At 38.4% G+C, this 1,153,433-nt stretch overlaps 23 protein-coding genes, 4 long non-coding RNA genes and 1 other non-coding gene across 51 annotated transcripts; 11 read left to right on the top strand and 17 right to left on the bottom strand.

Moving 5' to 3' along the window:
- Window positions 1-98,688: 98,688 nt before the first annotated feature.
- Window positions 98,689-99,800, top strand: LOC126369354 (uncharacterized). The gene is made up of 2 exons (XR_007566693.1): window positions 98,689-98,886; window positions 99,623-99,800. It is a non-coding gene; the product is annotated as an uncharacterized LOC126369354 (long non-coding RNA).
- A 35,277-nt stretch (window positions 99,801-135,077) lies between these two features.
- LOC126369766 (pickpocket protein 28-like) lies at window positions 135,078-142,880 on the bottom strand. Its single transcript, XM_050014330.1, has 11 exons — window positions 142,876-142,880; window positions 141,446-141,601; window positions 140,813-141,010; window positions 140,271-140,537; window positions 139,823-139,937; window positions 138,623-138,747; window positions 137,615-137,766; window positions 137,231-137,284; window positions 136,844-136,941; window positions 135,830-135,935; window positions 135,078-135,196 (listed from the first exon to the last, which is right to left on the bottom strand). Exons 1-11 carry the CDS (start codon window positions 142,878-142,880, stop codon window positions 135,078-135,080), a joined length of 1,395 nt encoding a protein of 464 aa, XP_049870287.1.
- Window positions 142,881-156,469: 13,589 nt separating this feature from the next.
- Window positions 156,470-159,239, top strand: LOC126369346 (contactin-like). The gene is made up of 3 exons (XM_050013698.1): window positions 156,470-156,781; window positions 157,587-157,670; window positions 159,030-159,239. Exons 1-3 carry the CDS (start codon window positions 156,590-156,592, stop codon window positions 159,231-159,233), a joined length of 480 nt encoding a protein of 159 aa, XP_049869655.1. The 5' UTR covers window positions 156,470-156,589; the 3' UTR covers window positions 159,234-159,239.
- Window positions 159,240-172,904: 13,665 nt separating this feature from the next.
- On the top strand, window positions 172,905-177,823 carry LOC126369353 (uncharacterized). Its single transcript, XR_007566692.1, has 4 exons — window positions 172,905-173,058; window positions 174,972-175,040; window positions 175,968-176,172; window positions 176,612-177,823. It is a non-coding gene; the product is annotated as an uncharacterized LOC126369353 (long non-coding RNA).
- A 16,372-nt stretch (window positions 177,824-194,195) lies between these two features.
- Window positions 194,196-198,554, bottom strand: LOC126369351 (uncharacterized). Of its 3 annotated transcripts, none has more exons than XR_007566690.1 (4): window positions 198,070-198,554; window positions 196,587-196,693; window positions 195,896-196,081; window positions 194,196-194,923 (listed from the first exon to the last, which is right to left on the bottom strand). It is a non-coding gene; the product is annotated as an uncharacterized LOC126369351 (long non-coding RNA). The 3 variants fall into 3 exon arrangements; XR_007566689.1 differs by lacking the exon at window positions 198,070-198,554 and adding an exon at window positions 197,228-197,604; XR_007566688.1 differs by lacking the exon at window positions 198,070-198,554 and having other exon boundaries at window positions 196,587-196,878.
- A 102,624-nt stretch (window positions 198,555-301,178) lies between these two features.
- LOC126369350 (flexible cuticle protein 12-like) lies at window positions 301,179-303,132 on the bottom strand. The gene is made up of 3 exons (XM_050013704.1): window positions 303,088-303,132; window positions 302,032-302,150; window positions 301,179-301,496 (listed from the first exon to the last, which is right to left on the bottom strand). Exons 1-3 carry the CDS (start codon window positions 303,094-303,096, stop codon window positions 301,301-301,303), a joined length of 324 nt encoding a protein of 107 aa, XP_049869661.1. The 5' UTR covers window positions 303,097-303,132; the 3' UTR covers window positions 301,179-301,300.
- Window positions 303,133-307,467: 4,335 nt separating this feature from the next.
- On the bottom strand, window positions 307,468-310,020 carry LOC126369348 (flexible cuticle protein 12-like). The gene is made up of 3 exons (XM_050013702.1): window positions 309,977-310,020; window positions 308,422-308,549; window positions 307,468-307,836 (listed from the first exon to the last, which is right to left on the bottom strand). Exons 1-3 carry the CDS (start codon window positions 309,983-309,985, stop codon window positions 307,641-307,643), a joined length of 333 nt encoding a protein of 110 aa, XP_049869659.1. The 5' UTR covers window positions 309,986-310,020; the 3' UTR covers window positions 307,468-307,640.
- Window positions 310,021-321,074: 11,054 nt separating this feature from the next.
- LOC126369349 (flexible cuticle protein 12-like) lies at window positions 321,075-323,473 on the bottom strand. The gene is made up of 3 exons (XM_050013703.1): window positions 323,424-323,473; window positions 322,574-322,692; window positions 321,075-321,422 (listed from the first exon to the last, which is right to left on the bottom strand). Exons 1-3 carry the CDS (start codon window positions 323,430-323,432, stop codon window positions 321,227-321,229), a joined length of 324 nt encoding a protein of 107 aa, XP_049869660.1. The 5' UTR covers window positions 323,433-323,473; the 3' UTR covers window positions 321,075-321,226.
- Window positions 323,474-366,222: 42,749 nt separating this feature from the next.
- Window positions 366,223-370,372, bottom strand: LOC126369765 (uncharacterized). Its single transcript, XM_050014329.1, has 7 exons — window positions 369,892-370,372; window positions 368,907-369,204; window positions 368,573-368,669; window positions 368,054-368,161; window positions 367,684-367,791; window positions 366,649-366,708; window positions 366,223-366,264 (listed from the first exon to the last, which is right to left on the bottom strand). Exons 1-7 carry the CDS (start codon window positions 370,370-370,372, stop codon window positions 366,223-366,225), a joined length of 1,194 nt encoding a protein of 397 aa, XP_049870286.1.
- A 56,773-nt stretch (window positions 370,373-427,145) lies between these two features.
- Window positions 427,146-460,038, bottom strand: LOC126369332 (neurexin-4). The gene is made up of 25 exons (XM_050013668.1): window positions 459,854-460,038; window positions 459,404-459,517; window positions 457,607-457,803; window positions 452,922-453,063; window positions 452,377-452,580; window positions 451,409-451,575; window positions 450,574-450,750; window positions 449,671-449,832; window positions 448,570-448,786; window positions 446,436-446,583; window positions 445,127-445,233; window positions 444,605-444,730; window positions 443,799-444,002; window positions 443,044-443,223; window positions 442,164-442,301; window positions 441,293-441,429; window positions 440,003-440,154; window positions 439,107-439,303; window positions 438,111-438,251; window positions 437,802-437,981; window positions 437,253-437,386; window positions 436,565-436,775; window positions 435,163-435,300; window positions 434,318-434,409; window positions 427,146-433,486 (listed from the first exon to the last, which is right to left on the bottom strand). The coding sequence occupies exons 1-25, from the start codon at window positions 459,918-459,920 to the stop codon at window positions 433,388-433,390; spliced, it is 3,831 nt and encodes a 1,276-aa protein (XP_049869625.1). The 5' UTR covers window positions 459,921-460,038; the 3' UTR covers window positions 427,146-433,387.
- Window positions 427,146-476,745, bottom strand: LOC126369352 (uncharacterized). The gene is made up of 2 exons (XR_007566691.1): window positions 476,059-476,745; window positions 427,146-429,962 (listed from the first exon to the last, which is right to left on the bottom strand). It is a non-coding gene; the product is annotated as an uncharacterized LOC126369352 (long non-coding RNA).
- On the top strand, window positions 460,640-481,081 carry LOC126369336 (cytoplasmic dynein 1 intermediate chain). 10 transcript variants are annotated; one of them, XM_050013678.1, is made up of 16 exons: window positions 460,640-460,933; window positions 461,500-461,630; window positions 461,861-462,051; window positions 462,795-462,928; window positions 465,839-465,871; window positions 466,872-466,892; window positions 467,647-467,694; window positions 471,503-471,640; window positions 471,931-472,087; window positions 472,428-472,682; window positions 472,885-473,002; window positions 473,446-473,677; window positions 474,746-474,906; window positions 475,756-475,896; window positions 479,316-479,441; window positions 480,026-481,081. In XM_050013678.1, the coding sequence occupies exons 2-16, from the start codon at window positions 461,508-461,510 to the stop codon at window positions 480,188-480,190; spliced, it is 2,043 nt and encodes a 680-aa protein (XP_049869635.1). In that variant the 5' UTR covers window positions 460,640-460,933; window positions 461,500-461,507; the 3' UTR covers window positions 480,191-481,081. The 10 variants fall into 10 exon arrangements, with proteins under 10 accessions (XP_049869635.1, XP_049869632.1, XP_049869639.1 ...); XM_050013675.1 differs by having other exon boundaries at window positions 471,467-471,640; XM_050013682.1 differs by lacking the exon at window positions 465,839-465,871.
- LOC126369344 (peptide deformylase, mitochondrial-like) lies at window positions 481,071-482,766 on the bottom strand. The gene is made up of 3 exons (XM_050013695.1): window positions 482,309-482,766; window positions 482,109-482,229; window positions 481,071-481,869 (listed from the first exon to the last, which is right to left on the bottom strand). Exons 1-3 carry the CDS (start codon window positions 482,642-482,644, stop codon window positions 481,676-481,678), a joined length of 651 nt encoding a protein of 216 aa, XP_049869652.1. The 5' UTR covers window positions 482,645-482,766; the 3' UTR covers window positions 481,071-481,675.
- A 6,259-nt stretch (window positions 482,767-489,025) lies between these two features.
- LOC126369334 (cell division cycle 5-like protein) lies at window positions 489,026-501,101 on the top strand. The gene is made up of 16 exons (XM_050013669.1): window positions 489,026-489,207; window positions 489,297-489,562; window positions 489,921-490,051; window positions 490,678-490,837; window positions 492,317-492,485; window positions 492,923-493,057; window positions 493,984-494,138; window positions 494,698-494,856; window positions 495,190-495,262; window positions 496,072-496,164; window positions 496,670-496,841; window positions 497,338-497,526; window positions 497,818-498,023; window positions 498,738-498,900; window positions 499,205-499,344; window positions 499,975-501,101. The coding sequence occupies exons 1-16, from the start codon at window positions 489,163-489,165 to the stop codon at window positions 500,107-500,109; spliced, it is 2,391 nt and encodes a 796-aa protein (XP_049869626.1). The 5' UTR covers window positions 489,026-489,162; the 3' UTR covers window positions 500,110-501,101.
- Window positions 501,102-501,107: 6 nt separating this feature from the next.
- On the bottom strand, window positions 501,108-535,095 carry LOC126369328 (Fanconi anemia group M protein). Its single transcript, XM_050013656.1, has 18 exons — window positions 534,805-535,095; window positions 534,560-534,692; window positions 534,128-534,311; window positions 532,660-532,925; window positions 530,749-530,895; window positions 529,413-529,537; window positions 528,593-528,836; window positions 527,843-527,951; window positions 526,959-527,060; window positions 510,612-510,795; window positions 509,866-509,935; window positions 508,923-509,123; window positions 508,166-508,343; window positions 506,935-507,120; window positions 504,597-506,662; window positions 503,695-503,864; window positions 503,133-503,232; window positions 501,108-502,573 (listed from the first exon to the last, which is right to left on the bottom strand). Exons 1-18 carry the CDS (start codon window positions 534,990-534,992, stop codon window positions 502,367-502,369), a joined length of 4,860 nt encoding a protein of 1,619 aa, XP_049869613.1. The 5' UTR covers window positions 534,993-535,095; the 3' UTR covers window positions 501,108-502,366.
- Window positions 535,096-535,535: 440 nt separating this feature from the next.
- LOC126369343 (DNA excision repair protein ERCC-1) lies at window positions 535,536-541,963 on the top strand. The gene is made up of 5 exons (XM_050013694.1): window positions 535,536-535,671; window positions 535,896-535,966; window positions 536,390-536,584; window positions 537,913-538,098; window positions 540,687-541,963. Exons 1-5 carry the CDS (start codon window positions 535,575-535,577, stop codon window positions 540,990-540,992), a joined length of 855 nt encoding a protein of 284 aa, XP_049869651.1. The 5' UTR covers window positions 535,536-535,574; the 3' UTR covers window positions 540,993-541,963.
- Window positions 541,964-543,063: 1,100 nt separating this feature from the next.
- Window positions 543,064-745,962, top strand: LOC126369329 (uncharacterized). 6 transcript variants are annotated; one of them, XM_050013657.1, is made up of 7 exons: window positions 543,064-543,463; window positions 579,018-579,214; window positions 682,554-682,646; window positions 740,111-740,253; window positions 740,594-740,753; window positions 741,180-741,299; window positions 741,584-745,962. In XM_050013657.1, the coding sequence occupies exons 2-7, from the start codon at window positions 579,065-579,067 to the stop codon at window positions 745,727-745,729; spliced, it is 4,812 nt and encodes a 1,603-aa protein (XP_049869614.1). In that variant the 5' UTR covers window positions 543,064-543,463; window positions 579,018-579,064; the 3' UTR covers window positions 745,730-745,962. The 6 variants fall into 6 exon arrangements, with proteins under 6 accessions (XP_049869614.1, XP_049869620.1, XP_049869619.1 ...); XM_050013663.1 differs by lacking the exons at window positions 543,064-543,463; window positions 579,018-579,214 and adding an exon at window positions 657,058-657,214; XM_050013662.1 differs by lacking the exons at window positions 543,064-543,463; window positions 579,018-579,214; window positions 682,554-682,646 and adding exons at window positions 716,586-716,687; window positions 731,050-731,417.
- On the bottom strand, window positions 595,511-600,098 carry LOC126369342 (uncharacterized). Its single transcript, XM_050013693.1, has 3 exons — window positions 599,867-600,098; window positions 598,487-599,453; window positions 595,511-596,681 (listed from the first exon to the last, which is right to left on the bottom strand). The coding sequence occupies exons 1-2, from the start codon at window positions 599,988-599,990 to the stop codon at window positions 598,489-598,491; spliced, it is 1,089 nt and encodes a 362-aa protein (XP_049869650.1). The 5' UTR covers window positions 599,991-600,098; the 3' UTR covers window positions 595,511-596,681; window positions 598,487-598,488.
- Window positions 745,963-747,660: 1,698 nt separating the features above from the next.
- On the top strand, window positions 747,661-915,864 carry LOC126369337 (mannosyl-oligosaccharide alpha-1,2-mannosidase IA). Of its 2 annotated transcripts, none has more exons than XM_050013686.1 (10): window positions 747,661-748,341; window positions 905,291-905,509; window positions 906,757-906,936; window positions 907,744-907,846; window positions 909,027-909,134; window positions 909,718-909,945; window positions 910,859-910,997; window positions 911,675-911,819; window positions 912,464-912,580; window positions 912,998-915,864. In XM_050013686.1, the coding sequence occupies exons 1-10, from the start codon at window positions 747,736-747,738 to the stop codon at window positions 913,148-913,150; spliced, it is 1,998 nt and encodes a 665-aa protein (XP_049869643.1). In that variant the 5' UTR covers window positions 747,661-747,735; the 3' UTR covers window positions 913,151-915,864. The 2 variants fall into 2 exon arrangements, with proteins under 2 accessions (XP_049869643.1, XP_049869644.1); XM_050013687.1 differs by lacking the exon at window positions 747,661-748,341 and adding an exon at window positions 896,113-897,003.
- On the bottom strand, window positions 788,619-793,470 carry LOC126369341 (uncharacterized). The gene is made up of 3 exons (XM_050013692.1): window positions 793,117-793,470; window positions 791,672-792,689; window positions 788,619-789,805 (listed from the first exon to the last, which is right to left on the bottom strand). The coding sequence occupies exons 1-2, from the start codon at window positions 793,262-793,264 to the stop codon at window positions 791,680-791,682; spliced, it is 1,158 nt and encodes a 385-aa protein (XP_049869649.1). The 5' UTR covers window positions 793,265-793,470; the 3' UTR covers window positions 788,619-789,805; window positions 791,672-791,679.
- Window positions 888,521-892,938, bottom strand: LOC126369330 (uncharacterized protein K02A2.6-like). 3 transcript variants are annotated; one of them, XM_050013664.1, is made up of 2 exons: window positions 889,730-892,938; window positions 888,521-888,619 (listed from the first exon to the last, which is right to left on the bottom strand). In XM_050013664.1, the coding sequence occupies exons 1-2, from the start codon at window positions 892,795-892,797 to the stop codon at window positions 888,607-888,609; spliced, it is 3,081 nt and encodes a 1,026-aa protein (XP_049869621.1). In that variant the 5' UTR covers window positions 892,798-892,938; the 3' UTR covers window positions 888,521-888,606. The 3 variants fall into 3 exon arrangements, with proteins under 3 accessions (XP_049869621.1, XP_049869623.1, XP_049869622.1); XM_050013666.1 differs by having other exon boundaries at window positions 891,926-892,938; XM_050013665.1 differs by lacking the exon at window positions 888,521-888,619 and having other exon boundaries at window positions 889,791-889,927; window positions 891,322-892,938.
- A 137-nt stretch (window positions 915,865-916,001) lies between the features above and the next one.
- LOC126369335 (xaa-Pro aminopeptidase 1) lies at window positions 916,002-1,010,028 on the top strand. Of its 4 annotated transcripts, none has more exons than XM_050013670.1 (13): window positions 916,002-918,169; window positions 934,441-934,586; window positions 996,122-996,227; window positions 997,338-997,509; window positions 997,938-998,144; window positions 998,405-998,621; window positions 999,163-999,436; window positions 1,000,115-1,000,376; window positions 1,000,813-1,001,023; window positions 1,001,884-1,002,117; window positions 1,003,476-1,003,547; window positions 1,004,119-1,004,273; window positions 1,005,017-1,010,028. In XM_050013670.1, exons 2-13 carry the CDS (start codon window positions 934,532-934,534, stop codon window positions 1,005,227-1,005,229), a joined length of 2,178 nt encoding a protein of 725 aa, XP_049869627.1. In that variant the 5' UTR covers window positions 916,002-918,169; window positions 934,441-934,531; the 3' UTR covers window positions 1,005,230-1,010,028. The 4 variants fall into 4 exon arrangements, with proteins under 4 accessions (XP_049869627.1, XP_049869628.1, XP_049869631.1 ...); XM_050013671.1 differs by lacking the exon at window positions 916,002-918,169 and adding an exon at window positions 931,455-931,548; XM_050013674.1 differs by lacking the exon at window positions 916,002-918,169 and adding an exon at window positions 931,477-931,544.
- Window positions 969,179-994,413, bottom strand: LOC126369331 (putative phosphoenolpyruvate synthase). Its single transcript, XM_050013667.1, has 24 exons — window positions 994,249-994,413; window positions 991,381-991,635; window positions 990,119-990,284; window positions 989,216-989,326; window positions 988,668-988,907; window positions 987,946-988,073; window positions 987,412-987,573; window positions 987,079-987,248; window positions 986,560-986,708; window positions 985,986-986,122; window positions 985,470-985,611; window positions 984,986-985,133; window positions 984,649-984,783; window positions 984,426-984,551; window positions 983,380-983,511; window positions 982,616-982,762; window positions 981,853-982,017; window positions 976,989-977,205; window positions 976,180-976,421; window positions 975,353-975,510; window positions 973,957-974,184; window positions 972,727-972,916; window positions 971,440-971,557; window positions 969,179-970,080 (listed from the first exon to the last, which is right to left on the bottom strand). The coding sequence occupies exons 1-24, from the start codon at window positions 994,340-994,342 to the stop codon at window positions 969,917-969,919; spliced, it is 3,924 nt and encodes a 1,307-aa protein (XP_049869624.1). The 5' UTR covers window positions 994,343-994,413; the 3' UTR covers window positions 969,179-969,916.
- Window positions 978,836-979,028, bottom strand: LOC126369910 (U2 spliceosomal RNA). Its single transcript, XR_007566781.1, has one exon. It is a non-coding gene; the product is annotated as a U2 spliceosomal RNA (small nuclear RNA).
- On the bottom strand, window positions 1,010,022-1,026,044 carry LOC126369340 (STAM-binding protein-like A). The gene is made up of 10 exons (XM_050013690.1): window positions 1,025,756-1,026,044; window positions 1,025,111-1,025,378; window positions 1,024,653-1,024,775; window positions 1,023,992-1,024,140; window positions 1,023,069-1,023,228; window positions 1,021,779-1,021,916; window positions 1,020,727-1,020,839; window positions 1,019,015-1,019,117; window positions 1,018,089-1,018,147; window positions 1,010,022-1,017,410 (listed from the first exon to the last, which is right to left on the bottom strand). Exons 1-10 carry the CDS (start codon window positions 1,025,878-1,025,880, stop codon window positions 1,017,395-1,017,397), a joined length of 1,254 nt encoding a protein of 417 aa, XP_049869647.1. The 5' UTR covers window positions 1,025,881-1,026,044; the 3' UTR covers window positions 1,010,022-1,017,394.
- A 13,571-nt stretch (window positions 1,026,045-1,039,615) lies between these two features.
- LOC126369345 (uncharacterized) lies at window positions 1,039,616-1,072,798 on the top strand. Of its 2 annotated transcripts, none has more exons than XM_050013697.1 (7): window positions 1,039,616-1,039,878; window positions 1,041,061-1,041,117; window positions 1,063,748-1,063,904; window positions 1,064,368-1,064,504; window positions 1,065,083-1,065,230; window positions 1,070,213-1,070,276; window positions 1,072,462-1,072,798. In XM_050013697.1, exons 2-7 carry the CDS (start codon window positions 1,041,072-1,041,074, stop codon window positions 1,072,465-1,072,467), a joined length of 558 nt encoding a protein of 185 aa, XP_049869654.1. In that variant the 5' UTR covers window positions 1,039,616-1,039,878; window positions 1,041,061-1,041,071; the 3' UTR covers window positions 1,072,468-1,072,798. The 2 variants fall into 2 exon arrangements, with proteins under 2 accessions (XP_049869654.1, XP_049869653.1); XM_050013696.1 differs by having other exon boundaries at window positions 1,039,618-1,039,684.
- Window positions 1,072,799-1,077,991: 5,193 nt separating this feature from the next.
- Window positions 1,077,992-1,084,955, bottom strand: LOC126369347 (CDGSH iron-sulfur domain-containing protein 2 homolog). The gene is made up of 3 exons (XM_050013701.1): window positions 1,084,749-1,084,955; window positions 1,082,980-1,083,182; window positions 1,077,992-1,078,771 (listed from the first exon to the last, which is right to left on the bottom strand). Exons 1-3 carry the CDS (start codon window positions 1,084,843-1,084,845, stop codon window positions 1,078,679-1,078,681), a joined length of 393 nt encoding a protein of 130 aa, XP_049869658.1. The 5' UTR covers window positions 1,084,846-1,084,955; the 3' UTR covers window positions 1,077,992-1,078,678.
- A 314-nt stretch (window positions 1,084,956-1,085,269) lies between these two features.
- LOC126369339 (PH and SEC7 domain-containing protein-like) lies at window positions 1,085,270-1,153,385 on the top strand (the record flags this gene model as incomplete). Its single annotated transcript, XM_050013689.1, is given in 10 exon segments — window positions 1,085,270-1,085,650; window positions 1,128,493-1,128,559; window positions 1,133,998-1,134,051; window positions 1,138,059-1,138,143; window positions 1,143,013-1,143,258; window positions 1,143,608-1,143,727; window positions 1,144,367-1,144,463; window positions 1,146,055-1,146,188; window positions 1,148,306-1,148,407; window positions 1,153,269-1,153,385. Coding segments are annotated over 10 exon segments (1,157 nt in total), but the record flags the coding sequence as incomplete, so codon positions are not given.
- Between the last annotated feature and the right edge of the window lie 48 nt (window positions 1,153,386-1,153,433).

The following is a 1,153,433-nucleotide window of genomic DNA, read 5'->3' as shown; positions in this document are numbered from 1 at the left end:
ATGCTCAGATGGATTACCATGTTCCCTTACACTTAGCTAGGCGTGAATCTGAAATCTGTTATTATTATTTTTTTAGGATTATATATTTTTTTCTCTTTTTTAGTGATTTTTGATCTTGATATTCTTTTTTTTGTGTATTGATTTCCGTGTGATTTCTGTCCTGTGTTGAACGTAATGTTGTTGTTGGGCGAAAGGCAAAAGGGAAACCACTGCCATATTTTTCTTTAAAAAAGTAGCGTGGAAAATGCTGCACCGACAAGAGCGTGGCTCTTAAATTGATGATGATGATGTTGAATGTAATATACCTGTACGTCTGTGTCAGTGGTGTCTGGGAGTAATTAATGTCCCTTTCTTTCTTGCTTACTTTCTTTCAAAAAAGATGAACAAGAACTCAATGAACATAAGCTGTTTTAGAAAGAAAGAAAGAAAGAAACGTTTATTATAAAGGGACACCACAGTAACAAATATAAAATAAATAACAAATATATAATATAAAACACGGAGTAACACATAACTTACAATCAAACACATAATAAAAAAAATTAAAAGACAACATACACGAGAAATACAAATAATTGTGTGTATGGACTGGTCAACGATGGTGGTGGTGTCCTTTATAAAAGCGCCTCACTCAGCATAAGCCGCGGCGCGAGCCACGACTCTGGTATTCTGTGGACCCTGCAACCTAACCTTGTTTTTAAACCTCCAATAAAAACTAAATTGTGAAGCTGCGATATCTATTGAAGGTTATCTGTGGCGTTTGCTAAGTCGGTGCGTGTTCACTTAAAACCCTTTGAAGTGTGAATATAGTTTATTGATACACCATACTGTTTGTTTACATGAAACTGTCAAAAAGATAATTGTTTGTTGTTAGTTGAGTATGTTGTTTTAATTTTTTATTACATGTGGTGTAGCAATGAAGATAATTTGTTGAATTTAAATAAAAAATACACCAATAGGTAACCAATATATACTAGTTCAGACTAGGTTTTTATTAATACTTTTTTAATCATAATAATTCCGTGCTTCAGAAGGCGCGTTAAACCGTTGGTCCCGGTTACTACTTACTGATGTAAATACGCAGTCGTTACTTGAGTCGCGTCAGGGGCCTTTGGCGGCTCAATATTTGGGTCATCCACCTCACAACCCACACTTTAAAAGAAGATAATAATTGACTAGGTACATTAAAAAACAAACTTTCAATGCATTAACTTCTTTCACCCTAAGGTTGCATAATGTTTATGTCCTTTGTATATGTCGTTGTGCAATAAAGTGTTATTGATTGATTGATTGATTAAAATCTATAAACACATGAAACCCCTAGATGTAAAGTTTAACTATTTCTCACTCAAAATAATAGACATATTTAAACTAGACGCATTTCTCAGCTATAAACGAAATCTCCACATTTGCAGCAAATAAACACCTTCATTTACGACTAATCTGATATTACAAAGGTGTCTAAAATAAAATTGGTATAAAAATAATACAATTTAACGATAATACGGCTATCCACCTAAGTCGTAAAAGCTGTCTTTGATATTTTATTGCGGTCTACATTTGGGTTGTCAGTGGTTAACATATAGCAAGTATTATATTAGAGTATTAGCGAGTTGGTCGCGGTTGTAAATTATGCTATTTTGGTGTTTAATGTCGTTTTACTAGACAACTTACTAGCAATTGGTATTCTGTTCTCTTCTAAGACACCGTCCAGACTTAATTAATGCGCCGCAAGCGCATCGCATGTGTTTAGCGTGCGCTACTCGTAGGCCAATACGGTCTCCGTGATTCAGTGGTTGAGCGTTCTGGTCACGATCCGGAGGTCGGTTCGAATCTCGGTAGGGACAAATCACTTTGTGATCCCTAGTTTGGTTAGGACTTTGCAGGCTGATCGCTATGTATTGAGGTCCGGCTTTTTACCTTACAACCCGAATGAAAAACCAGTCTACTCTCAAGTTATGTTACATCATCTGAAACCACAATTCTTGGATTCTCTTTTCTCATGATTTTTACGACGTGATATCAATTAAGTAATTGTGATGAATTATCGAAGCCGATCTGATATTCGAACCTAATAATGCATGCAAACCAACGAGTTCCAGATTCAAACGTTAATAAAGTGGATACCATAATATTTCTACCTGTTTCTTGTTGGCCTTATTAGAATGTGTACGGTCACGAGTACTAATATGTTTACACTTTGAAACCTTGTCACAATAACTTTTTGACAAATGAAACCGTAAGTCTCATTAAAATATGTCAAATATGGATGGTGATAGTGTTGGGCGGAAGGCAATAGGGAAACCACTGCCCTATTTTTCCCTAAAAAGTAGCAAGGAAAATGCTGCACCGACAAGAGCGTGGCTCTTAAATTGATGATGATGATGATGATAGTGCGACCGGGTACTAAAGTGGGTACATGATCTTCTTCTTATCGTGTGGGTTGTGAGGTGAATTACCAACCTCATCAACCCTGGTGTCAGGGTTACTATTGAGCCGCCAAAGGCCCCTGACATGACTCATGTAACGACTACTTACGTACATGATATTGCTCATGATTGTATAAGTAGGATCAATAGAAATTATTAATATTGATAGCCCTACTACGATTCAACAACATGGTGTAGTTATGACATCCCCCACAACAACATAACATAACATCACGCCTGTATTCCTAAAGGGATAACCAGAGGTGTATAGTATACACACCCACTCTACATATTATATTTTTATCAAATACCTACAGTAATAGAATATTTAAAATATGTCGACAGATGTTACATTTGTTTTTTTATTGTCACAAAAAATATGTGATAAAAATATTTATACCTATGTTCTTTCATGCAATTATCTTACTAGTTTACTCTAGTTAAAAAACTCTTTGACTTTTACGATCTGTGAATATTTTAAGACACTTTGTACTTGTCTAAATGGTTTGTTTTTGTTGCTTAAAAAAGTTGATAAAAACTATCGAAAATATAAATAAAATTGTTTAATTGTTACTGTGTTGTCTAGGTTTTAATATGGGCTAAGTAAAACAAACATCAAATATAAATTTCCTCCAAATTCCAAACATTTTCAACCTCTTAAGTATGTACCCGTACCCGAAAGTACGTAGATTGTTACTTTTGTGCAAGAAAGAATTATGTATTATATTGTATTGGATATTGTAGTGCTTATGACGAGAAATCAAACACGATGATGACATTAATAATTAAAAAAAAGTCACCCCAAGAGAGCAAATTTTCAAACGATAAGTGCAACAATATTCTACAAGAATACAAGATATTCACTGAAGGCCGTGAGCAACCAAAGCTTGCACAAATGCGGGCACCATAAATATGGCCTGGCGCATAACACAACCGAATCTAAAACCGCTAAAAATAAATCCCGGTATTCCATAAAAGCAGTGAGACTAGGGAATAGAAAATTGCTGGACAAAACGTATGGCCGGACTCTTCGAAAATATAGCCTTGAGGTCGGTTTAAACAAAAATCTCAACGGATGGGGGCATGCGCTGCGGTACATAAACACGCTAGGTCATTTCATAAAACGTCTGTATAAAGGGCCTGATTTGGGAGATTTATGGACCTGAGCCTAATATGGCCCATGTGACGGGGGCCCTGTTAAAGAAATATTTTGAAAATTAGTTTTTTATTTATGAAGTTGTTTTATATCGTTAGCCTGCGTTTATCTCCTGTTAAACTTAGATTGTATACAATCAATTTATTTCAGGAAATTTTCTAAAAATCGGCAGTGGTAGTTCTTTAACACTTGTTCATTCATTCATTCATTTATTTATTTGCATCATGTACATTATAAAAAGGTCTTAAAGTTAATAATAGTATTAGTACATAACCCTTATAGGGCATCGCAAATTGACATCGTAATTGTATAAGTATTCATAACAAAATAATAATAATAAATAACGAGAGAAATGTCATTAAACTAGCATGCACAATTAATTATTTATAGCATTGTTAATATAAAAGATGTCAAGTAAAAACAATAATTTTAATTAAAATAATAAATAAGAAGGTCAAGTATGCAAGTCACGATCACATAAAAAATCGTTTATGTTATAATAACATTTATCCCGCAATAAGGATTTCAATTGATGGCGGAAAGAAGATTCGTTGATGGCCGCTTTAATGATATTTGGAATTTTATTATAAATTTTGATAGCTGTATAATGCGGTCCATTCCTGACCAATTCAACATTTGTTTTTGGTAACTCTAGTAGATTCACCCGACGAGCCCTCGTGCAGTGCTTAAAATCCTGGATATTTTTCCTAATGAACATCGCTGCTTCGAGAATAAAAATACAAGGGAATGTAAGGATTTTTTCTTTTTGAAAGAACGGTCTACAACTTTCTCTTGGCGGTATACTAAATAATATTCGTATGCACTTTTTTTGTAAGACAAATACCCCATGCGCATCTGTACTATTACCCCATAACAAAATTCCATATCTCAACCACGCGTGAGTATAAGCGTAGTACGCGGCAAGTTGTGCTTCGCGGTGAGTGTTGGATTTGAGTATTGATAGCGCATACGTGAATTGTGATAATTTTGTTTTTACCTTTTGTACGTGATTTTTCCATTGTAAATGTGTGTCCACTGTAATCCCCAATAAATCATATACATCTGTTTCCTCAATGCCCAATGAATTAAATATTGGTTTTAAGTCTAAACATTTTTTCTGTCTTGGCCTAAATTGTATAATTTTTGTTTTATTTAAATTAACCTGTAAATTGTGTTCAGCTAACCAATTTTTAACTAACCCAAATGTTTCAATTACCGTATCTTGGCTCTCATCCCCATCCTTACATTTAAATAGCAGTGATACGTCATCCGCGTATAGTACGCAAGGGGAATTTAATAAATAAGGTAATTCATTTATATAAATGATGAACAAAATACAACCGATTACAGTTCCCTGTGGAATGGACCAGTTAGTACATTCAGTGTCGGACAGTACTGTTTGAATTTCATTAGTTTTTGCATTATAGGCATCGATTTCAACGTATTGTTTCCTGTTTTTAAGATATGACTGGAACCATGTATGCGCTTTTCCACGAATACCTATGTCATATAATTTCGATAATAGTATACTGTGTGATACTTTGTCGTATGCTTTAGTCATATCCAGCAGAATGCTGACGGCGTATGATTTTTCCTGTATACAGTTAAGTGTTTCCTGGATAAACTTGATTACGGCGAGTGTTGTCGAGCGTTTTTTCCGAAAACCATATTGATTGACGTTAAGAAGATGATATTTTTCTAAAAAATTATATACTCGCATCGTCATTGCCTTTTCAAAAATTTTTGAGAATACCGGAAGTAGTGCTATTGGCCTGTAATGACTAACATTGTCTTTTTTACCACCTTTTTTAAATATTGGCCTTATTTTTGCAACTTTTAGAGCTTCCGGAAAGCGTTCTTCATCAAATGATCTATTTATAAGAAATGTTATAGGCCATGTCAGTTCATCAATACAAAATTTAACTAAAGCATTCGGTATTTCGTCAATTCCAGAACTATTTTTGTTTGGGAGCCTCAAAATAATTTTATGTACTTCGTTTTCGTTTGCTGGTAAAAGATAGAAGGAGTTAGTGGCTAAAGAAGCGGCAGGCTTGAAAGTAGGGCAGTGAGCTAGTACTGATGTACCTGTTGCTAGCAACGGTTTACCTACTGAAGCAAAATAGTTATTGAACGCGTTTGCTACGTCTAAGGGACGTTCAATTACTATGCCAGATTCTGTTGTCAATTTTATTTCGGTCTGGTATGGGCTAGATTTACTTTTAGTTATGTTGTTTATTAACTTCCACATGACCTTAGTTTTGTTATTTGATGTTCGCATGATTTTAGTATAATTATCTATTTTAGAAGTTTTCACACATTTCTTCAGTATGGATTTGTAGTTATTATAGTATGATTTTAAAATTTTGCTTTTTGTTTGGCTTACTAATATGTTTAGAAGTCTTTTATTCCTGCATGAATTCCTTAAACCTTTTGTAAGCCATGTAGTTTTATTTTTTGATTTTAATTGTACGCGTTTTCTTGGTATTGTTTTATCTAGTATGCTTCGAAGTATAGTTGTAAATATATCATAATTTTCGTTTATATTATAGTTAGTTGATAATGTATTACTCCAATTTATTTTCCCTAATTCTGTTTTAAATAGCAATAAATTTTGATCGGTAAAAAATCTTTTGCGTATGCTAATATTTTTTGGCAATAATGTGTTTTTATTTGTAGAAAATGCATATCTCAAGCTTTTATGGTCTGAGATTCCCTTATCGCTGACTTCTACTATAGGATCCTTCTTGTTCGTAAATATTAGGTCTATACTAGATGTTGTTTTTTCGGTAACCCTTGTGGGGTCTTTAATGATTTGGTGTAAGTTACATTTCAGAAAAACATCACACATTCTATTATACCATTTGCGCTTCTTTCCACAATCAATATTGAAATCACCCGCAACAACAATATGTCTATTAACCTTGCATCTTCTTATTTTATCCATCAATTTTTCAATTATATTAAAGAAAATGTCGATGCCTCGATCCAATCTATGTATGCATATAATTATAAGATTATGCGCCGGTATTTCTACGCCACAACACTCAGTAACACATTCCACAGATAGTTTCTCAACATCTTTCAGTTCCTTAAAAGTTATTTCTTTTCGAGTTAGGATTGCTACTCCACCTCCTTTATGTTGTTGTCTATGGTACGATGCGGCGTAAGTGTAGTTATCTATACAGAAATACTTTGACCTGTCCTCATTAATCCAAGTTTCTGTAAAGCATAAAACGTCGTATTGCATGTCTTCAAGTAAGCTTTCTAGTATATGCATTTTATTGTTAATACTCTGTAAATTCTGTACAAATATCTGGAAGTTAGTAGCGAAAAAAATCACTGGAGTTTGCACTATGTTGTGTATGTTCATCCGGCGATGTCTGTGCTTGTGCAACATTCGTTTGAATGTGGTCTCGTATAGCCAATATCATGTTCCTTAAGTCACAGAATACAGTTTTCATACCATTATTATTGATTGGTCCATATTTACAGAACATTTCATGATTATATTTTAAATTAAGGTTAGAGTCCAATAGATAGGTATACTGATATTTTAGGTTATCTCTGTCTAAAATTGAGTTAAATATTTCAATTCTACTATTAAATAGTTTCGTATAGCTGCCATATTTAAATGTCGGCACGCATATTATTGTATTTGTATGCTTTATTTTTATAATTTTTTCTTTGATGTTTGCTACAAGTTTTTTCAAGTTTCGACTTGTTTGAAAGTCAATTTCACTAATAAACAGCACGCAGTAGTCTTCTTCGGTATAGTCCCTTGTTAGAGCCTCAATGTTCTCTAATAAGATTTCTGTGTATGCATTCGGATAGCAGAAGTGAATGAATTGATACTCATCGCTGAATGTACTGGTACCCAGCCGTGTTATATTATTGTTTTTATTGCTGCTGATGAGGCATAATTTGCGTCTGGGCGTCTTACGTTCGATTTCAATGGTGTGATCTGTTTTCGATTGGTTGTATGTTCTGGATTTTTCTAAGTTCTTTTTATCTGTTTGAAGTCCTGTTGACGTGTTTTTAAGAAGTATAATTAGTACATCTATATCCTTGTTTAGTTTCGAAATCTCAAATTTATAACTCTCTATCTCCTGTTGCAGATAATTTATATTTTGTTCTAGGAGTTCTATTTTATGTTTATTAGAATTTCTCGATGGTGTACCGTATAAATAGTTTCGTTTGGGTTTTTTCGTTCCAACGTCGAATTATTTAGATCATGGGCTATTTGAAGCGAATGTCTTTTGTTTATATTTTTTCTAATAGGGCAGAAACAAATAGTTTTCAGCATTTGTGTTTCTTTTTCTAATTTACTTATCTTCCTTTGCAAGTCATTATTCTCCAGAATGGTATTTTCCAGCTCATTTTGGGTACTAGCTAGATTTTCTTGCAGCTCTGTGATTTGCTCTTGCAATTCCTCTATAGAACCATTTGAACCAGGTAAAAATTCTAGACTTCTCGATAATTTTGTAGATAGTACATCTGATTCGTCTATAGATTCGTCATCAGTGAGAAAAAGTGAGTCACTTGCGGTCGACTCCTGGTTAAGGCTAGGTATGGGTAAAATACTGTCTTTCTCAATGTGTAGTCCATCATTACCTTTTGATGTGTCTTTGCGAACTACAAGTGAACGTTTCTTTCTAAGAGTTACATTCGATTGTCGGGAACTAATCACAATGCATTGTCTGCATTTAAAGCTATTTATATTTTCAGGATCTCTTATTCGGAAAAGTTTTTCGGAGTAACCAGCGCAGTCAAATTCGTATGCCTTTTTACATATGGAGCAAATTATAGTATCTTTCGCTCTCACTATGGACTTGCACTTCGCGCAGGTTACCATCGCCATCTGACGGATAGGTTTAGTAGCAGAGTTTGTTGCCTTTATCTCCATGTTTGACATGGTTAATCTTTGCTAATTTTTCATAACAAACAATAAATAAATATCTGACATTACCACAACTGATGTGATTGCTATGTTGAAATTGTCAGGCACTACACAACTCTGTACTCTGACGGTAGATGTTCAATAGATAACAAGGTAAACAAACATGTTTAAGGAGTCACATTAGATACTTGATTTCTAAGAATGATGCGATTTTCCATGATGTGTGTGACTGATTACCAACTCGTCGCTCATTCTTTGCTTTTTAGAGAGGATACACCAAGTGTATAAAAAAGGATAGATATGTGTGTGCCGAGATGACGGCTGATAGAAATGAATGGAAGAGGTATACATGTTGTGCCGACCCCACTTGGAGTGCCTTATCCCACTCAGGAAAATGATGATGATGAGAAGACACACCTCCTTATAGACTGTGTAGTACACACAACATTTAGGGCCCCTGGGTCCACAGGCTGGTGTATCGAGTGTCGTCCGTGTATTTTCTATTTTGATAGGTTTCATATTTCTGACCGCGGGGGGCGGGCGCTCGTAAAACGGCACAGTTTGGCTTTCTGCCCTCTCCGTATTTTATTAACGACGTCTAAGGTATGGTGTGTGGATTTCGCCTTTTAATAAAAAGTTTAAGGGCCGCAGCCAAAAACTGTAGCGTATTTTGTGTTTTTGCTCCAGATATTTTGGGACAAAGGGGTTTTTTAAAAAATAATTTAAACAGCCTGTATGTTTTCCATTGCTACATTTAAACGATAGGATGCGGGAGCATATTTATACTGCGCTGTTCCACAACGAGATCATAGCGTTGTTTAAGAAATGGCCAAATTTTAAACTTTTCTATTATTACAACTAATTTACAAGGGTTTACGGTAGCAGTAAAAATTGGGATTCTTAATACAAACAGCTTGTAGAAGTAGGTTTTTATGACGTAAAACAATAAGGTATTAAATTGTGACGGTTTAAAAAAAATAAACAATCGTTCCGTTCAATCAAAATCCAGGGTTAAAATCTGAAGTCCGACAAACTGTTATTCGACAAGATTTTACTTCGGCAATATGAAAATCCGACACTTCTTTATTCCGACAATTACGTTTTGTCGGAGTAGAGTAGTTGAGACATGTCGTAATTATGTATTTTCGGAATGAAAAGTGTCGGATTTACATATTGCCAAAGTAAAATCTTGTCGGATAACAGTTTGTCGGACTTCAGTTTTAACCGCCTTGAAAGTTTGATATCTATCAATCATCAATTATTTTCAACTCCTTTTACCCCTTCCAAAATCCTTTTACCAAAAATTAATCAATTAATAATATACGACAACAAAAACGGGTGGCTATTATCAAAGACGTTCGTACGTTCAAACAAATCGACTATTTTAGCACAAAGGCACCTTTCATCGAGACAAAGGTAATGGTCATTAGGTTGACCGCCGCGAACCACAGCGAGGGGCCACAGAGGGCCACAAGGGCCCAAGGGGGGCCTCGCCGGGGGGCTCGCGGTAATGTAGGTATAGGGTTCGCTTTAAGTGCTGTAAATTGATCTCGCTTGTATAATGCAATTTATTTTTCCTTTTTAAACCGCTTAGAGAGAAAGTTAAAAGATTATTTCAGCTCGGTTGAATCGCGGTTGTGGAAATGTTTCGTGTGTATTATTGTGGAAACATGGTTTTACAAAAATATTTTGAAATATATTTTTGTACATACATACATACATACATAAACTCACGCCCGTAATCCCAAATGGGGTGGGCAGAGCCACAAGTAATCAAAGACAACTTGCAGCCACTGTTGATACGAAGTCCTAAGATGGATATGATGAACCTTAATACCATACCATAACTACTTATGGTATTTATGGTATTACTTTTTGTAATACCATATAATTCCTTCTTCTTCTTCTTCTTCTTCTTCTTCGTCGTTCCCTCACTGCTGAGGATCGCGACCACAGGTTATGGTTTTCCACTCGGTACGGCTATATGCTGCGTGGACCGCCCTCTGTATGCTGCCGCCCACCGTCTTCTTCACGATGTCAGACCACCTCGTAGGCGCCCTTCCTCGCGCACGTTTGCCATCCATTTGCCCAACGATGATCTGCTTCTCCAGACTGTGCTTCGGAGACCGCATAATATGTCCGAAGAAGCTTAGGGCACGATTCCGGCATATTGAGGAGAGCCGCGTCGTGATCTTGAACTCTCTTAATATGGACTCATTCGTACGCATCGCAGTCCAAGGTATGCGTAGCAACCTACGCCAACACCACATTTCGAAAGCATCGATCTTACTGCAATCGCGGCTCTTCAAGCTCCAAGTTTCGGCACCGTACATAAATATGGAAAACACCAGAGCCCGAACCAAGCGCACCTTAGTTGTGCGACGAATACCACGGTTCTTCCAAATCTTATCGAGATTAGCCATCGCACTTTTAGCCATAGCAGCCCTACGGCGGATCTCATCGGTGCAGCCTCCGTCACAATTTATCAAGGACCCAAGATACACAAACTCGCTGACCTTTTCGTACCCGCTCAGTGCACCGGTAACTGGAAGTAATTGTGCTCGGTCTACTACCATTATTTTAGTTTTTGAATGGTTGATCTTAAGACGGAGTTTGGCACTCTCTTCTTCAATTTTCTTCAGAATAATTGCCATTTCTGTTTCACCGGCCGCAACTATTGTTGTATCGTCTGCGTATCTCAAGTTACTGACCTTGTGGCCACCAACTGAAATGCCGCCGTCCCAACCATCCAGTGCTTTCCTCATAATAAATTCGCCGCACAGGTTAAATAACTTGGGTGACAAAATACAGCCTTGACGTACGCCTCGTTCTGTGTGGAAAGCTTTGGATTTCTGGTTTTCCAATTTCACGAAGCATGAACCATCGAGGTACAGATTCTGTATCAGGAAAATTAGGTGTTTAGGCACGCCCATCTCCACAAGCACGTCAAACATTGTTCTCCACTGTACACAGTCGAATGCCTTAGCGTAATCTATGAAGCACAAGACTAGCGGTTTCTTAAATTCGCGACATTTCTCGATGAGAACACGAACATTCAAGATCTGCTCGCGAGTACCCTTACCAGCCACAAATCCGGATTGTTCACACGGGATCTGGTGATCGACAAAAGATGACAGTCGGACATTTATAATGCCCATATAATTCCTACTTATACTAAAACTACTAGAGCAAACAGGTAACTATTTTTTGTATTAAATAATAATTTGCCACTGAGCTACTAATTTATCAAAATATACCTAAATATAATATTTAAAATTTTCACACAAATAACAAGCCCAGTTGGATGTAACCTAGTTAAACTTAACACCGGTTAACTAATCCACGTTTAGGTGGTTCTTAACTAGTAAATGAAAGTAATTTGTAAAGATTACAGAGGCACGACTTCATTACTGCGGCTTAAACAGGAGTTTTGTTCACTTTTACTTGCACTCCCCCAGACGACGGTGGGGAGTTAATTTATGTATCACGGCCATTTGGAGTTACATTGCTTCGGAGATCAAGATGTAAGGTTCGACAAAAATCTATTTGAATTAATTACTACTGTTGAAAGAGAAGTGCCGTGGTGCCGTGGTAGTGCAATCCGCACGGGCGTAAAGGTTTTTGAATTTAAATTTAAATCATAATTGATTATTCAATTCAAATTCAAATTAATATCCATAATTATAAGTACATTAGATTAGATTCCATTATTAAAATTAAATTAAATTATACTAAATAAAATAAAATTTATGTTATTAATAAAAATAAAATAAAATACAATTATAACGTGAAGTAAAACATGACGAAATCCAAATTTCTGCGAAATGTGTTTTTGGAAATATATTATGTGCCCTAATTGTTATAGGCAATAAGCAAATCCCTTGTCAGCATAAGTTTCATCATAATTTTAGGACGTCGTATCAACAGTTTCTGTAAGTTTTCTTTGATTACTTGTGTCTCTGCCCACCCCATAAGGGTTTACGGGCGTGAGTTTATGTATGTGTATATAAGATAAGCTGACTATTTATTATTTACTCCCAATTCAGGGACCCTAAACAGGCCACATTGAAGCAATTCATCTGAAAAGCAATATTGCTTTTTGATACTTACTTGTTAATATTGCGCACTTATATTATGCGCAAATGTCAAGTTGAAATATTTGATTTTGAAGATGAAGTGTTGCAATGTGGCCTTTTTTGGATCCATAATATGCTCCAAACAATTTAGATACAGCTAGATTCACTTTTAAATCAAGTTGTAGGAATATTTCCAGCACTGGTTAAGGTCTGTTTGAATAATTCAGCGGATTTAAGAAGCCGACTCCACCTTAAAGGACACTTAGCATTTTAATTGAATGTTTGTACTACAGAGATGCTTAGCTTCAGTCAAGCGCCGGTTGCACTAAGTTAATCGGGCGTTTAACTTCTAATGTAACTTTTACAGTTTCTTTTTCTTTTACGATTCTTACCAAAAACCTAGTATTTATTAAAACGGATTGACATGAGATTCTCACATTTATTGTAAAACCTTTATTATACCATGTTTTATGAGCAAATAAATAATTTTGAATTATTTGAATTTGGAAAAAAACATATTATTATTAAACAAAGTGTAATTTATTGCGAACAGAATTTAAAAAGAACAAGAACACATATTTTACATGACATTTATTTATTATTATTTATTTATTTATTATCTAAAGTATTCAATACACGTAGTCATTACAGGTACATGCCTATTGCAACATATGTAAACAATATACTTACATCTATAAACTTAGAGATTTGTGTATCACATAATATAATAACATAATAAAAACAATCTCTTTTTTTAACATAACATGAACAGCCCACTGCTGGTCACAGACCTCTCCTCAATCAACCGGGGCGGGTTTAGATCACACTCCACTAAGCTGCTCCACTGCATTAATACGATCTTCTCGTAGAATCTCGAAGAGATTAATACGATGTTATTTTTTAAAAATGTACTTACAAGCTATTTCTAATAAATATAACATGAATTATTCAAACAATGCCAAAATGATCATTGTGTAAAAATGTTTATGATAAAAATAGTTTTATTGGGGTAAGTTTCTTTACAAATTACCTCTATATTTCTAAAACAATTTGGTCTAATAAATAAATAATTTTACTTTTAATTTTTTTGTGTTTATAATATTTTATTTGAAAAAGAAACAAAACTAAGTGTTGTTCGTAAGAAAAAAATAATATAAGTAAATTAAATTTAATAGACGTAAGAACTACATTACTTCAGCTCACGACTATATACCTATCCACAATTTAAGGTTTCATTTGAGTTTTTTGAAAAACTATTCTTAAATACTTTTATAATTAAGTAAGTGTGCTACTGGCTCCGTACAAGCGACCTATTAACTGCCGCGAAACGGAAAGAACAAGATAAGAGTTTAACTACAGTTCGATCTGGTGGTCGCCATAACTCACTGTAAGCCAGCTTTAATTCTTCTGGCGCCCGCGCAGCCAAAATTATGTGCTTAATAGCTAATAACGACGTTGGAAATATTGTCGGTTTAAAAGTAACGTAAACATGCTCACGACTATATCCCGATTGGGGTAGTCAGAGGTACATCCATCGTGTGATGAACTAAGTACCCACACTTCACTGAGCTTTCAGTTAGACCAACGTGATAGATGGTGAGCCGTATCGCCGTCTATGATGGGTGGAACTAACATAACTTGTTGTCACTTACATACATTAAATACATAAACTCACGCCTATTTCCCTCCGGGGTAAGCAGAGACTATAGAATTCCATTTGCTTCGATCCTGACACACTTTCCTCCACATCGCTCGACAAAACAACGAACAACAGCACTGTTAGCACTCCAACAATGATTCTGAAGTACAAATAAAAAGCTATAAGAATCTTCTAAATTCAATCTTCGTTACGTGGCCGGCATTTTGAGAATTGCTCTTTTAATTGGGCATAATTTAAACTGAAAACTGTCTTGCTTCAAAAGAATCCAAAGCATTCCATTGGCAGAGCATTTATTAAAAAAAAACCACTTACTTAAAACGCGGTTTTCTTCTCTCCAGCCTTTTATCTCTACAACTATTGCAATCAAAAAGCTGAAAGTAAATTATAAATAGGACTTCAAAAAAAGCTCTTAGTGTCTTCAAAAATTTACACCTACAATATATTTCACCTTGTCATCTGTCAAAGTACATACCATTTGCATTTAGAGGGAGTCGTAAATATAAAACACAGGTGACTACGTTTTGACACTTTAATTTATATCTCGAACCTGTCTGTAGCTATTACAAACTTACATTTTCTTTAACCGAAAATATATTTACAGTTTATCACCAGCGCAGACGGTTCAATCTAGCCGAAATTTCATCTTTAAAGGATAATTTTAACTTGGTGGTACCTAACGTCACGGTTTGAGTGCAAAAGAAAATAATATTAAAAGAGTTAATGACCAATTTCTTATGAAAACAAAGTGACGTGTGTGTTGAAGAATTACAAGAAAAATGATCGAATGTGACAGAGTGGTGCAGTAGTCACACGGGTTGCTTAAAAGCGTTTTTAAACTGCGTAAATAGCAGAAACCATTCATTATTTTCATAACTCTGTGTTCATTTTTTAAGATAGATAGACATTTATTTGCATGAACACAGTACAATGGTCTTAAATGGTAATAATATGTTCTAAGTGTATTCAACCTGCTTGCAGGCGTGCAAATATTCATTATAAACCACTTTAAGCGTAAGCTTTTAAGCGTAAGTATAACCACTTTTAAGTGAAGTTAAAACATTTGTTAACGCTACATTCGTTATTAATTTTCTATATTGATTCTGGTTTAAAGGATTAAGTACGTTTATTTCAAACCGCATTAACATAGCGTGGTGGAATATGGCTCCAACTCATATCAAGGAGGAGAGGACTGATCATCATAGGGAACTCATCATCATCATAAATCATCCTGCATCATCCCACTGATGTGCCTCCTCCATTTTGCACCATCCTTTCCGATCCTGCGTTACCTCATTCAAACTTTTCCACCAAACACACTCTATTTGCGTACTTTATATCAAGTATATGCCTATTTACTATTAGAGATAGCTATTAGTTCAGTAGGTACAATTAATGATTATATATGTCAATATGAAGATATTATAGTTACTAAGATAGTGACTAAGATTGAGAAGGGAATGTTAGGTTGGTTTGGACACGTAGAGCGGATGAAGGATAATAGAATTGCAAAAGCGGTATATAAAGCGAAAGTTGATGGTAGGGCTGGCAGAGGAAGACCGAGAAGGATTTACGATGACCATATTGGAGATGTCCTTAGAAAAGGTTTAATACGACCTACTCTGAACCGGCGTGCGTGTATGAAGCGATTGATGAATGTGGAGGAAGCAAGAGAAGTGTGTCAGGATCGAAGCAAATGGAATTCTATAGTTTCTGCTTACCCCGGTGGGAAATAGGCGTGAGTTTTTGTATGTATGAAGATATTATAACACTTTATAATAGCTTCAATACGAGTTAGATCTACAAAGTCAATAATTTGACTTCAAGTCTTTGTAAATGTGTTGTTTGGCTTTGCAGTTCAATTTTTTTTGATTAGGCTTTGTTTTTTGTTTGTAATCAGAAGCCATTGTCGTGAACTTCATTAGCATAGTAATATATCAGTTGAGATTAGGGGGGCTAAAATGGCATCGAAGCAATTCACCTAAGAAAGCAATATTGCTTTTTGACATATGCTTGCATTGCGCACTTATTTTTATATGTCAAATTGCAATATTGCTTTCTTAGATGAATTGCTACGATGTGTCTGTGCTTCGCTGGTATTAAATAAGAATAAAAACACATGCTTGATATTTAAAAATGGACTGTATTCATTAAAAATTAACAAAAGGCGGAAAAAGCAACACCTATCGCCATGATGTTAAAAAGGGTAGAAGAAAGATTAGAATGCGGTGTTGCCATATTATAAAATAAATTTTAGTGTGTACTACACAGTGTCCATTTTAACCCCCCTGTTTGATTGATTTTTTTTATTTTGACAGCAAATTTTCATTTTAATAATAACAAATCGTAACGTCACTAGCTTCGTTCAACATAACTATTCAAATTCCGCAGACTGACAAACGAATCACCTCCATCTAATAAATCACGTCGGATCCCCGGAATCTCGCGAATCCCCAAAAATCCCGACACTCGTTTATTAAGATCCCGTCTGAAATATTCATTAATTGATTCCACCCTCAGATACCCTCATTACTGGGGGTTGATTAAGCGAAGCAACCTGGTTGTACGTGGGAGAATGTCGCGGGGGCGTTTAGTGCCAACTTGACGGGTACGATACAATATTTTTGTTCCATTATTATTAAAATCTCTGATGGCCCTGTTCGAAGTGCACACGACTTACAACGTATACATTGTTTTAAGTTTACGCGGTTATTATCATAAAAACATAAACAAGCGGCAAAGAAAGAGGGTAGACAGATATTTCTGCCCGTAGAAAATTATGGATCTACCTATTCCACTCCAATCTCATCAGTCATCCCGTGATCATGGTACTTGCAACAGTGTCGAAATATCGGGAGTCTCATATCTCCATTTAAACGCGGTAAGAACCCGTTATTATGTGCTTTAATTACATCGTATAGTATTCTAAACTATTGAATATGACGGTATGGGTTGGATTTGTGCTGGTTAAAAGCGTTCGTTATGTAAAAAATGACAATTCATAGTATTAATAATAATATGTTACCTACTGAATAAATTCATTTTTTAATTTGAATTTGATTATGATAAGCATGCTTTCGGCGACCGTTAAGACGTGTGTAATGATAAGCAGTATGGTAGGTACTTATATTTGAATCCTTTCTTTCATCACTTACCTTTTTCTTCTACCTCATGGATGTACGTCGTATGGTCCTTTATACCCTGTAATAAATGTTATATTACTATTATTAATTATGTAAATAGTAACCGAAAGCAACGTATTAGCGATTTTTTTTATTATATTAGATGTAAAGCGGTATATAAAGCGAAGGTTGATGGTAGGACTGGCAGAGGAAGACCGAGAAGGACTTACAGTGACCAAGTTGGAGATGTCCTTAGAAACGCTTTAATACGATCTACTCTGAACTGGCGCGCGTGTATGAAGCGAATGAATGCGAAGGAAGCAAGAGAAATGTGTCAGGATCGAAGCAAATGGAATTCTATAGTCTCTGCTTACCCCGGTGGGTAATAGGCGTAAGTTTATGTATGTATGTATTAGATGTTAAATACTCGTAGATGATCGTATGTAATCGCAGCCTATAAACGTCTAGGAAGGGTAGAATAGGCCAGGGAGTAAGGGCTGCTTGTGAGCACCGCTAATGGGTTGATGTCATTTGCCGTTCTTTGACGAATACGGGACCCGTAGAGACGACACGAGGTGAAAATATTCTCTATTTTTTTTTTGACATATAGCAGCGAGATCAGGTGGAAATTACGTCTCAGATTCAAACCCGTTACACTACGATGTACACATCACACATTCTACGAACAGGACATGGATTCTCGATGACAAATAGACGAAAATGAACAAATTTATTATTGGAGATAAAAAAGTACTTACGGGAGCGGCATCACCACTGATTTTCCAACATTTTGATTTTTCTCGAAAGTTAACACGCGATATAACCGCTGCGCGGTTCAAAAAAATAATTGACGTGTGGTGCGTTTGTTTGACTTGCAATTTACGCAAGACGATGGTGCGTTTTGTTACGTTAGAAGCGTGTTATCAATCCGTAACAACATCGGTCATATAACATTATAATTATTATTAATAGATACAAAAATAACATTATATGCTCCGACAGATAAAGATTATTAAGGAATTATTAAGTCTCGCCCCCTGTTACATTCCACAAAATGTTGTAGCAAGAAGAACGACTCCACCGACGCCGGATTACCTAGGAATATTAATTAGAGGTAAACAAGTTGCTTCTTGAGATTTTCACTCCATCACAACTGAGATAACAATAATAACACACACACACACACATACATACATAACTCTATACTAAGTTACAGAGTTTAGATTGTACACTATACATTAGGCACTTTGGAAAGGCTTTAGCAAGTAGTTTGATAAACAAGTAAATTATTTATTCCCTAACTTATGAATGAAGGTCTGTGTGTGTTCATATAATAACATATTTTAAATATAAATATTTATTTTAATTGCGAGAAAATCCTGGACACAGGGAACTAGGTGTTCTGAAAAAATGTTGTTGTAATACAACTTATTTATTTATTTATTTACTTGAGTAGTTTGGCTGCCATATTGGCTCCCAGACGGTTATAATATAACCAAATATTCCTATCTTCTAAATAGTCACTAACCTTATAATAACCCTTTTTAAAACTGTTGAAAAGTAAATTACGAATGTTAGTGTAAGAACAGCTATTGTAAAAAATGTCCCATAAAAATATTTAATTTTATACAGTCGACTGCCATGCAAACAAAGGAAAGGAATGGAAATGTTTCTATCATCTATTGATAAAAAACCTATGTTTACCGTGTTATGATTTACACATTAGCAAACAACAGGACACGGTATGATGGATGATGCGAGGTGCGAGGCTAATTACCTCATTTTAATTGATTATCTGTGGCGTTGACGTCACTTCACTACTAACGTAACACATTTGGCTTTAGAGAAAATGTATCACTGAACATTAGGGTGGAGCGAAAATATATGAAATTAAAAAAATTTTTTTTTTCTTCAACGGCATAGCGATGAAAAGTTGCCTTGTTATATACAAAACAAACATAGAAAATATCACACAATTATCTTAACGTTTTGAGGTGCCCCAGCAGGGATGAAAACAAACGAAAAACATTTTTTTATGTTTTAATTATTTATTACAAAAAATATCCAGAAACATTAAAAATACAGTTTAAATATTATTAATAATTATAATAAAGGCGTAGGGATGTGACGACCCCCATCGCCCCTGGTGAATTCATCAGCGAACCTGGTGAATTCAACAGTGCAGTCAGTCTCCGCAGGCCAGCTTGTGGCGATCTGTTGGTGAGTGACGACACCGCGGAGCTAAGATCCCCGAGAGTCGGTCAGGCCCTCCGTCTCCGGCTTGCTTTCACTGGCCGACCGGAGTGGACCCCAGCGGGGGCCGCAGGACTCTCATCTCTGAATTGCCTTCATTGGTCGGCCAGAGTGGGGCGTTAGAGCTATTAAGCTCGCAGGGTGGAAGCGAAAGATGAATAAGTCGCGATTTGGTGAGGCGGGTAAACCACCTCGCAGAAAGCGGTTTACACCTCTCGACACCCTGAGCTGCTCACAACCATATTGCTGCCTTGCCGTCCAATCACGTTGGCTAGATAGGTGGCCCATCCAGTGAGTGGCGAGTCACCGTCTGCTCATTTTATCCATTCTTACAGCAGGCGCCATAGTCCCCCATAGCTCCAGTATCCCGGTCCACTAACCCCCAACCCAATAGCCCAGTTCCCTTTGTTCCCATAATCAGCAATAGTCCTACACGAACCGGGGATTGTCTTTGGGTGCACTCCCATAGTGTATACAGGGATAATCGCCGGTTGGTGTCACACCACATTTAGATTAAACTGTCTTAAGGGATCTCTACGTGTTGGCTTCGGCCCCACGCACGCCTTCCAAAAGTCCGGGACTCTATACGCCCGAGATATGGAAACGACATACAAATAATAATAATAAAAAAAAAATTTTTCAATTTCCTACAAGGTTTCATCAAACAAATTTGAAGTTAGTGGTGGCTCAGTTATGTCACAGTCACGCCACAAAATAATGTCAGTATAAACTTTAGCATCGGAATTGAACACCGGCACCTTAAATTTTCGAAGTCCTCGAGTATTCTGTGATCTTGCTTTTATTAATTCTTCGATATACCAGATCTCGGATAGCCTCTCTGTCATCGCCAAGCATGGCAATGAGGATATTTTTTTGGATGACCGAAATATCCATTTCGTTGCATTACTTTGTCAATGATAGCCTTCATACCGGAGTTAAAATAGCGACTAAGATTAATAGTTGGTCACAGGTGCTTAGCCCCGTCGATGCACGAGGAATTACATTTTATTGTAAATCACATCGGTCCATAAACTTTCATTACGTACGTGGCTAATACCACTAATTTTTCTTCGGCGTCAGTTTTTGTGGCATACAACCTTTGAATTCGATTAGCTGTTGTTAGCCAACTAGAATGGTTAAGGAGTCCAGGTTCTATATTAGCTAAATCAGAAGTAAATATACCAGTACTGATAGCAGTCATAATATCGTATAGATACTTTTGGTCGGTACTCAGCTGTCCTAGTAATTTCAGGTAATATTGTGGGTATAACGGAGAATGCGACTATCGGCATTGTTTGACAATTTTGTAATTAAGACCCAATGGTACCTTAAAAGCATTTCGGCCCGGTAGTTTTTCTATCTAATTGTAATAACAAATGTCGCAGTGGTAATTCATTAGAATGCAACTTAGGATGCAAATAAATGAACGCCAAACAAATGAATTGCTGTAAGCGCGCGAAATCCCTAAATGTCACTAGATCGGTGTTTGGGTATGAAGGCGCGGACGAGGGGTATTTCGCTGAAATACCCCTCCCCCGCGTCCCGCTTCCTTAGAGGGTCAATACGCATGTTTCTACCGGTAATAACTGTCGCTCAGGTGTTTTATAAAATGTTTGCGAAGTTTTGAAAAAATTTAGCAAAACTCATAATTTGCCTAAATTTTTCAAAACTTTATGACGATGGGGGCACCTCGAAACATAGCATAAGCCAACTGATTTTTTTGTGCTTAATGTTGACCTGAAATAGCAACTTTTTACAGGTATACCGAAGCAAAAAAAATAAAAAATGAAATCGCTCCACCCTACTGAACATTTATATCTACGCCTAAAACGCTTTACATACATAAGTTCACGACTATAACCAATTGGGGTAGTCAGAGGTACATCCAAGAACTAAGTACCCACATCTCACTGAGCTTTCTGTCAGACTAACGTGATAGGTGGTAAGCGGTATCGCCGTTTATAATGGCCGAGCCAACTGTGTTAGTGAAAACTGCACTTAAGATAAATACCTACTGTATTTTTGTATTACATACATACATAAACAGCCTATATGCGTCCCAATGCTGGGCAGGACAGGCCTCCCCTCAATCAACCGGAGGGGGTATGGAGCATACTCCACCACGCTGCTCCAATGATTTTTGTATTGTTTTGGAGAATTCTACAAGTCTTCGGTTTTTTTTCTCGTGTGGGTTGTGATTTCAATCTTCTTCTTCTTATCGTGTGGATTGTGAGATGGAATACCAACTTCATCAACCCTGGTGTCAGGGTTATTACTGAGCCGCCAAAGGCCCCTGACATGGCTCATGTAACGACTACATACTTACATCAATAAGTAGTAACCGGGACCAACGCAACGGCTTGAGAGTCTCATATGCCTGATTTTAACGCGATTTTAATTATGAAAATAGCCGCGTTAACTACGAACAATGTAACAATGTATAAGTACTTACAAAGTTTTTAATGAGTATTTGACGTGGCTTATTGTGTTTGCCTCAGATAGCATTAACCATTTGGTCGGACAAATGGGGAGTTGCCAATCTGCCCTCATTCTTATCCACACTTAATATTAATGTTTGTATTATTATGCTTATTTCGACGAACGAATTAATGTGGTTTAACACATCTAGGTTACCTTGAATTGCGCACGCGTCGAATTCCGCGACATCTGCGATTGATAGGCACTGGAAATATGCGGGTGTCCAAAAATATACGGATTTTGACTAGGAAATAGATTTCTTATACGGGTGACCTAGAATGGATTCGGTCGGATGGACTCAGGTGTGGGTCGTGAAGCCATCAACCCTGGTGTGAGGGGTTAGGTACTAATGTGCCGCCAAAGGTCCTTGACATGGTTCATGACTAATGAAATAGTTACTATCGCTTCTTCTCTTCTATCATGTGAGTTGTGAGGTGGATTACCAACCCCATCAACCCTGGTGTCAGGGTTACTATTGAGACGGCATAGGCCCCTGACATGGCTCATGTAACGACTACTAATTTACATAAGTAAGTAGTTACCGGGACCAATGGCTTAACGTGCCTTCCGAAGCACGGATGACCCTACTTTCGGACTGTAGTAATTATGTGCCTGAAACGTCCTAACTAAACTAGGGATCACAAAGTGGTTTTTGTGATATGTTCCCACCGGGATTCGAACCCGGGACCTTCGGATCGTGAGCCCGACTAACAGCTACATATTCGGCAGAAATGCTATCTGGCAAGTTGTAAGTAGTGAAATGAGCTCCTAATCTTGGTACATACAAAATATCACGTCCGATATCCCTAATGGGGTGCGCAGAGCTACAAGTCCAAAGATGGATATGATGAACCTTACAGTGACAAGGGATCGTTCTATTGGCCATAACAATAGTCAACCATGATGGAAAGGACATAATCCCTGTGTCGGATGTTACGACATGCCCGGAAAGACAAGCAGATGAACGTGTTTTTATTCGCTCCCACAACAGCATAGAAGCTGTTATCTTAATGCCGGTCCTTATTAAAAAATATTCTGACTGTAGAACTCACTAACAACATGTCATCCAATAAAATCCGTGTTAATTTAAGATAACGATGCTTATAACTCTGTCCGCATAGGTATTTAAACACGATAATTAAGTTGATATACAACTATATCGCCTGATATGTTTATTGTAAGGCGTTTATAAACACAGTTTACAAAATGAATTCGTGATGGAAAATGTGACCGGCACGTTGGATGATATCACGTAGACAGTGGCGCCCCTAGCGGCGAGTAGCGAAACTATTGCGATATATTTTGGAGAGGCCGGTCCAAGTATTGCTTGTTTAATTATAATATTTTATAAGTATTTATTTTAGTATTTATTTTTTGTTGTTTTTTTTTGGTAGTCGATTGACTTCCAAGAATATTATTATTATTCATTTTGTTAAAAGTAAAAGTAAGTATTTTAATTTATCTAATCTAATCTGATGTACATATAATTATGGATATTAATCTGAAATAAATAATTTGAATTGAATTGAAATGAATTGAAAAGGTGTGGTGGAGCCGTGGTAGCCCAGGTGGTAGAACGCTAGTCCTCTCACTTTGAGGTCGCAGGTTCGAATCCAACACAGAAAACATCGTAAGGAAACCCACGTTCCAGAGAAATGCATTTTTCCGAGATATGAGAGTTATGCTTTTTTGTGACCTAACCTGTATTGGGCTGGTTTTCCCTTCGCGAGTTAGAAGGTCAGACAGGCAGTCGCTTCTGTAAAAAACCGTACCTGTCAAATTTTCAGGATAGGTAAGCGGACCCTGTGAAATACGGGACAATGCTAGGAGAATGAAAAGTAAAACGTGTACGAGAAATATGTTAAGTTTTTGAGGTTTATTACTGGAATTCTAATTAGTTATGATATTAATTTTACTGTACTTTAATAGGTACACTTAAAATGATCGACAAGAGATAATTGAAAGCACCTATTGTTCGAAGTTATGTAAAAAAAATATTATATTAAAAAGTATTTAGCTTTAAAACTTTTCAAAAGAGCACTCATTCAGCCTATCCCTCAAATAATTACCGGTTTCAAAACTAAACGTAATTCCCTTCACTCGATCACCCTTGTTCACCCTTCTTAGTGCCGGAGGGTGTAAGTTGAGGGACGAGGGGCGGGGCGGGGGTGAAACTATTGTTCCTTGCAGTTTTAATTTTGAACTCACCTCCACCGTGCTCTATTTTATTTTGAGCTTTGCAAATAAAAACTTTTTAGGGGCCGAAAGGATTATTGGAATTTGAAACCCCTTTTGCTGGCTTTTGAAAAGTTTAGTGGCTTAGTTCAGATTCGCGGGATAAAAGTATTTTAAGCATCATGTTATACGTACATACATAAAATCACGCCTATTTCCCACTAGGGTAAGCAGAGATTATGGAATTCCATTTGCTTTGATCCTGACACACTTCTCTTGCTTCTTCCACATTCACCAATCGCTTCATACACGCACGCCGGTTCAGAGTAGATTGTACTGAACCTTTTGTAAGAAAATCTACAATTTGTTCAAAGTAATAATAAAAAGTAAATAGTAAGTAGTATTAATAATTTAATATTTTTGTAAAAAAATACCAAGTTCGAATGCCGCTTTCCGTAATTAATAATCTCAGTGGTACTTTCATCCCTAACGTTATTTATACATTTAATGAGATAAATAATAATAAAATTCTTTATTGCACACATATTTACAACACATTTACAGGATAAACTCAAATAAAAATAAAATCGAATTTGAATTTTAAATTATTATAAATAGAAGAAATCAAATCAATAAGATATTACGAACAATAATTATGCGGAATTCTCGCAACACACAACGACTCTCACTTGCATTCGTATTTAATTTCAAGTTCGTAAATAAAATGTTTTTGTATGTGGCCTAGCCGCGGGCGTAACGGTCATCCGGACATTATGAGATTTTTTTATATTTATTTTATTCGCCCCCGGGATTATAAAGCCATGAAGGTGTACGGAACCGCGTAAATAAAATCCGAACGTGTGTCCGCAATAAAATTTAGATTGCTTTAGATTCGCAATAATAATAATTGACGCGTTTTATTGTCTACTTTTTTATTTAGGTTTATTGTTCGGTATTGTATTTGCGGTTTGTAAATTGAAAAAGAAAATAAATTTAGTAATTATTGCAGGTTCATTTCCGATCGTAGAGCGAAGAAGTATAAATTAATGTTTATTATTAAGTCTACCTATGTTTATGGGTTATTTTGACTAATTAGCGTCAAAATTTTGGGACCAGTTGCTTAATGTTGAAATTACATATTGTTATAATACTGATTTAGTACTATTTGGTACCTAAATTAAAAAAAAAATCTAGTACCTTTCTCATCCAAAAGATAGGTGTCTCATATTGACAGCAAGATGGCGGGACCACGCTTCATTTTTTAGTGTAGGTGTACGTATATTGACCAAATTGGAGATGTCCTTAGAAAAGATTCAGTATGATCTACTCTGGAGCTCGGTGGCGCAGCGGTAAACGCGCTCGGTCTGCGATTGTTGAAGTTAAGCAACTTTCGCAAAGGTCGGTCATAGGTTGGGTGACCACAAAAATAAAAGTTTTCATCTCGAGCTCCTCCGTGCTTCGGAAGGCACGTTAAGCCGTTGGTCCCGGCTGCATTAGCCGTCGTTAATAACCATCAAGCCGAGCTGGGCCCGCATGATGGTTTAAGGCCCGATCTCCCTATCCATCCATAGGGAAGGCCCGTGCCCCAGCAGTGGGGACGTTAATGGGCTGATGATGATGATGATGATCTACTCTAAACTGGCGTGCGTGTATAAAACGATAGATGAATGTGGAGGAAGCAAGAGAAAATAGAGCTAATTTTAGAACTGGCAAACGAAATTAAAAGTAAATTTATGTAAAAAAAACTTTTACTTTTTTTCCTACAAATACTTTGGACATCACATGATTTCAACTTCAACAGATGTGACCGCAACCCACCTTCCGCTCTTCAATAGGTGCTCACAAATTCTCATTGAACCCCACATATGGGGTTGTAATTATTCACCCTAGTACACTATTAGCAAATATTTGACGCCCCTCGGCCATGCTTTGCTGTGCTGTGACGTCAGATCACCTCTCATGCTTAAATAATGTTAGTTTTTACCCTGAAGCAATTTTAATTTGTCTACATCGTCCTTTGTTAAAATGTCATGCTGAATAAATAAGCTGAGTTTACGGCCTCCGTGGTCCAGTGGTTGAGCGTTGTGCTCACGATCCGGAGGTCCCGGGTTCGAATCCCGGTGGGGACAAATCACAAAAAAATACTTTGTGATCCCTAGTTTCCTTAGGACATTACAGGCTGATCACCTGATTGTCCAAAAGTGAAATGATCTGTGTTTCGGAAGGCACGATAAGCCGTTGGTCCCGGTTATTACTTATTGATGTAAGAACGTAGTCGTTACATGAGTAGGTCAGCTGGAAGAAATCTCTTTGTTTAGAGATAAGTTTGCCTGTACTACTCGTATCTGTTTTCTTTGTATGTTTCTTGTGTCTGTTTTATTGTGTGCAAATAAATAAATAAATAAATGAGTCATGTCAGGGGCATATGGCGGCTCAATATTAACCCTGACACCAGGGTAGATGGGTTTGGTAATCCACCTCAAAACCCACACGATAGAAGAAGAGCTGAGATAATAAAACTTAGTACCTACTATCGTTTTAGTCTGCAATGTCTCTATCCTGGAGATGCTGACGACAGGCACAATAAGCATAAGTTAATCAAGGGCGAATCCAGGGGGGGGAGGTTGCTGCGGGTCATCACCATCCGTTGTTAAAAAGAAATTTATAGAAAATACACTATATAGTAAATTACAATTCATTTTCTTAATTAATCCACAAAATGAAATGCTTTGTTCACTGTGACTGAGTGAACAAAGCATTTCACATATCGAACTATAGCCCCCATCCTATTACGACTCAGATCTCCCCTGCCTACTCCCCTAGTCCGCAGCGTAATGCACACGATAATCCGCAATACCTGATAGTAATAGGATTTGGCAATACACTGCAATGGACCCGACACATTCGAAGCTATACGTATAGTTCTTTGACTACAGAGTGATTGTGATTGTGATGGTGATTTCCTGGGGGGTCAAAATGGCCACATCGAAACAATTCATTTAAGAAAGCAATATTGATATTTGACATTTGTTTGCATTGCGCACTTACTTTTATATGCGCAGATGTCAAATTGCAACATTGCTTTCTTAGATGAATTGATTCGATGTGGCCATTTTAACCCTCCTGGTGTTATTCTAACTCGCACGAATCGAGACACAGATATCGAAGTTAACGTTCTGGCTGGCTATACTCTGAAAGTCATTCTTAATTCAAATCATAATTATTAACATTTTAAATTATCTTTCATCCTCGGTCTTAAAATGTAGTGATTTTATTCTATTTGCTCAGTTTCTTAACGTCTACCGCCGCTGTTTGGTATGTTCTATGAAGTTCCTATGTTATTTTATAAAGCCTATTACGATATATTGGTAATAACACAACTTTGTTGCGCAACCAATTTGTTGCCGGCAACATAACCCAAAACAACTTCTCTCCATTGGCGCAACCACGGTGTCTTAGTGAGATCCCATTCAAGTTAATATTTTTTATAAGGAAAACTCCAGCAGCAGCCCTACATGCACCCAGGCCAGGAAGTTGGTCGCGGATTCTTTACGAGTATATTTATATTCACCTACGGCAGATTTATTCACTCCTTTAGAGCGCGCGCACTGACCGTAGCTACGTCCCCTGTTCGGCCCCGCCACGCGCTGGTCTACGCTCGCTGCGTTTTTTTTTGTACAAACCAGTTCTTTAAAACCCTTAGCATCCGGCCAAGTACTTAATGCCATCTGCGGCAAATCTACGATAAGTTACGTCAATTAAAAAAAAAGCCATTAGCAAACATACCGCAAATTCAAGGTTTACTTACTTATTTAAGACCTCAACCATTACAACCAGTAAGTATATTGTTAGTAAGTTTAAAGCGGAGTGTGCACTGTGCATCAAGACAAACCCCTTTGGGGTTTAATGACGTGTTTTATTGTTTTTAGTTTAAAAGTTTGTATAAATCTAAAATAAATAAAAATATAAAAATAATAATTTCTTTTTCGGAAAACCAAGTGCTACATGAAACAATATATCGAAACATAAGAGCCAATTACAAGTTTCCATAAATAGAGAAGAGAAGATGTTTTAAAGACTGGCCAGGTCAAAAGTATTCTAAACCAACGAGCATGCGTAAATATTTCTATGAGAGTGAAAGAAGCGAACTCCAAATGGACTCGGCACAACATGCATCTCTTTTAAAAAAAAAGTCTATAGGACCCTGTGTCGAGGTTTTTCTTGCAGTTATTTATGCTCGGCTATACAGGTTGTGACAAGCGGATTAGACGTTCGAAAAAAATAATATTTATGTAAAAATTTACGATTTAAAGTGTAACTATGTTACCTAATGAATAAAGATGTTTTTGAGTTTGAATTTGAATTCATCTTTGTCAGTCGTCATTTCAATAAGGATTCACACATTTCACACACATGTCCTTCTACACACAAGCCATCCACACTTTCAACAACAACAATAGCAATAGTTACTGAAGTGAACCTGTAAGGAAAAGATACATAGCGGAAGCTCACGACTATACCCCAATTGAGGTACTCAGAGGTAAATCCATCGCAAGTTGATCTAAGTACCCACATCTCGTCGAGTTTTCTGTTAGACCAACGTGGTGGTGAGCCATATCACCGTCTATAATAGTTGAGCTAACTGTGTTAGTGAAAACTGCAATTAAGATAGATGGATTCCTCCTCTTTTGTTCTCATAATAATTATATCTAGCTCCTATTAATTACTCTGTTGTAGTGTTTAGAATGTAATTCCTTTTTAAGTACCTATGTATGTATGCGTAACTACATTGCTTCAATCATACAAAATGTAAACCGTGGATAGTTGTAATCGGCTTGCAACATGTTTTTTACCATTTGTAAATTTTATATAGAATAAGCTGTTACTGTCCCTTTTAAATAAATAAATAACTTAATAACTCATTAGTGCACTTGTTACTGGGGATATGAAACGCGGCGTTTCAACGCCATAGTGTGTTCTCCTCTCGTCCCCTGTCCACTATGATATGTGTTGCGTGAAATTCTGTTTTTCACAAGCCGAAGGTAACGGACAAATGTCTACCGGTTTATCATACCGGGGAGGGATACTAACTCCATGTTTTTGACTTGTTTACATTCTTGGGAGACTTCATGTTACGGCTTTATGTTACTTTTACAAAGTGTCTTTTTTAAAGTGCTGGAAAGAGTTGAAGAAAAGAGAACCATATTGAAGACTATAAAGAACCGGAGAGGAAATATGATTGGCCACCTGATACGACACGATTCATTTATAACAAACATTTTAGAAGGAAAAATTTAAGAGAAGAGAGGAAGGGGTAGACCTAGGATAACATTTATGAAACAAATAAAAGAGAAGGTGCAGGTCGTGTCGTATCGGGAGGTGAAGGTTTTGGCGGGAAGAAGAGAGGAATGGCGGTTACTCCACCGACAAGAGCGCAGCTCTTAAATAGAGAGAGAGAGAGAGAGAGAGAGAGAGTTACTTTTACAAGAATAACTTACCTACCTACTTAGACAAACCACATTTTCTTAGTTAGGTTTTTTCAATCGTGGTTTTCTATATTTGTGTTTGGTTAATGGCAATAGTCTCATCCCCAATTGCGGTGGGTGTATTATACTATACACTGAATGAAACAGCATAATAGGTTCAGCTGCTTACCACGCTGGGTATACCATAAAAGCCGATCAAGGGATTGTGAGTAAACAATTTTGAGAGTACTCTAGCTATTTATATTGAAGCTGGAATATCCATCTCATGACCTGTGGGAAATAGGCGTGAGTTTACTAATGTATGTGGTATTAATTCTTGTCTGTAAGTATTTATATAACGGTCTCTGCGGTCCAGTGGTTGAGCGTTGGACTCACGATCCGGAGGCCCCGGGTTCGAATCCCGGTGGGGACATATCATAAAAATCACTTTGTGATCCCTAATTTAGTTAGGACATTACAGGCTGATCACCTGATTGTCCGAAAGTAAGATAATTCGTGCTTCGAAAGGCACATTAAGCCGTTGGTCCCGGTTACTATTTACTGATGTAAGTGAGTAATCGTTACGTGAGCCATGTCAGGGGCCTATGGCGGCTCAATCATAACCCTGACACCAGGATTGATGAGGCTGGTATTCTACATTTATATAATCTGTTTCTTTTATGTACAATAAATAGTTTTTGTATAGAATAGTTGTCATTGCTGATCTTTGAAAATACATGAAACTAAAGGGGCCACTTAGTTTGAAATAGAGAAACTACGTAACTAGTCGTAATGTTTCATAATTCATAAGTCATAAGTCATAAGTCATAAGTCATAAGTCATAAGTCATAAGTCATAAGTCATAAGTCATAAGTCATAAGTCATAAGTCATAAGTCATAAGTCATAAGTCATAAGTCATAAGTCATAAGTCATAAGTCATAAGTCATAAGTCATAAGTCATAAGTCATAAGTCATAAGACATAAGTCATAAGTCATAAGTCATAAGTCATAAGTCATAAGTCATAAGTCATAAGTCATAAGTCATAAGTCATAAGTCATAAGTCATAAGTCATAAGTCATAAGTCATAAGTCATAAGTCATAAGTCATAAGTCATAAGTCATAAGTCATAAGTCATAAGTCATAAGTCATAAGTCATAAGTCATAAGTCATAAGTCATAAGTCATAAGTCATAAGTCATAAGTCATAAGTCATAAGTCATAAGTCATAAGTCATAAGTCATAAGTCATAAGTCATAAGTCATAAGTCATAAGTCATAAGTCATAAGTCATAAGTCATAAGTCATAAGTCATAAGTCATAAGTCATAAGTCATAAGTCATAAGTCATAAGTCATAAGTCATAAGTCATAAGTCATAAGTCATAAGTCATAAGTCATAAGTCATAAGTCATAAGTCATAAGTCATAAGTCATAAGTCATAAGTCATAAGTCATAAGTCATAAGTCATAAGTCATAAGTCATAAGTCATAAGTCATAATTCATAAGTCATAAGTCATAAGTCATAAGTAATAAGTCATAAGTCATAAGTCATAAGTCATAAGTCATAAGTCATAAGTCATAAGTCATAAGTCATAAGTCATAAGTCATAAGTCATAAGTCATAAGTCATAAGTCATAAGTCATAAGTCATAAGTCATAAGTCATAAGTCATAAGTCATAAGTCATAAGTCATAAGTCATAATTCATAATTCATAATCATTTATTTGCAATAAAAATGGTATTACAGTTTCTTATAAGACACCGAGAGAGGGTCGTAGCAGTCGCAGCAGTTGAAGGACCTCCGCGGGCTGGTCACACACACCGGCACCTGGAAGTACTGGCGGCACAACTTCCACTCGCAGTCTTCGTCTGCTGAGCACGCGAACGGTGTGCAGTCGTGGATTTTATGTGGATCTGAAAACGAAAGACAAGCGTTAGCACGAACAACATGGCTTCTGTAGGCTGCCGGAGTGTTAGGACCCCGATACCGACCCCGCCGGCGTGGACGACGATTTCCCTCAATCAGTGCTTATCGCTATCGACCCGCCAGGGTTGATTAATTCTTTCAAATATTTTTCCTCTCAGACGACGCCCTGAGCCGAGATTCGCGCCCAACTGGGCACCCTCAGGCCTGTTGTCTTAAACGTTGTACCGGGTGAGAGCCTTCAGCGCTCCCCATTTGTCTGGCCAAGTAGTTAATACCATCTGCGGCAAATCTACAATAAGTCACGTCAAAAAAAAATATCTACCGGAGTGGAGCGTGCAGTGGAGCTAGACAACGGAGAAAGTTGCGAACTAATTTGTGCAATCCTCATCATTATTCATATAAGAGCTACGTTCTTATACTTTTTAGGATCATTATGGTCTTCTATCATGTGGGTTGTGAGGTGGAATACCAACTCCATCAACCCTGGTGTCAGGGTTACTATTGAGCCGCCAAAGGCCCCTGACATGACTCATGTAACGACTACATACTCACATCAGTAAGTAGTAACCGGGACCAACGGCTTAACGTGCCTTCCGAATCACGGATCATCTTCTTTTTGGACAATTAGGTGATCAGCCTGTAATATCCTATCCAAACTAGGGATCACAAAGTGATTTGAACCCAGGGCCTCCGCTCAACGCTCAATCACTGGACCACGAAGGCCGTTATGGTGATTAGCCTGCATTAACCTAACTAAACATAAAGTGCTCCTCGGTAACGGGCTTCGAACCCGGGACCTCCAAATCGTGAGCCCAACGCTTAACCACGGAGAGCTGTTCAGGAAGTAAATTTTAAAAACAGAATACTTTCTACGCCACTCCGTTTCGATTAAGATCACTGGCGTGTGCTAAAATATGACAAATAATAAAAAAAATACCTTTTGAATCCATCATGGCTAGCGGCACGAAAGCGATTACCAAAAGGATAAACTTCATGGCGGTTGATTTAAATTATAATACAACAAAACGTTATAATCAAGAGTTATCTTATTAATGACTTGCCCTGCCCACCCCGATAGTGATATGGGCGTGATTATGTATATGTATGATTTCTTCGACACCGCGCGGAAGACATACAGTTCCTCACTCAGACCACTATTTATAAGGAAGTCTTGAAAAAACATCACACAGTAAGTAATTGTATATTAGAAAACATAAATAAATAAACTTAATTATGTAAACTATGGTATTGTAAACCAATCAATAGCATTCCTTAAATGGTTTAAGGCTTCGGCAATGCGTATAACCCATACTAAATGACATATAAGGCCTGCATATGATCCTCTTAAACGACGCCCTGCCGAGCCGAGGTTCGCGCCCAACTTGGCACCCTCAGGCCTGTCTTAAACGTTGTACCGAGTGAGAGCCTTCAGCGCTCCCCATTTGTCCGGCCAAGTAGTTTATGCCATCTGCGGCAAATCTACAAAAAAAAGCCTGCATACATACCTACGTAAGTACATTATTTTGCATTGTCATATTTATTTTGACAGCCTCCGTGGTCTAGTGGTTAGAGCGTTAGGCTCACGATCTGGAGGTCCGGGTTCGATTCCCGATGGGGACATTGTCGGAATCACTTTGTGGGACTGTCATTTGTTTGGTAAGGACTTTTCAGGCTTGAATCACCTGATTGTCCGAAAAAGTAAGATGATTCCGTGATTCGGAGGGCACGTTAAGCCGTTGGTCCCGGCTATTAGCCGTAAAAACACCACCAACCCGCATTGGAGCAGCGTGGTGGAGTATGCTCCGTACCCCCTCCGGTTGATTGAGGGGAGGCCTGAGCCCAGCAGTAGGACGTATATAGGCTGTTTATGTTAAACTTAGGTGTCAATAATATAAAAACATAAAATTTAATTTTCATACATTATCATACATCATCTCGCAGAACCTCAGACACTCGCGACACACACGTCCACTCACTCACAAACAGATCATACTCAGATGCTGGTGCACACATCATTATCGATACATTTTTACAACAAATTACCTTTTATTATTTTTCATTGCATCATTTAATTTTCATTATTGTTCACTTTATGAACATAATTGACCAATTATGATACCTATTTTTTTGAAATAAATACAGAGTAAACACGAGACAAATTATATTCTTCCATCTTGCAATCATGAAGTTTACTTGTGCCTTTTTATTATTTGCCGTCTTGTTTGTGACCATCGATCGTAGTAAGTTCAGCAGTTATTTTAATTTTACAATTTACCATATTTTAAGTAAGTTGCCATTCAGCGCGGTAATGCGGCTAGTGTTGTGGGCACCTTTGCTCCGGGAACAGTGAGGGGCGGGTTATTTAATGACTAGTTTTTAAGTTTGTATTTATGACGTATTGTTATTTTTCAAGAATTTTTAATATATTTTAAGTTATCAAATAATTACTTAACATTTAGGCTATTTTTACTTCATACCTACAAATGTTTAGTTAAGATATTTTGCTGCGCCGTATGTAAATTTGCAATTCTTCATGTTATTCGTTTGTGGCTATCGATGAGAACTAATATTCGGCAGCCAAATGAATGAAATTGTACTCAATATTTTTATGTTTTTAAGAAGTCTGAGGCCCTGCGTCTAAGGTGGTTTCCCCACGCGGGTTGGAAGGTCAGACAGGCAGTCGCTTCTGTAAAAAACCGGACCTGTCAAATCTTCAGCTTAGGTAAGCGGACCCTGTGAAAAACGGGATAATGCTGGGGAGATGATAATTATGATGAAGAACTTCTAAGACCAATAAATTAATAGTGGCTGCAAGTTGTCTTTGATTACTTGTGGCTCTGCCCACCCCATTTGGGATTACGGGCGTGAGTTTATGTATCTATATATCTATCTTGCAGTTAGTTTTCCTCGGCTATACAGTTAGTGAGTAGCTGCAGTAGTCGCGGTTGAGGCGTTAGAAAAAAAATGTATTTCTGTAAAAAAAATACGATTCAAAGTGTCACTATGTTTCTCTCTTTATTCAAGAGCTGTGCTCTTGTCGATGGAGTAATCGCCATTCCTCTCTTCTTCCCGCCAAAACCTTCACCTCCTGATACGACACGACCTGCACCTTCTCTTTTATTTGGTTCATAAATGTTCCGTGTGTAACCAACAGAAAAAAGATAGTTTTGAGTATTAATTTGAATTTTTGTATGAAGTGTCCAGGGTGCGGCCAAGTAGTTAATGCCATCTGCGGCAAATCTACAATAAGTCACATAAAAAAAAATTGGTACAATATTCTTATGGTCAAATAACTGTTTGCTATGGAGGTGATATACTTAATAACTGAGTGTTTTTCGTTTCTCAGGTCAGGGGAGAGAATTCTACCCATGCTATAGCGACGCTGCTTGTGAGAATGTCCATTGTGATGAAGATTCTGATCCAAAATGTTTAACTCATCCTTATCCTGACATTCCGAGTCGTTGTATTTGCCTTAAACATGGTTATCTAGATGGGTAAAAGAATAAAATAAGCTGCAAAAAAAACTTGCAAGCTGCAGAATATCACTACTACTGGCTACTTGACACTATGCGGATAACTATTTTAAAATTAAAAATAAATAAATTCGAAAATGCTTTACAGAAAAAGAAAACATATTACTCTTCAATTATTTTAAATTTCGAGCGATAACGGAAAAAGCAAACAAACTGACAAACAGTATAACTTGAAACCTGACAAATAGTTTTTGTTTATTTTGTGTTTTTTTTTTCTTGAATGGCTTCGCCTTAGCATTTTGCTTTTATTTTGTGATATATGACATCACACGAAGCTTAATCATGGCCGCCCGTGTTGTGTTGTAAAAAATCGCATTCTTATTTTGTAAAAATAAAATATTTAAAAATATCTTAATAAAAAAAACTATACTTATCGCTACGATACTTATCGTTAAATGATAAACTACCAAATGAAACGTATTTCATATTTTATTGTTACGTTAAGTAGCCAATTGTTATAAATTGCTTCTTTCTAAATTATTTACTTTTTAAGCTAAATATCTAATAAATTGGAATATTATAAGATCGTTTTATTGAGGTTACTCGACCCATTAATATCGTATATACATATATTGGCTATTTATGATATACAGGGTGTTAGTGACATCGTAACGAAAACTTTGAGGGATGATTCAGGCCATAATTCTGAGTTGATATGAAGTGGAATTCCGTCGCAAAAGTATGGAACGGAAAATACTTTAAATAAGCTCTAAAATTTTCATGACTTCTCCGACAGGAAATTTCACTTGATATCGACTCAGAATCATGGTCTGAATCATCCCCTTCAGTATTCGTTACAGTGTCACTAACACCCATACCTACTTGTATGGCTACTGTATGTACTTGTATGGGGTGTAAGTGACATCGTAACGAATACTGAGAGGGATGATTCAGCTGATTATTCTGAGTTAATATCAAGTGGAATTTTCTATCGCAAAAGTATAGAATTGAAAATAATTAAAAAAACACAAAATAACTGAGAATCATAAAACGAATCATCCCCCTCAGGATTCGGTACGATGTTACTAACACCCTGTATATGTACAATTGCTAACTTTATTAAGTAGGGTTAAGAGAGATTGACTTTGAACGACAACAGACCTCGAAAATAGCAACTGATAAATTATTTGACACTATTATTTGCACGAGTGACATAAGTGGATATACTGCATTCGGAAATTTAAACTATTTTATTCAAAAACCACTATCTACTCTATGTCCAATTAATTCCACGTGTACTTCAATATTGCGTCAACATTTATTTCTTCATGGTTTTGAGAGTACATTATTCAATTAAGTTAAACACGTCTGCCATTACCACTGAGTTGTACAATTTGAAATGCAAAAAAAAACAACTTCTTATAAATTAGTCAATTTAAAAACCAACTTAACATCCGATTCGTTTCATGTATATTTTGTTAAAATCTATATATTTGTCAGTTGCAGTCCGTTAATATTTCGTCATGCCACTTTAAAAGGTAGGTACATCATTGGTGCTAATTCCTGCAGACGCTATCTAATTTTATTTTAAGTAATACCTGTCATTTTCTTATCCGGTGAAAAAGAAAGGGACGGGTAATCGACAGGCATTAAATTTATGGAATATATGTTAGTTTTAAGCAGAAATCTAAAACATCGTGTAAAAATTTTACATCAGCCAATAACCCGACAGAATTAAGAAGACAGCACGACAAACGGAATGCATACCAGCGAGATGCCTATTTGTTCGCACGGGTTATTCATTCGTTTTAAAATTTACTTGTTGACAATCATCCGTCCCTTTCCTTTTCGGCGGATAAGAATGTGACGGGTATAACTTAAAATAAAATTAGGAAGTGTCTGCAGGAATCGGGGCCACTAGTTATTAAATTACGTGCCATAACCATAGCGAGCTTCGTCACAAAATGCAACTTGTGCGATATCAAAATAAGTGACGATTTAAGTATTTGGTATCTGGACGACAACCTACATTTTAGTTTTACTTTTAATTACTTTTAAACGTATGAAATAAATAGTAATGACGTTGTCAATAAGGTAATAAGTTATGAAAAGAAACATACCTCCTTACTTTATTAATTATTTAGCTAATAATTGCTATTCAATTCATACAGTAATCGTTTTTTTACGGAATTAACATACCCAATTGCCAATTATAATGGCGTTTTAGGGTTCCGAACACGGAACCCATATAGAATTCAAATTCAAAAATATCTTTATTGATGGGACTCCCGCGTTTCTGTAGTGTCTCTCTTCTGTCTCTCTTTTGTAGCGTGTCGGACGTGTAGGTGGATGGCTTCCATGCTCGTACTCCGCAAACGATGCGCCGCGACGCACTGCAGAGTGTCTTGGCTGTAATTGCTGACAGGTGGGACAGCAGCCTAATAAAGCACTGGACCCATCAGCGTCTCAGCGTATGCCATTATGGTATATTCTAGTTTTTAAGTACCTGTTTTCTTTTCTTTTGTTTTATGTTTCACTTAACTAAGATGGATTTAAAATTGTCCGAAATAAAGTTTTTTTTTTTTAATTCATCAGGTAACATGTCCATCACTTCACTTTGCTGTACTTCAGTCTATCTATCAAGACCATTTTTGCTCGGGAACGAGTTGTGATATCAAATTGAAATTAACATAGAAACACTTTATGTCAGCATACATTTCTTAGAGTAATCAAATCTTATTAACGGCCTCCGTGGTCCAGTGGTTGAGCGTTAAGCTCACGGCCCAGAGGTCTCGGATCCACATCCCGGTGAGGAAATATCACAAAAATTACTTTGTGATCCCTAGTTTGGTTAGGACCATTACAGTAAGTAGTCGCTACATGAGTCATGTCAAGGGCCTTTGGCGGCTCAATAGTAACCCTGACACCAAGGTATAAAGAAGAAAGGTCTTAACAGTACATGTAAAGAAAATAATCTGAAAATCGTTAACTTGTTATTACATCCCAAAACAGTAAATTAATCATGTTTTTCTGGTTACAAACTTATTTGCAATTGGTAAACACGTAAAGAATTACAATAAAAACAACACCAGGCAGAGCGCCCAAAAAAAAAAAAAAAAAAAAAAAAACAGGTAAAATAATTGGTAAACTAATCGCGACATATGTCGATATATGGAGACAATAGTTTTAACGTCACAATCAAAGCCTTTTTAAGATTACCTTTGTTAATTTACATCAGTTGGAAGTATGGAATACTCGGTGCGCGAGTCAGACGCGCACTTGACCATTTTAATGTAAATACAGAGTCATTGCCAGAGAATGTAATTTCTTTCAGTTGCAATCATGAAGTTTACCTGTGCTTTTCTAATGTTTGTTATCCTGTTTATGGGCATCCATCATAGTAAGTTGAAGTAGCAGTTACTTATTTACATTTTAGAACTAACCACGTTATTGTTTAGGCGATTATAAAAAAAAATGTTAGGCATTTTTTTCTTGTCTTATTTTGTTTTGTCGTATAATGTTCACAATAACATAATATATAACGTGCATTTATAAAAATAGTGTCTAATACAACACAAAATTAGTTTTTGGTGAAGAATTATTCAAACTACAATCTACTATTTGTAAAGGTCACTTTTCCTTATATTTTAAAATACGTTTTATGGAAAATTAAAATTAGATAAAATCAGATATAAAATAGTTACCGTATTTAAACACATACATAAATAAACTCACGCCTATTTCCCACCGGGGTAGGCAGAGAATATGGAATTCCATTGCTTCGATCCCGACACATTAGCAGCTTCTTTCCCCCGGCTATACAGGTTGTGAGAAGCTGCAGTAGTTTTAGGCGGATGAGGCGTTCGTTATGTAAAAAAAATCGACTCATAGGGTTATGTTACCTACTGAAAAAGGATAATTTTGAATTTAAATTTGTCTTCTCTTGCTTCCTTCGCATTCATCAATCGCTTACTACACGCACGCCAGTACAGAGCAGAGTAGATCGGACTAAACCTTTTCTAAGGATATCTCCAATTTGGTCAACGTTCTTCTAGGTCTTCCTCTGCCAGCCCTATTAACAACCTTCTCTTTATGTAGGTACCGCTTTCGTAATCCTATTATCCTTCATACGTTTTACGTCTCCAAACCAACTACACTATGTCCAACTACATTAAGTATGTTTTCTATACTTACTTCTAAGATTTGCCGCATATGGCATTAACTATTTGGCCGGATAAATGGGGAGCGCAGAAGGCTCTCACTCAGTTTTCTATATTCCCAATAGTTCCGTTCGCTAGAGAAGTGCACTTCACGACACTAAAAAGGTTAAACACTATACCTACGCAATCTCTCCCCCTCTCTCTCTCTCTCTATTTAAGAGCTGCGCTCTTGTCGGTGGAGTAATCGCCATTCCTCTCTTCTTCGTGCCAAAACCTTCACCTCCTGATACGACACGACCTGCACCTTCTCTTTTATTTGTTTCATAAATGTACCAACAATACGCAATAATATACCTATAATAATACAGTGTGATAGTGATACCGTACCGAATACTGAGTGAGATGAGTTAGCTCAGGACTCTGAGTTAATATCAAGTGGAATTTTCCGGCGCAAAAGTATGAAACTGAAAATAATAAAAACAATAATATTTTCAAAAGTAAAAGTTAAAGCAAAAAAAAACGTAAATTTTGCGGAGGAAAATTTCACTATATTTACTGAGAATCATGAGAGCGGAATCATACCCCTCAGTACTCGGCAGGGTGTCACTAACACCCTGTTTATTTGCGTGTGTATTTTTCTCAGCTCATGGAGACGCAACACCATGCTATTCGGACGCAGATTGTGTGTCCCTCGAATGCAATGAATATCAATGTTTTTTTATAGATGAAAAAGAAGCCTATTGTGGCTGCAACGACCCGAATGAACAAGGCTTCAATGAACATTGAATTAATTGTAAAAAAAAAATAACTATTTTGTGCTGCATCCTTGATATTCCATACCTATTGTCTTTTTTCGACACACTCAGAATAAAAATCTGAATGCAATTTATGTTTCTCTTTTTACATTTATTCCTGTAGCCGTTTTATTCAAAGACTATCGCTTGCAGCGTTGCCAGACGTCCCGATTTTGGCGGGACGTCCCGATTTTTAAATCAAAATGTAATGTTCCGCGCGGGACAGGCTCAGTCCCGCTTTTCGGGAATAACTCGACCGTGCGTGCAACGTACTGAGAAAGTGCGGGCGGATGGCACATACAAGTGTGGGCTGGCCGCCTGGGGCCGGCGCGTAATGAAGATAAGCGCGTGCGATAGACAGAAGTGCGTCACGCAATCGGTGCGTGCGACTGCGACATCTTCTCTTTCGCTCTTTTCTTATTCTCATTTGTTTATAAATTTATATTACGCGAGAACGTACGATTGCGTACGAAAGAACAACGAATACCATTTATTTTAGTGCTAAAAGATAAATATTCTAAAACTTTTTTACTACGTCCCGCTTTCGACGAAAGAATCCCGCATTTTTCACTCAAAAAGTTCCAAAATCCCGACTTGGCAAAAAAAACTGGCAACGCTGATCGCTTGTGTAATTTAACGAAATAACTAGAGGGCTCGCAGTAGGTTGCAAAACTATCGCCAACGAATATACTTGCGCGGTGTCTATTTACCATTATTGTAAGGGTGAATTCCCTTTTTATATTTATCCTACGCAAGAACCAACGCAACGCTTGCGTTTTTCGAGCGTCGTCATTGTGCCAGCGTCCGAACGACGCGAGGGGTACCCGTCAGGGGCACTGGTGGGCAGCAGGGCAACCCAGGTTCGGTAGACGGTCAGCACCGGCGTAGCGTCGCCGCGACGACCCTCGAAAAACGCTAGCGTGTGGGAGCCTTAAAGCACGTTACACTCCAGTTACTTGACGATTTGATTTAGGACCATAAACACCAGGGTAAAAAATTTTGGTAAGCAATCCGCCTCACAATCCACACGATATAGAAGAATAATTGAGATTGCCCTTGTAACACAGTTCGGTTGCTGTTAGTTTGCAGTTTAAATGTTGGTTTGCCAACCTGGCAATTTTTATGCATTTTTTTTTTGTATTAACCCTAATCGACTATATATATATACTTTCGCAAAGGCCGGTCACAGGATGGGCGACCACAAAAAAAAAAGTTTTCATCTCGAGCTCCTCCGTGCTTCGGAAGGCACGTTAAGCCGTTGGTCCCGGCTGCATTAGCAGTCGTTAATAACCACCAATCCGCACTATGGCCCCGCGTGATAGTTTAAGGCCCGATTTCCCTATCCATCCATCCACAGGGAAGGCCCGTGCCCCAGCAGTGGGGACGTTAATGGGCTGATGATGATGATGACTATATCTATTAGCCGTGAAAAACATAGTCGTGTCATACTTACAAACTAGTTCTTTGAATTCGTCATGGTGGTTTAGGTTATTTTTAATACAAGAATTGTAGAGCTCGATTAATTCAATGGAACCCCCATTAAAAAAAATAAAAATTACAAAAAATGTAAAAGATTATGAGAATCGACAGTGACACTGATAAAAATGTATGGGATTTCCATATTGTCTCCTTATGTCAATCCTATACATTTTTACCCACGACGGAACGGAGCAGGTATATGCGTTTAGGGTGAGAGATGTTTGTTTGTGTGTGCGTTTGTGCAAAAGTAATGTTCCTACCTATCTTCTAAACTAATGATCCGATTTTGATGGTTTTTTCAATAACGGGTTTGTGTTTGATGAGTTCATGTTATGAGACAGGTTTGATGGCTGTAACTCACTAGGGGGCGCCACAATATTAGTACAAAACAATGTTGTAATATAATCAAAACGAAATGTCCGATTACAATTCTGTTTTCAGCAATGTGTACGTGGTGGCTTTATACATGTTCCCAAATAATAAAAATTACGTCTTTAAGTTAGTTATTTTATTCTCTTTCGATGAGATTTTTACCGTCGTGGGTTTTTTTCAAAATTTTTAATTTTGCTTAATTTGTTTTCTAAGTCTTCAGTTCCTTACAACGTAAGACACAAGTCAGATAGAAGTAGCGTGACTGGGTGAACATGTGATACACTAGAATACAATAGAATATAAATAAACACATTATTATTTACCTTTGCGATGAAAAATTCTACTTGTTATTAACTCAGGGTAATGAGCTGAATCATCCCCCTCAGTATTCGTTACGATGTCACTTACACTTCGCACAAGTACGTACAGGCAGCCATACAATAACGTATGGGTGTAAGTAACACCATAACGAATACTGAGGCGAATGATTCAGGCCATGATTCTGAGTTGATATTAAGTGGAATTTTCTGTTAGTAAATTCATTAATATTTTAGTGTTTTTTATTATTATTTTCAGATTCATAGTTTTACGGCGGAAAAATCCTCTTGATATCGACGTCATGGTCTGGATCACTCGTCAAAGTTTTCGTTACGATGTTATTAACATCCTGTGTTTTTTCTCAGCTTATGGGGAGCCATTGCTGTGCGATCATGAAGGAAATTGTACGTTGCTAGAATGCGAATATAAGTGTTTTCCTGTGAGTGATACTGAGAAGTATTGTGGCTGCCTTCCATAATATGCTTCATTGTGATTTGGATTGCGTGAATAAGAGAGATCTTCAGTATATAAATTTGTTTTCGTTATAATTTGTAACAAAAATAAAACAACGGACTGATTTACAAAAAAAAAGGGAACAGCGCCAGAAATGATGTAAATATATTTTATATGACTCGCATTTACTAGATAGTTACGTTTATTTGATAACTACGAGTATATGACTGCTGCAGCTCAGATATCGTCCAGGGGCCTGTTTAATAAAACTTACAATTGTAAATTACAATGACAATTTGATGTACATTGCGGAGTATGTGATCACAAATATTTTGCCGTTTTCTATTAGCTACGCAATGAACACCAAATTGTCATTATAATTTGCAATTGTAAGTTTTATTAAACAGGCCCCAGGTAGAAATTATCTCTAAATCTTGCTTAAAAGACATAATGGAAGCACCTAATACATTGTTTGAGGTTTACTATCATAATTAAAACACATAATACCGGGTCGCCCCGTGATTATGGCATTTGCAACAGTGTTGAAATATCGGGAGTCTCATATCCCTGATTAACGTGGTAAGAACCCGGAATTATATTAATGTTTTAATTGGGAAGCACCTAATGGTAAGAAATAAGACTCCAAATAATATAAATAAAAATACAAGTTTATTTATTTATTGTAATAATTGATTGTACACAGGATAACACTAATAGTAATGATGATAATTTTAATCTTATTTATAGTAGCATCACGCCTGTATCCTCGTAGGGGTAGGCAGAAGTGTATAGTGTAAAACACCCACTCCTCGCCAGCTATGTTGTAATAGGAGGCGACCCTCATCATCACCATTCACCCTCATCATTATCCCGTTTTTTCCCGGTTATCACAGGGTCCGCTTACCTACCCTGAAGATTTGACAGGTCCGGTTTTCTACAGAAGCGACTGCATGTCTGAGCCGTTTAGGCGCAGAATGTCCAATTCGCAAAATGTCCAGTTCGCAAAACGTCCAATTCGCAGAATGTCCAGTTCGCAATTGGTCCAATTCGCAAAATGTCCAGTTCGCAAATTGTCCAATTCGCAGAATGTCCAATATTCATCGTAACGTGATTAATTTACTAATTAAAAAAGTTGGGTTCTAATGCTAAGTCAAGTTATAAGTATATACATATAAGTGGTCCACTGATTGTAATTTTAAGCCTACTGACTCTCTCCTTTACATCAACAGGACTTTAAAAGAGTCAAACTTTTTAGGGAACTGTTATATATATCTAAATGTCGATGGGTCGTTCTTCTTTTTTATCGACAATGATCTGTCCTTCGTTCTGCTTCTGATAAGTTATGTTTTAGAATTTTATTTCACGTTTTGATTGTCCAAAAATATAGTTATCTTATTATACTCAAAATACAAGCAAAATACTAATCGGTTCCTCAATTAGTTATTAACGTAGCTTGATCGTTTTTCACAAAATTCTGTGACAGAGTGGTAAATTTAAATGCTGTCTCCGATGAAAAGGGCCACTCTGTCACAATATTTTTTGGAATGCGCCTGCAAAGAAAAGTATGTTACCAAGATAAAGAGAACCACTAAATAGTCCTCTACAAACACATCTTTATATGATGTTTTAAAATATTTATTGCCGTTATAATTTTAAAGATGTTAAATCCGATAAATCGAGAAAATGTCTTTTTATTGTCGATAAAAAAGAAGAACGACCCCGATACAATTCAAATTGTCTAAAAAAAAACTGCCTAATTATTTTCCAATTTTCTCGTGGTTTCTTTGTATTTGACGTCACGTTTGTATAACAGTTCCCTAAAAAGTTTGACTCTTTTAAAGTCCTGTTGATTTAAAGGAGAGAGTCCTGTAGGCTTAAAATTACAATCAGTGGACCACTTATATGTATATACTTATAACTTGACTTAGCATTAGAACCCAACTTTTTAATTAGTAAATTAATCACGTTACGATGAATATTGGACATTCTGCGAATTGGACAATTTGCGAACTGGACATTTTGCGAATTGGACCATTTGCGAACTGGACATTCTGCGAATTGGACGTTTTGCGAACTGGACATTTTGCGAATTGGACATTCTGCGCCTAAACGGTCTGAGCATCCATCCCGCGAAGGGAAAGCCAGCTCAATACAGGTTAGGTTACATACCTCCGAAAATGCATTTCTGGGGAATGTGGGTTTCCACCCGATGTTTTCCTTCACCGCTGAGCACGTGATAATCATTTATGATCCAAACACGAATTCGAAAACAAATTCGACAATCATTGGTTTAGGCATGTGCTGGATTCGAACCTGCGACAAGCGTTCCTACCAACTGGGCTACCAGGGCTCAAAGGAGCCTACCCTATTACTTATAAATAAAGCTTAGTAATATTGCTTATATAAAGAGACACATTTCTGACATCATGAAGAGGAACAAAAGGCACAACTAATAATTAAGTTTAAATAGGTACCATTGAAAAAAAATTGTCCTAAGTTTACGTTCACTAGACGGCGCCTTTACGTAATATTATTTGCCATCCATAATAGGAGGTAAGTTCAAGTAGTAGTTAGTAATTTTCATTTTATAGATAGAATAATATGTAACAACATTTGATGTCTTATATTAAATAAAACCTAACTTTTAGGTTATTTAAGTTAAAAGATCAATTTCATACTGTTAATTTCTAATGTGAAGGGCAGAGCCAGAAATACTCAGAAGGGAATATGCAGCAGATACACGAAGTTCTGATTTGATGGACAGTGTCTGATGTTTCATTTTAATGTTCCATCATATTGGAAAATTTCGATTAGTCCCTTTCTCCTCCTAAAGCATCGATACAGTCACAGCATTTACCATCTTCGAAAGGGTAATGCACGCACTTTGGTCTTTGTAAATATCTGTGGCATGGTTTCCACGAGCAGTCGCTGTCCTTTGCGCAAGAGTACGGAACGCAGTCGGTCGGGTTTGGTATCCAATCTGATGACAAACGGAAAAAAATATGGAGACTTAAAACATAGCACACATAATAAACATACTAGTACAGTTTACTTAAGAAATAGGACACTTATGTGCAAATAGATTATTTCTACACCATATTCTTTGGTGTACTTATTTTTTATTAAAATAATAGAGAAGGGGGCGCTAAACTGAAGAATATTTTACATTTGAAAATAAAGGGAGCCCAAAGGTTGAGTTCCTTTTGGTCCGACGTAAACTTAATTTTATTTTAGTCTCTTCTAGATCTTTCTATCTAAAATAGTGCTGTCCTTCACTTACAAGTGCTAGAAAGAAATAGTACTCACTTGTCCCCTAAAATTCGTCCCCAGGAATAAAAGTTGTAAAGAAGTTATTTAAATTTATTTTAAGGTCCCCTGAAATATCGATTCGGCACCTGCTGAACTTTCTTTTGGTTCCCTGATAGACAACCAGCCATATTTTTATGTCTTTTTATTTTGATAAAATTATATTATGTTTTTAAATTTATGTTACATTTCTTAATTAGTAAAGCGAATGATTTTGTGATTTAATAAAAAGAAATAGGACAGGGGACGAGTCAACACAGGAGACGAATTTTAGGAGACGAGTGGTTAGGTATTGACTGTTTTACATATTACTATTTTTTTGTTTTTCAACCATTAGGCCATTCTGTATACAAATGAATTACCAAGTTCAAGTTTTAAAAAAGGAGCAACTGGGCCTATTTCGTACTCGGATGATGTGTATGATGATGTATTTAATTTCTTCACCAGTAACACTTTGGACACTGAAATTAGATTATCACTTTAGACTTAATTTTTTTTTTAAGTATAAATTAAACATTTATCTAATATCATAAAACATCATCTATATATCTATATTTTTTCATACAACATTACTTAGATATATATTTTTTTTATTATTTTATTCGTACTCTGTAATTCCAGCGATAAGTTCTATGCCCCCACAATGTCACTTATTTTTTTTTCTTACAATATTTAGATTTCAAAATTACTTACCGTATATCTCTTCCATCACCACGAATGGAAAAATTGCTACAAAAATTACGAACAAAAACGTCATTATAGCTGTATTTTTTATATTTTTAAACTTAGTTATTTCACGGGACAACCACCTGCTACTAAAGCCCACAGAACATAAACAACATTTCGGACAATCCAATATTTATAATACAAATCCTAAGATGTTTATAAAACAAACAGAATTTCTCTAATAATTGAGCATTGTGGCGGAATGAATAGCGTTCTACTGTATCCCAAAGGGTCTAAATACTGTTGACATTATAGAAACTATCAATACACATTTTAACATAACGTACTCGTAACTTCGCGACTATATTCTCAATTGAGCTGGTCAGCTACATCCAACCCAAAAGGATTGAACATCCACGCTTCACCTGACATCATTATTTTTATTTAAAACTAGATGACCCGGTAAACCTATCACATTTTTCCACATTTTGTCATCATTTCTCGTCCCTGGAGTTCCACGAATATTTCAAGACTAAAATTAGCCAAATCCGTTCTGCCGTTATCGAGTTTTTTTTTACATAATAATATGGCTTGGACCCCAGGCACTCCTTACAAAGGTCCGGGACTCTAGTCCCGAGATAAACCGTATCCTCGCGAGATAGTATAGGTGGAAGAACTTGAAGAGCATGCGGTCCCAGCACTGGACTGATCTAGTCCACCGACTAGAAGGCAGCAGTCACTGTTTCGTTCGAGGATGGTTTCGAGGTCGCCGGCGGCTCACCGGACTGACTACTCTGAGTGGACTTTGTTGTGGTGACTGTTTTCTTCTTCTCTTTCTTTTCTTTCTGGTCCGAACCCTCGGACCGTGCTCGCCGGCTCACACCTCGAAACAAGACTCATACCGCCTGTTCGGAGTCGCTCACCAGGCCTCCCTGAACAGAGAGTCACCTAGTGGGCTAACTCACCGGCGGCACCCAGGGCACATACATGGCCTTACGGAGGGGCGAGCTTCGCCCCAGCCCTGCGCCCCGCCCGTCTTCGCAGGCGGGGAATGCACCCACACCAGGGGGCTATGCCCCGGAGGTGTCCCCCGTGAAGACAACCATACGTGCACATGCGTCCCGAGATATGAAAAAAACAATTACTTACAAAAAATAATAATCGCGAGCCTTGCAATAGGGGTCATTCTATATCGGAGTGGCTCAATAAGACACAATTTACGCATAAATTAATAAAATTATACGTAATAAGTCCGGTGCAAACTTAACTTAACTAAGATAATTAGGAAATTTATTTATTACTTATTTATTTATTTATTCATAATAAAATATATTATAAAATTCTTACATTACGACACTGAAACCCATAATAAAATGTCTTAAAAATCCGAGAATCTCAATATAAATAAATAAATAAAATAAATAAATTGTCTTTATTGCAGAAATCATGGTACCATACAGAGCATAAAAAATATAACCAGCATAAATAATAATTTTAATCTTATTTGAATTGAATCTTCGGCATTTGACCTAGCGTGATGGATGATAAATATGGCCAAACACATAACCCCCTTTTTGATTCGCCGCGGTCGGGTAAAAATATAAACATTTTGCTATGCTAACCTTCGACGTAGCAATCATCGGAAAAGGGTGAAAGTTTTTCTATAAAGTGTATAATACAAATTATGTAAGTTCCTTTGTGGGAGTCAAGAGAGCAAACCCTAATACCTACTTACTGATGATTCTAATCCAGGTTCGATTCCATCAAGGGCCTCCAATGATATTCGAATTTGTTATTCACGTTTGGATAACAAATATTTATCATGGTATTATGCTCGGCGATCAAGGAAAATTTCATAGTAACCCTCATATCACAAAAATTACTTAGTGGTCCCTAGTTTGGTTAGGACATTACTGGCTGATCACCAGACTGTCCGAAAGTAAGATGATCCGTGCTTTGGAAGGCACTTTAGCTGTTGGTCCCGGTTACTAAGTACTGTAAGTAAGTAGTCGTTACATGAGCCATGTCAGGGACCTTTGGCGGCTCAATAATAACCCTGACACCAGGGTTGATGAGGTTGGTACTCCACCTCACAACCCACATGATAGAAGGAGATCGTAACCCTGACCTAAGCTGTATTGCGTTGGTTTCCCCTTCGCAGGTTGGAAGGTCAAACAGACATTCGCTTCTAATAAAAACAAGACATGTCAAAACTTTAGGTTATATTAGAGGATACTGTGAAAATGGGAGAGCGCTAGGGAGATGATGGCGATGTAGGGGTCAGTAAGAAATGACAGTAAGTAATCAATTTTTGAGGTTTGAATCAGATGGCATTAAATACTTGTCCGAACAAATGGGGAGAGCTGAGTTAACTTGTGTCTTTCTAACATATTGCTATTGCTTATAATATAGAGGTAATATTGCTGGTATATTTGTAAATACAGCGTATTCTTTAGCTAGATCAAAATAATCAGTCGTTGGTTTTGGTGGTATGACCACACCCGTGAATGACCAGATTTGATATAGGGCATCTTAAAAGAAAAATCTACAGAAGTGGATAGGAACTTTTATTGCATTATTTAAAATAAAAATATGAAATTTATTCAATATCGTTATAACAGCCGCAACATTTCCCATGTTCGAAAGGGAATTCGACACATCGGGCACTCTGGGACTCTGAACAGGACTTCCACTTGCAATCATCATCTTCGAGGCAGCCGTATGGGATACAAACTGTTGGGTTCGGCATTATTGAATCTGTCAACAAGAAATATAACATAAAGCCTTTAAGTCAATAAAAAAAAATAACATAGCACCACGACTTTATCCCCGAAGGGGTAGGCAGAGGTGTACGGTCACAAGTCCATTAGTATGTATGTTGATTGCTTTAGATTCGCAATAATAATAATTGACGCGTTTTATTGTCTTCTTTTTTATTTAGGTTTATTGTTCGGTATTTTAATTGCGGTTTGTAAATTGAAAAAGAAAATTAATTTAATAATTATTGCAGGTTTATTTCCAATCGTAGAGTGAAGAAGTATAAATCAATGTTTATTATTAAGTCTACCTATGTTAATGGGTTATTTTGACTAATTGGCCTCAAAATTTTGGTACCAGTTACTTAATGTTGAAATTACATATTATTGTTATAATACTGATTTAGTATGGTTACGAGCATTAATATGTATACACTTAGGTACCATGTCTCATTGCCTTTTTTTGACAAATTGAACTGTAAGTCTCACTAAATGTCAAATGTGTTAGTGCGACAGAGTCCTAAAGTGGGTACATTATATTGCTCATGACTGTATAGCATACATCCACTCGTCGACAACTATGTTTAACTCCCGTGTAATAGGGGGCAAACCTATTGCCATTAACCAGTCGCAAATCCTGGAAACCACGTGATATCAATTATCTATGATCCAAACATGACTTCACACTCATGAAGTCGAAGTCAATAAAAAAAAAAAAGTTTTATTTCTCACTCACAATTACAGTAAAAACTTAACTTAGTACTACTCACAGTGAACATGTTTATATTGTGAGAGAGACTGGTGTCCATACTAGACGGAATGCCTGTGTTACGGACAGTGGTTTAGAATCGACCAGATTTCGTACTCGAGGACTTTAAAAAAATCTATTTTTCTGATAATTTTCAAACTTACCGGCAAAGCACTCCAACATCATCGAGTAGAGGATCAAAGTTAATATAAATATTAATAATATTATGAACCTCATAACGTCTGTCCTCATTGCTAACTCACAGGTGACATCGAAAAGCCAAAAGGTAAGTGGTACTTATACCAAAAACAAAATCTGTATTGTAAAGCAATCAATAGCATTCAAAGGTCAGATATTATTGTTGACATGACACTAGAGATACAGTAAATATTTTTTTAAAGTTATGTTCTCAATGCCCTTTCATTCGATTCATGGAATTTCATTATCTTTTGTGTCCTATTTAGGTTTCTTTTATATTTTATCCACGACGACAATAAAGCTGAGTTTTAAACAAACGTGGACACACTTATGTCCATAACAACACTTATCAGAGTAAGTTGAGAGTTGAAGACTACTCTAGAGATTTGAAATGCTAAGATCTATTAATTTTTAAATATAATCCTCTCAGATAGCTTCCCGAGCCAAGATTCGTGCCCAACTGGGTACCCTCAGGCCTGTTGTCTTAAATTTTGTGGTGAGAGCCCTTAGCGCTCCCCATTTGTCCGGCCAAGCAGTTAGTGCCATTTGCGGAAAATCTACACAAGTCACGTAAAAATAAAGATTTGAAATAGAAAAAAGTAATATGGAGCCAATGATAACAATATGAGATCCTGTATCCATTAAGATTATCATCTTCAGATTAATTAAGTGAAATAAAACAAAGATAGATTCTGTATACTTTCAAAGAGACATGACGCAAGGATTTGATTTGGTGTAGAAATCTAGAGAGATAAAGGTAAGAAAGCCTAGCTTTGGGTCAGCATAAGTCTTGATATTTAAAGATCATCAAAGATCAAGAAGCAGTGAGGCAGCGTGGTGGAGTATTCTTCTCCCAATTGATAGAGAGGGAGTCTCCATCAGTAAGCGAGTTTTAAGGGATATGCATATCCGTAAAATCTGAAGTCATTCAACTTTATACCCAACTAAAGAAAAAATATATTTTTTCTTCACTGTTTTATGACAAAATGTAAAGTTAAAGAGGAAAAATAAAACGACAAGATTATGTTTAATAATATTTCATATATTATAGTGTACCTTAACAAGCACCAGAAGAAAATCAAGAAAAAGAATTGTACAATAGGCGGATTCATTGCATAAAGCGAATTATTCCGGGTAACATTAGAACCTAGGATGAAATATAAGAAAAACAGTTGGAGACTAAAAATAATGATGAAAATAGTCCTTACGTCCTACCTTCCAGTACAGACCATACCACATCAACCGGAGATAAAATCTATTCTAATCTAACCTTAATACTCGTATACATCGTATCGGTTGAACCACACAGGTCAAATGGTAAAGCGACTGGTGCGTGGTTCAAATCAAATCAATCAAATCAAATCAATTTATTTGCGAGAACACATAATATAAAATACAAAAAGGTGATAAAATTAATCAAATAACAATGTTGTGATGTGTTAGGCCAGCATGCAGGCGTACAAATATACATAAAAAATAATAATAAAGAAATGGCACATTGAAAATAAAATTATAAAAAAATATACTTATTATTAAAAAAATACAAAATTGACTGAAAATTGATTGACTGGCTCACTGAAAACAGGTGTTAATATAAATAATGTTGCTGTTGTTCTTGGAAATATGGTGTGTAATATTTTCTTTTCAAAAACCTCCGTGGTCCAGCGGTAAGAGCATTAAGCTCACGATCTGGAACCGGGTTCGATTCCCAATGAGGAAACTATCGAAAATCACTTTGTGAGACCGTCCTTTCTTTGCTTATATTTTATAAGATGATTTCATGCTCCAGAAGGCACGCTAAGCCGTTGGTCGTGGGCAACTAGCCCAAATGCCTCCAACAACCCGCAGTGAAGCAGTAAGGTGGAATATGCCCCATACTCCCTCCGGTTGATTGAGGGTAGGCCTGTGTCCAGCAGGGGGGCATACATGTAGGCTATTTATTACTATTTATCTTTTCAAAAGTAATAATCATCTTCCTCATCAGTGGCCATGCAAGCGCAGCATTTTCCATCTTCAAACGGATACTCGACACATCTTTTACTCTCGAACGGACCGCATTCATCCCACGAACAATCTTCATTTGTAAAGCAGTTGAAAGGTTTACATTCTGATGGTGGTAAAAATGAATCTGTTGGTGACATAAAAAAAATAGATAATTAGATATACTTGATTACGAAGGCTTTAAACCCTACTTTATTATAAATACTTTATTGCACAAACAGGAAAATACAAAATAAAAAACAAAAGATAAATAGAAAGAGTACAATAGGCGGCATTATTGCTAAATAGCAATCTCTAAAACAAGACAAGACTTTATTATTATTTTATTTCTAGATAAGACTATACTTTCATATGATCTTACTAAAGATAACATAGTAAAAACTACGGTAGATATGGGCCAAAATAAGGTTATGTCATCCTAGGGACTAGCGTCAGTCTTATATTTCATGGTTAACGCTTACCTATCTTGAAGAATCGAACAAGAAATATAAAATAAAAGACGACGATGATCATGCTTAAGGAGCAATACCTAATTAACGAACATAAGTCTTCAGACAAAAAAGTAAAAATCTTACCAACTACGTACTCCGTCATCACCAAGGGCAGAAAAATCGAGATGACTATAAGAATTTCGGACCTCATGATGTGTGTTTGCGATGACACCTCACTGAAAACTAGAAATGACCCATAATATCTGTTATTTATATGCCAAAATAAAATTAGCATTGTCAAGAAATCAATGGCATTCCACGAAAATATGGAGCTTAGAGAGGACCTAGGTCAAATGGTTGTTGACAACCGCTGCAGTAAATATTTTCGAATTCCTTGGAAGTCTTTTAAATTTTTCTTACTTTTTCTAGTTCAATTGTTTAGGACTCCATTTCCAAATACGATTCTAAATTATCCCTAGATAATAAGAGTGAGTACTATTCTGCGTCTATTATTCTGACAAAGTTCAAATGTCCAGCTAAACAGAACCATAAGATTTTTTTAAATATCATTGATCCCTTTAACAATACCCTCATTGGTATTTACGCATTTTTTTACCTGAATATAAATAGTGAACTAGATTTCGAAAGTCATTTACGATCCAAGAGTCATTGGAACAATCAGTCGCCATGAAGTACATCATAATTTATTGCATCGCATTTTTGCCATGGGTGATAATGGATGCTATTGGTAAGATTTAAAATTTGTTTTCATGAATATCTTAAGTCTTACATTATAAAATCGAGGCAGTAAGAGTAAAAATTGGAAGACCAGAGAAAGAAGGATTTCTTTCAGAAGACAACGCGTGACATTAAGATAATGATTTATAACTGGAGACAGAAGAACTTTGTTTAGCAGTAAATGACATTTTAGGCTATGAAATAAAATGAGAATTTTTTAAATTTTATATAGAACTAAATTTTTCTGATCTTCAGACAATCCAGAAAAAGTTGAACGGTGCAACAGATATTTAACTTTAAGTAACTATAAAACTTCCCTACATTGTCTGTTTGTTAATTTTTCTGAAATTAGACCCATATCTTGCTCAAAATATTTCCCACACATCAATTTCGATATTCTTCTTTACCGATCATCTAATTAGGCGAGCCTGACACCAATATCGTTATTACATTGAACATTTAAATATTAAATATATAATTACACTTTAACACTCTATTTTGTTGTTTTACGTTTACAGATATGAGTGCAAATACGTGTGTACCATATTCATGTTCTGCTGATGAGGACTGCGAATGGAAGCGGTGCAGCCAACACTTCTTGGTGCCGAAGTGCATTAAATATCCCTTCAAGCAAGCCTTTCAGTCTACCTGTTGCGACTGTTACGATCCTTATTCTGTGTCGAAAATATCTTACCATGAGCAACACATCTGATTTGTTTCCCAGTGTTGTTAACACTTTCATAGACACATATCCCGGTTTCATTACCTTTCTTTAATAACGATATGACGGTTGATATCGGGACAATGTCTGTAGACTGTGTGTCCCTGTTAGTGTTAAAAATATCACACATAGATTCATAAAACCTATTGTCTCTATCATGGTTATACATAGTGGAATCTTCTTGAGTTTAAAGTTGTATATTTTGGCATTCACTACTTAGTGCGACAAGTTACTGGTTCGCATATTCTTAAAGACACATTTTGTTGAAAATTTTGTTACTTATAAATAAACTATTTAAAACAAGGAAACAGTTTCAATTAATACGTGAGAATTAAGTTTACCTTTATTGTTACTAGTTAGTCTCTTATTCTATTTCCTTTTGTCCGAGTATTGAATACTAGCTGCTCAGCACCATGTCGGTTTTTATTTTTTATAATGATACCTGCTTTTCTCTGATAATGGGTGCGGGTTGCAAATCAGTGTCGCTTTCTGGGCAAATAATCGCTGAACCCTGACCTGTTTTCCTGAATATTTTGTGTTTCTTTTTTATACTTATGTTAAGTAATTAATGTTGTTAAATTGTGTAAGTAAATGTATATGTGTTGTGGTTTGTCCGAAATAAACGACATGTATGTCATTTCCATATCTCGGGCCTATGGAGTCCAGGACTTTTGGAAGACTTGCGTAGGGCCGAAGCCAACACGTAGAGGCCCTGTAAGATAATTTAATCTATATGTGGTGTTATTATTATTAGTTAATTTGTAATATATCAAGTCCTACACTCAAGTCAAGCTCATAGTCTCTACGAATCATAGGGTTACCTAAAGTCACCACTTAGCTGCCGATAATGATGTAGTACCTCACTCCCCACTGCCTTCTCCCTGCCTATTTATTTATTCTTCCTTAAAACTATAGAGAATGGGCATTTACTAGGTAAAAGTTCGGTCATATTTTCATTTACCATCTGAAATGTTATTTATTTTACTTTGAATGCTTGTTGCCAAATTTAATGTCAATTTCGTTTTTTACAATTATTAATTTACACATATTGATTTTAATATTAGTCTAAAATTTAAATATTTTGTCTATGGTTTAAATAAATATTTGTTTTTAAAAGTATTTCATTTAAAACACCATAAATTAATCAACCTAGAGGGCTCCCGCCATTCAACCGTCCCGTTTCTAAATGATAGGTTCCAAAAACAGGCGAGAAGATTCTTAAAACAACCAGGATCGGAATTTAAACATCAAACAACAAATTTTAGTAACTAAATAATATATTTATTTACTTCTTTTGAACAAATCATGAATACTTTTTACGCATTCTTCTGCAACTGAGCACATGTCCGCTGTCGATTAGTTGTAAGTTAATTACTAAGTAATATGATATTCACTGACCAGCACTATTACTTTTGGACTTATCTTTTTGACCAGGGTGGTTTAAAAGGCCACATTGAAGCAATTCATTTTAAAAAAAGCTATATGGCTTTTATATGCGCAAAATGTAAAATTGCAATATTCCTCTAAAGATGAATTGCTTTGATATGGCCTTTTTAGCGTTCTGTTGTCTGGCACGATGATCTGAACTTCATAGAAGCTATTCATTGCTACCGGAGTTCTCTTTTACAGATAGTGATGAGTTTGCACTCTGGTGTGCTCTGTGATGGCTCGTATAGCCAATTTTTTGCCTACATAATTATAGGTGATTGCCGCATGTGGTCGGGCTTTCAGATCATCACGTTTTCTGTCCATATCTCACCTTCTTTCTTCTTCGAAGTCAGACACCTTTTGTTGGACAAGGCGTCTCCACTCCGGGCGCTGGCTTGCTTGCGCCTCCCAGCATTAGGGCGCGATGTGGCACCGTTTCATGTGTTACTATCGTGTGGGTCGCGAGATGCATCACCAACCTCATCAACCTTGGTGTCAGGGTCTTATTGAGCCGCCAAAGACCCCTGACATGGCACATGTAACGATTTCTCACTTACATCTAAGTAGTAACCATGACCAACCGGCTTAACGTGCCTTCCGAAGCACGAGACCGCCAGCCACCGGTTTTGAAAACTATATATAATATCGAAGGTCTGACGGCCGATAGATCTTAGGTATATTATCTCTACTTATGTAACTCGTTTTTATAAAATAATTTGTAAAATTTAATCAAAGTAGTCGTGACGCAGTACAACTGCGTTAGGGTCGTGGCAATCGCAGCACCTGCCGTTTTCAAAGGGATATTTGAAGCAAACTGCTGTGGAAGGCGGCATACAGGTGTTCCAGGCACAATCTTCATTTGTGGCGCATGCGTACGGTATACACTCCTTTGGGTTGGGCATAACCGGGTCTGCAAAAAAAAGTAAGTACTACATTAACCCCGACTCCAGTTGAAGTCAGCCGTCGATCTTACTTTAATACCCAAACGCTAGAAAAAAAAAGATAAGAAATGTTAGGGTAATTTCAAAATTCTACTTCGCCTCTTCTTTCCTATGACCGTCCCCACCGGAATTCAAATCCGGAGGTCCCGGATTGTGAGCCCAACGCTCAACTACTGTTATGGGATTGACATGAGGTGACAAGAAAAAATTAATTTGACCAGGCTGTATGGCTATGTTCCTTTTAAATTTTACCAAAAAAAAAGTCTTTGGTCTGATCAAAAACATAATATTATTTTCTAGAAGAGGTTATGTAAAACTAGATAGATTCTGAATTTCAAATTGTCACAAAATCAACTTACCAACTATGTGTTCCATTGCTATTAAGGGTAGGATGGCAATAAACGCGATGAATGTCGACCTCATGACTGCTTCTTCCACCAACTTACACAATACAGGACTTGGTTATATCTCTTCCGCATTTATATATTAAAGTGGTAACAGATAAATAGCATTGTCAGTAATCAATGGCTTACCTATCATAATAGCGGAAATGGCAGCTATACTAGCAAACAAATAATAACATAACAAATATTATTATTTTATTGCACAAACAGGAAAATACAAAACAAAAGAGAAATTGAATAAACACAATAGGCGGCCTTATTGCTAAGTAGAAATCTCTTCCAGACAACCTATAAGTATTTAATATTATACAGGGTGTTAGTGACATCGTAACGAATACCGAAGATGATGATTCACACCATGATTCTGATTTGATATCAAGTGGAATTTTACATCGCAAAAGTCTAGATGTGAAAATAATAAAAAGAAATTAAAAAAAATCATGAATTCAGCGAGTAAAACTCCACTTGATATTAACTCAGAATCTTTGTCTGATTCATCCCCTTCAGTATTCGTTACGATGTCATTAACACCCTGTATAATATACAGCGGGATAGTGCAGCATGGGAATACTTGTACGTTTAAAAATAAATACAAAAATAGATACACTTACGAGTACATAAACTACAAAATAATAATACACATAATTATAATTGTTATAATGAATAAATATCAATACCTACCAACTACTACATATACTACGGAAGAAAAGGAAAAGATAGATTATGAAGATGAAGAGGAAATATAAGTAAGGAAATGTGCTTTGACTTGCCATAATAATCAATGTGTTTATGAAATATATTCATACTTATATCAATATTAAAACATGGACACCTACGTATAATATCTACTAAATAGAAAACATAACTTACCCTTGCTTTTTGTAAAAATAACACTGTATTGTTATTCTGTCAAAACCCAAATCGGTGTTTAAGATATTATGTCCGGGATGACAAAAAGCTTCTTCTCTTCTATCGTGTGGGTTGTGAGGTGGATTACCAACCCCATCAACCCCTGGTGTCAGGGTTATTATTGAGCCGCCAAAGGAGCCCCTTACATTTGGACAATCAGGTGATCAGCCTGTAATCTCCTAACCCAAGTAGGAATAACAAAGTGATTTTTGTAATTTGTCCACACGGGGATTCGAACCTGGGACCTCCGTATCGTGAGTACAACGCTCAACCACTGGACCACAGAGGCCGTTGACAAACAGCTGAAAGCATTCTATGATCCCGGCTATACAGGTTGTGAGAAGCTGCAGTAGTTTTAGGCGGATGAGACGTTCGTTATGTAAAAATTGACGATTCAAAGTGTAACTATGTTACCTACTGAATAAAGATATTTTTGAATTTGAATTTTGAATTTGATGTCCTTTACCACTTAACACCAGCAGAATAATAACATTTTCTTCCAAAATACTCTAAAACAACGTAATAAGGTTAAAGTAAAAGAATTCTAAACGGTACAAACAAAAACGATTTTGCGAAGAAGCTTAAATAACCCACTGGGATTTTTCTTTGGTGTTAAACAATTGAATAAATAAGGAGTCCAAATACGACCTGTAATACTGATAGTATCTGGCATTACATAGAAAGGCCACGACGGATCAAACGGCGATGGTATCGTCAAACGCAACGTATTTGCGGACCCGACAAAGGTGGCTAATGATTCTAATGTTGTAGGTGATCCAAATAAAACCAATCCATTCACGATCATCCGTTATCTTGTCGGTAGGGATGTGATGATTGGCTTTTGTATTTCGTGATGTGCCAAAGATGGAATAGAAACGTCGATCTATGTTTTTTTTTTTGACAAGACTTAGCAAATTCCTAAGGCGACCTTGCAAAAATTTTAATAATTGAACAAGAAATCGGAGGGTTTTCATCCGGAAAACATTTAATAAACAGCGTTCTATGCAATCTAAGATTTTGTTCTGCTTCAAGTAAAAAAAGTTAAGAGAACTTTTTTGAAAAACATTGTTTCATCACTTTGACCGAAACTGTTACTATGTTGTATTGCTGTTCTTCTTCTTTTTACCGTGTAGATTGTGAGGTGGAATACCAGCATCATCTACCCTGGTGTCAGGGTTATTATTGAGCCGCCAAAGGTCCCTGACATGAATCATGTAACGACTACATACTTACATTAGTAAGTAGTAACCGGGACCAACGGCTAAACTTACTTGCTGTTATGTGTCTGTTTATGTTATGTTAGCGACTGAAATTTTGTCAAAAGAATATTAGTGAATGATCGATAACGATAAGTTCACATCTCTAATCCCAGCGCATTATATTCTGGAGTCACGCGCGATCGGTGATATATACTCTGGCGCATGCGATCTCTTACTTCGACAATCATTCGGGGACATCAAGACAACAACGCGATACACCTTGTCTTTTATTTGTTGTCGTCGAGTTATTCTTAGTGTGTTCCTCAGGTGTCCTTTGTAACTGTCTTTATTTCAGTAAACATTGATAAATGTATGAAACGTTGGCTCAAGTTATTGATGATTTTGCTACTAAGTGATTTTAATTTTAAAATTCTTCAAGAGAATTTTTGCGATCAAATGCCGGAAAAAATCAAATATGAAAACTATTTTAAATATATTTTTTTATTCTGGGTATTTTAAGTGCATTCTGTGTTTGGTAATATTTTATTATAATAACTGATCCAATATTCAAGAAAGATAGAGTGCAGTAAATGGCATTATTTTGTTAATTATTGATGTCATTTCGTGTTTAGAAGTGTTTAAGTTTTGGTATTAAGAATTTAAGATTTTAATATTTTCATAAATTCTTATCACATTTTTGTCTATTATATATATTTATTGATTTTATAAAGAATAATAATTTTGATAACTGCCTCATTCTGATTAGGTACCTACTTAATATAAAACAAGTATTTAGGATCCTACATTAGACCAAGTGACTTCAGGTCCGCTTTTGAACCATCTGTGACTTTGCCCAAAGTCGACCAAAATGTGAGCGAATACACTAGGTCAAAATTCTCCTTCCATTAGGAAACAGTTATTATTTACAGCAGTCATCGTGTCAACAATAATGTGAACTATTACCGCATTCTCATTCATATCTCATTTGTATCTTCTTATAGCGACGTTTAGTATAGAAAGGCATCCTATTGATTCCTTAACAATGCCAATTTATTTAAAAACATCAGTTTTCTTAAGATGATCATATAAATAATACATATGAGCCTAATAGAACTGATTCGTCGGTGAAGTATCGGGTCAAGCGGTAGTCATGAGGCACACATTTTTTTTATCATTCATTGCAATTTTACCAATGGCTGAGATGGAATATGTAATTGGTAAGATAAAGTTCTCCCATCTCTGTGGTGCAATGGCTCTGACTATCACAAAAAGGCCGCATCGAAGGAATTCATCTAAAAAGCAATAAGTATTGCTATTTGAATTTTTTTTGCATTGCACACTTACTTTTATATGGGCAAATCCGGTTCATCACCTATCACGTTAGTCTAATTCAGCTCGGAGAAACTCAAATGCTTAGTTCATCATACTATGGTTGTACATTTGACTGCCTCATTTGGGAATATAGCCGTGATGTTTATATTTACTTATTTATTTTTATTCTTCTTACTTAACAGATTTGATGCCAGTGACAACAGAATGTGAACCTTTTGACTGTCGCGAGGATGAGGACTGCCACTGGAAATTCTGTCACAAACACTTCCAGAGTCCGAAATGTGTGACCTTCATCTACAAGGCCGACAGTTGTTGTGATTGCTACGATCCTTTCGCTGTAAGATAAATATATACCTACCCACACAATACCACAAGACATCAGAAAATACTAAAAAAACGAAGGAAAAAGATAATTATAGTACTTTTTACATAAAATGTAGAAAACATGCCTCGAGTAGGGCGTAAACGTCGGCTAGACGATAGCCTGTGTGTCGATAGCGATAAGCGCTAAGTGAGGGAAATCTTCGACCACGCCGGCGTGGCCGGTATCGGGGCCCTGAAGTTTGTTATCGCGAGTTGATTGGCCACTTCTACGGCTAGAGTAATCGGGTGATCAGAATTGTATATAAAGCCTTTCGGGCGCCGATACTTTTCAGTACCATTCCTAAACGGAATGTATTAGGAAGCCGCAACTACCAGGGGATTTGGGTGGTGCAGAGCAGAATCGAAAAAAGTAATATGCGGCACGAAAGAAGGATCTGTGGCACGAAAGAGGTGTACTTAACTTGCGACACGCCGCGGCCGCGGAACTGCTTTCGTGTCGAGTGACGTGGACTATAATTTAATCCTGGATTTATCTTGAGTCTTCATTTTGTGTTGATTCGTGCATTGGAAGGTACGTTAAGCCGCCCTGGTCCCTGTTACTACTTACTTCTGTAAGTACGTAGTCGTTAGATGAGCCATTTCAAAGGCATTTGGCCGCTCAATAATAACCCTGACAACACGGTTGATGAGGTTGATAATCCACCTCACAACCCACACGATAACAGAAGATTTTGTAAAAACGTGGTTGCAGATGCTATTACTGTAATTATCTATATCCCCATATCTACCTCCTTAGTACGTTCCTTATGTGATCAGGGACAAACCAAAAACAAAGAATATAGGCTGCTAATCATCCTAGAAATGTCGTCGAAGTGGTTTCAGTTCCATATTTTCTCTCTTGTCATTCCCTCACTTCTGAGGATCGTGATTTTTATTTCATCTTCCTCCACTGGGTTCGGACTGTATTATAAAATCGAATTATTTAAATGGTTTGTTTTAATAACTTGTCTTTTTTAATGCGTGTATAAGAACTTATATGAAATAACTATGTTTGCAGATAATCTGTCTGAAAACACTTAATCGTAATGTGGTTTATCATTTAGGTCCAGGAAGATGCCGAGCTTTTGGATGTTCATGACCCAGTTTATATCATAGCTGTAGGCTAAAGTCGAATACACACTTTTAGTGGCGTGAGACGCATATCGTTCGGGGTGCATACCAAACGAGCGCGACTTCGCATGTCTATGCGCCTTAGTATCAATTTCTACAAAATAAAATAATGCTTCGTCTTTGTGTAAAATAGGTATGGATTACTTTGTATTAATACAGAATGTATTAATGCCATATTAATAAAATTTATTTTATTTATGAGTACTTTATTATTTTCCCACTGTGGAATTGGTAAACTGTACTTTTCATTCATCTGTTTATAGTAGGTAATTCTGTAGAGTATTATACCGTCATCTCTTTCTCTCTCTCTCTTTCTCACTCTGTCTCTTTTGTCTACTATTACGACACCGAAACAAACGATTGCTAATCAAATTAAGATTTTCATAGTTGTCATTTTATTTTTTATTTTTGGGTTGGAAGGTCAGACAGACAGTCGCTTCTGTAAAAAAACCGGTACTGTCAAATCTTCAGGTTAGGTGAGTGGACCCTGTGAAAAACGGAACCATACTAGGGAGATGATGATAATTGTCATTTTATTATTACTGGTACATCGCTGTTTTATCAACACGATCCGCGATCTACATGAACGCTTTATACATCGTCATTATGCTTGATTTCACCGCGCAACTCTCCCCTTCTCTTCCCAGTTTTACTGACTTTAACATTGGTTATTTACTTGAATGTTATATAACTCGGATTCAAACTAATTTCTATCACTATTATAATGATCTATCACTGCACTTTCTTTCTTCACAGCCAAACTACTTCTACTTTACTAAGCGGCACAGTAGCAAGAGGTCTAACCTAACACGGTATATTTTTAAAAGTAATAATTAAATAAGTATACATTTTAAATGTTATAGCTTCTAAAATACTTTAATTCAGGATATCAAGAATAAATATTTATAAGGAAAGTACATTTCATTATTTGTAATATTTATTTTAATTCCATAAATGTTTTACTCTTTTTTTTAAGAATTAATTTGATAATATTTATAAAAATAAAATTCTATGAATTTATTTTATTTATAAGCTGTTTTATTGCGTTCAAAGCGTAAGGGTTTAATGTGGATAACATTTTAGATCCTGATAAGACGTTATTTCTTTATTTGCAGCTGGTTTGCGCCGGAGAGCATTTCTTCTTCTCGCTCTTTCACGTTTCTGCCTGTTTAAATAATTACAACATACCTGTTTAAAATATTGACACATAGATAATCACTCTATATAGATTAGGACCCACTTAAGGTGGACGTTAGGAACCTGCTACAGGGCAGCAGTAATTGTCAGTACTATTCAGAGGCGGAGGAAATGAGTCCTAGTACGGGTTTGAAATAGACTACTCTAGACGCCATCACACTAGCGTCAGACAGAGTACTGCGGGGCGGACGGCAAGAGGAAAACCACTGTCCTATTTTTCCAAAAAAGTAGCATGGAGAATGCTATACCGACAAGAGCGTGGCTCTTAAATTAGTGAGTGTGAAATAAAACAACAGAAAGTAATTTTATATTTCATTCGTGTATCTTACGTAAGGTATCTGTACTGTTGGTCGAAGCAGCCACAACAGGTGCCCTCAGAGCTGCCCAGTGGGAAACCGACACACTTCGGCACGTGGAATTTGACCATACATCTCTTCCAGTCACAGTCACTATCAGTGTGACATAGATGTGTGTAGCAGTCGTTCGGATCCGGCATTAGTAACTTCTCTGTGGACAAAAGTACATTGAATACCACTTGCTATTATGAATGTACTTTCGGTAGAACTACACAACTAATCAAAAATATCGACACACCTCGCAATTTAAGTTATTGTTTTTCGTATTTTAGAAAAGAATCTTCATTTCGAACATGATATGACAGGTAATTAAATGGCATTTTACAGTGGCTAAGGAAAATAAATTCGATAAATTACGCTTCAAAAAGCGTGTTTTGTTGAACAAAAACCTGGAAGTGACTTTTTTTTGTGACTTTACAAGTGTTTCGATTTTATTGATGAGGAGGAAATATTATAAATGGTGGCGTAATAGATTGCCAGATTCTTGCCCATAGACACAATCATTTTAGAGAGGGCGTACTTAAAACCTTCATAAACTTTTACCAGATATCCGCAGTCAGCGGGCTTAGCACCGTAAGCGCGCGACTCTTTCTCGCCTCGACATACGTCACCCGTCACTCTCTCACAGTAGAGCACAGAAAGAGACAGACGATCTCTGTCGCGGCGAGAGAGAGTCGCGTGCTTACGGTGCTAGGCCCGCTGGTATCCCAAACAGCCGATCGAGATGTGATTTTATGTATGGCAATACTGCGGCTGCGACAAACGTCAGTGAATAAACCAAAAGAAAACCCCGAATACTTCATGCAAACACCCTCGTATTACACAGACACCACACATTGACGTCATCGCGCATCTGTATGTGTGTGACGTTTGACGCCCATACGGATGAAGACTAAACTATGTTCTAGGGGGGTGAGGTAAACCTAGCTCAGCCGCTAGTGGGGAGCGGAGAGTTGATGTTCTATATGTAGTATTACTCCTTATCCAATGCCAAAAGTATTAACTTATAAATGGATACAATTTCGTCGATTAACGTATTAAACGTATTCTGTCAATGCGTATGGAGTTAAGAGACGTCACAGCCTAGCCTTAAGGACAGCGAGTTTTTTTAGAAAATGACTTATTTGACTAATTTGAAAAAAAGTTACTTGAAATAAAAATAAATAGAATAACGGCAAAAAAAGAAAACTCACCTGTTTGTAACGCCGCAGAAACTAAAGATCTTAATAAAACGGTGAATATTGTCCAAAATATTACTAGATACATGGTTGTATTAGTTGCGGTTGAGATCAAATGCGCTGGAGTGCAGATTATGTCACGTTTATATCACCTTTGAGTATGTCATAACAGGTGACAGTTCAGTATTGTTCTTCAAAATGGTGACATAATAAAAATGGGTTTGTTTTCAACAGTGGTTTGAAGCAACAAATCAAGGTCAATTATTAGCCACCTGGTCAACAATAACTATTATGTACTTACCTCTTCTTCTATCGTGTGGGTTGTGAGGTAGAGTTCCAACCTCATCAACCCTAGTGTCAGGGTTACTATTGACCCGCCAAAGGCCCCCGACATGGCTCATGTAACGACATACTTACATCAGTAAGTATTAACCGGGAACAACGGCTTAACGTGCCTTCTGAGGCACGGATCATCTTACTTTCGGACAATCACTGTAATGTCCTAACCAAACTAGGGATCCCAAAGTGCTTGTTGTGATTATGTCCCCACCGGGATTCGAACCCGGGGCCTCCGGATCGTGAGCCCAACAGTCAACCACTGGACCACGGAGGCCGTTATTATGTACTTATGCAAAACGAAAAGAGTCTTACGGATTGAAAATACTCCCTAGTACTCCCGCTAATTACATTTCTCTAAAATATTCAACACGTTCATTGTGTAACTGAAAATTAGATATCAACCCCTTCACGTGCAATGTTATTTTTCGATAAACACATTGGAATTTATGTATGGCAAGAAAACATGTGCCCCATATATGGGACATGCACGTATGTGTTTGAAAGTGTTAGAAAAGGAGCTGATGTCTCATGCGTTTCGTATGCTAGAAGTTAACACGTTCACTGTGTATGAACCACATTTGAGGCAATAAATTTCAAACTCATACGTGCATGTCCCATAGGTCTCTTCTAAAGTAAGTTAAAACTTCAGAAGAACCTACTTTAGGTCATCTGCTATAAAACAGGATGGTAAATTATTAGTATTTTCTATTACTTTTCCTACACTTACGAACAGGTTCCTTCCTTATGTTTTTTTTAGATTTGGTATCAGAACAAAAAGTCACGGAGTTATTTAAACGTGTATATTATTATAATTCAAATAATAAATAATCTCAAAATTTTATACAATTTTCAGGTACAAGATTAATGTTTATCATTCCAGAACGCAATGCCAGCGTTCATTTGAAAATGAAAAAAAAATTGATGGAAAATTTAAATAATTTATTGACAATTGCAGCATGTGCCATATTGGAACGGGTATTTGAGGCATCTTGAGACTGGTGAGAATTCGGTGCAGCGACGCCACATGCAATCGACATCCCGTCTGCATCGATACGGTATGCAGTGCCTCGGGTTCGGCAGGTAATTCACTGAAAGCAGAAGTAAAGGCTCATAAACCACAAGTACACAACATACATACATACATAAACTCACGCCTATTTCCCACCGGGGTAAACAGAGACTATAGAATTCCATTTGTTTCGATCCTAACACACTTCTCTTGCTTCCTCCACATTCATCAATCGCTTCATACCCGCACGCCGGTTCAGAGTAGATCGTATTAAACCTTTTCCAAGTACAAAAAGGTACACATAAACTTAAGAGCGTTGAAAAGAAACAATTACACAGGTAAAATAGGCTTTACTAGGTACTTAAATTAATAAATAAATTAATTTAATTATTATGCTAATTATTTATACTATTACACTCTCTGCTTACCAAGTGGGAAATCGACTTGAATTTCAGAAGGGAAAGGGTAAGGTACCTCCTTCTTCTATAGTGTGGGTTGTGAGGTAGAGCACCAACCTCATCACCCCTGGTGTCAGGGTTACTATTGAGCCGGCAAAAGCCCCTGACATGGCTCATGGTAACGACTACTTATTTACATCAGTAAGTAGTAACCGGGACCAACGGCTTAACGTGCCTTCCGAAGCACGGATCATCTTACTTTCGGACAATCTGGTGATCAGCCAGTAATGTCCTAACCAAACTAGAGACCACAAAGTAATTTTTGTGATATGTCCCCACCGGAAATCGAACCCGAGACCTCCGGATCGTGAGCCCAATGCTCAACCACTGGACCACTGAGGTCGTTAGTTAGGTCGTTTAGATACCTGCGAAAGAGATGAACGAGATATACAGGAACAGGAACTTAGTTCTAATTATTTTAAAGGAGCTGAGTTGAGCTGAGAATACCATTCAAGCTGACGTGATGTAGGCATTGGAAGATCCGCTTAATAGATTAAGCAAGCTCAGGCACCTTAGTATTCGGCGCGTAATATCAAACGCAGTACACTGGGCGACATTATTTTTTTCAAATAAAACAAAATCATCACCTGCCTTACACCTTGACCTTATCTGTCTGTGATAGAGATTATAATTCCGTACAAAACTGACAATAATGACAGCGCGTACGATTCCAAAGAATATATATCTGCTTTCAGTATTTACCTCTTACTTTCCCGCGCGGGTCGCTTACCGAACCTGCCGGAAGTGATACAGGTGACCGTTCTTATTGTTGTTAAAATAAGGGTCGAAATGACACAAAATGGATATGAATTAATGCTGATTAAAATGTCCTATCCATAGACACTAAAATTTCATTTGCTGCCGTATAAAAAATTCAATTGTTATTACATTGTTTTAAGTTTAGACGCGGTTATTATCATAATTAAAACCCATAATAACAGGTTCTTACCGCGCTTAAAGCAGGAATATAAGACTCCTATCTCATATCCCTGCTTTAAACGCGGTAAGAACCCGTTATTATGTGTTTTAATAATTTCAATTGATATTCTTTACTAGGGATCATCGGTCTAAACAAAATTTAGAAATTCTAATTACGAAATGATCAATCCGGTTGAAATCGAACTATGAATGTTATGTTAAGCTGCTTAGCTACGAAAAACTATGCTATAACCGATGAAATATTTTTCTTACCAATCCTTGCTCTGGTCATGGAAATCGATATTAACAAAACGATGATAATTAATAGCAGAGACGTCAATCGCATTTCGACTGTCTTCTACGGATTTTCACAGAATTCTCACAATTCCAAACAGTCTCTATCGAATTTATAACAAGCAGTCAATAACAAAAAACGATTCGAATTATAAAAGTACTTACCAAAATTTTCACCATTGTTTTTTTTAAAACAATGGACTGACACAATTGTTTTTCATAATTATAGTAAGAATATTTTGATTTCTACCTCATTGTTTATTTCTATTACTGAATGGTTGTTTATTTATATTATATTGTAAGTAATATGTTAATTTGTAACAGTAAAGATAAATTGATTTTTATTAGTCTTGTTTACGTGCATGTGAATTACTACTCAACGGGAATTTTTATTTCTTTTTTTAACTAGTCACATTCATCATATACGAAATGTTAGTGACATCGTAACGAAAACTGAGAGATTATTCAGCTCATTATTCGGAGTTAATAACAAGTAGAGCTTTTCATCGCAAAAGTATAGAATTTAAAATAATTTTAAAACATCATGAATTTTGCGACTCGAAAATCTACTTGATATCAACTCAGAATCATGGTCTTAATCATCCCCCTCACTATTCGTTACGATGTCACTTACACCCTGTATAAATTAAAATTACAAGTGACTTAAAGGTGTATCGAACTCACAGTTGCCCCGTGGTTCTGCTTCGGAAGGCACGTTAAGCCGTTGGTCCCGGTTACTACTTACTGATGTAAGTTAGTAGTCGTTACATGAGCCATGTCAGGGGCCTTTGGGCGGCTCAATAGTAACTCTGACACCAGGGTTGGTGGGTTGGTAACCCACACGATAGAAGAAGATTAAAAAGTGGGGGTCAGTCATCCACCTCCCACACCCACACGAGAGAAGGAAGGAGGATTTAAATAAGAAATTAAAAATGAATATTATTCACGATGTCATTTTACCTCAAGACCAGTAATGAGAAAACCAAGTTACAAATTATACTTTCCCTCCGCACTCCTCCTTTGGTACTAGTACCCTTCTGTCTCTGACTGCGTATTTACTATTATCTTTAAGATAGATAATTCTGAAATCAAGTAGGTTTTAGTACGATTGCTTTCATACCTAAAATTCGAGAGTACGATTAGAAACTACACTACACCCATGTCTGTTATTACTAAACGCAAAGGATTTACGTTTTTTCTTTTATTCCACACCAGCATATACTTAAAGTCATGATACAATATTACAGTAAGTACCTGTCTTTGTCATAATTTTATGGTATAATAAATATTGTTACTGTTGTGGATTTTAATGCGTACAACATATTTTTTTTGTCTATTGCATTCTATGCTGTTCTGGGAGCAAATAAAAAACATAGATCACGTTCAGCTGCTTGTCTTCTCGGGCATGTCGTCAAACCGACAGAGGAATTGTGTCCGCTGTCGGCTTTTACGACATGCCTACATGATGGACTAACGTTATGGGCAATAGGCTGATCCCTTATCACCATAAGGTTTATCATATCCAGCTTACGACATCGTATCAATAGCGGCTGCAAGTTGTCTTTGATTACTTGTGGCTCTGCCCACCCCATTAGAGACTACGGGCGAGAGTTTATGTATGTATGTATGTACTGCATTGCATTTCTTTTTGCGTATATATAAATTGTTTGGTGTGAAATATATGGTTTGATTTGTTAACGACGAAATCCTACTCTAAAACTTTGCCGCTGTTTCTACCATAGTTTACCTATACGCATCAATGTTCTTATCTCGCAGACTTTTCCTTACTCTACTCGAGTTTATCAGGTGAAACTTTGGTAGCAAATTGAAAATTTTACCGACCAACCTCTGGTGGAATTAATTGTGTTATCAAATATTAATGCCGTATCTTGCCCGTCTTAATTACACTTGCTACTTTAAGATACGCCGAATTTTCAACTTCACCCTTGTATCGGATGGTGGGTAATTTATCGTTAAATTTTTACGTTTGTTTTGGTTTTGTTTTGTTATTAAAAAGCGGATAAAAATAATAATTAAATCTAAATAGTTGTGAAAAAGAAAAAAATACTGGTTGACGGTATAATTATAAGCGCAAAGCCCAAATCGCTGAAGTTAAATTTTTTTTACAACTACTAAGGGTGTTGAGTTAATGACTTTTTTAATTAAAACAGGCTCTCGTTCGACCACAATCTCACCTGATGGTAAGTGACGATGTGGTCGAGGGTGGATCACGCTTACCTAGCAAATGCCTATTCACTCTAGCCTTGAAGACGGCCAACATTAAATTTCCAAGTAGTCATCAAGTGACTAATTAATTACAGGTGTAATCTTTAAGACCAGGCGCACTACGAGTTTTTCGCCGCGCGGCAGAAAAGAGCAGCGGCATAATGTCGCACTGTAATACTGCGCCGCTGCGGTGGCTCTGCCGTCAAGTGCGCGCAATACAATTTTAAACTGTTTGGTACAGTATTACAGTGCGACATTATGCCGCTGCTTTTTTCTGCCGAACGGCGAAAAACGCGTAGTGCGCGCCTGGCCTAACGAAGGTACTCATATTACTACCTAGACCACCTGAGATCAACCGAATATTACTATGTAAGTATTAACTAAATAAAGGAGAATATAATCATATTTGAATAGAAACATTTTATATAACAAACCTCAAATAAGACCACCATCGAAGTTTAAAAACAATAATTCCATCTCATTTTATTTTTCTTCCAAACTCAAAAAAGCCAGGTGCGTTCCATATTCAAATACCAAGAACAGAGACCCCTTGAAACAATATCGAATGCAGAAATAAAATCTATTTTAAAATCGCACTCCAATTAGAGTACGGTTTGCAGAACAGCGATGTAAGGTACAGTCGGAAACACAAATAAAGACGTTAAATTTAGAGCCGTGCGGTTGGCACACCTGGCGCACGGCACGTGGCCGTTTTGTGTTCGACTGTACTTTATAGGATTGTAAGTATAGAGTAGATACAACGTTTGTTAGGTATTCATACTTTATTAAGTACATACGTGAACAGGGAGTTTTTATATTACATTCAAAGAAAAAATAATCGATGTCCAGGGCAGCGGTATTTTTATATTAACGAGTTCGAATCCCGGTGGGAAGATTTTACCTGATTGTCCGAAAGTAACAGATCCGTGCTTCGGAAGACACGTTAAGCTGTTGGTCTTGTTACTACTTACTGATGCGTAGTCGTTACAAGAGTCATATCAGGGGCTTTGGTGGCTCAGTAATTACCCTGACGCCAGGGTTGATGAGGTTGGTAATCGACCTCATAACCTTTATGGTTGAAGAGGATTAATTCCCGCGAATCATCATCTCCCTAGCATTATCGCATGTTTACAGGGTCCACTTACCTAACCTGAAGATTTGACAGGACCGGTTTTTTTTACAGAAGCGACTGCCTGTCTGACCTTCCAACCCGCGTAGGGAAAACTAGCCCAATACAGATTAGGTCACATACCCCCGAAAATGCATTTCACGGGAATGTGAGTTTCCTCACGATGTTTTTCCTTCACCACTGAGCACGTAATGATCATTTACGATCCAAACATGAATTCGAAAACAAATTCGACAATCATTGGTTTAGGCTTGTGCTGGATTCGAGCCTGCGACCTCAAAGTGAGAGGCAAGCGTTCTATCAACGGAGCTCACAAATTCCCGCAAATTATCCTCAAAAATTCCAGCTCTATAGAGTTCCTTTGTCGGTTGCATTCTCCTAAATACCGGCAGTGTATTTATTCCGGTACCGTTACCGGGAACCTGCGCTGACTTCTTCCGACTTTACCGGTAGGTACCGATACCGATGCAGCTGTTATTGTTTGCCGATCCAATTGCTATGATATTATATAAAAATAAGTTCTTTATTCACTTGGCTGGGTTTTAGTTAGTTTCAGAGAGTAGTACTTAGTGAGTAGAATCTTTGTCGAGTGTGAACGCAAGAGCGCGTTCTTCCGTAGTCGGATAATAGTTTTTAAACTTAGATATCCATTGTTTTAAGTTTACGCGGTTATTATCATAATTAAAACACATAATAACGGGTCCTCTTTCTTCAGAAAGAGAGTAGACAGATATGTCTGCCCGTAGAAAATTATAAATCTATCTACTCCACTCCAATCTCATAGTCATCCCGTGATCATGGCACTTGCAACAGTGTCGAAATATCGGGAGTCTCATATCCCTGCTTTAAACGTGGTGAGAACCCGTTATTATGTGATTTAACTTAGATATATTTTTATTCAAAAAGTGAAATCGTTGTTGTGGAACGTAAAATGCCCAGACCTTTGGATGAGACCAATAGCGTATCGTCACGAATTAGATGCCTCATAACAAGTATAGGCGTCGTGGTGCACTAACTGTACGTCACACCGAACGATTCTCCCAATAATCCTAACATATAAGACCAGTCGAGACTTCGTACATACACATGCACGACGCGATGCGATGCTTGTGTTCGATGGACATGCTGTTGAGACAATTTTATAATTTTTGACACCTGCATGTATGTACCTACACAGCTTCTCAATAAATGTTTTTTGTTTCTTCGTGTAGCTATGTCTGAAGATATACACAATTCCACAAGTCCTCAACAATTAACAAGATTGGATATAATCACACCCCGGACACTTCATACAAACAACCTCGTTTTACACAGACATGACACATTGACGTAATCGTACGCGCGTCTGTGTGTGTGATGTCGGACGCTATACGATTTAAGTCTAGCTTAAGCTCTCGGGTCAAGTAAACCTAGCTCAGACGCTGGTGGGGAGCGGAGAGTTGCCGTTCTATACGCAGTATCATTCTTTATTCTATGACATAATTAGAACCGACACTCAGGTAAGATTGGCTCCCGTCCAATTTCACCCCGTCTGGCCTGTCGCCTCTGCCCATACTCTATGCCGAACTAACCACATCACCAACGACATATCTCATGTAATATAATTGATTCTCCTGCAAAATTTATGCCCAGCAATTAATTTTATTTGTGCAGTTAATTATTAACGCGTAATGGTCGAGTAGAGACGTAAATAGCTAGAGTAGCAGTTAGAGGTGAAAGATGGTAATAGGTAATAGACCTATGATTTTAATTAGTATTACGCGATTAACCCTATTACGCATGGTAAAACATAAACACTGCCATTTCCATTGACACGGAGCTGTGCGGAGTAGAGCGGAGATGTGCAGGAATCGACCAATCACCGTGAGGGAGAGAGTGACAGAGCGTCTTCGTTTTTCGCTCTCTCGAACGCTGTGATTGGTCAAATCCACACGTCTCCGCTCTTCTTCGCCCACCTCCGCGTCTGTGGAAACCCGGCCTTAGCATAAACAGCCTATATACGTCCCACTGCTGGGCACAGGCCACTGCTGGGCAAAAACCATGAATTTTGCGACGGAAAATTTCACTTGATATTAACTCAAATTCATGAACTGAATCATTCCCCTGAGTATTCGTTACGATGTGACTAACACCCTGTATAAAATCAAAATTGCAATGCATTTAACGAGGCCATTACGGACAGACTTTAGGCTTTATGTGTAGGTGGCCGTGCGCTGGCCAATCGCCAAACGACTGGACCAGGTAGCCACTGCGATGCTCGTTTACACGTTACTACTTGCAACTAAACGCGGTATAATACATTATTCTTTAAGAAATTTAGGAAACTCTAAGTTAATTTGTTCTTTTTCTTCTTATCGTGTGGGTTGTGAGGTTGAATACCAGCCTCATCGACCTTGGTATCAGGGTTATGATTGAGCCGCCAAAAGCCCCTGACATGGCTCATGTACTCGATTCTCGATTACTCACTTACATCAGTAAGTAGTAACCGAGACCAACGGGTTAACGTGCTTTCCGAAGCGCGGATCATCTTACTTTCGGACAGTCAGAATTTATTTAGAATTTTTAATATTATTAACTAATTATTATTACTATGTCAATAAATATTGTACACCTGGAAAGGTGAATTATAGAGGATGTATGCATAATATTTGCATAAGGCCTTCTTTGTCTTAACGTCTATGTATCAATACATAGACGTGCTTTATACGAAATTTATAAGTTAAAAACACATTGCGTGGGAGCCGATCCGTACGCGCTTTTAGCATGTTTTGTTTTGTATGAATTACTTACTGATTACCTACTATTACTGCAGCCTCGTACGAACTGTTCATATACAAACAGAGCAATACTAGCGAAATGGTGCAAGTCGACTTGCCTGCCTACTCGCCCCAAGCCCCCATCTCGATAAAACGCAGGTATTTACGATCACGAGAGACCGGTGCCAATTGTTTCACTATCGATTCGCCCATTCTCATACACTCCTAACTTACATTAGGTATGTCTGCATTTCTGAAAATTGTATTAAGGCGATTCTCACACTGCCCCGCATGATGCAGCGTAGCGCGTGGATGCGTGGTCTTCCGTTGCTTGTAAGTATCTCCGTTTGTATAGAAAACACGCATGGTCTAACACACAGAACATCCACGCGCTACTCTGCATTACCCGGGGCAGTGTGAGAATCGCCTTAGATTATAATTATACCTACTACCTACTATAAACCTACCTACTATAGTGTACCTACTATAAATACTAGTACCCGCGAACAGCCTCCGTGGTCTAGTGGTTAGAGCGTTGGGCTCACGATCTGGAGGTCCGGGTTCGATTCCCAATGAGGACATTGTCGAAATCACTTTGTGAGACTGTCCTTTGTTTGGTAAGGACATTGCAGGTCCGGGGCTACTAACCCAAACACTTCCACCAACCCGCAGTGGAGCAGCGTGATGGGTGAAGTATGCTCCATACCCGCTTCGGTTGATTGAGGGGTGGCCTGTGCCCAGCAATGGGACGTGTTAGGCTGTTTATTTATTTTTTATCTACATTTCTCAACTTGACAGCGCAGCCAATGCGCCGTAAAATTTTAAATATAAAAAAGAATATAATTAGACATATGAAACTTAGGTGTAAACAATATTTAATTTTCATACATTATCATACATCATCTCGCAGAACCTCAGACACTCGCGACACACATACGTCCACTCACTCACAAACGGATCACACTCTGGTGCTGATGTAATATATGAGTTTTATGTTTTTATGAACTAGTACCATATAGAGTTTTCTAAAATGAAGTCTTTTATGAGAGTCGAAGGAACGAAAGAGGTGTGTCAGGATCATAGAAACTGAAATTCCATGGTCTCTGCTTACCCTAACGTGAAATAGGCAAGATCTTACATACGTATGTATGTTAGTAGCTGTAATTATGAATTTGTCGTGATAGTGATGTATTTATAAAGGTGTATAAAGGTTTAGAGGAGCTCGGTGGCGCAGCGGTAAACGCGGTCGGTCTGCGATTGTTGAAGTTAAGCAACTTTCGCAAAGGCCGGTCATAGGATGGGTGAACACAAAAAAAGTTTCCATCTCGAACTCCTCCGTGCTTCGGAAGGCACGTTAAGCCGTTGGTCCCGACTGCATTAGCAGTCGTTAATAACCACCAATCCGCACTGGGCCCGCGTGGTGGTTTAAGGCCCGATCTCCCTATCCATCCATAGGGAAGGCCCGTGCCCCAGCAGTGGGGACGTTAATGGGCTGGTGATGATGATAAAGGTTTATACCTCTATATACGCGTGACTTTTCTTCATTATGACTCCATGTACGAACCTTTCGTAGCTTGGGAAAAGTCAGCTCTCGTAGCATGCCGTACGCATAAGGCGCGCGTTGCGATAAATGAAACAATTTTATTGGCTCAATTACCGCGTTGCCGACGTTATACGGGTGCCATGTTTCATCTGCTGGTCTACCTGAAAATGATGTTTGCAGACATCGGTCTTTGTTGGAATCTAAAATGGCTGCACTTTGTCTTAGCATTCACATCCCTGTAATGAGCATAAGTGTGAGTTTATCATGTAGGTACGTTATTTACGCACTCTGGAATAAACCGGTTAACAGAAAACTCGTTTTGGTAGTCATTACTCAGCTTACTTTTTAACACTAATCCTTACGAATAAGATTACCTAATAGGGCAGATGGCCATTACATAATTCAATTGCCATGCCCCTTACTAAAAGCAGTCTTCCTATGGACAGTATTTAGTCTTCTGATCATATTACGTACATTTAAAATCTCATTTGCACTTAGGAATATGACTCATGTGCTAATACATCGACGGTATAACCTCTAGAGTACTTTTTTTTACCTTTGATGGGTTTGCTCTTGGCCTCAGACTTGCCCGAGGGCATTGACGAGGCCTAAGATGGAGCGAGCTCGCCCAGAAGGTGCCTGTTCACTTTGGCCTTGAAAGCACCCGGGTTATATGCATTCGGAAATACAGAAGACGGCAGAGAATTCCTTTCCTTAGCAGTGCGCATAACGAAGGATAATGCGTTGTGCGAACTATTAATAAACGAACGGGTTCTGTTAACACGTCTGACAAATAGGTCGGATATTAGATGCCGGTTGACCAATCGCGATCGCTTCCTTCAGTGAGCCAATCGGAGCGCTTCTCTCGCCTTCTGTTACCTTAGCGTGCTGACGGAGTTCTATGCGTTATGTCGTCGATGGCTAAACACATGTGCGTTAAATATTCCGCTCACCTCCTAGTAAATCCAATCAGCATAAATTCGGGTGCAGACCAGGAGAGGACAGATGCCATGTAATTGTTCGGCGACAATTTTTTGCCGCCCCCTAATGTTGGTGATCGAATCTGTTTAAAACGGCGCGCCGTCGTGTGGCGGTGGCTTTTAAATTTAAATTTTTGTGATGGAAATTGAGGAGCTCGGTGGCGCAGCGGTAAACGCGCCCGGTCTGCGATGACCACAAAAAGAAAGTTTTCATCTCGAGCTCCTCCGTGCTTCGGAAGACACGCTAAGCCGTTGGTCCCGGCTGCATTAGCAGTTGTTAATAACCACCAATCCGCATTGGGTCCGCGTGGTGGTCTAAGGCCCCATCGGGAGATCCATAAAGAAGGCCCGTGCCCCAGCAGTGGGGACGTTAATGAGCTGATAATGTGATGGAAATTAGTCTCAAAAGAAACTCGCACGTTGAGATACATTTCTTAAATTACAGGACAGACAGATGGATAAATAGACTGATAGACGGATTACACACGAGACATGTTTTACGTAGGTATAAATATTGAATGCACCTTTATGAGTGTTTCTTATTTTGAAAGACACAGTCTTAAACTCTATTACTTTTCAATTTTTAAAACTAACTCTATCTCTTTTCTTATCGCGAGTAAAAGTCTGCAGAACTTTTACTTTAAAATAAAAAATAATAATAAAAAAAATAAGTTTTTTGCGCCAAAATCGACACTAAATTAGTCATAAAAACTTAATAGTAATAAAAACTGAGCCTACTAATTTAGATTTAGAATTAATAAAACGGCGTATTTCAAAAAAACACACAGTTGTCTCGACCATTTTCTTCTATCGTGTGGGTTGTGAGGTGGAGTACCAACCTCATCGATTACTATTGGCCCCTGACATGGTTCATGTAACGACTACTTGCTTACATCAGTAAGTAGCAACCGGTACCAACGTGCCTTCCGAAGCGCGGATCATCTTACTTTCGGACAATCTGGTGATCAGCCAGTAATGTTCTAACCAAACTAGGGACCACAAAGTAATTTTTGTGATATGTCCCCACCGGGAACCGAACCCGGGACCTCCGGGTCGTGAGCCCAACGCTCAACCACTGGACCACGGAGGTCGTCTTTTATAGACGGCGATACGGCTCACCGATCTCGTTAGTCTAACAGATAGCTCGGTGAGGTGTGGGTACTAAACTTATTTTATCTTGCGATGGATGTATGAACCTAATTGGGATATAGTCATAAAATGTTATGTTATGCTTAATATAGAATAAAAAGTCATCTCCATAGTAGTGTCTCTCCTGTCCCCCTAAACGCAGGGGTGCAGTGTACTCAGGTGTCGAATCGCGATGCCGAGGTACGAGTGTGTCTGCCTCGGCCCTAACCTTGTACATGCGCTCGATTACGGTGCGGGATTTTAAACTACTTAAATAAAATCTGCGGCTGGATATCCTCCAAACTATGCTTACCTGCATTATTGTTACACACACACACGCACGCACGCACACGCACACACACACACACACACACACACACACACACACACACACACACACACACACACACACACACACACACACACACACACACACACACACACACACACACACACACACACACACACACTTTTATTTTTATTTATTTTAATACCGTATTGTCACCACTGTTAATGTAGTTAATAAGTAAATATATTGGGAAGGCACTGTCTCCCAAAATACAGGTTTGCCTAGTTTGGGAGACAGTGTTTCAACGAGAACTGTAACTGAGCTTTTCGATAAACATTATTATTATTACTATAAAAGGAAAAGCTTGATTTCGATTGTAATTCTGTTCATCATTCTGTCATTTTGTAATTATTACATGTCCTTAATGTGCAATAAAGTGTATTGATTTGAATCATGTTCTGATATGCCCGTGAAGGTCTCTGTAACGTTTAGATAAATAGATATTTTCATATTTTTTTATTTTTTCTTCTTCTTCTTTGTTAATAGCCTCTTTTGCCATTGTTGGTTGATAATAATTATCCTATTATTTCATAGTTGACATTTTCGTAAACAAATTCATGTTCAAATACGCTTTAAGCGTAGGATGTACAAAAGTAAATATTTCTTATACGAGTATACGTAATGCAATTTAATTACGAATAAAAACCTACACTTCATGTCTAACTAAACCTTATTTGCCGAAACGATGAGTAAAAAAGACACAAATACCTAATATTATTTCGATTTCTGTCTTCTACAAAAACATTAGCACCCAAATTGATCGCACGCGTCATACAATTACAGAGGGGTTGGTCAGTAAGGGGCGCTCCCCACGCGCCGCCCGCGCACCCTCGAACTCTTTGATGTGGCCGCCGTGACCGTGAAAACGCGCACCGATTTATCTCAATGCAATCAACAGCCGTAATTGCATCGAAATTGCAATACTTTGTCAACGGTGTTTTAAATGCGGATTACCTTACGCCTTTATTATGGTATAACGCTTTTATTCTACTTATCGTGTGGGTCGTGTGGAATACCAACCTCATCAACCCTGGTATCAGGGTTATTACTGAGCCGCCAAAGGTCCCTGACATGGCTCATATAACGACTACATACATTATATTTTAAAACCTATGGAAACCAATACTGACCTGTAAATTTCTACTTATTTGTTTGCTCATTCAGCGCTTATCGCTGATGGCATTTGCATCTTTCAAATACAGTCCTCTGAGACGATACCCTGAGCCGAGGTTCGCACCTAGCTGGGCACCCTCAGGCCAGTTGTCTTAACTTTTGTACCGGGTGAGAGCCCTCAGCGCTTCCCATTCCTCTGGCCAAGCAGTACGTGGTCGTTACATGAGTCATGTCAGGGGCTTTTGCCGGCTCTAAAACCCTGATACCAGGGTTGATGAGGTTGGTCATTCACCTCACATCCCACGCGATAGAAGGCCAATATGCACTTGTCCCACTGGAAGCGATTACTTGTCGACTTGTGTCACGCTCAGCAACGAACAAAAGAATATTTAAAAAAAACGAATGTTTTATTACAAGTTTAAAATTTCTCAATAATAAAAGTAAATTAAAACCATTAGCCGTGGCAACCAGCTTGTTCTGTTAACGGTGGTTGTCACTAGAGATAATAACAGGCGTAGGAGTATGTTATTATACCTCTGTTATCGAGAAATGAAGTTCGATAATAAACAATGGAAGTAGCTGGCGCTATTCATAATCAATTATTCATAGCACGTTGCGCGGGATTATTTTAACCGGGCGTATCTTTGCTTCTGCGAACGCATGCGTCGCTATTGTCTGCTTGAGACGCGGCGATTAATTCTGATCCACCATTACAAACACGGACATTGTAACGTTATCTTTGATATATAACGATAAATAACACAATAACAGCCACCGTGGTCCAGTGGTTGAGCGTTCTGCTCACGATCTGGAGGTACCGGGTTCGAATCCCTAGTTTGGTTAGGACATTGCAGGCTGATCACCTGATTTTCCAGAATTAAGTTGATCCGTGCTTCGGAAGGCACGTTAAGCCGTTGGTCCCGGTTACTACTTATTGACGTAAGTACGCAGTCGTTACATGAGTCACGTCAGGGGCCTTTGGCGGCTCAATAATAACCCTGACACCAGGGTTCATGAGGTTGGTCATCCACCTCACAACCCACATGATAGAAGAATAACACAATACATGGAATTAATTCCCTCACAGACCCAGACATACCTAGAAAGCGCTGGGGAGAAGACCTGAACACGTTTGAGACGCATTGGAGAGAGATCGCTCAGGACAGGGAGAAGTGGGAGTTCAGGGGGAGGCCTTTGCCCAGCAGTGGGACAATCCAGGCTAGTATTAGAAACAACCTCGCTATTTCCTCGCTATAAAAATGCCACACCAAAGCAATTCATCTACAAAAGCAATATTGCAATTTGACATTTGCGGATATAAAAGTACCTAAGTGCGCAATGCAAACAAATGTCAAATAGCAATATTGCTTTCTAATATGAATTACTTTAATGTGGCAAATTTTTAGCCCCCTAGAGCTCTTGTTATTTCCAAGCCAAGACACGCCATCTACCATTGGTCCCAAGTGTACAGCGAAGTCGGAATCGTCACAGCACAACGCGACTCCGTGTTCGAATCCTGGCGATTTGTCACTCCAATTAGCAAGAGGAATCTGTTTGACAGCTCCCGCGCATGCGCAATTAGTCTCATGAACATTCCACCGCCACTCTTCCTTTTGTAAATGGCAGAATTTCGCAAAGGTCGTACTAGTCCCTGATCGATGGACACAATTTGTTACCTAGTTAGAATTGGAATGAATAGTTATATTTACTGGGACATGTCGGTCGCCTTCAGGGTGTTCCTTCGTAACTCACGTTGCGCCTGGTTGAATCTACCCAACTGATATATTGACAGTCTTTCACTGTGGTGAAACTGGTGTTTAATATCATACCTACATGTTATTCAAGAAAGCAGAAAAAAATTGGAACTGATGGATAAAACTTAAAATTTGGGACCAATGTAATGAACCAATTAAATGAACCAATTGAATGAATCAATTGAATGAACCAATTCAATGAACCAATTCAATGAACCAATTCAATGAACCAATAAAATATTTATATTTTCATAAACTGCATTACCTTTGTGATTCTCAGCTTGTAGATCTAAGCTTAAGTAGCAAGCTAGTCAGCTCCCAAGCCGACCAATACATCAGGGTCGTCGCCTGCGCACATGTCACGCACCACATTCCTGCGAACGCCAATTAACTGCCACTCGCGTCCTGATTTACGACCGGCTCTATTGGGCACTAATTACTAACAGCACTAGCTTACCTAGGGTAAACCCATAGGTATACTAAATACCTATTTGGTTAGTACTAATACTAATTTAGGTAAGTACTTGGAGTTAGCGGTAGTATGGCAAATATCAATGTTTATTGATAGGGAAGTAGCAGTGTAGACGTTTAATCAGTTGTCAGATATGTCTTGTCAAGGTACCTTTATGACGTAATTTCTTCCTTCTCCGTAACTCAAGAGTACCTAACTTAAAAATACTATAATTTAGCTGCATTCAAACACTATAAGAATGTCGAGGAGAAGAATATTTGAGCCTAACATTAGGTCTCTCTTTCTTTATTCAAGAGCTGCGCTCTTGTCGGTGGAGTAATCTCCATTCCTCTCTTCTTCCCGCCAAATCCTTCACCTCCTGATACGACACGACCTGCACCTTCTCTTTTATTTGTTTCATAAATGTTCTCCTAAGTCTACCCCTTCCTCTCTTCCCTTAAATTTTTCCTTCTATGGTGTTTGTCATAAATGAATAGTGTCGTATCAGGTGGCCAATCATATTTCCTCTCCGGTTCTCTATAGCCTTCATTATGGTTCTCCTTTCTTCAACTCTTTCCAACATGCAGCACTTTTTCATTTGACACCATACAACATTAACATTAGGCAGATATCCTAAAAAATATTTTATACCCGGAAACGAATTGGCAACCAATAAAGACAACTCATGGAGTCCAAAACAAATCCAGATCGCTTCCGAAAACATGCGCTCCATGCAATGCACCTCCTCCATCAAATGCATGGACAGCGATAACGCTCCCCTATCAATAAAATATAAATCATCGCCAACACACCGTGCCCTATATCGAGATTTTATCGCGACCAAACGATATACACCAAACGTATCGTTTTTATTAAACGACCTCCGTGGTCCAGTGGTTGAGCGTTGGGCTCACGATCCGGAGGTCCTGGGTTCGATTCCCGATGGAGACATATCACAAAAATTACTTTGTGGTTCCTAGTTTGCTTAGGACATTACAGGCTGATCACCTGATTGTACGAAAGTAAGACACAACCCACACGATTGAAGAAGATCGTTTTTATAACGACAAAATATCACCAACTACACTTTACCACCCTCAAACTGTACTATGAAATCTTACGTTTATAAACTCAGCCATAAAGTTGAGAAATATTCCATCGATCTTGAAACAGACTTTGGGGGTGGTAAAATTAAAGTTGTAATACTTGGTAATTGTGTAATGCCCCAAAGGAGGTCGTATCATTACCATTTAAATGTTGTCAGAGTGATTGTGAGGTAAGAAGCTAATTTAGCTGCGTCTAGACATTGTGATTTCAAGGTGAATACTAATGTTATTGCTTAGAAATTAGAGGACATCTTGGAAAAAGTAATCACAGTATCTATGGCTAAAAAGTTTTTTTTAAACTAAAATAAAATAATAACCTATCTTCTTCTTCTATCGTGTGGGTTGTGAGGTGGAGTACCAACCTCATCAACCTGGTGTCGGGGATACTTATTGAGCCAATCTGTGGCTCATGTAACGACTACTTACTTACATCAGTAAGTAGTAACCGGGACCAAAGGCTAACGTGCCTTCCGAAGCGCGGATCATCTTACTTTCGGACAATCGGGTGATCAGCCAGTAATGTCCTAACCAAACTAGGGACCACAAAGTAATTTTTGTGATATGTCCCCACCGGGAATCGAACCCGGGACCTTCGGATCGCGAGTCCACGGATTATCTATTAAACTGTACAATAGTAATGAAGTGAGGACCCTCAGTAATTCGCCAATGCTGTCTAAAGTTAATCTAAAAATAATCAAGTTTAATTTCTTACTGTTTTGGTTGAGATAATTTTCAAGACGATGTGTGTGTGAATAACATAGGTAGGTTCATAATTAACACTTTATTGAAAATTACAAAAGCGTCGTCTATAAAAATAATTTTTTTATCAAAATAAGCTGTCACGTCTAAAACTAACGCAAAAAGAAATTGGCTCCAAACACGTAGAGCTAAAGTCCAATTTTACCTTCGAACATTAAAGGTGCTAACATCATGACAGATTAGAAGAAAAACTCAAAAAGTACAAAGTTCCCCATTTCCATCGTGATTGCAAAACCGAACCCCATATTTGTGAAGGTAAAGTCGAAAATGAGGCGGATGGTGAGTCTCATTTGGTCGAAAACCTCATCAATCAAACGGACTTTGATGGAGGTGCTATAATCTAGTTTGTAGCTGTCTGTCTGTCCATTACCTTCTGTAAACACCTACTAATTTCGGATCAGGTGTTGCATTGGAATGTTTTGGATTTCAAAGGACAAAACAATATAATAATCTTGTTGGTGAGAAAAATATTTGAAAAAAAAATATATTTATGTGTAAAATAAAGACACCTTTGTAAGTGTCAAATAAAGGATATACGTAATTTAAATATTAGATTCCCCTAAAAGACGATACGAAAAGGCGAGAAAGGGTTAGTCAATCATTCTTCGACTAGGCCTGTCAGCATTAAATCTTTTTTGTAGACAAATGTTTAGATTAAAAAAACGATTCATTAGTTTGAATTTTATGTTATTATTTAACGTAAGTAAATAAGGTATAGTCCCGCCCGAACGTTCGTTACCTTTTGTCTTTTGTTAAAGTGTGAAAGTTCCTTTTATCTGCTCAAAATTAAAATACGCAAAATTAATGATGGAACCGAATGTTGTAAGCACGTGATTCCAAATTTGAAACATCTAAGCGTTTAATTAAAATCATTGTAACCTCGAGGGTCGGACGTCAATATCCGAATTTTACACGAAAAAACCTTTTTATAATCAATTGGAATTTTCTGTGCGGTCAGTTGTAAAAAAGTTGGACAATCAGAGAGTCATTGGTGGAAATTTATGTAATTACATCGAAAACGCCAGTGGAATGTGCCTTTTCGGTTTCATCTCCAACCGAATTCGTAAATTGGAAAAATCCTTTGTGGTTACATACAATACCTATTGGACTATTAATTTGTTGCAGTACAAACAAGTATTAAATAGATCAATTCGGAGCGTAGAGTAATCAAAATAAACAGAAAAATATTGACATAATATCCCGAATTATTATTATTATTATTATTATCCGACAAGAGCGTGGCTCTTAAATTGATGATGATGATGATCCCGAATTACTGTTGGCTGTAGTATTAGATTAGCCAAAAATTTAAATCTTTTATTATTTGTAAAATAAATAAATGATTACATTTAAAAAATATTATAATAATATTTTTAAAAAATATTATCGTCATTTATTAAAATGTAATCATTTATATTTTATTTCAATATCAAACTTTAGCTACAAACCGGTAATTCTTTCACCCACGACCGTTTAAACAAGTGAACGACGCTTTACCTACTCGTCAGGCGTCATCTTATTTCAAACCCCAAGAGCTTCTCACCGTAACAGTTAAGAAACAAAAGGCCAATCTTCCTTTTATCTATAAAAAATCGCTTTCACCTTTCCACGTGGGGCTGGAAGGGCATAGACTCAACTCAATAAAGCCATTATACAGCGGTATCGATCTCGGTACCTCGGGCACTTGAAACAACGCTTGTTGGAGGGATCCGTAGGTACTGATATTACAACTGGGAGTAGGTTAGCAGCGGTGAAGTTTGGATGCGGTTTTTATTATCAGAGCAGTTAAAAAGGCCACATCGAAGCGATTCATCTAAAAAAGCAATGTTGCAATTTGAAATTTGCGCATATAATAGTAAGTGCAATATTGCTTTTTTTCATGATAAAGTTAAGGTATAATTGTATTTTATTTATTTTATTTACACCACGTTATTTTACACTAACTATCCAAAACAGATCCAAGAGAGCGTTAACGCGATAAATTATTTTAATGCAATATTTCAGTAGCAATACAAAAAGACCGAAAAACCTGGATAGGGTTAGCTACAAATTTGCAGTAGATATACAATGATATAAATAAACAGTAGATATACCTGAATTACTTATAGTTAAGTTTACACTACCCTTATCGTACCGATATTAAATTATGGTACTTAGCCATTTGCTATTGGTCCATAAAATCGGTACCGTATTTTTATGCCGGGATGATAACGGTTGCGTAATTTTAACCTTTTCAAGCCCTGGTTTGGTAAGTACTGATATAATATTAGATTGATAACCATGTGTATAAAACTACCGTCCGTAAAACTGCAGCTAAATATTGTCGTCTTAAACTAAACATTATGACCAATAGCATAGTGACAAATTACCGTATATATGTATATTTTTGTATAATTATACACCACTCAAATAACATAATTAGTGATGATAAAAAAGCGACCTTCCCTTTTTTGTTATATTGATTTTCATTCAAACAAACTAAAAACTGTAAATTCTAACAGCGCGTACGATGCGGAAGAATTTTCGTCAACTTTCAGCATATAGAAACTGCCGCATCCATACTTTTGTTTCATTTTGTACCCTCCATATTTTTTTTACCTTTTTATCTTCGACAATGGCACTCGATATGATTGCCGCGGGCTCGTGGGTAATCGTTCAGAATACCCAGATGTGGGGTAAATGCTCAATCTACCCCGAAAGCGGGGTAAAACTCGACAGATGTACCGGTGTGCTTGTATGCGCGCCCGGTGGAGATTTTAATTTATTGCAAATTTGGTCAATGACCACTTGAATAATAATACCAGCTGTTTATTCATTTTTTATTACACGAATGTTTTGATTACTTCTAAAATAGGCCATTTTACGTATTTTTTGCTACTGCAAAAAGTAGGACTATTTTATCTATGTATCTACAAATCAACTGTAACAGAATTTTGAGTAACATTGATCAGGGTACCTACGTCTAATTATTTTATATTATTGTTTGTTGTTAAATAATTTCGGTATAGTCCAGTGCTTGTCAGCAAAATAATTCAATTAAATAGTCTAGTTTCTAACTAGTCAAATCAGTTACTTTTTACTAAACGTCAAAACACGAAATTACTATGGAATTTGTACGAAATAACACACTGTGACGTCATAGAAAAACGTGATAAAATGTCGGACTTATTATTCGGACGTTTTTCGATTAAAATTCATAAATAAGTTAAATAGAAAATATTTTTCGTTAGTTTTCGGTCTGTCTTTATTTAGTAATCAGAATTTCATTTATCTTTCACCTAGCACAGTCATGAGCAGTACATGTACCCACTTTAAAACCCTGTCGCACTATCATATATGAGAGACATTTAATGAGACTTACTGTTTAATTTGTCGAAAAAGTGAATGTGATATGGTTTCAAAGTGTATACATATTAATACTCGTGACCGTACATGACCCAATAACGAGTTATCATAACTTAGTCAAAAAGAGTTGAAGTAAGACTTTGTTTATGTAGTCATGAGCAATATAATGTACCCACTTTAGGACTCTGTCGCACTAACATATTTGACATTTAGTGAGACTTACAGTTCAATTTGTCAAAAAAGGTAATGTGACATGGTATCAAAGTGTATACATATTAGTGCGCGTGACCGTGCACGACCTAATTACGAGTTATCATAACTTAGTCAAAAAGAGTTGAAGTAAGACTTTATGTACATGTCATGAGTATTATAATGTACCCACTTTAGGACTCTGTGCACTAACATATTTGACATGTAGTGAGACTTACAGTTCAATTTGTCAAAAAAGTGAATGTGACATGGTACCAAAGTGTATAGATATTAATTCTCGTGGCCGTATTTGTAGCCCGAATCTCACAGAGCATCAACAACAACATGCCATTACGGGCCCAGCTCATTAATTCCCAACATCGGGACCTCCTTATCTCCCGGTCCAAGTGCATTTAAATTCGACTTGGAGCCACCTTGGCACTAAGTTCCCAAGTAATTTACGGCTGGAATATTAAGCATCACCTAGCAGAAGTACCAGGGGAACAGAACACGCCAGGGGTGGAGTTTTGTGTGTTTTACTAATTGCCAAAAGATGGTAATCAGGTAGACGAGACAGATAGTCATCCTTTTCCAACACACAGACTCCACTATCCTCTTCGCCTTTCTCCCAGAGATATAACTCAAAGCAAAAACCATGACAAGGAATTAATTAGAGCTCAAGGTAAATAATGAAGATTGTCGCCCGTTCTAATGAGTTTTCGGTAAGTCTGTTTGGTAAAATAATTATGAGCCAGGTAATTAAGAAGTTTGGAGGCATGCAAATGAATGGTGGCAGTTAATTGTCCGGGACCAGATTCTTTTCCGGATGATGCTAGGTGTAATGATCTGTAGGTATCTGAATCATTGTTATGTAACTTTGAAGTGTGTTTCAAACGTACCGCCAATAGCATCACTATATTTAGTTCTTTAATCGTTTCTAATCATCATTGTAGAAGTAATTAAGATATAGTGCGGTTGTTTCCCTGCCAACTACTCAAAAGACATCATCAAGATCATCATCAGCCCATTAACGTCCCCACTGCTGGGGCACGGGCCTTCCCTATGGATGGATAGGGAGAACGGGCCTTAAACCATCACGCGGGCCCAGTGCGGATTGATTAACGACCGCTAATGCAGCCGGGACCAACGGCTTAACGTGCCTTCCGAAGCACGGAGGAGCTCGAGATGTTTTTTTTTTGTGGTCACCCATCCTGTGACCGGCCTTTGCGAAAGTTGCTTAACTTCAACAATCGCAGACGGAGCGCGTTTACCGCTGCGCCACCGAGCTCCTCAAAACTCAAAAGACATAGGTAGTAACAATTCAATATAGTGTATATAATGTGTGTTTTAGTCCACAATATGATGACGTGATCTTCTTCTTATCGTGTGGGTTGTGAGGTGAACTACCAACCTCATCAACCCTGGCTGGCTCATGTAACGACTACCTACATACTTACATCAAGAGACGTTACGTTAAGAGTCTTTTGTAATCATTTCTTTATATTTTGGTGTAATAAAGTATATTTGTATTTTACATCAGTAAGTAGTAACCAGGACTAACGGCTTAACGTGCCTTCCGAAGCACGGATCATCTTACTTTCGGACAATCTGGTGATCAGCCTGTAATGTCTTAACCAAACTAGGGATTGCAAAGAGATTTTTGTGATTTGTCCCCACCGGGATTCGAACCTGGGACCTCCGGATCGTGAGCCCAACGTTCAACCATCGGACCACGGAGGCCGTTAAGAACATAACACACCTTATTACATGTGACATAAACATACCTGGCGAGGATTGGGTGGATATACTATAGACCAATGCCTGCCCCTTTGGGGATTCAGGCGTTGTTATGTGATATAGGAACATTCCCTAATTTTATCTGCCTTTTCAGCTTGTGTTTTCCTACCTGTTTCTGTATCCGGTAGCCTTTGATTTGAGCCATGTTATTATGCGAGGCACCCTTCGCAAAAAACACATGAAAGCGCCATGTTTGAATAAGTGTGTGATTGCGGATGGAGACGGAAAAAGAAAAAGAATTGTTTCATTGAGACGAGTTGTTTGCAGCGAGGCGAGTGGTTTGAATGAGGTGAGCTTAATTTTAATATTGCGTTTCAGGGACTAAAGGAATTATTAATGTTTTTATAATAGCTCGTTCTATCTCTGTCTGGTATTTGAGCGTTGGGCTTCGGAGGTCCCGGGTTCGAATTCCGGTGGGGATATATCACAAAAATCACTTTGTGATCCCTAATTTGGTGCACATTATAGGCTGATCACCTGATTGTCCAAAAGTAATCGTTACATGAGCCATGTCAGGGGCTTTTGGCGGCTCAATAATAACCCTGACACCAGGGTTGCTGAAGTTGCTAATCCACCTCACAATCCACACGATAGAAGAAGAATAACTCGTTCACATTGACGTCGGGTTGCAACTCAAATTAAAATGTTTTTATTGTTCAAAAAATCTACGTATCTTATTTTGTTCAGACAAGTAATAAAAATTATTATATTATATTATATTACTTAATTTAATATATTATTAAATTATATTAAATTAAGTAATAAAAAGATGTGTCGAAAATTTTTAAGATGTATGACTCTATCGCTATAAAGCTCTCCCAAGATTCTTGTTTTGTCTTTTTTTCCAAAATTACAAAAACATAAATTCGTAAAAATATTTAAAGTTGGCTTTACAAGTGGCAGCCCTGCCTACTCCGATGGGGAACTGTAAGACTAGGTGACCACAGAGCGCGGCGCATGTTCTTACCTACATAATAATATTCTTGAAATATTCCCCGCCACACGACCTGCCCTGTGGAACAGGGAAAGGAATAGACGCTCATAGTGTTAGTTATATTTTAATTTTTTGTAAAATATTTTATGGTAGACTGTATTTTGCAACTTTTCTACTTTCCTGTAAGACTGGGAGTAAAGAGAAAACATAAAAGTGATTACATTGGACGCTTGAATATAAGAATTTAAGTCCTCATAAAAATGATGACCTAACTATTATATTTTCAACACGTTATTCTGGTAACCTGTCAGCATACAGTACAATGCATCTCAAAACTTCAATGGCATAAAAAGAAAATCAAATAAGAAAACCTGACTCGGACAAACCCTTTTTCGATCTATACCAAAAAAATAGCAAACTGGATGAAGAGCTGGTGGTATAGCAGCTGACACGCTAGTCCCGGCACTTGCGGGTCCAAGTCCCGTGCGATTCAGACTTTTTAGATTTTCTCTTTATGAGGATACCAAAGCAATATTGCTTAATTGCAAGTTGTTTTCATGTTACTTGTGGTTATTACAGGATAGAGTTCTGTCTCGTCCATAGACCATACCATGGTATGGTTTTATGGGCGTCGGATTGCAACTCAAATTAAAATGTTTTTATTGTTCAGAAAAATCTACGTATAATTTTTTTCAAGATCATGATCTTGATTGACAATTTTACTTCTAAATCTAACTTCTTCAATATTATAGCTGAAAACTATTGGGTACTACCCATTTGCCTATTGAATACTTTTTCGGAGGGGGTAAGGTAACTTAAAAGTGTTTAAAATATTTTAAACCTCGACTCCACGATCCCTGTTCTTATGCAGGAGGGTATCTAAGTCCGGAAGCGGTCAGCGCAAGACTAACTACTCATGTCGCGACACGCGTCATAACGCGGACCAAGAGGGGACGCTATGGAGGGGGTGGAATGGTGGGGGGATGTGATAGCGCTGAATTTATTCGCGAGATCATGTTGCTCGAATGTTATGTAAAGGTATAAAGCTACAGGAGCTGTTTTGACAATGTGACTTGCTTGTTTCTATAAGATGTGCACCTACGGTGACGAGCATTAATATGTATACACTTTGATACCATGTCACATTAACTTTTTTGACAAATTGAACTGTAAGTCTCACTAAATGTCAAATATGTTAGTGCGACAGAGTCCTAAAGTGGGTACATTATATTGCTCATGACTGTACATAGTTGTCTATAATTGAAAACTGGTGGGGAATGTCACAAAAATCACTTTGACAAAAGGCTAATGACCTGATTGTCCAAAAAGTAAGATGATCCGTGCTTCGGAGCGCACGTTAAGCCGTTGTTCCCGGTTACTACTTACCCCAAGTAGCAATCAAGAATTGTGATTAAGTCATATATGTCTAAACTTTAGCTAAAGTGAGATTTATCCAAATCAAATAGGACTTATTAGGACTTCATAAATTCATTTCCTTCTTTAATTCTATATAGTTTTCAACAAATCCTACTTTAGATAATTTAGAATACACAAAACCAAGTTAAGTATTCACAAAACTATTTAGTCTTATCTCAGCCTACTGTTAAGTCTACAAGTATTCTTTTACTTTACTCAGATTATTTGAAGGCTCACTTAACACTAAATTGATTTAGTAAAGTATCAGTTTAGTCTTGTAAAGTAAAAATTGATTGCCTAGATATACTTAAGGCAATTTTTATTATTTGTTGCTCCTATACAAGACTGTTTTATTCGTTTTTGACTACAATAAGTAAAACATAAGAAAAGTCTATTCAATGGACGATAAAATCGAAATAGAAGCAAGCAGAAAGATGGATAAAGTCCAAATAATAAAATGATCTGGTGATTTTCGAAGGCAGAATATTAAATACTTACAGAAAATTAACCTGTGATAATGCACATCCCACTGTTTTTGTTAGCGATGCGATATCTTCTTCATTGCCATCATTTTTTTATATCGATTGGTATAACACAATCATTTAATTTTGGCAAAAAAATCGTAAGTTCCTGTTTTTCAAATCCGATCCAGCGTGTGGCGGCCCAGGTACCTACGTCTCGCACAAATCTTCTCAAAAATGACTAAGCTAGTCTAACCTAATCTAAGCGCACGGCAACACTACACCATGAAAAATCGAGTTTTATAGTAAAACCTGCTAAGTTCAAATATAAAATTAGGTACCTATTAGTCTAATAATAAATAAATCCAATCAAAAACATAAATGTGAAATGAGAGCCAAGTTCAATATTATGCAATGCTTTGGTTGTTGACTTCAACGACAAAAGAAGTGAGATCTAAATGGGTGCCAAGTTCAATGGTCAGTCCTGAAATTTATTTATAAGTAACAGTATAACATATCATATCTTCTTATAACATAAATATATTGTAGCCTAAGGTCTGTCTTATTGTAGGTAAGTACATATCCTCGTAACGCGTGGGTCCTTTTAAAAGGACAAATTCAAAACTAAAAGTCGACTTTATAGATTCACGTTAAGTTAAAAAAAATAAAAAGCCAGTAAAATGGATGTGAGTTGTGTTGTATCGTGGGCGAAAAGCTGACAACCTATCACCGCTAAACACATGTTCCAACTTGCTTACCTACCCTTAAAGTACTTGTCGAATACGGCATCAAGTGGTTTTATGATCACTTAGTGCTCTGCCTACCCCGATATAGGCGTGATTGTATATTATGTTAAGTTAATCCACATACCTACCACAAAAAGACCGGCTGTCATGAGTTTTGATTACTTACTGATTCTTACATCTATAGTTAGGTACAGGCACTAATTAGGTATTTATGTTAAGCGTTCATAATAGAATCTAATAATTAAAAATTTGCCAGTTTATTATTTTTTCCTTTATATTCATCTAATTACCTATCTTACCAAATACCAAATTTTAACTCTCTAGGATCATCTGGAACTGGGTTAGACTTTTGATTTATAGGTCAGTCAGTCAGTCAGTCAGTCAATGATAAAAATGAGGATTTTTGTACATTAATATCTAAATAACCGTTTGAGATAAGCTTATGAAATTTAGAACACTTATATGTATCTCACAAGTCTCAATATATGAGCCAAATTTACGATACGATACGATACGATTTGATACGTTTATGTAAAATAGTTTTTGATTTATGAGGGGGTCAAAAGTGGCTGAAAATGGTTCGTGTAATATTACACACGGTGCGGCTCGCCAGTTCTATTTCTTGAACTTGGCTTGATACGCTACCGCGTGTCTAGATACTTTTCTTTCTTCTTTCATTCTTTCTTTTAATAATTTTAAAAATGTACTATTTTTAACTAAGCTTTATTCACAATCATAAACAAAACATATCTATTTTAAGTTTTGTGTATGGTTAAATGCATTTAAAGTGGGCATTAGATTCGATTCCTTTATTTTTTTAGCTTGATAAAGTCATCGGGAGTTACATAGATGATTCTGGCCTTTTTTAACAATAATGTTTTTGGTGGGCTTAGAAACTACCGCGCACACACACGACGTTAATCAAATTGCAAGGGTTCTTCGTATATACAATATTCAACGGATACTCGTAAATTTTTACAATAATCACATTGTTTCCGTTGGCAATTAGAAGCGCGGTGATCGTACCTACTTTGCGTCAGCGAACCATGTAGGTACCTAAGAGAATGTATGCGCGGAGACTCATTAGCAAATTGAGTTTATGTTTGTTAGTTCCAATTGCGATAAATATTAAATAATTAAGTAAATCACATTCCTATCCAAGTAAGAACTCAGCATAACAATATTTTTTATCTTCCACGAGTCGAAAAACTTACCTCTCAAACAAACATACTTTCCATAGGTTTTAAAAGCTTGTTCGATTTTAATTGTTACTTGTTACATAGATGATTCTGGCACAAAATAAACAAACATGATTTTACGACATTACTTTACTAAATCAAAATAGAGGATCACTTTAGACATAAGAGTTTTAAGTAGGAATTCACTAAATACTTTTTGTCTTAAGTTGGTATACTCCTAGACAATTGAAGTAAAATTTATCTTAACTAGTACTTGATGAAGTGCAACTTGACTTTACTTTTCTAAACTGATTCTTACGAAATCAATTGTTTCTAAACTCTTACTTCATTTAGAAAAATATTACTTAACGCCATTTTGCACTTACAAGAAGAAAACATGTAATATTTTTTTGACAATATTATCGTCAAAAACTGAAGTAAATTAATATATATCTCTGTTGTAGTAACAATTACTGCGTTCAGCTGTCACATATTAATACAAAATGAATTTCTCTATACTATATGTCACCATTTTTTTTATTTGCTGAATAATCAATCCAAATTTTATTATTATTTTTCTGGTATATTAAAGGCCCTTCTGTTTTTTAACACTTTCTATCGATTTTACACGAGAAACAATCATGCGTTTATAATTTCCTGTATGTGAAACGGCAGAATAACCTTTTGTTAAAACAACTTAACAAATATTTTAGACGCCATTTTCTTACAGACTTCATTTCTTGTGTTAATGTAAATGTTCGCCATTATATTCTAAAATAAAGACGCGTGAAGTAAAAATCGTTTTAGTATGACCTGAAGTTTTACTTCGTTAAGTTACAATTGACTCAGTGCAATTCAATCCTATAGTCTTAACTAAGTATTGTAGATATCTTCAAGTATACATTTTTGGTATTAAGTGATACTACAAGAATTCTAAGTTTAGAATACGCAAGAACATTGTCTAAAGTAGGGTTTAAGTCTGACTTAACGTTGTCTTAAGTCTGTCTTGTATAAGAGTTAAAGTATGTGCCCACTTTTACTAAACTGTATCTTCAAGACATCTTGAGGGATATCTTGGAGACATATAAGACTTATCCAAGACAAGGGCTTGATTTAGTCTACTTGCCTTCAAGATATCTACAATTCTCTTTTAAGACAATCGGTTGCTACTTGGGACTGATGTGAGTAATCGTTACATGAGCTACGTCAGCGGCCTTTGGCGGCTCAATAGTTACCCTGACACCAGGGTTGATGAGGTTTTTACTCCACCTCACAACTCACACCATAGAAGAAGATTGAAAACTGTGGTCATCTAATAGACTCGGCAGAGCAACACGTGATCAGCTCTCACCCACTGATATTCGTCCAAAAATGTAATAATTATTATATTTTCACTAACACAGTTGGCCCGACCATAATAAACGGCTACGGCTCAGCACCTATCGCGTTGGTTTAACAGAAAGCTTGCTGAAGCGGAGGTACTCTGTTCATCTTGCGATGTATGTACTTTTGCCCACCTCAACTAATAATAAATAACTAACAATAAATAAATAATAATAAATAAATAAATGTAAGTCTGTACATAAATATGAAATGTCAAAAACACGTTGAATAAGTTCCATTTTTAAAATTGTGAAGTTGCGTGTGGTCTGCTAAAGTTGGCCAATCAAAGAGCAGTGAGGACGAATGATAGCGCGACTGTCAACAGGTCATGTAATTTGAATTTGGAATCCGACGGGCGATTGGTAAGATACGCCTGAGTGGCGCTGACGCATCGTCTTGCGTTCATTCGGTTTGTTTACATAGTTTATCTTTGACACAAATAACGTTCTTAGAGCGTGTCGGGGTGGGCAGAGGAGCACGTCACCAGAAGATGCATCGGCTAGCAGCTTCATTGGACGATGAGCTGGGATAATTCTATGTTTTTTTCTTACTTCCAGTTCAATAGAGGTTTGTCTACAAAGATTATTACAAAAAGCGACCTGTGTAATGTTTCCTGCGTATTCAAATTTAACTTAGCACAATAAAACTTAGCCATCATGCTTTACATAAATAAATACATGTACAATTATACATCCGAAAATAACTCTACATACCTACGTACAGACGGAAAGACGTTAACTTTTCCAACTTAAACAACGGATCGATTTAAACGAAAACTGGCACACAGGTAGATGGAAACCCACAGACGGACATAGGATATTTTCCAGTCGTTCCTAGAGTAGGTACTTCCATAACAACCGAAGTTCATACGAACGAAGTCACGGGCGTAAAGCCAGGAATAATCTCTACCTTATTTACTAAAAATTGGTGGACTTGCCAAAATTATTTACTTGCAATATCGGTGCATTGGTGATGCGCGCGAGTGCCGTTGACGCATGCGCGTCAGAACGTGTGGGGTCTCTATTTACACAACATTCCAAATTTAATCTCACATTTACCTACACCACTGCTTTGATATTTATTTAGCAATATTTAAATATAGTTACCTCAAACGAATGGCTGTTTGGTTCACCGAAAGTTAAGGATGGGTGGTTTTAACAGCAATATATTTTTTTAATATAGAGCTGCGTTTGATTCAGGCGATTGCGAATAGGTTTTAATCAAAGAAAAGATTTACTCTGAAAGAAATGACGTAAATAAAGAAAGACTTCACCGTTAGATTGAATATATTTGGATGCTGCATTATTCAGGAATACCTGGCTATACCTGGTGCGTTTGGTAAGGACTTTTCGTTTGGGATGATTCCGTGCTTCGGAGGGCACGTTAAGCCGTTGGTCCCGGCTAGCCTTAAAAACACCTTCACCAACCCGCATTGGAGCAGCGTGGAGGAGTATGCTCCATACCCCCTCCGGTTGGTTGAGGGGACGCGTGCCCAGCAGTGGGACGTATATAGGCTGTTTATGTATGTTGCTATGTAAGTGGATAAGTATAGTTGAAGTAAGAGCACTTAAGATTTGTAGAATCATACACAGTGTAAAGCAGCTGCGAATAAGACCATAGCGGCCCTGTAACAGCCGTTTAGTTTAAAATAAACACAAACCTCTTTACCACGTAAAGGTATTCGAAGCGGCTGAATATAACTGGCATTCAAACAAACGTGCGAACGCAAGGTAAACACAATTATTTTAAAATGTCTCACAGCTGTGCGCTGTAATCATAATAATAACCGTTAAACACCTTCTTGGAGGGTTTGGTGCGGAAATAAGTTCGAAGAGGGGTTAACGAGACTTCTTCTATCGTGTGGGTTGTGAGGTGGATTACCAACCCCAACAACCCTGGTGTCAGGATTACTATTGAACCGCCAAAGTCCCCTGACATGGCCTATGTCATCATCACACATCATCAGCCCATTAACGTCCCCACTGCTGGGGCACGGGCCTTCCCTATGGAATGGATGGATAGGAAGAACGGGCCTTAAACCATCACGCGGGCCCAGTGCGGATTGATGGTTATTAACGACTGCTAATGCAGCCGGGACCAATGCTTAACGCGCCTTCCGAAGCACGGAGGAGCTCGAGATGAAAACTTTTTTTTTTGTGGTCACCCATCCTATGACCGGCCTTTGCGAAAGTTGCTTTACTTCAACAATCGTAGACCGAGCGCGTTTACCGCTGCGCCACCGAGCTCCTCATGGTAGCGCACGGTACTTATGGCCTATGTAACGACTACTAATTTGCATCAGTAAGTAGTAACCGGGGCGGCTTAACGTGGCTTCTGAAGCACAGATCATCTTACTTTCAGACAATCTGGTGATCAGCCTGTAATGTCCTAACCAAAATGGGGATCACAAAGTGATTTTCGTGATATCGCACCCCCCGTGGAAAAACGCAGTAAGTGGACTAGCGACATTTTTTTTTTATTGCACCATTCAATTCAGCGTACACGAATACACCTTCTCACAAATTTTCATTAAGATATCAGTAAAAATGAAGAAATTATTACAAAAACAATGAAATTGTGCAACATTGATAAAAATATTTTTTCCCCCATAATAAGAAAGTAAGTATAAATACGTGATTTTTTTTTGGTATTTTCCCATATAGTAAAGTCATAATAACACTTACTTCGATTTTACACGAAAGTTTTTTAGGATGGTCGAGTCGTAAGTAAACGTACTGACATGTTTCACGACATTATACGACACGACAGTGGTTGTACGTCTAGTTACTTCGTTATTCCACGAATGTTTTAGCGTTACTATTTGTTGTAACTCCAGCTACTTGCCTATTCTGCGAATCTTTTAGTGTAACGGTTTGGTGTAAATATAATCACGTAGTTTTTTCCAAGCAAGGTTTGATATTACTATTACGTTATTTCATTTATCTTCATTTTTCGATGATATATTTTACACTATACTCTTCGTAAATATGAATACAACTCTTTTAAAGACAATAATTTGAATCATTTGTCGTGTTATTCTAATTACCTGCAAATATAGACTACTTATTAATGTCCTAAGTAAATATACTTACTTATCACTAGCGTAAATCCCTATGTTTTATTTGGTTACTGTACTTACGCCGTGCCAGCGGCGGCGGGCTGCACACTCAAAGAGAGGTATTAGAAAGATATTAGAGAGGTATTACATCTATACACCAATTTTTCGTCAATCTCGACTTTTTATTCAACCAAAAATCGACCCTATTATTACTGTACTGTGATCGTTATTTGTAGGGTCGTATGCTGATTGTGGTTTTACCACGGTAAAACCAAGATCACCTATAGACAAAATTATTGCCGACGAAGTTTATAAAAAACGACCTTATTATTATTGCACTGTGATCGTTATTTGTAGAGTGAAAGCTGATTGTCTATTTGTGATCGTAGTTTTACCACGGTATTCCGTCAGTCAGCATACGGCCCTACAAATAACGATCGCATTGTAGTAATAATAAGGTCGATTTTTGTTAGAATAAAAAGTCATGATTGACGAATGTTGGATAGATGTAATAATTATCTCTCTATTTAATTTGTTCATGGTGGCTACTCGAAGCGTGCATATCTTTGTGTGGAAGTAAAAAACCCAAGGATTATACGTATGCTCAACTTGGACAAAATCGAAGATGGTGAGTTATTTACTTATAAATAGACTAGCTAGATTTTAGGTACCTATTACCTTACCTACTTAGTATATTACTATTTATTAGACTATTAATATTATTACCTACCTACCTGACGACCTACTTGACGTAAGTTGGTTTGGTTAATGCGTGATGATGATTGCACTGCTCTGTACTAATTATTAAAGTAAACTAAGCATGCCTATGTGCCTATTCGGTGCTTTTAATCTATAAACTAACTACCTATTTAAATTGGGGTGTGCCGTTTTTGTACATTCGCTATCACCTGGCATAGCACCTGGTATATGAATAAAATAAAGATATTTGAACAAAAAACTGTTACGTGATCAACTGTAGTATTTCGGCTTGGTTGTGAATTATCTACCTAGGTATATAAGTTAACTTTTGCAAAAACACCCTTGATTTTGTTGTTATTTGTGCGCTTGAGTTTGATACACATTTTATTATTAACGCATTGGTACTAACCTTCTATTTAATACCTAAATAACGATAAAATATCTAGGTTTGTGTCTAATTTTTAGGGTGATTTGGCAATGGGTCCTTTTTATTGCTTAACGTCTATTATGTACCTACCTACAAACAATGTATTTAAACCATTATGTTCCAATTAACAGATTCCACTAATACTGCATCCCAATCCAGTACAACCCAGTGGAAGAATGACCAGAAATGCAAAAATATTTCAAGAAACTATGGGATATCTTCTCGTCGTAGTCAACATGAGACACATTCTCTTGAAGGTTCGTATGTACCTATCCGTATCCTACTAAAGTTCTTCTCTCGTGTGGGTTGAGACAATAATTGACTGACCTCATCAACCCTGGTATCAGGGTTACTACTGAGCCGCTATAGGTCCATGACATGCCTCATGTAACGACGACATACCTGCATACTTAATTAAGCCGCAACCGACTGCCTAACGTGCCCTCCGACGCACAGATCATCTTACTTTTGGGCAAAAAAATAATATTAGTACCATTTCTGATTTACGACTTGGCCGGGAAGCTAAGCAGCTGAAAACGTTCCATGTTTTGTATGCCGAAATATCCTTTCAGTATTTGTATTCTAGATTGATATAGGTATTTACCTACTAACCTGGAAGCGGCGCGTGGTAAAGTTTCTCTGAAATAGTCAGTGCCTGTGTATTTATGGTATAATTATTCTGTCATTTTCCTCTTATCATAACAACCACAGATATATTTTTGATTTGCTTAATGTAGTTTTTTCTAGAGTTTCCTATGCAAACCAACTGGCTTTTATGGGGTTTTAGCCAAGTTGCAAACGATTAAGTACGTAAAACGACAGTGACAGACCTTATGTCAATCACATACATTTTTATCACTGACACTGTCGCTTTTCGGATACGTTGGAAAATTGGCTCATCTCTAAGCTTACTATAATAGGTATTAATGGTTGTTTTTCTTTTTAGTAATTTATTATCATACTTAATAGTTTTTTATATTTTGTCATTTGCAGGTTCTACCGAAAAGCAAAGAGGGGGTGATCGGAAAGGAGCAAAATGTTCAAGAAAACACTTAATGACTAACTGTAATAACTGAAAATGAAGGTTTTTCTAATAAAGGCAAGTGCCATACCGTATTAATATATTTTGTGATTATGCATGTATTAATTAATAAACGTTTTAAAATTAAAAGTTGGATTTTAATTACAAATAGAAATAACTCCCTGAAAACTAAAAACCCATGCGGGTCAAACGGCTTTCGGCACAGCTAGTAAATAAATATTTTTTTTTAATACAAATTAGAATAAACACTTAATTTAACACTGATTTTATTTGTTTCAATATACAAGGTGGCCCAAAAGTTCACGTTCAAAATGAAAAATTTTATGGAGGGGCTCATTAGCTACCAGAAACACCCCCGTGTATGTTCAGCGATTATTTACGGTTTAGGAGATATGACCCATTTTACACCTTTTTCTTGATTTTCTATCTTACTTCAGAAATCATCATTTTGTCGCTATCCCTTTCTTAATAATTCTATTTTTTTCTTTCTAATTTCTAATTATTTTGCTTCATAACTATGCCTAAGTATGTGTATCGCTAGGTGAAAAAATAAAAACAATCGAATGAAGATAAAAAAGTCATTGGAAGTTGGAAGTCAAAGTGAGAATTCGTCTAAAATTGTTACAGTTGTAAGTCTTCGCCGAAGAATAATAAACACATGAGATTTTCATAAACCCTGAAAGTGTTTTTAAAAACTGCTCCATTTAATAGGCTTTTAGACACATCCAAAAAAGTACCCTTAATAGGGGCATAAAACTAAGTAATTAGCCCTCAAAGATTGCAAGACAGACAGATTTTATTTTAGCATCTTATAGTATGAATCACCAACAGTGTTTGGGGATAACTTTTTCCTTCATTACAATATGAATACCAAAAGTGAATGCAAGTTTTGTCTTCAGACTGTTGCTATGTCTACCCTGTTAGCGATTATGAGCGTGATTTTTTTTATTGAAAATGTGTCTTTGACCACAAAGGTAGTTAAAGGTTGTTAAAGAACAACTTTAGAAAAAAGCAGCTACCTACATTGTATGAGAATGTAAATTTTTCCTTCAAATCTGTCTATCTTGCAATCTTTGAGGTCTAATTATTTAGTTTCTTGCTTCTATTAAAGGTACTTTTTTTGATGTGTCTAAAAGGCTATTAAATGGAGCAGTTTTTTAGAGATACCTACTTTCAGCGTCCATGCCAATCTCATGTGTTAATTTATTCTTCGGCGAAGTTTTAACAACTGTGACAATTTTGGTCCAATTCTCACTTTGACTTCCAATAACTTTTTTTTTGTCTTTGATTTGACTGTTTTTATTTTTTTACCTAGCGGTATATATCTTTAGACATAGTTGTGAAGTAAAATAAAATAATTATTAAGAACGGGATAGCGACAAAATGATTATTTCTGAAGTAAGGTAGAAAATCTAGAAAAAGGTACAAAATAGGTCATATCTCCTAAACTATAAATAATGGCTGAACATACATGGGGGTGTTTCTAGTAGCTAATGAGCCACTCTATCTAATTTTTCATTTTGAACTTGAAGTTCTGGGCTACCCTGTATAATGTATGAGCATACATACTTCTACATTCTAGACTAACCCCTGCAACAAACAAGTATTTAAAGATACATACAATTATTTTGAGATATTTCCTTATTAAAAAAGCAATTTCTATAGTTACACTATTAAAGATCATTTACTTTCACGTGGAACAAATAGGTTTCTCAACTTACGCAAAACATGTTGTTAAAATTTTTCGTGTAAGAACGAAGTAACTAATACTTACAACATCCGAGTAAGATGAAATCGGAAGGTGAACAACGTTGTAGGTAAAGTTACAACTGTCAATGTTGTTTGCACTACGTAATAATAAAGCAGTATCTGTACTTACAACGGAACGTTTGATTATAGTTTCGTGGAATATCTACGCAACCGTGTTTTTTTAATTTTTTTTCAAATATACACAATTAATTAAAAATTAATAAATGTGGGTCAATCCGGGCTACTTTTTGCTATTATTTTCTCTTTGAAGGTTATTTCCAGGACTTATGACTAATTAGTAGGACAGTTTTTTTTAGCTCCTGAAAAGTTGATAAAATCAACTTACTGCGTTTTTCCACGAAGGGTGCGATATGTTCCCACCGGCATTTGAACCCGGGACCTCCGGATCTTAACAAGACTTTGACCACAAGCTCATATTTCTCGCTAAGGTCGATTACTTCTTTCAAATGTAACCCTCTCAGACGATGCCCTGAACCTAGGTTTGCGCCCAACTGTGCATCCTCAGGCCTGTTGTCTTAATGCCATTTGCAGCAAATCCACAATAAATCACGTCAAAAAGAAAGAAAATCTCACCTGATGATAAGTGACGATGTGGTCTAGGATAGTATACAACCTGGTGAATGTCTATTCCACCTAGTTCAGAAAGTTCCAAGATTGTTGTGAGAGGGAAAGATAATATACTGCGGCCATCCCGTTAATTATCCACGATACGAAACGTCTCCGATACGATGACCTTTTCTCGTGTGGATTGCGAGCTTGATTGATCTCAACTACCCTGGTATCAGGTTAGTTTTCAGCTGCTGAAAGCCCCTGACATGGCTCATCGGTGCACGTGATTTTGTGCGTTAATTTAATACTTTGTGAATAACTTCTTCGATGAAATTCTAATGACAGTATTTAATCTAAATGTATTTTTTTTAATCAGCGACAGATTGAAGGTGCGGGATGAGTACCTTGGATCGTAAATTAACAACAACAACAGCTTGTACTGTATAGTAAATAGAATATGGTAGACATGCAATTCCCTGTAAACGCCAAAATTCAGAAGACTTCCTATCAACAGTGGCTGCAAGTTGTCTTTGATTTCTTGTGGCTCTGCTCACCCCATTAGGGATTACAAGCGTGAGTTTATATATTTATGTATTTCTTGTACCACATAGTTACCAAGCCGCCTCAGGCACGTGGTCGTAGTATGCGCAAGATGCGGGTCTCCGGCCAATTTAGCTGTCACCTTTCCGATGGAATCCGGCGCCGATAAATCGCTCGCACCCCGACCTGTGTCGTCGGCGTCCGCGCACCTCGCGTGCCTTACACTGCTTGGGAGTGTGCTAGGGCTGATTGTAGTCGCACTTCCTGGGAGTGAAGAAAGGAATCTTCTCTCGTGTGAGTTGTGGGCGATCAACCTTATCAACCCTGGGTTCTTATTGAACCGTAAAAGACCCCTGACATGACTCATGTAGCAACTACATATTTACTTAAGTAAATAGCAGCCAGGACCGACTATTTAACATGCTCTCCGAAAGACAGAATCATCATATATTTTGCACCATCAGGTGATTTCCGCCTGTAATCTCCTAATCAAAGCAGCAACAGTCTCAGCAATTTTACGTGTCCTCATCAGGAATCGATTCCAGGACTTCCGGATCATACGCTCAATGCTCAACCACTGGACCATAGCAGTCGTGTATAGAATACGATCAGCGTATTGTTTCCCCGAACACGGCATAAAAATCGATTAGGGAGGTTGGTATTTCCAAGAATTCTAATAATATTCTTTGTAGCGAATAATGGACAAATTGTAGACAACGCAATATTCAGATTGATAACGCAACGCAATATTCACCTCAAATCGTGATCTTTGTCAACATTCTTTGAAGTAGCATGATAAACCAGGCTGTGCAGATAAGGCTTAGTTAACGAGACGAATTTTGGAATATATAGATTATCAAAATCATAATTTATTTCAGAGCCCTAATATTCTTCCTCTAGCAGCATATCTGGCGCGGTCTTCATACCAGCCGCGCGCCGCTCGCACCACGCGCCCGCGCCGGCCAAATCCCTCTGGAGGTGTGTTCAAGGTGTGAATGATTTGTGTCTCGATATTTACAGACTGACATGTTTGGACCTCAGCCAAGCACACCTGAAATGCTGGGACCTGGCAGGCGGCAAGACAATCTCTGCTATGCTGTTATAATTGTCTCTCCAATGAACTGTTCTGTTGTAACGATTTGATTCTATGTACTTAATTATTTGATGGTGCCTTACAAATGAATGAATTAATATAACACAAGCTCACGACTATATCCCAATTGGGGTAGTCAGAGGTACATCCATCACAAGATGAACTAAGTAACAACCAAATTTTATGTTATAACAACGGCTTAGGTGGTGAGTTGATTGTGAACTAACACTTTATATATAAAAAAATTAAACTAAAGTGAACAAAGGCGGCCTTACAGCTAGAAGCGAGTTTCCAGATAATCTTCATTTGAATGGTCGATTACAACTGAGAATAAATTAAAAACAGAGAATGCGTTCAGATGTTTATAATTCCAATTGAACGAAAAATAAAGCCACATTGAAGCAATTTATCTAAAATAGCAAAATTGCTTTACAAATTTATTTAATATAGCCCTTTTAGACCCCAAGGTATGTGGAAATGAAATTCAGTACATCATACATGACACTTCTCAAGATAATATGCGAGTCAAACTAGGTTATAAGAACTCTTATTTATTTAGTCTTACACGATATTACATCTTTTGACAAAACACACGCCACAGAAAAGATACGATTCAATTAGTTAAATTGTTTAAAATATTTTTTGAAAATATTTTCAATAGGAAATCATGCAAACGCCAGTATTGTTGAACTATTCAAAAACTTTTCAACAACGACTCTCAAAAAACAAACGGCCCATTAATAATTCAAAATATTTTTTCAGCACAGGTGCATAGATTTCAAAACAGAATAATAAAACAATAAAACGTAATCAGCACGTCTTACCAAACAAATATAGAAACAACAAACATAGAGTACGAACGCTGGGAATTACCTGTCGGTTTTACAGAAACGCTCGCTGTTTGCGCTTGATCGACGTGTGTAGCTGGAAGAAAGTAATTTGATGCTTGTTAATATTTTCAATACATTTATAAGTACATAAATTATAATACTATTTTTATTTTTTTATGTGATTTAAGTGCAATAAAGAGTTTTTGTATTGTATTGTATAAATTAAGATCACACGTATATTTTATATTTGGGTAGGTAGAGGCCACGAAATGGAACTTATAAAGGGTACATAGACTGCGCTTTTGTAATTTGCACATGAAGTAATTTTCATATTATCTGTGGTTCAAATTAAGCGACTTTATGTGGTAGGTATGTGACGATACTGCTTGAAGTGGACGCTTTCACCAAAATTGTACGCGCTTCCGAATCAGAATCGATTCGAAATCGAGAATCGATTTCAGTTTTATAGGACATTATCATCATTTCAAACATCGCACAATACACAACATCAAATACAATTTCAAAATAAGTACTCGAAAGAACTCTGACGTGCTTTCAGTATTAGGTATCCTTCATTCTCATTGTAGATTTTTTAATGCTAAGTTTACCGTGATAAAATCGAATGTGGCGTGCATTCGTACCTTTATTATGATGACCATTGAATCAAAACCGATGTTACAGGATCGTAGGAACTGGCCTTCCTTTTTCTCTGCCTATGTCTTCGGGTATTGGGGTTCAGGTCATATTATGTAAGTTTTGTAAAATCATGATCAAGACTCCTCAATCTCCATCACTCACCTAAACGACGGGCCATGTGTTTCTCGTCGCGGCGCGCGCGCCGCAATTCGGTCGCAATCACCATTACCTGCGTCGATATTTTTACACGCGCTATTCCCATAACATTAACGCTTATGCGCGCGCGCCGATAGGAACGTTTTAACTTTTATTGCGTTTTCTCCACAGATCGATAACCTTTCAACTATTTTAGGAACGGAGAGGAAGTGTTTTAAAATTATATGCGCAGGTGAGATTGGGGTTCGATAAGACTGGTTTTTAAAATTAAATAATTTGGTATCTATTACAATAGGCTTGTAGATCGTAATATGCATGTGTCAAGAGAAGTGCGGACAGCACAATACCACTTGTGAATCTTACATTCAAAGAATTATTTTTTAGATGCCTAGTTATATGTGTTATAAAAAGAAGACCGTCGATAAAGAAAACGAAAATATCTTCTTTTATAAATATTTAAATAATAAAGAGTTGGCTCTAGATAGAGGAAGAAGGTTCTTACCATTCACCTGAACTTACATTATGATTGATATCAAACTCACATCACCAGCCCATTAACGTCCCCACTGCTGGGGCACGGGCCTTTCCTATGGATGAATAGGGGGATCGGGCCTTAAACCACCACGCGGGCCCAGTGCGGATTGATGGTTATTAACGACTGCTAATGCAGCCGGGACCAACGGCTTAACGTGCCATCCAAAGCACGGAGGAGCTCGAGATGAAAACTTTTTTTGTTTTTTTTTTGTGGTCACCCATCCTATGACCGGCCTTTGCGAAAGTTGCCTAACTTCAACAATCGCAGACCGAGCGCGTTAACCGCTGCGCCACCGAGCTCCTCAATATCAAACTCATTTATTTCAAATGAGAGCCAACTAAAATCTGCTGTTAAGGTACTCTTGAACTCTGTTAGAAGAGACTTCTAGGGTTGATTATGACGTGGATATAATATGAGGAGAATGCCCTGTAGGTATACTCCTTTACTACACTAATAGGTATATAAATAAAGGTCCGAGTGAGAGCAAGTTCAAATTGAAATTGAACATAACTAAAATAATATATTATTATGTTTGTTTACTCAAATAGTATGGGGAACTGTCAAAATTTAAAAACACTCAACAGTGGCAACACCTGATGAGAGAAATAGGTAGCTCCTTAAACTCTATCCTCATCATCATCAGCCCATTAACGTCCTCACTGCTGGGGCACGGGCCTGCCCTATGGATGGATAGGGAGATCGGACCTTAATCCATCACGCGGGCCCAGTGCGGATTGATGGTTATTAACGACTGCTAATGCAGTCGGGACCAACGGCTTACTGTACCGGCTTACGTGTCTTCCGAAGCACGGAGGAGCTCGAGATGAAGACTTTTTTTTGTGGTCACCCATCCTATGACCGGCCTTTGCGAAAGTTGCTTAACTTCAACAATCACAGACCGAGCGCGTTTACCGCTGCGCCACCGAGCTCCTCAACTCTATCCTCATTAGGCTATATTTCCAACCAATTACAGTGACTTTACTTACCCCCTTTAACTTTATTAGACCAACGTCATAGGTGGCGAAGTTTAGATTATTTAGCTTCTAATTTTAGTGATGAACATACATGGCATAGATAATTCCATTTTTTTTTTAAACGTTGGGAAATGCATTACGCATACCACGCCGCCCGGGGGACGACGACGTGGTTATGTGGGACTCCCCGGGTGTCGCCACCCGGTATACCCACTAAAACCCAACGGTGTTCCTCCTTGCCGCCCTGTGGCGGGGATACGGGAACGCAATTGCACACAACCGCGTCCCCGCCGGCGGATGCCCTTTGGGGCCCAGCGCCCATGGGAGCGCGTCAAGCGCCTCCCCCTCCGCCGAGGGCTGTCCGGAACACTTGGGGAGCCCTACAGCACGAGACCTATGTTGTGGACGGCGGTCCCCCGACCACCGTCCACAGGTCCCCGTGAAGGCGGCGCTTGGTCGATTGCGACCAAGTACGCGCATAGATAATTCCAGAACTATCGACACACCATCCCATCTCTAACCCATTAAGGTTGTCGCAAAATGAAATTATACAACGAGCCACTTACGTGTAATAATCTGTGTTTATTTCCAACAATCTTCGTGCATTTCGTGTGCACAATTCTCTACGTTACTCGCTCGACGTAAGGTCCTGAACGGATTTACCAACCTGTCCGTGGGATAATCCCTTTCATCTTTGTCTTTGGTCTGACTGTGAGCGACAAGTCGAAGGTAAATAGCACCATTTTTATTTATTTATTTATTTATTTCAACTTCAATACACTATCATTATCCCTCATTCAGCGCTTATCGCTATCGACCCGCTAGGGTCGATTAATTCTTTCAAATATTTTTCCTCTCAGTCGACGCCCTGAGCAGAGGTTCGCGCCCAACTGGGCACCCTCAGGCCTGTTGTCTTAAACGTTGTACCGGTTGAGAGCCTTCAGCGCTCCCCATTTGTCCGGCCAAGTTAATGCCATCTGCGGCAAATCTACAATAAGTCACGTCAAAAAAAAACTATCATTACAGGTGCGATAAGAAATGCGATAGAATAGTAGCTATAAAGAATAATATACACAAACACAAGTAACATACACTCACTCAGTACATAAAATACATAAAGTAACCCATCGGAATTCGCTCAGACTACAAACAAAGATATCAATCCTCTCTGCCACACTGTTAATCGTTAATTTAACGTCAACTCTAACAAACTTCTAATAAGTACGGCTGCGTGAGTTAGTACACAAATAGTTACACGGTCAGTTCGGATCCGTCATTTAATTTTGACGGACTCCTCGAAAAATCGAAGTGCGAAAACACTTTTAGTAGACTTTTATGACATGTCTGGGTGATTAGCGGCTGATTGCCATCCATTCGATTTGATTCGTGAACGACGAATGTTCCCACCGGGGTAAGCAGAGACTATACAGGGTGTTAGTGACATCGTAATGAAAACTTTAAGGGATGATTCAGACCATTTCTCTGAGTTGATATAAAGTGGAATTTTCCGTCGGAAAAGTATGGAATTAAAAAAAAATAAAAAAAAACATGAATTTTGCGACGGAAAATTCCACTTGATATCAACTCAGAACCATAGTGAATCATCCCCCTCAGTATTCGATACGATATCACTAACTGACACCCTGTATAATTTTTCAAATTCTTGGAACTACATTTATATAAATAAAAACTAGATTTCGCGTGGTGTCCTGTATTTGTTCGAAACTTGTATGGCGGCCATCTTGTTTTTCCGCCATTTTGTTTTTTTTTTACCGGCGATAGAATTTATAACGCATCGAGCGTTATTTATTGCTTTTTATTTGTTATTAAGTATGAGAAAAATATGGTTTGTTCAGTATAGTTACTTATTTGGAGTTCCGCCCAATCGCTATCAGTAAGGCAAACAACTGAAGGTGGCACACGCGGTTTATTATTTTTGCTAAGATATGAGTGTAATTCCCAAAAGGGCTTCCTTTGAAGTTAGGGAAGGTATTTGTCAAGCCCATTGTCTTGTGCTGAGAGATCCCGTGTTTTGTGTGGACTTTGTAGCGCCTTGTGATTCAGTTCCATAATACAATACAATACACAAATTATTGTGCTTAGATGACCCGTGCTTCGGAGGGCAAGTTTAGCAGTCGGTCCCGGCTACTATTTACTTAAGTCAGTAAGTAACATGTTTATTTTTGACACCTGACTGTCCAAAAAGTAAGATGATCCGTGCTCCGGAAGGCACGTTAAGCCGTTGGTCCCGGTTACTACTTACTGGTGCAAGTAGTCGTTACATTAGTCATGTCAGGGGCCTTTGGCGGCTCAATAATAACTCTGACACCAGGGTTGATGAGGTTGGTAATTCACCTCACAACCCACACGACAGGAAAAGATGTTTATTTTTCATAAGGACACATAGCAATTTCCAACAATGAAATCCCTACAAAACCAATTCCTCGGTTTGTCTGTGGGAGTGCAGTTCGCTTGAATAATTTATATAATACACAGAATAAAATATTTTTAATTGTCACCAAAAACTTGCAAGAACTCAATTTTGCGGAGACTGGAACTTAAGTAAGTATGTAGCCGGCAAATGCCAGGGGCCTTTGGCGGCTCAATAGTAACCCTGACATCAAAGTTGATGTGATTTTTGATTAACCTCATAACACGAGATAAGAATTCAGCGGTCTTCAGAAGTGGACTTGGATATAAATGATTCATTGCAAATCCACACTCAATATTCACCACACTAAACACATAATTCATTTCACTTTCTATCTCACTATCAGATCTAACTATAGCAAACAATAGTTCTATTTGAGATGCGCGATTAATCGCAATAGTCGTAATGTATCATTGCCGAGTCTAAACAGATCTTATATGCGCGTGGGCAGAGCAAATGTCGCGTGCCAGAACACTGATTTCTTGGAAAGTCGCACCTCAGCTCGGTTTAGTCGCGCTGGTATTAAGGACTGGAATTTGTGCAGTTTTTGTTTTGGTTTTAAGGGATAAAATAGAATACTTCCAGTTTAAAGATATATATACTTTATTATAACCAATAAGCTGCTAACCTGGCATCATTCATAATCATTCTTCTGTCTCTTTACCAACCTACACAAGGTTGACATCATTAGGCCTGGTGTAAGAGTTACCGGGTGTCGAAGTAAACGTTTTTCACGGATTCTGATTTCTTACAGAATCGACTGCCTTTACAGAATCGAATCAGACACCTTCCAATTTGAAAGGAAAAACCATCTCAATCACAAATTAGACCAAACATCTTCGAAGCATATTTCTCGGCTATGTACCTCCATCATCTTTAAGATGTTTTTCATCACCGCTGAGCACGTAATATATATATTTTTTTAAAACGTCTAGGGCCCTGTGCCGAGGTTTTCCTTGCAGCTTCTTTTCTCCGACTATACAGGTTGTGAGAAGCTGCAGTAGTTTTAGGCGAATGAGACGTTCGTTATGTAAAAATTGACGATTCAAAGTGTAACTATGTTACCTACTAAATAAAGATATTTTTGAATTTGAATAATCACTTAAGATCCAATAATTTTAAGGAAAATTCAGAAATCGTATGGATTTGACCTGCGACCTCACGATAACAGTCAAGCGTACTTCCAACTAAGCTACCACGGCTCTCGTACTCAAGTGCAGCTCAGATATATAAATATCACCCAACTAACTAATGTGTAACTTTACCCCGTTTACACCCAATCAAACCAGCTCCTTAATAAATAGCGTACGCGGCTGTAGCTTACCCAAATCCGGTGTAAACTAGCGAATAGTGTTGTGTCGACGTGCTAACCTGTTGAATTAATCGTCGATTAGTCTTCATTAGTTCGCTAAGTCCCCTCACTAATCGAAACTAATAGTGCTGGGAGCTTAGCTGGCACATGTAATTCAGAATACATCTAAAGCAGGTGTATTTCATTAATCGGGAACTGCTGTGCCGGCACCGGTCACAGGCTTGTTGTACATTTGCCGCATATCGCAACAACTACTTGGCCGGACAAATGGGGGGCACCTGAGAGTGCCCAGTTAGTCGCAAACCTTGGCATTGTCTGAGAGGGTTATATTTGAAAGAATTAATTGCCCCATAGCGAGGCGTGTGTGGCAAGTTCTAACAAATATAGAAAAATAAAAAAAGTTTGTCAACGGCTTATCGCTGACCACCAGTGGCAATGGTCAATAACCCGTCTGCGCTCATACTTAGATTTCACTATCGTCTAAGACACAGAACAGGGGAGTTAAAATGGCCACATCGAACCAATTCATTCAAAAAAGCAATATTGCTATTTGACATTTGTTTGCATTGCGCACTTACTTTTATGTTATGTCAAATTGCAATATTGCTTTTTTTTAGATGAATTGCTTCGATGTGGCCATTTTAACCCCCCAGATAGGTCGATTTAGTCTAATCATGGAAGTTGGTCTAACACAAAATAGATAATTTTGAAAACTAGGTAATGGGTTTACCTTTAGTTTCCATTGAAAATACGCACCCAACTTCACACCATACCTACTAAATACCAAAAGCTACCCACCATAGACAGCATAAATAAAATAGAAGTGTCAGAATATAATTAGCAGCGATAACGGTGGGAGCATGAAGCGCGTTGCGTTTAATAGCGCTGTGTTGTAGGTAATGTGCGCATATGCGCCGTGGCGTATCATGCGACTACGAATTACGAACACCGCTGGCGGTTATGGCGCCGTGCGTAAAGGTACAACGCATATGCTGCGTTTACTGTACTTGCTTGTTAGTTTATTTTTGGAGCTTTGTAAGTTTTGTGTTTCGGAAAATCTTCATTTGACATTTTCAAGTCAACTGATATAAGGACAGTAAATAACAGATCATTTAAGTTTTCGTTTTAATAAAAGATGACGAGAAAATTATTGTAAGCGTATCAACTAGTCGTAAAAAACAACATACAAGGTCAGAAACAACATTATCAGGTACCTGCAAACAAAATTATTATAAAACATATTATTAAGTTTTATGGATTAGCAATTACTTTTTTTTTAACGTGACTTATTGTAGATTTGCCGCAGATGGCATTAACTACTTGGCCGGACAAATGGGGAGCGCTGAAGGCTCTCACCCGGTACAACGTTTAAGACAACAGGCCTGAGGGTGCCCAGTTGGGCGCGAACCTCGGCTCAGGGCGTCGTCTGAGAGGAAAAATATTTGACAGAATTAATCGAACCTAGTGGGTCGATAGCGATAAGCGCTGAATGAGGGAAATCGTCGACCACGCCGGCGGGGTCGGTATCGGGGTCCTGAAGTGTTTGGTGTCGCGAGCTGATTGGCTGCCTCTATGGCTAGAGTAATCGGGTCGTCGGGATCGTATATTACGTCCTTCGGACGCCGATACTTTTCAGTACCGTCCCTAAGCGGGATGTATTCGGAAGCCGCAACTACCAGGGGATTCGGGTGGTGCGGAGCAGAATCGAAAAAACGTTTGGAAGCTAAATTAGCAATTACTGTCATCTATCACTTTTCGGTTAGTTTAAGTGTTAATAATAATTGTACATAATTTATTTTATTTTGAGTTTTGTTTAGTTGTTTTAGTTTTATTTAATTTTATTTTTGTTTTGTTGGATCATTTTGTTCTGTAAGCAACTGTTTTGTTTATGGTGTAAATAAAGTTTATTACTTACTTTACAATTTTAGCAAGTATTTATCAGACATTCAAGTGTACTTGCCCGACCAAACGCGCCGTCAATAAACGGCAGGTATTTACGAGTAGCAGCTCGACTATTGTTTTCAATCGCACTTGGTGAACACTCACCCGTTTTCAGCAAGCTAACTGTGTGTCCACTGCAGTAAATGGATGCTTACTTTGGTTTAAAATAACTTTAGCAAGTAACTACAACATAACATAAACGGCCTATATGTACATTATAAGGTACATCCCACTGCTAGGCACAGGCCTCATCTCAACGAACTGAGGGGGCGGCGGCGTTTGGACTATACTCCACCACGCTGCTCTACTGCGGGTTGGTTGGTTCGTGCCCTCCGAAGCACGGAATCATCTTTTTCAGACAATCAGGTAATTCAGGCCTGAAAAGTCCTTAGGAAACAAAAGACAGTCTCACAAAGTGATTTTGACAATGTGCCCACCGGGGGTCGAACCCGGACCTCCAGTACACGAGCCTAACGCTGCACGACCACCACCTTGCAAATGTTTAAGCGCCCCTAGAGTCATTAGGTACTTATCCTCAAAATATGACATAACGCTTGCTCATCAGGGACTCACACATCCGATGTGACCGGCGCTACTTTCAGATCTGCTGGGCTCACGATCCGAAGGTCCCGAGTTCGAATCCCGGTGGGGACATATCACAAAAATCAGTTTTTGGGCCCTGGTTTGGTTAGGCTATTGCAGGCTGATCACCCGTTTGTCCGAAAGTTAGATGATCTGGTCTTCGGAAGGCTCGTTAAGCCATTGGTCCCGGTTACTACTTACTGACGTAAGTATGTAGTCGTTACATAAGTCACGTCAGGAGCCTTTGGCGGCTCAATAATAACCTTGACAGCATAGTTGATGAGGTTGGTAATCCGCCTCACAACCCACATGATAGAAGAAGACTATAATGACAATAGCAAGACTCAAGCGCATCAAATGTAGACAGACATAAACAATGAGGCACCTGTATCTAAATCTGTATGGGCAGGTTATGACAGCGGCTGAACTTTCAGAGACAAAGCTTCCCTGTTATACTTGGCATACGGCGCGCAACCCGACTCTATACTTGCAAAACTAAATATTGTTTGTCGGCTGCGGTAATATGGAGACTGACAGTTGCAAATAAGGAGCTTGAAATAAAATAAACTCAATGTCAAAAATATAATTTCTCAGTCAAAAATAAATTGCTTTGTCAATTTTTACATTTAAATATATTTTTTGTCGAATATATTATCCGCCTAAAACTACTGCAGCTTCTCACAACGTGTATAGCCCAGGAAAAGTAGCTGCTAGAAAAACCTCGGGACCTTAGGAAAATCAACTCAAAATTATATAAAAAGGGTGTTAGTGACATCGTAACAAAAACTTTGAGGGATAGTTCAGTCCATGATTCTGAGTTGATATCAAGTAGAATTTTTCGTCGCAAAAGTATGGAACTTCATGCAACTTCAACAACGTTAAATTCAATTACGAAAAATGACTATCCCTCAATGTTTTCGTTACGATGTCACTAACACTCTGTTTATATTGAATACAATTTCAGTAATTTCGCAGCCTTATTGGTTCGCTTCGCAGGCGGTTATTCCTGTGCATTCCTATCTTCTAAATTCTTAACCTTAGTAACAAAATTTCTGTTTAATCCCTATTTTAAAACTGTTGCAGGGAGAATTTAAACGTGACCAGCAGTGAGACGTATGTAGCCTGTTATGTTATTATATCTTTGTTTTAAGTACATCGATATCGCAAAGTACTGAAACTAGAGCTGAATTTATTCACATGACTTGACAATACAAGAAAAACAAAAACATGTAATATAAAAAAAAAAACCTACCAATGAGACCGCACTATTATTGTGCAGAACTGGGAATTAAAAAGGCCACATCAAAGCAATTCATCTAGAAAAGCAATATTGCTTATTTGACATTTGTTTGCATTGCGCACTTACTTCTATATGCGCAAATGTCGAATTGCAAGACGCTTTTTAGATGAATTGCTTTTTAAACCCCCTAAGCTTTCTGCAGCTTGTTAAGATAAAGTCTCTTCCATGGCTCTACGTGCATTTAAACAGTTGATTATATTTAGCGCGCACACCTAGGAAGTTCATTAAGGCGCACAATGTTGCTAATGCGCGTCGCCCGTAATTGAGTCGTTTGCGCGTTAAATCGCGCGCGTGTCGCGCTAACCGTTTTATGGTTATAGGCGTAACGTCTTCGAATTAGCACGTTGTATGCGCTAAGTGCTGAACGCTTTTGAAAGTAAGAGGGTAGGACGTCGTTTTGTGGCGACTGGGATTTAGTTTTTTTTTTTTTGACGTGACTTATTGGAGATTTGCCGCAGATGGCATTAACTACTTTGCCGGGCATATGGAGAGCGCTGAGGGCTCTCACCCGCTACTAAATTTAAGATAACAGGTTTGAAGGTGCCCAGTTGGGCGCGAACCTTGGCGTCGTCTACTGAGGTTTGCGAGCAACTGAGTATCCTCAGGACTGTTGTCTTAAAATTTGTACTGGATGTGAGCCCTCATTAGTCTTGCCAAGTAGGTAGTTACCTAGAGCCCAGAGAGACTGCAAGTTGTTTTTGTTACTATCATTATAATATTTCCTTTAATAGTCATCAGTTAATAAATGCCTTAAAATTCATAATATATAAGAATTTACTGAATTAAAAAATTACATATTTTTTTTCCCGATCTGGCTCATTTTCCCAGACATCATTCATCAGGCGACCGTCCGCTTTCCGATCTACTTTCATGCGCGTGATATCATAATTCTCACAATTAGGCGCCCGCACAAGGTCGTGCGTCGTTTGAATGCCGGAAATATGGCTGGGAGGATTCCGAGGAACAGTATTGAAGGCAACGATTTATGTAACATTGGTATCACTGATCACAGTTCCGTCATTCACAGTTTCGTTTAAGATATAATTCGTTAATTAATATAACACTTAGCTTAAAGGTATAGAAAAAAACAAATTGTCAAGTTTTTTTTTAATTTAATCCGTGAACGTTTTCTCCGAGTCGAGTATATATGCAACGATGTTACTGTCATCATTATCTCCCTAGCTAGCATTATCCCGTTTTCACAGAGTCCGCTTACCTAACATGAAGATTTGACAGGTCCGGTTTTATACAGAAGCCACTGCCTGTCTGATCTTCGAACCCGCGAAGGGAAAATCAGCCCAATACAGGTTCACATGTATATTTCGCACATTTGGCACACATAGAAAACTCATAACAAACAACACTATGTAGGTACACAAAAACGACTGCACACTGCACATCTGCAAGAACGATCGGTGCGATTATGATTCATACGTGTTCGACCATATCTATGTCTACCTCATCTTGTTATTGTTATAATTTGTTAATCTGTTACCTATTATAATCGACGAATCTACAGTGCACGGTAAAACTTTTTAAGTTTGTGATGTACTGTACTAAACATGATAATGTACTTTGCAATTGTTTATAATAAAATTAAAAAAAAAACAAACGTCCATTTACATACAACGATGTTACTTAAGTAATTAACATAAATATCAGTCTGTATGTATTTTGAAAAGTACGTACCGTCATAGGCGAATATATTGAAGTTTGTAAGGTGGAATACCAACCTCAACAACTCTGGTGTCACGGTTATTACTGAGCCGCCATAGGCCCCTGACACGGTTCATGTAACGACTACATACTTACATCAATAGTAAGTAGTAACCGGGACCAACGGCTTAACGTGCCTTCCGAAGCACGGATCATCTTACTTTCGGACAATCAGGTGATCAGCATGTAATGTCCTAACCATACTAGGGATCACAAAGTGATTTTTGTGATAAATCCCCACCGGGATTCGAACCCGGGGCCTCCGGATCGTGAGCCCAACGCTCAACCACTAGGCCACGGAGGCCGAGGACGATTTATTTTGGTTTTGTAGTTATCATTAATAGCCATGAGTGTCCCACTGTAGAGCAAAGGCCTCTCTCCTTATCTAAGATTAAAGTACCCTGGCTTAATGAAATTCAGATTATATCACGAACACCGATACTTCGAAATCAAGTCCCAGCTCTTTTTTAAATCATCTTACCTATGGATTATTTTTAATCTCAAAAGTTTATTTTCAAATATATTTATGGCATCCTCTCGTTTCATTTAAAATACGAAAAAATATGAAAGTATGTTATTTGGTGTCAAAATATACATTTAGACCACTTCCTGAATATGATGTGTTGTAGTTCTCTGGAGGTGTTGTCACGTCACTTTATTAATGTCTTTGCCAATTAATTCTTCGAATGTTGTTGTAATAAATATTATTGGACTATATTTTGAATTTGTTGAATTCTCTGATGTAAAATCATTTAATAATAGGTTAGTTTTTATGATAAATGTTTTATGAAGAAGATGAAGAACTAATCGTAATGACATAGCTCGTGAAATAAATAAATATTACTTCACGTCACTTCATATATAAGAACTTAAGATCAGAATTCAACTAACTACGAAGCTGACAAATTAATTCCGGTTCTTCCACGCTCTCATCAATAAACATACAAACATACATAAATTCACGCCCGTAATCCCTAATGGGGTGGGCAGAGCCACAAGTAATCAAAGACAACTTGCAGCCACTGTTGATACGATGTCGTTAGCTGGATATGATGAACCTTATGGTGATAAGGGATCAGCCTATCGCCTATAACATTAGTCCATCATGTTAGATAACACAATCCCTCTATCGTTTTTTTTACGACATGCCCGGGAAGACAAGCAGCTGAACGTTTTCTATGTTTTTTATTTGCTCCCAGAACAGCATAGAAGGAATCTCTCATCAATATCTTCATGGTTAATTCATCATCATTGAATTTTCGAAACTATTTTTTATTCTGATAGTAATGGATGGAAGAGGCATACATGTTGTGTCGATCCCACCTAGAGAGAGATAAGGGCAGGAGAATGATCAACCATTTTTTTTTATGTAATAAATAAGTGCATGTAGATAAGTATTATCTTTATTTTTCCAATAATTTTCGAATTGTTTTCGAATTCATGTTTGGATCATAATTATATGATTATCACGTTCTTACCGGTGAAGGAAAACATCGTGAGGAAACCCACATTCCCGAGAAATGCATTTTCGGAGGTATGTGACGTAACCTGTATTAGGCTGCTGTTCTCTTCGCGGGTTGGAAGGTCAGACAGGCAGTCGCTTCTGGATAAAACCGGACCTGTCAAATTTTCAGGTTAGATAAGCGGACCTTGTGAAACAAGAGATAATGCTAGGGGGCTGTAGATATGTATTATCTACATAATTTAAAATATTGTACAAATAAAATATAGAACAAAAAACGAGTAGTTTAACGATTTCCCTCATTGAATGATTTCCCCACTCAAATCAACATACCTTTTTTCCCACACTAACCTAACCCTAGCCTACAAAACCAACTTTTTAACCTCAAAAGCGATACAATGTAGACTGAAAGTGAAAAACTGTAAGAACATTAAACCCGCAGGGAAGCGGACCTGCTCTCAGGGATGTGGGAGTAATCGTCACTCTTAAAGAACTTCCTCACGACGCGATTCGATATCGCATTAATCTGCGATATTAGGGCTTACTCTAATCTTCGTGGGCTTACCGTAATTTATGTGGAATCATCATAGAAATCAATATTGGAACAAAAAGTTCGACGTTTGTGCATTTTTAACAACGTGTTCAACTGCTAGTCCAGGCTCTTTTCACTGTATCATCCTCAATCTTGCCATAACCAATTCCTTGATATCTTAAAATTATATATTTTAATTTGTTGCTTCCTTTCCTCTCTTTTCTTCTATCTTCTCTTCCATTTCATGATGTTTTCAAGGAATACGTCGTATCCTATTAAGTGGCTAATCATAACTTATTCTTCAGATTGCACAAACACGTTACGAAGTAGTATCTTACTCTTCTTCTATCGCGTGGGATGTGAGACGGAGTACAAACCTCATCAACCCTGGTGACAGGCTTACTATTGAGCCGCCAAAGGCCCCTGACATGGCTCATGTATCGACTACTTACTTATATCAGTAAGTAGTAACCGGGACCAACGGCTTAACGTACCTTCCGAAGCACGGATCATCTTACTTTCGGACAATCAGGTGGTCAGCCTGTAATGTCCTAACCAAACTAGGGCTCACAGAGTAATTTTTGTGATATGTCCCCACCGGGAATCGAACCCAGGACCTCCGGACCGTGAGCCTGATGCTCAACCACGGAGGTCGTCAAAGTATCTTATTTAAATGTCTACTCTACCCTAAACTCACATCGCTTATTGTATCGATATCGCACGAATTGTATCGCGCCGTGAAGAAGTTCCCTTAGGGATAATCGTCTCACGGTGGTATTAAGGTGAGCGACATGTGAAACCACTCAATGGCTCGGCTCCTGCCGGGAACTTGGTATACTGTATGTGACTATACTGTTGCTAAGCTGATTTTCATTAAGTAGATAAATTCAGTTTTTCTTTCCATCTTTAGTGTTGGTAGGTAAATGTCATCCAAGTTTAAAACCAGTTTATTTTTAACAACACATCAAAACACGAAATTTCTGTTGTATTTATATGAAAAAGCACACTGTGGCGTTATAGAAAAACGTGATTAAATGTCGGACTTATTATTACGTTTTCCTTGATAAAAATTCATAAATAAGTTAGACAGAGAAAAGAAAATGTTTTTCGTTAGTTCTAAATATGTTTTTATTTAGTTATCAGAATTTCATAATCAATCTTCGACCAAGGATACTACCCAATTCCTGTCAGTCAGATGACAATTGGTGATGTCAAAAAATTGATGCACCGCTTCTGTTTCCGAAGTGTTTCTTTTTTGATCATAAGGACAATTGCATAAATATGTATTTTCACTTTGGATGTTAACAAAGAAATGTCAACCAAACATCACCTTAAAGAGAATCGTCAACTGGTTAAAGTAACCTTAAACATGTCAGGCGTATTCCTTAAGTACGACATTTTGTCATTTTAAGCATTATCATCGTTTACTCAGCTCGTATAATGAATCCCAATTAAGATGAAAGGAGTATTTTGGTTTATGGCAACTTTGCTCTTGGGTGGTAAAGCCAAATGCACACTGATGCGGTACACAGTAAATGTTTAAGATGATTGTAGGTAGGTGTACCAAAAGTATAAAACATTCACACATACCTACATAAATTCACGCCTATTTACCGCCGAGGTAAATAAAGACTATGGAATTCCATTTGTTTCGACCCTGACGTACTTCTCTTGCTTCCACCACATTCATCAATCGTTTCCTCTCAGTGAATCGTACTGAACCTAACTTATGGACACCTAAAAACCTAAACCCTTACTAAGTATACAAATCCTAAGGTAAACATTATTCAAATTCAAAAATTCAAAATTCAAAAATATCTTTATTCAGTAGGTAACATAGTTACACTTTGAATCGTCAATTTTACATAACGAACGTCTCATCCGCCTAAAACTACTGCAGCTTCTCACAACCTGTATAGCCGGGGAAAAGAAGCTGCAAGAAAAACCTCGGCACAGGACTTCTAAAATTAAAAAAAGTATCTAAGTCTCATTTTATTTTCGACAATGTATCATAATCACCATCATCTCCGTTATATTCCGGCCAAGTAGTTAATGTCATCTACAATAAGTCACGTCAAAAACAAAACAAAAAAAAAACTCCGTTATCCCATTTTCACAGGTCCGCTTACCCAATCTGAAGATTTGACAGGTCCAGTTTTTTATAGAAGCGACTTCTGTCTTTAAGTCCCCATTACCTTACACTTGTGTCTGCAACCTTATAAAGTGTGCTCATGAAGTTTTATCTTTATCCCTCGTCTCTCCTAACTCAGGTATGTTAAACGCTCCCAGCGTTGACATACGCATCATAACTCGCGGTTCTTATGGCCTCACACCTCCACACTTATAATTTATTTTGTCCAGTCCAATAACTTGTGTAACATGTTGTTGTTGAAACTCCTTTTAAGCTCCCTTTGTCTGCTAAATAATTATAATTATAGAATTTTAACACGGTTCATAAAAAAATACTTAGAAAAAAAAATGACATTTGACAATATTCCAAATTCAAATTTAATTAAACTCGTGTTTTGTGAACAAAGGCTCGAAACGTTTTGATTTTCTTATAGAGTAAAAATTTAGATATCTAAATATGAAATAAATAAATCCGACGAAAAAACTTAATGGCCGACCCCAAAATTATGTTGAAGACATTTAATTACTCATTATATCATACTGTCTATCTATCACATTAAACATACCCCTAGTAATACCTATAGATCAAAGTTTAATTAACTAAATACACACGCAGTAATGAACCTGTATACTATTAATCCGTAATTAACCGATTCGCATTCCGAACATATCGGGTGGCGACTATTTTCATACAAATATGAACATCTGAAATACAAGTGCCAATTGGTTTGCATTGCAATTAAAGTTTCACACTATTTTTAGTAAAGATTACAAATAAAACAGATAGGCCACTTACTTATTTTTTTTTTTCATTAATTACTAACAAGGACTTACTTGCCCTTACAGGATGTCACATGTTTGTGCATATTTATTTTTAAGAACTATGATACTTACCATGTGACATGAAAAAAAAAGTTGCGGTTTTAACATTATCTACTAATAACGGGTGAATTTGAGGATGGGAGTGAACTCAACAGAATGTGTCTCAATGAAGATTATCACAAGGGTTCAAAAATAGTCGAATTTCAGGCGATGTGACTCTTAGGCTATACCTTTATCTTTTTATTAGAAAATATTTTCATACTGTCCCTGGACAGGAAAAATTATTTTTCCTTGTAACATATACCAACATCTATGTTATGATGTGCTTATTGCTAGACATAAAAAATAAAAAAAATGTAATCTTACATTGGTATTAACTACTCTCACCTCCCTAGCAGTATCACGTTATTCACATGGCCTAACCTAAAGATTTGACAGTAATTTGATATTCTAAATCGGATAAATGGGTAAAAAGTTATAATAATAAGTAATAAATAAATATTTATTCCAAGTAACCATTGACTCATATGTGTTAGTAAATGACTTATTTCTAGTGTTAGTATAAAATAAAAAATAAAAAAAACTTTGAAGAGCTTTTTTTTTTTTTTGAGCTTTTTTAGGTGTTTCTTACGTAATTTGCGTTTCCATTGATAATATATTTAGACTTTCATTTTTGCACGAATTTATACGGATATCTTCTGTGGTGTATTCTTTGCCCTGTTCATTGGTGCAGATTGGGCGACGCGCTGATTGGTCGCGGCTCATTCGTGATAATTTCACGGGCTCATTGCAACCAAACACACCGTATATTTTGTCAACACCACACTGACACGGTTGGTCAGCCGTATCCCATTCCTGGCTTATAGCTAACTTCGTGTCGTTCGATTTCCGTAATTCGAATCGAATTTGGTTTTCGATTTATTGTATTGTGTTCTGTCATCTTCCTAGCGATATCCCGTTTTGACAGGGTCCGCTTGCCTAACCTGAAGATTTGACAGGTCCGGTTTTTTATAGAATCGACTGCCTGTCTGACCTTCCGACGCGAAGGGAAAACCAGCCCAATATAGCTTAGGTCACATACCTCCGTAACGAATTTCTCAAGTAAATGGGTTTCCTCACGATGTTTTCCGTTCTCCACTGAGCACGTGATAATCATTTATGATCCAAACATGAATTCGAAAACAAATCCGACAATTATTGGATTAGGCCTGTGCTGGATTCGAAGCTGCGACCTCAAAGTGAGAGGCACCCGTTCTACCAACTGGGCTACCACGGCTCTCACTTATTATTGTGATGATGATCTCTCCGACCGATCTTATTATTGTAGTGTGTTTAATTAATGTATGTGTGTTTGTAAATCTAATATTAATGTTTTTTTAAATATAATTTATATAGTTCGTGGTGAAATAAAATGAAATTAGTACCCGTAGTCTTAGTAGGTATTTATTATAATATGCGAAAAAAATCACAATCCATCATCATCTCCCTAACATTATCCCGTTTTTCACAGGGTTCACTAACCTAACCTGAAGATTCGACAGGTCCGGTTTTTTACAAAAGCGACTGCCTGTCTGACCTTCCAACCCGAGGGGAAAACCAGCCCATTACAGGTTAAGTCACATGCCTCCATTTTAATTAATCCACTCAAAAATTCAAAGCGACTCAATTCCAAAAATTAGTTGAACGGATAAAATTCCATACAAGCCGTTTAAATTCGGATGCACACCGCAAATACCCGGCCAGTTCCGGTTCCGGCGCATCCACGAAATCAGCGATACATCCGCAAATCCGCGCGGATGGCTGCGCCCGCACAAATAAACGGATGATTTGATCCGCAGATCCGATCCGTAGCCGGCGGCGGTGGAAGAAAAAAACGAATTGATCCCATTGGAATGTGTTAATGTATTAATTGTTTTATATCGCATTGCATTTAATTTGGAACTTCTGAATTTGAATTTGAACTTCTTACGTTCTCTATTAGACTGGGGATTGAAGAATATAAGCGTCTAATAAATTAGAGGTCATCCCGAGATCGTAAAAGGCGAAGAAAAGTATAATAATTATAGTGATACACTTGTAATCTGTTAGCATAGGTACCTGCGTTTATGTTTTAAAATATAACAGGTCTCTAAATCGGCGAAAATGTATGAAGAGTTTTATAAGACTGGATGATAGGGTATGTTGTTTCTCATGATTGTAACTAGAGGAATTCTTGATCTTTTCCTATGCCAATATTCTCAATGGATAATAGTGCACTTTACAGGGCTCAATATATTCAGTAGCCGGTTTTTTTGACATGGCTTATTGTAGATTTGCTGCAGATGGCATTAACTACTTGGCCGGACAAATGGGGAGCGCTGAGGGCTCAATTTAAGACAACAGGCCTGAGGGTGCCCAGTTGGGTGCGAACCTCGGCTCAGGGCGTTTATAGTTAGTAGCTTCTATTTATAAAGTGTTCTAAATTTAAATTTTCTAATACAAAATTTTGCGATGAATAGAAAACAATAGCACAATACAATCTCTACTGTAGATAGAAACTTAACAGCGTGTCATATCAGACTGAAGTAGGCTCGTTAAAAAGTTGGTGCGTAGCTTCCAGTGGGGCTGCACACGACTTCGATACAATGAGGCGAGGTGAGAGCCTTACAGGGTGTCCCAAGAATTATTGAGTTTAAACACGCACACAAGCCCTCCTTATACTTGGTGGACCAGCATGTCCCGACAACTGAAAAATTAAAAATTACGCGACCCGAAAACCCTAGACAGAATGTCATGGCGCCGCACGACTAGGAGAGCTGACCCCACCTAAAGTGGGATAGCGCAAGGAAGAAGAAGAAACACGCACACAAGACTTGTGTAACAACATCGTGAGGAAACCCACATTCCCGAGAAATGTATTTCGAAAGTATGTGACCTAACCTATATTGGGCTTGTTTACCCTTCGCGGGAAGGTCAGACAGGCTGTCGCTTCTGTAAAAAACCGGACCTGTCAAGTCTTCAAGTTAGGTAAGCGGACCCCGTGAAAAACGGGATAATGCTAGGGAGATGATTCACACACACAGGACTCCACTGAACCTAGATGCTGAAGAATTATGTTATATCTATCTAGATAAATATGTTATGTATATATATATGTGTAGAGTTATTATTTTTACTCTTTATGAGACTGTCCTTTGTTTGGTAAGGACATTGCAGGCCTGAATCACCTGATTGTCCGAAAAAGTAAGATGATTCCGTGCTTCGGAAGGCACGCTAAGCCGCTGGTCCAGGGCTACTAGCCTAAACGCCTCCGCCAACCCGCAGTGGAGCAGCGTGGTGGAGTATGCTCCATACCTCTCCGGTTGATTGAGGGGAGGCCTGTGCCCAGCAGTCCAGCAGTGGGACGTGTATAGGCGGTTTATGCTATGTTTATGTTATGTTTTGTATGTATGTATAATAGACCATGGAGTTCTACTACGTGGCTCTGCCCAGCTGACCGTGATGAGGTTTCAGCTCTATCACACAATACATACAATCTAAAAAATAAACAAACATAAAAACTAATCGAAACACCCTGTATCTAGAAATAGGTAACAACGTTAAGTAGGCATGTTTTGTCTCGTAGTTAAATCTTTGTTCGCGGTAACCCCATTCCCCTCCCCCCCTGTCACTTGCGACATCAAACGGGCCGCGTGTCAGGAACTGAACCCATTGTTAACTTCGTGCCTTAATGACTTAATCATGAAACCAGAATTTGGATAACTGCTACCTTTGAATAACTGAAGTGTGTAACGACTTTACAATAAAGTTATTTGCTTGGAATTATGAATTCTTGGTAGCTTGTAGGATATCAATTTAAGAACGTGTTTCGTGGTTCTAGTGACCTATGCCGAGATTTTTCTTCTAAATCTGAAACTTTATTTGCTTTAAACACGGTATACAGAGATGGAATAAATTATACAGGACCATGACATGTTTAGCCACACATTGTAGCATGCAAAATATAAAAATATAACAAATGAAGATAACACAATAATAACAATGAAATGAGGTCAAGAGATTACAATAATAATAAGGAATATCTAATAATTGAGCATACTTAATAATTCATCAACATTATAAAATTGTTTATTAATTAAAAAAATAATAAATATATAAATGTCGTTTAAAAGATGTCAAATTTGAATGATTTTAATTCAATAGGTATTTTATTATAAATTTTACACATAGAGTCAAACAGTTTTTTCCGTATTTCGCGCTCATAGGGACCTCTTGTACTTTTCCTTAGCTATAATAATAATAATATGTACAGTCATGATAGTTTTGAGCAATATAATGTACCCACTTTAGGATTTTGTCGCACTAACATATTTGACGTTTAGTGAGAATTACAGTTCAATTTGTCAAAAAAGTTAATGTGACATAATGTGACATGGTACCAAAGTGTATACATATTAATGCTCGTGACCGTACACCTCTCGACATCCTGAGCTGCTCACAACCATGTTGCTTTGCCGTCCAGTTGCGTCGGCTAGATAGGTGGCCCATCCAGTGAGTGGCGAGTCACCGCCTGCTCATTTTATCCATGTTTACCAACATTGGTCGAGCAGACGCCATAGTCCCCCATAGCTCCAGTATCCCGGTCCACTAACCCCCAACCCAATAGCCCAGTTCCCTTTGTTCCCATAATCTGCAATAGTCCTACACGAACCGGGGATTGTCTTTGGGTGCACTCCCATAGTGCATACAGGGATAATCGCCGGTTGGTGTCACACCACATTTAGATTAAACTGTCTTAAGGGGCCTCTACGTTTTGGCTTCGGCCCCACGCACGCCTTCCAAAAGTCCGGGACTCCGTAGGCCCGAGATGTGGAAACGACATACAAATAATAATAAATAAAAAAAAAATATTTACATAAATACAGTAGGGCTAACATGCGTAACGTGACAAAATTTTATCACGGTCATTTTATCGATCCTGTCGTAATTATTTCGTTATGTCGATTGGTGTTAATATGTGAACCCAAACAAGTATAAAATAAATGTTGCTTGATATTTGGATCACATTATGACAGAATTATGTAGCTACCTTATTGCTTCTCTTTATTTGATTAGAATAATAATGGGTGGAAGATGTGTTGTGTCTGGGTGTAAAAAAAAGTCCTCATTGATACCTAAAAACAAAGATAATGCATTATTATATGTCTTTTATCCATGCAATTAGAAGGTTAAACGAAGGAAAATCTTTACAGCGGCATATATACAATACAAAAATCGATACGCGGAAGCTATCTTGATTCTTCAAAACGTAAGAAAAAGACAAGTTTCTCTTCCAGGAATTTCTTGATGAACGTTAACGATTAATGTCAATACAAAATAAAAAGAAATAATTACAAAAAGACTCTTAACTAAGTACAGCCTTATCGCTATATTGTTTTCGAGGTACGGTGCCTGGAAAGTTCCTCATTGGGTTCTCCTGAATCAATCATCTGGCCAATGATGTCCGAAGCACATCTATTTATGTTAAAAATGACACTTTTAGTTTGCTAAAAAATGGCAGACAAAAATAAAATATCCTGCGTGGATCATACATCCAGCTTAAGCTCCCCTACCAAGTCAAAAAAACAAAACAAAAAAAATCTCATAAATCTTATATTTATACTACGACTTCGATTAAACCATGAACCAACTTCAATAAGAACGAAAATAACCATCGCTAACACAATCAAATATTGAAAAGGTAGTTATCGTCAGGGCCCTTAAAATATACCAACAAAAACGTCCCACAAAGTGGAAAAAAAACATTCATATAAAAGAGCAATTTCCCCATTCTTTTCACCTCATACGTGGGCCTTAAAAAGGTGATTTATTGAACATCCCCATAGAGGATAAATAGTTGTCTTAAGGTCGAAGGGCGGCGGGCTCATTTCTCCAAGGTAAGCTATAGCCTTTTTTGCTGATAAAGAAATGACGAATGAAGTAGGTGTGCGATCAGCTTTATGGCTCCTTCAGATTTATTGCACGTTTATGTTGTGGGCAGATTTAAGATATACCGGTTTAGGTGTTGTTTTGATGAAACTGTCCGGAAATCGAGGTGCAGTTTGCAATAAGTTGATCCTGAATTTCAGCCTCCGTGGTCGTTGAGCGTTGGGACATATCATAAAAATCACTTTGTGATCCCTAGTTTGGTTAGGATATCTACGTCATATCGCACGGTGTTATGGCTGAGAAGAAGAAATGACAAGAAACTGCAACAGCAACACATCTTTTAAATCAACGTAGGTATACATCACAAGTTATTTAATGACTAGAGGAACTCATTTAACACCAGGTATTTTTATCATTTAGGTAATTCTTAATCTTATAATAAGCTTTGTTACACAAAGTAAGCTTCACATGAGCTTTAAATTTATTTTCTGACAAATTTAAATACTGTCTGGTATTTTATTGTAAAAACGTACACATAATCCCAAAAAAGATGAATTTAATTTAGGTACTTAGTCTAGAATTTTGGATAGCAAATTTTTGTTCTCTGTATTGTAAGTATGTATTTCAGAGTTTCTCGGAAGGAGAGACATATATATTTACGAACATACTTAATGTTTTCATAAATATATTGACTTGCAACAGTCTGTATATTAATTTCTTTAAACGGCTCCCTTAAAGAGTCCCGACAACGCAGATTATAAATAGCGCGAACCGCTCTTTTTTAGATAATAAAAATAGTTTCTACATTTTATAGTTTATGTAGGTATACAAAAATAGAAATGTAGGTGTATTGTATTTGAAAGTGTAAGTTAGTGGGTGATATGTGTGGGTGGTTAGTGGGTGGGTTTGTTTTGTATGTTGTGTGCAATAAAGTATATTTGATATTATTTGATTATAATTTAATTCTGGTAATTCTATTACAAATTAGGATAGATTTTTAATCTATTAAAAAATGGCTTATTGAGCAGGCATTCTATAGTTTTGACGACCTGTAATTGATAATATATTTTAATGTAATTGAATTCCGTAGTAATATTTAATTTCATTGAATTTTGTAATATCTGTGACGTGTAATTATTATTATCAATAAATGACTATGACTATGACTATTTATTTGATTTGATTTTGATATGAGTGGGTTTAAGGGGAAGTCAATGTGTGCGTGCATGAAATGAAATACACAAAACCTTTAACAAACAAACACATCCCTAACTTCAATTCCCTTATCCATCTTCCTTTGTACCTTTTGACACATCCCCATATATTTCTACCTTTTCAGACACACGAAGGTGATTATGAAGCAAACTTTTCAAGTGTAACAAGTGAATTAACATGACAATTCCACTTTGGATTACGGTGTGCGAGAGATAGCGCTCCCTTGTTCAGCCACTTGAGGCCGCAATTAAAACCTTAACATATAGGCTCCATAAACACCCACCTTGCTAGGGATGGGCTGAGAAACTTGTCGATAAAAGTTAATTTTTACTTGTGCCTATTTTTTGTCAAATCTCACTCCAATTCTCATTGACCTCGCCGACGATTTCCCTCATTCATCGCTTATCGCTATCGGGCCACTAGTGTCGATTAATTCGTTCAAATACAATAAATACTCCCAGACGACGCCCTGAGCCGAGATTCACGCCCAGCTGGGCACCCTCAAACCTATTGTCTTCAACTTTTGTGCTAGATGAGAGCCCTTAGTACTCCCCATTTGCCCGGCCAAGTAGTTATTGACAACTGAGGCAAACCTACAATAAGCGGTCTGTGTGTGATATATCTATACTTAAACAAAATTTAATAGAATTTAACTAAAACTTGTTGACACACTTGTTAAAACACATTCCATTTACTAGATGACACAGAGAAAAGAAAGTACCGGGTGAGAACCCTCAGCGCTCCCCATTTGTCCGGCTAAGTAGTTAATGCCATTTGCGGCAAATTACGTCAAAAAAAAAAACAAAAGATTTTTATTCGGTAAATTATATATTAAGTTACTTTTACTTGAATTGCATTATCCGACTAAAACTCAGAACTATACTTACCTAGATTTTCGTGATTTCAGATATCCGACCAGTTAACAGGCCCTTTACTTGACATCTTTATTTCTATCGACTGTATTCCTACACTATTACAACCTCCGTAGAGCATCTTAGAATTAAATTACACCTCAGCACAGTTAACTCCAAACAATAATCTTTCACATGTCCTCCCCTCCCCTTGGTTTCCTTACCTCACTCCCTCCAGACCCTGGCTTAAGCCTTTTATGACAACGTGTCGGCTTGAAGACGACAGATAAGTCAATAATGTGTTTTATCTCCACACTATTTTAGTAGGTGGGGATTGCAAGGCTTGAGTGTTGTTTTTAGTGGGGATTTGCAATGATGGAGGTGAGTTGGGAGTAAATAAGCTACGAAACACACACACAACCGTATGAGGAAAGTACATTGGAATTAGAATTTAAATGTTCAGTGAGATTTGTAGGGAGCGCTGGTAATTTTAATAAAACCCCACACAAACAATTGAATGAACTGTATTACTTAGGATATTAATTTAATTACAAGATCCAAACATTGAGACGCGTTGGCTTGCTTGCGCTAGAGATGTGACTGACCATAAATGGTAGACTATTAGGTATGTCCCATACAGATTGACTGGTCTATGATGTTTAGGTACTAATTTAATTTGGTATAACAAACTTATCGACTATAATATATCTAAACTAAACTATCGAAACTATATATCGTCACTGGAAAGGCAAAATTACGTAAGCGCCAAAATAGGTATTTTGGGTTTTTTATATATTCGGAATCAGCGTTTCATTCTGCGTCGATCTGTCTGGGTAGCATTGCGATACGAGCACTTTTTTGGCGCTTACGTAAATTTAAAAATAGTTGACTTTTTTCAATTCCAGTTTCTTAAACAACAAGATTTTGGTGTTTTTTTCGTGACTGGTGTATAAGTAATATTGTGTTCCTATATAATAACTACATATTAACTTTAAGTAAATTTGGCATTCTATAGTTTGAAAAGTATCATTTTATTAGTAATTTTGGACTACTGAAAATAAAAAATAGACTATGTATAAGTCATTTTTATTTACAGCTTTTAAAATAAGTAAGGCGTATAAGAAAAAATGTCTTAGCATGTTTATGCAGTGAATGGCGAATAAGTAATTTTGACTTACAGTATTTAGAATAAGTAAGGCGTGTACGTAAATTTGCCTTCGCATTTTTATGCTGTTATTAAGCAAGTTTGTGGGCTAGCAGTAAGTTTCCCAGGAAGTTATTTTTTAACAATAGATCTAAAAGTAAAACTATTTTAGAATTGATTTTATAATTTATTAGCGACCTGCCCGGCTTCGCTCGGGTGCAATGCTGAGGAAAAATGAAATTATTTACGACATCACATTAAAATCCTCAAAAATAACAGTATTTCTACACTATTTATTGGATGTTATTATACATACCTATAAACTTTTCTCTTGAATCACTCTATCTATTAAAGAAAATTGCATCAAAATCCGTTGCGCAATTTTAAAGATTTAAGCGTACATAGGGATATAGGGACAGAAAAAGCGATTTTGTTATACTTTTTAAGTTCTGTCGTTTGCATATTTAGCGCCAATTTTGAATTGAGAACTCAAAATTCAAATTTGTTGGAATTTCGAATATCAAAACAATGAAAAAAAAATGAATCTTACAAAGAAAAATTTTCTATAACTTTCGAAGAGGCCTACCGCGACTTCAGTGTTTCAAAGAGTTAAAATCTCTATTCCACGATGAAGTGCCATGTCTGCGGACCATCGAACGCTGGTATTTAGAATTCGAGCGCCTTCACTGAAGATAATATCGTTGCTGTGAGACAACTAATCCTCAAAAATCGTCATGACTGTGACATACCGAGAATAGAGGCGTTATTAGGCATTTCAGGGACAACCATTTAAACGATATTGCATGAGGCTCTTGGTGTGAGAAAACTAGTTTGCCGTTGCATCCCGCATTTTCTGACGATCATAAGGTAGCCCGCGTCAGATGGTGTAAGAAAACTCTTCAGAGGTTCAACCGAGGAGAGTCAAATCACGTGCACGACATCATCAGTGGTGACGAATCTTGGATTTATGCTATTATCATGATTCCAAACAACAATCCACAGTTTGGGTCTTCCAAAACGAGTCAAAGCCGACTAAAGTTGTTCGCTCTCGAAGCACTTCAAAGAAAAAGGTGGCTAAATCAGTCATGTTGCGACAATTGCACTTGAAGATCGTAGGACGGTTAATGCGGATTGGTATACCACAATTTGTTTACCACAAGTCATCGCCGAACTTCGAAAATCTAACCCAAAGCGACGCATGATGATGCCCAGGGGTGCAGGATGCTGCACCATGACAACGCAAGCTCACACACCGCTCGTCAAACGATTATTTGAAGCAGGAAAACGTAGAAATTCTTGACCATCCTCCATACAGTCCTGACCTAAGCTCCAATGATTTCTTTACATTTCCTTAAATTAAAAAAGAAACTCTTCGCGGTCAAAGGTTCCAGTGCGGTGAAGAAGCGGCCAACGCTTTCAAGTCAGCCATTTTGAACACCTCTACTTTGGAGTGGAATAAATGTTAAATAATACCTGGTTCGAGCGAATGGAAAAGTGTTTTAAACTTCGTGGTAAATACTTTGAAAAACAATAAGGGGAATTATTGAGGAATTAGAAATTATTGAGGAATTAAAAAGACTTGACCCTTCCAGAGACTTGACTCGACTTAGAGCCACGTATGCTTGTCCTAATTCAAACAATTTTGAGCCCAAATATACTACTGCATGGTCGACTGTGCTGCTCTGCATATGTTATGTTATGTTAGTGGGCTCTGTTTTCCGCATTTAGACTCTAAGGTGGCCCATTATGCGTGTAACTGTTGACTACGTAACCCAACTTATCTCCTTCCAGAAGCTCAGAAGCCTCCTGGGGATTTCACAGGCTTCGCGGAGCGACCCCATTCCTGCATGATAAGCATGATATCCTTCGACTGTCTGCATGTGGGCAGCTGTGCCCATCTGTCGTTGTGTAGTTGCTGGGTATGGTCCCGTACCCACGAGCGTAACTGACTGAAAGGTATCGGCAGGATTGGTTCGGGTCCATATACCCTGGTGTCTGATCCTCTCCTTGCCAGTTCGTCGGCGGTATCATTACCCAGCGATCCACTGTGCTGCCCTGCATATTATGGACGGTGGATGCCACTGACAAAATTAAGGGCAACATCCTTCTTTCAGTCATTTTGTAATATCGTCCATCTTGGATTTGAAATTTTGACATAATGACAATATTCTACTAGTGTAGTCCTATCATTTGATACCCATATTGAGGGGGTTGTGGAAAAATATGTACCTAGTCCGCTATTTTGGAACAAATTTTGACATAATCACAGTATTCTACTTGTGTAGCTATTTCATTTGATACCCATATTGAGGGGGTTTGGAAAAATATGTAATCCCCATTATGTACCGGCTGCCATCTTAGTTTTACAATGTTATTGATTTTATTTTATTGTATTGACATCGGAATTAAAGGTGCGTACCAAATTTCAGATCAATCTGACAACAGGAAGGTACTTAAATTGCAATTTCTAATTTTGATACAAATATATACCGTACGGGTTTAGCTAAATAAAACCGTTTAACCCTTTCACGGATAGAGACCATGGGTCATTGGTGGTTCATAATAGGTAGTATGACACCTTGGAATCGGAACGTCCGTATACGTTCTGTCTTTGAAAGTGTTAAAAAGAAACTTTTACAAACAGATAACGGGTTGTACGCTATTATTTATATTTTATGAAACTTTATTTCTGGCACTTCAGTATTTTAATAGCTATTTTTATAAATCAATTGAAGTAATAAGTAATTTAAGGAGGTATTAAGAATAATTATTTGTCTCTTACGTCTTTTTACCCATGTAAGATATTACAAGAACTTACTTTAAAGAATATTTGGTGAACTGACATAATCAATCGATCACTTTTTAGGCAATTTTCACATAATGAAAGCAGATGTGTAAAAGTCGTTACAGTAACTTTTACTCCGCTAACATTACAGTATTATTATATTTAAAGAAATATTGTCGTTCTCGTATGCATTGTCGTAAGAGCTGTAAGTAATTTTGCTTCCAAATAATATTTTAACCAGATGGCGGTTAAGTAAATTTGCTTTACTGTAAACTGAAGTCATTTTTACGTAAGCGCCACTATATCCTAAAATAGCAATCCAACTGTTATAATATGTATTGCTGGACATAGAAAATTAAAAAACAATGTAACCTTACTTTGACATCATCTAAATTGGATAATTGGGTAAAAAGTTATGATAAAAAAACGAAAAAATGAAACTTTAAACGGCTTTTTCTCGAAATGGCCTTTTGGCGCTTACGTAATTTTGCCTTTCCAGTGACGATATGTATATATATATATTGACGTAACTTATTGTAGATTTGCCGCAGATGGCATTAATTACTTGGCCGGACAAATGTGGAGCGCTGAAGGATCTCACCCGGTACAACGTTTAAGACAACAGCCTGAGGGTGCCCAGTTGGGCGTGAACCTCGGCTCAGGGCGTCGTCTGAGAAGAAAATATTTGAAAGAATTAATCGACCCTAGTGGGACAATAGCGATAAGTGCTGAATGAGGGAAATCGTCGACCACGCCGGCGGGATCGGTATCGGGGTCCTGAAGTGTTTGGTGTCGCGAGCTGATTGGCTGCCTCTATGGCTAGAGTAATCGGATAGAAACTAATAAATACCCTTAGATATAGTCAAACATGAATCGTTGACATGACAATGAGTCTGAGTAAATATCAAGTGAATTTTTCCGTCACAAAATGCATGATTTTTTGTGTTTTTTTTATAAATTATTTTCAATTCCATACTTAAGCAATGGAAAAGTTCAACCCATACAAAGTATCTACTGCTATACAACAAAATGCGCCAATCAACCCGATTACAAAGTCCTATACATAATCCCTTAAGCTAACAAAGTATCACTTAGTAAAGGTAACCACAATTGGAGGTGACCCACTAAAATGGCTAAAATACCCCAAACACCCAAATTGAGCAAACAATTCAAAAGGGATATCTTAATTATTAGCGAGTGGTCGGGCTACAATTTACGATGTGTTAATACCGGAGTGCCATTAGCAATTACCCTGGCCCTTTGATTAAATTTACCTGAAGGTGAATCTCTAATACGCTGAACAATTTTCACTAACTCTACCTCACAACTTCAATAAACACCGCATACACTGCGTGGCTGATAAGGGACTTGTCACTAAAGCTTTTTGGCAACTGCGCAATGTATATATTGTAACTAGATATTTTCCACAAATGGCATGCAAGATTTTGACAAAAGTAGGGTCGGATAGTAAGTTAGTAGTTAAGTAATTAGCTGCTAACCTGCTTTTGAGGCTTGACAAAACGGGAGAAGCAAAACAATAGAAGATGTACGTACTTATAGTACGAAAATTTATTTCAAATAACGAACAAATAGGATTTTAAAACATTTTTAAGAAAGTTCATGCGTGCGTGTATGTTTTTTTTTGACGTGACTTATTGTAGATTTGTCGCAGATGGCATTAACTACTTGACCGGACAAATGGGGAACGCTGAAGGCTCTCACCCGGATGCGTGTATGAAACGATATAATAATATAAGTGTGTCAGGATCGGAGCAAATGGAATTCCATAGTCTCTGCTTACCCCGGTGGGAAATAGGCATAAGTTTATATATGTATGTTTAAGAAAGTTATAGGAGCGAATAAAATAGTACTACTACTTTGTAACGCGACCCAATAAACTTACTTCTTAGAAACTATTATCAGGGGATTTAAAAAGGCCATATCAAAGCAATTCATCTAAAAAACCAATTTAACAAATGCAATTTGACATTTGCGCATATAAAACTAAGTGCCCAATGCTAACAAATGTCAAATAGCAATATTGCTTTCTAAGATGAATTGCTTCGATGTGGCCATTTTAGTCCCCCTGTTACCGCCGGAGTTGCCGGAGTTTATGTTCGTCTATGTGATCCCGAAACCGCGACACATAGATTACTAGGAAGCAGAGACGAAAATAGCAAATAAGAATGAACACTATTTCTTAATATTAGCCCGAGTGTAGCAAACGAGTCTTAAAGAGAGGAAGTACACGATCTCCATGAAACTGAGCACGCTGCAGCCGAGGAACAAGCCCGCCATGCCGCCAACTGCCACTGCAAATAAAGATGACAGATAATCACCATGGTAACGGCCTCCAGTGGTTGTGGTAGAGTAGTCCAGTGGTTGAGCTTTAGACACACGATCCGAAGGTCCCGGTAAGGACACATCACTTTAAAAGTGATAAAAATCACTTTGTGACTTGAGAGAGGACATTGCAGGCTGATCACACAATTGTCCAAAAGATAATCCGTTGGTCACGGTTACTACTTGCTAATGTAATTACGTAGTCGTTACATTAGTTAGCCTTTGGCAGCTCAATAATGACCCTCACACCAGAAGACCTCACACGATAGAAGAAGATCACCACGATAATTGAAGGGGCGTTGTGTTGTGAAAGAAGATGTTTTGACGAGAAATGAGAAAGATATACCAAGATGTTCGGACATGTAGATTTAATGCATGAAACAGAATAACAAAACAGATTCATGGAGCAGATGTAAATGGCAGAGTCAGAAGAGGAAGACCTAGTCAAGCATATCGCGACCAAATTCAGGATGTTTTAGATTGTCATCAGATCTTGGTGAAAATCACATCTATCATAACTGACATGAATTCCAGATTTAAATTTCGGTGTTTTTTTTTAAACCAATTGTCCGTATATAATGTAAGTACCTTTATCAACTTACCAAGCACGTCAGTGAAACCGAAAATGATATCTCTTCGGTATCTCATTCGAGGATACGTCACTATACCCCATTGTAGGTTCGTGCCCAGAAACCACTCTTGTAACACCTGTTGAATTACAATATGATCTACATTAAAGAAGCTAAAACAATAAGTTGTTACAAACCTTATAACTGACTTCAGATATGAGATCATTGCTTGTCATTAACGTCACAGTTCTTCTATCTCAGATTTTTTTTTCTGCCAGATGCTTTTTTATTATAAGATTGGTGATTAAGTGCGTTTGACCACGATCCAGCCTGGTCTTAAGCAGCGATGTGGTCTAAGGTAGAGCACGCAAACTCAAATAGTGCTTTTTCACTCTTGCATTGAAAATCCCCAAAATCGGAGAACAATAGCAAAAAGAGAATTCCATTCTTTAGCAGTTACTGTACACGTAATGAAGGAGGAAGCGAATCTAGCGGTTCGAAGAGGACTACATACTTACATTACTTTGTAGCAGAGTACAAACTCTGCACATTCTGGCCTTTTGTTCGGACCATCATCATTTTAAATTACGAAATTCTCATTCCATTCCATTCGCATTTCCTTTCATTTTACTCACTTTTGACTGACTACATCCCCGACCTTCATTAAAACAACAAGTATATTATACTGTTCAGGGCCGTGCCCTCTAATTCCTAAGTCTTGATTCTTTTGTGAAATGTGTATATTGTGAACTATTATGTTTGTGACTATGTTACTAAGTTTTGTGAAGTGTTTTTAATAAACTACATATATTCCCGCTTGCTGTTGCTTCTACTTTATCATCGTCATCACCAATCATTCCCCTACTCTGCCGGCACGTCGGGATACCATATCCTCACCTCTCAGCGTGCCGCAACTTCTTACATAGAACTTAAAGAGAAGGCGGACGTCGTGTCTTTTAAAGAAGTTAAAAATGGCCTTTGATAGACAAGAATAGAAAATGCTACACCGACAAGAACGTGGCTCTTAAATTATTAAGATTGACTTACATTAGACTGTATGACATAGTTGACGTCATCACATATAGGGTAACAGCCGCAATTCACCTTCTTCTTGGTCGTTTGGTTTTGTAACTTGTAGAGCTCCTCTAAAATAATGAAAAAACAGCACAAATATAAACGAGTCTTCAATAATTACTACTACTTATTTACTTTCAAACAATCCGTATGAATGATTTATTACTAAAGCGATTCTTACGCGAATCGGATTTCAAAACGGTCGGCAGCACGGGGACGCGGTTTTCATGGGTAAGCTTCAGCAAATTAAACAGCAGTCAATTGGACCTTGCTGGCCGCTTTACCGGTCGTGTGAGAATCGCCAAAATAATCTACTTATATGGTCTTTAAATTATAGATAAGCTTTCATTTTATCCTTACCTTTGTATTTTGAGAGGCATTTCAACCCTTTGACGTCACATATCTTTTCGTCACCTAAACTTCAAAATGCATCATTTAGTTCAATGTTATCTAAAGCTTTTTCCATTTATCTTCACACAAGCGCACATTTAAATAACGAGCGATGCGAAGCGGTCACTCTATCCGCTTGAATAAAGATGTTAATTGGATATCGCTATTGCTCACAAAGACACGTTATTTTGCTTATAAATACATTTTTTTATTTTTTTTTTATTTATTTATTCATTCATTACAAAAGATATTATAGATAGACATAGACCTTAGCAGTAGAGTTGACAAAGTTGTCCTAGTCACTAAAAGCTACCTTCTCCGACTTTTAACTGTCTATTCGTTCTTTAAACATACCAATTCTCCTGTAAAAATGAGGTATGCACTGACAGTACTTCAAGCTGAGCTTGATGCGGCATTCCATTCTGCACATGTTGTACGAGTACACCGCATTGTGCTGCAAGTTGTTATCGTGAGGAAATCTACAGCGGCGCTGACTCACGCTTAGCCTGAGGATATTCAAAATATTAGAACATACATACATCTCCATAAAAACATGCCTATTTCCCGCTGGGGTAAGCAGAGTCCACGGAATTCCACTCACTACGACCCTAACACCACTTTCATCAAAGACTTCATGCACACAGGTTGTTGTCGTGAGGTAATTTGCAGCGGCGCTAACTTACGCTTAGCCTGAGAATATTACAATATTGTTATATCATGCCTATTTCCCGCTAGGTTTAGCAGAGTCCACGGAATTCTACTCACTACGACCCTTACATACCACCGCTTCTTTCACTCTCATCAAAGACTTCATACATACTCGCCAATTTAAAGTAATCTTGACCTAACCTTTCTTTAAAACATCCTGGATCTGATCGCAGTATGTTACGCATAGGCCTGCCTCTTCCGACACTACCGCTTACAACCGCATCATAAATCTTTTTCGTAAGTCTACTTACTACAGGTATAGTATAACTTAGGCTTCATCCATCTTTTCAGATGATTTAAACAGTGTCTAGGAGGCAAAAAGGTATTAGTATATGACTTTTAATAAATAATCTTGCCTGAGTTAACAAGATGATGGTAATAAGTTTGTAGCAACCTGAACAATCTGTATTCGATTGGTCAATTCTTTCACCATGATGGAAAGTCTCTCTCAAGGATATAAACGAAGCCAAGATATATTAAAAGAAACACTAAGACTGATACTTCACGCTGCACCACCAGTAATGTCTTGAAAGTCACTAAGAATGACGATGAAATAAGTAATCTCTTCATGCCTAATATAGTGGTCTCTCAAAGTGTCTACAAGTTGTCTAAGGACTTTTGAGGAGGCATTAACATCAACAAGAATTAGTTCACCTAGCTGCATCCGGAGCAGTGTAGACAGTGAGTGCAGTGACGTACAACTTCATATAGAAGTCTTGAGCTGAATGTTGACGCTTTGTTGATATATCTGGTACTTCTAGGGGCCCGTGGATGTAAACCTGGACGAAAAATAAACCAAAAAAAAATAAGTATTAAAAACAAAAAAATAAATAAATAAAAAAATAAAAATTATACCTATATACGTCCCACTGCTGGGCACAGGCCTCCCCTCAATCAAACGGAGGGGGTATGGAGCATACTCCACCACGCTGCTCCACTGCGGGTTGGTGGAGGTGTTTTTACGGCTAATAGCCGGGACCAACGGCTTAACGTGCCCTCCGAAGCACGGAATCATCTTACTTTTTCGGACAATCAGGTGATTCAAGCCTGAAAAGTCCTTACCAAACAAAGGACAGTCTCACAAAGTGATTTAGACAATGTCCCCATCGGGAATCGAACCCGGACCTCCAGATCGTGAGCTTAACGCTCTAACCACTAGACCACGAAGGCTGTTAAAAATAAAATAATAATAAAAAATAAATAGTAGGTGAATAAATTATTATGAATCACATTAGCCCTTCATGTTCAGGAAAATTAAAGAAAAAGTTTTACACACGCACACGACTATATCCCAATTGGGGTAGTCAATTCAATTCAATTCTTGATGAATGGCTTCTGTGTGGTCACAATTCTGCCAGTATCACGTTTGAAGAAAATACACAATATGGGGTAGTCAAAGGTACACTCATCACAAGATGATCTAAGTACCCACCCTACACTGAGGTTTCTGATAGATCAGAATAGAATAGAAATAATTTATTATAAAAGGGCGCCACACACAAAAAAAAAGACAACAAATAACAACATAATTTCAAATTTCCACTAAAACAATTACAAAAAAGCAAGACGGATGTTTGTCGAAATGATCATAAGGTGGTGGTGGACGTTCTGAGATAAAAGGGCCTCACTCAACACAAGTCGCGGCGTGAACCACGACGCTGATATTATGTGGAACCTATTGGGTGACGCACGAACATCGTGTTCCATAAACATGTGTTAAAGGTGTACATACATTATTGTTAGACCAACGTGGTAGGTGTTTAGCCATATCGCCGTCTATAATGGTCGAGTCAACTTTTTAGTGAAATAGGGTCAGAGCTAGTCTTGGGTAAATTGAAGCAATGGTATACTTACATTATAGGAAGTAGACAGATTGATGACCTGCGCAAAGACTTCTCCATCCAGAGGATGAACGAAGAACGTTTGATTGTGAGCTGTTATTACGTCCCATCTGTTTTCGGCCCAGTACCTGTTGTATAAAAATTCCATAGATTTGTATCAATTTATCCATTTTAGACATTGGTGCTTCATAAAAGTTTAGTGGACTAAATTATATTTTATAAAAACTTTCAGTTTTCAAACTCCAATTCTAAAAGTCATTGTTTATTAGGTAACATAGTTACATTTTGGATTTTTAATTTTTACATAAATATATCGAGCGTATCATTCGCCTAACCTAAAACTACTACAGCTTCTCATATACATAATAATATTATATCATATTTTATAGCCGAGGAAAAGTAAATGCAAGAAAATTCTCCGCCCAGGGCCTAGAAGTTCTTAAAAAAAAAACAATACTTACGAAGGAGTATTATAGACAGCAACTCTTGAATTAATAGCATAACACAGGCCCATCTCTGTGATAGTCGGCACAATATTCAGACTGATACCAGCAGCACCTATAGTCAATGTAGGTCTGAACCCCCTGGTCAATTCCAGGAGTAGGTTCATGTATTGATCTGGGGGTATGCCTTCGTAATCTGGGATATCTTCGAAGTTCTCATAAGTGGCGTTTGACAAACGCCTGATGAACAATTCTAACGTTTCTTTATCTGTTTCTGGTGATGACCTGGGAAATAAAGAGTAGTGAGTACAAAAATAATGAGTCTACAGATAGAAGAACCAACTATTAGACATGTAGAACAAAACATCAGTCAGGTTTGTCTATTAATTTTCGACAAAATCACCTAACTAATAAACCACCTAATGAAACTACTCAAACATTAGTATCAGTGTATTTATAAGTTACTTTACACATCTAATCTAAATGCTGTTATATTTAATTTATGTATATGTTTACCAAATTATTTGAAAAAGAAATAAACATTTGCTACAAATACTCACTGAACATAGCTTTCAAGTTTTTTCTCATCAAGCTTGGTGTTGGGGCAGATGGTGACGCAAGGGAAGGTGGTGTTCCACGCGAACATGTCTCTGTCCATGGAGACGACTGTGGGGGAGTACTGGTAGCGGATCCACGTGGTGCGCGACAGGTAGATGGACCCGAACACTGAGAGGCCCACAACGGTGAACCAAAGGAGGCTAGAACAGAAGACTAGGTAACGTAAATGGTATACAAGATATTGTATGGTAAATACAGTAGATAAAAATAGATGATAGAGATAGAGATATAAGAAGCAAATGAACGGAGAGAAGCGTTTGTCTTGTAATAAGATGATGTAATGTTAGATGGTGGTGAAGCAGTGTAGATAGAGAGAAAAAGAGTAAGTGAGTATTACAGATCATAGAAATAAGAACTCTATGGTAAGTATGATAATGCATGTCATTGCATGTGTAGTAAGAATAAAGGATATTGTTTAAAAAGTTGATGTTGAACATCTTAGTGTTCAGACAGAAATAGTCTTGGAAAGTTACGAGCAGACTTTTAATATATAATAAAGTTTACTCACTTCGGCATCAGGACAAATCTTATTAGAAGAAGAAAGTCGAAATAATTAAAATTACAACCACACTTACATTTCCAAAGGATGTCTTCGAGCGGCAACGAGATGATTCAGTCCATGGATAGAGGAGGTCTCCAAAAACAACACGACGTAAGCCCTGACCTTCTCCTTGACGACTTGGATAATCTTCTGACGTTTGGCCCTATGATGGTCGTGAGTGTAGTGCCGTCTTGGGGTTCGATATAGTTCATCTTGGATAATCTGGCTTTGTAATGTGCGTTCGAAGAACATTTTTTGGATTGTGTTATTTTCTGGTTGCTTTTTAGAATAACGATAGATTCTAGTTTGACTATAGTGTCACCTGATGGTAATTTATGATGAAGCCTACGGCTTATGCTACTATGCATGTACCACTCTGTTTAAATATGCGTATTACCTATATATGGCGTATCACTAAACAATTGCTATTTTCAAGAAACTATTAACGATTCAATTATTTAGCTAAATATCACTCTATCTTACTACAGATGTACATATTGAACTTTGACAATATTTATAATTTAATTCACTGTTTTAAATCTTTATACCATTACTATAATTACACCAAATTAAAAAAAAAAGCTAACCAGGCAAAATAATAGGATTCCAAAAACACAGAAATATCGCCCTTACCCAACGATAAATCCAAACTAATGAAATCAAAATCATACCCTTTAAAAACGGAACCATTCGTGACACATGTTATTACGATGAAGTGACTGCTATCAGCGAGCGAATCAGTTCAGTCCGTGCATGTAATGAGTTGATACAACGTCAATATTAACGAGTTTCCAGTACAGTGCCCATCGATAGCCATCGGTTATGGCGATATTTCCATTATCTTTCATTATCAGTTTATTCGTGACATTTTGTATCGAATTTTTTTGTTTATGTTATAATTGCTCACTTTGTAATAGTTTGTAATTTGTATCAGTAGCTGCTGAAAAGTCGGCTTTGTAAAAAAAAATGGATTTCGATCGCTTTGTGTGCAGTATCGGTGGTATCGGTTTAAAACTGAATGTTTGTTCTAATTCTGTTTCTGTTTGTTACTAGATAACACCATTTACGATCAATCCTCAACAATCCTTTTCCTCGTCACCCGAAGACAACTTGCAACCAATCACACTTGATAGGTTTAGAAGTTCGAAGAACGATTTTCACAATCAGTCAAGAACTTTGTTTAGTGGTAAAGGAGTAGCGGCTTTAAAAGCTAACCATTTTTCATCCCACAACTGAAAAATCTAAACATACCAAAACAAAATTAATAGGCTTTACGACAGCACCCATCAAACGCCGAAATTTCATCCACGAAATACATTTTAAACAGAATCAACTTTAAGTAGTTAAACGTTAGGCAACGGTGGCCGCAAGCATAGCGGGCAGCGGGGTAAAAGCTGGTCTAAAGTGGAGCAGAGTCATGACATGAGCGAAGCGATGAGACGATAGACAGAAAAAAAGACATACCTCATGCTCGTGATACTCATGATTGTTTCAGAGCCAGAAATCCCCAGATAATAACTTGCAACCATACTTAGTGTCGGAGTCCTAAGCTGGACATGACGAAGCTTCATCCTTTCGCCCACATATTATATTTCTAGTCTATCACACTGGACACGACATAATTTGATGAGGTGACGTTTACGTCGCGCCTGGGGAGATAAGCAGTTGAACCCACTCAATTATTTATTTTTCAAGTCTCCCAAAGCAGCAGCAAGTTGGAACAATGGAACATTTCGCTGCTGACATCGCTAACTGACGTAAATATGTGAAGTTTTTGGTGAATCTGATTTGCACCTTTTGCTATTGTCAATAAGACAAATTATTCTCACAAAAAATTGCAGATGCATCTGTTTGCAAAGTCAGCCACGATTTACACGTGACAGTGGCAGCGAGCGATGCGCGCTCGTCTTACAATCCTGCCGTTACTCGCTATTTTCGAGGCCCCCTAAAAAAAAGGGACGCAAGAAAAATCGTCTCGTGTCACCACTTAGACGGCTGGGCTAGAAGATTTTGGGTATAAATTCATAGGACATGTTAAACTGGTTGACGAGACGATGAATGATGCTTCGTTTAAAATGTTGATGTCTTCTGATGTTTTAAAATGATCTTTTTAGTTCTAGCTAGAGTCCAAATAGCGACGGTGTTCTCTTGGTCTGCAATGTTGGAATAAGACGAGATATATTATATTAGTTATATTATATTATTATATTATATTAGTTTAGTTTTTGTATTGATATTACATTATTATAACTAATACCTATTTAGGAGCTAAGTGAACGATAAAATTAATGCCGTGTAGAGAATTGGAGAGGATAACATGAAAAATGGTAAAATGTCAAAAAATATAATAACTTTGGTAGATACTTTTTATTCAACTTTTATACTTTCACATTTAAAATAAAATTGTATCAACAGGAAATAAAAACATAATCGAAAACTCAATCACAAATTCAACAAAAGAATCTGAACAAATACTCGGACGAGAAATTATTAAAAAATAAATTACGTCGCGTCGAAGGTAAACAGGAAACCTCACCTAAAGCCCTTGCAAAGTCTAATAATTTCCCAAGTGTCATGTCCCCGTGAAATAAATGAAGTGAAGAAAATAAATTTCATTTAAAAATCACGGCTCACCATTATTTTGCCCAGCTTCCCCTAATTAATTTCTTGTCACCGTCTCGGCTGTTGTGGCTGTGACAGCCCTGGAGAGGGAGACGGAAGTATACACTTTCCTATAAGAGAAAAAGAGATAGGTAGACGAAGGTGAGTGCGCTTCATTACCATCTTTTAGTAGTTAGCGTAAGATAGGAAGTTGGTTCGGCTCCGCCCGAGTTATGCTGTCCTAGTACTTTTTATTAATGGCCGTGAATAATAATAAATCGTGAAACCTGGTCGGTTGGGTTATTATTTCCTCGTTAAAATTTGTGTTAACGGGAATATTTTGTAGCTTCATTAAACAGGTAGAATTAAATATTATATAAAACAATAATAGGTACTATCTAATTTAGTATTACCATCCATACATACATACATAAACAGCCTATATACGTCCCACTGCTGGGCACAGGCCTCCCCTCAATCAACCGGAGGGTGTATGGAGCATACTCCATCATTACCATCCAATTTCACAATAATTATTTATCGGATGTATTTCCCTATCTACACATTCTATAGTCTATGCATTTTCGCAGATATGTGACCTAACCTGTATTGGGCTGGTGTTCCCTTCGAGTTCGAGTTTGAGGGTCAGACAGGCAGTCGCTTCTGTAAAACTGGACCTGTCGAATCTCCAGGTTAGATAAGTGGCCCCTGTGACAAACGGGATAATGCAAGGGAAATGTATTTCTCTATCTCTCTCTTTATTTAAGAGCTGCGCTCTTGACGGCGGAGTAATCATCATTCCTCTCTTCTCTCCGCCAAATCCTCCTCCAACCTCTTGATTTCTTTTATTTGTTTCATATATGTTTTCCTAGGTCTACCTCTTCCTCTATTTCCTGCAATTTTTCCTTCTATGATGTTTTTTTTTATAAACAAATCGTATCAGGTGGCCAGTCTTTTCTCTATCTACGTAAGTATAATTTTTTATTTGTGTAAAATAGACTTTATCGTGTTCCATACTACATTTATTGACTTCCGTAATGATCGTAAGGCATGTAAGCAAAAACTTATGATGATATTTTTTTAAAATATGGTCGAACCTAAGTAATACCTTAGTACCTACTATTAATAAAATAATAATACAAACAATCCAATAAAATAATAATTATATTAAGGTGTATTTAGATCGTCGTGGAGATCCTTGGGGGAGGCCTATGCCCAGCAGTGGGCGTCATACGGCTGATGATGATACACCTCTTATCAAAGTAATCGAAACACCTCGCAAGTATGTTAAAAAAAAGATTTACAGTAAGTAAGCATATGTTTTAATTTTTAATATATTTCAAAATTCAAATACAAATATACTTTATTGTACCAAAGTAAAAACTAAAACCGGACCTGTCAAATCTTCATGTTAGGTAAACGGACCCTGTGAAAACGGGATAACGCTAGGGAGATGAATGTCATGGAAAAACTCATACACAAAGAGCAGTTTCACGAATCAACCTGTCTCAGCTAAGGGCGGGTACACACAGCACACGGTACCCAGTACAAAATACACACAGTTAAACAATCAAACAAGCTTAATTTTCTTGTAGAACTCGTATCTGAGATGTTTCGTTGCAGAAAGTAGCGGGTAAATATTGAACGCAGAGGTGGAAATGTTTACGGGGTGGGCTAGTGTGGAAGGGGTGTCTTTAATATTGAGTTAACGACCTCCATTGTCCAGTGGTTGACCGTGGGGACATATCACAAAAATCACTTTGTGATCCCTAGTTTGGTTAGGACATTCAGACTGATCACCTGATTGTCCAAAAAGTAAGATGATCCGTGCTTCGGAAGGCACGTTAAGCCGTTGGTCCAGGTTACTACTTACTGATGTAAATAAGTAGTCGTTACATGAAATAAATAAAATGTCGCTAAATAAATAAATAATTAGTCATGTCAGGGGCCTTTGGCGACTCAATAATAACCCTGACACCACGGTTGATAAGGTTGGTAATTCACCTCACAACCAGCACGATAAAAGAAGAAGAAATTGAGTTTTCAAATCCAATTTTTTACTTTTTTTGACGTCACTTATTGTAAATTTTCCGCATACGACATTTACTAGTTAGCCGGACAAATGGAATACACCGACGGCTCTCACCACAGACGTGTCTAAAGAAATACAGACTTGTTTATTAAAAATGCTAACAGCTCACTACTATATTCCCAATTGGGGTAGTCAGAGGTACATTCATCGGAATTGAAGTGGCCGTCTATAATGGTGGAATCAACAAACCCTGAATTTATTAAAAAAATAAAAATACCGTTTATTAAAAGTAATTATAAGATGTGATTAGAGATTTACACTTGCCTTAAATTCATCTTCTTTTAGCAAGAAATCAAACCCTTTAAGAGTCATAAGTTACAGTCTTTGCACTGATACAAGTAAACAGACTTACTAGGGCACTGTTAGTGTTAGGGCCATATATCACGAAGACACCACTAGGACGCCACCAACAAAATGTATGTTTATATAACTGTATACATTTTGTTTTGCCACCACGGTGTTCCAGAGAAATAGGTCCCTTAGGGCAAGTCATCCAACTACCTAGGTATTGACAGGATTTGTCTATTTATTAGGTTCAGTGACCCCTAAGCCAAAATCTGCCCGACGAAGTCTTCCAGAAAGTAATATTTAAGTACTTCTGTTTAAAAATCTACCATAAAATATCATCACAGTCCCAAATGGCTTATTGTCATTAAGAAATTGCTCTTAAAGCACTAGACTATACCATTTCAGATATAAGTCTATTTTCTGCACAGTCATGATGTACCCACTTTAGGTCTCTGTCGCATTAACATATTTGACATTTAAGTAGTGAGACTTACAGTTCAATTTGTCAAAAAAGTTAATGTGACATAATGGTACCAAAGTGTATACATATTAATGCTCGTGACCACAGATCATCAACCAAGCCGAAGCCCTCTCCATGCTACACTCCCTCGAACACCGCCACTTAATTTGAATATCCAGCAGTCGTGTTTAATAAAACATCCGGTTTGATTTACATCCGTAAAACGGTACCTCGCCTTTATTTAGTGTAAACACGCCCTTACAATCGTACCTCGGCTCTGAGACTTTCAAACAATTTATATTCCCTTTGTAATTTCGGTTTGTTTTGTGCCTAATTAACTTCTTGCGTTGCTCATATTACTTTACCTACATGCTTACATCACGCCAATAATCCCTAACGGGGTAGTAGAGCCACAAGTACCTAATCACAGACAAAGATAAGTGCTTCAGATGGATAATGGTGATCATCATCCACAAAAAAACACACAATACTTGTGTCAAGTTTGTAAATTTAAACATTTTCTAGCATAACATAATCTCATGACTATATTTTCGCAATTGGGCTAGTCAGAGTTACAGTCATGAGAAATATCATGTACCCACTTTAGAACCCTGTCGCACTATCACATTTTGACATTTAATGAGACTTACGATTTAGTTTGTCAAAAAAGTTAATGTGACATGGTTTGAAAGTGTATACATATTAGGTAGTTCTCGCGACCGTACATTCTTCGCAAGATGAACTGAACATTTGCATAAAGGATACAATTAGCATTGAACATTTATTTCGCTTTTTAAACAAAACATAACATAGCTTCACGCCTGTATCCCAGAAGGGGTAGGCAGAGGTGTTTAGTATACATAAGTACACCCACTCTTCGCCAGCTATGTTCATTTTCTAAAGGATATTAATAGAGTACAAATTTACCTATGTATATATGGTTCACGTCCATAAAGTTAATAACTATCCACTGCAAACTCAACGCAATTTGTCAGTAAAACACCCTATATTTAAAGTCTCCCAGCTTCTGAAAATAGCAATATTAATGGTGATCGTATGAGCCGTTTAAAAGAGCAGCGAAGGAGATTGATAGAGGTGTCGACGTAACCGATCGCGGGAGTCACTGGCAGCGCACGCGCCGGTGAAGGTGGACCGAGGTGACGCAAAACGAACACGAGACGTGTCTATTGGCGATATATGGTGGATATTATGTAGATTAAAGAAATAATTTATTCAAGTAGATGTGTATTCCTACTGATGTAAGTACAGAGTCATTAGATAAGTCATGTCAATGGCTATTGGTGGCTCAATAATAACCCTGACGCCAAGGTTGATGAGGTTGGTAATCCAGGTGGATTACCCAATGAGGTCATTGGCCACACGATAGAAGAAGATTCAAGTAGATTTGTACATCATGTTAGAGGTTTCAATTTCATGAAATATATCTTCTGGAGGACATTAGTACACTTTGAATCGTCATTTTTTACATAAGAAACAGCTGTCTTAAACTAGTGCAGCTTCTCACAAGCTATACAGGTAGAAGGTACATAAATTGTTGCTAAGTGCTCGAGTAACAGCTTCTGTGGTCTAGTGGTTAGAGCGTTAGGCTCACGATCTGGAGGCCCGGGTTCGATTCCCGATGGGGACATAGTCGAAATCACTTTGTGAGACTGTCCTTTGTTTGGTAAGGACTTTTCAGGCTTGAATCACCTGATTGTCCGAAAAAGTAAGATGACTCCGTGCTTCGAAGGGCACGTTAAGCCGTTGGTCCCGGCTATTAGCCGTAAAAACACCTCCACCAACCCGCAGTGGAGCAGCGTAGTGGAGTATGCTCCATACCCCCTCCGGTTAATTGAGGGAAGGCCTGTGCCCAGCAGTGGGAAATATAGGCTAGTTGGTTGGCATTTTTTTCTGTGTTATTTTAGGCTCCTCCGTGCTTCTGAATACTTAAAACTTCCCTGGCTGTTTTAGCAAAACCATTATTGACGTCATCTCTATCTTTGATCTAGACGAGCTAGATCTCGCCTGGCGTCTCGTTAAGCGCAGGCGCATGTCAAACGCGTCCGATGCGCGTCATTTGTGCTCACTTTGATTGGTGGACGTTGGCACGCCGGTTCAATTGGAACGACAGGTTTAATTAGCGTTTAAATACTTATGAAACATCGTGATTCACCTGTTGTTCACATTGCATCATTATGATGATCATAACGAGTCATCATCATCATCAACTTAAGAGCCATGCTCTTGTCGGTGTAGCATTCTTCATTCTTGTCTCTCTCTCTCTATTTAAGAGCTGCGCTCTTGTCGGTGGAGTAACCGCCATTCTTGTCTATCCAAGGCCAATTTATTCTTTGAATCATTATTGTGTACCTAATCAAAAAGCATGCAATAATCTAGTGTAGTACTTGAGATAGAAAGATTCCTAATAATAATGCTATAATAATATTATGTTTTTGTTAATGTTATGTTGTTAGTAAACCTAATTGTGTTGACTATATTGTAATGCCCTTACAGGGTTTCTGTTTGTACTTTTCTCTACTTTTAAGACCTCTGTAACAAACGAATGCAATAAATATCTTATCTCAAGTATTTTATAAACTAAGTACCTACCTACTTTTTTACACCCAGTACATATAATTATACTTATTTACGTAGGCACTAATGATGTCTTTGTAATACACAGTGAAATAGAAAACACTTATTCCAGCTTGAAGGTAATGGTTCTAATTATAATGAGTTCTTCTATTTTTATTTAATAATCAATCTAACTCAACATCCACCTAGCAATAAGCTCCATTCAAACACAAAATGCTATCTCATGCAAACGCCTACACATATAGTGCGAGCAATCACCCACGCCAGCGTTGCGGAGGAACCAATAAAGCAGGCAAATCGCCTTCCTGTACACCTCCTAATAAAAATTCCAGCAAATCAATACGTTCTCTTTTACGCTTTTTGTGCTGTATTTTATTTTGTTATTCGCCTTCGCCTCGTGTTAAAGGGACAATTCTGCGATCCTGGATAGGGTGTAGCGTGCTCGAGATAGTTTGATGCTTAGATTTTTATATTGTGTGTCTACCTAAGTACTAGCTGTTTTCCGTGATTATGCTCGTATAGATTTCGGTTTTTTGCACATCTCTAACAAGTTCATTAGGTCAGTTACTGTACAGTTATGTTATAATGTAAACACAATATCACAAAAGGCACAACTTAATAAAAATTTCTTCCAGCAGGCCTGTGAGAGAGAAAGATTAACGAGGAAAGGTTTATTAATTATATTGCATTGGTTTTTAAATTTTGGAAAGAAAATGTGTTTTACTTTGCTTATTCTCAGCCATAATACGTACCAAAATGGTTGTAAAGTGTTGTAGATTTTTACGTCGTGAGGGAACCCACATTCCCGAGAAATGCATTTATGGAGGTAAATGACCTAAATTGTATTGGGCTGGTTTTCCCTTCGCGGGTTGGAATGTCAGACAGGCAGTCGCTTCTGAGAAAAACGGGACAATGCTAGGGAGCTGAAAGTGCACAGTTACTCCACCACACCTGTCCACAGTGGAAAAACACCCGGTAACGTATTAATTTAGAATAAAGTACCTTAAACAAATCAAGCTCCTTATCTAATAATCCCCTTGCTCAGGGATACGGGTGAAAACCTCAACGGTTGCAGAGGCAGTCACAAAGACTGTAACCTGGAACCTGACAGAGGGCAGCAGTAACTGTTAGTACTATTCAGAGGCGGAGGACAGGAGTCCTAGTATGGCTTTATAATAGACTACTCTGGGCGCCATCCCACTGGAGTACTGCGGGGCGGAAGGCAAGAGGGAAACCACTGCCCTTTTTTTCCCTAAAAAGTAGCATGGAAATTGCTGCACCGACAAGAGCGTGGCTCTTAAATTGATGATGATGATCTAATAATCATAGCATTATCATTCAAGCTAGACAACACACTAAATAGATAAAAAGGTAGTCAAAACAAAACCCATCCGGACCTGTCAAATCTTCAGATAAGGTAAGCGGAATCTGTGAGAACGGAATAACGCTATGGTGATGATGATAATAATACCTCGATAGGTGTTCACCTACTTGATAGTAGGTATACATATAGAAATTCACGTCTGTGAACCCTAATGCGGTGGGCAGAGCCGTAAGTAATCAAAGACAACTTGCAGCCACTTTTGATACGACGGCCTAATATAATGTACCTATCAAGTGTCAAGCATCGCCCATACCAATTGACCAATACAGTAAATAATAGTATTTTTTTATTGGTTGATTCATTGTTATAAAAGGCACAATCCCTCAGTCGGATTTTACGACATATTAAGGAAGACAAGCAGCTGATCGTGTCAGTAGATATCTTCTACAATAGTATTCACAACCGTTTCACAATCAGATATTCCATATAAACTTATTGCCCAATACTTTAGATAAATGTGTCTGTCCTATTATTAATCTGTTTACCTTAATAGCTACTTGCAGGTATTAAAGATTAGTCATATAAGTATAATTTAATTATTATAAACTAGCTCTTACCCGCGACATCGTTCATAAATTTATTTAATTATTTATTTCCATCATAATATAAAACATTAACAACTAAGAAATTTACTAAACTTAAGATTTATATTATAATGACAATTACAGTTTAATTTTACCCTTCTTCTTATCGTGTGGGTTGTGAGGTGGAATGCCAGCCTCATCAACTCTGGTGTCAGGGTTATTATTGAGCCGCCAAAGGCCCCTGACATGGCTCATGTAAATAATTATATGTTACCGGAAATGTATGAAATCAAGGAATTGTATACAAATCCTAGGAAATGTGTACAAGTCCGATACTATTTAGGAAATGTATAAAATATTGTTTGAAAAACTATTTAATGCATAGATATTCTAGGAAATGTATAAATTTCCTCGGAATTGTATATAATTCCAATATCGTATTAGGAAATGTATGAAGTAAATGCTTTCTGTATCAAAACACGTTGTTAATAATAGTTTTTTATTATACCACTTATTGAGACAATCGGGTAACAGTTATACCGTAAAATAATAATAATAATATGTTCATATTCTCTTGCTAATTAAAACTTCTAAAATCAAGTATCGTCAACTTATATTTCTTTCTTATAAAATCAAATTTTCATTTGGCAAGTAATCAGTCTGATAATTAAGTAATTATAAATGCGTCCCCGCGTACCCACCAATATCTTAAATGTTTTACATTTCCGATTGCTATTTAGGAAATGTATAGATTTCCTAGGAAATGTGTAATGTATAAGTATTAAATATAATTTATTTCACACATTTGCGTGCTATTTTAGGAATTACATACATTTCCTAGGAATTGTATACAATGACGGATTACATACATTTCCGTTAACATAATAATAATATATATCAAACATTTTCGTAAGTATGTGAATGGAACATAAACTAATAAAAAAAATGGAAAATCATTTTTAACTAATGTTATAATAAAAAAAACTATAATAAAACTCGTAGAACAAATGTTGATGTTTATGATCTCAGCTATCTAGACCTGCGAGGTTGTTGATGTTTTAAAAATAACCCTGTACATCTACGTAGATTTATTTTTATACCTACTTACATAATCATTCATGTAGACGATGAATTTGGGGCGCTACGTGACTTTAATTGATGACTAATCTGTTGTTTTGTTGTTATGATGAAACTATAGGCTTACTAACAATATTTGATAAGACTCATAGATGATCCGAGGATTAAACTCAATTTGGCTTAGTCGCTTATTAACTTATTTAATTATTTCAAATAATTTCCTTATTAAATTCACAAAAACCAATTAATAAGATCTCTTCTATCGTGTGGGTTGTGAGGTGGATTACCAACCCCATCAACCTTGTTGTCAGGGTTATAATTGAGCCGCCAAAGGCCCCTGATATGACTCATGTAACGACTACGTACTTACATCAGTAAGTAGCAACCGGGACCAACGATCATCAATCACGGATCATCTTACTCGAACCCGGGACCTCCGGATCGTGAGCCCAACGCTCAACCATTGAACCACAGAGGCCGTTAATTTAAGTTAAAACTAAGTTACTCAGTCAAAAAGCTAGATTAAAATTTAAAATGATGTAAGTATATAAAATGGATTGTAGGTATCTCATAAAATATAAAAAAAAACATAGTATCAGGTAAAATTATAGTTAATCATAATAGACAAAAAACACTGTATTCGTTCTTATACACAAACTGTTAAACATACCTAAATAAAAAAAAAAACATTTTTTTAAAAAGCATCAAGACCATTCTATCGCTAACAGGAGCAACTAGTAAATAGAAAGCAGGTTGGATTTGCATGGGGGATAGTTACAGGGTGGTCCTGTGTCGCGACAGCGGGTGCGAACGTTTAGCGCACCCTGTAGAGAGGTGGTAATGTCATAGTGAGTATATTGTGACGGAAAGTAATAGGGGAATACTAGGTAAAAAATACGGTGACAAATAAGCTCCGTGAATAAAAATTAAATACATTGGTATGAAACAAGAAAAAGACGTTCTTTATAAAATTTTGAATAGAATAGAAATAGTTTATTATAAAAGGACGCCACATGTAAAAACAAGACAATAATAACATCATATAAGATTTAAAAAAAAAATACAAAAAAAAAGCAATAGATGTTCGTCGAAATGATTATAAGGTGGTGATGGAAATTGATATGCTAAAAAAAAATGCAAGTCACTAGGTTATATAAAAATGCCAACTGCAATAAGTATAAACAGAATCAAACTACTCTAAACAAAACAGTTACTCTTCTTAAATAATGCGAATAATGTACAAAGATTTGAATTAGGTAGGTACTCAAGATTTAATAAAATTTTAAAAATAAAAGCTTTTTGATAAAAGAACAAAAAATAAGCGGCGTATATCGAGAACATAATCATAATATATCATATTCGCAATTTGAAAATATTTTTTTAAATAAAAATACTCGATAGCCGTTACCTAATACAGCTCCCTACTCTACCTCGACTATTTATTGGCACGTACGCGATCGGAAAATTCCAATAAAAGTCTCTCCGCCGGGAATTTGGATGGGAAAAGAATAATGTTTAATTTGTCCGGGACGTGATTTGTGTACGCTGTTATTTGACGACTGGAATTAAAGAATTCCTCACGCACTGCAAGAAATTGAACACGCGATTACGAGGTTTCAACGAATAAGTAGGTGGATATTTTCATTCATATAATCATCTTGAGAGAGTCCTGTTCGGTTTCGATTCCCAGCTCGAACTCGCAACCGCTGAATTCGATAGTTTGAAATTCAAATTTGGATCATGTTTGGATGATATCCCGTAGTTTATTTTATTTATTTTTTATTTTATTTAATATTTTTATTCGAAAATTACTTTTTATTTACATACATACATAAACTCACGCCTATTTCCCACCAGGATAAGCAGAGACTATAGAATTCCATTTGCTTCGATCCTGACACACCTAAAGGTATAGCTTATTGTAGTTGGCATCCAAAACCATTATTATTATAGGTATTGGCGATATGGATAGTTCAGTGGTAGCATAAAATACAATGAACCATACAGTAGATAATAAAGTACGTAGTTTCCAACATGTCAAATCAGTTACTTTTTACTAAACGTCAAAACACGAAATCACTATGGAATTTGTATGAAAAAGCAACCTGTGACGTCATAGAAAAACGTAACAAACAAAATGTCGCACTTATTATTACATTTCATCATCATCATCAATTTAAAAGGCACGCTCTTGTCGGTGCAGCATTTTCCATACTACTTTTTTAGGGAAAAATAGGGCAGTGGTTTCCCTCTTGCCTTCCGCCCCGCAGTACTCTGTCTGACGCAAGTGGGATGGCGCCCAGAGTAGTTTATTTCAAAGCCGTACTAGAACTCCTGTCCTCCGCCTCTGAATAGTACTGACAGTTACTGCTGCCCTCTATCAGGTTCCAGGTTACAGTCCCTGTGGCTTGCCCCCTTCCGTCCTGCATTGCCGTACCGGTGGGTCCCATCTTCGCCTCATTCATTACATTTCATAAATAAGTTAAATTTTTAATAAGTTACAATTGAACGTTTTTGTCACCTTTAATCTGTTTTCATTTAGTAATCAGAATTTCATAATTTGACCTAAGCAACTTATGAATAGAAAAACAAAAACAAAAATCTTCTAAATGATTATTTAGAAGATATGAATGCATGGGATTAACTGTCTGAGAACTGATATTAGGCAGCTAAATTACTCAATTGTATACCAATATTTTATGTTTATTTTTATTTTTTTAAAGAACGTCTAGGGCCCTGTGCCGAGGTTTTTCTTGCAGCTTCTTTTCCCCGGCTTTACAGATTGTGAGAAGCTGCAGTAGTTTTAGGCGGATGAGACGTTCGTTATATAAAAATTGAGGATTCAAAGTGTAACTATGTTACCTACATATTATTATAAAGATAAATTTTGAATTTGAAAACTACCCAATTATATCCGTCCTAGCACTTCTTATCCATATTGGCAAAGAACAATGTCACAGTAGCTAGTTCAAAGAGGACGTGTGGTAAGTAAACATTACAATCTACAACAATGTCGTGTTGCTATATTGTTGAGTCAGTGTTATCTTATTACAAAGGGTCAAAGTCAGCCTCGTGTATCAATAAACGTGCATCTAAGTATATAGTGCAGTTTGAATGACTCCTATAGGGCTACCATGCACAACGCGATAAAATTTTGTCACGATCATTTATCGATTCTAACGATATAATTGTGTTGTTTTGTTGATTTGTGCTAATATTTTGTTAAAATACCAACAAAATCACGTGGCACGCATGTTAGGGAAAAAACAAACTTATCGATTTCGACAAAGTTTATTTAATCACAAGTTGCGCGTGTTAGCCCTGTTTGTCGAAAGCGATTTATTGATCGTGTTGCAACGACAATTTATGTCAAAACAAAGCCTTTTCCGAGATTTCCAACTGACCAATCAGAAGCGGACTTTTCATTTAACAAGACATGAAAATCTAAGTAGTTAATATCCCATACATTCCACTGAAGAGCACGCAGAAGTGATCATTCAAAAAAAGAACAAAAAAGTATTCGAATTTATAAAATCAAAATTTTGAATAGAATTATTCAAAAGTAAAAATTAAAGTAAGTACCCAATATATCTACTAAAAACACAATTTTACATCTTGAATAAAATAAAATGAGTTATTTTATTGTTGAGCCTATGCACCTACTGCACATAATTAGGTAATGTTCATACTCGTGCATCGGATCTCGAAATTTTAGAATGTTATCACAGCTTGCGATAACTGAATTACTAACCGAACAAAGAAATGCAGTAAGCTGTTGTTATTAAATGAAAATTTTATCACGAAAAGATAAATCGACAATAATAATTCGAGAACCATATTTCACAACCGTCAAATTTTCCTTAAACGTAAACAGATATTGCGAAACTATCTAACTACTGACCTACATTGTCATAGGTAGGTAAACAGTGTGTAAGTATACATTTATGATTCATCGTAGTAAAAACCCCATTGTAACTGACCAATCAGAACGCAACTTTACATTTAACGAGGCATTTAAAAACAAATTCATTACCCGAACATTCCATTAGTGAAGTGGCCGTCGAACTGACTATTTGAAATTCGAACGAAAAAAATATTTAAAAAGAATCTATTTAAAATTTGAAAAAGATTGTATTTTTAAAATTTAAAAAATTAAAATGAAGTGCCTGTATTTTATTCTTTTCGTCGCCGTAGCGCAAGGTTTTGTGCTAGAAAATGAGAGAGTAAAGAGGGCGAGTCTGAAGGCTCCTTCTTTGCGCCAGTTGACAGCGATTGACCCTGCTGGCTTCCAAGTCGATTGGACTCCTGTCACAAGCGGTGATCCAGCGGACCCAGTCACAGGATACAAGGTACGTGATAACTCCAATTGGGAATATAGTCGGGAGCATTTTTAGGCATGTTATTTATGTTAACAGTGTCTGTTTCCCCGGAAATGTACACAATGCTGAGTTCGTGACTCTATGTTATTTTTAAATTCTTCTCTATCATGTGGGTTGTGAGGTCGATAACTAACCTTATCAACCCTGGTGTCAGGGTTATTATTGAGCCGCCATAGGCCCCTGACATGACTCGTGTAACGACTACGTACTCACATTAGTAAGTAATAACCGGGACCAACGGCTTAACGTGCCTTCCGAAGCACGGATCATCTTACTTTTGGACTATCAGGTGATCAGCCTGTATTGTCCTAACCAAACTAGGGATCACAAAGTGATTTTTTGTGATTTGTCCCCACCGGGTTTCGAACCCGGGACCTCCGGACCGTGAGCACAACGCTCAACCACTGGACCACGGATGCCGTTAAATTTGTTTCTATGGATACCCCGTGCTTCGAAAGGTATTTTAACATTTTCAAGGACAGAACGTCTACGGACGTTCCGATTCCAAAGTGTCATACTACCTATTATGAACCATCAATGACCCATGGTCTCTGTCCGTGAAAGGGTTAAGTCAGTGGAGCAGCGTGGTAGAGTATGTTCCATACCCCTCCGGTTGATTGATAGAAAGCCTGTGCCCGGCAGTGAATGTATGGTATGTTTCTGTTAAGCATATTTTATTTATGTTTATTCTCTCTTCTCACACACACACACACACACACACACACACACACACACACATACACACACTTATATTTGATTTTTCTTATTATTTCAGATTAAAGTATGGGAACTCCCTAATAAGAAAATCTACCAACTGATTGATGGCGTCATGACATTGGTCGATGAAGAGCCTCCTACCGTAAGTTCATCTTTTTATTACGTTATCATTTGATTCAGCGTTTTATGGAGAAAAAAATAATTGCTATCGGCCCAATGCGTGTAGGTATATTTTGTTTTCAAAATCTAAAACACTATCTTCTGTGTCTGAGATGGTTTTTAAATTCAAAAATACGACCTTGCTGGATTACCCCGCCGTAAAAAAATACAAAATACTTTATTTGTACAGAGAACCAATACACTAGTATAGGTGATTGGAGCCTCATTTTAAGCGTTGCGCCTGTATCAGGAGACTCCGCTCTTCCCGAGAGCCTTAAAGAATAATAATTTATATGTATCAAATTAAGTATTTATGATTTATTATATTAAGCATTTGATATTTAATTTCCACTACAAAACTTTGTACGAAAGTTTTTAGACGAATTTTTTTCGTTATTATTTATTACATCATCAAAGACTCATCGAACTGAACTGTTTTAGAAATGTGAGTCCGTCCCAAATTACATACATAAACTGCCTATATACGTCCCACTGCTGGGCACAGGCCTCCCCTCAATCAACCGGAGGGGGTATGGAGCATACTCCACCACGCTGCTCCAGTGCGGGTTTGGGTGCGTCCCAAATTACTCTATCAGAAATCTTATAAAACTATTAAAAGTAGGGCACAAGTATACTAATCTAAGTAGTTTCAATCCGGAATAAAATTGGGTTACTGAAACCAATCAAAACACGTAGTGGGTAGCTCACTGGGACGGGCTAACCTATTAAATGCTACTTAGGTTCTATGACGATCTTGTGACGTAGCGAGTAGGCGCCGCTACTTCAAAAGCGCATCCCTGATGCCGGGTAGCAGCGGTATCAGTACTGGTTGGAGGCCGAGGAAATGGATTCTGGTAGGACTCTAGCTAGAACATCACCGATTGAGAAATTGGTCGGTGTACTGCGGAACGGAAGGCGATTGGGGCAACCACCGTTCTACACGCCCTATCTATGGAGTAATGAAGGCGATTACTCCACCGAGAAGAGCGCAGCTCTTAAAAAAAGATATTCAGTAATCTGCATCTTTAATGTTTATCTTTGACCTTGGAATCATCCATATTGTTTGTTCTTTAATCTTTTGTTATTGTATGTTTATTATTTTTTATTAAAGTAAACTACCCTAGATAAATTAAAATGGAAGTAGTAAGTAATTTAAGTTACAGACCACATTGTTGTTAATTATAATTAATTAAGGAAACTATAGGTCTAAACTAATTACCATAATGTAATACTTTCATGTAAATGACCGTTTGATTCTTAATATACATAAATAAAAATAAAAAAATTAAAATAAAAGACAGAGAGAAACCTGTCAATTTTTAACCATAAGTTATTTTTTTAGTTGACAGATGACATCCCTACCAGCAAGCCGCACGAGTACATCACAGATAAGACGACCTTCGTAGTGAAGAACCTGAAACGCAACGTGTTCTACGAGACACGGGTGCAAGCGTACACTAAGAGCACGGAGGGACCGCTATCCAATCCATGGAGGATTAAGTTGACCGAAGATAAACATGCCAAGGACTTTTATAATTTAGTCTAAACAGTACCTATGATTTTTTTTATTTTACCCCTCCTTAAAAAAAAGTCATATATAGAAAACAACGATCCTATTTGCCGTCCATCATCATCATCTCCTTAGCATTATCCCGGTTTTTCACAGGGTCCACTTACCTAACCTCAAGATTTGACAGGTCCGGTTTTTTACAGAAGCATCTGACTGTCTGACCGTCAAACTCGCGAAGGGGAAACCAGCCCAATACAGTTTAGGTCACATACCTCCGAAAATGCATTTCTCGGGAACGTGGTTTTCCTCACGATGTTTTCCTTCACCGCTGAGCACGTGATAACCATTTATGATCCAAACATGAATTCGAAAACAAATTCGACAATCATTGGTTTAAGACTGTGTTGTATTCGAATCTGCGACCTCAAAATGAGAGGCAAGCGTTCTACCAACTGGGCTACCACGGCTCCATCCTTTTTGCCGCCCATATCACACAAAAAAAAACAAAATATGGAGCCAGAGTTACATTAGGTACAGATTAAAAAATCGATCATAGACGGACTTCCTACTCCGATTCAGTGACTGAATTTCTGAATTAAAAATAGCATTAAACCAATAGGAAAGACAATTCGTGCAATTTGTTATGGTATATCTGTAAATTGTCTATGTTACCTAATAAAAAAATATGTTCGCTGTTAATACCAAAGAAAAAACGGGAATATTTCTGTTTGTGTAACTGTTTGAAATTTCGCAATTAATAATATCAGTGTTTACACATTCTCAGCATTTATCATTCGAGTACAAAGTCATTAATATCTTATTACTAATAATTATTAATTATTGTTACGTAATAAAACTAATAAATTATATACCAAACAACGTATTTACTTCGATAATTATGCGAATTGTATTATAAAAAGTCATATTATTCTGACTTTTGTGAGTTCAAGGATGAGATTTTTATAAACTTACAGTGATTTTACTCAATAAGTATATATACTTAGGTAGTTTTGATTTACTATTATGAATTAAATTTAATAGAAATTAATGGTCTGTTTTCTTTCGTTATCTGTACCTTCCTTATTTAATACATCTTTTAAACAGCAACACATCTTTAAGACACCCCATTGTACTACATAGAAAGTAATAAATAATTGTCACCAAATACCATTTTCTCCGTATCCTAAATGATGGCAACAACCTTTACACAACAAGTCCTAATTAACCAATTAGTTAATTACTGATTACAACAATCACTTAACTAGTAAACACAAACATTACAGTCAACAGTGACAGATAACATAGGTACTATGCTGTACAAAAAGTATGTCAAAGTCTAAATAGAAAATTGTACCCAACTTAAAGCCTCAACCAAACCAGAGCGGAAGCGGTAGCGATTACAAATAACCAACAAACTGCTGAGCAGTTTGGCGACTTATTTAAAATAGGAACGTTTTTGGAACATGCCAATAAATAATTAAAAAATAAATAAAGCTCAGAGCAGACCGAAATTACTGTTTAAATATAGAATTCTAATCACTCATTCGTAAAACAAAAAAAAATCTTTCTATGTTCTGACATAATAATTATAATTTCATAGAAAACTAATAATTCTGACAGCGCCTACGATGCCAACAATTTTGATTTGCTGGCACCTTAAGGGTGCGACGTCCCCGCTGTTGTCCCTTTTAGGGCGGACAGAGCCATAAGTCACGATGCGTTACCAGTTGCGATGTGTTACAAGTTTGTCGTCTATATAGAAAGGCCATTATGTCGCAGAAGAAATCAATTCATCGACCCGGGTAAATGACACGATAAGCCTGGGATAATCAGCCGCAGAAAGCTGAAAATTTGTCCCCTGTCATCTTAAAACTATTCATCTGTCCCGGAGAAAAGTATTTTTACTGCTTCGTACATTCTGTGTAGTATCCACAGAACAAAATAGGTGCATTTCTCGCTCCGCTCATGGAACCGCTTCCGCTCTTCCCATTGTCATCGCGCTACTCGTGAGGCCATGGATTAGTAGGATTACACGTTCTTGATAGTTTGTGGCATGTGTCACCTGGTATTAGTAGCCAAGACATGTCATGCCAAGTAAAGCGGGTATGGATCTCTATTTTGTAGTCTTCGTTGTAAAAAGTCGTTTGTAGATTTTCAAGCATAAGTTCCGAAAAAGCCAATTGATATAATATTATCATGTACCTTTAAAACCCTGTCGCATTAACATCTGTGACATTTAGTGAGACATACAGTTCAAATTGACAAAAAAGTTAATAATGATATGGTACTAAAGTGTATCGACCGTACGTGCTATTGTTTATTCTAAGATCACGTATCGATCAGATTGCAATATAAATATTATGGATAAAGTGCGTGAATCTTTATAAGTGACTCATTCTGTTAATAATATTGCAATGGTCGACTAAATTCGAGGAGCTCGGTGGCGCAGCGGTAAACGCGCTCGGTCTGCGATTGTTGAAGTTAAGCAACTTTCGCAAAGGCCGGTCATAGGATGGGTGACCACAAAAAAAAATGTTTTCATCTCGAGCTCCTCCGTGCTTCGGAAGGCACGTTAAGCCGTTGGTCCCGGCTGCATTAGCAGTCGTTAATAACCACCAATCTGCATTGGGCCCGCGTGGTGGTTTAAGGCCCGATCTCCCTATCCATCCATAGGGAAGGCCCGTGCCCCAGCAGTGGGGACGTTAATGGGCTGGTGATGATGATGATGGTCGACTAAAAAGGTCACGTTCTCAGTTATATAATGGACAACGTATACCATTTTTTTTATTAATAGACGCCATGGTCCAGTGGTTGAGCGTTGGACTCACTATCCAGAGCCTCACAGCGTAGAATCTACAATTTAATACTGCCTTCATGTCCGCCTCCACTGATACGAACTCGGAGCGAGCTTGATTTACATTCTACAATGAGAATTCTACATTCTGCAATAAAATTCAAAAATGTCAAGGTAACAATTGTCTGAAAATTTGCACTGTAAAATACATACTTACAATACAAGGAATAAAAAGAGAAAATTAAATCGATTTTTTTGGGGTCATGTAAACTTTTTTACGATAAAAATGCCAGATAATATTTTGAATATGTCAGAAAATAAATTTAAAGCTCATGTGAAGCTTACTTTATGTAAAAAAGCTAAATAATAAAAATGCCTGGTATTTAATGTGTTCTCCTAGTTATTAAATAAATTAGAATGTGGGTACCTACATTGATATAAATGATGTAGAGGTATTGCTGTTGCAGTTTCTTGTCATTTCTTCTCCTCAACCATAACACCTTGCGAAATGACGTAAGTAGATTCAAAAATGTTGCATTGACCTTCAACACATTTATCAACATTCAACAAGTTGAATAAATGATTTTGATTTCTGTTTTGTTTTGCACCTCTGCCTTTACTTAAATAACTTTAATAAATGCATCGTGTAAGATAAAACATAATTGCCCCATCGACTAATCTTGGTACAAATTACCATAAACTCGAATACAGGCTTAATTTCCAACTTAAAATGTAACAGGAGTAGACAAGAGATTATCAGATTACCATGTCGCCGTTTAAGGGTAGGCAGTAAAAAGTGAGAGAAGCGCTCACCTCAGCGCAATGCAATTAGATGCGTCTACAGAGACTGAGCGGGCGAATGATAGGACGGGAGAAAATGGGGAAAATTCTGGTATCTGAGGTTAAAGGCTACATAGGTTTCTATTCATCTAAAAAACAATATTGCGATCTGACATTGGCGCATATGAAAGTTAATGACAATTAGCAATATTTATTTATTTATTTATTTTATTTTCTTAGATGAATTTCTTAGATAATTAATCCCCCTGTTCTATTCAATTTAAGATGGAGAATTGTAAAGGACATTGACTGACATCTGGTAAGGTTCATCATATCCATTTAAAACTTTGCTTCAAGTTTTCATTTGAATGGTTTACTTGAGCTCTTTCCACTTCATTATATATTATGTGTACATTTAATTAATTTATACTTTTAAACACAGTGCATTTTCTCCTGTGCGTCTCCCGGCGCAAGCGTCCCCACTTGATTTACATATAAATTGTAGCTAACTCACGTGGCGTCTGCTACTTTTAACTGCTGTAACCGCTCTCTTGCGACCAGACGCAACCTTGCTTTGCAACAGAAAAGTACTGTATTTTTTGCTTTACATAAACGAAGCGATGGGCTCACGATGCTTGAGTGTGGGGACATATCACAAAAGTCATTTTGTGATCCCTAGTTTGGTTAGAACATTACAGGCTGATCATCTGATTGTCCAAAAAGTAAGATGATCCGTGGTTCAGAAGGCACGTTAAGCTGTTGGTCCCGTTTACTACTTACTGATGTGAGAAAGTATCGTTACATGAGCCGTGTCAGGGGCCTTTGGCGGCTCAATAATAACCCTGACACCAGGGTTGATGAGGTTGGTAATTCACCTCACAACCCACACGATAAGAAGAAGACTAATAAGCCGAGACATGCGTGGCTATATCGCTGATTGGGCCAGACAGAGGCACGTCCATCGCAAGATGAACTAAGTAACAACGCCTCACCTGAGCGGTCTGTTAAGTCAACATTATAATACTTTTTCTATACTTATTTCCAATTGAGTAGTAATGTAAAAAACAAAAATGGAAAACCTATAAGTCCCCTTCAATTGCACGAAAGAATTCCAATAAAAGCACGAGAAATAGGTGGACCTATTTCTCGAGCCAACAATGGCACAAGAGAATTTGACGTCCACATATCATAACATTTGATAGAATAACTCGCGAAGAGAGCAGCGAGTCGTATCCGAGGGTAGTGGACAGTGTAATTCAATTTACGGAATTAGATTTTCCGTCAAGTTACCTGCGTCTTCGCCCCTTGTCATAAGATGGATGGTAGTTGTTGGCCCAATGTTCGACCAATGTTGGTGGCACCTTTAGCCATACCTACAGACAAAGTAACGTTTGTAATTAGGGACTACTTCATGATTTTGAAAGTGATACTATTTAGCTCGGGGTCTAAAAACGAAGGCAAGAGGGAAACCACTGCCCTATTTTTCCCTAAAAAGCGAAATTAGTGATGATGCAACGTTGAAGCAACACATCTTAAAAGCAATATTGCTATTTGACGTTTGCGCATTTAAAAGTAAATGCGCAACGTGAAAAAATATCAAATAGCAGTATAGTTTTTGTTTTATGAAGTGCTTCCTGTTTGTTTGTTTGTTTTATGTGGCCTTTTTAGACTCTGTAGTAAAGAACACTCTGTGTTGTTTTCTTGAAAGATTCCCAGCATTGATTTAAATATTTAAAAACACGTAGTTCAGTAAGTAAGTATAATACAAAATAAATTATAATATGGTACCGGTTACGCTGATCCGGCCATATCCTATGAGGAGGTGACGGTCAGAAGACAGTAACCGCCTTCTACCTGGTGATCCAGGTTGCTAAAAAGATCCAAATGGAAAACTTGAGCACAGAGACAAGCCGGAACCGAGCTTCCCGAGGCAAAGGTTGGACAAAGAAGAAGGATCGTTAGAAAATTAAACACAGTTTCTCAATCAAAAACTAAACATTTCCTCAGAATAAAATACTAGCTTTGTTTCACAGCTAATACGAGTAACACCTTCAAAGCGTTTACCACAAAATTTACAGATACTAAACTTAGTTGGTGAGCACCAGCATTGTTTGGCCAACTCGACTCCAAATTAGATTCCCGCGAGTGGGGTCACGACCGACAATGGCCGGGAAAATATGAAATTATATCTGCCCAGCTCCTTCAGATAATATACAAGAATATTGCCCTCACACTCGGAGGTGAACCCATAAACTTAATTAAACTGGCCACGGTTATGTTTGGACAGTTTCTGAAAATAATACATTCGTACGTAAGCACCTACATTCTTTTTTTTTTTGACGTGACTTATTGTAGATTTGCCGCAGATGGCATTAACTGCTTGGCCGGAACGTAACGTAATTGGTAACCGCTCATTGTAAGTTGCAAGTTATTTAACGATTTGTAAAAAAATCTTGGTACCTATTAGGTATGAAGTAAGTAAAAACCGATGAGGATAAAAACTGCCCATTTCTCCCACCAGGTGTCGCTACTGTTGAGTGTTCTTAAATTTTGACAGTTTCTCATGTTATTTGAGTAAACAAACATTGTTTTGGTTATATTGTTACGCTGTAACCTCTTGCGCAGCAGCAGCAAAAACATAAGAGTTAAGTATATTAAATTTATTCCTTTAAGATCGGAAAGAAGTAGACTTTTCAACTGATTGCAGCTTTTCTTTTACGTTTTGACAAAACAGCCCTAAGTCAATTTATAAAACTTGCCCCAGTCTCGGACTTAGTTTCAAAAGTAGAATGAAAAAGTCTAAGTTTGCCTTACTCACGCATGGGGTGAGCAAAAATGATAAATATGCAAACGGAAAACTTACCGCAAGGATGAGAAATTTAATAAGTAAGTAATTTTTAAAAAGACTGACGGTCACAACAACCGCAGAGGTGGCAGTGGCGATATTTAGCCCTGGCGATATAGTCCACCATATTAAAGAAGACAAATTAAGCCCGAGATAATAAACGAATATAAAATATTAATTCTTGCTCTCAACATAACAAACAATGATACATCGCAATAAAGGTTAGGGTCAGCGCAGACTAAGAGCAGCGAAGAGACGAGCACAAACGAATGCTAATTTCCATGTTAATCATTTATTTAGATACAAGTATTTTCGTGAATCAGAATTTGAATTCAGAACAAAATACTTTATCGTTGTTCACGCAATAATACTTAAAAACAAAACAACTTAGTAAGAACTTAATTTTATTCTGAATTCAAATTCTGATACACGATAAATCTTGAGACGTTCGTTATCGAAAAAATGTCGATTCAAAGTGCAACTATGTTACCGACTGAAAGGTATTTTTGAATTTGAATTGAATTTGATGAACATGGAAATTACCAATTTGTTTTCGGAAATGCGATGATGGCCGAGAGACTTATAAAGAAAACAGAAGCAATGTAATTAAAGCACATAATAACGGGTTCTTACCGCGTTTAAATGGGGATATGAGACTTAAAACAATGTAGAGAAGCAATGTACGTACTACGTATGCATAATGGCGTTCCCAGAAACTTAGGATCGAATCGTCGACGTCTCTTGCCTGTAAACAGCACCAGATATTTACTTTCGAGCACATTTCTAAATCAAAACACGGCGCGTTACCCCCGAGAGTGACTTGCGGAAAATTGGAAAACGAAACAAGGTGAAAATATTATTAAGTGGAACTCTCACCGGCAAGAGGCATCACTGCCCTCCTGGGAGGAAACATCCTCCTTGCTTTTGTTTAAGAATTAAAATTGTTTGGACCGCGGTTTAGATTGCTTGCGAGTTCCTTGTGGTTGCTTTGATTGGAGTTTTTCCGGCTTTGCAATTTAGAATTACAATGAAAAACCATGGTAGTGTAATAGGAAGAACGCTTGCCTGTCACGTGAGGTCGCTGGTTCGAATCCAGGACGGGCCTAAACCCAATAATGGTTTTCGAATTCATGTTTGGATCATGAATTATTATCATGTGCTTAGCGGTGAAAGAAAGGTTCTTTTTTGCATATAAAATGAATTATGAATTCTAAAAACATCGTGAGAAAAACCCCATTATAATTTTATTATACAGTTCTACACATTTCCCTTAGACCAATGTATACAGTTAACTCACTTGTGCCGGCAAGTTAATATACCTAGGTACGTACGTTAACAAATGGCCTGTACGTTGGTACATTAGTTGCCGAAATAAGAGTGAAATTGTGTGTTTAGAGACAAACTGAAGTCGCAGGTCCACTGACTCTATACCATTTGTCACATCCCCGTGTGGCGCTAGTGATGCACCCGATGTTATTTTACCGATATCGATAATTTTATTTTTCAATAATTTTAGGAACTCGTTTACATTAGGCCGCCATTTGCCATTTACTTAGTTAAGAGTCTTTTTGTAATTATTTCTTTTTATTTTGGTGCAATAAAGTGTATTTGTATTGTATTGTATTATATTACATTGTATTGTTACATTACTATTCCATTCCGCATATTATTTTTTTAAATATAGGCTCGCGTTAGATTTCGCGCCTATAACGTATTGTATCGGTGCCGAATTAGAGAAGTGTGATTGTTTTTACTTGACGTATGGAGAGCGCCGAGAAGTCTAAAAGAGCGTTATGGCACGTCGATTTTTTGGCCACAATCTCACCTCATGGTAAGTGACGATGTAGTTAGTCTAGGGTGGATCACGCTTACCTAGCAAATGTCTATTCACTCTAGCCTTGAAGGCTCCTAGATTATAAAGAGTTGGAAAAACAGAAGACGGCAGACAGTTTCAGTTCTAGCATAATGTTATTTTTTTTTTGGTAGTACTATAGGCATATAGGCCGACCACGGCACGGCCCACTTTCGCACTAGGATCTAACCTGTATTGCGGAAGCAGAAGCGCGTCAGGCTACCAATACCGCTATAGGCTCCCAACAATTCATTGGTAACATGATGGTGTGATGGTGACATGATGGTGTCATTTTTAACATGATGAGGTTTTTGTAGGTATGGGTCGCATCGCCCAGCCTATGGACTGGTCAATGCCCTGTAAATACTTTCTATTGTTAAGACTCGCTTCGACCGCTCTGCCGACGCTCTCCTCTTTCTCCAGTCTCGCAGGGAAGAGTCGCTGCCACAGCTTCTGACGCCGATGATACAGGTGTTTTTAGTATTTTATTTAGTAAAAGTGCCAGTATCAACTTCACATAGATGAATAAGAGCAAAGCGAAGGGTAAGAGCAGGGGCACTACCTACTTTTTCTCGAAACGTTTTGTCGATTTTTGAACTCTAATTAATTATTAACTACCATCTAATTTCTGTAAATACCATCTAATTTTATTTTAAGTTATATCTGTCATTTTCTTACCCGCCGAAAAGGAAAGGGACGGGTAATCATCGACAAGCATAAAATTTATGGAACACACGTCAATTTTAAGCACAAATCTAAAACAACATAAACTCACGCCCGTTATCCCTAATGGGGTGGGCAGAGCCACAAGTAATCAAAGACAACTTGCAGCCACTGTTGATACGATGTCTTAAGCTGGATATGATGAACCTAAAACAACCGTCTAAAAATTTTACATTGTACCAATAACCCGATAGAATTAAGTTGACAGCACACGTCAAACGGTTTTCATACCAGCGAGATACCTTTTTGATTGGGTTATTCATTCATTTACTCATTCTTCCTAAAATTAAGAGCTGTCAATCATCCGTCCCTTTCCTTTTCGGCGGATAAGAAAATGACAGGTATAACGAGACAGGTATAAGAGTAAAATTAGGAGATGTCTGCAGGAATCGGGGCCATTGTGACGTTAAATGGACGGACGTTACCAGCTCGTTGTCGAATGGCGGCGCTGGAGCCTTCCTCGCCTCCCGCTGCCCCCTTGTAGTGACGGTCCACGTACCACAAATGACACATGTCATAATCATTAACACTAATATGACATAATTGTTATGTTATGTTGCTTCTATGCTGTTCTGGGAGCATATAAAAAACATAGAACACGTTCAGCTGCTTCTCTTCCCGGGCATGTCGTAAAAACCGACAGAGGGATTGTGTCCTCTAACATGATGGACTAATGTTATGGGCGATAGGCTGATCCCTTATCACCAAAAGGTTCATCATATCCATCTTTGGACTTCGTATCAAGTGGCTGCAAGTTGTCTTTGATTACTTGTGGCTCTGCCCACCCCATTAGGGATTACGGGCGTGAGTTTATGTATGTATGTTATGTTAATGATCAAGCTCAATGATAAGTGATGACTACATCACGCTTGCTTCGACTATAATACATATACACACCCACTTCTCCCTATATTTAGCTATATTTAAGTCCTACGGATTTCACCATTAATTAATTATTCTCAATAAGATTCCGATACTAAAAGCAACTATAATCTGTCCATCCCAAATATGTGTTCCAGGCGAAAGAAAATTACAAAAAGTAAGAATAAATAAACTATATCGATAAAATATTTCCTCAAGTCATTCCCTCTCGCATAATACATGGTAAGTTATAAATGCAGTCTGGTGTCTAGCGAATATCGATGAATTATTGAGCTATTTCACGTTACATCACTAGCGTTGGTTGGAATCTGAATAAACTTACTTCTTCCTGTGCCATTTCATACAATATTGCATTTGTTACCTTATGAAATTAAAATATTTATATACTTTCAGTTGGGTAGTTAGGCATCAAAGTATTGAACAACTATTTAGTTTTCTAATTGTGTGGGGTGTGAGGTATTAGAATTATTATTGAGCCGCCAAAGGCCCCTGATATGGCTCATATAATGATTACTCACATACATCAGTAAGTAGTAACCGGGACCAACGGCTTAACGTACCTTCCGAAGCACGGATCATTTTAATTTGTAATGTCTTCCGGAGGTAAGGAAAAAGTCACTGGATTTTTGTGTTATGTCCCCACCGGGTTCGAACCCGTTACCTTGCCCGTTATACCCGTTAGAGATGATTCAGACCGTGATTCTGAGTTAATATCAAGTGTAATTTTCCGTCGAAAAATTAAAAATAATTAAAAAAACACTAATATTATGTTTATGAATTTTCCGACAGGAAAATCCATTTGATATCAACTCAGAATCTTGGTCTGAATCATCCCACTCAGTATTTGTTACGATGTCACTAACACCCATACCTACTTGTATGGCTACCTGTATGTACTTGTACGGGTTGTAGTGTAAGTGACATCGTAACGAATACTGGGAGGGATGATTCAGCTCATTATTCCGAGTTAATAAATATCAAGTGGAATTTTCCATCGCAGAAGTATAGATTATAAAATATTTAAAAAAAATATATGAATTTTGCGTCTCAGAATCATGGTCTGAATCATCTCCCTCAGTATTTCTTACGAAGTCACTAACACCCAAAGCTACTTACATGGCTACTTGTACGGGGTGTAGTGTCTGTAAGTGACATTGCAAGGAATACTGAGACGGATGATTCAGCTCATTATTCTGAGTTAATAGATTATAAGCACACCTTTAGTTTTAAGTAAACATTTATTTTTGTATTTCTCCTATTTTGTGCAATAAAGTTATTATTATTTTCATGTAAGATTAATGTTATCTCAGATTATTATTATTATTATCAAGTGGAATTTTCCATCGCAGAAATATAGAAAAGAAAATAATTTTGAAAAAATCATGAATTAGCGTCTTAGAATCATGTTGTGAACATCCCCCTCAGTATTCGATACGATTTCACTAACACCCTGTATATATATTTCCGCATCAATTGTCCTGCCGTTTATCAGTAACAGGATCTGGTAACACTATACCACCTTTTACCTTCCTTTTACTCTTACAAACATCTCAGGTGTTACGGGGAGAGGAGTATTTGTATTGAGGGGCCACGTTTGTTGGTATTTAACAGTGTCTGATTTCGAAAACATACCTATATAAAGTCACCCCACTATAGTTCGGGTCTTGGGTTCGAATCCCGGTGGGGTCATATCACAAAAATTACATTGTGGTCCCTAGTTTGGTTAGGACATTACAGACTGATCACCTGACTGTCCGAAAGTAAGATGATCCGTGCTTCGAAAGGCATGTTAAGCCGTTGGTCCCGGTTACTACTTACTGATGTAAGTAAGTAGTCGTTACATGAGCCATGGCAGGGGCCTTTAGCGGCTCAATATTAGCCCCGACACCAGGGTTGGTGAGGTTACTCCTCACAAAACACAATATAGAAGAAGACCCAACTAACAACACTTACGACCATTTTCGATTCTATTTTTACATACATACATAAACTCACGCCTATTTCCCACCGGGGTAAGCAGAGACTATAGAATTCCATTTACTTCGACCGTGACACACTTGATTCTATTTTTTTAAGATGGATAATCATGACGGACCATTTGAAAGACTGAGTATCATCAACACAATGCATTTTATTCTGTTTCACCAGCGCAGAAACGAAACAAAAGAAACATTATCATTTGATTGCACAGGTGCAACTCATTCCTTAATGAAAGTAGGTACCCAAGGACCAAGTCGGCATTCACAATAACCACCGCATTGTGGGCATTGCGGTACGTACGGAAAATCACATTGAACCTTGTCTAAACAATAATCGGGGTAGCCAGGTGGGCACGGATAGCAGATATCTGAAAAAATAAACATAAATACCATATCATAATAAATACTTTATCGCACACACAGGAATTACTTTTTTTCTAACCATGTGAGTTGTTAAGTGGAAAACCAACCACAACCTCAACTCTGGTGTCATGGTTATTAACGTCAACTACATTCTTACATAAGTTTAGTTTTTAAGGCTTAACGTGCCTTCCGAAGCACGGAACATCCGCAATTACAGGAACAGGAAGGCTAGATTAACCAGGATTTACTGAAATACAAAACTAAAAAGAAAAAAGAAAGAATAGGCGGTCTTGTTACTAAGACGCAATCTCTTCCAGGCAAGCTTTGGGTGTGCACACTTAAACATATCAAAAATATATTTATTCCTTAGGTGATAGTTACACGTTGAATCGTTAATTTTTACATATTTTTTTTTGTCGAAAGTCTCATTCGCCTAAAACTACTGCAGCTTCTCACAACCAGTATAGCCGTGGAAAAGTAGCTTCAAGAAAAGTCTCGGCACAAGGAACGAGACGTTCTTACAAAAACAGAAGTTTGGCTACCTAACATTAAAAGTACTTAGTATAAGAATACTTGTACATCATCATCATCCCTAGCATTATCCCGTTTTTCACAGGGTCTGTAAGCGGACCCTAACCTGAAGATTTGAGAGGTCCGATTTTTCACAGAAGTGACTGCCAGTCTGACCTTTTAACCCGCGAAGGGAAAACCAGCCCAATACAGGTTAGGTCACATACCTAACTCCAAAAATGCGTTTGTCGGGAATGTGGGTATCCTCACGATGTTTTCCTACACCGCTGAGCATGTGATAATCATTTAAGATCCAAATATGAATTCGAAAACAAATAAAAATACTTATAAATACATATAAAAATGAAATACAAAGATAGATACTATTATGAGTATATAAATGCACTGTTATGTGTGCTTCGGACGACACGTGCCGGTTACTACTTACTGATGTAAGTATGTAGTCATTACATGAGCCATGTCAGGGACCTTTGACACCAGAGTTGATGAGGTTGGTACTCCACCTCACCACCCACACGATAAAAGAAGCCAGAAATGCTTTGGTGCGGCTACTTCACTGGCCGACGTGAGTTAATAAGCGACATGCGAATTCGTTAGTCCTGAGTTCATATCTCCCTTGTTTATATGATCTATGGGATAAGCAAAGGCCATGGAATGCCACATATAGAATAGAAAAAGTTTATTATAAAAGGACGCCACACACAAAAAAAAAGACAACAACATCATATCAAATTTCCACTAAAACAATTACAAAAAAGCAAGACGGATGTTTGTCGAAATGATCATAAGGTTCTGGTGGACGTCCTGAGATAAAAGGGCCTCACTCAGCACAAGTCGCGGCGTGAACCACGACGCTGATATTATGTGGACCCTGTTGGGTGACGCACGAACATCGTGTTCCATAAACATTTTACGATAATGACTCACCCACGCTTCTTTCACTCTCATCAGAGTCTTTGTACATTAGGCTCGTCGGTTTGGAGAACTCTTAAAAAATAAAAAAAGCATCTTTGAAGGTGTGATAGCCTTGTTAATATAACGTGTTTAACTTACATTGCCCATACAGGGAAAATAAAGCGAGACAGAGAGTTCACCATCTCCATCAACGTCAGGTCTGATTGATTGTGTTAATTAATACCTTATTATGGTGTCTACATTATAATTTCCCTGAGGACTGTGGCTATAGGCATGCTGGTAATGTGTTTTGGTGACTGCCATCCATATATTCATCATCATTTCCAGCATTATCCCGATTTTCACAGGGTCCGCTTACCTAACTTGAAGATTTTGACAGGGCCGGTTTTTTACAGAAGCGACTGCCTGTCTCAGCTTCCAACCCGTGATAGGAAAACCAGTCCAATACAGGTTAGATCACATACCTCCGAAAATGCATTTTTGCGTGCGTTATTATGGTATGCGTTTCCTCACGATGTTTTTCCTTCACCACCATATAAATTAAAATACCTTTTTATTTAATTATTTTTAGAACACACGTGTTGTGCTGATTCCACCATTCCATTGTTGTTTTGATAAGGATGGTAATGGTTGAGACACCTTCTTACTATCACCATCTTAGATAGTAATTAATTAACTGATAGATAAGTACGCATGTATATGTCGTGACCAGATCATAGAATTGATCATTTCATGATGTGCTCGATCATTTCATGAAATGGTCATATTTCATGAAATAGAATATCATTCGTTGGTCACATCATGATGCAGTTTGGCCAAATTCAAATTCAAATTCAAAAATATCTTTATTCAGTAGGTAACATAGTTACACTTTGAATCGTCAATTTTTACATAACGAACGTCTCATCCTGTATAGCTTCTCACAACCTGTATAGCCGGGGAAAAGAAGCTGCAAGAAAAACCTCTGCACAGGGCCCTAGACGTTCTTTAAAAAAAAAAAATAAACATAAAATATTGATATCATCATCATCAGCCCATTAACGTCCCCACTGCTGGGGCACGGGCCTCCCCTATGGATGGAGGGAGATCGGGCCTTAAACCATCACGCGGGCCCAGTGCGGATTGATGGTTATTAACGACTGCTAATGCAGCCGGGACCAACGGCTTAACGTGCCTTCCGAAGCACGGAGGAGCTCGAGATGAAAACTTTTTTTGTGGTCACCCATCCTATGACCGGCCTTTGCGAAAGTTGCTTTACTTCAACAATCGCAGACCGAGCGCGTTAACCGCTGCGCCACCGAGCTCCTCAACTAAATCCATGATTATTTCATGATGTGGCCAAACGTTGCCAATCATATATTATCGTAAAATTAGTAATATTAGCCACCGATAGTGGCGCTGGTGTCAATTATATTTAAAACTTGATTGATATTATAATCGATGAATCAATTTTATTGTTCAATTTTCAAAATTTTGAACCTAAGAAATTAATCGACTATTCGCATTTTTATTACACCACATAGCATGGACACCGCCTATATTAACGATATGGTCATACGCTGATTGATATATCATTAAACGTAGACGTTTCAACGATATGGTCAACTTAAGTTGGCCATTTCATGAAATGGTCGGACTCATCATGAAATGATCAATTTTACGATCTGGCCACGACATATACAAACTTTGCGTAGATCCTAACAGGTCTGTCAGACAAATGCGTGATTTTACGGAGTGATGTGTGAATATCTATGTATAAAATACTACTTACCATTGCCCTTCACGACATGTTTGCCGTAGTTTTTCGACTTTACTATACCAAGGAAGGGGGCGACAAAGAAAAGTAGCAAAATGAATGTAAACCTCATTGCGTATTGATTAAAAGTCACCGGATTACTTTTTACTATTAGGCTATGTTTTTCACCACCCAGTTTTATATAAGAATCGAGATTATTGATTTTCATGGTACAATAAATATTTTCGTGTTTTATAATCGTAGTAATACAATTTTGACGAAGTGTAACAATAACAATTGTTACACTTCGTAAAAATAGAGTAAGTTTATAAGTACGGACAGATATAGGATACAATATTTTTACTCCCCTTGTAGAATTGTGTAAGCGACCAATGCCTCGACAAAGGTATCCTCGTCTGGGGGAGTGACCGCACTATATTTCGCGTAAGTGACGCCGGTTTTAACATGGATAAGCGTACAAGTAATTTTCAAGGAATATTGGTGTTGGCAGAATCCCCCTATGTCGATTCTATAGTGTCTCTCTCTCTCATACTTCGCGGCGCGAAGTCGCGGTTGTCAATTGTTTGTTCAATTTTATTAACGCTACATACATATTACCTCTATGTTGTCTATTAGAGAGAAGGATATACGATCCCGACGACCCGATTACTCTAGCCATAGAGGCGGCCAATGAGCTCGCGACACCAAATACTTCAGAACCCCGATACCGACCCAACTGGCGTGATCGACGATTTTCCTCATTCAGCGCTTATCGCTAATCGTTCGATTAATCCTTTCAAATATTCTTCCTCTCAGACGACGCCCTGAGCCGAGGTTCGTGCCTTTAGGCCTGTTGTCTTAAACGTTTTACCGGGTGAGAGCCTTCAGCTCTCCCCATTCGTCCGGCCAAGTAGTTAATGCCATCTGCGGCAAATCCACAATAAGGCACATCAAAAAATATATATCAGAGTGTGCATTATATGTACATTTGTCTCGTTTTCTTAGATCTGTGTGTTGCAAGCCTTAAATTTATTAAACGCAGCATCGATTCGTCTCAACATGATGCGAACTGAACAATCAGTTAACATAATTTTCCGCTCATAAAAAGTGCTTACGTTTATTTACTACCGTATAAATGGCATACCAGGTAGAAGCGGTAATTGTGTATCAGGGTCGTTATAATTCCTATAATTCTACAGCCTCTGCCTACCCCAACGGGATTTAGGAGTGGTCTTATTATTTTATGACGTGACTTATTGTATATTTGCCGCAAATGGCATTAACTACTTGGCCGGACAAATGAGGAGCGCTGAAGGCACTCACCCGGTAAAGGTCTTATATATGTGTACATGAATAAACATTATTTCGCAGGATTCCGAACTTCAAGCATAGTTTGAAAAAGAACCAGGGACAAATAGTGCGCAAATGACATATCAGGAAAATGTCTCGATCTGGCAGCTATTGAACGGTGTCAAGATTCATCATCATCCCCTAGCATTATCCCGGGGCGCCTGCCAGCCAGGATGATGCGCCTAGAAGAGGTCACACCATCACAGTTGTTAACTGAGTACCTAAAGTACCTAATCCGAATGTAGTCGTGAGTAAGGATGACACAAGCACAGGGTCAAAAAGATCCCATTCGTCACACTGCAAATGTAACCTTTACCTTCATCATCTCCCTAGCATTATCCCGTTTCCACAGGGTCCGCTTACTAAACCTGAAGATTTCACAGGTCTGGTTTTTTACAGAAGCGACTGCCTGTCTGACCTTCCAACCCACAAAGGGAAAACCAGCCAATACATGTTAAGTCTCATACCTCCGAAAATGCATTTCTCGGATAAGTGGGTTTCCTCACGATGTTTTCTTTACCGCTGAGTACGTGATAATCATTTATGATCCAAACATGAATTCGACAACCAATGATTTAGCATTGGCAACCGTTCTACCAACTTGGCTACCACGGCTCAAGAATGGTGTCAAGATTATAAGAGAATAATGTACGTCTCATCCACAGAATCCTGTCGTCGAGTCCAAAGGTAATTGGAGCTATCAACGTCCAGTGGAGGTGCAGTGAGGTGGCGACGGTCCGTGAACTGACTGATACATGCTCTAGGGTGGAATGGTCTGCCAATATTAAGATCTAAGCGGCATGACAAGAGGTCCAGGTCAGGGTATTCGATGAATGCACGTGATAATACTGGAATTAGAGCGTTTTCCATCTTCCTTTTTGATGCGAACTGCAAAGGACTGGAACTGTCTGCTGTCGTCTTTTTTCCGACTCGTTATAATCTAGGAGTCTTTAAGGCTAGAGGGAATAGGCATTTGCTAGGTAAGCGTGATCCACCCTAGACCACATCGTCACTTAACATCAGGTGAGATTGTGGCCAAACGCGAGCCTATTACATTAAAAAAAAATCGACGTGCCGCAGCGTTCTTTTTGAGATCTCGACGCTCTCCATACACAAGTTACACATACATACATAAACTCACGCCTATTTCCCACCGGGGTAAGCAGAGACTATAGAATTCCATTTGCTTCGATCCTGACACACTTCTCTTGCTTCCTCCACATTCATCAATCGCTTCATACACGCACGCCGGTTCAGAGTAGATCGTATTGAACCTTTTCTAAGGACACACATTACATACATACATAAACTCACGCCCATTTCCCACCGGGGTAAAGGAAAAGAAAAAAGAAGAAGAAAAATGGGGGAAGGGGGAGAAATGTGCCTCGTCGCGCTGGTGGTCGTCGGGAGCATACGGACACATTCAGGGTGCCGTGGTGTGGGACTAATCTTGCCAGTAAACATTTTCTCCCAAGACTGCTCAGAATGTATAACCAATGTTGGAAGGAGTATGATCTTGACATATTTCATAACAGTTTGCTTAAATTCAAGAAACTTATTGTGCAATCATCTAGTCATGACCGTTAGTTTAACAGTTTTTTTTTTCTTGTACCTATTCTTCTTTTTTTTTTGTTGTTGTAGTGTTGCCTGGCTGTAACTATTCATACCTTTTGTTATTCCGTTAATTTTTTATTATTTTTTTTTTTTTTAAACAAATTCTACATACATGTTAATTACATAAGTTGTGCACGTCTGTAATTGGTGCAAACACTAGTACTAGCCTTAAGAAAGTTTTATTAATTGTTGTGTGTTTGTACTGTTGATGTGCCTAATAAATAAATAAAATAAAAAATGTGTCAGGATCGAAGCAAATGGAATTCTATAGTCTCTTCTTACCCCGGCGGTCTTCACACGTCGATTAAAAAAATCAAACTTCTCTAATTCGGCACCAATACAATAGGCTATAGGCATTATCAGACAGCCACCCGTGGCTCCGCGACACAGCAACCGCGTCGCGCGCGACGAAAATAACTTATATCGAGTCATCGAGCAATATACGCAGCTGATAAACATCATACGGCTATTGGTCAAAGTCTATGAAATAATTCGGCATAGTAGCTGTGCTGCAGTGGCTGATGCATGGTTGGTGTTGTAAGATGGTTATGGTGAACCGTTGGGTAGGTAACTGTTACCTGTTACAGGCCCGCGGCCTTTTGCCACTTTATGTACTATATAAGCCTTAAATATACGACAATAGTATGTAATTACAGGCTGTGACATAATTATTTAGAGTCAGTTAGTATTCCTAAAAGTTTTAAAAGCTTAGGACACCAGCTACCATCCAAAAGTTGTAGTTCTTGTTAGAGAGGACATAAGCAATGAAATCGATACTTTCAAGCCGGGAATGACAAACTGTTTTATTTTATACCATACAAAATTAACCCAGGCCCGGCGCAAATGAAACTTATCTCATAATTTTCGTAAAATTAGGTAAAGTAAGTTGAGGAGCTCGGTGGCGCAGCGGTAAACGCGCTCGGTCTGCGATTGTTGAAGTTAAGCAACTTTCGCAAAGGCCGGTCATAGGATGGGTGACCACAAAAAAAAGAAGTTTTCAACTCGAGCTCCTCCGTGCTTCGGATGGCACGTTAAGCCGTTGGTCCCGGCTGCATTAGCAGTCGTTAATAACCATCAATCCGCACTGGGCCCTCGTGGTGGTTTAAGGCCCGATCTCCCTATCCATCCATAGGGAAGGCCCGTGCCCAGCAGTGGGGACGTTAATGGGCTGATGATGATGTAAAGTAAATCTAAAAAGTCCGCATCGCTGAAATATTTGGCGAACATACAGAATTTGCCTAGTGTTTTAAAGGCGGCATTTATTTCAGCGATGCGGATATTTTAAATTTAATTTGCCTAATTTTAGAAACATTATGAGATAAGTTTCTTTCGCGCCTCCTTTGGCGATGCTTTGGCAAAGGTACCGGCGATTTGGCCATAGCGTCTCGGTGAGGTTTAGCCCTGAGATTCATTATTCTGGTACGGGTCGTCATAGCTATGGGAAATTAATTCACTTAATGCTATGTTGCTGTGAGCACATATGCAACATCGCTTAGAGGCTTCACACACGGGCGTAGACCTTGGTGGACAGAAGGCTATTAACCGGCAAAAAACGGTGTTCTCTGGATGGCATGGAATGCACTCGTCTTCAGCTGTAAAAAACGAATATTAAATTATAACCATACGTCACACTCACACACATCATCAACATCATCATCATCAGCCCATTAACGTCCCCACTGCTGGGGCACGGGCCTTCCCTATGGATGGATAGGGAGATTGGGCCTTAAACCATCACGCGGGCCCAGTGCGGATTGATGGTTATTAACGACTTCTAATGCAGCCGGGACCAACGGCTTAACGTGCCTTCCGAAGCACGGAGGAGCTCGAGATGAAAACTTTTTTTTGTGGTCAACCATCCTATGACCGGCCTTTGCGAAAGTTGCTTAACTTCAACAATCGCAGACCGAGCGCGTTTACCGCTGCGCCACCGAGGTCGTCACTCACTCACACACGAAGGACTTAATATACGATCCCGACGACCCGATTACTCTAGCCATAGAGGCAGCCAATCTCGCGACACCAAACACTTCAGAACCCTGATACCGACCCCGCCGGCGTGGTCGACGGTTTTCGATCAGCGCTTATCGCTATCGACCCACTAGAGTCGATTAATTCTTTCAAATATTTTTCCTCTCAGACGACGCCGTGAGCTGAGGTTCACGCCCAACTGGGCACCCTCAGGCCTGTTGTCTTAAACTAGCAGAAGCATGGATCATCTTACTATCGGACAATCAGGTGATCAGCCTGTAATGTCCTAACCAAACTAGGGAAGGGGTACCTATTATAATGCACGATGGCATGTGATCAGCCTATCGCCTAAATGGTTTATCATGATAGGAAGAACATAATTTCCTCCACCTGTTGGTTTTTACGACATATTCCAAGTTCAAAATAACATAATAAAATAATTTAAATAATATTTTAAATACAAAAACATTTTGTATCATTTTCAACAACAATATCTTTTCTTCAATGTAGGTACTTACCAATTTAATTTTTCAATATTTGTGCGCTTGCATGCAGGCCGAACGCATCACAGCACTGTTATATTAATTATTTTAGCATCTTTTTGTACTTTTAATATGTATTTGAGGGTCTATCGAATGATCCTATTTCAAAACTCGCCAACTCATAACCCGCGCAAATCGAGGCACCTCGCAGTCGCGCATCGTGTTCGATACAAAGTGTTGTAACTCGAATAGATTTTTGATTCAGTTGGGTTATTGGCACAGTCTAAATCCCCTAAAAAAAGGCCCTCCGGTAAAAAAGACCTGTTTGATATTTCGCCCTAGCACAATTATTGTAACTAACGATTGGTACTATTTATAACTTCACATAATTAAATCAAAAATACCCTTTAACTTACTTATCCGTTTTTTGTCGAAATTGTCAAATTCTCCATTTGCGATTGTCATGAACGTAATGACAAAAGTTAGAAAGACGCAAGTAAATTTCATGATAATTACTAATTCAATGAATACATTCTCAAGATTACGTAGGATTTATATCAAGCTGTAATAATTAGGTAGTTATATTTATACCGTGAAGAATTTAAAGAATTGATTGTGATAATTTAGACATAATGGCGTTTATGTTTCTCTTATTGGAAATTACACAGCTAAATTAAAAGTAAAACGAAATTGAACTAGGTACTTAATTTTCAAATTAAGATTTTTTCTCTTAACTTCAGCTCTTAAGACTGTTAGCACAGAGTCTCAAAAGTCAAAAAGAATAATTCTCAAATGACACACGTTTTCTTCCATGTTTCATGTTTGAATCATAAATCATTGATATTACGTGGTTTTCAGTTTTTATGCCCGGTTAATAGCAATAGGCTAACGTCCTCCGTGGTCCAGTGGTTGAGCATTGGGCTCACGATGCGGAGGACCTGGGTTCGAATGCCGGTGGGGACATAATCACAAAAATCGCTTTGTGATCCCTAGTTTGGTTAGGACCTTACAGGCTGATCACCTAAAGTAAAATGAAAGTCCGAGAGTAAGATGATCCGTGCTTCGGAAGGCACGTTAAGTCTAGTAAGTATGTAGTCGTTACATGAGCCATGTCAGGGGCCTTTGGCGGCTCGATAATAACCCTGACTCCAGAGTTGATGAGGTTGGTATTCCACCTCACAATCCACGCGATAAGAAAAATAATAGCAATAGGTTCGCCCCCTGTTACATGAGACTTAAACATAGCTGGCAAGAACTGGGCGTATATACTAAATACTCTGCCTACCCCTTCGAGAGAACAGGCGTGACGCTATGTTATATTATTTTAAGTTATTTTGCAATTTGTAGCTTTCAACTAAATAAGTACCAGGGTGGGTAACAGGCCAAACCTAATATATGTATAGTGACCCTTTTCACAAATCCATAATAATATCTTCCCATCATCGTCACTAATTTAAGCCACGTTTTTGTCTAGATTGTAGGACTCCTGTCCTCCACCTCTGAATAGTACTGACAGTTACTGCTGCCCTCTGTCAGGTTCCAGGTTACAGTCTCTATGACTTGCCCCTCCCTTCCGATGGCTCCCATCTCCGCCTCTGCAACCGTTGAAGTCTTCACCCGTATCCTTGGGCAAGGGTTCTACGTTATACTGTGTCTGGGTCCCGATCCGAACTCAGCCACCATCTCACTCCGACCTACTGAAGTAAGAGGCGCCCACCCCCGCGGCAACGACGCGCCGAACAGGAATTGCCCCAATGATGGGCAGAAAAGGTGACTCCGTCTCCCTGGGGCCGGGTTAATGGTCTTATATGAAACCAAAACCAAAGGGAATATCTTCTACCTGACCAATTTTTCCGCTCCACAAAACTTTCTCTAAGGAACAATCGACTAAGTGCAGCCCATCAATTACCTTAAGGTAAGGTTCCATTCGATTGGGTCTACAAATCGCTAGTTACCCTAACGGTCGGGGTAAGACCGGCGTAGTTGTGGGGGAAGTCAATATCACACGGCATGAAATGGTCGGGAGTACTAGGGAGTGTGGACCGAATGGGAATGGTTTTGTATTTACCATAATTGATACTTGTGTTCAGGGGGTTTAAAAAGGTTCCATTGAAGCAATTCATATAAAAAAAGCAATATTGCTATTTGACATTAGCTGACATTGCGCATTTATTTTTTATTTACATTCTTCTTCTTCTTCTATCGTGTGGGTTGTGAGGTGGATCCAACCATCAACTCTGGTGTCAGTGTTATTATTGAGCCGCCAAAGGCCCCTGACATGACTCATGTAACGACCACTTACTCAGTAAGTAGTAACCAGGACCAACGGCTTAACATGCCTTCCAAAGCACGGACAATCAGGTGATCAGCCTGTAATGTCCTAACCAAACTGAGATATGTCTCCACCGGTATTCGAATTTGGGACCTCCGGATCGCGAGCCTAACGCTCAACCACTGGACCACAGAGGCAGTTACATTTATTATTTATTCTTTTTAATTTTCTTCGTTATGCAAAAATAACGATCTTTCGAATAATCGCACATTATGTCCATATCTTTCCAATTAAAAAAATATTAGGTAGGTAAATTATCTTTCTGTCATTGATGGTAAAAAATATTTATTTATAAACGAAATCAGAAATATTCAGTTCAATTACCAAAAGCGACAATCGCGTAAAATTAAAGAATATCATAATTTAAAACTCCTGCTTCTGACAATTTACAAACTTACCATTTCCTCTCAGCAGACAAACCCCTGCTCTATTCTTTCAAAGATAAACTTTTTCTCAACCGCATTAGATGGTTGGTTTTCTTACAAAGTATCGTTTGCAGTTTTGCCAAGGGATTGAAGACTATATTTGAAAGGAATAGGAGGAATATCAGTGTACAGGTGTGTGTACTAGTGGTGGAAGTATCAGAAGGTTTGTGACGTTTAATCTTGCGTGTGACCGTGGCGCGTATCACTCGCCGGTACGAACTAGGGACGGGACAACACTACTATCGACTATCATGCTAGCTATCTCTTCTGAAAAGTGAACTGCCTGTAGCCTCTGTGGTCCAGTGATTGAGCGTTAGGGAAATATCACAAAAGTCACTTTGTGATCCGTAGTTTGGTTGAGACATTATAGACTGATCACCTGATTGTCCGAAAGTAAGATGATCCGTGCTTCGGAAGGCTCGTGTAACTATTTACTGAACTAAGCCAGTAATCATTACGTCAGCCATGTCAGGGGCCTTTGGCGACTCAACCCCTGACACCAGAGTTGATGAGGCTGGTAATCCACCACAACCCACACGATAAAAAGAAGGAGCCTCTTTATATTGTATAAATTCTCCATCATGTGAGCCGTGGTAGCCCAGTTGGAAGAACGCTTGACTCTCATTATGAGGTCGCAGGTTCGAATCCAGCACGAGCTAAACCAAAGATTTTTAGAATTTGTTTTAGAATTCATGTTTCAATTATAAATGTTTATCACGTACTCAGCGGTGAAGGAAAACGTTGCGATGAAACCCACATTATGTGATTGGCCTGGTTTTCCCTTCGCGGGTTTGAAGTCAGACAGGCAGTCGCTTCTGTAAAAACTGGACTTGTCAAATCGTCAGGGTAGTTAAGTGGACCCCTTGGAAAACGGAATAACACTGGGGAGATGATGAAATTCTTCATCATCTTCCTTATTATCTCGTTTACTGAAAGTTGGAGGTTCTTCGGTTATATCTTGGTCTTCTTCATGTTTATTACCATCTCTAGATCATCTACTTCTTTTCGAGCATGCTATGTTTATTCTGTTAATTTCTTCTATCGCATGGGTGCTTAGTTTGATGAGAAGGGTTATTATTGAGCCGCCAAAGGCTCCTGACATGGCTCATGTAACGACTACGTACTTACATCAGTAAATAGTAACCGGGACCAACGGCTTAACGTGGTTTCCGAAGCACGGATCATCTTACTTTCGGACAATCTGGTGATCAGCTAGTAATGTCCTAACCAAACTAGGGACCACGAAGTAATTTTTGTGATATGTCCCCACCGGGAATCGAACCCGGGACCTCCGGATCGTGAGCCCAACGCTCAACCACTGGACCACGGAGGTCGTTCATTGTTGTCCATAGATATGCCAGTTACCTTACCTACTAATGTATTTGATATATACTTTTTTATAGTATCGACAACTTAGTCGAAACCTGGCAACACTATTCACGGGCGTCTGCAGAAATTCAATTAACATTACCTCCAGTCGTGTGCACCTTTATTTCCGTTCGGAGTCACTTAGACCCCCCCCCTGCCTAAACTAGGGGAGCTAGTAATGAGGTCCGGTGATCGTTTACTTTGCAGGCAATGGCCCACGTGCGTTTGAGGCTTGTTCGAGTGTTGCCATATTTAGAAACGGAGACTATAAACGACTGAATTTATGTTTGGGTCATAGATAATTGATATCACGTGGTTTCCAGGATTTGTGGCCGGTTAATGGCGACGGGCTCCCCTTATTACAAGGGACTTAAACATAGCTAAATGATTAAACATATCTTCCAATAAGATAACATTTCACAATTAAAACACATAATAACGGGTTCTTACCGCGTTTAAATGGGGATATGAGACTCCCGATATTTCGACACTGTTGCAAGTGCCATGTATCCCCATTTAAACGCGGTAAGAACCCGTTATTATGTGTTTTAACATTTCACAAGTCTCAATGCGCGGCAAGCATTAGTTCTGTCATAATACGTTAGCTAGTATTGTGGCCTCCATAGTCCAGTAGTAGAGTTTTAAGCTCAGGATCCGGAGTTTCCGGGATCAAATCCCGGTGGGACATATCACAAAAATCACTTTGTTATCCCTAGTTTTGTTTGATACCGTATACATAAACAGCCTTTATATGTCCCACTACTGGGACAGGCCTCCCCTCAATCAATCGGAAGGGGATCTTCTTCTTTGCGATACTAAATTTTGGAGCATACCTCACCACGCCGCTCCACTGTGGGTTGGTAGACTTATTTTTACAGTTAATAGCCGGGACTAACGATTCAAATGCCTCGGAGGGCACGGAATCATCTTACTTTTTTGGACAATCAGGTGATTCAAGCCTGCAAAGTCCTTACCAAACAAATTACGATCTCACAAAGTGTTACGATTTCGACAATGTCCTCATCGGAAATCGATCCCGGCCCTCCAGATCGTGAGCCTAATGCTCTAACCACAAGACCACAGAGGCTTAAAGGAACTATCAATGTGCTTATTATATGCCGGAGTGGGAACAAAAATAAACTCGCGTTCAGATGTCTATTATCCTGGGATTTTCGATAAATAATAATAATTAATAATAAAAATCGTTTATTACCTCCACAACATAATACATAGTGATAAGTTACATTTTGACTTAAGTAATTAACTTATGTTTGTGGAGGCTGGAGCCTAAACTAGGTTACCCTGTACTATAGGCTCCAGGCCTCCACCTCCAGAATAAATATGGACACTAGGGACACTGTTTGTACATAGAAAGAAAAAAGAATATTAGTAACAATTTTTCAGTTTGAGTTTAAATAAAATAGACTATGCAGTAAAGTAAGTGTGAGTGAGTGTGTGTGTGTGTGTGTGTGTGTGTGTGTATGTGTGTGTGCGAGTATATGTTTGTGTGTACATGAGTGCGTGTGTATGTGTGTGTGTCTGTGAGTGTGTGTGTGAGCAAATACATGTCGATAAAACCGAAACATTTCGAAGCCCATTTTATATATGCGACTAAAGGCAGATGACATGTCAGCGTGCCGTCATACGCCAAAAGGTGTACAAGTAATATTCTGATTACATGTATTGTGACTGCCCACCCCCTTAAAGATTACAAGCGAAAACTTATGTATGTATGTGTAAGTCGTTATGTAATCATTAGTGAACTCTAATATATTCATATTTATGTACTATACTGGGAAGCATTTGGAAAGAACATAGTAGAGTCACTGAAAACAGAAAATATAACAGAACAAGAAATAGAAAAAATAAATACAACAGATAACAATAAATATAATATACTTATTTTACTATTTTCTCTCGCAGCTACTTAAATTTTCAACAAAAAAATTTAATACTTAGATAATTTAATCTGGCCAACCCTTCACCAAAGGAAGGAGAAGGGAGATTTATGGAACACCTTAATCTTACTGAATCTCATTGCAGAAAGTCGAGATATTGCAGTATTAATTACTGATGTAAAAACACCTTCTCACTGAGTTAAAAAACGCAGTGTTTATAAAAAAACGCATTACAATATAGTTAACGAGCAAAGAAATAACATAATAAAAGAATAAAAAAAAGAAAATAACATCATCTCTCGAGTAGGTCGTGAGATCATTGAGCGACCTCAACAAATGTCTTCTTCTCTCGTGTGGGTTGTGAGGCGGAATACCAACCTCGTCAATCCTGGTGTCAGGGTTACTATCGAGCCGCCAAAAGCCCCTGGAATAACTCATGTAACGACTACTTACTTACATCGGTAAGTAATAACCGGGACCAACGGCTTAACGTGCCTTCCGAAGCACGGATCATCTTACTTTCGGACAATCGTGTGATCAGCCTGTAATGTCCTAACCAAACTGGGGATCACAAAGTATTTTTTGTGATATTTCCCCACCGGGATTCGAACCCGAGACCTCCGGAACGTGAGCCTAACGATCAACCACTGGACCACGGAGGCCGATGTGACAACAATTGTGATATCAGAGTCACTCTTGAGCCGCCAAGTGCCCATGACATCACTCATCTTCTTCTTTTCGTCTGGGTTGTGACTTGTGTGAGGTGGAATACCAGCCTCATCAACCCTGGTGTCAGTTATGACTGAGCCGCCAAAAGTCCCCGACATGGCATGGATAATGTTGAAAAAAAGTCATCTACTAATCGCAGCGTTTTCTAAACTATTGTGCATGGTCCCTTCCCGTCAGTTTTCGCGCCGGCAGCAGATTTCAGAGCGGCTCGACTCCTAATTAATTGGCTTGCATTCGTTTGCATGAATTACTCAGGTATTTGAACGAACCCCTTCATTTTTAAATTCCCACCCCTTTGAATAGTCTTTTTGACGAAGTTTTTTTTAGTTTGTTATCCGACCATACGGGAATATTGCTGTCAACATTATTAGCAACGATTTTTTTAAAGTTCCAGTAATATACCGATGTAATATTGATACACACACATTAAATGAATGATAACGAGACACAATTCAAAGAAAATATAAAAACTCCAAAAGTTCGCATTTCTGGAAGTGAATAGAAAAACATAGAATTCGTTCAACTGCTTGTCTTCCCGGGCCATACAATTCCACTTGCTACATCTACAATCTCACTTCTTCCACTTTCATCACAATCGTCTTACATCCTTGACCAAAAGTATCAAGTAGACAGTGAATTTAAACAAACTCACACTTTATGGTACATGTTATCCTAAAACCTTTCTCCTCTTAAACTCCTAAACAGCATCAGTATCAAAACACCCTCCGTTCCCACACGTACACGTCCCACACACGGCGCCGGCGCCGCAAGTCGGTTCCCGCCGGATCAGGTGAACTGGATTATTCCGGTTCAAAGCGGATCTAACGGGATCAAACACGATTTTAGACTTAAAGCGGAAGGTTTGGACGTCCGAAGGTAGATAATGGGTAGAGTGTTTCAAGTTGATTTTGAGAGGGCATTTTGTTGGATCGTCTGGTAATTTGTACACAGGATGCAAATACTTAAATATAAAAATAACGGCATCCCATAGAAATACAACTCAAGGTTAGTTCGAATGCAGATGAGTTAGTAAATACTAAATCTAATGCTATTTTCACTAAGTATAATTTTTAATACGAGTGTCGCGTTGAAAGATGCAACAATATTAAACATAATTCACATTGTAAATTGAGCGCCTATGCAAAATCTTATAGCAATTACCATCTCTAATCAAAGTCTATACGTATACTTTGCTCGACAAACAACAAACAACTAAACAGGACACAAGTTGTCAAAACTTGTTCACAGTACTTACAGGTGGCAATACAGCTGCCCAAAAGCAAAACGCAGTAAGGCATAACTTTAAAAAAATGTTTTTCACTTTCACGTAGGAACTAACTTATTAACGCTTTACAAATAAAACCAAATTGAGTCTTATCCACGGAGCATCCATGAGTCTTATCAAATATTGTAAGTAAGCCTATAGTTTCATCATAACAACAAAACAACAGCGCTTCAAATTCATCGTCTACATGAATGGTCTGATCCTCGTAACGCTATGTCGCATAGAATCTGAATTGAGTATTTTAAAAAGTCAGATCTAATAGAGTTGTTACTTAAGAAGTGAAATCTAAGAGTTAGGTTCTTGTAGATAGAATTCATTCGAAATTTATTTATCCTTTGGTAGTTCCTCGAGTCCATTTCGTTCCTTCCATGTAGGCCTTCCTCTACATCGTTCACCCTCTATTTAGCAATTAAATACGAAAATTATGGCATACCAGTATCCAAACATTTTACCCCGTCTATTTCAATTGTATTCACTAAACTTCAAAAATCACTTTGTGAGCCCTGGTTTGATTAGGACATTACAGGTTGATCACCTGAGTGTCCGAAAGTAAGATGATGCATGCTTCGGATCTCTTCGGATTACTACTTACTGAAGTGAGTAATCATTACATGAGCCATGTCAGGGGCCTTAGGCGGGTCAATAATAGTGACACCAGGGTTGATGAGGTTGGTAATTCACCTCACAACCCACGATAGAAGAAGTATACTTCCTAAACTTATAAGAGACAGAATACATGTATGTCTGAGAACATAAACATAAATGACCTATATACATCCCACTGCTGAGCACAGGCCTGACTCCAATCCACCGGATGGAGCTCACTCCACAACGCCACTCCACTGTGAGTTCATGGAGGTGTCTGAGAAACAAACTCAAAACACATTTCAGCTTGTCTTGTAAAATTTTCAAAATGTGGCTTACTGTATTTTGCTTTTGGTCTGGCGAATATGCCAGATGGTGACTTGTTGGCGAGTTGGCAATCACTACGGATGACTTATGATAAAGGAGTTTATCGTTCAGGGAGATTTCGATTTGTTTTACCTTAAAGAGAAGTTTCGTATTTTTTTCTGGTCGAAAATATGAACTCTAAGGACTGAAAGTCGTGTAGATTTTCTCTCGAGGAAAAAAATGTCTTGAGGCTGAAACCCACTTAAACATACTAGGGGATGTGAGCCTAACCTAATGACTCCAGAGGCGCCCAAACTTCCCACTCCTAAGCAATTTTTCTTTTTATTTTTTTATATATTGTAATGACTATTCACAAATAGATGATTATGACATACGAGTATACCTAAATTGTAACAATATTTGCTTGCTATTGTTGACTTTTATGTACATCCATCTATTAATGTATCCTTATCAAAGGCAAATAAAGAATACTTCTGTTTATATTTCAATTACAACGCTACATAGATAGTATGAGGCTTAGAAGCGAAGTGACGGTACACTTCTTTCTCCTTTTTTTTGGATTTCTTCTTTCTTTTCTTCTTTCTTTCGTTGAAATTTAAGTTCTGTGCAATAAAGTATATTTGATTTGATTTGATTCTCTTTTTTTGGTGTTTTTTTTTTTGGCTTGAGGGCGGCGACTACGATAGATCTTATAGGTAATGATACAGTGCACGAAATAACGCTTCAAAAAAGAAGATATCTAAGTGAGAGTGTCTGTCAATCGGAAAATATTTGACTCTACCCAGTTACTAACCTGACGTTTACTCACATAAAACCACTCCGAAGTGACCCTGCCAGAGAAGTCGACGATTTCTCTCATTCAGCGCTTATCGCCATCGACCCACGCGGGTCCATTAATTCTTACAAACATAGTCCTCTCAAGCGACGCCCGCAGCCCTACATGGCCGGCCAAGTAGTTAATGCCATTTCCGGAATTAGTACAATAAGTCACGTCAAACAGAATAAAAAAAAATAACTATGTTAATAGGCACTTCTTGTTGTATCATTGTGTATGCTGGGAAATGCTTTCAAATATTTTTCCTCTCAGACGACGCCCTGAGCCAAGGTTCGCGCCCAACTGGGCTCCCTCAGGCCTGTTGTCTTAAACGTTGTACCGGGTGAGAGCCTTCAGCGTGGGGGCACAGGAGTGCTTGGCCGTTTCGCTACCATCGCATGAGGGTAAGGTGAAAAAACTATTTTATGCCGCCACCATGGGACTTTATTGACTGTTCATTGCCATTCTGTTATTACAGTTCTTGTAGGAACGAAACGGACAAGCCACATATTTTAAATAAATAAAAAAATGTTTATTTTCAAGCAACTTAAGTCCATAGAAAAAACTCCATAGACAAATTAAGTCCATATTTTGCCTAAGGTGTAGAATTTGTAAATATTGGGTGTGTATATAGTTAGACCGTATTAGAAGCTTGGCTCTACATGAGATTTGATAACTTTTTGACATTGTGATCGATATGATCGAGAACGTAATTATCTTGGCACATTTTACATGAAAATGTTTTTTTTTAATTATAAATGCCGTGTGTACCTGTAATATGCAAAAAATAACTTAACACTTGAATTTTATAACTTTACAATACATATGTTGGTATACCTGTTTAAATAAATAAATAAATGTATTGTCAAGCTGTATTTGAAAAACCAACAAAAACCAAACCAGACAAGACAAAACACCACCGCTTGGGAATTCAAAACCTCCAGAATGTTCGGAGTTAAAAAGAATCATTTAACCAAAAGTGCTCGGTGAATTGGGTGCTCAGCAAGTTTCACCTGAAACTTTAAGGGTGGATTGTAATGAAAAAATAATTCCACTTTCAAACTTCGTCCCCTTACATCATTACCTTCTCGTATTCGAGAAATTTGCTCGAATTAGTCTGAGAAATGCTGTAATTTCCGGTTTAACTTCACATTTAATATTTTGGAACATTCTTAGATGTTTTTGGATTCTGAGATGGGTTTGGAACCTGTGAGATATACATATATTATTTATTATTATAATCTTGCTAACTTTCGAAACTTGAATGAAGTAAGAAGTATGTAGGTACCTACATAAATTTGTTCAAAAGACATTCAAAAACACACAGATGATTCGGTTTCCTGTACCCAAAGGTTTTCTGGGAAAAATTGCTGCATGAGCAATAAGTCCCTCTGTTGTGCCTTTCTGTATTTGTTGTCCTTATGTATTTTATCTATCTATGATGCAAACATAATAACTCTCTTACCCGTCATTACTTAGGCCCATACCTCACTAGAACACCATGAATGTGCCACCAGAGTTGCCCCACCAACAAAATGTAGGCATGCATTTATTAACCAAGAAACAAGAAACCAGATTTAAATTGCACCACCGACACGGTCGAGCCAACAGCAAATTATATACTTACATACTTAGTTGTATAAACCTCACGTGGTGACTTTCTTTTTTTATTAGATTTTGGCTTCAACGCGGCTTGCATTATTTTCCAGCCTAGTGCCTTGGTGTGCAAGCAAGATATTATGACCCAAAGTATATTTATTCAAGTTGTTAACCTTAAAATACTTTATTTTCTTTTCATGTGTACAAAATAACAATAATTCCCTACCTAATATCGCGTTACAATATAACGTTCTATCTGCCTACCTCTCTCTGTAACAGTCTATCTAAACATAACAAACCACTAAATAAACCGTTCGAAATTCAAACGCTCCGAAATCAAGCCGACTATCCCCCACTAAACAGTTTCCAAACTCTAATACCGTATCAAATCAACCGGTAACGGTATCGCGCGGGATCATCCCGTCCCGTCCCGTAATCCCGCAGGTGAGCCGGGACATCCGGGATTACGGGACATTACGGGACACTTGCCCGCTCTATCCATCTTGATGATGTATCAGTGCGTTGATCGCGATTGACACATGTCGTAGGTAAGGGATTTGTGTTTTCTAACTGTTGTTTAGTTTGCTGACTGATTATTTCAGTTGATGGTTGGTATAAAAGGTGAATGACTAAACAAGTAAGTAATAGCACAAGTGGTATTATTCAATTAATACTAATCTATAAACAACATAATATTCACATCCTTTGACAAAGTACGATAAGGTGCAAAAGTCCAATCAGTTTCTTGCAAAGTAATAAATTGACTGGTTGCACTTAAGATCTCTTAGTTACATGTCATTTCTGTAATAGACCAAAAACACCTACAAAATCATAATTTCACCACTGTTCACAAATAATTCGCTGGGCTCAGTGACTGCACTTTCGCTCTTTGATTGTACATTCTATCCATTTTTTCTTCATGTCCCTCGGCGATTATCGTTTTTCCCTATACAAATGAATGCTAATTTCCATAGTCATGAATTATTTTATTAGATTTATCGTATTTCATAATTTGAATTCAGAACTAACTAAGTAAGTATTTTTTTTATTACCCGTCCACGCGGGAATCAAAACAAAACACGAATCAACAACAAAGTTCTTAGTTCGGAATTCAAATTCTGATACATGATAAATCTAATAATTGATGAACATGGAAATTAGCATTCATATACTGCCGAAGGACATTAGGAAAATAGAAGCACTGGGGGGCTAAAATGGCCACTTTAGCAATTCATCTAAATCCAAATCATTTCCTGAATTGCGAGCAATATTGAAGCAATTCTGCTATTTTTGGTTAAATGGTCGCATTCTTTAGAGGATCTGCAACAATTCAATTCATATTTGATTCATCTGCTGAATTCGATTGCACGCATTTATTGCCATACGAATAAAATAAAACCGTAACTTTACCGGAATTTTACCGGTAAATTTTATTTTATTTTTTTAGATTATTTGAACAAGGTGTACATCAAAAATGTGTTAAAAAGCATTAAAAAAACATATTTATCAATAAAAGATACTAATATTAATCAAAACAAACGTAATTATGGATTAAAACAGGATACTCGAAAGAGACTGAATACATTATTTTTATTCTTTTTCTTTAAATGGCAATAATTTTATTACATTTTAAAAAAATGGTTGTCAAATATGGCGGCACCGGGAAAAAAAACGCGGGAACCTTGAAACAGAGCGGGAGTGAAATTTTTTTCAAATATTTTAAATATTCTCAATAGTTGTTTCTGTGGTTAAAAACCCTTATTTTCTGATGAGATTGTTACGATGGGTAGGGCTAAAAGAAAGAAATTAAAGGACCCTGACAAAAAGGGTACATCCGAAGCTGAATCGGAAGTTTCTTCGGACGCTTCTGAAGATCCAGCTCTGAAGTACAAGCCATATTTCGTGACTGATTATGGCCGTAGATATCCGGAGGATTCAGGACTTACTGATTTTGTAGTTTTTATAGAATCTGCTGATGAAAAACATCCAATAAGCATGCGGGACATGATGTCCCTATCATCCAACATGAAGCGTTTTAATAAAGGCGTCAAATTCCTGAAAGCCATGAACAAATATAAAATAGGTGTTCATTTTGAAAAGGCCGCTCTAGCTAATGCGTTTTTGAATAATAAAACGTTTATGACTCAGTACAGATTTAAAGCTTCCATACCTGCCTCAGGGTCTGAAGTAACCGGCGTTATACGTAATGTTCCACAAAACTTGTCAAATAACAAAATTTTTACATTGATGTCCAGTTACAGAAAGATCGTCTGTGTGAAGAGGATTATGAGAAAAGAGAGGAACGAGACTTCATACAAACTTGTACCAACGGGCACAGTAACTATAACATTCGCTTCAATGAACCTACCGGACTACGTGGACCTGCACGGCTGGAGATTTCCAATCTATCCGTACGTACCTCCTGTTAAACAATGCTACCACTGTATGAGATTTGGGCATCTTGCCAAATACTGCAAAAACACAACACCAGTTTGCTCTATATGCACAGAAAGTCACTCTTATAAAGAATGCTCAACTGCCGTCAGTGAAGCCAAATGCATTCACTGCAAAGGTAACCACCTTAGTATATCAAGCAAATGCCCAATTAAACAACAAAAAATTAAAGAGAACCAAAACAATATAAACAAAAGGTCCTTTGCTGAATTGTTTAATGAGAAGTCGTTTCCTTCACTAGGGAATAAAGCTAGACCTATATCATCTTCAGAACAATTGATATCTTTGCTCAACTCAGATGATATATTGAATGTGTTATTGAACTCTATAGTTAAAATAATTGCATTAAACAAAACACAAGACAAGTCTATCTCCTCTGAATTTATTAAAACTGTCTTAATGGATACTATCCATAAAAAGTAATTCATTACAACTTTTTCCTTTTTTTTTTGTTTTCATGGATCAGTTGCGAATAGTACAATGGAATGCTCAGAGTTTAAATAGTAACAAATTTCACTTTACACAGTTTTTATATGACAATAATATCCATATTGCTCTTATCAGTGAAACTTGGTTAAAAGCTACACAATGTTTTAAAATAAATGGTTATAACATAATTAGATTGGATTCAGGCAATAATCACAATGGTGTTGCTATACTTATTAACAATCAGCTACATTATCAGCATATAAGTACTACATATGATGATTCTAATCAAAATATAGCATTACGTTTATATTTTGGCTCTAAACAAATTACTTTTCTTAGTTATTACAGTCCTCCTAATTCTCCAAATTTCACAAAAACTTCACTCAATGCTCTTTTTAACAGTCTTCCAGAACCAGTATTTATTGCTGGTGATTTTAATGCGCACCATTCTGTTTGGGGTTGTTCTTCTGTTGATAACAGAGGTGATGTTCTTCTTAAATGTATAGATGATAATAATTTAGTACTGCTAAATGATGGCAGATTAACTACTGTAGGATCTAACACATGGCGGCAAAATGCTCTTGATCTGACTCTGGTTTCCCCCTCCCTGGCTGCTGCCTGCGAGTGGGGTGTTCATGACGATGCGTTGGGTAGTTATCATTTTCCTGTAATCACAAAAATTTCCTTTAGTAGTGTTGGGGAGCATTTCCCTTCATCTACATCTCATATTAATTATCGCTTGATAGACTGGACTAAGTATACTAAGAATATTAATGATTTATTGCCGAATTTTCAATTTGACTACACCAATCCCTTGCAGGCTTATGATCAACTTGTTAATTTAATACATTTGGCTATACAATTATCTCTTCCTAATATAAAAAAGTCTTCTAATAATATGGCTTCTAACACAAGATCTCATAAGAAAAGATCTTTACCCTGGTGGAATGATAATTGCAATACAGCTGTAACTGTTTGTAAAAATGCATACTTGGTTTTTAAAAATAATCCAACAGAGTCAAATTATATTGAATTTAAAAAGCAGCAAGCTCGTAAGAAACTTATTATTAAAACTGAAAGAAGGTTAAGCTGGGAAAGACTATGTGAAACTTTTAATAGATTAACTCCACTATCTAGAATTTGGTACTATATTAGAAAATTTAACAAGTCATTTATTTCTAACAGTAGGTCACAAGTTGTTTTAGACTGGGTTCATGACTTTTTGACAAAGTATACTCCTGACACAGTTGAACAACCATTGTCTTCTTCACATATTGTCACAAGTACTAAGTATGAATTTTTGACTAAAGACTTTACCCTGTCTGAATTAAACTCTGCAATATTCTCACGTAAAGACACTGCATGTGGTTTGGATAATATTAAATACAAGACATTAAAAATGATGAGCTGTGACAGTCGCATAATTGTATTGGGTATTTATAATACTTTATGGCAGAACTCTATTATTCCTGTTGATTGGAAAAGTGATCTTCTTATTCCCCTTTTAAAGCCAAATAAACAACCTGAAGTAGCAGGGTCATATCGGCCAATTACTTTAACTTCTTGCATGGGAAAGATATTTGAACAATTACTCAAGCAGCGCTTAGAATTTTACATTGAAAATAATAGTCTATTACCTTCAAACCAGTTCGGGTTTCGACGTGGGAAGTCAGCCAGGGAGAGTATAGCACATCTTCATCTTGATATTTTTAATTCTATTCGTAATCATCAAGTACTTGTGGCTATTTTTGTAGACATTGTTGGAGCATTTAACAATGTTAACCATCACATTCTTGCACAGGAGCTGAGATTCCTGAATTTTCCTGAAAAAATAATATTTTGGATTTTTAATTTTTTACATAGTAGAAAAGTATTTGTTAGAGTTAATCATAATTGTGGCCTAATAGGGCCTAGACTCAGCCATAAAGGTGTATGCCAGGGTGGCATTTTAAGTCCTTTATTATTTGCCCTTTATATACATAGATTAAATTCAATTTTAGGTTCTGAAGTATTAAACCTACAGTATGCTGATGATCTAGTTGTTTATGCCTCTGGAGCTAATGTTGCTAATATTGTACAGTCTTTAAACAATGCTTTACTTAAATTACATGAGTACTTTTCATACTTGAATTTAGAATTAAGCACTGACAAGAGTAAAGTTGTAATTTTTAATAGAATTCGGCCTTTTAATGTGAAATTATTTTATAACAATCAATTATTGCCAATTGATACTACTGTTAGATTCTTAGGTGTTATATTTGCAAATAACTTGTCTTGGACAAAATATGTAAATTCCATTGTAGATCGTGCTACAAAATCTTTTAATACCTTAAAAGCCTTGGCTGGTACAAGCTGGGGTGCTGATCCAAAGATATTACTGATGCTTTATAAGTCTCTGGTGAGAAGCCACTTTGAGTATGCTTTCTTGTGTTATGCTGAAAACAAAAAATTAGTTAATAAATTAGAAATTTTACAAAATAAAAATCTTCGCACAGTCACTGGTGCTATGAGAACAACACCCATTGTTTCTTTACAAGGAGAATGTCAGATGCCTCCTCTCTTACTCAGATTTAAATATTTAAAATTTCGTTTTCTTTTAAAATTGTCCTCTCAACATAATCATCCTCTTATGAATAAATTATCAACATATTTTCATCTTTTGTCACCATTGAGTGATACTGCCCCTTATATACTTCACGACTTCTCAGAGATTCTTCAATTTAATCAGCAGTACCACATTTATAAAAGTGTGTATACATGGCCTTGCTATAGTGGAAGTTTTGAGAGCAAATATAGTGGTATGAATATTGTTATCAACCGTGACCTACAAACGAAGGAAGAAGTGTATGAACTGATAGCAAATTATCCTGATTATCACAGTATCTATACCGATGGCTCCAAACATGAAGACAAGGTGTCAAGCGCTTTTTATGTATCTCATAGCAAGTCAGGAAATGGAATTGTATTACCTGGATACACTAGTATTTTTACAGCGGAATGCATGGCGATTGTTTTGGCTCTTCAGTTTATTGAACAGAACTCAAATTTGATCAGATGCAGGTGGCTAATAATATCTGACAGCATGAGTGCTTTATCCTCCCTTCAATCCGACGTCTTAAATACTTCTGCTAACTACATTCAATACGAAATTAAAGCTTTGTACTGGAAATTGAAAGAAAACCACATTTCTGTTACTTTCTTATGGACTCCGTCTCATAAAGGTGTATTTGGAAACGAACAAGCTGACTACTTAGCGAAAACGATAACAAACTACAGTGACATTGATAGAGCAAACGTCAGACCTAGTATTGCTATACCATACACTGATCTCTACCCTGTACTCAGGCGAAAAATGTACGAAGATTGGTCTAAACACTGGACAAATATTGTTGAAAACATTGAAAGACGAAAAGGGACTTGGTATTGGGCTATAAATAATAAGATTGTGTTGCCCTGGTTTGCTAGACACAAAAATCTACTTCCTAGAAAATTTTACACGACTCTTTGTCGTCTTCGCTTTGGTCATTGCAGAGTTAATGCGCATTTAGCTAGAATGAGAATAATTGCATCCCCTACGTGCAATTTATGCTCTATAGAAGATCAAACTTTGGATCACATTTTCTACAATTGTCCTCATTTTGCAATAGAACGTTTGCTTTTAATGGATGACTTGCTTAATATTTACAAAGAGCCTGGCAAAGTCCCGCGTGCTGTGCTTGAACTGCTTCAAAATCCTGAGACTTATTTAGCACTGTATAAATTTGTTTCTAGAACTTTATTGGAAGTTTGAAGACTATACTTACATACTTACCTTAATTGGTTGGTATAACCTTTACCGGATAATACTTTACTGGAATGGAACTTCTTATTATTGGATGTGACAAGATCATGGATAAAGACGAGGCTTAGGCCTAAACTGGATTTTACTTTCAAGATTTTGGATACAGAAGACAAGGCTTAGGCCTAATATGGATTTTAAATGAAAGAGATTAAAAACTGAAGACAAGGCTTTGGCCTATTAAGAATATTAAATGAGAGAGATTGAAAACTGAAGACAAGGCACTGGCCTAAATTGGATATTGGAAACTGAAGACAAGGCTTTGGCCTAATAAGAATATTAAATGAGAGAGATTGAAAACTGAAGACAAGGCACTGGCCTAAATTGGATATTGAAAATTGAAGACAAGGCTTAGGCCTATTTTGATCGTGATTTTCGAATATTAAATTACTAAAGTCAAGGCTGTATGGTCCTGAGATCTTTGCCTGCCTTATATAAGGCGAATTTAAACAACAACAACAATATGGCGGCACCGGCAAGTCAATGTCAACAACAAAATGTTTCACTTTCCATGTACGTAATTTTTAGGTTTTTACGTTCTAAGCGGCTATGTTTTAATACCAAATCAAGAATAAATGTAACGGTTGTAAAATGAACACAGAAGAATTTCATGGAGTGGCGGCATTTCAAATGTTGTTTACATAAACAATATTCAAACCATATAGTACAAGTTGATGGAATTCAACTTGTATTTAAAAGTAAGTATCCTATTAATTATACATACTGTTTCCTATAGGAATATGTAAAACAATATCTATCAGTATATCTATGATACTTCAAAGGAGAATCATTTGTTGTGAGTGCATTTTGTACGTATTTTTTCGTTAAAGTATACGTAACTCGCGTCCAATAAAAAGTTGGGTTCAGTATTGAAAATTATTCGATATAGATAGCTGAGATAGGTAATAATCATACATAACATAAAACATAAATAGCCTATACTAGTGTTAAGGCTTAATAATAATAATAAATAAATAAATATATACGTCCCACTGCTGGACACAGGCCTCCCCTCAATCAACTGGAAGGGGCATACTCCACCAAGCTACTCCAATGCGGGTTGGTGGAGGTATTTTTACGGCTAATAGCCGGTAATAATCAGTCATAGAAAAAAAATAAACTATTATCTCTTGACTTGCTTTTTTATTAATTGTCATTCAGTCGTTAAAATGTTTCTCCTTTGCGTTTCTCTTCATATAACTCCGCAGGAGGCAGTCGGGCTCAGTTTCTATGATTGGAGTTATAACAGTAGGTCGTAGTACGTCACAGATAACTTAATAACCACACCGTTTCCGTTTCAGTTTCGTGTAGCAGCTTGAAGTGGGTTTCAAGACGTATGTGGAAGAAGTATGTGGTTGTTCCACACAAAGGAGTCATGACCTCCCCGACCATGGCCATCCAAAACATTTAAAAGATTGTACTCCGCATCACACACCTGAAATTAAATAGTTTTAGTACTTAGCTATACAATAAGGAACTAATTAAATAAACTATTAATATAAACACATTGTTTTATTTCTGTATGAAATGGCTATTTAGATATAAAACAATTAAGTGATGTGCTCACTTTTGGAGCGTTGATAGAATGTTACCATTTTCTATTAAAACACTTTGTACTAACAGTGTAGTAGTAGCAATGTATCAGTGTATGCTTGTTGTTTAAGGCGAGAGTCGCCACTCTTATGCAGTTTAACACACTGGCCTAATGCATGGAAACATGTGCACTAGCTCCTATACGCCTCTAGTATAAGCCATAGGCATAAAAACTCAAGTGTACTTAATAGGTAGGTACCTATAAATAAGTAAGCACTTAGGTACAATTTTAATATCGAATCTTTTCACTTACCTTTGAAATAGGGCTTATATCACACCGAGACACTGGCAGATAGGGTTCTTATTCACTCATTAACATGCCATATCAAGCCTAAATCCGCCGTAATTAAATTATTTATTGAATTTTTTACAAACACTTTCCCGCGTTTTACAAGATGAATTGAAAAAAGATGCTCTTGACTAACTTCTAAGAATTCAGCTATTTGACGTTTGCAATTCATCTTAAAGTTGGCCATTTTACGACTTTCCATAGAGAACTGTCAAAATGGGCAATTCATATTATGAATCGTAATATGAATTGAAATATGAAAATCTATAAGTGGCCATTTTACGATTTTCAATTCAATTCATAATAGGAACCTATTATGATTCATCAAAAGTGGCCTTTTTAGGCTCCCTGTACACAGTGTGACATTTGCTTAGAACAATAGTCTGCCACAAGCTCTGAGCGTGATGAGCCACATTGTAACACTCTCACTGCAATCGTGTACCTTTGTTTCATTTCCTGATACCATCGGATTTTTTCCCAACTCACTTGAAAGCCGTCGTAGAATGGAGATAGCTTTTATGGGTGAATATTCGACATGACATTTGTAAGTAATTTTCAGTGGTACATATTTGTATGTTTATCTAAAGTGTTGGCTATTATTCATGTCTGGATCATAAATGATTATCACGTGCTCAGCGGTGAAGGAATACACTGTGAGGAAACCCACATTCCCGGGAAATGCATTCCGAGGTATGTGACCTAACCTGTATTGGGCTGGTTTTCCCTTCGCGGGTTGGAAGGTTAGATAGTCGCTTCTGTAAAAAACCGGACCTGTCAAATCTTCAGGTTAGGTGCTTACCTAACCCGGGAGGGAAACGGAATAATGCTAGGGATAGCATTATTCCGTTTGTCACAGAGTCCGCTTGGACGAATAATGCTAGGCAGATGATGATGATCTAAAGTGTTGGCTATAAATTAGAGCCTTCTATATGGGTCCTTCTATATGGGGTGAGGAGCTCGGTGGCGCAGCGGTAAACGCGCTCGGTCTGCGATTGTTGAAGTAAAGCAACTTTCGCAAAGGCCGGTCATAGGATGGGTGACCACAAAAAAAAAGTTTTCATCTCGAGCCCCTCCGTGCTTCGGAAGGCACGTTAAGCCGTTGGTCCCGGCTGCATTAGCAGTCGTTAATAACCATCAATCCGCACTGGGCCCGCGTGATGGTTTAAGGCCCGATCTCCCTATCCATCCATAGGGGAGGCCCGTGCCCCAGCAGTGGGGACGTTAATGGGCTGATGATGATATGGGTCCACTCGATCGACAGAAAAATATCCTAAATCAATAAAATAAATATACTTATAAAAAAAAACATAATTAGATCGCGTTTAGCGGCAATCTTTCCAGCGTAACATCCTTTCTAAAATCTTAGACATAATTAATGATGGCCTGGGGTCTAGGCACTTAAAAATTGAAGCAATTAAAAAGTGCGCATTATCAACAAATGTAAAAGATAACGGCCTCTTCGGTCCAGTGGTATGAGGGTTGGGCTCTGGAACCAGAGGTCCCGGGTTCAAATCCCGGCGGGGACATATCACAAAAATCATTTTGTTTTCCCTGGTTTGGTAAGGACATTACAGGCTGATCACCTGATTATCCAAAAATAAGATGATCCGTGCTTCGAAAGACACGTTAAGCCGTTGGTCCCGTACTACTTACTGATGTAAGTAAGTAGTCGTTACATGGGCCATGTCATGGGCCTTTGGCGTCAAAAATAATCCTGACACCAGAATTAATGAGGTTGGTAATTCACTTCACAACCCACACGATAGAAGAAGGGTGTCGCTGTCGACGACGGTTACGTCTGGGAGGACATCATCAACATCAATAAAGAATACAAAGTCGTCTCCATATTCTCTCGCAGATCGCGTTATTAGCCTTGATCGGGCATCGCTCGGGACCAGCTTTCAATATGCCGAGCTTTTGTTACGTGTGCCCAATGTTTGAGCCGGCGATATTAAAAGATTCATTTCGAGCTCGTCATCTACACCTAGCCTTGATTAGTTTCGCGGCGGAAAAAACTTGGATCAGTTTTTGTGGCATTGTCTGCGGTTTTGTGGGGTTTTAGGTGTAAAAAATCTGGGTTTTCTGAATTGAAAGTCAAGTTAGGAGTAAAGTTGCCATTGTGGCAACTATTTTCAATTTCTTCAGAAAAAGTTTTCAAGCCACCTACTTAGTTTGATGCCCACCTCACACTACCAAGGGGGATGTGCCCCATTAATGCCAGTAGGTTCGCCCCTTAGCTGGTGAAGTGAAGAGTGAGTGAGAAGTGGGCGTATATATATACACTATGCGCTTCTTACCCCTTCTAGGATATAGGCGTGATACTACCTTAACTTTTGTGGAGCAACACAATGCAATACGGTAACATAAGGTATTTATCTGTAACTTGTAAATATCTTTTTACTGTCGGTTGTTGCTGAGTAACATTTGAAAACGTTGATCTTCAAAAAGTAACTGCGGTGTGGATGTACGGTAAGGGAAATGTTTGTGCGACTATAGTTTCTGTATATATCTTCCACAATTTTGATTACCTACCTAATTGAATATGACAAAAACCTAATGGGACTGAACTGGTTATTTTACGAGTACCTCCGTAAATATTGATAACCACACCCCGGACACTTCATACAAAACAGAGGGACGGGGGTGAGGTACCTAGCTCCTAGAGTTGCCGTTCTGTACGTATTATTCCTTAATCTATGACCAAGTCGAGCCGCTGCGCGTCGGTAGGATAATCCGCCCGTATAGGATCACGGCAATGCGATTAGTCTCTAACAGGGCGGACAGATAATGACGCAGGCCTAATATGAGATGCGAAGTGAAAGTTAATAAAACCATCAGAAAATCACGCTCGTGTCCCTAATGGGGTAGGCAGAGACATAAGTAAACCCAATCAGCCCAACATCCATAACAGCCTTTGTCTGTTTTTGCGACATATCCAGTGATATGAGAAGAGAACTATGAAAATGAGAACTTATGTTTGAATCACATAGGTAGATATCATCTGGTCGCCTCTGTTAGGTACATGCAACTTCCACATATCTGGTGAGGAGTTAATGTAACACACATACACACACACACACACGCACACGCACGCACGCACGCACGCATGCACGCACGCACGCACGCACGCACGCACGCACGCACACACACACACACACACACACACACACACACGTAATATCACGCCTGTATCCCCGAAGGGGTAGGCAGAGGTCATTACCAATTTAATAACCACGCTCTTGTCGGTGTAGCATGCTCCATTCTGGTCTATCAGAGACCAATTCATTCACTTCCGTATAAGACACGACGTTCGCCTTCTCTTTAATCTGTTCCACGTAAGCTCTTCTTGGTCTTCTTTTTCCTGTCTTTCCTGAGGCAGAGGTGTATAATAGTAATTCACGCGACACGCAGAAGCTATACTCACTTTATGTAAATAAATCAAACCAAAAACCCGACTAGACGCGCATTTTAAACATTGTCTGCGACGGTTTCAAAACGAAATAATTCACAAAATGAGAAGTAAGTACTCCTACAGGAAATTTAGAAAGGCTTAAATATGTGATATCCTAAACAAGTCCTACTAAACAATGGAGGCAGGATAGTGCAACGTTTCGTGGTACAACGGAAATTATAGTAACCATTGGATTTGCATGCGACGCGCTACTGTGTTTTATGACTGTACGTCCTTTGTAATTTTCATTTGTACAACACGTTAATAAATGGAATGAGAATATTACTTTTCGAGTTTCGAAATGCGTGTGAAAAGTGTTGGTGTGAATCGGAGGGGCGTTTAGATTGCAACGATTAACTTTATGGGCATTTTTTTTTTTATAATAACAGAGGGGTTTAACGTGCAGACTCGATTCTCGCATTGGTATTTAGTCTAAATACACCTTTGTGTTTCTTTTTGGCGTAAAACTGAACTTACTTGTGCTATATTTACGATCGAAGCTAATGGATTCCTAATGTAAGTACGGTCACGAGCACTAATATGTACACACACTTTGGTACCATGTCACATTAACTTTTTTGACAAATTGAACTGTAAGTCTCACTAAATGTCAAATATGTTAGTGCGACAGAGTCCTAAAGTGGGTACGTTATATATTGCTCATGACTGTACGTAGTCGTTACATGAGTCATGTCAGCGGCCTATGGCGGCTCAGTAATAACCCTGACACCAGGGTTGATGGGGTTGGTAATCCACCTCGCAATCCACACGATAGAAGAAGATGGATTCTTTAGTCTCTGCTTACCCCAATGAGTAATTGGTGTGAGTGTATTTAAACATAATAATATCACGCCTACCTATGTCTTAATGATGACTGACTTTATGCGCGTATGTGTTTTTTTGTGTATTTATAAATAAAGTGCCTTTTTTATGTATTCATTTATCTTAAGTGCAGTTTTCACTAAAATAGTTGGCTCGACCGTTACAGACGGCGATACGGCGCACGACCTACCACGTTGGTCTAACAGGAAGCTCAGTGAAAAGTGGGTAATTACTTCATCTTGTGCTGGATGTACCTATGACAACCCTATGTTGTAATTTTTCAACTCCAAAACCATCGACTTATAGTTCGCCCAAGTTGATATGCTGTACAGTCATGAGCAATATCGTGTACCCACCTTAGAACCCTGTCGCTCTGTAATATTTGACATTAAATGAGACTTACGGTTTAATTTGTCAAAAAAGTTAATGTGACATGGTTTCAAAGTGTACATATTAGTACTCGTGACCGTTCATCTACAATAAGGCACGTAGAAAAAAAAAACAATAGCCATCCTTATCACCAGCCATTACTTTAACAACCTGCATCCAACATGGAAAACGAAAACAAAACGTACATTTTACTTCGCCATTAAAACCCCAAAAAGGCCATCAATCAAGCGATCTGCCGTGGTGGAGTACGCACCAGTGACGGACCTAGAGGGGTAAAGACAGTATGGATTGAGGAATTACGTACACCTGCAGGGCAAGGAATTACCTCAACGTGCGTAACGTAATAAACTTAACGATCGATTCAATTATCTAAATCTAATCTAGCCTACAAGATCCCACTGCTGGGCAAAGGCCTCCCCTTCCTCTTTCCATTTTTCGCGGTCCTGTGCGTATTCCGGCCAGTTCCTCCGGCAAGCGGCCAAGTCGTCACACCATCTTCGATTCAATTAATTTTGTCGAAATCTATACGTTTGTTTTTTTCCCCAACATGCGTGGCACGTGATTTTGTTCGCATTTTGACAGAACGACATGACTTATTTGGATTCACATGTTAACACCAATCGACAAACGACATAATTATATCGTCAGAATCGATAAAATGACGGTGTCAAAAGTTCAAATATCATTAAAATGACATTACGAGCCGAATTCTTTTGATGAAAGAAAAAAGAAAGAAAGAAAGATAATATTTATTCGACAAAAAATACAACATAATTACACAATGTTGAGTGGTAATTAGTAATTAACAATAGAATTATAAATAATGCCGAAACGGCTGCAGCTCAGCAAATGCCATAACCTAGTTGTAGCTAGATTGAAGAAAGATGATCCGTGCTTCGGAAGGCACGTTAAGCCGTTGGTCCCGGTTACTACTTACTGATGTAAGTAAGTAGTCTTTACATGAGCCATGTCAGGGGCCTTGGTGGCTCAGTAATAACCCCGATACCAGGGTTAATGAGAATGATATTCCACCTCACAGCCCACACGATAAGAAGAAGCTAGATTATGGCGCTGCTTTTCAGCTGCAGCCGATTTATTATCAAAACGAATTAAACAAAAACTGGGCTCCTAAGTCTAAGCACATTTGTTTTTACGATTAATTAAATAAAAAAAAGCCACAAGGATTTTACGAATGAACAAAACAAAAGCCGATCTGTCAGCGCATACGACGCGGAAGAATTTGTTCTAGCTCTCTGGCCCCACCAGAATCCATGCCTGTTACGCGCCGGATGAATCGTCCCATTCAGTGGGGTAACAAGCGCATTATAGCAACGTTTACGAACGGACCCCATTACTCATCCGGGCTCTGTATTAATGACAGACATCTTGCCTGAGTTACCTTCGGCGTGGGACAAGGAGTGGACGGTTGCGAGAACGTAAGAAATGTGCGGAAAAGAACTTAGGAAATACTCGCTTTAAAAAAAATAGGCTCGCGTTTCACCACAATCTCAACTGATGACGACGATGTGGTATAGACTGGACTACGCTTACCTAGTAAATGCCTATTCATCCTAGCCTTGAAGGTGCCCAGATTATAATGAGTTGGAAAAACAGACGACGGCAGACGGTCCCAGTCCTTTGCTGTTCGCATCAAAGAGGAAGAGGCAAAGCGTTTAGTGCGGATTTTATTAAAAATCGAAGATGATACCAGGTTTAAAATATAGCCCGCGCCACATAAGAAGTCCCACAGTCGCGGCGCTAATGTTGCCAATTTTTGCACAGAATTTTTATGACTTGACAATTAGTTGTATTAAAATACGTTGACTTCTTTCGTGTTGCTGACTACGTTTTAAATCTGGTACTATCTTTAGTCTTCCTTTTGTAATAGAGTGGAATTTAACATCATGTGAGAGCTTCCAACGCTTTCTATATGTCTGGCCAAGTGGAGAGGTACCTAATTTATTGAAAAATCAGGTCAAAAGGAAAGACAAATTCTCGCTATAGAACCAGTGCTATTATTTTGAGTCTTGTATCTGTAATAAAACAATCCATAATCCATCAAAGTAAGTAAGAAAAGACGATATAACAATAGAGTTAAAAATTGTCTTTAAGGCATTGTGTAAAATTATACATAGGCGACCACATTGCTAAAAAGCAATTTCTTCGAGGCAACCTTAAAGTGACAGAAAAAAGCAAATGCATAATAGGCTTTTTACTAAACGTCAAAACACGAAATTATGGAATTTTTATGAAACAGCACACTGTGACGTCATAAAAACATGATAAAATGTCGCACTTATTATTACGTTTGTCTTGTCTTTAAATAGATATAAGAAAATGTTTTTCGTTAGTTTTGGATCTGTGTTTATTTACTCGTAGTAATGAGAATTTCATAATTTATCTTTAACCTAGTATACGACCCAATTCCTTCTCTCATAATAAAATTACTCGTTTATCAACAACGCCAATCTTCTGCAACTCAAACACCCGAGAAAAACAAATGAACAGCGACCCAATTTCAGTTCTACTGCAAGGCAATAGGAGGAAGTTTACTCCAACGATTTACTCCAAACGCAGAGGCTCTCAAGCCCCACTCAGGTTAGGCCTGCGGTACTCTATTCGTTACAATTTTTCTTTGTCAGGCAGAGAGTACTGGAGCTAATTTTGCGAGAGAATTTTATTAAGTGTCTTATAAGGTGTCTGCGTGTGTTTTAGAAGTGGTCGATTTACCTCCAAGTAGGATAAAATTCAAAGATTTTTTGAGTGAGAATGCTTACATAATCGTGGGTATTAAGAATTGGTAAGGTAGGTAGGAGAGCTTTATACTATTAAGGTATGATAAAAAGCAGTGTAATGAAATTCTGTTGAATAATTTTGTTGAATACAATAAAATTCTGCATTTAAAATGATTATGACTTGTCTTGAAAATGATTATGTGAAGTTTGTAAATTATGTAATACAAACTGGATTTAAAAAAAGAAAGGAAAACATGAAACAGCTTGACTAAGGCCCTGTGCTGGGAGGTTTTCTGGCCACGTCTTTCCCTTTACAGATTCCGATGTGGTAGTAGTTTTACAGCTAGTTACATAATATGTAATTTAATTTTTGACGTTCAAAAAGCGCTAACTTTGTAAGCTAATTTTGAAAAAAAATATTTTTGAATTTTGTTTTTTTTTTTTTCAATTAGTCTCATTAAGATCCTCGGGACTTCCTTCGTGGCGTGTACTCTAGTTAAGTGTATTCAACTAACGATTAAAAACTCTACCTAACCTCATAAAGATAGAAGGCGTTACTTGACTAATGTAGTAGATAAAAAACATTAAGAACCTTTAGAAGTTTATAGAATGTGGAAGTTACAAGATCATCTCCCTAGCATTATCCCGTTTTTCACAGGGTCCGCGTCCCCAACCTGAAGATTTGACAGGTCCGGCTTTTTACAGAAGCGACTGCCTGTCTGACCTTCCAACCCACGAAGGGAAAACCAGCCCGATACAGGTTAGGTCACATACCTCCGAACATGCATTTCTCGGATATGTGGGTTTCCTTACGATGTTTTCGTTCACCGCTGAGCACGTGATAATAATTTAGGATCCAAACATGAATTCGAAAACAAATTCGACAATCATTGGTTTAGGCCTATGCTGGATTCGAACCTGCGACCTTAAAGGGAGAGGCAAGCGTTTTACCAACTGGGCTACCACGTGGAAGTTCCAAGATATAAAAGTAATTAATACAAATCGGAATTTGTTTAACAAACCCTTATCTAAACAACCTTTTTCACCTGATTAGGGTCCTGTTTAACGGTTAATAGTGGTCCCGGATTACCCGGGAGAGTAATACCGGTACGGGACTTGCTGACGGGGACGAATGCCCCTATTATTGGTTAGTAGGCAAACCAGGGTGAACCAGGCAAACCACTGGGCTGCTCGCTCAAGGTGGTTTTTGAAAGCTAGTATAACGGCCTCCGTGTTTGAGCGTTGGGATAACGATCCGGAGGTCCCGAGTTCGATTCCCCGTAGGGACATATCACGAAAATTACTTTGTGGTCCCTAGTTTGGTTTGGACATTACAGGCTCATCACCTGTTTGTTCGAAAGTATGATGATCCGTGCTTCGGAAGGCACGTTAAGCCGTTGGCCCCGGTTACTACTTACTGATGTAAGTAAGTAGTCATTACATGAGCCATGTCAGGGGCCTTTGGCGGCGCAATAGTAACCCTGACACCAGGGTTGATTAGGTTGGTACTCCACCCCACAACCCACACGATAGAAGAAGAAGAATAGGCAAATACAACTTTCGCCCATAGAGCCGAGCAGCAACTTGCAGTTACACTCGGAATTAAGTAGGTGGATATAAATATCACAAATCGGTAATTGCCACAGATTCGCTGCAGATGAGAGTGAGGCCCTTTTATCTCAGGACGTCCACCACCACCTTATGATCATTTCGACGAACATCCGATTTCCCTTTTTTTTAATTGTTTTGTGAAAATTTTAAATGACTTTTTTGTAGTGTTTTTGTGTGTGGCGTCCTTTTATAGAAAACTATTTACTTATATTCTATTCTCCATAATTTAAGCATTTCCACACATGTACCTACTAAGTATGTAACACCTTAAGTCTGTTTGAGACTTGCAATAAATATATATAAATATGAACATAATTATGAATATAAGTAACTAAAATAATACCAGGTTTAAAATATAACATTGGAGGCGCGGTGCATATTCGGAACTGAAATCCTGGTGGGTACATATCACGAAAATCACTTTGTGAGCCAGCACAAACAACATCATAATTTACCAAATTCAAAAATGTTTCAAAGACTAAAAGTTTAAGAAACAGATGTCCCTCCCTTACCGTAAAATTAAATAAGTATTAGCCCACACCGCCCGCGCCTCACAGAGACAATGCATAGGTAATGCCGTCCGAACTTCGCAATATAAAAATCATGGAAACTCCGCAACTTGTGCGATGGAATAAAAAATTCATTTAGTAACTCGAAGAGGGTCAGGTGGAGGTTGAGAGTTCGATATCTGAAATTAAAACTTGGATTAAAATGATTGTTCTTTTTAAACTTGCAGAGTTACGAGTTCTTTGTGAAATTATGGCAATATCGTAGCTGTGCTATGCATTTTTGTTTATGAGATACTCTTTTCAGTTTAAAGTGTGTCTAGAAAGTTGTGTTTAATTTATTCATTTAATTTCTTAGTAGGAAAGTAAGTACGTACATAACACTTACACACATAAGTATACATAACTGATATGATTGTTTTGAACGCAAACGTAAAGAACGATTTCATAAAAAAATATAAAGTCATCATCATCTGCCTAACCTGATCGTGTTTTTCACAGGGTCTGCCTACCTAATCTGAAAATTTGACAGGTTCAGTTTTTCACAACAAGTTAAGTCTACAAAGTACTTACGATTTCAAATAAAATTATTCCAAAAACGATCACGTTGTAAAAACTCAAGTTATTTCCTCATAAAATAACCAAAAATATATTTATGACTTTCCGAATTGACCATCGAGAAGCACGTTCAAAAACCTCAATCGGGATGAAATATTCAAGCTGACGTGCAGGTGCCGCGTTGATGCGCCATTGCGGGAGCTTCTTTATGCATGAGCGCTCTTGTGATTCGGAACGCACGTCGCGGATATGTGCTGTCATAGATTATGAAGAACTTAGCGTAGAAGCGACAAAGAATACGCTTTTCATCTTTTACATAAACTTAAAAGTAGTTTAATAATATTTTAACATAGGATCAAAAGCGATAAACAATCAAATGATGTGAAAGAAGTAAACGAGACTATAGCTTCTTTGAGGGAAATAATGATTATCAAAGCAGATTGAAGCAAATTCAAATGGACAAACAAAAATAGAGTTAGTGATACCTAATTACAATAGCATAGAAATCTGCGGCTTTTGTCTCTGCTATGATGAAAGCAGCCCTTTTTTGTAACATGACATATTGTAGATTTGTGTCGGATAGAGTAGATAGCTTCCACTCTGTATTAAATAATTAAAACAACCAAATGAAATGAAAAAAAATAATAACAAAAAAAATAGATTTAAAATTAATTAAATTAATTTAGTTAATTTAAATTAAAAACAACCATGATTTACAATTCATTCTGCTTAAATGTGCCATTTGCAAAGGACGATACGTTATAGTTTTCAACTATTACATTTTCTTTTCTCCCTAATCTTTGACAAGTGGTGGCCAGCGGTGTACCTCAGTCCATTTACATTTATATTGGCCGGAGACGTCCGATGCGGCGGGCCACTTGTGAACCGAATCAATTCAATGACATTACAACTTTTGTTTCGCTGTGTCGCGTCTGTGCTTGCAGCTAATTAATCGTTGCCCTTTTAATAATAAGGCAATCGAATAAGGTTATATTGAAAGCGAAAAATAGAATTGAAGTAATACGTAAGTACGATTTCAAGTCAGTGAGATTAAGAATTGGATTACAAATAATATAAAAAGATTTTCTTTGAATCCATTTTATATTATTTCATTCTCTCAAAAAGATATCGAAGTCAGCAGTCGGACAATACAAACTGAAACTGTAAACAATCGAATGTATATGACAATAAAGTTATAAGTGAATTGAGAACATTCTTTTTTATATTCAACATGAAGTATTTTTTGTGAGAAATTATAAACTAGAATTATCTTATAAAAAAAATAGCGATTCAAAAATGGAATTTTATTTTTTTATTAGTATTTAAAAATGGAACTCGATTGAAATTTTACCTCGCGTCCGTTCGCGGCTGTTAATTCACCAGTATTGTTCATACCGTTACAGAATTAATAAGATTAGGCAGTTTACAGCGCGGCGCTTGTTCGCAATTTGTTGTGTCGTTTCTATGCATAATTCATTAGGCTTTGATAAGTCTACTTAACAGGTAACTTCTTGTCGCTGTGAAATGAATGTTAAAACCCTTTAAGCTTTTGTAAAGGTTGGAGAATTGTAATTTTATTGATACCTAATGCCTTTGTAAATTATTTATAAACATTGGAATTATGATAGCATGAATGTAATCAGAGACTCTTGTAAAGTTAGGGCCCATGCAGTTGTATAACTTCAGGGTATCTACGATCTCACCTGGTTGCGTACCCACTGTTGGCGCAACCATGGTATCCTAGTGAGCTAAGGCCTTAAATCCCTAATGTATCGTGGCTGTTTCCCCGAATATAAATATATACAGTAAGTGTCAGCGCAGATCTAGAGAACACTGGAACCTGCAAGAACATTTAAGCCGCTCGATCTGCTGGTCCTGAGAATCCAAAGCAACAGAAACTCATAAACGTTCCATGGAGGAAGCTTTTAATTTTACAATACTTCTTGTGCTTACAGTAGAACATGATATGCCTATATGTACAGTCATGAGCAATATCATGTACCCACTTTAGAACCCTGTCGCACTATCATATAATTTGACATTTAATGAGGTTTATGGTTTAATTTGTCGGAAAAGTTAATGTGACATGGTTTCAAAGTGTATATATATTAGTACTCGTGTACATGACCAAAAACATAGAACTGAAGAGAACGGCTCTGGCAAACTTTATCAATAATCTTTTTTTTTTTTTTTATTGTTAAATTGGTAAGTACAATTTTATTTCTTACCATATTAACCCGCCAAACTGTTACGTGTGATGGCGAGATGCGCTTATCTAATAAACATAAATTTCTACTCACCTAGATAAATAATAACTCACCTAGATAAATAATGTCTCACCTAGATAAATAATATCTCACATGGTGATCCCCGAAATGCGCGGGAGGGGTAGAGGGGGGGGATGAAGATCCGCAAATGACTGATGGAGGGACGATCGACGGGACAGTGATTGATTTACCTCCATATCGGCTTACCTGCCGTCTTCATTACCGAATTGTATTTAGTTCGAATCGATATCTCGGCATCCCGAAAGCTATCCCGTTTATTCCTCAGCTCATGGGACGAACTTAGAGAAATTGACAGACACCAGCTTTTGAGAAGATCAATATTCATATTCGCGCCCGCAATTCAATTTTAATATGAGTCCTGAGATGGTTATGATGACAGGTAGGTTTCATTGTCAATGAAATGGGTCCATCATGTTAAAATAAAAACCACGACATAATAAAAGAAGATACGCAGCTGAACATTCTTTTTTATTTTTTAACTCAAGTTAAACAAATTCTACTTATATCATACTAAAATGTTATAAATACGAAAGTTAGTGACGGACATTAAATTTGTTATTCTTTGATGCATAAACTTATGAAACTTCATAGTAATATAGCTTACCTATATAGGTTTCAGTGACATCGTAACGAAAACTTTGAAGGATGATTCAGACCATGATTCTAAGTTGATATCATGTGGAATTTTCCGTCGCAAAAGTATGGTACTTAAAATACGTAATTAAAAAAAACACAAAACATTTCATGAATTTTCCGAGAGGAAATTCCACTTGATACCAACTGAGAATCATGGTCTGAATCATCCCCCTCGGTATTTACTTGAATTATTCTGTGGAATGTAAAAGTGTGGAATTGAAAATATATTTCTTTTTAATCATGATTTTTGCGACGGAAAATTCCACTTGATATTAACTCAGAATCATGGTCTGAATCATACCCCTTAGTATTCGTTACGATGCTATTAACACCCTGTATATCTGACTAACACGTAGGCTATAATTTTTAAAGGTACTACGTAGACGAAGTCGCGGGTTGTCGTAAGTTTATTGTAATTAATTCGCGAGTGACTCAAACGAGCGAGTATAATAATGGGAATTCAATATCAAAAGATGCAATCTGAGCGAGCTTCAAAGAGATAAACCTGACCTTTGCCAGGTTGATAAAGTCCGCAACTAGCCAGCTATCTGGCGAGATGTGAGCAATTCTCAAAGGATAAAATTTTAATTAAAACGCGCTCAGAAGTTATTACACCGCTTTCGATTAAAACTTGTGCGGAATGATCACGGGAAGCCAAACTCGAGTTACCTTTTCGCTTAGTACTTTAGTGTAGAACCGTAGAATTTTCATATACATATTCTCTCTCTCTCTCTCTCTCTCTCTCTCTCTCTCTCATTATTTAAGATAAGGTATATGGGAGATGTACAATGATCTGTCTTACGTACTGCTTTTAATAAGTTATGTTTTAGAATTTTATTTCATGTTTCCATTGTCCAAAAATATAGTTATCTTATTATACTCAAAATACAAGCAAAATACTAATCGGTTCCTCAATTAGTTATTAACGTAGCTTCATTGTTTTTCACAAAATTTTGTGACAGAGTGGTATATTGAAATGCTGTCTCCGATGAAAAGGGCCACTCTGTCACAATATTTTTTGGAATGCGCCTGCAGAGAAAAGTATGTTACCAAGATAAAGAGAACCACTAAATAGTCCTCTACGGACAGATCTTTATATGATGTTTTAAAATATTTATTGCCGTTATAATTTTAAAGATGTTAAGTCCGATTAATTGGGAAAATGTCTTTTTATTGTCGATAAAAAAGAAGAACGACCCATATATCCAGCTTATGCTCCCTGCTGGATCCGTCACACAATGCAGCCCGGCTATGCCACCTGGGAACCCATGTAGAGGGCACTCGTTCACTATGTAAGATATGGTTTGATCCGGGTGACCACATTCACGGTATGGCGACTCCTTTAAGCCCCATTTATGTAAGTGATGGTTGGACTTGCCATGGTTGGTCCTACATCGGTTCAGTTGGGTCCTGATTTTTCGTTTGGATTCAAATCCAGGGACCCTCCGCGTGGGTCGCGTACCAGGTTCGAATTTGTGCCGTTGTACGTGTTTCACTCCAGGCAATAAATAGTTTAATAGTAGTAGCTTTTTGAGTTTAGTTTAATAAAGTGCAATATTATAGTTTTATGTTGTTGAGAGAGAGAGTAAAATGTGTTAGACGCGCCATCTTGCGGACGAATTAAAAACTAGTGTTGCCACATTATTTCATGTGAGGATTCGAACAGTTGTCTCTTAGGGTGAATTTATACTGGGTGTTAGTGACATCGTAACGAATACTGAGGCGGTTGATTCAGACCATGATTCTGAGTTAAAATCAAGTGGAATTTTCCGTCGCAAAATTCATGATTTTTATTTAGTTTTATTAAATTATTTTCAATTCTATACGTTTGCGATGGAAAATTCCACTTGATATTAACTCAGAATAATCTGATGAATCATCCCTCTCAGTATTCGTTACGATGACACTTACACCCCGTACAAGTACATACGGTAGCCATATAAGTAGGTATGGATGTTAGTGACACCGTAACGAATACTGAGGGGGATGGTTCAGACCATGATTCTGAGTTGATATCAAGTGGAATTTCGTGTCAAAAATTCATAAAAAATTTTCTTTTCTTTTTAATTATTTTCCAATCCATACTTTTGCGACGGAAATTTCTACTTGATATCAACTCAGAATCATGGCCTAAACCACCCCTCAAAGTTTTCGTTACGATGTCACTAACACCCTGTATAATAAGTGCATAAGGCATCACAGAATATTTTTTTCTGTATGTGCCACCGTTAATCGTAACTAAAGATTAATCGAATTATTTGATTAGATTCAATGTTGCTTGACAGCCAAGTACTTAAATAAACACACGTTCAACACTTGTTTATTTTTTATTGGTAAGGCAGATAGCAAAGGAAAATAGTTCGTTTGAACTTTGCTTGGCTGTCAAATACTTATCCACAGGTTTACTAACGCTCGTTTACTTTTTATTGGTAAGGCTATGTACAGCATGTTACACCTACAGTTACCTGCAAACTTCAAATGTCAATGGTCAGTGTGTAGCGGACAGAGGGAGCAAAGTGCGGACAGACGGGGAATCGGAAACAAATCACACGCCACCAACGATTGTTGCGAGCCCTGAGCCACACCGAGAGCAAATCTCATAAATTTCTCTAAATACTACCTTTGCAGACATACACAAGTTTTAAAATACACATTACATGGAACTTAAATAATAATTATCAACATATTTCTCACAATTTTCGCTATTGGATCATAAATAAACTGAGTATGTCACAGATTTCTTCGGAAATACACAGATTATGCAATTTTGGACAATTACACAAAACAAACAAAAATTATAGAGTACAAACACATACAAAATTATTAAGTAGGTACTCGTAAGTTGAAAGAAAGTCATCGCTGCAAGTGTTGCTTACCAATAAGAACGTCTTATTGTTTTATTTAGATTGAAAAATAATAAGAAAATTGACTATCATAAAATACATATGCCATTACAAAAGAAAAAAAGTGTATTTACAATTAGAAAAAAGTATTTTTCAACAAACATTGTGTTTATTTTATTCGCTTGTAACTTTATGTTGTATGACTTTTATGTATAATAAAGAATTATTGGTTTGATTGATTGTCGCTACAGTAAACATGCGTTATCCTAAAGATATTCTTGTAAGTTACACAATATAGTATAAAAAATAAACAATGAGATGTTTGATTTTTTGAATTTAAGAACACCACAAGATATGAACGAGGACGCGAAAGTACTAATCTGTGGGCCGTGATTCGTCGTACTTTTAAAATTTTTCTGGCCAATATTTTCCCACAAACTACCCTCTGTAGTCCGGGGTTTACAATAAAATTCCCAGGTCACGTCGGCGGGAAGGTGGCCAATAAAAATGTATGGAGGGCCCGCTACCGAGCAGCGTCGACAATTAGTGAATTAATACGGGACCGAATGGAACAAATATTGCCGCCGCTCTTGTATGTAGAGACAGGAGAGGCAGATATATTGGTAAAAGGCTGCTAAACGAATCATGGACATTTTTCTTAAACTATAAATACAGGCCTTAGTCAAGTTGCAAAGGATTTTGACAATCTTTTTTTTTTGACGTGACTTATTGTAGATTTGCCGCAGATGGCATTAACTACTTGGCCGGACAAATGGGGAGCGCTGAAGGCTCTCACCCGGTACAACGTTTAAGACAACAGGCCTGAGGGTGCCCAGTTGGGCGCGAACCTCGGCTCAGGGCGCCGTCTGAGAGGAAAAATATTTGAAAGAATTAATCGACCCTAGTGGGTCGATAGCGATAAGCGCTGAATGAGGGAAATCGTCGACCACGCCGGCGGGGTCGGTAGATTATGACAATCGACAGTGATAGTTCTTTATAAAAATGCATGGGATTGACATAAAGTGACTGAAGGTGACGGACGGACATACAGTAGCGGAAGGACCATATCAATCCCATATATTTTATCAATGGCTGTCGCTCTCGATTGTCATAATACATCTAGATTGCAACTTCGCCAGCTCGCTGCAGAATAATTTCAGAACGTGTCGTGGTTTGAACCCACCGGGGTCCGGTAATGACCGGACTTGATAATGAGTTATTAATTTATAATTTATCTTAATAACCCTAAATAATAACCCTGGCACCAGGGTTGATGAGGTTGTTAATCCACCTCACAACCCACACAATAGAAGAAGAGTTTAAGTGCAGTTTTCACTAACACAGTTGACTCTCACAGTTGGCTCGCCACCTATCATGTTGGTCTAACGGAAAGCTCTGTAAGATGAGGGTACTTAATTCATCTTGTGAAGGATGTATGTACCTCAGCTTGCCCCAATTAGGATATTTATTTATTTATTTATTTATTATTATTACAAGTTCTTATAGCTAATTTACACCACTATCCAAAACAGACCCAAAAGAGCGTGTTAACGCGATAAATTGTTTTTAATGGAGTGTTACAGTAGCAACCCAAAAAGACCGAAGCCTGTGATAGGGTTAGCTACAAATTTCGTCTTAAAACTGTGACATAAATATTCAGTAGGTAGACAGCGCGGCGTAATTTTAATACAAAAAAACTTAAAATAGATATTAAAGGATTAGTAATTAATTTAAAATTATGTAGTTAGTAACTAATGCTAAAGTTAGTAACAGCATTGTAAACAAATTATTTTAAAAGCTCAGAGTAAGCATACATAAAATCATCTAAATCCATGTTTAATAGAAACTGTTTTAGTTTAAAGTTGATGTTCTTAACATTATACGGCTGCGAGTTCAATGATGAATGAATCGCTATTTTGTCGTCTATGTTTGTTTTTATAGTTTCGGCTTTTGATTACTCTTTCTACAAAATATTCGCGACCAACAAATCCAAAGAGAAAGTAACATATCACTTAGTAGAAAACACCTTGCGCGACCAGACCATCGACATCTCTAACTTCCCAACTTGCATTCTTGAAGATAAATCAAAGTTTTTCGTTCTGATTACCTTCTGATCCCAACTCCGTTGGAGCCGAGCCAAGTTCTGTAAACTTATCACTTCTGCGGTTCACTTTTAACTTTATATTCCTGTAATAATTTGTAGTCATAATCAAAGTGTGAAGGAAAGTTTACCGTTACGGGCATTTTTTTTAAATTACAACCAAACGGAGAGCTTATTTTCTCAGGTATTTTGTTTTTATATAAGTATACGCTATATAAACACAAAATACCTAAGAAGGAGGAGCTAGTGATGGTGATCGACGATTTCCCTCATTCAGCGTTTATAGACCCACTAGTGTCGATTAATTCTTGAGATTTTCCATTTGTCCGGCTAAGTAGTTAATGCCATTTGAGGCAAACCTACAATAAGTAACGACAAGAAAAATAAGTTGTAGTGACGGCTTGGTCGGTAAAAACGGACCTGTCAAATCGTCTTGTGAAGTAAACGGACCCTGTCAAAAACGGGATTACTCTAGATATTTCCATTTCGAGTAGTCAACGCATTGAATATTCGTCGCTTCATTCTTCAGATGTAATAATTTACCAAGCAGTTTCTTTCACTTGCATGGCAACATTCGAAGCGACTCATACAATAATAATCAAACTTCACGTAGAAATTCGTTTATCTGTTAATATTACTATTGTTAGATAGAAAAGAATCGATGGACTTAATATCGACTGATACGTCAGTATGCTAATGAATGTCACAACACTGGCTTACGTATTTTGACAGATCTAATTCTTATCGTGCATTGAGACGATTATACAATTGACATTGGATTTAATACTATAAAAAAGGTACACCCATCGCAAAATGAACAGGGGGGTTAAAATGGCCACATCGAAGCAATTCATCTAAGAAAGCAATATTGCAATTTGACATTTGTTTGCATTGCGCACTTACTTTTATATGCGCAAGTGTCAAATAACAATATTGCTATCTTAGATGAATTGCTTCGATGTGGCCATTTTAACCCCCCAGATGCTCAGCTAGAGAGATGATGATAATAATTATATACTTAATGTAACTGAGAACTATTTCCTTATTACGAGTATAATAACAAACCCATTCAAAACAAAATGCACAAACGAACAATAAAGCGGAGCAAATAGAAACAGAACTGTCGCGACCACAATTTCACAAATACACAGAATGGCAAACGAAAATACCTACGATTTTTTGTGGACGGCACGTGAGGCGAATCCAATCATATTTTTCTTATTGCCCCGATTGATTGGACGGGGCTATTTTTTCCTTTATCCCCAGCAAACAAAGCGGCAGGCAGGTGAGCTAAACGGTTCCGGAATTCCGGAATTTTTTTTCGAAATGGTTGCAATCAGAAGAGCAACAATTACGTACGCTTTGACGTTATGATTTTTCTATTCGAGTTTTAACTTGACTCTATATTCCGCTGTAAAACTAATGAACTTAGGTTTGGGGTTCGGTCTTCTTCTTCTATCGTGTGGGTTGTGAGGTGGAGTACCAACCCCATCAACCCTGGTGTCAGGGTTACTATTGAGCCGCCAAAGGCCCCTGACGTGGCTCATATAACGACTATTCACAGTAAGTAGTAACCGGGACCAACGGCTTAACGTGACTTCCGAATCACGGATCATCTATATCTATACGTATATATGATTGTAACACTAAGATGGTAGCTGATGCCTATAGCACAGGGTTGAGTCTATTTTAGGCATCAGCTGTAATTATTATTTTGTAACATGCTTCTTTTTTTTTTTTTTTTTTTTTTTTTAATTAAGATGGGTTTTCTCTTGACTTCGTTCTTCTACAAGAAGAAGAGATCTTACTAATTCTTACTAATTTTGTAACTTTAAAATTGTTGTTAAGTGGCTTTGTGTGGAAATAAATTTTATTATTATTATTATCTTACTATCGGACAATCTGGTGATCAGCCAGTAGTGTCCTAACCAAACTAGGGACCATAAAGTAATTTTTGAAGTGTCCCCACCAGGAATCGAACCCGGGACCTCCGGATCGTGAGCCTAGCGCTCAACCTCTGGACCACGGGGTTCGGTAACAGATTTCGATAATAGCTACTACATTTTTTTTAAGTTGTTGTTTTTAGTGCCTTTAACTAACTTTAAACAACTCTCTTCAATTCAAGTTATTTCAGCAATCATACTAACGGTTTTTTTTTCACGTAACTTATTGTATATTTAACGCAGATAGCATTAACTACTTAGCCGAACAAATGGAGAGCGCTGAGGGCTCTTATCCGATACAACAATTACGCTATAAAATTAAAAATAATATTTTAATATATTTTCTGTAAGCTTACCATTTCCAGTGGCCGGCAGTGTATCTTTAGCATAAAGCAAGTCGCCAGTAAGTCAGGTGTTCGTGGCGCGAGTGTGCATTTTATTTGCAATATACACTTTCTTAGTGCCAACGCATTTACCGGGTAGGTTTAACTCGTGAAAGTTACTTACAGGGAGCTTAGTGAATTTTGATTGCGTTTTAATACTTGTATTGAGCTCGGTGGCGCAGCGGTAAACGCGCTCGGTCTGCGATTGTTGAAGTTAAGCAACTTTCGCAAAGGCCAGTCACAGGATGGGTGACCACAAAAAAAGTTTTCATCTCGAGCTCCTCCGTGCTTCGGAAGGCACGTTAAGCCGTTGGTCCCGGCTGCATTAGCAGTCGTTAATAACCATCAATCCGCACTGGGCCCGCGTGATGGTTTAAGGCCCGATCTCCCTATCCAGCCATAGGGAAGGCTCGTGCCCCAGCAGTGGGGACGTTAATGGGCTGGTGATGATGATGACTTGTATTAAATGAGGCTTAGAACTAAATCCTAAGTGGGGTAGTCAGAGGTGTAAGTAAGTAAGTAAGTAAGTAAAATGTAAATTTTTCACAAGAAATACAGAAAATATGGTGCTTGGTTCTGCGGACCAGTCTCTGTATGTGTGGAAGTGCGTGAAGGAAATGCATATGTGTAAGTATATTAGGCGAAGTGTGAATATGTATACAAATGTAAGTACTTTGTTTCTTATGTAAATGACATGTAATATGTTGGAAATAAGAAATAAATTCTCTTTAACCATAAATATGAGTACAATAAAAACCCCACAAAATCAATTCCTCGGTTTGTCTGTGGGAGTGGAGTTTGCTTAATGTTATTATGTTTAAGATACTGCATGCGCATGCATGCATGTGTGCATGTATCCATTGTAAGATAAACTAAGCCCTCATCAAGCTTTCTAACAAGGAATTGTTACCTGCTTATTTAATGTTATTTCTGTATTGCTCTTTTCGGAGATCGCATGACCCGCACGAATTTGAATCGCCTCTAAACCACTGAATTCAACTTTATGACTTAAATTAATGTTTGGATCATCTCTCTCTCTATTTAAGAGCTGCGCTCTTGTCGGTGGAGTAACCGCCATTCCACTCTTCTTCCCGCCAAAATCTTCACCTCCCGATACGACACGACCTGCACCTTCTCTTTTATTTGTTTGATAAATGTTATCCTAGGTCTACCCCTTCCTCTCTTCCTTTCAATTTTTCCTTCTATAATGTTTGTTATAAATGAATCGTGTCGTATCAGGTGGCCAATCATATTTCCTCTCCGGTTCTCTATAGTCTTCAATATGGTTCTCTTTTCTTCAACTCTTTCCAGCACTTTTTCATTTGACACCATTTCAGTCCAGCGTACCCTCCATCCTTCGCCAACACCACATCTCAAACGCTTCCAACCTCTCTCTGTCTCTCTGTGTCATAGTCCACGTTTCACTTCCATAGAGTGCAATGCTCCAAAGATATGATTTAATAAACCGTTTTTTTATTTTTAATGATATGTTTTTGGTTTTCAAGATGATGTTTGGATCATAGATAATTGATATCACGTGGTTTCCAGGATTTGTGTCCGGTTAATGGCACCAGGTATATGGCACAGGACCGAACCCAGTGGAGGAAGATCACATACAATCACGATCCCAACTCAAAAACTGGGTAAAGAGAAAGCAGTTTTATAGCTTAAGTGAGTTTTTAAGTTTATAAATACCTAGGTGTTTTTTCTTTCTTTATATAGATAAGTATATTTGTAATTATTTGTCACATCATCACCATCATCATCAGCCCATTAACGTCCCCACTGCTGGGGCACGGGCCTTCCCTATGGATGGATAGGGAGATCGGGCCTTAAACCACCACACGGGCCCAGTGCGGATTGATGGTTATTAACGACTGCTAATGCAGCCGGGACCAACGGCTTAACGCGCCTTCCGAAGCACGGAGGAGCTCGAGATGAAAACTTTTTTTTTGTGGTCACCTATTCTATGACCAGCCTTTGCGAAAGTTGCTTAACTTCAACAATCGCAGACCGAGCGCGTTTACCGCTGCGCCACCGAGCTCCTCTTATTTGTCACAACATGACTAAATGTGCTGCTGAGCGCTATAAGCATCGATTCCATCTATATACCTACCACATTTATGATAATTAATTTTCATTTCATTTCCGCTACAATTTACTTTCCTAACCCATTTTTTTTGACTCATATATCTATCTCTCTTTTCGGACATATTAAAACACGCTTGCTGGGTAAATCCATCGCCCCGGGAAAAAACTAATCTAATTGCCTCCGTTGGACCATGAAATGATATCGCCAACTTTGCCACTCAGTACCTCTATTGGTACACTCTTCTTCGGGTATTTGGTAACGTTTTTCCTTTTTTGATAAACATTTTGGAGGTTATGTTTAAGAAAACCCCAAAAATAATATAGCGATGTCGAAATTTTACGTAATAATTACCTCTTCTTCTTCTATCGTGTGGGCTGTGAGGTGAATTACCAACAAAAAAAAAATAACAAAAATAATTACCTATTTTCCCATTACTCCGGTATATAATTATACAAAAATAAAATGTAGACTCAAAAGCATATACAAAAATAATTGTTGCTTGATATTTTTATCATATTATGTATATAATTATGTTGTTACATTATATTGCTTCTCTTTATTTTGATCAGAATAGTAATGGGTGGAAGAAGGTTAAAAGAAGGAACATTGTGTACAACGCCATTTATACTGTTTTTGAGAAACGTAGCATGGAAAAACCCTCCCCCTCTCTCTATTTAAGAGCTGCGCTCTTGTCGGTTGAGTAATCGCCATTCCTCTCTTCTTCCCGCCAAAACCTTCACCTCCCTATACGACACGACCTGCACCTTCTCTTTTATTTGTTTCATAAATGTTATCCTAGGTCTACCCCTTCCCCCCCATTCAGTCCAAACCCCCCCGACTCCCGTTCAGTTCATTCATTCAGTCCCTCATTCTCTTTGAAAATGTTTATTGTGTTTAGTAGGTCTTCTTCTATCGTGTGGGTTGTGAGGTGGAGTACCAAACTCATCAACCCTGGTGTCAGGGTTTTAGTAGGTATAATATTATTATTGTTAGATATATTAGGTACACATCTCGATACTACTCTGAAATATGCCACGGAAAATCATCATTCAGTATAAGCCACTTTAGTTTGTACAGAATACATTTCTATTATCGGAAAAACTCAATAAGTTATGGTATGAAAATAGGTTGCTTGGAAGATCACCATTTAGTAATAAAGCCGCCTATTGTACTCTCTTTTTCTCTTTTGTTTCTATCTCTTTCTATTTCCTTTGTGTATAATAAATTATGACGTGTTATGCTATTCGTTCAGAAATACATAAAAAAGATACACCTACTTAGAGAGGGCGAAAGATATATTGTTCTTTTTTCAAATTTGCAAATTCCTCAAGCCACAAAACAAAAGGTACTTTATTCGTTTTTAAATCAATATCACCCGTCCGACTATACAAGGCGAAGGGTTGCCCGTAAATTCGGTGCAGGTGGCTCCAATTTTATCTGATGGAGTTATTGAATCTCAAATCCTCTTTTATATTCGACTGTAAAACGTGGCAAGAACCCGATTGTTCGCCTGATGGGGTATTAATCACCCGACCAAAGTGGGATGAACTTTCAGGTAATAAAATTGCCAGGATTAAGACGGTATCTTGGAGTAAGTTTCTGTGCTGGGTTTTAGTATAGAATAAAGAATTATATTGCGTATAGAACGGACACTCTTCGCCCCGCACCAATTCGTATCGCTCGCCGAGCTAGATTTACCTCACCCCCTCTGGGTCTTACTTTAGCTGAATGGTGGTAAGAGCAGGGGGGAGCGCGGACTATCTTTTGCTGCAATTATTGCTTATAAGTTTGTACTCGGTGGCGCAGCGGTAAACGCGCTCGGTCTGCGATTGTTGAAGTTAAGCAACTTTCGCAAAGGCTGGTCATAGAATAGGTGACTACAAAAAAAAAGTTTTCATCTCGAGCTCCTCCGTGCTTCGGAAGGCACGTTAAGCCGTTGGTCCCGGCTGCATTAACAGTCGTTAATAACCATCAATCCGCACTGGGCCCGCGTGATGGTTTAAGGCCCGATCTCCCTATCCATCCATAGGGAAGGCCCGTGCCCCAGCAGTGGGGACGTTAATGGGCTGATGATGATGAAGCTTGTTCACAAATGAACTATGAATATCCCCTTTAACGTAGCATGATCAGAATGACATATCCCTCGTCTCTTTTGTACTAAGCTATATACCGTTAGTGTGAAAAAGACATATATCTCGCCTTGTTTTGCTCTAGGCGATATACTAGGTATATCTCTGTCTTGCTGCTGTGCGTAGCTGGAATGAATTTAAATAAAATTGCATATAAAAGTTTTAGGTCTGTATTTCATTACTATATTATGGTTTTACAGTTTTGAGACTTGGTGTGAAAGTGCTAGACGCGCCATCTTGCTTTCGAATAAAAAAAAAAAAAACTAGTGATGCCACATTATTTCATGTGAGGATTCGAACAGCCGTCATTCAAATCATGCTACATGGAAAGAGGTAGCTATATTACAGAAGACCAATTCTCACCACAAAGTCTTCTTCAAGTTGAAATCTTCTAACTTCTTGCTCTACATACCTAACGATAATGAATATTACCTTGAGAGCCACATGAGTGTACAGATCATAATCAATCATAATCAATTGCGTCAGCATTTGACTGTTTTTTGAATGTCGGGAAGAAGTCTTGTTAAAAAGTTTCCTAGTCAACAACCCGTTGACGTGAAACAGGTTTTAATTAACGGAGCCCAAACACCCTCAGTCACCGTCCGGGCGTCCGAAGTCCGGATCCGTAAAAAGTCCGGGTAAAAGTCCGGTTAATGAGTTTACCGTGTGGATGAAGAACGGACGCAAATTGCACTTCCCCGCATTTTTCGTACACTAATTACTAGAGAACTGGTGAATCAATATGTACAAGATACAAGTTAGGTTTGACTTGGGTTCGGAAATAGTAAACGGTTACACTACGTAGGGTCTATGGAAATATTTATTCACGTCAAGTCAAATTTTTTTGTGGAATTGTTAATGTGTGGTCAGATTGCACTGTAAGTCTCACTAAATGTCAAATATGTTAGTGCGACAGAGTCCTAACATTGCTCATGATTGTACACTGTACAGTGCTTTGACCCTTTTCACCAATAATAAGCTATGTAGCTATGCGAGGAAGATGCGCTGCGAAGATGCGCCTCCACAAAGTAGCTGTGCTACGAGCTATGATACGTATCGATAGTACTCTGCTCGGAACATAGCTAAAGTACGCATCCATAGCAAGCATCCTTCCATATAAAAAACATGTTTTAGTTGAATCCGTTTCCACCCGGTGCTATGTTATATGCACCAATGAATATGATTGGTGGATATTAAACGCATCCGTAGCGTCGTAGCATAGCACATCTCTGGTGGTAAAGCACCCTTAAATGTTACTGTATAGCCTCATCCACTCGCTGGTTCACAAGACACCAGACACCGTCCCGAAGTCAAACTTGCTATCGCAACTATCTTCGAACCAACTCCGTTCACCTGCGCATCCCAGTTGATTTATAGCGCGAACTATTGTCGGTATCTGCACAAACTTGTGACTAACCCACTGGATTATTTACCTGTTTAGAACTCGAAGTTTAACGTTTGTTGTAGGCGCGGGCGGTGAGAAATTATTCTATACTTGAATGAACACTAGCACCCGTAGGTACAATCATTACCGCATTCATTCTTTAACTAAAACTTCTAGACACGATAGGCTATGTAACCTATGCAACCTGCTACCAAATGGATATGGCATGAGGACGTGGAAATATATATTAAGTACCTAACGATATATTGAATAAGTTACCTAAAGACAAACAAACCAATATACTTACTAACATAAAAATATGTAAACGAACTTTAAATAATTTATACCTTAGTTCTAAAGATATGACGTAATGTTGTGATAGTGACATCGTAATGAATACTGAGAGGGATGATTCAGCCTATAATTCTGAGTTAATATCAAGTGGATTTCCTTTCGGAAAATTCATGAATATTTTAGTGTCTTTTTAAATTATTTTCAGTTCCATACTTTTTCGACGGAAGCTCTAATTGATATCAACTCAGAACCGTGTTCTGAATCATCCCACAAAGTTTTCTTTACGATGTCACTAACACCTTGTATACCTTCGGGATAGCGGCGCTCTGGGTGAGAGTCCTCAGCGCTCCCCATTTGTCCGGCCAAGTAGTTAATACCACCTGAGGCAAACAATAAGTCACAAACAAGGATACGCATGCGATGCTATGTTAAATGTAATTATTATAGAGAGAAACCATAACCACCTCATAAAATTATTCAACACGATTAAGTACTAAATCCATAGGAATTAAACAAGCAATTATTCCCTAGGAGTGGTATATCTCCAATACAGTGTCAAGTTTGAACCCGCGACCCTTGGCTTGTGACCTGGACTGTTAGACTGAGCAATTGCAACTGGATAGAGAGAGCAAAGGTTTACCTTAACAGGTAACAAGTGATTAATAGCACAAAGGCGAGGACAGTTCAACGTGTATATCTTTTGAATGAACAAAGTACTATTTTATTAGTTTAGGTACCAAACAGTACAATTTTTTTACTATATCTAACTATAAGATAGATAGATAGATAGATAAAATACTTTAAAAAGCAATAAGCAATTTCAGCATTAAGCAGTTGGTCCCGCTATTGCGACGCTAATCATTGCAAGTTATTTAGTAACTAGAGAAACACATTTGATACCAGGCATTTTTATCATTATATCGTCACTGGAAAGGCAAAATTACGTAAGCGCCAAAATAGGTATTTTGGGTTTTTTATATATTCGGAATCAGCGTTTCATTCTGCGTCGATCTGTCTGGGTAGCATTGCGATACGAGCACTTTTTTGGCGCTTACGTAAATTTGAAAATAGTTGACTTTTTTCAATTCCAGTTTCTTAAACGACAAGATTTTGGTGTTTTTTTCGTGACTGGTGTATAAGTAATATTGTGGTCCTATATAATAACTACATATTAACTTTAAGTAAATTTGGCATTCTATAGTTTGAAAAGTATAATTTTATTAGTAATTTTGGACTACTGAAAATAAAAAATAGACTATGTATAAGTCATTTTTATTTACAGCTTTTAAAATAAGTAAGGCGTATAAGAAAAAAATGTCTTAGCATGTTTATGCAGTGAATGGCATATAAGTAATTTTGACTTACAGTATTTAGAATAAGTAAGGCGTGTACGTAAATTTGCCTTCGCATTTTTATGCTGTTATTAAGCAAGTTTGTGGGCTAGCAGTAAGTTTCCCAGGAAATTATTTTTTAACAATAGATCTAAAAGTAAAACTATTTTAGAATTGATTTTATAATTTATTAGCGACCCGGCTTCGCTCGGATGCAATGCTGAGGAAAAATGAAATTATTTACGACATCACATTAAAATCCTCAAAAATTGTTATTTCATAATAATACTGTTGTATTTCTACACTATTTATTGGATGTTATTATACATACCTATAAACTTTCCTCTTGAATCACTCTATCTATTAAAGAAAATTGCATCAAAATCCGTTGCGCAATTTTAAAGATTTAAGCGTACATAGGGATATAGGGACAGAAAAAGCGACTTTGTTATACTTTTTAAGTTCTGTCGTTTGCATATTTAGCGCCAATTTTGAATTGAGAACTCAAAATTCAAATTTGTTGGAATTTCGAATATCAAAACAATTGAAAGCATTATGATTAATGCAATTGTTTAGTCACAGCGTTGGTTTGAATCTGTCAGGTCACGTCCGAAAATGAATCTTACAAAGAAAAATTTTCTATAACTTTCGAAGAGGCCTACTGCGACTTCAGTGTTTCAAACAGTTAAAATCTCTATTCCACGATGAAGTGCCATGTCTGCGAGCCATCGAACGGTGGTATTTAGAATTCGAGCGTGGACATCCGCATTCACTGAAGATAATATCGTTGCTGTGAGATAACTAATCCTCAAAAATCGTCATGTGACATACCGAGAATAGAGGCGTTATTAGGCATTTCAGGGACAACCATTTAAACGATATTGAATGAGGCACTTGGTGTGAGAAAACTAGTTTGCCGTTGCATCCCGCATTTTCTGACGATCATAAGGTAGCCCGCGTCAGATGGTGTAAGAAAACTCTTCAGAGGTTCAACCGAGGAGAGTCAAATCACGTGTACGACATCATCAGTGGTGATGAATCTTGGATTTATGCTATTATCCTGATTCCAAACAACAATCCACAGTTTGGGTCTTCCAAAACGAGTCAAAGTTGTTCGCTCTCGAAGCACTTCAAAGAAGATGGTGGCTACCTTCGTGGAGAAAATCGGTCATGTTGCGACAATTGCACTTGAAGATCGTAGGACGGTTAATGCAGATTGGTATACCACAAGTCATCGTCGAACTTCGAAAATCTAACCCAAAGCGACGCATGATGATGCGCAGGAGTGCAGGATGCTGCACCATGACAACGCAAGCTCACACACCGCTCGTCAAACGATTATTTGAAGCAGAAAAACGTAGAAATTCTTGACCATCCTCCATACAGTCCTGACCTAAGCTCCAATGATTTCTTTACATTTCCTAAAATTAAAAAAGAAACTCTTCGCGGTCAAAGGTTCCAGTGCGGTGAAGAAGCGGCCAACGCTTTCAAGTCAGCCATTTTGAACACTTCTACTTTGGAGTGGAATAAATGTTAAATAACACCTGGTTCGAGCGAATGGAAAAGTGTATTAAACTTCGTGGTAAATACTCTTAAAAACAATAAGGGGAATTATTGAGGAATTAAAAAGACTTAACCCTTCCAGAGACTTGACTCGACTTAGAGCCACGTATGCTTGTCCTAATTCAAACAATTTTGAGCCCAAATATACTACTGCATGGTCGACTGTGCTGCCCTGCATATGTTATGTTATGTTAGTGGGCTCTGTTTTCCGCATTTAGACTCTAAGGTGGCCCATTATGCGTGTAATTGTTGACTACGTAAGCCAACCTATCTCCTTCCAGAAGCTCAGAAGCCTCCTGGGGATTTCACAGGCTTCGCGGAGCGACCCCACCCAGCGATCCACTGTGCTGCCCTGCATATTATGGACGGTGGATGACAATGACAAAATTAAGGGCAACATCCTTCTTTCAGTCATTTTGTAATATCGTCCATCTTGGATTTGAAATTTTGACATAATGACAGTATTCTACTAGTGTAGTCCTATCTTTGATACCCATATTGAGGGGGTTGTGGAAAAATATGTACCTAGTCCGTTATTTTGGAACGGCGGCCATCCTAGATTTTAAATTTTGACATAATCACAGTATTCTACTTGTGTAGCTATTTCATTTGATACCCATATTGAGGGGGTTTGGAAAAATATGTAATCCCCCATTATGTACCGGCTGCCATCTTAGATTTATAATGTTATTGATTTTATTATATTGTATTGACATCGGAATTAAAGGTGCGTACCAAATTTCAGATCAATCTGACAACAGGAAGGTACTTAAATTGCAATATCTAATTTTGATACAAATATACCGTACGGGTTTAGCTAAATCAAACCGTTTAACCCTTTCACGGACAGAGACCATGGGTCATTGGTGGTTCATAATAGGTAGTATGGCACCTTGGAATCGGAACGTCCGTATACGTTCTGTCTTTGAAAGTGTTAAAAAGAAACTTTTACAAACAGATAACGGGTTGTACGCTATTATTTATATTTTATGAAACTTTATTTCTGGCACTTCAGTATTTTAATAGCCATTTTTATAAATCAATTGAAGTAATAAGTAGTTTAAGGAGGTATTAAGAATAATTATTTGTCTCTTACGTCTTTTTACCCATGTAAGATATTACAAAAACTTACTTTAAAGAATTTTTGGTGAACTGACATAATCAATCGATCACTTTTTAGGCAATTTTTACATAATGAGAGCAGATGTGTAAAAGTCGTTACAGTAACTTTTACTCCGCTAACATTACAGTATTATTATATTTAAAGAAATATTGTCGTTCTCGTATGCATTGTCTTAAGAGCTGTAAGTAATTTTGCTTCCAAATAATATTTTAACCAGATGGCGGTTAAGTAAATTTGCTTTACTGTAAACTGAAGTCATTTTTACGTAAGCGCCACTATATCCTAAAATAGCAATCCAACAGTTATAATATGTATTGCTGGACATAGAAAATTAAAAAACAATGTAACCTTACCTTGACATCATCTAAATTGGATAATTGGGTAAAAAGTTATGATAAAAAAACGAAAAAATGAAACTTTAAACGGCTTTTTCTCGAAATGGCCTTTTGGCGCTTACGTAATTTTGCCTTTCCAGTGACGATATTATAATTAGTTGATTTACATACAGTATGCTGTCAAATTCAAATTGAAACTCATTTATTCGTCAACATAGGTAAAAGTTTTTTTTTTAAATTAAGATGGGTTTGCTCTTGACTTCGTTCTTCCACGAGGAGAAGAAGAGGTCGATGGTGGAACTAGCTTACCCAGAACAATACAACAAATACAATTTAATTACTACAATATAATATAATTTATGTCGCACTATGACGCACCTTTCGGTATGCGAATTTAAAACATAATCTAGATTAAATTACAAAATAAAATTAATAAATAAATTACAATTCAAAATATTGTCGTGTTATTTACAATTATAATACATAATTCGCTGAACTTTTCTTGTGGCGCGAAATCTGTGTTATTGAACTACTATCTTAATTTAAATTTCGAACTGCCGGAGTACCGTTAAAGTAAGCGAAGCAAAATCCCCGACACCCCATTCAAAATTGCTCGTATCAAAATATCCATTCTTCGAAGTAAGCCTGAGTCCGTATTTCATCCGACGGACCATCGCTCAGCACCGTCGGAAGCACCATTTGTCTTGGAGCACCTTTAAAAGCTATTCGCAACCATTTCTCTTTTTTAAAACCTTTAGACACTTCCTCTTCGTTTTTCAATCGCCGGCTGGAGTTATCGCGATAAATGCCTTTGTTTCGAGGATATTACTGGAGCTGATAAAACGAAATGTTCAGTTTTGTAAAATAACTGAATTACTTCTGTGCTAAAAAAAAACATAGATAACGTAAACATAGCCGGCAAGAATCAAGTTTTGCCTTTTAAAAAAAGCGTGGTCAAATGTGCCTTAGATCCGGCGCAAAAGGAACTTATCTTAAAATTTCCATAAAATTCTCTTAGTAAATTTAAGAACTCTGCAATCCCTAAGTACTTAAGTAGCCTAGTTTTTTTTACGGTCCATTACCAGTCCTTTTGATTTGTCACCAAAATCATCGTTTTTCTAATTGTTTTCACGGGATCTGCTTACTTTACCTGTAGATTTTACAAATTTGGTGTATTCTTTTCAAACAAGCGGCTGCCAATCTGACCTTACTGTCCATTACTTAAATTTTGCGGGTGAGAGGCTTCAGCGCTTCCCATCTGTCCGGCGAAGTAGTTAATGCATTTTGCGGCTAATCTACAATAAGTCACATAAAAAAAAAAAAGAAGCTAGGTCACACCGTTACTCGGTAGTTTTTTTATTTATTTATTTTCTTATAAAAACAATGTTACAAACACTCGAATACAGACATCGGTAAACCTGCAAAAGTTTATCTCGATGCCTGCTCCTCGCACCACATCACAATGTTTGTCTTATATTTAATAGAAATTACAAGCTACCAATAATAATAGGTAGGTACTCTGTCTACCACAATAACCAACAATAAATAGTATGTAGTATTATAATGTAATCTATGCTAACAGGTAGGTAGTTCTAAACAAGTCACAGTCCGCGGGTAGTATCCACTCAATAGAGTTACCCTAAGACGGCATGAAGCGTTGAGCCGGCCGGACAGGTGAATGGATGTCCCGCTGCTTCCGACATCACTTACAAATACCAGCCTGCAGGACTAAATTCCAAGCTTTCATTACCATTATCAGTAGTCTCTTCTATATTATATATCCTTCCAGCCGTATTCGGCCATGGCGACAAGTCTCCAATCTAGGAGCGCCTAAGATGCGCTCTTATACATATGGCTGACGTAACCGATCTTAGCAGTGAATGTACGGCCATATTCACTGCACGTCAGCACTTCAGTAGTCTCTTCTATCGTGTGGGTTGTGAGGTGGAGTACCAACCCCATCAACCCTGGTGTCAGGGTTACTATTGAGCCGCCAAAGGCCCATGACATGGCTCATGGAACGACTACTTACTTACATCAGTAAGTAGTAACCGGGATCAATGGCTTAACTTGCCTTCCGAAGCATGGATCATCTTACTTTCTGACAATCTGGTGACCATTATCAGTAGTTATAGGTTATTCACAAGCCATCCTCAACGGTCTAGTGGTTAGACCGTCTGGCTAACGATCTGGAGGACTGGGTTCGATTCCCGATAAGAACCTTGTCAAAATCAATTTATGAGACTGTCCTTTATTTGGTAAGGACATTGCAAGCTTCAATCACCTGACTGTCCGAAAAAGTAAGATGATCCCTGCTTCGGAAGGCACGTTAAGCCGTTGGTTTCGGTTACTACTTGCTGATGTAAGTATGTAGTGGTTATACGAGTCATGTGAAGGGCCTTTGGCGGCTTAATAATAACCCTGATAACAGGGTTGATGAGGTTGGTAATCCACCACTCAACCCACACAATAGAAGATTTATTTTAGACCTAGTTATCTAGCCTATTTCGATCATGGCGTTTGAATACAAATTATCCACAATATTGATTAACAAATTCATTCTCGATCCACAAATCAACAAAATCCCTTTTCAATCAAACAAAAAAAAGTCCCACCGAAATGGGGCTTTGTCGAGACTCGACGACAAATCGGCGTTCCCGCAGCGGAAGAGGTGAAAACAGCTGGAAAATGCCTGGAAAGGCCCGAAAAGGCCTGAAACGGCCTGAAATTGCCTGAAAAGGCATGAAATTTATTGCACGGGCCTTTTATGTGGCCAGTGATTGATTCCTACGCGTTGAATGCCGATGAAGGGGTCGCGTTAACGGTGCAAGCGAAGTATGATTTTAATTTATCTGAACGATATTTCTGTGATGGCGAGGGAATGTTAACACGGAATATGGAAGTTGTTTATGAGGGTAAGAGAGTGATTAGTCATTTGAAGAGAGAATTACATTTGTCACTTTTAATATTGTGTATCTTTTTAGGAATGAGCGATTTTCCAGGCTTCGATCTCCAAAACATGGGATTTAAACATAGCTAGCGAAGAGTCGGCGCAATATACTTTACACCTCTACCTACCCCTTCGAGGATATAAGCGTGAAGCTATCCTATATTGTTACATAACATAACATAAACAACCTATATACGTCCCACTGCTGGGCACAGGCCTCCCCTCAATCAACCGGAGGGGGTATGGAGCATACTCCACCACGCTGCTCCACTGCGGGTTGGTGGAGGTGTTTTTACGGCTAATAGCCGGGACCAACGGCTTAACGTGCCCTCCGAAGCACGGAATCATCTTACTTTTTGGGACAATCAGGTGATTCAAGCCTGAAAAGTCCTTACCAAACAAAGGACAGTCTCACAAAGTGATTTCGACAATGTCCCCATCGGGAATCGAACCTGGACCTCCAGATCGTGAGCCTAACGCTCTAACCACTAGACCACTGAGGCTGCCTATGTTGTTATCTAAACAAAAACATTAGACAAGATCATTCAGAAGCACAACAAACAAAACCTCACATCATTTATCCCCACAACCCCAACCACAAACACCTTGGCAAAAAACAAATTACGGCCCAAAATTGTTGCCAAATTAAAAAAGATCACCAAGCAACTTATCTTGACGTGTTTAAAAGTCATTTTTCACAAGCGACATTAGCGTGTAGCTACAACGTGTAAACATGTCACCTGTCGCGTAACGAGACGTGACGTGACGTGGCGTGACGTGTGACGTAACGCAGTACGTAGGGACCGCGTGTTAGAAGGAATGGATGCGGTTTGAAATTAACGTTTTTATAAGTTTCTAATTTGTTTAGGCGCGCACTGTTATATATGGTAGGTACCTACTTAACTTATTCTAGTATTACTGTTTTAGGGTTTTTGGTGGCTAGCAAGGAGTGGGTGTTATACTACCCCTTCTGGGGGGGGGGGGGGGGGTTACATATGAGTTGTCTAGTTATGTATGAATTTGTTTATTTTCTAATAGCGAGTCGACCCGGTAGGCTTATACTTAAAATACGTATTGTATACCGTTCTTATTACGATAATAACAATAATTACTTAAAACCGCATCCAAATCCATTTAGTGGTTCTCGAGATTAGCCTAAACATAATTTATTGCTATAACTGTCATTTTGTTTGTATTGTGCTTTTATTGTATGCGTAAATGTAAAAAAGCATATTGCAATTTTGGTTATTTTAATGAATTGCTTCAATGTGGCCTTATTAGGCCTCTGGTGATTTGAGGGTTTCCTCGTCGTGTGCAAAAAGTCTTCATTATTTACCACATCTGCGTTACCCGGTAGTTCGATGGCGTGAATATGAAAAATTACCGGAAGGTACAATATTGACATATTCACTGCAACATGTCGGTATTGGAATTTCACTATGATATATGAACTTCTAATTTTGAACCAGTCACACTTCACCTTATGAAATTAATGAAATAGGCGGAGGGTATTTTTTTTTATTAAATTGACCCGGCTGGGAAAAGAACCCGCACACTCTATGGTTTGGTGGTCTAGGCCTCTTACCATTTTACAGAAATCTCTGTGCCGACCCACTTACATACTTACTTACAAATAAGCCATAATCATCAAAAATCAATTAAAAAATAAATACTTAAAAAGTGAATTTCATAAAAAATAGAAAGATTTCCTTTGCGTCGCGTCATCATGACTTTAGCGTTATTAAAAAAAAAACAAGTGAACAAAACAGTTCATAAAAAAATAACTTCAACTAGTTTAATCTCTTTTATGGTAATTACATTGATTAAAATGATTTTGATTCTGAAAACTAGTGCCCAAAAACTGCTCAAATATTTATATTAATACCACTTAGAGCTTAGTGAATTGGTTATGCCGTTCGGGATCCGCTTACCTACCCTGAGGATTTGACAGGTCCGGTTTTATACAGACCCGACTGCGTCATCTGGCGCGTAGACGAGTAAAACTAATACTAAAACATCAAAACATAAATTGCACAATATTTTCCCGATACACAATAACAATTCCCGATAATAGTCCGGTTTAAGAGTACGAGTATAAGAGTGGTCGCACCCAGTGATGTGCTCTTCTTAGGAATGTTCCTTAAGTGGGAATGTTACCGTTGTAAACACTTTTTAATACTAAGGACACTGGCTGCTTTTCTATTTCAAATTATTCTGTCTTCTACTCTTATCTTATCTGTCTAAAGTTTATATAATAAAGCTTTTTACATATATTTTTTTTTTTTTATTTTTTTTATTTGAGATAGCATCAGCCTTAGTCTTTTATTTACATTAAATATGGTTGTTAGTAATACACATTCAGAGGCCAATTATAGCTATCCACGTGTTACATAGAAAAAATACACTAGTAGTTAATTGAAACTGCGGCTCAATATAATAGAAAAAAGAAAAAAGAAAATCTAATATTATACCAATAAGAAGGGTATGTGAAATGACTGTGTGGAGGTGTGTTTGTGTACCTATGTGTGAAAGAGTGTGAGTAATATATGATAAAATTGAGTTGCTAAAAAAATAAGAGATTATATTTATATATTTTTACTCATTGTTTTTAGTTTACGCAATTATTATCATAATTAAAACACATAATAACGGGTTCTTACCGCGTTTAAAAGAGACTCATATCCCCATTTTAAACGCGGTAAGAACCCGTTATTATGTGTTTTAATTATATTTTCACCGCCGAAAACTTTACTAAAGTGGGCACATTCTTAGGAGAGGCACATCACTGGCCGCACCACAGCAACTCCCTTCAGGTGCGGCTTACAATGATTTACGACGCACCGCACTAAACCGATTACCGGTAACATTCGCACGTACCCTATTAGACCCACTCACTGGAAAATATATCGACTTTTATACTCTTTCCGTTTAGAAACACATATCATGAAATAATATACCTACACAATGTACAATTCGATATAAGTTATGGTATTTTTTTAATTTAAGTTTTATTGACTTATTCGTAATAAAACATAGCCTGAAAACTCCACCAATCCGCAGTGGAGCAGCTGGGAGGAGTATGCTCTATACCCCCTTCTATTGAGTGGTTATGCCATGATTCTGAGTTGATATCAAGTGGAATTTTCCGTCGCAAAAGAATGGAACGGAAAATAATTTAAAAAAATACTAAAATTTTCATGAATTTTCCGACAGGAAATTCCACTTGATATCAACTCAGAATCATGGTCTGAATCATCCCCCCTCAGTATTCGTTACGGTGTCACACTCATACCTACTTGTATGGCTACTGTACGTACTTGTACGGGGCGTAAGTGACATCGTAACGAATACGGAGGGGGATGATTCAACTCATTATTCTGAGTTAATATCAAGTGGAATTTTCCATCGCAAAAGTATAGAATTGAAATATTAAAAAAAACATGAATTTTGCGACGAAAAATTCCACTTGATATTAACTCAGAATGATGGTCTGAATCATCCCCCTGAGTATTCGTTACGATGTCACTAACACTCTGTATATAAAAACTGACCTACCATCGCACTGTTACCGCGCAGCTGTCCACTTCTTCCAGTTTCTTGTATTACAACATGCGTCGTGCCGCGTCCACGTTGCTACAGCTTTTGGTGTACTGAACCTTAATAGTTCAGTGTGAAAATTTGTTATTCGTAGCAAATAGTTGTTTAACAGCCTCCGTGGTCTAGTGGTTAGAGCGTTAGGCTCACGATCTGGAGGTCCGGGTTCGATTCCCGATGGGGACATTGTCGAAATCACTTTGTGAGACTGTCCTTTGTTTGGTAAGGACTTTTCAGGTTTGAATCACCTGATTGTCCGAAAAAGTAAGATGATTCCGTGCTTCGGAGGGCACGTTAAGCCGTTGGTCCCGGCTATTAGCCGTAAAAACACCTCCACCAACTCGCAGTGGAGCAGCGTGGTGGAGTATGCTCCATACCCCCTCCGGTTGATTGAGGGGAGGCCTGTGCCCAGCAGTGGGACGTATGGACGTATATAGGCAGTTTACGTTATGTTTATGTAGTTGCTTTGCACCCCACTACAATCCGACTGAACAATCTTAGCTCTCCCCGTGTATCCCGTGGGTACAGTATCCAGTTGGATGTACAACTTTATGTTTATTGTCTCAATCTCGTTTACCTGCTGATTACCAGCCTCACGAAATTGTGTTTACGGCACGCCTCTTCTTCTTAGCGTGTGAGTTGAGAGGTGAATAACCAGCCTCATCAAGCCTGGTGTCAGGATTATCATTGAACCGCCAAAGGCCCCTGACATGACTCACGTAACGAACACGTACTTACATTAGTAAGTAGTAATCGGGGCTAACGGCTTAACGTGCCTTCCGAAGTACTAATCGTTTTCCTTTTGGACAATCAGGTGATCAGCCTGTAATGTCCTTACCAAACTAGGGATCACAAAGTGATTTTTGTATGATGTGCCAACGGGATTCGAACCCGGGACCCCCGGATCGTAAGTCCAATGCTCAACCACTGGACCACTGAGGCCGTTACTGCACGCTTGATTGCTGTCTACGCTACGGTTCCAATGTTCAATTATTTGTAGATAAGTTAGAAAAATATAATTACTTTTAAATAAGAATTATATTCACCTACTTATTAACAAAAGAAACGGTAAGATTTTGTTAATATAATTAATTGGCAGAACATTCAAAATTATACACTAGTCATGCACTATTTCTAAAAAAAATAATGAATATGGTAAAATAGTACCATATTTAAAGGTTGGTAGTATTGGGCTGGTTATCCCTTCGCGGGTTGGAAGGTCAGACAGGCAGTCGCTTCTATAAAAAACCCGATCCCTCCAATCTTCAGGTTAGGTAAGCGGACCCTGTGAAAACGGATTAACGCTAGGGAGATGATCATGTAAATGTTACAGGCTGAACACACTGCATACAGGGTGTTAGATTATTTTTGACGTGTCTTATTGTGCTACTTGGCCGGACAAATCAGGGTGTTAGTGACATCGTAACAAATACTGAGAGGGATGATTCCGACCATGATTCTGAGTTAATATCGAGTAGAAGTTTCTGTTTTTTTTTTTTTCAGTTCCGTACTCTTGCGACGGAAAAGTCCACTTGATATCAACTCAAGAGACATGGTCTGAATCACCACTCAAACTTTCTACACTTCGTAACTATGTCACTAGCATTCTATATTCTACGCTGTATCGTATATAATGATTGGTCTGACATTGTTTTCCATTTAAAACAACATAAATCGTGGAATTTTCCAATTTATGGGTTCTCATAATCAACCCATTAACGTCCCCACTGCTGGGGCACGGGCCTTCCCTATGGATGGATAGGGAGATCGGGCCTTAAACCATCACGCGGGCCCAGTGCGGATTGATGGTTATTAACGACTGCCAATGCAGCCGGGACCAACGGCTTAACGTGCCTTCCGAAGCACGGAGGAGCTCGAGATGAAAACTTTTTTTTGTGGTCACCCATCCTATAACCGGCCTTTACGAAAGTTGCTTAACTTCAACAATCGCAGACCGAGCGCGTTAACCGCTGCGCCACCGAGCTCCTCCTTAAGGTTCTATAATATAGTAATTATGCAAATTACTAATGATAAGGCGTTCCACCTAATTATTGGTACCTATTATTATCAGGATATGATTAATTGGACTTTTACGTAGCTTTTTCAGTATAAATAGAGAGTTAACTCTACAACGCGTACAGTCTTCAAGAAGAATCATCATGAAGTATACACTCCTCTTTGTAACTTTTGCCGTCATGTTTATGGCATTGGCGTACGCCAAAAGTAGAGGTGAGTATCGGTCATACTTAATTATATTTAATTTCTTTTTTTTGTATTTCTTATCGTTTCTCATCTCAACCTCAAAAGAAAACACTGAACCCGATCTCTTGAGGTCTCTTCTAATTTTTCGGGATCAATCCTAGAAAAGAAAAATATGTCCTTAAAAAAGTTTAATACGATCTACTCTGAACCGATTTGCGTGTAAAGCGATTGATGAATGTGGACGAAGCAAGAGAAGTGTGTCAAGATCGAAGCAAATGGAATTCTATAGTCTCTGCTTACCGCGGTGGGAAATAGGTGTGAGTTTATGTATGTATTTATGCAATCCCGAAGCATAATATGACGAGATCCCGTTCGAGATTGACGGGATTAGGCGACAGCAGTCAGTTTACGTAGGTAGCTTTGCTTTTTACGTAACTACTTTCAAAATCACCCGTAACTACTTTTTCCTTGAGTTATCCTTTAGTTGTGATTGCGCTGATTTCGAAAGAAAACTTAATTATTTCGTTAATAGTATTAAAGAATAAAGGTTTTTTTGTTTTCTTTCACAAAATAATTTGTTTTAATTAACCTCACCATCGCAAACTAGCAGTTTTATGAACTAGACGATCCCAAAAATTTCGGGATCTCGAATTTGCGATCTCGACTCGGGATTGCATTCCCTAGTTCACAACCCCCTTCCCCGCCCCTCGGTCTTACTTCAGTCTTCAATCGTATGTAGTCACACACAGATTCGCATGTACGATAACGTCAATGCGTATAGGTTACTAGCTTTTGCCCGCGACTTCGTCCGCGTGGCGTGTTATAAAATAGAGATCTTTGTGTGTGTGGGAGTGCATGTCAAATTTCAAGCATCTAACTTATGCAGTTTAGATTTTTTTGATACAACATTTTTTTCCCGCTAACTCCCATTTTTCAAACAGCCATAACTAAACTTTATATTTACTAAGGTATGCATGCATGCTAGATTGAAAATATCTACTCGTATCTTACGCGGTTTAGATTTTTTCATACAAATGTTTTTTCCTGCTACCTCCCGTTTCCGTGGGAATTTTGCAATATCCTGTTGCAACTAAGCTTTAGGTTTACTAAGGTACCTGCATGTCAAATTTCAAGCGTCTAACTTAAGTGGTTTAGATTTTTCATACATAAACTGCCTATATACGTCCCACTGCTGGGCACAGGCCTCCCCTCAATCAACCGGAGGGGGTATGGAGCATACTCCACCATGCTGCTCCACTGCGGGTTGGTGGAGGTAAAGAGTGAGATTTTTCATACAAAAGGATTTTCCCGCTAATTCCCGTTCCCGTGCGAATTTCGGTAATTCCTTTCTTAGTGCACCTCTACGGTACCTAAGCTACGTCCCTTACAAATTTCAAGTGCCTACGTTTAGCCGTTAAGGCTGTGCGTTGATAAGTCAGTCAGTCAGTTTCTCCTTTTATATATTTAGATATTTTATATTGATTTGTTTTTTTTTACAGATGAAGCTTATTGCAAGTCTTGCCGCTACGACAATGACTGTGATTCATATAAGTGCGATATTGGTACAGCCTATTGTCCATATCCTTGCGGGGGTTATTGTGCATGTTTTGATTGGATCGGAGGCTCCCAATAAATGGGATATATCTACCTACGTACAATAAATCTTATTGCACATGGATTGGAGTTTCCTTCACTTCGTTTTACAGGCAGACCCACAAGTAATCTTAACAACTTGCAGCCACATTTTATACTTTAAAAACCCACGACCTAAACAAAGTACTCACTTATTATGACAAAAGGTTAAAAATGCTAAACCCTATAAAAAGCAAAAAATAACTTATCCCACATATGCATGCAAGCAAACTGAGCGTGTAACATTCCTATCACACTTAACAAACGACCTGATTACCTTGAAGACCTGAATCTATTTCCACCAATCATAGCTAAGAACACTCTCGACTGATATACCTTTCAAACAAAAAAGCCGCATTAAAATCGGATCATCCGTTTGGGAGCTACGATGCCACAGACAGACACATACACATTTATACAGACACGTCAAACTTATTATAACACTTGTTTATGCGTCGGGGGTTAAACAGTAATATTTAAGTAGATTACATTGCCTTAAAAGGCCCCTACGTGTTCGCTTCGGTCCCATGCACGTCTTCCAAAAGTCCGGGATTCCATAGGCCCGAGGTATGGAATAATTATTAATGCGACCCATATTATAAAAAACAGTAAAAACTTCAATAAACACGACTGTTAAAAAGTGAACCTTATAAAAGATGAAAATGAGTTTAAAACTTCCTTCTCCAATCCCACATCCCGTATGTATAAAACCCTTTGCACTCTGTGAGTTTTGCAGCGATACACAAGCGATAACACCACCTTCACCACACCCCGGACATTTGAAACAACCTCGTTTTACACAGATACTACACGGGATTCTCTTAAAATGCATAAATGGTTTTGTCATAATTTTAATTATCATAATCCTTTTTGCATACCGTTTTTTAGCATAATAGCACTTTTCCATAATCACATCTAAGAATACTGGTTTGTTAGGTATAACTGGCATAAATTTGATTCGCAAATAAATAGGTATCCATAATTCTTTTTTAGAATAATAGTGTTTTGTCATAATTTTTACAAGGCATAACAGTAGGTTAGGGTGCGGCGGGGGTGGCCCTTGGGCCACCCCTACGCCGCCAGAATATTTATCTTACACACGAAAAGTATACTGAATGATGAGCAACAGCATGAAATAGAGTCAAAAAATATAAAAAGTGACAATCATGAACCAAATGCAGCCAAGGAAAAAGTAAGTTTCGGAAATGTTCAAAGTTGTGCCAAAACTTTTCTTATGCGGAGTTTAGTTTTTATGCTTATAATAATTATGCTTATATATCATTATTGTCATTAATTATTATTATGCTTATAGTAGTTATGAGTTACAAAATTACGCTTAAAAAGTTATGACAAATTAATACTATGCGTAACTAATAATAGGACAAGTAACAGTATGCCATGTTAAATTATTACATAAAATTTTATGAGTAAAAATAGAGAACCATACTACACCAGGGATGTTAAGGAGCTCCGTAACCGTAACCGAAACTATCGGATATCCGATAAAAAAATCATCTGTAACTCCGTAACCGAATCCGAAATAAAAGTTTCGGATAATATCGGTTTGGGGCGGAGCCTAATTGAGACACGTGCCAGTGGCGACGCATAAGCCGCGGCCTTTTGTTAGATTTTTTCTTCTTTTGTCGTCATAACATATTATTATATAACTTGTAGTTATAAATAAAACCTCCGTGGTCTAGTGGTTAGAGCGTTAGGCTCACGATCTGGAGGTCCGGGTTCGATTCCCGATGAGGTCATTGTCGAAATCACTTTGTGGGACAGTCCCACAAAGTGATTTCGACAATGACCCCTTTGTTTGGTAAGGACTTTTCAGGCTTGAATCACCTGATTGTCCGAAAAAGTAAGATGATTCCGTGCTTCGAAGGGCACGTTAAGCCGTTGGTCCCGGCTATTAGCCGTAAAAACACCTCCACCAACCCGCAGTGGAGCAGCGTGGTGGAGTATGCTCCATACCCCCTCCGGTTGATTGAGGGGAGGCCTGTGCCCAGCAGTGGGACGTATATAGGCAGGTTATGTTATGTACATATAAATAAAACCACTTTATTACCTATTTGTATTTTACTTATGAAATTCCTTAAAAAATAATATCCTTAACCGAAATTATCCGAAACTAACGGATAATCCGAAATAATTTATTATCCGTATCCGTAACCGTATCCGGTATAGTAATCATTCTTAAATCCGTAAGTATCCGAAATTACATATCCATAACATCCCTGCAGTATCATCATCATCAGCCCATTAACGTCCCCACTGCTGGAGCACGGGCCTTCCCTATGGATGGATAGGAAGATCGGGCCTTAAACCATCACGCGGGCCCAGTGCGGATTCATGGTTATTAACGACTGCTAATGCAGCCGGGACCAACGGCTTAACGTGCTTTCCGAAGCATGGAGGAGCTCGAGATGAAAACTGAGTCGCCCCCTGTATAACCAACTGAGTCGCTACACTGGACGCCGCGAGAACATTTTACCAAAACAACAACACTATTGAAATTAAAATTTAGACAGAAACATAAATATAAACCATGCTGCAATTTGGTCGACCAACTGGCGAGGAATAAATGAAAGTACTTTTCGGGGAAATCAGGTTGTTATTTCCAATTGCTTGAGGTTTTTTGAACCTCCAGTAGCCACTGTTTACACCTTATTTTAAAAGAATGGTGAAAAAGAACGGTTTAAAAGAACTAAGGTAGGTAGTACTACTTACAAAACATGCTTTTATAATAATAAGTTAATATTTATTTACCGTTCAAATCACAAACAAGAAATTTGGATCAATAATGGTTCCTATATAGATAAATAGGCTTTACTCTTGACTTAAAAAAATCACTGACCTAATCACTAGCCTAGGTTCAATTTTATTGCAAATTATTGTTTTTTTCGTCCTCAGTTTATTTACTTAAAGAGCATCATATTGTATTTAGCGTGATATCACATACCTTATAACCACCGGACAATCAAGACGCTTCTAGTGACGCTAAATTCTGACAGATGGTTTTGGACATAACATACATACATAGCGGTCAAACACCTAACCCTTCTTTTTGCTTCGCCGCAGTCGGGTAAAAGTAGCTCGATGTCGTCATATTTCATTTTGATTCCGTTTTGATATTTTAGTGACTCCCGCACTCTGTCCCGACGGAGGCCTTATTTTTTTAATGCACTCGCAAAATATCAATTGACAAAATACCAACTGTTTGAGACAATTTTAAAGTTCAGCGTTTTTAAAAGTTTTATACATTATTCCTCCATATTTGTCTGTCCGTGTAAACATAGGGGTCGGTTAATCTCCAAGGCAATCTAGGTATTTTTGGCACAAGTCTTAGAAAGTTTGGGAATAACTTAACCTAAGGTGGACTCAAAGTTAGCAATGAGTTTCACTCTACTTTTGTATGAGATCTATAAGAATTTGTGGTTGTATAATAGTATATATAAGTATAGTGCTGGAAGTGTACGCGAGTATCTAGACCAATTTGCAACTAGTCAAAAGAGTCACTTTTAGCTAAATGACAAAACGAGCAATTGCTATGGAATAAGGGGCTTTCCAGATAATTACTTATTTTCTCATTAAAACGGTTTAAAGAAATAACACCTTTTAACGCACAAAATATTCAATAATTTAAAACAGAACTACAAAAAACTGTTTGGATCAGCGTAATCTCTATTTGCAAAGAAATAAATCATTATTTATAACTATTTTTACAATACGTTAATAAAAATATTAAATAGCCCTACACGTAGAGTAAAAATTAAACTCCGAAATCAAAAAAGTACAAGGCATGGTTAACCACTGGAAAAACATCTTTTAAAATTAAACGACTTTTAAAAATATTTAAATAACAAATAATAACAGCCGTATTTTAGAAAATAATTATAAATAATACAAAAGACAATATATGCAATAAATAAATAAATAAAAAAATAAAAAAAGACAATTAACATTAATGAAATTAATAACTTATAAAATATTAAAACGCTTAATCTGGGGGAATGGTATTAACGTACAGAGTCTTGCTTGCACAAAAAAAATGTATACGCGCGATGACTGGGAAGTCAACTCTGGACTCGTGTAAACCTATATTCAAGGATCTTGAATATAAATTACCCTAAACACGTATAAATCAGTGTGCAGAAGATGTATGTCCACCATGTTGCAAATGCAGGTCATAAAACCCGTACATAAAAAGAAGATGCACATGGCCGAAATAGTTATCGTCTCATAGCAATTTTAACGACTATTTTCAAAACGCTTATACTCCTTTTATGAGAAAAATAATGTTTAAATGAAAACCAGAACGGATTTAGAAGGAACCGTTTTTTTATGTGACTTATTGTAGATTTGCCGCAGATGACATTAAGTACTTGGCCGGAAGAAGCAACCGACCAACAATCTTCACTGTGAACGATTACATCCATATTATTCATAAGAAAAATCGAGCCATAGTTATATTACTTGCTATTAGCAAAGCTTATGACAGGGTGCGGTATAACATCTTATTGACCAAATTAAATGGCATAGGTGTCAGAGGTACTGTAAATGAACGTCTAATAAACGTACTAAGTATATCGAGATTAAATACCATGACAGCCACACGGGAAAATAAGATCAGAGAATATTAGCTATCTATTCCTCAGGGTAGTGTTCTAGGATGCGTATTATTCTTTCTTTATATAAAAGACCTAACAACAGAAACAGTGACTCCGAATAGTCTATTTCTTCCTCTACATTCATCAATCGTTTCGAGTAGATCGTACTGAACCTTTTAAATACCTACTAATGTTTTGCAATAACATTCTGATTCCCATAGATATCCCAAATCATATCAAATCGAAACCTTGTCTTATGAAAATGCCTGTATAATATACAGGGTGTTAGTGAGACTACAGTGAGAGAGAAGAATCTTTATGCTACAGGTGACGAAAGAAATAGTATCTGTTCGTTATGCCTATTTTATTGGCGCGCGTTGCCATTGACCCGTGCAGCTATTAACCTGTGCGCAGCTGAAGTTTTAGGTACGCTATTATTTATTGTGGTTGTACATTGATAATTTTTAATAATTAATAAATAGTCTTTTTTATTCATCATCATCAATTTAAGAGCCACGCTCTTGTCGGTGAAGCATTTATAATTATTTTATTTTTATTGTTCGGTTCTTTTTTTTAATTTTTATTATTTATTTTAAATTTGGTTTCTATGCAGCTTAAAACACAATATGGGACTGAAAAAAAAATAAAATGTTCATGAATTTGCGACAGGAAATTCCACTTGATATCAACTCAGAATCATGGTCTGAATCATCCCTCACAGTTTTCGTTACGATGTCACTTACACCCTGTATGTATGTTTGGTATGCCATTGTTTTCCATTTATAACAAAGTAAAACGCGGAACGCCAATTATAAGTTCTAAAATTATGCAAATTACTGATGATAAGGCGTTACACCTAATTATCCTAATGTTATCAGGGTATGAATAATTGGAGTTTTACGTATCTAAGCTTTTTCGGTATAAATAGGGAGTAAACTCTACAACGCGTACAGTCTTCAAGAATAATAATCATCATGAAGTTTACTCTCCTCTTCGTAACTTTTACCATCATGTTTATGGCATTGCCGGCCGCCAAAATTAACAGTTAAGTAACGTTGACACTTAATTATTTTTTTGTATTTTCCATCGTTCAAGGTTTCCGAAACTCAAAAGAAACAACGGAACCTTTCTGATCACTATTTTGTACGTCCGTCTGTCCGTTTGTCTGTCTGTCAAGATCTTTTTGCTCGGGAACGCGTAAAAGTACCAAGTTGAAATTAACATCCAATACTGACGCATGCAGTCCAAGCGTAAGAGCAGACCAGCATCAAGCTTCTTAATTAATGCAATCCAAAGATATGGTCATCTTTAGACTGTATGTTATGTACGTAATGTATGCAATCAGTCGCAAGTCTTTTATCAGATTTGATGCATGATTATTGATTGGTTGAAAGTAAAGCAACCGATGCCACCATAACATACATAACATAAACTGCCTATATACGTCCCACTGCTGGGCACAGGCCTCCCCTGAATCAACCGGAGGGGGTATGGAGCATACTCCACCACGCTGCTCCAATGCGGGTTGATGGAGGTGTTTTTACGGTTAATAGCCGGGACCAACGGACTTAACGTGCCCTCCGAAGCACGGAGTATTTAGCGCCTGTTGCTAGTTTCCAACAACATAGTTGCTAAGGCGTTTGGATGGTTACTGAACCGTTTTTTATGTATTTTGTTTTACTTTTCAATTTCTTCTGTAATCGTTGGCATGTCTAGGTATTGATGAACTTCTAAGTTACGCATAAACCAGGGCGCCGCGCATATAGTCTTCAAGATATTGTTCTGAACCCTCTGAACACTTTATATGTTGGATTTGCTGGGGGTAGACAATAGGGCGATTCCATAGAGCCAGATTGGTTTCAAGGCTGCAGTATAAATCATTACTTTATTATTCAGAGATAAAGCTGATTGCTGACCCAGCAACCACAACAAGTTTCGGAATTTGTTGTTAACTGCGTCTCTTTTGGCTTTGATATGCATTTTCCAAGTAAGCCGCCCATCTAAGTAGAAGTCAAGGTATTTAACGCTGGACGAGTGAGGCAGCGTGTCAGGACCAAGTTTCACAGCCGGACTATCTCCCCGTCTAAGAGAGAATGTTATGTGGTGGGATTTGGGGGCACTAGCTTTGATGCGCCATTTCCTTAACCATTTGTGTGTCTCATCCAGTTGTCTTTGCAGTTGTGAGGATGCGGTAGTAGCATTTTTGTTACAGTCAAGGAATGCCGCGTCGTCAGCAGAGGTGGCCACTGTTATTTCTGGGCATTGGGGTATATCGCATGGGAGGATATTGTACAACACTGGGCCAAGCATCGATCCTTGAGGTACTCCTGCAAGATTACGGTGAAAGTCAGATCTGGTATTGCCATGCTTTACTTGGAATGTCCTATCTGTAAGGCAGCACTGCAAAATAGGGCTTGCAGTGTGCGGCGTATTTATATATGTCGTGGCCAGATCTTAGAATTGATCATTTCATGATGTGTTCGATCATTTCATGAAATGGGCATAATTAAGATATGGCCACGACATATACATATTTACGAGTATTTTATTTTAGTTGGCTACAAATAAGGGTCTAAATATTCAATTAACTTGATTGACGAAGAAGTCGCTTAAAGATATGATAATGCACGATTACTGTCGTCACTTTGAAGTGAATAAAATTTCACCACAAAATTAAGTATAGAAGTAGGAATTTCCTTTTAAAAAATCTCCTAATTTGCCATATGGGTACTATATAATAACCACACGTGGGTAAACTACCATACGGTAGGTTGTTTATTTTTACTGTTGACGCGTAGAACGGCCATTCCCTGCTCCCCAACACCGGCTGAGCTAGGTTTACCTCACCTCCCTCGGTTTTACTTTAGTCTTGTGCGTGTACGATAACGTCAATGTGTTGTGTCTCTGTAAAAAGAGATTTTATGTATGAAGTGAGCAAGGTATGGTATTGGCCAAAAGACTGTTGCACTCGTCAATAGCCGAAACCGACCATTTAACGTGCCCTCCGAATTTTGTATGATCACACATTATATTCCGTATGAAAATCGATTAGATACTAAGGGTGGTATTAATAAACTAATGTTAGCTGAGACTGCCCTCAAGAACATGCTCAAGTCCTTGTTTTTATATGAGAACTGTCACATTGACGCGATCTTGAGAGCAGTCTCGAAGCTGAAGTTAGGTTATTGATACAACCCTTAATACGATTCAAAAGTCGGGCAGACAGATGCAGGCGTATGCTTATAGAATCCGTGAAGTCTTATCTTGGTTCGGCAGTTCTGCACCCTGAAACCTATAATTTGTATTTTATGGTCATTTGTTCTTTTACAGGTACAGGTTATTGTATGCCTTGTCGCTACGACTATGATTGTGTCTCATATCCATGCGACACCAGGGCCTATTGTCCGCGGCCCTGCGGGGGCTATTGTGCATGCACTCCTTGGAACCGACGCTCATAATAAATGTGACCCAACCTACCTAACTTAAGGACAATAAATTTTATTGCACTTGTTTTGGAATTTTCTTCACTTAATTATACCTTTTACATTACACATTTTACGCCTGTATTCTATAGTGGAGTAGGCAGACCCACTTAGCCTTCAGCGCTCCCCATTTGTCCGGCCAAGTAGTTAATGCTATCTGCGGCAAATCTACAATAAGTCTCTACATATAAGCTAATACTACATAAATCACGTCAAGAAAAAAAATAGACAGACCCACAAGTAACCTAAACAACTTGCAGCCACATTTTACACGATAAATAATAATAGATACCAATGCGACCATCTTATAAAAAAGTAAAAACTTCAATAAATACGACTGTTAAAAAGTGAATCTTATTTTATTATTATTATAAAAGATTAAAATAAGATAAGTTTATATCCTTCTCCAATCCTACACCCCGTATGTATAAAACCCTTTACACACTGTGACTTTTGCAGCGATACAGACGCAATGGCCATGCAGCATTGATACAAGCGCTAAACGTTAACCACCGACTGTATAATTGAAATACCATTGTATTAAAATTTATAAATTATGTAATACAAACTGGATTTAAAAAAAAGAAAGGAAAACATGAAACAGTAGGAGTGCTGGGAGGTTTTCTGGCCACGTCTTTCCCTCAGCTTTGCAGATTCCGATGTGGTAGTACTTAATTTAATTTTTGACGTTCAAAAAGCGCTAATTTTATAAGCCAATTTTGAAATATATATATTTTTTAATTTTAACCTTTACACAGGCGGCGCTGCGCTACTTTAAGCAGTAATATTTATACAGGCAAATAACAAGGCACTGCTTATAAAAATTTATACATCTATAAGTACCTTTCACAATATCCACTTATATTTTGCGATAGTATTTTAATTCATAATTATGTCGTCATAATTGTATAATAATATTATGTTTGGTATGCCATTGTTTTCCATCTGTAACAAAGTAATTAAAAAGTTATAGGTAAGTACTATATTATATTGTAATTACATAAGATCATGCTTGTCTCCTCTTAGGGTAGGCAGAGACCACGGAATTCTACTTATTTATAAAGATGCTGGCATACCTGTTTCGCTTCTTCCACTCTCACCAAAGTCTGAAGACTGAGAGAGAGAGAGAGAGAGAGAGAAGGTGCATGCTCGCCGGTTAAAAGTACCTACCTTTGACCTGGCCTTTCTTTAAACATCCTGGATTTGATCGCGGTGTGTACGCGTAGGACTTCCTCTTGATCAAAAACCTTTTAAAAAATATAATAAAACCAATAACATTGTAAATCTAAGATGGCCGCCGGTTCAAAATGGCGGATTACATATTTTTCCACAACCCCCTCAATATGGGTATCAAATAAAAGGGCTACACAAGTAGAATACTATGATTATGTCAAAATATAAAATCCAAGATGGCCGCCGTTCCAAAATGGCGGACTAGGAACATAATTTTCCACAACACAAACAGGTATGTCAGGATCTTTATAAATAATAACATAAAAAATAAATAAATGTTGCCCTTAATTTTGTCATGGGCATCCACGCTCCATAAAATGCAGGGCAGCACAGTCGACCATGCAGTACCTAGTATATTTGGGCTCAATTTTTTTTGAGGAAGGACAATCATACGTGGATGTAAGTCGAGCCAAGTCTCTGGAAGGGCTATGTATTGAGGAATTAGATTGTAATAAATTATCAGGTAAGAAACCATGTAATAATGATTCACTAAATTAATTAAATAGAATGAGGAATATTCGGTAAGCAATTTCATTAAATACTGAAAACTAGAAAATAAAAAATCGGAAAAAAAACTTTTAAGTTAAACGGTTTTATTTTATGTGCACAGAAAACTAGAAAATAAATAAATAGTTACTTACCTATCAACCTACGTAGGTGGTCCCGGTCATTACTATCTCTGATGATAGTGGTCGTCATAACATGAATAATGTCAGCAGCCGAAAGGCGGTTCATGAAAAGAACACTAACACCAGGGTTTGCTTGGTAGGCAAACTAAGCAGTCCACACCATAACAAGTAGGTATTTTGAACTTCTAGTTCAGAAATATTTTAGTACTAGGCAGAATAGTGTTATCCCTTTTTTTTTTGCGGGAACGGGAATGAGACGGTTGCTTTCTTCATTGTATAATCTAAATAATTAATACGAAGTTTATTTTGTGGTTAATGATCGCATAAAGTTAGTCGAAAAACGTTCGCGACAGTGTTATTGTATCGGAATAATATTCAATAAACAAAGTGTACCTACCTATATTCGCTTCGTGCTAACAAGCCGCTTCATAATTCGAAAGTTCATGCGGACTTTTGAGTTAATTCGTTTGGGGGAGTAGGAATCTGCTTAGAGGGTGGTGGCTTACCTTTCATCATCATCAAGAAGAAAAATACATAAGACATGGCTGTATGGGCATAGTTCCCTTTGCCTTGCTCTTCGGGGAAAACCAAAACAAAAAAAGGTCTTTGTTTGCGACGAAAACTTCCATACAATACAAATACAATACAAAAACTCTTTATTGCACTTGAATCACATTAAAACATCATCTGTCATCTTGACATCAACTCGGAATCGTGATCTGAATCACCCATTAAAGTTTCCGTTACGATGTCACTAACACCCTGTATAATTATGCTGTTTAAAGTAGCGCAGCGCGGTGTGTGTAAAGGTTAACGTTTAGCGCTTGCATCAATGCCGCATGGCCATCGCGTCTGTATCGCTGCAAAAGTCACAGTGTGTAAAGGGTTTTATACATACGGGGTGTGGGATTGGAGCAGGACATAAACGCGTCTTATTTTCATCTTTTATAGTAAAATAATATTCACTTTTTAACAGTTGTATTTATTGAAGTTTTTACTTTTTTTAACATACTCCGTGGTCTAGTGGTTAAAGCGTAAGGCTCACGATCTGGAGGTCCGGGTTCGATTCCCGATGGGGACATTGTCGAAATCGCTTTGTGAGACGGTCCTTTGTTTGGTAAGGAATTTTCAGGCTTGAATCACCTGATTGTCCGAAAAAGTAAGATGATTCCGTGCTTTGAAGGGCACGTTAAGCCGTTGGTCCCGGCTATTAGCCGTAAAAACATCTCCACCAACCCGCATTGGAGCAGCGTGGTAGAGTATGCTCCATACCCCCTCCGGTTGATTGAGGGGAGGCCTGTGCCCAGCAGTGGGACGTATATAGGCTGTTTATGTATGTATAAGATGGGCCGCATTATTATTATTATCGTATAAAATGTGGCTGCAAGTTGTCTAGATTAATTGTGGGTCTGCCTACCCCCACTGTAAAATACGGGCGTGAATTTATGTGTTAAAGGTATAATCAAGTGAAGAACTCCAAAACAAGTGTAACAAAATTTATTGTCCGTAGGTATATCCCATTTATTGTTTGTCTCGGAGCCAATCAGTGCATGCACAATAACCCCCGCAGGGCCGCGGACAATAGGCCCTAGTGAAGCACGGATATGAGGCACAATCGTAGTCGTAGCGGCAAGGCATGCAATAACCTGTACCTGTAACAAATGACCATAAAATACAAATTATAGGTTTCAGGCTGCAGAACTGCCGAACCAAGACGAAACATCACCGATTCTACAAGCATGCGTCATCTGTCTCTCCGACTTCTGAATCGTATTAAGTGTCTGGTCGATTTTCATACGGAATATATTGTGTGATCATACAAAATTCGGAGGGCACGTTAAAGGGAAGGTTAAATAGTATTTTGGCCAATACCACACCCCGCACACTTCATACATAAAATCACATTGACGTCATCGTACACGCACATGTGTGTGTGTGACGTCTGATGCCCATACAATTGACGACTAAAGTAAAATCGATTATCTATATGATATACACTATTATGTCAACAGTAAAAATTACACTGCCGTATGGTAGGTAACCCATATGTAGGTTGTGTTACCCATATCACACTCCGGAAACTTCATATAAACAACCTCGTTTTACACAGACACCACACATTGACGTTATCAACACGCGCAACTGTGTATCTGACGTCTGAGGGGTGCCAATTACTTAGTTATTACTTACTTAGATAGGTACACATAAACATAAACTGCCTATATACGTCCCACTGCTGGGCACAGGCCTCGCCTCAATCAACCGGAGGGGGTATGGAGCATACTCCACCACGCTGCTCCACTGCGGGTTGTTGGAGGTGTTTTTACGGCTAATAGCCGGGACCAACGGCTTAACGTGCCCTCCGAAGCACGGAATCATCTTACTTTTTTTCGGACAATCAGGTGATTCAAGCCTGAAAAGTCCTTACCAAACAAAGGACAGAAGGCTTAGATAGGTATTACTTACGAAAGATGTTTTTATAATAAACATTTTATTTAAATATGGAACATCAAATAAACGATTTTCATTCATTCCTTTAATTGTGCTGTAAGACCTTCTTTCTTGCCAAATTTCATGATTTTAGGTCTATCAGACGTACCCCATATCATGTACCCTTTTGATTTTTTGAAAATAAGGCTAAACTTGGCCATATCTTTGGATTGCATTAATTTAGAAGCTTGATTTTTTTATTGATTGAAAGGACGGTAGACGTAGGTATTAGATGTTACTTTCAACTTGATACCCAAGAGATAGAGAGGGGTGGATAAGGTTAGGGGGGGGAAATAGGGGTAGATGTGTTTGTTTTGTTTTTAATTGTGAAATAAAGTATTATATTAATTACTTGATACTTTTGCACGTTCCCGAGAAAAAGGGTCTTAACAGACGGACAGACAGACGTACAACCAAGAGATCATATAAATGTTCCGTTGTTTTGTTTTGAGTTTCGGAAACCTTAAGCAATGAAAAATAGAAAAAAGAAATTAAAAATAATTAAGTGTGAACGATACTTAACTGTTAACTTTGGCGTACGCCAATGCCATAAACATGACGGCAAAAGTTACAAAGAGGAGAGTTTACTTCATAATGATTATTCTTGAAGACTGTACGCGTTGTAGAGTTAACTCTCTATTTATATCGAAAAAGCTTATATACGTAAAACTCCAATTATTCATACCCTGATTACAAATGATTAATTGCTCCATAAGTTCTAAGTTAATTGATCACTTACAGCTATGCATATTATAAAATTAAGTTAAGACAAAATAAAACTAAGTAAAACAGTACTAATGTATTCAAATTCAAAATTCAAAAATATCTTTATTCAATAGGTAACATAGTTACACTTTGAATCGTCAATTTTACATAACGAACGTCTCATCCGCCTAAAACTACTGCAGCTTCTCACAACCTGTATAGCCGGGGAAAAGAAGCTGCAAGAAAAACCTCGGCACAGGGCCCTAGACGTACTTCAAAAAAATATTATAAGCCAATTACAAGTGAACACAACATTTATCATTAAAAAAACAACACCCAGTCTGTTGAGACTAACTTCTCAGCAGCTAAAGTCTCATAATTAATAACAGTATTTATATCATAGTATATAATATGACGCAGCGGTAAACGCGCTCGGTCTGCGATTGTTGAAGTTAAGCAACTTTCGCAAAGGCCGGTCATAGGATGGGTGACCACAAAAAAAAAAGTTTTCATTTCGAGCTCCTCCGTGCTTCGGAAGGCACGTTAAGCTGTTGGTCCCGGCTGCATTAGCAGTCGTTAATAACCATCAATCCGCACTGGGCCCGCGTGATGGTTTAAGGCCCGATCTCCCTATCCATCCATAGGGATGGCCCGTGCCCCAGCAGTGGGGACGTTAATGGGCTGGTGATATAATATGTCGTAGAAAGATCGTAGAATTTATCATTTCATGAAATAGAATACCACTCGTAGGCCGCATCATGATGTACAAATTTTCGACCCTGACACACTTCTCTTGCTTCCTCTGCATTTATTAATCGTTTCGAAACCGAACTGAACCTTTAAATACCTGTCAATATTTTGCAATAACATTCTGATTCCCATAGATGTCCCAAATCATATCAAGTCAAAACCTTGTCTTATGAAAATGCCTTTATATTTATGTTTGGTTTGTCATTGTCTTCCATTTTATAACAAAGTAAAACGCGGAACGCCAATTATAGGTTCTACAATATAGTAATTATACAAATTATTGGTGATAAGGCGTTACACCTAATTATTGGTACCTAATGTTATCAGGGTATCAATAATTCGATTTTATGTTTCGTTATCTTTTTCGGTATAAATAGAGAGTTAACTCTACAACGCGTACAGTCTTCAAGAATAATCATTATGAAGTATACTCTCCTCTTTGTAACTTTTGCCGTCATGTTTATGGCATTGGCGTACGCCAAAGTTAACGGTCAGTATCGTTCATACTTAATCATTTTTTTTTTTGTATTTTTTTAAGGTTTCCGAAACTAAAAAAGAAAACAACGGAACCTTTATTATGACCTATTTTGTCCATCCGTCTGTCCGTTTCTCTGTCTGTCAAGACCCTTTTTCTTGGGAACGCAAAAAGATATCAAGTTAGGACATAGAATCAAGACAAGATAGAATGTCTTACAGCACAAGTAAAGGAATGAATCCGAAAACATTTCATTTGTCATCATCAAATAAAAGGTTTTTAAACGGTTCAAACGGTAAAATCGTAGGGCACGGCAAATGTCTATAATTAAAATATTAGCTCACATTTTAACTGAGGATTGTAGCCATTTGCCATGCTCCACGATTTTATTTTAGTCTCATCAGGCTATGTTGAAAATTTCTGTGTTTCAAAAACATCATCTTTTGACATAGGTACATAAATTAATCTCTAAATACATTGCACCTTTGCTGAATCTATTTAATTATTTTTTTAGCTTTTAGTACATTTATCTGCAACATTACTATTACGTCTTTCAATAAAACCATTTAACTTAAAAAAATATTACAAAGATACATACATACATAAACTTACGCCTATTTCCCACCGGGGTAAGCAGAGACTAGAGAATTCCATTTGCTTCGATCCTGACACACTTTTCTTGCTTCCTCCACATTCATCAATCGCTTCATACACGCACGCCGGTTCAGAGTAGATCGTATTAAACCTTTTCTAAGGACATCTCCAATTTGGTCGTAAGTCCTTCTCGGTCTTCCTCTGCCAGCCCTACCATCAACTTTCGCTTTATACACCGCTTTTGCAATTATATTATCCTTCATCCGCTCTACGTGTCCAAACCAACCTAACATTCCCTTCTCAATCTTAGTCACTATATCGTCTTTTACACCACATCTCTGTCTTATCACACTGTTTCTCACTCTATCACTCAACTTCACACCGCAGATGCTACACACAAAAAAAATCTAACATTTGATATTAACTCAGAATAATGAGCTGAATCATCCCCCTCAGAACTCGTTGCGTAACTTTTTCTGCCTTGATAACATCAGTTTTTCAGAATCCGTAAAGTCTCGTCTTGGTTCGGAAGTTTTGCACCCTGAAACCTATAATTTGTATTTTACGGTCAATTGTTTTTTTTTTCAGATACTGCTTATTGCATGCCTTGTCGCTACGACTACGATTGTGTCTCATATCCTTGCGCCACTAGGCCCTATTGTCCGCGGCCCTGCGGGGGCTATTGTGCTTGCACTGATTGGCTCCAAAACTCATAATAAATGAGGTATACCTACGGACAATAAATTTTATCGCACTTGTTTTGGAGTGTTCTTCACTCGCTTACCTTTTACACTACATAAATAGACGCCGGTATTCTATAGTGGGGTATACAGACCCACAAGGAATATGGACAAGCTGCAGCCTCATTTTATACGATATAGGACATAACTGTGGTCGAATGTCAATCTGTCCTATGATTTTTTTTTTATCACGGCATACCCGTGGTCGTATGTCCTAAACATCGCTATTTATTAGAGATATCATAGAGATAACCGTGGTCGTATGCTGTGATAAACAAACGTCTAAGATTTTTTCTTGTAATTGTATTTTTTATGTAAAGAACAATCCACCCTTGTTTTGTATATCTTGTTACAATTTTATCACGTTATGAATATACAAGGTGTTAGTGACATCGTAATGAATACTGAGGGGGATAATTCAGACCGGAAAATTCCACTTGATATTAACTCAGAACCATCTGAGTTAATATCAAGTGGAATTTTCCGTCGGAAAATCCATGTTTTTGGGATTTTTAAATTCATTCCCCTTGATTTTGTCTCAGAATAATGAGCTGAATCATCCCCCTCCCATCGCATACCAAGCCACGATTTAGTTAAAGGTTATTTAACTTATATAACGTTTATTAGTATTATTATAAATAGTTTACATTAGAATAAGGTATTTTGTAAAACTATATTTATAATTTATCAAAATATCAACAAATACACTCTAAAATCAAATCAAAAATCAATAGCCACATAGTAAGAATTTGATTTTTGTATGGAGTTTCCAGGGTGTGGTAAAAATGTAGTTGAGTTTGAGACCTGGGGGGAAAGCAATATTGCAATTTGGCATCTGCGCATATAAAAGTAAGTGCGCAATGCAAACAAATGTCAAATAGCAATATTGCTTTCTTAGATGAATTGCTTCGATGTTGCCATTTTAACCCCCTGGAGCGTTAAAAAAGTCACATCAAAGCAATTCATCCAAAAAAGCTAGACATTTGCTTGCATTGCGCACTAACTTTTATATAGCGTAAATATCAAATTGCATTATTTCTTTTTTAAATGAGTTGCTTCGATGTGGCCCCATTAATAACTTATACATGTGGTACATAGTTCGGTGAAAGTTTGCAAGACAGTAACGTAAACCACAGGTGAACGTGCTAGCAAGTTTGCAGATAACATTAGCGAAGTTAACAGATAATCCTTCCCTTGATACGTATACAGAGAATGTACTAAAGGATAAAGATAATGCAAACCAGAGGCAGTCTAAATAGATTTTACTAGCGATTGCTTCAGACACCGCCTAATTTTATTTTAAGTTATATCCGTCATTGTCTTATCCGTCGAAAAGGAAAGGGACGGATGATTGTCAACAAGTTAGAAGTAATTTTGAGAAGTAACTTTCTTTTTAGAAGTAATTTTGAAACGAATGAATAGCCCGGGCAAATAAAATAGGCATCTCCCTGGTATGTAATCCGTTTGACGTGCTGTCTACTTAACTCTGTCGGGTTATTGGCCGGTGTAAAATTTTTAGACGGTTGTTTTAGATTTCTGCTTAAAATTGTCGTTTACCTGTCCCTTTCTTTTTCAACGGATAAGAAAATGACAGGTATAACTTAAAATAAAATCAGATGGCGTCTGCAGGAATTATCACCAATGTGTACTTATAAATTAAGGTAATTTAGAATCAGGTTTTACTACTACTGGTAGATCGTGATCAGTCGACAAGATTCTATCTTCCTTTATCAAATCAAATATTCATTTATTTCAAAAATAATTTCATATTTTGTTTGTTTATTAGTACTAGTGTATTATCTGTGGTGTAAGATCTCTGGTAGCTCAGTTGATAGAACGCTTGCCTCTCACTTTGAGGTCGCAGGTTCGAATCCAGCACAGGCCTAAACTAATGATTGTCGAATCGCCAGCTATGTTTGAGTCCCATGTAATAGGGAGCGGGCCTATTGCCAGTAACCAGGCACAAATATCCTAGTAACCGCGTGATATCAATTTAGAGCTCGACCCGGGATTCAAACTCTGATGTAACTGACACTACGAGCTCAATCAAGCCTTCTCTTAACAGGACTGTCACGGATAATAAAATTTGATTGTTAATTTTTGGAGCAATCGCCCATTGCTAATCAATACTTACCCCAAATAATGATCTGTGCCCCAAATCCACTTGCCCAAAAATCTGCCCTACAACATTCCAACAGCCTCATCTATCACTTCCCCAACCAAAGGGTGGAGTAACTAAATAGTTACTACCCCTCCACCCCTGCCTACCCTCCAACTATCACATTGGCAGGTGCTAATCGAAAAACTTCGCAACGCGTCTATTGACTGCCAACTTTCCTAATCGTCGGGACTGGAAGGGTATTCTATTTGGTTGGACTATAAATATACACTCGTACTAGTAGGTCCATGTGTCGTGGTAGCTCAGTTGGCAGAACTCTAACTGTGAGGTCGCAGGTTCAAATCCCAACACAGGCCTAAACCAAAGATTTTCGAATTCATTTTTGCATCATAATGATATCATGTGCTCAGCTGTGAAGGAAAATATCGTGAGGAAACCCAAGTTGTCTTTGATTGCTTGTTGCTCTGCCCATTAGGGATTACGGGTGTGAGTTTATGTAGGTATGTAAGTTACTATTATATTACAGTTGATTATTACAAAATTTCCGGAATGAAAAGTAGCACTAACATAGGTACTAGACATCATCCCACATTCCCGAGAAATGCATTTTCGGAGGTATGAGACCTAACCTGTATTGGGCTGGTTTTCTCTTCGCGGGTTGAAAAGCCAGACAGGCTGTCGCTTTTGTAAAAAACCGGACCTGTCAAATCTTTAGGTTAGGTAAGCGGACCCTGTGGATAACGCTAAGGAGATTATGTTCGACTATCAATCGAGATCCACTCCACTAGTACCGCAATGGTCTTTCACGTCTCGATGAAGAAAATACAAACTTTAAAAACACTGTTAGTCTTTGTAATTCCACTTATTGTTTACCTCCCACACAGGTTTTAGAAGAACCTCCCAAAAGTAAATACAACTTTGGACACACAAATTTCAACTTGTAACAATCTATTCCGTAATTGGCGTTAGAGAACATGTGAAGTTGATCTGGCTGAGAGCAGTGGCGTGGCGTGACTTTAAGCTTGAAATATGATGTTTTCTGACCCCACACCTCCGAGTACCCTCGGTAGATATTGGGTCTTCGTTTAAGTTACAGTCGAAAGAGGTAGCGGAATACTTTTTTTGAGGTTTAACAAACAAAGTACTTACAGTTTTTTTTTGTTTTTTTTTGACGTGACTTATTGTAGATTTGCCGCAGATGGCAATAACTACTTGGCCGGACAAATGGGGAGCGCTGAAGGCTCTCACCCGATACAACGTTTAAGACAACAGGCCTGAGGGTGCCCATATGGGCGCGAACCTCGGCTCAGGGCGTCGTCTGAGAGGAAAAATATTTGAAAAAATTAATCGACCCTAGTGGGTCGATAGCGATAAGCGCTGAATGAGGGAAATCGTCGACCACGCCGGCGGGGTCGGTATCGGGGTCCTGAAGTGTTTGGTGTCACGAGCTGATTAGCTGCCTCTATGGCTAGAACAAAGTACAGTCATAAGCAATATAATGTACCCACTTTAGCACTCTGTCGTACTAACATATTTGACATTTAGTGAGACTTACAGTTCAATTTGTCAAAAAAGTTAATGTGACATGGTACCAAAGTGTATACATATTAATGCTTGTGACCGCACACACATACGCTCACGACTATATCCCAATTGGGGTAGTCAGAGGTACATCGATCGCAAGATGAAATAAGTACCCACATCTCTTCGAGCTTTCCGTTAGGTCAACGTGATAAATGGTCAACCATAGACAAAGTAAGTTTAATAAATAAGTAAATAAAAACCCTGCTGTTTTAGAAGTTAATTTTAACCTTGTCGTAATTATGTATTGTCGGAATAAAGAGGTGTCGGATTTCCATATTGCCGAAGTAATCTTGTCGGACTTTAGTTTTTAACCCCTTTTGGTCGCCATTTTCAACGATTATTTATCGCGTTTTTTGTTATCAATCGCGTTCAGGTAAGACCACAAATTGTGCTGTAAAGCACCCATCGTCAAAGGATTATAAAGATGACGACTATATCACAATGGGGTAGTCAGAGATACATCCATCGTAAGAGGAACTAAGTACCCACACCTCACCGAGCTTTCTGTTAGTTTTTTTCTGTCAACGTGATAGGTGGTGAGCCGTATCGCCGTCTATAATGGTCAAACCAACCGTGTTAGTGAATAATTTAAAATAAAGATAAATTAATTACACAATGGTTCAAGTCCGGTACTGGGATTCGAAGGAAAATTATTACAGGCTGTCGCCTGACATTTAACAATATAATGGTGCTAATTCCTGCAGACGTCATCTAATTTTATTTTAAGTTATACCTGTCATTTTCCTATCCGTTGAAAAAGAAAGGGACGGGTAATCGACACGTCAATTTTAAGCAGAAATCTAAAATAAAATTTATGGAATACACGTCAATTTTAAGCAGAAATCTAAAAAATTACAACGGCCAATAACCTGACAGACTAAGTAGACAGCACGTCAAACGAATTGCATACCAGCGAGATGCCTATTTCATTCGCACGGGTTATTCATTCATTTTAAAATTAACTTGTTGACAATCATCCGTCCCTTTCCTTTTCGACGGATAAGAAAATGACGGATATAACTTAAAATAAAATTAGGAGGTGTCTGCAGGAAACGGAGCCAATACTTCCCTAATATAACATGCATCATACCTTGCCTTGACACTCTCGCAGTCTCTTGTACCTTGGACCTAGAGTCTAGTCTAGACTGGAGCAATCACAACTGAGCTATGAAGCTATCTCCTGATGGCTAAGGTGAGAGCTGACTCGAGATGGAACCAATTTGTCTACCGGGTGATTGAAAGTGTCGTCTCCGAAGTTGACGGAATCCCTGGAAGCTTCAAATCAAATTCGCCATCAAACTTCATAAGTTTGGCGGGGATGATCTGTAAATCTACCGTTTAAGTTTTTCATTTAAATAAATTTAAAAAAAAAATATTTCGCTTCTAGGTAAGACTTGGAGTTCGTTAGCTTAGTTGTATTACAATCATACATACATAATAATAAATAATAGCTAATAGTGTGGGTGTGATGGACCATCATAAAAGGGAAGCTACAAGGAAAGAGAGGAAGGGGAAGACCAAGAAGAGCTTACATGGAACATATTAAAGAGAAGGCGCACGTCGTATCTTATAAGGATGGAGAATGCTACACCGACAAGAGCGTGGTTCTTAAATTAATGATCGCCAGTATCGATAGATCTATCGATAAGCATCAGTATAGCTACGTGTGATCAGCCAGTAATCAATCAACAAGAAGTCAGTCAAATCATCTAAAAAAGCATGACATTTGGGCATATAAAATTACGTGCGCAATGCAAACAAATGACAAATAGCATTTTTTTTAAATGAATCGGTTCTAACTCAACATCTAAATATATAAAAGGAGAAACTGACTGACTGACATATCAACGCACAGCCTAAACCGCTAAACGTAGGCACTAGAAATTTGGAAGGGACGTAACTTAGGTACCGTAGAGGTGCACCAAGAAAGGAATTCCCGAAATTCCCACGGGAACGGGAATCACCGGGAAAATCCTTTTGTATGAAAAATCTAAACCGCTCAAGTTAGACGCTTGAAATTTGGCATGCAGGTACCTTATTACACTTAAAGCTTAGTTGCAACAGGATATTGCAAAATTCTCACGGGAACGGGAGTGAGCGGGAAAAAAACATTTGTATGAAAAAATCTAAACCGCGTAAGATAGATGTTTTCAATCTAGCATGTAAGCATACCTTAGACTACATAGTATAAAACAATGTCGCTTTTTCTGTCCTTATATCCCTATGCACGCTTAAATCTTTAAAACTACGCAACGGATTTTGATACGGTTTTTTTTTATTAGATAGAGTGATTCAAGAGAAAGGTTTATATGTAAGTATAATAAATAACATCCATTAAATAGTGGAGCAATACTGTTATTTTTGAGGTTTTTAATATACTTAAATAATTTAATTATTTTCCTCAGCATTGCACCCGAGCGAAGCCGAGGCGGGTCGCTAGTACTTAAAAAAAAATCACAAAGACGAAGATCGAGAAAACTGAAATTAAATTAAAAATTTATCTCCGCCACAATCTTTCAAAGCGACCAAGTAAAATAATTCCTTTTAACTTTCCGGGGACCTAGGTCTTAATTTAGTGCCTAAGTCTGCGCCTAGGTGTCCTAAATCATACCTGGGTGTCAGGTGGCAATGTGTGGTGGACTGTGAAGCCGATAGTAATAAATTTGTCTCGTAAAAGGCTATAAAAGGGTAACCCAATGGGGTATACGGTCATTTTCGATTATGTAAGGGACCTGGACTGTGATGTGAGATTGCGCAAATTTGCTACGGTAGAAGGAATATATACGTGCTCCATAGGTTGGATGAGGGTTTTGCGTCAAGAAATAACATTATTGTGAAGTACGTTGGTCTTGCAAAACACATTTTCATCAACTTTGCGTATTAACACTGCCTTCTATGTACATATTGGAGCTATGCAAATTTGTTAAAAAATACCCTCACTACTTATAAAAACGAAGTGACTTTCCTACACCGTATTTGCTTCGACAACAAGGCAGATTAATGTTGCTAAATTCTTGGCTAAAATTACACGCCACGAGCCCATTAGCAATGTCCATTAAAATATATAAAGTACTTAAGAGATGAAACTAAAACTAATTTATTTATAAAAAATCTAAAACAATGCTAATTAAAAAGAGCTATTATACTGTAGACGAATTTTTTAAAATGATAAGTTTTAATTTTAATACACACTTCCCCTCTTCCCTTCAACGTTGCTGTGCCCTACAGGGTCCATGTTTTAGTTTCTATGCCTATGTAACACCCCATTGTACAACATGGAATGCAATAAATAATTGATAATTGATTGAAAAGCTAAAAAAAAATACACCAAAAAGGTTTACTACCACTGGTTTCGTCAAAGTGTACCTAATTATAAACGGTCAGTAAGTTTACGCGGTTATTATCATAATTAAAACACATAATAACGGGTTCTTACCGCGTTTAATATCGGGAGTCTCATATCCCCATTTAAACGCGGTAAGAACCCGTTATTATGTGTTTTAATAACGGTCAGTAACATCCAAGTTCGTCTTTGTTGATTGGTATCTTTTACTATTTTAGCCGTGGTAGCCCAGTTGGTAAAACGCTGGCCTCTCACTTTGAGATCGCAGGTTCGAATCCAGCACAAGACTAAACTAATTCATGTACGGATCATAAATGATTATCACGTGTTCAGCGGTGAAGGACAATATCGTGAGGAAACCCACGCTAGCTGAAATGCATTTTTGTATGTTTGTGATCTAACTTGTTTCCCTTCGCGGGTTGGGAGGTCAGACAGGCAGTCGCTTCAGGTTAGGTAAGCGGACCCTGTGAAAAACAGGTTAGTGATAAGAGGTATGTATCTTTAACTATTTTAGGTATGGTATTAATTAGACTGCATTTGATAACTCTCTATAGGAGTTTTTTTTATCATCTCTGTTCCAATTCCATGTTTCATCTCTTTAAAAAACCAATCCGCTTTTTTTTTAAAAACCAATTTTTTCTGTTTTATTGGTAGAGCAAAAGTATAACTACATGTAATATTTAATGCATAACTCCTTCCAAAATATACACCACTTGAATCACCTGTCATAAACAGCTCCACAAAGCACAGCCCACCGACCACAGTCTAATAAATCCAGCTTCCAACTCCAGTGTACCCAGTTTCATTTATAAAGCTATAAACCAGTGGCAATGAATGCAAAACAAATGCAGGTGCATTAATATTCCCAGTGCAGAGCCCGTTACCATGGCAACGGCTAGTCTGGCATACTGAGAGGCAAAGTTTCATTCCGCACTTAGGTTACCTTTGGGGACAAATTTAGAAGAAAAAAGCGCATGAAAGTTGTAGACCGTTCTTAATTAATTTTCGTTTGCTTTCAGTTGGTAGGTACTACTGCGTTGGTGTGTAGTAATTAGTTTTATAGACACTACGAATTCATACAAAATAAAGTTGAATGTTTTATTCTTATTCTATCATGTGGGTTGTGAGGTGGATTATCAACCTCATCAACCCTAGTTTCAGGGTTATTATTGAGCCGCCAAAGGCCATGTCACATGATTCATGTAACGATTATTTACTTACATCAGCTAAGTAGTAGCCGGGGCCAACGGCTTAACGTGCACGAAGCACGGATCATCTTACTTTCGGACAATCAGGTGATCAGTCTGTAATGTCCTAACCAAACTAGGGATCACAAAGTGATTTTTGTGATATGTCCCCACCGGGATTTGAACTCCGGATCGTGAACCCAACGCTCAACTACTGGACCACAGAGACCGTTAAATGTTTTATTTAAACTTCCATTCAACTCTTGATTAAAGCAAACGCAAACGAATTAATAATAGCTTCTGGGTGTCAAAAAGGCCACATTGAACCAATTCATCTAAAAAGCAGTATTTCAAATTGGCATTTACGCATATAAAAGTAAGTGCGCAATATCAACAAATGACAAATAGCAATATGGTTTTTTCTAAAATGAATTGATGAAATATGGCCTTTTAATCACATACAAGAAAAACACAAAACAGCTTTAGAAGTTCATACATACATACATAAATTCACGCCTATTTCCCGTCGGGGTAAACAGAGACTGGAATTCCATTTGCTTCGATCCTGACACACTTCTCTTGCTTCTCCACATTCATTAATCGTTTCATACACGTACGCCGGTTCAGAGTAGATCGTACTGAACCTTTTCTAAGGCAGACATTTCAATGCACAATTTAGTTTCGAAGTTCAATTCCCCAATTAATTGAATATCCACAAAAAATATAAACATCATCAACTCAAAAAGCCAAAACAAGGGTTGATTTATCGTCAATTACTAGAAAACTTGGTGGTAAACAAGGTACGAGTGAAAAGTTGGCGAAAAAATATCGGGAACAAAAACTATTCCGCGCGATCATCAAAAAAGTTGGGACGGACAAACAGCCTCTATTTATTTATGTGCGCATTAAAAGGATTAAACGCCGAGATAGCCTATTAGTCCATTGAACATAACCCGTCTTATTACAAAACGAAGACTAAACAAGGTTTAAAATTAATAGTTTACAGAGTATTAGTGACCTTCGTGGTCCAGTGGTTGAGCGTTGGGCTCACGATCCGGAGGTCCCGGGTTCGAATCCCGGTGGGGCCATATCACAAAAATTACTTTATGATCCCGAGTTTGGTTACCACATTACAGGCTGATCACCTGATTGTCCAAAAAGTACGATGATCCGTGCTTCGGAACGCGTTAAGCCGTTGGTCCCGGTTACTACTTACTGATGTAAGTAAGTAGTCGTTACATGAGCCATGTCAGGGGCCTTTGGCGGCTCAATAATAACTCTGACACTAGGGTTGATGAGGTTGGTAATTCACCTGACAACCCACACGATAGAAGAAGAGAAGAAGAAGAGTGACATCGTAACGAATACTGCCGGAACCACAATTATTATTCTGAGTTGATATTAAGTGAGAAAGGGACGGGTCCCTTTCCTTTTCGGCGGATAAGAAAATGACAGGTATAACTTAGAATAAAATGAAATGGTGTCTACAGGAATTAGCACCATTATAGTTAGGGAAGAAATAATGCTAATTAAAAACGAAATACAATTGAATATTGCTACTTGACATTTGTTGTACCTGTCCATAAATACGTACCTACTCATAATTTGCCTCATCCAATAACTGATGGCTCTGCACAGAAACAGCACCGCGCGCGGCGCAAGTTATATCGACGGTTGCGACCAATGGACGGAGCGAATGTTATCTACGTGGATAGACGTCGTCCGGCTATTGGTCAAAGCCCTCGGTATAATTCGCACCGCAAGCGACATTGTTGCCGTACCGCGAGGGCTGGCCGACACAGAGATTCCTTAACTTTGTGGATCGATATCTCTATCAAATAAAAATTCAGATTCAATTATTAAGAGATAAATATTTCATTTCATTTGATATTTCATTTACTTAGGAATATGAAATTATATTTGTTTATCTTATCATAGGCGCAGTTACGTTTATGTTTATGCTTATGTTTAAGGGTACTTCTTGATTTGAGTTTCTAGTTTCGCAAAGCTAGCCACGATTTAGTTATATAGGTATTTCCTCTTAAAGCAACCCCACTTTTCACAGTCACAGGGTCTGTAACCTGGAACCTGACAGAGGGCAGCAGTAACAGTCAGTACTATTCAGAGGCGGAGATAGGAGTCCAAGTACGGCTTTGAAATAGACTACTCTGGGCGCCATCCCACTTGCGTCAGACAGAGTACTGCGGGGCGGAAGGCAAGAGGGCAACCACTGCCCTATTTTTCCCTAAAAAGTAGCATGGAAAATGCTGCACCGACACTTTAAAGCTTTAAACACTTTAAACTTAAATTGATGATGATGATGACTACCCACTTTTATTTAGACATATTATAAGTTTAGAAAGGTTATTTAACTTGTGACACGATCTGTATAATATGGATCGTTTGTAAAACTGTATTTAAAATTTATCAATAAAGACATTTTAAAATCAAATCAAAATCATTCAATTATCAAGGACAGCAGACGGGAGTCTGCTGTGTGTGTGACTGTTCATAATCTGAAAGGATTAAACGTTGAACAGGAACTCCAGATAAGCATTTTACGTAAATTGCCTAAATTAAGAGCCACGTGATGCCCGGCGCACTCTGGTTTCAACCATTATACATATTAAGGATTTTGTAGCCAATTTTAACTACAAAATTACAAGACCTAAATAGGGTCTGAAGAAAAACTTTTTGTTTTATTGCATAACTTCTAAAATGTTGTTTAACTTTAAATAGACACAGAAGAATGGAGATAAATTTTGAATATGTCTAAAAACATTTTCTTTAGGGTTTGATTTGCAATATATAGCATTTTCTATTCCATTTTTGAGTCCATTGCTAAATAAAATCTAATCCATTATTACTTCATCATCATTATCATCAGCCCATTAACGTCCCCACTGCTGGGGCACGGGCCTTCCCTATGGATGGATAGGGATATCGGGCCTTAAACCATCACGCGGGCCCAGTGCGGATTGATGGTTATTAACGACTGCTAATGCAGCCGGGACCAACGGCTTAACGTGCCTTCCAAAGCACGGAGGAGCTCGAGATGAAAACTTTTTTTTTTGTGGTCACCCATCCTATGACCGGCCTTTGCGAAAGTTGCTTAACTTCAACAGACCGAGCGCGTTCACCGCTGCGCCACCGAGCTCCTCAATTCCGAATCCTCCATTATTACTTAAATACCTAAAATGGGTGAAGGAATTAGCAACGCAGTATATATTTTTTCCCTACAAAAGCGTCCCCAGAGCAAGTACAGAATACCCCGCGCCCGTTTGCGTTGGAATTTAATTTAAATGTTGCACGTTAAAAATTGGCGGCAACGTTGTTACCTGTCGCTCGTCACGCGACGCCTGTCGCGCCGTGTCGCGTACGTGTCGCGATGACGTCACCGGTGTCGCTCCGAAATATTTTGCGACAGCCCGCTGTTTTGCAATAGAAACGTGTTTAGAGAATTACAAAAATGCTGTGACTATGTACGGTCCCAACCCTATACACTTTGAAACCATGTCACATTACCTTTTTTGACAAATTAAACCGTAAGTCTCATTAAATGTCAAATATGATAGTGCGACAGGGTTCTAAAGTGGGTACATGATATTGCTCATGACTGTACTTGGTGCTTTATAGTTTACAGCTATAGAATGATGCGGCAAATTAAATACGTTAACCAGAACATAAATATTTAACGTTCACTGTATGAACCATCTATGAGGCATGATAAATTTAATTTGAAACTCATACGTGTATGTCCCATATGTGGGACACTGGGGAAAATGGGAAATCCGACGGGAGGTGTGTGTGCATATATTTCAATGTGTTTATCGAAAAATAACATTACATGTGAGGGGTCGACATCTAATTTTTAGTTACACAGTAAACGTGTTAATCTATATCTATCAAACCTTTGAGCGTGAGGGATTAATGTTAAGTATTTTAACATCGTAACTTTTTGATATCTTAACTCTCAAGTCTACTCACCACTGTCACAAGTCCATCACCATAACTTCTATTTCACTATCATAAACTGTCTATATACGTCCCACTGCTGGGCACAGGCTTCCCCTCAATCAACCGGAGGGGGTATGGAGCATACTACACCACGCTGCTCCACTGCGGGTTGGTGGAGGTGGTTTTACGGCTATTAGCGGGGACCAACGGCTTAACGTGCCCTCCGAAGCACGGAATCACCTTTCTTTTTCGGACAATCAGGTGATTCAAGCCTGAAAAGTCCTTACCAAACAAAGGACAGTCTCACAAAGTGATTTCGACCATGTCCCCATCGGGAACCGAACCCGGACCTCCAGATCGTGAGCCTAACGCTCTAACCACTAGACCACGGAGGCTGTTGATTTATTTAAGAGGCTATTTCACTATAAAGAAATACATTCCCATTAAACCCACGAACTGCCGTAAATTAACAAAGATAATATTGATCTCTAAAAAAGGCTTTGACTTTGTCGTTAAACTATTGTCTCCGTACATCGACATAGGTTGCGATTATTTTAGGTACCTCCTGTAAAGCTTCAGTTTTTCTTTTTAAAGTTCGGAACCATAAAAATTGTAAATATAAAAACATTTTTCCAATTTTTCATCCCCTATTTACATTTCCGTCACGTCTAATCGATTAAAGTTGACCCTGTGACGCCCCTCGTAATTTTTACTCGCTACAATTCATCACGTCTTGTCAAGAGACAGTCGCGGTGACAGGTGACTTTGTCTACGCGTTTTTCGCAAATTAATAAATTGTATTTTCTGAGTTACACCTGGTTGCCGCGTCTTTAGCGTTTAATCGATTATCGTGCTTTTTTGTTTTAAATGAAATTGACTCGCGTTTGACCACAATCTCACCTGATGGTAAGTGACGATGTCGTCGAGGGTGGATCACGCTTACCTAGCAAATGCCTATTCAGTCTATCCTGAAGACTCACAGATTAGAACGAGTTGGGAAAATAGACGACGGCAGACAGGCTTCTTTGCCGTTGGCATCAAAAAGGAAGAGGCAAAACGTTTAGTGCGGATTGGTGGTATATCCACACTATTGGTGTACATCTACTGATTATGAAAATGTTGTTGTTTTCTTTTTAATATATAAAGTGATGTGTGAATAATAAAAGTACAGTCCAGCAGAGAAATATGTGCACTATAACTTACTGTTTTTATCGTGTTATAGAGAAAATGATATACGAACAGACAGACAGATAACGGAACAACACCAAGGCTCCGGCGAAGTAATTAATGCCATATTATGCGACAATCTTATATAATAAGTCTCGTCAAAAAACAAGGGTATATCATTCGGACGCGTCTTCTAGTTATTCAATCCTAAAAACAATCGTATTAAGTACGAATAAGTATGTAATTTGATATTGCACGCCAGAAAATCTCGCTTGAATCTCTCTCTGCTTTTAGTGAAATACAAAAAAACACTGATAACATAACGACACTTTTAAGTGAAACAGTGCTTTTACTAGCAGAATTCCTCAGACATAAATTGTAGAGTGATACTTCGCGACACGTCCGGGGCGGGGAGAGCACCTATCAGGACACGAGCCAAAGTAACCTGCCACGGCGCTGCCACGTACCCGAGACAATACTAACGTACACTTCGCGTTACGAACGGGTGCTTTTACGTTCTTGTTTTTACATTTTTAAATACTACTAGCGAGTGAAACCGGCGTCGCCTGCATGCATATTTAGCTTTATTCTTAGGGAAGCGGTGTCAAATCATCTGGTTTGTGAAGCGGACCCTGTGAAAAACGAGGTAACGCTAGGAAAATGATGATTCATCTTCCTAGCGTTATCCCGTTTTTCACAGGGTCCCCTTACCTAACCTGAAGATTTGACAGGTCCGGTTTTTTACAGAAGCGACTGCCTGTCTGACCTTCCAACCAGCGAAAGGAAAACCAGCCCTTTACAGGTTAGGTCACATACCTCCCGAAATGCATTTTTTTGGAATGTGGGTTTCCTCGCGATGTTTTCCTTCACCCCTGAGCACGTGATAATCATTTATTCCTTCTTAGGGAAATGCAAAAGGAAAATCTAATGTGAAACCAGTCAGGGTTCGCGAGATTATTTAGAGAACAAAAACAAAGCTAAACGAATGAAAATGAATGAGATTGACATAACGTTGCGTTGTATAAAACCATGTAAGCGCCTTTATGAGAAATTATAAATATAACACAATTTATATCATTTAATTTCTAGCGACAAATAGGTTCTAGTTCTTTTTTCCTAAAAAGTAGCATGGAGAGTATTTGAAACGCTACACCGACAAGAGCGTTGGCTCTTAAATTGATGATGGTGAATTTCTAGCGAATCTATTGTGAGGTTTTGTTAACAAAATCACAAACAAATGTGATTTTTTCAGAAACACACTCACGTCATTGTTCACTTTAAGGCAACGATAAGCGAATCACATATCATGTTTTAATTCGTTGACGTTGACAGTAGCAACAAAGCGATTGCATCTTTCCTAGGGCCTACAACAACAACTCATTCATTTTCAACTTTTTTTCTATTTTGTTATTTTCTCTTAACCATGACTTTATGGACGTGGCGGCCTGGACTCCTAAAACACAGGGTAACCTAGTTTAGGCTCCAGCAAATGTATTTTTGTAGAGGAAATAAATATTTTACTTACTTATTTACAAAAAAAACACAATTTTTACACTAAATATCAATTCCTATCAAACTCAAACTGAAACACGTTACTAGTATCGCCACGCCCTGCAGTAACCGACCTCCGACCCTCACTAACCAGTGGAAACCTGAGCGCATTAGCAGGCCAGGAGTCAATAGTTCAATATTTATGAGGGCCGCAATCCTAGATTTATGGGCCGCTCGGCAGGTGTACTGATTTACGGGCCCGCTGATGACTATACATAGTTGGTGGACTCGGACCGCAAGTTGTTAGGGGACGATTTGTTTTGTTTGTTTGTACAGTCATGAGCAATATATAATGTACCCACTTTAGGACTCTGTCGCACTAACATATTTGACATTTAGTGAGACTTACAGTTCAATTTGTCAAAAAAGTTAATGTGACATGGTACCAAAGTGTATACATATTAATACTCGTGACCGTAGTCGGGTAGGCCCGCTACAAGGTGGACCGACGATCTGGTGAAGGTCGCGGGAAGCCGCTGGATGCGGGCAGCGCAGGACCGATCGTCGTGGAGATCCTTGGGGGAGGCCTATGCCCAGCAGTGGGCGTCATACGGCTGATGTTGATGACCGTAGTCGGAGGAAAATGGTAGAGTTGCTGTTGCTATACAGGGTGTTAGTGACATCGTAACGAATACTGATGGGGATGATTCAGACCATGATTCTAAGTTGATATCAAGTGGAATTTTTCGTCGCAAAATTCATGATTTTATTTTAATTTTTTAAAATTATTTTCAAAAAATTCCACTTGATATCAACTCAACTCAACTCAATCATGGTCTGAACCATCCCTCAAAATTTTCGTTACGATGCCACTAACACCCTGTATACTCCCTATAATAATGGCGACTGATAGAAGGGGAGGTTGGGCTCGTAATAAGAAAAGGTTAAAAAAACTATTTCAGAATGTGTCCGGTCGTATCTGTAAATCGCTGCATCAGACAACTATGTTATTCTATGTATATTTTTTCAGCAGTGCTTCGGTCTACCGCATTTAAATTTTGTACCGAGTGAGAGCCCTCAGCGCTCCCCATTTGCCCGGCCAAGTAGTTACTACAAGTAGTGTCCACCGCGTGATTCAATATTGTACCTCTATATTGTGCAACAGTAAACTAAGTGTTAATCGATAAAGTATAGTTTGAGGTACGTAATAAAGTCCCTTGTACGAGTAATTTTCTGTTTGTTCACTTTTTTACAACAGCGAATAAAGAACATACAGACTCCACACGTAATATTATAACTTTACTAAATATTCATTCAGACACCTCATTCCCTCATCAATACTTATACAAAAGTACCTTTCAAAACAGAGCAAAGACAATACAGAGGCGACATAAAATGCAAAGGGCGGCTCGGCTGTGTTATTCCAGAGTCGAAGCTGGACGGGGTGACACCCGGTACGGAAATAGGGGTGTCATCTCAAGAGTACTGTTAAAATTACAGAAAATCAAATAACCGTAAAATACGACTGGCCTTTCAAATATTTGTGTTTTTTCTGACTTAAAGAATTTCATTTCACATTTGAGATTTAATCGATAACTTAGGAAAAATTTCTTCAAGGTTTGGCTATATTTTATTATGAACAAAAATATAATACTAATTAAAAAAATAAAATAAAATAAATCTTTATTTTCTCTTCACAAAGGTAACACAAATTATGTAATCTTAACTAGGGTAATGATACACACTATAGTGCCTTTGTCAGAGATTGGTGTCGATACTAAGTGTGACCCTGTGTGACAGATCACCAGGCTCCCAAACTCTTACGGAACTCCTAGTTTATTACCGTAGAACTATAGGAAAGTGAAGCAATTAAAAGAAGAAGAGAAGGCAGATATCACAATATTCACTTACAACGATCCTGATATAGCCTTGCAATGATCTGTCATAAGTTTATTTTTTCCCCAAGGTGTCACTCCGAAACGAGTGCCACCCAAAAACGAGTGTCACCCAAAAAACGGGTGTCACCCGCTAAGGGTGCAACAACCCTGAACCACGCCTCTGCTAGTCTGCAGGGTCTGTAATGAGCTTGATGTAATTATCGTCGACGAAACGTGAGGCATTTGCTAACACCTGGATTATGCAGGCACAATTGTCTGGGGTAAATAAATGTCCTTCAAGACGCTCGGCGATTGCTGAGTCATAGTAATTGCTAAGCTGGTTAGCTTTTAGGGTCCATGCTAATGTGATTACGGGCGGGTCTATTTTGTGTATAATTATAAAAAGCCTGAAAATTATATTGACCATTTATAAGTAAATAAATGTTTTTGTTATACTCACCCGTGCTTAGGGAAACTCGTACGTAAACAGCCTATATACGTCCCACTGCTGGGCACAGGCCTCCCCTCAATCAACCGGAGGGGGTATGGAGCATACTCCACCAAGCTGCTCCAATACGGGTTGGTGGAGACGCGGGTTGGTGTAGAACTCACTTAGGGAAACTCACAAAGAGATTTTTTTTTCTGACTCCGACGGGACTTGAACCCGCAGCTCTTGTCAAGCCGGGACAAGCATGTTTACCATTACACTACCGGGTCCTCCCTATCCATGCGAAAGTCTTTCGATCTATATATCAGCGTTAAGCTGACGCCAACGCCATCTACCTTGAACATTGAGCACTAATATCGGTCTAAGATCGATGTTTTTTCTATTGAATTTTCTCTCTGTGAGTAAATAAATATACCGAAAATTAGGAAAATATGCTATAAAATATATACGATAATTGCTTATTTATCATTATAATCATGTGTAGACGCTGAGCGGACCCAACTAGTTGGCCACCTAGTTCCGCTCACATGCAATAGATGGCGCCACATTCAATAATGCAGTCTTCAAGCAGTCGTGAAACGCGATATCGAAGTTTACTCAGCAAGACGCATATATACAACTTCCAACACAACACTGTTGGATCGTGGATCCCTAGTCACACTAACAACATGTGGCTAGTGGGGTACTATGCTCAGTTCGGTACCCCGAAAACATCCTTTAGCGGTAGCACACCCACGCCGCCAAAGACGCGATAAAACTATTTTACTTACTAAGAACTAAGACCTCCTTTTTTAAAGAAGAGAGGAAAAAAAAAGAGAAGGTAAAAGACCTTTATACAGAATCCGATGTTCAATGTTTTCAGTTGTTTTTCTCAAACTATACACCTACATCGCGTTTGCCCGATAACATCGTATCGTGTGCTAAGTGCCGCGCGAGGTGCGAGTTTATCTCTCGTACTTGGCTCGACGCCTGCGCACGGATTAGCCTGATATATCTCGAGAAAGAAACGCTTCTTAGCTGTCTGTGAAGGTATTAAGCTTAGGTTGTTTACATCAATTTATCAAGAATTAAAACAATTTTCACTTCGTTTTGAAAATCTTTACGATGTGACACTACTCGTCTTCAATACCCCACAATATGACAATCATTCAAGCATATTTTGCATTATGATTGCCCACTTATATTCAAGCCCAAAGCCTATTAACGTGTTCATCATTTCCCTAGCATTATCTCGTTTTCCACTGGGTCCGCTTACTTAACCTGAAGATTTAACAGGTTTAATTACCAGAAGCGACTGCCAGTCTGACCTTCCAACCCGCGAAGGGAAAACCATCCCAATATAGGTTAGGTCACATACCTTCGAAAATGCATTTTTCGGGAATGTGGGTTTCCTCACGATGTTTTCCTTCACCGCTGAGCACGTGACAATCATTAATGATCCAAATAATAATATGAATTCGAAAAAAAATTCAACTATCATTGGTTTAGGCCTGTGCTGGATTGGAACCAGCGACCTCAAAGAGCTCTCTCTTTCGCTTTTTCTTTCGCTTGCCTCTGCAAGCGTTCTACCAACTACCAACAAGGCTACCACGGCTCAGTGGCGGAAAGTTTTAAATCGTTCAAATTAGATAGTCTTCTAGCTTTTTTATGATATTATGTAAGCAGCCGAACATGTTAAGGTATATACAGTGAAACCTGGTTAAGTGAGACATCAAGGGACCTGCAATGTCGTTTCACTTATAGAGGTATTCCAATTACCCAGTGTCTCAGATATACAGGTATAAATAAATATCTATCTCATTTACAGAGGGTTCCATTAATAGAGATGAGAAAACAGGTTATTTCAGTTATACAGGTGCGATCATTAACCCAGATCCCCCTACTGGCCTTTTAAACGCCCGCCAATACTTATCAAATCTACCCTCGATTATTTGTAGAATAAATGTTTTCTACCCTATTTATCTCTGCGTTATTCTCCTTAGTGTTAATTAAACTTCATGACAGTAAATTGTTTATGCTATTTGTGTGCCTATTTTCAATTAATTTTGCGGTTTTAAGTGACAGTTAATAAAATATTTCGAAATATGGCTTCTAAGAGGTAAGTTTTTATTAGTTTTTCGAGATATTATTGTTTATTACTTATAGCTTTATTGAGACGTAAGTACATATTAGTCAAGAAATGGAAAATGAAGTATCTTACAAGAGTTTTTTATATCAATTTTGATCTTGAAAGTTTATGGTCGTTTAAACGCCCAGTAGGAGAATCAACGTCTGTTATGTTTTCCAGGCCGCGCTATATGAAACCGTTAAGATTGAATGAAATTATCGAAGAGCTGGAGTGTATTGACGATAACGATCAATTGCCAAGTGGCGTAGCTATTTTACCACCTGAATATGCCAACGCTGATGTAACTGATGAGGATTTTGGAGGCGAAGAAGTTGTAACTTGGCATAATCTTCCAGGTTCTCAGCTGAGAGCTCAAGTGGACCTGATCTAAGTATTCAGACGACGAATCTTTTGACATTGAAGATGAATTGCCTTTGTCTACGATAGCCAAAAGAAGATGTACAGGCATTGTATCTATTGATGAAATCAAATGTCACTGCACCTACCGAATGTGATACATCTCTTATTGCCGTGACAGTGCCACATAATCACAAATATCAGTGAAGGAACCGTCACAATGCACATAGATTCCCAGAGTGGCAACAAATCGAGATCGAGCTGACCAAAATATAGGACCAGCATCAGAGGGGAAAAATGGTATTTTCCATTGCTATGTCATTGCCTCGACATGGCTGTTCACAATGCTTGGCAGTTGTACAAGGCTGATAGTGGCGAATATTATCATCTGACTTATCGCATGGCGGTAGCATGAATCTTACTGGAGACGTATCAAAAAACGGAAAAGCGTGATCCACGTCCAACGTCAAGAAACTATCGTGAAACGTCCCGTTATGACAGAATGGACCATCTGGTAGAATATAAAGAAAATCAGCTGAGGTGTGCTGTATGCAAGAAAAAACTAATTATTTTTGTAAAAAATGTACTATTTCTCTGCACCCCAAAGCATGTTTCTTACATATCACACTGAAATATTATCATATTACAGTTAAAATGTTTATATTGCAAATAAAAGTGCTTATGAAAACTTAAATTGTATTTTAATACAGCTATATTTCCTTGTGTATGTTAGTAGTGGATATAGTAGGATACTGGGCGTTTAAACGGCCATGATTTTCCCGCTTTCCCAGAAGAGATAGATTTTATTCACTATTTTTCCGAAGACTTTTGCACCACAATAAAACACATATTGAAAAATTTCGGAATCCGGAGACCATAAATAGTTTCAGGAGTAACTGGGTTAAATAAAATAACGTGTTATGTATTTTTCAAATAAACATCTGTATGATAGTAAAGCGAAACTAAAAATGAAGGTAATTGAAGCTCAAAATTTGTACTTACGTACTTGGAATTACGTGTGGAATTTGTGGGTAGAATAAGAATGAGTAAACAAATAATGTTATCTCAGTTACAGAGGTTTATGCATATAAAATTTACTCGCTGTCTCAGTTATAGAGGTAACTATGATGATAAATCGAAAGAACGAATCCCAGATATAGAGGCTTACCTCGTCCCACTAACAGAGGTAATTCAGTGCCAAAGTGTTGGGACCTCAGCTATGAGTTCCAGTTATGGAGGTTTCTCACTTATCCAGGTCCCACTTAACCAAGTTTCACTGTACTAACTTCCGTTAAGTTTTCCGAAATGTTCCTATTTTCTGCGCAATTTTGTTTAAATTATCTCTTCTTAATAACCTTCTAAAATGAAATCGATAGAGTCGTCTCAAGTTATAGTGTGACAAAGAAGATAGAGGATTCATTTTTTAATTAACTCTCGAAAAACGAGATAGCGTACGTCTTCGCCGTCCACAACGTAGGTCCCGTGCTGTAGGGCTCCCCAAGAGTTCCGGGCAGCCCTCGGCGGAGGGGGAGGCGCTTGACGCGCTCGCATGGGCGCTGGGCCCCAAAGGGCATCCGCCGGCGGGGATGAGGTTGTGTGCAATTGCGTTCCCGTATCCCCGGGTTTTAGTGGGTATACCGGGTGACGACACCCGGGGAGTCCCACATAACCACGTCGTCCCCCCGGGCGGCGTGGTATTCGTAACGCATTTCCCAAAGTAAAAAAAAAAAACAAAGATAGCGTGCGTGTAGTGACTGTCTCCAGTCGTAGACGTCCTGGGTACCTGTTGTATGGCACACGGCATTGAATGTGATATTGTGGACGAGACTCCTGCCAAATGGCCGCAGGCTGCCAAATTAGATCATAAAGGTTAATATGTGAGCGTAGGTACAGCGATACTGGCTTTGTCCGCCTAATGGATTTTTGTACTGACCATTATGGCTTTTGGAATGTCATTTTCAGTTGTTTGTAGATTACATATTGTGTGCTTAAAATGAGGTTGTTGTTACGTACAATTACGGTTAGTTACAACTGTCATTTACCGCCTAAAAGACGATAATACCTATACTTACAGGGTTAGTGACCATAGTAAAGAAAACTTTGAGGGATGATTCAGACCATGATTCTCAGTTGATATCAAGTGGGATTTTCCGTCGCAAAAGTATGGAACGGAAAATAATTAAAAAAAAAAAAAACACTAAAATGGTCATGAATTCTGAGGGGGATGATTCTGCTGATTATTTTTCAAAGCAATTCATCTAAAAAAGCATACTTTTTATTTTATTAGCTTAGTTACTTTTTTACGCGCAAATGTCAAATTGCAATATTGCTCCAGTTGAATTGCTTCGATGTGGCCTTTTTAACCTCTCAAGTCAACAAACGTACGTCCTCTTATGAGGTTCTAACTTGCCAAGTGTACGCTCTAGTTTCGAATTTATAAGATAAGATAAGATAAGATTCTTTATTTGCCATAAATGCAGTGTGACAGATGTTACAAAAAATATAGTTTACCGTGCATTTAGATTACATAAATCATGCAAAATTTATAAATATAAAAGTGTCATACAAAGGTCCTACTATGAAATTAGCTGTTGTACAGATTTAAATAAATGTCATTTAATTAATTCACATTCACCAAATTCAAATTAATAAAAGTCAATAAAATTATAGAAAAGTAATACAATAAAAATAGAAGTATAACAAAATTATTTTTCATTCAACAATGTTAAGTCAAAGTTCAAATAATAAAACAATAAAACAAAGTGCAAATATGATGCGGGTAGAAAACTCTCAATTATTTTTTTTACTTAGATATTCTTGCACTGAGTAGAAACACTTTTCCGTTAGCCACGAGGACAGTGCGCGTTTAAAATTGTTAAATTGGAGTGATTTTAAAGACTCAGGCAGATTATTAAAAATTCTAACGGACATGACATGGCTGTTTCTACTCATAAGCTCAGTTCTCATTTTTGGTAATATTAATCTTTCCGGATACCGTGTATTAAAGTGAATTGTATCTTTGTGTTTGGTATAAAACTGTGGGTGAAGTTTTACAAAGTTACATACCTCATATATATAAATAGACGGGACTGTAAGCAGCCTTAACTTTTGGAAAAGCGGTTTACAACTTGTCCAAGGAGTAACGCTGCAGATCGCACGGATGCATTGCTTCTGCGCAATAAAGACTTTGTTGACCTTCACCGAGTTTCCCCAGACCAGGATACCGTATCTGATATTGGAAACTACAAAACCATGGTAAGCTTTAAGCGCTGTGTTTATATTAGATATTTTTGTTAACCGCCATAAAGCGTATGAAAAACGGTTTATTTTTTTACAGACCCTGTCTATGTGAAGTTCCCATGAGCATCTATCGTCTAAGTGGATTCCCAGGAAAAGAGTGTCTGTTTCCTCTTTTAAATTTTGACCTTTATACTCTAGTTTTAAGTTTTGTTTTTTCCAGTTTTTATTTTTAAATTGTATATATTTCGTTTTACTTAAATTAACATTTAAATTATTTTCATTTAGCCAATGTATAATATCAGCAACAGCTTTATTTAAAGTTTCTGTGTAATTTATATTTGTCGAGTTGGGCATGACTAGAGAGATGTCATCAGCAAATAAAGTGCACTCATAATTTATAGCCAAAGGCAAATCATTTATATACAGTAGGAACAGTAATGGACCTAGAATACTGCCTTGTGGTACACCTACTTCATTAGCTTTTGGATCTGATTGATACTGTTGTTGTTCCATTTTAGAATTTATGTTGGTTATTTCAACTACTTGCTTTCTGTTGCTAAGGTAGCTTTTCAGCCAATCATACGCTTTACCTCTAACACCATAGGCATCGCATTTTTGGAGTAACAGATTGTGGGACACAAAATCGAAAGCCTTACTCATGTCGAAGAATATTGCTGTTGTTTGATTTTTATTATCCACATTTGTTATTATTTTATTTATCAATTTAAATACCGCCAAGGTAGTAGATTTGCCCTTTTGAAAGCCGTATTGTTCTGGATATAGTAAATTAAATTTAATTATGAAGTCTGTAAGTCTTTTATGCATCGCTTTTTCCAGTATTTTTGAAAATACTGGGATCAGGGCTATAGGTCGATAGTTTTCTGGTAGTTGTCTGAGCCCTTTTTTAAATAAGGGCTTTATAATGGATAATTTAAGTCTGGCAGGAAATACACCCTGTTGGAATGACAAATTGGTCAGATGGGTGAGTAGGGGGGCAATCATATCTGCACTTAACTTAATGATTTTAGTTGTGATATGGTCATATCCATAAGAATTTGTATTGTTTAGGGACTTAATAATATTAATTATTTCTGGAATATCAGTGGGGAATAAGAACATACTGGAGTCATTATGTATTAGTTTTCTATTGTATTTTTTTACTTCGTTTCTGCCATGCATATTGTTATTTGTCATATTTACGTAAAATTCATTGAATGTATTAGTTATTTCTTTAGGGTCACTTATTATTTTGTTATTGTATATTAATTTATTTATCGTTGTATTATTGATTTTACCAGCTTGACAACTATTTATAATCTGCCATGAAGCCTTCGATACATTCTTAGCACTCATAATATAATTTTCGTTAATTAGTTTTTGTGATGTGATAATACACTTCTTCAATATTTTATGTAACTCACTATAAAGGTCCGTGCCCACTACACCGTACCATACCAGAACGGTATCCGTCCCGGCATAGGTAAAAAAAAATATTCTTTATTTGAATTTGAATGGCGCTTTGAATGGAGCCGTGGTAGCCCAGTTGTTAAAGCGCTTGCCTCTCACTTTGAGGTCGTGGGTTCGAATCCAGTACAGGCCTAAACCAATGATTGCCGAATTTGTTTTCGAATTCATCTTTGGATCATAAATTATTATCACGTTCTCAGCGGTGAAGGAAAACATCGTGAGGAAACCCACAATCCTGAGAAATGCATTTTCGGAGGTATGTGACGTAACCTCTATTGGGCTGGTTTTCCCTTCGCGGGTTGGAAGATCAGACAAGCAGTCAAATCATCATTCATCATCATTAGCCCATTAACGTCCCCACTGCTGGGGCACGGGCCTTCCATATGGATGGATAGGGAGATCGGGCCTTAAACCATCACGCGGGCCCAGTGCGGATTGATGGTTATTAACGACTGCTAATGCAGCCGGGACCAACGGCTTAACGTGCCTTCCGAAGCACGAAGGAGCTCGAGATGAAAACTTTTTTTGTGGTCACCCATCCTATGACCGGCCTTTGCGAATGTTGCTTTAACTTCAATAATCGCAGACCGAGCGCGAAGCAGAGCAGTCAAATACAAATACAAAAATATTTATTCGTGAATGTTGCGTGTTACAAGATATTACAGGGTTACAGTGTTGTCATCGGTCTCAGCACATTCAGCCAAGAATTGGCATACGAATTTAAAATTGTCATGCATAAAACAAACTAAATCAACCTGAGAAATCAACATACTAATATGAACTTGACAATAAATAATATAATTCAAATTTAAACTCAATAGTAAGTCGCTTCTGTAAATAACCGGACCTGTCAAATCTTCAGGTTCGGTAAGCGGAGCCTGTGAAAAACGGGGTAATGCTAGGGGGATGAATGAATTTGAATGGCGCTACGGGCACTAGACCGTTCCGTTACCGACCTAAACCGTAGCGACCGTAACAATTCCCGGTACATACGGGGATAGATCGGGATTGCTCCGTTGCAGTGGGCATAGTAGCGTCCGGCACGCGCCGGTAGGTCCCTGACACGGTCCTTACACGGTCCTAGTATGATACGATATAGTGTGCACAGACCTTAATGCGGCCAGTCCTTTATTTCCAAATTACTTACGGGGTTTCGCCAAAGTGAGTTTGGAGACTTTTTAAAATATATTTACATATGTAGGTACCAATTATACACATTTGTACCTAAACTCACGACCGCAATCCCTAATGGGGTTGGTAGTAGTATTCAGAAGATAAATTGCCATTTTTGATACATAAAAGAAATACTCGAAAAATAAAATATTGAATGTGACGTCGTACCTTTTCTTTTTTTTGACGTGACTTATTGTAGATTTTCCGCAGATGGCATTAACTACTTGGCCGGTCAAATGGGGAGAGCTGAAGGCTCTCACCCGGTACAACGTTTAAGACATCAGGCCTGAGGGTGCCCAGTTAGACGCGAACCTCGGCTCGGCTCGCTCGATAGCGATAAGCGCTGATTGAGGGACATCGTCGACCACGCCGGCGGGGTCGGTATCGGGGTCCTGAAGTGTTTGGTGTCGCGAGCTGATTGGAGGCCTCTATGGCTAGAGAAATCGGGTCGTCGGGATCGTATATTACGTCCTTCGTACGCAATGGAGTCGTACCACAAACTAGCTTGGGTTAAGAAAAAGGCCTTAATGAGAAAAAGAAGCATAATAATGTATCATTCGATATTAGGTCGATCGATTCCTTTTTATCTAACAGTACATACGCCTTGAATTTTGGTGTCAAGTCATAAGCAAATTCTTAAGACAATAATTTCCAATGTCTCTCAACATTCTTGAAACCAATAGTCTAACAATAAACAAGTGGAATTAAACCGGCTGTCTAGCTAAGTGCAGCTTAGAAGCAACGCATAAAGCAGTGTATGCACCTAAAAGGAAACAGTAAAGAATGATTACGAATAGAAATGTGGACATAAATCTGTTGCGTAGGTGTAGATACTGCGACAGAACACTTTGGCAAAGTTCCTCAGACTATCCTGAGGTAGCCTACATGAAAAGTTAACTACCTACAATTACAAATATACATACACACATATCTTATATCGAAATACATGAACATAAATAGCCTATATACGTCCTACTGCTGGGCACAGGCCTCCCCTCAATCAACCGGAGGGGTTATGGAGCATACTCCACCACGCTGCTCCCCTGCGGGGCGGGGTAATATCGTAAAAAGTTTATTTTCCAAATCAACATTACAATGGTGCTGATTCCTGTAAACACCATATAATTTTATTAGAAGTTACACCTGTCATATTCGTATCCGCCGAAAAGGGAAGGGAATAATAATATAATCAACAGGCATAATTTATGGAACACGTCAATTTTAGGCAGGAATTTTAAAAACCCTCCCAAATTTATATATTGGTCAATAATCTCCTCGGAAAACGCATTTCTCGGGAATGTGGGTAACCTAACAACTTACAAATAAAATCCCTAATAGTCGCGTGGATATCAGTATTTCACATAGATTCAGGTGGCACGATCAGAGTTGCCATAAATAACAGTTCCGGTTCGGTCCGGCAAGACGATGAGTACGATTGGCAATTACCGGCGGCCGTAAACCTGACCGGTCGCTCGGAACGCCCGATACCGCCGGACGCCGGATTATGTCCACAGGGGTTGGGATACACTGATTTTTATTACACTTTTTGTTGAAAACAATTTCGCGTTTGAAAATTTCTTGCGCCACTTCTTCTCCTCAGCCAAACCATATGGCTGCGTTTCCATTGACGCGGAGCTGGGCGGAGAGAAGCGGAGATGTGCAGGAATCGACCAATCACCGTGAGGGAGAGAGTGACAGAGCGTCTTCGTGTTTCGCTCTCTCCAACGCTATGATTGGTCAAATCCGCACATCTCCGCTCTTCTCCGACCATCTCCGCGTCAGTGGAAACCCGGCTTATTAAAGAATGGCGGTAGATTAGTATAATTATTGTAGGGTATACTTAATAAGTTATAATACAGGGTGTTAGTGACATCGTAACAAATACTGAGGGGGATGATTCAGACGAATGATTCTGAATTGATACCAAGTGGAACTTCCTGTCGAAAAATTCATGAAAATTTCAGTGTTTTTTTTTTAATTAACTTAAGTTCCATATTTTTACGACGGAAAATTCTACTTGATGTCAACTCAGAACCATGGTCCGAATCGTCCCTCAAACTCCATTTATGTTACGATGTCACTAACACCCTGTATAATCTTAACTAAATGTAATAAAACACGAAAATAACTCGTAATCGTAATTGTGAATAAGTGCTCTCTGGTGAGCTAAGATCGCAAGCGAAGGTTATTGGTGGGGCTGGCAGGAAAAAGGCCGATTTTACAGCAAAATTTTTGACCAAAACTATACACGACCTTATCACAATAGCCTAACAGACGTCTCGATGAAGCGTAAAATCTCTCTACATCTCGCGACAGGTGCAACTGTGACTAGTCCAATTGGGAATGTCATAATATTAGTGAACTTCTGTTAACTGTTTGGCCAAAACTTTGACCAAACAAAATGCTGCTTTCTCTCGGTGTGCCTCTCTTTTTCCAACCTTATTTTATGTGGATAATACGATCAGCTTCCACCTTGTCAACGTAACGATAGCCAGGTTGGACACTGTAGCCTCCTTCAACACCCTTACAGCCTTCATGGCCCCTACAAGCAACCTTATAAGATCCAAAATCCCTTACAAAGTTGCAAGGAAAACTGGCAAAAGAAGGGTAGAGGGGAAAATTGACTTACCCCAGATAAGGATGGTAATAGCTTGTGTTTTTTTTTTCTTGACGGAATTACGTAACCTTAACCGTTTTGTTGTTTACCTTTATTTTGTTTTTCTGTTAGCCCTCGTCCTGTTGTTGACGAGATAGTTTTCTTTATTCGGACAATTGAGCTAAGCTGGTTTTGAATGGGATCGTATATTTTGTGCAGGTATTTAGCCATTACAACGCGATTATAACCACTATTTAAGCCTTAAATATTATCGAATTTTGTGACATGACATGACACAGCTTCACGCCTGTATGCCTGAAGGGGTAGGCCGAGGGGTAGACCCACTATTTTTTCCTAAAAAGTAGCATGGAGAATGCTACACCGACAAGAGCGTGGCTCTTAAGTTAGTGATGATGGGAGGACATCTAATCTATGCTCGGAAGTTAGATAAGTTTGTACACTTTCTCATGCTTTATCTAAAAGTGTTTTCGACTAGAATATTATATTTCTTACTTAACATAACAGAACCTTTGACATTATTCAGCTACCTTCACGGTCACTCGATCCATATATTACGTTAGGGTCACCAAATTTGAATCTCAACTTTCATCTAAAGGACAAAATTTAAATAAATAGCCTATAAACAAGTCAGCATCTCAAACCGTATAGTTGGGGAAAAAATGCGTTGCACCATATTTTTGGGCTCATCCCGGACCAGGTGATCGTAAATCACTTGTCTAGACGAGTTTTATAGCCTTGCTGATGCACGCACCACGATATTATGTACAAGCACTTTATTGTATTGGATTTTTCTGCTCAACTATACCGTGCGGCCAATCAGGTTTTATAGTGGGGTTCATGATGGTGGGTGTTTGAATAGAGAATCATATTTCTACACTTCTTCAATGTAGTGCAACCCTCGTCAGTGCCTTTTGGAAAATTACATTGTACTTAATGTGATTTTTGTTACTAAAGCCTCGAAAGACACTCGCTAGTTTCACTTGAAGAAAAAAAATATAGTCACAGTTTTTACCTGGAATTAAAGTGCACGTCCGTTTCGATTTTTTGTATATTACATCCTTCGGACGCCGATACTTTTCAGTACCGTCCCTAAGCGGGATGTATTCGGCAGCCGCAACTACCAGGGGATTTGCAGAGCAGCATCAAACCGTTTTGAAGCTAATTTAAGTCATTGGGCAATGCAATGGTAGGTTTTTACTATCAGGCGAATATATGGAGTTTCAGTCAACTTTTTTTTACCCTTCTGGTATTCCAAACAATATAACTCATGTCAAATAGTAGGTACCTACTTACATCAGATTTAAATTTATTTAATTTAAAATAAAGTGTAAATAGATTACAAAGTAGATAATTTATTATATAAAATATTTGTTTACAAATTAAGAGTTTCAAAGTGTGTCTCTAACTATCATGGCAACTCTGTATTTTCTCTCTCATTATTTAAGAGCTGCGCTCTTGTCGGTGGAGTAATGGCCATTCCTCTCTTATTTCCGCCAAATCCTTCACCAGAAATCATAATCATCTATTCAACGTAATTATCATGGATAAACTTGTTGAAGGTCAATGTAACATTTTTGAATTTACGTCATTTCGCAAGGTGTTATGGCTGAGGAGAAGAAATGACAAGAAACCTCCCGATACGACACGACCTGCACCTATATCGAAAGGGTAGGCAGGGGTGTATAAATATATAATAGTATACACACTCCCCACATATTTAACTCCCATGCAGAGACGGGCCTATTGCCGTTAACCGGGCATAAAGCTTGGAAACCACGTGATATTAATTTATCAATGATCCAAACATGAATTCAAAATTATAAGTCTAATTCTGCGGTATAGCGCTTGAATATAGAGACTAGTTATATTTTCCGCAAAACTAACCACAAACCATCCTAAGTCTTAACATATCTCCACCCCAGCCCCATATTCTCAGCACACGGGCCACATAAACCAGCGGCCGTCACAAGGTGTGTTTTATAAAAATAAACTGCGATTTATTAAAGGCTACCCTTTTTTGCCCTTCTTACTATGCTGGTCACGTGTCAGCCAGATTTGAACCCAAAGGTACGCAGTGCGCTCCTTTGATATAAACTTTTTATTTTCATCCCCCGATATTGAAACCAAAACTATCGAAACGTGTCTCGTTTTTATTCGGATTTCGAGTGATTTCCCTTTGATTTGGTTGGTGGACTCGTGAAGATGATCAAATGATCAAGAAGGTAATATTAATTAAAGCACATAATAACGGGTTCTTACCGCGTTATTAAATGGGGATATGAGACTCCGAAATATCGGGAGTCGGTAATTATGATAATAACCGCGTAAACTTAAAACAAGGTAATATTAGCCTATTCCGTGATAAGGTTACGGAGGGTTAAATGGCCACATAATCAATTCATCTAAGAAAGCAATATTGCTATTAAAATTTGACACATTTGTTTGCATTGCTCACTTACTTTTATATGCGCAAATGCCAAATTGCAATATTGCTTTCATAGATGAATTGCTTCGATGTAGCCATTTTAACCCCCCGGTAGAAAAAGGAAAAAAATACAATTTATTTTCAAGAATATTGAGTTTTTAATGCCAATAATTTGCAAAGCTGCTCAACTAAGTACGCGCATCATCCTTAGAATCCTTACACATTACACACACACACATATCCACACAGATACATCCTTATACTGAATAGATTAAATTAAAAAAAATTTTAATCAAAACTATCTTTATTCAGTTGTTGAAGAAAAACGTCGTGAGGAAACCCACATTCCCGAGAAATGCATTTAGGGGGGGTATGTAACTTAACCTGCATTAGGCTGGTTTTCCCTTCGTGGATTGAAAAGACAGCCAAGCAGTTGCTTCTATAAAAAACCGGACCTGTCTTTAGGGTAAGTAGTTCATATCATAATAGTTCTAGGGAGATGATGGCAATCTTTATTCAGGAGATAACATAATTAAGCTATGAATCGTAAGTTTTTACATTACATTGACTATATTATATTGCATTAAACTCATAAACTCACGACTATAAAGAGTATACAAACAAACTATATCACAATTGGGATAGTCAGAAAAACATCCATCACAAGATCAACTAAGTACTTACCCAACAATCTAAATTCATTGTTTTAAGTTTACGCGGTTATTATCATAATTAAAACACATAATACCGGGCTCTTACCGCGTTTAAAGCAGGTATATGAGACTCTATATCATCCCGTGATCGTGGCACTTGCAACAGTGTCGAAATATCGGGAGTCTCATATCCCTGCTTTAAACGCGGTAAGAACCCGTTATTATGTGTTTTAATCTAAATTCAAATGAAACAGTCACACACTTCATCCTTGTGGTGTCCAAACCAAACCAAAAGCAATTGATTCCTTCGATCACTGACAGTCTGCCTATCGAGGGACACCTCAACTTCATACCTGATGCGTCGTCACGTCTCACTTTGAATGGCAAATCACGAAGGTGGACCCTTAGGGACCTGGGGCCGAGTATGAAAATAAAATGATTGCAAAGGGTCCACATCACTGTATTAAAATATCCCCAAGACGCACCTGATGTTTGCAGTTGTTTGGTTGTTTATTTTGATTCTGTCCGTGATAAATATGGAGGGGTTTATGATGTGAGGTAGTGAGGTCGACTGTACACCTGAGGGCAATTTTTATGAGGGTTGCAGTTCTGTTGTGGTTTGATAAAGTGTTGTGTTCGGTTAGTGAAGACTTGTGTGGAATATTCTTGAACATTAATTTATTATTTTTATGTCGATTCCATATCTCGGGCTTACGGAGTCCCGGAATTTTGGGATGCTTGCGTGGAACTGATTATAATTATTATAAAGGTGACTATTAGAGCATGCACTTAGTAAAGAATTATATACGTACAGTAGTGAGCAATATCATGTACCCACTTTAGAACCCTGTCGCACTAATGATAGTGCAAATAAGAATTTGCCATTTAATGAAACTTAACGGTTTAATTTGTCAAAAAAGTTAATGTGACATGGTTTCAGAGTGTATACTTATTTGTACTCATGGTCGTACAGAAAGGTTATGAGCTGCATGTTCAAGTCCCGTTGGAGTCAGAATTTTTCGATTAATCTTAGCTTTGTTTCCCTAATCACGGATAATCGCTATAAAAACAAAAAAAATGAGAACGGTTACTCTCTGCCCGGACAAAATCGTATCAGCCTTTTCAGGCTCCATCTTCAGACCCTGGATATCATTAATCCGGATACAATGTGAATAAATATATAAACCACGGCGATGTAACTTTATAACTATTTCACTAAACTTAATCTAGTGTTATAGCCATATTACTAAATTGGAACCGCGTTATGATCATAATTATTCTTTTATTAAAAACCTTTTTATTATTTATTTATTATATTCTGGTATATGATCATATTCCTAGAGATATAAACTGTGATCAATATTTTTACGACTATTATAATATGTTTTACTGCGAAACCTAAATGATTCCCAATTAATATTTTTTAATCTTAATATTAATTCAGCTCACCTCTTCTTTTGTAATGCTCGTCTATGGTAGATGTTGCGTCAGATATGTCAACCCCCGATGCCTAGGTTTGTTCATTATATGGGGTGTAAAGTTTTGTTATATAATTATAGTTTTGTGTACTTTTTACTCTTTATAATACATTAATACTGAGTTGGTCATCTTTGATTTCGCTCCCTAACAGCAGCTGACTGACAATTTAAATGCATTCCATAGGTAACATTTGAATAACATTATTTTGCATGAAATCTTAATTACCACTGATACCTTCCGCTCAGCTCGGCTCAGCTCGGCTCCTCTCGGCTAATTAATGCTAACAAATGCCAACTCCTCACCTGCAGGAGGTACATCTTCTTCCCCTCTGATTAGATTGTATAACAATTGCTGACGAAATTGCTTCAGCAACCGTATTCGTTTTAGTTTCAACAATTCTATTTTCAGTTCCTTATGCACGAGATAGACCACGACGACGATAACCACTAAACGTGACGATAATCACTTTTTGAGACTGTTCTTTGTTTAGTAAGGACATTACAAGCTGATCACCTGATTGTCCGAAAGTAAGATGATCCGTAAAGTAAAAGTAAAGTAAAGTAAAGTAAAATCTTTATTTCCTCTACAAATAATAAAACACATGGATACATAAATACATACAAAAATACAATATTTGTAGAGGCTGGAGCCTAAACAAGGATACCCTGTGTTTTAGGACTCCAGGCCTCCACCCCCAAAAAGTCATGGTCAAGAAAAAATAACAAAATATAAAAAAATAAAGTTCGATCCGTGCTTCGGAGGTCATTTTAAGAGGTTGGTCCCGGCTATGAATCGTAAAAAAACAGCTCCGCCAACCACAGTGGAGCAGCGTGGTGGAGTACGCTCTATAACGCGTCCGGTTGTTTAAGTGAAGGCCTGTGTCCAGCAGTGGGACTTATATCGGCTGTTTATGTATGTTCATTTTACGTAATTTATTAGCATCTTAATATAAATACATAAACTCACGCCTATTTCCCACCGGGGTAACCAGAGACTATGGAATTTCATTTGCTTCGATCTTCACACACTTCTCTTGCATAGATCTTTTTAAAATAATAGACCCTTTGTAACTGACCTGTTTATAATATAAATCTTAGGATTTCATACCGACAGTGACAGCAAGATGTCTTTTGATGAGCAAGCGTTGTGTCATCCTTGGCGGATACCTAATGACTCCAGAGGCGCTCAAACTTCTGACCCCGATCCTACAGATCAATGTTCTCAATTCTCAACCCTAAGCAAATACTGACAATCAGGGATTCAAGTTTGCAACATCTTTACCAAACAAAGAACAGTCTCAGAAAGTGATTTCGACCATGTCCCCATCGGGAATCAAACCCGGACTCCAGCACGAAATAAAATAAAATAAAGATTATTTTTATTCTTTACATCAATGCCTGGGAGGATAAAGAGCTGACGGTGTTATATGTTTTTATCTACTCCCAGCCCAGCATAGTAGGAAAGAAAAAAGTACCTAGTGCAGATAGAAGTAGATAAACACTTAAAGAAATGGAATCCAAGTAGGTTACTTACCCCCGTGTTATCTAGTAATTCATTCAACTCGTTCATATCGCCGCTGAGATAAATCCAACAGTTAGTGGCTGCTTATCTACGTCTGTGATCACTGGTTTCAGCTGCTTGTCCAGTTTATGAAGGTCTCTTCTGTCTTCGAGTTGTAATCTCTCGGCAATTATCAAATTTCGAATTACTAACGAATGCTAATTTCCATATTCATAAATTTTACGGTGTTCATAAATTTGAATTTAGAACTTAACCTTTATTGAAAGCAATTAGATTTTAGATTGAAGGTACGAACTATAATAGCCTTATTACCAAGACCAGCATTTTCATAATTGATAATAATTTAGTCGATTTTCATAATTTACTTAGTAAATTGCAGAAAATTAAAGGTAATAATAGCAGAGGCTGCAGCCTAAACTAGGAGACCCTGTATATTAGGACTCTAGCATTCAATACAATACAAAAACGTTTTCATATAAACACAACACTAAAAACAATTACAAAAGTAACAAGAAAATCAAAATCAACAACAAAAAGAAGAAGCATTCCTTATATTTTATATGATGTTTTAAGTTTACGCGGTTGTTATCATAATTAAAACATATAGTAACGGGTTCTTACCGCGTTTAAATGGAGATATGAGACTCCCGATATTCATGGCACTTGCAACAGTGTCGAAATATCGGGAGTCTCATATCTTCATTTAAACGCGGTAAGAACCCGTTACTAAGTGCTTTAATTTTATATGATTTTAAAATTTAATTTCACCTTATTAAATATATAGATGAAAAAGTACCTATTCAGGTAACTACCTAGTTTAAAATTAGTGTCTCCTTCCAAGTTTGAAAATACCTTTTGTCAGGAACACAAAACAACTTACCTTATCTGTCAGGGTTCTTACCAGAACAGTCTGGAAGTGCATAATTTATTCGTGTAACATCTAGTCGCAGATTAAAAATGTTAATTCGGGAATTATTCCCGGCAATTTATTCGCGGCCCCCCGTGGAAGTGCGTCGCAAGGTGTACGGAGGGGTTGCGTCATGCCATTTGACTGTCTGACTTTACTCAGGGGTGTGATTCACTTAGACTGACGCATGGTACCTAGAATTGCGGTCGACGTTGACAAACTTCAGCAACTACTTTGACGCAGGCTATTATAGTTACTGACATAGTTTGTAAGTTATATTGTCACTACCAAAATAGGCTATTATTAGTCTGAAATGAAAAAAAATACAAAACAACATAACTTAATATAAGCTGACGACTATATCAAAATACATCGTATAGGTAGCGAGTCGTAGGGCTAGCGCAAGCACACACACACACACACACACACGCACGCACGCACGCACGCACGCACGTACGCACGCACGCACGCACGCACGCACGCACGCACGCACGCACGCACACACACACACACACACACACACACACACACACACACACACACACACACATTGTTGTATTTTAATACCACAATTTTAATACACTTGTCACCACTGTTAATGTAGTTAATAAGTTCATATATTGGTAAGGCACTGTCTCCCAAAATACAGGTTCGCCTAGTTTGGGAGACAGGGTTTCAACGAGAACTGTAACTGAGATTTTCAATAAACATTATTATTATTATTATAGTACATCCATCGCAAGATGAACTAAATACCTACAATTCACCGCGCTTTCTGTTAGACCAACGTGATAGGTTTCTGATAGGAGCCGCATCGCCATACTTATATAAAGGTCAAGATATGTGTTAGTGAAAACTGCTACTTGGTAAAATAATTAACTCATTGGCGCAAAACCGGTTCGAACCAGCACCCCCGTTTGGGCCAGAGTACCCTATAGTACACTACCTCTCAAGATACAGGTCTCCTAGTTTGAGAGACAGGGTTACCTTCTGCTTTTAAATAGCCACCAACAAAATTATATTTTATTGTTAATGTAACGTTTAATAATATGTAAATTGTTGTTGTTGTGTGTGAAATACTTTTTTTATTTTTTTAGTACACTGCTATATATATATTTAATGACCTCAGTGACTATCCCTTGTGATGGTCCTGTGACTATCATCCAGAAATTATTGTATACAAATAAAAGGAACTTTAAAACCGTCAACAGTAATCCAAAGCATACTAGCAGTACACATAGCCCGCATTAACCAGCGCGCAATAAAGCGGGCCATAGATTACTGGTCGAGCAGGTGAGTGATTCACAGCGCGCTGACCGCCTGAAATACTGTAATGGCGGGCGCGGTCGCGCGCCCCGACGAATAGTTCGTGTGCGTGTCAAATATTAGCGCCGTGGGACTATGTGACCATATGCAGGCTATCTATGCGTCACTTTTAGGCGATAAAGGTAAAACCATGCGGTCAATCTGCTCGTGACTGCAAATTCAACACCCCAATACCATCATCATCAGGCCATTAACGTCCCCACTGCTGGGGCTGGGGTTCCCTATGGATCGATAGGGAGATCGGGCCTTAAACCATCACGCGGGCCCAGTGCTGATTGATGGTTATTAACGACTGCTAATGCAGCCGGGACCAACGGCTTAACGAGGAGCTTGAGATTTTTTTTTTTTTTTTGTGGTCACCCATCCTATGATCGGCCTTTGGGAAAGTTGCTTAACTTCAACAATCGCAGACCGAGCGCGTTTACCGCTGCGCCACCGAGCTCCTCACACCACCGAGCTCCTCCCCCGCCGAGCTCCTCAATATCCCAACACCATAGAATAAGCAATAATACAACGTAGAGAACGGGAACTCTCCGCTACCCACCAGCGCGGCTGAGCTAGCTTACCTCTCCCCGAAATTTTGTATCAAGGCATGTATTTCGAAATTGCTACGACATTATAGAAGGAACGATTGCTTTAGGAAAGTCGGATGGGCTGCGAATTCGTGCTAACTGTCTTAACATCCGGAATGGTGTAAGAGGAAAGGAATAAAAGTACTATCAAGGTAGACAAACTTTGGCGAGACGATTATAGTAGGGAGGGGACGAACCGATTGTACTTTTACAAATACAATACAATCTAAAACTCTTTATTGCAATTAAAACGAACATTAAATTATCTACCTAAAATAATATACCTTTAACCATAAAATAGAGAGAGAGAGAGAGAGAGAGGGGCAACAGCGGCCTTGGAGTTTAAATAACTTCAAAAATGTCTGGGGCAGAAGGCAACGGGAAACCACTGCTTCTATTTTCCCAAGAGAGTCAGCATGAAGGGTCCTCGCAACCCTGATGCTGTCCACGATCCTCAGATATGAGGGACCGACCCAAGAGAGAGAGAGAGAGAACCATAAAATAATCCATCATAACTTAGAGAATATATAAATTGCGTTCTATTTATCATCTCAGATACCCATATCGCAAAAAATACTAATTGTCCACTTTAACAAGACAAACCCCGGACACTTCATACAAACAACTTCGTTTTACACAGACACTACACATTGACGTTATCGTACACGCGCAATTGTGTGTGTGACGCCTGACGCCCATGCGATTGAAGACTAAAGTAAGACCGAGGGGGGTGAGGTTAACCTAGCTCAGCCGCTGGTGGGGAGCAGAGAGTTGCCATTCTATACGTAGTCATAGGTAATTTAAGAGCCACGCTCTTGTCAGTGTTGCATTCTTCATGCTACTTTTTAGGGAATAATAGGGCAGTGGTTTCCCTCTTGCCTTCCGCCCCCTATACTATGATAGGGGCCTACTTTTTGAACGTCAGGCTAGTGACCTGTCAGTAAAATCGTAACATAAACAGTCTATATACGTCCCACTGGTGGGCACATGCCTCCTCTTAATCAACCGGAGTGTGTATGGAGCTTACTCCACCACGCTGTTGCACTGCGAGTTGGTAGAGACTGCCAATAATGATGTTCATATTAATGTCGACCCATAAAATAATATAAAAATAATTAAAACACATAATAACGGGTTCTTACCGCGTTTAAAATAGGGATATGAGACTCCCTATTTTAAACGCGGCAGTCTCATATCCCTATTTCAAACACGGTAAGAACCCGTTAATATGTGTTTTAATTATGATAATAACCGCGTAAACTTAAAACAAAATATAAAAATATTCATAATCTTCAATTTCAATATCCTATTTATAAGTTGTTCTCATTTACGGTACGTACTTTTCGGTAACAGCTTGCGGCGTTCCCCTCCCTACACCGGCCAGGGAGGCGAGAGTGAATTCTTTTACCTGATAGAACGGTTATTAGCCAATTCGAAGCCCATTCCGATCCTAATAGACCTATAATAAAGGGGTCTTCTGTATTTTTTCCTTCTAAAAGGTAAAAATAAAATTTTCTTATTCAATTTACTCGGTGAGGTGACTCGAATCGCCCCGATTTTATTTCTTACCGACATTTTCCCGTAGTTTTTGAACTATCTCCCCGTTTCGTTTTACTGCTTTTTTATTTTGTCTTGCTGATTGATACTGAATACTGCGAGTAATAAGGATACATATATAGAGAGGATATTATATATAAGTTATAATAGTGAGTTAGTTATATAGTTATATATAAGTTATTATTATAGAAGTGTTTTAAAACTAGCATTATTAATAACAACACGTTGATTTAACAGAACGCGAACTTATGTTAATGTTATATTGTTATTTTAATAACATTTTTTGACGTGACTTTTTGTAGTTTTGACTACTTGGCTGGACAAATGGGGAGCGCTTAGAGCGCTCACCCTGTCAAAACAGTGATTACCTCTGTTCTTTACTTCTGCTTTTGAGTATACATAATTAATACGTAAATGTTTACAACATAACATAAACAGCCTACTATATACGTCCTATTACTGGACACGGATTTCCCCTCAATAAAGCAAAAGCGGCATGGAGCATACTTTACCACGCTGCTCTACGTAGATCAGTGAAAGTGTTTGGGCTAGCCAATTCAATTCATTTAAAATTTTATATTAAGTATGTAAAAGTTTATTCAAAATTGCTGCTTCTGTAACTAATGCTTAATAGAAAAAAAACGATCGGTCTAATCTCGACTGATAACATCACTATGCTAATGAACGTCACAGCACTGACTTCTGTATTTTGACAGATCTAACTCGTAACGCGCATTGAAGCTACTGTAATTTGTAAAACATCTTCTTCTATCCCTGGTGTCAGGGTTACTATTGAGCCGCCCCTGACATGACTCAACATAAAAACATTATCTCTTTTATTGAAATATTCACTATACTAGAACTAGACGTTTTGTTTTCATCTAAAAGCTGTGTTTCTTTTTTATTTTCTTATATCTACAGCTTCTTCTTCTATTGTGTGGGTTGTGAGGAGGAAATACCAACCTCATCAACCCTGGTGTAACTATTGAGCCGCCAAAGGCTCCTGACATGGCTCATGGAACAACTACTTGCAACAGTGAGTTGTAACTGGGACCAACGGCTTAACGTGCATTCCGAAACACGGATCATCTTACTTTCAGCCAGTAATGTCCTAACAAAACTAGGCATCACAAAGTAATTTTTGTGATATGTCCCTACCGGGAATCCAACCCGGGGTCTTCGGATCGTGAGCCCAACGCTTAACCACTGGACCACGGGTGGATCTCTATAGCAACCGGCACGTATTTTTATAAAAAAAGTGAATGTAGGTGAGGGGCTGGTATAGCAGCATATATCAACATTAGCACTTCTAATGCCGACTGTCGACACCCCCGATCAGAACAAACGTATTTTTGATTGTTCTCCTTTCCACGCACTTCTGGAGATCCGTTTGGAAATGTAAAATGGAACACTTATGAAAAAAAATATAAATATACTCTCAGACGATGCCCTGAGTCTGGGCACCCTCAGACCTGTCGTCTTATGTACCGGGTAAGAGTCCTCAGCGCTCCCCATTTGTCCGGCCAAGTAGTTAATGCCATCTGCAACAAAGCTATAATAAGTCACGTAAAAAAGTACTAAACTCTGAAAATAAAGTTACTTTCGTCAAGAGGACAGTAAGCAGTATTATTATAAGGCTGCATTTCCCTTGACGCTGTGCGGTGATGAGCAGAGATGTGCAGGAACCGACCAATCACCGTAAGGGAGAGAGTGACAGCATGTCTTCGTTTTTCGCTCTCTCGAACGCTGTGATTGGTCAAATCCGCACATCTCCGCTCCGCTCTTCTCCGCCCATCTCCGCGTCAGTGGAAACCCGGCCTAATGCTGTTTATCAAAACACCATTCTTTACCTCCAAGTCCAAACTGATTTTCACCCAACGGAACCCTTACCTAACAAATATGCTGACACTTGCTCAACTTTTTTTCTATCTCGCCAACACGGCGCGTTGAGAGCCCTTTAATGACAGGAAAATTGAAAGTTTGCGCAAAAAGTTTCACAACTGTAGTAAAAAGTGCGATAACGCGCTAAAGATGTGGCGAGGTGCCGACGACTGGGGGATCGGGAATCAATATTCATAAGTATAATGTGTGCCGGTTTGAGTCCTGGTACCGGACTTGTACCAATGAGTTAATTTATCTTAACTGCAGTTTTCACTAACACAGTTTCCGATCAAGTAGTTAATGCAATCTGCGGCAAATCTAAAAAAAATATATTTATTTCTTTAACAGAGATGGTACATAATAATATTTGCAGTTGTGACCTCCTAGCAAGTGTGAAACACCTGTGTCAGAAGGTCACGCTCCTCCATATCCATAAGTACTTCATCATCATCATCAGCCCATTAACAGCAGCGGTAAACGCGCTCGGTCTGCGATTGTAGAAGTTAAGCAACTTTCGCAAAGGCCGGTCATAGGATGGGTGACCACAAAAAAAAGTTTTCATCTCGAGCTCCTCCGTGCTTCGGAAGGCTCGTTAAGCCGTTGGTCCCGGTTACTACTTACTGACGTAAGTAAGTAGTCGATACATGAGCCATGTCAGGGGCTTTTGGCGGCTCAATAGTAACCTGATATCAGGGTTGATGAGGTTGGTACTCCACCTCACAACCCACACGATAGAAGAAGAATATCTAGGAGACACTTTCTTTTTGGTGAGCTGTATCACCGTCTATAATGGTGGTGGTAATACAAAACAAACTCTTTCAAAAATGCAGTAGTGTATAAATATATAATATATGATGACAGTTCGATAGCGTTCCAAAACATCGCGCACCCAACGGTGTAGTTATTGAAATTCATAAATCAAACCTGCACCGGTTCGAGGCCGGGCTGGGCACACGTTCGGAGTTGTTTAACAAATATTTCGCCTGTTCTTTCTCGACACGTCGTTACCTTTGTAGCCTAAGCTATAAGCGACAGCGATTAAAATAATCGACCTAATGTACGGTATTCGTCGTGTTTTTAATAGTATTTTTCTTGATGCACAAATGAGCTCGAAATTAAAGCTACAAATCGGTCATCCATCCATAACGTTTGGTGGTCGTAATAAGTAAAACTAATAAAAAAAACATTGGTGTTCTTATCGTTAATGTGTAGTGTCTGTGTAAAACGAGGTGTTTTGTATGAAGTGTCCGGGTTGTGATATGATGTTAAAATTAATTATTCCTACTGATTTGGAATATGTACCTGGTCTACTTATGTCTAATCTTCTTCTTCTTCTTTCGTGTGGGCTGTGAGGTGAATTACCAACCCCATCAACCCTAGTGTCAGGGTTATTATTGAAGCCAAAGGCCTCTGACATGGCTCATGTAACTACTACTTACTTACATCAGTAAGTAGTAACCGGGACCAACGGCTTAACGTGCTTTCCGAAGCACGGATCATCTTACTTTATGGACAATCAGGTGATCAGCCAGTAATGTCCTAACCAAACTAGGGATCACAAAGTGATTTTTGTGATATGTCCCCACCGGGATTCGAACCCGGGACCTCCGGATCGTGAGCCCAACGCCCAACCACTGGACCACGGAGGTCGTCAGATGTTTAATTCTTCTTCAATTTTCAAAAAAACCGCTTCCCTCTCACCCTTTGGTCCCCATCACGTCCGCACCATAGATCACTCCCACCTGTAATATTAACGCGTACTATCACGAGCAGCTGCCACCCCTGCAAGGATTCACGCACGTGTAGCATGTTGCACGTATATCGTACATAAGTAGTGGGGAAATCATTTTTTTAATGTTACGTGTTTTGGGGCGCGAGCTGCGCGGAAGATTGAAGGCATTATAACGATTGCTTTTTGATAGTTTTTTTTCTTTAAATCGCTCGTTTTATTCGATTCTAGTTGGTTGGGCGGGTGTAAAACAAAATTTTAATGGACTGTATATGCGGTTACGATAAATTCGAAATTCAACTGGTATGTCACGCTGGGTGGACTAGTACAAACTGCTGCGGATATGGAACAAAGAAATACAGTTTGCAAGGGTAAGGAAAGGCACAGTACCTGGTGGCGGCGCGTTTGACCTCAGCCGGCGGGTTCATAGAACACTGATTGATGATGATACACTTCGATCAAGCACACAAACAACACATTGCGGCGAGGTAAACCTTATTACAGCGAATTTGTCGAATTAATCACCAGGACATGTCCATTTACGCGAAATTTGAGTTTTATTTTTACCAGCGCGTGCGTGTTGACAAGAGATTTTTCGCCATCTTCTTTTTCTTGACTAGCGCCTCCAAGTGACGAAACGCGGAACTATCGCGTTCTCTTCCTTCTCGTTCGCGCAGAGACGATAGGTATGTGCGGGAAAAGGATGGGAACAGGAAGTGGCGCGAACATACCAATCAAAAATCAAATTACAAACATAATAATTATGGCGCAACCAATAGTAATGAATGTTAAGAAAAAAACAAAAGAAACTGTATTACCAAAAAATAAAATAAAAAAAACCGAATACAAATAAATATCCTTAGTTACTATTATAACTGTGCATATAAAATTCCAAATTAATATTCAAAATTATAAATAAAAAAATAAATAAAATTATTATTGTGATATTTTATTTCATATTATTTTCTAATATTAATGTTGAATCAGCGCTCCGAGCAATCAAATTACGTAAGTCATTCTATTTTCGGAAAAGAAAACACATTATTTCCAAACAAAGATAGAAAGGTACGTATATGGGATTGCGGCACAAGGTAGGAGTAAGGAGTGATACAGCCCGATGCATTAACACCTCAGTATCAAAGAGGCTTTGAGGCAGGAGATGTAATCTTACGCTATACGCCGGTTTATCTGCACAGCGAAAGGGAAGGTGCTCTACTTCGGAATTAAATACTTAATTTATTTTGTGACTACTGCACTTCAATCTATTTTATCTGATTTAATAAATATATGGACTCAGTTCACGCCCGGAACTGTCGACGTTCACGCTAGCCATTGAAGTCTCATAGCAGACGTGGCTGGATTATAAGTGTCTGTATATATATTTAGTGTATTATTTTGCATCACCTGGTTATTTGATTGGAAAATATTGTACCTAAGCTAATTTTCGCAAATGATCAAAAAAATATGAATCTAACACTAAAGGTAAAAACTTGTCTGATGAAAAATTACTTGAGTTTAAATGCATAAAACGTGGTAACAAATAAGTTCATTAAAAATTGCCATATTTTATTGTGATGATTTTAATTACCGAAATTACTATTTTTTTAGTAAGTAATAGAAGGTATATTAATTTTGAAAAGTAAGTAGAGCACGTTGCCAGGTCGCACCGCAACAGAAAGTATTTACCACAATGGAACTCCTTTTCCTGTCTTTTGTGTCTCCTCCTTTGATTAACTTTGATCTAGGTGAGTGCTACACTACCAGCCACCTATGAGCTAATGGATTGTTACCAGTCCTATCACAAGGCCTTTTACCTGAATGCTCTTAGAGAACACAGACAAGATGTAGATTTTTTCATTGTTTTTTTTTTTTTTTTGAAAACTAGTAAATTAGTAGCTTTAGTTCTTTCTTTGAGTACCATTTTACTACAGTTGCTAAGTCCTCAGTGAAATACTTTGAAATACTTTTACACCTAACACAGGAGTTTTTATAGTTAAGGTATTCCTTCACCGGGAGCGTTCTCCTGTAATGTGATAATTATGATTCGAACGCTCCTAGTGAAAGAGCACCTTTAAGTCTTGCAACTGTCTTCAAAAACCACTGCGAGAGGTAATAATTTTATATAAGACACTGTAATAATAATTATAATTATTATAAGTATTTTATAATTATTATAAGTAGATTTTCTGTGATAGACGTATATTTACTTTATTCAAGTGATTAAAGAAGAAAACAACAAAACATAAACTATTAACGATTTTATTTTCAGTCCTAATCGCTATTCATGTCAGAATCAACAAAATCAGTCAAGTTTCAACAAGCCAGTTCTTATTTTTCCTCTTTTAGTGCCAGTCTACTAGCGTTTACTAAAGTTTAGCGTTTATTCAACTTTGGTCAGTGCTATTCTACTAACGTTTATTACCGCGCTTTTAACAGCGCCACTGAAGTACTCTACGGATGTTTACAAAATTTTACTATAATTATGTAGTTTGCAAAGTTAACTATGGCTAGTTTACTGGCGTTTATTTGGTCGTTTATTGGGGAGCAACGGGCAAATGGGCACCCTGGGGCTGGAAGCCGTTCTCGTCAGCGACGTAGGTGACGGTGTACTGCTGGCCGTCAGGGCCGGTGTAGGAGAATTGTCCGCGGACGGCGATGGCCTCGTTGTCAGTTCCAGGGTTGATCACCTGACCCTGCTCTTGCTGGGAGATACCGTTGGAGGTCTGCACACTGTAGGAAAGAGTAACGTTGGTGAAATATTGAGATGCCTTTATTGATGAAGGAGCTAAAGTGTTTACTGTCACTCTCTTGTTAGTCGAAGCTAATCAGAGGTCCTAGCCAAGATGCATTCGATTTAACGCTATGGCTATTTATGGCTTGCTATCGCTCAACTACATTATTAACCCGTACGAATGAAATGAACAACTTGCACTAGGAAAGATTCGTACATGCGAGGCATTTCATTTGCACGTATTATACGTCAGCGAGCATGACATCGCCAGTATCTATATTTTAAACCACAACTACTAAAGGATTTGAAGAAAGCACAATCGAAGAAGCATCTAGAAGTAGGATAATATGTTATTCAGTCCCGTGTGACATTCAGAATAAGGTTCATGACAATTTAGAAGATAGAATTGCATGGGAATAACCGCCTCGGTACTAATATTAGGCGGACAATTTACTGAAGTTATATATTTCCTTTTTTAAAGTGTATGTTCCGTAATGAATAAAGACATTTTAGAGTTTTAGTTTCAGTACTTACTTGTAGTTGTATCCGTCGACGCCGATGTTGTCGCTGTCATACTTGACGACGTAAGCGTCAGCGTCGGGGTTGGCGGGCGCGGCGGCGGCGGCGGCGACGAAGAGGGCGAATACGATGAACTGTTGAAAACATTTAAATTATTTTCAAGCATTCGAAAACAAAAATGTAAACACAACACAAAGCACTAAACACTACCCCAATTGGGATTTAGTCGTTAGCTTATGTTATGTTGTGAAAAAAAAATCATCGATGTTGAAAGTATGATTCTTAGAGTTATGTATAATAATAAAGTTCAATTTTACTTCTTCCTACACTCCTTGGATAAATTGCCCCGATATTTATATACGTCTATTTATCGAGTTATGAATCGCATCTCAGTCAATAGGTCTGTTTGAAATTCCAACTAAGATTCTTACATAAGTACTTATATGAAATCAAATGGGTATTAATTTCATTTTTATTACAACATTGTATATTTTTGTATCTAGCTTATTGTATCCCACTGCTGAGCAAAGGCATCTTCTCTTCTCTTCCTCAGTTCATTATAAAGGCAAATATCCTGACAGTCCTCTTTGAAGGCATCTAAATTGTCTTTCTATTTTCTTTTGGGCCGTAGTTTAATCAAATTTATTTATTTGAAATAGATTAAATGTGTATTTGAAATGTCAGAACGTTGTCTACATGCTTACACACATTTCACTCATAAGATACCAATATCTGACCTTTGTCCATTTACGCAAACTTTTACATCATCTTTTTCTAGATATAGAAATATTAAAAATAATATCGAAATAATAGGAACGTCTATTGCAAGGATTTAAATGTGCAATAATGATTAAAAAGTAAACGGTTCACATAATACACTTGTCAAACTAGTTTTTTTTTATTTGACTGGACTTAAGTTGTAAGTAATTACTACTGGCTGGAAATTACTTATAGCTTTCACTTAACGATAAAGCACAAAATGAAAATCACTATTCACACAAAACTTTCATGTAACTTTTTTCGAACACCGTTTTGAAAATTATTATTTTTTATAAAAGGAATGTCACTTACGGATTTCATTTTGGAGGTTTGGTTGTGGATGGGATTGGTAGAGGATGTACCGGTGACTGTGCCAAAATCATTTTTGACCACTCTTATATACCAAAGCGCACAATCTAGTTTGCATATATTTGAATCATCATATCTTAGGCGGTTTGCACACGGTCACGCATGTCGAAACAACAGTTATGTGTTGCACAAAGCTCTGTGATGCGTCAGACGCCAAACGTGTAAAAAGCTGAGACTTTATTAATAATTTAACAATTAATGGACTATTAATTTATGGTAGATAAATAATAATATTTTTATTTCCATTAAGTCAAATCAGTTAATTTTTACTACTCGTCAAACCAAAAAATTGCTATGGAATTTATATGAATTTAAATTGTGATAAAATATCGAACCTATTTGTTAATAAGTTTTTCTTAAATTAAATAGAAAAAAAAATTTTGACATGCAGACATTGTTATCAACAGACAAACAGCCTCCGTGGTCTAGTGGTTAGAGCATTAGGCTCACGATCTGGAGGTCCGGGTTCGATTCCCGATGGGGGTATTGTCGAAATCACTTTGTGAGACTGTCCTTTGTTTGGTAAGGACTTTTCAGGCTTGAATCACCTGATTATCCGAAAAAGTAAAATGATTCCGTACTTCGGAGGGCACGTCCCGGCTTTTAGCCGTAAAAACACCTCCACCAACCCGCATTGGAGCAGCGTGGTGGAGTATGCTCCATACCCTCTCCGGTTGATTGAGGGGAGGCCTGTGCCCAGCAGTGGGACGTATATAGGCTGTTTATGTTATGTAATTTATAATTCATTTTTGTCCTAGGAAACCACCCAATTCAAATCAAAGAAACACATACCTAATTTATATTGACAACAGTCTCGCGAACCGCCTTTATGTTACTGCACCCATTTTGAGTTGATTAAAAATGTAAATGTATTGCTTCACGTTTTGTGGCTTAAGTAAAACACGCATTGATAATTTTGATTAATTTATGACTACCCAATAAGGCAATTAGTGGCCTTCCCGAGTATTTGCCGAGAATCTGTGCATTCTATTTGTTCTTATAGATTTGAGCTCAACACTAGACGTAAAGTTTTAAGCAGTGCTAGGTTACAATGGTAAATACGCTCTCTATTAGGTACATGAAACTTGAACTTAAACTTAAACAACAGATATACAGATAAGACTCATAAAGTTTCTGGTAAGCAAAAAAGTAAAGAAAGTGTGTAATGTAGATTATAATCAGTTATTTCCTGTAAGTATGTCAAATTTTGCCTGTGGATATGAAGGTTGAATACTTAATTGGGTTAGAGCATTACTATAGCGAAAAGTACAAAGTAACCGTTAAAAATAAATACAATACAAGAAGTGTAAGAGAGAAAAGACTGATACAACCCAAAACAAAATAATTATTATGGAGAAAGATTGTCGTCATATTTAGTGCCAAAAATATTTAATAAAATAAGCTTGTTAAGACAAAATAATAAGTTAAGTAAAAATCTGTTAAAATTAAAACTAAGAAGTGTATTGCTCGATAGCTGTAAGTAATATTATTTGTATAAATAATTACTGTTGGTAGGTAAATTAAGATATAAGCATATGAGCGCTACTCGCCATCAAACTTCATAAGTTTGGCGGGGATGATTTGTAAATCTACCGTTTAAGTTTTTCATTTAAATAAAAAAAACACAGCTGGCGAGGAGTGGGCTTATATTTTATTATTTTTATTTTATTTTATTTTATTTGGGGAGCTTACAGCTAAATTTACAAAGTTACATACTAACTTAATATCTAAAAGCCATTAACAAGCTTCCACAGATTGAAAGAAAACACAATTTACATTACGTTTCTAAGACCATATGGAAAAAAACCTTAAAAATAGAAATATCTAAACAATAGAGGAAACGAAGTCTCTAACAAGTGTTTTTTAGCACCTTGAGTGCTGCCAGCAAATAGGTCCAAATTCAAGTTATGACCAAGCCAAGCCTATTAAATAATATGGAACATCTCAGTAAAAAGCTGTTCTTTCTAAAGTTCCTGTGATAGCGAGGGATGTGAAGCAATGAAGGATTCCTAAGCCTACGACAATATACTATGGTCTGCCTAAACCGACGTTATAAAAGATGTAATTGCTGAACACTGCTTCCTGAGATACAGGTCTCCTAGTTCAGGTAGCAGGGTTATACTTCTGTAGCATTTGTGTGTCCTAGCTGTAGTACCCAATGTTGTGTCGATCTTTTTCTATGACAATAAACAATTTTTTTTTTTATTTTTTTTTTATTTACTAATATACTAAACATATCTGCCTACCACTTCGGGGATACAGGTATTATGTTATGTTATTTCACGATCCAGATTATTTCGTGAAGGATCGTGATCCTGTCTATGATTCAAGCATAATAGTTGAAGCGTTGAGCTCACAATCTGGAGATCCGGATTCGCTTCCCGATGGGGACATTGACGAATTCACTTTGTGAGACTGTCCTTTGTCTAGTGCAGGCTTAATCACCTTATTATAAGAAAAAGTGGGATGGTTCCGTGCTGCGGAAGGGACGTTAAGTCGTTGGTCCCGGACAGTAAGAAACATTTACACTAAACAGCGTGGTGGAGTATCACCAAAGATATGCCGGTCTTGCCTTGTATAAAAAAATAATCATTTATCTGTGTAATGAAAGCCTTATTCACAAATCGGTAAAATACGTTTCAGAATGGCATTGTTGGTTCACCGCCTGAAACTATTTTCATACGTCTAGGCCTACGATTTGTTACTAATACTACGTTTTTTCTTTTGTGGACGGACTTGCCTCACACTGCATTGGAAGGCCGTCTACTAGCCAAGTTTGAAAAAAAAACGATTGTATATCAAAAGATTACGGCGCTTTCTCTTATATTTAGACTTATAAAAATAGCCAAATAAATTGTCTATCCTACCCGATCATTTGACTTGATCTACAAATAATATCTTCTTCAATAAACCCAGTCAAACTCAAATTTTAGAATAGTATGCCGGTCTTCCCCACATTGACTTTATTATTCTTTACTTAAAGAAAAAAACGACTATCATTAATTTATTCAACAGCACACAGGCCTACACAGAATTAACATAAGACAGAAAAACGATTCAGCTTAGTAGAAGTCTAGTAGAAATCTCTAAGGCATTTTTGCAAAACTTTGAAAAGAGCCATAAAATTATTTTGAGTGACAACAGATACACAAGAAATTCTTTGTGTACCTTTAACTTTAACATAATCTAATCTACGTAATAAATGTAATTTTCATTTTCATTTTGTGTTCGATGGAGTATAATAATTATTCGGGCGATTGCGTTTAAATATACTTACGACTTATCTGTAACACCAGTGGTTCCGTAACCAACAAGACAAATGTCAAATGCATACATTTTTTTTTTAGAGACTCGACCGCGGTTGCTCCGCCATGGCGTCTTAGTGAGATATGGGCATAAATCTTCGTACTCCAATATATTGGTAATAAACAGATAACCTATCACGTTGGTTCTTCATATCCATCCATCTGGGGACTTTAAATTCAAAACCAAAGCTGTCTTCTCAATTCAGCCCACCCCGAAAGGGATTATGGGCATGATCTTTGTGAATCTGATAATAAGTGTCTGAATACTGTAAAACATATCACTGTAGGTAACACTGGTCTAAGACTAGCTTCTTTTACTCATACATACATAAACTACACGCCTGTTATGACTAATGGGGTGGGCAGAGCCACAAATAATCAAAGACAACTTGCAATCACTATTGATACAATGTTAACGTAATCTAATACTGTAACTTTAAATAAGTATATTAATTATTTTATATTGCTTTGCATCTGATGCAAATTTTAGTTACTTATTCGCAAATAAATGAATTGAATTGAATTTTCATTTCTTGACAAGGACAAAATAATCAACGTTTTAGGTACATCTTACAACTTAGATTTTTTTAAAATATCTTTTTCTGTCGTGTGGGTTATGATGTGGATTACCAACCTCATGAACCCTGGTGTCAGGGTTATTGTTCAGCCGCCAAAGGCCCCTGACACGACTCACGTAACGACTACGTACGTCAGTAAGTAGGTAGAAACAAGGAACCAGAGCTTAACGTGCCTTCCAAATCACAGATCGTCTTATTTTTGGGCAACCGAGTGGTTTTGAATATAAGAAATGTTATTTGACTTTACGGTAAATAAATAATATTCCTGAAGAGCTTTCAATTGTGTACCACACTTGCCTTTTAGTCTAACAAAAGGAGAGTAAAACAATAAAAATAAAATATTAAAAACTTTATTTCCAGTCCTAATCTCAATTCATGTCAGAATTAACAATATCAGTCACTTGTAACAGGCCGGTTCATTTCCATTTATTTATTTTTAACAACTAGTCTACTAGCGTTTACTACGAGTAAATTTAGTTTACTATTTTCGTTTACTAAACTTCGTTTCCTACTAGTCTACTAGCGTTTACTACCACAGTTTACTAGCGTTCCAGTATTAGTTACTAAGCGTTTATTGGTGCTAGTTTACTGCTTTTGGCGTTTATTTGGTTGTTTATTGGGGAGGGACGGGTAAGTGGGCGCCCTGGGGCTGGAAGCCGTTCTCGTCAGCGACGTAGGTGACGGTGTACTGCTGGCCGTCAGGGCCGGTGTAGGAGAACTGTCCGCGGACGGCGATGGCCTCGTTGTCAGTTCCAGGGTTGATCAGCTGACCCTGCTCTTGCTGGGAGATACCGTTCGATGTTTGAACACTGTGGAAAAGAGAGACATTTATTCAATATATTTCTTTAGAGGTCTTCGATGATTTGCAGGGAGCTGAAGTATTTGCTGCCATGCTGCCTTATTAGTCGCATGTACTGGTAAACTGGACATCAGGATTGTTTGTTACGTCCTTCGGATGCTGATGTGTTTTTTTTCCTAAAACGTAGCAGATCGCAAAATAAGAAGAATAAGTAATTTTGGTCATTCAGGTTCTGTGGCCGGCTTGCCTCTCTACCCGGCGACTTGCACCAGTGAGTTACTAAAGTTGACTTGACTATTATGGACGGCGATACAGCGAACCACGTTGGTCTTAAGGTGGGTACTGACCAACGTTACGAGGTGTAATGTAACATGTACAGTACAGGGAAATAAGGCGCTCGTAGCGAGCATCACTGATTTTAAGCATATGACGTAACATATCATGCTCGCTACGAATAGTACAATACGTTTTTTAACAGAAAAGCTCGGTGAGGTATAAGTACTTAGTTCATCTTGCGATGGATGTACCTCAGACTACAAATGAGATATAGTCGTAAGCTTCTGTGTTTTTAGAAGCAAGTTAGTTGAGTACTCACTTGTAGTTGTATCCGTCAACCCCGATGTTGTCGCTGTCGTAGCGAAGGGTTTCGGCGAGTGAGTCAGCGCCAGAGGGCGCTGCGGGCGCGGCGACGGCGGCGGCGAAGAAGAGGGCGAGTACGATGAACTGTTCGGGAAAGAAACAATTTATAGTCATCATCTCCCTAGCACCAAAAAAGGCGTGCCCTAAAAAGTAGCACGAGAATGCTAAACCGATAAGATCGTGGCTCTTAAATTAGTGAGCATCTCCCTAGCGTTATTCCGCTTTCCACAGGATCCGCTTACCTAACCTGAAGACTCACCAGGTCCGGTTTTTTACAGAAGCGAATGCCTGTCATACAGGTTAGGTAACATACTTTCGATACGCATTTCTCGGGAATATGGGAATCGAATTCATTTTCAGTGCTTAAAACAAATGAATAATCATTTACGACGTTTTTATCTGTATTAATTTGTACAGTAAGTATCCTAAAAAATGTGAACAGTCTAAAAATGACTATCGTGACATTAAACCTTTGACCTATTGATATAGTTGAGATTTTACCTATAACGAAGTCTGAAAGATAAACTTTGAATTTGAATTTTGAGTTTGAATTTGACCGTGTCAAGAAAGAAGGCTGTCGCAGACTCTACATAGAATTATATAATGACTTGTCAATTAATTTCATCAGGAAAAGACAGCCGGTGCGACATATTTCGATCAAACCCAATAATCAATGATAAATTATTCTACAATTTTATCGTTGTGAAGCGTTTTGTTTTATTTACGTTACTTGATGAGTGAGATCTACAAAAATAAATATCGTGGTTCTTTCACCTATTTCGATATTTGTCATAGATTAAAAATGCCAAGTGAAGTGTCAATTCAAACATCTAAATTCAGTAAGCGATTACACACACGTTCAACTCTTGACTCGAACATGATGACCTTTGATCGATTTACGCAAACTTTGCAGCGCTTAAATTATGCCTTCGTATTTAAAATATTAGACTTTAAAATTATAATATGTAAACTTCTTTATAAGAAGAATATGTTGCATCAGCCTTTTCTAAAAGGACTCATTTAGTTGTTATGGGTTTTTTATGTTTTAATTTTAATGACTGATTAGTAAAGTTGCACCACTTTAATCTGACCTAAACCTACCTCATTAACTTATAATTAGGTAGGTGATACATTTATAAACACGTATTTATTTTACTTTTGTAGTAATGTTAAATAATAAGTAATCATTAGCTATTTTTAGCAATAAAAAATTAAATCAAAGCGCATTTTTTCCTAAATGTTTAAGGAAATTGAAAGCTAGCACTGTGTACTTATATTAAAAGTTCACACGAATTAAAAATGTTAAAAAATAATAATTATAGAAAAGACCAAAGCACTTTTTAGTAATCCATTTGTCAATCAGATAAGTAATCCATTTGCGATTATATTTCTTGTCACCCGTCACTTAACTAAATCATCACTAGATTTCACACAAAAAAAAATACTTTCATTTCACTTTTTTCGGATGCTTTATTTTATCTATTTTTTTCTTAAAAAACCATGTCACTTACAGATTTCATTTTGAAGGTTGGTGGAGGTGATGGGTGGGTTTGGTTTAAGGATGTACCGGTGACTGTGCCAAATGCGCTTCTACGCTACACTTATATACCAATTCGTACAATCTATTTTGCATACATTTAAAATTAAGTGATCGCATCTTAACACTGCACCCATTCTGAATGAACCAAAAAAGTTGCTTCACACTTCAATAATCAGGTTATCATATTTTATTAGAATATTATTAATTTATTAATAATTAATCCTAATTTATTAAAAACTATTTTCTGTGAAATATTTTCTGTAAAATATAAATAAAATGACAGTTTCCTGTTTTATGTCATTTTATTCCGCCAATACATAATTTTATTATCTCGGGACTGTTTAATAAACAGTACTACATTTTAATATACACAGCAAATATACAAAGTGCGTATGTAGCATAACCAGAAACAAAATGTAATAATAAGGGATTTTCAAGGCTACTTTCCCCGAAAAAAAATTACAGATTTGCGTTTTTTTTTATCTTTCTAAGTAATTTCATGGATAAGAGACGTATGCAACTTTTATCTTTGTTTTTGGGTATAAATGATGATTCTTATTATTACACCCAGGCACAACACATCGTCCACGCATTATGATTCTGATCAAAATATCATCATCACCAACCCATTAACGTCCCCACTGCTGGGGCACGGGCCTTCCCCATGGATGGATAGGGAGATCGGGCCTTAAACCATCACGCGGGCCCAGTGCGGATTGATGGTTATTAACGACTGCTAAAGCAGCCGGGACCAACGACTTAACGTGCCTTCCGAAGCACGGAGGAGCTCGAGATGATAACTTTGATGATGATCAAAATATAGACCAGCAATATAGGTAGCAACATAATTGTATACCATATCTGATTATATATAACTTTCCAAAAACATTACAAATTACAAAAGAAAACGGTAAGTATATCAACGTTACCATATCGTCGTTGCCAATTTAAAATCTATTATGTGCAATCAGGTCAATTTTACAGAAATTAAAAAAAAGATTTCCGCCTGAAATTTTCGTGTTAAAATTTTTTAAAAGATAATTGATATTTACGTACATAAGAGTTTGTACTGAATGTTTTAATAAATTTGGTGAGGGCGGTACATAAGAGCTTTTAAATTAGCAACGACGATATACCAAATTTTATTTTTGACGTGAATTTTTGTAGATTTGCCGCAGATGGCATTAACTACTTGGCCGGAGAAACAAATGGGGAGCGCTGAAGGCTCTCACCCGTTACAACGTTTAAAACAACAGGCCTGAGGGTGCCCAGTTGGGCGCGAACCTCGGCTCAGGGCGTCGTCTGAGAGACGATATACCAAGACGACCTTGACATTCACTCTCTGTGGTTAGAGATGAGCGACCAGTGCGTTATTTAACAAACCGGCTAGGTAGGTGAGAGGACGTTTGCACTGCACGTGACGACGGCGACAGCATTATTCAATGCAAATTAAATGAAAATAAAATTAAAAAAATGAGTTACTTTCCAGGCTACGTTCCCCAAAAAATATAGACGGCACTGTACAGATTTAGCGTGATAATTATCTATTTTCTCATTGGTCGGATACATAATTATTAAAACAAATATTTAATAGTATTTTATGCAACAGTTGTATAAGAAGGGTCAAAAAATGCGAGTGGCGTGAGTTGCGATGTGAGCCTTGGCGAACATCGCAATAAGAGACGCCACGAGCATTTTTTGACCTAGTTATACAACGTTGCATACAATACTTTTTCTACGACGACGTAATTTTAAATGAAACAAAAATTATACAAAGAAAAATTTTATTTATAAAAATTATTTTCCAACGCGCGGGAAAATGGCGGCAAATGTATACTTTTTTTTTATAGTATATCTATGGCACCAAACAAAGTAAAGGTGCCAGTTTCCAGGTCAAAAAAAAAAAAACAACAACAATGCTTTTTTGGCGACATTATAGTACAGTTACACTTTGTAAACAATGCTTTTATAGGCCATAGAGCGTACACTTTTTCAAAGAGTTTAATTATGTATGTACTTATATTAGACTTTTTGGTTATTTAAATGCCAGATTAAAGTAGAAGAGTAGAAAAATAGTATTTTATGCAACAGTTGTATAAGAAGGGTCAAAAAATGCGAGTGGCGTGAGTTGCGATGTGAGCCTTGGCGAACATCGCAATAAGAGACGCCACGAGCATTTTTTGACCTAGTTATACAACGTTGCATACAATACTTTTTCTACGACGACGTAATTTTAAATGAAACAAAAATTATACAAAGAAAAATTTTATTTATAAAAATGAAGATGTAAATCTTGAGCTAACGTTGAAATTTCTTCTGGTGTAGAATTCAATAGTTCTTCATCCATTTTTCCTTTTTATTTTATACTTTTTAGTGTTTTGAAACGAAACACAAAAATTTTCCAATTTATTTTCCAACGCGCGGGAAAATGGCGGCAAATGTATACTTTTTTTTATAGTATATCTATGGCACCAAACAAAGTAAAGGTGCCAGTTTCCAGGTCAAAAAAAAAACAACAACAATGCTTTTTTGGCGACATTATAGTACAGTTACACTTTGTAAACAATGCTTTTATAGGCCATAGAGCGTACACTTTTTCAAAGAGTTTAATTATGTATGTACTTATATTAGACTTTTTGGTTATTTAAATGCCAGATTAAAGTAGAGGAGTAGAAAAAATATATTATGATGCAGAAGCATTATATAAAAATATTTTAACTAGATATTTGGATCAGATTAATGCATAGAATTATGTTGCTACTTATATTGCTTTTGAGATGGTCTTATTATTTTCTGTGGTTTATAGACTTTTTTTTGGTTAAGGGAGCTTAAGCTGGATATTCGATCCAAGCAGGATATTTGTCTGCCATACGCAATAATAATAATAGACTTTTTTAAATAATTAATATATTTTTTTGTTCATTCCGTATGAGTCCTAAACAAACTGTATTTTTAAAATAGACTGAAATTAAATTATACTCTACAGACTATAAATTCTTAAAACCCATAAATAAAAGATCACAATATATTTACATTTTATAGGTATTGTTGGTCATCATCATCTCCATCCATCCCAGACATCATTATCCCGTTTTCCACAGGGTCTGCTTACCTAACCTGAAGATTTGACAGACATGACGATGACTGGCTGGAAAACCTCAAGTAAAAAAGTCTTCGTCGTGCTTTACCACCTCTTGAGGAGTCGCGTTTTGTGTGCGAACGATGTGGCAAGAAATGCCGCGCTGCTATAGGGCTCTATAGCCATCGGCGGCGCTGCGGGAACCCGTAGACTCACAAGTGCTGCAACAATCATCTACGATAGATGCTGTGGCCAATGATGATTTCCTTCACCGATGAGCACGTGATAATGATTTACGATCCAAACATTAATTCTAATACAAATCTTTGGTTTAGTTTTGTTCATAGGTATTGTTGGTGTCATCGCTAAATTGGACAGATGTCCAGACTTATGTAAATGTCAACCTATAGACCTATTACATCATGTTGCTTCTGACAGTCGCTGTGGTCCTGTGTGTCATCGGCTAGTTTCTCAAACAGGGAGCGCCTTGAGCACCAGTTCGAATTCCGGTACCGGACTTACACCGATGAGTCACAATTTTGCTGCTAGGGAGTGGAATTCTCCGCCGTCTTCTGTATTTCCGAATGCATATAACCTGGGTGCTTTCAAGGCCAGAGTGAACAGGCACCTTCTGGGCGAGCAAGCTCCATCTTAGGCCTCGTCAATGCCAAGGGGCAAGTCTGGAGCCAAGAGTAAACCCATCAAAGGTAAAAAAAATACAGTTGGTTCGACCATTATAAACGGTGAATCATGTTAGTTTAACAGAATGCTCGATGAAGCGTGGACAGCTGTAAGTAAGTATCAATGACACTAGCCCATGCATACAAACATCAAACACACACCTATTTCCCACCGGGGTAAGTTCGTTATAATAAGAACTACAATTTGTTACAAAAAGTGTGATTTTGTAGCTCAATAAATAGTTTTTATCACATTTCATCACTGCAGTGTAGTAATATCATTAGGTAAACCATAAAACCAAAGTTAAGCCTTGTCAAACTCAGATTTAGGTGTGTTCAATGTGTCTAGATCTCACTTTATGGTTAAGTGGGCAGGAAGTAATGTTTACTTTTGTATAATTGAAACCTGTTTAAATAATTATTGTATTATATGAAAAGAGGAACCGAAGGCCATTGCCTAGCATCATCATCAGCCGTATGACGCCCACTGCTGGGCATAGGCCTCCCCCAAGGATCTCCACGACGATCGGTCTTGCGCTGCCCGCATCCAGTGGCTTTCCGCGACCTTCACCAGATCGTCGGTCCACCTTGTAGCGGGCCTACCCACTGAGCGTCGTCCGACACGTGGTCGCCATTCTAGAACCTTTCCGCCCCATCGGCCATCGGTTCTCCTCGCTATGCCTAGCAGTGGGATCATATAGGCTAGATCCCAACAAAAACATTTCATGGTACAAAATTCCAAATCTCGCAACGCAGTTCTTCGAACAGAAAACGTTGTGAGTTCTTTAGTACAACTGTCATAAATTGACTAACAACCACTTTTGGTGAGCGATATAGTGATCGTATCAATATTAAACAGCCTTATCTTAATAATAAATATTGACGAACATATTAGACTTGTTATGTAAAGTATGTAATCTTGCACTAAAAATATAGAATGCATAATATATTTTGCTCAAATAGCATCACAAAGCAATTATTACAAAGCTTTTGTGAACGGACAAAACTTCAGCTGTCCTTGTAATAAGTTTTCGAAGGCTTCAGATTAATTGACTACTTGTTATTAAAATCACAAATATGGGTTTGATTGTCATAATCATAATCAATCATTTATTTGTAAGAACACAAAGTTAAAGATCTTATTCTAAATAAAACAGTGCATGTATTCAACCTGCAAGCAGGTGTGCAAATATTTATATACTTAATTATATTATTATTAAAACTTATTCCTATAGTTAAATAATTCGTTGACACTATAAAAACACGTATGTAATAACCATTTAGTTATCATGCTTTAATTCTTTCATATTTAATTCCTTTAAATTTCATTAATAACAATAACACACATTAATACATTACATTACATTACATTAATTTCATTAATATAACATAATGTAAGTCTACTTAAATTTATTGTTTATATTTTTATTGTGTTATTTCTTTTTGTCTTTATATTAGTAAGTATAATTGTTCTTGTAATTTCATAAGATTTGTACGCGTATGTAGGTATGTCTATCTGTAGTATTATACACTGCATGTATCCTTATCGTAGTAGGTCAGCTGGAAGAAATCTCTTTTTTAGAGATAAGCTTACCTGTACTGTCTGATTTCTTTGTGTGTTTCTTTCTGTGTTCTATTGTGTACAAATAAATAAATAAATAATAAATAACATACGCTGTCAATCACTTTATCCTAATTTAGGTAGTCACAGGTAAAGGCATCGCAAGATGAAAATACCCACACCTCACCGAGCTTTCTGTTAGACCAACATAGTTGGTGAGCCGTATCGCCGTCTATAACGGTCGAGCCAACTGTGTTGGTGAAAACTGCACTAATATAAATAACTCATTGGTGCAAGTCTGGTACAGTCATGAGCAATATCATGTACCCACTTTAGAACTGTCGCACTATCATATTTGACATTTAATAAGACATACTGTTTAATTTCTCAAAAAAGATAATGTGACATGGTTTCAAAGTGTATGTTACATATTAGTACTCGTGACCGTACCTGGTTCGAACCGGAACTCTAGGCAAGAAGCAATACGGTAAACTACAGGACCATAGTCTTCTTCTATCGTGTGGGTTGTGAGGTAGAATACCGACCTCATCGACCCTTATGTCAGAGTTATTGAGCCGCAAAAAGCCCCTGACATGGCTCATATAACGACTACATACTTACATCAGTAAATAGTAACCGGGACCAACGGCTTTACGTGCCTTCCGAAACATGGATCATCTTACTTTTGGATAATCAGGTGATCAGTCTGAAATGTCCTAACCAAACTAGGGATCACAAAGTGTTTTTTTTTGATAATGTCCCCACCGGGATTCGAACCCGGGACCTCCGGATCGTGACCCTAATGCTGAACCACTGGACCACGGAGGCCGTTTAAAGCCACTTACAAGCACACAAATAATGTTGAGAACAGTTTAAATTCAAAATGATGGCCAGCACCTTTTCCGTGTCATTTCAGAATGGACACTGTATTACAAAATATGCGCATGAGCAAGTATTGCACCGTCGCTAACCAGACGACTATAATTTATTATGTAATAATAAGTCCGATTGTCGTTTGGTGTTGCTCTAACCTTTGACTGTTTGACTTGGATTAGCTAATAGAGATGGGACATTACAATGGTCAATATATTATTTTAATAAAATTAAAGTTAAGTTTTAGTTTAGACTAGGTCGGAAAACTTGAATTTTTAGTCACATAATTATCATTTATTACCTAATTTTCAATAATTATAGTGTTCTACATCGAAATTTAAAACATCAAAATTACCGAAACGGTAGGTCTGCAATACATTTTAGACAAACTATAGACCTCTTCTTTGCTAATTCGTGTCACATCGCAAGCCTAGTATAATTATAATTTATCTAAATTTAGGTAAGTATGTAAACATAAGTAAATTATATATATTATATATCATAAACATAGACTTGCGAAGTGACACGAATTAATGTAATACACTTAATAAAACAAACCCCCTTACAACTTGAAAAATGATTAAAGTTTATAAAAAATGTTTAATTTTAAATTATTGTTAAGATACTTTTGCGGTGCCCTTACATGTTTGTACATATTTATTTATAAAAACTGTAATACCATGTGACATGCAATAAATAATAATTTAATTTGGTTTTATGGTCTAAATTAAACATTATCAAATGCTAAAAAACCTCAATCTAGGACACAAAATATAAGCACAAGTAGTACTATGCTAAGGAAAACCACGTTATGACTCAAAAACAGCATCACTTTAGTAAATCTTTATTAACCAGGAAAAATGTGAAAAGATAGGCGAAGCCCCAAGAATACTAAAATATGAACATTCTAGATTTAACCAACCTTGATATTTTAATAGTTTCATGTGCTATATGTAAATATGTAAAACGCTTAAACCTACCGTGATAATTATAAAACTATATTTAGTTATGAGCATAATTTATGGTTATTCGCTAATTACTTGCTTAACATTATTACCTATTGCGATTTGAATTTGTATAAAACTAACGAATCTAATTAAAACGTGACATTTCGAAGTTTTAAATTAGTGATTATTTAGAAGACATTAATTCACGGGATTAACAGCCAAAGTATATTAGGCAGCCAAATTACTAAATTGTATAACAATATTTTATGTTCTTTTAAGAACGTCTAGGGCCCTGTGTCGAGGTTTTTCCTGCAGCTTCTTTTCCCCGGCTATAAAAGTTATGAGAAGTTGCAATAGTTTTAGGCGGAGGAGACGTTCGTTGTGTAAAAATAATTCAGATTCTAGTTCAAAAATATCTATATTCAGTAGATTAGATTCATTTATTTCACATTTAGTTATACAACTTATTTTAGACACAATATAAAACGGTACCAACATAAATATCATCGTCGAAAGTGATAACAAAAGAATGTCAACAAAGATCAATGTCATGGCTAATATGAGTTATTAATTAATTATGTATAAAATAAGATTACATTCAAGTAATTACAATAAAATAAAATGTCAATGTTTCATAAGATCGCAGCCGACTCTTTGATAGTTACTCTTTGAATCGTCAATTTTTATATAAGGAACTCATTTTCGAAGTGTAACTTTATTACCTACTGAATAAATATATATTTGAATTTAATTTTTCCTTATATGCAAAATGTTTCGGGCGTGCCAGTCTCTTCTAAAATTTACGTTCATATTATTACGCCCAAATCGCTATCGGGGTTACTAGACAGATGTGGCTCTCTACAGATCATCAATATGACAACCCGTAGCCACTCGACAACAGTTTTGACAATCGACAGTTTTTTTTTTTTTTTTTTTTTGACGTGACTTATTGTAGATTTGCCGCAGATGGCATTAACTACTTGGCCGGACAAATGGGGAGCGCTGAAGGCTCTCACCCGGTACAACGTTTAAGACAACAGGCCTGAGGGTGCCCAGTTGGGCGCGAACCTCGGCTCAGGGCGTCGTCTGAGAGGAAAAATATTTGAAAGAATTAATCGACCCTAATGGGTCGATAGCGATAAGCGCTGAATGAGGGAAATCGTCGACCACGCCGGCGGGGTCGGTATCGGGGTCCTGAAGTGTTTGGTGTCGCGAGCTGATTGGCTGCCTCTATGGCTAGGGTAATCGGGTCGTCGGGATCGTATATTACGTCCTTCGGACGCCGATACTTTTCAGTACCGTCCCTAAGCGGGATGTATTCGGAAGCCGCAACTACCAGGGGATTTGGGTGGTGCGGAGCAGAATCGAAAAAACGTTTGGAAGCTAATTTGAGCCATTGGGCAATGGTTGGCAGACCTAGGTCAATGTGCAGATTTTCATTGCGAAGGAACCACGGAGCTCCCGTGGCTTTCCGCATGAAACGATTTTGTATTACCTGTAGACGGTGAATTTGAGAGGGGCTCGCGTGAGCGAGACAATCGACAGTGACAGTGATAAAAATGTATATGATCCGATATATTTTTATCAATCAGTGTCGATTGTCAGCCAACTGGGCACACTCAGGCCTGTTGTCTTAAATTTTGAATCGTGAAAGCCCTCAGCGTCCCCCATATGTCCGGCCAAGTGAATGCCATCTGCGGCAAATCTGCAAAAAGCCACGTCATAACAAATGACGATTATCCTAATCGGTTACAACTTGGGTATGGCCCTTGATAGACAATCCAAGATGGATATTCTAAGCCATATAATCAAAGAATGAACTGTACGGTAGACAGATTATCATTCCATCACCCCAAAAAAATATAGTACATAACTTTGTTTAAGAGATATTACGACCCACATTTGGCTGGTTTTTCCTTCGCAGGTTGAAAGGTCAGACAGGCAGTCGCTTCTGTAAAACCCGGACCTGTTAAATCATCAGGTTATGTAAACGGACTCAGTTAAAAAATACTCTAAAAATATTATAATAAAATGTGACTTCGTTTCTTTCTAAAAAAAGAAATATAAAATATGTCTTCCGATATCGCACACTCGGTAACGATCTTCACTAGCATTATGTAACAAGGTGAAGGTCAAACGCTTCGAAAGGCTATAGTTTGCGTAAACGCAGCATCTACGATCGAAACATCGAATGCAATGCTTTCATATAAAATACCTACATTATAATCTGTGTAATCTAGGAATCAAGTCTAGACTGGTCACTAGGTCGGTTCATCGGGTGAATGACCGTGTCTATCAGGTTTTTAAAGCGGCATTTCTTTGTCAGTAAACCTATGAAATTTAAAAATTACGTTTGGATCAGCCTACAGGCTGATCACCTGATTCAAATTACAGTGTCCTAAGCAAACTAGGGATCACAAAGTGATTTTTGTGATATCAAAACCGGTGGGGACCGGATTCGAACCCGGGGCCTCCGGATCGTGAGCCCAACGCTCAAACACTGGACCACGTTACACGCTGTTACACGTTAATGTGGTAACACGTATAAACAGAGAGTTACAGAAGTAACTCTCTTCCTGTGCAACCATAATATAGAGTGCATCGTTCTATAATAATTATTAAGTTATTTAATTACCTAATTATGTTATGTTTATTATGCCAAATATATATTTTTACTTTCTTTCTTTTCTTTCTTTTCTTTCTTTTTATAACTGCTCCGGAGTTTTATTAGACAAAACACTATCAAGTAAGACATAAAACACTATTAGGATTTGCTCATCGAAAAATGCATTTTGGTGGTATGTACCTGTATTGGGCTGGTTTACCCTTCATGGGTGGGAAGGGCAAACAGTTCTGTCAAATATTCATGTTAGATAAGCAGGATAACGCTAGGAGGATAATGTTTATTTACTAGCTTTCCGATCTCGACTTTTGCTTGTCATTTCCGGGATAAACTGTCCATAGTTCTTTCCAAAGTTTCAAACTATCTTCTACAGCTTCTCAAGCTGTATGTATACTCAAGGAAAAGTAGCTAATAAAACCAAGGCACAGGAACCTAGACGGTCTTAAAAAATGTTGTAATGCAATTTCAGGAATTTAGCTACCAAATATTGGTTACCAGATGGTTATTCCTAAGCATCCCTGTCTTTTAATAATAATTAAACCAAGTACACATATAATAAGTAAGACATATTATCTGATTATACGACCGATATTGAATAAATACATTTATTTTATATCCGTAGCCGTTTATAAATAAAGATTATTTAGATTGCCGAGCTTGAACAAATTAGGCAAATGACAAAATTAAGGATGCCAAGGATGGCATATATAGCATAAATAATGAAGATGGCGAGCATATAGATCCACTCCACTAAGGTCACAAAGATTCAGATTTACATAAAATTATATCTCTATCCTTCGCATTTAGCCGGGGCCGTATTAGTACACATTTTAGTACCTATAATTTATTTCTATTTTCATATGAAATGTGTTAAAACAGTAGTGATATCATCTGTCTTGCGTCACTTTTTTCGTCAAATTTTAGTAGATAACAAGGTTTTTTTTATAATTTAGAGTATTTTTTAGGAATTTTTTTTTTAAAAAACCTATTTAGCCTGTATTAAATTATAATAGGTCGTACTTATAAATAATGTTTGATTATTAACGTTAATCGTGACTTTTTCTTTCAGATTATTGTTACTTTGTGTTTTTATTTAAATAATTAGTTATCTAGTTTATAGAACATCTATGAATTTGACTGTAGTTGATTTTTTATGTAGCTGAAGTAGGCAGTCAAAAACTTTAAATTATGGACATGCTCTGTCGATGTAATAACATATTTCATCTGTATCAATCCAATTCTTTGACTTACAAGATATCTTTAATTTGTATCATGTCAGCTATTAAAAGGGAATAAAACAACAAAATAAAATTTACTAAAACATTAAATGTTTATTAACAACATGATTTCGGGATCTTATCACAGAATCGCTTGAACGATCAACAGGTGAAGAAGGTGTAGGAAGTGAGTATTATTATTTTTGGACTAGAGTTTTGGGTTTACTAGGGGGAGGAAGATTTACTGAGGGGGGACGGGTAAATGGGCACCCTGGGGCTGGAAGCCGTTCTCGTCAGCGACGTAGGTGACGGTGTACTGCTGGCCATCAGGGCCGGTGTAGGAGAACTGTCCGCGGACGGAAATGGCCTCGTTCTCAGTTCCAGGGTTGGTTAGCTGACCCTGCTCTTGCTGGGAGATACCGTTGGAGGTCTCGACACTGTTGGGAGAAAAAACATCAGTATTATTAGAGTAGAAGGTACCCTAGAAACTAAAGATATTGACGATGGTACAGAACAAATAAAAGATCGGTCGCACTTTAGATACGAATTTGAATCAATTTGAAGCAACATACACTCAGAGTGCGCTCTCATAGTACTTGTGGTTGATAATGTTCATGCGTGTCTAAAGTGCAATTGTCCTTGGAAACAAAATTTCTCTTAAAGAAGATCGTTGCAAAAGTTAAAGGAACACAATAGCTTATGCAAAATTACCAACATGTATTAAGTTGCAATATCTAACTGAGCAGCGAGATAATCTTAACATAAACACTGTCGTAAGTCTAACAGAAGCTTAGTATTGCTATGCTGAACATACTAATGGGTAACTTTAAAGTAATAGACACCCATTAGATGCCTAAAATGGACATAATTAAACTGTAGATTGAGACTTCACATTCGTTGCCTTTTACAGCATTGCATGTTTCATGATTGTGTAGACATAAACATGTATCCAATTAGGACCGATTAATGTCAATCTCATGCCGTCCGAAGACATCTTTAGATTGATATTTGGATATCATAATTTGTCTGAGAACATTTATATAATTGCTGATTGAGCAAAGAGTATAATAGCAGTTCTTGTCTTCAATTAGTAAAGTCATTTTGATTTGTGACTTTTATATTTCGTGGATGACTGTTTTGTTTTCAGTTAAATACTTTACTAATTACAGTCTTGACTACAAAATCTGTTCTGAAATCACCTGAATGTAGATTGTTTTAAACGTACTTTTTTTTAGACTGAGGAAACTTTTCGGGACATGGCTTCAAACACTTTTTTAAAAATTTGGTTCAATAACAATGAAGATGCTGATATTTTTATGACATGACTTATTATAGATTTGTCGCAGATGATAATGATGTCTTCTTTTAACGTAACTTATTGTAGATGAATTTTATTTCTGGGCTGACATTTTTTTTTGTCGAGACTTATTGTGGGTTTGCTTATTGCAGATGCCATTATGTATTCAAATCTTCCGGCCAAATGGCCGGCATTAATTAAATTATTGTCGAGGAAGAAGTAGATTTGCCTTTAATGTTATTAACTACTAAGCCAATAAAAGCTGAACTGATGATGACGATGAATACTTACGCGTAGTTGTATCCATCAACCCCGATGTTGTCGCTGTCGTAGCGGACAATTTTGGCGTCGGCGTCGGGACCGGCGGGCGCGGCCACGGCGGCGGCGACGAAGAGAGCGAGTACGATGAACTGTTGACAGAAATGCAAGATTAGCTTAGATACAGAAGTTAATGGTAAGAGAGAGAGAAAAGTGCAGAACGGTAATTATGATGTAAAAACGAAAATATTAGCACAAAGAACTGTTGAATGAGGTGTAGAAAATATTTGGTGCTTAAATACTGGGTTAAGAAATATATGTCATCGGCGAAACGATTAGAGAAGATAAAGATAATTTTTTGTATATAATTTTTTTTTGTGTTTTTTTGTGTAATTTTTTGTTGATTTGGTTATATGATAAAAACTAGAAAAATATGAAAATGAAGAAGTAACGAGAGATAAACCTATATAAGAAACTCGAAGAAGCTAATAGAGAAATTTTAAAACAAAAACATGAAATATGATGTGTTCGTCACAATATAAAAAGAGTGAATTTATTTTATAATTATGCTGTCGAGAAAAATACTTAAGAGTGAGAATGGAGACTGAAGCGTGGGCAAAATAATAAGAGAACGAAACTAAGTAACAGACTGAAGAAGAGAAGGAAGTTGCAGATTCATAATCTACTGCTGAATCTAAATTCCAAAAACACATGCAGTTTTCATGAAATACAAATCTAAAATATGATCAAATGTAATATTAGTTAACATGAAAGAATAGAGACGATAGAAACTTGGAGATCCGAATCAAATTTTGAGGCAGTTAAATCCGAATCAAATAAGGCAGCCACATAAACACTGATGCTACGACAATATAAAACGTACCGATTTCATTTTTGATAGGGGGTTGTGGTTGTCTGGGGACTGAGGAGGCAATCGAACGACTGATGCTCTCTGCCCGTTGGTGATGGTATTTATATGCGCACACGCAACAACGCAAGGACGCGCGGTGACATTTGAACTTAGCACATCTTCGGTGCCTTTGCTCGATCTTCTAAAAGGCTCTATGCGTCCGGTTAGTTTATTGAGCTGTAAATCTATACATACATGAATAATATTAGAATGGGTAAGTTTTAATATTGATTGAGTTTGGACGATATATTGATTAGAGATAACGTGGCTGACTTTGCTAACTACCGTCTCTGTATTTTTTTGGCTAAAGTGATTTGTGTTTTATTAACAATTGTAAAAGGTGCAAATCAGTTTCGCCGAATTGGAGATAATTCATAATTCATTTATTCGCCTTAAACATAGTAGGTACATAATTAAAACACATAATAGCGGGTTCTTACCCCGTTTAAATGGGATATGGGAGTCTAATATCCTCATTTAAACGCGGTAAGAACCCGTTATTATGTGTTTTAATTATGATAATAACCGCGTAAACTTAAAACAATGTATGGTAGGTACTGTTTGCAGATGGTCAGCATTTGGCATTAGGTCAACATTTTAGTTATGAAAATATATATTTAGATATGTCAGTTCGCGACATCACTTACGAATATAGGTATATAATTATTCTACAATTGTCTCCGTTTGTCCTCCTCATTTGTCCAGCTCCGAAATTGACGCTATTTGAGGCAAAATTACGCAAAAATAATAATTGATCACAAAGCAAACCTAATTTCCAGGTAGTTAGTTTTTAAAAAAATCTGCAATTAATAATTATTTAAGTTGTTTTACCCTTGTGCGGCGCAGCAAAATGGAGGGTTATTTGCTTTTCTACACAAATGTATTGTGTTCAAGATGGCACAGTTTTATAAGAAAGTTATGAGACAAGTCTTTATGGATGACACGAAAGGTGTGGAATCTCCCGACAGAAGATGAAAGATTACATTTTATTGTAAGTAATGTCATTTTATTTCTTCGTAAAAAAAATGTAAACACAAGCGTAATATTCGCCATAAAGTTCAAATGAAGTATACTTCATTTGCGCAATAAACATTAACATAACATACTTATACAACACATATTATAGTTCATTTGGGCGGACTTAGCTTCAGCAATTTCTTCCAGGCAACCACTACCTGGAATTTGCCTTAAATAAACTACAGATATTTTTATAGGTATACTATACAACATATAGTATATGTATTGTTCGTGAAGAATAGACAAGATAGAGAGCCATAGACGATATAGAACGCCAGGAACCGGAAGAACGTCGTCGGTGTTGCCATGCGTGAATGTATTTTTTCTAGGGCCCTTTTTTAGATACCAATGTGATTCATAAAATTAAAGCCACTTAGATACTTTTTATTTTTTTATATTTTTGGAAAAACAAATAATAAATACAGTTTTTCGTGAAATTATTCGATTTACACTACCTTAGTTCTAGCACACGCGTAGTTTTGCTTCGTCAAATGTCTCGAATCACACAATTTCTCAATTCGCACACAATCACTACATAGTTGCACCTCCATCCGGAGTATTCCGAGGTGCAGCATTTTGATGCATGTATAGTTTGTCCAATAGTTTTTTGTCAGAAAATAAATTTAAAGCTTATCAGCTTTATTAGCTGCGGGGCGAAAGGCAAGAGGGAAACCATGGCTCTATTTTTCCCTAAAAAGTAGCATGGATAATGCTACACCGACATGAGCGTGGCTCTTAAATATAATTATGATTATCTAATGGTGAAAATGCCTGTTATTAAACGTGTTCCTCTAGTTATTAAATATCTTATAATGTATACCTACATTGATTTAAAAGATGTGTTGCTGTTGCAGTTTCTTATCATTTCTTCTCCTCAGCCATAACACCTTGCGAAATGACGTAGATTCAAAAATGTTAAATTGACCTACAATAAGTTTATCCATGATAATAACATTGAATACTTAAATGATTCTGCTTTCTGAGTAGGATGTATCAAGACTAAGAACCCAGGACATCAGAGAGCCTAGTCTTTTTGTAGGCTGTCACTTTGTTTGTGTGTGACGTTGTTTTGATACTTAATAAAAAAAACCTATTCTATTTACTTACCCTTTATGTGTTTTGAAATAATTCTTTAATGTAAGTACAATTTTAGTTTTCACAATTAATAATTCGTAAAAATAAGATTATATTTAATGAATTAATTAGATAACAATATTAAAAGGGCTTGGCATCCATCACATATTTCGTTAAATAAGTCATTTCTAAAAAGCATTTTGTACTTGACTGTATTTTTATTATACGATCTGGTAAATTTGCTATCAAGTAAATTTACAGCGATATCGATGTAGGATTTTAGTGAAATGATAAATATCTAGTCCTTTTGCGATATAAGTAGTCTTTAATATAGTTAGTCTTATTACTACCTAGACAACCTGAGACCAAACCACACCAACGCTTATTTCACAATATATCACAAGCTTACGATATTGCACGTGATTCATTCCGAACAAGAAATCTGCTGCATGTAAAACGCGACAAAAATTCCCGTGATTCACTAGTAAATTGCATACACTTTCCTTTGCTTATTCTCGTTTTTATTCGGCTAAGCGTTACCTCATCAACCCTGGTGTCAGGGTTATTAGGGTTAGGGTTAACCTCCTAAGATTTCCAAATACAATAGTTAAACAATAGCGTATGGATTTTAAGGAGACTTTCGGTCTTACGACTTGAAACCGAATGCATCTTTGGACAGCCCCCGTGGTCTAGTGGTTAGAGCGTTAGGTTCACGATCTGGATGTCTAGGTTCGATCTACTTCTATCGTGTGGGTTGTGAGGTAGATTACCAACCCCATCAACCCTGGTGTCAGGGTTATTATTGAGCCGCCATAAGCCGGCGGGTTCGATTCCCGATGGGGACATTGTCGATATCACTTTGTGAGACTGTCCTTTGTTAGGTTGATTGAGGGGAGGCCTATGCTCAGCAGTGGGGCGTATATAGGCTATTTATGTTTATCCATCGTTGGTAGGCCCTTTCGAGAAGTTTTGATAAATAAATCACGTTAAGGAAATTAGATGTATTTTTGAAATATGACAGCATGTCTATATATTCAACCAATAACACACACGACTCACATTTTGTCGACATTGTGTTGTAAACTTACATACATCATTGCGTGTCTTTTTTTTCTTATATATGGCAGCCAAAGAATTCTCTGCTTTAATTTTATTCGAATGTTGATTTATAGCTATTTATATTAAACTTAAAAGCATCGTCAAATCATTTACTTGGCCTTTTAAACTTACTATACTTAATCATAAAATTGAATGTAAACTAGTAAACGAATAGCATATTAATTATGTTATCAATATTCCATTGTGTTGGGATCTATAACACTCATTAACTATGATACTGGCACCTGACACAACGACTTTGCCTCTTATGCCACAAAATAATAAGGATCGCAAAGTATGAATCGCAATTCTATTGTCACGGGTTCCGCAGCGTCTATCTATATCCTGGGTTTAGATCGGTTTTATAAGCCACACGCGAGCACATGAACGTCGGAAAAAAAGCAGTTGCTGAAGCCGAAATCGGCTAGATCACATCATAATCCTGGGTTTAAGTATGCATCTACATTCTACGTAGTTCGTTATACCATCTCTTTCATGTTCGGCATTCGAATTTTTGACATTCGAAGTCTGCTGTGTTCTTTGTCCTCATACTTATTTTATTTTAATGAATAATAAAAGACAAATTATTTTTTATTTTTCTTTTAAACTAAAAACCTACTCACATCCCTGACGGAATAAGCACACCTAACTGTGCTTATTGATTTATAAAAATAAAATAAAAAGACGTACTTAGCTAGAAGTTATTTACTCGTGATGTGATAATATTATTAAAAACAAATAATAATAAATATTATAATTTATAAATACAAAACTACTAAATATTCACTAAACTTTAAACTAAATATTCACATAATCTAATCTAGTTTCGATTGTGATGTTTTGAATTAGCATAACGGACTCATTAACTACTTATTTGTGGTATAACTCGTTGGATCAATGATCTATCAATAATTATATTTTTAAATTAGATCATTACTATGTTACATTATGATTAATTTTTATCTTATATTTTTTTCGAAAAAATCAAATTCATTTTTGAAACGAAATAAATTTTAATTTATTGATATAATATTGCGTGTGATAATAAATAAGTATAAGTACCCAGATGACGTTCCGATTATTATAACCGTGAAGTTATTAAAAAAAGTAGACTTTTAATTTGAGAATTATTTTATTCTACTGATAGACGGAAATATCGTCTCAATTTGCCACTAAAACCTAGGCTTAACGAAATTATTTTAGCAGAACAATTATTTTTTACCGACTTCAAAAAAGGAGGAGGTTCTCAATTCGACCGTATATTTTTTTTTTTTTTTTTTTTTATGTTTGTTCGGGCATATCTTCGTCGTATATGAACCGATTTTGATAATTCTTTTTTTGTTTGAAAGGAGATATACCCAAGGGGGTCCCATATCAAGGAAGTCAGGATCTGATGATGGAAGACCAGAGAAATCGAGGGGAATTTTCAAAAATCGTAGGAGCGACTAGTGCGTTTGTAAAGTCATATTAATCGGATCGATCTTTAGGCTTCGGGAAAACTTCCCGACCTTCGAAAACTGGTCAGCATCAGGGAGACACCCTATGGCCTGGCAAAACTATACAACCTGGAGCAATTTTTCTTTCACGAAACGTATTTAAATCTTGATCAAATTCAATCGCCGGTGCAAAAAAACAAAATGGCGGAAAAACAAGATGGCCGCCATACAAAATTTTGTCGATTTTGGAAGAAGCCCCTTTGGGCAAAAATAATGTATGGGGCGCTTACTCTAAACGTCATGTAGAGTACGGAAATACTTTCTGGTCACCAAAAATTGCTCCGCATCAGAGAAATACTCTACGGCCTGGCAAAACTATCGCACGTGAAGCAATATTTCTTTCAGAGCACTTATTTAAATCTTGGTCAAATTCCATAGCGTGTGAAAAAAAAATGGCGGAAAAACAAGATGGCCGCCATACAAAATTTTGTTTTTCCAGAAAATGTCTTGGGGGTAAAAATGATGTATAGGGGTGTGATCGGAACGTCATCTTTGAAAACTGCTCCCAATCAGGGAGACATTCTACGGCCTGGCAAACCTATTGCACCTGGATTTTGTTTGTTTCCACGACACCCATTTAAATCATGGTCAAATTCTGTCGCCAGTGAAAAAAAAACAAAATGGCGGAAAAACAAGATGGCCGCCATACGAAGAGGGACAGTTTCGAATAAACAGGACACGCGAGCTGCTTTAGCAGCGAGCGAACCACGCGAAATCTACTGTATCTATATGTGTGCGTGAGTGTGTATGATAGCAGCTTCCACTGACAACCACATGTGTGTGTATGTGTGTGTGTGTGTGTGTGTGTGTGTGTGTGTGTGTGTGTGTGTGTGTGTGTGTGTGTGTGTGTGTGTGTGTGTGTGTGTGTGTGTGTGTGTGCGCGCGCGTGTGTGTGTGTGTATGTGTGTGTAAACATGTTCATCAATAATAATTGTGATCACTACTAATCATGTATTAATATATATCAATATAAATCAGAAAATTTGTCTGTCTCTGCATCCTTGCTCGGTCTAACCATCACTTAAAATCGTAAAATAAAATAAAATTTTTAACAAAAAAAAACCGACTTCAAACGCAAAACTAAAAAGCAATAAATAAATTTACTTCGCACAAAGTAATTAGTACGTATTTTCAATTAGTTAATTATATTTATAAATCTGAAGTCGGTGCCAAGTAAATGCTACAACAACCCTACTACAATATCAAATTACTATGTACACACAATATTGTTTAATACCTATATCAAAGCAATTACAAAACAATGTCAAACAAAAAATTACAAAACAATCACTATTGAAAAATATATGAATCGGTACTTCGTTGTAGCATTTCCTTGGCACCGGCTTCAGATTTATAAAATTAATTAACTAATTGATAATACGTACTAATTACTTTGTGCGAAGTAAATTTATTTATTGCTTTTTAGTTTTGCGTTTGAAGTCGGTTTTTTTTTGTTAAAAATTTTTAAAAGAATGGGTTTACCACGGAATCCTAAAAGCGAAACCTAAACACTAGAGCCATAAATGCCATAATCCTCCCACTCAATGCGTTCTTCAATAAAACCTTTATTAAAAGTCAACGGCTACACAAAAAAACATTTTTACATCAATTTCCTAGTTTGACTGCCATAAATTATAGATTCTCATATGAATAAAATAAACGTAAAAAGAGTAAAAAATGTGCAAAAAGAAAATTTGATTTTTATGCATTTTATTAGAAGATTATTCAATTCTGTGGTTTTTGTTTTCAGAAAATTATGTGAAAATTTGATTTGGTCAGATAAAAAATAGCGATTGCGTGACAAGTTTAAGACTAAGCACATTTATGAAAAATAAAACATACATTTTATCAAACTAACGCCACATTCAGTAAGGGTAATATAAAAGTATCATCAGCATCACTAATTTAAGAGCCACACTCTTGTCAGTGTAGCATTCTCCATGCTACTTTTTTAGGGAAAAATAGGGCAGTGGTTTCCCTCTTGCCTTCCGCCCCGCAGTACTCTGTCGAACGCGAGTGGGATGGCGCCCAGAGTAGCCTATTTCAAAGCCGTATTAGGACTATGCTGCCCTCTGTCAGATATACAAGTACAAGTATATTATCTATTTTATGCATTAGGAGCGTCTTAATTGTCCGGTGGTTATAGGCTATGTGACTTCACGCTAAATTCAATGAAGTACCCTCTAGAGGACATAAATAAATAAATAATAAATCTTTATTTCAAGTAACCATTGACTCATATAATAATAAACTGACGACGAAAAAAGTTTATAGTCGGAATTTAGTTTTTTAAAAATTTTTTTGTTTAATTTATTTGTCATGTTAGCAGTAGTAAACAAACAAAAGTAAACTGAGTATTCATCACCATAAAAGCCTCTTCACCTCGCCCCGATTGAGTAATATACACGTAAAGTCACATTCTTTGCTCATCTCATTATCACGCATCATTTTATTGATATGCTAACGAATAGTTCATTATATCGATGTTCTTTGTTGACGAAAGGAATTAGAATTCGAATCACATTTTTATTAATGAATTATTCGAATACAATTATGTTTTCAAATGTTTGAGCTTTATGTGAGTGTAATTTAGTCATATATCAAACCAAATTATCGAAATTATCATATCGTTAGTGCTAACTAACGAAGGACAAAGGACAAAGGAGCTATCCTTAGCTAGACTAAAAGTAAAGAAAAAAACATTCAAACTCGGGACCTCTGAAAAAGTATTCTCTGAAAAAGAACAGTAAAAATAACATCGCAAGCACGATAGTTAATAAAAAATAGTGACATTTATAAGCAGAGGTTCCCAAACTAGGCTGAGCCTGTATTTTGGAAAACCTTGGTAATTGGGTCGAGTTCAAGATAAATTATAAAATTCTGATTACTAAGTAAAGACAGATCTAAAACTAACGAAAAACATTTCAGTTTTTCTATTTAACTTATTTATGAATTTTAATCAAGAAAAACGTAATAATAAGTCCGACATTTTATCACGTTTCTCTATGACATCACAGTGTGCTGTTTCATACAAATTCGTAATAATTTCGTATTTTGTCGTTTAGAAAAAAGGAACTGATTTGACCTCCATGGCCTCTGTGGTCGAGTGATTGAGTATTGGGCTCACGATCCGGAGTCCCCGGGTTCGAATCCCGATGGGGCAATATCACACACTTTGTGATCACTAGGTGAGGACATTGCAGTCCGCAAGTAAGATAATCCATGCTTCAGAAGGCACGTTAAGCCGTTGGTTCCAGTTACTACTTACTGATGTAAGTATATAATCGTTACATGAGCCATGTCAGGGGCCTTTGGCGGCTCAATGATAACCCTGACACCAGGGTTGATGAGGCTGGCATTCCAACTCACAACCCACACGATAAGAAGAAAACTGATTTGACTATTTGGAAACTAGCCTATTCATACGCGTTGTATCTTTTTAAAACATACATAAACCAATATATATCCTCCTCAATACCAAAATCCAATATCCAATATATATTTTTATATTAATATATTTTTCTTTAATTATTTATTATTATATATATAAATAATAAATAAATAAAAATATATTAATATAACAATAATACAATATAAAATAATATAATAATTCAATATATTAATATACATATATTGGATATTGGATTTCGGTATTGAAGAGGATATATATATTGCCTCGCAATATCTCCAAAAGTAATCCATCCTCGCCCATCTTCAAGCCTATTAAGTATGACAAATCAAATGACCAATATAAACGATAGTGCACATTACACAAACAGACTTGATATGATGAGCAATCCATATCATTACATAATGCGTCTGTCGTCTGTTGCTTAACAAAAAGCAATGATTCACGTGTTTCTCATACCACGCCTGGCATTGTCAAGAATTTTGCCAAATTATGAAATATTTTTTTTTACTTTATGACGTTCGCGTTCCAGCGGGTTCTTGTTCTTTCATAATAAAACACGACATCCTGTATTGGGCTGGTTTTTCCTTTCGCGATCAGACAGGATTTCTCTTCTGTATAAATCAGCATAGATATTCTGTGTATTTATTTATTTAGGTACACATACAGTAATACATATAAAACTTTTACAGACAGAATTATAAAAAGAAAGACTTGGTTGCTTGCCAATTACATGCGTACACAGCATTTACCGTCAATGAAAAACAAACTATATAAATTATAAACTATGTAAATTATAAAGTATAAATATATTTTATATTAAAGATATAAAAACATTTTTTATGCACAATTTTAACAAAATATAAATGTAAGTACAATTTAACGCTTATAACGACAACCAAAATGATTCAGCACTACGTTTGTAGCAAAAAAAGGTCCGTGCTAACTACACCGTATCACACTAGGACCGTATCTATCCCGGCACAGTGAAAAAAATATTCTCTGTGTGAATTTCTATGGCGCTATGACCACTCTTGCCTTCCGCCCTGCAGTACTCTGTCTGACGCAAGACAGAAAACCACAAAAAACCACTACCACTGCCCTAAACCACTGCCCTATTTTTCCCTAAAAAAGTAGCAAGGAAAATGCTGCACCGACAAGAGCGTGGCACTTATTTATTTTTTATTTATTTATTTATTTATTTGTTCATATAAAGTATAGTACAGTGCAATACATTGTTTCATAGGCTAATAACATATTTATAACAGGTAAGGTAATAAGCCTCTGCAGCCGAACTAGGTGAAACCTGTATCTCAGCATGCAGCGCCTGTTCCCAACGGATAATAACAACTTAGCCAAATAAATTGTCCTTATTTAGTACATACTTGTATAGGTATATAACAATTAAAACTTAAATTGATGATGATGATGACCACTAGACTGTTCCGTTACCGACCAACATCGTAGCGTACTACGCACGGACCAGCCATGATACCTGTACATACGGAGATAGATCAGGGTTGCTCTAGCACGTGAAGTACACGAAACACGAGAAGATGCAGGATTTGGCAGGAACGGGTACACGTCCCAAACCCTTTTGTTTCCTCGTCCGAGAGACCTTTGCCAGGTCTTGATTTGCCTTGTCTTACCTGGAAGTCTCTAAATAGACTTAGGACGCAGGCTGGCCGAAGTAAGGACAATTTCTTCAGGTGGGGTTTCTCGGGTGCGGCACTGTACCCCAAACGATGGAACATCTTACATCGTGTCCTGCGTGCCCGAACACCTGCACGCAGGAGGATCTGATGAGCGCTGCAGATAGCGCCATAGTTGTTGCCAAGTTTTAGGCCGATACTATTTAGTTTGCCATCGACGCGATAAGAAGAAGACGGAGTAGTGGGCACAAGCCTTATTAACACTTTCAAGGACAGAACGGCTAATGACGTTCCGATTCCAAGGTGTCATACTATCTATTATGAACCATCAATGACCCGTGGTCTCTGCCCGTGAAAGGGTTAACGAGAAAATAAATTATTATGTTATCAAAATTGTTGGTAGCCAAAGTACTCTTGACCTAGCCTTTCTTATATAAATCCCGCTTATATATTTGAAATAACACCCTATACTATATAATTATGTATTCATCCTTTACATCTTTACATCAATTATAACCCTTTAATTATTAGGCGTGTGAAATATCAGCGCAGAGTAATGTGATCGCTCGAGACGACCCGAGCTGAACTTTACGACTGTCATAGACTAGTGGTCGAAGTTCGACCAGTTGGGTTGGAACTCTGAATTCTGAGAAATTTCATGACATAACATAATAGCAGCTCACGAATATGTCCCAATTGGGAGAATCCGAAAAACATCCATCGCAAGATACCTTACCGAGATTCGTCATGATTTTTATTACTTATGTAATATTTCTTTTATTTCAATTTATATTCAGCTAGTGTTAATAATGTAACAGACACCTGTGTAGTTAATTTTCACTCAAAAATATTTGAGCTTTTATTGCCTCAAGCAAAAACATAACTTAGCATTTAATTATCTATTTAAAAAAAAAACAAAACAGCCTACTCACGATTTAATATGCAGTCTACCAATGATAAGTACTTATTGTAGAATAAATAACATTAAATAATCACTCTTTATATTATTATCACTTAATACTTATATAAAAGTGAAAATATTATCTTTACATATCGTAGGTATTTAAAGACGTCACTTTCACCCTAATATCCTCTAATATAAAATTAATAATTCCCAAACATATCCTAAAACTCATAACGTCAGAGCTCAACCCGAGCTGGCGGAAGAAATTCGCCTATCGTGTCAGACGGGTCATGCGTACGCGCACCAGCGACCAAATATGGAACTCTCCATTGACACAGATTAACAAACGATACGAAAAACAAGCGAAACGGCTAAATACCAACCTAGTCAAATGTGATATGTACTTTTCTTATTCTATGGTTAACCCACAGTAACCCTGACTCCAGGGTTGATGAGGTTGGTCATTGACGTCACGACCCACATGAGAGAAAAAGATTCTATGATATTTTTTTTTTGTAAAACGAATCTCAAAATATCAAGGTCATAACCTCAACGTACAATATGACGAAATTTTGACCTCTGAGGTCCGGTTAACTCGAATCAAATCATTAAATCATTTTTGTGTGAAACAGATCATCTGATCATATGGCTTTACGGTATAATTATGATTGAGTTTTATTGATACCTCACACTTTAGGCTGAGGTCAGTCCAAATGGAGTAGAATTCGAGTAGATACTACTCGAAAAATGTAACTAAAAATAATTATGTATGGTTGAAACACGCTTATATACCTGTTGTTAAGTGCATCATGTTTTACAGGCATCCAAGTCAAATCTATAATAGATAAGTAAAGTCATCATCATCATCACCAGCCCATTAACGTCCCCACTGCTGGGGCACGGGCCTTCCCTATGGATGGATAGGGAGATCGGGCCTTAAACCACCACGCTGGCCCAGTGCGGATTGGTGGTTATTAACGACTGCTAATTCAGCCGGGACCAACGGCTTGACGTGCCTTCCGAAGCACGGAGGAGCTCGAGATGAAAACTTTTTTTTAAAGTAGAAGAAGAGGCACAAGCAATCTGTAGTTCAATACAAGACTTTAAAATGAAGACGTAAACCCCAATGCCCTTTTTCAAATACCAATTTAAAAATATCTTTATACTCTATAAGTACTTTGAATCGTCATTTTTTACATAACGAACTCTCATCCGCCTAAAACTACTGCAGCATAGCCGAGGAAAAGAAGCAGCAATAAAAACCGCACAGACGATCTTTAAAACAAAAACATAAACTACAAACTCAATTGTTTAAATATTGTGTCCGGAAATCTCAGCCTTAAAAGGTTAAAGCAAATTTAAATACAGATCATAATATGACTCCACATTCACACAAACAAGTCACTATATACAATGTCGTGTCCTATTTGTTCGAATTGAACTATAACACCAACATGTAGATGTAAAGATTACCAATGATCGATGGTAGTAGCTTGCACTGACGTGGTTTTCAAGGGTCACAACAGAATGGTGCCCCAAGGCCCCAAAGTTTAGTGGGCCTTCCAGCCCAGTACAGTTTTTTTGACTTATTGCAGATTTCATTCGGATGGTAGGCACTACTCGGTCAGCCTAGCCAGGTGCTAGCAAGGTGCGACATCCTATCCAATTACGGTATCCAGAGTAGGAAATGCAATCCCGACGTCTCGAGATCCCGCAGGATTGGAAATATCCATCTCGCGAGATCCCGAAATTTTGGGCTAAAAATGGTAAAGTATGGATGGCTGAAAACGATGAAAACTGCTTGTTTGTTATAGTGAGATTAATTAAAACAATATTTTTTGAAAGAAAACAAAAGCCTTTATTCTTCAATATTACTAAGTAATTTATATCCTTTGGAAATCAGCATAATTAAAACAAAAAGTAATTAGAACTCTAGGAGATTCGCCCAATCCCGTCAATCTCGATTGAGATCTCGGCATTTTCTGCTTCGGGATTGATCCTGAAAAATTTGACGAGATCTCGCAAGATCGGGGTAGCATGCCCTAATCCATAGGTACATCCATCGCAATATGAACAAAGTACCCACACTTCAACGAGCTTTCTATTAGACCAACCTGATAGGTGGTGAGCCATATCGCCGTCTATGATGGTCGAGCCAGCTGTCTTTGCCAGATAATATTACTCATTGGTGCAACCCCACTCAGGGGCGGTCGATCACCTAGCTGCGCCCCTGGCAGCGCTAGTACCATGTACTCTTGCGCAGGTGAACTACAACTTAGAGTAACCTTTACAAGGGTATTTGACAGCTGTCTGGGATGAATTAATGAACATCCTGTTTACAAAGAGTTATTGTAGCAGGACACAGTTGACTTCATAAAGATTGAAGATGTTCATATTATCTATTGGTTAGACAGGTAAGTAAGTCATGCTTGCAATTCCTTTCTAAGGTGACACCGCTCACCAACACAGTCGGCGGTTTTTTTAAGGTGTATATATTTTTTTAAGATATAATTCATACAAAATAAAAAAGTGTATTTTGAACAACACTAATACCAAGTAAGTGTTGCTGTAAGTTGATACCCCGATACCGACCCCGCCGGCGGGGTCAACGATTTCCATCAATCAGCGCTTATCGCTATCGACCCACTAGGTTTAATTCTTTCAAATATTTTTCCTCTCAGACGAGAGACGAGGTTTGCGCCCAACTGGGCACCCTCAGGTCTGTTGTCTTAAACGTTGTACCGGGTCCTTCAGCGCTCCCCGTTTGTCTAGCCAAGTAGTTAATGCCATCTGCGGCAAATCTACAATAAGTCACGTCAAAAAAAAAAGCTGTAAGTTGTCATCTGGTGACATGGGCGATGATCACATGACAACGCGAACTTAAGACCTCCTGGTTACATGTCGTTTCTGTAATAGATCAAATACACCTAAGTACAAAAACATAAATTTTATTATGACAACTAATGGTTCATAATTTCTCCACTGTTTACAAATAATTCGCTGAGCTCAGTGACTGCATTTTTGCTCTTTGATTGTATCTATGTAAAAGATATCTTTATACTCTTCGAACGATCTGATATTTCAATTTTATTAGCTTAATAAATACTACTTCTTAATCTTATCGCGGTAACCAATTAATAGTAACCTTCCTCGCGCGTGTGACTATTAATAAATTAAGCATAATAATTAATCAAATCAGGAATGTCTTTATTAATTTTGGAAGAATAACCTTCTTGTAGAAACATGACATGACATGATAGTAATTGCCCAAATCAATTCAATTCAAACGGATTAGTGTCGACGCAAAACGGGCCATCGACTAAATTCTTTGGTGGCAAGTAACAACCAGTTGAGAGGATTTTTCGTACATTTTGTTAAAACTCGCCGCACAGTAAGTAGGTGTAGTACCTGTCGATCCCGACGCCCCGACTACTTTAACCATAGAAGCGGCTAATCAGCTCGCTAGAACACTTCAGAACTCCGATACCGACCCGACGTATGTGCCGAGCCTTATAGAAAATTACATAATATATAAAAATCTAATTTCTACCTATCTATCTACTCAGTCTGTGTTCACTCTTTCACGCCATCCTTTTCTGTCCTGTGCAACTCTCATCCATTGCTTTCCGCAGTACCTCACAATCTCATCCGACCACCGGGTGGTAGTGGTCTGTCTCAATATCGCATACCATCCCTTGGCCACCATTCAGTAACAGCCTTAGTTCATCTGTTGTCTTCCCGTTTTTCTCAAGTGTCCTGCCCATCTCCACTTAAGCCTAGCGATTCGTATGCCTACATCTACCTTCATGACGAAAAACTTACCTAGACGCACTGGCCAGCGCGGTGTTTTATGGCTAATACCTCAAGTCTAATAATAATTCTTCCATCGATTTCATCCATAAGCACATGAATTCACAAGTACCAGCCTGCGTCAGACGTATCGAAAACTGACACTTACTTTAAGTTCGATGCCAAAAGGAGGGTTACTACTTACCTACCAAACATAATAATTATTACAGTTGCTAGTTGAGGCATTAGATTAAATATACATATAGCTAGTCGATTATTATTAACTGGTATAATAGACGTGAGATTTATGAGTATCTCCAATTCACCACAATGTGTTGCACCAATAATGACATTATTGAAAGACAATAGGTAGGTATCCACAATTACAAAACAAGGATGTCCAGTAACCACGGTTTTATGTTTAATGAGAACTCACCAATTGATGTATTTTACTTGCTTTAGTTTTTTATTTATGTTAACATAAAAAACATTATGATACAACTGCTGTGAAATTCATTGATCAGATGGAGCATACTCCACTACGATTTTTTTTATCCAAATAAAAAAAAAAGAAGAAAGTTAAAAGGCTGTCCAGTAACCATGATTTTATGTTTATGAGAACTCATTTATTTTACTTTCTTTATTTATTGATTTAAGTTATCATAAAAATTATTATATACAACTGTTGCGATATTCATGGATCAAATATGGATATGGAGCATACTCCACAGCACTGTTCCACTACAATGTTTTTATCCGAAGAAAGTTCTTGTCGATAGAACTCTGTCTATTACCTTTCACGCTTAAACTGCTGAACTGATTTAAGCGGGTATGGAGATAGTCTGAAACCTTAAGAAGAACACAGGATAGTTTTTATACCGAAAATCAACCCCTAAAGGGATACAACATAACCGCAATACACGCGGACAAAGTCGCGAGTGGAAAGCTAGTATTGGTACCTCTATATTAAGTTTGAGTTTGTATGGATGCGTCCATAATAATAATCATAAAACGTGGTATTAAACCGTTACATTTGCAGTTATCATTAACATTATCCTCATAAATTCTTGTTGTTTCATACAACACGCGCTTTTGTGTGCTTATAAAAATATCCCAATAATTCTCAAGCGCTGGTCTTCCTAACAATAGCAGAGTTTTGGAGTCATCACAACCTTGACAATAAATGGAATGTAACATCAAAATGTGAAGCAGGAAACGGCCTTTACTGAAATTTATTGCATCCATCGCGCTAATGGTATCCATATGATAATAGGCTAACCTGTTTCATAATTAGATCTCTTGGTTTGGCTAAATTAACTCTAAATTTCTTAAAAAATGTTTATTTTTATAAAAGAATGTCGCATATAAGAAGAGTTTTAATAGACACAGGCTGTTAGTGGCATCGTAACGAAAACTTTGAGAGACGATTCAGAGCATGACTCTGAGTCGTTATCAAGTGGAATTATCTGTCACAAAAGTATGGAACTGAAAATAAAATTAAATTAAAAACACACTAAAATATTCACGAATTTTCCGACAGAAAATGCCACTTGATATCACCTCAGAATGTTTCAATTGTTTAACTCTTGATCACTCTGCTTTCTCATGCCGTCAATCCACTAGGTGTCGTATATGCAAAAAGAAACATCTGGAAGAAACATTAAATACACGCTACTAGTAAATTGCGGTTGTATTATTTTTGGGATCAGCTTGTACCATGGTCCGAATCATCCCCCTCAGTATTCTTTACGAAGTCACTAACATTCTGTATATTAGTAGATTTCTGATATTTCAGATTTAGAATTCAATCCATCAATCAATTATTCTTTATTGCAGAAAACATAAACTCAGGACATGTACAGACGAATAAAATAAGCATAAAAATAAAATAGTATAACGCTGCGATTGTGACCTGAGTTATGTACTTTCGTTTCTTTTTTTAGTTGTAAATATACATTCACATACGCACAAATACATACATATCCATAACCTATACAATATAATACATGTAAGGAGAATAAGAAAATAATTACAAAGTTATTCCTGAAAGAAAATCGCCTTCACTCCTGCTCTAAAAGAGTCTAGAGAAGGAGTCCTCCTTACAGTGTCAGGCAGAATTCATTTATTTTTAAAATTGAGATTTATTTTTGCTTTTATAGAAATTCGTAAGCTGATTTTATATGTAATCAGAGCCAGGAAAGATTTTGAATAAAGAACTGTTTCATAATAATAACATAATTACGCACTTACTACGTTTGGCGCGAGCTTGATTTACCTTTTAATAATGGAGTGTCCGGGTCTCTCAGATTTTTTTGACGTGATTTATTGTAGATTTTGCCGCAAATGGCAATAATTACTTACCCGGAATGTTTAGACCTAAAAACAGCAATCTCTGCACATTAGAACAAAATAGCCATAAAACTCTTTAGGAAGGTCGATTAGTAAGTTAGATATGGGTGGTCTATTGCCTGTTAGCTTATTAACAGCCGTAAATAATCGAAAATATTGTTATATTTCATAATTACTTTTAAAAGCAAAGTTATTAAGACAAGCCTGAGGCAATCTACTTACGAAATTCCTTCCGAATATTATATTTTATTAATTAACTACTTGTTTTGATCAATGATTTACAATGACGTAAATTTGTACATTGTAAAGGATGTTTATGTTATTAATAAGTAATATAACCTACTTAACAGCCACCGTGGTCCAATGATTAAAGCGTTAGGCTCACGATCTGCAGGTCCGGGTTCGATTCCCGATGGGGACGTTGTCGAAATCACTTTGTGAGACTGTTTGTTTGGAGTTTGTTTTGCAGGCTTGAATCACTTGATTGTCCGAAAAAGTAAGATGATTCCGTAGTTCGGAAGGCAAGCCGTTGGTACCGGGTATCCGCCGTTGGAGCAGCGTAGTGGAGTATGCTGCATACCCCCTCCGGTTGATTGAGGGCAGACCTGTGCCCAGCAGTGGGGCGTATATAGACAGTCTATATTGCGCATGTCAATATCAAGAAAGTAAACGAAATAAATACATTTACTTGGATATAGTATTTTATCCACATAACATCATCGCGTGCGCCGAGCGCAGACGTGTGAAAGCGTGGCATTTGTGCTTGAGGCGACCAAGCGTAAATGTCAGCGCAGACGCAACTTGCAAGGGTCAGCGCAGACCAAGAGCAGTGGCGAACCGAGAATATATTATGTCTAATAATCCTTTTCGCGTCGATAGCAAACTTAAGTATTCAATAATGTCGACATTAGGCTAGTCACCAAACGTAAACGTAAAAACACTAAATTAGGTACTATGGAAATTGTATAAAAAGCACACTGTGACGTCATAGAAATTCATATCACAAATAAGATAATTATCACTAATTTAAGAGCCGCGCTCTTGTCGGTGTAGCATTCTTCATGCTACTTTTTAGGGAAAAATAAGGCAGTGGTTTCCCTCTTGCCTTCCGCCCCGCAGTACTCTGTCTGACGCGAGTAGGATAGCGCCCAGAGTAGAAATAAGATAATGAAAAAATAAAATGTTTTTCGTCACTTTTAGATCTGTCTTTATTAAACAATAATCAGAATTTCATAATTTAACTTTGACGATAAGTACCATCCAAATTTACCCAATTCTTCGAGAGATATTTTTCCGCTTGGTCTGCGTCGACCCTATAGCGCATTTCGCGCATGCGTACTAGATGGATTGGATGCTATGAAGTATTACGGCGCATTTAATAGAGGTTAATTAGGAAGATCACAGATAGTCGAGTTATTTATTGAAGTTATCAATGTATCCAATATTATATTAGCTTGCAGGTAAACTTCAAATTGTCATAAATATTAATTAAAACACATAATAACGGATTCTTACCGCGTTTAAAGAAGGAATATGAGACTCCCGATATTTGGACACTGTTGCATAGATGATATCATGGCACTTGCAACAGTGTCGAAATTCTAATGTGTTTTAATTATGATAATAACCGCGTAAACTTAAAACAATGTCATAAATATTATTTAGCGACCAATTACAGTAACATTATTTACTGGCTCAAAAGACTCTTCACTCAATATAATGTTGTAAGAGATATTGCTATGTTTTCAATAGTCTTTAAAACCTGTACGAATCGTTACATCGCAGTGTTACGGGTTGGAATCCCAATTCGGGCTCTTAATCACTAAATTTGACCTTATAAGCTTGAATTCATGTTTGGTTCATAGAAAATTGACATCATGTGGTTTGTGCCCGGTCAATGGCAATAGGCTTGCCCCTATAAGTCCCATGTAGACTTAATCTGGTCTGCGATTGTTGAAGTTAAGCAACTTTCGCAAAGGCCGGTCATAGGATGGGTAACCACAAAAAAAAATTCGTCTCGAGCTCCTCCTTGCTTCGAAAGGCACGTTAAGCCGTTGGTCCCGGCTGCATTAGCAGTCGTTAATAACCATCAATCCGCACTGGGCCTGCGTGATGGTTTAAGGCCCGATCTCCCTATCCATCCATAGGGAAAGCCCGTGCCCCAGCAGTGGGGACGTTAATGGGCTGATGATGATGGTGATTTGTGCCCGGTCAATGGCAAATAGGTTTGTATATGTATAAGTCCCATGTAGACTTAAACTGGTGAGGAATGGCTGTATTGTATTTACTATTCCTTCGGGGATAGCCGTAAAACATCTCCACCAACCCGCAGTGCAGAGTGGTGGAGTATGCTCCATACCTCTACCGGTTGATTGACGGGAGGCCTGTGCCCAGCAGTGGGACGTATATAGGCAGTTTATGTATTCTGTTTGTAATTTTTGGAACCAGCTGTTGTCGTAAGCTCGACGCTTTATTAATAGTTATAAGAACACAAAATTACATTTCAATCTATGAGGAAAGATTCGGAATTAAGTGCTATTAGAGCGTTCGTCAAAACGTGGGTTTCATCTGAGCTGGCATTTATAGTTTATAGGCAATCTTCACTGCGCATGAGTGTCGAAAGGCCACGACTAGCTAAGTAGTTTTTAAGCCTTTCGTGTTAAGTATGAAATGCTAGGTTTTGCTCGTTATGTGGAAATCATTTACATATATTATTCATAAGTACATCTGTATCCTGCACAGGCCTCCCCTCAATCAACCGGAGGGGGTATGGAGCATACTCCACCACGCTGCTCCACTGCGGGTTGGTGGAGGTGTTTTTACGGCTAATAGCCGGGACCGACGGCTTAACGTGCCCTCCGAAGCACGGAATCATCTTACTTTTTCGGACAATCAGGTGATTCAAGCCTGAAAAGTCCTTACCAAACAAATGACAGTCCCACAAAGTGATTTCGACAATGTCCCCATCGGGAATCGAACCCGGACCTCCAGATCGTGAGCCTAACGCTCTAACCACTAGACCACCGAGGCTGTGAAAACAAAATGAAACAACATAAAACTGACGACAAAAGTAAGTGGAAGTTTGTAGTCGTTACATGAGCCGTGTCAGGGGCCTTTGGCGGCTCAGTAATAACCCTGACACCAGGGTTGATGGGGTTGGTATTTCACCTCACAACCCACACGATAAGAAGAAAAAGCCGACGACAATATACCACCTATCGGAGGCTCCTCCTTCAGAGTGTGCAATAGACTTGGCTTGAACAGCATTGAAAAAAAGTGCGTCACTTCTCGACAATGATAGTTACAAATCGCCTTTGTTGACTATTACCTATAAAGAATCTCAAGATAATTTCTCATATTGACAAGCAGAGAAGCGAGTGAGCTAAAGGTTTTAAATATCTGGGATCTATGTGCAGATTGGAGTCACTTAGTCATCTTTACTAAAATCCACCTGTCATGCTGCCATCCACCTAGGGCGTGGGTCGACGAGACCCATTTGTCACATTTGAAGAAATATCATGTATCATAAATGTCTTTTTTATATACAAATAAGCCAACTAGATATAAAAGTGACTAATTTAGAATACTAGTATTCAATAGATGTCCAATGCTAAAGGTTGCCGCCCACTTGGCAGCTAAATCTAAACATGTATCGCTTAGTTGACTTTTACAACTTGCGATACATCAGCAACTTCTTTATTCATCGAAGCATAGAACCACAGAGTTCATGCTTATAGAGCAGTGGTTCCTAACCTTTTTAATGTCACACCCCTGTGAACATGTATGGAAATTGAATTAAAACCACACAAAACGAATATGTGTTTATTATAGTAAATTAATATAATATATAAATCTCGGAGTTAACTAGTGTGAAGGTTGAAATTGATTTGCATTCGCAAGTTTGACAATAATTATTAGGTTCGGTTTCACTCAACGCGCATCTCATGTCATGCTCAACATTCAGACGGTTTCTGGCTTTTGTTTTTAATGTAACAAGAGTTATAATACTATTTCGTGCCATCCCGTGTTACCCTCCTAGAATCTCCGTTTTACCCCTGAAGGGGTAATTACCCCTAGGTTACGAACCACTGCTATAGACAGATGCCGTGGGAGCATAGCCAATGCATAGCGGTGCAAGTGACACCTATAAATTACGTAAGGTGTTTACGGTAATGAAGAACTTTCCAGGCGACGTTCCCCAAAAAAAACTACAGATGGCGCTGTACAGTTTTCCCTTCGTTTAACCTTCTAAATTCATGGATAACAAGGCATATGCATATTTTATCTTTTTAAGTGTAAATGATGACCCTTGTTATTACACCTAGGCTCAACACAACACAGCAATTACCAATATAATTCTATACATAATCTGATCCAAATATCAAGCAACAATTATTTTTAAATATGCTTCTGTCATCACATTATATTTTTATAATTTTGTATAATATATATATAATAATGTATATACATAGTAATGTAATATATGTGTGTAATATATATATAGTAATGTATATATGTATAATATACATACATGTATATACATAAATATAATAATAATTTTGTACCCGAGTAATGAGAAAATAGGTACCTAATTATCACGTTAAATCTAGACAGCGCCATTTATATTAGTTTTGAGGAACGTAGCGTGGAATGTCACTCATTTTAGTGTTATACTACAATAGACGCCGGCGCAGGTATTTCAGGCTTCACAGGAATCCGGCGGCTCGTGCCCTGACATTTGTACTTGACACCAATACATAGAGTAGGTAAAGGAAAGATTGGACACCTGTTTGAAGTGAGTTTGAGAAAGGCTGAAGAGGGGATTGTTTATCGTTGGATACGCACCATTCAGCGCTCACAATATATTTTTATTGTGTTTTACTTATTAAAATAATTCTTATTTCTTTATTCAAAAAATTGGTACGTACTTAGTGATTTAATTGTTTTAACACTTTATATAGGTACTACATAAAAGGTTCTATTATCTAGGTAGTAAAGTATAACTTTATCTAATCATATAGATTAATTTATTTAATTACGAAAGAAATATTAAAAATATTTTAAGCAATAATTCAGGACGATATATCTTTTATTTTTTATTCCGTTATAATCAAAAATAAAGATGTATTTTTTTATTGCTTTCTACTAACTACTGTATTTAATTATTAAGGATTTTACTCTGAACAATATTGAAGTTGTAGGCATAATCTCACAAAACTTACCTAGCTGCCTTTCACCTGATCTATCGTGCGGCATCTAAGCAAGCTCACCTTGACCTGCGCTGAATGTCACATCTTTGCATAATTACGAACAAAAATAAAAGTATAACTCGATTTGGTGGAGTTAGTGACCATTCACTCGCCGCGTGACCGGTAGTGCCCATTGTTATATACGATACGATGTTTTAGTGAGAAATAAGATTGACGTATAATTAATGTATAAATTCTCTGACGAAATGGGATTAAACAAATTATAGAATTTTCGACGTATCTTCTCTATACCAAATTCTTGTTCTTACGCAATTTTGAATTTTATTCTTCCAAATCGATGCACTGTCAGAATGTTCATTTTTGTATGGTATTTGTATCACCATTATGGAACAGATAAGGTCGAAATTTGTTATGTAAAAAAATCGGCGCATACCTAATGTCAAAAAATAACAAACACAGAGAAAGAGGAAGATACTCGAAGCCTTTGAAATATGGTGCTGGAGGAGGATGGAAAAAATAAGTTGACACAAAGGAATACTAATGAAAAGAAAGGAGACAAATATTGAGGTTTTTAGGACAGAAGAGGCAAGACAATTGGACAGTTAATTTACTAAAAACATCGTAGAAGGGAAGATAGAAGGAAAGAGAGGAATCAGAAGACCAATAAGACCTTATATGGAACAAATTAAAGAGAAAGAACGTCATGTCTTGAGGTAGTCAAAGAATTGCATTTGATAGACAAGAATGGAGAATGCTACACCGACAAGAGCGTGGCTCTTAAATTAATGATGATAATAACCTAACAACTGTACGCACGGGATTTTTCAAAACAAGATTAGCATATCATTTAATAGTTACAAATTATAACTTCCCCAAAGACAATGGATACGATAAGGAGGTCCCGGGTTCGAATCCCGGTGGGGACAAATCACAAAAATCACGTTGTGATCCCTAGTTTGGTTAGGACATTACAGGCTGATCACCTGATTTTCCAAAAAGTAAGATGATCCGTGCTTCGGAAGGCACGTTAAGCCGTTGGTCCCGGTTATTACTTACTGATGTAAATTAGTAGTCGTTACATGAGTCATGTCAGGGGCCTATGGGGGCTCAGTAATAACCCTGACACCAGGGTTGATGCGGTTGGTAATCCACCTCACAATCCACACGATAGAAGAACAATGGACACCAACCCAGACTGATTGACAGCGAGCATCCAGCATAATATACGCCCACTGGTTGCGACACGAGCCTTATTAGTGAACTTGATTTGTGGCTCCGATTCTTAGACGTTTGGACATCTTCCTGAAGGGCATATAAATACCACCTTCATTATTATTTTTTTAAATAAAATATCAAATTGGATACTAATGTCAATGTGACAAATTACTTCTAAAGAACATCGATTGGCAAACTCTCGTTCAAGTAGAAACTTTTAAGAGCAATATTGACAGTTATTTATCAATCACCATTTGCCCAGTCAAGTAGTTAATGTCATCTAACGAAAATATATAAGATATTGTGGTAATATGGTTAAGTGGTCAGAATGAGCGCTTTATTTCTTTTGTAGTGGAGTTTGAATGTCGGGTTGGGGTCCACCGGTGAGACTCTTTTTGATCGAAAACATCCTGAAAAACTGCTGATATTCTATTTTTGATCATTTTAATTTGCGATAAATATAAATGTGTATGTAACATCGTAGAAGGGACGCTACTGGACAGACGGAAAGAGAGGAATGGGAAGACCAAGAAGAGATTACATGGAACAGACTAAAGAGAAGGCGAACGTCGTATCTTATAAGGAAGTGAAAGAATTGGCCTTTGATAGACAATAATGTAGAATGCTACACCGACAAGAGCGTGGCTCTTGAATTAGTGATGTAATGATAAATATGTTTAATTATTCTTTGCCAAATATTTCTTCTCGCTGTCCAAATCTTTCATGATTAATATTTCAAATATATATTTTAAATATGACATTAATATGATATTAGGTATTATGACGTAATCTAATAAGGATATCCATTACTATGTAGATTTGTGAAGAGATGATCCTGATGTGGCCTCGAGATTAACAGAATTCAAAAATTTACACTAGAGTGGGTTTGGCATGATTTTTGAATATAGATTAGGTAGATAGGTTTATGATTATTGTATTTTGAATATAATATTCAAGATTTGAACATTCTCATCCGCCTTGTTATCATGAACTGCGCATAATTCGAATCCATTTTTCGAATTTTGAACCTGTCACTTTAGAAATTATGGCACATCTTATTTCTTTTTTAACTAAATCACATGATAAATTTGAAATTAAGCAATTATTTTTTAACTAACTTTGGTAGTGTCACATCTGAACATTCATACTAACTTAAATTATAAAATTGCTTGGAAGAAATTACTACCTTAGCAATAAGGACGCCGTTTGTACTAATTATTATTTTTTAACTAACTTTGGTAGTGTCACATCTGAACATTCATACTAACTTAAATTATAAGATTGCTTGGAAGAAATTACTACCTTAGCAATAAGGACGTCGTTTGTACTAATTATTATTTTTTAACTAACTTTGGTAGTGTCACATCTGAACATTCATACTAACTTAAATTATAAGATTGCTTGGAAGAAATTACTACCTTAGCAATAAGGACGCCGTTTGTACTAATTATTATTTTTTAACTAACTTTGGTAGTGTCACATCTGAACATTCATACTAACTTAAATTATAAAATTGCTTGGAAGAAATTACTACCTTAGCAATAAGGACGTCGTTTGTACTAATTATTATTTTTTAACTAACTTTGGTAGTGTCACATCTGAACATTCATACTAACTTAAATTATAAAATTGCTTGGAAGAAATTACTACCTTAGAAATAAGGACGCCGTTTGTACTAATTATCATTTTTTAACTAACTTTGGTAGTGTCACATCTGAACATTCATACTAACTTAAATTATAAGATTGCTTGGAAGAAATTACTACCTTAGCAATAAGGACGCCGTTTGTTCTAATTATTATGTATGTTCTTGTTTATTTATTGTGTTTCTTTTGTGTGCAGTAAAAACTTATTGCATTGTACACTTAATAGTACGCATTTGGCAGCCATTTATGAAAGACAATCTTTTGACGATAAAATGCAACTTTATTATTATAGTTAAGCCGTTGGTCCCGGTTACTACTTACTGATGTAAGTAAGTAGTCGTTACATGAGTCACGTCAGGGGCCTTTGGCGGCTTAGTAGTGACCCTAACACCAGGGTTGATGAGGTTGGTAATCCTCTTCACCGCCCACACGGGAGAAGAAGGAGATTATAATTAAAACACATAATACCGGGTTCTTACCGCGTTTTTATCAGAGATATGAGACTTCCGATAACTCAACACTGTTGCAAGTGCCATGATCACGGGACGACTGATGAAATTGGAGTTGAGTAGGTATCGGGAGATGCATATTCCTAATTTTAACGCGGTAAAAACCAGTATTATTGTGACATTTTATTACATTATTTTGTTTTTTCTTGTATTGTCAGGTCTTGCCAATAAATTCAGCTCTAGGTTCAGCAAGTATTGGTTTTTGCTTTTTGTTATTTGCGATATCGAATGACGAAACGAGCCATCAACATAATATGTTTTTTGGCGTGACTTATTGTAGGTTTGCCGCAAATGGCATTAACTACTTGCACGGACAAAGGTGTCGCCACCAACCATTATGTACCTACTATACAGTGCAACCAACAAGATACCAAGTGAGGTAGCACTTATACAACTGCACAACCATGCGATATCCGACCGCGCCGTGAGGTAGATCCCTTAGTTAAGTACCTACCGCCTCAACGTGACATATGGGTGCAGTGAGGTGATTCTCAAGGCTGAGAAGACAATTTTACCAAATATGTCAAGTAGCCAACTATAGACGCTATCTAATAAATAAGTAGGTATATAAAAAAAAATTAAGACGCGCCGCTGCTTGCGCAGGAGACGCATGCGCCAAAGTCATCGCATTTTATAAATCTTTGTATAACAAGCCGCATTTTGCCGCTTTTTTTGACGTGACTTATTGTAGATTTGTTGCAAATGGCATTAACTACTTGGCCGGACTAATGAGCGCTGAAGATCCGGTACAAAGTAGAGATCGATAGGGATAAGCGCTGAATGCGGGAAATTGTCGACGCGACGGTACGGTCACGAGCATTAATATGTATACACTTTGGTACCATGTCACATTAACTTTTTTGACAAATTGAACTGTAAGTCTCACTAAATGTCAAATATGTTAGTGCGACAGAGTCCTAAAGTGGGTACATTATATTGCTCACTGTACCGGGGTACTGAAGTACGTTTTGCCGCAAAACGCCATGACTTGGGCGCGTGTTGCTTCTGCGGGCTGCAGTGCGACTAGGTCGATCGCACTATCCATAACATAGTCGATATTCAAGGTCAACTATTGATAGTATAACTAGCCCTTAAAAAAATGTCCGTAACTCACTGATGGACTTTCCAGGCTAGGTTCACCAAAATCAATATAGATGGCGTTGTACATATTTACTGTGATTATTACCTATTTTCTCATTACTCGGGTACATAATTATTCCAAAATACAATGTAATGGCAGAAGCATCATCATCAGCCGTACGACGCCCACTGCTGGGCATAGGCCTCCCCCAAGGATCTCCACGACGATCGGTCCTGCGCTGCCCACCACCGCGTCGGTCCACCTTGTAGCGGGCCTACCCACTGAGCGTCGTCCGACACGTGGTCGCCATTCAAGAACCTTTCCGCCCCCTCGGCCATCGGTTCTCCTCGCTATGTGTCCTGCCCACTGCCACTTCAGCTTGACTTTAGTTCTCCTGCGGATCTCCTCATTTCTGATTCGATCGAGCAGGGAAATACCTAGCATAGCTCTCTCCATTGCCCGCTGAGCGACACCGAGCCTCCTCACGAATGCAGAAGCATATATAAAAATAATTGTTGCTTGATATTTGGATCACATTATGTATAGAATTATGTTATTACATATATTACTTCTCTTTATTTTGATCAGAATAATAATGGGTGGAATATGTAATTGTGCCTGGGTGCAATAAAAAGGGTCATTATTCCCAAAAGGAAAGATAAAAGATGCATATGTCTATTATCCATGAAATTAGAAGGTTAAACGGAGGAAAATCTATTCAGCGCCATCTATATTGCTTTTAAGAAACGAAGCCTGAAAGGTCCCTCTATGAGACAGCTAGATATCGCTGCCACACTCGCTCGGTGTGGCGCAAGCATAATAGTTGCCCATTCATGACCAACATCGTCCGTTCTCATTCATTCTCAATCAACACTAACAGGTTGGTATTTTGAATTGATCATTATTTTGCCCTTTACGCGGCGATGGCTCAGCGATTGTAGTCCGGCAGCCGATCCCACGACCTCGGGTTCAATCCAGACACGAAGCCATTACTCCTGGTGAGGGCAAGTAATCGTGTCCTTTGAAGTAATTGTTGGGATATCGTGATGGTAGAAACAGTTTAACATCAGTTAATTGACTTCTTAATAAGTGAGAGAGAGAGGGTGGACCCGCCTTCTTTGTTAGATATAGACCTCAATAATAAGCCTTAAAGGGTACCTTTTGACAGATTACCATAACGAATCTGCTTATATGCGCGTGTCATGAAACACATCATACATTGAGATAGTTATGCCGTAGACGCGACGAGCGGCGATGATCAAAAGGCGCGGCCCTTTGATGTCGCCGCGACGCGTGACTACCTCAAAGGGTCCCGTTCGTTCTTTTGTCAGGTTCCGCACATGGGGTTGTGCTTTTCGCTTAATGATGGATGCCTTTGGATTTGTGTCTAAATAATGATACTGGAAATAAAATTATGTTATTGTTTTCAAATCAGCATCTGTTTATTTTGAATTAAATCGAGTACTGGAGTAGTAGTAGTGGTCGTGTCTCGCGCCGCGGCTTTTGCTGAGTGAGGCCCTTTTATAAAGGACACCACCACCATTGTTGATCAGTCCATATACTCAATTACAAGTTGCCTTAATATCTACTGTCCATTTATATGTTTTATAAATTATAATAAAAATATATTTATTTATATAAATTATAATAAAAATTATAATTATAATAAATAATATTATAATTTATAATATGTACTCTCTTGTGTAAGTTGTTTTTATAACGTGTTTTGATTGTAAGTAAAGTGTTATTCCATGTTTTGTTTTTTATTTGTACCTGTGGTGTCCCTTTACAATAAACTTTCTTTCTTTCTTTAACAAAGCTTTTTAACTTGTAATTCTAATAAAAGCTTTTTACGTGTACCTACGTACAATAATTTAAAAAAGGTATTGCTGTTTCAGTTTATTGTCATTTCTTCTCTGGGAAGGCATTTCTACCTTAAGCTATTTAATTATAAGTAACATATAGGTAAGGAGCCGTGATAGTCCAGTTGGTAGAATGCTTGCCTCTCACTTTGAGGTCGCAGGATCGAATCCAGCACAGGCCAAAATTAACGATCGCCAAATTTGTTTTCGAATTCATGCTTGGATCATAAATGATAATCACGTGCTCAGCGGTAAAAGAAAACGTCGTGAGGAAACCTACATTTTCACATTTTCGGAAGTATGTCATCATAATCATAATCGTGATCTAACCTGTATTGGGCTGGTTTTCCCTTCGCAGCCTGTCAAATCTTCAGGTTAGGTAAAAGGACCCTGTGAGAAACGGGATAATGCTAGGGAGGTGACGATTATAAGTAACATATTTCAACCCCCCCCCCCCCCCCAAATACAAATACAGGGTGTTAGTGACGTCGTAACGAAAACTTTGAGGGATGAGTCAGACCATGATTCCGAGTCGATATCAAGTGGATTTTTCCGTCGCAAAAATCATGTATTTTTTTTAGTTTTTTAAAATTATTTTCAATTCTATACATTTGCGATGGAAAATTCCACTTGATATTAACTCAGAATAATCAGCTGAATCATCCCTCTCAGTATTCGTTACGATGTCACTTACACCCCGTACAAGTACATTCGGTAGCCATACAAGTAGGTATGGGTGTTAGTGACACCGTAACGAATATTGAGGGGGATGATTCAGACCATGATTCTGAGTTGATATCAAGTTGAATTTCCTGTCAAAAAATTCATGATTTTTTTTGTTTTTTTGAATTATTTTGCTATCCATACTTTTGCAACGCAAAATTCCACTTGATATCACCTCAGAATCGTGGTCTGAATCATCCCTCAAAGTTTTCGTTACGATGTCACTAACACCCTGTATATTATATTTTTATTTATTTATATTACTTATTTATTATTTTATTATATTTTTATTTTTCCCTAAAAAAGTAGCATGGAAATGCTGCACCGACAAGAACGTGGCTCTTAAAATTGATGATGACGATTTCAACAAACACTTTCCTACCATCAACACGGTTATAACTTCCCACCACAGTTTTTTACCCGGGATATGTCTTTCATCACATGGACAAAGTTCCCCCGGTAGACTGTTTCATAACACGTAACAAGTTTTATTCCGTCCCCGGTAGTTTTTTGTCGGATAACTTCTGAATCTAATAACCACCACCTGGGGCGGACAAAACCCGGATATCGACGAAACTTGTCTGGATATTGTCACGGATATGGATGACCAGTACATGAGGAATTATTGAATTGTATAAAACCGTGGTACTGAAGAGTTCTTTAATTTATTTTGAGTTTTGTTTATTTTCTTAGTTTTATTTAATTTTATTTTTGTTTTGTTTGATATTTTTTTTCTGTACACAATGAAACAGACACAAGAAACATACAAAGAAAACAGATAGTACAGGCAAGCTTATCTCTAAACAAAGAGATTTCTATAATTGTTTTGTTTATGGTGTAAATAAGGTATATTATTTTTTTCTTATAAATCAATTTAAGTAATATTGCATTCATGTTATGTTACACAACTAGGTATTCATTTAAAAAAAAGTCAGATTATGTAGTGGACGGCAAAATCAACTCTACATTATGTACTACAGTATTTTTTCTTTGTAAATATAATATTAGAGAGATACATCCATCGCAAGATGAACTAAGTACTCATACCTCGTCGAGAATTCTGTTAGACCAACGTGGTAGGTGGTTCCGCTGTATCGCCGTGTATAATAGTCGAGCAAACTGTGTAAATATGCCGCCACCAATCTAAAATGATGTTATGTTAAGGATGTATTTTGTTTTTATAATAATATTAAGTAATTTGACAGATCTAAAACCATAAACGGTTTATTAAATCATATATTTGGAGCATTGCACACTATGGAAGTGAAACGTGGACTATGACACAGAGAGACAGAGAGAGGTTGGAAGCGTTTGAGATGTGGTGTTGGCGAAGGATGGAGGGTATAAGCTGGACTGAAATGGTGTCAAATGAAAAAGTGCTGGAAAGAGTTGAAGAAAAGAGAACCATATTGAAGACTATAGAGAACCGGAGAGGAAATATGATTGGCCAACTGATACGACGATTCATTTATAACAAACATTATAGAAGGAAAAATTGAAGGGAAGAGAGGAAGGGGTAGACCTAGGATAACATTTATGAAACAAATAAAAAAGAGATTGTGCAGGTCGTGTCGTGTCGGGAGGTGAAGGTTTTGGCGGGAAGAAGAGATGAATGGCGGTTACTCCACCGACAAGAGCGCTGCTCTTAAATAGAGAGAGAGAGAGAAAACCATAAACATCTGTATAATTTACTCCGTATCATAGGCTAAAACAAATGTCAAGTTTTAATAGAAGATCAATCAGAAGTGTAATTTACTTATTATGCCTATTACCTCAGAGAGGGCTGCGGCCTACTTGGGACAATTACCTCGGAATTCAGCTGCGAGGTCTGCGATTGAGTTAAAAACATATTTAAGTTTGAGCGTCGCACGGATGACGGGGGATTACTCTCTGTACCGTGAGAAAAATGTCTTGATCGTTGATTGATTATTACTTAAATTCACATCACAATTTCCAGCGTATAAAGCTGTGGCATTTTCGTGACAATTATTTAAAAAAATAAGTTTGAATTACCAAATGTATCTCTGCAAAAATACTTATAAGTAGTGTTTTATTTGGCTACACAAATTTATGTTTTCTTTTTATATGTAGATGGATTAGATAAGCTTTTATGATAAAACTATATTAAAATTTTGTTGTTGCCACTGCTTACCACTGCTTACCACAATTTTAGGTAATGAAATAGAACACATTGTTTTAAGTTTACGCGGTTATTATCATAATTAAAGCACATATCCCCATTTAAACGCGGTAAGAACCCGTTATTATGTGCTTTAATTAATGAAATAGAATATCTAGTCTCACACCTATTCTATTACCTCCCCTGTAACAATTTGCTATCAAAATGTTTCTCTCTCAGATTTTAATCAACCAAGTATCAAAACGGTTTAGGAAGCTATAACGAAATAAAAGCAGGTAAATAACACGGAACGAGTGGTCGGCCAAAGTTTTAATTCTATTACTGTTCGCTTCTGCGTAACGATGTCGTATTCTTTGGAATCTGCGTGGACGCTACTATATACTGTTTTTTTAAGATAATGATATTGGAACGTGACATTTAATTTAATAATAGTATTTTTTGTTTTTATAGCATCCACCCGTGCTTAGGAAACTTACAAAGAGAAAATTAAATCAAAAAAAATCTGACTAGGACGAGACTTGAACCCGCAGCCCTTGCCGAGCCAGGACGAGCGTGTTAACCACCCTGTGGTGCAATGGTCCCTGCTTGACAAGATCTGCGGGTTCAAATCCCGTTCGAGTCAGAATATTTATTTATTTATTTATTAGGCACATCAACATATATTCGATTAAATTTTCTATTAGGTAGATAGGTGTCCTAATCTGATCTAGTCTAGCCTACAAGAACCCACTGCTGGGCAAAGACGTTTTCCATATGTAGGTTAATATTTCTTTAATTACATAACATAAACAGCCTATATACGTCCCACTGCTGGGCACAGGCCTCCCCTCAGTCAACCGGAGGGGTATATGGAGCATACTCCACCACGCTGCTCACTGCGGTTTGGTGGAGGTGTTTTTTCTTTAATTAAAATATTAATATTTAAAAATATATATAATATTAATTTAAGGTAATATTTTTAATGTTATACTAGTATCACCATGAGATTATTCTAGAATAATCTCCATCAACTCTTTACTATACTGCTTCAAAGTATTTGAGTGGAGTCCTGCGGACAGCAATATAGATCGAAAATAGTCACTAAGTCCGCATCAGGAATCTAACCCGGAAGCAGATGTTCAGATTTTGAGCGTAATCTTTTATCTACTAAACCACAAAGGTTGTTAGTTAATAAAAAAAAACCTCTAAATAATAATAAAGCTACAGCTAACAGTGATCTCAATTATCCACAATCTCGGGGGTGCACTCAAACAATAGCATAATATTACACTGCGTGGCAAACGAATGTGTCTCCTTGCAATTTATTCGTCGCGCCGCTCCCGCAGGTGACGTTCGGACGTGTACCGTTTATTTTGCACGCCATTGTACGGAAATAATTAACGTGGGGTGCGCGATGTTTGAAGTGGAAAATGTTTTGCGTCCTTTTTGAAGTTTTGCAATTCTAATTTTTGGTGGTTTTTGCTATTTGTATAGTACAGGTATGATTTTACTACTACAAGGTGTATGATAAAATAAGCTTAAATATACTTACGTTAGAAAAAAATATAAGCAATGTAACAATAAAAACTAATATTAGGAAACTTAGGATATTTTTAAATTACTTACTTGTCTAAAAAATACAATACCTACTTATACATATAATAGCGTCTAAATTTCTGATTGCATATGCATAGTCAGAGGTAACCTACCATCGTATGACAAAAAAAAACTTCGATTCACCGAGCTTGAAACTAAAAAAACATACTTATTGAACATAAAGTCATTCTATATATTGGGAGATTAGTCAAATCGTGAACGATTACGAATTAGATACTGAAAAACAAATAAATATGGGATTAAATAAAGTAAAAACCTTCACTATCAAAACAAATTATATACTTACAACATATGTATGCGTCATACGGCTGATGATGACATATATGTTTATGTGTGTATGTATGTAGTATATTAATTTTGTTTTGTATTTTTCTTTTTTATTCTGAACACTTAGTGCCTCTCCACTTTAATTGACCTCTCACACCATGCTAATTGGCTGGAAGAGATCTCTTTTAGAGATAAGTCCACCTGTTGTACTATTACTATTTTTGTTTTCTTGTTGTTAATTCAATTAATATGTACAATATAGAGTTAATTAAGCCCCCTGTACCTATAACATGCTTTCCCCTTTCTTCAATATTTTCTTAAACAATCCAACACATTACTGTCTTCCAATATCAATCGGCGAAGTTCAAAAGAGTCAGTAGACAAGAATCAAAGGTGAATGCTATTGGAAAAGTTCCCCGTTCTAAGGAAGCGGTTAAAAGTTTGGAGAATCAAGTACTTACCTCTTAAACTTAGGTGCAATTATATGAAAGTTAGATCTAAACTATGCCAGGTGCGGAGTGCAACTGCATTTGGCGCATTTTATTCGGTGGAGTTGAGATAATTGTTGTTTATTCTTGGGGGTAAAAAGGTCAAATTGAAGCAATTCACCTAACGAAACATGCTAACATTTGATGATATTAATGAGTACCTAAATGATAACAATGTCTGGTATTAAATGTGTTCCTCTAGTTATTAAATAACTTGTAATGTCTAATATCATTGATTTAAAAGATGTTGAAAGCTGTTGCAGTTTCTTGTCATTTCTTCTCGTCAGCCATAACACCTTGCTAAATGACATAAGATTAAAAAATGATAAATTGACCTTGATTTAATGATAGATTGCAAAATAAATCGAGCGCTGAAGATTCTCACCCGATTAAAAGCCGCGGGCAAAAGCTAGTCTATATATGAATGTAACTTCATCATCATCATCAGCCCATTAACGTCCCCACTGCTGGGGCACGGGCCTTCCCTATGGATGGATAGGGAGATCGGGCCTTAAACCATCACGCGGGCCCAGTGCGGATTGATGGTTATTAACAACTGGTAATGCAGCCGGGACCAACGGCTTAACGTGCCTTCCGAAGCACGGAGGAGGTCGAGATGAAAACTTTTTTTGTGGTCACCCATCCTATGACCGGCCTTTGCGAAAGTTGCTTAACTTGAACAATCGCAGACTTAGCGCGTTTACCGCTGCGCCACCGAGCTCCTCAAATGGGTAAAAAGGTCACATTGAAACAATTCACCTAACGAAGCATGGTAAGTATCTGATATTAATGATTAATGTCTGGTATTAAATATGTTCCTCTAGTTATTAAATAACTTGTAATGTTTAACCTCATTGATTTAAAAGATGTGTTGCTATTGCAGTTTCTTGTCATTTCTTCTCCTCAGCCATAACACCTTGCGAAATGACGTAAGATTCAAAAATGTTAAATTGACTTTTAACAAGTTAATGATAGATTGCAAAATAAATCGAGCGCTGAAGGCTCTCACCCGATTAAAAGCCGCGGGCAAAAGCTAGTCTATATATGAATGTAACTTCATCATCATCATCAGCCCATTAACGTCCCCACTGGTGGGGCACGGGCCTTCCCTATGGATGGATCGGGCCTTAAACCATCACGCGAGCCCAGTGCGGATTGATGGTTATTAACGACTGCTAATGCAGCCGGGACCAACGGCTTAACGTGCCTTCCGAAGCACGGAGGAGCTCGAGATGAAAACTTTTTTGTGGTCACCCATCTAATGACCGGCCTTTGCGAAAGTTGTACTTCAACAATCGCAGACCGAGCGCGTTTACCGCTGCGCCACCAAGCTTCTCAATATGAATGTAACTTAATTTTGACAAATCCTCGGACAATAGAGCACAATGGCGCACGGTAACGGCCAACGAGTTATATTTCCGCGTTAATTATTTCCAGTTAACAAGGTGTTGTCTCACTGCTTATTTATTACTCTGTGAGCGGTGAGCAAGCTGTTAGGGCTGCACTGCACTAGACGCGTTGGCAATAAATTATATTATAAACACTTCTTACATGAACCCGTATTTTTATTTATTTATTTATTTAATAATCACACGTAACAGGTTACAGATACAAATCTTATAAAATAATACACTTTTTGAGGTTCAGACTGTAACCCAACTAAACGTATGCAAGTTATATAACACTATGGTGAGAAAACACCACGCAAATTAAAAGATATTACAATAAAATATACTTAGCTCCGCAACAACATGGTAACAATTACGATTCATGGATCTACCGCCAAATCTTCAGGTAAGCATTATGTTTCTAACAAGAAAACGAATGAAGGCAGGAAAATTATTATTAAAAATATCAATATCCTTGTCATTAACGACAAGGTCGTTGTACTGACGACACATACGGGTGATAGGGTTGTAAAAGGAGGTGTTATTACGATACACGCACAGATTGAATGGTCTAGGATTCCGGGAACGACAGTATGTATTAAAATTAATAAGGGAAAGAAGTTTAGGAGAGTCAACCTTCGAGTGAATAATTTTGTAAAGAGTGGTTAAGCTGTTAATCTGGCGACGGTTCTCCAATGAGGCTAGATGGAATTTGTTGAGCAATGAATTGTAGGAATTGAGACTGCGATTGCGATGCGACTGCGATTGTATGTGAGAAAAAAGAAAAGAAAAATGAGACTCGGAAAAAGCTCGGTGAGGTTTGAGATGTGGTATTTAGTTAATCTTGCGATGGATATACCTCTGACTACCCCAATTGGGATATAGTCGTAAGCTTATGTTGTCTTTGCACATAGTTTATAATAGTATAAGCAGCGGCTTAGCACCGTAAGCGCGCGACTCTTTCTCTCCTCGACATACGTCACCCGTCACTCTCTCACAGTACTGCACAGAAAGAGACAGATGTTCTCTGTTACGGCGAGAAGGAGTCGCGTGCTTACGGCGCTAAGCCCGCAGAGCTCATCATCATCAATTTAAGAGCCACGCTCTATAAGACACGACGTTAACCTTTTCTTTAATCTGTTCCATGTAAGCTCTTCTTGGTCTTCCCCTTCCTCTCTTTCCTTCTAGCTTATAAGCAGAGCTATAAGTCAACAAAAAATAGTTTTTTTTTTTTACTTATACCTATTGCTCTGCTTTTTTTTACTTATAGTTATTTTTCATATTAATTGAAGTCTGAAGTAAATGTGTTCCTTTAGTTATTAAATAACTTGTATACCTACGTTGATTTAAAAGATGTGTTGCTGTTGCAATTTCTTGTCATTTCCTCTCCTCAAGCATAACACCTTGCGAAATGACGTTAGATTCAAAAATGTTAGATCGACGTTTAACAAGTTAATGATAGACTGCAAAATAAATCTACTTACCTACTAAATTACATGATAATTACGTTGAATAAATGATTCTGATTACTGAATTTCAATTGTTTATGATCGATGATCTCATGCATATTGTCTACTATCTACTATTTATTATCTAATAATAATTTATGTTATTACTTTTTATTATTTTTAAAACATTTTAGCATATTTCTCGCTCCATGTGAACCACGACCCTTACGTTCGCCAGGCTCGTTAGTCACACCACCTCGCGAAAGAATTAACTGCTGTATTTTGACACTTATTACTTACACTACAGAGGGTTTTTTTTATTTTATTTCTCATTTTATTCGCCTCGGGAGATTTATCTTGCAGTGTGTCGCGGGCTTTGTAATTAATTGCCTCTGCTTCTGTTGCTTGTAAATATTGTAGTGATTATTATTATAGTAGGTACCTAGTGAATACTTATTTTAGTAAGTATATTTACTTTGCAATCTGTCATTAGGTACCCTACAGCTTTTGAGATTTAGAAAAAACTAAGCACTTATTTTTATTGTTATATAATGCTTAATGTAAAAACCTTCTTGTGTACGATAATTGCTATTTAATCATTCAAAAGTTGAAAGAAATTACCACCTTAGCAATAGCAAATCAGTTACTTCTTACTAAACGTCAAATTAAACACGAAATTATTATGAAATTTGTATGAAAAAGCAATCTGTGACGCCATAGGAAAACTTGATAAAATGTCGCACTTATTATTACGTTTTTCTTGATTAAAACTCATAAAATAATAATAATAAAAATAAAAATAATGTTTATTTCTCTCACTAGCTTAGAACTTGAGTACAATATCCAATTTTTTTTTTTTTTTTTTTTTTTTTTTTTTTTGACGTGACTTATTGTAGATTTGCCGCAGATGGCATTAACTACTTGGCCGGACAAATGGGGAGCGCTGAAGGCTCTCACCCGGTACAACGTTTAAGACAACAGGCCTGAGGGTGCCCAGTTGGGCGCGAACCTCGGCTCAGGGCGTCGTCTGAGAGGAAAAATATTTGAAAGAATTAATCGACCCTAGTGGCTCGATAGCGATAAGCGCTGAATGAGGGAAATCGTCGACCACGCCGGCGGGGTCGGTATCGGGGACCTGAAGTGTTTGGTGTCGCGAGCTGATTGGCTGCCTCTATGGCTAGAGTAATCGGGTCGTCGGGATCGTATATTACGTCCTTCGGACGCCGATACTTTTCAGTACCGTCCCTAAGCGGAATGTACTCGGAAGCCGCAACTACCAGGGGATTTGGGTGGTGCGGAGCAGAATCGAAAAAACGTTTGGAAGCTAATTTGAGCCATTGGGCAATGGTTGGCAGACCTAGGTCAATGTGCAGATTTTCATTGCGAAGGAACCACGGAGCTCCCGTGGCTTTCCGCATGAAACGATTTTGTATTACTTGTAGACGGTGAATTTGAGAGGGGCTCGCGTGAGCGAAAACTACCCCTGCATAGGTCATGATCGGACGGATGCAAGTCGTGTAGATTTTCACCTTATTCCTAAGGGACAATTTACTTCGCTTGTTAAGGAGACAATGAAGACGGCCCATTACAAACGCGGCGCGATCGCGCACTCGTTTGATATGGGCCTTGAAAGTAAGACGTCTATCTAAGACTACGCCGAGATATTTGACTTGCTCCTCCCAAGGGATCGGCTTGCCAAACATCGTGATGACTTTAAGTTGACGGCGTGACCGTGGCGTGTTATAATAGCCCTTTGAAAAGTACACCGCTGCACTTTTCTCCGGGTTTACCTCGATTCTCCATTTGCGAAACCACTTGCCCAAGGCATTGGCCGCGCGTTGGAGGATTCCGGTCATCATAACTCGACCACGGCACGAAGAATAGATGGCTGTATCATCCGCAAATAAAGCTAATTCGGTATTAGGGGATTTGGGAATGTCACTAGTATATAACAATATCCAATGAATACGGGTACAAAATTAATAAAGCAGGCGAGAAACTGGTGTCTGTGACAGGCGTGAGCCTGTGTTACAGATCACCCAGGCCCCAACCTTCGGACATTACGGAATAGATAATAGGCTTATACAGCGAGCTAATACTTTAAATGAGAAAGAACATTTTATACAAGAAAAATAAAATAGAAAAGAAGAAGAAATAAAATAAAATATAAGCTAATTATGTGGTGAATGTGTATGAGGTTTATGTGAGTGTGTGAACATGTAAGTATGTGTGTGAGTGTGTGTGTAAATAAGTTAAATAGAAAAAAGAAATTTTTTTCGTTACTTTTAGATGTGTGTTTATTTAGTAATCAGAATTTCATAATTTATCTCGAACCAAGTACACGACCCAATTATAATGTTGATGTTCCTTTTTATGCGATTAAATTTTTGTTTGTATTGTTAAATTACTGATTCTCACCGTAGCGTTTGACTACGTCGTAGCGCACCCTCTACGCTCGTAGCAGGGATGTTTACAAAAACACGATGACGGGCGTTACGCGGCGTCTTTATCGGCCATCGTAACCTTGTAGTCTTGTTGACTTGGATGGCTATATGCATGACAGAACTAAAACTATTATTATGATGTCAATAATAATAAAATAATTAAGTAAATAATAATAAAAATTAGAATAATACAGCACAATTAGATAAAATTGTCTTAAGGGGCCTCTCCGTGTTGGCTTCGGCCCATATCCGCCTTCCAATAGTCCGGGACTCCTTAGGCCTTACAAATATAGAATAATACCTACTATTATTTTCTCTCGCTACAGGTACTTTATATAGTTACTGGGAGAATCCCAAACCTTGTAAATGTATTTATTAATGTGTATTAGCAATATTGCTTTGATGTGTCATGTGGCCTTTTTAACAAAAAAAATCAATGACTATAAATAACATCTTTCTCTCTCTCTCTTTAAGAGCTGCGCTCTTGTCGGTGGAGTAACAACATCAACTTAAACAAAAATACAGAAATCTAAAAGAAGACCGCAATATCAACAAAGACATCGCACATACGAAACAAATCACTTCGCGCGGAAATTAAAAAATAAAAAGCAGAGCAAAAATGTTGGCGAGAATTTTTACCTTTTTTGGAAAATTATTACGCCCTAAAATACAACGGGAGGAGGTTAAAAATCTTGCGCTATCTGTTGGCGACTCTCCAAACTACCTGCTCAATAAATTATACAATCTGGGGTCACGACCGGCCTGCGCAGACGGGCGACTAGTGACGATTAAAAAAATATATTTTGGGCAACGACGACAGATACATAAGTCATTTGCAAGGCACTTTGTAATTACCTACTTATTTAGTCCATTCACCCTTTGTCTATAAATTAAATTGCTCTAAAAATAAAAATGTAAACTTAACTATTACATTTATATAAGTCATACACCTACTTCTTGTTATGTTTAAGTCCCATGTAATAAGTCTATTGCCACACATAACTGGACACAATTAGAAGATTTTTACGTTCTTGATTAGTTCTTCTATTGTGTGGGTTGTGAAGTGGAGTACCAACCTCATCAACCCTGGTGTCAGGGTTACTATTGAGCCGCCAAACGCCCCTGACATGGCTCATGTAACGATACTTACTTACATCAGTAAGTAGTAACCGGGACCAACGGCTTAACGTGCCTTCCGAAGCACGGATCATCTTACTTTTTGGACAATCAGCCTGTAATGTCCTAACCAAACTAGAGATCACAAAGTGATTTTTGTGATATGTCCCCACCGGGATGCGAACCCGGGACCTCCGGATCGTGAGCTCAACGCTCAACCACTGGACCCCGGAGGCCGTTCTTAATTGATAACTTGATAAGTTACTTTACCCAAAAAACTAGTACATAGGGCCTATGCGATTAAACGATTAAGCGATTAAACGACGAACAAGCTCGCAGTCGCAATGTGGTCGGTGTGCGCGCCCCGAATGCGTTACGCCGCTGGCGGGACGATAACTGTCATTGTAATAGGCCCGCGTATGTTTTAGATATTTTCCCAAATTATTGCACTCCCTTTTTATTGCCTTTTCGCCATTTACTTCCATACTTATGAATCATCACAAAAAATGTTTCAGGCTTCTATATTCTTCAGAAATCGATTATCAAAATGCACGCAGTTGACAACAGTGTCTTGTTGGTTGAGCAACCAGAACCAGAACGTGAGGTAACGTCCCCCGATACCGACCTCGCCGGCGTGGTTGACGATTTCCCTCAATCAGCACTTATCGCTATCGACCAACTTGGGTCGATTAATTCTTTCATAAAATATAACATTATTCAAGAGAATTGCTGAATTGTTTGATTACGACAAGCACCTCCCTACCTGAGAGCAGTATTATCACATTTCAGAAGTGGGATAAAGTTAAGTACACGCCTAGTTATAATATATATGTTCGCGCCCAACTGGGCTGCCTCAGGCCTTTTGTATTAAACGTTGTACCGGGTGAGCGCTCCCCATTTGTCCGGCCAAGTAGTTAATGTCGTAAATCTACAATAAGTCACGTCAAAAAAAGAGGTAACTTTCATAGATTTTGCACCACCACGGTCGACATGATGTCCTAGTAAAATGGAGCCCTTAAAAACTCTAAAAGAAAAAGCTCCCCAAGTTTGCCCGTTAGAGATTTTTCGTCAATTCCTCTCACCGACAGGACGTAATTAATTTTGTAACAGCTTTTAAAAAGTTTCCAAACTTGCTTAGAGGTGTGGCGTGTTTAAAAAGTTTTCTTATTTCCAGTTTGAGGTATGGTTTGGCGCTGTAGAAATTGATGTAAAGGAGGATTTTTCACTTCATAAGAGATAGAGTCTTCTTCTATCGTCTGGGTTGTGAGGTGAATTACCAACCTCATCAACCCTGGTATCAGAGTGTTATTGAGCCGCCAAAGGCCTCTGACATGGCTCATATAACGACTACTTACTTACATCAGTAAGTGGTAACCGGGGTAGAATAGAATACAGTTAAGTCCAACATCCCATGTTTATGAATGTCCGTGTTATTTAGTATTTCTCTCTCTTTATTTAAGAGCTGCGCTCTTGTCGGTGGAGTAATCGCCATTACTCCATAGATAGGGAATAGGGCGTAGTAGTTTAGTATTTACTTAATTTTATTTTTTTAAAAAGCTTTTCGACGACGGCAATGCTGATCAATTTACTCAAAGGTTAATACTGTCACTGAAACCTTGTGTCGTTACATGTTATGTTACATGTTAGTGGGCTCTGTTTTCCGCATTTAGACTCTAAGATGGCCCATTATGCGTGTAATTGTTGACTACGTAAGCCAACCAAACTCCTTCCAGAAGCACAGAAGCCTCCTGGGGTTTTCACAGGCTTCGCGGAGCGACCCCATTCCTTTGAGGATTTTTATCCGTTGTGCTGACACTCCCGTGCATTCCAGGACTACTATATGGGAAGCAGTTTCTTCTGCATCCAGACAGCCTCTACAAAGTGGGCTTGTGTCGTTAGAATAAAGAGTATTATTTATTTAACCTTTAACCGAATGAACTTTCACCTTCCCCCATACTTCTGGGCAACATTCCAACAACCTGCAATTTCCAGGAGAAACAATAAATTCAAGTAAACTGTGGAAAAAGCGCATCTAAATTGAATACACGTGTACGGGCCATAAATACCGGGACGTCGCGCCGTGTGTCTGGCCACTTAATCAGGTCTGACTCATGCGTTCACGACTTTATTCTTTAGGTTTACTTAATATTTTCATCGGTGTACATTCTTTCGCCTAATGGACAATAGGCTTGTTTCCAACTGCCGAGACAAACCTCTGTGGTTTAACGGCATCATTCAAACCATGTATTTAGGTTAAGTATACATATAATTGAGGAGCTCGGTGGCGCAGCGGTAAACGCGCTTGGTCTGCGATTGTTAAAGTTAAGCAACTTTCGCAAAGGCCGGTCATAGGATGGGTGACCACAAAAATAAAAAGTTTTCATCTCGAGCTCCTCCGTGCTTCGGAAGGCACGTTAAGCCGTTGGTCCCGGCTGCATTAGCAGTCGTTAATAACCACCAATCCGCACTGGGCCCGCGTGGTGGTTTAAGGCCCGATCTCCCTGTCCATCCATAGGGAAGGCCCGTGCCCCTGCAGTGGGGACGTTAATGGGCTGATGATGATGATACATATAATGAAAAAAAAACTAGTCAAAACATTGTACATTACATCCTCACCACACGGTCAAATAAACGCCATCATTTTTTTTTGTTTTGGTTTTCCCCGAAGGGTAAGGCAAAGGGAACTATGCCCATACGGCCATGTCTTACGTATTTTTTTTTGTATCGTCACAACTATTTTTCTAAACGCCATCCAGTAAGCGCGCACATAATACAACCTACATCTGATGATCCCCTTATTTTTTTTATTTTTTGCATGGTACTAATACTAATTAGTAGGTAAGTATATCTTCTAGTATAAAACTGAAAATACCGAGTAGGATGACCTGACGATCTGGAACAAGACAAACATTGCAACAAACAAAAACAAACATTTTTTACTTATATGTATCATTGTATGTATATATAGTATGTGTATAATATATATATTTAGTAAGTAGATAAGATTGTGTATATATATATAAAATGTGTCTATTGTTTTATTTTACGTATCTGCGCGCTACACTGCAGCTGTACAAAATGTACCATATCCTTTGCCGAAGGTTGTCTGGAAGAGATCGCTCTTAGCGATAAGGCCGCCTTTGCCCACCTTAGAATAAGTTTATCCTGTAAATGTTTTGTGAATTTGTGTGCAATAAAGTGTTTTATTATTATTATTATTAACATTGTTATAAATTAAAAAACTATTGAAAATCTCAAAAGTTTAAACATTACTTACCGACACATACGACTCGTACGATACTCTTATAATGCCAAGGCATTTTATTATCACTGGCCTCTGGAAATCAAATTAAACAACCAATTTTATTCATATTTACATTCAAGTGTAAATTGGCGTTATTTTAAATGGTTTTTGTTTTTATAGCACTTACCTGTACTTAAGTAATATTAGTACTCAATATTCTAGATAGATGGCGCCGCGTCGGTTTAATACATACATACATACATAAACTCACGCCCGTAATCCCTAATGGGGTGGGCAGAGCCACAAGTAATCAAAGACAACTTGCAGCCACTGTTGATACGATGTCGTAAGCTGGATATGATGAACGATATGATGCGTCGGTTTAATGACGCTATAGAAGTGTATCTGCTTCTTGACACTTACAGACACTAACCGCCGCCGGTCATTGCAGGCTGATCACCTCTGATTGTCCAGAAGAAAGATGATCCGTGCTTCGGAGGGCACGTTAAGCCGTTGGTCCCGGTTACTACTTACTGATGTAAGTAAGTAGTCGTTACATGAACTATGCCAGGGGCCTTTGGCGGATTATGTCTATGCATAGATCGAAAGGGAATTTCGCATGAACAGAAGGAGGACCCGCTGGTGTGATGGTTAACACGCTCGTCCCGGTTTGACAATAGCTGCGGGTTCAAGTTCCGTCCGAGTCAGTTATTTTTTCGATTTGAATTGTCTCTTTTTTCTCTTCGTCGTTCTTTTAACTGTAGACTTCTCTCTCTGTCTTTATTTTTATGTAGGTACCTTCTACACTGTATAAAATATAATCACTGAATATACAGTCATAAGCAATATAATGTACCCACTTTAGGACTCTGTCGCACTAACATATTTGACATTTAGTGAGACTTACAGTTCAATTTTTCAAAAAAGTTAATGTGACATGGTACCAAAATGTATACATATTAATGCTCGTGTCCGTACACAAGGCTGTTCCTAATAGCCGAAGAGCACACCCTCTAGCATTTTCATTTGGGATCTTAACTTTTGGCGAAGCATGAGAACGTTAATCACCTGACTCTGCCACATTGCGATGAGCAGTAAGGATCGCACGCGCCGCTCGCTTGCGCCTGCGCAATTTTGCCAGCCCGAGCTGAACATCGCCGTCGCCAGCTTCGAAGCCTGACAACATACGGTGATAAAATACATAGGGCACATGAGATCACTCAACTGTATGATAAAATTTTCATGATTACTCAAGGATATCTTTCTATTAGCGAACTACGGTGTCTGCACGGTTACTGCATCGCGCTCGACGCGATGACTACCGCAGGTTTTGGACCAATAGCCATACATCGTTAATCTACACAGACAGCACGTACTGCGTCTATTGGTCTCGCGCGATAGCACTACCCATGCAGATCACGCTGATCTCTTCACTGACCTCAACAGTGACGTCACCAGCGGTCCACATGATGCAACCAGTGCTGATCAGCATGGCCGAGGTGGTGCTGAGCGACGCCAGAGCATTTCCGAAAGTGTGTTCTGAACTCTGCCACCAGAAGAATCACATTATAGTCAAAATATGTAAACTTCTGCGGTTGAAGATGGCTATGGTATAAAAAAAATAATATTCTAAATCCACCAACCGGCACGGGAGCAGCATGGTGGAGTATGCTTCCGGTTGATTAGGGAGACCTGTGTCCAGCAGTGGAACGTATAAAGCTGCTTATGTTTGTTTTATGCATATTATAAATACCTGGTGAAATAATTCTATCATTTTGCTATTCAATAAGTTAATCAATAATAATAACCATTTGTTTTAGGCTTTAAAAGCCCAATACATCAAATTAAAAATAAAATCAAAAGTTAATAAGAAAATCACTTATGTTAATAGCGCCGCGGACGGGTGTGAAAATCTAACTTATTATACAGCGCAGAATAAAAACCCCAAGATACTTACAATGACCTGAGACATCAGCTGAATCAGTACTGTTATGTTCACCAATATCTGCCCGCTGAACACAATGCTGAATATTTTCACAGTTTCATCTTTGATCCTGTGAATTATAATCATGAATTATTCAATATTGTAACCAACCTTTTCTTAGTTATAATATTAAACTTGTCTACGAACATTGGTTAACCCTAAAGAGATAAAGATAGCAAGATAATTTATATTGCAGATTTTGATCAAGCCTCTAATGAACACATCTGCAAAATTTCAGTCGTATCCGTCCAGTGGTTTTAGCGTGATGCGCGAACAAACCTGGAATAGTTATGGTAAATTAACCTACCACAAAGTGTTCGCGTGTAAATTGATCCCGACTACGACGCCTTCTAGAAACTTCTTCTCCTTTTCTTCCTGAGTTAGCTCTTCTTTGAATATGTCGTTGAGATGGTAGAAGTAACTGCACAGGTTCTTGTACTGATGACTCAGACACACCGTGACGGGAATGACGAATGCGTAGACAGTTGTGATGCGAAATAAGAAGATCCACCAGACAATATAGTTGATGATTCTGACGAAGTCAGGTAGAAGGCCTTGCTCGTTTACATCAGGCCACACCGTTATTACAGTGACGAAGGTCCCGTCTGAAATAAACAGAATGGCTTTTTAATTATGACTTGGACGGCAAACAGGCAGAAGGGCCATCTGATGGCAAATGGTCACCGCCGCCTATGGAAATTTGCAGGACTCTCATTGCCTATGTCTTGCCAACCTTAAAGAGCATTGTTCACTCCTTTTTGTGGTAAAATACTCCTGCAACACTAGCAGTAGATAGTCAGAAATGTCAATTTTAGAGTTAATATTATAAAGAGCTGTACATAATGGAACAGCACCAAACCCAGAGGAAGAAGATTACGTACAATCACGATCCTCAGCAGTGAGGGAACGACAAGAAAGAAAGAAGTTATAATTTTTAGTTGCATCATTTGAAATTCTCCCGTCGAACATTCATAGAGCAACATTGACAGAAACCTTCTAGGCGCAGCTTAAACACAGCAGCGCAGCAGCGCGCAGCTTACTTATGGTAATAAAGATGTGTCAGGCTTACCTAGAACCTGAGTGGGGGCAGCCGTAACTGTCAGTATTATTCAGAGGCGGAGGAAAGGAGTTATAGTACGGCTTTAAAATAGACTACTCTGGGCGCCTTCACACTCGCGTCAGACAGAGCACTGCGGGGCGGAAGAGGAAGGGGCCCTATTTTTCCCTAAAAAGTAGCATGGAGAATGCTACACCGACAAGAGCGTGGCTCTTATATTAGTGATGAGGCTTACCTGCAAAAGCAACTTGTATAATGCCATCGATGCCATAGAACACGAGCGCCATGCTTGTAAGAGCAGTATAAAAGTACGAGAAAATGTTCGCTCTTTTGACCATCTCTCGCTCAACCTCTTTGTCATTGAAGACCTTCAACTTATGCGTCAAAATATACAATACCACTTTTATATCCTCCAGATAGTAATACAGACTCAAGACGAACGAAAAAATTACAGGATGAGAAAATGAAAACAGGATTAAATCTGCTGTTTGCTTCTCATTCAAATTATTTTGCGTCCAAAACGCGAACCATTCCAATATAATGAGCAGAATTACTGCTGCATCCATGAACTTTGATAGGTAAAAGTAGATCTTCTTCAGAAAATTTGGCATGTCCAAATCACTATACCAAAAATTGGGCGCACCGAGAAAGAATAGGACTTTGCATCTCTCATAGAAGTACCGTTTTGTTTCATTGTCCAATTTTGGATTTATCATTTTTAATAACAATAAAAATATTATTTAGAAAGCCTATCAACGTCTAGTTTGCAGTGATTAGTGAAATTATCTAATTAATTTACGCCAGGTCTCACCCTGACCTAACGTAACTAAAGGGCCGGATTTAGAAACCCAATGAGATTTCTTTGATTGATTGTCTTTTTTTTATTGTTTGATTGATTAAGATTGATTTGATTGGTTGATTGCTTGATTGTTGATTGCTTGATTGATTGTTGTTTTTTTTTATAGTGTTCCTGTTTTTTGGGCCCATTTAATGGCAATAGGTTCGCCCCTAATTACAGGGAGTGGGTGATATAAGACCCTTGTCTACCCCTTTTAGGATACAGGCGTGATACTATGTTATGTCTTCCTGATATATTACCAGGACCTTCAGTGCAAAAATAATCTTACGTACTTTCATCAGTATGTAGTAACTGGGACCGACGGATTAACGTGCCTTCCGCAGCACAGATCATCATATTTATGAACATTCGGGAGATCAGTCCGTAATGTCCTAACCAAACTGGGAATCACAAAGTGATTTTTGTGATATGTCCCCACCGGGATTCGAACCCGGGCGGCCTCCGTGGTCAAGTGGTTAAGCGTTGGCCTCACGATCCGGAGGTCCCGGGTTCGAATCCCGGTGGGGAAAGTGTGAAGTGAGTGGTAGAGTATGTTGATTGAGAGAAGCCTTTACCCAGCAGTAGAACGTATATATAGATTATTTACGTTATTTTACGCTCTAAAATAAAACAAAATAAGTTAAATTCCACGATGCGTCTCTGTCTCATGAGACCTAGTTAATTAGAAGGTAATTATTTTAACTACGAAATAAGGTGTTAATTACAATAAATTGCTAGGTCCCTATTAGATCACTGCCATACTCAACAATTTGTCGATCGACCTCACTGACATCCTATAGACTCACATTCGCTAAGGAGCTTTTCTAATAAAGTGTCACCGTGTTGTAAATACGTTAACATTTTTTATTTTTTGACGTGCATTATTGTAGGTTTGCCGCAGATAGCATTAACTACTTGGCCGGACAAATGGGGAGCATTGAGGGCTCTCATCCGGTACAAAATTTAAGACAACAGGCCTGAAGGTGCCCAATTGGGCGTAAACCTCGGCTCAGGGCGTCGTCTGAGAGGAAGAATATTTGAAAGAATTAATCGACCTTAGCGAGTCGATAGAGATAAGCTCTGAATGAGGGAAATCGTCTACCATGCCGGCGTGTCGCGACCTGATTGGCAGCCTCTATGGCTAGAGTAATCGGGTCGTTGGGATCGTATATTCCGTCCTTCGGACGCCGATACTTTTCAGTACCGCCCTTGAGCGGGATGTATTCGGAAGCCGCAACTACCAGGGGAAGAACGTAAACATTAGTATAAGTTCGTTCCCTCAAATTAAGATGTTAGGGCTGTTAATTCCTATCTGTTACCTAGATGGCGTATGTATAGCGCGTTCAGTGTAAAACGTAAATAACTCAGTCTTTTTCTTATTTACCATTATTTCTGAGGCTTTATTTTGTTTGTGCCACAAGAAGTAAAAAAAATTGAAATTGAATATTATATTATTTTTTTTTTATTATATTGAATTTAATTGATTGAATTGAATTGGAAGTGATATGCGTGCGGGCTCTTTCTTGGTGCAAAGGTTGTCCATCGCCATATAACGTGGTAATGCGGCGAGTGTAATGGGGACCTTTGCGCTTTGCGATTGATTGATTGATTGATTGATGTATTTTCTTCAAAATATTGATTTAATATACATTCCCATACAAAAGTATATAGGTACTAAGTTTCTGTAGGTATATTTATTACAAATGAACGTAAATAAACTTTAAGTACATGTTTTCTTTTTTTTTTAAGTAGTTTCTAATAATAATTAATGAAAAGAACGTTTAAATAGGAAGTTGTCAATAACTTCACAACCAGAGTAAACCTGAAGGAAATAGGATGGGTTCTTCTTCTTTGCGAGTCGATACTAAATTTTTGCTGACCAATAATTGGCCACGCTTACGATGGGATGGGGCTTAGGATGGGTTTATAATATTTTTTATTGTTTGTAGGTTCTCTAGACCTTCAAGTTGTGGTAAAAGGGTGTAGAGCTCATTTAGCTTAGCTTATCTATGACAAAAAAATATTTTTGAAATTATTAAATTTCGATTATGGCGTGGCTACACTTACGCCATCTATTGTCGCCAGAACTTATATAGAGAGGGTCCCAACACCCTCAAATTAAAAAGTTACACGCCGTCGCTTGTAACAAGATGCGCCGAGGACACTTTTACAGAGATTGGTTGTCTATTTCTTATACGAGGTCGATGGTCGCCGTAAAATAATTTCATCGCAATTGAATTACTTATGTTAAAATTACTTTATTCTCTATTCTATACGAAACTTTATACTAAGAATGTTCAACTTACTAACGAAACAAATGATGAAGGCTCAAAAATGCTACTATTACGTAATATTTTTTTTAGAGTTCATTAAATAAATGCTAAATAGGAACCCTTATGATGATACTCTCCCCTCCCTCTATCAGTTATTATTCGGAAATTATTTAATTTTCATCAGTTTTTTTAGCCTACCCCTTTTTTCATTGCAGTTATCACCATTTTGATACCCTAAAGCACGTTACTCACTGCTGATCGCACTGTACGTATTTTCAATTAGTTAATTAATTTTATAATTTTGAAGTCGGTGCCTAATAAATGCTACAACAACCCTACTACAATATCAAATTACTATGTACACGCAATATTGTTAAATACCTGTATCTCTCCTTCCGAGAAACTGTGAAAGGCATACTTACAATACAAGGAATAAAAATAAAATTGTTGTTCAAAATTCTAGATTAAGTAAATTAAATTCATCTTTTTTGGGGTTATGTATACGTTTTTACAATAAAATACCAGATAATATTTTAAATTTGTCAGAGAATAAATTTAAAGCTCACGTGAAGCTTACTTTATGTAAAAAAGCTTATTATAAGATTAATGATTACCTAAATGATAAACATGTCTGGTATTAAATGTGTTCCTCTAGTTATTAAATAACTTGTAATGTACCCTCATTGATTTAAAAGATGTGTTGCTGGCAGTTTCTTTTCATTTCTTCTCCTCAGCCATAACACCTTGCGAAATGACGTAAATTCAAAATGTTACATTGACCTTCAACAAGTTTATCCATGATAATTACGTTGAATAAATGATTCTGATTCTGATTCTGTATCAAAGCAATTACAAAACAATGTCAAACAAAAAATCACAAAACAATCAGTATTTGAAAAATATATAAATCGGTACCTCGTTGTAGCATTTATTTGGCACCGAAATCAAAATTATAAAATTAATTAACTAATTGAAAATACGTACTTATTACTTTGTGCGAAGTAAATTTATTTATTGCTTTTTAGTTTTGCGGTAGAAGTCGGTTTTTTTTATTAAAAAATATATTTTATTTAACGATTTTAAGCGATGGTTAGACCGAGCAAGGATATAGAGATTGACGAAATCAGACAGATTATCAGATTTATATTGATATATAATAATATATGATTAGTAGTGATAACAATTGATGAACATGTTTACACACACACACACACACACACACACACACACACACACACAATACAGGCTGATCTTCCGATTGTCCGAAAGCAAGATGATACGTGCATCAGAAGGCACGTAAAGTTGGCCTCGGTTACCATTTACCGATGTAAGTTACTAGTCGTTACATGAGCCATGTCAGGGGCCTTTGGTGGCTTAATAATAACCCTGATACCAGGGTTGATGATGTTGGTAATTCACCTCACAACCCACACGATAGAAGAATGTCGGATAACAGTTTGTCGGACTTTAGTTTTTAACCCAAGAAGAAGGTTATTGTTGAAGTGCAGTACTGTAAGTTACAGACGAAAGGTAATGGAGGGGCGGAGATGTTTACCTCTTAGCACTACCTTGCCACTAGATTTACAACACTATTACAGCTCTATATAGCTCTACAGCTCTATTTCTTGTTTTAACTGTGGTACCTGTTGGAGTTAGACCACTCTGCTTTATTTGTAATAGACCAATGATTTATTTGCTTTTTCGTCATTAAAGATTTTTTTTAAATTCTTCTATCGTATGGGTTGTGAGGTGGATTACCAACCTCATCATCTCTGGTGTCAGGGTTATTATAGAGCCACCAAAGGCCCTTAACATAGCTCATGAGCCATAAGCGACCACGTACTAACATCAGTAAGTAGTAACCGGGCCATCTTTACGTGTCTTTTGAAGCACGTATCATCTTACTTTCGGACAATCGGGTGATCAGCCTGTAATGTCCTATCCAAACCAGTGCTCACAACTATCTGTTACATAGCCTTTTATGCTTAAGTAAGTTACTGTAAGCGATTATAAAACTTAAAATCCGTCCAGATAATTATCTACAGCGTTTGCATCGTGATAACCGACAGATAAATTTTTCCCTTCCAACATGAGAGACTATGAAAGAATAAGTTGAACTGAAAAAGTTACTAATCAGGAAATGCTAGTAAGGGAAAAGAGGCAAATATTGAAAGTAATTGAGGACAGAAGAGGCAAGATGTTGGACACTTAATAAGACACCACAAATTTATTAAAAACGTCCACAAAAGGAAAGTTACAAATAAAGAGAGTAAGGAGAAGACCAAGAAGAGCTTACATGGAGCAGATCAAAGACACGGTGAACGTCGTATCTTATAAGGAAATGAAGGAATTGGCCTTTGATAGACAAGAATGGAGAATGCTACACTGACAAGAGCGTGGTTCTTAAATTAGTGGTGAATATGAGAAACTGTTATGAGCGATAAGCGAAACACCTCTGTCGCTATAAGATTCATCATAGGTATCCTATTAATAAAATCTTGTGCTCAGATTCTGAAACTAAACAGTTTTATTCCCTTCCAACAATCAGCAAGCGCACTAGCATTTCTCGCAGCGGTAAGGGTCGTTTCACACCTGACCGCTCGGGTAGATCGCGCCGAGCCGTGCCAAATGGCGTCGCCATCCGGCGTTCTATACGGAGATAAATTTTAATGTCCCCACCAAGAACATGAGTGGGAAAAGAAAGTATTTATTGTAGAGGGTATTTTTTAAAACGCATAGGTTATTTCACAGCCTCTGTGGTCTAGTGGTTAGAGCGTTAGGCTCACAATCTGGATCACTTTGTGAGGCTGTCCTTTGTTTGGTAAGTACTTTTCGGGCTTGAATCACTTGATTGTCTGAAAAAGTAAGATGATTCCGTGATTCGGAATCACTTTCTTACATCTTAGTTGAGGGGAGCCTCAGTCAACCGGAGGGGGTATGGAGCAAAATGTGCATTGCCAAATATATAATGCAAATAATAAGAATGCATTTCACCGGATTATTTTCCGAAAAAGGTGACTATGGTATAGGTAACTAATTAATAAAAAGTTACACAAGAGGAGCTCGGTAGCGCAGCGGTAAACGCGCTCGGTCTGCGATTGTTGAAGTTAAGCAACTTTCGCAAAGCCCGGTCATAGGATGGGTGACCACAAAAAAAAAAGTTTTCGTCTCGAGCTCCTCCGTGCTTCGGAAGGCACGTTAAGCCTTGGTCCCGGCTGCATTAGCAGTCGTTAATAACCATCAATCCGTACTGGGCCCGCGTGATGGTTTAAGGCCCGATCTCCCTATCCATCCATGAGGAAGGCCCGTGCCCCAGTAGTGGGGACGTTAATGGGCTGATGATGATGATGATGTAAAAGTTACATAAGTAATAAGGTGTGATAACAAAAGTGTTTTTGAATAAATTCATGAGAACATGTTAGAATGTTTGCTATTCCAACGCAATATAAGAAACAATTTGCTTCTAGACAAAATGTTTCTAAACCAAACAACTGAAGCATCGCACTCACATCGTATTCGAGATACTTACGTCATTTCAAGTTTCCCAATAGCACTTGTGAACAATCTTTCTCTCGTAGAACCTTTCAGCACCTTTGAATCGCAGTAGGTAGTCTGCAGGACCGGAAGCGCCGCCATTTCCGGCCGCCACCTGTCGCCGCGCCGACTTCCGGTCTCGCTCTTGACCGCCGAGGCTTTGTCGAACTTTATTTACGTCTTCACGTTTGTTTTAACACGACCAAACTGGAAATGTGTTTCAGAACATAGAATGTTGCCCGTAGATTTTGATCGCAGCTTTTAATCGTTTCATCTCCCTAGCGTTATCCCGTTTTTAACAGAGTTCGCTTACTTAACCTGAAGATTTGACAGGTCCGGTTTTTTACAGAAACGACTGCCTGTCTGACCTTACAGCCCGCGAATGGAAAACCAGCCTATAACAGGTCAGATCAACTCACATACCTCCGAAACGCATTTCTCGGGCATGTGGGTTTCCTCACGATGTTTTCCTTCACCGCTGAGCACGTGATAATCATTTATAATCCGAACATGAATTCGACAAACGATTTCGAAAATAGGTTGAGACCCGTGCTGGATTTGAACCTGGTCCTTTCAACTGGGCCACCACGCTGCTGCGGCTGGCGGATAGCAGCTTATATTATATTAGCTTTAGCTTATATTTATTTTATTTTATCAGAGGAATTCACGGAATTATTTTATAAAATAATAAATCTTGTGTGATACTATTATGCGGTCAATTTGAAAAAATTTTTTTTTTTTTTTGTTGTGACTTATTGTAGATTTGCCGCAGATGGCATTAACTACTTGGCCGGACAAATGGGGAGCGCTGAAGGCTCTCGCCCGGTACAACGTTTAAGACAACAGGCCTGAGGGTGCCCAGTTGGGCGCGAACCTCGGCTCAGGGCGTCGTCTGAGAGGAAAAATATTTGAAAGAATTAATCGACTCTAGTGGGTCGATAGCGATAAGCGCTGAATGAGGGAAATCGTCGACCACGCCGGCGGGGTCGGTATCGGGGTCCTGAAGTGACAAAACGGACCGGTATAACCCTGATACGATGAAAAAGAAACAAAAAAGAATTCGCCAAGTTATGTAGGTATTATGGGTCGGCTATTACTCACCACCTATCACGTTGGTCTAATAGAGAGCTAGGTGAGGTGTGAATACTTACTTCATCTTACGGTGGAAGGAAATACAATCGGGTTGTAGTCGTGACCTTCTATTATGTTCATCAAGCTACCTACCTAGTTCAGAAAATGTTATAAAACTCACCACATTCTCAGAAAGAAAAAATGTTATGTTTATAACTTTATAAACCTTGTGCTATAAAGTGTGTTAACAAAACTTCTTTCTTAGTAAATGTACAAACAATTAAAGTGCACACAAAGAACAAGTTTCCAAGTAAACATTAACAGTGAAAGAATTTAAAGTTGCACCTTTTATAGAACAATGGCGAGTAAGTCAAAACTTTCCGCCGTGAACCAACGCTAATAGGAACGGGAATAAACTTACTTTACGCTCCTATACTATGAGAACATAAGAAGGTTGTATGTCCATATTTGGAGGAACATTCGAACCATGATTTTGTATTGATATCAGAAATCAGAATCGTTTATTCAACGTAATTATCATGCATAAACTTGTTGAAGGTCAATGTAACATTTTTGAATTTACGTCATTTCGCAAGGTGTTATGGCTGAGGAGAAGACAAGAAACTGCAACAGCAACACATCTTTTGAAAACCAATGAGGGTATACATTACAAGTTATTTAATAACTAGAGGAACACATTCAATACCAGACATTTTTATCATTTAGGTATTCGTTAATAAGCTTTTTTACATAAAGTAAGTTCACATGAGCTTTAATATCAATTTGAATTTCCTGACGGAAAATTAATGAATAAGAATAAAAAACATTTATTATGAAACTGTGTAAAGTACAAGGTCGTAAGTACATTTTTTTGTTCCAACAATTTGTCCATGGCGGACGAAAAAAAATGAAAATTAAATTAAATTAATTGGAAATTAAAACTGAATGAAAATCTATTTTTTTTATTATTTTCAAATCCATTATATATGATACTTTACCTATAATCTGATTCAAAATCAAATGAAAAAAACATCAATATAAATCGAACAACGCGATCACTCCTTAGTGAATGTATATGTTTAGCTACGTATGTACAGTCATGAGCAATATAATGTACCCACTTTAGGACTCTGTCGCACTAACATATTTGACATTTAGTGAGACTTACAGTTCATTTTGTCAAAAAAGTTAATGTGACATGGTACCAAAGTGTATACATATTAATCGTGACCGTACACCTAACAAAATTAATAAATATATATAATAGTGCATACGAATCCAGGGCTGTTTGCTAGTCAAAGCATTAAAAAAGACCTAGAAACTCCATTTGTACAGCACCTAGTGTATGCACTATCGGGACAGTGCTTACCTGGCAAGCGGCCAGATACTAGGGGCCTTTACGATGCATGTCGCTCTACCTGTTATTGTTCTTTTTTTATTACCGTCTTTATTTATTGCTGTGAGATTAAATTCTATCCACCTTACAAATAAAAAATAAACCAAGTATGAACGTGGGTATAAGTATTTGACAGCAAAGCAAAATTGAACCCAATTATCATTATAATTCGACTGAACTTTGCTTGCCTGTCAAATACTTAAACCCACGTTCATGCCTGGTTTATTTTTTATTTGTAAGGCAGCTAATGTTGCTATTATAATTATTATGATTTCCAACTTGTGCCCATGACTTAGTAGTATAGTTGTTTTTTATTTGTGTTCACATGTATATTGTAATAGCGTAGGTATTTGACTATGTCAACGATAAATTTAAAATGCTAATCTAGAAGTAGAAGCCAGTCTAAGATGAACAAAACTCAATCTCATTTAACATTATGAGTTATTTTCAAAATTTTATTTATAAATTAAGTAACAATTTGACGTTTGATCGCTCTTATTGATGACGTCACAGGACAGTATTTCCATACAAACTCCAAAGAAAACTTTCATTTTGACGTTTCATAAAAAGTATAATCATTTGACATTTATGATGCGGATGTAATTAGGTAGAGTTGGAAGAGGTAGGCCTAAGCGTACATACCACGATCCAGGACGTTTTAAAGAATGGCCAAGTGAAGAGTATACTCTAAACCATGACGTCTTTAATGAGAGTGGGAGAATTGAAAGTGGTGTGTCAAGATCGTAATAAACGGAACTCCGTGGTGTCTGCCTACCCCAACAGGAATTATGTATCTATGAATATAAACAAGATTATTTTGCTGCAATTTAGTCCCAGATGTTTCTGTCGGTGTTTTTCTACTTTTATAACATCATCATCAAGTTTTATTTGTATTATCACTCCGAGTTTGTCGTGTAAGTTGACACTAGGATGTCGGGTTTAAAGAATTGATATAATTTTATGTTATAGTAACTCTCTGGACTCCAATTAGGTATAATTTAAGCGTAAGCATAAGCTTTTTCATTTAAGTATAGGCGCTATGTACCTTCTGATGACAACAGGAATTTTCAGATCAAAATATAGTATTGTCATGGAAACCAAAAAGGGTTGATATTACAAACAGTCGACATAATTATTCAACTGGAGTCAATTCTAGATATGTAAATTGAATAATTACGGTGATGTAATTGTTCTTAACGATGACACCGCAATCAAATAACACACCTATAACTATACTGCTGTAGTAATTAGAATTCTCGTCAGAGAGGGTCGTGTTTATAACTGACTTCAGCAAAATGGAACACGCAAGAAATACTCAAAATAAAAGCAAAGTGTTCTTTTACAAAATCTGCAAATACTCTTACATATTAGGCTCACCAAACTACTGGTACGAGGAGTTCAATTATTCTAAGTTCACTCGTACAATTCTCGACAATAGTTCGTACGTAACTAGCGCCCTCGTTTGTATATTGATAGTCACAGAATGGGCGGCTTTGTTTACTCAAAACAACTTGGATGCTAAGCAGGTAGCAGACTTAACACTTTTCTCCATCTCCCATCCCCTACTCCATTTCAACGCTATGTACCTTGGCTACGAAAAACAAATAGTACGAAAGATTCTGTACGATTTGGTGGTGAAATTCAAGGAAGTGTACCATGACCCGGAGGTGGAAATCCAAATGATAAAGAAGTCCAAGTTCTACTCTGTTATATTCTCGTTCTTCGTTGTCTCCTCGGTGGTATCGTACGGATTAGATGCAGCTGTTCAGGTTTTGACTAAAGGTATGTTTTCTGTTGTAATTATCAGATGGGTAATGTTTGTGCAAACGAAGCTTTTAGCATTTGTTGTAAGTCCATCTTAAGTCGCATACGTAACATAACATAAACATAAATAGCCTATTACATCCCACTGCTGGGCACAGGCCTCCCCTCAATCAACCGGAGGGTGTATGGAGTATACTCCACCACGCTGCTCAACTGCCGTCCGAAGCACGGAATCAACATATTTTTTTAGACAATCAGGTAATTCAAGCCTGTAAAGTCCTTACAAAACATAGTACAGTCTCACAAAGTGATTTCGACAATGTCCCCATCGGGAATCGAACCCGGACCTCCAGATCGTGAGCCTAACGCTCTCACCACTAGACCACGGAGGCTATTATCTTAATTCGCAATAAAATCAAAACTCTGTGTAATTATAATAAATTCGGTGTTTATTGCTTTCCTATCCTTATTCCACAAAGAGCAGCCTGGTAGAGCAAGCGCCATACCCATGTAAGCATTTGGTTCTGCAGTGAGACAGTTTATACGTACATAACGTAAGCTGGAGCGCAGCATACTAGGTGTAAAACGAATTGATCGAGTTAAAAACACTGTGCTGCGCTCAAAAACCGGTATAGCTGACGTTGGCAGGAAGACCGCTAGACTAAAGTAGGACTGGGCTGGACACGTGTGCCGCATGCATCCGGAACGATGGGCAAAGATCATCACGCACTGGGTACCACAGGACGGACACCGTAGACGTGGTAGACCCCGGAAACGATGGCGTGATGATCTCGACGGTTATCGAAAAGACTGGATAGAGCTCGCACAGAACCGGGATACTTGGAAAGACATGGGGGAGGCCTTTGCTCAGCAATGGGATCATACAGGCTGATAATAATAATAATAACGTAAGCTGACGACTATATCAATTGGAACAGCCAGATCCTCTGATCGCTTGATCTACCTACTTTATCTACTATACCGAGCTTTCTGTTAAGACCAACGTGATAGGTGGTGAGCACTATCTCCACGTACAATGGTCAAGCCAACTGTGTTTATGAAAATTGCACTTTAAATAAATTAATAACACATTGGTGCAAGTACTGTTACCATCCTTAACAAATTTTGCAGAAAAGACGTTCACCACACTGATAACAGTCTGGCCCGATGTAACAGACAAGGGTACCGCAGCAGACGTTGCTAGAGGGTTCATCTTCCTCGTGTGGTGGGTTTTCATCTTCAGAATGTCTGCCGTCTTCTGGCTCGTCATACCGACCACTGTCTGCCTCAACCACCACTTCAAAACCTTATGCAGCTATTTCTACAGCCTTAATGGCATCTTCGAAAAGGACCTCACTCAAGAGGAGAAGGAAAAAAAGTATGAAGCAGCTTTTAAAGTGGGAATCAAGTTGCATACGGATATATTAGCGTGGGTATCAAATAATTTAAACGGTTGATTTTATTTTTTGTTAAGTTCACCTTCAAGTTGAAATCGTCTATTGCATAACAGAAGGATAAGACACCTCCAGCGGTGGGATCAGCTAAGCTGAAGAAGTTAAGATGTACAGTAGTTGTAAGGACATAGTAACTGAAAAGGCTCCTAGTTAACCCAAACCATTATTATAAGATCTTGTATGATGTGCAGTCAAGTTTTCGGTTCTGAGTATAATAATTATGTTTTAAGTAGGTAGTCGTATCAAGTAAGATAGATTTCATATTTTTTTAAAGAACGTATGGGGCACTGGACCGAGGTTTTTCTTGCAGATTCTTTTCCCCGGCTACACAGATTGTGAGAAGCTGCAGTAGTTTTAAGCGGATGAGACGTTCGTTATGTGAAAAATGACGATTTAAAGTGTAACTATATTACCTACTGAATAAATATATTATTGAATTTTAATAGTTATACAGCGTTTGTATTTGATATGGGCAAATAATGGCGTTATATTTTCGTTAAATTATGTTATTAATTAGATGCAATGACCGAGCAGCAATGTACGCCGACCAACTTAGTCTGTCATAACAATTAATTAATAAATTGCGTGCTTAATTATTATAATATGTTAAAAACGTTAATTTCCTTATGAAATTAATGTAAATAGGTATCCTAGGTTCGATAGTCATCATTAATTTAAGAGCCACGCTCTTGTTGGTGTAGCATTCTCCATTTTTGTATATCACTATCTTAGAAGACACGACGTTCGCCTTCTCTTAAATCTGTTTCATGTAAGCTCTACTTGGTCTTCCCCTTCCTCTTTTCCTTCTAGCTTCCCTTCTATGACGTTTTTTAATAAATTCGTCCGATAGTAGTGGTTCGTGTAGGTCCGATAGTAATCGTCAATAAAAATGATCTTATGAGTTCTACTCTATTTCAGTTGTACTCGGGAGCATCAGAACATATCTAAAACAGTATCGCTTTCTCGTCTCCTACTCTCATCAACGTTATCATAATAATGCTCGCAAGATTAATTAGAATACTCCTCATATTATGCACACATTAACATCTTCTTATCTTGTGGGTTGTAAGGTGGACAACCAACCTCATCAACCCTGGTGTCAGAGTCATTATTGAGCCGCCAAAGGCTCCTGACGTGGCTCATATAACGACTACATTCTTGCATCAGTAATTAGTAATTGGGACCAACGACTTAATGAGCCTTCCCAACCACTGATCATCTTACATTAACTTATTATATCTTATTCTTCCTTTTTTAACCTTATTGCACTGCTTCCGATTACTTTCATTACAGCTTAGCTGCGTGGAAGAAAGCAAAGTTGCCAATATTTTGTACCATTTGATTGTGCTAATTATATAAGGTTTAGTGCTGAAATTGTTTTTTTATTGTAATCTTCTTTCACCGAATTGACGCTTGCAGAAATCGCAGCATACGATGGGGAGTGCTTTGTCAATAATCCTGACAGCCACCAGCGTATTGTTAGCCACTGGATGTCTGATGTGGAATGCCGGTGACGTCACCGTCGAGGTAACTTCTTTTTTACTTTTGATGGGTTTGCTCTTGGCCCCAGACTTGCCCGAAGGCATTGAAGAGGCCTAAGATGGAGCGAGCTCGCCCAGAAGGTGCCTGTTCACTGTGTCCTTGAAAGGACCCGGGTTTTATGCATTCCGAAATACAGAAGACGGCTAAGAATTCCACTCCCTAGCAGTGCGCATAACTGCTGTCAAATAAAAACTTGATTAATTGCTTATTTATTGTTATAACGAAAGCTCAGGTCACGAAGTCATCTGTTCTATCAGGCTGCCCAACTGCCGACGGCCATGTTCGAATCTGGGTGGCATCACTGTCACAAGTCCTCCAGGAGGATCCGACCGCTGCTGGTCATTGCCATGGCCGTCAGTCAGGTAAATATAATATATTATTTGAACGTTGTTTTATTTTAGTATCTAGGAAGTTAAACATCGAGCATACTACAATACATTGATGGCATTGACAATAGATTCTAAGTTATAAGAAGTGAGGCGAGCATTATTATGATAATAAGTGATTCTAAGTGCCGTCAGTCAGGTAACATCAAACACACACAAGTAATTTTATGCTGCATCATACATAGTTGGTGAGTTTAAAGCCTCAATCTCGTCGTAGCTTTTAACTCGACTTCAAAATTTGTAATTTCTCTGCAGTGAGCTTAAAAATTGCGTTGCTAAAGCTGCGTACGAGGTTCTTTCAAAATTTCACCCAGAACAGAGTCATCATCACTAATTTTAGAACCATACTCTTGTCGGTGTAGCATTCCTCTCCATGCTACTTTTTAGGAAAAAATAAGGCAGTGGTTTCCCTCTTGCCTTCTGCCCCGCAGTACCCTAGGATGGCGCCCAGAGTAGTCTATTTCAAAGCCGTATTAGGACTCTTGTCCTCCGCCTCTAAATAGTACTGACAGTTACTGCTGCCCTCTGTCAGGTTCCAGGTTATAGTCCTTGGGACTAGCTCCTTCCTGCATTACCGTACAGGGTAACATCTCAGGCCTTCACATCTTTATCAGATGATTCAAACAGCGTTTCTGTGGCAGCTTTTAAAAACACAGGCAGGTTTTCGGCAGGGTAACATAGCCAAATTATTATAGCCTCTATCAAAGCTTCAAATATTGTATTACCTTAATGTTAAATGTGTAATAATAATGTTTATTTATTTATTTGTAGTATAAAAGAAAGCAAAAGTAGTAGTACTTATATGAGCAGTTCATGTTTTGTATAATGAACCTTTATTGTTTTTACAGCAACCAGTAATTCTAAAAACGTTTGGAGCGATTACAATTTCATACGGCTCTTATGTTACGGCAAGTATATTATGGCTATCTACTCTACAATATTTTTTTTTTAAAATACAGTACCTAATATTCAAATAGTTATTATTCTTTTTCAGATTGTTAAGACGTCGTATTCTTTATTCTCGGTTTTATATTGAATGATAAAACCGGAAGGGAAGATATTATCATTTTAGTTTTTACCTAGTTTTATTAGCACTGTTGCAAAGGTCGCGAAGACTGGAAATCTGTTGTTCGAACCCTACATCTTAACATCTGTCTACTCTGTCACTCAGCCTGTATTCACCCACTGCTGTGTTAGGTATCCTCTCTTTCGTGCCATTCTTTTCAGTCCTGTGCAGGTCTGATCCACTGCTTTTCGGCATATACCTCACAATGTCATCCTAGTTTGATTTGGTGGTTTTCGTGGATATCACATCCCACGGCCACCATAATATACCATTACTTGGCTAGCACGGGATAATAGTATTAAAACGATGTTCGTGCGTCACCCAATAGGGTCCACATAATATCAGCGTCGTGGTTCACGCCGCGACTTGTGCCGAGTGAGGCCCTATCTCAGGACGTCCACCACCACCTTATGATCATTCGTCTTGCTTTTTTGTAATTGTTTTAGTGGAAAGATAATATTATGATGTTGCTGTTTTTTTTTTTGTTTCTGGCGTCCTTTTATAATAAACTTTTTCTATTCTATTCTATTCTAAAACAAGATGATGATTATCACGGTTATTGGCACATTATATTAGTCGAAGTCTATTCTGGTGTTTATTTTTTTAGTTTGACACACATTGGTGCTAATTCCAACAGACATCTTGAAATTGATTTGAAGTTATGTAATTTTCTTAACCACTGAAAAATAGGAAGCATGATTGACCGCTGTTAAATTTATGAAACAATAACCCGGACAAATCAAATAGAAATCCTGTTAAACGTAAAATTTTGAAAAGGTTGTTGGTTTCAACATAAAAGAGACAGTGTGTTTCGTAACTTTTAGCCTCTCCATTACCCGTCCTTTTCCTTTTTTGTGGATAAGAACATTACAGATATACTTACACGTTACTTAAAATAAAATTATGAGTTGTCTGCTGAAATCAGCACCAAGCCACCATCACCTACATTTATTTACCTTTCATTTGACAATTCTAAAATGCATAAAAGTGACAGCGCTAGTTGTAGTGTTACCAAACTTTACTAAAATTAGAAATTAGTAATAAACAAAGTATTTTTTTATCAAGACTTTGTGTTTCTGTCTTTTCCTCTACAAGTCTCATGGGTAATAATGATCAACGGTCACCTGGTTAAACGACATACAAATATCTATATGACGTTTGTTAAAAGACACACGCGATTGGCTATCGAGCATTAGGGCCCTATCTCACTAGGAGACCATGTTGGAGCCACCACAGTTGTCAACTGTACACATTTTGGTGGTGAGTCTTATCGTGGTGTCTTTTACGAAAAGTTTAATTGCCACTTATACAGAATGTTAGTGACATCGTAACGAAAACTTTGAGGGATGACTGAGCCCATGATTCTGATTTGACACCAAGTGGAATTTTCCGTCGTATGGAACTAAAAAAGATTAAAAAAGACTAAAATTTTCATGATTTTTCCCATTGGAAATTCCACTTTACATCAACTCAGAATCATGGGCTTAATCATCCCTCAAAGCTTTCGTTACGATATCTCTAACACCCTGTAGTTTACTTATTATATATTGCATTGTAGTCAAGCTAAAAAATGCCGACGAACAACCATCTTTGACAGCTTAAAACACAAATAAATACATCTAGTTAACAAGGACTAAAAAAAAAAATGAGTTAGTAATACCAATGTGAAATTAGTAATGTCAAAGACTCAACTTTTTTTTCTCTCGCCATATTTAAGAAAAGCGCTTTGTGCCGACGGGTTTTACTTTGCCCAAACTTGTCTTTTATCCTACTATCTACTTAAAAATGTAAGTACTTATCATAATTATTATATTACAATAAAATTACATAGATAAACTCACGCCCATCATTCCTAATGGGGTGGGCAGAGCCACAAGTGATCAAAGATTTCAAAAACAATCTTGAAGCTAAATTGATACGACAATATGACGAATCTTATGGGAGCAAGGAATCCGAATATTGTTTATAACAACTGTTTATCATTAGCTTTATGTCGTGGTCAGGTCTTAGAACTATTATGATGTGCTCGATCATTTCATGAAATGATCATATTTCATGAAATACGTAGAATAATACTCCTTGGCCAGATCAATGAACACAATACGTCGACCGATATGAGCAACTAAATGCATGAAACCATCATGATATGACCAAACTTTAGCATATTTTATGGGTGAATAATTATCAACAAGTGCTGATTTTCTTTAATTTCAATGGCGATTTTTCATATTATGTTTTCGTGAAAAATTGGGTTCCCATATGAGAATAGCTAGTTCTAGCTATAAGAAACTGCAAAATTCCTAAGAATATCTTGATTATCTTTCGAGATATTAGAGTATAAAATGAATTTGAACCACCAAAATTGAAATCTGGCCACCAAAATTTAAAACTGACCACCAAAATTTAAAGGAAAGTAAATAAATGACTATTTACTTTAAATGTTTGCTTTTTAAAGCAACGTCCTGTCTATAGTCATGTGACGTCATTAAGTTGTGGCCTTAATTACACTGGTAATCAATCATCAGCCTACAATTTTTAATCCACAAACACCTATCCAGTCGTCAGTGTATACGTAGACTGACTGTAGAGACATAAGTCAACAGTAATCAGTTTTTTTTTATATTGGCCAAGTATGTTGGCAACTATGCCTGATGGTAAACATAGAGAAGCCCTAATTGCAGTAGCAACTGAAAAGCAACGCAATGAGTCAGTTTTGAAACAGTTGCGACTACCATACTGGCCTACTAGATGCTTCTTGTCGCTTCGCTTCAAGGACCCCATAGATAGATAGATAGATAGATAAAATACTTTATTGAGCACAATGGACACAAAATACAGAGATAAGGACAACATATACAGAAAAGCACAACAGGCAGCCATATTGTAAGAAGGTGGGATAACTTGGGCCGGCAACCCGTTCCACTTTTGAATAGTGCGGCAGAGATAGGACGAATTTCTTCCACGGTAAAGCGGTGGCATCGTTGGCCGGCTCGTGTGGTCCTGTGACGGAAGAGGGAGGGTGGGATAAGGGCAAACGATTCTTCAGAGCATTCCCCGTAATACAGGCGATAGAAGACGCTCAGAGATGCAACGTTTCTGCGGAGTTGGAGCAGTTCCAGGTGTTTGGTAACTGCTTCGTCGCCCATTATGCGGATAGCCCGTGTCGAAGGCATTGAGGAGGTATTTGGCGGATCCATCCCAGAGATGCGAACAATATTCCACACAAGATCGCACCTGTGTCTTATACAAGAGGTAGAGTTAGTCGGGCGCGAAAAACCTCCGCACCCTGTTTAGGATACCCAGTTTTTTGAGGGAGTAGTTTTGGTCATCAGTCCACAGTCACACACACACTCACATACACACAGGTTCACAGTCATTAGTCCCCAATCATCAGTCTATAGTGACTAGTTCACGGTCATCAGTGAGTCCACCACGGGTCTCAGTCCAAAGATCGTTAGATCAACAGTCATCAGCTTACAGTCATTAATCCACACATCCACAGTCCTCATTCCAGTCATCGGTCGTTGGTCACGAACTTCAGACATCGGAAATCATTCATCAGTCTACAGTGTTCAGTTCACATTTCACAGTCATCAGACTATAGTCATCAAATCATAGTTATCAGTTCACAGTCATTAGTCATCATCAGACTAACAATCATCAGTCTACTCAGGCGCAGTCCTCAGTCCAGTCATCGGTCTTTGGTCATTGATCTTCAGTCTTTGGAAGTTATTCATCACCTAAAAAATCCACTTGATATTAACTCAGAATTATGGTCTGAATCATCTCCCTCAGTATTCGTTACGATGTCACCAACACCCTGTATGTTGGTAAGCCTAGGCCTTTACATAATAATATAGCTCAAATTACTTTGATATTAGTTAGCTTATATAGGCAATCCAATATTTCCCCGTAACGACACCGCAATCAAATAATCTGTCTCTAATAACTACCCGTTATTACAGCAATTCTTGAAGTAGTCGTTAAGACTTCCGATTAATCTTCCAATAAGTACACGTGTGAGGTTTCGTCAAGATCAGACGATTCACATTTCTTTGAAAGTCAAGGCGGTCTCATTCAACTGTTCCTAACAAAATGGATGTAACCAACAGTTCTGAAAATAAAAGTAAGCATTTCTTTTACAATATCTGCAAGTACTCCTACTTATTCGGCTCTCCAAACTATTGGTTTGAGACCTTCAAATTTTCGAAACGCACATCTTCAGTACTTGACAACATTACAACTATAACGAACATCCTTTGCTGCGTCCTGATAGTGGCAGAGTGGATTGCTCTATTTACTCAAAATCATTTGACAGACAAGCAATCTGCAGACTTGAAGCTCTTTTGTGTCTCTCATCCTATCGTTCACTTTAACTCTATATACCTTGGCTGGGAAAAACGAAGAGTGCAAGAGATATTGAAGGAATTGGTCGTGGTATTCAAACAAGTCTACAATGATCCAGAGGTGGAAGTCCAGATGATAAAGAAAGCAAAGATCTTCTCTGCTATATACTCGTTCTTCAGCAGTGCAACTTTAATATCTTACGGCGTTGACGCAGCTATTCAAGTTTACACTAAAGGTAAATTGTTAACATTTATTTGAATAAAGTCATATTTTTGTGAACTTTTGTCATACGATTTCAACTATATTTATATTATATTTTAACATTCAGAACATTCAGAAGAAACTCACTATTATCATGAATGTTTATTTTATTCCAGATACTACTTTCACCACACTCATTACAGCTTGGCCTGACGTAGGAGACAGGAGTACCATTGCAGGAGTTGGGAGGATCGTCATCTACATCATCTGGTGGATCTTCCTTTTCAGACTTTCTGCCGTCTTCTGCCTCATCATACCGTCCACTGTTTGCCTCAACCATCAGTACAAAAATCTGTGCAGCTATTTCCGTAGTCTCAATGCTATATTCGAGACAAACCACAGTCAAGAAGAGAAAGAAAGTCAATATGAAGAAGCCTTTAAAGTTGGTATCAAGTTACATTCGGAAACATTGGCGTGAGTATGGGTGAAAATTCCACATCCGTACATTTAAATTACCAGAACACCCATTCGAATACTTTATGTGACATGAAAGCTCTTAACATACAAGTGAGTTGACCATAGGTCTAGAAACCTTATCACATCAACATGCAATAGAACCGCTGGTCAAATTTCACTTCTAATATATTAAGGTTAGGCTTGATGCTTATGATGTTATGATGTACGAGTCGGATGAGAGAGGAAGTCTGCCGTAACAGTTTGATGATAATGACAATAACGAAGAAGATGAGAATCGATCCCAATATCACCCATTCCATTTTTTTTTGCAGTTGCACTCAAAAATATCAACACATATCTACAACAGTATTTGGCGGACAAATGATACTCGCTATTTCAGTTCTCTCTCTGCTAATGGTTCAGATGATGGTAAGTATTTTCAAACATACATAAAATCACGCCTTACTCGTATAGAAAATCCCAAGGGAAATCCGTTCTTATATATAGTGTCGGAATTTTAGTACAAGTGTTATTTTCAGAATTCCGAACGCACGATGGCAAACGCCTTGGCCATAATATCTTTGAGCGGCTGCGTAGGCCTGACTACTGGATGTTTGATGTGGATCGCTGGAGATGTTACTGAAGAGGTATCTATCTATTGATTTTATTATAAATAAAAGGCTGTACGCAAAAAGGACTACAAAATAAAATAAGCCGTAAAGAATAATTTATGTAAAGCGTTTGACACATTATTTTCGAATCCTTGTCTAAAATCTAAAAATAAAGTTAGTATTAAAGGATCTCTTCTAGATTATAGGATGAAATCTTAAAGATTATAGACTTGTACAATACAAGTCAAAGAATCACTAAAGGAGGAGTTAATATACATTTCTTATAGCGTATTCCAGGGGAGTACGCTGGGCCCCACTTTATTTCTGATTTAGGTACATAAACAAGCTAACGAGCTTTCTTTACGCAGAAATTACTTTTATAGTGTGGCTCCCCTTAATACTTGTTATTACTGTCTCATGTTTAATATCTCTCTAACCTTGTAAGTCTACTACTAAATGGGTGAATATCAAAATGTGTCAAGTTTGGTGGCGAACTGTCATATAATTTTTTCGTGAAAAATTGGGGAAATTGGGAAAATTGGGAATTGAAAAATTTATTTTTCATGTCGGAACCGAGGATCCTTTTGGATCTTTTTCATGTCGGAACCCAATTTTTCACGAAAAAATAATATGAAATTTCGCCACCAAACTTGAAATTTTGAGATTCACCCAAATGGTTATTATTAACCAGGCAGCTCTACTGTCTACGGCCATGTTCGAATCTGGATGGCATCACTGTCACAAGTCCTCCAGGAGGATCCGACCGCTGCTGGTCATTGCCATGGCCGTCAGTCAGGTAAATATAATCAACTATTTGAACGTTGTTTTATTTTAGTATCTAGGAAGTTAAACATCGATTATACTAGAATAAGTTGATGGCATTGACAATAGATTCTAAGTTATAAGAAGTGTAAAGTTAACATTCAAAGTCATCGAGATACTCGACCACGTACCTACTATACCTAACTGACACTTACGATTTTATTTTGACAGAAACCAGTCATTCTGAAAACGTTTGGAACCATAAAAATATCTTACAGCGCTTATGTAACGGCAAGTATAATTATATAATAATTATAGCATTATCTTCATAGAAGTATCCCGTATTTTACGGGATTCCCGTGTAATTTAAGGATTGGCCGGTGCTATAAAAATAATACAGAAACGTAACTTCAAATACACAATAATAATGTAAAATATAAATTATGATTCCTTTTCAGATCGTCAAAACATCTTACTCGGTATTCTCAGTTCTATATTAAACAAGATGTTAGCAGCTGAATACGGCTGAATAGAATAATTGGCCTTCACTACTTTCTGGACATACGGGAAGTGCTGTCGTTTTCTCAGATTGAATACACAACATTATTTTCTTAAGCAATATTCATTTAAACGCCATTTTTCTTGAAATAAAACGATTTTCATCTGCTTTTTTTAATTTTTATTCAATACTCAATATTTAATGATACGTCAACATAAATAAAACATAATATACTTAGGTAACAACATTTTGGTGAGCACTTAACAGGTTGGCTTAAATTTTAATATCAACAACGTTCAATACTAAAAAATGCACCATTGCACAGGCAAGTAAATGAGTACATTCTATTCTATTCCTACATTAAGGATTTAGAACAAACGACACATAAGTAGGTAAAGTTAAAAGTTACGTTAATAAAAGTAGGTAAAAGAAATGTCTGACGCTTTTACTAACCGTCTTCTTTTAAAACCAGCCATGCAAAGAGCCGTAAGGAACTTCCTTATAAACCACCTTATAAGTCATAGACACTCGTCTAGACCAAGTTAATTTCCCGAATACCTGCGTTAGGGCACAACACAGACTACCCTCTATAGACACCACCCTACCCTCTATAGGCAGTGCAGGCACACCTATGCGTGAACACTAATGTATCGCGAATGCTGGTTATGATGGCTATACGATAATTATTATTCTGTTGGAGTCTTTATAAATTCTCTGCATTCTTGCAACTAATGATTATGATTGGCGTCGTTAAACAGAAGATGCATTAACGTGTGCTCGTTTATGAAATTTAAATACTTGCGTGTAAATACACTGAACTGGGGGATTTAAAAGCCCGCATTGAAACAATTCATCTAAAATTCAATTTTGCATTGTGACATTTGCGCGTATAAATGATAAGTGCGAAATGTCAATAAATATATTTACTTTCTTATAAATGAATAGTTTCGATGTGACTTCTTTTTAACCCCCCTGATGTTCGTCAACGTTGATATACTACAGTGCCAGAAGATGATACTCCTAGACAAAACTCAAATTAATTTACTCGACGTAATTCTTAAAGAAAAAGGCGAAGGAAAACGACGATTTCTTTACAAGAAACTCAACTCACTTAATGCCGTGTCTATTGAGGATACTCTGTGGGTCACAAAGAGAGGGCAGAGGGAAAAAACATGGCATTCTTGTGGACAATGGAGAAGTCTTCATTGTACGACGGCATTTAAGTTATTACGGGTAAAGCAGGTGGCTTCCTTTCTCGGTCTTTTAATATAATTGCTGCAAGATAGTGAACAACATCAATAGTATATTCTAAGGTTCGTTTTAAGGAGGATATTGATCAGATTTTATACGGGATGATCTCAGAATGTTTAGATAGTGATATGACTACCTACAAGACTATATCGCAAACTGACTAGATAATATAATTGTAAAATGACTTGAACGCAAAATTACTACTGTCAGGACTTTTCGCGGCTCAATAGTAATTCCGACCTCACAACCTTTAATATTGATGAAGAGTTCTAACAATCTATCTGTATCGCCTATACGTATGGACACACCATAATGTCAGAACCGATTTTTACTACAAGGCCTGCGGAGAAATTAAATTTTATATCGGTGCAATAAAGCACAATGGGATTTGAATTTCATCAAATTAATTGTACAAAAACAAAAGAAGGAATAAATTGGTATGCTACAAAAAAATACAATAACACTTTACACAAAAACATAGACATACTTAAACTACAAAAGAAGACCATCAGCTACTCTGTAACAGAAAGGGATATAGGTATCTAAAGGTGGCTCCCCACTTTATTAATGGAGATAGCCGGAGCAGTTTCACTTACCGCCACCTCAATTGAAGGTGGGTTTAATTGTGCGGCTCTCTGTAATGGCATCTTAACTTTACTGCCATTCCTTCTACCGCCGGCCATGTGGTTTCCCATTGGTCTTACGAGTGTCTATTTTGTATCCGACACAAACTTAAATTCAAATTCAAATTATTTATTTCAGATTAACATCCATAATTATAAGTACATTAGATTACATTCATTATTAAAATAAAATTAAATTATATAAAATCAATTAAATGAAAATTCTCAATGTCCTAATAAATAAAATAAAATTATATTATTGCTATAATTTTTCGTCGTTTTGTGGTGTTAAGTTTAGTTTAAAAACAATTAGGTAAGTACTTACTTTATTTGCTTACAATTACCATGTTCCAACAACAACATATTTTTTTTTCATTTGCAACATTGACATTAATGTCTTTTTTTATTATGACGTCGTTTTTTACCTTTGATGAGTTTGCTCTTGGCCCCAGACTTGCCCGAAGGCATTGACGAGTCCTAAGATGGAGCGAGCTCGCCAAAGAAGGTGCCTGTTCACTCTGGCTTTGAAAGCACCCGGGTTATATGCATTCGGAAATACAGAAGACAGCAGAGAATTCCACTCCTTAGCAGTGCGCATAATGAAGAACGATGCGAAGCGCTTTGTGCGAATAGTTGGGATATCCACCAAATAGGGATGGAACCCGGCTGGAAGACCGAAGATAAAAGGGGGATGGTGGAATGAGCTCGTGTAGATCGCGGGCACACTCCCCGAAGTGCAGTCTGTAGAATACCGACGTACTGGCGACTTTATCTAGTTATATTTCCTTGTAATACCCGGAATAAAAATAAACTTGCTTTACAAGTCAGTCGATCACAAAATATTTTATGGGGCAAAGTATACGTTTTTACAATAAGATTCCCATTGACATTCAGAATTTGCCTTTCAACTGTTTTAAGACAGTAGTTAAACAGAAACTTGCAAAAAAGGTTATTACAAAGTTAGTGATTATTTAGAAGATATGAAGGCATGGGATTAACTGTCTGAGATTTGATATTAGGCAGCTAAATTAATAAATTATACTTATAACAATATTTTATGTTTATTTATTTAAAAAAAACGTCTAGAGCCCTGTGCCGTGGTTTTTCTTGCAGCTTCTTTTCACCGGCTATACAGGTTGTGAGAAGCAGCATTAGTTTTAGGCGGATGAGACGTTCGTTATGTAAAAATTGACGATTCAAAGTGTAACTATGTTACCTACTGAATAAAGATATTTTTGAATTTGAATTTGTGACACCTTGTTTAAATGTGGAATATTAGTTAGTAAGAGAGCTTACAGGTTTTTCCGGTTTGTCGTTGTGTCGGACGCAATGGACTTAGACACCGTACCTTGCCCAGCAGGATAAGTGACGGAGCTAATAAAGTCGTCGCATCCTTACTTTGCGGCTAATCTCGCGCCGCGTAGTGTGGAGCCACCTTAATAGCTCTTAGAACGGACGGAAACTCGTAGGAATTATATTAATGTAGTGTGGTGAAGTGTTTTACTTTAAACTAAAGCTTAAAGAAATGTTTGTAGGCAGAGTATATGCACCCACTCGTCGCCAGCTATGTCCAAGTGCTATGTAATAGGGAGCGAGGACACCACGTGATATCAATTTACTATGCTATGATTCAAAACTGTAATTCAAACTTATAAATTCGAATTCAGCGGTTTAGAGCCGATTCGAATTTCGAACCTACGACCTAGTTTAGACTCCGAACCGCGGTTTGAATTTCGAACCCATGACAATATAATAGGTAACGCATCATAGCATAACGTGTTCATTTAGTTCCGTATTTGACTGGGTCAAAGATAAGAATAAGAATAAAATAAATTTATTGCCAGTAACAATTAATTTTGCTATAAGTACTAGGTAATTATGAATATTACGAATACGGGCAAAAAGAAATGGCTCAGCTTGTGCTGTAATGGAGCCATGCTATGGCGCCATCCAGCGCTGGTTTTCAGTCATTTCCTCTTCCTGGGATATTGTGCGGAAGTAATTGTCAAGATAAATTATAAAATGATAATCTAGATATAGAAGCCAGTCTAAGATAAAAAAATAATCAAATTTTACTTTTCGACTTATTTTCGAATATTTATGAATTAAGTTACAACGAGAACGACGTTTGACCGTTTTTATTAATGACGTCATAGGACAGTATTTACGTAGAAACTCCAAAGAAAACTTTCGTTTTGACGTTTCGTAAAAAGTCTCATTGGACTAGGATGTCAAGTAGCCTATTAAAAAAGCAAAATTGCTATTTGACATTTGTTGTCATTGTGCACCTATTTCCTTAGGCGCAAATGTCAAATTGCTTTTTTAGATGAATAGCAACAATTTGGCCTTTCTAACCCCCCCAACCTAAAACCCAAAACATCTCTTAATTTACACCGTTCATTTCTCCATCGACCAACAAAAAAAAAAAAAAAATTGTGGCAGCGGCAGGCAGGTAAAGGCTTCGACCTTCTTCGAGTCTGGAAGCTCAGTAGTGGCTTGGCTTAAGCCATCGGAGGCTTAAGTCAGCCAAGAGTTAAGTTATCCACTTTATTAGTGGTCATTGCGACATCCCGTTTCCATTTCAGTGAGTAACTAGTGCTTGCTTTTTAAGGCCCTTTTTAATTAATAATAAGGCCGCTTATTGTACTTCTTTTGTATTTATTGTTATTGAGATAGAGTTATTGTATTGTAAGCAATAATAAAGTCTATCGTGAAGGCCATACTTAGATATAATATGCAATAATATGAAAATATAATAGGATTCCCCTCAATCAACCGGAGGGGGTATGGAGCATACTCCACCACGCTGTAAAGTTAGTAATTATTTAGAAGATATGAATGCATGGAATTAACTGTCTGAGAACTGATGTTAGGCAGCTAAATTACTCAATTGTATACCAATATAATTATGTTTATTTTTATTTTTTTCTGTGCCGAGGTTTTTCTTGCAGCTTCTTTTCAGCAGCTTCGTTGTGAGAAGCTGCAGTAGTTTTAGGCGGATGAGACGTTCTTTATGTAAAAATTGACGATTCAAAGTGTAACTACGTTACCTACTGAATAAAGATATTTTTTGAATTTGAATTTACTGCTCCAATGCTGAGGTCCTTTTACGGCTAATAGATGGGACCAACGGCTTAAGGTGCCCTCCGAAGCACGGAATCATCTTACTTTTTCGGAAAATCAGGTGAAGGCCTATGCACAGCAGTGGGACGTATATAAGCTGTTTATGTTATGTTTATAATACGATTCATATTTTTAACATAAATTATGGTATTTTTGCTTGAATGCCATTATAGCTACCCTATACAGAGTCGGTCAATGGTCTCACACCCGATCGACAAAGGATCATCAATATCGGTAACTTTACAATAGGTACAATGCAAACAAGAGAGGTAGCAATTTCTTCCAGATTATAATTTATATTTTCCAATATAAGGTGCAAGGCTTAATTGCGCAATTTTTCAACGTCGTTATGAATATCCACCTGTCTATCATAAATGAAAAAATAACCTCCCCTACAACCACATGTTACCCTAATAACGATGGATTTCATAGGTATTCAGAGGAAATAATTCCAAAAATCACCGATCCATCACGGGCGCATTCTCCCGATTTGATAAATTGCACAAGTACAATAGTATGATGGGAGGGCGTAGGGTAGATGTCCTTGTGCGGGACACCATCCGTCAGGATTACGTTCTTACCTATCCGGTGTCTAGGGGTGTGCTCAATGGCACGTGGTTATGAAAAGAATCAATTGAATTGAACAAGGATAACTATGCCTAACTATTTTAAGGGATGTTTAGACTGTAATTTATCTATTGTTTTAAGATTAAGCGGTTATTATCATAATTAAAACACATAATGTAGTGAGTTTCGAACATTCCGATATGAAATACATAAACAAGCGCCAAAGAAAGACGGTAGACAGATATGTCTGCCCGTAGAAAATTATGGGTCTGCCTACTCCACTCCAATCTCATCAGTCATCCCGTGATCACTTGCAACAGTGTCGAAATATCGGGAGTCTCATATCCCTGCTTTAAACGTGGTAAGAACCCGTTATTATGTGTTTTAATTGTAATTTATCTTACAAACACGTTTCATAAAGACGATAACTTGTAAGTTTTTCAGATCTTTTATATAGATAAGTACCCTTCTTCCAGCCTCATCAACCCTGGTGACAGGGTTATGATTGAGCCGCCAAAGGCCCCTGACATGGCTCATGTAACGATTACTCACTTACATCAGTAAGTAGCAACCGGGACTAACGACTTAACGTGCCTTCCGAAGCACGGATCATCTTACTTTCGGACAATCAGGTGATCAGCCTGTAATGTCCTAACCAAATTAGGGATCACAAAGTGATCTTTTTTTGTGATATGTCCCCACCGGGATTGGCACCCGGGGCCTCCGAATCGTGAGTCCATCGCTCAACCACTGGACCACAGAGGCGATAAGTACTTAAAGTTATTATTATTATAACCCTTTACCGTAGGAGTAAGCAATTGAATAGTAAAGAACAGAACGATGGAACTCTCTTTCGCTTTTATCGTGACAGACATCTCTTGATTCCTCTACATGTTGTTTCAGTCTCATAGCTACAACATATGCGTTGGTTATCGATGATTTAGGTACCTCAAACTATTGGAATTTCAGTGTTACATTGCATTATAGGTAAGGTACTCATACTGCATGTGGTATGGCTTTCACCTACACTACACAGTTGACTCGACCATTATAAACGGCGATACGTCTCACCTACCACATACGTCTAATTGAAAGCTCGGTGAGGCTTGGGTACTTAGTTTTTACAATAAAATACCAGACAGTATTTTGAATTTGTCAGAAAATAAATTTAAAGCTCATTCATGTGAAGCTTACTGTATGTAAAAAAAGCTTATTATAAGATTAATGATTACCTAAATGATAAAAATTCCCGGTATTAAATGTGTTTCTCTAGTTATTAAGTAACTTGTAATGTACCTACATTGATTTAAAAGATGTGTTGCTGTTGCAGTTTCTTGTCATTTCTTCTCCTCAACCATAACACCTTGCGAAATGACGTAGATTCAAAAATTGACCTTCAACAAGTTTATCTATGATAATTACGTTGAATAAATGATTCTGATTCTGATTTCATTTGCAATAGATGTATGTACCTCTGAGTACCCTAATTTGGATATATCATGTATGTTTAAGTTGTTACGCTTTTATACTTGCAACTGAAGAGAGAATCGGTAGAATAGAATAAAGCAGCATAAAGTATTTATTCATTCGTGAGACAAGTGTAGCGGAGTCCAAGTTATTTCACTTTACATAACATTATCAAAACGGTCGCCGGACAAAGGAAATAAATCCACGGGTTGGCAGATGAATAAATCTGTATGTTTGGACCTATATTAAGCTGCGTACTCAAATAATGAACGAGATATATACAATTATTCTTCTTATTTAAAGCTAAATGCTCATTGCAAACATGTCATAAAAAGTCAACTAAGTTTTTGGCGACGATACGGCTCACCACCTATCACGTTGGTGTAACAAAAAACTCGGTGAGGTATGAGTACTTAGTTCATCTTGTGATGGATTTACCTCTAACTTCCCCAATAGGATAGTTTCCAACTATTTAAATCAGTTACTTTTTACTAAACGTCAAAACACGAAATGACTATGGAGTGTGTATGAAAAAGCCAACTGTGACGTCATAGAAAAAAGTGATAAAATAATTCATTTATTTGTGTCGCACATTTTTCTTTATTAAAATTCATAAATAAGTTTCTTATACAGAAAAAAGAAAACGGTTTTTATCACGTTTAGATCTGTCTTTATTTATTACTCAGAATATCATAATTTATCTTTGACCTAGGAAACAAGACTGGTGATGTTTAGTAGATAGCCGTGGTCTTATACCAATCTGTCCTAGGAGTTTGCTTACCATGGCATACGACCACTGCTATATCTTACCTAAACATCACTATTCGGAAGAATTTTACACAAATAGAGCGAATCTTCCGTTTTAGTTTTTAAATTTATATTCTTTTCGGACAATAATCAAGTGATTCAAGCCTGCAAAATCCTTAGCCAACGAAGAACAGCCTCACACAGTGATTTCAACAATGTCCCATCGGGAATCGAACCCGGATCTCCAAATCGTCGCCTAAACCTGTGCACAAGACCACGGAAACTGTTTAAGTGCGTAAAATGATATTAAGAGTCCGAAAGCCTATAGAACGTGCATACAAATACAATTAAAGTATCTAACTATACTATATCGTCTATATCAGTGTGCGCTGGCACTTACACAATAGTAAGTCGCAGTAGCATCGGTCGAACAGTTTGCACAAAATATCTGTAAGTATGTAAAGCAGAAAAGCAATCCACTTATACAGGCTCTTACCTGCACGCTCGTCCGTTACATTGCTACGTACTGGAATGGGAAAGCTTGGAGACGATTGTCTAAAAATATTTTAGCATTATGTTGGTAGGCTTGTTATTTTGTCTGTTCGGTGAAAATGTTTGTTCGGTGGGTTATTTCCTATTTCTGCCGGGGCTGCATGACAACCGCGCCGCGCGCGGCTCGAATTGTATTAAGCGCTTCAACCAATAGCCGTTTGACGTCCATCTATGTAAATAGTAGTCGTATCGTTTATTGGTCTAAGCGCTCGATATAATTCGCGCCGCGCGCGGCGCTGTTGTCATGCAGACCCGGCTGGTAATAGTACTCTTTATAACTCAGTACCTACTACTTTCTCCTTCTCTTTAAAAAGAAAATACTCTTTGACTGGATAGGTACTAAAACCGAAAAAAATACAAGTTTCAGAAAACATGCCTGAAGTACTGAACACGCCTGCATCTCCTAAGGGGTAGGCAGAGGTTTATAGTATACACTCCTCGCCAACTAAGTATATCATAGTCTCATGTAAAAATAACCTAAAAACAATAAAATCAAATTAAATAATTACACATGTATACGCAGTAGACTGCGATTACTGTATTATGCTCTATAGGACAATTAAAATAATTTTCTATGAAATAGCTAGATAACTACTTAATCATACACATGAAACTTTTAGATCGAGAATCAATAAAAATAAATTTAAAAAATATATAGCATTGTTAGCGACTCCATAGATTTCCCGGCGTACAATTTGCCAAGGACTTACCTCTTCATAAAGAGGGAAGGAATTTTTCTTTATTGTCAGGATTATTCGAGCGCTCTCCTGAAAGGTTTACGCGATTTCAACATGGCTGCCGATCTTTTACGACATTATCAAACTCAGCTCTACCTTTATGAGTTATATTAAGTTATTGGCAAGGGGAGGGAGTAATTTTTACCCTCATATCGACACGGGTACAATCAAGTAGAAGTCGCCGAGGTAGGTATATTGCTGGAGGAAATGAAATAGTCGAAGATTAGATGGAAATATTTTAAGAGATAGATGTTTTAATGGTATTGTGTTTTATAAAAAACTATCAGATTCAAACCAAAGAGGAATAAATATTTAAAAGTTGCACTGCTGGGCACAAAAACTCTAAAAAAAAGTAAGTAACGGAATCAAAAAATAGAATCTTGTTTAGTTTATTTATTTAGTTTTTATTTTATTTAATTTTTATAAAGTTTATTTTATAACTAAATTGAATAAAAAACTGTGTAAGTACTTGCCTAATTTTAGTTATTTATTGTATATGATAGGCACTTTTAAAGTGAAGTTAAAAACAAATCATGCTCAGAATACAATATTTACATCTATTTAAGTTTCTTTTTCTATTACTTTTATTTTAATACTTACTTACTTTTACTTTTTAAACGGTTTTTTAAACGGTTTTATATTTAGCTCACCCCGTTTGTTTTATTCTTGGGTCTTTAGTAATTCAAATTTCACCCTCTTCCTGTCAACCGATTAATCTGAAATTTTGTATACACTTTGGATTTTGGTGACAATACAATTATGTTTATTCATTATCATTATAAATCGAAGATGGCGGCCGCTACAAAATGGCGGATAACGTAGGTTTTATCAGTCCTATCAATATGGGTATCAAATGAAAGTGCTCAACCAGTAGAATACAATGTACTATATAAAATTAAAATCCAAGATGGCGGCCTCTACAAAATGGCGGATAACTTAGGTTTTATCAATCCCATCAACATGGGTATCAAATGAAAGGTCTCAACAAGTAGAATACAATTTACTATGCAAAATTAAACGGTTTTATATTTACCTCACTTCCTGTCAACCGATTAATCTGAAATTTTGTATACACTTTGGATTTTGGTGACAATACAATTATGTTTATTCATTATCATTATAAATCGAAGATGGCGGCCGCTACAAAATGGCGGATAACATAGGTTTTGTCAATCCCATTAATATGGGTATCAAATGAAAGGGCTCAACAAGCAGAATACAATATACTAAAAAAAATTAAATCCAAGATGGCGGCCGCTACAAAATGGCGGATAACGTAGGTTTTATCAATCCCATCAATATAGGTATCAAATGAAAGGGCTCAACAAGCAGAATACAATATACTAAAAAAAAATTAAATCCAAGATGGCGGCCGCTACAAAATGGCGGATAACGTAGGTTTTATCAGTCCTATCAATATGGGTATCAAATGAAAATGCTCAACCAGTAGAATACAATGTACTATATAAAATTAAAATCCAAGATGGCGGCCTCTACAAAATGGCGGATAACTTAGGTTTTATCAATCCCATCAACATGGGTATCAAATGAAAGGTCTCAACAAGTAGAATACAATTTACTATGCAAAATTAAACGGTTTTATATTTACCTCACTTCCTGTCAACCGATTAATCTGAAATTTTGTATACACTTTGGATTTTGGTGACAATACAATTATGTTTATTCATTATCATTATAAATCGAAGATGGCGGCCGCTACAAAATGGCGGATAACGTAGGTTTTGTCAATCCCATTAATATGGGTATCAAATGAAAGGGCTCAACAAGCAGAATACAATATACTAAAAAAAATTAAATCCAAGATGGCGGCCGCTACAAAATGGCGGATAACGTAGGTTTTATCAATCCCATCAATATAGGTATCAAATGAAAGGGCTCAACAAGCAGAATACAATATACTAAAAAAAATTTAAATCCAAGATGGCGGCCGCTACAAAATGGCGGATAACGTAGGTTTTATCAGTCCTATCAATATGGGTATCAAATGAAAGTGCTCAACCAGTAGAATACAATGTACTATATAAAATTAAAATCCAAGATGGCGGCCTCTACAAAATGGCGGATAACTTAGGTTTTATCAATCCCATCAACATGGGTATCAAATGAAAGGTCTCAACAAGTAGAATACAATTTACTATGCAAAATTAAACGGTTTTATATTTACCTCACCCCGTTTGTTTTATTTATTCTTGGGTCAAATTTAGTAATTCAAATTTCACCCTCTTCCTGTCAACCGATTAATCTGAAATTTTGTATACACTTTGGATTTTGGTGACAATACAATTATGTTTATACATTATCATTATAAATCCAAGATGGCGGCCGCTACAAAATGGCGGATAACGTAGGTTTTATCAATCCCATCAATATGAGTATCAAATGAAAGGGCTCAACAAGCAGAATACAATATACTAAAAAAATTTAAATCCAAGATGGCGGCCGCTACAAAATGGCGGATAACGTAGGTTTTATCAATCCGTCGGATAACGTAGGTTTTATCAATCCCATCAATATGAGTATCAAATGAAAGGGCTCAACAAGCAGAATACAATATACTAAAAAAAAATTAAATCCAAGATGGCGGCCGCTACAAAATGGCGGATAACGTATGTTTTATCAATCCTATCAATATGGGTATCAAATGAAAGTGCTCAACCAGTAGAATACAATGTACTATATAAAATTAAAATCCAAGATGGCGGCCTCTACAAAATGGCGGATAACTTAGGTTTTATCAATCCCATCAACATGAGTATCAAATGAAAGGTCTCAACAAGTAGAATACAATTTACTATGCAAAATTGAAATCTAAGATGGCCGCCGTTACCAAATGGCTTATAACAATTTTTTATCAATCCCACCAATATGGGTATCAAATAAAAGGGCTTGACAGAAGAATACAGTGCACTATACAACCTCAATATTTAAGATGGGCGCAGCCACTAAATGGCGTATAATAATAAGATTAAAATTTAGAAATTGAATCTGGGATGACGGCTGAAAGAAGAATGTTGCCTTTAATACTATCATGGGCTTCTACAATACATAAAATGCAGGGCAGCACTGTGGATCACGCAGTCGTATACTTAGGTGCGAAACTGTTTGAAGAAGGTCAAGCCTACGTGGCTCTTAGTAGAGTAAGATCTTTGCAGGGACTACGTATAGAGGAGTTGGACTGCAATAAACTAACGGGCACGAAACCTTGCAATAATGAAGCACTAAATGAATTAAACAAAATGCGAAATAAAAACTAAAAACTAGAAAATAAAAATAGGTAAAAAAACTTTTTAAGTTAAACGGTTTTATGTTAAACATACATTGCAATGTTTAAGCTAAATGTACTAAAAACCAAAAAATAATAAAATAGATACAGTCGTGGGAATTATAAACATATGCATAGACTAGACTAAAATAAAACCGTGGGGCACGTCAATTGTCTACAATCGTTGATTAAAATGTTTCTTTTGTAATGTTACACTATAATTAGGCAGTTGTTCAACCGACAACGATGGACGTGTGATAAGTAGGGCTAGAATGTGGAAACAAGCTAGCAAGCTCGATTATAAGCGAGTTTTAGGGTTTCATAGTGGTGAGCGAGTAGTACTTTTATCATATGTTTTGTCGATTAAAGACAAACTACGAGCCGTGAAACGATTCCTCGCCAGCCAGCAGTGTGAATATCCAACGATAAACTAGTTGAAACATCTCTTTTATTTACATGGAGTGTAAAACTATTGGAATTTCCATGAGCAAGAAAATAGTAAGTAATTTCCTCACCGTCTGCGGGCCAACTGCCTAACGACGAATTAAACGATTCTTCTATCGCACATTAAGTCGATAATTTGTAGACAATTGACGTGCCCCACGGTTTTATTTTAGTCTAGTCTATGCATATGTTTATAATTCCCACGACTGTATCTATTTTATTATTTTTTGGTTTTTAGTACATTTAGCTTAAACATTGCAATGTATGTTTAACATAAAACCGTTTAACTTAAAAAGTTTTTTTACCTATTTTTATTTACTTTTTTTTTATTATTATTGCTATTAGCCGTTAAAACACCTCCACCAACCCGCAGTGGAGCAGCGTGGTGGAGTATGTCCCATACCCTCTCCGGTTGATCGAGTGGAGGCCTGTGCCCAGCAGTGGGATTTATATAGGCTGTTTATGTTTGTGTTATTTTAATACAATAAAGTGTAAAGGATGATGAACAGAATTATTTAGGAGGTGGTCTAGACAATCAATAGCGACGAACCATAAGAAAATAAATAGGTGATACTTACAGATTTTTGTCTTTGCCGGCTTAATGATAGGGTTAATGACGATACATAGATCGAAAGAATTTCACATGAACAAGAGGACTCGTTCCCAGCTTGACAAAAGCTGCGCGTTCAAGTTGCATTCGAGTCAGATTTTTTTTCGATTTAATTTTCTCTTTGTAAGTGATACACCAAACTGTTCTGAGTGTGACCGAATAGAGTATGTTGTCCACGTTATGATGGAGTGTGTGAGGAACGAAGCTGAAAGATTATTATTTTTTTCAATTTGATTAATTATACTTACGAAGTAGGTATCTGTAATAGTTTTCTCGCCTGCCCGTTATTGACTGAGGCGAGGAAACTATATAAATTGGTTGATGTCGCTTTGGCCCGTAGAGAATAATCTTAAATGTTATATTTAATTTCATTTGTATAAGTTGGTATACATATTTGTGAGCACCTATGAGGGTGACATATTCTATTTAGAAAAAACCCTCCAAAATAAAGATAAAATAGTGGTACACGTTTTATAATAATAAGTAGCTTCATTGTGTTTTTTTTTCTTCAATTATTATATTATAATATACAGTGTAATTTACTAACAACAAATTGTGTAAAAACAAACATCTTTCCTCCGACATATTCCAATTCCATCCACCTTAAAAATCACAGTTTTATCTCCACGAACCTCTGTGTAGGGATAAGCTTATTATAACAATTTTATAAACGATCTATCGCCCCTCTTCGATAACAGAATCGGCCCTCAGTTGTCTCTGAACCTCTCTGAGATGTGCTTTATTACCCAGAGGGGACGGAGCAACCGTGTCTCAGAGATATAAAGAGATATGATTGAAGGTGTGATAACGTTTTTATGAGGGGTGTTGTACGTTTCGTCAATCTGGCTTTATTGACAATCTTTTAAATTGAACAGGTCGCGTTGTTAAAAAAACAAAGTATTTTATTGGTAATTTAGATATATATATAGATATATATATATATATATATATATATATATATATATATATTATATATATATATATATATATATATATATATATATATATATATATATATATATATATATATATATATATATATATATATATATATATATATATATATATATATATTTGTTTCACTGTCTTTTGATTCCCCAGCCGGCTGCAGCTGAAAACCAGCGTCATAGTCTAGCCACAGCTAGGCCGTGACATTCCCTGAGCTGAAGCCGTTTCGGCATTAAGTATAATCATTATTAAGTAATTTAATTACCTAAGTATGTTTTGTTAATTACTTAATGTTAAGTATGCCGAATAAATACACTTCTCATCAAAAAAATCGAAACACTTCCGTTTTCATTGTTTCTGTCCGAATTTAACACAAAAAAGAATTCATACGATGAAAAAAAATACATAAATGTATAGCTGGCAGTTTGGCCATTACAGTAATAAGCGAAAATTCTAAATTCAAAATTAGAATTTCATTTGTTTATCTTATAAACGAAATGAATCACTGTTTTGAGACAAATGTGTGTTTAGGGTTGGAGTACATTTAGCGTTTAAAAACTAAAAATTGGCGCCTATCCTTAAACTTTTTGTTTTTTATTTCAATACTGTGACTTTGGGACGTCTGAAAAAAGGTTTTTTTTCTAAAACGTATGGATACTTCGCCCACAGAAGCCGCCCAAGTTGTGGCATTGCTGGATTCTGGCCTTAGTCAGCGTGTTGTGGCTGCAAGACTGCATCTAAGCCTGTCATCTGTTCATAGAGTCTATAAACGTTATCGGGAACTGGTTTGTTCACGCGCCGTTCAGGATCTGGCAGGAATCGGGTCACTTCTGAGCGAGATGATCAATTTATTGTAACAACTTCTTTAAGAAATCGACGCCTTAACGCTTTTCAACTGCAGCAGCGGCTTCGTGTTGTACGAAGGGTGGCTGTAAGTGACTCTACAATTAGAAGAAGGTTGAAGGATCGTGGACTGGTACCGCATAAGCCAGCAAATGGGCCGAAATTAACTGCAGACCATCGAAGAGCGCGCCTTAACTTTGCACGTGAGCACCTAAATTGGTCATACCTACAGTGGACCAAAGTTCTCTTTTCTGATGAGTGTAAAATTATGCTGTATGGTAACGACGGAAGGAACAAGGTCTACAGAAGAGACGGAGAACGCTATGCACAATGCTGCATTGAAGAAAAGGTCAGCTATGGTGGCGGTTCGTGGACGGTTTGGGGAGGAATCAGCGCCGACGGTAAGACAGAGCTTGCTTTCGTGTCTGGGCCACGTCTGCCTGCACTAAACTGTCATCGGTACGTCGAAGAGTGTCTCGAGCCTCATGTGATGCCCTATGCACATTTTATTGGCAACGGTTTCATATTCATGCACGACAATGCTAGGGCTCACACCGCGGGCGTCGTACGAGATTATCTTAACGAAGTCGATATCTCTATTATGGAATGGCCAGCAAGAAGCCCGGACATGAATCCCATTGAACATCTGTGGGATGAATTAAAGAGACGAATTCGAGCAAGAGATCCTGCCCCAGAAACACTTAGCCAGCTGCAAGATGCAATCCAAGAGGAATGGGACAATATAGATAGATAGATAGATAGACAATATACCACAGCATGTGATCGTGACTCTCATCCGATCGATGAAGAACCGTATGGAAGCAGTAATTAGAGCTCGGGGAGGGAATACAAGTTATTAAATAAACGTTTTTTAGCTTTTATTTTTCCTTTACGTGTGTTGTTTTATCCATTTCCTTTATACTCCATACGGAATAAAAATGACTCATTTAACAAAATACGAAACCTATGAAAAATTCATTTAAATTTAGAACATTAACATTAAGATTTGATAAGCTCATATTACTCACTATTAAACGACATTTAACATTTATTCCTAAATGTATTCAGTACATTTTTAATCTGTGGTTTTATAAGAAAAATATTTTTAACGATAGCGAAATTATACAATGATTTCGTCTTTCATTCGGCATCCTTTTATACACGTGCCTATTACAAAACTAATACCTACTAAAGATTATTAGTACTTATCACGTTTTAAGTATAACCCAGTCCACTACAGAAGTTCGGCGGCCGCAGTGCTAGTGTTGCAGATTCTACAAATAATTATTATAATTTGTCAATAGTCATCATCAATTTAAGAGCCACGCTCAAACTTGTCAATATTCTCTCTCTCTCTCTCTCTCTCTCTCTATTTAAGAGCTGCGCTCTTGTCGGTGGAGTAATCGCCATTTCTTTCTTCACCTTCCGATACGACACGACCTGCATCTTCTCTTTTATTTGTTTCATAAATGTTATCCTATGTCTAACCCTTCCTCTCTTCCTTTAAATTTTTGCTTCTATAATATTTTTCTTTCTTCTTTTTTTATTTTTTTTATTTGTCAATATTACTTTCGTTAAAATCCATGGACTAATTTCGTGGTCCGTTTTATTATATCCGGGTAATGTAGTTATTATTCTGTTATATGTCTAGCGTTAAATCTTTAGTCTTCGTATGTTAAAGTGTTTTGAAGGAAGAAAAGCTGAGAAAGAAAAATACACTTTGATGAAAGGTTTGGTGAGTAGGCAAGGACGATCATTTAGCAACTCTACCCCACACGAGTAAATTATGTAAAATGTCTATTTCTAATTCTTTTGTGATCAACTGCACTTCTGATTAATTTACATTTTCTAATTTAAATTATTAAAAAAAGAAAAGAGAATTTAAATTAAGTATATTTATCTTTTTTTTAATTATTCTATTATGTTCTTATTTTTCATACGGAAAGACAGATTTCTTCCGACAGATGAAAACGAAGCGAAATTGGTCTTAGGATCGTAATAGGTGGAATTCAGTGGTCATTATCTACCTCGACAGAAGATAGGCATGATCTTATAAAACATAAAAAAAGAAAGGTAGGTAGAGTTTTCAACACAGGTATTACTCAGAAATCTTCTAGCTTAGCCAGAGTCTCCTGGTGTTTCCTGTATCTTATAACCTGGAGTCCTTTAAATCACGGGTGAATAGGCATCTTCTGGGTAAGCTCGTTCCACCGTCCACCTCTTCTTCTCCTCGTGGAAGAACGAAGAGCAAACCCATCTTAATAAAAAAAAAGTCTTAAACAATAGGTTTATCCAATAGAAAAGTGTCGTGTTAATAATAAAGGAGAGGGTAGCGGCGACGGCGACAAATCACCGTCGTTTACCGTCGGCTGCGTTTTCAATTTGTGCCGTCTCCCGTAAGTGGTGCAGCGTGTGTGGACCCGCCACGGCGCGAGGAGGGGAGTATGGATACGGCATTAGTTTACGAAGGCCGTTGGTTACCAGTGGTGCAACACCTCAAAATGACATCTCTCAGCCCCTTAAAATAAATAAAAAAAAATCGATTAGTTTACGGACATCGAAATTTACCTACTTAAAATCTTAAAAAAAAATGTTTATGGCCATCCTGTATAAGTTTTATATGGCCGCAACTTAACCCGATGAAGTTAGTTTGCGGCCAGGGTGAACCAGTCTTGTTGTTCAACCCCTATAGTGATGATGAGGATGATTAAAGAATACATCGACTTCAAGGTTGACCACGGTTGATTTTGATTTAAATTTCAGATTCGGTCGTAAAAAAAAAGAAGTAATGTTGCTATTTTATAAATTACATAAGTACATACATAAACTCACGCCTATTTCCCACTGAGACAGAGACTGCAATTCCATTCGCTTCGATCTTGCCTCCACATTCATGAATCTTTTCATACACAGAGTTTTAAAATTTAATAAAGTAGTAAAAAATAAAATAAATAAGCCAACAAAGCTGCTCCATTGCTTTTTATGAAAACTAGCAGAAATATATACCGCATCCAAACATCTTCCCGCCTCCTTAACAAGTGCATCTGCCGTGGGAGCATACACTAATGATAATTTATTTGTTCCCCGACTCCAGGAATGCACTCTACATCCTAAACTGAATCTCGCTGAAATACAAACAAATTCCTTTGCAAAAAAGAAGTAAAAGAACAAGCGCAACGAAACGAAGCACCATTTATATTGTTTCATTATTTAAAACCTTCCCACTATTCTATAGCGTGAAAATTAATGGGAATTAATTCGAAAATGTTCTTTAAAGGAACAATGCAGTTTTTATTTCTACGTTTTTACATTTGCAGAATAGATTGTGAAGATTATTCTGGTTTACTCTTTACCCTCTCTTTATTATTCTGGTTTTTGGTTCTATGACGGTCTTGTGACGTAGCGAGTAGACGCCGCTACTTCAAAAGCGAATCCCTGATGCCGGGTAGCAGCGGTATCAGTACTGGTTGGAGGCCGAGGAAATGGATTCTGGTAGGACTCTAGCTAGAACATCACCGATTGAGAAATTGGTCGGTGTACTGCGGAACGGAAGGCGATTGGGGCATCCACCGTTCTACACGCCCTATCTATGAAGTAATAAAAATGGAGGCGATTACGCCACCGACAAGAGCGCAGCTCTTAAATAAAGAGAGAGGGAGAGACTCTTTACCCGGAGTAATTACAAACTGTTTGTTTTTGGAAAAACAAACTTTAGTTGTAACACGGTTACCTGTCTGTATGCTTTTGAAGTAGGTTAATAAATTGAAGGAGATTGTCGTTCGGGTCACATACTTCTTCAAGCGACACGTGAGTTTCTTTTGTGGTATAAGTTATGAGGCAGATGACCAACCTGACCATTCTCACCAACCAGCAACGACTGCAGAGATAGGGCCCTATCAAAATGTAAGTACACAAGCTTTATAAAGGGCACCTCCAATTTCCGTTGGAGGTACAGTCATGAGCAATATAATGTCCCCACTTTAGGACTCTGTCGCACTAAAATATTTGACATTTAGTGAGACTTACAGTTCAATTTGTCAAAAAAGTTAATGTGACATGGTACCAAAGTGTATACATATTAATGCTCGTGACCGTACAACAATGGTATCTTTTATTATTGAGCGCTAGAAACTTCAGGGGCATGTTTCATAAAACTTACAATTGTAAATTACAAAGACAAACATTGCGGAGTGTGTGACCACAAATATTTTGCAGCTTCAAATTAGCTACGTAATGAACACCAAATTGTCTTTGTAATTTACAATTGTAAGTTTTATGAAACAAGCCCCAGATAAACCTCCTTATGTAACGACTGACGTACCTATTTAATTAAAATAAGTTTAGATGTAGCAACTCACTGAGCCTTTTACATCAATGTTGTACGACATCATCTCTCACACTCTCACTCCTAGAATCCTAAAAAATCTAGATATTTTCCTTTTTAGTACCACGTCCATCCCTAAGTCTCATCATCATTAATCCTTACATAAAATAGCTGAGCCCATAGACTTACATTTTTTCACACTTATAAACTTATGGCTGAGACCATACACTTAAATTTTTTCACACTTATAAATCTATGACTAAGAGCAGACTTAGATTTTCTGTATAGAAACTCGCGCTAAACCTAAGCAAATTTTGAATATCTCTATCTCCGCCATCCACTGTTTTACCAATTTGAAAACTTGGCTTTTTCCCTCTACCTTCCCTTGACAGGTTAACAATTAGAGCCGACAGCAGCATGTTGATCTACGTCCAGCAGTCATCGACAAGAATTAATGTGGCGGCACTAACTCGAACGACGTCGGAAAAATAGCCTCCCTTCATTTTTTTACAACGTTGCAAGGTGTTTGAGAAGTAGTGTAGGAGGGTGTTTTTATCGATAGCCTCTGTGGTCCAGTTGAGCGTTGGGCTCACGATCCGGAGGCCCTAGGTTCGAATCCCGGTGGGGACATTTCACAAAAATCACTTTGTGATCCCTAGTTTGGTTAGGATTTTACAGGCTGATCACCTGATTGTCCGAATGTAACGTTAAGCCGTTGGTCCCGGTTACTATTTACTGATGTAAGTGAGTAATCGTTACATGAGCCATGTCAGGGGCCTTTGGCGGCTCAATCATAACCTTGACACTAGGGTTGATGAGGCTGGTATTCCACCTCACAACCCACACGATAAGAAGAAGAATATCGATAGAAATTCATTGAATGAATTTCAATGCATTGATGTTTTGTAATGCAAGTTCATTATAGACTTTCCACGGACGGACACAACTTGGGTTTTTATCGGATAGAAATATAAAAAAATCTGAAGTGTTTTGGCATTGTTGAGGGATGTTTAAAAAAAAAAACGGCCTGGTAAGCGGTGAAAGAGGGAAAACGTTGACTACGCCGGCTCTAAGTATAGTTTGAGTAATAGGATCATCAAGATACCCATATCCTGTATTTTTTATTTATTTTTTTATTTTTTTTTAATTACGTAAGCGCCAGAGGGCATTTCGAGAAAAGTTATTTATACTTAGTTTTTTTTTCAGTTTTATGTCATAACCTTTTATCCATTTTAGTTGATGTCAATATAAAATTAATTTTTTCTTTTTTGTACATTATTTATGTCTAAAAATACTTACACGTAGGCCATGTACTTACTGCAACTTTAGGATATTTTGGCGCCTATATAGTTTGTTTTTACGCATTTTACATTTGCTGCAGATGGCAAACTATTTATCCGGAAAGCTTTGCTTTCCCAGTGACGGTATAAAAATACTTATTTGTTTTATCGATAGAATGGTGCTAATTCCTGTAAATACCATCTAATTTTATTTTAAGTTATATCTGTCATTTTCTTATCCGCCGAAAAGGAAAGGGACGGGTAATTGACAAGCATAAAATTTATGGAACACACGTCAATTTTAAGCACAAATCTAAACCAACCGTCTAAAAATTTTACATCAGTCAATAACCCGACACATTCATTTACTCATTCTTCCTAAAATTAAGAGCTGTGAATCATCCGTCCCTTTCCTTTTCGACGGATATGAAAATGACGGATATAACTTAAAATAAAATTAGGCGGTGTTTGCAGGAATCGGGGCCAATATCCTAACTATAATCCCATCCCTACGCGTCTTCGTAAAACCTATTAATAATTCTGTTGGAAACTTTTTAAAAGTGTTTTCTACAGCCACCTTCCGAGGTGTCGGGGAGTCATTAATTATACGCAAGCTGATGATATTGTCGAGCGTTTATGACCCCACCGGGGTCAACATCTCTAAACATGATGTTGAACAACTTCTCGGACAAAAGTTGTTGGAATTGCTTGAATAAGTAATGTGGGGTTGTTGATTATTTTTAAGGAAATTATTTAAAAAGAAGAGGTGGGATTTGACAGTATAAGTACCTACTCAAGTTCTTTACATTGTACTCACACCCGTCATCCCTAATGGGGTGGGCAGAGCCACTAATCAAAGACAACTTGCAGACATTTTTGAGACGAATTACGTTGAAGAATGTTATGAACTGTATAACAGGTGATTAGCCCATCATCACGATACGAAGCACACAATCCCGCTATCGATTTTAAAGATATAACCGTGAGGGATGACAAATGGCCAAAATTCTTTCTATTTCTTCTTTACTCGCACTAGACTGCGCAGGTTTACACTTTTGTTAGAGTAAATTAGCGACCCTTATCTCTACACTTTTCTTCTTAGATACCTAATTTAGATTACGAACTGGATAGGTACCACTAGGTAAGGCACTCATTTCCCTAATGTCAGCGGCACTTCCGCTAATTTTGCCGCCGAAAATTTAAATTTTCTTACATTTACATCAGCATAGGAAAATAATTTCTAAGTTTAAGGAGTAAAGTTGGTTTTAAGTAGAATTAAGTTGGAAGTGTACCGCTGAGTGTGACAGGTAAGGTACGTTGTCATAGATATGAGAATCTTGTGCAACTGGAATGTTTTTATTCTAAATACGATGTAATGTAATAAAAAAACTGGAAACAAGTTTTGTATTGTAAGGTTATGCATTCATAACCAAACAAAATGATGCAATGATCGACTCCTGAGTCGATTTCTATACAAGTTAGTAGCAAGTAGATTATATGACTAACTTATTTATTACTCACCTTGAGAATACAATATTACTATTTCCCAACGGGTTTAGCAGAGACTATGGAAAACATAATACTATTCTTACTAACTTATACAATCATTCATGATCAAATTAACAAGCCAAATAACTTCCGTTTTCAGAAATCAGAAATCGGAATCATTTATTCAACGTAATTATCAATGACAAACTTGTTGAAGGTCAATGTAACATTTTTGAATTTACGACTTAACAGTCATTTGACTTAACATTTCTATAGCAATCCAGTGACTGAAATACATGTCATTGCGTTAGGTGCGAATGGTTCATTGAAATTCCAGAGAGGCCGGTGTATTTACGTGCTATTGAATTTTATTCTCGTTGCCGCCATAATTGGATTTGGAAGTGGATGCGACAGCCTCCAGCTAATTGTTAAATTCGGAAAACGCGACTAAAAATGTTTTCATGGGAATATAAATAGGTATAGTAGGGGGGTTAAGGAGGCCATATTAAAGCAATTCATCAAAAAACCAACATTGAAATTTGACATTTGGCAATATAAAAGTAAGTGCGCAATATCAACAAATGTCAAATAACGTTAAGTACGTTTTTTTTTTTTTCAAAAAAAAAGTCGGAAGACAACACTGATATTCAAGCCTCACTCATTATTGGAGAAACGCAGGTACCATCACAGAAAATAAAAATAAGAAAAAAATTAAGTTACTCCGACATCGTGTGGTAGTAGCTAGTATTGAATACTCGGACAAAAGAAAACAGGATGCTAAAATAAAAAAGAAAATATCAAATCTTCAGTGCCTTACTGCCGTAATTTTCAGCCGAATTAAAGCCACTTAATCTAGCCTCACAAACACGTCTCTTCTTTCATTCACCGACGAAACTCAATCGATAAAAACACAAAACCTTCCAAGTAGCACTCTATAGCAAGGTAAGTCCTACTCCCCGCGGCAAAAAAGTGAGAAAATTACTTAAAAGTTTTATCGCGAAGCCGTCAGTCAGTGAATGATGTAGAGACGCCATTTTTCAAGCTAACATGTAGCCAGTACTACGTGGCTCGCCCCGGGCTCCAGAACTTGCGTCGTGGAAGTGAAACGGGTGTGAACTGAAATGTGCTCCGTGTTTCGGGGTACAGTAGAAGTGGGTACCTACTATTTTTCGAAAAACAATATAAACGTAATTCATAAGTCATTTATTGGGAATAACAATAGTACTGTTTGCAGTTGGTCAGCATTTAACATTTGGTCTACAGGCTCCTGTAAAAACCGGATTTGTCAAATGTTAGGGTTAGGTAAGCGGACCCAGAGAAAAACGGGATAATGCTAGGGAGATTATAAAATAAAAAAATATTAAAATATGCAAATAATAAATAAATAATAAGTAATCAAATAAAAATTGAAAAATGAAAATAATTAAGTACCTACATGAATTCCGAAATAATAATAATAATAATATAAACTCACGAATATACAGGGTGTTAGTGACATCGTAACGAAAACTTTGAGGAATGATTTAGGCCATAATTCTGAGTTGATATCAAGTGGAATTTTCCGTCGCAAAAGTATGGAACGGAAAATAATTTAAATAAGCTCTAAAATTTTCATGACTTCTCCGACAGGAAATTCCACTTGATATCGACTCAGAATCATGGTCTGAATCATCCCCTTCAGTATTCGTTACAGTGTCACTAACACCCATACCTACTTGTATGGCTACTGTATGTACTTGTATGGGGTGTAAGTGACATCGTAACGATACTGAGAGGGATGATTCAGCTGATTATTCTGAGTTAATATCAAGTGGAATTTTCCATCGCAAAACTATAAAATTGAAAATAATTAAAAAAAACTAAAAAAATAACATGAATTTTACGACGGAAAATTCCACTTGATATTAACTCAGAATCATGGTCTGAATCATCCCTCTGAGTATTCGTTACGATGTCACTAACACCCTGTATACCAATGGGTAGTTACATGAACTAAGTACACATCGCTGAGCCTTCTGTTAGACCAACCTGATAGGTGGTGAGCCGTATCGCCGTCTATAATGGTCGACCCACACTGTACTTAAGATAAATTAATAGAGGTATAGATTAATATTGGCGCAAGTTCGGAAAAAATATAACTTAAGTATAAAAAGAAAATGAATTTTAAATGGGTTAGTACTTGAAATGAAAACTAAAAACTTTCTGCCTACGATCTATACCTAGACTATACGAGGAGTTGTAGTTAGACTTAATATTGATGTCCTAAGATAGATAATGTGATAGATACATGGAATGCTTCATCACACCTATCATTCAGCCAATAACAATGGAGTTGATGAGCCTGGTATTCCACCTCACAACTCACATAATAATAAGAAGAAGACAATGGAGTTATGAATAACCCTGACATCAGGGTTGATGACGTTGGTATTCCACCTCACAACCCACACGATCAGAAGAAGATAAATCTAAATCTATTTTTTTTGTTATGTTAATTGGAAAGCTTGGTGAGGTGTGGCTACTTAGTTTACCTTGCGGTGGATGTATGACAGATCTTTGACTACCCCCATTAGGATATAGTCGTGAACTTATGTTAATTTGCAAAATTCTGTGTATAAACGGTTGAACCATACCGGATTAACATAAACAAAGCGACCCTTTTTAAAAATAAGTGACAAATAACTTGAACCTAAAAACTGCACCTTTCCAAACCCAAAGACACTGTTAAGAAAATCCGTTTTTTTCTATCCATCAAAACAGGAAGTCGCCTAAAGCGCTTCCGGCCGATAACAACATCCGGTGTGAAGTTTCCAAACAGTTCGAGAACTTTCAAAAAGTTTCCAGAAGTTTCCATAAACTTCGCGTTGTTTCGCGAAGCAGGTGCTTTCGGATAAAAAATTCCACCTTTTGTCGGTTCCTAAATCTTTTTATGAGGGTAACTTTGGAGACAGATACACGTTCCTACAGGGGGATTATTGTTAAGCTCTTAATGGCTTAATGTTGGGGTGTAAATCGTCTCGTTGAAAAGTTTCAGATAATTATCTTGCTTTGGAAAGATTTTTGAACGAGATTTTTCTTAACATTTTTTTTCCTTCTTTCACGCCGATTTCCTTAGGTGAATTGTGACTGAATTGTTGTTTTTCGGTGTACTTAAGTACATTTAGAACAAGAGTAGGTCATTGGAGTGTTTTCACCGATAAGAATTACAAGTTTTAACTGTTCGTCTATAAAATAGGAACTCAGCCTGCATGATCTAGTGGTAAGAGCGTTGAGCTTATTATCTGGAAGCCCGGGTTCGGTTTCTGATGAAGACTTTGTCGAAATCACTTTGTGAGACTGTCCTTTGCTCGGCTTTGTCCTTTGCACATCACCTGATTGTACATAAACGTAAGATATCGATCACGGGTTTGAATTTGAATCACTGAATTTGTCTTTATGAGTTCATGTGTGGATCTTTGAGACTGTCCTTTATTTGGTAAGGACTTTTCAGGCTTGATACACCTGATTGTCTGAAAAAATAAGATGATTCCGTGCTTCGGAGGGCACGTTAAGCAGTGGAGAATGGAGCAGAGCGTGGTGGAGTATGCTCCATACCCCCTCCGGTTGATTGAGGGGAGACCTGTGCCCAACATTGGGATATATATATATAGGCGTATTATAGGCTGTTTATGTTCTTCTTCTATCGTGTGGGTTGTGAGTTGCAGTACCAACCCCATCAACCCTGGTGTCAGGGTAACTATTGAGCCGCCAAAGGCCTCTGACATGGCTCATGTAACGACTACTTTCTTACATCAGTAAGTAGTAACCGGGACTAACGGCTTAACGTGCCTTCCGAAGTACGGATCACCTTACTTTTGGACAATCAGGTGATCAGCCTGTAATGTCCTAACCAAACTAGGGATCACAAAGTGATTTTTGTGATTTGTCCCCAACGGGATTCAAACCCGGGAACTCCGGATCGGATATGTTTATGTCATGTAAGTACTCAAACACTATAACCCGTTTCGTACCCCCTCTAGCAGTCAATAATAGCCCCTAGCGATTGAGAAGATTTATTATTACCTGCAGATCGTTGTTTAATGTACGAAGTTATCAGATTAGCCGCGCCACGGGGCCGTGATAAATTGACCCCGGATTGGGAGAAATGGAAATTGATTTTGCAATTATTTCTGTACTTTGTCTGTTAATTAAGAAGATACTGCAGGTGCCCTGTTGGCGCCATATTACTCGAGATTGCTTTGACGATTAGGTAAGTAACTAAACTTGCATAGATAGAATAGAATAGAAATACTTTATTATAAAAGGATGCCACACACAAAAACCCATTACGCGTCGCTCTGTAGATATTAATATTTTATCCTTTAGTAGTTACAGGAAACTATTGTCATATCTATAATATTCTTCTATCGTGTGGGTTGTGAGGTGGCGTACCAACCTAATCAACCCTGGTGTCACAGTTGTTATATCTATAATGTAATGTCATATATAATTATAATATAATATACGTCTGATATAAATGGGTATATGTATGTAAGTATGTATGTATTTATATTTGTATTAATATATTTCTATTTTATTTTATTTAAATTTGTTTTTTTTTTATGTTAGTATTTTATAATTTTATACATAGATGTTGCACTGTCCCGCACCAAATTGTAATAAATGTTTCCTTTCCAATGGTTGCCTGGAAGAAATTGCTGCTTAGCAATAAGGCCGCCAGATTGTACTGTATCTATCATCCATTTGTGTTTTGTTTTGTATGTTGTGTGCAATAAAGTATATTTGATTTGATTTGATTTGAAAAACAAGACAACTTGTGACGTCAGCAGAAAAACGTAACAAAATGTCGCAGTTATTATTACGTTAATTCATGAGTAAGTTTTTTTTTTGTCACCTTTAGATCTGTATATATTTAGTAATCAGAATTTCATAATTTATCTTTGACCTAGGAAACTATCCAATTTAAGCTCTATTACAAAATAACCCCCAAATGATAATCCACTCAACTCCACTCAACTCTACCAATAGTCCTGTCTATATTTCAAATGCATATGTGCAAAATATATACCTTATCACCCAGGACATAAGGTGCAGGTGTGAGCATATTGTAAGAGGCTGTATTTGGAGGGTAGTCAAATATTAATCCAGCAGATCGTGATTAGATTCAGTGGCACGGAGTAATATATTCTCAAAGGTGTTTTGGATAGGGCTGGCAGGGTGAGGTATCGATATATTAATTTATCTATAAACAAAATTAAAACACATAATAATGGGTTCTTATCGCGTTTAAATCAGAGATATGAGACTCCCGATATTTCGACACTGTTCCATTCGTGCCATGTGTGTACCTACTCCACTCCATTGTCATCAGTCATCCCGTGATCATGGCACTTGCAACAGTGTCGAAATATCGGGAGTCTCATATCCCTGATTTGAACGCGGTAAGAACCCGTTATTATATGTTTTAATTATGATAATGGTGCTAATTCCTGTAAATACCATCTAATTCCATTTTTAAGTTATATCTGTCATTTTCTTATCCGCCGAAAAGGAGAGAGACGGGTAATTTATAGAAAATACGTCAATTTTAAGCACAAATCTAAAACAACCGTCTAAAAACTTTACATTGGCCAATAACCCGACAGAATAAGTTGACAGCACACGTCAAACGGTTTGCATACCAGCGAGATACCTTTTTGATTCGCCCGGTTTATTCATTCATTTACTCATTCTTCCTAAAATTAAGAGCTGTCAATCATCCGTCCCTTTTATTTTCGGCGGATAAGAAAATGACAGGTATAACTTAGAGTAAAATTAGGAGGTGTCTGCAGGAATCGGGGCCAATAAAAAAATGTATCTATAAACACTTTCAGCACCTTGAGACATACCACGAACTCCATTCATTTATATAATGACAACGTTTAAGGACGTAGTGCCTTAAAGGTGGACCTCTGTAGGTAAAGGCTAGACAGCTTGACCGCCAAAACAGGGGTTTCCAGGTTCGATTATCATTTGAGTCAATATCGTCGCTTTATACAGGGTATTAGTGACATCGTAACGAAAACTTTGAGGGATGATTCAAACCAAGATTCTGAGTTGATATTAAGTGAAACTTTTCGTGAAAGAAAAAAACTCAAACATTTTCATGAATTTACAGGCAATTCTTTTTGATATCAACTCAGTATTTGTTACGGGGCCACTGACACTCATACGCACATGTATGGCTACCTGTACGTACTTGTAAGTGACATCGTAACGGATACTGAGGATAGGGGTGATTCTGCTCATTATTCTCAGTTAATATCAAGGAATCATTATAGAATTTTCCATCGCAAAAGTATAGAATTGAAAATAATTAAAAAGATAAACCTGAATATTGCGACGCCCCTCAGTATTCAGGACGATGTCACTTACACCCTGTAGGTATACCAAAGCGCAAAATCAAAATAACCATTATTTTACAGCAATAAACAGTAAGTCGTAGTATAGACTTAAGACTGATAAATTCTAAATAATAATAGATTTCATAACATATCATCATCATCACCAGCCCATTAACGTCCCCACTGCTGGGGCACGGGCCTTCCCTAGGGATGGATAGGGAGATCGGGCCTTAAACCACCACGCGGGCTCAGTGCGGATTGGTGGTTATTAACGACTGCTAATGCAGCCGGGACCAACGGCTTAACGTGCCTTCCGAAGCACGGAGGAGCTCGAGATGAAAACTTTTTTTTGTGGTCACCCATCCTATGACCGGCCTTTGCGAATGTTGCTTAACTTCAACAATCGCAGACCGAACGCGTTTACCGCTGCGCCGCCGAGCTCCTCATAACATATAACATATAAATAAATAATATAAGTTTAAATATAAGTATTGTCAATACGTTGTAAACAACTTTAGAACTTATCGACAGGCCCCAGCTCTATCGTCGATAAGCGTCCGTGCCGCGGCAAGCGTCGCCCGTCTTAAGTCGCCGGTGTGCGCCACCTCCAATATCGATAACTTCACACAACTGGCTCGCTAAACTTTACCTATTGTATTTCAATTTCGTTGCTACTGTATACCTACATACATACATAAACAGCCTATATACGTCCCACTGCTGGGCACAGGCCTCCCCTCAATCAACCGGAGGGGGTATGGAGCATACTCCACCACGCTGCTCCACTGCGGGTTGGTGGAGGTATTTTTACGGCTAATAGCCGGGACCAACGGCTTAACGTGCCCTCCGAAGCACGGAATCATCTTACTTTTTCGGACAATCAGGTGATTCAAGCCTGAAAAGTCCTTACCAAACAAAGGACAGCCTCACAAAGTGATTTCGACAATGTCCCCATCGGGAATCGAACCCGGACCTGCAGATCGTGAGCCTAACGCTCTAACCACTAGATCATGGAGGCTGTTAACCTAACTGAGACTGTTTACCTACTTATGGAGGATAGAAGAAGGGAGAACCGGTAGAAAGATGTTAGTTGTGATTTGATAATGAATGTATTTCAATGTTTGCTTATGATTCTTCTTTTAATCGTGTGGGTTGTGAGGTGGAATACCAACCTCGTCAACCCTGGTGTTAGGGTTATTACTGAGCCGCCAATCATCAGTAAATAGTAACCGGAACCAACGGCTTAACGTGCCTTCCGAAATTTTACCTAGGTTACTCTAAGGCTACTCTAATGCGTTTGTCATAAAAGCGGTTACGAGGATTTCAATATAAGGAGATATATCTAATATGTGAAATATATCTTTTAAATAAAATAAACACTATCAGGATTCCAAATGACAAGGTATCACTCAGTACACAATGATCAAATCGCAGTCTACCCTTTAATCAGGTAACCCCATGTATACACTAGGGGTAATTTAAAGGTAATTGCACACGATAGCAGGGGTACACCTTTGTAATCATGGGGTGTACCTATTATTGAGTTTGTCCTGGATATAAATTATCGTAAGATACTACCACTAGCATACCGGGTAGTTCATCATATCCCTAGCATTATCCCGTTTTTCACAGAGTCCGCTTACCTAACTTGAAGATTTGACAGGTCCGGTTTTTTACAGAAGCGACTGCCTATCTGACCTTCCAACCCGCGAAGGGAATACCAGCCCGATACCTACAGGTTAGGTCACATTCTCAGGTGGGTTTCCTCACGATGTCTCTCTTCACCGCTGAGCACGTGACAATAATGTATGATCCGAACATGAATTCGAAAACAAATTCGTCAATCATTGTTTTAGGTCTGTGCTGGATTTGAACCTGCGACCTCAAAGTTCGAGGCGAGCGTTCTCTCAACTAGGCTACCGGGCAGTTATATCTATGTATTAATTCCCTTGCATAATCTGTTACCCCTTCAAGCCTGCCAATATAATCGGCTCAGACAACCAGGTGGAGTGTTTAATTAGCAACTAATTCGCAGTTAAAGCGGATTCCAGTTCGTAGCGTGACAGTGAAAGTTTCTGCGGCCCGCCGGCAAAGCCTGGCTTTGAAAAGCTTTAAATTTTCCCAAAATTTTAAGTAGCCAAAATTGTTTTGTCGCCTCTTTTAGGCTAAAGTGGTAATAATGGCCTTTTCAATACGAGTACTTAGGTACCTACTTCCTATCGTGAACTCTTGATTTAAGGATAACCTTAGGTACTTAGTAATTTTATGTTAGCTATATGTATATATAGTGTATAGTGGATAAATACATAATGAGGATGATAATATTTTGATATTCGACCAAAAGATTTGACCCTTTGCAAAAGAGTTGAATTAAATTAATTAGACTAACGAAAGCCGCATTTCAGCACAAGATTGCGAAATTTGAAATCGATTAACTAAATTGCAAAACATATTTCGTCTTGCAATTTGGTTCTATAATAATTATACAAGAGCTAATGAAAGGTGACCTCCCGATATGTCTCAAGCTGAAACTCATCGACATGTGCATATTGCCTATCCTCACCTATGGTGCGCAAACATGGTCCCTGACCAAACATCAAAAGTCCAGACTCAAGGTTTGCCAGCGAGCTATGGAGCGCAGTATATTAGGTGTTAAACTGATCGATCGCGTTAGAAACAAGACACTGCGCTCCAAAACTCAAGTGGCAGATGTCGGAGAAAAATCCGCTAAACTGAAGTGGGAATGGGCGGGACATGTCTGCCGTATGCATCCTGAAAAGTGGGCCAAAATTAAAACTGATTGGGCCCCACAGGGCCGTCGACGTCGAGGTAGACCACGACGACGGTGGAGGGACGAGCTGGACGCCTTCCGGCACACCTGGTGGAACGATGCCCGGGACAGGGAGGGTTGGAAAGAGAAGGGGGAGGCCTTTGCCCAGCAGTGGGACATTGATTAGGCTACAGAAAAAAAAAATTATACAATTCTTTCTATACAATATTATTCTGCAAATTACGTCTCATATCCAAGACCAATTAAACCATGGAACGACGTAATATCTTGCCCATGTAACTACCTATTTGCCTTTTTAAAAGTTAAACAAAACAGTAGGTTCCTATTGTCGTGCAATAGCAGCATCTGTGTCGTCGAGAAAGGGCTGGAAGAGCCCTCTGGAGACTCATACCGTAAAGCAGGTGTTAGCAGGTGCAGTAAACATAAACGATCAGTTTTTATCACTACAGCTCCTTAGAGGGCTAGGCAGGCAGAGGGAACGTGTTTGGGGCGAATGGAAGAAGTTGGAAAGTTTTGAAAGGTTTAATTGAGTTAGTTTTTTACGCCTCGAAGAACATAAGATGGTACCTTACTTACTGTCAGGCCCATAATCTCTGATCGTTAAAGAAAATGATATTTTTATTCCTAGCCTCAAAGCCATAATTATGAGTTTTGAAAACTTGTAGGTATAAAGTAGGTACCTAAATGAAGATCACAAAGTGAAAATTAAATCGAAAAACTCTGACTAGGACGAAACTTGATGAGTGCTAAGTATAAAGATAAAAAATCCTTTATTTCTAATCGCCCTGCCAATAAAAAGATTAACAAACGGTGAAGTGTGTTTAAAGGCGGTATTAATAAACTAACCTCAGCTTCGAGACTGCTCTCAAGATCGTGTCAATGTGACAGTTCTTATATAAAAACAGGGACTTGGGCATGGTCTTGAGGGCAGTCTCGAAGCTGAGATTAGTTTATTAATACCACCCTAATAATTTGACAGTCAAGCGAAATTGTATCCAATTATCGATAAATAATTCGATTGTACTTTGCATAGCTGTCCAATAGGTACTTATATAAACGTTCACCGCTTGTTTATTTATTTATTGACAAGTTGACAAGACATTTATACTGTGTTTTCGCTTTTTCGGCACTTAAGAAATTCAAATTGAAAAATATTTTTATTCAGTAAGTAACATAGTAGTTACACTTTGAATCGTCATTTTTTACATAACAAACATCTCATCCGCGTAAAATTACTGCAGCTTCTCATAATCTGTATAGCCGGGGAAAAGAAGCTGCAAGAGAAACCTCGGCACGGGGTCCTAGACGTTATTGTAATAAAATTTGGTAATGTGACTGCCTAATATCAGTTCCCAGACAGAAAGTTTAAATGTCAGAAAGCCGGGAGTTCCCCGAAATAACTAAAAAACAGCTATGCAAGCATCTCGCATAATATCCAATGTCATAGCTCGGTATCAGGTGTCCCAATGACCCAGTAAACTGGTCGAGAATAGCAGATCGCTCTAAAAGGTGGCGAGTGGTGGCGCGTGCTCGATGGCCGATACATGCAGCCTGCAGGCGAGACTCTTACTGATAGTGAGGGGCGGTGTGTCGATGTTCTAGGGAATAGGATACTTCTATCGTGTGGGTCGTGAAGTGGAATACCAACCTCATCAACTCTGGTGTCAGGGTTATTATTGAGCCGCCAAAGGCCGCTGACACGACTCATGACGGTTACGGTTAGGGCCGCGTGCAGGGCCGTCTTTAAACTATTTGAGGCCCTGGGCATATTAGGATCATGGGGCCCCTATGACCTAAAGAAAACACTATTTCGTTATAATAGATAAAGAAAGTAGACTAACTCGGTTCTAAATTTATTTTTATTTAGTTATTAACTATAAAAAAACAGGAAAAATAAAAAATAATCTACAAAAGTAACTCGCTTAGCAAATAAATATATTGCAAAGGTACCCTTCTAGATTTAAGATGAGCAAAATCGTTAATCACTTCTTCAAAATCGATGGTATTGAGAATATCACATTCTATGGACATCAGTGACAAACTAGTTAATCTCTCTTGAAGCATTGTACTTCTTAATTCATTTTTTATTCGTTAGTATAGTATTATAATATCTGTGGTATTACGTTTGACGTTCGATTACGATTATACGATTTGGTAATCTGGCAGGGACTAGGGGGCCCCATTCGAACGCGGGGCCTTGGGCACGTGCCCATAGTGCCCAGTGGGAAAGAGGGGCCTGGCCGCGTGCTTGTGTTTTTAGAGTCCCCAATAGTAGGACAAACTTATTGAGGCATGCCCCTGTCACGGAAGCATTGACTATTTTGAATGAAGTTTCAAACTTTGACAATATAGACCTGTTTTTTTCCCAAAAAGATATTTTAGGTTTGTTCGATACAAAATACCTCGCTGCACAACATCCCTCGCTACCGTTTCCCACGTGAGTGTGTCGTCGAGTCAGCGCTTCACAAACGGGTTAAGTGGCTCACCGGCGCTTAGCGACCATTGTGTGCTTCAGCCGCTCTCCACCACGTTCTATACTTTTGTCGCTCCTTGTCTATACTACTTTCTCTTTTCACGATAGCACACCCCGGACACTTCATACAAAACACCTCGTTTTACACAGACACTACACATTGACATCGTACGGTCACGAGCATTAATTATGTATACACTTTATGGTACCATGTCACATTAACTTTTTTGACAAAGTGAACTGTCATCATCATCAGCCCATTAATGCCCCCACTGCTGGGGCACGGGCCTTCCCTATGGATGGATAAGGAGATCGGGCCTTAAACCACCACGCGGGCCCAGTGCGGATTGGTGGTTATTAACGACTGCTAATGCAGCCGGGACCAACGGCTTAACGTGCCTTCCGAAGCACGGAGGAGCTCGAGATGAAAACTTTTTTTTTTGTGGTCACCCATCCTATGACCGGCCTCTGCGAAAGTTGCTTTACTTCAACAATCGCGGACCGAGCGCGTTTACCGCTGCGCCACCGAGCTCCTCTCAAATTGAACTGTAAATCTCACTAAATGTCAAATATGTTAGTGCGACAGAGTTCTAAAGTGGGTACATTATATTGTTCATGACTGTACACGCGCATCTGTGTGTGTGACGTATGACGCCCGTACGATTGAAGACTAGAGTAATAACGGGGCGCGGGGTGGGGGGGGTGACATAGTTGTCTGTACGTAGTATTATTCCTTATTCTATAACGATAGGTAAACAAGTATACAAGGGGTTTTTTTATGTAAAATAGGTTCGCGGATCACGCTTACCTGACAAATGCCTATTCATTCTATCCTTGAAGACTCCCAGATTATAGCCAGTTGGAAAAACAGACGACGGCAGTTCCAGTCCTTTGCTGTTCGCTTCATTTTGTCACGTTTTTGAGGCCTTTGTCCAGCAGTGGGATTTTGTAGGCTAGATTAGATTAGAATCTAAATCGACTGTTAGATGGTTTTATATTATTTATTGCTATTCTTTCAGATGCCTAGACTTATCGTTTGGTCACCCGAAGTTCTACAAGTTAAAAGAAATTATGTTGGAGCATTTTACCAGAGCCAAGGAGAAGAATCATGACACTAGAGCTATAGGTAAGGATTACGTGCATTATATTATTTACTTTATTTTATCATTCTTTTTTTTACGTTTTTCTATGACGTCACAGGTTGTTTTTTCATACAAAATCCATAGTAATTTCGTGTTTTGACGTTTGGTAAAAAGTAACTGATTTGACTAATTGGATTACCCTATTGCATGTAACGTTCAACTGGCTCGCCCATTCTTAAGGTTACGTTATGACTAGAAATAAAAGACCAGAAATAATGTATTTGTGGAAAATTTATTCGTGATATCGAAGTAGTAAAATAAAAACTCTAATATCAACACACTACGTGTCTGTGAACTACAATACGTGCCTCGCTCCTACATAAGGCACCGCACCTTACCGTATGACAAACGAAACTATGACGGTAAATAACACCATTGTATTATCCACGGAATAGAGGAAAGAGATTGGAAGGGACGCAAAAAGCGCGCCATACAAGTATGAGCAAACAGTCCATGCGTCAACTTTTACTCTCCTCGTACGCAAATTTACGACACGCGGAGCTCCACGATAGGACGGTCACGAGTACTAATATTGTATACACTTTGAAACCATGTCACATTAACTTTTTTGACAAATTAAACCGTAACTCTCATTAAATATCAAATATGATAGCGCGACAGGGTTCTAAAATGGGTACATGACTTGCTCATGACTGTACATTAAAAAGTTGTCTAGTGCATTATAACCTGCAGGTAAATAAAACAAATATCGACTATCACGCAAGGAGATCCCATCCTTATCACAGGAAAGCTAAAACCTTAATAATATCGGCTAATTGTCGAAAAAATACTTTTGCATACAGTATGTTACGACAAGTAATGATAAAATTGCAGCCTATCACTTAACATATACATTCCCGGTAAAGTGGCAATGGATTTTGAGAAACAGTAGAGTTAAGAGTGCCTAACCCAGCAGGGTCCATATAATACCAGCGTCGTGGTTCACGCCGCGACTTGTGCTGAGTGAGGTCTTTTTTCTCAGGACGTCCACCACCACCTTATGATCATTTCGACGGACATTCGTTTTGCTTTTTTGTAATTGTTTTGTGAGAATTTTAAATGATGTATTGTCTTGTTTTGTGTGTCCTTTTATAATAAACTATGTCAATTCTATTCTATCAAAGTTATCTGTTTGCAGGAGTGGTAGTAAAAGAGAGTGGAGTTGAACCGGCGACAGAGGGTCTCATACAAAATGCGCGTAAGGGGCTTTCTTTTCTTTCTTCCATTCCGTGGTATTATCTAAGCCGATGTTTTTATCACATGTATTTCTTAGTGAGAGCTTGTGACCGAAGTTGTGTATTATTATTTATTTATTTATTTGTACACAATAAAACCGACACAAGGAACATTCAAAGAAAACAGATAATAGGTAGATAAGTACAATACTTAATACATTTTTTTACAGTTGACGGATAATTCATGTCTTTATATTTGTCCCTGAAAAGAATTCGCTGTGATGTAACATAGAAATAAAAAAGAAATGGGGTCAGATACTGGTCTAATATTATAGTCTATAGAAAGACACAAGCATCGTTACAATATTTATGTAAGGACATTGAAAATAATAGCAATGAAGCATAAGAATGTAATTGCTATGCATTAGTCACAAGGAGTTTTTATAGTGTTCAAAATAATGTGCATATTGCGACCGAATAACAATTCAGATACCTAATAACATAAAAAATGTATTATTATTTTTTTCATGGTGTTATTTAACACGTCACATCTGATATTTTTACCACAGTTGTTTTTTTTTATAATTTGTAATATAGTGACCCCGATTCCTGTAGACACCTCCTAATTTTATTTTAAGTTATACCCGTCATTTTCTTATCCGGCGAAAATGAAAGGGACAAATTGACAACTGTTAATTTTAAAATGAACGAATAACCCGGACGAATAAATAATGCATTTCTCTGATATGCAACCTGTTTGACGTGTGTCCTGTCAACTTAATTCTGTCGGGTTTTTGGCCAATATAAAATTTAGGGAGGGTGTTTTAAATTCCTGACTAAAATTGACGTGTGTACCATAAAGTTTATGGCAGTCGATTACCCGTCCCTTTCCTTTTCGGCGGATAAGAAAATGACAGATATAATTTAAAATAAAATTGTGTGTACTGGTATTAGCATACTGGTGTCCTATGAAAGCGCTTAAGGATCGCAAGAGTCACGATTATGCAATCTATATGTTTTTTTTTAAAGAAAAGCAACTGTGATAATAATACTTACAAAGTAACACAAGCTTACCACAACTCGAAAAGGACTGTGACCTAAATATAATGGCTTGATTTCAAGATGCTCTTTAAAAAAACCTCTCATGATTCATCAAAAAAACTAATCACAATTACATAAAATAAGTAAAGAAAGATCATTTTTGGACGGAAACTAAACTAACTAATAATTTCACACAATTCAAGTTAGTCACGAACTAATAATTAATATCTAATTTTAAAGTCATAAAGTCAAAGCAGTCTGTAATAAACATAAATTGATACAAATATTACAAAAACACATTTAAAATATTATAAAATGATACACAATATAGAACCTATATTAACTTAATACTAATTTGTAGGGTTCAAAAGCCACCAGCCCATATCATTTATACGATATGTAACTGATTTCAAAGATGAATTTCGTGTAAAAAATGCATTTGGAAGTACAAATTTACGCCTTTTCACACGATAAGACTAAAATGTGAAGAACTAATGCGTGAAGGAACGTAAAACGAAGAAAAAGCGGGAACAAAAATAATCTTTCCTGCGAAACCACATCTGGCACACCTCACAGCACTTTCCTATGTTTCTATTCTTGTCTGGTACTCAGAACCGTCATTTGCTAGAGCGAGAGAGCTCTGAGTAACAGAAAAGGATAGAAGTATAGGAAAGTTTTATGAGGTGCTGACAAATATGGCTTCACTTTAATGGAGTCGATTCTGAAAGACACGAACTTAATTTACTTTGTCAGTTCCAGAACTAACTCTATCTCTTTCTTTCACTTATCGTAAGTAAAGGACAGCAGCTCTGTTCTTAAAACGGTCAAACTAAATTAAAATTATGTTTACCAGAATCATCTTCATTGATTGCTGATCGGTACTGACTCAACTGCCTTTACAAGACAGTCTCAATCGTGTAAAAAGGCTTTATACTTAATCTTACTTACAAAATAGATAAGTGTCCACATGGTAGAATAAAACCTGTCACTTTGTATTCAAATGCATGTACGGTCACGAGCATTAATATGTATACACTTTGATACCATGTCACATTAACTTTTTTGACAAATTGAACCGTAAGTCTCAGTAAATGTCAAATATGTTAGTGCGACAGAGTCCTAAAGTGGGTACATTATATTGCTATGTACAATAGGTCTTACAGTCGAACCTCTAAATAATACGAGTCTGTTTTTAACCTACGCTATTATAATTTTTTTTACTTGTCTTATAATTTTTCCAAATGAAAATAACTTACAAACTTTTATGTTTATAACATAGCATCGTGCTTGTATCCCGAATGGGGTAGGCAGAGATGTATAGTATACACAGCACACCCACTCGTCCATTAGGGTTGAACCACATGTCAGAACCTATTCGCACTTTCCTACGCTTCTAAGAGTATCCTTTTCTGTTACTCAGAATCGTCATTTGCTCTAGCAAAGGAGCGAGAGACCGCACGCTATCGCCTCGAAACTGCCGTGAAAGTGCGAATAGATGCTGACAGTGTTCATATTAGAGTAAAGAATACAACCTCATTCATACTCGCATTAGCACGCCATATAAAAAAAGAAGAAAAATAAATGACAAATACAAAAAGGTAGATTACAGTAAATATTCTCGCGTCCAGTATTATTCTACCACGAGTATTTAGTTACAATAGCAAAATATATACGCTAATTTACAATACTATTTTGTCGTGAGGTTCCGAAGTGATTAGAGATTCATGAAATATTGATATTTGTTAGTTTTTGAGATTATAAAAGAGCCGAATGGCACATTGTGGGAGAGAAAAGTTTAGAATCATTTTATCCGATTTGTGTATAAAAATGTAAAATTATCGTAAGTTTTATTACAAAATGTCACGATTTTTTTCTAGTTTGAAATATGGTATAAGAAAACCCGGTATGGTCAATCCTATGACAAGCCGCCATTGCTAGGCGTTTGATGACGTAAGTGTTGCCATTAAATTGGTTGTCAAAGACGTAAATTTTATTATTGAAAATTAAGTGAATTACTGATTAATGAATGTATTTAATTCCTATTACTTGTCACATTAAAACTGTAAGTAAATATTTTACTAAAAATTCAAGATTGCCTTGAAAAGTAAATTAAAAACATTGGTCGTGGGTAACTTATTTCTTACGAAATGGCAACGCAGGGTGGGATGACGTCAGCTGGGCTAACCTTGAAATGTTAGCTGTCACTTTAGAGCATACCTGGTTATCTTATACTATAGTTTGAAAGACGAAAATTGTATACAGTTTATTTTTTATGATCAATATTATACTTGAGTTATTAATGGTTTGAGTGTTTGTTTTTTTTTTTAATATTTGTGTTATCGTTGAAAACGTGTAATCTTTTGGCATGTGAATGCAATTTAGTAGCAATATCTACCAAAGCTCTTGGTTATTTATTTTATACTCACTAGAGATTGAAATACAGTATTCTACTTTTTCAGAAGAATAAAATGACAAGTAATCAATTTGTGAAGTTCTGAGGGGCTACATTGAAGCAATATAGCTCATTTGAAGGTAGTAGTGGATTAATAATAACTAAGATTTACATTGCAGATAGTATATTTATACTATATGGCAGTGGTTTACAAGCACAAATTATGTAAAGTCTATTTTTAAGATTGACGCGCTTTGTGAACATTTTTATCGGATCGATAGGAGATTTAATGTTAAATAAGGTAAAAATAATAACCTTATTTATTTTCCTGACGTATTTAATCAAGTAGTTAACTACTACAGAGAGAGAATAGTATAGATTAATATATTATGTTTTTAATCAAAACGTTGGAAAGGATCCGTTGATCGCAGTCTTAGCCACATTTGTGCAATAGCTAACATTATTATTGTGTTTCTGTGTATATTGTGATGATTAACAGTTGAAAAATATTTTTTTTATAAGATGGTAAACTCTCGTATATATATGGCGTACATATCCCTTCTATTTGTTTCTTTTTTATGTCTTTCATGCTTATATTGAATATATTTTTTTATTCCGTGTTTTATTGTTTATGTACTTAGCAATCGAGACTACGTTTTGACATAAATTTCAGTTTTTTATAAAGCTAATTATTTTCCTATTATAGTAATTTAAACTGGTTTATTTTTGGTGATAATGGCTTTATCGTGACATTATCATCAATCGATTGTCAACACAGTAGTGATTTAAATTTTTACTTACACTTAAAATAGTTTTAAGTTCAGATCCTTTGGAAATATCAAATGAACCAATCTTGTCGAATAAGTGCAATAATTGATTTCAAGTTTTACCTACACTTAAAATAGTTTTAAGTTCAGATCCTTTGGAAATATCAAATGAACCAATCTTTTCGAATAAGTGCACTAATTGGGTCTTCGATCAACAATACTGCAACTAGACATTGGGTCATATAGTCACAACAGCGCGAGAAAGATTTCACTCACAAATTAGGTAACATAACAGAGCATCACGACTGTATCCCAGAAGGGGTAGGGTAAGTGTATAGTGGCAGGAATGGGTACACCCACCCCCCAAACCGTTTCGTTCCGCCATCCGAGAGACCTCCGCCAGGTCTTGATTTGTCTTGGCTTATCTGGAAGTCTCTAAATAGACTTCGGACTCAGGTGGGCCGAAGTAAGGACAATTTGTTCAGGTGGGGTTTCTTGGATGGCTCGGACTTAAAGTGCAAGTGCGGCACTGTTCCCCAAACGATGGAACATCTTACATCGTGTCCTGCGTGCCCGAACACCTGCATGCAGGAGGATCTGATGAGCGCTGCAGATAGCGCCATACTTGTTGCCAAGTTTTGGGACGATACTATTTAGTTTGCCATCGACTCGATAAGAAGAAGTGTGTACATATATACCCATTTCTCGCTAGCTATGTTGACAAATGAGTTATTGACTTTGTCGAATCGTTGTATCAAAGGTTTATATTACATCGATTTATTCAAAGATTGGCGGACGACGCTCAGTGGGTAGGCCCGCTACAAGGTGAACCGACGATCTGGTGAAGGTTGCGGGAAGCCGCTGGATGCGGGCAGCGCAGGACCGATCGTCGTGGAGATCCTTGGGGGAGGCCTATGCCCAGCAGTGGGCGTCATACGGTGATGTGATGTGATTCAAAGATTGAAATTTTTGAATTTCGAATTAGGAATTAAATAACATTGGCATGTTCTCGCAGAATGATGGTTTATGGCCGTTACCTAAGTTGGTATTGTTGATGGTTGAGTGGTACTGTGAGGATGTCTATATGAAGAACTCCCGCCGCTTGGTGACCCTTGGGCCGGTGGCGGCGGCCAGCGCGGCCGAGTCGGGGTCTGCCGCGCCGTCCGCGCCGCGCTCCTCCTACCGAACAACACACATATCACATAGCATCACGCCAGTATACCCAAAGGGGTAGGCGTAAGGTGTATGATACACAGGATGTCAGTGACATCGTAACGAATACTGAAGGGTGATACAGTCCATGATTCCGAGTTGATATCAAGTTGGATTCCCGGTGGGAAAATTCATGAAAATGTTAGTGTTTTTTTAATGATTTTCAGTCAAATACTCACGGTCTAACCTAAATCATTTCTCAAAGTTTTCGTTAAGGTGTCACTAACACCCTGTATATACCTAGTCCTCGCCAGCTATGTTTGTCTCACGTAGAGCCTTGCCTTTGGTGTTCTTACAATAAATTTATAACTCACATCCAAAGTTGGTGCAGCCGGTCATTGGCCCACAACCCATGCGAGAAAAGAAGAATTATAAGGCCGCCTATTGTACTAATTCTATTTCTCTTTTGTTTTGTATTTTGTTTTTTCCTGTTTGTGCAATAAAGTATTTGTTATGTTATGTTATGTCATGTTATGTTATGTTAATTATGAGAGACAATATTTGTTCCGATTTACATTCTTTATTCCAATGCGGATAAAACCGCCTATTTCTCCCATCATATGTCGCTACTGTTGAGTGTTCTTAAATTTTGAGTTCCCGATACTATTTGTGTAAATACACATATATTTTTTGTTATATTTTTACACAATAACCCTTTGCGCAGCGTTTAATTTATTGCCTAAAGATCGGAAAGAAGGAAACTTAGAAAATATTATTTTCAATCAAAACTGCCTTAATGATAAAGGTCCCATTATTTCTTTCATAAATTAGGGAGTAGAGTTAAAACTCCATCATTACCTGTGTGAGATATTCCCCCTTGTGTCGTGACAACGCTCTCACTAACACCACGGCTACCACGATCAGTAGCAGGAAGATGAACGCCAGCACAGCTGTGAAATAAATACAATGTCAATACGTGTCATCATCATCAAATTAAGAACCAGGCTCTTGTCGGTGCAGCATTTTCCACACTACTTTTTTAGGGAAAAATATGGCAGTGGTTTCCCTCTTGCCTTCCGTTACAAAGGGGTTACGAATATTCAGGGGGATGATTCAGACCATGATTCAGAGTTGATATCAAGTGGAATATCCTGTCAGAAAATTCATGAAAATTTTAGTGTTTTTTAAAATTATTTGCCGTTCCATACTTTTGCAACGGAAAATGCCACTTGATATCCACTCAGAATCATGGACTGAATCATCCTTACTATTCGTTACGATGTTACTAACACCCATATACAGTGTGTAGTTTTTCGGACCCGACAAACTTTAAGGGTGGATTCTACTAGTAATTTCATCGAGAAAACACCCCCATATGTGGGGTCAAACCTCAATATTCTAGAAATGGCGGCCATTTTAAAATTTTAGATTTTCTTCTTCATAAAAATTATGGACATGAAATAAAATGCTTTTATCTGCAAAAAATCGTCTCTATCGAATAAAAATATCCACAACTGCTAAAAAGGTACATAAAATAGTTAAAAGCACTTAATTTCATTTTTTTGTAAAAAAACAGCAAAAATCTTATTGAGATTTCACCGTACGGGGGTGTTTTCTCGATGAAATTACTCGTAGAATACACCCTTAAAGTTTGTCGGGTCCGAAAAACTACACACTGTATGCAAAGTGTTGAAGCTACTCACTGCCGAGGATCGCCTCGTCGGTCTTGTGGTAGTCGAGCTCCCGCTGCAGGTCGACGTCGGGCGGCGGCCGCGTCTCGATGGGCTCTGGAGGGTGCGTCACCGGCTCCACACCGCAGAAGTCCTCGTGCAGGATGCCGCCTGGGAACACGTGGTAACTGGTTAGCGCAGTGGTTCAATACGGTGTATCACTAAACAATGTTATCTGGTTAGTGTAGGGTGTACCACTAAAGTGTTATCTGATTAGTGTAGTGGTTCTGTTAGTGTAGTGATTCCTTACGGTGTACCACTAAAAAGTGTTATCTGGTTAGTGTAGTGGTTCTTTAGAGTGTACCACTAAAAAGTGTTATCTAGTTAGTGTAGTGGTTCTTTAGAGCGTACCACTAAAAAGTGTTATCTGGTTTGTGTAGTGGTTCTGTTAGTGCAGTGGTTCCTTACGCTGTACCACTAAAAAGTGTTATCTGGTTAGTGTAGTGGTTCTTTAGAGTGTACCACTAAAAAGTGTTATCTGGTTAGTGTAGTGGTCCCTTACTCTGTACCACTAAACAGTGTTATCTGGTTAGTGTAGTGGTGCCTTACGGTGTATCACTAAAAAGTGTTATCTGGTTAGTGTAGTGGTTCTTTAGAGCGTACCACTAAAAAGTGTTATCTGGTTTGTGTAGTGGTTCTGTTAGTGCAGTGGTTCCTTACGCTGTACCACTAAAAAGTGTTATCTGGTTAGTGTAGTAGTTCTTTAGAGTGTACCACTAAAAAGTGTTATCTAGTTAGTGTAGTGGTTCCTTACGGCGTATCACTAAAAAGTGTTATCTGGTTAGTGTAGTGGTTCTTTAGAGCGTACCACTAAAAAGTGTTATCTAGTTAGTGTAGTGGTTCTTTAGAGTGTACCACTAAAAAGTGTTATCTGGTTAGTGTAGTGGTTCTTTAGAGCGTACCACTAAAAAGTGTTATCTGGTTTGTGTAGTGGTTCTGTTAGTGCAGTGGTTCCTTACGCTGTACCACTAAAAAGTGTTATCTGGTTAGTGTAGTGGTTCTTTAGAGTGTACCACTAAAAAGTGTTATCTGGTTAGTGTAGTGGTCCCTTACTCTGTACCACTAAACAGTGTTATCTGGTTAGTGTATTGGTGCCTTACGGTGAACCACTAAAAAGTGTACACTGGTAAGTGTAGTGTTTCCCTCGGACGTACTCAGTGGTACAGGCTCGAGCTAGATTTACCTCAAGCGACATTTTCGCGTCGTTTAACAAAGAACACTATTCAGTTTTTGAAAAAAGCTATATAGCTGATATAGTAAATGACACCAGTGGCCCACTCAAGCACACCCAGAAAATTTCAACCAAAATCGGTCACGCAATTTTTTTTTTTTTTTTTGCGAAACCAACGCAAAACATTTATAAATCAATTCTCACCTCCAAGACTCCGCACGTTAGGCGGTGGGTCTTGCTGGAACAACAACTTCAATGGATATATATCATCGAACTCGACGCGACTGACACACCCCACGAACCCTTCGGTCATACTCTCGTTGCGCCCTATGTACATGTACTGGATGTTGTTGAACTGCGCGTCCGCCGACTCCTTTATGTTGAAGTTATATTCTTTAGTCTCGTAGTTGTCCACCTGAGAGGAAAGAAATAGACATAATTTATTGATATAAAATAGTACAAGAGCATTAATATGTATACACTTTGGTACCATATCACATTAACTTTTTTGACAAATTGAACTGTAAGTCTCACTAAATGTCAAATATGTTAGTGCGACAGAGTCCTAAAGTGGGTACATTACATTGCTCATGACTGTACATTATGAAACAAGGCAGCTACAAGATTACTGCTATGGTTGAAAAAGTTTAAGAAAAACTTTTACTAAAAACTTTTTTCTTCTCCTTATCGTGTGGGTTGTGAGGTGGAATACCAGCCTCATCAACTCTGGTGTTAGAATTATGATTGAGCCCCCAAAGGCCCCTGACATGGCTCATGTAACGATTACTCACTTATTGGCTTAGCGTGTACCTTGTATTAGTAAACACTACCGATGTATATTATTAAGCTGTTGATTACCTGAATAAGAAATAAATAAATACATAAAACATACCTGTAACACCATAGTGGCGCCACTGTTCTTCCTAGACAGCCGCACGTCGTGGTACTGGCCCAGACCGAAGTGTTTGTTCGGGAAGATGATCTCTTGACGCTCGAAGCCGAAGTCGAATACTACACGGAGATGACCTGTCATACAAAAATGTAAGTATATGAATACAGCAACCATGGAAAGCTACTGTGCGTCATGAACGGACAGAAATTTTATTGATGACGTCTCATAGACAGTATTTCCGTGCAAATTCAAGCATGTACCTCATTTGATGATGACCAAAATAGCATATTGTCGAGTATGCCGGTTTCCTCATGGTGTATTCCTTCACATACACCCTTGAATCACCTGATTGTCCGAAAAAGGAAAATGATTCCGTGCTTCGGAGGACACATTAAACTGTTGGTCCCGGATATTAGCCATAGAACACCTCCACTAACCCGCAGTGGAGCAGCGTGGTGGAGCACGCTTTTTACCCCCTCCGGTTGATTTAGGGGAGGCCCATGCTTAGCAGTGGGGTGTATATAGGCAGTGTATGTGTATGATACTAACCCGAATTGGAGACCATAAGCGTCAGGTATTCTCCGGAGATGTTGGAGTAGAAGCCGAGCAGGAACCCCTTGGGGTTGGTGGTAGTGAAGCCCACGCGGATCTTCTCCGCGATCGTGGACCGCCACGAGCCCAGGAAGTCGTACTTCACGATCGAGTTCGGGCGGAGATTCACGCCGATTTCTGTTGGTAATATGTATTTTTGTTAAAGCTGTGGGACGTGTATATAGGCTGTTTATTATTATTGTGTTTAAATATGGTTTTAAAACCGTCCAAACGCTGTCATGTCAGTGGGAATCATATAACACATACCATCAGCGCAAATCGGTCCCTTGAAGGCGGTCCAGCGACAGTCGCAGGAGTATGAGTCATAGCCCTCGAGGCAGGTGCCGTTGTTAAGGCAGGGAGACGATGCGCACTTGCCCATGCAGCCTTCCGACACGCCGTATAATCCTGAAATAAAATATATAGAATAGATTTTGTTTTTATTCAAGTGACCACGACTGATAATCGTTAGTACCGTAGGTTAGTTAGTTAGTGGGCTCTGTTTTCCGCATTTAGACTCTAAGATGGACCATTATGCGTGCTATTGTTGACTACGTAAGCCAATGTAACTCCTTCCAGAAGCTCAGAAGCCTCCTGGGGTTTCCACAGGCTTCGCGGAGCGACCACATTGCTTTGAGGATTTGGATAATAATATTTTTTCTCAACCTTGCTTGTTTTTTGAACATTGTTTAAAGAATCCTCTCTAAGATAAAAGATATAGAAACAAACATATATCAGGAGCGCAATACGCGGTTTTAATGCAGTAATGCAACAATGAATTGGGTCGTGTACTAGATTCAAAATAAATTATGAAATTCTGATCACTAAATAAAGACAGGTCTAAAAGTAATGAAAATCATTTTCTTTCTTCTATTTTACTTAATTATGATTTTGAATAAAAAAAAACGTAATAATAAGTCCATCATTTTATCACGTTTTTCTATGACGTCATAATATTGTGACGCAAGCATATGCTTTTTCATACAAATTCTATAGTAATTTCGTGTTTTGACGTTTAGTAAAAACTATCAGATTAGACTAGTTCCAAACTAGCCTATTAAGTAAATTCTTGTACTGTCGGCACAACTCGATCTTATGTATTCTATGCCATTCAGAGAATACAGAAACGGACAGCAATGTTTTTACGAAAAATCCATAATCTCGTTTTTATAATCAGGTCATTTAGGTAGGCGATGCTGTCCAAGTCCATGTTAATTACCATTTTTCTTCCCAATCAAATTTAAATACAAAGCGGAATCGTACCTCGCCTGGCATAAGAGCGCAAGTCTATGGGCATCCCGTTGAGCAGCAGCGCCCGCATGCAGCCCACGAAGCCGTCCTTCCTGTCGAGCGCCGCGCCCAGGATGAGTCCCGTGGACAGCTGCAGGGCGCGCACCGGCTCCTTGGCCGTGCGGATCTCGTTCTTCAGGGCTCCGTCTACCACGACTCTGGCTTCCCGTCTGGGGGATTCAAGGAAGATTTTAGTTGAGTTTACATTACGACCACTCCCTTAAGAAGGCCTCAAATATCCTTTATCGACCTCGTGGAAGAGGTCGACCGCCTTTTATCCGGTGGCCCCGTTTTCAAAGAAATGTAAACCCTGAACACACAAACAAGTCGGAGTTGTAACCCGACCACAGCTAAACTGGAAAGATAGTTGGACAAAAAAGATTTAATAACTCTAGTGTTAAAACACATAATAACGGGTTCTTACGGCGTTTAAAGCAGGGATATGAGACTCCCGATATTTCGACACTGTTGCAAGTGCCATGATCACGGGATGACAATAATATTATGATAGTGATAATAGCCGCGTAAACTTAAAACTCTAGTGTTCCTTCGATCGCGAGGAGTGGAAATCTGTTATTCGAGCCGTACATCCCAATAGGGGATAAAAATATTAGAAGAAGAGAGAAGAGAAAAGAGAGTGTTCGTTCAACACACATTTTTATATTTTCTTTTAACTACTTGGCCGTACAAATTTATTTTGTTGTTCTCACCCAGTACAAAAGATAAGACATCAGTCCTGAGAGTGTCCAGTTCAGGTGTCTTCACGGCTCAGGGCGTCGTCAAAGGGGTCGTCGTCATTTGAAATAATTAATCGACACTAGAGGGCCGATAGCGATAAGCGCTGAATGACAGGGGTAAGGTAAACATACCTGTTCCTCTCAATGGACACGGAATGCCACTGGTTGTCAGCCAGGCGGTTGCTGGTTTCCACGGAAACGCCGAGTGGTGTGTCTCCCACTTGGAATTGGAATTGCAGCTGGTCTCCACCGATGATGGACAGCTTCATGTAGTCTTGTGGGCCCTGGTGACGTACATAACATTGTAAAACTCGGTTATGGTGTCAAATTTCCGACCGTTTTGAATCAGCAAGGCTGAACAACAAGTTCTACGGCATACATCATCATAAGCCTCATAATGCTTGTCTCAGATGATCTATGACTGTCATTGATAGTGATGACAAACACAAGATTGCGCTTATTACTCGTTCGAGTATACAGAGACAACGGAATTCCACTTACAACGACATTCCGGAGTAAAATGAACCAACACGTTTTTTGACACCATCATGAGCGCATTGGCGGACCGGTACGACTCGCCGCTGCTGAACCGCTGGGTGCGATTGCACGCAGTTACATAGCTGTCCGCGGCTTCTGTGACTCAGGCCGGTCTCATCTAGCTTACTGTTATGTTGTCGTCTTTCGAATCTGTTACTAACATAATATGGACTAGTTTCCGAAATAAATATTTTGAATTTTAATTTGCTTTTTGGGAAGCCAAAATATTCGTCTACTGCTCGACAAAGACTCGGCTGAAACATAACATAACATCACGCCTGTATCCCCGAAGGGGTACGCAGGGTTATATATTATACCAACCTACCAACCACCACCAACTACCTCTCCTCGCCAACTATGTTCATCATCATCAGCCCATTAACGTCCCTACTGCTGGGGCACGGGCCTTCCCTATGGATGGATAGGGAGATCGGGCCTTAAACCATCACGCGGGCCCAGTGCGGATTGATGGTTATTAACGACTGTTAATGCCGCCGGGACCAACGGCTTAACGTGCCTTCCGAAGCACGGAGGAGCTCGAGATGTTTTTTTTTTCTTTGTGGTCACCCATCCTAAGACCGGCCTTTGCGAAAGTTGCTTTACTTCAACAATCGCAGACCGAGCGCGTATACCGCTGCGCCACCGAGCTCATCGTCGCCAACTATGTTAAGTCACATGTAATAGGGCGCGAGCCTATTGCCATTAACCGGGCACAGATCCTAGAAACCACGTGATATCAATTACCTATGATCCAAAAATTAATTCTAACTCATAAAGTTGATTAAGTTGAATTTAGTTGTTTAAAATAATGTAAGTCACACGTTCTCAGGACAGATCTATCACAGAGCTATCACAGCAGAACTATAAACTATTGAATTATTTCACCTTAGAATGTAAGAGCACAGCGTTTTCTCTGGTGGTTTTGAATTCGAAGTAGATGTCGCCACTGTGGCCGAGGTCGAAGTTTGGCAGGATAATCACAGCGTCTGATATACGGAACGTTACCGCGTTACCAAACAAATCTGGAAACAAACATAAATAATAGTACTCACTCAATCGAACTTGGACTCTCCGTTTCGTAGACACATATAGATTGTCGTAATACTTGTTTTATTAACTGGACCTATAAGTTCATATGTTATATATTATGTTATGTTGTTTATTATGTATGTTTAAATGTCATCTGATTAAAACAGAAAGAAATATGCACATGGTTCATTATTGATTTCAGAACCGAGGATCCTTGTCAGAGGCCTATGAGTGCTCATTTGTAACCGTGGGTTGATGAGGTTGGTCATTGATCTTACCCACCCAAGAGATGAAGAACAAAGGTAATGGCTAAAGTCATCAGAATTATTTACTATTCTTTCAAAGACGTAACGGCCTCTATGGTCCAATGGTTGAGTTTAGGGTTCGAATCCCGGTGGGGACATATCACAAAAATCACTTTGTGATCCCTAGTTTGGTAATGGCTGGTCACTTGACTGTCTGAAAGTAAGATTATCCGTGCTTCAAAGGCACATTAAGCCGTTGGTGCCGGTTACTATTTACTGATGTAAGTGAGTAATCGTTACATGAGACATGTCAGGGCCTTTGGCGGCTCAATCATAACCCTGGTAGCTAGGTGGCTAGTATTCTACATTACAACCCACACGATAAAAGGCGTAACGTAGATTTGTTAATCTTTTATTTTAAGATACTAGGCTCTTCGTCGTATATTATGTATGGGATATGTGTGTAGTTTGTAAATTCTTACCGTCTCCCTCACACAGTAGCGGGCCGAGTGTGTACCGTCCTTCTTTCTCGTCAAGATGGCTGCCCGTGTCGCCAAATCGGAGTTGCTTCACAGGCAGGAACTCTTTCTCTGTTATCTCGCCTCCGTCTACTTGGAACTCTACGGGAGAAGATCGGGATTGTAATATAATATCGTATGATTGGGTCAGGAGGTAACGTGCCAGTTTGAGAACCCATTCTAAGCTCATATAATACCATGAGAAATCCTCGACAATCTCGAAATGTAACGCAAAAACTTATTGCTCTTCCGTTCTTACTATTTATTGAGTTATTTTTGCCATATGTACAAGGAAAATCTTCACGCAAATTCCTACGGATAAACAGAAGCCTCGAGGGCGGGATTATAGAGACTTATTTTCGGGTTAATGATTGAATAACCATATAACTGGAAGAATAAACAACGAAAATTGTGCCTTCCATGAACTACATAAGGCGGAGTCGCCCTCTTTGGGGACGTATGCAAAAAGCAGCTCGAAACAAGCGGCCTGCCATCGTTATTCGAGATCTGTGGGGAGATCTATGTTTAACAGTCGACGACTGCCGATAATTTATTTATTGGAAGCAATTTATTTACTTATTACATTAAAAAAACAGCTTACAAAGCCAATTACAGGTTTTCACCAATAGAACGGCATTGTGGCCAATTATTTTAAATTAAAATTTAGTATCGATCGCCATCGACTCGCAAAGAAGAAGACTAATAGAACCAATATAGATAATATCAGCCGCGGTTGACTGACACAACAACATAATACAATCTTACACTCGCTCAAATCGCCATGCATTCAGATTCAAATTAAAAAGTAACGATGGTGATGAAACCGATCAAGTGATATACCAACCGTCGGGCTTCAGCGGCGAGTACTCGGCATCGCAGTTGCACCACTTGGTGGGGTCGCTGCAGGCGCCCAGCACGCCGCAGGCGCACATCCGCGAGCCGGGCTGCGCGCCCGCCCAGTAGTCCATGCGCTGCCCCGTGCGGGACACCCACCACGCGAACGGGTGGAAGTTGGCTTCCTCGCCTGTGGATACAGACACATTGTTTGAGCACGTGGTACACTGATAACTACTACCAGTGATGCCGAAATAGTGGCAATGATCTTTTACAATCATCAGTCAATATTCAAACAGTTCAAGCGGTCTGAACGGGTTTTAGTAAAATAGAATAGAATAGAATAGAAACTTTATTTGCGTCAAACATGGTGAATAAGGTGACAAGTGGGTATTAGAAGTAGGTGTAAATGAGTAAATAAGTAATTTACTTACTTACATAAGTAAATAAAAACAGTCCGACTGTGACTTAATTGAGGACTCAGAATCAGAATCATTTATTCAACGTAATTATCATAGATTTACTTGTTGAAGGTCAATTTATCATTTTTGAATCTACGTCATTTCGCAAGTTGTGCTGAGGAGAAGAAATGCCATGAAACTGCAACAGCAATACATCTTTTAAATTAATGTAGGTATACATTACAAGTTATTTAATAACTAGAGGAACTCATTTAATACCAGGCATTTTTATCATTTTAGGTAATCATTAATGTAATATTAAAAAAACAACCCCTTTTATATGATTCTAAAGAGAAGTACTCACTAGGCGAGTTAAGCAGCCTCGAATGCCGGCACATATACTCGAGCCGCTGCCAGCAAGAGTCGGATCTGTTCAACAGCGCTTCGAGCTGCGCACGCGACGCGTCGTACTCCACGTCCTGCTTGAAGCTGCCCGGCTCCTGGTAACCGTCCACAACCGTGTTTGCTGTCACGGAGTGCTGGACTGCTGTGATTACTCGCCCGTCCGCTGTGGGAACAATTCGAGTTATAGATTTTATCACATACGACAGAAACAGACAAGGTTCCGACGAGTCAAATAAGTCACTTTTTGCTAAACTTTATTATTAAAATTTATTACAAAAAAGTCGTCAAATAACGCTAACTTAAAATTACTTAACCTAGAACCCACTCCTAGCCAAACTTGCCCCAAAATTGCGCATGACACTAGCAGCGTTACCGCGCATTCTGCTGAACTTCAAAACACGAAATGACCATGGATTTTTTGAAAGACCTACAGCTACTCACAGTGGAGCAGCGTGGTGAAGTATGCTCCATATCCCCTCCGGTTGTTCGAGGGGAGGCCTGTTCCCAGCAGTGGGATGTATATAGGCTGTTTATCATACTTTGTATGTAAAAGCACGCAGTGACGTCATATATACACGTGACAAAATGTTGGACTTGCATCCTTCTGCGGCCGATTTACTAAGCTTATTTCGGAGTACCCTCAGCCGGCACCCAACATGTATTCATTAATTATCATTTATAACAATCAAGTAAAGTAAAATTGTGATAAATGTTACATTTATTTTGAGAATTTAAAGGCATGAGAATACAAAGGAGTATACTTACAATAAAACTCGCAAGTCACCGGGAAGGCAGGCAGCGGGCCGGAGCCGTCGACGTCAATGTGGATCTCTGCCGACTGAGACACCGCCTGCACGTTCTTGTAGGCTTGACAGGACAGCGGGTGGATCGCTACACATTGACAAACACGGATTAGAGTTCCTGTACTGTTAGGAATAAACCTCCACTACTGGAAGTTTTAAGTGTTGGTGATCTGAACATTCCCGGGTCCAGAAGACGAGGAAGACCAAAAACGAAATAGGCAGATGTCATCAAAAAAGACGAGTTCGTGCAATATTTCCGCAACCCGAAGGCTGTAACGACTACGTACTTACATCAGTAATTAGTAACTGGGGCCAAAGAAGCACGGATCATCTTTCGGACAATCGGGTGATCAGCCAGTAATTTCCTAACCAAACTAGGCCTCACAAGATATCCCGGTACCTCTGGATCGTAAGCCAACGAAAGCTCAACTACTGGACCACGGAGACGGAGAACCGTTACAGGCGTTATGTTGAAATAACTTACATGTATGGCACACAGCGCCGGCGTAGCCAGTGCCTTGACAGTTGCAGGAAAACTCCTCTGATGTCTGCGTGCACACGCCTCCATGCTCGCATGGATTGGGGTTACACCTGGAGACATATTGAACGTCAGATAAATTCCTAGGTGTGACATTGGGACTAGAGATTTGTACGCGTACACGTTAGTGCCTCACCCAGCAGGGTCCACATAACACCAGGGTCGTGGTTCACGCCGCGACTTGTACTGAGTGAGGCCCTTTTATCTCAGGACGTCCACCATCACATCATCTATGCTTTTTTTGTAATTGTTCTGTGATAAGTGATGTTACTGTCTTCTTTTTATGCGTGGCGTCCTTTTATAATAAACAATTTCTATTCTGTTAAGTCAGTTGTGGGTGTATTCGTATAATGTAGTAAACTTGCTACAAGGACTTCTGCAACTTAAGGTGGTATTAATAAACTAATCTCACCTGAGACTGTCCTCAAGATCATGCTCAAGTCCCTGTTTTATATAAGAACTGTCACATTGACATGCTTTTGAGGGCAGTCTCAAAGGTGAGAATAATTTGCTAATACCACCCTTAAAGCGGATCAGCTAATTAGACCAACTTATGCCAGCAGGGGGTTCTTTATGCTGCCAATGCGATCCCAGAGCACCCGTAACTTTAGTGGGTATCCTCTAAGTAGGGAGAAGGAATCAAACATAACCGTCTCGCCGACACCTAGCGACCGCAAATGGTATGTATAAAACATTTCTCCGCGAATAAAAAATCAAATCAAATACACTTTATTGCAAAGAACTTCATTTTATTAAAAAAAAAAAAACAGATTCATTATCATCTCCTGGGCATTATCCCTTTTTTCACAGGGTCGGTTTACCTAACCTGAAGATTTGACGGGTCCAGTTTTTTACAGAAGCGACTGCCTGTCTGTTTTAAAAAAACAGATTATGCAATAAAAATATCTTGATAAGAAATTGAATAATAAAGTCGACGAACTGCTTACATCTGTTTGCTTATTGTACGAAACGGTCACGAGTACTAATATGTATACACTTTGAAACCATGTCACATTAATTTTTTTGACAAATTGAACCTAAGCCTCATTAAATGGCAAATGTGATGGTATGACAAGGTTCTAAAGTGGGTACATGATATTAATCATAACTGTACATCAAGATCCCGCGTAGCTCAATCAATCAATAATTCTTTATTGCACAAAACCATGCACTTAGGACATGTACAAACTGACAAAATAAGCTCAATACGTGTTGCTATATTTCCTTCAACTGTCATTGGAAAGTAAGCTCATACCTGTCAATCATCTGGCAAGCGTCGAAGACGACCTCGTTGGGACAGCAGTACTCTTCCTTCTTCCAGTCTGTCGGCAGTCTGTAGTTGCCATCCACTGCTATCTTGCGCATACAGCCAATGAACCCACGGGGGGGCGCTTTTGCTCCACCTGTAGATCAATAGGGTAGTTTCCAACTAGTCAAATCAGTTACATTTTACTAAAAGTTAAAACACGAAATTACGGAAAAGCAACCTGTGACGTCACAGAAAAAGTGACAAAATGTCGCACTTCATATTACATTTTTCTTTATTAAAATTCATAAATAGGTTAAATAGAAAACAGAAAACGTTTTTTGACACCTTTAGATCTGTCTTTATTTAGTGATCATACGAGGGGAGGTCAAAAAGTTCGCGGAATGGAGGGGTTGGAGGGGGTTGGTTTGCTCGTACAGGTAGCCGCTAGTTGCACACCTCATTAACAGTATATGTACCAAGTTTGAAGCAAATCGGGTCATTAACGTTTGAACTATCGACCAGCAAACAAGTGAATCGGGAAGAACTCAGCGAATATGGAGAAAATTGAACACCGCGCCGTCATTAAGTTCCTCACCAAGCAAGGAAAATCCGCTCAGACGATTTTTCAAGAGCTGTTAGCAGTTTACGCGGACTCTGCCCCTGGTAAAACCATGGTTTACAAGTGGCATAGTCTTTTCAAGCAAGGAAGAGAGTCGATTGAAGATGACCCCCGCTCCGGACGGCCCATTGAGGCCACCACACCGGAAATCATCGAAAAAGTAGAGAAACTTGTATTAGAAGATACCCGCTTGAAGAAGAAGCAGCTTGCAGCAATGGTCGGTGTATCCGAAACAAGTATTCTAAATATCCTACATCAACATCTTGGGATGACTAAGGTCAGCGCAAGATGGGTTCCAAGAATTCTCACGCCACTTCAAAAACGCGAGCGTGTCGAGTGTTCTCGCCAGTTTTTAGAGCTCTGTGGAGAGAATAAGGAAGAAGTTATACCCCGGATTGTTACTGGAGATGAAACCTGGGTTCACAACTATGAACCTGAGTCGAAGCAAGAGTCGATGCAGTGGCATAAAAAAGGCACACCTCCTCCAAAGAAGTTTAAGGTGTCACAATCGGCCGGAAAGATCATGGCCACTATTTTTTGGGATACAGAAGGTATTTTGCTGATTGATTATAAAGATCGTGGTGTGACTATAACGGGACATTACTACGCTTCTTTACTGGATAGATTGAAAGAGGCTATCAAGGAAAAAAGAAGAGGAAAGCTGTCAAGAGGTGTGCTCCTTTTGCACGACAACGCACCCGTCCACACGTGCCATGTTGCGACGGCTGCCATTCACCGATGCGGGTTCGAAAAATTAAACCACCCGCCTTACAGTCCAGACTTGGCCCCCAGCGATTATTATTTGTTCCCAAAAATGAAAAAGGAACTGCGTGGACGAAAATTTGGCGATGATGAAGAAGTCAAGTCTGCAATTTCGGCCTATTTTGACAGCAAAGAGAAATCTTTTTTTTATGATGGAATAAACAAATTATTTGATAGATCCGGAAAATGTGTTAAGGTTAAGGGAAAATATATTGAAAAGGAAAAATAGTTTCGTGTTTAATTTCGACCCCCTTCCCCCTCATTCCGCGAACTTTTTGACCTCCCCTCGTAATTTATCTTTGACCTAAGAAACTACCCAATTCCGTGGTCTTTGCCTACTTCTTCTTCTTCTATCGTATGGGTTGTGATGCGGATTACCAACCCCACCAACCCTGGTGTCAGGGTTACTATTGAGCTGCCAAAGGCCCGTGACATGGCTCATGTAACGACTACTAACTTACATCAGTAAGTATTAACCGGGACCAACGGCTTAACGTGCCTTCCGAAGCACGGATCATCATTCTTTCGGACAATCAGGTGATCAGCCCGTAGTGTCCTATAACCAAAATAGGGATCACAAAGTGATTTTCGTGATTTGTCCCCACTGGGATTTGAGCCCGGGACCTCCGGATCGTGAGCCCAACGCTCAACCACTGGGCCACGGAGGCCAATAAGGATAAGCGCTGAATGAGGGAAATCACGCCAATGGAGTTGGTATCGGAGTCCTGAAGTGAATGATACTGTAGAGAACTGACTTACCAGCAATATAGTAAGTGCTGCCAGTAAAGAACCTTAGCTTCTTAGTGGTCTTGACAGGCCGGTAGTCGACAGCCAGAGTCAGACTGTCAGTGGCCATGGTAAGCAGCATGGAGTGCCAGCGACCGTCGTTGAATTCCTCTTCATAGTTGTCTAGCCGTATCTTCGGGGAGGCTTCCGTGTACAACTCCACTTTCACTTTGCCTTCTTCTATGTACACCTGAGGGGAATAACATAATATAGCATCAACATACATAACATAAACAGCCTATATACGTCCCACTGCTGGGCACAGGCCTCCCCTCAATCAACCGGAGGGGGTATGGAGCATACTCCACCGCGGGTTGGTAGAGGGACACTACGATGTCACGGATTATTTTATTTATAGTCATCTCCCTGGCATTATCACGTTTTTCACAGGGTCCGCTTACCTAACCTAAAAATCTGACAGGTCCGGTTTTTTACAGAAGCGACTGACTGTCTTCCAACCTGCGAAAACCAGCCCAATACCGGTTAGGTCACATACCTTCGTAAATGCATTTCTCGGGAATATGGGTTTCCTTACGATGTTTTCCTTCACCGCTGAGCACGTGATAATCATTTGTGATCCAAACATGAATTCGGAAACAAATTCGACAATCATTGGTTTAGGCCTGTGCGTACCTGCGACCTTAAAGTGAGAGGCACGCGTTCTACCAACTGGGCTACCACGGCTCTTCCTATTCCTTCTTATTTTAAATAAAATAGTAACATTATTAAAACACATAATTCTTTGCTTGGGATTTGAATGACGAGAAAGGGGCAGCAGAATAACAGCGCTTGCTCCATACTGTATGAAGCAAGCACATCGCTGAGTCGTACCCCTTTTTCCTGACTGCACACAACTTTTGTATGTATCTTTGTTTGTAATATTTATTGTAAGATCTTACTGTTTTTTTTCTTCTTCTTTGTTTTTTGCTTGATTTTTGTGTGTGCAGTTTTGCATAAACATTTATCTCTCTCTCTCTCTCATAAATTCAGTCAATCAGAATACAACGTGTGTTGCGGATATAAAGAAACAGCTCCCCAAGTGGGACGTATATAGGCTGTCAAATGCTTTCTCACCTTGACATATCCCTCAGACTTGAACTTGTGGTAAACTAATAGTCCATGGCTCTCGTATGTCCTGAATTCCAATGAGATGTTGAGCGACGGCCCGCCGGAGTAGCCGCGTAGCTTAGCGTAAGCACTCGCTTTTAGGAACGTTATTGGGACTACTGGTGGCTCCTGAAAAAAAAAAGGATAAACTCATAATGTTTCGAACCGTCTTGACTTGTCTTTCCTTGTCTTTTTTTGTCAACATAACCGTCAACGTAGAAAAAAAAAACGTAAAAAAAACTGTCCGTACATGACTCATTGCTCCATGAGTCACTTGTACAGGAGCAGTAAATAAATGTCATATTTTTATTTCAATTTTATTGTGTACATATGTGTGTGTATTGTGCATCTATGTAATACTAATATTAGTGAGTAAGAAATCATTGTTACTAACAACCTGGGTCTAAGTTCCCCGTAATATTTTTTTTTAATAACCTTAAATAAACGAATACAGACATACGCCTCCTGTCGCTGGGCCGCCTGTGGTGCATTTCTTATATTTTTCATATTTTCTGTGCCATGTGCTGAATAAAGTATATTTATCATATCTAACGGCCTCTGTGGTCCAGTGGTTGATCATTGGGCTCACGATCCGGAGGCCCCGAGTTCAAATCCCGGTGGGGAGACATCACAAAAATCACTTTATGATCCCTAGTTTGGTTAGGACATTACAGGCTGATTACCTGATTGTCCCAAAGTAGAAGGCGTTAAGCCGTTGGTCCCGGTTACTATTTACTGATGTGAGTAATCGTTACATGACCCATGTCAGGGGCCTTTGGCGGCACAATCATAACCCTGACACCAGAGTTGATGAGGCTGGTGTTCCACTCACAACCCACACGATAAGAAGAAGAAGATACTATAACTTACAGGGCAAGCATAGAGCGTGTTGACCTTCTGAAACTTGAAGGGTTCCCCGGCCTCGTAGCCTTGCCTCAAGTCACTGATGACATTAGTCGCGTTCAGGTACATGTTCTCCACGCAGCCGGTGAAGTTCTTGTTCACCACCAGGCCTTCTTGGAAGTTCGGTACGCCGCCTATGTAGAGCTGTGGAAACAAGAAACAGTATTAGTTTATTTCACGCAATTCCGAACAATAAAACAGTGAAGTTGCCAATAGTATTTTTTCTTTCATATTTTTTATCACGCTTGTATCCCCGAAGGGGTAGACAAAGGTGTATATTATAATAATAGAGTCCTTCATCCCCCGAGAATTCATCATCCCCCTAGTATTATCCCGTTTTTCACAGGGTCCGCTTACCTAACCTGAAAATTTGACAGGTCCAGTTTTTTACAGAAGCGACTGCCTGTGTAACCTTCCAACCCGCGAAGGGAAAGCCAGCCCAATACAGGATAATATAATCATCATCATCATCAGCCCATTAACGTCGCCACTGCTGGGGCACGGGCCTTCCCTATGGATGGACAGGGAGATCAGGCCTTAAACCATCACGCGGGCCCAGTGCGGATTGATGGTTATTAACGACTGCTAATGCAGCCGGAACCAACGGCTTAACGTGCCTTCCGAAGCACGGAAATAAAATAGTATAATAATTATAATGTTTTATTATTTCTTTATTTTCGTACCTAGCGAAGAGTGTATAATTGTATATACTAGGTAGACAGGCGTATTACTGCCTACTACTTCAGGGATACAAGCGTGATGCTATGTTATTTTATGCTTTTAATAACAACAATAAACTCACAGCTCTATTCAAGTTGAGGCGCGAGAACTCGCCCTTGATGCGCCCGCGCACGATGACGCGGTCCACTGAGAACCACACGTCGCGTCTGTTGCGCGAGATCACCACGTCGTGCCAGATGTTGTCGTCCAGAAGACTGCCTACTGATAAGGATGTTGCTGTGCCGGAGCCTAGAAATGAATGAATTAACACTTTTTTGCAGACAAGAAAATATCTTAAGCTCATCATCCTCTCCCAGCGATATTCCGTTTTCAAAGGGTCCGCTTACCTAACATGAAGATTTGACAGGTCCTGTTTTTAACCCCCGACAAAAAAATGACGGGGTGTTATAAGTTTTTTACTGGAGCAACTGCCTGTCCGACCTACTAACGCGCGAAGGAAAAGCCAGCCAGGTTAGGTCACATACCTCTGAAACGTATCTCATCTACGGACAACTAAACGTCGTTAGCAGGCATTTCATCCCCACCAAGTGGTGCGGCGTGCCCGACGGTTGGTATATTACTTAATCGGTTTCATCATCATCATTACTTTTTTTTAATCTAATCTAGATGCATGGCAATTTGAGCGAGTCTAAACCACAGTTGAGGGGTAACTTGTCTGTCGGCCTTTTATAGGATACACTTCGGTGAGTGTGCTCGGGGGTTTCACGAATTAATTCCTCCTATTCCATTCCAGCTACGGACAACTAGGCGTCGGGCATTTCATCCTTATGTTGTGGATATACCAACAATCCGCACAAAACGTTTTGCCTCTTCCCTTTTGGTACGATCAGCAAAGGACTGGAACTGTCTGCCGTCATGTTTTTCCAGATCGTTGTAATCTAGGAGTCTTCAAAGCTAGAGTGAATAGGCATTTGATAGGTAAGCGTGATCCAACCCAAACCGCATTGTCACTTACCATCAGGTGAGATAGTGGTCAAACGCGAATCTATATTTAAAAAAAAAAGAGGTACACCAGAACGCTCAACTTACCAAGATCGAGATTCAGCACCAATCTATTGTCCCTGAGTTGCAGAGCAATATAATCTCCTTGCGTGCCTCTGGAATAGAGCAGCGCCCCTGAGGCCGTGCTGGTCTTGAATCTGAACCGTATCGCCTCTCTGGAGGCCGATATCGGGTCCCTGAGGAGGTCCACCTTGACTAGAGATGTACCGTTGAAGTAGAGTGTGTCCGCCACTGAAATAATAAATCAGTGTTAATCAAGTCTTTGGATTAATTAGGTGCTATTAGATAAGCAAAGGAAAAGAAACTTAGAAAAGTTTCAGTAAGATCTACTCTGAACCGGCGTGCGTATACGAACCGATTGATGAATATCGAGGAAGCAAGAGAGAAGTGTGTCAGGATCGAAACAAATGGAATTCTAGTCTCTGCTTACCCCGGTGGGAAATAGGCGTGAGTTAATGTAAGTATGTATTAGATAAGGCTCTCTCCTATCGTTTAATTTAACATTGAAATATTAACTCAGTATTCGGTAGTGTGACTAACACCCTGCATATCAATGGCAAGCATCAACTTACCATAATCGCAGCCATAGACTTCGACCCGCATGGAAATCTTGTCACGCCACCGCATCGGGTTGATGCGGATGTACTGCGCTATGATCGGCACTTCAAATTCGTTTTTCTGTACCGTGTTGCCGTCGTGGTTGCCCTCGAACATCTGGTTGGCGCATCGAAGTCGTAAAGAGAATATTAACACACGTTTATCAACTTCTAGCCTATAAGATAAGATCTTTTCTAATCTAGCCTATAAGGGTAGCTGGGTTGTTCTTCTTTTTTATCGACAATGATCTGTCCTTCGTTCTGCTTCTGATAAGTTATGTTTTAGAATTTTATTTCATGTTTTGATTGTCCAAAAATATAGTTATCTTATTATACTCAAAATACAAGCAAAATACTAATCGGTTCCTCAATTAGTTATTAACGTAGCTTGATCGTTTTTCACAAAATTATGTGACAGAGTGGTAAATTGAAATGCTGTCTCCGATGAAAAGGGCCACTCTGTCACAATATTTTTTGGAATGCGCCTGCAAAGAAAAGTATGTTACCAAGATAAAGAGAACCACTAAATAGTCCTCTACAGACACATCTTTATATGATGTTTTAAAATATTTATTGCCGTTATAATTTTAAAGATGTTAAATCCGATAAATCGAGAAAATGTCTTTTTATTGTCGATAAAAAAGAAGAACGACCCAGCTACACACACAGTCGGGCCGGAATGAATCGGCACAGCCGGGCGGTAAAAATCGAATACATGTAGATGCATGTTTGAGAAAAAGCCTTTCAGTTTTTACTACTGCGGGCCGGCAAAGCGGGCCTGTAGTTGCTTCGGGTCGACTTTGTCGTTCCACAAGTACTACCGAACCGACTATGCCGGCCCGACTATGTGTGTAGCTACCCTAACGTAACACAGCTCACGACTACATGCGAATTGGGGTAGTCAGAGGTACACCCATCGGAAGATGAACTAATTACCCACACCTCTGCGAGCTTTCTATTAGACGAAAGTAATAGGTGAGTCGTATCGCCGTCTAAAACTGCACTTAAGATAAATTAATCACACATTGGCGCAACTCCAGTACCGGGGTTTGAACCGGCGCTCGCGTTTATCAGTGACAATAGAGAATGGTGCTAATTCCTGTAAATACCATCTAATTTTATTTTAAGTTATATCTGTCATTTTCTTATCCGCCGAAAAGGAAGGAATCGGGGCCCATATTAAACCAAATAAAACCAAATTTAGTCGGTATTTGAACCCGCAGCGTGTCAATTTGGGAGAAGTCTGGAAACACATAGATAGGATGGAGATTAAATCCGTGACATCCCCACCGGGATTCAAACTCGGAACGAAAATTATAAATGATTTGATTTTTATTAAATATACATTATCTAAAGACCGTATGTAGGTAGCATAACTCTGTTTCTGTATAATATAGACTATTTATAAAAGACACAAATTTGACGAAAGTACATACTGGAACGAAGCCTGTCACGGCAAAATCGTGCCACCCTGGTGTCAGGCGCCACGAAGTCGTATTTTATATCCTACCCCATACTCAATATTACTCAACTCTATTAGGGTAACATAACTCCCTTACTCATGGGAAAATAAAGTTACAGACTGGTGGCAGCGACATGATACGCAATTTATTACGACTATCATGCAATGAGGGACTTTCTAGGCTAGGTTCCTTAGATGGCGCTTTTCATAATTTAAGAGCCACGCTCTTATCGGTATAGCATCCTCCAGGCTACACTTTTTAGGGAAAAATAGAGCAGTAGTTTCCCTCGTGTATTCTGTCTGACGCGAGTGGGATGGCGCCCAGAGAAGTCTATTTCAAAGCCATACTAGGACTCCTGTCCTCCGGATCTGAATAGTTACAGATACAAGTTTCTTCTTTAACCTTCTAATTTCATGGAAAACAGACATATGCATCTTTTATTGTTTGTAATTACAACACATAATAATGGGTTTTTACCGCGTTTAATCTTTCGAACGCCGGAACGCGGATCTCGACCAGACACAATGTAAAATCTATTGTGTCTGGTATCTCGGCATATGAGAGGTTAAAGTAGGGATATGAGACTCCCGATATTTCGACACTGTTGCAAGTGCCATGATCACGGGATGACTGATGAGATTGGAGTGGATTTTATCTTTGTTTCTGGGTATAAATGATGACCCTTGTTATTACACTCAGGCACAACACATCGTCTACCCATCATTATTCTCATCAAAATAAAGAGAAGCAGTATAGGTAGCAACATAGTTCTATACATAATTTGATCCAAATATTAAGCAACAATTATACAGGGTGTTAGTGACATCGTAACGAATACTCAGAGGGATGATTTAGACCATGATTCTGAGTCGATATCAAGTGGATTTTTCCGTCGCAAAAATCATGTATTTTTTTTTTAGTTTTTTTAAATTATTTTCAATTCTATACTTTTGCGATGGAAAATTCCACTTGATATTAACTCAGAATAATCAGCCGAATCATCCCTCTCAGAATTCGTTACGATGTCACTTACACCCCGTACCCCGTTTAAACTACTACAGTCATGAGCAAAATAATGTACCCACTTTAGGACTCTGTCGCACTAACACATTTGACATTTAGTGAGACTTACAGTTCAATTTGTCTAAAAAGTTAATGTGACATGGTACCAAAGTGTATACATATTAATGCTCGTGACCGTACATACGGTAGCCATACAAGTAGGTATGGGTGTTAGTGACACCGTAACGAATATTGAGGGGGATGATTCAGACTTTCCTGTCAAAAATTCATGATTTTTTTTGTTGTCTTTTTTAACCTAACCTAACCTATCCATACTTTTGCGACGGAAAATTCCACTTGATATCAACTCAGAATCATGGTCTGAATCATCCCTCAAAGTTTTCGTTACGATGTCACTAACACCCTGTATATTGGAATAATTATGTACCCACATAATGAGAAAATACGTAATTATCACGTTAAAGCTGTACAACGCCATCTATATTGGGTTTAGTGAACATAGCCTGGAACGTCCCTCATGAAAGAAACATTAGCATCGTAGTTTTCAGAAATATTAGTAGAAAGGAGAGTATGTAAGTAAAGTTAGCCGTAACTACTTCCCAATCACCAATAAGTACACACATTTTTAAATAGATATATTTTACTATATTACCAAATACCACCAACCGGCTACACATATTTCTTCGATCATTTGATCAAAAAAGACAGCAGGGGGGTTAAAATAGCCACATCGAAGCAATTCATCTAAGAATGCTATATTGCTATTTGAAATTTGTTTGCATTGCTCACTTACTTTTATATGAGCAAATGTCAAATTGCAATATTGCTTTCTTAGATGAATTGCTTCGATGTGGCCATTTTAACTCCCCAGATGTTTGACTAAGGCGCATGCGGTCTTAATGATTTCCTTTTTTTTTAAAATTTTAAATGCGACCAATATGCCACGATGTGGTCAATAGACTGCATAAGTCACACAACGCCAGGAGCCGTATTTTTTAATAGTTCGTTTTCGATTCATCTCCGTAAGTATATACCCATTTCACGTAGCATCAGAACTTGTCATTTGCAAGATGAGACAGGTATAATATATTCGCACGTCAGTTGGGGACGAACGATTCAAAAATACGAGCCCATATCCAAAAACCTTTACCTTTGGATACGCATCAGACGTAGACACGGTCCTCCAGCCCTCTCCGTCATCAGAGTACTGGAGCAGATACTCCGAGACATATTCCTCTGTGGCATAGCGCCCTCTAGTGGCCACCGCTCGTAACTCCTTCCGTTGTTGCAGGTTGATCGTCAAGTGCTGGTAGTAGGAACTTTCTGAAGCCGTCCACGAGCTCGACCCTTCACCCAGGAATGTTAGTCAGTGCTATACAGGGCTTTAGGATGACAGTTGAATTTCGAATCGTTTTATAATTAACTTGACATTAAAAACGGAAGGATTACGATTCCAGCGTCGATTTGCATCGATTGAACAACTTTTATGATTAATATATATTATTATTTATTTTTGAATAATTTTAAGAATAAGAAAACTTATCATTATATTGAATTTGGTTTTTAAATGATTTCAAAATTCGTGGCGATGATCGTATTATGAAGGTACTTTCGTCGGTACCTAATCTTGCATAGAGCGTGTGATTTAAAACTTTCATAGAGTTCTCTACCTACTGTACATGTCTTAAACTCTTAGTCCCTTCTTTATTCAACTGTCATTCTTAGGCAAGTGTTAAAACTGTAGTATTGTTACTGGAATAGTTCTTCTAGTCCTTCAATAGTTGAAAGTTATTGATACAAAATGTAGGAGCAGCTTTCAGGACAGATTACGATAATAATATTATATTAAAAAGGAAAGGAGACTGCGGTTTCGAGTCCGATACATAACAGAGCAACAGGGCAATTTGTTTCAAAGACATCTGGCGTTTTCACACGCCACTATACTAAATGACGCATCTCATTCACCCTTAAGAACCTATCTTTCGAAAATGCAGTCTCATAGAATATATATCAATTTAAGTGCGCATAACAAAGCATGTCTAACTACAACATAAAATGTGCAAGCATGCCACCATTAAAATGCAAATCAGCTCATGCAAACCTTTTCTTATTCAAACCCGTTAATTAAGGTTAATTTTCCTTTAGAAGTTTGTTAGTTGAAGGTAGTCTTGTTACCTTGACTTCACCACCAGCAGCTTTGTACTGAACGTAATCCAGGCCATTGGACCCATAGCTTATGTGGTACTCTTGGACGAACTCCTGGGAGTGGGCGCGGCCCTGGGTGGCTACCCTGGTGATGTTCTTGACGGTCCCCAGGTCTATGATCAGCTGCTGATCGAAGTCACTCTCCGATGCCGTCCATGCGTTAAGACCTTTACGGTATTGAGATTTTGTACTGGTTTGGTTTTATGTTGTTAGACTTATAAATTAATTTTCTTATTGATATAAATAAATATCTATAGAGATAAGGTTTGTACTTCTTATAATCTTGGTCATGTACATTGCAAGATTCTTTCAGATGTATAATGCAATGACATAATAAAATTTTACATGATGAATTAGTTAGTAATGTTTCCATGTTATTTCATGTAATGAAATTTCAATTTACAAATGATGTATTTTATTTTATTTCAAAGCCCACATATCAAGAAAACATATTCATGCAAATAACAAATATTTTTTTCTTATAAATGAAAACTGAAACTTAACATTTCAATTCTAACCAATTAACAAAATAAATTCAATTAATAACTAACATACAACTGAATTAAAACATTTTAACTTTCTTTTTCATGAAATCTTCTCCAAAACGTATATCTAAGTCAAACAGTGGTTTAGCTTCGTTCACCAAGTCATCAAAATTGAGGTATTTGTATGGTATAGGCACATAAGTATTCCTATCAGCCTGTAAGGAGACAGCCACAGCATGCTTATCATCTACAAGGGTTTCTTCAAACACCCATTCATCTTTCAATTCGTTTCTCACATATAAAGTTGTGTCTGCAACCATTGTCCCAAGTTCCAACTTCCTGGTTTTCAAAGAAAAACTTATTTCATCTAAGGGTATTGTGACACCCAACCCTATATTCTTAGCATAACTCTCTTTCAAGCACCAATGCCGGTAAAACGAAGCAATCTGCTCCATTTCCGTGGGAAAGCTGCGAATTGTACTCCATTCCCTTGGGGAGAATTGTCTGTTCATTAGCCGGAACATTTCTGGAACATTCTTATTGGCTGGGGGTTCTATTTTCATGACGTCAATGCCAATGGTCTTAGTGCCACCCGCCAGAACGACGAAGTCTCCCTGATGGGACACATTGAAGCTGACTGGAATATCGCCAGCTCCAAGTAAGTATGGTTTCCCATAGTAATCTCTACCAAACCTTATCTCTTCATACGGCATGGAGGTGGACAAGTGGATATACTTCCTTAACATAAGACGTCCAACAAGTGATGACTTGGCATCCTCTATAAAAACAAATCTTGAGATTCTCTCCTTCTCTTCAGGCTGTATGTAACTTGATGCGGCAACTAACTGGTCCTCTCTAGGATCCCAAGACTGAGAATTGAAAGCCCATCTCACATTATATTTGTCCATTTTAGTAAATACTTCTCTTGAATGAGATAAACTTGAGGTCCAATAATTCAGTTTTTTAAAGCAATTGTGGACCTGCAGAGTAATTAATCCTGTTACATGAGACTCTTCAGTCTTCTCCTGACTATGGATATTTTTTTAACATGATGGAGTGAATCTAGCAAATAAAAAATAGCTACCTCACTCTACAAGCGCAATAGGACACACACAAAAAAATGGTTTTGTAAGATGAAAATGTATTTATCTACCAAACAAAATGCTCGCAAAAAAACCAAGCTCTTCTTTACATACTAAGATCATTTTGCTAGTGCTTTACCCATGTAAATAAGTTGAAAATCCCTATGCATTCAATATGGTGTGCAAGTGTAGATACATACCATACAACTTGGCATTCTCTGGTCCTCTGTCCCTCAAGCTAGAAGTGGCCGTGAGCTTTGATGTCGCTACTAGAGGCTCATTGCATTCGTAGTCATAATAATATTTCACGGAGTCTGAAAACAAAATAATCACTTAGGTTATATTGATCAAACACAATAATATGAAATAATGAATGTATTGAGTGATTTATGTATGAGTCAAAGTACGACACGAATGCATAAACAATTACTAATTAAACAAAAGATAATTTTCCGGTTTGCAGATATTATTATGCAAATGTAACAATCTTTCCACATGCTTAATTTGCAGTTTATTTATAGTCAGACGTTACATTTAGCCATTTAGGACTAATTAAGAAAGGAATAGGAGCAATAGCCCACAATTATAAGCATTTAACATTTTAACGGACAATAATTAGCAAAAATCAAACAAACATCGTTGGGACTCACCTGCGTCGGATTTCGTTATGCTGTAGCAAAGCAAGACAAACAAATAATACACGAAATTGCTCATCATAATTTCATACTTGATTCTAATATGAAATTAGGAAGCGTAAAGTATTTTATCAGTCAGAATAACTGAAAAATTTGTTTGATCATTACGAGCGTTGTCAGTTTCATCAAGCCGGACAACACCCAAGTACGTTTTCACTGTATAGATTATGACAACAACAATATAACCCGTTGATGTTATTGGTCATTAGCGAAATACCACTAATTTCATTAACCAATAACAATAAACGTCAATTTTTTGTCAATGAGAACAATGTCAGAAACAAGCGTTTAAATACCTAATTTGTTTCAAATCTTTTAAATTCTATCTTTTAAATCACGATTAATGTTTCATAAACTGGCGGATATCTGTACTGATATTTAACATTATGACGTTGCTTGTATTTAATTATGTAATTAATTTTAATTTAATGAAAGATAAAGTTATGACTGTAAAATAATAATAACAACAATGATAAACAACAGCACAGTTTTGGAACATCTAAAAAACTGTGTTTCTATTTGTAAATATTTAGGTAAAAGTAGGTAAGTGAGCCAAACTCAACAATAGGAAGAAAACAAAGTCTTGATAACAAAAATCTCATTTTATTTACAAATAGTGCTAAAATATATTTTATAACTTTAATTTTATTAAATTATCAACCAATTTTATTTAATTCATTTTTAAAAGTAGAAGAATAAAAAGATCTTATGTCAAGAAAGTAGAAACACTGATCAATTCTCCCCACTCCCTACAGATTTTCCCTGAAGTAAAGCGAAACTGTAGTAAAATAAAATCGTGAAAATTTATCAAATTCTCGATATCTGTAAAAGTTTTATGTGTAAATAATTGAAAAAATAAAAAAGTTATTGTATAGTAATGATCTGTTAACTATAGTTTATGTTTACGACTTGGTTTGTTCTTTTGGTGTTGTTCCCGTTATCCATATTTTGGTTTTAGCCACGTTTTGCGGCTGATTTGAAGCTTATCCAGAAGAAAAATGCAATTTATAGTGTAATCCGGTGTTTAATAGCAAGGTAAGGAGATTTATTGCAGATGATTCATTTTCTCACGGCTTTCTCATTGATCGAGCGCACCCGTGATGACATCACACAGCCATGTCTGATTGGAATCCGCAGCCTTACCATATACATGGCGGTACCTTCCTCACCATCATTGCTTCGGGCGTACGCATTTCTAATAACATGGAAAGATAGCCCTTATAAGTTGTATATGATTTCATGAACTGTAACAGCATACTAGTTCGTAAATGGGTTCACAACCGGTTCATAAGTACTCTGGCGTATTTGTTTAAGTAGGTACCTTTTACTAATGTTATTGCTCTGGACAATCATTCTCTGGAGATTACCAGTTTTAAATGCTTAAAAAAATTTACTTTCTTAGGGTAGTAACATAGGGTAGCAGCTATTTCTATACAAGCCTGTTCTCATTTTTGGTAAAATTAAGTCGTTAGGGAATCGCCTAGAGTAGTTAGGAAGTATGTCACTGTTTCTTTTAAACAACACAGGAGTCCACCTAAATACGTACCATAACTTATTCTCAGTTAATTGTTTACTTTAGCTATATTGCTTTTGTTATTCAGAATCAACAATGTCGAGCATGTCAGACCGCAAGGCGGAGCTGGAGCGGAAGAAGGCGAAGCTCCAAGCTCTGCGAGAGGAGAAGGATCGCCGCCGGCGGGAGAAGGAACAGAAAGATGCTGAGGAAGCTTTGGTAAGGTCACATGCTCTAAGTGGTGGCATCATAATCCATCCTAGACAAGAAAAACGTCCTGCGGCCATTGGCGCTACCTTCGCAGATTCTGCATAGAATTATTATGACATGTCATTTCTTTTTTTTTTTTAAATGTTGAGAGTTTCGTGGCGCGGTTCGCTGTTTTAAACCTAGTTTATCTTTACCCATAGTTTTGTAATAACACTGTGTATGTTTGTATTCACTTGCAGCAAAGAGCGTCAACAGCGTCGAGCATCGACAGCCGGCGCGACCTGGACGAGATGCTGTCGTCGCTGGGCGTGGCTCCTGTCAAGGACGTGCTCTCGTCCCTGTCATCGATGACGTCACTCACGCCGCCGCAGACTGCGTCTCCGGACGTCAGTCTACCGCACACTGACAAGAGCAGTTTGCCTTTACAGGGGTATGTGTTTATTTTTGTTGATTATTATACACACAGTATGCTATGGCACACTACATCCTGGACCCTGAACACTCCTTACACAAGCCACAGTGCCAGCACACCCCGGAGACTTCATACAAACAACCTCGTTTTACACAGACACTACACATTGACGTTACCGTACACGCGCATCTGTGTGTGACGTCTGACGCTACACGATTCAAGTCTAAACTATCTTCGAGGGGGGGTGAGGTAAACCTAGCTGAGATGTTGGTGGGGAGTGGAGTGTTCCCATTCTATACGTAGTATTATTCCTTATTCTATGGTGCCACTTAACGCGTAAATGCCTGTGAGATGTAGACCCTTTACTCCTTAGCCGCTTATTGCCATTTAAGACTAAAGTAAGACTCACAGGGGGTGAGGTCGCCGCCCGATAGGACTTGGTGCGGGGCGGAGAGTTATCGTTAAATACGTAGTACCTATTATTATTTATTTTATGACAATGTCGTATCGTATATCATAAGTGATTTAATGCCTGCGCACGCGCAGCACAGCAACTGCGCCGCGTGTGACGCCAATTATATCGAAAACTTCTGCAGAAGAGGATTTTTTGAGAATTTTGTGAATATTCAAGTCTATCAGCACGTTTAACAATTAGAAAAGGTTAAAGATCATCCACCTAATCATTGATACGTATAATACCCTTGATTGTCACATCTATACTTGAATTTTCATTACCATAACTCAATTTACATTCCCAACAGAGGAGCGAAGAAGCAGTCGCTTCTACTCCAAGTGGTGTCGGTACAATCAACTGACATCCCGCCAAAAGAAAACGTGACTTATGCCAAGCAAACACAGACCACGGCGTCTGGCGGCGTAGCGGAGCTGAGAGATGGTAAGTGTTGCCATGACAAATATTATGGGAGGATTCTGTAATTTACCTTTAGAGAGTTGCCATTTGATGCACATAGCTTAGTAGGAAATTCGTTTAATATATTGTAAACAAAACAATATCAACAAACAAAAATGTTTGAATATTATTTTTTTTTTTTGGGTATAAAGTTGCCATTTTTATTCTAAATTTATAAAGTTATTGTAAAAACATAAAAATGGAAAATACAAAGAAAAAAAAATAAATACAAAAAACAGAAAATACCTTAACTAAACATTGTAGCAGGGATCCCTGCTTAGTCAAACAGGCCCCCCCTCGCCTCACCCGGCGCAATGATTTAAATCTATGAGCTGTTAATGCAGTAAACAACATAATCAATTAAAAAAATGGTTTTATTCTAATACCATCTTTCCACCCGCGACTCTGTCTGCGTGGAGTTAGATTATCAAATATAGTCTATAACACTTAGGAACACGAAATAGAAACAAGAGGTTGGAACGTTCAAGTGAGCGCGAAACGCGCGTCATACGAGTATGAGCAAATAGTTTATACTTCAACTTTGTCCACTCGTCCGCAAACTCTACGACCCACAGAGCTCCGCGATAGTATATTAAAAGGTCGTCTTGTGCATTATAACCAACATTGTAATCAATTATCGATCGACTATGATGCAAGGAGATGCAAGAAAATTGTATGCAGTATTTTACGAAAAGTAATGATAGAATTGCGGCCTATCACTTAACATATACATTGCCGGTAAAGTGGCTATGGAATTCGAGAAGCAGTAGAGCTATAATAGTTATCTGTTTACAGGAGTGGTTGTAAAAGAGAGTGGAGTTGAACCGGCGACAGTGGTATTACAAAGGGCCTTTCCAACCTCTTTCATCTGTTCCGTGCTCAGGAATAATGTAGCTTTCTACTGGTGAAAGAATTTCCTAAATCGGTTCAGCATCTCCATAGATTAAACTTACTAATACCTCTTTATATAATCAATCAATCAATAATACTTTATTGCACAACAATATATACACAGTAGTTTGTAATAAGTTACTGAGCTATGTCATCAAATTGGACTGGATGCTTTTCAGGACTGCATAGAATTCGGATGGACAGCGATTGTATAGATGATAGATTTAGCTGGTGTATGTGAGTGTGTGCGTGTGTGTGTTAGTGTACGTTACGTATGTGTGGTGAAGTTTGATAATTAACATGAAAGTTTGCAAGACATTTTCAGTGTGAAATAATAGATAATTTTCTTGTAATATAATGTTTTCTGTGTAACATGACATTAATTCTAATAATAATTTATCGTAAGTTCTCGAATATGACTATTGTAAAGAATTTCTGTACTTCTCTTACACTAACTGGCTTACCACTTTAATAAAAATATAGAAGCGGTGAATGTGTATATAAGTATGTGACAGCCAAGCAATGTTCAATTGAATTTTTTGATAATTGGATTTTTGCTTGGCTGCCAAATACTTAACCACATTCAACGCTTGTTTATTTTTTATTGGTAAGGTGGTTTGTATAAAAAGATACAATGCTAATTTTATGAATGTTAAACTGAATTAAATTCGATTATAATCCTTCTAATTGGTTCCCTATTCATGATATCATATTTGCAAATTGTTTGAGAACTTACATTTTTAATTTATTAATCAATTATATAATTCTAAAAACTGTGATGTCTGGGTGTTGGTTTTAACAAAATCATTTGCAAATTTTGCCAATTTATTTATTAAATTTCTTTTTTCCCTCTTATCATAACTTTCTGAAAATTCTTAGGCCTCCCGCCCACTAGGCACTCAGGCTGCCGCAGCCAGACGCAAGCCAAAATTATCAGCGCATACATACGTATATAAACTCACGCCCACAACCTATATAATGGTGTGGACAGACCCCATACAATTGAAGACTAAAGTAAGACCGAGGAGGGTGAGGTAAACGGAGAAAGAGTGGAGTTGCCATTCTATACGTAATATTATTCCTCTAAACTAAGGACTTCTAAACTTTCCCAGTGGGCAGGGGCCTTAGCGTGATATGACTCGTTCTTTTATTTCGATTTGCAAATGAACCTATCCCTAACCAATGACATCTTTCGTTACTCCAGCAGTATCTACTTTTTGGTTTTGAGATTTGGTGTGTTGCTTGAATTTATTGTGGCTTAAAGCCTGACCAGCAGTATGAAAACCCTGTTACTGGCCGGTTATAGTAATGTTTACCAGAGGTACTGATTTTAGCTACTATTTCAATAAGACGGCGATACGGCTCTGCACCTATCATGTTGGTATTACATGAACTTCCGTGAAGCGTCGGTACTTAGTTCATTATGCAATGAATGTACATCTAACTATCCCAATCTAATAGTCTTAGTTTTTATTTTCTTTTTTGAGTTTTTTTTTATGTAGTCGTTACAAAAGTCATATCAAGAGCCTTACATACATACATAAACAGCCTATACACGTCCCACTGCTGAGCATAGGCCTCCCCTCATTCAACCGGTGGGGTATGGAGCATACTCCACCACCAGTGCGGGTTGATGGAGGTGTTTGGGCCAGCAGCCCGGGACCAAAGGCCTAGCGTGCCTTCCGAAGCACGGAATCATCTTACTTTTTCGGACAATCAGGTGATTCAAGCAATGTCCTTACCAAATAAAGGGCAGTACCTTACGCGGCTCAGTAATACCAGGGTTGTGAGGTCAGTTGATGTAGTGAAGAATACTTTTTTTTTTAATTTTTATAATAAACTCAAGCGACACCCCTAATAATTTTGGTTCTCCCAGCTTATTGTGTCGTCCTCATATAACTAGTGTTAGTACTAAAAGTAAATACTGTTTGAGTGTTTGGTGCAATGTTTGTGTTTGTGCTACCATAAAAAAAGGCTGCTCTTCCAATGCATCACCGCTTGCAGGATATATGGAGGACTGGTGGCGGCCGCGCAAAGGTAACTACAATCTTGTTAACATTATATTAAAGTTGGCTTTCCATAGACATTGCTTGGGTATGTGAAGTCGTAGTATGCTCTACTTGTAAGGCTTGAAGGAAGTCTTTGAAATGTATTATTGTCGATATGCGTCTGTTTTTGAAGGTCAGATTAGGTCAACTTTTAGTGACGGGTAAAATTGCATAAAATAACAGTTGGCTGTCTCTAAGATATAATTTATTTGATTTGAATGATTATTAGGAACCTTCATGAAATTCACATAATATTCCTCTATAATATAGCTAATCGACAAATCACAATGAAAACATAAATAGTTGTGTTATTAATAGTATTGAAAATTCAGAAGAATCTCTGTTATCTGGTCAATTTTTTATAGACTTTTGACACAACACAAGTGATGTCTCTGGAAAGCATTATATCATTAAATAAATGCATGCAATTTTATTTATTTTAATGACCACATTAGAACAAAATATATATATTTTTTATAATTTATGAAACAGCCAAGTTTTTTTCCGACAAAATGTAAAAAAATACACAATTTTCTGTTCATTTTTTAAAAAGATGGAAGTTTTTTTTGTTGTAATGTGGTCTAGTTTGTTTGATCGATTTTGTGATTTTGGGGGGGTTTTATGGGTCAACCGAGTGTCCGAGCATGTTTCACGTCACACTTTCGCCATTGCATGGGCTACATAACATGAACTAATCGAAACCATGGTCAACATTCATTGTTATTTTTTTTACAGGGTGACTTTTTAATTTTTGACTTTCAGACTATAAATATCGACTAAAACTAGTAAATCTGACAGAAGAAGATAAAAGTTTAGTGTAAAAAGTCACTCTGGTCACTCTTTGTTATGTAAATATCATCAAGTCAAGTCATAACTTATAATTTTGGAAGTGCAATTTTTTTTATATATATACAATAAATAGTTAGAATTCAATGTAAAATGACAGCAATTTGAACTGACGAGCAATTTTTATTTTTGTCCCTTTCTAGCACACGCAACCGACTACTACGGTAAGTCATTATTCCTCTCGATTGCTTTGTCAGTTTCCATCCTATAACATACCTCTTTTATATGTCGGTTAACTTGGTGTCGGTTGTGACATACCTTTATTGTCAATTTCAATAATATTCTGTAAATAGAGACTTTCTACCACGCTTCTAGATATTTCCAACTAACAAGGTTTAGAAACGATCAGATTACTTGATAAACAAACTTGTCATTGTTGTTTTTATTCAGTTTTATTTCGAGAAAGATCTAAGCCTTGACTTTATCAAGAAATCTGTGAGGGCACAAGTAGGGCGGGGACAAACTAACACATCAACGAGATGTGATCATATTAATAAAGTTGTGGCCTTCCAGAGTTCTCCACGAGGTTTCCACTGGACACCAATATTTATGGCCGCAAATATACAAAAAAAATATACGAATATATCGTAATATGTGTATATCAAATATGGTGGTAGTATCGGGGTTGCCATATCATCTCACGCTGACTTACCCTTCCGATTCGACTAACAAACACTGCACAGGTCTTAACTCTTCGACCCATGGCGTAAAACTACAAAAAAATTACTCAATCGCGTTCTCTCATCGGCCAGCCAAACTCGGCCAATCAGAAGACGTTCGAAAATTATTTTGTAGTTGGAATGGGATTAGGTCATGCTGTAAAGTAAAGCACTGTTATGCTAATCTATGTATAGTTTGATTTTTATATAATGGTCGAAAGATACTGACATTGTTTTTTGTTTTCCTCCCTTTTTCAAGACGAGTACAATCTAAACCCGGGTTTAGAGTGGGAGGACGAGTTCACAGGTAGGTTTCAAATCCGAACCATAAACAGTCATTGTGGAACTAAATTTGCCCTTGGTAGAGCCTGTGCCACTGTCACTTATACTCGCAACAGTCGCTACGAAAATGGAAAAGGAACTGGGAACTGTTACATCTTACGCGCGGACCAATCGCAGCGCTTGGTCACCCAATCACCACTCGCGTTTCAAATCCCTGCGCTGTGATTGGCCAGAGTTAGTAGATCCTGCCAGTACCCTAGTTCTTATTTCGTTTTCACATCGACTATAGCATGTTTTGTTTGTAACTTATCTTTATCTTCATATAAGTAACGCTACTTATCGAATAGATGCTAACAACAACATTTAACTTAGCACATTAGCTCGATACGAACTCATTTGCTAGATGTCTACAGGTTGACTTCTTATAATATAAATAATTAGAAAATCATGTTAGTTATTTTTTTACATTATAAAATATTTTAATTTACTAGATGACATTTTTATTTTCTTTTATAATAAATATTATAAAAAGTCACTGGCCTGTATGTTTCATATTGACTATCGGTGACAAGGTCAAATATAAAATCTTGTTTTTTATTATTATTTAATTTATACCCAAAATGCATGTGACAGATAAAATGTGTGTATGCATGACTGAAAGTCATCATATAATTTGTATTATTTAGGATTTATTTTTTTATTATTATATTTATGTTTTTTATGAGACATGTTTCTCTCTAGTGGAGAGCTCGGGAAGATTTTGGCTAATTTTGATTTTTCAAAGGCTTTCTGTCACCTAAGTTTTAATGCTTTTAGTTTGCATTTCAAAGTGTGTTAGTTGCACATGATACAGTTGTCGCGTAGCTTCAGCGTAGAACTGTTTTATGTCCGACTCGATGTTGACATTCGTATAAATTATAATTTAGTCATTCTGTAGGTTTGTGTCGCTTCTATAAGTATATTTTTGAATAAGACAAGCTAGTTACTACACGTTTTCAGTTTCCTGTTGATAAAATTCCATTCCATTGCATAGTCTAACACTATTGTAAAAAAGTCGCAAATTGAATACATACTTTTTTATATTATCAAAAGGAACTGGTAAAATCCCTATAGCAACAAGTTACAGTAATTATGCTATTCTATTTACTGCTGCCAATATAGACGACGGTATGACATTAAACGTAGTACCTATATGATTGACGTTTATTCCGCATGCAAAGCCTTTTGTCATTGGTGCTAATTCCTGTAAACACCATCTAATTTTATTTTAAGTTATATCTGTCATTTTCTTATCCGCCGAAAAGTAAAGGGACGGGTAATCGACAAGTATAAAATTTATGGAACACACGTCAATTTTAAGTACAAATCTAAAACAACCGTCTAAAAATTTTACATTGGCCAATAGCCCGCCAGAATTATGTTGACAGCATACGTCAAACGGTTTGCATACCAGCGAGATACCTTTTTGATTCGCCCGGGTTATTCATTCATTTACTCATTCTTCCTAAAATTAAGAGCTGTCAATCATCCGTCTCTTTCCTTTTCGGCGGATAAGAAAATGACAGGTATAACTTAAACTAAAATTAGGAGGTGTCTGCTGGAATCAGGGCCATTATTTTCACATACTAAACCTTCAGGACACCAATTTAGTATGTTATAAATTTGTAAAAAAAATCCGTATAGCCCTGGTCGGAGAACGCGTTCCTTACATCGTATTGTTGGTTCGAATTCCGACTTTGAGTTTGAATTCATATTTGCATCATTCAAAATTGATATCACGTGGTTTCTAAGATTTGTGCCCGGTTAATGGCTTACTACAGGGAATTTAAACATAGTATAGTTGTATATTACTATACCTCTGCCTACCCCTTCGGGGATACAGGCATTAGCATTATGTATTACGGTACCTTGTTTGACAGTTAATAGATAGAACAAATAGTGATTTATCAAGGAGCATTTCTTCTGTATTTTGTCAAGTATAAGTGTACAAATGTGTACAATTAAGTGATTCAAATACGGAAAAATCTCAAACAAAATTTTTTGAAATGTCCAGCATATTCTTTTCATGTCTCATACAATGGACAATCTGAAATCTCGTAGCATGATTGGCAATGATTACTGTAGCTTTCATCAAGCCATATTCATTCATAAGCTCATACATACAGTTACAACACAAACTTAGAACATTCATGAGACAATAACACAGGCGTCAGCTGTCATCCCTGTAGTGATATAGAGTAACATGTAGTCATCACGCTTCTGTTGTGCTAATTTTCCTTCTAGTTTCGCAACCAAAACGATAAAAACCTTCACTTCTAAAATCTATTTTTTTAAACTTGTTTTTGAAAACAAATATGGCGTCTAAAGTTTGAGATTTGATTGGATTGGCACTCTTTTGATTGAACTTATGAATGCTGACATTCATTCAGAAATATATTTTTTTTTTAATTTATTTTATTTGTAATAAAACAAGTGTAAAAAACAGATGAAAAATTATTTTTTTCTGGAATTTTCAATTGTTGGTAGTGATTTGAGGTTTTTGTTCTTTTGGTGTTATCTATGAAATTAAAATCTTCTAAACACAAACACAATTCGAGCGTGAAGTTTTCAATAATATGTAAGCAGTTTTTTGGTGCGATTGACAATCTTAATGTGAAAGTGCTTTTAAAGTACAGGCTGAATGCTTTAAATCATGATCATAAAACCTATTGGTTCTAAGATGTTGCTTGTGGCAGTAGCGAAACATTTTTTTGTATAAAATTATTTTACCTGTCGTTTCAAAATTCTAAAATCAAATAACAACCATGAGGCCTTCTCCATATCAACTCTGATACCAGAGTTAGGGGTTGTCATCAGAGAATTCTTCTATCGTGTGGGTTGTGAGGTGGATTACCAACCGTATCAACCTATTAATGAGTTAATTATTTAATTGATTAGTTGTGTAGCCACTAGCACAGGCAATATATGTCATTAACCGTGGGTTTATATTTATATATGTCGAAATATATCTAAAAAAAAAACCATAGAAAAAAAAAATAGTTATTTTTCACAATGTCTACGTATACGCCCTAATATCAAAAACAAAAAAGGGACGGTCTTTTAAAGAGAGGAGACAATTACTAAACACATTTATACCAACTAGTGACTAGTATTTTGTTATACAACTTACATACTAAACTACCAACATAACGCTGCTTACGTATTATGATGCTTAACGCCGTATATCCCTTCAGTAGTAACCGTAGTGACACCACAAAGTGTTAGTGCCCGTATTAGACTGACACATTGACATTATTAGTGCTACACCACTCTTAAAACACTAAAGATTACATGAAGTTTCCTAGGTGTAAATCTACCAGTTACTACAGACGTTTTAACAACTTTATCCGAACAACAAAAAACATAGCTGGCGAGGAGTAGTTATATTTTATCCGGACTACCTTATTTAAGCACTGATAAAAATCTTACTAGTACATTAGAGAAAGCTTATTGACCTTCAAACGAAAATAATAATAAAAAAAGTTTTAATCGCTCATGACTGCGAAGGGAAACTTCATGGAATTATAACATACAAAAATGTACGGCGGATTTCTGTAATACTTTTTCTAATAATCTTTGAAATAATTCTATTTTCAAATATCTTATTCAAAATAAGTGCGTCTCAATGAAACTTCCAGTTTTAAAATTGGTTAATAATTTCCGAAGCCATAGATTATAAATATGGCCAATACAAATCCGCCGTGCTGTCGCGGCACACACCACGCACCCCGCAAGGGCCATTCTTATTCACCGTCCAGTGCTTACATTCGACGGCGACGCGGGGGCTCGGCAAGGCGACGAAGAGGATGCAGCATTCCATGGGAAGCTGCCTCCGGGGATCCTGCCACATGGGCTGCCGACGGTGAAGGAGGTCCAGCCGGCGGTCACTGCCGCGCCTGTTGAGAAGAAAGAAGAAGAGAAGGAGAAGAAAAGTGAGTACTTGAAAACCTGTTGATAGTTTTGAAATAGTTCATTTCAAAGGATTGTTACTAGGAAATTGAAGACTCCCAAATTAAATTCTAGTTTTAAACTGTTTAAACTTTGCAGCAGTATACAGGCTTGCAAGGAAAACACGGAAAAATATATTATATTCTTGGACAAAATGTAAAAGACAAGATTTCACTTGCTATGCTGACGATTTCCACAACTTCTATAAAATTCCGAGTAAAACAAATAATTCGTAATTTCAATTATGCGTCTAACCTACAATTATCCCCAACAGTTCACGAGCTAAGCGCGGATGAGAAGCAGACGATAATGCTGTCGCCAGCGTTCCAAAGCTTCATGAGCCGCGCCGGACGGGTCATCGAGCGAGCGCTAGCGGAGTCCGTCGATATTTACACCGACTACACTGGAGGTGGCGACAGTGAGAATGCTCAGTAAGTTATTGTACTGGAAATGTGTATGTCCTGGAAAGGTGTTTGCCAAAACCGTCGAGGATTTTTCAAATGGAAGTGCTTTTAGTCCATTAAAAATCTATATATCAGTTACGCGCTGAAATGAGATTAAAATAATTAAAATTTTCATTTTTTTACACCGGCGACCATACATAAAGAAGAGAAAGTGGTGTGTCAGAATCGTAGTACTTTCTTTCTTTAAATTCCGAAGAAAAACACCATAAGCTACCAAGGAACAACATGAACTCCCTGAAACTTATACCCAATAAGTTTCTTGAGTTTAAGCGTTTGAAGATTTATAAAATGAGCACTTTTCCAACAGAGACGACAAATCAGACGCGAAGCTCTCTCTAGTCCGAACATTCTACGACGAGCGTTGGTCTCGTGGTCGTTGCGTGACCTGCCTGGACTGGTCGTCAGCGCACCCCGAGCTACTGCTGGCTTCGTACCACAACAGCGATGACGCACCGCACGACCCCGACGGCGTATGCCTCGTATGGAACACCAAGTTCAAGAAGACCACGCCCGAAGACATCTTCCATTGCCAGTCGCCCGTTATGAGTGCTACTTTTGCGAGGTGGGTAAAGCTTTTGATTATTAAAGCTATTTCCTGTCTTTAGGTCAGTAGGAGGCGAAGTAATTAACTTGCAACAGCATCATCAGTGCTCGAAACTACTTCGAGTTGTCCAATTCATCTAAGATCTAGTCGACTTATTTCCTATGAGGAAAGGAAACTGCCTATAATCACGGTATGTGAGTTTACAAAGTTTTAATTTCAGGTTCCATCCCAACTTGATTCTGGGCGGCACGTACTCAGGCCAGATCGTCCTCTGGGATAACCGTGTCCAGAAACGGACACCGATACAGCGCACGCCACTGTCTTCCTTAGCACACACGGTGAGTGACGTCTTTCCACTCTTAAATGGTGAAGTGGAATAAAACCTAAAGAGTTAACTAAAGTCCTGAAACTTTGGGATTTCTCTGCTTGATTATTTATCCTCGAAATGTCGTGAGAATCGTCGGACTAAGTTTTCTTCGACGGACGTATTGGGGTTATGGATTACTATACGCTGTATCATGATTAGAGTAACAAATCTCTCGTCTCTTTCGTACTAAAGCTGTACATCGTTAGTGGGAAAGAGAAACTACTATATCTATGTCCAGCTGCCATTCTAATCATGCTACGTTTTAGAGGTCTTATAACATATCTTAGGTCTTTCATACTAAATGTGGTAGCTAATTATCTTCTGGAAACTTGTAGCTCCGCCCATCAAGATTCGGTTGGGTTAGGTTTGATTTGCAAACTGTCATTTCCATTGACCACCTCATTTCTCCCACAGCACCCAGTATACTGCCTATCAGTAGTCGGCAGTCAGAACGCCCACAACCTAATCTCAGTGTCGACTGACGGCCGCATGTGTTCGTGGTCGCTAGACATGCTGTCGCAACCGCAAGAAACGCTGGACTTGCAGCATCGGCAGAGCAAGGCTGTGGCTGTCACCTCCATGGGATTCCCTCACGGAGACGTCAATAACTTCGTGCTCGGCAGTGAAGATGGGAATATCTATACTGGTGAGTTGCTGGTATCTTTCTGAAGGAGTTTTTGTCAGGACGATACGTTGTCCCGCCTGCAATCATTCACGCTTAAAACACAAGGTTATTGAATTAAGGTAATATTCTCTATTTCATTACTGTTTATATGTGTACGAGCTGTTACCCGCCTCTTCGTTCGTAGAAATTTCATATAAACTTTGCCACCCCTTTTTACACTCTTATGGGCTGAATTTCGCAAAATCCCGTCTTATGATCGAGCACCTACGTCCTAAAAGGAACCCTGGTGCAAATTTTGAGACTCCTAGCACTTGTAAATTCTTAGATTTTGTAATGAGTGAGAGGCAGAATCTGTTATTCGAGCCCTACATTCCAACAGGGGATAAAAGGATTAGAAGAAGAAGAAGGGGGAGGCAGTCAATGACCTTTCGTTTTTATATTATGTGTATAGATGCAATAGGGTTTGGAGGACTAATGCTCACTGTTTTTGGTACTGGTTTATTACACAGACTTCACATGTACTTCACACAAATGAGCACTATGAATAAACGCGGTAAGACGCTGGACAGAACGGTTGACCGAACAAAGACAAATTTTAGTTGAATGAGTGAGACGGAATGAACGAACGACTGGTAAACATTATCTTTAAAACGCAAAACTAGTAATGTGTGACGGGCATGCTGAAAACAATTATATATTCTTCACTCTCTCTCTATTTAAGAGCTACGCTCTTGTCGGTGGAGTAATCGCCATTCCGCTCTTCTTCCCGCCAAAACCTTCACCTCCCGATACGACACGACCTGCACCTTCTCTTTTATTTGTTTCATAAATGTTATAGGTCTCTAGGTAGGTAGGTGTTGTTATTTTCTTCACAACTTTCTTTATTTTCCAGTTTTATCCATTCTCCATCTTCGACTCAAAAAACAACCCACCGCCATGCACCTGTTATTCCGCCATCCTCTTGTCTCTCTCGCTAAATTCTCGCTTTCTCTTTCACACACCTTAACGTTCCGTTTCATTCACCCTATTATTCTTACATGTTTTATACTTTTGTCTAGTGTTGTAAAATCCTTAACTCTGTTCCCACAGGCTGCCTGTACGGCCAACGCGCTGGAGTAACTGAGTGCGTGGAAGCTCACGCCGGGCCGGTGACGGGGGTGTCTTGCCACTGCGCGCCCGGCTCCGTCGACTTGTCGCACCTCTACCTCACCTGCTCCATGGACTGGAGCGTCAAGCTGTGGAGCTTGAAGGTCAGTAAACACAGAAATATCATCATCCCCCTAGCATTATCCCGTTTTTCACAGGGTCCCCTTACCTAACCTGACAATTTGACAGGTGATGCGACTGGCCTTTCAACCCGCGAAGAGAAAACCAGCCCAATACGGGTTAGGTCACATACCTCCGAAAATGCATGTCTCGAGAATGTGGGTTTCCTCACGATGTTTTCCTTCACCGCTGACCACGTGATAATCATTTATGATTCAAACATGAATTGAATTCTGGTTTAGGGATGTGCTGGATTTGAACCTGCGACCTCAAAGTGAGACGCAGGCGTTCTACCAACTGGGCTACCACGTCTCAACGGTATACACAGAAATATAAATAGCCTATATGTCACCTACTGTAATTTTCACCGTAACGAATACAGAGGGAGATGATTCAGATCATGTACGTCCCTTTGTTGGACACCGGCATCTCTTCAGTCTACCGGAGCGGAGGAAGCACAGAGTACACTCCACTACTTTGCTCCATTACGGGTCGGCTATGTAAGGAGATGCGTTTTGATTAGCATGTGATATTTCAGACTTCTTTGGTGTGGGTTGCAAGGCCGATGACCTTAGATGATTTCAGTAGACAGAGATGAGATGACACTTCTCCATTCTTTGGGATCAGTATCGTATAGAACTCCATGATCTAGTGGTTATTAAATTAGAGCGTTCGTTCACGATCTGGAGGTTCGATTCCTGGTGGGAACTATCGAAGTCACTTTGTGAGATTGTTCTTAGTTCGTTTAGAACATTGCAAGCTGAGTCACCTGATTGTCCATAAAGAAAGATATATTTTGTTGCTTTTTGACTAAAGAATCGTTTAAATTCCAGGAGAACAAAGCGCTGTACTCGTTCGAGGACAGTGGCGACTACGTGTCGGACGTGCGCTGGTCGCCGGCGCACCCTGCGCTGTTCGCCGCCGTCGACGCTGCTGGCAGGCTCGACCTGTGGAACCTGAATAGAGATACTGAGGTAACAAGCCAGAGAGACTGGATACTGGAGTTTTATTTCTGTCTGACAGCTCCAAAAATATCGCTGTTCTTTACTTGCAACGAGTGCAAGACAGAGATGGAGTTAGTTTTAGAACTGTCTGGTGTTGATGTCTTTAGGTATCACCGGCACTTTTTGCGAAACGTTAAGGTGATTCGTTTTCCATACAAAAGTTGATGCAGTGCTACAGGAAAACGGATAGAGGAATATTGTTATAAAACCGATAAATAGTAATATTTTGGTGTATGATTTTCGCAAACTAACAAAAATTTAGGGTCCGAATACGAGAAGTACCATATTTCAGACCCTCAATTTTGATCAATTCTACATTTGTAGTGGTGCAGATTACAGTGTATTTGCTGAGCGTGTAGAGGTGTCAATGTTAGTTTGTGTGCGTGATAGTTTTTTTTTTCTCTAAAGGCTTTGACTACTTGACAAGTGTAATAGAATGTCAGTGACAATTTATAAAGAGATTTTGTATGAAGAGAATAAATATAAATAAAAAACTAAAAATACTACAATCTGAGAAAAGGAATATTGGAAAAATATTTTTGTTTTAACGCATATTATTTAAACATTTTTAAATAATGGGTAAGTACCGTGTTTTAAAAGAGGACATATATTATAATAAAAAATCAATACATAAAATGAAATGGCTGTATGGGCATAGTTCCCTTTGCCTTACCCTTCGGGGAAAACCAAATCAAAAAAAAGTTGTTGCATTTGCCGGCCTAAATAGTAGTCATTTTTAATTAATTGTTTTTCCATCCAACATACAGATTTATTTATATTCTCTTTGCCGCGGACTTTTTGGTGGAAACGGGAACGGGAAGGTTGATTTCTTCGTTGAATAATCTAAATAATCAATATGAAGTGGTGTTTTGTGGTTAATGATCACATTAAGTTAGTCGGAAAACATTCCCGATAGTATTATTAAATCGGAATATTCAATAAACAAAGTGTACCTATCTATTTTCGCTTTGCGCCAACAAGTCGCTTACTTCGTTTGGGGTTCGGAGTAGGATTCTGCTCCGAGGGTGGGGGCTTAGGTTTCATCATTTCATTAATCATCATCAAGAAAAAAAACAGAAGACATGGCTGTATGGGCATAGTTCCCTTTGCCTTGCCCTTTGGGAAAAAAAAATAAGATAAATTTTGAAATTCTTATGTATAATAAACAAACATCACAGACAAGACATCATGACAGATCTAAAACTAACGAAAATCTTTTTTCTTTTTTCTATTTGACTTATTTATGAATTTTAATCAAGAAAACGTGATAATAAGTTCGACAGCAACCAGTTCAGGTCCTCGAAACAGCCCATTTCAGGCCGCGTATATATGGAAATACTACTTCAATACGTCCCAGCCTCGTCTTTTTTTAACGTCCTCGTTAAAAAAAGACGTCCTAACCAGAACTAACTAACCTAACAATAAACACCACGCGTAAATATAAGTCCAGAAATGCGCTGCAAGTCGTCTGGACTGGGCGCGAAAACAACATAGAATTCGATTAGCTGCTAAGTGTCCCGCATGCTATCACCAGCTGTCACTGACATACGTATGAAGTCCCGCGGATTTTATTGGAACTAAATGACAAGTCATAATAATTATATGCGGATACTGCGACATCAGCGCCGTGCTTGCGGGACGTCCTGAAGCGCTATTACATCTTTCAAACGCGATGCGACAAAGTTTGAACCGACGCAATTTAGGAAAAATCTACCTTATTATTACTGTACTGTGATCGTTATTTGTAAAATCATACAATACATATACACAATTCTTTATACACAATATAATTATTATGACATATTGTGGACTTTTCGGTAGTCCTACAAAAAAGGAACAATTCAACCATACGTTGTTTTGTTATATCTCAATGGGCTCAGGCAGCGTTTTCGCCGAAAGCTCCAAGTCGGCTATATTTGTAACGATAATTATGTTTGACATTCATCATCATTTTTGAACCATTTTATACAAAAAAAAAAATACTTGTACAAATTATATACCCTAAAGCACGCCCATGAATCACTCTACTCATTGGTGAAAACCGTATGAAAATCCGTTCAGTAGTTTTTTAGTTAGCCGCATGTTCACTCATGCGATTAATGCCTGTTAGAATTTTACAAAATAAAAAATACGGAAATTACGGAAAGTACTTTAGTGCAAAGTACATTATTGTATAATTATAATATTATTAGTAAAAAAAAGTTCGCCAAATTCAATTGTAAAAAAGAATACAAAAAGTAAAAACAATTAAAACATGCACTTGGGTTTGAACCGTGAAACTTAAGAATGGCGGCGACTGCTTTACCAAATGCGCCATTTAGAAGTTAGAAGTAGACTTCAAATTATGCATCTCTTTTAATAGCTAACCTAGTTCGCATGTGTGTGTGACAGCTTCGTGTTTGTACACAAATTGAAATGACACCAACTTTTGATGCAATGTTTCAATATGATATCTGCAGTAAATACTTCAAAATTGTAGCTTAACTTAAAGATAATGTATGTAAGATTTCGCCACCTAACATTTCACTGGGTCAGAACTTAACACTAAATGAATAAATGGAAAAAAAAACGAAAACTGCAGAAGTAACGCCATCTGCTGACGCACCGTTACCTAGCTGACTGAAATGCATCACCTTAAGGGTGAATATCAAAATGTGCCAAGTTTGGTGGCGAACTGTCATATAATTTTTTCGTGATAAATTGGGGAAATTGGGAAAATTGGGAATTGAAAAATTCCTTTTTCATGTCGGAACCGAGGATCCTTTGGGATCTTTTTCATGTCGGAACCCAATTTTTCACGAAAAAATAATATGAAATTTCGCCACCACCAAACTTGAAATTTTGAGATTCACCCTTAAAACGACACGAATCTGTAGAATTCGTTTGAAATATTGAAGTATGGTGTCAATAAACACCAACACAACTATATCTCTGAAGGGGTGGCACGCTCCTCGTATTAACCATCAATAGACGCGTTCATATGTCGTACTCATGGTATTTCTTCTTGCAATCCTTTTATCCCCTGTTGGGATGCAGGGCTCGAAAAACAGATTTCCACTTCTCGCGATCTTTTGCAGCCTGTGTAGCTTCCATGGCATGCCTAGTGTTTTTAACTGTCGATCAACCGAGCGTCGCCAGGTCTCTTTAGGCCGCCCCCTTTTGCGTTTTCCACGCGCACACCAGGTCAGAGCTCGTCGGGACGGGTGGTCTTCTAAGGACATCACCCTCCACAGTATTTTGCCCAGTCAATCTCTACAGTTCTGTGTATGTAGCCGTAAGCATTTATTAACAAACACGTTAGGTCTTTCCTGACAACTCTTGGTATTTATTATTGATAAATTGATTAATTCTTTATATGTTTTATATGTTATTGTCATTGATGTCGTCAGGTGCCAGTAGCGTCGATCGTGGCGGAGGGCGGAGCTGCGTTCAACCGCGTGTCGTGGACGCCCACCGGGTCCCACGTGTGTGCGGGCGACGATGCCGGCCAGATCTGGGTGTACGAGCTGGCTGAGGTACACATTACCACACCCCGGACACTTCATACAAAACTCCTCGTTTTACACAGACACTACACATTGCCGTTATCGTTCACGCGCATCTGTGTGTGTGACGTCTATTGCTATACGATTGAAGACTATACTATGTCTGAGGGGGAGTGAAGTAAACCTAGCTCAAGACGCTGATGGGGAACGGAGAGTTGCCGTTCTATACGTAGTATTATTCCTTATTCTATAACGTTAATAACCTATACGCGACCCGCTCTACTAGGCAAACACTACACAATCAACTGAAGAATGTTTGAAGTATAATATTCCACCGCGGATTGGCGGAGGTATCCAAGTTGTCTGACTTAAAGACTAGAGCATAGTAACCCGCTAGCCACAAGTTGGATTGTAACTAAGAATCGACAATCCAAAGGTGTTGTGACAACTTCGTTAGCGCGTTTTAGGTCCGCTAAGCGCCATCTCTGTTGTATGGGCGGAACTAACTGAGCGACTAGTTGGGTCACAAGGTACAACTGTGCTGCAGATTCCTCTTCAACATAAACAAATCTTTCTACTTAAGATCTTTTACATAAAACTATACTTGTCAACAGCACATGGCCCAACCGCGTCACGACGAGTGGACCAAGTTCGTGTACACTCTCCAAGAGCTGCGCAACAACCAAGCGGACGAGGAGACCGACCGCCTCAGCCTGGCGCCCTCCGGCCCGCCCTCGCTCACCAGCCTTACGTCGCTGGCGAGCAACCCACTGCGGTAGAGGGAGTTAGAGAGAGATATGAAAGAGAGAAAGAGTTGAAGTATGAAATGGGTACGGTATATCTTAAGGCCGGTCGCACTTTGGACGCGTTTTCGTACGAATTCGTGTCGTGACTGTGTGAATACACAGGACGCAGGAACAATCCCCAGTTTCCATGTATCTACTCTGAGAGCATGCACACTGGGCATGAGTTAGTCGTCTCAAATTTCTAACCAAAGTGTGACCGGCCTATAACAAGTGGCTGGACAGTGCATATTCAACTACATAATATTGTAAATTGGGTTTAAAATCCCTGTAGTTGAGCGTTCCGATTACGGCGCGAAAATGTACTTATTCACAATGCACGTTTATCATATCGAAACAATCTAGACTAGTGCTTGTAGATCTAAGCATATCTAGAAACTAGACTTTGAATGTAACAGTCAGTGCTAACTTGTCACATTGTTTATGGTCATACCATTGTAATAAAACTTCCAAAATCTTGTCATAGTAACATTTTCTCTCTTTCACAATTCCATTGTTATAATCATCTACGCATTTGATAGGTAAGCATGCAAGTTTTGTACGCCGAGAGTAAGATTGAGGACTGAATTTTTGGATATGGCAAATTATGAGATTGATTAGTGTGAAGTCACTTATTAATACTAGAGTTATTAGTCGAATAAATTCGATATAAAACAACTTACAATTTTAACTCTTAAATGCAGCTATTTTAAACTTCTCAACCATGCATAATGAAACTTAGTGCTATCAAATTGTAATTATTATTATAGCTCAGTTATAGATTAACTAATAATATTTATATTTATTAAAAGACAAGAGTATTGTTATATAAAAAGCAGGTACTTTTTGTTTAGGCTTTATCAAATAAATAAATTGCTTAAAATTATAGTTGACTGTTTTATTTACAAAATGCATAAGATAGGTTCATTTGTTTTCCGTAAAAATATACCTATTTATACTCAGATAAATATAGCTAGGTGAATTTAAAGCAGGACAAAATATCAATTATAGCCTAGTGTGCAAGAGACAGTAAATGGATATTGGCCACGCACCAAAACTTTTTTTTTAATCTAATTTTTTTTCGAGGCTTGAGCCACTCTTGGTGTTTATACCAGCCAGCCTCATAGTTTACAGTGTTTAATGATGATCAAATCATCACTCTACAACAGAACACCATTACAGCACTACACCATGCTGTTCAGGGGTAGTTATTTTTAAGAGACACAGTACAGTATTTATATATTGTTGTCTGTCTGTACATATATTAAACTCTTAGCCTGATTAAAGTGACACAATTATCATGTCAACATATATCTCATCTCTTTCGTACTAAGCTCTACACTGTTAGTGCGAAAGAGACAGTATCTTGTCTTTTTTGCATTAGGCATTATATCTTTTATCCTGCCGTCATTCAGCTACATTAACCATGCTACATTTTAAAGGGTATAAAAATCTTCATGCTATTCAAGATTTCTAACTCATTCATTCAGGAGTGAATGGTAAAACCACTCTTCCTTGGGACAGGTTGACTTCCTCCCAACAGGTGCAAGACAGAGACTTTCTATCCATAATATCGGTATACAGCTTGCCATCTAGATGGTCCATTTCATGCTGGGCTATCCTCGCTGCCCAGTCCTTAAAGGTCCTTGATGTTGTTTCTCCTTGTTGGTTCAACCCTGAAGAAAATTGTAACGGAAAAGTAGTTACTGCCATTTGTGGCAAATTTACATTCTACATCACATTAAAAAAAAAGAGATTATGCAAAGAAAAAGAATGAGGTATAATATTGAGTTTAGTAAAACAATCGAGTGAGTAACAAAATTATATGAAACAACTTTTGCAACTAAGAAAAGCATAGCTGCTTGAATTTTCAGAAATATTAAAGTTTGATTCATCTTTGAATACAAATAAATACCTGTTAATTGTACTTCTTTGTAACGCGGCACATCAGCAGAGAATCCTCGAATGCTTTCACAACCCTCAGTGTGGATTACTTTCTTGTAGTCAACCACTTTCAACTGCGGGTTTATAAATACCTATAGAGAAAAAAAAAGTACAGTAAACTTTCGAGTGTTTAAGCTCAAATTTAACAGAAACCAGGTCATACTCACTCACAGTAAAAGGAACCTCCGTCATCCCTCTATGTAAAGCAGATTCTTTGGCAGTTTGTGAAATTTGTTTTGAGGTGTGTCTCATTGCAATTATCCTTAAGTTCACTCCTATCTGGGGCGCAGACATTCCAACACTACCGTACTTATAGAGGACATATTCTAGTTTCTGTATTACTGTTTGGATTTCCTTGGTTTTAATTTTATCTAGAGGTACAGTCTCTGAAATTTTACGTAATCTTGGATCTCCTATTTGTACTACGTGTTCATATGGTGGAGGAACATAACCGCGAGCAGGTGCCAGTTTGGCGTACCAGTTGAGAAACTTTCGCGATACTCCCATTACATTAACTAATTTATTTACAAAAGATGAGAAATTCCCGTAGATACAAATAATCTTCTATTTTAAGGTTATGTTACCAAATGTCAAAAAAATGACAATGTTACGTTCTTTATGCACATAACTCGTATGTGTTGCTTTGCTAAACGAAGTAAGAAACTAAAGTGAGCTGTCGACTATTTACAATATTCGTTTTTTTTTTTTGTTTTTGTTTTCCCCGAAGGGTAAGGCAAAGGGAACTATGCCCATACAGCCATGTCTGACGTATTTTTTTCTTGATGATTAATGAAATGATGAAAGGTGATGATGATGAAACCTAAGCCCCCACCCTCGGAGTAGACTCCTACTCCGAACCCCAAACGAATTAACTCAAAAGTCCGCATAAACTTTTGAGTTATGAAGCGGCTTCCTGACACGAAGCGAAAATAGGCAGATACACTTTGTTTATTGAATACTCCAATATAATAACACTCGCGAATGTCTTCCGACTAACTTAATGCGATCATTAACCACAAAACACCACTTCGTATTAATTATTTAGATCATTCAATGAAGAAAGCAACTGTCCCGTTCCCGTTTCCCGCCAAAAAGCCTTACAATATTCGTTATACGCGGTTTCTGGATTGTTTTTTTGTTTTGGTTTTCCCCGAAGGGTAAGGCAAAGGGAACTATGCCCATACAGCCATGTCTGACGTATTTTTTTCTTGATGATTAATGAAATGATGAAAGGTGATGATGATGAAACCTAAGCCCCCACCCTCGGAGTAGACTCCTACTCCGAACCCCAAACGAATTAACTCAAAAGTCCGCATAAACTTTTGAGTTATGAAGCGGCTTCCCGGCACGAAGCGAAAATAGGCAGATACACTTTGTTTATTGAATACTCCAATATAATAACACTCGCGAATGTCTTCCGACTAACTTAATGCGATCATTAACCACAAAACACCACTTCGTATTAATTATTTAGATTACTCAATGAAGAAAGCAACTGTCCCGTTCCCGTTTCCCGCCGAAAAGCCGGTTTCTGGATTGTAAAACGCATTAACAACGATATTTGCAAAGATAGCTGGAAGTAAATCATGAAATCTGATATTTTGAGTAAATAGTTCAAAAACTGTCTAAGTTTGTGATATTCTAAACCCGTTTATCAAATATAATGTCTTTTTTGCTAATAAGCTGTTTGTATTTATAAAAAAAATCGTAAAAAAAAGAATAGGTTATATATTAACTATCTACATAAACATATCAGTAATGGCGCCGTGTATATAGAATATAATATTTTGAATTACAACAAAATAATTATTATGTATTGAAAGAAAAACACACAACGTCGATATGAAGATTGTTTTGTGAACTTACCCTTTACTCCCGCTATGTTGGTACTATTTACCTGCTTGTCACCTGCTAGGGCAACACTTTCATAAATTTTGAAAGTGTGGTAGCACTGCAATTCTGTCATCTTTTCATAGTCCTTCACCAGGAAGATATTCCTGCGACGTTGTGTGTTTTTCTTTCAATACATAATAATTATTTTGTTGTAATTCAAAATATTATATTATGTATTTGTCTAAAAACACACAACGTCGATATGAAGACCTGTTTGATATCTGCTGGTGACAAACACAAAACGCTATGTGAAAATTATAATATTTATTGTTTCTTAAAAACTTTTATGAAACAATCAACACATAATAATTTATTCAAACTTATAAAATTATTATTCAGGCACAACATTATTAAACAGTAAATGAGATGTATTACTCTTCTTTTGTATTTCTTGTAAAGAAATACTATAGACTTTTTTTAAAGTATCTTGATTCTTCAAGTTGCCTCATGATAGTATGTCATCAATGGGATGATTTTCAACCCAGCTTGCTGAGGCCACAGCTGATCTGCCAATAACAGTCCTAGAAGCTGGTTATGGTTGTCCTGTTATAGTGATAAATAGGTGCTTCAGTTTATCAACCTCATTCCCTCTGTTTTGAGAAACTTCAATAAGACGTCTTGCTCAAGTAACTGGGCACATTTGCTTGCTATATAGCTAGGGTGTTTTAAGAGCTGCCATCCTGACTGCCTATGGATAGCAGTGTCTGTCTTTGAACCAAAGAGATTTCAAGTAAAGTATTTTTGGTTATGGGACAACTTACCAATCAAATAATGAACAATCTGGATAACCCAAACAGGCAGATTTTTTTTTTTTTTTTTTGCTTTGACTTGTTGGATGCTGAAATTGCTCTGAATGATGCTGAAATCTGTCATAGTAATAATTGGTCATCAGACTTACGGTCCCGTCTAATTATACAAAATGTAAATATTGCAGATTTATGGATTAGTATCAAACTGTATGCAAGTTTCTCCACCAAGTGTATGTAGGCTAAAAATCTGCATTTATGTGACTTTCTGGACTTGTGCTACTAACACGATTTTCGTCACACCACTTGAACCACCCCTTAATTGCAGGAAAATAGGTACTCGTTGTGGATTGCCAACAACTGTTACATAATAATTACTGTTATATAATAATTGCTTTTCGGGTTCTGACCAGCTACTAGTTTGCTGCCCCCAGCTTTAAGTAACCAAGCCTGTAGGTTCACTTGGTCGATTTGTAAGGGTGAACGGTTCGTGACAGTGTCCACTAAGCACTCCGCGAGCTTCTCTATCGTAATAGGTGGAACCCATGACCTGTAAGGCCCAAGACCTAAAGTCTTCCAGCCAATATATTTTTTCCCGAAGTGGAGGTATTACAATATACAGACCCTTGGCGCTGTTCATATAGGCCAGAACTCGAGGGATGAGGTTGGGTGGAGGGAAAGTCCAGCCCAGTTGAAGTTCCCACACTTGAATGAAAGCATTTGAGAAGAGTGCTGAGCAATCTTTGCAGTCTAATGAGACGTACATGTTGACCACGGCTCTTTCGGCAGACGCGAACAGATCGACGTCTGGTGTGCCCCAACGATGAAATAATCGGTTTGTTGTAGTGGGCAACAGGTGCCATTCCGATATATGCCGTGCCCGTGAGAGGCGATCGGCAGTGCAGTTGTACCTCCCCGGGAGGTAGTGTGCTGACAGGGTTATGTTCAGCCTGTCTGTCAGCTTCAACAACTTGCATGTCAGATTGAATAAGTTGAAAGAGCGCGTTCCCCCTTCCTTCCGAATGTAGGAGACCAATGTTCGGTTGTCGAACTGGACTAGAATATGGGCAATTCTGCCGACGATGGAATTGATCCCGAATCAATACACATCTCCAACAGCAACAACAGCCTCCGTGGTCTAGTGGTTAGAGCGTTAGGCTTACGATCTGGAGGTCCGGGTTCGACTCCCGATGGGGACATTGTCGAAATCATTTTGTGAGACTGTCCTTTGTTTGGTAAGGACTTTTCAGGCTTGAATCACCTGATTGTCCGAAAAAGTAAGACGGTTCCGTACTTCGGAGTGCACGTTAAGCCGATGGTCCCGGCTATTATCCGTAAAAACACCTCCACCAACCCGCATTGGAGCAGCGTGGTGGAGTATGCTCCATACCCCCTCCGGTTGATTGAGGGGAGGCCTGTGCCCAGCAGTAGGACGTATATAGGCTGTTTATGTATGTAATGCATATACTGCGAAAAGCTCTTTCCAGATCGAGTGCTTCCTCCTCTGTTCTTTCGACCAAGATTCCGATAAGAGGGTCTCGTCCAACTGAGCTTCCCAACCCGAGTCCACCGAATCGGTAGTCAGTGAGTGGGTGTATGGGGAGTTGACTTGCTCCACCACTTCATGTCGTTCCGTACTTGTGGGGATAACACCAGTAACAATTTTTTATTGAATTTAAAATATTTCAGAAAAATTTGAAGGTAAGAACAATGGAGGCGGATCTTTGGAATAACAAAGTTGGCGAAGTTTGACTGACCTAGTACTTTTTTTTTTTTTTTTTTTTTTTTTTTTTTTTTTGCAATGTGTTGTTTTATGTTTGCTATGGACTGTTTTTTTTTTTTTTTTTTTTTTTTTTTTTTTTTTTTTTTTTTTTTTGATAGAAACATTCTCTTCAACTTTGTATTCCCAGTGATCCCTAAATACTCCTGTGTCAACTGTGTGTATACTGAAATCAATTTCAGTATAGATTTTAGATAATTTATCTGCCATCCCAAGGATTCCAAGAGACTTACAACTTCCGCAGTTTGAGTAATCAACTTGGTCTAGTCTTGATTGGCCCGGAGGAAACTCGACGAATTCCTCTCGAACGTAGGATCTCCGCGATCCAGTTCATCAATATTAAAAATGTGCGAGGTGCGGATGCTACACAGAAGGGTAGCTAGGGGATAGATAGGGGGCTCTCTATTGTACACTACGGTTTGGCTATTGGTATGTGTAAGTATGCGTTGAAGTACTAGGCGGAGCCCTATTAACTCATGTCCTGGTGTGAATCATGAGATTGACACAAAAGTTTCAGATGGTCTCTTCTTAGCGAATGGTTTATTTTCTTTCAGGTAAGATGGAACGTTTAACCAGGAATTTGTGCCTCCCCGTGACTGTATGACCGGCGTGAGGGTGTTCTGGTCAAATAGATGGAACCTTATGGTTGTCTGGAAGAAATCGCTTTAAGCGATAAGGCCGCCATTTGCCATTTACTTAGTTAAGAGTCTTTTTGTAATTTCTTTTTGGTGCAATAAAGTGTATTTGTATTGTATTGTATAAATATTCGGCACTTGGAGGTAATCTCCTCAATGTGTTCTGAAGGTTTTTATTACCTACTTCAGAGATAATCCATTCCCCTCTTAATTTATAGGCATTCGGCCCTCTCACAAACTACCTGTAACATCTGTTCCATATTTTTGTAATGAGCAGAAGCCGGACCAAATACAGGACTTAACCGATCAAAATTATATTTTAATGTTAAGTATTTTCTGTTGAACCTTGATGTTGGCAGAATCATCGTTTCTGGACGATGCAGCCACAAACAAAGAAAATAGAATAGAAATTAATATCTTTTCATACAAATTAGTTGGGTTCAACTCAGCCGATGAGTTGTTAGCCCAATTAACAATTTCTTGTAAATTGTCACAGATTCTTTCTTTCTGTTCTAGTAAGCCATTAGTAAGCCTTGCCATAGCCCTTTCAGTTGTTGTAAGATAATCTTTGCCTTTATTTAGATGGCAAAGTTCAGTATTAAGTTTTTGCTCCACAAAGCCCGGCTTTGCTAAAAGGGTTTGAAGACTTTAGAGTACTTCACCTCTTTCTAACCATCACTATTAAAGTGTTGTAATCGATTAATTCGTCCACACGCTTTTGAGATGTATTTTTAATGACCTTTGTGGTGTCTGTAACAGTCTGGATTTCTCCCAAATTAAGTTGTACAGCATTGGGTTTGGTTAAAAATTTGTTAGAAGAGGATGAGCTAACTGAATTAGCTACAGATGAGCCGGGTAATGACGTCGGCAAAAAGTTTTGTACATAATTTGTAAGTTGACTTACTTGAGTGATGAGGGTATCAATGCGTGGATCGTAACCCTCAGTATTGTGATTTACGCTTGGATCTCTAGTTTGGACGACGTGAGGATTGACCCTCTGAATCCGATTCAGTGTCCCCACAGTCGTTACTGGAAGAACTTACATGTTCTTCGCGAGAATATTGTGGAGGTTCTTGAACCTCGTTTTCCGCAGTAGGCGGGGTATTAACACACTTTCCTCACTCATATTACGGCACAACACAAATTTGGCACGAAAATATACTATTTTACGGCTATTTAACTTGTGATTTTAAACTTTTTACGATCTCGAGAAAAGTTATAAACCGTATAAGCGGGAATCACAAAACGCTATGAAAGGATGACAGAATTGCAGTGCTACCACACTTTCAAAATTTATGAAAGTGTTGCCCTAGCAGGTGACAAGCAGGTAAATAGTACCAACATAGCGGGAGTAAAGGGTAAGTTCACAAAACAATCTTCATATCGACGTTGTGTGTTTTTAGACAAATACATAATATAGAGGCTTTTTGGCGGGAAACGGGAACGGGACAGTTGCTTTCTTCATTGAATAATCTAAATAATTAATACGAAGTGGTGTTTTGTGGTTGATGATCGCATTAAGTTAGTCGGAAGACATTCGCGAGTGTTATTATATTGGAGTATTCAATAAACAAAGTGTATCTGCCTATTTTCGCTTCGTGTCAGGAAGCCGCTTCATAACTCGATAGTTTATGCGGACTTTCGAGTTAATTCGTTTGGGGTTCGGAGTAGGAGTCTACTCCGAGGGTGGGGGCTTAGGTTTCATCATCATCACCTTTCATCATTTCATCATTCATCAAGAAAAAAAATACGTAAGACATGGCTGTATGGGCATAGTTCCCTTTGCCTTACCCTTCGGGGAAAACCTAAACAAAAAAAAAAAAAGAATATAGACGTCATTCGTGTTTCTTGGTTATTTCTATCGATTGTTTTTGCAAATTTATCAATGTGAAAACGGTAGCAATAATTAAAATTAAGTAAACGTGTTGCATTTTATTCTGTGTATTTGAGTGAATAAATAAATCCGCCAAAATGCCGCGTATTATGATAAAAGGCGGCGTTTGGCGCAACACCGAGGTTTGTGGCCTGAATTTCTGTTGTTATTCTTCTTTATCTGCTAGGTGTTGGGTAGTAGCTCGATAATACTGTTACCTTAATGATTGCAGGATGAAATTCTTAAAGCGGCGGTGATGAAATATGGAAAAAACCAGTGGTCTCGAATCGCATCACTGCTCCACCGCAAGTCTGCCAAACAATGCAAGGCCCGTTGGTACGAGTGGCTGGATCCCAGCATCAAGAAAACGGAATGGTCCCGGGAGGAGGACGAGAAGCTGCTCCACCTCGCCAAGCTGATGCCAACACAGTGGAGGACCATAGCCCCTATCATTGGTAGAACAGCAGCACAGTGTCTGGAGAGATATGAATATCTCTTGTAAGTATTGGGATATGTAGTTCTGTATAACAGGTTGGAGTGTACCTAAGGGGGCACTATGAATTGGACACTCCAACCATATATTTATCAATATGTTTAAAAAAGTTGCTCTTTAAAAAGCAAAGGATATCCTCTTGCAGCCGAGACTTCAGACACAATAGTTAAACAATGGGGTTTGGATTTTAAAAGGACATTTGGTGTTACAACTAAAGTATATGCTTTATCTGATAATTATCTATTTTGCCATAAAAAGAACTATTTTATTATATTCTTCAAAATAAAAATAAATTCATATACTATAGAGCCTAAAATGATGCCATATAAGATGATTTACTGAAGTATAAATATGATTTTGCAGGGATCAAGCTCAAAAGAAGGAGGAAGGGGAGGACATGGGTGATGACCCACGCAAGCTGAAGCCTGGAGAGATTGACCCTAACCCTGAGACAAAACCCGCCAGGCCTGACCCCAAGGACATGGATGAAGATGGTAAGTTAATTCTCCACCCCATATTTACACAAAAAAATTATTGTGAAGTTTAAAATCAAAACTGGATATTGTAAGTAAACCTAAATTATTATTTATGGGCAAATATTAATATTGGGTCAGTCAACCTCTCCGCATAGGCTTAGTCGTCAAGGCTATAGAATAAAATGTTAAGGTAGTAAAACAAAGAAAAGACTTAGAAGAGATCTATTTGTCATAGGACAAACTGACCAGGCCTAAACCAGTGATTGTCGAATTTATTTTGGAATTCATGTTTGGATTATAAATAATTATCACATGCTCAGCGGCTAAGGAAAATATGAGGAAACCTACATTTCTGGAAAATGCATTTTCAGAAGAAATCTATGTTCACAGGACAAGCTGACTATTATACCAGAAAATCTGATGTTTCAAATTAAATAAGAAAAATGATTATATCGGCTCAAATAAATATAAAAAAACTTTTCTATGATAAGGTCAACATGTAACAGACAAGAGAGGTGCATTTTGGAGGAGGCCTATATCCTAGGACACACATAACATAAATATGGAATAAATGAATAAAATATTTACTATCTGTGAATAAAAGCATTTTTTTTTACTTCTATGTAACCTGGGTTTGTCCTTAGAGCTGGAGATGCTGTCAGAGGCACGCGCCCGTCTCGCCAACACACAGGGCAAGAAGGCTAAGAGGAAAGCGAGAGAGAAGCAGCTGGAAGAAGCAAGAAGACTGGCAGCACTGCAGAAAAGAAGAGAACTTAGTGCTGCTGGCATTGCTGTGCCACTCAGGTGAGGCACATTGGAAAACATTTTTTTCTTGATTTAACCTACAATCAGTCCTCTGGTCTATGAGCAGTTTCGTTGTGTGGAATGAGTGGTCTGACATAATGGTTTTCCATATTATCCAAAAAATATTTTATAAGTCATAAAATAAAACAGATTTCCTTTTTTATACTGTGCATTCATTGTGTACACCAGCCCCCGCGGTACGGCAACCGCGCTGCAACGCGAGTTATGAGGGCTTTGACATTGGTCAAAAACAATAGACAAAAATCCATGCCCATTGATTGATTGATGACCATTGTGCCGTACGACGTCTATTCACTTAGATAGCATTCGATGCGGACATTGGTGGAAATCCACTGTTAAATTGTATGTGGATTGATTAGTTTCACCACTCGTAGACTGTAGTAAAGCATATAATTCACTTTCATCATCATCAGCCGTATGACGCCCACTGCTGGGCATAGGCCTCCCCCAAGGATCTCCACAACGATCGGTCCTGCGCTGCCCGCATCCAGCGGCTTCCCGCGACCTTCACCAGATGGTCGGTCCACCTTGTAGCGGGCCTACCCACTGAGCGTCGTCCGACACGTGGTCGCCACTCCAGAACCTTTCCGCCCCATCCGCCATCGGTTCTCCTCGCTATGTGTCCTGCCCACTGCCACTTCAGCTTTGCAATTCTCCGAGCTATGTCGGTGACTTTAGTAATTAATAATAATAATAATGATAATTCACTTTAAGTAAATGCAAAGGGTACAAACACGTCCGACAATAAGAGGTACATATCGATGTATATTCATCGGAATATAAATAAAATAAAAAATAAAAGATATAAAATTAATTAAAAAGTAAAGAATTAATATATTTATAACCTTTTTTTAAAAGATATTTTTATGTTGCAATTGTCGACACCCACTATATAATTCGCGCCACGCTTGGCACAGTTACTAGGTACTTGGAGGCGTGGTAATCAAAAGAAGTGAACTTAGGGCTCAGTTACATCTATCAATCTATCATCAATAGTTTCATGACACACAGTCATAATATATCCGATACAAATGTAGTAATAACAAGGTCGATTTTTCTTGATGTAAGTCATGACTGATGAAAGATTGGTAGATGTAAATAGGTTTATAGGGCTATATCCGCATCATAGGGCAGCACTTTGAACGTATTTCACACACACACACACACAATATTTTGTACTAGTTTTGTTTCTAAATAGTTTGATTTCTGTTTGCGATTTCTTTGTTTTGTTTTTTCTCTTGTTTATTCTTTTCATTTATTTATTTGTATGTAGTTCTGTGACAGGTATAGTCCTAGTAAACAGTTTTCTGAAGTGATACTCACGACACAGGCATGCCTAGTATGGATATCCAGTGTAATAAGCATTCTTATACCGTGTCTATTGAATAAATATTTTTGTATTTTTTTGTATTTACGTACACAAAACGTTTTAACAAACTTCCATCAACCGTCCAACAGGCGCAAAAAGAAGCGCGGAGTGGACTACAACTCAGAGATTCCGTTCGAGAAGAAACCAGCTTCAGGTTTCTACGACACGTCCACGGAGGTTGTCGACCCTATGGCGCCGGACTTCACGCGGCTGAGGCAGCAGCATTTGGATGGCGAGCTGCACTCGGAGAAGGAAGAGGTACTTTTTATTTGGAAATTTTACTAAAAATATTAAAATGTACATAACTGGTACAAACCAGTTCATGACTATTATTGATTGAATGGCTTTTAAAGTCAGATGTGTTAGAAGAAGCTACAAAGTGTTCCCAAGAAGTTTTGCCAACCAGAAACACCCTCGTGTACAAAAAGTACCAGATAGAGATGTATGAAGTGAGGTGGAAATGAAACGACGTTGGCCATATCTCGTAAAATGCCAATAATCGTCAAATAAACTAGGACTGATTATATGGCTATGGAATACTGGAAAAGATCGATGGGGCCTATGTTGTACACAGTACAACACAAAACATAATTTTATAACAAGAAAAGAGATAAAAGGTACAAGTTTCTAACAGAAATTTCTTCCAGGAAGCCTTGTATATGAAACATTTGACCACATTTGTTTTTATTCCCCAGAGGGAACGCCGTAAGGACAAGAACAAATTGAAACAACGCAAGGAGAACGACGTGCCACAAGCGATGCTGCAGGGCGACCAGCCCGCCAGGAAACGCAGCAAGCTGGTGCTGCCCGAGCCGCAAGTCACTGACCAGGTGAGGCGTGAAGATTATTCATAAGGGCGGTTTTTTCAACGCTATGAAGGGATTTCAGTTTGGGTTTCGGAATCATTCATACATAAACTCACGCCTATTTCCCACCGGGGTAATCAGAGACTATAGAATTCCATTTACTTCGATCCTGACACACTTCTCTTGCTTTCTCCACATTCATCAATCGCTTCATACACACACGCCGGTTCAGAGTAGATCGTATTGAACCTTTTCTAAGGACATCTCCAATTTGGTCATCGTAAGTCCTTCTCGGAGTCCTTTTCGGAATCATACTTCAAATTAATTCCTGTATTGGGCTGGTTTTCCATTCAGGTTGAAAGGTCAGACAGGCAGTCGCTTCTGTATAAAACTGGACCTGTGAAACCTTGGACTCTTTGAAAACGGGATAACGCTAGGGAGATGATGAGTTACAATGAAAGTCGTCTTTGCCTCCTTCTTTTTAAAGTGAATAGCGAAGCGGAATAACCTATCGCAGTTGTGTTTCCAAGAGATAGTTCACCTTAGTAGACTTGGAGTGGATAGATCATACCGCGACCATACCACAAATATTGAACTTACGAATCGTAAGTTAGCAGATGCAGATTGAATAGTAGATATTCATATCGTCGCCTTTTAGAGACAACAACGCCTTTTTAAAAGACACATTCTAATTTGATTTTCTTCCACAAAACCGCAATTTCTTTCCGGGTTAATATTGAGATCACAAATATTTACCTCCGTTGTAACTAGCGTGTCTTTTGCGAGGTTTTGTCAAGAAAAATCACATCCGAATGTGATGTGTCAAAAAGGCACTTACGTGGTTTCCACTTGAAGGCAATGATATCCAGTTGGCACTAGTGAACTAAGCTGCACCGTCAAAACACTATCCTAGTCGACAGCAAACGAACCAATAATGATTATGTACGCAGGAGCTACAACAAGTGGTGAAGCTGGGCCGCGCGTCTGAGGCGGCGCGGGAGTCAGCGGGCGCGGCGGGCGCCGCCACGGACGCGCTGCTGGCCGACTATGCGCTCACGCCTGCGCCCGCCACCGCGCTCAGGACGCCCATGCAGCACCAGGACAGGTATACTCAGCTACCTCTTCAGCTAGCCCTTAGAAGACCGCTTCACTCTCACTTTGCACAGGTTCGAACGATTTTATAATCCATGTTTGGATTATAAATGATTATCACATGCTCAGCGGTTAAGGTAATCATCCTAAAGAAACCCACACATATTGATTAAGAAGCAACCAATATCACTATCTTCCATAACATTTAGTGTCAAGAACATCCATTATCTTGGGGCTCACCGTGTTTCTGGTTTCCAACAGCGTAAAAGTATCCTAAAATCAATTGTCTTTTTACATATATCTCAACTCGATTGAAGCTTACGTACTATACGTTACCAACTTTCTCTGATTTTTTATTGAGCACAAAGGACAACAGATACAGAAAGGTACAACGGGCGGCCTTATTGCACATACAGCAATTTCTACCAGGCAACCCTTCCAGGGAACCATCGATCAGCCCTTCTCTAATATTATAATAGCTCATTTACCTATCATAGGTCATCTGGAAGAGATATCGTTCAGCGATAAGGCTGCCTGCGTTTTGTTTTTTTGATATTAATTCTATTTGTCAGAATCCTGATGGAAGCCCAGAACGTGATGGCGCTGACCCACGTGGACACCCCACTCGCCGGTGGCAGCAACACCGAACTGCAGCAAGTGGACTTCTCCGCCGCCCTGCCGCAGGGCAAGACGTTAGCCACGCCCAACACCATACTGGCCACGCCGTTCAGGTAGGTGGCACGAAGTAGTACAAGATTAGCAAAAAATCGTTTATTTCCAATGTAGGATGATCAGAGAACAGTCTTAAAGTCACTGTGGTCTTGTGTGTCACCGGTTTGACATGTTTTAACTACTAGCCCACAATCATTTTGTGATGGCTGATCACCTGATGTTCGGAAGGCACGTTAAGCCGTTGGTCCCGGTTACTACTTACTGATGTAAGGGTTGATGGGGTTGGTATTCCAAATCCCCCACACGACAGAAGAAGAAGAATGTTTAGGTAAATTATTGTGTGTCGAAGTTTATCAGAAATAAGCATGACAACACTTATCAATTTGTTACAGATCTTCTCGCAGTGAGGTGTCCACGCCAGGCAGTTTCAACACCCCCAGTCACGGCAATCAGACTGCACTGGCCGTATGTATCTTGTACATTTGTCACTATAGTTTAACAATGGCCCCGATTCCTGCAGACACCTCCTAGCGTGGTATTAATAAACTAATCTCAGCTTCGAGACTGCTCTCAAGATCATGTAAATGTGACAGTTTTTATATAAAAACAGGTACTTGAGCGTGATCTTGAGGGCAGTCTCAGTTGAGATTCGTTTATTAATACCACCCCTAATTTTACTTAAACCTGTCATTTTCTTATCCGCAGAAAAGGAAAGGGACGGATGATTGACAGCTCTTAATTTTAGAAAGAATGAATAAATGAATGAATAACCCGGGCGAATCAAAAAGGTATCTCGCTGGTATGCCTATGTAAATTTGTGCTGGTAAATTTTTAGACGGTTGTTTTAGATTTCTGCTTAAAATTGACGTGTGTTCCATAAATTTTAGGCTTGTCGATTACCCGTCCCTTTCCTTTTCGGCGGATAAGAAACTGACAGATATAACTTAAAATAAAATTAGATGGTATTTACAGGAATTAGCACCAATAGAAACGTTAAAATAAATAACAGCCTCGGGATTCCCGATTCGCGATTCCCGATGGGGACATTGTCGAAATCACTTTGTTAGACTGTCGTGTGTTTGGTAAGGACATTGCAGGCTTGAATCACCTGAAAGTCCGAAAAAGTAAGATGATTCCGTGCTTCGATCCTGGGTTACTAGCCCAAACACCTCCACCAACACGCAGTGGAACAGCGTGGTGGAGTATGCTCCATACCATCGGGAGGCCTGTGCCATGTATGTATGGAAAAATAATTCAAAATATTGTTGTTTCAGACACCGGGTCTTCGAGACAAATTGAGTATAAACCCAGAGGAAAGACTGGGTACTGGCGACACACCGCAAGTTGCCAATCAGATGCAAAAACAGGTAATTCTATTGCACACAAACATGTTAAAATATCTCTCTAATGTTCTAAGAATCTGTGTTGAAACTGTGAAAATGTATTATTTATTTTAGTATAGCAAAGTTTGCATAATATTTTCAATGTCCACTAATACGTGGATAAATAGACTAGGACAACTTTCTAGAGATGATAAGATTGGTTTCCATCAAAATCAATTGTTCGCTATAACCACCGGAATCAGGAATTGTGCCCAGTCAATGGCAATAGGCTCGCTCCTATTACATGGGTCATTTACATAGCTGGCAAGGAGTGGATGTATACAAAGGCATGATGCAAAGGCATCTTCTGTAAGAAGAAGACATCTCTGCATAACCTTTCGGGGATACAGGTGTGATACTGTGCTATGTTGTATCAGTTGAACACCTGTTTTTTTATCCTCTACCAGTCCAGCAAGCGCAAACAATGCGTTTTCTTTATTCAATCACTTTACACCGTAGATTCTCGTCATAATTATCTCCTATTCGTCAGCTAAAAGCATCAGTCCGCAACGCGCTGCAATCCCTCCCAACGCCTCGCAACGACTATGAGATCGTGGTACCAGAGCAAGAAGGCGAGGAAGCGGCCGAGTGGACGCCCGCAGCCGCCGTGGAAGACCAGGCCGACGCTGACGCAAGGATGCAGCTCGAACAGGAAGAGAGACGTGAGTTTCGATGGTTTTCACTTCAATGCCATGTTAGAAGTTTTCAGACCAGTATTGTCTTCTCGTCATCATGTCGAATGGATTCTTCTATCGTGTTGATTGTGTGGTTGAGGACCGGCGTCGCCAATCTTGATGTCAGGGTCTACTGAATCGACAGAAGCCAGTCAGATGATAGGAAGCTTGACCATGAGGAGAGACGTGAATGGAAGAAAGTTTTAGAAGCTGAAGAGAAAGGCCTAGGTGAATGTGATCTTTTTTAGGACGTTTTAAAATCCAGTTTAAGTAGAAGATTGATGAATATGGAGGAAGCAAGAGATGTCTGTTAAGATCGCAGCAAATCTATATCCCAAAAGAAAATAGGTGTAATGTTGTGTATAATGGTAACCTGTCACCGTTAAATTCATCATGATAGCGAGTTCTTTTCTGGTAACTGGTAGCTCCGTTTTATTTGTTTACCAGTCTATGAACCTAGTGTTGACCAGTCCGTCGCTCGCAGGTCTGGCGGCCCTGGCGCTGCGCTCGACAGCCATACAGCGCGAGCTGGCGCGGCCCGCCGACGTCAACAACAGCGTGCTGCGCGGACACTCCACGGGGCAGCTGACGGCGCTGCAGCAGGCTGAGGAGCTGCTCAAGGCTGAGATGGTCACCATGCTGCATTATGATTCTCTGCATGATCCGCCGCAAAGTGAGTTCCCCTTATTGTCTTGTACCTGCTTAACCTGACCTGACCTTCCAACCGAAAGGTTAGACTAACTAAATTAGAGGTTAATTTACTTAGCTCCGAAAACACATATCTCAGATTCCGTCACTGTTTTCAATTATTTATGATCCAAACATAAATTCAAAAATAAATTCGCATTCGGTGGTTTAGAGTCCAACCTGAAATTCGACCCCATGACCTTTTTCTGTCACCAGGCCTTCAACGCCTCTTGTTTAAAATAGACTGTTTACTACATCAAGACCATATTTTCCCCAGCTGTAGACAAAAAGCGCGCGGTGCAACTTCAAGCGGCGCACCTGGCGTACTTAGAACAGCATCCATACGAAGAGTTTTCCAAGGAGGAACTGGATGCAGCCAAGCAACAGCTGCAGGCGGAGATGGAGGTGGTGAAGACAGGCATGGGCCACGGCGACCTCAGCATGGATGCGTACACTCAAGTGTGGGAGGAGTGCCTCGCTCAGGTTAGTGTACTTGCAACAGCAAACTCCCCGTAACTCTCACTCTGCACTCTGTCTCTCTCTCTCTCTCTCTCTCTCTTTGGCATTTATTACTCCTACCTGACGGTGCGGTCTGCCTTCTTCGTATTTCTCTTCCACTTCGCTCTATCGAGGAGTTACTTCTAGCTTATGTGCACTATTTAACCACAATGCACTTGCCTCCCTAGCGGATACCAGCCTTGGTTTATCGGTTAGAGCATTCGGCTTTTGAATTGTTATCGGGACACTACCACAAACCACTTTGAGACTGTTCCTCGTTTACTTAGAACATTGTAAGCTGAATCACCTGATTGTCTGAAAAAAAAGTTGGCTCTTGACACCATTCTGCCCCTCATCATCATCAATTTAAGAGCCACGCTGTTGTCGGTGCAGCATTTTCCATGCTACTTTTTAGGGAAAAATAGGGCAGTGGTTTCCCTCTTGCCTTCCGCCCCGCAGTATTCTGCCCCTAGAGGTTAAAAAAATGTCGACGGTTTAACGAGTTTACCAAGAAGGTGCCTAATCAGTCTTGCCTGAAAGGAACATGTGGAAGGCAGAGACCAAGGAATTCCACTTACTATGATCCTGAGACACTACTTTCGCTTTGTCCTTTTTCATCAAAGACATGCTCATGCATGCTCGCCTCTTTTAAGTAAACTTCACATTAGTAAAATAACTTATCAACGTTATTATTTACAGGTACTTTTCTTACCTGGTCAAAATCGTTACACTCGTGCGAATCTGGCGAGCAAAAAGGACAGGTTAGAGTCTGCGGAGAAGAGGTTAGAACAGAATAGAAACCACATGGCCAAGGAAGCCAAGAAGTGTTCGAAGATGGAGAAGAAATTAAGGGTATTGACAGGTACGATATGAGCAGATTTTCATGGGCAGAGATGGACATGGCCACCCCAAAAATCTCATTCTTGCCGTTTGCCGCCTAACGCGTGATTGCGAGCGAGACTGACATACCTTCTAGTTCTCTCTTCTAGGAACTCAAGTTATAACTTGAAGGGAATGGTCATTGGCCGTACGCATTATAAAAGATGAAGCGAAGTGCTTGGTGTGAATTTTTGGCTCTCAATCCCAAACTGCAATGGAGCGGGGTCACGTACCCAGTCAGTATTAGTTATAATGTGCGCCTCTTACCGTGTAATCCTAATCCCCAGGCGGGTACCAGAGCCGCGCAGCATCGCTGATCAAACAGTTCCAAGAGCTGCAGGATCAGATCGAGCAAGCCAACCTTGAACTGTCCACCTTCAAGTTCCTCGCTGACCAGGAGAAGGCAGCGATACCACGTAGGATAGAGGTGAGTAGAGTCCTTCGGAAAATATAGACAGCCGTTGAACCACATCAGTGAGCACCTTTCCTATGCTTCTCTTCTCCAGCGCTTGGCAGATTCTCTGCATGCGGTCCCTCTCGCTCTAGCAAACGACGGTTGTAACAGAAAAAGATAGAAACATAGGAAAGTGCGAATAGGTGCTGACAGATGTTTGAGAGTATTTAGCAATTTCTTTTAAGCAACAAAAGGTGCATACTCATTTAGTTATAAGAGCGCCCGCCAACAAACTGGTATAAGTTTGGCGAAATTATTTTTTTAAGAAAAATTGTACCTTTTTTGGAATAAATAAATAATAAAAAAAGATGTGATTCAACCCTTATCCGGTAAAAATATGGCTGGATCTATATCCATCATTAATACGTAGTAACCTAGACCAACTGCCTAATGCGCCTTCCAAAGCACCGAAACATATTTTTTCGGACAATCGGGTGATCAGCCTGTAATATCATAACCAATCTAGGGATAACAAAATTATTTTTGTGATTTGTCCCCACCGGGATTCGAACCCGGGACCGTCTGATCGTGAGCCCAACGCTAACTACTGACCCACGGAGACCTTTAGCGTGAGTTTATTTACAAACATTTTTTTGCTTACAGTCATTGACAGAAGACGTGAACCGTCAAACAGATCGCGAGAAACAGCTCCAAAAGCGATACGCCGAGCTGCAGACGGAATTAGAAGAACTGACCAAAGGCAGACAGAAGCCCGTGGACTCTGCAATGGAGGAATAGTTTATAAATTCAATGCAATGGATATGTTCAAACAGTTACCATAGCAACAGTCTAGATGAATGTGGTAGGCCGTATGGCCGTCTATAATGGTCGAGCCAACTGTGTTAGTGAAAACTGCACTTAAGATAAATTAATAACTCATTGGTGCAAGTTCGGTACCGAGGTTGGAACCGGCGCTGCCCGTTTGAGAATCAGGAGGTGAAAACAGGGATTTTTCTCTTTTTGATATCGTTTTCACCTTGCCAAGAACGGACCATGCTTATGTAAATCAGGATTGTTTCTAAAAGTTGTCACTGTTTGAACGTATACATTGTGATGTGTATAGATATGTTAAAGAGTTACGTATGAAAAGGAAATTGAATGAATAAGGTTAGGTTTTTACAAGCCGAATAAGAAAACTAAATTGATTACAAAAATGAGTTATTACATCGTGTGAATACCTGAATGTCTTTTCGATGAAGAGTGAACGCGCACCTAGACGTGCCGCAGAAGCCGCACGCGCCGAAGTCATGGCATTTTGCGGCAAAAAGCGGATCGTGCGGCGCGGATACGTGCGCGAAGTTGCATGCGATTTCATACAAAGATTAATAAGCGCGCGTCCACTTTAAATGTGGTATTAATAAACTAATCTCAGCTTTGAGACTGCCCTCAAGATCACGTCAATATGATCCAAACATGAATTCCAACTCATAAAGTTAAATTCAATAGTTTAGAGCCGTTCGAAATATTCCGCTTAAAACAATGATTATTTTCGATTATTTTGTAATATCATCTGTAAGTTATTTATAGCCTTTGCAATTTGTGATAATAATTATTATTGTATCATTCATTCATGATGTTGAATAAAATATGTCCCTAGCATTGTTCAACACTAGTAAATCGGATTTGTTTTGCGCTATCATAAAATGCAAAAGCTACACAAATAAGTCCAAAATAATAATTATTTTAATAAGACTTATAATTAATAATGAAATAAAAGTACCTTTACGTTATATTTGGTTTTTATTTACACCTGCATTTAACATGATTTTAAATAGCATATTGTTATTTATCATACAATTTGAATTATTAAATAATTGTACGCAATGCTTAACGTGGGATTTAAAACATTATGGAAGTAATATAATAAGAAACAATTTTGTTTCTTATTATAAGTGTTAGATAACGAATTATTTCTTAAGTTAATTTATATCACAGTTTCATTGGCAATCCAGGCCGGCTGGATTTATAACTAAGTCTCACTATTCACTTTATTGGCCATTTATCAAAGATCCTAGGGCTTGTAATAAATATTTGGCTTTGTCACCAGTCACCAATCAGGATAAAAACTGCATTATTTCTCCCACCAGGGGGGTTAAAATGGCCACATCGAAGCAATTCTTCTATAAAAGCAATATTGCTATATGACATTTGTTTGCATTGCGCATTTACTTTTATATGCGCAAATGTAAATTTGCAACATTGCTTTCTTAGATGAATTGCTTCGATGTGACCATTTTGACCCCCTTGGTGTCGCTACTGTTGGGTGTTTTTAAATTATGACAGCTCCCCGTACTATTTGAGTAGACAAACATATTGTTTTGATTATATTTTTACACTAACCCTTTGTGCAGCGTTTAACTGCAAAATCATAGTCTATATAATTATTCCCTAAAGATCGCAAAGAAAACTGGCGTCTTTTCGGAATACATTCCACGTTGCTCCACATTTTATTATTTATTTATTTATGGATCACTTACAGCTATGCACATTTTATAGCAATTTATCACGAATTTTAGTTCGACTGTATGGAGAACTAACAACATTTAGGAATACTGACCAGTGCTGCCGCCTACATTTCAGCTTCTAGTTTTTATCCCCATTAGTCAAAACAGTAGTAGTAGCAGTTTTGTAATTTTGAGGACGAGTCGAGTGCAGGAAGTTTCGACTTACCACACCTGCAAGCCATATAATGATGACGCGCGCGATCGCAGTTTGTTTGTCCACAGTATAGATTGGTATAACGCGCTATCGCCGCGACGATTCTGCCGCGTGCGGTTGCTCTCTCGCTCTATTAAATGACGGTTCTCAGTTACAGAAAAATAGTGCGATGAGGCGCCAACAAATGTGATTTGATCCTTAACATCTTGCAATACGACAGTCATCTGTATTTAACTAATTTCTGCCTTTAGACCTGATTATCCTGTAGACTGATTTTGCAATTTGGGCTACGAATATTCTTAAACATCAACGATATTGGCTCTTACATTTCAATTCTCTAGCTACTATCCTCCGAATCACTATGAATCCGCTTGGCCTTTTTCTTCCGTCTCACTATTGGACTATCGCCATCCTCTTCTACAGAGTCTAATCGCGGCCGCTTCTTCTTATGTCTCCTTTCTTCTAGGATCATCTCTGCTACTTCTAGTTCTGACATATCGTTGGCCTGCGTAAGACCGATGTGGGAATCTACGCAAAAACTATCCTGAAATATGAATGTGGTTAAAACATTGAAAGTTAGCTACAGAAAAATTACAGACGCAAATATCGAATTGCTACGGGTAGATAAGTCGTGATGATCTCTGCGACTGGTATTTTGACCACTACACCAGACCTCCCGGGTCGATTCCTGTATGAACTGAGTTAATATCAAGTGGAGTTTTCCATCGCAAAAGTATAGAATTGAAAATAATGTAAAAAATCTCATGAATTGAACTCAGAATCATAGTCTGAATAATCCCCCTCAGTATTCGTTATGGTAACGGCCTAAGTGGTTGAGTTTTGGACTCACGAAGGTCCCGTGGGGACACATCACAACAATCGCTTCGTAATCTCCACTGGTTAAGACATTACAGGCTGATCACCCGATTGCTTGTAGTAAGATGTTCCGTGCTTTGGAAGGCAAAGCCGTTGGTCCCGGTTGCTACTTACTGATGTAAGTACGTAGTCATGAGCCAGGGTTGCTGAGTATGGTAATCCACCTCACAACCTACACGATAGAAGATCATAATGATAAAGAGTATGATACAGGTACTGAAACTTACCATCTCGTAAGCGTCCTCTTCGACAAATTGCGAAAATACTCCTGTATTTTCAAACCTCTTTGGTAGCTGTGGTATTTTGAAAACTCCTTTTACTGGACTCCTGAAAGTAATATGGATTTTTCATTACATACATAACATAAACAGCCTATATACGTCCCACTGCTGGGCACAGGCCTCCCCTCAATCAACCGGAGGGTATGGAGCATACTCCACCACGCTGCTCCAATGCGGGTAGGTGGAGGTGTTTCTACGGCTAATAGCCGGGACCAACGGCTTAACGTGTCCTCCGAAACACGGAATCATCTTACTTTTTTGGACAATCAGGTGATTCAAACCTGAAAAGTCTTTACCAAACAAAGGACAGTCTCACAAAGTGATTTCGACAATGTCCCCATCGGGAATCGAACCCGGACATCCAGATCGTGAGCCTAACACTCTAACCACTAGACCACGGAGGCTGTTATTTGGATTGGATTTTTCATTACCAATGGAAAATATACAAGCGATGGATGAATTGCTTCAATGTGGCCTTTTTAATCAACCCACAAATTCAGGAACTCACTTGACGGATCTCATGTAATGGGCCTGCATGTCCTCATGATGCGTCACGTTCTCGTCACAGATGAAGTCAATAATGCTGCCAACACTGCCGTCCGACAGCTCATCGCCGCTGTCCGAATGGTCGTCGGATAAGTCCGCTTCCAGGTCCAAAAACTCCGATTTAGGATTTTTCTATATAACAGTCATGGTAACGTAAGCTCAGAGTATTGGGTCATGTACTATGTAAAGTTCAAGATAAATTATGAAATTCTGATTACTAAAAAAAGACAGATCTAAAACTAACGAAAAACATTTTCTTTTTTCTATTTATTTTATTTATGAATTTTAGTCAAGAAAAACGTAGTAAGTTCGTAATTTTATCACGATTTTCTATGACGTCAATGTACTTTTTCATACAAATTCCATAGTAATTTCGTGTTTTGACGTTTAGTAAAAAGCAACTGATTTGTCTAGTTGGAAACTAGCCTATTATATCCTAATGGGGTATTCATCACTACACACACATACATGGCTCATTCATGGCTGGTACATTCATCGCTAGATAAACTAAGTACCCACACCTCACCGAGCTTTCTGTTAGACCAACTGAATAGGTCGAGCAAACTGTGTTAGTGAAAATCGCAATCAACAGTCTTGATTCCATTTAAAAAATGCAAAGAGTCTTATTTAAACAAAGTTTTGGAACACACAAGATTGTAAAAAAATCTAGACTATTCTTTTAGTCTACCTACCGCTTAGGATAAATATTAGATACGCGTTAAAAGGGGAGGCCTTTGCCCAGCAGTGGGATCGTATAGGCTAAATAAGATAAAAAAAAGAAGAAGATGCCTTAAAATGATAGAATCCAATGAAATTAAAATAGAGGATTAATAGGATAATAAAATTATATAGATCTATACTAACCTTTCGTACTTTATGATTTGGAAAGGATCCATTTTTATGACGTCCATTCACAGGCCTCTTACTCCGTTCGCTTCTTGCGTCCACGAAGTCATCATCGCTATCCTCGAAAGACAATTTTCTTTTACTTATTTGCGTTGATCTTGGACTGTTGAGTAAAGAATCAAATGCTGCTTTGGGGCTTACAATTTTACTGTCCCTCCTAAACATTTGCAGCATTTCCAGATTGCTTTTCCTTACATATTCTTCTTTTTCATCGTCAATATCATTCTTTTTCGGACATAATTTTTTAAGAGGATTTTCGTTCTCTTTCTGTGATAGTTTACTCGGAGAGAACACGAAATTTACAGTGTTGTCAGTGTTGAATTTACTTTTGTTCATTTTACTAGATGTTAATGCTGCTAGGACTTTTTGCTGTAAAGACAGCTTCTTGCTATCTAATTCTACTTTTCTGCGTTTGTTGAAATAAGGCGACGTTGCTATTGTATCATCTTCTAATGACAACTTTCTCTTGCTAGAAATTGGGGTTTTGGATGATTCTGCACTCGGTTCTTCGTTTTTGACATATTTATCCTTTTCAGGCGTTCTAAAATTCTGTGACGGCATAATTTCAAAGTCATCAACATCATACACTTGAGTACCTGTTTCAGAATCGCTATCACTGTCTAGTACAATCAAACTTTCACTTTTCTTAGCTGTCGATGTATTTGACTTATTTTTTAAAGTATTACTTGCATTTATTTTCTTTTTATCGGCTTGAGTTAAGAGTATGGGTGACGTGCTTCTTTCGTCTTCAATCTTTGTTTGGTTTTCAGTTTTATTATTTGTATTAAATAAAGATTTGTCATCAGTTCTATTAATTATGTCTAGTAATTGAGTGACTGTAAAACTAGTTTGCGTTACATTTGATTTGTCTTGAGTATAAACTTTATCACTACTATTCACAGAAGTATTGGGTATTAAACATCTTTTCACAGTGCTAGTTGGTGTTGAACTTTCCATTTTATTTTTCTTCGTGCTGAGTTTAAATTTACGCGGTTGACTACAGAGTATGGGAGATGTAGGCATACTTTTCACTCTTCCAGACAAAATGGATGGACTTTGAGGGTTTTCTATCTTTGGGGAAAATGTGTTTGGTTTTTCTTGATTGTTTTCTGTCCTTTGTACATCTTTTCCAGAGAATTTGAGCACAGGAGATAATTCTATACTATTATTCTTTTCTTTGCTAGGTGTTGTAGGTATGTTATTATTAACACTATCATCGGAATCAGCAAATATATCTTCTATACTGTCCAGTCCGAAGAATCCTAATGCTTCTTTAGGATCACTTGAGTTTTTTTCTTTATTCTCAATTTCTTTTATAATTCCTTCTTCTGGACTGCTGTCAGCGAATATATCTTCAATGTTGCCTATGTCAAAGTTCGTATCAGCGTTTTCTTCGTTTTTAACTTCGTCATTATTACCAGATGAATTCAAATCGATTGGTGAATCAAAATCGAAATCTAATTCGAAATTTTTACTGTGATTTTTATTGTCTACATCTAAGTAGCTCACGTTATCGGCATTATTTTGTGTGTCTAGAAGACTTGTATCCTTCTTGCATTTCAATAAGGTTTCTACGTCAATATCGTCAATGAGATCAATGTCTGGTAATTTGGGGTCCGTCAAAACTATCAAACTTGAAGATTTGAGTTCAGTCTTCTTCTTTATAATATTGCAGTCACATATGTAGCTACATACGTAGCATTTTTTGGTAACATTATTGTTAATATTCAGAGTCAAATCAACTAGTAAATTCACTAAGCTAGTAGGTATACTGCCATCATTTTGGATACCTAGATCGTGTATTAATTTAGTGTAACTTTTGGTGGATTTCGTCGCCGTGCTAAATAACGCTCTTATGTCGCCATCTTTCTTTCCTGGAGATTTAGTTAATAGTTTTTGTTTCTTTTTAGTTTGTTTGGCTTTGGCCGGGGACTGGGGTCTAACAGGGGATAATGTTTTCGTTGAAATCAGTTTTAATGGTGATGTCACCACGTTTTGAGTCGCAAAATCTTGTGAGCTGAAAGCTGTAAATTAAATGGATGAATGTTTGAAAGTGTCTCTTATCATTAACTGATGATTTTGAGTTGGGTCAGGGCGGATTTTTAAATATTTTTCTAGTTGTAAATAAAGGCGTTAGTGGTCATTCCTTTAGATCGACAATCATTTTAATAGGCAATTATTGCAGTATGATTTTTAATAAATAAAACGCCTGAAAACTTATTCACACAGGCCTCCCTTAATCAACCGGAGGAGGCGCTGAGAGTCTATAAAAGTAAAATGAAAATGAACTATTTACCAGGGTGTTGTGTAGACGGCGGCAGTTCAAATCGTTTGGCGTCGCTGTACTGCAGCAAAGACGCCAGTATGTCGGTATCCTTAGAGTGGTGAATGTTTATCGATTTCTGAAGCGTCCTCTGCCATTCCAACCACGTAGTTAGATTTATGCCAACTTTATCTTCTTGACTTGTCGCTTTAATTGTTTCTGAAATTTAAATCAGAATCATTTATTTAACGTAATTATCATGGATAAACTTGTTAAAGGACAATTTAACATTTTTGAATCTACGTCATTTCGCAAGGTGTTATGGCTGAGGAGAAATGACAAGAAACTGAAACGGCGACACCTCTTTTCAACACAACAAATCAATGTGGGTATACATTACAAGTTATTTAATAACTAGAGTAAGCTTCCCATGAGCTCTAAATTTTTTTATATGACATATTCAAAATATTATCTGGTATTTTGTTGTCAAAATGTATACATAACCCTAAAAAGATTAATTTAATTTATGTACTTAGTAATATATTAGCGTTTTGGGCACTCTGCCTCAGTGTCGCGCGCTGGAGGAGATATTCTATTATAATAAGCTGGTATTGTTATTATTATTTTAACATGATAAATCTACACAACAACAGCCTCCGTGGTCTAGTGGTAAGAGCGTTAGGCTCACGATCTGGAGGTCCGGGTTCGATTCCCGATGGGGACATTGTCGAAATCACTTTGTGAGACTGTCCTTTGTTTGGTAAGGACTTTTCAGGCTTGAATCACCTGATTGTCCGAAAAAGTAAGTTGATTCCGTGCTTCGGAGGGCACGTTAAGCCGTTGGTCCCGGCTATTAGCCGTAAAAAAAACACCTCCACCAACCCGCAGTGGAGCAGCGTGGTGGAGTATGCTCCATACCCTCTCCGGTTGATTGAGAGGAGGCCTGTGCCCAGCAGTGGGACGTATATAGGCTATTTATGTTATGTTATGTTATGATAAATCTATGTGATAATTATTTCAGTCAGCCTGTTAAACCTCTTATGCAGTTCTGTCATTGGCACTCTTACATTGTATCAAATAATGAAATACATTAAACCAGGTTTTGAAACTTCTTTTGATTTTACAGGGCCGGTTTCTTACATAAGCAACTACCTGTCTGATCTTCCAACCCATTGGTCATTGATACTAAATCTAAAATGTATGGACACACCAAACATGCTTTAACTTATAAAACAAAAGGTATAGATAAAAAAAACTCAATCACCTTTATTCATAGCCCAAAATTCCTTGCCATTTTCAAAGAGTTTACTATCAAAGTAACCTTGAGGGAATATCTCATTGAATTCCAGCTCAGATATCAGGTTTATATCCATGTTATTTGACGAGTTGGAACCGCTGGACGAGGCCCGTCCTAGGAGCATGGTTCTTAGGTCTTTTTGGCCCTGAAAATACAACGATATTCTTTAATTTTCTGAAAGAGGGGATCGAGGGGAAAGGAGGGGGGGGGGGGTTATCCTACTAAGTCCGACTGTGTGTGTGTGTTTGCGTATGTATCTGTGTATAGATGGATAGATACATAAATTATTTATATGGTCTACAGTCACACATACATACAATACAAAACAACAACAATACACACCACATACAAAATGTTTGACACACGCCAGGTATGTATGTGTGCTGCAGCAGCGCAAAATGGTCATAGCTCAGCGCAAGTATTTGACCTTTCGAGCAAATCGCTGATTTTCAGCTACGACCCGGATAGAGGAAACCGCGAATACGGTAACCGAACTAACTGACGATGTTTACCAATGTATGTGTGTGTGTGTGTGTGTGTGTGTGTGTGTGTGTGTGTGTGTGTGTGCGTGTGTGTGTGTGTGCGTGTGTGTGTGTGTGCGTGTGTGTGTGTGCGTGTGTGTGTGTGTGCGTGTGTGTGTGTGTGTGCGTGCGTGCGTGCGTGCGTGCGTGCGTGTGTGAGTGCGTGCGTGCGTACGAGCGTGCGTGTGTACCTAAATGCTCACCTTGTTCCCTCTATCACTGGCTGGCGGTTTCCCCCTCTCACTGGGTTGTTTAAGAGCCGTGATGTGCATATGTGTGCAGCGCGGGGCGTGCGGGCGCGGCAGCATGCGCGGGTTGTGGCGATACAGGCTGGCCTGCACCTCCACTGAGCTGCGGATCTGTTTGTTGAGACCGTCGCGTTGCCGCATGCAGTCTAGCAGGGTCTGGGGTACATATACATAACTCGTATTATAACTCTAAGGGACTGTAGAGGGCGCATTAGTTTTTGACGTGATTTATTGTAGATTTGTCGAATATAGCATTAACTACATTGCCGGACAAATGGGGAGCGTGAGGGCTCTCACCCGGTCATAGAGTAAGGAAAAATACTACGTATAGAATGGCAACTCTCCGCTCCCCACCAGCGTCTGAGCTAGGTTGAGCTTATCCCCCCTCGAACATAGTTTAGACTAGAATTTGACTAGAATCGTATGGTGTCAGGCGTCACACACTGATGCGCGTGTACGATAACGTCAATGTCAGGTGTCTGTGTAAAACGAGGTTGTTTGTATGAAGTGTCCGGGGTGTGACCCGGTACAAAATTTAAGTCAAGCCTGACGGTGCCCAGTTGGACGCGAACCTCTGATCAGGGCGTCGTCTGAGAAAAGTATATTTGAACGAAATCGACCCTAGTGGGACGATAGCGATAAGCGCTGAATGAGGGAAATTGTTGACCATACCGGTACAGTACCAATACACTGTGGCGGACCCAACTAGTTGGCCAGCTAGTTCCGCCCACATGCAACAGATGGCGCCACATTAAATAAACAGCAGTCGTGAAACGCGATATCGTAGTTTACACAGCAAGACGCATATATACAACTTCCAACATAACACCGTTGGATCGTCGATCCCTAGTCACACTACCAACTTGTGGCTAGCGGGGTACCGAACAGAGCATAGTACCTGATGTTCCCGACCTTCAGTCACCAGGATATGCACCTGCCCGCCACGCTCCCTGCCCGTTCGGCCGCATCTGATGATGAGAAAATCTTATAGGCCACTAGCTTTTCGCCCGCGTGGACTTCTGAGGGATTAAACAGGACAAATTGCAGCAATTCATCTAAATTTTTTCGTGGCTGTTTAGACCCCCGATCTCACATAGGTACTTTTATATCTCTTCAAAAAATATCGAAAGTTGTGTATTTGGATCGTAGTAGATAAAACATCCAGGGTGTTAGTGACATCGTAACGAGTACTAAGAGGAATGATTCAGACCATGATTCTGAGTTAACATCAAGTCCGTCGAAAAATTCATGTTTATTTTTCATTATTTTTAATTCTATACGTTTGCTATGGAAAATTGCACGTTATACCTCTATTAGCTCAGAATAATGAGCCGAATCATCCCTCTCAATAATCGCTACGATGTAGCTATACAAGTAGGTGTTAGTGACATCGTAACAAATACTGAGGGGGATGATTCAGACCATGATTCTGAGTTGATATAAAGTGGAATTTCCTGTCGGAAAATACATGAGAATTTTGGTGTTTTATCAGTTATTTTCAGTTCCATAATTTTGCGACGGTAAATTCCACTTGATATCAACCCATAATCATGGTTTGAATCATCCCCCTCAGTATTTGTTGCGGTGTCACTCACACCCATACCCACTTGATGTCACTAACACCCTGTATACACATTGACTGACCTTTGTACAAGTCTGATGGGCGAGCGCGTGGAGATGTCGAAGCATATGATGAGGTCGACAGAGCCCACGTCCAGTCCCTCCTCCGCCACGCAGGTGGCCACCAGCACGTTGCTGGTACCCTCTCTAAAGTTACGCATCACTCTCAGTTGCTGCTTCTGGGATATCACAGTTTTGCCGTCTTTACCTAGAAATTGAGAATGATAACTAATAATAATAATTATTAGGAAGGTGTGGATGTAGCCGAAGCCAACACGTAGAGGCCCCTTGAGACAATTTAATCCAAATGTGGTGTGACACCAACCGGCGATTATCCCTGTATGCACTATGGGAGTGCACCCAAAGACAATTCCCGGCTCGTGTAGGACTATTGCAGATTATGGGAACAAAGGGAACTGGGCTATAGGGTTGGCGGTTAGTGGACCGGGATACTGGGGCTATGGAGGAAAATCATCCAAGACTGGTTCACCCTGGCCGCAAACTAACTTCATCGGGTTAGATTGCGGCCACATAAAACTCATACCAGGTGGCCATAAACAACATTTTAAAAGATTTAAATAGGTTTTCGGTGGCAACATAACATAGCATCACACCTCTATCCCCGAAGGGGTAGGCAGAGGTGTATAGTACACCCATTCCTCGCCAGCAAGCACACTGTAAGCAATTGAATTTGAATACAGAAAAACTTTAACAAATATTTTAATGCGCGGTGTAACTTTAGACCTCGAGAGTTATAAATCGGGATAATTACAAATTAAGATTATGTACTTAAAGTTACCTTTTTAGATTAGGTATTTGTTTTTTCCATAATTATTTGGCTTGTTTAATGGCCGTTATTTTTATCAATAACTTTCAGTTTGTTCAGCAATTATTTGTAGTTGACGATTACATGAAACTCAATTTGTAAAAATTATTCGCTCGGTACACCGACATATTTTTCAATTATAAGATGCTTATGATGTTGTGATTCAAGAGTGCAGTTTTCTGTTAGTTCCATCGTTATACAGAGATGGCGTTCACATCACTATAGGAAAACTTTGTATGGCGTGATATTTAATTTTCCCATATTCAAGGGAAGTTATTCGAAAATATAGTTGTAGGGCCGAATGTCCTTTTAAAATCCAAACCCCATTGTATTTAAAATCTCGGTCGCAAGAGGATATAATAACAAAACTAATAAAAAAATAATTTTAAAGTCCTAAATTATTTCTAAGTACTATCTTTATTCTTATTCAAATCAAATATACTTCATTGCACAGAACAAAATTTCAACAGTCAGACATAACACATGAATACAGTACAATTTGGGCGGCCTTATTGCTCCAGAGCAATTTCTTCCAGACAACCACTATTATATATATATTCATGATTATATTCTAGCATTATCCCGCTATTCACATGGCCCGCTTACCTAACCTGAAGATTTGACAGGTCCGGTTTTTAACAGAAGCGACTGCCTGTCTGACCTTCTAACCCGCGAAGGGAATACCAGCCCAATACAGGTCTCAGGAATCTATTTCTTATTATTAATATATAACACATATTATAGAAAATTATAGCGAATGCAAGTAATTGAACTGTTTCATTTCGTTTACATTTATTTTCTTGAATAAACTTCCAAAACTGATTTGAACGCCATCTCTTATTATTGAAAAGAACTAAAATTAATATACCTACTGGAAAACTCTTCATTAAACTCTCATTATTTACGGTATAAATGTTATTAGCCATTTACAATAGCTTTCTTGATATAAATAAGAATTAATTTGGGAAGATGCATTCCTCGAGTTGCGATCATGAAGTTTACTTGGATCATTCCTATATTTGCCATCATGTTTGTTTCATTGACCAAGTCAGAAAAAAAATATAAGTTAGGTAAGTTTTTTACAGTTCTTTTCAAGAGACCGTAGACAGAAGAAGTTTTAGAAGTTAATTTCAACTTGATATCTCCACGCGTTCCTGAGAAAAAGATCTTGACAGACAGATAGACAGACAACAAAGTGATCCAATAAGGGTTCCGTTTTTCCTTTTGAGGTTCTGAACCCCAGGTTAATGCCTGTCAGAATCATCATCGAATTCAAATTCAAAAATATCTTTATTCAGTAGGTAACATAGTTACACTTTGAATCGTCAATTTTACATAACGAACGTCTCATCCGCCTAAAACTACTGCAGCTTCTCACAACCTGTATAGCCGGGGAAAAGAAGCTGCAAGAAAAACCTCGGCACAGGGCCCTAGACATTCTTTAAAAAAATAAAAATAAACACAAAATATTGGTATACAATTGAGTAATTTAGCTGCCTAATATGAGTACTATCCCGTTTTCACCGAATTCGCTAACCTAACCTGAAGATTTGACAGGTCCGATTTTTTACAGAAGCTTCTAGGTCTGACCTTCCAACCCGAAAGGAAAACCAGGCCAATACTGTCCGGAAATCTCCGGAAAGAATTTCTCTGGAATGTGGGATTCCGGATGTTTTCCTTCACCACTGAGTACGTGGTTTTTTCGGAATCCATTGGACACCCGTGCTGGATACCACGACTCATGCGCCGCTCAGAATCAGCACCAATGACAATAATATAATTTATTATGTGGTTGATTTCAGGAGTTATATGCACCAATGAAGCGGATTGTGAGAATATACAGTACTACACCTGCCCTGTTAATTATCTACCGTATTGTAGTATTCTAGATCCTCCATATGGCTACTGCGACTGCCTACCTCCTGTAGGTTAACAATGATAACTAAGGTAAAGGCTACAATGAATATCGCATTCTATTATTTATCTAAAAATTGTTGTTTCGATTACTTTATATTATTATGTAAAATTGATGTCTTAAGTTGTTTTGTTTCAACAATAAATTGGTAAATTGTATGATGATAGTTTTAGTTCGCGCTTTCTGCAATCCTTAAAAAATAAATAGGAGGATTTAATCAGTGACCGAAACGGGAGGACGGCTTTCGTGGACGGTTGCAAAGCACACAACGAGGCCTGGTTCCAGATTTTAGCCGAAAACGCCATCATCATCATCATCATCATCATCTGTGCCATGTAACGACTCTCAACTAAATTGGCAATCGTGCGGCCTTAATTCAAATTCAAATAATTTATTTTAAGACCATAATAACGTCCATAGGAAAAATAAATAATAATAAACTAAAAAAATTGTTAAAAAATAAAAAGTTTACGCGTATCATAATTAAAGCACATAATAACGGATTATTACCGCGTTTAAATGGGGATATGAGACTCCCGATATTTCGACACTGTTGCAAGTGCCATGATCACGGGATGACTGATGAGATTGGAGTGGAGTAGGTAGATCCATAATTTTCTACGGGCAGGCATATCTGTCTCGATATCGATATCGGAATGTTCGGAACCATCTGAACTCGCACCAAACTCACTACGACAAACGGCACTCACTGTGTCCTCACGTTTTTTCACCACATTAGGCCGTTTCAAGCTTTTTACAACACCTACTACTGGATTCCACATGCTCGATAATTTGAACCCGTCTTCCCTGTTGAAATTTTTATGTTTTCTGATTTCAATAGCCTCTTTTACGATATCCCCATTTAAACGCGGTAAGAACCCGTTATTATGTGCTTTAATTAAAATAATAAAAAGTACAAATAAATAAAAATTATAAACTAGAAATTTAAATTAAAAATCAAGATTAAAATTAACATCACAATCAGAAATAAAATAAAAATTAAAATCATAATCAAATTTAATATTAAATTAGATAGGAGAAATGAAAATCAAAATTAGGAATACAATCAAGAAATAATATTTTTTTTTAAATAAAAAAAAAAACATCTGGCAAATCCTTGTTTATATCCTGGCCTGGGGGCCTTAAATTGATGGAGTTTTAGTTCTAACGGCGGATTCAAACGTATGCTAAGTATGGCAACGTATTGAATGTCCATACTTACCTAAAATTGCAAACAAATATTACCTTTTCAGTTTTTCGCGCCTAAAGCTTCGGACTGTTTATTTTTCACAATAACACTCACTGCTAATGAGCTCATTATCATATAAGGCAGTAATGTGTAACTGATGAAAAAACAAATAACTCAATTGGTCAAAATTATTCATTTCGTACCTACGTATTTTCCAATTAAGGCGTTGTTAAAGTGAAGCAATCTGTAATCAATAACTTATTATTCACGGTATAAAGGTCCTTTCAAACAGCACGTGATCCGATGTACCGATCCTATAATGTCATGTGATCTCTGTAACCAATGGCCGGCCATACATCCCGACACTGCGTGTACAGTCATGAGCAATATAATGTACCCACTTTAGGACTCTGTCGCACTAACATATTTGACATTTAGTGAGACTTACAATTCAATTTGTCAAAAAAGTTAATGTGACATGGTACCAAAGTGTATACATATTAATGCTCGTGACCGTAGATCGCTGCGTTCCAGTGATCGCAAGCCGATCGATTAGCGATGTATTTCCGGTGGCAGAAGAACGCCTGATCGTTGGCACGTGCTGATCATTTCAGCCTAGCTATTTTGAATTCTGTATATTTTTGATAAAATAACGCTAAAAACCCAAGCCCAAAATTTTATGCTTTGTTTTTTTTTATTTATTTATTTTTTGTTTTTTTTAATGTGCTTCGAAAGGCACGTTAAACCGTTGGTCCTGGTTACTACTTACTGATGTAATATGAAAAAAGGGTCCCAGAAAGAATACCCTATCTCGGTTGATGTAAAGACCCTCACGCTCCGATCCGTCGATTCGTTCTGGATACGCGTCTTAGAATCGTATTGGTAAATCGGATCGTGCGCTGTTTGGATGGGCCTTTAACCGATTAATTATGAACCAATAAGAGAGAAGCAATCTTGGGAGAATGTATACTTTGAGCAGCAATCATGAAGTGTACTTGTATCCTCCTAACACTTGACGTCATACTTGTGGCCCTGACATACGGACAAAGCGATGAATATAGTAATATGCCGAGTAAGTACCTAATAATTAGGATAAAAACTACCTATTGTCGCTACTGTTAAATGTTCTTAAATTTTGACAGTTCTCCATACTATTTGAGTAAGCAAACGTTTTGGTTATATTTTTACACTATAACCCTCTGCGCGGCGTTTAGCTGCAAAATCATAGTGTTATATTAAGAAGAACAGTTAAAAAACTTATTTTCAGTCAAAACCGCCATTTTCCAACTGATAACTGCTTTTCTTTTTCGTAACTCATCCTTCAGACGGGATACACTCCACGTTGCTTCATATTTTATGGCATTTTATCAAGAATTTTAGCTGGACAGTATGGAGAACTGTCAAAATTTAGGAACACTCAACAGTGCTGCCGCCTACATTTGAGCATCTAGTTTTTATCAAATTCAAAAATATCTTTATTCAGTAGGTAACATAGTTACACTTTGAATCGTCAATTTTTAACGAACGTCTCATCCACCTAAAACTACTGCAGCTTCTCCCAACTGTCCCTCAACAACCCATCAACAATAACCTATCCTCATTATGTAGTTATTTTTATTTAGTTAAATGCATAGATCCGTGTTGCTATATGGTTAAATTACATACATGAAATACCTACTCTTAAGAGAATGACTCTGAGTTGTAAACTTAACATTAAATAAATTCAGGTATAGCTAGTGCAAGGTCGGAAAGGATTGTGGAAAATGGAGGAGGCCTATACCTGTGGCCTATACAACTGCTGAGCAAAGATTTTGCTAATATAACATAAGCTCACGACTATATCCCAATTGGGGTAGTCAGAGGTACATCCATCGCAAGATGAACTAAGTAGCTACCCACGCCTCACCGAGCTTTCTGCTAGAGCAGCATGATAGGTGGTAAGCGTCGCCGTCAATAATGGTCGAGCCTGCACTTAAGGTAAATTAATAACTCATTGGTGCAAGTACCTACTGAATAAAGATATTTTTTTTTAATTTGAATATATGATTCCATCAACCCAGCTTCCGTGGTCTAGTGGTTAGAGTGTTAAGCTCACGATATCGAGGTCCGGGTTGGATTCCCGATGAGGACTTTACAGGTTTGAGTCACCTGATTGTCTGAAAAAATAAGATGATCACGTGCGTCGGAGGGCACGTCAAGCCATTGGTCCCGTTTATTAGGCGTAAAAACACCTCCACCAACCCGCAGTGGAGTATCGTGGTGGAGTATGCTCCATTTTCACTCCGGTTGATTAAGGGGAGGCATGTGCCCGGCAGTGGGACGTATATAGGCTGTTTATGTATGTATGATTCCATGTTGGTTTTAGATGGAGCTATTCCATGCGTCATGGACAAGGATTGTGAGGAAGCACGCATCTGCCCTCCGCCTACACAAGCAGTTTGTTTGATCGCAAACCCTGGTGCCTGCGGCTGCTTACCTCCTCTGGGTCCACAACCACCACAATACGATTACTGAATTAATTACATAGTGTATGTGGGTATCCATATAGAAAGAAAGAGAAGAAAGAATATCATTCATTTTAGAAATAAGTAGGTGGTACACAGAATAGAATAGTGGACAAAATAATGAATTTAAACCTTATATTAAAAGGGATGTCAGCTCAGCAAGATGTTGTGACAGTCCGACATTGAGGGAGTGCCACAACGCCGATTTTCAGCTGAACCCCAAAAAATATACAGGGTGTTAGTGACATCGTGACGAATACTGAGGGAGATGATTCAGCTCACGATTCGGAGTTAATATGAAGTGGAATTTTCCGTCGCAAAATCCAGAATTGATTGAGATTGTCGGTCCAGGTTCGAAATTCGTGTAGAACTATAAAGTGACCGCATTCTTTAGATACGGCTATAATTCCACTGAATTGGAATTAGATAATTAACTTGGACATAGATAATTGATATGATGTGGTTTCTAGGATCTCTCTTTATTTAAGAGCTGCGCTCTTGTCGGTGGAGTAATCGCCTTCGATACTCCATAGATAGGGCGTGTAGAATGGTGGTTGCTCCAATCGCCTTCCGTTCCGCAGTACACCGACCAATTTCTCAATCGGTGATGTTCTAGCTAGAGCCCCACCAGAATCCATTTCCTCGGCCTCCAGCCAGTAGGTACTGATACTGCTGCTGCCCGGCATCAGGGTTTCTAGGATATATGCCCGGTTAATGGCAATAGGCTCGCCCCCTATTACATGGGACTTAAACGTGACCATTACATTACATCTTCAGGTGTGATGCTAAGTTATGTAATATTATGACTCTTCCCTTCTTTTCGTGTCAATGGCAAAAAAGACTTTTACTCAGATAGTTTCCTCCCAGTATTTGGCTACGGCACTGGCATTGTCAGTAACCTGCATCAAGTCCTGTCGCTTGTAGGTGGAAGGGCAAGAAGGGTATAGTATAGGGCAAGGGGGAAGGGAATGTTTGTCAATATGGAACATATAACAACTTACATAAACAGCCTATGTACGTCCAACTGCTGGGCACAGGCCTCCCCTCAATCAACCGGGGTATGGAGCATACTCCACCACGCTGCATATAACAACAAGGGAATGTTATTATATGTTCCATCTTCTGGGGATACGGATATTAGTGCTAATTCCAGTACACACCATCTAATTTTATTTTAAGTGTTACCTGTCGTTTTCTTATCCGCTGAAAAAGAAAGGGAGGGGTAATCGACAGGTATTAAATTTACGGAACACACGACAATTTTAAGCACAAATCTAAAACAACCCTCTAAAAATGTTACATCGGCCAATAATCCGCCATATTTAAGTAGACAGCACACGTCAAACGGGTTGCATACCAGCGAGATACCTATTTGATTCGCTCGGGTTAATCATTCATTACCTGATTCGTTTTAAAATTAAGAGTTATCACTCATCCGTCCTTTTCGGCGGATAAGAAAATGACGGAAATTAAAATAAAATTAGAAGGTGTCTGCAGGAATCGGGATCAATATGACTATAATTTACAACTAAAGATTACTTAAATAACTTATTATTACGAAATTAAATAGCTACCTATTATATTTTTCAATTTAGCCGTTGGTATTGTGAATATTTAATTTCAATTACTATTATTCTTCACGGTATAAACATAATTCACCAATTATACGTAGGTCTTTGCAGGTTTTTGATATAAAAACGAATTACTCTTGACAACATGTATATTCTTTAAGTTCTAATCATGAAGTTTCGCGTCTTTCTAACACTTGCAGTCATATTTATGGCAATAGCCAACACGCAAAGCCAAAATAGTAAGTTCGAATAGTAGGTCTTTTTAAGTCTTCTTTATTTTTAGTTACATAACTATTGGCCCCGATTCCTGCAGACACCGCCTAATTTTATTTTAAGTTATATCCGTCATTTTCATATCCGTCGAAAAGGAAAGGGACGGATGATTCACAGCTCTTAATTTTAGGAAGAATGAGTAAATGAATGAATAACCCGGGCGAATCAAAAGGTACGTCGCTGGTATGCAATCCGTTTGACGTGCTGTCTACTTAACTGTGTCGGGTTATTGACGGATGTAAAATTTTTAGACGGTTGGTTTAGATTTGTGCTTAAAATTGACGTGTGTTCCATAAATTTTATGCTTGTCGATTACCCGTCCCTTTTCTTTTCGGCGGATAAGAAAATGACAGATATAACTTAAAATAAAATTAGATGGTATTTACAGGAATTAGCACCAATGTCATCCATGTTTGGATCATAAATGATCATCACGTGCTCAGCTGTGAAGGAATACATCGTGAGGAAACCCACATTCCCGAGAAATGGGTTTCGGAGGTATGTTCTTGGGTTTTCCCTTCGCGGGTTGGAAGGTCAGAAGGTCGCTTCTGTAAATAAACCAGACCTGACAAATCTTCAGGTCAGGTAAGCGGACCCTGCGAAAACGGTATGACGCTGCTAAGGCGATGATGAGTTAACAATGTCATGACCCGCACTGGAGTAGCGTGATGGAGTATGCTCCATACATTTTTGTGAAGCCCCCCACCCCACCTTTCCAGCCTCACGTGAATAATGAGATTAATTCTACACAGACGAAGTTTTAACGCCATTATCGGTGTAGCATTCTTCATAATTCTCTATCCAAAGGCAATTCTTTGTCTTCTTCACGAGCTTGCGTTCTTTAAATATGAGTTGATGGTATATTTTTATAATTTGTGGTTGTTTTAGTTTTAATCGTATGCACCAAGGATGAGGAATGCACGGCCAAATACTTCTGCCCGCTGAATGCAAGAATAATATGCTATTATCCAAGTCAGAGAAGAGAATTGAGCGGCATTTGTAACTGCAATTTCGCCGAGCTTAGTATTAATTCAACTAAAGGCTAAAGGGTGCTTCTATGCTGTTCTGGGAGCAAATAAAAAACATAGAACACGTTCAGCTGCTTGTCTTCCCGGGCATGTCGTAAAAACCGACAGAGGGATTGTGTCCTCTAACATGATGGACTAATGTTATGGGCGATAGGCTGATCCCTTATCACCATAAGGTTCATCATATCCAGCTTACGACATCGTATCAACAGTGGCTGCAAGTTGTCTTTGATTACTTGTGGCTCTGCCCACCCCATTAGGGATAACGGGCGTGAGTTTATGTATGTATGTATGTAAAGGCTAAAATTAATATGGAATGACATTATTATAAAAAGTTACCCTCGCAGACCATGTCCCATTTAATCGCATGTCTACTGAGCCCTGAAACCTGCACGCAGGAGGACTTGATGAGCGCTTCCGCCCGTGCTATTGCCTTGGCAGCATTTTGGGCTGATAAATTATAAATTACGTTGTTCGACTTGTCATCGACACGAAAGAAGACAAAAAGTTATTATTGTTGAATACATTTATCTCCACTTCATCATGGTACCTTTAGAAAAACAAAACTCCACATCACAGCAATTCATCTAAAAAGCAATATTGCTGTTATATGTACTTTTCATTATTCTTTGCCGGAGTTACGGTTTTTTAATGAGTATGTTTTCTTTTACAGGTGATGTGGGCTACAATTTAGTTTTAATAGACAACTTCAAATTATTTTACATATTGCGTTTCACTTACACCGAAAATCCTTCCTGGTTATCCTTTATTGCCTACTGTTTTACATTTCTTATTTTTTTTTTTTTACCTTTTCTTTGCCATGACTTTTTGATAGAGCTATAATTTGTAGCTTAAAATTAAACAAACCCTTAACATGTAAAATATTTATGAATATATGACAGACAGAGTACTGAATTATTCAAAATCATTAGCTTCGTACATACTTTTCAATTTAGCCGTTGTTAATGTGAACGTCAAATCTCTACTCCCGATTAATATTCACGGTATTAACACTATTAACCAATTAAGATTAGTTTTTTTTTTTAATATAAATACGTAGCAGGCAAATGTATTATTTATTCGACTTTTGATTTATAATTATGAGGTCTTGTGCTAGCATCTTTCTAATTCTTGCCACCATATTCAGGGCAGTTACAAACGCACGTAAGTTCTCAATATACAGGGTGTTAGAGACACCGTAACGAATACTGAGGGGGATGATTCAGACCATGATTCTGAGTTAATATCAAGTGGAATTTTCCAGAATTGAACAACCGCCGTGGTCTAGTGGTTAGAGCGTTAGGCTCACGATCTGGAGGTCCGGGCTCGATTCCCGATGGGGACATTGTCGAAATCACTTTGTGAGACTGGTCCTTTGTTTGGTAAGGACTTTTCAGGCTTGATTGTTCGAAAAAACGTTTCGTAAAAACACCTCCAGCAACCCGCAGTGTAGCAGCGTGGTGGAGTATGCTCCATACCCCCTCCGGTTGTTTGAGGGGAGGCCTGTGCCCAGCAGTGGGACGTATATAGGCCGTTTATGTTATGTTTATGAATTATCCGTTGCAAAATTCATGATTTTCCTTGTTTTTTTTTATTAATAGTTTACTTTTGCGATGGAAAATTCCGCTTGATGTTAACTCTAATGAGCACCAATATGCGGTTGCTTTTAGGTTACATTAGATGCACCTCAGACGCGGAGTGTGAGGCCATACAATACTGTCCTTTGAAAACGCGACACATATGTCTTATTCAAGGCGTTTATCTTGTTCAAGGCAGTACATGTGAATGTCTTCTAGGAGATAATAACAGTCAAAACAAAGACTACAATTTATATGGAAATACATGGCAGAGCTGGTAATCAGAAGAAATAATTCTACATAAAAGTACATTCACGCCTAAAAAAAAAATATTAAAAAAAAGTAATTTGTCAAACAAAGATTGTATTTTTACATTAAAAATAAATAAATTAAATTTTTAATTTGAAAAAATAAATTATTAATTTGTTAAATAGAAAACCATCGATATTTAATATAAATATATGAGAATTTATTTTACTTTTCAACTAATACAATCTGTCACATAATCAGAAACATACGTAACTTCGTCACGTCCAACTACGCGTTTAAGTGTTCTGATTCTGACCTGGTCCAAACGAACCCATTATACTAGCGGCATTGCCCCGTTGCACAGCCACTGACAGGCGTTGGACCAGGTAAGACGCAGACCTAGGGTCACTCCCTCTGACTTTGAGTCTCCGGCCGATCTCCCTGATCAATTCCCTCGCCTCGCTACCCCAAGGACCTGCAGTCTCAAAAGCCACGGGCACAAACATGTATGCAGTTTTCAGTTCCGCGTACTTGGCATGCTTGAGCTTAGCCGCTAACTCAGCCGCCGAACCCGCCACTCGCGAGGTCCCGCGCAGATGAGACACCGCAAACGTGCTTACGCAGGTGGCGTCCCAAATAAGGCACCGCCCCCTGCACCACAAAGATGGTATATCCTGGATGTTTTATAGAAAGACCAGGCCAAAAGTGTTCTAAACCGGCAAGCTGGAAGACCTTGATGAGAGAGGAAGAAGCGAAAGTGGTGTGTCAGGTGTGATAATAATACAATTCCGTGGACTCTGTCTAACCCAACGGGACATAGGCATGATGTTATATATGTGTTGTATGTATGTATGAAGCGAAGCTGCATCCGAAAACACCTAATTCCGCACGCATTTTGGAAATATGTTAAGTCAATTTGTCAAAATTATTAGCTTCACATAACATAAATAGCCTATATACGTCCCATTGCTGGGCACAGGCCTCCCCTTAATCAACCGGAGGAAGTATAGAGCACACTCCATCACGCTGCTCCACTGCGGGTTGGTACAGCTGTTACAGCTAATAGCCGGGACCAATGTCTTAAAGTGCTCTTCGAAGCACGGAATCATGTTACTTTTTCACATAATCAGGTGATTCAAGCCTGCAAAGTCAAACATAGGACAGTCTCTTAAAGTGATTTCGACAATGTCCCTATCGAGAATCTAACCACTAGACCACGGAGGCTGTTAATGTTGTAAAAACTCTTTATTAATAAGAACACTGGCTGTTTTTTTGATATGACTTTTATCTACTTCTTTTTTAATTGTTCTATTTTTCACTCTTATAGTATCTGCCTAAAGGCTAGGTAATAAAGCTATCTTTATCATAACGTTTACGTATTTTTACTGCAATTAAATTATTTCTTTTTAATTTAACAATTGTTATTGCGATCCAATCTCCACTCACAATTACTATTATTCACGGTATAAACATATTTAACCAAATACATGATTGCTTTTCGATACACCTAAATATAAATATCAAGTACCTACTCTTGAGAATGCATATTATGCTTTAAGTAGCAATCATGAAGTTTACTTTCGTGTTTCTAACGTATGCAGTCTGCGTAATAAAAGGAAAGATACCATTGAAGGGATGTAAGTTCAAAGTGGTTGCTATTTTCTATTATTTTACAACTTATATAACTTAAGGGGCAAGTCACAGGGACTGTAACCTGGAACCTGACAGAGGGCAGCAGTAACTGTCAGTACTATTCAGAGGCGGAGGACAGGAGCCCTAGTTTGGCTTTGTAATAGACTACTGTGCACCATCCCATTTGCGTCAGAAAGAGTACTGCGGGGCGGAAGGCGAGAGGGAAACCACTGCCCTTTTCCCTAAAAAAGTAGCATGGAAATTCCTGCACCGACAAGAGCGTGGCTCTTAAATAAATAAATAAAATAAATAAAAAATCGTTTATTACCTCCACAACATAATAGTGATAAGTTACATTTTGACTTATTTAACATATGTTTGTGGAGGCTGGAGCGTAAACTAGGTTACCCTGTACTATAGGCTCCAGGCCTCCACCTCCAGAAAAAATATGGATACTAGGGAGTATGTTTCTGCATAGAATAATTATGTTTAGCAAACTGAGCAATAAACGCGAAAAGAAAGAAAAAAAAAAGAATATTAATAAAAAAAAAAAAAATTGATGATGATGATGATAACTTGCAACAGAGGCATAGAATAAGAAATAACACTACGTATAGAACGGCAACTCTCCGCTCCCTACCAGCGTCTGAGCTAGGTTTACCTCACCCCCCTCGAACATAGTTTAGACCTGAATCGTATGGTACCAGACGTCACACACACAGCTGCACGTGTACGATAATGTCAATGTGTAGTATCTGCGTAAAACGGGGTTGTTTGTATGAAGTGTCCCAGGTGTGGCCGAGGTGTATAGTACACTCAGAAGCAAATATTTAGTGACAGTCAAAGTATACATACATTTAGCAACATCCAGAGGCTTTTTGGCGGGAAACGGGAACGGAACAGTTGCTCTCTTCATTGAATAATCTAAATAATTAATACGAAGTGGCGTTTTGTGGTTAATGATCGCATTAATTTAGTCGGAAGACATTCGCGAGTTTTATTATATCGGAGTATACAATGAACAAAGTGTTTCTACCTATTTTCGCTTCGTGCCAACAAGCCGCTTCATAACTGGAAAGTTTATGCGGACTTTTGAGTTAATTCTTTGGGGTTCGGAGTAGGAGTCTGCTCCGAGGGTGGGGGCTTAGGTTTCATCATCATCACCTTTCATCATTTCATTAATCATCAAGAAAAAAAATACGTAAGAAATGGCTGTATGGGCATAGTTCCCTTTGCCTTACCCTTCGGGGAAAACCAAAACAAAAAAAAAGCAACATCCAGAACGACCAATAATTAGGGATCATAGATAAACGTGTTGAAGGTCAATTTAACATTTTTGAATCTATGTCATTTTGCAAGGTGTTATGGCTGAGGAGAAGAAATGACAAGAAACTGCATCAGCAATACATCTATTAAATCAATGTAGGTATACATTGAGGAGATCGGTGGCGCAGCGGTAAACGCGCTCGGTCTGCGATTGTTGAAGTTAAGCAACTTTCGCAAAGGCCGGTCATAGGATGGGTGACCACAAAAAAAACTTTTCATCTCGAGCTCATCCGTGCTTCGGAAGGCATGTTAAGCCGTTGGTCCCGGCTGCATTAGCAGTCGTTAATAACCACCAATCCGCACTGGGCCCGCGTGGTGGTTTAAGGCCCGATCTCCCTATCCATCCATAGAGAAGGCCCGTGCCCCAGCAGTGGGGACGTTAATGGGCTGGTAATGATGAGGTATACATTACAAGTTATACAACTTTGCTGTTGTTGTTATAATATACGCCTTTGCCTACCTACCTACCTAAGGTTGCCTGGTAGAAATTGTTGTTTAGCAATAAGGCCGCCTATTGTGCTTATGTTTTTATTCGTATGTTTATGTCCTTTGTATATGTTGTTGTGCAATATAGTATTATTGATTGATTGATGCTGTGTTATGTTGTAATATATAATTAAAACACATAATGGCCCCGATTCCTGCAGACACCGCCTAATTTTATTTTAAGTTATATCCGTCATTTTCATATCCGTCGAAAAGGAAAGGGACGGATGATTCACAGCTCTTAATTTTAGGAAGAATGAGTGAATGAATGAATAACCCGGGCGAATCAAAAGGTACGTCGCTGGTATGCAATCCGTTTGACGTGCTGTCTACTTAACTGTGTCGGGTTATTGACGGATGTAAAATTTTTAGACGGTTGGTTTAGATTTGTGCTTAAAATTGACGTGTGTTCCATAAATTTTATGCTTGTCGATTACCCGTCCCTTTCCTTTTCGGCGGATAAGAAAATGACAGATATAACTTAAAATAAAATTAGATGGTATTTACAGGAATTAGCACCAATAACGGGTTCTTACCGCGTTTAAATGGGGATATGGGATGGGGTCTCATATCCCCATTTAAACGCGGTAAGAACCCGTTATTATGTGTTTTAATTATGATAATAACCGCGTAAACTTAAAACAATGTTGTAATATCGTCCCTTAGCTTACAACACCGCTTAAGTCATTTTTACCAACTTTACAGGAGACGAAAAAAAATGTCTTATTTAAAATATCTGTAGATTTTTTATTGCTACTTAATACATACTATAGTTAGCGGTTAATAAATAATTATTTATACTTATTTTGACGATTTACTTTATTTTAACCTTTATTTTCTTCATCCAATGGCATTAAAATGTAAAAACCGCCAATTTTCGACTTGAGCGGTGTTGTAAGCTAAGGGACGATATATGTTTTTTTTTTTTCAGATGCAACGCAATGCACATCGGACGCCCAGTGTAGTCGGTTATTTGACTGCCCCGTAGCTTGTCTGTCTACTTACAATCCTCCTAATGGTTACTGTAAATGCCTTACGTAGCCTGCAATAGGCTAGCTGCCAACTATTCAAATCAGTTACTTTTTACTAAACGTCAAAACACGAAATAACTATGGAATTTGTATTAAGAATTAAATCATTATTCTGCGTTGATATCAAACGGGATTTCCTGTCAGATTTATGAAATAAACAACCCTCTTGAAATTTTACCTTGGCCAATAACCCGACAGATTTAAGTTGACAGCCCCCGTCAAACCGGTTGCATACCAGCGAGACGCGTATGTGATTCGCCCGGATTATTCATTCATTCACTCAGACATTTTAAAATTAACAGCTGTCAAATATCCGTCTAAAAAATAAAAAAATGACAGGTATAACGTAATAAAGAAGGAAAGAAAACATTTACGTACATACTATTTCTTTAAATAAGATGGAGTCTTCAGGAATTAGCACCAATGAACGGTCTTCGTGGTCCAGTGGTTGAGCGTTGGGCTCACGATCCGGAGGCCCCGGGTTCGAATCCCGGTGGGGACATATCACAAAAATCACTTTGTGATCCCTTGTTTGGTTAGGACATTACAGGCTGATCACCCGATTGTCCGAAAGTAAGATAATCCGTGCTTCGGAAGGCACGTTAAGCCGTTGGTCCCGGTTACTATTTACTGATGTAAGTATGTAGTCGTTACATGAGCCACGTTAGGGACCTTTGGCGGCTCAGTAATAACACTGATACCAGGGTTGATGGGGTTGGTATTCCACCTCACAATCCACACGATAAGAAGCACCAATGTCTTACCAGAGGCGCCCTGTCCGACGAACATCTGCGCCTTGATGAGCGGCCGGCACTGCAGCAGCAGACAGTGTACCAGGTTCACGCTCTCCCTGTACTCGCAGAACACTGTACACAATATTATATTCATCATCATCAGCCGTACGACGCCCACTGTTGGGCATAGGCCTCCCCCAAGGATCTCCACGACGATCGGTCCTGCGCTGCCCGCATCCAGCGGCTTCCCGCGACCTTCACCAGATCGTCGGTCCACCTTGTAGCGGGCCTACCCACTGAGCGTCGTCCGACACATTATTATCTTCATTACCAATAAAGTATGGAATAAAGAATCATCCTCATCTCCCTAGCATTATCCCGTTTTTCAGTGTCCGCTTACCTAACCTGAAGATTTGACAGGTCCGGTTTTTTACAGAAGCGACTGCCTGTCTGGCCTTCCAACCCGCGAACGGAAAACCAGCCCAATACAGATTAGGTCACATACCTCCATTAGGTCATATATACGTATTTCTCGGGAATGTGGATTTCCTCACGAAGTTTTCCTTGACCGCTGAGCACGTGATAATCATGTATGATCCAAACATGAATTCGAAAACAAATTCGGCATTAGGCCTGTGCTGGATTCGAACCTGCGACCTCAAAGTGAGAGGCAAGCTTTCAGAATAAAGAATATATAGAATAATATTACTTATAGAAAAGTAACTCTCCGCTCCCTTCCAATAGGCTAGTTTCCAACTAATTAAATCAGTTACTTTTTACTAAGCGTCGAAACACGTAATTACTATGGAATTTGTACTAAAAAGCAAGCTGTGACGTCATAGAAAAATGTAAAAAAAAGAATGATAAAAGTAAAAAAAAAATAAAGTAAATAATATAATGCATGTAATCCTTACCTATAGCTCTAGTGTCATGATTCTTCTCCTTGGCTCTGGTAAAATGCTCCAACATAATTTCTTTTAACTTGTAGAACTTCGGGTGACCAAACGATAAGTCTTTAGGCATCTGAAAGAATAGCAATAAATAAAAACATCTAACACTCAATTCAGATTCTAATCTAATCTAGTCTACAAAATCCCACTGCTGGGCAAAGGCCTTCCCTTCCGCTTTCCATTTTTCGCGGTGCTGTGTGTACTCCAGCCTCCAGCAAGCGTCCAAGTCATCACGCCATCTCTTTCGAGGTCTACCACGACGCCTGTACCCGTCATGAGGCACCCAATTTAGATTATTTATTATAACATAAATATTTGAAATCTAACTTACCAACAAGTTAATAGAGACTGTTCAGTTTAAGAAAAATATATATACATATCTATATAATTAACTTAATTCCTTTTTCAATATATAATTATTAATAATAATAAAACACTATTACACACACATACACAACACATTTACAGGAAAATCTTGTTCTAGGATGGGCAAAGGCATTATCGCTAAGAACGATCTCTATTACACAACCTTCGGTAGAGGATGTAGTACCATTTCTATGGGACCACGGGTTATTTAGCATACATACACTGGTATATCATGTTCGATGGGATTTGTCGGTTTTTACGACAAGCTCAGGAGAGGAGCTGCGCGACCTTTCTTATTTGATCCCAATCCACCCTGGAAGCCTAATGATATTAGTATGGATTACTTACCTCAGGAACAGTCCCATCAGGCAAGATACTCCGATCCAGCGACAGAGGATCAACCCCGAGATCATCTCTGAGCCTCTCGAGCAACGCCGTTAGTTTATCATCCGATTGTATCCAGGACTTCTCAGGGTGCTCGTCGAAGAAGTTCAGAAACACTCTGGACCCGTGTTTGGTTAGCAGTTCTAGGCCGTGGTAAAGCGCGATCAGGAGGGTGAAGTCTTTCATTATGTAGTTGTGCTGGGGGTGCCTGATAAAAGGGAAAATGTGCAGATCATATAATATATCCATATTAGGATTTCTTGGCAAAAGAGGCTTCAAGGCTTTTTCTGAATAAAATAACAAGAACATAAGCTCATGACTATATTCCAAGTGTAGGCAGAGATCCATCCGCCATTAAGCCGTTGGTCTCGGTTACTATTTACATTACAGTAAGTACGTAGTTGTTCCTTGAGTTATTTCAGCTCAATAATAAACCTAACGGCCTCTACGGTCTAGTGGTTGACCGTTGTACTGACGATCCGGACGCCCCGGGTTCCAATCCCGGTGGGGACATATCACAAAAATCACTTTGTTACCCCTAGTTTGGTTAGGACATTACAGGCTGATCACCTGAATGTCCGAAAGTAAGATGATCCGTGCTTCGGAAGGCATGTTAAGCCGTTGGTCCCGGTTTATATTACTGATGTAAGTGAGTAATCATTACATGAGTCATGTCAGGGGCCTTTGGCAGCTCAATCATAACCCTTACACCAGCATTGATGAGGCTGGTATTCCACCTCACAACCTACACGATAAGAAGAAATAAGCAACAATGAAGTATTACCTGGCTCCTCTCTCTTTATTCTGGAACTCCTTGTAGAGCATGACGATGCGGCCTTTGGACAAGTTGCCCAGGTTTTGTGGCAGAATGTTCAGCTGCTTCAGTCGTCTGGCGTAGCTGTCCATAATCTGAGGAATAACGTAGAATGAATGAATTATTTTTATTTCAGATCTAAATCCATATTTGTTAGTAACAATGTGAACTTTAACTATGTTAATACCTATCCTACACACACATTACACATATACATATAGGAACTGCCAATTTGCTATTATTTACAACAGAATCCTCCTCGTAACATATCTTGAGCACACATGCATCTTCACCCAAAAATACTTTTTTTGTAGAGCGCAATACTTTCTTTTTGTAGTTGCTAAAGAATTATGAGAAAATGACGTAACGGATAAACGTCCATTTAGTATGGTAGTGGCATGGATTGCCATGAGCCGTGGATTAGGCTAAATGTAAATGTTAAACGGTCTTATTTCCTCGAATAGTACATTTTAGTCTGTGATATCGTAGTGCCATGGGTTCAGATACCGGCTCCAGCTCTAAACCACTGAATAATTCATATCACGTGGATTTGCTTCAGTTAATGGCAATAGGCTCCTTTGCCACCTATTACATAGGACCTGAACAGGGCTGGCCAGGAATGGGTATACAGATGTATACCCTAGTAGGCAGAGGTATGCCTATCGCTTCGAGGCGACAGGCGTGATGCTGTTATGTTATGTAGATTTAACGTCATCCTGCATTTAGGCGAATTTTGAATGCGCGAAACTCACGCAAGGCTGGCCTGAAGTTACAACGAATTACGACTTCGAGCGAGTTAATCGAGTGAAGTTAATCGAGAAAATTATAATACTCCAGTCCTCTGGAATACTCGGATGCGCGTGCCAGTATTCGAATACTTGACCTACAAGGACTTATATTGACCAAATTGGAGATGTCCTTAGAAAAGGTTCAGTACGATCTACTCTGAACCAGCGTGTATGAAACGATTGTTGAATGTGAGTGGAGGAAGCAAGATAAGTGTGTCAGGATCGAAGCAAATGGAATTCCATAGTCTCTGCTTCCTCTTCTATCACGTTACGCCGTTGGTTCCGGTTGTAAGTAAGTAGTCGTTTCATGAGCCATGTCTCCGCATTTGGCGGCTCAATAGTAACCCTGACACCAGGGTTGATGAGGTTGGTAATCCACCTCACATCCCACACGATAGAAGAGTCTCTGCTTACCCCAGTGGGATATAAGCACGAGTCCTCCGACTGGAGTACCTACTCGATTTTTTTGGGTGCTAAAATACACGATTATCAAAAATAGCACATTACAATGTACCTACCTCAACATAGTGATGTCTCAGATGAGTGAGCTCTGGCCCGAGTGGTATGACCACGGTGTTGATCTTGCGCGCGTGGCTGTACGGCGCCACGTCGATGCAGGACTCCGTACGCAGCTCCAGGTGAGCTATGTGCAGGTTCTTTACTACCTACAGACAACATTCATCATCAATTTAAGAGCCACGCTCTTGTCGGTGTAGCATTTTCCATTCCAGTCTATCAAAGGCCAATTCCTTGACTTCCCTATAAGACACGACGTTAACCTTTTCTTTAATCTGTTCCAACAACAGACAACACTGACTAAGGTTAATAGATCTATCTGTCTATCCACTCAGTTCACTGCTGGGTAGCTCATGACTTCTTGTACTGTAGCTCATTTTTGTACCCAAACATGCGATCGGTGATCGGTTGACTGACCGCACATGGGGCGGATCCAGGAGGCGGGTCATGGGAGTCTGACCCCCCTTGGGCAACAGGTTGAGTCATGGGTGGCCGTTGCAATTCTCTACGGAGATAGGTTGTCTGCGACCTGGTGACCCCCTAACAGTCACTGTGGTCCTATGGTACACCGGCTTCTTATTCAATAGGAGTACAGTCATGAGCAATATAATGTACCCACTTTAGGACTCTGTCGCACTAACATATTTGACATTTAGTGAGACTTACAGTTAAATTTGTCAAAAAAAATGTGACAAAAAATGACAAATGGGCACTTTTGTATGAAACTTGGTCCAAGAACCTCCACTGATGAGACTTATATGTAATGAAAGCTTATGCTTTCCCTATGATTCTGGGAAAGTACTATCAGATTCTGTCCCGGGGTTCTTTTTTTACGGCCATGTTTGTCCTGGCTAAAAATGTGATAAAATACAGTGGGAGCTAAAATCAACTCAAGATTTGTTGCTGGATAACTAAGTCTACATAAATAATTATGTATCATATTGTATATCATTTTAAAGAGGATCTTTTCCAGAATCCGAAACATAAAAAAAAAACAAAAAAAAGTCTTTATGTCAGCGAATTATAGTCAAGCTTTCATTACATATAAGTCCCATCAGTGGAGGTTCTTGGACCAGATTCGCCCATTCTCCTTTAATGTGACATGGTACCAAAGTGTATACATATTAATGCTCGTGACCGTACACCTGTTCGAACCTCGTTACCGAACTTGCACCAATGAGTTATTAATATCTTAAGTGCAGGTTTTCACTAACACAGTTGGCTCGACCGTTATAGTCCGTGATCCTGTGGTTGAGCGTTGGGTCCACGATCCGGAGGCCCGAGGTTCGAATACCGGTGGGGACATATCACAAAAATCATTTTGTGATCCCTAGTTTGGTAAGGACATTACAGGCTGATCGCCTGATTGTCCGAAAGTATGATGATCCGTGCTTCGGAAGGCACGTTGAGCTGTTGGTCTTGGTTACTACTTACTGATGTAAGTGAGCAATCGTTACATGAGCCATGTCAGGGGTCTTTGTCGGCTCAATAATAACCCTGACACTAGGGTTGATGAGGCTGGTATTCCACCTCACAACCCACACGATAAGAAGAAGACATTGGTCTAGGAAGCTTGGTGAGGTGTGGGTACTTAGTTTATCTTGCGATGGATGTATCTTTGGCTACAACTGAGATATAATACACATACATACATAAACTCACGCCCGTAATCCCAAATGGGGTGGGCAGAGCCACAAGTAATCAAAGACAACTTGCAGCCACTGTTGATACGAAGTCCTAAGATGGATATGATGAACCTTATGGTGATAAGGGATCAGCCTATCGCCCATAACATTAGTCCATCATGTTAGAGGACGCAATCCCTCTGTCGGTTTTTACGACATGCCCGGGAAGACAAGCAGCTGAACGTGAGATATAATAGTTGTGAGCTTTTGTGAATAAACTGTACTTACATTGACAACATCATCAACTTTGCTCCCTGGGGTAGCAGACAACGCAAGCACTCTATAAGTATTATGTCCCATATCAGTCAATGTGCTTATAATCTGGCAATATGCGTAGTTTCCCCTTGCTCGGTGCGCCTCGTCGATGACTAGACAACGGATCTTCTCTCCCGGACAGATACCGGACTTGATGTCATTGTAGATTACTTGTGGGGTCGCGAAGAACACTCGCTTAGTTTGCCAGTGGGTCTTACGTGTTGCTACTTGCATGTGACCTGTGGCCAACAATACAAGGATGAGAATAGGGTTTCCAAGTAGTCATATCAGTTACTTTTTACTAAACCTAAAAACATGAAACACCTGTGGTGTCATATAAAAACGTGACAAAATATCGCACTTATTATTACATTTTTCTTCATTAAAATTTATATATAAGTTAAATAGAATAAAGAGGACATTTTTTTAGTAATCAGAATTTCATAATTTATCTTTGATCTAGGAAACTACCCAATTCCTAAATAAACAACAGAACCTCTGCTCATTTTAATGAAAAAAAAAAAACTGTAGTTATTGCACATCCTTCCTTGTCTGTGCTATGGAAAGCATCTTAAGCAATTGGTCCCGACTATTAACCTTAACACACCTCAACCAACCCAATAGTGAATCAACTTGGTGGAGTGTGTTCTATACCTCCTCCAGACATAATATGTATAGGCTGCTTATATTTATGTATTGAAAATTTCTTGTTAAAACTATTTGTTGTAATCTACAAATCTACTATTTGTTGTATTTTTGTTATAAGTTATATTTTCTCTGCTAAAACTAGTATGCGGTCCATAACCACTAATATTACCAGAGAAAATAAAGGTTGTAGCGGTAAATAAGTATCTTTATACATCATACAAAGTATGTTCTATCAAAGGCAGAATCTCTTTATCAATAGAGCTTTTAGACAGCCTTAGTTCTAGACTTCACAGATAGGGTGCTAGCGCGACGCCTGCGCGCCGCGACATGATAGTAGTTGTACTAAAACAGTAATCATGCGGGCGCTTACTGTCGCCGTCGCGCCGCGCGTGTTATAAGAGCTTAAGGATTGAACGTCACCTGGAAGCACCTCATAGCACTTGTCTATAGTTCTATCCTTTTCTCTAAAGAGAGCGAGCGCACGCTTACGTACACTATCGCCTCGCTGTCTCAGCCGCGTGCGGTAGCTCTCTCTCGCTCTAGCAAATGATGGTTCTGAGTAGAAGAAAAGGACAGAAGTACAGGAAAGTGCGATGAGGTGCTGACACAATGTGGTTTGACGCTAAGACTACACAAAAGAAAGGCCACATACATAAAATTAACAGTCTTATTAATGAACACAAGTCTTCTAAATTTCTTTAAAAAAGAATATTTACACAGCCACAAGAATTGTATACTAAATTATTGGTTTTTATAATGAATATTTCAATATACACAATATTGTATATCTCACCTGTCATTTCCACAGTGTCACTAGGTGGTATAGCAACAATGTCATAGCAAGCTTCAATCTGCTGTGCGACGAGTGGGCGAGTAGGGGCCGTGAATATAATCTTGCCAATCGGATACCAACGGTAGAAGTTGTACATTATTACTGCTGCTATGAATGTCTTGCCCAAACCTGTTGGCAGGCTTACCTGTGGAGAAATTGACCAAAAAATATTATTACCTATTACTTGACTGGATATGATCCATCTTATAACTAAATCAAGTTCACATTCAAGTTGTTATGTGCAATAAAGCATTTGATGCATTTGATTTCACTGCATTGCATGACTGCAAGTCGTCTACTTACTACTTGTAGCTCTATCCACCCCCTTAGGAATTACGAACGTGTATTTAATTTATTTATTTTATATACGTATGTGTGCAAATATTTACTTACAAGTGTGTTCTGTAAAATAGCTGCCTTGATGATGTTGAACTGATAATCCCTCAGTGGATAGTTTATGGGATAAATCCATGTCTCACCGGTCAACTTGTCATAGCCACTAATTTCCTCATCGCAACATAAAGCACTGTAAATTAATAGTTGTATGTGTTGTAATAAATGTCCTCCAGATTAACAACAATGGTTATGTTATAAGGGTTATCTCTAAGTCGTTAAAAAATATTCCACGGCTTCTTTACCTGACATTTAATCCACTTCTGTTGGGGGAATCATTCCTGTTATTCTCAGAGGGCCTGGAAGACGTATCTTTAAAAGAAGAATTGTTGAAATTGGCCAAAATTGTCGAGTCTTCAAAAACCTCGTCATCTTCGAAAGCCGATATATTATTATTCTGTTTGGATGTGCCTGTCTGGTGGTTTTTAATCATTGCCACTATATTGTCAGCTCATTTCATAAGGAAATAATTGTCGTATTTTACACAAAAATAAATTACGAAAATAAAAGAGCGAAAATAAAAACAAGTTTCAAGGTTAGTTGCGTTCAAATATAAAATCACGCTGATATCAAGTTTTAAGAAGGTGAAAATTGAATTTCCGAAAAAGCACTATTGAAAAGCGTGATCTAATATAATTATTTTAGATATTGTTCCTTTGTTAGTTATTTGGGTATGAACAAAATAATTACTAACTGTACATAATTAATTGAATGGTCACGCACGGCAAAAGTTTAATAGAAGAAATACTAAGTTTCAAAACTAAACTGTCACTTTATTGGAGTGTTCATTTCATAGTTAGCTTATTGTTAACTATTAAACGAACGTGACTCATGCGCTTTCTTGTCTTTTTATTTTCAGCAAGAAATAAATTAGAAAGAGTTGTCGCTTACAAAGAACTGTTTTGTATCCTACTCTTAATTTAGTTCAATTGCAGTCAACCGGCTGATTTTGACAGCAGATTTTAAAATTCGTGTTTGTTTTGGTTTTGCGGGTCAATCAAACAAGTTGCAAAAAATGGAATTAGAAGACGGTTTTGATGAGTTATTGGCTGAAATCAGTGAGCCAACATCTCCTAAAAAGCCTAAGGTAGAAGACGAAAGTGCACAACCTGGTATGGGCTTATTAAGTTATATATAGGTATCTAACCTATTCTAATATTAAAACATTTTATTATTAGTATTTCCCTATAACCTTTTCAAAAATTTACTTTTTTTATCTGTTATAAGAACCTGACTAGAACCTGAGAGGATAGAACACAAAAGGAAAAGAACTTGAATAGGATAGCATGGCCATCATTAAATATCAAACTTGTTCTATTTTTATTCTTCACCACAGGAACATCAAAAGAAACTGCAAGCAAACCAACTTCTTCCAAAACTCACTGCGTGCTTGTTAATCAGAAACAGGTTTGTAAAGTTTAATATATCTGATAGGGAAGTTACCATATTTCCACCATTCGCAGTCTTCGCACACCATTGTAACAGATTTTTTACTTTCGTTTATTTATTATAATACATACATACATACTGTGTGTGATATTCTATAATAGTGTGTAATATTATACTCCCTCCTGTCTAGGTGCATTAAAAGATTGGAAAGTGCAAATGTCTTTATGGACTTAAAGATGATGCATTATTCTAAAACAGTCTTCTTCTTCTATCATGTGTCTTGAAAGGAAGCTGGTATCAAAGACGCTGATAATAGTATATAAGGATCAAAGCAAATGGAATTCCTTAGTCTCTGCTTACCCCTTTGGGTAATAGGCGTGAGTTTATGTATCTGTATGTATGTATTTGCTATTTTTTTTCTATCTCCAATGAATTTTTCAGAGAGGCAACCCAGTGCTGAAGTTTATAACCAGCGTACCTTGGGAATATGATGATGTAATCCCTGATTACGAGATAGGCAAGACTATTGGTATACTGTTCATATCTGTCAGGTACCATAATATGAACCCTGACTACATCAATAACAGGCTCAAAGAACTGGGGAAGAAGTATGAGCTAAGGGTTTTATTGGTTCAGGTTGGTATCTGGTATACCCCCACACTACTACATGATAATTGCTGCATCAGCAATAAGTCCTGTTGTGCTTTTCTGTATATGTTGTCCTTATCTCTGTATTTTCTGTCCATTGTGCTCAATAAAGTTGTGCAGAGCTGGAGTAAATTTGAATAAAATTGCACATAGAAGTTAAAAGTGGACTGTATTTTATAGGATTATATTTTATAGGTACATTTTGAATGATTACGCAAAGAGTTGAAGGGAAAGAGTGTTTTGCAATCGCCATCTTGTGGTCGTAATAAAAAACTTAAAACTAGTGTTGCCACATTATTTTATGTGAGGATTCGAACAAAAGTATTTCATCTACCTATCTACTACTCCTTATTTGCCTTTAAAAATGGTACATAAATGGTCAATGGATATAGTCTTTAAAAGTTCCACTTTATCAGCTATCAACATGCATATTTTGTTGCAAATTGCTTGTTATTTTTTGTCATCAATATGCATTACATTATTAAAACATACTACCGGGTTCTTCATCATCAGCCCATTAACGTCCCCACTGCTGGGGCACGGGCCTTCCCTATGGATGGATAGGGAGATCGGGCCTTAAACCATCACGCGGGCCCAGTGCGGATTGATGGTTATTAACGACTGCTAATGCAGCCGGGACCAACGGCTTAACGTGCCTTCCGAAGCACGGAGGAGCTTGAGTGAAAACTTTTTTTTTGTGGTCACCCATCCTATGACCGGCCTTTGCGAAAGTTGCTTAACTTCAACAATCGCAGATCGAGCGCGTTTACCGCTGCGCCACCGAGCTCCTCCTCCGGGTTCTTACCGCGTGTAAATCAGTGATATGAGACTCAGGGATATTTCAGCACTGTTACAAGTGCTATGATCACAGTATGACTGATGAAATTATGGATCTACCTACTCCACTCAATTTCATCAGTCATCCCGTGATCATGGCACTTACAACAGTGTTGAAATATCGGGAGTCTCATATCCCTGATTTTAACGCGGTAAGAACCCGGTATTATGTGTTTTAATTATGATAATAACCACTTAAACCTCAAACAATGCATTACATTACCTTATACAATTCATAATTATTGTGCTTATATCCATCACATTAATAGTAATTAGTCATTCATTACAAAAAATATGTGAATAATTCCATTCCATTAAGCCTCCTCATTCTGTTGCTAATTTCTAAAAACATGGTTGCAAAGGGGTTTATATGGTTTGTCAACTATTCTGTATGCCTTTTAGTGTGCTTACAAAATATTAATAAGTATTATCATTTTCAATATTAGTACTTTACTCTAGACCCTTGTAAATGTTTGTAGATAGACTTGAAAGATCCTCACATTCCACTGAAGAGCCTCACCAGGATTTGCTTGCTGACAGACATGACCCTCATGTTGGCATGGAGTCCCGAGGAAGCGGCTAAAGTGATAGAGAACTACAAGATATATGAGAACAAACCTCCTGACCGTATCATGGAGAGAATTGAGAATGACCCGCATCAGAAGGTCAGTGTATTTTTACATTTACATACATACGGTCACGAGCATTAATATGTATACACTTTGGTACCATGTCATATTAACTTTTTTGACAAATTGAACTGTAAGTCTCACTAAATGTCAAATATGTTAGTGCGACAGAGTCCTAAAGTGGGTACATTATACATTGCTCATGACTGTACATAAATGCTACAGCCATTAATGGCTTAATAGCTACAATTGTAGCCCAATTTGAAGAATGGATGACTCTCACTCTCTTCACTAGTTCACCCATATGTCACGTTAGTGGGCGCTGATTTCCGCATTTAGACTCTTATGGTGGTCCATTATGCGTGCTGTTGTTGACTACATAAGCCAACCAGACTCCTTCCAGAAGTTCAGAAGCCTCCTGGGGCCGTCACAGGCTTCGCGGAGCGACCCCATTACTTTGAGGATTAGTACGGTCACGAGCATTAATATGTCTACACTTTGGTACCATGTCACATTAACTTTTTTGACAAATGTAACCGTAAGTCGCACTAAATGGCAAATATGTTAGTGCGACAGAGTCCTAAAGTGGGTACATTATATTGCTCATGACTGTACCCGTTGCGTTGTACTGTCACTCCCGCGTATTCCAAGATTACATGGGAGGCAGTTTCTTCTGCATCCGGAGAGGGGGAGTCATGGGGGTAATGAGTCCCCTTGAGCGACAGGTTGGGTCATGGGTGGCCGCTACACCTGCAACTGCGACCTGGAGACTGGAAATCGTATATCAAATCTCTGTCGCTTCTCACCCATCGCCGCGACAGTTAGACAAATCCAGCCTTGCAGCTTATAATATTTTTGAATTAAGAGTAGAAATGCCCTCTAGCGGGATTATTACTTTAACTCAATGCAATCAATGCGCGACTTAGAACCTTGTACCATCTTGTAGAGTCACGAAAGAAGTACGTTAATTCCAACATTATTTACTAGATGGCGCTAGTTTGTTGGTTAACATAAACTACATACAAATAGATAATTCTATGATAAATTGTAATCGTCATGTAACTTACGAAAAATAAATGTATTTATGTAAACATTTCAATACTAAGTATGTACGTTCAAATCACCGAATGATTTAGTCAAGATTGACGATATGTTTTGTACGATACACACATAAACAGCCTATACGTCGCACTGATGGGCAAAGGCCTCCCCTCAATCAACCGGTGGGGTATAGAGCATACTCCACCACGACGCTCCAGTGCGGGTTGGTGGAGGCATTGGGGCTAGTGGCCCGGGACCAACGGTTTAACGTGCCTTCTGAAGCACGGAATTATTTACTTTTTTGGACAACCAGGTGATTCAACCTGCAATATCCTAACCAAACAAAACAATCTTACAAAGTAATTATCGACAGTGTCCCCATCGGGAATCGAACCCGGACCTCCAGATCGTGATCAGAATGCTCTAACCACTAGACTACGGAGATTGTTTTGTACGATAAGCATTATGGAACTGTCGAAAATCTACCTAAATTGGGTAGTTGCTCGGTACCTAAAGGTTCCTCGTTCGATTCCCGGGCGGGCCAATTTGTGGAACGTTTTTTTAAAATGATTCGGGTCTGGTATTTTTTCCACGAACTGTCGCATCGGGGTAGTAGCAAGAGTGTAATAATGTATGGGATTGACATAAGGTTCTTCTTATCGTGTGGGTTGATGATGTTGGTATTCCAACCTCACACAACACGACGGTTGGTTGGTTGGTTGGTGTCAGGGTTATTATTGAGCCGCCAAAGGCCCCTGACATGACTCATGTGATGTCTACATACTTACATCAGTAAATAGTAACCGGGACCAATGGTTTAACGTGCCTTCCGAAGCACGGATCATCTTACTTTCGGACAATCATGTAATTAGCCTGTAATGTCCTAACCAAACTAGGAATAACAAAGTGATTTTTGTGACATGTCCCCACCGGGATTCGAACCTGGGGTCTCCGGACCGTAAGTTCAACGCTCTTCAACCACTGGACCACAAAGGCCGTCGACATAAGATTGACTGATATTAATTGGGTGACTTGGCACCTAACCCAATTTGCCCAGTCAAATAGCATAAACAAAAACAGCCTATGTCGTCAATGCGTTCGGGCAAGTCTGAGGCCAAGAGCAAACCCATTTAAGGTAACAAAAAATATGTACGTCCCACTGCGGGGCTGGGGTGATTGAGGAGAGTAAAAGACAATCTATGAAATAACATTAGCTTTGCCCTTAAGCAACATAACTAAACCTCATGATATCCCAATGAGGGACTTTACAAGCTACATTCCACAAAAACAATATAGATGGCGCTGTAAAGATTTTCCTTCGTTTAAGCTTTTAATTTCATGGATAACAGACATATGTATCTTTTATAAATTAATAACTCATTGGTGCAAGTCCGGAAGAATCACGAAGATATGTCTCCACCGGGATTCTGCTTAACAGCTGAACGCGTGGTTTGTATTTTCTTCAACTCCAGAAAGCTTATTTGTAACATGTACTGTATTATGACTGTTTGTTGTCCTAAATAAAATAAAAATATATTATACAATAGTATTGATCTGTGATTATATTGAACACATTTCCACAGATAATAAACGCTCTGACGTCGGTTCGATCAGTCAACAAGACAGATGCAATGACTTTGGTCACCACATTTGGTACTCTGGAGAACATCATCAGAGCATCAGAGAGCAGACTAGCCGAGTGCCCTGGCTTCGGGCTTACGAAAGCTAAGAAGCTGTACACAGCACTACACCAGCCGTTCCTGAAAAGGGGGCATATTGAGAAGAGCAAATTCGAAGGAGATTTGAGCATAGAAGATGTTGAGAAAATTGAGACGGAGATGCTCAAAGAAGATTCAACACCTGAGATTGTCGAGAAAATTGAGACTTGAGAGTCGATACTTCAAAGATATATTTTTTTTTGTTTTGGTTTTCCCCGAAGGGTAAGGCAAAGTGAACTATGCCCATACAGCCATGTCTTACGTATTTTTACTTCAAAGATAACATGTCACATTGCATTTTACTAAATACTAATCAGTATTCATTTTTTTTTTTTTTGTTTTGGTTTTCCCCGAAGGGTAAGGCAAAGGGAACTATGCCCATACAGCCATGTCTTACGTATTTTTTTTCTTGATGATTAATGAAATGATGAAAGGTGATGAATGATGATGATGAAACCTAAGCCCCCACCCTCGGAGTAGACTCCTACTCCGAACCCCAAACGAATTAACTCAAAAGTCCGCATAAACTTTTGAGTTATGAAGCGGCTTCCCAGCACGAAGCGAAAATAGGCAGATACACTTTGTTCATTGAATACTCCAATATAATAACACTCGCGAATGTCTTCTGACTAACTTAATGCGATCATTAACCACAAAACACCACTTCGTATTTATTATTTAGATTACTCAATGAAGAAAGCAACTGTCCCGTTCCCGTTTCCCGCCGAAAAGCCTAATCAGTATTCAGTGCCTTTCAGTGTTGCCAGACGTGATTTTTAGCGTATAATTAAATGTTTCGCGCGGGACTAACTAACAGACCTGCTTTTAGGAATTTTTCGATGTGGTACTTGAATAAGATTTTTGTCTTCGTAAATTAGTTTCTAACTTAAAGTATAAAAATAAAATATTTTTTCTCCTAAAAAGTTTTACAATCCCGCATTTTTTTTCTACGACAGAAAAAATCTGGCAACACTAGTAAGTATAGTACCGGTTTATATATTTATATATTATAGGTTTTGTAAATATAATAAAAAAGTTGTGATACCTACACCTACCTAATAAGTTAAGTATTTATCTCGTAAAACAAGCAAAGGTACTATTATAAATAATACAGATATAAATAAAATCATAAACCAAGTAAATTTTCTTTTCATTTCGCTGGATATAATCGATTGACAATGGTCAATTTAAATGGAAATGGTTTCCTACGAGACGATAAGAAGCAAACGATAACACGCGGGTAAGTATAAACTATTTTAATAAGTATATGGTATAAAAGGGCTAGTCAAGCAGCACTTTCTCAGCTCTCTCTCCTCTTTATAACGCTTTTCTTTTCTACTCCAATCTTCTCACATCTTCTTTATAAGGTAGGTAGTACTGTCATTGTTTCCTTTCTTCCATAGTAATGTATGTATATATTTACGTATTTATATATTATTATAATCATTATTTATTATTATCTATGTATAGTTTTTAATATAGTTTATATTAGTTATAAGTACTTATATTTTTCAACATTTCATTTTTTTATTTTGCACTGTCTATCCCGCTACACTTTTCATGAAATTCATATCCTATACCTAAAGGTTGCCTGGAAGAGATTGCTACCTTAGGAATAAGGCCGCCTGTTGTACTATCAATTTAATTATAATACTAATGTGATTTAAGTGCAATAAAGAGTTTTTGTATTGTATTGTATAAAAGGTAACGTTTGAAATAGTGCATAGTTGCGTATGTTGTATAGAATAGGTAGCATTGTAAATTATAGTTTCATAAACTTCTTAAGTTAATAGGTATTCATTATAAATATTTTATTAGTCTATTTTAGTACCTACTCTAAGATTAGGTACCTGCCATGTAAGGGGCCTTTGGCGGCTCAATAATAACCCTGACCAACTTACTGAGGTTGGTAATCTATCTAACAACCCACACGATAGAAGTTGAAGAAGAGGTGCCTGCAAATTGTCATCTAGTAAGTTGAACTCTGCCCACCCCTATAGTCGATAAATTAACGTTTTATCTCTGTCAATAAATTAAAAGCTTTAACTACAGTTTTTATTCTAACTGCTAATGAAAAAAGAGCAAACTAGCAATCCAATCCTGTGCCTCTATAATCCAAAACGACTGCCTTCATCACAAGAGGGTTTGTTTTGGTCCAGAGTACATGCATCCTTTTTTTTGTGGTAGCCCTCGAGGCTAGCGCGCGGGCTCAAAATAAAACAACTCAGCGTCGAACCGGCTTTCCTCGCGGTTGGACGCGCGTCCCTTGCCACTGCGCGCCGGCCGGCGAAAAATATAAAAACATTTGGCGGGAAAACAAGTAAACTTGCTTTTTCAACGCGAATAGTGCAACGATGTTTTCGTATTATTCCTAGTGTGTGTAACATTTGATTTGATTAGTAAATTCCCTTTAACTTGATACTTTCGTGTAAACAGTGGACGTTAAGGTTTGAATTTCAAACTTCAGTGTACTTTATTGTAAGGTGAACCAAATACTAAGTGTAAAACATAACAATACAGTGCATATTCGTGATTTGAACCATTCGTTACGGATTAGACTGCCCACAAAAGGTGTGAAGTGAGAATAGAAAAAAAATAGGTGTGAGCGCCGACACCTATTGGAAAATAAAAAACTTTTAGTGGTGAGTCGCTTATTAGTTTTTTCTAGCTAAGCTTTCTTAGCACTTCTAATCCATATTCTTTATGCATAGCGTCTATGATGGTGAATATTAAGTATGGAAAGTTCCTTATCAAACAAAAAGCTAAAACGCACATCTGATATCCTCTGTTTAGTCGAGGGTTAAATTTAACTAAGGCTGTGTCATGCTGCTTACTATTGTTGATGACCTAACACGATTTTGAGCATAGCGTTTTGGTAATGTACCTTTAACTGTCTTGGTAACCTTGTCTTGGTGATTTTGTCGTATTGGTAACCTATCACTATACAGTTCATCATATCTATCCTGTTACTAGACGAGATCCCGAAAATAAAAAAAAAGTAAAAAAAATCTAGTTAATAAAAAATGAAAAATTTAGGATGGCATAAACGATGAAAATTGCTTGTTTGTGATAGTGAAGATAATTAAAACAAAATATTTTTTTGAAAGAAAACAAAAACAACATTCTTCAATATTACTACATACATACATAAACTCACGCCTATTTCCCACCGGGGTAAGCAGGCTTCGATCCTGACACACTTCTCTTGCTTCCTCAACATTTATCAATTGCTTCATACACACTCCAATTGACTAACTAAATAATTATGTTTTCTTTGGAAAGCAGCATAATCTGAACAAAAAGTATATCTCAAGGAGATTCGCCCAATCCCGTCAAACTCGAATGGGATCTCATCATATTATGCTTCGGGATTGATCCCGAAAAAATAGACAAGATCTCGTGAGATCGGTTGCCCCATAGGAATTCACCTCATGTGTACATATCAAAGCATTTACCCCAAAACCATCCCTCTTATGCGTAACCAGCCAAGTAACAATATAAACCTTCTTTACCACGCCATATAGAGGCACCATCTTCACTAATTTAAGAGCCACACTCTTGTCGGACCAATTCCTTAACCTCCTTATAAGACAAGACGTTCGCCTTCTCTTTAACACTTTCAAGGACAGAACATCTAATGACGTATCGATTCCAAGGTGTCGTACTACCTATTATGAGCCATCAATGTCCCATGGTCTCTGCCCGTGAAAGGGTTAATCTGTTCCATGTGAAGTCTTCTTGGTCTTCCCCTTCCTCTCGTTCCTTGTAGCTTCCCTTCTATGATGTTTATAAATTCGTCGTGTCTTATTAAGTGACCAATCATCTTGCGTCTTCTCATATACAGGCAACAAGCGTATTTTATGCTCCGGTCGATCTACAAATGGAAAACCGAAGCTAAAGACACCCACAGTAAACCGCAAACTTTATAGAAGCAACAAAAAGTTGTAATAAATTGACATAATGTATCGTTTACGTCCAGGGCCCGTTTCTACAAGACTCAACCTACGTCTACGCCTTCGGAAAACTGTAAATTAAATGCAACCATAGTTTTCTATAGTTCTTGTGTGGACATCGAAGTCGCCAATCGCACGCCCTTCTATTTTTGTAAATATCTATCCAATCAAAAACATAAATGTGAAATGAGAGCCAAGTTCAATATTATGATAAATGCCTTGGTTGTTGACTTCAACGACAAATGAAGTGAGATCTAAATGGGTGCCAAGTTCAATGGTCAGTCCTGAAATTTATTTATAAGTAACAGTACCTATAACATGTCATATCTTCTTATAAGATTATGTATTGTAGCCTAAGGTCTGACTTGGCTGCACAAACGGTGCGGGGCTCGCCAGTTCTGTTTCTTGAACTTGGCTTGACACGCTACCGCGTGTCTAGATTGCCTTACATAGCAACAGCCGTGGGGTAGCCCAGTTGAAAGACCGCTCGAGACTCACTGTGAGGTTACAGGTTCGAATCCCAACGCGGGCCTTAACCTATTTGAATTTATCTTTGTTTTTGGGATAAATGATGACCCTTGTTATTTCACCCAGGCTCAACACGTCTTCCACCCATTATTATTCCCACCCATTCTGATCAAAATAAAAAGAAGCAATATAGGTAGTAGGGAACATTATTCTATACACATCTGACCCAAATATCTTTATTATATTATATTTTTGAATAATGATGAACCTACCCGAGAAAATAGTTAATTCAATCAATAATACTTTATTGCACAAGAACATATATAAAGGACATAAACATACGAATAAAACAAAAGCACAATAGGCGGCCTTATTGCTAAACAGCAATTTCTGCCAGGCAACCTTAATTATCATTTATAAAGTTATACAGCGCGAAAACAACTATAGAGTTGTTTTGGGGAGTGTGGGCCTGCAAAACCACAACTCAATCAACTTGAATATCTGAGTCAATTGTCTTATTTCAATGACTCATTCATTCCTAACTAGAAATCACATTTCCTTAAATTTTTGTAACTGCCATTGTAATACCTATAGTAAGTAATTGTTATAAGATTCGACTCACTTTGACTAATAACCAGGAAACGACACAGTTGATTTCATATCGCGAAGACAATATGCCAGCCAGGCCTGTTCTTAATCTGTTACAAATCGTGATTACAAAACTATAGACTTTCTAAGTCAGTCCGCTCTGATACCGCAAATAAAATTCCGCTCCCCGATCTGCTTATCCCACTTTCCAGGCTATAATTCCCCCTCCGGTTGATTGAGGGAAGGCCTTTGCCCAGTAGTCGGACGTATTTTATAGGCTGTTTATGAAGGTATGTATCATATGAATCGTATCATATTGCTTACAATTTAACGTATTATTTTTCGGTAGATTATAATTTATCGAAGTGAAACCGTCAAATTGTGATACGAAACGCACCTCGCGTGATATACCATAGAGTTACAAAACTATTAGAGTGAGCATAATATTAATTTGGGATTCTCTTAAAATGCATAAATGTTTTTGTCATAATTTTAATTATCATAATCCTTTTTGCATAACGTTTTTTAGCATAATAGTTTTACTATCCCATAATAACATCTAGGAATACTGGTTTGTTAGGTATAACTTATTTTTGGGATTAATAAATAGATATCCATAATTCTTTTTTAGAATAATAGTGTTTAGTCATAATTTTTACAAGGCATAACAGTAGGTTAGGGTGCGGCGGGGGTGGCCCTTGGGCCACCCCTATGCCGCCAGCATGTTTATCTTACACACGAAAAGTATACTGAATGATACGTTTCAGATTTTTTAATTTTGATACATTTTTTCTTACCATGTGATGTCAGAATTATTGATTACTTACTAAATAATTAATAAATACGTACTTGATTTCACAATCTTGAAGAGCATTTATTTTATTTGACTGACACCTGTGTTTTATTCCTAACTCTATGGACACAGAACGGTCTACTGTAAGGCCGACCAATCAGGGACAGCCGTCGGACAGTTGACAATTTGACAATTGTAAGATTGTGATTTAACAGTTTTACTTCGATAGATTATAATCTGACGAATAATAATACGTTAAATTGTAAGCAGTATATTACGTTTCACAATTTTTCGACAGTTCACAATCTCGCGAGATAGATTATAATCTAACGTTATTTACAATTTTACGGTGACATATATAAACGATTAATTTAAATAACTAACGCACCGATTAATTAACACTTGACTAAATATTTTGTGCAAAGAATTTTCTGTCATTGACCCAGAGATCAAACGCTTAGGTACGGTCACGAGTACTAATATGTACACTATTTGAAACCATGTCACATTAACTTTTTTGACAATTTTAACCGTAAGTCTCATTAAATGTCATATATGATAATGCGACAGGGTTCTAAAGTGGGTACATGATATTGCTCATGACTGTATCTCGTGGTGACTCTAACTCAGGACCTTTTGTTACGCAAGAAATAGGTTAAATAATGCAGATGGGTAGTTGTTCGAACACCGGAAGTCAATAGCGTTACCGTGAACGCAAAAATATCGTAGAATCTTTTGTCTTTTTGCAAATATTCAGTCAGAACTTGACTGACCGTCAATCGCATGCGATTGCCCACCGGTATTCAAAGACCTATACCCTGAATGGTTATCAAAATAATACCTCTTTAAGATAAATGGAGGGATGTTTAAACTCTGATCATGAAACCTTGTAACTAATTTACTTGACGTAAAGATTTAATCATGCTAGCATTACCTCTTTCGTCTCGCTTCCCATTCGTTCTGGATACACCTACACGCAATGTTGCCAATTTATTAACATTTTTACCCGATTTATAATTCAGATTTACTGTAGTCGTATGAATATTCATGATCTCACTCGACACTCATGTCAGATGTCAGATAAGAATTATAACGTTAAAATATACGTTAAAATACCTTTTTAAGAAATATCTCATTTGTCACGCTAGATTAGTTTACATCATCTAAAAGTAATTAATTTTGAAATGTGTCCTAAAAACACTTTGTACGTTCTTAGGATAAATTATGATCTTAGCAGTAATTAGTCGTCTTAATCTTGGTATCACACTTGGTACAAGATCCGAAATATAAATTAAAATGTCGTTAAATGTGAAAAAGGAAATAAACACTTAAAATTCACTCTTTTTAAGAAGCAAAGGAAGCTTTTCCATAAAGCCATTAGATGCACGTTTTGCCTCATTTTACCCGGAGCAAGACACAATAATTCCCTGTTATTACTACAAGTACTGGCCAGTAATGAATATGTGTGGCTGGCTATTTGGTAGTGGACAAAAAAACACCTTATGCTTAGAAGCTATTTATTCAAAGCTGCGAATAATGGCAGTAACAGGTGAAGGCACGTGCCGAAGCCAGGTGGTACGTTTAAAAGAAACATTGTATAGCAGCGCCATTATTTCGGTGTGTTCATAAATAAGTACTTCTCATTTAAAATTAGAATGTGCATAGTGTCTTCTTTTAGTAAGTATACTCTTCTATACGCTAAAACCAAGAGTTTTACGTTCTCTACGCACGTCAACTTGCAGTCGTCTTTGATAGGAAGTCCTAACATTGATTATGGTGGTCACCTACCTATTTGGGCGAACACAAACTTAACCTAATTTTAGTTTGACACCTTGGTTTGACAGCTCTCACATTAGTGCCGTCTCTCACTTACATATACCTACAAGAAGGAGATGCAGCTACTTTTCGTGCTATTAAATTAAGATAAAATTTAGTTTGTTGTTGCGCGAATCGACACCAATGTTGAATTTTAAGCGCGAAAAAATCTTAAGTCTATCGAACTATGGTTATTGCTAAATTTGTCTATCGCGCGTATTAGAAACAACATCATCAACTAGTAACATTAAAACTATTATTAATTTGTAAATGTTCGTATACCTAGACTTTTTTTTAACAGAGACGCTCTTAACTCAACTTAAGCCACTTGAATGCGATCCCATAATTCATTTATGCAAATGTTCCTAATATACGTCTTGCTAAACTTAGCACTTTAGCGTTTTGTTGAAGTTCTCTACATCATTATTAACTGGAAGATAAATAGCTTCGTTTAAGTTTGTACCATTTGTAATGTAACATTTTTTAACCGTATAACCGACTAAATGTTATGCGGTGGAGAGTAGAATAAACTACTAATAAATATAATCCTTATTACATGTAGATAGAGTCACAGGTTTGAATCCAGCATAGGCCTAAACCAATGGTTGTCGAATTTTTTTTCGAATTCATGTTTGGATTATAAATGATTATCACGTGTGGTGAAGGAAAACATCGTGTGGAAACCCACATTCCCGAGAAATGCATTTTCGGAGGTATGTGATCTAACCAGTATTAGGCTTGTTCTCCCTTCGCGGGTTGGAAGGTCAGACAGACAGTCGCTTCTGTAAAAAAACCGGACCTGTCAAATCTTCACGTTAGGTAAGCGGAGCCTGTCAAAAATCAGGACAACGCTAGGGAGAAGACATTTAGAAAGAGTCACAACACAATGTAGGTGGTTACATTTCTATTGTTATCTAATATCGAAAGGAGTAATTATAGGTAGAACTTGGGAAAATAAACTAATAAGTACACTACTCGACGTTCATGCACCATCGTGGACCCATTAATTTGACCCACAAGTGGGATCACGAGGGAAATTTCTTTCTCGTAGAACCATCGCTTCGTCGCGACAACTGTAGGTAATGTAGACATATTTTTGTTACATCTCTGCCTACCCCTAGTAGGTAATGTGGGGATACAGGCGTGATGCATTTTTTCTGTTATATTAAGTATTTTCTTTACCTATTAAATGGCTGATTTTAATGTCTAAAATTAAATGTCTTTGGTCGCATTCGCCTCCCTAGTCCTTACATCATTTTACATCTTAGGTATTTGAGAGACTTCGTATCAAAAGTAGATATGCTATGTAGAGGTATATGGTGTAGGTGCATTAAAATACCACTGTACTTTCTGTATTTAAAAATTTAATGAAGTCATTTAACTGCCAAGGAAATCAGTATAAAGTAGGTGAAATGCATATATAAATGGTGATACCACTGCTCGGCGCTGTTGTCGTACGCAGCTCAGCTATCACGTCACACGCAGCGCGAATCATATCGAGGGTTTTAACCAATAGACGAAGCGAATGCTATTTACGTGGATAAGAAAGCCTCGTTATATTTCGCGGCCGCTCTCGGCGAGGACTCGTGCCGCGGGCGCAGGAATATTGAGAGGGGCTTATCGCGATTGAACCGACATATCAAGGCCAAGAATATCGTGAAGAAATAAACATAGTGAAGTAACACACATTCTATACAATAATATTACATAGGTACCTATCTTGAGAGGTACCTACCCAAACTAAACTCACGCTAATAAATTTCTATAACTAATATTTACCTATAGATATTTAAAGTCATCTTAAAGTCGCACATGTACAAATTGAATACCCATTCAGCGACAACAGGTTTGTTCAGTGAATATCAATAATGTCGTATTTGTGCGCCGACGCACCTAACAAGCCAATGCGCACCGTTACTCTTTACTTACTAATACGCGAAGCGTGGTCCTCATTTGTGTTACAACTCTATAAAAGACGCATTAAAGACGTATAGACTTCGTGATTTGATTTAGAAATGGGCTCAACATAAATACATACTTACACATAAACTTAAGGCAGTAATCCCTACGGGATAGGCAGAGCCATAAGCAATCGGAAGACAGTCTGCAACCTCCTTTTATTCTGCGTAGGTTAAGGTACGATAAGCTGAAAAAGTCCAATAAGTGCCTTGCAAAGTAATAAATTGCTTACATGTCGTTTCTGTAGTAGACCAAAAAGACCTGATCTTTAAAACTATGCAACGGATTTTGATGCGGTTTTTAATGTGATGTCGTAATTAAATAATTTCTTAAATAATTTCATTTTTTCCTCAGCACTGCAGCATTTTCCCGAGCGAAGCCGGGCGGGTCGCTAGTGGTTCATAATTTCACTATTTACAAATAATTCGCTGCGCTCTGTGCCTGCACTTTTGTTCTTTGATTGTACATAAGTTCTGAGCACAAACACCGCCTGATCCAACCCGCAATGGAGCAGCGTGCTGGCATATGCTCCATATCCCGGTTGATTGGGGGAAGGCCTGTGCCCAGTGGGACGTTCAAAGTGCTGGTTATTTTTATTAACAAGTGACACGAGCCCTAAGAGTTTTAAATGCCTTAGTGATAATAAAACTTTGCTTTGGGTATTCTTACCTACTTAACAGTGTGATAAGAGAGAGATGTTGTGTAAAAGACGATATAGTAACTACGATTGAAAAGGTAATGTGAAGTTGGTTTTAGACGCATAGAGCGGATGAAGGATAATAGGATTACGAAAGCAGTATATAAAGCGAAGGTTGGTGGTAAGGCTGAAAGAGGAAGACGTAGAATGACGACATTGCCCAAATTGGAGATGTCTTCTGTCATGACATGTGTGTTGATTAGGGAATGCAATCCCGATGTCGCGGGATCTCGTAAAATTTTTCGGGATTAATCCCGAAGCATAATATGACAAGCTCCCATACGAGATTGACGGGATTGGGCGAATCTCCTTGAGTTATACTTTTTGTTTTGATTAGGCTGCTGTTTGTTTTGATTTTCCAAAGAAAACTTAATTATTTAGTTAGTAAATTGGAGATGTCCTTAGAAAAGGTTTAGTACGATCTACTCTGAACCGGCGTGCGTGTATGAAACGATTGATGAATGTGGAGGAAGCAAAAGAGGTAGGTAGACGTCATCATCGAAGCAAATGGAATTCCATAGTGTCTGCTTACCCCACTGGGAGATAGGTGTGAGTTTATGCTTGTATGTATTCTTATCTACTTATTCCCTTCATCTTCTCAAACGGTCACCCTCAGGCCTGTTGCCTCAAGTTTTGTATGGGGCGAGAACCCTCAGCATTTCCATTTGTCCGGAAAACTAGTTCAAATGTAAGTAGTATATATTATGACACGTCTAAAAAAACCATTCATTTTCGTCCGAAATCTAAATTATCAAATTTTTAAAATCATCTCACGCCCAACTAAGTGCAAGTATTGTTCAACCTCGGAGATAAGATCTTTATCAATCATAAAATTGGAGCAAGCCTGCTCTAGACTATTACTTTCACTGCCTACCTCTTTAAAGCTCAATGGATAAGGAGGCGGTAACGACACCTCGCCAGAGTTCGAAAGGTGAGTTTCTTTTTTGACGTGACTTATAGATTTGCCTCAGTAGGTTTAACTACTTGACCGGACAAATGGGGAGCGCTAAGGGCTCTTATCTTACCCGGTACAAAATTTAAGACGACAGGCCTGAGGGTGCCCTGTTGGAAGCGAATTTCGGCTCAGAACCCCAGATTAGGTAGGTGATAGTTATATCAAAAGATAAGATAACTTATATTCTGAAAGAATCGATCATCGTTAGTGGTTCGATGGCCATAAGTGCAGCGCTGATAGAGGGTAAGTAGTAACGTGCCTGTATGTTATTGTATAGGCGCTGCCGTGGGCCCGTCGATTGTAGTGTAGTGTAATCGATTAATAATCGATTATTCAAATTCAAATTCAAAAATATCTTTATTCAGTAGGTAACATAGTTACACTTAGAATCGGCAATTTTATACATAACGAACGTCTCATCCGCCTAAAACTACTGCAGCTTTACACAACCTTTATAGCCCTTAAATCGATAATATAAATATCGATATACTTATAGATTATAATCGATATAATTGTTGAATTTACCGTACCTATCGATAGTAGATAGTATGTCTATCGAGACATACCGATATTTAGATTATATAGGGGTCCATCATCAATTGGCAACACTAGTCGATTCCAAATGAAACGCACTTATTAAAACGAAAACACTGTTTATTCCACCAGTAACATTGTTGGACAGAACAGAGGCACCACGTTCTTATAACTAGAGTTGCCTGCCATATGTATACCTAATTTGTGTTGCTATAATACAACATATTACCTAATCTGTAATATCGGGATCCCAAAGCGTTTGTTATTAACTGACACCAATCTGAGATATGTGCGAAAGAAGTGTGTCAGGATCGAAGCAAATTGAATCCCATAGTCTCTGCTTACCCCAGTGGAAAATAGGCGTGAGTTTATATATGTATGTACTTGTGCGTAGGCATCATCATCATCATCTACCCATTGACGTCCCCACTGCTGGGGCACGGGCCTTCCCTATAGATGGATAGGGAGATCGGGCCTTAAACCATCACGCGGGCCCAGTGGGGATTGATGGTTATTAACGACTGCTAATGCAGCCGGGACCAACGGCTAAACGTGCCTTCCGAAGCACGGAGGAGCTCGAAATGAAAATCATTCATTACGTCTAAGTGATTACATACTGCAGTTATCGACAGTTATTCCCGTAAGCAGTAATTATTTAGGGCTATCATTCGACACAGGCCGGCATGGTACGCTCAATTTGCTGCGGTTAGGTAGGTAAGCACTATAACTACGTATTACTTACCTACTATCAGTATGTGAACCCTGATTGGTAAGTAGATTATTTTGTTTAGCCTGACAAATATGACATTATGATTATTCTGCCTTAAGGTGCTGATAAACTTGAGCATTCACTTGTAATGAGCATTTGTGCGAATGTTACAATACGAGAACATTTTAGCGAACATTTATTGAGCGTTCTTGCTCATGAAAACATTCATAGCAATGTTTGGTTCCATGCTTGGCTTGGCTCGTTGTTCAGTTCGACAAATATAGAAACGGCGAATGCTTGATGTTCTGTTATAAGTGAATGCTCAAATCTATCAGCATCTACGTAGATGGACGTCAAACGGCTATTCGGTCGAAGGCCTCGATATAATTCGCGCCCCACTCGACGCGGTTGCCGTGTAGAGCCTACAAGACTGCATTATATTATTCTAATTATAAAAATTAAAATTAATTATTATTATTCTTATTGTGAGGTCCATTGCCATAGTGACCATAGGGTCAGTACGGCCGCTGTATTTCAGTGGCTGAGCGTCGGCCTCACGATCCGCAGGTCCCGGGTTCGAATAAAAAAACACAGTTTATGTATGTATCTTAAAATGAACAAGAGCTAGATCTCAGGTTACATTGCATGTTTATATAAAGAATTGTATTGAGTAGTTTTATTTTGCAATCGAACAATGGTGCTTACTTTCTCTTAGAGAAAGGTGCCAGTAATCATAATACGTGTAGACGAAACAATACTTCGAGGTTTCAACAGTCAAAGAAGTATTAAATGAAAATAAATAGGTAGTAAAGGGTATTAGGTTTAGGTGGTATATAAAGCGAAAGTTGATGGTAGTTGTTCATAAAATGTGTTGTAATACAGTGGTCCTAATTCCGATACACACCATCTAATTTTATTTTAAGTTATACTTGTCATTTTCTTATCCGCCGAAAAGGAAAGGGACGGCTAATCAACAGACATGTAATTAGGTAGTTTTTTAACGGATATTGTAGGTTTGTCGTTGGCGTTAACTACTTGGCCGGCGTAATGGGAAGTACTGAGGGCAAGAGCCGAGAACCCGCTACAAATTTAAGCCTGAGGGTGCCCAGTTGCATATAAAAAATAATGCAGGACAGACAAAGTTAAGCAGAATAATAAGATACAAAGTAATCCTCCTAGTCCATAACCTCCAGCCGAGAGCCAAAACTAAAGCTGTGGTTCGCGCGATATTTTTGTACCGAGTGAGAGTCTTCAACGCTCCCCAACTGTCCGGCCAAGCAGTGAGTGCCATTTAAGAACAATTTCCTGAAACTTTAATTTCTTTCTCGCGTCTTTAGAAATATTTTTTTTCTTGCTGCAATCGAGTCGTGTAGGTACTAGGTTCAAGATAAAATATGAAATTGTAATAACTAAATAAAGACATTTAAAACTAACGAAAATCATTTTCTTTTTTCTATTTAACTTATTTATGAATTTTAATCAAGAACAACGTAATAATAAGCAAAATTAAAAATTTTGAAAAAAACCCACGACGGAAAAAATCTCATCGAAAAAGAATAAAATAACTCAAAACCCCCGACTTAACCCAATTATTATGTAACGAAATATTATATTAGACTTAAAAATACTTTCTAAAAAAGAGTTGATATCTCGAGACATCGGTAATAGATATACTTAAGTACCTAAACAATGAATATGGATGTTTACAGTTTTTTCCTAACGTGTCTGTTTCTCGAAGATATACTTAAATGTAGCGATAATAATTTTACCATAATACATAACCGAGGAATATCCGTCGGGGGCTGCCATTAACCCAGCTAAAGTTTTTCTAGTGACGTGAATACAATTATTGAAGAATTGTAGATGTTTAACGACGACATAAAATACACTTATGAGTATGATTAAATTTTTGTTGAAATTTCATATAGAAAAGGCAGCCCCCGACGGATATTCCTCGGTTATGTATTATGGTAAAATTATTATCGCTACATTTAAGTATATCTTCGAGAAACAGACACGTTAGGAAAAAACTGTAAACATCCATATTCATTGTTTAGGTACTTAAGTATATCTATTACCGATGTCTCGAGATATCAACTCTTTTTTAGAAAGTATTTTTAAGTCTAATATAATATTTCGTTACATAATAATTGGGTTAAGTCGGGGGTTTTGAGTTATTTTATTCTTTTTCGATGAGATTTTTACCGTCTTGGGTTTTTTTCAAAATTTTTAATTTTGCTTAATTTTATTTCAGACTTTTTAGAGAGCATATACGAATTATAATCTATATAATGTGTAGGTAAGATCTCGCAAAACAATAAGTGTGATTCATCCTACCACATAATATTAAGTCCCTTATTATATATTATACAGTTGCTTTCTATTTAAAGTTACCTCTATAACACTCATCTGAGAACATGCACCAATCACCCACGAACTCATTCCTGAAATCCGCATTGAAATCAGACAATACGTTTTAATTTTAATAATATTGCAATATAAACGTTTCACACTAATATAGCAGCGCCTCCTAGTGAGTTAATATCATAAGACTTATCTTAGACCATGCACCATTCAACTACGAACCCATTGCTGAAAACCGCATTGAAATTGGACAATTCGTTTTAATATTATTGCAATACTATTTTTCACTAATATTGTAGCACCCTCTAGTGAGTTAAAGACGTAATTTTTATTATTTGGGAACATGCAATAAGCTACCACGTACACATTGCCGAAAACATAATTGTAATCGGACATTTCGTTTTGATTATATTGCAACATTGTTTTGCACTAATATTGTGGCGCCCCCTAGTGAGTTACAGCCATGACACCTGTCTAAGAACATGAACTCATCAAACACAAACCCGTTATTGAAAACCGCCTCAAAATCGGATCATTAGTTTAAAAGATAGGTGGTAACATTACTTTGCACAAACGCACACACAAACATCTCTCACCCTAAACGCATATACCTGCTCCGTTCCGTCGTGGGTAATAAATGTAATTAAAATTATACTAACCGTAATTAACAACACTTTGCTTTACTTAATACATAACATACATAAACTGCCTATATACGTCCCACTGCTGGGCACAGGCCTCCCCTCAATCAACCGGAGGGGGTATGGAGCATACTCCACCACGCTGTTCCACTGCGGGTTGGTGGAGGTGTTTTTACGGCTAATAGCCGGGACGAACGGCTTAACGTGCCCTCCGAAGCACGGAATCATCTTACTTTTTCGGACAATCAGGTGATTCAAGCCTGAAAAGTCCTTACCAAAGAAAGGACAGTCTCACAAAGTGATTTCGACAATGTCCCCATCCGGAATCGAACCCGGACCACCAGATCGTGAGCCTAACGCTCTAACCACTAGACCACGGAGGCTGTTTACTTAATACTAGCTGATTATTGAGTGATGGGTTCAACTTTATGAATTAAATGAGGATTAATTGGATGAATTTGATTCACTTGACCACAAAATCCACGTGCCACTTATAGTCGATCTTGATTTTTCTTTAATTTTCGCCAATCACTTCGTATTAATTTATCTACAATTTATTGATTGTGATCTTCTCTGAAATCTGGCTCGAAGGACCATGAATATGCCTGATATGCCTTTTTACTGATTTTTAAGGGATATAGGTAGCAATGAAACAGCACCGTGTTCGACGTAATTACGTGTAATCAATGGAACCGAAAAAAAAAACGCCTGTCAAAAACAATTAACTAATAAAAACTATTGCAAATAAATTGCTATTATAAATTGAAGAGGTGTTTCGAATAATATTTATTCTAAACACTAATATTGTGGCGCCCCCTAGTGAGTTACAGACATGACACCTGTCTAATAACATGAACTCATCAAACACAAACCCGTTATTGAAAACCGCATCAAAATCGGATTATTAGTTTAGAAGATAATTAGTAACATTTCTTTGCACAAACGCACACACAAACATCTCTCACCCTAAACGCATATACCTGCTCCGTTCCGTCGTGGGTAATAAATCAGACATTTTATCACGTTTTTCTATGACGTCACAGTGTGCTTTTTCATATAAATGTCATAGTAATTTCGTGTTTTGACATTTAGTAAAAAGTAACTGATTTGACTAGTTGGATTCTAGCCTATTTTGTATTGGTGCCTTTTTTATTTTTTTTCTTCTGGCTTCCGCGGCTAGCGATGCGCCAATGACAAATCTTGAGAGTGATCTTGGCCTTCAATGATAATTATCGTGGTGTCACTACGGCATTTCATATTATTAAAGATTTTTTAAGGCCTAGTTCCATAGAAAATACTCGTAGATTCTAGCTACCTACCAGTGCGGCCAAAGTTTCTCAGCAGACAGACGTGTTCCCGCCATTGTTTCACAGATGGATCGCTCTACTGCGATATGGTATCAAGATGAAAGCAATCACGATCACAATTGCACGACGTCGCTCAGAATTATGACATTTTGAAACTAAACACGAGTCAGATTTACGTGAATTATTCATTCTGTCATAAATAATGTATGCTTAGAGAAATAATAAATTTTAGGTCAGCTGCTTACCAATCGCCGATTCAAAATATTTATAGAATCGTATTTTTTTATATTTTTGTCGAAATTACTGCAGCTTCTTAAACTGTCATCATCGTTAATATATAAGAGACACGTTCTTGTCGGTGCTGCATTCTCCATGTTACTTTTTAGGGAAAAATAGGACAGTGGATTCCCTCTTGCCTTCCGCCCTGAACTTAAACTGTATAGCCGGGAAAAAATACCTACTTATTTGGCAGAAAAACTTCTTTGGAACAGGGCCCCTAGTTGTTCATAAAATGTGTTGTAATACAGTGGTCCTAATTCCGATACACACCATCTAAGTTTATTTTAAATTATAGGTACCTGTAGTTTTCTTTGCCGCCGAAAAGGAACGGAACGGGTAATCGACAGAGATAAAATTTATGGAACACACGTCAATTTTTGGCAGATATTTGAAAACCTTCCAAAATTGTATATTGGCAAATAATCCCACAGAATTAAGATGCTGTCGCACACGTCAAACGGATTGCATATGAGCGAGATGCCTATTTTATTTGACCGGGTTGTTCTTTCATTTTAAAATTAACAGTTGCCTATTATCCGTCCCTTTGCTTTTCAGAAACTGACGGGTATAAACTGAAATAGAATAGGAGGTCTATGCAGAAATCGGGGCCATTGTCAGAAATTCAAAGAAGTTTCAAAGAAGTTTCTTACGTCTTAACTAGAACGGCTAAGGGCTAGAGCAGCCTGTTATAATCTGTATCCAAAACCTTATAAGTAATCTAGGAATCTTCAAGGCTAGAATGAATAGGAATTTACTAGGTAAGCGAGACCTTAGGCATATCGTCACTTAATAACAGGCGAGATTATAGTCAAACAATAGAATCAATAGTAATTTTACTTACAAAAGATATGCTGTTTTCAAAGTCTGAGACAGTTCTGACGCTTCACAATTGATTGACATGGGTAGTTACGTAGGTCAAAGATAAATTATGAAATTCTGATTACTAAATAAAGACAGACTTAAAGATGACAAAAAACTTTTTCTTTTTTCTATTTAACTTATTTATGAATTTTAATAAAGAAAAATGTAATAATAAATGCGACATTTTGTCACGTTTTTCTATGACGTCACATGTTGCTTTTTCATACAAATTCCATAGTAATTTGGTGTTTTGACGTTTAGTAAAAAGTAACTGATTTGACTAGTTACAAACCAGAAACTAGCATATTCTCAACACGACGACGCGACCACAATTATTCAAATTAGAACTGACATGAAACATCAAATGAACCTTTTCTTAACCTTTAGTCGGAGGCCAGATCTGGGACTTTCTATTGCGTCACGAGTGGACATTGGCCCCACAATGTCCCGAAGTGGACATCCATATTGTCCAGGCGACAGTGACAGATTGTCCCATTAATGAGACACTGTTGCCTAAGGTACACGACCTATGGTCTGCCACCATAATGGAATAATGTAATTTTCTGCCTATTAGCCTCGCTTACGGGGCAATATTTTGATTCTATTAACGTTTTGTGATTGGACCGTGGTGGTCTTATTGTGCTTAATAAATCTTTTTGATTGTAAGTAATTTATTTAAATGTTCGATTTTTTGTCATCTTATAGAGACGAATTTAGAATAAATTCTTTCAGTCACCTTCAGACTTTTTTTTACCTTTGATGGGTTTGCTCTTGGCCCAAGACTTGCCCGAAGGCATTGACGAGGACTAAGATGGAGAAAGCTCGTCCAGAAGGCGCCTGTTCACTCTGGGCTTGAAAGCACCCGGGTTATAAGCATTCGGAAATACAGAGGACGGCAGAGAATACCACTCCTTAGCAGAGACTACTTGGGGCTCTGCGCAGCCCATGTAGTATGTGCCGAAAGGAATATGATCCCAAGCAGGGCACATTAAGCAGTCGCCCAGAAGCAGTCGTCAGCTACTGTTTATTTAAGTATGTAGTCGTTACATGAGCCACGTCAGGGTTCTTTGACGGTTCAGTAGCAACCCTGACACCAGGGTTGATGAGGTAGGTGATTGTACTCACAACACATACAGGAAAAGTATGTGCCAATAGATTCCGAAGAACGACTCTATACTAATTAGTATATATACTGTACTGTTTTAACGATACTATCGACATCTGAACCAACCTAGAGCCTACAGGCTAGTCACAGGCTATACGTCAATAATAATCCGGCTGCTAATATTATGCGCGTGCGCTCGACTCGTGCTCGGGGTCGGCGCACGCGCTGCCTCCGCTCTTGCTCCTTTTGTGTCACGTATATTAAACTTACCTGTGTGTGTAGCACGGATTTAGAAGGCAATTCTCGTTTATGTTCATAGATGAAGAAATGGGTTTTGGATGTTGGACTTTTTTATCGGTACATTGGGTGTTTTGCTGGCTGGAAGAGAATTAAAAACATAACGTGTTCTGTTGCTTATATTCTTGAGTGTCGTGAAAACTGACAAGGCCATCTTCTAAAATTTTGGAGTTCGGCGGCGGCACTTGCGGTTTATATCCTTTCTATTTTTGTACCTTAATACCGAGTACTTAGGTACTAGTGTAGATTATTCTCCAAGTAAGGGATTCTGCTCTCTCTCTCTCTCTCTCTGGGTCATCTCGGTGGCGCAAAATACATTTCCCCAATGTCTTCTACTAACCTTTATGTGAATCAGCCTGTTGTTTATGTACACGCAGAATATATGAGTGTGTGTGTTCGTCTGTTAAGTTTGAACGTCTGAAAAGCTTTGTTTGAACAAGCAACGGTATAAGTAGCAAACATATTAGGAATAATTTGCGTTTTTTGTATACGGACGCCGTAGGTAAACATTTGAGAAGAGTCCTTTGTTTTAAGCACATTGTAACGTTAGGTAGGTACAATCTATGGCTCACTGCTATTATGACGAACTTCCCCACAGTCTCGAAAATTCGTCATCATCAATTTAAGAGCCACGCTCTTGTCGGTGTAGCATTTTCCATTCCAGTCTATCAAAGGCCAATTCCTTGACTTTCCTATAAGACACGACGTTAACCTTTTCTTTAATCTGTTCCATGTAAGCTCTTCTTGGTCTTCACCTTCCTCCCTTTCCTTCTAGCTTTCCAGCTATGATATTTTTAATAAATTCGTCGTGTCTTATTAGGTGTCCAATCATCTTGCCTCTTCTGTCCTCAATAAAAAATAAAAAAAAAACACCAAATACATTAAACATTATTCTCGAAAATTAGATTTTGTCAATTCGAACGGGATATTTTTAATAGCTCTAACTACATAAGTTAATTTGAGACTTGTAAAAAGTTCATGTAAGATGTTCAAAACGCGTCAATTTTGATCTTTTCCATTACAAACAAACGCAAGATCGTAATTAACACTACCGTAGTGTCACGGGTTCGATCGAATTCTCAAGCTTTAAACCAATAGTGATTTATTAGACTGTATGAGTTTGAATTCTTATTTGGATTGTAGATAATTACCAGGATTTGTGCCCGGATAATGGCAAAAGGCTCGCCCCCTATATTTTTTTTTTTTTTTTTATTTTTTTTTATTTTTGACGTGACTTATTGTAGATTTGCCGCAGATGGCATTAACTACTTGGCCGGACAAATGGGGAGCGCTGAAGGCTCTCACCCGGTGGCTCGCCCCCTATTACATGCGACTTATACGTACCTAGCGAGAAATGGGTGTATTGTATATACTATACACAACCCCTTAGGGGATACAGGCGTGATTATGTCACCACACATACGCTTGATCATAATTAAAACTACCGTTCGATACCTCAACACAGTGTAGAGTGCAGACGCATTATAAAAAAAACCTAGTTTTTAGACTATGCTCTGCCCCCAGGCTTCGCCCGACCGCGATACGATGATAATCATCTTGTGGAATGTAATTCTTCCTCTCCACATTAAACTTACAAAAACTGTCTTGTACAAGTTATTATCTGAGCATATTACGATAGAAAGTGGTTACATGATATTCCAAGTTAAACGGGAATCCAAGTGTGATGATAATCTGCAAGAAATAAGATGTTTTATTTAGTTTTCCTTTTTTTTATTAACACAGTTTGATAGTTGATAGAGGAAGAGCCTTAACAGCCCAGTTAGAAGATTGCGACCCTCACAGTAAGGTTGCAGTCACCTACTTTTTGGAGTCATATTTTTTATTGACACCTTTCGAAGCGTGTAGCTCGAAAACGGGCAAGAATTCAGAAAAGTATATAAAAACAAAGTTGTAGAAAATTTTATGGGCTTTCATTCATTGACAGAACTTTTTTCTCTAGAACGCACCGTTTTTGAGATATTAACGAAAAACTAAAAAATGAGACCTTTCTCCCCTCCCCCACTCCGGCTCGCCCCCTATGCGTGGGGATTTTTAACATGTTAACTCCCAAAATACTCTGAATACATTCTTGAAGAAAAATCTTAAGATCTCTCTCACGTACTCTACAACCCCTTTTAGTTCGGTTAATGAACTAAAAATACAAAAAATGTCACAAAATAATTAATTAAGTATGAAGTAAATTCATTAGTCGCAATGTTCCATAAAAAACGTTAAAGAACAATTGAAAAATTATTGTCTATGGAATATTTTTTTAGGATTTATTCATATAAAAATATTAATGTGAAAATTATTTCCCCCATTATAATATTATCATTTATACTACTATCTAAAACGGAACGCCATCAAAATCATAAAGCGACATCTCAGTCTGTACATTGATGGAGCACATATACAAAGAACCTTTATGCCTCTCGCCTTGAACTTTAAGCTCTTGAACGAAAGCTTTTAAGGTTATCGCTTATTATTTATTACTAATGGAACCCTTGAACAGTTTTTCTGACCTTCTTTTTTTTCGAAGTAATTTCGGTTCTCAGACAAATGTGCTCAAACTCAAGTGGGCGAGTTTAGTGGGAGTTTTTTGCGAAAGACTTTTACGGCGACAAATAACACGTTATGTTGTAACTTTCCATGTAAAATTCTATTCTATACTTCTTCTTAGGCTATAGTCTTAGGTACTAAATCTTTATTGACCTAAGTATAATAGGCTCATGTAGGAATTCAGCTCGTATATTTGAAAGTGTTAAAATTAAAAAAAATAAACAGTCAAAACAATCATGCGAATGATAAAATTTCACCCGAATGGTTATTTTTACATACATATATAAACTTACGCCCGTAATCCCTAATGGGGTGGGCAGAGCCACAAGTAATCAAAGACAACTTGCAGCCACTGTTGATACGATGTCGTGAGCTGGACATGATAAACCTTATTATATATGGATATTTTTCCATCCGAAATATTCAAATAAGCTCTATCGTACAATCGAAGAGTTCAAATATATACCCATTGGAATGAATTACCATCTGTTATTTATAGAAATAGAAAAATAAATAGGAACTAGGTAAAAACGACAGACGTACGCAGGTAGAGCGGATGAAGGATAATATGATTACGAAAGCAGTATACATAAAGCGAAGATTGGTGGTAGGGCTGGCGGAGGAAGACCTAGAAGGGCGTACATTGACCAAATTGGAGATGTCCTTAGAAAAGGTTCAGTACGATCGACTCTGTACCGACGTGCGTGTGTGAAACGATTGATGAATGTGGAGGAAGCAAGGGAAGTATGTCAGGATCGAAGTAAATGGAATTCCAAAGTCTCAACTTACCCCGGTGGAAAATAGGCATGAGTTTATGTATGTGTGTAAACATCGGAGACGCTGAGATTTGCGTTTGACGATTAGGTGACGAGGGGCTCGGTGGCGCAGCGGTAAACGTGCTCGGTCTGCGATTGTTGAAGTTAAGCAACTTTCGCAAAGGCCGGTCATAGGATGGGTGACCACAAAAAAAAAGTTTTCATCTCGAGCTCCTCCGTGCTTCGGAAGGCACGTTAAGCCGTTGGTCCCGGCTGCATTAGCAGTCGTTAATAACCACCAATACGCGCTGGGTCCGCGTGGTATCCATCCATAGGGAAGGCCCGTGCCCCAGCAGTGGGGACGTTAATGGGCTGGTGATGATGATTAGGTGTCATGATTCATATCATAATAATAATATAACGAGTTCATAATTAATCTTCAGACAATAGCCTTATTATAAATTCATTGCTTTCACATACTCATTTCCCAGTAAAAAGGTGACTAGCCATAAAGCTGGAGTTTATGATGATACAATCATCGAAATAACTGTGTACAAACCGACAAGATTTTATAGTAACCTTCCATTAGACGATTAGTTTTGAACAGTCATGCCGTAAGCTGACTGATGGACAAACAAACAGTAGGTAATCGGGCTATTAGTACCGGAGACGTGTTATTAAACTTTTATAGACCGTTTAGTGACAAAAACATCGTGAGTAGAGTCAGCGGGTTCGATTCGGTAATTGTAGGAATATTGGGGGGAATAAGAAAATGCTCAAAGCCACTTTGAGCATTTCATCTAAATCGAAATAATTTCCTGATTTCCGAGCATTTCTCAAGCAAAAATTACAATACAAATACACTTTATTGCAACAAAATAAAAATAAATAATTACAAAAGACTCTTAACTAAGTACATGGCAAATGGCGGCCTTATCGCTTAAAGCGATTTCTTCCAGACAACCATAACGTGGGGGAAAATTATAGGTATCATGTTGCTCTAACAGAACGCTCGGTGAGGTGGAGTACTTAGTTCATCTTGCGATGGATGTACCTCTGACTACCCCAATTTGGATATAGTCGTGAACTTATGTACGTTTAAGGGTTTAAATTGTAAATAAATATATAATGTTTGTTGGAATATTGAGTGCGATAAGATCGGGAATTCTCCGCTCGCGAGTCTGTTTCTCCAAAAAATACAATCTAGACCTTTTCAAGGCAAGAGTGAATAGGCACTTTTTAGGTAAGCGTGTTCCATCCTCGGCCACATCGTCGCTCATTATTAGGTGAGATTGTGGTCAAACGGTTATCAAAATTAAAAAAAAATATTAAAACAATACAATTATTTATTGCACCAAAATAAAAATAAATAATTACAAAAGACTTAACTAGGTACACGGCAAAAGGCGGCCTTATCGCTTAAAGCGATTTCTTCTAGACAACCATAAGGTGAGGAAAAATCAATCGATTGTATATTTTAACTGTAACTGTCACTCCATATTGACCTACACCGAGCTGGTTAATGGATGAAAAGTATTTTATATTCAATTAAATATGTCAATAAATTTATTGCAAGTGGGTTGCCTAAAATATTTAGTCCAGAATATGATCAATTAACAAATAAATAAATTTAGACAACCCACATACTTAATCGACATATTATTTTTTTCTATGGTGGGATCTTAGACTATTAGAAAAACCTTTCATTACATGAATCAGCATTTTATTAATTCCTGTTTGTTTTTCTACGTGCACTCTGTTAAAGTTATTAAACTATTAAGCCATCAACATTAACGTGGCTTCATAAAGTAATGTCATAGCTAATTATGACGATGGCATAACATTGAATTATTGAGTATGTTTTTTGTTCAACTTCTAATCTTCGACAGACGGGTGTCTTAAAGATTTATAATTGGGTTCGTCGGTGAAAGTTTTAAAACTGAGGGCATAGGCCTTTTGAAAATTGATGGGATTTGGGGGCTTATATGCATAGTGTTATAATTATAAATTCATGTTTGCTTCTGATCTTCTATCGTGTGGGTTTTGAGGTGGAGTACCAACCTCATCAACCCTGGTGTCAGGGTTACTATTGAGCCGCCAAAGGCCCCTGACATGGCTCATGTAACGACTACTTACTTACATCAGTAAGTAGTAACCGGGACTAACGGCTTAACGTGCCTTCCGAAGCACGGATCATCTTATTTTTGGACAATCAGGTAATCAGCATGTAATGTCCTAACCAAACTAGGGACTACAAAGTAATTTTTGTGATTTGTCCCAACCGGGAATCGAACCCAAGACCTCCGAATCGTGAGCCCAACGCTCAACCACAGAACACCATTTCGTATTGATTATTTAGATTATTCAATGAAGAAAGCAACCGTCCCGTTTCCGTTCCCGCCAAAAACCCAGGAACATAGTTTATAATAAACACATTTCATGTTCCATTTTTAAATTTCATTTCAAATTTTTTACCAACGAAAATTTCTCGTTCAAATCGGAAGACACAAGCTTCTCCAGAAGAAATTAGGTGCCATACGAAACCCGGTGGACCGTAAAAGGCTTTATAGGATACTTATAAAAAGCAGTGGCTACCCCCTGGAATGCGGCCATCGGATCATTTCGGTGATTACCATCATTACGAGCTGCGCCCGCGCACGCGAGCTGTTATTATGTCACTGGATTTATTGACAATTGTTTGTATTGTTGTACTACTGTTTAAGTTAGACTAGAGACCTCATGATTTACCTTCTCCCTCTTGTAAATGTACAAATTGGGTCAAGAAACTAGATTTCACTTTTCAAAAAGCGATTAAAAAAGAGTGTGTATTGTAATTCATGATTGTATTGGGCAGTTATGGAAGTAAAAAGTTAAAAACTGTTCATATAATAAAATACACTGTAACTGCTCATTTACTGTTAATTATAACTTACACATAACACACACATACATTTGTTGCGTATACACATTAGTTGGATGTAGTCTGAACATAAACCGTATTACCTAATCTGAAGTGATATGTCTGTAACCTATTGTGTGTAAGTACTTAATAAATAAATACAATATCTTTTTCTCTCGAGTCGGTTATGAGATGAATGGCCAACATCATCAACCCATGGTCGGGCAGGATTTCTATTGAGCCAAAATATATATTTCAGGATCTTATTAGGACCATTTCTTTAGCTAGTTATACATCTTGTTCTATCAAACCAAAGGTCCCGGTTTCGGTTTTTAGAGTGATTTTTTTTCACGTGACTTATCGTAGTTTTGCTTCAGATGACATTAATTACTTGGCCGGACAAATGGGCCGACTAGAAAATTTAAGACGATATCCCCGAGTGTACGGACTCGTTAACCTAATTTTAAAATCTTTAACCAGAAAGTTTATGACTATTATTTGACCTGCCACCTTCTTTATAATTCATCGAGATTCGATAAAATCAATTCATAGTTTTGCATAATCTATGGAAAACACATAAAAACATCCGTTACCTTATAAAATTCGATAATAAATATTATAATAGGAATATTTTTCGAGAAATCTGTGCCCACGGCATTGAATTTTTAAAGACAATACATTTATTGTGTGACCACCAAAGTAACACGTAACACATTTATAAAAATTTGGAAACAAAATTAATGACTTCATTAGTTCGACGTATTATAATTACAAAAGAAACTATTGGTTGAAACGCTGTCTACTTATCAAAACTGGTTCTGATAAGTGAGCGAAGAAACGAAATTAGGAACGCGTAGCATAATTTTTTAGGAAGTTAGTCTCTATACGACATTTTTCGTGTTGTGTTTGATGAGGTTGGTAATCCACCTCACAACCTACAGGATAGAAGAAGATTACATACTACATGACATATTTATTAATACAGACTCTACATAACCTAAATAGTCAAAGCAACAGAAATTGTTTAACGTGGATTTAAAATGGCTACTTCTCAGGCACCGCTTAAATCTTCTTCTTCTATCGTGTGGATTGTGAGGTGGAGTACCAACCTCATCAAACCTGGTGTCAGGGTTAATATTGAGCCGCCAAAGGCCCCTGAGATGGCTCATGTAACAACTACTTACTGACAATCAGTAAGAAGTAACCTGGACCAACGGCTTAACGTGCCTTCCGAAGCACGGATCATATTACTTTCGGGCAATCTAGTGATCAGCCAGCAATGTCCTAACCAAACTAGGGACCACAAAGTAATTTTTGTGATATGTCTCCACCGGGAATCGAACCCGGGACCTCCGGATCGTGAGCCCAACGCTCAACCACCGGACCACGGAGGTCGTTTAATTTTTGAATAAGAAAGCAATATTGCTATTTGACATTTGTTTGCATTGCGCACTTACTTTTATACGCGCAAATGTCAAATTGCAATATTGCTTTCTTAGATATGGCCATTTTAACCCCCCAGAACCCTCCACGGCCTCCATTAGTCTGGTGAAGTAGATAGGTACCCAAGGCAAATCTACATAAGCCTTGTAGGAAGTCTTTCCTTTTTAAATATGCCAATAATGCTCCCTCCTCTTTCTAAGAATATTGTTCTTCTTTCGCCTCGACCTCCGAAACCAGTAAATACACCGGGGTGTAGATTATACACGGTGTTCAACCTGGGGCCTGTTTTATAAAACTTACAATTGTAAATTACAACGACAATTTGATGTTCATTACGTAACTAATATTAAACTGTAAAATATTCGTGATCACACACTCCGCAATGTACATCAGTCATTGTAATTTACAATTGTAAGTTTTATTAAACAGGCCCCTTGTCCTTCAACCATTATTATAAGTAATAAACTCAAGGTTATTCCATGGGTGTAATGCCTTTATTGTGTAATCTGATACTGGTGCATTTTCGATGTTCTTATTTTATTCGTTTATTGAAAATGTTATTTGATTAAATGTTATGGTGACGTATTGTTCTTGGCTCCATTGCAATTTTCATCGTACATTTTATTTCCAATGAATGAACTTAGTAAGCATATAAAATGTATAACAAGTGTGTTTGATTTTATGTGAATATAAAGGTTTTGATCTTCTTCTTCTTTGTGTGGGTTGTGAGGTGAATTACCAACCTCATTAACCCTGGTGTCAGAGTTATTATTGAGCCGCCAAAGGCCCCTGACATGGCTCATGTAACGACTACTTACTTACATCAGTAAGTAGTAACCGGGACCAACGGCTTAACGGCTTTTTGGACAATCAGGTGATCAGCCTGTAATGTCCTAACCAAACTAGGGATCACAAAGCGATTTTTGTGGTATATCCCCACCGGGATTTGAACCCGGGATCTCCTGATCGTGAGCCCAACGCTCAAACCACTGGACCACGGAGGCTGTTCGTTTGTTGAAAATGTTATTTGATTAAATGTTATGGTAAGGTATTGTTCTTGGCTCCACTGCAATTTTCATCGTACATTTTAATTCTCAATGAATGAACTTGGTAAGCATATAGAACGTATAACAAGTGTTATACATATCAAAAAAGATAAATATTTGTTATGAAAACTGCAAACTTTATGTTCATATGGTGCGCAATAAAAAGCAGATAATATAACGTAATAAATAGAAAAAAAAATTGAAGCCCATAAAAGTTTTTATGACTTAACGGCGACAGAGGTGTCAAATGTCGTCAAAAAAAAAACAAAAAGAAATATTTGTTTTTTGTCTCCGTTTCGCAGCTCAGAGATGCATTGAATGTCTACTGTTTGTTGATTTTGTATATTTTGGAAATAACATAACATAAACAGCCTATATGTATAGGTACGTCCCACTACTGGGCACAGGCCTCCCCTCAATCAACTGGAGGGGGTATGGAGCATACTCCACCACGCTGCTCCAATGCGGGTTGATGGAGGTGTTTTTACGGCTAATAGCCGGGACCAACGGCTTAACGTAAAAACATGCAAATGTTTGGAAATATGTTTTTTTTTTCATAACTAGAGAACAGACCTCCGCAAATACATACATAGCTGTCATCCACGTAACTCTCCTTTTCGCTTCGCCACAGTCGGGCAAAAAGTCAAGTCCGACGAACAGCAGTGAACGTGTGTGCGCCAGCGCATAATGTGCCAGCTTCCGCGAACTGCCGAGTAAAACGGTTTGTTTGAAACCAATGATTTATGGACAATAAATTGTTTGTCCAGGAAACAACGTTGGTTATTGTTAAACAGCAATTTGAGCAAATTAATATTTATTTGTAAAGCGATCGGTTGCAGACTTTTGTTTGTTATTGAGTCTTGGTTTTATATTCAGTTGAGACAGACATTAAAATTGAAGGAAGTGAGGAAGGGGTAGACCTAGGAGAACATTTATGAAACAAATAAAAGAGAAGGTGCAGGTCGTGTCGTATCGGGAGGTGAAGGTTTTGGCGGGAAGAAGAGAGGAATGGCGAATACTCCAACGACAAGAGCGCAGCTCTTAAATAGAGAGAGAGAGAGAGACAGACATAAATCATAAAATAACATAGCATCACGCCTGTATCCCCAAAGGGGTAGGCAGAGGTATATAGTATTACAATACACTCACTTCCCGTCAGCTATGTTTAAGTCCCATGTAACAGAGGGCGGGCTTATTGCCAGTAATCGGACAGCACAACCCGTGGAAACCACGTGATATCAATTAATCTATGATCAATATGAATTCAATCTCATAAAGTCGAATTCAACACCATGTAAGTCATGCGTTCTTTGAATATCACGAACAAGGAGGAGCTCGGTGGCGCAGCGGTAAACGCGCTCGGTCTGCGATTGTTGAAGTTAAGCAACTTTCGCAAAGGCTGGTCATAAGATGGGTGACCACAAAAAAAAGTTTTCATCTCGAGCTTCTCCGTGCTTCGGAAGGCACGCTAAGCCGTTGGTCCCGGTTGCATTAGCAGTCGTTAATAACCACCAATCCGCACTGCCCGCGTGGTGGTTTAAGGCCCGATCTCCCTATTCATCCATAAACAAGGCCCGTGCCCCTGCAGTGGGGATGTTTATGAGCTGATGATGATGGTGATGATCACGGACAAAAACTGTGGATAGGCAAAATCGTTGCAACTTGGCTAAGACCCGTGGTCTAAATCAGTCAAGTCGAATAACTTTGTGTGTTTATGAATGACTCTGTACAAGCTTACAGAGTAATTGATAAACACACAAAGTTATTTCAGTCAGTGTATCGCTTCCGATCGATCTGACAAAAATCGGGTTAACTCCGATATGGGTTGCGCAAGCGTCTCGCTTATTTACGGATGCAACGAGAAATGTTTACGCTACTGTCAGTTCCTGCGTTCCTGGTACTGTTGTAAGTTCGTATGTTAATATTATTCTATTTCCATAAATCATTATTTGGCTTTGCAGCGTTTATTACGACAGATGATGAGTTTTCAAAAGAAACATTGTGAAGTCACCGGCGTCCCTTCGGTTTGGAAAGTCAGACAGGCAGTCGCTTCTGTAAAAAACCGGATCTGTCAAATCTTCAGGTTTGGCAAGCGGACCTCGTGATAATGATCCAAACGTGAATTCAAACTCATAAAACATAAGTTTAATATTTTAATTATAATATTGTCTGTATTGTCAGCGCAGGACCGATCGTCGTGGAGATCCTTGGGGGAGGCCTATGCCCAGCAGTGGGCGTCATACGGCTGATGATGATTGTCTGTATTCTTACGGGTATATATTGTATAGGCCTTAGTTACCTGAATAAAAAAAGTGGAATTCTGTAGTTTAGAACCCCAGCCAGGATTTGAACCGGTGACATTTAGATGTAAGTCACGCGGTCTTCCAAGAGGACACGCCCGGTGTCTTTTTAGGGATGGTTAATTGTATCTAATTTAATAGTATACTATAGTATTCATTGCCCTTGTTGGGTCTTATTTAACTCACTTTTGTAAAGTTCTACTAGGAAGGCGCTATGACCCGCACTACAATATGTCATCTGACTGTAAATATTTATCAGGAGGATCACGAAAGTAAAATAACTATTGAAAGTTGATGAAATTATATTATTAACTTTATAAGACTATCAATTACAATTCTGAACACAATTAGATACACCGAAAATACTTAACACGGTAATTAAGGTCGGGCATAGTAGCTAGCCCGGTGACGGAACGGGAGAGACTGGCTAGCCGCGGGGCAACGCAGGCGCTGCTACAAAAAATGCTGACATAACAAAAATGTATTAAATGTGTCGCTACACCCTGCTAGGCCCTCTATCCTTCTTCCTTTCATTTTCACACACATCACACACACACACACAACTTCGCATGACACACACACACTTTTTTGTGTATTCACATTACTTTCGAGTTCTGCCACGATTAATTAAATAATTACTCGCAACTCCAGTCGCATCCAACAAAATTACGATAAATAAATGCTTGTTTTAAAAGGAATTTAACGGGATTCTGCTTGTAAGTAAGACAAATAACAAGTTATAGGTACGTAACTCGTTACTGTGATACCATTTCGCTCCAGTTTAATTGGGTTTACTTGCTCCACATACCACATTCCATCTCCGAACTTCACTGCGAGTAAAAAAAGAGTTGAAAAAGTGAGAAATTAAGGTCTGTAGGTGCTTGCTTGCGTGTTACTACAGTTTGGAGGTAAAAAATGTTGTGTTGTTTGAAGTGATGTCTTATCAAGTGCTGTAAGGAGAAAGAGAAAAATTAAGCTTCTGATTTGACTTTCTCTAAGCATCAAGATAAGCATTCATTCTTGACCCAAAGAAAATAATCCTTTACAGTGTTTTGTTTTACAAAATGAAGACGAAACGATAAACCAGGTTTAAAAAACCGTGTCACGAAAGAAGTCAATTTACTTTCATTAAAATCTATCTATCGTCACGGACTCTGTGGTCCAGTGGTTGAGCGTTGGGCTCACGATCCGGAGCTCCCGGGTTCGAATCCCGTTGGGGAAATTACAGGCCATAGTTAGCACATTACAGGCCAATCACCAAATTGTCCGAAAGTAAGATGATCCGTGCTTCGTTACGCCATTGGTCCTGGTTACTTCCTAATGTAAGTTCGTAGTAGTTACATGAACCGTGACAGGGGCCTATGGCGGCGGCTCAATAATAACTCTGACACCAGGGTTTATGAGGTTGGTCATCCACCAATCCACACTATAGAAGAAGACAAGGTATTGGTATTGAGCAATAGTTGAATAGTTCCCTTTGCCTTCTATGGAACTTGGAGTTTCTCAACAAAGTTTTAGTCAAAGTCTACTATTAGACATGAAATTGCGAAGAAAATACGCCTTAAACGCTTTTCCCGCTTTCACAGGTCTATGTGGAGCTACCTTAAGACTTTATTGCACCGTTTGTTGTAGTCTTGTCTTGTAATTGTAAATGAATGTACAAAAAGACAGAGATCCATAAATATTATCTATTCTTATCTGACTACCTTCCGAAGAAATTCCTTACTTTAACTCGTACTTCCTCATTCAAATTCCAAGAATGTCTTCTCTGATTACAGTAGCCAGTAAGGAGTCATTATGACGTCACAGGCCTAATGAATATTTTTGCTCGCAGCGCCATCTCGCGTGTACATTCTTCTGTAAATATTGTAATCTACGATTAGGTGCAAATTTGAAGTTTTGTAAACTGTTTACTTTGTCGTTTCTACTGCGAGATTCTTATTGCTTAATAGATGACACTCAACAATTTAAGAGCCACGGTCTTGTCGGTGTAGCATTCTCCATTCCTATCTATCAAGGGCCAATTGGGTCTTGTACGGTCACGAGTACTAATATGTATACAATTTGGATCCATGTCACATTAACTTTTTTGACAAATTAAACCGTAAGTCTCATTAAATGTCAAATATGATAGTGCGACAGGGTTCTAAAGCGGGTACATGATATTGCTCATGACTGTACTAGGTTCAAGATACGAGGGGAGGTCAAAAAGTTCGCGGAATGAGGGGGAAGGGGGTCGAAATTAAACACGAAACTATTTTTCCTTTTCAATATATTCTCCCTTAACCTTAACACATTTTCCGGATCTATCAAATAATTTGTTTATTCCATCATAAAAAAAAAGATTTCTCTTTGCTGTCAAAATAGGCCGAAATTGCAGACTTGACTTCTTCATCATCGCCAAATTTTCGTCCACGCAGTTCCTTTTTCATTTTTGGGAACAAATAATAATCGCTGGGGGCCAAATCTGGACTGTAAGGCGGGTGGTTTAATTTTTCGAACCCGCATCGGTGAATGGCAGCCGTCGCAACATGGCACGTGTGGACGGGTGCGTTGTCGTGCAAAAGGAGCACACCTCTTGACAGCTTTCCTCTTCTTTTTTCCTTGATAGCCTCTTTCAATCTATCCAGTAAAGAAGCGTAGTAATGTCCCGTTATAGTCACACCACGATCTTTATAATCAATCAGCAAAATACCTTCTGTATCCCAAAAAATAGTGGCCATGATCTTTCCGGCCGATTATGACACCTTAAACTTCTTTGGAGGAGGTGTGCCTTTTTTATGCCACTGCATCGACTCTTGCTTCGACTCAGGTTCATAGTGGTGAACCCAGGTTTCATCTCCAGTAACAATCCGGGCCATAACTTCTTCCTTATTCTCTCCACAGAGCTCTAAAAACTGGCGAGAACACTCGACACGCTCGCTTTTTTGAAGTGGCGTGAGCATTCTTGGAACCCATCTTGCGCTGACCTTAGTCATCCCAAGATGTTGATGTAGGATATTTAAAATACTTGTTTCGGATACACCGACCATTGCTGCAAGCTGCTTCTTCTTCAAGCGGGTATCTTCTAATACAAGTTTCTCTACTTTTTCGATGATTTCCGGTGTGGTGGCCTCAATGGGCCGTCCGGAGCGGGGATCATCTTCAATCGACTCTCTTCCTTGCTTGAAAAGACTATGCCACTTGTAAACCATGGTTTTACCAGGGGCAGAGTCCGCGTAAACTGCTAACAGCTCTTGAAAAATCGTCTGAGCGGATTTTCCTTGCTTGGTGAGGAACTTAATGACGGCGCGGTGTTCAATTTTATCCATATTCGCTGAGTTCTTCCCGATTCACTTGTTTGCTGGTCGATAGTTCAAACGTTAATGACCCGATTTGCTTCAAACTTGGTACATATACTGTTAATGAGGTGTGCAACTAGCGGCTACCTGTACGAGCAAACCAACCCCCTCCAACCCCTCCATTCCGCGAACTTTTTGACCTCCCCTCGTAAATTATGAAATTCTGATTACTAAATAAAGGCAGATCTAAAACTAACGAACATCATTTTCTTTTTTCTATTTAAGTTATTTACGAATTTCAATCAAGAAAAACGTCCGTTAAGTCCGATAATTTATCGCGTTTTCTGACGTGTGCTTTTTCATACAAATTCCATAGACATTTCGCGTTTTGACGTTTAGTAAAAAGTAACTGATTTGACTAGTTGGAAACCAGCCTATTCTTTCACTTCCTTATAAGACACGATCGCCTATTGTAATCTGTTCCATATAAGCTCTTAACATAACATAACAAATGCTTTTCTTGGTCTTCCCCTTCCCATCTTTCCTTCTATCTTCCCTTCCATGATGTTTGTAATAAATTCGTCGTGTCTAGATGACCTTACAGTCTTTTAAAGACTAACCAACAATCCGTCGCACAGTAGGAGCCGTGTTAGCTCAGTTGGAAGATCGTTTGACTGTCACTGTAAGGTCGCAGGTTAGAATCCAGCACGGGACTTAAGATTTTCAAAATCGTTTTTCGAATTCATGTCGCGTGTGTGTTCTGTTGTGTTGTTTAGATAACGAAGGCAACTCTGTTCAACGCCATCTATAGTTTTTTTGGAGAACGTAGCCTTGAAAATCCCTTATTATCCTTCATTTTAATGTGGCCTTTATAGACCCCCAGAAGGTAGGGTTGTGACGTTTATTCTCCCTCTCTTTATTTAAGAACTGCGCTCTTGTCGGTGGAGTAATCACCTCCACTCCATAGATAGGGCGTGTAGAACGGTGGTTGCCCCAATCGCCTTCCGTTACGCAGTACACCGACCAATTTCTCAATCGGTGATGTTATAGCTAGAGCCCTACCAGAATCCATTTCCTCGGCCTCCAACCAGTACTGATACCGCTGCTGCCCGGCATCAGGGGTGCGCCTTTGAAGTAGCGGCGCCTACTCACAACGTCACAAGATCGTCATAGAACCTAAGTAGCATTTTATAGGTTAGGTTAGGTTAGCATTTTATAGGTTAGCCCGTCCCTGTGAGCTACCCACTACGTTCTGCTAATCCTGTCGCTGTTTGGTCGGGGACCGCTTATTTTTATATTCGCAGCTAACCATCAATCTGATGGCCGTTCCACAATCCGCCAGCTGTGGACCCCGTAGATGGCCTACAGCTCAGCCTACTACACGTAGTGATGTTTATTAGCACAGTGATATAGTCGAGATTACACTGTTACCTAAAACCAATTACTTAATTACTATTCAATGTATTATTCCAAAAACGTATCATTATTAATTACCTATATCGTTCAAATTAATTGACACATACCTCACGTGGGGATTGTACAATAACATTATTTTTTGAACTCGGTTAAAAAAGGAGACTCACTCTCCTTTATCAGAGTCACGTAAAAAATGCGGTAAAGCTGCTGAATCTGTTCCAAAATGTGTTACCGTTGTAAGACCTTGCAAGTTGACTCTTTAACTGAGTCATACTTTTTAAATCCGGGGCGCGAAATGATTCATAACTTAATGATAGTAACTAAATAATGTTATTGAAATCTATAGATTTTGATTTTGACGTTTTCTTCTTCTATCGTTTGGGTTGTGACGTGAATAGGGTACTTTCCGACTAGTCAAATCAGTTACTTTTTACTAAACGTCACAACACGAAATTACTACGGAATTTGTATGAAAATGCAACCTGTGCGTCATAGAAAATCACAAAGTATTTTTTGTGATATGTCCCCACCCGGAATCGAACCCGGGACCTCCGGATCGTAAGCCCAACGCTCAACTACTGGACCACAGAGGTAGGTTCTATGATCTAAACCCTGAATAAAAACCATAATTTACTTTATGAAACCATAATAATCATAATTTATTTAATTTTTTTAGTGTTAGTGTCGTAAAAACCATAGATTAAAGGAACTTTTGGCACACACAGTCGCATATGGCTTTGACTACTTGACCGGGCTAATGGGGAGCGCTGAGGACTCTCATCCGGTATAAAATTTACGACAACAGGCCTGAGGGTCTCCAGTTGGGCGCTAGGCAATAGCCTGCCCTCATATATTAAAAAAAAACTACTTTATCTATGAGTACTGTGGTTGTTCTATTACAAGTAACGGTATTACCATGCTGGAATAAATCGCTTTGCAGCCCAGAGGCTGAATTGTACGTAAGAGCGGTGTAAAACCTGCAATTACTAGATTATCCCGACGAAGTGTTAATGTACAAAATGCGTGCGCATGAGCATCCATTTAGTTTCGCTACCATTTCGTGTAGGTTGATAATTTTACATTGAATTTGTTGTTTGTTTTGGTTTAAGAGATTAAGATTCTGTTATGAATTATACAGGTGTTAGTCACATCGTAACGAATGCTAGGGGGGATGATTCAGACTATGATTCTGAGTTAATATCAAGTGGAATTTCCTGTCGAAAAATTCATGAAAAATTTAGTGTTTTAAATTATTTTCAGTTCCATACTTTTGCGAAAGAAAATTCCACTTGATATCAACTCAGAATCATGCTCAGAATCGTCCCTCAAAGCTTTCGTTACAATATCACTAACAACATACACACATAAACTCACGCCTATTTCCCATCGGGGTAAGCAGAGACTATAGAATTCCATTTGCTTCGATCCTGACACACTTCTCTTGCTTCCTCCACATTCATCAATAGCTTCATACACGCACGCCGGTTCAGAGTAGATCGTATTAAACCTTTTCTAATGTAATGTATGTATTTGTGTGTATGTTTATTTATTTATTTATTAGTGTGTCACTATCAACTGTATATTTTAATGAAAGTAATTGACTTCTTTTGTAACACGGATATTTTCAACCTAGTCTATCGTTTCGTTTTCGTTTGGTAAAACAAAACACTGTAAAGGACTGGCACTGAGTTCTTCCGGTCAAGTATTACAAAAGCTAGACAATAATAGCATTTGGAAATGTCTTCGAATGATTACAATTATAGCAGTAACCGTAATTATGACAATGGTCGCCACAGTCCTGACGAACTGAGACAATGGTCTGACAACAATGCTCAGTGAAAGGAATAACCTAATGTAGCATTGTGCAATTAATATGAAACTAGTTAGCCCGAATGCAAACAATATGAGTGAGAAAATTTTGTACCACAAGTATATACGAACGGTTTGGTAGCTAGATGTGTTTGTGTTACACACACGCACACACATACGTAATAATACTTAGTACATTGTTCACTAAGGCATAGAATAAGGCATAATACTACGTATAGCTATCAGCGTCTGAGCTAGGTTTACCTCACCCCCCCTTGAACATAGTTTAGACTTGAATCATATGGCGTCAGACGTCACACACACAGATGCGCGTGTACGATAACGTCAATGTGTTGTATCTGTGTAAAACGAGGTTGTTTGTATGAAGTGTCCGGGGTGTGACCAAGGGATATAAAGTGATCTACCATCCATTTTTTATGTCAAAAATTACTAACAAACTTATAATTTGCATGTATAAGATGATCATAGTACAACAATAATAGCCTCCGTGGTCCAGTGGTTTGAGCGTTGTGCTCACGATCCCGGAGGGGAGGAATCCCGGATTCAAATCCCGGTGGGGACAAATCACGAAAATCGCTTGATCCCTAGTTTGGTTATAAGACACTACAGGCTGATTACCTGATTGTTCGAGAGAAAGATGATCCGTGCTTCGGAAGGCACGTTAAGCCGTTGGTCCCGGTTACTACTTACTGATGTAAGTGACATGAGCCGTGTCAGGGGCCCTTGGCGGCTCAATAGTAACCCTGACACCAGGGTTTATGGGGTTGGTAATCCACCTCACAACCCACAGTCTAAGTTACTGTACCGTTGATATAAGTGTGGACAATTCAAGTACCACGCTAATTACCGTGAGTCTAGACTGTGTGAACTGTGGACGGATGGTGCTAATACGGATTTATTGCCTAGTAATTGTTATCACGTCGCGTCGGTATAATGGTTATTGGGCGCCTAACAGTCTGATGTACGAGCATAAATATTATACACATTAACTTCTGTGACAAAATTGAACTATAAGTCTCACTAAATGTCAAATATGTGTGTGAGACAGGGTTGCGTAGGTACATGATATTGATCATGACTGTTATATGGTACATTTTTCACTGCTTTACTGTGATGTGAAGTTACCTACTTGCGATTTCTTTCTAGAGTTGTGAATAGTTTTGAAAAATCACTTTATTTTAAGGCTATGTGCTGATCACTTATCAGTATAGGACTTTGTATCAAATGGCTGCATGCAGTCTTTCAACAACATATGGCGGGCTTGTTTTCACGTATTTATTAATAGTAAACGAAACATTTTCTCTATGACAATCTCACCAATTCCCTTGTTTTCCGCCCCCAGGTACAAGATGGCGTCAGTCGTGTAAACAAAATGGCGGCGCGCACGTAATGGCGGGCGCAATGGCAGCTGCGCACGGCGGCGAGTTGCGCGTGCAACATTCGCGCGACGATTCCCGCGACTCTGGCATCTTCCACACCACCAAGGGATTGTGGAATGCGCCTGGGCAGAATAACTGCTTCTTGAACAGTGCTGTTCAGGTAAGTCTTATATAAAATACCTTTTTTACTGTCTTCAAAAAAGAAGGAGGTTCTGAAGTCGGCGCAAATAAAAAGACAGCCGAACTTCATGTTCTACCCGTTGTCACAAGTAAAGTAACCACGGTGGAGCGTTTGCAGGGTTTGTAGGTAATGAAAATTGCTGATTGCGTCGACTTCGCAATTGAGATTCTACCTCCAACATTGTATTCAACAAAATATCATTTCTTACTTTTTATTTAACAGTTTTTGAAGCCGGTTATTTTTTTAATTGCAATTGTAAGACTACTGTTAGTATAGTAAATTTTCTTCTCCGTCTCTTTCTCGCTAAGATGTACACTATCTTTCTGTCCTGGTATCACTGGCTCCATGTTAGAGCGCGCTAGAACTGTAGCTGTACTCGTAAGTATTTAGTTTTCAAATGCGATAACTTTAAAATAATCAGTAGGTACCATTACTAAGGTTGCGCTTCGGCGCACGTTTCAAGGTGTTAGAGGTGTTGTTCCTAGAACCGAAACAGGATAATGTTCCTTTGGTATTCTGATTCAGGTAAGGCCATAATTACAGACACGAATTTCCAAGAAACTATCTGGTGGTGATAGGTATGGTTTTGGGTTAGACAATATAAGTTTAAACGCACTACAAAAGAAGTCTTGCGAAAGCGGCGCTAGTGTTGCATATTCTGCATAGAATTATTAGCTACAGGCTACGTATAAAACCGCACCTGTCAAATCTTAGGCGATTCACACACTGCCCCGCATGATGCAGCGTAGCGCGTGGATGCGTGTTCTTCCGTTGCTTGTAAGTATCTCCGTTTGTATAGAAAACACGCACAGTCTAACACACAGAAAACGCATCCACGCGCGTTCATGCGGGGCAGTGTGAGAATCGCCTTAAGGTTAGGTTAGGGGACTGTGAAAAACGGGCGGTGCTTCCACCTATTTCTACCAAAGTATTTCTCCTAGGGGAAATAGATTTCCATTCATTTCTACTACATAATCAGAACATACTATTTAGTTATGTAGCATCATGTCGACAATCAACACATAATAATATCACGTAATACACGTAACGTATACTGTAATACTTTTAAACACCAGACAATAGTTTATTTAAAAATAAATATTTATTTAAGTATATAAAGTCTTTTGTTTGTGATTATACGATTATTGCTACATTGACATCATAAAGCATGTTGTATTAGAGCAGTAGACATGAATGGAAATCTATTTCCCCTGGGAGAAATACTTTGGTAGAAATAAGTGGAAGCTTCGAAAACGGGATAACGCTAGGGAGATGATTTGTTAATTCGTGGAGACCTTTCGAGGCGCGGACTATAGGTATTTTATACCCGTTCGTTTTGTAATAAAACGGTTAGAATTTAATCGGGCTCGAATTCAAGGTGTGTCTTCAGTTTTGAAAAAAAAAAAACCAAAGAAGTAGCCATCGAATTTTTCAAGCAAGCGAGTCTTTACAGCCCAAAAAAGTTTTATTACGCATTTATCCTCAATTTGGGAGGTCTTAAGCTTTCAGCTTTGACAATATTGGTTTAAGACCAAGATAAGTATTTGTTTTGCAATCGCAAAATTCCGAGACGTTTGTTCAATATCTTACACTCCTAAATAGGCTTCAGCAAATAGTGGGTACATGTATTTGATGATTGTGGGTGGTTATTGACATGTTCCAATGTGAGAAGTAGGTACTTAGGTGTGTAAAAAAGTGACCTTTGACCAAAGAATAAAGAATACTGTAGAACGGCAACTCTCCGGCATCCACAAATTCGTATCAAAAGCCACGTGACAGCCGTCCGAAGCGCGGAATGAAATCAAATCTTATTTTTCAGACAATCGGGTGATTTCAACTCTGAAAAAATCAGAGACAAATCTTAAAAAGTGATGTTTTGTTAGACGTTGCCCCACCGGGAATCAAACCGCGAGGACCTTCGGATTAGTTTAGTACCCACGCCTCACAGAGCTTTCTGTTAGACCAACGTGGTGATAGGTGGCGAGGTGTAACGCTGTTGATAATGGTTGAGTCGACTGTGGTAGCGAGAAATTAATAACTCATTAGACCAAGTCCGGTACTAGAGCACAAACCTGCGTCCGGCGGTGCTCTCCGTTTGAGCACATGGGGGTTAAAATGGCCACATCGAAGCAATTCATCTAAGAAAGCAATATTGCTATTTGACACTTGTTTGCACTGCTCACTTACTTTTATATGGGCAAATATCAAATTGCAACATCGCTTTCTTAGATGAATTGCTTCGATGTGGCCATTTTAATATAACCCCCCTGTAGTAAATACACACGTACATTATAATTTACTTTAATTAAGTATAGAAATATAATAGAACAAACGAAGTAACAATATTTATTTATTCATCATCATCATCAATTTAAGAGCCACGCTCTTGTCGGTGCAGCGTTTTCCATGGTACTTTTTTAGGGAAAAATAGGGCAGTGGTTTCCCTCTTGCCTTACGCCCCGCAGTATTCTGTCTGACGCGCGTGGGATGGCATCCAGGGTAGTCTATTACAAAGCCATACAGGACTCCTGTCCTCCGCCTCTGATTTATTTATTCATAAAACCCATAATTCAACATGCGGTAAAAGTTAATTAATGAATCCATAATAAAAAATATTATTATAAATGCAATACTAGTATACCACTACAATTATAACTTAACTTAAACAATGAGGAAAGCAAACGGAAACCTCGTAAAGGCTTTCATAATCTAAGTTAAGCCATTGTCATAAAACGAGATCGTGTGAGATTGTGGGAATCATCACATCTCTGACATTTATGATGGAAACGTCACGTCGGTTCAGCAGGTGGCTAGGTAAATCTACATAAGATCACGCCTTATTCCCGTTGGGGTAGGCAGAGAACATGGAATTCTCCCCGTTTTTTCATGGTCCTACATATTTCTCCTATTAGTAGGACCACGAGGGAGACCTACTTCTGTCTGTCTTATTACGTGAAAAATAAAAAAAATACCTCCTGTATAGCAGCGGCAACCCCGCCCTCTCGATGATAGGTGCGCGACTCGACTGCCCGTATCTGCGTAGATGCTGTGACTTACATGTCATAGCATCTAATATTAGATAAAGCTACTCATATCTAGAATAAGTTTACTAACACATATGAGGCATGTTTCGTGAATTAAATAAAATTATTATGCGCGGTAACGCGGCCAGTATAATGGGCACCTTTGAACCAGGTACGAGAGGGGGCGGTATTTTAGACTGACTAGTGTTTGTGTAATAATTTGAAATGTTTTAATTATTCGTAATTTTAAATTATTATTATTATAGGCTGTGTATAGGTACTTATGATAAGAACTACTTAGTGATGTAAATAGCTAGTGACACACCAAATTCGCTTTCTCCATCAACACTAAAGACAAGGCTAGGTAAAGTAAAAAAAAACTCTTTTTGCACTTAAAATCAATAGACGAACAAACGCAACACGCCTCATCCCCGAAGGGCTGGGCAGTGGTGCATAGTATATGCATCCACCCATAGCTATGTTTAAGTCCCATGTAATAGGGGGGAGCATATTGTCATTATCCGTTTAGGAATCGTTGCCCTAATAAAATATTAAATGCAGTGACAATACCCCTGATTGTCGAAACCACTTTGATAGTTTTTGGCTAGGATATTGCAGAATCTCCTGTTTTGATTGATGGGTCAATCAAAACAGAACAAATCATCTTGCTTTTTGGGAAAAGCAAGATGATTTGTGCTTCGGAAGGCAAGTTAAGCTGTCGGTCCCAGGCTACTAAACCTCTACTCAACAGTGGAGCTGCGTTGTTGTGTATACTCCATATCCCCTCCGGTTGATTGAGGGGACCCCTTCTTCTTATCGTGTCGAGGGCAAACTCAAGTATCGGCCCAAAACTTGGCAACAAGTATGGCGCTATCTGCGCTCATCAGATCCTCCTGCGTGCAGGTGTTCGGGCACAGGACACGATGTAAGATGTTCCATCGTTTAGGGAACAGTGTCGCACTTGCACTTTAAGTCCTTATCATGTCGAGACACGATAAGAAGACTTTAAGTCCGAGCCATCCGAGAACTAATTGTCCTGGGGACCTCTGTGCCCATTAGTGGAACGCATACGTATAGGCTGTTTATACAACCTTTAAAAACAGCTCTTAACTTAACATTCAAATCAACAATTCTATAGCCAAACTCACTCTGACCCTTGCCGTTTCATCCTCATTCCTATCCATACCAAACCAACCTCTCTCATAAATACATAGAGCACAAAATGGTAAACATTGCGTTGTAAGATGCGCGCACGCAAATGAGCCGGTACCGTTACTCGTGTCACCAATATGGTCGGCTGTTTACCTTTGACCAGCGACATGGTGGCGTTTATTATTAAATCTTCTTGGTTATAAATACAACGTGTAGTGCTTGTGAAGAGTTGAATATTGGATAAGTAAGTATGAGGTCTCCATCATCCGCGGTTCTTACCGCGTTAATACGACCTCCGTGGTCCAGTGGTTGAGCGTTGGGCTCACGATCCGGAGGTCCCGGGTTCGAATCCCGGAAGTACCACAAAAATTACTTTGTGTTCCCTAGTTTGGTTGAGACATTACAGGATGATCACCTGATTGTCCGAAAGTAAGATGATCCGTGGTTCGGAAGACACGTTAAGCCGTTGGTCCCGGTTGCTACTTACTGATGTAAGTTAGTAGTTGTTACATGAGCTATGTCAGGGGCATTTGGCGGCTCAATAATAACCCTGACACCAGGGTTGATGAGGTTGATAATCCACCTCACAACCCACACGATAGAAGAAGAAGCACCATTAAGTGTAACAATATGTTAATTTATGTTTTTGGGAGTACGCTCCATACCCCCTCCGGTTGTATGAGGGGAGGTCTGTGGTCAACCGTGGGACGTATCATAGGCTGTTTATATAATGGCGCATTGGACTAGTTTGTGAGTCGGTTTTGTGTGTTTATTTATTTATTTTATATTTGGAAGATTTGTTAAAACTCTTTGTATTATAATCTACAATAAGAACACCAATGTTTTTATACTGCTTTATGTATGTACTTACTTTCGTCTTTTGTCTTAGCAAAAACTGTCATTATGAAATATACGTATTTACCACTACGACCTATATTTTCTCTGCTATAATCAGGGATATGAGACTCCCGATATTTCGGTTTAGACCCCGATTCGGGTTGGTTTTTTTTTTAAGCTTATGTTCTACGATTGTATCAACATTACAACTCAACGTGTTGTCGCCTTGTCTTTACATTATCTAACTTAATATCTCAGCTATCGATTGCCCCCGGCTTTACCCGTCGAAATTTGAATAATATCTGTTGACGTCCTAATGCTATGTTATCCTTAGGTTGTGAACATGCTGACATAAGATGTAAGCGATAGCGGAAGCGGAGGGCGATTTCTTTTAATTAATGTGTGTGTGTGACATTGCAGGTTTGAATCACCTGATTGTCCGTAAAATGATTCCATATTAAAATACCTCCACCAACCCGCAGTGGAGCAGCGTGGTGGAGTATGCTCCAAACCCCGTCCGGTTGATTGAGGGGAGGCCTGTGCCTAGCAGTGGGACGTATATAGTTGGTGTATGTTTTTTTATGTGTCGCTCTCTGTCGTAAAATATTTGGACTTCTTGACCGGAGGTATCGGGTTCGCGCCCCTGATTTTAGGAAACATAACGTTTCTGAACTCGAGTTGGGATGTTTATGAAGATATAAATGCATGGGATTAACTGTCTGAGAACTGATATTAGGCAGCTAAATTAATCAATTGTATAACAATATTTTATGTTTATTTTTTTTTTAAAAGAACGTCTAGGGCCCTGTGCCGAGGTTTTTCTTGCAGCTTCTGTTCCCCTGCTATACAGGTTGTGAGAAGCTGCAGTAGTTTTAGGCGGATGAGACGTTCGTTATGTAAAAATTCACGATTCAAATTGTAACTATGTTACCTACTGAATAAAGATATTTTTTTGAATTTGAACTATGCAAAAACCCGTAGTACCTAGAGCGTGCTGGATTGTACTCCGTTTCCTGCTCGATCGGTGACGGAAACCTAGGGGGTTAGCTAAGTTGCAAACTATTAAAACCATCGATAGTGACAGTCTTCTCTTCTTCTATCCTGTGGGTATATGTATACTAAGTCCTTACCCCAACTACAAAGAGTATTGGCACGAAATATAAAACGTATGCATGGGATCCGACTACGCATGCTCTTTTTATTGTGTGGATTATAAGTTAGATTACCAACCCCACCAACCTTGATGTCAGGGTTGCTGTTAAGCCGCCAAAGGCCCCTGACATGGCTCATGTAGCGTCTACTAATTTACATCAGTAAGTAGTAACCTGGACCAACGCTTTAGCAAGCCTTCCGAAGCACGGATCATTTTATTTTCGGACATTCAGGTGATCAGCTTGTAATGTCCTAACTAAACTAGTTTGGTTACCATCCTAACCAAACTAGGGATCACAAAGTAATTTTTGTGAATTTCTCCAACGGGATTCGAATTCTAAACCACTGAATTCAACTTATTACAAGCTTTAAAACATAACTTTTATTATGTTTATGCAACAGACAATACGGCGCAGAGCTGTGGGGACGCGCTGCTGACTGGGAGCGAGTCTTCCGCATGCAGAAGAGAGCCGTCAGGGCTATTGTACAGGTGCCAAAAGATACGTCCGCAAAGCCGCTATTTAGGTCTCTGGGTATCCTGACACTGCCGTCCATAGTCGTGCTGCAGGTAGCCACTTATGTGCGCTGTAACCTAGACGAATACATAACGGCTAGGGAGGTGCATGGACGCAACCTGCGGAGTGGTGGTAGACTGGTAGGTTTTCGTCACAGACTCGCAAAGTCCGATCGGCTGACCCACGTCATGGGCCCGTCGGTGTACAATAAACTGCCGACACACGTCACTGACGCACCGTCTATACCTTGTTTTAAATCGCGACTCAAACGTTGGCTTCTTGAGCACAAGTTCTACAGTTACGATGAATTTATTAATTTGTAATTTAGATAATTAGGTACTGGACAGTACAGTTCAAATATTGTGTAGGTACATTATTTGTATGAATGTATTGATGTAACAATTTTATTTTTAATATTGTAATTATTTTAATTTTTAATATTGTAATGTGACTAATTTTTATCTTGACATGTAATACGAATTATTACCAATAAATTATGAATATGAATATGATAGAGAGGGAGAGGGAGAGAGAAAGAGAGAGAGAGAGAACTACAGAAGTAAAACAACTGCGCCGGCGCTCGCCACCGCTTCCGCTATCGCCTCCGCCTACTCTCTAAACACGTCCCAGTACGGTTTATCCTCAGATTTATCTCCGGACATTACTCACGACGTAAGGCAGGATTATTGTTGGAATCTTTAAGTCGACAGTTGATATATCAAGATATTGCTACTTAGAAAAATACTTTTGTGTTCGAACGTATTTAAAAAAAGAACCATTTTACGTCGACGCGGTAAGTACTTATAATTTTTATGACTTTTTACTAAAAATATATAAAAGGGTCTGTATTAAAACTGCTTTTAAAAGCACCTAAAAATATTATGGTTTTGAAACTTTTCATAGCTCAGGAATCTCTGATAATAAACGATGATAATCCTTTTAACAATTTTGCATCCAAACATAAATTATAATCATTGTATATAATTATAATATCTTTGTACCTTTGGCCGTCGAGACGATGAGTCCTTTTGGCCCGGAGACAAAAAGTTTTATTAAGGCCTTTCGAAGCGTTTCGTTGGCGACGCACGACCCGAGGGCTGGCAGCTTTTTTTCAAAGGGCTAGTTTAGCTGTTCAAAGGGGAAATGTTGCCAGTCTTTTGGCCACTTTGCCTCGGTGTGATGCTTTGGAGGAGTTTTTCTATTTGTAAGGAATTGTATACGTAATATTCTGTGTTTGTGGATTTTAATAAATAGTAGATTATAATCATCTTATGAGGAGCTCGGTGGCGCAGCGGTTAACGCGCTCGGTCTGCGATTGTTGAAGTAAAGCAACTTTCGCAAAGGCCGGTCATAGGATGGGTGACCACAAAAAAAAAGTTTTCATCTCGAGCTCCTCCGTGCTTCGGAAGGCACGTTAAGCCGTTGGTCCCGGCTGCATTAGCAGTCGTTAATAACCATCAATCCGCACTGGGCCCGCGTGATGGTTTAAGGCCCGATCTCCCTATCCATTCTTAGGGAAGGCCCGTGCCCCAGCAGTGGGGACGTTAATGGGCTGATGATGATAATCATTTTATAAATAAATAAAAGACTACTAAACCAACTTGAACAAAAATTCGATTTAAGAAAAAATATAAAATCATCAAAGTTTTTTTGCCTGTTGTACTATCTAACTGATTACAATTGTTTATTTTTTAATATTTATTTTATTTCAAGTGCATTAAAGAGTTATTGTATTTTATTTTTCAATAATGACATTCATTATACCTTAACAAGAGTAGAAGGAAAACAATGCGAGTGTTACATCACACGTGATTTAAATTCCACTAAAGCTTTACTGTTGATAAATCTGGACCAATTTACATACGAGTAATTACCTAAGAGAAAAAATAAAAGCCTTCTTGGGACGTAATGATGAGGACTTGGGACGTGAGCAGGGAGGGATTCAGAAGAGTTTGGGGTCCATGAAAAAGATGACTTTGATTTCAGATTAGAATATATATTTTATATTATGTTTTACTGCAGCAAAAAGAAAAAATGTTTATTAAAAAACAAACTAGCAGTCATGAAATGCCGCCATATAGTAATCTGCCTAGGCAGATCCTAGTTGACTCTGTTTAACGATTGGCCAATAACAGCCTGTGAAATGTGGTGTTGGAGGAGGATGGAAAGAATAAGTTGGATAGAAAGGAAAGAAAGAGTAAGAGAAAGGAGACAAGTATTGAGAGTTATTGAGGAAAGAAGAGGCAAGATAATTGGACACTTAATAGGACGCGAATTTATTAAAAATATAATAGAAGGATAGAGAGGGAGGGGAAGACCAAAAAGAGCTTACATGGAACAAATTAAAGAGAAGGCGAACGTCGTGTCTTATAAGGAATCTAAATAAGCAATATTGCAATATTTGGCGGAAGGCAAGAGGGAAACGACTGAATGCTACACCGACAGTAGTTCTTAAATTAGTGATGATGAAGCAATATTGCAATTTGACATTTGCCCATGTAAAAGTTAGTGCACAATATTGCTTAGATGTATGGCCTTTTTAACCCCCCATGAGTTAAGGAATTATTTGTACTTACAATTATAGGTTAACATTTCACTTACACAACGGTATTTCATAACAGCTGATCACCATTAAATAAAAATTGTCTTTATTTATTCATCCAATTTATCCATAATTTAGACTGTTGTTATAGCAAATCAATCGATTTGAGTCGGTGACATCGATCCATCGATGGACAGTTAGATTAATTTGAATAATAGAATCAATTGTCTGCGGCTAATTGATTCGATCTATGCGATGGTTATCGGCATTCGGAATCTTGAGGCGCCATCGTAAAAGAATACAGTAACTGCACTGATTCCAATAGACCCGTCCTAAAATTAGTTTAAGTTCATATTCATTACTTATAGCAGTCACGAGTAGTTAGAATGTTACATGGCGTTAGGTAGGTAACAAAATTATTATAAACATGTAAAATTATTACATGATAATATACAACACAATCTAAAATATATAATCTTTTTAAATAATATTATTTATTAAATTATTATTTAAATAAAATTATATTATTATTATAATTTCAAATAAGTGTAGATATTTATATAAATGAATAAATAATAAAATTAACAAAAAGGAATATATTATAGAGTTGTATATGAGGTGTTATCATGTAATAATTTTTCAAGTTTATAATAATTTAGTTACCTACTTAACTTTAAATATTTACTTAAGTACTTTATTTAAGTATTTGCTTAGCTTTGTCAACAAAAAACTCTTCAATATTATAATAACTTTATATATTGTTGTCATTTTGTTAACCGCCGAAACGGAAACGAACGGATAATTGGCAGGATGTTCATTTTAAAATGAATGAGTGAATTAAACAATAACCTGCTCGAATCAAATAGACATCTCGCAGGCGTGTCACCCGTGTGACGTATGCTGCCAACTTAATTCTACTGGGCTTATACGCCAACATTCCTTAGCCTAAAATTGTCGTATGTTCCTGACGATTATCCTTCCCACTCCTTTTTGGTGGACATGAAAATTAAATTACGAGGTGTACAAAACGATCGAAAATATGATGTGATAAACGTCAAGCCCTTGCGTAAACAATATATTATAAAATCATCAAAGACCAATCTATGGAGCGCTTACTACCGTGGCACAGTTCGACTGCCCTTAATGCGTCCCTGCGCAGGAGTGCATCAAATTCCCATTAAAATGCCAGAACGCTGCACTAGGTGCTATGAAAAACTATACGATGACTTTTATCGCAGGATTGGTTCATCTTAGTTCGTCGGTCACCTTGGGGAAGCTTATGGAGACAGGTAGATATTGCTTGCTTTCTATCACTGTAGTGGGTGCATATCTTTGGGCATATTGACTCACCAGGGTCGATTAATTCTTTCATATATATAATCCTCTCAGACGACGTCCTGAACCGAGACTCACGTCCAACTAGGCACCCTCAGGCCTGTTGTCTTAAATTTTGTACTGGGTGAGAGCCCCCCTTTGTCCAGCCAAGTTGTTCGAGCCATTTGAGGCAAATCTGGAATAAAACAAGTATATTCACGGTCCCGTGAAATTGTGCTAAGCATGGCTAAATCCTTGGCTAAACCAATATCAACCGTGAACCAGCGCACGCGCCTGGAATGTTTGAAAAAGTATACTGTGACGTATTACTCAGGTGTGTAAACCATGGCAGAAGTATATGAGTTGTAGAGTGTAGTAAAAGGAAGATGTGTGAGTGGATTAGGTGAGCGGACCCTGTGGGAAACGGGATAACGCTAGGGATATGGAAATTTTTATTTGATTAGGTCGGAAAATATTTTTTATGGGATAAGATATTATTATTTAATTTCACGTAAAAAGTAATTTGTACTTCATGTTATTACTTTGTGAGACTGTCCTTTGTTTGGTAAGGACTTTTCAGTCTTGAATCACCTGATTGTCCGAGAAGAAGAAGTCATTTATTATAGATATGAGTAGGTATAGGTACACAGTAGGAGTGAACATAATAATTAACTGGGATTAACTGTCGGAGACCTGGTATTAGCCAGCTAAATTACTCAATTTTTTAAAAGAACGTCTGTGTGAACGTCTGTGTGTGAGTGCCCTGTGCCGAGGTTTTTCTTGCAGCTTCTTTTCCCCGGCTATACAGGTTGTGAGAAGCTGCAGTAGTTTAGGTGGATGAGACGTTCGTTATGTAAAAATAGACGATTCAAAGTGATAAAGATATTTTTGAATTTGAATAAACCTTATTTCTAAAAAGGTACGTCAGCTCAGCAAGACGTTATGACACTCCGACATTGAGGGAGTACCAGAACGCTGATTTTCAGCAGTGCCCCAAGAAAGTTTTCTTTTTATAACACTATCATTTCATTACATAAAATCATAAAATGCTAAGTCCTCGCCATATTAAAATAAAATATCTTACTGCACAGCACATAAAATATTATTATCCTAGTCATAGAAACATTCATCAGATTGGATAAAGATTGCTCGGTCACAACGTGATGGATGACCAATGCAAAATGATGCTCCAAGATCCCCGCATTTGCGTACGCAAGAAGTTATTGTCGTGGTCTTTATTTTGGAATGCATTTTGCTATTTTTAGACTTGCATGGTAAAGTAAATTGGAAGAAAAGAGACTTTGTGTTTATGTTAGTAGAATTCCGCGGATCTTACCGCGTTTAAATGGGGATATGAGACTCCCGATATTTCGACACTGTTGCAAGTGCCATGATCACGGGATGACGAAGATGATGATGATGTGCTTTAATTATGATAATAACCGCGTAAACTTAAAACAATTGTTTTTAATGATTATATTAATGCCCGCCAATTCCCTTGTATTGGAATAGAGAAGAGCCTCTTTTACCTCTGTAATAATTTCTTAGTTTGTGCAATAAGTAAATACCTAATGTCTCCGACTCCTGAAGAAACTTCCTCCTGTCATTTTCTTATCCGCCGAAAAAGAAAGGGACGGATAATTGCAAACTGTTAATTTTAAAATGAATGAATAACCGGGCGAATAAAATGGGCATCTCACTCATATGTAATCCATATGAGCGAGATTCACTTGCGTTGTCAACTTAATTCTGTCGGGCTTTTACTTCTATCTAAAATTGACATGTATTCCATCATAAAATAATAATAAAACTCTAATTAACAATGTCAAAGTTTAGTTTTTATAATCTAGAAATTCATTTATACTATAAAAGCAATGTTGTAGCTACCATTCTGTCAAATTAACTTTAGGCGCAGCTTTGGTCATGTTTGTAGATGCGGTGGGAAGTTTATTATATACACATATAACTGTATAACAAAGTATAAGTAAAACAAAGTATAACTGCCGGTTTGTCAGTTTAAACGAGTAGTATTAATGTGCGTATATTAATAAAACGAACAACGTGTGAACTGGAGATGTTCTCTGATAGATAGTTGTGAGCTAATGTGAAACAAACGATCATTATGATTGAATTGAAAAATGAATCAAAATAATCACACGCGTTGCCTTCATTTTTTTAAATCTCGGCAATCATCGTATTTCCGAAAACAAATGCTAATTTCCATGTCCATCAATCGGGCCGTGTACAGTCAAGAGTAATATAATGTACCCACTTTAGGACTCTGTCGCACTAACATATTTGACATTTAGTGAGACTTACAGTTCAATTTGTCAAAAAAGTTAATGTGACATAGTACCAAAGTGTATACATATTAATGCTCGTGACTGTACTCACCGGTGACTGCGACTCCCCGTGTTGTTGTCCGCACCCTTTCAGATGCGAGTGGAGTGTCCTCTCCACAGGCGCTGCACTAGGGTCAAGATAAATTATAAAATTCTGGTTACTAAATAAATACAGATCTATAAGTAACGAAACAGATTGATTCTTTTTTCAATTTAACTTACTTATTTTTGAATTTTAATCAAGAAAAACGTAATAATAAGTCCGACTTTTGACCACGTCACAGTGTGCTTTTTCACACAAATTCCATAGTTATTTCGTGTTTTGACGTTTAGTAAAACGTACCTGATTTGACCTGTTGGAAACTGGCCTATTATTCGATTTTACAATAAAGTAGTTCAGCATCACGCCTATCTCCCCGAAAAAGTAGGCAGATGTGTAGGTATAGTACCTATTGCCATTTACTGGACACAACTCCTGGAAACGACGTGATATCCATTATTTGTGATCCAAATATGAATTCAGAATGTTATGTTATGTTATGTTAGTGGGCTCTGTTTTCCGCATTTAGACTCTAAGATGGCCCATTATGCGTGTGATTGTTGACTACGTAAGCCAACCTATCTCCTTCCAGAAGCTCAGAAGCCTCCTGGGGTTTTCACAGGCTTCGCGGAGCGACCCCATTTCTTTGAGGATTTTTACCCGTTGTGCTGACACTCCCGTGCATTCCAGGATTACATGGGGGGCAGTTTCTTCTGCGTCTAGACAGCCTCTGCAAAGTGGGCTGTTCGTTATCCCTAAGTTAAATAGGTGCTTGTTGAGTGGGCAGTGACCCGTAATACTGCCTATACATACTGAATTCAGAATGAAAGAAGATTATATCTTTACTAAGTAACTTTGTTTTCAAGTTCAGGGGCCTAAGCTAAGTTTTTTGACGTGACTTATTGCAGTTTTGCCGCAAATGGCATTTCCCACTTGACCGGACAAATATGGAGCGCTGAGGGCTCCTGTAGTATTTGTTGGTAATCGACAGAGATAGTGATAAAAATGTATGGGATTGACATTAAGGTGACATGTCAATCCCATACATTTACATACATTTGTATAACTGTCACTGTCATATATTTTTGCAGCTCGACTAAGCTCCCAGGTACTCTAAAACAGGGTCACAGGGTCCACATAATATCAGCGTCGTGGTTCACGCCGCGACTTGCGCTGAGCGAGGCCCTTTTATCTCACGACGTCCACCACTACATTATGATCATTTCGACGAACATCCGTTTTGCTTTATTATACTCGTATTTATTTAGTGAAAATTTTAAACGATGTTATTGTCTTGTTTTTGTGTGTGACGTCCTTTTATAAACTATTTCTATTATATTCTATAAATCGTACCGTCCACAAGAGCGGCTCACTAGGTACTCATAAATAGTTATCTAATGAATGCTACACTTTTAATTACATCGAACTAACCGGTCAACGCACTGCAGTGCGCAGCGTTAGTATACTAACACTTACGAATTAAAAATACTTCACGGAAGTTGTTTGAAGTGATTTTTGAGGAGCAACGCTGCATTGAAACTATAAACATCATACTTTGAAATGCTTCGTCAGAAATAGCGTAAAGGATAAACCTGATTTATAGTGAGAACTCGTAACCTACATTTTCTTGTATACTGAAAACGGTTATTAGGGTTAAACTTCTATTTATAATAAGTTGTGTTTTTATTGTTATTTTTTAATTTTTATCTCACTTTTCTATTTATTTCCATATCAGGTTAACCAATTTATAGACTAAGGCCTTAGCCAAGTTGCAAACGATTATGACAGTCGACAGTTATTTTTTGACGTGACTTATTGTACATTTGCCGTAAATGGCATTAACTACTTGACCGGACAAATGGGAAGCGCTGAGGGCTCTCCCGGTACAAAATTTAAGAATACTGGTCTGAGGGTGCCCAGTTGGATGCGAACCTCGGCTCAAAGCGTTGTCTGAGAGGATATTATAGAAAGATTTAATCGACTCTAGTGAGTCGATAGCGTTGAGGGAAATCGTCGACTACGCCGAGGTGGTCGGTATGGGGGTTTTGAAGTGTTTGTTGTCGCGAGCTGAAGCACACACAATTATACGTTTCTTGCAATTGATCGTAGAAGAAAAAGAAGAAAAAAGTATTGCCATTTTATGCATTCATCATCATCAATTTAAGAGCCTTTTCTTTAATCTGTTCCATGTAAGCTCTTCTTGGTCTTCCCCTTCCTCTCTTTCCTTCTAGCTTTACTTCTATGATGTTTTTAATAAATTCGTCGTGTCTTATTAGGTGTCCAATCATCTTGCCTCTGCTGTCTTCAATAATTCTCAGTATTTGTCTCTTTATGCATTAAAAAGTAAAAAAAATATACTTTTATGTTGCCAACACTGTACTTAAACACAGCTGGCGAGGCTTGATGCTGTTATGTTGATATAAAAACCCCTTTTTAACCGACTTCAAAAAAAGGAGGAGGTCCGTTGGGATTTTTTTTAACATTACCTCGTTCACATAATACTCATAGTAATTAAGTATTAAAATCATAATAAATTATAGAATATTTCCTTACTGCGCCCGAGTTTAAAGCTGAAGATTTAAAACCTTGTTTTCATAGCTAATCACTGTCCATAAAAGTCAACGAAATGAGCAAGTTGACACCAAAAGCCTACTAATTAAGTACGGTAGGAATCCCCAACCGGTCTTGAAGGGAATTTATGTATGGGAACTAATCAGTAAAAAACTATCGTTGCTTTATACAAAAAACAACATACGCGCCACATTCTGACGTGATTTTCTTCAATAAATGTATGCACATAATGGTGCTAATTCTTCTAAACACCATTTAATTTTATTTTAAGTTACACCTGTCATTTTCTTATCCGCCGAAAAGGAAAGGGACGGGTAATCGACTGGCATAATGTTTATGGAACACACGTCAACTAAGCACAAATATATGATCAAACGAACTTCTCAAGTGAAGTTCGATCGATATTATATGAGTCGCTTCATTCGAAGATATAAATAAGATTTACTAGGTAGTCCTTTTAACCTACAGGCAAATGATCGCACGTTCAAAGCATCGATTTATCAATCGATATTTTTTTTTTTTTTTTCTTTTTTGTATTATCTGTGTCAACTGTCAATCTGTCATTCTTTTTGAGAGAAACTATAATATTTTCTGATAGAACAAGGGGATCGACAGACGGGTTGGGAGGGAACTTATATCTTCGAATGAAGCGACTCATATAATATCGATCGAACTTCACTTGAGAAGTTCGTTTGATCATATATTATATTTCGTCGCTTCATTCTTCAGATATAAATAAGATTTACTAGGTAGATGTTCAGAGACTAGTGTTTATTAATCAAAACACTTTTATGAAATCAGAAAATATTTATTTCTTTACCTTTGAGCAAACGAAACTTAAAATTATAATCACAGATTATTCTTATCATTAATAATTAGTTAAAGGAATTATTTACGAGCAGTATACGTATACAATCATTTATTTATTATATAAAAATATATTATGGAACGTTTTTATCCCTCAGAATCATTTTAGCAAAAACTCCTTCTTCTATAATTGGACGGTTGTAAAATCTAGCGAAGCTCTGCGACGTGGTGGACCAACCGGCTGTTTTCCTTATAGTGTCCAGACATACACCAGCGGAGGCCGCAGCCGACGTGGACGCGTGCCGCGTACTGTGCGCGCTGAATACCCTTCCGTCAACTCCACTTTCTGAAAGTGTTTGCTTAATCCATCTGCTGATCGATTGGGCAGAGGCTTTCTTATGGGGCTTCTTATGAGTAATGAGAAGCTCATCTATGTTGTCGGGTCTTAGCGATGGTGTCCTCTCGAGGTAATCTAGTAACGCCGTTGCTGGGCATATCCTCGGGTTCTCTTCGTAGAACGGTAAAAATAATACGGGAGGTTCTCTACCCGCCGCAGAGGTTTTAATAATATCGTGTATCGAGATCTTTATTCCTGAGGTCATTTTGTGGATATTGTTTACCTTTATGAGGGACAATGTCTGTACTCTATGAGCGGTACATAGGGCTAATAAGACAACCAGCTTTTTAGTGAGTTTTTCTAACGACAAATCTTTGTTAGGGAACCAGTCGGAAATGTAATTTAGCACAGTCTGGGGGTCCCATGTACTAGAGTACTTGGGTCGGGTTGGTTTCTGCTTATAAACGCCTTTCAGAAGTCGTTTGATTCGATCGTCTGAGCCGATATCATTCCCAACAAGCAACGATAACGCAGATCGATGGCTGTTAATTGACCCGTAAGACGCACCATTTTTAAACTGTATTGTCAAGAAACTTAGTATAGAAGAAACATCAGGATTAAAGACCTCAATCTTATTCTCAGTACAATATACCCACCACAACTTGTATGAAACATTATATTGTTTCAACGTATTGCATGAGATAGAGGACAGCATAAGGTCTAGCGCTACTTGGGGAGTATTCCGTCTTGCGAACGCGATCCTGAGAGCATCGCGGCCCCCAGGGTAAGGGTCTTGTGCAGTGGGTGTATTGATCTGGAACGAGATAGTAACAAATTCTTGTTAGGGCTAAAATAAATTATATCAGAAACTACCATTCTTTTTAGCAATGGGAACCATGGTTGCCCGGGCCAGTAAGGGAACACTAAAATACCTGTCGCTCTCTCGTTAACTATTTTTCTTAAGCATTTGAGAATCAAAGCGAAAGGAGGAAAGGCGTAAAAGTTGTATGAATGCCAAGGAATTGTAAAAGCATCCACCGAGAGAGCGTCAGGGTCCTGCTTCCAGGATACATAAGTAGCGCATTTGGCATTAGTGCGAGAGGCGAATAAGTCTATATCCGGTTCACCTAGAGTGGCGACTATTTTGTAAAATGCCCAATCGGCTAGTTCCCACTCTATATCTGCGTTAATCTTACGCGATTCTTCGTCGGCTTCTATATTTTCCTTCGTGTTGATGTAAGATGCGTAAAGCCAAATGCCTCGCCTCTCGCACCATTGCCAAATTTGTTTTGTCAGTTCGTTAAGGTGTGGAAACTGTGTCCCACCCATACGGTTTATATAACATAAAGCCGTCGTATTGTCAACTCTAAGTAGGATAGAGCAGTTAGTTAAATTTTTAGAAAAACTTTTTAATGCTAAAAATACGGCTAGGAGTTCTAAATAGTTAATGTGATGAAAGAGCTCATCATCTTTCCATTGACCATTAACTCGGCTGTCATTGCAATAAGCTCCCCATCCAGATCTAGAAGCGTCGGAAAATATTTCCAGCTTGAAGTTATCATCGGGTCTTAAAGAGTTTGAGACGGACATAATATTGGTTCTCCACCAATTTAAGTCATCTAAAATGCAATTTGGTAATTTAATTTTAACCTCAAAATCAGCATATTTTTGAAGTGCCAAGTATTTTTGTCGCTCAAATTCTTTAGTGTATAGCCAGCCGTACTTAACAGCCGGACAAGCAGCTATAAGGACCCCGATTAATTTGGAAAAATCCCTAATGGTGCAAACGGGCAGTGTAGAGAATTTATTTAATAATGTCTGTATATTTCTTCGTTTTTCATCTGGTAAGCCAAGAGTCATATTAACTGTATGAAATATGAAGCCTAAAAATTTACATGTTTGTTTAGGAATTATTGAACTTTTTTCATAATTAATTACAAATCCGAGGCAGGTAAGTAAATTAAGTGTCTCCTTAACGTTATGGGAGCACTCCTCGAAAGTATCGCCTATGCACAAGATATCATCGAGGTATATTACAGACTTATGATTTCGATCTCGCAAATAACTGACAACTTCTTTCATAATCTTAGTGAATACTCTAGGTGCAACAGAGAGACCATAGGGCATAGCATTAAACTGATAACATTTTTGATCAAATTCAAAACGTAAATATTTACGATGACCTTCCCAAATAGGCACTAATAAATAGGCCTCTTTGAGGTCAATTGTGGCCAAATAGCCTTTTTTCGGAATTAGCTTTGCTGCTGTCCTATGGTCCTCCATTTTAAAGTGAGATGATAAAACAAATTTATTAAATGATTTAAGATTGAGAATAAATCTTTTACCTCCACTTGCTTTAGGGGCCAAAAATATATTAGATAAGAAATCTTCTTTGGATCTTTTACATATAGAAATTGCACCTAGAACAGTAAGTTTTTCTATAGATAAAAACATTTCTGCCCGTTCGCTTTCGGGGATAACATGAGCATGGAAATTGGCTTGTGAAATGTTACTGTTGAGTGGTATAGTAAAACCATCTCTAATCCATCTAAGAACTTCCTTATTTTCTGTAATTTTAAGCCAGCAATTATAAAAATGTCTAATTCGACCTGCATGTACCTCTATGGATGGTGCGACGGGGCATGTTGTCTGCTCGATGGTGGTGCTTTTGATTGAGCAGCATGGGTCGTCCTCCTTGGAGCTTGGGCCGGCTTCCTCTGCCCCCCTCTCCCACCCCTGTTGGAAGAGTATCGAGGAGGGCCCATCCAGTTTCCCTGAAACCGAGGGCGGTTATTGCTCGCCGGGGTAGGAGATGCAGTTACTGCCTTTGTAGTTGGGACAGCCTTCTTTATTTGGAAGCCCTGCTTCTCAATAGCCTTGGAGGCTTTGATCTTGTTTGAGAGGCCATTTCCAAACAGGGTATCATCTCTCTCCACGTCTTTGATTATAGATAAGAACGTCTTTTCTAAACCTGGTGTTATAAATCGTTTTCGGGCCTCAGTTTCCAAGAAATGTAAGTCACACAGTATGCGGCAGCTGTCACTTAGATGTTTTATTGCTAACACCCTTTCACCATCAGGTTCTAATAGTAAGGATAATCCCTTATTAAGAGCTGTTAGCCCTAGCCCCAGCTGTTGTTGTACCTGTTCTACTCTTTTGTCTTTGAACCTAGTAGGTTCGCTTACCGCAGCCAACAGCTCTGGGTTTAATTTAGGGGCTTGTAGTAGCGGACAGTTCTCAGGCACTGCAAATTGTTTTATCAATTTCTCTTTAACTTCTTTTGTTAAGCCTTTCCGCAGAATAGGCTGCCAAAGCTGAGCCAGCTTGTCGTGAATCTTCTCTCCAAACTTAGGTGTCTCCTCCGTTGTTTCTCCTAAAGCAGACAGGATGTCTGGATCCAGCTCCGGAATCATACTCTGTATGGGGTCTGTGTTTCCATTGATGGCCACTTCGGGTGCGGTTGGTTCTGTACCGCAATCAGACACAGGTGCATAATTGGACGGAGTCTCTCCAAGCGCGCCGGCTTCGTCATGTGAGGTCCTGTCGGGTTCGCCCTCAATCTCACTTTGACCATGTGGCTCATTATCTACAAAGTAGAAACAGAAATGTCAACTACAGTACCCGCCGTCATATAAATATGAATAAGTTGGAGGTGTTAACCCTCGGTTAACCTTCTCCCGAGTAACTGAGTTCAAAAAACCGTAAGCGATAGGTTAGAGTTTGAGGTTATGATGACAAACTATTTATGTAAGTCATAGAATTAAATTCAGGTTAGTTTTCGGGTTATTATTATCATTGCTAAAGCGTGTGGTAGCCCACGGTTACCCTCAAAGTGCTTCAAAGCAAGTTTTATGTGTGAAGTGAGCCACGCGTTAACCCGCGGTTAACCTCTAGGCAGAATTTGCTTAATTGTGATAACCCACGGTTATCATCTAAGCCTTTGTTTTAATTGGATAAAATAGAACTCATTGAACACTGTAAGCACAGCACAGTACTTACCCGAAGTTTCGTCTGAGGATGAGTACACAATCCGACGTCGTTTTTTATGGTGTTTTTCTTCTTCCTCCAGGCGGCGTAATTTTCGACGATAGGATTTAATTTTCTCACGTTTACTTTTCGGCATGTTAAAACAGGATTTTTAACGTTTAGAATCGAAAAATCCAGGAACGCGTGCTTTAGTTTGCCTCGCACGAAAAAAGAATGACAGATTGACAGTTGACACAGATAATACAAAAAAGAAAAAAAAAAAAAAAAATATCGATTGATAAATCGATGCTTTGAACGTGCGATCATTTGCCTGTAGGTTAAAAGGACTACCTAGTAAATCTTATTTATATCTGAAGAATGAAGCGACGAAATATGTATAATCTAAATCAACCCCATAAAATGTTTGCATTGGCTAATAAGCCGACAAAATTAAGTTGACAGCACACTTCAAACAGTTTGCATACCAGGGAGATACATACACACATACATAAACTCACGCCCATAATCCCAAATGGGGTGGGCAGAGCCACAAGTAATCAAAGACAACTTGCAGCCACTGTTGATACGAAGACCAACACCAGCGAGATATCTTTTTGATTCGCCAGGGTTATTCATTCATTTACTCACTCTTTCTAAAATTGAGAGCTGTCAATCATCCGTCCCTTTCCTTTTCGGCGGATAAGAAAATGACTAATTAAAATAAATTAAAGTAAAATTAGGAGGTGTTTGCAGAAATCGGGGCCATTATAACATCACGCCGTAAGGAAGGAATAGAATAGAATAGAAATAGTTTATTATTAGGAAGGCAGAAATGAAAAAAGGCGAAATGAGGTCTTTGCGTAGCATCTGCGGTGTGAAGTTGAGTGATAGAGTGAGAAACAGTCTGATAAGACAGAGATGTGGTGTAAAAGACGATATAGTGACTAGGATTGAGAAAGGAATGTTAGGTTGGTTTGGACACGTTGAGCGGATGAAGGATAATAGAATTGCAAAAGCGGTATATAAAGCGAAAGTTGATGGTAGGGCTGGCAGAGGAAGACCGAGAAGGACTTACGATGGTCAAATTGGAGATGTCCTTAGAAAAGGTTCAATACGATCTACTCTGAACCGGCGTGCGTGTATGAAGCGATTGATGAATGTGGAGGAAGCAAGAGAAGTGTGTCAGGATCGAAGCAAATGGAATTCTATAGTTTCTGCTTACCCCGGTGGGAAATAGGCGTGAGTTTATAATAATAATAGGAAGGCAGAGGTATACTCTATTTTTTTTGTCTTTTAATTTACCTACCAGTGTTTCACGAACGTTATTGTATAAATCCAAGACTTGGCAGTGTTGGCTCGTTAAGAATTCATGATAGCTACATTTTTAACAGATTTGCAGCTATTCCAACGAAACATTTAAATAAACCTGTTCCAAACACGCTGTAAAGTAAGATAATTCGACCATAATAAGTCGTTAACCCAGTTAGTGGGGTTCACCGCACGTGCGTCGGCGCAGGTGCGTCTTTCTCGGAAGTGTCGCAGATCGAGTAGGCTGGAGAGTAGGAAAATAGTGGTCTGACTGACGGCGAATAGCGGGTATACAGCCAGCGAAAAGTAATCTAGGGTGGTATTAATAAACAAATCTCAGCTTCGAGACTGCCCTCAAGATCATGTCAATGTGACAGTTCTTATATAAAAACAGGGACTTGAGCATGATCTTGAGGGCAGTCTCAGCTGATATTAGTTTATTCTTCTTTTAACGTGTGGGTTGTAAGGTGGAGTACCAACCTCATCCACCCTGGTGTCAGGGTTATTATTGGGTCGCCAAAGGCCCCTGACATGGCTCATGTAACTACTACATACTTACATCAGTAAGTAGAAACCGGGACCAACGGCTTAACTTGCCTTCCGAAGCACGGATCATCTTACTTTCGGATAATCTGGTGATCAGCCAGTAATGTCCTAACCAAACTAGGGACCACAAAGTCATTTTTGTGATATGTCCTCACTGGGAATTGAACCCGGGACCTCCGGAATGTGAGGCTAACGCTCAACCACTGGACCACGGAGGTCGTTCAAGTTTATTAATACCACCCCTAGAATCATTCGCGTGCGCAGGACATGTGCCTCAGAGGGCGGTGGGAGGGGAGCTACTTGGTGACCTGTCACCAGTAGACATTTTGAAGCTTCACTTGGTATTAGATACCTACCGTGGTAGTCTTCTGCTTCTCTTGTTTTGGGATGTAAGGTCAATGTTCGACCTCACCAACCGTGGTGTCACGATCAACGATGCAAACTATTACAACCATCGATAGTGACAGTTCTCTTCTTCTATCGTGTGGGTAACCAAGTCCCTACCCAAACTACAAAGAGTATTGGCACGAAATATAAAAGGTATGAAAGGTATCCGACTATGCATACTTCTTTTATTGTGTGGGTTGTAAGGTGAATTACCAACCTCATCAACCCTGGTGTCAGGGTTACTATTGAGTCGCCAACGGTCCTTGACATAGTAACCGGAACCAACGGCTTAACGTGCCTTCTGAATCACGGATCATCTTCCTTTCGGACAATGGATGATCAGCCTGTAATATCCTAACTAGGGATTCCAAAGTGATTTTTTCAAAAAGTTTCACATAGTTAGTGCCGAGGTTTTTCTTGCAGCTTCTTTTCCCCGGCTATACAGGTTGTGAGAAGCTGCAGTAGTTTTAGGCGGATGAGACGTTCGTTATGTAAAATTGACGATTCAAAGTGTAACTATGTTACCTACTGAATAAAGATATTTTTGAATTTGAATTTGAATATGTGAGTGCAACAATGATTTTTCTAAGGACTTTTAGGTAAGCATGTCCAGTCGGTCACATCGAATGCCGGGATTCAGACCAGGGACCTTCGGATCGTGAGTCTAACCCTCAACCACGGTAGTTTGATTAGGAATACTTCACTGCCTGTTACTTTACCGCTAGTAATAACACCTGTGTTCAATCCCTTTGTTTACCTGCCTTATCTCTTCCTTGTGCAATGTGTGCTTAGTACAGTCACGAGCATTAATATGTATACACTTTGGTACCATGTCACATTCACTTTTTTGACAAATTGAACTGTAAGTCTCACTTCTTCTTCTTCTTTGCGAGTCGATGGCGATCGAAACTAAATTTTTGCTGACCAATAATTGGCCACGCTTACGGCATTGTCAGTGGCTTCGTAAAGGTCTTTAATAGTGCAGGTGTTAGGGCACTTAGGACAGCACAAAAGGTGAGCCATAGTTTGTGGTGATACTCCACACTCGCAATCATCGCAACCATCAGCCAGGTATCCCCACCTGCAGAGATTATCCTTGCAGCGCCCAACCTGTGTCCGGAGCCTATTTAAAGACTTCCATGTGGGCCACGCTAGATTACTTCCAGGCGGGAGACCCTCCGAAATAAGTCTAATAAATAAGTCTCAATAAATGTCAAATATGTTAGTGCGACAGAGTCCTAAAGTGGGTACATTATATTGCTCATGACTGTACACACATACATACACAATGACTATATATAGTGCAGGTAATCTGCCACAATATGCTGTACTAGCTAAGTACGGAGTACTATTAGGTATTATGTTCTCTGTGCTTTGTTGCTTTGTTTGTGCTTAGTTGTTATGGAATCCTTGGGTTTTGAGCGTGTTCTATCTACTTTGGTAATGCTATTTTTGCAGTTTAAAATAACGTATACAGAATGCTCGGTGAGGTGTATGTGATGAATGTATCTTTATCTACTCCATCATCATCATTTCTCTAGCGTTATCCCATTTTCCTGAAGATTTGATAGGTCCGGTTTTTTTACACGCGACTGCCTGTCTGATCTTCCAACTGTCCAAATACGCGTCACCTCTAACTACCCCAATTAGGAATATTGTCGTGAACTTATGGTGCTGATTTCATTACACACCATGTAAGTTTATTTTAAATTATATCAGTCATTTTCTTACATATTGTTTTAAGTTTACGCGGTTATTATCATAATTAAAACACATAATAACACTAGTGAGTGCGGTTTATCGTAGTGAGTTTGGTGCGAGTTCAGATGGTTCCGAACATTCCGATATCAAATACATACAAGCGGTAAAGAAAGAGGGTAGACATATGTCTGCCCGTAGAAAATTTTCGATCTATCTACTCCACTCCAATCTCATCAGTCATCCCGTGATCATGTCACTTGCAACAGTGTCAAAATATCGCTAGTCTCATATCCCTGATTTAAACGCGGTAAGAACCCGTTATTCTGTGTTTTAATTATTGTCATTTTCTTATTCGCCGAGAAGGAAAGTGACGAGCATGGAACAGAAGTCAATTTTAAGCAGAAATTTCAAAACCCTCCCAAAATTTTATGTGAGTATGTAATGACTATAGAGAACCGGAGAGGAAATATGATTGGCCACCTGATACGACACGATTCATTTATAACAAACATTATAGAAGGAAAAATTGAAGGGAAGAGAGGAAGGGGTAGACCTAGGAGAACATTTATGAAACAAATAAAAGAGAAGGTCGTGTCGTATCGGGAGGTGAAGGTTTTGGCGGGAAGAAGAGAGGAATGGCGGTTACTCCAACGACAAGAGCGCAGCTCTTAAATAGAGAGAGAGAGAGAGATGTAATGTATACCAATAGGTACCAATGTATCACATAGAAGAGCGGGGCTACTAACACAAGTAAATATTTGCTTAAAAGTTGTCTCAAACACGAGGATTGTATTGATTTATGGTAAGTAAATAAATATTTTTTTGATTTTTAATTTTTTTGAATTTGAGTACATACTTAAGTACTTAAATAGTAACCAGGACTGACTTCTGTTGCTTATGGACAGGTCAATTTTCAGCAATCTGCTACACAAAATCCATGGCAAAGTTGAAGTTTAATCGCGAATCCCGATTCGATTGCTTTGATTGACGGAATTGAAAGCGGTCAGTTTGATTGCAAAACAAACGCTCCGCGGCTGTTAAAGGTGCTTGTTATCGCTAATCCGCAGTTTCCTGGCGATTGTTGATGGATTGGTTCAGTTAACTAACTAAAGGTACAATGTTCGTAAATCGGTTGCACCGTCCTCCCGCACTTTATACGAACACACGCAGACAATTCACTATCAAAACCTACACCAACAGTAACTTAGGTACACCACGTTAATGCATGACGAATTCTTTTAAACTTCTACTTTGTTGTGCCCGAAAGGGTCTGTGATGTGAAACTCATAATATAACTTACCAACTTGTACACCATCATAGTATGAAAATTAAGAATATTGAATATTTCATTGCCATTTGCCATGTACTTAGTTAAGAGAGTTTTTGTAATTATTTCTTTTTATTTTGATGCAATAAAGTGTATTTGTATTGTATTGTAATATTGTTTCGCGGAACATAGCATCACGCCCGTATCCCCGAAGGGGTAGGCTGAGGTGTATAATAGTACAGTCATGAGCAATATAATTTACCCACTTTAGGACTCTGTCGCATTAACATATTTGACATTTAGTGAGACTTACATTTCAATTTGTCAAAAAAGTTAATGTGACATGGTACCAAAGTGTATACATATTAATGCTCGTGACCGTACACACTCTCCCTATTCATGTAAATAGTGATCGAGCCTATTGCTGTTAGCCGGACACAATTCCTGAGAACTACGTCACATCAACTATCCATAATCCAAACATGAATTCAAATTCATAAATTCTAATTCTGTGGTTTTGAGCCCGAGCTGGTTTTCGAACCCCTGACACTATTACGTAAGTCAAGCATTCTTATTAGAGTGAATAGGCATTTGCTAGGTAAGCGTGATTAAGTTATCATGTCCGAAATAAATTATTTTTATTTATTATGGGATATTATTAATTTATACAATTTTTATTTTATTTTTATTTCTTTACAATCTTACCTGATGGTAAGTGATGATGTCGGTCGAACTTACCACAGGAACTTACCACATCGTCACTTACCATCAGGTAAGATTGTAAATAAAAAAAATAAAAATAATTTATTTCGGACATGATCCATAGAGGTTCGTAACAAACAATAAACAACTTACTCTAGTGTTAGCAATAGAACAATACAATACAAATATACTTTATTGCCCCAAAATAAAAATAAATAATTACAAAAGACTCTTATCTAGGTACATGGCAAATTTCTTCCAGACAACCATGAGGTGAGGAAAAATGTAAAAACACAATAACAACAACAACACAACAATTAAGGTAACATTTACACACGACACGGCTCGACAATTACAAATAACATGAAAACGTACACGTTAACACAACACATTACTAATAAGCAGGTTCCCACCGCCTGGTCACCGGTATCCGCAAGTCCACTTCAGTATTTAAGCGCATCCAGTGGCCCAGCAGTGGGGAGTCCCAACCTATCAGGTTGTGGCCAAAGGCGAGCCTATATTATTTAAAAAAGTTCCCCTGCCCAGCCCTGTTGGAAGGGTTATCACGGATTTGGTTTCAGCAGACACCTCCTATAGGTACGTGTAAGGTACTAAACCTCTCATTATTTTCAATACATTACTAAGCATTTCAAAAATAGTTTTAAAGCCGCGCGGCGGCTACACTTCAACTCTTACGCACATTTACTCAGGTGCGCGTGCGCCGTGTTCTATACATATTCCACTCACGATCCTCTCTCTGTGTACACGCAGCCGCTATAAACCCTTTGTATTGGATTACTGCACGTCTATTGATGTTGATTGACTTTTTTATGGGAATGTCCAGTGTTTTTGTAGTTACTGGTGGTGATTGTCGTACATGCCATCAAATTTTATTTTAAGTTATTCCTGTCATTTTCTTATCCGCTGAAAAGGAAAGGGACGGGTAATCGACAGGCATGAAGTTTACGAACACATGTCAATTTTAGGCAGAAAAACCCTTCCAAAATTTTATATTGGCCAATAACCCGACATAATTAAGTTGACAGCACACGTCAAATAAATTGCATATATTATGAGTGGTTGTTTATTGATTTTAACAGTTGTCAATCATCCGTCCCTTTCCTTTTCGGCGGATAAGAAAATGACAGGTATAACATACATACATACATAAACTCACGCCTATTTCCCACCGGGGTAAGCAGAGACTATAGAATTCCATTTGCTTCGATCCTGACACACTTCTCTTGCTTCCTCCACATTCATCAACACAGACACAGACACACAGGCACAACACACAGGTACAACTTAAAATAAAATTAGGTGTATGCAGGAATCGTGACCATTATGTCTTCTATTAATTTGTAAACGTGTGTATAGTTAGGGCGTGTAGAGTTAGAAGCTTGTCTCTATTTGAGATCTGATAACTTTTTGATATTGCAATCGATATAATTTCGTCTTGGCATAATTTTACATGAAAATGTTTTTGTTGGGTTATAATATCACTAAAAGGTTATTTCGCAGTCGTTAGTATAAACAGCTCATGTAAATAAACTATTGAAACTGAAATGTGAGCAATAAATGCTCATTATTATACAGATAAAAACAAAACTGACCTTAAACTTAGCATTTGCTATAACCACTCACGGTAGGTCGATTATAATGATTCTAACTAAATATTAAAATTAAAACATGTAGAAACAAAATTGAAAATTTAAAACTGACTTCTTAATTCTCGACCACAAAATAACGACGAATGTAATGGCGTCGTACACAGGCTTGGTATTCGAAATTTAAATAAAACAATTTCCGTGGTGATAAATGCGAGCTCGTTACTTTGATTGGTGGAGGCTCGCGCCTGCGCAGTGCGTTGCGCTGGACTGCCCTGCTGAGATTAATGCGACTTCACTGCTACGGTAGTTAAGCTTCTTCTTGTGAAATATAAACAGACAGATATACAAATACTTACATATTCTGGCCTGTAAATTAAAGTACTAAATTTTTAAAATTATTTTAACTTTTTAAGTAAGAACAAGATGAACTTTAAAAAGAAGGGACTCGAAATGTTACTAATGGTGCTAATTCCTGTAGACACCATTTAATTTTATTTAAAAATATACCTGTCATTTTCTTATCCGCCGAAAAGGAAAGGGACGGGTAATCGATAGCCATATTTTTTTAGCGACACACGTTATTTTAGGCAGAAATTTTAAACAACCTTCTAAAAATTTTACATCGGCCAATAGCCCGACAGAATTAAGTTGACAGCACACGTCAAACGGGTTGCATACCAGCGAGATATTTGATTCACCTGCGTTATTCATTACGTCAGTGTCTAATTTCAAAATTCGAACATTTAAACTAAACTGATAAAAAGTAAAAACAACGTTCAGCGAGCTGCCTTCACGTATTAATTCTAAACTATGGGGGATATGGAGGGGGGGGTGAGGTAAACCTACGAGTAGCTCAGCCGCAGAAGAGTCGCTGGTCTGGGCGGAGAGTTGCCGTTCTATATTATTCCTTATTCTCTGCCAGTGTATAAACTTACACCCTTATCGGGTTAAGTAAAGTCACGAGTCGTTTAAATTACTTCTGTGTTGGACAACGAGCAAATTGCTTTTCTCCTGAACTGGAAGTGAATAAAGCTTCTGTCACTTGAAAACGTCGTAAAGTCGACAAAGGGATTATAATAACTTCAGTTTTAAGAATACTCTAACTGTGAGGTCGAAGTTCGAATTCGCGCCAAAACCAATGATTTTCGAATTTGTTTTCGAATTCATGTTTAGATCGTAAATGATTATTGGTTCTCTATTTTTACTCATAAAATTGTATGTAATAATTTACCATGGCATACTGTTACTTGTCCTATTATTAGTTTCGCATAGTATTAATTTGTCATAACTTTTTAAGCATAATTTTGAAAGTCATAACTACTATAAGCATAATAACTAATGGCAATAATGATATATAAGCATAATTATTATAAGCATAAAAACTATACTCCGAATAAGAAAAGTTTTGAAGCAACTTTGAACATTTTCGAAACTTACTTTTTCCTTGGCTGCATTTGATTCATGATTGTGACTTTTTATATTTTTTGCCACTATTTCATGCTGTTGGTCATCATTCAGCATACTTTTCGTGTGTAAGATAAACATGCTGGCGGCTTAGGGGTGGCCCAAGGGCCACCCCCGCCGCACCCTAACCTAATGTTATGCCTTGTAAAAATTATGACAAAACACTATTTGTTATTCTAAAAAAGAATTATGGATACCTATTTATATGCGAATCAAATTTATACCAACAAATATTAGTCCAAAAATAAGTTATACCTAACAAAACAGTATTCCTAGATGTTATTATGGGAAAGTACTATTATGCTAAAAAACGTTATGCAAAAAGGATTATGATAATTAAAATTATGACAAAAACATTTATGCATTTTAAGAGAATACCATGATTATCACGTGCTCAGCGGTGAAAAAGCGGTTAAAAAAATACAAGAAAATTAATGAATTTTCCGACAGAAAATTACACTTGTTATAAATTCAGAATCATAGTCTAAACTATCCCTCAAAGTTTTCGTTACGATGTCACTAACACCCTGTATACCTACTCCTCGCCAGCTATGTTTCAGTCCCATGTAATAGGGTACATAAAATAGCATATCATCATCATCTCCCTAGCATTATATTGTTATTCACAGGGTCCGCTTTCAAAATAATAATAAAAAAACAATACAAAATTTACTGAACTAAAATACGTCAAAACTCAAATATATAGAATACCATATCAGTCGTCAAAAAGCCCTCCCAAAAGCGACCCCGCCCGAACTACCCATTATGCTTGCAGCAGCGTTGCCTCTCTGGACCGCAAGTGAAATACGCTGCGCGAGGAAAAAGCCAGCTCCAGTATCTCCACCTCCAACCCTATACGGCGACCAAAGCTTTGGCCTCAACGCCCCAAGGTCCCGCTGTGCAACGCAAATGCCACTTTATAATTAAAACAAAGAATAATAATAAGAAAATGAAATCCATAATACAGCATATAATTACAAAAAATATTTTTAAGTAAGCAAATATGTAATTTTTTTCAGAAATAATAATAATAAAAAACAGAATGTAAATCCACCACAGGCTTCGTCAGTACCAACATTCATATTAAAAAAATTAAAATAAGGGAAAGCATATTCAATTCATACATAATAAAATCCGCACAAGCTTCGTCAAAATACAAAAACAAAACCACAACAGGCTTCGTCCAAAACTACCTACTCTAGAAGCCCACCCCGGACCGCTTCCGGCTCAAAACTACCCATTAAACTGGCCGCATTTACACGTCAAAATTAAATATATATTTTTATACAATTTCAGTTCTCCCAGGGTCACTAACCTAACCTAACTCTCGTACAACATACCACCCGTTCGCATCTAACATTTACCTTTAAAGAATATCAATAAGGTTATATAATTCTATTAAAGTTTATTATTGCTTAGTTCTTCATTTGGAACACGTCTAGCCAGTTAGAGTGCGTGACTGTTTCAGAGAGAACAAGTAGCGAATATGAATGGACTGTGTCGCCTTGGTACGACTTAGAAAAAAGGTTAAACACTGGGCCGCATTTGGGGTAGCCATTTAGGTACGGTCACGAGCATTAATATGTATACACTTTGGTACCATGTCACATTAACTTTTTTGACAAATTGAACTGTAAGTCTCACTAAATGTCAAATATGTTAGTGCGACAGAGTGGGTACATTATAGTGCTCATGACTGTACTAGGAATGATGAAATTTCAAAAGGTAAGAAAACGGTCATTGTTATACACAGTAGTTTGTTTAAATCGTTACCTTTATCGATGAAGTATTCGCATTGTATTCGCTCGCTATAGGTATGTATATTTATATCTTTATTGCACCATCCCGCGCTCCAATGCATAAATTTCTTTCATCCTAAGGTTGCCTGGCAGAAATTGCTGTTTAGCAATAAGGCCGCCTATTGTGTTCATTTTATTCGCATGTATATGTCCTGTGTATATGTTTTGTGCAATAAAGAATTATTGATGCATTGATAGAGTTACAGTGCAGTGTTACAGTGGTATTATGTAAATAAATAAATAAATAAATTATACATAGAAGAACTCATCATTTCCTAAGTAGGTGTCTGACCTACCGTGATTTACTTATACAGTTCACTTGTGGGAACGAAGCTAAACGCGTAACTATTTAATATATTAATTAGCATGGAAAACGCCGGCATTCAGTCATGCGTTAAATGTGTGGAAGCATGCAAATATGTCGTGCTTGCATACGTGCAATTACTGGTAATGTGGTATATAGCTAACATTACCTATATGTATTTGTACACCAATTTGTGTGTGAACGGCCTCCGTGGTCCAGTGGTTGAGTGTTGTGCTCACGATCCGGAGATCCCGGGTTCGAATCCCGGGCACAAAAATCACAAAAAATCCGTTTGTGATCCCTAGTTTGTTTAGGACATTACAGGCTGATCACCTGATTGTCCAAAAGTAAGATGATCCGTGCTTCGGAATGCACTTTAAGCCGTTGGTCCCGGTTACTGCTTAGTGATATGTCCTCACCGAGAATCGAACCCAGGACCTGCGGATCGTGAACCCACCACTCAACCACTACACCACGGAGGTCGTTACACAAAAGAATGCACACGAGTGTTAAATATTGCAAGATTTATGATCATAAATATCATTAATTACATTAACTACCTTGAGGAGCTCGGTGGCGCAGGAGGAGCTCAGTGGCGCAGCGGTTAACGCGCTCGGTCTGCGATTGTTGAAGTTAAGCGACTTTCGCAAAGGCCGGTCATAGGATGGATGACCACAAAAAAAAAGTTTTCATCTTGAACTCCTCCTTGCTTCGGAAAGCACGTTAAGCCGTTGGTCCCGGCTGCATTAGCAGTCGTTAATAACCACCAATCCGCACTAAGCCCGCGTGGTGGTTTAAGGCCCGATCTCCCTATCCATCCATAGGGAAGGCCCGTGCAATGGGCTGGTGATGATGATATTAACTACACTTAAAAATGTCTCTACATTTCTGCAAGTACCTTTTCTACCCCTTTATTCGCATCTTTTTTATGTCATCATCATTAAAGGCTACGCTTGTCGGTGTAGCATTCTCCATTCTTGTCTACCAATTCTTTCACTTCCTCATAAGACACGACGTTCACCTTCTCTTTAATCTGTTCCATGTAAACACTTTTTTATCTACGATCACATATTTTAATAGGCCCATAAATAACTCGACACTTCATATAATAAAGTAAATTACAAAATTACTCATTTATTATTAGTTACACTAAAATTGGTGTAGTTATAAATTTTAAATTAGTTTCGTGTCTAGTTATTGCTTACAGAAATTATTCGCAACACCTGGGCCAGATGCGGTATATACCTATTGGTAGGTATATTACGAATAAGTACCTAGTTACCAATTTAACGCATAAATAGTTTCTTTACATTATACGTAATTAAGTATTTATTTTAAGGAGCGAATTTGCTTTACTTGTCGTTTTGTAAATCGTTTGTACTTTAATTAAAACTATGATAAATTATGACGGTAGTTTGGGATTCAGAAAAAAATATTGGATAGTTTTTATCCCCAAAATCACCCCTTAAGGGGATGAAAAAGGGGTGGAAAAGAACATCCCGCGCGCGATAACCGGAGTTCACGCGAACGGGGTCGTAACCTAGTATTCAATATATGGGAGCATAAATTGATTATTTATGAATATAAAATACCAGGGAACTTGTAAAATTGCTAGTGGCAACCATATTTATACAGTCGACTCGTGGCTGGAGGTTCACTATGAAATGTCAAACCTATAATTAAAGCTAATAGGCGATCGGAAAGGTGCTCGTTTCGGTAGAGATGGCAATAAATATGCAAGATGATAGTGAATATTACGTTTATTCAAGTATTTTGATATTTAAATAAATACTTGTGGTGTGTTGACTGTCATACTGTTAGCTGGTATAGCTTGTAGTCTATTTGCGTTTACATACATGTATAACATACATACGTACTGATACATACATATGTACTGATAAATATATGAATATATATGAATATACGTAGATAAACTCACGCCTATTTGTCACTGGGGTAAGCGAGACTATGGAATTCAATTTGCTTCGATCCTGACACACTTCCCTTGCTTCCTCCACAATCATCAATCCTTTCATACTCGCACGCCGGTTCAGAGTAGATCGTATTAAACCTTTTCTAAGGACAAATGTACGTATAAATAAATTAATAACAAAATAGAGAATAGAATAGCAGTTAGGATACTAGAGCCGGTGTCAGGAGTTAACTTGCTTTATTCTTCTATCGTGTAGGTTATGAGATAACTAACCTCATCAACCCTAGTGTCAGGGTTATTACAGAGCCGCCAAAAACCCCTGATATGACACATGTAATGACAACTACTACGGTTGTATACTTGATTTATTGACTGTGAAACAAACTAGGTTTAAGTCAGAGGCTTTCAGACAACTTTAAAATCTCACTATCCCAAACCCCGCGGCACGGCGACTGCGCCGCGCGCGATGCGAATTATATCGAGGGCTTCAACTAATATTCCTTGTAGAAATTGCCATGAAGATTTATTTGCCGCCCAATCATATTATATTCATGTGTTATGTAAGTTTGTATGTTTATATATTGATTGAGCAATATGTAAAGCACCTTATATTTGTTTTTCATTTAATACCAGGTAAATGTTTTTATTGACAATAGTTTTAAAAACTCTTAAACAGAGATACTTATGAAGTGTCTTTAACACAGCACAGCCCAAATTGTGATTTCACAAGTAATTAAAACCTGTTACACCAACCAACCACCCATCGATGTTGGTAGTCCAATCAATACAATCCAGCCAAACAAGTCATTCTAATATTTTTTACCCTGTGCACTTGCGCGGGCGCATACCGTCGCGTGCCGTGTCTCTGTCGTTTCCGTCAGTCAGTTTTTCTTCAGCTTCCAATAATAATAAATATTGATGGTCTATTGATGGGTACAGGTGGAAAGACCTTGCATCTGCGCCATTGTCGGCAAATAGCGTGTTCGACAATTGGAAAATAGAAAAGAAAATAGTAATATTTACACGTTCCATTCATGTTTATAGAGGTATGAATCATATTCATAATTCATTTATTTCGTAACAGTTAAATTACATGTCATATGGAAAATATAATAATACAATGATGGTACTTAAGTACTAAGTGGTAAATTTTTAAGTTAAAAAGATTCAAAGCTATAGAAAGTGTGTTCGAGTAGCCAGCATTTAAGCCTACTTTTGAAACATTCCAGCGATGGCGCCTCAACGATTGATTTAGGCAATCTGTTATACACGGTTGGCAGTCACATGAGTCAGTTTGTTGGATTTGGCGAGTCTGTGTCTGACAGGTTCCAGTGGGGAAATATCACAAAAATTACTCTGTGATTCCTAGTTTGGTTAGGAAATTACAGGCTGATCACCTGATTGTCCGAAAGTAAGATGATCCGTGCTTCGGAAGGCACGTTAAGCCGTTGGTCCCGGTTACTACTTACTGATGTAAGTAAGTAGTCGTTATATGAGTCATGTCAGGGGCCTTTGGCGGCTCAATAGTAACTCTGAAACTTGTTTAAACCTAGCTCAGACTCTGGTGGGAGCGGAGAGGTACTGTTCTATACGTAGTATTAATATCTACCTTATTCTATGTCTATAGCAAACATGTTAGGCCGTATTTTCGGAAGGAAAAACGGAACCTTTATAGGATTACTTTGTTGTCTGTCAAGACCTTTCTTTTTCAATTGATTAAAAATATTAAACCGTTTCGTTTCACTCGAGATATATTTACTTCGCGGGATGTTTCGTTTCACCCATGCATTCCTTATTTAATATATAAAATATAGTTTTGGTTGTTTAAAATTGATCAATATACGCTATAAATTAGACTAGGTAGTTTTTATCGTGAACAACAGGTGACTTGTTGCCACAGAAGGGATAAACACAGAAGGGACGGATCGAAGAAATGACGCATTACATCCTAATAACACTTTATTGACTGTTGTTATTACAGCTATTATTCATATTTTTATGACTATATACAACGTTGCAAAACTTCATAATTGCTTTCATCGGTAATTCAATTTGCAGCCATTACTGATGGCTATAATCAAAGATGTATTTAATTATTTGGACGTAACAAGTGCAGGTGTTGGAGGAAAATAGAACATTGACGAGTGTGTGTGGGGTGACATTTAAATAACAAGGAATATACAGGCTGTTTGTGACATCGTAACAAATACTGAGGGGGATGATTCAGACTATGACTCTGAGTTGATACATAAATAGCCTATATACGTCCCACTGCTGGGCACAGGCCTCCCCTCAATCAACCGGAGGGGGTATGGAGCATACTCCACCACGCTGCTCCACTGCGGGTTGGTGGAGGTGTTTTTACGGCTAATAGCCGGGACCAACGGCTTAATGAGTTGATATCAAGTGGAATTTCCGTCGCAGAATTCATGTATTTTTTAGTGATTTCTTAAATTATTTTCAATTCTACTATACTTTTGCGATGAAATATTCCACTTGACATTAACTCAGAATAATGACAGTATTTGTCACTTACACCCTGTACAAGTAAATACAAGTAGTCATTCAAGTAGATAGGGTGTTAGTGACATCGTAACAAATACTGAGGGGGAAGATTCAGACCATGATTCTGAGTTAATACGAGTATCAAGTGGAATTTCCTGTCGGAAAATTCATGTCGATTTTAGTGCTTTTAAATTATTTTCCGTTCTATACTTTTGCAACGGAAAATTCCACTTGATTTCAACTCAGAATCATGGCCTGAATCGTCCTTAAAAGTTTACGTTACGGTGTCACTGACACTCTGTATAATTAGAGCCGTGGTAGTCCGGATGAAACAACGCTCACACTTTAAGGTCGCAGGTTTGAATCCCAGCACAGGCCTAAACCGATGATTTTCGAACTTGTTTCGGATTCATGGTTGCTGCTGCTTCCAATTATGAATTGTGTATGTGTGTATTCGTATAGAGACAAGTTTGGCCAAGTCCTCGGTCACGGTCTGGTGTTCCCATGTAAATGGCGTTAGAATGAGTCTCCTCAGACAATGAGAGGCGCTAGGTGGGCGAAGTCTGGTTTGATTGTAGCCACAAAAATAGCGACAAAAAGATTTATTATTATAACTAACTCAGGCAGGCAGTTTTTCACTGATAAGTGCCTGTATTCGACTATTCAGTAGTTGTGTTTTCCTTTCTCTGTTTTATGGTAATTGTCCAATTTGGTTTTGAAGGTGTTGACCCTAGAAGCGGAGAGTCCTGCTGCAGCCCGTTCCACGCTGCTTCTACTCTGTTAGTCAGGAAGTGCTTATGTGGGTTGTTGTTCGAAATTCTTTTACGGAGGAGCGTATGACTTACTGATATTTCAAACTTAAATAAAAACTTAAATAAAGTTAGAAATCTATCGAATGTATGCTGATGCGTCGGTGATGTGTGGGTACTTAGTTCACCATGCGATGGATGTACTCCAATTGCGAATATAGTCGTAAGCTTCTTTTTATTGATGAAAACATGAACATAATTAAACGCTAAGGAGCATTGCTAAACCCGACATGGGTTTGTCTCAACGCACTTTAAACATCGGTCAGCAATTAGTTGTTTAACTTAAATTATAATTATTTATGTTATATTATGTTTTGATAGGTAAATCGTACCGCCGACAGGCAGTCGCTTCTGTAAAAAACTGGACCTGTCAAGTTTTCATGTTAGGTAAGCTGACCCTGTGAAAAACGGGATAACGCTAGAGGGTTCCTACAATACATTTTAAAATTCCGGCAATAAATTTATTTTACTCTTATTCAATGTTGCTTTTTCGCACCTATAATTTATATGTTACTTTTTACTGCGATAAATATTATTTTGTGGTATATCCACAATGTTTTCAAATCCGCTGATTCCGTGGCCTAAGATAAAGACGGTAGCGTCACGGGTCGCCAGCTCCGGAAGGAACCGCCGTGGGAAAGTGTGCGCCGGCGCACACCTGTGTAATGTATTCCTGCACTAATAATATGGAGAACACACAAATTGAGCAATTTTTGACTGACGCTTGTGTATTGTTTTATTGGGTTTGGCTAAGAGTAAATCTTCTATTCGAACGTGATGAAGGAAAGGAAGAATCGTAACCAATTGCGCTGTCAGGTCTATACCTGAAAATAGCTAGTCGGTTAGTATTTAGTCGGTTTCTATGATATAACATAACATAAACTGCCTATATACGTCCCACTGCTGGGCACAGGCCTCCCCTCAATCAACCGGAGGGGGTATGGAGCATACTCCACCACGCTGTTCCACTGCGGGTTGGTGGTGGTGTTTTTACGGCTAATAGCCGGGACCAACGGCTTACGAATCACGGAATCATCTTACTTTTTCGGACAATCAGGTGATTCAAGCCTGAAAAATCCTTACCAAACAAAGGACAGTCTCACAAAGTGATTTCGACAATGTCCCCATCGGGAAACGAACCCGGACCTCCAGATCGTGAGCCTACCGCTCTAACCACTAGACCACGGAGGCTGGTTTCTATGATATACTCGGGAAAAATAACAAAACATAAGCTCAAGACTAAATACCGATTGGGGTAGTCAGAGGTACATCCATCGCAAGATGAACTAAGTACCCACACCTCACCGAGCTTTCTGTTAGACCAACGTGATAGGTGCTGACTACGCCGTCTGCAATGGTCGAGCCAACTGTTTAGTGAAAACTGCATTTAAGATAAATTGATGCAAAACCCATGTCCGTGCCGGGTCCGGTATTGGTGGTCAGGAGAGCCGTGGTAGCCCAGTTGGTAGACCGCTTGCCTCTCACTTTGAGGTCGCAAGTACGAATCCAGCACAGGCCTAAACCAATGATTGTCGAATTTGTTTTCGAATTTATGTTTGGATCATAAATTATTAATCACCTTTTCAACGGTGAAGGAAAACATCGTGAGGAAAACCACATTCCCGAGAAATGCATTTCCATTTGCATTTTGTATTGGGTTGGTTTTCCCTTCGCAGGTTGGAAGGTCAGGCAGGCAGACACTTCTGTAAAAAATCGGACCTGCTAAATCTTGAGGTTAGGTAAGCAGACCCTGTGAAAAATGGGATAATGCTAAGGAGATGTGTGGTGGAAAACCAGTATCGGGGTTCGATTCGGTGCTCCCTGATTGAGAAGTAAGCCGGTATTCACACGACCACAGTGACACGGTGCTCGGGATGATAAGCAGCTGAACGCATAATGTTTTTAAATATATTTTTTTAATGCCAGACCGTCAGTTTCAATAGTTTGAATATCACTGTTCAACTTTAAACATGGTCTTGAAATACGCTTTAAACAGACTTAAGAATTTTAAGAAACAACTGATCACATAGTTTGTGCAGGTGGTAGGTGAATTCATAGTGATTAATTTTGTGTTATTCATAATATTTCTAAGTTCAAGTTATGCTCTTGTGTGTATTGTGTAAGTAATTATCATAATAGCACCGCCTACCTACAAAAAATTAACAAAACTGAAAACATAAATAAGTTCATATTCATTACAAACTAAATAGCAAATCGAAATAAAAAAAATAACAGTTAATTGTAAGGATTGTATTGATTTTTGGTAAAAAATATTTATTTACCAAAAATCAATACAATCCTCGTGTTTGGGACAACTTTTAAGCAAATATTTACTAATATTAAAGAATATAATATTAATATTTACTTGTGTACACACTTGTGTTCTTGTGTTTACTTGTCTCTTTTATTTAATATTTACTTGTGTTAGTAGCCACGCTCTTCTATGTGATACATTGGTATTAGTAATAAAGTAACGCTGAGGGCTCTCACCCGGTACACCATTTAAGACAACAGGCCTGAGGGTGCCCAGTTGGGCGCGAACCTCGGCTCAGGGCGTCGTGTGAGAGGAAGAATATTTGAAAGAATTAATCAACCCTAGTGGGTCGATAGCGATACGCGCTGAATGAGGGAAATCGTTGACCACACCGGCGGGGTCGGTATCGGGGTTCTGAATTGATGGCTAGAGTAATCGGGTCGTCGGGATTGTATACGAATATTACGTCCTTCGGACGCCGATACTTTTCAATACCGTCTCTGAGCGGGATGTTTTGAGAACCTGACATTGAGAGAATATTACGTCCTTCGGACGCCGATACTTTTCAATACCGTCTCTGAGCGGGATGTTTTGAGAACCTGACATTGAGATATTTGTAATACATTTTTCGCGACAGTTGGACAAAATCTAGCTCAAAATATAATGAACCAAACGGGTGAAACTGAAGAAACTCTCGCTGCCAATCTGTCTTATGAAGGTCCTGCTCATTCATTTTTCCTGTCTCCTACTGACGAGCAAGAAGTTTCTAATATTATTTTCAGTCTAAAAAATAACTGTGCCCCTGGTCTTGATAGTTTCACCAACACGCTTCTTAAATCTACTGCACACGTTATTATTGAGCCCCTCACTTATATATTTAACACTAGTCTTTCAACAGGTAAGTTCCCGAAGGCTTGGAAAGTAGCGGTAGTGTCTCCAATACATAAGGACGGTGCAAGTGACGTTCCTAGTAATTACCGCCCAATTTCACTTCTCAGCGTACTGTCTAAGCTTTTAGAAAAGATCGTCAACAAACGCCTTGTGGACTTCTTGGAAAAGAATCACCTCCTTTCAACAAGACAGTTTGGTTTTAGACGAGGCAAATCCACAGAAGACGCCGTCCGGCTACTCACAGACCTCATCTCCTCTTATTTAGACAACAATAAGAAATGTGTTGGAGTATTTTTAGACTTGGCTAAGGCTTTTGACACTGTCTCAGTGCCTATTTTATTAGCGAAATTAGAAGGACTTGGGATCAGAGGAATTCCACTGAAATGGTTTCAAAGTTATCTCTCGGATAGGAAGCAAATGGTCAAAATTGACGCCAATACTAGTGATTCCTTACCAACTGCATTCGGGGTTCCACAAGGCAGCATTTTAGGGCCAACCCTCTTCTTGACGTACATTAATGATATACATAGTTTAAACTTAACCTCTGCAGAGATCATTTGTTACGCGGATGATACGGTGGTCCTTTTTAATGGCAAAAATTGGGCAAATGTATTTGAGTCTGCCGAAGTGGGCATGGCTACAATGTCGAAATGGCTGCAGCATAATCTCCTAACCCTTAATACTAAAAAAACTAAATACCTATGCTTCCATAAAACAGCAGCCTCAGCTCCAAGACTAGCTAACGATATAAAAGTCCATTCCTGTAATTTCTCAATCTCTAACCAGTTTCCGTGTAATTGTGATAAGATGGAAAGAATAAACGAAATAAAATATCTAGGTATAATTATTGATGAACGCTTAACTTTCGAAAATCATATACTAAACTTATGCAAAAGAGTTCGTAAACTAATAGGAATAATGATAAAGCTTAGAAGTGCGGCAAGTTTAAATATCCAAAAACTAGTTTATTTTGCTGTCTGTCAATCCATCATCACTTACTGTATTAGTATCTGGGGGGGAGCGGCCAAATCGATTTTGATCGATTTGGAGCGTGCTCAACGTGGTTTGCTGAAAGTTATGCTTAAGAAGCCTTACAGATACTCTACTTGTGATCTGTATAAAGAGGCAGACGTCTTAAGCGTGCGTCAATTATATATCCTAAACACCAGTCTTATCACACATAAATCTACACTGAGCTCAACAGATTATCCCTCTCTCATTGCTAAACGGGTTTACAATATAAAAGTCCCTCTGGTAAATACAAGTTTTGCCCAACGTCTGGGTCACTATGCTCGGGCTAAAATCTATAACACAGTTGCTAACCACTGTGACATCAAATCCAGCACTGTTAGGGCTGCAAAACTCTCAATTGTAACATGGTTAAAGTCCCTTGACTATGATACTACGGAATCACTTTTACATCCTTGCATCTAATATCTTCTACCTTCTTTTAAAAATACTTGCGTAACATACTCGTTCATAACATACCTTCATACAAACTCACCCTTATACCCACACATACTTATATTCACATACATAAATTGGAAAAACGTACACCCTCACACACATAAAATTATCCTAACTCTGACCCCCACACATACACTCTCACATACATAAATACATATGCACTTATTTTGATACTGACTTATTATTGTTATGATTACTTCTACTATTACACTGGCATACACTAAACTCGTATACTCACACATTCATATTGCTACTTAACACACACCCTTCGCTCTAATACTTAGATGTAAGTTTAATTTTAAGTTTCCTTTGGCAAACTATGCGCCAATATCACATGTACCCATTTTTTTACGGTTTCCCAAGATACAGGCTCCGCCTAGTTTGGGAACCTCTGTTCATTTGGATATATTTTTAATATAAGTACTCATCCTATTTTATGTGCCAATTTGTATTGTTTTCTGGTAATAAAAACATTTTTCATTTTCATTTCATTTTTCAGATATGATATAGAATAATACTTAGTATCTAGGCACCTAAATCTTATAGCTTCTATGCTGAACTGAACTGGAAAAAAGCATATATAACACGTTAAGTTTTTTGTCTTCCCGGGCATGTCGCAGGAGTATCTGACAGAATAATTGTGTATTTTCTAACATAATGGGCTAACCTACGCATAAATAATGGGCTAACTAATGTTGTGGGCGATACGTTGATCACTTGTCACAATAGTGTAGTAATAGGGCCCTTGTCGACTCAATAATAACCCTGAAACCTAATAACGTTGGTAATCCATTTCACAAGTTCACAACCCACATGATAGAAGGAGAAGATATAATAAGAACTTTGTATACCAGACTTATCATCACTCACATTTTATTTAATTATCTTACCGCCCAGTTCCGTCATTCCGTCGTAAGACAATGCGGCCCTAAACTTGCAATCGCCACTATTTTAAAGTTTTCTCACGAATGTCTCAGTTTAAATGACCGGGTGAGCTTTCTGGGTCAGTTTATTGCATTGTTAATAAGCACTCATCCGTCATGGTCCACGATTTAATTGTTTTGTTCGCTGTAGACAGTGTCGGATCAGTCATTTATCAAGAGGCCCCGCGGACCTACGCGCTGCACTATACCTGGCTGGTTTTCCCTTCGCGAGTTGGAAGGTCGCTTCTGTAAATAGGTCCTGTCAAATCTTCAGGTTAGGTAATAATGCTAGGGAGATAATGATGATCTTTTCAGAGTAAATAGATAATAATTGATTGATCCTGTAGGGGCTTTATAGATGGGGCTTAAAAATATAGAGTCCCTTGATAGAATTTATTATGGGCCCCGCGCTAGCGTAATCCGACACTGGCTTTAGATAAAGCTCTGAGGTTCGTTAGACGGATAGAATAGATGAAGATTGTTGAGCATCAGTGTCTAAGTACGTACTTACTACTTTTGTTAGACGATCGAAAAAGCCTTCAATAAATGAAAGGCCTAATAAGTGATGGTTTTGGTACATACATACATACATAAACTCACGCCTATTTCCCACCGGGGTAAGCAGAGACTTTGGAATTGCTATCCAACGTTTAAAACACCTTCAAGGACGGTTTTTAAATACAAATTCAAATTCAAATTCAAAAATATCTTTATTCAGTAGGTAACATAGTTACACTTTGAATCGTCAATTTTTACATAACGAACGTCTCATCCGCCTAAAACTACTGCAGCTTCTCACAACCTGTATAGCCGGGGAAAAGAAGCTGCAAGAAAAACCTCGGCACAGGGCCCTAGACGTTCTTTAAAAAAATAAAAATAAACATAAAATATTGATATACATTGATTAATTTAGCTGCCTAATATCAGTTCTCAGACAGTTAATCCCATGCATTCATATCTTCTAAATAATCACTAACTTTATAATAACCTTTTTTGTAAAGTTTTTGTTTAACTAGTGTCTTAAAGCAGTTGAAAGGCAAATTCTGAATGTCAATGGGAATCTTATTGTAAAAACGTATACATTGCCCCTTAAAAGATTTAGTAATCTTATGTAATCGACTGACTTGTAAAGCAAGTTTATTTTTATTCCGGGTATTAACAATGTGTCGATCGCTATTTTTTGCAAATAATCCTATATGTTTTTTTACATATATTAAGTTTTCAAAGATATATTGTGATGCCAAAGTTAAAATATTAATTTCTTTAAATTTATTTCTAAGTGACATCTTGGGTCCCAATTTGTAAATCGCCCGAATGGCCCGCTTTTGCAGAACAAAAATGCTGTTCACATCTGCAGCATGACCCCACAGCAAGATGCCGTACGACATTAGACTGTGGAAGTAGGCAAAATAAACTAATCGCGCGGTTTCTACATCGGTTATTAAACGAATTTTTTTGACCGCGAATGCTGCTGAGCTGAGCCTTTTGGACAACTTATCAATATGGGGACTCCATTGCAGCTTAGCGTCCAAAGTAATTCCCAAAAATACAGCAGTATCCGTGAGGTCCAATTCCTTATTTTTTACAATAATAGAATCGAGGGGCCTACTAACATTCGATAACGTAAAATAAACATATTTTGTTTTATTTTCATTAAGTAGCAGGTTGTTTACAGTAAACCAATCCACTACCTCTGAAATGGCATTGTCAACTTTACGAAAGTAGGAAGATATTTATAGGAATTGAACCACAATTTTCATTTTTTTATGGGAAATACAGATTATGGTCAATTGCATGCCCACAATCTCTCAATTTATAGGACTAATTTCAAGTGCCAAACTTTTCATTTCAATCGAGCAGCAAGTGAACTCAATATTACGAATATAAATTTTCCGCCATAATAGCAAGTGAACTCAATGTTATAAGGGTCGTTCTTCTTTTTTATCGACAATAAAATGTCATTTTCTCGATTTATCGGATTTAACATCTTTAAAATTATAACGGCAATAAATATTTTAAAACATCACATAAAGATGTGTCTGTAGAAGACTATTTAGTGGTTCTCTTTATCTTGGTAACATACTTTTCTTTACCGGCGCATTCAAAAAAGTATTGTGACAGAGTGGTCCTTTTCATCGGAGACAGCATTTCAATTTACCACTCTGTCACAGAAATTTGTGAAAAACAATCAAGCTACGTTAATTACTAATTGAGGAACCGATTAGTATTTTGAAAGAAAGAAAGAAACGTTTATAAAGGGACACCACAATAACAAATATAAAACAAATAACAAATATATAATATAAAACACGGATATAAAAACAACATAACATAACATAACATACATAATATAGCAAAAATAACATAGGTACACGATTGAGTGTATGAACTGGTCAACGATGGTGGTGGTGTCTTTTGCTAGTATTTTGAGTATAATAAGATACTATATTTTTAGACAATGGAAACATGAAATAATTCTAAAACATAACTTATCAGAAGCAGAACGAAGAACAGATCATTGTCGATAAAAAGAAAACCGACGCATAAATGTTTATTTGTATATCAGCGACGTGATTATAATAATTCTACTTCAATTCCGGGCATCATGTGTGTCCGTGGCCGGATGTCTCAAACCAAATGCAGATTACGCACTAAACTGTCGTCGGTCCAAAGTGGTCCAAACGTCTATATCAACAGAATAAAATTGTCATCTAAATTGTTGTCTTGGCTTCCTGCTATTGGGTATTTCTTAAGGAAACATGTCTAATGTCTAAATAATTGTAGTATAATGTACTCGTCATTATAGCTAGAAATGAATCGTGAGAAAATGCCGCAAATGAAAGACACTATCTTATATGAAATGTGGAGTATGTACAAATGAAATGCTATTTAGTGCAAATTGTTGTTCCGGGTTTTATAGAGAACTTTCCGCACTTCTGTGTTTGTAATTGGCGATAATGACACACTGTTAGTTTTTGTTATCCCGTTTGATTATTCTGTTCTCGGAATGAAAGTGTATCGATATAAGTTTTTACGAGATTTTTTAAATTCTCGTAATTTCGGTGGATGTCATTTCGGTGGCCTCACAGACAATACGACACAATAGACAAAAGATAATGCAGTGCGCTATTAACATCGCTTTCACGTTCACAAAATAATGTAAATAATATGATTGCAAAATTCACCTAATAAACAACAATTTCGTTCAATTAATAATGAAATAAAAGAATAAAGTGACATGAATTTAAAACTTAAATGATTATATTATGTGTTATTGTTTTTATGAAGTTTTAACTTGTTGTTATAATTAGGTTTTTAGTTGCCTGCCTAATAAATAAATCATCATCATCACTAATTAAATAGCCACGCTCTTGTTGGTGTAGCATTCTCCATGCTTCTTTTTTGGGATAAATAGGGCAGTAGTTTCCCTCTTGTTTTCTGCCCCGCAGTAGGTACTCTGTCTGACGCGAGTGGGATGGCGCCCAGTCCATTTCAAAGCCGTACTAGGACTCATGTCCTCCGCCTCTGAATAGTACTGACAGTTGCTGCTGTCCTCAATTCAATTCAATGTCTTTATTGTGCTAGGTATTTAGCTCAAAAAAATAATAAATAAATCTCTCTCTTTATTTAAGAGCTGCGCTCTTGTCGGTGGAGTAATCGCCATTCTTCTCTTCTTCCCGCCAAATCCTTCACCTCCTGATACGACACGACCTGCACCTTCTCTTTTATTTGTTTCATAAATATTCTCCTAGGTCTACCCCTTCCTCTCTTCCCTTCAATTTTTCCTTCTATTATGAATAAATAAATAAATACAAGTGATAAATAATTATTCATAAACTGCCTATATACGTCCCACTGCTGGGCACAGGCCTCCCCTCAATCAACCGGACGGGGTATGGAGCATACTCCACCACGCTGCTCCACTGCGGGTTGGTGGAGGTGTTTTTTACGGCTAATAGCCGAGACCTACGGCTTAACGTGCCCTCCGAAGCACGGAATCATCTTACTTTTTCGGACAATCAGGTGATTCAAGCCTGAAAAGTCCTTACCAAACAAAGGACAGTCTCATAAAGTGATTTCGACAAAGTCCCCATCGGGAATCGAACCCGGACCTCCAGATCGTGAGCCTAACGCTCTAACCACTAGACCACGGAGGCTGTTAAATAATTATTCATCGTACGTAAATACTATATACCAAATAGTCTGAATATAATTTTCAGAAGTTCTCATTATGATAAAAAGCTCTCGAACTTTGCAGCTGGGTTCCGGATATATCTTAATACAGGTGATAATCTATAAACTGCGTGCCTTTAGTTAAACTTAATTATTCATATAAATAATTAACTTAACCTATCATGCAATTATGGTTTCCAAACTGGCTAAAATAGAGTGCGGTTTTGCTTCCTGTGTATTGTAATTGAATAAAGTGATTACGAGTACCTATAAAGGTACTTTTAATTGCTATTTAGATCATGAGAAATTGGGTTTTTATTCGTTAATAATTAAAAGAATATCAGTGGATTGAGATATTCAGAGGCCTTAGCCAAGTTAGGCTGGTTTTCCCTTTGCAGGTTAGAAGGTCAGACAGGCAGTCGCTTCTGTCAAATCTTCAGGTTAGGTAAGCAGACCCTGTGAGAAACGGGATACTGCTAGGGGGATGTTGAGTGGCCTTGGCCAAGTTGCAAAAAATCATGACAAACGACAGTGATAGTTTTAAAAATGTATGGGAAATGTATGGTGGTACACATGACATGACAATTCCATACATTTTTATCGTTGTCTCTGATGATTTTCATACGTTTATGTCACGTTTGCACATTATATATGAGGTTCTTTTTAAATTTTTTTGACGAGTCTTATCGCAGATTAGCCGCAGATGGCATTATTATAATTACTTGACCGGACAAAGGGGAGCGCTGAGAAAATTTAAGACAAACAGCCTCAGAGCGTCGTCTGAAAATAATATATGAGCCTATATAAAATTCTATATAGAAAACAAACAATAACATTGCACTAACGGTCCTTACATTCCTCATTATAAAGTCTCGTCATGTCCTGCAATCTGTAACCGCCGTGTCCATATTATGATAGCACTCATTACCACTTCCTCATCATAGGGTATTGAAGCTATTATGTTCTATTGACTTTTATACTAGGTAAGTACACTTAAACCTTGTCATTCATAATGGGTAAAAGAAGGCAGTTATGTTAAAAAAATATTATTTCAAAAGAGTGAAATATTAATAATTCATAATTATTTGAGTTATAATAATTATTATTAAAACGCTAAATGTAATTCTTAAGTCTTGCATATTTTTATTTTTCAATTAAATAATGCCATAATTTAATTAAATCGTGGCGCAACGTCGTAAATTGCAATAAATAAATATAAATAAAATAACAATCCGAGATCATTAGACTCTGGTGAAGTAATAAATAATATTTTTTATTTAATTTTGAATATATTTTTTTACGATTATAATAATATTCATTAATTTTATTTATTTAAACGACAACAAAAAACCTGCGACATACGAGATGAGTAGATTCGTATTTTGATATACTTAAATGTGATCTGCAAAATGACAGGTCAATGTCCTCAGAGGATACTAATTGACTGTAAGTCCATAATAATAAACAATTTCATTTATATCCCACATAAACGAATCAATTAAACAATTACCATCGATGCTTATTGTCCGACAGTACTCACTGAGCATGAGCCATGATGACTCTAATTTGAGCCAACTCATTATCCTATTCTTAGCCTCTGAGTCCTATTATGCTACTTCCTGAGTCCTGTAACCCCTGACCGACAATTAGCCGGACACGTGAAGCAAGACGTCTCACTTGGCTGAGTTTCCCACACCGATCCTAGATTAAACACTTTTGTTTAACTTATCGCGAGGCGATTTAAATTGTTGCCTGTTTTTATCCAATACTAGCGGCCCGTTCCCGGCTTCGCATGTTTATTTTCTAAGAGTAAATTTTAGTAGGGTTCGCAATTTTTTTATTAAGTACCTAAGTTACTCTAGTATAGTGTAGCATTCTAATGGTACAAGAATTGTTGAAATCGGTCCAGTAGATTTTGAGTTTACCTCAAAAAGAAGGAGATTATCAATTCTTCAAAGACTTCAGAATTCAGGTTCGAACTGGAACATTACAAAGTTTAACAAATATGAATTACTATTTCTTACTTTTCAATAAATATTCTTTATTGCACATTCATACACGAAATATTTTAAAACATACACAGGAACAATTGCAGAGCAATTCGTCGCTAACTAACGTATCTGAAATTTTTAGCGAATCTGATCTGCATCCTTTGAAATTGTCAATAAGACACAAATTATTTAAGCAAAAAATTGCAGATACGCCTATTTGCAAAGTCAACCACGAATTGGCGGCATAAGTGGTTCATAGTGAGGTGAGGCGTTCGGTGAGGCGTGGGTACATAGTTCATCATGCGACTGTAACTCTGACTACCTCAATTTGGAAAATAGTCGTCAGCTGTCGTGTGTGTGTGGTGTGTCTTGTTGTTTTTGTTGGCTCAGGAGAATTATCTGTAGATTTCAAAGCTAATTGTGGATGCCAATTTTCTTTTGGAGATTTGTGGTGCGATCGTCAGTTGTGCGAACGTTAGTTGTGCGATCGCCAGTTGTGCGAACGCTAGTTGGGCGATCGCTAGTTGTGCTAATACTAGTTGTGCGATTGCCAGTTGTGCGAACGCTAGTTGTGCGATCGCCAGTTGTGCGAACGCTAGTTGTGCGACCGCGAGTTATGCGAACGCTAGTTGTGCAATCGCTAGTTGTGTGTGTTTCACAGGCTCCATCAGCGTATTTTAGACCTTTATTACTTTCACATTATCCTTTAAATTTTTAAAAGCCGATTACTTATCAAGAAATTAACCTTCCATCGACTGGAAAATAAAGGCCAATTTATCCACTCTCAATAAACCTATTCTAAGATCGAAATACAACTTAAAGTTAATATCTACTTAAATACAGAAAGAAGCTTATAAAGTTCGGTGACTTGTAGAATATGGTAAGAGGTTTAAGCCATAAGTTGAACTTAACTAAGCTCAATAAAGCTATTCCAAGTTTACGGGCACGCGCCATTAAACGGTTAACATTAACGCTACTTTAGGTTTTCGAAAAAGGTGGACAATAGTACAGTCAGTATCATAAGTCATAACTGACACTACGGATTTATGTTACTATACCTAACAACATACCACAATAAACTAAAAAAATAATGCTCAGTACCGAATAAAGTAGTAGGATTTCCTGAAGAAAAAATAAGAAAAAGAAAGAAATAGTTGTTCAAAGGATATTACAGGCAACACTAATAATTACATTTAAAGAAATACATACATTTATATAAATCTTACAAAAAATATTATATATTATATAGTGACAAAATATATACAGGCTGTTAGTGACGTTGCAACTAATACTGGAGGCTATGATTCGGACCATAATTCTGAGTTACTATCACGTGGAATTTTCCGTCGCAAAGTTATAGAACTGAACCTTTTAAAAAAGTATTTTTTTTTATGAATTTATCGACAGAAAATTATTAATTATTAACACCCTGTGCGGCACGACGGGTGGAGGTGGAGGCCAGGAGTCTTGCCCTGCCGGCAGAGTAGTACGACAGGAGAAGGAAGTAGTAGTATTAAGACAGGAGTCGAACAGTAAACAGTGTGCAGAGTTTGTACTCTGCTATATCTTTGAGTCCCGGGTCCCGGGTTCGAATCCTAAAGTATATAGTTACTAGTGATGTGCCGGATCGTTAAAAATGTATATCCGCGGATACGGATCTGAATACGGATATTTAGTGTAAAGATCCGCGGATACGGATACGGATCTTAATTTTCTTATTCGATATTATTCGTTTGGTGTCGGCGCCCGCGACCTTGAAACGATAGTAGACGTCTTCGCTCGCCGCAACGTCAGGCAGGACACGCTTTAACTTGCATTGTGCGGGTAGTACTTTTATTTTCGTTATGGTAAAACAATCTGAATGGAATTTTATAGTTTTTTATTTAATAATTCTACATAATCACCCGAAACAGATCCGTAAAAGATCCGCGTGAAAAGTAACGGACACGGATACGGATACGGATTTTTCTTTTATCTCGGATATCCGCGGATACGGATACGGATATTCGGAACATCACTAATAGTTACATGAGTTGTGTAAGGGGTATTCGGCTCAATAGTAACCCGGACACCAGGAGGTCGGTTGTTGCTCTCACAATCGACATGGAAGAAGAAGAAGAATATGATTTTACTACTCACTAAAACTGTGTAAATGTTTTGCTATGGAGTGTACACACACATAAATTTTTCACACATTTTTTTTTAGTGTTTTTCATGTTCATAGTCTTATTTTTCTTTTTGTTTCTTTTTTCATTCATTGTTTATTTTGTGTTATATTAGTTTTTGTATTCTTTTTTTTTCTCGTCATACAGCGCATTGGATTACACTGTAATGTTGTATGTACCTTTATAAATAAAATAAAAATAATAAATAAAAGAGCCAGCTATAAAACTAACCGTATTTATAGTAAATGTCAAGTGTAATCTTCCCGAAAATATTTTAAAATACCCATAAAAGGAGCATAAATGTCCATCGGCGACAAGTTAGAGGATTCCTTACCAACGTGTTACATTTACAACCAACTCTTGAACTTTCACGAAGGAAGTAACTTTGCTGCTTGACAATGTACTAATTCATCATCTCCCTAGCATTATCCCGTTTTTCACAGGGTCCGCTTACTTAAACTGAAGATTTGACAGGTCTGGTTTTTACAGAAGCAACTGCCTGTCTGACCTTCCAACCCGCGAAGGGAAAACCAGCGCAATACAGGTTCGGTCACATTCTTCCGAAAGTGCATTTCTCGGGAATGTGGGTTTCCTCACGAAAACATCAACACCAAAACAAACAATGTACTAATTAAAACACGTAATACCGGGTTCCTACCGCGTTATTTTCAGGAATATAAGACTCCCGATACTGTTGCAAGTGCCATGGTCACGGGACGGCTCATGAATATCGGAAGTCTCATATCCCTGATAATAACGTGGTACCAATAAGTTAGTTATTTTATCTTGCGTGCAGTTTTCACTGGCTCGGCCATTATAGACGGCGATACGGCTTTATATATTTATCGTTATCCTCATCTTTCTTTACATTCATACATACATAAACTATATTGTATTTCCCACCGGGGTAAGCAGAGACTATAGAATTCCATTTGCTTCGATCCTGACACACTTCTCTTGCTTCCTACACATTCATCAATCTTCCTTTAGTCTTAAAAAATCCTCGAAGCAATTCCTTTTTATGTTCCAATTCCAAGGTACTCGTAACCACAGGACGATTGCTCGTCCAGCATGACAGACATAAAGCCTCGCAAACAATAGCACTTTTTGTTCGGTTACTCAGAGGAGTCCGAATCCAAGGGTGACTCACGTTACGGTTCAGCGGGCGCGAGCGCAACCCAACGGACCTCTAACCCCGACTGACCTCGATTTTTGATCCCTAAACTTGTACAAAGAAATGTTGAATGTCGATATACGTAAAATGGTTTTTGTTTATAGACCAATGATTGATTTGAATCTTCAGGTTAGATAAGCGGACCCCGTGAAAAAACGGGATAATGCTAGGGAGCTGATGATGATTGATTTGATGGCCTAAACCAATGATTGTCGAATTTGTTTTCGAATTCATGTTTCGATTCTTCTTCTATCGTATGGGTTGTCAGGTGGAGTACCACCCTCCTCAACCCTAGTGTCAGGGTTACTATTGAGCCGCCAAAGGCCCCTGACATGGCTCATGTTACGACTACTTACTTACATCGGTAAGTAGTAACCGGGACCAACGGCTTAACGTGCCTTCCGGAAGCACGAATCATCTTACTTTTTGGACAATCAGGTGATCAGCCTGTAATGTCGTAACCAAACTAGGGATCACAAAGCGATTTTTGTGCTATGTTCCCACCGGGATTCGAACCCGGGACCTTCGGATCGTGAGCCCAACGCTCAACCACTGGACCACGGAGGCCGTTGTTTCGATCATAAATGATTATCACGTGCTCAGCAGTGAAGGAAAACATCGTGAGGAAATCCACATTCCCGCGCATTTTCGGAGGTATGTGACCTAACCTGTATTGAGGCTGATTTTCCCTACGCGGGTTGGACGATCAAACAGGCAGTCGGTTCTGTAAAAAACCGGACGTGTCAAATCTTCAAGTTAGGTAAACGGACAGATGATGACAAAACATTTTCTTAATCACAACATGACCTCTGTACTCTCAACTCCTTTGTCAGTAGTAAAACAGTTAAAACTATCCGCCCACTTCAAATTAATTCAGAAATTACCATCAACAATTAGACAAGCCCATATAATGTATACTGTATGTTAATTTCACATTATAATAATGCTTTCAACAGTTAAATAAAAGGACAGCCGCCATCCGATGCATGGTGACATTTCGGTGCCTCAAAGGCTTAAAAGTCGTCACAGCTTCCTTAAAGAGGTGGCTCCATTGGATTCCGAACCTAGCCAAGCCCGCTTAAATCTTTGGCGGCGGAAGTGGTCTCCCACCCCTTTTATCGCACCATCGGAGGGTCTCCCGCCTGGAAGTAATCTAGCGTGGCCCACATGGAAGTCTTTAAATAGGCTCCGGACACAGGTTGGCCGCTGCAAGGATAATCTCTGCAGGTAGGGATACCTGGTTGATGGTTGCGATGATTGCGAGTGTGGAGTATCACAACAAACTATGGCTCACCTTTTGTGCTGTCCTAAGTGCCCTAACACCTGCACTATTAAAGACCTGTACGAAGCCACTGACAATGCCGTAAGCGTGGCCATTTATTGGTCAGCAAAAATTTAGTTTCGATCGCCATCGACTCGCAAAGAAGAAGAACAGTTAAATGATCGTACCTACCTATTGTATTGAGCTTAAAGACCACGTTTAGAAGGGTTTAATAGATTTTTCTACTCTTATCTTGATGTATCGAACTTGGGTAATGATAAGTCTATAGCGTATTGTAATGGTCGTGAGCCGTGGTAGACCAGTTGGTAGAACGCTTGCCTCTCACTTGAGGTCGCAGGTTCGAATCCAGTACAGGCCTAAACCAATGATTGTCGAATTTGTTTCCGAATTCATTTTCGGATCATAAATGATTATCACGCGGTCAGCGGCAAAGGAAAACATAGTGAGGTCACCCACATTTCCGAGAAATGCATTTTTGGAGGTATGTGACGTAATCTGTATTGGGCTGATTTTCTCTTCGCGGGTTGGAAGGTCAGACAGACAGTCACTTCTGTAAAATACCGGACCTGTCAAATGTTCAGGTTAGGTAAGCGGGCCCTGTGAAAAACGGGATAATGCCAGGGAGATGATTAATATATGCCTTAGAACAAAAGCCATAAGGTCGCCTGTTGTACTAAAAAACATAAACAGCTTATATACCTCCCACTGTTGGGCACAGGCCTCCCCTCAGTCAACCGTAAGGGGTATGGAGCATACTCCACCACTGCGGATTGGTGGAGGCATTTGGGCTAGCAGCCCGGAACCAACGGCTTAATCAACTTTCTTTATCGGAAAACCTAGTGATTCAACATGCAATGTCGTACGCAAACAAAGGACAGTCTCACAAAGTCATTTTTGACAGTGTCCCCATCGGGAATCGAACCCGGACTTCCAGATCGTAAGCCCAACGCTCTTACCACAAGACCACAGAGGTTGTTGTACTAATTAATTTATTATAATTGTTTATTTTAATGTTTGTTTTGAGTTCAATAATAGAGTTTTGGTTTTGTAGTTAAAAGCAGATGAGTCCTAAACGGAAGTAGTATCTCAATTTCCCAAGACAAGTCCTAAACAGATGCGATTTCCCATACAGTTGCGAAGTGCGTAATAATTACGTGAAACAGTTGATAGCGGTCACTCTATAATGATATTACGAGTATTACCGCGCTGTGAACCGCGACGCGGGCGCAGCTTCTCACGGCGATCACTTGTGACTCGCGCATGCGCCGTGGGAGACGGGACTACAAATTTAATACTAAAATAAATTACATACATAAGCTGAGGAATATATTCCCAATTGGGGTAGTCAGGTATCGCATGATGAACTAAATATAGGTACCCCGCATTTCACCAAGCTAAAAAAAAAAATACGACAAAAATTAAAAAAAAATCAGTGCTGGAGTGGGAGTGACTAAAAAACAAATTAAAAAACATTAAAATAATAACGAATTTTGCGACGGAAATTTCCACTTGACATTTTGTTGACAATTGCAACATAAAAATACCTTTAAAAAAAGGTTATAAAAAATATTAATTCTTTACTTTTTTTAATTAATTTTATATTCATCGATCTATCTCTTATTGTAAGACGTGTTTATAACCTTTGTAATTACCCACTTAAACTGAATCATATGCGAAGTGCCAAAACAATCAGCGTTTCTTTACTACAGTCTACGAGTGGTTTTCTTTTTCTATCGTGTGGGTTGTGAGGTGAATTACCAACCTCATCAACCCTGGTGTCAGGGTCTTATTGAGCCCCCAAAGGCCCCTGACATGGCTGATGTAACGACTACTTACTAACTTCAGTAACCGGGACCAACGGCTTAACGTGCCTTCCGGAAGCACGGATCATCTTACTTTTTGGACAATCAGGTGATCAGCCTATAATGTCCTAACCAAACTAGGGATCATAAAGTGATTTTTGTGTATGTCCCACCGGGATTCGAACCCGGGACCTCCGGATCGTGAGCCCAACGCTCAACCACTGGACCACGGAGGCCGTTTCTCTTTCTACAAGTGGTGAAACTAATCAATCCACACTCATTTAAACAATATTAACTCTAGAATCATGGTTTGAATCATCCCTCTCAATATTAGTTACGATGCCACTAACACCTGTATACACCCAGTCATTGTGAGCTTAATATAAATTTTAAAGCCATGTTTTCGACCTACTATTAAATATACTGCCATCATTAAAGCCGTAGTTTTTCAGGTTTCCTCGAAATACAGGGTGTTAGTGACATTATAACGAAAACTTTGAGGGATGATTCAGACCATGATTCTGAGTTGATATCAAGTGGAATTTTCCGTCGCAAAAGTATGGATAGGAAAATAATTAAAAAAACACAAAAAAATTCATGAACTTTTTGACAGGAAATTCCACTTCATATCATCTCAGAATCATGGTCTGAATCATCCCCCTCAATATTCGTTACGGTGTCACTAATACCCATACCTACTTGTATGGCTACCGTATGAACTTGTACGGGGTGTAAGTGACATCGTAACGAATACTGAGAGGGATGATTCAGCTGATTATTCCGAGTTAATATCAAGTGGAATTTTCCATCGCAAATGTATAAAATTGAAAATAATTTTAAAAAACTAAAAAAAATACATGATTTTTGCGACGGAAAAATCCACTTGATATCGACTCAGAATCATGGTCTGACTCATTCCTCAAAGTTTTCGTTACGATGTCACTAACACCCTTTATATTTTAGCTACTTTACGTCCTTTTAGCTTAAGAGGGTACTATGGTTATCTATAACCGTTTACATTAAAAAAAGCCATAAATGCAGTCGATTTTATAAATTATCGAATTCCCACTATGTCAGTACTGTAGACCTTTAAGAATTATATTTATGAAGCTGAACTTGATCTATAGTAGAACTCCTTTTAAGAAACCAATAAGGAAGCACAATTTACAACAAGAAATAATATTACGAGTCATATTAGGAACTGTTAAGGGGTAATACTGTTGCAATTTTTCTCAAAAAGAAATATACTTATAGAAAAAAGCATAATCTATGTGTGCATAATCTTCTTTCACCCTAAGGTTGCCTGGCAGAAATTGCTGTTTAGTAATAAGGCCGCCTATTGTGCTTATGTTTTATTCGTATGTTTATGTCCTTTGTATATGTTGTTGTGCAATAAAGTATTATTGATCGATTGATTGATTGAAAAAAGTAACTGATTTGACTAGTTGGAAACTGGAGCAGTAGGGCTCTGCTCACCCTGTTTAGATTATAAGTGAAACTTGCGTTTAGGACATCTCCTAAATTATGTTCTTGCTCTTTCATACATAGGTATAAATGAAAAAAAAAAACAAAAGCATTGTCTTTAACACGTTTTTTCTAAGTTGCATGCAGTGACCGCAAATAGAGTGGCACTAGGCGAAGTGCATCGTCGGTACGACCAAATAGACGCCAAAACGACGTAACTATTTAGTAATCTGTGGTAAACCTAATGTTCGCTCTCTCTCTCTCTCATTATTTAAGAGCCGCGCTCTTGTCGGTGGAGTAATCGCCTTCATTACTCCATAGATAGGGCGTGGTACCTAATGTTCGATTATGCATATGATTATAATTCTTTACTAACACAGTTGCCTCGACCGTTAAAGACGATACTCTCACCACATATCGCGTTGGTCTAACAGAAAGCTCGGTGAGGGATGGGTACTTAGTTTTTTGTATATTCTAAAATACAAAGGAATTGTATACATTTTATCCTTACAATACAATACAACACAACACAACACAACACAATACAATACAAATAATTACAAAAAGACTCTTAACTAAGTACATGGCAAATGGCGGCCTTAACGCTACATAAAGCATATGGTGGCCTTAGATAAAGCATAGGCGAGCTTATTCCTAATTGGAATTTCTTCCAGCTAACCTTGGCCTCCCTGAAAGAAACTCAGTGGGCCGGTGTTAACACGCAATAAATGAGTTGATAACTTTGAGTTACAGGTAAACTGAATGTATATTTATTACTAATATTACTTTACACGTACATAGATTACTTATCATTTTCTACACAATTACGTTCATTAGTTTACCGGGTGAGAGCCTTCAGCGCTCCCCATTTGTCCGGCCAAGTAGTTAATGCCATCTCGGGAAGGCACTGTCCGCTTAGTTTGGGAAACAGGGTTTCAATGCATAATGTAAAAACTTATTTCAATAAACGTTATTATTATTATATGGTATTTAAGTAAAAAAAAATCTAATTAGTTTTGGTCAGACGTTAGACAGAACCCGTTCGTCTGTTATTGGGATCTGGAGGTTGTATCGTCGATGGCGAGGCGCTACCGTGCGCCGACGCAGGGAAGCGGGCGCCGACCGCGGTCCCACACTTATCTGAACTGCATCGCTGCAATTGTTCCCTTATTATTATATCTTATTCAATATAGAATTGATTTCTTTAACTGTACATTGAACGGGTGTAGTTTTGACAGATACTAAAGGGTATTTTACCACAAAATAAAGCTGTGTGGTGTTTAGTACATTATGTGCGAATTTATCAGAAAAGTGTTTTAAAAAGTTATGTGTGGATCACAGATAATTGATATTATACCTACATGAGTCTTCATAATAATAATAATGCTACTATAATGTACATACAATACACCTCTGACTACCCCTTCGGGGATTAAGGCGTGATGCTATCTATGAAAAATTTATCTTTCGTTCGCGGGTTGGAAGGTCAGACAGGCAGTCGCTGCTGTAAAAAACCGGACCTGTCAAATCTTCAGGTTAGGTAAGCGGACCCTGTGAAAAACGGGATAATGCTAGGGAGATCATAGGGAGGTCATATCGTAAATAATACAATATTTACGATATGACCGGAAAGACACTTAGGTATCTTCAATCATCTCCCTAGCATTATCGGTATACGGATGAAGCGCTTGTGTCCTTGCTAACATGATGAGCTGATCACTTGTTACCAGATGGATCATCTTGTCCATCGTAAGATGGATGGATGGATGGATGGGATGGTATGGATGGAGGACAGTATCAATAATGGCCGCAAGTTGTCTTCTGATTACTTACGGCTCTACAGTCATGAGCAATATAATGTACTCACTTTGGGACTCTGTCGCACTAACATATTTGACATTTAGTAAGACTTACAGTTCAATTTGTCAAAAAAGCTAATGTGACATGGTACCAAAGTGTATACATATTAATGCTCGTGACCGTACATACTCTATTAGGGACTAAGGGCGTGAATTTATGTATGTTTGGACGTATGTAGAATAAGGACAATTAATGCTCGATTCCTCTCTCTCGATCAAATCACTCTTTTGTAATTGTTATGACTATTATTATTTCAATCAACACCAACAATTTCGACATTTTAATAGCTTTTATATTAATAGCTATAGGAAACAATTTGATATTCTCATCCTCAATCAAATATCTAATAACGAACGGTCGGAGGTCTTTTTGTGCCACAGAGCACGGTACTTACAATCGGCCTCTACCTACCAGAGGCGAAAGTTGTAATTATTATCGTAATAATGCTCGACTTCGCGATAGGCGAATAAGCAATGTCAATCATAAACTAGCTTCTGCTAAAGGTAGATATAAACATTTCGAAGCAAGTACCCCGCACGGCGTACGTCGCCTGTCTTGCTGAAATACGCTTAGCACACGCCTCGCCACGAATATGAAGGTACACATTGCGAGGCATACGGCACGCACAGCGTGGAAGGTAGATGCCTCGAAATGTCTGTAACCAATTTGTATCTCGAAGCTACACACATGCTGCAGATAGCATATAAATACTAACTAGATGTTGCTTGCTACTTCGATCTCGTGGTGAGAATTTGGTTTTGCTAATTCAAAGTGTCGCGGACATTTATTTTTTATTTATTTATAACACTTCATAAATTATACATAGATTGTTTTACAAACATCGCTAAACCTACACAGGTTTATCTCGATGCCTTCTTATTCGGCATACGCCACGCTTTCTCATTATTACATTTAAAGAACTTACTTACAGAAAACAAATCTTTACCATTCACCTAGGTGCTTACTTAATTACTTATAATAGAAACAGGTAGGTAGCAAACAGAAATCACATATTGACCGTCATTAGGCATTCGCTGCTACATATACTTACCAAAGAAATGTTTAATCGCGATCATATAAAATAGAATATAGGGACGCATACGAGATAAAAATCAAACAAATACTTATTCATTTTATTTTTTAAACAATTACTATACAAATTGACGATTGCGTATTTGACGTCTTACATGACACGCATTTTCTATTATAGTATGAGCGACGTGAAAATAAAATCGCCTCTATTAGAATTGGAACGTACTATGATTCAGTGCTCTGTGCTATGTACTACGATACACACTACTCGTAACTGTAAAGTTATTATCTTTCAATTTCGGTAGCTTTTGTTACAGCGCACGCTATGGGATCTTCCTAATAATAATTTATTACAGCTTAATTATAGTACTGTTAGATTACTTTAAAGTGTACGCGAAAACACGACATAGATAGTCGTTTTCTGTTGTGTATATTGTTTTTCTGTTCATGACAAAAAATATTTTCTCTTTGAGGTGAGGTGATATTAGAATCTCTATGGTGTAGTGTAATTTTGTCTATTATCTTAGTACCTGTTTCGTACCACTTGTTGATTTCTTTCTGATAGCATATTGCTGGACAAACTGTACCTACGTACGGTTGCAAAGATTTTCTAAGACTCAGAGGGGGTGAGGTCGGCGCCCGATACGAATTAGTGCGGGGCGGAGAGTTTTCGCTCTATACGTAGTAATATTCTTTTTTCTATGCTAAAGTACAGTCACTTAGAACCCTGTCGCACTATCATATTTGACATTTGATGAGACTTACGGTTGAATTTGTCAAAAAACTTAATGTGACATGGTTTCAAAGTGTATACATATTAATACTCGTGACCGTACACCTATGATTGGCTTATGTAACAGTCTAATTCCTGATGTAAATTTTATTTTCTTTCATGTTTTTATATAAGCTGTTTGTGTACCTTTATTATAAATAAATAAGTAGTTGCGTTAAGCATTTGTATTTGTATAATAGAAAAATAATCATGTTAAAAATACTTAAGATATGAGCTTAAAAGTTATATTTGCACTGCGAAGAAACTCATTAACTTAATTACTCAAAAACACAAAAAGTACAAACGAAATAAATCTGAATACAAATTAGCAATTTACAACATTTTTATTTTATTCAAATTAGTAATAATTTTGCAAATAAATGTTCGTATGATTTCGACGACAGGAAATGAAAAACAATAACATTTCAGACATCTCTTAACTCACATCCAAAGTGCTAAAAAAAGTATAATTTAGCATTTAGTCGACATATATCGACCGAAAGAATTGTAAAATTATGTCAAACGATCCACCTAAAGCCGTTATCTATAAGATAAATATTTAAAATATTCAAAAAATTATCAAAGTAGGGTAATTTAAATAATGTAGGTTTTATGATAATGCATAAATATATGAAACAGTAACGTAGGTTGGGCAATTTTTTTTGTTACAAACATACACTACACATACATACGTAAACCTAATGAGGTGGGCAGAGCCACGAATAATCAAAGAAAACTTGCAGCCACTGTTGATACGAAGTCCTAAGATGGATACGATGAACCTTATATACGGTGACAAGGGATCAGCCTAATTTAGCAAAGACCAGTAGTGCATACATTATTGTTTTCTAACACCTTGATTCTCTATTTTTCGGCGCTGTGCAAGTCTACGCTACGCGGCGCGGCGGTTCAAATCTGTTAAAATTCTTTTTGTAATTTAAAATAAGAACACAATTTTTTATATTGACTTATTTCTGTACTTTTGTTTTTTGTCTCAGCAAAGAATGTCACTACCAAATGTACGTATTTATCAATCAGCCTATATTTCCTCTGCTAAAAGAAGCAAATAATCTTAATGATAAATGTAATAAGGGTGATTATGAAGCTGTGTCACCATTTGTATATTAGTCGCCATGGCCCATACAAACACGAATATCGCACGATTTCACCGAATTCTACCGGTTAGGCTCGGGCCAAACTAGATGTGCTGTATGGGGCTTTTCCATACGGTATTCTTTTTTTAACATAATTATAACACTTTATTTTATCATATTGGTGTCTGAGATGTTAGACTGGTACGTGGAATTTGGATGTAACAGAGTATGTAGGTTTCAATTTGCAGCAATTTTTGTTGTAATATGTAATATAATTAATACACATAATACCGGGTTCTTACCGCGTTAATCAGGAATATAAGACTCCCGATATTTAAACACTGATGAAATTGGAGTGGAGTAGGTGGAACCCGGTATTATGTGTCACTAACACCCTGTATATGTGCCGATTTATAATGATTGGTCAGAAGTAAAATAATTAAACGTGTGAATATGAATCCGTGTTTTTTGTTTTTGCAATGGATGATTAGGTGGTATGTTTTTGTGTCAATTCGTCGTTTGCATAACGCGAACAGAGTTCACGACGCGTTCGGGTGTGGCGCACGCGCAATGTCTCGTGGGAATCGTGTGCGCATCCTCTGTGATGCGTAACCATACATGTTTAATGTATTATATTATAAAGCGTTATAAATAATATGTATAATAATATAACAATCACTTTAAAACACTTAGGGATTTTTTTTAATTTGTTTTATTTTCATCAACTAATTATGTACTTGTTAAAAAAAAAGAAAAGGTGCAGGTCGTGTCGTATCAGGAGGTGAAGGATTTGGCGGGAAGAAGAGACGAATGGCGATTACTCCACCGACAAGAGCGCAGCTCTTAAATATATATATAGAGAGAGAGAGAATTATGTACTTAGACCGCATGGAACTGGTTGCCTGGAAGTGATCGCTTTGTGCGACAATTCCATGTTTATGTAATGTCCTTTTTTATTTTTTGTTCTCTAGCCTGGATTGTCCCACTACTGGGCAAAGGCCTCCCTTCCAACCTTCCATCTCTCCCTGTCCTGAGCTATCTTTCTCCAATCCGTCTCAAAAGCATCCAGATTGACTCTTACTCGCTTTCTCGTTCTGCCACCGCCTCTGTGTCCAAGAGGTATCTACTCCGTGACCTATCATGATGCATTCTAGAATTTTTTTCATCATTACTAAGAGCCACACTCTTGTCCATGTAGCATTCTCCATGCTACTTATTAGGAAAAATATGGTAGTGTTTTTTTTTTTAAATTATGTAATTAATTATATTTTATCTCATTACAGGTAAGACATCTGCGATTTTGTAAATATCATCATTTGAAACAAATAAAGGTGAGTTTCGCTTCCAAATAAGTCGGCACGTAATTCTTGCTGTTGCGTGCTCGTCTTTTGTAATGTCATCAGTTTTTTCGTGTGAAATGGAGTATTATAATGTCGTGAAGAACAGTGATTAGCTTCTTCAGTACCTAGGACCGTGTTCTAAGTAGAAAGTTTACTAATCTGGGAACTTAGACCCAAGACAATGGCTGCCTAGAGAAAACAACTTTTGTACTTATAGAGTAGTCGCTCGGTCGGTTGCATAATTGCTGTATATCTAGCTTGTAATTATCATATTTATATACTTCTTTGGTTTTAGATCATCATCATCACTATTTAAGAGCCACGCTCTTGTCGTTGTAGCATCCTCTATGATATTTTTTAGGGAAAAATAGAGCAGTGGTTTTTATCTTGCCTTCTGCCTCGCAGTACTCTGTCTGACGCGAGTGGGATGGCGCCCTGAGTAGTCTATTTCTTAGCCGTACTAGTACTGACAGTTACTGCTGCCCTCTGTCAGTTTCCAGGCTACAGTCCCTGTGACTCGTCTCTTTCGTGCATGGTTTTAGTTGCCCATGCTTATATATATTTTTTGACGTGACTTATTGTACATTTTTCGCATATGACATTCATAATTGGTGGGACAAATGAGGAGTGCTGAGGGCTCTCACCCGGTACAAAATTTAACACAACAGGCCTGAGGGTGCCTAGTTACTCACACGTTGATATATAACGACCATCGCTCCATGGTTACTAAAGAAAAGTCCCGAGAAATCCCGGTTCCGAAAATCCCCGGATTTCACCTGTCACCGTAATATACCTCTACAACTTGTTACTATTAGGTGTATGCGCCGCTAACGCCGCACTTAATCCAAGCTGCAGTGAAGCTTCTATGCGCCGCCGCATCGTTGCTTGTGGCTTTCTCACAGGCGCTTCGACTATTTGTATTAGAATCTAATTCGTACTTCAGTCCACTAGAATCTCTCTTTTGATGCAGTTTTCCGTTAGTTTTTAATTCTCATTTCAAAATTCTCGGCTCGTTTAAAATTCCCTGTTTGTAATCTGTATTCCTTTTTTAAATGCTCTATAAGCACGGATTTTTGAAAACCAGTGATCAATATCATTATCGTTACAGCAAAAATATCTTAGAATCTTTTGTCTTCTTGCAAATATCCAGTCTCTTCTATCGCGTGGGTTGTGAAGTGGAGTACCAACCCCATCAACCCTGGTGTCAGGATTACTATTGAGCTGCCAAAGGCCCCTGACATGGCTCATGTAACGACTACTTAGTAACCGGGAACAACGGCTTAACGTGCCTTCCGAAGCACGGATCATGTTATTTTCGGACAATCAGGTGATCAGCCTGGAAATAAGAATAAGGGTCCTGTACTAGGTTCAAGATCAATTATGAAATTCTGATTAATACTAAATAAAGCCGAAACGAAAATCATTTATTTTTTCCAGTAAACTTATGAATTCTAATCAAGAAAAAAAATATAAGTCCGAAATTTTATCACGTCTTTCTATGACGTCACAGTGTGCTTTTTTACATACATAAATCATTATAATTTCGTGTTTTGACGTTTAGTAAAAAGTAACTGATTTGACTAGTTGGAAACTGAAAACTAGCCTATTGAATTTGCACCAACGCGCAACGAGTGAAGGAAAATTTGAATCGTGTGTCGTCATATCACTAAATATATCGCGGCAATGTCCTCGTTTGTCTATATTTAGTCGTCAGTTTAACTGTACCAGACATTTTGAGTGAAGTTAGCATTTCCTCTTACACAAAACCCGTTTCGTTTACTACGAGCTACTACGGCAAACAAAACGTAGCTTGTCCCAATGCACTTTCAACTTTAACTTCAAAAGTTAAGCCTGCTTTCTCTCCCGAGTTACTTGTGAAGGCTTTAAAACTTCGTGTAGAGTGAAAGAGATGGGTGTATTTGGGAGAGCGAGAAAGAAAAACAGGTTCTAAATGTTCAGATTACTACAGACAGGCAGGGTCTAATTGTAGAGTTTACATACTATGAGTTAACTTTGGTAGAGAAATGCTGCTATTGGAAAAACGCTTCACTCTCACTGCGGGGTCGCAGGTTCGAATGTAGCACACGACTAAACTGATTTCGACATTGTTTTCAAATTCATGTTTGGACCTTAAATGATAATCACGTATTCAGCGGTGACGGAAAACATCGTGAGGAAACCCATACTTACATAAACAGCCTATATACGTCCCACTGCTGGGCACAGGCCTCCCCTCAATCAACCGGGGAGGGTATGGAGCATACTCCACCACGCTGCTCCACCACGCTGCTCCACCACGCTGCTCCACCACGTTGCTCCACCACGCTGCTCCACTGCGGGTTGGTGGAGGAAACCTGTACTGGGCTGGTTTTCCCTACGCGTGTTGGAAGGTCAGACAGGCAGTAGCTTCAGTATATAACTGGACCTGTCAAATCTTCATGTTAGCTAAAACGGGATACCGCTAGGGTGATGATGATGATGTGTATGTTAATCCATCTGAAAGTAAATTTATAGGTATAGTTTTGCTCCAGTGGTTTGAGCGTTGGGCTCACAGCCCGGAAGTCCCGGGTTCAAATCCCGGTGAGGACATATCACAAAAATCACTTTGTGATCCCTAGTTTAGTGAGGACATTACAGGCTGATCACCTGATTGTCCGAAAGTAAGGTGATCCGTGCTTCGGAAGGCACGTTAAGCGGTTGGGCCCAGTTATTACTTACTCATGTAAGTTAGTAGTCGTTACATGAGCCATTTCAGGGGCCTTTAGAGGCGCAGTAGTAACCCTGACATCTGGGTTAATGGGGTTGGTAATCCACCTTACAACCCACACGATAGCAGGAGAGACGTTGGTCTAACAGAAATCTCGGTGAGGTGTGGGTACTTAGTTCATCCTGGGATAGGTGTACCTCTGACTTCCCCAATCCCCAAAATGTGTACATTATTTTCAATTACCTACAATATTTAGCAGCATTATAGTGCTAATGGTTGAACGAAGTAAATGATTTCTCTTAAACACGTTGATAAAATCCGACCGGTTCTTAAATCGAGATTATAATCTTTCAAATTACTTTTGCCTTCTTATTCTTTGGGCTCCTTTTAATAAGATTGTTTTTTTTTTAAGTGGAAGCTTTTTTATAGTATCCTTTTTAAAAGGGTTGAAAAGGGGAAGCGTGAAACGCAAGATTGTATTGAAAACGTAAATGATTAAGTTCGGTGTTGATTATAAAAAAATGTTAATAGTTTTGTTAAAAAAAAAACTTTAAAGTAGTAGCAGACGCAATAAAGACGGGTTTGGATGCAAACAGACGTAACTCACGCTTGTTATACGTATTGGGGTGGGTAGAGCTACTACTGATAGCTACTATGACTTAAGAAGAAGACAAGATATTGTATTAAGGTAGACAAAAAAATATGAAGAATAAGATAAAGCAAACAAAGTAAGAAAGAAATAGAAAAATACCATGGGTAAGGCTGCAAGGCGTTTACTTCTGCTCCGCTTCATCACTCGTAAGTGCAAGCGAGACAGATAGTCTGCGCGCTCCCTTACTCCTTAGCGGATTTCAAGGCCCTGGTGAACAGGCACCTTCTGGGCGAGCTCCATCTTAGGCCTCGTCAATGCCTTCAGGCAAGTCTGGGGTCAAGAGCAAATCCATCAAAGGTAAAAAAGCGGCTTACGGCAATTTAGACTAAAGTAAGACCCAGAGGGGGTGAGGTAAATCTAGCTCAAAGCTAGAGGTGCGGGGCGAAGAGTTACCGTTCTATATGCAGTATTATTCTTTATCCTACGTTACTAAACTATTTTTATACACATTGCACCATTTCTCATCTTCATATTTTGTAAGTTTAACGATGTAGAAACCATGATTGATAGATCGAATCTTTTTCACACTTTATAATAATCTGTTTGAAATATGAAAGGCAAATATTGTGATGTAAGGCAATAAATATGATTTATACTGTGTTACTTTTGGATCAGTTGTTTAATATAAGAGAGGCTCGTGGCCTAGATGTGGCTGGCAATTGGACATGATAGGAATAATTAAGCAATTGTCCGTCTGAAAGCTTTTTAATATTCACTTATGATTATAAAAGCATACAATACAATAGAAATATACTTTATTGCACCAAAATAAAAATAAATAATTTCAAAAGACTATTAACTACAGCATCTTTCGTAAGTAGTACTACCTCAGTAAGTAATAACGGTTGAATTAGGTATTGTACAGACGTCACACACACAGTTGCACGTGTTGATAATATCAATGTGTAGTGTCTGTGTAAAACGAGGTTGTTTGTATGAAGTGTCCGGGATGCGACTAAACTATGTTCGAGGGGGGGGAACCTAGCTCAGTCGCTGGGAGCGGAGAGCTGCCGTGCTATACGTAGTATTATTCCTTATTCGATGGTTACATTATAGTCTGTAACTAATTAGACAAGAACAGATTTCCTCTCGTATGATGAATAGCCTCAGCATAAAGTGGCTATTAACACGTATATGTAATTACATACTCGGACGGCGTGTATGGGAGGTGCAAGTTACTCAATGCTGACGGGAAAGGGGTTAGGGGTCCTTGGGAAAATGGTTGACTTAATACATTAAAAATGCGTGTAAAGGATAATTTATTCTTCTTCTTCTATCGTGTGGGTTGTGAGGTGGATTACCAACCTCATCAACCCTGGTGTCAGGGTTATTGTTGAGCTGCCAAAGGCCCCTGACATGACTCATGTAACGACTACGTACTTACATTAGTAAGGTACGTTAAGTCGTTGATCCCGGTTTAGTATATAGATTACTCGAGTAAATAACTCTAATCTTGTTTGTTTGTTTGTTTGTATACTCTTTATTGCTTTAGAATACAAGAAAATTTACATATAATTTATCCTTACCCTCGCTCCGGTTCATTTCTGGTTCAGCGTATCTCTCTGGCAATTCAGCGCGGGAATGCTGCCAGTTTGATGGGTACGTTTGAGCCAGGAATGATCCGGGGCGGGCTTTTCGAATAATGACGAAGCTTGTTGCTGATTTCGGTTTGTATTTTGACGAAACTTTTGTGGATTTATGGTTTATTCTTGTTTTTAGTTCCTTTTTGACGAAGCCTGTGGTGAATTTAATTATGTGAATTTATTATTTATTTTTATTGTGAAATTACGATAAATTATTAAATTTATCCTTAGATAAAGTTATTCTTCGCTGGCTGAAAAGTCATATTTACATTTCTTGTTGTTATCATCACTAATTTAAGAGCCTCTCTCTTGTCGGTGTAGCATTCTCCATTCTTCTCTATCAAAGACCAATTCCTTTACCTCCTTATAAGACACGACGTTCGCGTTCTCTTTAATCTGTTTCATCAAAACACCTCATCATCACAATCAACACCCATCCACATCACCCACACCCACCCACATCCTCATCTGTTCATTTGTTCTGGGGGGTTAAAATGGCCACATCAAAGCAATTCATCTAAGAAAGCAATGTTGCAATTTGACATTTGCGCATATAAAAGTAAGTGCGCAATGAAAACAAATGTCAAATAGCAATATTGCTTTCTTAGATGAATTGCTTCGATGTAGCCATTTTAACCCCCCGGTTGTTGTGGCTGTTCTGTTTAATCTGTCTGTTCTCTTTGTTATGTCTTCTAGTTGTTATACTCAACTTAAAATTATATGTAGTTAATTTGATTTAAATTATGTCGGGAACCCTCTTCATTTATTCTTGTCATATTTACCCTAATTATCTGGTACACAATATTTTTTATTAATACGATCTCTTCTACATTCCTGGGTTCGAGGAATGTGAATCACGTGTCTTAGGGCTTCTGAGTGAGTCAGGAGATTGTTTAATAATATTTATGTGTCATAATGTAGCAGAAACATTATGAATAATTTACCTAAGTTTGGCATGGAGTTACGTAATATACGATCCCGACGACCCGATTACTCTAGCCATAGAGGCTGCCAATCAGCTCGCGACACCAAACGCTTCAGGACCCCGATACCGACCCCGCCGGCGTGGTCGACGATTTTCCTCAATCAGCGCTTCGGCCCGCTAAGGTCGATTAATTCTTTCAAATATTTTTCCTCTCAGACGACGCCCTGAGCCGAGGGTCGCGCCCAACTGGGCACCCTCAGGCCTGTTGTCTTAAACGTTGTACCGGGTGAGAGCCTTCAGCGCTCCCCATTTGTCCGGTCAAGTAGCTGAATGAGGGAAATCGTCGACCACGTCGGCGGGGTCGGTATCGGGGTCCTGAAGTGTTTGGTGTCGCGAGCTGATTGGCCGCCTCTATGGCTACAGTAATTATAGACGACGATACGGCTTTCCACCTATGCTAGGTATACTTAGTTCATTGCTTTGGATGTTACTTCTGCCTACCCAAATGTGCCGGTTTGAAACCCGGTCCGGACTTGCACCAATGAGTTGGTAATTAATCTCACTAACACAGTTGGCTCGGCCATTATAGACGGCGATACGACTGACTACTTATCACGTTGGTTTAACAGAAAGCTCGGTGAGGTGTGAGTACTTAGTTCATCTTGTGATGAATGTACCTCTGACCATCCCAATTGGTATATATTCGAGTGCCTTATTTATGTGTGTATGTCATGTTTATAGAATTGACAAAATATTACTTTATTTATCTATTACTTACACCATATTCTATGTATGTAGCGTTCTGTTATTTTGTTTTGGTTGCTTATATAGGCGGTTAGTGACATCGTAACGAAAATTTTAAAGGATGATTCAGACCTTGAATCTGAGTTGATATCAAGTGGAATTCTCCGCTGCAAAAACCCAAAAAATAATTAAAAAAAAACATTAAAATTTTCATGAGTTTTACGACGGAAAATTCCACTTGATATTAACTCAAAATCATGGTCTGAATTATCCTTCTTAGTATTCGTTACGATGTCACTAACACTCTATTTATTTTTTTATTTTTTATTTTATATATTTATTATCTGCATAAATTCACTGCCGTATGTGTGCTGGTGTGTGCAACTGTCAGAGACGAATAAAGTTAAATGCTCCCAAGAGTCGCAACTATGTACTTTACATTCAAACCATAATTTACCTAATACATGACTTTTCTAAGGTATTCAGCTACCGCAAAGAAGTTTCCTGTAGCTATGTAAACTAGGTCTTTCTCACACTAACCAGATTTACAACATTGACAGAGAGGTAGGAATCTCAGTTATTGATAGATTATATGTCAACGGTCCCCTAACATTATTGAGTAAGGCACTAGGCCTGGTATTAACATCTCCCTAGCATTATCCCGGGTCCGCCTACCTATCCTGAAGATAATATGACAGGTCCGGTTTTTTTACAGAAGCGACTGCCTGTCTGATCTTCCAACCCGCGAAGGGAAAACCAGCCCACATACCTCCGAAAATGACATTCTCGGGAATGTGGGTTTCCTCGCGATGTTTTCGTTCACCACGTGATAATCATTTATGATCCAAACATGAATTCGAACCTGTGACCTCAAAGTGAGAGGCAAGCGTTCTACCACGGCTCATACTACTACTAGGCCTGGTATGACACCTACAATTTAGCCAAATGATAGGTTGGTCTACTCCAGTTCTCACTTCGCTCCACGATCTACCCGCAATCATAGTGGAATGAAAATAAGTAATAGAGTAAACAACAAGGGCCCTATTCGGTGCGCTGTCGATGAATGTTCGAGAGATTTGTAACGTAAAATATTTTGTCCTTTTATTCTTTTACAAACATTTTTGTTTTTTTTAACTTCAAATTAAGAATAACTTGATAAAACTTTTTATTAATTGGTTTAGTTCTTTTATATTCTTAATTTGAAGTCCTAATAACTATTATTCATAATTTTTATATAAAATACAATATAATAAGTAAGTTTTTTTAAGAATTTCTAGCCATTGGTCTCCGTTACTCTTTACTTCGTAGATGGCAGTTATGTCACTATAGAGCTGCCATCTACTTACTTAAAGAAATAGTACAAGTGAGTGCCTGTTTTGCGTGATACCTGAAACGGCTGGATCACACCAGACAGGCTAATTCCTCAAGAAAGTCTAACAAGCCCCTAAAATTGATTTCTGATAATGACCTTGACATTAGGTAGGTTGGTTCTCGATGTCACACTCCTAGTGACGGAAGTAGTAGATTATAAAAAATAGAGAAAACATTTTTTATGCAGACGACTATTTAAAAGTCATCATCGTCTCCCTAGCGACGTTCTACCAAATGGGCTACCACGACTCCCGACGAGTATTTAAATCTTTATTAAAATAGTAAATAATCATCATCATCATCATCAGCCCATTAACGTCCCCACTGCTGGGGCACGGGCCTTCCCTATGGATGGATAGGGAGATCGGGCCTTCGGGCCCAGTGGGGATTGATGGTTATTAACGACTGTTAATGCAGCCAGGACCAACGGCTTAACGTGCCTTCCGAAGCACGGAGGAGCTCGAGATGAAAACTTTTTTTTAATTTTTGTGGCCACCCAACCTATGACCGGCCTTTGCGAAAGTTGCTTAACTTCAACAATCGCAGACCTAGCGCGTTAATCGCTGCGCCACCGAGCTCCTAAAAATAATACTTTTACGTAACTTATTTTATTAAAGATTTTCGAAGCGTTACAGAATAGGGCCCGCACCATCCACTTACAAATTGGACAATCTCTCTAGAGCTCAACCAATTTCCTCGTTTTTTGGGTCCAAGCGTGAAATTAAATTATATTTTCGAGGGATTAGACCTTACTGTACGATGCACCCGGCAATCTTGTACTTATACCCAAGCTTTAAGTAACGTGATACCTTTGTTATCTTGAGAGGCTGACAGTATTATTTTATTAGTTTAACCATAATCAGATTAAGATAATCATTATACAGGGTGTTAGTGACATCGTAACGAATACTGAGGGAGATGATTCAGGCCGTGATTTAGAGTTAATATCAAGTGGAATTTTCGATCGCAAAAGTATGGAACGGAAAATAATTAAAAAGAACACTAAAATTTTCATGAATTTTCCGACAGGAAATTCCACTTGATATCAACTCAGAATTATAGTCTGAATCATCCCCTTCAGTATTCGTTACGGTGTTACTAACACCCATACCTACTTGTATGGCTACCGTATGTACTTGTATGGGGTGTAAGTGTCATCGTAACGAATACTGAGTGGGATGATTCAGCTGATTATTCTGAGTTAATATCAAGCGGAATTTTCCATCGCAAAAGTATAAAATTGAAAATAATTAAAAAAAACTAAAAAAAAAACGTGAATTTTGCGACGGAAAATTCCACTTAATACACTTCTCATCAAAAAAATCGAAACACTTCCGTTTTCATTGTTTCTGTCCGAATTTAACACAAAAAAGAATTCATACGATGAAAAAAAATACATAAATGTATAGCTGGCAGTTTGGCCATTACAGTAATAAGCGAAAATTCTAAATTCAAAATTAGAATTTCATTTGTTTATCTTATAAACGAAATGAATCACTGTTTTGAGACAAATGTGTGTTTAGGGTTGGAGTACATTTAGCGTTTAAAAACTAAAAATTGGCGCCTATCCTTAAACTTTTTGTTTTTTATTTCAATACTGTGACTTTGGGACGTCTGAAAAAAGGTTTTTTTTCTAAAACGTATGGATACTTCGCCCACAGAAGCCGCCCAAGTTGTGGCATTGCTGGATTCTGGCCTTAGTCAGCGTGTTGTGGCTGCATCTAAGCCTGTCATCTGTTCATAGAGTCTATAAACGTTATCGGGAGACTGGTTTGTTCACGCGCCGTTCAGGATCTGGCAGGAATCGGGTCACTTCTGAGCGAGATGATCGATTTATTGTAACAACTTCTTTAAGAAATCGACGCCTTAACGCTTTTCAACTGCAGCAGCGGCTTCGTGTTGTACGAAGGGTGGCTGTAAGTGACTCTACAATTAGAAGAAGGTTGAAGGATCGTGGACTGGTACCGCATAAGCCAGCAAATGGGCCGAAATTAACTGCAGACCATCGAAGAGCGCGCCTTAACTTTGCACGTGAGCACCTAAATTGGTCATACCTACAGTGGAGCAAAGTTCTCTTTTCTGATGAGTGTAAAATTATGCTGTATGGTAACGACGGAAGGAACAAGGTCTACAGAAGAGACGGAGAACGCTATGCACAATGCTGCATTGAAGAAAAGGTCAGCTATGGTGGCGGTTCGTAGACGGTTTGGGGAGGAATCAGCGCCGACGGTAAGACAGAGCTTGCTTTCGTGTCTGGGCCACGTCTGCCTGCACTAAACTGTCATCGGTACGTCGAAGAGTGTCTCGAGCCTCATGTGATGCCCTATGCACATTTTATTGGCAACGGCTTCATATTCATGCACGACAATGCTAGGGCTCACACCGCGGGCGTCGTACGAGATTATCTTAACGAAGTCGATATCTCTATTATGGAATGGCCAGCAAGAAGCCCGGACATGAATCCCATTGAACATCTGTGGGATGAATTAAAGAGACGAATTCGAGCAAGAGATCCTGCCCCAGAAACACTTAGCCAGCTGCAAGATGCAATCCAAGAGGAATGGGACAATATACCACAGCATGTGATCGTGACTCTCATCCGATCGATGAAGAACCGTATGGAAGCAGTAATTAGAGCTCGGGGAGGGAATACAAGTTATTAAATAAACGTTTTTTAGCTTTTTTTTTCATTTACGTGTGTTGTTTTATCCATTTCCTTTATACTCCATACGGAATAAAAATGACTCATTTAACAAAATACGAAACCTATGAAAAATTCATTTAAATTTAGAACATTAACATTAAGATTTGATAAGCTCATATTACTCACTATTAAACGACATTTAACATTTATTCCTAAATGTACACATTTTTCTGATAATCCTGACAAAACGTAAACTTGCAAGGTGTTTCGATTTTTTTGATGAAAAGTGTATTAACTCAGAATCATGGTCTGAATCATCCCCCTCAGTATTCGTTACGATGACACTAACACCCTGTATATTAGATTGGATAGTGTAGGGACTATGGGTCTTAAGTAACGGCCTCCGTAGCCCAGTGGTTGAGCGTTGGGCTCACGATCCGGAGGTCCTGGGTTCGAATCCCGGTGGGGAAATATCACAAAAATCACTTTGTGATCCCTAGTTTGGTTAGGAAATTACAGGCTGATCACCTGATTGTCCGAAAGTAAGACGTTCTTTCGCTAGAATTCCAAAAACTAAGCACAATTCTAACATTAACTGTATTACAAAACGAACACTACAGATAATAACAGGTTTAAAATATACTTAGTTCGTGTCGCGAAAGAAGTTCCGCGGCCGCGCGCTGATTTCTCAAATTCTACATAGAATAATTATTAAACCCCGTAGAATTCTTTCGTGGTGCGGACAATATTATCTTAAGTCTTCATTTTGTAATAAGTCAGCCAATGAGTACTACAAGTAGCTACGAGTGGCACGTGCGCTAAGACAAAGGGAATCTGAGACCTTTGTCCCATAACACTGCAGTGGTGGTGTGCGGTATGGAACAGCTTGCGTCATAGTACAGTGGGCTGGCTACACACAATTACAATAGACGTACTTATTACAATATAAACAATGACAGCGAGTTATGGCATGCTTATAGAGAAGTAGAGGTTTTAAAATCATAAGCGATATCATGTAAGGACCCTGTCGCAATAACATATTTGACATTTAGGTAATGAGACTTACAGTTAAGTTTACATCGTAACGAATACTGAGGGCGATGATTCACACCATGATTTTGAGTTAATATCAAGTGGAATTTTCCGTCGCAAAATTGATCCATACTTTTGCGACGGAGAATTCCACTTGATATCAACTCAGAATCATGGTTTTAAGTTTACACGGTTATTATCATAATTAAATCACATAATAACGGAGTCTCTATCCCCATTTAAACGCGGTAAGAACCCGTTATTATGTGCTTTAATTCAGAATCATGGTCTGAATCATCCCCCAAAGTTTTCGTTACGATGTCACTATACCCCGGTATAATATTTCATAGGTCCAAAACTGCATATGTGGTCGACTGTACGCCATCTAATATTCATTAGATATCAGATGAGAGTGTCGAGATTGATTTGACAATGCTCTGCTCTGAGGAATGTCCGATGTAATTTAATACGTGCGGGGTACTTTGTAAAGCTTGCTCCACACATATTTTAGTCAGCATTTAACATTGGTAGATCGCTGAAAATGTATGACAGATAAGGACAGTAGAAGAAATATAAACATCACGCAGTATCGCGCCTGTATCCCCGAAGGGGTAGGCAGAAATGTAATAGTATAGGTCTCATCGAATAAAAGCCTATTGCCATTAACCGGGCATCAAATCCTGGAAACCACGTGATGCCAATTATCTATGAGAACTCATGAAGATGAATTCAGTGGTTCAGAGCCCCGAGCTCGAACCCGCGACAAAAAGAAGAAATCAGAATCATTTATTCAACGTAATTATCATGGATAAACTTGTTGAAGGTCAATGTAACATTTTTGAATTTACGTCATTTCGCAAGGTGTTATGGCTGAGGAGAAGAAATGACAAGAAACTGCAACAGCAACACATCTTTTAAATCAATGAGGGTACATTACAAGTTATTTAATAACTAGAGGAACACATTCAATACCAGACATTTTTATCATTTATTTAGGTAATTATCTACAACCAAAGGAAGTGTAAAATATCTACAACCGGGGTAATCAGAGACTGTGGAATACCATTTTCAATCCACATCATCATCTCCCAAGCATTATCCCGTTTTTTCACAGGGTCCGCTTACCTAACTTCAAGAAGTGACAGGTCCAGTTTTTTACAAAAGCGACTGCCTGTCTGACATCATCATCACTGCTATTTTTATATCTACGGATCATCATCATCATCAATTTAAGAGCCACGCTCTTGTCGGTGCAGCATTTTCCATGCTACTTTTTAGGGAAAAATACGGCAGTGGTTTCCCTCTTGCCTTCCGCCCAAAAAACTACGGATCAACTATATAAATATCAATAAGCGCTCTTTTGGTATTTCACCACAGAGTGCAGTGTACAACCACCCTAACAGTATACATGGTGTAACGTTCTAATGTTGTAAGGGAACGCCTTATCGGCGTCACTGTCCATCGGCTGTAGTTACACGAATGACCTCTGTACCCGGATCGTTCAATTATAGGGTTCCGCTGTGTTACTGAACCCTGGTAGTTGCGGCTTCCGAATACATCCCGCTTAGGGACGGTACTGAAAAGTATCGGCGTCCGAAGGACGTAACATACGATCCCGACGACCCGATTACTCTAGCCATAGAGGCAGCCAATCAGCTCGCGACACCAAACACTTCAGGACCCCGATACCCTGAGCCGAGGTTCGCGCCCAACTGGGCACCCTCAGGCCTGTTGTCTTAAACGTTGTACCGGGAGAGAGCCTTCAGCGCTCCCCATTTGTCCGGCCAAGTAGTTAATGCCATCTGCGGCAAATCTACAATAAGTCAGGTCAAAAAAAAAAATGTTACTGAAGAAGTAGTACCCAGGTACTCGGGTTTATTTTACACTGTCTATCCCGCTACGTTTTCTCTCCTATACCTAAAGGTTGCCTGGAAGAGATTGTTACCTTAGCAATAAGGCCGCCTGTTGTACAACCTAGCTGATTATAATTGTTAATTTTAATCTTTGTTTTGAGTGCAAAAAAAGTACGATTGCTATCTTTAAACTGTCTGATGAACGCCCCATATGTCAATAATTACGTAAACAAACGCTATCATAAACAACAGACTTTATAACGCTTTATAAGGTAAAAAATTGCAAGGTGTTCTATTTCTCTCGCGCCAGTCATCTCTGACGAATCCCCTCCATTTTGGCTTTATTTTTTTTTCTCTATACCACCTGCACCTGCCAGCGTTGTAAGAAAAAAAAAAAGACCCGCGCAGGTAAGGTATTATTATCAATTTTTCGTCTGGCCGTAGAGATATTGAGAGTTTAGTGTATACAATTTATAGTAGATTTTTTTTGAGATATGATGAAAATTATATCATATTCAGAAAAAAAACACTGAAGAATTAGACTAGATTGAGAACTGAAGGAGAAGAACGTATCCTTGTTTATTTATTTTTTTATTACTTTTTATGTGTTATTCAGGAATCTATACTATGTATATTAGTGCATAGTTTCATTAAGCCCATTCGGTGGTTTCTGTGCGAAGGTGTATCTAACATCCAGTTTGAAAAACTTTCAAGATTTTTGTTTGTTATGGTGTACGAGTACATGCTTCCGTCTAAACTCACTGTAGTAGACTCACTATTTACCACTTCTATAATAGTAATATGTGGATATTCCAGTTGGTTATACATTTAGTTATAACTTAGGCTAATATTATCTTAAGTATTGCTCATTGTATAACTGTTTTTACCCCTAATAAAATAAAATGAAATAAAAAAATGAAACTCTGGCGTCTAAGTCCCATCATTGTAATATTAGTGGGTATATACTATGAACCTCAGCTTACCCCTTCAGTGCTTTCCTTTTCGAAAATTTCGAATATCATTAGTAGGCCCGTCCTGGGATTCGAACTTACGATCAGTGGTGAGAGTCAAGTGTTCTTACTACTGGCTGGATAGAAGAATGGCTATCATAATACTCTAAAAAGTAAAATAACAACACATAAATCATTATTAAATAAAGCTATGATGTGAATGTGAAAAATGCAGTTTTTCTTTTCAGTTTTACTTGCTCTAAACTTTCTATACTATACTACAGTTATCTTGTGTAACTCAACCATTAAACACGTTTAAATCCAACAATTTATTGATATGATAACAATCAGCATTAATGAAACCTCTCATTCAAGTTCAACGACCATAAACAGGTTTTACAATAATAAATAAGCGTAAAAACTGTCTCCAACCTATTTCTTAAAACTCATTATTCTTGTCGACAATCTCTTATTATATTCAACATTCCACTCGATCTAACAGACTTTATAATCATAGTTATTAAGTACTACAATTGTTGTTGTCCCTACGATCCCTTGGATGACGTCACGCGAAACAAAATGGCTGTCAAGAAATCTTCAAGCTGTAGTTTTCTTAAAAATCCGCTAGAGGCGCTGGTAGCATGATTAGTTCCAGTTTCATTAGTAATTGTCGGTGGCGGCGCTAGTGTCTGCGCGCGGCGTACGCGCTACGCTACAAGAAACACTCCCACGTTCGTTCTCCCATTGTAAACACGGCGGCGCATGCGCGGTAATAAACTTTCCTCGAAAATCGCGATGTGTTGTGATGGAAACTGTGATTGAGTGACAGTGACGTGACTTTTGGATGACAATGACGAAGGCTAAGATGACTCGGAACAGTGCTCTCTTCCACAGCGCGAAGGTAAGTCCTAAATCATAGATGCTAGAAGTTAAAATTCCTGGCACATTTTGGAAATTTCGGAGTTTCTCTTAAAAATTTTCTGTAGAGACTCGTACCAACCAATTTCTCTAACACACACTTTAAAAACTTTGTAATTCTAGAAAATATTACGTACTTTTTCATAAAGGTTTACACTATTTTTTTTCCAGAAACATTTAATACAATTCCAGGACTAATAGCGACTTTAAAGTCATTTAAACGTATAATCATTTTAACAAATACACGAATTAAACGTCATAAAACCTTGATTAAATTCTATTTTTACTTACTTTATTTGTTTGAACATCGCCTTAAAGTTGGGATAAAAACTAAATTGAACTCTCAAAAGTGATTGTCTATTGTTGTGGGCAAGAACCGTGATGTATGTTAATTCAGTTCTCGTTTCAAACAAATTATTAACTTTCATTGCTTTCTTTACATAGTTTTTAGTTTATTTATAATTTTACTAGACTTAGACGCGGCTTCTCTCGTGCTGTTGTGAGAATATTGCCCGTAATCATCGGGCAGGTGGCAGAGTTATTATTTAGCCTCCAGAGGCCCCTGATATGTGCCCTTCAAAGCAGGGATCATCTTACTTTCGAACAATCGGGTAATCAGCCTCCAATGTCCTAACCATACTAGGGACGCAGCTAAAGCTGTTTTTTTCGTATGTTCATCATAATTATGTCACTTGTTTTTATTAGTTTCTAGATAGACAGAAATTAATTAATCAGTAATTAATAACAACAGTATTAACATTATATTCTTATGTACAACTGTTGAAATTAACAGATAAGTACCTACATATTATACAGGGTCAAATATACATTTAAAATTAATTACAAAATACTCAAAAAATATATTTTCCCTCCAAGTCGAAACCGGCGTGGGGTAATGCGATCTGGTTGAGGCTGGATCTTGATCCCTCCCCGCGCCCTCTCTTCTCCCTCAGAGCCTTAATTCAAAAGAAACGATCCCAACTTATAGACCACCCTAATACTACACATCTTTCAAGCAGCTTAACTGCTACTTTCTCTTAAATTTCTTCCAAACTTTTCTTACCCGTGGCCTAGGAGATAACGCGATATATATGTTTCATAAATTTTATTAAATTTTATTAAATGTTTTTTTTGACGAAGCTTGTGTGGATTTTATTATGTACGAATTGAATATGCTTTCCCTTATTTATTTTTTTTTTAATATGAATGTTGGTACTGACGAAGCCTGTGGTGGATTTACATTCTGTTTTTTTATTATTTATTTAAATTTTAATTTTTAAATGTTACTTTGTTGATGTCAATTGAAGTACCAGATAATATTTTAAAGTCACAATATAAATTTAAAGCTCATGTGAAGCTTATATGTAAAAAAACTCATTATAAGATTAATGACTACTTAAATGATAAAAATGTCGGGTATTGAATGTGTTCCTCTAGTTATTAACTTTTAAAAATCTTCAAGAAAAAGTACATTTTAGCACCAAAAGTTTACTCTGAATTCTGCGTATACTACGATCGAGACGCCGGGAGTAAAAGACATCAACGCGCGCTAGATAGAGACGGCGAATTTCGATCGCATTTAACTGTGTGGGCGGAAGTGAGAGAGAAGTATTTTGACTATAGTTTTGTTTATACTTATTTGTACGTAATCATGGACCGGGATTACGTATACAGGTATATTTGTAGCGTCGCTAGGGACGTTCTAAGTTACCGGATATTTTTCGTATATATTTTTTTGTTCGGCTTATGAACTTTGTAAACAACAACTATTGAGTTTAGTTTTAGAAAGGAATACAGTATTAGTGACATTAAAAGTGATTAAATAAGTGCCATGATTAATTAATTCTTCAAAGCTGTTAACATAAACATGAAATTATTTCGATATTCAAACATAATAAAAACAAATTGGAATGTATAAGCCAAAACTTACCTTAAATTATTTTGACTCTCATAAACTTTCCCAAAGATATGACATCCTTGATATGATATAATTCCAACACGTCATATTAGTAATTTTACACAGTACATGTTGATAATTTTGAAATTGAAATTCCAATATTAGAACTTTTAACAAAGATGGCCGCCAAAATTTAATGATCAAAGTAAATAAAATAATTGCTCCACAGTAAACACACTTGTATCAAACCCAATGTTTTCCCCACTTATGCACATAAACATGTTTATAATCAAAACAAGTTGTTAATACAATGTTACAAAACATTCGAATTTCAAAATCGTAAATTACAAATTTCATTATCACTATTAGGAAAGAATAAGTATACAAATATAATATTTTTTATAATTCTTAATTATTAATACGCGAACATTATTATTGATTATTAATATATACATGAACTCACGCGCAGAATTCGAAATGGGGTTGGCAGAGCCACAAGTAATCAAAGACAACTTGCAGCCACTTTTGATACGAAGTCCTAAGACGGATATGATGAAACGTATGATGACAGGTGAACATATTTGGAATGTTTTCAGCTACTATAATTTGTATTAATAATAGTTATACTTACAGAGTGTTAGTGACATCGTAACGAAAACTTTGAGAGATGATTAAGACCATAATTATGAGTAGAATAATCAAATAGAATTTTTCGGAAAAGTATAGAATTGAAAATAATTTAAATAACATACATTTTGCGACGGAAAATTCCATTTGTTATCAACTCGGAATCATGGTCTGATTTATCCCCCTCAATATCCGTTACGATATCACTAACACCTTGTATATAATGCATCGCCCATAGTCCATCATGTTAGAAAAGATGTCACCTCACTGTCAATTTTTATGTGAAACTGTTTCGGATATTTCCATGACAATTTCGGATAGGAGACATCACTAGCTGGATGTAACAGGTAGTGGCCATTGCACGGATGGTCGCCCCCCCTCCAAAGGGATGTTCTATAGTAGGGCTGTTTCGGGCCCTACTAACTTTTGACCCTAGGGTCTTGGATTTGGCCAGTGGCGTTAAATGAGCCGTGAACCGAACGATTCTTTTACTTACCCTTCCTTTAAAGCGATGTTTTTTTTTAAAGAAAATTGGATCTGCCATTGTCTGACAGGACAAAGGAGAGTTTTTAGCTGTTCCTGCGTTTCATTCGTGGATAGCCACGCTTCGGTCGCCATTTTAAATCGGTTAGATTTTTTTTTAAATACGTGATATTCCTGTTCGCAGTACGCGTGTCTTGCATCTTAGTGTCATAGGCTTGAATCCCGGCTCGGCCACTAAACCACGAAATTCGACTTTGTGAGTTTGAATTCAAGTTTGGATCTTTTTTTTTTTTGACGTGACTTATTGTCGATTTGCCGCAGATGGCATTAACTACTTGGCCGGACAAATGGGGAGCGCTGAAGGCTCTCACCCGGTACAACGTTTAAGACAACAGGCCTGAGGGTGCCCAGTTGGGCGCGAACCTCGGCTCAGGGCGTCGTCTGAGAGGAAAAATATTTGAAAGAATGAATCGACCCTAGTGGGTCGATAGCGATAAGCGCTGAATGAGGGAAATCGTCGACCACGCCGGCGGGGTCGGTATCGGGGTCCTGAAGTGTTTGGTGTCGCGAGCTGATTGGCTGCCTCTATGGCTATCAAGTTTGGATCATAGATAATTGAAATCACCTGGTTTCCAGGATTTGTACCCAATACAATAAGACAATAAGCGCCCCCTATTACATGCGACTTAACACTTTCAAGGACAGAACGTCTAATGACGTTCGGATTCCAAGGTGTCATACTAGCTATTATGAACCATCAGTGACCGTCTCTGCCCGTGAAAGGGTTAAAGATATTTGGCGAGGAGCGGGTTGTATGTATTACAAGCGACCCGCCTCGGCTTCACTCGGGTGCAATGCTGAGGAAAAGAGAAATTATTTACGACATCACATTAAAAACCTCAAAAATAACAGTATTTCTCCACTTTATAATGGATGTTATTACACATATAAACCTTCCTCTTGAATTACTCTATGTATTTAAAAAACCGGATCAAAATCCGTTGCGTATTTTTAAAGATTTAAGCGTACATAGGGATATAGGGACAAAAAAAGCAACTTTGTTTTATACTATGTAGTGATACTATTTACGTCTGCCTAACCCCTCGGAAATACATGCATCATGCTATGGTATGTTATGTCAACAAAATACAACACGTATTTGAATACTTCTTCTCTCGTGTGGGTTGTAAGATCAGTATTTGAATTTGAATAGAAACGAGTATGTAATTATTCAATTATTTTGCTTTAAAACCTATAAATTAAGTTCTGTTAAAATGAGAACCTAATCAAAGTTTAATAAACTTGGACGAAGTCACTACTTAACATGATTATAGAATCATAATTCGTGTATCTCTTCGTCCTATATCCACTTGATTGGTGATTAGGCTTTAAAACGAATCTGATAATGAGTCCATTAATCTTTGCTTTCGTGGGAAATTATTTATCATAAATTAAAAAAATAGCTACGTCCATATTTTATACTTAATAGAATCAGACGTTTAGTTTAAGCTTGACAGGGTGTTTAATGATAATTACATTAGGAGTAGGGCCCAGTGCTGGGAGGTTTTCTGGCCACGTTTTTCCCTTAGCGATACAGCTTCCGATGTTGTAATCAGGGACGGTACTGAAAAGTATCGGCGTCGGAAGGACGTAATATACGATCCCGACGACCCGATTACTCTAGCCATAGAGGCAGCCAATCAGCTCGCGACACCAAACACTTCAGGACCCCGATACCGACCCCTCCGGCGTGGTCGACGATTTCCCTCAATCAGCGCTTATCGCTATCGACCCACTAGGGTTGATTAATTCTTTCAAATATTTTTCCTCTCAGATGACGCCCTGAGCCGAGGTTCGCGCCCAACTAGGCACCCTCAGGCCTGTTGTCTTAAACGTTGTACCGGGTGAGAGCCTTCAGCGCTCCCCATTTGTCCGGCCAAGTAGTTAATGCCATCTGCGGCAAATCTACAATAAGTCACGTCAAAAAAAAAGATGTTGTAATATTTTTACAGCCAGTTGCCAGCCAAAAATTGAATTACATAATACGTAATTCAATTTTTGACGTTCAAAAAGCGCTAACTATGTAAGCCAATTTTGAAGAATAAATATTTTAGAATTCTTTTTTGAATTTTTTTTTGAATTACAGTACGTAAAGGAGAAAAAATAAATAAATCTGCATAACTTCATGTGAGGCCTAAAAATTACCTCATTTTATAGGGTTAAAAAGGCTACATCGAAGTAATGTTTAACTATCCAAAAAGCGCACGGTTTCCGTATGAAACGGTACCCTAAAATAAATTAGCATGGGTTCTGAGAACGTTTTGAGCCGGTTCGTCGGTCGACGCTCCTCTCATGGAGGATCTTTGACCTCTGATTGAGGGTCCGTAGCTGTGTGATTAGGGTGTTAGCTCATACAACTTATTGCTCATATATTTTTAATTGAAAATTGGTTCGTGATTGGTACTGGGTCTGTTGAACTAGGAGTAGATAAAAAACTGTGTTCAGCTGCCTTATTTTATTAAGGAATAGTGATTTACAACACGATGGCTGTGTATAACAGTAGTGTAAGACTCGAGGCCTTTGAAATGTGGTGTTGGAGGAGAATGTAAGGACTCAGATGAACAGAAAGGGTTACTAATGAGGAAGTGCTAGTAAGAGTAAGGGAAAAGAGGGAAATATTGAGAGTTATCTTAATAACTCTTAGTCACTACTTTAACTTATTTGGGAAAATACACAATTAAGAATCCATACATTTGAAACAGTTATTGGACAGAATTTTCTGTTTGTTTAACAAATCGAACACATACATACTTTCAATTCCGAAAAAAAAAAACAAAAAATAATGTAGAAAAATAAAAAACCGATTTAAAAAAAGGGTTCCTATAGATGACCCTATCGTTAGGAACACGTAACGATCACACACGCAATCATGTTATTATCTTCACCGGGAATCGAACCCGCTACACGCATGTTACTAGTACAACGCATTACAATCATTACTGGATGCTTTGTAAGGAGATAATTTTGTTGAATATTTTTCTGTTATTATGTTTTACATTTAAGGTAAGTATTCCTTTTTGAGTTGAACAAAACATAAAATAGTATCATGCTTGTGTCCCGGATGGGGTAGGCAGAGGTTTTGAGTTGGTAGAGCGTAAGTCGGATGTTCACATTACTAATTTAAGAGCCACGCACTTGTCGGTGTATCTTTCTCCATGCTACTTTTTAGGGGAAAATAGTGGTTTCCCTCTTGCCTTCCGCCCTGCAGTAATTCGTCTGACGCGAGTGGGATGACGCCCAAAATACTGACAGTTACTGCTACCTATTTAGTAAAAGTATTTTTAAAATCATCTATACTAATATTATAAATTCGAAAGTAACTCTGTCGCGTCTAGCTTAAACGCTTAAACCGCTTAACCGATTTAAGTGAAATTTGGTATGGCAATGGTTTACAACCTAGATAAGAACATAGGATAGTTTTTATCTCCGAAATCATCCCTTAAGGGGATGAAAAAGAACGTGTCGCGCACGATTACTAAAATCCACGTGAACGTAGCCGCGGGAAAAACCCTAGTATGTCATATCATCATCATCATCAGCCCATTAACGTCCCCACTGCTGGGGCCTTCCCTATGGATGGATAGGGAGATCGGGCCTTAAACCATCACGCGGGCCCAGTGCGGATTGATGGTTATTAACGACTGCTAATGCAGCCGGGACCAACGGCTTAACGCGCCTTCCGAAGCACGAAGGAGCTCGAGATGAAAACTTTTTTTTGTGGTCACCCATCCTATGACCAGCCTTTGCGAAGGTTGCTTCACTTCAACAATCGCAGACCGAGCGCGTTTACCGCTGCGCCACCGAGCTCCTCAAGTATGTCATATAAGTTATTAAAATTTATCACTTATCACGTTGGCCTAACAGATAGCTCGGTGTTTAGTCACCTGAGATAGATCTTCCTCTGACTACCTCCATTGGGATATAGTCGTGAGCTTATATTGTTAACCACCTGTACCATCTAATAACCCTTAACTACAATGCCAGTCGTGCGGCCGCTGCTGTCGCTCTCGCATCGGACTTTACAGCCATTTTAAAAGCCACAGAAACGCTGTTTGAATCATCTTATAAAGATGTAAAGGCCTGAGAGAGATGTTGTTAAATTTAAATCGGTAGGTTTTCACGAAATGCTCTTGACAATATTAGCAGGATAAAGTACCCTATTTACCGCACAACGATGTATAAGTAGAACGAAATAGAAAATTAAGAAATAATAAATTACTTTCATTACAAATGTATGTCGCGTGAAATTAATGCAATGAACGATTGGTGTGAGCAATACAAATTGATACATACACTGATTATATGCAATAAAGATTATTTGACTTGGTTTGTAATAATGAATTGTACGAAATTTTAACAAGTGTAGACTAGTTCAATTTAATTTTTTTGTAGTGTGTCTTGTGTGCTTGAGTGTGTTTAATTTATCTTAAGAGAGGAATGGCGATTAGTCTACCGATAAGAGCGCAGCTCTTAAATAAAGAGAGAGAGAAGTGCTGTAGGGAGCTCTGGTAATTATAGTAAAACCCCACACAAATAATTGAATGAACTGTATTACTTAGGATATTAAATTAAATTACAAGATCCAAACATTGAGACGCCTTGGTTTGCTCGCGCTAGAGATGTGACTGACCATAAATGGTAGACTATTATAAGTGCAGTTTTTATTAATACAGTTGGCTCGACCATTATAGACGGCGGCGATACGGCTCACTATCACGTTGGTCTAACAGAAAGCTCGGTGAGGTGTGGGTACTTAGTTCACCTTGCGATTGATGCACATCTGACTTAAATATTTCTCAAAACTCCAGAAGGGATGTAAAACCGGCTCAGAATCGAGAACTGAATTTAATTTGACCACTAAATGCGAAAGTATAGTAATCACACTGGTACATACTCGTAATTGCGTGCACGCTTATTTAACCTACATTATCTGAAAATAATTTGCCGCCATTTTGTCATATTATACAGGGTGTTAGTGACATCGTAACGAAAACTTTGAGGAATGATTCAGGCCATGATTCTGAGTTAATATCAAGTGGAATTTTCCGTCGCAAAATTCATGACTTTTTATGCACACGCTTCCCCTCAATCAACCTGAAGGGAATAGAGGATACTCCACCACGCTGCTCCAATGCGGGTTAGTGGAGGTGTTTGGTAAGGACTTTTCATTCTTGAATCACCTGATTGTCCGAAAAAGTAAGATGATTCCGTGCTTCGGAAGGCACGTTAAGCCGTTGGTCCCGGCTATTAGTCGTAAAAACACCTCCACCAAAGTACCACACTAAACAGAAAAAAAACCTTGCCTTGAAAAAAAAATTGCTTATTGCAAATTGTCTAGCATTATTAAAGCATTCAAATCAAATACAAATTCTTTAACAAACGACACAGTTCGAACCACAACTGAAAGTGATTTAAATTACGTGTCTAAACTACATTTCTATTATCGCTCTGTGGTAGCCAATTATTATTTAATAATTGCCCTGAGCAATGCACAATATTTACACATAACTTAAAGATATCTAGTTATATAGAGCGAATTGCTGAGTGCTATATTATAGGCACGTAGTGTGATGTAAGTGAGTTGCATCATGTTGTGATTGGATCAGTTGTTGGATCGGTTTGATCCGTGACTCTATGGCCCGCCGACTCACGCTGTACTTACAGTTTGTGAAATAGCCGATTGTCGAATTAGGTGTAAATTGGTTTCGACTCAAGATAATCAATGGGATGATAATATGAATTGAGACGTGTCTGAAATTATGTGGGATGCAAATAAAAGTTTGGGAAATCAGCTTCACACAGTTTATTTTTTTGTCTCATACACAATTATAATCGGAAAAAGTGAAAATCACACCCCACAAACATCAAATAGCAATATTCCTTTTTTAGATGAATTGCTTTGATGTGGCCTTTTTAAAACCCCAGATTTATAAATTAGTGTTTTCAAATTCAAATATAATTATTTATTTCAGACACATCCATAGGAGTTAATATAAACGAAAACTTAATAGCTAATGTTAAATAATTTACTTATAAATAAGAACTGGGTTACGGCAATATTTGGCCTTTGTCCAGTGCTCAAAAAATGAACCCTGGGGACAGGCTGCTGCAATTCTCAGGAGGCTGTTTCCGCTGCCACGCACCCTGTACATAAAATCATCAAATCTGTTTTAAAGTGACATACAACAAATAATATCTCGTGATGTCCGCGGGGACATAGGCTATATTAAAGAAAGAAAGAAAGAATAATTTATTACTTCCGGATACCACAGACACAGATAGACAGGTACATTACATTTAACACAGGACAGAAACCACACGGAAACCAATAAGTACACAGACAAAAAAAATATATCCAAAACAAAAAGAAAAACAAACTAAAATCATAGAAACAATAATAATAAAACTAAGTATTCTAAATGCAACGCATTGACGGCCCGATCATCTGCGGTGGAGTCCGGAATAAAAGGACCAAGGAGGATAAAGGGCCTCGCGTCGCGTGGTATTATGTGATGTTGTTATGTTATAAAACATATAGCTCGTTAAAAACAATGTTTTGTATTTGGAAAGCAAAAATCAACCAATTCAAACATCACCCCTTAATAACCATCACACTTTAGCTCATCAATTATTAAAATCGTCCACCGCCATGTCATTATAAACGTGCAGGGTGTCGGTGTAACAGGTTGCCAGTACAGTCAGTTACATAATAATGCTGTCTGTGCGTACGATAAAAAAAGAAAAAAATATCTTCGCCTAGTCAAGACTTATTTATACCTGCGCGTAAGAAGTTCAGTGTTGCTGAGTATTCGACGAGTGATAGTCGGAACCATGGTATAAGAAGACCAGGTATGCTCAAAACTCACAGCCAACATTTCAAGGTTAACCCAGCTGACGTCATCCCGCCCTGCATAGCCATTTCGTAAAAAAAAATAGCCACAACCAACGCTTTTATATTTACTTTGCAACGAAATTTTGAACTTTTAGTAAAAGATTTACTTACAGTTTTAATGATTTTTATATATGTGGCAAATAATTGTAATTAAATACATTAGTCAATAATTAGCTTACACACATACATAGTACATATACAACATAAACTCACGCCTATTTCCCACCGGGGTAAGCAGAGACTATAGAATTCCATTTGCTTCGGTCCTGACACACTTCTCTTGCTTCCTCCACATTCATCAATCGCTTCATACACGCAAGCCGATTCAGAGTATATCGTATTAAACCTTTTTTAAGGACATCTCCAATTTGGTCAATGTAAGTATAAATAATAAAATAATAATGATTAGCAATAAGCCAACAAATAAATTAATAACAATTATTGCAACAATTATTGCCAGCAATTATTGTTTTTTTTTATTATTATCATTATTATAATAGTAATTACCTTGCTTTTCAACAATAAAATTTACGTCCTTGGAATGTTGGAGATACTAATTTAATGGTAAAAATTAAAAAAATGGTTTTGGGGTCACCCATCCTAGGATCGGCCTTTGCGAAAGTTGCTTAACTTCAACAATCGCAGACCGAGCGCGTTTACCGCTGCGCCACCGAGCTCCCACACACACACTGACGTAAATTCCAAAATTATAACCTTCTTTCAATTATGTTTAGACCTATCCCATTTTTAGCTAACAGTACCCGACTTTATAAAGTATGAATAAGTCAGATTTCCGAGGGGAAGTACACCTCCTATAAAGCGATTCAAATTCACTTCCGCGTAGGGGAACCCGTTGCATGACTAATGTATTAAAATATAATTTGAATAATTGCTTTGGCTCGATATTTTGACGACCGAAATCAGAAATCATCGGAAATCAGAATCATTTATTCAACGTAATAATGGGGGGAGGGGGTTGGAGCATGCTCTACCACGCTGCTCCACTACGAGTCATTCATAATACATAATATTGACTTCGGACCCACACACGCCTTCAAAAATTCCGGGTTTCCATAGTTCCGAAATTACAAATAATAATAAGAGTAATTCTTCTTCTATCGTGTGGGTTTTGAGGCGAATTACTAACCTCATCAACCCTGGTGTCAGGGTTACTATTGAGCCGCCAAAGGCCCCTGACATGACTCATTTATAACGACTACGTACTTACACAGTAAGTAGTAACCGGGACCAACGGCTTAACGTGCCTTCCGAAGCACGGATCGTCTTACTTTCGGACAATCAGGTGATCAGCCTGTAATGTCCTAACCAAACTAGGGACCACAAAGTAATTTTTGTGATATGTCCCCACTGGGAATCGAACCCAGGACCTCCGGATCGTGAGTCCAACTCTCAACCACTGGACCACGGAGGCCGTTAGAGTAATTAAAAGGTTACATAAACTGCCTATATACGTCCCACTGCTGGGCACAGGCCTCCCCTCAATAAACCGGTTAAAAGGTTATTTATAATTAAATATACCGTAGTGTTCAAAATAAATGCATCTTAGTACACATGTCAAAAATTGATAAAGCATAACCCATTAAAAAGTACCCACGTATAAAATTGCCTAATTTGTCATCCATAACTTATGTAAATCTAGTAATCCATCTGAAGTATGAAGAGATTAGTATACTTGCCTCAGATGTATGGTCATGCGAGTTGATCACTTCCCACGCTGCGCATGCACCGTCAAATGGTGGATTTACATTATAAATTCAATATGTGCGACGCATCACTGCCTCCCCCAGTAGAGTGGTGATACGTATACTTATTGTGGTTAAGATGTAGCTAACTGGTACGTTGTGTATTTGGTAAGAAAACTGGACACTATTACCTGGAAACCCACTCTCTCGTGTACGTGCGCCAACTTTGACAGTCAGTTTGACAGCTGTCAAATGTGCCGCTGGTCAACTTCGGAGTATACTGAAATGAGGTCCGATAAGGAACCTACAAAATCCCGATACTAGTGGTTTATTCACGCTGATTAAAAATAGCGTGTGGTTTCTTCACGTCGCGTTTGTCTCTAAATATATTTGGTATATCTAAACAACAACTATAGGAAACAACATTAAAAATACTTATACCTAGGGCATTAAAAGTTATTATGCTTTTAAATGTTAAGAATTTATATAAATGTTGAGACTATCGCGGAAAGTTTATGAAAATGTATTGGTTTTATAAAAAGACTTATTTTTTGCAATTTCGAAATAAATAAATTCCATACTTACATAATATATACTGTATACCAGTTACATATATAGGGTAGCTCTACTTGACGTAATCTTAACAAAAACGTGTAGGAAAGTGACCCCTCTATTTTTTATTTTTCTCTGATTGAGCGCTAACATGAAACACTTGGTTTCATTTATAGCAAAAACTTGGACAAGAACTACATATTTTACTGTCTTGTTTACTACAGTTTAGAATTGCGCTCATTCACAAGTAATTTGAATTCAGAACTGCCTAGTTCTTAATTCAAACTACTTAGCATTCGTAATTTGAATTAAGAACTAAGCAGTTCTGAATTCAAATTTAGATAGACGATAAATCTAATAATTGATGAACATTATTTTGCGTTCGTTTGTATTCGGAAATTAAATAGAAGCACTGCATTGTACGTATATATTGTAACTATAGAGCAACACGGACCTCCGAGTGTAACACGCATAGTAACATAATTATAACATCAATGGTAACACGAAACAACATTTCTACGGTTCTTTTACCAGTATACGTATGGATGTAGAAGTTGTTATGAAAGTTTCTCATGACAATAATCGTTACATAACATTTGTTATAGTACCCTATGTATGCAGTTATGGACATTTACAGTTTTGTAGTTAATTGTTTCGAAACGTATGATTGCATCTGGATATTCTTGGAGGTCAAAGTATCGAAACTGATTGTAAGTACCTTCTTTTTTTTAGACTAAACTTATCAGTCTAAGTAATATTAGTACTCAATATTCTAGACAGATGGCGTGTCGCCTTAATGGCGATACATAGGTCGAAAGAATTTCCCATGGACAGGAGGCGGACCTGGTGGTGTAATAGTTAACACGGTTGTCCCGGATCGACAAGAGCTGTAAGTTCCAAACCGGCCGAGTCAGATTTTTTTTTGATTCAATTTTCTCTTTGTGAGTTTCTCTGAGTAGCATGGGTGAGTGTAAAAACTAAAATCATTTAAAAATAAAATCTACCTATCTAATCTAATCCTAACCTATCTTTTTTTACATGATTTATTGTAAGTTTGCCTCAGATGCCAATCCAATAATTACCCTAACGTCAAAGTTTATAAAGTCACCTCTTTTTTTGACGTGACTTATTATAGATTTGCCGCATATGGCATTAACCACTTGACCGGGCAAATAGGGAGCGCTGAGGGCTCTCACCCGGTATGAAATTTAAGATAACAGGCCTGAGAGTTCCCGGTATGGGTGTTAAGTTCCACCTCTCAACCCACATAACAGAATAATAATAATATTTTTTTATTGCCAAAAAAGTGGGTACAATTCATTCCTTAAACATAGCTTAATATTAAACACAGATATAAATAGGTAGGTACCATAGCTGACTTAGTATAAAAATACTTGTATTACAGCCTATGATGCCTCTCTCCTGGATATTTATGTTATGTTAAGCTAGCTAGCTAGAAGAACACAAACTGCCTTCAGAAAGACCACGGTATACGACCAAACTCAATCAAGTCTTCATCAATCTAAAGCCAAGTAAACATTTCGTGTTCGCGTCGAGATTGCCCGCGCGCCTGCCACCGCACGCCGCGTCCCGTTAGCTGCGCCGGCGAACCTCGTTAGGGCACCACGTACTAACATAACTACATGCGTATAGACGAACTCGGTACAATCAGCTCCTGAAGTTGAAAGGAATAGGTTTAACCACTACCATAGACAAGCCGAAGAATTTGTTTGTGGGGTTTTTAATGTATCTGTATTTTCTTTGTACCATAATATGAAAAATAAATACTTTATTTACTTAATGGCCGAAAAAAAAAAAATCTTTTTAAGTATGTTTTTTTAATTAGGTTTGCTTTTAACCAATCTCACCTAATGGTAAGTGAAGATGCGGCAAAACGTGGTACTGCTTTTCTAGTATTTGTATATTTACTCTCGTTTTGAGGAAGAGTAAGTATGTAGAGAGACACCAGCGCGCATGTCAGGGCACTGCAATCGGCACATAGATAATACAACTGGCTCCCCTTAACTTCTATAGTAGCTCTACCAGACCTTATGCCGGAACTCGAGTTTCGTGGCTTCGTCTGAAGGGTGCCCTCAATGTCCCACTGCAGGGCAAAGGCCTTTCTTCCCTTCTTCCACTCCTCCCTGTCCCCAGCTTGTTCGTGCCGTTTCAAAAACCGGTCTACATCATCTCGCCATCTTTTTCGTGGCTTTCCCCGACGTCTGGCAGCATTTGCAGGAACCCACTCTGTAGCTTTTTCCATGTACCTAGTTAAAGAGTATTTTTGTAATAATTTATTTTTATTTTGGTGCGATAAAATATATTTGTATTTGTAAACGTGACGCTCTGTTAGCACCACCTATGGTTCACGAAAACCTACCTCCAATGGTTCAAGTTTATTTGATAAAAGTTTTCCACTTGTGTACGATCACGAGTAGGTACTAATATATATACACTTTGAAACCATGTCACATTAAGTTTTTTGACAAATTCAACCGTAAGTCTCATTAAATGTCAAATATGATAGTGCGACAGGGTTCTAAAGTGGGTACATTATATTTCTCAAGACTGTACGCGAGTGTACCCGTCCTCAACCACTTCTCGGCGCACGTGCGCCCTCGTCTTGACCAAGCACTTAAAAAAAGAAGTACCTCGATACAGCCGGGCTAATTACTGTCCCAATGGAATCTATGTTTAGAAATACGCATATAACTTGTAATGTGTCATCTTCTACATTGTATTTCTGCTCTTTAGAGAGCTAGAACAAATTGAATCTGCGATTCTATCTAGACTTGCGATTATTGAAGTCCTAAAAACGAGCATTACCAGCCCATCGGCCATAAATACAGTCATATTTGAGAGGGCATAACGCTTAGTCAGATAGGTGGACCAAATCAAGCCCTTACAAGGACCGTTTGAATCCCGGTGGCGAACTATCACAAAAATGACTTTCTGATCCGTAATTTGGTTAGGACATTACAGGCTTATCACCTGATTGTCCGAAAGTAAAATGATTCATGCATCGGAAGGCACGTTAAGACGTTGGTCCCGGTTGCTACTTACTGATGTAAGTCGTCGTTATATGAGCCATATCAGGGGTCTTTGGCAGCTCAATAAGAACCCTAACACCAGGGTTGATAAAGTTGGTAATCCACCTCACAAACCACACGATAGAAAAAGAAGACAAGGACCAAGACACATATGGCACAAGTACTGATCCAATGCAGTAAGATTGCGTATAGTCACGAACCTCTGCAGTTAGGGAACAACGGGAAGGAACAAATTCAATTTCAAAAATTACTTTATTCTATAGATAAGGCTCGAATAACAGATATTTATTTATTTATCGTTATAATTTGCCCTTTGGTGTTATATTACTACAATGTTTATAATTTTTACAATTCTTTGAGCCTTTTCTACCTGAGGAAACCTTCCAGAGAAACGTAATCGTAGACAAATATTGGGTAAGTGGTTTGTTTTGTGGAGTGTTACCAAATAGCTGTTTGTCGTCGCACGTCCCATTAGCAACTCTTTATCTGCTCGTCACGATGGAAAACGATGTTTATTTCTTTTTACTGGAGAATAAAGTAGTTTTAAATAATGCGTGTAGTTTGGTGGCGTCACGCTTTTTTTTTTGACGTGACTTATTGTAGATTTGCCGCAGATGGCATTAACTTCTTGGCCGGACAAATGGGGAGCGCTAAAGGCTCTCACCCGGTAAAACGTTTAAGACAACAGGCCTGAGGGTGCCCAGTTGGGCGCGAACCTCGGCTCAGGGCGTCGTCTGAGAGAAAAATATTTGAAAGAATTTATAGCGATAAGCGCTGAATGAGGGAAATCGTCGACCACGCCGGCGGGGTAGGCGTCATGCTCATTCCCTAATTTTGTTTAAGTACCAGCATTTACAACAACTACACCTCCACCCACTAAAATACTAAACCTAAGCCTAAGTTTACTAAAATTAAGTTTAGTAAAATAATTGTGTATAAGTATTTTTTTAGTATTGAAGTGGGTGTGTAAACAAAATTAGGTAATGAGCGCGACGCCAACAAACTACGGTTGTAGTTTGGCGATAGTATTAAAGTGTATATGAATGTAATTTTGTTCATAAATAAATTTAAAAAATGAAGATCTTTGGTTTAAGTATTAAGTCACTTACCTACCAGTTTTTTTGGTATCCACAAACTTAAGTTTGTCTGTTACTTACCTATTTAAATTAAAATTTATATTACAATGCGATCATCCATCCGTATTATATAAAAAAAAACTTATAATGTTATAAAAATAATAAATGTACGAAACCACTTTTTTGTATTTAGAATAACATAACATTAATACTTTATTGCACAAACAGAAAAATACAAAACAAAAGAGAAATAGAATGAGTACAATAGGCGGCCTTATTGCTAAGTAGCAATCTCTTCCTGGCAACGTTTAACCACTTTATTTCCCAATAAAAAAACGATGTTACTGGCTAAAGTTTAGTAACTGATTCCGACTATTGTTTTATAAAACGCCCAATGACTATATCGAATCTAATAAACTTTGCGATACCTATATAATTATCATGTATACTATATTCTTCTTTTGTACAATCAACAAAAACTCAACATGCCATGCCTATAGAATACATTTCCCTTAGTAAAGTAGGTACTTAGATCTCTAACTCGCTCTGAATACGAATGTAAGCAAAACGTGAATGTATTCAGAAACATGCCTTTATTTGGTATTTGAACTTTTATAGCAATGCACGACGAGAATTGAACTAACAAACATATTTACATAAGACCTATTTCGACATTTCGAATAGCCCACAGGCGGCAGAAAAACCACAAAACAATAGTTCGTTTTCATAAAACTTTTGTTGATAAATACATTACATAAGTACATAATTGTATCGGTGTGCTGACGAGTTATTCCGTTCTAATACCAAAAACTAATACCATTTGGTATTAGTTAAAACGTGGTACTCGTTCGGAATGGAAAAAAATCGGAAATAAACTAATACCAAGTGGTATTAGTATTTGGTATTAGAACGGAACAAATCGTGCTGACGTGCAGTGAATGTGGTCGTATCTTCACTGCTAAGATCGGTTACGTCAGCTATATAAAAGCGCATTTTAGGCGATAACAGGCGTCAAAAATAATAGTTGATTAGACTCACAAATCCAGAGAAAAGTTACAAAACTAAAAAAAAATTCGAAAATTTGTTTAGGTCCCGGAATTTGACCCTGCGACCTCAGGGTGAGACTTAAGTCTTCCAACTGCTGTAGCTACCGCAAAACAATTATTGTTTTTATTCCTTCTGTTCATATTATGGTATTTTCTCGTGACCTACAACAACACAGGTTTGTACAACATTGGGCAAGATTCGTGTTCGATAAGATCATTCGCTTTGGTCCATTGCATTGAAATGTTTTGTAAGTCCAAACTCTATGGTCCAGTCCCTTTGTTTGTATGGTTTTTAGCGTAATTGTATGGTTTGTAGTAAAAGAACTACTTCTTTGTAGAATCATTGTTATTATTTAATTGCAGTGTGATGAGATTTACTTCATAAATTTATAGTTTACACGGGTTGGTCCGTTGAACAACTTAAGAAAGTGGCAGTGTGCGTTGTGATCAGTTATTGAATGAGGTTTTATTATTATTATTCCTTTCTCGTTTGGGTTCTGAGATAGGTCAGATTATCATTGACTCTTAACTTTTTGACGTGAAAAAATTGTCGCTGAAAACATACATACATTACGTATATAAACTCACGCATATTTCCCGCTGGTGTAAGTCGAGCCCACGGAATTCCATTTGCTTCGATCTTCACACTTCTTTTGCTTCCTTCACGTTCTTTAATCGTCTCAAATACGCACACCAGAACATAACGAACCATAAATCATAATGAACCTTTACGGAGGACAACCCCAATTAAAAAAAAACTACACTAGAAAGGGTACATAAACAAAATAGAAACAAAATAAAATGTAAAAGCATATATACTCGTAATTATGCGTAAAAGTCATGACAGCAATTAAATTATAAATGTGTGTAAGTATTTAATAATGTAAAAACTTGTAATGAATCTCTTTAGTATTGTATATACTATTAATACCGACCAATTAGGTTCATAAATACAGTTGGGACGTATCTACGTGACTCTACAATCGAAAAATCTCCGTCTAAACAGTAAATAAACACAGGTAGCAGAGAAGGTGAAGTAACAGTATGCTGAACGTGCGCAGATCTCTGTCATATAGTAAAAAGATAACAGTAGGTACACTCTATACAAGCACGTAATAGCACGAAACTAAAACTCAACGATCAGTAAGTACCGGAAATTTAGTTTTTCGTTTCTATTTAGCTCCAGCCATTTCTTCAGCTTGTTTTACGGTCGAAAAATCCGGCGCTCTCTCTGGCCACAAAGAAAACTCGATAAGATGCGAGTACTTAGTTCATCTTGCGATGGATGTACCTCTGACTGCCTAGTCTACCTAGTTTTTTTTTGACGTGACTTGTTGTAGATTTGCCGCAGATGGCATTAACTACTTGGCCGGACAAATGGGGAGCGCTGAAGGCTCTCACCCGGTACAACGTTTAAGACAACAGGCCTGAGGGTGGCCGGTTGGGCGCGAACCTCGACTCAGGTCATCGTCTGAGAGGAAAAATATTTGGAATTAATCGACCTTAGTGGGTCGATAGCGATAAGCGCTGATTGAGGGAAATTGTCGACCACGCCGGCGGGGTCGGTATCGGGGTCCTGATATGTTTGGTGTCGCGAGCTGATTGGCTGCCTTTATGGCTAGAGTAATCGGGTCGTCGGGATCGTATATTACGTCCTTCGTCAGGTCACACTGCGATGGGGACGATTTATCTAATTAAAATTTCAGATAATGTTATCCTGGCGTTTGTATGAAGTGTAACAACTGTTTTCTTTTTATTATGTCTCCGTGTTTCATCCACGGGCGACCGCTGGCGACGCACGCGCAGTCTCGCTTGTCATCTGCTGGCTTTCCGCTCTGTTGTAATGTTTCCTTGTGGTGTTAGGGAGGAAGTCATAGTCTTCGTTATCAAATATTTTAAAGTTTTTTGAAAGATCAGATTTATTTGTTAGCGTGTTATTTTGTTGCGTAGCCGCACTTTTCGCAGTTAATGCACAAACATGCATTACACAGACGATGACTGAGTATGGATTTATTCCCGCAGTCTATGATGCAAACATGAATTCAAACTTATAGAGTCCAATTCAGTGGTTAAGAATTCGAGTTTGGAGACCCAGGATTCGAATCCACGACACAAAGATGTAAGTAACGCATTCTAAACAAATATCGGGATAAAATTGTGGGATAGGGCATGAAGGAAAAGATTATTATTTCTTTACCTTTGTTTATTTTAAACGTTTTATAATTTTCTACGTTTTCCTTTTCTGTTGAAAAGCAATTTCACGCAAATATATACAAAAATAAATGCCAACGAAATAAGTTTCAATGTAAAATTAAGTGGCGTGTGCCTACATTTGAGTAAATAAAGTAGTATGGAAATCGAACCACCTTAAAAACAACCGTCCGCCATTTCCCTGTCATCCCGCAATCCTCTCCTCTCTCTCGCTCACTCGTCGCTCTCTCTTACACCTGCTCGTAACACTATTTCGCGATCTTTCATAAACATACAACAACAATACGTACAATGCAAAAACTAAGGCGTTTATCATATTGGATGGGCAGCATCACAACATCTGCGAAACGGGTTGAGCACACCTGCCTTCGAAAACAATCGCGAAAAACTACTTTATATACAGCCTCGGACAAAAGCAGGTGGGTATAATGATACACAAGGGTGGGTTGGGTACCTATCTCACGAATTGGCCGCATTTTAGTACTCCAAACTTGGAAATAAATTACTGGTTAGTTTCTCAGAAGCTGTGATTTGCAAAGTTTAAAAAACCTTTTGAATAGTGGCTATGCTTCATGCCCCCTACAGTTGATTACGATATCGTTCAATAGGTATATACCTAAAGCCTGCTAAGATATACTTAGCAGTAAGATCTGCTATTGTACTATTACTCATTTGTTTCTGTAACTTTCTGTTTCCTGTGTGTACTATATGTTTCTATTTCCTGTGCACGTTTATGTTATGTTATTGAGGGGAGGCTTATGTCCAGCAGTGGGACGTCTATAGGCTGTATGAGTTAGGAATATGGTAGATATTATAATAGCGTCAGACAGAGTACTGCGGGGCGAAAGGCAAGAGGTCACTGCTCTATTTTTCCCTACAAAAGTAGCATGGAGAATGCTACCATAAATAGTGTTCCATAGTCTCTGCTTACTCCGGTGGGAAATAGGCGTGAGTTTACGTTTGTGTATGCATATATGAGAATGCTACACCGACAAGAGCAGGCTTAAATTAGTAATGACTCGAATCATATCAAATGTATTTGTGATTTGTTCACATTGTGCATTTACATTTAAATGTCCATAATGGTAAAAGAAACACCCACTTACTAAGCCATTTGCAAAACTTTAAAGCTCTAAAGTTAATGGGGCTGATGTAAAATAAAAACAATTGTGCCATAAAACTTTTAAGGCACTAATTTAATTCTCTTGGTAAAAACCTGATTTTACTTCGCAAGGTGGTGTACAATGATGGTACAACAATGGACAGTGGTTCGGAAAAACAAAACATTCGCGATTATTCTATGGTTAGAGGTTCTCCGCATACAAACACATATTACATATAAAATAGCATAAATTCAAATGTAATTTAAATATATTTAAACATTTTAATAAAAAGCAACTATAGCTTTAAAATGTAGCTGGCTCAGCCTCAGAATACATTTCTTCTGACCTCGAAATAAACTAAGTATTAGCGAGCGAAATCAAAGATGACCAACTCAGTATTAACGTATAATAAAGAGTAAAATGCATACATACATTAACTCACGCCCTTTTCCCACCGGGGTAAGCAAAGACTATAGAATTCCATTTGCTTCGATCTTGACACACTTCTCTTGCTTCCTCCACATCCATCAATCGCTTCATACACGCACGCCGGTTCAGAGTAGATCGTACTAAACCTTTTCTAAGGATATCTCCAATTTGGTCAATGTAAGTCCTTCTAGGTCTTCCTCTGCCAGCCCTACCATCAACTTTCGCTTTATAAAACACAAAATTATAATAATGTAAAAACCTTACTTTACACCCCCGTTGCTATGCGCCATATAATCAACAAACCTAGGCTACGGGGGTTACCAGATCTGACGCCAACACTAAGTATAAATAAACATTAAGTACATTTAATAATAAATCCGATTCATGATATTCGATACTACCTTTGACTTACCTACTGACCTAAAAACCTGGTGAAATAATTCACACACTACAGATTTTATTATTTACACTAATAGCAATATATACGCTAATATGCTTACTTATGTATTATGTTGTGAAACGTAAACACTTGTATTTACTTATGTAATTGACTTAACAAACTCATTATAATTTGATATGCTTTCTATTTTACGAAATCTATATTCAGCAATCACACTCTATATAATTGATTTAGTCCACCTTATAAGAGTCTTATTACTGTCGACCAATTTATCTGGAGCTTCGTGAAAACTAACTTTTGTGAATTCTTTATTGTAGATTGAGGGGTCATCGAATGGTGGTCTTTTATTTCTTTGAAAGCTAACAAGAGTATTGTGGGCGTGAGCGGAAGCGTGTTGGCGTGGATCAGCGTCATTAAATGATACTGATAGCTCCTTCAAGTTCTGAAGTGGACTTTAGTGTACATGTGCGCCCGTCGAATTGTTGTGTAATGACAATTCATTAGACAATTCAAGATTTACTCATTTTTAAGGAGATCAGAGGAGTTAGGTCAGGTTAGCAATATTACATTTTTAGATGAATTTAATGAACATAATCTTTAGGAAAAGTAAATTCTTTTAACGGTTGTTACAAAAATGTTTTTACCATATCTTCATCTCCCGAGCATTATCCCGTTTTTCACAGGGTCCGCTTACCTAACCGGAAGATATGACAGGTCCGGTTTTTACAGAAGCGACTGCCTGACTTTCCAACCCGCGAAGGGAAAACCAGCCCAATACAGGTTAGGTCACATACCTCCGAAAATGCATTTCTCAGGAATGTGGGTTTCCTCACGATGTTTTCCTTCACCGCTGAGCACGTGATAATCATTTATGATCCAAACATGAATCCAAAAAGAAACTCCACAATCAATGTTGTTACCATATGTAAAGGTATAATTCTTCAATTTAAAAGAACTATGTAAAATCATTTTATTTAATGAAATCGAGAATAATGTACCTAATAGAAGAAATGTGAACCAGAAATAAAGCAGATAATTCTAATATAAAGTAGCTATTACAAATTTGGAGCACCCAGTGTATAAACTTGTTACCACTATAATGACGTAGAGAGTGTCAATAAAATGTTACTTTCCATTACGTACGACTATATCACCATATTACGATCCCATTGTGTGAACAAGCGTAGGCTTTCGATACAATGACGTATATGTTACATGTGTTAAGAAAGATTGTTTTGAAAATGATATCTTCTTTGGGTGTGTTGCTGACACTTTCAAGAGCTATAAATTTTAATAAACAACTTTTTTCTTACGACACTTCACAGCAAGTTAAGTGTCGGTATCAATTTTCTAGGAATACTTTTGAAGTACCTCGGGGAGGGAATGTCGACCCACTTTTATTGTTTATTTATGATTTTTAAAAAGACGAGAGTTTGCTTTTTTCCTGTAAGTAAATAACGCTATTTTTGCACTCGTTGAACAGGAAGCAGGTGAACTTTAAATTTCTTACTCGAAAGGAAACTTAAGTGTTCCTTCCAGCAAATATGATAGTAGAAAAAATATAATTTCTCATGTTGCCTACTATGAATATAATTTGAGAATTTCTCATCAACTAAATGAAAAGTAAAGTTGCTTCTATGCTGTACTGGGAACAAATAAAAAACATAAAACACGTTAAGCTGCTTGTCTTCCTGGGCATGTCGTAGAATCCGACTGAGGAATTGTGTCCTTTCTTACAGCTTACGACATCGTATCAACGGTGGCTGCAAGTTGTCTTTGATTACTTGTAGCTATGCCCACCCCATTAGGGGTTACGGGCGTGAATTTATGTATGTATGTAAATGATAAGAATTATCTAAACTTGCACTACTTACTAAGTAATATACCACGCAATACCTTATTTAATATCTCGCTGTCCATCCCCTCACAAGGACTTATAAAGTTCCTTCTTCGCTCATTTTTTTTGCGTCATCACATGCCGCACGCGCACCTGACATGTGACGTCACAGACCATGTGGCCTGGCCAATCAATATTCACAACTTTATGACCAATAATATTGTCTCGTGCTCCAAATTCGACATATGGCCGATATTTTGTAAAAAAATACCGAAGATGCGATTCACTTTCGTTTCAATATCGTTGGGACATTTGGTGGATTTGTTGATGGTAAAGAAATATGCGACATGTGACATAGTAAATTAAGATCTCAATCGAAAATTATTATCGGAAAGTTATTTATGGATTTATTGTTGATGTTGCATTAAGAATATTAAATAATACTTATATGAAAAGAAATTGTAGATCAGGTAGATAAAAAAGAATGCCTTAGTTTTAATATATTTGTATTTTCGAGTTAACTGTTGGCTGGATAATAAACACCATTTTCTTTGCATACGATCCAGCAATCGATAAGGCAGGATTAGTTTGCTTCAGTTAATTTATAATCTAGCCTCTTGCAGCTTGTAGGACATACATTAAAAATAATGTTAATTTGGTCACTGCAAATTTCATAACTGCTTCCACCTGTTCTAGTGACTTATCGTCATTGTACAAGAAACTGCCTATAAACATAAAAAAATATATTTCATCTATTTTTGTACCTTCTACCGACATGTGCAGTTCTACACTTGATCATCCCATTACGTATGGGCACTGGTAAATTAAAACTCCTTAATTAGGTCTGTGAGCAAAATAAGATAACAGTATTCATGCACCTGCTCGGCACATGCGCAAGAATTCATAGTTATTTTAATAGGTATGCCTAGTTGCAGCCTGCGTGTTGTTTATGGAAGATTTTTTTCGCAAACATAATTGGCTGTACCAACTGGCTATGCGGCTAAAAAGTATGTTGTCACGACATAACGCTTCGGGTAATTTTAAATCTTAAAATTGTCTGTGTTATTTTCTGAACGATTGTTAAGTTTAAAAATTGACGCGTTCAGCTGCTTATCTTCCCAAGCATGTTGTCAAAACCGACAGATGGATTGTTTGCAATCTGATGATCCATTTTAATTAGGGTCATCTCCTGTAATCATAAGGTTCACAATATTCACCCTTATACTTTGTATCAACATTGGTAGCAAGTTGTCTTCTGATTACCCCATTAGAGATTACTATAATTTAATGTATGTATGTTGGAATGCGACTTGCCTTAATACTGTTCATGTTTAATGAAAAGCTACGTTACGCAAGACGCAAGCGATTCATAGTAGCAATTATTTAATTGATGCAATAGAAATAAAAGTGGATCAAAAGTACCGCCTTGAGGGACTCCAAGTCTGTTTCTTTTAATTAACTTCAATTCGTGTTTATTTAACGGTTGTTCAATTTTCTTATATTTTATACAGCCTATACAGTCGTGTGTGTTGTTTATACTATCTACATTTTGTAAATGTAGGTAAAGTATAGTGTAATTTTAACTTCATTATGTTATTTATCATACTTTGTCACTTTCTTAAAACTCATCATCAAAACGGTTGACTTACTAAATTACTTCAAAATTACGGTTAATATGTTTTCGTGGCTTTGAAATTTGCGCCACTTTAGGAACACTGGGTACTCTAAGATAATGTCCTGCAATTTGTTTGATAGAGTACTTGTTAAGAAAGTTATATACGAGTGTAACAACTCAACATCTGTTGACAGCAACAGCTATTCAATAACGCCTTATAGCCCGTTAATCTCCTTACCGTTCCAATTTTTTTTTCACTGTGACAGCTACTGTTGATCCAAAATTAGCCTGTCCCACTTTCGATCCAGGTGCTTGTTGTAAACTGTATGTTTTATTTCCAGGTGTTGTGGCATCTGGACATATTCCGGCGCAGCTTCCGTGAGCTCACAGGCCACGCCTGTCTTGGTCCTTCTTGCATTTTTTGCGCCCTCAAGGTAAGTCGCTTTAATTATAATTACTCGTTTACTACTGCTACTTGTACTACTATTGCAGCTGCTGCTGCCTAGGCTTGTAAGGTCATACAGCTTACAATGTTACGTCTATGTTTTATTTTAGGTAGATATTAATGATGAGTTAAAAAGTATACTTGTTTATCTTGATGTTACGGTACTATCGACTGCATGGTATCATTATCTCTAAAATAAATTATTATTTAAAAAAATATATGTGAAAAACGTTATTGTCTCGTAGTGTATTAAGCATCATGAATTATTACACGATTCAATTTAACGGTGCCAACGTTACTTAGTTATGAAATAGTCTTTCCACTATCAAATAGGAAAAGCAAAATTTCATTTTCAATGTATTCTTCCCTTCTAATATAACAAAACGATATGAGCGCATATTGTCCATACTTCCATTGTCTTGTTTAGTACTATCTCGTCTGGACTATTTCAAAAGTTTTTTGTTCTGTATTCTAGAACTACTTAATAGCAAAACTATACTCTCTCGAATAAAGTAACGAAACAATACAATAATTACAACACAGAGCCCCAATTGACCACATTGGCCAAGTCCCAACAAAGAGAGAGCCCGTGACCTCTGCGTCAAAATGGCGTGACCTTTGAACAAAGAGGCTGCCTGCTACAAGCTTGTAACCGAAGCCTCGAGATCTTGGACTTATTCAACGAACTTTTTAAGAGCTTTTATACTTATACAGATTTTTAAAAAGAGAATTAGTTTTTGGAAAATGATATTGGTTAATTCAAATTAAGTAAATTCTTTTGGTAGATATTTCTGTACCCATTTTAGAAAAGATAATATCATACTTACTCAATATATGTCTTTAAGATACTAACACATTAAGATGAAGTGTATGTGAATTTTATTATTAAACCTGTTGCATGTACAAACAGTACTCAGAAATCAGAACTCATTTCGATCATGTTAACAACTGCATAAAAGCACACCAACGTATTCAATAAAACACAAATTGAAAAACCTTTAATCAAAATCAAAGACTCGTGAACTCAAGCGTGTAGACAGGGTCTAATTACCCAACAATGAACGCAAAAGGACCAAAGAAAACGCGAAATTCCTAACAATTTACACAGGAGCGCTAAAATAACACGCTGGTATGTTAATCTCTTTAATCTGCGTGAAATTACTCTGAAATGCAGTGCAGGGGCCTTCATAGAAGCTATTAAAACACGCCTGGCTTGAAATAGCCAACAGTAGCTACTTTAATACACGGCAAAGGTTCAATAGACCGCTCCAACAGGTTTGGCCTGTCGTGATTTAAGCCTCCTAGCTGGTTCCAGGCTTTGTCTTTTCTTGGAGGCTGTAAGATTTAATGGCACGAAGTTTATAGTGTAAAAAGTAAAGGTGGTGCTTTGTAGCCTTAGAGGATTTAGTGCTTAGGTTTTAATAGCTTTTAGAGTCAGCGAGAGAGAATGTGTCTCTTGACTCATTGTAAATGTTTCAAATGATATCTTTGAGTATTCCCAATCAGGTAATCAATTATTTAAATGCTTTTACGTATGAAACCAAATACCTACCAAAGTGAGTTTGCCCAAACGGTAAAAAATATTAAAAAATTAAGCCAAAGTAATAGCTAAGCATACAGATAGACGAAACACAAATAAAAATCGAGAGTCCCAAATCCGAGACATTCTGTGTGGCGAGCCCTCGTTACAGCCACAACAACTTTCTTTCTATCGCATTTGTCCAACACACACGAACACAAACCTTATCCAAACATACATACACGAATTTACTACGCTAGTATTATTCGTCTGTTTTAAAAAGACCCCTGACGTCTGGTCTCGCTCGTTCAAAAGCCTGCGTTTTCCATTTGAATAAGGCTTTATGATAGACCACTGAGGGTGTGAGGCGCGGGGAGGTGGTGATACACGATAGGTCCAGCTTCAGTTGATAACTACACGTGCTCCTTTCCGTTACGAAACCTGTTTGAACTTGGCGCGTTTTCTAACCAATAGCAAGCGAGCGCGGGTTCGAAGAACTCTTAGCCTCGATCGTGATTGGTTAGCGCTTCCACGCCATGCGCGTGCGACGCTATCGTTCGTATTTCGTAAACTTTTTTTATGTCGTTTGTTTTGATGGGAGTTTTTGGGTGAAAGGTGAATAAAATATTTAGTTTTATATTTCTAGCTCGTATTAAAAGTTAAAGTTCATTATCGAGGTGGTCAGCATTTCTCTTATTAGCTGTGATAGAATGGTATTTTATTATTGTTTGTGTTTATGAGAGGTATTTTATTACAATGTTATTGGACGAAAAATGTTCTATGGTTTCGACCATATTATTTATCTTTACAAAAGTAATGCTCACTACACGTCTAGTCTTCGTAGTTCGCTGAGTATCAAAAAAGTAACCGTAACAACACAGCTTTTAAGCCTAAAGTACAAAACTCTATTGTTCAATTTCGTTGCCAATCAGAACAAGACAGGAATTCCAAAATTTGCTATCCACGACCAGGTTTGACGGGCGTTTATAATTAAATCAAAATTGCGACCAAAGGAGTGATCACTGATCAACTGTATCTCGGCATGGTGCCTTGACGCCCACGGCATGGTCAATCGTGGGTGAAACCGAATTGGGGTAATTAGTCTACAGTCTTGAGGCACATCTTAAAATATGATGTGCTTTTTTGTTGAAGTGCAAAAAATGGAGCATTTTAGCCTGAACTGAATGGTTCATATACATGGTGACTTTTTGACCTCTTCACAAAATGGAACATGTGAATCTTTGACGAAAATTATAGATACGTATTTTTGAATCACCCGGTATTAAATGATTACATTATGTTTGTCTGTTTCTTACATAACTAACTGTTGCTTAAGAAACTCTGGCTTCATTGGTTTGTATGTCTGTGGATATCGATTTGATCTATGTAGTCCTATCAACAATGAGGTTGTAGGGTGCTTCAGAGATCCGATTTCTTTAGAAGTGTGTTCAGGGTGTTTAAGGAGTTAACATGCTAATATTCCTACCGTCTAGGAACAGGCGGGGTTTTTCGCTAATATCTAATAAAACTCCCTCAACACCCTTAACACATTCCTGAAGAAATCGCTTAGGATCCCTCTCATAAACTCAAAGTTGAGCCATTTGTTGATCGTACTAATGTGCCTCAACTTATATCTTCAGACGAGAAGAGGTACTTTCGCATTTATTTAATATTAGGTATTCACCATATGTAGATACTAGTTATATCCCAATATAATAGAATAGAAATCATTTATTTTAGATATAAGTAGGTAAGTAATCGTTACCAACATGCAAATAAACGGCATTTAATATTTTTATAGGTTCCTTGGCAAACGGTTCTATTATTTTACGGTTGGGTGTACTGTACTTGCGTTTAAAATTGAATTTGTTTTGCGGAAGCGACCGAATGCATCCGAGCGTAATGTCTACTACGTATTTACTTTAAGTCGCCAACTTTTTTGGACCTCTGACTTCCAAATAAACTTCAATTACCACAGAGACTTGCGGAACTTAATTACCTTTGCAGAGCTCAACTTATTTTGGACAAAACATAAAGACACTGTTTACAAGAATGACCAGTTAACACGGAGCTTTTAGTTTGGTCGGCTGTAAGGTTTCGTAGTATGTTACGGGAGCTTTTTTTATATGGTGGCCAGTGGTCAAGTTCTGGAAGAAAGATGGACAAATTGCCATCGACACGGCTAGGTGACGTTGAGACCGCTTTATTGAAATATACCGAAGAATTGTTTTGCTGATTGATTATGAATAAAAAACGAATAGCGATAGATTATATCTTCTTTCTTTTACTTTTTGTGACCTGGGGAGTTAAAATGGCCACATCGAAGCAATTCTAAGAAAACAATATTGCTATTTGACATTTGTTTGCATTGCGCACTTATTTTTATATGCGAATACAATATTGCTTTCTTAGATGAATTGCTTCGATGTGGCCACGTTAACCCCCCTGTAACTAACTAGTTTTTTATTGTGTCAGAAGTTAGTGCCTGGAAAACATGGCTACGTAGCTATAAGACCAATAATTGTGTGTCGGTTATTCTGTATTTTCGTATCATACGCATCACGGCAATGCACGGAATTATTCCTATTCAAAAAGACACCATAAAATAACATTTCTTCGAAATATTTATATGCTATTTTGAAACGTTCTAGACTAAATATTGATATGGACACGTTCTCTAGAGCTATGTCGAGACAAAACGTGTTGTTGGTCGTATCTGGGCCGGCCAATTGTGGCCTTATTACGACACTCGAGGCTTTCTTAGGAAAGGCTGGTTCTAAACTGGCCTGCTTAGACATGGACTTGTATACCTGCTGTGTTTCTATAGAGCAACAAGTTAAAAAAGTGGTTTAATCATGTAGTGGAAAATTGTAACCTACTTTAGATTATGACATAACCCACGACTATGTCCCAATTGGGGTAGACAGTGGTACATCCAATGTAAGATGAGCACAAAGTACCCATACCTCACCGAGATTTAAGCCGTTGGTCCCGGTTAATACTTACTGATGTAAGTTAGTCGTCGTTACATGAGTCATGTCAGGGGCCTTTGGCGGCTCAATAGTAACCCTGACACCAGGGTTGATGAGGTTGGTAATCCACCTCACAACCCACACGATAGACGAAGAGACCGAGATTTCCGTTAGACCAACGTGTTAGGTGGTGAGCCGTATCGTCGTATATAATGGTCGAGACAACTGTGTTAGTGAAAACTGCACTTAAGATAAATTAAGTACTCATTAGTGCAAGTTCCATACCGGGGTTCGAATTTGTGCTCTCCGTTTGAGAAGCAAGCCTGTGAACAGGATCACAGTGACTGTTTTGTGATTATCTGTGATGTGTGTCACAAGCTTCGCAGTAATCATGGCTTTGACGCAAGTTATACATAATCCGCCGTTACCCTTCCGTGTCTCGAGTTATTTTGGTGAATCTTACGCAATTTACTGCAAATCACGCGCATATTGTAACCAGATGGGCTAAGATGTCTGTTCAAATGGTCATTTTATAACGACAGACTGGCTTAATATTGCAATCGCAAAGATTTGGCATCACGAACTAAATAAAAAAAAAATATATTATCGAACAATTAGATGGTACAATTCAAACTGTTACTGGAAGGACATTTATTTTTATTATTTTCCTTTATGTGGAGGAAGCAAAAGTATGTCAGGATCGAAGCAAATAAAATTCCATAGTCTATGCTTACCAGTTGGAAATTGGCGTTAGTTTATGTCTGTATATATTCTTTATTGTTCTTCTTGTCAATGATAATGTAAACAGCTTTATACCTGCTAAATGCGAATGGTTTTATTACTTTAATATTTTCTAATATCTCTATGAATGTATTGCGAAATGTTATGCCTAAGGGAGGTTTCACATTAGTCGCTATTATAGATGGGCGATCTACCCGTTATTTTGGGAAAATTCCCGAAAAAAATAGATCGGGTAAATACGAGTATGGCGGGTAAATATATGGAAATTTACCCAAAATACCGGGTTTTGGCGGGAAGAAGAGAGGAATGGCGATTACTCTACCGACAAGGGCGCAGCTCTTAAATAGAGAGAGAGAGAAAGAGAGAGAGAGAGAGAGCGAGAGACCGGGTAGATTGTTCATCTATAGTCGCGATTTACTATGCTGCAGCGCTGCTGTCGCGTGACAGTCGCTCTGCAAGATAAATTTATACAAATTCACTTGGAGACGCCGGCGATTTCTTATAGTGTGGTGTAGGTGTGACGAAGTCACATGATGGATGCATCATAGTTTAATGCACTCTTAAAATAAGGAGTACGCATGTAACCCAATTTGTGTAGCGTTGTTGTGATTCGGTACTAAATTCAATTATTTCCTTCCAATTCGTAATAAAGACAAGTAGAGGGTTCATATCCGATTATCCTAATATTATTTTCATACCTTTTTACCCACGACGGAACGGAGCAGGTATATGCGTTTAGGGTGAGAGATGTTTGTTTGTGTGCTGTGTATTATCGCTACATATTTAAGTATATTTTCGAGAAACAGACACGTTAGGAAAAAACTGTAAACATCCATATTCATTGTTTAGGTACTTAAGTATATCTATTACCGATTTCTCGAGATATCAACTCTTTTTTATTAGAAAGTATTTTTAAGTGTATTATAATATTTCGCTACATAATAATTGGATTAAGTCGGGGGTTTTGAGTTATTTTATTCTTTTTCGATGAGATTTTTACCGTCGTAGGTTTTTTTCCAATTTTGCTTAATTTTATAAACGTACATTTTAGCTCACGATTATTAATAAGCACTTCTAAGAAATTCTCAACTCAGGCAAAGGAGTGATCTCATAATGCCAATCGCTTATATCGCGACCTTATCGGAGTCATGTTCAATTTCTATTAGCTTCGATCTTATCGCTATGCTTTTGTTTCGCTCTATAGTTCACTCAACGTGACGCCATCTACCGCCAGGGTTCGAAGTAACGGTATTTCTTTGAAATTGGTACTAGGTATATCTATGTAGATATATTACCTAGGGCACGCCATACAAAACTCCTCGTTTTATACAAACACTACACATTCACGTTAAAGTACACACACGCGCGTACATACACACAAACACACACACTCAAGAGTCATCATCATCATCATGAGTCCATTGACGTCCCCACTGCTGGGGCACGGGCCTTCCCTATGGATGGATAGGGAGATCGGGCCTTAAACCATCGCGCGGGCCCAGTGCGGATTGATGGTTATTAAGGACTGCTAGTGCAGCGGGGACCAACGGCTTAACGTGCCTTCCGAAGCACGGAGGAGCTCGAGATGAAAACTTTTTTTTTTGTGGTCACCCATCCTATGACCGGCCTTTGCAAAAGTTGCTTAACTTCAACAATCGCAGACCGAGCTCATTACACGCTACGCCACCGAGCTCCTCACACTCAAGAGTACCTACCTATAATTTTATTTGATTGTCTTTTGATTTTATTGGTTTTTACCTAAAGCTGCTGTCTATTTCTATTTAATGTCCTCTAGCCCTCGGTGACAATTACTTTTTCACAACATCCCAGGAAGAAGAAATGACTGTAAACCAGCGCTAGATGGCGCCATAGCATGGCTCCATTACAAGCTGAGTCATTTCCTTTTGCCCGTATTCGTAATATTCATAATTACCTAGTTTTTATAGCAAATGTAAATTGGTACTGGCAATAAATTTATTGTATTCTTGTTCTTAAAGTACACGTGTATATGTGTGTGACGTCTGACGCCCCTACGATTGAAGACTAAAGTAAGACTGAGGGGGTGAGGTAAACCTAGCTCAGCCGTTGGGGAGCGGAGAGTTACCATTCTATACGTAGTTTCCTTATCTATAGTTAGGGTTTGAAGTAACGGTGTTTCTTTGAAATCGGTACTAGGTATCTCTATGTAGAGATTACTTAGAGGTTACGTTTCTAGAGTGTCGAGTAGTGGTAAGAAGATACTTCATTGTCTCTTTCGAAGTATGTAACTTGATGAAGAAGTTAACGATGACTTTTTATATATAATATTTACTGATCCGTTATTACTAAAGTTAAAAACGGCCTACGTGATCCAGTGGTTGAGCGATGGGCTCACGATCCGGAGGTCCCGGGTTCGGATCCCGGTGGGGAAATATTACAAAAATCACTTTGTGATCCCTAGCTTCAAAAATTCAAAAATATTTATTTTTCAAAATTGGCTTACAAAGTTAGCGCTTTTTGAACGTCAAAAAAATTAAATTACAAAAAAAATATTATGTAACTAGCTGTAAAACTACTACCACATCGGAATCTGTAACGCTGAGGGAAAGACGTGGCCAGAAAACCTCCCAGCACAGGACCCTAGTCCTACTGTTTCATGTTTTCCTTTCTTTTCTTTTTTTTTAAATCCAGTTTGTATGACAATATTTATAGACTTAAATACAATGGTATTCCAATTACAGTCGGTGGAAGGAAAGTGAAAAATAAAGAGTTTATGTGACTTTATCACAGAAACAGTATTTTATGAGCTCCCTGACAGAAGCAGGCCTGTCCACATACGCAGCACCCACCAGGGAAAGGTGCGACCCGACTTCCGGACGCCACCGCGTACACGAACATTTCGAGGCGAGAGAGCTTGGTTAAGACATTACAAGCTAATCACCTGATTGTCCGAAAGTAAAACGATCCGTGCTTCGCAAGGCACGTTAAGCCGTTGGTCCCGGTTACTACTTACTGATGTAAGTAAGTAGTCGTTACATGAGCCATATCAGGGGCCTTTGGCGGCTCTATAATAACCCGGACACCAGGGGCCTGTTTAATAAAACTTACAATTCTAAATTACAACGACAATTTGATGTACATTACGTAGCTAATATGAAACTGTATTCGTGATCACACACTCCGCAATGTACATCAAATTGTCATTGTAATTTACAATTGTAAGTTTTATTAAACAGGCCCCTGGGCTGATGAGGGGAGGTCTGTGCCCAGTGAGACGAATGTAGGCCATTATGTATGTTTTATATACCTACGACAAGCGTTCGTTTTGTGGATAACAACGAAACATCAGCTCACGATTACATTCCCTATTGAATAATCATACAGGGTGTTAGTGACATCGTAACGAAAACTTTGAGGGATGATTGAGACCATGATTCTGAGATGATATCAAGTGGAATTTTCCGTCGCAAAAGTATGGAACAGAAAATAACTTAAAAAAAAAACTTTTCATGAATTTTCCGACTGAAAATTCCACTTGATTTCAACTCAGAATCATGGTCTGAATCATCCCCCTCAGTATTCGTTACGGTGTCACTAACACCCATACCTACTTGTATGGCTACAGTATGTACTTGCGCGGGGTGTAAGTGACATCGTAACGAATACTGAGGGGGATGATTCAGCTGATTATTCTGAGTTAATATCAAGTGGAATTTTTCATCGCAAAAGTATAGAATTGAAAATAATTTAAAAAAACTAAAAAAAATCATGAATTTTGCGACGGAAAATTCCATTTCATATGAACTCAGAATCATGGTCTGAATCATCCCCCTCAGTATTCGTTACGATGTCACTAACACCCTGTATAATATTTTTTATCTCAGTTTGTCAGATAAAGATATTTCTTTATCTAAAATTAAGTAGTCCAATATTACGTGTCAGATGTAAAGATATTAATTATAATAGCATGTCTGGTATGCCTCCGATGTCATTCGACTTTCATTATGATTATCTCTATCTTAAATTGAACCGTTACTTATATTATCTTTCGTCATCTGTTTTACTATATATATCCTGATTAGAATAATTTACATGAATAAATTAATAAGTTTTGTATCAACTATTTATATGATGGAAGTCTTCTTCTTCTATCGTGTGGGTTGTGAGGTGGATTACAACCTCATCAGCCCTGGTGTCAGCGTTATTATTGAGCCGCCAAAGGCCCCTGACATGGCTCATGTAACGGCTACTTACATACATCAGTAAGTAGTAACCGGGACCAACGGCTTAACGTGCCTTCCGAAGCACGGATCACTGCTCCTAGTGGAGGCATTTTAAAGTCATAAGAAATATTTAATTTATTTATGCAAAAAACATAATAGACCTGACCAAAACCGGACCTGTCAAATCTTCAGGTTAGGTTTTAATATTATTAGCCATCTCTATCACTAATTAGGTACTTACTTTTTTTAGTTTTCTATGACTAACTTATTTCAAAAGGGTTCATCAAATATCTACCTACCTAAAACCCTTACTATAATCACTTTATTTTGAATAACAAGAACGTTACTGACTTAATTTAATAACCTATTTTAAGCCGAACCCCGATAAAAAACCAATATACCAATTCTCGATTTTATCCTGTTCAAAATCGAAGCCCAATTGATCTGTTTTACATATTTATAAACATCCTATAATTTATCCTGCTTATTAATCACTACGGTATCATGGTCGAAGACCATTAGATTGACCATAACATCCTTTATAGGGTTAAATCACGCAAGAACATGCCTTTGGGCGTGATAGAGTCATCACGGTATTTATAACTTTGGTGTTAAATGTATAACAATGTAAATTAATTAACTGTTATAGGTCTATGTATTTCCTGGTTTATTAGAATCACAATTTATGCCATATGCTCTATAGGGGTGGGCAGAGATAAAAGTCATAAGAACTAGAGATGAGCCGATTACAAGTTTAACCGATTGACCGGCTAGCGAATTTGTCGTCCTCAGAATGCCGACTTATTCAGCTACTACTGTGTAGTAAAATACTGTTTCTGAAGATTTTAATATATACGAAACTGTGGAAAACATAACGCAACATCAGCAATTATTATTGTCACAAACAAAATGGCTATCAAAATTTTACTGGGTTTTGACACCCATAACGAAACCAATCCAAACTGGATACCAAATTGGATATGACTTTAGAAAAGGTTTAATACATTCTGTTCTGAACCGCCGTGCGTGTATGAAGCGATTGATGAATGTGGAGGACGCAAGATAAGTGTGTCAGGATCGAAGCAAATGGAATTCTATAGACCCTGCTTACCCCGGTGGGAAATATTCGTGAGTTTATGTATGTATGTGTTGACACCCATGAATATTACATCCCCAATAGATATCGAATAGTCTGATTTTTTTAATATTGGCCTGTTTCCTGTAGACAGCAACTAATTTAATTTTCATATTTTATTTCGTTACTTACTTAAATAGTTACGTAGTCACTATTTTTTCGTAAACAATTAGCAAACATTGGTCAGTGCGAATTGTGGTTACTTTTAGCGCAAAGCAGACTTCACAGCACTCAACTGAAGACTGCTTTTACCATCGTTCCCTAACATCTCCATACAATAGCCTACGCGCTATAGCCAGGGCCATACCTTCCATATCTATCTATATATTAATCTGTTTGTCTGTATCTCGCGTGCAGCTGCAAAACCGGTTACTGCTCGCTTATACCGCAGTATCTTGTTTATGTCTATCTAGGTAGACATATATGTATCAGGTTTAGACTGAGGTAAGATGAAGGTTTAGTGGAATTGAGACTAAGTTTTTTAGAGGACGTTGTTAATATTGTGTGTGGATTGATTATTTCACCACTGGTAGACTGTAGTAAAGAAACGCTGACTGTTTTTCCACTTCGCATATAATTCAGTTTAAGTAGGTAATTACAAAGATTACAAACATGTCCGACAATAAGAGATAGATCGATGAATATAAAATTAATTTAAAAAGTAAAGAATGAATCTTTTTTATAACCTTTTTTTTAAAAGGTATTTTTATGTTGCAATTGTCAACAGACGTCATAATACTTCGGAAATAAGTCATCTTACGGCAAAATAAATACTTCCTTTTATTAAAATATAAACTTCGTAAACACACTTTTTGTGTTCAAAACGGCGGGAAAACTCGCCGGAAGTGCGTGACCGGCGTCTGATCTGTCGTAATTCTATATCCGGCCAATTTGAGTCGTTTTATAACTGATGCAGTTGAAATAACCTTGTTAGACAGTGTGGGAGGACCTTTACAATCCTACACAAAACTTTTAAGTTTCGTCATTTAAATTGGATCTTAGTTTTAAATTGAGCTTTGGATGCGTTTTGACAGATTAATGTGGGTCGTCGTAGGCTTTGAGATATTAAACGTCTAATAGAATTAAGTACCTTAATTAATGTAAAAAATTTAGAAAAAAAATAATGGTTTTTATTATATTCTTTTTAACTACTTATCCCTAAAAGGGGAGGAACTAACTGACTGACATATCAGGGGGTTAATAAGGTCACATAGAATCAATTCATCTAAAAAGCAGTGTCAAATGGCAATATTGTTTTTTTTATATGAATTTATTCATTGTAGCCTTTTCAGCCACCCAGCAAATCCTAAGCTTTAGAACGATTTGAAAAAGGTTGCTTTTAAAAATCATTTGTCGGGTATTGAACACGAACATTGTATCTAGTTATCTAAGGAGACACGCTGTCTGCGACCTGGTGACCCTTCCCCCCACCCCCCACCCCCCCCCTTCTTGGCATAAAAGATGGATCCGCTCCTGGATACAACTCCTTAAGAAATTCTTAAGACCACGTGGCGGACGACGCTCAGTGGGTAGGCCCGCTACAAGGTGGACCGACGATCTGGTGAAGGTCGCGGGAAGCCGCTGGATGCGGGCAGCGCAGGACCGATCGTCGTGGAGATCCTTGAGGGAGGCCTATGCCCAGCAGTGGGCGTCGTACGGCTGATGATGAAGAAATTCTTATAAAAACCTTTAATTCAAAATAGGCCAGTATGTCCTAGCGTCAAATAATAAGTCCAAATAACATGTAACATGTCCAAGGTGCCAGTGATGTGCCGTTCCCGAGAATATTCCCACCTTGAGAACATTCCCGGCAGCACCTAGGTGAATGGTAAAGATTTGTTTTGTGTAAGTTCTTGAAATGTATATGCATGTGTGTGTATGTTTTTGTGTTCTTTAGTAAAAAAAAAAAATTCAAACAGTTGCCCATATTTGTTAGTATTACAAAAACTTAAAAAACTATGTTAGTAGTGACAAAACAAAACAAAATTTAATTTAAATATTTGCCAGGCCCGCCTGATGCACTAGGCACATGCATATGTGCATGTACCCAGTGCATCATAAGCGGACAATGTGGCTTATCGCTAATTACCTTCAGGATGGTGTTGGTGTTGGCGTGTGTAATAATGAGAAAGCGTGGCGTATGCCGAATAAGAAGGCATCGAGATAAACCTGTTTAGGTTTATCGATGTTTGTAAAACAATCTGTGTTTAATTTATGAAGTGTTATAAATAAATAAAAAAAGACGCAAAAGTTATTTAAGAAGAGCTTTTTTAGACTAGCCAAATAGGATCAGAGTCTAAGAACAATTTGAAAAAGAAAATCACCTAGTGTCCTTACTATTGCCGTAAAACCGTAGCCGTAGCCGTTGGTCCCGGCCATTAGCCGTAAAAATACCTCCACCAACACGCAGTGGAGCAGCGTGGTGGAGTATGCTCCATACCCTCTCCGGTTGATTGAGAGGAGGCCCAGCCCAGCAGTATATAGGCTATTTATGTATGTATGTATGTCCTTACTATTAAAGAGTTTTTACAAAAGAAACATTCCCTCTTTGGGAAAATTCCCGGGAACCCATTACTGCATATTACATCGTCGCATTGCAAAAAACCGCTTACTTACCTGCACAGCACATCCTGTATATTGTATCACATTGTATGCCCAACAATGGACGGATTTGTATGAGAGGCCTGTACTATTGTCTAGTACACTTTGTCTTGACAAGGCGTTTACTGGAAAGACCGTTTAGGGATCGCTATAATAAGTTTACGGTAAAGTTGGAAATGTTGTCAGGATGAATGTAATGTAATATCCCACCAAAAACATTGCTGTTAAAAGGCAGTTCAATTCCCGATGTCTTTATTGAGTTACAAAAGAATAGAAATCGAATCCAATGCCAAATTAAAATGCACTTTACTAGAACTTGGCAGGTTTTCTTGATATTAAACTGGATTTGAATTTGGCTTTAGATACATACATATATGGAATAGATTAAAGAAAAGGTTAACGTCGTGTCTTATAGGGAAGTCAAGGAATTGGCCTTTGATAGACTGGAATGGAAAATGCTACACCGACAAGAGCGTGGCTCTTAAATTGATGATGATGACATACATAATATAGTTCTCCTTGTCTATCCAACGGCGACCTCAGTCTGTTCTCTCGTACGCTCGAATGTGACTGGCAAAGCCAAACTTTGTTTTGAACACGCGGATACAAGTTAGACAGAGAAGAATTGAGAATGTGGACGGGAAAGTGGCTCTGATTAACTGAAGAAGAATATTAGCTGGCTAATCAGGAAATATAATGAGGCTGTTTAAAGAGAGGCTTTATATGTATAAAGCGCGGATGCCCGCTTCCTTCTTATTCGCTGTCTATAATCTCTGCCGATAAAATAGAAAAACTGTAATTAAATCAGTGAGATCATTAATTTTACGCTACTTGGTAAGGTATTCTAAAGACATTAGCAATAGCAGCGAGTGACGAGTAGAATGTCCATTAATTAGCACTTCTTCAAAGGCCACTTTTTTAAACTTGCATACCGCGCCCGCATGCCATATTGGAATAGGCGAAGGCGCAATGAGAGAAGACAAACTTGCAAACATTTTTGATACATAGGCATAAAAGAGCCGTGGTGTCCCAATGGGAAGAACGCATGAATCTCATTGTGAGGTCGCTGGTTCGAATCCAGAACGAACCCAAACTACTAATTTTCGAATTTAATTTCAAAATTGTAAATGTTTATCACGTGCTCAGTGGTGAAGGAAGACATCGTAAAGAAACGTACATTCTTAAGAAATGCGTATCGGAGGTATGAGAACTCACTTGTATTACGCTGGTTTTTGCAGGTTGGAAGCTCAGACAGGCAGTCGCTTCTGTAAAAAATCGGACATGTCAAATCTTTAGGTTAGGTTAGCGGACCCTGTGAAGAACGGGATAACGCTAAGGGAATAGATAGATACTGTTTGTCAGAATATTATCAAAATTTTGACAACAAACCATGTTTTTTGGGGAGATAGAATATATCTATTCAAATTAAGATCGTAGTGCACGGAGGAGCTCGAGATGAAAACTTTTTTTTTGTGGTCACCCATCCTATGACCGGCCTTTGCGAAAGTTGCTTAACTTCAACAATCGCAGACCGAGCGCGTTTACCGCTGCGTCACCGAGCTCCTCCCTTATCAACTATACTTATTTTATTTTATTTTTTTGTTTATTAAAGGTCACCAACAGAGTTAACAACAAGTCTCTTACAGTAAAGATCTTCATAAATGACATAGTAATGGTTACCCTAATTATAGGTGACAACGGTATGCAATGGACTTACAGCAAAGCTAAACCACCCTAAATCTAATTATACAAAAGAAAAGCAAAAAAGTAAAATGTAAGGCTCTCACCCGGTACAACGTTTAAGACAACAGGCCTGAGGGTGCCCAGTTGGGGGCGAACCTCGGCTCAGGGCGTCGTCTGAGAGGAAAATATTTTAAATATTTTTTTTTAGAAAGAATTAATCGACCCTAGTCGGTCGATAGCGATAAACGCTGATTGAGGGAAAACGTCGACCACAAAAAATAAATTTAAAGATAACAAAATGATGAATGCGACCAAGAATGTGTCAACCGCAGTTTAGATTCTATACTTAATTAACAATAAATAACCTCAAAGTATAAATAACCTCTAAATAACGACAACAACCCAATGTTTAGTAACAGCTATAATTTCAACAAGCTTTCAGACACATAACCATATCGCGACCATTTAATGGCGCCGCTACTGTCCAGCCCACAACGCTGCTAGAATAATTTGTTAATTAATTATTATCAAGCCTACAGACTAAATGAAGGAAACTGTAATAAATTTTCCAATATTTGTCGCCATCTTGTCGCCTAATTATTGCGTGGGCGCAGAGTGGGAAGCGAGTGGGATTCATAATCACTGTGGTATTATAAATATTGTACCTCTTATGTCGTCAGTGGAAAGAAATTATGAGCTTTGTTTGGTAGTGCGATTACATACATTACTAAAGGTGTAAGTAAAGAAAAACCGCACACAGGACACTTCATACAAAAACCTCATCGCTAAGACACTACACAAATGCATTGTGTACTGCCTTACCCCGCGCGAGACAGACAGACAATCTGCGCTCTCTCCTTACTCTCCTTACGGCTTAAATAGACTAAAGGAGATGAGGTAGTCAAGTCAAATATCGGTGCGGGGCGGAGAATGTCCCTTCTTTCACCTACTGAAGTCTGACCTTCCAATCCGCACATACTCCGAAACGCATTTCTCGGAATGTGGGTTTTCCTTCACCGCTGAACTCCTGATAATCAGTTATGATCCAAACATGAATTCGAAAACAAATTTAAATCGGATCGGATTCGAACCAGCGACTGTTTAGTGAGAGTCAACCGTTCTTCCAACTGGACTACCACTTAAAACAACCAAAGGTTATAATAATACCAGAACAGGCGACCCTAAGTACATAAGACTCTGAATCACCAGCCATATCCACAAGTACCAACTACATAGTCCATAGTATTGATCTATCTATACTAAGTACAATAGTAAACAGCGGTGAGAGTAGAGACAGGCGGGGGCGCAGGCGCCAGCATCGTGACCGGTCCGCACGTGGCCGCTCTATAAGACAACAGAAAGGTTCACTATACTATACAGCGCTTATTGCTTTGCGCTTATCGCTATCGTCCCACTAGGCTCGATTAATACTTTCAAATATTTTTCCTCTCAGTCGACGCCCTGAGCCGAGGTTCGGCCCAACTGGGCACCCTCAGGCCTGTTTTCTTAAACGTTGTGCCGGGTGAGAGCCTTCAGCGCTCCCCATTTGTCCGGCCAAGTAGTTAATGCCATCTGCGGCAAATCTACAATAACTCCCGTCAAAAAAAAGACTATACTATAGAAACCATACTATAAAATAAAATGAATTAGTATAACCATTGCTGGTTATTTAACGTAACACATAACATAAGCTCAGGAGTCGACTAAATCCCAATTGGGGTAGTCAGAGGTACATCCATCGCAAGATGAACTAAGTACCCACACCTCACTGCTTTCCACCAACGTTCTGTTGGTCTAACAGAAAGCTCAGTGGCGGTGCGCCGTATCGCCGTCTATATTGGTCGGGCCGACTATGTTAGTGAAAAAGTACAATACAATACAAAAACGCTTTATTGCACATATAAACACAACACTAAAAAGAATTACAAAAGTACAATTACAATGAATAACTTCTTCTTCTATATTGTGAGCTGTGAGGTGCAGTATCAACCTCATCAACCCTGGTGTCAGGGTTACTATTGAGCCGCCAAAGGCTCATGTAACCCCTGACATGGCTCATGTAACGACTTCTTATTTACATCAGTAAGTAGTGACCAGGACCAACGGCTTAACGTGCCTTCCGAGGCAAGGATCTATTTTTGTGATATGTCCGGGAATTGAACCCAGGACCTCCGGATCGTGAGTCCAACGCTCAACCACTGGACCACGGCGGACGTCAATAACTCATTGGTGCAAGTTCGGTACCAGGATTTACGACTTGCTGGTTTCTTTCGATTTCCATCATTAGGGTTCGCGCCCAACTGGCCACCCTCAGGCCTGTTTTCTTAGTATTTTATATCGGATGAGAGCCTTTAGCGCTCCTCACTTGTCCGGCCAAGTAGGTAATGCCATCTGAGGCGAACCTAAAAAAAAACTTTTGTCCTACGTAGGAGGGTCGTGGGCGATCATCATTCGTGTTTCGTGAACATGGATTAGAAGTATGAGATCAATTTTGTTGAAGAGATTATGTAGGCGACAGAATTTTGGTTTATCGTTTTACGAATGTTGTTGATTGAGAAATTTTGACAGTTGATTTTGAATGTCAATGCAAATAAAATGGTCACTCCATTATTTTATCCTTTGGCTGGTTGATTTTTCAATAAACGGATACCTTAATTGTCAATGGAATAGCAAAATTTTGTATAAAACACTTTATACACTTTATTCCACGAATAGACGTGTGTAACTATTGAGAAATCGGCACTTAACCCCTGGACAGTTTTTTTTTTATTAAGTTGGGTTTGCTCTTGAAAAATGAAATAGCACGAGCACATAGCTAGCTAAAATACAAAGAAATATCAAAATTCAGAATTATATCGAGGCCTTCGACCAATAGCTGTTTGACGTCCATCTACGTAGATAGCATTCGTATCGTTTATTGATCGAAGCGCTCTATATATTTCGCTCCGAGCGCGGCGTGGTTGACATGCAGACCCGGGTGGCCGAAGTATCGTAACAAATCAAAATTAATTAACAATTAGTGGTTTGACGTGGGCTGATCAACTGGTCAGCTGTGACCATAAATGTCAATAATATCTGATGCGATCCAGAGAAATTGTGCAGCTATATTTCAAATATAATTAATACTTTCTATTCAATTTGTCTTTCTGTTTAGTTTATTTAGTGTTTATTTTTGTTTCAAGCCTGCAATGTCCTTACCAAACAAAGGGAGTCTCACAAAGTGATTTCGACAATGTCCGCATCGGGAATTGAACCCGGACTTCCAGATCGTGAGCCCAACGCTCTAACAACTAGACCACGGAGGCTTGAATCACCTGATTGTTCGAAAAAGTGAATGCTACACCGACAAGAGCGTGACTCTTAAATTAGTGATGATTCTGTTATCGTCCACACATTTTAGAACGAAATAATGAATATAGCTGCTTATAGGTTATTTTAAAAAATAAATACGCGTGGAATCCTGAATTTGTACCCGGGTAATGACAATTGGCTCGCACGCTATTACATAGGGACTTAAACACAGCTGGCAAGGACTAGGTGTAGGTATATTCTATACCCTTGCCTACCCCTTCGGAACCAGGCGTGATGTTAAGTTATACGTACTTACATAATAACCATCCTAAATAGGGATAAGGGCCAAAACTGATAATGTACATACATACATAAAATTACGCCTATTTCCCACCGGGGTAAGCAGAGACTATAGAATTCCGTTTGCTTCGATCCTGACACACTTCTCTTGCTTCCTCCACATTCATCAATCGCTTCATACACACACGCCGGTTCAGAGTAGATCGTATTAAACCTTTTCTAAGGACATCTCCAATTTGGTCAATGTAAGCCCTTCTCGGTCTTCCTCTGTCAGCCCTACCATCAACTTTCGCTTTATACACCGCTTTTGCAATTCTATTATCCTTCATCCGCTCTACGTGTCCAACCCAACCTAACATTCCCTTCTGATCATGTAGTTTACATATTTCTTAAAAATAAATAACTTGTGGCATACGAAGCATACGTCAGTTGGCATGACACACGCATCAACATGACATGCGCCTGGGCAACTTATAACGCTGCGCGCGCATAACATTTGCTACTACAATATAGACGTAATTCAGCGAAACGTACAGCCGTATGGTAACGAGCCTCAAGGTTTTTGGAAAGTCCTATTATAAGGGTACTGCCAGTCATGCAACTGGTATAATTGGGTCGGGTACTATGTTCGAGATAAATTGTGAAATTCTGATTACTAAATAAAGACAGATCTAAAACTAACGAATCTGATGCCCATCTTCCCGTGCATGTCGTAAAAGGCGACAAAGGGTCAACGTCCTGTCGAACATGATGGATCATCTGTAAGAGCGATAGGCTGGTCCCCTATCATCATACGGTTTATCATTATCCACCTTAGGACTATGTATCAAAAATGGCTGCAAATAATGTCTTGATTATTTGTAGTTCTGCCCTATCCCTTCGGGGAATACGGGCGTGAGTTCATGTATGTATGTAAAACTAACGAAAAACATTTTCTTTTTTCTATTTAACTTAGTTATGAATTCTAATCAAGAGGAAAGTAATAATCAGTCCGACATTTTGTCACGTCTTTCTATGACGTCACAGTGTGCTTTTTAATACAAATTCCACAGTAATTTCGTGTTTTGACGTTAAGTAAAAAGTAACTGATTTGACTAGAAACTAGTCTAATAGTTACATCTAAAACTAATGAAAATCATTTTCTTTTTCTATTTAACTTATTTATGAATTTTAATCAAGAAAAACATAATAATTAATCCGACATTTTATCACGTTTTTCCCATGACGTCGCAGTGTGCTTTTTCATACAAATTCTATAGTAATTTCGTGTTTTGACGTTTAGTAAAAAGTAACTGATTTGACTAGTTGGAAACTAGCCTATTAGTTAAGTACAACAAAAAGTCCGGTGGCCGCGGCGCTAATGTCGCTAAAATTATTATTAACATAACATAAACTGCCTATATACGTCCCACTGCTGGGCACAGGCCTCCCCTCAATCAACCGGAGGGGGTATGGAGCATACTCCACCACGCTGCTCCACTGCGGGTTGGTGGAGGTGTTTTACGGCTAATAGCCGGGACCAACGGCTTAACGTGCCCTCCGAAGCACGGAATCACTTACTTTTTCGGACAATCAGGTGATTCAAGCCTGAAAAGTCCTTACCAAACAAAGGACGGTCTCACAAAGTGATTTCGACAATGTCCCCATCGGGAATCGAACCCGGACCTCCAGATCGTGAGCCTAACGCTCTAACCACTAGACCACGGAGGCTGTTAAAATTATTATTATGACTTATCATTTAGTTCCTTTAAAATCCGTGCATTTCTTTAGTGGCGCGGATTATATTTTAAACCTGGTATTGTCTTTTGTCTTCGTTATGTATTCGAGTTATATTCTTCACTTATGCTTGTTATTCTTATAATATAATAACATAACTCATCGAATGAGAGGTACATAACTTAATCATGATGTTGTTTTGATAATTCCGTCCTAAGCCCATATTAATTGCGAACTAAATTAACAGTATACCTTCTAGTGTAACATTATGCCAAAAGTATCGTGAATTGTAGTTTTTATGGCGTTTTTTGATTTATTCCTAAATTGTATATTTTTTATTTCAGGTAAGTTTTGATGCTTCCGCTTCTAACAACAAATACACTCGTAACTTCATCCATCGTCAGGTAAGTAGGTATACTATTAGTCCTATCTTCTTCTTCTATCGTATGGGTTGTGAGGTGAATTACCAACCTCATCAACCCTGGTGTCAGGGTTATTATTTAGCCGCCAAAGGCCCGTGACATGGCTCATGTAACGACTACTTATAAGTCCTATAATAACATAACATAAACAGCCTATAAACGTTCCACTGCTGGGCAGGGCCCCTCAATCAACCGGAGGGGGCATGGAGCATAATCCACCACGCTGCTCCACTGCGGGTTGATAGGTGGTTCCGTGCTTCGGAGAGCACGTTAAGCCGTTGGTCCCGGCTATTAGCCGTAAAACCTCCGTCAGTCTCATAATAATACGTTTTTAAAACAAGTATTCGTGTACAATACTATTGCTGCATAATAATATTCAATACAATAATGAATGCAAATTAATACTTCTACAATATTTTATCATTAAATATTTCCGCAATCTTCATAATCATGAACTTTATTAGCATTCCTGTACGCAATTAAAGTCAAGACAACCATTTATAGCAATAAAATAAAAGCTTTATATATGTAGTTATTCATTACTACTACATCATACATATTACAATACAACATGTAAACATACAATATTTCCATGTATAATTTATTGAAATTTTCGATGAAAATGCTCACTATTTAATACTAATTAAGTTTAGATACTGTAATTGTTACCTATAATAATAAAACTTAGTATAAAATCCACTAAACGCAAAACCACTTTTGCGTTTCCTCTTTTCATCCCCTCAGATTTCCCGGATAAAATTTTGTCACCGTGTTTTTATCCATTCTGACGATATAATTATGTCGTTTCGTTGTTTGGAGTTAATATGTGTTACCGGGTGAGAGCCTTCAGCGCTCCCCATTTATCCGGCCAAGTAGTTAATGCCATCTGCGGCAAATCTACAATAAGTCACGTCAAAAAAAGGTTAATATGTGAACCCAAATAAGTCATGTCGTTCTGTCAAAATACGCACTAAATCACGTGGCACGCATGTTAGGGAAATAAACAAACTTATCGGTTTCGGCAAAATGTATTGAAACGGTCGATAATTTTATCAAATTGCGCATGTTAGCTCAGCTGGTCAGCGAGGCTAGTAAACGTGAAAAGGTAACAGACAGACAGTTACATTCGCGTATACAAGGTGTTAGTGACATTGTAACGAAAACTTTGAGGGATGATTCAGGCCTTGATTCTAAGCTGATATCAAGTGAAATTTTCCGTCGCAAAAGTAAGGAACAGAAAATAATTTAAAAAAACACAAACATTTTCATGAATTTTCCGACAGGAAATTCCACTTGATATGAACTCAGAATCATGGTCTGAACCATCCCGCTCAGTATTCGTAACGGTGTCACTAACCCCCATACCTACCTGTATGGCTACCTGTAAGTACTTGTATGGGGTGTAAGTGACATCGTAACAAATACTGAGAGGGATGGTTCAGCTCATTATTCTGAGTTAATATCAAGTGGAATTTTCCATCGCAGAAGTATAGAATTGAAAATAATTTAAAAAAACTAAAAAAAAATCATGAATTTTGCGACGTAAAATTCCACTTGATATTAACTCAAAATCATGGTCTGAATCATCTCCCTCAGTATTCGTTACGATGTCACTAACACCCTGTATAATATTAATGTGGATTTCAACGAACAGTATTAGCAAACGGTTTGCGGCATAAAATGCCTGTCAACCCTGAAGGACATCAAGCAACATATTAGCGAGGCTTTAGTAATAGCATGCAATTAAATGAACACTTGGATTAAGGTACTGACAATAATGCACTTAGACAGGTATTTCCCTTAGGCTTGCAGGGAAGGAAACTAATAGCTTCCATTGAAGTCGAGAATTTCGATAATTTATCTGAGATGTTGCGACCTGGGATTTGACCTGACGTAAGACATTCTGGAAATTATTTCAATTAACTATAAAAAAAACTTAATAAAATATTCATATGGAATTGTAGCTTCATTAAAAAAGTTAGTAAAACATGTTTAATCTCAATATTTGTTTGAAGGTAAATATTTAATTAGGACAGATTTTTAAATAAACGGACAAATTAATTATCAAAAGAATAGCATAATTTTGTATCATGAAATACTGAACAGTTTATTTGATGAATAGACTATCTGATTACTTATTAAAAGAAATCGTATAATAGGTAACATTCTATTTTTAGAAAAAATTTAACATTGAAATTGCAAAATTACAAATTACTTGTATAAAATTCCACCACAACAAACCTAATATTTCGTAACAATTTAAATTCGTGTTTAATTTAAATTCCAATTCCACAGTCTTTTTCAGTTTGACCACAAACCGAACAAAGGCTTTATACCTAGTAATTGAAGCTGAGAAGTCTAGGTAATATCTAGAATCTAGATAATACCTAGGTATTCTAGGTAGATAAAGTTATTTAGCCTTCACCCCGCCTAGAGTGGCCACTCAATACTTTACTAGGAACGTGACATGAACGTTGCTAAACTTTGGATCCGTGGTCTAGTAGTAAGAGCGTTCTGGAGGTACCGGGTTCGTTTCCCGGTGGAGAAAATTTTACAAAAATCATTCTGATCCCTGGTGTTTTTATGTTAGCAGTCTTAACTTACTAAATAATGTATAATATGTAGTAGTTACATGAGCCATGTTAAGAGCTAATTTGACATTTGTTGATATTGCTTTTATATGATGAAATGTGAAATTGCAATATTGTTTTTTAAATAAATTGCTTCTTGATCGCATTAGGCACCCAGTTTATCGTCTGTATAATTTTGGTCCATAGAGATCCTCTTAAAATATCGTATAAAACCGTAATATATCCTAATTGGGGATGGAGATACATCCATCGCAAGATGAACTAAGTACCCACACCTCACCGAGCTTTCCGTTAGATCAACGTGATAGGTGGTGAGCCGTATCGTTCTTTTTGAAACCGTCCGACAGTTATTTTGAAAGCTTCATTTAATTTTGTTAAAAAATATTACTATTATGTTTATAACATCGGGCACAATTGCGATTGGTCGTGGTAATAACTCGTATTTGTTTAGAAATAGTCATTCAAGATCTTCGCTATTGAGACATGCTTGTATTGAAAAGATTTGCCCATAACCAATGGGTTATTTATGGGAGTGTATAACTATGCACTTTTGTAACAAGGTATGCGTAACTTGCAGGCGGTCTCCGTGGCCCAGTAGTTCGAATCCCGGTGGGGACATATCAAAAAAATTTTGTAAAGTTTGCTTAAGACAATGGAGGCTAATTACCGCAGTTTTCTGAAAGTAAGATGATTCGTGCTTCGGAAGGCACGTTATGCAGTCGGTTCCGGCTACTATTCACTTAAGTAAGTAAGTATTTAAAATGTACGCAAAAGACTGAAGTCACTATGTAAGTTTTTTTAGTGTAAATCCTAATCTACAATAGGTTTGCCTCATTCACTCAGTTGGCACTGATTAGATGGCCACATAAAGCAGTTTTACTGCAAAAAGAAACTTCAACCGCAAGCAATAACTTGGGCAAGTTTTCGCCCAATATTAGACAAGTATTAGCATATTGAAGTGAAGATCAATGGGAGTGGCTCAAACCGGCTGCGCCCGCAACAAGTGGCCAACTTTCATCGAGGTCACTGGCGCACGAGAGGTGGGTAGTGGGTAAATTGATCTTTAATAAGCAGGTGTTTGTTGTAATGTGCGTATGCAATGCTAAGGCCAGGCGCGCACTACGAGTATTTCGCCGCGCAGGAAAGAGCAACGGCATAATGTCGCACTGTAATACTGCGCCTCTGCGGCGGCTCTGCCGTCAAGTGCGCGCAATACAATTTAAAACTGTTTGGCGCAGTATTACAGTGTGACATTATGCCGCGGCTTTTTTCTGCCACGCGGCGAAAAACTCGTAGTGCGCGCCTGGCCTAATGGAGGGCAAACTCACGTGGGAGTCACAACACACCCCAGACATCACACATCACTAATTTGTGTAGCATTCTCCATGCTACTTTTTTTAGGAAAAATAGGGCAGTGGTGTCCCCTCTTGCCGTCCGCCGCAGTATTCTGACGCAAGTGGGATGGCTCCCAGAGTAGTAGATACGAAAATGACAGGTGTAACTTAAAATAAAATTTAGATGATGTGTACAGGAATCAGCAACATTGTCATCATCATCATAATCACCAGCCCATTATCGTCCCCACTGCTGGGGCACGGGCCTTCCCTATAGATGGATAGGGAGATCGGGCCTTAAACCACCATGCGGGCCCAGTGCGGATTGGTGGCTATTAACGACTGCTAATGCAGCCGGGACCAACGGCTTAACGTGCCTTCCGAAGCACGGAGGAGCTCGAGATGAAAAGTTTTTATTTTTCTGTGGTCACCCATCCTATGACCAGCCTTTGCGAAAGTTGCTTAACTTCAACAATCGCAGACCGAGCGCGTTTACCTCTGCGCCACCGAGCTCCTCAATACAATACAACAATATTGAAGACTAAAAATTTAACAGGTGGAAGAAATAAATCTATTAGCTCCTTTCAAAAATTACGTGCTTTGAACCCAATAGTAATTCTTAGCCGGAATTTTGACTGCTTTGTTCATTCTTCTTTGTATATTGTGAGCTTTAAACTGAGTCTACAAGGTTCACACGGTCATAAAGAAGTGGTGGTCAGTAAATGGTTTATAGTACTGTGGCCGATGTACCGTTCTCAATAGACCATAAGTGTTTGACCTTAGTGGATAGGTGGTAATATACTTGATGACTTTATTCTTAAACACTATTATTTAAAGCATTAACTATACTATTGATATATTATTATCATTATTATCAATCATCATAACGGCCTCCGTGGTCCAGTGGTTGAGCGTTAGGCTCACGATCCGGAGGCCCCGGGTTCGAATCCCGGTGGGGACATATCACAAAAATCACTTTGTGATGCCTAGTTTGGACATTACAGGTTGATCACCTGATTGTCCGAAAGTAAGATGATTCGTGCTTCGGAAGGCACGTTAAGCCGTTGGTCCCAGTAACTACTTACTGATGTAAGTATGTAGTCGTTATATGAGCCATGTCAGAGGCCTTTGGCACCAGGGCTGATGAGGTTGGTATTCCACCTCACAACCCACACGATAAGAAGAAGATCAATCATGATCAGCTCCCTGGCATTAAGATCCAGTTTCTCACAGGGTCCGGTTTTCTAACCTTACCTAACTTGAATCGATTTAATGACGATGTGAATTTTATCCAGGAAATTACCCTTTAAGGGGACGAAAAGGGGATAGAAAAAAATACCACGCGCACAAAGTCGCGGTCTTGAACTTTGTTGCGCCAAGACACACTATAGTTAAAGTCTGTGTCTTTTTTTTGGCACGGCTTATTTGTTTGCCTCAAACGGCATTAACTGCTTGGTCGGACAAATGGGGAGCGCTGAGGGGTCTTGTATAAAATAGGTGGTGAACCCATTCTTCAATGTTTACTTACAGTGTAAGCGAACAGTAACAGTATGACTGTACTGTTAGAAATATCGATTGCCACGGCTTGTCCCATTTCACCCCGGTAATTAACTAGTTCATAATTAAACTAGACAGCTAATAGATAATGTTTAAACAATATGTGTGCAAAAACTATAGTATTGTGCATCCGTTCACATAATCAGTGTGTATATCCGTGGAGACCCAACCTCTATTGTGTTGTGCCACGTTGGTTTTTTTTTTTGACGTGATTTGTTGTAGATTTGCCGCAAACGCATTGACTACTTGGCCGGACAAATGGGCAGCGCTGAGGGCTCTCACCCGGTTGCTATGTCAGTGAGGAATACTAAAACTAAACATTCAGAAAAGGAAAGGAAAGAAAAATCACGCTTGTAATCCCTTATCGCGTGGGCAGAGCAATTTTTTTAATCAAGTTATTTGAATGATTACATAAGTAATCAAACGACCTCCGTGGTCCAGTGGTTGCGCGTTGGGCTCGCGATCCGGAGGTCCCGGGTTCGATTCCCGGTGGGGACAAATCACAAAAATTACTTTGTGGTCCCTAGTTTGGTTAGGACATTACTGGCTGATCACCAGATTGTCCGAAGGTAAGATGATCCGTGCTTCGGAAGGCACGTTACGCCGTTGGTCCCGGTTACTACTTACTGATGTAAGTAAGTAGTCGTTACATGAGCCTGGTCAGGGGCCTTTGGCGGTTCAATAGTAACCCTGACACCAGGTTTGATGAGGTTGGTAATCCACTTCACAACCCACACGATAGAAGAAGTAATCAAAGACAACTCGCAGCCGCTCTTGATATGAAGTCCTAAGATGGATACGATGAACCTTATGGTGGCAATAGATCAGCCTATCGCCCATAATATTGTCCATGTTGTTACAAAGTTCAGGTTAAAGAAATCTTTATTCTCAAAAGTACATTTCACTTCATGATAGTAGGAAACTGCAGACTTGGCTGGTGAGTAGTGGAGCTAAATCAACCCCTACATTTCAAAAAAATATTTTTTTACATTAAGTCAGTTTATAACATTACAGGTCTGCAGTTCTTTATTGGGGTATAATGAGAGGTATAGGACAAGTTTTCAGCTTGCCTCAAATGCCTACCCAAAAATTCTTGCCAGCTCTCGGACTATAAGAACTTATAAACTAACTTAATGTAAACAAAATATAAACGGTGAGCGTGCATGAGTTGTAATAGGCTACTCGACACTCAGTGAAACGAGAAAAACACCTTGAGTAATTTAAATAAACTTATTTTAATAAACATATTTAAATAACTACACACGCACCAACTTATATTACGTAAAATTGGAGATGTCCTTAGAAGAGGTTTAATACGATCTACTCTGAACCGGCGTGCGTGTATGAAGCGATTGATGAATGTGGAGGAAGCAAGAGAAGTGTGTCAGGATCAAAGCAAATGGAATTCTATAGTCTCTGCTTACCCCGGTGGGAAATAGTCGTGAGTTTATGTATGTACGTATGTTATTTAAATAAAGTTACAATTCAAAATTAGAAATAAATACTTCACAGCAACATATTAACATAACATAACACAACAAATACTTTATTGCACAAACAGGAAAAAACAAAATACAAAACAAAAGAGAAATAGAATTAGTACAATAGGCGGCCTTATTGCTAAGTAGCAATCTCTTCCAGGCAACCTTTAAGTATAGGAGATATTGAATATTAAGTAATATAGCGGGATAGTGCAGCATGGGAATACTTGTGCATATAAAAATAAATACACTTTCGACTACATAAACTACATAATAATAATACACATAATTATAATTGTTATTAATGTAACAGCCTCAAGCTGCGACTATTATATCTTACAACATGTCCAAATACGTTACGAAAATTGAAAGGTTTCCATACAACATTCTGTTATTCGTAAATCTTTGAACTATTGACATTTGCATGTATGCCGATGGCATCTACTTATAACCGGGGTTTCATCTTCAGGCCAAATCACGACGTCTTTTATACTTCGATTGGCATTATTGTTTGCTGAGATTTTTTTTTGTTTGTGAAAGTATTGCCTGTAATTTTTTTTACGTTGGATGGGTTTACTCCGAACATGGGTTAGGCTGTTAAGCCTCCGTTGTATAGTGGTTAGAGCGTTAGGCTCACGATCTGGAGGTCCGGGTTCGATTCCCGATGGGGACATTGTCGAAATCGCTTTGTGAGACTGTCCTTTGTTTGGTAAGGACTTTTCAGGCTTGAATCATCTGATTGTCCGAAAAAATAAGATGATTCCGTGCTTCGGAGGGCACGTTAAGCCGTAGGCTGTTAGCCGTAAAAACACCTCCACCAACCCACATTGGAGCAGCGTGGTGGAGTATGCTCCATACCCCTCCGGTTGATTGAGGGTAGGCTTGTGCCCAGAAGTGGGACGTATATAGGCTGTTTATGTATGTATGTTATGTGAGTACATAACTACATACATCGCTGCTGCCTACATTTGAGCTTCTAGTTTTAATCCTCTTCAAAAGCAACTCACCTATTCACGATAAGTTTAACATTTACTACCGTTAGAGGAAACACTACTAGTCGATACTAGTTCGCAGTTCGAGTTCGCAGTGTGATGGGTGACTTAATACGAGGCTTCACAGGATGTTATAGATTGAGATGTAGTGAACGACATCCCGGCAATAGTTTCCCACAGCATATAATAATATCGAAATAGTAGCGAGAGTGGTTGAAACTTGTCTTCTGATTACTTATTATTCTGCCTACCTCATTAAGGATTATGGGCGTGTAAAGAACTTATATGCTGGAGTGTGTAGCTTAAACTAAACTTATTAAAAGGTTATAGAAAATTATATTTGAATTGGAAATATCAATCCTGCGAGAACCCGAAATTGTCGTCTAGTTAATAAAAAATGGATGGATTTGGATGGCTGAAAATGATGATTGCTTCTTTGTAATAGTGAAGTTATAGAAAACAAAATATTTTTTCAAGGAAACTAAAGCCTTTATTCTTCAATATTGCTAACGAAACAATTAAGTTTTCTTTGGATATCAGCATAATCAAAACAAAAAGTATTACTCAAGGAGATTCGCCCAATCCCGTCAATCTCGAATGGGTTCTCGTCATATTAGGCTTCGGGATTGATCCCGAAAAATTTGACGACATCCCGCGATATCGGGATTGCATTCCCTAAATACAATACACGGGGACGAAGTAAAGAAATCAACCGAACTACGATTCGTCGGCAATAAATACTGTCATTAAAAAAATGCACATTTAAGTGTGAATTTAAAATCGCAAGTCTGGTACTGGACTTGCACCAAAGAGTTATTAATATATCTTTAGTGCAGTTATCACTAACAGTTGGCACTATCATTATAGACGGCGATACGGCTCACTACCGTTGGTCTAACAGAAAGCTCGGTGAAGTGTGAGTACTTCGTTCATCTTGCGATGGATGTACCTCTGACTACCCCAATTGGGATATAGTCCTTATGTATGTACGTCCAAAATGTAAGTAACGTATTTCTGCTTCAGACTCGTTTCTTTACGGAGAAAGTCAAGTTCACATACTTTGACTCAAAGAAACCACTTTCATACTTACTTAACATGGTAACTCGACACAAGATAATGCATACTTACATCAATATCACGGTCGTAGTCCACAAAGAGATGGACAAAGCCTGTAGTAATCGGAAGACAATCAGCAGCCATTTTTGTAGCGGAAATCCTAAGGTTCTTAAGAGTTATTACTTCATCTCTAGTTAATCATAACCAATAATTTATTTGCAAGGACACAAAGTTAAAAATCTTATTCTAAGTAAAACAGTGATGTATTCAACCTACAAGCAGGTGTGCAAATATTTATATAATTACATTATTATTAATAGTCTTATGCCTATAGTTAAAGAATTCGTTGACACTATAAAAACACATATGTAATAGCCATTTAGTTCATTAATTTATCTCCCTTATTCCTGAACGGTTACTAAAAAAGAGGCAAATATTGAAAGTTATTGAAGACAGAAGAGGCAATATGCTTAATTATGATTATTATAAGGCCGCCTATTGTGCTTATTTTTATTCGTATGTATATGTCCTGTGTATATGTTTTGTGCAAAATTGCAAAAGCGGTATATAAAGCGAAAGTTGATGGTAGGGCTGGCAGAGGAAGACCGAGAAGGACTTACATTGACCAAATTGGAGATGTCCTTAGAAAAGGTTTAATACGATCTACTCTGAACCGGCGTGCGTGTATGAAGCGATTTATGAATGTCGAGGAAGCAAGAGAAGTGTGTCAGAATCGAAGCAAATGGAATTCTATAGTCTCTGCTTACCCCGGTGGGAAATAGGCGTGAGTTTGATGTATATGTTTTGTGCAATAAAGAATTATTGATTGATTGATTGATGATTGGACACTTAATAAGACGCCACGAATTTTCAAGACAGGGCAAGGTGGTCACCGAATTTTTAATCTTACCTAACGTAACCTCTCTGTCTTAAAGAGTAGAGTAGAATAGTTTTAGATCAGAGTCCAAAATAGAACGTAACTTGTATCACTAGTACTGGCAAGTCGGTCGATGGTCTACAAAACCATACCTATAAACTTGTAGTAACTATAGGCAAGTAACTGGAGCCAGTCGCTTGCATGTTGGATTAGTTAACTATGGTCTAATGCGTAAACGAATTAGCGTGGAGAGACAGACAAAAAGTTTAGGTAGATCCAATGACGTCAGAAGTTAAGTAGGTATTTGTTTACTTGAAGTTGCTTGGTATAGGAAACACGATTGTTGATGTAACGTTTATAAAAATAGATAGTTACTATTTAAGGAAATATAAATTATATACTTATGGTATGATAATGGAAAAGTTTGGCGGAAGGTAAGAGGGAAACCAATGCCCTATTTTTCCCTAAAAAGTAGCATGGAGTATACTACGCCGACAAGAGCGTAGCTCTTAAGTTAGTGATGATGATGAATAGAAAAGTACTTGGAAAACTGTAGAAACCGAACTATATTCGTGATACAAGTACATACTAAACAAAATTGGTGGTAGTTTATTATACCAAATATAAACTCAGACTAGGTCAAATAAAAAAAAAAGGTAAATTCTATAATAAATGCCACAAGAATTACCGCAAATTATTACAATCGCCTTGCAAATTGATTTCTTATTGCGAACGAAATGACAGATGTGAGCTTTAGTGCAAATCGTAGATGTAATCTCAGAACAATAACTAAAGCATAGAAGGAAGGCTAAAATAGCAACAGAACTCTATAATTCTGCTCTACTTTATCTTACGGAACCGGCGTAATGTTAGACAAAGACGCATATACAAAAATTGTTTCGTAATTTCGTAGGTTGTCACAAGTTTTTCATTGCCTAGTGTTGGGTTTCACTTTAGTAATATGTCGATAAAATTAAATTTACTTACAATTAATGTCGATAAATTTTTTTTACAAGATTTCTTTTTGTAGGATGCAATTATCTTCTTCTTGATGAAAGGAGACTCTGTCTCTGATAGGTAAGTATCTAACCATTTTTGGATTATATTGTCTGGTTTATATTAGTTTGGAGCTGCAGCTCACATTCAGGAAGGAAAGAAAATAGCCAACTGTTATCGTTTCATCGGTAAGTATTTTGTAATATTCGAATTTATTTATGATGTCATCCGCCGTGCACTGGTGTCGATCGACGTGCCGTGCAAATTGGAACCGCCGCCGCCGGGTCTAAGCCGCACAGACGGTAAGAGACCCGATGGGGTCACGCCATAGACATAGAAAAGAGTATGGACTGGAAATACCTACAGAAAAAACGTGCCACTCTGTAAACATAAAATGGCGGTCTTTACTAGGGCTACAAGCTGTTTCAATACTAGGATTACCATACTCGTACCTACTAGATATAGCATTATACTTAAAAAAATACGGCATACAAGTATTCATAAGAGAACAGAAAGGGAAAGTAAAAGGTAGGTAGGTGGTGTACTGTATCTTTCGTGCAAAACTTGTAAGTATTGTATGTTGTGTGCAATAAAGTATATTTGTATTTGTAAAGGAAGGTTTAGTCAAGATTTATCTAAGTCGCTTACACAAATCTATAACATTCATTACATTCTTTATTGGGCGCAGTTCGTATCAACCTGGAGTGTTGGAGTAGGAGTAAATAAGAAAAGGAGGTAAAATGAAATATAAATTAGATCGTAAATCTGTTCATTAGCAAGTATTTATTTCACACGTTATTAATTATGTACATTATATTTACAATAAATACAAATTTATTAATTTCTAAACAGTGTCAATTTGCTTAGAAACTGTCTTTGTGACACCCTGTCACATTGTTTTTTTTTTTTCATTAAGTCGTTTGATCTTGAGGCGGGACTTGTTCAGCTTTTCTTTTAAATTTTTCATCTCGTCTTCTTGAACTGACTGAAATAAAGTTTAATAATAATGTTAAAATAGTATATGTACAAAATAATCTATAAAAATAAAAGTAAAATATATCTGATTTAAGTGCATTGTGCAGCTGGTTGAATTATACACTCTATATATGTATATCATGTTAAAAATATAAAAAAAGCAAATTATTTGATATACCTTTTCATGTAAATCCAGTCGACACTTTTGGATTTAATATCTGAAATCAAAGATAATAATAATTTACTTATATAAAACGTGTACAACTCATAATTGTTTAGACATAAAACAACTACAGACTTAGTATATATACTAAGTTTATTAAGTACATAATAATATGTAGTTGAATGATAGATAGTATAAACGTGTTGTGATAACATGATACAAATATCTTATCTATCTATCCAGCAGTGAGATGATGCAGGCTAGGCTGAAATTTAAATTTAAACACCATTTCATCTGTCTGATCTATAATGTTCAATGTAGGAATAGCATCGTCTCGAAGACGCCTCCACTTTGAATTAGGAACACACATAAATGAATCCGCAGTAAAATGTTTCGAGCAAATACGGCTGTACTTATTTGGAATCCAATTTCGTCTATTAATGCGAATTATCCATTCTTTCTCTTTGTTATCGTCTACAGGAAATCTAAAAATTAAAAGTATCGATAATTTTAGTACATCACTATGGACAATCAACATAACCTCAAATCAATTCCGTATTCATCGATGAAACGTATAATATAATGGATATCTCAAATATTTTATGCTACAAATCTATTCAGCAAAACATATTACTTTCCTAAAATTGTTCAGCAGTTCACATTTCACTAGAAAATTACAAAAAACTTACCGATGAAACGACAGAAGTTGTTGGCTATTTTCTTTTCTTCCTGAATGTGAGCTGCAGCCCCATACCACACAAGACATAATGTCACACAGTCGAGACACTCAATTATTTGATATAAATAAAAGTTTCTTTCCATTTATTTGGAAAAATATTGTTAAATTATCACTTAAAACAATCTGAACACAAGACACTCGTAAACACAGTTGACGCGACCGTGTCAAATAGTTCGGTAAATATAAGTAAAATCTTCTTATGTATGTTACTATGTATTTGGCCGAGTTAAAATGAGTCCAATAGGTCCAAATGACATTTCATGTTGTGACAACCTCGGAAAAAATGAAGCAAAGAGCGAATCATTTGTCCTTTTCTCACTCATAGTTTGTGTCGTAAGCTAGAAGAGAGCCGGTTTATAGTTTCTGAATTCTTATTTTAGCCTTCCTTCTATGCTTTAGTTATTGTTCTGAGGATGTAATAAGCTCCATACTGAAGGCTCGAGGTGACCGGACCCGTGCGCAAACATGGAGATATACCTCTCTCGCTTGCACTTGCGCACGCGCAGGCTTGGCGCCAAAGCCTGCGTCGTTTGTCCTTGTCGTTCGCGCCTGTCACTGCGCAACTCGTATACACCGACGCTCAATCGCCGCGCGTGGACGTGTGTTGTGTAAATAATACACTTTTAAAATAACATTAATGTGAAATACAAGTAGTTTAACAATATTATAAGTGAGAAAAGAGTGCAAGTGTGTAAAAATTATTAGTGTCTTAAGTGCTCGGTTTTAGTGTTAAAAGTGTAAGTGTTCTAAGCCTAAGTCGGAGTGAGTGGCTTTGTGTTCAGGCTGTTAGCCTTCGGCCAGACAAGTAGCCGAATAATATATTTAAATGTCTGCGACACTGCAATAGGTAACCGTTTCAGGGCCACATTCCTTTTCAGACAGTTGTAACAGCTGGCCAAAGATATTAATAAAATAAATAGAAAACGCATTGCGACAGTAATGTGAATTGAAATCGTGTCTAATCTATTCAATCATTAGTTTGTGATAGTTTGATTAAGTTGTTTAATTATAGAAATGACGTGTATTGGAAGTATTAACACAGATGTGAATAACATGGAGCTAGGAAGCGGTTGGTAGCATAGTTGTTATGAAAACAGTTACTTCATCGTTTGTTTACACTTAGGCATGTCTTAGTTATAAGTATATGCCTTCCGGGGTAGACGAGGAAGATTTAGTACTAATATCTGACTCTACGTTTGGGTTTTATCGCATTAGTTTATGTTGGTACATGTCAAATGTAGAGTTGTAGTACCGAACTACTTGGTAATGTATATTGTATGGCTCAATAAAGTAGACATTCCAATTTCAAACACGTATCAGACCATAGATCATAAAAAATCTAACTGTTCTGTATTCTATTGGTCATGGCAAAAATTCAATAGGAACCTAATGTTTTTCTAGATTTTTATCTATAACTACCTACCTACTTTCGTTTATTATGTCTAAAGACACTACATACATAAATTGCCTATATACGTCCCACTGCTGGGCACAGGCCTCCCCTCAATCAACCGGAGGGGGTATGGAGCATACTCCACCACGCTGCTCCAATGCGGGTTGGTGAAGGTGTTTTTACGGCTAATAGCCGGGACCGACGGCTTAACGTGCCCTCCGAAGCACGGAATCATATTACTTTTTCGGACAATCAGGTGATTCAAGCCTGAAAAGTCCTTACCAAACAAAGGACAGTCTCACAAAGTGATTTCGACAATGTCCCCATCGGGAATCGAACCCGGACCTCCAGATCGTGAGCCTAACGCTCTAACCACTAGACCATGGAGGCTGTTAAAGACACTATAAAGTATAAAAGCAGAAACAAATACCATGGTAGAGCGGGCTGTATGCGTAAGCGCATAAAAATTCTCAGTCCATGGGTTTTATACTTATTTTGTACAGGATATATATTTTACTAACGTTTTTTTCATCCTTTTCGCTTCCATCAAAAGTGCGCTTCCCGTAAATTGAACAAGTGAGCACCCCAACACCACGAGTGTAATTCCCGGTAATTACGCGCCATCACTGCGCAGGCGTCGAGTGCCGCCATTGTCTCTAACCTGCGCGCACGGCGTTTTTCGCCAAAACAAACGTAGGGCTGCCAAATACATCTTAACTTTTTTTACTATTTCATGATACATACATAACTACATAAATTCAGGCTCGTAATCCCTCACGGGATGGGCAGTAATTAAAAGACAACTTGCATCCCCTTCTATTATGAGGTCCTCAGATGTAATGGTCTATCCTGTTAGATTTTTTTTTTGGCGGGAGTATTGTGGGTTTGCCACAGATAGCATTAATTACCTTTCCGGACAAATGAAGAACGCGAAGGGCTCTCACCCGGTTAACCTGTTAGAAAGGACACAACGTTACGTACGTCAGAATAGGGTATTTAAAAAGATAAATTAAAAAATGCTAATTTAAAAATGGATGCCAGTGTAAGATCATCAAAAATCAATCTTATTTTACTTTTCGACTTATTTTCGAATTTAATTTTTGAATTAAGTAACAATGAGTACGACGTTTGACCACTTTTATTGATGACGTCACAGGACAGTATTTCCATACAAACTCCAAAGAAAACTTTCGTTTTGACTTTCCTATTTCGCATTGTTATATACTCTTACTTAAACTAAACTGTACCTACATTATATACGAGTAAACATCAACCCACGATGTCATAATGCTCTCATTGTCCTCGGACATTATATAAAAAAAAATAAACAGCCAATTACTCTCCAAGTTAAGGCTAGTTCTGCAGTAAAGCCTTATATGCTGGTTTTTATGTAAGAATGCATTGCACAGACTATAAACTTGTCTGGAATAGGTAAAAGAAACATGCGGAAGGTGTGTAGTCTATACTGTGAGTCTAAAAAGGTCAATGAAATAGTTTATGTAAAAGAAGACAATACATTCTTGCAATTTTACATGTGCGCATACAAATGTCATCAATTTAAGAGCCACGCTCTTGTCGGTGCAACATTTTCCATTCCAGTCTATCAAAGGCCAATTACTTGACTTCCCTATAAGACACGACGTTAACCTTTCCTTTAATCTGTTCCATGTAAGCTTTTCTTGGTCTTCCCCTTCCTCTCTTTCCTTCTAGCTTTCCTTCTATGATGTTTTTAATAAATTCGTCGTGTCTTATTAGGTGTCCAATCATCTTGCCTCTTCTGTCCTCAAAACAAATGTCAAATAGCAATATTGCTTTTTTAAATAAATAGATTCAATGTGGCCTTTTTAACCTAACATCGTGTCGCGGAATCGAATTCCGGATCGGACTAAACTAATGAATTCGACTTTATGAGTTTGAATTCAATTGTCTATTCAACATAAATGAATTCAAACTATGTATACATGTTTCCCTTCACCGCTGAGCGCGTGATAATCATTTATGATACAAACATGAATTCGAAAACATTAATTTAAACACCTGTGACTACCCCAATTACGTATGTAGCCTAGTCCAGAGCTTATGTTATGTAAAACATCACTTAGTAAAACAGGTTGTATGTTATTTTACTATCAATATGGCAAAACAAATAAAATTAAAAATAAAATGCCCAGGTGTAAGCATACACATCTGCAGGGACTAGAGTCTCGACTAATTTATCTACACTCTATATCGTATGGCATATAATTTGCAACTTTAAGTAATAGCTATTTGTACATACTTCTTGTAGTTGAGTCTTGTTGGTGTGTCAGGTTAGAATCGAAGCAAATAAAAATGTAATTCCGTCGTCTCTGCTTACCCCGTATATATGTATGACCTAACCTGTATTGGGCGTGTTGGAAGGTCAGACAGGCAGTCGCTTCTGTAAAAAACTTATCAAATCTTTAGGTAAGCGGACCCTGTGAAAACAGGATTACGCTAGGAAGATGAAGAGTTTAATACCGAATGCGACTGCAATGTATCTTCTGGTATTTGTATCCTACCCAACCCGATAGAGATCACGGGCGTGTGTAGAATTTGTCTGATGATTGATAGTCTATCGTACGACAACATTACGTCGGACATTAGTTTCGCTTCGACCGATAGCCGCCCACGCATTCGATGTGCGTACGCGCATCTAATTCAATTACGACCACGCCACAATAACAATGATTGTGGTTTTACGCAATCGTAGTAATATGAAAACTGATGATATCGGGCTATTACTTCTTCTTAGATATTATATATAATGTATATGTCCCATTGCTGGGCACAGGCCTCCCCCCAAACAACCGGAGGGGATGTAGGGTGCTCCTTCAGTGCCGGTTTGTCCAGGTGTCTGGGCTAGTGAAAATACCGATAATAAAATTCTGACCAAAATACGTCAGGATCACGACACCGACCCCGCCGGCGTGGTCGACGCTTTCCCACATTTAGCGCTTATTGCTATCCCCACTAGATTCGAATCCTCAGGCCTTTTGTCTTAAATTTTGTACCGCATGAGAGCCCTCAACGCTCCCCATTTGTCCGACCAAGTAGTTAATGCCAAAATATGGCGAATCTACGATATGTCGTGCTTGTTTGAGAGCTTTGTTTAGATAATTTTCTTTTGATTGACTTTGCTAAATACAAAACGAACCTTTTTTAAAAGTATAGGTAGGTACGTAGGATAGCAAAGTACAAATTTCACACCACACTGTACTATAAAAGAACATGTAGCATTGTGTAGATCTAGGACATTGTACCTATTGTCTAGAAGGCGATAGGCCTAGAATCCATGACACACATGGTAGACCACAGGCAGTGTGCCAATATGAGTTGTTAGAGTCGTTCTTGTGGTAAACTAACAACTGATTTGAATAAGCACAAGCCACATGATGAATTGGAGCCTAAAACTAAAAGCTAAAAGCCGGAAAATTCCACATGATATTGTGGCGGACCCAACTAGTTGGCCACCTAGTTCCGCTCACATGCAACAGATGGCGCCACATTCAATAATGCAGTTTTCAAGCAGTCGTGAAACGCGATATCGAAGTTTACACAACAAGACGCATATACTTATACAACTTCCAACATATCACCGTTGCATCCCTAGTCACACTACCAACTTGTGGTTAGTAGGGTTCTATGCTCAGTTCGGTACCCCGAAAACATCCTTTGGCGGCAGCATACCCACGCTGCTAAAATATAAACTCAGAATCATGAGCTGAATTTATTATCCCCCTCAGTGTTCGGTACGGTATCATTAACGTCCTGTATAACGTAAGCTCACGACCATAACAGCGTATATACAGGATGTTAGTGCCATCGTAACGATAACTTTGAGGGATAATACAGACCAGAATCATGGTGGAGTTAATATCAAATGGAATTTTCCGTCGCAAAAGTATGGAACTGAAAATATTAAAAAAAAAAAACACAAAAAAAATATGAATTTTCCGACAGCAAATTCCACTTGATATCAACTCAGAATCATGGTCTGTATCATCTCCATCATCACTACACGCTGTATAGATACCACCAATACGCTTGTATCCATCATCACCAGCCCATTAACGTCCCCACTGCTGGGAATCGGGCCTTAAACCACCACGCGGGACCAGTGCGGCTTGGTGGTTATTAACAACTGCTAATACAGCCGAGACCAACGGCTTGACGTGCCTTCGCACGGAGGAGCTCGAGTTGAAAACTTTTTTTTGTGGTCACCCATCCTATGAAAAGCATTTGCGAAAGTTGCTTAACTTCAACAATCGCAGACCGAGCGCGTATACCACTGCGCCACCGAGCTCCTCAACGCCTGTATCCAATTATATATAAAAAACGGCTACACACACGCCTGGTTAGATACAATGGAATTATAGATTATGCATGCCCTTGATTCGCCTTTTTAATGTATAGATTCGTGATTTTGCAATACGTATCCAATGATTGGGTATACTTAAAACTCTTGCATTAACCTCGGGGTGTATCGTCGATTGTGTTCTATGTAGTCATATATCATTCTTATGCCTATCCTGTATTTCATAACTATGTTTTGTTCCACTATTAGCATCTTTGTTTATACTTATAGATTAGTCGTATAGCTATAGAAAATTGCGTCCGGTCTAACATGCTGGTTGTATTGTTGGCGATGGAGCTATAATTATACCTCTAGAGATCATTATGTATATATTTGGACCCCAATTCCAAAAATCTATCCCAAACGGAAGTAAGGGCGTGGGTCTGCCATTTTTTATTCTCTTATAAGCACTAAAACAAATGCTTAAACATAACAACATAGAGTAGAATCATGCGCATATCTCCTAAGAGGTAGGCAAAATATATAGTATATACGAGAATACACTCACACCTCGGCAAAAATGTTTGTTATACAAAAAGTTCTTCTTCTTCTAATCCTTTTAGAAGAAAATTTATTCATTTATTTATACATTGTTTTAAGTTTACGCGCTTATTATCATAATTAAAACACATAATAACTCTGTGACTGTGATGCAGTCATCCGTGATCATGGCACTTGCAACAGTTTCGAAATATCGGGAGTCGCATATCCCTATTTTAAACGCGATAAGAACCCGTTATTATGTGTTTTAATTATATTTAATTATTAATGTTTTTTAACTTTTTTTATTATTATTACATAACATAACATAACAAATACTTTATTGCACAAACAGGAAAACACAAAATACAAAACAAAAGAGAAATAGAATTAGTACAATAGGCGGCCTTATGATTATTTCATTTTTCCCGTTTTTTTTTTTATTTTTGTTTTTTTTTTTGTTGGGATGTAGGTTCTGCAGCTTGCTCCCATGACAAAGTAAACACGAAGTTCTTAATCCTAGTAAAATTCTCATCTATTCAAGACCCTTTCCCCGCGCGTGGGATGTACAGATTGAGACCTTTTCTCACGAGACGTTTGACACACGTGTGAAAACTTGGATCACAATCTCGTAATTATATTTTCTACTGCCTTTTGTGTAGTCACTATACATGTATAAGGGGAATAATATCATTTATTATTAAACTTTTCATGTCATAGCCCTGTTCGGAAAACGCGTAACTTGTTTCCAATCCCGGCTTGGGCTTTAAACCACTGAATTCGAGCACATACTAACGGGTTCTTACCGCGTTTAAATGGAGATATGAGACTCCCGATGAATAATGAAATTGAATATCGGGAGTCTCATATCTCCATTTAAACGCGGTAAGAACCCGTTACTATGTGCTTTAATTATGACAATAACCGCGTAAACTTAAAACACTGAATTCGACTTTTTATTTTTTTTGGGTCATAGATACTTAATTGATATCACAAGTGTGAGCTACTCGTAATAGTAAGCAAGGCAGCAGTGCACTATAGATGAGCATAGTAATTGAGCACTTACTACTTCACACTTTAGCACCGAGGCAGAGCAATTGATAGCTAAATATATAATCTCATTGTTACCTCGCATAGTAAGTGAGTGTGGTAACAATGCGCCATCATCGTATTAGCCGGAACCATCGCTTCTCTTGAACTTGCGTTGCAACATTGTGGAATAAGCTTTATATCTTCACAGTATCGGATACTCTTTTTTTTTCATTATAGTTTTATATACATACATACAGCCTCCGTGGTCTAGTGGTTAGAGCGTTAGGCTCACGATCTGGAGGTCCGGGTTCGATTCCCGATGGGGACATTGTCGAAATTACTTTGTGAGACTGTCCTTTGTTTGGTAAGGACTTTTCAGGCTTGAATCACCTGATTGTCCGAAAAAGTAAGATGATTCCGTGCTTCGGAGGGCACGTTAAGCCGTTGGTCCCGGCTATTAGCCGTAAAAACACCTCCACCAACCCGCAGTGGAGCAGCGTGGTGGAGTATGCTCCATACCCCCTCCGGGTGATTGAGGGGAGGCCTGTGCCCAGCAGTGGGACGTATATAGGCAGTTTATGTATACATACATAAACTGACCCCTATTTCTCACCAGGGTAAGCAGAGGCTATGGAATTCCATTTGATTTCATCCTGACATACTTATCTTGCTTCCTCCACATTCATCAATCGTTTCATACACGCACGCCGGTTCAGAGTAGATCGTACTGAACCTTTTCTAAGGACATTTCCAATTTGGTCAATGTACGTCCTTTTATGTCTCCCTCTGCCAGCTCTACCACCAACCGGCAAACTTCGTTTTATATATTATAGTTTTTTGCAAATGTTTTTTGAGAAAACACAGAATTCAGTGGCTTAATCACGAATATGTATTGTAACTTGTCTGAATGATTGTGTCCTTTCCATCGTGATGGATTATTAGTGCGGTGGACGAGGAACTTATCACCATATCCTCTTGCGCCCGAGATTTCCAGACACATACATACATACATAAACTCACGCCCGTAATCCCTAATGGGGTGGGCAGAGCCACAAGTAATCAAAGACAACTTGCAGCCACTGTTGATACGTAGTCCAAAGATGGATCCAAGAGTTCCAGACACATCAGTAAAACAATAGGGTTTGGATATTAAAATAACATTCGGATCTTACGAGTTCCTGTCTAAGTCCCTATTTTTGGGTGTCAATACTCAACGTATGCCAAATTATGCTACATTTAAGTTTAACATTAGTACGTATAAACATTATTTGAAATGTTTATGTTAGCTAATTGTTGCCCAATCCCTTGTGTTCCTTAAATTTAGCAACCACAACCTCGTAAATGTATTGCCTGATAAACGTTGTTAATTATTTAAGATTTTTGCTAACAAGACAGTGTCATGCTACCAAATTAAATTGTACTTATGATGGAATAAAGAACATTTAGACACAAAAAACAAACTCGACGTTGCGGCTAACCCTAAATAGACTGCAAGCGTGATTCAGATTATGTGTAGGTAAATTAATAGTCGCCTAATACGGCGATTTCATTAGATCCTTTTTAAATGTGTGCCGTTTTAAAAGGCCTTGTGGAGTGAGTTTGGTAACGAGCAAGATTCTTAGAACGGTATCGCAACGCGCATGCGCCGCCTCTTGAATGGGATGACGTCACTGCGCAGTAAGAGGAAAGATCACACGGATACTGCTTCTGGGACGAGACACGGATTCTCGTGAAGTCATTTCGATAACCTTAACCTGGTCTCGGAATTCTGTGAAAATATTTCATAAATAACTGACGACTGGACCTGGCTTTCCTGGGAATAACTTTTGCTCTAGTCTTGTTAAAAAAAAAACAGATAATATAAAAGCATAAGCCACTGTAAATCTATATTTATTTATTAACGGGAATTTCGCGCCAAAACCTCTCTTTGATAAAACTAGACAATCTGTAAAATCCAACTTTCAAAAGCCTATGAGTTGTCTCATGACATGAGGGTCTGCCTACTTTGATAGGTATACGGGCGTGACTTTATATATGTACTATAAAAACTATATAATAAAAACAAGCATTTATATTTTTACAAAAGCAAAATTATTTTCGATACATCTGCGAGTTATTAAATTGGTCAATTAACTATCAATAAAAAAGAAACAAATTAATCTACACACCGGAAGTTTACGTAAGACTTTTGACAAGTTTTACGTCTTTCAATGCCTTTTGAGTTTAATTATAAGGTAATATCTTGACAGGTTGTCGGGACAACGGTAATTGGGCGGGAAGTCGTTATCAATCTAATGAAAGATAACACGTTCTCACAGTACGATGCGCTTGCGACTTGAATGTGTGTAATGTGCCTACTTTCAAAAGAAGAATAGGAATAATATATTTTTTTAAATGTGTCAATTTTATTAAGTTTTTTGAATATCTAATTCTATTATTACTCATTTTAAGTTTTTGTGTAATTTTGTGCTTTTTTCGTAGTTCACTTTTTACCAAATACTAATAATTATACCTATTATACCCAAAAAGTTCAAATTTAAAAATAAGTAACTAAAGTATTTGCAAGAAAAGCCTCAGTTCAGACTTACTATTTTACTATAATCGCATAGATTAGAATCCTACCATTCCACTCATCCCAAGTTTTTTTACTGAAACTGTTTACGAAAAACATAATCACGCCCGTGATCCTTATGAGGGTTGTCAAAAGATAACCGACAGCTTTACGATACAACCTTTGCAATAATAGCACTGCAGACTTGTAAGAAGAAATCGCGTAATAGAGATCCGTAACTGGATCCCGAGCGCGGGTGTGTGACCGTCTCACGATTGAAATTAATCGCACATACACACATACACACACACACTACGTCTTCCATACACACGTATCACTGCCATACAAACGTGTACGGTCACGAGTACTAATATGTATACACTTTGATACCATGTCACATAAACTTTTTTGACAAATTAAACCAGGGTTCTAAAGTGCGTAGATGATATTGCTCATGACTGTACCTACACATCACGCTCACTTCCTATAAGTTTCTTGTCGAAACCTTTTTCGTATTCAATAGGTTTTTAATTGCCCTTTATTGAGTACTCGTATCTGTTTTGGAAATCAAGGTTAAATTGTTTTGATACTTTATAAACGTGACTTTACGTTCAAGAAGCATCACGCGCATATGCCCTTTACTTCTCATCGGGTCCTGCGAAGTTGTTTTTTATTTAAAAAGTTATCAAAAGATATATTTTTTTCGAAAATACGCTTCTGAACTTCACCTAACAGACTCACTAATACATTGATTGAGGTTTACGCGGTTATTATCATAATTAAAACACATAATACCGGGTTCTTACCGCGTTAATCAATCCCCGAAATAACCCGGTAAGAACCCGGTATGATGTGTTTTTTACGACTCAATAATAATGCTTACTCAATTTAGCATACTCCATACACCTTTGACATTTAATTCAAACAAATAACGTTTCCATACAAACATACGTTTTATAGAACGTGAAACTGAAGGTCATATTACATTTTCAACCATGCATACATACATTTAAGTATATCTCATACATATAAATATCAATAGGTCACCTTGGTCGTTGCATTCATGAGTATAAGAAACCTTCCCCACGCGATGTGATATCGCGTCTATGTCCCATTAGGGTAAGGTAGCCAGTATTAGACTTCACGTAGTAAAACTCATTATACTTTCATATAGATAGATAGATATAAGCTCACGACTACATCCCAATTGGGGTAGTCAGAGGTACATCCATCACAAGATGAACTAAGTACCCACGCCTTACCGAACTTTCTGTTACACCAACGTGATAGCTGGTGAGCCGTATCGCCATTTACAATAGACGTTTTGACATTTTGTAAACCCCGCCGGCGTGGTCGACGATTTCTCTCAATCAGCGCTTATCGCCTATCAACCCACTAGGGTCGATTAATTCTTTCAAATATTTTTCCTCTCAGACGACGCCCTGAGCCGAGGTTCGCGCCCAACTAGGCACCCTCAGGCCTGTTATCTTAAATGTTGTACCGGGTGAGAGCCTCCAGCGCTCCCCATTTATCCGGCCAAGTAGTTAATGCCATCTGCGGCAAACCTACAATAAGTCTCGTCAAAAACGAAAAAAAGGACATTTCGTGAAAAGTACGTACAGTTCGTCTGTCATGTGCCAATTATGTGCCGCAGTAATAAGGCCCATAAAGTTATGTAAAAAGAGTTTTATTAGGTATCCTTTAGGCAGATAGGATCAGAGACGAAACGGTAAATGCTGACCAACAACTGCAAACTCTAACATTTTGCAGTACCTACAAGAAATAATAATTTGAACAAAAACGCAGCCAGTGTCATGACTAATTAAAGCACATAATAACGGGTTCTTACCGTGTTTAGATGGGGATATGAGACTCCCGATATTTCAACACTGTCTCATATCCCCATTTAAACGCCGTAAGAACCCGTTATTATGTGCTTTAATTATGATAATAACCGCGTAAACTTAAAACAATAGTGTCATGACTACTTAGTAAAAACTTTTTCCCGGGTACCCTGCACTCAGATCGTCAATTGTTTCGATATCGCACTAGGAAACAGGGATTGCACTGAGTCGTCGTGGTGAAGCTCTCTTATCTCACGCAGGTTTAGCCTTATACGGAATACAGCTAAACCGGTTTCTATGTAAGATTACTGCCATCGTAATTATTATACCTCACCAGATGAGCTTGTATCCGTGATCATCTAGTCTATAATTACAGGGATCTGTGACTATTTCAAGGTTTAAAAAAATCGTGTGAAATTATAAGTCATTATTTAAATGCACTATGTAAGTTAATAAGGTGATTTGCTAAAGATTTTTGTAGGCAATTTGATAATTATTCACATTATAATTGCTTTATATTAGTAATCATAGACATAGACATAGCTCGGAGAATTGCAGAGCTGAAGTGGCAGTGGGCAGGACACATAGCGAGGAGAACCGATGGCCGCTGGGGCGGAAAGGTTCTAGAATGGCGACCACGTGTCGGACGACGCTCAGTGGGTAGGCCCGCTACAAGGTGGACCGACGATCTGATAAAGGTCGCGGGAAGCCGCTGGATGCGGGCAGCGCAGGACCGATCGTCGTGGAGATCCTTGGGGGAGGCCTATGCCCAGCAGTGGGCGTCGTACGGCTGATGATGACGAGTAATCATAGACTAGCATTCCTGTGGTTACTTTCTAGAGGAGCAAAAGAAAATATCACATACTTAAAAAATGTATAAAAATAACATTTGCATAGCGAGTGTTTTTTTTGTGGTTAATAAGAGTGACCACGACAGTGATATATCTATATGTCTCTCTCTAAAATACTACCCATGTCCTGCGTTCAGAACAACGGGTCTAAAAAGGTCACATTGAATAAACTCATCATCATCATCATCAGCCGTACGACGCCCACTGCTGGGCATAGGCCCAAACTCATCTAAGAATGCAATATTGATATGTGACATAGCACATTGCCTTTTAAACTCCCGGGTTAATAGAATACAACACACACGATCCGGAGGTGGGGACATCACAAAAATCACTTTGTGATCCCTAGTTTGGTTAGGACATTACAGGCTGATGGTTAGGACCTTTAATAATAACCTTGACACCAGGGATGATGAGGTTGGTAATTCACCTCACAACCCACACGATAGAAGAATAAAACAATGATTTTACAAGATTAACTCGAAAATTTACACACATCCGGTGGTCTAAGGTTTAGACTCTAAACCTTAAAGCTTCGGCGTAGGCGGCATTTTTAAGTCGTTTTCCTTATACGCGAATCGAAAGCCTCATATTATGTGTTTCTGCCTTATTCCAAGAATCGCTTTAACCACACATAAATTACATAAAGCCTAGCCTAACTTGTTAACGTAATATAATATGAATCACGAATTTTATAATGAATTAGTCAACACTAAAAGTAGTTTAAAAACGTGACGTTTCCGCCTCTTATCTGAAACTTAAGTTGTTTAAGTATTAAGTTTTAGTGGAATGATAAATAATACTCGCCTAAGTTCGTTCAAATGTCAAGAATTTCCCAGAGACAAGTTATGTTAAGAGGAGTGAGAGATATCTAGTACCAAATTTAACATAAGCAGAATTCTGTAAAATATATTAATTCTCATTATACGATTATATACTAAATAGATACTCAAAGTAGCCGAATACTTAAGTAATATTAAAGGATATGATATCGGGTTCTTACCGCGTTAATCAGGGATATGAGACTCCCGATATTAACCCCCCTCACGTTATCATAATAATAACCGCGTAAACCTCAAACTATGGATATTAGTAAAAGTACAAAAACTCTTCATAACAAGCATCTCTTCGTCTAATCTGAACTATTCTGTAGATTCCACTGTTCAGCAGACTTGTTATAAAATATCTGATTAATCGTATCAAAGACTATGGTTTATCACGAGGTAAAGGAAACTGACCACATACCGCGCAAGTCCACTCGCTCGACATACTTTCATAATGACTCATTCGAAAGTTCATTCATGATAAACCGAAGGGTGCTAAGTTTTTATTTGTTGTTTTGACACGACGTAAATATTACATACTGGAGGTTAAACATTCTTCAAATGTGACTCATTGGGAAGGCAGTCAGGAATTCGGGAATAACGCACGTGCGTTTTGTCTTATTTTTTCTGGATCACGACCTTTAAAAATGGAACGTGAAATTATTTTGTTTTATTGTAGAATAGTTCGAATTTTTAAGTAGTTTTATTAGCCGGCTTTTTGATACTCTGTTTATATAAAAGTAGCTCAGCTTACATCGATCGAAAGTTGCAGATAAAGACAAGATCAAAGGGAATAATTTTTAGTTTCAGTTAGATTTTACCAGTTTTCCTGTACCAAAGCTTAAATTAAATCGTAACTATAACTTCTTTACACGTAGATATAAGAACCAACAAGCATGAAGACGTTATTGACAAATAAGAAACGTATTTTATTTTGGTGAATTACGGTTAGTCTAAACTTTAATAGATGTAGGTACCTCTTTTGATTTAAGTAAGACAAATAAACCATATTGTTCGTCGCTAAAGATAAGATAGTATCTATTGTTTCTTTTATTCTTTATATCTATTTATCACTATACTGCTAAAACTAACATTTCCACAAATGGCATTCACATCTGTGTACCATATTCTGAGCACGTGTTTCTTAAAACGTTGTATTTTACTTTAAAATTTTATAACTCAACTTAGAAAACTTTATCTCTATTATAACTATAAACAAAGGTTGTGTAGTAAAAGAGAGAGATAGATGCACGAATTAAGACTGGTAATAAGACAGGGACGGATTGTGTACCCACGTGAGCAAAGTTAACAATAGATAACAAAAAAAGCTACCTGGAGGTTCCCCTCCCGCGGCTGTATCACTTCAGTCTTCTGTTAAGCCTCATCCACGGCGTTTGTATTTGTGTCTAGATAAAACTCTACAAAATATAAAGTGACTAATATTTAAAACGCGGGACCTAGGATAACTCCCTAATGCACTCATTTTCAAAGTGGCGTTAATGTTCAGTAATTGGTGTAGTGACGTCATCGGCAGGTTCGGGCCACCTGTCGCGCTACCTGCCGCAACTGTTCCCGCCATTACGATTCACATGTCGTCGTCGTCTTGAATAGAATACACGGGAACAGTTTGTCGAACGCCTTCGACGTGTCGCGGTTACATATTGCCTTGGGGCAGACATTTAAAAATATTTTTTTATAGTGCTTTCGAACAGTGGAATAAAAACGAATAAAAAATGTGCTATGACTTCAAATAATTTAAAGAAATGTACGAAAGAAAAATCAAGTGATTCGTTGGAAGGACCAATACAAATGTCAGTGATAGTGTAGAAGATGATCAAGTTTAGGTATAAGCGGAAGGAAGTCAGTGATGGGAAGGCGGGGACTGCTATTCAGAAGCAGAAGATTGAGGGATTGAAAGACCGGGAGCTGCTGCCTCCAAAGGATATGATGTTGGTGGGCTCTCTGGCAGGAGTGAGGCATAATACGCTGCCGCGGACAAGGCCACCGTCCGCCGCGCGCAGGGAAATGCCCGAGACCATCAGCCAGACTACTTTACTGCTGTTTCGTGTAAGTTTTATTACGGTATACAATAACATAGAGCATACAACAGCAACATACACACAACATAAAATAAGTCATATTGCTAACATTATGCTCGATAGTTTAAGTTAATTGAGAAGAGGCCTGTGCCCAGCAGTGGTACGGGCTATTTATGTTATATTTTAGAGGGTTATGAAGGCAAGGCAATGCTTTTAAATCAATCGCTTTTATTAAAGAAACTGTCTCTCATAACACTATTTGCTATTAAATATAATACTACAATGCTCAAATACATAAAAACCACGCATAAAAGTGCGAAAATCCCACCGCACCGTTGACCTTACGTCCCCGATACAAAAGACATCAACGCGCGCTTCCAGTGAATTAATTAAATATAAGTTACGCCTGTCGTGTCTACATTGGATATAATTCTGAAGTAATCAAAATCCGTTAGAGGTGCTTAGAAAACGCAAATTTAATACTAATACCATAAAATGCTTTTTAAATTAACCGGGTTAGGAGATAAAATTACGGTTATTAAGTTATAAAGATTTAGTATTTTGAAATATTTACATTGACATCATTAATCCTTATTATGATTTCTTTAAGTACTTACCTATAAAGTTGTGATTATGTTCACACCGGTAGATGCCTTCCATATGCAAAATGTCCCATTCTATCCGCATAAAGTACCACTTTCATATTACATTTATACATTGGTACAAAGCGATCCAAATCGCGTAGAAAGGTAATTACTTAATCATAATTATTATGACGATTTGCGAATGGTCATTTATCGTCAAGGGGACTGTTCGCGGTCCGCCGGAGGTCTGTGTTGCTCTATGCTTTTCGTGAATGGGACACGAAAATTCTTATAATTGGCATTTAATTAATAATAATTATTAATATTAATAAAATTTAATTAATAATTTACAATATTATTAATAAAATTTAATCAATAATTTACAATTTTATTAATAAAATTTTATTAATAATTTATAATATTATAATACTTAGTTTCTAAATAAATGCAGTTCGCTTTCCAAATATAATAAAATTCAGTTAAACTTTTGTATTCGTAATCTGATTCGCCAACTAGCAGTTACTTGAACTCCATACTTTCCTCGTAATTCCTCGTAAGTAGCAAACCTCTTGCGATGCAAGCGTCGTCGCCTCTTGTCGCCATTGTGTCGCAGCCCGCGAAGGCAATTTGTAAGGAGAATACTAAGCTGCGTCCGCGCAGGCTAAAGATGCGTTGTTTATACACCGCGGCTTGTTGCGCTGAGCTCGGTGAGGTATTGTGGCGGGCTATTGCGAGTTGTAAAGACTATATTTTTTGCTTTTTAAGCTTTGTTGTCAACCACATGGTCATTTACCAGATTGTGGTCAAACATTTTTTTTTGTAATTTAATAGATGTGTGAGTACAATGTATTTGTCTGTAGATATTCTATATTTTCTGAGCAAGTGACTGTATTTTTTTAATAACTCAATGTTAGGTGATATTAATGTTTTCCCAATTTTAATTCGACGTTTTTATTTTCTTCTGAACCAAATAACAATATGATGTTTTAGATATTAGTAGGTATAGGTATTTTGTTATATTATTAAAATTACTTAAGCATGTAAATTATATTATGATCATAATAAGTTTGTAATTATATGATCAAAAGTTGATAAAAACCTAGTAATAAACCCGCCTCGATGTCAGCGCAAAAGCCTCATAAATAAACATGTGCGTGTGCGCATCCTACGTCCTGAATCCTCTATTGTCTGAAGGAAATTTGTGACAAACACAATAACGTGTGTCGTTAATTTGTATTCATATTTTATGCGCGTGCCGGGAATAAGGATTTATTTTATACATTTCTTGTTGGTTAAGCGAGTAGTTATCCTTGTGGTTAGGGCTTTAGTTTTAACTCTTTCAGCTTTTGCTCATAACTACTGTTTGGATTTGCAGCCAATTTTCTAAAGTTATTCCAGATATACTGACTAATCTTCAGGTTTGGTAAGCGGACCCTCATTTGAAAATGGGATAATCCTAGGGAGATGTTAATGATTTAAAAATATATTGACTAGTTTTAGTAAGAAAGGACCTGGTGCCTACACATGTCCCCAAATCTACTTAGGTATTTTATTATGTGTTTTTACGAGTAGTACGGCTTTGAAATACACTACTCTGGGCGCCATATCACTTGCGTCAGACAGAGTACTGCGGGGCGGAAGGCAAGAGGGAAACCACTGCCCTATTTTTCCCTAAAAAGTTGCATGGAGAATGTTACACCGACAAGAGCGTGGCTCTTAAATTAGTGATGACTTTATTGTGCAAATACAAAAAAGAAACTTATTTTCTGTATAAATGATAAGCAGCATTTTTTTATCTTCTTTGCGTTTCCAGTCCTAACCAATCGAACGACGATTTCCCTCATTCAGCGGTTGTCGCTATCAGCCCACTAGGGTGGGTTAATTCTTTCAAATATAGAGTGGTATTAATAAACAAATCTTAGCTGAGACTGCCTTCAAGATCATGCTTAAGTCCCTGTTTTTATATGAGAATTGTCACATTGACATGATCTTGAGGGCAGTCTCCAAGCTGAGATTAGTTTATTACATACATACATAAACTCACGCCTATTTCCCACCGGGGTAAGCAGAGACTATAGAATACCACCCTTAATCTGTTCAGACAACATCCTGAGCCAAGGTTTCGCACCCAACCCTCAGGTTTGTTGCCTTAAATTTTGCACCGCGTGAGAGCCCTCAACGCTCCCCATCTGTCCGGCCAAGTAGTTAATGCCGTCTGAGACAAACCTGACATAAGCTACGTAAACTTATACTCACAAATCAACGAACAAACGTAACATTTATAACGTGTTTATGATTAAAGTGCTTATCAATCACTTTGTTAATCATCATAGAAATACAACAATGTAGCTTATAGCTTATAATAAATCTCATGTTACGGGTAGCAAGGTACTCGGCACGATGGTACATTACCCGCCTTTGTTCCGCGAAAGTCGGTCATACAATCAATGCACTCTAGGTAAGTACCAGGCGAGCAGAAGTAGTAAGAAGCAGGGTCATATAGATTCCCACACTTAAGCGCACCCATTTTAGCACTACGGGAGTTCGCAAAAGCGAGTCTATGAGATGAGAAAGTTATTATAAAACGCCGTTCGAGTTTTTATAACACAAACACTCACGCGCAAGTATAGTGAATCACGTTAGACAGGATATGATCGACTTTTACGAAGTTCCCAGAGCGATAAGCAGAAACGAAGACAAAAAGAACGGATTATCTCACATAACGTAGCATCGCGTCTGTTTCCCCTAAGGGGTAGGCAGTGGCGTATAGTATGTTTTAGTTCGCCAGCTATGTAAATCCCATGGATGGCTATAATAGGGCGATATCTATGATCCAATCATGAATTCGAACCCGTAAACAATACATTCTCGGGTTCAAATTCGGATCAGACCGTTTTTTTTTTAAGTGGAATAGGCCACCCTGTGGTATGCTCAATGAAAGGGGCTTGCGTCTAGCAGTCAGACACCTATTTATATCCTCATTTTACTTTTTTAACCAGCTTCAAAGGAAGTAATTTACTACTACATTAAAATACTAAGTTCACAAAGGGGCGGTTGATGGGGCTGGTTATCCACCTCACAATCCATACGATAGAAGAGAAGTTACAAATTCATGAACTTCATCATCCCCCTAGCGTTATCCCGTTTCTCACAGGGTCCGCTTACCTAACCTGATAATTTGACAGGTCCAGATTTTACATAAGCAACTGCCTGTCTGACCTAACCCGCGAAGGGAAAACCAGCCCAATACAAGTTAGGTCACGTAGCTCCGAAACGCATTTCTCGGGAATGGGGGTTTCCTCACGATGTTTTCCTTCACCGTTGAGCAAGTGATAATCATTTATGATCCAAACATGAATTCGAAAACAAACTCTAAAAGTCATTGGTTTAGTCCCGTGCTGGGATTCGTACCTGCGACCTCATAATGAGAGTCAAGCTTTCTTCCAACTGAGCTGCCACGGCTCACATGACTAGTCCTTATTAAACTTTTTACAATGATAGAACGCTGTGGGGTCACTGAGAAGCACCTCATTCTCAGAGTCTTGCTGTCACAAATGACGTCTCATACATCTCATACAACTCATGAATGATGCATCACTTCCGTGTGTGAGGCCATACAACAATAAGTGATTAGTAAAAACTTGTCTACGCGATTTTACCTCAGTCTTTATTTGTTTCTTGGCTGGGGAAATGTCTGTGAGATTCTTATAAAGAATGAGGCTGTTTTGAAATACAGGGTGTTAGTGAAATCGTAAGAAATACTAATGAACTCAGAATCATGGTCTTAACTATCCCACAAAAAATTTCGTTTTGATGTAACTAAGACCATGTACTCGTACATCTGAATATGAGTTAGTCGTTTTTCCAAATCTATCTTCGTACTTTTCTTGTCAACAGACGTACTTAGTTTTTTTTTATCTTTATTTGGATAAGAGATTCATTATTATTAAATACACCAGGTTTAAAAAGGCCACATCTAAAAAAGCAATATTGCTATTTGATATTTGTTTGCATTGCGCACTTACTTTTATACAAAACAAATCTAATACAAATATACTTTATTGCACCAAAATAAAAGGAAATATTTACAAAAAAAACTCTTAACTAAGTTCATGGTAAATGGTGGCTTTATCGCTTAAAGCGATTATATGCGCAAATGTCAAATTGCAATATTGCTTTTTTAGATTAATTGCTTCGATGTGGCTTTTTTAACCCCCATGCACAGTCTGTATATGTGTAGGTATATATGCTCTATCGAAGTTTGTCTGGAAGAGATCATCGCATAAAAATCACAATTTTATACGGTGATCATACAACCGTCGATCGCTCGCAGCGGAAGCTTTCTGCGTGTGCGCAAGCTGCGTCCGCCGACGCCGGATAACGTGTTACATGCTCTGACTCACTTGCACCTTATAATTGATAGAGTTACCTGTGTTACTACTTTACTTCCTTATAATGATTATATGGTGAACACACGTAAATTAAACGTTTCTTTCTTTCTTTCTTTCTTTCTTTCTTTAAATTATAGGCAGAAATTAAAAAAAAAAACCCTCCCAAAATTTTATATTGGCCAATAATCCGACAGAATTAAGTTGACAGCACACGTCAAAACAAATTCGACAATCATTGGTTTAGGCCTGTGCTGGATTCGAACCTGCGACCTCAGTGTGAGAGTGAGAGGCAAGCGTTCTAGCAACTGAGCTACCACGGCTGTTCAACTTATACAGCCATGTTACCTCTAAAGAAGACGGACCATAAACTAAACAAACTAATAGACCCATCTATGGCCACTGGCATGTCTGCTATAAAATAATTCTAACAAGCTCTTTAAATACGCTCCAATCGGTTTGCAAGCAACACCTTTGGGTTGCCAAAGAATACAACAACATACCTACTAGGGTAGGGTTACCACAAGTTCTCCGAAACTTGTTAATGTATGTTAATGTTATTTTGTTAATGTTCAGTAGTTTAAATATTTTTTTTTATGTTATTTATTTATTAACACAAATTACACAGACATTATAGGCAGTCCCAATTCGACTATGTAATAATGCAATTATAACATTAGTACCTAACTAAAGAATTTTTTTTTTTTTTTTTTTTTTTTTTTTTATTAGGTTTACCAACAGTTACAACATTATTACTACGCTTATTCAACAAACATAGGTATTATTCTAAATGCGTAACCAATTAAAGGTAAACACAGCTAACAATTTGTATAAACTTATCAAGCTAAAAGTAACGTGTGTGTGTGTGTGTGTGTGTGTTTAAGTGTGTTTGCATGTATATGCGTGTTTACGTGTGCTACAATAAGTATATATATGTATATAGTATTTGAACATAGATACATACGATATAATATACATAAATATCAGCCGCCTTAAAATCTGAACCCTGTTGATCCTGCATTAAATGATTGGAATACTTGCGACTTTAGCCCCGATTTACTAATAGAAAATAAGTCGATATCTGTGAACTGATTGTTGTAGGTTAAAATCATTCGACTAATAACGGAATTTTTTCCATAGTTAGTGGAATGTAAAGGGGTAACAAAAATCTTTGTATGACGGGTACGACGTCTGGGTACATTAAAACCAATCTGTTGAAGGAGTTCCGGACAATCAAGTCGATTTTGTAAGATATCATACAATAGACAGAGATCGAGCATTTTACGCCGCTCATTTAATGTCAGAAGATTATGAGATCTACAACTTTCTAGGTACGATAAGTGACTTTGATTAGTTTTAAAATTTAAATGTTTTATAAAAAGTTTTTGAATTTTTTCTATGCGATCTATGTATACCGCATAGCAAGGGGACCAAATCGGGCTAGCATACTCCAAAATACTACGTACGTATGCAAAATAAACTACTTTTAAGCTGAGTGAACATTTAAAAGGCTTACAAGTTCTTAGGACAAAACCTAAGTTGCGATAGGCTCTCCGTGTTATTTTTTCACAGTGGTCTGACAGAAGCATCTTTGCATCAAAAAAGACCCCAAGATCACGCACCATTTTGACCCTCTCCATTACAACGCCATTGAGATTGTATGCAAAAGTAATAGGTTGTTTTCTACGCGTGAAACTGATAGTTTGACATTTATTGATACTTATGGATATTCTGTTCCGAATATAGTACTCTTGAAGTGCATCTAAATCTTGTTGTAATAGCCTGCAGTCACCAATGTTTCGAATTGTGGCGTATACTTTTTTGTCATCGGCGTACATCATATGTTTGGCGAATTTGAAACAGTTAATGATATCGGCGATGTAAACGTTGTAAAAGAGGGGCCCAAGATGGGAGCCCTGGGGTACACCAGATGTTATAGATATGTAGTCAGACCTGTATCCGCCCAAAACAACGGCCTGTGAGCGATTTATTAGGTATGAGTGGACCCATCGCAATAAATCACCGTGTATGCCCAACCAATGCAACTTTTGAAGCAGTATATAATGGTCAACGCGGTCAAATGCCTTTTCAAAGTCGGTGTAAATAACATCCACCTGACCTCCTCCTTCCATTTGAGTCAATACATAATTAGAAAAAAGTGACAGATTGGAGATACTCAAATTTAATAACTAACTCCGTGAATTCCGTCAACGAACACGTAAATAGGTCGATGTCAGTACACTGATGAGAAATATCGTTGATGGTCCTAAGTGCGAGTGAGAGTGAGTGTAATATCATTTAAAGACATCAATAATGTCTATAGGTACATAATGTATAATAAAATTAATTTAGTTATTACATTTGCAACTTGACAACAATTCATCACGTAACAAAGAAGTTGACACATATGAAACACAGAGGGTCATATATACCCAAAAACAAAGATAAAAGATGCATATGTCTGTTATCCATGAAATTAGAAGTTTAAACGAAGAAAAAACTTAACAACGCCATCTATCGTGTGTTTGGGGAATGTCGTTTGGAAAATCCCTCATTGCCGTTGCCGTTTATCATCATCAGCCCATTAACGTCCCCACTGCTGGAGCACGGGTCTTCCCTATGGATGGATAGGGAGATCGGGCCATAAACCACCACGCGGGCCCAGTGCGGATTGGTGGTTATTAACGACTGCTAATGCAGCCGGGACCAACGGCTTAACGTGCCTTCCGAAGCACGGAGGAGCCGCTATCTGCCGTTGCCGTTATCTCGCAAAAATTTGAAAATTGCTTGACCAATTTTGATGAACTTTTATATGCACTATTGGACCCGGTATATGACGCGACGCTTCCCTCATGTCATGTAGGATAACATAATGCCGTGTCTGTGTATACTAGTATATATTTAAAAAACAAAACTAATAACTAATTTTATTAATAAAAAAACTTGAGCGTCAAGATTTTTTCTGACATTTTATTTTTCAAGTAAAAACAAGCTATATGCTGCCTATCTTACAGTTGTTCTTAAACTTGACATAAAAAAAAAGTAAAAGGTGCCAACCATACTATAGGTCACGATGAGTTGAACTTCATCTCGTACCATACTGGTTTGACTCGAGACCTGATAGTGCCTCTCTGAGGACCACTCGTCACGCCATCTACAACCTTATATAACTACTACAAGAACCTTTTTCCCCTGCAAAAGACCTATGGTCATCATTTTAAAACATACAACTTGCTCCTTTATACGATTATAGACTGTACGAGCGAAGATATAGGTTTTATTTTAAAGTGGAAAGGCCTGTGGTCAGTTTTGAGGTCATACTTTCTTTGCAATGGGGCCATTTGAAGACTGTTTCGCCGAATCAATATTTGGTCAAAGTTCTTTGAAGCTTTTACATCTTTTATATTCATGCTTATTGTTGAGAAGTCAACTATAATGACAGAGGACGGATATTATTTAGTCGTGATTTTTACCTTATAGTGAAGCTGTGAATGCTAAAATGTTGACTGCCTAACACAAGCCTAGCAAAACTGGGCAACCTCAGGCCTGTTGTCTTAAATTTTTGTACCGGGTGAGAGCCTACCGAGAATCAAATCTACTTTAAGTCACGTCAAAAAAAGGATATATATTATTTAGGTTTTTTACTGCAGCACTAATACGACAAAAGATAATTAAAAAATAATAAAGATAATTCTTTATACATAGTTTCCAACTGCCGATTCTAACCAAGTACTTGTTATTGTCTACAGGAGCTGTTCGCGCAGTTGCAATGGTCCGCGGAGCGTGCACCGGCGGCGGACGGGCTACGTCGCGCGCTCGGTGGCGCTGGCGCACGTTTCCAGCTGGGCTGCATGGCTGATGCTAGCGAGTGCTTCGAGCATCTCTTGCTCAGGTTGGTATACTCTAATACATCTTTATATTTGTAACTCGGTTGCAATTTCCTCGTTTCGTTGCCCATCTCTTCACAGATTTCATATACTGAATGTGGAACCGGAAACCTTAAAAAGAGTCATAAAATAGCGAATATCCAAGAACAATATAAAAAAGAGCGGATGGTGACTGTCTATCTCAATAGGAAATAGGCGTGATCTTACGTGATTTCTTTAAAGTTAAAATTTAGTTCTGTCGCACATCAGTGATTCGCTCTATGATAATGTCGAAACATTGGATATTGAAAGTTTTGGAATACGACACAATTCCCATGTACTTAAGCGTCTTCCTCCACCTTCCAGGGTCCACGCGCACGTGGCAGCAGGCTCGGGCGAGCGGCGCGAGGATGACGCGTGCCGCGCGCCGCACTGCGTACCACACCGCAAATTCGCCATGATGCTCGTCGAGCAGTCCGTCTGTGGCGCCTGCCAGGCCACCTCCGAACCGCTGCCTTTTACTCAGGTAACGCATTCTCCCACCTACAATGAGTTTCATATAATTTCTTCTCCTCAACCCATCTTCTGCCTTTTGGATTATGAGGTTGATTACCAATCTCAGCAACCATGGTATCAGTGTTACTAGATTAGTCTTTGGAAGCCATAAAAATATGTTCAATAATTAAGTATTTCGAATGTTTTTGAATATTGTGATGTAGCACTTCTATTCAAATCAGTCAGTCAAGAGTACCGGATTCCGCACGCTTAAACGAACTAACATGACGCGCACGCGCATCAAACACAACTAACTCTATAATAAAATGTCTATAACTTTATGCTTTATTATTGTTCAATTGTACTTAAACATTTCAATTTTATGAAGGAAGACAGAAAATATTTTGCAAGTATAAGAAAGTACCAGACATTGAAATCTTCCTTCCTATATTTCCAGATGGTACATTACGTGTCAGCAACTGCGCTGACTGCGCAGGCGGCGCTGGGCGAGCACGGCGACAGCTTCGGACTATTGCTGCGCAAAGCCGGGGGCATGGGTGACATCAGAGATTGTCCGGTTAGTATCCTACAGGCTGAAGATATCTTACCTCTTCTTCTTTTGATACTAGTATCCATTGATGAGACGTAGGGTTCAAAGGAAGAGCCTCTAACAACAGGTTTCTATTACTCTGGTAATAGCATCCGGCCATGACAAGCCGAGGATTTGAAGCGAGGACAATCGAACGGCGTCAGTGTTAATAAATTATGTGATATCTCAAGCAAGTTGTTTCTCTTCAACACAATTCAAAACTTATACGCGAAGATCCGCAGCAATTAAGGATTTCCCTTCATTTCTTACAGAACGCTTGCGGCGCCAAAATCCAGATCTGCAGAACTCTGATGAACCGTCCCGAAGTAGTCTCCATCGGCATGGTGTGGGACTCCGAGCGCCCGTCAGCGGAGCACGTGGCTGCAGTATACGCGGCGCTGGGCACGGAGCTTCGCCCCACAGACGCCTTCCACGCCTGCGTCGACCGCGCCTGGGCCGCCCGCGCCACTCACCGCCTCGTCGGCCTCGTCACTTACTACGGCAAACACTACTCCACATTTTTCTTCCATAGCAAACTCCGCCTATGGATATACTTCGATGACGCTGACGTCAAAGAAATAGGACCCGAATGGTCCCACGTTGTCGACAAATGCCGAAGAGGCAGGTTCCAACCCCTGCTTCTTCTCTACGCAGCTGTAGACGGTACGCCTTGTGATACTCGTCACGCTCCTAAAGATGTTGTGCCATTCCCTGCGCCCGAGCCTAGAAGAGCAGTCACGCCCGCGCCTGAGAGGCCAAACGCTGGGTTCGCGAGACGAGCTGTCACACCAGGTCCCGACAACGAGAGTGACTACGTCAGCCGAAAAGCTGTTGAGAACATGTTGGAAGTTCAAGCCAATCGTCGCGCGCAACTGGCTCGTAGTCTAAGCACGGGCTCGACGTCAGACAGCACGGAGAGACCTCGAGTGCGAAGAGACTCCGGCAACTGGAGCGGCGATAGGAACAGCGCTTCATCTGCCTCATCATCAACAGTAGAAAGCCCTTATATGTACTCCAGAGGACGCGGTCCAGGTAGCGTGCCCGGCAGTCCAACGCGCAAGGGAGAGCTATCTAGTGGCGGCTCTTGTGACGCCGGATACGACTCGTACTCACTGTCGTCGACCGACAGTTTGCCCCTGCAGCAAGGACTCCGTCATAATCTACAATTAGCTCAAATCCCTGAGCTCACTACGCGCGGTGATTGCGAAGCGTTATGTCTAGAAGCTGACCGTTTGCTTGAAAAATCTCGACATGCCGAAGACGCTGCTGACTACGAAACTGCACTTGTCCTTTGTGATGCGGCCGCGTCCAAAGCGAGAGCCGCGATGGACGCTCCATACAACAATCCACACACTATGACATTTGCTCGTATGAAGCACAATACATGTGTCATGCGAACGCGAAGCCTTCAAAGACGGATGGCTGGCATGAACAGAGTAACGGAGATCCCACAAGTTGTTCCCATCAGAAATACAAAAGGTGGACTTGATAGTACTCCCACAACTATCGAAATCTACGCCACATTACCCAAGAAGAAGGGTTCCTCTAAAAAATCTCCCAAGAACAATATAGAGGATGATATTGATAATCCTCCCAGAGAACGACCACCGAGACATAAATCTCGCGATGAAGAGAAAAGAGAAAAACGATCAAGAAGCGAAGACCGCGGTCGCGCTCGTAAAGAAATATCAGTAGCAACCGAAAAGAAGGAAGAACCAGTTGATGACAAGAAAGCTAATAAGAAGCAACATAAAATCCGCAGAAAACTTCTAATGGGTGGTTTGATTAGACGCAAGAACAGATCGATGCCTGATTTGACTGAAGGCGCTAACGGTAACAACAATGATGGAAAAGGAAAAGAAAAAGTCGTCTCGATTGACGATGGTGATGTCGGTCGAAGAAAGCCTGATGATAAAAACTTGAGCGGATATTTGTCCGAAGGTCATTTAGAATATTCGGCAGGAAGTGGTACAAATCCTAATCTCGAAAGGAGTAAGCTTATGAGGAAAAGTTTCCACGGTAGCGCTGGTAAGATTCTGACCGCGGCTAAGGTCCCGCCTCCACCGCCGCTTAGGACCACTTCCCAGCTTAGCGGCGCTAAGTTCGAGGCCGAAGTGATTGAGCACGGGATTCAGTCGCGGCCACCTCAACCGCTACCGAACAATACTCGTGGAGAATACGCTTACTCTCAAGACATGGAGGAAGATGGCGGTTTCTCTGAACAGTACGGAGACGAACCACAGTCGCTGCCATTCATGCCGTACAACGAAAAGCAAATAAACCATTACAGACTAGAAGACTCCCCATCGCAAAACTTTCATACAGTGGTTACGAAAGCCATGATCCATCAAGAGCAGAGTCCAGTCAAACGCGACACGTTGCCACTTATCCAGCCATCTCATAACAACATTCAGAATCTAAGCAACGTCTTTGACAACGGCGTTGACGTGGTTGATTGTGCTCCTCCTATGAGACGGTCTCCTCAAATGTTTGACTTACCGCCGTATCCGAGTCCGCTGAATTCAGTAAACCACTCTCGGCAACCAAGTGAAGAGTTCCCACCGCCCCCGCCGCCCATTGACCTCACACCACTTCAGGATGAACTTGATAAGATTCAACCTGCTAATCCTTACGAGGCTCACAGCAACAATGAGATCGAAGCACCTAAAGGTTCATTGCTTGCACAGTTGCAAGAAAAGAGAAACCAAATTCTAAGAAACGAGGAAAGCCTGTCTAAATTGAATCAATTGGAAACGATCAATTCCACTGGAGACACTTGGCTTAAAGAACTACAAGCCAAACAAGCAGCACTCAAGCTTAAAAGGTCTGGATCTCTTGAGAATCAATTGGCCAGCCCTTCAGAGAGCAACAATGTGAGAAATATCGCTTCAAGATTCGAACAAACAGGCGCTCAAAACGTATCTGATGAGAGATCTCATATAGGATTTGTAGGAATGAGTGCCAACAGAGACGTCATCAACTGTTCGAATCAGTCGACGCAAGGGATTTACAACCGAAGAGCGTCGTCGTCATCTATCGACCCTAAGCAGATTGAAGATGGCTACCATGATCAAAAGCTCGATAACAACGCGTCTTATGGAGATCGCTCTAAACCGAAGAAGAAATCCGTCTCATTCTGCGACCAAGTAATCCTAGTTGCAACAGCGGAAGACCAGGAAGATGACAGTTACATCCCCAACCCGATCTTAGAGCGAGTGCTGAAATCTGCTATGAACAAACCTGAGCTAACCACAATGCCATTACAGACAGATAAACCATCGTTGCAGCGTAATGACTCGTTCGACAGTCAATCCTCTCGATCAACAATATCCTCTCTGTCTCAGAATTCCTTTGTGCCAACTGAAAATGCACATGCTGATTATGTCCGGGTGCAAAACAATTACCCAGCGTATCAAGTCGCACAGACGAGGCCACAGCAGCAATTCAATGCGCAAAAGAGTACCGGAGTCTACGGGACGACTCCAACGCAAGCTCAAAACCAGAATGGCGTTAACAATCAAATCTACCAGACTCTGCCCACAAGCTCTGCAGCGACAAACCCGATTCCTTACAATTCGCCCCCAGCGGCTTACACGAACCATACGAATACGAATGCTAGCCCACCGAACTTTAGCCAAAACCCAGCGAACAGGCTGACACCGACGCACAACCCTGCTTATGTGACGAAGCACTCCACCATGACACGGCCTGTTCCTAACACGTACCCGCACCCACCGAGCCAACTGCACCAAATAAACCAGCCCAGCAACGCTTACTACCACCGACTACCCAACCAGAACCACCAAGCGCAAATGCCGAATAACTACAGTACAAACCGCCAATACAACCAGCAAACCCCGTACCAAAGCGTGCCCACCAACTCGCCTGCGTTCCAGAGCTACCACAACCCACCGACCAGCTACAGCGCCGAGTATTCTAGTCGATACCCTCAAGTAAGTACAAACTACACACACTCGCCGTACCAGAGAGTTCCGCCGCCACACGGCGATGTCCCACCTGAAAACTACAACGCGTACCAAAAAGTGCCGAATAACTGCTACTTAGATAACAATTCTAATCAACCCAATAGCAGGCCATATCCAAACCAACAGCGTCCGTTGTATAATCAAAATATTGAACCGGCGGAACCGTTAAACCAATATCAGTACCAAAACGGGTACAACCCGTACCAACATTTGCCGCCACCGAAGCAGATTCAGAAGAAGTCTGTCTCTTTCGAGCCGGGTACCAAAGGCGGCACGGAGTCCCCTGTACCCCCGCAAATGAACGGCAACTACGACCCCCAATTGGGACAAAAGTCCCCATGTAACCTCTGTCGTAAGAAACCAGTCAACCCGCCGGCTATGTACTGTCCAGACTGCGATTTCTATATGTCTAGGTTCAAACCACGCTCATAGCACTAATGTATAAATAAAAACATGTATTTAAATAATTAAGCCTGTAAATTATATAAACGATAATTAATAAGATGTGACTGATCTCATTTGAGAGTATAAAAGCCCTAATTGTAATCTAGACTTATAAACAATACCTATAAACTACTTAAACGTAAAAATATAAAACGTATTTTTTGTTACAATAAAATTAAAAATTCATGAATCAATATAATAAATAAATCATTTTCAATATTTCCTGTGTTTTTTTTATCATTCTGGATCCTGTACACACACACGCACACACAACTAAATAACATATAACAGTACCGACCAATATAAGCTGGATTGGAAACGAATAAAAACATGTCACATAAGGTCATCGGTCAAGGATCATTTCCGTGGTTATGACTTCGTATCAAAACAAAATATCTTCTACTACATGTAGCTCTGCCCACCCTATTAGGGATTACCGGCATGAATTTAGTAAGCAATCCTCGACGCCATCTAGGGGCATCAAGTTGAATTACTCAAAGAATAAGTAGAGTAGCTATTCTATTCCAAAACCTTTTAGATGTATATCAATAGAGGGCGTTTCTCGACATAGGTGCACGATGCACCTAGCATCATCATAGATGTTGAAAAAGTACTGACATAACGATATACGAGATATCCCTTAGATGGCGCTGTATATTTTTTCAGTGTTGCCAATTTAACAAAATATTATAATGTTTAAACAAGTTATTTTTCTTCTTTAAATAGCTATGGTTAAGTTTTGACCTAGAAAGTAATGATCCATTTAAGGCTGAGAGTAACAAGGGCCTTTACTAGGGTTATATAAGGTAAGACTTCGATGTCATTTCGAAATACAGCTGGTCCTTTTCTAGCAGTAGATATATTATTATGATAGACATTAAATTATCATTACTGACCAAATAATAAATTACTGTTATTAAGTGTGCATTTGTGATGTTTTGTTTTGTCTGTTTGTGTGCTTAATATCTGGGAATAACACTGGGACTTTGGATACATTTTCCATACATTCTCTATGGACAAGTGTCTTTTCTATACTTTACTCTGGCCAAACTCTGGCAGTAATGGTTGTCTACTTATACGTCGTAACATGTCAAGTCTATTACAGTCAAATAACTATTCCTTGAAAGAGGAAGATGGTTAGGTATTGAAGATAGTTGTTATCAAAACATTTTAGACTATAACTTAGTTACAATGAACAGTCAAAATATTAGTCAAAATAAACAGTCAGGAAACTCATTTAAGTTTGTCGAATCAAGCCCATCAAATACTTATCCAAGATTGTCAAAGTGGAACAGAGTCCGAAAATCAATTACAGTTTTATCACCAGAATTCATAGAAATGAGTAATTTGCCAGATAACGAATTCATACCAGACTGTAATTTAGATATAGAATTAGGTCAGTCTGAAAACAGTGTTTTGCCAGAAATACACGAAATGTCATGTAGTGCAGTATTACCTGAAGCTAGATATAGCTCGAAAGCTCGTCTTATTAAAAACCTAATAGATTTAACTTGTAAATACTGTATAATTTTTGAAATACTTTCGGTGTAATGCATGCCATAATAATTAAAAAAAATGTTGACCAATATAACATAATTTCATATAATAATAACTATTTAATATTTGCATTATATTCAATCAATTTATTAATAATATTTCATTTCATTTGTTTATTTGTTAATGTCATAATATGTCACTTGTAATAATTAATGTCCTAAAACAAGTGTTTACATGAAGTCCCGCCTGCTCATTACTAACTCGAATTACCTACTACGCAAAAGTCACGTTAATCAATATTATTTAAAAGTTGATTTGTCAAGAAAATTTTAAATCTACCAAAAAGTAACCAATAGTGTGACGCTGGTATCCCGATAAAATAATCTACCAAACTTCAACTTGGCAGTTGTTTAATGGCGACCGCTAGTGACGGGTCGTCTGTCCGAGAGTTGATAGTATTTATTTAGAATTTAGTTAGGGGCTGTGTTTACATAAACATGACGGGGATTCTGCCATCGTACCAGCGTTTCGTGAATGGCGTCCCCGTGCCGTCCATATCCCGGCGCTCGTTCCGCCTCCGGGAGAAATATTTGATTGTTTCAGTACTTTTGACATTCGCTATCGTGTGGTTAGGGGCACTGTTTTACTTGCCAGAGTTTAAAAGTTCCTCGAGTGTGAACGACAGTGTGTATAATGTGTATAAGAGGATCCAGAAGGCGGGTCCTGAGTTGTTAATGCCGCCGCCGCTGGCCCAGCATGATGAGGGAAGGTTCAACGTGGTCGGAGTGGTGCGTCATGGAGAGGACGGTGACGACCCTCACGTCATCGAGGACAGGAACCGCTTACGAGCGAAGATAGAGGAGGAGATGGGTATGAAAGTGCTGGAGCGGCCGCAGTTTGATGTGGCGCCGTCTGTGTCGTCATCCAAGGGCCCTAGTAAGCCGCCAGTGGATGCTCTAGAAGAGCCAGCCGTGGGTGCCATGAAAGCAGTGTCGCAGGCCGGAGCGAAAGCTATGGTGAAAGCAGACAGCCAGTACGTGCCGGTAGCTTTGAAGCCAGGAGCAAATCCTGACCTGAAGCATAAACTGGAGACTGTCAAAGAGGTAAGTGCAAGAATATTATCTCATTCTATGAACGAGTTAATCAAAAATGCGGCCTTTAGTGAAGATAAGAAAGTCTCCAGCTTACTACTTAATTTGCACAAAAGAAGTTTAATTCTCATTCTTATCACTTACAATAACATACTTTCATAAACAAACCCGCTACTTTCACTGGTATTAAATGAATATTTATTGCTCAATTACCGTTTGTTATGGCAACATAACTTGCCTTGTATGAAATAAGCAGTTTTTAATTTGTTTACTACTTTTTGATCATCTTATAAACTAAAAGTTACTAAATGTACTAGGTATTTGTATTGTATGAACGTATTTGTACATGAATGGGAGGCAGGCTTGTGTTGTATGCAGCTGAATGAACAGACGGCCCTTGTTTCCTTTACCCTTGAAGGCAGGAAGCTTCACAACTGCAACAGAAAGTGGTGAATCAATACCATGTACCTATGTTCCTTATAGACTGCATAAACATAATATAAAAAGCACATAGAATTTAACTTATCATGTTATTCTACCCTTCACTGTTTTGGGAATAAATTTATTAAATTCTATGTTTGTTAAAATTCAAAATTCAAAAATATCTTTATTCAGTAGGTAACATAGTTACACTTTGAATCGTCAATTTTTACATAACGAACGTCTCATCCGCCTAAAACTACTGCAGCTTCTCACAACCTGTATAGCCAGGGAAAAGAAGCTGCAAGAAAACCCTCGAAAATATATGATATGGTGATTGTTATGGTTATAATTTTAGAAGGAATATTTTTATCCTAATTACGATTTCGAAAAAAATCTATTGCAGGAATAAATAAACATATGTGATAAATTATTTTATGTACAATAAAATAATTATAATTAAACTATGTACATAGTTTTAATAACAATTTATTCAATGACATCATAAATATTACATTATAATAGGCTAAAATCATTCAAAATTATGATAATAAAATTAAAATGTCTGTACTTATAAATGCAAAATAATAATATTGGTGACAAGGTCACTTGTAATAGTGGACGTACAATCATCTCCGTGATTGCACATGTTCATCGTGTTCAGTAGACCGTTTAATATGCAGGTAGACGTCATATTACATGACTTGTGTTTATATTCTGGCAATTTAGGTCTTGTTTGTGCTATATTATGGCCTTCAAATATAATCATAGTGTATATAAAAAATATATACGTGTTATTCTGATTATACACCTGTAGTAGCTTGGTTGGAAGAACGCTTGACTCTCACTGTAAGGTCGCAGGTTCAAATCTAGCACAGGCCTAAACCTATGATTTTCGAAAATGTTTTTCGAATTCATGTTTGGATCATAAATGATTATCACGTGCTCAGCGGTTAAGGAATACATCGTGAGAAATCCCACATACCCAGGCAATCATAATCATATTTTATCAAAATACAGTAGCAATGATTTTTATGGTTGATTGTATCAATCATCTTTGGCGACAACATCTTGATAGATGATGACAGCAGTGGCTGTGTAGTTATCACGTTTAGCTGCAACTGCTCTTTTGGCAGTAGAGTACATTTTTAAAATAAGTATTAGAAATTTAAACTTTTTTGAAATAGTTTGTAGGCCAGCCAGAAAAAAATACATGGTCAGATGAAATTTTTCCTCTTAAAATTAATTTAAAACTAAAGTCTAGATCCTTGGCTTGAATATTAATCTAAAAATAATGCTAAAAAATATTATCAAATCAGGAAACTGAACTCTTGTACAAAAAACAACTTGCCCGCTACTGCAATGGTTTATCACTAGCAGTGATTTGATTTCTACAGTAAAGTTTATCAATGTTTGTTTTATGGTTAGCACTCTAGATGACAGTGGGAGGATTTTGTTTAGATATACTTAACATGTGCGATAAGAATCTTATCAGAAGATATAAATCGTGTTCACTTTACAAACAGAACGCCTTCAGCAGCTTATCACGTAATATGTGTTATCATACAATCATAAATGTTAATGCAGTATATTTGTGAGTTTGTTTGTCACACTTTCGCGAGTAGGTTGTACGAATTTGGACAATAAAGATCAAGCACTTAATAATCACAGTAGGTTTCGGGAAGGCTTGAGAAAACTTCATAATTTCACCATTGTTTACAAATAATTTGCAAATAATTTGCTGCAGTCATTGGACTGCATTTTTGCTCTTTGATTGTACATCCATCGCAAGATGAACTAAGTACCCACACCTCACCGAGTTTTCTGTTAGACCAACGTGATAGGCGTTGAGCCGTATCGCCGTCTATTATGGTCTAACTACACTAAAAACTGCACTATAGTGCTTCTCATACGTACTTAGCACAATACCAATATTTAATAAGCGTATCATGTTAGATAGGCGGCTTCAAAGATATACGTAGACGGGATGACAGATAAGCGAATATTATGTAATACCTGTTTAATAACTCATTGATAAGATAACTGATAAAGCAATCAATCACCTTGCGCTTACATAAGTCTCACATTTTTCTATATTTTTTTCCTTTGGTTAAACGAAGTACGTACTTTATTTGTATTGACTACCTGTACAGTTGGTTTTATCTGATAAAATGTACTCGAAAAGTGTATGGTGCCTATCACGTAAGCGACTTTTTGAAAAGTCTTTAACTAAACGTCGATTTCTTTCAATTAATGTTATTCCAGGTAATAATAGGCAGGTTGTTTTTAAGACCCCTAACCCCCCCTTGTGATTCCTAGTTTGGTTAGGACATTACGGGCTGATCGCCTGATTGTGGGTAGGCAAGCCGTTGATCCCGGTTACTACTTACTTACTGATGTAAGTACGTTGTCATTACATGAGCTATGTCAGGGGCCTATGGCGGCTCAATAATAACCCGAACACCAGGGTTCATGGGGTCGGTAATCACCTCACAACCCACACGATAGACGAGAGAAGATAATTGAGACCTGGTCACAAACTGGTTTTTAAAGTCCTAATTATGTGTTTAAGTAATTTTAATCATTTATTTATTAGGTCAATTTATACATTGTTTTAAATTTACGCAATTATTATTATTAATTATTGTTTATTTATTTATTGTTTTAATATGATATGAGACTCCCGATATACTTGCAACAATGTCGAAATATCGGGAGTCTCATATCCCCATTTAAACGCGGTAAGAACCCGTTATTATGTGCTTTAATTAGGTCAATTTAAACGAAAAATTAATGGTGTTTAAAGTCATGTGTAATTAAATTATTTATTATGAGATTCGACAAGAAATTGTACGGTTGTTTTTGAGAAATCGCTTTTAGCTGTAAGGCATTTTCTGTGACGTAAAATAATGTATTGCTTTTTATTGCAATATTACTTTTTAAATCAGGCTTACAAGTTACAAGCGCTAGGAAACGTACGGTCACGAGCATTAATATGTATACACTTTGGTACCATGTCACATAAACTTTTTTGACAAATTGAACTGTAAGTCTCACTAAATGTCAAATATGTTAGTGCGACAGAGTCCTAAAGTGGGTACATTATATTGCTCATGACTGTACAAGATAATATCGAAAGAAAATAAGCAAAATGTGAAATACATTAGGTATAATATGTATACCTATCTAATATAAATCATATCAATCAAACGCGGTAAAAATCAGTTATTATATGTTTTAATTATCATATCAATCAATCAAGCATATTGGACCTATAAATTAATCGTATCTATAGAACGATTGTCAATTCAAATGTATTTGTTGATAGGTAGATAGATAGTGTGGAGGACTACGTACAGTTATGAGCAATATCATGTACCCACTTTTGAACGCTGTCGCACTATCATATTTGACATTTAATGAGACTTACGGTTTAATTTGTCAAAAAAGTTAATGTGACATGGTTTCAAACTGTAATACATATTAGTGCTCGTAATCGTACAAAGTATCTTTTCGTAAAAACTATCTCGTTTGAGTAGGTTGTCAAGTAGCGTATTACCAAACCATGACTTGACAGAAGTACGGAGGCTTTAACGGCGGACTTTTCTCGAGTGACACTAATTCGGCCGGTTGTTGACCCCGTGGCGCCGAGGTGCGCTAACGCATGTTGAATTCTGCTCCGATTCGCAACCATTCACAATGATTCGTGTCGCGTTTGTAATGTATTCCCGTTTTAAATAGCACTTTTACGTGGTGACTAGTTTAATAAAGAAGCAACGTCATTTCGCTGGAATGTCAGAAAGTCTGAATTCAATTCGGGTGAGAAGAAAAAAAAACTGCATAACGAAAACATTTTCCGGCCTTTGATACATACACACATAAACTCACGCCTATTTCCTACTGGAGTAAGCAGAGACTATGGAATGCCTTGCTTCGATCCTGACATACTTTGCCTTTTTTTGGCTTTTGATGGCTCCATAATAATAATAACTCTGACTCCAGGTTTGCTGAGGTTGGCAATCCACCTCACAGCCCACCATATAGAAAAAGAAAAGATTTTCGGAAGATCTTTTAAAAGTATTGTGCTATTAACTTGTCAGTTACGTTTATTGCAAGAAAGAGATAGCTCGTTTTATAGAATAGAATAGAAATAGTTTATTATAAAAGGACGCCACACACAAAAAAAAAGACAACAACATCATATCAAATTTCCGCTAAAACAATTACATAAAAGCAAGACGGATGTTAGTCGAAATGATCGTAAGGTGGTGGTGGACGTCTTGAGATAAAAGGGCCTCACTCAGCACCACGGCGTGAACCACGGCGCTGATATTATGTGGACCCTATTGGGTGACGCACGAACATCGTGTTCCATAAACATGTGTTAACGGTGTACATACATTATAATATAATAATAATAATAATAATAAGTCATTTATTTCAGGCATAAAAAACCCATATACAAAAATAAAAGATACAATAAAATAAAATTAAAATAAAATAAAATTATACAATAAAATGATATAAAATATGAAATAAAATAGGTAATACAATATTATGTTATTATTCTTATGTTTTCCCAGGCCGATGTAGGGACGTCCAATGTTTCGCAAAAGGGTTTGCGAAGTCTTCACTGATAGTCATCAGGATACCGTTCTGGCTGTTACGGAGCCGGTCCCAGAAGGAGGCAGTTCTAGCTCTTAGAATGGAGTAGAAGTCAGGCACTCGCGCGCCAGCGAACATGCCCGATGCACTGCAGTATCGGGGTAGTTTCATTATAATACGAAAAGCGTCATTATACTGAACCCTAAGCACGTTGTACGACTTTTTCGAGTACTTTATCCAAAGCTGACATGAATAAAAACACTGGCAAAATGCTTTGAATAAAGTGACCTTCACTTCATTCGAACAACGTGCGAACCTGCGCGCAAGCATATTACACCTGACCGCAAGCGCCCGGCGCTCTCTCTCCAAGTCCGCGTCGTCATTGAGACTATCAGTGAGGATATGTCCCAAGTATTTGAAAGTCTCCACAACCCGCACCGGCGAGCCATCCAGAAATACCGGCGGAACCGTCGCCGGACCTTTACCAGCTTTAAACACCAGCATTTCTGTCTTCAAGGTATTGTACAACAGACCGTGCAATTTTGAATACCTTTCACAGACAGCTAGGAGTTTTCGCAATCCGTTTATCGAGGGGCTGAGAAGCACCATGTCATCAGCATAGCTCAGATTGTTAACGCACAGGTTCCCAATATGGCAACCAACACCGGAGCCTCTCAGCTCCTCGATAAGGTCGTTGACATAGAGATTAAAAAGGTCCGGAGACGTCAGCCCCCCTTGGCGTACGCCACAATCTAGTCTATACTCACTAGACAGTACGTCGCCCCATCTCACACAGTTGGTTTGGTTTTCGTACCAGAATCTAAACAGATTAATGACCTCTTTCGGAGTGTTGGACCTAGCGAATTTGCTCCATAACACGTCATAATTGACGAGATCGAACGCACGACTTAAGTCCAAAAAAAATATAATAATAAATAGAATTAAAGACATCGTCGCACCCCGGACACTTCATACAAAAATTTCACTCTAACCGTGTGCCGCTTTAACGCGTAAGTGCGAATGAGACAGATAGTTCCCGCAGGCTCCCCCTTAGCGGCTTACGGCGATATAGACTAAAGTAAAACCCAGAGGGTGTGAGGTAAATCTAGTTCGCTTCTTCTTATCGTGTGGGTTGTGAGGCGGAATACCAACCTCATCAACCCTGGTGTCAGGGTTATTACTGAGCCACCAAAGGCCGACATGGCTCATGTAACGACTACATACTTACATCGGTAAGTAAGTAACTGGGACCAACGGCTTAACGTGCCTACCGAAGCACGGAGCATCTTACTTTCGGACAATCAGGTGATCAACCTGTAATGTCCTAACCAAACTTTGATGTGTAACAGGCACACAATATCACGCCCATAATCCTTAATAGAATAGTTAGGTTTAGCTTTAGTAATGTTGTATCTCTATAATCCTGGCAACGTTTATGCAATATTTCATCATCACAAAGTGGTTTTTGTGGTATGTCCCCACCGGGATTTGAACCCAGGACCTCCGGATCGTGAGCCCAACGCTCAACCACTGGACCACGGAGGCCGTTATCTAGTTCACTACCTGATACATACATACATACATAAACTCACGCCCGTAATCCCTAATGGGGTGGGCAGAGCCACAAGCAATCAAAGACAACTTGCAGCCACTGTTGATACGATGTCGTAAGCTGGATATGATGAACCTTATGGTGATAAGGGATCAGCCTATCGCCCATAACATTAGTCCATCATGTTAGAGGACACAATCCCTCTGTCGGTTTTTACGACATGCCCGGGAAGACAAGCAGCTGAACGTTTTCTATGTTTTTTATTTGCTCCCAGAACAGCATAGAAGCACTACCTGATACAAATTGGTGCGGGGAGGAGAGTTACCGTCCTATACCTATGTAGTACTAGCTTTTGCCCGCGACTTCGTCAGCGTAGCGTGTTATAAAAGAGAGATCTTTGTGTGTGTGGGAGTGCAAAATCAAATTTCAAGCATCTAACTTATGCAGTTTAGATTTTCTCATATAATGTTTTTTCCCGCTAACTCCCATTTTTCAAAATACAGCTAGATTCGAAACATATATCTTACGCGGTTTCGATTTTTTCATACAAATGTTTTTTCCGCTCACTCCCGTTCCCGTGGGAATTCCGGGAATTCCTTTCTTAGTGCACCTCTACAGTAACTAAGCTATGTCCCTTCCTCAAGTGCCTACGTTTAGACGTTTAGGCTGTGCGTTGATATGTCAGTTTCTCCTTTTATATCATCATCATCATCAGCCCATTAACGTCCCCACTGCTGGGGCACGGGCCTTCCCTATGGATGGATAGGGAGAACGGGCCTTAAATCATCACGCGGGCCCAGTGCGGATGGATGGTTATTAACGACTGCTAATGTAGCCGGGACCAACGGTTTAACGTGCCCTCCGAAGCACGGAGGAGCTCGAGATGAAAACTTTTTTTTTTGTGGTCACCCATCCTATGACCGGCCTTTGCGAAAGTTGCTTAACTTCAACAATCGCAGACCGAGCGCGTTTACCGCTGCGCCACCGAGCTCCTCCTTTTATATATTTAGATTTATTATTCTTTATTCTACTTATGGTATTGGCCAGAAGCGCCACCATTACATCAATAGGCAATCATATGTGAAAGTGAAAACGCTGCTTATACCAAATAAGGCCACTGCGTGTTCTATTTTAGACCGCAACGTTAGATTCCTTACCATCAGGTGCGATTGGTCAAACGCGCGCGCGAAGAATTTAGGCTAATGTGCGGTCACATTCCATGTCACATTAACTCAGTTGAAAATTTAGAAAAAAAGTCTCACTAATTGTCAAATGTGTTAATGCGACAGGGTTCTAAATTATACAGATAGCAGTAGACCGTCCAAAAAGTTGTTACACTGATAACTTTAATTTCTCAGAACGTCTGTGGATTCAACTTCTGTGCAAAAATATAATTATTACACTTTATTTTTTCACGTAAATATTCAATTTAATACTTAACGAGAGCGTAAAAATTGTTTTCGCTCGGTTGGTAAGATATTTAAAGTCACCTATGTGATTCCGTACCACCTGTGCAATCCTGCGATGGCAAACACACATACAATCAGTTTGTATATGGAGGTCTCGAATCAATGTTTGATCGCCAATGTACACAGTTTTATGATCAACGCTGATATAGCGTGCAATCGAGTCGTTGGTTCTATTATGCGTACTCGTAGATGTATGTGGTTTGTGAGGTTTGCTCTGCTATTCCTGTTAGTTCGATAACATAGTTTGATACTTTTTTATCGATAATATCGATACTGTAGATAATATCGATACTGTCGTTAGTATCGCTAGCTCATGATTTTCATGTACATACACAAATTACGAAAGCGACAGTCGAAGGATGTAAAAAAAACCGAAATTTCTACAAATTAATTTATTGGAATTTCTTCAAGATAGAAAAAATACACTGTTTTACTTAATTAACTTAATACTAATCCACAACTCGACCCGACCGATGCGTGTGTCAAAGTGGTTCCCAGGGCTCGTCTTCGAGGTCACACGCGCTTCCGATGCGCCGCTGCTTCAGCAGTTTCCAGTTTCTATTGCGAAATAATCTAGGCCATCAATGGCGTCATATATTAGTGCCGTGTGCATCGTTGGGGTGTAGTCAGCATTATACATAGGGGATGATGACGTAACATCTCCCTCCCGAAGAACAGCAACTATTTTCTATGTTTTTATAGAAAATATTGCGGGATGATTCCTCTTGCCTGGTTCTCCTATGTCTTCATATTTCGTTTCGCTTTTTGTAGAGGTAGAATGATTTTTAATTTTGTTGAATTTCTTCTGGCGTTTTAGTATTAAAATGATGATACTCAGTGCAAGTGCACCTAATACAAGTGCATAAAATGGGATGGTTGTGTGATACAGTGAGTGTGGTACCACACTATCTACTTCGATGGGTGCTTGTAAAGTAATTTTCTTTTGAATGTCATGTAGAGCTTTCAGGTTTATAGAATTCATCTGGAACCGTGGAGATGTAGTAGATTTTTGGCTTTCAGTGAAGGATATTTTCTTGAGCTTCAGCGGTTGGCCAGCAATTTGATCGTTTTCATTAACAATGGTGAATTCTTCAGTACGTAGAATACAGTGTAGCGGCATCGTCACTAAGTAGCTCCCTTGAAGTTGATCGTAGTCGTCGCCGTCACAGGTAAGTTGGGTTCTTGTGAGGTTTGGGAAGGACACGATGTAGCTTCTGTCATCCAGCTGTTCCATGGCTTCTCTCTTCAGCTCGATAGTGGTCGGTTCGCAAAAGCTGCTAATAGACTGGTTGGTGATTAAAGTATGGACACAGTCATCGTGCTTTCTGATTTGATGATTGAGATTTTCTGTACAGAGGTATAACTCCTCAACCTTCGGGCATTCAGCCTCTATGTACATGAATAATTTCCCTTCGGTTGCTATGTAAGGGTAGGGGGGTATGATGACTTGATGATTTCTATTGGGTGCTAACGCTAATTTATATAGATCGTAAGTATTTATATCTAATATAGGAATTTTGAAAAGTATAACTAATTGATTTCCTACGTAATACGACCCTGGTTTTATTATATTATAATAATTTCTAATCTCTAAGTTTAATATCCTATCTCGTCCGTATAATAACCTAAGCTTATTAATCATATTTTTTAAGACAACTGTACTTAACATAGAATGATGAGTACTAGATGCTTGTATAAATGCTAACATGTTTTCTATCCTAGATAATTCCTTAACTAAATGTTCAGTGTTTTCGCTAATTATAGTAAGTAATTGATAAAACTTAGCATATTTAATTAAGCTGCTTTCTCTATATGATTCGGAATTTAGTAAAAGCTCAAGTGTGGAATTAATTTGTTTTTGATTCTCTGCTAGTTGCGACATTACCTCATAATGTTGCGACATCCATTCCTTAGACAAACTAACATGATTATCGAGTTCAGTTATGATTTTGTTTTCATTTGCTTGTAAAACTTTAATTAATTCATTATATCTTACGGCATCGGAATAATCAAGGTTACCTGTAATGCTTTTTATAACTGAGCCTAAGCCATCGATTAATCCTCTTTTAACGCGGTTGGGTTCTAGACTTCTCAAATGTTCTATAACATTATCCAGTTTTTCTGAGAGATAATTTATCTGTAGTTCGTAAAGAGTATACGTGTCATTCGGTAGTTTAGTCTCAAAGTCGCGTATTTGTAGTTTTATCATGTCAATTTTGTCTTTAATGTCGTTGATTTGTACATATTGCACAAATGTGTGGTAATGGGAAATAAGTCTTGTCGGTCCTAGTTTAAAAGGTAAGAGTCCCGGTCCGTCATCTAGATTTTCAAGTCTTATGTCCTTTGTCGCTCGAACCCACTGGACAGCTATCATCACCAGAAACCTGTAACAATTTACTAGATTTAGGGGCGCGTTTTAAGCGCGACTTAGCAACAGGACCTCTTTTTTTGGAGGTGTAAATATGATTGGTAAGTCGGCCAAGACTTTATCCTGTGTGTAACGAGGCGCTAGTTTTTGGCGACTTGCTACCGGGTTCTTAATGAAGACTTGCTGATCAGGGTGGTACTGCTCCTCGTCCTCACGGTCCTTATTCCTGTTCTCTATAAGATTTGTACGATCATGAAGAGAAGACTCATTTATTATGTTATAAACCTCTTTCATCTGATTTCTGTGCGATTCTATATACTGTTGAAGTAAATGATTTGTTAAATTTATGCTTACGGGATCTCGAGGATCGAGATGGCCGCGTATAAGGTCACAAGGTCTACATTTAGTAAAACTATGTATAGATCCATTGTATGCTATAACTGCGTAAGGCATTAAGTTTACGACGGGTTCATTTTTCTGTTTTAGACGTAACAACCTTAGATGTTCCAGTAGGGTGGAGTGAAAGCGTTCGACGATTCCGTTATCATTTGGACAGTGGGGAAGTGTTTTATGGTGATCTATGTTATGTACTTTTAAAAATTCGATGAACATCTGATTCGTGAATTCAGGGCCGTTATCACTAACAATATTGAGAGGTAACCCATGGTGAGTACCATAGTGGAGTAACCCTTGTATTACACTTAGGGCTGTGCCATCACGTAGATGGTACGCTTGGCCGTATTTGGAAAACACATCTACGATAGTTAGATATTTCTCACTTTCGATAGTGAGAAGGTCCACATGTACAATTTCAAATGGCTTGGTGGCTGGAGGAACGATATTAAACCTTTGCTTGATAGGGTTGCGATCATACTTACCTTGACCACACACCGTACAATCGTTAATAAATTTTGAAATTTGGTCCTTCATTTTAGGCCAGTAATAACGTTTTGATAATGCCAAATAAGTTTCGTTTATTCCGCGGTGGTTCGTCTTGCCGTCGTGGTAATTCCTAATTATTTCCTGCTGCCTAAAGTACTCCTTTACATTTTCTAATTCTGATTTACTCAACACTAAATTCATGGCGGAACTACGGAATTTATTTTGGATAATGGGAATTATAGAGTACATTGCTAGGGGAGGTGTTATCAATAGGCCAGTTTTTACTTTTGGGTTGATGTATTCCTTAATGGCGTTAACAACGTCATTTTCTAAATCTGTATGTGAAATTTGGACCACGGTACGCGTATGTGTTTCAAAAGGTTTTGAAACGGCTGGGCGACGCTTGACGTCATCGACTACTGACAACACTAGTTGTCGTTGAAATTTATTTAAAGGATCTTCACTAATAGGAACCTCGAGGATTGGGTTCTCCTGAGACGTATGGGCAGTGAGTGTTCGAGAGCCAGATGGAGAGGGCGGCCTCTCAGAAGGGTTCACGTCCATGGAACTAGTCTCTTCGTTGTGTAATTCGACGCGGGATAAAGCATCTGCATTTACATTATGTTTCCCTTTCTTATACACCACGGTGTAGTCGTATTCCGACAGTTTTAGACGCCATCTCGTTAACCGTGAATTGGGTTCTTTAATATTAACGAGCCATTGTAACGGTTTATGATCCGTTACTATTTTAAACTTTCGGCCAAATAGGTACGGCCTGAAGTATTTAGTAGCCCAAACGATAGCTAAGAGTTCTTTTTCGATAGTGGAATAATTTATTTCACTATCGTTCAAAGTTCTCGACGCGTAGGCTACTGGTTTGTCCGCGCCTATCGTACCTTGTGATAAAACAGCTCCTAACGCGATGTTCGATGCGTCAGTGGTCAGGATAAACTCCTTAGAGAAATCCGGGTATTGTAAAATCGGATCGTTAGTTAACAGTGTTTTGCAGTGCTCAAAACTCTGAACGTATTCAGGGGTAAGTTTTATTTTTACACCCTTTTTGAGCATAGAGGTCATAGGTTTTGTGATTTTAGACAAGTCCGGAATAAAACGGCGATAATATCCTAACAACCCTAGAAAACTTTTAATTTCTTTGGTTGTCTTCGGAATAGGGTATTTTTGTATGGCGGCTATTTTATCTGGGTTAGGCTTGATGCCTTCTCCACTGATAATATGCCCGAGATATGGTGTTTCTAATTTAAGAAATTCAGACTTGTCCATCTGAATCTTAAAATTAGATTCACGAAGTTTTTGAAAGACTTTACCCAGATTTACCATGTGCTCCTGTAGTGAAGCGCTGAAGACTATAATATCGTCGAGGTAAACGAGACATACAGTATTTTGCAATTCTTTGAGAACATTGTCCATGACACGTTGAAACGTTGATGGACTATTTTTGAGTCCCATTGGCATGCGTAAAAATTCGTAATGTCCGTTTTCGACATTGAAAGCTGTTTTTGGGATGGATCCATCTGATGTTTCCATCTCAACCTGATAAAACCCACTGGCTAAGTCCAAGGTGGTGAAATATTGACATCGTCCCAGCTTGTCCAACACGTCTGTTATGTTGGGTATGGGATACTTGTCATCCAGGGTTTTCTCGTTTAACTTACGGAAGTCTATAACGAGTCGCCATTTAGTTTTACCAGAGGCGTCAGCTTTCTTCGGCACAATCCAGATTGGTGAGCTCCACGCGGAGCGGGAAGGTCTAATGATACCCTGTTCCAACATTTTGTCTATTTGTTCCCTAACTTCTTGCCTGTGTACATACGGATATCTATAAGTTTTTGTATAGATAGGAACTTCATCGGTGGTTTTTATACTGTGCTTAATTTGGTTAGTGAATGTAAGGGGTTCACCTTCCAGATAAAACACGTCTGCATACTGCGAACATAAAGATTCCAGGTTCGCTTTTGCCTCTGCGTTCATATGATCCGTACGTAATCGTTCTAATACACGTTTCGCGCGATCATTATGGGCGCGGTCAGTACGCGTGCACTCGATATTGTATAACTCTGCCTGTGCGGGCCTGTCTAGGGAAAAGATAACGTCATTAGGTGTCGGATTCTCGACTTCTAATATTCCACGATTGTTACTTACCGTTGTCAAGCATTCATGAATAATACAACTACATATGATCTGTCTCGGAATGTATGCATCGCCATCCGAGGTATGGATAGGTATTTTTATTAATTTTGTACTTTGTGCCGGTATAATGTTTTCATACAAATTTGTATTGCGCGAATTATGTACATTGATTGGATTTACGGCATGTTTAGTTGCTAAGGATAGTGATTTTAAATCGATCTTAGCTTCCCAATCCGTTAATAGGTCAAGCCCGATTAGACCGTCGAAAAAATCATGAAAATGATATATGAACAGTTTAATTTCATTTTTGTCGTTTAACTCTGGAAAGCAAGGTATAGTTATTGAGTAATTATTTCTAGATGTCGCATGCACATTAGTCACTTCAAAGGGGTCATGGTTAAGTGGCAAGTGGGGATAGTATTTTTTTACAGCTTCCGGGCTTATGAATGATTGATTAGCCCCGGTGTCAATTAACAGTTTCAAAGGTGGATTTGAAATCTGTATAAAGGGCAATTGACGCTGTGTTTGCAAATTAACCTCTATTTTAGTCTTTTTGTATTCGGGGTTTCCTGAAAATTTTCACCTACAGAGGGGGTGGTTGTTTCGTCTTTCTCATCGGTAAGTACAGTAACGTCAGCTGGGGATGTCTCTTCGTACAGACACGGTAAGTTATAGTTATCGTCATACTGAGTGTAATTTTGATAGCTATTATAATAGTCATTGTCATAAGTCGGCTGGTAAGTCATGTCACTATAGTAATCTGGATAGTAGTAGTAGTTATCATAGTCGGTCGCACACTCATTAACATTTACTTCACGAGTCTTGAAGTAGTTTGTTGGGGGTGGATTCCCGTGTCTCCTCCAGTCATGTCCTGTCAAAGGTAGGTTTCTTGGTGTAAAATGTTGGACACCACTCATAGGCGTGGGAACTGGATTCCTTTGCGGTAAACGGAATACGTTACTGCGTGGGTTATAGTTGGGTGGCAACGCACGGAACATTTGCTGCGTGCGTGAAGGTCCAGGTAAGGGATTCTGAGGCTGTGGGTTGAATCTGATATGCTGCTGAGGGGGAGAGTAAAATTTGAATGGCTGCGGTGGCATATTAAATGGTTTATGTACTGGTACAGGTACCGGTGGTAAAAAGGTAGGGGTTGGTTTACCCTGTAATTGAGCTTTAGGTAGCGAATCGTTACGCTGTTGGAGATAGAGGGCGTTTAGTTCCTCTTGTACGAATTCCAAGGCCTTCTCAATAGTAGGAGGTCTCATGCACCTGATCCTAGACCCTAGAGGGTCTTTTAGTCCTCGCACAAAAGCCTGTAACGTAAGCTTCTTGTAAAGCTGACGTTTAGCCTCGATAGTGGTGGATAAGGTTTCATTCAATGTCACATATGTCATTATGGTGCTATATAAAGTCTGGCAATGGTTATAGAATTCTTGAGGAGATTTAGAGCCTTGCATAGCGAGTGACAGATCATTGTAAAGAGCTGTCTCGTCCCTTTGGTCAGCAAAGTTGTTGATTAAAGCATCACGGATACCTTGCCAGTTGTCTGGTACACCATTTGAATTTATAATCGTCGCAGCAGGTCCAGTTATCTTATTCAAGATGCCGTTAATTAGACATAAGTTTCCTAATTCACTGCCCTGAGCAGTTGACATGTAACTTACTACCAGTGCGTCACATAATTTTATAAATCTAACGAGAACGTTAGGGTTCCCGTCAAATTCGGGGACAGGGCGAAGTGCCTTATAAATTACATCAGGGTCGTGAGACATATTTACTTTCGTTTCAAAAATATCCTCTAAAATATTACCTAAATCAGGGCTATCTATAATTCTACCTAAATCTACGTTACGTTGCCTGCGAGCCTGCCTGATTGCAGAGTCGCTCGGCGTTGATTTTACGTTACGAAAAATTTTGGAAAGGAACTAGGAACTAACAGAGCAACACGAATAAGAAATATATTCAGTAACTCACATATACATCTCGGTTTCTCTGCAGTATCAATTTCTGGATACTCCTCCTGGCTGTGCAGCTCCCGTAGGTTCAGGATACTCGAACTGGACTTGAAAGCCTCCAGGTGGTCCGCGGATGTAGCGATGTGTCTTCGATGTCCGGAAGAATGCGTAGTTCACGAACCAGCCCGCGAGTATCCTACCGACTGCGCCAATTACGAAAGCGACAGTCGAAGGATGTAAAAAAAACCGAAATTTCTACAAATTAATTTATTGGAATTTCTTCAAGATAGAAAAAATACACTGTTTTACTTAATTAACTTAATACTAATCCACAACTCGACCCGACCGATGCGTGTGTCAAAGTGGTTCCCAGGGCTCGTCTTCGAGGTCACACGCGCTTCCGATGCGCCGCTGCTTCAGCAGTTTCCAGTTTCTATTGCGAAATAATCTAGGCCATCAATGGCGTCATATATTAGTGCCGTGTGCATCGTTGGGGTGTAGTCAGCATTATACATAGGGGATGATGACGTAACACACATATCAATATATTATTATGATGTGTGAAAATTAAATATGTTTTTATATTGTTTAAACTTAAGTTTCATGTTTTTTATTATACTGTTTATATTTAAAGTTTCACGGCGCATTGGCGCTTCTGCACAGTAAAGTCGCGAAATGTAAATAAATAAATAATAAATAAATAAATTATGTTTGAAAAGGCCCCATCGAAACAATTCAATTTATAATGCTATTAATTAAAAAAATAAAAAAGCCCCCGGCCAAAAAAAAGTACCCAATTATTATGACAAAAGGTTAAAAATGCTACTCTATAAAAAGCAAAAATTACTCATCCCACATATGCTTGTAAGCAAACTGAGCGTGCAACATTCCTATCACACTTAACAAACGACCTGATGACCTTGAAGATCTGAACCGATTTACACCAAACAGCTAAGAACACTCTCGACTGATATACCTTTCATACAAAAAAACCGCATTAAAATCGGATCATCCGTTTGGGAGCTATGATGCCACAGATGGACACACAATTACACAGACACGTCAAACTTATAACACCCCGTCGTTTTTGCGTCGGGGGTTAAAAAGCAATATTGCTATTAGACATTAGTTGACATGTCGTACTTACTTTTATTTGCGCAGATGTTAAATTGCTAATATTACTTTTTAAGATGAATTGCTTCAATGTGGCCCTTTTAGACCCCTTCTTTGTTAACCAAAACATTCGAGCAGCCTTTCCAATTTATTAACAGAAAAAGGCAAATGAAAAAATAACTTATACTGAGTATTACAACATGCTTTCATCTTACAACCGTTGCGTGTATTGAGAAAATATTGTGAAATGAATTTTCAAGTTATCATGTGAAGCTTACTTTATGTAAAAAGCTTATTATAAGATTAATGATTATCTAAATGATAAAAATGTCTGATACCGAACGTGTAATGTATACCCTCATTGATTTAAAAGATGTGTTGCTGTTGCAGTTTCTTGTCATTTCTTCTCAGCCATAACACCTTGCGAAATGACGTAAATTCAAAAATGTTATATTGACCTATGATAATTACTGAATAAATGATTCTGATTTCTGATATTATAACAATTTGATATTTGCGCAAATAAAAGTAAGTGCTAAATGACAACAAATGCTTCGATGTGGCCTTTTCAGACTCCTTATAGGTACACACATAATAAGTTGATATGTGTATGTACATAAACTCACGCCTAATTCCGTCTTACTCTTATTTATTTTGCCCGGTCACTTACCACGTTGAAACCGCTTCCGTGGTGCAGTGGTTGAATGTTTCTCTCATGATTTGGAGGTCCCGGGTTCAGATCCCGGTGGAGACATAGCACAAATATCACTTTATGATCCCTAGTTTGGTTAAGACATTACAGGCCGATTACCTGATTGATTAAAAGTATGGTGAGTCGTTTTACGGACATGTTAAGCTGTTGGTCGCGGTTGCTACTTACTGATGCGACTGAATAATGACCCTGACGTTGGTTGGTGAGGTTGGTTATCCACCTGACAACCCACACGATAGACGAACACAACTTTGGAAAACAAACACATGCCTACATTAATAATGTGTGCCGTAAAATCGATTCGTCATGCATAAAACGTAAACTATTTAAATTGGTCTGAAGTAGTCTGAACATAATTAATTCGACACGTACTTAACTAGATTCGGCACGAGACAGCTGTTTCCTCATACTGTTACAGTACAAAGACATACATTCATACATACCTATCTATACACATATCTTTAGGTGATTAAGTATGTGGTTTAAAGTAGGTAAACAAGTCTTTTTTATAGTCTGTCGTATAGACAAATATTTTATTTATCCGTTTCGCCTTTCTTCTATCAATTAAATGTCTTTATCTCAGCCGGATCTTTTTTTCTTTTGTCTAGCTACTCGTAATAAGAACAATAGAAGGATAAAGTTCAATCTACTAAGTGGATACTGTGTATAGTGAACTTAAGAGCATTTATGTTTTTCATTCAACTCGAGGATTGGCTTCGAATGGCATTTAGTCCTTAGCGAGAGCTAAAGATTCTTACAATCTTACATACATAAACACACGCCCGTAACCCCTATTGGGGTGGGCAGAGCAACAAGTAATCAAAGACAAATAAAAAGAGCCAATACACTGTAGACGAATTTTTAAATGATAAGTTTTGATTGTAATACACACTTCCTCTCTTCCTTTCAACGTTGCAGTGCCCATCAGGGTCCATGTTTTAATTCCTGTGCCTATGTAACCCCCTTATTGTACTAGGTACATGGAATGCAATAAATAATTAAGTATTGACAACTAGCAGCCACTGCTGATACGAAGTTCTAAGATGAAGAAGAAAAATGAAAAACAAAGTACTGTTTGTATTTTCGGATGACATATTATGCTTCCGCTAAACTGAGGTGGGAATGGGCGGGACATGTCTGCCGTATGCATCCGGAAAAGTGGGCCAAAATTACATCTGATTGGTTCCCACAGGGTCGTCGAGGCAGGCCTGGACGCTTTCGCGCACACCTGGCCCAAGATAGGGAGGGTTGGAAAGAGCAAGGGGAGGCCTTTGCCCAGCAGTGGGACATTAATTAGGCTACAGAAAAGAAAGGGAGAAGAAAGAGAAAGAAAGTCTATTCAGTACAACTAACAAGTAACAATTATAAATAAGGCCCTGGCTCCTAAAGTAGTATAACTGTATTTCAGGAGCCAGTGTCTTCCCAAATTGACATACTTCATTATTATTTGAGGTACAAGAATATACTTTTTACTTAATAACTATGGTAATTAAAATGAAAAATGAAAAAATAAAATAAAATAAAGATACAACAAACAAAGATGTGTGTGTGTGTGTGTGTGTGTGTGTGTATTATAGGAACCAAAATTGTGGGAGAAAATTCCTTAGAACTATAAATAAAATGAGTTTGAAATACCATCTAACATACTGGTAGAAGAAAGTTCTCCACCTTTTCAGTGTTGACTTCCAAGAGATAGTTTCGCAAAATATTTTTGAGGTTGTGATTGCTAGAAGTTACAATGTTAAGTTTTTTATCAATAATGTTGTACAGCCTGGGTGCCATAGACTTATAGAACCTACGAGCGAATGCCGACTTAAAGGTAGGTATCGGGCAAAGAAAGACTTTTGTTGGAAGGCAGCAGGAGTGGCACATCTATGCGATGGTACCTTCGAACACACTGGTAGACAAATAGCTTCCTCACTGTAAGCACCTTAGTTCTGCGATAAACCATTATGCTTATGCTTGTATTCTATAGTTCGGCAACAGTAGTAGGAAGTGTGGGTACTGTTTTCTCGTTACCACGGCTTAGAGCGCACTCGGTAACGGCACTCCGTATCAATCAGCCTAACTGAGCGTCTGACCTCACGACACACTTACAGACTCAGACGCAAAAACTACCATCACCAGACGTGACAACTACTACCAACAATCATAATCATCTCCCTAGTATTATTCAGTTTTTCACGAAGTGCGCTTACCTAACCTGAAGATTTGACAGGTCCAGTTTTTACAGAAGCGACTGCCTGTCTGACCTTCAAACCCGCGAAGGGAAAACCAAACCAATACAGGTTAGGACACATACCTCCGGAAATGCATTTCTCGGGAATTTGATGTTTTCCTTCACCGCTGAACACGTGATAATCGTTTATGATCCAAACATAAATTCTAAAACAAATTCCTCAATCATTGGTTTAGGCCTGTGCTGGATTCGAATCTGCGACCTCAAAGTGAGAGGAAACCCACATTCCCGAGAAATGCATTTTCGGAGGTATGTGACCTAACCTGTATTGGGATGGTTTTCCCTTCGCGGGTTGGAAGGTCAGACAGGCAGTCGCTTCTGTAATAAACCGGACCTGTCAAATCTTCAGGTTAGGTAGGCGGATCCTTTGAGAAACGGGATAATACTAGGGAGATGAGATTAAGTTATTTGTCTAAATCTTTATGTGTTGGTCGCCATTCAAAGTATTTACTTTATTTCATTAAACTAGTTAGTTAAGAAAAGCTTTGGCTGTTCGTTTGTAGTGTTCTACTATTATTTTTGTTTCGTTTTTTTCTGATGGTACTTGAGACTTTGTTGGTTTTATAAGTTAATGATTATTTTGCCTACTATTTAGTTCTTCGGATCTTCTATCGTGTGGGTTATAAGATCGATGACCGACTTTGTCAACCCTGGTGCCAGGATTACTATGGAGCCACCAAAGGCGTCTATAAGTAAATAGTAGTGTAGCAGTTGAGGAGCTCGGTGGCGCAGCGGTAAACGCGCTCGGTATGCGATTGTTGAAGTTAAGTAACTTTCGCAAAGGCCGGTCATAGGATGGGTGACCACAAAAAAAAAGTTTCATCTCGAGCTCCTCCGTGCTTCGGAAGGCACGTTAAGCCGTTGGTCCCGGCTGCATTAGCAGTCGTTAATAACCACCAATCCGCACTGGGCCCGCGTGGTGGTTTAAGGCCCGATCTCCCTATCCATCCATAGAGAAGGCCCGTGGCCCAGCAGTGGGGACGTTAATGGGCTGGTGATGATGATGATGGTGAGTGTAGCAGAGTGCAAACTCTGCAAATACTGGTCTACTCCGCCTGACTACTCTGACTAGTCTTGAGCCCCATGTCTGTATGTACCCCATAATAAAAACGATAAAACTCGAGGATGAGGTTGATGAACTGGAGGTGGAGGATGGTTTCGTTACCATTTAAATATTAAAGTCACTATAAATTATGAAAGCCGATATTCTCAATAGGTCAAAGTTCATGGCTATCCATACTAATATTATTAATACGAAAGCGTATGTGCGTGTCTGTTTGTTTGTCTGTCTTTCACGGCGAAACGGAATGACGAATCGACATGATTTTTTAAATAGAGATAGAGAAGGGATGGAGAGTGACATAGCCTGCTTTTTGTCTCTTTCTAACTCCCCTGCCTAAAATGGGGGGTGGTAGTTTGTATGGATCAATTATCGAGGTAGACAGTCAAAAATTAGAACATTAGGAAAAGGGGAACGTGTTACCCCGAATTTAACGCGGATAAAACCTAGTTTAGTAGGTATAACATAACATAAGCAGCCTATATACGTCCCGCTGCTGGGCACAGGCCTCCCCTCAATCACCCGGAGGGGGTATGGAGCATACTCCGCCACGCTGCTCCAATGCGGGTTGGTGGAGGTGTTTTTACGGCTAATAGCCGGGACCAACGGCTTAACGGCTTAGTAGGTATATGACATATTAATTTGTTAAGAAAATAAAAGTGTAATATTAGAAACAGGTTTGTGTTGCTTAATATTTGGAAGTTAAATTAATATGTATAAATATACCTACCCAAATCGATACATGGTGGCCACAGTAAAATTATGCATAGCTGTGCTTTAAAGTACCCAGGGTTTCCAAGATTCTTCTTCTATCGTATGGGTTGTGAGGTGGAGTACCAACTTCATCAACCCTGGTGTCAGGGTTACTATTGAGCCGTCAGAGGCCCCTGACATGGCTCATGTAACGACTACTGCTTAAATCAGTAAGTAGTAACTGGGATCATCTTACTTTTTGGACAATCAGGTGATCAGCCTGTAATGTCCTAACCAAACTAGGGATCACAAAGTGATTTTATGTCCCCATCGGGATTCGAACTTGGGATCTCCGGATCGTGAGCCCAACGCTCAACCACTGGACCACGAAGGCCGATTTTTCGATCCAAGATTTGTGCCCGGTTAATGGCAATAGCGCCTCTTACACAAGACTTAAACGCAGTTGGCGACGATTGGGTGTATATAGGACTATACAACCCTGCCTACCCCTTTGGAGATAAAGGCGTGATGCTATATTATTTTAAGTACCTAGATAAATACTAAGTACTGTGTGTACTGTGGTGTTTGTCAGTATATTCATGTTTTTATATTCTTGTCCCCTTAGCAATAAAAAATAATCGGTGAACGTCTGTCGAAGTATTTGACAGCCAAGCAAAGTTGAATCCAATTATCAAGTAATTCGATTGAACTAAGCTTGGTTCTTAAATACTTAGACACGTTCACCACTTGTTTATTTTTTATTAACCCCCGACGCAAAAACGACGGGGTGTTATAAGTTTGACGTGTCTGTGTAAATGTGTATGTGTCTGTCTGTGGCATCGTAGCTCCCAAACGGATGTTCCGATTTTAATGCGTTTTTTTTTGTATGAAAGGTATATCAGTCGAGAGTGTTCTTAGCTATGTTTGGTGGAAATCGGTTCAGATCTTCAAGGTCATCAGGTCGTTTGTTAGGTGTGATAGGAATGTTACACGCTCAGTTTGCTTGCAAGCATATGTGGGATCTGACATTTGAACCACTAATGTCTTCTGGAACCACTGAGCTGGTCTGCTGTTAGCGTACTTTTTTTCTGGTCGGGGGATTTTTAATTTTTTTTTTTTCTAAGTGGTAAAGCGGTTATAGTAGACACCAAACCTAAATCTTTCACTAGACTTGCTGATGAACTGTCTAGGAGCCTATCTGTCAGATAAGTTCTATATTTATAGATTCAGGTGACATTAGTAGTATTATTACAGCGAAGAAAGCCAATGGGAGCCAAAATTAAAAAACAAACCGTAACAAAATGATCTAATCAAAATAATCTCCATAAGAAAGTGTTGTGATGAGCAGATGAATAGCACAATGCCATTTAATATTATAACTGCGCAGGCGCAAACAGTGAGTAACCGTGTGCTGTTCAATCAACACGCATTGTCCTACAGAATGGAAAGTATTGTGTCATACATAGTTTACTCTAGAGACAATGATGCCTCGCTTCACATACGATGTAACAAGTAATGTAGTACTGTAAATTGTTTTAAATATAATAGGTGGTGTTCTGTGCCGAGGTGCACCTTATTCATATACATTTATTCCTTATAACAACTTTACATTGTGTTGGAAATTGCAAATAAAAATAAAATCAAGCTCAAACTACATTACAATCTAACAACAAACAATTACAACAAACACTAAAATATAGTAGACATAAAGATCAAAAAAAAATTGAATTAAAAAAAAATATAAATTAATTTAAAAAATAATTAAATTATTATTTTTATTTTGTTTAATTGATTTTTTTTTGTTTTATTGTGGACAAATAAATAAATAAATCTTATACTCTTAACTTACACTAAAAACAATGTCGATGTTGTTTATATTCCTCAACGCTGTAAAAACAATGCTCCAGCAAAAAGAGTTTTTTTACTAAATAAATTAACCTCCTGTTGGAAGAACGCTCGACTCTCGATCTCCAGCACGGACCTAAACTTTTGATATTATTTCCAAATTCATGGTTGGACTATAAATTCAACATAGGCTACTTGACAACCTAGTCAAATGAGATACTTTTTACGAAACGTCAAAACAAAAGTATTCTTTGGAGTTTGTGTGGAAATACTGTCCTGTGACGTCATCAATAAAAGCGGTCGAACGTCGTACTCATTGTTACTTAATTCATAAATTAAATTCGAAAATAAGTCGAAAAGTAAAATGAGATCATTTTAGACAGGCTTCTATTTCTAAATTAGCATTTTTTTATTTATCTTTGCGCTGTCAAATATCCTATTCAAAAATATCTTTAGTTGGTGACATAGTTATACTTTAAATCGACTTTAAATCGTCACTTTTTAAATAACGAACGTGTCATCCACCTAAAACCACTGCAGCTTCTCATAACCACAATCTCTACAGCTGAGGAAAAGTAGCTGCAAGAAAAGCCCTCCACAATCTTTTGTGTTTTTGTTTTTCATTGAGCTCTTGCTCAATGGTCAAGAAAACTTGAGGAAAGCCACATTCCCGAGAAATGCGTTTCGGAGGTGTGTGGCCTAACCTGCATTGGGCTGGTTTTCCCTTCGCGACTTGGAAAGTCTATATTTTATAAAAGAGCTTGTGCAAAAATCTCATTATTTCTTCAAACAAATTCTTATTAATGTAAGAAGAAAATGTTTCTGCCTCTAGTAAGTAAAAAATCTCAGGCATCCGATGCTTAAGGTAAGCAGAGTACTTGTTGTAGAGGGATGCCGCGCGAGCATAGCCGGTGGGTACGAAATATGCACAAAACGAACATATATCGTTCGTAACGATCGTTTTATAAAACTTTCCACATCCTTCCTTGCTTCTTTGGATTGTGCAACCATAATGCTTGTGTTACTACGCAATAAAACAGCGGGTAGTAAATAAATCGGTCGATGCAGCCAGAAATGTCTTAGTGCGGTCGCTTCACACGTTTAGAACGGCAACTTTCCGCTCCCCACCAGCGTCTGAACTAAGTTTACCTCACCCCCCTCGAACATAGTTTAGACTTGAATCATATGGTGTCAGACGTCACACACACAGATGCGCGTGTACGATAATATCAATGTGTAGTTTCTGTGTAAAACGAGGTTGTTTGTATGAAATGTCCGGGTTGTGAATGTGGGGTTAACATGTGGACACTAAATTACGCGGACTCCCGTAATTTAGTGCTGTGGGCATATCTCCTTGTTTCTACGATCTGTGTTCTCTTAGGTCAAGTATTTCAATTTACGCTAAGACGATCGATGCAATGTAGTATGTACTAGATAGGCCCGTTGAACAAGGACCTTTTAAACTTGTATTGAACAGTGAGCACTGTAAAACATAAAGTCAATATTTATCGTTTTTATGACGACTGTGTAATATCTAGCCGGCCAGCTGTTAACGTAATGTTTTTTTAGTGATAACGTGTGTTCAGTAATTGACTCTGCTTAACTCTCTTTACTTTTTTTTACTTTTTTGACCTAAATATCTCATTTTCTCAGTCTACCGACGATATCACTTTTTTTATTATTTTTTTATTGGAACCTGGGTGCATAGCGATTTGAACGAGTGCAATATTGTATTTCTCTTGTGTCAGCCATTCACGGCTGATTTGATCTATACTGATTTTATTGGTGATAACCTGTAATTGGCTTTCTGTTGCTATTTTTAACACTATCTTATGTACTTGGCTTTTGCTCTGTAAATTATTAAGTCAATAAAATCGCGCTCTTCGTCCTTGTGGGACGTCGTGTCTTATAAGGAAGTTAAGGAATTGGCCTTTGATAGACAAGATTGGAGAATGCTACACCGACAAGAGCGTGGCTCTTAAATTAGTGATGAGTCCTTGTAGGAGTCATTAAAGTACATTTTTTGCAGAAAAATCTTATCGTTCTACGCCACTGTTCACTTAAAAACGAAAGTTCGCGGAATGAGGTTCGATAAAGATTATCTCAATCTTTCTAATCACCCTGGACGGCGTGTGGAGTGATATAAATAGACAAGTCTTGCTATACTTGGACTAGGAGGCTCCATAAACTGGTTTGCGAGTAGTTCTATTCCTAGGTCCACATATCTAACCTGAAGTTGTTGACAGGTCCGGTTTTTTTTACAGAGGCCACTGCCATTAGAAGGGGAAATCTATCCAATTGTAGATTAGGCTACATGCCTTAGAAAATGTTTATTCTTTTTCTTGTTCATAAGGGTTTCTGCTCAACCCGGTGGGAAATATGCGTTAGTTTAGGTATGTGTAAGGGATTTTTCACGAAGTTTTCTTTCACTCTCAGGTAGTCTAGATATCCCTATGACTAACTTCATTACCGACTAAAGCGGTTAGATATCATTTCATTTCAATAAAGATTTTCCTTTTTTAATGACTATATAAGTTATTTACTAATCATAGGTAGGTGAATAAATTCGATAACAAATAGGGTATTTGACTGGATCACAGATGTATTATAAAATTCTAATCTAGAAATAGAAGCCAGTTTAAGGTGATGAATCATCAATCTCATTTAACTTTTCGAATTATTTTCGAATTTTATTTATGAATTAAGTAATAGTGAGTACGACGTTTGACCGCTTTTATTGATGACGTCACAGGGCAGTATTTCCATACAAACTCCGAAAAAAAATCTCATTTGATTATTTCGCATAAGTTGTCAAGTAGCTTCGCTTCAAATAAAATCAAATTCAAGTGAAAGTCCAATTGGGGATTCGAACCCGCAACCGTCGTAGTCGAAAACTCACTGTCTGCCCACTAGTCCACCACAGGTTTACCAAGTAAACAAACAATGGCAAACTTGTGATCTGTCAGACAACCAATTAGTTGCCATGGCAACGGCCCACGGATCAAGTTACCAGTTAACTGGTGAGTTAACAAACGCTGTAATTTTAACCATGGACGATCGATTACTTCCGACACCTTGTTATGGAAACAGGCACATTTCACGGCCCGATTCTTAAAGGGATGAGCAGGAACCAGGAACACACACCGTCATACAATTTGTAATCACAATGGCCCCGATTCCTGCAGACACCTCTTATCCGCCGATCATTTTCATTTTCTTATCCGCCGAAAAGTAATTTTAAAATGAATGAATAACCCGTGCGAATAAAATAGACATCTCGCTGGTATGCAATCCATTTGACGTGCTATCTACTTAATTCTGTCGGGTTATTGGTTGATGTAAGATTTTTAGACGGTTGTTTTAGATTCCTGCTTAAAATTGACGTGTATTCCATAATTTTTATGCCTGTCGATTACCCATCGCTTTCTTTTTCAACGCATAAGAAAATGACAGGTAACTTCAAATAAAATTAGATGGCGTCTGCAGGAATTAGCACCAATGTATGTTTAATTATTATTTTACCTTTATTGGGCTGGTTTTCCCTTCGCGGGGTGGAAGTTCAGACAGGCAGACGCTTCTGTAAAAAACCGGACCTGTCAAATCTTCAGGTTACGTAAGCAGACTCCGTGAAAGCGGAAAAACGCTAGGAAGACATCTATAGATAGATAATTATTGTTTACTCTGAGATAGATTATTGTCTTCGTGCAAATCATGATTCAATCAATAATTCATTGCATTTACAACATGCAAGACAGTTACCAACGGATAAAATAAGCACAATATGCGGTCTTATTGCTAAGCAGTAATTTCTTCCAGGCGACCTTAACATACGGCAATACAAGACGAATTACAGGGACTGTAACCTGGAACCTGATAGTGGATATCAAGGCGGATGACAGGAGTCGTGGTACAGCTTTATAGACTACTCTGGGCGCCATCCCACTCGCGTCAGACAGAGTACTGCGGGACGGAAGGCAAGGGAGAAACCACTGCTCTATTTTTTGCTAACAAAGTAGCATGGAGAATATTACACGGACAAGAGTGTGGCTTTTTTAAAAAAAAGAACGTCTAGGGCTCTGTGGCGAGGATTTTCTTGCAGCTTCTTTTCCCCGGCTATACAGGTTGTGAAAAGCTGCAGTAGTTTTAGGCGGATGAGACGTTCGTTATATAAAAATTGACGATTCAAAGTGTAACTATGTTACCTATTGAATAAAGATATATTTGAATTGAATTTATTAATGATGAACTTTAGGGTGATACAAAAGAGAATATTTTGTTTTCAATCTGCGCCGAGCAAGAACGAATTTACTTTCGAACTGCGATTTAAAATAAAACCTTAAACCGTTAATCACACAATGGATTGTGTGTGTCAGAGGCCTACTTCTCAATGTAACAAGCTCACGATTATATTCGCGATAGGGCTAGTCAGAAGTACATCTATCACACTCAGTTCGCTCGACCATTTTAGACGGAGATACGACCTATCACGTTGGTCTAACAGAAACCCAGGTAAAGCATGGGTACTTAGTTCATCTTGCAATGGACGTAAAAATGTTAATACTCTTTATTACCTTATTAAAAGGCACATAAAATATTTATTATATACTCAAAATCACGCTTGTATTCCTCTCGGGGTGGCCAGACTGTAGTCATCGACAAGATGATTCACAGCCACTTCTGATGATACCCAAAATGAATATATATGATAATCCGAACAAGTGTCACAGGATATTAATGCATATGATACTTAGATATAAAGAGCTAGTTTTAGGTATTACAAGAGGTCAATAACCTGAAGGTCATTGCTCTCCGGCTTGTGTTTGGACACTATTGTCTACAAGTTTACTTTGTTAGTGTTTCTACCGTAAGTACAGTCAACAACAGACGGCTTTGAGAAGTAAATATTTTTTAATCATTTATCAAGACAACTGTTATGAATTAAGTGGGAACAGTTTAAAATAGTTTAAATAATATAAAGTATTAACTCACTGCTGGGTACAGGCATCCCCTCAATCAACCGAAGGTGGTATAAAGCGTAGGTACCCTACCTACGGAGTTGTTTTACTTTTTCGGACAATCAAGTGATTTAGCCTGAAATGACCTTACCCAAACAAAGGACAGTCTCACAAAGTGATTTTCAAAATGGTCGCAAAGACATGATAATATGCGGATGTCACAGTGGGCGGGCTACCAGGTATTGGGTTTAACAGTGGTCTCAAATGTACATGAATGAAACAATATAAAAATACCTCAATAAACTCTTAAGCACCTATTCAGTAGTGTTGTTTTACATAAGCATATCTAATTAGCACCAGATGCTAGTAACAATAATGCTTGAAGCACAATAGGAACAAATGTTTCAGAAAGCATGGTGAATGGGTAACTTATTGTAATGAAATGAATTATGCATATACGTAATTTGTAAGTGAATTAGTTCAGTTTATAGAAACATATTAGCACGCGAGTGCCTCTATGAGATAATGGTTCTGATTCCAGTATACACCATCTAATTTTATTTATGGAACACACGTCAATTTTAGGCAGAAATTTATAAAACCCTCAAATTTCATATTGGCCAATAACCCGATAGAATTAAGTTGAAATTCGAATGGGTTGCATATTTTATCAGCGAGATGCCTATTTTTTCGCCCGAGTTATTCATTAATTTTAAAATAAACAATAATAATTGTCAATAATCTGTCCCTTTCCTTTTCGGCGGATAAGAAAATGATTGGTAAAAAATAAAATTAGGAGGTGCCTGCAGAAATCGGGGCTGCAGTAATCATTTTACTTAATTAAAAATTAAAATTCATTTATTTCACATTTAGTTATACAACACATTTTAGACACAATATAAAACGGTAACAACATAAATATGATCGTCGAAAATGATAACAAAAGAATGCCAACAAAGAAGATAATAAATTAAATCAAAATGTCAAAAGATAATAAATCAATACAATGTCATGGCCAATAAGAGTAATAAACTAATTATGTATAAAATAAAATTACATTCAAGTTATTACAATAAAATAAAATAAAATCGTCAACAGTTCGTTAATATAATATATTTTCATTATAATATACTACAATTTGATACATTTACTTCGCCTGGAATAATAAATTGGACTACGTAGCAAGAAAATTCTGTCAATTTCTATACTTATTGGTACCAAACATTATCAAATAAAACCCTTTTAGGAGAATGCGTGGTTTACATCCCACTGAATTCGACTTTATGTTTGAATTCATCATCTCCCTAGCATTATCCCGTTTTTCACAGGGTCCACTTACCTATCCTGAAGATTTGACAGGTCCGGTTTTTTACAGAAGCAACTGCCTGTCTATCCTTCCAACCCGCGAAGGGAAAACCAGCCCAATACAGGTTAGGTCACATACCTCCGAAAAATCATTTCTCGGGAATGTGGGTTTCCTCACGATGTTTTCCTTCACCGCTGAGCACGCGATAATCATTTATGATCCTAACATGAATTCGAAAACAAATATAATCATTATTATATTTCAAACATTGAATTCATCGTAGATAATTGATGTCTCGTGGTTTCCGGTCCGCGGAGGCCCATGTTGCTCTATGGGTTTCCAGGATTTGTGCCTGATTAACAGCAATAGGCTCGCCCCCTATTACATGGGAATTAAACATAGCTGGGGAGGAGTGGGTGTACTGTACATCTCTGTCTACCCCCTTCGTCTCCGAAGGCATCATCAGGTATATCTCTACAGGCATGATGTTATACCGGGTGTTAGTGACATCGTAACGAATACTGAGAGGGATGATTCAGACCATGATTCTGAGTTAATATCTAGTGGAATTCTCCGTCGCAAAATTCATGAAATTTTGAGTTTTGTTTTTAATTATTTTTGATTCCATATTGTGCTTTAAGCTGCATAGAAACCATATTTCAATAAAAAAAAAAACAATAATGACAAATTATCGAAAATCTTCAATGTAATGGAGACAACAATTTTGCGGTATCCATATTATGTAAATATTATCATTATGTTTTTTTTCAATAGGCCTATAACCACAAACTCTAACATAAACACGAGCTTTCCCATGCGATATATGTCTTTACAAACTTTATAAACGAGTCGAGTATATTTGCAGGCTTTCAAGGCATTATCGAGGTCTTATCTGGCTCGTTTGAGGCAGCAGCTACCTCTTTAGCCGATACCGCCGAAGCTCAGAACGTTTAGCTTTTATATTTATGCCCTGTATCATCAGATCAGAGTGTGAGAGTCATGGTGTCGTTAAACTGCCTGATTGCTTAACGGTTTAGTGCGGGGCTGGCGAACCGATCGCACGCGTGCCGCGGATGGCATAATATATGTCAAAATTATTTGGGCAAGCCATTTATTTACTTCTTCTTCCCCGTTTTATCCCCGAAGGGATAGCCAGAGGCATGGTATAAGAAATGGTTAACCCAGGTTAGCTCACCTGACGTCATCCTACCCTACGTTGCCAATTCATAAAAAATAAATTACTCACTTACAATGTTTTTAATTTACTTTGCAAGGAAACTATAAACTTTTTAGTAGAAGATTTACGTACAGTTTTAATGATTTTTATATAATATGTAACAAATAATAGTATTTAAATACATTAGTCAGTAATTCGCTTAATTTTCAATAATAAAATATACGTCCTTGGAATGTTGGAGATACCAATTTAATGGTAACACTTACGTCATAGGATTGAGCATACCTGGTCTTCTTATACCATGGGCAGTCAGGCAAGTCCCATGTAATAGACTCGTCTATTGCCACTAACCGTGCACCAATCCTGGAAACCACGTGATGATGAAGTATCTATGACCTAAACATGAATTCAAACTTATGAGTTCGAATAGAATCGAATGTTATCGAATGTTGCTCATAAAACGTACCGAACCAATCATTCCATTCACATTTAATTTGCATTTCTATGGGTTTCGGAGGTATGTGACCTAACTTGTATTAGGCTGGTTTTTCCTTCGCGGGTTGGAACGTCAGACAGGCAGTCGCTTGTTTAAAAAACGAATGTTAAATCTTCAGGTTAGGTTAGCGGACCCTGTGAAAACGGGATAACGTTAGAGAGATAGTATCTACCCGATCAAAATAGTTTACCCACCAACTCCTTTGATCTTCTATTTCATACATAATTAATAGGAATTTAATCTTCAAAATTAATGTAAGTAATTACCGTTCCATAGATTTTGACATTTAGCAATGTTGAGTGATTGTATGAACTAGCGTGACGTACCCCTATCGGATTATAGCGTGCAATAGTGTAACTTGAATGTAATTTGACGTGAAATGTGTTTCCTGGTATGTGCGGCTCTACTTGGCAAATTGGATGGAGTTATAAGGAAAACAAATGAAATACAGCAAGATGTGTAGTTTATTATCGTATTATATTTTCTGTTAGCTAAGTTATCTATTAGTCTTCTTCTTCTTATAAAATACAAAACATATATAAACAGATTATAACAGGCCTTCCTTGAATGTTCATCAATTATTAGATTTATCGTGTATTAGAATTTGAATTTAGAACTAAGTACTTTATTGTTGTTCACGGTGGCATTAAATCAAGTTCTAAATTCAAATTAAACACGATAAATCTAATACACTTCTCATCAAAAAAATCGAAACACTTCCGTTTTCATTGTTTCTGTCCGAATTTAACACAAAAAAGAATTCATACGATGAAAAAAAATACATAAATGTATAGCTGGCAGTTTGGCCATTACAGTAATAAGCGAAAATTCTAAATTCAAAATTAGAATTTCATTTGTTTATCTTATAAACGAAATGAATCACTGTTTTGAGACAAATGTGTGTTTAGGGTTGGAGTACATTTAGCGTTTAAAAACTAAAAATTGGCGCCTATCCTTAAACTTTTTGTTTTTTATTTCAATACTGTGACTTTGGGACGTCTGAAAAAAGGTTTTTTTTTCTAAAACGTATGGATACTTCGCCCACAGAAGCCGCCCAAGTTGTGGCATTGCTGGATTCTGGCCTTAGTCAGCGTGTTGTGGCTGCAAGACTGCATCTAAGCCTGTCATCTGTTCATAGAGTCTATAAACGTTATCGGGAGACTGGTTTGTTCACGCGCCGTTCAGGATCTGGCAGGAATCGGGTCACTTCTGAGCGAGATGATCGATTTATTGTAACAACTTCTTTAAGAAATCGACGCCTTAACGCTTTTCAACTGCAGCAGCGGCTTCGTGTTGTACGAAGGGTGGCTGTAAGTGACTCTACAATTAGAAGAAGGTTGAAGGATCGTGGACTGGTACCGCATAAGCCAGCAAATGGGCCGAAATTAACTGCAGACCATCGAAGAGCGCGCCTTAACTTTGCACGTGAGCACCTAAATTGGTCATACCTACAGAACCGCCACCATAGCTGACCTTTTCTTCAATGCAGCATTGTGCATAGCGTTCTCCGTCTCTTCTGTAGACCTTGTTCCTTCCGTCGTTACCATACAGCATAATTTTACACTCATCAGAAAAGAGAACTTTGCTCCACTGTAGGTATGACCAATTTAGGTGCTCACGTGCAAAGTTAAGGCGCGCTCTTCGATGGTCTGCAGTTAATTTCGGCCCATTTGCTGGCTTATGCGGTACCAGTCCACGATCCTTCAACCTTCTTCTAATTGTAGAGTCACTTACAGCCACCCTTCGTACAACACGAAGCCGCTGCTGCAGTTGAAAAGCGTTAAGGCGTCGATTTCTTAAAGAAGTTGTTACAATAAATCGATCATCTCGCTCAGAAGTGACCCGATTCCTGCCAGATCCTGAACGGCGCGTGAACAAACCAGTCTCCCGATAACGTTTATAGACTCTATGAACAGATGACAGGCTTAGATGCAGTCTTGCAGCCACAACACGCTGACTAAGGCCAGAATCCAGCAATGCCACAACTTGGGCGGCTTCTGTGGGCGAAGTATCCATACGTTTTAGAAAAAAAAACCTTTTTTCAGACGTCCCAAAGTCACAGTATTGAAATAAAAAACAAAAAGTTTAAGGATAGGCGCCAATTTTTAGTTTTTAAACGCTAAATGTACTCCAACCCTAAACACACATTTGTCTCAAAACAGTGATTCATTTCGTTTATAAGATAAACAAATGAAATTCTAATTTTGAATTTAGAATTTTCGCTTATTACTGTAATGGCCAAACTGCCAGCTATACATTATGTATTTTTTTTCATCGTATGAATTCTTTTTTGTGTTAAATTCGGACAGAAACAATGAAAACGGAAGTGTTTCGATTTTTTTGATGAGAAGTGTATTTGAACATGGAATATAGCATTCGTTTGAATTCGGAAATACGATAAGAGAGTAATAAGAAAATAGAAGCAATAGGGGTTTAAAAAGCCCACATCGAAGCAATTCAAAAGTAATATTCATTTATGCGCAAATTTCAAATTGCAATATTGCTTTTTTTGGTAAATTGCTTTGACGTGATCTTTTTATGCCCCTGTATAATTTTCCATTCGCAATTTCTTAATTTAAAGTACTTAACATACACCTCAAACGTCTGCTAAAGACGATTAATTTAACATGTTACGCAAGTAGTGAAGGTAAAGCAATCTATTTAGATGTAATAACATAATGAAAATTAATTTATGCTCATATAACATGCCATTATGATAGGAAACACTAATGTTAGATTAGAGCATGAAATGAGATAGCTAGAGCAATTTGATGTGTAACAGGCACACAACATCACGCCCATAATCCTTAATGGAATAGGCAGGGGTTTAGCTTTAGTAATATTGTATCTCTATACTCCTGGCAACGTTTATGCAATATTTCATCATGTTTGGTTAAGTGGTTATAGCGTGAGATCGTAGCTTACCAACAAACCAACTCACTTTCGCATTTATTATATTAGTTGAGATCTTCTTCTTCTATCGTGTGGGTTGTGACGTGGATTACCAAGCCCATCTATGCTGGTGATGGGGTTGGAAGGGTTGCTATTGAGCCGCCAAAGGCCCCTGACATGACTCATGTAACGACTACGTATTATCGAAGGAGGAGTAAGTAATAACCGGGACCAACGACTTAACGTGCCCTCCGAAGCATGGATCGTCTTACTTTCGGACTATCAGGTGATCAGCCTGTAATGTCCTAACCAAACTAGGGATCACAAAGCGATTTTTGTGATGTGTCCCCACCGGGATTCGAACCCAGGAGCCCCGGATCGTGAGCCCAACGCTCAATCACTGGACCACGGAGGCCGGATTAGTTGAGATATGTACTCAGTAATGATAACGCTAATCTGTATTGTAAAAAAATCCGTGTTCGATAAGATTTCAAATATTTTTATCAATATAATTTTAATATTGTAATAATTATGTTAAACCTATACGTATAATGTTTTAAGTTTACGCGGTTATATGAGACTCATATCCCCATTTAAACGCGGTAAGAACCCGTTATTAAGTGTTTTAATTATGAAACCTATAATGTGTTGAATCATATTGCGACATATAATATTTCGTTTGCTTCAAGTCTTATTATATCAGTTGTATAATATGGATAATCCAGATTACATTACTACTTCTATATCAGACCTACCTCATTGAAACTCAAACACAAAGCTGACACACTCAAAGCTGTCAAACGTCGTACTCATTGTTACTTAATTATTAGATAACATACATACATACATAAACTCACGCCTATTTCCCACCGGGGTAAGCAGAGACTATAGAATTCCATTTGCTTCGATCCTGACACACTTTTTCTTCTTTTCTTTTTTCTTTCTTCTCTTTTGTTTATTAAATAATATTCGATAATAAGTCGAAAAGTAAAATTACAATGATTTTTGGACATTTTAGACTGGCTTCTATTTCTCGATTAGCATTTCATAATTTATCTTTGACCGAGACAAATACGCTATTGTCTTATTGGTCCTATTGTCCAAATTCTTGTCATCTTTGTTGCCAAGGTAGAAAATAGTCAGCAAACCAGCAAGGTAAAGATAAGTAAGTAATCAGTTTAAAGCTTTGACACACCAGAAGCAGTAGCAGAGAGGGCGCAGCGCGGCTGCTCAGGACATTACAGTGTGATCACCTGATTATCCAAAAGAGCCTAGCTCTTAAAGAATGAGATGTTCAATGAGTTTTCTCTCTCTCTCTCTCTCTCTCTCTCTATTTAAGAGCTGCGCTCTTGTCGGTGGAGTAATCGCAATGAGTTTTACTGCTTCTCAATATTAACTTTGTATCCAAAGATTGGAGAGGTCGGTGACCCGGATCTCGTGAGAGTGAGGGTTCAGTGCGGTCAGCAACGGAAGGTGCTCATTACGAGATATCCTTCCAGGGGGAATTAACGGCTTACACTGACCACATCGATATCCACCTTACGTGCCTTTCAAAACGGTATAAAATTTAAATTAAAACCTGTGGGGCGATTCAGGTGAAGATTTTATAGTAGTTATTTCCCTCTCATTATTTAAGAGCTACGCGCGCGTCGATGGAGTAACCGCCATTCCTCTCTTCTCTCCACCAAATTCTTCACCTCCTGATACGACACGACCTGCACCTTCTCTTTTATTTGTTTCATAAATGTTATCCTAGCTCTACCCCTTCCTCTCCATCAAATCGAATTTACGACATTAGCGACAACACCGGCGGCACGAGACCCATACCGCGCGCTGCGCGAAGTATATCTTAGCTTCGACTACTAACCAATAGTTGCAGCTTTTTTTACCTTAATTATTGTAGATTTGCCACAGATGGCATTAACTACTCGGCCGCTGTAGTTAATACCATGGGGACCGCTGAGGGCTCTCACCCGGTACAAAATTTAAGACAACAGGCCTGAGGGTGCCCAATTGGGCGCGAACCTCGGCTCAGGGCGTCGTCTGAGAGGAAGAATATTTGAAAGAATTAATCGATCCTAGTGGGATCGATAGCGATAAGAGCTAAAATAAGGGAAAACGTCGATGACGCCGGCGGGGTCGGTTTCGTTGTTCTGAAGTGTTTGGTGCTGCGAGCTGATTGGCCGCCTCTATGGCTAGAGTAATCAGGTCGTTGGGATCGTATATTACGTCGAATGCTGTCTGTGGATAAAAGACGTACAGCTATTGGTCGGGGACCTTGTTATAGAACCCATGGTGCTGAACGCATTATGTTCTCTTTATTCCCAATAATTTAAACTGAGGCCTGCATCAAATGTTTATAGGTACAGCTGGGTAAAAGAGTCTTTAAACAAATGATGTAATCTGGTAGGATTGTTTAGAATACGCAAAGCATTTACTCTGAAATCACCAAGGGCCGGTAATAAAGCGGTGTAAGTCAAGAAAGTAGGCAATTTGGAGAATCAACATTTTTACGATGTACCAGGAGTATACGTATAAGACGACGTGGTTCGCGCACATTAAAGCAACGAAAACTTCCTGAGACATTTACTAATTACCTAAACCAGGTATTGGCATACATCCTCAATAAGACGTGCTTGAGTTGACTAAGGAAATAAGTAGCATAACATATTTTTTCATCATAAAAGTATAGAATAGAACAGAAAAAACTAAAACAAAAGCATGAATTTTGCGACGTAAAAATCCACATGATATCAACTCAGAGTCATGGTCTGAATCATCCCTCAAAGTTTTCGTTACGATGTAACTAACAGCCTGTATATCATTCTTGGACATTTTGGATTATCTGTCATTGACACAATGTTTGCTTACTTTACGTTGATCACATCACAGGACATTTCCATACAAACACCAAAGAAAACTTTCGTTTTGGCGTTTCGTAAAAAGTATCTCGTTTGACTAGGTTGTCAAGTAGCCTATTGTCTCTTGTTATTTTGACATTCCAGGTTCATTCATGCCGAGAACAATGCTATTCGTAAAAAAATACAATGGGAATAAAATACAATTACTACTGCTTAAAGTAGCCAAGATATTTAAGCGATAAGGCTAATGCAAATGCATCCAGTTTTATTATTGAAGTTATATTATATCAATTATAAATAGCCTATATACGTCCCACTGCTGGGCACAGGCCTCCTCTCAATCAACCGGAGAGGGTATGGAGCATACTCCACCACGCTGCTCCACTGCGGGTTGGTGGAGGTGTTTTTACGGCTAATAGCCGGGACCAACGGCTTAACGTGCCCTCCGAAGCACGGAATCAACTTACTTTTTCGGACAATCAGGTGATTCAAGCCTGAAAAGTCCTTACCCAACAAAGGACAGTCTCACAAAGTGATTTCGGCAATGTCCCCATCGGGAATCGAACCCGGACCTCCAGATCGTGAGCCGTGAGTATTAATCAATCAATCAAATCAATGATAATCTAATTAAGGTTTAATATAGAACGGAAATTGAATCATAAATACAATGATATCACGCGTATTTCCCATTTAGGTAGGTAGAGATAACAAAATGTCGCGTACTAGAAGTACAGTCGTGAGCAATATCATATACCCACTTTAGAACCCTGTCGCACTATCATATTTGACATTTAATGAGACTTAGGGTTTAATTTGTCAAAAAGTTAATGTGACACGGTATCATAGTGTATACATATTAGTAATCGTGAACGTACAACACACCTTCGCTTCTTCAACTCTTGGCAAACATTCATCATGAACCTGGCTTATCTGGAATTTATTGTATCTTCTTCTTGTAAGCGAGCGTATCCTCATGATCCTGTGTTGAAAACTTACGATTTTATCAATTCTGTTATAATATCATCAAGCAGGTATATAAGTAGACGGTACATTCAGGGTGTTACTGACATCGTAACGAATACTGAGGGGGATGATTCAGACCATGATTCTGAGTCGATATCAAGTGGAATTCCCTGTTGGAAAAGTCATGAAAATCTTAGTATTATTTAAAATTATTTTCAGTTCTATACTTTTGCGACGGAGCCGTGGTAGTCTAGTTTGTAGAACGCTTGCCTGTGGGGCCCTTGAGGTCGCAGGTTCGAATCCAGCACAGGCCTAATTTTTTTTAATTCATGTTTGGATCATAAGTTATTATCACGTGCTCAGCGGTGAAGGAAAACATCGTGTAACCTAATCTAACCTAACCTGTTTTGGGCTGGTTTTCCCTTCGCGGGTTAGAAGGTTAGACAGGCAGTCGCTTCTGTAAAAAACCGAACCTGTCAAATCTTCAGGTTAGGTAAGCGGACCCTGTGAAAAATGGGATAATGCCTGGGGAGATGATGACTTTTGCGACGGAAAATTCCACTTGACATCAACTCAGAATTATGGTCTGAATCATCCCTTAAAGTTTTCGTTACGATGTCACTAACACCCTGTATATCTGTCTCGGATATTCCAAAGATTCTTAAACAGATTTTCTCATGTAAATATTGGTTGCTATAGCTTAGGAAGTTCGCATCATCAATCTTGGCAAGCAAAGTCGAATGTACCTTCGTCGGGACGTTTACAAAACAGTTTGTATAACGGATGACGTCCACAGGGCACTTACATACTGAGCCATCGTGTCCCAGTGAGGTATGGACACAGGCGAGCAACCTTCACAAAGTCAGCGGTTTAGAATAGTCTAGAAAATAAAGCCTTAGAAGTAATATAAGATAAGATATTGATTGCATTCCTGATGTTTTAAGAGGTCTTAAAAGTTCTTGTTTGTATACAAACAAGTTATCCTAGTAGCTAATACAGTAGTAATTTATATTGGCGTGTGTTAGTTTATGTTTTTTTATACTGTATGTATTTTTTGTGTTATTTTCATAATACGTAAAATGAAGTCAAATACACTTTATTGCACAGAACTCAATTTTAACAATGAGACATAACACGTGAATACATTATAACTCGGGCTGACTTATTGCTCTAGATCAATTTTTTCCAGGCAATCACTACCAGGGGGCTGTTTAATAAATCTTACAATTGTAAATTACAATGACAATTTGATGTACATTGCAGAGGGTGTGATCACGAATATTTTGCCGTTTCATATTAGCTACGTAATGAACACCAAATTGTAGTTGTAATTTACAATTGTAAGTTTTATTAAACAGGCCCCAGGAAACAAACATTTACTAGAGTTGTATGCGGAATGGTGCAATAAGAAGTCAATAAAAGTAAACGAATGTTAATATAACTAAATATTAATAAAAACTATGATGTAATACTTAAATATGATGTAGGTAATATCTAATAATAATTCTTCTTTCTTTCTTTACAATACAATACAATACAAATATCTACACTTTATTGCACCAAAATAAAAAGAAAGTCTTCTTCAAAAAAAAAGGTATTCTTCTTTCTTTCTGTTTCTTTCAAAATTTTCTTGAATCTCTGAAAAGAGTGAGCAACTCTGACGGAAGCAGGTAAGGAATTCTACAATCGCACAGCTTGCACAGTAAAACACTGGCCGTGACCTACTCAAATGAGATACTTTTTATAACGTCAAACGCTTTTTAATTTTTAATACGGTGTTCACTACAAGGCGATAACGGCCTCTGTGGTCCAGTGGTTGAGCGTTGGGCTCACGATCCGGAGGTCCCGGGTTCGAATCCCGTTGGGGACATATCACAAAAATCACTTTGTGATCCCTAGTTTGGTTAGGACATTACAGGCTGATCACCTGATTGTCTGAAAGTAAGATGATCCGTACTTCGGAAGGCACGTTAAGCCGTTGGTCCCGGTTACCACTTACTGATGTAAGTGAGTAATCGTTACATGAGCCATGTCAGGGCCTTTGGCGGCTCAATAATAACCCTGACACCAGAGTTGCTGAGGTTGGTAATCCATCTCACAACCCACACGATAGAAGAAGAAGATAAGGCGATGATATTAATGATTAAACGAACTTACCTGTATGTGAAGTTCTATCATAATTATACGAGCTGCTTCGTCCGAAGAGATTAGCATAAGATACATGTAGTAGCACATACGGTGTCGCCTTATCGCACTGTTTAGTTGAGAAATATAAAACAAAAAATGTCAAAAAGTGGCGGGTAGATTGTTTCCCGCTCAGTTAGTAATCCACATTTCGTCATTTAGTTAAGAGAGATAATAGTAGGGTATTGGTGATATTTCACGCACTGGGGTAGAACATAGGGTGGGTGGGATGCTAATCTCTTCGGACGAAGCAGCTCGTATAATTATGATAGAACTTCACATACAGGTAAGTTCGTTTAATCATTAATTATACTCGTGCTTCGTCCTCGAGATTAGCATAAGATACATGTAGATCTTGAGAGATCACGTGAAATATCAAATAATAGAAATAAAATTCTATCAATTATAATTTTAATTTCTAACAACATAAAATGACTTCTTGTATAAAAGGAAAACAACAATATTTTTTAAATGAATAAATAAATTAAGCTAATTGTGCTTAGGTAAATTATAATTTATATTGTAAATTAATCATTCCTGATTTATAAGTTTAATATAATATTAGTGTAACGAATCGTTATTTATAATAGATCTAGCAAATAACTCATGATCGATTATGTCCCCAACAACTCTGTTGTAGAATCTACCAAACACATTAGAAGATCCGCTCCACCCAGCGGTCTTCCTTATAAGATCCAAATTAACTCCTAGCTGGTGCGCCCTAGAGGTCGCAGCGTGTCGCGTACTGTGTGCCGTGAACACAGACACGTTTATACCGCACTCGCTAAGAGTGCTTTTTACCCACCGACTAAGTGTTTGAGATGATACCGATTTATGTGGTTTTTTAATACCGATAAAGAGGTAATGATTATTGCCTCGCAAGGAGTCAGTCATGTCTAAGTATCTAAGCAATACATTAACAGGACAAACCTCTGGTCGGTCTCGAAAATAAGGGAGGACGAGTACAGGTTGTAAGGAGCCAATACGAGACGTCTTAATCAGGTCAGGGATTTTTATTATTACCTTATCAGGAAATCGTTCAATATTATTAATATTAATCTTGGACAAGGTCTGTAACCTATGAGCGGTTACAAGAGCTAAAAGAGTTGAAATTTTTTTTGAAAGTTTATCGAGATTTAAATTTTCATTAGGATACCAGGTAGCCAAAGTGTCCAGAACAGTTGATGTGTCCCAGGTCACGTTATATTTGGGTAAGGGTGTACGGAGTTTAAAAACACCTTTAAAAAACCGTTTCATACGGTCATCGTTACCAACGTGAACACCGAGTATCAACGACAAGGCTGATCTACAACTATTAAGGGTCCCGTATTGAGCACCTGCTTCAAAAAGTTTCGTTAGAAAATATATTACGTTAGGAATTGATGCTTCAAAGACATTAAAATTATGAGCATTACAAAATTGATACCACTTCCTCAAACACGTGTCGTATTGCCTGACCGAACTGTCAGAAAGTGAGGCTAACATAATCTGGATGGATGATGGCGGGACTCTACGCCTCAAGAACGATTGGCGGACAACAGCCCGGCAACCAGGGTAACTCGCTGGTGGACGGCTCGGTTGCTGCAATGAGACAGGATTAAATTTCGACTAGGTTCGAATATAATCGGCTTGGAAACAAGAAGTTTTCTGAATAATGGATACCACGGCTGTGTGGGCCATAAAGGGACAACGACTATGCCTGTGGCTTTATCTTTTATTATTTTCCTAATTGTTTTTAATACCATAGTAAATGGCGGGAAAGCATATAAATAGAAATCTGACCATGATAACGTAAAAGCATTTATGGCATATGCGTCAGGATCTCTGTGCCAAGACACGTATTTGGTACATTTCTTATTGATTCGACTAGCGAAAATGTCTATTTCGGGAATCCCAAACTTATTGATGATCTTTTGAAAAGCAAAATCATTTAGTTCCCACTCAATATCTGGGTGGTTCTTTCTAGATTCTGCATCTGCAATGACATTTTCAGTCGATTTTATGTACGATGCAAATACAATAATAGCCCTAGACTCGCACCATTGCCATAAATCCTTCGTTACTTGTGTGAGGTGTGGGAACTGAACGCCACCCATACGGTTTATGTACGATATGGCTGTGGTATTATCAATTCGAAGAAGAATTTGACAATTTTTCATAGATTTGGCAAAGACTTTTTTTTTTTTTTTTTTTTTTTTTTTTTTTTTTTTTTTTTTTTTTTTTTTTTTTGACGTTTAACCCAAAAAATGCTGCAAGAATTTCAAGATAATTAATATGCATCGTTCGCTCCTGCTCTGACCACGAGCCACTTGCAGTGTTATCCCCACATGCTGCTCCCCACCCCGTAGTCGAAGCGTCACTGAAAATTTCCATGCAATAGTCATCATATTTAATTTTATTTGCCGGCAGTAAAATAGCCTGTAACCACCAGTCAAATTCAGCAGAAAGATATGATGGTAAGTTCATGAATCTGTCATAATTCTCCGGGTCATCCTTTAGATTTAAATATTTGCATCTTTCAAAAGCCTTTGTGTACAGCCAGCCGTATTCTACGGCTGGGCAAGCAGAGTTAAGCATACCTACAAGACGAGCAAATTCTCTTATTCTGCAATGTTTCAAAGATTTGAAGCGATTTAATTCGTTCTCAATTTTTGTGATTTTGTCATCAGGTAGGCTAACTTGGAAATTTTCAGTGTCTATTACGTAACCTAAGAACTTGCAACGCCTACTAGGTGTGAGAGAGCTTTTTTCGGTATTGATAATAAAGCCTAAAGAAGTTAACAGTTGCTGTGTAGCGTAAATGTTGGCTACGCAAGCGTCATACGAAGAACCGAGTAAAAACATGTCATCTAAATAAACCGTAGATAGATATCCACAGGAGCGAAGCAATTTCACAACAGGTTTCATTACCTTAGTGAATACAAAGGGTGCAGTATTTAGACCAAACGGTAACACATTGAATTCATATAACTTGCCATCAAATATAAAACGAAGATACTTTTTTGAATTTTTGTGAATTGGAATTAAAAAGTATGCATCTTTCAAATCCAAAGTGCTCATGAAGTAATTTTCAGACACTAGTTTCAAAGCCGTACGAAGGTCTTCAAGCTTAAAATGTTCAGTATCTATGAAATCATTAAGGTTTTTCAAATTTAAGATAAATCTGTGTTTACCATTTGGCTTCGGTACTAAAAATATACTCGATATGAATTGACCCTCACATGGTCGACACTGAGATATTGCACCCATTGTCAAGAGGTCTGTAATACATTTACCTATTTGTATTTTTTCTGTACTAGAATAATTGTGATTCATGGGAGGATTACTTTGTACAACTGGCCTTGAAAACGGAATTTCATATCCAGCTATCCACGACAAAACTACAGTATCACTGGTTAAAAGTGACCACTGGGTAAAATACTGAGAAAGCCTGCCGGCGTATCTCACCGGGACATCTAGCGGCGGTTGTAATTGGTCTGCGATGCCTGCGCCGGCGCTCGCTGCGATGGTCGCGAGGAGTTCGCGTGCTGGTTCCTCTGAGCAGGCTCCTTCGCCCTCTGAGTCCCCTGTTGCCTGCGACCCGGGGGAGGAGCCTTCCAGTTTAAATTATTCCTGGTATGTTGTCTAGATGGTCCTGGATTTTGTTTGTTCTTGGCCGGTTGTGTAGATTTTATTGTAGATGTGGTGGGAACTGATTTTAAATCTGCCCCCGATTTAGATATTGATTTTGCAGTCTTAATTACCTCCACTACATCAGAGCCAAATAGAAACTTATCAATTTTTGACTTCACGAGGTGTTCCCTTATGTCCTTTTTTATGTTATTAAGGACAAAATTACGCCGCGTGACTGAATCAGCATGTTGACAATCACACAAAAGTCGACTTCCATCCATTAAGAGTTTGATAATCTGTGTGTCCTTATTCTCTCGAGATAACAATATTGTTAAAGCTTCACTAATACATGAAATTGCACAACCGACTTGTTTCTGTTTCGCTTGGATGCTTCGGTCTCTTTTATATATAACATCGGGTATAGCAGCCTTAACTTCAAGATTAAGTTCAGGAGCGCCAACACAATTACAATTACCAGGTGGTAAATATCTGTCATGTAACTCCTTCCGAATTTCTTTGGGCATTCCCTGAGTAAGCAGGTGCTTAAGCCGTAACGCCAAGTCCGCCTGAATGTCATTTCCATATTCCTTGACAACTGATAGGTCATCTCCTAGTATCGCTAAGATTTCATCGTTAAGCTCTGGACCCGGCAGCAGCTCATTAGGAAGATCGGCGGGCGCCGGTGCGGTGCCGGCACTCGTTGATGGTAATGGTTCGTCATCAGAAGCAGTTGTTAATAACGGCAATGTGTCTCCGACCTCATTATTGCTAGGTAAGTTCGATCGACTCGACTCCAGTACTTCTTCCTCACTAGATATAATATCATAATTGTTTCCTACAATCGGTGGACCGTCTGTAAAGACAGAAAGTAAACAAGTAGGTATATGGATTTTTTTTTTTTGTTGAAAAAATATATATCTTTTAATAGATATCTTAATTGTAAATGTAATCCTCTCAAATACAATTATTTGATGTTATAAAGTGAAGTGACAACCCGGTATAATTGCCCGCAACACTAAAGATCATTAAAACGATCGTAGCATAAAATAAACTGTTACATTCTGCACTCTTATTGTGAAGTGACAACCCGGTATGGATGCCCGCATCACGTTTACGAGTTCACGCTGATTAGAAAAGTGACAGCCCCTCAAACTGCCCGCAATTCCAACTTATACGTGATATAAACTGCGTTTACATTCTTAAGTGGTAACCCCTCGAATTACCCGCAATAAGAATACATAACGCCAATGCACATAATAGTACAAGCAGATGTAACTAACCTTCTTCGATTGACGGTGCATTCCTCGATGATGTAGAAGACGTATCACTATGATTCTTCCGGGCTTTTTTTAATTTCCTTTCGAGTTTCTTCATTTTTTTCTTAATATAATCGTAATCGTCGTCACGTTCACGCTTCCTTTTTCCCATATTAAAGAACTTTACACTATTTAATTATTGGCTTGAAAGAATTAAAGTAATACGTGCGAACCGGCGGAGCACTGTACTGTGAATGACGAAATGTGGATTACTAACTGAGCGGGAAACAATCTACCCGCCACTTTTTGACATTTTTTGTTTTATATTTCTCAACTAAACAGTGCGATAAGGCGACACCGTATGTGCTACTACATGTATCTTATGCTAATCTCGAGGACGAAGCACGAGTATAATGTATGTTAAAACGTATAGTGTTAACCGCAATCCGCTGGCTTCGTAGCGTCATGTAAAGTCACCGCTGTGGGGTCTCATCCATCACAGAGATACCGGTATTACCCTCGCGATCGCGTCTTTGATGTTCCTCTAATGCGCGATAATGCGGCCGGGTGGCGGCTCGTTGACATCACCATCTTCCGTCATTACTGACTCTTCAGCAGGGCTAACATGCGCAATGTAATAATCGATAGATACAAGCCTCCAACAGCCTCCGTGGTCTAGTGGTTAGAGCGTTTTTTTTTTGATTTTTTTTCTTGTACCCCTTCCGCACACGAAAGGCAGGGTCATTGGTATACAAACGTAGCTTACGTGCTCCTACTTAAATTCTAGGCCTGCCCTTTTTTGGGCCCTACACTCTCAAGTGGTTAGAGCGTTAGGCTCACGATCTGGATCGATCACGATCGGGTTCGATTCCCGATGGGGACATTGTCGAAATCACTTTATGAGACTGTCCTTTGTTTGGAAACTTTATGGCTTTACAGGATTGAATCACCTGATTGTCCGAAAAAGTAAGATGATTCCGTGCTTCAGAGGGCACGTTGAGCTGTTGGTCCCGGCTATTAGCCGTAAAACCCGCAGTGGAGCAGCGTGGTGAAGTATGCTCCATTCCCCCTCCGGTTGATTGAGGGGATTAACGGCCTCCGTGGTCCAGTGGTTGAGCGTTGGGCTCACGATCCGGAGGTCCTGGGTTCGATTCCCGGTGGGGACATATCACAAAAAATACTTTGTGGTCCCTAGTTTGGTTAGGACATTACAGGCTGATCACCTGATTGTCCGAAAGTAAGACGATCCGTGCTTCGGAAGGCACGTTAAGCCGTTGGTCCCGGTTACTACTTACTGATGTAAGTACCTACTCGTTATATGAGTCATGTCAGGGGCCTTCGGCGGCTCAATAGTAACCTTGACACCAGGGTTGATGAGGTTGGTAAATCACCTCACAACCCACACGATAGAAGAAGAATTGAGGGGAGGCCTATGCCCAGCAGCGGGACGTATATAGGCTGTTTATGTATGTTATGCACACTCGCAGTCGCAGTGTTCATATCGATACGTCACTCGGCCCAGCAACAGATTACAACCGTTTCAGATAACGGTACGCAATTTGACGATCAACATGTGTTCCGAAGTTGCGATGCCAATGTTCTAAGCTTCAACCGAAATTGCTTGTTCATTGGTAATACAGTGAAACGGTTAAGTGGGACCTGGATAAGTGAGAAACCTCCATAACTGGAACTCATGCTGAGGTCCCAACACTTTGGCACTGAATTACCTCTGTTAGTGGGACGAGGTAAGCCTCTATATCTGGGATTCGTTCTTTCGATTTATCGTCATAGTTACCTCTATAACTGAGACAGCGAGTAAATTTTATACGCATAAACCTCTGTAACTGAGATAACATTGTTTGTTTACTCATTCTTATTCTACCCACAAATTCCACAAGTAATTCCAACTACGTAAGTACAAATTTTGAGCTTCAATTACCTTCATTTTTAGTTTCGCTTTACTATCATACAGATGTTTATTTGAAAAATACATAACACGTTATTTTATTGAATGATCGCACCTGTATAACTGAAATAACCTGTATTCTCACCTCTATTAATGGAACCCTCTGTAAATGAGACAGGTATTTATTTATACCTGTATATCTGAGACACTGGGTAAGTGGAATACCTCTATAAGTGAAACGACATTGCAGGTCCCTTGATGTTCCACTTAACCAGGTTTCACTGTAATTTGGTGCTAAATGGGGGGGGAAGGGGAGCTGTATAGGGTTTAGTCTTGTACATGTCCGATTATAAAATAAACACAGGCCCACAGTTCAATTATAGAGGATAGATCACTAGGTATCGTAGTTCTGTGTTCAAATGACATCGCTCTTCAATAAATCAATTTCAACAAAACAAAAAATCAATTGCACATAATATACAGGACGGCAACAAACGGATAAAAGAATTCAATAGTTATATTATCCTAAGGTATTGAAGCGCGGGAGGGTGCAATACAATAAAATTATAATAATAAGATTTCATAAAATTATTATAATACAATAAGAAATACAAAAAATAGAACAAATAAACCCACAAATATTTCTACGTATATATAGTAAGAAGGTCTTTGACGAAACTTTTGTGGATTTATGGTTTATTCTTGTTTTTAGTTCCTTTTTGACGAAGCCTGTGGTGGATTTAATGCTGTTTTTTTTTTGTTTTTTTATTAAATTTCTTTCTTAATTAATATATATATATATATATATATATTATAAGAAGGTTCATTAATTATATCTTATGTATATAATGAACCTTGCCCTCGTCTTCTTCTATCGTGTGGGTTGTGAGGTGGATTACCAACCTCATCAACCCTGGTGTCATGGTTATTATTGATCCGCCAAAGGCCCCTGACATGACTCATTACGACTACATACTTACATCGACAAGTAACCGGGACCAACGGCTTGACGTGCCTTCCGAACCACGGAACTTCTTGTTGTGAAGGTAATAAGGTCAATGCCCGACCACGTCATTCTTCAATTTACAGTAATTACCCATTTTTAGCTTCTACAGTATTCTTAAAACAGTTGCTTAGATTTCAATAGCGATAATATTGAACAACCGAGTTAATATTTATGTATGAGATGCCATAAGCGGTTTGTTAAATAACAATAAACACAAGGCATTACGGTCGCGTAGCGTTCAACGCCTACACGCCGCCGCACATAGTACCAGGAGTGCATACAATCTGTGGATATTAAGTGAAAATCCAGTAACAAGAAGCAACAAAAGCTCCGAGGAACTAGGTAATACATTCCTTCGATAAAGTCGGTGTGTTCTTCTTCTATAGTGTGTGTTGTGCGGTGGATGATCAAAACCTCATCAACCCTGGTGTCAAGGTTATTATTGAGCCGCCAAAAGCCGCTGACTCATGAAATTACTACGTACTTATAAATTTTCATTTTATTTACTAAGTATTGAACATACACGTACTACGTACTTACATCAGTAAGTTAAGTAGTAACCGGGATCAACGGATTAACGTGCCTTCCGAAGCACGGATCATCTTACTTTCGGACAATGATCAGCCTGCAGTGTCCTAACCAAACCAAGGCTCACAAAGTGATTTTTGTGATTTGTCTCCACTGAGATTTGAACCCGGAACCTCCGGATTGTAAGTCCAACACTTAATCACTGGACCACGGAGACCAGTGTGTTAAAAACAATAAATTACTTTTTATTGAATTTCCTGGCCAAGTTTTTGAATTTGGCTCAGATAAACGGATCGATATCTTTGAACATAATAATAATGGTGACTCAAACTCAACTTATTCTAAAAGTAGGGCAAACTCCAGTCTTTGATGTACCAGGACCCCATAGCACGGCGGAGATGACGCATTCCGCGGACGTGGAGCGCAATAAAAGAGTTCCGGAGCATCATCTTGCTAATTGCCCCACGAGTTAGCGGCGCCTTTCATACGATTAGCTGTTGCTGGTTTAATAACGCATGACCTGCATTAAGTGGTACAATGTGCATTGCGAAACTTTGAATGAAGGAACTTGTGGAAATCACATAGCATAACCTTTTTTCTTATTAAAAGATTTGAGTGCGTTTCACCACGATACAGCTTGGTTTTAAGCAGCAATATTGTCTAAAGTGAAGCGAGCAAACTCAAATTGTGCCTATTCACTGTTACCTTGAAAATCCCCAAATTATATGTATCAAGGAACAATGACGCAGGAAGAGAATTCCATTTTTTAGCAGTTGCCATAATGAAGGAAGAACCTAATCTTGCGGTTGGGAGGGGACGCGTACGACTATCTCCCAGTTGAGGTAGCCAGAGGTACATCCATCGCAAGATGAACTAAGTAACCACACCTCACCGAGCTTTTTGTAATAAGCGCGTTCAGTGCTCGTTTTTCGGGCATTATCTCCCTAGCGTTATCCCGTTTTTGTCATGGTCCGCTTACCTAACCTGAAGATTTGACAGGTCTGGTTTTTTACGGAAGTGAGTGCCTGTCTGACCTTGCAACCCGCACAGGAAAAACCAGCCCAACAGGTTAGGTGACATACCTTTGAAACGAATTTCTCGGGAATGTGGGTTTCCTCGTTTTCCTTCACTGCTGAGCATTTGATAAACATGAATTCGAAAACAAGTTGGTTTAGGCCCGTGCTGGGATTGGAACCTGCAGCTTTACACTGAGAGTCAAGAGTTCTTCCAAATCGTTTTTGCGTATTATCGTGTAACGTTTCTGTTCAGGCAAAATTAGGGCAGTTTAATGAGCTGATGACTTGCGTTTTCCAAAGAAGTCTTTCAGAGCCGTTTTGTGTTTCGTTAATTTTTTAACTATTCTTCTGGTTAATTTCATGATAGTATTTCCTCTTTTCGTGTCATGTTATCGCCTATTACGCAACCATATCCTTCCAAATAACGACCAATGAAATTATATACTCGTTTAGATAACTGGTCTAAATCTACTTTACTTAATAATGGTGCTAATTCCTGTAAATACCATCTAATTTTATTTTAAGTTATATCTGTCCTTTTCTTATTCGCCGAAAAGGAAAGGGACGGGTAATCGACAAGCATAAAATTTATGGAACACACGTCAATTTTAAGCACAAATCTAAACCAACCGTCTAAAAATTTTACGTCAGTCAATAACCCGACACATTAATTTACTCATTCTTCCTAAAATTAAGAGCTGTGAATCATCCGTCCCTTTCCTTTTCGACGGATACGAAAATGACGGATATAACCTAAAATAAAATTAGGCGGTGTCTGCAGGAATCGGGGCCATTACCTACTAAATTGGTGCTCAGAAAAGGGCTTAGTCTTTTAAGGTGTGGAATGAATGATTTCGAAATAGAAGTAAGTTTTTAACAAGTTTCATAATTCCGTTCCTTATTCGAAATTCTAATAGCGTTGCAAAATGAAGCAATGATTTTAGAGATTTTAGTCCTTACTTAAAAATGAATTCATGTGATATATTTTATGGTACATTTATACCACACATATTTTTGTAATAACCGTGTTTTATAGGAGCTATGTTGGTACAAGTTATCTTTTGTTACCGGGTGAGAGCTTTAAGTATTCGTACGGTCAAGTAGTTTATGCCATCTGCGGCAAATCTAGAATAAGACACGATGAATAATGTCTTCTGTGGATTCTGGCTACGAATTACTGGAATTCCAGACGTATGTTGTGTACGATAGGATTTGTAATATGCAAGCTTAATTAGAATGACAGCTGTCAGAACAGAGCATTTTCCTGTAAAATTCCGTTCTAATGCCATTCTAATTAAGCATAAATAAATTAGGCATATAGCATGACAAAAGTAAATGTGTGTAGGCTCCACGAGCACCGATAACAGCAACCTTTCGACCTTCCTCTATTTTTTTTATCTACACTATTTATAAATAGAACCAACTTGTATAACTAAGCCTAGGTTCGGCTGCGTAGTGTGCGTACGTACTGGCCATAATTGTTTCGTTACACGGCTTATGTGCGCTCAATAACATTGGACTGTTGTGCCAGCACTTGATATAATAGCCGTTTAGATTCGCACCAGAGCCCGATGAAAACATGTTGCGTGATCTCAAATAGGCTTGCCGCGAAGTAAGCTACTAGGATACAGGGTGTTAGTGACTTCGTTACGAATACTGAGGGGGGAATTTTCCGTCGCAAAATTCATGAAAATTTTGGTGTTTTTTTTTTCAGTTCCATACTTTTGCGACGGAAAATTCCACTTGATATCAATTCAGAATCATGCTCGTTACGATGTCACTAGCACCCTGTATATGTCGCAGAAAGATGATTATAGCCGCAATATGATGGTATTATAGTATAGTAGTCAACCATCGTCTGTCATCATTCTTCACCCATGTGCAGACCATGGATATCATGTAGCACCAAAGTGATCGCCAAGCCAAGCGAGTCCAAACTCGATAAAGTTGCATGGTTTTATAACAGATTTCCTTAACCTCCTTCCGGTCCCATCTTCAGATTCTGGGCATAATTTACCTTACGAGGATGCAATCTGAATAAAACGAATAGGTTAAACAACCACAGCGATGTAGCTTTATAACCATTTCACTAAACTAAATCTAGTGATATGGTCATATCACTAAACTGGCACCTGCCAGCTGTGTTATGGTTATAACTCTTATCAATCGGCTATACTCATCCTACTGCGATATATAGACGTACATATATAAACTCACGCTTATTTCCCTTCGGGGTAAGCAGAGACTATGGAACCCCATTAGCTTCGATCCTGATATACATCTCTTTTTCCACATTCATCAATCGTTTTAATACATGCGCGCTGATTCCGTGTGCGTATACTATACTTTCAGTTTATGCCCTACTATCCTAATAGTCCCAACTCCAACTGGTTCCTAGGTCAGTTCAGGCCTTAACGGGACTTCCCTTTTAACGACTGGTATCTGTTTTATGAACAGTTTTAATTTCCTAGCCATTAAGAATCAGACACGGAATGGATGAAGTAGCTATAAAAAGCCAATAAATGCGCCGGTGGTCGCAATGTTATTTAATTTGCATTTTGTTTTGTTGCAGGTAAGACGGCCTAATCCGGGACTGGTCTACAGCCTACAGCGTAATTGCTTTTGAATTTGTTTTACGTCTGTTTTATTTTTCATCGCTGTGTCGGAGTCTATCCGACATCGCATGCTCTTTTACGAGCAACATAAAAAACAACTCCCAGTATTACCGTGCAGATACAAAGGGAAATCGCCGGCTGGCTTTTCCTGAAATATGAAACGCAGCGCTACCTAATTCCTTCGGCCATTTTGCGAATGGAAAAATTCACTCAAGCAGCAGCCGCGAGCGATTACTCCTCTTTACGTAGTGACACGCGGGGGAGGGTGGAGAGGGGGTTTCACATAAATAATCGAGAGCTTAGAATCCACTGGGCACCCTCAGGCCTCTTTGCCTTCAGTCAAAAAAAGGAATTCAACTGCCACAGAGCATCAGGGAAACGCCGGAGCAAATTGATCGCGAAATGTAGGCTCTAATGGCACGGACGATGGTACCGGACAGTTTGAATGCCACACGCCATTTTTACGCTACGCCGACATAAATCACGCAAAGTAATGGCCGATGGAATCCAATTCTGAAGTGCCGTTCGGAATATTTTCTTAATGATATTTTCGACCTCTAAGGAGTCAGATAACGTCGTCTTTTACCTAATGAAAACCATGTAAGCGCCTTTTTGAAAAACCACATTCTGTTGTGATTTTTCTCAACTAAATTTCGATTCTTTACAATTAATTTCAATCCGGGTAAAAATTGAGACCACAAATCTGACCTGGATTGAGACTAGCTTGTCTTTTGCGGGGCTTTGAATAGCTAGATTTAATTTTATGGCAAATCATAACAAATAAGCATCATCAGCTCTCTAGCATTGTCCCGTTTTTCACAGGGTCCGCTTACATAACCTGAAGATTTGACAGGACCGGCTTTTTACAGCAGCGACTGCCTGTCTGACCTTCCAACCCGCGAAGGGAAAACCAGCCCAACACAGGTCACATACCCCCAAAAATAAATTTCTCGGGAATGTAAGTTTCCTCACGTTGTTGTCGTTCACCGCTGAGCATAACAAATAAGTATTTGGATTTAAAATTCTTCTATGTAGGTACTAGTGTGTTACTTTGGCGAAATCTTTGACTAACGTCTAAAAATACCATTCCTTTTTGGGACTGGTTTCGCTCAAAAATCTTTGCTCAATGAATGCAAGCCCTGGAGGTGTCGATGCGTTCAGTTTGGATTGGCTCTGGAGGGTGGGGCTCATAAATTCGGTTGCAACCCGCGGCATAAATCGGCGATTGTCCTGTCAACGAGTGGGCGCCTCCGATACACAGTGCGACACAAATCATGGATACTGTCGCTCTTCACGGCTTCTGTGGGATACAAAACCGGGCAAGTGCGAGTCGGTCTCGTGCACCAAGTGGTTCGAAACACTGTCTACCAACCTACAGAAAATATTTGTTATACTTATGCAATTAAGTAACGAGTTTACATTATTATTTTTAAGAAAAGAAAACACTTTTCCCCCCCCTCTTAATTTGATCTTACACATTTAGCTGCTTGTCGTAAAATCCGACAGAGGGTATTACATTGATTTAGCACTACCGTAGATGCAGCGATTGATACAAAAATGTGGCGATAACTTGGCGCTTGTTTAGCTATACATTCGTACACTGCGCTATATACATTCAATAAAAACGTGTCAAATTAAGAAAGTGCGCATCGTCTTATTACGTATATTAGCGCGTGGTGATTCATAACGCGGTCGGGTTATACTGCGACTCGGATTGACCGGGAATACTTGTTTTAGTGTATTTTAAACTAAAATAATAAGTTATATATTGTCTGATCAGATGATATAGCCTATTGAAAGATGATCCTTGCTTCGGAAGGCACGTTAAGCCGTTGGTCCCGGTTACTACTTACTGATGTAAGTTAGTAGCCGTTACATGAGTCATGTCAGGGGCCTTTGGCGGCTCAATAGTAACCCTGGCACCAGGGTTGATGGGGTTGGTAATCCACCTCACAACCCACACGATAGAAGGTGTTGGTTTAGTAAAAGGGTTCCGTGATGCCGTTTTTCTTAGTACGGAACCCTAAACTCCGCGAATCCCTGTGGTCTGCTCCTTGTTTGTTTTTTACCCGACTACGGTGCAGAAAAAAAGAGGTTATGTTCAAACAGTTTGCTAAACGCTGCTTCTATCTGTACCTTGTACCTACGTATATCACACTATATACATATTAGCAATGACCTCCGTGGTTCAGTGGGTGAGCATATTAGGCCTACGATCCGGAGGTCCCGTGTTATAATCGCGGTGGAGAAAAGTTTGGTTAAGACATTGCAGGCTGTATGTCCAAAGGAGTAGGCAGAGATTTATAGTGTATTGGTAGGCCAAGTTTTCGCCAGTTATGTTTAAAATTTTAAGAGGATATTTTTGTTTATTGTTATTGTTTTGTGAAAATTTTAAATTTTGTTGTCTTGTTTTTGTGTGTGCGAATTTATATTCGTCATCTTTGTTAAATTTTTGGTGTCCGTTTCGTGGTTTGAAAACAATTACAATCAGAATGTGAATTTTCAAAATGGCGCTTGTGACGTCTGATATGTCTGTTTCCTTACTAAGTTATTTTCCCTATTCCTTCTCCAGTCACTACCCACCTCAAACAGTTACAGGACTCAAATTTATTTCATGAAATATTTTTTTTAAACAAAAAATAATGAATTTTCCAACGAAGACTTATCGCCTCACGATTCACGAATGATTGTTCCGTGGCTTGAATTCTGAGCTGAAACGGTACATCCTCCGAGTCTGTTTGCCTCTCGGAATGGCAAACAGGAATATGCAAGCAAACACGGCGCCCTCCGGAAGCAAATAACACCGGCTCAGCATTTAATATGATCGACTTACGACCTGCCGTGACATTTGCCGAGGAGATGTCGTCATTGCGCAATTGAAATAGCATAAAGTTAATGTCGCAAATGTCTTGTCCAAAATTATGTTATATAATTGGGCGATGATGCGCTCAAAGCATAGTGAGCCCAGTTGGTAGAACGCTTGCCTCTCACTTTGAGGTGGTAGGTTCGAATCCCAGCATAGACCTAAACCAATGTATGTCGAAATTGTTTTCGAATTCATGTTTGGATCATAAATGATTATCACGTGCCCAGCGGTGAAAGAAACCATCGTGAGGAAACTTTATTTTATTAATTTATTACTTTTTAAGACTTCCAACCACGTGGTTGACTATGCCCAGAAAGACATGAAGACGCTAAGTCGCAAAGAAGACGATGTTTGCCAGCCGACCCCTTGGGGAAGTGACAAGGACAAAGAAATATAATATAATTTAGAGTAGTAATCTAATTTAATAGTTATTATTGTATGTCAAAATATGACAAAGTGATGAGTGATAAATTCGGAATGTGTACGATATTTAGTACTACAATAAAATACATTTCATTTCTTAGGACAAAAGTTTTAAGGACGAATATTTTATTAAAAAAGGTACGCTGATAACATAACACAACATATGCTATAGGTATTCCCAGTTAGGGTAGAGAGAGATACATTCTTCGCATGATGACTGTGATATCTTTTTTTATACTGTGCAATTGCAATAAAACTCTTTTGATTTTTGATGAACTGAGTACCTATCTACCCACAATCCCACACCTCACCGAACACGCTCAAATCAACCACACCCGCACACCCCAAGAACGCTAATTGAACAATAATATGCTAAATTGAAATGCTTAGATTCTCTATGTACCATGACAAAACAACGAGTTTGTTTTTTATAGAAAAACACAACGTTTACGGTTCTTGGTTTCTGCATGATTTATATTGAATTCACTTCAGACACAACCCGAGGCAAATTCATTTAGCTCCGGTGTTGCCGTGTAGCGCATTTCGCACTAACTTAATTAATTTAGTCTCCAGAATGACTGTAACTAAGTTCTAAACCTCCGATAACGTTATTGAATACCGGGACAAACTGCACCGTACCCAAAGCGAGGCGTTTTACTGAAAGAGAAACGGTCCTATACATTACTCAGTTGGGTTTATAAGCATTTGGGTAGCCAAGCAATGTGACGTGAGCGACGTGTTATCGCAAACCCGAAAATGATCCCTTCACGAAAAGATGCCGCGAATAGCGTGATAAGCGTTGGGGGGCGCGTACAGCGTCCGAGCACCATTGAACGTAACGTTCTCAGAATCCCGATCTCGTTACGATAGTTCCCGCGCCCGGGGGCTTCAAAAGTTATCGCCGGCCGATAGCGGAGGACCAGCGTGCGATGAATTAATTTGCCACCCGCCATTATATCCCCAAGATCGTAATAAAGATATCGCCTCCATAATGTGACGTATCAGTTATAAGGAGGTACCCGCTAATTTCAGGTTGGTTTACTGTAATGTGGTATGCAAATTTTTGGAGATCGATGATATGCTTAAACACCGGTTGAAGAGTATAAAGTGGGCACTCTGCTGTCGTCGGCGTCGATAGCGGTGATGTATTAGATGTAGAGGACGACCGGCCCGGGTGTTGTCTCCGAAATTTATAGCGACGTGACAACAAAGAGAAACTCCGTGCTTCAAAGGAGATATGTCTAGCGTGCACCATCTATTGTTGAAATTCAAACACTCCACGTAGGACATCGCGAGATATATTTGCCCATTATTGATGATTCACGATGGCGCCACAGTTGTATCGGGACCATTAATACTATACATATACTTATACAATGTTATGATTGTTTACAATGGAACCTTACACAGTGGGTTGTAACATCGATGACCGACCTAATCAACCCTGGTGTCAGAGTTATTATTGAGCCGCCAAAGCCTCCTGACACGACCCATGTAACGAGTACTTTCTTACATCAGTAAGTAGTAACCGGGACCAATGGCTTAGCGTGCTTTCAGCAACACGGATCATCTTACTTTCGGACAATTAGGTGATCAGTCTGTAATGTCTTCTGGGTCTGAAGTAACGTCTTCCTTTTGTTACAAATAAACCTTTACAAAACTTTTTTTATATGTAGTTTCTAATAACATAACATAAAACATAAACAGCCTATATACGTCCCACTGCTGGCCATAATAAGTTATAAAAATAACATTTAAGTAGGAAGTTGACACGATGAGACTCAAAGTAAACCTGAAGAAAATAGAAAGGATTTATAATATTTTTTTATTGTTTGTAGGTTCTCTAGACCTTCAAGTAGTGGCAAAAAGGTGTAGAGCTCGTTTGGTTAGTTTATCTATGACAAAAAAATATTATTTCGATCACCGAATGGTGTGGCTACTTAAGCCATCTATTGTCGCCGAGCTAGGGTCCCAACACCCTTTAAGGGAAAAAACAAAAATGAACAATGTTGCATCGATTGCATCTCTGAAGTTTATCGCTCGGTGAAATGGCAACCGTAAGACGCGCGCCGAGTTTTTACTGGCAGCTGAAACGAACGAGAGTGGCTCACACGTCCGTGCGGCCAACTTAGTACAGACACAAGTTAAATATGAATGAACCCACTGGCTGTACTCGAAGTGAAATCATACGGGGGAAATGTAGTCACCTGGAAAATTTATGCTCAGCGATACACGAAGAGAAAGCACTAAAGAACAAAACGCAAAATTAGTGTGATTTGAAACGACAAAAAGCGGTAACTGAGCTCGTTACTTGTAATCTCTTTGTACCATAACATAGTATTGTTGGTACTTAGTGCGCTATATACCGTTACGTCATAAGTGAGTGGAAGTTGGCGAGACGCTATTAGAGAGCAGTATTATGTTGCTAATGCTTCGAGTCGCTGTTGCGACATGACTGATGTGCCTTCCTCCAACAAAGGAAGCTCTAACTCGAGTTTAGACTTAGCGAAGCGTACTTATTGCTTCGCAATTCCATTTGAATACAAATTAAATTCAACTTAATTTAAATTTGGGCAGAAACAATGCTCTAAAACAAGAAAGGAAATTAAGTGCTTAAGGGTTTCCAAAAGGAGATTTCTGAAACAAACTAGTGACAAAGTAATTTGTGTTTGACGTGGAGCATTGTACTACACGTCACTCGTCGGAGCTATGTGACGGCATGCCAATGTGACAAGCTGCGGATGGAAGGCACTGGCCGATGTAAACACATCTTTACGTGTATGCGTGTTTGACCCACTCGAGTGGGTCCATCGCCGTGATGGATGCCGGCTCCGAGACGTGATACGTCATCGGACTTCAGCGGAGCACGCCGCGCCCGCTTTTTGCACACTCCTCCCGCCATACATCAGCCCATGCCAACAGATAAATCCCTACATTACTTAACAATACAATTCCGCGAATCCCCAAAAAATACACCCTCTAAATTGTGCCATTACCAATATTAAACAACGTCGCTTAGTGTTTATTAAATTTGTCCCAGCGTTGAGTCCCTTTAATTTAACAACATCAGTCTCTTTGATAAGAAAATCATAATGAAATACGCTCGTCGTTCCTTACATAAAACATTACCCCCCGTCGCGATGTGTCGGGCGTTGTTCGTCATATTATCTTTATCGTATTTGTCTGCATTTATAATTAACCTTTTATCCGTGGTATTAGCATTATGTTTTGTAGAGTCGGCGCGGAGCTCTCGATACGGACTGAGGATTAGTTGCGTGCGTTTTTGCAGCGTCGGTATCGTCGCGTTGTTAAATAAATCATACTTGTGGCTTCGTGGGCATTCATCATGTTGCGTGTTTGTTGGTGGCGTTGTTTGGTATAATTGTGTCGCCGGTACCAGGGATGCAGGAGACGCGAGCTAGCTGCCCGCTCGCGTGCTCTCGCTACCGTTTTTGCCGCACTGCCTCACCGGGCGGTATATTAGACTTGTTATTCAGCGCACAACATAATTCAAGAATTAAAGCTTAATTTGGTCTTATCAACGCTTTTGGTTTACAAATGAGTCGATGCCATTCCGGTGATTTTTTGGTTGGACGAAATGAATTTAATTTTGTAACCGGCTGTCTCTATTGAAATTAGTATCAGTGTCCGTCGCGGTTCGATGGCGTTGAATATTATATACAATGGTATTATTGTCATTAGTTGAGGTAATTCTCGTTGCGCCGACGGTATTCCATTTTCTAAATTGGGGAATTCAACCTATTCCATATCAATAACAATTGTTTGAGAAGCATGTTGAAATACCTTTGAACTTTTCGAAGAATTTTATGTTGTTACTAGCTTTTGCCCGCGACTTTTTTTTTCCCGCTAACTCCCATTTTTCAAAATACAGCCATAACTAAACTTTATATTTACTAAGGTATGCATGCATGCTAGATTGAAAACATCTATCTTACGCGGTTTCGATTTTTTCATACAAATGTTTTTTCCCGCTAACTCCCATTCCCGTGGGAATTTTGCAATATCCTGTTGCAACTAAGCTTTAAGTTAACTAAGGTACCTGCATGCCAAATTTCAAGCGTCTAACTTAAGCGGTTTAGATTTTTCATACAAAAGGATTTTCCCGCTAATTCCCGTTCCCGTGGGAATTCCGGGAATTCCTTTCTTAGTGCACCTCTACGGTACCTAAGCTACGTCCCTTCCAAATTTGAAGTGCCTACGTTTAGCCGTTTAGGCTGTGCGTTGATATGTCAGTCAGTCAGTTTCTCCTTTTTTATAGTATATTTAGATTTTCGTGAAGCATTTCAAAAGTAAACGTGGAAACTCGTGATAGCCCTGTTTGGAGAACACGTGACCTTACATCGTAGTGTCACGGGTTCGATTCCCGGCTCGGGATCTAAAACACTGAATTCGATTTTATGAGTTTGAATCGATGTTTGGATCATAATAATATATCCTGGATTTGTGCCCGGTTAATGGCAATAGGCTCGTCTTCTGTTGCATCGGACTCAAACATAGCTGGCGAGGAGTGGGTGTTTGTGCTATGTATTTCATTTAATTTCATTTAAGTATTTGACGTAATTATCAGGGATAAACTTGTCGAAGGTCATATTTACCCAATTTTTTTTCAGACGACAACCACTGAATTCGACTTTATGAGTTTGAATTATAGATAATTGATATCACGTGGTTCCCAGGATTTATGCCCGGCTAATGGCAATATGCTTGCCCTCATTACATAAGACTTGAACATAGCTGACGAGGAGTAGGTGTTTGTACAGTCATGAGCAATATCATGTACCCACTTTAGAACCCTGTCGCACTATCATATTTGACATTTAATTAAATTTGAGGAGGAGCTCTGTGGCTCAGCGGTAAACGCGTTCGGTTGGCGATTGTCGAAGTTAAGCAACTTTCGCAAAGGCCGGTCATAGGATGGGTGACCACAAAAAAAATTCATCTCGATCTCCTCCGTGTTTCGGAAGGCACGTTAAGCCGTTGGTCCCGGCTGCATTAGCAGTCGTTAATAACCACCAATCCCGCACTGGGCCCGCGTGGTGGTTTAAGGCCCGATTTCCCTATCCATCCATAGGGAAGGCCCGTGCCCCAGCAGTGGGGACGTTAATGGGCTGATGATGACTTTAACTTACGGTTTAATTTGGCAAAAAAGTTAATGTGAGATGGTATCAAAGTGTATAGATATTAGCCATCTTCTGGGTAAGCTCGTTCCACCGTTGACTTCTTCTCCTCGTGGAAGAACGAAGTCAAGAGCAAAACCATCTTAATTAAAATAAATTTAAAATCTGACCGCGACATATGTATTATTGAATACTGAAACCGCTAATCAAGTCTACAGATTATAATGACTTTGTACAATCAGTCTCACCTGCGTTCAGCTTTGTGCAAGCAATCAGTGTTTTCAATAGGACCCGATAACACGAACATTATGTCATACCACCCATAACGATACTCTCCACGACTTATTGCGTAATATAACAATCTTCTATCGTGTGGGTTGTGAGGTGCATTACCAACCTCAGCAACCCTGGTGTCAGGGTTGTTATATATTGAGCCGCCAAAGGCCCCTGACATGACTCATGTAACGATTACTAACTTACATCAGTAAGTAGTAACCGGGACCAACGGCTTAACGTGCCTTCCGAAGCACGGATCGTCTTACTTTCGGACAATCAGCCTGTAATGTCCTAACCAAACTAGGGATTGTGATATGTCCCCACCGGGATTCGAACCCGGGACTTCCGGATCGTGAGCCCAACGCTCAACCATTGGACCACAGAGGCCGTTATAAACACTAACTTCGACATTTACTTGTTAAATGCTTCACGAATATAAATATCACCAACTGTATCCCCGAAGCAGTAGGCAGAGTGTATAATTATTATATTATTATTTATTTATTTATTAAAACTTAATACTAAAAATACAATTTGTCAATGCCCTGCAAAACTGTTTAAACAATTTGTCTGCAGGAAAGAGTCTCTATTAATAAAATTAACTTATATCTAATAGTCAATTGTAAGTGGGAGCACAGTGAATTTAACAATTAATAACATAAATTAGCTAGGACACGAGTCTAAAAGGTGTTGTTTAAGTATTTTTTTATATTTACTTTTATTTGGTTCTAGACGGATGTTCTCAGGCAAACTATTCAGTAAGTAGGGAAGTCTCTTTTTTAGAGTTCTATCGCCATAATAATTATTGACGCTAGGAACTTCGAATTTGCCCGCGCACACCGACCTCGTGCCATAACTATGGCTTGCTAAAGGTAGTTGGTCATGCTCTTGAATTGCCGTGGTGGTTAATAGCCAAAAGGTATTTGTGTTTTAAATGTACGGGAAGAACTACTATAGTCTCCTTTGCAATTATTTTTAGTCTTTTTATTTACCAGTATCTTTAGAAATCTGATTGAATAGAATAGAATAATAATAATAAAAAGTTTATTTAGGTAAAATCTACGACACACATTACAATATACACACATTAACATATACTACAACATTAAAATATACACACATTAACATTAATATTTATAACGATACAAGATTCTCAGTCAGACAACCTCCCGGTGCCTTAATAGTGTGTGTTGTAGTTGTTGTTGTTGTACCAAGGTTTGTCGTTAAAGGCACCGAGAGGTTGTCTGACTGAGAATCTTGTACCATTATTAACATTAGAATAGAATAGAAAAAGTTTATTATAAAAGGAATACACCCAGTCCTTGCCAGCTATGTTCGAGTCCCATGTAATGGGGGGCTAGCACATTCCCATTAGCCGGGCACAAATCCTGGAAACCACGTGATATCAATTATATTATCTGTAATCCAAACGTAAATTCAAACTCATAAAGTCAAATTCAGTGGGTGTCTTCTGAAAGTAACTGTGAAATTGGCCTTTGATAAGTTTATCCTTGATAGTTACGTCGAATAAATAAAATCCAATGAAGTAATCCATTGTCTGGCATTGACGTAAATTTGTACTTGTATTATAAATATTATAATTATTTTCGTTGAATAATATCAGAAATATTTGTTAAAATAATTCTTTCACAGAAAACATGTCGTATTCTAACAAAAAAATCCTTGAATTTTGAAAGTTATTAGAATGCAAATTGCATCGCCCTGCTATGCAACGGAGCTATTCAATTAGTAACCTAACGTGTTCGTTGTCGTCTATAAGAAGTTGCTTTTTCTTTTTTGAACAAAATATTTTATAAAATGAAAAGTTATATTCACGTTTTTTTTATTGTACGTATTTGTTTGGAAAAAAACATGGAATTCGTGCAGTTGTATGTCAAACGTCGTCTGTATCGTGTAGTTGGGTTGTGCTGTGTTGTGTGTGTGTGTGTTGTAGTTGTTGTTGTGTGTTGTTGTTGTTGTACCAAGGCTTGTCGTCAAAGGCACCGAGAGGTTGTCTGACTGAGAATCGATGTACCGTTATAATTGGCGATGATTTATCACCAAACAATTCATTATATCCAACATTTCTTCACACCCTGGACACTGCATACAAAAAGACGTTCTTACCGTGAGCCGCCCAACGCGTAAGAACAAACGAAACAGACAGTTCGCGCACACCTATACTCTTTGAGGGTTTACGGCTATTACGGCTTAGACTAAAAAGCGAGCCAGTGGTGAAGTAACTCGAGCTCGGCACCGATAAGAGTTGGTGCGGGGAGAAGAGTGTCCGTGCTACACGTAGTTTTATTCTTTATTTCGTATCAAAAGTGATTGTTTTTAGAAACAATTTAAAACATGGATGTGTAAAATAATGTATATTGTTATGTGCAGTGATTATTACATTATCTTTATTGTACATTGTAATGTAATATGTAGTGATCATTACATTATTTTTATTAGAAAGTTCTTCCAGCGGATCCGATAGAGTGATTTATTGAATGATTTATGTCTGGTGACATGTACTAAAATTGATGACAATGCTAATGGCGCGCACATCAATATCAGTAGGTACCTAAGTAGTTATTACAGGCTCACATTTATCACTGACCGGTGTCATCATATCGGTTCAATCAGATAATTCAATCAGATGCCCTCAATTGTAATAAACTATCGATTGAAAGATTGAAAGCAATCACATTAGACGCTTAAGCGGCGCTTACATTCAATACGATCACTAAGTTATAATCTATAAAATATAATATTTCCTTCACGAACAAATCTTGATATCAAGAACTAGAAACGTAGAAAGTATACTCAAGAGATAGGAACTGAATCAGGTCAAGGGTTACATGCAGTTTGCAATATGAATCTGACCCACAGAGTTCTTATTATAGAGAGATGCAAGAGCACAGCCAGTAGGAAAGAAATATGCACAAAACGATCATATTGTATGAAGTAACGATCGTATTATAAAACTTTATACGCCATTCGTTGCTTCTTTGGTAACGCGCAACCACAACTACCACAACTAGCGCTTGTGTTACTACGCAATGAACGGCGGGCAAATCGATGTAGCGGTCCAGCCAGAAATGTCTTAGTGCGGCCGCTTCCCACATCGATAGGAGTTAACAGGCGACATGCGGACTCATGTTATTTAGTGCTGAGGGCATATCTTCTTTGTTTCTATGATCTATGAAAAAGGGTTTGGAATTTTTGATTCTTTTCTTTTACAACTCTGTTTTCTCATAGACATGCAAGCATTATTATCGATGTGCCTTTGTCAAAAACACACACGTTCCAAGAAATGCCGCCGGGCATTTTGCGCATAGATACTGGAGAAGTTATTCGGTCAACAAATGTAAATGTCAATAGAAAGTAACGGTATCATAATCTTACACTAACGACAAGCGAATGACGAAAACGTAGTTACACAGTTTTTGTGTGTCGTAGAAAGTTATCAACGGAGAAAAGGCGCTTGTAAGTACTTAGTCGTTAGATGAGCCATGTCAGGAGCCTTTGGCGGCTCAATAATATCCCTGACGCCAGAATGGATGAGGCTGATCGTAGATTTTACCATACACGAGAGAAGAAGAAATTATTTTTTTCTATCGTGCGGGTTGTGCGGTAGATGACCAACCTCATCAACCCTTCTGTCAGGGTTTTTATTGAAGATCATGGACAGGAATGACATGACATGAAGAAACTAACCGAAACAAACGTAGCTTTCTCCAAGGAGCTAGTTATGCTCTAGGATTTCTTAATGCGCCACAAAATGACGGGTTTCCCTTGGCACGGGGAGCGAAAACGGTATCATTTCCAGTTTGTGGAGGTAGGCACAATGCCAACGAATTCTAGGCTCGACTTGCGAACAACTCGCACTCAAATTGTAGATGAAGCTGTTGAATATTGCACGCCGTAAAACTTTGAAATAACAGCTTATACGGCGTTGCAAGCTCATCTTACATCTTCTGGTTTCCTAGTATATTATTACTATTTACCGATGTAAGTTAGTAGTCGTTACATGAGCAATGTCAGGGGCCTTTGGCGAATGAATAGTAACCCTGACACCAGGGTTGATGAGGTTGGTACTCCACCTCACAACGCATACGATACACATACACATTACACATACTGTTGAAGATGATGGTTTCTGATTTTCTTTCTTCACCAACTCCCCGTAACAGCGTGGTGGAGTATGCTCACTACCCCCTCAGGTTAATAAAGGGGAGGTTTGTGCTAAGCAATGGGACGTATATATATGTTAGTTATTTCCATATATCCATGACTTCGACACAAGACATAAACTCACAGGGATCATACAGTCTGTTATGATATTATGGTAATCTAATCTTTTAGACTGTAACCAACTGCTTATCATGCCAAGCATAACGGCCTTCGAGGTCCAGTGGTTGAGCGTTGGCTCACCATCCGAAGGACACAGGTTCGGGATTCGAATTCGTGGGAACAAAGTTCCTAAATAATTTTATGATCCCTAGTTTAGACAGGACATCCGTGCTTCGGAGGCTCTTAAGCAGTTAAAAAAATATTGACTGCCTAATGCGGAATAATTGAAATTGAATATTGGTTCTCAGTTAGAGAAGGAAAGTTTTACAGCACGATAATATAAGTAAGTACTTACTCGATTAATTTCACCAAAGCGCGACTACCGAAAAGAGGTAGAACGAAAAACCGTAAAGTTTAGAGGGGACATAAAATTTAAACCGGCAAAAATTCGCCATCAGACTCACAGGGCACGTATGAGAGAAGTTTGGCAATAAAACCGAGGGTTGTCCTTAGCTTCCATCAAGTTAGAACCAAGTTACTCAAAGCGGAACGTTTGGCCACCGAAACGGTCACTAAACCCAGCAATATGGCAGAATAAAGCTACAGTACACCTCGTTAAAACCTCGCAAAAAAACAACTTTTCATATTAATCTTGAAGCTTTGAAAGTTGACGATGCTACTTTAAATAATTAACGGTGAGTTGGGAGTTTGTCTGGAAGAGTACGCGGGATAGACGACTCTCCCCACGGCGCGATTCGATATCGCATTGATCTGCGATGTTAAGGCGAGGGTTTTTTGTTTTTATAGCACTCATCCTTGCTTAGTTTCACTCAATCGAAAAAGTCTGACTCGGACAGGACTTGAACCCGCAGCTCTTGTAGAGCCAGGACGAGCGTCTTAGGTAACCACTGGTTCCTCATCCTGCCTTTTTGAGGTAAGGTTGTCAGTATTGGACTCCATGTAATCATGTTGTGACTTTTCGTAAAAGTATATTTCGTCGCCTTAAAATATAAGTTTGAAAGCTAAAACCCGACTACGGAAAAAAAATATTAGTTTTAAAACTAAAACGCGACTATGGAAAAATCACGCTTTAAAAAGTATGATACAAGAAAAAATATGTATGTTTCTCTGAAATTCGTTCGAATAGTGATGGTTAGCTTTTAGTAGATACTAACCATAGCCGATATAAGATAGCCGTGGTCGTATTCTGTGGTACGCAAACTCTTAGGATAAATTGGCATACGACCACAGCTATCTACTATACATCACTATTCCAACGAATTTCAGAGAAACATACATATTTTATTGTATCATACTTTTTAGAGCGTGTTTTTTCCGTAGTCGGGTTTTAGTTTTTAAACTTATATTTTTGACAAAAAGGCCCTTACGTGTTTTTTCACTATAAGACGACGATTTTAAAATCGATTGTATCGATATCGCGTCGTGGTGTGAGGAAGGGCGCTAAGGCTGTGGCGGTGTTTGCCAAGAATTCAATCTGAGCAGGGCGGGCTGTAAACTACGGCCAAGTCTCGGCGGCTTTATTATTATTACACATCCCGAGCAGAAATCTGAAGATGAAGGTGCGCTAGCTCACGCTCTATACAAACTTAATGGCGGAAAATTTGAAAAGTACTAGTTTATTTTCTGGTATTTTTACTTCTACGTGTACAGTCACGAGCATTAATATGTATACACTTTGGTACCACGTCACATTAACTTTTTTTGACAAATTTAACTTTTTTTGACAAATGGAACTGTAAGTCTCACTAAATGTCAAATATGTTAGTGCGACAGAGTCCTAAAGTGGGTACATTATATTGCTCGTGACTGTACTGTACAGTTATGAGTAATATTATTTACCCACTTTAAAACCCGGTCGCAACTACCATATTTGACATTTAATGAGACCTACGGTTCAATTTGTCAAAAAAGTTAATGTGACATGGTATTAAAGTGTATACTCGTGACATGCAACTCTCTGTTAGATTAAGCAGACTAGGGGTCACAAAATGATTTTTGTGATTTGTCCCCACCGGGATTCGAACCCGGAACCTCCGGATCGTGAGCACAACGCTCAACCACTGGACCACGGAGGCCGTTGGAATAGAAAAATCCCGATTCTCCATACCATAATGTAAACGTGCGTTGCTGATTCATTAATCAATCTTGCATGAATGTCTGAGTCATTAAGGTTATAATGATCGAATGTAAATATAGTTATCGAATGTGATTTTATATACACATTAACTTATGACATACCGACCTACTAACGGTCTCCGTGGTCCAGTTGTTGAGTGTTGGGCTCACGATCCGGAGGACCCAGGTTCGAATCCCGGTGGGGCTATATCACAAAAATAACTTTGTGATCCGTAGTTTGACTGGGACATTACAGGCAGATCACCTGATTGTCCGATTGGTCCCGGTTACTACTCACTGATGTACTCATACTACATAGGCTCATGTAACATGGTGCGGCACGCTGAGAGGTGAGGATATGGTATCCCGACGTGCCGGCAGAGTAGGGGAATGATTGGTGATGATAAAGTAGAAGCAACAGCAAGGGGAATATATGTAGTTTATTAAAAACACTTCACAAACTTAGTAACATAGTCACAAAAATAATAGTTCACAATATACACATTTCGCAAAAGATTCAAGACTAGGAATTAGAGGGCACGGCCCTAAACAGTATAATATACTTGTTGTTTTAATGAAGGTCGGGGATGCAGTCAGTCAAAAGTGAGTAGAATGAAATGAAATGCGAATGGAATGGAATGAGAATTTCGTAATTTAAAATGATGATGGTCCGAACAAAAGGCCAGTATGTGCAGAGTTTGTACTCTGCTACAATGGTTACATGTCAGGGGCCTTTGGCGGCTCAGTGATAACCCTGAGCCAAGGATTGATGAGGTTGGTATTCCACCTCACAACTCACACGATAAGAAGAAGACCGATCTAATACACATAAACGCATGCCTTATTATTCCTGTACAATACAATACAATAGAAATACACTTTATTGCAACTAAATAAAAAGAAATAATTTCAAAAAGACTTAACTAAGTACATGGCAAATGGTGGCCTTATCGCTTAAAGCGATCAAATCAAATCAAATCAATTTATTTGCGAGAACACATAGAATACAAAAACAGATAACCATAAGGTGAAACAAAAATTTAAAAAATCACCCTTGAGGTATACCTAATCGGTTTCTATATTGACATACAGGGTGTTAGTGACATCGTAACGAAAACTTCGAGGAATTATTCAGATCATGGTTCCGAGTTAATATCAAGAGGAATTTTCCGTCGTATATGTATGTTAATGAAAATCATTAAAAAAACATTATTTTTTCATATTTTCATCATAATAGATATAGAATCATTCCCTTCAGTATTCGTTACGATCTCACTAAGCGTTTCCATTGATGCGAAGCTGTGCGGAGATGAGCGGAGATGTGCAGGAATCGACCAATCACCGCGAGGGAGAGAGTGACAAAGCGTCTTCGTTTTTCGCTCTCTTGAACGCTGTGATTGGTCAAATCCGCACATCTCCGCTCTATGGTATATGGATGATAATTTGGCTTCGGGTCTACGCACTCCTTCCTAAAGTCCGGGTCTCTATATCCCGCGATATGTGGATAGAACATTACTTACAAATAATATTTAATAAATCTTTAGATCTATTTTAAAAAATAATCTTATTAGGTATTTGGATTAAGTCTGTAATGAATTATGTAAAGAAACTGGATATTCGGCATTTGACCCAGCGTGATTGGTGATATAGCCAAACACCCTTTTTGCTTAGCCGCCGTCGGGTAATAATAGACGTTACTTTGATATGGTAACAGCTTACAATTTTCGCCTTAATCTACACCTTATTCCATAGTTGTAAGAAACGTATATAGCTTCTGAAACATGCAAGATGTGAGGTAACAATGAGCAGAATACTCAGCTGTTCACTAAATACTCGAAAGGCATACATTTCGCGGAACGTAACGTAAACAAAACCGCGCAAGTGCAGCGTTTTACGTCTGCAGTGAGGGATTTTCCAGACTACATTCTTCAGAAACCATACAGATGGCGCTGTACAGATTTTCCTTCGTTTAACCTTCTAATTACATGGATAACAGACATATGCATCTTTTATCTTTGCTTTTGGATATAAATTGAGAGGGATTGTGTCCTCTAACATGATGGACTAATGTTATGGGCGATAGGCTGATCCCTTATCACCATAAGGTTCATCATATCCAGCTTACGACATCGTATCAACAGTGGCTGCAAGTTGTCTTGATTACTTGTGGCTCTGCCCACCCCACTAGGGATTACGGGCGTGAGTTTATGTATGTATGTATGTATGTTGGATATAAATGATGCCCTTTAAAGGGGCACTTAACAACTAGTTACATCACAAACATGAAATGGACGTTTACAAGAGAGGACTTATCTCTAAGAGAGATCTCTTCCAGCCAGCCCAGAGGTAGCATAAGGATAGCTGCAGGAGAATAAAAAGAGGCGCAATATACGAAATACATTACAATAATTATATCTACGTAAAATAATAATAACTGTATAAATAAACAGACTATGGGAACACAAATACATGCCTAAGCCTCTATAAATACAGGGTGTTAGTGACGTCGTAACGAAAACTTTGAATCCTGTATATACTCATAAATAATATACTATAACTACATATATACCGATTGTATATATAACTATATACTTAGACTAAGAATATGAAGCGGTCAGGTACGCAGGATATATTAAGGTGCGCAGACGTTCGCGCAAAACGCAGGCGCACACACTCGTCTTACCCGTCCTTGCTTCAGTGGAACGGAAAACCGATACGACTGAAGGAGAGGTCAGATGATGTGTACTAAGAATACTCTATAGATAAAAAGTAATCTTTGACTCTCTTTTCCCTTTTTATTACACCCAGACTGAGGAGATTGAGGAGCTCGGTGGCGCAGCGGTTAACGCGCTCGGTCTGCGATTGTTGAAGTTAAGCGACTTTCGCAAAGGCCGGTCATAGGATGGGTGACCACAGAAAAAAAAAAGTTTTCATCTCGAGCTCCTCCGTGCTTCGGAAGGCACGTTAAGTCGTTGGTCCCGGCTGCATTAGCAGTCGTTAATAACCACCAATCCGCACTGGGCTCGCGTGGTGGTTTAAGGCCCGATCTCCCTATCCATCCATAGGGAAGGCCCGTGCCCCAGCAGTGGGGACGTTAATGGGCTGGTGATGATTACACCCAGACACAATAACATCTTCTACCCATTATTTTTCTGATCAAAATAAAGAGAAGTATCAGAAAATCGTGCAACATAGTCCTGGGTGCATGTATGAAGGAAATTAATGATCCCCGGTGGTGTGTGCAACCCCCGTTCGCCGCCAGCGCCTGCCAGTTTAATAGAGCCATCAACATATTGCGAACTGCATGTCGAGTCGTCTTCAGTACTTACCTATTACTTAGTAGTTTCCTATTTGTGGGTGTTACCGGTTCGTGTAGCTGTAATATTGCACTTTGAATGTGATGGTTGCTATTCTTATATGATTATGTAAAAAATTAAGTGATGTTATTGTCTTGTCTTTGTGTGTGGCGTCCTTTTATAATAAACAATTTCTATTCTATTCTATTATTACTTAGTATCTTTTAGGCAAAAAAAGCAATTATTGAGAGTTATTGAGGACAGAAGAGGCAAGACGAATAAATAAATTAAACAATATTAAAACATTAAATCTATCTAACCATAAAACAATCAGCTTTTTAGACGAAAAATAATATTCGAAAGAAGTGTTACTCATGGATTCCGATTCTTCTTCTATCGTGTGGGTTGTGAGGTGGAGTACCAACCTCATCAACCCTGGTGTCAGGTTTTCTATTGAGCCGGCAAAACAATAAAATAATAAAAGTATATAACACAGTGTAGTGTGATACTTATATTATAATATACTAGCGACCCGCCCCGGCTTCGCTCGAGTGCATAGCTGAGGAAAAAATGTAATTATTCACGACATCACATTAAAAACCCCAAAAATAACAGTATTTGTCCACTATTTAATGGATGTTATTATACATATAAACCTTCCTCTTGAATCACTCTATCTATTAAAATAAACCGCATCAAAATCCGTTGCGTAGTTTTAAAGATTTAAGCGTACATAGGGATGTAGGGACAGAAAAAGCGACTTTGTTTTATACTATGTATTGAAGTATCGATTACACAATATCTCCCTTCGAAGAAAATTTTATTCATGTTTATTATTAAATCCGCTAAATACGGAACGGACGCTTCTAGTTCGGAAACTGGGACTACCGGAACAGAAGTTGCAAACTGCACCGTTTCAGTGCAATTTATTTATAGATATTCCCTACTAAATGAGTGCATTTAGCAGTTGCCACATCTATTGATCGCTCGGGAACTTTTATAGCGCATTTCTCGGCATTGAGCTCGTTGGATTAAACCACGGAATAGAAGAAATAGGTTGGAAATGCCAAGTAACGCGCCATACAAGTATGAGCAAATAGTTCGTACATAAATTCTGCAATCGATAGTCCTTACGATATACGGAGCTCCGCGATAATATACTAAAAGGTCGTTGTACGAAAAATAAGTAGGTTTTCGGGAATGAACTGTGAAGGACCAGTTAAAAAATATATAAAAATCTTCACGATTGTAGGCACTCTCTCCAATAAAACATAAAAGAAATGAGCCACTCACCACGTGATCACGGCGTCGCCATATGAAGTACCGGCCGGTAGCTGATGTTAGAGATGTATTACACAATTTTTCCTTTTCATTTTGTATATAATAGTTACAGTACAGTTTCTAGATCAGAGGCACAAGTCCACGAAGAATATTATCAATTATTTCACCACAAAAACAATATTAAAATGCGGAGCACACAGTAGTGGGTGTCACGCGCAAGATGGAGAGTTTTTTTTTTAATGACACCGAGGCTGTGGTTGTCATGACGTACAGCCTAGTTAGTAGCTTGTAGACACATAACTTATATGCAATATTCAAAAAAGAACCAAACAATTTTTTGTGTATTATAACTTGCAGGGCAATGAGTCAAATATTGACTAACATGCAAGAAGATCCGTCCTTATCACAGGAATGCTAAAAACCTTAGTATGATCGGCAATTTATAAAAAAAATCTTTGGTATGCTGTATGTTATGAAAAGTATTGATGAAATTGCAGTCTATCGCATAAAATATACAACGCCGGTAAAGTGGCTATGGAATTTGACAAGCAGTAGAGCTATCGTAGTTATCTCCTTGCAGTTGTAGTAGTAAGTAGTGGGGTTGAATCGGCGGAAGCGGTTCTCATACAAAATGAGCGTTAGGGCTCTTCCAACCTCTTTCTTCTATTCCGTGGATTATACATTACATACTGTTATTGAGAGTTGAAGAAAAGAGAACCATATTGAAGACTATAGAGAACCGGAGAGGAAATATGATTGGCCACCTGATACGACACGATTCATTTATAACAAACATTATAGAAGGAAAAATTGAAGGGAAGAGAGGAAGGGGTAGACCTAGGATAACATTTATGAAACAAATAAAAGAGAAGATGCAGGTCGTGTCGTATCGGGAGGTGAAGGTTTTGGCGGGAAGAAGAGAGGAATGGCGGTTACTCCACCGACAAGAGCGCAGCTCTTAAATAGAGAGAGAGAGACTGATATTAGGCAGCTAAATTACTCAATTGTATTAAAATATTTTTTGTTTATTTTTTTTCAAGGACGTCTAGGGCCCTGTGCCGAGGTTTTTCTTGCAGCGTCTTTTCCCCGACTATACAGGTTGTGAGAAGCTGCAGTTGTTTTTGGCGGATGAGACGTACGTTATGTTTAAATTGACAATTCAAAGAGTAACTATGTTATCTACTGAATAAAGATATTTTTGAATTGACACACCATCGCTTCCTCCACTCCCATCAAAGTCTTCATGCTCACCGGTTTAGAGTACTTAGGTAACAATATACATAAATAAACTCATGCCTATTTCTCACCGAGGTAAGCAGAGAACATGGAATTCCATTCAAATATCTCTTGCTTCCTCCACATTCATCAATCGTTTCATACACGTACACCGGTTTAGAGATCGAACCTAAGAACATCTCCAATTTGGTTCTTCTACGTATAAAAGTACTAAACAAAACACGGTGTAGTCCTAAAAGTGAAGTGTGTAGCGTTTGTGTGTTGGGGGTGTATCTATAGTGTATTCCCATTTATTCTAGGGCTCGTTTACATAACATTTGACGCCTCTCTTAAGATTAAGTAAGTATAAATTAGAGCACAGTGCGACAGGTCAACAGCTACAGAAGTAATAAAAACAAGGAAGCACTGTCTGCAATAACGATAAGGATAAAAAGGCATTATGAAACAGGCTGGCGTCGGAGGGGCGAGGAGTGTTCGGGGAAGCGCCTGCATAATACCTCGTTTCTGTTTCCCAACTATGATATTATCATAGGAAGTGATATTATTTGAATTCAGAACTATTTACCTGTTTATAATTTTTTTGTGTTTTTTTAAATTATTTTCAGTTCCATACTTTTGCGACGGAAAATTCCATTTGATATCAACTCCGAATCTTGGCCTCAATCGCCCCTCAAAGTTTTCGTTACGATGTCACTAACACTCTGTATTTTATTATTATTTATTTATTTTGGGCGGAACGCAAGTGGTTTCCACCACTGCCGTATTTTTCCCTAAAAAAGTAGCATGGATAATGCTACACTGACAAGAGCGTGGCTCTTAAATTAATGATGATGATTCATTTGTCATGTAAAAAAGGGTAGCCCCGGTAGCCCAGTCGGAAGAACGCTTGACTCTCATTGTGAGGTCGCAGATTCGATACTATGTTTTTCGTATTTTTTCACGTTTGGATTATAAATGTTTATCACGCGCTCAGCGGTGAAGGAAACGCACATTCCTGAGAATTGCTTGCAGTCGCTTCTGTGTAAAACCGGACCTGTCAAATCTTGAGGTTAGGTTACCGGACTCTGTCAAAACGTGATAACTTTTGATAGTCTAAAAACATCGGTGACAACAGAGTCCGCCCCTTCAGTCATTCATTATTACAACATTTACCGCTTATGTAATTTACAAACTGAAACAAAGTCACGTTCTATCAAAAGTTATCACGTTTTGACAGGGTCCGCTTACCTAGGGAGATGATGAGAGAGACTTTGTTTCAGTTTGTAAATTAAGTAAGCGGTAAATGTTGTATTAATGAATGATTGGAGGAGCGGACCCTGTTGGCACAGGTGTTTTTAGACTTACAAGAAGGCTCCAACCCTGACAATGATTAATTAAAGTTATTGTATACGAAATAAACATTATTATTAATATTAATTAAAACCGTGATAGCCCAGTTGGCAGAACGCTTGCCTCTCAATTTGAGGTCGCAGGTTCGAATCCAGCACAGACCTAAACCAATAATTGTCGAATTTGTTTTCGAATTCATGTTTGGATCATAAATTATTATCACGTGCTCAGTGGTGAAGGAAAACATCGTGAGGAAACCTACATTCTCGAGAAATGCATTTTCGGAGGTATGTAACCTAACCTGTTTTGGGCTGGTTTTCCGCGAATGGAAAACCGAAAAGGTTGGAAGGTCAGACAGGCAGTCGCTTCTGTAAAAAACCGGACCTGTCAAAATCTTCAGGTTAGGTAAGCGGACCCTGTGAAAAACGGGATAATGCTAGGAGGATGATTATTATTTTTAATTTTTCATATAACTAAGGTTGTAAGGTTGTATTTTGAGACGTGACACACACCATACATTATGCAGCCACACTCGCGGAGTCTTCAAACTCGCCTCACGGTTACCATGTATCTTTTTTATCCTTATAGACGAAAAAAAAATGGTAATCCACCTCACAACCCACACGATAGAAGAAGAAGAACAAATTTTTATTTATTTTTACATCCTAAAAGTAGTGTTTTAAAGAAAGGTCAGGTACAGTCATAAGCAATATAATGTACCCACTTTAGGACTCTGTCGCACTAACATATTTGACATTTAATTTGACTTACACAGTTCAATTTGTCAAAAAAGTTAATGTGACATGGTACCAAAGTGTATACATATTAATGCTCGTGACCGTACTATATAACATGTGAGCATGCGCGATGATACCGATGGAAGTAGAAGAACCGAAAGTACATAAGGCAAATAGGCGTGATTTTATGTATATATACTAGCTTTTGCACGCGGTTTCGATCGCCTTAAATTCGGGGTAAAACGGTTCCCCTTTCCTTATATACCAATTTTTACCTTCCTACCTTGAAAACTGCGAAAAATCCCATATAAAGTTTCACCCCCTCTTTGAGATGCACGATTTTTTTCTTAGTCGCAAATAGTCCGCATACCAATTTTTAGCTTTCTACCTTGAAAATTGCGGAATGCTCAATACAAATTTCTCCTCCCCATTTTAAGGAAGCGGGGGGTTAGAAAGAGACAAAAAATAGCCTATGTCAGTCTCCATCCAACTGTCTCCACTTAAAAAATCAATTCGTTGCTCCGTTTCGCCGTGAAAGACGGACAAACAAACAGACACACATACACTTTCGCGTTTATAATATTAGTATTGATGTATAGGTACCAAAAGTTGATTCAGGTTTGTCTTATGATAACATGTGGCTATCTACCCCAATAGATTTCAGGAAAGGTAGGAATAGGTCAAAGCTTAGACCACAAACGAAGGGTAGCTTGTGTCGGTCTTTTATAGGATACACTTCGGTGAGTGTGCGCGGGAACTTCACGAGTTAATTCCACCCACTCCATTCCATCTACGGACAACTAGGCGCTGGCAGGCATTTCATCGTTATGTTGTGGATATACCACCAATCCGCACTAAGCGTTTTGCCTCTTCCTTTTTGATGCGTACTGCAAAGGTCTGGAACTGTCTGCCGTCGTCTGTTTTTCCGACTCGTTATAATCTGGGAGTCTTCAAGGCTAGAGTGAATAGGCATTTATTAGGTAAGCGTGATCCACCCTAGACCACATCGTCACTTAACATCAGGTGAGATTGTGGTCAAACGCAAGCCTATTATATTGAAAAAAAAAATAGGGATAGGTACTGTAATCGGGATGCGTATATTGTAACACGCGATCCGTGGTATCACAATGAGGATTCCACAGATAACCTAGCCATAGTCACCAATCGCAGCGAAACAACCTTTGTGTGTGGAATGCGGTCGTGTTGAGGCGTACAGCGGCGTCTAGGGAGAACTTACGTGATCGCATGCGCCGTTTAATATCACTGCTGCGTGAAAAGAATATGGGGTCTGTGGGATTTTTCTTTATGGGGTTTCCATCCCAAACGCGTCAGACAGAGTACTGCGGGGCGGAAGGCATGAGGGAAACCACTGCCCTATTTTTCCCTAAACAAATAGCTTGGAAAATGCTGCACCGACAAGAGCGTGGCTCTTAAATTGATGATGATGATGGGTTTTTTCTTTATATAACATAGCACAATACAGCCCCATAGGCATAAAATAAAGAATAAAAAGTACTAGACATATAGACATGAACGAATAAACATCGGTCTTGCAGAAAGCTCGGTGAGGTGTGGGTACTTAGTTCATCTTGCGATAGATGTACAGTCATGAGTAATATCATGTACCCACATTAGAACCCTGTCGATCTACCATATTTGACATTTAATGAGAGCTAAGGTTTAGTTTGTCAAAAAAGTTAATGTTACATAGTATTTATTTATTTATAAAATACAGCCACATCACATACATTAAAACATTTTTACATTTAGAAGGTTACGGTTTTATGACTAATATATATGACAATTACGGCGTACATAACTTATACAATTAAGGGTAAGTATTTAAAAATAAAGAAAAATATTAGGTAAATATAAGTAAATATATGTGACGTAGACAATGTCCTAAATTGATACTATGAAAACAAGTATCACGTGAGCACGGCTGATGATGATGATAAGTAATTAACATCTGTTGATTGTTGTTAGTATTAAAATACTCGTGTCCGTAACCGGAACCGTAACAACTGCGAGATTATGTTTTGTTTAGAGAATGCAATCCCGACTCGAGATCGCAAAATACGAGATACCGAAATTTTCAGATTTTTTTTCGATTTAAATTTTCTCCTTATGAGTTTCCCTAAGCACAATTAAGCGCTATAAAAACTAAAATCATTTATGTTCGTATCCACTTCATAAACCCACACGATAGAAGAAGGACGGCGTCATAACTATTTTAATTGCAAATAAGTACCAGCTTTACCCATCAAGTTTACCCCTGAGTATTTCCAATCCAATAAGAAATATCGGCCATATTGCATCCTCTGGGATTTACGTGTTGCTATGCTATCCGCCGTTGTAGCCCGGAGGGAGTTATTACGTGGTGGTGGCAATTAGGCCACAGTATAACTAAAACAGTAGGCTATCTCCGTAGAATGGTAACGAACGGGGCTCGTACCCAATTGTCCTAATATTTGCGTTTGTCCTACGAGCACTTGCGTAATAACAAATTAGTTATCAGCAAAAATCACCAAAAATAATAATAAAAAAAAAAAAAAAAAAAATAAATAAAAAAAATAAATAAAATAATTATCATTATTGGTCAGCAAAAATTTAGTATCGATCGCCATCGACTCGCAAAGAAGAAGATAACAAATTAAAATACACTTCTCATCAAAAAAATCGAAACACCTTGCAAGTTTACGTTTTGTCAGGATTATCAGAAAAATGTGTACATTTAGGAATAAATGTTAAATGTCGTTTAATAGTGAGTAATATGAGCTTATCAAATCTTAATGTTAATGTTCTAAATTTAAATGAATTTTTCATAGGTTTCGTATTTTGTTAAATGAGTCATTTTTATTCCGTATGGAGTATAAAGGAAATGGATAAAACAACACACGTAAATGAAAAAAAAAGCTAAAAAACGTTTATTTAATAACTTGTATTCCCTCCCCGAGCTCTAATTACTGCTTCCATACGGTTCTTCATCGATCGGATGAGAGTCACGATCACATGCTGTGGTATATTGTCCCATTCCTCTTGGATTGCATCTTGCAGCTGGCTAAGTGTTTCTGGGGCAGGATCTCTTGCTCGAATTCGTCTCTTTAATTCATCCCACAGATGTTCAATGGGATTCATGTCCGGGCTTCTTGCTGGCCATTCCATAATAGAGATATCGACTTCGTTAAGATAATCTCGTACGACGCCCGCGGTGTGAGCCCTAGCATTGTCGTGCATGAATATGAAGCCGTTGCCAATAAAATGTGCATAGGGCATCACATGAGGCTCGAGACACTCTTCGACGTACCGATGACAGTTTAGTGCAGGCAGACGTGGCCCAGACACGAAAGCAAGCTCTGTCTTACCGTCGGCGCTGATTCCTCCCCAAACCGTCCACGAACCGCCACCATAGCTGACCTTTTCTTCAATGCAGCATTGTGCATAGCGTTCTCCGTCTCTTCTGTAGACCTTGTTCCTTCCGTCGTTACCATACAGCATAATTTTACACTCATCAGAAAAGAGAACTTTGCTCCACTGTAGGTATGACCAATTTAGGTGCTCACGTGCAAAGTTAAGGCGCGCTCTTCGATGGTCTGCAGTTAATTTCGGCCCATTTGCTGGCTTATGCGGTACCAGTCCACGATCCTTCAACCTTCTTCTAATTGTAGAGTCACTTACAGCCACCCTTCGTACAACACGAAGCCGCTGCTGCAGTTGAAAAGCGTTAAGGCGTCGATTTCTTAAAGAAGTTGTTACAATAAATCGATCATCTCGCTCAGAAGTGACCCGATTCCTGCCAGATCCTGAACGGCGCGTGAACAAACCAGTCTCCCGATAACGTTTATAGACTCTATGAACAGATGACAGGCTTAGATGCAGTCTTGCAGCCACAACACGCTGACTAAGGCCAGAATCCAGCAACGCCACAACTTGGGCGGCTTCTGTGGGCGAAGTATCCATACGTTTTAGAAAAAAAACCTTTTTTCAGACGTCCCAAAGTCACAGTATTGAAATAAAAAACAAAAAGTTTAAGGATAGGCGCCAATTTTTAGTTTTTAAACGCTAAATGTACTCCAACCCTAAACACACATTTGTCTCAAAACAGTGATTCATTTCGTTTATAAGATAAACAAATGAAATTCTAATTTTGAATTTAGAATTTTCGCTTATTACTGTAATGGCCAAACTGCCAGCTATACATTTATGTATTTTTTTTCATCGTATGAATTCTTTTTTGTGTTAAATTCGGACAGAAACAATGAAAACGGAAGTGTTTCGATTTTTTTGATGAGAAGTGTATTTCCACAGTATGTTTCTTGTGCACGTCATACTTGTTTTCATAGTGTTCAGAATTGTACTATATTTCGCCTGGCAACATTACAAACATAACTTTGAAAATAACTTTTTAAAGAATTTAGTTTTGGAACGTCTCTCTCTTGCTTTCGTGTCGTTATAGAGGTCAGACGTGTGACCCTCGAATAATTTTTGAATCTTTCGAATCATTGTCGTAATTGCCGAAAATATTCCTCGTGCAACAGTGCCTTTAGATTCGGAAGACAATCCATCGCTCGAGTGTTTTTACCACGGTTATAGGTAACTCGGTAATCTGAGGTAAGTCGGCGAGCTGAAGGTACTGCAGGAGCCTCCCTGGCTGTTGGTTCTCGAGCCTGCGTATGTCACAGCAGGTCATCTAGGTGAGTCTTTCTCTTTTAAAGGCATTTTTTCTCGTCTATCGTCGTATTTTGTATGTTGCACTTTCGTATCAAATTTAGTATATCGCAATTTTCCCAATACAGTCCACTTTTAATATTCACATAGTATCAATTTAGGATATTGCCTACGTCACATACTTCCTGTTGAGACGAGTTTTTTATCATTGCACATTTTAAAGTAGAGGTAAATGATAGAATAAGGGACTTTCCAGGCTACGCTTCTCAAAAACAATATAGATTTTTTCCAACTTGTTATAATCTGCGAGTCATCAAGGCTAGGGTGAATAGGTATTTGCTAGACGTGGTCCACCCTGGACCACATCGTCACTTACCATCAGGTGAGACTGTGGTCAATCGCGAGCCTATTTTATTTAAAAAAGAAGATGACGTTGTTGTACAGATTTAACGTGATAATTACCTGTTTTGTCGGGGTCATAATTATTCAAAAATATAATAATAAAAATAATTGTTGCTTGATATTTGTATCAGATATGGCATAGAATTATGTTGCTACCTATATTGTTTTGATCAGAATAATAATGGGTGAAAGGTGTGTTATGCCTGGGTGTAATAACAAGGGACATCATTTATATCCATAATAAACAGATAAAAGATGCATAATATCTGTTATTCATGAAATAAGAAGGTTAAACGAAGGCAAAGTTATACACCGCCATCTATATTTAATTTAAAGAAGAAATTTTAAATATATTTTTTATTTCATCATCATCAGCCGTACGACGCCCACTGCTGGGCATAGGCCTCCCCCAAGGATCTCCACGACGATCGGTCCCGCGCTGCCCGCATCCAACGGCTTCCCGCGACCTTCACCAGATCGTCGGTCCACCTTGTAGCGGGCCTACCCACTGAGCGTCGTCCGACACGTGGTCGCCATTCCAGAACCCTTCCGCCCCAGCGGCCATCGGTTCTCCTCGCTATGTGTCCTGCCCACTGCCACTTCAGCTTTGCGATTCTCCGAGCTATGTCGGTGACTTTAGTTCAAAATACCTCAGTGTCTCTAGACGAAAGTCTTTGACCAGTGCGTGTTGCCAGTGATGACCTACGGCAGTGAGACGTGGCCGCTTATTATGGGTCTCGTGAGGAGGCTCGGTGTCGCTCAGCGGGCAATGGAGAGAGCTATGCTCGGTATTTCCCTGCTGGATCGAATCAGAAATGAGGAGATCCGCAGGAGAACTAAAGTCACCGACATTTTTTACTTAATTTGAGTTTATTGTCATAAAATCTTTTCTTAAAGCGGCTTGTGAAACTTGTTGTAATAGATTCATCTATGAAGAAATTCCAGTCATATGCCAAGAGCCTTACGTGAAGCTATGCTATTTACCGTTGATGTCCTCAGGGGCCGATTACGCCCTGCGTGCAAGAGAAGAGCGGCTACTTCACGGAAACCCGAACCCATATTGTTTGTAACATACATAACATAAATAGCCTATATACGTCCCACTGCTAGGCACAGGCCTCCCCTCAATCAACCGGAGGGAGTATGGAGCATACTCCGCCACGCTGCTCCACTGCGGGTCGGTGGAGGTATTTTTTCGGCTAATAGCCGGGACCAAACAGACAGTCAGGCAATCAGACAATCAGGTGATTCAAGCCTGTACAGTCCTTACTAAACAAAGGACAGGCTCACAAGGTGATTTCGACAATGTCTCCATCAGCCTAATGCTCTAACCACTAGACCACGGAGGCGGATATTGTTTGTATTAATATTTATTTGTCTTTCAACTGTTTGACAGCCTATCTGCAGTCCAACCGCCTTAACAATAAAAAAGTAAACAAGCGATGAACGTGTATCAAACAGCCAAGCAAAATTCAATGGAGCCTATTTCCCGTTGGCAGAGACCACGTTATTCCATACACTATGATTCTGACACACCACCTTCGCTTCCTCCACTTTCATCAAACACTTCATGCATGCTTGTCGATGTAAAGGATTATTTGATTTTTATAAGCTTGTATGATCCCATTGCTGGGCAAAGGCCCTCCCCCATGTCTTTCCAAGTATCCTGGTTCTGTGCGAGCTCTATCTTTTCGATAACCATCGAGATCATTGCGCAATCTTTCCAGCAATGAGAGCAATGGAGCGCAGCATACTAGGTGAAAAACGAATTGATCGAGTTAAAACACTGTGCTGCGCTCAAAAACCGGTATAGCTGATGTTGGCAGGAAGACCGCCAAGCTAATATGGGACTGGGCTGGACACGTGTGCCGCATGCATCCGGAACGTTGGGCAAAGATCATCACGCACTGGGTACCACAGGACGGACACCGTAGACGTGGTAGACCCCGGAAACGATTATTTGATAATTAATTTAAATACCCATTCACTTATTTATTTTCTATTGGCACCATACCAATGTAAATGTATTATTCATTCAACACCGAAAGCGGAAAAAATCAGAAGCAAAAGTTTCATAAGTCAATTAGATTTATTAGCGGACCGCAACCAAAACTCCTGTAACGAAGATCTTTGATCAGGAATCAAAGTTGAAAATTAAGCCATCAAACTTTCCTGCAGCCGCTCCATGCCCCAATCTTGTTATTACAGTTCCTCATTGGTAAATATTTTTTTTTTCTCCAGCAATGGAAACGTACGATAAGTATGTCTTTCAAGGACATTACAAGAACTCCCCATTCAATCTAATTTTAAAGAATTTGGCAGGAGTGTGATTAATTTTATTTTGTTTTGGGGTGTTTCTGAAAAGACTTGATCCGTCTTCTTCTTATCGTATGGGTTGTTAGGTGGAATACCAGCTTCATAAACCCTTGTGTCAGGGTTATAATTGAGCCGCCAAAGGCCCCTGACATGGCTCATGTAACGATTACTCACTTACATCAGTAGATAGTAACCGGGACCAACGGCTTAACGTGCCTTCCGAAGCACGGATCATCTTACATTCGGGCAATCTGGTGATCATCCTGTAATGTCCTAACTAAACTAGGGATTACAAAGTGATTTTTGTGATATGTCCCCACAGGATTCGAACCCGGGACGTCCGGATCGTGAGCCCAACACTCAACCACTGGATCACGGAGGCCGATCCGTAATAGACCATCCAATCCGTAATATAGAACGCATGACTTGCATTGTACAGTCACGGGTTGAAATCCCGGCTCGGGTTCTAAATCACTGAATTCGACTTTATGAGTTTGAATTCATGTTGGAATTCATGTTTGAATTCATGTTTGAATTCATGTTTGAATTCATGTTTGAATTCATGTTTGAATTCATGTTTGAATTCATGTTTGAATTCATGTTTGAATTCATGTTTGAATTCATGTTTGAATTCATGTTTGAATTCATGTTTGAATTCATGTTTGAATTCATGTTTGAATTCATGTTTGAATTCATGTTTGAATTCATGTTTGAATTCATGTTTAAATTCGTGTTTGAATTCATGTTTGGTACATAGCAGATTGATATCACGTGGTTTCCAGGATTTGTGCCCGGTTAATTGCAATACTTCTACTATCCAACCGAATCTAATCCAACCAAATCTAATCTATCTATTTAATCTATTACTTCTTCTGCTGTTGGTTTTCTGAAGAAAATAAAATAGGCTCGCTCCCTATTACATGCTGAAAAGACTTTAGAAAATTCCGTGGGTTCTTGTAGTGCAGAACTTGTTAAGAAAACAGCTGAAATGTTTTAATGCTCTACGTATCAAATTATGTGAGGAGCTCGGTGGCGCAGCGGTTTACGCGCTCGGCCTGCGATTGTTGAAGTAAAGCAACTTTCGCAAAGGCCGGTCATAGGATGGGTGACCACAAAAAAAAAGTTTTCATCTCGACCTCCTCCATGCTTCGGAAGGCACGTTAAGCCGTTGGTCCCGGCTGCATTAGCAGTCGTTAATAACCATCAATCCGTACTGGGCCCGCGTGATGGTTTAAGGCCCGATCTCCCTATCCATCCATAGGGAAGGCCCGTGCCCCAGCAGTGGGGACGTTAATGGGCTGATGATGATGATGTATCAAATTATGGTTCAAAGTAACAGAAAAGAATAGGCGAATAGGAAGCTTTCGGTGCCGTGTTTCGTGGTGAAGTACATCTGGTACTTCATTCAACCCTAAACCCGTTCACGAATTAAGGCAAATAAGCAATGTTTTACGTTACGCTAATCTCCACACAATACTGGAGTATATTTTAGATTCAATGAACATTGCTTTCGAAAGATCCCTTTCTGCAAACAAAACGGCGTTTGGACACGCATATAAAATAATTTATCATTGTTTACAAATTGTTGCAAAAAGGATGTGAGTGTTGCGTTTTTGTTGGGCACAATTATCCACGCTCTCGCTGGCCCATTGATTTTACTTCGTCCGCTTTTTGCGTTGTCACCCGGTTTGTCTAAATTCTGCCTGTCATCAGGAGATGGGAGAAAACTGGAAAACCGTTAATACGGTTTTAAAATTCTCCATTCTTTTTTCTTTTTTTGGGTCAACAAATGTTCTTATAACCATTGAATAAAGAACTACGCATAGAACAGTAACTTTGCGCCCCGCACCAATTCGAATCGGGCGCCGTCTCACCCCCTCTGGGTCTTACTTTAGTCCTCTTCTATCATGTGGGTTGTGAGATGGAGTACTTGACTACCATCAGACTACATGGAGTACTTGAGTACCAACGGCTTAACGTGCCTTCGGACGCACGGATCGTCTTACTTTAGGACAATCAGGTGATCAGCCTGTAATGTCCTAAGCAAACTAGGGATCACAAAGTAATTTTTGTAATATGTCCCCACCGGGAATCGAACCCAGGACCTACGGATCGTGAGCCCAAGGCTCAACCATTGGACCACGGAGGTCGTTATTTTAGTCTTAAAAGGCAGTACAAGATGGACTAACGTTATGGGCCATAGGCTGATCCCTTATCACCATAAGGTTTATCATATCCAGCTTTTAACATCGTATCAACAGTGGCTGCAAGTTGTCTTTGATTACTTGTGGCTTTGCCCACCCCATTAGGAATTACGGGCGTGAGTTTATGTATGTATGTATGTAAAAGGCCATAACCCGTTAAGGAGCAAAGTGTCTCTCGGACTGACGCGTTAGGCAGTATAGTATAAAAATGATATTTTTGTATGATGTGTCCGGGGTCTGGCAGCGTGGTGGACTATGCTTCCCTTTCTTGCGCCGTTTCAGCTGAATTAAAACACGTTTCGAAATTGTAGTAAGTATAGAATGTAGGATACAATTACAATGAAATCCTGAGTTTCAATAAGTAAGTGTTCTGTTCGATTTTCTCACTTTGATAGGTACTGTTTTCTTGAAAAATATTCCTTTATATTTGAGATTATTATAATATTTATAACACAAACTTACTAGGTACACGAACAAAGACGAATACGTTAGTTTTTCGCTCAATAAAAACTCTGTTCGAACGGTTCATGTAAATAAATGTTTCAAATTCAAATTGGAAGTCTGAGAGATACTTGTGTCTGGAGTCCTGACTTCTTACAAGACGCGGGAATAGAAAATGCCGGGGGAGGGGGCATCTTCAGGGAAGGCGGGGTGAGGGGGTCCTCGTTTTACATGCAAATTCCCCACGTCCTTATGAATATGAAAATTTTCTATTAGAACGTGTCGTTGTCAGCGAGTCTCGATGGAGAGATGACTTCATGTTTTTACCACTCAGCAGGTCGCTACGGAGCGTGTATATTGTTGCCGTTTAGGGAAAACCAGGTAATCGCCTTTTTGAAAAATCACTCAAGCGATTTTTGTTACCCAAACCACGCAACAGACAAGATGGTTTCAATCCACGTAAAATTTTGTCAGCCAGAATGAAATTAATTGAAAGAAAACAAGGACTTGTTGAAGAAAAATAATCGTAAAAATGTTTCTCCTTCCGAGGAACTGTGAAAGACATACTAACAATACAAGGAATAAAAATAAAATTGCTACTCAAAATTCTAGATTAAGTAAATTAAATTCGTCTTTTTTAGGGTTATGTACCCGTTTTTTACAATAAAATACCAGGTAATAAATTTAAAGGTCATGTGAAGCTTACTTTATGTAAAAAAAGCTTACTATAAAATGAATAACCTAACTGATAAAAATATCTTGTATTAAATGTGTTCCTCTAGTTATTAAATAACTTGTAACGTAAATTCTGTAATGTAAACTCATTGGTTTAAAAGATGCGTTGCTGTTACGGTTTCTTGTCATTTCTTCTCCTCAGCCATAACACCTTGAAATGACGTAGATCAAAAATGTTTTATTGATCCAAAGAAGAAGTTCATCCATAATAATTACGTTGAATAAATGATTCTGATTTCTGAAGACAATTGCCCAAATGTAGTTTTTCAAAAAGGCGCTTCGTTTTCGCTTTAAGGCGACAAAATGGAGTCTCTAGTGGGTTGTTGTTTGGTATTTTGCTTCTGCTTCGCGAACGTTCGTTTGGTGATAGTCATTGTGATGTTATGCTGGGCTGGACTGAGGAAAATGTAGAAATAATACTCACACAATGTTTTTCATCTTTACAGGTAAGGAGTGTACATGATGTCAAGCGACTTTGGAAAACCTTACAGGTAGGACCTCACGGCACGGTTATAAAAACTATCACGTAATATAATTCCCAGTTTACGGAATATACATAGATAATGGTGCTAATTCCTGTAAACACCATCTGAATTTTATTTTAAGTTATATTTGTCATGATTTAGTTAATATCAAGTGGAATTTACCATCGCAAAAGTATAGAATTGAAATGAATAAAATTATATAAATAGCCATTAATTTAGCGACGAAAAATTGTACTTGATATTAACTCAGAATCTTGGTCTGAATCGTCGCCCTCAGTATTCGTTACGATGTCACTAACACTGTATAATTTAAGTTGGTAAAGAACGTAAGAACCTGAAAGTCGTGACTCGTCTGTTTTATCGCACACCAATCGATGAGGTGGAGGTCGCAGCTATCCCACTGCCATAGAAAAAAGCAATTCAACTATATTATATCTCAATCGATTGAGATTTAATGTCTCGTTGCTATAATTAACCTGCTATCCATCTTTTATTGTTATTGCACAACTGCAACTCATAAAGCCAGATCGAATTAAACTATTTTATTCGTTTCTTTGACATTAAATTACTTCTCTAAGAATAATGTTGGCAACACCAACACTCATGCGCGCGATGCAACAAAAAGTCCCACTTCTCGATCGACACCGCTGCCGCCGCACGCGCGCTTGTCAATTAATTCATCATACTATCATATCCCTTAATGTAGTAATAGTCTCTGCAATCTTTGTGTAATTTAATAATGAACACGCAGTCTACCAAAGAAACAAATACATACATACATACTTAAACTCACGCCTATTTCCCACCGGGGTAAGCAGAGACTATAGAATTCCATTTGCTTCGATCCTGACACACTTCCCTTGCTTCCTCCACATTCATCAATCGCTTCATACACGCAAAAAAACAAAAAAAAAAAACAAAATTGAAATTGAATTCTTTAAAGAAACAAATAAATCAATAAAATATGATAGTTATGTTGATATTGTGTTGCTTTCAAGAGTGACTTCAGCATAAAGTAATATACACGACTATTTTAGCTACCTAGTTATTGAAAAACGGATTTCAGATTGATCTTTACCACGTTGAATTCACGTGAGTAGAATGATGAAAAGAAAAAAGAACACCTGGTGGGTAGGTATATTATTTTAAGCTCGTAATTAATTTACATTTTTTTTTATTTACATATACATTGTTTGAGGTTTACCCGTTTATTATGATAATTAAAACACAATCATTGGAAGTCTCATATCCCTGATAATAACGCAGTAAAAACCCGTTATTACGTTTCAATTTACATATATTACAAAATTCAACCCAATCAATCAATTCGGGCCTAGAAGGACGTACATTTACCAAATTGGAGATGTCCTTGGAAAAGGTTCAGTACGATCTACTATGAACCTGCGTGCGTGTATGAAACGATTGATGAATGTGGAGGAAGCAAGAGAAGTGTGTCAGGTTCGAAGCAAATGGAATTCCATAGTCTCTGCTTACTCCGGTGGGGAATAGGCGTGAGGCTATGTATGTACAAAATTCAAGCACTACGTGGTTTTGTAGGTATAGGCATATTATAGGCGCACAGCGACGATGTCCCAGTGTCGACGACGTCATGGACACCATCGTCATTGGTCTGTAAACGCCCTTAGGGTATTAGACTTAAAAGTAATTAACACCATCGATCGAATAGCTTAAGATCCTTATTACCAGGAACACTATTGCGCTATGGTTAATATTATATAGTACCTTAAGGCATGTATTTAACGCGGCGACAAACTAATGTGATTTAGGGTTTTACAGATAATTAAAATGGGAATTAAAAAAAAAAAGGTATTTTTTACCTTTGATGGGTTTGCTCTTGGCCCCAGACTTGTCTGAAGGAGTCGACGAGGTCTAAGATGGATCGAGCTCGCCCAGAAGGTGTCTTGCCTTGAAATCACCCGGGTTATATGCATTTGGAAATATAGAAGACGGCAAAGAACTCCACTCCTTATATATGTGTCGCAGTCGGATTGTAAAATCCAAGCGACGAATACATTTCGGCGGTTTTTTACTTAGCCGCATTACAGTACAGCTAATCGTTGAACCGCCGCATTACAAAACGGCCCTGTTTTTGAAAACAGCTAGCCGTAATGTAATACAGCGGATTATACAATCCGACTGCGACATATTGTGTATGTTCCTAAACAAGGGCGTTCCAAATTTTTACCTCTCTTGTCAATTTACTCATTTGCCCATATCACAAAGAACATTAGCCGAAATAAGTAGTTAGGTTGCTCTACCGATACGAATTCAATTAACGAACTGTTTCCATGCAATCAACCATTGCTGATAACAAAGCGGCGGTGAAAAGGCAATATGAACCTTTTTGCTCTGCCGAATAAAAAAACCGGTTAGTCTGCATTTGATGACGTAATCTGGAGCGATGTCACTGCGGCGGGCGCGCCGCGTGCGACCGCCGCCTGGGCGGGGTGCAGACAGAACGAATGAAAGCGAATGAACACCAGCATTAACTGTGAGAACTGATATTAGGTAATTTAGCTAAAATTACTCAATTGTATAATAATATTTTATGTTTATTTTATTTATTTAAAAAAAAGAACTTCCCTGTGCCGAGGTTTTTCTTGCAGCTTCTTTTCCCCGGCTATACAGGTTGTGAGAAGCAGCAGTAGTTTTAGGCGGATGAGACGTTCGTTATGTAAAAATTGACGATTCAAAGTGTAACTATGTTACCTACTGATTAAAGATATTTTTGAATTTGAATTTGAATCGATCGATTCAATACATTTTGTCGAACTTCATAAGTTTGTTGTTTTCCCTGACATGCGTACCACGTGATTTTGTTCGTATTTTGACAGAACGACACGACTTATTTGGGTTCACATATTAGCACCAATCGCACCAGGAGCTAAAAACGCCTCATGAAGACTTTTGCGCATATAAAAGTAAGTGAAAAGTCAACATTGTCAGGTAGCTGTATTGAATGCGTTTTTTTTATTGTTCGCGTTCGCTCGCTATGTGCACCTAGCCTCAAAGGTAGTCTACGTCTGCCAGCTCCTGTTAGACGTCTCATTCGCGATCCCATCCGCGGCGACCGACCTCATACAGGGCTGACAACAATAACAAATCGATGTATATATATATATACATTTATTTATAACATTTAAAATTCATACAACAATTAAGAATAAAGTACCTATTTTTGCGTTGCCTACCTATCAGGTAGTGTCACCCATCTCAGGCCTTTACATCTTTATCAGATGATTCAAACAGCGTTTCTGTGGCGGCTTTTAAAATGGCTGTAGTGGCTGTGGCTGTAAATGGCAGGTAGTGTAAGGTTAGGCATATTTAGAAAAAAACTTGGAAAAACGAACTTAGTATATATGTTACGGCTAATACCCGAAGTGCGGCTACACCTAGTTATAGCCGGTTAGAACTAGATATAGCCATTTGGTTAAACCTAGTAGGAGCCGATGGTTTTCGAGTAAAACTAGGTCTAACCTTCATCATGCTGGCTACAGCTAGGTCGAATCATTCCCTGTTGGACAAAACTAGGTCTATCCGATATCATTCCGGTTAGAACTAGGTCCAGACAATCCCTGTTGGATAAAACTTAGATGCGTGTCCCGCCAAGCCTTCCGCCCCACGTCACACTCTTGATTCACAGCATCTGCAGCAGCGGCGCGGGGTGCAGGGCAAAGCAAGCCACGCGCCTCTGCAGGTTGTGAACGCCAGGTGCTGCTGATCTACTGCAGGTCTACTAGCGAGTGTGGCTCACACAGCGTCTGCAGCGGCAGCGCGTATCTTAGTTTTATCTAACAGGGATTGGCTGTATATAGTTGTAGCCGGAATGCTATCGGCAGAGCTTTTTTAGATATTAAAAAAACATCCAATAAAAAGAAACGTAGAGCCACCTTAGCCACAAATGCCTTCGCCTCTGCAGTGCAGAAGTTGTGTGCAGAGTCTGCACACCAGGAACCCGCAGCTTCCACCGCGAACTGCACGAAAGTTCATTGCTGGGCGAAGGCTGAGTATTTTTATAATAAGTAATAAATAGACCGAGGAGCTCGGTGGCGCAGCGGTAAACGCGCTCGGTCTGCGATTGTTGAAGTTAAGCAACTTTCGCAAAGGCCGGTCACAGGATGGGTGACCACAAAAAAAAGTTTTCATCTCGAGCTCCACCGTGCTTCGGAAGGCACGTTAAGCCGTTGGTCCCGGCTGCATTAGCAGTCGTTAATAACCATCAATCCGCACTGGGCCCGCGTGATGGTTTAAGGCCCGATCTCCCTATCCATCCATAGGGAAGGCCCGTGCCCCAGCAGTAGGGACGTTAATGGGCTGATGATGATGAAGTAATAAATAAAACATCACTTACATCACTTTGCGATTCCTCGTTTGGTTAGGACATTACAGGCTGATCACCCTATTGTCCGAAAGTAAGTTGATTCATGCTTCGAAAGGCATTTTAAGCCGTTGGTCCCGGTTACTTGTTACTGATGTAAGTATGTAGTCGTTAGGTACATGAGCCATGTCAGGGGCCTTTGGCGGCTCATTAATAACCCTGACACTAGGGTTGATGAGGTTGGTTCCACCTCACAACCCACACGATAAGAAAAATAATAAAACATTGAGAGAGCAGCCCTAAACACAAATGGTCTATTCTCTGTGCAAACAATCCATTTCAATGAGATCCGAACACATCCAATACTGCTGCGGTCACCGCGCAGTCGTCTGCACCCGCTCTGCACAATGCACATACAGGTTGTGTCACTAATGCTATAGACAACACGCACTGTTAAGGCTTACAGCGCTGGGGCAGTTTCAACGCAGCACCACGTTATGGACTTCAGTTTTAGAGTGTAGTTCAAATCCAAATTCAAATATAACTTTATTCAGTAGGTAACGTAGTTACACTTTGAATCGTCAATTTTTACATAACGAACGTCTCATCCGCCTAAAACTACTGCAGCTTCTCACAACCTGTATAGCCGGGGAAAAGAAGCAGCAAGAAAAACCTCGGCACAGGGCCCTAGACGTTCTTTTAAAAAAATAATAATCTAAAAGTATTGTTATACAACAGTTGTGCATCATTATATTGGGGTAGTTTCCAAGGTCGAAGATAAATTATGAAATTCTGATTACTAAATAAAGACAGATCTAAAGGTGACAAAAACGATTTCTTTTTTCTATTTAACTCATTCATGAATTTTAATCAAGAAAAACGTAAAAATAAATCCGACATTTTATCACGTTTTTCTATGTCACAGGTTGCTTTTTCATACAAATTCCATAGTAATTTCGTGTTTTGACGTTTAGTAAAAAGTAACTGATTTGACTAAGCTACCTTGTGTATAAAGTTATGTATAATATGTGATTCCTCTAAATGATTTTTTCTGTTTTAATGCGACGAATGAGACTCGAGACAAACCTCTGCAAAAAAATAAAAATACTTCCGAATTAAGATTGTATCATTTTATTCAATAAATAGTATTTTTAAGTTTTTATAAGAAAGATTTTGAAGTTGGTTTAATTTTTTAAATTAGGTTTTTTGTTGACATATAAAGGGACTGTTAAAATAGGATGAATCAGCGGAAAATTACTTTGTGATCCCTAGTTTGGTTAGGACATTACAGGTTGATTATTTGATCCGTGCTCCGTGCTTCGGAAGGCACGTTAAGCCGTTGACCCTAGTTACTACTTACTGATTATAAGTACGTAGTCGTTACATGAGCCATGTCAGGGGCCTTTGGCGGCTCAATAATAACCCTGACACCAAGGTTGATAAGGTTGCAAACAACCCACACGATAGAAGAAGATCAGCGGTTAACTGACCGCTCGGTCGGCTGCACCTGCGCCAGTTCAAGTTGCCGGATCACTTTCAGTGTTGCTCTAACAAGTTTACGCGAACATCCTCCACAACTCGAATCCAACTTTCCATTTAATGAGTGATTCCGAGAGCGAGTTGGACTTGAATGAATGCTTTACTATCAGTTGAAGCAGAATGGTTTAATAATGATGTGGTTTAGTTTAGAACACAACAATATTATAAATCTTTTTTATTTCTAATCGTGAAATAGCACAGGTAAAGAGCGTTACATAAACTGACGCCTATTTCCCACCAGGATAAACAGAGACTATGGAATTCCATTTGCTTCAATCCGGACACATTTCTCTTGCTTCCTCCACATTCATCAATCGTTTCATATACGCACGCCGGTTCCGAGTAGATCGTACTAAAACTTTTCTAAGGACATCTCCAATTCGTACGTCCTTCTAGGTCTTCCTCTGCCAGCCCTACCATCAACTTTCCCTTTATATACCACTTTCGCAATTCTATTATCCTTCATCCGTTGTTTTAAGGTTACGCGGTTATTATCATAATTAAAACAAATAATAACGGGTTCTTACCGCGTTTAAATGGAGATATGAGACTCCCGATATTTCGACACTGTTGCAAGTGCCATGATCACGGGATGACTGAATGAACAGTGTCGAAATATCGGGAGTCTCATATCTCCATTTAAACGCGGTAAGAACCCGTTATTATGTGTTTTAATCCTTCATCCGCTCTACGTGTCCAAACCAACTCAACATTACCTTCTCAATCTTAGTCATTATATCGTCTTTTACACCACATCTCTGACTCAGATGCTACGCTAAGATCTCATTTCTACATATTTACATAATCTTACAACTATATCCCAATTGGGGTAGTCAGAGGTACGTCGTCGCAAGATGAACTAAGTACCCACATCTCCCCGAGCTTTCTGTTAGACCAGCATGATAGACGAGCCAGGAGAGCTAACTGTGTTAGAGAAAACTGCACTTAAGATAAATCGATAACTCACTTTCCTTTTTCGCTTTCCTTATTTCTAACTGTACGTAACAATGAATTCAATATTGTTTTTATTAAAAATAGATTTAAGTGCGTCTGACCACGATCCAACCTGGTCTTAAGCAGCGATGTGGTCTAAGCAGGAGCATGCAAACTCGAACAGTGCCTAACTCTTGCTTTAAAATTCCCAAACTATACCTATATATCTGGTAACGATGACGCAGCAAGAGAATTCCAACTTTAGCAGTTCACATAATGAAGGAGGAAGCGAATCTTGTGGTTCGAAGAGGAATGTCGACCACATATGGATGGAATCCCTCCCCGCGTGGAAAGGTGCATTTGACCATATATATTTATACTAACATTATTTCTTGTTCTTGTTTATCACTACATAGTATAAAACAAAGCTTTTTCTGTCCCTATATCCCTATGTACGCTTAAATCTTTAAAACTACGCAACGGATTTTGATGCGGTTTTTTTTAATAGATAGAGTGATTCAAGAGGAAGTTTTATATGTATAGTAACATTCATTAAATAGTGAAGAAATACTGTTATTTTTGAAGTTTTTAATGTGATGTCGTAAATAATTTCATTTTTCCTCAGCATTGCACCGGAGCGAAGCCGGGGCTGATCGCTAGTATTTTTATAGAAGCTTATTGCAATCCTCTTGATATGTTTAATATATCGTCCTTCATTATGCGCACTGCTAGGGAGTGGAATTCTTTGCCGTCTTCTGTATTTCTGAATGCGTATAACCCGGGTGCTTTCAAGGCCAGAGTGAACAGACACCTTCTCGTTAATGCTTTTGGGCAAGTCTGGGGCCAAGAGCAAGCCAAGCCAAGCAAGCAAATATCCATTATTTTATACAGCTGTCAATAGGCAAAAAAGGTTCACCATTTTTTTCCATTATAAAAGTTGGACAAAATGAATCACACTAAAACCACATTTCAAAAGTTCTGACGCAAACTTCAGCTTTGTCTGACACCAACTCCTCATGACCTATAGTTAGAACCTTGTTCCCTTGACTCTTGGTAAAAAAATGTCGGTACTAAAAGTAACCTTTGTGAAATGTTAGTATGACATGGTTCTTGTAACACGTCTGCGTTGGCTAGCTTATTAATAAATTGGTTTAACTGGTAAACAAACACGCGACGCACGTTTTAGATACAAGAATAAATATCGATCGAGAAAACACGATGTTAATGAGTCTGATAGCAAGCACTTACCGAACTCCTGGAATGCCGTGCGCACTGGGTTTGCCGGGCCCGGCGTATGTCTTCAGAAGGTTTGCCTACTCATATAACACAATCTTAGTTATCCCGGGGCTGCACTCCAGCAAGTATTTTCTTCACACTTCTCTTGTTTCCGTAACAAAAGAATAACATCACACACGACGAGATAATTTTGAAGACGTTACTGGTGTATGCGATATGCAACTGCCTTCAGAGCAATGTGTCAACAACTTTTCAATTGACAAGAAGATTTCATTCATTAGATCGTCCATAATGAAATTAGCGCTGATTGTGGCGCCATCGGAGAAACGGAAAAAATGCAAACTATCATGACTCGTAAAAAATACAAATAATGCAAAGAAAACCAATCCAGATTCCAGATATATATTTTCGTAGGAAAATCTGTTCCATTACGGAACATGCCGCTCACCTTAAAAGTACGTAGGATCTTTTAACAAATTGAATGAACGGAAGCCACGAACTTTAGGTACCTACATGCCTACATTAATCTACGTGAAATTAAAATAAATAAAAGAAACATGCTTACATACGTGAAATTAAAACTAAGTTATTAGTATTTAAACTCTCTAAGAAATAGGAAGAGGACAAATCTTTACAACTGGTCGCTTAACAAAATTACTACCAACTTGTAAAGTTACAACGCGCGTTATCCCGTCTGATCCAGGATGGACAGCATGCACACGCGCCAGTCTCCACTGGAGAGGCGGCGAATTGTCGTCACAAATTACAACAATACTGTCTACACTAACAGGAGACCCGCGGCCTTTAAACCATTTGTTCTGTTGTTGAATTTCGTGTAAATATTCACGACTCCATCGCCTCCAAAAATGCTGAATGGACTGTTGGATTAAACGCCACCGAACGAGACGACTAGGATTCGTTTCCTCTAATGAAACGTCAGGGATAGCCGTCAGCGGCTCACCGATAAGAAAATGAGATGGAGTAAGTGGAAGGGCATCCTTCGCATCGGCACTCAACACACAGAGCGGGCGAGAGTTAAGTATCGCCTCAATTTGGCATAAATAAGTGTGCATCTCATCGTAAGTTAACGTGCGATTACCTATTACTCGATGAAGGTGGTGTTTGAAGCTTTTAACACCAGCTTCGAAAAGTCCGCCAAAATGGCTCGCATAAGGTGGCTGAAAATGCCACGTTATACCTTGCTCAAGTATTTTATTATTGAGCGTACTTTGAATCTTATCAGTTCGTAAAAAGTTATATAACTCCTGTAAATATCTGTCACAGCCTACAAAATTTCTACCGCAGTCCGAGTAAATATCTTTACATAAACCTCGGCGCGATGTAAAACGTCGTAATGTAGCTAGAAAAGCCTCAGTGGAAAGCTCCGACACTAGTTCAAGGTGTATAGCCTTCACACACATACAAACAAACACGGCCACATAACATTTAGTTATCTTGGCATTACGCACTTTGTTTGCGCGAACATAAAAGGGTCCGGCGAAGTCCACTGAGGTTTTTAAGAAAGGACGTTCCGGACGTAATCGTGTCGCGGGGAGCGTAGCCATCGACGGCTGTGAGCGCGGCGGTCGCGCGCGGAAACAACGGACACAACGATGTATGCGAGACCGAACGACGTTCCGACTAGATAATATCCAGTACCTCTGTAATAATAGGTGCAGCGTGCTTTGTGCACCTGAATGCATGTTAGATATGTGTGCGTCATCAATAATTAAAATTGTAAGTGGATGGTTCTTAGGTAAAATGACTTGATGTTTCGAGTCAAATGGTAAAAGTGACTTATGAATACGTCCGCCTACACGAAGGAATTCACTTTTATCAACGAAAGGATTTAATCTCCTTACTTTATCGGAAGCCTCTTTACCGTTTAATAATTTTTTAATGTCTTCACTAAAAACAGAATGTTGTACAAGAAAAATAAGTCGATTTAGGGTAAAATTGTATTCTGGCACTGTAATATGCGAAGGAAATGTAGTTTTCGGATTTTTTATTTTTTCAATAAATCGAAATATTAACGCCGTAACTCGTACTAGTTTACCGAGAGAAGAAAAACGCGAAATAATTTCTACTTCATCGGGCGGAGTAGAAGAAAGAGACGGATTGGATACAATCACAACACTACGTTTTTCTTCTTCAGTATGTATCTTCTCATGAAGTACAGGCCAGACACTCTCCTCCTCGTGTAGCCACTGTGGGCCGTGAAACCACAAGTCATGCTCTAAAAATGAAGCAGGTAACATGCCTCGCGAAGCCGCGTCGGCAGGGTTGTCTGCGGAAGGTACGTGGCGCCAGTGTACCGTAGGTACAGCTTGTAATATTTCCGTAATACGATTGGAAACGAAGGTTTTCCACTCATGAGGGGCGGCACGTAACCATGAAAGTACGATTGTGGAATCGGACCACGCAAACAATTGATCAGGCGAAATAAGCTCAACGTAGGTATGTAAAACCTTTTGCATAATTTTTGCTAATAATAATGCCGCCATCAGCTCTAAACGTGGTATCGAAATACGTTTAGTAGGAGCAACTCGTGTTTTTGCTAGTAACAATGAAATATCTACCTCTCCTTCCTCATTTTGTACGCGCAAGTAGATACAAGCAGCGTACGCCCGCTCAGACGCGTCGGAAAAGCCATGAAGCTGTATAAGGCGGTTTTTAGAAAACACATGACGCGGAAAAGAAACTTGAGTTAAAAGTGGAAGTTCACTAACAAAAGTAGACCAAGAATTAACGATTTCTTGTGGTGGGGTTTCATCCCAATCCACGCGTGCAATCCATAAAAGTTGTATTAAATGTTTTGCAAAAAGAGTGACAGGGGATAAAAGCCCGAGTGGGTCGTAAATTCTTGCAATTTCCGATAGAATCGAACGCTTCGTACAAATTTCACTGTTTGTTTTGACACTAAAGGCAAAAACATCATTTTTAGGATGCCATTGGAGACCCAAAACTTTAATTTTTTTATCATTCTCCATCTCTGCGAATAGGACGCTATCGCGCCGCTCACCGTCAGAACAATCAGGCCTAGCTGCAGCCAGAATGGCCGCGGAATTGCTATGCCATTTATGAAGCTCGAAGCCTGCTGTCCGGCAGATGTCCACTAGCTCTCTCTGCAACGTAAGTGCACCAGCCTCACTGTTGTCGCCCGAAACCACATCGTCAACGAAAACATCGCTCTGCAACACTCGCGCAGCGCGAGGGAAGCGAGCCGCCTCGTCTTGGGCGAGCTGCTGCATGGTGCGTAGTGCAAGGTACGGTGAAGAGCTTACACCAAACGTTACCGTTTTGAGACGGTAATCACGCAGTGGATCTTGAGGAGATGAGCGCCATACTATACGTTGGAAATCCCTGTCTTGCTCCCGAATTAAAATGTTGCGATACATTTGTTTGATGTCCGCGGTAAAAACAATAGAATGAATGCGAAACTTTAATAAGACATCGACAATGTCTAAATGAAGCTTTTGTCCGACTAATAAAATATCATTCAAGGAATTTCCTTGGGTAGTCTTGCAACTTGCATCATAGACTACTCTAGTTTTTGTGGTTTCACTCGATTGGTTGACCACGGCGTGGTGCGGAATATAGTACGAGCTCGATACAGCTGCTTGACTATCCACAGACTCCATATGATCGAGATCAATATACTCTTGGAGGCAAGCGTGGTAATCGCGTTTGAGCTGCGGATTGCGTTCGAGTTTGCACTCCAATTTACGGAACCTAGCAACAGCAATATCCCGGGATTCGCCGAGTGGCGGTGCGTCGGGTTTAAACGGCAGCGCCACCACGTACCGTCCGGAATCATCACGTATGTGTGTATCATTATAAATTTTCTCACACAAAAGTTCGTCAGGAGTGAGAGACTTTTGTTCTGAAACTGATTCCAGTTCCCAAAAGCGCTTAAGGTCAAAGTCCTCGGAGAAGGAGCTGTGACACGCATGAATAGGGGTTGAAATCGAAACTGAATCGAAATCTATCTTTCCCAAAAGAAGATAACCAAAAATGCTATTCATAGCAATGGGTGAACCTGGTAAACCCGTTATAGTGTTATACAATAAAATCTCAGAGAGTACGTCAGCACCGAGTAAAACTTCCACGGGTTGTGGAGTATAAAATTCAGGGTCAGCTAAGGTCAAGTTTTCAATATGTGACCACCCTGTAGAAGGGAGTGGGCACGCAGGCATATTTGTTGTCATTAACTTTGGCAAAACTAACGCATTAATGTTAACAATCGGACTTGATTTATTTCTCGGCGCAACTTGAAAGAAAGCAGCACCTTTAGGATGTACCGGTTTATCTTCGTTAATACCGAAAACAGGTGGAAAGTTTACATGTTTTTTCGCTATGTTTAAACGCTGTACACAAGCCTCCGAAATAAAAGATACTTGACTACCGGTATCAATAAGACAACGCACAGTCGATCGCTTCGTATTGTTAACACATACATCGACGAGTGCGGTTGACAGTAGAACGGTACCCGTTCGAACAAAAGGCGCCTTGGATGAAATTGCGCGCGAGCGATCCCCTACCACGGATGAAGTCATCGCCACTTGCCCACTATCCGAGGTTTTCATAATAGAAGTGTCCGAGGAGGACGCATAAACATTTTTGTTGGGAGAAAGCGAAATAGAATTATTATCGTTCAAAGAACCACCTTGCGTGAGTGAACCGGGTTCATTCATACAGCTTAAGGACTGTTTGTTACTCTCAAAGTGCAATAAAGTATGATGACGTTTTTTGCAGGAACGACAAACGAAACTAGACTTGCAATGTCTTACGTCATGACCTACATGCAAACAATTAAAACACACATTTTTTTCTTGTATAAAAGAATACCTTTCCGAAGGGGTAAGGTTAAGAAACTTAGAACATTTTGTCAACGTATGTTGAGCATCACACAACAAACAACTATACGCCTTCGCACCTTGTATATTAGATTCAATATTGCTTGCAGAATACGCGGACTCGATATTTTGTGGCGTGAAGCCAGCTGCGAATGTTCGCTTGTGCGCAAATGATTTGTTCATCATGTTGGCACCACTGCTAGCGCTTCCACTACGTGACTGCTTGGAATTCAAATTGTCCGACGCAGTTTTTGTAAACTGCCCACAATTGGGATTAGAAATTTCGCATGCGGCCAATTCATGCTCAAGGAAGGTAATTAAACTTTCAACCGCGGGTATACTCGTATGCAATGGTAACTTTCGTTCGAACTCTCTACGGAATGAAATAGGTATTTTACGCAATAAAATTGTCACTATGATAAAACTCCACTCTAAATTGTTCTGAAAATCAAAATTTAAGGCTTCAAGGGCTTTAATATGTTCGTGATAAGTATTTAGAAAAATACGCAAAGAATTAATATTTTTATCATTACACGGTTCGATATCTAAAATTTTTTCAAGATGATGGGTTGCGATTTTTCTCTTATTGTCGTACCGTTTTATTAAAATATCATAAGCTCCTTGATAGTTATCCTCCGTGATAGAAATTGATTTAATTAGATTATAAGGTTCGTATTTTAATGTAAGAAGTAAGTAACGGAATTTTTCGACATTAGTGTAGTCAGTATTGCAATGTACGAGTGAATCATATAAATCCCGGTATGAATTCCAGTCAGCGTAATTACCAGAAAAAGTGGGTAAAGACAATTTTGGCAATTTTGCATTGGTATTCGATTTCTTTAATTGAATTAAAGGTAAACTACTAGCGCGTCTGCACTGCTCGTCTGCCCTTTTAAGTTTATTAGAATGCGTAATAATAGCATGATAATAGTCATCGAAATCGTTACGAATTTTGATCTGCTCTTCCTTATTAAACAAGTTATTAAGCATCAAATATTTCTCAATTTTAGTTTGCAATTTGCTAAACTTTTTTTGATGAGAATTTATATCGATAGTTCGCGAACGAAACTTTTGTTCATCGGTGGTTGCGAACTGCAGGGTACGTTTCAAATCGTCTAAGATTACTTCTCGCTCGAAAACATCTTGTTGATATGAAAGATTACTCTTGGAAAAAGGAATATTCTCTGATACGCGAGATTCCTTCACTATTTCATCGTCCGACATTATGCGTGGCAAAGATGGCGAACACGAAAATGAACAAAGAAACTAGGTAGGTACGTATGTACGCAATAGAAAATGGAAACGAAACTAGAAAATACTTTCTGGAATCTGAAAATCCGGCTCGAAGGACCAAAAATAATTATGTTAATGAGTCTGATAGCAAGCACTTACCGAACTCCTGGAATGCCGTGCGCACTGGGTTTGCCGGGCCCGGCGTATGTCTTCAGAAGGTTTGCCTACTCATATAACACAATCTTAGTTATCCCGGGGCTGCACTCCAGCAAGTATTTTCTTCACACTTCTCTTGTTTCCGTAACAAAAGAATAACATCACACACGACGAGATAATTTTGAAGACGTTACTGGTGTATGCGATATGCAACTGCCTTCAGAGCAATGTGTCAACAACTTTTCAATTGACAAGAAGATTTCATTCATTAGATCGTCCATAATGAAATTAGCGCTGATTGTGGCGCCATCGGAGAAACGGAAAAAATGCAAACTATCATGACTCGTAAAAAATACAAATAATGCAAAGAAAACCAATCCAGATTCCAGATATATATTTTCGTAGGAAAATCTGTTCCATTACGGAACACACGACACCCCCCGTGATCCTTAATGGGGTGGGCAGAGCCACACACACATACATACATACATAAACTCACGCCTATTTCCCACCGGGGTAAGCAGAGACTATAGAATTCCATTTGCTTCGATCCTGATACACTTCTCTTGCTTCCTCCACATTCAAGCCACAAGTAATGTATTTATTTATTTATTTACATTTCACGACTGTACAGTGCAGATTTTCGCTGTTTTTACGAAGCCTTAAGAAGAATATGATGAACTTGTTGTTAATTTAAACAAGCAGAAATAATAAAAAAGCAAACTTTAAAATCTTAAATCTTATAGTTTGCATATATTCTGCGGTTTTCCAGGAAGTTGTCAAGAACAAGAAGACAATTGTCGCTCTTCCAACTTAATTACGATAGATTACTACCAGGCCAAAAAATCTACTAACAAAAAAAAATCTTTAGTTAGTCAGAGTTGGCGTGTGTGTAAGGGTGTATGTCTGAATGTATATAAATAAACTTCTATTCTTAGATAAAACGGTCGAAAAGAAAAGATAAAAAGAAACATGGACTCAGACGAATTGAAAACCTCCTTTCTTGAAATAGATTAAGAAACAGTAGGTAAAATAAAGAAGCGAATAACGTTAAGTCACAAACCCACGTATTTTAGCTGACATTTGATCAGCTGAAGGCAAAGGTCGATCAGATGCAGTAAAGATAGAACAGATAGTTGATAGATGAAGAATATCAGATGAAAACTCGGTACACGCTATCGGTAGCATGCATGCCTTGCCGTGTGAAAATATTATTGCAACCAACAATGCTCTCGTGACTACTCCGCTGATTTCCCCAACAGATTAGTACTCTGACATAAATTCCCCTTTATTTACTATCGATCTGATCCCGACCCGCAATTTATGTAGGGTTTTAAGATGTACCGCTTTTGATTGTTTGCAGATAGGTTTAGGCGTAGAAACAGCATGAGAAAGCAAGGTTTACGTTATTGGCGAGGGTGTTTTTTTTGTAAAGTTCTCCGTCTATTTGGTGTTTCGTTGGCAATGCGTTTCGCCAAGGCACTTCAATGCGGAAAAAATCATTATCATGGATTCCTTTGGAACAGATATCATTTAAAGATGTCTGGGAGGTTATAAAGTCGTCTAAAAAAACAATATTGCTCTTTGACGTTTGTTGACATTGAGCAGAACAGTTTATATGCGCAAATGTCAAATTGCAATATTGCTTCAATGTGGCCTTTTCAGATCTCCTGAACTGTTATATTTCTGGTGAGTACTGTATGGCGCCAAATGGAACGAACGGCTACGTAACTGAAATATTTTCAAGGTCAATTTAAGATCAAGATTTTATTTCGATCACACCTGAAATGAGTCTATGATCGTTCTCAAAATAAGATCATGGGTATAAAATAGTCGATTATAGGTACCTAAATTAAGACATAAAAATAAAATAACGGAATCTAAACAGACATAAATGTAAAACTGGGTTATTTCTCAACTTATCGTAAGTCAATAATGACAAGTGAACAGTTAAACATACAACAAGATTTACAACGTCGACATAACAGCTTAAGTCTCACTGCTGGGCACATGCCTCCCTCCAGTCAACCAGAGGGGGTACAGAGCATACTCCACCACGCTGGTCCACTTCGGGTAGGTGTTGTTGTTTTATGAATAGCAGTTGCGACTAACGGCTGCAAACCTAACGCTTCAAAATCCGTTTAGAGTTGATATCAGCTCGTTTGTTAATCTCCAACAAACAAAGCAATTAGCAAGTGCAATGTTTTAATTGCGCCGGAGCAAGTGCCTCTTGAATGCGGGGATCGTGCCGAACGCAAACTTGGCCAATCCCATTGCGGCGGGACGTTGTCTGTCTACTATGCTCGTTAGTTGCACATTTGCACCAGAAGGCGCCATTTTCAAATGAATTTTGATAGAGTCGAGTTTTCTGGTGCGCATCTTAAGAGGTTCCTGAGATGCATCGCTTATGTGGCCAATCTGAACAAATGCTTAAAAAAATTGCAACTTTGTCAATCCCATTGCGGCGGGACGCTATGTCTGTACGATGGTGGTTAGCTGCATAATTGCACTAAAAGCGCCATTTTCTGATTAATTTTGATGGAGTCAAGTTTTCTAATGCGCCTCTTGAGAGGTTCCTAAGATGCATCACAAAAAGTATCATAAAATTAACAAGTATTCTTAAAACCAAACAGGGAGGTTAAAAAGGCCACATCAATGGTGTCATATTATAAAAAAATTGACAAATTTGATTTATTTGCGCGTATAAAAGCAAGCAATATTACTTGTTTAGACGAATTGCTTTGATGTGGCCATTTTTACTCCCCTTATCAAAGTTTGCAGGTTTATTCGCGCTTGAATTCGTAGTCATCAGATGCCTAATATTGCAAGAGAAACTTTTAAAGTAACAAAATAGAGATATTTGTTGTTTCAAAAACTTTACAAAGTACCAAGATCTCCATATTCGCATCATTGGATTCATTTGGAGTTTGTAAGTACAATTTCTGTTACTCACTACTGAAGTGCAACAGACCTATGACCAAAACACCAAAAAACTACGACTCCAAGCCGACGTGATTGGCTCAGACACTAAAGTCGGCAATTATCAACAAGGAGTAGCCACTTCGGACATTTAAAGACGTTCAGCGGTAAAAACGACCCGTGTTACACGACCTTAGACGTGCCTACAGGCTATTAAACCAGTAACAATGCTCGCGGGGCCTTTGACGCGTTCTATACAACCAATTATATTAGCTTCTTATAGCGCCTCGATCGGGAGTCGTGTGCGGATTGCCTGCAACGACCACTTTAATAACCGTTGGATGTCGCTTCTAAGGTCTTTTAGCGATGTCCCAACTAATTATTGACATTCAGACCTTTTTTGACCCCCTTCGTCATTTCATGGGCTCGTGACAAAAAGGCAGACCAATCACTTGGTAACACTGCTGGCAATGATCTGAACGGCCGTAACGAGCAACAAAAGGATGTTTACGACTGCGAAGCTTTGATAGTGAATCGCTTGATCGCTGCTTATTGCTTCTTCTATCGTGTGGGTTATGAGGTGGATTACCAACCTCATCAACCCTGGTGTCAGGGTTATTATGGACCCGCCAAATATTCCTGACATGACTCATGTAACGACTACGTACTTACATCAATAATTAGTAACCAGGACCAAAAGCTTAACGTGCCTTCCGCACGATTCATTTGACTTTCGGACAATCGGGTGATCAGTCTGAAATGTCCTAACCAAACCAGGGCTCACAAAGTGATTTTTGTGGTATGTCCTCACCAGATGTCGAACCTGGGACTTGGGTAAGCGCAACGCTCAAACACTGAGAGAAAATTTAAATCGATTTTTTTTTGACTCGGTTGGAACTTGGAACCCGCAGTTCTTGTCAAGCCGGGACGAGCTTGTTAAAGAGTACACCACCGGGTCCTCCTCCTGTCCATGCGAACTTCTTTCGATCTATGATTGTCATGAAGCCAACGCGCTGGCTTCCCGGCCCATGTCGGCTTGACAATAGCTGCGGATTCAAGGCCCGCACGAGTCAGAATAGTATTCGATTTTAATTTTCTCTTTTTAGTTTCCCTAGGCACGAGTAAGTGCTATAAAAACAAAATCAGCTGAAACACTGGACCACGAAGGCCGTTACTTATTGCTTGAATGTTTGTAAAGGAAATTTTTTGTGTTCTGAAGCTCGAGATACCCGTAATCTCGGTGTAAGCAAAGCACACACTGAGATTGTAAACAGACATGGACAACACAAACAGGCCACGGCTAACGATCATGCGGGCGGATAAAACTTTTGACTTGTTGAATTTCGAACGCACTACATAACGACTCGAGCACATAAAACATAAACATAGATACCATACCTGTTTTCTGTTCAGGGATGCCCCCGAAGGGTTAGCAGAGGTGTACTTTGTAACGCACTCCTAGCCAGCTATGATTTAAGTCCCTTGTAATATCGCGAGTATTATGTCATTAACCGGGCACAAATTGTGGCTGATTTTGTGTGAATAGTGCAAATCAGTTTCACCAAAGATTGCAGAAACGTTAGTTCACGACGTCAGCGACGAAGTCGTGGAAACCACTTGATATCAATTATCTGTGTTCCAAACATGAATTCAAACTTAGAAAATTGAATTCGGGGGTTCAGTGGAATTCAACTTGAGCATATATCTATCTCTAAGAGCAGTATAAAACATACCTTCACCTGTCTTTACGATACCTACATATTTTTTTGTAGACTTTGATCACGATTTTCCTGTAACGCGTCGAGTTGTATTATCTTCGGAGTAAATATAAAGAACATAACCAGTAAATATATACTCGTGTAACCTGATCAACGTTTTTTCCTACTCACATCACTAATTTAAGAGCCACGCTCTTACTTTTTAGGGAAAAATAGGGCAGTGGTTTTCCTCTTGCCTTCCGCCTCTACCTACTACCTACTATTTCCTAGTTAGTTTAGTTCCCTACTATTAGTTTCTAAATAATAAACTATACGAATCTTTTCTGCGACTGTATTATTTAAATTTTATACAATTATTATGAGCGATAGACTAATCTGTCATATACAGTGTGTTAGTGACATCGTAACGAATACTAAGGCGAATGATTCAGACCATGATTCTGAGTTAATATCAAGTGGAATTTTCCGTCGCAAAATTCATGTTTTTTTTAGATTTTTAAAATTATTTGGAATTTTATACTTTTACGATGGTAAATTTCAGTTGATATTAACTCAGAATAACGAGCTGAATCATCACAGTCAGTATTCGTTACGATGTCACTTACACCCCGTACAATGCCCGGTACCACATTCAAGTAGGTATGGGTGTTAGTAACACCGTAACAGATACTGAGGGGGATGATTCTGTGTTGATATCGAGTGGAATTTTCTGTCACTTGATATCAACTCAGAATCATGGTCTGAATCCCTCAAAGTTTTCGTTATAATGTCACTAACACCTGTATATCTTAGGTCTTCGTATTAATAGTCACTGCAAGTTGTCTTCGATTACTTGTGGCTCTACCTACCCCATTAGGAATTACGGCCGCGAGTCTATGAATGTGTTTTATTCAGATTTCGTAGCACTTTGTAATGCAAGTGGTTATTTTCAACAAAAAGTTTTCACCTCGGCACGGTCAAATTTTAAATTGAATAGCGCCGCAGCCGAGAGGAGCCACAAGAGGGCCATACGTCAGAGTTACTCCACAAACACGGACCCCGACAGGTTTTTAGCAGAAACACAAAGCAGGATTTAATTAAAACACAGTCTATTTAAATCCAGTGCAATTCTAGCAACAACACATTACGGGATTAAATAAAACAGAGGGACAAAGCAGCCTTAATGAAACTGCTGTATGACGGCTAAAAGCTTCGAAATACGAGACTTGCAGTAATCCGGTCGAAGCGTGACAAAATAAAAAGAGTGGCAAGTTGAAGTGTTTCTCCAAAGGAAACGTTACTTCAGAGTCAGCCGGGTAACTTAAAGTGACTTGGCGACACTCGAGAAATTGCTGATTTATGTCATTCAGCCGCTTTGGGCTTCCTTTTGATAACGCTACTCGGACGGTATTTTTATATTTATTTCAATAATTCACTTACTTACTTCTTTACTGAACTGGGAGTAAAGAAAAAGGGAAGGTGTTTACCGTTAAACCTAGTGAAATATCTTGCCCTCCAACCCGTAATATTACGGACTAACACACACACTTCAGGACCCCGATACCGACCCCGCCGGCGTGGTTGACGACTTCCTTCAATCAGCGCTTATCGCTATCGACCCACTAGGGTCGATTAATTCTTTCAAATATTTTTCCTCTCAGACAACGCCCTGAGCCGAGGTTCTCGCCCAACTGGGCACATTCAGGCCTGTTGTCTTAAACGTTGTACCGGGTGAGGGCCTTCAGTGCTACCCATTTGTCCGGCCAAGTAGTTAATGTCAATGCCAATACAATAAGTCACGTCAAAAAAAAGGACTAACTCGTCATACGAGAAAACGAAACACCTCGCAAGCTTATGTGTCGTAAAGATTATAAGAATTATGTTAAATATTACGAATACATAAACATAAATAGCCCATAAACGTTTCACTTCTGGGCACAGTCCTCCCCTTAATCGACCGAAGTTAAATACGAAATGTTTGAATCATAGATCATTGATATCACGTGCTTTCCAGTATTTGAGTCCGATTAATGGCAATAGGCTCGCCTTTTATTAGAAGGGATTTAAACATAGCTGGCGAGAAGTCGGTGTATATACCTACTATACACCTCTGCCTAACGGTCTCCGTGGTCCAGTGGTTGAGCTTTGGGCTCACGAGCCGGAGGTCCCGGATTCGAATCCCGGTGGGGACATATCACAAAAATCACTTTGTTATCCCTAGTTTGGTTAGGACATTACAAGCTGATCACCTGATTGTCCGAAAGTAAGATGATCCATGCTTTGAAAGGCACGTTAAGTCGTTGGTCCCGGTTACTACTTACTGATGTAAATAAGTAGTCGTTACATGAGCCATGTTAGGGGCCTTTGGTGGCTCAATAATAACCCTGACACCAGGGTTGATGAGGTTGGTAATTCACCTCACAACCTACACGATAGAAGAAGACCTCTGCCTACCCTTTTAGGGATATAAGCGTGATGATATGTTGTGTATATCTGACATTATATCTCACCAGTGTAACCTTCGAAGGTGTCCCGTTTCACGTTACTAAGCAACTTGCTACTGCGCCATATGCTAAGTGGACCTGTAAACAAATCTGTTTAACTCCCTTAGAAATAAGATCGGAGCATCTTTGAGATAGATATAATTATAAACTAAGCGACAGACGAGTAAATATAAAGCAAACTTCAGCTTTAACTTCTTAGAAATTGAGACTTCCAATAACTTAGTTCATTAGCGAAGATTTTTGTGATGAAAGAACTTTCAATTCGTAGAATCTCTGGAGTTGTTAACGTGTATATTTCATGACATAAAATAAACAGAGACAGAAGAAGACCGGCCTATACACGCTCCGTGAGGTAACCTAATATGAAGTAGGTTTTTTATAATATAATGGGCAAACGAGCAGACGGTGTGCAAGATAGTATAACTTTTTATATAATTTTACCTCTTTTATACAAGGTGTTAGTGACATCGTAACGAAAACTTTGAGAGATCATTCAGAGCATGATTCTGAGTTGATATCAAGTGGAATTTTCTGTTGCAAAAGTATAGAACTGAAAATAATTGAAAAAAAAAACACAAAAAAAATCATGAATTTTCCGACAGGAAATTCCACTAGATATTTATTTATTTATAGGAAAACCAACAGCTACATCAAATAGTATAAACATAAATATAAATCACAAAAGAGCCAATTATAGGTTTCCACAGATAGACTTCGGTATATGTTGGTCATACAGCAACAATAGATAGTAAAATAAACTAGGTGCCTATACAAACATAACAAACACATTTCACGAAAAAATCAACTAGTCGCCCACAATGCCCGGGATAGAAATCTGCAAGCAGAAAAATGCCTGCGATCACGTAATTACAACGCATGATACTCCTAATATCAACTCAGAATCATCGCAAAAGTATAGAATAAAAATAAAATGAATTTTGCGACGAAAAATTCCACTTGATATTAACTCCCCCCCTCAGTATTTAGGTATAAGTTTCTGTGTTCGTTTTCCATGTTTCTGTATAGAAAATATTTCGTGTGTGCGTTGACTTCTGATGTGATGTCATTATAATGTATATATATGTAATCCGTGTCTGTGGTGTCCTAAATAATAAATGTTTCTTTCTTTCTTTTCTTTCTTTCAGTATTCCTTACGAAGTCACTAACAACTTGTATAGTTTTTTATTCCTTTATTGTCTTTGATAATAACTTTTGTCTTTTGTCTTCTTGTAAAATATATTGCTGCTTGCAAAAGAACCGTTTTTATTATTGGTCGCCAATAGACGGATCGCCTGATGCAATTACCGCCCATATAGACCAGCAACAATGGGGAAGTTACAAGTGCGTTGCTATTGCCTTTCACGTCCCTATAACTCTACGTTTTGGTCTTGTAGCTTTCAAGCTGCTCAAAGGTCTCTGACCTAGTATATAGTTGTTGATTTCCAATAGCAGGGTCCGTCGATTTTACGAGCCCTTTGGAGGAGTCCGCAAAAAGGTATTAAAGGAACTCAAGCTGTAAGTTGAAGGGAACACCGATGGCGGAAGTGCATTCCACTCCTTGGCCTGGCCGCATAATAAAAGATGAAGCAATGCGCTTAAAGCGTTTTAAGCGCATAATAAAAGGTGAAACAAAGCGATTTAAGCGCTTTGCAAGAGAAGTATGTCAGGATCGAAGCAAATGGAATTCCACAGTCTGTGCTTACCGCGGTGGGAAATAGGCGGGAGTTTATGTATGTATGTAAACGGTCATAACATAACATAACATAAACTGCCTATATACGTCCCACTGCTGGGCACAGGCCTCCCCTCAATCAACCGGAGGGGGTATGGAGCATACTCCACCACGCTGCTCCACTGCGGGTTGGTGGAGGTGTTTTTACGTCTAATAGCCGGGACCAACGGCTTAACGTGCCCTCCGAAGCACGGAATCATCTTACTTTTTCGGACAATCAGGTGATTCAAGCCTGAAAAGTCCTTACCAAACAAAGGACAGTCTCACAAAGTGATTTCGACAATGTCCCCATCGGGAATCGAACCCGGACCTCCAGATCGTGAGCCTAACGCTCTAACCACTAGACCACGGAGGCTGTGTATGTAAACGGTCATCCATCCAAAATTATCTTTGTCGAGCGCTATCAACCAACGAGCGCCCATGGTCTGCGGGTCGTCAGTGTTTTATAAACAATATATAATTATAAATGAAGACGAGCGTGCTTGTACTAAATATTTGACATCCACGAGTGCGTTTGTCCAAATAAAAGATTCCGTACTGTCAATATTGCACGAATGTTCAACATAACATATTGCGTACCTACCTAACAGTGCGTTGGAAAGTACATACATGCCGGGGTAAGCAGAGACTATGAAATTACATTTGTATTTCCATTAGTTCGTTCTTTAAATACTTCTCTAGCTTCCTATACATTCTAATTTCATACACGCAGAGATCGTACTTAATCTTTTTTTAAAGACATCCCGCTATATAGTCATAGGGCTCTATGGTCATCGGGGGCGCTGCGGAAACCCGTAGACTCACAAGTGCTGCAACAATCATCTATGATGGCTGTGGCCAATGATGATGATATGGTCTATGTACGTCCTTCTAGGTCTTCAACGCTTACCTATGTGCGAAGGAGACACAGTCGGCGCGCGCTCTCTCTTACTCCTTAACGGCTGTTTAAGAATAATTAAGACCCAGAGGGAGTTCATCATCATATGCATTTTAGGACTTCGTAACAACAGTCGCTGCAAGTTTTCTTCTGATTATTTTTGGCTCTACCCACCCCATTAGGGATTACGATTACGGGCGTGAGTTTATATATGTATGAACGTATATAAACTCTATGTAACATTCTATCACACGTTCTGCATGGAACCTTGATGTTCAAGACTTCAAGTTACGTCTGCGAGAGCAAACTGTTGTTTCCCGGAAGTTACATGGTTCGCCGCAGACGCAGCCATTTAGGACCCATTCGTATTTAGAATGCTACTCGATAGCATTAGGCTTTATACACACCTCCTTGATATAAATATTGATCCCGATTCTTGTAGACACCTAATTTTATTGTAAGTTTTACCCGTCATTTTCTTATCCACCTTTCGCTGCTGTTAAAAACCGGACCTGTCCTTCAGGTTAGGTAAGCGGACCCTGTGAAAAACGGGATAATGTTAGGGGGATGATGATGATGCCTTATGTAAACTGGTTTCATAAACTCATAAAACATATTTATGATCTGCAGATTGACTCGTTACCAACCGATCGTGTTTGATACAACGTGACCCTTCCTGCCTCGTGCCTCTCCTGATATATACGGTGTTAATAAGAAACGTATTAAAAACCTTATTATCTGTATTATTATACATAAACACTTAAACAGCCTATATAGGTACGTCCCACCAAACCAAACTAGAGATCACAAAGTGTTTTTTTTTTTAAAGAATAGAAATTGTTTATTATAAAAGGACGCCACGCACAAAGACAAGACAATAAAATCACTTAATTTATTTTTGTATGTCCCCACTGGGACTCGAACCCGGGACCTCCGGTTCGTGAGCCCAACGCTCAACCACTGGACCACAGAGGTTATATTTTATCGTTCTAGGATGGGAAGCTCGTATGGTTTATCAACTTGAAGTAAAAGGCAAGTAATGCTTCTAGGTGAAAATAAAGCGTAGAGATGTGTTAAATTGTATTGAGTTCCTACCGAGACTATGTATTTGGCGCGTTATCGGAGGAATGTAAGCTTTATACGTGCGGTGCACCGTCTATGCAACCGGCGCTAGTCACCAATTTATAAGACTACCCGCAGTTTGATACAATTTTCGAACGTCTCACGAGGAATTCCAAAACTGTTTGGAACGTGTTTCTGAACGGTCTTTCGTTCGGCTGTCACATTTTATTTAGTTGGCCCCGGTTATTTAGAAGACTTGGAAATGTCCATGCATTTGCAGCCACGAAAATGCTGTTATTTAAGCGTTTTTTAAAGCCAATCTAGATGCCTATATTAAAAGGGAAAGTGGTTGATTGAGCGACATATCGACGTACATACAGCCCAATCAGCAAAATTTTCTACAACTCTTCCTTTAATGTAGGAAAGCGCTAAAAAGAGGTATCTGTAAACTCAGTCCCTAAGGGATAACACCAATAAAATCTATAAATTCTTTGTGAAACGAACTTCACATGAAACCAACCTCATCAAATCAGCCTCCCCCACAAAAACTCGGAACGAGATAGAAAGAACGGCGATTTTAGACCTATCCACACTTATATGTACGTATAGATAGCGAAAATATCGTTCCCTATCGCGGTCTCATCCATCGCTAGTTATAGCAGCGTATGATTTTGGCGCGCTCTTTTCCCGCCCTTTCCATGTTGAGGCTATTGCTCGTGGGTAGTTAGCGGCCAGCGTTCCACTTCTTATTGTCATTCTGTTACCACGTACTTATGTCTCGAGTGGCCATTTGCAGAATGCCGTCGCTTTGTCACTGGAACGCGCGAGAATTTTCTCGAAGTTCCTTTTTCGATTTTCGAACTCCGAGTTGTTATCGTCGGTTATTACTAGAGCTTGGTCAGGAATTTTGTTTTTAGAACGTGGCTACTATCTAACTAAAGTCTCGCATAAAGCGGGAATACACATGTCAGTAGCTGGCTTACGGCCTCTGTGGTCCAGTGGTTGAGCGTTGAGCTCACGATCCGGAGGTCCCGGGTTCGAATCCCGGTGGGGACATATCACAAAAATCATCTTTATGATCCCCAGTTTGGTTAGGACATTACAGGCTGATCACCTGATTGTCTGAAAGTAAGATGATCCGTGCTTCGAAAAGCACGTTAAGTCGTTGGTCCTGGTTACGACTTACTGATGCAAGTAAGTAGTCGTTACATGAGCCATGTCAAAGGCTTTTGGTTAGTTCAATAGTAACCGTGACATCAGGGTTGATGGGGTTGGTAATCCACCTCAATACTCACACGATAGAAGATCTTTTATCAAAGAATAAATTGTAAATTAGTTTTGTACGAGTGTGTAAGAGATCTTTCTCAGCGATAAGTCCACCTATTGTTGCATCTCTCATCTGTTTCATGTTATTTTTCTGTGTGACAGAAGAAGACTATGAAAGATAAATTTATAAAAAGGGCATAAATAAGCGGCATTATTACCAATAAACTATTTCTTCCAGGCAACCCTATAGGGTGTAGAAACAATGTAGAAAATCGTAAAATTACAGTCGGTGTTGCCGCGCTTCGTTAGCGGTGGACCGAAAATGTTGCCATTATCATGTCTGCTTCTATTACCACGTCGGTATGTAGATATTCATTAGTTTCAAGTGGCCATTTGCGAAATGTCTTCCCTTTGTTGTGTTTTACGAAAATGGTGGAATATTCTGGAAATTAGATAGGTGCTAGTGTATTGCGGTTTGTGCTGTCTGAACAAACTGAAAAAAAAAACAATTGTTTTATATCTCTAGTGCCCTTTATTCCCGTAAGGTTAGATTTAACTTTGCATATTGTGATATACATTTCGTGTATAGGTACTTAAGGAAAAAAAACAATGAAAGAAGTTTTGGAAATAAGCAGAAATACTGACACTAAAATTAACACATTGGTAAGTATTTAATAACAACAATTAGAAACGTAAATGAGTATAAAAGTACCTTGCCTAGATAGATATATAGATCATTTATTTGTATGAACACTAATTTAGTGCTAATTCCTGCAGACGCCATTTTATTTTATTTTAAGTTAGGTATAGCTGTCATTTTCTTATCCGCTGAAAAAGAAAGGGACGTGTAATCGACAAACATAAAATTTATGGAGCACACGTCAATTTGAAGCAGAAATTGATGTGTGCTATTTTTCAAATGCTTGCCTATCTTCCTTAAATGAAAATAATATTAATGATAATTACCTATTATTGATGATTGTTTATTGATTGATTGCTTCAGAGTAATAAGGCCGCCCATTTGTAATGTTGCTAAAATGTTTGTATGTATTGTTTATCACTACATAGTATAAAAAACAAAGTCGCTTTTTCTGTCCCTATATCCCTATGTACGCTTAAATCTTTAAAACTACGCAACGGATTTTGATGCGGTTTTTTTAATAGATAGAGTGATTCAAGAGGAAGGTTTATATGTATAATACCATCCATTAAATAGTGGAGAAATACTGTTATTTTTGAGCAATGCAATTAAGTATATTTGATTTGATTGATATCTTATTGAAATTCTAATAAATATTTAAAACAGAAGATAATACATGTTGTACTAAGACACGTATTCGTGAATATTAAAATTATATGACCCTGAAAAGGCACCCTAGAGTTCGGTATAGTAAAATCGGAGGTGTGTTTGTTTATCGATAAGTAATAAAAGTAACACAGAACAGAAATAGCTCGTAAAACATCGACACGAAAGGGTTGTCGGCTGCAGAATAGACAACGGTAGAAAACTTACAGCAGTAGCTCTCTCTCTCACACACACACACGCACACGCTCGCACGCACGCACGCTCGCACGCACGCACGCACGCACTCACACACACACACACATCATCCCACTGTGAGTGTGGTCGGCACAACATGTATTATTCTTCCATTCATTTCTGCCAGTCGTCACCTAGGTACTCACACCTTTCACACACTTATCTTTTTTACACAATACATCCACACTTTTTTGGGTCGTCCCCCACTCCTATATCCATCTACATTCATACTCTACATACCATACACTATGTCCGTATACACAACAGGACCCTTCGTCTGATTCGATCGACAACCAGAGTTTCACTTTCGTAATATTTAGTACCTTCCGAGTAGTGTAAGAAAAATAATAGTACCTTTACAGTTAAACAAAAAACTTGAATTAATTTCCAGCAGGACCCTCCGTGGTTTGAAGGTCTTCAGACCATTGGTGTATATCCCTGTATAGCGGTGCATTAGTACCTTCAGATTATCTTCGTTTTCTTTTAAAACAAATATTAGTTTATAAGAAATAAATCTACAAAATTTTTATACTGCCAGCAGGACCCTTTTTTGTTTTGGTGCTTTCAGTCCAGACATTCATATTTCCTAGCAGCAGTATATTAGTACTTTTCAAAAAAATATCGCTTAATTAAAAAAAAATGTATTAAAAAGTAATAAGACTGATTCTTTATCAGAGAAAATATTCTAACACTTTTATTTATGTGATGCAACCAATGAAATAAAAATCAGTTTTCATGTTATATTAGGTAGGTACGTAGTTTAATATCGTCAAAAAGGAAAACACAATGAAAATTATAACAAAAAATAAATTATATTTACAAAAATTTACATTAGGAATTATCAATCAAAATTACAATTACCAATCAAAATTACAATTACCAATAGAAATTATCAATCAAACGTTGTTCGGCGTGGGTTAATAAAGATCATAGTAGATCATTGGTTGCATCACATAAATAAAAGTGTTAGAATATTTTCTCTGATAAAGAATCAGTCTTATTACTTTTTAATACATTTTTTTTAATTAAGCGATATTTTTTTGAAAAGTACTAATATACTGCTGCTAGGAAATATGAATGTCTGGACTGAAAGCACCAAAACAAAAAAGGGTCCTGCTGGCAGTATAAAAATTTTGTAGATTTATTTCTTATAAACTAATATTTGTTTTAAAAGAAAACGAAGATAATCTGAAGGTACTAATGCACCGCTATACAGGGATATACACCAATGGTCTGAAGACCTTCAAACCACGGAGGGTCCTGCTGGAAATTAATTCAAGTTTTTTGTTTAACTGTAAAGGTACTATTATTTTTCTTACACTACTCGGAAGGTACTAAATATTACGAAAGTGAAACTCTGGTTGTCGATCGAATCAGACGAAGGGTCCTGTTGTGTATACGGACATCCATACACTCACTTAAACAGTGATATCACCTATTTTTTGGTAAAGGAAACCAAAGCATCATCATATCTTAGAATTGCAATGCCAATTTTGACTGAGTGGCGTCGTTCGATAATTTTGCTTTTACAAAAAAATCAAACACAGTTTTATATAGTAAATAAGAAATGCCAATAAAAAATCCAATATATCATAGCAAATAATAAAATTATTCAATAACAAGTTACCAACAACCCTGTCGGCCAGAGGAGGGATTTCAATATACAAAGCAATAAAGCGAGGTATCTCCATAAAATAACAACATAACGAAATATCGACAGCGCTTGCTGGATGCCACCTGAGGTATCGATGCGGGATTTTGGTGAAAATTCCAAACTTAATGTGCAGTGCAGAAACGACCACGGTATGTACTCACACCCCCAGGACCGCCTATGTGTAGAAATCATACAAAGCCTAGCCTACATCAAGCCAGAGCTCTCTACTTCATCCCATAGCCACAGGTCTTAACGTTATCGGAGTCGACTAAACGGAAGCGGTCAAGTACGGTCACGAGCATTAATATGTATATGTCGTGGCCAGATCATAGAATTGACCATTTCATGAAATGATCGACCATTTCATGAAATGGTCGTATTTCATGAAATGGCCAACTTCAACTGACCATTTCGTTTAAACGTCAGCGTTTAATGATATTTCCATCCACGTTTGGCCATATCATTAATGTAGGGTGTCCATGATAAGTGGTGTAATAAAAATGCGAAATAAGGTAGGAAATAATGTATTACTCTAGTACAAAGTACAAAAATGTTTAAAATTCAAATAAAAATTAAAAAGTCATTTTCGATTAACGGAGTGTTGATGTAGTTGACATATACGCCGTAACTGCATCTCGCTTTGAAGTCGTCGTCATATTTTTTGACACTATTTCATGCCATTGGTCATCATTCAGTATACTTTTCGTGTGTAAGATAAACATACTGGCGGCGTTGGGGTGGCCCGTGGGCCACCCCCGCCGCACCCTAACCTACTGTTATGCCTTTTAAAAATTATAAAAAAAGATTTATGATAATTTAAATTATGACAAAAACATTTATGCGTTTTAATAGAATCCCGTTTCAAGTAGTTAATGCCATCTGCGGCAAATCTACAATAAGTCACGTCAAAAAAAGAAACTTTACGGACAGTAGGATCGTCTATATTTTTCTTTTTTAAAATTAATATCGCTTCATTCGCAGTTTTAATTATATCATATTTTGAAATCCAATAATAGTCCATTGATTTACGTAGCGTGGTCACTCGACCTTCATTATTTGCCATATAACCTAAAAATAAAAATAAAGTTGCTGTCTACTGTTAATACGAGTTTTTCTTTTCACCTTAGTGTCAAAACATTGCTTCACTGCACTTTTATCTTGTATTTGCTCATTATTATTCGTATTATTTGCGTTCACAAAAGAATAATTATTGTCCGCCGCCATTATGCAAAACGAAAACAAAGCGACACCAGCGCCACTACCGGTGGATAATGTTACTATTTTACGATATGATCACTAACGTTTGGCCATATCATGAAGTAATCATGCATTTAGTTGGTCATATCGTTAAACGTTTTGTGTTCATTGATCTGGCCAAACCACATCATGATGTGGCCAACGAATGTTGTTCTATTTCATGAAATACGACCATTTCATGAAATGGTCGATCATTTCATGAAATGATCAATTCTATGATATGGCCACGATATATACACTTTTGTACCATGTCACATTAACTTTTTTGACAAATTGAACTGTTATTGAATTGAATTGTTATTGTCTCACTAAATGTTAAATATATGTTACTGCGACAGAGTCCTTATATTGCTCATGACTGTACGCAGGATATATTAAGGTACAGACGTTAGGTACACTCGTCTTACTCCTCCTTGCTTCAGTGGAACGGAAAAGCGATACGACTGAAGGAGAGGTCAGATGATGTCTGGCCGACGATAAGTCTGTTTCGGTAAGAAAGACAACCCAATGCAGTAATGCAAACTTAATGTAACAGACACACAAACACTGGCTCGCTTTGGCAAGAACTCACACCCGTATTCTAAGATGTTCACTCGACTCTTCCTCGACTCCTTCCTCAGTTAAGGCTTCGAACTCAGCTCAAGGTCAGTATTCTTAGATGGCGCCTCAACCTTAAATGGAGTTGACACTAATATGGCATTATTATGTTGGCAGTATGATATGCTCAATTCCAGTGAGTAAAATCCTCAAGTCGAATTTAATTTCAACTTAAAATACCAAAATGATCAGCTGAAGCCGAGTCCAGTGGAGGATGATTCGAGTGAACGTCTTACTTGTTTAGCGCAATCATTTAAATCGTTTTCTTTTTCCGCACGACCACGTATCTAACGCCTGTCAAAGATGCGCTAACCCGAGCGGCATCTTTCAATAGAGTCGTGCAACTAATCTGCGACACAGTAGGTGGCTGGAGCATAGTATAACGATAACAGTTGGTACACTTTGTGCACCGCTTACCGCTCCTTAACGACAATTTTGTACTGTGATCAGTCATGTGTAAAACTCTCTAATAATAAGGTCGCTGGCTGCTTTTTTTGTTTTATTTTCGTACTCTGGTCCTATATCTGCCTAAAGGCGTCTTGAGCGGAACGTTAGGCCGGGTTTCCACAGACGCGGAGGCGGAGAAGAGCGGTGATGTGCGGATTTGACCAATCACAGCATTCGAGGGAGCGAAAAACGAAGACGCTCTGTCACTCTTTCCCTCACGGTGATTGGTCGATTTCTGCACATCTCCGCTCCTCTCCGCCCAGCTCCGCGTCAATGGAAACGCTTCCTTAAACGGCGCTTTGCGCGATAAAACAAATACGTGGTGACGTATAAAATCGTTCACGCAGAGACATTGTATGTGCGTAAGTATGATTTATATGCTGTGACGCGTTGCGATTCCATAAACGAGACCTTAGGGAAAATCTATGTGCGTGGTCGGTTAGTGCTTGCTTGTTTACGCCATACTACTTATAGAACGGCAACTCTCCGCTCCCCACCAGCGTCTGACCTAGGTTTACCTCACCTCCCCTCGAACATAGTTTAGACTTGAATCGTATGGCGTCAGACGTAACACACACAGATGCGCGTGTACGATAACGTCAATGTGTGATGTCTGTCTGTGAAAGAGGTTGTTTGTATGAAGTGTCCGGGGTGTGGCTATACCCAAGCGCTTATAATACAGTACAATACATCATCATCAGCCGTAAGACTGCTGGGCATAGGCCTCCCCCAAGGATCTCCACGACGATCGGTCCTGCGCTGCCCGCATCCAGCGGCTTCCCGCGACCTTCACCAGATCGTCGGTCCACCTTGTAGCGGGCCTACCCACTGAGCGTCGTCCGACACGTGGTCGCCATTCTAGAACCTTTCCGCCCCATCGGCCATCGGTTCTCCTCGCAGTACAATACAAATACACTTTATTGCACCAAAATAAATAGAACTAATTACAAAAATGACTCTTAACTAAGTACATGGCAAATGGCGGCCTTATCGCTTAAAGCAATTTCTTCCAGACAACCAAAAGGTGAGGGGGGGGGGGAAAGAAAAAAAAGGTGAACGGTGAAAGTTGAGCGCGTCTAAGGAGTGTACATACCGTTCAATCTCTACTACAGTTAGCCTAATATCTTTTGTGTAAACTTTCATTCGGCGGTAATCCGCACCCCGCCAGCTTAGTGCAGAGTTAAAGATACTGCCCGCTACACGTTACGTCTAGACAAAATCTAGCCAAGTTTGCTCGGCTATGCCTGTAAGTAGGTAGCGTAAATGTGAACAAAAACTACAAGGTCTTATCGCGATACGCAGAGCGACAAATCGCTACGAAGTTAACCTAATGCCTGATTACTATAAGGCACTTTTTCTTACATATTGTCATCTTTAGTCAACCTTGGTGTCAGAGTTATTACTGTGCAGCCAAAGGTACCTGACATGGCTCATGTAACAACTACATACTTACATCAGTAAGTAGTAACCGGGACCAGCGGCTTAACGTGCCTTCCGAAGCACGGACCATCGTACTTTCGGACAATCAGGTGATCAGCCTATAATGTCCTAACCAAACTAGGGATCACAAAGTGATTTTTGTAATATGTTCCCACCGGGATTCGAACCCGGCGCCTCTGGATCGTGAGCCCAACGCTCAACCACTGAACCACGAAGGCCGTTGAAAAATGAAAAGTCATGCCAAGGCCATGAAAAGGTTAAAAGGAATCTTACAGCGCTATCTATATTATTGTTGTTGGAACGTACCGTGGAAAGTCCCGCATTGTGAATTTGAGAGGATGAGCGTATAAGCCAGTGGCCAGTGGTCAGTAGAAAGAGAATAGGGGAACAGTACTCTAGTGAAGCAAGTGTGAATCCGTAGAACAGTGCGATATTGGGAAAGTTTCGAGGGCACGACTTTGTATCTCGTCCAAAGACTTATCTCTGTAAGACTTAGCAAGACACTATCGTCTCGCGTACTATCTTTTTAATGCTAATGTTTCTTGTAATTTTGTAAATGTTAGACCAAGATCCATCGTGCATTTCAAATAAGGTAATACACGCTTTGCTGCCTTAAAATGTGTCGCTCCAAAACAGTCATTAAATCTTGACAAATAATTGACTGCGTATGTTATATCAGATCTGGTACCAAGTGACAAAACATTAGTATTCCAATCAAACTTTTATTAGGTAAGTTATCCGCACTACAATATTTAAAAGAAAACAAAACACCCTTCCTTTTCCTTAACCATATATTTCATCATCATCATCATCAGCCCATTATCGTCCCCACTGCTGGGGCACGGGCCTTCCCTATAGATGGATGGGAGATCGGGCCTTAAACCACCACGCGGGCCCAGTGCGGATTGGTGGTTATTAACGACTGCTAATGCAGCCGGGACCAACGGCTTAACGTGCCTTCCGAAGCACGGAGGAGCTCGAGATGAAAACTTTTTTTTTTGTGGTCACCCATCCTATGACCGGCCTCTGCGAAAGTTGCTTTACGTCAACAATCGCAGACCGAGCGCGTTTACCGCTGCGCCACCGAGCTCCTCAACCATATATTTAGCCGTAATTATTTACACGCCTGACTTTCGTAGTGACACGAGTTCGACAACGTGATAGGTTGTGAATCGTATCGCCGTCTATAAGTAATGGCTCACCTTTTGTGCTGTCCTAAGTGCCCTAACACCTGCACTATTAAAGACCTGTACGAAGCCACTGACAATGCCGTAAGCGTGGCCAATTATTGGTCAGCAAAAATTTAGTTTCGATCGCCATCGACTCGCAAAGAAGCCAACGAATGGTCGAGCCAACTGTTTTACATTCATAAATTTTCATTCGTAAATTTTTGGCACGTGTAAAATTTTGACGTTTAGGAAAGGTTCGGGAAAATCCAGTTGCCCTCAGATGACCCAATGTTCCAGGTTCAAAATGTTAAAATTTTCTAAATACTTTACGAATACGGAATGTTCTTTCCATAACTATCTCGGATATTGCACACATTTTATCAGCTTAACAGTAATATTCGCAGCTTCCCGATAACGGATTCTCCTTTAGAACGGATCGCGTTATTATTTTCTGTCAGATATTTTATCCGTTTAATTTTTTACTGTCTAGAACAATTCAGGCTCCCGTGGCGAATCGCTTTATTTTATTATCGTGAATATTTTTTTTACGAGTACTAAATTCGGAAAAAATAATGCTTATTGTCTGTGCTGTACGGAGTTTATTTTGGTTCTCATTCATAAAAAAATATTCATAATATCACTATACCTACTTAATTCGTGCTATGTAAATAAATACAGCTGGAAGTCAACCCGGCTGGAAGTCAAAGCGGTGAAGGAAAACACCGTGAGGAAACCCAAATTCACGAGAAATGCTTTGAACAGGTATCTTCTGGGCGGTCAATGCCTTCGGGCACTGGGGACAAGAGCAAAGCCATCAAAGGTAGAAAAAGCATTATATTTTTAATAATTATGTGCTCAAGCAATGAGAAATTGGTAAATCTGTATATTTTTTTTTTTGAAAGTCCATCATTGAATACACTACTTTATTATCTGTACAATCACATTTCGTTGGTTGCTTGTTATCGGAATTTCGATGTCAAGGTGTCGTGAGAAAGATGTAAGGACAAATACAAAAAATACAACCCACTTCTTCTTCTATCGTGTGGGTTGTGAGGTGGAGTACCAACCTCATCAACCCTGGTGTCAGGGTTACTAGTGAGCCGCCAAAGGCCCCTGACATGGCTCACGTAACGACTACTTACTTACATCAGTAAGTAATAACCGGGACCAACGGCTTAACGTGCCTTCCGAAGCACGGATCATCTTACTTTCGGACAATCTGGTGATTAGCCAGTAACGTCCTAAACAAACTAGGGACCACTTTGTCCCTACCGGGAATCGAACCCGGGACCTCCGGATAGTGAGTCCAACGTTCGACCACTGGACCACGGAGGCAGTTACAGAAGCGACCACTGCCTGCTGAAGATATCTACAAGCCACTCCGAAGAGCTATCGAAGAAGCATGACATTACATAAGCTTAGATTAAATCCCAATTGGGGTACTCAAATGTACATCCATCGCAAGATAAAGTACCTACATTAAACTTGATAGCCGAGCTTTTGCGACGACATACCGAAATCACAGCGAAATATTAATTATCTCCATCAAAATTTACCCTCTCATCGAGATTGTGGAGTGTTTTTCCTGAAATTACGCGTAAATATTTGCAAGGCGGTTTTATTACGAGGTGGTATCTCCCTAAGGGCGGTAACCCACTAGCCAGGACGTTCGCTCTAAGGCTGAGGCCATGGCTACAGCGGGGAGCGGGGCGGGAAAGGTAATTAATTTGACGACCATCAAACACAGTGGATCAGCGTGGTGGAGTATGCTCCATATCCCCTTTTATTGATTGGAAGCAGAAAAAGAGAAGTAAGAAAGACATGTGTCCGCCCAGCAATCGGACGTACACATTGGTTCAAAGGCTGTTCATGTTCCAAATTCAAAGTCAGTTATCAAAGATAAACTTTAAAAGGTTACACTTACCACCTCACTTCACTGTCACTGTGTGTGTGGGGTCATTTTTTAAAGGTTACTTACTTAAGGGTAACTTTAAAGGTTTCTAAGGTTAGGTTTTAAAGGTTAGGTTACTTTGATGAGAGTGGAAGAAGCGAATGTGGTGGGTGGAAGGTGGTACCGTGATCTCTGCCGACCTCAACGGGAAATAGACGTAATCTTAAGTTTACGTATGTATAATGTTTAAAAAGACAATTTGTTTTATGGCAAGGGTGTTTAAGCTGAGGAGAATAAATAACAAGAAACTCAATGTTCTCAACGACACATCGCTCGCGCTTGTATCGACGACATATTCTTGCCGCTGTTTAGTTTTTCGCAACCACAGCCCCGCTACTGAGCCGTGGTAATCCAGTTGGTAAACGCTTGCCTCTCACTTTGAGGTCGCAGGTTCGAATCCAGCACCGGCTTAAACCAATAATTTATCTCGAATTCATGTTTGGATCATAAATGTGAAGGTGAAGGAAAACATCGTAAAGAAACCCACATTCCCGAGAAATGCATTTACGGAGATATGTGACCTAACCTGTATTGGGCTGGTTTTCCTTTCGCGGGTTGGAAGGTCAAACAGGGAGTCGCTTCTGTAAAAAACCGGATCTGTTAAATCTGTATCAATGGGATTAACTGTCTGAGAACTGATATTAGGCAGCTAAATTACTCAATTGTATACTAATATTTTATGTTTATTTTAATTTTTTTAAAGAACGTCTAGGGCCCTGTGCCGAGGTTTTTCTTGCAGCTTCTTTTCCCCGGCTATACCTACAGGTTGTGACAAGCTGCAGAAGTTTAAGAAGGATGAGACGTTCGTTATGTAAAAATTGACGGTTCAAAGTGTAACTATGTTACCACTGAATAAAGATATTTTTGAATTTGAATTTAGGTTAGGTAGATGATGACAGCCCCGCTACTCGCTACATTAGAAGCCACAACCTAAAGGCGGTTACTCACGTTACGCGGGGTCGGGCTAGCGACAATAATTTACCCACTGCAGGTGTCGCTGAAATAACGCTTTTTAAGAAATGCCACCGGATGTAGGCTGTTGGGAGAAATGTTATCGGGTTACCGGATTTTTGGGATTTGTTATACGGAATTTACGAGTACTTGAGTTTCTTATTGTTGGTACAGTTGCTACAGCTCTATTACGTACTTGTAGGGTGTTGTTTATTTGAGTGATTTTTTACCATATATCTAACATGTGTGTAAGATTTTCTTTTGTACTAACCATCTATGGACTTTTTTGTCTGCAAATAAATGTTTTTTTTTATATTTTTTTATTATTATTTTTTTACTCCTATTATAAGGGACCTAAACGTATGGTAACTTTATGAGTTTGAATGAAGTTCTTTGCCCTCTATATTACATGGGACTTAAACATAGCTGGCGAGGAGTGGGTGTATATACTATACACTTCTGCTTACCCCTTCGGGGATAGAGGCGTGATGCTGTGTCGTTTTTATTCGCATTCAAGGTCTGCTAATATTTCTGTAGTTAACTATTTTTATCGAGTCGATACGTAATTAAAAGTTACTATGTGTAAAGTGTGTAAATCTTTAAAGTGACTAAGTACCTTTGCGTTTTTTAGAGATTTTAATGCTTACAGTTTAAAGAGAAAAATAGAAAAAAAATAAAAAAAATGAAAAATTGAAATTGAATTGAGAAATTGATTGGAATTGGTTTGAAGAGATTTTGCAAAACAAACAAGGAACAAATTCCTAGTACGTTCATGCTATTGACTGTACGTATCCATGTTCAAATGAACAGAGCACACTACGAAAACATTTCCCTCTCCAAATCATCAAAATTGATTCGGAATAATCGGCAAAAGGAAGGGAACACAAGCGAAAAGGGAACACCAATAGAATCGCTATTCAACATTAGACTCATTAAAATGCATGAGTCTTTTATCAACGGCATGTAAATCCTGGTTGGTCAATTGTAAAATCTATGCCTACATGTAGTTTATTGAGCATTGCGGCCACAGCGGAACAGGGCTGGGGGAAATAGTTCACCGAATGAGTCAACTCAGTCACCATAATTTTTACTATTCTTGTCGTGGGCTAATTTCTGAGGAGAGTATGTTTATTTATTATTTATTATTAAAAATAAGTACAGTACTTAATACATTTTTTTACAATTGACGGTGCAACAAAAACCAACTTTGGTTTGTCCGTACACCGACATTCACCATCATCCATCATCATTTTTGGTTTATTTCTTGTTATTCTTTTATTTTTAATTATTCTTTTGTTTAATTTTAATATTATGTAAGTTGTAATGGTAGAGAGCTATTTAATAGATAAATTATTATTTACTTAATCTAATGTTGATTGTTCTGTTAGGAGCCTTCCTTTTCCCAGAAGGTTTTCTTGTAGTTTTCATGCTCATGCACGCGTGTTATTTTCGTTTCAGGTTTTCACTGCGTTAATTATTTATTATTTTATAATATATTTAAGATTTGTGGATGTAGGTAGAATTCCTTAGATAAGATTCTTTATTTGCCATAAATGCAGTGTGACAGATGTTAAAAAAAAATAGTTTACCGTGCATTTAAATTACATAAATCATGCAAAATTTATAAAATTTAAAATATAAAAGTGTCAATACAAAGGTCCTATTATGAAATTAATTGTTGTACAGATGTAAATAAATGTCATTAAATTAATTCACATAAACCAAATTAAAATTAATAAAAGTCAATAAAAATGATAGAAAACTAATAAAATAAAAATAGAAGTTTGTATAACAAAAATATTTTGATTTCCTTTCTTCAGACGTAACAATTTTTGTAGTAATGTAATAATCAGTCATTAAAAATCAAGTCAGAAAGAAACGAATGGTTGAATGGGACCACTATATCACCCCTTGATGCCGAGATTATCCTAAAGCCCTATGACAAATGACTAAATAACTAAGTCAAACTAGCTAAATTACTCAATTTGTATAACAATATTTTTTGTTTATTAATTTTTTAAAAGAACGTCTAGGGCCCTGTGCCGTGGTTTTTCTTGCAGCTTCTTTTCCCCGGCTATACAGGTTGTGAGAAGCTGCAGTAGTTTTAGGCGGATGAGACGTTCGTTATGTAAAAATTGACGATTCGAAGTGTAACTATGTTACCTACTGAATATATTTTTGAATTTGAATATGCAAGGAGTGACTCAGATTGACTCACCCGCTCACCCCTGGTTGCGGAAGTGTACCGGCGTTCATGAACCGCGCCCGCACGAACTTCCGCGCCCCGGACAAATAGAGCGGTGAGCAGCCCTGGGTAGGCGGCGCCCGCGCCCTGCCGCTCTCACACATATACTTGCTTTTATTCACTAGCTTTCCGCCCGTGACTTCTGCATTATAAATTTAACTTTAAACACTACAAATTGCAGGAGAATCAAAATTTTGCATGGGAATTCCTTTTACGACGTAGGTGCTCACTAAGATGGATTTTGCGAAATTCTCTATTATTGTTTCTCATTGGTACCTAAAATAAAGGATTTCTTATGGGTACCTCTAATTTAGAATAGCAAAAATCCAGTTTTTCAATATATTAAAAAGAGGGTTCCGTTTTATGCACCGTAGAAAAATCTGATACTTTATACTCACACAATGTTTTTCATCTTTACAGGTAAGGAACCAAGGAGATTGCACACGATGACAAGCGACTTTGGAAAACCTAACAGGTATACCTAACCATCGGTTGAAAAAAGCTATTAACGTATCATCCCGAACATTCGGAATTCGTAAAAATCTGCTATATCGAAAAAGTAACATGATTCCGCGCTTCGGAAGGCACGTTAAGCCGAACGTCCCGGGCTACTAGTCCAAACGCCTCCATCGATCCGATTTGGAGCAGCGGGATGGTACGCTCCATAACCCCTCCAGTTGGTTGAGGGGGGGGGGGGGGGGTCTCTGCCCAGCAGTGGGACGTGTAGGTTATTTATTATTATTATCTTCTATCCTGTGGGTTCTCAGGTGGATTACCAACCTCATCAACCCTGTTGTCAGGGTGCCTAGTTATTGAGCTGCCAATTATTATTATGAATTATTTATAATATTCTTTCCATACCTCTCGGAACTATGGCGTCATTATTATGATACCTAAGTGATCTTTAGAGTTCCTTCACGGGCCGTATGACAATTGGACAGAAAGATAAAGTACAGTCCATTGGGAAAGAGAGAACTAGAAAAAGTACTGTTCTGACGGCTGTACTACGCCATGTTATAACGCAAAAGGTATAAAAGGAAAACGGAACCCCAAAAATTTGAAAATGGTCCTGACAACAGCAGATATTTCCCTGAAATAAGTTGGCGCTTCCTCCCATCTAAACGAAGACGATTTCCTTGTAAGCAATAAGAATTGATGGCGTCTTGTTATCTGGCCGAATTTCCCCCATTGTCGAACACTTCCTCTTTACACGGATTCAACCAACTTGCCGTAATGTACTTAGATGTGTCATAATGTACTATGGCATTGGTTTATAGAGTTTATGGGCCATTGAGTTACCGCTATTGTTGATACAGCGCTTGATACAAAAATGCGGCGAAGACTTGGCGCTTGTTTAGCTATACATTCGTACACAGCGGTATATACATTCAATAAAATCGTGAGAAATTAAGAAAATACGCATCGTCTTACTACGTATATTAGCGCGTGGTGCTACGTAACGCGGTCGAGTTATACTGCGGGTTGACCGGGAGTAATTGTTTTAGTGTATTTTAAACTAAAATAGTGATTTTGGTGGGTTTTATTGCGAATTAAAGCACATAATAACGGGTTCTTACCGCGACCCCTTGGGAGTCTCATATCCCCATTTAAACGCGGTAAGAACCCGTTATTATGTGCTTTAATTATGATAATAACCGCGTAAACTTAAAACAATTTATTGCGAATATTAAAATGTTTATACTACATATATGATAACATGCACAATGCCATTACATATTAGAAATATTATGTTCCATCCTTCGGTTTTCGCATTGAGCTTATATTTTTGCAAGATTTTACCACGCACTTCCCCGTGTTGTCAGTTCGGCGCCTGATCGCGCACTAAGGTAAAGTACTGTCAACGGCGCTATATTAACAGTAACTTTGCGGCCCACTTTTTGAGCGCTGATGTTCAATCTACGGTAGTAGTATATCTATGTTATGGACATACAGATAGACATAATAACGTCGGCTTATAGCAACAATCACATTCTGATTTTTGTTAACAATACCTGGCAACAGTGAGCCGTGTCGTCTATAATGGTCGATCCAACTGTGTTAGTGAAAATTGCACTTAAGATTCATAAGTCATTGGGGAGTGCCGTTGTGCGAACCGGCGCTCCCCGTTTAAAAAGCATGCCAGTGCACGCACTACGGGACCACAGTGACAAAGTCGATAATAATTCAGCAAGTGTGTACTTAGTCTTTTGTAAATATTTCAAATCTAATCAAATATACATTATTGCACAGAACTAAATTTCAACAATCAGGCATAACACATGAATACAGTACAACTTGGGTGGCCTTATTACTGTAGAGCAATTTCTTCCAGACAACCATTACCAGGAAACAAACATTTACCACACTTGGATGCGGGATGGTGCAACAAGAAATAAATAAGTAGAAATAAAACTAAACTAAAATTAATATAATAAATAAATCCTTTTATTTTGGTACAATAAAGTATATTTGCATTTATATTTGACTATTTGTGTACTAAGTGACCGTCACCGTGTCGACTGAACAGTCTCAGGTGTCCATAGCCTTCGTTCAGTGAGGATTTATTTCGTAAACGAGGCAAACACTATGCGCGAATTTCAAATTGCAATATTGCTTTTTACATGAATTGGACATTCTGCGCCTAAATGTTTTTAGCGCAGAAGCGCCAATGCGCAGTGAAACTTTCAATATAAACTTTCATAATAAATAATAATATAATTAGACATAATTAAACAATATAAAACCCCTGATGATGTGGCCTAAGATGTAATTCAATAATCATTCAGCAAGTATTATTCAGTGACCGCCTCTATGGCGGCTTCTGTGGTCCACTGGTTGAGCGTTGGGCTCACGATCCGGAGGTCCCGGGTTCGAATCCCGGTGGAGATATATCACAAAAATCACTTTGTGATCCCTAGTTTGGTTAGCACATTACAGGCTGATCACCTGATTGTCCGAAAGTAAAATGATCCGTGCTTCAGAAGGCACATTAAGCCGTTGGTCTCGGTTACTACTTACTGATGTAAGTGAGTAATCGTTACATGAGCCATGTCAGGGGCCTATGGCGGCTCAGTAATAACCTTGACACCAGGGTTGCTGAGGTTCGTAATCCACCTCACAACCCACACGATAGAAGAAGTGACTGCAAACGTGGCCAGTAACTCGTAGACGGCGATAGAGCTCACCACCAACTTAGCCTAACAGAAAGCTCGGTAAGGTGTGGGTGCTCAGTCAGTGAGATGTATCTCTGACTACCCCAATTGGGATATAGTCGTGAGCTTGTTATGTTATGTCACCGTGGCGACTGACTAGTCTCAGGTGTCCTTAGTTGAGTGAGGATTTAATCCATAAACGAGGCAACTGCCCCCGGACATTTATCTTGCCAACGATTCAGTTTTCTTGTTCGGCGCGAATTTATCTCTAACCTTTTTCACAGCTTGTGTCGAGTGCCGAAGGTACAGTGGAAATATTTCTGGACGCACCTGCCCTCTCGCACGTTAACTACCACGCGTTGGATAGAGAAGGATGCAAATACAAGGACGGTGGATAAGGGTCCAGTTGGTGATAAATTTGACACCGCGCCTTGTTCTATTAAACGACAAGTCCAACTTACTTTTCGATTGGATAAAGAACTTAACATTGTACAGCATCACGCCTGTATACCCGAAGGGGTAGGCAGAGGTGTATAGTATATACAATACAATACAAAAGCGCTTTATTGCACATATAAATACAACACTAAAAACAATTACAAATGTCACAAGATAAGTACAATCGGCGGCCTTATTGCTAATGACGTTCCGATGCCAAGGTATCATATTACCTATCATGAACCATCAATGATCCAATGATCTCTGTCCGTGAAAAGGTTAACTATCGTCGCTCCTACATGATGAACGCAGCTCCAAGCCCTGTGTTCACCTACATGCCCTCCAGTCACATTTTCTTTTTCTCCACACCCCTGAAACATTTCCTTTGTATTATTTTATTGCCTTTTTATGTACTTACAAATAGCGAGAACGTTTACATTTTATCTCTTTGTGTATTTAGCGAAATGACGTTTTGTTTTTGGCGAATAAAATTTAATAACTAAATTCGGCTTAGCCTGGCGGAAACGTTAAGCTTTTTCATCGTTGGCTTAAAACTTTTGTAGGAAGAGCCGAGTTTTCGCAATTTGCCACCATTTCTTTTATCGTGGCCGGCAATTTGTCAAATGGTTTTGCGGGCACTCAGTAGCGTTTGTTATAGGAATATCAATTGAGCAAATTCAGTGATTTAGTGGACGAAGGAAAGGTGTGGCTGCGCTGCGACGTGATAATGATAAATGTGGGACCACCGACCTCGGTCGAAAAATGTGGGTTTCATTCCGGTAACGCGTAACAATACAAACGCGAATTTTTCAACCGCGTACGCGTCGAATGGAACGCGAACCCATATGAATTCGCATTAATTAATTGCTCCACGTCAGCTTTTTTATGTTGCTCTGGTTTCAGGATTTGTGATTTATTTTTCCGTCACTCAGAGGCCTAACAGGCCTTTTGTAGGCGGAAACGTCAGTCAGGGTGCAGGGCACGCGTCTCTGTAACGGGTCCCTACCTTTTTTTAGAACCATTCTGCTGGTAAAAACGCGTACCTAAAGCAAAAGCAAACATTGATGCTGAAAATTGCGCGAAAATAGCTTTTCGTGCTTTCCGCGTCAGTGTTTGCTGTTGCGGCTCAATGAATAAGTATTTGGAGCGATGTATTTATAGCACAAACACGTGGAAAAAGCTAGACATACCTATTCGTATTTTTTAAATTCTATCGTACGTAATAACTCAGTAATACCTAAAACTAAAAACATGTCAAGTCGATTGTTTTTTTTTGTGATTTTTGTTCTTTAGAGTACTTCTTACTTCACCAAGCACACCAGTGCTTAGGCAAACTCACAGAAGAAAGAGAAAAAACCTTCAACACAAGCGATCGGTCCAACTTCTTCCCTGAGGTCGACAATTAAATCTAAGCAGTAAGATATCTCCCAGCAGTAAGTGCAGTATAAGGACGGTGTCCTCACACGTTGCCTGTAACAAATCCGCGGCTGGATATAATGGACGTGGAACACGAGTGGCTCAGGGCTGCCCGTTATTGGAAATCGTAACGGCTCTCAAACTTTGCGCGGCTTGGGCCACCTTCGTTATTTATTTTCTACCTAGCGACCTGGCTCAGCTTCTCTAGGGTGCAAAGCTGAGGAAAAAATGAAATTATTTACGACATCACATTAAAAAACTCAAAAATAACAGTATTCTCCACTATTTACATGTTATTATACATAGAAACCCTCCTCTTAAAACATTCTATCTATTAAAAAAAACGCAAAATCCGTTGCGTAGTTTTAAAGATTTAAGCGTACATAGGGATATAAGGACAGAAAAAGCGACTTTGTTTTATACTATGTAGTGATGTACAAACCAGAATCAGAATAATTTATTCAACGTTATTCTCATTGATAAACTTGTTGAAGGTCAATTTAACATTTTTGAATTTACGTCATTTCGCAAAGTGTTATGGCTGAGGAGAAGAAATGACAAGAAACTGCAACAGCAACACATCTTTTACACTACACATTTTTTACACTACACATACATACATAAACTCACGCCTATTTCCCACCGGGTCAAGCAGAAACTATGGAATTCCATTTGCTTCGATCCTGACACGCTTCTCTTGCTTCCTCCACATTTATCAATTGTTTCATACACGCACGCCGGTTCAGAGTGGATCGTACCTACTACTAAAACTTATTTTCTAATGTGTACCGATGCTGGCTATAAATATCTATAAAAAAGAAATAGTTCAATTTAGAATACACAGACAGACACACAAGCAACTCACTAGAGCCTAATTATATCTGAATTAGGCATATAATTAAATAAGTAAAATCGAGTTGGTAATGAATCATCTCCCCAGTTATACCGTTTTCACGTAGTTAATTTTCGTTTGCTGAGCACGTAACAACGGTGGGCTAGTGGTCAGAGCGTAAGGCTCACGATCTGGAGGTTCGATTCCCGGTGGGGTCATTGTCGAAATTACTCTGTGAGACTGTTCTTTGTTTGGTAAGGACTTTTCAGGCTTGAATCACATGATTGTCTGAAAAAGTAAGATGATTTCGTGCTTCGGAGAGTACGTTAAGCCGTTGGCCCCGGTTATTATCCTTCAACCGGCAGTGGAGCAGCGTGATGGAGTATGCTCCATACCCCCTCCAGTTGATTAAGGGGAGGTCTGTGCCCAGCAGTGGAACGTATATAGGCTGTTCATATTTGTTTGTGTTATATGTGTGTTGTTGTTTGTTTCTGTTTAATATCTGGAGGTGGAGACCTGGTGTCCTACATGACAGGTTTTACCTAGTTTAGGCACCAGTCTCTCCTCAAAAATTGTATGTACGAACCAAATGTCTTTTGTTATGGGATTATTTTTTGTGCAGGAAATAAACTTTTTACTTACTTATGTTATGAGTGCGTAGGTACTGAGCTAAGCACAGTTTGGGCGCCACAGTCTCGCTAGCCGTCGCCGGGCCATCGCCAGCTTTATCCTCCTAAAAGGAAGTTAAGTCACAAAGGGGCTTGCGCTCACTTTGCTAAAGGAGATGGGCAAAAACTGTCGTCTTCGATAGCGCTCCATTAGAGCGCGGATAACGTGTTCCGAACAAATCGAATCAGGAGACGGGCCATTATGCAGATTTTCCATTAGTGGAAAAACTCAAACAGTAGCCAGTGACGTATTTGCTTTTTATTTTGATGACTATGATTTTCGAATTTATTTTCCAATTCATGTTTGGACTCATGAATGACCCGTAGCCCAGTTGGTAGAACGCTTGCCTCTCACTTTGAGGTCGCAGGTTCAAATCAGCACAGGCCTAAACCAATCGTCAATTTGTTTTCGAATTCATGTTATCACGTGCTTCGCGGTGAAGGAAAATATCTTGAGGAAACCCACATTTCCGAGAAATGCATTTTTGAAGTAACCTGTATTGGGCTGGTTTTTCTTTCGCGGGTTGGTAGGTCAGACAGGCAGTCGCTTCTGTAATAAAAACAGGACCTGTCAAATCTTCAGGTTGGGTAAGCGAACCCTGTGCAAAGCATTGGTCAATGTACGTCCTTTTACACAACCGCCTCGTCGTCGTCGTTTCGTCTTGGACTGAAATGGTGTCAAATGTAAAAGTGCTGGAAAGAGTTGAAGAAAAGAGAACCATAATGAAGGCTATAGAGAACCGGAGATGAAATATGATTGGCCACCTGATACGACACGATTCATTTATAACAAACATCATAGAAGGAAAAATTAAAAAAGGGGTAGACCTAGGAGAACATTTATGAAACAAATAAAAGAGAAGGTGCAGGTCGTGTCGCATCAGGAGGTGAAGGATTTGGCGGGAAGAAGAGAGGAATGGCGATCACTCCACCGTCAAGAGCGCAGCTCTTAAATAAAGAGAGAGACGTCCTTCTAGGTCTTCCTCAAATAAATTTAAATAAACCTGCGTTTAACCAAAAAATAAACCACGCTCTACCCTTTTCAGTGTGATCATTTGAACGGTAAACCTTTGTACTAGACAGGCTGTTTCGGTTCCCCGCGACAATTCCGACTTCGAACCCGTGACCTGTTTTCGAATTCCGCGCACGTTGCACCCCTAGAGAATTAACTCGCCAGGCGGGGCGAAGGCTCGTAATCGATGTCTTCTTCCCACCCCGTCTTATCTTTAAATTTTAATTTAACGGACTGCTAGTTCATGTCCCGACCTGTCAGCGGCTGTAATCAAGATAAACGTGTATTCAGGCATTACTGGCTTTTCTAAGATTCATGAGGTTGAGGTAAAGTACGCACGCGATATGATAAGAAAGAAAAAATATTGATAAGGTAAAGCAATACTTATGTCACATCTATGCGTATATCTACCGTCAAAGATTCTTTTCTTACGTAACTATTACCTAATCTGTGCTTTACTTATCGCGACAAAAGTTCGTAGTAACCCTCTGTGATAATGATTGGGTAAGTATTTCTCTACCCAGATTTAATTAAAGAGTTGCCTTTATCAATCGAATGGAGAAAGTTCCGTGTTAGGGGTTTATAGAAACTAAGGGTTAGTGGAAGAAAGGAAGGCTTACAATTACACTGCGGAGTGGCCAGAGTGTGCGCAGCGATTAGACAGAGAAATAAAAGTATTTATTATTAGAAGATATAAAATGTTTGATCAATGTTTTGATCTTCAACGTATCAGCTCAAGTAGCTTTTTAATCATATACTTACAAACAGCCTGTACTACGTAATTTCAGCGCTTAATAGGTGGATTATTGGTTCTTATTTATTCAAATTTAAGTTCTTATAATCCTTTTTTAAAACGAAATATTTAAAATAAATACTATTGTATTTATTAAATACTATTAGTAAATAATATTGTATTTATTTTTAATACTAGTGTATTAATTTTAATATTTTTTCAATAATGTTTACTAAAACATTAATTTACTTCATCATGTCTGGTGTTCATAAAACACCTTTTTAAATAAAAAATAAACTTATAAATCAAAATGGCGTGAATCAAAACGTTAAATGTTTGCTTTGAACGTTACATTATTTGAACCACTTTTGTTATATACTCGGCTTTCAATACCAAATATCTATAGGTAGTCATCTTGTGGCTCTGTCCGCTCCCAATAGCATAAAGGCGTGAATTATGTCAAAAACAGATAGCAGCTAGACACGTTGTTGACACCGACACATTATGTCGGACACAATCAGTCGATATGCGGCGACAGCATGACATCGCGCGCTGACACATCCGCGGTGGGCAGGAAACCAGAAAGAGACTAATGCTCATGGGCCCTCACGGTCATGGCCAGGTGTGAGTGGGAAATCCGCACACGCAAATAAAAATAAAAAAAATAAAGTGCCGACGATCAATTCCTTCATGAGACCTTCATGAGGTAGTTATATCTTTTCCCCGGCTATACAGGTTGTGAGAAGCTGCAGTAGTTTTAGGCGGATGAGACGTTCGTTATGTAAAATTGACGATTCAAAGTGTAACTATGTTACCTATTGAATAAAGATATTTTTGAATTTGAATTTGAATAGCGATAAATATGCTAAAAATATTTTTAGAAAAAAATTATTACTTACTAGTTAGAGTTTTGAGATTCCTAGAAGCAACGATGGGAGGCCTTAGGGAGGATATTTTTTTTAATTTTCATTGTTAATGTTGCAATCACAAAAAATATACTCGTGTTTTGGAAACCGTGGTAGCCCATTTGGTAGAACGCTTGCCTTTCACTTTGAGGTCGCAGGTTGCTTTTTCATACAAATTCCATAGTAATTTCGTGTTTTGACGTTTAGTAAAAAGCTTAGATTTGACTAGTTAGAAACTAGCCTATTCTGTTAATAATTCTATTAGGTAATATTCCATACTGTTCTTCGAGTACCATTTGCTAGGGTAAATTATCGCAGAAATTCATTTTTTATTCGTGCCTGTCGTGATTTCAGTGAATTGCAATGTGATTTAGATTTGTTCTGTACCAGCATTACAACTGTCAAACGAATGCTTGCCAAACCCTTTTTTTTCACTCATTCTTCTTCTCATTTAATGTTAGATTAATGTGACATACCTATACCTGCCTCTTTATCAGCGCGTAACTCTTTATCTATTTGTAGAGATTTCTCATTAGCATTGTCTACATCTATCGTCTAGATCTATAGTTATTATTTGACTGTTAATCTTCCTAAGAAAATAAAATAAAATAAAAATAAAATAAAATACTTCTATTTCCATTGTTCTCCAAACGCAACTTAGAAGCCACAACCTACAGTCATACAGTATACCAACGCTTCATCCCGTCGAATTTCAGCAGATGAATGCCTCACATTGTCATTTATATTCTATTCCGTGTATTCATGAAGCGTTCATACAACGTATAATGTGTCTTTGTAATGTTGTACTTGTACTATTATACCATGTAAGCTTTGTGCATTTAATATAATGCTGAGGGAAATAAAGGAGTTAATGAGTATTATTATGATGAGTAATAATGTAGTCAGCCGAGGCTACGAGCCGTGGTAGCCTAGTTAGTAGAACGCTTACCTCGTACTTTGAGGTCGCAGGTTCGAATCGTTGGATGATAAGAAAGAATAATTTTAGATAGAATAGTTGGAAACTAGCCTATCTATATAATAATAATAATAATATAATAATATATTTATTTCACGGAACACGTATCATATGTGTTAGTAAACTTATTCTAGATGTTAGTAGCCTTATCTAATATTAGATGCTATGACATGCAAGTCACAGCATCTACGCAGATACATATGTGGAAAGACATTACGCCGTTAATTCTATATACATAACTACTCAGTGCACGTCTCTCTCTTTATTTAAGAGCTGCGCTCTTGTCGGTGAAATAATCGCTTTCATAACTCCATAGATAGGGCGTGTAGACCGTTGGTTGCCCCAATCGCCTTCCGTTCCTCAGTACACCGACCAATTTCTCAATCGGTGATGTTTTAGCTAAAGCCCTACCAGAATCCATTTCCTTGGCCTCCAAACAGTACTGATACCGCTTTTAAAGTAGCGGCGCCTACTCGCTACGTCACAAGATCGTCATAGAACCTAAGTAGCATTTTATAGGTTAGCCCGTCCCAGTGAGCTACCCACTACGTTCTGCTAATCCTGTGCACGTACTCATCAAATAATGTTACTCTTATAATCAATCTGCGTTATGTATTACTGTTATGGTCATCGATGACAGGTTTACGCTCGACTGACCTCTCCATAAACACAGATCAAAACAATATCTCCTGTTAATTACTGCGGCAGCTCCATTCGACGCCGACGACATACAGGGTGTTAGTGGCATCGTAACGAAAACTTTTAGGGATGACTCAGACCATGATTCTGAGTTGATATCAAATGGAATTTTGCGTGGCAGAAGTATGGAACTGAAATTAATTAGAAAGAACACTAAAATTTTCATGAGTTTTCCGACTGGAAATTCCACTTGATATCAACTCATAATCTGAATCATCCCCCTCGTATAAGTACGAATGGTAGCCACACGAGTACGTATGAGTGTTAGTGATACCGTAACGAATACTGAGGGGGATGATTCAGACCATTATTCTGAGTTAATATAAAGTGGAAAATTCCAATCAATCTCTGAATCGTCCCCCTTATTATTCGGTACGGTGTCACTAACAGTACTAACACCCTGTACATTGTACCTATATGACGATTAAATGACGTCATAAACGTAGTTTAGCGGACACGTAAATACAAACATAAACTGGGAGCACGTTTCCTTACACACACACACACACACACACACACACACACACACACACACACACACACACACACACACACACACACACACACGCACACACGGTAGAAGAAGAGAAGAAGACCTGTTTCCTAATCTGTGATATACCGTAAACAATCAATGATTGTATGTAAGCCCCACTGCTGGGCACGGGCTCTTTTCATTTCATAATTTATTTATTAAGAAAAAAAGTTTTACTACTGCACTAACGGAAAAATCCAATGCGTACAGTAAACTTAAACTAACCAATCACAAACATGGGTAACTATAATTATAAATAATACAATCTTACGTTGAGCAGTAGTATTTAAATAACAAATGGAATATTGCATGAACGAGTTTAATGAACTATAACTACACTACTACACACTACTACACTACTACTACTACACTACTACACACTACTACTACTATACTATACTATATTTAATGTACTATTGTGGATGTATGTAATATTGTTTAAGACCTTCTTGACCTGTAGCAATGCAATAAATACATTTGAATTTGAATTTGAATTTATAAAATATGTCAATATCTGGATGTTGAGCAATCATGACATTGAGCGATGATACAACTTGGGCTGTAGGAGCGTCATCATCATCTCCCTAGCGTTATGCCGTTTACACGAGGTCTTCGTTTACCGAAGGGAAAATGTAGTTATAGTAGTAGTAATGGTGTAGTGTAGTTGTAGTTTGTTCTTTATGTTTTCCAGCTAAATATTAATGTTAATGTGTGTATATTTTAATGTTGTAAATGTATATGTGTGTCGTAGATTTTTCATTTTTACTATTTATTATTATTATTTTTAGTTAAATTTCTTCGATTATTTTTCTTATATCGATAGCAAAAATAATATTAGTGTCTTATTTATTAAAAACGTTTTTAGTGGGTAACATTTTAGAGAACTAAAATATTTAATAGGTTCTAAAAGCACTTTTAATTTATATTACGTAAGTAGTGTAGCGATAAATTAAAAGTCGCTAACACAAGAAAATAAATTAACGCTATGCAAATTTAATGGGAAATTCTAAAAAGAAATTAAATTGTTATAATTTTTTATGAATTAAAGTTATCATCTACTTCTTTTAATACTTCTGTTGATCAACAAAAGTTTTTAAAAAAGAGATGGTTGCGCCAAAATGAAAACCAAACACTAACGATGCCGCGCGGGGCTTTAAGAATTTTGAAGGAGCTATAAATAACGGTGAAACCTAATAATACTACCTAATATAAATTATCTTAAAAAAAAACATTCCAGAATATAAAAAAACCGCAGAGTCGGAGCTATCGTAGCGACTTCGCACACGAAACTGTAGTAGGTAGGTACCTAACAGTGAAATACACTCAGGTACCTATGTAAGTAAATTCATCACTCTATCTTATCCAGAGTCCCAACACAAGCGGAAGCTAAGTAAAACGCGGAAAGTGGTTCCAGCCAGTGGAGGAAATTCCGTTTTTAATCTTAGAGGGCAGGATAGTTGGTGATGGCGTGGAATGTGCCGAGTAATCTCGGCAGTAATTAACCGAGCTCAGCAAGTGCCGGCGAAAATCCGAGGCGGTAAATTTAGTGTTATGGCCGGGGCTGCGCCGAGCCGGGGTGCGGGTGTACCGTACGTCTTATCTGGCACTTACGGAGCCATGTCCAATATTGCTTTTTATTCGATTTTTAAATCCTTCTTTTCTATCTTCCCAACGCTATTTCCGCTTTGCCTATTTTTTCCCCGGCCTAATATGAAGATTTGACAAGTCCGGTTTTAAACAGAAGCGACTGCCTGTGTATATAGATAACCTTCCAAGTTTTCAACGCGAAGAGAAATTCAACCCAATTACAGCTTTGGTCATATATACTTCCGAATTTATTCTCAGATATGTGGGTTTCCTCGCCATGTTTTCCCTCACCGCTGACGACGTGATAAACATTTAAGATCCAAATATGAATTCGAAAACAAATTCGAAAAACATAAGTTTAAGCCTCACAGTGAGCTTGGAGCATTCTTTCAACGGTGCTACTTTTTATTTATTTATTTTAGTTTACTAACAGTCACTTACACTAAAACATTATATTACATTTCAGATCTTAAAAGCTAAATGTAGTGACTAATTATAAGTAACCACGGCTCTGAGTCGTTATTTTCGTGCCACGAAAATAATATAAGGGAAAGTCGACTGAGGTCTTGTGATGGATTAATCAATGGTCTTGATAACGCTTCTGCGTGAACGCTTTCATAAATCGCTTTATGTTTGAAATAATCGCGCCGCGCGACGGCGGCCCATGCTAATCATAAAATGGCTATAAGATGATGAAATGCATATGCAGATGCGTAACATGATGAACAACTGTATACATATGCATTTCATCATGTTATGGGATACAAAGCGATTTATAAAAGCGTATATCACTCTATATACTCTATCAATGTAGTAGAAAAGAATCGTTCGACCTAATATCGACTGAAACGTCACTATGCTAATGAACGTTGCGACACTAGCTTACGTACTTTAACAGATCCATTTTTTACCGCGTATTGAGACGATTGTTGAATGTTATCTTATTGTAATATAATCAATAATTGTACAGACCTGGTCCTTCTGTTTAAAAGTAAGTAAGAAACTTAATCCATTAGAAGACTTACATGCGGGTCGGCACGGTGATAACCTTCTTCATTTTAAAGTCGGTTCTTCTTCTATCGTGTGGGTTGTGAGGTGGAGTACCAACCTCATCAACCCTGGTGTCAGTGTTACTAGTGAGCTGCCAAGGGCTCCTGACAAGGCTCATATAACGACAACTTACTTACATCAGTAAGAAGTAACCGGGACCAACGGCTTAACGTGCCTGCCGAAGCACGGATCATCTTACTTTCGGACAATCAGGTGATCAGCCTGTAATGTCCTAACCAAACTAGGGACCACAAAGTGATTTTTGTGATTTGTCTCCACCGGGAATCGAACCCGGGACCTCCGGATCGTGAGCCCAACGCTCAACCACTGGACCACGTAAAGTCGGTTAATAAAAGGAGTCTAAAATATATTTACGAGTAGTATTCCAGAACGCCTCAGGTAGGCCTGATAGTCAGAGGTCCTCGAGTAAGTGAGGTGCCTACAGGTGTACGGACAGTGTTTTTAAACATAGTGATATTGTTATGTATTAGAATGAAACGACCGTTTGAATAGTAGGCTAGTTTATTACTGCGTACAGCTGATCGGTACGGCGGCGAGGCGGCGCATGCATATATACCATTCCTCCCGCATTAATTTGTAAACCTGTCGACAACAGTTTAGATACATTACACTAATGCAAATTAAAAGTATTTCTTATAGTCTATAACATTTCTTGGCCTTAAAAAACGTTTGGGTGTCCCGACACTGTCAGTAATTGGTTGTACGTCACGTGAAGCAACGACAGGCGTAGCCTCCCGCAAACTTCCTGGATTATTTGATAATACCTCATTGCAGTCATCCTCTACTGTATCTTCTACCGCATCCTCAAAAACCTCTCTCGCGTTTCTTTGGTCCTCAGACACTTGACCCTCATTTTCGGCAATGATAGGTTGTGACACCTCTGAGGTCGTAGTGGTTGACATTGACGGTGTTGACATAGGCGGCTGGCTCAAAGAAGTGCTTGGTCTTGTTTTGTTCAAGCTATTATCCACCATTTCAGCCTTTCTAATTATTTGGTCTATATGCCTTACTTTGATAACATTATGATCAATGAAATATATTTCATACATTCGATTGCCTATTTTTTTTACAATCTTACCCTTAGACCAGTTACCCTTTCTTGCCACAAACCATTTTGCCCATACAACGTCACCAACATCAAAGCACCTATCACTCGTCCCTTGCTCCCCCTGCTGCACACCTGTTTTATTTATTTTAATCGGTAAAATTAAATCTAATCGGGATCTCAAATCCCTCCCAAACATTAATTTAGCCGGTGTACAGCCAGTGGTGCAATGGACGTTATTCCTATAATCAAACAGGAAACCCAGTAAAAGTTCGTCTCGTTTCTGTTGTGAAATAGTATTACAATTATCACCCGACATAATGCATTTGATCATTTTCTTACACGTTTTTACTGAATTTTCTGCTTGGCCGTTGCTCGATGGGTGATAGATTGGCGAGTTTAAATATTGTATACCATTATTGGAACAAAATTCATGGAATTCGGAGGAACAAATTTTAATGTCATTATCTGAGACAATTTGAATTGGTATACCAAAACTTGAGAATACTTTTTTTAGTTGTGTAATTAAAGCTTGCGTACTCGTGCCTCGATCCATATACAGACATTCTAACCATTTGCTATAAGCATCGATAATGATTAGGTATACGCTCGACCCAATAGATAGGTAATCAATATGCAGTCGGTACCATGCGCGCGGCGGGCGCGGCCAGGGCGCGGGGGAAGCGCGAGGCGGCGCGGCCCGCAAGGCTGCGCAGGCGCCGCACGATGCCACCCAGCGCTCGATGTCGCCGTCGATGCCCGGCCACCACATACGTCCGCGTGCCGCGCTTTTGGTCTTAACGATGCCAAAATGTGCCGAGTGCAACTCCTCTAACATACGCTCCCTGAAAATTTCCGGGATTACCACCCTATGCCCTCTAAACAAACAACCCTCATGAAATTCTAAATCTAATTTACAATGATAGTAAGATTTTATTGAAGCGCAACTTATTTTGCGCGGCCAACCGTGACTCATATATTTAATCACCGTACATAACACCTTATCGCTAGCGGTAGCCTGTTTTATGTCGTCATAGGAAACTGGTTTAATATTTGCGTCAAGGAAAAGAAAAGAATGACCACTATCTCGTTCGCTCTCGTTGTCCATTGACGGCAGCGGCGCTCTGGAAAAATAATCTGCAATCACGTTGTTTTTACTGGTTATATATTGAACCGTATAATTATACGCAGAAAGAATAATTGCGTATCTTTGTAAACGTAAAGCGGCAGTTACAGAAATTCCGTTCTTTTTCCCGAAAATAGTCAACAATGGCCTATGATCTGTTTTTAGTATAAAAGGTGTTTGCACTCCAAATAAATATTGATGAAAGCGTTTAACGCCAAATATAACGGCCGTGGCTTCTTTATGGATCTGGCTATAATTTCGTTCGCTCGCCGTCAACGACCTGGACGCGAATGCCAGCGGACGCAAGATACCGTCAGGTGCCTGCTGCGAGAGTACTGCGCCGAGGCCGGCCGGCCCCGCATCCACTTCCAGCACCAGCTGCGCGCCCGGCGTGAAATGAGTCAGCACGCGCTCCGATGACAACTCGCGCTTCACGGCCGCCACCGCGCTCCGCTGGCGCTCACCCCACTCCCAATTAACGTCGGCGCGAAGTAAGTCATACAACGGACTCATTATAACCGACGCGTTTGGAATGAAATTCCTGTAGTAATTAACTACACCGACAAATCTTTTTATCTCCGTTACGTTTGTTGGCTCCGGCGCGTCGATAATAGCCCTTACCTTGTCGGGACAAGTATGTAGCCCTGCTTCGTCGATTACGTAACCGAGATAAGTTACACTTTTCTTGAAAAATTCGCATTTTTCCTTTCGTAACCGTAATCCGGCCCCACTCAACCTGCGTAAAACTTCACGTAACCGAGACATATGGGTAACATCATCAGGTCCTGTAATGCAAATATCGTCTAACCAACAACTAACACCCTCGAGTCCCGCTAAAATAGTTTCCATTGATTTTTGAAAGATTGCTGGCGCGTTAGCTAGACCGTATACTAAACGAGTATACTTGAACAGTCCCTTCATTGTGTTTATAGTTGTCAGATCTTGTGATGAGTCATCCAATACAAACTGATTGTACGCATTCTTTAAGTCAATTTTAGTAAAATATTTTCCGCCCCCAAGTTTTGCAAAAACTTCTTCGATCCTCGGTAGGGGGTATTTATCTATAACTAAATCTTTATTTAGTGTAATTGAGTAATCTCCAGCGATTCTTACCTTCCCATTTTCTTTGAGAACTGGAACTATCGGTGTTGCATAATCAGAGTGATTAACTGGGACCAATATACCTAATCCTACCAGTCTATCCAATTCCGCTGTCACTTTATCTTTTAAAGCAAAAGGTACATTACGTGGCTTGTAAAACTTTGGATAAGCATCCTCTTTTAACTGTAATTTAATTTTAAAACTATTAAATGTGCCAAGTTCGTCAGACCACAATTCAGAATATTGTTCCAATAATGTATCTATAGTATCATGTACATCACTTATGCTATTTATTTTAGTTGTTAAGACCAAATTAAACGCGGACATAAAATCGCGGCCAAGAAGTGGTGGGCCTCCATTTTTAACGACGAAGATTTTTAACCTCTTACTTTGCTTGTTAAATGTGGCCTCAATATTAAAATACCCTTCCGGAGAGATTTTATGTCCGTTGTACAAACACATCCTAATGTTACAATACTGTAACTTATAGTCTGAAAATAATTCCCTATACATCTGCTCTGAAATTACTGACGTACCCGACCCCGAGTCTAACTCCATCGTAATATCACGTTTTCCCAGTACAAGATTAAGTTCTAAAGGTTTATTCGTAACGTACCTTAAATTGAAATTTTGACATTCCTGGCAACACAAAACCTCATTCTCACTTTCACTTTGTTCATCACACGTTATGTTATTAACGCGTGAATTTTTGTTTCCGCAAACCTTTTTTAAGTGGCCCTTTACACCACAATTTTGACATTTATAGTTTTTGTATCGGCAATTCTTGGACGAGTGGTTCTTCAAACCGCATACGGCACATCGTGAGCCCTCCCCAGTAGCGGTGCGCTGGTCGCGAAGTGGCGCGTGTGTTCCGCCGCCCGCCTGGCCTGCGCTCAGGCCGCGCCCACCACCAGTTCCCATCGACGCTCGATAGATGGGCTCCTCTTTGTAATCCAACTTAGGTAGTACCATCGTCTTCGCCTCCCTCGCGCTGGCGGCCTGCTCTGCCATCTCTAATGCCTGCCCAATCTTGAGAATGGAAGGACCTTGCTCAAAGAGCTTGTCACGTTCGGGACCTGGCCCCAAGCCGAGGATGAATCGATCGGTCAAAACCGTATCCAGAGCAGATCCAAATTCGCAGTAGCTTGCTAGACCACGAAGTCGTGCCGCCCAGTCTCCTAGATTTTCGCCTGGATGCCTAGATGCTCCATAGAATTTCGCCCTATCCGCGTACGTACACTTCTTGGGCTTGAAGTGATTGTCGAGTAATAAGACTAGCTTTTTATAAGTATATTCATCCACAGAATCTGGGTAGGCAAGGTTACGCACCAACCTATACGAGTCATCGGACAAGTGTGTTATCAAGATCGCGCACTTATTTTCTTCATTCACGTTATTCACTTTTAAATACTGCGTTAAACGGCCTTTAAACAACGCCCATTCACATGTTTTATAATCGAAAATAGGCAATAATCCGACATAAGCCATCTTTTACTTTAATAATGTGGGTATTCGTTTAACACCTCGTCGTCAATTGTTATGTATTAGAATGAAACGACCGTTTGAATAGTAGGCTAGTTTATTACTGCGTACAGCTGATCGGTACGGCGGCGAGGCGGCGCATGCATATATACCAGATATCCCATGGTTGTTACGGAGTGACAATTAACCTGACGGACCAAAGCGCGACCTGTCTCCCTCCATAGGGTTTCTACCTACCTATGGATAATTAAATTTGTATATTTAAAATTATACAGTGTATAAATTCAAAGGGAGTTTTCTTTGTCTCATGCTCACCGGTCTATAACATCTAGCTGTGCCCTTCAGGTAAACACCACTTTATAAATTTTCTGAAACATATCGGTATTTGCATAACACCATTTTCCTATTTACCTACCTTGCCTTTTATATAGGTAAGCAAAAATCTAGTGTTTCATCATAGTACCACAAACGGCCCACATAGATCCTCACAACAAACATGCATTGTGTTCCCCATTTGTCAGGCTGATCACCCAGCCAGTACATCTTCAGTGACTTATCCCGTGGCTAAGATACAAACTGGCAGTTAAGCCACCGCTAAACCTTCTGGTGGCTTTAAAGGCTTAAGCCACGACGACATGCGTCTGCGTCCGGCTGGGCAGCAATAACAATACGTTTTTGTTAATGTGCTCTGCGCCTGCAGCTAGATTGGTGGAGTGTACAGTCAAGAGCGTCATGTACCCACTTTAGAACCCTGTCGTACTATCAAATGTGTCATTGAATGAGACGTACGGTTTAATTTGTCAATAAAGTGAGATGAAAACTTTTTTTGTGGTCACCCATCCTATGACCGGCCTTTGCGAAAGTTGCTTAACTTGAACAATCGCAGACCGAACGCGTTTACCGCTGCGCCACCGAGCTCCTCAATTATATTCGCTCCTCTATTTAATAGTGATAATTAATAATAACTTATTCGCAAATGAAAAGGCCGCGACGCGACGAAAAGAACACTAATGATTGAATTAAGTCGTCCCATCTCTCCTCGTTTGGCTGGCAAGCTGACATCTCATTAATTTCTGCTACCCTGGTCCGTCCTTCGACCCTGTCGTTCATCTCCGTCAAACGCTTTTAATTCATTCTTTGTCTTCGTCAAATTTTATTGTTTTTTGACCAGATTTTTTTTTGTCAGTGGCTGCAGGTTGTCTTTGATTACTTGTGGCTCTGCCCACCCCATTAGGGATTACGGGCGTGTGTTTATGTATGTATGTATGTATTTTTTTCGTAAAGGGTTTAACGGCTCTGGCCTAGTAGCATTTTAAGCCTGTCATTAATTGATCATATTACTTATTTTTTATCGTTTGACTTTTTGTTCACTTATTGTAGTATTGCTATTTGCCGTAGTATTATTCCTTATTCTATTGTATTACTTCAGCTGTCTTTAACTACTTGGCCGGACAAATGGGGAACGCTGAGGGCTCTCACCGGCTTATAAAAAATTAAGATAATAGGCGTGGGGGTGCCCAGTTCGTCGAGATCCAAATTAGGTACTGTTATTTAGCCGATGTTCTACTTAGAAAGTATCGGCTGGGTAAATGGGTAGTTTCCTAGGTCAAAGATAAATTATGAAATTTTGTTTATTAAATAAAGACAGATCTAAAAATGACAAAAATGTTTTCTTTTTTCTATTTAACTTACTCATGAATTTAAATAAAGATTTAGTGCCAAAAAAATATGATGTATGTGTTATGCATGCCCCTGCTACTTAACTGTGGGTGACCAATTTATTATTTTAGGTATATTAACAAAAAACGTTATCACTAGGTATCACGTTTTTGAAAGCAAGTAGATACACTTATAGGCAACATCTAACCCAGTGGTTCCCAAAGTTGTGTGGGCTACGAGCCACCCAATACAAGTTTACACACCCGGCACCCACGTGTAAATAAAAAAAAAAAATGTTTTCTTTCTTTCTATCGTCGCCTTATAGTGAAAACCACATTCTGGTGTAGTTTTCTTCAACAACATCGCAGGTTCGACAGATGTACGGCGGCAGTGAATAATACGGTGTTTTGAGCATTTTGCACGCCGCTGTACGCTGGCGCCCTGTGGACGAACTATACTCAGCGCTACAAGAGCTGCGAGTACAGTATAATAACGCCTTCAGTAGGCTCTGCACGGTAACCGCGCCGCGCGCGAATTATATCGGGGCCTTCGACCAATAGCCGTTTAACGTCCATCTACGTAGATAGCATTCGTATCGTTTATCGAAGCGCTCAATATAATTCGCGCGGCGCGGTTGTCGTGCAGACCCGGCAGGACACTGTTGAGGCTGCCGCACTTCTGCTGTTTTTCATGTTTGCTGAAGCTCGAGTTAACTTTAATTAATAATAAAGGTAAATTGTAATTAATAATTACTGACTAATGTATTAATTACTATTACTTGTCACATATATAAAAATCATTAAAAGTGAAGGTAAACCTTTTACTAAAAGTTCAAAATTTTCTTGCAAAGTAAATATAAAAACATTGGTCGTGGGTAATTTATTTTTTTACGAAATGGCAACGCAGCGTGGGATGACGTCAGCTGGGCTAACCTTGAAATGTTAGCTGTCACTTAAGCATACCTGATTTTCTTATACCATGGTATAGAGGACTTTCCAAATGACGAAACAAAGCTGTAACCTACAGTTTGGGAAACGCTGATCTAGCCTATTAGTAATCACTAATTAAGTACCTAAAACCGAATTACTTTGGCAACAGTTTACCATATCGTAGCAAACTTTGAGTGTTAGAGATCAAGTCAAATGTTATCGTCTGCAATAAAACGTATATTGAATATTCCGAGAATTCAAATGTTGGGTATTTCCATACATTATACTTAAAAAGACATTGATAAATTCTGTACTGCCGAATTATGTGAGCTAGGAAAAAAATATGACTTATTTTCTCTTCCCGCGTTGGAAGGAGACAGGCAGTCGTATCTATAGAAACCTCTCATATTTTCAGGTTAAGTAAGTGGAAACTTTGAAAACGGGATAACGCTAAGGAGATGATGGGGATTTAAAATTAAATAAGAAATAGTGTATAAACCATTCATTTTAAATACGTATGTAGTTAACCGGCAATAGTGTTTGTAAACGTATTGACTTGTTTATAAATAACAGCAGATTTGTCAACTTGAAGAATGTTGTGTCAGTAGTAAGCGCGTACGCGTAGAAAACGCACATATTACTCGTATGTCGCTGTTTTATATATTACACAATTTAAATCATAATTTTTGAAAATAAAAAAAATATTCGGTATATAATCTCGATAAAACGTATTATATCTCTACGTTTCGATCGTGTTTTAACTGGCTATTTATAACAGAAGATAAAAAAAAAATGTGTAATAACCAAATTGCGATATGTTATCGAGAATGCTAGTGTGACATTGCCCTTATGAACTAGTTTCTTCATCGCGTTATTTTAAATTGTCCGTTTAGTTGGAACGAAATAGTTGTGTTTAAATGTGGTTGTGTGTGAAACTTAAAACTAAATTTAAAATATATACCAGAAATATGTTACAACACTGTGTTATATAAAAAAAAATAAAAATACACTCATAAAAGATTTCAATTACAAACGCAAAGAGTTTCATGAAAATAATACTTAATTGAAGAAAACCAATTACCTCTTATCAATACTACAAGACAAACGAATACCGAACTATAGTTATATGAATTACACAGAAGAATTGACTTGTAATAATGTTACTATAGCACTGAAGATGTTGGCTGAAGAATTTTTGTAACGTAACAAAAATATCCACTCATTGTCATATACATTAATAAAATAACAGTAATAAAATTGAAATAATAATATAAAAGACCGTAACAATTTATACAATAATTTAATAATATAAATTTTATTTAAGCTTCTTAATAACAAATAAAAATAATAAGGTTACAAATAGAACGTAACATATTTGTTACCAATTAACAGTAACAAGTAATATAACAAAATGCGTGCGTACATCCGCTTCATCTTCGCTGCAGTAACGTTCACATTGACGATGTTTCTGCTGGTCTACATGGCAGACATGGGTCGAGTGGCCCTGGTGGGATCCCGAAGGTTACCCAGGGATACCTTGGCCCCCATGAAAAGGGCGCAGACCCTCGATGCCGCTTATGAGAAGAGAAACGCCACGTTCCAAAAACGACTTCACACTGTTCGGGTATGATAATCTGTTTTAATAAAAGATATTGTTATTTTTTAAACCTCTCTCTGGGGTCTACATTAAAAAAATATTCGTTAAATAATGTATTTTAATTTCGAATAAAACCTGCTTGTTATAAATCCGCATAATTTATATTTCTATAAATAAATACCGTATAATGTCATTCGCATAATATATGTCATAAATAATTATAACCCATAAGAATAAAACTCACAATATTTATTATATTTAATGTAGCAGGTATGTACTTACCTATTTCTTATTTTTTGTAATTTAACCATGTCTTAGTGTGACTCTGATCCTGCAGTAAAATTGCTTATGCAATTTTGAAGGACATTGCATTTATACCAGTGTTATTTAAGGCCTTAATAATAATAAATAAAGAATTTTACTTTTCAGACACATGAAAGTTATTATAGTTATATTTTTTAATGCGGGTCTGGTCTTTTGTTATCAGCATACTTACTTAACCTAACCGATTTAATTACGAAGCTAACGTAACCAAGAAGTTATACAGGGTGGCCCCCAGCGGTTCACGTTTAAGATGAAAAAATAGATAGAGGGGCTCATTGGCTACCAGAAACACTCCCATATATGTTCAGCGATTATTTACAGTTCAGGAGATATGACCCATTTTATACCATTTTCTAATATATTTCTTAAGCACAATAAATTTGTATCAGCCCTCAAAGCGTTAGAACAGATGTAACATCAACTTTTCTTTTTTGTATTACTCAGTTATTGTTAATTATTAATTTATTACTCTTATTAATATTTTTTTTAATAAATATTTTTTATTTGTTTTAAATAATCGTAATTTTAATTTATTAGATTTATTTATTACTTCTGTCTACTTCTCAGTGGTGCATGTATTAGTTATAAGTGGAGACTTCATTGGCTAATATACAAACTATTTGCATTTAACAAATTGTTATTTAAGCTGTTTGTTTCCAAATTTGAAATAAATAAATACATTTTTTTGGAAAATGTGTTGCCTGTGTACATTTGAGGATACACATTACCGGACACGAGTAGTCCTTGTTAGTGAGTGTGAGAAAGAGAGAGAGAGCTGATTTGGCTGTTTATATTTTTTTCAGCTAGTAGTAGTAAGTAGTAAGTGCCCTAACACCTGCACTATTAAAGACCTTTACGAAGCCACCGACAATGCCGTAAGCGTGGCCAATTATTGGTCAGCAAAAATTTAGTATCGATCGCCATCGACTCGCAAAGAAGAAGAAGCTAGTAGTCCTTTCTTAGGAATAGGTATGAAGTAAAAATAAAAGAATTATTAAAAAAGAGATAGCGACAAAATAAAGATTTCTGAAGTAAGGTACAAAGTTTTATAAAGAGGTACAAAATGGGTCATATCGCATAAATGGGGGTGTTGCTGGTAGCCAATGAAACCCTCTATCTATTTTTTTATATTCAACGTGAACCTCTGTGCCTCCCTGTATAATGAAATGCAAACTTTAATGATGATGATTTATTGTTATGTATTTTATATAGTATGCTATTTATTTAGTACTTAATACCCTTTATTCTATACTTCAAGTTCAACAGCGAGTATGACTGATTTATTCTCGTTACATAAGTATATTTGTCTACTCCAGTAGTTATTATGAACGTAAGTTGGTAAACATGTGTGTCAATTGGTCCTTGATGTGTGTACCAAAACCATAGATTTGGAACTTTTTCGCGTATCCATCCTAAATCTCTGGGTAAAACGTGTTTTTTTTTTTTTTAGTTGATATGTGAACTCTATGTGTGAAGCCTCTTTAAACTACATTGGCAATATGACGCGCCCTCATGTGTCTAATGACTGTCAGGACTTTTTGGCGGAAACGGAAACGGGACGGTTGCTTTCTTCATTGAATAATCTAAATAATTAATACGAAGTGGTGTTTTGTGGTTGATGATCGCATCAAGTTAGTCGGAAAAGATTCGCGATAGTGTTATTATATCGGAATATTCAATAAAGTGTACCTATCTATTTACGCTTCGTTCCAACGAGCCGCTTTATAACTCGAAAGTTTATGCGGACTTTTTTGGTTTTCTTTCGTTTTGGGTTCGGAGTAGGAGTTTGCTCCGAGGGTGGGGGCTTAGGTTTCATCATTCATCATCATCACCTTTCATCATTTCATTAATTATCATGAAAAAAATACTTAAGAATTTCGGGAGTCTCATACCTTTTGAACGCGGTAAGAATTCGTTATTATGTGTTTTAATTATGATAATAACCGCGTAAACTTAAAACAATGTACTTAAGACACGGCTGTATAGGCATAGTTCCCTTTGCCTTGCCCTTCGGGGAAAACCATAACGAGAAAAAACAAACTTATGACTGTCAGTATGGTGTCAACAGGCGTCGCGGATTTCCGAATTTTTATTATGAAACGGTCAATTTCTTCTTTTCTGTTCGGATGTTTCACTTTTAGTACAGGTAAAATAAAATGATGTGAAATCTGAAAGTTGAGTATGGTGGAAAATCCAGCCTGTGAAACTCCAAAACATCCTGTTAAATACTTGGCAAACGTTTTATTTCCTGGCTCCCGATTTTGGGAAAACGAAATACGCAGGTCGACTGAGATCTTTTCTTTTAACGGTTAAAATGGGATACTTATTTTGTGAAGAAACTTATAGTTTTTGAAATAATCGATATTTTATTAAAGTACCTAACTATATATCAAATCAAATTAAATCAATTTATTTGCACACATAAAATACAAAAAGGTGGTAAAATTATTTAAATAACAATGTTGTGATGTGTTCGGCCTGCATGCAGGCGTACAAATATACATAAAATATATGTGTATATATGTGATGTTAAATTCATGTTAGCCCTGTTCAGAAAACGCGTAACTTACATCGTTATGTCCCTGGTTCGAATCCGGCTCGAACTCTAAACCACTGAATTCAACTCCCATGAGTTTGAATTCAAGTTTGTTTCCCAGGGTTTGTACCCGGTTAATGGTAATGGGCTCGCTAATTACATGGGTCTTAAACATATGAAGGAGTAGGTGTACCTTCTTCTTCTATCGTGTGGGTTGTGAGGTGAATTACCAACCTAATCAACCCTGGTGTCAGGGTTACTATTGAGCCGCCAAAGGCCCCTGACATGACTCATATAACGACTACGTACTTATATCAGTAAGTAGTAACCGGGACCAACGGCTTAACGTGCCTTCCGAAGCACGGATCGTCTTACTTTCGGACAATCAGGTGATCAGCCTGTAACGTCCTAACCAAACTAGGGACCACAAAGTAATTTTTGTGATATGTCCCCACCGGGAATCGAACCCAGGACCTCCGGATCGTGAGCCCAACGCTCAACCACTAGACCACGGAGGCCGTTTAGGTGTACCTCTGCCTACCCTTTCGAGAATACAGGCGTGTTGCTATGTTATGTTAATGTTTTACCTATTTACATATGTACCAAATCGATGGTAACAAATGTAATATAACAAATTACGTCCGTTCATCAGCTCCGCTTAATCTCCGCAGCTCTATCATTCGCCGTGGTGACTTTTCTGATAGTCTTCTTGGCTGACGTGGATGTGGACGAAGAGGAGGTGGTGAGAACCAGGAGATTCCCTAAACAACCCATAGCCAAACCTGCAAACCGCTTTGACACTTCAACCATATCAACCATTGAATCGCACACAGAAGATATAGCTCAAACACAACTCTATGTTACTAAGGTATTCAGATAGTGGTGCTAATTCCTATAAACACCAACTAATTTTACTTTAAGTTATACCTGTCATTTTCTTATCCGCTGAAAAAGAAAGTGATAGGTAATCAACAGGCATAAAATTTATGGAACACACGTCAATTTTAGGCGCAAATATAAAACATCTCTCTAAAAATTTTACATTGGCCAATAACCCGACAGAATTAAGTTGACAGCACACGTCAAACGGGTTGCATACCAGCGAGATACCTGTTTGATTCGTTCGGGTTATTCATTTATTATAAAATTAACAGCTGTCAAACATCCGCCCTTTCCTTTTCGGCGGATAAGAAAATGATAGATATAACTTAAAATAAAATTAGATGGTGTCTGCAGGAATCGGGGCCATTGTGATACAAGTAAAAAAAAAACAGTATTGTTGAGGAGTGTCTTTTACCTATCGGGATAGACAGATATATAACTAACGAGAACATAACAACGTTGCAGCCACGCACAATATTGAACTTAAAGTTTTAGGATGGATATTAAATGTTGGTAAATTATATTGTATGTCTGTGCATGTTGAATCATTTTCATTGGGAACCGATCTTAGGCAGCTAAATTACTGAATTGTACAACAATATTTTGTGTTTTCTTTAAGAATCTAGGACCCTGTGCCGAGGTTTTTCTTGCCTCGGTTATACATACAGGTTGTGAGTCTTGTGAGAAGCTGCAGTAGTTTTAGGCGGATGAGACGTTCGTTATGTAAAAAACTACGATTCAAAGTGTAACTATGTTAACTACTGAACAAAGAATCATTTGAACATTTCATATTTGATTTCCGGAATCCAAATTCAAAAATAAATATGAATTCCGGAAAGTAAATATGAAACGTTCAAATGGTTTATCTTTCCATTTAGATACCTTTCCTTGTATCGGTGTACAATCTTAGAATACTAATTGATACACGACATCTTTGCCCGTCATTATCAGTTAATCTTCATTCCGCTTTTCGGCGAAAAGTAAGTAGGTACATTTCAATAAAACGTTGCTAACGTCCGAAAAGACCATCTTGGGACTTTTTGATTATCCCCCGCGCCCGGCTCTGCGACATAAAGTCCCATCTCGGCTTTTAAACCTTAATTGGTAAAGTCCGCGCAGTTTTTCCAAGTCATTGGAAAGAGTCTGCGGCGACTAATAATAATTAATGGCCTCGACGAAAGTCCGATATCCTTTCATTAGCGACAGTAGGGGTGGCGCGAACGGGACTTTATTGGGACGGGACGACACGGGACGGGACTACTGCTTGGATTTACGGGATTTGTCTAGTTGGACTTCTTTAGTGGTTTTGTTTTAGTTTGTTGTATCAGCCGTTAAGCTTGTTTGGTTGGTTAGTGGTTGACAACTAGGCTCACTTAACTGTGGACCTGGGTTCAAATCCCAGTGAGGATATATCGCAAAAATTACCCAATTTTGGTTAGGACATTGCAGGCTCACCTAATAGTCCCAAGATGATGCGTGCTTCGGGGGACGCGTTACGAGCTACATACTTAAGTAATTAAACAGAATTTAAACCAATTTAGCTCCTTTTTCCCTCGTATGGTCACTATTGAGCTGCCAAAGGTCTCAAAACAGCTACATACATACTTAAGTAAGTATTTTTGTGAATAATAATAAATAGACTGCTGTGATTGCTTGTGCTGTCAACAAAAACCAGGCCTGGTTAAAAGAGTGAAGAAGCTGATCACGTAAGTGTTTCCCTTATTCTTTGAGCTGGGCTATTTTTAGGGTATGGAGACAGCGCAAGTGGTTAGGATTCTTCCTTTCCACCTTTTTTCTTTTTTTGCATGAATGTGTATCAAACACATAAGATACTTAAGTATGTATGTAGCTGTTTTGAGACCTTTGGCAGCTCAATAGTGACCATACGAGGGAAAAAGGAGCTAAATTGGTTTAAATTCTGTTTAATAAAATATTGCACGCAGGTGGAGTGCCAAAGTAGTTAAACGGAAGATAGAAATAATCTATCACGTGCGCCAAACCGCGATAAAGAACCTATTTATCTAATGATTCCCAGAAAGATAGATTATTTCTTTGGGAATCGATTAGATAGTTTTCATGACATGTTTCGATTTGTCTGATTAAAAATTCCTAATTCCAGAATTTTTATTGCATCGCTATCTTGTTATTTATTTGCTTGCAAAAAAATCCGACTAAAAGTAAATCCTTATTTTTTATTTGACGTGACTTATTGTAGATTTGCCGCAGATGGCATTAACTACTTGGCCGGACAAATGGGGAGCGCTGAAGGCTCTCATCCGGTACAACGTTTAAGACAACAGGTCTGGGGGTGCCCAGTTGGGCGCGAACCTCGGCTCAGGGCGATAAGCGCTGGTTAAGGGACAAAAGTGAATCCGGAAACACGACTTTTCAGGGATTACTTAACCTATTTTTCTATCTAGTTTTTTAGTGTTATGTTATTGTGATTCGTAGGAACATAGTGCAAGAGACATTGATGTGATATATATTAGTATTCTACTTCTATCTTGTGGGTTGTGAGGTGGATTACCAACCTCATCAACCCTGGTGTCAGGGTTACTATTGAGCCGCCAACGGCCCCTGACATCACTCAAGTAACGACTACGTACATACATCAGTAAGTAGTAACCGGGACCAACGGCTTAACGTGCCTTCCGAAGCACGGATCGTCTTACTTTCGGACATTCAGGTGATCAGCCTGTAATGTCCTAACCAAACTAGGGATCACAAAGCGATTTTTGTTATATGTCCCCACCGAGATTCGAACCTCCGGATCGTGAGCCCAACGCTCAACTTCTGGACCACGGAGGCCGTCCTTTTTTTGATAAATTACTGAAATATTTGACGTGTTGAATGTTGTTTAAATTATACTTATTGTATGCAATGTCAAAAATCAAAATATGCTCAAATAATTAAGTTAAATATCATTAATTTTATAAAATTCGCAGTCAGTAAGTTTGTTTTCATAGTTGAAGTTGTTTTTACAAATATTTATGTCGGTTGGAACTTTATAATAGATTTTGATGGTACTAACTCAGTATGTACCTAGTATAGCTGATTTAATATTTTTCCACCTCTGGACATCCCTACCCGTGTCCCGTCCGAGCCAAGATTAAAACTTGTTCAGGGTTCTTTTAAAGACCGTCCCTCCCTTTGACGCCACAGAAGACGAACGGTATGAAAATATTTGTTTACAAACTGCCAAATGTTGTGTTCATTTTGTATTTGCTATTACGTCCTGTGGCTACGGAGGTGGAACTTCCGAATATATGTGACAAGTTAAAGAATTTCCGCGCCAAAACTGCAGTTGTTGGTTATTTGTTTTGCGCGAAATTTATTTTTGTTCCCTTCGTTAATACGTTACAAATGTTACAATTCTTAAGCTTTCCTATGTTTACAGAATTTAATGTGAGTAGTTGTGGGGGGTTAAAATGGCCGCATCGAAGCAATTCATCTAAAAAAGCAATATTGCAATTTGACATTTGCGCATATGAAAGTAAGTGCGCAATGCAATCAAATGTCAAATAGCAATATTGCTTTCTTAGATGAATTGCTTCGATGTGGCCATTTTAGCCCCTAGGCTTATTATGAATTAGGATACTATGCTGTGTTCGGTACCCCGAAAACATCCTTTGGTGACAGCACACCCTCGCCGCCAAACAAGGAATTTCCCAATAGATAAATTCCTTAGTTACGGCAAAACCATTTGCTTGTCATCATATTAATCTTAAGATAATTATGTTATCTGCTAAAATGTGTGTTTATCCTGCTAAAGGGAGTATTTATCTAATCTGTGAGTCAACGTGGGGGGAATCGCAACGAAATTTGGACGTCTGGATATCCCGATGTCGCGAATATAGTTGTAAAGGAATCCTTATAAAATAAGAATTCCTTACGCACTGTTCGATCCTATTGCGCACAGCTTAAAGTACCTAGATTTATCAATCAACGTCTAAAAAGATGTAGCTTCGCTCTGCATTGTCTATCACTTGTATAACAGGGACTACAGGGAGTGTTCGGGGGAATTGTTCGGATTGAGCCCTTCTGCATCCGTCCGTCTTCGTTCTTCACGACAGCTTTTCCATCCTCACCACTTGAGCATTGGCAGTTCACAAATGTGATTTTCTCCAGAAACTTCCTGTCTAAACTGTGGAATGGATTGCTGCGGTATTTCCGGATCGATACGACCTTTAAACCTCCAAAGACAGAGCATACTGCCATCTAAAAGGCCAGCAACGCACTTGTGACCCCTCTAGTGTTACGGGTGTCTATGGGCGACGGTAATTGCTTACCGTCAGGCGATCTATCTGCTCGTTTGCTCCCTCATCATCATCATCTCCCTAGCGTCATCCCATTTTTCACAGGGTCCGCTTACCTAACCTAAAGATTTGTCAGGTCCGGCTTTTTACAGCTCGTTTGCTTCCTATTTTATATAAAAAAAAAACTGACAAATTAGGAGGGGCCAATCAGCTCGTGACAGCAAATACTAGGACCCCGATGCCGACTTCTTTCCAAATACCTATTAAAAAAATTGACACCATAAAACTCCGATTCTAATCCTCACGTTTCTTCCAGATGATGCGTCATGCATGGAACAACTACAAGCTGTACGCGTGGGGCAAGAACGAGTTAAAGCCCATGTCGAAGAGGGCCCACCTGTCGGGAGTGTTCGGCGGGGGGGACCTGGGCGCCACCATCGTGGACGGCCTCGACACCCTCTACCTCATGGGGCTCATGGACGAGTTCCGGGAGGGCCGCGACTGGGTCGCGCAGCATCTCAATATTAACGATGTTGTAAGTATAATATCCATTTTATCAAGAGTAACCGCGTGTTGATTTGTCACGGATTTGTAGATTCGTGGCTCTTTCCACTCGGTAGACTTTATGTAAGTAGTTCTGGGCTGGTGACGGATCTATTAGCTTTCATTTCGGGCTCCAAGGTGCTTCGAAAGCACGAAAAACAGCCGAGACTATTGACTATCACTACACTTCAGTATTAGTTAAAACCTGTCGATAGGTTTATGAGACACCGTTTTATGATTGTTTTATTACTTTGAATAAACCAAAAATAAACCCAAGTGGGGCTGTAACGAAATGAACCCCCTGCAGAAAAGGGCCCAACTATCGGGGTTACTGCAGAGCGAATGGGGAGGTTTGTTATCTTGTGGCTCTGACAATCCCAATAGATATTACACCTAGATATTTCACATAGGGTTGATGTATACATTCTGTCTAGCGCTTCGGAACGTGTTTCACCGGAAACTGCTCCAATAATAGTTGCAGGCAGCAGAAATGGACGCCAACAAACTTGTTGGTTTATGGCTCGCATCTCGTAATCCACCACTACTCTCAGGTTTAATGACATCAAATTGTTTGTGTCAAATTAATATAACACGCTAACTGCTACAGCATAATGAAATTACCCCGGATACGCATATTAAATTCCACAGTTTGTCAACGTTTTGTAGATTGTAGATATTGTGTTGTCTGTGTGCTGTGGTATGTGGTAACTTGGGCATTGTTGGACATCTCTGATAGTTTGATATAAGACATTAAAGTACAAATTTATTAGACTAGACTTCAATTGTCAGACACTGTGAAATCTGAGGCTTTGCTCACTAACTTTTCAGGAATGGAAGTAACGTCCTACTCATACGTGAAGGGGCGTGTTTGTAGTTAGGACATACATATGTTAACAAAACAGCCTATAGATATAAGTTCTACAGCTGGGCCCAGGCCTCCCCTCAATCAACCGTAGGTATGGAGCATACTCCACACTGCTCCAGTACAAGGTTAGAACAAGGGAATAAACTTTATAGAAGAAGTATTCGTCTAGTTAGACCACCCAAGTCAAGGAACAACTCCTTAATAAATGTTATTATTTACCGGCATACTTTGGATGCGATTTAGTACGATAACGATGTAACTAACGACCAGCGGCTACCCACTTCGTTATGCTGGTGGAAGGTGTACTTGGTTATAATGTAAACTGAGCCGCATTTTCTTAACCACTTAACAAAGGAATATCTTCACTTTTCCAGGACTCAGAGCTGTCAGTATTCGAAACAACAATCCGCTTCGTGGGTGGACTGCTCTCCTGCTACTCGCTCACCGGAGACAGCGTGTTCAAGGACAAGGCGGCCGAGGTGGCCGACGCTCTGCTGCCCGCCTTCGAGACTCCCACGGGCTTGCCATACGCGCTTATCAACCCTTCCACCAAGGTACGTGCTTCCACTAACTATACAGGCAGCGTATTACAAAGCTACCTGCGTCCTGCCTTTGAGATTCACGAACTTGCCATACGCGCTTGTCAACCCGTCTATCAAGGTACGTCCTTCCACTGACTATATAGACAGCGTGTAACAAAGCGGCCGAGGTGGCCGACGCTCTGCTGCCCGCCTTCGAGACTCCCACGGGCTTGCGATACGCGCTTATCAACCCTTCCACCAAGGTACGTGCTTCCACTAACTATACAGGCAGCGTATTACAAAGCTACCTGCGTCCTGCCTTTGAGACTTTCACGAGCTTGCTATACGTGCTTATCAACCCTTCCTCAAAGTTACGTCCTTCCACTGACTATATATACAGCGTGTAATAAGGCGGCTGAGGTGACCGACGCTCTGCTGCCTGCCTTCGAGACCCTCACGGGCTTGCGATACGCGCTTGTCAGCCCGTCCACCAAGGAACGTCCTGCAGTTCCTACTACTACCAGAGCAAGCAAGCAAGAGGGAAGACGCTGAAGATCTCTCGCTCACTGTAGTCAATCCAGTCAGCATTAGTAACCTTCGCAACCTTACGCTTTCACCAAATAGTCTTACCCTACCTCTAGTCGATAGCTTGACATTATCCTTTGGAGATTAACATGCCATCGTCAGAAATTTGCAAATCAAATAATTAAAAGTAGTTTATTTATAATGTCCTGAAGTTTTGAAGGTGTAATGCGCTTTCTTGGGGGTATCCGTTTTCGCAGTCACCACCTCCATCGCAACATTATACGAGTATTTATATTTTGTGTTGAAATGTTTCAGGCAAGCAGACAGTACCACTGGGCGGGTCCAAACAGCATACTGTCGGAGCTAGGCACCCTGCACATGGAGTTCACATACCTCAGTGACGTCACGGGACGTGACGGTCAGTAGATAGATAGATAGATAGATAAATGATTTATTTGGTCTACAGACACACATGCATACAATACAAATCAACAACAATACACACCACATACAAAATGTTTAACGCACACCAGGTATGTATGTGTGCTGCAGCAGCGCAAAACGGTCATAGCTCAGCGCAAGTATTTGCCCTTTCGAGCAAATCGCTGATTTTCAGCTACAACCCGGATAGAGGAAACCGCGGATACGGTAACCGAACTAATTGACGTTGTTTACAATTAATAATTAATGCATGCAGAAGATAATCGTATTTATTCAGCTCCCATCTTTTACTATCCTTATCGTGTAAGCGGAGTCTCAGGGGACTTATGCGCTTCTGCCAGCTAGATTGGATCGCATGGTCAATCATTGGTGGCTTTACGGCAGTTACAGTATAAACAAAAAATAAATTTAAAGCTCATGATCAGCATCATCGTCACTAATTTAAGAGCCACGATTTCGTCGGTGTAGCATTTGCCATGCTACTTTTTTAGGGAAACAGGGCAGTGATTTCCCTTTGTCTGACGCTAGTGGGATGGCGCCCAGAGTAGTATATTTCAAAGACGTACTAGGACTCCTGTCCTCCGCCTCCGAATAATACTGTATACGTATATTCAGCATACTTTACGTAATAAAGTTTATTATAAATCATAAAAAATGCCTGGAATAATATGTTTCTCTAGTTATTACATTACCTAAATTGATTTAAAAGATGTCTTGCAGTTTCTTGTCATTTCTTCTTCTCAGCCAAAACACCTTGCGAAATGACGTAAGATTCAAAAATGTTAAATTGACCTTCATCAAGTTATATAATAAATAAAAAATAGAAATTGTTTATTTCCTAACCTGTTACACTTTAACAAATATTTTTTTGGTTACTCCTTTTAAGTAAAAAATATACCTGTAGTAGAAGTTCATCCATGATAATTAATAATTACGTTGAATGAATGATTTTGATGCGCATGTCTCCTAAGGGTTGAAGCATCTATCCTTTTATATCACTCAGAATCGTCATTTGCAAGAGAGGATACCGTGCAATCAATTACGCATTTACGTAATTTTTTTTTATTCATTGAATTCTTACCTCGTTCTGTCACTTCCCGATCAACAGCAGATACCTTACTTTCGTAATAAAATTAATATAAATGTTTGAATTCCAGTTTACAAGAAGAAAGTGGACCGGATTCGCGAGACGTTACGCACGATCGAGAAACCTGGCGACTTGTACCCGAACTTCATCAACCCGCGGACGGGACAGTGGGGCCAGAGTGAGTACCGTTCTTTGTATGTGACTTATTGTAGATTTGAGAGACTCGAGGCCTTTGGGTGTTGGAGGAGGATGGAAAGAATAAGTTGGACTGAAAGAGTTACTAAGTGCTAGTAAGAGTAAGGGAAAAGAGGCTATTGACCGAAATATTGACCATTATTGAGGACAGAAGAGACATTTTTTTTTGACGTCACGTATTGTAGATTTGCCGCAGATGGCATTAACTACTTGGCCGGACAAATGGGGAGCGCTGAGAACTCTCAACCGGTACAAAATTTAAGACAACAGGCCTGAGGGTGCCCAGTTGGGCGCGAACCTCGGCTCAGGGCGTCGTCTGAGAGGAAGAATATTTGAAAGAATTAATCGACTCTGGTGGGTCGATAGGCGCTGAATGAGGGAAATCGTCGACCACGCAGGCGGGGTCGGTATCGGGGTTTTGAAGTGTTTGGTGTCGCGAGCTGATTGGCCGCCTCTATGGCTAGAGTAGCCGATTAAGACAAAAATTCAATCGATCGATGATTTTATCACTTTGCGCATGTTGGAGCTGCAGGCGACCATAACCATAACTATTTCTCCCATTCCAGGACATATGTCCCTCGGCGGGTTAGGCGATTCGTTCTACGAGTACCTGCTCAAGTCGTGGCTCGTATCGGGGCAGGCAGACGAGGCGGCACGCGTTATGTTCGACACGGCCATGCAGGCTGCCTTGGACAAGATGCTACGGGTGTCACCCTCAGGGCTCTCGTACCTCGCTGAGCTGAAGTATGGACGGATATTCGAGGAGAAGATGGACCATTTGTCGTGCTTTGCTGGTGAGTCTTAAAGTACTTACTATTTGTTTTTTTGTCTGTTTTTCAAAGTTCTTTATTTGATATAAGTATTCACTAAGTAACTGACACAGTCAAGTTCATAGTACTTACCTGTCAACGAGAACATTAAATATATAGCAACTATAAAATCAAATAAAAGTATAAATACGCTTGAGTGTGTGTGAGAGAGGATGTGTTTGAATGAATATGTATGTAAAGGATACTATTTTAATATTAATATAATGAATAGGGTTAGTATTTTATCAAAGGTGACCTTTGACTTGAGAATTGTGTTTATATTTGTGGCAATAGTTGATACGACTATCTTAAGTTCATTAGGTTACTAGTGTAACAGTTTACACACTAAAAATTGCATTGACGAAGTTTAATGAGTTACGTTGACCACCTGGGGGTTTAAAAAAGCCACATTGAAGCATTTCGTCTAAAGCTTATTATAAGATTAATGATTACCTAAATGATAAAAATGTCTGGTATTGAATGTGTTCCTCTAGTTATTAAATAACTTGTAATGTATACCCTGTGTATACCCTTATTGATTTAAAAGATCAGTTACTTTTCCTAAACGTCAAAACATGAAAATCCTATGGAATTTATATGAAAAAGCAAATTAAAAAATAATAATTTGAATATGAAGTTTTGAAATTGCTGTTTAGCAAAAGACATATACAAAGGAATCCTTTGTATATGTCTTTGTGCAATAAAATATTATTGATTGATTGAAAAAGCACACAGTGACGTCATAGAAAAACGTGATAAAATGTCGGACTTATTATTACACTAAAATTCAATTTCAAAAATATCTTTATTCAATAGGTAACATAGTTACACTTTAAATCGTCAATTTTTACATAATGAAAAAATGCCTGCCTAAAACTACTGCACTCGTTCGTTCCAGGGGGTATGTTCGCACTGGCGTCAACGACTCTTGAGAACACCCTATCAGATCGGTACATGGACGTGGCCAAGAAGCTGACGCACACCTGCCATGAGAGCTACGCCCGCTCAGACACCAAACTCGGACCTGAAGCCTTCAGGTAACTACGCTACTACACGGTCTTCTTCCCTCGTGTGGGTTGTGAGGATTACCAACCTCATCAACCCTGGTGTCAGTGCTGTTATTCAGCCACCAAAAAACTCATGTAACGACTACTTACTAATATACGTAAGTAGTAACAAGGACCAACGGCTTAACGTGCCTTCGAAAGCAAGGAAAATTTTATTTTCGGACAATCGGATGTGTCTACCTGCAATGTCCCAACCAAACCACGGTTTACAAAGTGACTTTTGTGACCCCACCGGGATTTGAACCCGGGACCGAATAATAATTATTCTACATTGTTTGAGGCTTACGCGGTTATCGTCTAATTAAAACACATAATACCTCCACTCCAATCCCACCCAATTTCATTAGTCGTCTCGTGATCATGGCACTTGCGACCGTGTTGAAATATCGGGAGTCTCATATCCGTGATAATAACGCGGTAAGAACCCGGTATTATGTGTTTTAATCATTCTGCAGAAAAAGCGTAGCTCTTTCAGCGTCGTTCTGGTCACACTCAATGAGGATATGGAAGATATCTGGTCTCATCCGCCTAAAACTTCTCACAACCTGTATAACTGGGGAAAGGTAGCTGCAAGAAAAACCTCGGCACAGGGTCATAGACATATTCACAAGTCACGTCATACTCTAAACAACCCTTGTAACTTGTAGGTTCTCGGGCGCGGTGGAGGCGCGTGCGCAGAAGAGCAACGAGAAGGTGTACCTGCTGCGACCGGAGACGTTCGAGAGCTACTTTATCCTGTGGAGGCTAACCAAGGACGAGAAGTACCGCGACTGGGGCTGGGAGGCTGTCGAGGTTTGTACAGTTGACATACACACACTTTTTATTTCACACTAAGTAATTTGGGGCAACCTGACAGAGGGCAGCAGTAACTGTCTGTACTATTCAGAGGCGGAGGACAGGAGTCCTAGTACGGCTTTGTAAAAGACTACTCTGGGCGCCATCACACTCGCATCAGACAGAGAACTGCGGGGCGGAAGGCAAGAGGGAAACCACTGCCCCGTCTTTCTCTAAAAAGTAGCATGGAGAATGACTACACTGACAAGAGCGCGGGGAAATAAGTGACGATGAGTTTGGACAAATATTTCAAAAGTTATGACTGCCATGCGCTGCCGCACAAACGCCGGCCGGCGAGGAAGAAAGAAAGAGAGAAACATTAATTTTGAGGGCGAGGCCGTCTAAGTCGTATTCTCTCTGAATACAATGACTCATTTAATTTTATAGACATATTGGCCCCGATTCCTGCAGACACCTAATTTTGTTTTAAGTTATACCCTTCATTTTCTTATCCGCCGAAAAGGAAAGGGACGGATGATTGTCAACTGTTTTAAAAATGAATGAATAACCCGACCGAATAAAATACGCATCTTGTCGGTGTAGCATTCTCTAGGAGAAGAAGAAAACTGACTGTCATTATATATTTATTGGTATATCAACAGGCGCTAGAGAAGCACTGTCGCGTGGACGGCGGGTACACGGGGCTCCTGAACGTATACCACCAGACCCCGCAGGGAGACGACGTGCAGCAGAGCTTCTTCCTCGCAGAGACGCTCAAGGTACGTGTTTTTTCTTCTATTTTAGGGTGGTATTAATAAACTAATCTTAGCCAAAACTGCCCACAAGATCATGCTCAAGTCCCTGTTTTTATATAAGAACCAAACCTCATCAACCCTGGTGTCAGGGTTACTATTGAGCCGCCAAAGGCCCCTGACATGACTCATGTAACGACTACTTAATTACATCATGTAAGTAGTAACCGGGACCAACGGCTTAACGTGCCTACCGAAGCACGGATCATCTTACTTTCGGACAATGGTGATCAGCCAGTGTATGTAAAGTATTTTTGTGATATGTCCCCACCGGGAATCGAACCCGGGATCTCCGGATCGTGAGCCCAACGCTCAACCCCTGGACCACGGAGGTCGCTAGCAACCCCAATAAAGTACTAATTAATGTAACGTATTTGTTTTCAGTATCTATACCTCCTGTTTTCGGACGACACTCTCCTACCTCTCGAAGAGTGGGTGTTCAACACAGAGGCACATCCTTTCCCTGTCAAAGGCAAGAACCCGCTGTATCGCGGCGTAGAAGCAACGGACGTAGAGAGAGAAGACAACCAGCTGTAGGCTGAAGGTAACCCAGCATAGGCCTCACACAACTAACTGTGGGTAACCATAATGCAGGCCTCGACTATCTTTAGGCCTCAAGTAACCAAGTTTAGGCCCCAAGAAACTAACTGCAGGCCTCAAGCAACCAACAATAGATTTCTTGTCGGTAACGCAATATTATTTGTTACATGTAAAATGTTATTGACAATATAAATTTTAAAACGTTAGAAAAGGGAGGGGTCGACCTAATCTTCGAGTAAACCCCTTCTAATTGTCCTTGGGGCAAACGTGCAGCATTGCCACGCTGAATTGACACGGCCTCTCCACCAGGTACAGTCATGAGTAATATCATGTACCCACTTTAGAACCCTGTCGCACTATCATACTTGACATTTAATGAAACTTACGGTTTAATTTGTCAAAAAAGTTAATGTGACAGAGTGTCAAAGTGTATACATATTAGTACTCGTGACCATACGTCCCCGAACGGAGGTCGCAACCCCTTTCCCTAAGGCGAAGTCCGATCTCTTTAATAAGGCCATAGGCTTTGCTGGAGCAACCTGTGTCATCCACGGCACGAACAGATGACTTGGCAAGTTAACTGTGCTTGGTGTGTTTTCTGATGAACTGATATTATTTGAAATTATTCTTGAGTTTTTTAAATTACTCAAGTCCTGATAAGCCGATAATGGAATAAGGGACATAAGGATGTTCACGTGATTTTCTGTTAGAATCATGTCTTGTATGTAGTTGATGCGTTTATGGAAGACACAACTTTTTCTATCTAGTCTTAACATATTTGAAATGGTAAAAACAAACAGTAGCTTATCTTCATACAAGTAAAGTTCACTATCTGCCTGAATTTAAAGCGCACGGACGTGCGGCCTTCCGTTGGAAATTTGTCTGATTTCGGAGTTCCTATGACACAATAAATTAAATACCAGTGATTTCGGAGGCTTAATTAATATCTCACCTGTTTTTGTCAGGACTTAAGTTTCAAAATGGTTCGTTTCATCTTTCTTCATATGAATATGAACGATAATTATTATGTTTACGACAAACAGTGAACCAATATATAGTATGCAGATAATCTTCAGTTTTTTTTATGTCTTCAGTTTGATATTCATTTTCTATTTCTTGTCTTGTTTACAATAAACTATTAAATTATGTGAACATATTTTCCGAGAATCAAAAGAATTATGCCGATGATATTTTTTATGATATTTATTTCGATTTGCACAGATTATATTTGAAATACGCGGATTTATATTATTTTTTTAAGGTGCGCGTACAGTCATGAGCAATATCATGCACCCACTTTAGAACCCTGTCGCGCTATCATGTTTGACATTTAATGAGACTTACGGTTCAATTTGTCAAAAAGTTGAATGTGACATGGTTTCAAAGTGTATGCGTATTAGTACTCGTGACCGTACAGTAATGGCAATGTATTTCGTAAACATTTCATTCAGTGATGTTGCGTTCCAGGGAATGTTCTCGTTGTAAAAACTCTTTTCTTTTTAAATTGTTCTTTCTTGTACAGTCATGAGCAATATAATGTACCCACTTTAGGACTCTGTCGCACTAACATATTTGACATTTAGTGAGACTTACAGTTCGATTTGTCAAAAAAGTTAATGTGACATGGTACCAAAGTGTATACATATTAATGCTCGTACTCTGGTCTTATCTGCCTAAAGGTTAGGCAAAAAAGCTCTTTTTCGTAAGTTTTGCGCCTTCTCACTGCCTTACTTTGGAAACGTTCCCGAGAAGGCACATCGCTGATCGCATTGTGGTAAACGAACTAAGTTAGTAGTTTCTAATGGTGCATATTCGGGCGGATACAAACTTAACTTGAATTTGAATTTGTTAGCTCTTAAATTAGTGCCATCCCTCACTTCCAATACGTGCAAGAAAGGGATGGGGCTAGGTTTTGTCGTCTCAAATTAAGTTGTGGTGGTTGCCCGAATCGAGACCATTAAAGCTGCAAATAAACTAGGGCATGCGTTTTGCATTGACTAGATAAAATACATACATAATACATAAACAGCCTATACACGTCCCACTCCTGGGCACAGGCCACCCCTCAATCAACTGAAGGGGGTATGGAGCATACTCCACCACTAGGTTTTTACAGCTAAGCGCCGGTACCAACGGCTTCACGTGCCCTCCGAAGCTGGTGATTCAAGCGTGCAAAGTCCCTACCCGGACCTCCAGTTCGTGAGGCTAACGCTCTAACCACTAGACCATCAATGCTGTCAACATAAATAATACTTATAAATTTACGAACTGCGTTACCAATAAGATAAACAAGTGGTGAACAAGTATTTGAGAGCCAAGCAAAATTGAATGCTATTATTAAATAATTTGATTGAACTTTCCTTGTCTTTCTCACATTTACCGCTTGTATATTTTTTATTTGTATTGCGGTTAGTATATTAACACTTTCACGGGCACAGACCACGGGTTTTGACTTCTCATTCATAATTGTATGGCACGTAATCTTTATGACCTTGAAAGTGTTAATTATATTTTACATTCTATAAAACTAGACTTTCTTTTATATACCTTATGCATTTTCGGAGGTGCGTGACCTAATCTGTATTGGGCTGGTTTTTTCCCTTCGGGGGTTGGAAGGTTAGACAGGCAGTCGCTTCTGTAAAAAACCCGGACCTGTCAAATCTTCAGGTTAGGTAAGCAGTTAGGACTCCACTCCTATCTCATCAGTCATCCTGTGATCATGGCACTTGCAACAGTGTCGAAATATCGGGAGTCTCATATCCCTGATTTAAACGCGGTAAGAATATTATGTGTTTTAATAATGCTAGGTAGATGATGATGATCAACACAACAACGTCTCTATTTCAATACATGAGTCGAATAATACCGGATGTTATTATAATATAAGTGAAATTGTATGGCTGTGTGATGCATGGCGTTTTGTATGACCACGACGATGGGCGAGAGATCGAATGATACAGACTTCGTACTAACATAAATAGGTATGTAAGCATACTTGGATTCTTATGTCAGGATGAAAACTGTAGTACAAGGTATTTGCTATAACTTGGTGGAAGAAAAAAGATAAAAAAAGTGAAACAAAATGGCGGACAGAAAGTTTGTGACGCGTTAGTAATACCCAGTTCATCTTGCGATAGATGTCCTCTAACTGGCACATTTGGGTCGTTTTCTAGGTCAAAGATAAATTATGAAATTCTGATTACTCAATAAAAACGTTTTCTTTTTTCTATTTAACTTATTTATGAATTTTAATCAATAAAAATCTACTGATAATTGCGACAAATTGTCACGTGTTTCTATGACGTCACAGGCTGCTTTTTCATGAAAATGCCATAGTAATTTCGTGTTTTGACGTTTAGTAAAAAGTAACTGATATGACCAGTCGGAAACTACCCCGAGCGTATGTTCAAATAGGCATCTTTTTACACAATAATTAATTTAAATGAGATTGAAAAAAGGTTGTATTTTCTCTTCCGAAAATATTTCTGATGTAAGTAAAGTAATTCTGCCACAATTTCTAACCATATTTGATGATAACTCCAAAAATGTTCCCACTTAGTTGCCAACCCTATTGTAAAGATAAATTAGCCACGTTATAGGAAATACCCTGTAGATGTTTTAATGTAATTCTACGACTTTACCTCATATTTCCATTCTTTATTATGCATTTGAACATTATTTAGTTAGAATTGGGGCGTGTTTTGTTTGTTATATTCTTCTTTGGTTTACCTTTATAGCCATATGCGGCCTTCGCGGCATGGCAACCACGCCGCGCGCGACGCGAATTTTATCGAGGGCTTTAATCAATATCCGTACGACGCCTATCGACGCGTAGATAGCATTCGCTGCGTCTTTCTAGTACCTACGTGGGTCTTTAGCGGTTCAATAATAACTCTGATAGCACGGTTGATGAGATTGGTCATCCACCTCACAACCTACACGAGAGAAAAAGATACATATAACGTATAAAACACAATCCCATTACTTTCACCTTTATATACATTCACTACACTATTATGTAATTTTATACTTCTTACTATTAACTATACAACTTATATAATAAATATCTCTCGGGTATTTTAAACATAGTTTTATGTAGGTAGTTCATAAATACGTCGTGTGACGGAACCGCGATCTGAATTTTTGGATATTACTTTTGTTCTCATACGAAGAAAAAGGTGTGTAAATTATGACATTAGTTTTTGTTAGTTTGGCTATTAAGCCCAGGATATTTTATACATTCATATATTATACCGCGCAATAATGTTATACGTAGTCGCCGTGTAAAATAACATGATTTTGCTCAAGTCAATTAGAAAGTGTGAAACAAACAAGCGTCCCAAGTTGAAAAATTAGATAAACAATATATTACTCGTAACAATTAAAATACCTTCTTGCGGTTCAAAAAGAGCCACGTTTAATCAATGCATAATATTAAAAAGAAATATTGCAATTTGACATTTGTAAGCATTGCGCACTTTACTTTATATGCGCAAATGTCAAATTTCAGATAAATTGCCTCAACGTGGTCTTTTTGACTCTCTGGTTCAAAAGCGATTAAATTTAGGATATCGCATGAAAATCTAAAACACTTTAAATAATATTAAATTGGTGCTGACTCCAGTACACACCATCTTAATTTATTTTAAGTTATACTCGCTCCTTGTTCGAGAGGTTTTAAACAGTGTAGTCTACGTCTTATGCTCCAGCATCGTCACAATTTTCAAAGCTCATATCCAAAGCTAAAAAAAAAAGTTAGTTTCCCGCTTCCTGAACGCAGCTGTCAACTAATGTCATTACGGTTTTTGTGCACCGGCGCGTCACTTCGCCTCCGTAAATAAACTAATTAAAAACCAATATTTAATACAAAAACATGATTGATATAGTGCGAAAAATCTGTTACTTACATAATCAAGTGCTTTTTTCTCTAAAAAAGCTAGAAACAGTACCAAAGAAAAAATGTGGATGACGACGAGCGTAAGTTCTTTTTGATAAAACAAAACGTGGATTATACTGGTAAGTCTTAACATTATCCATCTACTAAAACAAGAGAAGATATAATTATGATCAATTCAATTTAATTCCTTTTATTGTCGAAAACAAATTACTTTTTTTGAGGTTATAATTTTATAATCCTAACATTCGAAGAAGTAACTTAAGTTGGTACTTATTACTAATAAAAGGAACTAGTTTTATTAACAGAAATAATAATAATATTAAAATTGTATCGTGTTCGTGTTATAACAGTGATTTAAAAGTTATACTTTATTCCGATGTTGATGTTGTTTAAATTCGCCTTATATAAGACAGGCAAAGATCTCAGGACTATACAGTCTTGACTTTAGTAATTTAATATTCGAAAATCACGATCAAAATAGGCCTAAGCCTTGTCTTCAGTCCCTGATTGCCGCGTTTTTATTTTCATCTGTCAAAAAAAAAAAAAAAATTTTTTGTTTCTTATTGTAATTGTGTTCTTGGCTTATGTTGCGGTTGATAACTTACTATCAGCGAATGAAATGAGCAGTTTTATTATAAAACAAAGAGAACCAGTGAAATATAACCGCAGAATGGCATAGAAAAGTAAATAATTAACTCGGAAATAATTTGACAAGTTCAGATAATTAGATGACAGAAGCACTTCATGTTCACCCTGTTCATCAAGAAGTACCTATGACACAGTAGTACTCAATATCACAGAGGTCATCTACACCATTGGTAGACAAGATACATAACTTATTCAAGATAACACTTAAAACATTTAGAGGATTATAATTGGTTTACTACAAGATAACCATACTTAAAAATGATATTATATATATTATAACAGTACATAATCCCTTCTCACAGTCTCTGTTAAGTGGTGTTAATAATGTTATCTTTTCCGAATGATACTTACAATATAAGATGATGATAATATACCCTAACAATAAAAACAGAAAGAGTGTTAAGAGAGTACAGGCAAAAGATAGCCTTATTATAGTAAGCAATTTCTTCCAAATTACTCTAATCTTATTATAATTCAAGCTTCCAACGTATGGGTGATGATTATTGGTACCAACCTAACCAACAAGAGAACACCACTTGGAGAGTCACCTAGTTAAGCACTAGTAGTGAACTGTCTGACTAGAGAATAGACAGACTATTTGTTTCCCTTTAGAGCTATCACAATAGAGGATAGACAATGGACTTGATGTATCAACCCTATTAACATAAAAATCAACCACTAAGACCATTGCTAAGCGCTAATATACCTATTTTACATTTCCATACCTAGAGCTATCACTTAGAGGATAGACAATGGACTTAAAGGCACAATGCACATAAGAGCTACCATTAGGAAGGTCGCCATTGATAAGCGATAATATACCTATTTGTCATTTCCATACCTAGAGCTATCACTTAGAGGATAGACAATAGACTTGAAGGTATCAATGCAATGAATGTAAGAGCTACCACTAAGAAAGTCGCCATTGACAAGCGCTAACATATCTATTTCTCATTTCCTTACCTAGAGCTATCACTTAGAGGATAGACAATAGACTTGAAGGTATCAATGCAATGAATATAAGAGCTACCACTAGGAAGGTCGCCACTGACAAGCGCTAACATACCTATTTCTCATTTCCATACTTAGAGCTATCACTTAGAGGATAGACAATGGACTTGATGGTATCAACCTAATTAACAAAAGATCTACCACCAGGAAGGTCGCCATTGCCAAGCGCTAATATACCTATTTATCATTTCCATGCCTAGAGCTATCACTTAGAGGATAGACAATGGACTTGAAGGTATCAACACAATGAATGTAAGAGCTACCACTAAGAAAGTCGCCATTGACAAGCGCTAACATACCTATTTCTCATTTCCATACTTAGAGCTATCACTTAGAGGATAGACAATGGACTTGATGGTATGAACCATATTAACATAAGAGCTACCACGATTATGGTCGGCATTGGCAAGCGCTATATACCTATTTCTCATTTCCATACTTAGAGCTATCACTTAGAGGATAGACAATGGACTTTATGGTATGAACCCTATTAATATAAGAGCTACCACGATTATGGTCGGCATTAGCAAGCGCTATATACCTATTTCTCATTTCCATACCTAGAGCTATCACTTAGAGGATAGACAATGGACTTGATGGTATCAACTCAAATAACATAAAGCTACCACTACAAGTATCGCCTTTTGCTAAACGCTAGTAGATAGCTAGAACATAGACCAACCATTTTTTATACTTTTATTTCCATGTTTGGTTTGCCACTTGAGGAATCGAAGATAAACCATTGAATTGTCGGGGCTTACCTACCCATGTTGAAACTCAAGATTAGACTAATGCTGAGAAACAATAGACTATTATGTCAAATTGATTATTATAAAATAATGAGAGTACAAATTCTGAAGAAATAACCGACAATTCAAAACCTAAAAGCCTCTGTTCTATTAATCAACCTCAACTGTGCTAGAAATCAAAGTATGTAATGTCAGAGATTACTTTCAAAAGAGATAACTGTACACAAGACATGGTTAGAGAATACTGCTATTAAATTCTTTCAACCAACATCATAAAATTCAAATAGCACATAAATAATAATGAATAACATTGCCCGAAGAGTGAGTAAACGAGATAGCAACAGGATCTGTGGAACAGAGACAACAGTATCAGCAGGCAACCCCACAGCCAACAGCATGAACAGAAAGCCCACAAGGAACAGTATCAGCAGGCCGCCCCACAGCCAGCAATAAAAGCAGTGATGCAACCAGTCATGATCAGCAGTGCTATAACCAGCAGTACCAGCAGCCCTACAGCCAGCAGTAGTAGCAGAGCTACAACCAGATGTATTAGCAGTCTCACAGCCATTAGTATCAACAGTGGCCCAGGCAGCAAGGCCGTTTAAGAATAGTACCTCATGAGGAGGAAGAATTCCCTATAAAGTTATAATGGGAAAATTTGCACAAGCAAATATATTTTTCAAAATTCTGGTAAAATTAATTCCGAATGTCTATCACTAAAAGTTTTAGCATTATCATTAAGACATGGGATTCAAATCCTGTCTTCGTTAATCAGGAATAACAATACTAATCTCAGTATAAATTGGGGTACCTACCTGATAATATTATAACTTCAATGAAAATTTCCTTCAAGTATTACATTCGAAATTGTAAAATATTGATACCTAGTTCGGTTAGATAGAATAGTTGCCCTTTTTATTATTAACTCATAGGTGAAAAGGAAGGAAAAATAGTTCATTAGTAACATATAACTTACATCACCATTAGCGTTTTCTCTAAATTATGTTGTTGTAGATTTATTATGTTGTTGCTGATCAGCCCAAAACATAGTTTACAATTAATATAAAAATTACAACAATAATGTCCCTCCACTTAATCAATCGGAACCAAACTGCAGTGGAGAAGTAACAATAATATTTTCATGATAAATATATGTTTATCTTATTTTTCGGTTAGTGTTGTAACGTAAATCAGGCAGGTCCCTTCACTAAATAACTTGACATATTAAATCTTCAGGATGGGTACGAGAAGTGAATCCCTGTGCAAACAACAGGACCATGTTAAGTTAGGTTAAAGGAAAGGATGATTTTTACGAACGATGATAATATACCTACACGACCGATAATTAATAAATTAATGTTATCCTTATATGTAACTGCACACCTAAGGGTAAAATATGTTTTATTCATTTATTTATTTTTTCCAGTAAATAATAGGACGTCACTATTACTGTCCTAAAAACAAATTCAATAATTATTACACTAAAGAGATAGCTGCGTAAACAATGTTACGTGTGTTAATGTGTTGTGTGTACGTTGTTCTATCATCTGATTGGTGGGTGAAAGGTTGCATAGAGGAATAGGAAAAAAATCCACAACAAGTTATATTTATTATTACCACATAAAAAAATATACTAAATATTATTACCAAGCCCATATGGTCGATATTAGGTAATACACAATTACTTGGGCTCAGGTAATCTATTTTAATAAAAACAAAATCTTAATTATTACGAAGATAATTATCACACAAGTACATAATGTAAATGCACTTCCCCTCTTTATACTTTCAGCCTCATTTAACAATATCTTATAATAAAGAGGAAAGTTTAGTTCAGTGGTTCTGAATATTTTAATGAAAAAGGTCATTTGAATAAATGTATCGAAATTCTTACTTGTACTTATATTTGTATTTTCTCTAATCAATTTGACATGTTGTCTTAGGATTCATTTAACTACTCAATGTCGACAACAATTGCCAACTTAGCACAGGATGTTACAATCAATCTTGTGTCTGGGTGCCCTCGTCATTACCCGTTCTTCTTTATGTATTTCTTCTTCTTTTATGTATGTAAACAAATAATGTGTAACTTTGATAATTATTGTAGCCCTTGGTATGCCAATGAAAAATGAGTGTTATACTATATGATGAAGTCTCACAGTCCTTTCGACTATAACTATCGTTGTTGTTCAAGAGCTTCGGAAATGTGCTCTATGGTGAGGTCCCTGTGAGGCTCTTATAGCCAATCTTGATGTTGAGCTCATTCAGAAATTTGTTCTTGTGTAGTTCTTTTGTTGTAAAATTGATAGTAATGTGAAATAGGTATTTAATGTACTTGCTCAACTTCAACTTAATTATTTAGAACTATGTATCTATTCTAGTACAGTATAGTATAACCATATATTATATAACATACATAATATCGATTCCATTCTTGAGAACTGGTGAAACTTGTTTAGCGAACAGTTATTATTCTTATTGTTTTTTACATGATAATATCAAAACGTTTGGGGGAACGCCGCGCTGAGTTTATCAGGCGACGGCTGTGCCTCTCACTGCCTTTATTGGGATTAAAGTCATGGGCAGCTTAATTAGCTTTCGTGATAACAATGTACTTTATTCATTAATGAATAATCATATTATTGGTACTCGTTTCAATTTAAATGTTTCATTCCCAACTAAACTTTGAACATCTACACTGTTTAAAACCTCTCGAACAAGGAGCGAGTATAATTATGAGATTAAACGAACTTACCTGTAAGTGAAGTTCTATCTCAATTATACGAAGCTCCTTGTTCGAGAGGACTCCCTCCCTTCAATTTTAATATCCCGCCCTAAAGCTTCCACAGGTGATGGAGTTGTCCATGAAACATGCTTTAAACATAATGACATTAGTTGACAGCTGCGTTCAGGAAGCGGGAAACTAACTTTTTTTTTTAGCTTTGGATATGAGCTTTGAAAATTGTGACGATGCTGGAGCATAAGACGTAGACTACACTGTTTAAAACCTCTCGAACAAGGAGCTTCGTATAATTGAGATAGAACTTCACTTACAGGTAAGTTCGTTTAATCTCATAATTATACCTGTCATTTGAAAAACGAAGGGACGGGCAATTGACAGGCATAGAATTTATGGAACACACGTCAAACAGGTTTAATATTTTGTTCGACCGGGCTATTCATTCATTCTCTCATTTATTTTAATATTAACAGCTGTCAATTATCCATCCCTCCCTTTCCTTTTCGGCGGATTAGACGGGTATAACTTAAAATAAAATTAGGTGTCTGCAGGAATCAGGCCCATATCATCGATAAACTTTTAATAAATTAAAAACTAAAATGTTTTGAAGACCTTGTAATTAATTCGGTAATATTCCTCGATATGTATTTCATATCTTGTAGGTCTTGTGATAGGTAAACTTTATTGCAACGTAAAATTTGAGTGAATAGTAAAAATGTTATCAACGATTTATTTATTTTTATATTTAAAGTATTCATAAAAGATCTGCAACGACTCCGAAAGTCGGCTGAAGGGGCATTATATTTATTATGCTAACTAATGCACAAACACGTTGTTTCTAGATATTTTTTTCATGTTATATTATTTAAATTATCACGCTTAATTGTCATGCACAGGAAAAGAGAAAACATTTACTTACATTAATTTGTCGAGTTTAGTGAAAACCTCATAAGCCTGTATTTCAAAAATCACATTCAGCGGGTAGGCCCGCGTGCCTCGAGAGCGTGCTTACGGTGCTAGGGTAAGCACGCGACTCTTTCTCGCCGCGACAGAAATCGTCTGTCTCTTTCTGTGCAGTACTGTGAGAGAGTGATGGGTGACGTATGTCGAGGCGAGAAAGAGTCGCGCGCTTACGGTGCTAAGCCCGCAGATGTGATTTTCTTCAACAAAACCTCGATTTGCTTTTTTCATTCGTAGTGAAAATTGAGACCAATTTTTTACTTATATTGAAGCTTGTCTATTGCGAGGTTTTGTTAACAAAAATCACATGCGAATCTATTTTTTCAAGATGGCGCTAACATGGTTTTCACTATAAGTCTACGATTATTGCATATAAGATTTTTTTTTTAATTCGTTGTGCAGTAAGCAAATTTACCTAACACAAAATAAATTAAAAAAAAAGTAATTTATAGAAATAAATGTCTAAAACTTGCAACATTTAGCGAGATTAAAAAATATATTATTATTTATTCAAATTGTTTTATATTGATACGTCGTTATTATTTCTTGCTAGATCTCTTATTTGTAACATGGACACGATTTTATATCATAATAATTTAATAATTAGTAAACATATCTACGAGAATGTATGTAGTCTGTACATCTGTAGTTTAAAGTATGGAAAATCAAACTATAAGTTTATTTAATGAGAAATTATAACGGCCTAATGTCTTACAAGCCATTCCTTTACTTGATATAACTTAAAAATCATGTTTGAAAATGTATTTTTATTTATGCCCTATTTGATACAAAAGCTTTTTCCATTGACTGTCTTAAACAATTGGGTAGTTTCATAAGTCAAAGATAAATTATAAAATTCTGATTATTAAATAATAACATCTAAAGGTGACACAATTTTTTTTTTTTTATTTAACTTATTTATGAATTTTAATGAAGAAAAATGTAATAATAAGTGCTTTTTCATACAAATTCCATAGTAATTTCGTGTTTTGTTTAAAAAGTAACTGATTTGACTAGTTTGAAACTACCCTATTCTGATAAGTACCTACCTATGTATACTTATCACGTTAGTTGAAAAAATGTACCTAATATTATTATTTGTAACATGTTTTGTGATTATTTGTGCAAAGGTACATAATGTAATATGTTTTAATATAATTATCTGCACCTGTTAATGAAGCATTTGAAATGAATATTTTCTGTTTATTTGTTATTTCTCTAACATACAAGTGTTACTGGCGATGCCTGGATTATTCTAATTTTTTTTTACCTTTGACGGGTTTGCTCTTGGCCCCAGACTTGCCCGAAGGCATTGACGAGGCCTAAGATGGAGCTTGCCCAGAAGGTGCTTGTTCACTCTGGCCTTGAAAGCACCCGGGTTATATACGTTCGGAAATACAGAAGACGGCAGAGAATTCCACTAGTTCCAATTCTTCTGATTAGTGAAATTAAGTTCTGTGCAATAAATGGTATTTGATCGTTTTAAGCGAGTAACGTTAGTATAAGAGTTATCAACTTTTTTTAAGATACTCCTTGGCAAACCTAAAACCTGTTAAGAATATTGGGTCCGTGGTCTAGATTATATTAAGTCAAATAATGATATCATTATAACATTCGCATCGAGTAAAACTTGTCTGTTCATGAGAACTTATAGACGCAATACAAAACACAAAATCCATAATGTCGATTAGACTCAAGGTTAGATAAATAGCTAATTACTGTACATTATGTATATAATAGTCATAGAAAATATTTAGTTTTAGACGTTCAGTGTGTAGGTATATTGTTAATAATAAATTAAGTGTGTGAATGTGGTTGTTGTATAATTTATATTTATATAATTATGTTTATAATGTAACTGCCACAAGTAATTGTTTAAATTGTTTTGTTGGTACTAGCGTCTGACGTGGGCAATGTATAATTTTGTATATGTCTAATAATCGAACTCATACTAAAACGAATTAAAATGTTTAGCCTTCAATTTTTGCATAATATTTTCACATTTATACGTACTAATAGTCTGGCGATATGTCAGTTTGGAGATAATTATTGTGAAGATTGATATATTGTCACCACAGTTCTTCGAATGTAAAATTAACTATAAATATAATTGCCAATACACACTGGTAACATAATGTAACATTGGAATGTAGGGTCCTTCTACATGCACCAAAAGATTTGATTGTAGTATGGCGTACGCGCACTGACGGAATGACGGCACAGCCCGAAATTTCCAGAAAAATATCTCGTACGTACCATGGTATAAGAAGACTAGGTATGCTCCTCCTATGACAAGCGGCCATTGCTAGCCCATTGATGACGTAAGTGTTATCATTCAATTGGTATCTCCGATATTCCAAGGCCGTAAATATTATTGAAAATTAAGTGAATAACTGACTAATGTATTTAAGTACTATTATTTGTCACATATACAAAAATGATGATGATGAAATGATGGGAGCTATCGGTACGGCAATGCAGGACGGAAGGGGCAAGTCACAGAGACTGTAACCTGGAACCTGACAGAGGGCAGCAGTAACTGTCAGTACTATTCAGAGGCGGAGGACAGGAGTCCTAGTTTGGCTTTGTAATAGACTACTCTGGGCGCCATCCCACTTGCGTCAGACAGAGTACTGCGGGGCGGAAGGCAAGAGAGAAACCACTGCGGTATTTTTCCCTAAAAAGTAGCATGGAAAATGCTGCACCGACAAGAGCGTGGCTCTTAAATTGATGATGATGATACAAAAATCATTAAAACTGTATGTAAATCTTTTACTAAGTAAAAGTACAAAATTTCCTTGCAAAGTAAATTAAAAACATGGGACGTGGGTAATTTATTTTTTACGAAATGGCAACGTAGGGTCGGATGACATCAGCTGGGCTAACCTTGAAATGCTAGCTGTCAGTTTTGAGCATACCTGGTTCTTATACCATGATACTTACAGTGTGCCGTGTTGCCTTGTGTGCGAATGAGACGAACGAACAGTACGCACGCGCTCACTTACTCCTTAACGACTTATGGTAAATCAAACACGCTCCAAGCTCGTATCGAGCAAAATCGTAAAAAAAATATCGCAAAATCGTAAATCGTATCGTAAGCTCGTATCGGAAGACTGTCCCTTCAATACATAGCATTCGTTTATTCTCTGATGAAATAAAGAAATTATTATTGGGTAACAAGATAGAGGGTAGAAGGCAAGAAGGAAACTGCCCTATTCTTCCCTAAAAAATACTATGGGGAGGAATGCTACACCGACAAGAGCGTGGCTCTTAAATAAGTGATGATGAACAAGATAAATCTGTTGAAATCAACAACTCACCAGTCATAAAAAGCCTGCTTTATGCCTAAATCGGTCCCCTACGCAATAGTAGGTACCCACCCTCTCGCGGCGTACCAAATGCAAATTAGAACTTGTACAAATACAATTGCGTGTAACCAAAGTTTTAACACGTTGACAGTCCCCATACAAAATGTTTTGACTTCCTTGTAACCCGCATATTACTTCAATTTTTGACAACTCATGTAATTTTAGTTAATTGAAAAAGTAAAGCTGAATTTACATATATTTTTGATTATTTGAATATTTTTACTTCAGCCTTTAAACTGGTGGCATTCATCAAACTTACTGTAATACTTTGTTAAGTTACCCGGGATCCAAGTGGAGCATCTACCCTTAGTGCGTACCTGGTCGTTTCTTAGTGACCCATGTATGGGTCACGGACGTATGGAGTAAATCCGTCATGACCCGTATATGGATCACTAGACTGCCAACGTGTGTGACTGACGTCACTCCGTCAGGTGTGCGCTAACCTTAAGTCCTATAAGGAACAGTTAATGTAAAGTTTAAGTTCTCATTAATATATTAAAAGATAAAATAGTGTGTTAGGTAGATACATTTAATTTTTGGTGCATATGGAAAGATTCATTTGAGCTCGGGAAACCGTCTCTGAGCTAATATGTACTGCCTGTTATAATAATATGTAATTTATGTATGAAGTTGTAGTATTTTAAATAAATTAATAATGTACATTTTTTCGGTTATTAATAAAAACATGTTTACAAAACTTGATGTCTTATCATTGTAGTGAGTGAGAGTAATCGTTAGGGTTGGATACATCTGGCGGTACCACATCGTACTTTACTATGCTTTATCCTTTTCTATTACTCAGAATCGTCATATGCTAGAGCGAAAGAGAGCGAAAGCACGTGTACGCGCGCTATAGCACGCATTCTTTCAAATATTTTCCTCTCAAACGATGCCCTGAGCCGGGGTTCGCGCCCAACTCGACACCCTCAGGGCTGTTGTCTTAAATTTTACTTGTACCGGGTGAGTGCGCTCAGCGCTCCCCATTTGTCCGACCAAGAATACTTACTGAGCCGCTAGAGCCCTCTGACCCTTGACATAGCTCAAGTAACGACTACATACTTAAAGCGCTTTATATTACATTTCTACAGCCTAGAAATGTAATACAGGGTGTTAGTGATATCGTAACTAAAACTTTGAGGCATGATTTAGACCATGATTCTGAGTTGATATCAAGTGGAATTTCCCGACGCAACAGTATAGAATCGAAAATAATTTTTAAAAATAGTTAACCTACTTAAATTTTCATGACTTTTCCGACAGGAAATTCCACTTCATATCGACTCAGAATCATGGTCTGAATCATCCCCTTTAGTATTCGCTACGGTGTCACTAACACCCATACGTACTTGTATGGCTACCTGTATGTACTTGTATGGGGCGTAAGTGACATCGTAACAAATACTGAGAGTGGTGATTCAGCTGATTATTCTGAGTTAGTATCAAGTGGAATTTTCCGTCCTAAATTCACGATTAAATTATTTATTTTAAATTCTATACTTTTGCGACGGAAAATTCCACTTGATATTAACTCAGAATAATCAGTTGAATCACCCGCAAAAGTATAGAATTGAAAATAATTTAATCGTGAATTTGGGATGGAAATCATGGTCTAAATCATCCCCCTTAGTATTCGTTACGATGTCACTAACACCCTGTATAGTTTCCTTAATATGACGACGTGACGACATCCTTGCCGCCTGGCATAAAATAATGCATCAATAGGTTCGTTACCTGCTATCCGGACTAGGGATGGGATTAAGTCTCTTCTTTTCTTTAAATATCCGAAAAGGTTTGTCACAACTGACAATGCTTAGAGAAAAAAAAGTTCAAATAGGTATGACAAACAGTGTTGGATCACGAACGTCGTTTTTTTTTTTTGAGAATAACAGTCAATTTATAATCACTAGGTATATCCCAATTCGGGTAGTCAAAGGTATATCCATCGCAAGATGAACAAGATGAACCCAGATCCCACCGAGTTTTTTTTTTAAATTAAAATGGGTTTGCTCTTGACTTCGTTCTTCCACGAGAAGAAGAGATCGACGGTGGAACGAGCTTACCCAGAAAATGCCCATTCACCCGTGATTTAAAGGACTCCAGGTTATAAGATACAGGAAACACCGACGCCGGCAGCCCATTCCATTCCTTGGCTGTGCGCATTATGAAAGATGAAGCGAAGCGCTTGGTGCGTATTAGTGGTGTGTCAACCAAGTAAGGATGGCTTTCTGTTAGACCAACGTGATAGGGGCTGAATTTTAAATCCCCAATATAACTTATGATAAGACAAATTTGCATGTCGGAGGAGAGAACTTTTTTGGGAGAATAAGGTATTTTGATGTCTCGAATTTGTAAATGTGCTGATTTTTGAACAGTGTAGTGTAGGTAGGTAACCATGCACATATCAGATGCCTGCCAAAATCGAATAATTAGTTCATTACCCTGCGCGTCACCAAGCTTTAATCGTGTCTTGATATCCGTCTTCTTCTATCGTGTGGGTTGTGAAGTAGACCAACCACAGCAACCCTGGTGTCAGGGTTATTATTAAGCCGCCAAAGGCCCCTGACGTGACTCATGTAACGACTACGTACTTACATCAGTAAGTAGTAACCGGGACCAACGGCTTAACTGACCGATGCACGGATTATCTTACTTTGGACAACTTGATCAGCTTGTAATGTCCCAACAAAGTGATTTTTCTGTCCCCATCGGGATTCGAACCTGAGGCCTCCGGATCGTGAGCACAACGCTCAACCACTGGACCACGAAGGCCGTTAGCTTGATATCCGTAAACGGATTTGGTATACGAAAAAGTATTGACCCCATCTCTGAAACATCTACAGCGCCCTATAAGGGGCGAAACACGGGGCGGCTAAATGTCGCGAGCTGATTGTCCCGGGCTAACATTTGCCTGGCCGTCCAATTAGGGCCCGGCCTTGTCTGGGCTTTGTTGCCATTGATTTATTTTTAACCTTGTCGGAACTACAGATTTGGGGTCATTCGGCTTTGATTGTAGTTAAGCCATAGCGTTGGACTAGTCGGGGGTGGAAGACCTTGTAGATTTGTAAAAAAAAAAACAATATTTTTACAAAGTTTCTATGCTTCTCCACCAACTCGATAGGAAGCAGCGTGGTGGAGTATGCTCAATAGCCCCTGATTGACGGGAGTCGTGTGCCCAGCAGTGGGACCTATTAGGCTATTTATTATGTTGTCTACGCTCGACGCGAATACAAAACAGAGAACAAGTTCAGCTTGCCTTTCGTAAAATCAGACAGCGAGAATGTGTCTTTTCTAATACGATAGACAATTGTTATGGACAGTCATGTGCCGTTGTCCATAACCAGTGATGTATGTATTGTATATTTAGTATTAAGAGTTCATAAATAAATAAATAAAAATAATAATGTGCCGTTTCCGCCAATGTTCCCACTTTGGGAACTATTTCAAAAGAGCTGTATTACTTAACCTTTAGGCAGATAAGATCAGTACAAGAAATAACAATTTGAAAAAGAAAAGCAGCTAGTGTCCTTACTATTAAAGAGTTTTTACAACGGGAATGTTCTCAAAGTGGGAACGTGCCCAATACAAACAATACATACATCATCGTTCCCAATACAAACAATACATACATCACTGGTTATGGACAATAGGCTGATCCTTTTCACCATAAGGTTCATCATAATTATCTTAGCACTTCGTATCAACAGTGGCTGCAAGTTTTCTTTGATTACTTGTGGCTCAGCCCACCCCATTAAGGACAACGGGCGTGGATATATGTATGTATATATTAGGTATTATCGAGAAAGTCAAAGCAATATACAGATTCGCGGAAAAACCTGTTTATACCAGTTTGCGATAGTTAATTTTGTTTTTAGTATTTCAGATAACAAATATTCATAATTTATGTTTATTTCATAATAATACAAGTAAGCTGTGTTAGTATATCTACTGATATCACTTGTGCAGTAGCTGTTGTTAGTTTTGTGCGTTTTAAATTAAGTATACTTAAGTAATTATTATTGTAAGTAAGTAATTTATTTTGTAATGAGTGTTATTCCCTGCCACGATCGACGGTCTGATCATTATTTTTATTATTAAAAAATATTGAGTGAATTTGACCACGAACCCTCCCGGTTAAGACCAGGCTGCTTCTTCTTCTATCGTGTGGATTGTGAGGTGGAATACCAACCCCATCAACCCTGGTGTCAGGGTTATTACTAGGCTGCTTAAGAGCAGCCATGTTGTCTAAGTAGACCACAGAGTAATAACCCTGACACCAGGAGGAGCATTCCATCTACGGAAAACTACTCGTCTGCAGGCACTTCATCTTTATGTTGTGAATATTCCTCCAATGCGCACTAAGTGTTTTGCCTTTTCGATGCGAACAGCAGAGGACTGGAACTGTCTGCGAAACGACACCCTGAGCCGAGATTCGCGGCCAACTGGGCACCCTCAGGCCTGTTGTCTTAAACGTTGTACTCGGTGAGAGCCTTCAGCGCTCTCCATTTGTCCGGCCAAGTAGTTAATGCCACAAAAGTCACGTCAAAAAAGAAAAAGGAACTGTCTGACCTCGTCTATTTTACTAAGTCGTTATAATCTGGGAGTCTTCAAGACAGTGAATAGGCATTTCTAGGTAAGCGTTACGTCCACCCTAGACCATCAGGTGAGATTGTGGTCAAAAGGCGAGTCTATTTTATTAAAAAAACAATGCAAACTCAAATAGTGCCTATTCTCTCCCGCTTTAAAATTCCCCAAATTATATTATGGTTCCGGGGAACAATGACACACGAAGATAATTCAATTCTTTGGCGCTATACGGTTTATCATATAGGACTTCATTTCAAAAGTGCCTGAAGGGCTTTGCCCTTTACAGGCATGAGTTAATGAATCCTCTTTAGAACCTTGTCGCATTACCATATTTGACATTTAGTGAGACTTTCCAGTTCAATTTGTCAAAAAAGTTAATGTGTCATAGTACCAAAGTGAATGATCATTACCATATGGAAATAATAAGGGTACTTAGTTTCCAACTAGTCAAATGTTACTTTTACTAAACGGCAAAACACAAAATTATCATGGAATTTGTATAAAAACATAACCTGTAACGTCACAGAAAACGTGACAAAATTTCGCAAGGTGTTATGGCTGAGTCTCCTCAGCCTCAGAAATGACAAGAAACAGCAACACGTCTTTTAAATCAATGAGGGTATACATTACAAGTTATTTAATACGAGGAACACATTTAATACCAGACATTTTTATCATTTATGTAATCATTAATCTTATAATAAGCTTTTTTACATAAAGTAAGCTTTACATGAGCTTTAAATTTATTTTTTGACAAATTCAAAATATATTATCTGGTATTTTATTGTAAAAACGTATATAACCCCTAAAAGATGAATTTAATTTACTTTAAGTATTCTAGAATTATTATTTTGAATACCTAGCAGTTTTATATTTATTCCTTGTATTGTAAGTATGCCTTTAACAAAATATTAACATTCCAACTTACCATTAAAAAGTTATCGCCCCACAATAGCAGAATGCCATGATGGTGTACAGATTCAAAACACCTTAATTTGTTGCTGGCAAATATTGTTTCAATTAGTGGGGCAGTCTGGGGAAGACAATTTTCTTTATGGGGCTCGGGACGCTCCCTGTCCCCATTCCCACCACGCATTGCCAAAGGGTGGCGTGGGGACGGACTTATGGCCCCTTCATGGGGAATGTGGAAATGGCTCTGGTGCTATTTGGGGCACTTTTTATTTTTTGCATTTTGTACAAATTGTCTCTATCACGAAAAAGTTTAAAGAAACCAAAAAATTGAAAACCGAAACCGAATCGAATCGATTTTTGTCTAAGTTTTTTTATCTATTTTTTTCTTTCTTCTCCTTGATATGTCTAATTTTCTATGAGGTTGAACATATCTTTTACAAGACTTTTTATGAAAAATTAGCTCCAAAATTGACCTGATTAAGTAATTAAATTAGACAAGAGTCTGCTAAGAAGAGATTTCTACTAGAAATAAGCAGTTTTATCTCAATTGTCCGGCCAAGTAGTTAATGTCATTTGCGGTAAATCTACAATAAGTCACATAAAAAAAATGGGTACAAACAAAGATTCTTACAGTTTGAAAGCCCGTTCAAGTCTTACCTAAGTCGCATGGGTTTTAAACCCAAAGCGAAGCCTGAAACCCCAAGTCCGGGCCTGGTGGTGGGTTGGGGCTGAAATTCGTGGTGCGCCAGCCCAGGGCTGAAACAGTCGCAGGCTAGCCAAGCTGCGCTCGTCTTGCCTCCCGCGTCAATCATACGTTGCTTTTTTTAGGTACTTACTTATTTTATGAAGCCGTCTTCTGTGTTTCATTAGGACGAAGATTGAATGTAAGTTTAGACTGAAAAAGTTTTCGATAATTTAGTTATTGTATTATTTTGAAAAAGTTCCAATTTTAAAATTCACTAATACTTCCGTAGTTTGTTTTAAAATTCATTTAGTTTTAATTATATAAAATTTTATCCCTTCCAAGAAAGTACAATTTTAAAGTTTTTTTTTTTAATTTAGGTAGTTTTCATCGTCATCATTAATCTCAGAGCCACGCTCTTGTCGATGTATTCTCCATTCTTAAATGATTTTTGTTTTTATGGTACTCACTTGTGCTTAGAAAAACTCACAAAGAGATAAAAAAATGTGACTCGGACAGGACTTGAACTCGCAGCTCTTGTCAAAGCGGGACGAACGTGTTAACCATTTCTCCATTCTTGTCTATCAAAAGCCAATTCTTTGACTTCCTATGTAGGTAGGTAGGTAATTTTAGCCAAAAATTTTTTTAAACTTATTAAATAGACGTAGGTACATCAGTCATATTAGACTTCTTGGTATCTTAAAGCACCTAATTAATAGCTACTTAATTGTTTTAGGAAAGAAAATGACCATGAACAGTTTATAGCACCGCGTTATGTGTTGAAGAACTTTGAGACAGTTTGTGAATAAAATAAAATAGAAGAAATAATGAAGATGGGTGACCTGAAGCTGTGTCTGTTCATCGCGCTTGTCTTCGTAGCAGGTAAGATACGATTTTATCTTTTACTAGGTACCTGTGAGATTTTTATTCATGAAGACCTTTTTAATTATTTACAATGTAATAACATTTTAGTGCTTACCCAAGTAGCAACCGATTGTCTTAAAAGAGAATTGTAGATATCTTGAAGGCAAGTAGACTAAATCAAACCCTTGTCTTGGACAAGTCTTATAGGTCTCAAAGATATCCCTCAAGATATCTTGAAGATACAGTTTAGCAAAAGTGGGCACATACTTTAACTCTTATACAAGACAGACTTAAGACAACGCTAAGTCAGACTTAAACCCTACTTTAGACAATGTTCTTGCGTATTCTAAACTTAGAATTCTTGTAGTATCACTTAATACCAAGAATGTATACTTGAAGATATCTACAATACTTAGTTAAGACTATAGGATTGAATTGCACTGAGTCAATTGTAACTTAACGAAGTAAAACTTCAGGTCATACTAAAACGATTTTTACTTCACGCGTCTTTATTTTAGAATATAATGGCGAACATTTACATTAACACAAGAAATGAAGTCTGTAAGAAAATGGCGTCTAAAATATTTGTTAAGTTGTTTTAACAAAAGGTTATTCTGCCGTTTCACATACAGGAAATTATAAACGCATGATTGTTTCTCGTGTAAAATCGATAGAAAGTGTTAAAAAACAGAAGGGCCTTTAATATACCAGAAAAATAATAATAAAATTTGGATTGATTATTCAGCAAATAAAAAAAATGGTGACATATAGTATAGAGAAATTCATTTTCTATTAATATGTGACAGCTAAACGCAGTAATTGTTACTACAACAGAAATATATATTAATTTACTTCAGTTTTTGACGATAATATTGTCAAAAAAATATTACATGTTTTCTTCCTGTAAGTGCAAAATGGCGTTAAGTAATATTTTTCTAAATGAAGTAAGACTTTAGAAACAATTGATTTCGTAAGAATCAGTTTAGAAAAGTAAAGTCAAGTTGCACTTCATCAAGTACTAGTTAAGATAAATTTTACTTCAATTGTCTAGGAGTATACCAACTTAAGACAAAAAGTATTTAGTGAATTCCTACTTAAAACTCTTATATCTAAAGTGATCCTCTATTTTGATTTAATAAAGTAATGTCGTAAAATTATGTTTGTTTATTCTGTGCCAGAATCATCTATGTAACAAGTAACAATTAAAATCGAACAAGCTTAAAACCTATGGAAAGTATGTTTGTTTGAGAGGTAAGTTTTTCGACTCGTGGAAGATAAAAAAATATTGTTATGCTGAGTTCTTACTTGGATAGGAATGTGATTTACTTATTAATTATTTAATATTTATCACAATTGGAACTAACAAACATAAACTCAATTTGCTAATGAGTCTCCGCGCATACATTCTCATAGGTACCTACATGGTTCGCTGACGCAAAGTAGGTACGATCACCGCGCTTCTAATTGCCAATGGAAACAATGTGATTATTGTAAAAATTAACGAGTATCCGTTGCATATTCTATATACGAAGAACCCTTGCAATTTGATTAACGTGGTGTGTGTAAATATAATTATTGTTAAAAAAGGCGGCCTAATTCCCGACGTCTTTATCAAGCTAAAAAAATAAAGGAATCGAATCTAATGCCCACTTTAAATGCATTTAACCATACACAAAACTTAAAATAGATATGTTTTGTTTATGATTGTGAATAAAGCTTAGTTAAAAATAGGTACATTTTAAAATTATTAAAAGAAAGAATGAAAGAAGAAAGAAAAGTATCTAGACACGCGGTAGCGTGTCAAGCCAAGTTCAAGAAATAGAACTGGCGAGCCGCACCGTGTGTAATATTACACAAACCATTTGGAGGCACTTTTGACCCCCTCATAAATCAAAAACTATTTCACATAAACGTATCAAATTTGGCTCATATATTGAGACTTGTGAGATACATATAAGTGTTCCAAATTTCATAAGCTTATCCTAAAATCCTCATTTTTATCATTGACTGACTGACTGACTGACCTATAGATCAAAACTCTAACCCAGTTCCAGATGTCCTAGAGTTAAAATTTGGTATGCAGATAGGTAATTAGATGAATATAAAGGAAAAAATAAAAAAACTGGCAACTTTTTAATAATTAGATTCTATCATGAACGCTTAACATAAATACATAATTAGTGCCTGTATCTAACTATAGATGTAAGAATCAGTAAGTAATCAAAACTGACAGCCGGTCTTTTTGTGGTAGGTATGTAGATTAACTTAACATAACATACAATCACGCCTATATGCCCTATCGGGGTAGGCAGAGCACTAAGTGATCATAAAACCACTTGATGCTACATTCGACAAGTACTTTAAGGGTAGGTAAGCAAGTTGGAACATGTGTTTAGCGGTGATAGGTTGTCAGCTTTTTGCCCACGATACAACACAACTCTCATCCATTTTACTGGCATATATTTTTTTTTAACTTAACGTGAATCTTAAACGAGTTTAATAGGTAAGTATTCAAATGTTTTATATCTATAAAGTCGACTTTTAGTTTTGAATTTGTCCTTTTAAAAGGACCCACGCGTTACGGGGATATGTACTTACCTACAATAAGACAGACCTTAGGCTACAATATAATATTATCTTATGTTATAAGAAGATATGATATGTTATACTGTTACTTATAAATAAATTTCAGGACTGACCATTGAACTTGGCACCCATTTAGATCTCACTTCTTTTGTCGTTGAAGTCAACAACCAAAGCATTTATCATAATATTGAACTTGGCTCTCATTTCACATTTATGTTTTTGATTGGATTTATTTGTTATTAGACTAATAGGTACCTAATTTTATATTTGAACTTAGCAGGTTTTAATATAAAACTCGATTTTTCATGGTGTAGTGTTGCCGTGCGCTTAGACTAGGTTAGACTAGCTTAGTCATTTTTGAGAAGATTTGTGCGAGACGTAGCTACCTGGGCCGCCACACGCTGGATCGGATTTGAAAAACAGGAACTTACGATTTTTTTGCCAAAAAAATTGTGTTATACCAATCGATATAAAAAAAAATTATGGCAATGAAGAAGATATCGCATCGCTAACAAAAACAGTGGGATGTGCATTATCACAGGTTAATTTTCTGTATTTAATATTCTGCCTTCGAAAACCACCAGATCCTTTTATTATTTGGACGTCATCCATCTTTCTGCTTGCTTCTATTTCGATTTTATCGTCCATTGAATAGACTTTTCTTATGTTTTACTTATTGTAGTCAAAAACGAATAAAACAGTTTTGTATAGGAGCAACAAATAATAAAAATTGCCTTAAGTATATCTAGGCAATCAACTGATACTTCACTAAATCAATTTAGTGTTAAGTGAGCCTTCAAATAATCTGAGTAAAGTAAAAGAATACTTGTAGACTTAACAGTAGGCTGAGATAAGACTAAATAGTTTTGTGAATACTTAACTTGGTTTTGTGTATTCTAAATTATCTAAAGTAGGATTTGTTGAAAACTATATAGTATTAAAGAAGGAAATGAATTTATGAAGTCCTAATAAGTCCTATTTGATTTGGATAAATCTCACTTTAGCTAAAGTTTAGACATATATGACTTAATCACAATTCTTGATTGCTACTTGGGTAAGTATTTCGGAAATTTAAAATCGTTCGGAGATACACAGCGGATTTTTATAAGTGTTTTAAATACTCGCGAATAGGGGTTCGTGGTGTGAAAGAAAACATGTGGAGTACAAATTGGCGAGCTTTTATGAGCAGCCTAGATTTTCCTTTAAAGTACCTAGGCGATCACCATTAACTTTGACGTACTTACTTACCTCGTATAAAATAGAACAGAATAGAAATTGTTTATTATAAAAGGACGCCACACACAAAGACAAGACAATAACATCACTTAAAAAAATCACAAAATAATTAGGTACAAAAAGCATAGACGATGTTCATTAGAATGAAAATCCAATTGTTCATGGTGTAGAAAAGAGATAAAAGATAATCAGACTTAATGTTCGAAAATCCCAGGTCTATGACCTCAATACATCCTACTGCTGGGAATATTCCTCCCGTCATCGATCGGTAAGAAAGGGTACGGAGCATATCTACTCAACTACCAGGCAGAAGAAGCACCCAAGACGGGAATGGAACCCGGGACTTCCAAATTTTTGGTCAAGTTTCAAGACGTCATTTTTTTACCAGATTAATTATCTAGACAAAAAAGCCACAGAGTACAAATACTTAATTATTTTCGCCCACTCCTAACAGAATAAAGTTGCATCAAACATTTTATAACATTTACACCACAAAAATCGACCGGATGAGAACCTGCACTCAGCGCTCCCCATTTGTCCGGCCATGTAGCTAATGACAATGCCGCAAATCTGCCATAAGTATTGTCAAAAAAAAAATACCAAAGGTCGACGTTGTCTATTCTATGGATTCCGTAGTCTGTGTTATCACTTCTTTCCTCTCAATCAATCAAAAGTGTCTAAAACAAAAGGTAATCAAACGAGTTGGACAAACAGTTGGCCAAGTGTTGACCAATATTAGGTGTCACGACGAATGGTCATCCGCACATCGATTAGTGCGCAAACAAAGCGAAGCTTTTGGGTCACTTCCGATTGAATCGGCGCGCGGATTTTAACGTGGACTGATTGAACCGGGGAAGGGTTCAATCGAAATACGCGATGAACTTGTAGAATTTACACGTGTTCGATCACTTTATGTAATTCTGTTCTGTGATTTAAGTGACTATCACGTTAATTTGATTTCCGGGATTTACTGAGGAAAACGGGAAGAAATTAAACCCTATCCGTGACAGATAGAGTTTAACAGATATTTTTAATGGTACATTTTTTTTTTATTTATTTATTTATTTTGCGTGCATGTACATTTTACATAAAGTTCTTAAAAAATAATACAACATTAAGTCATTCTACATACACCCTTTTATAGGGCGTTGCAAAGGAGTCATGCTTGATATTTTATACAATACAATCTAATCTGAATAATAATCTGTTTTCTGCATGTTAAATTCTAATAAAATATTTACAACAAAAAAATATTTTAAATTAATACAAAATTCCTAATAATAATGTTGCACTATAGTTTGTCATTATAGTACTCATTGGTCGAATAATAGCATTTAGTCGATAAGAATAATTTTAGCTGCTTATGAAAAGATTTGTCGTTTGTTTCCTGCTTTAACGTTTTGGGTAGTTTGTTATATATAGAAATTGCTGTGTAGTGTGGACCTTTTCTAAATATTGTCATGTCTCCCTCAGGAAAATTTATCATGTGTCTTCTTCTAGCTCTTTCGCAGAACTTAAACAGGTTTAGGTTTTTTCTTACCCAGACGGACGCTTCTAATATTACGATGCATGGAAGAGGTAATATTTTTTCTTTTAGAAAGTGTGGTCTACAACTTTCTCGAGGTTTGATGTTGAACATTCTTCGTATACACTTCGTTTGTAGGATAAAAACGTCATGTGCCTGCGAACTGTCTCCCCACAAGAGTATACCGTAGTGCATCCATGCATAGGCATACGCGTAGTAGGCAGCTAATGTTGCCTCCCGGTGGGTGTTCTTTTTACGTACCGATAACGCGTATAACCCTTCAATGCAATGGAAATTGGTGCAATTTTGATTTAATTATGTCAATATGTCCATTCCATGTCAAGTGTGTGTCGATTGTGATTCCTAACAATTTATATTCCGTTGTTTCGTCGATGTTAAGAGTGTCCTGAGTCCAAATTTAATTTTTGCTTTTGACGAGGTCTAAATTGTATAATTTTTGTTTTGTTTAGGTTAGCTTCCAAATTGTGTTCATATAACCATTTGTTTATCGCATTGAAACTAGTAACTATTTTATTCCGGTCTTCCGTGTCATCTTTACATTTGAATAATATCGATACATCGTCCGCGAACAATATACAGGGTGAATCAATTATGTCAGGCAGATCATTAATATAGACCAGAAAGAGGATATTTGATATTGCGCTTCCTTGTGGTATAGACCAATTAGTGCATATTGTATCTGATGTAGCTTTTATAATTTCACGTTTGTCTTTATCGAAAGATTCTAATTCAACGTATTGCAGTCTGTTTTTTAGGGCATTTGTCCTGGCTAACTACCTAAGTACAATTTGATTAAAACTATTTTTTTAAAAGTGCTCAATCTTAACGTGTGTGTTTGGATTATAAATGATTATCACGTCCTATGGTAAAGGAAACACCGTGAGGCAATCCACAGCCCCGAGAAATGCATTTTCGGAGGTATGTGACCCAACCTATATTGAGCTGGTTTTCCCCTCGCGAATCGGACGGTCAGACAGGCAGTCGGTTCTGTAAAAAACCGGACCAGTCAAATCTTCGGGTTAGGTAAGCGGACCCTGTGAAAAAAACATGATAATGCTAGGGAGATGATGAGTGCTCAATCTTAATTAATTATTTAACCCTTTCACGGACAGAGACAATGGGTCATTGGTGATTCATAATAGGTAGGACGACACCTTGGAGTCGGAACGTCCGTAGACGTTCTGTCCTTGAAAGTGTTAAAACCTTCCTTCTTAGAGCAAATATCATGTTATATACGGGCAACCCCTAATATTTCGCCCCTACATTGAAATATCACGTTATCTTTTACAAATGCACGTCGAGGCGTTCACGTAAATGAAAATCGCTTTTAGGTCATTTCCGACAGGCACCAGGGCACCAGCCATGTTTAACGATATCCGACGTTTCAAGAGTTTAATGCTTTCGTCCACAGTTGGGACTTGGCCATCCTTCGCTTACTTGGTAGCTATGATATGAACGTAACACACATAACAAGCTCACGGGTATATCCCCATTGGGGTAAGGGCAGGTACCATCGCAAGCTTTCTGTTAGACCAACGTGATAGGTGGTGAGCCGTGTCGACGTCTATAATGGTGGAGCCAACTTTATTAGTGAAAAACTGCACATAAGATGTTTTACACGTATAGTATTATAAGTAATCAGCTGTGTTATATAATTTTGTAAAAAAATTGTTAAAAAAGTTTTTTGTAGTATTTGTAGGAAAATGAGAATACTATGGAAGGATAAGGAATGGGAATTTGATTGTTTATGGTATGAAAGGAGGATGGTAAATGAATGGGACGTAAGGCAGTTTTAAAAAGTCAGGGAGGCGGGTCGATGATGCGAAGTCGGTCGGGTTAGAGGATTTTGTTAAAATATAAGGAGTAAATATTTAAAATATCCCGTGTTATTTCTATATCCCACAGTATTATAAGTAATCAGATGTGTTATATAATTTTGTTATGTACCTAATTACTTAATATAAATAAATATAAGTATAAATATACATACATAGGTACATACATAAACTCACGCTCGTAATCCCTAATGGGGTGGGCAGAGCCACAAGTAATCAAAGACAACTTGCAGCCACTGTTGATACGATGTCGATCGTAAGCTGGGTATGATGAACCTTATGGTGATAAGGGATCAGCCTATCGCCCATAACATTAGTCCATCATGTTAGAGAACACAATCCCTCTAAGTATAAATATAGGTATCTTATAATATTATTATAATAAATAAGGCACCTCGTGTCGCCTCTTTTATATTGCCGTGTCATTGCAGGGCGTCACATGTACCTTCTATGTTCCACCTTAATTTATGTTTGTGACATGCAATAAATGAATATGAATAAGATAAATATCTCCTTGGTGCAACGGTATCGGAGCTCGAACCTTATTTTATTTTTTCTTTGTTTTTCAGTGTAGTCGTGACTAAAACATATACAGCTAATTCCTAAAGTTTATGACTTAACGTAAACGCTGTTGCATAGAGTAGACGAGAGAGGAGATTTGTTTTCGCACCATTTCAGAGATACTAGCGATAAACCTAAGAATGGGATCTTTCCTTTTATTGATAATTTACTTTTAAGAGCTAATTATTTGTAGAAGAATAGCGACCTGGGATGAGCTAAGACTACTTCACCATTATTATTAAAATTAAACGTTCCGGTGTAGGCAGAATATTAACCAGATACAACCTAGCAACCTCTCCTAGCACTTCGGCGGCCGTAATTATGAAATAAATGAAATTGAAAAATCGATTGATCAATTTTAATTTAATTATCAAATAGATTGGACGTAACAAAGTGCGTAAAACCGGACGGAATTCTTGCGTTGACTACTTATGGCAAGCAAACTAGTCCTGGCTACCTGAAACACGCTTTAAAAAAGCGAATTAATGAGAGAAAAAAACAACCGACATCCGTTAAGGTTCTCACGGTGAAGTCTGCGGGAGTGAAGAGTGTTTCCTAGGGATTAAAAAGGGATGGACGAAGGATCCCACGGGCTTCTCGGGTGCGAGCGTGAGAAATATGGGATGCTGGTGTTCCCGATGTACCAGGCTAGCAGAAGTTTACAAGAGGTGTTCGGGAACAAGGGCGAGAATGTCGAGACGCAGTGTGAGATGCGGGGTCGTTTACCGCGCTCTTTTCCGCCAAGGCAGTCAAGGTCTAGGGTAATGCCAATGCAATGTGCGTTCAGTTGAATCGGTTTATTTCTAGCGAACACATGTCCAGTTTACTGAGTACACAATATTGTGCGTATATGAATAGGTAAGGTAGACTTGGTAAGCGAAACTCGTTCGCAATTCATTTGATATAAAGTCACTGTGGGTTTGTCGGGTAAACGGGTAGTGTCGGTTTGTACCCTGGACTTGTAACAATTATCAATTTCTCTTATGTGCTATGTTGATATATTCACTTAAACAGTTAGCTCGACCATTATAGACGGCGATAATGCTCATCGTCTATCACGTTGGTCTATAAAACTTGGTTATTATTGCGTATGGCAGACAAAAATAAAATATCCTGCGTGGATCTAACCTAACCAAGTCTCTGCCGCATCCGTCACACAATGCAGCTCGGCTATGCCACCTGGGAATCGGTGTAGAGGGCACTCGTTCACTATGTGAGACATGGTTTGATCCGGGTGTCCACATTCACAGTTTGGGATTCCTTTAAGCCCCATTTTATGGAGGTGATGGTTTGACTTTCCATGGTTGAAAACTCGGTGAAGCGTGGGTATCTTGCGATGGTTGTTCTCGGACTAGCCCAATTCGGAATATAGTCCTGAGATTATGTTATAAGGTAGAGTATGCTCCTTACCTAGTGAATGCCCCTAACAACTTCTCCAGACACCATCAGCATCAATTCGTGTATTACAGACATAAACATAAACAGCTGCATATACGTCCCACTGCTGGGCACAGGCCTCCCCTCAATCAACCGGAGGGGGTACGGAGCATACTCCACCACGCTGCTCCAATGCGGGTTGGTGGAGGTGTTTTTACGGCTAATAGCCGGGACCAACGGCTTAACGTGCCTTCCGAAGCACGGAATCATCTTACTTTTTCGGACAATCAGGTGATTCAAGCCTGGAAAGTCCTTACCAAACAAAGGACAGTCTCAAAAAGTGATTTCGACAATGTCCCCATCGGGAATCGAACCCGGACCTCCAGATCGTGAGCCTAACGCTCTAACCACTAGACCACGGAGGCTGTTCGCTGATAATAACGCATAATCAATTGTTATTATTAACAATTGATAATAACAATTGATTATGATTATTAACAATTGATAATAACAATTGATTATGATTATTAACAATTGATGCTACGGAATCACTTTTATGTCTTTGCATCTAATATCTTCTACCTTCTCCTAAAAATACTCGCGTACCACACTCGTTCATAACATACGTTCATAGAGGTACAATCTCACCCTTACACCCTTACATACTCTTCTCTTCTTATTGTGTAGGTTGTGAAGTGGAATACCAGCCTCATCAACCCTGGTGTCAGGGTTATGATTGAGCCGCCAAAGGCCCCTGACATGGCTCATGTAACGATTACTCACTTTCATCATTAAATAGTAACCGGGACCAACGACTTAACGTACCTTCCGAAGTACGGTTACTTTCGGACAATCAGGTGATCAGGATGTGGTTTAACCTTAAGCTGTCTCTCTTCTTCGTCGTTCCCTCACTGCTGAGGATCGCCACCACAGGTTATGGTTTTCCACTCGGTACGGCTATATGCTGCGTGGACCGCCCTCTGTATGCTGCCGCTCACCGTCTTCTTCAGGATGTCAGACCACCTCGTAGGTGCCCTTCCTCGCGCACGTTTGCCATCCATTTGCTCAACGATGATCTGCTTCTCCAGACTGTGCTTCGGAGACCGCATAATATGTCCTAAGCTGTCTACAGAAGGTAATTTCGTAGTGTGTGTGTGAGTGTGTGTGTGTGTAAACCTACAAAATGATGTCAGGAACCAAGCTAGAGCTGCAGTAAACGCCTACTCTGGTTATAAACGGCGAAGGCGCGTCTGTTTATAGGTCGTAATCATGTGACCATGGGCTTTAGGGCTGTGATGGGATTACATAGACCTTTCCCATGGAAATGAGGTGGTCGTTACATTGTTGTTTGTTTGTTTGTTTGTTTACTCTTTATTGCTTTAGAATACAAAGAAAATTTACATATAATTTATCGTTAGATAAAGCATAGGCGAGCTTATCCCTAATTGGGATTTCTTCCAGCTAACCTTGGACAGCCTGAAAGAAACTCAGTGGGCCGGTGTGATCACGCAATAAATGGGTTAATATCTATGAAAGCAAGTAAACTAAATGTATACTTACTACTAATATTACTAAATACATTATAGACTACTTATTGATAATTACATAAATACGTATATAACAAGATAAGTATATACATATATAAAACAGATACAATATAATAAATAGTATAGTTTAGCTCAAAGTCAAATTGCTAGTAAATATACAGGGTGTTAGTGACATCGTAACGAATACTTTGAGGGATGATTCAGACCATGATTCTGAGTTGATATCAAGTGGAATTTTCCGTCGCAAAATTAATTAATTTTTTTTTAGTTTTTTTACCACATCACAAAAATATGTCACAAAAAATACTTTGTGAACCCTAGTTTGGTTAGGACATTACAGGCCGATCACCTGATTGTCCGAAAGTAAGATGATCCGTGCTTGGTCTCGGTGACTACTTACTGATAAAGTCGACTACTTAAGTAAGTAGTCGTTACACGAGCCATGTTAGGGGCCTTTGGCGGCTCAATAGTAACCCTGACACCAGGGTTGATGAGGTTGGTACTCCAACCTCCAATCTCAATTTTTTTTGAGTATTCTTATGTAGTGTATCTAAAATACATTTTAGCCAACAAGTCGATAAGTAAAGGCTTACAGACAAGCGTATCGGTAAGGATACGACGTCAAGCCATAGGCAGGGTGCGGCCGCCACTCCCCATGGCATTATCATCGCCGTAAAAAGAAATATCTACCAGGGCCCCAGCGAAGGCTGGGGAAATACCGCACCCTGCCCCACTAACCCGTAACTCTTTGCCTGGACTTGATTTGCCATAAGACGCGATAAGCGATCCTTAGGGAGCCACAATACGCTGTTTTATTGTCGAAGCGTTCTGGTTTGCGCGCGTATTTCGTTTTCAGGATTTGAGTTTTGTTTTATATATAAACTAGAGTATATAAACTAAACTGTAGAGTAGAACCGACAGAGGGATTGTGTCCTCTAACATGATGGACTAATGTTATGGGCGATAGGCTGATCCCTTATCACCATAAGGTTCATCATATCCATCTTTGGACTTTGTATCAACAGTGGCTGCAAGTTGTCTTTGATTACTTGTGGCTCTGCCCACCCCATTAGGGATTACGGGCGTGAGTTTATGTATGTATGTAGAGTAGAATAATTAGTAATTTAGTTTTTAGCAATGTTAATGTCTAACTTAATCCATACTTTTTATTGAAATCTTACTAAAGAATAAGAAATATTTATTTATTATAGGTTATCAACATGATAATCAACAGTACATGTTTTGACACATTAGCACATATAAATACGTAATTGATACCACAATTAAAGATAACGACAACATTCAAAAACTCTTGGTTGCAACTTAACAATTTGGTTTTACACAAAGTATTATAAGATTTTTAACACTCTTGAAACTAAATATTTAAAGAAAGTAAAATAACATAATGGTGCTAATTCCTGTAAATACCATCTAATTTTATTTTAAGTTATATCTGTCATTTTCTTATCCGCCGAAAAGGAAAGGGACGGGTAATCGACAAGCATAAAATTTATGGAACACACGTCAATTTTAAGCACAAATCTAAACCAACCGTCTAAAAATTTTACATCCGTCAATAACCCGACACAGTTAAGTAGACAGCACGTCAAACGGATTGCATACCAGCGACGTACCTTTTGATTCGCCCGGGTTATTCATTCATTCACTCATTCTTCCTAAAATTAAGAGCTGTGAATCATCCGTCCCTTTCCTTTTCGACGGATATGAAAATGACGGATATAACTTAAAATAAAATTAGGCGGTGTCTGCAGGAATCGGGGCCAATATATTATATATTTTAGTAAAGACAAACTAAAGTTTAACTAAAATATATAGGAAAATGATGGTGGTGGTAATGATGATGGTTTTATTTATATAGGAAAATGAGTAGAACGGAATGTAAGATTAACATTGGCACGTTGTCTTCATTTTTCCTAAAAACCCTCAGCGGTCCCACTGTCTGACCAAGTAGCCAAATATACAGTAAATCACGTGGAAAAAAAACATAAATAAAATACGTAAATTCACGCCCGTAATCCCTAAAGGGGTGGACAGAGCCACGAGTAATCAAAGACAACTTGCAGCCACTGTTGATACGATGTCGTAAGCTGGATATCATCATCACAGGGTCCGCTTACCTAACCTGAAGATTTGACAGGTCCGATTTTCTACACAAGCGACTGCCTGTCTGACCTTCCAACCCGCGCAAGGGAAAACCAGCCCAATACATGTTTCCTCACGATTTCGTAAGCTGGTTATGATATACCTTATGGTGAGGGATCAGCCTATCGCCCATAACATTAGTCCATCACGTTAGAGGACACAATCCCTCTGTCGGATGTCTCTGTGACGTCGAAGAAAAAAGTTCAAATAAACAACCAGAGACCTAAATAATAATAATAATTCTTTATTAGAGGCAAAAACAAAACCCATTACAATATAAAATATAAAAATATAGAATATAAAATCCAATTATACTAAATAAAATAGTTACGTGTAAACATGAAATTTTAAAAATAATAATATGATAAAAAATAGAACATGATTATTTCGGAAGAGGAGTCTACTTTCCTTACCAGGTATCCAAATAGATTAGTAGCACCTCCCGGTACGACAACGTGCTATCAGAGGAACTGTTTGTTTATATGTACAAAAATCTTTAATAAACTGCCAGAAAGTATCAGAGGCCTGCCTGTAAGAGTGTTTAGACGATCTTTGTTTAAGCTACTGAGCGAGAATCCTTTTTATAATGTCAGTGAATTTCTTGATCACAAAATGTATAATAAGTAATTAATCTCTCTGTATTTGCATACCAATATTGTTTTGGTTAAATGTGTGAAACTTTAATTTAGTCATATATGTGGTACAACCAATGTCCCACATTTACCGCAAATAAATTATTTGATTTTGATTTGATAAAATACAATACGATACAATACAATGCTATTTAAAATTTGCGTCTTGGTGCAAGTGCAACCAGTGACTAAGAATAGGACTAAATAGGATCTCTATTCTTCTATGCCTTTTATTGATAATAATTATTAGGCCTCTGAATCCCTGGCTGGCAGTAAGGCAGTAAAATCGCAAAGGTAACGGGGTCGCTTCATTTCTTTCCAGCGCGGGGAGGGGTGACAAATGATGCCATTGTCTTTATTAGAAGGGTTGGTTCCCAGTTGCTAAGCGGGTGGCTTGTGGAATATTAGATAGGTAAAATATACATACATACATAAACTCAGCCTTATTCCCACCGGGATAAGCAGAAACTATAGAATTCCATTTGCTTCGATCCTGACACAATAAAGATAAGATAAAATAGGTGAAGATGTTTTATTATTTAACTAGCGACACGCCCCGGCTTCGCTCGGGTGCAATGCTGAGGAAAGAAATTATTTACGACATCACATTAAAAACCTCAAAAATAACAGTATTTCTCCACTATTTAATGGATGTTATTCATATAAACCTTCCTCTTGAATCAGATTTAAGCGTACTTAGGGATATAGGGACAGAAAAAGCGACTTTGTTTTATACTATGTTGATTAATAGTTTAATGCACACAAACTACTTTGATAAAAAAGAAAGACAATTTCTAACAGAAATGTGTTTCAGAAGGCTTAGCAGTAGGATAATAACATAACCAGTACATACATACATAAACTCACGCCTATTTCCCACAGAGGTAAGCAGCATAGAATTCCATTTGCTTCGATCCTGATATACTTCTCTAGCTTCCTCCACATTCATCAATCGCTTCATACGCGCACGCCGGTTCAGAGTAGATCGTACTAAACCTTTTCTAAGGACATCTCCATTTTGGTCAATGTAAGTCCTTTATTTCTTCCTTTGCCAACCCTACCATCAACTTTCGCATCATCAACGTAACCAGTGGTGTGCAAAAAGGCCCAAAACTTATGGTAAAAAGACCTTTATTACCTAACCTTTAGGCAGATAAGACCAGAGTACAAGAAAGAACGATTTGAAAAAGAAAATAAGTAGGTAAAGAAATATATTTTTTATTTCCACACACAACAATTTACATATTATTGACAATTACATTGACAGTTTATATAATTTTGATGGTGGCTATATTTAAAAGCAGAAGGTAACCCTGTCTCTCAAACTAGGGGACCTGTATCTTGAGAAACAGAAAAGCAGCCAGTGTCCTTACTATTCAACGGTTTTTACAACGGGAATATTCCCGGAAATTACACATCACTCATAGAGGCAACCATTCAGCTCGCGACACCAATCATTTCAGGACCCCGATACCGACCCCGCCGGCGTGGTCGACGACTTCCCTCAATCAGCGCTTATCGCTATCGACCCACTAGGGTCGATTAATTCTTTCAAATATTTATCCTCTCAGACGACGCCCTGAGCCGAGGTTCGCGCCCAACTGGGCACCCTCAGGCCTGTTGTCTTAATGTTGTACCGGGTGAGAGCCTTCAGCGCTCCCCATTTGTCCGGCCAAGTAGTTAATGCCATCTGCGGCAAATCTACAATAAGTCACGTCAAAAAAAAAGTTGTTACCTCCCTTTAGCCAGTCGTATCGAGAGGGACCTTTCCGTGACGAGGTCACAGCCGCACCCTCTGCGGATTTAACTACAGTGTCTACCTTATAACTGCCTATTACGTTACATCATGGTGTATTGTCATTAGGCCTATTCTGTTGCTAACTGGGCTCTGTCAAAGATCAAAATAAAATTCATTTTGTGACGTAATACGCTACTTGACATGCTGAAACCGTGGTAGCCCAGTTGGTTGTTCGAATCCAGCACATACCTAAACCAATGATTGTCGAATTTGTATTTGAGTTCATGTTTGGATCATAAATGATTATCACGTGCTCAGCGGTGAAGGAAAACATCGTGAGGAAAAAAAACCGTAAAAAATAAGTCGAAAAGTAAAATAAAATTCTTATCGACGTCTTAGACTGGCTTCTATTTCTAGACCCTTTGACCCAGTCACATACCTACCTTTTTAATTTTGATCTTTTTTTTGTTATCCTCCGAGTTACAGAATACGAGCCATCGTCATGGTAGCCTAGTAACCGAGTTATTAGGTACTAATTGGATCTAATTAGGGCTATGTGTAAACAGTCTAAAATTATCTTGTCTAGTGTAGAATTTGAAGAAAAAAGCATCATAGACCGTCACGGTACCAGCATTCACTAATTTTATCATTCTGCATAAGATTAAAAACAAGAATTTTTATTTTTACTACAAATTGTTAGATGCCTACGCAATCTGATTCCAGAATTCGTTATTAAAAACAGAAAGCGAATGATCACTTAACACTGCAGAATCGTGTAGCTTTAATAAATTAATGTAACCATATTTTTTTACCACACATCAGCATTTGTGATCGATGATAATATGACATACAAACATAACCTCAAAATTCCGCCAATGAGCAGACGATCAGCCGACCTACCCCACTGCGGTGCGGCGCGCAACTGACTGCAATGGCGGTGCACGGTGCATTCACCGGGCGTTGCACTGCGCAACTCCTCGCGAGTCTGCGCCCCTGGTACAACGGCCGAGACCCGCAGCCCGTACCAGCGGCCACTTGGCAACGGATGGCCGGCCATGGCACACATACCGCTGACCACTCAAAGATCCGGTCCACTGTACACTTTACCCACATTACCCTCGCTTCGATATCTTTATCTGTGGAATTGTTGCTCCTTGAGTAATAAGAACAAGATAAAATACCGTTGTCTTTAAAAATATTATGCATTTTTGCGATGTTGAGCGCTGGAAGTAGGGATTTTTAATTTTATGCCTTTATACGGTTCGTTCGTAAAATAACTAAAGAGTAGCCACTGAAATTATTAATGTCAAACGTTGCTAACTAAGTATCAGTGTATCACGAAGTAACGACTTGTACTATTAGTACTAAGTCAATATTTGAAAACCAAAATAGCAGCAACTTTTTTTCCGAAAGGCGCTTCATGTGGCGTACCCCGCCCATCCCTATAAAAATATTCCAGCCGAACCGAGCACTCCTTACGCGCGATGTCCTCCTGGTCGTTCGAATTCAACGAAGTTTAACCCTTTCCTCTCATGGCATATTTGTCGAGGTCTTACATTGTTGTCATTCTTGGAATCGAAGCACGACTTCCATTTTGAATCTCCCTCCCATCAATGTCGAGGTTAAGTAAAAGTAGATCAACTAGACAGGGATGCAACGATCGGTGAGCTCTTTCCCTTTAAAGATACCTTCTGCAGTTTATCGTGCACCAGTAAGTGGGCGACGGCGGTTCCATAACGACACCCACGTGTCTGCCATACCCCGCCTACCCCGGGCAGAGCGGCGAACCGGCATCCCTTAGCCGCTTTCGGTTTCTGTTTGCCTGGTATTCCCAGATAGTAAGCTTTCAGGAAGGGAAATTGTGCGCAGTCCGTAGCGCATACTTACGAAGCCGCGCGGCCGCGTCGGCACGTCCCTTCTTACCCTTCTTAGCATTATAGAGCCCTACTCACTATATGTTGCCCTGTTACTTCTCCGATCTAATTACGCATATCATTATGATTCCCGTTTACTTTTTGTGCGACTTCCCTATTCATGCATGTGTGTACTGACTGACAAAGTAAACCATTCATTTCAATTGGATTCGTTGAAGCTGTGTTTAATAGTACATTAGGTAGTAACTTTCGACTTGAAATGCATGAATTGTTTTGATATTTATAATATTTCTCTTTTTAATATTATTATTTTTAGGGAGTACTATAGTAAAGAACATAAATTATCACACGCCCCTAATTTAGTGACTCTTTGTAATAAATCTTTCTAAATACGAATTTATAAAAGGACAATAAAGAAGTATTCTTTGAAAGTTCGGCTCTTCAAGTCTGAACTTTAAAAGTTTGTGCAAAAAAAAGTGGTATATTTCGCGCTTGCGCTCTTCCCTAAGCGTTGGTCCCGCCCTACGCATCACCTGTCCCGAACCAATATACCGTGCCGTATAGCTTCGAACCCCTATTAATGGGGTATCGATTTCTGGTCAACGCAACTTCTCGATACCCATGCGGCCTTGGTATTTTCCGAACGGTTCGACATTATCGGCAATCGCCGATACATTTCCAATACCTAGCAGAGACAGTATCGACAATCGAAACGTTTAAGGGACACCCCTTAAGGCGATCGAATGGTTTTCTGCATAAATTAGCAATATTATTAATTTGCATAATCTGTCATTATGACGTAAGCAACGCGTTTATATAGGTTTATATACGAAGTCGTGAATTATAATCATAAATCAATCAATGCCGACATTTATTTGATTGTTGGATAATTAAATTTCGTACCCCACCCCTCTCCTCACTTTCGCTACCAGACTACGCAACCTTATTTCCGGACCGGATATTGATTTTTAGCCAGACTGTGAACTACCCCGCGTTCCTGCTGCCCTAGCATCGCCTGAAAGTATTTCCGGTTTGTGAAATTCCATATCCGGTTCCCCGGAATACCGGATGTTTTTTTTATTATTTCACATTTGCAAAAATCGTGAAATTTCGTAAGATAAAGAATAACTTTTGGTTGTTGGCGGTCGACGCCGGTTAACATTAGGCTCTTGAGTCATACATAATATCTAAGCTTAAGGATAAAAAATATGTATTTCAGTAATTGTTTAATCCGGTACCGGTTTCTAAAGGTTTGTAAGTCCGGGTGGGATCCGGTCAGTCGGAGGCGGGTGCCGACCTTCAGTGTGGGAGGCGGTTCCGCCGCAACATCGCTCAGTCGGGTACCAGGACGACAGAATCGTATGGGAGATATTTGTGTTGACTGGCGGCTGAAGAAAGAGTAAACGTCTGGCTAGGCCGTTTTGAACCTTAGGTCAATGATACTGAATGCATAGCATTGGCTACGGAAAAAGGGACGATTTAAAAAGTTATTTTTTTAAATATCACTCTCAATTAACACGCTCTGACGCTGTAGCGATCATGGTATAAGAAAACCAGGTATGCTCAAGTGACAGCTAACATTTCAAGGTTAGCCCAGCTGACGTCATCCTATCCTGCGTTGCATTTCGTAAAAAATAAATTATCCGCGACCAATGTTTTATATTATTTTTCAAGGAAATTTTGAACTTTTAGTTGAAAAGGTTTACTTACAGTTTTAATGATTTTTATATAATATGTGACGAGTAATAGTAATTAACTAATTTAGTAATTTACTTAATTTTCAATAATAAAATTTACGTCCTTGGAATGTTGGAGATGCCAATTTGATGGTAAAACAGTGGTAAAACTCACGTCATCAAAGGTCTCGTAATGGCGGCTTGTCATAGGATTGAGTATACTATACCTGGTGTTCTTATACCATGGTAGCGATTATTATTATCACTGTGTCTGTAAAAAAAAACGACAGCATGGCACAAGCAGTAATATACCGTATCTAGGAATGTTCCGAAATGGAACATAATTATGGGATTTGGAGCATTATTATGGGAACATAATAAAAAAACATAAAAAGGAGGCAAGCAGTTTTTACCCGGGCATTAAAAAGGCGCAAAACTTATGGAAAAATAACTTTATTATCTAGCCTTTAGGCAGATAGGATCAGAGTACAAGAAAGAACAATCTGAAAAAAGCAGTGTCCTTACTATTAAAGAGTTTTACAAAAGGAACATTTCTACATTGGGAAAGGTAGATCACTGCGGCACAAGCATATACACCAACAGCACATGCTCATACAGTTTCTAATAAAAGTATACTCAATTCAATTCTTGATTAATGGTTATTGTATGATCACAATTCTACCAGTATCATGTAATGAAGAAAACACACAATAAAGCGAGATGTACAGACATGAGCAATATGATGTACCTACCCACTTTAGGACTCTGTCGCACTAACATATTTGACATTTAGTGCGACTTACAGTTCAATTTGTCAAAAAAGTCAATGTGACATAGTACCAAAGTGTATACATATTAATGCTCGTGACCGTAGGTAACATAACATAACTTGGCATCGCGCCTGTATCCCCGAAAGAGTAGGCAGAGTTGTATTAGGATATACAAACACTCCTCGTCAGCTATGTTTAAATTCCATGTAATATAGGAGCCAAGCTCGAGCAAAAATCCTGGAAACCACGATTATTATCCAAACATGAGGTTAGGTGGAGGACCTTATAAAGTCGAATTCAGTGGCTTAGAGGTAAGTAAGCGGAAAGAGAATGAATTAAGGAGATTTATTTATTTCTTTTTTTTTGGCGTGACTTATTCTAGATTTCCCGCAGATGGCATTAACTACTTGGCCGGACAAATGGGGAGCGCTGAAGGCTCTCACCCGGTAATTAAGGAGTAGCTAATAGAAATAGAAACGTTTTATTGCGACCGTGTGTTCGTAGAATAAAGCTTAATTTTTTTGTCGTGACTTATTGTAGACTTGCCGCAAATGGTATTAACTACTTGGCCGGACAAATAGGGAGCGCTGAGGGCTCACACGGTCCTTAGCGGCAGTGAGTAATGACATCAAATGAAATACACTTTAGTGCACAGAACTTAATATTAACAATACCTACGTGGATACAGTACCATAAGGGAGTTCCTGGCTACGTTCTCCGGCCAAGTAGTTAATGCCATCTGCGGCAAATCTACAATAAGTCACGTCAAAAAAAAAAAAAATGGCTACGTTCCCCAAAAATAATACAGATGGCGCTGTTCAGATTTAACGTGATAATTACCTATTTTCTCATTACTCGGGTACATACCAAGTAAAAAGTATACCAGACATAAAATAACAAATATATTGGCCCCGATTCCTGCAGACACCGCCTAATTTTATTTTAAGTTATATCCGTCATTTTCATATCCGTCGAAAAGGAAAGGGACGGATGATTCACAGCTCTTAATTTTAGGAAGAATGAGTAAATGAATGAATAACCCGGGCGAATCAAAAGGTACGTCGCTGGTATGCAATCCGTTTGACGTGCTGTCTACTTAACTGTGTCGGGTTATTGACAGACGTAAAATTTTTAGACGGTTGGTTTAGATTTGTGCTTAAAATTGACGTGTGTTCCATAAATTTTATGCTTGTCGATTACCCGTCCCTTTCCTTTTCGGCGGATAAGAAAATGACAGATATAACTTACAATAAAATTAGATGGTATTTACAGGAATTAGCACCATTTTATACTCCCCGCTGTAAAACGAATCTTGGTCTTCAAGCCCCGTTAACCAGAACTTTTAAAGAATACAACTCTTTTTGTAACAAAATCTTAGATCTTGATGTGTTCCATGATGCGCTGAATATATATATGAGAAAAATCTTAGATTATTTAAAGCTCAACAGATATTAATTACTTACTTATATTTTACTTTTTTTTTACATATACTTATATCTTTCTAATTTCTAATTTTTAAGTTTGATGTGTAATTTTAATTTTACTTTATTTTTAAATACTTAAGTACCCTTAATTGTATAAGTTATGTACGCCGTAATTGTCATATAATATATTAGTCACAATACCGTAACCTTATAAATGTAAAATGTTTAAATATATGTGATGTGGTTGTACTTTATAAATAAATAAATAAATAAATACATAATTATTCAAAGATATAATGTAATGACAAGCATAAGTATATAAAAATAATTGTTGCTTGATATTTGGATCAGATTATGTTTAGAAATACGTTGCTACATATATTGCTTCTCTTTATTTTAATCAGAATACTTAATAATGGGTGGTATGTATTGTGCGTGGGAGTAATAAAAAGGGTCATGATTTATAAATACCTACTTACCCAAAAACAAAGATACTTATATAAAAGACGCATGTCTGTTATCCGTGAAATCATCTATATTTGTTTTCATATCGTAGGTCAAAGTAGAATTATGAAATTGTGATTAATAAATAAAGACAGATCTAAAACTGAAGAAAAACATTTTCTTTTTTCTATTTTATTTATTTATGAATTTGAATAAAAAATAACCATAACAATAAGTCCGACATTTTATTACCTAAGTTTTTCATGATGTCACAGTGTGTTTTTTCATAGAAATTCTAATGTTATTTTATGTTTTTTGACGTTCAGTAAAAAGTAACTGTTTTGACTAAGTAGTTGGAAATTAGCCTCAACAAGTTATTTATAATAAGTAGTTGTTAATTAAGTATATGTTAATTAATGTCTTATTTTAAGTATATTAACTTTGTAGAAATACCTATACGTATTTTATCAATGTATTGTTGTAAATTGGTAAATAATAGAAGTGTAATCATTTGCGATTTTTGAAGTGTACAGATAAACTCACGCCTATTTCCCACCGGGGTAAGCAGAGACTATATAATTCCATTTGCTTCGATCCTGACACACTTCTCTTGCTTCCTCCACATTCATCAATCGCAAGAAGTGTACGTTCAATAATTAAAAAAAAAAAATGCGGCCCTTTCTTCCCTTACCTATTATTCTGAGAAAATGAGGGACTTTCCAATATGGATGGCGCTGTAAACATTTTCCTTCTAATTTCATGGTTAAACAGTTCATCTTTTGTCTTTGTTTTTTTTTTAATGATGACCCTTTTTATTACACCCAGACACAATTACATCTTCCACCCATAATTATTCTGATCAAAATAAAGAGAAGCAATATACCTATAGATAGCAACATAATTTTATATCATAATATCTATTTTTATACCTATAATGGCCCCGATTCCTGTAGACACCTCCTAATTTTACTTTAAGTTATACCTGTCATTTTCTTATCCGCCGAAAAGGAAAGGGACGGATGATTGACAGCTCTTACTTTTAGGAAGAATGAGTAAATGAATGAATAACCCGGGCGAATTAAAAAGGTATCTCGTTGGTATGCAAATCGTTTGACGTGTGTTGTCAACTTAATTCTGTCGGGTTATTGGCCAATGTAAAATTTTTAGACAGTTGTTTTAGATTTGTACTTAAAATTGACGTGTGTTCCATAAATTTTATGCTTGTCGATTACTCGTCCCTTTCCTTTTCGGCGGATAAGAAATAGACAGATATAACTTAAAATAAAATTAGATGGTGTTTACAGGAATTAGCACCAATGTTTCTGTCATTGTATTGTATTTTTATGTAGGTACCTTTCTATACCATATCTGAATCCAAATATCAAGCAACAGTAAGTTTGATACATGCCTCTGGCATTAAATTCTATTTTTGAATAATTATGTATCCGAGTAATGAGAAAATAGGTAATTATTACGTTAAATCCCAACAGCGCCATCTATATTATTTAGGGAACGTGGCTGCAAGGATCTCTGCTGGTGGGGATACCTGGTTGATGGTTGTGATTAGTGCGAGTGTGGAGTATCACCACAAACTATGGCTCACCTTTTATGCTGTCCTAAATGCTCTAACACCTGCACTATTAAAGACCTTCACGAAGCCACTGACAATGCCGTAAGCGTGGCCAATTACTGGTCAGCAAAAATCTAATATCGATCGCCATCGACTCCCAAAGAAGAAGAAGGGAACGTGGGTGAAAAGACCCTCGTTGTGGACCTACTATAATAGATATTTATTAGTGAGCGGGAATTTGCCGTTACCGGGAATCATCCTGAAGTGGGACTTTTCCTGTTGTAAAAACTATTTAATAGCAAGGACACTGGCTGCTTTTTTAAAAAATTGTTTTTTCTTATACTGTTCAGTTTATCTACTTAAAAGTTAGCTAATAAAGTTCTTTTAACATAACTTTTGCAGCTTTTTACTGCACATAATTCCGGCCAAGTAGTTAATGCATTTGCGGTAAACATACAATAAGTCACGTAAAAAAAAACGTAACGCGTCTCGTCCACACCGCACTACAGCACCGCGGTGCATTGTGCGCTCATTTTAAAAACATAAAAGACGACGATATTCTTTCTCTCATTCGGCCGTACAGCAACTGTGTAGGTATTCGGAAGGGTCTGGACCGTAAATGCGTATCTTGCGTAAGCCCACGGCCTCTGATTGGACGGGCACGCCCCGCCCAGTGCGTAGCCGAACCTTGAAATTCGACAGGCCCTTTCTCAGGCCCTTTTCATCTCCTCAATCTTATGAACTCCTAGTGAACTGTGTTATATTATAAATAATTTAAAAGGGCTCCTCAATAATATTATTGACAACAAACAAGTGAATTATTGCAAACATAAATATTGTGCGGTTATGTCGTAGTATTTCTAACGCCTACGCTTCCGAGAAGCTTAAAAAGGAATTCCTTTTTTTGGACGTTATCTCGAAAGGTAAAGACAAAAGATGGCGGACAAAGAATAGAATATAATTAACAGTAATTAAAAATGTAAATTATAAGGGCTCGTAGGCCGCTGACGAAGGTGTAAATGACAAGAAGGGAGTCGTTTGGAACAAGAAATAATGGGCATGTCACTCCCAATGACTTTGGATACCAGGAACGCATGATGTCTTAGGAATTGTCTGAGAAAAGGCCCTTCACAGGGCGGTGGCGTCGTTAAATAGGGATTTCGGAGGGTAAAGGACTGGCTTGAGAGAAGGGAACGGCAAAGCGTAAGTGCTTACTTACAATTTGTTACAATAACATAACAGTGATATCTAAAACTGTTTAGAAACAGAAATGTGCATGGCAAGTAAATGAAGTTAATTTATAAGTATTAAGTAGTTTTTTTATTAGTAGCCCTTCATTGACATAACAAAGTTCTTTACGATAGTAGGTAGGTATAATACATTACAAAATGTCTTCCTTTAATTATACGATTAGGTATGGCTTTCATTCTGAAAGTACCTATACGCAACCATTCTTACCATTACTTAAGTAAATAGGGTACATTTTTGTATAGAAAACACGTGGAGAAGTGAACAACCGCTCGACCAAGATGGCCTCAGCTGAATCCCAAGTACCAGGCAAGCATAGAATAAAGCGGCTACATCGGAATGCGGGACTTTCTTGTACCTTCGTACTTTCTCCGTGCACGCCCCCTTATGAATGAAATATGAGAAATAACCTACCACAACCTGACACGTGGTTTGGTTATTCCTCTCGTACATACATACATAAATTCACGCTTCTAATCCCTAATGGGTTGGGCAGAGCTTCAAGTAATCGAAAACAACTTGCAGCTGGGTACTATTGAAACGGAGGCCTTGATATATTACGTATAATGATAAAACGTATGACGGGATTTTAAGAAAGTTTTCGGACAACTGACTCCTGAAAATCCTTAGGTAACACTTGATAATTTGAATCCTAAGGACAGTACATGATGAAATAATACTTGTAACGGAATGTTTTCTTCATGTCTTCTTCCTAAAAAATAATTGAACTTTAGATATCTTGCCATTTATGTGAAAATCCGTGATATCTCTGATCGAAGAACGCGTAATTTACATCGTAATGTCACGGGTTGGAATCCCCGCTAAGCTATTTGCTCATAATTCATGGTACAATAAAGGTTTTACAATAAATGTGATTTATAAATAAATTAACACGGTTCATTCGCTGTTAAGTTTCACAAATAAAATACAAAACTTAATGACATCGAATTATTATGTTCTTTTTTCAAAATTCAAATAATATAATACTCATTTGCTCCAGCAACACATACGAGCTACGCGCTCGACTAGAAAAATATACGCAAAAAATTACGTAGAGGACACGTAGCGGTTAGCTACGCATAGTTTCGCACATTGCCAATTGCTACGTGTGACGTCATCGCCAAACTGAGTAACTATACGTAGACGCATCTTATATGGGATGGGACTCCACGCACACACCCTAAAGGTTCCCGCTAACCCCCATATAGAACACTCCAAGAGGGGTCGGGCTCACACATCCGCGGCATATGTGGCACGCTACCTCTACTGGGTTTCTGGTAGCCTGGTACATGTAGCCCACATGTGCAACCCTTTCGAACACATGTCCGACGCGCCATCTTACGTGTTATGCCATTTCATGTGTGATTTTTTTATCTCAAGTTATTATTAGTAGTGTTGGTCGTCTTTGTTACCTATATAGTGTTCGTTGTTGTGTGCAGTTGTAAGCTCACGTGATTGGTGTGACGAAATAATTGGAAACATCGCGCGCATTTTTCAATGTTGGTTCGCACGCAAGCAGACAATATTGTTGTGAAGTGTTTTTGTATAAAATACCACGTTAACCGCCACGCATACATAGGTAACAATACGATATGCACACAACAGAGCACCAAAGCGGTCACACCTACTCGGTCGGTCTGTCGGTTTATTTGTGTCAACGACCAGACATAGCCGCGCGCACGCCCCACGACGCAGTGACATGCGTCAGCCGCGGACGATGTACCAGGACTGCAGACGAACGCAGAGGTGCATTGCCCTACAATACTAAACCCGCCCAGATTAACTCGACCCCTCATCTCTAACAACACTGCAGCTTTGAGAGTTCCTAGTAATTCGGTTATCCGTGATACGTGTTTCTGTTTGACGTTGCACACATAGAAGCCACGTAAATGCGAATGAAAATGTGGGTTTGAGAATAGGTCGTTTACCTACTTGTAGCGTATTCGATACTATCTGTACATACGGGTGCGATGTATTTTTAATTACGCACACATTTGTAGATTTCGTTATGATAATACACCTGTGTGATTCTTTCAAATGAATGTTTAAGTAAATTAAATAAATTAATCGGTACATATCATAATTTATTTAGGTTAACGACTACACAGATTCTAGATCAGATTGGAATTTCCTCGTTATTTTATTTATAATTAGTACACATATCAATATAATTGTAAATGAATTCGTTCAAAATGTTTTGCTGTAACAACCAAATAAGATAAGTAGGTAAAACATAGGTTATATTAGTATTTTACAGACATGCATACATATATATGAGTTTGTATAGGTAAATCTGATATTAAAATTATATTTATTTTATTGCATCGCGGGTTAGAAGGTCACACAGGCACAGTCGCTTCTGTAAAAATACCGGACCTGGCAAATCTTCAGGTCAGGTAAGCGGACCCTGAGAAAAACGGGATAGCGCTAAGGAGATGATGATGATTTATTTCTACTTGAAAAGTAAATTTAAATAATACCCAACGCCTTTAAGTTCCTCATGTTTAGTTATTTATTATAGGTATACAATGTATTACCTGAATAGAAAGATGACTGGGCACCCTCAGGCTTGTTGTCTTAAATTTGTACACGGTGAGAGCCCTCAGCGCTCCCCATTTGTCCGGCCAAGTAGTTAATGCCCTCTGCGGAAAATCTAAAATAAGTCACGTCAAAAAAAATAATAAAAAAGTTGAAATAACTATCACACTCAAATGCCTATGATTTTATTGAAGATTTTGTTCATCATCATTTTTTTTATTTGTATTTATTTATTTTTGTTCTTCATTTTATGGATGTGCATAGATGCTATAGCCCGACAACAACTGCCCTTGCAATTAGGTATTATTGCTTTGCTTGTTTCCAATGCAAATAGGATAATTAAATTATTCAACAAGATGGAAATGCCTAGTCGCTTCAACAGACAATCTTGGTACTACCATCATCATCATATCACTAATTTAAGAGCCACGCTCTTGTCGGTGTATCATTCTCCATGCTACTTTTTTAGGGAAAAATAGGGCAGTGGTTTCCCTCTTGCCTTCCGCCCTGCAGTACTACCATGCTTTTGCAAAATTCCATATCAAATTCACACATACCTACCAAATTTTCAATTAAAATATCATTAAAAAATGGCAATCGTCGTTTACCCTGAAAGGAAAACCTGATCGAAGTAGCTCTTTCCACTTTTCCGAGCACACAGCCGACGGATTTTTCCCCTACATACCAGAGCACTATGCACACACAGGCGATTGCACATAAAACCAATATACCTTCTCATGTGCAATAGTCACCTATTACCCGCGCGACGGAGCTGCCACCTCCTACGATCTATGCTCGCCTGGTACCTCGGAGCGGTACGCAAGAGCGGGTTAAATAAGGCCAGTTCATCTGACGTCGTAGGTAGGTAAGACCTGCTTTTTTAGGGATTTTGAGACTTGTGAGGATAAAGTTCTCTTTTTGTGAGGGAAGTCTCCGAAATCTATAGGGCGTTTATTTATTTTTTTCTTTAAGTGGGGATTTGTTTTTATATCTGCTTAATCTTGTTTTTTTTTATGTGACTTACTTAATTCATTGAAATATACTACGCTTTATGAAAAATTAAAACGAGTATACCTACCTAAGTATTTAGTATTTACAGTACTAACTATAGTAGGTATCTAAAAAATATATCTTTATTTCAGACCTTAAGGCCCATATACTATTAGTAAAAAGACTTGTAAAACCTATGTTAGTAACACACAATTAAAAAGTAAAGGAGTTTTTATTTTAATTCATATACCGCTTGTTCCCTCCGGGGGCACTAGGCACGGGCACATGCGCTTGACGCTCATTTAAAATACTTACAAAAAAATACTATGACCCTAAGCAGATGTCGATACAGGTTACCTAATTGAAAAGCAGCGCAATATAAACTCAGATAGTGTAAATATTTCAAACTCATAATATATTATGAACATCGACTAGGTACTCTATTCGTACTTTGAAATTTCTCTCATGTATGTTCATACCACGCTTAAGCCCCGCCTACCACATGTGTTGTGCTTACCCCACAACTCCTGAACACCTCTGCCTCCCTAGTAGAAACTGACGTCATGTGACGCAAGCACTCATCTTCCTCTCTCTATTATACCATTATTTTATAGTGCATCTATCTCTTTCACGACAGTTTTAATTAGTCGAAAGATAAGTCATTTTTGTATTGTCGAGTTTATTTATATGTTGATTCATTTTGCGGTAGATATGTCTCTGAGTAGTCCAATTGGGAGGATGGTCGTGAGTTTATGTCATGTTATTTGTATGTGTGAGTGTGATAATGATAATCGTACACTACGTACGGTCACGAGCATTAATATGTATACACTTTGGTACCATATCACATTAACTTTTTTGACAAATTGAACTGTAAGTCTCACTAAATGTCAAATATGTTAGTGCGACAGAGTCCTAAAGTGGGTGCATTATATTGGTCATGCATGACTGTACTACGAACACAAACCTACATAGACAAAAAACACTCCCGTCTCAGTATTAAATTAATAATACATAAAATAGGGGTTAAAATGGCCACATCGAAGCAATTCATCTAAAAAACCAATATTGCAATTTGACATTTGCGCATATAAAAGTAAATGCGCAATGCAAACAAATGTCAAATAACAATATTGCTTTTTTAGAAGAATTACTTTGATGTGACCTTTTTAACCCCCCTGGAAGCTCAAAGGGGATGCAGCAATCTAGGTTTAGAAATAAAACATTTAACTGGGTCAAAGATACATTATAAAATGCTAATCTAGAAATACAAGCCAGTCTAAGATAATCAAAAATCAATCTCATTTTACCTTTCGACTTATTTTCGAATTTTATTTATAAATTAAGTAACAGTGGGTACGACGTTGGACCACTTTTATTGATGACGTCACAGGACTGTATTTCCATACAAACTCCAAAGAAAACTTTAGTTTTGACGTTGAAAAAAAGTGTCTCATTTGACTAGGTTGTGGAGTTTAGCACTTTACTAGGCCTTTACTTTAGCAAAAAAGAAATTAGGTAAAAATATTATAGAAAGCTATAAAATATGTAAACTGATTAAGATATAAAGTATACAAATTGAGTAGAGGTGCATTTTATATCTCAACTTAAGGTTAATTACCTATTTAAGTGAGTGGGTTAATATAGGTCTACTTATTTCAGTTACAGATTATCTTCTGAATATTTTTCGCCGTTTACCGAGCACAAAAGGGCTCCGTTATCTAGAGGTTGAGCGCTGGGTTCACAACCCGTAGGTCCCGGGTTCGAGTCGGAGGAGACATATTAGAAAAAAATCTTTTTGATCCCTAGTATGGTTGGGACATTGCAGGTTGATCACCCGATTGTCCGAAAGTAAGATGATCCGTTCTTCTTAGCAGTAGGTCCCAGCTGAGCCATGTTAGAGGCCTGTGGCGTCATGGGCCTCTCAAAATGAAGAAAACCGAGCACATGCCTTCACAGTCCCTCCTGGTGGAAAACATAAACGTGCAAAACATTATTGGTGCTGCTGATTCCTGTAAACACCATCTAATTTTATTTTAAGTTATATCTGTCATTTTTTTATCCGCCGAAAAGGAAAGGGACTAGTAATCAACAGGCATAAAATTTATAGAACACACGTCAATTTTAGGCAGAAATTTTAAAAACCCTCCCAAAAGGTTATATTGCCGTATTGAGTTATTACCCGAGAGAATTAAGTTGACACACGTCAAACGGTTAGCATATGAGCGAGATGCCTATTTCATTCGCTCGGGTAATTCATGTGGGATATAGAAATAACACAGGATATATTTTACTCCTTTTATTTTACACACACCAGATTAAAACCATTTATTAAAACCAAAATCCTCTCATCCCACCGACATCCCCCCGAAGACTCCCTTTCTTACTTTTTAAAACTGCCTTACGTCCCATTCATTAACCATCCTCCTTTCATACCATAAACATTTTTTTTTGTTTTGGTTTTCCCCGAAGGGTAAGGCAAAGGGAACTATGCCCATACAGCCATGTCTGACGTATTTTTTTCTTGATGATTAATGAAATGATGAAAGGTGATGATGATGAAACCTAAGCCCCCACCCTCGGAGTAGACTCCTACTCCGAACCCCAAACGAATTAACTCAAAAGTCCGCATAAACTTTTGAGTTATGAAGCGGCTTCCCGGCACGAAGCGAAAATAGGCAGATACACTTTGTTTATTGAATACTCCAATATAATAACACTCGCGAATGTCTTCCGACTAATTTAATGCGATCATTAACCACAAAACACCACTTCGTATTAATTATTTAGATTACTCAATGAAGAAAGCAACTGTCCCGTTCCCGTTTCCCGCCGACCATACCATAAATAATCAAATTCCCATTCATTATCCTTACATAGCATTCTCACTTTCTTACATTCATTCATTTTAAAATTTACAGTTGTCAATCATCCGTCCCTTACCTTTTCGGCTGATAACAACTGACAAGTATAACTTAAAATTAGGATGTGTCTGCAAAAATCGGGGCTATTATGCATCTAATTTTTAATTCCAAGCGTTGCTGGAAGTTTACTAACTTGTGACACTGCCCGCCCCGATTGAGATTTCGGATGTAAGCTGTTTTTGTCTGTTCAGCCAGTCCATTATACGGAACACTCACACAGCGATTGCGGGCCCCTCTCACATCCGTGCTTACAATACAACTTTACAACAATATAGACATACGTAGCCATACAGAAACTATAGATACCATTGTCGAGCTTCCCTCAATGCATTGTCCTGTCTACCTCTACCGGGTTATACTGTCCTGGTAGAAAAAGGGGGCATTCCATTGTTCTCACGCATACGCACTTTTTTTTTAATTTACGCATCCCGAAATACACTTACACTTTTTTTGGGAACGTCTTCGTTACAATATTGTGTGTTTTTGTGTGAGGAGAATGTTCCTTGTGTGCTGTGTGTGTTCGATTTCTGAGTTCTTAGTTGTTGCTTTCTAAGGCGTGGAAGGAAGCTTTTCTTAGAAAGTGATATTTATCTATTTCTTTATGTATAAAGTACTGCCACATAGTATGCAGTCATGAGCAATATCATGTACCCACATTAGAATCCTGTCGCACTATCATATTTGACATTTAATGAGACTTACAGCACTGGCTTTTGCACTTTGGCAGATTTAACTCTTACCGCGCATTGAAGCTGTTGTAAAACTTTATCAACGTTTTGTTTAATATTACTTAGACTTCTTGTGTAGAAAACTCGAAATAAGTACTAATAGGCTAATTTCCAACTAGTCAAATCAGTTACTTTTTACTAAACGTCAATACACTATGGAATTTGTATGAAAAAGCACACTGTGACGTCATAGAAAAATGTGACAAAATGTCGGACTTAATTATTAAGTTTTTCTTGATTAAAATTTATATTCAAAAATATCTTCATTCAGTAGGTAACATAGTTACACTTTGAATCGTCAATTTTTACATAACGAACGTCTCATCCAGCTAAAACTACTGCAGTTTCTCACAACCTGTATAGCCGGAGAAAAAAGCTACAAGAAAAACCTCGGCACAGGGCCCTAGACGTTCCTTTTAAAAAAAAATAAACATAAAAGAAATCGAGGTACCTATTGAAGATCATCATCTTCTCCCTAGCATTATCCCGTTCCTCACAGGGTCTGCTTACCTAACCTATTGGAGAAAATCACTATGTTTTAATTGCTCGGCTCCCGAACCCACATCACGCAACGTGAAAAACTTTTCTAAACCATCCTTCGTAACTTTACTAACCACGTCGATACCTGCGAACTTGTAAAATCACGTGCCCTGTTTCAGTCTCACACACACGTTTCCCAATACATCGCCATGTTGTTAAAGTAACCGCCCCTTTCAAGTTTCTCCCTTTGTGTAACAGGGACAACGTGATGTAAGTTCTGTAACTTTTCTCCCTAGGAGTGAAGGAGACAGCCAATATTGTAACGGTGTAATATGAACATCCTGCAACCCCTGGTAGCCTGGTCAGTATTTCGGGAAGGTTACAAGTCGTTTCGTTGTAAATCGTTAAGCTGTCTGGTAGCGCCATAACAGTGCAAAAGCACTTCATCCTTTGCAAAATGCAGCACTTTTAATTTACAATACTTTTATAGGTACTTACTTGTAAGTATATAAGTTGCTGTTTAGCAATAAGGCCTGTTTATGTCCTTTGTATATGTCGTTATGCAAAGTATTATTGATTGATTAATATAGTTTCATTAGATAAGTCTAGTAAATGTTTGTTTTCTGGTAGTGGTTGCCTGGATGAATTTGCTCTAGAGCAATAAGGTTGTCCAAGTTGTACTGTTAGAATTAAATTTTGTGCAATAAAGTGTATGTATTATGTGTTGTTGTTTGTGTGTGTGTGTGTGTGTGTTTTAGTGTGTGTGTTATATATTCCTTATACTATGCTTAAACATAGCTTGTGAGGGGTGGGTGTAAATACTATACACCTGTGCCTGCCCTCCCCTTATAGGTATGATATCATGTTATAAAGATTAACACTACACAAAAGAATCCTCCCAAAATCGCGTTTCCAAGTTGTCTGCTAAAATTCTGCACAGTATTTTAAAACAATAATATAAAGTTAATGAAAACGAATTAAAACGTTTGGGATAATAATATGTCTGTGTTATTAGGTTGTTTTTTTTTTAATTTAATTCGTAATTCAAACAAAAAGGTGTTAAGGTTTATTATATCCAGCTTACGACATCGTATCAACAGTGGCTGTAAGTTGTCTTTGATTACTTGTGGCTCTGCCCACCCCATTAGGGATTGCGGGCGTGAGTTTATGTATGTCATAATTCAAAATGCACTACGACAAGCAATTTTAAATAAAAACATCGGCATCGCGTTCGTTGACTCGCCTCATTACAACAAGTAAATGCAGTTTATCTGTGACGTCATATGACATTGCATTGCGTGCAGTCTGCATTGCCCGCAAGAAGTGAACGGCCGATTGCTCATATCCTCCAGTATCCTTGACAGGACGATGCGTCATAACAACCTCTACTAACATCATGCCAGCCTAGTACTCCGCAGGATATTTCGTCCCTTTGGGAATTGGTAGGGGATCCTTAAGGGATCTTACGTATAAAAGAATTGCTTTGTTTTTTCTTAGCGCTGTTTTTGTGTGTGTGACAAAGTTTTTGTTGATGTTTCTGACATAATTGAGGTTAATTTTTTTCTACAACTTTTATTTATTTACTTGTCGTTATTCTTTTGTCATTTCGTTTCTTTCAAAATTCTATTATTCCTTACTTCCAAAGTAAAAAAAAGTAAGCGGGCAAAGTAAAAAAAGGAAGGAGCGATAACATTTCAACTCCTGCGGCTTCTGCCGCCCTGGTGAACGCCGACGTCATCTCGCCCATTCCGGTGTAACAAATTGCTGCGTTTTCGAGAAATGCGTCGTTTACGCCCCTAACAAAACGCATTACACAAACATTATGCCGTGGCTATATGGGTCGGTGGAAAGGGAAAGGACACGCAGGCTCGTTCGACCTCCTCCTGACCTCTGATCTCCTGCTAGTTGTTGACGTCATTCCAATAGAATCCACATCCCTTGGGTACCCCTCGGGTGCCGGGCAACGACCTCTCTGTAGGTGGTGGCTTCTCTCTATAAGGATAACAAAGTACACGCGTTCGAACTCCCGAACATAACACGCAAATTATATGCTTCCAATTCTCCATATAAGCTTCAATATGACGCTTACTCTACGTGCCTTTAAAAAAGTAAAGTCAGGTAGAAAAATCTTAGGCTTTTTATTTGGTTTGACCCATTTCTGTCAGTTAAATGTCGAAACCTATTTTAACGAAACCGAAATGCTATCTTTGTCCGACGGGAACGCCCCTCCATCAATCATGTAAGCAATAAAAGGATCCTCGAGCAGGGTAACGTGGGAGCGAGAGGGGTGCAATGGACCCTCGGTTGTCCTTGTCGCACCTGTGAGCTTTCGAAAGCTCCCGAATATTGATCTCCGAGCGGGTGATGCGCTCCTGATACATTCCCGCGCCTCGAACGCCGTTGTCGCTAGCCGCTTTCTCCTTCTGATCGGCATTTTAGGATCTGGTCCCGTGAGAAGGACGCAGAGTGCAGTGCGTCTCGCTTCGACGGTGGTGGGAGCGCGTCTGGACTGTATGGAATTTGGTAGGGTGGTAAGGTACTTACGTCTCTTATTTGCGGCGTTGGTATGCGGGTACGATAGGCAATTTACTTATAACATATAACAGGTACTTACCTAATTTGATTGTAATACTTTTTCATTTTATTAGGTAGGTTATGTGCTGTACTTATAATAAAAGACAATGTTTATTTCTGAAAACAACAGTTTAATTTATTTACCGTAGTTGATTTTTTTTTGTATTTTTTGTAGGTACTCTAGGTATAAAAAAGTGTAGATAAGTTAACTAAAACCAAAAAGGAGAGCTTAACTAAAAATACATCTGTTGACAAGATTGAGCACAATTCATTTTTATTTATCACAGTACGTCAAACGAATAATCTCACTAAAAATACGACAGGGTTCTATAGAACAAACTTATTAACAACTTTTCAATATCTTGGTTACATTTTTTTACGTGGGTTCTCACCCGGTACAAAAGACGAAGTGTCAGTTCGAATCTCGATAAGAATACAGAAAGCTGATTCCGTGAGTGTTTCCCTTTTTTCTTTAAGCTGGACTATTTTGTGGTATATATGGACAGCGCAAGTGGTTAGGATTCTTCCTTTCCTTCATCTTTTTCATATTTGTTTTTTCTTTTTTATATTTTGTAATTAATGTATGACATACACATAAATACTTATAATAAAAGCCAATGTTTATTTCTGAAAACAACGGGCAGCGCAGGACCGATCGTCGTGGAGATCCTTGGGGGAGGCCTATGCCCAGCAGTGGGCGTCGTACGGCTGATGATGATGATACACATAAAATGGCCTGAGGATGAGTTGGGCGCGAACCTCGGCTCAGGCCATCGTGTGAGAGAATTGTATTAGAAAAAAATGATTGACCCCAGTGGGTCGATAGCAATAAGCGCTGAATGAAGGGAATGTCAACCACGCTGGCGTGGTCGGTATCTAGGATAGTCTTAGTTCTGCGTCGAGTCTTCATTGGCACTGCCATCAACCTTTACCCTCTCGAGAATTCCCTCTTTGGCTGACAGTCGGACCGTGTCTCCGGTTCTGAACATGTCCGTCGCGTCCACTGCTCCTACGAGGCAGGGCAGGCCGTATTCCCTGGCTATTACCGCTCCTGAAATATAATGAGGTATTTAGAAACTTAATAATAATAAGGTACCGGCCTTAAAGAGCCGAGATGGAATCAATCCCGACATATACACAACTAGCGACCGCCTGCGACTTCGTCCCCGTGGATTTCAGTTTCCGCGGTAAGAATTTCCGATTTTTTAAAATTGTTACAACCTGTGTTTTATTCTGATGTATAAGCTACATTATTGTAAAGTTTCATGAAAATCCATTCTGTAGTTTTTGCATGAAAGAGTAACAAACATTCACAAACTTTCACATTTATAATATTAGTAGGATATAATAAAATTTATCAAATGAGTGATCACTTGGCTTAGGCCCGTGATATTCAATATTCATGATTTGCATACTATGATGGTGAACAAGTTGGTAAGTTACATATGAGTTTCACATCACAGAACCTTTCGGGCACAACAAAATAGAAGTTTAAAAGAGAGAAGGAAGCTTTTCAAATAGTAACATCAGTATCATTAAGGTATTCACTAGTGCTGTAGTAACATTTATGAATTAGAAATTCTGTAATTTTTTTATAAAGATTTTGTCACTTTTTTTTTTATTTTTAATATGTTAGGCAGTTTATTATAAATTTTGATGGACATTTTATTTAATTTTTTTTGGGGTCATTTTGGAATTTTTGATGCATTTGGTGGATTTTTTAAGGTGCCGGCCTTAAAGAGCCGAGAAAGAATCATCCATACAACGCATGATAATAATAGTTCCCTTTTTCAGGCAACTGCCCATAAAATAAATAAATAACGGCCTCTGTGATCTAGTGGTTGAACATTGGGCTCACGATCCAAAGGTCCCGAGTTCGAATCCCGGTGGGAACATATCACAAAAATCACTTTGTGATCCCTAGTTTGGTTAGGACATTACAGGCTGATCACCTGATTGTCCAAAAAAAAGATGATGCGTGCTTCGAAAGGCACGATAAGCCGTTGGTTCCGATTACTACTTACTGATGTAAGTGAGTAATCGTTACATGAGTCATGGGCCTGTGGCGGCTTAATAATAACCCTGACACCAGGATGCATGGGTTTGGTAATTCACCTCACAACCCACATCATTGAAGAAGAACAAGTAAATTACATCTTCACCTAGAAATTATTTTATATATATAAATCATATAAGTACAGTAATGTATATGTGTGTCGTAGGTTTTACCTAAATAAACTTTTTTATTATTATTTAATAATAATAAGATACGACGAATTTATTAAAAACATCATAGAAGGGAAGCTACAAGGAGAGGGAGAAGGGAGGAAGGGGGAAAGAAAGAAAGGAAGGGGAGACCAAAAAGAGCTACAACAGATTAAAGAGAAGGCGAACGCAATTAGGTACTAACCATGAGATATCAGTCCACCTAATTCGGTGACGATTCCAGTCAAAAGTGGGAAGTAGGGTGACCATCCGATGTCCGTGGAATGCGTAATCAGCACGTCACCCTTTTGTAACTGCCCGATCTAGAAATAAAAAATACTATATTATTACTATTACATATTCGAAAACTAAAAGAAAAATAAATTCCCTAGGTTTGAAATAAAGTCCTTATCACGAAAGAAGTCCCGCTTTCTTTTTAAATAACTAATTAAGTATAATATGTCACGGTAAGAGTGAATAATTGAACATTATTAATAATTATCTATTATTATTAATAATTACCGAAACTCGAGGTTAAAGTGATAAATTAATCACTTTTGTCGGTTATTATTAATAATTTAACCCTAGTAGTGATAAATGTAATAAGTGGCCAAGGGTTGCGGCTTTGTATGGCTTTACGCATAATAAATAATTTAAAAATATATTTTAATTTCTTTCATGGAGCTCCGCGTCACGGGTGCGAGCTTACCAAAACATGTGGTTATTATTAATAATTTTGTAAAAATATTAATAATTTTCAATTAATCAGATTTACCGTAACATATATAATAATAAAAAAGACTTCGGTTTAGTAACGGTAAAACAAAATATTTTAATTATCGAATCCACTAAGGACCTCTTACATACATACATATATAAACTCACGCCTACTTCCTACCGGGGTAACCTTTTTTTGATGTGACTTATTGTAGATTTGCCGCAAATGGCATTAACTACCAGGCCGGACGTAAATGGGGAGCGCTGAAGGCTCTCACCCGGTACAACGTTTAAGACAACAAGCCTGGGGGTGCCCAGTTGGGCGCGAACCTCGACTCAGGGCGTCGTCTGAGAGGAAAAATATTTAAAAGAATTAATCGACCCTAGTGGGTCGATAGAGGTTAGCGCTGAGTGAGGGAAATCGTCGACAACGCCGGCGGGGTCGGTATCGGGGTCAACAAAGAAGTCCCGTCGCAGATTCTGCACAGGGTTATCATGACTTGTCAATGAAGGATTTTCCAGATGAAGTTTTTTAAAAATAACATAGATGAACGACTACCGGACCAGAGTAAAAAAAAAACTTTTAAGTGCTGATATTCTCTTTGGTCATAAAGTATTTGTTTTTTTTTATGAACTTCGAAGTTTTGAACTCTGTTTACTGCTCTAAATGAAGATCTGGCTTATCGGCCGTCACCAGCCGTCACCATCGGTACAAGGGCCAAGGCTTGTGTGGACCCAACACTTGTTGGTCTCCTCAACCGTTAGCTCAGCTCACCTCAGATAACTCCTTGACGACGCAGGCCCTAGCCACCACCTCCCCGCCACAAGCAGCAGTGGCTCGTATGCTGACGTCACCAGCCGTCACCACCGGCCCCCTGCTCTTCACAGGCTCCACCCAACCCTTGTTGGTCTCCGCAAACTTGAGCTTGCACCATGCCGCGTTGTATTGACGCCGTTGAATTGCTCTAAAAACAAAATAACATAAATAGCCTATATACGTTCCACTGCTGGACACAGGCCTCCCCTCAATCAACCGGAGGGGGTGGACGCTGCTCCACTGCGGGTTGGTGGAGGTATTTTTACGGCAAACAGCCGGGAACCACGGCTTAACGTGCCCTCCGAAGCACGGAATCAACTTATTTTTTCAGACAATCCGGTGATTCAAGCCTGTAAAGTCCTTACCAAACATAGGACAGTCTCACAAAGTGATTTCGACAATGTCCCCATTGGGAATCGAACCCAGACCTCCACATCGTGAGCCTAACGCTCTAACCACTACACCACGGAGGCTGTTAAAAACAAAATAAAATCTCGTTTATTTTCTGTACGAGTACACCTTCAAAGTGAAGACTCTGTTAATTCTATCCTACATTCCTCTTACAACTTACCACCACTTCGGCACGAACTATTATGGCTAAGAAAAAACGCTACAAAAAACTTCTAAACAACTGCTCCTTAGTCCTATGTTCATCATCTTGCTACTAGCAATTTATAATGTCTGTTACAATAAGATTTCAGTACCTATAAACATCGTCATCATCAGCCCATTAACGTCCCCACTGCTGGGGCACGGGCCTTCCCTATGGATGGATAGGGAGATTGGGCCTTAAACCATCACGCGAGCCCAATGCGGATTGGTGGTTATTAACGACTGCTAATGCAGCCGGGACCAACGGCTTAACGTGCCTTCCGAAGCACGGAGGAGCTCGAGATGAAAACTTTTTTTTGTGGTCACCCATCATATGACCGGCCTTTGCGAAAGTTGCTTAACTTCAACAATCCAGTATTTCCAAACCACAAGATATCAATTATCTATGGTCCAAACTAGAATTTAAACTCATAAAGTCGAATTCAGTGGTTTAAGGATTCGAACCCACAGGTGCATCGCGGTGCCACGATGTAACATAGCGATCCCCAAACAGAGCTTTCAAGGATGTCCTATAATATAAAACCTTTAAAATACATCAAATCAGGTAGGTACTCAAAATAATGCTACAAAACTTACTTCCTCAACAAAGCTGGATCTCTCGTCAGCAAGAAGTATCTCATCTCGTGGAGTCGGAAGTGGAAGACCAGATCTTCCTCGGGCAGATACCATCTCTTGACCAGCAACTTTCCGAGCTGCAGGTACGCCAGCCGCAGTTTGTGGATCATGAGGATCAGCTGAGACTTGGTGCTCTCCCTGTGTCGGACCGTGCGCCGGCACAGTGGTAATAACCAGCGGAGGAGTTTCCTGTCATTTCATGAAAATAATACATTACAGAAAACTCGGTAAGGTGTTTAGGGTGATATTGGTGCTAATTCCTGTAAATACCATCTCATTTTATTTTTAGTTATATCTGTCATTTTCTTATCCGCCGAAAAGGAAAGGGACGGGTAATCGACAAGCATAAAATTTATGGAACACACGTTAATTTTAAGCACAAATCTAAACCAACCGTCTAAAAATTTTACATCCGTCAATAACCCGACATAGTTAAGTAGACAGCACGTCAAACGGATTGCATACCAGCGACGTACTTATTCGACCGGGTTATTCATTCATTTACTCATTCTTCCTAAAATTAAGAGCTGTGAATCATCCGTCCCTTTCCTTTTCGACGGATATGAAAATGACGGATATAACTTAAAATAAAATTAGGCGGTGTCTGCAGAAATCGGGGCCATTAATAAACTAATCTCAGCTGAGACTGCCCTCACGATCATGCTTAAGTCCTTGTTTTTATAGGTATAAGAACTGTCACATTGACATGATCTTGAGAGCAGTCTCAAAGATGAGATTTAGTTTATCAATATATCTTAAATTAACCCAGTTGGTAAAATAGTAGTGTGTTCTAGAATGAGAACATCAAGAAGAACTTATAATGAAACAAAATAAAGAGAATGCGAACGTCGTGTCTTGTATAGAAGTTTAAGAATTGGCCTTGGATGGAAAATAATGTAGAATGGTACTTTAGCGGCGAGGATGTGCTGTCGCCAAAGGATGTTTTCGGAGTACCGAATAGAGCATAGTACCCCGCTAGCCACAAGTTGGTAGTGTGACTAGGGATCGACGATCCAACGGTTGTGTTGGAAGTAGTATATATGCGCGTCTTGCTGTGGAAAATTTCGATATCGCGTTTCACGACTGCTTCAAGGCAGCATTATTGAATGTGGCGCCATCTGTTGCATGTGGGCGAAACTAGCTGGCCAACTAGTTGGGTTCGCTACAATATTCCGACAAGACCGTAGCTCTCAATTTAATCAAATCGAATATATTTTATTGCACACAAACAGAGCATACAAATATTTATAAAACAAAATAAAATCAGTAAAAATATGAAACCTTATTGCTCTAAAGTAATTTCTTCCAGGCGACCACTGCCTTAAAAATCTTGGGGATCTAATGAAGTTCTTCTTACCTGGTGCTAGATTTCTGTGGTGTCTTCAAGGAGGCGATGATTTCGTCGTCAGTCTTGGCAGTCGGCAGCTGCCTCTCTTCGTTGGATCCTCGCATGTTCTGTAGCACCTCCATCATCTCTTCCGGGACTAACGCCCAGGGTTTCGTGCTTAGATCAAACTGGAAGAACACAAAAATATAATAATTTATGATCCAAACATGAATTCGAAAATAAATTCGACAATCATTGGTTTAGGCCTGTGCTTGATTCGAACTTGTGTTCACCAAAGTGAGAGGCAAGTGTTGTACTAACTGGGCTACCACGGGTTTACTCAACGTAATTATCATAGATAAACTTGTTTAATGGTCAATTTAACATTTTTTAATCTACGTCATTTCGCAAAATTTTATGGCTGAGGAGAAACGACAAGAAACTGCAACAGCAACACATCTTTTAAATCAATGTAGGTATACATTACAAGTTATTTAATAACTGGAAAACCTATTTAAAACCAGGCATTTTTATCATTTAGGTAATCATTAATCTTATAATAAGCTTTTTTACATAAAGTAAGCTTCACATTAGCTTTAAATTTATGGGATTGCCAATAAATACGATGCGCCCTTACTGTGTCACCTGATTGATCCTAGAATAAGGAATAGTACAGAACGGCAACTATCCGGTTACCATCAGCGGCGGAGCTAGGTTTCCCTCGGTCTTTAGTCTTCAATCGTACGGCGTCAGACTTCACACACACACAGATGCATGTGTACGATAACGTCAATGTGTAATGTCTGTGTAAAACGAGGTTTTTGTATGAAGTGTCTATGTGATTTAATGTTACCTACCTCCATGATAGCTCTGTGCCCGTGCTCCTGAAGGAACTGACAGACTTCGCGATGCACCTCAGGCAGGTTCTTATTCAACCAGTCCAGGGCATTCTTGGGGTTCTGAGCGCGGAACGCGTCCACTTGGCCGGACTGGTCGATGTGATTGGCTATCCTGGCTAACGCTTGAGGAACTTCAGCTGATAGTACTTCGCCTGAACTCAGCATGGTGGCTATCTCGTTGCATTGGTCGTTTGAGAAGTCTGTAATGGTCAAAAGATTATACAGGGTGTTAGTGACATCGTAACGAATACTCAGAGGGATGATTCAGACCATGATTCTGAGTTAATATCAAGTGGAATTTTCCGTCGCAAAATTCATGTTATTTTTTTAGTTTTTTCTAATTATTTTCAATTCTATACTTTTGCGATGGAAAATTCGACTTGATATTAACTCAGAATAATCAGCTGAATCACCCCCTGTATAATAACTTCACGCCTGTACCCTCGAAGGGGTAGGCTGAGGCCTTATAGTGAAAACCACGTAAGTGCCTTTTTGAAAAAACACATTCAGATGTTTTTTTTTTAAATAATAACAAGGGTATATGTTATATCCATACTATACCATAACTAAATAATACATTCTATGTAGTACGTATTATCAGGGTGTTAAAAAGGCCACATCAAAGTCTTTCATCTATTCATCTAAAAAAGAAATATTGCTATTTGACATTTTGTTTGCATTGCGCACTTATGGCCTTTTTAACCTCCCAGATCATTAAGAGATGGCAGATGAACCTATTAAATATATGATCGAAGTCATTTGCTTACCAGAGGCCCCCTCAGTGAGCACAGCCATAGCGATCAGCTGACTGACGGAGCTAGCTGACGACGTGGTCACGTGGGCCGCCCCGCACTGATACAGCACCTGCTCCTGATCAGCTAGCGTCTCCAACAGCTGCATAGGGTCCTCAGTGTCCACGTCTAGCTTCAAGTCCTTGAGCATCTTGACAGCATGGTCCATTGCCCATTTTGTTGTGAGGAGCCACTGTGATGGAAAAGAGATTTCGTTATTTTTACCCGATTGCGGCGTAGCAAAAAGAAGGGTTATGTGTTTGACCGCCATGTATGTAGGTGAGACCGCAAAATATAATTAAAATAAGTTTAAAAACTAAAACCCGATTACGGAAAAATCACGCTCTAAAAAGTATGACATAAGAAAATGGGTATAGCCTTTTTTTATTCTTTTTTCTTATTCTCGTATATCTCAAATTACCCCTGTGGGTAAAATAGCGAGTTCTAGAATGGGAACATCAAGAAGAGCTTACATGGAACAAAAAGAGAAGGCGAACGTCGTATCTTATCTTTAGTCGTTACATGAGTCATGTCAGGGGCCTTTGGCGGCTCAATAGTAACCCTGACACCAGGGTTGATGAGGTTGGTACGTCACCTCACAACCCACACGATAAGAAGAAGAAGATCTTATAAAGAAGTTTAAAAATTGGCCTTGGATAGAAAATAATGTAGTATGGTACACCGACAAGAGCGTAGGTCTTAACAATCAAATCGAATATACTTTATTGCATACAAACATTTATAAAACAAAATAACATCAGTACAAATATGCGGCCTTATTATATTAATTAATTTTTTATTTTAATAAATATGATTTTAATTGTAAGTAGGTACATTTAGTTTTGATTTTAATAATTTTTAACTTTATTTCAGTATTATTTTAAATGTTTTCATTAAAACAAAAAAAAAAACCGATCCCGATTACTATGTATTTTTTTTTGACGTGACTTATTGTAGATTTGCCGCAGATGGCATTAACTACTTGGCCGGACAAATGGGGAGCGCTGAAGGCTCTCACCCGGTACAACGTTTAAGACAACAGGCCTGAGGGTGCCCAGTTGGGCGCGAACCTCGGCTCAGGGCGTCGTCTGAGAGGAAAAATATTTGAAAGAATTAATCGACCCTAGTGGGTCGATAGCGATAAGCGCTGAATGAGGGAAATCGTCGACCACGCCGGCGGGGTCGGTATCGGGGACCTGAAGTGTTTGGTGTCGCGAGCTGATTGGCTGCCTCTATGGCTAGAGTAATCGGGTCGTCGGGATCGTATATTACGTCCTTCGGACGCCGATACTTTTCAGTACCGTCCCTAAGCGGAATGTACTCGGAAGCCGCAACTACCAGGGGATTTGGGTGGTGCGGAGCAGAATCGAAAAAACGTTTGGAAGCTAATTTGAGCCATTGCGCAATGGTTGGCAGACCTAGGTCAATGTGCAGATTTTCATTGCGAAGGAACCACGGAGCTCCCGTGGCTTTCCGCATGAAACGATTTTGTATTACCTGTAGACGGTGAATTTGAGAGGGACAATTACTATGTAGGGTTGATGAGGTTGGTATTCCACCTCATAACCCACACGATAAGAAGAGAAGATTTATCGATATAGAAAATTCAAATCGAGTACAAATATATTATACTGACAATCGAGTTACAACTATAATCAATCTAATCGAGTAGTATATCGATAGTAAAATATTTACAATTACATATTTAATCGATCGGCGGCGTATAGATAATTTAGAATATTTAGTAACACTTAGCGTTACTAGTTAGTCACTGCTCAGTGAAGTGTAGTATAGTAACTAAGCTGCTAATCAGTTTATAAGGAATTATGTGGGCCGATCCCGGCGGCACTGCAATGCCGGGCCGACCCGCGACGGGAGTGGAGCGAGCCCCGAACATCCCGTCTGGTCACAAAAATCAGTTTAATATACTGGTCCCTCAGTGAGGGAACTTTCAGATATTAAGCTGAAAAGAACAGATACTACACTTTGATCTTAGCCAAAAGGCCGAGAAGCGATAACGAAATTTTTTAGATTAGGCCACCTAACTAAATCGCGAGTAAATCTTAACACCGCGATGTAGAAATTTACAAAGTTAATTTACAGTTGTGAAAATGTTTCGATAGTTACTAAGATGGACTAAAAGGTAAAAATGCTAATTTGTTTCACATATTCTTAAAACAGAGTTAATAATGGTGATTAAATAATAATTTTACTTCCTTTTCAAATGATTAAATAAAAAGAATACTTGTAAAATCGTTCCATAGCAAGTATTATTCTGTTGTATGAGGCGCAAAATATAACTTTGTAACTCTCTTACTGTATAGCGACATCTATCGGGTTTTTTAGGAACCTCTTTACTATGACGTGGTATACTTTTTTGAATGGAATATTTTCTAGGACGTATGTACTTAGTCTATTTATTATTTTATACTATTCATTCTCTAATGTCCCTATCGGGGTAGACAGGGACATAAATCGTCGCGAGTAGTTCGTATTGGTTCAGAATAGAATTAAACAGTACCGAATAAGTAAGATAAAAAAAAAATATGATAGCCACGTTCCCCATAAAAATTTAGATGGCGCTGTATACTTTTAGCGTGGTAATTATCTATTTTCTCATTTCTCGGGTACAGACATTGTTCAAAAACATAATGCAATGGCAGAAGCTAATATAAATAATTGCTGCTTAATATTTGGATCAGATACATAAATAATTATGTTGCTACCTGTATTGCTTCTCTTTATCTTGATCAGAACAATAATGGGTGGAGGATGTGTTGTGCCTGGGTGTAATAACAAGGGTCATCATTTATACCCAAAAACAAAGATAAAAGATGCATACCTATGGGTATGTCTGCTATCCATGAAATTAGCTAAAAACGAAGATGATTTATGAAATCCCGATACCGACCCCGCCGGCGTGGTCGACGATTTCCCTCATTCAGCGCTTATCGCTATCGACCCACTAGGGTCGATTAATTCTTTCAAATATTTTTCCTCTCAGACGACGCCCTGAGCCGAGGTTCGCGCCCAACTGGGCACCCTCAGGCTGCTGTCTTAAACGTTGTACCGGGTGAGAGCCTTCAGCGCTCCCCATTTGTCCGGCCAAGTAGTTAATGCCATCTGCGGCAAATCTACAATAAGTCACATCAAAAAAAAAAAGAAGAAGATGATATGAGGGTACAGCGCCATATGTACCTATTTCTTTGTTCTTATTTATAAAAAAAGAAAGTCATACATTATTACTACTTATACGTCTAAAAGTATTAGAAAACGTATGGAAAAGTTTCCTTTTTTAATTCAATTTATTTACCTACTAATTTTAATTATGTAAGAGAAACGCAACAGTAAGTTTACCCTTTCACGGGCGGAGACCATGGGTCATTGATGGTTCATTATAAATAGTATGATACCTTAGAATCGGAAGGTCATTAGACGTTCTGTCCTTGAAAGTGTTAATGGGTGCCGAGACAAACCTCTGTGGTTTAACAGCATCATTCAAACCATGTATTTAGATTAAGGATATAATGAAAAAATGTTCGATATAAGTATTTTGTCTTGGTAGGTAAGTTCTAACAGCCTCCGTGGTCTAGTGGTTAGAGCGTTAGGCTCACGATCTGGAGGTCCGGGTTCGATTCCCGATGGGGACATTGTCGAAATCACTTTGTGAGACTGTCCTTTGTTTGGTAAGGACTTTTCAGGCTTGAATCACCTGATTGTTCGAAAAAGTAAGATGATTCCGTGCTTCGGAGGGCACGTTAAGCCGTTGGTGCCGGCTATTAGCCGTAAAAACACCTCCACCAACCCGCAGTGGAGCAGCGTGGTGGAGTATGCTCCATACCCCCCTCCGGTTGATTGAGGGGAGGCCTGTGCCCAGCAGTGGGACGTATATAGTCAGTTTATGTAGGTAAGTTCTTCATCATTTTGGAAAGGGACCGTGGCGAATAGCGACTTTGCCGCTCTTGCGCCTGTGTACAATCAAAATCAAAGAGCGCAGTCAATGAGCCCAGCGAATTATTTGTAAACAGTAGTGAAATTATGAACTATTGATTATCATAATATTACGGTATTTCCCTACTCGATCGAATCAGAAATGAGGAGATCCATAGTAATACACATACAATGTAATTAATTTATTATATTTTGACATTTTGATTTAAATTATTATCTTCTTTGTTGACATTCTTTTATTATCATTTTCGACGATAATATTTATGTTGTTACCGTTTTATGTCTAAAATGTGTTGTATAACTAAATGGAAATAAATGAATCTAATCTAATCTACCCCTTTGGAGATATAGGCCTGATGCTATGTTATGTTACATAATATTGGCCCCGATTCCTGCAGACACCGCCTTATTTTATTTTAAGTTATATCCGTCATTTTCATATCCGTCGAAAAGGCTTTCCTTTTCGACGGATATTTGATTCACAGCTCTTAATTTTAGGAAGAATGAGTAAATGAATGAATAACCCGGGCGAATCAAAAAGGTATGTCGCTGGTATGCAATCCGTTTGACGTGATATCTACTTAACTGTGTCGGGTTATTGACTGATGTAAAATTTTTAGACGGTTGTTTTAGATTTGTGCTTAAAATTGACGTGTGTTCCATAAATTTTATGCTTGTCGATTACCCGCCCCTTTCCTTTTCCGCGGATAAGAAAATGACAGATATAACTTACAATAAAATTAGATGGTATTTACAGGAATTAGCACACCTGTACGCAGGAGGATCTGATGAGCGCTGCAGATAGCGCCATAATTTGTTGCCAAGTTTTGGGCCGATACAATTTAGTTTGCCATCGACACGATAAGAAGAAGCACCATTAAGTACCTACCTTGAAGGAGGTGATCGTCTTCAACCACCGCTGCTTGCGACTGGGCGGGCGCCGGTGCTTCGCCACTCTATGCATTTGGTCATCTATCACCTTGTGGCCGCATATCGACATCTCCATCATGCGTACTCCCATGTCTATCTCCTCTGACACGAAGCGATATAGGCTCTAAAATATTAAAATTATTAGAAAACTAAGTGTGTTCAACGTCAGCAGAGCACATTCATCTATTTCTAGGAACACAGATCATCATCGTCAGCCGTACGACGCCCACTGCTGGGCATAGGCCTCCCCCAAGGATCTCCACGACGATCGGTCCTGCGCTGCCCGCATCCAGCGGCTTCCCGCGACCTTCACCAGATCGTCGGTCCACCTTGTAGCGGGCCTACCCACTGAGCGTCGTCCGACACGTGGTCGCCACTCCAGAACCCTTCCGCCCCAGCGGCCATCGGTTCTACTCGCTATGTGTCCTTCTCACACAGATACAAAGATGATTTTGACTTAAAAAAAAAAAACAAAAAAAAAAGCAAAAAGGAATAAGGAAAAAAAAGAAAAATAAGGAAAAGAGAAATAAGGAATTAATTCTACGCATAGAACGTCAACTCTCCGCTCCCCAATAGCAGCTGAGCTAGGTCCCCCCCGCCCCTCTCGGTCTTATTTTAGTCTTCAATCGTATGGGCATCAGAAATCATACACACGTCAATGTGTACTATCTGTGTAAATGTAAAATGAGGTAATTTTTATAAAGTGTCCGGAGTGAACTTACGTTGTACATGTTCAAAGCGACCCGGTTGTGAGAGAACGCCATGGTGACGTCATAGCGGTGCGCAGGCGTCATGTGACAGTTGATGCTGTGAATTAACACTTTGTTCACTATGTCGTACGATAGCGCTGACAAAGCCTTCGGTAACACCTGTAATATTACAACACTTTAATAGTATAATAATAAAGGTTATTATAAGGTTAGTCTTCATCTATCGTGTGGGTGTGACGTAGATTACCAACCTCAGCCGTCAAAGGCCCCTGACATGGTTCATGTAACGACTACGTACTTATATCAGTAGGTAAGTAGTAATCGGGATGATCCGTACGGATCATCTTACTTTCAGACAATCAGGTGATCATCCTGTAATGTCCTAACCAAACTAGGGATCACAAAGTAATTTTTGCGGTACGTCGCCACCGGGATTCGAACCCGGGACCTCCGGATCGTGAGCCCAACGTTCTACCACCGGACCACAGAGGTCGTTCGGTAAAGTTAGTGATTATTCAAAAGATATGAATGCATGGGTTTAACGGAACCGATATTATACAGCCAAATTTCTGAATTGCCGCTTCTTTTCCCTGGCTATACATACAGGTTATGAGAAGCTGAAGGATGTACATCTAACTACCCCATTCAGGTAGCTACCAGGTCGATCACTCACAACCCACATGAGCTAAGAAAAAGCAGTTCCTTTCCCATCTACCGCTAAAGGGTCATGATAGGACGGGTTTGGAGCACGAAGATGTCGTCCTAGGATATGTTACCTCTCCCGTGTTAGCGAAGGATATGAGGTCGTCATCGGACATGATGGCGGTGTCGAGCTCATGCAGCAGTTCCTCCTCCGTCCACCGCTCTAGTGACGTGATAGGACGGGCTTGGAGCAGGAATATCTCGTCCTGAATAAGAACAGATTACAATACAATACAAATACACTTTTTTGCACCAAAATAAAAGGAAATAATTACAAAAAGACTCTTAACTAATTACATGGCAAATGGCGGCCTTATCGCTTAAAGGTGAGGAAAAATGTAAAAAATTGAAAGATTATTTGTCGTCTTTCTTTAAATGCCATTATCATTTTACACCCACAGAGTTAGAATATGCACAAAATGAGCATAATATTATATGAGGCAACGATTGAATTATAAAACTTTCCACATCATACGTTGCTTTTTTGGTATCGCGCAACCACAACTAGCGCTTGTACTACGCAATGAACGGCGGGTACATTGGTGTAGCCATCCAGCCAGAAATGACTTGGTGCGTCCGCTTCATACGCCGACGTGAGACGGCGCCAGAATCCTAATTTGGTCTAAATTCATGTCATCATCTCTCTAGCTAATCCCGTTTTTCACAGCTCAGCGCTGCACTGTGTCTAAATTCATGTATATTCTTTTATTAGCACGCACTTAGTCTCAAGACGAAATATAAAACAAATTTTAAGCTTACCGACACTTATGGGCTTTAGGCTACAGATTAGATGGGTCGCCTCCTCATCAGAGTCCGCTTACTTAACCTGAAGATTTGACAGGTCCGGTTTTTTACAGGAGCGACTTCTTCTTCTATCGTGTGGGTTGTGAGGTGGATTACCAACCGCATCAACCCTGGTGTCAGGGTTATTATTGAGCCGGAGCGACTGCTAGTCTGACCTTCCAACCCGAAGAGAAAACCAGCTCAATAAAGGTTAGACCACATAAACCTGTATTGGGCTGGTTTTGTCAAGACGGACGAAGCCGAGGCGCATTCTTGGGCAATGTGGGTTTCCTCATAAGATAAACCTTTGAAAAAGTAGTAATAAAGTGTGTACAACCTCGGTAACTGCCCATTCTATATCCCTGCCTGCTCCCCAAGCCTCCTCCTGCGCGATTCCAATCTTAGCCAGGGCCAGCGCCTCTGCTTCACTGATGCAAGGCAACCTCTGCTCTTCTTCTGACACCTTAAAAAATACACGTGGTTACACGGATGAATAAAAAATCATTTATGAACATTTTTCTCCTAGCCGCCACATCTACACGAGAAAGAGACGAGTGTACCTGTTCAGTGGTCACACCGCCTCCACCAGCCGTCACCCGCTGCTTCTTAGAACCCAGCTCGATCTTGGATATGCTCAGCTCCTTCCCGCGAAATATTACGATCGTGTCTGGTTCTACTGAGCCCGACACCACGGTCTGTTGGTGAAAAATGCGGAATGTAACAATCGTAGAGAATGTATGGATTACTTAAGATTGCCTGGAAGAAATTGCTTTTTAGAGTTATTGTATTTGTAGTTACTTACAACAAATATCCTTTTAAAATGCCAACCCTATTGTTTAACTTTTGTGTCTGTAAATCTCAGCGTTAGCGAGATAAGTACTGGGTAAGTAAGGTTACCTCTCCCAGTCCATAGTTAGCAGTGATGAGGAGCTGACTAGGGTCACCAGCTGCAGGATGTCTAGTGAACATGACGCCCGCCGCACGCGCAGACACTAGCGCTTGAACAACAACGCCGGCGCGGCATTCGCACAATTGACCGTTTTGTCTGCGGAAAAGACAGTTGTTATGATTCAGTAGATGCAACGATCCAGCAGTTGCTATGATACAGCAATTGCTATGATACAGCAGTTGCTATGATCCAGCAGTTGCAGTGCTCCATCCAGGCACTTTACGTAATTCAAAGCAAATCCTTGGCAAGTCACACCAAACTAAGCCATCGGTGAAGAAAAACATTGCGAGGAAGCTCAATGGGGTCGGTACAGCCACAAGTAATTATAAGACAACATAATTGTCGTCTTGTTGAGATGATGATTATGTGCTAATCATCTGGGGGTGGAGCTTGATTTCAATTTCAGTTGCCGACTATAATTTCCAGGCTTACCTACGGTAATGCGCACTGGTGAAAGCGAACATGGACCCCCAGCACAGCTGCACACCCCGCAACACGTCATCATCACTCACACAGCCAAGTATTGTCTCGTTCTGACCAGCAGCCGATAGCGCCTCGCTGTCTTCTCCCACAGCTGTTTAGTATAAAAAAATATATAAAAATCATCTCCCTAGGGAGATGTCCAGTCCGGTTTTTTACAGAAGTGAATGCCTGACTGACAATCCAAACCCCGAAGGAAAAACCAATTCAGTTCAGGTCACATACCTCCGAAACGCATTTCTTGGAAATGTAGGTTTATTTAGGATGTGTTTCCTTCACCGTTGAGCATGTGATAATCATTTATGATTCAAATATGAATTTATTGGTGGCCGTTCGGACCTGTTCTGGGTTTCGAACCTGTGTCTATTTAGACGTTGATTCTTCTTGGCTTGTCAAAGCTTCGCGTTGATTATGAGTATCAAGATATCAATTATTTTATTGGGTGCTTTTAGAAATGGAAGCGATTACCTGAAGATCGAACAGCAAAGCGCAATTCAGGGCCTAAGTTTTGTTCAGCAGCTTTCTTCCTCAGTTCACTCAGGTGGTGTAGGATGTCGTCTCTCACTTCCTTCACTATTTCAGTTTTTGCAAACAGATCTGATGCTCTGAAAATAAATTAAATAAAAATGGATGTGCCTGTGGATACAAACCAGGGCTTCAAAAGTTTATTTATTTTTTAAACTTCAGGTAAACAAGCGGTTAAGCTATCGGTATAAAATTACGGCAGGTACAGATTTTACGAAACAATAGGAAATCGATACCGCAATTTTATACCGGTATGAAAACGATAGCGGCTAAACCGCTTTCCAGACCTGGTGGTGAAAAGTGTTTAGTTCATAATAATTTAGTCTATCTACCGTGTCAGAAAGAACTAAATCGCAATGGGCTTAGCATCAAGCGTTGACCCATAAATTAAGTGTTAAGGTGCCACCTGGTGTGCATTGATCTTTATAGTTCATCTGTGAGATCTGTGCCCAGAAGTGGTATATAAGCTGTTTATTGTGTTATATATTATTAACTAGTACCTAAATCAAATCCTTACTTATTACATTTGTCCTTGAAGTTGTTTTCGTCGTAATTCTCGTTGGCAGCTTCGATTTCCTTAATAGCTGATCTTAACAAAGGATTGGCTTCGAGATGCTTCTGCAGAGCTTTGGTGGTCAAACAGAAGCCCGGTGGAACTCGATAACCCTGGAAGCGACAAGTATATCATTTAGGCAGGGACCAGGGAATTTTGCTTACTACGACCCTAACTCACCACTTTCGCTTCTTCCACTCTCATCATAGACTTCATGCATGTTCGCCGGTTTAGAGAACCCTTGATCTGGCCTGGACATACATTTTCATACGTGTAATTTGGTTTCTGTTCTTCTAAGCATTGCGTTAAAGTGTCAGTGTTAAAGCAAATGCACCTTAGCTAGCTTTAAATCAGAACACACGTTAATTTCTGCTATTTAAAATTATAAATATGTAGCACACTCACTGCTATTTGCACGCTGAGCGGTGGACGAAAAATGACTATGTGGCTCTCGCTTATTCGTAATTATATGAGTTAGCTCACCATTTCATTCTGAACTGAAGCTAGTAAGGCAAGAGATGCTCCCTTGCCCCCAACATAATCGGGAGAAGCAGCCACTTTATCTTCAAACGGAGCACAGTAACCCACACCAGACACCCTGGACGCCCAACGAAGTCTTTGTGGTGGAATGCGCAATGGGGGTTCCGACTTTTCTGGAAAAAAAACATAATATTATGTTAATCCAGAGGAATTATTTTTATTGTAACGATTCATGGTTTCAGTAGCAGGTACGGGATGACATGCTCATCAAAAAAAAGATAATATATACTTAATACTATTGAACATATTTTTTAAAGAATCCCAAGGTCCTCCTACCTGTGACCTGGTAGCCCAGCTCAAGGATACCAGTGCCAACTTCCCCGTTGATTTCAGCATCAACAGTTCGGCAGATCACTTCAAGCTGGTAGGGCACTCCGCTCAGGAACCTCCCGCCATCAGGGTTGATTCGTAGCATCACAAACACGTGTCGTTTCTTGGCTGCAATAAGTAATTACATTATAAGAACTTACTATATTATTTATGCCTGTCAGTATGCACTGGAACGGTTTTCAAACGCAATTTTCTAGGAACATAAAATATAACATCATAGCAACAAACACAGTGAGTGTCTATCTTGGTACTGTATCAGACGGACTGAATTGAAACTGCAGTCCAAATGCATTAGAACCGCAATTCAATTGAAAATTGGAAGAGTTTTGCAAAATTGCAGCATCGAATGTAGTCTATTTAAGCTTGAGGGCCCTATCTTATTAGAACACCACCACGGTCCATCAGAGTTGCGCAACATCAAAACAAATGCATAAATTTTGTTGGCTTCAATTGCCTTTTTTCGTCTTATCTGGTACTTACTTTTAATATTGATAGTGTAGACCTTGGGAATCCCTTTAGGATGTTCACAGAACTCTTCTAACACGAGATCAGTGTCAGTGATCATTTCTACAGTGCTATCTGGAAACCGCACACACCCACTGAAGGCACTAAAATGTACGAGTATATATGATTAGGTATACGTGTATTCTATGATCTATGACGTGGTCTGGAAGCACTGAAATGATGATATTGTCAAGGTTACGTTGCCACTGTCGATGATATTTTGTTCCTTTACTTTACTTTAGATTTCGCCAAGATTTCAGCATGGCTCTTGTTATGCCGAAATCAGTAGAAACCCTAATCGTAGTCCCTCCCCCCCAGATCCACTCTGGTCCCAGATCCAGTATTTTTGACAAAACTTCATAATATCTGTGAACGAGTTTAAAGTTGACCCGGTAACATTTATTCACGGTCGCATTACCTTAGGGAATAGGTACAGGCTTCGGGACAAACGAATATAAAACATAGGCTTATAAACATTTGACATTAAAATCCTACAGGCGTCTGAATGTCATGGACGCAAAACTGTTTAGGTGTTAATATTTTTGTTGCTAACTATACCTAGCCTGACATTATTGACTCAGACTCGGTATTCAGATTATTTCAACGCAAGACAAAGAGGCCGAGGAAAGAAAAATATCCTACGCTTGTCTCAAAGCAGAAAATCCTAAAATCCCTACACAATTACCAATTATACTTACGCAGTGAACACATCTTTATACGAGAACCCCCGAAGCTGTACTGCCGTGCCATCCTTGGCACAAGCAACCAAGGACACGTTGCGTCTGAGCCCCTCATAGCCCTGAGGAGACCAGCTCCTCTCTCTCACTCCTCGCACTCGGAGGTATTCGCTTCTGTCAGTAGTTCCTTCGCTGGTGTACGATTCAAAGCGCCCCTGGACGGTACCCCATTGGAGCCAACTGCCTTCTTCATATTTATCTCTAAAATTGAAATAGTATACTTAATGTATAGAGTTCCATAGTCAACCAGGAACTTTCAGTGTCACCCTTTTGCTTGGTTATGTATTGGCTTATGATTATAGGCTGGTTATCTGTAACCGAACCGTTGTTCATCATCTATCTGAACAGCTTCAGTACCAAATGAAGTAGCATATGGTCGTATATCATGAATTATGTTATGTTGAAGTCAACACATCGTATGTATCACTGATTTTAACCAACTTGAACTTATTCCCCTCTAGAAGACCTCGTCAAACCTACTTTCCTGAAGATATTGATGTAGAACTTACGGCATATTGGGCCAGCAGCTATCCCGCCAGGGCTCCAAGGCCAGAGCCTTCGCGGCCAGCTCGTCGCTCCATTGCTCCGGATACTGCACCTCCAAGGATGCTGATGCCCAACTGGAATTGGAAGATGATAGACCTCGTTATCTTGGGGATATTGTTCCTGCTATCTTTTTTGGTAAAGGGCGTATTCCTGGTAGGTAGTGAGGTGAGTGGGGGCTATACTGGAAGAACATCGAAAGTGGCTGCAGGGCTTCTTACTTGTGGCTCTGCCCACCCCGTTAGTAAGCTTTTGTTTTTTTAGTAGTTAGTTATAATATGCCATCTGCGGTAAATCGACATTATTCCCCATGTGTTTTTAATTTTGCCGTGTATCTCGATGATATTTTGATTGGATGTTGCGTACATTTTGAAGCGCAAGTGCGTACTAAAAATTGGCATAGATTGCCTCACAAAACACCTCGCCACGCGGGACACCGCTAAAAACCCCGAGTCATGTGAGAATCGTCCGAGTCATATGACGCAGTCTTCTTCTTCTATCGTGTAGGTTGTGAGGAGGATTACCAACCTCATCAACCCTGGTGTCAGGGTTACTGTTGAGCCACCAAAGGCCCCTGATATGACTCATGTAACGACTACTTACTTACATCAGTAAGTAGTAACCGGGACCAACGGCTTAACGCGCCTACCGAAGCACGGATCATCTTACTTTTGGACAATCAAGTGATCAGCCTGTAATGTCCTAACCAAATTAGAGATCACAAAGTATTATTTGTGATATTTCCCCATCGGGTTTCGAACCCGGGACCTCCGGATCGAGAGCCTAAAGTTCAACCACTGGGCCGCGGAAGCCGTTATGATGCAGTAAAATACTTTAACCATTTTAAAGAAAACCTCATAAGTACTGACATAAAGTTAAATCTAACGTGTTGTGTGATCCCGTCGTCTTTCTTCAGTAGACCGTTAAACAAGATTCGGAGTCTGTCCATGTGTACCAGGGTCTCGATCTTCAGACCACCGGCAGCCCAGCTCCATTCCGTGTACTCCCACTCACCTACCACTGTGTCTGGGTGATCTGAAATGGGACAAACCTTTTTAATTTTATCACCAATCCCTAGCGTTATCCCGTTTTTCTTTCTAGTTTGGTTAGGACATTGCAGGCTGATCACCTGATTGTGCGAAAGTAAGATGATCTGTGCTTCGGAAGGCACGTTAAGCTGTTGGTCCCGGTTACTACTTATTGATATAAGTAAGTAGTCGTTACATGAGCCATGTCAGGGGCCTTTGGCGGCTCAATAGTAACCCTGACACCAGGGTTGATGGGATTGGTACTCCACCTCACAACCCACACGATAGAAGAAGATCTGACCCTCCAATCCACGAAGGGAAAACCAGCCCAATACAGGTTAGATCACATACCTCCGCAACGCATTTCTCGGGAATGTGGGTTTCGTCACGTTTTTATTTTTATATATAAGTTTATAATAGTTTAGGTCCGTGCTGGGTTTCGAATCTGCGACCTCATAATGAGAGTCAAGCGTTCTTCCACTAAACTTTTTTATGGACAATTTTATGTAATTTTTAAATTTGATTCTGCACCTTTTCGCTCGCAAGGTGTTATGGATGAGGAGAAGAAATGACAAGAAGCTCCACAGGGACATCCTGACTACCAAAACTGAGGGTCCAAGTCCATTCCCTTTATGAAATCTATCCGAAATAAAACTTTTATTATTATTTATATCTCGTTTCCATATCTCGGTCTTATGCAGTCTCGGATTTTATGAAGACATGCGCGGGACCGAAGCCAAAATGTAAAGGCCCGTTAAGACAATTTAATCTAAATGTGATGTGACACCAACCAGCGATTATTTTCAATATAGGGTACTTACTTACTATGTAGGCCGTAACATCGAACATTTTGCATCGAATGGTCACTACAGCCAACGTGCTTAGTATCGAAGGTATGCCTCATATAAAGCATTCTATATCGAATTTACCACATCGGAGGTACCCTACATCGAAAGAAGCCTACATACGACCATCGATGTTTTTACTTACGATTTTATAATCCGGACCCATCCCTGTATGCGCTATGGGAGTGCACCCAAAGGCAATCACCAGTTCGAGTACGCTAGGAACAGTTTTTGAAAACGAACTTCTACACAACTTACTCGGCAATCTATACGTAGTACCGTCAGCAAGCCTCACAAACACTGTGGTCTCGGCAAGGTTAGGTTCATGGTACAGTTTGCGGATAGCTAGGAGCACAGTGGAGCCATCAGGGGCGGAGGCACGGACTGTGACACAGTCCCACCCAGTGGATTGCTGCCCTCGGGGAGTTTCTAGTAGGTAGATCCACGGCTTCTGAGACTTCCATCGCTTCACTGCGTTTAAGGCGATCAGGTACTTAAAGTAGTATTTCCAACCTGAAATAAAGGAAAGATAGGTTAGGTTGGTATTATTGATTGATTGAAAGAGGTCGATTTTTTTTATTGTTGATTTGCGTCATCAGGTAGTGGGCAACAACAGGTATAGGTTCTAGATGTTAGACCAGGCGTCCCCAAACTTTCAAGATAACAGAACACCCACCAAACACTTCATGGATCCCCATTCTAACGATTACAAAACAATTCAAATTAAAAATACATCTCTTAAGTACAATGTTAAAGAGCGTACTTTATTTTTTTAATGTAAGTAAGTACTTAAATAAATGAACGACGATCTCTGACCTAGTGTGCGCGTGGAAAACTTAACGTACCTTCCGAAGCACGGATTATCTTTCATCAGGTAATCAGCCTGTAATGTCCTAACGAAACTAGGGACCACAAAGTTTTTTGTGATATGTCCCCATTGGGAATGGAACCCAGGACCCCCGGATCGTGAGCCCAACGCTCAACCACCAACGCTCAATACTTACTTAAATGAATTGTTAATTCATAATCATTCATTTGTTTGTGTTGTCTGACGAATGTGGTGTTGTCTTTTGCGCAGTCGTATTGAATGTAGGTCTATTATTAAATGGGTTGTGTGTATCGATCTTCTTCTGTCGTGTGGGTTGTGAGGTGGATTACCAACCCCATCAACCCTGGTGTCAGGGTGTGTATATGTATAGATGTAAGGTCGGTTTAAAATCATTTAAACCAATCCGTTTAAAACGAAAAAAAAACCGTTTAAAACCGAAATCAACCATTTATTTCGGTTTAAAACGGCTGCTGTTGATGACTATCGTTTTGTCAATCATAACTACATTTTCTTGATTTTACCGAGGTAGGGATATAACTTTTTTTTTGGCGTGACTTATTGTAGATTTGCCGCAGACGGCATTAACTACTTGGCCGGACAAATGGGGAGCGCTGAAGGCTCTCACCTGGTACAACGTTTAAAACAACAGGCCTGAGGGTGCCCAGTTGGGTTCGAACCTCGGCTCAGGGCGTCGTCATCTCAGAGGAAAAATATTTGAAAGAATTAATCGATCCTACTGGGTCGATAGCGATAAGCGCTGATTGAGGGAAGGGATATAACAGAGTACCTACAAATTGTGTAAAGAATTTTTGAATGTGTATACTTTCTGTTATTGATAATAATTTACTTAGAGTGTTTAGTTCTATAAGTAGGTACTTTTTATTGATATTCTATAAACTAATAATACGAAACGTGACTTCAAGTGACCAAGAAATGCCCATAATGTACAAATGATAATTCCGTCATGGGCCGTGGGGGCCATTTCGTCCTCCTTACCTCGCTATAAGTAACCTTTAATAATACGAAACATGACGTCAAGTGACCAAGAAATGTCCATAATAAACTTTAAAACACAGTTATTTTATTGTTGTAGACCTGATTTTTTCGGGGTTTAGAACGGCAACATTTGGTTTAAAACGTTTTAAATCGTTTGTTTTACATCTATAATGTGCTTGTTGTCTTTTGCGCAGTCGTAGAATTGTCATCATTGAATGATATTCGTTCACAGTAGTTAAACAAAAACTTTACAAAAAAGGTTATTATAAAGTTAGTGATTATTTAGAAGATATGAATGCATGGGATTAACTGTCTGAGAACTGATATTAGGCAGCTAAATTACTCAATTGTATACCAATATTTTATGTTTATTTTTATTTTTTTTAAAGAACGTCTAGGGCCCTGTGCCGAGGTTTTTCTTACAGCTTCTTTTTACCGGCTACAACCTGTAGGTTGTGAGAAGCTGCAGTAGTTTTAGGCGGATGAGACGTTCGCTATGTAAAATTGACGATTCAAAGTGTAACTATGTTACCTATTGAATAAAGATATTTTTTGAATTTGAATTTGAATGTAGGTCTATGAATTAAATGGGTTGTGTGTTTAATAAACGACATTTACACTGTTGAGCGCCTAATACACGTTGCATGTAAACACATTGTTATCAATTGTCTGATAATGTTAATGCAATCTAGAAGAGCAGCCCTTTATCAAAAGAATTATTTTGAATACCTACTCGATCTTATCAAGCGATTACAGGTGTAAGTTCCGTTGTCAACGTAAATCCATTTACTTTATTCATTTTTTTCCAAATTGGAGATTTCCTAAGAAAAGGTTCAGTACGATCATGGTTATGTTTTCTTATAATAATAATAACCATTTATTTTCAAATTTACAATCCATAGTTGTTAGTAAAAATTCAGTCTTAACCTATTACCATGCGTACGATCTACTCTGAACCGGCGTGCGTGTATGAAACTATTGATGAATGAAACTAGTGAAGGAAGCAAGAGAAGTGTATCAGATCGTAGCAAATGTAATTCCATAGTTTCTGCTTACCCCGGTGGGAAATAAGCAGTCCACGGCAAATCTACAATAAGTCACGTCGAAAAAGGTGGGAAATAGGCGTGAGTTTATGTTATTCATTTTTAGTTTAATAAATTACTGAGTTCTTGTTTATTGCTTCATTGGCGCTCGACTGAAAAAACACAACGCGTGTATTCTACTACTACTACTACAAGAAGTGTATCGACATAGAACACATATAATAAACACAGAACACAGATAATAAACACAGATCTCACCCGGTGTTCTGTGTCTTCCTTTAAAAAATATTAAATACGTCACTATGGTTGTTGTTACTACGCTGCAGTAAAATAGAAGTTCAAACGAATCCATTTTGTTTTTTTTTTTAATACTTCCGGCAAGAGATGTGTACTATAGGAATAACCGCACACTACTGCGTAGAGTGATATAGTAGAGTCGATATACAATGCCTATTCACTGTATATGTCCTGCGTCACTATCATAATTCAATATTATGCAAGTAATTATTATAAAATTATATTTAAACGACATATTTATCCAATAATTCAATGAGGTCCGGTCTGATAAGGATTGTATACAGATATGACTGATAAAGAAAGTTCCGTATAATAAGCAGTGATAATGAGAATGTTCCCATTGTAAAAACTCTTTAATGGTAAGCGCACTGGCCTCTGTGGTTCAGTGGTTGAGCGTTGGGCTCACGATCCGGAGGTCCCGGGTTCGAATCTCGGTGGGGACATGGCACATAAATCACTTTGTGATCCCTAGTTTGGTTAGGACATTACAGGATGATCACCTGATTGTCCGAAAATAAGATAATCCGTGCTTCGGAAGGCACATTAAGCCGTTGGTCCCGGTTCCTACTTACTGACGTAAGTGAGTAATCGTTACATGAGTCATGTCAGGGTCCTTTGGCGGCTCAGTAATAACCCTGACACCAGGGTTGCTGAGGTTGGTAATACACACAACCCACACGATAGAAGAAGACTGCTATTCTGTTTCAAATTGTTCTTTCTTGTACTCTCTTATCTATTGTTTGAGATTTACGCGGTTATTATCATAATTAAAACACATAATACCGGGTTCTTACCGCGTTATTGTCATTGTTCTTATCTGTCTAAAGCTTATGTAATAAAGTACATAAGTTTTCCGTCGTTTTACTGCCGGGAACATTTCCGAAGTGGAAACATTTGCGGGAACTGCTCATCTATCTATCTATCTCTATTTCTAACGTTACAAACCTAATAATGAAACAACAGAGTGCCCTTAATGATGTATACATGTACTTTCTTTCCGCATGTATTGGTATTATTAAAGAAAGAAAAACATTTATTTTAGAAACAAGTAGGTGGTACACACAATAGAAAAATGAACAAAATAATGAATTTAAACCTTATCTCTAAAAAGGGAGTGCCACAACATTTTTTTTTATACTTAAATGTAGCGATAATAATTTTACCATAATACATAATCGAGGAATATCCGTCGGGGGCTGCCATTAACCCAGATAAAGTTTTTCTAGTGACGTGAATACAATTATTGAAGAATTGTAGATGTTTAACGACGACATAAAATGCACTTATGAGTATGATTAAATTTTTGTTGAAATTTCGTATAGAAAAGGCAGCCCCCGACGGATATTCCTCGGTTATGTATTATGGTAAAATTATTATCGCTACATTTAAGTATATCTTCGAGAAGCAGACACGTTAGGAAAAACCTGTAAACATCCATATTCATTGTTTAGGTACTTAAGTATATCTATTACCGATGTCTCGAGATATCAACTCTTTTTTAGAAAGTATTTTTAAGTCTATTATAATATTTCGTTACATAATAATTGGGTTAAGTCGGGGGTTTTGAGTTATTTTATTCTTTTTCGATGAGATTTTTACCGTCGTGGGTTTTTCAAAATTTTTAATTTTGCTTAATTTTATTTCAGACTTTTTAATAGTTTAATAGTTTTGCGATGGCTAATTCCACTCTGAATCATCCCTCTCGGTATTCGTTATGATGTCACTAACATCCTTTATATCGCGCGGGAGCTGAGCGGCAATGAGCTACATAGGCTCGACGCCGAAGACGTTTTCTCATCGAAAAAAGATGTTTTCTAAGTTCTTATTGTTGCAGCATGTTCTGGCGCGAGGAACTCCAAGCTACTGGCAGCTCAGACCACGACCACCATGCCACCATCGCCACCACCCACCGTCCGCACCAATATCATGGTGGCCACCAGGTAATATACTAACAGACTTAGAGATGCAGTGTTCTTGAAAAATATCTTATTGTTACAATATAGAATCACTACAAAAACATATACATACATACATACATAAACTCACGCCCGTAATCCCTAATGGGGTGGGCAGAGCCACAAGTAATCAAAGACAAGTGCGTACTATGTCCGCTTGCATTAATTATTATTATAATACTAACATTAAGTATTTATGTATACGTTTTTGTGATAAATATGTAAAATATATTATATGTACACCTACATTCTATTTTAAGTAATTTCATATTTAATCTATGTATGTACGAATATTAACGTATATTTATGAAGCACGACGTTCGTGCCTCACCCAACAGGGTCCACATAATACCAGCGTCGTGGTTCACGCCGCGACTTGTGCTGAGTGAGGCCCTTTTATCTCAGGACGTCCACCACCACCTTATGATCATTGTAATGAACATCCTTCTATGCTTTTTGTAATTGTTTTGTAAAAAAAAATGATGTTATTGTCTCGTATTTGTGTGTGGCGTCCTTTTATAATAAACAATTTCTATTCTATTCTATTCTATTCTATAAAAACAAACAAAAACATATGTTTATGGAATAAGATGTTCGTGCGTCACCCAACAGGGTCCACATAATATCAGCGTCGTGGTTCACGCCGCGACTTGTGCTGAGTGAGGCCCTATTATCTCAGGACGTCCACCACCACCTTATGGTCATTTCGACAAACATCCGTCTTGCTCTTTTGTAATTGTTTTAGTGGAAATTTGATATGATGTAGTTGTCTTTTTTTTATTTATTTATTTTATTTGTACACAATGAAACAGACACAAGAAACATACAAAGAAAACAGATAGTACAGGCAAGCTTATCTCTAAACAAAGAGATTTCTTCCAGCTGACCCACGTGACAAGAGAGACTTTTGTGTGTGGCGTCCTTTTATAATAAACTTTTTCTATTCTATTCTGTTCTACATAGTATAAAACAAAGTCGCTTTTTCTGTCCCTATATCCCTATGTACGCTTGAATCTTTAAAACTACGGTAAACCTAGCTCAGCCGCCTGGTGGGGAGCGGAGACTTGCCGTTCTATTTCTTATTCTATGTCACAGACAAAGCAGCACACAGCCGATGCAGCTGGCGACACTCCCCCCGCCTTGCCCGGAGGCCACCAGCACTGTCAGCCCCCCCGGCCGCCTGCGAGCCGCCATGAAGAACACCAGCTTCACGCAGATGAATGCCTTCTTCGACGCATTCCTCGTCTTCTTCAGTGATGAGCACCTGGTATTATTATGATAAACGCATACATTTCAATCTTCAGACCTTCAGTACTGAGACAAACTGACCGATAAATAACCAATAAAAACGGATTCTATAGCACAGTAAAATATTTGGCTTTTCACTTCCGCTTTCGTACATTATTGTTTACCGGCCTCTGTGGTCCAGTAGTTGAGCGTTGGGCTCATGATCCTCAGGTCAAAAATCACTTAGCCCCCTAGCTTGGTCAGGACATTACAGGCTGATAACCTGATTGTCCGAAAGTAAGATGACCCGTGCATCGGAAGGCACGTTAAGCCGTTGGTTCCGGTCACTGCTTACTGATGTAAGTCGTTACATAAGCCATGTTAGCTGGATTGATGAGGTTGTTACCTCACAACTTACGCAATAGAAGAAGGAGACACAATAAAGAATAATATTATCTATGTCAATAGAGCGAAGAACCAGCTCCAGAAGAACGTCGCCTGGAGTACATCAGCGGCTGGGACGGCGCTGGCACGGCAGCTGTGCTGGCGGAAGGAGGCGCGGCGCTCTGGGTACCCTCAGGAGATGTGACTCGGGCAAAAGATACAGTATCCTGCGCGTGGATTGTCCTTGATGCTGATGATCCTAGCCAGCCTACAGTCGCTGAATGGGTGGCCGTGAGTAGATAAACAACCTATAAAACCCACAACAAGGAGCATACCAAGCCTTCTTTCTATAAACGCTTAAGTATAACTCCCGCAAATGCGCATCGTCTTTGATGCGAGGTATTTATTTAATTGGGACGGTTTATACCTTCACGGACTTCTTGAGCTTTGAAGGGGTTTGGGACATATTCAAACTACGCTTTTTTTTAGAAAGTTCTCTGATCCTTCAACCTGTTGGATTTACTAACCTACTTATCCCATTTTCACTTAAGGATCGCATCGGCCGCGCAGGCCGGGTGGGCGGCGACGCTCGCCTGACGTCAGTGTTGGAGTGGCAAGGCATCTCCACAGTCCTGCAGCGTAGTGGGCTGACCTTAGTCCACGTGCCCACCCTACTAGACCAGCTGTGGGCAGAGGAACCCGACCCGGCGCGCCGACGACCTGACTTCTCCCGGATCGTCGCTAACTTGCATCATATGGAGTATACTGGTGAGTATAAATGAAAGTTGAAAATTTTCATCATCATCAATTTAAGAGCCACACTCTCGTCGGTCCATTCTTATCTATCACTTCCTTATAAGACATGACGTTTACCTTCTCTTTAACCTGTTCCACGTAAGCTCTTCTTGGTCTTCCCCTTCCTCTCTTTCCTTGTAAATACCCTTCTTTGATGTTTTTAATAAATTCGTCGTGTCTTATTAAGTGACAACAATATAAACTTGAAACTTTATGATTCTCATTTTATATGAAAATCAATGACACCTACTCATAATACTTCATCTCCATCATATTAGACAGGGCGTGATTCCTTAAACGACATCTCCGATATGGTAAACATATTGGTATTAAAGATATTTGGTTTCATGAACCACAAGCCCGGATGATGAGCTTGAGGTCTCGAGTTGAGAGCACATACAAAGTTCAAAGAAGAAGCAATTCACTATCATGCAAGTCACTTTGAATCATGAAAAAAAAAATGCAATTTATGTATAGTATTGACCTAAACAAAGTGAATAATGTCTGACCCCAGGTCTCCAGTGGCGAGAGAAGGTGGCTCTTCTCCGCCGCGACATCAACATGTCTGGAGCCGAGGCGATGATAGTGACAGCCTTGGACGAAGTAGCATGGCTCCTCAACGTGAGAGGCAAGGACGTGCCGACCGCTCCGCTGCTGAAAGCCTTCGTCATCGTCAGCCTGACTGATGTGAGGGTCTATGCCCCCCCGGGCAAGCTGTCCATGCCCGTCAGGGAGGCTTTATCCGTCTACAACTGTTATCCGAATAGTAATAACAACAATTGTACGAGGTGGGTTCAAAATCTATATAATATACTTACCATAGATATAGATCGTAATGATTTTATCGTGGTATGGGTATATAGTGAGGACGGATCAATGGCATATTATGAGAAGTGACGAGTACGAATGAAATGCATCCACAATGATATGTAGGTCCAAATCCGACCAAAGAAAGTGTAGATGGATTGTGTGAAGAAGCAAGTGTGTGATATGTGGAAGGTATGTACTAGATGACGACGATGAAGGACTTCAGGATGATGATTACAGATAGGTTGATAGACGACATGCAGACGTGATACCGGAAGCATTCTAGGGCATTTCATTTTGTACGTGACGGGCTTCATAGACTAGAAATTCGACCATTACCCAGATTCCTAGCGGTACCATATCTGTGGCCTAATAACTGCTTTAAAACAGAAAGGCAAATGCAAAACATACTTACTGCATCGCCATTCGTTATAAGATTTTATACATAATGTAGTCACTTATGACTATACAACAATACTTATTACACCTTGCTTTTCTGCCGAGGTTTTTCTTGCAGATTCTTTTCCCCAGCTATACAGGTTGTGAGAAGCTGCAGTAGTTTTAGGCGGATGAGACGTTCGTTATGTGAAAATTGACGATTTAAAGTGTAACTATGTTAAACCTACTGAATAAAGATATTTTTGAATTTGAAATTGCAGAGTCAACGAATACACGACCATCTACTCCGACCTTCGACGGCTGACTGAGTCGAAAGTCCTCATTCCTACAGCAGGGACATTTCAACGAGGTGCTTCTGCAGCCATTGCTATGGCAGTACCGCAGCCCAAGAGGATGTACCAACCTTCCCCCATTATTTACTTGAAGGCGCAGAAGAACGAAGCTGAGGTGAAGGGAATGCATAGAGCGCATCTCCGGGACGCTGTGGCTATGTGTACGCTGCTTAGTTATATGGAGGGCATGGTAAGGGTCTTACAGTATTTGTTTGGGCCTTACTTTTTTGGTTTCCGTAATACTGATTGAATCCATGGGGAACTCATTATAACTCGTCAATGAGGGATTTTCCAGGCGACGTTCCCTAAAAAAATATAGATGGCGCTGTACAAATTTGCCTTCGTTTGACCTTTTAATTTCATGGATAACAGACATATGCATCTTTTATCTTTGTCTTTGGGTATAAATGATGACAGAGATGACAACACATCTTCCACCTATTGTTACTTACACTGATATGCATAACATAACATAAATAGCCTAATACGCCCCACTACTGGGCATAGGCCTTCCTTCAATCAACCGGAGGGGGTTGAGGTTGACTGAGGGGAGTGTGTCCCAGCAGTGGGACGCATATATGCTGATTATGTTTATGGGTTTGAAACCAACTACATTTTGTCCGTAGATGAAAACAGGCCTAACTGAGCTGTCAGTAGCGATGAAGGTGGACGTGACACGGGCCACGCAGGCGGGGTACGTGGGCGTCTCCATGGCAACCAGGGTGGCGTTCGGGCCCAGTGGAGCCGAGCCTGACTACCGCGCCACCAACAGCACCAAGAACCGCCGGGTGTTCACCAACTCCACCCTTGTTATACGATCAGGAGGACAGTACGATGGTAATTTTCTCAATATGATGATGATGATGATCATCATCATCAATTTAAGAGCCACGCTCTTGTCGGTGTAGCATTCTCCATGCTACTGATGATGATGATGATAAACAGTGATATATAAGTAAGTACCATAGATCACTCAAAGCCACTGATCTGATTGAAAAATATCTATCTATCTATCTACTCAGCCTGTATCCACCTACTGCTGGGTATAGGCCTCCTCTCTTTCAGGCCATCCTGTCCGGTCCTGTGCGAGTCTCATCCATTGCTTTCCGTCGTACCTCACAATATCATCCGACCACCGAGTCGGTGGTAGGAAAAATGTCTACAGGGGGGTATGAATACTAAGGGGGATGATTCAGACCATGATTCCGAGTTGATATCAAGTGGAATTTTCCGTCGCAAAAATTCATGATTTTTTTAAAAAGAATTAAAATATTTTCAATTCTATACATATACTTTTCCGATGGAAAATTCCACTTGATATTAACTCAGAATAATGAGCTAAATCATCCCTCTCAGTATTCGTTCCGATGTCACTTACACCCCGTCCAAGTACATACAGGTAGCCATACAAGTAGGCATGAGTGTTAGTGACACCGTAACGAACACTGAGGGGGATGTTTTAGACCATGATTCTGAGTTGTTATCAAGTGGAATTTCCTGTCGGAAAATTCGATTTTTTTTTGTTCTTTTTAATTATTTTAATTTCCATACTACTGCGACGGAAAATTCCACTAAGATATCAACTACGAATCATGGTCTGAATCAACCTTCAAAGTTTTCGTTACGATGTCACTAACACCCTGTATACAGAAAAAAATGGCTTAATAATAAAATTATTTCTAAACAAATCTCCACAGAGGGCACGACAGTAGTAACGCGGACCCTGCACTACGGCGCCCCAACCCACCAGATGAGGACAGCATACACCACTGTTCTCCGCTCGCTAGCCGCCATGTCTACCCTGCAGATGCCCTCTGCCTTGCCTGCAGCGCATATCGACCCTGTAGCACGGGCGCCGCTGTGGGCTGCTAAGCAAGACTACCCTCATCCAACTGGTCATGGAGTCGGGGCAGCTTTGAATCGGCGAGAAGGTATCTCACTCACACCATCACGTTTAAGGGAATAGGAACTTTATTTCTGAATGGCTCACCTTCAACTCTCGAGCGAAAATACGTATATAATATATAAAAAAAATCGTTTATTTCGGACAAAGTCCATAGAATGTTAGTATACAAACGACTTATAAACTAGTCTTAGTAGGACATTATTCGGCGATCATAAGTACAAATTATAGGGTGTGAAGCTCCATCCACCTTTTTAGAAGGGGGAGTCCCACCTATCACATAACGTCTTCAGGATACTATTGGGGCTGGCTCGAGTCCGCGTGAGAGGCGACGCACAACGTTTCCGCATGATCGCTGCAAAACCATCTGCCTGCATATAGGTACCTGTCTCATCTTGCAAATGACAAGTTCTGATGTGCTACGTGAAATGGGTATACAGGGTGTTAGTGACATCGTAACGAATACTGAGGGGCTTTAGCTCATGATTCTGAGTAAATATCAAGTGGAATTAAATTATTGTCAATTCTATACTTTTGCGATGTAAAATTCCACTTGATATTAACTCAGAATAATCAGCTGCATTATCCCCCTCAGTATTCGCTACGATGTCACTTACACTCCGTACAGGCAGGAACAGGTAGCCATACAAGTAAGTATGGGTGTTAGTAGCACTGTAACGAATACTGAGGGGGATGATTCAGGCTATGGCTGCGGTGATATCAAGTGAAATTTCCTGTCGGAAAAGTCATGATGTTTTTTTTGGAGATTTGGATGATCCGTCGATATCTTCTCCTCGTGGAAGAACGAAGTCAAGAGCAAACCCATCTTAACTAAAAAAAAAAAAAGATTTGGATGATTTGGAGACCGCGTGACTTACATCGTAGGGTTCAAATCCCGGCTAGCGGCTTTAAACTACTGAATTGGACTTTATTGGTCTGAATTCGAATTCATATTTCGATCATAGATAAGTAATTGATGTCAAGTGGTTTCCAAGAGCTGTGGTCGGTTAATGGCAATGAACTCGTCCCCTATTATCTACATGGGACTTTTCAGGCTTGAATCACCTGATTGTCTGAAAAAGTAAGATGATTCCGTGCTTCGGAGGGCACGTTAAGCCGTTGGTCCCGGCTATTAGCCGTAAAAACACCTCCACCAACCCGCATTGGAGCAGCGTGGTGGAGTATGCTCCATACCCCCTCCGGTTGATTGAGGGGAGGCCTGTGCCCAGCAGTGGGACGTATATAGGCTGGTTATGTTATGTTATGACTTGAACACAGTTGGCGAGGAGTAGGTGTACTGTACTCCTCTGCCTACCGCTTTGGGGATATAGGCTTGATGGGATATTGTTGAGAAATTGAGGGTTAATTTATGCCTATGTGTTTCAGATCCAGTGGTAATCGACTACAGACAAGACACAAATCTTCATAACTTCCGAGAAGGATATTTCATTACAAGTGGTGAGAATTTCCCGATTCCTATTAAAAACATACTTAGTTGGAACTTTGTTTTAAGTTTACGCGGTTATTATCATAATTAAAGCACATAATAACGGGTTCTTACCGCGTTTAAATGGGGATATGAGACTCCCGATATTTCAACACTGTTGCAAGTGCCATGATCACGGGATGACTGAGTCATCCCCGATTATTATGTGCTTTAATTATAGTTGGAACTGGTGGTTGGGTACTTACTATTTGCCAGACGAGTGGTGTTATTTGCTCCATTCCTTCCTACAAAAATCACTTTGTGATCCCTAGTTTGGTTAGGACATTACAGGCTGATCACCTGATAGTCCGAAAGTAAGATGATCCGTACTTCGGAAGGCGCGTTAAGCCGTTGGTCCCGATTACTACTTACTGATATAAGTGAGTAATTGTTACATGAGCCATGATAGAGGCCTTTGGCGGCTCAATAATAAGTCTGACACCAGGATTGCTGAGGTTGGTAATCCACTTCACAGACCACACGATAGAAGCCGAGATTAGGTCGATTGATTCTGTTCTGTCTGACAGTATATTTCCTTCTCAGAGCCGGCGTGGTACGAGCGCGCCAAGTTTGGGGTTCGGCTGGGCAATGTGTTGGAGGTGGTGCTACGCCCTGACGGCTACCTGGGCTTCACCGAGGCGACGCTGTTGCCCTTCGAGCCCAAACTTATTGACAAGAAACAGCTAACTGAGTATGAGGTAAGACAACCTTCAACCTGGGGTTAAAAAAGGCCACATTGAGATAGATAAAATACTTTATTGAGTACAATATTGACACAAAATACAGAGATAAGGACAACATGTACAGAAAAGCACAACAGGCATAAGCTAAGAAATACAAGCAAACAAACAAGCTATAAGCTACTTTCCAACTAAGTAGTCAAATCAGTTACTTTTTACTAAACGTCAAAACATAACATTACTTTACAATCTGTATGAAAAAGCACAATGTGACGTCATAGAAAAGCGTGATAATGTCCGACTTATTACTACATTTTTCTTGATTAAAATTCTTAAATAAGTTAACAACATACAAACATTACTAACAACAAAACAACAACAAGTAACATAAGTTAACAAGATGTTAGAAGACAAGAAAATGTTTTTCGACAGTTTTATATCTGTGTTTATTTAGTAATCAGAATTTCATAGGGTTCGAACCGACGCGTGGTGCTCCCCTTATGAGAAATAAGCCGGTGAACCACAATGACTTACTTACTTCTTCGTAGTAACTATTACCTCCTCTCTCTATTTAAGAGCTGCGTTCTTGTCGGTGGAGTAATCGCCATTCCTCTCTTCTTCCCGCCAAAACCTTCACCTCCCGATACGACACGACCTGCACCTTCTCTTTTATCTAAATACCACCACTACCACCGACTACCGACTATTACCTAATCTATATAAATAATATCCACCTTCTATATTCCATTTATCTCCCGCAGATGAAATGGATAAACGCATACAACGACCGTATACGGAAGATCGTGGGCCCAGAACTGCAGAGTCAAGGTCTACTGGACGTGTACTACTGGATGACCAACAAAACCGTGCACATCGAGCCAATGAAGATGAACAAACCAGCCAATCATGGCCACATCTCTGTAGTATCTTGGAGTTTGGTCGTTGGAGTTGTAGTTTTTAGCGTATTTGCTTAAATTACTTTAAGATTAAAGCCTCGAATCCAACTGGCAACAAATAGCGCGCAACACGTAATGCTCAACATGTACGGCAACGTTGCACAACAGCGCGCGACGTTGCCAGCTGAAGCGCAACAAGTTGCGTGGCTTGTTTTTTTTAGAGAGAACCGTTAGTTGAGCTTCAATTGTTGTCGAGTGGAGACATGATCCGCAACAACACTAGTTCTTCTGGCGACATGTTGGTGACGTCAGACGTGTAGTAGATGCGTAGATAGACAACGTTGTTAAACAAAAGTTCCGCGTAACATGTTGCGCGCCTAATGTTGCCAAGTGGATACGAGGCTTAAGGGTCAAACCATATCTGCCAGGGCGCTATCACCTCGACGATACTGCCTACAGGACGATTCGACGGTAAATGTAAGTTCTGAGTTCGCCAAGTCCAGCAAACTGACTCATGTGACTGGGCCAACCGTGTATAACAGATTGCCTAAATCAATCGTTGACGCGCCATCATTGAAATGCTTTAAAAGTAGGCTTAAATGCTGGCTACTCGAACACACTTTCTATAGCTTTGAAGAATTTTTTACTTTAAAATTTACCACTTAGTACTTAAGTAAGTACCATTATTGTTTTATTATATTTTCCATATGACATGTAATATAACTATTACGAAATAAATGAATATGGATATGAGTAACAAAAGACGATAGCAGTATAGGAAAGTGCGATGTGGTGCTGACAAATATGGTTTACCCTTTAGGATTCATATATACATAGATAAATTCACGCCCGTAATCTCTAATGGAGTGGGCAGAGCCACAAATAACTAAAGACAATTTGCAGCCGCTGTTGATAAGAAGTCCTGTTGATAAGAAGTCCTAAGACGGATATGGCAAACCTTATGGTGACAAGGGATCAGCCTATAACATATCAATTGTAAATGTAAGTACCCAATCTCACTGTCGGATTTTACGACATGCCCGGTAAGACAAGCAGCTGAACGTGTTCTATAAGTAATTCGTAACGACAAAGAAGAGAAGCATTTATCGTGAATAAGACAGTTATTTTAAAAATACATCAGGCAATCCAGCAATGTCCTCCCCGGTAATCAAACCTGGACCTCCTAGGTTGTGGGTCGAACATTCTAACCACTAGACCAAGGAGGATAGCCCGTTAGTTGCTATTGGTGCAAATAAGAAATTTATCTAGCAGGTACGATTCTGGCCAAGTATATAATATCATTTGCGTCAAATCTACAATAAAATACGTCAAAAAAGGAAACAGGTCCTTAATCTTATACATAAGATTTGATTTGCGAATGAATGCTAATATCTTGATTGTTACGAATTAGATTAATAAAAAGCAATCAGTCTAGTAAGTGTCTAGTCTACCTCCAATTTTAAATTATAAATTACCCACGGTATAAAAAAACAGGTATGCTCAAACGTGACAGCTAACATTTCAAGGTTAGCCCAGCTGACGTCATCCCACCCTGCGTTGCCATGTCGTGAAAAATAAATTACCCACGACCAATGTTTTTAATTTACTTTGCTAGTAAATTTGGAACTTTTAGTAAAAGATTTATTTTCAGTTTTAATGATTTTTATATATTTGAGAAGTAATTAAATACATTAGTTAGTAATTCACTCAATTTTCAATAATAAAACTTACGTCCTTGGAATGTTAGACATACATACATACATACATAAACTCACGCCCGTAATCCCTAATGGGGTGGGCAGAGCCACAAGTAATCAAAGACAACTTGCAGCCACTGTTGATACGATGTCGTAAGCTGGATATGATGAACCTTAATCTTCTTTCTTTTCCTTTTTTTGGAATGTTAGAGATACCAATTTAATGGTAACACTTACGTCATCAAAGGGCTAGCAATGGCGGCTTGTTATAGGATTGAGCATACCTATGGTAATACCTATAACAGTGACAAACATTTATATAAAACTTATTTAATCAAATGTAGCATGTAGATAGAGATGTAGAGATTTATAAGCAAATAATTTAAATAATACATATTACCCCCTAGTTATCTATTACTCGTTAAATGTTTTTTTATTATGCTATTTATATTTACTTAGCTAAGTATATTACAGTATCCAAAATGGTGGTTTGTTTCGTAGGAATTTAGAAAGCTTAAAATTAGGTGAAAGGATTAATTATTTAAGGAATTAAAGCATTCACTAATATAGCAATACTGTGCCTTGAAAGGTGGCTTATGAAAAAATACATTGACTACCTTCAGCAGGGTCTGCACGGCAACCATGCCGCGCGGCGCTAATTACGCCGAGGGTTTTGACCAATAGACGCAGCGAATGCTATCTACGTAGATAGACGTCGTATGGCTATTGGTCAAAGCCCTTGATATATTTCGAGCAGCGCCGGCGCGGTTGCTGTGCCGCGAGGGCTGGTGGTCTAAAAACGCCACATCAAAGCAATATTGCAATTTCACATTTGCGCATATAAAATTAAAGGCGCGAAGTCAACAAATGACAAATAGCAATATTGCTTTTTCATGTGAATTGATTCAATGTAGCCTTTTTAACCCACTTGGTCATTCTGAACTACTCAAACTGAATATTTAGCGACAATGAAATGTCTTTTTACCGGTGAGACTATTTCAGATGTTAGATACACAATCATTCTCATTTTATATCGAGTCATATACCTAATATAAACTAGAAGATAATCCATATAGAGTTGATATTACCTTTCACGTTTTCAAAACAGTAATAATTTTATTATAATATGTGTCTGGTAGCAGTAAAACTAACAGAAGCAGTAACTAGTAGCAGTAACTGTCATTACTATGCAGAGGCGGAGGACAGGAGTCCTAGTACGGCTTTGAAATTGACTACTTTGGGCGCCATCCCACTTGCGTCAGACAGAATACTGCGGAGCGGAAGGCAAGAGGGAAAACATTGCTCTATTTTGCCCTAAGAAGTAGCATGGAGAATGCTGCACTGACGAGTGGCTCTTAAATTAGTGATGATGATGAGCAGTAAAACTATCTGATAGATAGTCTATCTACAAGACAGATAAAAAAGAAATATTTAAAAAAATCAAGAAAGACGGTGAAAGGTAATATCAGCTCTATATTATGGACTATCATCAAGTATGGGTAAATATGCCACCGAATTCAAGGCCTATAGTCGAATAGTATATCTCCCAAAAGGGGAAGCTGCAAGTGGTTTATGTTGGTTCGCATTGTCTGTCTACAATTCTATCTCATACATAAACAGCCTCTATACGTCCCACTGCTGGGCATAGGGCTCTCCTCAATCTACCGGAGGGGGTATGGAGCATACTCCACCACGCTGCTCCACTGCGGGTTGGTGGAGACAATTCATTTCACCGATAAAAAACATCTATTCTCGAATTTTAACAAGACTTGCATTGATGTGCCTTTAAAAATAGATATAGAATAGAATACTCAGAACCTAAAAACTTTTTGTTTACAAAAGTTTCATAGAAAATGTTCTATGAAATTATATTATATTATTGTTAATTAAGCATAAGTAGCTATAATTATCAATAGCACCGAGTGCCTTATCAATCAGTAGTCTGTAAAAATGCTTCTATTATATCGTTAATCATATGATTATCCTTAATTATAATGCAAGTGTCTAATTTATCGTGTACATACATGTTATCATTTCCATCTTTATCTTTAGCGAAGATATTGGGTGGCATTTATTTATAACCGGCAAAAATCTCTATTGTTTTTTTCTTATTCCATACATAAACAAAATAAATATGATGGCCTTAAGGTCTATGTAACCAGGCCAAAAAAAACTAAAAAAAAAATATGAAAAAAGAACGCACCTTCTGTTTTTGAAAAATCGTTTGACAGCAATGTTGCTATGAATCTCTCGATTAGTTGATGGGAATGTTGCCATTTTTAAATGTTAAATATACCTACAACATGAGAGACTGTCCAGGCTACGTTCTCCAAAAAAAAAATATAGATGGCGCTATGCATATTTAACGTGATAATTACCTATTTTCTCATTGGGGTACATAATTATCCAAAAATATACGTAATGTAATGGTAGAGGCATATATAAAACTAATTGTTGCTTGATATTTGGATCACATATAACATAACATAACAAATACTTTATTGCACAAACAGGAAAAAACAAAATACAAAACAAAAGAGAAATAGAATTAGTACAATAGGCGGCCTTATTGCTAAGTAGCAATTTCTTCCAGGCAACCTTTAAGTATAGGAGATATTGAATATTAAGTAATAAAAAATATTAAGCGGGATAGTGCAGCAGGGGAATACTTGTGCATATAAAAATAAATACACTTTCGACTACATAAACTACATAATAATAATACACATAATTATAATTGTTATAATAAATAAATATCACTACTTAAACTACTACATATACTATGGAAGAAAAGGATATGTATAGAATTATGTTGCTACCATGTTGCTTCTCTTTATTTTGACCAGAATAATAAAGGGTGGAAGATGTGTTGTGCCCGGGTGTAATAACAAGGGTCATCATTTATACCCAAAAACAAAGATAAAAGACGCATATGTCTGTTATTCGTGAAATTAGAAGCCTAAACGAAGGCAACACTGAAGAGCGCCATGTTATTTTTTTGGTATGTAGCCTGTAAAATCCCTCATTCCAGTTCCGATTCAATATTTATCCGAAAATGTCACCTTATCTTTAATTAAGTAAATTATTTAAGTAAGTAGTTAATATAAAATTTCACATATCAAATTTTAATGTAACTACCCAATTTATTGTGTAAGGTAAATAAAAGCGGATAATAATTTGAATAGTTTTATTCACATTGGTCCATATTAGTAATGAATCACACATACATAAGACTCTGCTCTTATATCCTAAGCAATAAGGGTGACTATTGTTGATACATTTTCATAAGCAAGGTAAAATACATTTGTATGTAAATAGGTACCCGTGATGGGGGCGATGCGATCGCATTCACATTAAAATCTGTGTAACTGTTGCTGGTACAAAAAAAAAACATTTCATCTTGCAGTTTAAGGCTACAGTGAATAAGCATTTGCTAGGTGAAGGTGTTCTGTCTTCGGCCGCATCATGACTTACCATCAGCGGGCTTAGCACCGTAAGCGCGGGATTCTTTCTCGCCTCGACATGCGACTCTCACGCAGTACTGCACAGAAAGAGACAGACGATCTCTGTCGCGGAAAGAGTCGCGTGCTTACGGTGCTAAACCCGCAGGTGAGATTGTGGTCTGACGCAAATTTATAAAAAAAAAACGACTTTGGAAAGGGAGAGGTTTTTAATTAGATGCATATCGTCGTAAGAGCTCAAAAGTGGTGCACTTTTGAAAAATCACGTTCAGATGTGATTTATTTCACCGTAACTTTTATTCATTCAATTAATTTCAATCCGGGTAAAAATTAAGAGCACATTTTTTATGCAAATGTGATTTATCAAAAAGGCACTTATGAGCTCTTACGATAATACGCATGTATTCTAATTAAAAACCTTTAATAATAATAAATAAATAAAATAAGTTTATTTCTCACTCACAATTACAGTAAAAACTTAACTTAGTACTACTCACAGTGTACATGTTTATATTGTGAGAGAGACTGGTGTCCATACTAGACGGAATGCCTGTGTTACGGATCACCAGGCTCTCTTCCTCCCTATTTTCATTTCATAGTACATGGCAAGGCATTGTTATAGAAATAAGACTCTTTAAAATTATAGCTATAGGTGTGTGTGTGTGTGTGTTTTAGCCCTACGATGCGAATTGTCTTGGGATCGGGAGCTGCCATGACAGCAGCTTCCACTAACAACTACACTTCTGTGTGTGTGTGTGTGTGTGTGTGTGTGTGTGTGTGTGTGTGTGTGTGTGTGGGTGTGTCTGCCCTTACACAGTGTTATTATAAGTCTTTCCCTATCCAAAGCCGTTTTTTTTTTTTAAATTTGCGTCAGACCACAATCTCACCTGCGGGTTTAGCACCGTAAGCACGGGACTCTTTCCGCGACAGAGATCGTCTGTCTTTTTCTGTGCAGTACTGTGTGAGAGTCGCATGTCGAGGCGAGAAAGAGTCCCGCGCTTAGGGTGCTATCTCACCTGATGGCATGTGATGATGTGGTCTAAGATAGAACACCCTCACCTAGCAAATGCTTATTCACAGCAGCCTTGTAACTGCAACGTTGTTATGTTTCGGAAACATAGACTATAAATAAAAAAACCTACCCCTAAAAAACCCTGGTTTATTATTATATTTGATTAAGTTTTACACAAACTGACGTGTAAAATTTACTCGACAATCTCATTTGCACTAAACGGTACTTCTGTCATAAAGTAAAAAGTCAATTAATAAACAGATAACAAAAATAACCTTTTAAATTACATCCGCGTTAACAATAAAAAATAAATAATCAATGAACGTGTGTGTTAAAATATTTGACTGCCATGTAAAGTTCAATCAAATTATTTTTGATAATAGGATTCAATTCCACTTGGCTGTCAAATACACGCACCCGCACACGCACCCACGCACACCCACACACACGTTCACCGCTTGTCTATTTTGTATTAGTAAGGCGGTTAATCATTTCATTTTAACAGACAAATTCAAATATATTTTACTGTAGACAGTCACCCTTACAAATAAATTAAGTTATCATACGCAACTGGTCGCATAAATCAAATCAAATCAAATATACTTTATTGCACACAACATACAAAACAAATTAACACAGATGATGATAGATACAGTACAATCTGGCGGCCTTATTGCTAAGCAGCAATTTCTTCCAGGCAACCAGTGGATAGGAAACATTATTACAATTTGGTGCAATTTGGTTTTGGTGCATAAGTACATTTGGTCATATTCCTATGTACGTTCTGGTACCAAGGACTTGACGCCATCTGACGGGAGAAATTGTCTTCGCCTCCCCATCGATCAACCGCTAATATTAGTTGCAATAGGTTACTTGACAACCGAGGGAAATAAGATACTTTTTACGAAACGTCAAAACGAAAGTATTCTTTGGAGTTTGTATGGAAATACTGTATTGTAACGTCATCAATAAAAGCGGTCAACCGTCGTACTCGTTGGTACTTCATTCATAAATAAAACTCGAAAATAAGTCTAAAAGTAAAATCAAATTGATTTTTGATCATCTTAGACTGGCTTCTATTTTTAGATGAGTGTGCAAAATAGCACAACTTTTTATAGAATTTTACCTCTTTGATAGTTTTTTATTCCTTTATTGTCTTTGTATTTTTGATGATGATTTTGTTCTTTTTCTCTCTTGGCGAGAACGGGACGGTTACTTTTTTCATTGTATAACCTAAACAATTAATATTATTATGAAGTGGTTCTTTGTGGTTAATGATCGCATTAAGTTAGTCGGAACACATTCGCGACAGTGTTATTATATTGGAATATTCAAGAAAACAAAGTTTACCTATCTATTTTCACTTCGTGCCAACAAGCCGCTTCATAACTCGAAAGTTTTGAGTTAATTCGTTGGGGGTTCGGAGTACGAATCTGCTCCAAGAGTGAGGGCTTAGGTTTCATCATTCATTGTCATCCCCTTTCATCATTTCATCATCATCAAGAAAAAATACATAAGACATGGCTGTATGGGCATAGTTCCCTTTGCCTTGCTCTTCGGGGAAAAACCAAAACAAAAAAAATTCTTTTGTCTTCTATATTGCTGTTTGCACGAGAAGACAAAAGACGAAGTCATTATCAAAAATAAAAATACAATAAAGGACTAAAAACAATATCAAAGAGGTAAAATTCTATAAAAAGTTGTGCTATCTTGCACAATTAGCATTTTATAATAAATCTTTTACACAGTCAAATACTCTATTGCGTCTGATAACTTAATAAAACCCCACAAACATTGATATACACTCAAGTAAACAATGGCACAAATATACAATCACACGATAATCTGTGTAAAGCAAAGCTTGTGCTGTTGAGTCAACAAAAATAAACTTAAGACTTTTAGTCAATTTAACAACTCATAACCTTCATTTCATATTATAGTTTTAATACAATATTCCGTCGCCTTGTAGTAAAAACAGCGTAAGCGACGTTCTGAAAGATCACATTTGGATATTATTTTCTTTAACAAAACCTCGCAATAGACACGCTATTTTCAATCCAGTTAAAAAATGGGAAAAAAAATGTTTATTACTCTCTCATCAACACGATAGTTGGTAATTAACAATAAAACAAGATTAAGATACAGTTGTTGGTGAGAGACACTGGGATCTGTGAGCAGCGTTAGCTTGTAGTACAGAACTCCAGGCTCCCCCCTCGGATGATTAGTGTCAAATATAGTGACAAATTGAAATTAATTGAAAGAAATCGAGTATTTGTTGAAGAAAAACAGGCGCTTACGTGGTTTTCCTATCACTATAAGGCGTCGAATTCTTGGTGCACAGAGCTAGGAAGCGGTCCAAGGCCTGGCGCGGGGTTTTGTATGCAACCGCAAAAAAAATCTTTGCCGCGACTTATTGTCATTGGAGCCGTGGTAGCCTAGTTGGTAGAAAGGTTGCCTCTCACTTTGAGGCCGCAGGTTCGAATCCAGCACGGGCCTAAACCAATGATCGTCAAAGTTTTCGAATTCATGTTTGGATCATAAATGATTATCACGTACTCAGCGGTGAAGGAAAACATCGCGAGGAAACCCACATTCCCGAGAAATGCATTTTCGGCGGTATGGGACCTAACCTGTATTGGGCTGGTTTTCTCTTCACCGGTTGGAAGGTCAGACAGGCAGTCGTTTCTGTAAAAAACCGGACCTGTCAAATATTCAGGTTAGGTAAGCGGACCCTGTCAAAAACAGGATAATGCTAGCTAGGGAGATGATGTTTGACGTGACTCTTACGCGGTACTAAGATTTAAGATAATAGGCCTGAGGATGCTCAGTTGGCGTCGCGAGCTAACTGGCCGCCTCTATGGCTAGAGTAATCAGGTCGTCAGGATCGTATATTACGTCCTTCAGACGCTCCGATATTTATCGGTACCGTCTCTAGGGATGTATTCGGAAACAATAATTACCGCAAACAAAATCCCATGCCGCCCGCTTGGCCCACCCCCGGCTCTGTGTGTAAGTAAAAAAACATAAACACTAACAAATAAATAATTTAGTCACTTATTTTATGAAAACATCTAAGGAAGCTTTACTCGTAGACTTAAAAATATATTTCTGGTTACAAAAAAAACATGAATACATTTATATTTTTAACCAGCCTCCGTGGCTGATGTCTACACTGTCTTACATATGCGGGCATGTTGAAATCTTTTTTCGAATAACGACGTGAATAAATAATTTATATAGAAAATATAATATAGATATTCGTTTTTAAAATAAAATAGATTCGATTCTATTTATTTCTCGACCGTTTTCAAACGAATACAAATCATTTAAATAGTCATTTTTAATCCGTTACAAATAATATTTTTTATTGTTACTTTTCAATAATTTAATTATAATTAATTCTCTTTATAATTAGTAAGTAACTTTGATCGACAATCCGATTTGTTCAAACCAGTGTTTAATTTTAGAAACAACTATTTTTAAACGCGTCATTGTTGTAAATATTTTTCTTTAAAAAGCCAATGACAACAAAATTCAATTTTGAATCATAGAAGAAATTATTTTTTGTTTTTTCTGTTTCCACGACAGTTTCTTATCATTTAAAGTTGCTCTTTCTAATTCTTATATTAAAACAATCGAATACTTTGATCAACGAATTGACGACAACAAGAATGTGTAAGACGACTTAATAACACAGGAAATACAACTCACTATTCTTAATTAGTACAATGACTTTGGAATACGTTTGAAATGCGCTTCTGAGTACTATGACTATAGCGTTTAAAGCGAGCATCGCCAACACACCTTAATAAATAAAAGTATTTATTTGATCTTTATCAACCTACTGTAGGCACCTTTTTTCATGAATAATGCACAAGTCATCACATACCGTGAATTATACACACAAACTCACACGAACGTACGAACGTCTTACATGGTGCGCAAAGCCGCAAGTGGTCAGAAGAGATGTTGCATACCGTGAATTATATACACAAACTCACACTCGTACGCCTTACATGGTGCGCAGAGCCGCAAGAGATGTTGCAGCCACTTTTAATGCACACTACTAGAGGATGATCAGCGACAGGCGACTAACAGCTAAGCTACACTCCTTAGTACATCGGTGAAAAGTCGCCAGTATGTCGGTATTCTACAGACTGCAATTCGGGGAGTGTGCCCGCGATCTACACGAGCTCATTCCACCATCCCCCTTTTATCTTCGGACTTCCAGACGTACGGTCGGGTTCCATCACTATTTGGATATCCCAACTATGTATTCGCACAAAGCGCTTCGCATCGTCCTTCATTATGCGCACTGCTAGGGAGTGGAATTCTTTGCCGTCTTTTGTATTTCCGAAGGCATATAACCCGGGTGCTTTCAAGGTAAGAATGAACAGGCACCTTCTGGGTGAGCGAACTCCATGTTAGGCCTCGTCAAGGCCTTCGGGCAAGTCTGGGGCCAAGAGAAAACCCATAAAAGGTAAAAAAAAAATGCTAGGATGATTCCCATCATTCTATATCTTTGTCACACGCTCTCTTGAGTAATACGCATTATAAATACGATATTATAGTATTATTCATCTTTTGTGAGTGGCACAAAGCCGTTGCGGCGCACATTATGCACGTGCATGCTACAAACGCACGTACTTAAGCACGCATAAGCGCACGCACGCAAGCACGCATAAACGCACGCACGCACGCTAATTATTACATGCATATTATATCTCTTCCTTATGCATACCAAACGGAAAGACTTATTCAAATTCACATGTGATGCAAAATATTATTGTAATATGACTCTTCATTCAAGAAAATAGGTTCCTATAGCAGGCTATATTAACCCTACACATTAATAAGCGTCAGTCTTCTGGCCGTGCCTCTAATATCACACACATGTTTGTTATAAATACACACATATATCATTTTGGATATGTCATATCATACCGCAAAGTTTAAAAGATATTTATTAGTAAGGGTTGAACCATATCTGTCAACACCTCATAGCACTTTCCTATGCTTCTATCATTTTCTGTTACTCAGAACCGTAATTTGCTAGAGCGAGAGAGAGCGACCGCACGCTATCGCCTCGTCGTTTCTGACAGATGTGGTTCAATCTAGGGAATGCAATCCCGATTTTGCGAGATCCCGATCTCGCGAGATCTCGTTTAATTTTTCGGGATCAATCCCGAAGCATTAATATGACGAGATCCCATTCGAGATTGACGGGATTGGGCGAATCTCCTTGAGTTATACTTTTTGTTTTGATTATGCTGATTTCCAAAGAAAAGTTAATTATTTAGTTAGTTATATTGAAGAATAAAGGTTTTTTGTTTTCTTTCAAAAATATTTTGTTTTAATACCTCATTATTGATTTTCAGCCATCCTTACTTTACATTTTTTATGAACTAGACGAGATCCCGAAAATTTTGAGATCTCGAGGGATTGATATTTCCAATCCCGCGGGATCTCGAGTCGGGATTGCATTCCCTAGTCAACCCGATTGCACGCAGTGATAGAATTGTTCATAACATCAAATGTATTTCTTAAGCCACGCCTGGTTTTAAGGCTTTAACCAGTATAATTATTCATGTTATCATATTGCACGTATTATAGGCGAAACTCTGGTTGTTTTGACCTTAACCGATATTATTATGCTTAGGGTTGATATTTACGAAAGCGGAGCGGAGATAAGCGAATATGTCTGTCTGTACGCGTCTCCTCTCTTCTCCGCTTTGGTGGAACCCTACCCTTTCCCTGCGGAGCAGAGACAGAAATAACGCGCCCGTTCAGCTGCTTAATATTCCGGGCAAGTCGTAAAAACCGACTGAAGTATTATAATTAGATCGGTTAATGCCAAAACGTTTGCTAAGGTATAGAGCGTGCGCAGAACCTCAGTAACAGTTCTCATTGAATTAAAAACATAAGCATTTTAGCTTTTTCTATCTACATAACCATATTTCTCGACAGCAATATTTAGGACAATAAAAGTAATTAATACGATTATCGAAAACGAAATTTTTGACATCGAATGCAATTTGTAACTAGTTATAAACTGATAAATAATGGGTGCAGGTTATGCTTTAGCCCCACTGTAACAGAAAGAAAAATACCAATAGCCATATGCTGTTTGATGATAAAAGCAAAGTCAAATTTCCCATCAAAAAACTTTTCTTAAGTCATGAAAAAAAAAACTTTATTTGATATTATGTGGGACCAAAATTAACTCCAAAGCTGCTCCAAAATACAACCTAATACTTGTTATTTACTGAAGCTACAAACTGGGTGGTTATTTTATAATTAACATGTATCGTAATCTCTTTCCTACAGCTGAATATTGGCCAAAATTTTAAAAAGTGGATTTCCACCAAAGCGGAGAGGAGATAAGCGGAAACCTGCAGGGATCGACTAATCACAAGAGAGAGTGACAGGGCTATTCAAGAGAGAGTGACAGGGTATTCTCTAACGTTCTTTTGTCTCTTGATTCCTCACATCTCCTCTCGTCTCCACTTTAATAGAAACCTTCCCTATTTGCCTGGCCAAGAATAAAGCTATCCGTAGCATAATCTACACTGGATTAAAGTATTTATCCTTCAGCAAACCAGTTTAGATTAACGATTTAAAATTAGACAAAAAACACTAACATTTTGGAAAATAACGCGTTTTCTATGTCCTTGTGTGAATAAATGCGTTCTTATAAACCTCATTCGACTTGCATCATACTTATAGATCATTCTAGAACATTCGAGACAGAATGGAAGCTCGCTCACCTTCGCAGATCTACCATTTCTATTGGCGCCGACTCTTCTATCCGTATGTGATTCACGTTCTGGGAATTGAGAAATAAAAGTGTAATTAGTTTAATCGGGCAATTCGCAGTGGGCAAAAATGGAGTACATCATAACATACCCTATTACAGCTGTTGGCGTCAGATCTGGCAACCCCCGTTGCCTAGATATTGTTGATTATACGGCGCATAGCAACGGGGGTATACAGTAAGGTTTATTACATTATTATAATTTTGTGATCTTTTACTCTTTATTGTACGTTAATACTGAGTTGGTCATCTTTGATTTCGCTCGCTAATAACATTGATTAAGGGTTGAACTACCTAAATTTGGCCGCACCTCCCAGCATAGCACTTCCTTATGTTTCTATCCCATTTTGTCACTCAAAACCGTCATTTTGCTAGAGTGAGATAAAGAGCGCGTCCACACGCGGCGGATACGAACCGCGATCGAAAAATTGCGAGTCGGCACGCGGTCGCTAGCTGATGGTACTAACAGTTACTGCTGCCATCTATCAGGTAAAGTAAGAAAAGGGTGGAGGGGGTGGGGGGAAGTGTGGTATCATCATCATCAGCCCATTAATGTCTCCACTGCAGGGGCACGGGCCTTCCCTATGGATGGATACGAGTAGGGAGAACGGGCCTTAAACCATCACGCGGGCCCAGTGCGGATTGATGGTTGTTAACGACTGCTAATGCAGCCGGGACCAACGGCTTAACGTGCCTTCCGAAGCACGGAGGAGCTCGTAGTGAAAACTTTTTTTTTGTGGTCACCCATCCTATGACCGGCCTTTGCGAAAGTTGCTTAACTTCAACAATCGCAGACCGAGCGCGTTTACCGCTGCGCCACCGAGCTCCTCAGGGGGAAGTGTGGTATAGTGGTTAATAAATAATAAATAAAGTAGTTACATAGAAGAGCGGCGGGTCGGTGGGATGTGGGTGGAAGCCGGTCTGCCGGCAGTTGGCGATGAACTGCATGCCGTGGTCCGGCGTCAGCGCGAAGTACCCTGTCCTGGAATCACAATGTGCGCATTAAACTAGGCAAACCGCTGTGTAGTCATTTTGCGATCAAGTAAATTTGCGATGAGGTCAATAGGTAAAATTATATACGAGTCATTTTGAAAGAAAAAGAAAGAAAGAAAGTATTTATCATTCATTAGAACACGCCACAGTAACAATACAAAAACCTCAAAGAAGAAAACAGAAATGAAACTATAACTTTACGACATAGTCTTTAATGAAGTAAGTCATGCGTCGCTGATGTCGCTAACTGAGGCATCTGAAATTTTTCGCGAATCTGATTTGCACCTTTTGCTATTTGCTAGACACATTTTTTTTAAGCAAAATGTTACAGATAAGCGTATTATAAGGTAAGCGGACCCCGTGAAAAACGGGATAATGATGTTGATATAAAAATGAATTGATTTTCGTTACTCTCGCTAAAACTCGGGAAAGTCTGGAAATGTTTGTCGTAGGAAGGTTTAAAAAAAAGAACAAGGCTCAAGGTTCTTGAAGGTTTACGGTGAGAAAATGTGGAAAAGGATGATACGAAGTTTACTGGGCAATTTCAGTGTTAGATAGAATAGAACCGATCGGTCGAATCTCGACTAATACATCACTATGCTAATGAGCGTCACAGCACTGGCTTTTGCACTTTGGCAGATTTAACTCTTACCGCGCATTGAAGCTGTTGTAAAACTTTATCAACGTTTTGTTTAATATTACTCAGACTTCTTGTGTAGAAAACTCGAAATAAGTACTATGCGATCATCCGGAAGCGGAGCGCCTCACTGCTAGAGCGGTTTCGTAGCAACACTAACGGTATCCTGAGCGCATTGTCTGAGAGGTGGGACTCGCCGATGCTGGAGAGATGGATAAGACTGCATGCCAGCTCATCACCTTTCTTGCAATGAAAATGTTATCATTGGTGACAGTTCGGGCAACCACCGAACTAATTTTGGTTTGGTTTGACAGGACTAAAATTGGCTCTATCCCTTTCTTGCACTTATTGTAAGTGCAGGACGGCACTCATTTGGGAGCTGTCGAACTGAATTTGGGTTGGGTTTGTGTGCGCCCGAATGGGCACCAATGTATTTTATTTTATTTTATTTCGTGTAATTTCATTTTTATTAATAATATTAATTTTATTTGATTTTATATATAATTTAATTTTAATTTATCTAATCTAATCTGATGTACTTATACTTATAATTATGGATATTAATCTGAAATAAATAATTTGAATTTGAATTTGAATAGGCTAATTTCCAACTAGTCAAATCAGTTACTTTTTACTAAACGTCAATACACTATGGAATTTGTATGAAAAAGCACACTGTGACGTCATAGAAAAATGTGACAAAATGTCGGACTTAATTATTAAGTTTTTCTTGATTAAAATTTATATTCAAAAATATCTTCATTCAGTAGGTAACATAGTTACACTTTGAATCGTCAATTTTTACATACTGAACGTCTCATCCGCCTAAAACTACTGTAGCTTCTCACAACCTGTATAGCCGGGGAAAAGAAGCTGGAAGAAAAACCTCGGCACAGGGCCCTAGACGTTCTTTAAAAAATGAAAAAATGGGCCATCTAGTTAGAAGACATTTGGAACTTACTCATTGAACTTGGGCGCGCACACTATGGCGATGGCTTCAGGCATCATGAGCTGATAGGAACACTGCGTGTGGAGGTCCACCGACGACAGGAACGCCGTCTGCGTCGGGTGCGTCTGTGGGTAGCAGCCATGTTACAAACACAATCATATTGGGGTAGACAGAGGTCAGAGTCATCATCCATCAGCCCTAAACCATCACGCGGGCCCAGTGCGGATTGATGATTATTAACGACTGCTAATTCAGCCGGGACCAACGGCTTAACGTGCCTTCCGAAGCACGGAGGAGCTGGAGATGAATTTCAGATGAGTTTTTCAGGCTCTTTGCGAGTCGATGGCGATCGATACTAAATTTTTGGAATCAACCAAGACTGGTTCACCCTGGCCGCAAACTAACTTCACCGGGTTAGATTGCGGCCACATAATACTCATACCGGGTGGCTGTAAACAAAATTTTTAAAAGATTTAAATAGGTAATTTATCGACAGTAAACTAATCGAAAAAAAAAATGTATTTTGAGGGCCTGAGGGGTGCCACTGTGAGGTCTCGCACCACCTAAATATTTTGTTAGGGCTGCCACTGATCAGGTGGTTCAAGCCTGCAATGTCCTTGACCAAACAAAGGACAGTTTCACAAAGGGATTTGGACAATCTCCCCGTCGGGAATCGACCCCGACCACAGAGCCTGTGCCTATTTTTATTTTTTTGACGTGACTTATTGTAGATTTGCCGCAGATCGCATCAACTACTTGGCCGGACAAATGGGGAGCGCTGAAGGCTCTCACCCGGTACAACTTTTAAGGCAACAGGCCTGAGGGTGCCCTGTTGGGCGCGAACCTCGGCTCAGGGCGAAGAATTTGGGTCGATAGCGATAAGCGCTGATATAGGAAAGTGCCTATATAGTATTGTGGAGAATTACATAGGCGATCGGCTGATCATCTATCACCACGGTTCTTAACGGCCTCAGACCTCGGTGGTTCATTAAAGTAACAGTTACAATAAATAATAGTTATTACTGTTACATAACGCGTTCGAATATTGGTGTGTATGTACATACGTGTATCCAGCCGAGCGTGATGAGGTTGTGCTGGTCCTGGTAGTGGAAGATATCCTCCTCGTTGTTGGTGCTGCACGAGTCCGCGGTGCCCGTCTGCTTGGGCACTATCACGTGGGTTATCTTCAGTTGGTCTCGCTCCTGAAACATCACAAAAGCTTTAGGGCTTTTTTTTAATTATTGTTAAATTGGTAAGTACAATTTTATTTCTTACAATTTTAACCCGCCAAACCGTTACGTTTGACGGCGAGATGCGCTTATCTAATAAACATATTTCTTCTCACCTAAATAAATAATAAAATAGAAAAACCATAACAGTCAAGGTAACTTAAAATATATAAAGTCCAAGAAACCCATCGCTCAGCTTAGATGCTATTCTACATAGTTCGAACATAACCCAAGAAGAACGTTAGGTACTAAATTCGAGAAGTTCTCCGCTCAGAAGTGCGTCCCGTAGCCTTAGGCTGATGAGGGTCTTCCTAGGCTACATTATCATCGTCTCCCTAGCATTATCCGTCTTTCACAGGGTCCGCTTAACCTAAACATTTCACAGGCCCAGTTTTTTACAGAAGCGACTGCCTGTCTGACCTTCCAACCCGCGAAGGGAAACCGCAAAGGTAGAGCGCTTTCCTCTCACTTTGACGTCGCAGGTTCGAATCCAGCACAGGCGTAAACCAATGATTGTCGAATTTGTTTTCGAATTCATGTTTGGATCATAAATGATTATCACGTGCTCAGCGGTGAAGGAAAACATCGTGAGGAAACCCACATTCCCGAGAAATGTATTTCAGAGATATGTGACCTAACCTGTATTGGGCTGGTTTTCCCTTCTCGGGTTGGAAGGCCAGACAGGCAGTCGCTTTTGTAAAAAAACCGAACCTGTCAAGTCTTCTGGTTAGGTAAGCGGACCCTTGTGAATAACGGGATAATAATGCTAGGGGACGATGATTTTTGTGATAGAAAATTCCACTTGATATTAACTCGGAAATATGAGCTCCTACAAGAAGAAGAAATATGAGCTGAATAATCCCACTCGGTATTCTGTACGGTGTCAATTATACTTTATATTGTTCAGGACATAAAATACAGAAATAAAGACAACAGATAGAAACAACAGGTACAGTTTAGTTTTCATTTCTTGAATGATCTAGATAAATAGCTAATGCTTTGTTTACAGCGGCGCGCGGAAAATTCAAACATACGGCGATCTATATGAGCGTTCACAAAGAAGCGTTCTCACGGGACAGCGCTTGGGAGACAAAGAACAATGTGTATGTAAAGCTGTGTACCCACCAGCACGCCAGCCAGGATGCCGCACAGCTCGAGGTTCCGCGCCGTGTGTCCCCGCGCCAGCAGCAGGAAGCGCGGCAGCAGCGCCGCCGGCACCAGGACGGGCCGCAGGCGCCGCTCCCACAGCCCGCCGCCCACGCCGTCCACGCCGCCCGCCGGCTCGCTGCGGGCACGTGGCTTGTTTACTAACTCGTCACGTAATATCAACAGCCTATCGAGTCTGGGTTTGCTGCCGAGACGAAGCGGCAGTCACACTCTTATGCGATTTTCTTCAAGAAAATCTCTATTTCTTACTATTTACTAATTTTAATCCAGTTAGAAATTGAAACCACAAAGTTACGTACGTACTTGTAGGAGGTGTAGGTGACATCGTAACGAATACTGAGGAGGATGATTCGTTTATTATTCTGAGGTACCTACAAAAAATGTCATGAATTTTGCGACGGATTCCACTTGATATTAACTCAGAATCATTGTATGAATCATCCCCCTCAATATTCGTTACGATGTCACTAACACGCTGTTATAGGTGATGCTGTATTCGTTTCGGAATTTTGGGTCGATACCATTTACTTTTAAGATTTTCTGTCGACACGAAAAGAAGAAGATAGGTAATGTTGAAGAGCTCGGTGGCACAGCTGTTAGCGCGCTCGGTCTGCGATTGTTGAAGTAAAGCAACTTTCGCAAAGGCCGGTCATTGGATGGGTGACCACAAAAAAAAAGTTTTCATCACGAGCTCCCCGTGCTTCGGAAGGCACGTTAAGCCGTTGGTCCCGGCTGCATTAGCAGTCGTTAATAACCATCAATCCGCACTGGGCCCGCGTGATGGTTTAAGGCCCGATCTCCCTATCCATCCATAGGGAAGGCCCGTGCCCCAGCAGTGGGGACGTTAATGGGCTGATGATGATGAGGTAATGTTGACGTACTGGTGCGGGCGCGGCGGGATGGTGGGCGGGATGAGCGGCGGCGCGGGCTGGTAGGCGGCGGGCGGGGCGCGCGGGGGCTCCGCCGCGAAGTCGTCCGGGTACAGCACGCCGTCCACGGCCGGCGCCGGCGGGGACACGGCCCACTCCTCCTGGGGGGCAACAGTGGCACACGTCTGTGTTTACATTGAAAATTGATTATTTTTTTGTTATTATATATTGTATTTTATTTTAAAGTTCAGCTGATAATCAGCACTCTGTTGTCCCTGGGTCTTCAGAATTTTATGCTGAGCTGGAGGGTTACAACGCCACATACTTCGTACTTATTCATGAAGTAAATTACCAACCTCTTCAACCCTGGTGTCAGAATTTTTATTGAGCCACCAAAGGCCCCTGACATGGCTTATGTGACGATTACTCACATTACATTACATTAGTAAGTAGTAACCGGGACCAACGGCGTAAGGTACCTTCCGAAGCACAGATGATCTTACTTTCGGACACTCATGTGATCTCGCCTGTAATGTCCTAACCAAACTAGGGATCACAAAGTGATTGCATATCAGAGACAAAAAATAACTGGCTAAATAGCCAAAAGTTAACGTTAGAATTATGAGTACATAGTTACAACACATAGTACCGTTCTAGTTATCATTGTACATACCGTTCGTAACAAATGTGGTGTTGTGCCATCTCTCTTATTCTCATCAGCCTGCAACCTCTGTGCCAGCTTAGCATCTTCCCTCTCTTGTTTCCGCCTCTCTTCTTCTTCCAAATGACGCTTCTCCTGAAAGAGAAAACAACAACTTTATGGTAATAAAGAATTTGGCTAAGAATTTGTGTTTCTTTTTTTTTTCTTGGTTTAAACTACAATCCTCTAGACTATAAGCAGTTTCGTTGAGTGGATAGATGACGTGTCAGGAGCCACAACCAGTGTCACAGCCTCCCACTTTATACGACATGGCTTCTCTTCAGTCGTTTCACCACATTTGCGAGGTCTATAAGCTCTGATGCGAGGGGATTCGGATGATCGGCTAGTCGATCTAGATGTTTCTTTTGGTAATTTTTGATCTCTTCAGCGACGGTTTGTGTTTCTGGAACAATTTTATTTATAGAACTTACAGCATTCTCTTTGTAAGTTTGATGTTCTTTAGCGTACTGTTCTAATAACTTCTGTTTTAGTTTCTCAGCTTTGGGCATAACCTCCTTCAGTTTCGCCTGGTTCACCGCTTTCACCTGCGCTGGAACATTCCCATATTCTGGATGTTTCCGGATCTTCTCAACGAAAAGAGTCATAAACTTCATATAGAGAATGTATGCATTTTCGAGACTGCCCTCTGCCAAATACACATTTGCCATACGGACCATCTCTAACCCTGATCGGAAATATCTGTAAAAGGAATAACAAATTATAGTATGGTATTAATATTTGTAGTTAAATTAAATATTATTTGATTCAAGTTCAATCATAGGTGCAAAACAAAAATAGATTTCATAAAGGATATTAACAAAAGTTTTTATTTGTTGTTTTTTTGTTATCAAGATAAGAAAAAGAATGATAACAGTCATTTTACAAGGCATATATTTTACTATTTATTGCCTAGGTGTGTCTGTTATATTATATAACAACAACATATTAATTATTATGTTCTTGAATTTATTATGGAAGTTCTAATTAGAAAAAAACAACTAAATAAAAAATCATGAGTCACCAATCTGATGCAAGGACACAAAATTTAGACTGCCAAGTTAAATATTTGGACTTACCTTCGTGGTGGTACGTTGGGGTCAACTTCCACCATTGCTCCATAGTTGGCAAGCTGCTTCACCCTGGCTGCAGGCTCTAAAGCAGCCAAATCTGCATTCCGCAGACGTTTTTCTTCGATTTGCATTGCGGTTCCCCAAAATTTTACTTCGACAATTCTATAAACTGTCTTACACACTACTGGGGAATTTACACTGAAATCTCACTAAATGAGTACTCATATGATTAGGTACAAATAATAATTAAAACGTGAAAATTACAACATTTTACTGGCGACAAACATTAAAACCGCAAAATGTCAAACATAAATGTCAAAGTCAAAATCAAACAATACAAAAATGTCAGCTGCTGATGACCGCCTGTCCTGTGAGTGCAAGCCCGGTATTTTTTTACGAATTTACTAAAATAAACTATTTAAAACAAAATAAGAAATAATAAATTAAATATAAGGTCGTAAGTTACAGAGTAAATTTTCATCATAAGTTTATATGGCTGTATAATACAAAGATTTTGCCTTGAAGTTGAAAATAAAAAGTTATTTTTTTTTTAGTTTGAATAGAATACTGACTGGCTAGCAACAAAAATAATGGTATTATTTATCTATTTACAAGAGATAAATAAGAAAAAATAAACCAGATAAATGTCCGGAAGTAATAAATGTTTCTTTCTTTCTAGATACATACCTACTGGGGTATCCTCGTACGACGTAAAATCTTACTGCGGAACTAACATACATATAGGTATACTCAGTATATCCAGAGGGGTGGAACATTATCATTTGTTATCATTAGTGGGCATTCTGCGGTGTCCCTTCAGGACTGAGGCACCTCTGCTTGCCATCCGCACTTAGCTATACTATTAGTACTTACAGACTTACTACAGTTCACAGCCCCTTCATGTAGGTATTTTAATAACGCGGCCTCCACCGCGCCGGTCTGCTTGAGGAGGTCCGTGTTGGGTTATTATCTTGTTCTATGGTGTAGCAAAGCCGAGTGAGTTAATCATGTCGCCTTTGAGACGATATAGGGGACACAGAACTTCTGTGTAAGTACCTGTATCATATTAGACTGGGTTCGCAAGATAAAAAGATATGCCTTCTCACATGGGTTATGTGCCTAGTGATTGTAGGTACCTGTTGCTAAAAGTTTAAAAATAATAAAACACTGTTAAGATCGTACATTATTTTTATATTATTATTAAATATCGATATCTAAGAAACACATCTGCAAATAAACTGGAAACAAAGGTAACAACAAAATAGCCAAGGCATCCATATACAAGCCGTGCATACGTACAGAAAGCAATGCATGAGCGTTTTATACAGCCGGTACATGTTCAAGATACACGGGTATATCTGTGGGCACGAACTCAGTATACCAGTGCAGGGCTTGTTCCTCATCGTGTGGACGTACAGATTCCCACAGGTCACCCCCGGCGCCCAAAGATCTTTTTCGAATTGCTTAAAAGACTTAAAGTTCTTTTTGCAACCATCCCAACAAGTTCTTTTCTTGAATATTTTTTTGCTTTTCTTTTTACCTAGATATTTAAAGGGTGCAGAAAGTGGGGACTTCTTTTTTCGAAGCAGAAAGCCGGATCTTCTTCTTTTGGGAGGTCTCGACACCCTAGTTGTGGAATCTGTTGTCTCCATCTGGATTCGGATTCCTTGCGCCTGATTGCAGGTCTGCTGGTAGCATGGTGATGGGGTCTTCCACTCATCCGGGATGCACCGCGGTGACAGCCGTCTAGCTAGCGACACGCATGAATCGCGCAAGGAAGGTATTGCGCACACAGATCGTCTGCACGGGGACCGATTCACACAAACCTTGGGGAAGCTGACGGTCTTGAGTATCTGCCCGGGGATGGTGCGGCCACACGCACCGCACGGCTCAGGCAGACACGACCTGCTTCTACTCCTGCTCCGACTCCTGCTCTGTCGGCACGCCACCACCGGCTTCATCACCCAGCCTCTGGTGCACGTGTGTGCCACCACGTATTGCTTACTTTTATCCGGATAGCAAATATTGCTGCGCTTGACCTTAATTTTTTTAACTTTGGATATACCAAGAATGGACCGAGACCTTTTTTTAGGATAACATGCCAGTTTCTCTTTTACCAGAGCTTTTAAATTACCAAACACACTCCTTTTACATTCTGCTTCAAACGTAGGGCATTTTGGCCTCAATGGGTATGTCACCCAATAACCCAAAAACATAACAATGATGCACGGAGTCCATACGAGCGCCACTAAGCCAATCAAAAAATACCTGATTAGTGTTACTAAGGATTCCAAACACGATTTAGAGCGTTCATAAAAAGTCGGTGGTAGGGCGGGACAGGAGGTGCAGCGGTCTACCCTTTCGCAGCATGTGTCTCCGGAGCCTCGCTTCTTGTCAATGAGCCAACGACACATGTTCTGTACTTTAGTCCTTGACTGACACTCGCATGTCACTGATGATGGGCGTGATAACTTGCACGTGCATGTTACTTTATTCAGCGTGGCTGTTGTTCGTTTATGTCGTATGGTTGTTCGATTATCCCGTACCACTGTTTGGTTATCCTGCATGGATGTTTGTATTGCACTGCTGGGGTTCGGTTTCCCACATGTCTTGCAAACATTCGCAACATTCGTCCGTCTTGTACACGTACAAGTGACTCCTTCCTTTAAGCTGCACTGGCAAATAGAATTATCTGATTTACATGTGCATATAACTTTGTTCTTTGCTTTATGCTTTGTTTTTTTACCCCATGTATATCTGTGTTTGGCTTTAACCTTCCCCGGTGACGGCGACTTGCACTCGCATATTAGTTTCTGTCCTTCGACACACGCGCATGTGATTCTGTCTCCAACCTTACACTGGCATAATACTTTATCCCCAGATTTACATCTGCAAATTATTTGGGCACCAGACGAACACTGGCACGTAATTTTCTCCTTCAAATGACACTGGCACATAACCTTCTGTTCCACCTGTTTACAGCCGCAAATTATATTCTCCTCCTCGCACTTGCACTGGTATACAGACTTATCTGGCTTAGGAGGAGGCCTTCGAACGATCTTCGGAGTGACAGGCTCACAAGGTTGTACTTTTATATTGTTACAAGTACGGCTTGGAAAATCAACAACTTTAAAGTTGTCCTTACATTTCCAAGGGCTACATCTGGAGCAGAATGAAAATAATCCAGGATTTACGGTGAAGGTCGTGGATTTGTTGGAAATATTGCTTTTGCGAATTCCGAAGACATCATCGCTGTCTGATGTACGGGGATGGCGATGTTTTCTACTGCTTGACGACGAGTGGGGGGGCGTCTGTCGGGTATACAACACTTGAACGTCATCCTTGGCCGCGCGCAGGCTCCGTTTACTTGATCTCGATGTTTGAGACTCACGTCTGTTTTTCCTCAAAACTAATTTGATTAGGCTTGAATAGGAATTACTGCTGTCTGATAGTTTCTTCCGTTTAAAACGGCTAAGATTCAGCGTTTTCATGAATGCACGCCGCTTCTTCAACCCTCCTGAAAATATTAATCTTATTGTATTGTATGAATTATAAAATTAATACTTTACCACCCGTGACCTCGTCCACGTAGACATAATTATGTTGTTACCCATTTTCCAAGTCCATCCTTGGAAGGTACTTGACCAACTAATAATATATCCATCTTTAACACATGAACTATGTCCATAGCTATTGCTATCACTTTTTGTAGAACTACTTATCCACCAGAAAAAACATTTAAACATTATATTCGTGTACTTACTTACTTAATTATTCTTTGTGTAATTCTATAGGTCTAGAATACTTACGCTTTGGAGGAGGTTTAAGTACTAAACTCGGAGTTTTGCGCTTAGTAGATTTATATTTTTTAGAAGTTGTTCCATCTTCTTTATCGGAGTTAATTTTTACATGTTTTACGGGCTTTCGTCTGTTGCTGTCACTGTCTACTAATTTAGGTGCTTCTAGTTCGCATTTGCGATTGAAATAAAACGTGTCATCAATATGACCATAACTTGCTGTCGGTTCAATGTTGGTTAGTTCGATATGTCTATTAGTTGCGGTAGGACTTGATGGCTTGTGGTTTACTGTACGCAATTTTTGGTGTCTCAAACTGTTATTCTCCAATTCTTGAGTATGACTTTGATATATTTGGACAACTCGTTTGTGAGGTTGTTTGTTTATAACTTTATTACTCTTCTGCGGGTAAAAAGGGTCGATTTTCTTCTTCCGACCCAATAACTCTTCCAATATGTTGATGTGCTCATTAACAGTTTTTGGTTTTTCAGGCAGTTTTGTTTCATATCGTATCTTATGCACCTTATATCCTGGTGTAGCCTTGGGTTCTTTAGTGCTTTCTGTAAACTTTATTTTCATATTTTCTTTATTTGCGTGTGCACTAAGATCTTTTACAACATCAGTAATATTCGTTAATGCCTGTTTCTGCTTACTCTCCTTCACACGCTTTGGTGGTCTTTCATCGATATTCTCAAATTTCAATACACGAATGTGATGTAGTGTGTTGTTTTTATCCATATCTTGATCACTAGTCTTAAAAATTGATAATTAATTAAATGTAAAGTTAAAACCCTAAAAATAATAATGTATACGTAATATAAAAAACAACATTCTTAAAAACGATATTAATAAAATATAAACCACATAGAAATAAAGAAAGTTATAGTTATATCAAAATTGTCAGACAGACAGTGGAGTGTCATTTTTATCTCATTTTTAAATACTTATTTATGGATATAGCAATAAGTTTCTACCACAAACCCTGTCTCTATGGGTTTGTCTCACATTCAGCCTGATCCGTGGAGATCCGTGTTGCTCTATGCATTCAGCGCTCAAGGAGTTCGACCTAAACTCTAAGCAGAAGATGGGACACCTAAAATAGTTCAAAAAGTATAGCTACCTAATACTTACTTAGAGCAGTAAAGAGTCGACATAAAACCCGCCTTGACAAAGAGAATTTAATTCACTACATGCCTTGTGTTGGGACTAATATCCAGAATCTCTGGATTTGGATGGATTCTTCAGTCATTTTATATTGAAATTTGTACGGAAAAGAAGCCTATTAAAGAAAAAAAATAAACACGAAAAGTTGAGGAAGAACCGTTCGCTTTATTACTTAAAATTACAAGTTTAGAAAACAAATACTTAATTGTTGACGAAACTAAAACACTTTGTAGCAGCACAGACACAAGCAGCACTTACACAGAGCGAAGCAGCAGACAACAGGCAAGCAGGCCAGGCAGGCAGCCATCAGCAGCAAAGAAACACTCACTGCGTTAAACGCTTGCTGTAGAAAGAAATTAAGAGTTCAGAAATTAGCTTTTTTGACGTGAGTTATTGGTAGATTTGCTGCAAATGAGAGTGAATTTATTGTGAATGTGAATGAATTTTTGAAAGACCCTTCATTCCTCCCCAAGTGTCTCGCGGTATCGACATTATTTAACATTGTTCATCGGTGCCTATCACAAATAAAGTACCTACAACTTTTCCTCTTCTCTAATCATTAACTAAACTATTACAACTAAAAATTACTCCAGCAGCAGTAATATAGCAACCGCAGAACACATGCGATGTATTTGATCCATTAGAATTTTAGCGCCCAGCCATTAGCGTTGGTTCTTATAATGCAACGCGCGATATGACAGGGTGTCGGAAAACCACTTGATTTTAACTCAGAATCATGGTCTGAATCGTCACCCTCAAGTGTATTTGTTACGATGTCACTAACACCCTGTATATTTGCATGCTACGGGGGATGATTAGATAGTATACCTGAGTAGGTCCGGTACTGCAGTTACAGCCATCGTTTGGCATAGCTACACTTGTATGTGAGATCTTAGAATCACATCTGCAAGGATTCACTATTGCAGGCGCTTCACCTGACCCTCTTATTCCTTCTCTCATCTGGTTATTGCATTCTGTGCAGATGACTTCATCCTTCCTTTTGACCTTCTTTCCTTCCTGAATCATTTTATTTTCTCTCGCTACATAAGTTTGTGATGTGTTGGAATTGAAATTATGTCTGTCAAGTTGTACTTCTTTGGAATCAGTCCTGTATCTGAATTGTACGTGTTTGGAAACACAATCATGTTCAAATTGTGAGTCTTTGGAAGCACAGCTGTGTTCATATTGAGCGTATTTGGAAACACCGGCCTGTTTCGTTTCCTCTACTTCTTCTACATCATGGTCTAATCTCATAAAACTCTCCTTGAGAGTTTTTGTGATAGACGCCCTGTCCTCACGAGGTAAGGAAATTATCTTCTGCTTGCGATTTCTAAACCTTTCTAAAACTTTTCTCAACTGGTCAGTTTGTCTTCTTAATTCTTTTTCTTTATTTTGTAAATATTTAGTTGTCTTCTGCAGTTCGAAGAGTTGACGAGAATTTGTAACAGTTGATGACGGAGCACTTACATTCAGCGGTAGATTCAATGGGGTTATATTATGTTTTGGGATTTTATGTGCACAACTACAAGTATATGTAGCTAAATCGCTTGCAGTCATTTCTATCATACATTTTTCTTTGTGCCACCTATGATGCCGCATATTTGTGTTAACTTAGAATACATTAATTGAATAAAGTTTGTTAAGAGACAGGCTCCGTTTCGCCACCTCCTCAATAAAGGGCGGGTGAAATATATTGTTGTAATCATGTTCTTTTTAATTCGTCTTTACTTTTTGTATTATTTTACTTGCGGGAATTTAGGTTCTTCTTTGTAAGTAACATATTTTAATAACACGTTCAGATTTGGCAAGTATTTCGACCTGAGATTTCGACATTATTTTTTGGGATTTGTGATTGGTTGGTGAACGTGTCAAGCTAAAGCATAAAGATGAAGTATAGAATAATAGAGTGATGCAGAGGATCAAAGAGGATCTAAGTAATTAACATCGAGGTCAAGCAAAATAATCGATCATGCTGTTATTTGGTTATTTATATCTATAGTTATTTGGTTGTGTTGCTGTTAATCTCACCCGAGAGATTTTCCTAAAATCGTTTTTGACTTCCTGCCCACCATAGAAGTAAAATAGAATTTATCATTAGGAGTTTTGTTTAAAGTTCAAGTAGGCACCTAGTAAAAACAAAATATGAAATAAGTACAGGTACAGTTAGGTTTATTACTTAAAATTACAACTTCAAATATTACAAAATATCGCAGCAAAGAAATAGCAAAAGCAAAGATACCTACTGCTCATAGAGCAACACGGGCCTCCGGAAGACTGGAGTGCTCTAAGCTACTGCCAAATAAACTGATAACGTAATAGGTAAAAGGTATAGCATCATATAACTTTTTAGTCTCGAAGGATGTAATATAATGTCTAGAGATCTCTTCAGTTCATACTTCGTACTCGTAGTGGGATGTACGCTGTTTATGTTTTTTCTATGCACGTCGAGGCTATATGTCCCTTTTCCCAGTAGTTCTACGGAAACCGTTCAGTGATAACTCTGAAACCAGGGTTGATGAGATCGTTGACCTTTTTACTGACGACATTACAGAAGAAGAAGAACTAGAGTAAATCGTGGCAGCACAAACAGAAGCAGCACTTGCAAGCGGCGAGGCAGCAGAGGCAGGGAAACCAGGCCAGGGTAGCGGCCAACATCAGTAGACCATGACTTAGAACTTCGTACGGTGCCTGCTGCGAACAAATGATTTCATATCGATAAGTATTATTATTTGGGGAACCAACAGTATAAAATACTTCTTGACATAACATACATACTCGTACATAACATAAACAGCCTAATACACGTCCCACTACTGGGCACAGGCCTCCCTTCAATCAAGCGGAGGGGGTATGAAGCATACTCCACTACGCTGCTCCAGTGCGGGTTGGTGGAGGTGCTTGGGCTAGTAACCAACCGCTCAACGTGTCTTTCGAAGCACGAAATCATCTTACTTTTTCGGACAATCAGGTGATTTAAGCCTGCAAAGTCCTTACCGAACAAAGGACAGTCTCATAAAGTGATTTCGACAATGTCCCCATCGGGAATCGAACCCGGACCTCCAGATCGTGAGCCCAACTCTCTAACCACTAGACCACGGAGGCTGTTGACATAAGAAATAAAATTAAACCGTGACCTACAAAGTTAGATATGGTTCAAGAAACTGATTAACAAGTGTAAAGGGGACATTCAAAAGGATTGACAAAGATGTTACTGTACCAATTAAGTATGTCGCAAAAGTGGAAATGGATTTTATCCATAAATAATTTTACCTGCGCCTGTGCTGCCTCAGTTTTACAGTCACCAGCTTGCATGGATTGGTTTGTCTCCGATGGAGTCTTTGAACCACATCTCTGAGAAGTTCCCGTTGCACAAGCTGTGAAGGGGCTTCTTAGAGGGGGCAGGCCTTGGACCAGACAAGAGCAAGGGTTGGGCAATAACTGACGTAACCAGTACCAATTTGGCCACATCGATGGCGGTGGTTGGACTAGGGCATGCAATCTGTCTAATAACCCTCGCTTTACTTGCATGGTCATCAGTTCGTTATACACTTTGTTGTAGACGTCATTGTGAATATTTTTCTTTAATAACCCTTTCACATCATTCTGCACATTATTCTTCTTTATGAGCTCTTTGTTTTGCTTTCCATTTCCTTTGACTCCCTGATTACCATTTCCATGTATTTCTGCATTACAACGTGAGCACAAGAGATTCTTCTCTTTCTGTTTAGCAGCTTCGTGTTTGCACGTACCCGTACAACTGTGATTCGATTTAACAATGTCTTTAAGTTTTGAAAATCTTTTTAAGGTGTTTTCCTTGTCATTCTGCTCCTTTTTGCGCGCCTCACACTCCTTTACGAATTTCTGCAACTCTTCAGTTTTCCTTCTTATTTCTTGTTCTTTCAATTTCAAGTATTTTGTTGCTTTCTGTAGTTCTTCCAGTTGGTCAGACTGTGAAGGTAATGATGCTAATGATGGGGGTGTGTTAGTTTTAGGAGTTTGAACTTTTTTAACTTTTGATGGGGCTTGCTTTTTCGTCGATGGTAAGTGTATTTTCGTTAAACAATCATATTTATCATCTTCGCAGGTGCAAGGAAGGCGTATGAAGGCATCTTGAGGTAACTCTATCATACAATTTTGTACGCGCCGCGCCCTACGCATAATTGCGTTAATTTTGAATACATAGATTTGATAAAGTTAGTTATCAGCCCAGCCCCGTTTTGCCACCGTCTCCACAAACACAGAGGGATGAAGGAAATCTGTGTACACATGTTATTTTTTTTATTTTCACTTGACTTTTTACTTGGACAGGAAATTTTAAAGATTATCTTGTCTGAAGATTTTGCTATTTTTTTCTGTTGAAAATGCATTAAAATTTAAATTATTTATAAAAAATCGCTGATGAGCCATTAGTTTTGAACAGGTTTTGAAGTGATTGGTAAAATGTCTTATGATGTCAGGCAGAGACTATAAAACCACTACTTAATTACATTTTATGTCAGGGGTGAGAAAGAGGACCAAAAACACAAAAAAATATTTCTGTCTTGGCACAAGCAGAATCTTCTTGAACTATCGTTTGGGTTGTGAGGTGGAATACCAACCTCATCAACCCTGGCAAGCAGAATGCTATGTTATCTCGCGCATTTTTACCATAACATCACGGCCTGCTTCCCTTTCTGCCTATAATGTATCCGGCCAAGTAGTTAATGCCATTTACGGCAAATCTACAATACCTACTTAAATAAAGTAAAAAAAAATGCCTATATGTAAGTACATTTTATTTTATTTTTTTTTTTATTTTTTTTTTTTTTTTTAAGTAATTCTGTTATTTAGGTATACTATCGCTGTAAGTTACCCAAATAAAATAAAATAAAATAAATAAATAAATAAATAAATAGATCTTTCAGCAAGTACCTGTCTTAAACTTACAGCTAGGGCTGGGGCCAATAATATATTCTATTTCTCATTTGTTTTGTATTTTGTTTTTCCTGTTTGTGCAATAAAGTATTTGTTATGTTATGTTATAATATATATATATTTTTACAGCCACTTTTGATAAGAACTAAAATGACGAAGAAGAAGAACTCATTATGGAGAACTTAAGTATTTATATAGTAAACATACATACATACATAAACTCACGCCCGTGATCCCTAATGGGGTGGGCAGAGCCACAAGAAATCAAAGACAACTTGCAGCCACTGTTGATACGATGTCGTAAGCTGGTTATGATAAACCTTATGGTGTTATATAGTAAAATAAAAAGTAAAGTAGGGAAGTTCGTATCACAAGTGGCTGTAGATAAGTACTTCTGATAAGTATTTATGCTATAATAGTCTAATAAGTATAGTGTCTCCCCTATTACATGGGACTTAAACATAGGTGGCGGGAAGTGGGTGTACTATAAACATCTGCCTACCCTAATTCAAAAAGTAGTATATATAGGTAGACTGAAATCCGCCTGAGCACATGACCCCGTGTGAGAGGTCGCGCCGCGAACCGGCCGGCGCGCGCGCCGCCGCCGCCGCCTCGGTCGGTGGCAGCTTCTATACAATGATTGCTCTTATATCTACGTGTACACAACTACAGCACCCTTACCTTATAGCCAGGCAATATTTTTCCTCTCAGACGACGCCCTGAGCCGAGGTTCGCGCCCAACTGGGCACCCTCAGGCCTGTTGTCTTAAATGTTGTACCGGGTGAGAGCCTTCAGCGCTCCCCATTTGTCCGGCCAAGTAGTTAATGCCATCTGCGGCAAAATCTACAATAAGTCACGTCAAAAAAAAAAAAGCACTACGAGTTTTTTTTTAAGGTGTTTTCCTTCGTTTTTCGCCGTGCAACAGAAAAAACCAGCGCCATAATGTCGCACTGGCATTCCACTGGGTAAGTGGAGTACTTAGTGTGGTGGAGTATGCCTTATGGAAGGGCCTTTGCCGCGTGTAGACTGCATATTTATCAAAATTTGTTCATTACATCATCACTAATTTAAGAGCCACGCTCTTGTCGGTGTAGCATACCTCCATGATACTTTTTAGGGAAAAATAGGCCAGTGGTTTCCCATACATAGATTATACAGGGTGTTAGGGACATCGTAACGTATACAAAGGGGGATGGTTCAGACCATGATTCTGAGTTGATATCACGTGGAATTTCTTATCGGAAAGTTCATGTCTTTTTTCGTGATTTTTTGCGACGGAAAATTCCACTTGATATCAAGTTAGAATCATGGCCTGAATCATCCCTCAAAGTTATCGTTACGATGTCACTAACACCCTGTATTTAACAGCTTTCGTGAGCTCCGTGGTCCAATGGTTGAGCGTTGTGCTCACGATCCGGAGGGTCCGGGATCGAAACCCGGCGGGCAAATCACAAAAACCTCTATGTGATCCCTAGTTTGGTTAGGACATTGCAGGCTGATCACCTGATTGTCCAGAGGTAAGATGATCCGCGCTTCGGAAGGCACGTTAAGTCATTAGTCCCGGTTACTACTTACTGATGTAAGTACGTAGTCATTACTCGAGTCACGTCAGGGCCTTTGGCGGCTCAATAATAATCCTGACACCAGTGTTGATGAGATTGGTAAACCACCTCACAACCCACACGGTAGAAGATTACATTTACATTTGGGTTTTTGGTTTACATTTTACATGCATAGATACATAAACTAACGCCTATTTCCCACCGGGGTAAGCAGAGGCTATAGAATTCCATTTGCTTCGATCCTGACACACTATTCTTGCTTCGTTTACATTTTGTTATGTAAATATTTCCTTTGCTGTTTGTGCAACAAGTAGATAAGTACGTATATTTAACTACTTATTTCTAGTTAAGTACGTAGCTATTTCTTGAATAATCAGAAATCATTAATTTGCAGAGAATACAGTATTTATAAATAGGCATTATAAGAAAATTTTAACCGTGTATTCAGCCGGCAAGTAGGCGTGCAAACGTTTAAGTTGTAGTCAATTAAAACAAGTCAGCTTAAACATTAATTAAAACAAATAAATTAAATTACACAAATGTCAGAGACAGCCATTGATTAAAATTAATAAAATAGTAATAATATTTAAAAGAAGCAAAAATAAATGTCAAAGTGTCAAATCAATTAAAATAATTCATCATCATTAATATTTAACACAATGTTTTTGTTTCATAATTTTGTTCTGTAATTGTTTTGTTTTTAAAAATTTCAATTCTTTATTAAAATTCATAAATAACTATAAAAACTTAGTCTAATTACACATAGATACAAAATGATAATTAAATGATTTTTAAATTAATCCAACATCAGTGAATTAACGTCTATGTGCACGTGCGTCATGTTCAAATAATCCACCTCGTGTCATTCCCGGCGCAAAGGTGCCCATCAAACTAGCCGCGTTTCCACGCTGGATAGCGATGGACAACCGTTGCACAAGGTACGAACCGGAGCGGGCGTCATAACCATGTTCTCTCAATCTCCGGCCCACCTCAGCCACAAATGCCTTCGCCTCCACACACCAGGAGCCCGCAGCTTCCACCGCGAACGGCACGAAAATATATTGCTGGGCGAGGGCTGAGTATTTTTCCCGCTTTTTCACCGCTGCGCACAACACAATTACACAACACAACACAACTAGATAACACAACACAACACAATTAGATTAAATTAAATTAAAATACATGAGTAGAGGCAACCTTGCTCTCTGTTCGATTGGGGATGAGAGCCCCTATTTGCGTCGCTGCAGTGGGCTGCTCGCGCCCAAATGTATTATATTAGTTATTTTTATTTTATACTAACATTAGAAATAAGTCATTTACTAGACACATATGAGTCAATGGTTACTTACTTGAAATAAAGTTTTATTTATTATTATTATAAGTAAGTACATGACGAAACCGCAGTGTTGCGCTCGCGCACCCGTCTCCCACACACAATGTATGCTCATGAGTTTATTATGTCTAGTACTTCTTCTGGTAGCTTACAGCTTTAAAGGGAGATCTGTGATAAGGTTCACATCTTTATTGACGGCGCAAATATGCTTTCAAATCAGCTCTTCGATTGTCCACATAATATTTTCTTTTGTTTGTGATGTTATTTATTTGTTTTTGTAAAATGGAAGGTGCTCCTGGTGTGGCGCTCCCCATTAGTCCGGCCAAGTAGTTCATGCCATCCGCGGCAAATTTACAATAAGTCTCGTAAAAAACTGGTGTAAGGGTGGGAAGAAAGAAAGTTCCAAGCTGCTTATCATACCGGATACTTATATAATAAAAGTAACTAAGGGTTTATAACTAGGTTTCCAGATAATCCATTATTAAAGGCTATGGGTGTTAATGACATCGTAACGAATACTAAGGGGATGATTCAGACCATGATTCAACTTTGAGGGTTGATTCAACCCCCAATGTTTTCGTTACGATGTCACTAACACCTTGTATTGCCTTTAATAATGGATTATCTGTAAGCCTGGTTATAAACCTTAGCTAATCGCATCATCCCCTTAGCATTATCCCGTTTTTTACAGGGTGTGCTTACCTAATCTGAAGATTTGACAGGTCCGGTTTTTTACAGAAGCGACTGAATGTCTGACCTTCCAACCCGCGAAGAAAAAACCAGCCTAATCCATGTTAGGGCACATACCTCCGAAAATGCATTTCTTGGGAATGTGGGTTACCTCACGATGTTTTCCTTCACCGCTGAGAACATGAATACGAAAACAAATTCGATAATCATTGGTTTAGGCCTGTGCTGGCTTCGAACCTGCGACCTCAAAGTTCGAGGCAAGCATTCTACCAACTAGGCTACCACGGCTCCAAGCAGCTGAAGGCTTCTTAGACAACAATAATGATGGTCAATATTAACATAAAGTTAGTATATTGTAGAGCTACTTTACCTTTACTAAAACACCGTCAGTGAGTGAATAGAGACCGCGGCATGCGCACGTACCTATGCGTCCGCGCACGACGTTTGCCACCGAGATCCGAGCCTGTTCCGATCCAGGTATTTTTAGCGGCAAACCAGTTCCCTGACTCGAAAGTGATCGAATAGCTCGCGAATGCAAAAGGGTATTCCTTTTTTAAAAAATAAACTTAATAATAAAAACTTCTTGGAGTTGATTTGTGTTGTGAACTTGTGAGACTGCGACTGGGGAAGTTTGAGGGACTTTTGACAGGGGGTTTTTGGAAGAAAAATAAGTAAGTATTTTTTTTAATTACCTATTATTATTGTTATCAAACTATGTCAATTTAATCCCTTAACTCTTTATTGTACACATTAATATATAATTAATGACAAAAAAAAACTTGTATAGTCTTGAAATTAAGTAAACATATCTTAAACACGAAATAGGTACTTAGTGTCTTAAATTAAAAACTATATCTCAATAGATTAAAATGTGTTATTCTTCACCATTTGGGGGGTTGGGGCGTTCTTATCATTTGAGCCATGTCAAGGGCCTTTGACGCCTCAATAATAACCCTGACACCAGGGTTGATGTTGGTAATCCACCTCTCAACCCACGATTTTGCGATCATCAATAACAATTTATTTGTATAAAAAAGGACAAACACGTAACTTGTAAATAAAATACCTCCAATGCGTCTCATCGAGGCAAATTGCCCAAAAAGCTGGCTGCATTGCCTCTCTGAATTACTAGACTTAGGTACTCTTTGACAAAAGTGACTACCATCCCTTGCATCCCCCGAAAGCCTTATTATTATTTTCATGGACCGAAAGCACTTAATAAATAATTACTAATAAAACTCTATTATAAAAAAACTAATTATGTAATAATATAACCCCCAACCCAATAGCCCAGTTCCCTTTGTTCCCATAATCTGCAATAGTCCTACACGAACCGGGGATTGTCTTTGGGTGCACTCCCATAGTGCCTACAGGGATAATCGCCGGTTGGTGTCACACCACATTTAGATTAAACTGTCTTAAGGGGCCTCTACGTGTTGGCTTCGGCCCCACGCACGCCTTCCAAAAGTCCGGGACTCCATAGGCCCGAGATATGGAAACGACATACAAATAAAAATATTTCTAATAGGCGAGCCTATTGCTTTTAACCGGGCACAAATCCTGGAAATCACGAGATATCAATTATCTATCACAAGCATGAACTTTAACTAATAAAGTCGCATTCAGCAATTTAGTGCCAGAGCCGGGATTCAACCCCGTAACATTGCGATGTAAGTTGCGCCTTCTCCGAACAGGCTATCACGGACTTTGTTTATTTACTCCATTATCGAAAGGCAGAAACAAGATTCGTCCTAAAACAACTTCCATAACACCTCACTGAACCTCTATTAATAGTTCTTTATTCTTTAATTTTCCATGGATGTGAATATTGATTGATAATCGATTGGTTTCAGAGGCAGAACCAATGGCGCATTACCGGTTTCTGTGCCTAATCGTCGTAGCTGCGTATGGTAAGTTCTGCCAGAGCATGGACACTATAAAATTTTTTTAATATTTTTTTTGTCGTGACTTATTGTAGATTTGCCGCAGATGGCATTAACTACTTGGCCGGTCAAATGGGGAGCGCTCTCACCCGGTACAACGTTTAAGACAACAGCCTGAGGGTGCCCAGTTGGGCGCGAACCTCGGCTCAGGGCGTCTCGTCTGAGAGGAAAAATATTTGAAATAATTAATCGACCCTAGTGGGTCGATAGCGATAAGCGCTGAACGAGGGAAATCGTCGACCACGCCGGCGGGGTCGGTATCGGGGTCCTGAAGTGTTTGGTGTCGGACACTATATCACAACCCGAAAACTTCATACAAAAAATCTCCTTTTATACAGACACTACACATTGACGTTATCGTACACGCGCGTGTGTGTAACGCCTGACGCCTGACGAATTGAGTGCGTAGAATTGGGTCGTGTTCAAGATAATCTATGACGTCACAGGGTCCTTTTTCATATAAATTCCATAGTAATTTTGTGTTTTGACGTTTAGTATAAAGTAACTGATTTGTCTAGCCCGGACACTTCATAAAAAATACACGTACGCGCGCATGTGTGTGTAACGTCTGACGCCCATTCGATTGAAGACTAAAGTAAGACCGAGGCGGTGAGGTAACCCTAGCTCAGCCGCTGGTGGGGAGCGGAGAGTTGCCGTTCTATACGTAGTATTCCTTATTCTATGACTATATACAAAAATCTCAACCTTACACCGTGAGTACGAGTGAGACAGATAATCTGTGTGCGCTCCCTTCCTCCCGATATAGTCACACGTTCTCTGAACAGTAGGCTCTGCACCGTATCATTTATTGGTCGAAGCTCTCAATATAAATCGCGCCGCGCGCGGCGTGGTTGTCATGCAGACCCGGCAGGGCTACATAATCTTATTGTATTTTTTGACGATATACCATTCCATCACTTACCATCATGTAAGATTGATAATATCTTCCATAAAAAAGACATGGCCTTCCCACAAGCAGCCTAAATACTAACTATACTTACTACTTATGTTTTATAGCCGACTGAGGCGAAGCAAAAAGGAGGGTTATGTGTTTGACCGCTATATATATGTAATTATGTAGTGATGTTTAGCAGATAGCCGTGGACGAACACCAATCTGTCCTAAGAATTGGCTTACTACGTCAACCGACCACATACATACATACATACACATACATAAACTCACGCCCGTAATCCCTAATGGGGTGGGCAGGGCCACAAGTAATCAAAGACAACTTGCAGCCACTGTTGATACGAAGTCCAAAGATGGATATGATGAACCTTATGCTGATAAGGGATCAGCCTATCGCCCATAACATTAGTCCATCATGTTAGAGGACACAATCCCTCTGTCGGTTTTTACGACATGCCCGGGAAGAGAAGCAGCTGAACGTGTTCTATGACCGACCCCACACACATCACACTTAGAAGAGAATATTCTTGTTTCATACTTTTAAGAACGTAGTTTTTCCGTAGTCGTGTTTTTTTTATTCGCCCCATTCCAGAAGTAGATACTAATAATTTATAATCATCATCATCATCATCAGCCGTACGACGCCTACTGCTGGGCATAGGCCTCCCCCAAGGATCTCCACGACGATCGGTCCTGCGCTGCCCGCATCCAGCGGCTTCCCGCGACCTTCACCAGATCGTCGGTCCACCTTGTAGCGGGCCTACCCACTGAGCGTCGTCCGACACGTGGTCGCCATTCCAGAACCTTTCCGCCCCATCGGCCATCGGTTCTCCTCGCTATGTGTCCTGCCCACTGCCACTTCAGCTTTGCAATTCTCCGAGCTATGTCGGTGACTTTAGTTCTCCTACGGATCTCCTCATTTCTGATTCGATCGAGCAGGGAAATACCGAGCATAGCTCTCTCCATTGCCCGCTGAGCGACACCGAGCCTCCTCACGAGACTCATAGTAAGCGGCCACAACAATTTATAATATTACTCGTAAAATATAATAGCATCGGAGCAAATAGGAGCAGAATTTACTCAACGCAAAGGTTTCAAAGTCAGATATAAGTACCTACCTGCTTAGGTTTAGTTATATCTTTCACCAAAGAATTTTCTTACCAACCTGCCACCGATTAGGATAGACAAGGCAAGCTAAGACAAGAACTATACTTAATAGAAAAACAGTTTCTCACGAGACGGCGGCGCGGCGACTGTGTGAGGTTTAAAATATTCCCATAGGTTGATAGGTGTACGTTTTAAATTCTAGCCTCGCGCTGGAAAATCCTATAGTTCATGGAAAATCACCTTTGCATTGTCAATACGCGTAGCCATGGGTGTCAATTTTATATACCTTTGTATGGACTTATTAACAGTATCCTCCACGTTTCATGTCACATACTTAATACATAAATTATCTTATTTGTCAAATATGTATTTAATAAGTAAGTAAAATAGTTATTTCCTTTACACTACAAAATACATGGTCATATTTGTAGAAGCTGAAAATGAGGCCTAAACTAGCCTGTGTTTTATATAAGATAATATTTAGAACATATTAATGCATGGGATTAACTGTCTAGGAACATAGGACATTAGGCAGCAAAATTACTAAGAGGGTCTTAAAAAATATTCAGTAGGTAACATAGTTACACTTTGAATCATTATTTTTACATAACGAACGTCTCATCCGCCTAAAACTACTGCAGATTCTCACAAATTGTATAGCCGGGGAAAAGAAGCTGCAAGAAAAATCTCGGCACAGGGCCCTAGACGTTCTTTAAAAAAAATAAACATAAAATATTGTTATACAAATTGAGTAATTTAGCTGCCTTTGAGGAAACGAATAGAAACAGCATTATCCTCAAGCTCCACTCACAAAATTCTTAGATATTGAGATTTTTTCCACTTAAAGATATCGTTAATGACAATTTAATGATATGGCATTGAACATTAGCAGGGTATGTCTGGGTTCTGACGTGGGCGTGAGTCATACCTTTTTTTTTTTTTTTTTATTCAAAGTAATAATAAACATTTTACAATCAAAAAACGGTGTCTCATAAACCTATAGACAGATTTTTCTGTACACCGCAACTCATCGTCTGTTTTTACATTTTGTAGGTAGATACAATAAAGATATACTAGATGGATACACACGGTAGTGAAGAAGTAGGTAGTTCGCTCGTTACCGCTTGCTAAACAAGTTGAACCTCACACGACATAACTATAAATAAATACTTACTGACGAGTTTGTTATTGAGTGACCTCTGAGGTCAAATGCTGAGGAACCTCTTTAGTCAGCCGTTACATTTTAGTTTACTCACTTTATTGTTTCCTTGAAGGAATCGCTTTAATTATCATTCATCAAAGCCTTTCTTACATGAGTAATAGGTCACTACATTATATCATCATCTCCCTAGCTTTATCCTGTTTTTCACAGGGTCCGCTTAACTAACCTGAAGATTTGACAGGTCCAGTTTTTTACAGAAGCGACTGCCTGGCTAACCTTCCAACCCGCGAAGGGAAAACCAGCCCAATACATATTGGGTCACATACCTCCGAAAATGCATTTCTCGGGAATGTGGGTTTCCTCACGATGTTCCTTCACCGCTGAGCACGTGATAATCATTTATGATCCGAACATGAATTCTAAAACAAATTCGACAATCATTGGTTTAGGCCTGTGCTGGATTCGAACCTGCGACCTCAAAGTGAGAGGCAAGCGTTCTACCAACTGGGCTACCACGGTCACTACTTTTTAATGTTCGGTGTATTCATGACGGAGTGGTATCAAACCCAGTATTCGTCATAAACCTGAGGTACCTGGGAGCTAGAGAGGAGGTACGATGCAATAGCTCGTGACGGAGCTCGGAGGTCGGAGGTGAAATGATCTCAGCGCGCCGGCGTAGGGAAAGGCCCAGGGTTACTGTACAGCCGGCCGCAACACAGTTGACTTAAGTTGTCTCTGCATAGCCTACAAAGCCACAAATGTACACATATAGACACAATTAGGTAAAGTAGGTAAGCAATTCGTTGCAGCCTTCAGAACCCCGATACCGACCCCGCCGGCGTGGTCGACGATTTCCCTCATTCAGCGCTTATCACTATCGACCCTCTAGGGTCGATTAATTCTTTTAAATATTATCCTATCAGACGACGCAGTGAGCCGTGCCTCGCGCCCAACTGGACACACTCAGGCCTGTCGTCTTAAATTTTATACCGGGTGAGAGTCCTCAGCGCACCCCATTTGTCCGGCCAAGGGTTAACGCCATTTGCGGCAAACCTACAATAAAGTCAGGTCAAAAAGCTGCAGGCTATGCACAGCAACCGCACCGCGAATTATATCAAGTGTTTCGACCAATGGACGCAGCGAATGCTTCTACGTGGATATATGTCGTACGGCTATTGGACAAAGCTCTCGTTATAATTTGCACCACGCAATGCTCGGTGCCGTGCCACGAGGGCTTGAAAAGTGAGGACTTCATTTTATACTAATGTATTATTATAATGCTGAAATGTTATATATGTTTTAACATTTGCTTACTGTGGTGCAGTCCGTCTGGTGACAGAACATAATCACATAACATAAGTACATAAGCTCACAACTATATTCCATTTCGGGTATCCATCGCAAGATGAATGTACCTCTGACTAAGTACCCACACCTCCCCGAGCTCTCTGTTAGACCAACGTGATAGGAGGTCCGTCTGATCACAGGAGTCACTAATAAAAACTCAAAGCAAAGGTTTAAGTTCAAGGAAAAGTCAGGAGATTGTGTAAATGAGTGTACTGTGGTGGATTGAGTCATTCACGATCGCCTCTCACTGTTGAGTACCAGCTCCACCACGGTCGGTACAGTCAAAAGCAAATTGTTAGTGACAGTCAAAGTATACATATAGTTAGCAACATCGAGAATGTCCAATAATTAGGGACGCTCAAGGTGGCCGTATAGATAGTAACACTCAAGTGACCAAATACATCGGCACAACCTGCGTGTTCAAAAAGTCGGCAGCAACCTAATCTTATGGTTTTTGGGAAATGTAGTCTGGAAAGTTGTATAATTAAACTTACATTTTAAACGCCTCTTCTCTTTAAGGTACATGACATGATCCCAGTACCTTGGAATTCCGACCAAGTAGTTAATGCCACCTGCGGCAAATCTACAATAAGTCACGTCAAAAAAATATATAAGTACCTTGGAGGTACAACGTAGTAGTAGGTATACACATTCTGTGCTAGTATTTATTGATCCAAGAAATAACTTAAATAGACTACTATTTTCTTGCCGATTACCAATTTACATGAGTCATAACGTCGCACCAATTGATTTGCTTCGCATGAGATAACTTTGTCATTTCACGGACTTCTGAAAACTGGCAAGTGAATCATACTACGTAGAGTGAGTTTTACTTAACATAATTAAAACACAATACCGGGTTCTTACCGCGTTGGTCTCCCAAACCTCATATTAATTTAATTATGATAATAACCGCGTAAACCTCAAACTCAAACAATGGTGCTGATTCCTGTAAACACCTCTTAATTTTAGGAAAAATTAGTAAATTAATGAATAACCCGGGCGAATCAAAAAGGTATCTCGCTGGTATGCAAACCGTTTGACGTGTGCTGTCAACATAATTCTGGCGGGTTACTGGCCAATGTAAAATTTTTAGACGGTTGTTTTAGATTTGTGCTTAAATTTTACGTGTGTTCCAAAAATTTTATGCCTGTCGATTATCCGTCCCTTTCCTTTTCCGTGGATAAGAAATTGACAGGTATAACTTAAAACAGAATTAGGAGGTGTCTGCAGGAATCGGGGCCTTTATTTTTTACTGGTTTATATCTTTACAAGGCAGGACATTAAACCTTAACAATACTTTATTTAGGTTACCAGGCGGTATCCCAGGGTATACACCCTCTATTGCTTTTGGTGAACGTAGCCTGGAAACTCTCATTCAATAAACATAATATAATACGGTGGGTGTCTGAGAATCAGACGTGGGCGTGAGTCATACAGGCTGCTGAGGTCAGATCTGCGGAACTGTTTAGTCACCCGTTAAAATGATATTTACTGACCGACACGCCGCACGAAACCTGTTCCAAAAGTACTGTTTTATCATTGATTTTAATGCGCCGGAGTTAACCGCCTGGGAACCTAAATAAGAACATTTATTGTTAAGGTTTAATGTCCTCCCTTATAAAGATTTAAATGCAGCAAAAAATAATGGCCTCGATTCCTGAAGACATCTCCTAATTTTATCTTAAGTTATACCTGTCATTTTCTTATCCGCCAAAAAATGAATAAATAACCCGGCCGAATAAAATAGACATCTCGCTCTTCTATCGTGTGGGTTGTGAGGTGGATTACCAACCTAATCAACGCTTTTGTTAGGGTTATTATTGAGCCGCCAAAAGTCCCTGACATGGCTCATATCTAACGATTACTTACGTCTTATCTTAGACATATGCCTTCCGAAGCACGGATCATCTTACATTCAACCGGGTGATCAGTCTGCAACGTGCTAACCTAGCTCACAAAGAGATTTTTGAGATATGTCCTCACGGGTTTTTCTTATGAACTCCCTAACTAGATTTCTTTTTTGTTCTTTTTTGACGTGACTTATTGTAGATTTGCCTCAGATGGCATTATCTACTTGGACGGAATACTACAATACAATACAAAACCTCTTTATTACACTTAAATCACATTAAAAAATACATTACTATTACTTATAATTAAATTGGTAGTACAACAGGCGGCCTTATTGCTAAGGTAGCAATCTTTTCCAGGCAACCTTTAGGTACTACCTAGATTGTACTACCTAGATTACCTATTACTATTATATACATATTTCGATAGAAACATAATTGCATTCCCATAGAAATCACGCTTTATCGTTGTGTATGAAATTCGCACGATGTAGAAATTTCTCAACAAGGCATTGCCTCAAGCTTCTGCTAGTTTCTAGACATATACGTTATAATCTGCAGATTGTATCAGTATCAGGGTTATGTGGCACACAACATTGCTTTAGGGAGGAATGATGAAACACTCATTGTATGATTTGTAATTCGAATTATGAACCTAACTTGAATGAATTCTTAAAATGAATATAGCACGAAAACTTTAATACATATATCGTGATCAACTCATCGAATTTAATCTTTTTATCCATATCACAGCGTGAATTTAAAATGATAAAATAGTAAAAAACCTTCATTACAAACACGATGTTGGTTTTTTGTGACTTCTTTGTTTCGACGGTTCGATGGTCACGCCACGATGTGGTTGGTTCACAGAAATATACTTCATATTGTATTGTAGACGACCAATTAGTTTAATTAATAGTTCATTTACATGCCATAAGGGATGTCAGTTCGGATCAGGAAGGTTTAGATTAAATACGTATAGTAGGGGAGCCCAAGCAGGGATTTCGTATGTGACTCGAGCTCAGCAGTTTAGTATTAGAAGAGAATCTTTGTGCTATGTTAAGTACTTTTACCAAGTATGGTCCCTCAATATAGTGACGCAGGGCTAGGGCAGTCGATCAGATTAGTAAAAAAAAATCGACCCTCTAAAAAACTTGAGCACATCAGATTTAAACAAAATAAGTTAATTACATACAGAAAACAATACCCCTTTTATAATCTGACGGTTTGAGCGTGACTTAAACTGTTTTTTTTTACATTTTTGAAAATTTATACACGCTTCCCCCACCACTAAACAGGTATACATCACATAAACTTTTTTTTTCTTTAGCATATAATCTTTGCGATCCAATAGGTCTTCAAAGTGCACGAGTAAAAACGCATTTAGCCCTCTGGGCTCCCCTACTAGTATATATATTTGAATATTGTTGTAAAGAGGGCATTCCAGGTTACGTTCCCCCAAAAAAAAATAGATGGCGCTGTCCAGGTATAACGTGATAATTACCTATTTTCTCATTCCTCTTATACTTACATAATTATTAAAAAATATAATGCAATGGCAGAAGCATACACAAAAAAGATTGTTGTTTGATATTTATTTTTATCATTTATTGACATTTGAATATTACTGTATCGGGAAATATGCCTGTAATGATAATATTTTGGTCTGTGTGAGATGAAATAAATAAATAAATATTTAGATCAGATTATGCATAGAATTATGTTGCTACCTATATTGCTTCTCTTTATTTTAATCAGAATAATAAAGGGTGGAAGATGTAGTTGCGTCTGGATGTAATAACAAGGGTCATCATTTATACCTAAAAACAAAGATAAAAGATGCTTATAATGTCTATTATCCATGAGAAGGTTAAACGAAGGAAAATTTTTACAGCACCAATTATTACCGTCTTACATATTAACGTAGCCTGGAAATTACCTCATTTTAAGTGCAATTGTTTTCGTGTCATGCGCCCTGCTAACAAGTGTGATGCTATATTATGTTTTTCCTAAAATATATCTATTATAATTAGGACTCAAACGAAGTTACCTGTTATCTGTTGATTCCAATTATGCGAGGGTGTCAATCGAAGACGACATATTTACTTGCAGCAGTACATGAGCATGTACCATCTTCATCAATCATTTTAGAGTATAAGCCTAGAAAGAAAACTATGATCTCCCGTCTCACTCTCGCCTCGCCTAGCGGCCCATGCGTCCCGATAATTTTTAAGAGGATTTTGTGTAATTCATGAACATTTTATAACAATGTTTTTGCGGTTTGGGAAGGTTGGGATAATTATAATCAAACTTAGTACCTATCATAGCAGGAAACACCCACTTATGAACATTAGAAACAAAAATTAGTAAGCCAGAAAGAATTAAATGAGTAAGGTGCGTAGTTTCGGAAGTGAGTATTTATCGTTTGTTCTACGGTTTCGGTCAATATTTGTTTAAATCTGACACTGCTGGCATCGTAGTAAATAGCACGCGAGATAATGCATCAACTATGTAGGTTATTCAGATTGAGGAGGTAAAAATTAAACAATGTTGTTAGTAAAACAGTTTCAATAGGTGACCTACATCAAAAGAGTTTCATACTTGAATAGCATAACACTCATAAACATCCTATTTAGGGTGTTAGTGGCATTGTAACGAAAACTGAGGGGGATGATTCAGACCATGATATCAAGGGGAATTTTCCGTCGCAAAATATTTTCTTCTTTTATCATATTTTTCGTGCGTTATTTTTCCGTAGTCAGGTTTTAGTTTTTACATTTATAAACTCACGCCTATTTCCCACCGGGCTAAGCAGAGATCGTTTCATACACGCACGCCGGTTTAGAGTAGACCGTACTAAACCTTTTCTAAGGAAATCTCCAATTTGGTAAATGTACGTCCTTCTAGGTCTTCCTCTGCCAGCCCTATCATCAACCAAACCAATCAATCAGTTTTTAAACTCTTCTTCTTATCGTGTGGGTTGTGAGGGGGAATACCAGGCTCATCAACCATCAAAGGGTTATTATTGAGCCGCTAAAGGCCCTTGACATGGCTCACGTAACGATTTCTCACTTAAGTACATCAGTAAATAGTAACCGGGACCAACGGCTTAACGTGCCTTCCAAAGCACGGATCATTTTACTTTCAGACAATCAGGTGATCAGCCTGTAATGTTCTAACCAAACTAGGGATCACAAAGTGATTTTTGTGATATCTCCCCACCGGGATTCGAACCCGGGGCCTCCGGATCGTGAGTCCAACCACTGGACCACAGAGGCCGCAGAGGGCGAGATTTTAAACTTATTATATAATTAAATTATATATTTTTACTTAAGTATCTACTTGCGTGCCTTATCCGAAGGCTCCACCGTAGAGCAAAACCAGTTGTGATCCATTGTCCGTCCCGCCGAGCCTTAGGTAGATCACCAAAAACGGCAAATTAATTGCAACCATAAGTAGGTAGGTACTTGATTTAGGTCCTAAGATAAATCTGGTGAACTCTATCACAAATGGTTACAGCCGATTCTCCATAAATCTTTACGACTATCTAGTCAATCAACTTGAAATGGACATTAGTCTTACTCGACGTTTATGACTCGATATGCCTGGGTTGTTAGGCAGCTGGAGTCATCCTATAGTTTATTTTTTCTTTTCTTATGTCGTGTGGGCGGTGTGCTGGATGACCATCTTCAGCAACTCAAATTCAAACTCAAAAATATATTTATTCAATAGGTAACATAGTTACACTTTGAATCGTCAATTTTTACATAACGAACGTCTCATCCGCCTAAAACTACTGCAGCTTCTCACAACCTGTATAGCCGGGGAAAAGAAGCTGCAAGAAAAACCTCGGCACAGGGCTCTAGACGTTCTTTAAAACTCTGGTGTCAGGGTTATTGATGATGATGTGATCCAGCCGATTTCGGCTACGGCGACAACTCTGACGTTCATGTGCTCGCATGTGGCATAAATAGTCAATCTTATTGGAAACGATTGTTGCACACAGCGGGCATTTAAGCACACCATTTAAATATGTATAATTGATCGCCGTATAGTATACAACTAGTATATAAGCAAAATATATGACATCACACCTATATTCTCAAAGGGGCAGGCAGTGGTATATAGTATACATATACAACCAAGTCGAAATAAAACAGATTGTCTTAGGATTGATCGCCGTTAGACGCATTTCCAAATCAATTAAAACATTGTTCCACCGTTTAAGTGGAGATTAGATAATGTCCGCTTTACAAATAGAAGTTAAATTGACTTTAAATGTCGGACTAATCGGTCCCGGCTGAGCCAATTTGTTTTAGACGTAAGTAATTAATTTAAATATTCTTTGAAATAACCTTTTATATCTTAAGTGGATTCTGATGTCTCTCAGAATAAATATCTTGCTCAATCATTTTCATTTCATTTCTTCTGCACTCGAAGTAAAAAATGAAACATAAGTAAAATGCGTTCAGCTGCTTCTCATCCCGGGAATGTCGTAAACGACGAGTGAGGAATTAAGTATACTTACGTCTTTTGCATTATGGACTGGACCATCTCTAAGGGCCCTATTAAATAGATATTGGATATTGGAGATATAATCGATTATATCGATGCTAAAATAATTGCGATGCTATGGTGATGATGATGAGACGATTGTAGTATGTATGTATGTATGATACCTACTCGTACGTATCACTATACATAGTATAAAACAAAGTCGATATTTCTGTCCCTATATCCCTATGTAAGTACGCTTAAATCTTTAAAACTACGCCACGGATTTGGATGCGGTTTTTTTTTAATAGATAGAGTGATTCAAGAGGAAGGTTTATACAGGGTGTTAGTGACATCGTAACGAATACTGAGGGGGGATGATTCAGACCATGATTCTGAGTTGATGTCAAGTGGATTTTTTTTATTATTTTCAATTCTATACTTTTGCGATCAAAAATTCCACTTGATATTAACTCAGAATAATCAGCTGAATGATCCCCTTCAGTATTCGTTACGATGTCACTTACACCCCGCACAAGTACATACTGTAGCCATACAAGTAGGTATGGGTGTTAGTGACACCGTAACGAATACTGAAGGGGATGATTCAGACCATGATTCTGAGTTGATATCAAGTGGAATTTTCAGTCGGAAAATTCATAAAAAAAAATGTTTTTTTTTTTAAGTTATTTTCTGTTCCATACTTTTGCGACGGAGAATTCCACTTGATGTCATCTCAGAATCATGGTCTCAATTATCCCTCAAAGTTTTCGTTACGATGTCACTAACACCCTGTATGTATAACAACATCCATTAAATAGTGTAGAAATACTGTTATTTTTGAGGTTTTTAATGTGATGTCGTAAATAATTTCATTTTTTCCTCAGCATTGCACCCGAGCGAAGCCGGGGCGGATCGCTGGTGTTTTATAAATAAATGCTTCTGAATAAAACATGTACTAATGTCTCAAATTAAAAATACATCCTTACGACTGGTATTACTAGGAATACCAACCTGTTCTACACCTGTCGATATATGCTTTAAATAGCCATTGAATGGCGGACGATTATAACGAAGGCAATTTTAATAATTGGATTATTGAGGAGTAGAGTCTAGGACGTAGAGTACTTTGGAGGACATTATTACCCCGCCGGCGTGGTCGACGATTTCCCTCATTTATCCACGCTTATCGCTATCGACCCACTAGGGTCGATTAATTCTTTCAAATATTCTTCCTCTCAGACGACGCCCTGAGCTGAGGTTCGCGCCCAACTGGGCATCCTACGAAGAATACAACACAAAACATAAATAATTAGCTGGTGACAAGTGGGTGTATAGTATATAACGTACTTACTATTATACACCTCTGTCTAACCCTGTGGGGACACAAGCGTGATGCTATGTCATGTTACAATATAGCAAGGCAGTGTAATTTCATTAAAGCATCAGATATAAAGCACGATGCAATCGCGGAAGCCTGTGTTCCGGCAGATGGCGTGCGCGACAGCACGGCCTTTGTGCGCCCGCGCACCTAAAACAAAGCTGTAATAGGGCTGTAATTCTCCGCCTCCCGTAAAGGAAACTAATGCTGGGAAACTCGTTAGCTTCTTCTAGAAAAGGCTTTAGCAACTAGATATCCTTGTCGGCCAACTGAGAGCCCATTCGACGTAAATTGAAACCGTATTTTATAGTCAATTGATGGTTTGCTCTTTGATTTATATCGTTTTATGTCTGTTTTTATCTACACATACATCGGTACAGTCATGAGCAATATGATGTACCCACTTTCTGACTCTGTCGCACTAATATATTTGACATTTAGTGAGACTTACAGTTCAATTTGTCAAAAAAGTTAATGTGACATGGTACCAAAGTGTATACCATATTAATGCTCGTGACCGTGCATACATGGTATAAGAATGTGATGGTATGCTCAAAACTGACAGCTAGCATTTCAAGGTTAGCCCAGCTGACGTCATCCGGCTGCGTTGCCATTTCGTAAAAAATAAAATACCTACTCACGTCCATTGGTTTTTTTTTTGCAAGGAAATTTTGTACGTTTAGTAAAAGATTACGTAAAGTTTTAATGTTTTTTGTATATGTGACAAATAATAGTAAATAAGGATGGTATTAATAAACGAATCTCAGCTGAGACTGCCCTCAAAACCATGCTCAAGTCTCTGTTTTTATATGAGAACTGTCACATTGACATGATCTTGAGAGCAGTCTCGAATCTGAGATTAGTTTATTAATACCACCCTAAGTAATTAAATACATTAGTCAGTAATTCACTTGATTTTCAATAATACAATTTGCGTCCTTGGAATGTTGGAGATATTGAATGGTAACACTTACGTCATCAATGGGCTAGCAATGTCGGTTTGTCATAGGATTGAGCATACCAGGGGCCTGTTTAATAAAACTTACAATTGTAAATTACAATGACTATTTGATGTACATTGCGGAGTCTGTGATCACGAATGTTTTGCAGCTTCATATTAGTTACGTAATGAACACCAAATTGTCGTTGTAATTTACAATTGTAAGTTTTATGAAACAGGTCCCTGGTCTTCTTATACCATGGGTACATAGGTAGATAAACATAACATAAGCTCATGACTATATCGCCAATTGGGGTAGTCAGAGGTATATCTATCGCAAGATAAACTAAGTACTTACAACTCACCGAGCTTTCTGTTCGACATAGATAAACTCTGCGATCTTCAAGGGGTAGGCAGAGCCGTAAGTGCTCAGTAGACTACTTGCAGCCACTCAATACGTAGTCCGAAGAAGATGGATATGTCGTGGCCAGGTCGTAGAATTGATCGTCTCATGATGTGTTCAACCATTTCATGAAATGGCCAACTTAAGTTGACCATATCGTTAAAACGTCAACGTTTAATAATATTTCAATCAACGTTTGGCCATATCCTTAATGCTGGCAGTGTTCATGTTATGTGGTGTAACAAAAATGCGAATAGTCGATTAATTTCGTAGGTTCAACATTATTTACCTAATCGATATGGAAAATTGTACAATTACATCGATTCATCGATTATAATATCAATCAAGTTTTAAATATAATCGAAACCAGCGCCACTACCGGTGGATAATGTTACAAATTTTTCGATATAGCCAACGTTTGGTCATATCATGAAGTAATTAATCATGCATTTAGTTGCTGATATCGTTAAACGTTTTGTGTTCATTGATCTGGCCAAACTACATCATGATGTGGCCAACGAATGGTATTCTATTTCATGAAATGGTCACATTTCATTAAATGGTCGAGCACATCATGAAATGATCAATTCTACGATCTGGCCACGACAGATACATAAAGTCCCGCCTGTATCGCTATATTGGACAGAGCCACAAATCATTACTCCACGTTGTATTATGCACTAGCGACCCGCCCCGGCTTCGCTCGGGTGCAATGCTAAGGAAAAAATGAAATTATTTACGACATCACATTAAAAACCTCAAAAATAACAGTATTTCTCCACTATTTAATGGATGTTATTATACATATAAACCTTCCTCTTGAATCACTCTATCTATTAAAAAAACCGCATTAAAATCAGTTGCGTAGTTTTAAAGATATAAGCGTACATAGGGACAAAAAAGCGTCTGAATGTCTGAGTGAATTGCATCCTCAATGTAAATAGATCTCACTCAATACGTGTGGCAGTGGGTGGATTCAGGTTGAGTACATAGATGGATAGAAACTCAATACGTCAATCTACATAGAAACTACTTAAGTATAGACTATGGTGGAAATGAAGACGTACTCAAATGTGATTATTGGTTGGCAACCCTATGGCGGTATTAACCAGTACAATTGGTAACTGGCGGAAACAGACGACAGGTTAATGATGTACCATTACCAGCGATACCACCGATACTACTGCACGTCACTGCTACTCATCTCATTAAGTACGTTGTGGTCCAGTGGTTGAGCGCTGGGCTCGCGATCCGGAAGCCCCAAGTTCGAATCCCGGTGAAGACAAGATTCACTTTGTGTTGTTTCCGTGGTCCAGTGGTTGACCGTTGGCCTCACGATCCGGAGGTCCCGGGTTCGATTCCCGATGGACATATCACAAAAAAACTTTGTGGTCCCTAGTTTGGTTACGACATTACTGACTGATCACCAGACTGTCCGAAAGTAAGATGATCCATTCCTCGGAAGGCACGTTAAGCCGTTGGTCCCGGTTACTACTTACTGATGTAAGTAAATAGTCGTTACATGAGCCATGTCAAGGGCCATTGGCGGCTCAATAGTAACCCTGACACCAGGGTTGATGAGGTAGGTACTCCACCTCACAACTCACACGATAGAAGAATTCGTGATCCCTAGATTGGTTAGGACATTACATACTGATTGATGTACCTGATAGTTCGAAAGTAAGATGATCCTTGCTTCGGAAGACATTAAGCCGTTGGTCCCGCTTACTACTTACTGATGTAAGTAAGTAGTCGTTACATAAGCCGTGTCGGGTAAGACATCAGGGCTGTTGAGGTTAGTAATCTGCCTAACCACCCACACGATAGACTCATAAAGGTGCAATGCATGCTTTTAACATTTTAAGTTCTGTACTCCAGTTTAACATACACACATACATAGACAAACTCGTAGTACAGCTTTGACGTCATAATTACCTATTTTCTCATTACAATGTAAGGTGAGGAAGCAAGTGAAGTGTGTCAGGATCGAACGAATGGAATTCCATAGTCTCTGCTTACCCCGGTGGTAAGTGTAGAAGGTTAAACAAAGGAAAATCTGTACAGCGCCATCTTTATTGTATTTGAGGAACGTAGCCTTCGAAAGTCCCTCAATCTTGCGTTAGCCCCACAAGAATTATCTAAATGTCATTTCGATTACAAGCAGTAGTGACGTAGCCGTGTCCAATTTGTAAATGGTTAAAAGTCACTTAGAGGTACTATTAAGAAAGAAACGTCTCGAGTTACAATTACGACACTTAAAGTGGTTTGGAATGGTTTTTTTTCTACATAAATTATGTTGATGGAATGGTCAAAGGTTGACAAAGATTTCCCTTTTATCGTAATAAAAGTATTGGAAGTAGATAGCTAACACTTTATGATCGCGTTTCTCGCTGGAGCGCCCTTGCCTCTTGAAAGCCGCCACTTGTTCGGCCTAGTAGTGAATGTGTAGAGGCCTTAGCCAAGTTACAAACGTCTACGAAAAATATCAGTGACGCCCTACACATAGTTTAACTGGTTTAATAGAAAAAAAATAGTAGTTTTTTCTTGTACCTATTCTTCTTTTTTTTTTGTAGTGTTGCCTGGCTCTAACTTTTCATACCTTTTGTTATTAAGTTCTTTTTTTTTGAAAGCTATTTCTACATACATGATAATTACTTACATAAGTTGTGCGCGTCTGTAATTGGTGCAAGCACTAGTACTAGCCTTAAGAAAGTTATATTAATTTTTGTGTGTTTGTACTGTTGATGTGCCTAATAAATAAAAAAACACATTAATACTTCACTGTAGCTTTTCTCTGAAATTCTACTACTAATGTTTAGAAGATAGTCGACAGCGCCATTTTGAAGAACGTAGCCTGGAAAGTCATTCTCTTCCAATCGCAGCTGTTCCCAATCATTTTACAACGATAATAACATCATCATCAATTTAAGAGCCACGCTCTTGTCGGTGTATCATTTTCCATTCCAGTCTATCAAAGGCCAATTCCTTGACTTCCCTATAAGACACGACGTTAACCTTTTCTTTAATCTGTTCCATGTAAGCTCTTCTTGGTCTTCCCCTTCCTCTCTTTCCTTCTAGCTTTCCTTCTATGATGATAAATTCGTCGTGTCTTATTAACGATAATAAACGACGCCCAAAATCCAAACCACCACAATGTAAGGAAACAATCAATTTGGAGAAAGTAAAAAAAAAACTACCGGGACTTTGCGAAAATCTTTGTTGCTTGAGGCAAATGACCCCGATATCGAACATAAAATACTTCGAGACAAAGTGCGAACGAAGCCGGCAATCATGAATTTTATGGCACATCAGCTTACAGAAACACTGGGGTAAACCTTTCAAGTAAGTACTTATTACTTAAGCTCCCTGTAACGTCCGTGTGTAGAGATTTCCTGGCTATATCTGCAATCAGTATTTTTTTTTGTTTACTATGAGCAGATTTGGTATAAGTAAGTGAAATGTCAGGTAGAGTTTGTCTTCCAGCGAAGACAGCTACTCATAATTAGCTAATCTATGACCACTCATTCTTATGAATGCTCCAGTATATCTTTTCTCTTGAGTCGCTTCCTATAAGTTTGATTGGTAAGCTGGATTGCCAATTCATTGGGATGTTTTTTCTTTTTTGTGTAGAGATGTTTAAAGCTATTCCTTCTGATTGTATGGTGTTGTTTGTAATTTAAATACTTAATCACTGACTTAAATGATCCATTCGTCAGTAAGCAATGTTTCAAGGTATCTACTTACGCAGATGGGTGGCCTGCAGTTGGGAGATATACCTACTTACGCGTAAGTAGTATATCTTAGTATACAGACTGCATCAAAACTGCATGGTTGTTCGAGGTTTATTCAGTAGCGGCCCTAGTAAAATATTTTGGTGGTGTGAGACCTCAAAGAGGCACCCCTCAGCCCCTTAAAAAAATGTTGTTTACGGCCACGTTATGATCAATTCAACTTTTTAATAATTATATACTATTCAGAGACGGAGGACAGGAGTCCTAGTATGGCTTTGTAATAGACTACCCTGGGCGCCATCCCACTTGCGTCAGACAGAGTACTGCGGCGCGGAAGGCAAGAGGGAAACCACTGCCCTATTTTTCCCTAAAAAAGTAGCATGGAAAATGCTGCACCGATAACAGGTAATTAATTATTACGTTAAATCTGTACAGCGCCATCTATCTTTATTTGGGGAACGTAGCTTGGAAAGTCCCTAATTATAATCATGCTACATGCAATCAATTTTACGAATGAGATAATTAATTACATCTATAATAAGGCATACGTTCATATCAAGTCGTGAAATAGCACTGTATCAAGGCCATATCGCAATTGGACAATAACAATGGTAACAATGCACATGAGATAGGAGATATAAATAAAATTAAGTGAAAGCGAGATGGAACTCTAATCTCTACCATATCATCAAATCACGCATTCAATGGTTTGATTGCTAACAAGTCTAGATTACAAGCAAAAACATAACAATAGCAATCATTTACAGTTAACGGCCTCCGTGGTCCAGTGGTTCAGCGTTGGGCTCACGATCCGGAGGTCCCGGGTTCGAATCCCGGTGGGGACATATCACAAAAATCACTTTGTGATCCCTAGTTTGGTTAGGACATTACGATTGTTCGAAAGTAAGGCGATCCGTGCTTCGGAAGGCACCTTAAGCCGTTGGTCCCGGTTACTACTTTGTAAGTACGTAGTCGTTACATGAGTCATGTCATGAGCCTTTGGCGGCCCAATAGTAACCTTGACGCCAGGGTTGATGAGGTTGGTAATCCACCTCACAACCCACACGATAGAAGAAGATTTACAGTTCATCGTTGAATGGCTGTCACAGTGTTAAACTAGTTTATAATAATGATTGAATAGATTATTTCGGATTCATCTTGCCAATATGTCCGCTTTCACCGAGGTTACTCTCACGAGCGAACTCGGTGATTCATTCAGTTCGTCATCGATCATGCGTACTTAAACACTTTGATTATTCGGGTGAAAGACTTCTTAGTAGGACTGAGTACAGTGAGATTGTAAAAGGAGCTAAAACCTGAAGAGCATATGGATTGAAAATTTTAATTAAAGCACTTGAAGATACTTAGTCAAATAGTTTGTCTTTGTCGACTACTTAAAAAGTAGTAGCTTTCAATTTAAATAATTGTAGAGTTAATTATATAAACGTATGACATTTTAAAGCGTTAAACATTTCTATTAAAACGCTCCTGCCACAACGGCTTTTAAAAGAGGGTACTTAACATTATTATCAATTATCCACTAAGTGTGTAAAGGCTTATTATTTTAATAAGTTGAAACTAGATTCAGTACAAAATTTACTTCACTGCTGGACTGGAGAAGAAAAAAAAACCTTAAAAATACTCAATATATTTAATGTGTGTATATTTTAATGTTGTAAATGTATATGTGTGTCGTAGATTTTACATAAATAAACTTTTTTATATTTATTATATTATTATTTCAATAAAAATGTCTTAAAAAAGTTTTAAGTCCTACGAATTCCCTAGTGTCGGCTTTATGTGCCTCGATTTCGCCTTAATTTTTTTTTTCAAAATTTCGCCATTTTAACTAACCTAACCAATGCATCATGCTCGATAAATCGCGTAATGTAATAAGGCTATAAGTACAAGTGTAAAGCTTCACGTAGTATTAATTCTTATTCTATGCTTAAACTTAAGGTGATGGATGATACTATTTTAAGAGCTACATAACATAACATAAACAGCCTATACACGTCCTACTGCTGGGGACAGGCCTACCCTCAATCAATCGGAGAGGGTATGGAGCATACTCCACAACACCGCTCCACTGCGGGTTGGTGGAGGTGTTTGGGCTAGTAGCCCGGGACCAACGGCTTAGCGTGCCTTCCGAAGCACGGAATCATCTTACTTTTCGGACAATCAGGTGATTCAAGCCTGCAATGTCCTTACCAAACAAAGGTCAGTCTCACAAAGTGATTTTGACAATGTCCCCATCGGGAATCGAACCCGGACCTCCAGATCCCGAGCTCAACGCTCTAACCACTAGATCACGGAAGCTGTGTTTTAAGAGCTGTCAAACTAAAATATTCATGTTTGTGTCTGTCAGAATAGCCTCCAATTACTCCCATAAGAGAAATGCCAAGCCAGGTTAACAAGACAGCATATTCATGGCACAGGCTAAGCGTGTGTTTGACTTAACATAAACCGGCAACCACCGTTAAGCACACATTAACCATTGACCTACTCGCGCCAAACTTATTTGCACTTCGATAAAAAACTTCTAAGTAGGTTCAACTTAAACTTATGTCGGTTACGAGTGATTGGTTAAGTAAATAACTTATTCTGAGTGTTTATCTTTTTTAACGTTTTTAAACTTAAACTGCACTTCTTCTATCGTGTGAATTGTGAGGTGGAGTACCAATCTCATCAACCCTTGTGTCAGGGTTACTATTGAGCCGCCAAAGGCCCCTGACATGGCTCATGTAACGACTACTTACTTACATCAGTAAGTAGTAACCAGGTCCAACGGCTTAACGTGCCTTCCGAAGCACGGATCATCTTATTTTCGGACAATCTGGGGATAAGCCAGTAATGTCCTAACCAAACTAGGAACCACAAAGTAATTTTTGTGATATGTTACCACCGGGAATCGAACCCGGGACCTCCGGATCTTCAGCCCAACGCTCAACCACTGGACCACGGAGGTCGTTAAACTGCACTTATAAATTAGTAACTCATTGGTGCAAGTCCGGAGTCGTGCCCTGGTACGAATCGGCGCTCCCCGTTTGAGAAGCAAGAAGCGGTAAACCACAAGGACCACAGTGCAGTGATTCTTCACGGGTCGTCTATAATTATTCGATTTGTTTCCATAATTCGTCTGTATACGTTCACGGGTGAAGGTGCGCGGCAACCTCAGTTACGAATGGCGCATGTAACGACTACTTACTTTTACATCGGTAAGTAATAACCGGGACCAACGACTTAATGTCTTTTAAATATTGACTACATACGCGGTCCTAACGTTCGCTGAACGCTCGCCACCTTTTTTGACGTGGAACATTATCAAACGTCTATTTTATCACACTAGCCAGACAAGAATATTGCATACGAGAATAACTATCTAATTCTATCACTAAGAAGTAAAAGCGGTTGGCCTACTAGAAACCCGTAGACTGTAGGTATACTAAATATTGAATCTAGTATCTGGTATATGCGCAGATAACGGCGCTGCTTTATTCAAATATAGTTTTCAGAGTACTAAGATTCTTTCTGCAAACATTTTAAGCTTGTGACAGGGCCGAAACCAGAAACTGAACCAGAAAATATAGATAGCTCTGTACAAATTTAACTTCGTTTAACTTTCTAATTTCATGGATAACAAACGCATACTAAAATCTTATATCTTTGTTAGGGTATAAATGACCCTTGTGGTTACACCCAGGCTTAACACAACTTCCATTCATTTTGATCAAAATAACGAAAAGCAATATAGGTAGCAACATAATTCTATACACATCTGATCCAAATATCAAGCAACAATTATGTTGATATATTTTTTGAATAATTATGTACTTACCCGCGCAACGAGAGAATAGGTAATTATCACGTTAAATTTATACAGTGCCATCTACTTCCTTTGGGTAAGGCAATGGGGAAAAAGTGAAGACGAAAGTGTTTTATTTTATTTTAAAAGCCAGGGCAAGCTCAGTATTAGGAGCAAAGTAAAAATCCCTGTCTACACCAACGGAAAATAGCCATGATTTTCGAGAAATATATCGCGTGGAAACGCGGCTAGTTTGATGGGCACCTTTGCGCCGGGAATGGCACGAGGTGGATTATTTGAACATGACGCACGTGCACATAGACGTTAATTCACTGATGTTGGATTAATTTAAAATTCATTTAATTATCAAAAGAAATATATTACTTTATAAACTGGTGGAAAATAGGCGTGAGTGTACTTACGTATATTCGTAGGTATATTATAATATATACATTTTTACACACATCTTATTTTTAGAGGATATTTGACCTTCCAAAACCTCCTAATATGCTTAAATATATATTTTACCTTATTTACGTTTAGCGACATTATCGCAAAATACCAAACTAGACATACACAATTTATGACATGGCTTTAGCACGCGGAAGCGTGTGCGCACACTAAACATTTTCTCGGCGTAAACAAATAAACATTTTATAGGTTATCAAAAGGAGATAAAATTGACGTTCTAGTAGATAGTTTCTATGAATATTAAAAATTGCAGATTATTATATTTTATCGCGTTGGAAAAGGACACAACACCAACATCGAAGCGTCGTGAGGAAACCCACATTCCCTAAATACATTTTTGGAGGTATCTAACCTAACCTGTATTGGGCTGGTCTTCTTTTCGCGGGTTGGAAGGTCGGCCAGGCAGTCGCTTCTGTAAAAACCGGACCTGTCAAATCTTCAGGTTAGGTAAGCGGACCCTGTGAATAACGGGGTATTGCTTGGGTGATGATCGCGTTGGAGAATTAGAATTTAGAATCTTTTTGTGTTGAGGACCTCGCCGGCGTCATTCAGCGCTTATCGCTATTGGCACACTGGAGTAAATTAATTAATTCAAACAATTCTCTCAGTCCGCGCCCAACTAGACACCCTCAGGCTTGTTGTCTTAATTTTTTTACCGCGTGAGAGCCCTTAGCGCTCACTATTTGTCCGGTCAAGCAGTTAGTGCGTTTGCGACAAATCTGTCAGGTCTATATGGTGATTTTTATGAACATTGTTTAATTTTACGGTTCTCGTGGCTTGTATTTGACTGTTAATCTTCCGAATAAAAAACCGGCCAAGTGCGAGTCGGACTCGCGCACGAAGGGTTCCCCGAAGGGTCTTATTAATAGGGTCCCGTTTTTTACCCTTAGGTACGGAACCCTAAAAAGACTGAGTAAACTGTAGTTCGCAGTTTCTCTTGCAGGCGTACCTACAAACATGGACCGCAACTAACCATCTCTTCTACTTACAGGAGTCCAGTCCAGCTATGGAGCAACAACCAGCACCCGCGAGGACCACACACTGCCAAGCTTGCGGCAGGAGGTGGAGGATAACAGCCGGTACAAGACCCTGGAGGCCAACGCCACCATGCTACGGCTGCTCGTCAGCGACAGCAATGGAGTCACCAGGTAAGTACATACACAAACTCACACGGGGCGGGCAGAGCCATAAGTAATCAAAGAAAACAGCCTTCGTGGTCTTACCGTGCCTTCCGACGCACGGATCATCTTATTTTTGGACAATCTGGTGATCATCCTGTAATGTCCTAACCAAACTAGGGATCACAAAATGATTTTTGTGATATGTCACATCGGGATACGAACCCGGGACCTCCGGATCGTGAGCCCGACGCTCAACCACTAATATGGAGCTAGTACCAGCAGTTGCCTGGAGTTGGAGGGCAACAGCCAGTACAAAACGCTAGTTTGTAGCTCTGGGCCCAGCGGTAAAAACTAAACATTGAAATACTTAGATCAAAGTAGACCTCTTCATACAAAAGACATCAACGCGATATTTTTTCTTTTAATCTCTTTTTATTCTCCCATAATCACAACCTGACTCCTGAAGTAACTTCCTGATCTCCTACTCCAGAACAGAAGTGTTCGACATGCTGCATTCGCGGGATGACAACGTGGAGCATATCGACCTGCCGCCGTTCCCTGAGGACGCGGAGGCGGCGCGGGCCGAGGTGCCTCAACAGCCCAAAGACCAGGCTGAAATGCTGCAAGGTAGCTACCCCTCCTCACTTTTTTATGATGTCCTGGTAGCCAACATCAGCGCCAGACATGCGCACCGCTAAATCCGCGTCGTGTGAATTGCCTTTGTAATGGACATCCACATAGTACTTAACTTTTTTATGGCGTGACCTATTGTAGATTTGCCGCAAGTGGCATTAACTACTTGGCCGGACCAATGGGGCTCTCATCCGGTACAAAATTTATGACAACAGGCCTGAGGATGCCCAGTTGGGCGCGAACCTCGTCTCCGGGCGTCGTCTGAAAGGATTACTTACCTACATTTGAAAAATTTCATCGATAGCGATAAGGGAAATTGTCGACCACGCCGACGGGGTCGGGTCTCGGGGTTCTAAAGTGACATAGAACATACTTACCGATGTTTGAAGTCTCTTGTGTATCGCCATAAGCACTAGGCCCTAACACCTGCACTATTAAAGACCTTCACGAAGCCACTGACAATGCCGTAAGCGTGGCCAATTATTGGTCAGCAAAAATTTAATATCGATCGCCATCGACTCGCAAAGAAGAAGAACACTAGGGTGGCATAACAATTGAGGCGTTCACCCCAGGTCCAGACGAGGTGGTGTACCACGAGAGCACGGAGCGGGAGTGGCAGGAGGGGTCGCGGAGTGCGGCTGCCTTCCTGATGGTGGTGGTGGTATGCGCCGTCGTGCTGCTCGCGTACGGCGCGCTGATCGTGTGGAGGAGGATATACTTGTGAGTACCTGTACTTTATTTTTTAATTTATATATGTCACCGTAAAATTGTAAATAACGTTAGATTATAATCTACCTCGCGAGATTGTGAACTGTCGAAAAATTGTGAAACGTAATATACTGCTTACAATTTAACGTATTATTATTCGTCAGATTATAATCTATCGAAGTAAAACTGTTAAATCACAATCTTACAATTGTCAAATTGTCAACTGTCCGACGGCTGTCCCTGATTGGTCGGCCTTACAGTAGACCGTTCTGTGTCCATAGAGTTAGGAATAAAACACAGGTGTCAGTCAAATAAAATAAATGCTCTTCAAGATTGTGAAATCAAGTACGTATTTATTAATTATTTAGTAAATAATCAATAATTCTGACATCACATGGTAAGAAAAAATGTATCAAAATTAAAAAATCTGAAACGTATCATTCAGTATACTTTTCGTGTGTAAGATAAACATGCTGGCGGCATAGGGGTGGCCCAAGGGCCACCCCCGCCGCACCCTAACCTACTGTTATGCCTTGTAAAAATTATGACAAAACACTATTATTCTAAAAAAGAATTATGGATATCTATTTATTAATCCCAAAAATAAGTTATACCTAACAAACCAGTATTCCTAGATGTTATTATGGGAAAGTAAAACTATTATGCTAAAAAACGTTATGCAAAAAGGATTATGATAATTAAAATTATGACAAAAACATTTATGCATTTTAAGAGAATCCCAAATTAACATTATGATCACTCTAATAGTTTTGTAACTCTATGGTATAGCACGCGAGGTGCGTTTCGTATCACAATTTGACGGTTTCACTTCAATAAATTATAATCTACCGAAAAATAATACGTTAAATTGTAAGCAATATGATACGATTCATAATTATTCGACAGTTCACAATCTCGCGAGATTCAAATCGATAGATTATAATCTAACGTTATTTACAATTTTACGGTGACATATAGATAGATAAAATCTTTATTTAGGTTTAAGACGTTACAATAACTTCTTAATATTAAAATTTGAACATATATGAAATGTAAGACTTAAAACTAAGGGTACTAGCTCGGTTAATGTCGTATCGACCCAAATGAGCAATACGACGTCGATTTTCAGCCAGACCCTTTTTTTTGACATGACTTATTGTAGATTTCCCGCAGATGGCATTAACTACTTGGCTGGACAAATGGGGACCGCTGAATAGGCTCTCACCCGGTACAACGTTTAAGACAACAGGCCTGAGTGTGCCCAGTTGGGCGCGAACCTCGGCTCAGGGCGTCCTGAGAGGAAAAATATTTGAAAGAATTAATCGATTGAGGGAAATCGTCGACCACGCCGGCGGGGTTCTGAAGTTGTATAGATATGAGTACTCGTTACATATACTAACCGTACATATATTTATTATCTCAAACTATAGAACAACACGGGCCTCGCGGACCGATCTCAAACATAATGTGTGCATGGTGGCCATAGATGGTGGCTGAGATACAAATCAGTGTCACCGAATATGACTTTAAAAACCAATAAAAATGCAGTTTACAATAATCACATAATTTTATTTTTACGATACGACTTTAAGTCCGGTAACTGCATATCAACTGCATATTTTATAGGTAATAAAGAATAGAGTTAGTGGCGTCAATAAAGCCAGAGCTTCCTGACTAAGTTCTAACTAGCCACGGACAGTTTGATGTTTTTTCTTTTGTACGGGTAGTTCTTTATGTCATTTAAAATCAGAAACATCTTGAGTTTTGCAAACAAATATTTCGTTCATATAAAAAATGTTTGTTCTTTTTTCAAACCTAAATATTGGATTTAAAGCACTTACTTACTTAGATACTTTTCTTTCTCTTTTTTTCTTTTCTTTCCTGGTTTTTTCTTATTTTTTTCTTTTCTTTTTTGGTGGTCGTGTCGTATCAGGAGGTGATGGTTTTGGCGGGAAGAATGAAAAACTAGCCACAAGACAATATAATTTAGTAGCGATCAATAACTTTTGTGAAGTTTCGTTATCGAATTACCGTTGTAGGTTGCAACAAAAAAATAATTCCGGTGTCATAGCACCTTACGTATTAAGGCGTTGGACCCACTGTGTACAAGCACTTGAGGAGTATTGTGTAAGGCAGTGATGCCCAAACTGTAGTACAAAAACATGGCAAAATAAATAATTTCAAAGTTCATGGCTCATTATGTATTTTGAATGTCAATTAATCGTGTGATGCTCTGTCGCGGAGCCACCACCTCCAATTCAGTTGAAAACGATATAGATTACTGTACGTACCATGTACATAGTGTACGTGAAAAGATTTTATGTGTACGTGCTATAATTAGAAAGAAAACAACAAATTAAAGTGGCTTCGCTGGAGAGCATACTCCCCAGCGGAGCCACTCAGTTTGCATACTTCGAGATGTTTTCTTCCTGTGAATTGAAGTATAGTTTGATGTACGTACTACGTACATAGTGTACGTGAAAAGATTTTATGTGTACGTGCTATAATTAGAAAGAAAACAACAAATTAAAGTGGCTTCGCTGGAGAGCATACTCCCCAGCGGAGCCACTCAGTTTGCATACTTCGAGATGTTTTCTTCCTGTAAATTGTAGTATAGTTTGATGTACGTACTACGTACATAGTGTACGTGAAAAGATTTTATGTGTACGTGCTATAATTAGAAAGAAAACAACAAATTAAAGTGTATATGATGGCATGAACAAAACGTGAAGCGCTGAAGATTTTAAGAAACAATCTCCTTGCGAGAACTTTTTATCTATGCACAGACTACTAAGAGAACCTAGTTCAGACGAACGTCTCTCATACAAAACAAAGAGCCTCAGAATTTAGAGTATGACACTTGATTTGACATATAAAATTATATTGCCACACGCATAAATAATTGTGGGGTTGCCATGGTAATGATATGGCACGGCGTGGCAGTAGTGATAGCTTTAAATTATTTAGATTACTTAAAATTTTGATGACAAGGTTTATAAAAAAAAGACTGCAGTTTACTTGTATAACATTTTATTTTTTAATTTTGTTTTATATTTTATGGATTTTTTTTCTGAAATAAAGCTTTATTATTATTATTTTAAATATGCCTTTTTGCATTAATGGCAAACTTTCATTACCATGGCAACCCCACAATTATTTATGCGTGTGGCAATATAATTTTATATGTCAAATCAAGTGTCATACTCTAAATTCTGAGGCTCTTTGTTTTGTATGAGAGACGTTCGTCTGAACTAGGTTCTCTTAGTAGTCTGTGCATAGATAAAAAGTTCTCGCAAGGAGATTGTTTCTTAAAATCTTCAGCGCTTCACGTTTTGTTCATGCCGTCATATACACTTTAATTTGTTGTTTTCTTTCTAATTATAGCACGTACACATAAAATCTTTTCACGTACACTATGTACGTAGTACGTACATCAAACTATATTTCAATTTACAGGAAGAAAACATCTCGAAGTATGCAAACTGAGTGGCTCCGCTGGGGAGTATACTCTCCAGCGAAGCCACTTTAATTTGTTGTTTTCTTTCTAATTATAGCACGTACACATAAAATCTTTTCACGTACACTATGTACGTAGTACGTACATCAAACTATACTTCAATTTACAGGAAGAAAACATCTCGAAGTATGCAAACTGAGTGGCTCCGCTGGGGAGTATGCTCTCCAGCGAAGCCACTTTAATTTGTTGTTTTCTTTCTAATTATAGCACGTACACATAAAATCTTTTCACGTACACTATGTACATGGTACGTACAGTAATCTATATCGTTTTCAACTGAATTGGAGGTGGTGGCCCCGCGACAGAGCATCACACAATTAATCGATAAGGTTAAGCCGTGGTTGGCCAGTTGGTAGAACGCTTGCCTCTCACTTTCAGATCGCAGGTTCGAATCCAGCACAGCCCTAAACCAATGCTTGTCGAATTTGTTTTCGAATTCATTTTTGGATCATAAATTATCACGTGCTCAATAGCGTAGCAAAACATCGTGAACCCACATTCCCGAAAAATGCATTTTCGAAGGTATGTGACCTAACCTATATTGGGCTGGTTTTCCCTTCGCGGGTTGGAAGGTCAGACAGGCAGTCGCTTCTGTAAAAAACCGGACCTGTCAAATCTTTAAGTTAGGTAAGCGGACCCTGTGAAAAACGGGATAATGTTTGGGGGATGAATTAATCGATAAGTTTATAGTCAGCATTTTAATGGGTTTTTTACTGCGCCGCCGGGTGATAGGAAAGGGTAGGAAGCGGGAATGACTGATACTTGAACAATAATAGATATAAATTAGACAAATGTAGTAGGTGTTAAGCTGTGTCTCGCGTGTCACCGTTTGTAAAAAAGTAACTGTTCAGACCCGGTCCACCTCACGAAACTTTGAGCACCACCGAGTAACACGACACCCTGCCCTGCGCGTGGGCAGGCCACCGGGACAATGCCACACAATACGGAGCCACGCACCGGATCCGAAGCCTAACAAAACTCCCGTCGCTTTATAACGTAGGCAGTTAAATATCAAACTACGATGGTGCATATTACATTAACATCGTGTACTTAAGGTTCATAAATAGCACAGTAAAATGCTGTTGGATGGTTCTCTATTGAACTGCGAATAAAGAATGAAACAACTAACTTTATGAGTTGGAATTACGTTTGGATCATATATATGTATAATTGATATCACGTGGTTTCCAAGATTTGTGCCCGGTTAATGGCTATAGGCTCGTATTAAGTACATTGATGGGACTTAAACATAATTCAAGAGGAAAAATAACGTAGAATCGGATCCGCTGCTTACTTTTCCGGGCATTTCGGTATAGTCTACTAAGGAATATTTTTCTACATGTCAGATTAATATTTATAAGTACTGACGATATTATTACCTATGTCTTTTTAACCGGAGGAGGTTATCAATGCTCATCCCGATATCCCCATAACGAGTTATCTATGTATTATTGATGTCACTATTTTATATTTTCAGACAACGGAACGGATTAAAACACGAGCAGTTGAAAAACGAACCTAACGTGGAGGAAACGTTCGACGTAAGTATTTGTTTCATAACATCCAAACCGTATATACATAACATAACATACCTACATACCATACTTCTGCCTGTAGCGGCGCACATTCCTCATACGCACGCTATTCACACGCACGCTATTCACACGCATGCTACCTCACACAAACTACCTAACACAAGTGCCACGTCACACGCACGCTACATCCCACGCATGCTACCTCACACGAACGCTACCTCACACGCATGTTATGTCACACGCACGCTACCTCATACGCACGCTACGTCTCACGCATGCTACCTCACACGAACGCTACCTCACACGCATGTTATCTCACACGCACGCTACCTCACACGCACGCTACGTCTCACGCATGCTACCTCACACGAACGCTACCTCACACGCATGTTATCTCACACGCACGCTACCTCACACGCACGCTACGTCTCACGCATGCTACCTCACACGAACGCTACCTCACACGCATGTTATCTCACACGCACGCTACCTCACACGCACGCTACGTCTCACGCATGCTACCTCACACGAACGCTACCTCACACGCATGCTATCTCACACGCACGCTACCTCACACGCACGCTACGTCTCACGCATGCTACCTCACACGAACGCTACCTCACACGCATGCTATCTCACACGCACGCTACCTCACACGCACGCTACGTCTCACGCATGCTACCTCACACGAACGCTACCTCACACGCATGCTACCTCACACGAACGCTACCTCACACGCATGCTATCTCACACGCACGCTATTCACACAAACAGTATTCATGCAGGCTACACCTACACACGCACATGTCATGCATATCATGCTTATTTCTTTCTTGACGTAACTGATTTTAGATTTGCCGCAAATAGCATTAACTATGTGTACATTAGTATCTTAATTAAAACCGGGCTCTTATTCTTACCACCCTAAATCAGGGATAACTATGAGACACTTTTAGTTTATCACAGTATTAGAAATGTGCAGCTAACAATACGTAGGGGGAGTGGCCATATGGGCCTTATAATTTCCCACATTGACAGACAATGGTGCGTTGCTAATCATTAATTTGTAGTCTACTTAAATTATAGTGACTAATGACAGTATTATATGATCTGTGCTAATGACGAACAGGCACATTGTTTTGTGGTACCTACTTATTAGCTTTTGGTTCTTGGTATAGCGGAAAATGCCGTTTTTAAAGTTCAGAACGTGACAGTAAATACAATTCTATCTGTAACGGAATTGTGTAGAATTAAAAATAATAATAACAAAGAAGGTAGGACGTATAGGGATAAAGTAGGTATACATAAAGGTTCAATACGATCTACTCTGAACCGGCGTGCGTGTATGAAGCGATTGATGAATGTGGAGGAAGCAAGAGAAGTGTGTCAGGATCGAAGCAAATGGAATTCTATAGTCTCTGCTTACCCCGGTGGGAAATAGGCGTGAGTTTATGTATGTATGTATGTACATAAAGGTATGCATGAAGGTCGAACCTTGAATATAGTTCACCTTCTATTTACATACATAACATAAACTGCCTATATATATCCCACTGCTGGGCACAGGCTCCTCAATCAACCGGAGGGGGCATGGAACACACTCCACCACGCTGCTCTACTGCGGGTTGGTAAAGGTGTTTTTTACGGCTAATAGCCGGGACCAACGGCTTCCTGTGCCCTCCGAAGCATGGAATCATCTTACTTTTTCAGACAATCAGCAGATTCAAGCCTGCAATGTCCTTACCAAACAAATGACAGTCTCACAAAGTGACTTCGACAGTGTCCTCATAGGGAATCAAACCCGAACCTCTAGATCGTAACCCCAACGCTCTAACTACTAGACCACGGAGGCTGTCATACACCTACTATTCACCTATGTATATTTTAAAAACTTACATAGGTTTTCCTAGAAAATAGGTGACCGAAGGCTTCATAGCAGGCTTTTCTATCTAGTAACTTAAGTCGGATAGATTTACCTTTGAGTACCCCAATAGGGATATAGTCGTGAACTTATGTATGCTTATGTTAACTAAGGTCTAAAAATTAGGTTAAGAAATAAAAAATAAGGGCGGAAGGCAAGAGGGAAACCGCTGTTTCTCCCTAAGAAGTAGCATGGAGAGGGCTGCACCGACAAGAGCGTGGCTCTTAATTAGTGATGAATAAAAAAATAATACATTTTTGTCTGTTTCAGATGTGAAAATCTAACGGAGCGAATAAGATGGATTCATACTGAAGAACGGAGCACAATTATCCGAGTCATAACTAAATAAGATGTTGTAAATAATGTGTTATTTATAGTATTAAGGTGAATTAGTGGTAAACACTACTGGGCGCCATTGAGCTCAGAGCTGCTAAGGTTTATTCCACCTCACAACCCACACGATAGAAGACTACTGGGCACATGCCTCCCTCAATCGCAGGTTCGATCCCAGCTCGGGCCTAAACCAATTTGTTTTCGAATTCATGTTTAGATAAATAATTATCATGTGCTCAGCGGTGAAGAAAAACATCGTGAGGACACCTACATAACATAACATAAACAACCTATATACGTCCCATTGCTGGGCACAAGCCTCCTTTCAATCAACCGGAGGGGGTATGGAAAATACTCCACCACGCTGCTCCACTGCGGGTTGGTGGAGGTGTTTTTACGGCTAATAGCCGGGACCAACGGGTTAACGTGTCCTCCGAAGCACGGAAGACACCTACATTCCCGAGAACTGCGTTTCGGAGGTACGTGACTTAACCGTATTGGGCTGGTTTTCCCTTCGTGGGTTGGAAGACCAGACAAGCAGTAGCTTCTGTATAAAACCGGACCTGTCAAATCTTCAGGTTAGGTAAGCGGACCTCGTGAAAACGGGATAACCTAAGTTTAAAACTGAATACTGAAGACCATCTATTTAAAAGCTACTATTTAGTTTTATGAAAGTTATGCCTTCGTCTTGTCGTACATAAAATGTGTGTGTGTGTATGTGGCCCGATTCCTGCAGACACGTCCTAATTTTATTTTAAGTTATACCTGTCATTTTCTTATTCCCCGAATAGAAAACGGACGGATTATTGACAACTGTTAATTTTAAAATGAAGGAATAACCCGGACAAATGAAATAGGCATCTCGCTCATGTGTGCTGTCAACTTAATTCCGTCGGGTTATTGGCCAATATAAAATTTTGGAAGGGTTTTTTAAATTTCTGCCGTGTGTTCCATAAATTTTATGCCTGTTGATAACCCGTTCATTTTCGGCGGAAAAGAAAATAATAGGTATAAATTAAAATAAACTTAGATGGTGTGTACGGTCGCGAGCATTAATATGTATACACTTTGGTACCAAGTCACATTAACTTTTTTGACAAATTGAACTGTAAGTCTCACTAAATGTCAAATATGTTAGTGCGACAAAGTCCTAAAGTCGGTACATTATATAGCTCATGACTGTACTGGTATCGGCACCATTATACTTAATTTTACTTCTATCTAGCTAGACAGAAAGACTGAAATTAAAGAAAATTATTAAAGGAGCTGTCAGTTCCTGTTTTAGCACTACCTACTTATTTGCATCAATATGTATCTACTGAGAATTATTGAGGACAGAAGAGGCAAGATGATTGGACACCTAATAAGACACGACGAATTCATTAAAAACATCATAGAAGGAAAGCTAGAAGGAAAGAGAGGAAGGGGAAGACCAAGAAGAGCTTACATGGAACAGATTAAAGAAAAGGTTAACGTCGTGTCTTATAGGGAAGTCAAGGAATTGGCCTTTGATAGACTGGAATGGAAAATGCTACACCGACAAGAGCGTGGCTCTTAAATTGATGATGATGATGTATCTACTAGTAACTGTAAGGTCATACGAATACCTATAGAAGGAAAAACACCAAAAGGACCCTAGAACGCTCCCCACCCACACAGAGGGGATACCGCAACCGTCGCGAGCCGGAGTTTGTAATGGCTCCACACACAACGCGGTGGACCAGTAGGTTGTAAAACCGTCGATTTTACCGCACGAAGGAGTCATGCAAGTTTTTGCGGCCGTCAGCATTAAGTGTAGGGGCCTTACGAAAATCCGTCGCTCCACAGCTGAGACAAAGTCGAAACATGTCCCGAACGATTCTGGTGACGCCTCAGTGTGGGTACTGGTTAAATAAAATGATTTGATTTTGTTTGTCCTTTCGAGGTACCTACTCCCATCATCATAGGGCTCTACATCTTGATCAGATAATTTATTCAGCGTTTCTATGGCAACCTCTTGTTCGCGGTACAGAGCCCTAAAAATACGAAACTGAACCAGGTGAACAACAAATAATCTAATAGGTACAGTCATGAGCAATATAATGTACCCACTTTAGGACTCTGTCGCACTAACATATTTGACATTTAGTGAGTCTTACAGCTCAATTTGTCAAAAAAGTTTATGTGACATGGTACCAAAGTGTATACATATTAATGCTCGTGACCGTACTTACCTATATTCTAGTAAACTATTTAGACGCGGCCGAAACGTCTGGAAAAGCAAATTAATAAGGTACTATAAATGTTTTTAGATCACAGGTTCCAATTCAGCACAGGCCTAAACCAATGATTATCGAATTTGTTTTCGAATTCATGTTTGGATCATAAATGATTATCACGTGCTCAGCGGTGAAGGAAAACATTGTGAGGAAACCCGTATTCCCGAGAAATGCTTTTTCGGAGGTATGTGACCTAACCTATATTGGGTAAGTTTTCCCTTCGCGGGTTGGAAGGTCAGACAGGCAGTTGCTTCTGTAAAAAACCGGACCTGTCAAATCTTCAGGTTAGATAAGCTAAACTGTGAAAAACGGGATAAAGCTGAATGATGATATAAATGTTTTTACCGTATTTAACATTTAATTTTAATCACTATAATCACGTATCGACCCGATAAAAACAGTTTACTTTGTAGATATAAAGCATAAGGAACAATATAATAAAGTACTGTTTCTTTAAAAGCAAGAAAGTACCTATTTTCTAAGTACTTAGTTGATATTTACCTTATGAACAATGAGATAGTGTTTGTATAAGAAAAGTATTGTATTAGTGTGCCAGGTGTGTCGTGTGACTAAATATTAGTGCCATAAGATGAGTTGGATTCGCAATATCAATGTTAGTCATCAGCAAATACCTACTGTTTGCAAGCAAAATGTAGGCACTGCTTGATTTCCTTATAAAATTCATCTCATTTTATTAAAACCTACTTATCAATCAATCAATAATTCTCTATTGCACAAAAACAAACACAGGACACGTTATTGCTAAACAACAATTTCTGCCAGACAACCTTAGGGTGAAAGAAGTTTATGCATAGGAGCGCGGGATGGTGCAATACAATAAAATGAAAAATAAAGTTACTTATAAGAAATAGGAAAAATAATCACATACTCTAATCACATACTCTAAATATACATATCATAAATATTTATCCTGTTTTTTTTTTTGACGTGACTTATTGTAGATTTGCCGCAGATGGCATTATTAACTACTTAGCCGGAGTATATACGAGTATATTCAAAACAAGAAATTCTCTAAGAATTTATATGAAAACGTACACTTCCTCTCTTCTCTTCAACGTTGCTGTGCCCTACAGGGTCCATGTTATAGTTTCTATGCTATGTAACACCCCATTGTACTACATGGGTTGCAATAAATAATTGAGAATTGAATTGAATTGACGTCATAGAAAACATGATAAAATATCGAAGTAGGTACTTGTAGCGATTTACTAAATAGAACAAAGAAAAATATACTTACAGTCGAATTGAGAACCTCCTCCTTTTTTGAAGTCGGTAAAAATGTTTCTAAACTATTTTTGACCTAGCAAACTGGTACACATGTAAAACAACTTACCTATTATTGTAACCACGTAATACTTATAACATAAACAGTCTCTTCTGAATAAACTGAACCTGGTATGGACCATACTCCACCACGCTGCTCCATCCGAACTTTGTCCGACTTAGCATAACGATTACTGACATGTGTCAATAAAAAAAATATTTCTCCAGTGTTTTACAATAACTCACTTGATTTTATCCTATTTGTGATTGCTATTTTTCTTGTGTTTTTGTGCCATAAAGAATTATTTTATTGTATTGTAAATTGTGGAACTCCCAATAAGCAATTTGATGTGGTCGTGTCGAGAGTGGCCACGCAGCTCCCGAGAGTTACAATTTAAACAATTTGAGTTAAAAATGTTAATTTTACGTGCCTCTTAAGCACGGAACTCAAACCTATAATACTTTATTATTTATTTATTTAGGTACACATACAGCAATACATATTAAACTTTTACAGACAGCATTATAAAAAGAATAACTTGGTATTATGCTTGCCAATTACTAGCGTACACAGCATTTACCGTAAATGAAAACAATCTATAAAAATAATAAACTATAAATGTATGTATTTATATTAAGGATATTAACACATTTTTTTATAAACAATACTATTATATTTTATGTAAAACCATAGATGTCAGTGTCCGAATATGATAGATTATAGTATATAGCTATACTGAAGTGATTGAAGTTAAGTTTAAGGATTGAATCCATTGAACCACAATTTCCACTACTTCTATCCTTTAATATCACTCAAAGAGTCAAAAGCGTCATTTGCTTGAGCAGGATAACGCGACAGCATACGGCGCAATCAAAATTAAAAAACAAATCAAAAATATTTATTCTTCAAAATTGCCTTACGCTTTTTTTTTCAAAATTTAAATACATATTATGTAACTAGCTGAAAAACTACTACCACATCGGAAGCTGTATCGCTGAGGGAAAGACGTGGCCAGAAAACCTCCCAGGACAGGGCCCTACTCCTACTGTTTCATTGTTGTTTTCCGTTCTTTTTTTAAGTCCAGTTTGTATTAGATATAAACTTAAATACAATGGTATTCCAATTGCAGACGGTGGAAAGAAAGTGAAAAATAAAGAGAGTTTATGTGACTGTTTTACAGAAATAGTGTTTCGGGCGGTCGCACTCCCTCTATCTCGTTCTAGCAAATGGCGGATCTAAATGGAAGAAAAGGATAGAAGCATAGGAAAGCCCAGTTGTAGTACAACACTAATATGATTTTTATAATTTTAGCGGGCTTAGCACCGTAAGCACGCCACTCTTTCTCGCCGCGACAGAGATCATCTGTCACTTTCTGTGCAGTACTGTGAGAGAGCGACGGGTGACGTATGTCGAGGTGAGAAAGAGTCGCGCGCTTACGGTGCTAAGCCCGCATTTATGATTTCAACATAATATAAATAAATAAGTTTATTGCATGAATTTAGGTTTATTTAAGTGAAGACTGTGATTAGGTGTATGAATGTTTGTGTTTTATCTATGTATGTTAAAATAGTATTATTTCACTAAGTCCAATGTGGAAATCGAATGTCGATTAAGTCAATAAAATAAGGTTTTATTATTTTAAGCTCTTTTATTTTATTTATAACAAGTTTTGAAATAACAATCCATGATTATATTATTATGCTTATCTATGGTAAAAGTTAAGAAATAAAATTGATTTGATCAATTTAAAATCATACAAGTTGAGTTAAAATATAATAGTAAGTTAAAAAATAAACGTTTCAAAAACTGAAAATGCAGACAAATGTGAACATGTTTCAATCACATTTTACCTTTAAAAATTGCTTGAAAAAATTGAGCTTAAAAAATTGCATCGTTAAGTAAATTACGTATCAAAAGATACTGATTTTTTTTACAAAAAAAGTAATTAACTTTTATTCTATAGTGATAGATCACATGCAATATCACTGTACCGGGTGCCGATTCTGTAAACAACATCGCTATTTGACCGGAGTCGGGCCGGTATGGCATTAAGTAGGTTCTTATTAATTACAATTAAGAACTTAATAATTATAATTGTTCTTGGCAAGAAATGCTTCCCACTGCTTCAAAGTTAGTATCGTCTTATGTTAGTTATTTAATTGGTAGTTATTCAATTTTCTATCGTGTATAGATTGTAAGGTCAATGACCGATTTCACCACCCCTGAATAATAAAAGAAGACTTGGTAATAATAATCCGCTTCTCACAATTTAGATTTCGACTGATTTGGTTGGTACCGACTGGAGTAGTACTTAACAACAGTTCTTATAGTGCATTTAAATAGTTATAGTTACATAAAGTACCTACTATACTATAATATACACATACGTACCAAAATTACACGTGGACCGCGTAATAGTACCAAAATTACGGATAGGCCGCATGACAGTACCAGAATTACGCGTAGGCCGCATGACAGTACCAGAATTACGCGTAGGCCGCGTGACTGTACCAAAATGACCCGTACCACCCGACATAGTACCAGGGCAGCAGAAAGTACCAGCCGTCATAGCAAGTGCTCCGTATAGCGATGTTATCGGCGCGTGCGTCGTTTACTTCTTCTCCTTGTGCCTGACGACGATGGGACCGACATTGTCGCCCGTGTCCTTGTTGTGTTGCCCGTGCGCACCGTCGCAGTACGGCCACTGTAATAGAAAAAAGGGCAAATAATTTTAAAAAAAGAGTAATTAATCACGTAGAAGATAGAAGAGGGAAACAAGAGATGTCAAGAGAAGTTTGCTTTGCAGTGGGTGATTTTATGGGGCTTTTTTGGGGATGCCTAAATTGTGGTTAGGAGTATCATATCGGCGACAGCATCCGACCACAACTGCCGGCGACAGGCGACAACACTGGTCTCCATAGATTTCTATGACAGTTAATATTTTTCTTAACACACTTCGAACCCACAATGGTAAGTACAAATTACAGCTACTTTATCGGTATAGAATAAAGAATAATACTACGTATAGAACGGTAACTCTGCGCCCCGCACCCTTCGTATCGGCACCTCACCCCCTCTGGATCATACTTTTCCTCTATCCGGGTTGTAGCTGAAAATCAGCGAATTGCACGAAAGGGCAAATACTTGCGCTGAGCTATGACCGTTTTGCGCTGCTGCAGCCCACATACATACCTGGCGTGTTAAACATTTTGTATGTGGTGTGTATTGTAGCTGATTTGTATTGTATGCGTGTGTGACTGTAGACCAAATATTTCAATAGTGTTTTTGTTTTGGTAAAATGTTCTCGCGGCGTCCAGTGTAGCGACTCAGTTGGTTATACAGGGGGTGACTGAAAAGCAGCAGCAATGCTGAGGCTCCTCCTTTTCGGCCACAACTGATAATGTGTTACATGTAATTAGGTTTAAGCAATTTTGTAAAATATTTGTGGTTGAATAAACTTCTTTTATTATTATTATTATTATTATTATTTATCTTTAAGATTCTCAATATTTTTAAGAAATATTGGTGTACTAATGAAATACACGGGCCTAGGCCAAGTGTATTTCAGTTTCAATGTCTGGTTCTGTCAAAGTGTGGTCGACGTCTGTTGGAGTAGCGATAGGTATATTTGGCTGAATCTGTAAATTTGGAGGTTGAATGTCGGTTTGTAAAAATTTTCTAACAATTCTGCAGGTATTTAATATAACAGCTTTTTGCATTAAGGCATAAGAGAGTGGCGGCAAGGATAGCGTGCTTAAAGAGGTATGTATTTGGTGTGGTATGACACCTGTAGTGGACATAACAACAGGTACTATTGTGACCTTATTTTTATTATTATTATTATGAAATAAATTATTTATCTATCTACTTTAGTTTTAAACTGCTGTAAGCCACTAAATAGTAAGCGAGAGAGAGAGAGAGAGAGAGAGAGAGAGAAGAGAGAGAGAGAGTGCGAAGTGTGTCTCACTCGCACTTACGCGTTAGGTGGCACGTGGTCATCATCATCTCCCTAGCATTATCCCGTTTCCCACAGAGTAGGCTTACCTGGGGGTTAAAATGGCCACATCGAAGCAATTCATCTAAGAAAGCAATTTGCTATTTGACATTTGTTTGCATTGCGCACTTACTTTTATATGCACAGATGTCATCATCATCATCAATTTAAGAGCCACGCTCTTGTCGGTGCAGAATTTTCCATGCTACTTTTTTAGGAAAAAATAGGGCAGTGGTTTCCCTCTTGCCTTCCGCCCCGCAGTACTCTGTCTGACGCAAGTGGGATGGCGCCCAGAGTAGTCTATTACAAAGCCATACTAGGACTCCTGTCCTCCGCCTCTGAATAGTACTGACAAACAAAATGCACAAATGTCAAATTGCAATGTTGCTTTCTTAGATGAATTGCTTCGATGTGGACATTTTAACCCCCCTGACCTAAAGATTTGACAGGTCCGGTTTTTTACACACGAGATTGCCTGTCTGACCTTTCAACACGGTAAGAATGCGATTTTTGTATAGAGTATTTATTCCGATATTCAGACCCACTGATCATTAGAAGACATAAAATGCGTTTAAACAGAAATATAACTACTCTGGGAATCCAACTAGCGACCTTGACATACTAACAAGACGAATGAGGACAGAATAATTGATTACAATGTAATGTAATTAACGTACTTTCATGTTACGTGCCACAACGTAATGAATGGAATCGTGAATAGAACTTATAGCCACTGTAAAAAAGTACAGTCCATTGGTAGAACGAACGTATAGACAGATCGAAAAGTAACGAAAAACATTTCTTTTTCCTATTTAACTTATTTATGATTTTTAATCAAGAAAAACGTAATAATAAGTCCCAAATTTTATCACGTTTTTCTTTGACTTAACAGTGTGCTTTTTCATACAAATTCCATAGTAATTTCGTGTTTTGACGTTTAGTAAAAAGTAACTGATTTGACTAGTTGGAAACTATCCTAATTCACCTGATGTTATATGAGGTTCTATGAGGATTTTAGTACTATAGTTTCTGTACACAATATGGCAGTAACAGTGCAAACGCAATTCGCACAGCAATTCGCATCGTCATGTTTTTTGCTTAGTCATTTTGAGTTACTGTTACATGTTTTTATGGCGCTCAATTTGATCCGCTAGCGAGATATCTCCGGCAAGCAGGCAGGTAGCTAACAACCGAATTTTAACACGTGATTACTACTAACACAAGAATATTTTGAGATCCAATTTGATTCATTTCTGGAATGTCAATTCATTGGTGCCATTCGTAGGCGGTAACAGTGCCTCTACCAAACCTGTGAGATCGGGGTATTTGATGAACCTTACGGAAACAAATTATCAACGCTCATTCCTGAAATAACTATTGTGGGAATGGGCACCACAGTCCCTGAATCGTTTTCACTATAATTATATGCTAGGGATGATAAATAGCCAAAGGCGTTATATGCAGTAATATCCCGGAATATTCCTGAAGTCGGAATATTCCTGTAGTAAAAACTCTTTAATTGAAAGGACACTTTTCAAAAGGAGTCGTGTACTAGGTTAAGATAAATTGTGAAATTCTGATTACTAAATAAAGGCAGATCTAAAACAACCGAAAAACTTTTTTTTATTTATTTAACTTATTTATGAATTTTAATCAAGAAAATCGTAATAATAAGTCCGACATTATATCACGTTTTTCTATAACGTCACAGTGCGCTTTTCATACAAATTCCATAGTAATTTCGTGTTTTGACGTTTAGCAAAGAGTAACTGATTTTTCTAGTTTAAACTAGCCTATTGTTTCTTCTTGTAGGTACTCTGCTATCTGCCTAAAGGCTAGGTAGTAAAGCTCTGTTCACATAACTTTTGCTCCTTTTTACTCCCGCGTGTAATGTTTCCCAAGTGGGTACATTACCGGGAACAAAGCACATCACTGGTTTTAAGGCCAGCAGGGGAATACACGCGTAGCGTGGTGAGAAATAGACGCATAATCGTTGTTTTGCCATTGTGATAAGAGACAAAATAAGAAACATTGCGATAACAGCGCTTAGTTTTGATATAATGCTTACGACAACAACTCAAGGGCATGGTTCGATGTCATGACGTAACGACTACAAAATTACTACCGATGTAAGTAGGTACCTAATCATTTGTTATATAATGTACATTTTTACCTATTATTTTATTCGCACAAACAAAAATATTGGAGTATCGCTATATTTTCTACTATCTATCTATTCAGCCTGTATCCCACTGGGTATAGACCTCCTCTCTTTCACGCCATCCTTTCCGGTCCTCTGCAAGTCTCATGCACTGTTTAGGGCGTACCTCACAATGTCATCCGACCATCGGGCTGGTGGTCTACCTCGATACCGTATAACCCAACTCATTTCATAATCCATCGTCTATATTTAGTGCAAAAATAATTTATTCACTGATTAATTAGCAAGAAAACTTATTTGCGTATTATTGCAAATGCAACTGGTTTCCAAAAGTATGCAAAGACCTGATAAACACATCGACAACAGGGTCTCTAACACCATTATTCTATGATGTTATGTTAACTCGAAGCTTTTTGTTATTTTAAGTTGACATTTCCGTTCTCTATTTGAGGACTTTACTTATTAGAGTCGAGCATATCATACTGCTAACAAAGTAATACGAAAATAATGACTTTTTGCCTCACTAGAGTAAACTTAAGATAAGGTTGAGGCGCTAAGTCTAAGAATATCGATTTTGAGCTGACTTCGAAGTCTTCCTTAAGGTCGCTTCAACTGAGGACAGTGTAGAGGATGGTGCGAGTGCTTAGAATATGGGTGTAAGTGGCAGAGTCCAAAAAATCCTGCCGCCAGAACGTTCGTGCTACCTGCTATGTGGAGACCTTAAAAAGTCATAGAATACAGAGGATAAGTAACTCACATTTTTACTCCTCCAACACCGACAGAAGGAGGCTTTCTCAGTAATATCCTCGATGTCCACAAAGTCCACGACCTTGGGGATGTCCTTCCTGATGCTCGGGTTGACGGTGCCGTTCTCGCGAGCCTTCTTGATCGTCAGGTACGAGTAGTACGACACGCCGCCAATGACCGCTGTCGGGGGTATCAGGGCCAGCCAGTCGCGAACTGGAATCATTGATTAAACAGACTCAAAATTTCACTTCCCAAAACTTTTCCGAAAGTTTTCATTTTTACTTTTTTTTTTAAATACCTACATACAATGGAACGTACAACCCGCTCCTTTTTTGAAATTGGTTATAAAATCCGGTTTTATTAATCATACTTTATTAACACTTTCAAGGACAGAATGTCTAATGACGTTCCAATTCTAAGGTGTAATACTATCTATTATGAACCATCAATGACCCATGGTCTCCGCCCGTGAAAGGGTTAAAGATTTTCTGCAACAACAGTATTTAAAGAAAGATGACAATTGAATATGCTACTCATTTCCAGAGTAAGGATACAAAATATCTACATGTTTAAAACTCATCCATTTGGATATTTTTATTGTTATGTATTTTTATTGGATCAGTGAGATAATGAAGGCACTAGAGACGTCATGTTGTGTATAACACACAGTGTATAATACAGTATATGTGTATACTATTTAACACATATTTGATACTTATTAATTTGCGTCATACAATAATCAATAGAAATATGAATCTGTTTATTAAAGTATACAATGGTGCTAATTCCTGTAAACACCATCTAATTTTATTTTAAGTTATATCTGTCATTTTCTTATCCGTCGAAAAGGAAAGGGATGGGTAATCGACGTGCATAAAATTTATGGAACACGTCAATTTTAAGCACAATCTAAAACAACCGTCTAAAAATTTTACATTGGCCAATGACCCGACAGAATTATGTTGACAGCACACGTCAAACAGTTTGCATACCAGTGAGAAACCTTTTTGATTCGCCCAGGTTATTCATTCATTTACTCATTCTTCCTAAAATTAAGAGCTGTCAATCATCCGTCCCTTTCCTTTTCGGTGGATAAGAAAATGTCAGGTATAACTTAAAGTAAAATTAGGAGGTGTCTGCAGGAATCGGGGCCATTATGTATACAATATAGGAACAATACTTCTGTACAGTGTATACAATACTTCTGGGCCCCGTGATAAGTCAGCAGGCAGGGAGTTCACAAAATTGTTGAATATTGCTAAGTAATCTCTTATTTCATATGTCTTTCTTCTTCATAACTTTTGTTATTTCATCACAACATTGATAAATTTTGATAATGTATGATAAGAACATATCCTCTACCACAGAAATACCACCCATAGCACTTTATCAAATATATTTCTCTTCTATTTATTTAGGCTAGTATATTTATAGTACTATTCTCTGAGTTTAGATAAGATTATATTAGATTTCAACAAGATAATTAGATAGAGTAGCAGGTACAAGGTACAAACAAATTAATGAAAGTATGTCATTGAACATAGTCTGCAGGTACGTTTACGTATTATTTATTCGTAGCGTTTACGAGTGAATTATTAAATAAGACACGCGGTAAAGATAAATAACCCTTGTTTCTTCACCATACAACTTAAATTGGCTTAAAGTAGTAAAGATAATTTTATGAACATAATATATTAAAGAAAATCTAGAGTTCGGGGAAGTTTACACGTAATAAGGAAAAGTTTAGAGGTAATTAAGATACATAAAACTGATTTTTACCTCCAAGTCGAAACCAGCCACCGATGGAATCAGGAATAGGCAAGCCAGCCAAATAATTAGGAATAGTTTCTTTAACAAGTTGCGATACGACGTACATTTTGACTGATATTTAAGCCTAACGGAGTCCCTTGTTTTTGTTTCTTTTAGTAAATCTTGCAGTTACACAACGTTCTCCGACACTCTATACCAGGTCAATGACACTAATGACAGAACTGTCAAGGTTACTAAAAAAAAAAGTCAAATCGTTTTTAATGTTCTAAATCGGCTGTTATAAACGTCGTAGACAGAGCAACTAAACGTCAAAAATGTATATAGCTATCTCGCTTATACTAAATGATAATGTTAATTCACCGCTGCACAAGCGCGACTGCTGAAAGCGTCATCTGTTGATAAATTATTGAACTATTTAGCATAGGGAGCCTCCCATTCACACAATTCGACAACGCCATCTATTAGCACGTAGTAGCAATATTATCATACTTTCTATTCATTGACGAGTATGTGATCGCACCATAATCGCACCTTTCACTCTGACTCATTCTTTCCATTCAATACTACAGTTTTCATTCACTCAATCAATCAATTATTTTTTGTCTGTGCCTGTCTTCGCTTTGGTTGGGTGCGCTTGCTTTTCGTGCGTTGTAATTATGAATATTTTCGATATTTTAATTGAGTAATAATCGTTAACCGTAGTCCCTCATGTGGTTTTAAAGTGATACTAGTGAAATCCTTCGAAGGATGCTGTTCAATGCTGCTGTGCACTGAATATGGCTGACGAAAGACTAGTGGTCCTGAATCGTAGTGACAATTTGGGATTTGGATTCTCCTTGCTCGGCGAAGCCGGTTTGCCACATATTATATACGAGATCGAAGAAAACTCCCCGGCGGCTCGAAGTGGCGAGGTAAGTGCGAACATTCTACTTATGCTTTCTACTGAAATTCTGATCTTTCACTCGGAAAACGTCATGAGTGAGCGAGAATTTATCGTTAAGTTTATAGCAAAAGAAAACACGTAAAATGTAAATGATTCGCTGTGCCGAATGCGTTTATTGTTTATAGGCAGGCAGATTACGTCTATACAAAAGAAACTTTATTTCTATGCTTAATTGTGGCTATAAATGTTTACACGCCTTTCATGGTGCAGTAATGTAATCCACTTTACATGAAAACAGAGCTGACTCACTTGCATCGAAGTTGTTTTTCAATTGGACATTTACAATAAAACTAGTGTCTGCATTGTTACTTGTGTGTGCTATATTCAGCTAATTAGTTTCTTTCAACCTGATTGAATTTCTATTCTAAAATAATCCAAACTATAACATTTGACAACAAACAAACATCTTAACTTTCAAGAAAGCAAAAACATATAACTTTCAGACATTAAAAGAAATCTGTGGTTACTAAGTAGGTATAGTATATTAAAAAAAAATCTTCTTAAATAACTTTACACATGAAATTACAAAAACTTAAAAAAACATTTTTAAACACCAATAGAATATTAAAAAGTGGAAAGTGAAATGATTTGCAGCCAATTTCTACAGAATTCATCAGTTTTAATAGCACACTGGGGTGTGATAGCATAAAATTAATGTAATCTTAGCTTGTATCTATAAACAAGCATAATAATTACACATAATCCTCATAGCATAATGTAGATGAAGTAGAGATTGCTTGGAATTACTGAGTAAGCCTACTATGACTCATATTGGCTTGAATGTTGGTACCTATGTGTATGCTTTGGGTATAATGGGTGTTTCATACACAACACTAAAAGGGGCAGGCATCAATGTGTCCTACCATACTTTATAAATGTTTCACTGTATCAATTGAGTGTACCTTTTATCCTTTCCCCAAGGGGATAGATAAACAAGTTAAAAAAGTACTTTTTACCACATTTAAAAATATACCTACTATCTTTTGACTACTACATATTAGGTAGGTCCTTTTTTATTAGCTATAAATACAGATATAATACTTTTATTTATAAAGAGCAAATTCCATTATTCGGCAGTTGCATCTAGGTAGGTATCTCTGTGCCCATCTGCGAAGGCATCCCCCAATCTATATTTGCATATTGCCATTCTCCCGACCCGACTCTGACTAGGTATTACAGTTCAATCTAATGTTTATGAGAAAAATAGAAAAAGAAGGAGATAGTATGTAGGAACTCTTAGGACATCACTATGTTTCATACCTAACTATTGAATTAAAATAGTTGTCTTCTTATTAGATGTACCCACCTACTTTGTTTTTAGTTTGTAGGTAAGAATTTCACACAATTGGGTAGTGTCCTAGGTCAAAGATAAATTATGAAATTCTAATTATTAAATAAAGACAGATCTAAAGAGGACAAAAAACATTTTCTTTTTTCTATTTAACTTATTTATCAATTTTAATAAAGAAAAATGTAATAATAATTGCGACATTTTATAACGTTTTTCTATGATAACACAGGTTGCATTTTCATACAAATTCCATAGTAATTTCGTAAAAACGTTTAGTAAAAAGTAACTAATTTGACTAGTTAGAAACTAGGTACCCTATTATTTTCTTTTAGAACATATTTTTTTCATAATACATTTTCAGTTTTTGCATTTTTTATTTATCTATTATAAGGTATTAGAGCAATAAAAATAATGCTATTTGATGAAGAAGAACAACAAACTCATTATACATTATCACACCCATAATCTCTATGAGGGTGGAAAGGGCCGTAGTAAACAGCTTGTATCCACACTTGGTATTTTATTTAAAACAATACAACATACATTTTATTGTTTATTCCACAATGACATCACATCTGTTTCAGAGCATGATGCATTGCTGTTAATAGACAATTTTTGTTTGTTACTCTCATCACAATGAATTCTCTTAGTAACATTGTATTATGGTACATGGCTGTAAATTACTATAAATGATACTAAATTATACAATGTAACTTTACAATGTCTTATTTAAACTGTTGTCTGTTCAGAAGTGCATTTTTTACATCTGTGTTTTAGGAGAGTTTTCGAGTCTGTTACCTGTTTTGGACAGATTAGAAGTAAATAACAAACATTGAATGCATTCAGTTCCAATACCAATAGGGGATCATGTCCCAATCATAAGGGACTGTCTACATGGGTAATCGCCTATGTTGAATAAATCAGAATTGTCAAGATATTCACGCAATACATTAAATAGAAATATGTATAATTGTACGACAATTCGACTTATTTGTACATACATTGTTTTGTTGTGATCATGGCACTTGCAACAGTGTCGAAATATCTGGAGTCTCATATCCCTGCTTTAAACGCGGTAAGAACCCGTTATTTTGCGTTTTAATTATTTGTTCATTTTCTTCCTGTCAATTCTATTAAACAGAAACACGTCAGATTGCCAAATTGTGCCAAAATGCGACTAATTTGTCACATTTTGACTATATTGTCGCATTGTCAGTTTTATAAAACCAGGGTTTTTTTTCTTTTTATGTATCCTGCTCAATACAGTAATCTGTCATCATGGAAATTTAGCTGCTTTGATTTCTTCTGTGTTTGGTCTTCCTAGTGGTGAGAAATGGTCCACTGATCCGTCTCACTTTTCTACTGGATTAAACCAGGGATAACCTAGTAATTATAGTGTTCATCTTGAATTATATCCCTTTGCCATAAGTACTAAAACGGCTAATATAGCGATAACAAATTCTTATACTGCAAGAGTTCATCCACCTGTGTAAACAGAACACAATACTTGTTAACACTTAATTACCTCAGTGATATGATTGGTATGTCCTTGAAATGGCTGCATTACAATGACTACATTTTTGTGAGACAAATATTGGGTTACCTATTAATATATATATATATATATATATATATATATATATATATATATATATACATATATAGTAGTATATAGTAGTGTAGTGTGTATGTATATAGTAGTATATATAGTATAGTCCTCCTTGTAGTATCCGACAACAGCGACCTCAGTCTCTTCTCTCGTGCGCTCGAATGTGACTGGCGAAGCCAAACTTTGTTTGAAACACCCGGTCACGTTGGAGGCAGAAGAATAATAATTAAAAAATACATGAGACATAGTTGGTGAGGAGTGAGTGTATTATAAACACCTCTGCCTACCCCTTTTCGGATACAGACGTCATCATCTCCCTAGCATTATCCAGTTTTCCACAGGATCCACTTTCCTAACCGGAAGATTTGACAGGTCCGGTTTTTTACAGAAGCGACAGCCTGTCTTACCTTCCAACCCGCGAAGGGAAAACCAGCCCAATACAGGTTAGGTCACATACCTCCGAAAATGAATTTATCGGGAATGTGGGTTTCATTTATGATCCAAACATGAATTCGAAAACAAATTCGACAATCATTGGTTTAGGCCTGTGCTGGTTTCGAACCAGCGGCCTCAAAGTGAGAGGAAAGCGTTCTACCAACTGGGCTACCACGGCTTGTGGGATACAGACGTGATGATATGTTATGTTGGTATTGAAAAGCCTCTGTTTTAATTATAAACAAATGATGGAATCTTCGAATGAAATCTCAATCAATCTTCTTATCGTGTGGGTTGTGAGGTGGAATACCAACCTCATCAACCCTGTTGTCAGGGTTATTATTGAGCCGCCAAAGGACCCTGACATGACTCATATAATGACTACATACTTACATCAGTAGGGTAGTGAGCGGGACCAACGGGTTAACGTGCCTTCCGAAGCACGGATTATCTTACTTTCGGACAATCAGGTGATCAGCCTGTAATGTCCTAACCAAACTAGGGATCACACAGTGATTTTTGCAATAAAAATAAGAAATAAACAAAACAATTCAATAATACTTTCTGAGCATAATAAACGCTAGTTATAAATCTAAATTATCCTTGATAACTTGACACTGACGGGAACCTTAGATATGAACTGTTTTCTCGTTAAATCTATACTATAATGTTTATAATGTTATTAATATGAACTTAGCTATTAATAGGAATTACTGATCATAACTCTGGAATATTCTAACTAATTAATTATTAAGTTATAATTTGCTTTTGGTTACTAAAATAAGGCAACTTAATAACAGTTCTTATTGGGAAGGTCAGGGTTATAGGTATTCAGAAGATATGCCTAAAACATATTTTTTTAAATGTTGTTGCTTCTTTCCGATAAACAAACGATAAACTTCTACAAACCACAACCAACCAACCTTCAACCTTCTTTCTCCTTCTTTTTATGGCGATAGGCTGATCCCTTGTCACCATAAGGTTCATCCATCTTAGTACTTTGTATCAGTGGCTGCAAGTCGTCTTTGATTACTTGTGGCTTTGCCTACCCCATTAGGGGTTACGGGCGTGAGTTTATGTGCGTATGTAAACTTATACGAATTGGGTAGTTTCCTAGGTCAAAGATAAATTATGAAATTCTGATTACTAAATAAAGGCAGATATAAAATTGCCAAAAAAAAAAAATCTTTATAATTAGCTTATTTTTGAATTTTAATCAAGGAAAACGCAATAATAAATCCGACATTTTATCACGTTTTTGTGTTCACGTCTGCTTTTTCATATAAATTTCATAGTAATTTCGTGTTTTAACGTTTGATAAAAAGTAACTGATTTGACTAGTTGTTGTATATGAATTATGCTCACCTTTATAAACAATTATTTCTGACCCCGCATGCCTTAAGTAACCTTGTTTTTTTAACTTAACCCTCAATATGGCTTGTTCATTACCTTAATACTTCATTCAATTAAACTGAATATGTGCATAGCAGTAATTACATTATAAGTGTTAAAAGGCGTTAAGTTATGCCACACATTTTGCTACGTATGTGGTTGTTACCTTAAGGGTTTTATAAGTGAAATTAAAAATATGACAATTGTATAGAGATTTTTAAAACGACGACGACATCGACGAGGCCTAAGATGGAGCAAGCTTGCCCAGAAGGTGCCTGTTCACTCTGGCCTTGAAAGCACCCGGGTTATATGCATTCGGAAATACAGAAGACGGCAGAGAATTCCACTCCTTAGCAGTGCGCATAAGGACGGATGGTGCGAAGCGCTTTGTGCGAACAATTGGGATATCCTCCAAATAGGAATGGAACCCGTATGGAAGTCCGAAGATAAAAGAGGGATGGTGGAATGAGCTCGTGTAGATCGCGGGCACACTCCCCGAAGTCCAGTCTGTAGAATACCGACTATATGGTTGTATAATTTCGGATGGAGACCTTTAGTTACTGGGTTTCTCTTGCGCCATCTCCAAAATCTTCTCACGCATGATGGCGAATCCTTTCATTGGCATGTCAAGTCTCACTTGATATTGCCACCGTCATTACAAAGAAGGGTGGTTCTTCCCATCAGCATAGAATAAAGAGAAATACGTAGAACGAGGAGCTCGGTGACGCAGCGGTAAACGCGCTCGGTCTGCGATTGTTGAAGTTAAGCAACTTTCGCAAAGGCCGGTCATAGGATGGGTGACCACAAAAAAGTTTTCATCTCGAGCTCCTCCGTGCTTCGGAAGGCACGTTAAGCCGTTGGTCCCGGCTGCATTAGCAGTCGTTAATAACCACCAATTCGCACTGGGCCCGCGTGGTGGATTAAGGCCCGATCCTCCTATCCATCCCGTGCCCGTGCAGGGAAGGCCCGTGCCCCAGCAGTGGGGACGTCAATGGGCTGGTGATGATGACGTATAGAACGGTAACTTTCCGCCCCGCACCAATTCATACCGGGCGTCAACAGGTAAATCTACCTCACCCCCTCTCGGTTTTAAGTGCTTTAGTCTAATTGAAGTAAGATGGAGCACACACACACATGGCATACGATAAGAAAGAGATTTTTGTATAGAATGTCCGGAGTATGACTTCTTCTATCGTGTGGGTTGTGAGGTGGAGTACCAACCTCATCAACCCTGGTGTCAGGATCGCTATTGAGCTGCCAAAGGCCCCTGACATGGCTCATGTAACGACTACTTACTTACATAAGTAAGTAGTAACCGGGACCAACGGCTTAACGTGCCTTCCGAAGCACGGATAATCTCACTTTCAGATAATCAGGTGATCAGCCTGTAATGTCCTAATCAAACAAACCATAAAGTATTTTTTGTGATATGTCCCCACCGGGAATCGCACCCAGGACCTCCGGATCGTGAGTCCAATGCTCAACCACTGGACCACGGAAGTCGTCCTGAGTATATGATACCAGTTATTAAAGTTTTAGCCGGAATGAAATAATTGAAAGATATCGAGGATTATTTGAAGAAAATCCTTTTTAAAAAGGCGTTTTCACTGTAAGTCGATGATATAGGTGTACAGAGTACCACTCGCATATACCACTTGCGGTCAGCCGTTTCTGGTTTACCATGAGTGCACCCTTAATGTCAGCAGTGATAATAATGTGACATTACATAAATGGCCAGGCTAACTTGATAGCAATTTTCTTGTTTACCTACAATGAATAATGTGTTATACTGTTAATCATAGTTGCGTAAACAACTGTCCATTAATATTTCTTATATGCTTATCCGCAGATCTTTTAAGGTATTTACTTGGTTAAGCAGGTTAAAACTAGAAGCTCAAATGTAGGCGGCAGCACTGTTGAGTGTTCCCAAATTTTGTTAGTTCTCCGTACTGTCCAGCTGAAATTCGTAACGGCCTCCGTGGTCCAGTGGTTGAGCGCTGGGCTCACGATCCGGAGGTCCCAGTGGAGACATATTGAGGATTTTTACCCGATGTGCTGACACTCCCGTGCAATCCAGGATTACATGGGGGGCAGTTTCTTCTGCGTCCAGACAGCCTCTGCAAAGTGGGCTGTCCGTGATTCCTAAGTTAAATAGGTGCTTGTTGAGTGGGCAGTGACCCGTAATAGGTACTGCCCACTACTATTCGGAGGTCATTGCGGTTTAAGCGAAGAAGCAGTCGGCGAGTGAAGCTCTTGGATATCATAGGCATGATATCCTTCGACTGTCTGCATGTGGGCAGCTGTGCCCATCTGTCGTTGTGTAGTTGCTGGGTATGGTCCCGTACCCACGAGCGTAACTGATTGAAAGGTATCGGCAGGATTGGTTCGGGTCCATATACCCTGGTGGTGGGGAGCCGTATTCCTTATTCTACGCCTACGCGCCACAAAAAGTTAAGCTAAAAGTAAAAAAGGCGTGTTCGTGCGCCTCGAACAATAAATCATGATCAATGAAAGGGGTAGCCTGATTAGACTCCTGTTCCCCCTCGCACGCAAGGACCCTTGACTTGACTTAATCACCTAATTTGTCCTTTGCATGGTCGGAGACGGGAAAACTGAAAGGTTTTTGTTTTGGAGTAAAAGAAAAAAACTTAAGAAGCCCCCTCATTTTCCTTAAATATTTATTCAAGTTACAACAATATACTTATCCAAATGTTAGTAAACGGTTTATAAAACATATACAGCCTATATACGTCCCACTGTTGGCACAGACCTCCCCTCAATCAATCGGACAGGGTAAGGAGCCTACTCTACCACGCTGCGTCACTGCGGGTTGGTAGTAAACCATTCAATTAAAAATATTTATTTTCGTGTTGTGTCTGAAGAGACTTGTACAGGAAGCTGTACAAGTCCCATCTAGTTTTCCCACGATCACCCTCATCATCACATTGTCATCTGACAATCAGGCTGGTGCTCTGGGCAGAGAGATTGTGTCTTTTCTAATATGATGAACCTGCCGGGTCTGCATGACAACCGCGCCGCGCTCGCCGCGAATTATATTGAGCGCTTCGACCAATAAACGATAGGAATGCTATCTACGTTGATGGACGTCAAACGGCTGTTGGTCAAAGGCCTCGATATAATTCGTCGGTTATGACAACCAGAGTCTACTGAGGCCATAAACACGAAATCAGCGACAACTCCGCGGCGACATCGCAACATACACACTTGTCATTGTGTTCACTTCGCGCGTTGTCAATAGGTACATTAATCTAAGCATGTATCGCTGACTTTTGTCACCATAGGTTTACCAGCAGGGCTTAACACGTGATAGAATTATCGATCGATTCAATATTTTTTGTCGAAATCGATATGTTTGTTTTTTCCGTAACATGCGAGCCACGTGACTTTGTTTGTATTTTGACAGAACGACATGACTTATTTGGGTTTACATATTAGCACCGATTGACTAAACGACATAATAACATCGTTGGAATCGATAAAAATACCGTGACAAAATATTATCTCGTTGCGCATGTTCGATTTACAAGACACAACACGATTTACAAATTGGGACCCAAGATATCACTTAGAAATAAATTTAAAGAAATTAATATTTTAACTTTGGCATCACAATATATCTTTGAAAACTTAATATATGTAAAAAAACATATAGGATTATTTGCAAAAAATAGCGATCGGCACATTGTTAATACCAGGAACAAAAATAAACTTGCTTTACAAGTCAGTCGATTACATAAGATTACTAAATCTTTTAAGGGGCAATGTATACGTTTTTACAATAAGATTCCCATTGACATTCAGAATTTGCCTTTCAACTGTTTTAAGACAGTAGTTAAACAAAAACTTTACAAAAAAGGTTATTATAAAGTTAGTGATTATTTAGAAGATATGAATGCATGGGATTAACTGTCTGAGAACTGATATTAGGCAGCTAAATTACTCAATTGTATACCAATATTTTATGTTTTATGTTTATTTTTATTTTTTTAAAGAACGTCTAGGGCCCTGTGCCGAGGTTTTTCTTGCAGCTTCTTTTCCCCGGCTATACAGGTTGTGAGAAGCTGCAGTAGTTTTAGGCGGATGAGACGTTCGTTATGTAAAATTGACGATTCAAAGTGTAACTATGTTACCTACTGAATAAAGATATTTTTGAATTTGAATTTGAATTTGAATTTGTTAGCCCTACAGATCCATCTTAGGACTTCGCATCAAAGGTGCAAAGGTGGTGAGCAAACAGTCATCTGATCATTTGTATCTCTGCAGGGCTCTGCCTACCCCATTACGGATTACGGGCGAGTTCATGTACCTTTAAAATGTGCCAAGTTCATGTTTTTTTGATTGGTCTAATCTAATCGGGCATTTGTAGTCCCCATAATGTTTATTAAGTAAACACTAAAAGCTAATCTGATCAAACAGTTTTATGGCTTGAGATTACGCAGCTTAAACCGGCCTAAAAGGATAACAACCACTATTTGTATTCGGCACGCCCACCTTTTACAAAGTCATCCATCATAATAACTAGCACTTGCCTACGACTTTGTCGATGAAGGACCTTCCTTCTTATTTATTAAAAAAAAACATGCGGCTTAAAGATAATTATCCCCATGGTATAATCAGGTATGCTCAATCCTATGACAAGCCGCCATTGCTAGCTCATTGATGACGTAAGTGTTACCGCGAATTTTATTATTGAAAATTAAGTGAATTACTGACTAACGAGGAGCTCGGTGGCGCAGCGGTTAACGCGCTCGGTCTGCGATTGTTGAAGTAAAGCAACTTTCGCAAAGGCCGGTCATAGGATGGGTGACCACAAAAAAGTTTTCATCTCGAGCTCCTCCGTGCTTCGGAAGGCACGTTAAGCCGTTGGTCCCGGCTGCATTAGCAGTCGTTAATAACCATCAATCCGCACTGGGCCCGCGTGATGGTTTAAGGCCCGATCTCCCTATCCATCCATAGGGAAGGCCCGTGCCCCAGCAGTGGGGACGTTAATGGGCTGATGACGACGACTGACTAATGTATTTAATTGCTAATATTTGTCACGTATACAAAAATCATTAAAGCTGTACGTAAATCTTTTATTAAAAGTACAAAATTTCCTTGCTAAGTAAATTAAAAACATTGGACGTGGGTAATTTATTTTATACGAAATGGCAACACAGGGTCGTTTGACGTCGACTGGGCTAACTTTGAAAATGCTAGCTGTCAGTTTTGAGCATACCTAGTCTTCTTATACCATGATTGTCCCAAAACACCAGCAAGTCATAAGTCAGAACATAACACAGTAAGTTAGGTGTTTTGTTGATTTCGCAACCATAATTGCAATTAATTATTATTTATTACAATTGTTTATGTCAAAATGAAAATAAAAATGTAAAATCTTGACCCCCCATTGAACCCCATTGACCCGCTCTTGAGCTAGGAACACATCTCTACATAGATCGTATTCTAGCCCTAACTTTTAAATGTACTTTTAACTTTTAAACCTACTGCTAATGTCTAGCCTTAATGTACTGTGGTTTTTGGATCCCAATAAAAATTAATTAAATAAAAAATTACTCAATAAAATATTACAAATAAAGGCTTCTGATTTTGTTGTCTGCTGAACAGACAATATTTTAGGAGTCCAATACCAAGTGGCAAGCTATCTTCTGGTGACTTGTAGCTCTGTCTACTCCGCTAGAGATTACTGGCGTGAGTCGTCACTGTCTGTCTGACTGTCAGCAGTCAAGCAAAGTTGTGGGACTATATTTCATTGCTTAAATGAAAATTATACTTCTGAAATCTACATTCCCTCCCACACTTTGTAGAAAATGTTAGAAATTCCAAAGACTTGTCATAATAAGGCTTCAGTATTTGAAATGCAATTTCCCCACAAAGGTGGAACTATTTATAGCGAACCTTCTAACTTCTATTGCTTCTTAAATGTACGTTTCATTTTCTCTATTAAGTTCATTTCTTTGAGAAATGTATTTCTCTGTTATTTTATTACTCTGTTTTCACCTTTGACCTCTGATACGCGGAGCAAGGGAATGAATACCTTTGTATGGTTTTACTAACTTTCATACTTTAAAAAAACAATTAAAAAAACACCGACTTCGTAATCTAACATAGCATAACTTAGCATAGACCGATGGCCGCTGGGCGGAAAGGTTCTCGAATGGCGGCCACGTGTCGGACGACGCTGAGTGGGTAGGCCCGCTACAAGGTGGACCGACGATCTGGTGAAGGTCGCGGGAAGCCGCTGGGTGCGGGCAGCGCAGGACCGATCGTCGTGGAGATCCTTGGGGGAGGCCTATGCCAGCAGTGGGCGTCGTACGGCTGATAATGATGATGATGATAACTTAGCATTGCGCCTGTATCCACGGAGGGGTAGACAGAGGTGTAAATTGTAATTCTACACCCGCTTCTCGCCAGCTATGTTTAACTCCCATATAATAGGGAGCAAGCCTATTGCTATTAACCGGGCCCAAATCCTAGAAACCACGTGATATCAATTACCTACGACACAAACATGGATTCAAACTCATAAAGTCAAATTCAGTGATTTAGTGCAACGTTTACTGACGCCATACGTTTGTAGTTTTTTGAATTTGAACGTATACTGTTCAGCGAATGTGATGAACATATTACCTTATATAATATTTAATATTTTTCTTTTCACTTCTATAAATAAGTATACTGTAGCACATAAAGCGACTCTTTTATAAGTTATTTATAAAAGTGTCACAATATAATGGCGCGCTCCATAGACCACATTCCCGAAATACTTATATCTATTAATAAATCGTTTGCTAACAACAGACCTTGCACCCTTTGACCTAATTTGACGGACAGAGAAAGGACGTACGCGGCCTTAGCGACATCAGTGTGACATATCAAATATCCCACAGACCTAAATACCAAATTATTAGACGCGAGGAAAAGCAGGCGGCGCCGGTGACGTACTACAGAGCACAGTCGTCTCCACAGAGCACGGAACATTGCCCCGGCTCGTTTGCAAAGAGGTGGAAGTTCATAAAATAATCTTCATATCGTTTCGTCGACATGTCAGATTTTGTCAGCCCAGTATTTTGCCACCGGCATAGTATTCTCTGCAGCATTCATCAGTCCCCAATGCGATTTCAAGCGAACCAAGACATTAGATTAGTCATAGCCAAAGAGTAACACTCCAGTTCACTTTAGTCATAGTAATTAAAGTGCTTGACATTTCGAGTTTGATGTTGAGTGCCGGTCCCTAACTTTCTAGTCTTCTCTTGTAGTCGTTTATCTCGCCAACGCTGTTGTTACATTTTTTTATTGAGCTGCGACTAAATAAGTGACTATCGACTACGTGTACATAGCCGCCATTTGTCATGTACCCAGTTAGTCTTTTTGTAATTATTTCTTTTTATTTTGGTGCAATAAAGTATATTTGTATTTGTGGCAATAAATTTATTTTATTCTTATTCTTATTCTTCTTGTGTACATGTAAGTTAATTCTTGAGTGATAACTAGGAATACAAAACATGAAACTTGTTTCGTGTAGATACAAATTTTATAAACGTCTTGGAGGCTACAACCCGCTCTTTTTAAAAATAGTTTTCATAAAGCCACCTCTAGTAAGCAAAGCCCAATATGCCTCCGTGCTCTGTGCACGTCCCGATAGAATTAAACTTGACAAATTACGTCAAGGCCGATTGATACAAATTTATTCATGTGTATGAGTGGAGCACACGTTTGCATAATAATTGAAATGATTACAGCTGACAATTTGGGCAGTTATGTGGCCGAAATTAGACGATGACCGCATGTGTGACGAGTTTCTGTGGGGTGTCTTGCTTTTCGCATCGTTACAAAGTCAATACATAGCATCATCGGCTGTATCCCCGAGGCGGCAGAGGTGTATGGTATATGCACCCACTCCTCGCGAGTTATGTTTAAAGGTGGTATTAATAGTTTAATCTCAGCTGAGACTGCCCTCAAGATCACGCTCAAATCCCTGTTTTTATATGAGAACTGTCACATTGACATAATCTTGAGGGCAGTCTCAAAGCTGAGATTGGTTTATTAATACCACCCCTAGTCCCATGTCCCAGAAGGCGCCTATTGCCATCATCCGGGCCCAAATCTTGGAAAGCACATGATGTCGATTATCTAAGATTCAAACATGAATTCAAACTCATAAAGTCGAATTCAGTGGTTGAGAGTCCGATTGTCACTACGACGTAAGACACGGGTTCTCCGAACTGGGCTATTTATTTATTTAAACACATATTTAAACAAAGTAAAACAGTACTAATCTGTAAGCCACAACAACACAAGCCACAAGTGAACACAACATTCATCATAAAGAACAACACCTCGTCTGTTTGGAGATTTCTCAGCAGCTAAAGTCTCACTATTAATAACAGTAATATATTACGATATAGATACAAGATTTATTTAGTCGCAGCTCAATAAAAAAAAATGTAACAACAGCGTTGGCGAGATAAACGACTACAAGAGACGACTAGAAAGTTAGGGACCGGCACTCAACATCAAACTCGAAACGTCAAGCACATTAATTACTATGACTAAAGTGAACTGGAGTGTTACGCTTTGGCTATGACCAATCTATACGATATATAACGGCCTCTGTGGTTCAGTGGTTTGAGCGTTAAGCTCTCGATCCGGAGGTTCCGGGTTCATATCTCGGTGGGGACATATCACGTAGTTTGGTTAGGACATGATCACTTGTTTGTCCGAAAGTAAAATGATCCGTGCTTCGGAAGGTACGTTAAGCCGTTGCTCCCGGTTACTCCTTACTCATGAAAGTTGGTTGTCGTTACATGAGCCATGTCAGGCGTCTTTGGCGGCTCAATGGTAACCCTGACACCAGGGTTGATGGGGTTGGTAATCCACCTCACAACCCACACGACAGAAGAAGATCGTAATATCACTATTTGGTACAAAAAACAAAGAAACTAAACAAAAAGGTATAACTATTTTTAATGCAGATAGTGTTTTGTCAGCTTGCTCTTAGGAGCCCGGTGCGAATCGAAAAAAATAGAATCATGATACGTTATAAACATACTTGCGCCGGAAGAAGAGGGTTCCGCCGAACCCAAAAACGCTGATCTGCACGCCTGACTATGCTACCAATTGTTGGATGACAAAAACCCATTGCTATTATTGTAACGGGGTCAGACTCGTCAAATGTATAATAGCATGTGGCGGATTTTAAATTAAACATCCAGGGTGCGTCCTTACAAATACAAATATAGTTTATTGCACCAAAATAAAAATAAATAATTACAAAAGACTCTGTTCAACTATTGTGGAGCCGTGGTAGCCCAGTTGATAGAACGCTTGCCTCTCACGTTGAGGTCGCAGGTTCGGATCCAGCACATGCCTAAGTCAATGACGAATTTGTTTTCGAATTCATGTTTGGATCATAAATGATCACGTCCTCAGTAGTGAAGGAAAACATCTCGAGGAAACCCACATTCCCGAGAAATGCATTTTCGGAGGTATGTGACCTAATCTGTATTGGGCTGGTTTTCCCTTCGCGGGTTGGAAGGTCAGACAGGCAGTCGCTTCTGCAAAAAACCGGACCTGTTAAATCTTCAGGTTAGGTAAGTGGAGTCTGTAAAAACGGGATAACGCTAGGGAGATGAAAAGACTATTGACCAAGAATAATACAACTGGAATTTAGCTGCTTGGCCACTATGGGAACCATAATATCGTTCTTTACAAATAGTGCGCCATAATGTAACCTAACTAACCTGTAATAGGGTGGTTTTCCCTTCAAGGTTGGAAGGTCAGACGGGCAGTCGCTTTTATAGAAAACCGGACTAGTCAAATACTGGGCACCCTCAGGCCTGTTGTCTTAAATTTTGTACCGGGTGAGAGCTCTCAGCGCTCCCCATTTCTCCGGCCAAGTAATTAATGCAATCTTCGGTAAATCTATGATAAGTCACGTCAAAGAAAAAGGACTAGTCAAATCTTCAAATTAGGTAAGCGGATTCTGCTAAACGGGATAACGATCAATAGTACGCCATATCTAAATCTACAATTATTAAATCATTTATTGCATCAGTCCAAGGTTAGTGTATACAAGAAAAAAAAGGAAAAAAAATAAAAGTTAGTAGTAGGGTTGTATTGTATTGTTGTATGACATTCAGTTGGTTTTAATCTACCAGTTTTTTTTTAAATTAGGAATTTTCCCAAAATACCGGGTACATTACCCATCTATGTATAGTTTTTTATTACTTAAAAGGAGAACAGAAATAAATGTATTGTTTTGTAGCTAACAAACAAAAGTGACTTATAGACATCCGTTACGTAGACCCCAACAATAAATTACACTTTACAATGTCCAACTGCGAAAATTTTCCTAACAACACTTAATGTCAATTGCGCCTGACAAAATATTTCCAGCAATTCATGTTCGGCCCCTCTAACGTGCGAGTTGTAATCGAGCATATCCTATAGGGGATTGCCAGGGGACCTGCACGTCATTATGACTTGGCACTGGGGTATTCCTCGTCATATTGTGGGTGATAATTAGGCTCTTGAGATTTCCCACGCGTGTCTACGAGTCAACCCGTAGATGTTCTCTACGAATTTGACAAATACTTTATTGCACACCCAGTAAATACAAAACAGAAGAGAAATAATTAAAACACATTGTGGCGGACCCAACTAGTTGGCCAGCTAGTTCCGCCCAAATGCAACAGATGGCGCCACATTCATTAGTGCAGTCTTCAAACAGTCGTGAAACGCGGTATCGAAGTTTATACAGCAAGACGCATATATACAACTTCCAACATAACACCGTTGGATCGTCGATCCCTAGTCACAATACCAACTTGTGGCTAGTGGGGTACTATGCTCAGTTCGGTACCCCGAAAACATCCTTTAGCGGCAGCACACCCTCGCCGCCAAAACATAATACCGGATTCTTGCCGCGCTAATCAGGGATATGAGACTCCTAGGGAGTCTTATTGTGTTTTCATTATTATAGTAACCGCGTAAACCTCAAACAATGTAGTAGAGAAATAGAAAGAACACAACATGGTTGTTTTGACAAATTTAGTTAATCATATACAGGATGTTAGTGCACCAGTATAAGTAGGTACTTATACTGCTACCTGTACGTACCTACGTATTCAAAGTGTAACTATGTTACCTACTGAATAAATATATTTATGAATTTGAATTCAGAACATGATTTTGAGTTGATATCAAGTGAAATTTCCTGTCGACAAATTCATAACTTTTTAAATGTTTTTGGAATTATTTTCAGTTCCATACTTTTGCGACGGAAAATTCCACTTCATATCAATTCAGAATCATGGTATGAATCATCCCTCGAAGTTTTTACTAACACCCTGAATAATTGCGTGAATACGTATACTTTGTAGAGAGAGTCTCGTATAATTATGTGATATTAGAGATTCATAATTACAGTGGTATGGGAAATATTTTCAATAGGTATCCAAATTACATAAAACCAAGATATTGTCTGTTACCACTGTACCTATTATCCTTCATGAGCAATATTATACTCACTTTAGAACCCTGTCGCGCTAATGTATTTGACATTTAATGAGACTTACAGATCAATTTGTTAAAAAAGTTAATTAGACATGGTACCAAAGTGTAATATTAATGCTCGTGACCGTAAATAATGATATGCATCATTATAGTCCATTGTTACTTAAGTTATTCCTGGTCTCAAAGCATGTACATATTTCGGGGAACCTTGTCGTAGAACAAAGACTTTTCATTATCAAAAATAAGACTGTAATTTTGTAAATGACTTCATAAGTTCCACGAATAAAATGAATTCTCAAACGAACCAGACTTAATATTTTATAAATTATGAAAGTTTACGATATCGCGCTCAAATTACGATGTAAACGATATCGCGAAATCAAACTACCGCAGCCAGCTTTTGACGGCAGAGGGTTAGAACCCTAGAACTTTCCACAGAGGTGAATACAAAGTGAATGACTAAACAGTTTGTGATTGGCTTTCGGCTTATTAGGCGAATTTAAGTAGCAAGAAGGCTTACAGCACACCCCGGACACTTCAAAACACCTCGTTTTACACAGACACTACACATTGACGTTATCGTACACGCGCATCTGTGTGTGTGGCGTCTGATGCCATACGATTGAAAACTAAAGTAAGACCGAGCGGGGGTGAGGTAAACATAGCTCAGACGCTGGTGGGGAGCGGAGAGACGCCGTCCTAAACGTAGTATTATTCCTTATTGTGTGCTTATAGTCTGCGCGCAAGTTCTTGTCACCGCCTGAGGTTCTTACCTATGTCGTTCACATACCTCGACGAACGAAAGTGAACAAAAATTGGTGCATATTTGTAGAAGTCCCATTTTTTATTGTTGTAGAAAGGTTGAAAACTGATTTTTCTACTAAGCTCTGCCGTGGTTGTTCTGATAGATAATTGATATCACTTAGTTTCCAGGATTTGTGCCCTGTCAATGCAATATGCTCGCTCCTTATTACGGGACTTTTAAACATAGCCTACGGGAGTGGTTGTATATGCCTACCCCTTCGGGGATATAGGTGTGATGCTATGAATGCGGTGTTAGCGAATGTGCGTCAGTATCGTAAGTAGTGGAATTTCGTTGTATCGGTACAGGACTGCATACCCCGTGTTGTATTAAGAATGCATGCTTCTATTTTCCATCTCACACTCATTAGCTGGTTTGTCGGCGCGTGGCGGTGTTAATAATGTGCTAATCCCAGACCGACTCAATGAGCCGTTGGGATTGCGAGTCAACAAGCGTTTTAAATATTTACTGTTAGATAAAACAAAATCGATCGGCCGAACCTCGACTTTTCACAGCACTAGGTTTTGCACTTTGACAGATCTAACTCGTACTTATCGCGCATTGAAATTATTGTATAATTATTAATTATGTTGCTACTACTGAGGAGCTCGTTGGCGCAGCGGTAAACGCGCTCGGTCTGCGATTATTGATGTTAAGCAACTTTCGCAAAGGCCGGTCATAGGATGGGTGACCACAAAAAAAAGTTTTCATCTCGAGCTCCTCCGTGCTTCGGAAGGCACGTTAAGCCGTTGGTCCCGGCTGCATTAGCAGTCGTTAATAACCATCAATCCGCACTGGGTGTGACGGTTTAAGGCCCGATCTCCCTATCCATCCATAGGGAAGGCCCGTGCGCCAGCAGTGGGGACGTTAATGGGCTGATGATGATGATGATGATGATGATATGTTGCTACTTACCTATTTTGCTTCTCTTTATTTTGATCAGAATAATAATGAGTGGAAGATGTGTTATGCCTGGGTGTAATAACAAGGGTCATCATTTATACACAAAAACAAAGATAAAAGATGCATATGTCTGTTATCTATGAAATTGGAAGGTTAAACGAAGGCAAATTTGTATAACGCCATCTATATTTTTTTAGGGAACGTAGCCTGGAAAGTCTCTCATTAATAGGTAATAATCGCGCGACTTAACATTTAAAAAGTTAATTAAATTTACCTAGAACAGAGAGCGGATAAAGGATAATAGGATTACCAAAGCAGTATTTAAAGCGAAGGTTGATGGTAGCGCTGGCAGAGGAAGACCTTAGAAGACATCATTGACCAAATTGGAGATGTCCTTAGAAAAGGTTCAGTACGGTCTATTCTGAACCGGCGTGCGTGTGTGAAACGACTGATGAGTGCGGAGGAAGCAAGAGAAGTATGTCAGGATCGAAGCAAATGGAATTCCGTAGTATGTGCTTACCCTGGTGGGAAATAGGCGTGAGTTTATGTATGTATGTATGTATGTTGAACAGATATTCCTACCTGCAAGTCAGATCACGTCAATCCGTTAATTGCATTTCACTGAAGAGATTTACACCGCTTTTTACTTTTTAAATTGCAATTCGTTCCATTTTACTTTGTATCGTTGAATATTTTCACCTTTACAGTAATCTTAAGTTGTCTTTGATTACTTGTGGCTCTGCCCACCCCATTAGGGATTACGGGCGTGAGTTTATGTATGTATGTATGTTACAGTAATCTTATTTACGTGTAGTTATTTGAGATCATTCCGTGCTTCGGAACGCATACCTATGAAGCCATAAGTTCTAGCTATTAAGTAGTAAGTTACATGAGCCATGTCAGAAACCTTTAGCCCTTTAGAAGCTCAGCATGAAATCAGAAATTAGAATCATTTATTCAACGTAAATATCATAGGTAAACTTGTTGAAGGTCAATTTAACATTTTTAAATCTACGTCATTTCGCAAGGTGTTATGGCTGAGGAGAAGAAATGCCAAAAATTGCAACAGCAACACATCTTTTAAATCAATCCAGATATTTAATAACTAGAGGAACACATTTAATACCAGTCATTATTTCATTTAGGTACTTAATCGTTAATCTTATATTAAGCTTTTTTTTTTACATAAAGTAGCAAGCTTCACATGAGCTTGAATTTTATTTTCTGACAAATTTAAAATATTACTACTCTTAATAAACGTGGGGGGAGTAGTCCCCTCTATACGTGTATTATTGCTTATTCTGTGGTGTGGTGTGGTGCTGGTGGGGATACCTGGATCTTCTTCTATCGTGTGGGTTGTGAGGTGAATTACCACACTCATCAACACTGGTGTCAGGGTTCCGAATGGCCTCTGACATGGCTCATGTAACGACTACTTACTTACATCAGTAAGTAGTAACCGGGACCAACGTGCCTTCCGAAGCACGGATGATGGTTGCGGTGAGTGTGTGTGGAGTATCACCGTAAACTATGGCTCACCTTTTGTGCTGCCCTAACACCTCCACTTATTCAAATTCAAAAATATCTTTATTCAGTTGGTAACATAGAACAGTTACACTTTGAATCGTCAATTTTTACATAACGAACGTCTCATCCGCCTAAAACTACTGCAGCTTCTCACAACCTGTATAGCCGGGGAAAAGTAGCTGAAAGAAAAACCTCGGCACAGGGCCCTACACGTTCTTTAAAAAAATAAACTATTAAAGACCTTCACGAAGCCACTGACAATGCCGTAAGCGTGGCCAATTGGTCAGCAAAAATATAGTATCGATCGCCATCGACGCGCAAAGAAGAAGATTGCTTATTCTGTTACCCGCAAAACACTTTTACGATAAAATCGATAACTTTATCAACCTTTTTATTGTTGTAGTGGTTGAGACACATGGAATAACTATCAGTACACAGTAACCCGCATTACTAGAAATCAATTGAACTAGAACATTGACGTTAGCACTCTAAAACCATAACATTTATCAGTGCATAAAATAAGAACCGAAATATTACTTGCTCGACAAATAATAAGGGGCGAGAAATAAATCTGTGCCACAAATACATAATCATACTTGACATATCGTAGAAGTTGACATAGAGTTCGAGTTATGGTTTGACTCGCAACATTGACTTTTATTGTATACTTACTTATCATCAATAAAACTCGTCCGAATTTTTGTTCAACAAAACACGAGTTCCATTAAATTTTGAATTTGGAACATTATAATTTGAATTCTCTTATTTTTAAGGAAATGTCATCTATTTGTTCTTTATACCCGTTTTTAATATTTTTTAAATAATCCTTACGAAACATCACGTTTCTAAGAAGTGTAAGTAGACGAAGTAATTGGTCACTACCGAGTTCATAATACTCTATCTATCCGATGGCTGGTGTCCCTGTTAACCCCGATAGCTAATACAAAAGTAAGTCCGTGTATGTCATATTCACAAAGGATATGAAAAGTGATATAGAAAATTATTTTTCCATCGCGACAGCGGAACCGCGTCGAACGGTTTCCTTCGCCGCACAAGGGAAGTTACATATTCATGGAGTTGAAAAGCGGCGAGTAGATCAAACTTTCCAAGGTTATTATTTATTTATAGTCGCCTTGCTAGCTACTCTATGGTATGTGGAACGTGAACCATAGAATAAATAAATATACGACTTATAGAACGGTAACGCTCCTCCCTGCACCTATTTGAATCGGGCGCCGAGCTAGATTTACTTCACCCCCTCTGGGTCTTACTTTAGCCCAAATGGCCGTAAGTCGCAAAGGACAAAGGGATAGCGCGTGCGGGCTGTCTAAGGCACGGTAAGAATGACGTTTTTGTATGGAGTATCTGGTCTGGGGTGTGGCTGAAGTCTAAACCTGACAAGCAACTGTCACTTCGCTCAGTTCCTATTAGATTTCACTTCGATTTTTAATCGTCTATAAAGTCGCCATCTATGAGTCCATATTAAAAGAGCTCAAGATCACGACGCGGCTCTCCTCAATATGCCAGAATCGTGTCCTAAGCTTCTTCGGACATATTATGCGGTCTCCGAAGCACAGTCTGGAGAAGCAGATCATCGTTCGGCAAATGGATGGCAAACTTGCGCGAGGAAGGGCACCTACGAAGTGGTCTGACATCCTGAAGAAGACGGTGGGCGGCAGCATACAGAGGGCGGTCCACGCAGCATATAGCCGTACCGAGTGGAAAACCATAACCTGGTCGCGATCCTCAGCAGTGAGGGAACGACGAAGAAGAAGAAGATAATGTCGCCACAATTTGATATTAAGGTCCACATATCGCGAGCGCATCACGTTACATTACCTTTTTTGTTTTTTTTTAAAGTCAAATAAGGCAGTGATCGGTAATCATAGCTCTATACTCGTATCATATACTACGGTCAAGAGTAGATAAAATATGCCATCGAATTTCCGATCTAAAATAATGAGCACACAATACTGGAAACCTCATGAAATTGCTTGAAAACAACCAACTCTTTATCTATACACAAACCAGCGTCATAACGGCTAAAAGCGTCACGAAAAAGCAATTTTTCGCTCAAAAAAGAAATATAAATAAGCAGCTATCGGCGTTAAGAGCTCGTAACGTCGCTAACAGCTGGTGTGACGTAAACGGCAAAAATGTAGTATCACTACGCCCACTCGCTATTTACATTCAATGGACGTACGCGATTACACTTCACACGTTTACCGCGCGCGAAAACTGGAAAAAATACCGGTTAAGTGTGTATCGGAGTTGCGTAAAATATTTTGGTTCCGTACGATATATGATACACATAGATACGGCCGTGCGGTGCGTGTGAGCCAGCCCAGTCGGTAAAACTTTGATACTCACTTTGAGGTCTGAAGTTCGAATCCCAGCATAGGTTATACGTACAGTCATGAGCAATATAATGTACCCACTTTAGGACTCTGTCACACTAACATATTTGACATTTAGTGAGACTTACAGTTCAATTTGTCAAAAAAGTTAATGTGCCATGGTACCAAAATGTATACATATTAATGCTCGTGACCGTACTTATAGTAAATAAGAATGCTTTTATTACTAAAATCGTGTTATATGAAGAAACACTATTTCACAACTCGTTCTGTAAGAAAAAACTCAACAAAAAAATAATATATATGATGGTGACATCTAAATGTTTTAACAGCTGTCCTACTGGCATTAACCAACCCTCTTAAAAGCTGTTCAGTAATAAATACTGAAACGACTTTTAATATTTCACATGTCACAAGATGTGCCTTGGTGCCGGGAATGCGACAAATGTACCAGTTGCCAAGATTAATGTGATTCGCTCGAACGAACCTTTTTGTCCATTGAACCCTAAAACGACTCTTGGTATTTGAATAATCGTAATTGATAGTAAGAGAGTGAAAGTTTATTGTTTATTTGTGAAGTTGTGACTTTAGTCATAGAATAAGAAATAATACTACGTATAGAACGGCAATTCTCTGCTCGCCAGCAGCGGCTGAGCTAGTTTTACCTCACCCCCGTCGGACATAGTTTAGACTTGAATCGTATGGCGTCTGACGTCATACACACAGACGCGCGTGTACGATAACGTCAATGTGTGGTGTGTTTGTATGAAGTATCCGGGGTGTACTTTAGTATTAATTACGTTTTGTAGATTGATTATGTGTTAGAATAGGACTTAAGTTTGTAAACGAAACTGTCTAAAATTATTTCTTTGTTAGCAACACTATGACACCCCTCTGAACTGGACTGTACTATACTGTAGGGGTACACCGTTTGACCTTGCAGTCTCCCCTAGCTTTCCTCCAACATTTCGACCTGTTTACTTAGTGCAATATAATTATTATGCTTGCTTGTAGCTTGCGTCTGCGGGCGGTCTGCCTACGCACAACCTACGCGGTATCGCACTTTCTTCGCCTTGCGGTGTATTGGTACTATATAAGTAGGTAGTAGCAGACATGGTAATGCGTAGCCAAGGACACTGTTAAGTAACTGGATGTTTTGTTAACATAATTACGTAAAAGTAGTACTTTCTTGATAAGTTACTTACTTGTCAAAGTTTCCAACTGCAACAGACTTCGATCACGTTGCTTTGCTGCAGATTCCGTGGTCCAGTGGTTGAGCGTTGGGCTCACGATCCGAAGGTCCCGGGTTTGAATCCCGGTGGGGACATATCACAAAAATCACTTTGTGATGCCTAGTTTGGTTAGGACATAAATCACTTTGTGATCCCTAGTTTGGTTAGGACATAAATCACTTTGTGATCCCTAGTTTGGTTAGGACATTACAGACTGATCACCTGATTGTCCAAAAGTAAGAAGATGATACGTGCTTCGGAAGGCACGTTAAGCCGTTGGTCCCGATTACTACTCGTTACATGAGCCATGTCAGGGGCCTTTGGCGGCTCAATAATAACCCTGACACCAGGGTTGATGAGGTTGGTAATTCACCTCACAAACCCACACGATAGAAGAAGAACTGCAGGTTAATAAAGGCTCCTAAGATAGTCGACCCAGTTTTCAGAGATAGCAAGCCGCTCGACTTAACTATAGGACGAGAATACCCGGGAACGACAAATATCTTACCGTGTCAGTCCTGTTCTGAGCTCGGTGGCGCAGCGGTAAACCCGCTCGGTCTGCGATTGTTGAAGTTAAGCAACTTTCGCAAAGGCCGGTCATAGGATGGGTGACCACAAAAAGGAAGGCACGTTAACCCGTTGGTCCCGGCTGCATTAGCAGTCGTTAATAACCATCAATCCGCACTGGGCCCGCGTGATGGTTTAAGGCCCGATCTCCCTAGTCGTATCCACCCATAGGGAAGGCCCATGCCCCCGGGGACGTTAATGGGCTGATGATGATTTTTTTACAATGTGAGTGCTTTTTTTATCCGTGTTTTAATTAATATATTTACTAAAGAAAATATAATAGAAAGCCTTACACGTGCCTTTTAACGTGGTAAGGTAATGTAAAAACAATAGATGAGTATGTAGAGTGCACTATTGGTTGAAAGAGACCTGTCGCGACGGCGCGGCGCGGCGGCGGTGGTACATAGAAAAGGATATATATTAGGTATACAAATACACAGTACATATGAGCAGACACCTGAACGTGTTAGAATGTACCTATACTTATATAAACTTACACCGGCAACTCCTGCCCCAAAGTCCTAAGTTGAATAATACTTAATGGTGCAAAATGTCAAAATATAGGTACCTAAGTTTAAAAACTAAAACCCGACAGCGGAAAGTACGGTTCGGTAGTCGGCATTATTTTGGGGTCTATTTATTAATTTTAAGCGCTTCCGATGCGTGTTGTGCAAGATTTGAAGATAAAACCTATCAACGATAATTCAACGTAATTATCAACTAAATACAAGAAAACCCGCAAGTAATATGTACATATTTATAATGCGTAAATTAAGCCCTTTCATTTGATACCCAACACACTATCATTCGAAAAAAAAATCAATGACCACCGTAGAATCTAGACACCTGTCGCGACGGCATCTAGTGACACCTCGTTTGTTAAATTCTGACAGGTGGTTTAGAAGTTAGGTTGGAACAAACCTGCATACACATATAGATACATACATAACGGTCAAAGACATAAACCTCTTGCTTCGCCGCAATTGGGTAAAAAAGCATAAAATCCCTCTGTCGGTTTTTACGACATGCCCGGGATAAGTAGCTGAACGTGTTTTGTTTATTCGCTCTCAGTCCAGCATAAAAGTATTCATCATCATCAGCCCATTAACGTCCCCACTGCTGAAGCACGGGCCTTCCCTATGGATGGATAGGGAGATCGGGTCTTAAACCACCACGCGGGCCCAATGCGGATTGGTGGTTATTAACGACTGCTAATGCAGCCGGGACCAACGGCTTAACGTGCCTTCCGAAGCACGGAGGAGCTCGAGATGAAAACATTTTTTTTTGTGGTCACCCGTCCTATGACCGGCCTTTGCGAAAGTTGCTTAACTTCAACAATCGCAGACCGAGCGCGTTTACCGCTGCGCCATCGAGCTCCTCATAAAAGTATTCAGTAATAACTCTATTGGAAGATAGATTTCTCCCCTTATTGTTAGATGATATTGGCAAAGAGAATACGCGTAGGCATCGCGTAGGACGCCATTATTGAATAGAAAGGTGCACTCAGTGCTCTATTTCAAAGGCATTATATATTTTCCCACCTAAACAATGACGTTTCCAGCAGTTTTAAATAGAAAGGCGTGGGCAGCATCGAAGGGAAAAGACAGTAATTTATTCTGACGTGAGGAATCAGGAATCAGATGTAAAGGAAAAGTTATGTACTACAAATATACAGCCTGTTTGCTGACTTGTCGTTTCCAAATGCCATTTATAATTAAGTACTGCATGAAAAGCAAAAATATTTAAATTACGTTTTTAATAGCACAATCTTTCATGTAAAAATATATAAAAATACCGTCATAAATACCTTACATACCCAGTTCAAATTGGCTTGGGAAAGTTACCTTTTCAAAAGATTTTACATCTGGATATGGGCCCACCATCATCACACATTCATCATCTTTCATCTTACCCACACACATCCCCCATCCCACATTCATCTTTAGACTCCACTAGCAAGTGTAACTGCCTGCTAGTTGTATTCAGAGAACCTGCGACTTTGCTCACATAAACAAATTACGATCGCGAATCTAGTAAACTTCATGTACACAAACATAAGTATTATAAGGGTTTTTTTTGATGGCAGTAGGCTCTGCACGATAATCGCGCGCGTCGCGATTTATATCGAGGCCTTCGACCGATAGCCGTTTGACGTCCATCTACGTAGATAGCATTCGTATCGTTTATTGGTCGAAGCACTCAATATAATTCGCGCCGTGCGCGGCGCGGTTGTCATGCAGACCCGGCAGGTATATTTAATCGTAGTTATTTGCACAGGCCACAGGGTGGAAACAGGCCCGAGTAGATAGACATTTAAACGGTTCCCAAAAATCATCTTGCCTTGAAATGCTCAATAGGTCAGCTGAAATCTCTTTCCTAGAGATAAGCTTACCTGTACTGTCTGTTTCTATGTATTTTTTTGTCTGTTCTATTGTGTACACATAAATAAATAGGTATAAGACTAAATAATTCCATAGAGTAGACAAAACACTTTCAATTACAGAACCTTGCTAGCTTACCTTAACAGTATTATTAGATTGATGGTAGATACGTCCCTCACCTTCACTCGGCGGTTATACTGTATACATAAACACGTGCACTACACATATTTGTTTGTTGTACATCCACTTAAAATTTATAGGTCCGTAAAAAAACGTAAAACTGACCTTCGACAAGTTTATTATTGTTATGTCTCTCTGCGTAGATATAATTCGCGCCGCGCCCGTTGCAGTTACTGTGCCGCGGGGGCTGCTGTCAATTTGTAATTGTAAATGTTCTTTATGTTGCGGTTATGTGCAATAAATGTTTTTTTTTTTTATAATCAATCATTTTGATTATTGCCTCATCTTCACGTGCCTTTGAACTTGTGGTGCTACAATTCCCTCACCCCGCGTATGTTGTCTTTGTCTGTCCATCTCAGTTCTCAGTACACCTTACTCTTAGAACAATATAAATTGCCAATCGATCCTTTCATACAAAAGGTGCCAAATCACCTGTCGAGGTACACGTGAATGCGACACCTGCAAGTTGCAACTGAACTTTACTGTTACTCGGCCTTGATCTTTGCCATAATTATCTTTTATTCACGTAAACAACACAGAAATAACTTTATCGATAAATATGTAAGTAGGTAGCTACACTCTTATCATTGGACGGCGATTCGGTTTTTACTCTATCGGGTAACCTCTACTAGACATGGCAGCCATTTTTAAGGGGGTCCTTTTAGGACGTAGGTGCTCACTAAGACAGGATCAGAAATCAGAATCATTTATTCAACGTAATTATCATGGACAAACTTATTGAAGGTCAATGTAACATTTTTGAATTTACGTCATTTCGCAAGGTGTTTTGGCTGAGGAGAAGAAATGACAAGAAACTGTAACAGCAACACATCTTTAAAACCAATGAGATCAATATTTAATACCAGACATTTTTATCATTTAGTAAATCATTAATCTTATAATAAGCTTTTTTACATAAAGTAAGATTCACATGAGTTTAAACTTTATTTTCTGACAAATTCAAAATGTTATCTGGTATTTTATTGTAAAAACGTATACATAACCCCAAAAAAGATGAATTTCATTTACTTAATATATGATTTTGAATAGCAATTTTATTTTTAATTCTTAACCCCTAAGGAGGTAAAAGGGGTTAGCAACGTTTGACCCAGAAGAAGTTGAAAACGTATTATTCTTTATCCTATGCTCTCAGTCAAGGCAAGGCTAGTACTGTTGTTAACTTTGAGTTATTTTAGTTAAAAGTAGATAGGCGTATCGAATGCATTTTACGCATTTAATATTAAAACCAATAAGAGAAATACTCGACTATCGTGTTTTCTACTGCATTACAGCGTTTTCATTACCCGTAACTATCGTTATTTGAAATAACGGCGTTGGTCTCACGATCCGGAAGTCCCGGGTTCGAATGCCCGTGGGGATATGTCACAATCACTTTGTGATCCCTAGTTCGATTAGGAAAGACTGATCACCCGATTGTCCATACTTCGGAAGTCACATTAAGCCGGTCCCGGTTACTACTTACTGATGTAAGTACGTAGTCGTAACTCGTAACTTCAGCCATGTCAGGGGCCTTTGGCCGCTCACAAGTAACGCTGACACCAAGGTTGCTGAGGTTGGTAATCCACCGCACAACCCACACGATAGAAGAAGAAGCCCCCAAAATAATAGGTATAAATAAAAATATAAGTTTAAAAACTAAAACCCGATAGAAGAAGAATAAAAAATAACACAACTTACGGTACTTAAGTTGATATTTTCACATTTTGCTCAATGTTACGGAAGTGGGTTTCAGGATTGGAAGGAAGCTCACTAAGTCCAAGGGAAAATGAATTTATTCCCAACACACGCAGTACAGCACTTGCACAGAGCTACGCGGTTCAACTTTGTCACCGTCACTTCACTTTATTTTCACTTGAACACTGCACTAACACACTGCACTTGACATTGCTTTAAACACTGTTACTTCACTTCTTGGTTTGGACGCTTTAGAAACTGAACTGGATCTCTTTGCTCTTCGGTTATATACTACACACGACGAATTAATTAAAAACACAGAAGGGAAGATAAAAGGAAAGATAGGAAGGGAAACACCAAGAAGAGCTTACATAGAACAGATTAAAGAGAAGGTGAACGCCGTGTCTTGATAAGGCAGTGAAAGAATCGGCCTTTGATGGACAGTTATGAGTAATATCATATACCCACTTTAGAACCCTGTCGAACACTATCATATTTGACATTTCATTAAGACTTACGGTTAATGTGACGTGGTATCAAAGTGTATACATATTAGTACTCGTGACTGGACAAGAATGGAGAATGCTACACCGACAGAGCGTGGCTCTTAAATTAATGATAATGGTCATATACTAGAATTGTCGAATAATAAATTTGGGAGTTACTAATTCAGTGAACATTCAGTGACTAAGCACCCTTTAGTACACAATTAATCAGCGGGTCAATTAGTAAAACGGAAGAAACACATTTAACCCCGTCCTTTGGGACCATAAATACAATTATTTAAACAGTACGCGCTATCTGGGCGTGGAATCTGTGAGAAATGCACCATTGTTGTGTACTATGGGTAATTGAGGTGTACTTAAATCGAAATGATAGTATGTAATTATGTAGGAGTATGTATACTGTTATCATTTTACTGTGGTTATTCAACCAGCAACGTAACTGCTGTAATATAAAACCACATCATAAATTGCATTGTTCGATTTATATTATTTATTTATTTATTAATATTAAGGCCTTAAATAACTTGGTATAAATGCATAAGCAATTGTCTGCAGGATCGGAGTCTCACTAAATTAAAAAAAATAAGAAATAGGTACCTGTTAAATTAAATCTAATTTATATATTTTTAATAACTTATTTTTAAACATTTTTGGCTCGTTTTTAAAGTTTGTGTTTGTTTGACATGCAGATATTGTCGCCTTATAGAGATTCCAAACATGAATTCGAAAAATAAAACTATTATTGGTTCAGGCCCGTGCTGATAATGAGAGTCAAGCGTTCTTCCAACTGAGCTACCACGGCTAATCTGTTGCGAGATTTTGTTAACAAACAATCACATCAGATTTTTCAAAAAGGCGCTTACAAAGTTTCATTACAAGGCGACGCTACATGGTGATACAGTCGCAGAAGTCGCGGTCACTACCATTATGTCTTTAGATTTCATTTTTCAAATCGACTATTCAAGTGACTTTTCAAGTGATCTTAGGTTTAATTTCAAAACATGAACAAACTAAAAGAAAGGAAAACATGAAACAGTAGGACTAGGGCCCTGTGCTGGGAGGTTTTCTGGCCACGTCTTTCCCTCAGCGTTACAGATTTCGATGTTGTAGTAGTTTTACAGTTAGTTACATAATGGCCCCGATTCCTGGAGACACCGTCTAATTTTATTTTAAGTTATATCTGTCATTTTCATATCCGTCGAAAAGGAAAGGGACGGATGATTCACAGCTCTTAATTTTAGGAAGAATGAGTAAATGAACGTGTCGGTTATTGACTGATGTAAAATTTTTAGACGGTTGTTTTAGATTTGTGCTTAAAATTGACGTGTGTTCCATAAATTTTATGCTTGTCGATTACCCGTCCCTTTCCTTTTCGGCGGATAAGAAAATGACAGATATAACTTAAAATAAAATTAGATGGTATTTACAGGAATTAGCACCAATATGTAATTTAATTTTTGACGTTCAAAAAGCGCTAACTTTGTAAGCCAATTTTGAAAAATAAATATTTTTGTTTTTTTTTAACTTGAATATACTGGGTGTTAGTGACATCGTAACGAATACTGAGGGGGTTGATTCAGACCATGATTCTGAGTTAAAATCAAGTGGAATTTTCCGTCGCAAAATTCATGATTTTTTTTAGTTTTTTTAAATTATTTTCAATTCTATACTTTTGCGATGGAAAATTCCACTTGATATTAACTCAGAATAATCAGATGAATCATCCCTCTCAGTATTCGTTACGATGACACTTACACCCCGTACAAGTACATACGGTAGCCATATAAGTAGGTATGGGTGTTAGTGACACCGTAACGAATACTGAGGGGGATGGTTCAGGCCATGATTCTGAGTTGATATCAAGTGGAATTTCGTGTCAAAAAATTCATGAAAATTTTCCTTTTCTTTTTAATTATTTTCCAATCCATACTTTTGCGACGGAAATTTCTACTTGATATCAACTCAGAGCCTGAACCACCCCTCAAAGTTTTCGTTACGATGTCACTAACACCCTGTATAGGGTCCCTATGCTAAACAAATGCCTTATTATCTATTTACTATTTTATCAGAAAATGCTCAATCGTAGAAAATAGACAAAAGTTATTGTATTAGGTAACCACAGACGACTTAACATGTCAACATTCAGAGAGAAGAAATTGTCATTTTACTTACTCATGTTACGTATGCTGTATTTTACATACATACATACATCATAAGATCATGCGTGTTTCCCGGCGGGGTAGGCAGAAACCACGGAACTCTATTTCCTGCGAATACTATGATCCTGATACACCACTTTCGCTTCTTCCACTCCCATCAAAGTCAGAGTACTTTATTACATTATTTGAGTAATTTTATAGACTTAACTGGCCAAAAAAATAACCATTGAATAGCCAATCCAATGTCAGTTATAAAGTGATTGGAGCGCGCACTGGGGCACGACTGGGCAGTGTACACTAATTCATACTTCCGCTTCGCCCTTCTGCCCGAGTTGGATCTAATTTATCTTCTAAGCTCAATCCATTAGCGGACCCTCCCAGCCCCTTCCTCTACTGATAAGGTAAGTGCCAACCGGCCAATATAGTTAGGACGGTGACATTAGTGAAGTACGTCACAGATAGATTACCTAAGCCGTTGTAAGGCACGCTAAGCCGTTGGCCCAGTTACTACTTACTGATGTAAGTATGTAGTATGTCAGGGGCCTTTGGCGGCTCAGTAATAACCCTGACACCAGAAGATACGATAAGAAGACGTAAATTGACCAAGCTGGAGATGTCCTTAGAGAAGTTTAGTACGGTCTACTCTGAAGCGGCGTGCGTGTTAGAAAAGGAAGATTGATGAATGTGGAGAAAGCACGAGAAGTGTTCGTGATAATTACTATTTAAAGGCATTCTATGTTTCTCAATCAAGGAAATCGTTTATATTATCTTCAGCCAGGGAGAAATAACAAGAGAAGTACATAATATTATACAGTACATATTATGATATTACAAATATTTAGTTCATAGGTATTATCATGTCCTCTCCTTATGGTTGTCTGGAAGAAATCGCTTTAAGCGATAAAGCCGCCATTTGCCATGTACTTAGTTAAGAGTTTTTTGTAAATATTTTCTTTTCTTTTGGTGCAATGAAGTATATTTTTGTATTTGAAGTACGTACCGGTCACCTTAACAAGTCACTAAGGTTACTAAACCTTACACCACATGTGTTTCGGGTTATTTTTCCATATATGTACGTTCCAGTGAGTGACCGCGATAGAGCAATACTTGCATAGTATTGGAGGAAATTCCACACGCCGTTTAGCATTTCTATTGCAATACGAACTCAGGCGTTAAGTCTGATAATATATCACTATTGTCCGGTTTTACTATTCAAATTTCTATTAAATGTACCACATACGGTACGGTTATGTACAGTCATGAGCAATATAATGTACCCACTTAGGATTGTTAATGGTTCTGTTTTTATAATGAAGTGTGTTGTAGTGTTATTCATATTCTGAAGCTCTTGAGTTGCTTTTTAGGTACTAGGTATTTTGTGTACTATTTACTATTTATATAAGTAGGTATATAATGTTAGGTTATGTATATAGGTTAGGTATATATATTTGTAAGTATGTTATATATATTTATTTGCATGTATTTATTGGTAAGTTGTATTTATAATTTGTACCCGCAATCTTTCAATTTCTTTTACATTTTTCCTCACTGTATGGTTGTCTGGAAGAAATCGCTTTAAGCGATAAGGCCACCATTTGCCATTTACTTAGTTAAGAATCTTTTTGTAATTATTTCTTTTTATTTTGGTGCAATAAAGTGTATTTGTATTGTATTGTAGGACTCTGTCGCACTAACATATTTGACATTTAGTGAGACTTACAGTTCAATTTGTCAAAAAAGTTAATGTGACATGGTACCAAACTAATACATATTAATGCTCGTGACCGTACGGTGTGCTCACGTGCCCTCACTGTGCGCGGGAGTTCACTGTAAAGATAGGCAACTTAAGCCATTTTCGGGCGCATCAGCGTCGTGCCGACTAGGAGTCGAAGTGGTCGCCATGGCCGAAATCGGTCGGAGATCATCATCTAATGTACCACATACTTACTTAATAATAACCCTGACACCAGGGTTGATGGGGTTGGTAATTCGCCTCACAACCCACATGATAGAAGAATATTAAATGTAGAGTGGGGATTTTTGCTTAGTGACATTTGAATTAACTTTATATGTATTATATTAACATGAACCTGACAGAGGGCAGCAGTAACTGTCAGTACTATTCAGAGGTGGAGGACAGGAGTCCTAGTACAGCTTTGAAATAGACTACTGTGGGCGCCATCCCACTCGCGTCAGAGTACTGCGGGGCTGAAGGCAAGAGGGAAATCACTGCCCTATTTTTCCCTAAAAAAGTAGCATGAAGAATGCTACACCGACAAGAGCGTGGCTCTTAAATTAGTGATGTGATGATCCTAAAGTAAAATGGATAAAGACAGAATAGTACCCGTACAGTCATGAGCAATATAATGTACCCGCTTTAGGACTCTGTCGCACTAACATATTTGACATTTAGTGAGACTTACAGTTCAGTTTGTCAAAAAAGTTACTGTGACATTGTACCAAAGTGTATACATATTAATGCTCGTGACCGTACAGTATAACGTTACTGAGAAGTAATTTTATTAATTAATTTACGGACCCTATCTTTTTTTTGACCCCCAATCAGTAAAATTACGAAGTTTGTTGAACCTTTGATAAGAGAAGAATGTGCCAAATTATAGAATTTATCTTATCAGTTGCCAACTTACCTATAACTGATTTAGATTTAATATTATTATCCGAACTGTGATACTATATCTTTTAAAGTTTATTGTAAAAACATAAAAATGGAAAATACAAAGAAAAAAAAATACAAAAAACAGAAAATACCTTAACTAAACATTGTAGCAGGGATCCCTGCTTAGTCAAACAGGCCCCCCCCTCGCCTCACCCGGCGCAAAGGTCCCCATAACACTCGCCGCGTTGCCACGTTGAATGGCGATGGACAGCCTTTGCATCAGGTAGGCCCCGGAGCGAGCATCACATCCCCTCTCTCGTAACCGACGCCCAATCTCCTTGACAAAGTTAAGGGCGTCCGATCCCCAACATCCCGTCGTTGAAAACAACAATGCGGCGCGCCCATAATCCTTAACACTTTCACGGACACAACGTCTACATGCGATGTGTTGGGGCCTTAAAAAAGGTGCAACAACTCTGACAAACGTGTCTTGCTTTTTTGTAATTTAAAAGTTTAGTGGAAATTTGTGAGTTACTGTCTTTTTTGTGTATGGCGGCCTTTTATAATCTTCTTCTATCATATGGGTTGTGAGGTGATTACTAACCCTAATCCCTGGTGTCAGGGTTATTATTGCGCCGCCATAGGCCCCTGACATGACTCATGTAACGACTACGTACTTACATCAGCAAGAAGTAACCGCGACCAACGGCTTAACGTGCCTTCCGAAGCACGGATCATCTTACTTTTTGGACAATCAGGTGATCAGCCTGTAATGTCCTAACCAAACTAGGGATCACAAATAAAAGTGATTTTTGTGATTTGAAATTAAGAAATAGGTACCTGTTAAATTAAATCTAATATTTTTTTAACTTATTTTTAATGTTTGTGTTTGTTTGACATGCAGATATTGTCGCCTTATAGAGATTCCAAACATGAATTCGAATTTTTCAAGTCGACTATTCAAGTGACTTTTCAAGTGATCTTAGGTTTAATTTCAAAACATGAACCAAACTACCCAAAACTAGGGATCACAAAGTGATTTTTGTGATTTGTCCCCACCGGGAATCGAACCCGAGACCTCCGGGATCTCTTATAATGAACTATTTCTATTCTATTCTAGACATTCCAGGCTACGTTCCTCAAAAACAATATACATGGTGTTGTCCAGGTTTAACGTGATAAATTACCTATTTTCTCATTGCTCGGGTAAGTAATTATTCAAAGATATAATGGCAGAAGCATATATAATAATAATTGTTGCTTGATATTTGGATCACATATGGTGTGGAATTACGTTGCTACCTATATTGCTTCTCTTTATTATGATCACTTTGTGATCCCTAGTTTGGTTAAGACATTGCATGCAGTAGTTTTAGGCGGATGAGACGTTCGTTATGCAAAATTGACGATTCAAAGTGTAACTATGTTACCTATTGAATAAAGATATTTTTGAATTTGAATTTGAATTACAGGCTGATCACCTGGTCGTCCTAAAGTAAGATGATCCGTGCTTCGGAAGGCACGTTAAGCCGTTGGTCCCGGTTACTACTTACTTATGTAAGTGAGTAATCGTTGCATGAGCCATGTCAGGGGTCTTTGGCGGCTCAATAATAACCCTGACACCAGGGTTGCTGAGGTTGGTAATCCACCTCACAACCCACACTTTAGAAGAAGATTATGATCAGAATAATAATGGGTGGAAAATGTGTTGTGCTTGAATGTAATAACAAGGGTCATAATTTATACACAAATACAAAGATGCATATGTCTGTTATTCATGAAATTAGAAGGTTAAACGAAGGCAACTGAACAGCACCATCTAGTATATTTTTGGAGAACGTAGTCTTGAATCCTTCATTGACAGTGATAAAACTCTATAGGGTTGACGTAAGATGTCTGTCGATTGCCATATTCGTTTGGAACTTGGCTACCCCCTGATCCCAAGTGAGTGACGTTGGTACTATTATGAGTGAACGGTCAATAACCGGTAGTCAGGGTCAGTGAGAGTGTTAAACTCTATTTAGACAGAGCTAGACGACAACCTCTTAACGTAACATACTTATTTCGACTTTTGCAACAAGCACATGGTAAAAAACACTAGATACTGAAGTCCTGCCCTCGCGGCACGGCAGCCGTATGACATCTGTCTACCCTATGATGGACCGTGTTTTTTTTTAACTGCCTATATACGTCCCACTGCTGGGCACAGGCCTCCCCTCAATCAACCGGAGGGGGTATGGAGCATACTCCACCACGCTGCTCCAATGCGGGTTGGTGGAGGTGTTTTTACGGCTAATAGCCGGGACCAACGGCTTAACGTGCCCTCCGAAGCACGGAATCATCTTACTTTTTCGGACAATCAGGTGATTGAAGCCTGAAAAGTCCTTACCAAACAAAGGACAGTCTCACAAAGTGATTTCGACAGTGTCCCCATCGGGAATCGAACGCGGACCTCCAGATCGTGAGCCTAACGCTCTAACCACTAGACCACTGAGGCTGTTATGGATGGATGGACCGTGTAGCGCGGGGTTAATTTCTTATCGCCCAACGCCAACTAATGTTCTTTTTTTGAATGTCATATCGCACCACTGCCACAAGTATCTTTTAGAATGAGTCGATTCGAAACTACAGGGTAAAATTAAGTTTAAATAAGCGATCTTCACTATCCGAACTTACGCGGACAGAGTCGACCCGATACAAAAATGTTCTTCGGCGATTCACACCGAGGTGCGAAATGAACCATACGAGATGGTCCGAAACGGCTATAGAACCACGTTTTGATGGTACTCGCGGTCTGGCCAATGCAAAGTAAGGTGCAGCACACGCTTACCTAATCACTCTAGCATTTCGGAATGACGACTGCCAATCAGAAACAGCCCATCAGCTCGAGCCCTTCTAAAACACGCCGTGTGACCCTCACCTTAAGATTCAAGGTCTGACCTGTCGATTCTCATAAAAAATGCAGTAAAATTTTGTTAAATTCTCATAATACAAAAGTATGTGGTGATAATGTGGAAAAGTTATAAGTTATTGAGTGTGGACATGCGTGGAGGCGGGGGGAGTCACATAGTAGAATGCGTAGTACTAGTACTCCACTCCAGTTTACGACAGACAATTGACGAGCGCTGACGTATCGGTTATTGTTAAAAAAGTTTTATGTACTCCTCGCCTTATCAAGTATCCCATCTCACATAGGTTACCTATAGAAAAATTACACATTCCGTGTGAATTGTTCTGTTTATTATAGTGTGTAATTGTATTTGTGAAACCAGTTCAGTGGACTTGTGAATGTGAATCATTCGAGGATGTGATGTTCGTTAATCGGTTACGAAGATAATGGTTTTAAAACTATTTTCGGAGGACCTGTGTTGTTTGCTGTTGTTTCGTGATTTCTGAGACTATTACTTTGTAAGTGGTCACTGTCATTTTATTTTAAGTTGCTTTCGTTTAAGGAAAATGCGTACAAATGTAATTAAACTATGTCAAATGTATACAGTCACTCGCACCGAGAGTACAGTAGTCGTAATTTGTTGACAGCAACAATAAATGGAATAGAACAAAATTTAAAAATAGAACATGTTTGTTTATTTAATAAAAACATAATCAATACATTACTGGCGGAAACTCTGTATCGCGGAGGATTTGAACATTTGTTTTCAACAAACATTTTATAATTATTTATTACCTAACAACACATAACATAACACAAGCTCACGATTACATCCCAATAGGGTAGTCAGAGATATATCCATCACAAGATGAACTAAGTAGCACCCATTGATTTATAATTTATTTTTTTAATAGCCCGGCGAGCTAACATTTTATAGTAGCATAATAATTACCGTAAAATTATTACATATTATCGTACATTAAACTGACAAAAGTGACAAAAAAATGAATTAATAATAGTTTTTTCACGATTTTTACGCGAGTAAATGTTTATTTTTTTAATAATCCGGCGAGCTAACTTTTTATAATAGCATAATAATTAGCGTAAAATTGTAACATATTATCGTACATTAAAAATTACAAAAGTAACAAATAAAAAATGAATTCATAATCGTATTTTCACGATTGTTCACGAGAGTAAATGTTTATTTTTACATTTAAATCATAATTATGTCTTATTAGATATAAGCGCACTATTTTCCTTTTGTCTGTCTGATTATACCTGCCTAAACAAAATAAATATGTTTACTAGGTAATATAGTGGTTGTACTAAAATGTGTCACATAAGGATAATAATTTTACAACAGTTTAGTGGTGAAGACGTCAATCAAATATTGGTCCCTGTTATCAAGGAACGTTACAAAGGGTACTTATATTAAATGGACCATCTAAAATGGTCTGTTACGTTCCGCGCCTAAATTGTCTGAGCTCTACGTAAATTGGCTACAAGCGAGTGTACTTTAAACAGTTTGTTTTGGCAGCGATGTATGCACGTGCTGAAAACAAATACATACGAGGTGCATTAAATATTAAAGGCTTATAGTAGCCTTACGCCACACCACATAACGCCTTTTTGCGTGAAAATGTACCGCACTTTATTTGTGCCGAATGTTTTGAATTCCAAACCCAGTATGTCAAGCGTTCTAAGCGCTGAATTTAAACGAGTGTTTCTGCTTCCGTTAATCATGCGTGTGGATTCTCTCATAATGTTTACTTTCGCCAAAAAGTCGGTAGTCATTTTGTAAATCTGCTTGATTGCATTGCAAATAACTCTTGGAGACGATAATGAAGTTCGAAAGCAAATGAATACTGACCAGTTGTGTAAAACCGTGGTAACCCAGTTGGAAGAACGCTTGACTCTCACTGTGCGGTCGCAGGTTCGATTCCCGGTGCGGCCCTACAATGATATACAAATTTGTTTTCGAATTCATGTATCAATTATGGATCATAATTATTACCACGTGCACGGCGGTGAAGGAAAACATCGTGAGGAAATCCACGTTCCCAAGAAATGCGTTTCGGAGGTATGTGATCTAACCTGTATTGGGCTGGTTTGGGATGGAATATACAGGGTGTAAGTGACATCGTAACGAAAACTTTGAGGTATGATTCTGAGTTGATACATAAACTGCCTATATACGTCCCACTGCTGGGCACAGGCCTCACCTCAATCAACCGGAGGGGGTATGGAGCATACTCCACCACGCTGCTCCACTGCGGGTTGGTGGAGGTGTTTTTACGGCTAATAGCCGGGACCAACGGCTTAACGTGCCTTCCGAAGCACGGAACCATCTTACTTTTTCGGACAATCAGGTGATTCAAGCCTGAAAAGTCCTTACCAAACAAAGGACAGTCTCACAAAGTGACTTCGACAATGTCCCCATCGGGAATCGAACCCGGACCTCCAGATCTTGAGCCTAACGCTCTAACCACTAGACCACGGAGGCTGTTAAAATTTTAGTACTTTTTTTCAGTGCCATATTGTGTTTTAAGCTGCATAGAACCCAAATTAAAATGAATATAAGTATTTACTAACCCTATTAGATTACTGGTGATATCTTTGTTGACAAGAGAAAATAGGCTTTGTTGATTTATTTCCAAATAGATTTAACCCATTTTAATTACCTATCATTGTCTAGAAAGCCCTGTGTAAGTAAAGACGGTTCTTAGTTTTTTATATTTACAAAAAGGTGCTGTATTTTTCTTTTTCTCACTAATGGCACAATTATTATTGTGATGACGTCAGAGTTTTTTTTGTTCTGTCTGTAAACAGACTCGCTACTAATTATTGTTTACCTTTCTCTGCTTTGAAGCAAGGACAGTATCCGATTGACTACCAACCATGGCTACCAACTGAGTAGCTAGAGCTACATGACGATTCAAAGTGTAACTATGTTACCTACTGAATAAAGATATTTTTGAATTTGAATTTGAGAAAACATTATTCTTCGTCTCTCGTGTGGGTTGTGAGACCAATGACCGATCTCATCAACCCTGATGTCAGAGTTAGATAGATAGATAGATGAAATCTTTATTTAGGTTTAAGACTTCGACGGAGTTGCTATTGAGTCGCCAAAGGCCCTTCTCTTCTATCGTGTGGGTTGTGAGGTGGAGTATCAACCCTGGTGTCAGAGTTACTATTGAGCCGCCAAAGGCCCTGACATGGCTCATGTAACGACTACTTACATCAGTTAGTAGTAACCGGGACCAACGGCTTAACGTGCCTTCCGAAGCACGGATCATCTTACTCCTCCGACCTCCGTGGTCCAGTAGTTGAACGTTGGGCTCACGATCCGGAGGTCCCGGGTTCGATTCCCGGTGGGGACATATCACGAAAATTACTTTGTGGTCCCTAGTTTAGTTAGGACATTACTGGCTGATCTCCAGATTGTCCGAAAGGCCCCTTGAAGACATGGCTCATATAACGACTACATACTTAAGTAAATACTAGCCAGGACCGACTGCTTAACTTGCCCAGATCAAAAACAGATTGACAAACATATATAGTCCTCCTTGCGTATCTGACAACGGCGACCTCAGTCGCTTCTCTCGTGCGCTCGAATGTGACTGGCAAAGCCAAACTTTGAAACACCCGGTCACATTGGAGGCAGAATAGCCGTCCATCCGAGTTGAAAGTGTAGAACAGTTATATATGGGTTTGGGACGATCCTTGCGTGTTTGGCGGTTTTCCTCGAGCTCTTTCAGACGACAAACATACAAACAGCTCAAGCCTGTAATACCTATCAGGGTGGGCAGAGACACAATTCAATTCGCACATACATTTCGTTGCCTTCTAGTGAAAACTTCGTAAGTACCTTTTTGAAAAAACAAATTGTAGTAAAAATCATAGTCTCAGTTTTAACTACTCTCCTACTTTAAATACTCTCTCTCTCTCTCTCCTTGGCATTTATTGTTAACATACTAACATAGTTTATTCCATTTTATTCTTACTAATAATAATATGAAGTAAAATCTGAAATAAATGTAATAAATAAACTAAAAAATACACTTTGTTGATCATTTCCAATGACATAAAGTGTTACACCCTATTATCACTGCTACAATCACACCAATTACACATCTGGTTAATCCATTTGAACTAACAGAGTGTTCGTTCATTCATTCAGCTGAATAGATTGCATTGTTAATGTTAGGTACGGCACACACTGATGTAGAGGCGGCGAGGTGATTTTTATCAGGGATGTAACGGAGTAGGCAATGTAATCCCGACTCAAGATCGCAAATTCCAGATCCCGCGGGATAGCAAATGTCAATCCCGCGAGATCCCGGAATTTTCGGGATCTCGTCTAAGTAGTTAATAAAAAAATGTAAAGTTAGGATGGCTGAATGTCAGGGGCTTATGGCGGCCCAGTAATAACATAACATAACAAATACTTTATTGCACAAACAGGAAAAAACAAAATACTAAACAAAAGAGCAATAGAATGAGTACAATAGGCGGCCTAACCCGCAACCCGGGCGGTAATAACCCTGACACCAGGGTTGATGGGGTTGGTAATTCACCTCACAATCCACACGATAGAAGAAGATTAAAGTTGTTATTCTATTAAATGACTGACTACGGGCCATTTATAATAATATCCATTTATAAATATGTTGAACTTTTATTTTAATTCTTTATCGAATTAACTCGCTGCATCGCTATTCTCTCTAGGTGTGCGCCGACCCTTACCTTTGCTATTACCTGTACAAATCTCACATTGCATTGCAAGGTTTATTGTGTTCAAGATCGCTATTTGTCATTGGCATTACTTTTTTATTTGGCATTCTATACACATCACTTTGAATAACACCTTACCTTAGGAAGAAGGAAATGTCCTTTGCAAGTGTTAAGTAATGGCTAACTTGCAATTTAGTACGTGATTCCTGAATGCGTGTTTGATTACGTGTTTCACTCCTCGCGATCTTTTGCAGCCTCTGTACTTACTTCGAATTGAAAGAAAGAAAGAAAGAAACGTTTATTATAAAGGATAATAAACTGGAACTGGTTGGATTGCAACTTACGGTACTTCAAATTGCAACTGGCGGTTTTAAACTTCGAAGAATAACGTAATATTAATTAAAAATCGATACCAGTAGCGTCATTATGTAACGATTCTAATTCGTATTAGATCGCTTATTACCATGGTTACGAAGAGGCGGGAAATTTAATCATTTTTCCCATTTTGAGCCATGTCTTCTATCATGTGGGTCGTGAGGTGGATTACCAACCCCATCAACCCTGGTGTCAGGGTTACTGATGAGCCGCCATAGGCCCCTGACATGGCTCATGTAACGACTACTTATCCATGAGCTTGAGCTTGCTCTTTGGCTTGAGCCATTTTTGTCCCGTAGAGTTAAAGTACCCAGCACATACGCTACTTAGTTCATCTTGCGATGGATGTATCTCTGCCTACCCCAATTGGGATACAGTCGTGAGCTTATGTTATGCATGCGCATCTAGTAAACAATTACTGCGCAATAGCAAGCAGAAATTGCACGCGCAAAACATACTTTGCGAGTCTGTCAACAAAATCCCTTAGCGGTTTACACAAACGTCTAAAAACAATACTAAGATCAAAACATCGTCATTTCATAGTTTGTATTGTCCAACTTTGTAGTAAGAAAACATCCTTTTGGTATTTGTATGTTAGGTAAGCGTTAGGTGAGCCGTGGTAGCCCAGTTGGTAGAACATGTAGCAGAGTACAAACTCTGCACATACTGGCCTTTTCTTCGGACCATCATCATTTTAAATTACGAAATTCTCATTCCATTCCATTCGCATTTCCTTTCATTTTACTCACTTTTGACTCACTGCATCCCCGACCTTCATTAAAACAACAAGGATATTATACTGTTTAGGGCCGTGCCCTCTAATTCCTAAGTCTTGATTCTTTTGTGAAATGTGTATATTGTGAACTATTATTTTTGTGACTATGTTACTAAGTTTGTGAAGTGCTTTTAATAAACTGTATATATTCCTGCTTGCTTCTACTTTATCATCGTCATCACCAATCATCCCCCTACTCTGCCGGCACGTCGGGATACCATATCCTCACCTCTCAGCGTGCCGCAAACACTTGCCTCTCATGGTTGTCGAATTTATTTTCGAATTCATGTTTGGATCGTAAATGATTATCACGAGCCTTGAAGGAAAACATCGCGAGGAAACCCACATTCCCGAGAAATGCATTTTCGGAGGTATGTGACCTAACTTATTGGGCTGGTTATCCCTTCGCGGGTTGGAAAGTCAGACAGGCAGTCGCTTCTGTAAAAAGCCGGACCTATCAAATCGTCAGGTTAGGTAAGCGAACCTTGTGAAAAACGGGATAATGCTAGGTAGATAGATGTTAGGTAAGCGCAAACCAAAAATGTTTGATCGTTGATAACTTGTTTGTTACCAATTCTATTGACATACCTATATAAGTTTTTAAAGCAAGTGTCGCGTTGTTTTTGTTTTGATTATAAACAAGACATGTTATGAGATATAAGAGGTCAATGACTGCTGCCATTTCCGTTTTTACATATCAATCGGCTTAGGACAAAGTATAGCTTACATACTTTAATGGTTATTCGATTTTCTAACAAGATTAGCTACAACTCCTGCACTAAGTTAAAGCAAGTATCGTACGATGTAACAGTGCATTATAGTGACATCGTTTTTCACAGGTGGAGGCCGGCGATGTGCTGCTCAAGGTCAATGGGACTGATGTGGACCGGTTTAGCACTCGGGAAGGTGAGTAAACACACCTACCATACTGCAGTGTGTCATTATTCATACTTCGCACACCTACCATACCCACTCTTTTTTTGACGTGACTTATATATAAGATATGCCGTAACTGAAACTTTTGTCGAATCTAATTTGCACCTTTTGTAATTAAACTTTCTTTGTATTTTTTTCCTTTTTAATTATAAGGATGGACAGTCCCATCCTCACTCACTGAATGTAAAATTATAAATTTTACTAACTTAGATATACTATTCTGTTACTAACAAAATATGGATAAATATCCGAAATAAATATTTCATTTATTTCATTTCAATTGTCAATAAGACACAAATTGTTCTAGCAAAAAAATGCAGATACGTCAGTTTGCAAAGTCACCAACGGAATGAGGAGTGCTGAGGGCTCTTACTAGGTACGCTTTAAGACAACGGGCTTGAGAGTACTCATTACACTTTGAAATTAATATGTTACTATATAAAAGCACGAAGTACGGAGAACGTAAGATAACAGTGCATAATGTAACAGTAGGTTAGGGTGCGGCGGGGATGACCCTTGTTCTTCTTATCGTGTGGGTTGTGAGGTGGAGTACCAACCTCATCAACCCTGGTGTCAGGGTTGCTATTGAGCCACCAAAGGCCCCTAACATGGCTCATGTGACGACTACTCACTTACATCAGTAAGTAGTAACCGGGACAAACGGCTTAACGTGCCTTTCGAAACACGGATCATCTTAGTTTTTGGACAATCAGGTGATCAGCCTGTAATGTCCTAACCAAACTAGGGATCCCAAAGTGATTTTTGTGATATGTCCCCATCGGGATTCGAACCCGGGACCTGCGGATCGTGAGCCCAACGCTCAACCACTGGACCACAGAGGCCGTGTAGAAGCTAATTGAATCGTTTATTAATATCTAAATGTCTGCGAGACACGATTCCGACAACCACTTCACCCGGCTATCTATAATGACGTGACAGCAATTCATATCGTATCCATCTGTGTTGTAATAACTCTTGCTCTACAAAGTTTGAGAGCTTTCGTGTTCACACGCGATCAGGAAACGATTATTAAACGAAACAGCTGGCGGTAATATAATCAGATTATGTAGCTGGTAAAGTTTGTATTGTTTTTATTAATTAACATGACAGTGGTGTGGTGGTGGGGTGTGTATGTGTGTGTCTATGTGTCGGCGTGTCTGTGTGTGCGCGCGTGTGTGAATAACTGGCTGGGAATTAATATTAGAGAGCCAAATTACTGTAATTATATTCAATATATTTGATTATTATTTTAAATAACTATACAGGTTCTGAGAAGCTGCAGTAGTTTATAACGGATATAAAAATATTATATTCGTGTAAAAAATGACGATTCAAAGAATAAATATGTTGCCCAATGATAAATATATATTTGCGTTTTAGTTTGAATTTATAGTAGCTTAGAGGCATTAATAGGCGAGCTGTCGTGTTGGACACGCGACGCGGTTATTGAACGATACAGCCCTCAGGACCGCCATCAAGACAATCACTCAGCTGGTGGGTTGCACACACATACGTACCTTGCACAACCTCTAATGAGATGGGCCACTCTTGACATGAAATCCTTAGAAGGACCCAGTGCTGGGAGGTTTTCTGGCCACGTTATTCCCTCAGCGATACAGCTTCCGATGTGGTAATAGTTTTACAGCCAGTTACATAATCATCATCAGCCCATTAACGTCCCCACTGCTGGGGCACGGGCCTTCCCTATGGATGGATAGGGAGATCGGGCCTTAATCCATCACGCGGGCCCAGTGCGGATTGATGGTTATTAACGACTGCTAATGTAGCCGGTACCAACGGCTTAATGTGCCTTCCGAAGGACAGAGGAGCTCGAGATGAAAACTTTTTTTGTGGCCACCCATCCTATGACCGGCCTTTGCGAAAGTTGCTTAACTTCAACAATCGCAGACCGAGCGCGTTTACCGCTGCGCCACCGAGCTCCTCACTAACTACATAATATGTAATTAAATTTTTGACGTTTCAAAAACGCTATGTAAGCCAATTTTGAAGAATATTTTTTTTTAATTTTAGATACATTTTGTTAGGTACTATCATAGATTTACTACTACCGTAGATTGAACATCACCGCTCAAAAAGTGGAACGCAAAGCACCATTCTTAGTACCGGACCTGAAGCGCACCATGTAAAAAACGGGATAACATTAGAGAGATGTTGATGCCGATTCAGGCAACCGCCAATATAACTTTAACTTAATTTGACAGGACTATATCTCTATCTCTTTCTTGTACCTATTGTAAGTGAAGGACGACACTAATTCAAGAGCTGTCAAACTGATATTAGGTTAAGTTTGTGTTTATTTATTTAAAGGGATAGTAACAGCTTATCCAATATAAGATTTACAAATGGTAAAAAACATGTTGCAAGCCAATTACAACTATCCACGGTTTACATTTTGTATGATTGAAGCAATGTAGGTACGCATACATAGGTACTTAAAGAGGAATTACATTCTAAACACTACAACAGAGTAATTAATAGGAGCTAGATATAATTATTATGAGAACAAAAGAGGAGGAGAAAAAACAAAAACCAAATATTGTTGCTGGCAACACAAGTATAAAAATAATTAATTAATATTTTTTGGTATGGCAATGTTAAGTCTCGAATGGCCGACGCCTCCCGCGAAAGTGTAAAAGTGTATTTTTAATATTTTTATTAACAATTTAATTAAACAGTGAAAAGTAACAATTTGGTGTTTTGCTGCAGTTGAATTTAGAACCCTCGACCTCTCACCATCTACATATACAGTCCACACAAACCAAGAGCCGAACAAATATAAACTTAACTAAAACCCACCGCAATACATCAGATTTGTTGTAAGCTTTAATAAATAGATTTCACAAATACTCCTATCTTTATTGAAAGCGCAGACGAGTCTAAGTACTCTTAATAGTTGGCTAGCTAGTTGGAGCAACTCGTTATTAATATAGTTAACAATTGTTATGCTGCAGTAAAGTGAAGCTGTAATGTTGTATGAACTACAGAGTACTAAGTTTGTTGATGCATCCAGGGGATCTATAAAGGCCACATCAAAGTCAATATTGCAATTTGACATTTGCACATATAAAAGTAAGTGCGTAATTGTTGTTCTGGTTTTCCCCGAAGGGTAAGGCAAAGGGAACTATGCCCATACAGCCATGTCTTACGTATTTTTTAACACAATAAAATATTAATTATGCATCCATTTTTTATGCTAAGAAGGAAATCTCCATCTTTGTCTATGACAATACCTTTTTTATAGTAACCAAAACCATAGACATTTTTACATTTTATTCGTGATCCGAACAATGTGAACAAGCGTTTGCTTCAATGTGGCCTTTGTACATCCCCAGGACTCTCCAGGACATTTTGAAAAGCTACGTCTACACGTCTACGTATGTTAGCGAGGAACACCCTACAGTAAAATGTTATTGATTCAGCCTCGCCTCCACGTGTCTACCAAGCGTCCACAGAGACGTCGCTAAACTTCGCTCGACATCTAATTGTCATAGTTGGAGCGATGTCGCTCGACAAATGTGGCCTAGTGGAGACGAGCCTTTATTATGTCTGTAAGATAATTATTCGAAATAAACTGACCCGTGCTAATACATTCCTACCTCCATACATAACGGCCTCCGTGGTCCAGTGGTTGAGCGTTCTGCTCACGATCCGTAGGTCCCGGGCTCGAATCTCGGTGAGGACAAATCACTTTGTGATCCGTAATGACGAAAAGTAATAACGGTTAAATTAGATATTGTAATTGGCAACCCACACACACAGTGCGTCTTGATAATGTCAATGTGTAGTGTCTGTGTAAAACGAGGTTGTTTGTATGAAGTGTCTGGGGTGTGCTAAAGTGAAACCTAGAGGGTGTGCGGTAAATCTACCACGGCAAGATACGATTTGATGCGGGCGGAGGTACCGTTCGATCATCATCATCAATTTAAGAGCCACGCTCTTGTCGGTGCAGCATTTTCCATGCTACTTTTTTAGGGAAAAAATAGGGCAGTGGTTTCCCTCTTGCCTTCCGCCCCGCAGTACTCTGTCTGACGTAAGTGGGATGGCGCCCAGAGTAGTCTATTACAAAGCCATACTAGGACTCCTGTCCTCCGCCTCTGAATAGTACTGACAGTTACTGCTGCCCTCTGTCAGGTTCCATACGCAATAGGTACTATTCTTCAATCTGCACTGTAAGGTCAATGTAACCCAAACATATTTTATTCCGTAACAAGCCTTCGAGTCCATATTTACGTATTGTCCGGCGGTCAAACATTACACGGACATGTTTACAATGCTAGTTTGCCACCGCACCCTCGGTCGACCCTCGGAGCCCCATCGAGGCTGGGTAAAAGTAACAGGTTGAAAGGTTTACATATCGTCGTCAAATAGTGAAGCCGTGGCAACCCAGTTGGTAGAACGCTTGCCTCTCACTTTGAGGTCGCAGGTTCGAATCCAGCACAGGCCTAACTAAACCAATGATTGTCGAATTTGATTTCGAATTCATGTTTGGATCATAAATGATTATCACATGCTCAGCGGTGAAGGAAAACATCGTGAGGACACCCACATTCTCGAGAAATGCGTTTTCGGAGGTATGTGACCTAACCTGTATTGGGCTGGTTTTCCCTTCGCGGGTTGGAAGGTCAGACAGGCAGTCGCTTCTGTAAAAAACCGGAACTGTCAAATCATCAGGTTAGGTAAGCGGACCCTGTGAAAAACGGCATAATGCTAGGGAGATGATGTGTAAAGTCAAGAGTTGTTCAATAATATTAAAGTACCACTAACTATAGCGTTTCACAATAAGTAAACTACGTTTTGGTCCATCGATCGCCAAATTGATTTCCTCCGACAACATGTAATCAAGATGTTATCGATACAACCTCCCTTGTGCCGTTGTATATTTTATTACTTGTTTTCCTCAAATAATATCCTATATAGGTATACCTAGATAGATAAATAGAACCGGAGAGAAAAAGGTAAGGATTGTGGTTTTAGTGATTTGAAAGTCCAACAGTAGAATATAAACCCACAGTGGAATGACGCGAAAGATCCCGTTTAATGTGACAACTTCTATCCCGTCTTCTATATAAATAGTGGTGTTGTAAATTGAGGCCAGTATCCCTAAGTCGGTTTTCACGATATGCTCTGAAAGCGATATGCCCTGAGGAAGATGGGCCCTGAGGTTGACATGCCCTGAAGAAATAGCATCTGAACACATTATTTAATTATGTTTCTTTCAATTAAGTATCTTTGCTAGACTAGTAAAGACTGACAGAAACTGCGGCTGGGAAACTTCTTACAGACGTTTGGGAATTAAGATTACAGTGTTCCCCCTACGTCCTATTTCTTTCCCTAATATGAATATTCCTAATATATAATATTATTAAGAATAGAATCGTTTGTTACAGTTCTAAAATGCCTGCGTCTTTCGTCAGATCCCGTCACTTTAAGACTGAAAAAGGGTGAGTAGCTCTAAACATATTATACTTTATCCATTTTTCCGCAAGTTTGGTTGACTAACGTGCTAGATAAATATGTAAATACCTGAATGCTAGCATTCAAAATATATTGAAGCTTGCAACAGCTAAACTTTAAAAGGAAAAGCAATGCAAGTTTTAGGCTTTTGATCGGAAGGTATTGGTTTTGGTAGAGACTTTTTGTAGTTATTTCTTTTTATTTTTGGTGCAATAAAGTATTATAAGTAAGAATTGTATTGCCAGTTGGGGTAAATTGTTGGGATCACATTTTAACAACTCATTTTCTATTTCACGATACCGCATTTCCATACAAGTCAGATGTATACTAGGTTCGGCCGAATAGAAGTCAGAAATGCGGATTTCAAAATTCTAAAATTATTTATTAGCTCATAAAACATGGTACAATAAAGCCGTAATAAGTATATCAGTTGAGTTGCTTTAATAAAAACGGTATTCTGTATCAAAATGTTTATTTTACACCAAAAGCAAATATCTCTCATAACTGGAAAGTAAGATATTTTTGTTTGATGAGCGGGCACATTGTCTAAACTGCCTAGTTACATTTTAAAAGGAAGCGGAGGCTTGACATAATGATCCGATTACACGAGTGAGTCGTAAAATTCTCGGTGTCTCAGTGGAATAGCCAGGTCCAATACTTCAGCTCGTAAATAATAGTATTTGCCAACGTAAATATAAGTGTGCAGCGCAGCGTAGAGGCAGAGAACATTAAAGTCTTATCTGCCCAATGCACGTGGAGGCGCTAGGTGGTACCGCGCGGCTTTTGCGACGGGGAACTGGAGTTAAAGCGCGTAGTTAGGATACGTTTAGGAACCGGTTATGTGTACGCAACGATCTCGTATGCCGAGTGCATCCTGCATATCCTCACTATATGCGCGTGATAAAAGTCATCTTTTCCGCGCGACTAAAAACCGACTAGACGGCGGATCGCGTGCATGCTGGCTCGCGCGGCACCTGTTCTCCAAGAGTACGCGAAGCTGCAAGCATAGACATGGCATTCCAAGTACGCGGATTCCTGATTCGGATTTCTGTGTGAACGAAAAAAACATAAAAAAATCTACCTGCGGGCTTAGCACCGTAAGCACGCGACTCTTTCTCGCCGCGACAGAGATCATATGTCTCTTTCTGTGCAGTACTGTGAGAGAGTGACGGGTGACGTATGTCGAGGCGAGAAAGAGTCGCACGCTTACGGTGCTAAGCCCGCTGGAACGCTCCCGGTGTCTGCGTATGCATACTATTTAGTAAAGGGCTTTAGCTATACAACACCATGGTGTGGCTTGAGCAATACTATTTAGTAGGGTGGAAATTAAAATTCAAGTTAAATGTCCTTTAAATTGTGTTATGCAATGTGCAGCAGCACGCACATTGCATAACACAATTTAAACGCTTCATGCATTCACATAAGTTATGCGAAATGTCCCACATTTCGTAGAATGTAGGAATTTCAAGTCTAGCGGGTACTTTGTGACTGTCCAAGAATTTAAGAGTCTAGAATTTTACTTTTATCTAGTCTAAATACATATATAACCTATGCGTATCACCGGATTCCGGAAGTATTTAAGAATAAAAATAAAATAAATAAATTTCCAGTTTTATTTTCTTTCTTTTTTTTTTTTAGTTTCTGAATCGTTTAGTTACTATGTTAGTATTTGAACTTCTAGGGAGGTTAAAAAGGCCACATCGAAGCAATTCATCTAAAAAAGCAATATTACAATTTTGACATTGCTTTTTTAGATGAGTTGCTTCGATGTCGGCTTTTTAACCCCCTAGTTTTTATGCTCATTCATAAACATGATGCAATAGGCTTCACAAAATTGTAAATAAATGTACCTAACTTTCATAAAAATATTCCTATCATACCGTGTGTAGTACGTTATAGTTCATATAGTACGAGTCGATCCCGACTCTGGGGAGGCGGCCGGGATACGGTCGGTTAGCTTCTTAATAATGTAATGTGTACCGACGAGTGTGTCGATACTGCAACCTAGATTGTCTAGATTATACTTCAATTTTAGGCTCAGTTGGAAACGGTGGATTGTATGCTATACCTTGTCTTGTCAAATCATCAATACAATACAAGATATAAAAATAAAATAACTATTCTAGATTAAGTAAATTAAATTCATCTTTTTTGGGGGTTATGTATACGTTTTTACAATAAAATACCAGATAATATTTTAAATTTGTCAAAAAATAAATTTAAAACTCATGTGAAGCTAACTTTGTTGTGAAGCTTAAGTATTGAATGTGTTCCTCTAGTTATTAAATAACTTGATATAAAAGATGCTGTTGCAGTTTCTAGTAATTTCTTCTCCTCAGCCATAACACCTTGCGAAATGACGAAAATTCAACAAGTTTATCCATGATAATTACGTCGAATAAATGATTCTGATTTCAAGGCATAATGTTTTGTATTTTTAAAACGATATTTAAATAAAAGCTTTTAAGTTTTACTAAACGTACTAACAATATACGAGTCGCCGCCTATTGTGCATATTTTTATTTGTATATATATGTCCTGTGTATATGTTTTGTGCAATAAAGAATTATTGATCATTCAAATTCAAAAATATCTTTATTCAGTAGGTAACATAGTTACACTTTGAATCGTCAATTTTTACATAACGAACATCTCATACGCCTAAAACTACTGCAGCTTCTCACAACCTGTATAGCCGGGAAAAGAAGATGCAAGAAAAACCTCGGCACAGGGCCCTAAACGTTGCATTGATTAATTGAGTATATTGTTGAAGCCCGTTAGTTGTTGAAGGATAATGTGATTTGCATTAGGAAGTATGATAGATAAACGCCCGCGCGTTTACTGGAATATGTCATAAAAGGTTTTTTTTTAATGTGTGTGTGGGAGATGCGGAATAATAATAATAATAATAATAATAAAGATCTTTTTATTTGTTCTCCACAATGTAATGGAATGGAATGCAATGGAATGTTTCTGTGATTCAGTCAGTTTCCAATAAATAATACGAGCGCTCCACGTTTTGTCATTTTGAACACATACACACATACATAAACTCACGCCCGTAATCCCTAATGGGGTGGGCAGAGCCACAAGTAATCAAAGACAACTTGCAGCCACTGTCATTGCTTTTTTGACATTTTGAAATTTTGACTTTGTACAACTGAACGCATGGTGTCAATTACCTAATCTGTGCTAATGGCTCCCAGGGTTGCGGCTGAAGCGATTAAGAATAGTTTTTGAGAGTTGACGTAAAAAAATCCGAATTCTGACGTAAAAAAATCCGATTCACAGTTTTATGACTTGCTAATTTTGGGAGGCAGAGAAATTGAAAAGATCATTGTCCGTTATAATTATTTATTAAACGTAATTGTCATGGATAAACTTGTTGAATTGCATGTAAATTTAACATGTTTGTATACACGTAATTTCGCAATGTATTACGTAAGGAGAAGAAATGATGAGAAACTGCAACAGCAACACATCTTTTAAATCAATGTACACATTAGAAGCTATTGTATACCTAGCGGAATATATTGAATGCCAGACATTTTTATCATTAAAATTTAGGTAATCATTAATCTTATAAAAAAACATACACACAAAATATGCTTAACACGTTCAACGCCACGCAAAAAAGTTGATTGTTTCATTCAAGCTACGGAGGACACCCGCGTGGCACGTCATCAATTTTGTTTTTTTTTCTCGCAAATTAACCATAGATTTTAATTATTAGTACATATGTCTCAACGATTACGAATAGTAATACAACGTTGTAAAAAATACGGAAATCATCACTTTGCCTGTGGGTCGCGTGGCGTTGAACGTGTTAACATTTGTTTTAAATACTTATGTACAAATAAAATCATTGACAGCATCAAGCTTTAGTATGTGTCCCCAGTTTTAGAAGCGTCGCATATGCCACGCCGCGGGTGCTGGGCCACGCCCATTAGTGGGACGTGTACAGACGTTACATGTATATACGTTTACGTTTCAGACCCGCAGATAAAGGCGAACGTGCGCCGGTACCTGTCCGCGGCCGCCGAGCGCCGGAGTAGTGGCATACGAACAAACCACGACAAGTTAGTATACATTGTACATTATTTATTTATCTAATAATGACAACTATAAGTTACCATACAGGCCAAGGCCATAACTTAGACACATAAATATAAACTTTAATTATTATAGAAATATTTACAGTAGGTACTAAACTTATCAAATATCCTTCATTATTATTATACTAACCTATTATCACATATTATTCCCTAGAGTTATTCCGTTTTTCACAGGGTCCACTTACTTAACCTGATGATTTGACAGGTCCGGTTTTTTTACAGAAGCGACTGCCTGTCTGACCTTCCAACTCGCGAAGGGAAAACCAGCCCAATACAGATTAGTTTACATACTTGCAAAACCAAAACCTGCATATATCGGGATTGTGGGTTTCCTCACGATATTTTCCTTCACCGCTGAGCATGTAATAATTATTTACGATCCAAACATGAAGTCGAAAGCAAATTCGACAATTGGTTTAGGCGTGTGCTGGATTCGAACCTGCGACCTCAAAGTGAGAGGTAAGCGTTCTAGCAACTTGGCTACCGCCGTGAGTTTACTATTCAGTAATTATTCTATTTATAACTATATAAAATAATGACGCCAACAAGAAAGGTCCAACGATAATTTGAGCAGTGTAAGGTAGGGCTAGTCTCTTAACTCCCTCCCTAACACTATTACCGGATATCAGCTGTCAGGAGGGTGGCGCGAAGGTGGGGTAAAATATAGAGGGTCATCTTTATAGCTGTTTTTTTGGGTTTTTTATATACTGTGACATGATTGTATGTTACACCTTATGTTGCTTTTGTATTCAGGTCAGTGAGCTTGTTTTTATTAATAAAATAATAAAAAGATTTATTTCTCCATTTTTAAACCGAGAGAGCCGTGGTTGCCCAGTTGGTAGAACGCTTGCCTCTCACTTTGAGGTCGCAGTTTCGAATCCAGCACAGGCCTAAACTAATGATTGTCGAATTTGTTTTCGAGTACATGTTAGGCCCATTATTATCACGTGCTCAGCGGTGAAGGAAAACATCGTGAGGATAACGCACATACTCGAGAAATGCGTTTCGGAGGTATGTGACCTAACCTGTGTTGGGCTGGTTTTCCTTCGCGGGTTGGAAGGTCAGACAGGCAGTCGCTTCTTTAAAAATCCGGACCTGTCAAATCTTCAGGTTAGGTAAGCGGACCCTGTGAAAAACGGGATAATGCTAGGGGAGATGATGAAACCATGACATCATAATTATCTACTATTATGTCTCGTGGTTTTGATGAATTCAAACTATTTCAAACTCATAAAGTCGAGTTCAATGGATTAGAGCCCCAGCCAGGATTCGAACCCGTGACAATACGATTTCACACGTTCTTACTATGCATTGGTATTGGAAGTCAATTGTAAAATATACTTTATCTCTCTCTTTATTGAGGAGCTGCGCTCTTGTCGGTGGAGTAATCGCCATTACTCCATAGATAGGGCGTGTAGAACAGTGGTTGCCCCAATCGCCTTCCGCTCCGCAGTACACCGACCAATTTCTCAATCGGTGATGTTCTAGCCAGACTCCATCCCTACCAGAATCCATTTCCTCGGCCTCAAACCAGTACTGATACCGCTGCTGCCCGGCATCAGGGGTGGGCTTTAAATATAATTTATGGACTCCAATAAGCAATCGTATATTCATCACTTATTTAAGAGCCACGCTCTTAACAGTGTTGAATCTCCATTCTTGTATATCAAAGGCCAATTCTTTCACTTCCTTATAAGACGCTACGTTCACCTTCTCTTCAATCTGTTCCATATAAGCTCTTCTTGGTCTTCCCCTTCCTCTCTTTTGTAGCTTCTCCTTCTACGATGTTTTTAATAAATTCATCTTGTCGTATTAAGTGTCCAATCTTCTTCTATCGTGTGGGTTGTGATGTGAATTACCAACCTCATCAGCCCTGGTGTCAGGGATATTATTGAACCGCCAAATGCCCTGACATGGCTCATGTAACAACTACTTAGTTACATCTATAAGTAGTAACCGGGACCAACAGCTTAACGTGCCATTCGAAGCACGGATCATGTTATTTTTTGGATAATCATCTGATCAGCCCGTAATGTCCTAAGCAAACTAAGGATCACAAAGTGATTTTTGTGATATGTCCCCACCGGGATTCGAACCCGGGACCTCCGGATCGTGAGCCCGACGCTCAACCACTGGACCACGGAGGCCGTTATAGTTAGTGTCCAATCATCTTGCCTCTTCTCTCCTTAATAACTAGTGGTATAATCGTATATTTGCTAGTTTGTTATTGTGTATGTTTTCAATTGTATTCTTATTAGAACTGCTTGTTCGTACTTATCTTCACGGTGTGATCTCATAAAGAATGAGCGATAAAATGCGGATGTAAAACGTTAACTGCTTTCTACGTGAATATCGCATACATACACTATACATACCACCTTACAAATAAAAAATAACCCAAGGATGAACGTGGGTTTAAGAATTTGACAGCCAAGCGAAATTCAGTCGAATTATATGATAATTGGGCTTCAGGACCCCGATACCGACCCCACCGGCGTGGTCTACGATTTCCCTCAATCAGCGCTTATCGCTATCGACCCACTAGGGTCGATTAATTCTTTCAAATATTTTTCCTCTCAGACGACACCCTGGGTCGAGGTTCGCACCCAACTGGGCACCCTCAGGCCTGTTGTCTTAAACGTTGTACCGGGTGAGAGAGCCTTCAGCGCTCCCCATTTGTCCGGCCAAGTAGTTAATGCCATCTGCCGCAAATCTACAATAACTCACGTCAAAAAAAATGAAATTGGATTCAATTTTACTTTACTGTCAAATACTTAAACCCACGTTCATCCCTGGTTTATTTTTTATTTGTAAGGTGGATAACGTTTAGTGAAAACCTCTTAATCGCCATTTTGAAAAATCAAGTCGATATAAAAAACAGCCTCCGTAGTCTAGTGGTTAGAGCGTTAGGCTCACGATCTGGAGGTCCGGATTCGATTCCCGATGGGGACATTGTCGAAATCACTTTGTGAGACTGTCCTTTGTTTGGTAAGGACTTTTCAGGCTTGAATCACCTGATTGTCCGAAAAAGTAAGATGATTCCGTGCTTCGGAGGGCACGTTAAGCCGTTGGTCCCGGCTATTAGCCGTAAAAACACCTCCACCAACCCGCAGTGGAGCAGCGTGGTGGAGTATGCTCCATACCCCCTCCGATTGATTGAGGGGAGGCCTGTGCCCAGCAGTGGGACGTATTGGCAGTTTATGTATTATGTATATACAATTTAACCCGGAATTATGTTAACGAGGGACTTTCCAGGCTGCATTCTCCATAAACAATACAGATGGCGCTGTATACCCCTGCCTACCTCCTGAGGGATACAGGCGTGTAATGCTGTCGTGTTGTAATTTTGTTTTTGGACTACAAACACTCACAATACAGCTTTTGTATGTTACAAAGTAATAACTGAAGACAAAGTGCCCACAGTTTGAAATTATAAACATATTATTCAAAGCGTAACCGCATATCGACTTCTCGGAAACGGTTTACTTATTCTGTTGTTATTTAATTAGTTATAGTCCTATGATCAGTAATCACCGCTAACATTCAAAGAACTGTTTTGTTTATAAAGGCAAAATTCTATCGAAATAAATTTGACTCGGGCGGGACTTGAACACAGCTCTTGTCAAGCCTGGGGCCTGTTTAATAAAACTTACAATTGTAAATTACAATGACAATTTGATGTACATTTCGGAGTTTGTTATCACAAATATTTTGCAGTTTCATATTAGCTACGCAATGAACACCAAATTGTCGTTGTAATTTACAATTGTAAGTTTTCTTAAACAGGCCCCTGGACCATCACACCACCGGGTCCTCCTCCTGTCCATGCGAAATTCTTCGATCTATTTATCGTCATTAAGCCGGCCGGTTTGGCAAGAGATGCCGGTTCAAGTCCTGTCCGAGTCAGATTTCTTTGGATTTAATTTTCAAAAATCTGAATCATTTATTCCACGTAATTATCATGGATAAACTTGTCGAATGTTAATGTAACATTTTTGAATTTACGTCATTTCGCAAGGTGTTATGGCTGACAAGAAGAAATGATAAGAAACTGCAACAGCAACACATCTTTTAAATCAACGAGGGTACATTACAAGTTATTTAATAACTAAAGGAACAAATTTAATAATTTAAGCACATAATAACGGGTTCTTACCGCGTTTAAATGGGGATATGACACTCCCGATATTTCGACACTGTTGCAAGTGCCATGGTCACGGGATGACTGAACCCGTAAGTAAGAACCCGTTATTATGTGCTTTAATTATGATAATAACCGCGTAAACTTAAAACAATGTGTAAACAAATTTAATACCAGACATTTTTATCATTTAGGGAATCATTAATCTTATAATAATCATACATAAAGTAATTTTTTTACATAAAGTATTATTTTATACATAATTTAATTACATAAAGTAAGCTACACATGTGCTTGAAATTTATTTTCTGATAAATTTGTGAGTTTCCCTAAACACGGGTGTGTGGTATCAAAACACAAAAATCTGTTTTGTTTGTTTGCTTGTTATCATCCATTGACCATACCAGATAAAGAAGTTGTCAATTTTTACATGTTACATTAGCATTATTTACAATATACAAAGACGTATTGACTCAACCAATTGAAAATCAATTCACAACCAATGTTGTCAGAAACGGTTAAAGCTCGGAATACATACATATATAGATATGTCGTGGCCAGATCTTAGAATTGATCATTTCATGATGTGTTCGATCATTTTATGAAATGGTCATATTTACTTCATACTTCGTATTTACTACCACTTATGTGCCACACTTTATGCCTTTAACGAATATTCTGTACTATTCCAGAAATTCACCGCCATCGAGCAACTCAACGAGCAACTCAACGAGCAACTCAACGAGCAACTCATCGAGCCAGTCGTCGAACGGCTCCACAGCAAGCTCGGGCGACAGTTGCGAGGCGTTGCTAGGCCCGGAGCGGCGGCGGCCGCGCGCGCACCAACCCAAGTTCGAAGCATACATGATGACCGGCGACCTTATGCTCAACCTCACCAGGGTCCAACACCCGCTAAACCACCCGCCGCTATATCATAGGTACGAGTTTTAATCCTTTCAGATCGTTCTAACTAGCTAATTTAACCCACTCCTGGGCTCCTGAGCTTATCTTAACAGGTTCTCTGCGTATGACCCACTTATAAGGACATAAATTTGAAACCCATGCGTGTATGTCCCATAATATGTAGGGCACTTTTTTTCTTGCCATAGTGTGTCTATGTACATAAATTCCAATGTGTTTATCGAAAATATTTCAAACCATGCAGCTGCTTCCTGCTTTCAAGCATATTGGATTCGTAACAAGAATTGAAAAGAGCAACAAGTGTTTTGTTGTTGTTGTTGAAGAGTTGAGTTGTTGTTGAGTTTGATGTTTGATGTAATGTTGCAGGTATAACTCAACGCCAGCGTCGCCGAGTGAGTCCCGCCTCTACGGGCGCGCGGAGCTGGCTCAGAGGCACAACTCCTCGCCAGACACCGGCCTCGTCACCACAGAACATGCCAACAAATTGTAAGCATAATAACCCTTTTTCTATAGCACTCGCCAGTGCTCAGGGAATCAAAGAAAAAAAATCCGTACAGTCTCACTCGGATGGGATTTCAACCCACAGTTTTTGTCAAGTCGGAACTGGATTGGGAATGCAATCCCGACTCGAGATCACAAATTCGAGATCCCGCGGGATTGGATATATCAATCCAAAATTCTCGGGATCTCGTCTAGTTCATAAAAAAATGTAAAGCTTGTTTGTGATAGTGAAGTTAATTAAAACAAAATCTTATGTGAAAGAAAACAAAAATCTTTATTCTTCAATATTATTAACTAAATAATTAAGTTTTCTTTCGAAATCAGCATAATCAAAACAAAAAGTATAACTCGAGGAGATTAGATAGTAGTTATTTATGGGTGATTTTGAAAGTAGCTACGTAAAAAAACAAAGCTACCCACTTACATCAGTAAATAATAACCGGGACCAACGGCTTAACGTGCCTTCCGAAGCACGAATCATATTACTTTAGGACAATCAGGTGATCAACCCAACCAAATTAGGGATCACAAAGTGATTTTTGTGATATGTCCCCACCGGGATTCGATGTGAAATAGGCGTGAGTGTGTGTATGTAATGTAATAAGTGTATGTGTAATGTTGCAGGTTCAGCTCGGTGCCGGCGTCGGGCGGGTCCACGCCGGGCGAGCTGGCTCGCGCGGCGCACACGGTTAGAACCTCCCGCTCTGAGGACCACCTGCAGGTCAATACGCATGCGCACCTGCGAACATAGCTTAAAGGTCGAACCACGTCTGTCAGCAAAGCGTGCTCACGCGCGCGATCGTATTTTGTTTGTTCACAGTATAAATTGCTCACAGTAAGGTAGGTAGATATTTGGGTGAAATGAACTTTCACCTCTAGACATCCTAAAATCACACCATCTTGTTAAAAATGGACTTCCATACAACGAAAATCGCCGTAATTACACGTTATTCGGAATATAAAGAATAAAATATGATAAAAATAATATATGTACTTCTTACCTACATTTATGTTTTTCTTTGTTTCTGTATGTTTATATTTTCTGTGTGCAATAAAATACCTATTTGTAATGTATTTGCATATCGTATATATATCGTGTGGGTTGTGAGGCGAATTACCAACCTCATCAATCCTGGTGTCAGGGCTATTATTGAGCCGCCAAAGGCCCCTGACATGGCTCAAGTAACGACTATTCAAGTATTAATAACGTAACAAAACTACCTTTATTACCGCATGTATTTATACTGTGTCTTACACGCGTATGCAAGCTATCGCCTCGTCGATTCTGCCGCGTGTGGTTGCTCTGTCTCGCTCTAGCAAATGCCTGTTCTTAGTAACAGAAAAAGAAAGAAGTTTAGGAAAGTGCGTAGATGCCCTGACAAATTTGGTTTGACCATAACACTGCCTCGCAGTCAGCTGCGGTAATCATGTGATTGGCTAATATTTCAATAAACTACAACGGCTGTCATTTTCGACCAATCATGAAACAGGATTTATATCTGTTAACGAGTAGACTGTGTTACACAAACACCCCGATGTTCCTACATTTTATTGCAGAACGGGCCTCGTATTTTTGAATCATTCGTCCCCAACTGACGTGTGAAATTATTTACCTGTCTGATCTTGCAAATGACAAGTTCTGGAAGCTTAGCATCGTAAGCGCGCGACTCTTTCTCGCCTCGAAATACGTCACCCGTCACTCTCTCACAGTACTGCACAGAAAGAGACAGACGATCTCTGTCGCAGCGAGAAAGAATCGCGTGCTTACGGTGCTAAGCCCGCTTATGATATGTGCTACGTGAAACGGTTATGTACTTTCGCACGCGAATCGAAAACGAACGATTCACAAATATGGCCCCAGACCCCAGTTGACTAACCGACTTGTTCTGATTATCCCGTTTTTCACAAGGTCCGCTTACCTAACCTGAAAATTTGACAGGTCCGGTTTTTACAGAAGCGACTGCCTGTCTGACCTTCCAACCCGCTAAGGGAAAACCAGCCCAATACAGGTTAGGTCACATACCTCCGAAAATGCATTTTTCGGGAATGTGGGTTTCCTCACGATGTTTTCTTTCACCGCTGAGCACGTGATACTCATTTATGATCCAAACATGAATTCAAAAACACATTCGAAAATCAGTGGTTTAGGTTAGGTTAGGTGCTGGATTCGAACCTGCGACCTCAAAGTGAGAGGCAAGCGTTCTACCACAGCGACTTGTTCTGATATTCTTCACTTTTACTTATCGTAGATAGATGTAGATGGCACTCACTATTTGCCCGGGCTTATTGTATAGATATGTTTCAAATTTCAGAAGGAGTCATCCCTAAGTGCAGTGGCAGTGGACATGGAGGAGGATGTGACGTCATCGTTGAATACGTTGCTGGACGCGCGGCCCGACTCCGCCACGCCCGCGCCGCGCTCCGACTCGCTGCCCGACCGGGACAGGTGAGATGCCGTGAACCTTACTATCTTCTTATCGTGTCGATAAGCCGTTAGTCCCAGTTGCTACTTACTGTTGTAAGTAAGTAGTCGTTACATGAGCCATGTCAGGGGCCTTTGGCGGCTCAATAGTAACCCTGACACCAGGGTTGATGAGGCTGGTATTCCACCTCACAATCCACACGATACGAAGAAGATCGTGTCGATGGCAAACTAAATAGTGTCGGCCCAAAACTGGCATCAAGTATGGCGCTATCTATGTATGGCGCGCATATATGTGCGTGCAGGTGTTCCGGCACGCAGGACACGATGTAAGATGTTCCATCGTTTGGGGAACAGTGCCGCACTTGCACTTTAAGTCCGAGCCATCTTAAAAAACCCACCTAAACAAATTGTCCTTTCTTCGGCCCACCTGAGTCCGAAGTCTATTTAGAGATTTCCAAGTAAGCCAAGGCTAATCAAGACCTGGCGAACCTTATTATGTCAACTTATATTAAATTAGTTATTTCACTCTCAGTAATAATATAATAAAATAAAACTAGGATTAAGATGAAATCATTGCGCTAACATAAGTAACAATACATAATTATGTTAACCAGCTATATATGAAGATAACGTTAACATTAAACACTTAATACCGAGCGCGATGAATTGAAAGCCTGACCACCTGCGGCGATCAATTATACATATTTAAATGGTGTACTCACATGCCCGCTATGTGCGAGGATCTTTCCCAACAAGATTAGCTATTTAAGCCCCATGCGAGCACGTGAACATCGGAGTTGAAGTAGTCGCCGTAGCCGAAATCGGCTGCATCACATCATAATTACTAAAATGAATGTACAGTCATGAGCAATATAATGTACCCACTTTAGGACTCTGTCGCACTAACATTATTTAATATTTAGTAAGACTTACAGTGCTATTTGTCAAAAATCATCATGAGACATGGTACCAAAGTGTATGCATATTGAATATTGATGCTCGTGACCGTATGTCATTTGCTGCCGGATTGATTTCATATTTAATCAGGATGTCGCGTTTGTAAAACAGTGTTCGAATATGTAATGTCGGAAGCATAAGAAGTCGAAGTTAAAGGAAGAAACAGACGAACTTACATTTATTATTTAAAGACGCCACCGTTAACCAGACGCGTTTAATGTTATAAGTTCGATTACGAAAACAGCTGTTTAATATTATAAGTTCGATTGTCAACCGCCATACATAATACAACTTGTTCATCGCACACAGCGTGGTAATGCGGCGAGTGTAATGGGCACCTTAGCGCCTGGAACAACTCGGGCGTAGGATATGCGTATCAAATCCGAGTCGCCGCCCGCTAATAGTCCCGTGTGCGACAGGCCTAACAGTGTCGGGTTAGGTGGCAAGTCGCCCATATAATATCTGGCCTGCGGGCGAGTTAACACTTTTAATATTTTTTTGTAATCAACTCGCCTGTATAAAACTATTCAAGAAATTGGAACAGTTTACTCTTAACCAAGAATGAAAGGGTTTGGGAATTTGATGCATTCCCAAAACAAAGAAAACATAATTTACAACATTTTAAGTTGGTAAGCCCCAGTAACTACTTACTGATGTAAGTACGAAGTCGTTACATGAGTCACGTCAGGGGCCTGTGGCGGCTCAATAATAACCCTGACACCAGAGTTTATGAGGTTGCTAATCCACCTCAAAACCCACACGATAGAAGAAGAACATTTTAGGAACAAATCAACAAAAAGCTAGGTGAGGTGTGGCTACTTAGTTTATCTTGCGATGGATGTACCTATGATTACCTCAACTAGGATATAATGAGCTTATGTTATGTGCGGACAAAATCACCCCATCATTCTTTCGAAGTAAACTCACCCACTCGTGAAACCATTCAGGCGAGTTGACTACAAAAAAGTCATAAAAAGTGTAAACTCGCCCACAGACGAGGGGGTTAAAAAGGCCACTTATGAACAATTCATTTAATATATAAAGCAATATTGCAATTTGACAAGTATGCGCAATGTGAAAAAATATCAAAAGAGTAATACTGCATTTGATTGTGGCCTTATTAACGCCCCAGATGTTAAGCGGGCGAGTTGCGTCGTAACCCGCAGTGTGCGTATTGTTAGGATCGTGTGGACGTACAACGCGCCGGTGTCGTCGGAGCGCGCGTGTAACGGCTCCGGACACACCTCCAACTCCACCTCAATCTCCGACGGCATGTCGCAGCGGTATGACAGATTCACTATTTTACAATGGTACCGATTCGGGCAACCACCAAGTTCTTTTTTAAACTGGCGGCGGGTATCAATGCCTGTAACATCTATTGTGATGACCGCCTTATGCTACAGTTCACCTCTATGCCGTACCCTAATTCTACAGGCTGTTAGTGACACCGTAACGAAAACCTTGAGGGATGATTCAGACCATGTTTCTGGGTTGATATCAAGCGAAAATTTCCGCCATATCGAAATGAATATGTACAAAAATACACTAAAATTTTCTCGAATTTTCCGATGGAAAATTACACTTGATATCAACTCAGAATCATGGTCTGAATCATTCCCCAAAGTTTTCGTTACGGTATCATTAACACCCGTTCATACACGGACGGCTACCTGTACGTACTTGTACGGGGTGTAAGTGACATCGTAACGAATACTGATTGGGATGATTCAGCTCATGATTCTGAGTTAATTATGCAATTTTAAATTATTTTAAAAAGCACAAAATTCTATGACGTAAAATTCGACTTGATTTTAACTCTGAATCATGAGCTGAATCAAACCGCTCAGTATTCGGTACAGTGCCACTAACACCCTACGTATATTACAATGGTACCGATTCGGGTAACCACATTTTTTTTTTAATCTAGCGGCTATGCTGGCCTTTTTTCATGCACGGTATCATTGCCTGTAAGATCTATTGTGATCGCCGCCTTATGCTACAATACACCTCTAAGTACTACACCTATCAATATAGTAACGTATTTTTTTCGAAGTAACTCCAACTTATTTTGACAGGACTAAAAGTAGTTCTATCTCTTTCTTGCACTTATTGTAGGTGAAGGACGGCACTAGTTTAGGAGCTGTCTAAGTAAAATTAGGTTAAGTTTGTGTCCGCCCGAATAGGCACCATTAGCTTTCACATTATAGTTACAATATTATTCTCTTAGCTAACGGCTTTAGATTTTTTTTTCGTAATTTACGATTTTTTGATATTTTGATATGGTGGAGGTAACGCGGTTGTTTCGATGGCTTTCTCTTTTTTTCCAATTCGCAAAAACGTCGAATAAGTGAAGATTTCTTATGTCTTCCTCTTGGCTCATGAATTCAAAATTAGTCGCTTTCACGTGCACGGAATTAAATCGAGTTATTTTTGAGACAGCTTCCGTAATTACACTTAATTATTTTATTATTCTAATTAATTTTATTAGTTAATAAGCGAGACGTAGATATAGCTAGAGTATTTGATGCTTACGTATATAAAACGCTTTCAATTTATCACGTTTTATACAAAAATAATATATTGTTATACAAAATTCTAGACCTGCTAATAGCGCGCACAACCTACAAAATTATTTCATCTTAAATATGTTTTCTATTACTCAGAATTCGACCTTAACGTTTAGGCAAATGCATCAATTTACTGCGAAATGGCCCCGATTCCTCAGACTTTTTAAGTTATACCCGTCTTTCCTTATCCGCCGAAAATGAATGAGTGAATGAATGAATAAGACGGGGGAATAAAATAGGCATCTCTCTCAAATGCGTTTGACGTGTAGGTACTGTCAACCTTAATACTGCCGGGTTATTTATCGGCCAATATAAAATTTTGGGAGGGTTGAATTTTATGCCTGTCGATTGCCCGTCCCTTTTCTTTTGGGCGGATAAGAAAATGACAGGTATAACTTAAAATAAATTTAAATGGTGTGTACTTGAATCAGAACCCATTTCTTAATTCTAAAATCGGTTTAATAATTGCGTCACCGCGTCATTTTTAGGGTATAATAGATGTATATACAAAATTGGTTTAGGGCTTTATATAATATTATTACATAATCAAATGGTATGCATAAGTCATGGGAGGTAAACTCCCTAATACTCGATTCATTAGTATTATTTATTGCAATTTCACATAGATTTAAGAAGTAAAACATGGACCCAGGTTCATGCTACGGCAGTGTTTACTAACTTACAACCTCTACACTCTACAACATGGTACAACAAAACAACGTATGCTCAAAAGTGAAATAAACTACCCACGACTAATGTTTTTAATTCACTATTTTTTTTTTTATTAAAAATAAGTACAGTACTTAACACAATTTTTTACAATTGACGGTGCAACAAAAACCAACTTTGGTTTGTCCGTACACCGACATTCATCATCGTTGCTTCCAATTTGCAACATAAATTTACAAGGCAATTTTGAACTTTTAGTAAAATATTCACTTATAGTTTTAATGATTTTTATGTATGTGTCAAATGATAGTACTCGTAATTAAATACGTTAGTCAGTAATTCGCTTAATTTTCAATAATAAATTTAAGTCCTTGGAATGTTCGAGATACCAATTTGATGGTAACACTTACGTCATCAAATGGCTAGCAATGTCGGCTTTTCATAGGATTGCATATATCTTGTTTTGTTGTACCATGTTCTAAATATATATTGCACCATGTTGTTATATGTCAGTGTAACATATTTGAAGAATTTTGGGCCCTGCTATTTTCACAGTTACTTTTTCTTAGCAGTTTAAAGCCTTTAAAGAAGTTACATAGTTTGCAAGCATGAATTAGTTTAGTTAGTAAAGACACAAAAACTTGCTCATATTGGTGATCAAAACTTAATTTTACTTTAGTTTGACCGTTTTAAAAATAGTGCCTTTCTCTCTGTCCTTTACTTACGATAAGTACAAGAAAGAGATAGAGTTACTTTTGGAACTGGCAAACTAATTAGAATTAAGTTTGTGGCTGCCATAATTGGCATTATTATATCGTCGTCGTATAGTGAAAACATCATAAGCGTCATTTTGAAAAATCACATTGTGATGTGATTTTTTTTAACATAACCTAGATTTCTTTCAATGAGGATACACACTAGAAGGTCAAATGTAGGCGGCAGCACTGTCTATATTAAAGAACACTCAATAGTAGCGACATCTGATGAGAAAAATAGGCAGTTTTTTTCCTCGTTAATTTTATTCCGTTTTCATTAACACGTTCATGGACGGTGGTTACTGGATGAAATTTTGAAATTGACACTCAAATTATCCATTCAAATTAATTTGACACAAATGTCAAAAATTACATTAGGTTCTTTTTTTATGACAAAACAAGCTTGTAATTATTCATATATCATATATATCATACGACAGTAGAGGTAGTTCTCTATTATACCTGTATTGGAATGTGGGGCCTATGCATATACGTAGAGACAAATAAGGGAAAAAGTATTTGAACGGAAATAGACGTTGTGTCGAATTGTGAGATCGTTAAATCACGTAAACAGGCGTACTGTCCATGAAAGTGTTAAAAACACACAACATGACATGACATGTTGTGGGAGCAAGCTACAGAGATTGCAAAAGATCACGAGGAGTGAAAATCTTTTGTTCGAGCCGTACATCCCAACAGGAGTCCATAGTCTATTGCGAGGTTTTGTTAATTCTGACATCTGAATATGATATTTCAAAAAGACGCTTACCTGGTTTTCATTATAAAGCGACAATATAAAGGATGCAATTTTATAAGGTATTTTAAGGTATCGCAGGCACTGCTTGAATTGTCTGTACAGACTATATATAGACTTTTGAGGCCAAATGATTATGGTCGTAGTGCTTTAAGGGTAATCTCAGCTGAGACTGCCCTCAAGATCATGCTCAAGTCCCTGTTTTTATATAAGAACTGTCACATTGACATGATCTTGAGGGCAGTCTCGAAGCTGAGATTAGTTTATTACCACCCTAAGAGAAGTTAGCTTAGTGACAGGCATGAATTAGAATAAGATAGCACATATATATCGTCCCTCTTCTAACTGCTCCAAATGACATTTTTTTACAGAAATATTTGCAGTTTCTGATTTATTTGTCAAATTGCTAGCCGAGTTTTCTATTAGACCAACATTATACGTGGTGAGCAAGTTCGATACCGGAGATCGAACCCGCGGTTCCTGTTCGAGAAACAATCTGGTGAACCAAAATAAACACATACAGTGTTACTACAAAACAAAGACTAAAAGATAAACTATGTTTAAAATATAATCCGTATACGAAAGAAGTCCCGAAGGCCGCGGCGCTACTGTCGCAGATTCTGCATAGAATTATTATGAATTGTCAAGTTAGTTTCATTACAATCCGCCGACTTCTTTCGTGGCGCGAAATACTATTTCAAACCTAGTTTATTTTTAGTTTGTGTTTTGTAGTAACACTGTAAAATGGCCACATCGAAGCAATTCATCTAAGAATTCATATTGCATTTTGACATTTGCGCATATAAAAGTAAGTGCGCAACGCAAACAACTGTCAAACAGCAATATTGCTTTCTAACCGCCCTGTTCGTTGATGTTTGTACGATTCATAGATAAATCTATCTACATCGTTCTTTTATACAATACATTGACATATTGTGATGAGAGGTAGTTAAGAAAGGGATGATATTGGCCCCGATTCCTGCAGACACCGCCTAATTTTATTTTAAGTTATATCCGTCATTTTCATATCCGTCGAAAAGGAAAGGGGCGGATGATTCACAGCTCTTAATTTTAGGAAGAATGAGTGAATGAATGAATAACCCGGGCGTATCAAAAGGTACGTCGCTGGTATGCAATCCGTTTTACGTGCTGTCTAATTAACTGTGTCGGGTTATTGACTGATGTAAAATTTTTAGACGGTTGGTTTAGATTTGTGCTTAAAATTGACGTGTGCTCCATAAATTTTATGCTTGTCGATTACCCGTCCCTTTCCTTTTCGACGGATAAGAAAATGACAGATATAACTTAAAATAAAATTAGACGGTATTTACAGGAATTAGCACCATTGTAGACTGTATTTAAAAATAAACTACGTGCTGATTGCCAGTATGTTTGACAGGTCGTCGTCCCCGGCGTCACCGACGTCGGTGTCTTCCTCGGTGATGTCTTCACGGGCCACGCCGCCCACGTCCCATCGGCAGCCTCTACCGCACCATCACCGACCTCTCAACGGTGAGTTGCCAGAGTTACTAAAGAAACACTACAAGTGACTCCTATCACTTCA

The sequence above is a fragment of the Pectinophora gossypiella genome, chromosome 9 (genome assembly GCF_024362695.1).
Source record: "Pectinophora gossypiella chromosome 9, ilPecGoss1.1, whole genome shotgun sequence".
Taxonomy (NCBI): Eukaryota; Metazoa; Arthropoda; class Insecta; order Lepidoptera; family Gelechiidae; genus Pectinophora; species Pectinophora gossypiella.
This window is presented reverse-complemented; position numbering and strand designations above follow the sequence as displayed.

Coding starts and splice junctions, on each gene's coding strand:
- LOC126369328 (XM_050013656.1), bottom strand. CDS start 534,992: ATGATTAAAAACCACCAGACAGGCACATCCAAACAGAATAATAATATA. Junction 528,837..529,412: donor AATAAAGAGAGAGGAGCCAG/GTAATACTTCAT, acceptor CCCTTTTATCAG/GCACCCCCAGCACAACTACA. Junction 509,124..509,865: donor CTGAAGGTCGGGAACATCAG/GTACTATGCTCT, acceptor TATGTACCCCAG/ACCCTGCTAGACTGCATGCG.
- LOC126369329 (XM_050013657.1), top strand. CDS start 579,065: ATGGCGGGCGCAATGGCAGCTGCGCACGGCGGCGAGTTGCGCGTGCAA. Junction 579,215..682,553: donor TCTTGAACAGTGCTGTTCAG/GTAAGTCTTATA, acceptor TTTTATTTCCAG/GTGTTGTGGCATCTGGACAT. Junction 740,754..741,179: donor AACCGCTGCCTTTTACTCAG/GTAACGCATTCT, acceptor CTATATTTCCAG/ATGGTACATTACGTGTCAGC.
- LOC126369337 (XM_050013686.1), top strand. CDS start 747,736: ATGACGGGGATTCTGCCATCGTACCAGCGTTTCGTGAATGGCGTCCCC. Junction 906,937..907,743: donor TTATCAACCCTTCCACCAAG/GTACGTGCTTCC, acceptor GAAATGTTTCAG/GCAAGCAGACAGTACCACTG. Junction 909,135..909,717: donor GACGGGACAGTGGGGCCAGA/GTGAGTACCGTT, acceptor CTCCCATTCCAG/GACATATGTCCCTCGGCGGG.
- LOC126369341 (XM_050013692.1), bottom strand. CDS start 793,264: ATGGGAAAAAGGAAGCGTGAACGTGACGACGATTACGATTATATTAAG. Junction 792,690..793,116: donor TGCACCGTCAATCGAAGAAG/GTTAGTTACATC, acceptor CTGTCTTTACAG/ACGGTCCACCGATTGTAGGA.
- LOC126369331 (XM_050013667.1), bottom strand. CDS start 994,342: ATGGATTCGTTTGAACTTCTATTTTACTGCAGCGTAGTAACAACAACC. Junction 982,763..983,379: donor CCTTCGCTAACACGGGAGAG/GTAACATATCCT, acceptor GTAATATTACAG/GTGTTACCGAAGGCTTTGTC. Junction 976,422..976,988: donor GCTCACTGAGGGGGCCTCTG/GTAAGCAAATGA, acceptor TGACCATTACAG/ACTTCTCAAACGACCAATGC.
- LOC126369340 (XM_050013690.1), bottom strand. CDS start 1,025,880: ATGCAAATCGAAGAAAAACGTCTGCGGAATGCAGATTTGGCTGCTTTA. Junction 1,023,229..1,023,991: donor ATCCCGCCGCGCCCGCACCA/GTACGTCAACAT, acceptor ACGTGCCCGCAG/CGAGCCGGCGGGCGGCGTGG. Junction 1,020,840..1,021,778: donor TCACGCTCGGCTGGATACAC/GTATGTACATAC, acceptor TGCTACCCACAG/ACGCACCCGACGCAGACGGC.
- LOC126369335 (XM_050013670.1), top strand. CDS start 934,532: ATGAAGATGGGTGACCTGAAGCTGTGTCTGTTCATCGCGCTTGTCTTC. Junction 998,145..998,404: donor CAGTCGCTGAATGGGTGGCC/GTGAGTAGATAA, acceptor TTTTCACTTAAG/GATCGCATCGGCCGCGCAGG. Junction 1,004,274..1,005,016: donor AACAGCTAACTGAGTATGAG/GTAAGACAACCT, acceptor TATCTCCCGCAG/ATGAAATGGATAAACGCATA.
- LOC126369765 (XM_050014329.1), bottom strand. CDS start 370,372: ATGATAAATCCAAAATTGGACAATGAAACAAAACGGTACTTCTATGAG. Junction 366,709..367,683: donor TCGCAATGTGGCAGAGTCAG/GTGATTAACGTT, acceptor TTTGATTTCCAG/AGGCCAGTGATAATAAAATG. Junction 366,265..366,648: donor CGTACGAGTCGTATGTGTCG/GTAAGTAATGTT, acceptor GTCTTGTTCCAG/ATCGTCAGGTCATCCTACTC.
- LOC126369349 (XM_050013703.1), bottom strand. Junction 321,423..322,573: donor GTTGATGGATACAACTACGC/GTAAGTATTCAT, acceptor TTCTCCCAACAG/TGTCGAGACCTCCAACGGTA.
- LOC126369347 (XM_050013701.1), bottom strand. CDS start 1,084,845: ATGTACGTCGTATCGCAACTTGTTAAAGAAACTATTCCTAATTATTTG. Junction 1,083,183..1,084,748: donor TGGCTGGTTTCGACTTGGAG/GTAAAAATCAGT, acceptor CAATGATTCCAG/TTCGCGACTGGCTGGCCCTG. Junction 1,078,772..1,082,979: donor GGTGTTGGAGGAGTAAAAAT/GTGAGTTACTTA, acceptor TTTCTATTACAG/TGGCCGTACTGCGACGGTGC.
- LOC126369350 (XM_050013704.1), bottom strand. Junction 301,497..302,031: donor GTCGACGGATACAACTACAA/GTAAGTACTGAA, acceptor TCTTTCCTACAG/TGTGCAGACCTCCAACGGTA.
- LOC126369345 (XM_050013696.1), top strand. CDS start 1,039,633: ATGCGTCCGCGCACGACGTTTGCCACCGAGATCCGAGCCTGTTCCGAT. Junction 1,041,118..1,063,747: donor AATCGTCGTAGCTGCGTATG/GTAAGTTCTGCC, acceptor TTCTACTTACAG/GAGTCCAGTCCAGCTATGGA. Junction 1,063,905..1,064,367: donor GACAGCAATGGAGTCACCAG/GTAAGTACATAC, acceptor CTCCTACTCCAG/AACAGAAGTGTTCGACATGC.
- LOC126369342 (XM_050013693.1), bottom strand. CDS start 599,990: ATGCCGAAAAGTAAACGTGAGAAAATTAAATCCTATCGTCGAAAATTA. Junction 599,454..599,866: donor ATCCTCAGACGAAACTTCGG/GTAAGTACTGTG, acceptor TCTACTTTGTAG/ATAATGAGCCACATGGTCAA.
- LOC126369348 (XM_050013702.1), bottom strand. Junction 307,837..308,421: donor GTTGACGGATACAACTACAA/GTGAGTACTCAA, acceptor TCTTTTCCACAG/TGTTCAAACATCGAACGGTA.
- LOC126369346 (XM_050013698.1), top strand. CDS start 156,590: ATGAAGTGCCTGTATTTTATTCTTTTCGTCGCCGTAGCGCAAGGTTTT. Junction 156,782..157,586: donor ACCCAGTCACAGGATACAAG/GTACGTGATAAC, acceptor TTATTATTTCAG/ATTAAAGTATGGGAACTCCC. Junction 157,671..159,029: donor TCGATGAAGAGCCTCCTACC/GTAAGTTCATCT, acceptor TTATTTTTTTAG/TTGACAGATGACATCCCTAC.
- LOC126369330 (XM_050013664.1), bottom strand. CDS start 892,797: ATGGCTTATGTCGGATTATTGCCTATTTTCGATTATAAAACATGTGAA.
- LOC126369336 (XM_050013675.1), top strand. CDS start 461,508: ATGTCGAGCATGTCAGACCGCAAGGCGGAGCTGGAGCGGAAGAAGGCG. Junction 461,631..461,860: donor AAGATGCTGAGGAAGCTTTG/GTAAGGTCACAT, acceptor ATTCACTTGCAG/CAAAGAGCGTCAACAGCGTC. Junction 471,641..471,930: donor AGAAGAGAAGGAGAAGAAAA/GTGAGTACTTGA, acceptor TATCCCCAACAG/TTCACGAGCTAAGCGCGGAT.
- LOC126369343 (XM_050013694.1), top strand. CDS start 535,575: ATGGAATTAGAAGACGGTTTTGATGAGTTATTGGCTGAAATCAGTGAG. Junction 535,672..535,895: donor AGACGAAAGTGCACAACCTG/GTATGGGCTTAT, acceptor TCTTCACCACAG/GAACATCAAAAGAAACTGCA. Junction 536,585..537,912: donor TAAGGGTTTTATTGGTTCAG/GTTGGTATCTGG, acceptor AAATGTTTGTAG/ATAGACTTGAAAGATCCTCA.
- LOC126369334 (XM_050013669.1), top strand. CDS start 489,163: ATGCCGCGTATTATGATAAAAGGCGGCGTTTGGCGCAACACCGAG. Junction 490,052..490,677: donor CAAGGACATGGATGAAGATG/GTAAGTTAATTC, acceptor GTTTGTCCTTAG/AGCTGGAGATGCTGTCAGAG. Junction 499,345..499,974: donor CGATACCACGTAGGATAGAG/GTGAGTAGAGTC, acceptor TTTTGCTTACAG/TCATTGACAGAAGACGTGAA.
- LOC126369766 (XM_050014330.1), bottom strand. Junction 141,011..141,445: donor CGAAGACATCCTTTGGAAAT/GTAAGTGTGGTT, acceptor CTTCTGTTCTAG/CCTCCTTTGGTTCACCGTTG. Junction 137,767..138,622: donor ACTGCTCCGGATGCAGCTAG/GTGAACTAATTC, acceptor GAATATCCTCAG/GCTAAGCGTGAGTCAGCGCC.
- LOC126369332 (XM_050013668.1), bottom strand. CDS start 459,920: ATGATGAGCAATTTCGTGTATTATTTGTTTGTCTTGCTTTGCTACAGC. Junction 451,576..452,376: donor GGTGCTGAATCTCGATCTTG/GTAAGTTGAGCG, acceptor ATTCATTTCTAG/GCTCCGGCACAGCAACATCC. Junction 434,410..435,162: donor CGACGAGGCGATCCTCGGCA/GTGAGTAGCTTC, acceptor TTTATTTCACAG/CTGTGCTGGCGTTCATCTTC.
- LOC126369344 (XM_050013695.1), bottom strand. CDS start 482,644: ATGGGAGTATCGCGAAAGTTTCTCAACTGGTACGCCAAACTGGCACCT. Junction 482,230..482,308: donor TGACGGAGGTTCCTTTTACT/GTGAGTGAGTAT, acceptor TTTTCTCTATAG/GTATTTATAAACCCGCAGTT. Junction 481,870..482,108: donor CAAAGAAGTACAATTAACAG/GTATTTATTTGT, acceptor AATTTTCTTCAG/GGTTGAACCAACAAGGAGAA.